Source organism: Leopardus geoffroyi, chromosome X, assembly GCF_018350155.1.
Source record: "Leopardus geoffroyi isolate Oge1 chromosome X, O.geoffroyi_Oge1_pat1.0, whole genome shotgun sequence".
NCBI classification, from domain to species: domain Eukaryota; kingdom Metazoa; phylum Chordata; class Mammalia; order Carnivora; family Felidae; genus Leopardus; species Leopardus geoffroyi.
This window is the reverse complement of record NC_059343.1, coordinates 16,359,705-17,513,137: the sequence shown is the minus strand read 5'-3', so window position 1 is coordinate 17,513,137 and position 1,153,433 is coordinate 16,359,705. Positions and strand designations below refer to the sequence as shown.

At 38.0% G+C, this 1,153,433-nt stretch overlaps 1 protein-coding gene and 1 long non-coding RNA gene across 8 annotated transcripts in view; both read left to right on the top strand.

The window, feature by feature from the left end:
* Positions 1-435,652: 435,652 nt before the first annotated feature.
* LOC123594217 lies at positions 435,653-1,018,928 on the top strand. Its single transcript, XR_006710712.1, has 5 exons — positions 435,653-435,802; positions 712,951-713,052; positions 781,877-781,931; positions 803,178-803,239; positions 1,018,593-1,018,928. It is a non-coding gene; the product is annotated as an uncharacterized LOC123594217 (long non-coding RNA).
* Positions 1,018,929-1,056,407: 37,479 nt separating this feature from the next.
* The window catches only part of RPS6KA3 (ribosomal protein S6 kinase A3), a 120,718-nt gene continuing 23,692 nt past the window's right edge, over positions 1,056,408-1,153,433 (top strand). Inside the window, exons 1-16 of one of the 7 annotated variants that reach the window (XM_045472441.1) lie at positions 1,056,804-1,056,900; positions 1,082,255-1,082,348; positions 1,083,325-1,083,361; positions 1,089,010-1,089,066; positions 1,117,587-1,117,703; positions 1,123,534-1,123,615; positions 1,133,222-1,133,302; positions 1,134,113-1,134,192; positions 1,134,794-1,134,900; positions 1,138,870-1,138,907; positions 1,139,116-1,139,258; positions 1,139,436-1,139,506; positions 1,148,707-1,148,795; positions 1,148,994-1,149,058; positions 1,149,133-1,149,235; positions 1,152,326-1,152,450. In XM_045472441.1, the coding sequence (XP_045328397.1) occupies positions 1,089,025-1,089,066; positions 1,117,587-1,117,703; positions 1,123,534-1,123,615; positions 1,133,222-1,133,302; positions 1,134,113-1,134,192; positions 1,134,794-1,134,900; positions 1,138,870-1,138,907; positions 1,139,116-1,139,258; positions 1,139,436-1,139,506; positions 1,148,707-1,148,795; positions 1,148,994-1,149,058; positions 1,149,133-1,149,235; positions 1,152,326-1,152,450 (1,143 nt within the window). In that variant the 5' untranslated portion in view covers positions 1,056,804-1,056,900; positions 1,082,255-1,082,348; positions 1,083,325-1,083,361; positions 1,089,010-1,089,024. The other 6 variants (XM_045472443.1, XM_045472444.1, XM_045472446.1 and 3 more) reach the window with 6 other exon arrangements.

The window sequence follows — 1,153,433 nt, the reverse complement described above, 5'->3', positions numbered from 1 at the left end:
ATTTGGCTTTCTAGATCACTAGTTTTTAAAATTTTTAGTTAACATACAGTATAATATTGGTTTTCAGGAGTAGAATTCAGTGAATCATCACTTACATACAACACCCCGTGCTCATCACAAGTGTACCCATCACCTATCTAGTCCATTTCCCACCCACCTCCCTCCATCAACCCTCAGTTTGTTCTCTAACATTAAGAGTCTCCTGTGGTTTGCTGCCTACTCTTCTCTCCCTGCCCCATTCCCCATATGGTTCATCAATTTTTTTCTTAAATTACACATATGAGTGAATTCATACAGTATTTTTCTTTCTCTGATTCACTTATTTCATTTAGCGTAATATATTCTAGTTCCATCCATGTCATTGCAAATGTCAAGAATTCTTTCTTTTTGATGGTTGAGTAATGTTCCATTGTATACAGATACCACACCTTCTTTATCTATTCATCAGTTGATGAATATTTGAGCTCTCTCCATAGTTTGGCTAGTGTTGATAATGCTGCTATAAACATTGGGGCGCATGTACCCCTTTGAATCTGGGTTTTTCGGTAAATACCTAATAGTGCCATTTCAGGATCATAGTGTAGTTCTATTTTTAGTTTATTGAGGAACCTACGTACTGTTCTCTAGACTGGCTGCACCAGTTTGCATTCCCACCAACAATGCAAGAGAGTTCCCCTTTCTCCACATCCTTGCCAAAACCTGTCGTTTCCTAAGTTGTTAATGTTAGCCATTCTGACAGGCGTGAAGTGTTATCTCGTTGTGTTTTTGATTTATATTTCCCTGATGATGAGTGATTTTGAGCATCTTTTCATGTGTCTGTTAGCCATCTGGATGTCTTCTTTGGAAAAGTGTCTATTCATGTCTTCTGCCCATTTCTTAACTGGGTTTTTGTTTTTTGGGTGTTGAGTTTGATAAGTTCTTTATATAAATTTTGGGTACAAATCCTTTATCTGATGTCATTTCCAAATTACTTCTTCCATTCTGTAAGCTGCCTTTTATTTTTGTTGATTGTTTCCTTCACTGTGCAGAAGCACACCACATTAATATTTTTATCTTGATGAAGCTTCACTAGTTCATGTTTGCTTTTGTTTCCCTTAACTTTGGTGATGTGTCTAGTAAGAAGTTGCTCCTGCCGAGATCAAAGAGGTTGCTGCCTGTGTTCTTTGGGATTTTGATGGTTTCCTGGCTCACATTTAGGTCTTTCATCCATTTTGAATTTATTTTAGTGTATGGTGTAAGAAAGTGGTCCAGGTTCATTCTTCTGCATGTCGCTATCCAGTTTTCCCCACACCATTTGTTGAAGTGACTTTTTTTTCCCATTATATATTCTATTTTCTGCTTTGTTGAAGATGAGTTGACCACATAGTTGTGGGTCCATTTCTAGGGTTTCTGTTCTGTTCCATTGATCTATGTGTTCTTTTTTGTGCTGGTGCCATACTGTCTTAATGACTACAGCTTTGTAATATAGCTTGAAATCTGGAATCATGATCTCTCCGGTTTTGTTTTTCTTTTTCAGGATACTTTTGGCTATCCAGGGTCTTTTGTGATTCCATAACAGTTTTAGGATTGTATGTTCTAGCTCTGTGAAAAATGCTGGTGACATTTTGGTAGAGATTGCATAAATATGTAAATTGCTTTGGGTAGTATAGACATTTTAACAATGTTTCTTCTTCCAGTCCATGAGCACAGAATGTTTTTTTATTTCGTTCTGTTCTCTTCCATTTCTTTCATAAGTATTCTAGTTTTCAGAGTATATGTTTTATTTCTTTAGTTGTGTTTATTCCTATGTATCTTATTGTTTTGGGTCCAGTTGCAAATGGGATTGATTCCTTGATTTCTTTTTCTGCTGGTTTTTATTGGTGTATCAAAATGCAACAGATTTCTGCACATTGATTTTATATCCTGTGCCCTTGCTGAATTCATGTATTAGTTCAACCAAGTTTTTTGGTGGATTCTTTTGGTTTTTCTGCATAGACTCTCATGTCATTTGCAGATAGTGAAAGTTTGATTTCTTCCTTGTTGATTTGTTTGTCCTTAATTTTGTTGTTATTGTTGTCTGATAGCTGAGGGTAAGACTTCTAGTACTATGTTAAATAATAATGGTGAGATTGGGCATCCTTGCCTTGTTCCTGTCCATAGGGGAATGGCTCTCAGATTTCCTCATTGAGGATGATATTAGTTGTGGGTCTTTAGTAGATGGCTTTTATAATGTTGAGGTATGCTCCATTTATCCCTACTTTATTGAGGGTTTTTTTTTTCTAAATCAAGAATGATATTGTTTTTTGTCACATGCTTTTTATGCATCTATTGGAAGGTTCATATAGTTCTTATTCTTTCTTTTAGTAATGTGGTGTATCATGTTGATTGATTTGCAAATATTAAACCAGCCCTGCAGCCCAGGAAGAACCAAGCCCATTTGATCATGGTGAATAATTCTTTTGATGTACTATTGAATTCATTTGCTAGTATTTTGTTGAAAATTTTTGCTCCATGTTCATCAGGGATATCGGCCTGTAATTCTCCTTTTTAGTGGGGTCTTTGGTTTTGGAATCAAAGTAATTCTGGCTTCATAGAAGGAGTATGGAAGTTTTCCTTTTATTTCTATTGTCTGGAACAGTTTGAAAAGATAGGTATTAACTCTTCTTTAAATGTCTGATAGAAATCCTCTAGGAAGACATCTGGCCCAGTACTCTTTGTTAATAGATTTTTGATTACTGATTCATTTTCTTTGCTGGTTATGGATCTCTTCAAATTTTACATTTCTATCCTGTTTTGGTAGTTTTTGAGTTTCTTTTTTCAAATGTTTATTCATTTTGAGAGAGAGAGAGAGCGTGCAAGCATGAACAGCAGAGGAGCAGATAGAGAGGGAGAGAGAGAATCCCAAGCAGGCTTCATGCTATCAGCAGATTTCCTGATGCGGGGATTGCTCTCATGAACCATGAGATCATGACCTGACCTGAAATCAAGAATCAGGAGCTTAACTGACTGAGCCACCCTGGTTCCCTGGTAGTTTGTGAGTTTCTAGGAATTTGTCCATTTTTTCTAGATTACCCAATTTATTGGCATATAAATTTTCATAGTATTCTCTATAATATTTTTTATTTCTGTGGTGTTGATTGTGATCTCTTTCATTCATGATTTTATCTGTTTCATTCCTTTCTCTTTTCATTTAGTCTGGCTAAGGATTTATCAATTTTATTAATTCTTTCAATGAACCAGCTCTTAATTTCATTGATCTATTCTGAGTGTTTGTTTGTTTGTCTCTTTATCATTTATTTCTGCTCTAATCTTTATTTTTTCCCTTCTTCTGCTGGCTTTAAGCTTTATTCGCTGCTCCTTTTCTAGCTGCTTTAGGTATAAGGTTAGTTTGTATATTTGGGATCTTTCTTGCTTCTTGAGATAGGCCTGATTTTCAGTATACTTTCCTCTTAGGACTGCTTTTGCTATATCCCAAAGTGTTTGGTCTGTCATGTTTCATTTTTATTTGCTTCCATGTATTTTCTGATTTCTTATTTAATTCCTAGTTAACCTATTCATTCCTTAGTAGGATGTTCTTTAACATCCATGTATTTGGGAGCTTTCCAAATTTTTTCTTGTGGTTGACTTCAAGTTTCATAGTGCTGTGTTCTGAAAATATACAAGGTATGTTCTCTATCTTTTTGTACTTGTTGAGGGCTGACTTGTGACCCAGTATGTGATCTATTCTGCAGAATATTCCATGTGCACTTGAGAAGAATGTGTATTCTCTTGTTTTAGGATGAAATGTCCTGAATATACCTGTTAAGTCCATGTGGTCCTGTGTGTCTTCCAAAGACATTGATTCCTTGTTCATTTTCTGCTTAGATAATCTGTCCATTGTTGTAAGTGGGGTGTTAATGTCCCCTGATATTATTGTCTTATTATCAATGAGTTTCTTTATGTTTGTGATTAATTGATTTATATATTTGGGTGGTACCAATTTGGGGGCATAAATATTTACAACTATTAGATCTTCTTGATCGATAGACCCCTTAATTATGATATAATGCATTTCTTTATCTCTTGTTCCGGTCTTTGTTTTAAAATCTAGTTTATCTTATTTAAGTATGGACATTACAGGTTTCTTTTGATGACCACTAGCATGGTAGATGGTTCTCCATCCCCTTAGTTTCAATCTGCAGGTGTCTTTAGGTGTAAAATGAGTCTCTTGTAGGCATCATGTAAGATGGATCTTGTTTTTTTTTTTTTTTTCTATCCATTCTGAAACCTTATGTATTTTGATTGGAGCATTTAGCCAATTTACATTCAGAGTGATTATTGAAAGGTATGAATTTAGTGCCATTTTATTTCTGTTTCTGGTGATCTTCTCTTGTCCTTACTAGTCTTTGTTGCTTTTGTTTTTTTTTTTCCTGCACTAAAAGTGTCCCCCTTAAAATTTCTTTCAGGGCTGGCTTAGTAGTCACAAACTCCTTTAGTTTTTGTTTGTCTGGGAAACTGTTTATCTCTCCTTCTATTGTGAATGACAGCCTTGCTGGATGAAGTATTCTTGGCTGCATATTTTTCCCATTCAGCATGTTGAATAGATCTTGCCACTCCTTTCTGGACTGCCAAGTTTCTGTGGACAGATCTGCTGCAAACCTGATCTTTCTTTCCCTGTAGGTTAAGGATTTTTTTCCCATGATGCTTTCAGGATTCTTTCATTGTCAGTCTCTTTTGTGAATTTGACTATGCTATGTCTTGGTGAAACCTGGCCTTTATTGAATTTAATGGCAGTTCTCTGTGTTTCTTGGATTTTTATGTTGGTGTCCGTCTACATATTAGGAATTTTCAGCTATAATTTACTAATGAAAAACTTGTGCCCCTTTGTCCCTTTCTTCATATTCTTAAACTCCTATGATACAAATATTATTATTATTTTTTTAAAAACTGAGCATCACTTTTTAAAATTTAAACTGAAGTTAGTTAACATATAGTATAATAATAATTTCAGGAATAGAATTTAGTGATTCATCACTTACATATAACACCCAGTGCTCATCCCAACAAGTGGCTTCCTTAATACCCCTCACCCCTTTAACTGTTTCCTCTATCCAACACCCCACCAGCAACCCTGTTTGTTCTCTTTAAGAGTCTCTTATAGTTTGACTCCCTCTCTGTTTTTATATTATTTTTGCTTCCCTTCCCTTATGTTCATATGTTTTATATCTTAAATCCCACCTATGAGTGAAATCATATGGTATTTGTCTTTCTCTGAATGACTTATTTCACTTCCTATAATACACTCTAGTTCCATCCACATAGTTCAAATGGCAAGATTTCATTTTTCTAAGTTTTTTTTTTAATTTTTTTTTAGCATTTATTTATTTTTGAGACACAGAGAGACAGAGCATGAACGGGGGAGGGTCAGAGAGAGGGAGACACAGAATCTGAAACAGGCTCCAGGCTCTGAGCTGTCAGCACAGAGCCCGACGCGGGGCACGAACCCACGGACTGTGAGATCATGACCTGAGCCGAAGTCAGACGCTTAACCGACTGAGCCACCCAGGCGCCCCTTCTAAGTTTTTTTTTAAATGTTTACTTAGAAAGAGAGAGAGTGAGAGTGCTGGGGAATGACAGAGTGGGGAGAGAGAGAAACCCAGGCAGGATCCACACTGCCAGCATGGAGCCTGATGCAGGGCTCGGACTCATTAACTGTGAGATCATGACCTGAGCTGAAATCCAGAGTCGGATGCTTAACTGAGCCACCCAGGCTCCCCTAGATTTGATTCTTTCTGATGACTGAGTAATATATTCCATTGTGTATGTATACCACATCTTCTTTATCCATTCATCAGTTGATGGACATTTGGGGTCTTTCCATACTTTGGCTATTGTCAGTAGTGCTGCTATAAACATTGGGGTGCATGTGCCCCCATGATTCAGCACTCCTGTATCCTTTGGAAAAATACCTAGTAGTGTAATTGCTAGGTCATAGGGTAGTTCCATTTGTAATTTTTTGAGGAACCTCAGCACTCCTGTATCCTTTGGAAAAATACCTAGTAGTGTAATTGCTAGGTCATAGGGTAGTTCCATTTGTAATTTTTTGAGGAACCTCCATACTGTTTTCCAGAGTGGCTACACCAGTTGGCATTTCCACCAACAGTGCAAAAGAATTCCTTTTTCTCTGCATCCTCGCCAACATTTGTTGTTTCCTGTGTTGTTAATGCTTGTGTTATTTTGACAGGGATTGCATTGAATATGTAGATAGCTTTGGGTAGTATTGACATTTTAACAATATTTGTTCTTCCAATGGGGCATGGAATGTTTTTCCATTTTTTTGTGTGTCTTCAATTTCTTTCACAAGCTTTCTATAGTTTTCAGCATATAGATTTTTCGTCTCCTTGGTAAAGTTTTTTCCTAGGTATTTTATGGTGTTTGGTGCAATTGTAAATGGGATCAATTCCTTGATTTCTCTTTCTGCTGCTTTATTATTAATGTATAGAAATTCAGCCAATTTCTGTACACTTATTTTATATCCTGAAATCTTGCTGAATTCATGTGTCAGTTCTAGCAGGTTTTTGGTGGAGTCTTGGGGTTTTCCACACAAAATGTCATGTTGTCTGTGAAGAATAAACGTTTGACTTCCTCCTTGCTTATTTGGATGCCCTTTGTTTCTTTGTGTTGTGTGATTGCTGAGGGTAGGATTTCCAACACTGTGTTGAATAACAGTAGTGACAGTGGACATCCTTCTTATGTTCCTGACCATAGGGTGAAAGCTCTCAGGTTTTCCCCATTGAGGATGATATTAGCTGTGGGTCTGTGGTATATGATCTTTATGATCTTGAGGTATGATCCTTCTATCCCTAATTTCTTGAGGGTTTTTATCAAGAAAGGATGCCATGTATTCTCAAATGCCTTTTCTACACCTATTGAGAGGATTATGTGGTTCTTATCCTTTCTTGTATTAATGTGATGTGTCACACTGATTGATTTGTGGATATTGAACCAGCATGCATTCCAGGAATAAATCTCATATGATTGTGGTGAATAATTCTTTTAATGTATTATTGCATCCAGTTTTCTAGTATCTTGTTCAGAATTTTTATATTCGTGTTCATCAGGGAAATTGGTCTGTAGTTCTATTTAGTGGAGTCTTTGTCTGGTTTTGGAATCAAGGTAATGCTGGCCTCATAGAATGAGTTTGGAAGTTTTCCTTCCATTTCTATTTTTTTGGCACAGCTTCAAAAGAATATGTGTTAACTCTTCTTTAAATGTTAGATAGAATTCCCCCGGAAATACATCCGGGGATGGATTACTAATTCAATTTCTTTACTGGTTGTGGGTCTGTTCAAATTTTCTGTTTCTTCCTGTTTCAGTTTTGGTAGTTTGTGTTTCTAGGAAATTGTCCATTTCTTCCAGATTGCCTAATCTGTTGCCATATAATTGCTTATAATATTCTCTTCTTGTTGTTTGTGTTTCTGCAGTGTTGGTTGTAATCTCTCCCCTTTCATTCATGATTTTATTTATTTGGGTCTTTCCCGTTTTCTTTTTGATCAAAATGGTTAGGGATTTATCAATTTTGTTAATTCTTTTAAAGAACCAGTTTCTGGTTTCATTGATCTGTTCTGTTTTTGTTTTTTTTTTTTAATTTCAGTATGATTGATTTCTTCTATAATCTTGATTATTTCCCTTCTTCCAAAGGTTTTGGGCTGTATTTGCTGTTCTTTTTCCAGCTCTTTAAAGTGTAGGGTTAACTTGTGTATTTGAGACCTTTCTTCCTTATTTAGAAAGGTCTGGATTGCTATGTACATTTCTCTTATGATAGCCTTTGCTGCATCCCAGAGGTTTTGGGCTATGGTGTTTTCATTTTCATTGTCTTCCATGTCATTTTTAATTTCCTCTTTATTGGTTCACCCATTCATTTTTCAGTAGGATGTTCTTTCATCTCCAAGTATTCATGGTCTTTACAATTTTTTTCTTGTGATCGATTTCTAGTTTCACAGTGTTATTATCTGAAAATATGCAAGGTATTGTCTTGATGTTTTTGTACTTGTTGAGAGCTGATTTGTGACCCAGTATGTGATATGTTCTGAAGATTGTTCCATGTACACTCAAGAAGAATGTGTATTTTGCTGCTTTAGGATGAAATGTTCTGAATATGTCTGTTGAGACCATCTAGTCCAGTGTATCATTTAAAGCCATTGTTTCCTTGTTGATTTTCTGGTTAGATGATCTGTCCATTCCTGTAACTGGGGTGTTGAAGTCCTCTACTATGTGGTATTATTATCAATGAGTTTCTTTATGTTTGTGGTTAATTGATTTATATATTTTAGTGTTTAACTTGGGGGCATAAATGTTTACAATTGTTAGATCTTCTTGGGTGTATAGACCCCTTAATTATGATATAATGTCCTTCCTCATCTCCTCTTACAGTATTTATTTTATAATCTAGTTTGTCTGATATAAGTATGGCTATTCCAGCTTTCTTTGATGACCATTAGCATGATAGATGGATCGCCATCCCCTAACTTTCAATATCCAAGGTCTAAAATGAGTCTCTTATAAGCAGCATATAGATGGGTCTTGTTTTATTATCCATTCTGATACCCTTTGTCTTTTAATTGGAGTGTTTAGGCCATCGACATTTAAAGTTAGTACTGAAAGATATGTATTTATTGCCATTGTGTTTCCTGTAGAGTTGGTGTTTCTGGTGATGTTCTCTGGTCCTTTTTAGTCTTTATCCCTTTTGGTCTTTTTTTGTTTTGTCTTTTCTTCACTCAAAGGGTTCTCTTTAAAATTTCTTGCAAGTCTGCTTTAGTGGTCATGAATTCCTTTAGTTTTTGTTTTTATGGGAAACTCTTTCTCTCTCCTTCTATTTTGAATGGCAGCCTTGCTGGATAAAGAATTCTTGGCTGCATATTTTGCAATTCAGCATGTTGAATATATCTTGCCACTCATTTCTGGCCTGCCAAGTTTCTGTGGATAGGTCTGCTGTGAACCTGATGTGTCTTCCCTCATAGGTTAAGGACCTTTTTTCCCTTGCTGCTTTCATAATTCTTTCCTTGTCTGTGTATTTTGTGAATTTGACTTTGATATGTCTTGGTGATGGTCAGTTTTTGTTGAATCTCATGGGAGTTCTCTGTGTTTCTTGGATTTTGGTGTCTGTGTCCTTCCCCAGATTAGTAAAGTTTTCCAATATAATTTTCACACATAAATCTTCTGCCCACTTTTCTCTCTCTTCATCTTCTGGGATTTCTATGATTTGGATGTTATTCCTTTTTAATAAGTCACTGAGTTTTCTAAGTCTTGTATTGTGATCCTTTGCCTTTGTTTTTCTCTTTTTTTCTGCTTCATTATTCTCCATAATTTTGTTTTCTAAATCACTGATTTTCTGTTCTGCTTTGTCCATCCTTGCCATCGTGGCATGCATTCTAGTTTGCATCTCAGTTATAGCATTTTTAATTTCATCCTGACTAGATTTTATTTCGTTTATCTCCACAGAAAGGGATTCTATGCTTTTTTCAACCCCTGCTAGTATTCTTATTATCATGGCTCTAAATTTTATTTCAAACATCTTGCTAATATATCTGTGGATTAAGCCCCTGGTTGTCATTTCTTCCTGTTCTTTCTTTTGGGGTGAATTCCTTCATTTTGTCATTTTGGAGAATGAAAAAAATTAAAATAAAAAATTAAAATTAAAAATTAAAGGCAAAAAAAAATTAAAGAAAGGAAGCTAGCTCCTAGGTGTGTTTTTGTCTGCTTGTTGAAGGAAGCCTGATAGAATAGAGAAAAAAGGGAATGAAAAAAGAGACAAGAAAATATTTAAAAATTTAAAAATATATATATTAAAATAGCATAAAATGAAATAAAGCAAATGAAATAGAAAATAAAATTTAGAAAATAAAGTAAAAAAAATAAAAATAAATTTTTCTCTTTCTGTACCCAAGAATGAGGAAGAAAAGAAAGAGAAAAAAAGAAAAGAAGAAAAGAATTTAACAAAAAAACAGAAAGAAAACAAACAAATAAATGAACTAGCAAACAGAATGAAACCTTAATGAAGTTACATTCAGTTTCCCCTAGAACTGAATCTATGAAGCCTTCTATTATCCATATACTAAGTAGGTAGAGTGACTTGTGCTGGTTTTTTAGGGGATGTGCTTTGAGGGTATAGTTGGGCAGGGCTTGGTGTAAGGGCTCCATTCTCCACTAGGTAGCACTGCTTAGCTTACTGGGGTGGATCTGTGTGGCGCACATGTGCTTGCACAGGAGAGGTGGATATGGCTTCACCCACCTCCCTGGTCTCTGGCAGAGGAACTTCATGCTCTCACCGACCCACAATCAAGCACCCCTCCTTTGTCTCAAGCCTGTGTCTACTCCCTGTCTCCACCCTGTCCATGTCCAAACTGTCTGCCTGCCTTTAGCACCTCCCTCTGGAGTTTTATCTCAGATGTGTTGTGTTTCAAAACCCCACGCTTCAGAGGCAGGGGCCTCTGCAGCAGCACCAACCTGCCCTGACTCTCTGGGGGAGTGTCTTGCTGAGCAATGGCCAGGTTCTGGCTTGCTTCAGAAAATGTTCCTGTGATGGCACAGTGACAGAGCTTCAGAGATTATGGCAAACCACAACACATCCAGCACCAGGTTTCACTGTACTCTGGTGTCTTTGTCCCAATACCAGTAAACATGACTGCTATCCAGGGTCCACTGGGACCTTTGCCCGTGGGAAGGCCGTATGGCCTCTATCAAATGCTCTCCAAGCAGGGAAACCACTTCTCTCTGGGTGGCACATGGGTCCTTCAGACCTCGCTGTCTGCTCCTGAGAATTCTCCCTGTTTCCTCACTAGAGCACCACCAGGCACTGAGCTCTGGAACTTCAGACTCTGTCCTCCACTCTTTATAGAATCATGGTGGTATTGAAACCCTCTCCTTTCGTCCCGTCAATGGTTTTGGGGAAGAGATTTCTTGTTCAGTCCCCTGTGTTTTCACTCTTTATCTCTCTTTCTCTCCGCGTACTTTTGGGGGAGTGCTTTCCTTGCACTCTCCACCTTTCTCTTTCTCTGTCCTCTCTGCAAAAATAGCTCCCTACTGTGTTTGGTTTTTCTCTCCCTCAGTTAACCTCTCCACACCATGTACCACTGCCGAGTTCTGTGGCTCAAATTATGCACATTGTTGTGTTAATCCTCAGATCAGTTTCCTAGGTATTCAAATTGTTTGGTGCTGATATAGCTGCGTTTCAGAGATGAAGCAAGCTCAGTGTCTCCCTAGTGCTGGCCGTCATTTCTTCCTGTGTGTGTGTGTGTGTGTGTGTGTGTGTATGCATGTGTGTATTTTTTTTTTTTGAGGTGAATTCCTTCCTCTTGTCATTTTTGAGGAAGAAAAAACTAACAATAATAATAGAATTAAATGAAAATTTTTTAAAAGTAAAATAAAGTAAGATAGATCTTAGGTGTGTTTTAGTCTGCTTATTAACAGAAGCTTGATAGAGGGTTACTGGGTGGCTTAGTCAGTTAAGCATCTGATTTTTTTATTTAGTCTCAGGTCAGGATCTCACGGTTTGTAAGTTTGAGCCCCACATTGGGCTTCATGCTGACAGTGTAAAGCCTGCTTGGCATTCTCTCTCTCTGCCTCTCCCATGCGCTCTCACTCTTTCTCTCTCTGTCTCAAATAAATAAATAAACTTTAAGAAAAATAGACGCTTGACAGAACAAAAGAGAAAAGAGAAAAAATACTAAAAATTAAAAAATAAAAATAAAATAAATTTTGTTCTTTCTGTATCCAAGAAATAAAAGAAAAGAAAACAACAATAACAAAAAGAAAAACACAAGCAACAACAGCAAGAAAAAATGAACAAACAAAAAAATCCGAATGAAACTAGATCCTGTTTCCCCTAGAGGTAATTGTTTGCAGTAGCTCATGGGTGGATTTTTGCTGGTCTTCTGGTAGAGTAGCTCACTACTCTGATTCTCAGGTCAACTTGTCCTAGTGGAGGTGTGCCCATAGGGAACAGGGAATGGGGCTTGGGGTAACAGTACCATTCTCTACTTGGTGGCACTATTTAGCTCACTGGGGTCATCCATGTTGGGTTAGTGGTGAAAATGGCTTTGGCCCTGTCCTCTAGTCTCCAGAGCAGGAAGTTTGCACCCTAATAGACAGTCATTCAGTCACCCCTCCTGTGGCTCCCACTTCTGTCAGCTCCCCATCTTCCCCCTATCTGTATCAGAGCTCTCAGCCTACCAGGTGACCCCTCCCTCCAGAGTTTTATCTCAGGCTGTGTTTCAAAACTCCACACTTCAGAGACGCCAATGGTTCACACCTACAGTGATCCTCTGGGGGAGGTTCTCACCATGTCGTGGCTAGTACTGGCTTGTCCCAGGAAATGGTTGTGTGACTGCACAATAGCAGTAGCTCCCGAGTTTATGGTAAATCACAACACAGCCAGCACTGGGGTTTGGGGTTTGCTGTCCTCAGTCAGCATCTTTGTTCCTATAGGAGAGAATGCAGCAGCTTGATGGCACCCGCTGGGTCTTTTGCTCACAGAGAGGCTGTATCACCTCTACCAAATGCACTCCAAGCAGAGGAAGTGTTTCTCCCCGAGCAACCCAGGGATCCTCAGACCTTGAAGCCCTCTCCCAGGGTTCCACTCTGCTTCCTTGCAAGAGCACTGCTAGTCCCTGACCTCTGAAACTTCTGACTCTGTGCTCTGCTGTTAATAAAAAACTGGCAGTATTGAAACCCTCTCCTTTTCTCCCCATCATTGGTTTTGGGGAACAGTTTTCTTGTGCAGTACCGTGTGCATGTTTTCACTCTTTCTAGCTGCTTTCAGGGAGAGTGCTCTCTTGTGCAAACCTGATGCACTGGTCTCTCTCCCCCTCTCTTTTTTTCCTCTCCATAAGTGCTCTTTCCCCTCTGAGGCACAGCGGCTCTCCTCTCCCCTGCTTCACCTCTCTGCACCACATACCTGCTACATTCTCTCCCTCAAATTATGCAGATTGTTCGCTTAATCCTCAGATTGATTTCCTAGGTGTTCAAAATGATTTGATGTTGATCTAGCTGTGTTCCAGGGTGAGACAAGCTCAGGGTCCTCTTAATACTACTGCATCTTAACTCCTCCCCCTAGATCAACTTTTTCTAAACATCTCTAATTGCCCACTCCTATCATCAAAGTGTGTAAACATGTATCTGTGCAATACAGGTTTATTAGTTTAAAAAATATATATCATATTACTAATTATGGGGAGAAAAAATTTTTCTATCCTTCAACATTCTTCTAGCTGATCTAAGAATTAGATCGACATGTGACAGATTAACAAGAGGGAAAAAACTTTATTATGTGCACATGGAGGCCCAATAATGAAATTGGGAACCCAGGAAGTGACCAAGATATGTAGTTTTTATACACGTTAGACAAAGAAACAAATCTGTGAGGAATTGAGACGCCAAATAAACCTTAACTTTGGGAGCTTCAAATAGTAAGGAATTATAAACAGTATTTGGGCTGGGGTAGTAAATTAGTAAAAGTAACAAGGTTTGTTTATACAGCCTTCTTGGCTTTGAATTCTCTATCTTGGGTGATATAAATGTCTATTTACCTCCTGTTATAGGAGAGTGTCTTTCACCTGGAAGATTCATTTCCTGCTTTCTGGAGACAAAGGAAGGTCAAAGTGTTCTTCCCACATTGGCTGTTTCTTAAGTAGCTTTAATTCAAAATACTCAATATACCAAAGTGGCCTACCCTGAGCCCCTACACTATAAAACTGTTATATGTCAGCATTGTCAAATAGAAGTATACTATGAGCCAAAATGACAGCTACCTATGTAATTTCAAATTTTCTAGTAGCCAAATTAAAAAAAAATGAAATAAGTTGAATTATTTTTAATGATGTCTTAATTAAGCTAATATATCAAAAATATCATTTGAATATGACATCAATATAAAATTCTGATGAGGTATTTTACATTTTTAAATACTAAGTCTTTGAAATCTGGTATAGATTTTAAAGTTTTTGCATCTTAATTCAGACAAACCACATTTCACTTGTTCAATAACTATATGCATCTAATGGCTACAGTATCTGGTAGTATAGTTTTATACTTTTTTAACATAAAATATAAATTAAAGATGTATGACAATAAAAAATACATCAAAAGAAGTTCCAAGTTCTAATATTTTTCCCCATATTCTCATGAATAGCTTGGCAAATCCCCTGGGGTATATACCTCCCACATTGAAAACTAGTGGTATAGAATTATAGTGGTATTGGATTTACTAAGTTTGTAGGTATGACAGTTTCTAAAGATGAAGTCATTTTTATGCTGTGGTTGGACCTGATGCAGACATTGGCCCCCCCCCCCACCACACACACACTCAATTTCTTTCATGAGGAAGTAACATAGAGCCTATCTCTTGATGGGAGGATTGCCAACTTTCACATTTAAGAAGAGTGTGTAGGATAAGATCTATTTTGGCATCCATCTTTGGAAAATATAGTTTGCCACAATTTCTTACTATGGTGTAAAGTTGAAGCTCTTGGAAACTGCACTATACTGATCTCTATGGTATAGTGTTTCAAATCTCTGGGCATATACATATTATGTTTTGGGAAGCTCAGAAAGAAATATGAGAAACTGTAATGGTGACTAGGATATATCAGGTCATGAAAGAGTTTTTGTGCCATACCATGCCATGCCATGTAGCTTGAACTTTATCTCACTTGTGATTTTTCAGCAGTGGAATGGCATAGTCATAGCATATTTTTAAATAGGTTCCTCTAACTGCAGTGGGAGGATGGATTTAAAGGCCAAGACAGCCTAGGGCAAGTAGAAAGCAAACTAGTGTATTATAAGCATTGGTCTCAGCTGTTCACCAAATCTCATCAGATACACATGCTTGCTTATTAAAATGTTCTTTATGGAGCAACTGAAGTTCTAAAAGTAGTAACAGAAAGAAGCAGTTGAAAAGCTTATAATGACAACATTAAGTTTGAATCTTAATGACTTTGAGCTTATTCTTAACAGTGTCCACTCCTATTTCCTCTGTTTCTACATTGCCTTTCTTCTTCCCTACAAATCCAAACACATTTCATTTCTTTACATTTAAGAGAAATTTTAGGTGAAGACACCTTCACCTGTCTCTATGGCATCCACAAACCCTGAAGAAGTCAAAGGCCTAGAGAATAGGAGTGAAGATGTTTGATGTCAGAGCTACAGTAAGACGATTGAGATACATTCCCAGAACAACTGATCTATACTTTTCAAAAAGTCAGTGTCACAAAAAAAAAAAAAATTAAAAAGACCAAGGAATTATTTCACATTAAAGGAGCTTAAAAGGATATGATACCTAATACAATCTTGGATTAGATCAAGGATGGAAAATATTTACTATAGAGGGCATTATTGGGAAAATTGGAGAAATTTGAATGTGGACCAGTATTATATCAATGTTACATTTCCTGATTTTGATCATTGTAATATAGTTATGTAAGGAAGTATCCCTATTCTCAAGAAATACATGCTGAATTCTTTCAGGGTAAAGGTTCATGATATTTGCAATTTGAATTTACTCTTATATGACTCAGCAGGAATAATTGGAATATGTTTACACATATATTTGTATACTATATAGAAAAGGATAAAGCAAATCTGGCAAAATACTAGCAGTTGGTAATCTTGGCAAAAGAAATATGGGTATTCATTGTATTATTTTTATAATTTTTAGAATATTTGAATTTTTCAAAAAGTCTATTTTAGATATGCACAGTTAAATATACACAATGAGAGTGGGTAGAAATACACATGAAATAATTATCAAGAGTTATAGACTGTTGAAGCTGAGTGGTAGGTAGGTTCATTATACTAGTGTGTCTACTTTGGTATACGTTTGAAAATATCTATAATAAAACATTAAAAATGAGGACAACAATTAGAGGTTCTAAACAAGGAAGGGTATGGTGCCCTATCCTCATAAATAAGTAAAAAGAAATGATGTTAATACTAAAGGAAGGAATTCCATCTGAGTTGTAACTGCCAATTCTGCTTTACTTTTTAAATTTTTTTGCCAATTTTACTTTAATGTGGGGGAGAGTGTCCACATATCAAATATCACATTTTTTCATAAAGGATTTTTGGACGTTGCTCTTGTATTGGTGTCCTAGCATACATTTAATTTGTTTATTGGATAATTCAGTATGGGTTGAGGTAGGGAGGAGAATTAAAAAGAAAATTAGAGAATTGCATAAATTTATTCTGGTTGAAAAATTTACATGATAAAAAGAGAAACTTCTGGGAGGGTATCCATGTTTTCAGACCCTAGACTGTATAAGTGTTGATCTGTATAAAACTGTAATGTGAGTTGCTAAAATTCTAAACACTTCTATGTTTTTCCAGTGGTTTAGAGACTAGGAGGTTTCTAGCACAGTTGTTTTCCTTTCATGAGTCTTCCTAACCATCACATATAATGTTCATCTGCTAAACATTTGTCAGGAACAATTTATAGAAAATCCCAAGTTCATAATGATATGCAAACTCTTGTTTCACACTTGTGCTATTTTTCAAAATTTCCTAGGTGACACTTCTCCAAAACACAGATCTACAGAAAAATGAAAATAATTTTGCCATAGTTGAGTTTTGTTGTGAGTTCAGTTATGAGGCCCTTTGAACAGCACAGAAAAACACGGAGTACTATGTGTTACCTTATGGATTAGGAAAGATTAGCACTGGGAAAGGACTTTAGTAGGGGCAAAATATTGTGAGTCTCACCATAGTGAACACGTACATCTTTGGTTCATTTCATTGCTTAAGAGAAGATTTATACCCACCTTCAAAAGTATCTACACAGTAGTATACATTGTCTTCACATTAGAGAATTTAATGCAATATTAACAAATCCTGAACGGTGCAAAGACTGTTGATATTAGGATAAAATGCTTTTTTGTCCATGCTACTTAGGCCTTACCTGTAATATACAAGATATCCACTAAATCCAAAGGTGACTTGGGAAATTATTGATTATGATTGGTGATAAGTAGAATAGTTACAGTGTACATATACAGAGAGTACATCAGATCTGCTTGAGTAGTTTTAAAGAGATTATATAACATATTTTCTTTCAATAATTAAAATATAGGAGTAATGTTATTAGAAAAAATTAAAATCTCAGAAATATAAAACATGGTTTTTGAATCTTAACATACCTAAAACACCAAGTCAGAGCCATCAGATAATATGATAAATTCTGACCAAAGAAATTATATTATGCATTGTGTATTTCTTTCATTATTCAAATATAAAAATAAAATTTTCTTAAATGTTCTCTCAAGTCATTGTTAATTACAAATATAAAGGTAATGGCCAAAAATGTAGGGAAAATATATCAACTATTTTGTTTCTTAAGAAAAGGAATTTTCATAAACATATTAATAAACTTTATCATTTTTAGATAAGGAATTGAATTAATAAATTAGAAAGCATTATACTATTTTTTAAATGTTTATTTATATATTTTGAGAGAGAGAGCCAGAGTGAGTGTGTGTGAGTGGGGGAGGGGCAGAAAGAGGGAGAAAGAGAATCCTAAGCAGGCTTTTTAATGTCAGCTCAGAGCCCCACACAGGGCTCAATCTCATGAACCTAGAGATTATGACCTGAACTGAAATCAAGAGTCAGATGGTCAACTGACTGAGCCACCCAGACACCTTAGAAGGCATTATACTATTACTCTAACCTATATTATTATAATAAATACCCATTTAGAGTGGTAAGTATTAAAGTAAGTTAAGATGAACATGTAACACTGGATTGAAATAAACAATGGTGTGACATATATATGTAAAAAGAAACCAGTTGTAAACAATAGTAATAAACACTTCCAAATACTTTTTTTTAATATGAAATTTATTATCAGATTGGTTTCCATAGAACACCCAGTGCTCATCCCAACAGGTGCCCTCCTCAATGTCCATCACCCACCCTTACCTCCCGCCCACCCCCCATCAACCCTCAGATTGTTTTCAGTTTTTAAGAGTCTCTTATTGTTTGGCTCCCTCCCTCTCTAACTTTTTTTTCCTTCCCCTCCCCCATGGTCTTCTGTTAAGTTTCTCAGGTTCCACATAAGAGTGAAAACATATGGCATCTGTCTTTGTCTGTATGACTATTTCACTTAGCGTAACACTCTCCACTTCTATCCACGTTGCGACAAAGGGCCATATTTCATTCTTTCTCATTGCCATGTAGTATTCCATTGTGTATATAAACCACAACTTTTTTTATCCATTCATCAGTTGATGAACATCTAGGCTCTTTCCATAATTTGACTATTGTTGGAAGTACTGCTATAAACATTGGGGTACAAGTGCCCCTATGCATCAGTACTCCTGTATCTCTTGGGTAAATTGCTAGCAGTGCTATTGCTGGGTCATAGGGTAGATTTATTTTTAACTTTTTGAGGAACCTCCACAGTGTTTTCAGAGTGGCTGCACCAGTTTGCATTCCCACCAACATTGCAAGAGGGTTCCCATTTCTCCACATCCTCTCCAGCATCTATAGTCTCCTGTTTTGTTCATTTTAGCCACTCTGACTGGCGTGAGGTTGTATCTGAGTGTGGTTTTTATTTGTGTTTCCCTGATGAGGAGCGATGTTGAGCATCTTTTCATGTGCCTGTTGGCCATCTGGATGTCTTCTTTAGAGAAGTGTCTATTCATGTTTTCTGCCCATTTCTTCACTGGATTATTTGTTTTTCAGGTGTGGAGTTTGGTGAGTTCTTTACAGATTTTGGATACTAGCCCTTTGTCCAATATGTCATTTGCAAATATTTTTTCCCATTCCATTGGTTGTTTTCTAGACCACTTTCTTACACCATTCACAAAAATAAACTCAAAATTGTTAAAGGACCTGAAAGTGAGACAGGAAACCATCAAAACCCTAGAGGAGAAGGCAGGAAAAAACCTCTCTGACCTCAGCCGCAGCAATTTCTTACTTGAAACATCTCCAAAGGCAAAGGAATTAAAAGCAAAAATGAACTATTGGGACCTCATGAAGATAAAAAGCTTCTGCACTCCAAATACTTTAATGCTAGTTGTGATAAAGTTTCTTTCAAATTATCCTGTTCTGTGGAATCACTCTAACAAACTCTTATTTTAGACATAGCAGTTTGTATTTCCTTTCTTTTCTTTTGATTACACATAGTTTTCATGACTGAATCAATTTACATTAAAATATAATGAAATATTTATTGGCAGAGTGAAAACATCCCAAACATCCTCAACTAAAGTATCAACTGTTGTTAGCTCTTACTTCAGTCATTTGGGTTTATTTTCTAGCACTGTCTGGGCATAGTAGATGTTTTATAATAGAAAAAAAAAACCCTGGTAAGTTAAAGGTTTTGTTTTGTTTTTGACTGCATTTCCCATTATGCATTATTATATGCAACAATATTCTAGGAGTTTGGCATATATTTCAAAATACATGAATAAAATTACTCATGCTTACAGAATGAATTTTGTTGTATTGTTTTTGGTCAATCAAAGCAGCATTTGTGTTTATACACAAATACAAATAAGAGCTGTATGTGATTTTAGGATTCACAGAGAAAAAATTCTCACTTTGCAGTTGAAGTAAGTGAAGCCTCAGGAAGGCCTTGGGGATGCAAATCTACAGTGCATTCTGCATGTTTCCTAGTAGGGTTCCCAGTGGATTTGAGCCCCAGTTACCAACAGCATTAGGTAGCTCAATAAAGCACTCTTTGATTGGCTTTCTTTCCTTTTCTATTTCATCATATCCATTTCCTCAAAATAAATCATCTGCATTTAAGCCCTAGTGTCAGTTTGCTTTTTTTGGGAAATCAAGCTAAGACATATAGACTTAAAAGTATCACTAATATAAATAAATCTAATATGTGGTATTAAGCAAAATGAATGTTAAAGGAAAAATACTTTCTAAAGTTTTTATCCCTTTCAAAATATAATACAAGTAATTTTTACATGTATTTTAGAAGTAATAACTGTTAAGTTTTTAAAATTTATATTTATAATATATATTGTGTTCCCTGATGTCTGAATCTAAGAGATTTGTCTTAATTTAACTTTATTCCCATGAAAAGAAACAATGAAAAATGCAAGTAGAGTTCATTTTTCATTCGGACACAGTGAACTTCCTTTCTTTCAAAAGGCCATATGTATGTAATACCAAAATATCCCATTAGTTACTTTTTAATTTTTTTAATGTTTATTTATTTTGACAGAGAGAGAGAGAGAGACAGAACATGAACAGGGGAGGGGCAGAGAGAGAGGGAGACAAAGAATCTGAAGCAGGCTCCAGGCTCTCACCTGTCAGCACAGAGCCTGATGTGCGGCTCGAACCCACAAACCCTGAGATAATGCCCAGAGCCAAAGTCAGACGCTTAACCAACTGAGCCACCTAGGCACCCTCCATTAGTTACTTTTAAATTATCATGTTACTGATTTACAGTTGTGTTGATAACCCAGCTGTGATGGTTATAAATTTTCTGTCTAAGTAGTAGGAGGTTTGACTAAAACTGACTTAATTAAGATGTTTATTACTTTATATAATCCGAAGTCTGGAGGTGAGATTTTTGTAAACTTCAGTATCAGTGATTTTTTTGTTTGTTTCTGACTTGGTTTCCCTGAGGTTCTCTCTCTTTTCCCTCAGTGGAGGCAAGGTAGCTATTGCATATGTGAACAACATGACTTCATATATATATGCATGTATATATTATATAGCATTTATAGATGCATGTAATGCATATATAGGTATAATTTATAATATAGCTTGGACAGCTTTCCATATCATTACATGTAACTATACCTCATTCTTTTTTATGGTGGCACAATACTTCATTATATGGATGTTTGGTAACTTATTTACCCCTTTCTGTTAAAGGACAGGTAGGTTCATTATATCATCACTTTCACAGCAATGCTGCAGTATGTGTTCTACATATTTTTTGTGCAATTGCATAAGAGTTTTATAGAGTAAGTTTTTAAAAGTGGAGCTACCGAGTCATGAACAATACATATTTTACAGTTTAATAGAAAATTCTGAATTACTGCCCAAACACATGTACTGATTTACACTCCTAACAACAGTGTCTGAGAGTGCCTGATTCTCGATACCCTTGTCATCACTGCATATTATTGCACATTTTAATTTTGGCTAATCTGGTAAATGAAATAAAAGTCTTAATTTAGTTTGTTGATTACTGATGTGGTTTTATTATCCATTTCCCTTATGAATTACCTGTTCTTGTCTTTTACCCAGTTATTACTGGCTATCATTCCTATTATTATTATTATTATTATTATTATTATTATTATTATTATTTTTGCCAAAGTACTTTTAAAAAAATACATGTTACAAACATTTTGCTCTATTCCTTATTTCTCTTTTAAACCTGTGGTCACACATTTGTGTAGTCACACAATCAGTGTTTTTTAAAATTATTTCTTCTGTGTCATATTAGTATCACCTCAAGATCAGAAAATTCTTGTATAATTTCTTCTAATATTTTTATATTTTATATTTTATTTTAAAATATTTTATTCATGTTAAGTTTATTTCAGTGTAAGGACTGCTTTTAACATGTATTTTTCTTTTCTACTTGGCAACTTGTTCCAACTCCATTTTTTGACAATTGATGTTTTCCCCAAAGGCTTGAAATTCCACCATTTTTATGTGCTAAATTCTTATAGATATTAGGCCTAACCAATTATTCATTTTTTCTCTTGGTCTGTTCCTAATCAGTAACATGCTATTTTAATTACCAAGGTATATATTAAGTTTGACATTTTGACAGGATAAGTGCATCCTTACTGTTTTTTATAATTATTCTTATAATCAGAAAATTCCTGGTTCTTTTCACAAGATTATTTTTTTTAGATGTATTTTATAGTTTTTTGGAATTTGGGATTAGGTTTTATAAAACACTTAGATTTTTAAGGTCAGAATTAACATATTTCATTATTGAACCTTTCTACCTAGGAAAAAATGTGACTTTCTATTTGTTGAGTCCTTCTTACTCTCCTCTACGGTTTTATAGTTTTGTTATATAGGTCCTGGACAGTCCTTATTAAATTCATTTCTAAATAATTCCATAGATTTTTAAAATATACGTTTATCATAATGTATTACAATAGTAAAAGAATATATACAATACATATATAAGTCCTAAAGAATTATGGTAAAGTAAATATCAATATACTGACTTCCCAACTTATGAAACATCATTACCAGTACCTAGGAGCCCTATTTGTGTCATTTTCTGAACAGAGTCGCTCTTAACCCTAGCACCCTAGAAGTAACCACTACCAAGAATTGTGAGATTTTTATTCTAATTTTCATTGTAGTTTTACCATACATATATGAAACCTTAAAAAAATATATATACACTTTTACTGGTTTGGGAACTTTGAAGAAATAATAACTTACTGTGTATCCTTTTATATCTTGCTTTTTCTTCATTCAATGACAATTTTTTTTTAGATTGACCCAGGTTCATATACTTGGTAGTGGTTCATTCCATTGTATGAGTATACGACAGTTTGTTCATTTTACTGTAAAACATTTTAATTATCTATTATAAAATTAAGAACTTTGTATGCTTCCTCATACAAATTTATTACAGTTTCTGTCTTGAATATATGTACGAGTAGAATTGTTGGATTATAGGGTATGTATATCTTCTAGTTTACCAGATAATGTCGTTATTTTTCAGAGTGGTCACAGTAATTTACCTTTCAGCTAGTAGAGTATAAAAACTGTCTTTTCTCCTTTTCTCTTGCAAACCCTGGTGTATTATAAATTTCATTTTTTTCCAGTGTTGGATCTGAAATAGTTTATCATTCTGGCTTACATTTGCGTTTAATTGAGGAAGACCTGGTTTACACATATTTTCTTCTGGTAAAATGTCTCTTAAAAATGTTTGCCTCTTTTCTATTGGCTTACTGCTTTTTAAGGGTTCTTTAAGTGTGTGTGTGTGTGTATGTGTGTGTATGTGTATACATACATATATTTTTTATAGTTTATTTTTTATCCAATTTGAGATATGATTGACATATAAAGAACTGTACATATTTAATGTATGCAAGTCTCTGAGATTGTAGAGTTGTGAAACCATTATTACCATCAAGACCTTAAATATATCTATCTTCTCCCAAAGTTTCCTCCCACCCATTTATTATTTTTATGTTATTATATTTGTGTATATGTGAAGAATGCTTAACAAAAAATCTACTTTTTATATTGCATTTTAAGCATCCAATACAGTATTGATAGGTATAAGCACTGTGCATTATAGTAGATCTCTAGAACTTAAGTATTTATTTATTTATTTTGAGGGAGACTATTTATTTATTTAAAATTTACATCCAAGTTAGTTAGCATATAGTGCAGTAATGATTTCAGGAGAAGAATCCAGTGATTTATCCCCTACATATAACACCCAGTGTTCATCCCATCAAGTGTCTTCCTTAATGCCCCTTGCCCCTTTAGCCCATCCCCCCACCCACAACCCCTCCAGCAACCCTCAGTTTGCTTTCTATATTTAAGAGTCTTAAATGAAATTAAAACATTCTTATGTTTTGTCCCCATCCCTGTTTTTATATTATTTTTGTTTCCCTTCCCTTATGTTCATCTGTTTTGTATCTTAAATTCCAAATACTAGTGAAGTCATATGATATTTGTCATTCTCTAATTTTGTTTAGTATAATACACTCTAGTTCCATCCACGTTGTTGCAAATGGCAAGATTTCATTCTTTCTGACTGATGAGTAATACTACATTGTAAATCGATCTATATCTATATCTATATCTATATCTATACACACACACACACACGTAAATACACACACACACACACACACACACACACACACTACATCTTCTTTATTCATCCGTCGATGGACATTTGGGCTCTTTCCATAATTTGGTTATTGTCGATAGCTCTGCTGTAAACATTGGAGTGCATGTGCCCCTTCGAAACAGCAAACCTGTATCCTTTGGATAAATCCTAGTAGTGCCATTGCTGGGTCATAGGGTAGTTCTATTTTTATTTTTTTGAAGAACCTCCATACTGTTTTCTAGAGTGGCTGTACCCGTTTGCATTCTCGCCAGCAGTACAAAAGGGTTCCTCTTTGTCTGCATCCTTGCCAAAATCTGTTGTTGCCTGAGTTCATTTTAGCCTTTCTGACAGGTGTGAGGTGATATCTTACTGTGGTTTTTATTTGTATTTCCCTGATGATTAGTGATGTTGAGCATTTTTCATGTGTCTGTTAGTCATCTGGATGTCTTCTTTGGAGAAGTGTCTATTCATGTCATTTGCCCATTTCTTCGCTGGATTATTTGTTTATTGGGTGTTGAGTTTGCTAAGTTCTTTATAGATTTTGGATACTAACCCTTTATCTGATATGTCGTTTGCAAATGTCATCCCATTCTGTCGGTTGCCTTTTACTTTTGCTGCTTGTTTCCTTTGCTGTGCAGAAGCTTTTTATCTTGATGAGGTTCCAATAGTTCATTTTTGCTTTTGATCCCCTTGCCTCTGGAGACGTGTCAAGTAAGAAGTTGCTGCGGCTGAGGTCACAGAGGCTTATGCCTGTTTTCTCCTATAGGATTTTAATGGCTTCCTGTCTTACGTTTAGGTCCTTCATCCACTTTCAGTTTATTTTTGTGTATGGTATAAGAAAGTGGTCCAGGTTCATTTTTCTGCATGTCGCTCTCTAGTTTTCCCAGCACCACCTGTTGAAGGGACTGCCTTTATTTCACTGGATAGTCTTTCCTGCTTTGTCAAAGATTAGTTGGCCATATGTGTGTGGGTCCATTTCTGGGTTCCCCATTCTCTTCCACTGATCGAAGTGTTTGTTTTTGTGCCAATACCATATTGTCTTGATGATTACAGCTTTGTAATACAGCTTGAAGTCCCAAACTGTGATGCCTCCAGCTTTAGTTTTCTTTTTCAGGATTGCTTTGGCTATTTGGGGTCTTTTCTGGTTCCATATAAATTTTAGGATTGTTTGTTCTATCTCTGTGAAAAATGGTGTGTTTTTTTTTTTTTTTTATAGGGATTGCATTGACTATGTAGATAGCTTTGGGTAGTAGCGAGATTTTAGCAATATTTTTTCTTCCAATCCATGAGCATGGAATGTTTTTCCAGTTTTTTGTTTTTTCTTCAATTTCTTTCATAAGCTTTCTATAGTTTTCAGTTTGTAGATTTTTGCCTCTTTAGTTAGGTTTATTTCTAGGTATTTTATGGTTTTTGGTGCAGTTGTAAATGGGATCGATTCCTTGATTTCTCTTTCTGCTGCTTTATTATTGGTATATAGAAATGCAACTGATTTCTGTGCATTGGTTTTACATCCTGTGATTTTGCTGAATTCATGAATCAGCTTTAGCAGTTTTTTGGTGGAATCATTTGGGTTTTCCTTACAGAATATCATGCAGTTTGCAAAGAATGAATGTTTGACTTCCTCCTTGCCTTTTTTGGGGGGGGGTTGTCTGACTGCCGAGACTAGGACTTCCAATACTATGTTGAATAATAGTGGTGTGAGTGGACATCCCTGTCATGTTCCTGACCTTAGGGGGAAAGATCTTAGTTTTTCCTCATTGAGGATGTTATTAGTGGTGGGTCTTTCGTGTATGGCTTTTATGATCTTGAGATATGATCCTTCTATCCATCTTTTCTTCAGGGATTTTATCAAGAAAGGATCCTGTATTTTGTTTTTTTTTCTTCAATTTTTGTTTAATGTTTATGTTTGAGAGAGAATGAGAGGGAGACAGAGCATGACAGGGGGAGGTGCAGAGAGAGAAGGAGACACAGAATCCAAAGCAGCTCCAGGCTCTGAGCTGTCAGCACAGAGCCCAATATAGGGCGAGAACCTATGAACCATGAGATCCTAACCTGAGCCAAAGTCAGAGACTTAACTGCCTGAGACACCCTGGCAACCCCCAGAATGCTATATTTTGTCAAATGCTTTCTCTCCATCCATTGAGAGAATCCACCCAGAAGCCCCTATTTGCTATAGTTGTTTTAAACACATTAAGTTCCTTTCTCTTTTAGAACTTTTAACTTTTGGCTTAGAGGTTTTATCTGGAATGGATATTGGATATTAATATCTGTGCCTTCTACATCAATTGAAATGAAAATGTATAGTTAAATCTTAGTCTTCTAGTCAGTTTTCTAATATTAAATCAATCTTTAATTTCTGGGATAAATTCATTTGTCCATAATTTATTTTTGTTTTTGTAGATTATTTATTTGTAATGCAATTTTCAGTTTTTAATGATGATATTTTTCTTTTTGCTTTCTTTGGGTTTATCAGTTTCTTTTAAAAAATCTAGTGTCTTGATATCTTAATTCGTACATTTTTGGGGGATTTCTTATTTCAAAGAGTTTTTTATTTGTGTAATAGTGAAAAAGAATTTTGGTCTGTTTTTTCTACTTTCCTTAATAATTATTCCTCTAATTGGTGTATAGTTTGTATTTAGTAGTACTTTTGAAAAGGTTTTATGGCTTTTTAGCTTATTATTTTTTTTATAATGGTGCAATAGTACCAAACACTTTAGTCACTGAAAAATACATGGATAATTCTGCTGAATCCTACCATCGTTTCCCAGGCACTACTTGAATCATTCTTTCAGACCTTGAGCTGGGAGGTATGTATTTTTCACTGTAGTCATCCAATTGTTTGAAAAGCAGTGCTGGTGAGTTGAGGGAACAGACAGTTGGCTGCTTTGATTTAAAGGTTCCCCACCAAATTTTTGGAGTCTTCTACTCTCTTTTCCAGATTAGTATTTGAGGGAGGTGCGGGATGAAAAAGAGAATTTTGTTTCTCATGATTCATGTGTAAGGACTTTATGCTCAAAAACTTTCTTTTGTTGTTTGTTTGATGTTTTTTTTTTACCTTTACTCAGTGAACTGTGTTAAACGGCTGTATATTTTGACTACAAAGTCACTCTTGTTTCCTTCTACCTTAACCATATTTTACCTGAATAGCACATTGCTGTTTACAATTTTTTTTCTCCCACTTCATCTCCATGGTATGTTGATTAGCTCAAAGGCAGAATATGGAAAAATGAAGATATTTAAACACATGTTGGACTTTACTTTAGGTCTGTCTCTCTTGTAATACTGCTGTGTGGAAACTGGCTCCTACTAGAATGCTTCCACTATGGCCTGCTAACATTCCTCAGATCTTCATGGATTTTAGTATAACTCTCCACCAGTCTTTCATTTATTACCTGATAACTTCACCCTATACAGTGTATGAATCTTGGAGACCTCCTTTAATTTGATTCAAATTTTATTGTATATGACAGATATTTCTCCAAAATCAGTGACAAGGGAATTGTGTGGGTGTGTGGGAGGGTGGATCGGAGTTCATTGCCTTATTTTCAATGGAATTTTCTTCTCATTTTTAGTTTCTTCATTTCTATGGGTTTCTTAGAAAGAAATTATGCAAATATGCACTCATGCAGTACAGTCCCAAGTAATTCAGTAGTACAATTGACCTTCCAAGAAATGTATGGTAATTTATGCTTATTTGGAAATTTTAATCATGCAAATATATAGTGTAAGTTAAAACTTTCTCCTGAGACCAGTAAGATCAATGATACTTGTCTTAAGGATGAACTATAATTTCCTTTTTGAGTAAATCCCCATCAAATACAGTAGAAGCCCCTTATAAAACTGATGTGAAGGTACAGATTTCAGAGTGTTGCCACATTTTTAATTTGTTTAGGGCATAATTAGTCAGTTCCAAAGTGTATTTGGTCTATGTACTGTCATTTTTATGATCACATAATTTGCATTTAAATATAATAGAAAACATTCTTATTTTGTTAATATTTTTTCCTTGAATTATAGTAAATTATTAAGTTCTCTTTTATAAAAACTCAAATGGAAAAAGGAATAAAATTACAATTTTTATCTAAATGATTCTCATCTACCTATAAAAATGAGCTTATAATGAGAAATTAAATCTAAGAGTAGTACTTGATTAAATATAACTATACTTTGTTGTAGTATTTCATTGGTAGTTTTAGTATTACATCCCAGGCAGGGAATAAATATCCCCTTTAAAATACATTACCTTTATTATTACTTTGCTTCCAGCCTGGTAAGATCTAATGCTTTCATAAATTCAATTCCAAATTTCTTGAAAATCAAAAGGGAAAATAAATATAAGGCTAGCAAAGTTTATTTTCTACAAATTTAAGTATCATAGGTTATTGAAGAGATCATCAATATTCATTTGACACCTTCAATTTAAAGGGAAATAAATATTGTGAGTTTTATGAGAGAAACGGTACTGTTGTTTTTTTCCAGTCCATGAAATATGCTAGTAATTAAAGTAACTATAAGTCATTAAAGTATACATGGATGTCTTATTAACAATTTGGAGAATCACTATAATCTCTAAATTACAACAGTACTTTTAATGAAAGTGCATTTGAAATACTACATAGTTGCTATCTATAGGTAGAATGTTTTAAAGTAATGATAAAATCTTTCTATAGCAGAAAAATGAATTACTGGAAGGTTAATGAATAATAAAAAAATGTGCTCAACCATTCTGTAACTAAATTGGCTATGAATATTTTTGGCTAGTGACAAAAATACATAAATAATCAAGGAGATTACTATAAGCAAACAATGTGGGGTATTTTAATTATATTTCATTTATATCTTTCACTACTGTCTTCCATTCTTGGCATAAAATTATTGTCTGTGCCAGATACAGGGCCAGGGAGAGCCTGTCCCCAACACAACATTATGAAGTATGACCTAAGAGTTGAAAGGCTGTGATATAAATAATAAATGGTGCAAAGAAATAATTAAACAGCTAAGGAAATATCTTTTGGGTATAATTTGCTTTAGAAAAACGTACTTGGAGAGGAGTGGCTATATTGGGGGTAGAATAAGGAAAATGCTATAGCACACCCAGAAATAAAAAAGGAACCTTTGCTGAAGTATTCTTCAGTGGCTGATGTTTACCTAGTTCGGACTTCTAACGGCTCCTTATTCATGATTAGAACATTCAGATAGGGTTGACCCAGTCTGGATATTAATCTATTAATTGTGAAGGTGTTTTCTAATTCAAGACTTTATAGATATAATAAAAATGTTGTTGAAAATTATCAAACTCTGAATTATATGAGGTTTATGTATATTTTTTCATATAATGAATTTCACCATAAATAATCAACTTTAATGGGTAATGGGCGTATAGGGTGGAGATTTGGGTACAATATTTTAGTCCTTCTTCGGTAATGAGTGAAAATTATTTGCCAGTGTGGCTAGGAGATTTTTGTTATTTAGTCTGATGTAGATTCCTGGAACATACCATATAGTTTCCTGCTTTTGAAACTTAAAGCTCATGCAGTCAACTCTTTCTGGAATTCTCTCAATCCGCCACCCCAAACCCCCAACCAACACACACACATATTTATTTGGATAATTCTTTCTCATTTAATAAGACTTCCTCTTCTGTGTTGTATAACTACTTGTGCATACCTTTGCACACATACTTAACATTATAGCTATTCAAATATCTTATTCATCTTTGTAATTTCAGTGCCTAGACATAATAGTCTTCAACAAAATGTACCCACTCTGTGTACAACATGATACTAGAATGCCTGTCCACTTAGTTATTTCATTTTATGGTAGGACATTTTGTCTCAAATAATCATGATGTTACCAAATAAAACCTATTTCTTGCCATTTGAAAGTCCCTAGAAAAGGTACATGCCTTTTATTTTTTATTTATTAAAAAAATTTTTTTAATGTTTATTTTTGAGAGAGAGACAGAGTGTGAGTGGGGGAGGGGCAGAGAGAGAAAAGGAGACACAGAATCTGAAACAGGCTCCAGGCTCTGAGCTGTCAGCACAGAGCTCAAGGTGGGGCTTGAACTCTGGAACAGCGAGATCATGACCTGAGCTGAAGTCGGATGCTTCACCAACTGAGCCACGCAGGTGCCCCAGGTATATGCCTTTTAAAGCCAGCAAAAAGCCTAAGGGGACAGGATTAGAGAGCCTATGTAAGAGTACTTTCAATTCTGGAATTTTTTTCTTATAGGGTAGGCACTTTCTTTTGTTTAATTTTGGAATGACTGTGTAGGAAGGGGAATAAATAATCTAGAAGCTAGGTCTGAGTTCTGAAGCTAGAGGATATTGTTGACTATATCCACATCTGTCTCTTGAATGGCTGAAACCAGGATTAGAGAAATTCCAAAGCAATTTAAAAAAACTGTTCGCATTATTAAGGATCAAGCTAACTTCCATGAATCATGCATGTAAAAGTCCCCCAAGAAGAATTTTTAAAATATCTCAAGGACTCATATATATTTGCCACATGGTGATAGACACTAAGATAGTTGGTATATAAGACTTGCAAATATTCCACTTATTCTGCTTTTTAGCCTCTTATATTCCTTTTGGTTTCTTTTTCAGCAATATTTGATTTTTATTTTTTTACCATTGTGAAAATGCTTAAGGCTTCATCAGGATTTCTTTGAGAAAAAAATGAATATATCATCACTGATGCTCACAAGTTTGTAAAAATACAAAAGTCACTAAAATTTAAGACAGCCTAAAAGAACACTGCTTTATCTGTATTTTAGGGAAAAGAGCTCTCAATTCACATTTTGGGAATGTTCTCTATCAAATTTAGGCTCTTTTTTCGTACATTTACATAAAACTCCTGTAATCCTTACGAAAATAGTGATGGTAATTTAAATCCAGAGAGTCAATCACTGCCAACATTTATATTACCACCTGCCAAAAATACCTGTGAAGTACCTATTCGTTTCATTTTAAGGATAGAAGGAAGGATTTGGGACAAATTTACAACAGAAAAAAAAAAACCTATTGAAGCCTTGTATGTTAAATATCTATTGCTCCATAACAAATTAGTCCAAAAATTGATGCCTTAAGATAACATCATTTATTATCTGATACCTTCTGTGGGTCAGGAATCTGGACATGACTTAACTGGGTTTTCTGTCTCAGGGTCTCTCACAAGGCTGCAGCAGGGTGTTTGGCAGGGGCTGAATTTATGTTAAGGCTCAACTGGGGGTGGATACATGTTTCCAAGCATGCTGAAATAGTTGTTGATAGAATTCAGTTCTTTTTTTCCTTGTACTTCTTTTTGTTTTTGTTTTTTTATATTTTATTTTAATAACAGTATAGTTAACATACAGTCTTAAATTAGTTTCAAGTGCACAAAAAGTGATTCAGCAATTCTATATATTACTGGGTGCTCATTAAGGAAGTGTACTCTTAATCCCTTTCACCTATTTCACCCATCCCTCCCACCTATTTCCCCTCTGGTAAGAATCTTTTTGTTCTCTATAGTTAAGAGTCTGTGTTTTAGTTTGTCTCTATTTTCCTGTTTGTTTTGTTTCTCCAATTCTGTATACACTTGAAATAATAGTATTTGTCGTTCTCTGACTGACTTGTTTTACTTAGCATTGTATCCTTTAGGTCCATTCATGTTCTTGCAAATGGTAAGATTTCATTCTATTTTATGGCTGAGTAATATTCCATTATATATATATATATATATATATATATATATATATATATATATATATATATATAAAATGTGGGGGTGCATATATTTTTTTATTTATTTGAATCTTAGTTAACATACAGTACAATATTGGTTTCAGGAACATGTATTTTTGAATTAGTGTTTGTATATTCTTTCAGTAAATACCTAGTAGTGGAATTACTGGATCCTATGGTACTTGCATTTTTAATTTTTTGAGGGACCTCCATACTATCTTCCACAGTGGCTACACCAGTTTGCATTCCCATCAGCAGTACACCAGGGTTCCTTTTTCTCCACATCGTCGCCAATACTTATTGATTCTTGTGTTTTTTATTTCATCCATTCTGACAGGTGTGAGGTGATAGTTCCTTATGGTTTTGATTTGCATCTCCCTGATGATTAGTGATGAGCATCTTTTCATTTGTTGGTCATCTGTATGTCTGTTTTGGAGAATTCTCTGTTTATGTCTTCTGCCCACTTTTAATTGGATTATTTGTTTTTTTTGGGTGTTCAGTTCTATAAGTTTTTTTGAAAGTTCATTTATTTATTTTGTGAGAGAGAGATTGAGAGAGAAATAGAGAGAGAATGAGTGGGGAAGGGGCAGAGAGAAGGACAGAGGATCCAAAACAGGCTCTGTGCTGACAGCAGAGAGCCCAATGTGAGGCTCGAACTCAGCAACCACAAGATCATGCCCTGAGCCAAAGTGGGACACTTAACTGACTGAGCCAACTAGGAGCCCATATATGTTCTTTATATATATTGGATACTAACCTATTATTGGATATGTCATTTGCAAATATCATCTCCCATTCAGTGGATTGTCTTTTTGTTTGTTGATTGTTTCCTTCATTATGCAAAAGATTTTTATTTTGAGATATTCCCAATAGTTTTTTTGTTTTTGTTTTTGTTCTTTTGTTTTCCTCCTCTCAGGAGACATAGCTAGAAAAATGTTGTTATGGCCATATCAGAGAAATTACTGCCTGTGCCCTCTGCTATGATTTGTATGGTTTTAGGTCTCACAGTTAGGTCTTTAATCCATTTTGAGTGTATTTTTGTGTATGATATGAGAAAGTGGTCCAGTTTCATTCTTTTACATGTAGCTGTCCATTTTTCACAACACCATTTGTTAAAGAGACTGTCTTTATCTGCTTCGTCTATGATGAATTGACTTTATAATGGTGGGTTTATTTTTGGGCTCTCTATTCTGTTCTATTGATCTGTGTATTGATTTTTTTTTTTGCCAGTAGCATACAGTTTTGATTACTACAGCTTTGTAGTATAACTTGAAGTCTGGAATTGTGATACTTCCAGCTTTGTTTTCCTATTTCAAGATTGCTTTGGCTATTTGGGGTCTTTTGTGGCTCCATACAAATTTTAGGATGATTTGTTCTAGTTCTGTGAAAAATGCTGCTGGTATTTTGATAGGAATTGTATTAAATATGTAAGTTACTCTCGGTAATATGGACATTTTAATGATATTTGTTCTTCCAGTTCCTTGATCTTTCCATTTGTTTGTGTCATCTTCGATTTCTTTTGTCAATGTCTTATAGTTTTCAGAGTACAGTTCCTTCACCTGCTTGGTTAAGTTTATTCCTAGGTATTTTATTATCTTTGGTGCAGTTGTAAATAAGATTGTTTTCTTAATTTCTCTTTCTGCTGCTTCTTTAGTAGTATATATAAATGTAACAGTAATAGAAATAGAAAGGTAATAGTATAGAGGTATAACAAAGGTCATATCCTGTGACTTTTCTGAATTCATTCATCAGTTCTGGTAGTTTTTTGGTGAAGTCTTTTGGGTTTTCTGTATATACTATCATGTATTCTGCAAATAGCAAAAGTTTTACTTCTTTCTTACCAATTTGGATGCCTTTTATTTCTTTTTGTTGTCTGATTGCTATGGCTAGGACTTCCAATACTATGTTGAATAAAAGTGGTGAGAGTGGACATCTTGTCTTATTCCTCACCTTAGGGAAAAAATCTCTAAGTTTCCTCATTGAGTATGATGTTAGCTGTGGGATTTCATATATGGCCTTTATTACATTGAGGTATGTTCCCTCTAAACCTACCTTGTTGAGGGTTTTTATCATGGATGGATGTTGTACTTTGTCAAATACTTTTCCTGCAACTATTGAAATGATCCTATTGTTTTTATCCTTTCTCTTGTTGATGTGATGTATCATGTTGATTGATTTGTGAATATTGAACCACTCTTGCACCCAGGGAATAAACCCCACTTGATCATAGTGAGTGATTATCTTAATGTATTTTTGGATTCTATTTGCTAATATTGTATTTTGTTGAGGATTTTCTGCATCTATGTTAATCAGAGATATTGGCCTGTAGTTCTTTTTTTTTGTGTCTTTTCTAGTTTTGGTACCAGGTTAATGATGGCCTTGTAGAATGAATTTGGAAGTTTTCTTTCCTCTTCTATTTTTTTGGAGTAGTTTCAGAAGAATATGTATTAACTGTTTGGAAGAATTCACCTATGAAACCCAGATTTGTGTTCGTTAGGAGTATTTTGATGACTGATTCCATTTCATTGCTGGAAATTGGTCTGTTCAAAGTTTCTATGTCTTCCTGATTCAGTTTTGGGAATTTATATGATTCTAGGAATTTATCTATTTCTTCTATTTTGTTCAATATGTTGACATATGATTTTTAAACATATTCTCTTACAATCCTTTGTATTTCTGTGGTGTCAGTTGTTACTTCTCCTCTTTCATTTTTGATGTTGTTTATTTGAGTCCTCTGTCTCCTTTTTTTTATGAGTCTCACTGAAGATTTATCAATTTTGTTGATCTTTTTAATATACCAGCTCTTGGCTTCATTGATCTGTTCTAATTTTTTATCTTCTATTTTATTTCTTCTGTAATCTTTATTATTTCCTTCCTTCTACTAGTTTGTAGTTTTATTTGTTCCTGTTTTTCTAGTTCCTTTATGTGTAAGACTAGGTTGTTTGAGATTTTTCTTGATTTTGAAGTAGCCATGTATTGCTATAAACATACCCTTTAGAACAGCTTTTGTTGCATCCCAGAGATCTTGGACCATGTGTTTTCATTTTTATTTGTCTCCATGTAGATTTCCCCTTTGATATCTTGGGTGACTGTTTCATTGTTTAGTAGCATGTTATTTAACCTCCATATATTTGTTTTCTTTCTAGATTTTTTTCTCATGGTTGGTTTCTAGTTTCACAGCGTTGTGGTCAGAAAAGATGCATGATATGACTTCAGTCTTTTTGAATCAGTTGAGACTTGTTCTGGGGCCTAACCAGTGATCTGTTCTGGAGAATGTTCCATGTGCATTTGAAAGGGATGTATATTCTGTGGTTTTAGGATGGAATGTTCTGAATACATCTGTTAGTGCCATCTGGTTCAGGGTTTCATTCAAAGCCTCTGTTTCTTTGTTGATTTTCTGTTTGGGTGATCTATCCATTGATTTAAGTGGGATGTTAAATTCACCTACTAGTATTGTATCACTATCGATTACTTCCTTTATATTTGTTACTGTTTGCTTTATGTATTTGGGTGCTTCCATGCTGGGTACATAAATAAATTGTTATATCTTCCTGTTGGATTTTTCTCTTTATGATTACATAGTGTCTGTCTTTATCTCATATTACATCTTTATTTAAAATCTATTTTATTGAATATAAGTAATGCTACCCTGGCTTTCTTTCACTTCCATTTGTATGATAAATCCTTCCCCATCCCTTCATTCTCAATCTGCATGTTTTTAGTTCTAAAATGAGTCTCTTGTAGGCAGCACATAGATGGTTCTTACAGTTTTATCCGTTCTGTCACCCAATGTCTTCTGACTGGAGCATTTAGTCCATTTACAATCAAAGTAATTATTGATAGGTATGTATTTATTGCAGTTTTTAATGGATGTTTTTGTAGTATTATCTGTCCTTTCTTCCCTTACTATCTTCTCTCATGATTAGTTGGCTTTCTCTAGTGATATACTTGAGTTCCTTTCTCTTTAGTTTTTCATATCTATTACTGGTTTTGATTTGTGGTTCCCATTCAGTTTGTATATAACCTATTGTATATATAGCAGTCTATATGAAGTTGATGGTTGCTTACGTTTGAAGACATTATTTACTCCTCCCCCCGTGCTGAGGTATATGGTATCATACTATATATCTTATAATAATTATTATTATTATTAAATTGCGAGTGATACCTCTTTTTAACCTCAACTTAAAACAACAAAACAATAAGATACTGCGTCCTTGGCTCAGAGTAAGGGAGTTCATGGGTCTGTTCAGAGAGGGTCAATTCATCTGCAATATGAAAATCCAGGGTTCAGCAATCTGGAATATTTTCTTCTCTGGGAGATGAATAAACATTGTCCATGACACTAGGTGTAGGTGATGTTATAGCAGATACACCTCTGAGGGGCTGAGAAGTCAGAGGGGCACAAAGGGCCCATACTGGTACTGATTAAGTGCTGAATTCCAGAGGACCTCCAGGTGATCTGCTCTGTTTTCCTGCTGCCAACTACAGCAAGAAATGTCAGTGCAAAATGAACAAACTCTTTGAAGGCTCTGGTTTGTTGCCTGCCTTTGGGCTCCTTCTGGTCTTGCCCATACCCCAGCGTCTCTGCCTAGATGGGTCCAAGATGAGGCGGACACTGGAGGCAGGGAGCTAGCAGAACTGAGTTGGAAATGGTGCTTCTGCAGCTGAAGGAAAGGAGCTCAAAAACTTTTGGCTTTGCAGTGGAGATTTAGGGGAACCGGGAGTACAAAGAAGGTCATAGGAACAAACCTGAGTATGTATGTAAGTGAAGGGTTGTAGGATGAGACACCCCAAAATGTGCCACTTTGGCATAAAAATTATTTTGAGTTGAAAGCATTAAAAACCCAGCAGATGCAGGAAAAGCTCTCTGCCTCCCCTATAACTGCCTAAATTTACATTGGAAAGGCCTTTATATCCTTTTATTTTGTGAATTCCTTGACTGATTTTTGCAGATATACTTATTTTTATTGTCTTTGTGTTTCCTACTTTTCTTACTCTTAATTATGGTCTTTCCTTTCCACTCAAGGATTCCCCTTTTAAATTTCTTATGGGCTGATTTAGCGGTGATGAATTCCTTTAACTTCTGTTTGTCTGGGAAACTCTTTCTTTTTCTATTCTGACTGATAGCCTTGCTGGATAGAGTATTCTTGGCTGCAGATTTTTTTCAGTACTTTGAATATATAATGCTATTCCCTTTTCACCGGTAAAGTTTCTGCAGATAAATCAGCTAATAGCCTTATGGAGTTTCCCTTGTATGTAACTGTTTTCTTTTACTTCCTAAAAATCTCTTTTTTATTACTACTTTTTGCCATTTTAATTACTGTGTGTCATGGTGTGGACTTCCTTGGGTTGATTTTGTTGGCGGTTCTCTTTGACTTCTGTATGTGGATTTCTGTTTCCTTCCCCAGATTAGGGAAGTTTTCAAATATTATTTCTTCAAATAATTTCTCTGCCCTCTGTTCTATCTCTTCTCCTTCTTGGATCTCGGTAATACAAATGTTATTTCACTTGATGGTGCCGCTGAGTTCACTGAATCTATTCTCATTTGGCACAATTTTTTTTCTCTCACCTGATCAGTTTGATTACTTTCCCTTATTCTGTCCTCTGGTTGCTGATCCATTTTTCTGCTTCCTCTAGTCTACTATTTATTCTATCTAGTGTATTTTTAATTTCATTTATTGTGTTCTTCATCTCTTGGTTATTTTCTATCTCCTTGTTAAGGGTCTTACTGAAGTTTTCCACTCTTTTCAATGAATATATTTATGATTATTACTTTAAATTCTCTACCAGGCATATTATTTATGTCCATTTTGCTTAGGTATCTTGTGATTTTGTCCTCTTTCATTTGGGACATACTCCACTGTCTCCTCATTTTGTCTAACTCTGTCTCTTTTTCTCTGTATTAGGAAAGTCAGATACATCTCCTACTCTTGAATGTAGTGGCTTAATGAAGAACAGGTTCTGTAGTGCTCTGCAGTGCATTGTCCCCTGTTACATGGAACTTGGCAGTCAGAGGTGTTTCTTATGTATGTTTTGTGCACCCTGCTATTGTGGCTGAGCTGCTTTTTCTTTCAGTTCAGTCATCTGCAGTGGCTATCTTTCCTGCTGTGGGCAGTGTTTGGTCCCTGTTTTGTTAGCGGGTCATTCTGGGGCTGCCTTTGGCTTGAGTTGAGTCAGACCAGGAATGTGCAAGATACAGTAGCACCAAACTGTTGTGTGCTTTCCCTGTGTTGTTCCCTGAGAAGCTTTCGTTGGTAGGTGGGTCCTGCAGGCAGACCAGCTATCTGCCCTCAGCCCACTGCTGGGTCCACAGTTTGACCATTGTGTGTGTGTGGTTAACTTTCCCTCTTTCCAAGGAAGGAGCCTCTCTGGAGTGGTTCTGGCCACTGTTGAGGCTGATTGCACAGTGCCCAGCTTGTGGTACCCCCTATGGAGGGCTCCAGCCAAGAGCCTATTAGAGGAGGGTGATTTGAAAGGTGCATAGGGGTGGGATGCACAATGTTTGCAAAGTTTGTGTGCAGGTCCTCTGGGGGAAGGGACCTTTATAACCAGGCCTCAGACAGGATCCACCAAAGCACCCAGGGGCCAGGCTTAACAAGTTAGGTGGGGAGTATAGTTGCTTCACTGGTTTCTGCAGGTGGCCCCATGTATTTATGCTGGGGAGCAGGGGAGAGAAATGGCGCCTGCTAGCTCCTTTGTTCCTGGAGCAGTCTCCTAAGGATCTCTTTCCCTCCAGAACATGCTCTGAGATGAATAATCTCTCCCTCCTTGATGCTCCAGGCATTTTCAAGCTGCTGCTTTTATGCTCTATCTCTATGGGCTCTTTCTTGTGCTGCCTATGAAGGGTAGGGCTCAGTTTCCTCTCAACCTCCAAGCTTTCCCAGAGCCAAGCCTACTAATTTTTAAAATTCCAGGTTTTAAGTCCCATTGGTTGTAAGAACTCAGGAAATTTGGCTTCCTAGTTTTCAAAGCCAAGTGTTATGGGGATTCATCTTCCCCATGCAGGCTTTCCACTGTGGCAGTCTGTTTCTCTCCCCTCTCTGTCCTGGTGTATCCCTTCCTCCTGTGGACAGCCCACACAGGTCCATCTGCATCTTGACTGTGTCTCCACCCTTCCTACCTTTTTAGATGCATCTTATTCTCTACATTTAGTTGGGGAGTTTGTTGTGCCAGTCTTCAGGTAATTTTCTGAGTTATTTACAGTGATATGAAAGTTATCTAGTTGTATCTGTGGGATGAGGTGAGCTTAGGGTCCTCCTATTCTGCCATCTTCCCAACAATCTCAGATTCAGTTTCTTACTGGCCATTGGACTGAAGACTTAGTTCCTCACTGGTAGATGGCCAGGGGCCTCCCTTTGTTCCTTGTCACGTGATCTTCTCAATAGAGTATTTCACAACATTGCAGCAGTCTTCTCTGAAAACAAGTAAGAGAATGAGAAAAGGAAAGCCAGACAGAAGCCAGAATCTTTATGAAATCTGATATGAGAAGTGACATACTGTTGCTTTTGTTATATTCTCTTCATTAGTAGTGAGTCACTAGGTCCAGCCCGCTCTCAAGGGGGAAAGGATTACACAAGAATATGGAGGAGGCAGGGATAAGTTAGGATCATCTTAGAAGTTTGTCTACCACACCACTTTTATGAAAAAAGGCCTCTCTCCCTAGGCTAGCTGATTTGGAGTAAATAGCAGCTAGTTCTCATTTTTATTATTAAACATTCAGGGGTTTTGTTTCAAAGAGAGAATTACAGTTAGCACCTGACATTTCAGGAGAGGGATCACTTCAGACCAAAATATACTATCAGTGTTTTCTTTAATTAAAATGTATTAAAGATTAAGTAAAACATAGCAACAGGTATCTGAAACTATTAGGAATTGAGGAGGAGGATCATCTCAATAAATGAAGGTTATCTTATTCATGCCTTCCTCACAGTCATATGTAATATTTTCTTATTCACATTTTATATGGTAAATAAGAAAAAGCAAATGTAGAGAAAGAATGAGATTAGTGACAGCTGCCCATTGGGAAGAATGAATGGGGGAAATATATCTCTCATTGAAAGACTCAGAATTGACAGTATAGGGGCTAAGGGAGAGAAATCAAATCGCAATCTTAGTTTCAACATCATTAAAAGGCTTTTCAGAAATGATACAAACCAGGGATATTAAATGCAGAGCCCTTATTTCAAGAATAAAATCTATTAGATAGACAACAAAACAAAACAACAAAATCTTTTGTTCTTATATCTTGGTTTAAAAGGGATCTCAAAGTATAATTTCATATCCTTATTGAGTATTCCTATTAGGGCTTTGGAGAACAATTCAAAACTATATTATAATTTTTTAATGGTTATTTATTTTTGGGAGAGAGAGAGACAGAATACAAGCAGGGAAGGGGAAGAGAAAGAGGGAGACACAGAATCTGAAACAGTCTCTAGGCTCTGAGCTGTCAGCACAGAGCCTGACGCAGGGCTCGAACCCCCAAAGTGTAAGATCATGACCTGAGCTGAAGTCGGACACCCAACTGACTGAGCCACCCAGGTGTCCCATAACTTTTAAGATTATACCTGTGGGATTGCAGTTAGGAACCTCTTCTGAAACCAATATTGCACTGTGTATTAGCTAACTAAAACAAACATAAGATAAAACAAAAAATAAAATAAAATAAAGAAAAAAAAGAAACTTTTATAAAAGTAAAGAAAGGAACTTCTTCCAAAGCATGAGCTGCAGAGGTATGGCTAATAAGAAAATGCCATATTATGGCATTATGGCATATAATAGCTCCTAGAAACTTCTCATAAGTTTTTCCATATAAGGACTCAAATAAGAGCCCTGGAAACTAGGTAACAGCCTTAGTCCAAAAGGATTCCTGTGATAAGGCTCTTTGTATTGGTCTAAAATCTTAGTGCCATCTAACTTTCTGGTATTAGAGTCAAAGTGCTTGTAGTAGATACTGCTTCACTCACATTCTGTTTACTGTACTGATACATCCATTTTGCTACCTGCTGTGAATGTCAGGTGCTTAAGGCTCACAGCTACACCCTTCTCTGGAAACAACTGATCTTGAGAGAGGGGAACTGGTTTGTGTGGGAGAGTAGTACCCCTTACTGCGGAGCATGGGACAGTCTGCAGGCAATGGCTGATTGAAACTGAGGTACCAAAGACTGGGCATCATGTCTTGAGGGGAAAATCAAACTTTGGAACTCCCCAGGAGATCAAGCTGAAGCTAGTCTCCAGCTGACACCACATCTTCCCTTTGCTTTCCCTCTGCTCTATCTTGGTTCCTTTATTCTTTTACAGGATCCTTCTGAGAGCGGCCCCTCAGTAAATCACTTACACAAGAATTTCTACCACAAGCTTTGCTTCTAGGACCCTGATCTAAGACATGAGTCAACTGCAAATGAAATGGAAGACTGGGTAGTTCTTTTTAACATTAGAGAGTAGAAATCTACTTTCGTTTTTGCTTTAAGGACACTATATTTCATTGGAGATAGTCTCTTCTGTTTAACTTCCTCTTTCCAGATGAAATTACACTATTGAAAAATAGGTAAAATGGTTATACTGTAATACCATAGCCTTCCTGTAAACCAACTTCCTTTCATCTCTTCTTTCTCTTTTTATTCTTTTCTTTCTTTCCTTCCTTCCCTGTCTTGCTCCAGAAAGATTTAAGATATCTAAATTAAAACATGGATAAAAATGTCATATGGTAACAAGTGTACCCAGAATGCCCTTCTCACAAAACTTCCTAGGCCAGTAACCCCTATACTGGCAAATACTGAATTTTCAATCTACGTGGGACAAAGAAATGGCCAAACACGCTTACTGACATTCTTAGTTCAAGAAGATTGAAAAACAATTAACAGAAGGAATATAGAGCTATCAATTCCATATATTTCACAAATTCTCTACCCTTAGTTCATGTTCACCACATAAACCCCACATTTTTAGAAAGAAAAGCAAAGGATAGGTGGTCACTGTGGAGGACCAGTTGTTCTGGAGGCCACAGGCTGTGCACTATGAACTTTTTGAAATTTGGGGTCCTCACTCACTTTAAGTAGTTGACTTTTAAATTAATGATTTAACAGTTGTTGCCTTGATCTAAAGTACAGGAGATATTCTGCAAAAATAATGTCTCATGACCTGTGTATTTTTTTGTTTTTTTGAGAAAAGACAGTTACTACTAATCTTGGTACATTCCTGACTGTCCCTTGCTTTCCACCCTTTGTACTTTTTTCCACCATACATACTTTTTACCAGCATTTAATTTATTGTATTTTGCCAGTGCCCTGGTAAAAGCAACCATGGCTAAAACAGGTCAGTTTATATTGCACCTATAGTAGAAAGCTACTCAAAACCAAGCCCAGAATGTAAACCTTTCTGTAAGAATCAAACAGGACCCTTTAGAGGAGTCTAAAATAGCTATAATCAACTGACAAATGCCCTGTGAGTATCTGTAATGACATATAAAATCTTCTGTGAGAGCAAACTATTTTTTATTTTTTTAATTTTTTTAAATTTTATTTTTTGTTTTCTTTAAAATTTACATCCAAATTAGTTAGCATATAGTGCAACAATTTCAGTAGATTTCTTAGTGCCCCTTACCCATTTAGCCCATCCCCCCCCCACAATCCCTCCAGTAACCCTCAGTTTCTTCTCCATATTTATGAGTCTCTTCTGTTTTGTCCCCCTCCCTGTTTGTATATTATTTTTGTTTCCCTTCCCTTATGTTCATCTGTTTTGTCTCTTAAAGTCCTCATATGAGTGAAGTCATATGATTTTTGTCTTTCTGTGACTAATTTCACTTAGCATAATACCTCCAGTTCCATCCATGTAGTTGCAAATGGCAAGATTTCATTCTTTTTTATTGCCGATTAATACTTTATTGTATATATACACCACATCTTCTTTATCCACTCATCCACCGATGGACATTTGGCCTCTTTCCATACTTTGGCTATTGTGGATAGTGCTGCTATAAACATGGGAGTGCATGTGCCCCTTTGAAACAGCACACCTGTATCCCTTGGATAAATGCCTAGTAGTGCAATTGCTGGATCATAGGGTAGTTCTATTTTTAGTTTTTTGAGGAACCTCCATACTGTTTTCCAGAGTGGCTGCACCAGCTTACATTCCCATGTGGGAACAACTTTTAAGAGCAAGAACTGAATCTGATGTCTCTTTCATGGTTCCCAGTGGTCCAACACTAAAAACTGCTTATAGAGATCCCCAAAGGCTTGCTCAAGAGCTAAGGGCATTCAAATTTGTGCCCTTGAAAGACAGGAGAAAATAGATCTCTACTGCCAATGGTTATCTTCATCTATTCTTCCCAAACAGCAGCTATACCATTTTATATCCCATCTCTCTTCTGGACCCTCAGCTCCCCAGATACCTTCATAACCATATAGTAAAATAAGTATGGATTATTAATTCTGCATATCATACTGAAAAATTAGGAAGGCCAGCATTTTCACATAAGAAAGTTTAAATTAAAAAATGCAAATCAGAATACAGTGGTATGGATACATCCAAACAAAATTACCAGTACTTCCCTAAGGCAAAATTGAAATATAGGCAAAGCTCACATGTATCTTCCTTCTTTCTTCCTGTTCATACCTCTCTTTTGCCAGTGGAAATATAGGTATTCATGCTTTCCCTTGTTTGCCAGAATCTCTCCATTAAATTGTACCGTTCTAACTTGCAGCCCTTGGACTTGGCTTCATATTTTTATTGACCTTCTCTTGTCAGAATTAGTTGTTCTATGTCTTATATCTTACTGTAACAATTTAACTCATTAATTTATATGGGTTTATGGAGTAAAGACTGTTAATGATTTAATATTTTAACCTTTTAAAGTTATGTTAGGCAGTCCATGGAAGATAACATTTTTTTTTTAACTCAAAGGGAGAATTAGTGCAATTTCAAGCCCTTCATTAGGTTGGTCGGAGCAGTGGTTTTGAGAGGCAGGACAAGGTCTTGTCTGCTTTGTTTAGCTGGCCCTGTATATATGTCCATTAATTTGATAAACACAAGGGAAATATATTCAAGTTCCACAAGTACACAGTATAGGAAGTTTTCCGTTGAAAAGAAATAAATGTTTTTTCTTAAAAGAAACTTTTCTACATGATTTCATCCTTTTTATGAATTATTTTTTTCCAAAGGGAATAAAAGAAAAATCTTTCTAGCTGCCTTCAGTTTCACAGAGTATCCATTTTGTTTTACTCAATGAACTCTAACCATTACTTTGAAAACCTTAAATTTGTTAACCCAGGTATGCAGCTCATCTTGCTGACTCAGTGAGTGGCAAATCTCAGTTCTACCATGTACAGTGTTTAATGCTATGTTGGTTGCCGTGTGCAACTAATTCTTTTCCTATTGGCAGGAACTGGCTGATTGCTATTTCATCAAGGGAATGTGGTGGCAGCTTCAAGCTTAAAAAATTATGACATAATTCAAGAGTGACTCTGTTCACTCGATTCCAAGACTGTCTGTTCTGTAGAAATGAATTTACTCAGGGCTATGGTTTTGGAGGGTCAGCTAACCAGGGATTAAGTAAATTTTTAATGGTTTTTATACATCACAGGCAAAACCCATCTATTAAATGCATGAAAATTTTTACAGTTTAATCAGAAGAGAATTGTCAATGGACATAAAGCATTGCCAAATAGACATATTATTTGTCTTCATAATAAAGCTGTACTTCTGCCTTGACTTGGCACTGAACAAGACAGAATCTGCTGCACATTTTGAGACTGTAAAACTTCCTACCTTCTGTATCTTACTACCTTTATCAAATTCTTGTGCTGAATCAATATCTATAAAATATTACAAAAAGAATTTGATGTATAAGCCATTAAAATGACATGATGAAGACAAAGCATCTTCCCTCAAAGGGACCTTGAATAAATGGTAGTTATTATTATTATTATTATTATTATTCTGAGAAGAAATTTCAGCTTCATTAGTACCATAGAATTAAGGTGCAACCCAACTTCCTATAAATAGCTATTTGTGTATTTGATAGCTAGAGACTAAGTTAGGGCAGACTCTATCTGTGTTGGAATTTTTTTAAACATTAAAAAAGATATCCTTTGAGATCTCTACTCTGAAAACTATAAAAACACTTATCAAAGAAATTGAAGAGGACACAACATAATGGAAAAGCATTCCATGTTCATGGATTGCAAGAAGAAACATTGTTAAAATGTCTATACTACCCAAAGAAATCTACACATTTAATGCAATCCCTATCAAAATGCCAACCAGCATTTTTTGGAAAGCTAGGACGAATAGTCCTAAAATTTGTATGGAACCACGAAAGACCCTGAATATCCAAAGCAATCCTGAAAAAGAAAAACAAAACTGGACACATGATGATTCTAGATTTCAAGCTATATTACAAACCTGTAGTCATCAAGACAGTATGGCACTGACACAAAAAAAGACATATAGATCAATGGAACAGAACAAAGAACAGAAATGGACCCACAGCCATGTGGTCAACTATCTTTGACAAAGCAGGAAAGAGTATCCAATAGGAAAAAGATAGCCTCTTCAAAAAAGGTGTTGAGAAAACTGGACAAAGACATGGAGAAGAATGAAACTGGACCACTTCCTTACACCATACACAAACATAAATTCAAAATGGATGAAAGACCTAAATGTGAGACAGGAAACCATCAAAATCCTTGAGGAGAACACAGGCAGCAAGCTCTTTAACCTCGGCAGGAGTAACTTCTTATGAGACACATTGATGAAGGTAAGGGAATAAAAGCAAACATGAACTACTGAGACTTCTTCAACATAAAAGCTTCTGCAGAGTGAGGAAACAATTCACAAAATTAAAAGGCAGCCTAGGGAATGGGAGCAGATATTTGCAAACTACATATCTGATAATGGGTTCGTACCCAAAATCTATAAAGAACTTATCAAACTCAACACCCAAAAAACAAACAACCCAGTTAAGAAATGGGCAGAGGACATGAATAGACTTCCAAAGAAGACACCCAGATGGCTGACAGAAACATGAAAAGATGCACAACATCATTCATCATCAAACTCATGAATGGATAAAGAAGGTGTGGTATCTGTATGCAATGGAATATTACTCAGCCATAAAAAGAATGAAATTATGCCGTTTGCAGTGACGTGGATGAATCTAGGATGCATTATGCTAAGTGAAATAAGTAAGCCAGAGAAAGACAGATACTATATGATTTCACTCATTTGTGGAATTTAAGAAACTAAACAGATGAACAAATGATGGGGTGGAAGAGAAGAGAGGGAAACAAACCACGAGAGACTTATTAATAGAGAACAAACTGTGGGTTGATGGAGGGATGCAGGAGGGAGATGGGCTAGATGGATGATGGATATTAAGGAGGGCACTTGTTGTGATGAAGACTGGATGTTGTATATAAGTGATGAATCATTGAATTCTACTCCTGAAACCAATATTCCATGGTTTGTTAGCTTAAAAGGAAATTTAAAAATAAAATAAAAAAAGAAAAAGCCAATAAAGCCAAATATAGAGTTTTTTATTTTAATGTTTTATTTTTTAAAATTTATACCCAAATTAGTTAGCATATAGTGCAACAATTTCAGTAGATTCCTTAGTACCCCTTACCCATTTAGCCCATCCCCCCTCCCACAACCCCTCCAGTAACCCTCAGTTTGTTCTCCATATTTATGAGTCTCTTCTGTTTTGTCCCCCTCCCTGTTTGTATATTATTTTTGTTTCCCTTCCCTTATGTTCATCTGTTTTGTCTCTTAAAGTCCTCATATGAGTGAAGTCATATGATTTTTGTCTTTCTGTGACTGATTTCACTTAGCATAGTACCCTCCAGTTCCATCCACTTAGTTGCAAATGGCAAGATTTCATTCTTTTTGATTGCGAAGTAATACTCTATTGTATATATATATACCACATCTTCTTTATCCATTCATCCACCAATGAACATTTGGGCTCTTTCCATACTTTGGCTATTGTGGATAGTGCTGCTATAGACATGGGGGTGCATGTGTCCCTTAGAAACAGCGTACCTGTATCCCTTGGATAAATACCTAGTAGTGCAATTGCTGGATCGTAGGGTAGTTCTATTTTTAGTTTTTTGAGGAACCTCCATACTGTTTTCCAGAGTGGCTGCACCAGCTTGCATTCCCACCAACAATGCAAAAGAGATCCTCTTTCTCCGCATCCTCTCCAGCATCTCTTGTTGCCTGAGTTGTTAATGTTAGCCATTCTGATTGGTGTGAGGTGGTATCTCATTGTGGTTTTGATTTGTATTTCCCTGATGACAAGTGATGTTGAGCATCTTTTCATGTGTTGGTTTTTCATGTGGATGTCTTCTTTGGAGAAGTGTCTATTCATGTCTTTTGCCCATTTCTTCACTGGATTATTTGGTTTTTAGGTGTTGAGTTTGAGAAGTTCTTTATACATTTTGGATACTAACCATTTATCTGATATGTCATTTGCAAATATCTTCTCCCATTCGGTTGGTTGCCTTTTAGTTTTGCTGATTGTTTCCTTTGCTGTGCAGAAGCTTTTTATTTTGATGAGGTCCCAATAGTTCATTTTTGCTTTTGCTTCTCTTGCCTCTGGATACGTGTTGACTAAGAAGTTGCTGCAGCCAAGGTCAAAGAGGTTTTGGCCTTCTTTCTCCTCAAGGCTTTTGATGGCTTCCTGTTTTACATTTAGGTCCTTCATCCATTTTGAGTTTATTTTTGTGTATGGTATAAGAACTTGGTCCATGTTCATTTTTCTGCATGTCGCTGTCCAATTTCCCAGCACCACTTGTTGAAGAGACTGTCTTTATTCCATTGGATATTCTTTCCTGCTTTGTCAAAGATTAGTTGCCCATACGTTTGTGGGTCCATTTCTGGGTTCTCTATTCTGTTCCATTGATCTTAGTGTCTGTTCTTGTGCCAGTACCATACTGTCTTGATGATTATGGCTTTGTAATACAGCCTGAAGTCCGGGATTGTGATGCCTCCTGCTTTGGTTTTCTTTTTCAAGATTGCTTTGGCTATTTGGTGTCTTTTCTCATTCCATACAAATTTTAGGATTGTTTGTTCTAGCTCTGTGAAGAACGCTGGTGTTATTTTGATAAGGATTGAATTGAATACTTAGATTGGTTTGGGTAGTATTGACATTTTAACAATATTTGTTCTTCCTATCCAGGAGCATGGAATGTTTTTCCATTTTTTTGTGTCTTCTCCAGTTTCTTTCATAAGCTTTCTATAGTTTTCAGTGTATAGATTTTCACCTCTTTGGTTAGATTTATTCCTACGTATTTTATGTTTTTTTGTCCAAATGTAAATGGGATCGATTCCTTGATTTCTCTTTCTGTCACTTCATTGTTGGTGTATAGGATTGCAACTGATTTCTGTGCATTGATTTTATATCCTGCAACTTTGCTGAATTATCAATCTTAATTTCTTATCAGTGGTATAATGTCTACTTCACAGAGCTATGGCAAATGATATAACTTGTGTAAAGTACCCAGCAAAGAGTAAACATGACTTGGTAATTTACTTCTCTGCCTTTGATGTAGCACATTTTAAAAAGTATTATGTGAACACAGAGTATCAGCCAGTTCACTGAGTCTACATAATTTACCTTTATTTTTTAAGATTTTTTTAACCTTTATTCATTTTAGAGAGTTGGAAAGAGACACGGCATGAGTTGGGGAGGGGCAGAGAGAGAGGGAATCTGAAGTAGGCTCCAAGCTCTGAGCTATAAGCACAGACCCTGACGCGGGGCTTGAACCCACCAACCGTGAGATCATGACCTGAGCTGAAGTCAGATACTTAACTGACTGAGCCACCCAGGTGCCCCTACACAAGTTACTTTTAATTTGCAACTAACACCAGAGCTGATCTTAACATATCATTTGCTTTCTGGAGGTGGGTAACAATTTTATTTCCACATGGTGGGAAATCTCACTTCACTTTTTTCCCATCTAAGAAAACACAGGTAATGAATTGGTTATAGTATATACTGTTATGGATAACTTGAATGTCTTATATACTTGAATTCTTCCCTATTAAGATGCATGGGAGGTGGTAAATTATCACATTTGAGTTAGGCATGGAAATTTTCTGAGAATTTTTTGTACTCCAATGATACCTTAGTCACATTATTGGCCTCAAACTGTTTATCCCTTTTGGCCCCATTGTTCTGTTTGCTAAGATTCTGTAGAAGATTCTGTTATTGGGTACTGAGGGTTCTAAAAGCAAACAGCACTGTCTTCTGCATTCTGGAATGACTGACAGTCTCTTTGAAAAGAGATGTTTCATCTGGAGCAAGGATCAATACAAACCAAATAAATTAAAAACAAGGTAAAAGACCTAGGTCATCAAACATCTTTGCCAGTATTTTTTTCTGGGGAAGCCAACATTCATGCATTTTTCGATATTTGGAAATGAAAAATAACAATGTGACTTTTGCTTATTTTCTTCATATGAAAAACAAATAAAATATCTTGATGATAGAATGATTAAAACAAAAATTGGTGATTAATATGGTACTTATGTATTATTGTTATTATTATTATTATTATTATTATTATTATTAATACATGAGGGGAGCTAAGGTGGTGGCATAGTAGAAGGACCCTAGGCTTGCCTTGTCCCTTGAACATGGCTACATAACTATCAAATCATTCTGAGTATCCAATAAATTGATGTGAGGACTGACAGAACAAATTGAACAACTAGATGGAGAGAAGAAGCCACATTGCAGAAGGTAGGAAGTACAGAGTGTGGTTTGGGGGAGGAACAGATTATGGGTGCCGTAGAGGGGAAGGAGCCCTGTTTGTGGAAAAAGGTGAGAGAGCAGAGTGCATAGGGATATGCATAAGGAGATCACTTCCCCAAAGCCATTGGTTGGGAAAATGAGAGGAACTGATTTTAATGAGTTTTTGTGACCAAGAGGAGCTCACAGACTGGAGTTTTAGGGTTTTGTGGGCTTGGCTGGGATAGAGCCCTGAGAACATTGCCCTGCTCCTGAAGAGAAGGCAGGCAAGCAACCCCAGGACTGACTGAATTATCTGAGGATAGCCTATAGCACATGAAAAGAGACTGCTCACTCTTCCTGCATCTGTGAGATGTGGAATTTTCAGAGAAGCCTCCCTGCAGACAAAGAGCCATCAGGTACCATTTCCCTCACCCATTCCTCAGCGTAGTTACAGAGACACCTCTGAGGGCAGCTAAACCAGACACTGGCTGTTTTTCATGCTTTGCTCCAAATCCCATGTCCCTACACTGTGGGGCTACTGCCTTTCTCAGTCAAACCTGCATCAGTTCCATTCCATTACATTACATTGCCCCAGAAGACCAGTGCAGGTCCCTGTCACACCAGGTCCTTAAAGTTTGGAGATTTTAAAAGTCAACAGGCTAGGCTGGGAAAGAGCCCAAAGTGCACTGTGCTGCTCCAGGCAGGCAAGCAACCTGTCCTCCAGGCAAGACAGTGTGAAAACAGCAATCTCAAAAATACCTGGGTCAGGGGAGGGGAAATTGTTCACTCTTCTGGGAGTGCTTCCCTGACAGCAGCAAACATGGGAGTCCCTTCTCTGGGGACACATGAGCTGGCTGGAACATTTACCTCCCTTGCTCCTCACTATAAATCAACTTCATCAAATAGCACAGCACCAACACTGGCTACCTAACCTGCTTACACCAAGTCCTGCCACCCAACACTCTGCTGGTACTGCTTTTCTCAGGCAAGTGTGCCTAAGGACCAGCGCTGTGGGCCTCTTCCCCAGAAGTCCAGCAGAAACCCCCACAAGCACCATGTCTACCAACCATGGAGTTCTGCAAGACTTCGGTTCTAGTGGAAGTACCATTAGGTCTTGTTTAACAAGCAGACTGTACCATGCCTAGTTAAAATTCACCACACTCTCGGTAAGATTAAACACTGCCCACTGCAGGCAAAGAGAGCCTCTGTGGAAGACTAACTTGAGGGATAACACAGCCAAAACATAGTAGCAGGGTGCATGCAGCACATATCAGAGACAGTCCCTGAAGCTCCAGGCCCTGGACAGCATATGACCTCTTCTTCATAAAGCCATTACTCTCAGGAAAATGAAACATAACAGGCTTCTCTAATGCAGAGAAGAAGACAGAGACCTGGAAAAAATGCCAAGGTGGTGTAATTCATCCCAAAAGAAAGAACAAAAAGAGGTCCTGGCCAGAGATCTAATAGAAACAGATATAAATAACATACCTCATGGAGAATTTAAAGCAACAAGGATACTCTGTGGTCTTGAGAAAAGCATCAAAGACATCAGAGAGACTCTTAGTGTAGAGACAAAAGAGTTGAAAAACAGAAATGTAAAATGCAATAAATGAGATTTAAAACCATCGGGATGTAATGACCACAATGATGGAAGAAGCAAAGGAATGAATAAGTGATATAGATATAAAATAATGGAAAACAATGAAGCTGGACAAAGGGAGAAAGAACTATGGATTATGAGAATCAACTTAGGGAATTCAGTGATTCCATCAAATGTAATAACATTTATATCATAGGAGTCCTAGAAGAAGAAGAAGAGAGAGACAAGGGGGCAGAAGGTTTATTTGAGTAGATAATAGCACAAAACTTCCCTAATCTGGGGAAGGAAACAGACATCCAGATCCAGGAGGCACAGAGAACTCTCATCAAAATTAACAAAAGCAGGCCAACACCAAGACTTATTGTAGTTAAATTTGTGAAATACAATGATAAAGAAAAAATCCTAAAAGCAACAAGACAAAGAAGTCCCTAACTTACAAGGGAAGAACTGTAGGCTAGCTGTGGATGTCTCCACTGAACTTGTCAAGCCAGAGGGTGTTGTATGATATATTCAAGGTACTGAATGGGAAAACTCTATAGCCAAGAATACTCTATTTTGCAAGGCTATCAAAAATGGAAGGAGAGATAGAGAGTTTCCCAGACAAACAAAAACAAAAGTTGTTCATGACCAATAAACCAGCCCGGTAGAAAATATTAAAGGGGACCTTTTGAGTGTAAAGGAGAAACCAAAAGTGACAAAGAGAAGAAATAATCACAGAAAATCTCCAGAAACAAGACAAGTAATGAAATGGCAATAAGTACCTATCTATCAATAATTACTCTGAATGTAAATGGACTAAATGCTCAAGTCAAAAGACATAGGGTGTCAGAATGGATAAATAGACAAGACCCATCTATAAGCTGCCTCCAACAGACTCATTTTAGACCTAAAAACACCTGCAGGTTGAAAGCAAGAGGGTGAAGGAACATTGGTAATGCAAATGGATGTCAAAAAAAATCGGAGTAGCAATATTACCTTGTAGAAACTAGTCTTTTTTCTTCTTGTATCGTTTTTATCCTGCTTCGGTATCAGGTTAGTACATATAAGGAGTTAAACATGCTAATAAGGAATGAATGGAAATCAGGAATTGAAAGAAGAAATAAAAAATACATGAAAACAAATGTAAATGAAACACAGCAGTCTAAAATCTTTGGGATGGGGGGCCCGGATGGCTGAGTTGGTTAAGTGTCCAACTTCTGCTTTGGTCATGATCTCACGGTTTGTGAATTAAATCCCCATATCAGGCTCTGTGCTGACAGTTCGGAGCCTGGAGCCTACTTCAGATTCCATGTCTCCCTCTCTTTGCCCCTCCCCTGTTCACACTCTGTCTCTCTTTCTCTCAAAAATAAATAAACAAACATTAAAAACAAAACCTTTGGGATGCAGCAAAGGTGGTCATAAGAGGGAAATATGTAGCACTACAGGTCTACCTCAAGGGGCAAAAAATCTCAAATAAACAACCTAACATTACACCTAAAGGAGCTAGAAAAAGAACAAGAAATGAAAGCTAAAGCCAGAAGAAGAAGGGAAATAATGAAGATTAGAGCAGAAATAAATGATATAGAAACAAAAAGAAAAAAACAGAAGAGATCAATGAAATTAGGAGTTGGTTCTTTGGAAAAATTAATAAAATTACCCCCCCACCCCAGCCAGATTTTAAAAGGGAAAGGACAAAAATAAACAAAATTGCAAATGAGAGAAGAGAAATAACAACCAATACCACAGAAATACAAACACTTATAAGTGAATATTATGAAAAATTATATGCCAACAAATTGGACAATCTGGATGAAATGGATAAATTCCTAGAAACATGTAAACTACCATAACTGAAAAAAGAAGAAATAGAAAACTTGAACATACTGATAACCAGCAAAGAAACTGATTCAATATTCAAAAATCTCCCAACAAATGGAAGTCCAGGGCCAGATGGCTTCACAGCTGAATTTTACCAAACATTTAAAGAAGAGTCAATACCCATTCTTCTGAAACTATTCCAAAAAATAGAAATGGAAGGAAATCTTCCATATCCATTCTCTGAGGCTAGCATTACCCTGATTCCAAAACCAGAAAGACTCCACTAAAAAAGGGAACTACAGGCCAATATCTTTGATGAACATGAGTGCAAAATTCTCAACAAAATACTAGCAAATTGAATCCAACAGCACATTAAAAGAATCATTCAGCACAATGCAGTGGAACTTATTCCTGGGCTGCAAACTGTGTCTCAATATTTGCAAATCAATCAGTATAATACACCACATTAATAAATGGGTAAGAACCATATGATCCTTTCAATAGAGGCAGATGAAGCATTTGACAAAGTATAACATCCATTCATGATTAAAAAATACTATGAACAAAGTAGGAATAGAAGAAACATAACAGCATTGTAAAGGCTACAGCTTTTTCCTCTATGGTCAGGAACAAGACAAGGATGTCTACTCTCACCAGTGTTATTTAACATAGTATTGACAGTCATAGCCTTAGCAATCAGACAACAAAAAGAAATTAAAGGCATCCAAATTGGCAAGGAAGAAGTCAAACTGTCACTAATTGTAGATGACATGGTACTCTATATAGAAAACTCAAAAGTCTCCACCAAAAAATTCCTAGAACTGATATACGAATGTAGTAAAGTTACAGGATACAAAATCAACGTACAGAAATCTATTGCATTTCTATACATCAATAATGAAGCAGCAGAAAGAGAAATCAAAGAGTCAATCTCATGTACAATTGCACCAGAAAACTTAACATACTTAGGAATAAACCTAGCCAAAGAGGTAGATGATCTATTCTCTGAAAACCATAAAACACTGTTGAAAGAAACTAAAGGTAACACAAAGAAATGGAAAAACATCATATGCTCATGGATTGGAAGAATATTGTTAAAATGTCTACGCTACTCAAAGCAATCTACGCTTTTAATGCCATCCCTATCAAAATACCACCATCATGTGGGGAATAAGTTTAGGAATTCTCTGAGCCTGCACTGATGGGTTAACAAGGCATAAAGAGTTAGAAAGCCATAGGATGAACACCCATCTGTCCTAGACTCTGGGTCTCATGTTCTCTCTTATCCAACAAGAGAGTGGAACACAGGATTAAAGTTGCGAGAGAGGCCCAAGTAAGGGTCCTTACTCCGTTTTTATTAGGATCAAAAGGATTACAAGCGTGATGGGCATGCATAGAGAGACAATGAAACTGGGAACATTAACTCATGGGCATGGGAGAAAGGGGTTTTTTGAGATATGCGGTGTTAGGAGTTTGAGTCAATACAAAACAAGATTCTGGTGCTGGGTGGAAGGTTGTGTACAGCAAACATGATGCCCCACCTCTTTTTAACTAAACTGTCCTAGGGGACAAGAAATATAGAACATGCTACCTCAGGGTCAACAAGGCATCTTTCTTTTGCTAATTACCTCCCCTCTGGGAAACTTTGCCCTTTTGCTGTCTATAGCCCTATTTACCTGTTTGCCTGATTTGGGCCTTCCTTCCTGTGAAAGCAGCTTTCTGCTATTGTCCTTTACCTTTGTCCTATACTGGGGGCCTTTGCCCCATTTGTCCTATACTGGGGGCCTTTGCCCCGTTTATCTAATCTTATTTACCTAATGTTGTTTACGCAAACTTAGGTGTGTTCATCCTATGGCTTTCTAATTCTTTATGCCTTGTTAACCCATCAGTGCAGGCTCAGGGAATTCCTAAGCTTTTTCCCCACACCATCATTTTTCACAGAGGTTAGAACAAACAATCCTATAATTTGTATGGAACCACAAAAGACTTTGCATTGCCAAAGAAACCTTGAAAAAGCAAAGCAAAGATGGACGCATCAGAATTCTGGACTTCAAGTTATATTACAAAGCTGTACTTATCAAGACAGTATGGTACTGGCAAAAAACAGACACATAGATCAATGGAACAGGATAGAAAACTCAGGAAGAAACCCATAACTGTATGGTCAATTAATCTTTGACAAAGCAGGAAAGAATATCCAGTGAAAAAAAGACATTGTCTTCAACAAATGGTGTTGGGAAAACCAGATAGCAACATGCAACATAATGAAACTGGACCACTTTCTTATACCATACACAACAATAAATTCAAAGTGCATGAAATACCCAAATGTGGGACCTGAAACCATAAAAATTCTAGGGAGAATTCTAGGAGAACACAAGCAGTAACCTCTTTGACATAGGCTATAGCAGTTTCTTTCTAGATACATCTTCTGAGGCAGGAAAAACAAAAGCAAAAATAAACTATTGAGACTTCATCAAAATAAAAAGCTTCTGCACAAGGAAGGAAACAACAAAACTAAAAGGCACCCTATGGAATGGGAGAAGATATTTGCAAGTGACATATCTGGTAAAGAGTGAGTATCCAAAATATATAAAGAACTTCAAATAATCCAGTTAATAAATGGGCAGAAGACATGAATAGAATTTTTTTCCAAAGAAGACATGCAGATGGCTAACAGATACATGAAAAGATGTTCAACATCACTCATCATCAGGGAGATACACATCAAAACTACAATGAGATATCACATTACACCAGTCATGATGACTAAAGTCAACAACACAGGAAAAAAACAGGTGTCGCTGGGAATGCAACTTTGTGCAGCCACTGTGGAAAACAGTATAGAGGTTCCTCATAACATTAAAAATAGAACTACCCTATGATCCAGCAATTGCACTATTAGGTATTTACCCGAAGGATACAAAAATACAGATTCGAAGGGGTACATGCACTCCAATGTTTATAGCAGCATTATCAACACTAGCCAAACTGGAGAGAGCCCAAGTGTCCATCAACTGATGAATGGATAAAGAAGAGGGGTGGTGTGGATGTGTGTATATATGGAATAGTACTCAGGCATAAAAAAAATGTAATCTTGTCATTTGCAATGACGTTGATGGAGCTAGAGAGTATTATGCTAAGTGAAATATGTCAGTCAGAGAAAGGCAAATACCATATGATTTCATATGTGAAATTTAAGAAACAAAACAGATGAACATAGGGGAATAAAAAACAAGAGAGGTTAACCAGGAAACAAAATATAGAAAATAAACTGAAGTTTACTGGACAGGAGGTTTTGGGGGGATGGGTTAAATAGGTGACGGGTATTATGGAGGGCAATTTTTGTGAGGAGCACTGGGTGTTTATGTAAGTGATGATTCACTAAATTCCACACTGAAACTAATATTACCCTGTATTCTAACTAACTGGAATTTAAATAAAAACTTGAGAATAATACACGCTAGAAACTTCTGTATTATTATTAATTACACAAAAGCCCTGTGGACTAGAGAAACATAGTCTTACATAGTTAAATAAATTATAATTTATAATTAAATAATTTAATCAAGATCATACAGGGAATGGGTGGAGTGCTCAAACCCAGGTCTGCTCTTAATCCTACTTAATATTGCCTGAATATCAATAAGCTTACTCATGTGGTTTTAAAATCACAGTGAAAAAATACTTATAGATTTGCCATGCTGGGTATTATCCACTGGAATCAGACTGATCACTGAAAATCAATTTACCAAATACCATTTAGTCTAAAGCTTAATTTGCCAAATGACCATTTCACCAAATGGCCAATTTTCCAAATTTACCAAATTTAGCAATTTACCAAAAAATATGATTTGTTTTCAAAGACTAAGAATATACATTAAATGAATACCTTTATTATTATATCCTTTATTGATATATTTGATAATATATTTAAACTACTTCATTTTATTCATAGTTATCTTCCTTATGAATATGTTGTTTGAAAGAATAGGTTCATAGAAGACTATGCTATTCAATGACCCTTAGCTTTTGACTAACTGAACATTACTTAAAATGCTGCTAAGAAGAATATAGGCATTGAATATATTAATTAGGTGAATTCAACACTATTCCTTAAAACATGCTTTTGGTAACTTGATAAATTTAGAAAATTTGGCAATGTGGTCATGCAAACTTTCATGTGAATACTAATCACCCAAAGTGGTCATGTAAACCTTAGTGTGCATCATTTGGGGATCCTGTTAAAGCAAATTCTGAGTCTCTATCTCTGGGAGGGGCCTGAAAGTCTGCATTTCTAAAAAACTCCCAACCAATGCTTATGCTGCTTGTTTCAGACCATTCAAATTATTAGCATAGACTTATAGTGATGTAGCTTTCAGTGAGTCAGTAAGGGGCGAACTGAAGTAGAATTGCATACATCACAACTATTTCATTCCCTCACTTGGAATGGCCTTTGTTTTAGACATCCTGTATAAAGAAGATTTTACTTAGCTATTAACATGACTAATCTTTAAACTGACAAAGGGCGCCTGGGTGGCTCAGTCGGTTAAGCGGCCGACTTCGGCTCAGGTCATGATCTCGCGGTCTGTGAGTTTGAGCCCCGCGTCGGGCTCCGTGCTGACAGCTCAGAGCCTGGAGCCTGTTTCCGATTCTGTGTCTCCCTCTCTCTGACCCTCCCCGTTCATGCTCTGTCTCTCTCTGTCTCAAAAATAAATAAACGGTAAAAAAAAAAAAGTAAATAAACTGGCATAAATTTGGGTAACGAGACCAAAGTAAAAAATTGCTTTATTATTATGTCAGTCATCTAAATAGTTTGAGGAAAGCCATGATACCATTTGCTGTCCTTCCTAACCTTGTCTAAGCTCTAAGCATAAAATATGTCCATAGAAGTTTTAGCAGTTAGAATTATGCATAGAGTTATAGCATAATAATGGAACTTTAACAACTCACTGACAATTTGAAGTACCTGTTTTTATTGCATTTAATTAAATATGCCTATGTCATATTTTTAAAAAATGAGGATAGAAAGAAATATGTTATAAATTATAGTTTTTTGACCAAAATTATCTTGATAAAATGAGTTATTACCAATAGTCAGGAAGAAACTGTATATTATTATCTACAGCTATGAAGAATATTTTGTTATACTGACAATTGCTTTTTTCTTTGAGAAAAATATCTTTCAAATAACTTACCTTAAATACTCAGTTAAATATGATTGGTAATAGACCTGAGTTATACATTTTGTTTAGTGTAGTAGGTCTCAACCTTGGCTGTATCTTGGAATCAACTGGGGAGCTTTAAAAAAAAAGCCCAGTACCCAAGCCACTCCCCAGATTAGCTAATTTAAATCATTGGTGTAGATTTTTTAATCTCTTCAGATATTCTAATATATACTGAATACAGTGATGCTTTTCTTAGTCTCTGAGTTTATATAATTGCTTTTTATTCTTTCTTTCTGAGCATGCCATTATATAGGAACCCTAGTAATACTCTACCAATTCTTTCTGTTCTTTCGTTTTTTTACACATAGGGCCATCTGTTAAGATGACAGAATTTTTGCTTATAAATTGGACTAAGGCATAAATTCCAGACAAAGACATATATGGGTAATCTTTATAAACCCATTATTTGTTTTATTACAAAACTGAAACCTCTCCCCACCCCTAGGCAATAATTATTATTTTAACCTTATGTCTTTGGCCTGGGTTTATATATAATCATTAAACAGCAAATAGGCAGAGAAGTAAAGCAATGGCAATTTGAACAAAAGATCCAAGCAGTTCAACTCATTCTATTCAACAATATTTTCATGGCATATAGTTCCATTTTTTAAAGTGCTGGGTTTGGACACTTAACAGACACTCTTCACTCTTATTTTTTAAGATTCTACTGAGTTTCTGAAAATGTCATACCATGATACTAAGAACTAAAAAGTGTGTGAGAAACTGATGTGCTGGTGTGTGGGCTTTTAATGACATTGCTATGTGTGCAAGTACTGTTGTCTTCTCTTTCTTGTTAAGAAAAGGGAGTGCACATGGGTGTAATCAGGAGGTTAAAGTCCTTGAAAGCTCAAATGGAGATTATTAATTTTTTATCTCCCTCCTACCCAGTACTTAACATTTGACCTACCATATATAATACATTTGGCTGGTGTAGAGGAAGATGATTTGGGGTGAAACTCATATAGGATGAATCGGATAGAATAAAGATGCTTTCTTTCCAAAACAATGATCTTAATCCAAATAATCACAAAAATTAAACATTAAATAAGAATGGAATAGGACCTTTTTAGAAATAGGGAAAAGTCTTTGTTTATTAAGCAGAATTAATGTAGAAACACTGACTAATACAGCAGACAGTTTCATAGTAGGCATCTCACAACATTATGAATAGAGACACCATACATTGAGTTATGGTCAACAGCTAGGTTTGCCCCTTGAAAAATAGGCTCTGACTTGGTGATTCAGTAAGGTACTTAAGGTTTTTGGAAGGGGGTGGGTATCAGGTGGTAAGAAGAGATCAGTACCCCTGAGAATTTTCCTAGCCTAGATTTTCTCGAACTGAGTGGTCTATTAAAGCAAGAGTTGCATAAGAAAAACAGTTTGCAGTGTATCAAGGGTAACTTATCTTGAGACTGGTGAGATCTGAGCCCCAGAAGACTATTGGGCAGGATCCCCCAAAACATTAGCAGGTAAGTCCTGAAGCTGCTGTATGATTGATATGCCCTCCAGTCTCTTTACACTTTAAAATTCATTCAGTGGAATGAATGAAAAAGAGCTCTAAAGGAAACGGATAGAAATAGCAGTAAAATTATACTCCATGTGTCTGGAAAAAAAATTAAGGAGAAAAATCTGAAGCAGTTAGAAGCAGTTTGGTATGAATTGTAATGGAGCCAGTACTGGAGAGCTGCTTCAAAGTTAATTAGCACTTAGAGACTTGGTAAGGAAACCTGAACAGTTATGTCGGACTTAAGGGCATCATTTACACAGCTAAAGGGAATGCTTGTGTTGCCAATGGGAGTTACCATGGAGAACCTTATTAAATTAAGTCTAATGAAGGAAAGGGATGAAACATTATCAACTTTCATCAACATTTCAAATTTCATGGGATCATAGAATATTTTCAAGCTGGAAGGGAACTTGGGGTTTGGTCTAATTGCTTAATTTTTACCAGGAAATTGAGATGCAAACAGATTGAGTTGGTGTGCCCTAAGTCACACAGGCAGTAGCAGATTTGACACTTGAGTCAAAGATCCTGAGTCTTTTCATCTTTTGTTCTTTGTCTTTTTTATTCTAAATTCTAATCAATGAATTGAATTATCCTGGGGGGAAAAATTCTCTTAAAACTGCTACCTAATCTGTTCCTTGAAATTTTGATATTTTCCTGAGAAACTATGGACTTTTGATTCAAACCCTTAACTTTCCACTCTGACGTGGTATTTGAAGATATTTTTCTTTCTGCTACTATTACTTTGAGATTGTAGTATTTCAAAGCCTTATGTACATTTAAAATTTTTTAATTGCTTTTTTTTTTTTGAGAGAGAGAGGGAGACACAGAATCTGAAGCAGGCTCCAGACTCTGAGCTGTCAGCACAGAGTCTGATGCAGGGCTCAAACCCACGAACCCTGAGATCATGACCTGAGCCGACGTCGGACACTTAACTGACTGAGCCACCCAGGCACCTCTGTACATTTTAATTCATAGAGGAGGTGCTGGCAAAACACAAGTGGCCACAGGAGAGGTTTTTAAAGTCCTAAAGATATACCAAAAATACAGATCTCTGTTTAAGGGAGAATTAAGAATGCCTAGAATACTTCTTACTTGTTCTCAGTGAGTTCAGGGTAGCCTTTTTTTAATGAAAATTTTTATTGAGATAAGTGTATATCACATGCAGTTGTAAGAATAACACAGAGGAATCCAGTGTACTCTTTACCCAGTTTCCCCACGTGATAACATCTTTAAAAGGTATAGTACAGTACCACAGAAAATATTGACATTGATATAATCTACCAATCTAATTCAGATTTCCCGTTTTACCACCATTCTTGTGTGTGTGTGTGTGTGTGTGTGTGTGTGTGTGTGTGCATTTAGTTCAATATAATTTTATCACGTGTTCATGAACCACCACTACAGTTAAGAAAAAAAAAACAACAACAACAACAGTTTATTCACTACAAGGATCTCACCCAGCCCCCATCCTGATACCTAATCTTTTCTCCATTTCTGTAATTTTGTCATTTCAAAATGTTATTAATTGGATGATATAGCATGTAACCTTTTAAAATTGACTTTTTAAATTCAGCATAATTCCCTAGAAATGTATCCAAGTTGTTTCATGTATCAATAGTTCATTCCTTCTTATTGCAGAGTAGTAGTCCATTGTATGGATATATAATAGTTTGTTTAATCACTTATCTGTTGAAAGACATCTTTATTGTTTCTAGTTGTTGGTTATTATGAATAAAGCTGCTATGGACACTTGGGTATAGGTTTTTGTGTGAACAAATGTTTTCATTCTCTGAGATAAATACCCAAGAGTGCAATTGCTGGCTTGTGTGGTAATGACGTTTAGTTTTTGTTTGTTTCAATTTTTTTTTACATTTATTTTTTGAGAGACAGAGACAAAGCACAAGTGGGGGTGGGGAAGAGAGAGAAGGAGACACAGAATCCGAAGCAGGCTCCAGGCTCTGAGCTGTCAGCACAGAGCCCAAAGTGGGGCTCGAACTTACAAACTGTGAGATCGTGACCTGAGCCGAAGTCAGATGCTTAACCAACTGAGCCACTCAGGTGCCCCCACGTTTAGTTTTTAAAGAAACTGCCAAGTGTTTTCTAGAGTGGTTGTATCATTTTACATTTACACCAGCAGTGTGTGAGTAATCCACTTTCTCCACATCCTCACCAGTGTTTGGTGTTATTGCTGGGTTTTAGTCATATGAATGGGTATATAGTAATACCTCATTATGATTTTAATTAGCATTTCCCCAGTTATCAATGGTGTTGAATATTTTTTCATGTACTTGGTGTGATGTGATTATTTGAATAAATTTATCAAGTTTCTACTTCTATGGATTGTGTTTTTTGGTGTCAAGTATGAGAACTCTGCCTAGCCCTAGATCCTAAAGATTTTCTCCTATGTGTTTTCCTGAAAGTTTTATAGTTATATGTTTTACATTTAGGTACATTATCCATTTTGAATTACATTTTTATGTGTTAAGACTAAGGCAAGGGTTTTTTCCCCCTCATTTGTGTTCAATTGCTCCATTATCATTTGTTGAAAAAGCTGTCTTTCCTCTTTTGAATTGTTTTGCTTATGCACCTTTGTAAAAACAATTAAATAAACATACTGATTTGGACTTTTTCTAGTTTATCCATTCTATACATTGATTTATGTGTCTATCCCTGTGCTCATATCACATTATTTTGATTATGTTATCTATATACTAAGCTTCTTCCCACTTTATTCTTCTTTTACAAGATTGTTTTAAGTAGTCTATAGCCTGCATTTTTTATATCAGTTTTAGAATAATAATCTTATATCTACAAAAATATTGCTGGAATTTTGATAGGAATTGGATACTAAACCTATAAATTAATTTGAAGAGAATTGACATATTTGCTATGGTGACTCCTCTAATACATACATGATATGTCTTTCTATTTATTTTTAATTAATTAATTAATTAATTATGAGAGAGAGAGAGGGAGAGTGCATGTGCAAGGGAGGAGCAGAGAGAGAGGGAGAGAATCCCAAGCTGGCTCTGTGATAGCAGCGTGGTGGAGCCTGACACAGGGCTTGGGCTCACAAACCGTGAGATCTTGACCTGAGCTCAGTCAAGAGCCAGACCCTTAACCAACTGAGCCACTCAGGCACCCCAGTCTTTCATTTATTTAGATCATGTTTGATTTTTTTTTTTTTCATCAGCATATTGCAATCTTCAGCATACAAAGCCTGTATATGTTTTGGTAAATGTGGAATTAAGTATTTACTTTTCTTTGGAGAGATTGTAAAGAATATCAACTTTTTAATTTTGTTTTTAATTCTGTATGTTCACTGTTAGTATATAAAAATGCAGTTGCTTTTTGTGTGTTGATGTTTTGTGACCTTTCCAAAGTCACTTATTAGGTCTAGGGTTTTTTTGGTGATTTCTTGGGATCTCCTATCTCCTATCTCTATTCATAGATAATCATGTGTCCACAAATAGGGACAGTTTTATTTTCTCCTTTGCAAACTGTAGGTTTATTATTATTATTGTTATTAGTAGTAGTAGTCCTATTACAGTGACTTTAACTTCAAGTTATTTTGAATAAGAGTGGTGAGAATGGACATTTTTCCCTTGTTACCAAACTCAGAGAGAAAGCACCCAATCTTTCTCCATGAAGTGTGATGTTAACTAATTATTGTGTAGATGCTCTTTAAAAATTTTTTTTAAATGTTTCTTGTTTATTTTTGAGAGAGAGAGACAGAGCGCAAGCGGGGGATGGTTAGAGTGGGAGACGCTGAATCTGAAGCAGGCTCCAGGCTCTGAGCTTTTAGCACAGAGCCCAACAAGCAGCTCGAACTCACAAACTGTGAGATCACGACCTGAGCCGAAGTTGGATGCCCAACCAACTAAGCCCCCCAGGCACCCCAGTGTCGATGCTCTTTTTCAAGTTGGGGTAATTTCCCCCTATTCTTAAGCTGCTGAGACTTTTTATCATGAATGAGTATTGTGAAATGCATTTTGTGAAATGTTTTTTTCTTGTATCATTCGATACGATATTACCTATTTTCTTTAGTCTGTTTATAAAGTAGATTACATTGATTTTCAAATGTTAAATCATCCTTGTGTAACTGGAACAAATTCTACTTTGTCATTGTATATAAATATTTTGTACGTATTTGGATTTGATTTGCTAATATGTATTGTTGAGAATTTTATGTATAAGTTTGTAAGAGATGTTTTTCTGTAAGTTTCTTTTGTATTGTCTTATATTTGTTTTGGTATAGGAGTGGTACTGGTGTCACAGAATAAGTTGGGAAGTGTTCCTTCCTCTTCTGTTATGTGGATGAGTTTGTGTAAAATTAATGTTAAATCTTTTCCAGTGTTTTGCACAATTCCCCCGTGCAACTATCTGGGCCTGAAGATTTCTTTTGAAGGACCTTTTATTTTATATTTTTAAGGGTTTATTTATGTGTTTTGAGAGAGAGACAGAGTGAGAGAGAGCAGGGGAGGGGCAGAGAGGGGGGTGGATAGAGAATACCAGGCAGGCTCCTCTCTGTCAGCACAGAGCCTGATATGGGTCCTCGATCTCACGCTTAACTGACTGAGCCATCTAGGTGACCCCAGGAGCTTTTAAATTATAGATTCAGTTTCCTGAACAGGACAGTTCAGATTATCTTTTTCATCTTAATTGAGTTTTGGTAGGATTTGGTTCCTTTCTTCTAAGTTGTCACAGTTATGAGCATATTGTTGTTCGTATTTGTAAGTTTCTTAGGGCTGCCATAATAAAGAATTACAAACTAGGTGACTTAGAAAAACAGAAATTTATAAGTCCAAAATCAAAGTATGGGCAGGACCATGCTCCCTCTGCTCCCTCTGCTCCTTCTGACAGAGATCCCTCCTTGATTCTTTCTTCCTACTTCTAGTAGCCCCAGTTGTTCCTTGTCTTATGGCAGCATAATTCCAATCTCTGATTTCATCTTTACATGGCATTTTCCTTGTGTCTCTTCACATTGTACTCTATGTGTATCTCTCTCTATGTCCAAATTTGTCCTTTTTATAAGGACATCATTTATATTGGATTAGAGTCCATCCTAATGACCCTATTTTAGTTGATTAACTCTGTAAAGATCCTATTTCCAAAAAACATCTCATTCTGAGATGCTTGGTGCTAAGACTTGAACACATCTTTTGTGGGGGAGCACATAACAGTATTATTCTCTTATTATTCTAATGACTTCATTATCTCTAGTAGTAGCCTCTATTTTATTCCTGATATTGATGATTGTGTTTTTTCTTTTCATAAGTCTTCCTACAGGTTTATCAGTTTTATTGATTTTTTTCCAAAGAAACAGCTTTCTGTTTCATTGATTTTCTTTTTATTTATGTTTATTTATTTATTTTGAGAGAGAGAGAAAGAGAGTATGCATGTATGCACGTGAGTGGGGAGGGGCAGAGAGAGAGGGAGATAGAGAATCCCACGCAGGCTCTGCACTGTCAGGGCTCAACATGAGGCTCCATTCCATGAGCCACGAGATCATGACCTGAGCCGACTGAGCCACCCAGGCACCTCAATTTTCTCTTTTGTTTCCCATTTTCACCTTCATTATTTTCAGCTCTTATGTTTATTTATTTATTCCTTTGGATTGCATTGGGTTTAGTTTGCTCTTCCTTTTCTAGTTTTTTGCAGTGGGAACTTAGATTACTTATTTTGCTGTTTTTCCTCATTTCAATTTAAGCATTTCATACTGTGAATTACCCTCACAGCACTGTTTTAGCTGCATCCCATATATTTTGATATGTTGTATTTTCATTTGAATTAAGGTTTATTTATTTACTTAAAAAAATTTTTTTTACATTTATTTATTTTCGAGACAGAGACAGAGCATGAACATGGGAGGGGCAGAGAGAGGGGGGGACACAGAATGAGAAGTAGGCTCCAGGCTCTGAGCCATCAGCCCAGAGCCAGACGCGGGGCTCGAACTCACGGATGGCGAGATCGTGACCTGAGCTGAAGTCGGACACTTAACCGACTGAGCCACCCAGGCGCCCCATATTTTTAAATATTTTTAGGCTTCCTCTTGGACCCATGGATTATTTTAAAGTGTATTGTTTAATTTCTATATATTTAGTATTTTCCTGTTGTCTTTCTGTTATCTAGCTTGATTCTGATATGGTGGAAAAACATGGTCTGTATGATTTCACTTCTTTTAAATTTGTTGAGGGTTGTTTTATGGCCCAGGTTATAGTATATCTGCTGAATGTTATATTGGTGCTTGAAAAAATTGAGTATTCTGCTGTTGTTGGATGGAATATTCTATATATGTCAATTAGGTCCTCTTGGTTGAATGTGTTGTACAGATTTTCCATATCCTTGATTATTTTCTATACTAGTTCTATCTGTTGTTGAAAGGGAAGTTTTGGTGTACCCAACTATAATTTTGGATTTGTATATTTTTCTTTTCAGCTCTATTAGTTTTGCATCATATATTATGAGGCTCTTTTGTTTGGTATGTACATATTTAGTATCATTTTATCTTCCTGGTATATTAATCATTTTGTCTTTATGTAGTATCCCTCTTTGTCTTTTGTAGTTTTATTTGAAGTCCACTTTATCTGATATGTATACAGCCACTTCTGCTTGTTTTTGATATTTGCATGGTGTATCTTTCCCCATCTTTTTACTTTCAACCCACCTGTGTTGTTGAATTTGAAGTCATTTTCTTGTATATACCATATAGTTGGGTCATACTTTTTAGCTATTCTATCAGTTGGTATTTCAGTCAGTTTATTTAGGGCATTTACATTTAAGGTTATTATTGATATTTTAGAGCTTAAGTATTACATTTTATTTTTTTTTCTATTTGTTTTCACTGGTTCTTGTGCATTTGTTTCTCTTTCCTGCATTCCTGTTGGTTACTTGAATATGTCTTAGAATTTAATCTTGATTTATTTGTAGCATTTTTGAATGTATATCTTTTTAGTTTTTATAGTAATTTATATGAGTATTAGAGTGTATATATATATATATATATACATATATATATATATATCCGATGTCTACTGGTATTAACATTTTATCACTTCTAGTGAAATATGAAACCATTCTTCCATGCACTGTTCCATTTAGCATTTCATTTGCTCCTCTACTTTTTAATATTATTGTCTTGAGTATCAGATGGCATTATAATTCTTGTTTTTATTATCATGCAGAGGATTTATAAAATGCATGCAGAGGATAATCTATTTTATATACCCATATTTTTGTTCTTTCCACTTTTCTTTCTTTTTGATGCTCTAATATTCCTTCTTTTATGATTTCCTTTTTGTTTGAAACAATTCCTTTTGCTATTCTGTAAGGGTAAATTTACTAATGAGAAGTCCTTTTAGTTTTTCTTCATGTGAGAATAATAGAATTTGAAGTTGACAATTCTTTTCTTCTAGCACGTAGAAAATGTCTGCCCCTTCCTCCTGACTTTCACGGTTTCAGTTATCATTTTAATTGATGGTCCTGCATAGGTAATTTGTTGTTTCTCCTGGTGTGTATTTAAGAGACTTTTTTCTGTCTCTAGTTTCTAGAAGTTTAAACATGGTATATCTTTGTGTGTATATTTTTGGATTTATCCTAGTTGGGTATTAATGAATTTCTTAAGTCTGTAGCTTTTTGTCTTTTGCAATATTGAGAGAATTTTCAGCCATTATTTTTTCTTATGCTATTTCAATCCCATTCTTTTTCTTTTCCTTTTTTATGACTCTGATGATAGGAATCTGGAATCTTCTGTCGTTGTCTCACAGGTCTCTGAGGTTCTGTTTTTCTTTTTCAGTCTATTTTTATGCTTTTCAGATTAGGTAAATTCTGTTGATCTGATCTCAAGTTTACTGATTTTATTCTGTCATTCAACTTTACTATTAAGCCCACCCCAAAATTTTTTTTAAATTAAAAAAAATAGTGTATTTATTAGTTCCAAAATTACATTTACTTTAACTTTTGGTTCTTTGCTGAAGTTTTCCCTTTTTTTCATTTTTTAAAAGAGAAATTATAATTGATTTTTGAAGCCTTTTTTTGATGGCTACTTTAACATCCTTCTTTGATAATTCCAATGTCTGACTCATTCTGATGTTGGTGTTAGTTGATATCTTTTCTCATTTAAGTTGTGATTTCTTGCTTCTTGGAATTATGGGCAATTTTTCACACACTAACTGCACATTTTGTTTATGGTAGGAAACCTAGAATCCTATTTAAATCTGTTATTTTAGTAGGCACTCATCCTGTTTAGGTTTAGCACACAGATCTTGGTCTACTTTTGTGGTTTGTGGTTCTAATGGCAATTTAATTTTCAGAGCTTTTACAGTTATTTACAGTTCTGTTCAATTTATCTAGGATCACTGAGACTCCCACTGGTCTTCATTGGTGCTGCCTGAGAAGATGGAGTGTCCCAAGGTTGGGTTGTCCAGTTTCTTTTCTTGGGAGAGGAAAGTCAGTCTCAAACTTTTGGGGATAAAGAGCTTTCTCAGGTTGGGCTCCTTATTGTGGAACATCTCTGTTGGTTCTGCCTTGCTGGCCTAATAAGGTTTTAAAGCCTTTAAAAGTTATTTCTTTCATTCTTTAATTAATTAATTCAGCAAAGAAATACTTACGGGGCATTCACTGTAAGCTAGTCTCTGGAATTTTGTGGTTCTCCAGTTGTTGACAGATAAGAATTTGTATGTCTTGAAGTGGTTCTGGGAATCTTAGACCTGAACTGATTTTGATCAGAGTTTAGTTTAGCTAAAGCTCAGGGGAGAAAATGTCTTACTTTACTTTTTAGAAGTGTAGCTAAGTGAGAAGTGTAACAAGAAAACACTTTACTCAAGATATTCCTTAATTGTATGTTTTGGACTCCTTGTTTTATACTAAGTATTGATTTGTGTTTTAATGCATATTTTTTGGCAAGTCCTACTCATCTTTTAAGACTATATGCAGCCTTTGGGGCACCTGGGTGGCTCATTTGGCTAAGCATCCAACTTTGGCTCAGGTCATGATCTCATGGTTCATGAGTTTGAACCCTGCATCAGACTCTCTGCTGTCAGCACAGAGTTTGCTTCAGGTCCTCTGTCTCCATTTCTCTCTCTGCACCTCTCCCACTGGTTCTCTCTCCCTTTCTTTCTCTGTCTCTCTCAATAAATAAACTTTAAAAAAAGACTATATTCAGCTTTTCCTGATTCTTGCTAGGTTGGATTTGTTGTCTTACCAAACATTTGGTACTATTGCAAAAATGGCCCCATTTGTCTACTCCTTCCTGCAGACATACTTTTTGCATTGTTACTTTGCTGCTCCTTTCATCAAGAGGTGGAACCTATATAATTATCCCTTAAATCTGGGTTTAACTTGTAACTTGCCTTGACCAACAGGATAGAGTGGGCCAGTTTAAAGCTTAGGCCTCAGGAGTACATATGTACTTTCTGTCCTTTTCTTTCTCTACCCTTTCCATGAAAACTATCTCAGGCTAAGCTGCTGGCAAATGAACCAGTGGAGAGAACAGAACTAAGTGGTTCCCATTAAGACTTTTATAGACCATAAACAGCTGGCCTGGAAGTTGACTTCCTATCTATCTCATTCTTTAGACATGAGATTTTGGAGAGTTGGGACTGCTCATTTCAGTATCCTTTGAGTCTGGGAAAATGTTAAGTTCATGATAAGTAGTTAGCAAAATGCTAATAAAAAGGATAAATGAACAAATTAACAACAGTGATGAGATAAAGATCAAAAGGAGACAAAAAGAAATGCATTGTTGCACAATGACAATTTTTTGTCACTATAAGATTAATTTTTGATGGACAAAAGTAATGCTAAAATATGTGATTAAACTGTGGGACTGGGGCACCTGGGTGGCTCAGTCAGCTAGACATCTGACTCTTGATTTTGGCTCAGGTCATAATCTCATGGTCCATGAGATTGAGCCCTATGTCAGGCTGTGCACTGACAGTGCAGAAACTTCTTGGGATTCTCTTTCTCCCTCTCTCTCTCTGCCACTCCCCTGCTCACACACATGTGCTCTCGCTCTTTCTCAAAATAAATAAATAAACATTAAAAAACTGTGGGACTGTTTAAAATAAATAAGTTTTCAACTAGATTGAATTAGCATATGGTTCTTCTTTGCAAAGACTTAATTAGAATTATGGAAAGACTGACTACCTTTTATTCCTCCAAAGAATATGTCATCTTCCTTAAGAAATGTCTGAAAAGTAGGAGAGAAAGAAAAAGTATCATTTAACCCTGACTGAATAAAAAACTTTTGATTGCAAAATTCTTTTTAGACTTGATATTTTCTTTTTGATTTATTTGTAAAATGCGCAGTAATTGATCTTGGCAATATCCTTATAAAGGGCAAAAAGTTATTACCCAGACTGCCCAGTCAAGCAAGGTATTTAAGCACAACTAAGAACTCTTAGTAATATAAAGACTGTTTAGAAAGGGAGGCTTTTTTACAAAAAAAAATTAATGTTTATTCATTTTTGAGAGAGTGAGAGAGAGCATGCACACATGTGCACGTGAGGAAGAGGCAGAGAAGATGGAGACACAGAATCCCAAGCAGGCTCCAGGCTCTGTGCTATCAGCACAGAGCCTGATGCGGGGCTCCAGTCCACAAATCATGACCTGAACCAAAGTTGATGCTTAACCGACTGAGCCACCCAGGCGCCCTGTAGAAAGAGAGGCTTTTGGTGCTTTGCTCTGATAAAAAAAAAGAAGATGGTGTCGCTTTTTTTTAGAAAATTGTCAGTGGACACTCACTCCACTCTAGTTTTGTTATGATAGGACTTAATTTCCTACTGACATTTTTTTCAGAGACAGTTCTGGATCATTTTAGGAGCAGAGGATTATAATTTGGTGGGTGGCTGCCGAGGCCTTTTTACTGCAGTGAAAGAGAAAGGGTAATAGGGAGTCATACTAATAAAGGGCTTAGGAATTATCAAGAGATAGAAAAACTGGAGAGAAAATCTTTTTTCATCATATCTCTTTTCCACGTACTCCTTGACCTCCATATTTATTGTGTTCTCTGAAATGTAATGCTACATGTGTAATTAAGAATGGGTTCTATGTGTGCTCTCTACTTGCAAACATGCGGTTGCTACCATGGCAACAGCAAAGGAACCAGCAGAACAGGCACTCTCTGATTAATGTAATTACACAGCAAGCTGTATAATACCCTTAAACACCGTTTATTTCTGCATGAAGAAGACATTAGAATGGATATTATGTTCAGCAACTTAACATTTCCCACATTCTTTAGGATCATGTGATTTTTATGTCATGATTAAGATAATGTTTATCTTGTTCATTCAAGATCATAGCCTAGGAATAGCTGTATTGTATTTTAGTTCAACTCAGTTCCTCAGAATAATCGTTGGGTGTCAGCTATGGGGCAGGAGCTAGTTAGGCCTGCAAATGTTATAACCATGTGTACGGTATGACCCCTGCTCTTGAAGATCTTACAGTCTGATAGACCTAGACTGCTACCAAAATATATTATTTTTTAAAGCCCAGAATGTTGTATTAGACTGCAAGAACACTATTAATCCTTGTGAGTTGTTAGGGAATATTGTACTAGTCAGAGTCTCTGCTGGAAACAGATGGCATTCAAATTGGGTAATCTGAAAAGAGTTTAGTAAAGGTACTATTTACAGATGGTCACAACAAGGTGCTATCACCACTGAAGGGATAAAGGAAGAGAACGGTAACTGCAATCTGGAAAGAAAGATGAATTGCATGATAGAAATTGTGATTTTTAGTTGAGGATGTGGCCAGCCATAGTGACCCCACAAGGAGTCAAAGAGATAAATATCTTTCTCTTTTCCTGCCCTTTGATCTTTTGATGGTGCTCTTCCCATTGTCTGAACCTAACAGGAAGCCAGAGGGTGAGGAAACTCAATGATGTAATTTACATAGGTCATTGTCCCAGGATACAAAGCAGGTGGAGAATAGTGGAGAGTGAATCTTGGAAGGCAACTGGGGAAGGGAAGTGGAGGGTATCCAGAACATATATACATATATATGTACATATATATATATATATATGTATGTATGTATATGTATATATACTCACTAAAGGCACACACACATACGCCCATGTACCCATACCTTAGATACGCATGTCTCTATGGTCAAACTTATATCTGTGTGTAGTGTCTGTATCCTCTCTTCTTTTTGCTGAGCATGTCTCTGGACATTTTAATATTTGTAGAAGACCAGACCCATGAAGTCTGAGACCATTTTTGTCTCCAACACCATATAGTAGAGGCTGAATTAATTTTCTAATGAAGATCAAATTTTAATAAATGTGACCCCATGCATCCTTTTTCTCTTCCAAGTGGCATATGGACATATTTACAGATTAGGTGGTCATCACCAAACATTTCTAGACCACATCCCCATGAGAGTATGCTACTATTGGGAAGAAAACTGAAATAGGAGTTAGGAGATAGTTGTTCAGCAAATAATTTTGAACATGCATTGAATTCCTGAGGTTGCTTCATTGGCTCAGCTATAAACATTATAGGACATGAAGAGAGAGAGAGGTTGGGATATCTCTTCCCTGTTCCACCTGGCTTCATGCCTTGGTTCTGGCTGTGGTTGAGTCTCTCCTTGACTACAGCTTCCACTGTATGTCTCTTCCTTCATGGTTCCAGCTCTTACTGGTTTTTGTAACACTATTTACTCCCCTTTCCCTTTTAATCCTAGGGTCGGTAATGGCTTCTAGCTATGACTCATCTCTTGGTTTCTCAACCTTTCTTGTTGTTTCCCTTAACCCTACTCATACATCTGTAAGCAGTCCTTTATGAAAATGTCTTAATTGAATTATCTGAGTAGAATTCTATTTCCTGTAGGAACCCTGATACACTTCTGAATTACAATTGCTAAAAACTACCAAGCAGCTGAAAAGCAGATATGGGTGACTATATTCCTAATATTGTGATGGAAACAGTATGACAGGAAATGAGGCTTCTTTCCTGTCCATAGTCCTGGGTCTAAGTACCAAGAAAAATGATTTTCCCTCCTGTGTAATATTTATAATAATAATACAAACACAGCTGACTTCTCTGGTTCCTGGGATGTTGAGTATGTGATAAGCTATTCCCCTTTACTCTTATTTTTTAAGTTTATTTATTTATTTTGACAGAGACACAGCACAAGTGGGGGAGGGGCAGAGAGAGAGGGAGGGAGAGAGAGAGGATCCCAAGAAGGTTCCAAGCTGCTAGCATAGAGCTCGATGTGGGGCTTGAACCCATGAAACCACAAGATCATGACCTGAGCTGAAACCAAGAGTCAGATGCCCATCTGACTGAACCACCCAGGCACCCCCTCTGTACTCTTATAAAGACTCAGAATGTGAGAAATATGTGACCAATTAACTTTGCTCATTATGTACTATTTAGTAATACAATAAATTAATGAAAAAGAAAATGTTTGTTGTATTTAGTTCCAGGTAATATAGTGATATTACATAGAAGCCAAAGATAAAGTTACTCTTGAAGGGTAATTCCTCTCAAAGGCAAACTGATTCTCTTTGAGTATCAACCATAGCTCTCATGTAATCTTTCTCTTTGATTAAATCTGTTTTTAATTCCATGGTGGTAAGGACCGTCACAAACTCAATGTGAAAAGATTATGATAGAAACAGCATTGAAATACACAGATCCTGTGTGGCTTGCAAGGTTTCCGTTATTGTTTATGTGTAAGTAAAGCCAGATACATGTATCCAGTCTCAGTTCAGGGCATCAACTCCACAGTTAATCAATTCTTTACATGTCATTTTTTAACATGGAAAACCGTAAAATAAAGAATTGTGTTAGAAAAAAAAAATGGAAGAAATTTGAAAGAGGTAAAACCCTAATATAAGTACCCCTTAAATGACAGGTAGTTCTTATGCAACTTTCCCTTGAGTTTATATTTGAAATTTGTTTCCTTTCTTACCACCTCAGAAATCTGTGTGTGTGTATCTATCTTATATCTCTATATATATCTTTCATCTAAAAGACTAAGTTCTCTCTCTACATATGTATCAAAAGGCTGAAAATGTCACCATTTTGTTTACTATCCTCTACATTCACATTTTCTGTCTCAGGTGTTTGCTTTAGATATAATTTTACAAATCAAGGGAAATTCAGAGAAGATGGCAAAGCAAGAGGATTCTGAGTTCACCTCAGCCCAAAGACACACTAAGATAATGGCTACATCTGCATAACTGACTCTGAAAATGACCAGGGGAGGAGGGGCGGAGCTGCAGTTGGGAACGAAACTTCCAGTGAGACTAACTATAAATGGAAGGTATGTCAGAAGCATAGAGGGCAGTTGGAAACTCAGAATATCTGTACTCTGAGAGAACACAGAAACAGCAGTTTAAAAGAGTTTGAGATATATGTGAATGAGATTTACTAATCTTGGAATGTGTTCTGGAGGGGCAGAGATCTTCAAGAGATTTCTCAAGGAAGAAAAAAGTGCTTGTGGGCATCATTTTTCTTCCTCTCCCAGACTCAGGTAGCTGGAAACTTGCAGGAGCCAATGATAACACTCTCCATCTACCTGGCTACGGTGATTCAACCCACTCAACTTAGCAGGCACCCTGTAAGGAGCTCCAGCAGGGACAAGTACCACTCCAAAGTGACTCCTACCCTGGGGAGAGGGGATCAGATAGCTGCACACCACAGTGCCCTCAGTTCCACCATCCTGGTGGCTTAGTGTCTGCAGAGGCTGTAAGCCCCATTCAGTGTTCCAACAGCTGTGGCAGATATGCTAACTGTAGGCCACTAGCCCCATACACCAATAAGAATCTCTGAGACTTGCAGGGAGAAAGCCCTTCCCTTTGATGTACCTGCAGTTGTGGCAGAAATCTCAATTGAAGACAGTCAGCTGTACTTCTAACCTTGCCCACTAAATGAGCTCACAGCAGCCTTGGGCCTGAGCTCAACAGTGAGAACACTAACCCCCCTACCCCCCTACGCCGTAGTACACAACAGCAAGCAAAGCTAGTCGTTGCAACAGGCTGGGATAGAGACAATCATGGCTCAGCCCAAATGGGAAGAGCATGCAGCCCACAGAGGGGACATCCTTGGAGCACCTGGTTCTAGTGACCAGGGGGACTACTATAGGACACCACATGCCCTCTTCTACACAAGGCCACTACTTTAAACACCAGGAGACACACCTTACCTAATACATAGAAACAAATGCAAAGAGTTAGGCAAAATGAGACACAGGAATGAAAGAATAAGATACAATCACTAAAATAAGCTAGATGAAACAGAGATAAGCAATATCCCTGATAAAGATATTCGCTGGACTTGGGAAAAGAGTGGATGAAATAAGTGAGAATTTCAACAATAGGAAAATAGAAAAAATAACCTCTCAGATAAGGAATTAATAAAATAAAAAATACTACAGAGAATCAATAGCAGATAAGAGGATGCAGAAGAATGGATCAGCAATCTGGAAGGCAGCAAAAAGAAAAAAAATAACATTAAGTGAGGAAAGGTTAAGGGAACTCAACAACATCAAGTGTAATAACATTCACATATAAGGAGTCTCCGAAGGGGAAAAACTTAGAAGAAAAATAGCTGAAAGCTTTCTGAATCTGGGGAAGAAAACACACATACATCCAGGTTCAGGAACCACAAAGATCCCAGGAGGCCTACAAAATGACAAATAATGATTAAAATAGTAGTAATAATAAAGAGAAAATGTTAGCAGATGCAATACAAAAAAAAAAAAAAAGAGGTCATACAAGTGAAATTCCCATAAGGCCATCAGCTGCCTTGTCAGCAGAAACTTTGCAGGCCAGATGGGAGTGGCATACTCAGAGTGCTAAAAGAAAAAAAACAAAACACTAAGAATACTGGATCCAGCAAGGCTATCAGAACAGAAGGAGACATAGTTTCCCAAACAGAAGTTAAAGGATTCATCATCTTTAAACCAGCCTTCTACAAAATATTAGAGAATTCCTTAAATGTAAAGGAAAGGACATAATTAGGAATATGAAATTCATGAAATGGAAAAATTTCACAGGTAAAGCAAAATATATATGGTAAAAATAGATTAATCACTTAAAATTTTTTTTAACGTTTATTTATTTTTGAGACAGAGAAACAGAGCATGAACGGAGGAGGGGCAGAGAGAGAGGGAGGCACAGAATCGGAAGCAGGCTCCAGGCTCTGAGCTATAAGCCCAGAGCCCGACGTGGGGCTCAAACTCACGGACCTCGAGATTGTGACCTGAGCCGAAGTCGGGCGCTCAACCGACTGAGCCACCCAGGCGCCCCTAGATTAACCACTTTTAAAGCCAGTATGGAGGTTAAAGCATGAAAGTGATTAAAAATCAATTGTATCTACAAATATTAGTCCAAGAATACACAAAATAAAAAGACGTAAAATGTGACATCACATACAAAAAACATGGAGGATGAGTAAAAATTTAGTGCTTGCAATGTGTTTGAACTTAATAGACTGCTAGACACTTCAGAAGTTATTATGAACACAGCAGTGCCTGGGTGGCTCAGGTCATGATCTCATAGTTCATGGGTTTGAGCCCTCTGTGTTGACAGCTCAGAGCCTGGAGCCTGCCTTGGATTCTGTGTCTCTCTTCTTCCCCTCCCCCATTTGCACTCTGTCTCTCTTTCTCTGAAAAATAAACATAAAAGAATATTGAAAAAAGTTATATATGACAACAATGGTAACCACAGATCAAAAACCTATAATAGTTACACAAAAAAATAGTCAAGTATAACACTAAGCAAAGCCATCTAACCAGAAAAAGTCAAGAGAAGAAAGGAACAGAAAACTATAATTCCATGGTGGTGATATGTGCATTATACTTTCACTCTTGTTTCCCCAGAGAAGAAATCCACTAAAATTTGTTGGTCTATGTAAGAGTCCCATTGTTAGTAAATTAGGTTGGCCTCAATTGATTTGCTACCATAAGGTTGACATCAGTATTAAACTAACCTGATTTGGGGTTGTTGTTGACTCTGTCAAGACATTGCCTTTACTATCAACTTCTCCTCATACTCTTGCCTCATTAAAAGAGGAAAAATTAAGTCCCCCAATGGTGGTTATACAGCTAGTTAGTGGGTGAGCAAGGACAGTGACTCAGGCCTCTTAACTACTAGCTCAACATCCTCCCTCATACCTAGAATCTGCACAGAAACCAGACATTCAGAACCCAATCATTTTACTCCACAATGCCATCCCATTGCTTGGTTAACCTCTTTTAGAATGCTTCTTGAAATATTCTATTCACTTGACTGTGAAGCTATTATATAACTTCATGGCTGTCCCTTACACTGATTCACATCCAGTCCCCTGAAGTTCTAACCCTTGGGGTAATAAAGAACAACTCAAATCCAGCTTCCATGTGTGATACCTCTTTAGATATTTCAGTTTAATTATCAAATGTGTCTTGTCTCCACATCCTTCTCTAGAGCTTAATAGCCAAATTCTATAAAATGTTTCTCATGTGGGGATGCCTGGGTGGCTCAGTCAGTTAAGCATCTGACTTCGGCTCAGAACATGATCTCATGGTTATTGAGTTTGAGCCCTGCGTTGGGCTCTGCACTGACAGCTCAGAGTCTGGAGCCTGCTTTGGAATCTGTGTCTCCCTCTCTCTCTCTATGCCCCTCCCCCACTTGTGCACATGCTCTCTCTCAAAAATAAGTAAATATTTTTAAAAAATGTTTCTCATGGGAACCCTCTTACACTGTTGGTGGGAATGCAAACTGGTGCAGCCGCTCTGGAAAACAGTGTGGAGGTTCCTCAAAAAATTAAAAATAGATCTCCCTATGACCCAGCAATAGCACTGCTAGCAATTTACCCAAGGGATACAGGAGTGCTGATGCCTAGGGGCACTTGTACCCCACTGTTTATAGCAGTACTTTCAACAATAGCCAAATTATGGAAAGAGCCTAAGTATCCATCAACTGATGAATGGGTAAAGAAATTGTGGTTTATATACACAATGGAATACTACCTGGCAATGAGAAAGAATGAAATCTGGCCTTTTGTGGCAACATGGATGGAACTGGAGAGTGTTATGCTAAGTGAAATAAGTCATACAGAGAAAGACAGATACTATATGTTTTCACTCTCATGTGGATCCTGAGAAACTTAACAGAAGACCATGGGGTGAGGAAGGAAAAAAAAAAAGGTTAGAGAGGGAGGGAGCCAAAACATAAGAGACTATTAAAAACAGAACAAACTGAGGGTTGATGGGGAGTGGGAGGGAGGGGTGGGTGGGTGATGGGTATTGAGGAGGGCATCTGTTGGGATGAGCACTGGGTGTTGTATGGAAACCAATTTGACAATAAATTTCCTATTTAAATAAATAAATAAATAAATAAATAATGTTTCTCATATGGTATCGTTTTGGATATGTTGACTTCCAGTCTGTTTGTCTCTATCCCCAGCTTAAAGTGTTTCTCCTGGTGCTTATTAATGGCTATGTTAGCTGTGGTTGTGAGCATGCTGTTATTTCTGTTCTGCTGAGGGGAGGCACTGTTTTGACAGTGAATGGTAGATGTTTCACATTATAATTTATATAGTGCTAGAAGAAAAGGCAATGACACTGAATGGAAAAGTTAAGTGCAAAAAGAAGTAAGCATCCTAGGGACAAATAGCTATTATGATCTTGTATATCCTATTTGCAGTGCTGAGACTGAATATATATATCTATATATCTATATCTGTATCTATATCTATATCTATATATCTATATCTATATCTATATCTATAGCTATCTGAGCTAACACAGGCAGTAATGAGACGATAATTTTACTTTTTTAATTTATATTTTAGTCAATTAATATATAGTTTAATTGGTTTTAAATTGGTTGGTTTTAGGAGAATTCAGTGATTCATCACTTGAGTACACACCCAGCGATCACCCCAATAAGTGCTCTCTTTAATACCCATCACACATCTAGCCCATCTCCCACTCACCTCCCTCCATCGACCCTCAGTTTGTTTTATATCATTAAGAGTTTCTTGTGGTTTGATTACCCCTCTTCTCTTCCCCTACCGTTCCCATAACTTCATCTGTTTTGCTTGTTAAATTCCACAAATGAGTGAAATCATATGGTATTTTTCTTTCTCTGATTGACTTATTTCACTTAGCATAATACATTCCAGCTCCATCCATGTCATTGCAAATGCAAGATTTCATTCTTTTTGGTGGCTGAGTGATATTTGATGTATATGTATGCCACATCTTCTTTATCCATTCATCAGTCAATGGACATTTGGGCTCTCTCCCTACTTTGGAAATTATTGACATTGATGCCATAAACAATGAGGTGCATATACCCCTTCGATTCTGTATTTTTGTATCCTTTGGGCAGATACCTAATAGTGCCATTTCTAGATTGTAGGGTAGTTCTATTTTTAGTTGCTTTAAGGAACCTCCATACTGTTCTCTAGACTGGCTTCACCGGTTTGCATTCCCACTAGCAGTGCAAGAGGGTTCTCCTTTCTCTTCATCCTTGCCAACACCTGTTGTTTCTTGTGTTGTTAATTTTAGCCATTCTGACAGGTGTGAGATAGTATCTAATTGTGATTTTGATTTGTATTTCCCTGATGATGAGCTATGGAGAGCATCTTTTCATGTGTCAGCCATCTGGATGTATTCTTTAGGAAAGTGTCTATTCATGTCCTCTGCCCAGTTTTTCACCGGATTATTTGTCTTTAGGGTGTTGATTTTGATAAGTTCTTTATAGATTTTGGATACTAACCCTTTATCAGATATGTCATTTGCAAATATCTTCTCCCATTATGTCAGTTGTCTTTTAGTTTTGTTGATTGTTTCCTTCACTGTGCAGAAGCTTTTTAATCACAATGAGGTCCCAATAGTTCATTTTTGCTTTTGTTTCCCTTGCCTCCTGAGATATGTCTAGTAAGAAGTTGCTGTGGCTGAGGTAAAGGAGGTTGCTGCGTGTGTGTTCTCCTCTAGGATTTTGATGGCTTCCTGTCTCACATTTAAGTCTTACATCCATTTTGAGTTTATTTTTGTGTATGGTGTAAGAAGGTGGTCCAGGTTCATTTTTCTACATGTCACTGTCCAGTTTTCCCAACACCATTTGCTAAAGAGCCTGTATTATTTCATTGGATATTCTTTACTGCTTTGTCAAAGATTAGTTGGCCTTACATTTGTGACTCCATTTCTGGGTTTTCTATTCTGTTCCACTGATCTATGTGTCTGTTTTTGTTCCATTACTATACTATCTTGATGATTACAATTTTGTAATACAGCTTAAAATCCGGAATTGTGATGCCTCCAACTTTGGTTTTCTTTTTCAACATTACTCTGGCTATTTGGGGTCTTTTCTGGTTGCATACAAATTTTAGAATTGTTTGTTCTAGCTCTGTCAAGAATACCGCTGTTATTTTGATAGAGATTAAGAATGCTGGTGGTATTTTGATAGGGATTGCATTAAATGTGTAGATTGCTTTTGGTAATATAAACATTTTAACAATGTTTGTTCCTCTAATCCATGAGATGGGATTCTTTTCTATTTCTTTGTGTCCCCTTCATTTTCTTTCATAAGTCTTCTATAGTTTTCAGAGTAAAGATCTTTTACCTCTTTAGTTAGGCTTATTTCTAGGTATCCTACTGTTTTTAGTGCAATTTTAAATGGGATCAATTCCTTGATTTCCTTTTCTGCTGCTTCGTTATTGGTTTAGACATGCAACAGATTTCTGCACATTGATTTTATTTCCTGCAACTTTGCTGAATTCATGTGTTCTACCTATTTTTTTGGTGGAGTCCTTTGGGTTTTCTACATAAAGTATCATGTCATCTGCAAATAGTGAGTTTCACTTCTTCCTTGCTAATTTGTATGTCCTCTATTTCCTTTTGTTGTTTGATTGCTGAGGCTAAGCAATTATTATGTTAAATAGTAATGGTGAGAGTGGGCATCCTTGCCTTGTTCCTGACCCCAGAAGAACTGTTCTCAGTTTTTCCCCATTGAGAATGATATTAGCTGTGGGTCTTTTGTATATGGCCTTTATGATGTTGAGATATGTTCCCTCTATCCCTACTTTGTTGAGGATTTTTGTCAGGAATGGATGCTGTATTTTGTCAAATGCTTTTTCTGCATCTATGGACAGGATCATATGACTCTTATCCTTTCTTTTATTAACATGGTGTATCATGTTGATTGATTTGCAAATATTGAACCAGCCCTGCAGCCCAGGAATAAATCCCACTTGATCATGGTGAATAATCCTTTTGATGTACTGTTGAATTACATAGGCTAATATCTTGTTGAGAATTTTTGCATCCATATTCATCAGGGATATTGCTCTGTAATTCTTTTTAGTGGGGTATGTGTCTGGTTTTGGAATCAAGGTAATGCTGGCTTTGTAGAATGATTTTGGAAGTTTGCCTTCTATTTCTATTTTTTAGAACAGTTTGAGAACAATAGGTATTAACTCTTTTTTAAATGTCTGGTTGAGTTCTCCTGGGAAGACATCTGGCCTATTACTCTTGTTTTGGGGGGAAATTTTTTATTACTGTTTCAATTTCTTTGCTGGTTATGGGTCTGTTCAAATTTTCTATTTCTTCCTGTTTCTGTTTTGGTAGTTTGTTAATTTCTAGGAATTTGTCTGTTTCTTCCAGATTGCCCAGTTTGTTGGCATATAATTTTGCATAGTATTCTCTTATAATTGTATTTTTGTGGTGTTGGTTGTGATCTCTCCTCTTTCAGTCATGATTTTATATATTTGGGTCCTCTCTCTTTTTGATAAATCTGGTTAGGGGTTGATCATTTTTCTTTATTCTTACAAAGAGTCAGCTCTTGGTTTCATTGATCTGTTCTACTGTTTTTTTTTTCTTTCTATATTATTTATTTCTGTTGTAATCTTTATTCTTTTCCCTTCTAGTGCTGGATTTAGGCTTTATTTTCTGTTCCCCTTTGTGATCTTATAGTTTTCTTTCCCTCTTCTTTCCAGCTTTATTATTTTCCATTATTTTATCTTCTATGTCACCTATTCTCTCCTCTGCTTCTTCAATCCTCTTTGTGAGTATATCCAGTCAGTTTTGTGTCTCAGTTACAGCATTTTTAAATTTCATCCCGACTAGTTTTTAGGTCTTTGATATCTGCAACAAAGGTTAATCTGGTGTCTTCATGCTTTTTCAAGCCCAGCTAGTACTCTTATGACTGTTGTTCTAAATTCTTATTCTGGCTGTGATTTCTTCTTGACCTTTCTTTTGGGAAGAATTCCTCTATCTTGTCATTTTGGCTAAGTTTCTGTCCTTTGCATGTTTTGAAAGCTTGTTATATTTCCTGCACCTGAGAGTAATGCTATATTAGAAAGGGGTCATACACTGTCCAGTGCCTGGCATTCCAGAAAGTGTTTCTGGTGTATGCTCTGTGCACTCTGCTGTTGCGTTTTGTCTGCTATCTCCCGCTGGTCATTCCTCTACAGAGCTTCTCCTTGCTTGCTGTATGGAGTGTTTGGGCCTTTAATCTGGTATGCTTTGATTTTTTGTTAAAATAAGCCTGGAATAAAGAAGAAAAAAAAGCTTGATCCCCCACCAAAAGAGAAAAAACGAAAACAAATGAAAAAACAGATTATCAAAAAACTATAAGCCTTATTCTAAAGAAAAACAAAAAGAAAAAAAAGAAGACTGATCCAAAAAATAAGAGAACAGGTAATGAAACAAATTATCAAACAAACAAAAAACTATAAGCCTGATTCTAAAAGAAAAAAAGAATAAGAAAGAAAAAAAAGTAAGTCTGGTCCTATTTCCAGCAGAACTGCAGGTGTCGTTTTGAAGCATTTAATTTTTCAGTGTACTTGGTGCAGTGCTGCCAGTGCTGGTCTTCTGGAGAAGACGCCTGTTGCACTGGCTGAGTCAGCTGCCCCAGTAAATATGTAGTTGCCAGGCATATAGGGGCAAGGTTTGGTTTAAGTGGGTCCTGCCTCCACTGGGGGCTGCTGTGTTGCTCTCAGAAGTCCCACCCTGTTGATGTTGGGGGGAAAATGGTGCCACCCCAGTCTCTCAACTCCAGACAGGGGATCTCACCCCCTGCTGTTCAGGCAACCCTCACAAAATAGGGAGGACAGTCAGGTGGCCCTGCACCACAGCTCTCCTGCATTTTTTCTTTGGTGCTCGCTGGTTTTCAAAACTCAAAATCTTAAAGGACCTGGCACTACAGGGACCTGCCCCCCTCCTCTGGAGTAGAGCCTCTCCATGCTATGTCTGATGACCTCTGTCCCAGAAAAACAGTCCTACACTTGTGCAGTGTGTGGAATCTCTGGTGCAACACTGCTAAAAGCAACAAAATTATATGCGCTCTGTGTGTACCTCTGTCCCCTGCCAATGAAAGGCCTTTCAATGGTGCCTACAGGGTCTTTTGTCCTTGGGGAGGCAATAAACCCTCTCCCAAAAGTATTCCAGGAAGGGGAATGTTCTCTTCCAGTGCACCTGAGAGCTCTACACCACGCTCGCATGCCAGGGCCAGCTTCCTCCTTCATCCCAGGAGTGCAGGTCACAGCTCCGAAGAAAGTCACACACTTGCAGAACCTCAGAGTTTGAGCTCCACACGCTGTTTGCAAAAAAAACCTGTGACACTCAGTACCTCCCACTCCCTAGTCTGTGGTCCAGAGAGGTTTTCCTCTTTTGTGAACCCAATTCTGCACTCTTTCAGTCCCCCCAATGCTTTCTCTTTTCTCACTCCACAGAAAGGGTTCCTTCTCCTCCATAGCACCACCATTTTTCTCTCCCCCAGTTCACTCCCATGCACCTCATACCTGCCATTCTGTGTACCCCAACCATGGAGACCCTTCTGCCAGTCCAATGATCAATGTCCTGGGTGATCTGACCTCAATCCAGCTGTGTGTGGGGGGGACAAGAAAGCCCAGGTCCCCCTACTTCTCTGCCATCTTAACTCCTCTGAGACCATAATTTATAAAGCTTCCTGTGCACAGTCCTATAATAAGTTAACAGGAAGAGCAAAACTGGTAAAGGGCAGCAAGATATTCATTTTAAATAAAGCTACTAAATTTTTTCAGATGGTAGATTATATATTATACTAATGACCTTTTTACCCTTGCTTTTCTTACGTTTTACCTGATAGTTATGTTTAGTTTTGTCTGCTTTTGAACTGTAAATAACTGGAATCATACTGCATGATGTCTTTTGCACTTCCTTCATTCTCTATTATGCTTTGGAAATTCATCTATGTTGTGATGTGCAACTGTAGCTGATTCGTTTTTACTGCTCTGTAGTATTCCACTTTATATGTGTACCATATTTTGTTTATTCATTTTGCTATTGAAGGACATTTGGATTAAGTTTTTGGTAGTATGAGAGCACATTTGCTGCTGTGAACATATACATATCTCCTGATGTACAAGTGCAAGAGTTTCTCTATATTAGCCCCTTTATTTACTTTATCATTTTTAATTTTTTATGTTGAAAAATTTCAAAGCTACAGAAAGATTGCAAGAATAAATTGATCTGTATTTTAACTGTTATACTTGCTGAATCATTTGCAAGGAAATTATAGACGTGCTATCTCTTAACTCCCTGAATACTTTAGCATGTGTCTCCCAGGAATAAGATATTCTTTTACATAGCAACAATTATTCAATTGGGGACATTTATCCTTGATACAATAGTATTATCTTATGCAGGCATACCTAGTTTTATTGTGCTTCACAGATATTGTTTTGTTTTGTTTTGTTTTGTTTTGTTTTGTTTTACACATTGAAGGTTTGTGGCAACCCTGTGTCAAACAAGTCTATCAGCACCATTTTTCAAACAACATTTGCTCACTTCATGTCTGTATGTAACATTTTGGTCATTCTTGCAATATTTCAAACTTTTCATTAGTGTTACATTTGTTGTGGTGATCAGTGATCAGTAATCTTTGATGTTACTTACTATTGAATTGTTTGGGGGCTACTCCGACTGTGCCCATATACAAGATGGTGAACTTAAATGCTTTTTTTTTTAAAACGCAAGATGGTGAACTTAATTGATAAATGTTGTATGTGTTCTGACTGCTCCCCTGACCAGCCACTCCCCTGTCTGTCTCCTTCTTCATGGGCTTCCCAATTCCCTGAGACCAACAATATTGAAATCAGTCCAGTTAATAACCCTGCAGTGGCCTCTAAGTGTTCAAGTGAAAGGAGAGATTGCGCATCCTTCATTTAAATCAAAAGCTGGAAATGATGAAGCTTAGTGAGGAGGGCATGTTGAAAGCCAAGACAGGCCAAAAGGTAAGCCTCTTGTGCCAAACTGTTAGACAAATTTTGAATAAAGGGAAAACTTCTTAAAGGAAATTAAAAATCCTACTCCAGTGAATACACAAATGATAAGCAAAAAGTTCTTATGGCTGATATGGAGAAAGTTTTAGTGGTCTGGAAAGAAGGTTAGACCAGCCACAACATTCCCTTAAGCCAAAGCCTAATCCAGAGCAAGACCCTAACTCTCTTCAATTCTGTGAAGGCTGAGAGACGTGATGAAGTTTGAAGCTAGCAAAGGTTGGTTCCTGAGATTTAAGGAAAGAAGCCATCTCTGTAATATTAAAGTGCAAGATGGAGCAGCAAGTGCTGATGTAGAAGCTGCAGTAAGTTACCCGTAACATCTGGCTTAGATAATCAATGAAAGTGACTACACTAAACAACAGATTTTCAGTGTAGATGAGACAGCCTTCTATTGGAAGAAGATGTCATCTAGGACTTTCTTAGCTAGAGAGAATTCAGTTTCTGGCTTCAAAATTTCAAAAGGACAGGCTGACTCTCATGTTAAGAGCTAATGTATCTGGTGACTTTAAATTGAAATCAATGCTCGTTTACCATCCTGAAAATCCTAGGACCCTTATGAATTATTGTAAATCCTCTCTGACTGTGCTGTATAAATGGAACAACAAAGCCTGGATGACAGCACATCTGTTTACAACATAGTTTATTGAATGTTTTAAGCTCACTGTTGAGACCTACTGCTCAGAAAAACAAATTTCTTTCCAAATATTAGTGCTCATTGACAATGCACCTGGTCACCCAAAAACTCTGATGGAGATGTACCATGAGATTAATGTTGTTTTCATGCCTGCTAACACAACATCCATCCTGAAGCTCATGGATCAAGGAGGAATTTTTACTTTCAAGTCTTATTTAAGAAATATATTTCTTAAGCCTATAACTGCCATAGATAGTGATTCCTCTGATGGATCTGGGCAAAGTAAGTTAAAAACCTTCTGGGAAGGATTCACATTCTAGATGTCATTAAGTACATTCGTGATTGATGAGAAGAGGTCAAAATATCAACATGAACAGGAGTTTTAAAGAAAGTGATTCCAAACCTCATGGATGACTTTAAGGGGTTCAAGACTTAAGTGGAAGAGTAACTGCAGATGTGGTAGAAACAGCAGAGAACTAAAATTAGTAGTGGAGCCTGAAGATGTGACCGAATTATTGCAATCTCATGATAAAACTTTAATAGATGATTAGTTGCTTCTTATGGATGAGCATAGAAAGTGGTTTCTTGAGATATAATCTACTCCTGGCAAAGACACCGTGAAGATTGTCGAACTGACAACCAAGGATTTAGAATATTATATAAACTTAGTTGGTAAAGCAGTGGCAAGGTTTGAGAGGATTGACTCTAATTTTGAAAGAAGTTCTACTGTGGGCAAAATGCCACCAAACATTGCATGCTACAGTGAAATTGTATGTGAAAAGAAGTGTCAATTGATATGGGAAACTTCACTGTAGTTTTATCTTAAGAAATTGCTGTAGCGACACTAACCTTTAGCAACCATCACTCCAATCAGTCAGCAACCATCAGCATCTGGGCAAGAGCCTCCACCAGCAAAAAAATTGTGACTCATTGAAAGCTCAGATGATGGTTAACATTTTTTTGGCAATAAACTATTTTTTAGTTAAGGTATGTGCATTGTTTTTTACATATAACACAGTTTTACACGTAGTAGATTATAGTGTTAACATAACTTTTATATGCACTGGAAAACCAAAAATTCATTTGACTCACTTTATTATGATACTCGCTTTATTTTGGTGGTCTGGAACGATCCTTCAGTATCTCTGAAGTATGACTGTACGGTAATAAAAGTTATATGAGCATGGTCTCTCTCTCTCTCTCTTTCTCTTTATCTCAAAATATCTTATTTTACTGTAGTCACTCTCCTTCTTGTGATGATGTGAGATGATAAAATGCCTACATGATGAGATGAAGTGAGGTGAATGACTTGGACATTGTGGCATAGCTTTACGCTACTATTGATCTGACGATATGTCAGAAGGAGGATTACCTGCTTCTGGACTGTGGTTGACTGTCGGTAATTTAAACCTCAGAAAGTAAAACTACAGATAAGGGGAGAAATTCTGTATGGGAAATTTCTGTGTTTTCTTCTCAATTTTGCTGTGAACCTAAAACTGCTCTAAAAAGTCATTTTTTAATGTTTATTTATTTTGAGAGAGAGAGTGTGAGTGCGAATGGGAGGGGGCAGAGAGAGAGGGGGAAAAAGGCTCTGCACTGTCAGGGCAGATCCCAGTGTGTGGCTCGATCTCACGAATCATGAGATCATGGCCTGAGCTGAAATCAAAAATTGGACGCTTAACCAACTGAGCCACTTAGGCTCCTGTAGTCATTTTTTTTTAAAGAGCACATAAAGGAAAAACTTTGTGATCTTATGTTAGATAAAGGTTTCCTGTATATAATACTAAATGCATGACACATAAAGCAGCAAATTGATAAAATGGACTTAATAAAAAATAAAAGCATTTCTTTTTTGAAAGACACTGTAAGGAAAATGAAAAGATAACCCCTTGACTGGGATAAAATTTACACAAAATGTTAACAAACCATATATCTGAGAAAGGATTTATATGTAAAATGTATAAAGAACTCTTAAAATGAAAAGCAAACAACCCAATTAGAAAATGAACAAATTTGAAGAGATTCTTCACCAAAGAAAGCATACCAATGGCAAATCAGTGCATGAGAAGATGGTTAACATCAGAATTGATTGGGTAAATGCTAATTAAAACTATAGTGAGATACCACTATATATCTATTCATTCTCATAACTAAGAGTAAAAAGACTGACCATACCAAGTGTTGACTAGGATGTAATTAAATTGGAACTGTAATACGTTGCTAGTATGATTGAAAAAATGGTAACACAATTTGGAAAATAGGCATTGTTTTAAAAAAAAATTAGGGACGCCTGGGTGGCTCAGTCGGTTAAGCGTCTGACTTCGGCTCAGGTCATGATCTCACGGTCCGTGAGTTCGAGCCCCACGTTGGGCTCTGTGCTGACAGCTCAGAGCCTGGAGCCTGTTTCAGATTCTGTGTCTCCCTCTCTCTCTGACCTTCCCCTGTTCATGCTCTGTCTCTCTCTGTCTCAAAAATAAATGAACATTAAAAAAAATTATAAAAAAAAAATTAAACATGTACTTACTGTATCTTCCAGTCATTCCACCCCTCAGTATTTACTCAAGAGAAGTGAAAGCATATGTCCATCCAGAGGCTTTTGAATAAATGTTTATAGATGTTTATTTGTAATTCCCCAAACTAGGAAGAACTCAAATGTCTGTCAACAGATGAATGAATAAACTGTAGTATATCCATGCAGCGGAATACTACTTAGCAATGAAAAGGAATTGATTATTGATATATCTTGCACTGTGAATAAATATAAAAATAATTATGCTGAGCTAAAGAATGCAGAACAAAAGAGGGTGTATATTTTATGATTCCATTTATGTAAAATCCTGGGAAATTTAGTATAGTATGTAATGATAGAAAAAAGATCACTAATAGCTAGGGATAGGGCAGGGAGGGGCAACAGGGAGGGATTACAAAGAGCTATAGGGAAACTTTTGGGTGGGTATGATGGTGTAGTTGGTTGAATTGCGTCCCTTACAAAGATATATAGAAGTCCTAACCCTTAGTACTTATGAATGTGATCTTATTTGGAAATAGGTTTTTTATAGATGCAATTAAGAATCTGAGAAGAGGTCATCCTAGATTTAGAGTGGACCCTAAATCCAATGACTGGTATCCTTAAAAGTGCAAGGAGAGGGTGATTGGATACATACAGGTAGAAGGCCACGTAAAGATGGAGGCATAGATTGTAACTATGCTTCCACAAGACTAGAAACACCAGGAAACATCACAAACTCCAAGAGGCATGGAAGCCTTCTTTCCTAAACTCTTTGGAAGGGGTGTGGCCCTTCTGATGTCTTGATTTTGGATTTAAGGCTTCCAGAACTCTGAGAGAACTGTCATGTTTTTTTAAGCCCCTGAGTTTGTGGTAATTTATTATGGCAGCCACAGGAAACTAATACAGATGGATGTATTAATTATTTTTGTTGTGGTAATGGTTTTTCATATGTATATGAATATAAAAACTTATATATTTGTATATTTTACATATATGTAATTTTTGTATGTTAATTAGACACCACTAAAGCTGTTAAAAAAGCCAGCAGTGACATAGAAGTTTTAAATAACATTCTTAATATATTAGACTTAATTTTTGTATATTGAGCAGTGTACCCCCAAACTATAGAGTAAATAAAAAATTTTCAGGGACACATTCATGGAATATTTGCCAGTGTTGGCCAATACTAGTTCATAAAGCTACTCTCAGTAAATTTTAAAGGATTGAAATCATAGATTATATTGTCTTATTGTTGTAAAATTAAGATAGAAGTTAATGAAAAACATTATTGGACAATACTAATACATTCAGAAATTTATCAATGTATTTCTCAATAATTTATACACTACGTTAAAGAAGAACTCAAAATGGACATTAGGAAATATTTTCACTGAATGATAATAAAAATATTGCACATCAGTATTTGTGAGATGCAGTTAAAGCCAGGCTTAAAATAAAGTTTATTACCTTAATGGCATATGTTTAGAAGAAAAGAGTCTTATAATCAGTAATCTAACATCCATTTCAAGCAATCAGAAAAATAACAGAAAAGTAAACACAAAGAAAACAGAAGAAAATAATTAATGCTGGCCAGAACAAAAATTAGTAAAATAGAAAACAAACATGAGTTTGCTAAAAACTCTTGTTAACAAGACCAAATTTATTTCTGTGAAAAGATTAATAAAATTGATACTCTCTCTTGCAGGATTCTGTAAAAAAATAGAAGGCAAAAAAAAATTCCCAATAGGTAGGGGTGAAAAAGAGGTTATCAACAAAAACCCTAGAAACATTAAAAGTGACTTTATATTAATAAATTTGAAAATTAAATGAACACATTATTAGAATTGATAAATTTAGTAGAGATTCTGAATACAAGTCCACATATAAAAATGAACTGTATTTAATTATTTGATAAATAATTAAAATGAAAATGGAAATGATATAATTTATAGTCACATAAGATGAATTAAATAGGTAGGCATAAGTCTAATGAAGTTTAAGACCAGTTCACAGAAAACTTCAAAATATTGAAAAGTTCTCTCAATACATAAATTAACAAATATATAAACAAGTTGAATATAACACCATTCATAGATTGGAAGAAAACACAAAAATGTCACTGATCTCAAAATTGATAAATTGACATAAAATTCTATTTAATTCCAATGAACATCTTGGAATATTTTTTAAGTTAATTTATTATTTATTTTGAAAGAGACAGAGCACAAATAGGTGGGGCAGAGAGAGAGAACCCCAGGCAGGGTCTGCCCTGTCAGTGCAGAGCCCAACATGGGGCTCGAACTCATGAAACTGTGAGCTCATGAGCCAAAACCAAGAGTTGGACTCTTAACCGACTGGGCCACCCAGGTGCCCTGCAATATTTTTTTATGTTGAAATTGACATATTACATGAATATTCAAAAGCCAGAAATAGCCAACACAATTTGTAGAATAATAAATTTAGAGGACTTGCTTCATAAAATATCAAGCATTATTTTAAAGCTACCTTAATTAAGCTTGGTATTAGTGCCAGAATATAGACTATTTGAACAGAATAGAGAATCTAGAATTGACTCATGTGTATGAATACTTAATATAAAACATAGATGGCCATTCAGAACACTGGTGAAAGGACCATCTTGTCAGTAAACGGTGCCGAATCAACTAGATATCCATATATCCAAATAACCGTATATCCAAGAAACTCTGCCCCTATTTCAGACCAAAACTAAAAATCAATTCCACGTTCATTGTAGGTCTGAATCTGAAAGGTAAAACAAAGTTTCTAGAAGAAAATATAGATTATTTTCATTCCAAGTTCTATAGAAATCCTGCTTAAGTGTTGGCCAAATGGCTTGATGCTTTGGGTCCTGAGTGGCAGCTATGCTTGGTTTTGTGTGAGATTTTTTTCTCCTAAATTAACTTATAAAGTTTTGCAATAAATTTGACTACCTTAGATAACTAAATTAAGTATGTTTCCTATAACCTAAAGGGTTCAACAAACCTGTGTCCAAGGAACTGCAAGTGGTTCAGTAAGAAACTGAAGTAAGAAACAAGACTGGATATCTAGGCAGAAGTAGAATAACTATCTTGAAGATAATAGAGAGACAATGAAGAATTTTAAAACAAAGAACTGCTTCCTTCCTAATTCCTAAATGTTGAATTGAATACTTGAAAGTTGGCAAGAGTGGAAGTGGAGAGAGTAGTTTAGATGTCTTTATAATCAGGGCAAGAAACAGAGAAGGCTTGAAGCTGAAGTTATAGCATGTTTGTGAAAGTGATGAGATCAGTTAGACTGTGAGTTTGAAGTTCTTCTGGTACATTTGGATGGGATGTCTAGAGGCTGTTGGATTTGTGGGTTTGAAACACAGGAGAGGTATTTGAGCTGGTGACATAGACATTAATCATTAGTCATTGTTATTGGTGACCATAGCTGAAGGTGGGACCTCCCAAAAAGATTATCCATAGTGAGGGGAGAATAGGATCGAGTGTGGATTTGTGGGAGCAGCAAAATTTAAAGGGGAGGGAAGAGAAGGAATGCACTTGTAAAGGAATTTGAACACTTGTCAGATAAGTACAAGGAAAACCAAGAGGTGCTTTCTCTATGAATTATAGTAAATGCATACATTTGTTGACTGAAAAAATACCCCCCACAAGCCTTTGGAATTTATAATTATTTGCATTTATTTGGTGGAAAATACATAAATATGCCTTCATAGTACTTGGTAGACATATTAAATGAGTTCAATGCAAGACAAGAGTGAAACACAAGAGTTGTTTTTCTTTTCTTTTCTTTTTTTTCTTTTGAGAGAGAGAGAGAGAGAGAGAGAGAGAGAGAGAGAAAGCACAAGTGAGTGAGAGGCAGAGAGAGAGAGAGAGGGAATCCCAGGAAGGGCAGAGAGACAGAGAGAGAGAGAGAGAGAGAGAGAGAGAGAGAGAGAGAGAGAAGCGGGGCTTACCTGAACCGGGGCTTGTGCTTTTACCTCAAGTGGGGCTCAGTTCGCCCAAACTGGGGCTCGAGCTCATGGTCACCTGATGCGGGGCTTGGGCTCACCCAAAGTGGGGCTCGAGTTCACTCAGTGTCGTACTCAAAGTCATGAACCGTGAGATCATGACCTGAGCTGAAATCACGCTTAATGACTGAGTCACCCAGGTGCCCACAAAAGTTGTTTTTCTACTCACACATGATGTTAGATGTGACACACTTTGACTCACAACCAAAATCGTTGATTCATTATTATAGCCCAGGTATCCATCTAACTCTTTGTTGCCTTAGTCAACCACATATTCCCAGCATGCATTCATCCCTCTAGTATTTATTTTTAAATAAAAACTAATATTAAGCCTTCATATATTGATAAATTATAAAATGCTTCCATCTTCTCCATTTTTATATATACTCCCTGTTTTCTGTTCACCTTGGCATGTGATACTGTTGCTTTCACCAAATAAGTCATTTGAAATGGGGATATGAATTTAACAGGTTAAGCCATCTCAAAAAGAATGACATTCCATTCTCTCATATTTACAACAAATATAACAAGTGCAGAATGAAGTGTAAATTTCCAAGTCTTAGTAGTTTGGACTGGTAATACATTTCCACATTCATAATTTTATAAGCAGAATATTTTATATCTCTTTGTTTTGCATTTTCTCTTGTGTTTCAGTGAGATCTTTCCAAGTGGTATAACTGTGTCAATTGAAATGTATCTCTAAAAAGGTATGAAATGGAAGATACTTTATTCTTCAGGATTGGTTAAATGGTTGTATGCACCATAAGTTTAATGAAAATTAGATAAATTTAGGATGTGTACAAGGCTCACCATGGATAGTGTACACAATTGAAGGTTTCTTCTATTTTCTTCTGACCTTGGCTGTACAATGTATAAACTTTTATTTTTGAGTTAAAACTAGAATATATGTTCACTATAGAAAACTTGCAAAATACAGAATATTGTAAAGAAGCATATAATCTCACTGACCTCTTGCAATTTTCCTACATATGTATGCAATTAAAATGAAAGTCATCACACTGTATATACATACAGTTTTGTATCATTTTCTTTAATATATTATGCACATTTCCCCTTATAATACATATTCTTAGATGCCATTTTAATGGCCTTATGTGTGATTTGCCATTATACTGATTTACCATATTTATTTTCTCAGGCACTGCTGTGCAAATGGGTATTTTAAATGACAATACAAAGTTGTAATTTAATTGTTCTATTTGGTGTTACAAATGACTGCAGAGGATCACATGGAGGCAATATATGTGGACCATTTTGAAAAGGCATAAAAACAACTCTGAAAATATTCTTATAAGTGCATTAGGACTAAATGTCCATCAACTGATGAATGGATAAAGAAATTGTGGTTTATATACACAATGGAATACTACTTGGCAATGAGAAAGAATGATATATGGCCTTTTGTCACAACGTGGTTGGAACTGGGGAGTGTTATGCTAAGTGAAATAAGTCGTACAGAGAAAGACAGATACCATATGTTTTCACTCTTATGTGGATCCTGAGAAACTTAACAGAAGACCATGGGGGAGGGGAAGGGGAAAAAAAAGTTAGAGAGGGAGGGAGTCAAACCATAAGAGACTCTTAAAAACTGAGAACAAACTGAGGGTTGATGGGGGGTGGGAGGGAGGGGAGGGTGGGTGATGGGTATTGAGGAGGGCACCTGTTGGGATGAGCACTGGGTGTTGTATGGAAACCAATTTGACAATAAATTTCATATTTAAAAAAATGCATTAGGAAAGTAAACATATCAAAGGTAAGAAAGGTAAAGTGAAATAAAGATCTGTATTAAGTAAAGTTTTAAAAAGGAATAGTCCATTACAGTATTCTGTAACTCGGATAACCACACAGTGAGTTTTATAAGACTGTTCTGGCTTTATATATTTTGTCTTGTTGATCCTCCATTAACCATCAAACTGTCCAAAATTCTCAAAATTTAAGCATTCAAACTTTCTCTCAGACTCCTTTGCTCTGGAAGCAGCAAGAACACTAATGCATTATAACATTGGGATTAGAAAATAGAATTTTCGTATAGGTATGCAACAGCCTGAAGTTGACGGTGCTTATAAGTCCTGTTTAATGTTAAACAGTAATTATTACTTAAATGTATTTTAAAATATTCTACAATGAATATATATCATTTATGTAATTTTTAAAAGTTTTATATTGTCAGAGACTGTGTTTTTCAATGGTGGCCATTGATATATGTTTGTTTTCCTGATTAAGTTATAAGAATATTTTCAAGTTTCTTTTATGACTTCAAAGTGTTCTGCATGCATTATCCCCCCTGCACTGAATTTTATTATCCACAGCTTTAATTGTGGGGGACCAAGTGAGAGGTGGGCTTCTATGAGGCCTGGCAGCATAGAGGATATTGAAATACAAAGTGCATGCATTCATGTAGTAGTGATCAGCTGACATAGTGAACAATCAGGTTGCATACCTAGGTGACTCAGAGTTTCAGGCTGGCCTCCCTGTGTGGCAGACCCAGAGAGAGAGGTTAGCATGCAGGAGATTTACTGGGGGAGGGTGCTGTATATATCAAAACCTGGAGGGTCAGGGAAGGAAGCATACCAAAGCAGAGGGAGAAGTTGGGTGGTAATACAGTCCCTGAAGGTTGAGTGTCCGACATCAGTTCAGGTTATGATCTTAAGATTCACGGGTTGGAGCCCTGCATCGAGCTCTGTGCTGAATGTTTGCTCAGAGCCTAGAGCCTGCTTCACATTCTGTGTCTCCTTCTCTCTCTGCCCTTCCCCCACTCGTACTCTGTCTCACTCTGTCTCTCAAAAATAAATAAATGTAAAAAATAAAAATAAAAAAAATACAGTCCCCAAAGAGGCTTCAACCAACTCTACAGAGACTACTGCATCATAGGGGCTATATCTTTATACTTCCCCATTATGCTTATTGGATGCAGGTTGCCCCTGGAAAATACCCATGCCCTTATGTGAAGCAGCTCTTTTCAGCTGAGGGTAATTTCTGGAGAGGGCTGATAGCTGAGGACAGTTTCTTGGCTGTATTACCGGAAGCTGGGGGAATGAGCCCTTCAGTCCTGAAGAGGGACCTAGATGGCAAAACACACTATCTACTATACTAAGAATGGATCCAAAGAACTGTCTTCAAGTTTGTGCTAGATCTGGTTGATGCATTTGACCTGAGAATAAGTGCTTAGGAGGAAAGAGGAAGCAAGAAAATCAATCACTGCCCCTAACTACATTGTCCCAAAAGGAATCTTTAAATTCTTGTCAAGACATAGATATAAGTGAAAAAAATATTAGAGGAAACAATTTGAAATATCTGTTTGCAGTGTTCAGACTCTGAGATGAATAGAGATGGTAGTCAAAGGGTAGTGTCTCATATGTGAATGGTCTATAAAGGCGATCCATTAGAAATGGATAGTTAAGGGGTGCCTGCATGGATCAGTTAAGTGTCCAACTTTGGCTCAGGTCATGATCTCATGGTTTGTGAGTTCGAGGCCTGTGTTGGGCTCTGTGCTGACAGCTCAGAGCCTGGAGCCTGCCTCAGATTCTGTGTCTCCCTCTCTCTCTGCCCCTCCCCCTGCACTCTGTCTCTGTCTCTCTCAAAAATAAATAAACATTAAGAAAATAAAATATCAAGAGTTGAGAGCCACAAAAGAATAATGTCATGGAAGCCAAGGTAAGAGATAGTTTTCAGAAGGAAAGAGTGATCAGCAGTGTCAAATTTCAAATAAGAAAAGGACAAAAAATATAATGAGAGGGCTCAGAAAGTAGGAAGGCAGTGGTCACTTTGGACAAAATCATTTCAGATGGATGGTTGGGGCAGAAGTAGGTTAAAGAGTGACTGTAAAATTCAGAAGGAGCATCATGAGAGCAAACCACTTATTTTCAGAATCCAGGGAAGAAGAAAATAGGGGCTCATCATCCATATTGAGATTTTGGTCTAAAGAAAGATTTCTTTTGAAAATGGGAGTGAAGTGTACATGGGAATAAACTGAGAGGAAGGAAGTAGGGGAAAAGAAAAGTTGAATATAAAGACACTTAAGGATAATTCATGAGTTCAGGTCCTGAAGCTGATAGGAAGAAGTGAAATCCATGACAGATGTGTAAGAGTTAGGTTTGGATGGTGTAGGAATTCCCCTCTTCAGAGGCAAAAGAAAAAGAGGTAATTGTAATTATTTTAAATATTCATGAATGATACCTTAATAACCTTTTATTTAATAAGGAATAAGTAAAAAACACTGCCACACAGCAAGGACAGCCCCTAATCAAAAACCAACATGGGTGCCTCATGGTTCCTCAAAGGCATTTAAGAAATAGATGACTTATTTAGAATATAACACTGAATTAAGATGTATACACCTGTCATCATCCACATGCTTGGCTGGGATATTATTTATTAATAAAATTATAGAATTTTAAAGAAGAAAGGAACCATTGTAGTCAGTGCCTCTGATTGTCAACTATGACCATAAATGTAATGTTTATTGAGGAAACCTGCCCTAAGTGGTTACAGATACTGAGATGACCTTGTTCTGTACCATGTGATCCCAATAACTCAGGCCACAGCTGACTGGACTGGGGAGAGTGTCCAACTGTCAAGCAGCCAAACTACAGGCTGTCTAGTGGTCCAGTGGCCTATGAGAACATTGTCCATCAGGGATGATAATGGTGGATTGAATCAATTTAATTTCCTTCAGGTACTCAGAGTAAGAAACAAAAGGGAAGAGCAAGGAAATTATTAATGACAGCAGAAGCTGAAAGATATATAAAGAGAAGGTGCCTAAGACAGGCCCTGAGGCAACTTGAATTTGAAAGGACTTATGAATGAGAGGAAGCTAAGAATAAGGGGGAACTGGAAAACATACAGAGAAGAGGGTAAAGTTGAGGAAATTCTAAGTGCTTAGCCCAAGAACACAAATTTGGTGACCAGCAAAATCTGAATCAGAGCACTATTTAGCCTTTTTTATTTGTTTCTGTAGCAAATGCTTTTGACTATCCGCAGTGCCTTCCAAACCTGGCTGTGAATTAGAATCAACTGAAGTGCTTTTGAAAAATACTTTGCTGATCCTTGGGCCTTACTTCTGGAAATTCTTCTCCACTAAATCTGGCTATAACCTTTGGATCTGTAATTTTGACAAGCTCTGCAGGTGATTCAGATGTGGGAGGTCAACTGACCTGTGTCTGGGAATCACTTTTCTAGGACATATCTCTGTACCCAAGTGCTATTAGTTACTCATTTTAAATTCAGGTCCAGGAAGACTTCATTGTTACTATGGTGACAGAGCAAGCATTAATAGGAATATTTATACTACTAAATTGGAAATGAAGGGATTTGTATTACTAGCGTAGCAATTACTTTTTCCTGGGTTGGCACCAAACCTAGAGGCTCCTGTTTAGAAAGCTGATCATGCATTCTTTCCCCTGACTCTAGCAAAATGACTAAGGCTGAGTTTCATTGCATTTTTGAGATTTTTCACATCTTTGTAAGCATATCTGTATATAGAGAAGTATTTTTCAGAAGTGCCCTCCAGAGAATGAAGTAGTAATTCAATTACGTTTGAAAATCATGGCAACTATATGAGGCACATCAGAAAATGGACTGTGCATATGGAGTAGATATTTAAAGAATGGGACCTTTAGAAAAAAAGCACTGTACCCTGTATCTTTTATATCTGCATAGTTATACAGCACAGTCAGAACTCAGTAAATCTCTTGTTGATTAATTGATTAGGACCTTACATCGAAGTCATGATAGTCTTTTATTTTCATCCCCTTTCCACCATTATCCTTCACTTCCAGATAAAGTAGAACTCCAGTAAACCAATATCTTGTAATTTAGACGTCTCCAAGTAGTCCTTCAAGTCCTCCAAGTCCTCTAAGTCAGGCATGCCTTCTCAACAGAGGTGATTATCACTTTCAAGGAGATACATATTGGTTCTTGGTCAGGCCAAAAAATCTTGGAGATTTATAATGATTTGTGGCCCTCCAAAGGGCCACACAGTACATAAACAGATATACAGTGAATCTGTGGTATTAAAATTTCATGGTGTGTGGAGGTTATTTGGAAAATATATCTAAAAAGCCTCCATAGGTGAGGGTTGGTAATCAAAAAAAGGCTGAGAAATACTCTGTGAAGGACTACAAAATCCTGGCTACCTAGCATCTGGACTTTGCCTCAGTACACAAACAGAATGCTATGAGAAATTTCAGTGGTGGATTGGCAGAGTGAATCAGTCAAGAGGGCTGGTTCCCTGGCCAGCCATTAAAGACTCCCTGGGTAAAACCACATTAGCAGCCAAATGCTCTGTTTGAGGAGTACTTGAAGAGTTAGCACTCTTCAGAGGACACTGAAGGATTTATTATAATAAACATTATTTCAAGGGATGGCTGGGCTTTTATAGATGGAAACCCCTCATTCAGTTCTACAAGAGGAAATGGGAATCAACTGATACTAATGAAGGCCTTACAGTAGTAGAAGAGCCAAATGGTGAATGAGTTGTTCAAAATATTATTCACCTAGAAATGTCTCAAGAAATAGAAGAGAAAGACAAAAGTTTAAAAGTAAATTAACTCAGGGGCGCCTGGGTGGCTCAGTTGGCCAACTTCAGCTCAGGTCATGATCTCACATCACAGCTTCTGGGTTCAAGCCTTGCATCAGGCTCTGTGCTGACAGCTTGGAGCCTGGAGCCTGCTTGAGATTCTGTGTCTCCCTCTCTTTCTACACCTCTCCTGCTCACACCCTGTCTCTCTCTCTTAAAAAATAAATAAACACTAAAAAAACAGTAAAAAAAAAAAAAAGTAAATTAACCCAAACATTGTGACTTAGTTGAGTATGTTGAATCCAGAAGTCATTAACGAAACAGAAATACTGCATCTAGATAGTGTTTGTAATCATTTCTATAGAAAAATAAAAATCTCCAGTGGAGTATTTATTTGATTATTCAGGTAATGACATCATCTAGAGTTAAGGGAACATTTTTGTTATATTATGAATTTTTGTATTCAGGACTAAACCAGTTGTGTTGATATGAACAATGCATTATACAGTGAAACTTTGGGAAAAATAAAAAGAAATTAAAGATTACATTACAAATATATTTAAGTTTTTCAAAGTATGTTAGTATAGACTTAGAACTTCACATCAATCTCCTACAACATATTATTTCAGTTCATGCATCTCTCATATGTTATTGGTAATTACTTTCAAGCTATTGAACCAGTATACCTCTGGGATGCTGAATTTTCAGATAACAGTTTATTAGTACATCATAACTACAGACTATTGCATTTACAATATACTACTTATTATGTAGTTTACTTAAATTATTATATTCATGGTACAGTACATGCAATATTAATCTTGCCTTTCACAATGTGACATAAAAAGATCGTGACTTTATCATTAGAGCAGAGTCCAAAAACATCCAACAATGAGGCAGGGCTTCCAGGCTGAATGTCTTACATGTGCCCCTTTTTATCCCATTACTTTATGTCACTCTTTGCCTGAGGAGGCTGACCTCTGCAGACTACCTCACTAGGCTCCCTTGCCCTTTTGCTTCCCATTTAGCCAATGGTAGGCACTTGCATGAAATAGGAAGGTGGTTAAGAATAGGAATGGGTGTTTATCCTGTGGCTCCCTCTCTGTTCACCAGGAGTTTACTGCTTCCCTTTAACTGAAGGCCACAGCTGAATCTATATAGCTTACTCTCCCCAGCTTCTAGTAATGGCTCCCTTCCCTTGTTTCTTCAGACCTTAGAGTTTCTAATGTTGCTAGCCCTGGAGGCATTGCAGTATTAGTTTTCCTAAACTCTACCCACACCTTTGTAAGTGGTTCAACTCGTAAATTCTCCTTAATTATCTTGTTTGAGTGTGTCATCTCTTTCTGCAGGAACCCATACTGGCACCACACCATAATGGTCTCTGAGTATGTCAGATAATTGACCTTTTACTGTATTATGTTTATCAACAAGTTAAATTACCAGAAATGGACATTTGACTTTCTAAGCCCCAGATATCAGTAAATGACTTAGTTATCCCAAAGCTATGAAGGGCTGGAATATTATACAAAGGTGGGCACAGCTCCAGTATGAAATACTATTGTATGCTATTTAAGATAAATTGAGGTGCCTATTAACTGTGAAGAAGGACTGTTGGTAATGCAAACTTTTACCTTCAATTCGAGACAAGCAGAATAAACAATGGACATTTTGGAAGGTACTAGAAAAACACTAGATCCCAGAGAGCTTTTCTTTTATTAGTAAGAAAGGTAGAAAAATTAATTTCATGTTGTTACTGGATAATTTTTATTACTTCTTTTAAGCCAGAATTAATAATTTAGAATGGTTCAGAATAGCCTTAAAATGCCTCAGACTTATTGTGGACTTATATACCAATCTTCATGTCTAGCTATCATTGTGTAAGTTTTCAAATATAGAAAATACAGGTAAAAGTTTATTTGCATACATAGCGCTAAAGCTAACATACTGGTTCTAATTCAGGTTTGCTGTGTTATCTGGAAAAGTATATGTGGCACTACCACTGACTGTGCCTGCCAGTGAGAAATATTAAGCAGTAAATTTCAGAGCAAAGGAAACTTTGAAAATTGTCATCCCTTCACATTTGGAAATCCTTTAACTTAGCTTTGTTTTATAGAGAACTGGAAAGACACTGGGTTATCTCTTTATACCTTTTCTGGGGGAGGATGGGGAATCAGTTTCATCTGAAACTATTGGCTGAATACATTCTAAATATCAACATTATTACTCTTCTTTTTTTGCAAACAAAAATTAAATGTACCTTTTTTTTTCTATAGTTAGGATTGTACTTTGTTGACATCCTCTAAACATCTTATTACAGAGAGCTGTTTAAAAAAGTCCTTGGCACAGACAAAGGCAGATGTATCAGACAGATGTGCTTCTTACTTGCACTGGAATTCCTCTAGGGTCATATATGTCTACATAAGGCAGATGGCTTAATAATTACTTCTGAAGAGTTCATGAAGTCCAGTTATTCAAGGTCAGTGGGGGTGCTGGAAATTTTCATATTGATGAATACATTCCACACTAGAAATATGGACAGAGGGAGTGATTATCCTTATTTGGTTCCCCACCCCCAGCTGGACCTAGCTCACTGTGGATACTTGATGAATATTAATTGAGATAGAAATTAATTGAAGCAATGAACTCCCAATGAGGGAGAAGTACAAGGACTGAGGGCATATTATCAATTGATATGTGAAGGGTTTTCCTTTTTCCCTCGAATCATAGAAGAAATATAGATTCAAGATCTAGTCATTTTCCCCTACTGGCAGCTCCATCTGGCATCCACATAAAGAAGTATGTAATGCAGCCTTGTGTTTTGTAGCGATACAGAATCTGGCACTGCGTTTCCATGGGGGTTAGTCAGTGGAGAAGCCCTCCAAGTGGACTCCTGCAGCTAGAGTGGCAAAGAGCCTTTGCTAATCTTTTTCGTCTCTATGGGTTTAGTCCTCGGAATTATGGGACCAAGCCACAGCTCGGCATGCAAAAGCCATAATAATGATGATTTCATCTTAGGCTGTTTGTAGAACTCTGACTCCCCTGTGGAGTATGAGAGTTAGGGGAAAGACAGGTTACATAACAGGGAGAAGTAAACACAGATTGGCTGACTGTGTAGCGTCTGGGGTTTTCATTGGTACGAGTAGAAAAATATTTGTTCTGTTAATAAAAGCAAGAGAGGCATTTTCATTTATATCATTATGGCAGTTTGTGCTGAGGTCTTTTCTAATACTCCAACTATTATACTGCCAGAGTTTTTTCTCCCAAGGGCAAAAAGCATTATATACATGTTCTCTCCCTCTCCCACTCCCTGTCACCTGCCCCCATCTCAATTGCTTGGGTATATTTTGTTTTATCTAGGTTTTCATAGGAATTCTATTTTATAGTTGTTTTTTTGCCTCATTGTTCTACATTTCACATGATAACATTTTGGACAGTTCTTAAGCATGTTTTATAGCCACTTATTAATGGATCATATACCCCAGCTGACTCTGACTGAATATGTTGAAACATATAGACTTATTTAACTACCTGTTTTGTGATGATTTCAGTGAGACATTTAATGCCTCCACCTCACCACCTTGTGCTGTGTTAATTATCACATAATTAACACTGAAACAAACTTTTACACATCAAAGGAATAGAAAATCTTAAGTATTATTATCCAGGTTTATTAATAACAAATATATTTTGTTATTATTTTCTTAAAAGTAAAAAAAGAGAGATGGAAATATTTTATTTTAATTCATCCAGTCACCGGGATCATTCAAGTGAAAAACCTGTCTTGGAGGTGATAAAGCACTTTCAGACCACAAGATAATCATCAAGGACACTGAAACCCTAGTTATTTACCAAGTTGTACTAAGAACACTCAGATTTGTCTTAATGGGTGGCTTACAGATAGGGAGAATATGCTTACTATAGAACCCGAGAGTTGATTTCACGTTGAGGCAATTTACTTTAAGGGAATCAGAACTGAAGTAAAGTGAGCCTACTCTCAAGAATCAGATACTTTAATAGCTCCTCTTCACCTTTCTTAGGTGCATGGGGCATATTTAAAAAAAGATATCTATGAAAAATAAACAAGCAAAGAATCCCAACTCTGCCTGTCCCCCATGATTTGAAAGCAAGCACAGCCATACCAGGACAGTGCTCCCAATCTCTTTTCTTTCATTGTTGATGGCTGTGCAGCGTGTAATAATTCAGTTCTGAATAGAACATATTGTTTAGCTTTCATGGGAAATCAATTTGCTTCCTGCTTTGGAATAATATTAAGTTATGCTTTCCCCATCTGTGCCTGTGAGTATAGACCAACAAAGGATTCAATGGCAGAGCTTTCAGAGATTTGATTCAAATAAATCATGTATATGTTGCATGCACATTTAAACCTTATATAAAACTTAGTAAATTAGCATAATTGTCAATGTTATATGTCTCTAATCCTTAAGGATATGCATAGACAGACATAATGGATATCTCCACACAGATATTTCATAGGCATCTCTGACTCAGCATGTTCCAAACTGAACTCATTACCCCACCTTCCAAGCAAACCTATAATCTTTAATGTTACCACCATTCATCCAGTTAGCTAATCTGAATATTAGGAATTATTTCAAGATCCTTTATTTTACTTACTGATTGTGCTGAGACATCTAGATGTTTTCCAAAATCCATTTCTTTTTCTTCTTTGGTGTGGAGCTATACTACATTTCCCAGCCTCCATTACAGTAATATGTGGCCATGGTCCTAAGTACTAGTGAATAGAATGTGTGTGGAAGTATTATGAGCCATCTTCTGACCAAAGCTTTTAAAATGAACATGTTCCCCCTTCATACTCTTTCTTACCTTCTGTCATGAAGTTCTACTGGATAGTGGAACCATAAGATGGAAGGAACCCAGATTCCTGAATCACCAAATGAAGGAGAGCCTCCAGTTGTCAAGGAACATCTTCCTTGGACAGTAATGTGAGCAAGAAATAAACTTTTATGTTGTTTGAACTATTATATGTATTCAGGTCCATTTTTTTACTGCAGCTTAGCCTTCCTAATGAATACATTGCTGTTCCAACGTTAGTCATTTCTGTTTTATAGGTAGCTCTCAAATTCTCCCCTTCACCTTCAGCTCAGCTGCCCTTTCTTTTATCCAGGTTCTCACTCTCCTTAGGCTGAGGCTCTGCAGTAGTCCCACATTAGCTTCCTAGCCTGCCTTTGGTCTTACTTCCCTCCAAGGCATTATCCCAAATTGTCAATAAGTATCTTTCCACAATATTAAATGGGAATAGATTTTGGTCTTGAAAACTATTCAGTGATCACCATCATCTATATTAAAAATTCTACACCCTTGGCACAGCACTAAAGGCTCTTTGTAGTTCCCTGCCATCACTTTTGGTCATACCTCTTTGCTGAACCACCACCCTGTAGCCTGGGATGTACCTTCACTGATCTGCTTCCAGTTCCAAGAAGATGCTCATGCTGTTCTTTATCCCCAGAATGCCCTTTCCCCTCTGCTTTATCTTTTAGTCAGGAGAGGCAGCTCATAGAATATCTTGTTGTTTCCACTCCTAAGGAGGAGGGGTGTGCTATTGTCACTCAGATATATAACCATCCCTTAGTAGTTCTTTTTGAGCTCCTCCGAACTGAAACTCCATTCACATAAAATTATTAGTGAATAATGAAAGTTGTATTAAGGATTTCAAAGGGGACTGTTAGGAGAGGGTTTTTAATTCACAACATACAGTGGATATTTAAGCAAGTCTCCATTTAATGCTTTCATTCTTTCAAAAATCTTTCTTTAGACATTCTGACCTAAGGGGCCTTATCTCCTTGATCTTTCCCACAGAAAATTTCCAAAGTTATTCTTACTTATTATGCAGTGACCCTTTCTCGTTTCTGATGAAACTTGAGCAATCTAAGAATTATTTCTACCTCACAGTGAGCTTATCAAAGCCTCTTTGAATATAACTGTTTTTCCTACAAAGATGTTCTCATACCATTTTCTAATAAGATAAAATGTTTTCTCACATAATTTCTCACATAATTTAAGTTTAATTTCTCACATAATTTAAGTTCAATGTTGCAAACTGAGACATGTGCAGAGAATGGGACTTTAGTGAGGATAATATGAAATAGAACACTGTTGGGACAAACCTTGTTGTTCTTCCTCTCAGCAGCATCGAGAATAGCCCCATCAGTTTTCCCCTCTCTCTTTTTCTTCCACTACTTCTATGACTTCTATTACTACTATCTCCAGTATTAGCGATTGCTAACATTTAATGAGCTCTCACAGTATGCTAGGCATTCTTCTAAGATATTTACATCTTTTAATACATATTTGCTGACTTTTTTATCTTTCCTAACATTTCTATTTGGGGACACCTAGACAATATGGTAAATTAAATAAACTGAAAACTCTCCCACAACATAGCAGAAAATCTGGATAAACTATTACAAACATCTTTCAAGTCATAGCTGAGATTGCAAGTAAGTGAAGGAAAGCCTTCAGCATCAAAAATGAAGGGGAAATGGAAAACCAGAGTTTCAGTGAGTGGACACTCTAAATTGTATAGTATATAACCCTAAAAGATAACCTACATGGTCCCCAAGAACTTAGCAGGATTATGTCCCAGCCACCCATAGTGGTAAGTTGCTCGATAATGTATGCTTTATTGGTTTTCTTCCCTTTCCTATCTCCTCTCTCGCTTAGTGAGTGTTCTATAATCATTTCTCAAATAAACTATTTGCATTCAAATCCTTTACTTGGGCTCTGCTTCTGAGGGACCCCAAACTAAGAAAGAACTTCACTCATCTGTTCATATTCAGCATACTGTGATAGCTTGTACTTTAAATGTGCTCTAATTATAATTTCCTTATTTTTGTTTTTATTTTTTTTAGAAAGAGAGAAAGAGAGAGAGCACATGAGCAGGGCAGAGGGGCAGAGGGAGAGAGAGAATCCCAAGCATCCTCCACGCTAAGTGGGGCTCGATCCCACAACCTTGGGATCATGACCTGAACTAAAATCAAGAGTCGGATGCTCAACCAACTGAAGCACCCAGGTGCCCCCAATTATAATTTCTATATTAACCTATCATAATCAAGGTGACTCTCACAAAATTGACAAATAGCTTAAAAGATTTCTGTGAAGAATAACAACAACAACAGTTCAAGTACAAATGAACAAAAAGAAAATTAATTCTTTAAGAATTAAATACAATGACAATCTAATCAGTTTACCTGAAAGTCAACCCCTAAATTTATTTGATAAAGTGTTGTCAGGCAGCCTGCCTGTCTGCTATCTTGCTTCTGTACCCTGAAGTGAGGGCTGCCATATAATGGTGTCCTAATCACAACTGAAGGTTGTTAGTTAGCTCTCTTATTCAAATAAGTGGATTTGAATTATGGAAAGGGTATAAATGTCCATCGACTGATGAATGGGTAAAGAAGATGTGTGTGTGTGTTTATAATATATAATATATATATATATACATATATATATATATATATATATATATATATATATATATATAAAATATATAATGGAATATTACTCAGTGATAAAAAAGAATGAAATCCTGTCATTTGCAACAATGTGGGTGGAACTAGAGTATATTATGCTAAGTAAAATAAGTCTATGAGAGAAAGACAAATAACATATTTCACTCATAAGTGGAATTTTAGAAACAAAACAGATGAACATAGGAGAAGAGAAGGAAAAATAAAATAAGATAAAAACAGAGAGGGAGGAAGGGGCACTTAGGTGGCTCAGTCGCTTAAGTGACCAACTTCAGCTCAGGTCATGATCTCGCAGTTTGTGAGTTCAAGCCCCGCATTGGGCTCTGTGCTGACAGCTCAGAGCCTGGAGCCTGCTTCAGATTCTGTGTCTCCCCCTCTCTCTACCCTTCCCCTGCTCATGCTCTGCATGTCTCTTTCAATAATAAATAAATGTTAAAAAATTTAAAAAAAAACAGAGAGGGAGGCAAACCATAAGAGAATTTTAGACAAAGAAAACAAAATGAGAGTTGATGGAGGGGAGTTGGGTGGGGGGATGAGCCAAGTGTATGATGGGTATTCAGGAGATCACTTGTTGGGATGAGCACTGGGTGTTATGTAAGTGATGAATCACTGAATTCTACTCCTAAAGCCACTACTACACTATATGTTAGCTAACATGAATTAAAAAAAAAAAAAAAAAGAAAGAAGTGGCTTTGGAGGACAATTAAAGGACACCAAAGATTATCCTACATTTGGAAAAATCCAACAGCACAAAAATGAATAAACAGAGCAAATACATCTATAGTAGAATCAGCTCAGAGAATTTTTAAAAAAATTCTAATGAGTTATCTCAGAGACATTTGAGAAGAAGTTCTATATACAAAATAAAATTCACCTGCTAAAATAAAAGAGTAATCAGAGTACAAAGAAGAGAGACATAGAGTTTCATAATATTATTGCCCAAATTATAAAATGAATAAAAAGACTGGAATAAAATAATAAATCTTCTGTAACATAAAGGAGAAAGACAACATAAGTTCTTGGAAATATATATTTTTTCCGTAAGTTCATCCCCTCATACCTTTCTTATTTCCAGGAATTTAGCATGGTTCAATCTTCTCAATTTTTCCCTTCTTATATTTTTACTTTCTTTCAAAGTTTATCCCATAAACTACCTGAATCAAATACACTGTGGGTAGTTTTGATAAATTCAGATTCCTTGGCTATATTTCAGAACTTTTGAGTGTGAGGCCCAGTAATCTTTTTAAGCAGGCAGAAAGATTTTCAGGTAGTTTTTATGTACACAACAATTTGAGAACCACTGATTTATAGTAAGGGAAATAAACAACATCATAAAGATGAACATAAAAGTATAGCAAAATCTGTGATATAATTGGAAATTATGATTGGGAGTGGCACAAAGGTGGGAAGGAGAAAAAGTGTAAAATTTCTTTTTATTTCCCTCTGTATGGTTTAAATTTTTATTCCCATATGTAAATGTTATATTTGTAATTTCAAAAAGTGAGACAGGACAGAGTTTGCCAGTGTCCTTCCTAAACCCCTTCATTTCATCCCTAGATAACTAGGAGACATGGGAACCACTTGAAGAGGGCCTATATCATCTTTGGAATCTGGGTGCTCTCTACTATTAATGATAATAATATCGGTAACCCTTCAGATATCTCTTAGTTATGTCTCTAATGTTTGGGATGACATGTACTTACAGCTCATTGCTAAAAATTAAAAATTGGGGGGGAGATAAAGTTATAAAATTACCTTCAATATACACTATATACATTGTGTAGAAGCTGGGGTAAGACAATTTTGTACTGTTACTATAAAGTCCTAAGTGTCCACACAACGTTACCCTTACAGCTATGGCTTCTGCCCCTTTTCTCCTCCCCCATGTCCTTTCAGTTTCTCCAACTGCCTGCCCTCCCACCATGTTTTCATTTGTATCCTCAGAAGGCAACTTCAGATTCTTCTAGTCCTGTGTATCTCTGGAGAATGACTTAACTTCTTTCCATTCTTTAGAGCAAAACACTTACAAGAAAAACACTCCTTTTCTTTTCTTTTCTTTTCTTTTCTTTTCTTTTCTTTTCTTTTCTTTTCCTTTCTTTTCTTTTTATACTGACTTTATCCCATCTTCTGATTTCTGTGTCTTACTTCACTAATACACTTTCTGCCTCTTCATTTTACTAAAGTTCGCATCCCATCCTCTATTGTAATGTTAAGAGGTGCCCTGTGTGGAGTGTTGATCCTCTGCCAGGTGTTGTTCCAAATGCTTTATAGAAATTATTGTCCTTAATCCTCACATCAAACTTAAGAAGTAGAGTTATTAGTTTCATCTTATAGATGAGATAACTGAGTCTCAGAGGGGTTTAGTGACTTGCACAAAACTACACAGTTAGAAGGTGGCAGACACATGATTGAAATCCAAGTCTATTTGTCAGCAGAACCCAAGTTCCTAACTTCAACAGCATTCTTCCTCCCTAATTAGTCCCTATTAGGCTACCATACCTATAGTCGTCCCCATATCTTTCATCCCAACTCAGATTTTGTCTCAGAAATGTATGTGACTTAAGATCAGCAACATTCTGGAGTTTGAAATGCCCACATGAAGGCATTAGCCTTCCTTTTATTAGAATGAAAGAGTGGGACTCCTTTTTTATCCCTCCCAAAAATGGAGTTATAGGAATATATTTTACCAAATACTCCAAATTTCAAGGTATATGGGTCTGATAAGGTAGTTTGAGAAGGAATTTTTGATTCAGTCTTGAATTTAAATCCCAGCAACACCACTATCAGCTCTTGACCCTCAACAAGTTGTATCAGCTACCTGAGCTCCCTGCACCTCATGTGAAATGTGAGACGATATTGTTATATTTAACTTAAGAACTGTTGTGAGGTAAAATCCTGTAAAGCTCTTGCATGATGCTTGCCAAATGGTAGTTATTCCTTTTATTAGAATTATCATCTTTGTCATCGTCACCACAGTTACCATTGCTAATTCAGTAGCATTTTTTAACAGCTTTATTGAGATATAATTCACATAACATATAATTCACCCATTCAATGGTTTTTGGTATATAACATTATCAATATTTTTAAACTGTGGATAAATGTCTATATAACATAAAAATTGAATTTTTAAACATTTCTAAATGTATAATTAAATAGTATTAAGTATATTTACAGTGTTGTGCAACCTTTGCCACTATTTCCAAAAGTTTTTTTTATTACTCCAAACAGAAACTCTGAAATTTTTAAGTAGTAACTCCCTATTTTCCCCTTTCCCCAGCTCTTGTTAATCTTAATCTATTTTCTGCCTCTATGAATTTGCCTATTCTAGATACCTCATATAAGTGGAATCATGCAGCATTTTCCTTTTGTTTCTGGTTTATTTTGCTGAACATAATATTTTTGAAGTTCATCCATGCTGTAACATACGTTAGTACTTCATGTTTTAAGGCTGAATAATATTCCATTGTATGGATACACTACATTTTGTTTATCCATTGATCTGTTGATGGATATTTGGTTGTTTCCACCTCTTGGCTGTTGTTGATAATGCTGCACTGAACATTAGTGTATAAGTATATCTTTTAGTTCCTGTTTTCAATTCCATTGAGTATATACACAGGAGTGGAATTGCTGGGTCCTATGGTAATTTTTTGCTTAGCTTTTTGAAGAACTACCAAACTGTTTTTCATAGCATCTGCACCATTTTATGTTTCCACCAGAAATGTACAAGGGTTCCAATTTCTCCACATCCTTTACCACACTTGTTATTTTCTATTGTTTTTATTATAGCCAGTATCATAGGTGTGAAGTGGTTCAGGAGCAACTTTCTTTTTTCTTTTAATGTTTATTTATTTATTTTGAGAGAGAGAGAGACAAAGAGAGAGCAAGCACTGTCAGTGCAGAGCCTCATGTGGGGATTAATCTTGTGAACCGTGAGATCATGACCTGAGCTGAAATCAAGAGTCAGATGCTTAACCAACTGAGCCACCCAGGAACCCCTCAAGAGCAACTTTCTAATCCAGGCTTCCTCGTGAAAGTGAGATGTGACTAGACAATGGTGATGGACCATACTTTTGGATACTGTGCTCAATCCTTAGCTCTAAAGATACTATTGGTGGAATTTTCCTATAATCTCAAAAGGACAGTATTTTTGTGTGTGTAAGATCCTTGGAGAGTAATTTTGTTGCCAAGAATTGGCCTTAATTTGCAAGGTTTTCAGTAGGCTACACGTATTTGCAAGCAAACATTCATAGTATACAACTAAACAAACTTTATAGATGAGATCCAATACAGTAACACAATAAGTAATCACATTTTAAAAAATTGACTTAAGACACTGGTTAAAGATTTGTAGAATTGGAAACTAAAACATATGATTCCTGTAGAGACAAGATTATTATAATAGTGGCTGGAAGAATACCTGAAGCAACATCAAAATGAACCACTACATATTTAATAGAGTTTCAAAATCTAGCAAAAAAAAGTATATTTGTGTGCTATAAGATGAAACATGAGCTTTTTCTTATTTTCTTTTACTTTAAGATATTATTCTCTGTAAGGCTGAGGCTACATGCCACTCTGGGTGGATATATTGGGCTGACTTCATGTCAAATCAATGTTTCTCTGCCCCTTAGCACAGAGAAAGTAGAAAAGAATGATTTGGGATGTACTCGAGCTGAAACAAAGGATAGTCACCACAGCCATAAAAGCTGTGACTTTTTCTTTTTTAAATTGATGTGTAGTTGACATACAATACTGACATATTCTTGTCTGCCAATATGGTGTGAACTGAGGACATGTCCCTAGTTAGTGATTTCTAGCAGCATTGGCAAAATAATCTGCTTTTGTGACATGAGGTTTTTATTTTTTCTAAGTATTTGGCTGCCATTAGACATACATACATACAGAAGCATTTAATACACATGCTATTAATCTATCTGATACTATGTAAAGCCTTGTGGACAGACGTAACTCCAATAAACAGAAGAGTTTGCATAGAGTTTGTATAGAGCTAGTATCTTGATTTGGGAGGTGGTACAGACTACTTTTTTTTTTTTGAGCACCTACTTAGGACCTAAAAAAAACCTGGCTCAACCATTTAGCTATATGACTGAGAAAGACTGAATTTCTTTGAGTCTCAACTTTCTCATCTGCATTACAGAGATTATGACATCTGCCTCATAATATCATTGTGAGGATTTCATGAGTATCTATAATGTGCTTAGTGTTATGCCTCAAAAATCCCCTAAGTGCTCAATAACAATAAAATGACTAACGTTTATGAACTGTTATCATCATGGCTCCATAAACATAGTATTTTCTATGTGTGGGAAGTACTTGTCAAATATCTTGTTAGCAGATACAATTATGATATTATTTTATATAAGTATAAAACAGTAATAAATATAATGATAAAATGTAGTTATGGAAAACTTAGAGTAATAATTTATTACTATGGAGAGACTGGAGAGGAAGAAACTTTTCACTCCATTATGACAAGAGCCACCCAAAGATGGAATGAGTCAACTCTGGAATCCAAGCATTCTCTGGAATGATTTTAAGTATAGGCAATGACCAGTTGTGGAAGATACTTAAACCCAAATGACTGCCAAGTTCCCTTCAAACTTGAGACTCAGTATTTCATTTCCATTTCCACTAATCCCTTGATATCAACAATGGCTTCCCATCATTCATCAACAGAACAGAAGGTTCAGAAAACTTCACCCCAAAACCTTTCTTTAGAATAGCTGCAGAAAGAACTAGACTCAATTTTGTTCTAATTGGTGGATACTAGACTCCCTTGGGCTCTTTGAATGTCAGATATAACTTAATCTGTTTTCTTTCTATTGAAAATGGGTTGTGTTTACCTCCTTTTCTAAGCTGAGGTTTATCACCCCTTGATAGGTGGATGAAATATGGTTCTACTGCAAGGAAATGAGGCAAAAACACCCACACAATAATCATTCCTTTCTTTCTATCTTGGCTGAAATAAGCCAAGAAACAAAAAGCAAACCATCAAGCTGAAAATATTTCAAGGACGAGCAACCTTGGGGGCTGTGCTATCCTTCTTCATTTTGCCACAGACAGAATGGCTGAGGTAATAATAATTTGCAGTTAGATTAACAAGTGCAGAGATGCATCAAAATATTAACACAAAACTAATTAACTTTTAGGAGCTTTATGGTTTCAGAAGAAGGTATAATTTTCATTTTCATCATAAGCAAAAAAATCAGTTATTGTTTTGGCTAACTTAATCCAGTATTTCTTTTTGGGTCCCTTATTAGAACAAATGTTTTTAGAGCATCTTAGTTTCTGTTTATTGCATTCTTTTGTTGGCACTGTGTCCAAAAGGATAACATGTATCCCTGATCCTCAGAATCTTACAAGTAGTCTAGTGCTTAGGAATCAAGGGAATGTATTGTAGGTATGTAATCTAGGTTTTAATTTTGAATTGCTTCATACTCTCTGTGCAACCTTGAATAATGTCATTTACTTCTATGGGCTTCAGTTTTCTCATATTCAATGGGAGGATAGTAAAACCTATTTAGTAGAGTTGCATGTAAAGATTAAAGGAGAGATTATATGTGAAGATGAGACAATATATAAAGTTTAATGTGTGGCCTTTAGGTACCACATCATCTTTTAGTGGGTAAATTGCTTTCTCTGCCTCAGTTTCCTCATGTATAATATGGTGATAATAATTGTACTAGTTGAACAAGGTTATTATAAATTAAGTAATGGGGGTGCCTGCAAGGTTATTATAAATTCAGTAATAGGGGCACATGGGTGGCTCAGTCAGTTAAGCATCCAACTCTTCATTTCAGCTCAGGTCATGATCTCATGTTTCGTGTGTTCAAGCCCCACATCAGGCTCTGTGTTGAGAGTGTGGAGCCTGCTTGGGATCCTCTCTCTCTCTCTCTCTCTGCCCCTGCCACAATGCTCTCTCAGTCTCAAAATACATACATACGTACATACATACATACATACATACATACATACATAATATGTGTATAGAGCTTAAAACAGTGCCTCAACATAGTATATGATCAATAAAGGCTGGCTATTATTGTCATTGTTACTGTAATTATGATTACCACTACTACTGGAGTTTTTGAGAAAAAAATTGTCCAGAATGGCCAAGAAATAGGGCTTAAAGTTGTTCTTGAAAGATGGAAAACTTTTGATTTACTTGGAAAGAAAAAGGTAATGGGAGAAAAAGTGAGTAAAAACCCATAAATATAAATGGACATAGCTGTTAATGGGAGTAGCATGATTTGAGAAGTCAGGATGTCTTGGTTGGAAGCAATGTCAGGTCATTAATTTTGGGCTTGATTCTAGAGGCTTCATAACCCAGACACTGACTCTAGTTCTAATTTTACATGTCCTTTCTGTTCAAGTTCCCACCATCCCTAACTGAGAGTTTTAATTCCCATGCTTAGAATAGAATTTGACTGCTTGGCCCACCCCGAGCCATGTATTTATCTGTGGTCTAGTCATCTGTGGCCATGGGTTTGAGTCATGGAGCATATTAAGTTGAGAATCAAGTAAAGCAATGATTAGCAAAGGAGACCATCATTTTGCTTATATATCTTGTTTGGGGGTGAGGCAGGCCAACATGACCTTTGAAAAGCTTGGGTAGACTCTGTCTTATTTATCATCATCTTTCAGTGTTTGGCACATAGTAGGCACCCAAACAAACATTTACTACATTAAACAGACACTTCGAAAGAAGGAATATATTTAGAAATTCTCTCTCTCCCTACTCAACTTCACAGCATAGGTACCTAGTCCAGATTCTGTATTTGTGTCACACTTAAAACAAATGTCACTTAAAGTGTTTGAGTGGTCAAAAAAGCCAAGGCCAAGTCTAAAAATGTTTTACAATCACTTTATTCAAGGGAGTGTTCTGTATAGTTTGTAAGTTCCAACATTCAAATTTGTGGAGTATAGTCCTAAAAATATATCCACAGTCCAGATTTTCTGTATATATCACATTAAGGCTTAAGAAAAGTCCATTTTGAAATGGGTGATGGGCATTGAGGAGGGCACTTGTTGGGATGAGCACTGGGTGTTGTATATAAGCAATGTATCATGGGAATCTACTCCTGAAGCCAAGAGCACACTGCATACACTGTTTGTCAGCTAACTTGACAATAAATTATATTAAAAAAAAAAGAAAAGTCCATTTAGAAGATCAAATAGCAAATGTCAACACATCAGATGTTAAGTTTAAAAATATATAAGTAAGCATTTTTATTTATAAAAGCCTTGCCTATCTTTCTTTAATAACTTTTTAAAATTTATCCTAAATTAAAAAGAAGGATTTACAAACTTTTAAATTATTTATTTTTACTTTTCTTTTCTCTTAGTTCTATTTGTCAGTTTTTATTCTCCTTAATTTAATTATATGACTATGGTGGTGTCACCTTTCTATAATGGAGAATTTTTTGAAAGGCCTTTTGAATGATAGAGGTATGAAAATTTCAAAGGTCTTCATTAAATTCAGCTAAAGGCAGGGGGAAAAATATGAGCCATGATCCTCAAAGCCCAGTTGGCTTCATGTATTCTAAATTTAACTCACATCTTATGACTTCATCATTTTTTACTCATTTAAAAGTATCCTATTCATAGACTCAATCATCTTATTAAGATCTGGAAAACATTTTTCATACTTTAACTCCACCACTGAAACACTCTTTCTTGTTGCGTATAAAATCTGGCACCATCTTAATCCTAAAAAGGAAAATTTATCTCTAAAGAAATTTTCAGTAGCAAATTTGAGCACGTTGAGTATTATGTACCAATATTTTAAATGTTTTTCACTTAAATCTCATCCTGAATTATTTAAGGCCCCAAATTGCTAAGTAGAACAACAGTGTAACATGCATTTTCCAACATACATTTTGTGTTTGTAGAGCCATTTCTGATGTTATATTTACATGAAAACCCACAATTGAATGTTTTTTTCTAACTTTTGGCCAGACTGTTATTCTCTGTGCTTGGTCCCAATGGCCTTTTGTGAGTGCCTTAATTGAATGTCTGCCTTGGTGTGTGCTATGCCCTTTGAACCTACTGATAGGAGCATTCTGGAATGAACCAAGTACACTATCTTATGGAAGGTCTGTAACCTCTTACCTCTCTTCATTGCTCTACAGAGATATAGCAACTAATATTTTGAATGACCTTCTGTTCTTTCAGTTCCCATCTGTTGTGGCCTGAAATTACCATCTAAGTTCTTGCCATGTGAGGATCTGCAGGGTGCCCCTTGATCTGTCAACCAAGCATGAGCAGTTATACAAATAGCACACAATTTCAAAGGCAGACGGGCTGGTAGAAGCAGGTTCCATTTGCCCATTCTCTTACCATATCATAAAACTAAGCTGTTCCTGTCTACTGCCCTCAGACAGAGGCCTTTTTAAAATTCTAGTAAACCCCATCCCAGGCACTTGCCAGCAAAGTCTTAGTCTTGTTAACTGATACAGGTAATGAAGTCCATCTGAAACCAAGCTTCTTATGAGCAATAGGTATCTCCATTTTCAGTCAAGTTTTTTCATGTTTTTAAATTAAATTTTTCCTGATTATAATAATGACATGTATCTATTGTGGAAAGTTTGAAAAATACATCAAATAAGAAAGGAAGTAACAATTACTCAAAACCCAATACCTATAGATAACCAGTGTTAACCTTTTACCATATTTTCTTTCAACCTTGAGATTTTACTCTGAGCATAATTTTTATAACATTATATTATAAACTTACTCGTTTAAAGGATTATTTTAAAGCATTATTTAAGTGGATACATATTAGCCCATTATCTGAATACACTATAATTATTTTAGTATACTATAATTTATTTTTTCATTCACCTAATATTGGACATTGTACAGTTAGGTTTCCAATTATTCAGAATGGTAAATAACCCTGTCAAAATATTCATTGGCCTAATTATTTCCTTAAAATTGTTATCCATGTTCATCTTTTCAGTTCTTAACAGCTTCTCAAATTGCTTTCCAAGAAAGTTATAATACTCCCACCTATATGCTAAATTTATAGGTGAAAAATTATATCTTACTATTCCACTTCCTTTTAATTAAAATTTGGTTAGTATAGAGATCATTCAGGGTGCAGATCAAGAAAAAAAGGAGTGGTGACTTTGACTCTCATCATGGTCCAGCCATGGGGGTAGGACAATGCTCACAACTTCTACCACTATCTTCTCTGAGGTGTTGTCTAGTGGCCAGGGAGCTATAAAGAGAGACTTCTCTGGAACCAGACTTCTTAGAGTATAATAAAATTTCAATTCGTATTTTCATTAGCACTCTTCAGTTTATTAAGTCCCTTCACATCAACTGTCATAGTAGATTCTCAAACAAACCTTATCAAGATGGTGTTCTGGTGGAGATACCTGAGTGCCTAGGTTGTTGGGGTCTTCCATTTCCCCTAGCTTCTCTGACCATGGCAGTGTTCTAGGCTGGCAAGTAATAGATAAGGGGCTAGAAATCTAATCCAAATATAACACTCTTTCTGTTATCCTTTCTGTAGTACCATAGTCCCTATTATATAAGCTTAACAGATATACTGAAAAGAACTTAAGCTTCAGGGCCCCTCGATTACATAGGTCTTTTCTTAGGCCATGTGCCTAATTTTGTATTTGTGGTTTTGTAACTTCTTTCTTAAAGAGGGTCCCTAAAATATCTAAGTTTCAGGGCTCCACAAAACCTGGGTCCACCCCTTCTCCACTGATAGTAGGACACTAAGAGCATAAATACAACTGCCAGAGGCTAGGGTAGAAGAAAGTCTTAGAAACAAAAAGGTTGGGGTGGAAAGGGCAAAATATTGCTAGAGCATGGGCTGTGAAACTTCTAATGCCAAATATAGGGGTCCCACACACATTTGGCTCTCAGTAACCTTCCTTTCTCAGGCAACAGACTCAATCATTTTCTTCAGAAAAATCTTGGGTCATTGGCCTCCTCAGGGACAAAGCTTAGCTGGTGTACCCAAAGCACTGAATTAGGACCCAGGGACCTCAAGAACAAGGTGGGCAGAGAGGAGGCCCTGCCCAAGTGGAGAACGTGACAGGATATAGATTGAGCTGATGTAAAAAAAAAAAAAAAAAAAAAACAACTGGAGCTTATCCCTGCCTCTTCAGCACACTCTGAGATTAGTAAACAAATTCCCCTGCCCCCCACCTCTGCCATATACCCCAACCAGTTTTCAAACTGCTGCTTCTATGCTGTATCTCTGTGGGCTGTTTGTTGTGCTGTCTCTTTATGGGCGAGGACTCAGTGTCCTCTCAGTCTCCTGGCTCTCACATAGCTGAGTCCACTGATTTGACAAGTTCCAGGTTATAAGTCTGCTGATTGTAAGAACTTATGAAATTTTACCCCTCTGTTTTTCAAAGCCAGATGTTATAGGGATACATCTTTCCTTCCCATGTGGGCTCCTCAGTATGATAATCCATTTCTCTAACTCTTTTCACAACTGCAGCATCCCTCCTTTTGACAGACCACCCTACTGGTCTGTTTGGCTCCCAACTGCAACTCCACCCTTCCTACCCACTTCAATGTGGCCTTTTCTCTACATACAGCTGTGGAGAATTTATTCTGCCAGTCTTTGGATTGTTTTCTGGGTTATTTACACTGATGTGTTACCTAGTTGTATCCATGGGAAGAGGTGAGCGTAGGGTCCTTCTACTCCACCACCTTCCCTAGAAGTCAAAAGAGAACATTTCAAAGAACATAAAGTACAAAGCTCAAGACCATGGTTGTCTGGAGAAACATTGTTTTGTTTTAATTTCACAAATAGGGGCACCTGCTTGGCTCATTCAGAACATGAAACTCTATCTTGGGGTCTTGAGTTTAAGCCCCACATTGAGCCATAGAACTTACTTAAAAAAATAAATAAAATAAATATTGTTATGAATAACATTTATTATGAAGTAGTTTGTAGCTAGAATGAAGTTTGAGAAATAATTGGGAAGTTTGAGACTTCAGAGATCTGAATTGGGAGAAGGGAACGAATGTATCAACTTGACAATGTTTGAGAAATTTCCTTTCCCTGTTAAATTAGAAAAGGGATAATTGATAGAATTAGAATTCTGTATTTATTGGGCTGATTTTTATCTATATCCAAATTTGTATGTTTTGGCCAGTACCTGATATGCGGTCTGTCTGAAAACAGGAAAGATGAATTACCAAATTAATTATTTAGGCCTCTGGCCACTAGTCTAATCACTTCTAATTATTTCTTGGTTTGAAACCACAGCTTCTTTCTCTGAGTCATCATTATCTGTGATTGAGTTCTTTTGCATTTCAACATGATAGTATGGATTTCACATATTTTGTGTGTCAAATAAGGGATAGAGGCTCATGTAAATTTTAATATACTAAATTTTATGTCAAAATAAATTGTCGTGCTTAGATTTCAAGTGTGCATCTGTATACATCTCAATAGAACCCCAAAGTTCTTTACTCTCTTGATCATCCAACCAGCCTGGGCAATCTGCAGCTTTGGGTACACTCCCTTATTCATTTACTCACCTTTTCGAACCTCTCAAGTATGTTTGCAAAAGTCATGTAATCCTAATGATTAATTACTCTTGAAATTCCTTTTATCTCATTCTAGGTGAACACTATTCAATTCCTTTGTTTTGGCTCCTTTATTCCATTCCTTACGTTCACTTTTCCATTCTACAGTGTCCTATAAATACCTCAAACTTACATGCCCCAAACAATCTGAATTCTATCACCGCTGCCCAAACTGGGCTTGCCAGTTGGTTTCCTTAGTCAGTTGATATCACAAATTCTCTGATATTTCTTGATCAATTTCCATACTGTACAGATTTTCTTCTCCTCTTCTCTGGGCTAGATCCTACTTCTTCAGTCTTCTGCATCTGTATTCACCTGCATCAAAGGTGCATGACAGAAGCCTTCTCCTCCTTCAAGACTTGTGTCAAAAATCACCTCCTCCATGGGCCTTCTCTGATCCCTTAATTAGGATGATTTTCTCCTTCCTTTGTGCTCCCATAGCACTAAATTTTGCACGTATTTAGTGGTCTGTGGCTTTCCCTTACTATATTGTTAACTCTGAAATCAGGGATGCATTCTATGTAATTTTGCCTTCTCATAACCTAAACTCAATGCCTTGTACATATAGTAAGTCACTCAGAATATGATTTGTTAGTTGAAATGCTTCATGCTAAAGTTTTTCCCTATCATAGGTAATTACACGTATCACCAAAGCAAAGACACCATTGAATATAATTTGCATTATTGTTTTATGGACTGCTAAATTTTTTTAAATGCCAGTGAAATCATGATATATTATTCGCTGTAAGATGCATCCTGGTTTGTTAGATATGAAAATGTGTAAAATACTGCACCTTACAATTTATGAAATGCCACAGTTATTGTGGTTTCATATCAACAGGATTTATTCTACAAGGCCATCAGTTATGGATAACTTGCAGTATATTAAAAAACAGAAATCATTATTTGGGGCTAGATTCTCTCAATCTCTATAGCATGGACACTCATACTAATCCATATATGCTTCATTTCTTTTTGATGTTATGCATTTGACAAATGTCTTCTCTGTTATTCAAGGCATTGTCTTTAAGTATTATGGCATTTACAGTATTATGGTACTCTTTAGGTATTTATGGCTTGGGTCTGAAATTTATGAGGCTACATTTAAATTACATGTTTTCAGTGTCAGGGTGCTGACATTTAAGAAGGTGGTTATTTCACTTGATTTCATTTCTTCTTGCCCTCTCTCATCTGATGTTCTGGGAGGGGCTTGGAGAAAAGCTCAAAGCTCAAGACTCCTGACCTGGTATGAGGGTAGTGGAGAGGAAGAGGGATGTCCTCTGCAAGTGGCTAGACTAAGGGAAGTTCTGATGTGAGCAAGTTTCCTAGGAGAAATCACCTCACCAAAAGATCCACAGATAGTATATGTGAGTGTTTTCTAAGTAAAAAGAAAATGTTGCCCAACATGAAATCTGTTGTTTCTAGCTTGGCTTGGCTTAGGTTGCTCTTGATCATGCCTCTGACAGCCGCAATTGTGCACAGATGAAAAGAGCTACACAGATATTTCAGCTCAATTTATCAAGAGCACTGAAACAGGAAAAAAGATGAATGAATGGTGATATGTTCATTAAAAATTTTTTTAAATATTCTATTGCTTACCATGTGGTTTTGCTTCAAAAAATATGGACAAATGGAAATAAATACTTTCAATTTAGTGTTCTCTTTTTCCTTTTTATCCTGCCCCCACCTTTCCCTAGGCCAAATATAATCAATGACACTTTTTGCCTGGTAAATAAGATGGCCTTGGTCCCAGCGTTCCTCTCCTCCAGAGGTGGGTAAGGGAATTTATCAACCTTGTGTCCATCCCATTCCCCATTCCTCCCACATGGCTACTTAAAATAAGTGCAGAGTCACTGTACCACAGGCTCCCTCAGCCAGTAGGGTTTCATAACAAGGCAAGTGGGAAACAGGCTCTTCTGGGTGAAAATGAAGCTTCACCACCTATGTTTTGTTTAACTGCAGCCATTTTGTCATTTAAAAAACCTGGGGCTACTCTGAACCTTGGTTTTGCTTGAAGGTTTCTGTGAATGTGCTCACTGGATATATTAACCCAAGCTCATTTAGCCAAAATGCCATATATGTTTTGGGAAGTGAAGAAAACCTTTTTTTTTTTTTTTGAAGACAAATGTTCCCTGAAAATATTGACATTTTATTTCATTATTTAAATTCAACTGAAAGTATCTGGACCCTCAGACTGACATTTATTTTGCTTGATTTCCCCTTTACCAGAAAGAGAAAACATTAAAGATCACTCTCCACACTTTCACAAGCAGCTTTCACAAGGGTAATAGCCATTGACATCTGCTTAAATTTGGGAGTAATTTGTTCCTTACATAACAGAATATTTCAGAAAGCACCAGAGTGCAGGAGAGAGAGCCCTTGTTAAAAACAAGGCTTTTAGTATGGGAATAAATTATTTAAATCACATTGCTTCCTGAAGCCCAGAGGACAAAGCTAAGGAGATGGGGGCCTGGGGAGTGAATGAGATTTAAAGTCTTCAGTTGGAAAACGTCTTGGGTGCAATCTGTTATTTTGGGAGCTTTAAACTCTGATTTATGGTTAACACATAGTTCATGTGATTTGATATTTTCAGCCCTATGACTGTAAGTGTCTTCAACGAAGTCTGTAGACAAGTGTTTCTCTAAGTGTAGTTGTGGGCCTCAAGCATCTGCATCACCTGGGAACTTGTTAGAAATGCAGATTTTCAGTCCCTACCCAGATCTGATAAAACAAAACTCTGGGGTTGGGGCCTGTCAGTCTGTATTTTAACAAGGCCTCCAGGGAATTCTGGTATACATTTGAGTTTGAGAACTGCTGGTCTAAGACAAAGGTCTTATCTGAATAATTTTTCTAAAGAATATATGTTTTTTCCCCTGAGTTGATAATTTGAACCTGGTTTATCAGGTAAATAACCTTGTCTATTCCTATCAAATGCATCTACAAACAAGTACCACTTGAGAGTAGTCAAGTATATAAAGCTTAATGTGATCCGTATATGCCAACAGTCAAAAGCCTGTTTGGTATACTAGTTTGTTATACATAATTTTAACACTGGTCCATATTATAAGTAAATTATTTGGGAAACCTGAGGCAAGCACACCAATTGCAATTCTAAGCATCCTAGAGGTTGGAGGCCATCCTAAAATTTAACTACTCCCATACATACAACTTATCCTTTAGCATCGCATCTATGCCTTTGCAAATACTGTTCCCTTTGCCTGGAATATCATTCTTCCTCTCTTACCTACCTTACTCCTACTTCTTCAGTCTTGAGGAGGCCTTTCCTCAACACCTAAACTGGCACGTAGCCCTTAGCTTGTTCTGAACTTGTTACAACATGTGGTATTATAATTATTTTCTTGACTCTCTGCACTAGCTACAGACACTACCTAAGTGAAGGGTTGTCTTTAATAATTGTGTACCTCAGTGCCTAGTACAGTACATGGCTCAGATTGGGACTCAATAACATTATGAATAAATGAATGAATTAAAAACCACTTGCCCCATATACAGGCAACCTGTCAGTGCCTAGAAATTAAAGTGTTAGCTATGCTCTCAAATATCACCTCTGTAGGATAATCTCTCTTCTTCTTTAGTTTTAGTTTTTTGGGGCACCTCAGTGGCTCAGTTGGTTAAGCATCCCATTCTTGATTTTGGCTCAGGTCATGATCTCATGGTTTGTGAGATCGAGCCCCCATATGGGCTCTGTGCTGACATCATGGAGCTTGCTTGGGATTCTCTTTCTACCTCTCTCTCTTCCCCTCCCCTGCTTATGCATGAGCATGCATGCTTTCACTCTCTCTCAAAAATAAATAAGCTTTAGTTTTAATTTTTGTTCATTAAAGAATGAAACAGTCCAGAGATTATTATCAGCAGTGCACTATGTTTTATATAGAATATTCCAGAGATATGAATGAAGGATTAATAGATTCCTAGGAGAGCTCATTTCAAAGGACTTTATTTTTTTCAAAGAACTGTCATACCCTGTTGTTTTATTTTACTGAACTGTATTCATCTACCTCAGGCTAAATGTGCATATCAGAAATCTTTCACAATTTTAAACAGTGAGAAAAGCAGTAAGTGTTTCAAAAGGAAGTTGAAGGCAGAGATATCATCCCAGAACCTAATAAGGTGATTGAATGGATAAAGGTTTAATGCTGATTGTCTGGAAGCTAGATAAAATGCAGGAAAAAGCTCAGTAGTCTAGCAGAACCAAAATGAAAGGGATAAGCACAGTTAGATGAAACAAATTAATGAAATGATGTAAATGAACATAGAGGGCCAGGTGTCACTGACTGTGATATTTGCCAACTAAATATTTTGGGGAAAACTGCTGTAATGACTACTAAGAAATAATTTGCACAGCAAGTTCTAAAATATTCACAACTTGAATCTTATTGCATTTTACTGCATTTTGGTCCTTCAACTATAGTGGACTAGAAGACATCGTTCTCCCTGTCTGATATGTGTCCAAATGAGTGTGAACTAATTGGTAAAATGGGCAAATTTCTTTTCAAGACTCTGAACACAAATACTAATTGGTAGGAAGGACTGGCAACCCCTTCTCTGAGGTCGTTTTGGAAAATCTGCTCTTAAAACAAATTCAACACCAGATTTAGAAGGTTGTCCAGCATGCTTTCCTGAAATAACAGTGTTGGTTTAAAAGATGGCATGCAAGTGGGTGTAGCAGGGATGGTATCATGCTAGGGAACAAAACTATTCAATTTTAATACTTCCAGCTCTTTATTACCAATATTCTTGTGTGATAAACCCAGGAAAGCAAATGGAAGAGGAGGAGATTGTGTTTCGAAGGAAGGATCAAGTTCTTGTGCAAATGCCTAATATTAGTTAGTCATACTCAGAAGTTTAAGAATGATTCAAGTACTCTGTTATACAGAAGATCACTAAGTGAACTTGTCCTGTTAACTAAAAGACAGAATTTTCTTATTCAGCCTCTGCTGAGAGGCAAAAGAATTTTTTAACTCCTTATACTAGAACTAGAGAAAGGGATGGTTTTATCAAAAGACTGGTTACTAATTTGGGAATTGATATGTCAAATCAGGGCATTTCTGTAAATAGGAACACCCCAGTCTGCTAAGGCTAATGTTGGCCTTTGCTGGATTTCATTGAGAGGTCAGCCAGTCAGTACTACCACGTTTCTTCTCCATTATTGGTGCCCACCTACTTTCAGTAAATCAGAATATAAACTTGTTCATGGAAGTCAAGAGTCACTAGGTGTTCATTGCTGTCATCTCCCACATTCTTCCCCACACTCTAACCTAGATATACCAGGGAATTGGGGGTTGGAAACTTAGCACATTATTTTTGACCTGGGTCCTACTATAATATTTTGAAACACAGAAACAAAGATTAACATAGGGAGTTGAGGTTCCTGTATTAATTATCAAATAAGAGTTAATAGGTTGGATTTTTACTTTCAGGGTTTGGGAGATGAGATTTTATTTATAGTGATTGTTCTAAATGGGTGATCTCATCAAAAAATTACTACCAAGCACAGAGCTAGAACAAACAATCTAAACTTTGTATGGAACCAGAAAAGACCCTGAATAGCCAAAACAATCTTGAAAAAGAAAACCAAAGCAGGAGGCATCACAATCCCAGACTTCAAGATGTATTACAAGGCTGTAATCATCAAGGCAGCATGGTACTGGCACAAAAAAGAGACACTCAGATCAATGGAACAGAATAGAGAACCCAGAAATGGACTCACAAATGTATGGCCAACTAATCTTTGACAAAGCCATAAAGACTATCCAATGGAATGAAGACAGTCTCTTCAGCAAATGATGCTGGGAAAACTGAACAGCGACCTGCAGAAAAATGAACCTGGACCACTTTCTTACATCATACACAAGAATAAACTCAAAATGGATGAAGGACCTAAACATAAGACAGGAAGCCATCAAGATCCTAGAGGAGAAGGCAGGCAAGAATCTCTTTGACTTGGGCTGCAGCAACTTCTTATTCAACACGTCTCTGGAGGCAAGGGAAACAAAAGCAAAAATGAACTACTGGGACCTCATCAAGATAAAGAGCTTCTGCACAGTGAAGGAAACAATCAGCAAAACTAAAAGGCAACCGATGGAATGGGAGAAGGTATTTGCAAATGACATATCAGATAAAGGGTTAGTATCCAAAGTCTATAAAGAACTTATCAAACTCCACACCCAAAACACAAATAATCCAGTGAAGAAATGGGCAAAAGACATGAATAGACACTTCTCCAAAGAAGACATCCAGATGGCTGACAGACACATGAAACGATGCTCAACATCACTCATCATCAGGGAAATACAAATCAAAACCACACTGAGATACCACCTCACACCTGTCAGCATGGCTAACATTAACAACTCAGGCAACAACAGATGTTGGTGAGGATGCGGAGAAAGAGGATCTCTTGTGCACTGCTGGTGGGAATGCAAACTGGTACAGCCCCTCTGGAAAACAGTATGGAGGTTCCTCAAAAAATTAGAAATAGAACTACCCTAGGACACAGCAATGCACTACTAGGTATTTATCCAAGGGATACAGGTGTGCTGTTTTGAAGGGGCACATGCACCCAAATGTTTGCAGCAGCCCTATCGACAATAGCCCAAGTATGGAAAGGGCCCAAATGTCTATCAATGGGTGAATGGATAAAGAAGATGTGTGTGTGTGTGTGTGTGTGTGTGTGTGTGTGTGTGTGTGTGTGTGCATGTATGTAATGGAGTATTGCTTGGCAATCAAAAGGCATGAAATCATGCCATTTGCAAATACATGGATGGAATTAGAGTGTAATATGCTAAGTGAAATTAGCCAGTCAGAGAAAGACAAATATCATATGACTTCACTCATATTTGGAATTTAAGATACAAAACAGATAAAATGAGGAAAGGGAAGCAAAAATAATATAAAAACAAGGAGGACAAAACATAAGAGACTATTAAATACAGGTAACAAACTGAGGATTTCTGAAGGGGTTGTGAGTGGGGGAATGGTCTAAGTGGGTAAGGTGCATTAAGGAAAACACTTGTTGGGATGAGCCCTGCGTGTTATACATAGGGTATGAATCACTGGAATCTACTCCTGAAATCTTTATAGCACTATATGCTAACTAAATTGGATGCAGATTAAGAAATAAATAATTAATTAATTTAAAAAATTACTACAAAGCACCTGTAAAATAAAAAGTTTGTATGAGTGTGTGAAATCAATTGAGTTTATTACTTAGGACTTGATCTCACCAAAACATGAAAACTCAATGAGTTTAAGGAAATTAGACTTTGACTTATTGCATTGTCTAACCTTCCTGGGACACTATAAATGCATTTTCTTTGACAGGTTTATTTTTTTAGCTGTTTTGAGTTTAATTGGGGTCCTCTGTATAAACAATGGACAGCTTTGGAAAATGTGACTGTTATTTATAGAACACCACAAGCCTACACTGTACTTTGTATAGAACTTAAATTGGACTGAATCTTTCATGCTTATCATCTCTGGATTCTTTTTGGATGAAGGGAAACTGCAGTTTTTCTGCCTCTGTGTTTGTAATACTAGAAAATGAAAAGATGGTGTAAAATGTATTTTGATTTAATTAAAGAAGTGGAGAAAAAAAGAAAGGAAACATGCTAGAATAATGGAGTTTTGAGCCTTTTTCTCTAAGAAAATATAGTATGACTAAATTACACAGAAAGAAATTATTATGACACACTCCTATATTAGATGTTCACAGGTAAAACTGGAGGTGAGAGAACAGCTGGGCACCCAGCTGTGAGAGTGATTCCCTTTGGAAAGTCTGGAAGACCAAGGGGAAAATAATGAGTTATATGAAGATGTAAGATATGTTTGTGGGGGTGGGAAATGAGAGATCTATGAAGAAGAAGGAGACAGCATTAGGCAGCAAGAATGTCAGAAAAATAAGACAGAGTCACAAGTGGGTGAAGAGAAAAAGAGAAGTGCAAAGAGGAAAACACTAAGGGAAGAGGAGCACCAAGAGGAGGAGGTAATGATGAAGCTTACCCACAGAATTCATTTTTGAGTATAAAGGGATTTTAATCATCAGTACAGGGGAACATTCTCTGCAGGGTTAGAGACAAGATAGCATGTGCTTCACACACAAAAATAGGCCTTGGTTCATGCCATGTCTCTAATTAGAAGGTTCTAGTTGGATGTCTTTGTGTACATCTGGTTGGAAATGTCAGGCAGAGCTGGAATGAGTTGAGGAACAGAAAGGGACTGAAGACCTCTAGGCCTAAATCTTCAGCTCTCTTACAGCAAAGAGTTTCCTTGATCCCCAGTGGAAAACTTTTTGCAATCTTCCAATTATTGCTCATTTTTCAAGAGTATCTGGGAAATCCTATAACAAAAGCATCATAACTAATCCACCTGATATGACCCTCCAGAGAAACCTCAACAAATGTCCATTTGGGAGAGAATGAAGATTAAAAACTATAGTTAGGGTCTTAATTGTTATGTTAATTATATGAATTCTAGGTTTAAATATGAAGCCACTGGACTTATAATGGTAACTGACTTGGGGAAACACTGTACTTGGCTTTCTGTGATGCAGGATGATTATCACACTTCTCTTTCATCCTTACCTTCCTCCACCCTCAAATAGGCATACTTGTTACAGTGAGGAGACTTCTGGCATTCTGAACAGCCTTTTATGGAAGCAGATGAACTTACAGAACAGGCTTTGAAGGAGGAAATTTCATAAGCTTGACACACATATCCTTACTAAAAATTGGATCTGAAGTTAATCACAATTATTTGTTCACATTCTTATTCCTTTTCTCCATCCCTTGATTCTTTACCCAGACTACAGAATCAGAATCTCCAGTTGTGCATCCCAAATATTTCAGTTTTGTAAACATTCCCATAACACTGATGTGGTCAGTCTGGCACTGGTGTTGTGAACATCTTTAGAGGTTTCCAGTGTTCACAGAGGTTTTAAAACAGGACCTTCTTTCTGTGTATGTGTCTGACTAATCATAGGTGATTTTGAGAGCAGGGGGAAGAACACTCGTGCCTCCCAAATATCTTCCCTAACTTTGGGTTGATTTTTATAATACATTTGTAGGTGGATAAGACCTTTCAATTCACATAAAGTAAAAAGCTTTTTTTTTCTTTTATTATGTCCAAGATGTGAGTGGTTCATAGAAGAAAATTTAGTAAGAACAGGTGAGAAGGGAGAGAGTAAGAAGGTACCTAATGTCCATGATAGGGAAAGGAGGCATCATCTCCCAGAAGGAATGGGCACATTTTAGTACTTTCTTCACATTCCCAGTAAGGGTTGAGTTTAATCAAAAACTAACAGTTTACCTATTTTTAAATAGAAGAGGAATGCTAGAATAAGCCTAAGAGACACATACTTGGAAAGTTAATGAAATGGACACTGCAGTTACATGAGGTAAGTCCAACTATTTTACAAAACCTTAAGAGAAAGCCAAGAAAGCAAAATTCTTAAGATGTTCCTCTCAAAAATGACTATCTTGGACATGGCACACAATGCCCAGCACACAAGCACAGGATGAATAAAAGATGAATTTGTTGTAAAAAGCTTAGGAGATGGATAGATGATATTCACATAATGATGTAAATTTGTACATAATGATGGAGAGTAGTTCATTTTTCTGAAAGCTGATAATGCTAACACTTATGAAAGAAGTAGTTGCATGTTAATTTTGAGTTCTTCAAATCTGGACAGTTTTTTTTTCCAAAGGAAAAAATACATTTTCTACTCTTAGAAAGATCATAGAATTAGATAGCAATCATATTCTTTTTTTTCCGTAGGATCTGGGTGCTTTTCATCATTGCCAAACCCTAAAATTGAAAATCCTATAAAAATGAATTTTAATATTTTACTGCAAATTGCTATTCCATAGATGAATTCCAATTAGCCTTCTTTCTGTACTATATATTTAGGAAATGGAGCTGCGGGTGGGGGAAAAGGGGACATAATTCTGGACAGTAGCCAGGAAAAAAAGTGCAAAAACTTATATTGAGCACAGATTTACATAGTTTTACCATCTGTCTTTGATGATTTAGATCTAGCCTTGATTTAAGAAAGGGGACTATGACAGATAACTCTTAAAAGTTGCTTTCAGAGTTTTGGTTCTCTTTTAATCAGATTTAAATTGAAAATTGAACATTGAAAGTATAGAATAAGTAAGATTTGGGGGAAGACTGGATAGCTTCAAATATGCAAAAGGTTGGCAAGTGGAAGAGGAAATAGCCTTGCCCTAGCTCTAGAGGACTGACCTACAATGAGAAGTTTTAAGTTACATGCAAGAGTAGCTCAACTCAATAAAAGTAAGAACTAGCTCACACCTAGCACTATCCTCATTTCATATAGATTGTCGTGCTGATATTCAGCACTATTTTCCTAGAATTTTATAAGCAGGGTCTGATGGTTGTCAATGATATTGTAGAAAACGACAGTGAGTGGGAGACTGAGCTAGATAACTTTACAGATTACTTCTGAACTAAGGCTGAAAGAGAAGGCAAGGGTCTTAATCTGGGTTGCACCTGAAGTAGACTCGCAGTCAAGGAGTTAAATGCAAGTGGTTTGTGATAGGAGTCTTATTAGGAACTTCTGGAATGCAGTTCAGAATTGTCCTACCCAAGGGGTAAAGAAACAAGGGCATCTGTCTTTCATTGTCATCTCTTCTGGCTGGGGACTGTTCTCTGGGACATTAAGTCCCCAGCTTTCCTGGTCTGCCCTGTGCAGATAGAGAATCATGGGTCCTTGCAGTAGAATGCTATTGATGTGCATGGAGTAGTTGACAGGTGCTGAAGAGATATGACTGGGATGTGACAACATCTGTAATCTTAGAGGAGTGGCTGTGGACTTAGGTTGATATGAATTTGGTGCTTACTTCTTTAAAAAATTTTTTAAATGTTTATTAGTTTTGAGAGAGAGAGAGAGAGAGAGAGAGAGAGAGAGAGAGAGAGAGCAGGGGAGGGGCAGAGAGAGAGGGAGACAGAGTCGAAAGCAGGCTCCAGGCTCTGATTTGTCAGCCCAGAGCCTGTGGGGCTCAAACTCAAAGACGGCAAGATCATAAACGGAGCTGAAGTTGGACCCTTAACCAACTGAGCCACCCAGGCGCCCCTGGTGCTTATTTCTTATTAGACAACTTATGTAGCCTCTCTGAGTCTGTGACTTATCTACAAGTCATACAAAACATAGGTACCTCACAGGGTGATTCTCAAAATCAAATAACACACTTAAAGCACCTAACACATAGAAATTTAAAAGGTAACTTTTGTTATTATAAGAATAAATCTTGCCTTTCAGATCCAAAATGAGCCCAATCTTGGGGTGCCTGGCTGGTTCAGTCAGTGGAGAGTATGACTCTTGATCTCAGGGTTGTGAGTTTGAGATCCACGTTGGATGTAGAGATTACTTAAAAATAAAATCTTTAAAAAATATAAAATAAGGGGCACCTGGGTGGCTCAGTCGGTTAAGCATCTGACTCTTGATTTCAGCTCAGGTCATGATCTCACCGTTCATGAGTTCAAGCCCCACATTGGGCTCTGCACTGACAGCATGGAGCCTGCTTGGGATTCTCTCTCTCTCCCTCTCTCTCTGCCCCTCCCCTGCTTGCACTCTCTCTCTCTTTATTTATTTTGTATAATAACCCTTTATCAGATATGTCATTTACAAGTATCTTCTCCCATTCAGTAGGTTGTCTTTTAGTTTTATTGATAGTTTCCTTTGCTGTGCATAAGCTTCTTATTTTGGTGTAGTCCCAATAGTTTATTTTTGCTTTTGTTTCCCTTGCCTCAGGAGTCATATCTAGAAAAATGTTACTACAGCCTATGTAGACAGAGGATTTACTGCATGTTCTCTTTTATAGGATTTATATGGTTTCAGGCCTGACATTTAGGTCCTTAATCCATTTTGACTTTATTTTTGTGTATGGTGTAAGAAAGTGGTCCAGTTTCATTCTTTTGTATATAGCTGTTCAGTTTTCCCAACACAATTTGCTGAGGAGACTTTGTCTTTTTCCCATTGCATATTCTTCCCTACTTTGTGAAAGATTAATTGAGCTTATAATGGTGTTTTTTAATAAAATTTTTTAATGTTTATTTTTGAGAGGGAGAGAGAGAGAGAGACAGGAGCATGAGGGGGGCAGGGGAAGAGAGGGAGACACAGAATCCAAAGCAGGCTCCAAGCCATCAGTACAGAGCCTGACATGGGGCTCAAACTCATAGACTGCAGGATCATGACCTGAGCCAAAGTCAGATGCTTAACCGACTGAGCCACTCAGGTGCCCCTATAATGGTGGATTTATTTTTGGGTTCTCGATTCTGTTCCATTGATCTATGTGTCTCTTTTTGTGCCAGTAACATACTGTTTTGATTACTCCAGCTTTGTGGTATAACTTGAAATCTAGATTGTGATACCTCCAGCTTTGTTTTCCTTTTTCAAGATTGCTTTGGCTATTCAGGATCTTTTGTGGTTCCATACAAATTTTAGGATTATTTGTTCTAGTTCTGTGAAAAATGCTGTTGGTATTTTGACAGGGATTGCATTCAATCTGTAGATTGATTTGGGTAGTGTAGACATTTTAACATCATTTGTTCTTATAATCATGAGCATGGAATATCATCCCATTTGTTATGTAGTCTTCAGTTTCTTTCATCAGTGTTTTAATATTTTATGCTAGTGTTTATGTCTTGTTCCTATTTCAAACGGATTCTTCTGTTCCATAATCTCTAGATATTTCTTTTTTTTTTTTCAACATTTATTTATTTTTGGGACAGAGAGAGACAGAGCATGAACGGGGGAGGGGCAGAGAGAGAGGGAGACACAGAATCGGAAACAGGCTCCAGGCTCTGAGCCATCAGCCCAGAGCCTGACGTGGGGCTCGAACTCCCGGACCGCGAGATCGTGACCTGGCTGAAGTCGGACGCTTAACTGACTGCGCCACCCAGGCGCCCCTATAAAGTTCCCTCTTAAGACAGCTTTTGCTGCATCCCAAAGATTTTAGACATTGTGTTTTCATTTTCATTTGTCTATATGTGTTTTTGGGTTTTCCCTTTTATCTCTTGGTTGACTCATTCATTGTTTAGTACCATGTTATATAACCTCCATATATTTGTGTTCTGTCCAGATTTTTTTGTGTATGTGGTTGCTTTCTAGTTCCATAGCATTGTGAATTGAAAGGATGCATGATATGACTTTACTCCTTTTGAATCTGTTGAGACTTGTTCTGTGGCCTAACAAGTGATCTATTCTGGAGAATATTCTATGTGCACTTGAAAAGAATGTATATTCTGCTCTTTTAGGGTGGAATTTTCTGAATATAAGTTTTAGTGCCATCTGGTCCAATGCATCATTCAAAGCCACTGTTTCCTTGTTGATTTTATGTTTGGATGATCTATCCATTGATTTAAGTGGGGTGTTAAAGCTACCTACTATTATTGTATCGCTATCATTTACTTTGTTAATACCTGCTTTAATATCTGTTACTTATTTGCTAATATCTGCTTTATGTATTTGGGTGCTCCCATGTTGAGTGTATAAATAGTTACATCTTGTTGGATTGTTGCCTTTATGATTATATATGTCATTCTTTGTCTCTTATTACATTCTTTGTTTAAAATTTATTTTGTTGGATATATGTATTGCTATGCCAGCTTTCTTTTCACTTCGATTTGCAGGATCAATACTTCTCCATCCCTTCAGTTTCAATCTGAATGTAACTTTACGTCTGAAATGAGCCTCCTGTAAGCAGCATATACATAAGACCTGCTTTTTTATTCATTATGTCATCGTAGGCCTTCTGATTAGAGCATTTACTCCATTTACATACAAAGTAATTATTGATAGATTTGAACTTATTGCCATTTTGTTAATTGTTGCCTGATGGTTTTTGTAGTTCTTCTGTTCCTTTCTTCTCTTATTTTCTTCTCTCATGGTTTGTTGGCTTCTTTGTGATACATTTGGATTCCTTTCTCTTTATTGTTTGCATATCTATCATTGGTTTTTGATTTGTGGTTATGGTTCAGTTTGTATATAATATCTTCTTTTTTTAATTACTTTATTTATTTTTAATTTACATCCAAGTTACCATAGAGTGCAACAATGATTATAGGAGTAGAATCCTTTTTTAAAAAATTTATTTATTGTTTAATTTATATCCAAGTTAGTTAGCATATGGTGCAACAATGATTTCAGGAGTAGATTCCTTAATGCCCCTTACCCATTTAGACCATCTCCCCTTCCACAACCCATCCAGCACCCCTCTGTTGGTTCTCTATATTTAAGAGTCTTTTATGTTTTGTCCCCCTCCCTGTTTTTATATTATTTTTGCTTCCCTTCCCTTATGTTCATCTGTTTTGTAACTTAAATTCCTCATATGAGTCAAGTCATATGATATTTGTCTTTCTCTGACTGGATAATTTCACTTAGCATAATACCCTCCAGTTCTTTCCACATGGTTGCAAATGGCAAGATTTCATTCTTTTTGATTGCCGAGTAATACTGCATTGTGTGTGTGTGTGTGTGTGTGTGTGTGTGTGTGTGTATGTATATACATATATACATATATACATATATATATATATATATATATATACACACACACATATATATACCACATCTTTATCCATTCACCCATTGATAGACATTTGGGCTCTTTCCATACTTGGGCTATTGTCGATAGGGCTGCTACAAACATTTGGGTGCATGTGCCCCTTCAAAACAGCACACCTGTATCCCTTGGATAAATACCTAGTAGTGCATTGCTGTGTCCTAGGGTAGTTCTATTTCTAATTTTTTGAGGAACCTCCATACTGTTTTCCAGAGGGGCTGTACCAGTTTGCATTCCCACCAGCAGTGCACAAGAGATCCTCTTTCTCCGCATCCTCACCAACATCTGTTGTTGCCTGAGTTGTTAATGTTAGCCATGCTGACAGGTGTGAGGTGGTATCTCAGTGTGGTTTTGATTTGTATTTCCCTGATGATGAGTGATGTTGAGCATCGTTTCATGTGTCTGTCAGCCATCTGGATGTCTTCTTTGGAGAAGTGTCTATTCATGTCTTTTGCCCATTTCTTCACTGGATTATTTGTGTTTTGGGTGTGGAGTTTGATAAGTTCTTTATAGACTTTGGATACTAACCCTTTATCTGATATGTCATTTGCAAATACCTTCTCCCATTCCATCGGTTGCCTTTTAGTTTTGCTGATTGTTTCCTTCACTGTGCAGAAGCTCTTTATCTTGATGAGGTCCCAGTAGTTCATTTTTGCTTTTGTTTCCCTTGCCTCCAGAGACGTGTTGAATAAGAAGTTGCTGCAGCCCAAGTCAAAGAGATTCTTGCCTGCCTTCTCCTCTAGGATCTTGATGGCTTCCTGTCTTATGTTTAGGTCCTTCATCCATTTTGAGTTTATTCTTGTGTATGATGTAAGAAAGTGGTCCAGGTTCATTTTTCTGCAGGTCGCTGTTCAGTTTTCCCAGCATCATTTGCTGAAGAGACTGTCTTCATTCCATTGGATAGTCTTTATGGCTTTGTCAAAGATTAGTTGGCCATACATTTGTGAGTCCATTTCTGGGTTCTCTATTCTGTTCCATTGATCTGAGTGTCTCTTTTTTGTGCCAGTACCATGCTGTCTTGATGATTACAGCCTTGTAATACATCTTGAAGTCTGGGATTGTGATGCCTCCTGCTTTGGTTTTCTTTTTCAAGATTGTTTTGGCTATTCAGGGTCTTTTCTGGTTCCATATAAAGTTTAGATTGTTTGTTCTAGCTCTGTGAGGAAAGCTTGTGTTATTTTGATAGGGATTTCATTGAATATGTAGATTGCTTTTTGTAGTATTTACATTTTAACAGTATTTGTTCTTCCTATCCAGGAGTATGCGATATTTTTCCCACTTTTTGTGTGTTTTCTTCAATTTCTTTCATAAGGTTTCTATAGTTTTCAGTGTATAGAGTTTTTACCTCTTTAGTTAGGTTTATTGCTAGGTTTTTATGGGTTTTGGTGCAGTTGTAAATGGGATCTTTCTGTTGTTTCATTATTGGTATATAGTAATGCAACCGATTTCTGTGCATGCATTTGATATCCTGTGACTGCTGATTGCTTGATCAGTTTTAGCAGTTTTTTTGGTGGAATATTTTGGGTTTTTCATATAGAGAATCATGTCATCTGTGAAGAATGAAAGTTTGACTTCCTTCTGGCCTATTTGGATGCCTTTTATTCCTTTGTGTTGTCTGACTGCTGAGGCTAAGACTTCCAGTACTGTGTTGAATAACAGTGGTGAATGTTGACATCCCTACCGTGTTCCTGGCCTTAGAAACTCTTAATTTTTCTTCATTGAGGATGATATTAGTGGTGAGTCTTTCATATATGGCTTTTATGATCTTGAGGTATGATCCTTCTATACCTACTTTCTTGAGGGTTTTTATCAAGAAAGGATACTGTATTTTGTCAAATGCTTTCTCTGCATCTATTGAGAGGATCATGTGGTTCTTGTCCTTTATTTTATTGATGTGATGAATCACATTGATTGTTTTGCAGATGTTGAACCAGCCCTGCATCACAGGTATAAATCCCACTGATCGTGGTGAATGATTTTTTAAATGTATTGTTGGAACCAGTGGGCTAGTACCTTGTTGTGAATTTTTGCATCCATGTTAACCAGGGAAATTGGTCTATGGTTCTCTTTTTTAGTGGGGTCTTTGTCTGGATAGGAATCATGGTAATGCTGGCTTCATAGAAAGAGTTTGGAAGTTTTCCTTCCATTTCTTGGAACAGCTTGAAGAGAATAGGTGTTAACTCTTCTTTAAATGTTTGGTAGAATTCCCCTGTAAAGCCATCTGGCCCTAGACTCTTGTTTTTTGAGATATTTTTGATTAGTAATTCTATTTCTTTACTGGTTATGTGTCTGTTCAGATTTTCTATTTCTTCCTGTTTCAGTTTTGGTATTTTATATGTTTCTAGGAATTTGTTCATTTATTCCAGATTGTCCATTTTATTGGCCTATAATTACTCAAAATATTCTCTTATTATTGTTTTTATTTCTGAAGTGCTGGTTGTGATCTCTCCTCTTTAATTCTTGATTTTATTTATTTGGGTCCTTTACTTTCTCTTTTTGATAAAACTGGCTAGGGGTTTATCGATTTTAATTCTTTCAAAGAGACACCCCCTGTTTTCATTGATCTGTTCTACTGGTTTTTGTTGGCTTGTTTTTTTTTAAAGCATTGATTTCTTCTCTAGTCTTTATTATTTCCTGTCTTCTTCTGATTTTGGGTTTTAGTTGATGTTCTTTTTCCAGATCTTTGAGGTGTAAGGTTAGGTTGTGTATCTGAGACATTTCTTCTTTAGGAAGACCTGGATTGCTATATACTTCTCTCTTAAGACCACCTTTGCTCTGTCCCAGACATTTTGGACTGTGGTGTTATCGCTTTCTTTGGCTTCCATGTAATTTTTAATTTCCTTTTTAATTTCTGATTAGCCTATTCACTCTTTTGTAGGGTATTCTTTAGTCTTCAAATATTTGTTATCTTTCCAAATTTTGTCTTGTGGTTGATTTCGAGTTTCATAGCATTGTGTTCTAAAAATATGAACGGTATGATCTCAGTTTTTTTATACCTGTTGAGGGCTGATTTGTGTCCCAGTATGTGATCTATTCTGGAGAACGTTCCGTGTGCACTGGAGAAGAATGTATATTCTGTTGCTTTAGGATGAAATGTTCTGAATCTATCTGTTATGTCCATCTGGTCCAGTGTGTCATTCAAAGCCATTGTTTCCGTTGGTTTTATGTTTAGATGATGTGTCCATTGTTGTAAGTGGGGGTGTTGATGTCCCCTTATATTATGGTATTATTAATGAGTTTCTTTATGTTTGTGTTTAATTGATTTATGTATTGAGTGCTCTCACATTTGGAGCATAAATGTTTATAATTGTTATGTCTTCTTGGTGGATAGAGTCCTTAATTATGATATAATGCCCTTCTTCATCTCTTGTTACAGTATTCATTTTAAAATCTAGATTGTCTTATGTAAGTATGGCCACTCCAGCTTTCTTTTGGCAAACATTAGCATGATAGATGGTTCTCCATCACCTTACTTTCAATCTGAAGGTGTCTTTAGGTGTAAAGGTGGTCTCTTGTAAACAGCATATAGATAGATCTTGTTTTCTTATCCATTCTGTTACTCTACGTCTTTTGATTGGAGCATTTAGTCCTTTGACCTTTAGAGTGAGTATTGAAAGATGTGAGTTTATTGCCATTATGTTTCTTGTATATTTGGAGTTTCTGATGGTGTTCTCTGGTCCTTTCTACTCTTTGTTCCTTTTGTTCTTTTTTTCCATCTTTTCTCCCCTCAGAGAATCCCCCTTAAAATTTCTTGCACTGCTGGCTTAGGGGTCACGAACTCCTTTAATTTGTGTTTGTCTGGGAAACTTTTAATCTCTCCTTCAATTTTGAATGACAGCCTTGCTGGATAAAGAATTCTTGGCTGCATATTTTTCTGATTCAGCACATTGAATATATCCTGCTACTCCTTTCTGGCCTGCCAAGTGTCTGTGGATAGGTCTGGTACAAACGTGATCTGTCTTCCCTTGTGGGTTAAGGACTTTTTTTCCCTTGCTGCTTTCATGATTCTTTCCTTGCCTGAGTATTTTGTGAATTTTACTATGATATGCCTTGTTGATGGTCAGTTTTTCTTGAATCTTATGGGAGTCCTCTGTGCCTCCTGGATTTTGATGTCTGTGTCTTTCCCCAGGTTAGGAAAGTTTTCCACTATGATTTTCTCACATAACCCTTCTGCTCCTTTCTCTCTCTCTTCATCTTTTGGGACCCCTGTGATTCTGATGTTGTTCCTTTTTTTAGTTTTTTGTTTTTTTACATTTATTTATTTATTTATGAGAGACAGAGAGAGACCGAGCACAAGCAGGGGAGGGGCAGAGGGAGAAGAAGACACAGAATCCGAAGCAGGTTCCAGGCTCTGAGCCGTCAGCACAGAGCCTGACGCAGGGCCCACACTCACAAACCTTGAGATCATGACCTGAGCCAAAGTCAGACGCCTAACCAACTGAGCTACCCAGGCACCCCTGATGTTCTTTTTTAATGAGTCACTGATTTCTCTAATTATAAATTGTTCTCTTTTGCTTTAGTCTCCCTCTTTTTTTCTGCTGCATAATTCTGCCTAAGTTTGTCCTCTATATCGCTGATTCGCTGCTCTGCCTCATCCATCCTTGCCGCCGTGGCATCTGTTCGAGATTGCAGCTTAGTTATAGCATTTTTTATTTCATCCTGACTAGGTTTTACTTCTCGTATCTCCACAGAGAGGGATTCTAATCTATTTTTGACTCAAGGTAGTATCCTTACTATCATGATTCTAAATTCTTGTTGACACATTTCACTTGTATCTGTGTTGGTTAAATCCCTGGCTGTCGTTTCTTCGTGCTCTTTCTTTTGGGGTGAATTCCTTTGTTTTGTCATTTTGAAGGAAGAAAAGGAATTAATAAGTTAAAAATTTTTTAAATTAAAAACAGCGCGCACACACACACACACACACACACACACACACACACACAAATCAAATAAATGATGCTAGATCCCAGATGTGGTTTGGTCTGGTTATTGAAAGGAGCTTGATAGATTAGAGAAAAAAGGGAGAAAAAAAAAAGGAGAGGGAAGAAAAACAAGAAAAAAAGGAAAATGTTTGAAAATTTGAGAAAATGAATACAATGAAATAGAGTAAAATGAAATGATGGAAGTAAAATGGAATTTGAAAAATTTACAAAAAAGTAAAAAATACTGTAGAAAAAATAAAGAAAAAATATTTGTAATAAAAATTGAAAATAAAAATATATTTTTTCTCTTTCTGTATTCAAGAAAAAGAAAAGAAGTGAAAAAGAGAAAAAAGAAATTAAATAGATGGACCAGAGAACAGACTGAAATACAATTGAAATTACATCCTTTTCCCCTAGAAGTCAAACTATGAAGTACTTTATAGTCCGTAAACTAAGCAGGCAGAGAGTTTTGTGGTGTTCCTGAAGAATGAGGTTGGCCCAGTTGGGCAGGGCTTAGTGTAACAGCTTCATTCTCCACCTGATGGCACTTCTTAGCTTACTGGGGTGGATTGTTGTGGCACTTGTGTGTATGCGCATGCATGGAGCACTGAAAATGGAGTCACCCAACTACCCAGTCTCTACTATTGGAACTCTGTTCTCCCTGATCAGCAGTTGCACACCTGTCCTTTGTCTGTGGCTTCCGTCTACTCCCCGCTTTTATACTGTCTGTGACCAAGCTGTCAGCTTGCCAAACAGCACCTCCCTTCTGAGTTTTATCTCAAATGTGGCCATGTTTTCCAGCCCCTCACTTCTGAGGGACTTCGGCTTTGACCCAATCATATCCTATGGTGGAGAGTCTCACCGAGCAATGGCCAGCTGCATCCAGGAACGTTCACAGGACTGTGCTGCTGCTGATGCTTAGAGACTGCAGCTGGGTACCAGCCTGCCCCAGAAAAAGTTCATGTGATTGTGTAGCAGCAGTGTTTCAGGGATTATGGAAAATCGCGACACACATCTGGCCCCAGGCTTCACCCTTAATGACCTTGTTTTAGCATCAGTGAATGTGGTTGTTCTCTGGGGTCTCCTGGGACTGGGTGGCCATACAGCCTCTACCAAATGTCCTTCTAGCCATGAAACCGCTTCTACCCATGTGGCCTGAGGACTCCCAGACCCCACTCTCCTCCTGGGGAATTCACCCTTCCCACTGGAGCACCATGACTTATTGAGCTGCAGAGTTTCAGAATCTGTGCTTCCCCTGTTTATAGAGTCTCAATGGAATTTAAACCCTTTCCTTTCTCCTTTCTCCCTTTTTAGTTCAGTCCCTGCGGCTATTTCCACTTTTCCACTTTCTCTGCAGCTGCTTTTTGGGAGAGTGTTTTTCCTGTACTCTCCCCCGCCCCTACTCCATCCTCTCTCTGCAAGCAAAAACAGCTCCCTGTCCTCCATGGCTTCTCTCACCCCCAGTTCACCTCTCTGCACTGCTTACCTGCTGAGTTCTGTGGTTCAGGTTGTGCAGATTATTGTGTTAATCCTCAAATCAGTTTTCTAGGTGTGTAGGATGGTTTAGTGTTGATCTAGCTGTATTTCATGGATGCGAGATGCAAAAAAAACTTCCATGCTGTTCCGCCATCTTGGATCCTCCCATGATCATTACTTTAAATGTTGTATAAGGCATATTACATTTCTCCATTTTGTTTAGCTCTCTTGCCATGATTTTGTCCTAGTCTTTTATTTGGGGCATATTCCTCTGTCTCCTCATTTTTTGCTAATCCTCTGTGTCTACTTCTGTGTTTTAGGAAAGTCAGCTACATCTCCCGCTCTTGAAAGCAGTGCCCTGTCGTGAATGTCCCCTTTTCACCAGAACCTGGCATTTCAAGTATTTCTCCTATATGTGTTGTGGGTGCCCCATTTTTGTGCCTGAGCCACATTTGCCTTTAGTCCAATCATCTGCAATAACTCTATTTGCCTGTTGTGAGCAGTGTTTTGTCCCTGTGTGTTAGTGGGTCAGTCTGGGACTTCCTTGGGCTTAAGTTGAGTCAGACCAGGTGTTTGCCAGAGGTTGAGTAGCACCAAACTGCAGGATAACATGGGGGTTCAGCACATGGTACCAGCATGGTCTCTTCTGGTGGGAGGAGACCTGTAGCACCTGGGACCAAGACAGTTTGGGTGGGAGGACAGCTTATCAATAGAAGTGCACAGGGGTGGGATGCCAGGTGGTAGCAAGGTTTTCACAGGTTTGCTGTGGGAGGGGACCTGGAGCTGAGGCCTGACTGGAGGGGACATGGTGACAGGAAAATGGATGGGCAGAGTGCAGTTAGCAAGTTAGGGCAGAGTGCAGTTAGCAAGTTAGGTAGTGAGTGTTTCACAACAGTGGTTCCTGCAGGTGTGAGTAGGCTGGGGAGCAGAGGAGGAAAATACACCCACTAGCTCCTTTGTTCTTGGAGAAGTCTCTCAAGGATCCTTCCTCATCAAGCACACTCTCTGTGATTAGTAAACAAATCTCCCCTTTCCCAAATACTTCAATTGGTTTTCAAATTGCCTATCCTATCTCTATCTCTGCAGGGTTTTTTTGTGCTGTCTCTTTAAGGGTGGGGACTTAGTTTCCTCTCACCCTCCTGGCTCTCTCATGAGATTGATGATTTTTAAAGTCTGGGTTTTAAGCCCTGCTGATTGTAAGAACTTGTGAAATTAGGCCCCTCTGGTTTTCAAATTCAAATGTTATGGGGATGTGTCTTCCCCATGTGAATTCCCTGGTGTGAAAATCTGTTTCTCTTCCCTCTCTGTGCTCACAGTGTCCCTCCCTCCTATGGTGAGTTCCACGGGTGCATTTAGTTCCTGACTGCATATCTGCCCTCTTGATGTGGCCTCTTCTTTACATTTAGCAGTGGGGAGTCTGTTCTGTCAATCTTCCAGTTGTTTTCTGTGTTATTTACACTGATGTGGGGTTATCTAGTTGTGTACATGGGACACGGTGGCTTAGGTTCTTCCTAGTCCACCATATTCCCTGGAAGTCAGTATTTCAGCTTTTGATGCTATTATAAATGGCATTGTTTTCTTTATGTCTTTTTCAGATAATTCATTGCTAGTGTATAGAAATACTACAGACTTTTTAATGATGATTTTGTATCCTGAAACTTTACTGAATTTGTTGATCTAATAGTTTGGTGGAGCTTTATTATCTCTATATAAAATCATGTCATCTGTAAATAGAGAAAGTTTTACTTCTTTCTGATTCTGATCTGTTTTGTTTTGTTATGCCCAGAATTCATGATCCCCAAAGACCACCAGGGAGCCGAGTCCGATGCAAAAGCAAAAGAGCCTTTATTCGAGCTAGCTCGAGCTCAGTCCCCTACCTGCACCGACGCAGCGGTGAGATACCAGGGAGAGAGAGCGAGTTTCAAAAGCACAAAGGTTTTATAGGGGTCTAGGGGCAGCCGATTGGCTGGGGAAGGGGCGTGGCCTCGGCCGATTGGCTGGGGAAGGGTCAGAGTCCTGTTACACAGGTCGCTGGGCGTGATTTGATCAGGAAGTTTGAATGGGTGAGTGGGAGGTTACTCAAGGGGAGGAGGCGTGGTCTAGGTAAAGGACACAGAACAAGATGGAGTCAGCTGGCGTAGGCCCGCCCTTTCATTCCCCCCTTGTCATGTAGCTTACGGACCCAATCATGGGACCGGCTGCGTTTATGGTGACAAGGGGAACAGAGTTTGGATGTTTTACGCTAAGTTCTGGGAAGCATGTGTCCCTGGGGTGGCTCTGGGAGGTCTGATTAAGTATTGTCCCCGAGCTGGTGTGTATGATCTGCCAGGTGATGTTCTGGGGGGGCGTGGGGACTCCCGGTGGCATGAGCAATGACAAGCAGAGTTGACAGAGTTACCAATATTAGGTGGGTCGAATGCGCTGTAGCTTGAGCTTTAGCGGGTTGTGTTGGTCCCCACTGATGGCCCATCGCGTGACGAAGTCCTTCCGGATCGAGGAGGGGTCCGCTGGCCGAACGTGGGTGTGATGGACCCAGGTCGCGATGCCGTCTACTTTGAGAGTGGTGGGGGTTGTCAGCACCACGATGTAGGGTCCCTTCCAGCACGGCTCGAGGGTCTCTCGGTGGTGCCTCTTGACATAGACCCAGTCTCCCGGCCTGTACTGGTGAGGTGTTGGGGTCGGGCCAGCCTTGTAGATGGCACGGAGGCGTGGCCAAATGTCCTCATGCGCCCTCTGGAGCCCTCTCAAGGAAAGAAAAAGTTCTTGATCTTTAAACTCAGCAATAAGTTCAGCTCGAAGGCTGGGAATAATAGGGGGTGGCCTGCCAAACATGATCTCGTAGGGAGTAAAACCCAGAGCGTAAGGAGTGTTTCTAACCCGGTAAAGGGCGTACGGTAGGAGAGTTACCCAGTCCCCGCCAGTCTCCATGGTTAATTTGGTAAGGGTCTCTTTTAGGGTTCTATTCATTCTTTCTACCTGTCCTGAGCTTTGGGGCCTATAAGCACAGTGTAATTTCCAGTTCGCCCCCACCGCCTTGGCTACTGCCTATGTTACCTGCGAGATAAAAGCTGGTCCATTGTCTGATCCTACCATGGTAGGAAAACCATACCTGGGTAAGATGTCTTCTAGTAGCTTCTTAGCCACCGTCTGAGCCGTTTCATGCTTGGTTGGGTATGCCTCCACCCAGCCAGAGGTGTCTGTAAATACTAAAAGATATTTATAACCATACTTTCCTGGTTTGACTTCAGTGAAGTCGACTTCCCATTGGGCTCCCGGTCTGGTGCCTCTGAGCCTGGTTCCTTTTTTATTTGATGTGGCTCTCGCGTTGGTGAGTTGGCAGGTCTTGCAGGCAGATACAACTTGCTCTAGTTTGGTGTCCTGTTGGTGAATCTTGATTCCGGCATGTTGGATTAAGTCTTTTAATTTTCGGGCCCCCATGTGAGTAGACCGATGCATGTGCTCTAATATTGAAACTCCGAGCCGGTCTGGCAGCACGAGCTCCTTGTTAGGTGTATACCACCATCCCTTTATCTCCTGGGCCATGGGGAGTTTCTTGATCCGCTGTAACTCCTCCTGGGAGTACTTGGGCTGGTCTGGTAAAACTGGGTCTCCTGGGTCTGGTAGTTGTATGGTCATGGTGGGGACTGGGGTAAGGGCTACTGCCTTGGCTGCCTGGTCAGCCTTTCGATTACCCCTAGCTACTGGGTTATCAGCTTTTTGGTGCCCTTGGCAGTGGATAATGGCTAGCTTGGCAGGAAGCCATAAGGCCGTAAGCAGGTTAAGTATCTCCTGCTTATTTTTTATAGTCCATCCTTCTGCTGTCAGTAACCCCCTCTCCTGATAAATTGCCCCATGAATATGAGCTGTGGCAAATGCACAACGGCTGTCTGTGTAGATGTTAAGCCGTTTTCCAGCTCCCAGCATCAGCGCCTTGGTGAGGGCTATGAGCTCTGCTCGCTGGGCTGACGTTCCGGAGGGTAGGGCCTCCGCCCATACGGTGTCCGTTTCAGTGACCACCGCTGCACCCGCATACCTGTGTCCGTCTTGCACAAAGCTGATGCCATCAGTGAACCAAGTAGCCTCGGCATCGGGGAGGGGCCAGTCGGTCAGGTCCATCCGGAATCCATGTACTTGTTCCAGGATTCCCGCACAGTCATGTAGTGGAGCACCTAGGTCAGGGTCGGGCAGCAGAGTTGCAGGATTGAGGGCTGCACTGGGGTGGAACCACACTCGTGGAGGGTTGAGTAGGAGGCTCTGGTAATGAGTCATACGTGTATTGCTCATCCATCTATCCGGAGGCTGTTTCAGGACTCCTTCAATGGCGAGTGGGGTCGTGATCCAGATCTCCTGTCCTAGGGTCGGTTTGTCTGCATCCTTGACTAGGAGTGCTGTCGCCGCAATAAATCTTAGGCATGGCGGCCAGCTGGCAGCCACTGGGTCTAGTTTCTTAGACAGGTAAGCCACTGGGCGGTTCCAGGGGCCTAAGGCTTGAGTTAGAACCCCTTTTGCTATTCCCTTATGTTCGTCTACAAAGAGGTGGAAGGGTTTCGTAATAATGTCTGGTAGGCCCAGGGCTGGGGCACTTAAGAGAGCCTTTTTTAACTGATTAAAGGCAATTTCTTCTTTTTCAGTCCATTTAAATGTTTTCCCCTCTTTGGTAGCTTCATATAGGGGCTTGGCAATCTCAGCAAAACCTGGAACCCAGAGGCGGCAGTAGCCGGCTGATCCTAGGAATTCCCTCACTTCTCTTCGGGAGGTGGGAGTAGGGATCTTTAGGACAGTTTCTTTTCTGGCATCTGATAACCGCCGCTGTCCGCCCTCCAGGATATATCCCAAGTAACTTACCCTCTCCCTGCATATCTGAGCCTTCTTCGTGGATGCCCGGTACCCTAAAGGCCCCCAGGGTAGCCAGCAGGTCCTGGGTCCCTCGCTCACAGTCTTTGGCTGTGTCGGCAGCAATCAGGATGTCATCTATGTACTGTAGGAGGGTGTGGCCAGGGTGCTCCCTTCTGTACTCACCCAGGTCCTCGTGTAGTGCCTCGTTGAAGATGGTGGGTGAATTTTTGAATCCCTGAGGTAGCCGTGTCCAGGTGAGTTGCCCACTGTAGCCCTCCTCCGGATCATGCCACTCAAAGGCGAACAAGGGTTGGCTCTGGGGTGCCAGCGGCAGACTGAAGAAGGCATCCTTTAAATCTAGTACAGTATACCAGAACCTGGAGGGTGCCAAGGAGCTCAAGAGAGTATATGGGTTGGGAACAGTTGGGTGTATGTCCGTGACCCTCTTATTTACTTCCCGGAGGTCTTGTACCGGTCGATAGTCATTTGTGTGAGGCTTTTTGACCGGCAGTAGGGGGGTTGTTCCAGGCAGACTGGCAAGGAACTAGTACTCCTAGGATGTGTGGCTGGATCCCCTTCCGGGCCTCCTGAGACATGGGGTATTGTTTGATCCTTACCGGACTCTCTCCTGGCTTGAGCTCTACCAGGACTGGGGTCCTGTGAGCGGCTAGTCCTATCCCCCCCCCCCCCCCCCGTCTCTGCCCAAACCGAGGGGAATTCTTGTAGCCATCTGTCTATATTATCCTCTCTTGGGAGCGCCTCCTGGTGGAGAAGGTATTCATCCTCCAGTTTCATAGTTATCTGAGCTCCAATCTTGGTCAGTAAATCCCGTCGTAACAGCGGGTAGGGGCATTCTGGTATTACCATAAAGGAGTGGGATACCCGGCCTGTTCCCAAATCTACTGTTCTTCGGGTAGTCCATGAATACTGGCTCATACCAGTTGCCCCTTGTACCCAGGACTTCTTGTTGGCTAGTTTTCCTTGTGGGGTGCCGAGGACCGAATGTTGTGCTCTGGTGTCGACAAGAAAGTCAATAGGGGTCCCCTCCACTTTAAGAGTTACCCTGGGTTCAGGGAGAGGGTCCGAACCCCAACTCCCCTAATCACTTAGTTCATCTAGCTCTAGGACTTTTACTCGATCAGTCTTGCTTCCCTTACTGCCGGCCCTTTTTGGACAATCTCGGGCCCAATGCCCTATCTCCTTGCAGTATGCACACTGATCCTTCTGCAGCCTCTGCTTCCCCCACCCCTTGGTGGTTCCTTTACCTTTTCTTGCGTCGTCTGCCAGCTGTCGGAGACGGCGGTCTCATTCCTCAGGGAAGTCAGCAGTGGTAGCTAGTAGTATTCTGGCCAGGTCTCGAGTCTGCTTACTGCTGGCAGCCGCCATGGCGTGAGCCTGCTTGTCCTCAGGAGGCTCCTGGTTATTATATACCTTTTCGGCTACCACCAGTAAGTCCTGCAGGCTTTTTTCTCCTAGTCTATCTATTTTCTGTAATTTTCTCCTAATGTCTATGGCCGATTGGTTTACAAAGGCCATGATAACAGCTGCCTTGCTTTCCGGAGCCTCTGGATCCATGGGGGTATAGGTACGGAATGCCTCCATGATCCGTTCTAAAAAGGCAGCCGGAGATTCATCTTTTCCCTGTTGTACATTTCCTACCTTGGCCAAATTGGTTGGCTTTCTAGCAGCCATTCGGAGACCCCCCATTAGAGTCTGGTGGTAGACCCGGAGCCTCTCCTTACCTTCTGCCGTGTTGAAATCCCACTGGGGCCGAGTTAAGGGGAAGGAGGCATCTATCTGAGCCTGGTTGGTGGTGGGATTCCCGTCTGTACCCAGAACTAGTTTTCGGGCCTCATTGAGGATTCTTCCTCTTTCTTCAGTTGTGAACAGGACCTGCAAAAGCTGCTGGCAATCGTCCCACGTGGGCTGATGGGTAAAAAGAACAGAGTCTAATAAATCAATAAGCCCTGCTGGTTTCTCGGAAAACTTAGGATTCTGAGCTTTCCAATTGTAGAGGTCACTAGTGGCGAAAGGCCAATAGTGATGGGGCTGATTCTCCTCCATGTCTGGGGGTCCGGTGGCTCGCAGGGGCAGAAGAGTGGAGTCGGCGGTGGAGGTGGATTGCTCCCTCTGAGCCCTTTGTCTGGTAAAGGGCGGGCTTCCCACTGGAGCGTTTCCGCCTCCCGCTCTCGGAACAGCGTCTGCCTCCCCCGGAGGGGGAGGATGGTGTTCTTCTGGCATCCTAGAGGGGTTATACAGGGGAGGAAAAATTAATTCTTCTTCAGTAGCCCCCTGTAAGACAGGGTAGAGGGGTGCTGAAGGCTGGATAAGACTTTTCTTCTTCTTTGTCCCCTGCAAAGCAAGAATGGGTTTTGGCTCCGGAGGGAGCGGGGCTAGGAAGGGCTTAAGCCAAGAGGGTGGGTCTTCTACAAGGTCCTGCTAAGTGATAATGTAAGGGAGCTGATCAAGATGACCCGTCTTAGGCCGAGAGATGATACTCCTGACTCGGTGGATGGTAGGGAGGTCGAAGGTCCCCTCTGGTGGCCATCCGACATTGAAAGTTGGCCACTCGCTAGAACAAAAAAACTGCAACCCACCCTTTCGGACTTCCACACTGAGGTTGTTAGCTCTTCCCCTCACATCCTTAAAGTGATCAATCATAATACTTAGAGGAGTAGTCTGAGTCTGTCCCATAACGTCCGTCCAGTAAGTCCACAGAACAAAACAGAGAAACACAAAAACAGACAGAGGGCCCCTAGAAAGTCTTCCAATTCCATGGAAGCAAAACTGCAAGTTAGCTTAGACCTTTGAGGGGATTCCATGTCCCTCCAAAACCGATGAGGGGATTCCATGTCCCTCCAAAACCGATGAGGGGATTCCACGTCCCTCCAAAGACGACGGCCTCACGCCGACCAGCGGGAGCGACCCGCCTCGTCTCAAACCTTTGAGGGGATTCTACGTCCCTCCAGAAGGGAGAATCGGAACGTCTTCCGAAACTCCCGGCCCGTGGTCCTCCAGTGCGTCCACTTAGACCACGTCGGGCACTACCAGAATTCTAGAAATGAGCTCACACAGAAAAGACAGAACAAACGGACAGACACTAACCGTGGCCAGTCAGGCTTTCCGGGTCGGGGGTCCCTCGGGGGTCTTGGGGATCCCGGACCGAGCACCCAAATGTTATGCCCAGAATTCGTGATCCCCAAAGACCACCAGGGAGCTGAGTCCGATGCAAAAGCAAAAGAACCTTTATTCGAGCTAGCTCGAGCTCAGTCCCCTACCTGCACCGGCGCAGCGGTGAGATACCAGGGAGAGAGAGCAAGTTTCAAAAGCACAAAGGTTTTATAGGGGTCTAGGGGCAGCCGATTGGCTGGGGAAGGGGCGTGGCCTCAGCCGATTGGCTGGGGAAGGGTCAGAGTCCTGTTACGCAGGTCGCTGGGCGTGTTTTGATCAGGAAGTTTGAATGGGTGAGCAGGAGGTTACTCAAGGGGAGGAGGCGTGGTCTAGGTGAAGGACACAGAACAAGATGGAGTCAGCCGGCGTAGGCCCACCCTTTCAGTTTCTTTTTCTTGCCTGGTTGCTCTAGCCAGGACTTCTAGTACTATGTTGAATGGGAGTGGTGAGAGTGAGCATCCTTGTCTTGTTCCTGATCTAGGATCTATTTATTCATGCCTTACACCTGGCATAACCAGTTAGAATCTGGTGTGGTTATGTGTCTAGGGGATCATAGAAGAATCTGCTGGAAACTTTTAGGAGCTCTCCCTAAACAAAGACTTATTACACAAATCTTTTGCATCCTTGGATGAATAAGAAGGACCTTTGAGAGCTGCACTTGGAAGACTCTTGGGAGCCTTGTGAGTACATATAATTATCTAGTCATGTTGTAGTCCTTGAGGGGTTACTAATCTCACCAGATTATAATTGGCTCTCTATGTATATGTCTTCCATACTAGATATGAGAATTTTTGAGAACAAGTACTCTGTGTACATATTGTTTTGCTGTTGTATTCTTCGTACTGAAAGCAGTGTATGGACCACCATGAATAGGGAGTAATGTTTGTTGGATAAGAGTGAATGAAAATATGAAGTGATAGTTGATATCATGGAAAAGGCTAGATATTTATTGAGTTAAATCCACAACCATTCATTTAATGCCTCTTATGTATAAAATACTATAGTAATTGTTGTGGGGATTACAAAGATGGAAATATAGTTGTTCCTGTGTCAAATATTCTATAAAAATGTTTATAGTAAACATAGTTTGTTTGTAGTCTATATTTGATAATTCCAATATATAAAGTCATTATTGGTCTCTTTCTATTGTTTATTGATTCTGCTGGGTTTTGCCCATGTGTACTTTTTACCTTGAGTGCCTGGTTGCCCTTGAGCATTTGGTAGTCATTGTGCCCAAAAATTATTCGAAAGAGTAACTGAAATCATAGGATGAATGTATCTTTCTTGGAACGAACTTGCATTTATTTTTACCAAGTCCCTGGAATTACTACCACTCTAGGTTCACCTTAATTCATTTTTAGTTTTTAAGTTACCTGGATCACAAAAGTGACATGATTTGAGGCTGAAGCACCACATACCCCTTCCTTGAAGGTGTATCTCTTTGGGGTCATAGCTGTTTGTGGGGAAAGTCTTGAATAGACTTCCCATCTTCTCTGAGCCTGGGGCTTTGATCTCTATGCCACTATTCCTTTGAGACCATCAGAATAAACATTTGTATTTTAGGAAATATCTAATGCCCCAGGGGTAAAATTGGCTTCTTTGTTCACTTAACCATCTGAATTCCTGATTTATTTTCTTTTTGTTGTCAGCTATTTTTAATTTTTAAGAGGCTTTTAAAAACTCTTCACTCAGTATTTTTCATTGTTTTCCTCTGGAGGGGTGAGAATAACCAAGTATCCCACTACTGGAAATTGGAAATTTCTTTCTAGAAAACTATGTGATTATCAAAGACCTTGCAAGTAATTGCTTATGGGAGAGGGAGGTAAACCTAAATAACTATATTACAGGGCTTGTTAATCTTTCTCTTATCATCTTTATTTTTCTGCCTCTTTTACCTCACTCAAGTCACATAAACCTCTTTTTTTTCCCAAACATACCAAACTTAGTCCTACCTCAGGTCCTTGTACATGCTGTTTCCTCTGTCTAAAACCCTTTCCTCCCAAAACTTTGTGTAGCTTATGGCTGCATATAAATGCTAAGTCCTATTTTTGCTCCTCCTTCTTGTCACTAGAAGACACTCATCTGTACCATTTTACACTTATTAGCATCTTTACTTCTGAGTGGAAAGAGAAAATGAAAGGAGATAAATCTCAAATTATTTTAATTAAGTTAGTAGAGTTGATGGAGAAGTAGTAATAGAGGACATTAAAACTAATATTTGAAAGTGAACTTTTTAGACTTCCTATGATAGAGCAAAAAAGCTAAGGGCTCTGGGATTTGGTGCTGGTGCCAGCATTATTCCCTAAGGAGGACTCAGTTTCCTCTTTTGCAAAATAACTAGGTTGGGTTTCTAGGTACATGTTTAGCTCTAAAATTGCATGTTTTAAGCAATTTATATTATTTCTTTGTGCTACAGTTTGGATAATTTCAAGTGTTTTCAGTATCTAAAAATCTATGTCTATGAAAAGTTCTCCCAGGTAATTATATGTTAAGACTATATAGCAATCCTGAGATGTGTTCAGTCTTCAGGGTTTCTGAAGCATTCCAAGTCAGAAATTTTAAAAGAGAAGTGCATATATGAGTCACCTAAGGAGTTTTTTCATAATGTACATACTTGAGCCCTGCTCATCCCAGACCTACCGAATGAGATTCTCCATGTGTTAGGTTGGGTGTTCCAGAATCAGGTGCTAAGATGGAGTTTTGAGTGTAAGATGTTTATTAGAGATTGATATCTGTAAAGAGAAGGGGTAGGAAATGAGATCATGCAGAAGGAGAAGTACAGCTGCAATGTAGGTCAGGCAAACCTTAGCCAGCACAGCAGGGAGCTCTGGAGTAAGTATGGCCTTTCAGTGCCCATTGAGCTGAAATGGCTAGTAGACTTCTGCCTTGTTCAGTCGCTGGAAAAAGGCTGCCCTGGGAACAATGTGACCTAGAGTCAAAGTTCTCTCTGCAGCTGAGACAGACCCTGAAGGAACTGACTGCTGGAGGCTCTCAACCCTACTTCCGATAGCTGGGCAGCAAGCCCTTCCTTGAGGTGGAGTCTGAGCAGTGCATCTACCACACCAGGGATGAGACCTAGGAACATGGGTGTTTTATTAAATGTCACTTATAATTTCGATCCATACTTCTGGTTCAAAGGCATTGCTCTTTATAGCAAATGTTATTAGGAATGATGCTCCAGAAATCTCATTTCCCTTTACAGACCAATATAAAACAAGATGGAAAACCTATAATGCATTCCTAATTCAAGTCATAGAGAGTTCTTAATAACCAAATTCAGCAACTTGCATTGAAGACAGAAGCAAAACAAAAGTGTTTGTGGGAACATGTTAGATCCTTGTGTCACTTCATTTGGTGCTAGCTGAAGTTTCTGTAAAATCCTTGGAGACAGAGGTCAAATCTACTGTCCCAGTGCAACTTGCAGGTTGAAGCAATTATTGGTTTCCTCCTTGAGTTTCCCACGGTCAAGAAATTTGTTCCTGAAAATCAGCTTTTGGTTGAATGCATTTTGATTGTGCTTCTGTCCTAAAGAAGACAGAAGATTCTGAAGCCCTCCCCATGGAACTGAAATTTTCAATCAGGTTAGGGAGAGGTTACATAGGTACTTGTGGTGGCTTATTACCTTAACCCTACCCTGCTTCTGCACTTCTCTATGGAAGTGCCTTTGGTAACTACATTTTTGCCCTTTAACATCCTAGGCCCCTATTCTCTTATTAATTGTTGTATCAGTTAGCTATTAATGTGGAACAAGTCAACCAAAACTTTGAGGCTGAAAACACCACCATTTATTGTTTCTCATGAGTCTAGGGTGTGCTAAGAGATTCTCATGAGCTGGGCCAAACTCATCTGATCGAAGTTGGGCTTGGTCATGCACCTGTAGTCAGCAGACAATTTGGCTAGTGCTGGCTAGTCTAGGATGGCTTTGTCTAGGACAACTTGGTTCTGCTCCATGTGATCTCATCTTTCAGCAGACTAGGTAGGACCTGTTTTCCTGATAGTCACAGGATCTAAGAATGAAATCAGAAGTACACAAATGCGGGGTGCCTGGGTGGCTCAGTTGGTTGAGCAACCGATTTCGGCTGAGGTCATGATCTCACAGTTTGTGAGTTCGAGCCCCGCGTTGGGCTTTGTGCTTACAGCTCACAGCCTGGAGCCGGCTTCGGATTCTGTGTCTCCCCCTCTCTCTGCCCCTCCCCTGCTCATGTTCTGTGTCTCTCTGTCTCTCAATAATAAATAAACGTTTAAAAAAAAATTTTTTTTTTAATAGAACTACACAAATGCCTTTTCAAACCTCTCCTTAGGTCAAGTTTGTTACTATTCCTTTGTCCAAAGCAGTCACATGGCCAGGCCCAGAGTCAGTGTGAGAGAGCACTGTCATAGGGCATGGATACAAGGGTACATGAAAAATTGGGGCTATTAGTACAGTCTATTGCAGTCTACTATATATTTATTGATTGCATATTGTCCAGCACACTATTCGTATATGTAGTATATATACCACAAGAATCTACTGCTAATAATATGCTAAATAGTTGAGAAGCATTGCCTTTTGTTGTCCCCATTATTCTCTGATTAACAGTTCCTTGAAGGTAACCTTTTGCAAACCAACTAGCACTGATAAGGTACTTTTAGAGACTGTTGCAACTTCCTGACAACCTGTGCTTTTCTCTTCTCCTCTCCAGTGTAGATTCTGCTTGTGTTGTGACTTCTTTATTTGGGCACAGACTTACACATCACTTTCACTTTTTCAAAGAATAAATTTGGGTGGAAATATTTTCAGACTTTTATCAGCTGTCTTCTTTTTTAATTAATTAATTAATTAATTAATTTTAAAATTTAGATCCAAGTTAGTATATAGTGCAATAATGATTTCAGGAGTAGATTCCTGTGATTCATCCCCTATGTATAACACCCAGTGCTCATCCCAACAAGTATCCTCCCCAATGCCCCTTACCCATTTAGCCCATCCCCCTACCCACAAACCCTCCAGCAACCCTCAGTTCATTCTCTGTATTTAAGAGTCTCTTATGTTTTGTCCCCCTCCCTGTTTTTATATTATTTTTGCTTCTCTTTCCTTATGTTCGTCTGTTTTGTATCTTAAATTCCTCATATGAGTCAAGTCATGATATTTGTCTTCTCTGGCTAATTTTGCTTAGTATAATACACTCTAGTTCCATCCATGTTGTTACAAATGGCAAGATTTCATTCTTTTTGATTGCTGAGGAATACTCCATTGTATATATACACCACATCTTCTTTATCCATTCATCCATCACTGGATATTTGGGCTCTTTCCATAGTTGGGCTGTTGTCAATAGTGCTGCTATAAACATTGGGGTGCATGTGCCCCTTAGAAACAGCATACCTGTGTCCCTTGGATAAATACCTAGTAGTGCAATTGCTGGATCATAGGGTAGCTCTATTTTTAACTTTTTGAGGAACCTCTATACTGTTTTCTAGAGTGGCTGCACCAGTTTGCATTCCCACCAGCAGTGCAAAAGAGATCCTCTCTCTCCGCATCCTTGCCAACATCTGTTGTTGCCTGAGTTGTTAATGTTAGCCATTCTGACTGGTATAAGGTGGAATGTCAGTGTGGTTTTAATTTGTGTTTCCCTGATGGTGAGAAATGTTGAGCAGTTTTTCATGTGTCTGTTAGCCATCTGGATGTCTTCTTTGGAGAAGTGTCTATTCATGTCTTTTGCCCATTTCTTCACTGGATTATTTGTGTTTTGGGTGTTGAGTTTGATAAGTTCTTTATAGATTTTGGATACTAACCTTTTATCTGATATGTCATTTGCAAATAAATATTTCCATTCCGTAGGATGCCTTTTAGTTTTTCTGATTGTTTTCTTCATTGTGCGGAAGTTTTTACTTTGATGAGGTCCCAATAGTTCATTTTTGCTTTTGTTTCCCTTGCTCCCAGAGACGTGTTGAATAAGAAGTTGCTGTGGCTGAGGTCAGAGAAGTTTTGCCTGCTTTCTCCTCTAGGATTTTGATGGATTCCTGTCTTATGTTTAGGTCCATTATCCATTTTGAGTTTATTCTTGTATACGGTATAAGAAAGTGGTGCAGGTTCATTTCTCTGCATGTTGCTGTCCACTTTTCCCAGCACCATTTGCTGAAAAGACTGTCTTTATTCCATTGGATATTCTTTCCTGCTTTGTCAAAGATTAGTTGGCCATATGTTGTGGGTTCATTTCTGGGTTTTCTATTTTGTTCCATTGATCTGAGTGTCTGTTTTTTTGTGCCAGTACCATACTGTCTTGATGATTACAGCTTTGTAATACATCTTGAGGTCCGGGATTGTGATGCCTCCTGCTTTAGTTTCCTTTTTCAAGATTGCTTTTTGCTATTTGGGGTTTTTTTCTGGTTCCATACAAAGTTGAGGATTGTTTGTTCTAGCTCTGTGAAGAATGCTTGTGTTATTTTGATAGGGATTGCATTGAATATGTAGATTGCTTTGGGTAGTATTGACATTTTAACAATATTTGTTCTTCCAATCGAGAAGCATGGAATAGTTTTCCATATTTTTGTGTCTTCTTCAACTTCTTTCATAAGCTTTCTATAGTTTTCAGTTTATAGAATTTCCACCTCTTTGGTTAGGTTTATTCCTAGGTTTTTTTGTGGTTTTGGGTGCAATTGTAAATGAAATTGGTTCCTTGATTTCTCTTTATGTTTCTTCATTATTGGTGCATAGGAATACAACTGATTTCTCAGCTGTCTTCTTACCACCCCTCCTTTCTCCACCCCTCTCTTCCTTTTATGTGTTTATTTTATAAAGAGTTTATATGTTCTTTTGTTTGTGTATTTGTTATGGAAACATGGATTATTGGTATAAAATTTGTTAACAAATTTACAGTAGTAATATTGCAATTAATTTGAAGTATGTTTTTTTTTCTGTTGTAAGCAAGGTCTTTGCAAAGTCAATCAGTATTAGACAATGTTGCTACTGTAATACAATATCTGAGTGTTTGGGTACTTGTTAAATATTTGTTGCAAATGAAGCTAACAATGAAAACAAGGATAATATGAAAGTGTTTCCTTCAATGAATCAGAAGTATGGAACTTCTCTAAAACATCTAGTTTCAAGTTCACTTTTATAACAGGTATTAGTCTTCCCTGACATGGTTTTGACTCTTTTTTTTCTCAACTACTTTATATAATCTTCTTAAAGGTAATTTCATTTAAGTCCGAATAGGATATCTGTATTCATTTCATGAGTGCTTCCAAATTCTTGTGCTTTATAAATTGCTTAGTTATGGTGAATGAAATCATTCTGACCACATTCTTCCTTAAAATAAGCTTTTTTACACTTAGTAAGACTGGTTTTGCTGGTTAAGAGGACATATGGGTAAATACTCACTTGTTCTCCAAATGGGGAAAGATTTACATTAATAAAAGCAATGTGAAAAAAGTCATAAATGATAAGATTGATAGATTTGACTGCATGAAAATTCCAAATTTCTGTATAATGGTAACAATGAAAATTCACCACAAATTAAAATATAAATGCAAAAAACATAGTAGAGAATTAATATGTTTGACATATAAAGATGCTAATGAAACCATGACAAGAAAAAAACCTAACTGCCTAGTAGAAGATATGGGCTATGATTATGAACAAATAAGAAAAGAAAAAAAATGGTCAACATATTTATGTGTAAAATGATAAATTACATTTTAAAAAATGGTAAGGTAATAAGGTAGCATTTTTGACATGAAATTAGAGAATAATGATCCAAGATAACACTCAAGTAGTCACTGGTGCCCTTACAATGATATGTTCATGCACTGCTCATGGGAGGATACATTGAGATAATCCTTTTGAAAAGCACTTTAGTAAATGTACTGAGAAACTTAAATATATTCCCAACCTTTAATTGAAATATTAAACTTAATTTTTTTTTTTACTGTTTATTTATTTTGAGACAGAGAGAGACAGAGCGCAAGTGGGGGAGGGACAGAGAGAGGGAGACACAGAATCTGAAGCAGGCTCCAGGCTGTGAGCTGTCAGCACAGAGCTCAACGCGGGGCTTGAACACACAAACAGTTAGATTGTCACCTAAGCTGAAGTCAGACGCTTAACCGACCGAGCCACCCAGGCGCCCTGAAATATTTAACTTCTAAGAACCTATCTAAGGAAACATTCATACATCCAGGCAAAATTTTACAAAAGAAGATATCTTTTGTAGTATTATTTATAATAGCAAAAGTTTGGGAAATAAATGCCCACGGATGTTGGAATTGCAGCACCTAATGTATTATTGTATAGCCATTAATAATCATATTTCCAAATAACCCCAGTTATGTTAATTAGAACTAATATCAACATTCAGAGAAAATTGTCCAGAATTAAATATATCAAAATGATGACTTCAGGTGATTTGATTATGAGTAGTTAAAATTTTTTAATACTATTCTCTTTCCAGCAAGGAGCATATATTATTTTTGTCATCAAAAAATGCCATTTAAATTAAACTTATAAATACTTTTAAAAACTTATAAACTTTATTAAAGCTAGTTATGCCAGACTGAACAAGCTCTTCAGAATTTTAGTCCATGTTTTACATTTCCCTCCTTTTTTCTCATCTTTCTGATTCATACCCCCAAGATGAGGTTGGTTCTCTTGTTAGGTAGAATACATAGACTATTTTGTGGAGGTATGGTGGAATATTAATGAATTGCAATATGGAAAATGGAGGCAGGAGGGGTGGAGCTTTCTTTCCAAACCACAGAAATCCTTTGATGAGTTCCCTTTGATGTCTAGTACTAATTACAATCAAAGTAATATTTCAATCAGACTATAGAAGCCCATTCAAAACCTTGTCATTTGGCCCAGTTTAAATTGATTGGTTCAGGTGACTGAAGTCTCTCAAATCCTTACTGAATTGTATTTCAGGAATTCCAGTAGATATATAGTTCAGGTTTTCACATTATCTACTCCATTCCATTTCCAAATGAGTCTGCATTTCCAGTACTGGTTGATCAAGAATTTGTCACATTTTATTGTTTCAGTATTCTGCAGGAAAGGGTACCAATATGTTAGTCTCTAGAGCACCAACAACTGAATGACAAAGAATTCAGGCGTGGGGAAAGGCTTGCTGGGATGGTAGCTTCTGCTTCTCCTTGGGGAACTCATTAAAAGCCTGAAAATGGCTGACAGTCTCTTACAGCCTGGCTACACTAGCATTTCAACAACACTGAAATTAGTTCTCCCAATGCCCAGTCATCTAGGAAATGCCCCTATGTGGAAATCTTCTACAAAGTAATGTCACATTTCCATTGTTATGTCATGACATTAACTCTAATTCTTCCAACCAAATTATTACAATAGATCTAGTTAGAGGCTAGGTGTAGCCCCCAAATCAGTGTTGAGGTCAAGAAAATAGGCTGGAGTCAGATATATGAAATACAGGATTCTAGGGAAAGCAGCTGCAGCAAGTATGATAATTCCAACAAGAGCTTACCTTTATTGAGTGTTCACTGTAAGCCACGTACTGTGCTAATATCAATTATCTCATTCAATTCTCCTAAACATCTTTAGAGAGAGGAGCTATAATCTCTATTTTACGAGTGATAAAATTTTAACCCTGGGGATTTGGTGCTTCAGCCATTGCTCTTAAACATAAGATGAATATGAAATGCATTTAAGAATATAGAACCTGTGTTTGCCAATACAAATTCAACAACTTCAGGTTCCAGTCTTTAGAGTTTTGGGGATCACTACATTTTAGTATCATAGACATGAGCAAGATAGTCACCTTCACTGGCAGGAAGAATTATGTCTAAAAGACTCAAATGCTTGACTAGAAATGCTGGTATTTCTCTACCTGTCATGGGCAGCTGATCACCTTTGTGTCTAACCTGATGGTATCTTACACAGCAAGGCAATGGAAGATTTAGGGAGATGAAGGAAAATCCTTTCTTCACCAGCCAAGCCTTCAAATACAAAATAGACCTAACCATTTTTTATTTATTTAAGATGTTCCATAATATTCCTTTTGTATTTTAAAAATTATATATATGTATGAACAATCCTGCCCTGAGTTAAGTCAAGTTCTTTGTCCTTGGGAGCTTGAAACTACATGTTTCAAAAAACTACAAATTGTTTTGAGAGTAGTTTTAGCCACAGTTCATAAGACACTTGGTAGTTTCCCAGCATGCCCATCAGTAAATTCTTTGCATTCTGTTGTAATCCTTACAACAGCCTTACTAAATAGATGTGATTATCCCATATTTTACACAAGAGGGACCTCAGACTCAGAGAAATTAAATAATTTCCTCACAGTCTCACAGCTAGCAAGTTGGAGCTTGAGTCTCTTTGATTTCAAAGCCCCTATTTGGGACCCCTGTATCTACTTCAGGGTCCCTCAAATTTTAATATGTGTAGAAATCACCTGGAAATATTGTTGAAATATAAATTTTGCTTTAGTATGTCTGGAGTGGGGCTTGAGATTATGGACTTCTAACAAGCTTTATGATGTGGCTGATGCTTCTGGTCCTTGGACCACTGTTTGAATAGCAAGGTTTTACAGCTTCCCCCTAAAGGGAAAGGTCAGACTTTGGTAATTTAATACCTCAGGTTAAAGGTACAGAAGGGAACATTTCCTAATTTGTCCTTATGAGTAAAAAACAATATTATAAAAATAGCAGTAACTGAGCAAGTGAAACACTGTTCCAAGCATTTTACTTGTCACATCTTATTTAATCTACACAATGACCCTCAGAGGTAGATAATATTACTCTTCCCTTTTACAGATGGGGAAAATGGAACACAGAGTAATCAATGCATAGACTTTGTTCCTTAACCTCTTGCTATTTTCTCCCATTCACAGACTTTCTCACTTTATAAAATTTCTTAGATATTCATTTCCTTGTTTACATTTATTTTTTAATGTTTCTTTATTTAGAGAGAGAGGAGAGTGAGCGGGGGAGGGGCAGAGGGAGAGAAAGAATCCCAAGCAGACTCTGCACTGTCAGCACAGAGCCTGACGTGGGGGTCCATCCCATGACCGTGAGATCATGACCTGAGCTGAAACCAAGATTCATTCACTTAACTGACTGAGCCACCCAGGTACCCCTCCTTGTTTACATTTAAAAAGCATTCTCCCAGAGGAAGGTAATATGCTGCTCTATCACTTATTTATAACTTAGTCTCCTTTTTATAAAGAAAGAAATAGGAGGAAACAAACTACAAAGCATATGAGGACCTTGGGTTCCTAAGGAAGGTAAAAAAGACATAGAAAAGAGAGACTGAGTCTCCAGTGAAGCTTGGTACTACCTGCTTTACAAATTGTGGTATGAGCCCTGATGGCTTCTCCCACACATATTCTAAAGCTTAAGCTCTTGGTAATTTCAAGATAAGCAATGAAATTAAGTTGTAGATTGATTAGCTATGCAGGGATCACCATGGAGACAACTGAAAAAAACTTTTACCATGGAGACCTCTTCTTACCCATCTCTGTCTCAAATTATCTGTATATCACATAAACAGATACAGAAATAAATTTGGGAGGGACAACTACAAAGCAAGCAGGCCAGAGCTCCAGAATGACTGGTGATGGGGTGACTTAACAATCCAGAGAGAATTTCTAAGTTTTGTCTTCAAAAGTCACAGGTTTCTGAATGCTTCGTTCATGTCAGGATGGCCTAGTTGGAGGAGACTCAGTTTAGAAACCATTGCACCAACTCTAACCCTGTAATACAAAGTAAGAACCTCAAATGAGGTTCTTTTCACTGCAGGGGAATTATCATGGCACTGTAACTCCTGGTCTACTCCCCTGTGTCATCAACACAATAATGAAATCAAAAAGTTGTAGGGAACAGTAACCTTGACAATGTGGATTTTTGTCAAACACTTCTGATCTAGAATAAGTGTCTTTTCAGAGAATAAACTCCATAAAATGCAGCAATTTTTTTCTCAATGAATTCTTATAAACATTTTCTGTATTATGTATAAAAATAGCATGGAAATAATAATATCATAGGTTGAGCTCCTCAGGAAGCAGACTTTGAGATGAAGTTTAACATGCAAAATATTTATTAGGGAGTGCCCTTAGGGCAATAGGGGAAGAGAGCAGGGTTGGGAATATGGATAGGTTGAAGTACAAGTTAGATGCAACAACAGCCATGGCTGACCCCATAGAAAGCTCTGAAAACTAGAAGGCCTTTCAGAGTTGTTTCAAGTTGGGTCAAGATGGCTAGGTCTTTTTATTTCTGCATTGATTGGTCATTTGATGTGAGTCATCAGGTTAGGGGACTGATATTAGGCCAGATTGCTCTTTGCAGCTGAGGCAACCACAAAGGGGCTGACAGCTGAAGGTTGCCTGCTAAGAACACTGCCAGCAACTGGGGCAACAAGCCCTTCTTTCAAAGGAAGTCAGGTTGGCACACCATAGTTTCTACCACAAATAGTAAGGGTTTCAAAGTACCAAGAGCTCCAAAGTCAGATAAGTGAGATTTGATTTTTATTTTTAAATTAGGAAAACTTCTTTCTGATTTATAAACCACATCATGGGGAAAATATCTAGGAGATTCTGCTAAGTATGAGAAGTTATTTCACTGGTCTTATTGTTCAGAAAATTAATAAAAATAAATGATTAATAAAATTAATATTCAGAAAATTAACAAAAATAAATGATTAATAAAAATAAATGAGTAAGTAAATTATCCCTTACTCTGAATAAAAACCAAATAGATTACTCATTCCAACTTTACAGTGTACATATGTGTTTAAATGTCAATGTGTATTTTTTCTTTTTCTTAGTGAGTCAGGAAAAGGTGCAAAAAGGTTTAAATAATGAATTACCATATGTGTAATATGCTCATTCATTCACTTAGCAAATATTGTGAGCATCCATTATATGTCATAGCACTGCACTAGCCGTTGCGTGTATAAAATTAGTAATAACATAGAACCTGATTGCATAATTATGCTAAAACAAAAGGAAAGAATAAAAGAGTAGCAGAAGGAATAGAGGTAATAGAAAACATAGGTAGGAAGAAGTATTTGATTCTTCTAATTTTCCTTTTCTACATGCCATTTGGTAAAAAAGATGGGTATGAGCAGTATCTGCAAATAAAGGTAAATAAGAAAAAATAGCCATTAACTTCATTTTCTATCAACTCTTTATTACATCCCTTTTATCATTATGGTTTCTTTTTTTTTAGGTAGCTGTCTTTCCCTCTGGGGTTATAGTCTTGTGGAATGCACTCCCATAATTAATAAACTTAAATCTGCTTGTGAAATGACTGATGGTTATTAAAGTACTGGATAATATCTGTGAAAATGGGCATCTAATGACACCAGTGGCAGAGATTGGAGAAAAGTACTTCTGTTCTTTCAGTGTGGATATTATAACAGTTTGGAAACACTAAGTACTTTTCATTTGTAGCAATCTGTAGATTTGCTGAAAGATTCCTAAATTGGGAGACAAAGGCCAGACAGCTTCTTGGATTAAAAAGATTAAGGGCACCATTGCGTTTATGTTTACACTCTTGAGCAAGCAATTAAATTCAATAGGAAGCCAGACTTTAGTGGAGGATATTTCTTGGTATCCTGGGGAAAAGATTTCACCCAGAGGTCATACCAACCCTAACAGAATAGATCTTTACAAAACAACCTCTAATAATATTTTGTTTACTCTACTTCTGAATGCCATACAGAATAGATTTGTTTTCTTTCCTTAATTGAATATCACAGATCTTCCCAAGATCTCTTGAGACACGGATGGAACGTATCATGGCTGGGCAATAAGAAGATGAAAGTTGACTAAAAATTTAGAACCTTGGACCAGCGACATCAGCTTATCGGGGAAGTTGTTAGAAATGTGGAATCTCAGACCCTACCCCAGATCACCTAAGTAATAGTCTGCATTTTAACAAAATCCTAAAGTGAATCACGTGTAATAGAATCTAGGAGGCACTGTTTTACAGCATTTGTGGGAAAGTCTCTCCCCTATAGCCAGTTTAAAAACACCGAACAGCAAGATACTGAATTTTCTTCTCTTACTCTCTGTTCTTGTACTAATAACATTGTAACCAGTTTGGGATACAAAAGACAATTACCAGACAAAAGACCTCTCATAAATACAGCTCACAGAGGCCAAAGGGGCCATCTGAACTAGAGTCAAACTTTGGAAAAGCTGAAATAGAGCTTTTCATTCATTTATTTTTCAAAGGGTTTAATTAGAGAAAAATATCTAAGAAGTATATCACAGATGCAAAAATCTTCAAAACAGAACTAGAGGAAAACATTTTGGAAATGGTTTTAAAATGAGTCTGGTAAAATGTACAACACTGAACTGTTTTCCCGTGAAAAGAGTGCAGCTGGAGGCAGCATTTACAGCTGGCAGGGAAGAAGTTTAGTCAGGGCAAACTTGCCTAATTTTACTTCAATTATTATTACATTATATTCATTTAGAAAACCATTAAATGTTCCTTTTTGTAACTTTTCTTTGCCATCTTTTTATATGAGAAAGGATATTTAGTATATCCACCAGAACATGAAATAACCATGAAATATAATCTCCAATTTGGTAAGCAGCAGCTGGCCTAACAAGTCCTGCTGAAACATTTGAGTTTGTTGTCTCCACCCTGAACTCAAGCAGGTGGCAGGTCAACAACAGTGATAACAACTGGCTGCTGAAGGGGGCATAAGTTCAAAGTGAAGAACTCCAATCCCAATCCTTGCTGTGGAGGACAAAAGGCCTATTGTGCTTTTCTAACATAATCAAAGATGCAGTTTTCTGGGTACTACAGGCAGGTGAAATGAAGGACTCTTAGGTGAACCATCACTAACAACAAAAATCCTGATTACATGTGGAAAGAAAACAAGTAATGCAAATAAAGATGAATTGAAACATAAGGTTCCGAAATAGAGCACTACATTCCAAAGGATCATGCTTTCTAATTTGTTAATCAGTTCTTTTTTTTCATCCTGCTCCTTAGTATTTGGACAGAATTGTTATTTTTATTTTATAGAAGGGAGAAGCAGGTTAAATGATTTGCCCACATTTGCACAGCTTATCTACAGAAAAAGAAAACTGAGTTTGAGCATTTTAATTGTCTGTGGCTGACATGCTTTTAACATGCATAGTAACACACTTGAAGCAACTCCCTCAACAACTTTTTTTAAAATGCTTATTTATTTTTAGAGGAAAGGGCAGAGAGAGAGGGAGAGAAAGAATCCAGAGAGAATCCCAGGCAGGCTCTGCACTGTCCATGTAGAGCCCTGTGACCTGGGGCTGAAACCCAGGAACTGTGAGATCATGACCTGAGCCAAAATCAAAAGTCAGACACTTAAAGAACTGAGCCACCCAGGCACACCTCAACAACTTCTAATGGTAGCATTTAATGATCTCTTTGATATTGTTTACTCATTGTTTCAAATGTGTTGCTGTTTCATAAGCACTCTCCCCAGCTAGATGCCAAGTAGCTTGTGGATAGGCCTGGGCATATTTTACATGCTGAGTGAATGCTGATTGATTAATTAATTAACAAGGAAAGATTAAACATTTGGAAAAGAAGAAAACAAAAGGAGTGGAACATAATGGAGCTGGAGACAAAAATATAGCTCTCAAAAGTTGCATCCTATTCATTTAAATTTAGGGCATAATATCATAGAATATTGTATTTGGAAGGGTCCTTGGAGGTGATCTTACATAACCATCTACCAATTGAGGAACACGTTCTATAGAACTTTTCATGGCAGCCATCTAGTCTTCTTTAAATATCTCCATTGTTGTGGAGCTTATTACTTCCCATCATGTCTGCTGTTAGACTGATCCATTCCTTCTGTCTTTATCAGTTCAACAATTATTTATTGAGTAACTCTGTCTGATATGACATGCTAGCTGTCAGGGATACCAGGAAGAATAGCTCAAATTTTCCCTCATGTAAAGCCCAAATAGGTGTTGCTGTTTGGTGAGCCATTCTCTTCCAGGTGTTGGTTCATAGACCCAGTCTTCTTCTATCTCATAGTTCTGCTGTGTTCAACTTATAGTTTCAAAGTTTTCCATGCTCATTTGGGGCAAGCCAGAAGTGATGGAAAGGGCATGAAGGACTTATGTGGGAGTCAGGCCTGGAAGTGATACATATCATCTCTGCTCATATTCCTTGGCTAAATCTCAGTCACAGATCCACACCTAACTTATATCAAGGGATGCTGGGAACAGTTGTGTAGCTGTAGGCCCAGGAAGAAGAGAACAAAGGTTTGGTCATTGGCTAGCAGTTTCTACCACAGTGCTTTCATTATGCAGATTTTTTGGATGAGATGATGGGGGCATACTCCAAATATCATGCAGGTATAAATAATGAGCCAAGACTCAGACTTGGGTGATCTGGCACTAGAGGTCTCCAGTGGTTCTTATGTGTGGTCCCCCAGACCAGCAGCATGAACATCACCTGGAAACTTGTTAGAAATATACATTATTGGATTCCACCCTAGACCTACTGGATCAGAAACCATGAGTGGGCCCCAATAATCTGTATTTTAACAAGTCCTTTTTGATTCTGACACATACTCACATTTGAGAACCATTGGATCATACTATATACTACTTTTCATTTAAGGGCTTCCAGAGTATTTTTCTAGTTGGCCATTAATATTGTCCATCATCTAGAAGGATGTCTGATAGTGTTAATGACAAACTAGAAAAATAAACATTTAAATTATTTCAACTTAAATACAAGAATATTATTTTCTCTGCTTTAAGTTTAAAATAATGGCATTTCTATTATAGCATTGCCTTGTTTTAAGTGTTATTTATGCATTTGTCTGTTTTCTCATACTAATTTCTAAGCATCCCAAATGCTCTTATATCTCCCACAGCCCCTAGTCATTTGCTTTCCAAATACCAGGCATTCAATAACTGTTGGTTTAATTGAATGGGGAAAAATGTTGTATAATAATGTTTCTCATTATGTTGAAGATATATAGATAACAGCTTTAAATGCTAAAACTCTTCAATCATATTTTCCATGTCTATTAAAAACTTCACAGAATGGGAATTTTAATATCTTCGTTGTGAATAGATAGTAGGGCTAAAACACTGCTGTTATCAGATGTGAAAATTTACAATGAGATATTTAAAAATTATTAGTTACTTAAAAATCCACACTATATTTTTCTTCCTAAAATAACTTCCTTAATTAGCTAATTTATAATGCATACAGTAAAACACATTAAAATACAACTTTCATTATTGGATATTTCACAGGTTGTAATGGAATTTTAGAATATGTATAAAATAATTTTTAGTGCTTCAAGTAATTATTGATTCTGCATAGAACTATTTATCATGCAGGGGACTATCTTTGAAGAGTGATGTTTTCAGAATGTTGTTTACATGGTGGTGTCTCATGTAAATTTTGCTGCCAGACATGACTATTATCTTGCATATTTCACAGCCTCACTTCTCTTCCTTCCATAAATCAGAATACTGTAAAGATAACCAGAACCCAGTTTACCATGCAAATATGTGACAGCAAATAATATTATCAAATTTTTTCCATATCTTTATCTTCAAGTTGAAAATCAAATTGAAGCATTTATCTATATAGTGTGAATTTCACAGGTGCAGCTAAGCATTTCTTTATAACTGAATCAAATATAATTTGTTATTATAAAATGAAATAGGGTGACTCATAAGCTATTGACCAAGTTTTAATGGTTAATTAGCAGCAGTACATTATAACCCCTCACCCACCCACAGTCACTATTGTGGCTAAAGGAATTTTAATTAGTTTTGGGAGACCTCAGTCAAATAGACCTGCATGTCAGCTCTCTTTTATTTTTCAAAGCTTTCCTAGGTTCTTGCTTTGGAATTTGTATTAGACAAAGGTAGTGATTACAACTTTCTTGGGCTTTGACCACCTTCCTTTCTCTTGTTACTACTTCTCTACCTACATCGTAAACTATGAGATTTATCATAACAAATCTGATAATGGAACCAAAGGCTTTCAGTTTCTGAATGGTAACCCAAACATGCCCACCTGGCTCCATGTGAATCTGCTCATTTCCCCACTTGTTTGGCCCTTGTTTCCAGTGTCATTGCTGTAAAGGGCCATTTTGGAGGCTCACTTGGATTTCCAATCAGTATGCTACTCACTCACTCCAGTACTGGCTTCAAGGTAACTTTTAATGCTTTCAAAGCATTTATCTTATACATGGCTTAGAACAAAGTATTTGGAATGATCTGGGAAGGACAGAATAGGAGTGACAAGAGAAGCCCTTTTCCTTTAGCTTATATTTCTGACTGTTTAAAAATATACCTAAGCTGAGATAGATACATTTGTGGGTGAATAATAAAATTAAAACATTAAAAATAGAATGAGGTCTGGCTTGAATTTAAGGTGAGTGAGTGAATCATGTGCCCGATTAAATTAGCATTGCACAGAAGTGGAACCAGAAGGGGGGTAGAGTATAACAGCTCTCTTCCCTCTGGGGTGACTTTTCCATCTGTACACTGCAAGCCTGCTACCAGATAATGAATGGTGAGAGATCCCAAGATGACAGGTGGCAGAAGAATACAGAAGAGTCTTATTAGCCAACTCCTACAATATGTATTCTGGGAGTTGCTACTTGAGCATTTTTTCCCTTAAAGAATACCTGTTAACAGAAATTGGATTTAGAGATAATATTCTTTACCTCATGACTTCCCTATAGGAGGAGAGGTGCATTAAAGATACTCATGGGAGAGCATAAAGAAGTGAGGGTAAAATTTTTTGGTGTCTGGATATCTATTCATCCTATCTGTGAAGGTATTTGGGGATTCACCTGTCTCCTGTTTATAGCCCATGAATCTGAATGGAACACGAGAGTGGAGAATATAGCCAATATTAAGCCTGATATAATCTCAGTATTTGTGTTCCCTGAAAATTCATATGTTGAAATGTTAATGCCCAATGCAATGGTATTAGGTGAGGCCTTTGGGAGATGCCTAGGTCATGAGGGTTGAGCCCTCATGAAAGGGGTTAGTGTTCTTAAAAAGAGACCTCACAGAGACCCCTGGTCACTTCCACCATGTGAAGACACTGAGAAAGCACCAGCTATGAACCAGGAAAATGGTGCCTACCAGACAACGACCATGCTGGCCTCTTGGTCTTGGACTTCCCATCTTCCAGAAATGCAAGAAATAAATTTCTGTTGTTTATAAGCCACCCAGTCTGTCGCATTGTGTTATAGCAGACCAAAGGGACTGAAACAAAGTCAATCCACCCATTGCATTTCCTCAGGACACAGTGATTGGTTCAGTGATGGTCCCATGATCCCACTGAGGCTTTCCCAGGGCTTCTGGGGAGAAGACATTCATTCTTTCCTACTTTACTTGAACATAAGGAGCTGTAGAGTCTGTATTACTACCCTTATACTGCTACAACAAGGAGCCTGAGACTGAAGAAAATAAAATAGGGGGCCTGAGGTAGTGAGATGGAGAGAAACCAAATCTTGATGACACTTTTGAGCACTGACTCCAGCTGTGCCTTGTAGCCAGCCCTGCCTCTGGATCAGTCTGTCTCTGGATTTGTTATGTGAATCAGTTTATTCTTTTAATTCCTTTTTTGTTTGTTTGTTTTGTTTAAACTAGTTTGGGATGTTCTGTTATTTTCTTCTTTTTTTTTTTTTTTATTTTCAAGTTAGTTAGCATACAGTGTAGTCTTGGTTTCAGGAAGAGAACCCAGTGATTCATCTCTTACATATGATACCCAGTGCTTATCCTGAAAAGTGCCCACCTTGATGCCCATCACCCATTTAACCACCACCCCCCACCAGCAACCTTCATTTTGTTCTCTGTATTTAAGAGTCTGTTATGGTTTGCCTCCCTCTCTGTTTTTATTTTATTTTTCTTCCCTTCCCCTGTGTTCATCTATTGAGTTTCTCAAATTCCACATATGAGTGAAATCATATGATAGCTGTCTTTCTCTGACTTATTTCACTTAGCATAATACCCTCCAGTTCCATCCAAGTTGTTGCAAATGGCAAGATTTCATTCTTTTTCAACACCAAATAGTATTGCATTGTATATGTATACCACATTTTCTTAATCTGGCCCAGGACTCTTATGTTTTGGGAGATTTTTGATAACCTATTTAATTTCTTTGCTGGTTATTGATTGTCTAGCAATTTTTCCATTTCTTCCAGATTATCTAGTTTGTTGGTGTATAATTTTTCATAGTATTCTCTTATAATTGTTTGTATTTCTGTGGTGTTGGTTGTGATCTCTCCTCTTTCATTTGTGATTTTATCTATTTGGGTCCTCTCTCTTTCCTTTTTGTGAAATCTGGCTAGGATTTATCGATTTTGTTTATTTTTTCAAAAAACAAGCTCTTAGTTTCATTGATCTGTTCTACAGGTTTTTTTTTTTTTTTGGTGGGGGGGATGGTTTTGTGTTGTTTATTTCTGCTCTAATCTTTATTATTTCTCTTCTTCTGCTGGCTTTGGGCTTTCTTTGCTGCTCCTTTTCTAGTTCCTTCAGGTGTAAGGTTAGGTTGTATATTTGGGACCTTTCTTGCTTCTTGGGATAGGCCTGAATTACAATGTATTTTCCTCTTAAGATTGCCTTTGCTGCCTCCCAAAGGGTTTGGACTATCATGTTTTCATTTTCATTTGCTTCCCTGTACTTTTTTGTTTTCTTCTTTAATTTCCTGGTTAACCCATTCATTCTTTAGTATAATGTTCTTTAACCTCCATGTATTTGGGGGCTTTCCAAATTTTTTCTTGTGGATGATTTCAAATTTCATAGTGTTGTAGTCTGAAATATGCATTGTATGATCTCAATCTTTTTGTACCTGTTGCAGGCTGTTTTGTGACCTAGTATGTGATCTGTTTTGGAGAATGTTCCATGTGCACTGGAGAAGAATGTGTATTCTGTTGCTTTAGGATGAAGTGTTCTGAATATATCTGCTAAATCAATCCACTCCAATGTGTCATTCGGAGCTGTTGTTTCCTTACTGAGTTTCTAGATGAACTTTGCATTGTTGTATGTGGAGTATTAAAGTCTCTTACAATTATGGTATTATTATCAATAAGTTTGATTATATTTCTGATTAATTGATTTATATATTTGTGTGCTTCCACGTTAGGGTGTAAATATTTACTACTGTTAGCTCTTCTTGATGGACAGACCCCTTAATTATGATATAATGCCCTCCTTCATCTCTTGTTACAGTCTTTGTTTTAATTTAATGTTTTTTTATTTATTTTTGGGACAGAAAGAGACAGAGCATGAACGGGGGAGGGGCAGAGAGAGAGGGAGACACAGAATCGGAAACAGGCTCCAGGCTCTGAGCCATCAGCCCAGAGCCCGACGCGGGGCTCGAACTCACGGACCGCGAGATCGTGACCTGGCTGAAGTCGGACGCTTAACCGACTGCGCCACCCAGGCGCCCCAAGTCTTTGTTTTAAAATCTAGTTTGTCTGATATAAGTATGATTTCTCTTTCTTTTGGCATCCATTAGCATGAAAGATGGTTCTCCATCCCCTCACTTTCAATCTGTAGGTGTCCTCAGGTCCAAAATATGTCTCTTGTAGGCAAAACATAGATGGATCTTATTTTTTTTTTAATCCATTCTGATGCTTTATGTCCTTTGATTGGGGCATTTAGTCCATTTACATTCAGAGTGATTATTGAAAGATGTAAGTTTAGTGCCATTGTGTTATCTGTGGATTTCATGTTTCTTGTGATGCTTCTGGTCCTTTGTAGTCTTTGCTGCTTTCCACTCAGAGAGTCCCCCTTAGGATTTCTTGCAGGGCTGGTTTAGTGAACATGAACTCCTTTAATTTTTGTTTGTCTGGGAAAGTCTTTATCTCTCCTTCTATTCTGATTAACAGCCTTGCTGGATAACTGATTCTTGGCCGCATACTTTTCCTATTCAGCACATAAAATATATCCTGCCACTCCCTTCTAGCCTGCCAAGTTTCAGTGGAAAGGTCTGCAAGTACCTTTATGTGTCTACCCTTGTGGATTAAGGCCTGTTTGTCCTTAGCTGCTTTCAGAATTCTGTCTTTATCTTTGTATGTTGCCAGTTTCACTATGATATGTTGTGGTGTTGACCTGTTTTTGTTCATTTTGAAGGGAATTCTCTGTGCCTTGGAATCAAATGATGCAATTGGGAATCTCAACCCCACTGCTTCCTAGCTGCACGACCTTAGGAAGTTTACTGCATAGCCTTAGGAAGTTTGCTTGTGTTCTCCAAACCTTAGACTCCTAATATATAAAGTCAGTCTAATAAATGTTAGCTATTATCACCTATGTTTTTCATGTTATAATATTTGTCATTTGTAAAGTGTTTTTCTGTGCTATGTGCTGCACTAAACATAAGTGCACGCATACACATGTGCACACACACACACACATATACTGAGACACACTTGTAACTCTGAGATAGGTATTTTTTAATTCTTATTTTATATATGTAGAGACCGAATCTCAGGTAAGTTAAATATGTCACTTAGGATCACTTGCCTTTTGTGTGGTCAACCTTGGATTTGAACAAAAGTCTACTTGATTCCATATACAATGATCCTAACCTGCAAAACTAAACAATTTCTATATATTATAACAAGAAAGACAAACAACTTTGAACTTGCACTTTAACCCAACATCACAATTTTGCCTATTTCTTACACAGTTCAAGAATGTATAAAACAGAACTTTGTGTAAATACCAGAAACTACATACTAGCTTTGTGATAAGCTAGGATACACAGATCCCATAGCTGTGAAACTGGAGAAGGAACAGATTAGCTTTTTAAGTGTTGAGCTATGAGCCAACCTGTACTGCAAGATATAGTTATGGTCACTCAATAGATGATAGAAACAATCCCTATTTACTGTGGAAAAGTCAAAATCAGAAATCACAGCACACTCCATTGTGACATTAGCATCCTCTTCAACCTAGAACTCTAGGCAACCACTGATACTGATTTGAGAATGGAAGATAATATGAAACCTGGAACTCGTGGACCTACATAGATCATGAAACTTCACTCTTACAGCAGCTCTTAATTCTCAAACCTGGTGCAAGTTTATGCTGGTTCTACTGAATCTAGAATTTTTTAAGTGAAGATACCTAGGTGGATCCTAAGCTTGTACTGAGTACTTGGAATAGACTAGAATTTAGGACAGGAAAGAAGCTATGATTTCTGGCCAACAAGCCATACCTTCTGAGCCAGATATTCTGGTTTCATAATGCTTTGTGTTTATTTGTCCTTTGTTATCTTTGAGTTTTAAGTGAAATATGGTTTAAATAACTTCTTCAGTTATTTTATCATTTTTTAGGAAGAGAGCCAAATATCCGTATTTATCTGGGGTGTTAAACTGAGAGCAGCTTACATGCTTGTATTGATGGAAGTTACCCAATTCTCCAAAAGGAAAATGGACCAATGTTAATAATGGCCAAACTTCAAGGGGCAGGTTGTTCCTTCCCATATGGAGATGTTCTGTAAATCAGCCAGTAATTTCTTTTTACCAGTCATTTCCTGGTATATATTAAACCCATAATATTTTTCTAAACTGATTTGAATCCTGTTAAACATTTGATCTTGATGAATTCTTTTCCCTTATGAAAATGCTTTCCTTGTTTGAATTCCTTCTCTTAGTTTTCAGCCAAGTCTTTTTCAGGCTCCTTCATGAACTTCTCTTCTTCTGCCTCATGTTTAACTGCTGGTTTTCTTCCAAGGTTCTCTATGCCTTGACCACTTCTCTTTTAACTATATATATATACATACTGTATATACATATACATATATAACCATATATATACATTATCTAGGTGATTCCATTTCTAGGTGATTCCATTGCCATGATCTTAATCACTTAGGTACCCCAAAGCTACATATTATGAGAAAGACACAACAACTTTGGACTCTTAAATAATGGACAAGGTTTGGCCCTGTTGTTATCATACAAGAGAGATGTAATGGAACCCCTGTCACCTATAATTGGTTTGGATATTGAGACTGATGATACCGCATATACACCAAGAGTGTATGAAAGAGATTTATCATCCACATAATAAGACTTTCTGGGGAAATAAAGGTGGATTCCCAAAAATGGTTTGAAAGAACAGGGAGGGGTGGTTGGCTTTGGATTTATTGTGGTAAGGTAGTGGGTGTGGCTGAGTTGAAGGGTTTCCTTGCATGGGCTGGGGCTCGCATAGTTTGAATTTCCCCCTGGCACCAAAGTAGGGAGCATCAAGGCCTTTTACCAACTTGTTCAGATGTAAGGGAAGAGCGTGTGGCAGGATTTCAAAGCTGTTAGCAATCAAACATCAGAAATGGACTTAGACAAAAACCTCTTTGACCTTGGCCACAGTACTTCTTACTTAACACGTCTCTGGAGACAAGAGAAACAAAAGCAAGAATGAACTATTGGGACCTCATCAAAATAAAAAGCTTCTGCCCGGCGAAGGAAAAAAATCAGCAAAACTGAAAGGCAACCGATGGAATGGTAGAAGATGTTTGCAAATCACATATCAGATAAAGGGTTAGTATCCAAAATCTATAAAGAACTTACCAAACTCAACACCCCAAAAACAAATAATCCAGTGAAGAAATGGGCAGAAGACATGAATAGACACTTCTCCAAAGAAGACATCCAGAAGGCTAACAGACACATGTAAAGATGCTCAACATCACTCATCATCAGGGAAATACAAATCAAAACCTCAGTGAGATACCACCTCACACCTGTCAGAATGGCTAACATTAACAACTCAGGCAACAACAGATGTTGGTGAGGATGCAGAGAAAGAAGATCTCTTGTGCACTGCTGGTGGAAATGCAAACTGGTGCTGCTACTCTGGAAAACAGTATGGAGGTTCCTCAAAAAATTAGAAATAGAACTACCCTACGACCCAGCAATGGCACTACTAAGTATTTATCCAAGGGATACAGGTGTGCTGTTTTGAAGGGACACATGCACCCCAATGTTTATAAAAGCACTATCAACAATAGCCAAAGTATGGAAAGAGCCCAAGTTGCATCGACGGATGAATGGATAAAGAGTATGTGGTATATATATACAATGCAGTATTACCTGGCAATCGAAAAGAATGAAATCTTGATATTTGCAACTATGTGGATGGAACTAGAGAGTATTATGCTAAGTGAAACTAGTCACTCAGAGAAACACAAATATCATATGACTTCACTCATAATAGGACTTTAAGATACAAAACAGATGAACATAAGGGAAGGGAAGCAAAAATAGTATAAAAACAGGGAGGGGGACAAAACATAAGACACTCTTAAATATAGAGAAAAAACAGAGAGTTGCTGAAGGGGTTGTGGGAAGCAGGATGGGCTAAATGGGTAAGGGGCATTAAGGAATCTACTCCTTAACAAGGAGTAGATTGCAAACAAAATCAGTGTTGCACTCTATGCTAACTAACTTGGATGTAAATAAAAAAATAAATTATTAAAAAATGGACTTGAAGTCTTTATTACAGATTACCATCATGATTAAGTCATAGTTAATTTATATTTGACCACTAAAATCCACAAATTCAGTCCACTTGTCTCTTCTGAATTATTGACTTCCAGATTGATCTTCCTAGTTGCATGTGTGCCAGAGCCCTCAAGCTCAACATGTTCAAAACTGAGTTCTAATTGTAATGTAAGTTAATGACCTCCCAAACCACCTAGTTTTCAAGATTAAAAAGATGAGAGATATTCTATATGTTTCTTTCTTCTCACCAATTCATAAGGTCCTATTGACTCTGCCTTTGATGACCTTGCTGATTCATAACCTTCTCTTGTAGATCCCTATTAACTATCTCAGTTCAGTCCCTTGTAGTTTCTTTACTGGATTATTGCAATAGCTAGATTCTAATGGCCATTCTGCTCCTTCTATCATCCTCCCTGATAATTACACTCCCCTCAACATTTACCACCTTGACCCCAAATGAAAATATTACCATGTCACTCTCCTATTTAAAAATCTTCTGTTATTCTTGATCAGTCATTTGTTGAATATCTTTGAATGGCATACAAAAGCTTTTGTGTTTGGCTTTCACCTATTTCTTTGGCCTCATCTACCTACTCCCCTCTCCTGAATCCTATTCTTTTAAATTCATCCTGGGTTTTAGTCATACCAAAATACTTTTATTTCACCAAATGGCCTGAAGCCATTTTTTTTTTGTTCCCATGCCTTTTCACATGCTGCTCCTTTTGCTGAGAAAACTCATGTCTCTGTCCTCTAGGCAGCCCTCTTTATTCTTCTAGTCTTAATATAAATAATGTCTCTTCTATGAGGCTTTTCTTAATTTTCCCAGGCCACATTATGAGCATAGCATCCTGTGTATTATAAGTGTAGTAATCATTTATTCGGTGCCTGACATTGTGTTAAGTCCTATAGATACATTATCTTAAGCAATTTGTGTAGTAATTTTAGGAACTAAGTATTGGTATCTCTATTTTAATCATCAGAATATTAAGGTGTAGAGAGTTGCAATGACTTACTCAAGATAACACTGCTATCAAGTAGTGGATCTCAAATTTGAACCCAAATTTGTGTCTTATCTAGACCAATGCTTATTATCATCATATTACTTAGGTGTATTTAATGTCCTTTCTCTCCCTGAAGTCATTTTTGTATTTTGTCGGCCAAACAAACAGTAGTGCCTAACATATGTATATGTAGAAGAAATCAGTATCTGTGAGGATGAGACTGAGAAAATGCCAAAGAACAATTTAATGTAGCCATTAAATCTGTAGGAAAAGTTAAACCAGGGCATCTGGGTGGCCCAGTCAGTTAAGTGTCCAACTTCAGCTCAGGTCATGATCTGAGTTTGTGAGTTCAAGCCCTGCATCGGGCTCTGTGCTGACAGCTCAGAGCCTGGAGACTGCTTCGGATTCTGTGTCTCCCTCTCTCTCTCTGCCCCTCCCCTGCTTGTGCTCTGTCTGTCAAAAATAAATAAACATTAAAAAAAATTTTTTAAGTTAAATCATACCATCATATTTGAAATCTAGAAAAGCTGATTAGGAAAAGACTGAGAATAGATGGTTATTTCTGCTTTTTTGTTCAAATATAAATAAGGAAAAATAGCTATTATTTCTTAAAAACCAGAAAATGACTGAAGTAAAAACAGTGTAAAATGTCTGTAACAGTCATATGTCACAACATCTATGTTCCACACATCTTGAATGGTCCGTAAAGAGAAATAACTTTGGCTTCTGCCACCTGCTGCCTACCTCAAGAATAAATACTATGGAAGAGACTGAGAATGCATTTTATGCAAGAACTGTCACACAAAGAGAAGACATTAAGACTGAAATTGCAGCTCTCAGAATGAGGAGCTCAACAAAAGCCAAAGATGGGAGAAATCCTAACAGCTGGCAAGTGAGGAAAAGGAAGATGAAAAAATGAGTCTCATTGTTTATCTAACTTCCAAATACGAAGCCATAAAAACCATACAACATAATTGCAGCTCTATTGTCATTATAGGAGTGGTTTTTGCACAACTCAAATCTACCTACCTGGGTTCTATTCTTCCCTACTGATCTTACTCATCCTTTATGATATAGTTCCAATGCCACTGTTGTGATATATTCTCTGGTCCCCCAGTCAGCACCCTTTTTTGCTTATAAAGAACCATATTTACACCTCAATTTAGCAATTTTTAGCTAGATTAAAGATGAAGTTGAAGCATCTTGAGAGCAGAGATTAATTCTTTCTTATCTTCCATGCTCATGACAACTGCCTAGCACAGGGCTGAGCTCTAACTAGGCTTTCAATTAAGGCTTGTTGAATTGAAATAAATCTGTAGGTTAAGGAATTGCTTAACTATAAATCTTTCTTGCCCAAGTGACTTGTTCCACTAAGGACAAATTTTGAAGAAGAATTAAGAAGTCTTCAAATAGTCACCTTTGAGTTCTGTTTGCACTTGATAATTTTTAAGTGAAATATTACCCTCTGAATTGCACACTATAAACACAAGCGTCTTCTTCATAGATACAATTCAGACGTTACATATAAGTTTGGCTTTCAGTTTTCCCAATAGTCAACCCTGATTCTTTGTTGTATTTCCTGGAAAGCATCTGCAGCAGTTGCTCCTGCCACTACAACTACTCATGTTGGTCAGCCTATATTTGGTGCAGCTGTCAGGGGTCTAGTCAAGTAGGTCTCTGAGTGATTAAGCAGTCAGGAGAATGGACTTAAAATCCTGTAGTGTGGGGGAAATAGAAAAGATGTTTGGGCAGAGAAAATGAATGATAAAACTTATGATGAGAGAGAGAGAGAAAGAGAGCAGTTTGTTCTCCCTACCTTAAAAGTCTCTAAATTTTTATTTATTCATTGGATTATCCATTTTAAACCCCAAGTCAGAGATTTTCCTAAGGCCATTTGTAAACTAGAGGAAAGCAAGAGCTATTATTATCATTATGGCATATAAGCAAAGATAGAGTTACTTAACCAGCATCAGTTTTCAAAGTTATGTACTACATTGTCACATCCCCGAAAAGCCATCTCAGTATGACTTAAGCCACAGGGTGTTTATTTCACATAAAAAAAAAGTCCAGAGGTAGGATACTCCACAGTTTATTATTATTATTATTTATTATTATTTTAATTGTTCAATAATTTATTTTATCATTCTATCTTTATATTCTTTATGGTACTTCCCCTCATAGTTGTAAAATAGCTGTGGTAGCTCCACCATCACCTTTTTGTATACCTAAGTTCAAAGGAAGAAAAATAAAAGTGCTTTTATGTTTCTTATTTCTTCTAAGAAGAATTTCCTGGATATATCCCCCTACAACTGACCAGAAGATAAGATTTCCTTTCACATCTCACTGTCCAGTCACTGACCAGTCACCCACTAAGCTAGGGATGGAGCCAGCCTTCCCTGAAGTACTGAAGAACCACATGGAGGAGCCATGTAGTCCTATAGTGTTTGAAAGGAAGAAGGGGGCAAGTCTCCTGGGGAGGCTACCCAAACTGGATGCTACAGTCACTTTCTTGGAAAAATACCAGTGGTATTTAAATAGTTCACACACACATCATTGCCATTTAAGATAGTTAATGGGTGTCATGGTTACTCATTGCCAAAGAAGAGGAAAATATTCTAGTGAGACTGAGGATTATGAGAGAGTATTTGGTCCTGGGAGGAGGAAGAGAGAGAAACTAATTAAAAACTAAAAGAGTCAAAGACAATCAAACAAGAAGGAGGGATAGAGAAATGAATGATGTTAGTAGGACCTTGGTTATAATCCCATAAAAAACAAGGGCTATGCATTCTGAACTCTAATTGTAGTGTTGAGCATGCTTTCCAGTAACTTCTTTTTACTGAAAGGCACATTTTTCATTCTAACAGCTCAAAGAAAATAAAATACATTATTTTGCACAGTACCTTCCTATAAGGTTGGATATAAGAAAGAATTCCCAAGCAGTGCAAGTTGGTTATCTTAGAATCTACATTGGATGTTTCTGTAAGTAACAACTTGTCCAGTCTAGGGGGTGTGGTTTTATCTGAAGTACTGAAGGTGGGCCAAATGAATCTGGCAGCATTATCCAGTGATCAGTTTTCACATAGATTAATTGTAAATAGGAGTAACCTTTTGCACCATACTTAAAATCCCACAATTCCACATTCATTTCTTTTAACTTTTCTGAGGGGAGTTACATTATAGTTACAATGTTGGTTCTATATCCCTTTTCCTCATCTCTGCATACAAAAACCAGTGCTATTTTGCAGGGAAGATACATTGGAACATCATTTCACAACCACTTTCTCAGAGTTTCCCCAGATAGAATGGCATTGTTTTTAACAGATGCTACTTACCGCTGTATCCAGGTGAGAGGAAGAAGAGGCACAAGCAGCAATCATATGATTTTTTAGTTTCTATAGAACTAAGGGCTAACTCTACTATACAGTTTTTTCTAGTACCTCTTGCTTCAGGAAGGTAGGGGGAAAGGCAGGGACAATTCTACCTATCAAGCTGTTTTATTGACTGCCTCTTGTCATTTCTGTCCTACAGAGATATTATGTGAGGGGATAATTTTGCTATCTATAAAGAGAAAACTGGGAACATCTTTAACATCTTTAAACTTAGAACAGTGCAGTTTCTTGTGAACAACATATTTCATGAGAATATACAGTTTTTTAAATAATTAAATTATTTATAATTTTCATTAGTAAATTTTAAAGGGTATAATTTATTAAAATATGAATAAATCATTGGATTAAAATTTTTCATTTATGTATTCCCTTAACTGTATAGTCCCATATTACTCAATCTTGGGAGGATAGTCTCAATTTAACACTTAAATAAAATGACTTGAGTTTACATCCCATATTGTGAGAGACTTAGCATTTCTCAGCGTCTCTAAGAATTCTTACATAAGCATATGTTTCTCCTAGTCATCTATTGCTCTAATACCTACATTTCTCTACATTCTCTGTCTAATACTGTCCATCAAAAATGTAATGAAAGCCACATACATAATTTTTAATTTTCTTATAGCCACATTATGAAAACAAAATGGAAACAAATGAAATTAATTTTAATATCTTTTAAAACCCAGTATGTCCAAATATTATTTCAACAAGTGGCACCAGCTATGATTCAAGTGTTCAGTATCCACATGTGGTAGTAGTTAATGTACTGTATAGCACAACTCTATATTCTCATGTCTTATTTCCAATGATAGGTCTCTTCCCTCTTTGCTAACCCTACCATGAACCACTGACCCTGTTCCTGATTCCTCAAAACAACTGTGAATGAAGGTTTTTGCCTGTATCACTCTTTAACTTAAGGCTTGGGGAGGATAGAGGATGGTTACATTATTACACAGCCTGCCCAAACATTGGACTACTGGAAATTCCAGGTTTTAATGTGCTTCCACCATTTTTGTCATAAAGAATTTTTCTCTGACCATTTCTTCTCAAACCATGACCTCCCACTAGACTTCTAAATAGAGTATTAATGGTAAAGGATTATGGAATGTATTGCAAAACTTCTCTTAAAAAGAGAAATGTCAAGGCCTTACCATCCTGCCCATCTCAAGGTCACATATGGGAGGAACCCTTTTCTGACTTCACCAAATAAATATAAATCCTTATGGAAATGTGGCTGAACTTTTCTTAATACAGTCAGTACATTTTGCCTTGTAATAGCAATATATTTATTTACTAAACCCCACTTTGTCAGCCATAGAATTTGAGGCCTGCCCTGTTTTGAATAAATGATTCTCCTCTTACATAATTATGTTTCCTTTCCTGTATATGATAGCTTCTGAATGTCTCTGACTTGTACCCAGCACAGGGGATCTGATCACTCACATCTAAATGTGATTTCTTGATTGATTCTCATGTCACTCTCCACTGTGTTTCTAACCAAATTGTAATCACCATCTGGTCAAGATGAGCCTGTCTTGGTACCTCTGTGTGTAACCATCCTGCCTTCTTAATGTCTGTACATTCCTTGACACTTCTGTCATTCCATTCATCTTCCAGAGCACTTCACTGGACCAAAGTTATCAGTTGGAGCCAAAATATGATATGATTTGGCATATTTTTATTTTTATTTAGTTTTTATTTTTATTTATTTTGGAGAGAAAGTGTGTCAGAAGGGGAGAGGAGCAGGAGTATGGAATCTTAAGCAGTCTCCACACTAAGCGTGGAGCCTGATGTGGGGCTTAATCCCACAACCTTGGGATCATGACCTGAGACCAAATCAAGAGTCAGACGCTCAACTGACTGAGCCACCCAGGTGCCCCAGTGTATTTTTTATTGAAACTATAGCTGCTAAAGACTTGAGAATAAACTCTGACTTGTAAGACAAAATAAACTGGAAATGTGGCACTGGCTAAGGAAAACAAAATGCAACAAAAGAAAATATTTCAGATGGCTACAAACCTTGACTGACTTATAACCCTTCATAGTGTCATGTGCTAACCCATGTGCTTACTCCACAGAGCATGATAGCCCTTATAACCATTGTTTTTGGCGACAGTTTTAATTGTGACACATTGAAGCATTTAAACAATAATCTCCATCCTTAGTCATTAAAAAATTAAAATAACAGTTACAATGCAACCATAATAAGAGTCCTCAAGTATGTGTGTAGCAGTAGTGGGAGACAGTTTTATTACTCTTATGGAGTTTGAGAATCCCCAAACATCCTGACTTTCAAATATTAGTAGACAACCGGAACAATATAAATGTGTTAAAATTTTTTAAATGATCATTTATTTATTTTGAAAGAGAGAGGGAGCAATCAGGGGAGTGACAGAAAGAGAGAGAGGGAGGTAGACAGAGAATCCCAACCAGGCTCCACTGCCAGTGCAGAGCCTGATGTGGTGAGCAATGAGTAATGTATAGAATTGTTGAATCACTATGTTGTACCCCTGAAACTAATATAACATTGCATGTCATTTATACTTCAATAATGAAAAAGAATGCTCCATCTTTGGAGTTCCTCTGACTTTACTGAATTATATTCAACTGGTTAAAAATCATATGCTATATTGGGAATTTTCTTATATTTTTTATTTTTAGTTTATGTATGTAATAGGGAATCATTTAATCCCCCCCAAAATACTTATTAGTTCTTATTTTCCTAATTAGATTATATACTTTATGAGGATCAGGACTAGATATTATTTATTGCTTCACCAATCACAGTACCATTCACAAAGCTGAAGTGTGATTTTTGATGTCTCTTAACCCTGTTCTTGGCTTCATTAAGCATATTTCTCTCTTTCTTCTGCTCTCTCCTTCTGAGCACAATCATAATACAGATTTCTTTTCTCTAAAAGAGATTACTACAAAAGAATTAGTTCAGGTCTCTGTGGTTGTAATCATCTGGCTCTGCATTTAGGTCCTGATTAATCCCAGACTGTAGGCTGATATGGTAGTCAAAGGGAGACTCAGAAATCCTGAGAGGAATATGACACTTTAAGTTTAGGATTAATTGAACTGTTATCATGATTTATAGGTATTCCACTATTGTATTTTCAATGTTATTTATGAGACATTTACAAATTAAAGAAGAGGGAATGCTTCCAAGCTCATTTGACAAGGGCAGCATTGCCCTGATACCAAAACCAGACAAAGGCACCACAAGAAAAGAAAATTATAGGTCAATATTCCTAATAAACATGGATGCAAAAATTATCAACAAAATATTACCAAATTGAATTCAATAATACATTAAAAGGATCATATGCCATAATCAAGTGGGGTTTAGTCCAGTGTTAAAGAATGGTTCAACATCCAAAAAGCAATGAACATGATACACCACATTAACAAAATGGAGGATGAAATTCTATGATCACCTCAAGAAAGAGATGCAGAAAAAGCATTTGACAAAGTGCAGCTTCCATTTGTGATAAAAACTCTCACTCTCTCCCCGGTATCTCACCGCTGCGTCAGTGCAGTTAGGCATCAGCAAATTAATGAGAGAAGAGAGGAGGCCCCTGCTCTTGGGCACCTGCAGGAACTTACTCCAGCTCCAGACACACCGTAAACACTTTCATGTAACGGAAGATAAGCTGTAAAATCAGATTTCTGAACCACAAGACAAGAAATCACAGAATTTTCCGGCTGAAAGGGAATAACACACTTCTTAATTGAAGAGTGGTCAGGAAAGAAGGCACATGGAGAGCAGTGCCCTGTGGCAGCTTGTGTAAAAACTGCATTCCATGCCAGACCTGAAATGTTCCAAAGCTCAGTTCGCTATCAGCATCCCAGGTGGTGCAATTAATAAAGAGCTAGCGTGGGGACACTGGCACAAACAAGGCAGCTTCTTAGAACCTGAACTTCCTATTTGTTCCATTCCTTGGGTAGATAACGCCTGTTAATTACTCTGGAGAAATTATTTTGGCGAGGCGAGAGGGAAGATGGCGGCGTAGGAGGACGCTGGGCTCACCGCGCGTCCTGCTGATCACTTAGATTCCACCTACACCTGCCTAAATAACCCAGAAAACCGCCAGAGGATTAGCAGAACGGAGTCTCGGAGCCAAGCGCAGACGAGAGGCGGTGCACGCTCCACGGACTGGCGGGAGGGAGCCTGGGCGGAGGGGTGGCTCGCCGGCCAAGCAGAGCCCCCGAGTCTGGCTGGCAAAAGCGGAGGGGCCTGACGGACTGTGTTCTGACAGCAAGCGCGACTTAGCGTCTGGGAGGTCATAAGTTAACAGCTCTGCTCGGAAAGCGGGAAGGCTGGAGGACAAAGGGAGGGAGAACTGCTGAGCCCCCGGACGACAGAGCTCAGTTTGGTGTGGAACAAAGGCGCTCGCCAGCGCCATCTCCCCCGCCCATCCCCCAGCCAAAATCCCAAAGGAAACCAGTTCCTGCCAGGGAACTTGCTCCCTCGCGCAAACACCCAACTCTGTGCTTCTGCGGAGCCAAACCTCCGGCAGCGGATCTGACTCCCTCCCACTGCCACAGGGCCCCTCCTGAAGTGGATCACCTAAGGAGAAGCGAGCTAAGCCTGCCCCTCCTGCCCCCGTGCACCTTGCGTACCCACCCCAGCTAATACGCCAGATCCCCAGCATCACAAGCCTGGCAGTGTGCAAGTAGCCCAGACGGGCCACGTCACCCCACAGTGAATCCCGTCCCTAGGAGAGGGGAAGAGAAGGCACACACCAGTCTGACTGTGGCCCCAGCCGTGGGCTGGGGGCAGACATCAGGTCTGACTGCGGCCCTGCCCACCAACTCCAGTTATACACCACAGCACAGGGGAAGTGCCCTGGTGGTCCTCACCACTCCAGGGACTATCCAAAATGACCAAGTGGAAGAATTCCCCTCAGAAGAATCTCCAGGAAATAACAACAGCTAATGAGCTGATCAAAAAGGATTTAAATAATATAACAGAAAGTGAATTTAGAATAATAGTCATAAAATTAATCGCTGGGCTTGAAAACAGTATAGAGGACAGCAGAGAATCTCTTGCTACAGAGATCAAGGGACTAAGGAACAGTCACGAGGAGCTGAAAAGCGTTTTAAACGAAATGCAAAACAAAATGGAAACGACGACAGCTCGGATTGAAGAGGCAGAGGAGAGAATAGGTGAACTAGAAGATAAAGTTATGGAAAAAGAGGAAGCTGAGAGAAAGAGAGATAAAAAAATCCAGGAGTATGAGGGGAAAATTAGAGAACTAAGTGATACACTAAAAAGAAATAATATACGCATAATTGGTATCCCAGAGGAGGAAGAGAGAGGGAAAGGTGCTGAAGGTGTACTTGAAGAAATTATAGCTGAGAACTTCCCTGAACTGGGGAAGGAAAAAGGCATTGAAATCCAAGAGGCACAGAGAACTCCCTTCAGACGTAACTTGAATCGATCTTCTGCACGACATGTCATAGTGAAACTGGCAAAATACAAGGATAAAGAGAAAATTCTGAAAGCAGCAAGGGGTAAACGTGCCCTCACATATAAAGGGAGACCTATAAGACTCGTGACTGATCTCTCTTTTGAAACTTGGCAGGCCAGAAAGGCATGGCACGAGATCTTGAGTGTGCTACACAGAAAAAATATGCAGCCAAGAATCCTTTATCCAGCAAGTCTGTCATTTAGAATAGAAGGAGAGATAAAGGTTGTCCCAAACAAACAAAAACTGAAGGAATTTGTCACCACTAAACCAGCCCTACAAGAGATCCTAAGGGGGACCCTCTGAGACAAAGTACCAGAGACATCACTACAAGCATAAAACATACAGACATCACAATGACTCTAAACCTGTATCTTTCTATAATAACACTTAATGTAAATGGATTAAATGTGCCAACCAAAAGATATACGATATCAGAATGGATAAAAAAACAAGACCCATCTATTTGCTGTCTGCAAGAGACTCATATTAGACCTGAGGACACCTTTAGATTGAGAGTGAGGGGATGGAGAACTATTTATCATGCTACTGGAAGCCAAAAGAAAGCTGGAGTAGCCATACTTATATCAGACAAACTAGACTTTAAATTAAAGGCTGTAACAAGAGATGAAGAAGGGCATTATATAATAATTACAGGGTCTATCCATCAGGAAGAGCTAACAATTATAAATGTCTATGCGCCGAATACCGGAGCCCCCAAATATATAAAACGATTACTCATAAACATAAGCAACCTTATTGATAAGAATGTGGTAATTGCAGGGGACTTTAACACCCCACTTACAGAAATGGATAGATCAAGTAGACACAGGATCAATAAAGAAACAAGGGCCCTGAATGAGACATTGGATCAGATGGACTTGACAGATATATTTAGAACTCTGCATCCCAAAGCAACAGAATATACTTTCTTCTCGAGTGCACATGGAACATTCTCCAAGATAGATCATATACTGGGTCACAAAACAGCCCTTCATAAGTTTACAAGAATTGAAATTATACCATGCATACTTTCAGACCACAATTCTCTGAAGCTTGAAATCAACCACAGGAAAAAGTCTGGAAAACCTCCAAAAGCATGGAGGTTAAAGAACACCCTACTAAAGAATGAGTGGGTCAACCAGACAATTAGAGAAGAAATTAAAAAGTATATGGAAACAAACGAAAATGAAAGTACAACAATCCAGACGCTTTGGGATGCAGCGAAGGCAGTCCTGAGAGGAAAATACATCGCAATCCAGGCCTATCTCAAGAAACAAGAAAAATCCCAAATACAAAATCTAACAGCACACCTAAAGGAACTAGAAGCAGAACAGCAAAGGCAGCCTAAACCCAGGAGGAGAAGAGAAATAATAAAGATCAGAGCAGAAATAAACAATATAGAATCTAAAAAAATGGTAGAGCAGATCAACGAAACCAAGAGTTGGTTTTTTGAAAAAATAAACAAAATTGACAAACCTCTAGCCAGGCTTCTCAAAAAGAAAAGGGAGATGACCCAAATAGATAAAATCATGAATGAAAATGGAATTTTTACAACCAATCCCTCAGAGATACAAACAATTATCAGGGAATACTATGAAAAATTATATGCCAACAAATTGGACAACCTGGAAGAAATGGACAAATTCCTCAACACCCACACTCTTCCAAAACTCAATCAGGAGGAAATAGAAAGCTTGAACAGACCCATAACCAGCGAAGAAATGGAATCAGTTATCAAAAATCTCCCAACAAATAAGAGTCCAGGACCAGATGGCTTCCCAGGGGAATTCTACCAGACGTTTAAAGCAGAGATAATACCTATCCTTCTCAAGCTATTCCAAGAAATAGAAAGGGAAGGAAAACTTCCAGACTCATTCTATGAAGCCAGTATTACTTTGATTCCTAAACCAGACAGAGACCCAGTAAAAAAAGAGAACTACCGGCCAATATCCCTGATGAATATGGATGCAAAAATTCTCAATAAGATACTAGCAAATCGAATTCAACGGCATATAAAAAATTATTCACCATGACCATGTGGGATTCATTCCTGGGCTGCAGGGCTGGTTCAACATTCGCAAATCAATCAACGTGATACATCACATTAACAACAAAAAAAGAGAAGAACCATATGATCCTGTCAATCGATGCAGAAAAGGCCTTTGACAATATCCAGCACCCTTTCTTAATAAAAACCCTTGAGAAAGTCGGGATAGAAGGAACATACTTAAAGATCATAAAAGCCATTTATGAAAAGCCCACAGCTAACATCATCCTCAATGGGGAAAAACTGAGAGCTTTTTCCCTGAGATCAGGAACACGACAGGGATGCCCACTCTCACCGCTGTTGTTTAACATAGTGCTGGAAGTTCTAGCATCAGCAATCAGACAACAAAAGGAAATCAAAGGCATCAAAATTGGCAAAGATGAATTCAAGCTTTCGCTTTTTGCAGATGACATGATATTATACATGGAAAATCCGATAGACTCCACCAAAAGTCTGCTAGAACTGATACATGAATTCAGCAAAGTAGCAGGATACAAAATCAATGTACAGAAATCAGTTGCATTCTTATACACTAACAATGAAGCAACAGAAAGACAAATAAAGAAACTGATCCCATTCACAATTGCACCAAGAAGCATAAAATACCTAGGAATAAATCTAACCAAAGATGTAAAAGATCTGTATGCTGAAAACTATAGAAAACTTATGAAGGTAATTGAAGAAGATTTAAAGAAATGGAAAGACATTCCCTGCTCATGGATTGGAAGAATAAATATTGTCAAAATGTCAATACTACCCAAAGCTACCTACACATTCAATGCAATCCCAATCAAAATTGCACCAGCATTCTCGAAACTAGAACAAGCAATCCTAAAATTCATATGGAACCACAAAAGGCCCCGAATAGCCAAAGGAATTTTGAAGAAGAAGACCAAAGCAGGAGGCATCACAATCCCAGACTTTAGCCTCTACTACAAAGCTGTAATCCTCAAGACAGCATGGTATTGGCACAAAAACAGACACATAGACCAATGGAATAGAATAGAAACCCCAGAACTAGACCCACAAACGTATGGCCAACTCATCTTTGACAAAGCAGGAAAGAACATCCAATGGAAAAAAGACAGTCTCTTTAACAAATGGTGCGGGGAGAACTGGACAGCAACATGCAGAAGGTTGAAACTAGACCACTTTCTCACAGCATTCCCAAAAATAAACTCAAAATGGATAAAGGACCTGAATGTGAGACAGAAACCATCAAAACCTTAGAGGAGAAAGCAAGAAAAGACCTCTCTGACCTCAGCCGTAGCAATCTCTTACTCGACACATCCCCAAAGGCAAGGGAATTCAAAGCAAACGTGAATTACTGGGACCTTATGAAGATAAAAAGCTTCTGCACAGCAAAGGAAACAACCAACAAAACTAAAAGGCAACCAACGGAATGGGAAAAGATATTTGCAAATGACATATCGGACAAAGGGCTAGTATCCAAAATCTATAAAGAGCTCACCAAACTCCACACCCGAAAAACAAATAACCCAGTGAAGAAATGGGCAGAAAACATGAATAGACACTTCTCTAAAGAAGACATCCGGATGGCCAACAGGCACATGAAAAGATGTTTAACGTCGCTCCTTATCAGGGAAATACAAATCAAAACCACACTCAGATATCACCTCACGCCAGTCAGAGTGGCAAAAATGAACAAATCAGGAGACTATAGATGCTGGAGAGGATGTGGAGAAACGGGAACCCTCTTGCACTGTTGGTGGGAATGCAAATTGGTGCAGCCACTCTGGAAAGCAGTGTGGAGGTTCCTCAGAAAATTAAAAATAGACCTACCCTATGACCCAGCAATAGCACTGCTAGGAATTTATCCAAGGGATACAGGAGTACTGATGCAAAGGTGCACTTGTACCCCAATGTTTATAGCAGCACTCTCAACAATAGCCAAATGATGGAAAGAGCCGAAATGTCCATCAACTGATGAATGGATAAAGAAATTGTGGTTTATATACACAATGGAATACTACGTGGCAATGAGAAAAAATGAAATATGGCCCTTTGTAGCAACGTGGATGGAACTGGAGAGTGTGATGCTAAGTGAAATGAGCCATACAGAGAAAGACAGATACCATATGGTTTCACTCTTATGTGGATCCTGAGAAACTTAACAGAAACCCATGGGGGAGGGGAAGGAAAAAAAAAAAGAGGTTAGAGTGGGAGAGAGCCAAAGCATAAGAGACTCTTAAAAACTGAGAACAAACTGAGGGTTGATGGGGGGTGGGAGGGAGGGGAGGGTGGGTGATCGTATTGAGGAGGGCACCTTTTGGGATGAGCACTGGGTGTTGTATGGAAACCAATTTGACAATAAATTTCATATATTAAAAAAAATTCTCCATTAAGTGCATATAGAGGGAATGTACCTTGACATAATAAAGCTCATATATGACAAACATACAGCTAACATCTTGATGAATGGTAAAAAGCTGAAAACTTTTCCCTTAAGATCAGGAACAAGTCAAGTATGACCACTCTTGCTACTTTTATTTAATATAGTATTGGAAGTCCTAGCCAGAGCAGTTAGCTTAGAAAAAGAAATGAAAGGCATCCACATTGAAAATGAAGAAGTAAAACTGTCACTGTTTGCAGATGAGAGGAGAATATATATAGAAAACCCTAAAGACTTTACCTAAAAAGTGTTAGAACTAAAAAGTGAATTCAGAAAGTTACAGTATACGAAATCAATATACAAAAACCTGTTGTGTTTTTTATACACTAGCAATGAACTATCAGAAATAGAAATTAGAAAACAATCCCCTTTACAATTACATCAAAAAGAATGAAATACCTAAGAATAAATACAACCAAGGAGTTGAGAAGACTTGTAAACTGAAAACTATTAGACACTGATTGAAAGAAATGGAGGATGACACAGATAAAGGTAAAGATATTCCATGCTCATGGATTGAAAGGACTAATACTGTTAAAATGTCCATATTACTCAAAGAGATCCACAGATTCAATGAAATCCCTATCATAACACCAATGACATTTTTCACAGAAAGAGAAGAAACAATCCTAAAATTTATACAGAACCACGAAAGATCCTGAATAGCTAAAGCAATCCTGAGAAAGAAGAGCAAAGCTGGAGACATCATATTACCTGATTTCAAACTGTATTACAAAGCTATAGTAATTAGAACAGTATGGTATTGGCATGAAAACAGACATATAGATCAGTGGAACAGAATAGAGAGCCCATAAATAAACCCATTCATATATGGTCAATTAATTTATGAATAATGAGGCAAGAATATACAATAGGAAGAGGACAATCTTTTTAATAAATGGTGATGGGAAAACTGGACAGCCAGATATAAAAGAATGAAACCGGACCACTATCTTACACTATACACAAAAGTTAACTCAAAATGAATTAAAGACTTAATGTAAGGTCAGAAACCATAAGACTTCTAGAAGAAGACATTGGTGGTAATTTCCTTAATGTTGGTCTTGGTGATATCTTTTTAGATCTTACTCCAGAAGTAATGGCAACAAAAGCAAAAATGAACAAATGGGACTACACCAAACTGAAAAGCTTCTGTGTAGTGAAGGAAACCATCAACAAAATTAAAAGGCAACCTACTAAAGTGCAGCCCTGGGTGAACATGGCACTTCCTGCCCACTGTGGTCTAGGCTCTGGGCCATGATGGGTCCACAATGGGCTACTGCAGGACTTTAAGGCTCTGAAAGAGGAGCTCCCAGGCCAGAGGAGAGCACTGGCTGATTAGGTGCTGAATCTTTCCCACTTCTGCATGTCAGGGGACTCTGCACTTGCCCCTAACCCTAAAGCCTCTCATCCACATCCTCTTATTTGTGCCCTCCCATCCTTTTGGAACATTTGTGCTTCTTTCTTAAAAAATAAAAGTAAATAAAAGGCAACCTACTGAATGGATGAAAAACTTGGCAAATCATATATTTGGTAAAAATCTTAATATCTAAAATATATAAAGAACTACAGTTTAATAATAACAACAAAATTAATCTGTTTAATAAAAGTACAGAGGATCTGAATAGACATTTTTCCAAAGAAGACATACAGATGGCCAATAGATAAGCTCAACATCATTAATCATCAGGGAAATGCAAATCAAAACCACAATCAGATATCACCTCACGCTTGTTAGAATGTCTATTATCGAAAAGACAAGAGATAACAAATGTTATCTGAGACTGTGGAGAAAAGGGAATGCTTCTGTACTGTTGGTGGGAATATAAACTGGAGCAGCCACTGTGGAAAACAGAATGGATGGTCGTCAAAACATTAAAAATAGGACTATCATATGTTTCAGAAACTCTACTTCTGGGTATTTATTTGAAGAAAATGAAAACACTTATTTGAAAGGATGCACCCCCATGTTCACTGCAGCATTGTTACAATAACCAAGATATGGAAACAACCTAAATGGACTTTGATGGTTGAACAGATAAAGAAGATGTACACACACACACACACACACACACGCATTGGAATACTACTAAGCTATAAAAAAGAATGAAATCTTGCCATTTGCAATAGTATAAATAGACCTCAAAAACATTTTGCTAAATGATATCAGGCAGAGGAAGAAAAATACTGTATGATGTTCCTTGTTTCTGGAATCTAAAAAACAAAACATGAACAAACAAAACAGAACAAAACTTATAGATACAAAGAACAGATGGTTAGTTGCCTGCCAGGGGAAGAAGGTTCAGGAGTGGGTTAAACAGATGTAGGGGATTGAAAGGTACAAACTTCCAGCTATAAAATAAATAAGTCATGAGGATGTAATGTACAGCATGGGGACTATAGTCAGTAATATTGTATTGCAAACTTGAAAGTTGCTAATAAAGTAAATTTTAAAGGTTCTCATTTTAAGAAAAAGTGTTGTAAATTTGTATGGTGACAGATGGTAAATAGACTTAATGTGATGATAATTTTGCAGTGTATACAAATGTCAAATGATTATGTTATACACCTGAAACTATTATAGTGTATCTCAATTATACTTCAATTTAAACGTGCAAGTTGATAAATAGTATATCAGATGGTGAGTTGTGCTGTGGAGAACAATAAAGAAGGATTATGGGCGAAAGGAAGTGTGGAGTGTAAATGGAAGTTATTGTTTAAATAAAGAAGTCAGAAATCTCCCTGTAAAATGGAAACTATAATTCTTGCCTTATAACAGTGTTGTAAAATGTAGGATAAAGTATTCAAATCTCCCTTTGCTGAGAATAGAGAAAACTTATGTTTTATAGATGAGAAACAGATGTGGATTCATGATATTAAGTTTACTCAGTTACTGCTAATTGACAGAGCTGGGATTTGAACTTGGGTTTTCTAACTGTAGAATCTGGATTTCCCATTTCATCTTGCTGTTGTGCTGTTTCCCATGGGTATTGATCACACTTGGACACACATTGAAGATAATATTTGTTTGCAAATGAACCTAAAATAAATGCTTATTTTTCATTTTCATGACAAAATAGTGACATCACATATTGGTGAGGATGTGGGAAAATATGGGTATGTAAAATGATATAGCTACTCTGGAAAACAGTTTGGCAGGTTCTTAAAAAAACTAAACATACTTGTTCCATATGACCCAGCAACCACAGAACTGTGCATTTACACTAGAAAAATGAAAACCTTTATCTTCACAACACACACACATGCACACATACACACATACACCTGCACATGATTGTTCGTGGCAGCTTATTTGCAATAGTCAAAAGCAGGAAACTACTGAATTGTCCTACAGTCACTGAATCGTTTAACAAAGTGTTGTATATCCATACTATTGAATGCTACTCAGCAATAAAAAAGGAATAAACATTGATGTACCCAACAACTTGGATGGATCTCAAAGCATTATGCTTACTGGAAGAAACCAAACTCAAAAGGTCACATACTGTATGATTCCATTTTTATGACATTCTTGAAATGACAATTTTATAGAGAAGGAAAGAAGATTAAGTGGTTTCCAAGGGTTAAGGATGGTGGAGGTTGAATGGATGGATATAATTATAAAGGAGATCTTTGTGGTAATGGAATAGTTCTGTATTTTGATTTCCATGGTGGTTACAGAATGTATTAATTTGATAAAATGACATAGAACTGTATACACAATTTATTCCAAGGTCAATTTCCTGATTTTTTACTTTGTACTATAGTTATGTAAGATGTACCATTGGGTGAAATTGGGTGAAGGGTATGTTGGACCTCTGTGTACTACCTTTGCAACTTCCTTTGAATATATAATTATTTTAAATGAAACGTTACGAGAAATCCATATTATGTTTTTCCTTCCCAGAAGTTCTAGTTGACTATTTTCATGTCTGCTTTCACCCTATTCTTTTATTTTTATAAACATAAGTATTTTCTCTTCTGTACCTGATAATTCTAGTGTCTCAAGTTTTATGCATCTGTTTCTATTGCTGTTAGTTTTTCTGGTTCTTGCTCATGGTGCTTTATTTCTGATGTATTTTGTAATTTTTACTTCTGAGATATTCATTTTCCTTAGAAATTTATTTTTGCTAATTTTTAATGACTTGATTGAAATCAAGGTCTTCCAGAACAAATTTCTATTTGCTTCTGCAGTCTGCTGGGAGTGGTACCAAACCTGGACTATGTTAAACTTAATTTTCCACTTGAGGCTTTTTGGACCATATAAGTAGTATGAATTTAAACTGTAAACTCTAGAGAGAAATTTCTCATGATTGTGAATTCTCAGAGGATATTTCATGTTATTGTCCTCTATTAGGATCAAGAGAAGCAAGTTTTCTGTCTCCTTTTGTGGTGGGGTATGATTTTCCATTCACCCTTATTCTGTGTATATGGTAGGTGTGGTCCTGTGTAGCCTCATTTTTATGTGTGGGATGACTTACTGCAAACTCCACTTGGAATGATACTGGTTCTGTCTTCCATACCTTGTGCAGTTATGAAAGGAAGAAGCTCAAAATTTGCAAGGTTTGACAAAAACCCAAGGTTTAAAGCTGCTTTGGCACTCCCCTTCCCACCTGCCCATGTCTTCTGCCTCTAATTTTGGTTTAACTTGTTTTGAAGTGGGAGCTCCCTTAATTTTCTACTTTTATTTGAACACAACAATGATGATGAACTTTCTTTTATCCAGCATTTTAGTGTTTTGGTAGAGAGGGTAATTCATGCTATATACAATCTGACCCACAGCCCAGAATGGAAGTCTTACAAGTTTTCTTATATATGTTTTTAAACTATCTGTTTTGTAATCTCTAGCCTTCCAGAAAATACCATAAACCACCCCCATACACACACAACTTCATGAGTCACAAAGCAGTGCTTTTATTCTACTCAGTTTTGTTTTAAATACTAACTTCTCCTTGTTCAAATTTTGTGCCCCTAAAAACTTGAGCTACATGATTTCATTTGAAGATGAAATGGATATCCATGAGCAATGTGTAAAATACCATACTAACAATTCTAAAAAGACTTTCAAATAAGTTGATATGAGCATAAACAAATTTCATGACAGGCAAATCTGAATAGAAAAACCTTTGCTAGCTTTCAAACAGGAACATTTGTACAACCAACAGAATAAAGCAGCAAGAAGTCTCTAGCTTCACCTTACCTAGGAAGGTAAATGAGGACGACAGTGCCATCATTTATGTTTCTCTGGAAGTAATCCACCTATGATTTTTCCAGGAGAATAAAATTTCTTAACAGGGGAATCCAGCAAATTTGTTTGCCTCTCTAAATTATTATCTAGGATAAGCCTCTGGCCTGCAGTAAGCACTGAGGTCGATTTACTTGAAGGTGAAATGAATTCCCATTAAGCCCTTCAAGAGGGGAGAAAACAGCTTCTTCTTAAGTAGCTCAAGTCTTGGCTTCCGTAGATCTTTCTTTTCTTAAAAGGGTGGGAGTTTGATTAATGTTTTTATTAAAATGGTCTCCCCTTCTCATAGAAAAAAAGGAGTCTATGCATGTTTTCTTTAATTTTTTTAATGTTAATTTATTTCTGAGTCAGAGAGAGACAGAGCATAAGCGGGGGAGGGGCAGAGAGAGAGGGAGACACAGAATCCAAAACAGGCTCCAGGCTCTGAGCTGTCAGCACAGAGCCTGACACGTGGCTTGAACTCACAGACCGCGAGATCATGACCTGAGCTGAAGTCGGTCGCTCAACCGACTGAGCCACCCAGGCGCCCCATTTATTCATGTTTTAAAACAGATTGAGATACCTCTGCTTTTGTTTCCTCTGGCCTCAGATACATGGTTACTTATTGCTATATGTTAGGAATTCGATTTATTAATGCCTAATATTCTCTTTTCACTGAGTTTTGGAAGGTACTGGAAGGCTTGCTAAGATTCAGTTGATTGGAAAATACCTATTTCATTACATAGGCCTTTCAATTACTTCACTTCTACTCACAAATCTGCTCTTCTTCTGAATCCCCTCTTTCTCCTGGCACAAGCCTCTGAGAGCATATATCAGAGGGCACCTTCTGGTATTTGGGAATCCCCTCTTCCTCTGACAAAATGAGCATTTGTTTTATAAAAAATGACGAGAACAAAAAATAATAAATAGTAGTACATGAAGCAGAAAGGGGAGCTATGCATAGCCCTTGAAAGAATAAGCAAATGGGGGTGGATATGTTATTTAAAACTCCAGGCAACTGAAAACAATTTTATTGAAGTATAGTTGAGATATAATATTATGTTAGTTTCAGGTATACAACATGGTGATGCAGTATTTATATACATGATGAAATCACCACAATAAGTCTAGTTACCGTGTCACCATACAACATTATTACAATATTATTGACTATATTCTCTATGGTGTAATTTACATTCTGACACATATATTTTACAGTTAGAAACTTGAACTTCTTAATCCCCTTCACCTATTTCACTCATCTCCACACTTCCTGTCAACTTTCATTGGAATTAAAGACTAAACTGAGAGATACCAAAAAAAGAATACATAATTGGCAACCTGGAAATAAATCAGGAAATTATGATTTAAATACATAAGACATGAATTAAGGCTGGATGATATGGTAATAATAATTATAGATAATGATAATAAAATAACATGTATATATGTTTTACAGGATTTACTACACATAATTTATTCAAGTGACCCCCAAGTTAATGTGTTTATGAGATAGTTACATAGAAAACCTAGAATAAGCCACAAAGGAAAGAAGTAAAGAATTGGAAAGGTAGTAAGTAAAATGATGTTAGAAAATCACTGTGAAGGGAAATTTTGCCCTCTATTGAAATCACAGCTCTGATGAAATGATACAAGGGTAAAATATCTTCTAAAGGCCCTCTATTACCAACAGGGTTAAGTTCACAGCCCTTCATGTGGCAGGTGAAGGTACACAATCTCTTTTCACCTTACCATTTTTAGTCTTCTCTTAAAACATTCCTCCCATCTCAAGAACTTAGAATCCAGCCACACAACTGCTCTACCAGTTGATCTCAGAATAGGTCATGCTTTTCTGTTTTCTTTGTTGCTGTTTTTTTTATTGTAAAAGGAATGTAGCCTTGTGAAAAATTCATATTGTATAGAAGAAACTATAATTCGAAATATAAATTTCAGATCTTATCCAACATCCCCACCCAATCTAGTTATACAGAAATAACTATTTCTGGCTATCAACAGTTTGTTAGATGATTTTTACAGATATTTTGTATGCATATAAAATACATGTGATAGGGAGACCTGGGAAGATGGCAGTGTAGGAGGAGGCTGGGCTCACCTTGTACTGCTGATCGCTTAGATTCCACCCACATCTGCCTAAATAACCTAGAAAACCACCAGAAGACTAGCAGAATGGACACTCTGGAGCCAAGCCTAGAGAAGAGGCCCACAGAAGAGGGTAGGAAGGGCAGAGAAGTGATGCATGCTACACGGACTGGTGGAAGAGAGCCGCAGCAGTGGAGGGGCAGCCTGCCCAGCAAGGCAGAGCCCCCAAAGTCTGGCTTGCAAAAGCAGAGGGGCCGGACTCGGTGAGTTCTGACAGCCAGCAGGACTTAACATCTGGAATGTTAAAAGTCAACAGCTCTGCTCTCAGAGAGCGAGGAGGGTGAGAGGACACCAGGAGGGAGAGTTGTTGAGCCCCGGAAGACAGAACTCAGCTCAGCTGAGTAAGTGCCATTTCCCTCTCCCATCCCCCAGCCCGAAATTCCAAAGGGAACCAGTTCCCTTCACTGAACTTCCTTGCACCACCCAAACACTCAACTCTGTGCTTCTGTGGAGCCATCGTTCCAATGGGCCTGCCTCCCTCCCAGTGCTGCAGGGCCCCTCCCACAAGGGACCACCCATGGCAAAGCAAGCTAAGCCTGCCCCGACCACCCTATGCACCTTGCGGATCCATCCGTTAATATGCCCTTGGCCAGATCCCATTGAAGCAGCACCACAAGCCTGGCAGTGTGCAAGTAGCCCACACAGGGGCCACACCACTCCACAGTGAGTACTGCCCCTGGGAAAGGGGAAGATAAGGTACACACTAGTCTGACTGTGACCCCAGTGGTGGGCTGGAGGCAGACATCGGGTCTGACTACAGCCCGGCCCACCAACACAAGTTACTCCGGACAGCACAGGGAAAGTGCCCCGCAGTTTGGAGCTACTGCAGGGACAACCCAAAATGACGAAATGGAAGAACTCTCCTCAAAAGAAACTCCAGGAAGTAGCGACAGCTAACAAATTGATCAAAAACGATTTAAGCAATATAATGGAACAAGAATTTAGAATAATAGTCATAAAATTAATCACTGGGCTTGAAAAAAGCATAGCGGACAGCAGAGAATCTATTGCTACAGAGATCAAGGGACTAAGTAATAGTCATGAGGAACTAAAAAATGCTATAAATGAGGTGCAGAACAAAACAGAGGTGGCCATAGCACGGATTGAAGAGGCAGAGGAGAGAATAGGTGAATTAGAAGATAAAATTATAGGGGCGCCTGGGTGGCGCAGTCGGTTGAGCATCCGACTTCAGCCAGGTCACGATCTCGCGGTCCGTGAGTTCGAGCCCCGCGTCGGGCTCTGGGCTGATGGCTCAGAGCCTGGAGCCTGTTTCCGATTCTGTGTCTCCCTCTCTCTCTGCCCCTCCCCCGTTCATGCTCTGTCTCTCTCTGTCCCAAAAATAAAAATAAAACGTTGAAAAAAAAGAAGATAAAATTATGGAAAAAGAGGAAGCTGAGAGAAAGAGAGATAAAAAATCCAGGAGTATGAGGGGATAATTAGAGAACTAAGTGATGCAATCAAATGAAACAATATCCATATCATAGGAATTACAGAAGAAGAAGAGGGAGAGAAAGGGGCTGAAGGTGTACTTCAACAAATCACAGCTAAGAACTTCCCTGAACTGGGGAAGGAAAAAGGCATTGAAATCCAAGAGGCACAGAGGACTCCCTTCAGACATAACTTGAATCGATCTTCTGCACGACATATCATAGTGAAAGTGGCAAAATACAAAGATAAAGAGAAAATTCTGAAAGCAGCTAGGGATAAATAGGCTCTAACTTACAAAGGTAGACACATAACAATAGTAGCAGACCTATCTACTGAAAGTTGGCAGGCCAGAAAGGAATGGCAGGAAATCTTCAATGTGATGAACAGAAAAAATATGCAGCCGAGATTCCTTTATTCAGCAAGTCTGTCATTCAGCATAGAAGGAGAGATAAAGGTCTTCCCAAACAAACAAAAACTGAAGGAATTCATCACCACTAAACCAGCCCTGCAAGAGATCCTAAGGGGGATTCTGTGAGTGAAATGTTTCAAGGACCACAAAGTACCAGAGACATCACTACAAGCATGAAACCTACAGACATCAGAATGACTCTAAACCCATATCTTTCTATAATAACACTGAATGTAAATGGATTAAATGTCCAACCAAGAGACATAGGGTATCAGAATGGATAAAAACAAGACCCATCTATTTGCTGTCTACAAGAGACTCATTTTAGACCTGAGAACACCTTCAGATTAAAAGTGAGGGGATGGAGAACTATATATCATGCTACTGGAAGTCAAAAGAAAGCTGGAGTACCATACTTATATCAGACAGACTAGAATTTAAATTGAAGGCTGTAACAAGAGATGAAGAAGGGAATTATATAATAATTACAGGGTCTATCCATCAGGAAGAGCTAACAATTATAAATGTTTATGCACCGAATACAGGAGCCCCCAAATATATAAAACAATTCATCATGAACATAAGCAGCCTTATTGATAAGAATGTGGTAAGTGCAGGGGACTTTAATACCCCACTTACAATAATGGATAGATCAAGTAGACACAGGATCAATAAAGAAACAAGGGCCCTGAATGATACATTGGATCAGATGGACTTGACAGATATATTTAGAACTCTGCATCCCAAAGCAACAGAATATACTTTCTTCTCGAGTAGTGCACATGGAACATTCTCCAAGACAGATCACATACTGGGTCACAAAACAGCCCTTCATAAGTATAAAAGAATTGAGATCATACCATGCACAATTTCAGACCACAATGCTATGAAACTTGAAATCAACCATAGGAATAAGTATGGAAAACCTCCAAAAGCAAGGAGGTTAAAGAACACCCCACTAAAGAATGAATGGGTCAACCAGGCAATTAGAGAAGAAATTAAAAAATATATGGAAACAAACGAAAATGAAAATACAACAATCCAAACACTTTGGGATGCAGTGAAGGCAGTCCTGAGAGGAAAATACATTGCAACCAGGCCTATCTCAAGAAACAAGAGAAATACCAAATACAAAATCTAACAGCACACCTAAAGGAAACAGAAGCAGAACAGCAAAGACATGCCAAACCCAGAAGAAGAAGAGAAATAATAACGATCAGAGCAGAAGTAAATTATATAGAATCTAAAAAAACTGTAGAGCAGATCAATGAAACCAAGAGTTGGTTTTGTGAAAAAATAAACAAAATTGATAAGCCTCTAGCCAGGCTTCTCAAAAAGAAAAGGGAGATGACCCAAATAGATAAAATCATGAATGAAAATGGAATTATTGCAACCAATCCCTCAGATATACAAGCAATTATCAGGGAATACTATAAAAAATTATATGCCAACAAACTGGACAACCTGGAAAAAATGGGCAAATTCCTCAGCACCCACACACTTCCAAAATTCAAACAGGAAGAAATAGAAAACTTGAACAGACCCATAACCAGCAAAGAAATTGAATCAGTTTTCAAAAATCTCCCAACAAATAAGAGTCCAGGACCAGATGGCTTCCTGGGGAGTCCTACCAGACATTTAAAGCAGAGATACTACCTATCCTTCTCAAGCTTTTCCAAAAAATAGAAAAGGAAAGAAAACTTCCAGACTCATTCTATGAAGCCAGCATTACTTTTATTCCCAAACCAGAGACCCAGCAAAAATAGAGAACTACAGGCCAATATCCCTGATGAATATAGATGCAAAAATTCTCAAAGAGATACTAGCAAATCGAATTCAACAGCATATAAAAAGAATTATTCACCATGATCAAGTGGGATTCATTCCTGGGCTGCAGGGCTGGTTCAACATTCGCAAATCAATCAACGTGATACATCACATTAATGAAAGAAAAGATAAGAACCATATGATCCTGTCAATCGATGCAGAAAAAGCATTTGGCAAAATTCAGCATCCTTTCTTAATAAAAACTCTCGGGAAAGTCGGGATAGAAGTAACATACTTAAACATCATCAAAGCCGTTTATGAAAAGCCCACAGCTAATATCATCCTCAATGGGGAAAAGCTGAGAGCTTTCCCCCTGAGATCAGGAACACGACAGGGATGTCCACTCTCACCTCTGTGGTTTAATGTAGTGTTGAAAGTTCTAGTATCAACAATCAGACAACAAAAGGAAATCAAAGGCATCAAAATTGGCAAAGATGAATTCAAGCTTTCACTTTTTGCCGATGACATGTTATTATACATGGAAAACCTGACAGACTCCACCAAAAGTCTGCTAGAACTGATACATGAATTCAGCAAAGTCGCAGGATACAAAATTAATGTACAAAAATAAGTTGCATTCTTATACACTAATAATGAAACAACAGAAAGACAAATAAAGAAACTGATCCCATTCACAAGTGCACCAAGAATCATAAAATACCTAGTAATAAACCTAACCTAAAATGTAAAAGATCTGTATGCTGGAAACTATAGAAAGCTTATTAAGGAAATTGAAGATACAAAGAAATGGAAAAACATTTCATGCTCATGGATTGGAAGAATAAATATTGTCAAAATGTCAATACTATCCAAAGCTACCTACACATTCAATGCAATCCCAATCAAAATTGCACCAGCATTCTTCTCGAGGTTAGAACAAGCAATCCTAAAATTTGTATGGAACCACAAAAGGCCCCGAATAGCCAAAATAATATTGAAGAAGAAAACCAAAGTTGGAGGCATCAAATCCCAGACTTTAGCCTCTACTACAAAGCTGTAACCATCAAGACAGCATTGTATTGACACAAAAACAGACACATAAACCAATGGAATAGAATAGGGACCCACAAATGTATGGCCAACTAATCTTTGACAAAGCAGGAAAGAATATCCAATGGAAAAAAGAAAGTCTCTTTAACAAATGGTGCTGGGAGAACTGGACAGCAACATGCAGAATAATGAAACTAGACCACTTTCTTATACTATTCACAAAAGCAAACTCAAAATGGATAAAGGACCTGAATGTGTGACAGGAATCCATGAAAACCCTAGAGGAGAAAGCAGGAAAAAACCTCTGTGACTTCAGCCACAGCAATTTCTTACTTGACACATCTCCAAAGGCAAGGGAATTAAAAGCAAAAATGAACTATTGGGACCTCATCAAGATAAAAAGCTTCTGTACTGCAAAGGAAACAATCAACAAAACTAAAAGGCAACCGATGGAATGGGAAAAGATATTTGCAAATGACATATCAGACAACGGGCTAGTATACAAAATCTATAAAGAGCTCACCAAACTCCACACCCGAAAAACAAATAATCCAGTGAAGAAATGGGCAGAAAACATGAATACACACTTCTCTAAAGAAGACATCCAGATGGCCAACAGGCACATGAAAAGATTCTCAACGTCACTCCTCACCAGGAAAATACAAATCAAAACTACACTGAGATGTCACCTCATGCCAGTCAGAGTGGCTAAAATGAACAAATCAAGAGACTATAGATGCTGTCGAGGATGTGGAGAAATGGGAACCCTCTTGCACTGTTGGTGGAAATCCAAACTGGTGCAGCCACTCTGGGAAACAGTGTGGAGGTTCCTCAAAAAATTAAAAATAGATCTACTCGATGACCCAGCAATAGCACTGCTAGCAATTTACCCAAGGGATACAGGAGTGCTGATGCATAGGGGCACTTGTACCCCAATGTTTATTGCAGCACTTTCAACAATAGCCAAATTATGGAAAGAGCCTAAATGTCCATCAATTGATGAATGGATAAAGGAATTGTGGTTTATATACACAATGGAACACTATTTGGCAATGAGAAAGAATGAAATCTGGTCATTTGTAGCAACGTGGATGGAACTGGAGAGTGTTATGCTAAGTGAAATAAGTCATACAGAAAAAGACAGATACGATATGTTTTCACTCTTATGTGGATCCTGAGAAACCTAACAGAAGACCATGGAGGAGGGGAAGGAAAAAAAAAGTTAGAGAGGGAGGGAGCCAAACCATAAGAGACTCTTAAAAACTGAGAATACACTGAGGGTTGATGGGGGGTGGGAGGGAGGGGAGGGTGGGTGATGGGCATTGAGGAGGTCACCTGTTGGGATGAGCACTGGGTGTTGTAGGAAACCAATTTGACAATAAATTTCATATTAAAAAAATAATAAGAAAAAGAAAGAAAAAATACATGTGATAAATAAAAAGTACTATAGTAACCCTAGCCCTATATAATATATACTATAATATGTAATATGGGACAACATGTATTTCATATATAATGTACATTTCATATATATGAAATATGTATTATATGGAATGTATATTATATATTATACATATACATATATATAACATATATATCATATGATATATATCATATATGTATATATTATATACATATATATAACATATATAGTATTATAGATATACATATATATGTTATATATATGTATATGTATTATATATATATATATATTATATAAGAGACTATATATATTGTTATATAACATATGTATCCTACAAATAAGACAAGGCCTTTATTCTACTACCATAAAATGATCTCATGGCAATGCCATATTTAAAAGAATCCAAATTTAACTTCCTAAAACATTGAACTCTAATGTATGCTTTTAGTAAAACCTCTTGAATAGAGAATGGGAATTAGGATATAACAGCCCAGTCAACACTTACACAAACAGCAAAATTTCCAAAATTTCTTCTTTAAACTGTTCTCTCCCTCAGGTCACCATGGCATCTCTTTCTCTTGGAAACTATAGCCCATCTATTTCTTCCCCAGGTAGCATCACACTCTGCTGAATATGAATCAAATGAGAGTATCTATGCTAAGTTAGTATTTCCTCCTTTTATCTATGAGCAGTGCTACCAAGACCCAGAATTTGAGAGACACAAACAAGTAAAAATCCTCCTTAGAAAGGGAAAATTATTGTGGGAGAGGGACAGAGGTAGATTATATATTTACATTATATATATATATGTGTGTGTGTGTGGTGTATCAAAGTATAAATATATGCGCACATGAGTTGTGTTGTATACACACATAGATATAATAATTAAAACTATTCTATATTCTGTAATGTGATGTTTGATGTTTTGTTTAGCAGCCTTTCCAAGTTAGTACAGATAGATCAGACTTATTTTCTGAAAGTGTTACATACTTAATATGTTCCCAAAAGTAGAGACACAATAGTTCTTTAACTTTTCTTTTATTGGTGGACATTTAGGTTGTTTTTTTTTTTCTTTTTTTTTTTTTACAGTGATAAACAATGCTACTTTCTTGCACATGTATTTTAATTCTCTCTTCTTTTGGACCACTGTCAAGTTTGTCCTCCTACTACTTCTATATGGTAAAGGCTGTGTAATAGAAGGCTGAAAATTTGTCTGTTGTCTGAATTTCCACTGAAGTTCCCAAACTGAGGACAACAGGTATTAAATATCCCCCATTCTAACATCAGGGCCAAGATAATGCCAGACATACTCTCAAGATTTAACCAGATGTAGACCCTCATCCCTATGACCCCATAAACCCCATAAAGAAAGCTTAGTAATTTGAGGAGAGCAAACTAAAGAAAGATATTCCATAAAAGAGGCTATTCATAAGATTTTAGTAAATTGTTGACCTTGTTAGATACATTCAGGAATTTTCTCTGTCTTGTGCACTGGCTTGTTTTCAACTACATATCTGATACTCTTCACCTGCATGTGTTTTTCTGAAGCTGCAGATAGTTTCTCTACCTCAGTATAAGGCAAGCTGAACATATTGAGGACACAGCCCTCAATGACTCTCTGGCACTTGTGTATTAAATACCTCAACTCCTTTGAATCTCATGTAGAACTTTGAGGTTGATGTTTTATATCAGCTCCTGAGTTTCCCCAGCCCCAGTTGCCCACTGATGTAGCTTTCTTAATTACATATCCTTTATTGGGTTCCTTTCTGTCTTGGTCTCACTTACCTTTTTGCCTGCCAATGTTTCCTGGAATCACCTTCCAAATAAACTACTTGGACTTGAATCCTTATCTCAGGGTTTTCTTTGAGAGAACTCTAAAGACAGTGGTGTTGTCGGGGGGGGGGGGGAGGGAGGGGGAAGCAGTGATTGGCAAATCACTCCCAACTGGATGCTTACTGAGATGTAAAACTCATAGGCCTATAATAGCACGGAATATTTCTGTGGATATTTCCTTTCTTTATGTAGCCTCCATGCCCAGCATGGGTCCTAATGCAGGGCTTGAGCTCACAACCCTGAGATCATGACCTGAGCTGAGATCAAGAGTCAGGTGCTTAACCAACTGAACCACCCAGGAACCCATGTGGATATTTCTTAGGAGAGTTTGGTATTGGCCCGTAGGATTTTAGGGAATATATTATCAAAAAGATTGTAGTTTTCTTCTCACTTAGTTGCTTCCAAAAGCAAGACAATGGCTAGAATAATCTATGATATTTGGCAGAAAAGAAGAGAGCTAACAGAGAAAAAAGGAATGGACCAAGTATTCCCAATTCTTGATGTGGGACCATGGATCAGGCCTGAAATGGAGGAAGAGAAGAAGTTTGATTTGGACATTATATTACAGTGCTCATTTATACTAGCTTAGACTTGATTTATATCTTTTAAGTTTCTAGAGCAATTTATAGTTATTGGAATTGTTCTTAAGACTGAAAGGGACTGGAAAACTTCATAGTGGCCTGACATGTCAAAAAGAAGTAGAAAATGAGATCTTGGACAAATGCTTTAAGTCTGTGGATAGGAAAAATAAAGTCATTTTCTATTTGTACTCTCTTGAGTTCAGAGTGTTTACTAAACTAGTTACATACATCTCCTATATCATTCTCTCCCACCACTTGCTAGCTAGGTGATCTTGTGCAAATTTTTAACTTCTCTACACTTCGATTTATCTGCACTATATATTTGTTTACATTTTTAAAAACTATTTATTTATTTTGAGAGAGAGAGAGAGAAAGAGAGAATCCCAGGCAGGCTCTGTGCTGACAGATGTGGGGCTCGATCTCACAAACTGAGATCATGACCTGAGCTGAAATCAAGAGTCAGATGCTTAACTGACTGAGCCACCCAGGTACCCCAATTTACTTACATTTTTAATTGAAGTACAGTTGACACAATACTATATTAGTGCCAAGTGTGCAACATAGAGATTCAACAATTATATAAATTGCAGTATGCTCACAATAAGTAAGTCACCATCTGTCACCACACAAAGTTACTGAAATATTATTGACTATATTCCATTTGCTGTACCTTTTATTCTTGTGACTTATTTATTTTATACCTGGATGTTTGTATCTCTTGATCCCCTTCACTTATTGTGCTTATTACCTACCACCCCCCACCCCCAAACAACTACTAGTTTGGTCTCTGTATTCATGAGTCTATTTCTCTTTGTTGTTTGTTTAATCCTCAAAAGACTGTTAGGGGATTAAATAAGATAGAGTATATAAAACACTTAGACTGATATACATAGGTGCTCAATAAATGCTGGATTGTGTTATTATTATTCTGCCTCCTTATAAATGATATCATTCATTTGGTTTAAAACCACAAGCTCATGTTTTGACCTCTCCCTCAGCTTTATCCTAAACCGATGTAAACAATTTCCTTGCTTTGTAAAATCTACCTTTATAGTTACTCTCAAATCCATTGCTCTTCCTTCATGATTACTGACATTAAACTAATTTTTGGCATTATTAGTCACCTAGGTTTTTGTAATAGCCTTTTCCTTGCTATTCATCCCACCATCAAATTACTTCTCTTCCAAAGAATTCTATAGATCAATGCCCACATTAGTTTTCCAAAGAACTCCTTTGAGATTGGCTTCCCTTCCTCAAAAAAAAAAAAAAAAAATCTCCTTCCCTACTACAGAATGAAGTTCAGATTTTTAATCTTAGTTTTAGAAGTCCCGCATAATTTTATCATATATTTGAAATTATTTCTTTTATTACTATCATCTGTCTATTCTTTCTTTCTTTCTACCTGGCTAAAATGTATTACTTGCTGCTTCTGGAAAACACCCCACACTTTATTGTCTTCACTTTTTGATTATGCTGTTCCTGTATTCTGGAATACTCCTCCCTCTTTCTCTGCCTGTCAGGAACTAGCTATCCTTTTACATTTATATTATAGGTCACCTGTTTGTTTGTTTGCTTGTTTGTTACCTTTAGATATTCTTGTGGGGCAGATCTGGGAATGGATTTTCTACATTTTGTGGGGCATGGTTTCTCATAGACCATTACTTTAAAAACCTTGCTTTTAAAACGAAGGATGAAAGTAAAGGTGGACGTTTTAAATCATCTAGGAAACTACTGGAAAATATTTTGAATTAGGTGGGAATTTGATTGCATATCAGAGACCCCTGGTGTGGGTAGCAAACTATATGTACAGATGTCAAATATATTGTTCATAGCTTGTCTTAACTGCTAAACTAGTCCTGTTGTTTATAGTTTGACACCTTTAACCATCATATAAATATTGACTGGTTTAGTTGTTTTTGTTAGTTTATCTTAAGAGTACATTGTTTATGTTAAAAACAATAAATTTTCACTCATTAGAAAGAATAGTCACCTGCTTTTATGGAGCTTTTTCTGATTTCTGGAAGTATCTGTGATATTTTTATCTTTTGAATTGCCTTCATGAGTACCTTTTCCATCGCTACATGTTGTATTTACTATTAGATTATGATTATTAACCACTTTTTTTCTCCTTCTACTAGAATGTGAGTTTTATGAGAGCAAGAATATCTAAATCATTTGTGTATTCCTTACTGTGTTCAATCAGTGCTTTGAAGCCTCAACTTTAATGCCATATATAGCCTAAATTGTGGAAGTAACTAAGCCGAGTAAGGTAAATTTGTGTTGGACTAAATTCTATCTTAAGAATTGTGAAGCACTTCAAACCCTGTAATGAACAAAGCTGACTATATGTAAACAAATATTTGGATTGGATGCTGTTGAGGCTTCATCCCCAGTTTCACTTACTTGGTATGCATTGGGGTCTAGGCATCACTTTTTTTAAAGACCATCCCTCCCACCCGCTCACCTAAAATTCTTATATGCAGCCATATAAGATATGATAAAGAGAAAGATATCTCACCTTTGAATCATTTTATTATTATTACTTTATATGTAATTTATTGTCAAAATGGTTTCCATACAACACCCAGTGCTCATCCCAACATAACCTTTGAATTAAAGAACAATCAGCAGATACATAAACTCCGTGTACTATTCTATTATTTCCTAGAGTTAATTATTTACCTACTTTAAGTAACTTTTCTCCTTGGTTGGTAAAAACTTGTGTTTGTATCTAGGGAGTATTATTCTCTTGAACTAGTCTTTACTTCTCACTAGAGAGTGTAGTTTCTTCATTTGCTTTTAGATAATTAGTGAAGTATATACAGACACATTCAAGAGAGACTGCTCATTGTTCTTCTGTGCTATGAATATTTATCATCTTTGGCTTTGACATTTGCTTCTACTTCATTGATACTTCTTCAGTGCCTTGCTTTCTTTTGGCATTGACATTTTAGTACCCTTTGCCATTATATAATACATTTTGGGAGCATTATTGTGTATAAAAATTCCCAGGATCTTTCTCACTATTACAAATTTAATTGAATGAGACTCCTGCTTTACTAAGCTTCAGCCTGACCTGAGCTAAGGTGTCTTTCCTGGTTAGCTGCTTTTCTGAAATGTGTCCAGACCTGATCTGCATGTTTTCCTAGTTGTTGTTATCTCTCTTCTATTCATTATCTTTGGCCTTCCCAAGCTTCTCAGAGTAATTAACTGATGCTCCTCAGCTTCATAATCGCCCCATCCTGTGATTTTTGAGCAAAGTTTAGTTTTGCAAGTTGTGTCAATCATAGCATAATGTGGAGAAGGGGAGGGATTCATAGCAGTGACAAAGCTTGGATTAAAGCTATCTAGTAAACCAAACCTGAAAGAGAAAATAGATCTAGGCCTCCACATTGTTTCTTAGGGATCCTGGTCTTCAAATGAGCCTAGAATGTGATTGTCTCAGGACGAACTCATGTGTGGCTCACAGTGACCTATGGGGGTTTAACTTTAAAACAGACTGGGGCTTCAGTTACAGAAAGTTGATGAAATAAGAGTAGGACCAAGGCTAAACCAAATGGCTTAAATGTAAAGGTGGTCTTCAGTAGGGTCTGACAATCTAAAATTTTAGATAGTAGTTGTTACCACTAAGTTTAGCACAACTTTTTATATCGTGTCAGGTCTTCCTCATTGCTCTGCCACCTATAGCCTTCACTTCCTCTCTAGAATGAATTTCCTCCCAGGTCATGACTTTTGTCCAATTCTTGCTTCTCCTAATCTAGCAGGCCGTAATCGAAATAGCCTGTTCTGAAGAACAACAGGGGGAAATAAGAGAATTTCAAAATTTTGCTCAGTTTGGAACATCCAGGTCTAACTCAGCAAAAGCAAGGAGTTTTGCTGTCCAACTAAATGGAATACCTTATTCCTAGAAATTCCTGGTGTTTCTCCTCTCACATTTGCATAATGACTCTAGAGAACAGAAATGTGCCCTATCTGACTGATGGATCACACAGAAAAGTTCTAGTAGAATTTAGCTCTTGGGCTCAGAAAAGTGAATGTTATGCAATTACTTTTTGAGAGGTTCGTTTCAAATCAGGTACATAATTAGAGAATGAAGAGATATTAGATGGAATACCCAAGCATATTTGCCAAACTTAGTAATCACCCTGACACTCAAAAAAGTTTTTTTGCATCAGAAGATTGTACTTTAATATGATTGTGTATGTATGTGTAATGTAAAAACCTTATTTGCAAATGAACCATTAAAGAGAGCATTACCATTAAACAATGTTACACATCTTGCTTAGGTATTTCAACATGTCACTCCACATAATCAGTTTGGAAAACTAATAAATCAAATCATGCATCTATCCTATGACCCAGCAATTCCACTTTTCAGCATACCCAAGAAAAATGAGTGCATATGTCCATGAAAAGACATACATAAGAATATTCATAAGAACTTTATTCATAATAGCCAAAGCTAGAAACAAGCCAAATGCTTGTTAACAGAAGAATGGATAAATGGTAGTATACTTATACAGTGGAAAACTACACAGCAATAAAAAGAACATGCTACTAGTACACATAACAACATGGATGAACCCCCTGTGGATTATGTTGAGTGAGAAAAGCCAAATAAAAAGAGTACATATGTATGATTTTATTTATATCAAATCCACGAAGGGGCAAACTACTTGACAAAGACAGGAGACCAAATACTGTTTACCTGGGGGGGTCTATCTGTATGGGAGTGTAGACTGGGAAAAAGAAGGAGGTTAATGGAAATGTTCTATATCTTGATCTGGGTGATAGTTATAGGAAGAAGAAAAGGAAGGTTGCAGGGGTGGGGGGAATGTGTACTCATACAGTAAAAATTACCTGCTGCATACTTAAGATTGGTGCATTTTATATAGTTTACTCTGTGTTTATCCCAGAGAAAATTAACTCCAACATGCACTGTCATACAAACATAGAAGCAATTTTATTTAAGCCATTTACATTCAAATGGATAAAGCCAAATGTGTTTCAATGTTCAACACATGTGCATGTCTAAAATAGTCAGCCTTTGGAAGACTTAATTGGTTGGCATAACAAAAATGGCGGATGATTATACAGTCATTCTTTTGTTCAAGTAGTTTAAAGGCTTTATAAACTGATGTGAGTGTAATGAACACGATAAGTCTAATTCATAAGAACACTTATCTTGCATCCAAGGAGAGTTAGTTTTATGAACAAAATAATTTTAAGACTTAAAATCTGAATATAGGCTCCTGTTTTTTATTTGTCTTATTATTCTATACAGCAGAAGTGCCAAGATTATTGTAGGTCTTAAGGAAATTCTGGGAGCCAATATAATCTGGTGATTCACAGACTCCTCTATTTCCTAGAAGTATGATCTTGGGCAGTGTCCTTAGTTTGGGAATAATAGTTAGCAGGATTAAATATGTTAATATGTTTATAAGGCTAAAATTGTCCCTAACCCATAGTATATGCTAATAAATGTTAGATACTTTATCACTTAAAGTAAATCAGATGGCAAATATAGATAAAATACAGCCAGCATGATGTTTCCTTTCCAATACAGAAATCTCTCAACTTTAGTAACTTTCCTTTATAAATAAGGATGCATTTTTCCAACAGAGCCATATTCTCTTGTATCAAAATTACTTTAAAAACAGAGACTATGGGTAAAATAAAATTAGGATACACATGTATTATTTCAGGCTGAGAAATGAACAGAGCAACTCTAGTTGATCTACAGACCTATGAGTAAGAGGAATAATGCTTATTGCTATATACCACTGAATTTTGGAGTAGTTTGTTATATAGCGTTATGTGTCAATAGCAAAGTAATATACTAGGTAGCTAGTCATCTAGAGTAGAGGTTGGCAAACCATGGCCAGTGAGGTAATTCTGGCCTATGGCTTATTTTTTTAGATTCATGAGCTAGGAAAGATTTTTATATTTTTAAAAGATTGTTTAAAAATTTTAAAAAACACTTTGAATATGCAACAAGGGTCTCATAGGGCCTGAAAAGCCTAAAATTTTTAGTTTCTGGCCCTTTAGAGAAAAATTTGCTTATCCCTGCCCTACAGTAAAAGGTAAGGAAAAGAGAAATTCTCACCATAGCCATGGCAAAGGAAAAGACATTTTTATGCCCACCACAACCTTCTTGTATGGGTGTCCCCAACTGGACTTTGTATGTTGTATAGTGAGTAAAAGACCACAGCACTTTTGGGGAGACTGTGTGTGTAGAGTAACAGGAGATTGTAGGAGGTGAATGCCTTCAAACTTTCGTTTCTGTAGCCCACTTGACATTGCTTACCTTCAGGAGGTAGTACTGTTCATATGGATAACTGGGGAAAAGACTGACAAAAACTTTATAAACTGGAAATAATTTCTGCAGGTCCAATAGCAATTTATAGCCTGTCTCGTTTCACGACATTTAGTTAAGAAGGATTCCTAAGCTCTTCCTGGCTCTTTTCCTCCTGCTGAACTATTTACACATTTGGTATTCCTTGATCTACATTGGTAGTACTGGCTGTCATTGGACAGTGAACTCCTGGGAAACCATGATGAAAAAAGGTCTCTGTAGCAGATTGAGTATGTGCTTGTATGTGTAGCTTCTGCTTCTTCTTCTTTTTTTTTTTTTTTTTTTTGGTCAGCTTTGGTAGGCCCCATTGAATGAGCAGGCAAAGGCAGTGGGAAGTGAAGCAGAGACATTTAATAAGTAACATCACATTAACAGAGCCATACAACAGCTGACAATGAAAAGTAGCCACTTCCTATATCCAGATAACCATGTTAGGTGGCAAAACAGTTCTGTATTCATTACCATTCTCCTGATGGGTAAAGATTCTGGAAGGACATGGACCATTATTAATTCAAAGTACTTATACAATATAGACCAACATTGTTTTTGCATACAAAAATTTGGATTCTAAGCAACCTTTGGTACTTTCTCCTACCAAGATATTATTATGTACAGTGATGCAAGTGAGAGTTGTAACACTAGGTAGTTTATTTTAAAAATCTAACTTATCTTGATTATGTTTTATAACATATTTTGTTTACATGTAATTTGAAAAGAGCCTGAAACCAAATTTCTAATTGGGAAAGAGACTTAGCATTGATTGTGTGTGTGTGTGTGTGTGTGTGTGTGTGTGTGTGTGTGTTGTGTCCAAATATATATACATATAGTATATATATATGGACATACATATATATGAAATGGACATAGTCTTTGGGAGAAAGGAAGAAGCCTTTTTGGAGCAATGAAAACAACCCAAAGGTAAAACTTCTTAAAGTTTCTTAATTTTGATGGGTCAATTTCAGGGGTAATAGGGGGTGGACATAAAAACTTGCCTTTAAACTAACTCCTTGGAGAGTAAGTCACTGTGAGATGGCTTGAGTTCTGTGGAAAGAATGCGCATTAGGTCAGGAGGAAGATCCTCAATACTGGAGCACCTTTGACATCACGATGGAGAGTTTTTTGTCCTGGGAGTACAGGAAAAAGCCTTCCCCAAATGTAAGGAAGTGGGCTTGGTAATCTTCAAATGGCCATTCTGGCTCTGCAAACTTTGGATGAATTACATGGTGAAGACATGATATTTGGGCTCCTAAAGCACTCCATGAAATCACAGTTTCCAACAACTATATGAGTATATGTTCATAATAAAACATTCAATATATACTTGATTGACTTCTTGGCATTTTGTGTTTTAATCCAGCTTCCCCTCCCCAGTCTCAATGCAGTTTCATGTCATCCCATCTCATCCTATCATATCCCATTCTTTTTCATTCCATTCAATCCCATTTCATTCCACCACTTTTTACAACTAACTGTTGGATACTGCTCTGTACAAAGCATTGTTAGGTGCTCATGGATTGTAACAACCTTCAAGGAGCAGAGAACCCCATTGGAGAGACCAGATCATACATATGAAACAAATGGTAAATAACACAAAACCACATGCCACTAAATGACCAATTGTGCACACACATTCAGTATTTAAGAGAGGAGACATATAGGCTTGGTTGATCTGAGATGGCTTCAGGGAAAAGATGGGCTTGAAGACTTGATGGATTTTGTGAAAACAGTAGGGAAGAGGTTTTGTGAAAACAGTAGGAAAGAAGGTAGGTTTTCTGGATCAGGGAAGTAATGAGTAAGGAAATGTCCAGTTGAGGGGGAATCATTTTGTCTCTCTTTTCACATACCCACCTCAGCCTATAAAATCATAGCTCTTACTCTGCTGGGAGAATTGAAGAGAATGTTTCAATTCTCTTTTACTCTTTTCAAATGTTTTCTGTGGAGACAGAAATTAATTAACTGAGTGGTGGAATGGTTAGACAATGACGTCCTTGGGTCTATGCTTCTTCTTTATAGGATTGTGCTGGTGGATTAGAGATCACTGATGTTTTTCTCTTGGCCCATCTGTGCTTTCAAAGGCCAAGTTCCCCAATGGCCTCCTGTGCAGATTCAGTTCACCTTGTTTGGTTCCCAAGGTCTGGACTTGGAGTAAAGAAGTAGAAAGCCATTCTGACTTCAGACCTGAGCTATATTCTCCAAGGCAGTGAAGGGAAGGGAAAATTCTTCTCAACCCTCAAGGTCTTTGAGCTGCACTAAATTAAATTTACATGAGACAGATTAACAGGAGAAAAAAACAGTTTTCTTACATGGGCATGGAGGCCCAGTAATGAAATTGAGATCTAAAAAAATGAAAAGGCAGGTAGTTTTTTATAATTTTAGACAGATAATAAATCTGTGAGAAATTGACAGGACAAGGAAAACTCAACTTTGAAAGCTTCAATTAGTAAGGATTTCGAGACAGAATTTGGGCTGGGGTAGTACGTTAATAAAAAGTAATAAGGCTTGTTTATACAACCTTCTCAGCTCTAAATTTCCCATCACTTATAATAAGGATGTCTCTTTACTTCCTGGTACAGGGGTGGCACCTTTCACATGGGAGATTTCTTTCCTCCTTTAAGTGGGATGGAGGAGGATCTGAGTCTCCTTGTTGCATAGGTTTTCTCTTTTGTAATTTTTACTTAAAATAATTAATATACCAGAGCACCTGGATGGCTCGGTTGAGAACATGACTCTTGGTTTCTGCTTGGGTCATGGTCTTGCGGTTTGTGGGATCAAGTGCCATGTCAGGCTCCGCGCTTACAACATGGGGCCTGCTTGGGATTCTCTTTTTCCATCTCTCTCTCTGTCTGCCCCTCCCACCCCTCCCTCTCTAAAAAAAAAAAGACAAAACTTAAACTAATAAGTGGTACATTTTGGTGCAGCCTGCCCTTGCCTGAAGTTCTCTCCTCTGAAACTTCCTTGAAAGTTTCACATATTAAGAGTTGAGCTAGTAGAAAAATGAACTATTGGAGCCTCATTAAGATAAAAAGCTTCTGTCTTGCAAAGGGAACAATCAACAAAACTAAAAGGCAACCGACAGAATGGGAAAAGATATTTTCAAATGACATATCAGATCCAAAATCTATAAAGAAATTGCCAAACTCAACACCCCAAAAACAAATAATCAAGTGGAGAAATGGGTAGAAGACATGAATAGACACTTTTCCAAAGGAGACATCCAGATGGGTAACAGACACATTAAAATATGCTCAACATCACTCATTATCAGGGAAATACAAATGAAAACCACATTGAGATACCACCTCACACTGGTTAGAGTGGCTAAAATTAACAACTCAGGAAACAACAGATGTTAGCAAGGATGTGGAGAAATGGGAACCCTCTTGCACTATTGGTTGAAATGCAAACTGGTGCAGCCACTCTGCAAACAGTGTGGACGTTCCTCAAAAAATTAAAAATAGAACTACCCTATGACCCAGAAATAGCACTAGTAAGAATTTGTCCAAAGGATACAGGAGTGCTGATTAATAGGGACACATGTACCTCAATGTTTATAGCAGTACTTTAAACAATAGACAAATCATGGAAAGAGCCCAAATGTCCAGCAACTGATGAATGGATAAAGAAGATGTGGTTTATATATACAATGGAATACTACTTGGCAATGAGAAAGAATGAAATCCTGAAATTTGCAACAATGTGGATGGAACTGGAGGGTATTGTGCTAAGTGAAATGAGTCAGAGAAAGACAGATATCATATGTTTTCACTCTTATGTGGAACTTGAGAAACTTAACAGAAGACCATGGGGGAATGGAAGGGGAAACAATAGTTTCAAACAGAAGGGTTGCAAACACATAAGAGACTCTTAAATATAGAGAACAAACCGAGGGTTGATGGGGAGCCAGGAAAAGGGGAAAATGGGTGATGGACATTGAGGAGGGCATTTGTTGGGATGAGCACTGGGTGTTGTATGTAAGTGATGAATCATGGGAATCTACCCGCGAAACCAAGAGCACACTGTATACACTGTCTGTTAGCTAACTTGACAACAAATTATATTAAAAAAAAAGAGTTGAGCTAGTAGATTGTTCCATCTTTTGAATCAGTCTCTTAATTTTCACAGGTCAGTTAAGTTAAACTCATTTCAAAAGGCCATGTTATAAGTATGTTCTTAAATTTAGGCATATGTTTCAAGTAAGTATGTATTAAATAAGAGAATTTCTATGAAAACACAAAAATAATGGTTAATGACTGGCTGAAATTCTAAACCAAGTTCTGAATTTTTAGGCCAGCCAGTCAAGATTTGTAGACATTAGACTGGAAGCGTCTTTGGACAGAGTGAGGGCAGGCAGTGGCAGTCTGACATATTTTCCTGGTTTGTAGTCCACGTGTCTTTGATGATCGTTGAGTGGCCCACTGACCAACAAGCGTGAAGACTGTCTATAGATGTGCCGTTGTGGTGATTTAACTGAAGTTTACATCAGGTTGTGTATATTTAGCTTGCAGGGCTTCAGGAAAAAGGCAGCTTTAGTCACAAAATGATTTCAAGCAAAAAGGATAGTGGAAAAAAAAACATTATTTGAGAGTGTTGTAGCCTGGCATTTGAGGAATCTAGAAGAAATCAGGATTTAATCCAGTTTATAATTAATGGTATTAGAATTAATATCTACATAGGTGTGTTATTGGAACATAATTTTTCTCTCTATAATTTTCTCTCTATAATTTTTCTCTCTATAATTCTCTCTCTATATATCATTTTTATCAGTGATAGCCAAATTAAGACTAATTTGTTTGCAAAATAAGTCTAGTTAAAAAAAAAACAACCTTGGTATGATTATTTACGAGTGCAGCAAGAATAGCGATTGATCATGTAGGTTCTTTTAAATCTTCTTTGCTGGAATTTTTAAATAAGGAATCTCTAGACTGAATTTTTAATAGCCTCTCGAGGCCAGAAGGCAAACCAAATACTTGCCATCAGACTTAGCCTGCAGTACCTTTAGATTTGGGTTGATTCATCTCTTCTCAAGGTCCCCAAAATATCCCGAGATTCTTACACCTGCCAGGAAGTGGCCTTCTTTATTCACCTGGTAATATTGCTGAGAAACTTGTAAGCAAGGTATCAGGCTATTTTCCCAAGGGGCATTTTTGGCTTTGTATAGTCAACCTTAGTTCCTTAAAGCTGTCTGAACATATCTGAGTCTATGCATGTGTCTCAAATATGACATTCCAATCAAAGCCTTGGCAATATAACCAATGTTTCCAATTGTGTCCTACTATAAGGAGAACAGATTCTTAGTGAACTTATGCAGAGAAATAGGTTGCCATTAAAAATGTAAGAGCATTGGGGCGCCTGGGTGGCGCAGTCGGTTAAGCGTCCGACTTCAGCCAGGTCACGATCTCGCGGTCCGTGAGTTCGAGCCCCGCGTCAGGCTCTGGGCTGATGGCTCAGAGCCTGGAGCCTGTTTCCGATTCTGTGTCTCCCTCTCTCTCTGCCCCTCCCCCGTTCATGCTCTGTCTCTCTCTGTCCCAAAAATAAATAAAAACGTTGAAAAAAATTAAAAAAAAATGTAAGAGCACTTACTGAGAGTTTCTCAATTCTGGGGAGATCCAGTAAGGAGAAAAAGAAATGTTCAGTTTGTTCACAAAGGTATACGTTATCAAATCACTGTAAGTCAGTTAGCTTAAGAGAAAAATTTTCCCTACATGTAGAAAAACAAATCATTAAAAAAACCCAGAATATTTCAAACAAAAATGTTATAAAAATTATAATAATCCTTCTCAGTTTATTTAGTCACATGTTATTACTTCTTGTTCTCCTTGAATTCAGTTTTTCCATTAGTTCCAGAAATCCTTACTTAGTTCAGTTTTCTGATCTTAAGTTTATCAGAAACCTGTGTTTGTTGAAAGTCTTCTCCATGAATCTCTCTGAAAATGAAACACATTTGTAGGAAGCTTTGGTTAAAGCATTTGAGTAAAAGGATAACTGTCTGTATATGATAAAAGACTTTAAAATGGCCATGGTTAGGGAAAGCTGGGTGGTTCAGTTGGTTGAGCATCTTACTCTTGATTTCGGTTCAAGTCATGATCTCACAGTGTGTGGGTTCGGCCCTGCATCTTGCTCTGTGCTGACAGTGTGGAGCCTCCTTGGGATTCTCTCTCTCCCTCTCTCTTTGCCCCTTCCCCCTCTTGTTCATTCTCTCTCTCTCTCTCTCTCTATTTCTCTCTCTCTCTCAATAAATAAATAAACTTTTAAAAAGTAAACAAAATGGCCATAGTTAAAGATCTGATTAGAGTTTATTACAATGCAGTTAACAAGGAAATTCGGTTTTTTTGGTGATATACAAACAACACTTTAAGATAATACATATCAGAATAGCAGATTTCTAGGAGTTTTTTAATACAATGTTAGAATGCTTTAATTCAATTCAATTTTATTTTTACTAATCTTTTTATTTTAATTCCAGTATAGTTAACATAAAGTGTTATATTAATTTCAGGTGTACAATATAGTAATTCAAGAACTCTATACATCAGTACACAGTGCTCATCATGATACATGTAGTCTTAATCCCCTTCACCTATTACACCCATGCCCCCTACCAACCTCCCCTCTGATATTTTGTGCTTTAAATGAGTACCTGCAGATAAAGGGTTTTTTTTTTCAACAAGAACATTTTTTTTCCTGGAACATACTTCAAGAATACATGGTTCAAAAAGATATATGTAAAACATTCCATCCAGGAAAAATAGAATACACATTTTTTTTCAAGTACACACAGAAGAATCCCTTGGTTAAATCACATAAAAAGAGATATAACAAATATTACAAATTTAAGAAGACTAAAATTATAACAAGTATATTTTCCAACCACAATGGCATAAAACTAAAGATCAACAATAAAACAAAGCTGGAAAATCTACAATGTAAATATTTGATATTTAATATGTAAATATTAAACAACACCCTACTGCACAGTGGGCCAAATAAGATAACAAATGGTAAATCAAAATATGTTTCAGAACAAAATAAAAAGAAAACACAATATTCCAAAATCTATGGGATGCACCAAAAGCAGATGTTAGAGTGAAATTTATGCTATAAATGCCTGTATTAAGAAAAAGAACTTCAAATAAACAACTTAACATTACATCACAAGGAACTAGAAATAGAAGAAACTTATCTGAATTTAGTAGAGGAAGGAAATAACAAAGAAAAATTAGAAATAAAGAGACAAGAGTAAACAATAACATAACATTGAAAGTTCTGACCAAAAATATAAACAAAATTGGCAATGCTTTAACTACATTACCTAAGAAAAAAAAGAGAGAAGACTCAAAAACCAAAATGAGAATGGTAGAGAAAAAAATACAACAACCACAGAAATACATGGTGTGATAACAGATTACTATAAATATTGATAAACTAACAAATCAGATAACTTAGAAAAAAACCAGATAATTCCTAAAAACTCAAAAATTACCAAGGTTGAATCATGAATCTTGAATCTAAGAAGGAAATCTTAGAAGAATAACAAGAATGAAAGTTGAACAAGGGAGCAAAAATCTCCCAGCACAAAAAAAGCCCAAGACCATATGGATCCATTGGTAAATTCTACAAAACATTTAAAAAAAGAATTAATGGCAATCTTTAATCAAAGTCTTACAAACAATAGAATAGAGGGATCACATTCAAAATCATTCCATGATTCCAGTACTACCTTGATACCAAAGCAGGATAAGAACAATATAATACAAAAAAAGTCTGGTTTGTTCCACATAAGTATTGACACTCTGACTTTATTTTGACATCCATTAGCATGATAAATCATTCTCCACCTCCTCACTTTCAATCTGGAGGTGTCTTTAGGTCTAAAATGAGTCTCTTACAGGCAACATATAGATTGGTCTTTTTTCTATATACATTATGACACCGTATGTCTTTTGACTGGAGCATTTAGTCCATTTGCATTCAAAGTAATTATTGATAGCTCTATGTTTATTGCCATTTTGTTACTTGTTCTGTCATTGTTCTGGAGATTTTCTCTGATCCTTTCTTATCTTTCTTGCTTTTGGTCTTGCCTTTGCATTCAAAAAGTTCCCTTTAATATTTCTTATAAGACTGGTTTAGTGGTCACGAACTCCTTTCATTTTTGTCTGAGAAACTCTTTATCTCTCCTTCTATTCTGAATGATAGCCTTGCTGGATAGAATATACTTGGCTGAAGATTTTTCCAATTCAGCACTTTGAATATATCATGCCACTCCCTTCTGGTTTGCCAAGTTTCTGTTGAGAAATCTCCAGTTAGCCTTAGGGGTTTAACCTTGTAAATTAAGGACTTCTTTTTTCTTGTTGCTTTTAAGATTTTTCCTTTATCACTGTATTTTTCAATGTAATTATATGTCTTGGTATTGGCCTTCTTTTGTTGGTTTTGATGGGATTTCTCTGTGCCACCTGGATCTTGATAGATGTTTCCTTCTTAAGATTAGGGAAGTTTTATGCTATTATTTCTTGAAATAAATTTTGTGCACACTTTTATCTCTCTTCTGGGACTCCTATAATACGAATGTTATTATGTTTGATGGAGTCACTGAGTTCCCTAAGTCTAGTCTCTTGTTACACAATGCTTCTTTATCTCTTTCGTTCAGCTTCATTATTTTCCACTATCTTGCCTTCTAGGTCACTAATTTGTTCCTCTGCTTCTTCCAGCCTGTTATTCATTGCATAAAACCTGTTTCCAATTTTGTTTATTGCATTCTTCATCTCTGATTGATTTTTTAAACTCTTTTATCTCTGTGGTAAGGGTCTCACTGATTTCTTCTTTACTCAAGCCCCATGAGTATCCTTAGGATTGTTGCTTTAAATTCTCTGGCAGGCATGTTACTTATATCTGTTTCACTTAGATATCTGGCTTTGGTCTTATCTTGTTCTTTCATTTGGGATAAATTCCTCCATCTTGCCATTTGTCTAAGTCTGCCTTCTTCTCTGTGTTAGAAAAGCCAGTTATGTCTCCTGCTCCTGCAAGTAATGGCCTTATGAAGAAGAGGTCAAGTAGTGCCCAGAGCCTCACACTTCAGGGAGTGTCTCCAGCATGTGCTGCATGTGCTTTACCATAGTATTTTGACTGCTTTATCCTTCAGTCCAGTGGTCTGCAGAGGCTCTCCTTGCCTGCTGTGGGCAATGATTGGTTCCTGGCCTGAATGTGGCAAGTTTTAATTAGGTGTGCTCTGGTCTACTTCTGAAATGAGACCTGTCACCATCTCCACCAGAACTAAGGCCCTTAAGAACTCTGGTCAGGAGATATGATGTGGACAGGGTTTTGTGCTGGTCTTCTTGGGGAGGGGCTCATTGTGCTGGGACTGAGGCAAACTTGACTCAGAAAGGCAGTCCTGCCCGAGTGCCAAGGGGTGGGGCTTAGTGTAACCAAGTAAAACTGCTAGTTTCAGTGCTGAGCTCCTTCCCTTAGGTGGCTCTATGCTTAGCAGATGAGAGGGGGAGGAAAATGGCACTAGCCAGCTCCCTTGTTTCCAGAGCATGTCTCCCTGAAGGCTGCCTCTCTAGGAAGCACTCCTAGAATAGTGAATAATCTCGCTGCTGTGTGCCCCGGGTGTTTTTCATATTGTCTGCCCCCAGGTAGAACACTTATTTTAATAATATATATCTACCCAAATATAATTTAAGAGTGTTTAGTATCACTTATTTGATGATGCTTCCCATGTAGTTTAACATAACAAATAAGCCTAATTAGTTTGATTTCTCACAATATTTTTGAAATGTTCCAGGAGGTCTCTAGAGCACTTCAGTTAGATTGTGGTCAAAATATATCATTTTAGAATCTCATTTGGGGAAATATGTAAAAAAAAATATTAAAAGGTTTGGACATTTGATTAAATTGAATCCCAGATCATTATGAAACACTATTTATCTATTTAACCAAAGTGACAATAGAAGATTTTTAAAGGCAAATATAAAAGGTTACATAGTTGTGAACAAAACTTGGATCTTTTAGTATTAAGAAGTTTCAGTTGTCTTGAATAATGAATGTTTTGATAAAGAGAAAACATAGGATTTTTGTTTTTTAGGCAGATTACATTAAAGGTAGAGAAAACTTTGTTTACAATTTCTTATTAAGAAATTAGAATCTAAGAAAACTTTGGTTTTTAACAGAGAAAAAACAAACTGTAATTTTGTACCAGTGTGCTGTTGATATTAAAACTAATTTTAAAAAATTTATTCTAATCTTAGCCATTACCAACCATATGTAAAATTAATTTTTTAAGGTTATTTTTTTTATGAATGTTTTATAACTCTATATTTTACATTCAGATTTTATCCTAAATTTTTCATCTTTAAGTAACCAGCCTCACTTTAGGGCAATTCTTTTCCTTAACAAAAATGTATTTAATTAATTAATTTATTTATTTAATGTTATTTTTTGAGAGAGAGCAGGGAAGGGGCAGAGAGAGAGGAAGGCACAGAATCCAAAGTAGGCTCCAGGCTCTGAGCTGTCAGCACAAAGCTCAACATGTTGCTCAAACTCATGAACTGCAATATCATGACCTGAGCTGAAGTCAGATGACTGAGCCATCCAGGCGCCCGTATTTTTTTTTTAAGTTTATTTATTTTTAGAGAGAGCATGCATGTGCATGAGCCAGGGAGGGGCAGAGAGAGAGAAAGAAAGAGAGAGGGAGAGAGAGAAATCCCAAGTAGGTTCTGCACTGTCAGTGCAGAGCCAGATTCAGGGGCTCAAACACATGAACCATGAGATCATGACCTGAGCTGAAATCAAGTCAGGCAATTAACTGACTGAGCCACCCAGGTTCCCCAATAAAAATGTATTTCTGTTTCTAAAATGTTTTATTATCTTACTTTCCTTGTATTCAGAGTTGTTTCTCTTATTATCTCTAGGAGTCTTAATTACATTTATTAGAATTCTTAATTAATTCTTAATTTTCTTGTGTCCAAACTAAATAGTAAGCAACTGTGAACTGTTATGCCAGAATTTTTAAATTGGCAAATTTATTAATACATTTCATAATTTAGAAACATGTGTTTCTTCATAGTACAATTTTCCAGTAAAACACAAAACATGTTTTGCTAATCATTTCTTTATAAAAAGACAAAAGACAAAATTCTCAACACTCAGTGTTTATAACTTTATCTTTTTGGGAAATGACTTAAATATTTAATGAATTCAACCCAATTTATCATTTAATTTAGCAAAATTTTAAGGTTTCAGGTTACCAGAAATGTTTTGGAGAAACTTTTAAAAGTTTATCTGAAAACTTTTAATGTTATTTACATTTATTTATTTGTTCTTAAAAATTATGCTTAGATTACCCATAAAAACTTCAAGAGACCTCAAAGTCAGTCATCCTTTCAAGCTATTATTACTATTTTAAACAATTTGTGACAGAGATAACTTATTTGACTTTAAGTAAACACAGGCAGAATAAAAGTTTTAATTTTAATGTAATAACTTTAAAGACATGTCTATTTTAATTAAAACCAACAACGTTAAATTAGCTTTAATAGTGAATATTTTCCCAGATAACATGAACTTGTAAAATATTTGGGTTAGTTTCTGTCTTTCTGTGAGTTTTAGAATGCCCAATCCTTACAAGTGCTTGTCTTCAAACCAACTAAACAGAGCTTTTTTACAAATTAATTTTTGCATTAGCATCTGGAGGTAGAGAAAATATCTCACATTTACAGCAGACATGGACACATATACAAATATACAAACAAGAGGCAAGCAAACTCTTATAGCTTTTATTTTATTAATATTTGTGCAGAGTACATTATAGGCCCAATTTCCAAATGCCTGCTGCTGCTGGTTCTTCTTTTTCTCCTCCTCCTCCTCCTCCTCCTCCTCCTCCTCCTCCTCCTCCTCCTCCTCCTCCTTCTTCTTCTTCTTCTTTTTAATGAAAAACTTTTCCTTAAAGTTTGCCTTCAAAGAACGGTTCATAGGTCCTAGAGAAGATAGAGGTAGAAGGGTTTACTGAGAAAGTATCCAAGTTTTCTCTAAGGTGGAGATTTGGAACATATCTGCCTGTTATCAGAGAGATGCTAGAGTCTGGGCTTAACGGCCCTTTCAGCAGTTTCTATTTTTTAAAAGCAGTTTGTATTTTCCCCCTCCCCCCCTTTTTTTCTTTAGTCTCAAGTGGACTAAGTGCTGTGTTTACACTTCAACAATATGGTAAGATTTGTAACTTTAAAGGAACAGAGAAAGAAAGAAAGGATTTTTTTCCTAAATATAAGACAGTTGTGTTGCAGTATTTTGATCTTTTATAATATCCACAAACATTTTGAGAGTAATAGGTAAGATTTATAAAGATGGGTGGTGGGCTTTGACTTGATTTTAGAGTTGCATCTCCAGTTTTGTAGATAATTGTAAGACAAAGACAGTTGTTTTTAATTCCCCCTCAAAACTGGATTACAGCCTGAATATCAAGGGACTGACCCACAGTTTCAACTAAATTTGTTTCTTTATGTCAGGGAGATTTTTAACTAAAATGGGAATCAGAAGATTTATGCCTTTGTAAAATCTGTATAATGAATTTAACAAAAGCCTTCTTTCTGGGTACACAATTCAACCTTGGCTTCTGTTACTCTCTGAATACTGACCTTTTGCAGTTCATATGTAGGAGAGGCTAAGAGAAATTTTGATCATGTTTCCTCTGTGAAGGGGGTTTTTCAGGGGGCAGTCTAAAGTGCCTAATAATCATAATATAATCTTGGGCTGGAAGAACTCCCCTTAGCAGCTAGTCTAGGTCTCTGTGAATGAGGTTGTGAATATCATTTAATCTCCAATTATTCTCTAAATTTGGTCAGATCTTTTGAAAGTGGAGGAAAAAGGGCTTTATAATTTAAAAGATCCTCTGCTGTTCAGGGGATATGAATTCTTTGTAGTGCCGGTGGGGTTTGGATACATCTGTGAAAGTTGTTGCATAGAAATGCCTGAAGTTGCCAGAGCTTGATTAGAGAGAAAATTGAGCCATACTGCTTGTCTCAGGTGTTTTTGCTAAATTCACTTTTGGCTTTCAGTATTTACAAGAATAGCCTGGATATGTTGAACCTTAAGATTAGGCCACAGTGCTTTCTGCAAATCTTATGGGGAGAGGGAAGTTAAAACAAGCAGATGGAACTGGATTTTAAGAAGGGGAATTTTCAGTGGATGTGGACATTTATTTGTCTTAAGTCTAATATGTATTTTTTAGTTTATTTATTTTATTTTGAGAGAAACAGAGAGAGAAAAGGCAGAGAGACAATCCCAAGCCGACTCCGCGCTGTCAGTGCAGAGCCCAACATGGGGCTCAATCTCACGAATGGTGAGATCATGACCAGAGTCGAAATCAAGAGTCAGATGCTTAACTGACTGAGCTACCCCGTTTCCCCTGTCTTAAGTCTAATTTTATTCTTTTATCTTATAAAGGGAGTCCCTAAGGCCAGCTAGTATTCTAATAAGACAACTGAGAGATCTTTATAAAATATTTTTTTTCAAATATAGCCAATTTAAAGGATCCATTGTCTGGCCATTGTTGGCTATTTGTGAATAGTACCTATTAATAGTGACTCAAACCAATAAGCCTTTTAATGCTTTAACCAGAGATGCAAGAGGCATCCACAGAGGGCATAGATGAGCCCCCATGATTCAAATGTTCATTCCCAAAATTAGTCTAAGAAAGTGTAGACCGTTTTTGCACAGGTGGTAAGGATAGTATAGTAAGTACAGTGTCTCCGGTCTCGCATGAAATCATGAGATACCTTCTTTTTTACAGACCTGCTCATCTGTGACACTGGGCACATGCTACTGGAGTGCACTTTTTCCAGCACTGATAAGCAATGAAGGTTGAGACAACAAAGGCCCCTTGTGGGCTGAGGCCTCTTACGACTTAGTCCCCTGAGAGTTTGCACGGCTGGACAAGGAATGTGCTATCTGTAACTGTGTGTCTTGGATCCCCAGTCTATTTGGCCACCAAGGACACCCTGGTAAGTGCACCCTCTGAATAGCAGAGACCAGAGAGAATGTTCTCACTAGTCATAAAACTAAGCTGTTAGGACACAGAACAAAATGAAAGGAAAAACCTCATTCAGTTTTTCTTATATGCACATTAACAGCTTAGGCTAAGTCTTGCATCTCTTGGAGCCACACTAATATGTAGAAGGGATGTGCTTCAGGGATGGGGAGGTGTGTTGCTTTACAGTGTACCTTGTTGCACAGAAGTTTTCTTGAGGTTGGCAGGTGACCTAGTGTCAATTTAACCTGTTCTGTGGCCAACTTATCCTAATATGGGACTCTTTGAGTTAGGTGGCAAACACTCTAATAGCTTTTAAATGCTTCATCCAGGCCCACCAGTTTTGTAGCTTTGGCTTCCAAGATGTCCCTTAGCAATAGCCTTTACCTCATGTGTGCATTATCCCACAGCAAAGTTTGTCTAAACAGACAATGGTCTGATGAGAACTATGAACTCACCAGTCTGGAGTCTGGCTTGAACAACAGGCTTATAGAGCCTATACCTGAATTCTGCCCTATGGTAATTCCTTTTTATGACAAATGACACAAAAGACAGAGAAAAAGAAAAACAAAGACCATCTCTGGGAGTAATGGGTCAGAAAACAAAAATTACTCTACCAAATTTTTACCAAGAGTCTCCAAGCCCAAGGAACTAGTTCCACATTATCTTCTCCTGCTAATCTAAATTCAGAGAGAGAAAGCAAGATTCCCACCACTCTTGCTCCGTATAATTCTGCAGGCAGAGATTACAGGAGGTTGACCTGGTGGGAAATCTTTCCTTCTGTTGACTGTATGTCTGATGTCCCAGAATCTCTTAGTTGCAGCGTTGTCTAGGGCAAGTGTGTCAAGCATCCTGCTGACTATGCCAACTAAAGGGAAGGAAAAATTTTTCTCTACCCTCAATATCTTCCAAATGAACTCAGAATTAAATTTATATGAGACAGATTAACAGGAGAAAATAACTCAAAGTTTTATCACATGGGCATGGAGGCCCAACAATGAAATTGAGACCTAAAAATGATTGGTCTGGCTTAGTAAATTAGTATAAAGTAACAAGGGTTTTTTTATACATACTTTTTGGCTCTAAATTTCCCATCTCTGATGATGATAAGGATGTCTCTTTACCTCCTGGTACAGGTGTGGTACCTTTCACATGGGAAATTTCTTTCCTAATGTCAGGTGTACACGGGTCTGATTGTGTTTGCATGGGCTGTCTCTTAAGTAACGTATATTTAAAATAATCAGTATGCCAAAATGCCACATTTTGGGGCAGACTGCCATTGGCCCCTACAGCAGTTTTGGTAGAAATGAAGTTGGTATTTTGACCCCTATTACATTCCTATATCTGCTTATCAATCGGTTCAAAATTCAGAAGGATGGAATGTCAATAATTATCACTTGTGAGCCATAATATAAGGCAGTAATGATCATAGCATTTTCAAGTTAGATGGAAGTGAAGAGGACAAAAGAATAAAGGACTTGTGGTAGAAAGAAGTAAGTGTTGGTGTAAGAAGGAAGGGGATAGACTGTTCTGGTTGCCATAATAAGGATGGGATATTCACAGTCTAGCTGCTATAAGAGAGGTGTAAAATTAATTTCAACACAATGAGCTAAATGCTAAACATTATTATAAAGAATCTTTCATAGAATGGGAGAGGCTAATGATTTTGCTCCAGAAGTGTGTGAGAAGATCCAGGAGGAAGACGGTAGGATAATCTTGGAAGGTTTTACAGAGGTGGTATATTCCAAAAGTTGATGGTCCTGTGTGTCAGCAGCATCTCCCATATCCAACCCCACAGCCCCTTGGGGAGCAGCAAGAGATGATACTGAAAAAGAAGGCAAAAGAGAGTGGTAAAGAATTTGCATTAGGTGTTAGAGGCAAGAGCCCCCTGGAGTTTGTTTCACTGTACAGATTTATACATTACAGCACAGTAGATATATCAGCCATGACACTGTTTCCCCCAGGGCCAGGAGCAAACACACCATTTGAAACCTGCCATGACCTTAGCTGGCAAGAGTTCTTTAGAGAGGAAGAGAGGCTGCCTTCCTATTTGGTTCTAAATGTGGTAAGAATTTCTCCATTAACTGAGGCTTTTCTTGGAGGTGCCTGCTCATTTTTTCTCTCAGTGGGTTCTTGCTGCTGGTGCCAGGAAAAGCTTTGGAAATGAGCGCAGTATCCATTGGGAAGCTGCAGTGAACATGCCCATTTTGCTCCATGGGATGGTAGCAGGTATTGGGAGTGGGGAATTTGCTTTCCAACTTGAGAACTCACCACAATAGGCTTCCCTTTTTTTTTCCCTTTCTAGTGTTTTCCTAGCTGTCTCCATCTCATAGCTTATTTAGAGGGCAAGATTGCTGAGAGTCTTTGATTACTAACAAAAGCTCTTCCTCTGGAATGTTGGATCTGGAATTGATATTAAAAACCTTCAAACTTGGTGATTATCCTTAAGCATCTTTCAGGGGGAACATAGAGGGTGGAACAAGACCCTTGAGCTCTGCTACATGTCACTTTTCCAGTGACCACCTTATTTATGAGACCACTCCCCAGATTCCTTATCCTGCTCCCCACCCTAGTACTCATCCTTTACCAATAGATTCTGTAATTTATTTATGTTGTTTACTGTTTCTCTATCACCTGAATATAAATTACCAGAGGGCAGAGATTTTCCTTTTTTGTTCACAGCTGTATCCCTGGTGCCCAGAACACTGTCTGGCACATAGGAGAAACTCAATTATATTTGTTATATTTGTTTCATTTTGTATGGCAGTCCAGATAGGAAGTACAGCAGACACTGTCCACACACCCCACATCCCCTCAGCTCTTACCCCTTCCAAGCATACAAGCCTGACCTCCAACTGTGAGCACTTTGCATCTTTTTGCTTAAGGGATTTCTTTTGGCCTTCAGAGCCCATTCAGCTCTACACTACCTGACAGGCCAAAAGAATAGAGAATTAGCACTCTCTGGGAGGAGCCCACAATTAATGGCTGATTGATGCAGTTGATGGATTAAAACTCCAGCTTTCTCCCCCTTTGGTAGGTATAACTCTAAGTTCCCTGTTCTACATTATCCCCTAGAGTTACTCAGTGCAGGTAAGCTATAGTTGCCAACAGTGCCACTCACTTCAAACACATATCTTGTATTAGCTGTCTTCCCTTCCCTGGTTCACTTTCCATCCTTCATTCCCCATTTGTATTTTCTGGGATCACTTCCCAAGAAAACCATTTTCACTCAAATTCTTGTCTCAGGGGCTATTCCTAGGGGAACTCAAACTAAGATATGAAGCATTCAATAAGTGCTCAAATTAATTAATGATTATATTATTATACTACCTTTTATGCCTATTGGAGTAGGCAGCAAACTAGTGGGCTGTGGATGAGTTTTACCTGAAGATGTGTGTTGCTGGGTGGCAATATTTGAATACCTTTATATATGACATGTACTAGACAACCACCTGGTATAGGCATTCATGTAACATCTTTTGGGTCTAGAGAGTGTCTTTTGAGAGGCAGCACACGGCAATGAGAAGCACAATTTAAAATATGTTATAATCACACACTGGAATATTATTTAGCAATGAATAGAAATGAAATATAAATATATGGCAAAACTTGGACAAACCTTGAAGACATTATACTAAATGAAAGAAGCCAGTCACAGAAAATCATCTATTATATGATTTCATTTATATGAAATATGTAGAATAAGGAAATCTATAGAGACAGAGAGTAGGTTAGTTGTTGCCTAGGCTTTTTGGAGGGTGGGGGATCTGGGGGTTTGTTGACTAAGGTGGGGCTGGGATTTCTTTTTTGGGGTAATGAAAATGTTCTAAAGATTGTGGTGATGGATGGACAACTATGATTATGTTAAAATCCATTGAATTGCATATTTCACATGGATAAATTTAAAGCATTTGAATTATATCTCAGTAAAGCTGTTTGAAAAAAGGGCTTTGATATCTGGCAAATTTGGAATCAAGTTCTTACTATGGAATATGCTTGCCATGCATGAGCCAAATGAGTTGTGCTGGTAAATGGTTAGTGGGAAAAAAGAAGGATGAGTCTTCTGTGTCTGGTTTCTTAGGAAATGGTGAATAGGGTTCAAATGAAGAGAGAGAAGTAAGGGAGAGAGCAAAGTACAGCAATGAATAATAATAGTAAAAACTTCCCCTTATGGAGCGCTTGCTATGTACCAGGTCCTATACTAGGCATTTTGGCTTCATTATCTTTTATTCTACAATTCTTCATGGTAGTCATTATTATCTCTATTTTGCAAAAGAAGAAACCAAGGCCCATAAGGATTAAATGATTAACCCATGATCACCCAGCTAGTGAGTCCAGACATAGAATCAAAAACCTAAGTCTGGGGGCACCTGGGTGGCGCAGTCGGTTAAGCGTCCGACTTCAGCCAGGTCACGATCTCGCGGTCTGTGAGTTCGAGCCCCGCGTCGGGCTCTGGGCTGATGGATCAGAGCCTGGAGCCTGTTTCCGATTCTGTGTCTCCCTCTCTCTCTGCCCCTCCCCCGTTCATGCTCTGTCTCTCTCTGTCCCAAAAATGAATAAACGTTGAAAAAAAAACGTAAGTCTGTCTTCATCCAGAAATTCCATGCTTCCCGTTACTAACTATATAGTAATTACAGTAAATACTTGGATAGGACTTCTGTGTGTCAGGCACAGTTCTAAGCTCTGTGTATATGTTAGCTCATTTAAACTATACTGAGGGAATGCCGGGTGAAAAAAAATTGAAGTGTGTTAGGGCCAGATTGATAAAGAGAGATTTGAAACATATATTTTTTAAAAGTTCTCTAAGTTTCTTAAAATTGGAAAATCAGAAAATTCCAATATTTGTGTGTGAATTAGAGTTTTTTGGCAGAATATTATTAGAATTATTTTGCTTTTGAAAATAACTGGTATGGCTAAGGAAAATCGAAATATTAGGCTGTTTGTAAATTATTGAAGTTAGCCAAGAAATCATTTTGCAGTTTGTATGAACTTTACCTTGTATTTAAAGGGAAGTCATTAAATGTTTATGAATGTGGGACTGCCATGATATCTTCTAGAAATGTGAATTTCTGTTCTGTGGGAATAATAAATTGGAAGGAATACTAAAGAATAAATGTGGGAATATGGCTGCTGAGGTATTAGTACAACATTTCTAGAGAGATTTGAGAGAGTGTGTTACAGAGCCAGGGTGCTGGCAGTGAACGTGGAAAATAAGGGCAGGATTATAAGGGGTGGTGTAAAGGAAGAAGTAGTAAAAGGACTTGTTGAGGAGAGGCTGAAGAGAGAAGGGTATCAAAGGCAGCTTAAAAGTTTAGAGCCTGGGAAACTGTATTATTATCCATCCCCCACCAAATGACCCTGAGAAGGGATTAGCTTAACATGTTAACTTAGCATTTTGGTATTTCCTAAGGGGTGGAGAAATTGACAAGTAAACTTAATTCTTCTGAACTCTACTTTTAAAGCAAACATGCTTTGGAGGCATGTGCAGTGTCCTAGTCTGTATTCATGAGAGAGCTGTGGTGTGGTTCTTTTATCCAGGGCATTCTTAGAAAATGTTTTGTATAGTTAGAACATTCAAGGAATGATAGATCCATTTCAGGAGCTAAGTTCCTTGGTGTCCAAATCATAATCTACTTGATATGCTTTTTTATTTTTTTAATTTAAATTTAATTCCAGTACAGTTAACATACAGTGTTATATTAGTTTCAGTTGTACATATAAAGTGATTCAACACTTCCCCAAATATCACCCAGTACTCATCTCAAGTGCGCTCCTTACTCCCCATCACCTGTTTCACTCATCCCCCCACCCACCTCCCCTCTGGTAACCCTCACTCTATTCTCTGTAGTTAAGAGTCTGTTTCTTTGAGAGCCTGGGTGGCTCAGTCCGTTAAGCGTCTGACTTTGGCTCAGGTCATGGTCTCATGGTTTGTGGGTTTGAGCCCCATGTCGGGCTCTGTGCTGACAGCTAAAAGCCTGGAGTCTGCTTTGGATTCTGTGTCTCCCTCTCTGTCTGCCCCTCTCTTGCTCACTCTCTGTCTGTCTGTCTGTCTCTCTCTCAAAAATAAATAAACATGAAAATTACAAAAAAAAAAGAGTCTGTTTCTTGGTTTCCCTCTCTCTCTCTCTTTATTCCCCTTGTTTGTTTTGTTTCTTAAATTCCACATTAGTGAAATCATATGGCATTTGTCTTTCTCTAACTAACTTATTTCACCTAACAGTGTACTCTCTAGGTGTATCCATGTCTTTGCAAATAGCAAGGTTTCTTTCTTTTTTATGGGTAATATTCCCATATACATATATATATATATATATATATATATATATATACACACACACATACACACATACATACATACATACACATATATACATACATACATATGTACATGCACACATATGTACATGTATATATACACATACACACACACACACACACACACACACACACACACACACCAAAATCTTCTTTATCCCTTCATCAATGAGTAGACACGGATTATTTCCATAATTTAGCTGTTGTAGAGAATGGTGCTGTAAACATTGGGGTGCATGTATTCTTTGAATTAGTATTTTTGTATTCTTTTGGTAAATATCTAGTTCTGCAAGCACCGACTCATAGGGTAGTTATATTTTTAACTTTCTGAGGAACTCCATACTGTTTTCTACAGTGGCTGCTTCCCAGTTTGCATTCCTACAAACAGTGCATGAGGGTTCCTTTTTTTCCCCCACATCCTCAATAACTCTTCTTGTTTCTTGTGTTTTTTATTTTAGCTTTCTGAAAGTGGTGCTGAAGAATAGTCATTGTGAAATTTCTAGAAACACATGTTCACTTTACTTCTTAGAAAGGGGAGGAATTAGTTACCTTTGCAAGTTCTCTTAACTCTCTGGGGATGAAGAGGAAAAGATAAGTGATTACTTTTATTTGTTTCTGCTTAAAGCAAAATGAGTTTGAGTTTGTCTAGTTGCCTTTGACTATTCACTATCCTAGGCCCTTTTTAGAAGCAATGTGCTATCTCTTTATTTTTTCTCTTCTTAAGGATTTAACACAAGCCCCAAGCCCCATTACTTCTTCTTATCCTTTTAGCAAACAAATTATTTTCTCCTTTTCCTTCTTGTCAACTATAATCGACAAGAAAGTATGAATTTCAACATAATTTCCCAGAATGGTTGATGACCTTGCATTTTCTTTTAAAAAAGAACTTCCCCCTAGTTTCAGTGCAATTTTTGTGATATTTGTAATTTTATGATGTTGAATTGGGTGCTATGTCATATAAATTGCAAATCTTTCAGAAAGGAGAAAGAGGAGTCCCACTCAGGAATTTACAATCAGATGAAAGGGAAAGCCTCTAGAAAAAAAGAATAGGAAATATATTTACATGAAAATAATTAGTTTTGGAAATGAGAAGACAGAGGCAATAACTCGTTTAGATGGAAAAGGAAGAATAAAATAAAATAAATGTTTTCTGTCTCCCAAAACATTGGGTCTCCAAGTTGCCCAGTATGAATTCCCTCCTTAGGTATAAACACTTACCTACTTCTTTGATATAAGTTGAAAAGTAGCAGTTGCTCCCTCCCATGCTTACTCTGGCATTGTGCCAGATATCTCCATCCTATTCATATCTGACAATACTGAAAATTTTGGGGTTGATTACTATGGTGACCCAGATTCCTTGAAGTGAGGATACAAATAGTTCAAGTTATGACCATGGGTGTGTGTATATGAAGTATAGAAGTCACTAAAATTGAAGGGTCAAGAAATGTATAGGATAGGCTGTTGGATGGGTTATCCATGATGACACTGGGATTTGTAAAGACTGAGCCAGTCTTTAATACGTGGAAAGTTATATAAAAAATAAGTTGCTAACAGTGATGATGAAGAAGAGATGGTTTTATGAGACTAGGAAGATGATGGCATGAATTGTTAAATGAGGGAAGAGAAAATTAGGGTTTTTGAGATTTCTTTGTAGGGATTGGCTCATCCAATTGTTGGAGCTGGCAAGTCTGAAATCTATAGGGCAGGCTGGTAAGCTGGAAACTCAGGCAGGAATTGATGTTCCAGTCTTGAGACAGAATTTCTTCTCCAGAAAACCTCAGTTTTGTATTTCTACAAAATATTTTTTAAAGACATTAAAGAAAACCCAAGTAAATGGGAAGATATCTTGTGTTCATGGATTGGAAGACTTAATATTGTTAAATGTCCATACCACCCAGAGTGGTAATAAAGATTCAATGCAATCTATATGAAATGACCAGTGGCGTTTTTGTACAAAAATAGAGAAAACAATCCTAAAATTAATATGGAACCATAAAGGATACCAAATAGCCAAAACAATCTTGAGAAAGAAGAAAAAAGTTGGAGACATCATACATTATGGTACATACAATATCATACAATACATACAATATCATACATATTACAAAGCTACAGTTATCCAAACAAGATGGTATTGGCCTAAAGAGAGACATACAGGGGCACCTAGGTAGTTCAGTTGGTTGAGCATCTGACTTCTGCTCAGGTCATGATCCCATGGTTTGTGAGTTTGAGCCCCACCTCGGACTCGACACTGTCAGCGCAGAGCCCACTTCACATCCTCTGTCCTCCTCTCTCTGGTCACCTCCCCCACTGCATGAACACACACACACACTCTCCCTCTCAAAATAAACAAACATCAAAAAAACACACAGGCAAACAGACCAATGGAACAGAATAGAGAGCCCAGAAACAAACCCACATACATATGATGAACTGATCTTTGACAAGGGTGCAAAGACTACGTAATGCGGAAAGGATAGTCTGTTCAACAAATGGTGTTGGAGAAAATGGATCACCACATGGAAAAGAATAAAATTGAACCCTTATCTTACACCATACACAAAATCCAACTCAAAATGGATTAAAGATTTGATTGTAAGACCTCAAACTGAAATTGTCAAACACCCATAAGGAAACGTAAGGGATAGATTCATGAAATTGGTCTTAACAATGATTTCTTGAATATGATAGCAAAAATATAGGCAACAAAAGAGTAAATAGACAAGTGGGGCTACATGAGGCCAAATTTCTTTGCAACAAAGGAAATAACTAACAGAATGAAAAGGCAACCTATAGAATGTGAGAAAATAATGCAAATATGTGATAAGACGCTAATATCCAAAAACTATAAGGAATTCCTATAACTCAATGGAAGGAAGGAAGGAAGGAAGGAAGGAAGGAAGGAAGGAAGAAGGAAAGAAGGAAGGAGGATAAAGAAAAGAAGGGAAAGGAACTCCAAATAGCTTGATTAAAAAATGGGCAAAGAAGATGCCTAGGTGACTCTGTTGGTTGAGCATCCAACTTCAGCTCAGGTCATGATTTCATAGTTCATGAGTTCGAGCCCCACCATGGGCTGGCTGCTGTCAGCACACAGTCTGCTTCAGATCCTCCATTCCTGTCTCTCTCTGCCCTTCCTCTGCTAATGCTTTCTCTCTCAAAAACGAATAAACATTTTTTTAAAAAAATGGGCAAAGAACTTGATTAGACATTTCTCTATAGAAACCATAACAATTATATGTAAAGTTGCTCAACATTAGTAATCCTCAGGGAAATGCAATGAGAAACCATCTCATACCTATTAGGATAGCCACTTTCAAAAACAAAAAAAATAATAAAAATAGAAGATAAGAAATGTTAGTGAGGATGTGGAGGGATTGGAATGCTAATACATTATTGGTGGGAATGTAAAAATGATGTAGGTTTTATGGAAAACACTATGGGGATTCTGCACACACACACACACACACACACACACACACACACACACACAAAAGGAATGAAAATACCATATGATCCAGCTGTCTCATTTTGGGGTATTTATTCAAAAGATTTGAAAACAGAATATTGAAGAGATATTTGTACTCTGTGGTTATTATAGCATTATTCAAAAGAGCCATAATGTGGAAACAACCTAAATATCCATCAATGGATGAAGGAAATCAGAAAATATGATTTATACATACAAAGGAATATCATACAGGCTTAAAAAATCTTGTTATGTGCAATAACATAAATGAACCTTGAGGACACTGTGCTAAGTATAATTAGCCAGTCACAGATGGTAAAATACTGCATAATTCCACTTAGATGAGATATCAAAAATAGTCCAGGTATGAAAGGCTGGTTTAATATCTGAAAATCAATCAAGGTAATCCACCATATCATTAAGCTAATGAACAAAAATTATATCAGTTGATGCAGAAAAAGCATTTGCAGAAATCCAACAATCATACATGAAAAAAACAAAACCCTTTCAGCAAATTAGTAATAGAGAGGACCTCCTCAAATTGATAAACAGAATTTACAAAAAAAAATCTATCCCTAACCTCATACTTTATGGTGCATGAGTGAAGGCTTTCCCACATGGATATACACATGTGATAAAATTTCAGTGAGCTGAATAAATACAAATATATATCTCTATATAGATATATTCACAAGTGAGTGCATGAAAAGCTAATAAAATCTAAATAAACCAGATTCTATTAATATCAATATTGTGGTTGTGATATGGTACCATAGTTATGCAAGATGTTGCCATTAGAGGAGACTGGGTGAAGAGTATATGCTATCTTTCTATATCCATTTCTTATAACTTTATTTGAATAAAATATCAAAAATGAAAAAAAGGTTAGGTACAATTAAACAGTATTATGAATAAGAATGACACAAAACATTGGAAGTTAAATACATCAGAAATTAAAAATGTGAGATTCTATGATCAACTTATATGATCATAAACTTGAAAACTTAGATAAAACAAGCAACTCCCTATAAAAATATAACATTTAAACTTACTAAACAGAGAACTTGAATAAACATAATCACTAAAGAATCTGAGTCAGTTGCCAAAGATTCACTTCTACATGAGCACAAAACACTAGGTTAAACTAATTTAATGGAGGAATTCTACTAAATATTCAAGGAACATAGAATTTTAATTTGTAGATTTTCCAGTCATTAGAAAATGAAGAAATGCTCAATTATTTTATTGAGGCTAATATAATAAAAATAGACATGGGCGTTTTAAGAAAGGAAAATTTCTGGCTAATCTCAGTAGTTAACACAAACAAAAGATCCTAAATAAAATATTATCAATAGTATTCCAATAATTATAAAAATATTACCAATAAGATTTCATTTAGTATGTTTGCATTTTAATGTCTTAAAATATGCAATACAACCAAGTTAGGATTAACTCAAGCACAAAAGTGTAACTAGTTTAGAGAAAGACCGTATGATTTCACTCATAAGTGGAATTTAAGGAACAAAACAAATAAAGAAAAAATTAGACAAGCCAAAAAAGAGACTCTTAACCATAGAGAACAAACAAATGGTTGGGGCGCCTGGGTGGCGCAGTCGGTTAAGGGTCCGACTTCAGCCAGGTCACGATCTCACGGTCTGTGAGTTCGAGCCCCGCGTCAGGCTCTGGGCTGATGGCTCATGATGGCTCAGAGCCTGGAGCCTGTTTCCGATTCTGTGTCTCCCTCTCTCTCTCTCTCTGACCCTCCCCCGTTCATGCTCTGTCTCTCTCTGTCCCAAAAATAAATAAATGTTGAAAAAAAATTAAAAAAAAAAAAAAACAAACAAAAACAAATGGTTACCAGAGGGGAGGTGGGTGTGGGGATGGGTGAAATAGGTGGTGGAGATTAAAGAGTACACTGTGATAAGTACTGAGTAATGTATAGAATTATTGAATCACAATATTGTACACCTGAAACTAATATAACACTGTATGCTAATTATACTGGAATTAAAAAGAAAGTGTAACTAGTAAATTGAATAAGTGGGACTCATGGGGTATAATCAGAAAACAACTTTGATTCCCCTATTGCCACTTTAAGTCCACTCTGTGGGATTAGATCTTCTTTTGTTGTGATCAAAGCTCAGGCAGTTCCATGACACTTGAGCATTTTGGTTATGTTTTGTCACAGAAGAGTCTCAGTTTAATTAAAATATCAATCATAATTAAAGCTTCAATATTTCTTTAAAGTTATATCTTCCTCCATTTCATCTTAGGCCTACTGTGGGCTAGGCAGCAGAAGTAAGGAAGGAGATGTGGCCAGTATCTTCTCACTTTCTCCATAGAGTACTTCTAACCCTTTTCCTCCATATTGCTTATGAGGTTTTGTGATCCCTCTGGAATTGCACCAGAGGAGGGGATAGGTGAGAAGAAGAAGAAATATAAGTTTTTTCTTGATTAATACTTCCATGAACCAGTATCAACATTGTCTGAATCTAGCTCATGTCTAAAACCAATTTGTTTTCGGGGTGCCTGAGAGGCTCAGTTGGTTAAATATTTGACTCTTGATTTTGGTCCAGGTCATGATCTCATGGTTCGTGGGACTGAGCCTTAATGTAGTGAGCTTGTGGTGACAGTGTGGAGCCTGCTTGGGATTCTCTCTCTTCTCTCTCTCTGCCCCCCCAACTCATGCTCTCTCTCTCTCTCTCAAAATAAATAAATGAACATTAAAGAAAACAATTTGTTTTATTATGGAATATTTTTATGGCCTTTTCTGAGACCTTTCTGTCCCTCCTATTTCTCAGGCAGAGTTGACAACCAATATACTGTGTCTCCTGGGATCTGGGTGGCACATATCAAACCTTCAAGTGCTTCCAATGAAGCTCCATTCCTTAGGCCTAAGGTAAATGTGAGCCCTTCTCCCAAGACCTTTCACTGAGAGAGCTTTAGATACACAGAATGCCTACAGCTTTCTTCCAATTTCTCTCCTAATTTCCAAACCTTTTCTTGTCTTCTCCAGCTTCTTTCAGTTTTGGGAATTGGTGGTCAGCTAAGGTCACAAAACCAGTTTGAAATTACCTCCCTTACAAGACCAGCATGGTGGTCTCACACCTCCTATTGGAATGTGTTGTTTATTGTCTTTGGGCTTCAGCCAACATTGAGACTGAAATAGTTTCATTTTAAAATCCTGTTTCACAAGGTTGGCTTACTGTTAGGAAAATTCATTCATGTAATTCAATACAATAAACAAATAAAGGACAAAAATGTATTTTATCTCAATAGAAGAAGAATTATTTGACAGAATTCAGTATATGTTTATGACTTAGAAATCTCTTACAGACTAACAATACAAAAGTATTACTTAATCTGATTAAGAGTATCTAGGAGTACCTGGGTGGCTCTGTTGGTTAAGTATCCAACTCTTATTTCAGCTCAGGTCATGATCTCACAGTTGTGAGATTAAGCCCTGTGTTGGGCTCTGGGCTGGGTATGTAGCCTGTTTAAAATTCTCTCCTTCTCCCTCTGCCCCTCCCCCTTTGTGCTTGCAATCTATCTAAAAAAAAAATAGTGTTTATAAAAAAAACTTGCATAGTAAACATCATAGCAGCCTTATTTTAAAAATAAGGATCAAGGCAAGGATACCTTTGGTTTTACTTCCTTTCAACATTCACTGGAAATTCTGTCCAGTATGGTAGACAAGAATTAAAAAATTAGAATAAAATGTATTAGAAAAGGAAAGCAAGAGATACAACTAACACTATCTATGGAATATGCAATTGTCTATAGAGAAGATCCAAGAAAAACTATAGAAAATTATTAGAAGTTATAAGAAAATACAGCAAATTAACAAAAGATAAGATTAATATGTGAAACTCATGTGGAATTTAAGAATCAAAACATAAAAACATGGGGGAAAAAAAGAGAGGAAAGACAATAAACAGACTCTTAACTATAGAGAACAAACTGACAGTTACCAAAAGGAGGAGATGGGTTAAATAGGTGATGGGGATTAAGGGGTGTGCTTCTTGTGATGAGCACCAGGATTTGTATGTAAGTGTTGAATCACTAAATTCTACACTTGAAACTAATATTATACTGAATGTTAACTAACTGGAATTTAAATTAAAAAGCAGGAAAAAGTTAAATATTTGAAAATCTATTGTATTTCATCAGTAAAAAAAAATTAGAAAATGTAATTTTTGAAAGGTGCCATTTTCAACAGCAGTTTAAAAAGATACCCACTAACAGATCTAAGAAAAGATATATACAGCCTCAATGGAGAAAAAGTAGAAACTGTTATTACAGGACTAAAGAAAACTCAAGGAAGTGATGAGAAATACCATGTTTATGGAGAAGATTCAATGATCATAAATATGCCAATTGTCCCAAAATGAATTTAAGAATTTAAAACAATCACAATCAAAAGGCATCTATAGGAATAGTAAACCTAAATTCTGGGGTGGGGGAAATGGGAAAAGGAATATGTAGGAAGTTCCATCCTTTTATAATATTTTATTTCATAAACTAGATAGTTGATACACAGGTATTCATTGTATTATTTTCTTTTTTGTATTTTTGAAATATTAAATTTAGGAAAAGAGTGCTGAGTATACTACTTCAGCATTGTACTGATACCTATAAGCCAGTCTCACAAAGTAGCTGCTATTTCAGCATAGATTTTTATCTGTATGTGTTTGCACAGTGGATTCTCTATCCCTTACGCCTTTGTGACTTGAAACAGATAATCTATTCCTCTAAACCCTCAGTTTCAATATCTATACAATGTGGTTGTCATAAGCAATTCAAAAACTAAAAAAATTAAATAAGAAGAGAAAGCATACTCTCGATAAACTTTAGTTTATTTATCTGTAAGGGAAGTTTGCCAATCTGTTTTAGATGGTGAAGCATCTGAGAATCATAGTGCTCTTTGAGAAACACCATGAAATTCTGACATATATAACTCAATCTTATGAACTAGGAGCAGTTTTACTCAAAGTAAATTTGGCCTATGATTGAAATATATAACCACAATCACATGTGCGAATAAAACATTTCTGAATTACTCCACTAGTCTGCATTTGCTGCCACTTTAATAATAATGTCACTTGCTATCATTTCCAGCAGTGTGAGAAGAATTTATTGATGGAATTATAAGATTGAAAAGTTCCCATTTATTAGTCTAACTTTCCCCCCTGTGAATTGAAGAAGGAGCACCAATATTGGAGTTTAGTTGAAAAACCCTCAATTAGTCTGGTGGGGAAAAAAATTCCTGGGGTGCAAAGCAAACAGCACATTGAAGAGAAACTCCTAGTGGCTCTACTCAGAAGAATGAAACATCTTTAAACAGTCCTGTTAACTTAATCAATATGATGAATCTTTATTTAAAAAGTTTCTGGCCTATTGGTGAGAACTTCTGTATTTTCAAGTACTAGGTAGAACTTTCCTTCACTTAGGAAAAAGAAATGCTGTTTTAAAATCCAAATCAGAAACTGTTTGGAATACATAATGTCCTGTGAACTAAGTTTGAAATGGCATATCCACAAGGCACATTCAGATAGTTGTATCAAGCAGGAATCAGAAAAACTTCTCTGATTTTGGGCATTCTTGGGAATGCCCAAGCATTCTAGATTTTGTTGTGTACATATTATAATTAATTTACAAAGATCCTTGTAAATAAAGCCTTGCTCGTGCCTAGACTTTCCCATTATGATTTGAATCTACTATTTAAAGAAAATAGCATTCTCATTCACTTTTCCTCCATAGACTGATACCCTTTTAAGACAAGATCAGATAGTCCTCTTTCTCAAGGCTGTTCAGGAAGTTATTGATTAATAAATTCAACAGTATTTACTGAGGCCTTACTAGGTTAAATCACTGTTCTGGATACTGAATATGCAGCAGGAAACAGAATAAAGTTGATTAGTGGATATGTATTTTGATGCTAGTGGTGTTATGAAAAGGAAATTAATCAGTGCATTAGAATAGAAGTACGGGTGATGGCATTTAAGGTAGAATGATCAGGGAAGACCTCAATGTAGAGGATATATTTGAGCAGAGACCTAAATGAAGTGAGAGAGTGAGTCATGTGAAGATATTAGGGAAGATAGTTCCTGAGAGAGGAAAGAATGTCAAGTGCAAAGGTCCTGAGGTAGGAATATATTTGCTGTGCAAGAGGAAGAGCAGGAGGTCAGTGTGTGGTTTGAGTTTGGTTAAAAAGAGAGCTAGTGGGGGCGCCTGGGTGGCGCAGTCGGTTAAGCGTCCGACTTCAGCCAGGTCACGATCTCACGGTCCGTGAGTTCGAGCCCCGCGTCAGGCTCTGGGCTGATGGCTCGGAGCCTGGAGCCTGTTTCCGATTCTGTGTCTCCCTCTCTCTCTGCCCCTCCCCCGTTCATGCTCTGTCTCTCTCTGTCCCAAAAATAAATAAACGTTGAAAAAAAAAAATTAAAAAAAAAAAAAAAAAAAAAAAAGAGAGCTAGTGGTAGGAAATGAGGCCAGAGAAATAGCTAAAGGCCACAAAGTGAAGGGCTCAGTAGACCACAATAAAGACTAGGTTTTATTCTAAAAGTCATGGGAAACCACTGGAAAGTTTTGAACATAGTAATGACATATTTTTTGAGGGTCATTCTAAAACCTCTAGGAGAATGCACTACAGAGAGATAAGAGTGAAAAGTAGAAAACAAGGTTGGAAGCTACTGTAGTAATCCAAAATATGAGAGATCATAGTGGCTGGGACCTGGAGTACTGGTGGAAGTGATGGGATGAGTGAGAGTAGAATCTATAGGATTGGCTAATAGATTAAATGTAGTTTGTAAGAGAGGGAATAAAAGATGACTAAAACTTTCATGACTTGAGCAAATGTATGAATAATGGTGCCTGTCTTAATCTGTTTGGGCTGCTATAACAGAATACCCTAGACTGGTGGCCTATAAATAACAAAAATTTATTTTTCATAGTTCTAGAAGCTGGGAAGTCTGAGATCAAGGCACTGGCAGATTCAGTGTTTGTTTTTCAAATTCCAAACAATAGTGATGGCCCATTTCCTATTTCATAGGTAGCTGTCTTCTTGCTATGTCTTCACATGACAGAAGGGGTGAAGGATATTCCCAGGGTCTCTTTTATAAGGATACCAATTTCATTCATGAAGGTTCCACTGTCATCACTTCATTACCTCCCAGAGGTCCCACCTTCTGATACCATCACACTGGGGGTTAAGATTTCAATACATGAATTTGGGAAACAGATACAAACATTGAGTTTATAGAAGTCCCATTTCTTGAGTTGGGAAACATTTGCTGAGATGGTAAACACTGGAGAAGGAGCTAGTAGGGGGTGAATCTAGGGTTCATTTTTGGACATGTTAATTTTGAGATCTTTAATAGAAATCCAAGAATGAGTAAGAGATAGAAGGCTGGAATTCAGGGGAGGTTGGAGCTAGAGACATTAAATTGTATTTAAAGCAAAATGAAATAATTTTGAGAGTGTAGATAGAGAAGAGAAGGTATATGAGGACTGACATGTGGGCGTTATGATACATAGACATATGGAACAAGAAGACAGTAAAGGCGACTCAGAAGAGGCAGCCATCAAGGGAACCTAAACCAGTTCCTGGAAGCCAAGTGAAGAAAGTGTTTCATGAGGGAGAGAATGATCAACTTTGACAAATGATGCTAAGAGCTCAAGGAATATGAAAAATGAGGATTGGATTTAAATGTGGAGGTGACTTAAAGAGGCAGATTTCAATGGAGTGTTGATGACAAAAATCATGTTGTAGTGGATTCAAGGAACAGTTGGAAGGAAAGAAGTGAAGTTTGTATAGGCAACATTTTCAAAGACTTTGGCTATTAAAATGGAGTAATGAAGTTTTGAAAATATTGGAACAAGGGAGTGTTTTTAGTGATTGGATCTACTACAGCTTACTTGTGTGCTAATGAAAATGATAGCAAAATAGATGCTGCAGGAGAAAAGAGGGACAGTTACAGGGGCATTGTTCTTCAGGTAGTGAGAAGGATATGGGTGATAATACATAAAGATAGGAGCCAGACAGTTTACCTGTTGTAATTGGAGAGAAGGCAAAGTATATGGGTGCAGACGCAATGAGATTGGAAGATGTGATGGTGAAGGATATGGAAGTTACAACTTTTTAAAATTGATTTTTTAGTGAAACAAGAAGTGTACTCATCAGCTAAAAGTGAGGAGTGGGAAAAAGTGGAGTTTTGAAGCAGGAGGCAACCATGTAACTTAATCATCTTAGATAGTGGGAGAATGATTTCATCATAGGAAAGTATAACAGCACTGCCAGGCAGCACTGAAGATCCATGTGTAGCTCATAGTCATAAATCTAAAATGAGTCCATCTCCATACCTTTTTTCCATTCATATTCAGAAAGTGAGGTGGGGGGCATGAAAAGGTGACAAGATGGATTTAAACCAGGGTTGGGGTTTTGTCTATGGCTTCAAGCTGCCCTGGTCCAATTCATGATATTTCTCTTAACACCATGTAAGAAACAATGAAGTACATTGTAGCTAGTGCACTAGAAGTTCAGTGATTTGGGAAAGAAGGAGTGGCTAGAGACAAAGCTGGGGAGATAAACAGAGATACCTCCAAAGAAGAAAAACATTTCTTTCATTCCTCACACTGTTTCATGTGAATCAGTCTATTAATAATCCCCAAGTTTTGTGATGGATCTTGATTACTGGTATTTATTCCCAACCATCATTCAATAAACTATCTTCTCATAGCCCCAAATTGGCAAGAAGTGGCATAAAGCAAGCATACATCTGGATTTGGGTTTAACTGTGTGAGAAGAAGGAAAACAATGGCAGAAGAAAGCAGTATCACCCAACAATCCATGAGGTCTCTGGCTCTTCTCTGGGGAATTTATCCTTTTCCTTTTCATGTGGGACTTACTTTTATATTATAAGAAAAGGAAATCTTAGAAAGGAAATATAATTGTCCAAATGGGTGCTAACAGGGTTTTATGAGTGTGAAGAGTGGCATTTGTAGAATTTTTACCTTGTGATCTTTTTTAAGAAGTTAGTTCGAAGACATTTTCTAAAACAATCTTTAAACCAAAATTAATTCAATAAAGAGCCTCTCTCTATGAAAACATAAAAAATCTCTCTCTCTCTCTCTCTCTCTCTCGTGTGTGTGTGTGTGTGTGTGTGTGTGTGTGTGTGTGTGATTGCAGGCATGGGTTCCAGCAATGGCAGCTGTTGGCAATAGCCTGTGACATAAATTGCAAACTGCCCTGCATACCCCAGCATAGCTCTCTGTGAATTCTCCAGAAAACAGCCTGTGTGTGATAGGCTCCCTTTTCAGACTCTGCACATTGGCAGCTGTTTTGCACACTGGCAGCTATTTTGTTGAGTTTTGTAATTATATAAAATGGTGACAGCAGCCTAAACAGCTTCCCATGTTTTCCAGCTCTTCCTTAAGGAAAATAGGCAAACATTTCCAATGATCATATATGGAATCTAGGCTCTTAGTGGAAATTTTTATGGCCCATATGATAAAGTACCATGTCATGGTTGACCTCAGAAACCAAATTAATGATCCTGGATCTTATCCTAAAAATATCAGCAAGAGGGAAAGTAATGGAAGACTTCCTTTTATTTTTGGCTTAAAACAGCATTGATATGTTATTTTTCATAATTCCATGAGTTTATTGGGTTGTTCTGCTGGTCTTACTTGGACTCATTTCTGAAATGGCGCTCTGCTGGAAGATTGGCTGGTCAGGAAGTTCTGAGATGTCTTCAGTCATATGCCTGGTGGTTGGTACTGGTCTCTTAACCTCCATGTGGACTCTTATCCTCTAGTAGGCTAAACTGTGGTTTCCTTCAGGGCAGTGACTGAGATGGAGAGGTACAAGCTATATGACCTCTTGAGGCCTAGGCTTTGGAACTCAGAGAATGTCACTTCTGTTACATTTGACTGGTGAAAGCAAGTCCCAAGTGCAGCCCAGATTCATGGGGGTGAAGAAACAGACTGAATCTCTAGGTGAAAAGAATGGCAAGGTCACATTGTGAAGGGGCAGGCATACTGCAGGGGAATTACCACTACTGAAAGACAGATCAGGTTTGCAATAGACCTATCCACAGAAACTTGGAAGGCCAGAAAGGAGTGGTGGGATATATTCACTATGCTGAATCAGAAAAATCTGCAGCCAAGAATTCTTTATCCAGCAAGGCTGTCATTCAAAATAGAAGGAGAGATAAAAAATTTCTCAGACAAACAAAAATTAGAAGAGTTTGTGACCACTAAACCAGCCCTGCAAGAAATTTTAAGGGGGACTATCTGAGGGGAGAAAAGATGGAAAAAAAATATATGTATATACCAAAAGCAACAAGATTAGAAAGGAACAGAGCACACTACCAGAAACTCCAACTGTACAAGCATCATAATGGCAATAAATTCATATCTTTCAGTACTCACTGTAAATATCAATGGACTCAATGCTCCAATCAGAAGACATAGGGTAACAGAATGGATAAGATAACAAGATCCATCTCTATGCTGTTTACAAGAGACCCACTTTAGACCTAAAGACACCTTCAGATTGAAAATAAGGGGATGGAGAACCATCTATCATGCTAATGGTCAACAAAAGAAAGCCAGAGTAGCCATACTTATATCAGACAATCTAGACTTTAAAATAGACTGTATCAAGAGATGAAGAAGGGCATTATATCACACTTAAGGAGTCTATCGACCAAGAAGACCTAACATTTGTAAACATTTATGTGCCAAATGTGGAAACACCCAAATAGATAAATCAATTAATCACAAACATAAACTCATCAATAGTAATACCATAATAGTAGGAGACTTCAGCACCCCACTCACAGCAATGGACAGATCATCTAATTAGAAAATCAACAAGGAAACAATGGCTTTGAATGACACACTGGACCAGATGAGCTTAACAGATATTTTCAGAACATTTCATCCTAAAGCAGCAAAATATACATTCATCTCCAGTGCACATGGAACATTCTCCAGAATAGACCATATACTGGGACACAAATCAGCCCTCAACAAGTACAAAAAGATCGAGATCATACCGTGCGTATTTTCAGACCACAATGCTATGAAACTCGAAATCAGCCACAAGAAAAAATTTGGAAAGGTAACAAATACTTGGAGACTGAAGAACATCCTACTAAAGAATGAAGGGGCTAACCAAGAAGTCAAAGAGGAAATTAAAAAGTATATGGAAGCCAATGAAAATGATAACACCACAACTCAAAACCTCTGGGACACAGCAAAGGCAGTCATAAGAGGAAAGTATATAGCAATCCAGGCCTTGCTAAAGAAGGAAGAAAGATCTCAGATACACAACCTAACCTTATGCCTTAAGGAGCTGGAAAAAGAACAGCAAATAAAACCCAAAACCAGCAGAAGACAGAAAATAACAAAGATTAGAGCAGAAATTAATGCTATCAAAACCAAAAAAAAAAAAAAAACAGTACAACAGATCAATGAAACCAGAAGCTGGTTCTTTGAAAGAATTAACAAAATTGATAAACCACTAGCCAGTTTGATCAAGAAGAAAAAGGAAAGGACCCAAATAAATAAAATCAAGAATGAAAGAGGAGAGATCACAGCAGAAATACAAACAATAATAAGAGAATATTATGAGCAATTATATGCCAATAAAATGGGTAATCTGGAAGAAATGGACAAATTCCTAGAAACATATACACTACCAAAACTGAAACAGGAAGAAATAGAAAATTTGAACAGACCCATAACCAGTAAGGAAATCGAATTAGTAATCAAAAATCTGCCAAAAAAGAAGAGTCCAGGGCCAGATGGCTTTCCAGGGGAATTCTACCAACATTTAAGGAAGAGTTAACACCTATTCTCTTGAAACTGTTCCAAAAAATAGAAATGGAAGGAAAACTTCCAAATTCCTTCTATGAAGCCAGCATCACCTTGTTTCCAAAACCAGACAGAGACCCCACTAAAAAGGAGAACTTTAGACCAATTTCCCTGATGAACATGGACACAAAAATCCTCAACAAGATATTATCTCACTGGATCCAACAATACATTAAAAAATATTATTCACCACGACCAAGTGGTATTTATACCTGGGATGCAGGGCTGGTTCAATATCTGCTAAACAATTAACGTGGTTCATTACATCAGTAAAAGAAAGGACAAGAAGTATATGATTCTCTCAATAGATGAAGAGAAAGCATTTGACAAAATACAGCATCCTTTCTTGATAAAAACCCTCAAGAAAGTAGGGATAGAAGGAGCATACCTTGAGATTATAAAAGCCATATATGAAAGACCCAACGCTAATATCATCCTCAATGGGGAAAATGCAATTTTCCTGGTTTCCTTTTCAGGTGGATTGTTTTTTTTTTTTCTTTTCTAGCCCCATGGGCACCTTTTTATAAGGTAATTTTCTCTGTTTTTTTTTTACTTATAATTTGAAAACAGTAAATTGTCTTTTTGTAGCCCTCTTGTAACTTGGTCCATATTTGTGAGTTTTAATGATAGCTTTCTTCAAAAGAAGGTAAAAATAGTAGACTGACACTGATAGATGGGAATTTATATAGAATATGCAAAACCATAAAAGTTGCCTATTTATTTTTCCTTCAAAAAGAAATCACATAGAAACATTTCTAGTTGCCATTAAGGAAATCTAAATATTTGTACTAGTCTTTAGCTGCCTGGATCTTTCTTGGGCAGACATTTTTAAAATTTTTGCTGTTAGCATGAATCACCATGATTGAAATATATTTTTTAAGTAGTTTTACCCTATTTATCTTAGATTCTAAGTTTCATTCAAATATTTCTTTTAAAAAATGGAAATGTACACTTGGTCAGAAATATTAATTTTTTAATCTGTCCCTTAAAAAGTTACGTTTCCTAAAGGGCCATTAAATTCCTTAAGGTCTTCAATAGTACTCTCATGAGATATTGTAGAGATTGCATTAAGAGATTAGCATATTTGCTATGTAAATGAAGTGATGTACATGGAAAAATTTTAAATGAACATAAATGTTGTATTTTTATTAATACACATCTTGAGGTGATTAAGGCACCTTACGAACTTTATTCTCCACTCCAGATGGCAATTTTGTGAAAAATATGAGTCTCAAATAAGACAGCCAGAATATTCAAGTAATATTTTCCTTTCTCATCAACTTTGTAGTAGGAAAACACCAGTAAACACTCTGCAGGAAACAGCAGAGTGCTAATATTCTCCACCTAGCTTGCTAGTAAGACACCTTGCCCCCACCATTATCCTGCTGAAATGCCCCCTCTATCCAAGCCTGAGCAGTTTTCCCATGCAATTACATGTCCCCTCCCTTAGCAAGCCAACATGGACCTTGCTATCACTGGGTGCCCTGCCCTCATGTTCTTCTATGAACTTCCTCCTCTAATACACCCTTGGCTGGAGCCCATCCAAAGAAGTACCACAAGCCTGGCAGTGTGCAAGCAGCCCTGACTGGGGCCAGTACCAAGCCAAAATGACTTATACCCCAGGGAGAGGGGAAGGGAACCACACATACACCAGTCCAACTGTGACACCAGTGGGCTGGGGGCAGACATCATATCTAACTTGAGGTCCTAGCCACCAACGAAAGCTTCTCAGGAGACAACACAAGGAAAGTGGCTGCAGTTTTGTACTACATCATCTCTGGCAAACACCTGGTCTGACTCACTCAAGCCCAAGGTGGGCCTAAATGGGTCCACTAACAACACGGGAACCAAACCAGGCCCACAACAGGCAAAGAGAGATGTTGCAGGCAAAAGTGACTCAGCCAAAAGAGCAGGGTGTATGTAACACACATAGGAGACATCCCCAAAACATCAGTTCTGGTGAGCAGGGAGCATTGCGCTGCAGGGCATTATAGGACCTCTTCTTCATAGGGACAGTACTTTCAAGAGCAAGAGATGTAGCTGACTTTCCTGATACGTAGTAATGGACACAGGGAGTTAGACAAAGTGAGGAGACAGAGGAATATGTCCCAAATGAAAAAATAGGCCAAATAAATAACAAGACAGCTAAATGAAATGGAGGTGAGTAATATGCCTGATAGAGAATTTAAACTAATGGTCATAAATATACTCACTAGACTTGAGAGAAGAGTGGGAGACCTCAGTGAGACCCTCAACAAAGAGATAAAAAAGATAAAAAAAGAATCAGAGATGAAGAACTCAGTAACTGAAATTAAAAATACACTAGATGGAATAAATAGTAGACTAGAGGAAGCGGTAGAACTGATCAGTAACCTGGAGGACAGAGTAAAGAAAATCCATCAAGCTGAACAACAAAGAGAGAAAAAAAATAATAAAATATGAAAAGAGGTTTAGGTAATTCAGCAATATCATCAAGCATAATAATATCCACATTATTGAGATCCAAGAAGGAGAAGAGAGAAAGGGGGCAGAAAAAGGGAACAGAGAGCTACAAAAACAACCAGAAAACAAATAACAAAATGTTAATAAGCATATACCTATCAATAATTAATTTGAATATAAATGGACTAAATGCTACAATCAAATGTCACAGGGTGATGGAATGAATAAAAATGCAAGACCCATCTACATACTGCCTATACAAGACTCTTTTCAGACCTAAATTCACATGCAGATTGAGAGTGAGGGAATAGAAAAGCATTTATATTGCAAATGGGTATGAAAAGAAAGCCAGAGTAGAAATACTTAATATAGGACAGAATAGACTTTAAAAGAAGAGTATAACAAAGAAGGGCACTATATAATCATAAAGGGAGAAATCCAACAAGAAGATATAACAGTTGTAAATATTATTTATGTGCCTGACATGGGAGCACCCAAATACATAAAGAAGCGAGTAACAAACATAAAGGAAGTAATTGATAGTAATATAATAACAGCAGGGGACTTTCACACCCCACTTACATCAATGGATACATCATCCAATCAGAAAATTAACAAGAAAACAGTGGCTTTGAATGATACACTGGACCAGATGGCACTAATAGATATTTTCAGAAGATTCCATCTTAAAACAGCAAAATGCACATTTTTCTCAAGTTTACATGGAACATTCTACAGACTAGGTCACATATGATGCCACAAAACAAGTCTCAAAAAATTCAAAATGCTATGAAACTAGAAATCAACCAGAAGAAAAAACCTGGAAAGAACACAAATACAAGGAGGTTAACTAACATGCTACTAAACAATGAATGAGTCAATCAAGAAATAAAAGGGGAAATTAAAAAATACATGGAGACAAATGAAAATGAAAACACAACAATCCAATATATTGTGATACAGCAAAAGCTGTTCTAAGGGGAAAGTTTATAGGAATTACAGGCCTACCTCATGGAACAAAACAAATCTCAAATAAACAACCCAACCTTACCCCTGAAGGAGCTAGAAAAAGAAGAACAAACAAAACTCCAAACCAGTAAAAAATAAAAACAAAGAGGGAGGCAAACCATAAGAGACTCTTAAATACAGAGAACAAACTGAGGGTTGATGGGGGTGGGGAAAACGGTTGATGGGCATTAAGGAGGGCACTTGCTGGGATGAGCACTAGGTGTTATATGTAAGTGATGAATCATTGGAATATACTCCTGAAACCAAGACTATACTGTATACACTGTATGTTAGCTAACTTGACAATAAATTATTTAAAATAACATAAAATAAATGCTACCTCCTCAGAGTGGCTTCTCTGACCTTTGTAATTTCCTAACTCTGTTTTTTCATCTTGCTTTATTATTTGTCATAACACTTTTAACAACTTGACATAATATTGAATTATATTGTATTATATTACTTTATATTAAATTGTATCATACTTTTATATCTACTTATAAAAAAATTTTTTTTCAACGTTTATTTATTTTTGGGACAGAGAGAGACAGAGCATGAACGGGGGAGGGGCAGAGAGAGAGGGAGACACAGAGTCGGAAACAGGCTCCAGGCTCTGAGCCATCAGCCCAGAGCCTGACGCGGGGCTCAAATTCACAGACCCTGAGATCGTGACCTGGCTGAAGTCGGACGCTTAACCGTCTGCGCCACCCAGGCGCCCCTCTACTTATAAAAATTTGTGTAACTATTTATTTTCTGTATCCTTCCTTGGAACCTAAGTTTCATGAGGTCAGGTCATTTGCTTGTCTTACACACTGCTGCATCTCCAGTGCCGTAAACAATGTAGGCAAATAGCAAATACACAAAAATATTTGTTAAATGAATCAATGAATGCATAAGTAACATTGATTTTGAAGGATTCCTTTAGAGAACTAAATAAGACAGCTTATAAATAACACAGCAGTAGATGTTCAATCCTTGTGAGCTAGCTTTATTCAGTGGCAGGAGAGCAATATTGTATAATTCTCTTGATGTTTATATGTAAAAAGATGGTAAGCCAATATATCAGCATGAAATGCTTCAAAAAACAAGGTTTTTTTTTAGCCCTATAGTGCTGAGAGGTGAGGATTTTTTTATTGTGGTAAAACATACAACATGAAATCTAACTTCTTAATATATTTTAAAGTATATAGTACTTTATTGCTAACCATATGCATGTTGTACAGCAGATCTCTGGAACTTTTTCATCTTGCCTAACTGAAACTCTATACCCATTGAACAGCCAGCAACTCCTTATTTCACCCTTCTCCTAGTCCCTGGCAACCACCATTCCACTTTTTGCCTTTACAGGTTTAACTACTTTAGATACCTTTATATAAATGGAATCATGCAATATTTGTCCTTCTAAGACTGGCACATTTCAGTTATCCATTCATCTGTCAATGGACATGTCAGTTATTTTCACATCTTGGCTGTTGTAAATAATGCTGCAGTGAACATGAAATGCAAATATCTTCAAGGTATTTTTTTCAATTCTTTTGGATAAATACTACAAGTGAGATTTCTAGATCATATGGTAGTTTTACTTTATTTTGAGGTACCTCCATGCTGTTTTCATCAGTGGCTGCACCAGTTTTCTTTCCCACCAGTAGTGCAAAAGGGTGTGCATTTCTCCACATCCTTACTAATACTTCTTATTTTTCTGTTTTTCTTTTTTTTTATAATCACCATCCTAACAAGTGTGAAGTGATATCTCATTGTGATTTTTATTTGCATTTCCCTGATGATTAGTGATGTTGAGCATCTAAACATAAACTTGTTGGCCATTTGTATGTCTCTTTGGAGAAATGTATAATCAAGTCCTTTAACCATTTTTAATCAGGTTATTTGGTATTTTTTACTGTTGATTTGTAAGAGTTCTATATATTTTTGGGATATTGACCTCTTATCAGATATATTGTTTGTAATTATCTTCTCCCATTCCATAGATTATCTTTTCACTCTGTTAACTTTTTTTTCCTTTTCTGCACAGCTTTACAGTTTGATGTAGTCCTATTTGTTTATTTTTGCTTTTGTTGTTTATGATTTTGGTGTTATGTTAAAGAAATTATTGCCAAAACCAATTTCATGAAGCTTTCCCCTATTTTTTCATCTAGGAGTTTTACAGTTACAGGTCTTACATTCAAGTGTTTAATCCATTTTGAGTTGATTTTTGTGTAAGGTGTAAGGTAAGGGTGCAATTTCATTATTTTCTATGTGCATATCCAGTTTCCCCAACACCATTTGTTGAAGAGACTATCTCTTAGCCATTGTGTAGTCTGGTATTCTCACTGAAGGTCAGTTAACCATATACACATGGCTTTATTTATGGGCTCTCTATTCTGTTCCACTGGTCAATCTGTCTGTCTTTATGCCAGTACCACATTGTTTGGATTACTGTAGCTTTATAATATGTTTTGAAAACATAGTATGTGATGCCTCCAGCTTTATTCTTTTTTCTCAAGATAGTTTTGACTCTTTGGTATTCTTTGTAGTTCCGTATGAATTTTACAATTATTTTTTTCTATTTCTGCAAAGAAAAGTGCCATTGGTATTTTGATAGGGATTACATTGAATCTGTATAGAGCCCTTTGGGTAATATGGTATTTAAACAATGTTAAGTCTCTCAACCCATGATCATGGGATGTCTTTCCATTTATTTGTTTGTTCTTTAATTTCTTCCAGCAATATTTTGTGTTTTTTATTGTGTAAGTCTGAAAGAAAGATAAAAGTTGACTAGTTAGGCAGGGTTAAGCTGCTAAAGTGCCAAAGAACAAGCTGTAGTGAGACCTTCCAAGAGAACAATACAGAACCCATAACTGGGGGCAGAGATAATCCTGTCTATGTTGATGTCTGTATACCTGTGATGCTTGGTTGTCTTGGGGACTAGGAACTAGAAATGGCATCAGACTAGCTCTCTATCCTAACAAACCCAGATTTCACAACGCATTGCTTCGGTGTCCTCAGTAACAGCCGCCATAAATAACACAGCCAGCTATTGTTTTACATGTTACAGGATCTGGATTACTTCAAAGAACTTCTCAGGCGTATTTCCTTAGGGTTCTCAAGTATCTACACATTTTTTTTTAATTTTTTTTTTCAACGTTTATTTATTTTTGGGACAGAGAGAGACAGAGCATGAACGGGGGAGAGGCAGAGAGAGAGGGAGACACAGAATCGGAAACAGGCTCCAGGCTCTGAGCCATCAGCCCAGAGCCCGACGCGGGGCTCGAACTCACGGACTGCGAGATCGTGACCTGGCTGAAGTCGGACGCTTAACCGACTGCGCCACCCAGGCGCCCCTACACATTTTTTTTTAAATACATAATGATTCTCTTGGATTAAGGCAGTTTTCTACATTTCATATCAGTTTTTCCAATGTAGTTCACATAAAATATTTTTTTCTCAGTTCAGAAGGACCATTTAAATTGGGCTTTAGATAATGCTGGGTTTTAGGTGAGAAAGGTACCCTCCCATATCAAAATATACTAAAAATTAAAACCATCTATTATGCCAATTGACTTCAAAATGTTTATGCTTGGACATAGTAATTTCATTTATAAAATAGAAGCAAATAATCTGAACTAGAAAAAAGCTTTATGCTCATATATGTTTATTATAGTATTATTTATAATGATACAAAGCTAGAAACAATCTATGTAACTAACACTAGGAGAATAGTTCAATAAACCATTAAAATTATGTTCACAAGGAGGCTATGATAGAATGGGGAAAATGCCCGGTATAATATTAAGAGTAAAAGGACATTTAAAAGTAGTATATATAGTATAATAAAAATTTTCAAGAAATACACAAAAATGTATACATGCAAAAATAGCTGACAAGAAATATACTATAGCAGTGGCTCCCAACTTTCCATGCATGAGAACTCTTCTTAGTATCAAAAACTTATCATAGGGGCACCTGGGTGGCTCAGTGGGTTAGTTGAGTGTCCAGCTCTTGATTTTAGCTCAGGTCCTGTTCTCGGAGCCATGGGGTTGAGCCTTGCATCAGGCTCCACACTGAGCATGGAGCCTTCTTGATATTCTCTCTCTTTCCCTCTCCCCTTCTCTCCTGCTTGTGTTCTCTCTCTCTCTCTCTCTCTCTCTCTCTCTAATTAAAAAAAAAAAGAAACTTACCATAGTCTTCTGTTTCCAGTCAAGATGGAATAGCCCCATTCTTCCCAGTTCCTCTCTCTTATACCAAAAATTCCCTAGATATAACATAATAAACAAACATAGGAAAACACTGAAAAGTGGAAAGAAGGCAGACTACTTACGGAGTTTGGGACTGATGGAAAGACACAGTGGTGAAGTTCTTTGGGTTTTCATATCGCTTCAAGTATATTTCAGATGATACAGAAACCTCCAACCCAGGCCCACCAATAGGCACAGACAAAAAAAGCTCTAAGAAAAGCCTATTCCCTTTATTCAAAGGACTGGGAAAAAATGTGCTAACAACAGTAAACTTTTTAGCAATACTTACCCTACTCTGGCTAAACATCAGTGAGGAATTGTACACATCCACCTGACAGTTTCAGTGAGGCCCAGCTGGGAGCTGAGCTTTTGTCCTCACCCCGTGACAATAATTGTAAGCAGGGCCAAGGGAGCAGCTGGACTTCAACTTCATTCATTTGAAATGAGGCTGTGTGAGTAAGTTCATACTTCTAAATAATCCATATATCAAAAAGGAAGTATTAAAGTAAAATTTAAAAATACATAGAACTCAATGCAAATGAATATACAACGTATCAAAATGAGGGACACAACTAAAGGAGGGCTGAGAGAGAAATTTATAACACTGAATGTACATATCATAAAAGAGGAAAAGTCTCATATCAATAATTTAACTTCCTATCTCAAAAACCCACAAAACAGAGTAACATAAACCCCAAACAAGCATAAGTAAGTAACATAAGGCAGAAATCAATGAATTTGAAAACAGGGAAAGAATAGTGAAAAAGTAATGAAACAAAAAGCTGGTTTTTAGGAAAAAAAAATCTGTAAAACTGATAAACCTCCAGGAAGATTAATAATGACAAAAAGTAAGATGACAAACATCACCAATTTCAGGAATGAAACAGTTAATATCACTATTGACTCAGCAGAGAATACTACAAAGAAATTTGTACTAATAAACAAATTCTAAAACTTAGGGAAAAATAGGTTAATCACTAAAAAAAAATCACTACAAATTACCAGAATAAACCAAGATGAAATCATCTGAATAGTTCTATACTCATTAAATAAACTAAATTCATAGTTTTATTTTTTCACCTGTTAGATATTTTATTTTTATTTTTTAAAGTCTATATTTTCATTCCAGTTAGTTACTATACAGTGTTATGTTAGTTTTGGGTGTACAATATAGTAATTCAACAATTCCATACATTGCCCAGTGTTCATCATGACAAGTGCATTCCTTAATTCCCATCACCTATATCATCATGCCCTCATCCCTTTCTCCTCTGGTAACCATCAGTTTGTTCTCTATAGTTCAGTGTCTGTTTCTTGGCTGTCTTTCTCTCCTTTTTCCATTTTCTCCTTTGTTTTGTTTCTTTTTTTAACATAATTAAAAATTTTTTTTAATGTTTACTTATTTTTAAGAGAGATAGAGACAGAGACAGAGACAGAGCATAAGCAGGGGAGGAGCAGAGAGAGGGGGAGACACAGAATCTGAAGCAGGCTCCAGGCTCTGAGCTGTTAGCACAGAGCCTGATGCAGGGCTTGAACTCACAAACCATGAGATCATGACCTGAGCTCGAGTCAGACACGTAAGTGACTGAGCCACCCAGGCACCCCAACTTTGTTGTTTCTTAAATTTCATTTATGAATGAAATTATATGGTATTTGTCTTTCTCTGACTTATTTCACTTAGCCTTATACTCTCTAGCTCCATCCATGTCATTGCAAATGGCATGATTTAATTCTTTTTTATTCTGGAATACTATTCCATTGTACACATATACCACATCTTCTTTATCCATTCATCTATTGCTAGACCCTTAGGCTGCTTGCATAATTTGGCTATTGTAAATAATGCTGCTATAAACATATGGGTGCATGTATCCCTCTGAATTAGTGTTTTGATATTCCTTGGGTGAATACCCAGTAGTGTGATTGCTGGATCATAGGGTAGTTCTATTTTTCACTTTTTGAGAAACCTCCATAGTGTTTTCCAGAGTGGCTGCACCAGTTTGCATCCCCACTAGCAGTGCACAAAGGTTCCTTTTTCTCCACATCCTCATCAACACCTGTTGTTCCTTGTGTTATAATTTTAGCCATTCTGACAAGTGTGAGGTAATGATATCTCATTGTATTTTTTTTTTTTGATTTTCATTTCCCTGATGATGAGTGATGATGAACATCTTTTCATGTGTCTGTTGGCCATCTCTATGTCTTCTTTGGAAAAATGACTGATCATGTCTCCTGCCCATTTTTTAATTGAATTATTAATTTTTGGAGTGTTGAGTTATGTAAGTTCTTTATATATTTTGGATACTAACCCACTATTGGATATGTCATTTGCAAATATTTTCTCTCATTCTGTAGGTTGCCTTTTAGTTTTTAAAAAATATTTTTTACGTTTATTTATTTATTTTGAGAGAGACAGAGAAAGTGCAAGTGGATGAGTGGCAGAGAGAGAGTAAGAGAGAGAATCCCAAGCAGGCTCCACACTGCCAGCACAGAGCCTGATGTGGGGCTCAAACTCATGAAACTGTAAGATCAAGACCTGAGCCAAAACCAAGAGTTGGACGCTTAACTGACAGAGCCACCCAGGCACCCTGCCTTTTAGTTTTGTTGATTGTTTCCTTGACTGTGCAGAAGAATATTACTTTGATGTAGTCCCAATAGTTTATTTTTGCTTTTGTTTCCCTTGCCTCAGGAGACATATCTAGAAAAAATTTGCTACATCCAATGTCAGATAAGTGACTGCCTGTGTTCTCTTCTAGGATTTTCATGGTTTCAGGTCTCACATGTAGCTCTTTAATCCATTTTGAGTTTATTTTTGTGTATGGTGTAAGAAAGTGGTCTGGTTTCATTCTTTTGCATGTTGCTGTCCAGTTTTCCCAACAGCACTTGTTGAAAAGACTTTTTCCCATTGGATATTGTTTCTTTCTTTGTCACAGATTAATTGACCATCTAATTGTGGGGTTATTTCTGAATTTCCTATTCTGTTCTATTGGTCTATGAGTCTGTTTTTGTTCCAGTAACATACTGCTTTGATTACTACAGCTTTGCAGTATAACTTGAAGTCTGGAGTTGTGATGCCTCCAGCTTTACCTTTCTTTATCAAGATAGCTTTGCTATTTGGTGTTTTTTGTGGTTCCATACAAATTTTAGGATTGTTTGTTTCATTTCTGTGAACAATGCTGTTGGTATTTTGATAGGGGTTACATTAAATGTGTAGATTGCTTTCAGTAGTATAGACATTTTAACAATATTTGTTCTTCCAATGCATGAACATGGTATGCCTTTCCATTTCTTTGTGTCATCGATTTCTTTCATTAATATTTTATAGCTTTTAGAGTACAGGTCTTTCATCTCTTTGGTTAGGTTTATTTCTAGGTATTTTATTATTTTGGGTGAAATTGTAAATGGGGTGATTTTCTTAATTTCTCTTTCTGATGTTTCATTATTGGTGTATAGAAATGCAACATATTTCTGTACAATGATTTTGTATCCTACAACTTAATTTATTTATCAGTTTTAGCAGTTTTTTGGTAGAGTCTTTTGGGTTTTCTATATAGAGTATTAAGTCATCTGCAAATAGTGAAAGTTTTGCTTCTTAATGATTTGGATGCCTTTTATTTCATTTTGTTGTCTGATTGCTGTGGCTAGGACATCTAATACTATGTTGAATAAAAGTGGTGAGAGTAGAAATCCTTGTCTTCTTCCTGACCTTAGAGGACAAGCTCTCAGTTTTCCCTTTAAGGATGATGTTAGCTGTGAGTCTTTCATATATGACTTTTATTATGCTGAGGTATATTGCCTCTAAATCTACCTTGTTAATTGTTTTTATCATAAATAGATGTTGTACTTTGTCAAATGCTTTTTCTGCATCTGTTGAAATGATTATTCAGTTTTTTATCTTTTCTCTTATTGATGTGATGTACCACACTGATTAATTTGTGAATATTGAACCACCCTTGCATCCCAGGAATAAACCCCACTTGATTGTGCTAAGTGATCTTTTTAATGTATTTTTGTATTTGGTTTGCTAGTATTTTTTTAAGTTCATTTATTTATTTTGAGAGAGGTAGAGCATGAGCAGACAAGGGGCAGGGAGGGAGAGAGAGAAAGAATCTTAGGCAGGCCCCCCTGTCAGCACAGAGTCCAAAACAGGGCTAAAACCCACAAACCATGAGATCATGACCTGAGCCAAAATCAAATGAGCACTCTAGGCACCCCTTGGTTTCGTAGTATTTTGTTGAGGATTTTTGCATCTATGTTCATCAGGAATATTGGCCTTTAGTTCTCTTTTGTGTGGTGTTTTTATCTGATTTTGGTATCAAGGTAATATTGGCCTCAAAGAATGAACTTGGAAGTTTTCCTCCCATTTCTATTTTTTTGGAATAGTTTGAGAAAAGTAGGTATTAAGTCTTCTTTAAATGTTTGGTAGATTTCATCTATGAAGCTTTCTGGTCATGGACTTTTGTTTATTGGGAGTTTTTTGATTACTGATTCAATTTCTTTGATGGTTGTTGGTCTGTTCAGATTTTCTCTTGCTTCTTGTATCAGTTTTGGCAGTTTATATGTTCATAGGAATTTATCCATTTCTTCTAGCTTGTCCAATTTGTTGACATACAGGTTTTCATAATATTCTCTTAGAATTGTTTGTATTTCTGTAGTGTTGGTTGTTATTTCTCCTCTTTCATTTGTGATTTTATTTACTGGAGTCCTTTCTGTTTTTTTTTTCTTGATAAGCCTGGATAAAAGTTTATGGATTATATTGATTTTGAAAAAAATGGCTCCTTGTTTCTTTAATCTGTAATATTGTTTTTTTAGTTTCTGTATCATTTATTTCTGCTGTAATATTTATTATTTCCTTCCTTTTACTGGTTTGGAGTTTTATTTGTTCTTCTTTTTCTAACTCTTTTAGGGGTAAGGTTACATTGTTTATTTGAGATTTTTCTTGCTTCTTGAGAAAGGCCTGTATTGCTATAAACTTTCCCCATAGAACCCCTTTTGCCATATCCCAGAGGTTTTGGACCATTGTGTTTTCATTTTCATTTGTTTCCATGTACTTTTTAATTTCCCCTTTGATTTCTTGGTTGAGCCAGTCACTGTTTAGTATCATGCTATTTAACCTACATATATTTGTGTTCCTTCCAGGTGTTTTCTTGTGGTTGACTTCTAGTTTCAAAGTGCTGTGGTCAGAAAAGATACATGGTGTGACCTTGATTTTTTAAAATTTGTCGTGACTTGTTTTGTGGCCTAAATATGTGTTCTATTCTGGAGAATGTTCCATGCTCACTTGAAAAGATTGTGTACTCTGCTGTTTTAGGATGCAGTGTTCTTAATATATCTGTTAAGTCCACCTTTTCCAGTGTGTCATTCAAAGCATTGTTTCCTCATTGATTTTCTGTTTAGATGATCTGTGTATTGCTATAAGTGGGGTGTTAAAGTCCTCTAGTATTATTGTATTATTGCTGGTTACTTCCTTTATGTGTGTTATTAGCTGTTTTATGTATTTCAGTGCTTCCATCTTGGGTGCATAAATATTTACCATTGTTATATCTTTTTGCTGTAATTTCCCCTTTATTATTACATAGTTTTCCTCTTTGTCTCTTATTATAGATTTTGTTTTAAAGTCTATTTTGTTCAATATAAGTATTACTACTCTGGCTTTCTTTTGGCATCTATTTGCATTATAGATGTTTCCCCATCCCCTCATTTTCAATCTGCAGGTGTCTTAGGTCTATAATGAGTCTCTTGTAGGCAGCATATAGATAGGTCTTGCTTTTTTATCCATTCTGTCATGCTGTATCTTTTGATTGGAGCATTTAGTCCAGTTTCATTCCAAGTAATTATTGATATTTATTTATTTATTTATTTATTTATTTATTGCCATTCTATTATTTGTTTTGTGATTGTTTCTGATTTTCTCTGATCCTTTCTTGTCTTTCTCTCTTTCAAGCTTTGCTGGTTTTCTTTAGTGATATCTTTGGATTTCTTTCTCTTTATTCTTCGCATGTTTATTTGTGGTTTTTGATTTGTGGTTACCATTAAGTTTGTATATAACCTCTTGTGCATAAAGCAGTCTGTAATAAGTTGATGGTCTTTTAAGTTTGAACCCATTCTTTACTCCTCTCCTCCCCATGTTTTAGGTATATGGTGTCATATTTTACGTCCTTTTATTTTTTGAATTCCTTGACTGATTTTTATAGAAATACTCATTTTTATTGATTTTGTGTTTACTACCTCCATACTGTCTTTTTTGTTTTTTTCTTTTCACTCGAAGAGTCCCCTTTAATATTTCTTCCTGTGCTGGTTTGGTGGTCATGAACTCCTTTAGTTTTGTTTGTCTTGGAAACTCTTTATCTGTTTTTTTTATCCTGAATGATACCCTTGCTATATAGAGTATTCTTGGCTGTAGATTTTTCCCATTCAGTGCCCCTCCTTTCTGGGTTGGAAAGTTTCTGCTAAAAAATCCCCTGATAGTCTCCTTGTAAGTTATTGTCTTCTTTTGTCTTGGTGCTTTAATTTTTTTTCTTTATCAATATATTTTGCCACTTTAATTACATTATGTCTTGGTGTGAATCTGCCTTTTTTTTTAATTTTTTGGGGGTTCTTTGTGTTTCCTGGATCTGGATATCTGTTTCCTTCCCCAGATTAGGGAGAGGGAAGTCTCTAAGTCTATTTATATCTGAATTCCCTAAGTCTATTTTCATGTTGATGAGATTCTTCTTTCTCTCTTTTTTCAGCTTGATTACTTTCTATTACTTTGTTCTAGGTTATTCATTCTTCTGCTTCTTCTAGCCTGCTGTTTTTTCCATCAAGCATGTTTCTCATTTTGTTTATTGAGCCCTTTTATTTTTGCTATGCTAGTCCTTATCTCTGTATTAAGGGTCTCACTAATACTTTCTACTTTTTTCCCAAGTCCAGGTAACATCTTTATGATCATTACTTTAAATTCTCTATCAGACATGTTAATTATATCTGTTTCATTTAGTTCTCTGGCTGTGGCCTTGTCGTGTTCTTTCATTTGGGACACATTTCTGTTTTCTCATTTTGTCTAAGTCTCTGTTCTTGCTTCTCTGTGTTAAGAAAGTCAGCTATAGTTCCTGTTCTTGGGGGGTAATGGTGTTTTGAAGAAGGGGTTCTATAGTGCCCTGCCATGTATTGTTCCCTATTTCCCAGGCCCTGGAGCTTCAGGGAGTGACTTCAATGTGTGCTGTGTGTGCTCTGCTGTTGTGTTCTGGCTACTTTATCCTTCAGGCCAGTCATTTTCAGAGGCTCTCTTTGCCTATTGTGGGCAGTGTTTGGTCCCTGGCCTGAATGTGGTGAGTTTTAACAAGGTGTGCTCTGGTCTGCTTATGAAATGAGACCTGTCACCACCAGTGCCAGAACCACGATTCTGCAAAACTCCTGGGTTTGGGAAATGCACTGTTGGCAGGGTTTGGGCCCATCTTTTAGTGGAGAGGGCCCACCATACTGGGGGTAAGACAAGCATGACTAGGAATGGTGGTTCACTGGACCTCAGGGGCATGGTGCTTGGTGTAAGGAAGTTAGGTAGTAAGTGTCTGCTATGCACTCATTCCTGCAAGTGGTCCTGTGCTTATGCTGAGGGATGGAGGACAGAAAGTGATGTCTGCCAGTTCCTTTGTTCCCAGAGAGTTCTCTCCATGAATGCTGCCTGTCTGGGATATGCTCCAAGATGAACAAATAACCTGCCTACTGTGTGCCCCAGGCACTCTTCAAATACTGTTTCTGTGCTTTATGTCCGCTGCCTGTTTGCCTTGCCTTCTCTCCAAGAGCAGCCCCAATGTCTTTTAGGCTTTATGTGAGCCAAGTCCAGTGACCTTTAAAACTCCAGGCTTTAAGTCCCACTAGTTGCAGGAAGTTAGGAAATTAGACCCCTCTCACTTTCCAAGCCAAATGCTATGGAGATTTGCTTTACACATGCTCTTCCCTGTGTGCTAGTCTTTCTCTTGTCTTTCTCCACAACTATGGCTCCCTTTCCTCTGCAGCCGCCAGGATCCGTTTCTCTCCAAAATCGCTTCTCTGCACTTCATACCTTCTTTGATGGTGCCTCTTTTCTACCTTTAGTTGTGGAGTTGTTCTGTCAGTCTTCAGGTTGATATCTGGGGGTGTTTAGGATGATTTGATAGTTATCTAGTTGTATTTGTGGGACAAGGTGAGACAAGGTCCTTCTCCACTGCCATCTTCTCTTCTTCCTGAATTTATAATTTTAATTCTTTCAAGACAAAAAATATCCAGACCCAGATTGGTTTCACTGGAAAATTCTACCAAACATTTAAAGAAGAATTAGCACCAGTTGTTTATACAGTTTATTCTAAAGAATAGAGAAGGTGACATTTTGCAACTCATTTTACAAGGCTAGTATTACCCTTACATCAAAACTGTACAAACACCATGCCAGAAAAATAAAGAAAGAAAAAGAGAAAAAGAAAAAGAAAACTATAAACAAATATCTCTCCTGGACTTAGATGCAAAAGTCCTCAATAAAACATCAGCAAATCTAATCAAGCAATGTATTAAAATTTGTATGATCATATTAATTGTTGCAGAAAAGTATATGAGAAGCTCCAACACTCACTGAACTTGTTAAAAAACATCTACAAAAAAACTTAATGCTTTCTTTCTATACAGGAACAAGGGAAGGATGTCCACTTTCACCATTTTAATTTAATATATTACTGGAGAATTTTTGTAATAATCACATTTTCTAGGTTCTGTATTTGATGTTTTAACATCTTGGGGACTTCATGACTATGGAGGAATTGCCCACACCCCAGGGCCAGCCAATTCCTAGATATAGTAAATGGTTTGCCTGCAAATGCAACTTTCCTGTGTAAACCAACCAATCAGGAACCCATGCCCATTGACCTCCTTTATTGAGCGATCACATTCAGAGCTACTCTTCCCCTGCCTAATCACCCCAGAGCCAGGTGCCAGTCAGCTAAGGACAGCCCTTCTACCCCAGAGCCCACTGAAATTATTCAAATTAGTTAATCCTAAACCTGTTTACCCTGCCTTATCTGTTCCTTTCTGTAAAAACCATAATTAAGGCTGATACCCATATCTTCCTCTCCACCACCACACCTCTTGACCAAACCTGATGCTTCCCTGTGTGGACCCCCTTCACATTAAGAATAAATATTGGAAACAAATTAAAAACAAAATATCACTTACAGTTGCTTAATAAAAAATATTTAGATATAAATCTAACAAAACCAGTATAGGATCTGTATCCTGAAAATTACAAGATGCTAATGAAATAATTTAAAGAGAACCTAAATAAATGGAGAGACATTTGTATTCATGGATTGAAAGACTTCACATAGGAAAGATACCAATTTTTCTTAAACTGATATGCAGGTTTAATGCAATTTTTACTGTAATATCCACAGCATTTTTTGTAGACAAATTGGGCTTATTCTAAAATTTATAAGGGAAATCCCTGTACCTAGAAGAGCTAAAAATTGTGAAAATGAATAACAAAGTGGGAAGAGTCACTTCACCTGATGTTAAAACTTACTGTATAGCTACAATAATCAAAGCAATGTGGCATTAATAGAATGATGGGACACATAGATTTAGGGAATAGAACTAAGAGCCAAGAAATAAACACATATAAATATGCCCTACTGATTTTTTCAAGTTTTACTAAAAAATAATTCACATACATCACTGCATGATTTTAAGGTGTGCAGCATGAGGGTGTGGTTTAAATATATTGTGAAATGATTACCACAATAGGTTCAACTGATATCCATCTGCTCATATACATACAATAAAAAGAAAGAAGAAAAGAAAAAGGGTGAAAAAATGTTCTTCTTGTGATGACAACTCTTAGGACTTACTGTCTTAACAACTTTTTCATATGTTGTACAGCATTGTTAGCTATATTACTCGTGTTGTACATTACATTCCTAATATTTATCTTATAACTGGAAGTTTGTATCTTTTGACCACCTTTCTCCATTTTCCCCCTCTCTACCTTCTGCCTTTGATAGCCACAAGTCTGATCTCTTTTTCTGTGAGTTTGTTTGTTAATTTTAGATTCCACATATAAGTGAGTTCATACAATATTTATCTTTCTGTGTCTCGCTTATTTCACGTAGCATAATGCCTTCAAGGACCATCCATGTTGCCACAAATAGAATTTTCTCATTTTTATAGCTGAATAATATTCCATTGTGTATATAGATAGATAGATAGATAGATAGATAGATAGATAGAAATAGATATATATAGATATATAGATATATATATACCCCACCTTCTTTATTCATTCATCCATCAATGGCCGCTTAGGTTGTTTCTGTGTCTTGGCTATTGTAAACAATGCTGCTATGAACATGAGGGTACAGATATATTTTCAAATTAGTATTTTTATTTACTTTGGATACAGTCCCAGAAGTGGAATTGCTGGATCATAGGGTAGTTTTATTTTTAATTTTTTTGTGGAGCCTTCATGCTGTTTTCTCTAGTGGCTGTTCTAAGTACAGAATCCCACCAACAATGCACAAGGGTTCCCTTTTCTACACATCTGCATCAGCTTTAGTTATCTCTTCTCTTTTTGATTATGGCCATTTTCACATGTATGAGATGATATCTCATTGTGGTTTTAACTTGTGTTTTTTCGTGTGACTGGTGATGTTGAGTGTCTTTTCATGTACCTGTTGGCCTTTCATATAGCTTCTTTGGAGAAATGTCTATTCTACCCTACTGATTCTGACAAAGCAATTCAGTGGAAGGATAACCTTTTCAACAAGATGTTGGTACAATTGGGCATCCCTATCCAGAGGCAAAAAAAGAAAAAAAGAACTTCAGCCTAGACCTCATATTTTATGCAAAAATTAACTCCAAATGGGTTATAGACTTACATGTAAGCATAAATCTACAAACTTCAAGAAATAAACATAGAAAATCTTTGAGACCATGGGTTAGGCAGAGAATTTTTAGAATCAATACCAAAAGCAAAATCTATAAAAGGAAAAATTAATAAATTGGACCTCATCCAAATAGAAAACATTTTCTCTGCAAAAGACCTGGTGAAGTGGATGAAAACATAAGCCAGAGACTTCGAGAAGATATTTTCAAACCCTGTCTCAAAAAAAAAGGACAAGTATCTAAAATATATAGAGAACTCTCAAAACTCAACAGGGAGAAAACAAACAATTCAAGTGGAAAATGGGCACATGGCAGGAACAGACATTTCATTGAAGAAGGTATGCCAAAAGTAAGCACGTGCAATGAATTTTAACATTATTAACCATTAAGAAAATGAAAATTCAAATCATAATGAGGTATCATTACACTCCTATCAGAATTGCTAAAATACTACTGATAACATCAAATGCTGCAGGAATGTTGACACACAAGATCAATTATACACTGCTGGTGGGAATGTAAAATGGTACAGCCTCTCTGGTAACAAGTATGGTGGTTTCTTACAAAACTAAACATGAACTTACTATATGACCCACTAATTACACTCTTGTATAACAAAGAAACAAAAATAATTTTCACACAAAAACCTGTACATAAATGTTTATAATAGGTTCATTCAAAATAGCCCAAACTGGAGACAATGCAGATGTCCTCCAACAGGTGATGGTTAAACAAACTGGTATATCCATACAATGGAATACCAATTAGCAATAAAAAAGAATGAGAGCTATCGGTAACAAGTGGAGAAATTTCCAGGGAATTAGGCTGAGTGGAAGAAAAAAACAATCCCAAAAGGTTAACACTATATGATGCCATTCTTGAAATGACAAAATTATAGAATTTTGGGATGTTTTGGTTAACTCTGAGTTACTATGTATCTCATATATAAACAGTGTGTGGATTAGAATTAAATTACAATAAAATATCCAACAATTAGAAATATCCAACTACAATAGCACTAACATTGTACTGAACACAGTTTAACTTGTAGACTCAGAATCTTGCAGCCTCGCAGAACCATTTTAATGAAAGAATTTCTTATTATGAAATGAACAGTTGCCAATTCATGTAAGTTTCTTATCTATAGAAATCTGGATTAAAGAAAAATTCTTTGCCTTTGTTAATAATTCATGGAAAATTATATTAACTAAAAATATTGTCATTTATGAACATTAAATATAAGATTAAGTGTTGGTAGATTTCTAAAAACTTAAAATAAGTGTTCAAATTATAATTTGATATATTTATTATTCAAAATATTTCTTAGATTAAACCCCAAGGAAATATTTTTTATAAGTTAATATCTCATCTTATATGTGTTTATGAGAGTTGGTGTAGAGCAGTTTCAGGCCTTCTTTGTAGCAGGACCAGCTAATAAATCTTTACCTGAGGTTTGCATTCCTGTGCTGCATGGTCAGACCTGGGATCTCTCCTGGACCACTGCGCCCTTCTAATTTATACTGTTTTCTCCTCTCCTCCCGTAATTCAACATTTTTCAGTCCTAGTTGAGAGAGGCAAACTAATTTCATGTTAAATTTCAGAAAGAAATATAAATTTTTTACAAAGCTATTTGTGGGACAGAAAATAAGAAAAATAATAACTAATTTTGAGGTCCTGCAAATTCCACATGGTAAACAAAACTTTTTTACAAGGCAAACATCTTTTCTAAGAAACTGAGTAGTTTTGTTTCCTGTTGGTCTGCAGTCTCATACATTTGTATGTTGCCTCTGCCTGTCAGTCTCCAACACTTCAGGGTGAATTTTTATTAATAACCATAGGGGTCAAACATGGATCTGCATGATCCTTAAAGATAAGCGCAAGGGATCCAGATTAGAAGCAGAGCAAAAACAGAAATGGGATTCATTCCTTTTTTCCCCAAGTTTTTATTTAAATTTCAGTTAGTTAACATACAGTGTAATATTAGTTTCAGGTGTAGAATTTAGTGATTCATTGCTTATATACAAAACCCAGTGCTCATCACAAGTGCCCTCTTTAACATCCATCACCTATTTAACCCAGCCCCCCTGCACCTCCCCTCCAGCAACCCTCAGTTTGTTCTCTGTAGTTAAGAGTCTGTTTTCTGGTTTGCCTCTCTTTCTTTCCCCACTATGTTCATTTGTTATGTTTCTTAAATTCCACATATAAGTGAAATCATATGGTATTTGTCTTTCTCTGACTGGCTTATTTTGCTTTGCATAATACTCTCTAGTTCCATCCATGTCATTGCAAATGGCAAGCTTTCATTCTTTTTTATGGATGATTAATACTATATTGTGTGTGCGTGTGTGTGTATGTGTGTATATATATATATATATATATATATATATACACGTGCACACACAATGTGTGTGTGTGTGTATATATATAATATATATATATATATATACATCACATCACATCTCCTTTACCCACCCATCAGTCAACAGAAATTTGGGCTCCTTATGTAATGTGCATATTGTTGATAATGCTGCTATAAACATAGGGGTGCCTGCCACATGGGTAGTTGTTAGCCTTCCCAGTCAACAAAACTGACCCTGGAAACATTTTTAAAAAACATAAAATGTATTTGGAAAGACACTGTAAGAAAACAGAGCAAAATCCACCAAGCAATCATTCTTCCTCCTCAATATACCCACAAGTAGTGCTGCCCCACTCTTAATCTTCCACTGTTTTGTTTCCATATTTGGTTTTGATATAAAATGATTTAGGAATGAATCTAGAAGATTTTATATTTAAAAGTTTTTTTAATGTTTATTATATATATATGTATATATATACATATATGTGTATATATATACATATATATATGTGTATATATATATATATGTATATATATATACATATATATATATATATATATACAGAGAGAGAAAGAGAGAGAGAGAGAGAGAGAGAGAGAGGTGGAGAGAGAGAATGAATCTGAAACAGTCTCCAGGCTCTGAGCTTGCAGCACAGAGCCTGACACAGGGCTTGAACTCTGACCAGCGAGATCATGACCTGAGCTGAAGTCGGATGCCCAACCAACTGAGCCACCCATGCACCCCTAGAAGATTTTATATTTTTATGAAATATTTCCAGGGTCAGTTTTGCTGATTGGGAAGGCCAACAACTACCTACATGGGATGAGTTCCCCAGAACAGTCCCCTTATCCAAAGCCAATCATACTAGAAATTTCCTCATTGGAAATGCATTCCTTTGAGCCTCTGGAGTTTCTAGTCCTCAAGGATTCCCTATTGAAATGCTACATCGTAAGTCCTCTTCCTGGAGTCATCAGACTGTAAATTATAAATAAAGAAGGGAATGGTAAGAGGTAAATACCTCTGGGATTCATAACGTTGTAGCACTTTAGCCTTAATTTGCTGAGTTCAAGGCCCTGAGAATTTTACCTCAAGAAGAGGTGAGTCTGGGGCCTTAATAACTGGAAGGAGAGAGGGGAGGTGTACTGCAAAGAATGGTACTGCTTCCTTCCAGTGTTAGAGGGAGCAGCAGTAGCTGCTGCTGTTGTTGCATACTTCCCCCAATTTCTTCCATCTTGCTAATATTAAGGTGAATGAGCTCATCACATCAAACAGGAGAGTTTATGGTTTTTATTAGCTCTAGTGGCAAGAAAGGAAAGTTCTAGCCTTTTCTGTGAAGAACCACCCTTTCTGTTACTGTCTATCCTTAAATGAAGTAAAGGTCATTGCTGAAGTTAGAGCCTCTTTGTTAGATAAAAATCTGAAGAGGTAAACAGATTAAATTTTAATTTCTTATTGATATGTATGGGCACATTTGAGCATATATTTGATTTAAACAATTAGTTCTTTCTTATTTAAAATTATAAAATTTGTAAATGTCAAATTATAAAATTAATAGGTATTCATTAGAAAACAATTTAGGGAAATGGAAAAGGTGTTAAACCAATTCTGAAGGGAAATAGGAGATACAGGCTTCTAGTTATGGAATGAATAAGTCACGGGAATAAAAGGCACAGCATAGGGAATATAGTCAATGGTATTGTAATAGCAATGTATGGTGACAGTTGGCAGCTACACTTATGAGCACAGCATAATGTATAGAGATGTTGAATCACTATGTTGTACACCTGATACTAATAGAACACTGTGTGTCAACTATACTCAAGTTAAAAAAAAAAAAAACAATTCTACCATCCAACACTATCACTGCTAATATTTTAAATAGAAATATAGAAATTGTGAACTGTAATTTTAATTGACTATAACCAGAAGACAGTCAACTAAAGTGAAACTAAAGGAATTAAACAAGCAATATCTGTTCTTTTCTTTTTTTAATTTAAGAAGATGCTTATTTATTTTTAATGTTTATTCATTTTAGAGAGAGAATGCACATGCGCATGTGAATGGGGTAGGAGTAGGGGGGTGGGCAGAGGATCTGAAGCAGGCTCCGTGCTGACAGCAGAGAGTCTGATGTGGGGCTCGAACCCATGAACCATGAGATCATGACCTGGGCCAAAGTCAGACGCTTAACTGACTGGGCCACCCAGGCACCCCTTTACTTATTTTTGAGGGTGAGACAGAGAGAGAGAGAAAGAGAGAGAGAGAGAGATTGAGCAAGCGAGAAGCATGTGAGTGGGGGAGGGACAAAGAGCGAGAGCAAGAGAGACTCCCAAGCAGGCTCCACACTTAGTGTGAAGCCTCACTTGGGGCTTGATCCCATGACCACAAGATCATGACCCGAACTGAAATCAAGAGTCAGATGTTCAACCAACTGAGCCACATAGGTACCCAAAGCAATATCTTTTAAGTGATTTCTTTAATAGTAAAAATTGTGAATACGAAAAAGTGGATTTTTATTAGATTTTGAAAAAAGAAAAATTCATGAAACTTCATATGCATGAGTTTACATTTATAAAACCTAAAAAGCCAACTGTCTTATAAAAATTTTAAAAACACCACTAACAAAAAGCATCAAGATGACACCAAACCAAGCCATAACTTTTTTTGAAGACTGAATTTACTGAAACCTACTTTTATAATTTATTTTATTTTATTTAGTTTTTTTAATGTTTATTCATTTTTGAGAGAAAGAGAGAGAGTGTGAACAGGGGAGTGGCAGTGAAAGAAGGGGAGACACAGAATCCAAAGCAGGCTCCAGGCTCTGAGCTGTGAGCACAGAGCCTGGTGTGGGGCTCAAACTCACAAACTGTGAGATCATGACCTAAGCTAAAGTCAGATGCTTAACTGACTGAGCCACCCAGGCACCCCAGTTTTTTTTTTCTTTTTATTTTAGAGAGAGAAAGAGAGAGACCATGCACAAGAGGGAGAGACAAGTAGAGGGAGAGAGAGAAAATCTTAGCAGGCTCCACACTCAGCGCAGAACCTGACACGGGGCTTGATCCCACCACCTTGGGATCATGACCTGAGAGAAAATCAAGAGTCCGACACTCAAGTGACTGAGCCACCCAGGAGCTCCCCAAAACCTACTTTTAAGATGATTTTATTGGGAGATGATTTGGGGGAAGAACTGCTGTATAAGCAAAATGAACCATAAAATGGAAATAACTTCCAGGGATAAACAAGTACACGATGCATAAATGGATAGAACTATAATTTAATGTAACCCCAAAGAGATTATACAAGAATTGAGAGAGTCAAATGGCCCTTTCTTCCTTCCTGGCTTATCTGATTAGTGAATGTGTAACTTCGTTACATATTATTTGTTATCTCCATACTACATATTACTTCATACTACATATTACTTCATTTAAATCCTGACTTTTTAATAAAGTTATGTTTTTCCCATGTCTTGTTACTATTGCTTTTTTTTTTTTAATTTTTTTGTAACGTTTATTTATTTTTGAGACAGAGAGAGACAGAGCATGAACGGGGGAGGGTCAGAGAGAGGGAGACACAGAATCCGAAACAGGCTCCAGGCTCTGAGCTGTCAGCACAGAGCCTGATGCGGGGCTCGAACTCATGGACCACGAGATCATGACCTGAGCTGAAGTTGGCCGCTTAACCGACTGAGCCACCCAGGTGCCCCATTACTATTGTTTTCTTAATTAGATAAGTCACTTATCTTCATCTAATTACCAATAAGCCATCGGTGTACTTATGTGTTCCTAGTAATGTAATTAATATAATTCCTAAATTGTGTCTATCTTCTTGAAGGTGTTCATTCCATACATGCTTCTTTATCCCACTGAGGTGGAGTGAAAAAGTCACAACTTTATGCAATCCTTTCCTTCCACTCCATTTTGGTTGTATTAAAGAGTAGGCATAGGAGGTAAAGGTAGAATTGTGAGACCTTAGGCAAGCATTTTACTTCTGTCATTCTCAGTTTCTGCCACAGGAAAAATGAGAGTACTGGACTAGAAAGTGTATTTCAAACCTTATCGTTACACTTGACCTTCAAACAATACAGGTTTTAGAGATGCCAACACCCTTACAGTATAAAAACTCAGTATAACTTTTGGCTCCACCCAAACTTGACTATTAATAGCCTACTGTTAACCAGAATCCTTACCAATGACATAAACAGTCACTTAACACATACATTATATATGTATTATATACTGTATTTTTTTTGTTTTTTAAAAATATAATTTATTGTCAAATTGGCTTCCATACAACACCCAGTGCTCATCTCAGGAGGTATCCTCCTCAATGCCCATCACCCATTTTCCCCTCTTCCCCACCTCCCCATCCACCCTCAGTTTTTTCTCTGTATTTAGGAGTCTCTTTTGGGTTACCTCCCTCCCTCTCTGTTTGTAACTATTTTTTCCCCTTCCCTTCCCCCAGGGTCTTCTGTTAAGTTTCTCGATCCACATATGAGTGAAAATATAGGACATCTTTCCTTCTCTGGTTCACTTATTTCACTCAGCATAATACCTTCCAATTCTATACACATTGCCGCAAATGGCATGATTTCGTTGTTTCTCATTGCTAAGTAGTATTCCATTGTATATATAAATCACATCTTCTTTATCTGTTCATCAGTTGATGGATATTTAGGCTCTTTCCATGATTTGTCTATTATTGAAAGTGCTGCTATAAACATTGGGGTACATGTGTCCCTATGCATCAGCACTCCTGTATCCCTTGGGTAAATTCCTAGTAGTGCTATTGCTGGGTCATAGGGTAGTTCTATTTTTTTTTTAACGTTTATTTATTTTTGAGACAGAAAGAGACAGAGCATGAACAGGGGAGGGTCAGAGAGAGAGGGAGACACAGAATCCGAAACAGGCTCCAGGCTCTGAGCTGTCAGCACAGAGCCCAACGGGGGCTCAAACTCACGGACCATGAGATCATGACCTGAGCTGAAGTCGGATGCTTAACCGACTGAGCCACCCAGGCGCCCCGGGTAGTTCTATTTTTAATTTTTTCAGGAATGTCCACACAGTTTTCCATAGTAGCTGCACCAGTTTGCATTCCTACCAACAGTGCAAAAGAGTTCCCATTTCTCCACATCTGGGCCAGCATCTGTAGTTTCCTGATTTGTTCATTTTAGCCACTCTGACCAGCGTGAGATGGTATCTCACTGTGTCTTTGATTTGTATTTCCCTCATGAGGAGTTATGTTGAGCATCTTTTCATGTGCCTGTTGGCCATGTGGATGTCTTCTTTAGAGAAGTGTCTATTTATGTTTTCTGCCCATTTCTCCACTGGATTATTTGTTTTTTGGGTGTGGAGTTTGGTAAGTTCTTTATAGATTTTGGATACTAGCCCTTTATCTGATATGTCATTTGCAAATATCTTTTCCCATTCCATCAGTTACCTTTTAGTTTTGTTGATTGTTTCCTTTGCAGTGCAGAAGCTTTTTATCTTGATGAGGTCCCAATAGTTCATTTTTGCTTTTAATTCCCTTGCTTTTGGAAATGTATTGAGTAAGAAATTGCTGCGTCTGAGGTCAGAGAAGTTGTTGCCTGCTTTCTCCTCTAGGGTTTTGATGGTTTCCTGTCTCACAGTTAGGTCTTTCATCCATTTTGAGGTTATTTTTGTGAATGATGTAAGAAAGTGGTCTAGTTTCATTCTTCTGCATGTTGCTGTCCAGTTCTCCCAGAACCATTTGCTAAAGAGACTGTCTTTTTTCCATTGGATGTTCTTTCCTGCTTTGTCAAAGATTAGTTGGCCATACATTTGTGGGTCCAATTCTGGGTTCTCTACTCTATTCCATTGGTCTGTGCATCTGTTTCTGTGCCAATACCATACTGTCTTGATGATTATAGTTTTGTAGTAGAGGCTAAAGTCTGGGATTGTGATGCCTCCCACTTTGATCTTCTTCAAAATTACTTTGGCTATTCACGGTCTCTTATGGTTCCATACAAATTTTAGGCTTGTTTGTTCTAGCTTTGAGAAGAATGCCGGTGCAATTTTGATTGGGATCATATTAAATGTGTAGATTGCTTTGGATAGTATTGATATTAACAATATTTATTTTTCCAATCCATGAGCATGGAATGTTTTTCCATTTCTTTTTATCTTCTTCAATTTCCTTCATAAGCTTTCTGTAGTTTCCAGCATACAGATATTTTATCTTTGGTTACGTTTATTCCTAGATATATTATCGTTCTTGGTGCAATTGTAAATGGGATCAGTTTCTTTATTTCTCTTTCTGTTGCTTCTTTATTGGCGTATAGAAATGCAACCAATTTCTGTACATTGATTTTGTACCCTGTGACTTTGTTGATTTCATGCATGAGTTCTGGGAGTCTTTTGATGGAGTCTTTTGGGTTTTCCATGTAGAGTTTCATGTTGTCTGCAAAAACTGAAAGTTTTACTTCTTCTTTGCCAATTTTCATGCCTTTTATTTCATTTTGTTGTCTGATTACTGATGCTGGGACTTCCAACACTATGTTAAACAACAGTGGTGAGAGTGGACATCCCTTTTGTGTTCCTGATTTCAGGGGGAAAGCTCTCAGCTTTTCCCTATTGAGGATGATATTAGCTGTGGGCTTTTCATATATAGCTTTTATGATGTTTAAGTATGTTCCTTCTGTCTTGAGGGTTTTTACTAAGAAAGGATGCTGTATTTTGTCAAATGCTTTTTCTGTATCTATTGACAGGATCATATGGTTCTTATCCTTTCTTCTGTTAATGTGATGTATCACACTGATTGATTTGTGAACATTGAAACAACCCTGCAGCCCAGGAATGAATCCCACTTGATCACGGTGAATAATTATTTTTATATGCTGTTGAATTCGATTTGCTAGTATCTTATTGAGAATTTTTGCATCCAAGTTCATCAGAGATATTGGCCTCTAGTTCTGCTTTTTTGTTAGGTCTCTGTCTGGTTTGGGAATCAAGGTGATGCTGGCTTCATAAAATTAGTCCAGAAGTTTTCTTTCCATTTCTATTTTTTGAAACAACTTGAGAAGGATAGGTATTAACTCTGCTTCAAATGTCTGGTAGAATTCCCCAGGGATGCCATCTGGTCCAGAACTCTTACTTGTCGGGAGATTTTTGATAACTGATTAAATTTCTTCACTAATTATGGGTCTGTTCAAATTTTCTATTTCTTCCTGTTTGAGTTTTGGTAGTGTGTGGGTGTCTAGGAATTCGTCCATTTCTTCCAGGTTGTCCTGTTTGTTGGCATATAATTTTTCATAGTATTCTCTGGTAATTGCTTGTAATTGAGGGACTGGTTGTGATACATCCATTTTCATTCCTGAATTTATTGATTTGGGTTCTCTTTTCTTTTTGAGAAGTCTTTCTAGGGTTTTATCAATTTTGTTTATTTTCTCAAAAAACCAACTCTAAGTTTCATTGATCTGTCCTACTGTTTTTGTGGATTCTGTATTGTTTATTTCTACTCTTACCTTTATTATTTGTCCTCTTCTGCTGGATTTGGGGTTTCTTTGTTGTTCTGTTTCTAGTTCCTTTAGGTGTGTCATTAGGTTTTGTATTTGGGATTTTTCTTGTTTCTTGAGATAGGGCAGGAGTGCAATGTATTTTCCTCTTGACTGCCTTCGCTGCATCCCAAAGGGTTTGGATTATTGTGTTTTCATTTTCATTTGTTTCCATATATTTTTTAATTTCTTCTTTAATTGCCTGGTTGACTTATTCATTCATTAGTAGGATGTTCTTTAACTTCCATGCATTTGGAGGTTTTTCAAACTTTTTCCTGTGGTTGATTTCAAGTTTCATAGCATTGCGGTCTGAAAGTGTGCATGGTATGATCTCAATTCTTTTGTATGTATTGAGGGCTGTTTTGTGACCCAGTACATGATCTACCTTGGAGAATGTTCCATGTGCACTCAAGAAGAATGTGTGTTCTGCTGCTTTAGGATAGAAAGTTCTAAATATAACTGTCAAGTCCATCTGGTCAAGTGTATCATTTGGGGCCTTTGTTTCTTTATTGATTTTCTGTCTAAATGTTCTGTCTAATCCTGTAAGTGGGGTATTAAAGTCCCCTGCAATTACCACATTCTTACTAATAAGATTCTTAATGTTTGTGATTAATTGTTTTATATATTTTGGTGCTTTCAAATTCGGTGAATAAACATTTGTAATTGTTAGCTTTTCTTGATGGATAGGCCCTGTAATTATTATATAATGCCCTTCATCTCTTCTCATAGCCTTTAGTTTAAAATCTAGTTTATCTGCTATACGTATGGCTACTCCAGCTTTCTTTTGACTTCCAGTAGCATGATAGATGGTTCTCCATCCCCTCACTTTCAATCTGAAGGTGTCTTCAGGTCTAAAATGGGTCTCTTGTAGACAGCAAATAGATGAGTCTCGTCTTTTTATCCATTCCAATACCCTATTTCTTTTGATTGGAGCACTCAGCATTTACATTCAGTGTTATTATTGAAAGATATGGGTTAGAGTCATTGTGTTATCTGTAGGTTTCACGCTTGTAGTGATGTGTGGTCCTTTGTGGTCTTTGCAACATTCCACTTACATAGTCCCCCTTAGGTTCTCTTATAGGGCTGTTTTAGTGGTGATGCTTTTCTTCAGTTTTTGTTTGTTTGGGAAAACCTTTATCTCTCCTATTCTGAATGACAGGCTTGGTGGATCAAGAATTTTTGGCTGCATATTTTTCCTATTCATCACATTGAAAATTTCCTGCTATTCATTTCTGGCCTGACAAGTTTCAGTAGATAGGTCTGATACTACGCTTATGTGTGTACCCTTGTAGCTTAAGGCCCATTTATCCCTAGCTGCTTTCAGAATTCTCTCTTTATCTTTGTATTTTTCCAGTTTCACTATGATATTTCGTACAGAAGATCAATTCAAGTTACGTCTGAAGGGAGTTCTCTGTGCCTCTGTGCCTCCTGTGTTTCAATGTCTGTTTCCTTCCCCATATCGGGGAAGTTCTCAGCTATGTTTTGTTCAAGTACACCTTCAGCCCCTTTCCCTCTCTGTCTTCTTCTGGAACTCATATGATACAGATATTGTTCCATTTCATTGAATCACTTAGTTCTCTAATTCTCCTCTTATGATCCAGAATTTTTTCTCTCTCTTTTTCTCAGCTTCATCTTTTTCCATAATTTTATCTTCTATATCACCTATTCTCCCCTCTGCCTCTTCAAACCTCACTGTCACCACCTCTAGTTTAATTTGCACCTCATTTACAACATTTTTTTAATTCATCATGACTATTTCTTGGTTCTTTGATCTCTGCTGCAATAGACTCTCTGCTGTCTTCTATGCTTTTTCCAAGCCAAGCGATTAAGCTTATGACTATTATTCTAAATTCTTGTTCAGCTATATTGTTTATATCTATTTTGAGCAATTCTTTAGCTGTCATTTCTTCCTGGAATTTCTTTTTAGAATTCTTCCATTTTGTCATTTTGGCTGCTTTTCTGTCCCTTATGTGTTTTAAAAGCTTGTTATGTGTCCTGCACCTGCGAGCACTACTATATTAAAGAGGGGTCATACATTGTCCAGGGTCTGGCCCTTCAGAAGGTGTTTTCTGGGGAGTGTTACTTGCTCTCTGTTGTTGTGACTTTGGTTACTTATCTCCCTACTCATAGTGATGTTTTGGACCCTCCATCAGGTGTGCTTTTACTTGTTCTTTGAAGTAGCCCTGGAAAAGAAAACAAACAAACAAAAAACAGAAAACAAAAACACACAAGTACACAAACAAAAACAAAAACAAAAATCAGAAACACCAGCTACAAGTAGACAACAGGGAGGAGGCAGTGCTGATGGAAGAGGCCTTATCCCATACAAAGAGCGAAATGACAGGGGTGGGGGAAAAGAAAAAATAAAAATTGACCAGACAGAGAAACTATACAGCTTAATCCAGAGAGAGAGAGAAAGGAAAACAAAGAAGGAGGTGGGGGAAAAGAAAAGAAAATAATGTTGACCAGGCGAAGAAACTATATAGCTTAATCCATAGAGAGAGTAAGGAAAATAAAGAAGAGGGTGTAGAACAGGTATCAACAGAATGGATTAAATATGTCTGCTTAAAGAAAGCAACAACCAGAGCGACCAGACTAGAGGAGGGAAGAGATAAAGAGAAAAGGAAGGAAAAGTATATCTATATGATAAGAATTGTCCTAGGATTAAACCAGGCAATGCAACAGCACTGGTCTGGAGGAGGGGCTGTCTGGTTCATTAACATCAACCCCCCTCAGTAGATATGAAATTACCAGGTGTGGAGGGCTGTGGTTTGTTGTAGGTGGGTCCCGCCTCCACTGTGGGCCGTTGCCAGTTCTCTGAAGCCCCACCTTGGTGGTGATGGGTAGAAAATGGAGACACCTCAGTCTCTCCTCCATGGAACAGGTGTCCCAAACCACTCTGTTCAAGCCGTCCTCACTGTGCCGCGGGGGCAAATAGGAGGTTTGTCCCACTCCGCTGACTCCTGTGCCCTGGCACTTGGCTGGGATTCAAACTGCCACTCTGTGCGCCATGGTACTTGAGGAGTGCCACTCCACACTGCTTGATATATGGTCTTTGGCTGGTGCGTGCAAGCAGTCTTTGTCTTTTGAGTGGATACAAACCCTCCTCCCACAGCACTCCATGATGGGGATCACTCTCTCCCACTGTGGACTGCACCCCTGAGGTAGCCACCAAGCCTGGGGCTGGCTCCTCTCCTCCCCAGGTGTGTGATCAGGGCTGCTGGCCCCAGTCCAGGGAAAGCCCCTCAGTTAGAGATTGTATCTTTCTCTGTCCCGGTCTGTGGTTTTTCTCTCTTGTCCAGATACAGTCCTATGCTTCCCCAGTCTCTCTTTCTCTTCCCTTTGTCTCTCAGCAGAAGTGGATCCCTTCCCTCTGTTAATTTTATCTCTCCCAATTTGCAATCATGCACCTATAGCCCATCAGGTTGTGCTGGTGGGTCCCTGGAAGCGACTCTGTCTCTTTGCCTCCTAGACTCTTGGAGTTCAAAGTCCTTTGGCTTCAACACTGCTTTGTTTGAGAGACTAGGGAAATTCAGATCCCCCTACTTCTCTACCATGTTGGTCCCTCCTCCCTATATACTATATTTTTAATAAAATACGCTAGAGATAAGAACATGTTAAAATCATAAAGAATATAAAATATATTTACAGTACTGTACTATATTTGTGGGGAAAATATCTGCATATAAATGGACCCACACAATCACACTGTTTTATTCAGGGGTCAACTGTATCATTATTATTTATGCAACAAACTTCTTTTTTCACAAGTAGAATTATATGAACAACCCAATATGTAAAACAAATGGGGCTAATATGTAAAATGTGGAGCTGAATGGTTCACTGAGGGCCCAAAAGCACAGAACATTGCCCACTTGGCCTGCCCCTTTCCCCATATGTGCTATATAAAGTCTATTTGAACAATTTTTATTGAGCACATATTTATGTGTCAGGATCTCTTGTAGGTGCTAGAGGTACTAAGTTCAGAGTTGGCAAAGATTTCCACAGTTGCACAGCTCAAGTCAGCCCCAGGACAACACTGGTTATTAAGAGAAAAAGAGGAGTAAAGGATGATCTCAATTTTTTATTTCTTGAGCAGCTGAAGTAATGGTATCATCATCAAATAAAATCACGTTGGGGGAAATCAAATACAAGGAGTTAAGTTTTGGACATATTAGTTAGGGATGTCTCTTAGGCATCCAAGTGGAGACATGTGTTGCTGAAGTTAAGAGAAGACATTTGGAATTGATATATGAATATTATGAATGTGAGAGTCAAGAGCATTTAAGTGGTATTTAAACCTATGAAACTGGATAAGATCACCAAAATAGTGAGCATAAACAGAAAAGAGATTAAGTCCAAGGACCGAGCTCTGGAATATCTGATGATTAGAGTTCCATGAGGCAAAGAATAATCAGCAGGAGAGAAAGAAAGAATATCCAGAGAGTTGGGAGAAAAAAATAAGTGAAATTGATGTCCTGGAAGCAAAGGAAAGAAACATTGTTTCAGGTAGAAACAATAATAAACTGTGTCAAATGCTACTGATAGGTTAAGAAAGAATAAGACAGAATTGACTGTCAAGAAAACTCTGTAGAAGAACTTGCAGTGCTGTTTTAAAACTATGGAATTAAAATCCCATGAGTCTTTTCTAGTCTGAATCTCTTCATAGAGTCCACTTCCATATGACTCATCATGAAAAAAATTTCTTTTGCTAATAATAAAATTTTGCTTTTTTTTTTTGCCTATCACCTTTGAAGACTGCCCTGATGCTGGCTACTCTTGTATCCTACAATGTAACACCCACTACCAAACTCTCCCCTAAGGCATTGATCTGTAACAATGAACTTCCTTCTGTCATCTACAGCTGTGTTCAAAACTGTCCTTAAACCTGGGAAAACTGAAACCCTGCCCCAGGCCCCTAAGTCCAGGCTACACAAAGGGCCTCATGCTTTATAATACCTTCCTTGAAAATTTCCAAGATGCCTTGTGGTGGCTGCAACTGGCAGGGACAGCAGTTTCTTTCTGGGAGGGCCACTCCTGGACCAGACCCGGAATGAATATTCTTTCTGCTCTTCTCACTCTGCTAAAAGATCCCTATCCTCCCCATTGGTGCTGATGTGTGGTAGGAAGGGATGCAGTCAAGACTGAGAGAGATCATATTTTAGAAATGCAATAATTGTGGAATGAGGGGTTCAAGAAAATACATGATTGAAATATGAGTTGTTCTACATTTACTCTGTAAAATTCTGAAATGTAAGTTTATTGTGACCAGAAAATGAATTGTTGTTCATATTTTCCTGCATATTCTGGGTAAGATTTGTATGTGTGGTCATCATCAATGTAGCGCAGTAACAACACTTGAGAGAATCACTGGAAGCCAGTATTCACAAGCAGCATGATGGAGATGCAGAATCATGAGTAATGATGTAACTACCATTAAATACAAGATATTAGGGAACTACAGAGACAATATCTATATTATTTCAATACAGGGTTTATGAAGAGTCAAGGTGCTGTAATAATAACAGTTTTATTACCCATTTCTACTGGTAGGAGATAGGAAATTATTAAGGAATGGCACATTTGACATTAAAGAACATGAAGATATGGTTTCTGGATCTGAACAAGCAGAGACTGTAGGTACATAGACACTAAAAAGAATCTTTATGTGCTTTGACTGGACAATAAACAAATATGTAAATGCCTCTTCTCTACCCAATATTCTAAATATTCATTATCAAATCCAATGGGCCCATGAATTTTGTCATACATTTTTAAATCAAGTTGTTTATATAAACACAGGCCATAAAAATATTTGCTTGTGTTTCCATATACCCTAGAGGAGACATTGTGTTTGTCAATCAACATTTGGACCCCCATCTCATGGGACATCCCAGTTTAGCCCCTATACCTGCAAATGCCAAATAAGCTTGGAACGCTGACCTCGACAGTCCATCTTAAATTGGAAAATGACATGACTTGAAGTGTGAATTTATAGTTTGGGAGGCATTAAGCTTTATTGGTAGTTATAAGGTAGGAGCCTCTGTCTGTTTTCTCATCTCTTTATAAGATTATCACCTATTAAGATAGCCCTAGCTCTTAAAACGATATCGTTTTAGTTAAGGTCTAGTTAGACCTTTAAAAATCAAAATGAAAAGTGTTCGCAAGTGTACACAAATTCTCTTTTGGAAACTAGTTGGTATAGTACAATATATAATTACTTCTAGAAGACCTGCTGAATAAACATGTTAATCACGGTCTAAGAATGGGAACAACCTAAATGTGTAACTATAGAAGAAATGTTTAAGCTTGATATATTAACTTGATAGAATATTATGCCATCATTTTATAAAATAGATCAGCAAATTCTTCCATGCTCCATAAAAAAGCTGGAGTGTAATTTCCTTCTCCTTGATTATGGGCTGGACTTAGTGACTCATTTCTAATGAATAAGAAGTGATGGAAGCCATGCTGTATGACTTCTGAAGCTGGCTCATAAAAGATGATACAGCTTCTACCTGGTTCACTCTCATGAGTACCTCATCCTTGAAATCTAGTAACCATCTTTTGAGGAAGTCCAAGCAATTGGAGAGGTCACATACGTTTCTGCTGACAGCCCTAATTAAGCCAACAACCATCATCAGTCAAGGGACATGCAAGTGCACAAGTCATTGGATAATTCCAGCCCCAGCATTTGAAATACCCACATTAATGCTAGGATAACCCATGTTGAGCTATCTTGCCAAGCCTTGCCCAAATCAAAGATTCTTGATCCAAATTAATCTTCTTGTTTTAAACCACCAAGTTTCAGAGTGATTTGCTATGCAGCAGTAGATAATTGGAATAGACTACATAAAAACGGAGATAGTAAAGCTTAGGATATATAAGGTGGAAAACAATTCAGGAATCAATATATAATTATACCACTCTAAATGATTCTATGCATAGTCCAAAGACTGGGAGAAAATACCTTAATGCTATTAGGGTTTGTGTTAGGGTGGTGATATCTACAAACACCTTTACCCCTATTTTCCAAATATTTGCATACATATATGGAAAAGAACCACAAATCTCATTTATTACCCTTTTCTGAAATTTTCTGGTTTAATATAATTATTTAAGGAGCCATAAAATAGTGAGCCTTCTTCTGTGATCTGACTCAGTCTCTCATTGTGTGCCAAAACAGCCCTGGCATCTTTTATAGTTGATCAACCAAGCATACACTGAATGCAAGGCAGACATGATTGAAATATATTAATTTATCATAAATTAAAGATCTTAACTGGAAGCAGACACCCAATGCAGACATCTCCCATCTGATGTTGGTGATGTTGACATTAAAAATATCAGTATAGTGAAACTTACCAATTATATATTCTGGGGACCACACAACCATTAACTTCCGTCTGAAATGGCCCAGACAATCAGCTCTTGCATCCTGACTGCAGGACAAGAGGGCCCTTCACATACCTACAAATGACACTGTGAATTTTCTAAGAAAGAAATGGTAAGTGACCAGGATCTATTTTAAAAGTTAATTTGTCTCCGCTAATCAACAAACTAAAAGATTTCTTACTGAAAACTGACCAAATTTGGAGCAAGGAGCTCTCAGAGCTCTCTGGAGTAAGTCCTCCATACTACAAAACTTCTGATCCTACATGCCTTAGCCATGAAAACAACTTTTCAGCAATAATTAAGTATGGAATTTTATTCTTGCTTTGGAATCCCTCTAGGGCTTTAGATCAAGTCTATTCACAGTGTAGTCACTTGACCAGCAGCATCAACATCACCCAGAAGCTTGCTAGAAATTTGAAATCTCAGCCCCACTCCAGACCTGTTGCATCAGGATCTCTGTGGGGAACCAGACATCTTCATGTTTCCTAGCTCTGTGCATGATTCTGATGTTCACTAATGTTTGAGAAACATTGATCTAGGTCAGGTTCACACTAAAGCATATCCCCAAATTTTGGACTTCAAGGTATCACCAAGAGATTCATGCCCATACTTTAACACCTTTTTCCCTCCTCAATGCCACACCCCTACCACCAAAATGGTACTCTTGGGCATGGGAAGTCAAGATGATGATAAAGAAATAGTATTGTTTGCAGACAAAATTCTGAAGTACATCAAATGTGCTTTTGTTTTCCTCTACTCCTTCCTTCTCCTCTCTGTCTACCTATCTCCCTTATACCTCTCCTAGAATTTATCTAGGAGATGCCCTTAAGGCATAAGGGTATTTTTTTTTAATTTTGCTTTTGTTTTTTCCTTGTCCCAAGCTCATCTAGGCTCCTATAATGCAAAGTGATAATCAATTCTGTCTGAACCCCTGGCAAAATGTAACTGTCCTCAGTCTCTTATCCACATGATAGTAATTGGTTTGTTAGTTGAAGTTCTGGTAGAGGAAGATGCAGGTAAGTTTTGTTTCAAATTAACTTTATTGAGGATTAATTTGTATACAAAAATGTACCAATTTAAGTGTGCATTTTTTACATATTTTTATACTCATGTAACTACCACACAATCAAGATACAGAAAATTTTTATCACCTCAAAAATTCCCTCATGTCCCTTTGTAGTCAGTCCTCTCCTGGCTCCAGGCAACCACTCTTTGGCTTTCTATTATAGATTGGGTTCCCCTTTTCTAGAATTTCATGTAAATGGAACATGTAGTATATACCCTTTTGTGTCTGGCTCCTTTCACTTAATGCATGTTTTTGAGATTCATCTATGTTGTTTTTTTCTATTGTATAGTATTTCATTGCATGTATATAACATGATTTGTTTATCCATTCATCTGTTGATGGACATTTGGGTTGTGTACACTTTTTTGGCTATCATGAATGTAGCTATGAACATTCACATATGGAATGTCTGGGATTTTCAGGTGTGAATTAGAATACTACTGGACTGACCTCTGTATAATACACTATTTTCCAGTGGCAAATGATACAAAACAATTATAAAAGGGAAGGACATTTAGATTCCAACATGGGAACAAAGGATTCAATTTGGGACATGCAAAGACCACTGCTCTTTATGGCAGCATACCTCATTTGTCTCTCTGTTGTATATTCTAAAAGGACACAGATATATGTAGGATCCTAAGTATTATCCTGCTGATTTATTTGGGTAGAGTGGAAGACATTTCTTATACCTTGTCTTTCCACTGCCTTGATGCATCTGTGTTTTGTTAGTGTGATGTTCAAATATTAATGTAGCCCCAATAGCAATCGTATGGAAGTCCAAATGAAATGCTAAAGGTTGCTAATGACTTTTGAACAAATTCTGTTCAGCTAGTCCTGTCTCATTTGTAAAAAACATTCTATCCCTGAAGCTGTTCAATAGTTTATTCTGTGGATGTACACAGTTGGCCTGAATTTGTCATTTATAAACACTGAGCCATAAAAGCTGTCATTATACAGAGGCTTTGAGGACAGTAGTTCAAAATTATTCATTTTTTATTATGTGCCTAATGTTTTTACATCAATATTGTACACTCCTGCCCATGCGAAGTTGTTTTCAAGCATGATGCACTTTGGGAAGAGAGGAAGGAAGTCTACAAAATGAGATACTTCTCACTTACTTTTTTTTTAATTTTTTTTTTTTTTTTTTGTAAAAGACACCAGAAAAGCTTCATCAAATTCAAGGATTTCGGGGTTGATGGAGTGATCAATCTGAATTAATTACTAGACTCATTTCGTCATTAATTTGTTCCATGGAGATTATCTTCCTTTGGAATCCTCCTAAAAGCAGATGCTGTACCAAGGGTTCAAGTGCAGGTAGTTTGTTTGGAAGGTGATCCCAGGAAGCCCTGGTATGAAAGGGGGAATTGAAACAGGGAAGGGAAGGAAGCCAATGCAGAGAGCTTTATCAAACATGTTGTCACTGTTAGAAAATGGGGCTCAGTTCCACTGAGGAAATCTGGCAGACAATGGAGAACAAGCTAAAATCTGTCTACTCCCTTTTCTACCCCACAAAGTGCAAGGATACTGAGGTATTTATTTTCCCTCCAGTGCCCTCAACATATTTTGGAACAGTGTGTGCCTAGGAGATATATGGTCAGAGCACCAACAGCATCTGCTACAGAGCTCATTTCCTGCTTTACAGGTTCTTTTTCATTTCAGCCCATTTCAAAATGATCATGTAAAAGAGTCAGTCATCCTGTACATTTTATCACACATATTTATTTTTAAGCATTACCTACCACTCGTATTGTATTGATTTTCCTAAATAGACATACAGTATTTTTTGGTTTTGAGTGCTAATTAATTCTTAAGGATTTCCTTAAAGATCTGATTTTCACAGTACAAATCAAGTATCCCAAAAGTAACCAAACATTTCATATATATTTTCTCCTGTGGAGAAACTATGTGGTATTAAGAAAATTATCAAGCATTAATTCTAAACTGCTTCATAGATGACTGATCAGCTCTATTTGAGATTTTATTTCTAAACAATAATATAAATCCTTATTTTTTTTAGTACAAGGATTCTTGTAAGGTTTGGGATCGACACTGGAAATGTAATTAGAAAATATGCAGTTCTGTAAAGTTAGGAGGAAAAATTAAACACCATAGTGGCATACCTATATTGGGAAAAGAATAAACATGTGAATGCATATAAAACTTAATACAAAGCTTTAAGTAGAAAACTACCACCAAGAAATAACTGTGAGTATCAACATTTCTATTTTTACCATTATAGTGCCAACTATTTAAAGAAGGGTTTTATGAAAGGTATATGTGAAAGCAAATGAGAAAGAGAGTGAGGTCACCAATTTACAATATTTCCATGCTCTCAACATACTGCATATTCAGGGAACCTAAATATCTGGGAGCAAACAAAATGGCAAATAATATAAAAATTCACTGCAACAAGATCCTGCACATCTTTCCATTCATCTTCGTGCAAGATCCCATGGAGCCAAGAATGAATTTGGAATTTCTGCCAAAGATCCTTTGCTGGAGGTTATTTCTCTGTAATTCTGACCTATGAGTGTCCTTTTTAATAATCATTTTTGTGCCTGTCTGAACAATTTTTCCTTTTGTATTTCTTTTTTACTTTTGTTTTCTTTGTATTAACATGCATATAAATGTTAGCACCTCCTTATCACAATCCAATTATTTACTGCTTTGTCAGTGGTTCCCAAACAGACCTGGAAAGGTTTGTATCTCAGCAGCATAACAAAACATACATGGAATTGTTCAAATGCCTGTAGAGACTTCTTAATTTAAACTATTTTTACCTTGGGGTGTCTGGGTGGCTCAGTCGGTTAAGCCTCCAACTTCAGCCCAGGTCATGGTCTTGCGGTTTGTGAGTTCAAGTCCCACATTGGGCTTTGTGCTGACAGCTCAGAGCCTGGAGCCTGCTTCAGATTCTGTGTCTCCCTTGCTCCTTGCCCCTCCCCAGCTTGCACTCTGTCTCTCTCAAAAATAAATAAACATTAAAAAAATAAAATATTTTTTTCTTTTCTTCTTGTAATTTAGGTAAAGACAGTGTTAGATTACCATTAATGAAAGGAAAAGTTTACAGCGAAGTTTTTAAGATGTCATTCTGCCAGCTCAACCTCAAAAGTAACATGGCAGAAGATGGCTTTACATACCAAATGATTAGTTAGATTAAAGTTATTTCGAGACACCAAGTCAGGACTGGACTAGGGAGAGTCTAGTGAGTGAATGAGTTGAGTGAGGCACTTACCTAGGGTGCAGAATTTATGGGGGCACCACAAACCTTAGTAGTCAAAATAATTAATATTTTAATGTAATACCTTATAAAATCAAAATTCATGCAAGAATTCACCATTAACAAAATATAAACATTTTTAGCAAAGTATTACTGATTTTTCTTTTTGCCTCAGGCTTCAATATGACTCTGCAAGGCACTGTTATTTATCCTATCTTTATTTATTATTTATTAAAAAATTTTTTTAGTGTTTGTTTATTTTTGAGAGATAGAGTGTGAGATGGGGAGGGGCAGAGAGAGTGAGACAAAGAATCTGAGGCAGGCTCCAGGCTCTGAACTGTCAGCACAGAGCCCCACATGACGCTCAAACCCACAAACCATGAGTTCGAAACCTAAGTGGAAGTCAGACGCTTAACAGACTGAGCCACCCAGGTGCCCTTCCTATCTTTATTTAAAATGTTGATATTTTGTTCTGTAATCACTCAAGATGTTTGTTTATATTATTTAGTTTGTACTGAATCTTGAGTCCTCTGATCTAGCGTCCTTTTTTATCCTCTAGTTAACCCAAGGCTGATTTGACCATATACACTTATGTCTTATAGATTCTCTTCATCAAGTTACTGATCAGCACAGCACACATTGGCCAACCAGAATAGATGCTGGCCATTTGACCATACAAGTACATACCAGATGCATGTCAGCCATGATCACATTACCAAATGCATTCCAGGTATAAAAATTTGATAGATAATCGAGGCATAAGTCCATTAAAATTTCAAATGTTCCTATATCTGAAATCTTAGGCTTTACTTATCACTTGCATGTTATTAATGCCTTCAATAGTTTTATTATTTTTCTAATATATGAAACATATGTGTTATTTAAAAATAATCAAATAATAAAGAATAAAATAACAGTGAAACATCACAATTCAGACTTAAAATATACTAATGTTTTGGTGGAAGATCCTTGCAAACATCTTTTTATGTAGATATGAATATGTATATGATTTTATACATAGGATCATACTATATATGTTTGCTAACATGCTTTTAATATACCGCTCTATGTTACTGGTGTTTTATATGTCTACAAATCTAAATTTACAAAATTATTGCATAGAATTCCATTGTATAAAGTTTAAGTGATACTGTCAGTGGCCTGCTTTTATACCCTTGAGATCCCTATGACTTATTCTGTGTCCCCATCCCCCAGTTCCTATATGCTTTGCTTCCAGTGACTTGCACCTGTGAGCTTTAGAAGGGTGTTCCTTGTGCTACTGGAACTGCTTCAAAGCCACAGAGAGACAGAAATTCCTGAGTATTTACACACCTTCATGGTGCCCCCATAGCTAAGGATTGATGTGACTGATACGAAGGTATGAAAGCCCACCCTCTTTTGCCTCAAAGTTGGACAAACTCTGAGATGTAATCTATGCTCTAGAGCTCCCTGCAGTATTAGGCTGAGACTGAGACTTCATCTGATCACATCTTGGCTCGGCTTCTCTGATTCCCCTATCTTGCTTTTCCTGATCTTTTACTAGTTTCTCCTAGATTCTCTTCCTTAATAAATTACGTGTATGTAAATTCTTCTCTCAAGCCTTGCTTCTAGGCAGTGCAATTCCTAGAAATATCTCAGCCACAAATGTGAGTCATATATATGATTTAAAATTTTCTAGTAGCCACATTAAAAAAAGTAAAAAGAAACAAATGGAATTAATTTCAATGTTTTATTTAACTTAATACATAAAAATTGTCATTTCAACAGAAAATCAAAACAAAAGTTATTAATGAGATATTTTACATTCTTTTTTCATATTGCATCTTTGACATTGGGTGTATATCTAGCCACATATCAAAGTTTTATTAGTTACATGTGGCTAGTGACTACCAGTTTAGATAACACAAGTCTAGAGAAACCAAACTAAGACATACACTGCCATATTTTACTTGGCTGGTGCCCTATTTATAAATATTAACTTTGTTTTCATTACCCTTTATTTAATGCTCTGATTAATATCCTTGGGCCTATTATACCTATGTGATCATTTCCTTAAGACAAAATTCTAAAAATTGATTTGCTGATTCAAAATGCCCTTTGGAATAGCAGTTGTCCTTTTCCCTTCATCTCTGGCAACACTGCGTCCTATTCGTTTTTTTTCATATTTGTAAATCTCATCATGTAAGTTTAAACTTTAAAATGTTTTTTTCACCTTTTGGCAAACCTAGAGATAGTTTCCTTTTATTTTTCTGTTCTGATTAACCTTCAAGACAGTAGATTAATAGGTAATTCCTGCTGCTCTCCTCATCTAACACCTGGAATAGTTCTGTACACATAAATATATATTACAGTACAGAAAATAAAGCTCTATATGGCATCCTTTGCCTGTATTAAATTAAATTAGGGAATAATCTAAAAATGGTCTCATGGGATATTTTATGTTATTCTTCCAATTTCTGTCAATTTCTGAGTGTCAAAGGGGGGAATAAGAAAATTACAAGCAGTTACAGTTTCACAAAATTTGAGGCCACACAGTAACAACAAAATCTTCTGTGTAATACTAAAGTGACTTACAAACATTTGAATTTCATGGACTACTTGTTGATATCACCTGTTCTGGAAGGGTATTTATCTATAGGCCCATATAGGTATTGATTTTTAAATAAGAAAGGTAGCCAAATGAATTTTTATAAGTTTATTTATTTTGAGAGAGAGAGAGGGAGAGGGAGAGAGCACGAGTGGGGGAGGAGCAGAAAGAGAAAGGGAGAGAGAGAATCCCAAGCAGGCTCTGCACTGTCAGTGCAGAGTCCAGTGCAAGGTTTAAACTCATGAACCATGAGATCATGACCTGAGCCGAAATCATGAGTCAGGCGTTCAACTGACTGAGCCACCCGGGTGCCCCCAAATGATTTTTTTTTTAATTTTTTAAATGTTTATTTATTTTTAAGAGAGAGAGAGACAGAGCATGAGAAGGGGAGGGGCAGAGAGAGAGGGAGACACAGAATCTGAAGCACGCTCCAGGCTCTGAGCTGTCAGCACAGAGTCTGACGCGGGGCTCAAACCCACAAGCCATGAGATCATGACCTGAGCTGAAATTGGACGCTTAACCGACTGAGCCACCCAGGTGCCCCCAAATGATTTAATATAGCTTACAAAGTAATCTCTTGGGCTCTAAGTTGTTTGTGAGTCATTTTGCAGTAAGAGTGAAGTCATTTATCATGACTCAGAATTGATGGTTTCTAAGGCCCAGTGATTAATAGGAACACCCCATTCCTGATATAAAGGATGTCATTTTTCCAGATGATCAAGAAAGCCAACTTTAGGGATTTCCAAATATTTAACTCTTCCATTTCAAATATGTTTGTATTTAGGGAATGTTTTGTTAACTATCTTATCTTTCTAGGACCACATATAGGATATAGTTCTTAAAAGTAGATGTTCCAAAGGATTTAGACTGTGAATCTTTTATTCAGTCTATATTCCTGTTCTAAAAACATGTATGGGCTAAAAAGATTTCCTCAGTACTATATGATTTCAAAATTTGAGGTTTTTAGCAAATACTTTCATGATTCTGTAGTACATGTTTTTTCTACTCCCTTGCACTTCTGCAGCTCATGCTTGTGATGTAAGAGCTTGGTCTTCTGTTAGAGTGGGAATAGAGATAAGCCCTTAAAAACAACCCTCAAAAATTATTAACAGAATAATAATTTGTCCCTTACTTTGCCATCATCTCTTACCTAAAGCATTTGACTGCAGAGTTAAAAAAGAAAAAAAGCAAGCAGCTGTGAATTGTTTTAATGAAGCACAAGCTAAAGGCTCATTTAAAACTTGTAACACAAAGTATCTATGTTAATTTGTGTCATCATAAACATGCCTGAACTATATTACTACAACTAGCAAGATTTTTCTTCATTCAAGTTATGAATGATGTCATGGTCTACTAGGATCATGGCTTATTGATATCCCATTTTTCACCCACAGGGAAGTCATAATTGTGTTTAACCCCAAACAGAGTCTCATTTTGAAGGTCTGGGCTGGGACTACCCCATACCAAGAACTGTATCAGAGAGCTGTCAAGAGATGGAAACTATGCTAAATATTTCAAACAGGAGGAACTTACTCTAGGAAGCTTATCATAAAGATGATAAAGATCTAAGGAACCAAACAGGAGACAGGTAGCTAACCCAGAGATTAGTGGCAGCACAATACCACTACCCATCTAAGGTTTGAAAGGAAAACAGAGGAGGTGGTATTACCAGAGCCCAGGAATCAGAGAAGTTCAAGGGAAATTAATCAGGGCGTGTATGACCAGGAGAAGCTGGGACTGGGGAGGGAGAGGTTGTGTATCAGGACTTGGAGCCATGGAAGAGACACTGACGAAAACAGAGAAAGAGAGTGAGATATTCTCTTCCTTCTCCCTTCCTTCCACTATCTAGTCCTCCATCAGAGCTTCCACTTGGTTTATCATGCTTGGGATCCAGTCAACAATGGAGTCTGGAATATGTGGTTCCTTTACACATATTCCTTTCTTGACACATGGTTCCTTTCTCTACAGAGAAAGGCAGAAAAGGGCAGGAAATGGATCTGAGAATAAACAGGCAAATAACTGGCATGGCAACCTACACACGCATACACATACACACACACACACACACACACACCCCTTTGGAAATGAATTTCATATTTACCTTCCTTCTACATTTTGCAAATCCTACTGTTAATTTCTCTAGTGGTATCTGTGCATTTTTGAACTTATATTATTGACAATAGTTTGCCAAAATGAGGAAGGAGTAAATGTGTGGCGTCTGTGTGTATATGATTAAAGATAAAGAGAAATACATGTACTTTTTTGCAAGGTGTTGGGGAAAGCAACTTAAAGACATAGGCATTTATTCAGTCATTACAGAAATATATATTGAGCACTTAATAGGTATCACTGACATTATAATGACAATGATACCTACTAGGTGCTCAGTATGTATTTATGGTATAAATACCATAATGCTCAGTAGGCATTTATTCAGTCATTACAGAAATATATATTGAGCACTTAATAGGTATCACTGACATTATAATGACAATGATACCTACTAGGTGCTCAGTATACATATATATACACCATAAATACATATATATATGTATATATATATATACACACACACACATATATATACACATATATATAATGTAATATATAGTATGTATACACCATAAATACATATATATATGTATATATATATACACACACACACACACACACATATATATACACATATATATAATGTAATATATTATATTACACTTAATAGGTATCACTGACATTATAATGACAATGATACCTACTAGGTGCTCAGTATATATATATATACACCATAAATACATATATATATGTATATATATATATACATAATGTATATATATTGTATGTATATATATATATACATAATGTATATACATATATATATATATATAATGTAATATATTATATTACACTTAATAGGTATCACTGACATTATAATGACAATGATACCTACTAGGTGCTCAGTATATATATATATACACCATAAATACATATATATATGTATATATATATATACACACACACACACACACATATATATACACATATATATAATGTAATATATAGTATATATACACCATAAATACATATATATATGTATATATATATATATACACACACATATATATACACATATATATAATGTAATATATAGTATAATATATACATATAGTTGCCCATATATATGTTTCATATGTAAATATATGTGAAACTCACATGCAAACACAATTAGATCATCAATGCTGAGTGTGCTGCTGAATTACCAAACTAGTCCAGCACTTTTATGTCTCATCTAAAAGGGAGGTACAATCTAGAAAGAAAAAACAAGGAGTACAAAGCAGAAACTTAATTTTGTGAGTAATAGATTAACCTTTCTTGAATAGTTTCCCCGTGTATGGTAGCTCTACAATTATATTACAAGGCACCCAGAAATGCAGACACATTTCACACCTTCTTACTGGTAAAAGCTGTTCATGAAGCTGATAATTTTCACTGAGATCTTTGTTTAGTGTTAGGCTTGTCCGCTCCAAACAACTTCTTGGAGAGCTGTTATAGCTCAGTTTTTTCTCTCTTCTTTCTGCAAAACAGGCTTTTTTTTTTTTTTTTAATAAACCATAGTTGAGTTGCCTATTTTTGGTCCTAGAGCCTCTTTTCATACAGTATCACTATGTAATCAGACAGAACTGATATATTTTATTTTGTTTTTTAATATAATAATATACAAGGAAAGCTACCAGTAATTCCTTAAATGTGTCACCTTCCAGCAGCTTAAAAGATTATCTGTCCACATGGCAAAGTCTGTTTCTACTTTTTCTCAGATGCTCCCTTCTGCATCTTCACTGGACCTTGCCTTTAATAAATTAGCGGTAAGGATCTCCCAGTCTCCACAGCTTAATTTCCTTCTGATACAGTCAATTCATAAATTCAAATTCCCATTGCTCTTAGCACATAAAGATAGTGATTTTGCCAATATCACTTTAAAACCTCTAAGTCCTTGATAGGGATAAAGAGATGGATAAGCTGATAAAGAAGCTGTTAGTAAATAAAGATGAAACAATAATTATAATAGAAATGAAGAGAGATGAGTTAATTGAAGAATTTTTAAAAACCAAACAGTTTTTGGCTCATTGCTTTTCATGAGATTTTATATTATGTATAGTTTTATACAGAACTCACTAAAACTGTTGACTAAAAGTTCCATGATTGGCCACTGAAGGCTGTATATGACTTCATAACAGAGGAGGGAAAAGAACTTTCTGTAAGGTGTTGGGAGAATAACTCAAAGGCATGGGCATTTATTTATTCTTTCTGTAAATATATACTGAGCACCTACTAGGTATCATTGACATTGTGTTGGGCAATTGGGACACCTCTGTAAGAAAGGCAGACACAACCCTCTGTTCCATTTCCTCTTGCTGAGTAACAAATCACTCAAAATTTAGCAGCTTAAAGCAAACATTTTATTATGCTCATGGATTCTGTGGGTTAGTAATTATGACAGTACCACCAGAAGGGTAGTTTGTCTTTGCTTCTTGATGTCTGGGACCTCAACTAGGAAGTTTCAATGGCTAGAGGCAAATTGATTGCTAGAGATTGGAATTATCAAAGACTTTTTATTCATATGTCTGGCATATGGCTGGAATAATATGAAGATTAGAACTGCCAACTGGAGTACTTGGCTTCTTTAAGCACAGGAGCTTCAGGGTAGTTGGACTTTATACATGGTACTTCATGGTTCAAAGTGCAAGTATTCCAGTGAACAAGGAGGGAATTGTATTGCCTTTTATTAGTTAGCCTGTGAAGTCATGAAGTGTCACTTCTGATGTATTCAATTCACAAAGTAGTCATAGGCTTGCCCCAATTCAAAAAGAGAGGAATTAAATTCCACTTCATGGAAGAATCACGAGGTCACATTGTAGAAAGCCATGTGGGATAGGTAATATTATTGCAACCATCTTTGCAAAATACAATCTATGATAGACTTGTTCTTACAGAGTTAGAACTACTGGATAATTTATTTATTAATAAAATAATCACACAAATTAGTGAACTGAGTGAATAAGGAATAGAATGTGGTTATAAAAGTACAAATAACAGGAATCTGACCCAAAATGAGGATTGTGCAAAGTTTCCCTGAGGAACCAATGCTTGACTTCATCAAAATGATGAATAGGGGGGCGCCTGGGTGGCGCAGTCGGTTAAGCGTCCGGCTTCAGCCAGGTCACGATCTCACAGTCCGTGAGTTCGAGCCCCGCGTCGGGCTCTGGGCTGATGGCTCAGAGCCTGGAGCCTGTTTCCGATTCTGTGTCTCCCTCTCGCTCTGCCCCTCCCCCGTTCATGCTCTGTCTCTCTCTGTCCCAAAAATAAATAAACGTTGAAAAAAAATTTTTTTTTTAAATGATGAATAGGAATTCACCAAGCAAAGTGTTTGGAGGTGGGATGTAGAAGAAAGAGCATTTCAAATGCAGATGATAACTCATGCAAAGGTCCTATGGCAGAAGTGACAGTGACATGTACAAGCACCCAAAAGGAAGACTCAAGTAGCTGAAGCACATAAGAGAGAATGTGACACATGGAACTCTGTAGACCAGCAGGCCCCAGTTGGAAAGTCTGATTTAGCTCATTCTTCTCATTTCTCAGATGAAAAAAGAGATTTAGATACAAAAGTAGCTGAGATAAAACTTGAACCTAGGACTCCTGACTACTATCTCATCTAGTCACTGCTCAACATACCAAGAGAATATTGAAAGCTTATATCTTTTTATTATCCTGTAGTAGAAAAAAAGCTCAGGTACCTTGTGTATCTGAAACTCCATAGAAAGAGATAGATCTTCTCTGAAATCTTTCTGAAATAATTTTAGAAACTATTTTTACAAGGTCAACCTAGAAAGATAAATCTTTTGTAATACATTGATGTAAACCATTGGTTGAACAAACTTCTTAATTTTCACAGTGTTAAGATACTGAAAGAAACTATTTACTTCCTTTGTAATATCAAGAACTTACCTTCCTATGAATTGTATCTGAAACACCTGTGAATATAGTTCTGAATGTTTTAATTTCAATTATATCCCAACTGATAATTTCCATCTGAGACATCAATGGCTACCAAGATCATTAATTTTAATAAATCCTAATGCTGAGTGGATACAGTAGGATTTCATGCTCTAACTTCATCAATACTTATTTGAAGTGTTCTGTTGTGGAATGATGTTTTACCAGTGGCTTTACATATTTACAAAATAGGCCATAGCTGAATTCATGGCCAAGTTATTTTCAGCCTTAGAATGTGCACTGATAGTGCATCAAAGAGTGGATAATTTTGGTGAAGCTTGGTATGAGAATCATTGATAATCCATAACAGTTCTCATTGTCCTATAGTATGAATGTTCTATAACTTAACAGTGACCATATTTTTATTTAGAAAATTAGTGGTTTCTTTAATGAATGATCATGTGCCAGTCACCCCCCACACTCCCTGTACACACATAAAGGTCATAACTAATGTGACAATCACTGAGAAACCAATCCTAGAAAAGTCAGTATAAATTGATTAGCGTCATATGCTCAGGTGACCATACAACCTAATTTGCCCAGAATAGTCCTAGTTTGTACCTACTGTCCTGGATTAATTATAAACAGTGCCTCTTTCACAGAGTGGAAGAGGCAATCTGGTGTTCTGGATTGGATAATACTTAACTCCTCATCAGTAATCTATTGCAATTAGCTCTGCTCAAAGATTAAGTATATTAGATTTTCACTCTCTACCATTTGAATTAAAAAATGAAATTAGACTCCTGTGATTAACAGTGAAGCCTGAAACTGAAAATTCATGAAGTAGAGAGAAGTGGGAGGTCAGGATATGCCATGAGTAAGTCAACATTGTGAGTAACTCAAATTTATGAATAAGTAGCAGCTCCAAAGTTAAGAAAAAATCTGCAAAATAGAGGGTGAGAAATTAGTTTGAAGGAGAGGGGAGAAAAGACTTATAAAGAAAAGCAACATGTATTATGTAATAATGGAAACTCATAGTGAATAATCATAAGATCCCAATGCCAAACCTATCTGCCATGAGACTGAGTCTCATTCCAGTGCCAGTTCTTGGACTCCTATGAGATCCTTTGTCCCTTACTGATCATCCTAGTTGAAGTTTCCCTAGAAGCAGATCTTATTAAAGGAATTTCAGTGCAGGTAGTTTATTTGGTAAGTGATCCCAAGAAGCACTGGTAGAGGGGTGGAAAATTGAGACAGAGAAGGGAAGGAAGCCAATAGAGGTATGTTTTTGAGCATTAATATTACTGCTGTAGGAAACAGGGACTCAACATGCTGCGGACCCCTGGAAGACAGTGTAAAGGACAACACAAGGGGAAAGGAAGCTGAGATATTTATTCACCATTCTCAATCATTGTTGGTAGATGGCTGCTCCCAGGACGGTTAATTCCTTGGCACTTCTGGCCTGCCCCTTGTGTGGACTGGGCATGCTCCTGTGGCCAGAGGAAATTCTGAGACAGATAATCCCATGTGCTTGAATTAAGACACCATTGACAGGAACACTGAGTGCTAAAATGATATAGATGGGCCTTGATAGAACCTATATTGATCATGTTTCAAGTAGTCTCAATGTGTTTCACTTTACTGCTACAGAAATTGCCTGTGACAGCACCCAATAACTTACATATTTCATTCTTGCCTTCCCAAAATACTAACTGAGGAGCATCTGTCATACTATCAGATTCTATGAGTTTAACTGGGAAAATGGAAATAACTAGTTCAGTTCACTTTAGTAGGGGTATTTGACCCCACAACAGTGGCCTCTTAATTTATAGAATATGTGAGAAACACTGATTTGTTAGTATGAACCATAGTGATGTTGAAATTTCCTTCAAATGTGTATCTCTATTAGTTCAGTGCTGATGAGAGTAATTTTCTTTTTTTTTTTTAAAAAGTAGGATAGAATATTTGCTTTCTTTGTCAGTGAAATCTGTCTATATGTAATGGTAGAAAAATAAGCTATCTTACATTATTGTTTGTAACTAAAAACTAAAATAAGAAAAAAAATGGAGATGTATATCCACAACATGGATAATGGTTTCTGATCAAGTTAGCTGCAAATCTAATATTGGACTATTAAATTCCACTTTTTGGGTGGGTTGACAAAATTTGTCCGTCTTTGAGGCCTATATTTATTCAACCTTTCATTTATCTTTAGCCCACCATAAAAGATTTCCTCATCAATATAATATGAATACTACACTCTATAACATCCACTGTTATAGAAGCAACTGAACCATAACACTTTATTATATAGTAATGTTCCATCTCCCTACCCACTCTGCTATTTGGCAATCTACCTTAGAAGACACCTTGCCCATTACCAAGAGATGGTTAGCTCCATCCATGAGCAAATAGGATGGTTTATTGGTAATGTGCTAGGGCCAGAGCTTTGAGAGCCAATTTTGCACATTTTTCCTTCCACTCTTTGTTCAGTGACATCACGTTAGTAGCATAAAATTGACCATACTGGGAGTATTTATACCATCGTAATTGACAAACATGATGATTCAGGCCTCTTTTTTTCCAAATGGCCTGTTATTAAAAATTTACCACCCTATCACTCATTTTTACTTTCTATTTTCTTTTTATTTTTCTTTTCCTCCAGCTTTACTGAGATATTATTGACATATAACATTTGTAATGTGACAATTTGATACACCTCTATCACCTCACATAATTACCATTTTTTTGTAGTGATAACATTTAAGATCTACTCGATTAAGAACATTCAAGTAGACAATACAGCTGGAAGTTTGTACCATTCGACTAACATTTCCAATATTTACCCCATGCCCCAGCCCCTGACAACCACCATTCTACTGTCTAAGAGTTCAGCTCTTTTAGATTCCATATGTAATTGAGAGCACACAGTATTTGTCGTTCCTTGTCTGAATTATTTCACTTAGCATAATTCCCTCAAAGTCAATCCATGTTGTTGTGAAAGATAGGATTTCCTTTTTTATGGCTGAAAAATATTCCATTGTGTGTGTGTGTGTGTGTGTGTGTGTGTGTGTGTGTGTGTATACTAATTCATTCATTCATCCATCAGTATAAACAGGTTGTTTCCATGTCTTAGCTATTATGAATAATGCCACTGAACATAGGGGTGCAGATATTTCTTTGAGATTAGTGATTTCACTTCCATTTAATATATACCAAGAAGTGGGATTTTTAGGTCATATGGTAGTTCTATTTTTTCTGCCGTTTTACTGTGATATAATTGATATACAGTACTGTACAAGTTTAAGGTGTACAGCATAATGATTTGACTTACATATATTGTGAAATGATTACCACAACACATTTAGTTAATATCCATCATCTCATATAGATAGAAAAAAGGGGGAAAAAGTTTTCTCCTTGTGAGGAGTATTCTTGGGATTAACTGTCTTAACAACTTCCAAATATATCATACAGCACTGTTTCTACAGTTACCATGTTGTACGTTAAATCTGTAGTACTTAAAACTGAAGGTTTTCTTCCTTTTCACCACCTTTATCCAAATTCCCCGTTCCCTCCATCCCTACCTTTGCTAACCACAAATCTGATCTCTTTGTCTATGAGCTTGGGGTTTTTTTCTTAAAGGTTTTTTTAGATTCCACATATAAGATCATACAGTATTTGTATTTCTCTGTCTGATTTATTTCACTTAGCACAATACCCTTAAGGTCCATCCATGTTGTCACAAATGGCATGATTGCCTTCTTTTGTATGACTGAATAATATTCCATTGTATATGTATACAAAATGTTTTTATCCATTCATCCATCAATGGACACATAGGTTGTTTCCATGTCTTGGCTATTATAAATAATACAAGAGCAAATATCTCTTCAACATAGTGTTTTCATTTCCTTTCAATATATAACTAGGAGTGGAATTACTGGATCATAGGGTAGTTTTGTTTTTTTTTTTTTTTTCAATTTTTTGAAGTACTTCCATACTGTTTTCCATAGTGGCTGCACCAATGTGCATTCTTACCAAGAGTGCACAAGTGTTCCCTTTTCTCCTCTTCCTTGCCAACACTTGTTATCCTTTGACTTTTTGATGATAACCATTCCAACAGGTGTAAGGCGATATCTCATTGTGGTTTTGATTGACATTTCCTCATGACTGATGATGATGATGATATTGAACATATTTTCATGTATCTGTTGGCTATATGTATGTCTTCTTTGGAAAAATGTCTATTCAAGTCTTCCACCCATTTTTAAAATTTGATTGTTTTTTGCTATTGAGTTGTATGAGTTTCTTATATATTTTAGATATTAACCCCTTATCAGATAGATGGTTTGCAAATATTTTCTCCCATTCCATAGGTTGCCTTATCATTTTGTTGATAGCTTCTTTTTCTGTGAAGAAGCTTTTACTTTGACCTAGTCCCATTTGTTGACTTTTGCTTTTGTTGCTTATGCTCTTGGTATTATGTAGAATAAATCATTGCCAAGACCAATGTCAAGAAGTTTTTTTCTCTATGTTTTCTCCTAGTACTTACATTTAAGTTTAAGATCTTACATTTAATGTTTTAATCCATTTCAAGTTAATTTTTTTGAGTGATGTTAAGATAGGGGTCATTGTATTCTTCAACTCTAGGATTTCTGTTTGGTTTGTTTTAATGGTTTCTATTTCTTTTTTTGAACTTCTCATTTTGTATATGCATTGTTTTCCCAATTTCATTTTTGTATCTGTGTGTTCTTGTAGTTCACTCAAATTCTTTAAAAGGATTATTCTGAATTCTTTGTCAGTTCATAGATCTCCATTTCTTTAGGGTCAGTCATTGGAGTTTGTTTCCTTTGGTGGTGTCATGTTTCCTTGATTATTCACAATAATTGTGACCTTGTATTGGTATCTGCACATTTGAAGAAGTAGGCACCCCTTCCAGTTTTTATGCACTGGCTTCAGCAGGCAAAGCCCTTCCCCAGTCAGCCTGTTCAGAGATTCTATGTGAATTGTCTGGTGGTGTCTGTGGATGGGCTTGCTGCTGGAGTTCCTGGGTGGACAGATCTGGTGCCTGAGTCAGCAGACTAGCAGGCCTAGTGCTTGGGTACACAGGGGCCATTCTGGTTCCTGGGTTAGCAGGTCAGGGGCCTGAAGCTGGGTTCACTGGGAGAGACCTGACACCTGAGTCTGCAGTGATATGACTGGGATCTCAGTTTGTGTGGGTAGACCAGAATCCTGGGTCCAAAGGAGCCAACCAGGCATTGGAGACCACTGAGGCCCAGTATCTTGGTCCCTGGCGGCCAGTCGAGGAGAACTGGTTTCTTAGTAGCTGGCCTGGAGGCTGTGCCCATGGAGGCCAGCTGGAAACCTTGGTTTTCAGGAGCTGGTCTATGGGTCTATGGGGGCTGGTTTGGTGCTGAGGTCTGTGTTGAAGCTGGGCATCTATTTTACTCTTCTCCCATGGGAGGGTATCTCTCTCCATGCTTAGCTGCCTGTGCTTGGGAGAGGGGTGATAGCATAATGGGAATCTATCTCTTCTTCCCTCTTCAATGTGTCTTTTTTTATGTCTATGCTTCACTTAGGTGCATTAATACCTTACCTGGAATCCTTAGCTTTTGTAAAGGTACTTTTGTGTGTGGATAATTGCTTAAATTGATGTTGCTGGGAGGGAGTGGGCATTGGAAATTCTTATACTGCCATTTTGTTAATGTCACTTACTCCCTTTCTGAGAGTCATTTTCAAAGATTCATCATATCACAGAATCATGGAGTTGAAAAAGTCTTTAGAAATTATCTAACACAGCCTCTCCCTAGTGCAAAAAATTGCTCTACATCAATAGATGGACATCCCTTTTTGGCTTTAAGTAGCTAAAAATATTTCTGTGAAATATTTTTTTTCTGAGCAGGAGATAAATTGGAATTCATTTATAGTGACATACTTTGGTTAGGGATGAGGTTTCTGAAACTCCCAGTCAAGCTATTAAAATACACAGGTATTTGGGGCACCTGGGTGGCGCAGTCGGTTGAGCGTCCGACTTCAGCCAGGTCACGATCTCGCGGTCCGTGAGTTCGAGCCCCGCGTCAGGCTCTGGGCTGATGGCTCAGAGCCTGGAGCCTGTTTCCGATTCTGTGTCTCCCTCTCTCTCTGCCCCTCCTTCGTTCATGCTCTGTCTCTCTCTGTCCCAAAAATAAATAAACGTTGAAAAAAATAAATAAATAAAATAAAATACATTAGTATGTTCATCCAATTTTGATCATTTTTTTCCTCAACAGAGTTATTATATTCACCTAATTCAGAAAATAACATGAATGTGGACATAAATAAGATTTAAATAAGTAGCCGCTCATCTTGTCTTCTGAGTAGGATGGTTGGAGTCTATTATTAAAATAATGGGACTTTATTTAGGAATAATTAACCATTTTGAATCAAACGTCTGTTTAGATTTAATTTCACTACTTGATGAGCTAACAGCCACAATCATTTAAAATCCTCAAAGCCATTTTACAAATACAACACAATAAAATATGCTTACAATAGGTGTTTATAAGCTAAAGCAGTTCCAGTGAGTGATTAAGGTTTTTCTAGTAAGACATTTTTTTCTAGACCTCAGCTGTTGGGTTTTCTTCCGACAGGTGTTCTCTGGAAATATGCTTCTTTTTTTTTTTTTAATTGAGGTAAAATACACATAAGATAGAATTTACCATTTTAACCATTTTTAAGTATACAGTTCAATGACATTAAGTACATTAACATTGTTGTGCAACCATGAACACCATGCATCTCCAGAACTTTTATCTTCTTCCAGAACTAAAACTATACTCATTAAACAATAAATTCCTGTTCCCTGCAACCCCCAAACCCTGACGACCACTATTCTATTTCTTCTTTATTAGTTTGACTATTCTAGGTATCTTATGTAATCACAATCATTTAGTGTTCGTCCTTTTTTGACTGGCTTATTTGAAAATGTGCTTCTTAACTCTTCCTTTCAAATTCTCTAAAATTGGTGCAGCATGTCAGGTGCTGCTGCTTTTTGCTGAACTCAGGCTCTGGTAAAAATGCGTGTATATCTAATGCATAGAAAGCTCACTGATGTTTAGAAAACACTACCACATATCTCACCACTGGCAAAAAAAAAAGTAATTTCCTTGTCCTTGCAAGAAGGTTCACAGAAGGACCTTCCAGGTGCTTTATATAAAAATAACATTTCCCTCCAGCTACCTAACCTAGATTTTAAGTTATGTAAAATTAGTTACTTGGAAGGAAAATGCTGAATAAACACATTCTAAGGATGTGGCAATGTAGTAACCCTGGTTTTTTTCAGGGATATGTCTATCCCTCAGAAGATTCAGGAGCAAGTTTTTGTTGGTTTCTGGAAGTCTTGGTCATCCCATTTCTTTGTCAGTGATTATTTTGGAGGGATGTGTGAGCCCCAGTTCTGCTAGTGACTGAGGGGAGGTCAGCCACAGAGCTTCTAAGAAAGGGTATTTTGTTCTTAAAAAATATTCCCCATGGGAAGTATCAGTCCTTTTCCTTTTTTAGGGCATTTTCACACCTATACGTGATGCCATGCATTCCTGTGACTGTGAGGAATGCTAGCCTGAGGTACATAGCCACCATATTGAGAATGAGAGAGCAGAAAGAGAAAAACCTTAAGGATTGAAAGTTTTAGTGAGTTATTGGATTAACTAACTGGAACAACCCCACCTCAGGACTTCAGGTTATGTGAGATAACAGTATTGTTCAAACCAGTTGAAATGGAGTTGTCTGTTACTTGCAAGCCCTTAACTGATAAGGTAGATTGCCACAGGGTGGTTTCCCATGGAAGTAGATTCAGAGTTGGAGTTTACTTCACAGGAGGTTTCTTAAGCAGTATCTTGTGGAAAGGAGTAAAAAGAAACAGAACTGGGCAAAGTAAAGCTGTGAAGTAGGCAGTGACAGTCATAGGTGACCTCATGGAGAGGTTCTAGTTAGGCTTAGATAGCCAAGTCTTTATACCTCCATTTCCATTAGACATTGGAATGTATGCCCCCTCAGAAGGCTGTAACCTGGGGCCTAGGGACTCTCTACAGCTAAGGCAGTCCCTAAGGGGGCAATTGAAAGATTTCTTCAATTAGTGTTCCTTAGCAGCTGGGGCAAGAAGTTTTTCATCTAAGGGGGATCAGGAGGGTGCAGGAGAATGCCCACCACACATAATTACTGGGACCATTCAAAGAACGGATGCCTGTCCCAGGCCCAGAAAAAAAAAAAATGTGCCTGACTCACTGGACCTACTTAACTTCTGGTAGGTTATGGCTTATGCTAGTGTTAGCAGTCATGTGTTTTTGCCATATTTGCTTTCATTTAACTTCCTTCTGCTTAATTTCCAAAGGCTGATAGTTGAATTGTCCATAAATATTCATACACTTCAAGTAAGCTATTGTCCATTCATGGTCAATGCAATCAAATCAGTTTGGTGTTTACTGAATGACCAATTAACCTTGCTTGACTTCTTGCTGCTCAGTCCCCCTCTTGAATCTCTCCCTTGAGGGGCGCCTGGGTGGCTCAGTCGGTTGAGCGTCCGACTTCAGCTCAGGTCATGATCTCGTGGTTTGTGAGTTTGAGCCCTGCGTCGGACTCTGTGCTGACAGCTCGGAGCCTGGAGACTGCTTCGGATTCTGTCTCCCTCTCTCTTTGCCCCTCCCCCACTCACACTCTGTCTCTCTCTCCTTCAAAAATAAATAAACATTAAAAAAAAAAAAAAAGAAACTCTCCCTTGGCTTGCCACATGCCTGACTCCGTTTCAGCCTCTATGTCATCTCTTGATCTCTAGTCACAGATGTTCTCTGAGGCACCATCCTTGGTACTGACCTGATTCTCTCATTAATATTTTACTTATTGAGCATCCCCTGCCCATGGCTCTCAATGTCCTCTAAGCCTACCAATTTCTCAGATGATTTCCAGCCTTGGCCTTTAAAGTAGACATCTGCACTTTATCTTAAAGGACCTCCAAGATATCTTTGCAGGTCCTAACCACTTCCAACTTAATAGAGTGAAGAAATAACTTCATTATCATTCATTATAAAACAAGCTCATCCTTCTAACTTCCTAGTTCTATTGATTCTATCATTTCTCAGTTACTCTCATTCAAAATCTTGGATTCACATTTGGAGGCTGTATGTGAAAGACAGGGAGAGTTACTCATTTACCTTATTTGACTGATTAGTCCTTAAAATCTATTTCTGTCCTTCACTGTCTTTTTCTGGGCACTTGTTCTTACTTTGATAATACTTAAATATATCTCTTTGATAATACTTAGCACACTAAATTCTAACTACTGTATTTATTTTTTACTTTTTTACCCTACTAGACTGAAAATTCCTTGTAGGAACTGTATTATTCTTTGGATTCCTATTGTTTAGAACACACTTACCATACACTAGGTACTCAGTAAGTGTTTTTGGAACAAATGAATAAGCTATCCTAGTCCAAGACTTTATCACTTCTTCACTGCATCAGTGGCCTCTTTATAGATGTTCTGGATGTGCTGCATCACACTCCCTCTATTCTTTTCTTATTTCAGTTGCAGCTGTGCTGGATAGTTAGTGTAGGATCAGACTACTGCCAACACATCCCACCTCAGGTGCCCTGAACTTCTCCATGCCTAAATGCCTCCGTATTGTTCTGAAGCTTTTAGAAATTGTTCATGCCAAGGGCATATGCATCCCAGATGTGTAGTGGTGAAACAACCTTTTTTCTCTACCCTTTTAGTTTAGCATCCAGGGCCTTGCTGGATGCTAATTTGTCAAATTAATTTGTCAAATTAAATTGACAAAAGACAAATTTATGGGAGAAAAGTGATACAATTTTTATTTAATATTAATATTTTTACATGGTGTGGGGGTCTCACAAGAGCAGGAAGTGAAAACTCCAAAGAGTCAGTGAGACCTGGAGGCTTATATACAATTTTAACAAAGTTACATAAATTTGGAGAAGTGACAAAAGGAAAGGGTTTTGAGCATTGCCTGGGTGGCTCAGTCGGTTGAGCATCTGACTCTTGATTTTGACTTAGGTCATGATCTCACGGTTCGTTAGATCAAGCCCTGCATCGGACTCTTCACTGACAGCAAAGAGCCTGCTTGGGATTCTCTCTCTCCCTCTCTCTCTGCCCCTCCCCTACTCACACAGGTATGCACTCTCTCTTTCTCTCTCAAAATAAGTAAGTAAATAAAAGGGTTTTGAGCTTCTAAGGGCAGTAAATTGTGGGAAGGTAAATGTATGGGGAAAATTAATGCAAGATGGGTTCTTTAATAAGGTTTATTACACAGATTCCTCTTGGTGTCTTCATTGGAACTGTAAGAGTCTAGAGTCATCTCCAGTGATTAAGCATAGGTCTGCCCCTCCTGTTGAGAGTGGGGGGGGGAATACCTTCACAAAGGGAAATTTATGCCCTGCTTTAGGGCAAATGGGGGAGGGTAGAGCACTTTTTTCTGTGTCGTTTGTCAGTTGTCTTCAGCTCAAAATAATCCTTATGCCAAAGAAGAATATTTTGGGGCACCATTTTCTGATCCCTTTCACTCCACAGGGGCAACCTTTAATCAATAGGAGCTAGAAGCTAATGGACAAATGTCCTAGCCTTCCTTCTAGGAGGCATTGTATAGGCTTTTCATTGAAACCTGTGGACTGTAGCTCCCACTGCCTTCAGCAACGAATTATATAATACACCCTTAGAGTGATTCTCACGTTCCTTTCTTCCTTACCAAGTTTCCTGGCCTTGTAGCAGGATTCTCACACAAAGTCATAACACCGAAGCTTTTCCTTCCAGGAAGCAACTTTCTTCCTGCTGGCACCGCTCAGTTGGGTTCATACCCAAAAAATTGAGCCCCAAATGCCTCGTGGCATAGTTTTTTTATATATTTTTCACTTGTCTCCTATTTGGTAACACACAAACATGTAGTCTGACTAAGTGGTCTCATCTTACAAGGTCATGACGGATGTTGTCATGTAAGCATACAGCCAGGTTGCCTTGAGGTTTGTTATTTTTTTCTTTCCTTAGGGAGGAGACCCTACCACAGCCTCACTTCCCATATAAATTCCTTTCATAAGTGTCTGTGTTTAACGAAACTCACATCAAGAGAGTCTCTTTGATTCCACTCCTTCCTGATCCCCATATTTCTTTTTTTAATAATTTTTTAATGTTTATTTATTTTATTAATTTTTTTAATGTTTATTTATTTTTGAGAAAGACAAAGACACAATGAGAGTGGGTTAGGGGCAGAGAGAGAGGGAGACACAGAATCCAAAGCAGGCTCCAGGCTCTGAGTTGTCAGCACAGAGCCCAACACGGGATATAAACTCAGCAGCCTTGAGATCATGACCTAGGCCAAAGTCGGACGCTCAACCGGCTGAGCCACCCAGGCCCCCCATGTTTATTTATTTTTGAGAGAGAGACAAAACGTGAGTAGGAGAGGGGCAGAGAGGGAGAGGGAGACACACACCCCGACCCCGTATTTCTACAACAGTTCTGAACCACTGTTTTCATACATCACTTGCTACCCTTCACAGAAATCCCTCAATTGTTAGGGTTGCCTTATGTAGTGAAAAGGTATAGAAGATGCCCAATCAAATTTAAATTTCAGATAAACAACAGATAATTTTTTAGTATAAATATGTTCCATGCAATATTTGGGACATATTTATACTGACAAATTTTCTGTTGGTTATCTGAAGTTCAAATTTAACTGAACAGGGCTGCCTGCTTGGGATTCTGTGTCTCCTTGGCTCTCTGCCCCACCCCTGCTCATGTGCTCTCTCGCTCTTAAAAATAAATATACATTAAAAAATGTAAAAAAATTAACATTCTATATTTTATTTGGCAATCCTACCAATTGCACTCTACTTTTTAAAAGCCATCTAAACTCACACCTTGTCATTTATGAGTCTCCATAATTTGGCCCTCATTCTACCAATATAACCTTTTCCACTTATTCCAAATGCAAGCTCTCCCTTTCAACTAGAATTTGAGAGCAAAAGTACTTAATTATCATCACTATCATCATCACCATTATTGTAATTCCTTTGCTCCCTTGAAATGTTTCATTGTTTTCAAAGTACTTGCCTATACATTGTTTTATTAGTTTCTCTCAACACCTCTGTGATAAAGTTTGGACAGAATTTTAATTTCAAATTTAGAATTTGTGAAAACTGAACAAGAGATATAGACTTGCCTAAAGTCAATGGGTGGGTATTGGAGAAGGGAGCTCAAATCCAGGATATCAATCTTCAAGTCAAGTGTTCCTTCCATGGTATCAGGTCACTTCTTATTCATCTTCCTTCATTTTACAGAATAGGAAACTGAGGTACCTAGAAATTATTTGAGTGAAGCACAGAACAGTAATATGATGCTCTCAGAGTAGAAAACCTCTGTTTCTGTAGTTTCTAATTCTCTATAGTTTGTCCAGGCTCATATAGCTAAATAACCCAGAACTCACAGCCCACTCACAGCTTGTCAGAGACAGTGTCTCTTAAACAGCTCTGCTCTTCTTCAAATATTTTTCTTACATCTTGTACTTCATAAGGTTCAGCTTTCATAGGAACTGAAGTATATAATATTATTTGTTCTTATGAAAGAATGTTCTGTTCCTGAATTTAAATTCAAAAGTGTGGAATTTGAGTGTTTTTTATACTCTAATGGAAACTGCATTAAATGAAGTTGCTATTAGTTCTTGATTAATTTGGGTTTTTTTTTTTCCTTTTCTCTGGGGAAAAATTGATTCTCTATCCAGGGCTAAGCAAAGAAAAATTATCTGAAAGTCAAATATTCATTATAAATAGTGCTTATTGATCTCATTTTTAAAATAAAACTTTAAAGAAGTTAACACCAAATAATAGGATCTATTTTCCGTACCCCTGGCTAAGTGAGTGAATGTTTTATTAGAACATTAGAACAAAACCCTTATATAGCAAAGGAAAGGAAATCCTGTAGCCTATTTTTGTTTCTACCATTAATTTAGTTGTCACCATAACTTTCCTATATCTTCCCAATTTCCTATTTAAAGGGTGTTTAGAAAAAGTTTGAAGAGTATTGGGTTTGGATCCATACATATTGTTGGTTCAACAATAGATGGACTGTAGTAATTGATGAAGTCTTATTCTAATTCTGGCTGCAGAATATTAGCTGTTTGATTCTGTGTAAATTACCAGGACTGTGAACTTTTTTTGCATCTGCAGAATGGAAATTGTACTAGGACTGGGATAAATGAGGTAGTGTATATAGAGAGTCATGCCTGGTATATAATAGTTGCTCAGTAAATGGCAGCTACTGTTATTATCTGGGAGAAACACTTAAGGTTTTAGTGTTTTTCTGAAGAAGAAGCTCTATGCTAGAGGTTTCTAAAGAATCACATTGTTCAAACCCATGGTTTACTTTGTGCGTGGTGATGATCAAGGAGACACCTTCTCCATCTTTTATGACTTCCGTCAGGTATTTTCAGGATGTCAGTTTTTTTTTGTTTTTTGTTTTTTGTTTTTTTTTTAGAGAAAGAGAGAGACAGAGCATGAGTGGAGGAGGGGAATAGAGAGAGGGAGACACAGAATCTGAAGCAGGCTCCAAGCTCTGAGCTGTCAGCACAGAGCCCGATGAGGGACTTGAACCCATGAACTGTGAGATCATGACCTGAGCCAAAGTTGAACGCTTAACCAACTGAGCCACCCTGGTGCCCCCAGTATGTCATATTCAACAGTCCAAACCATGAGAGTGTCTGGGGGGCTTTTTCTTCTTCTAACTTGGGAATTTACCTAAACAAGAAGAAAGAGGAAGTAAATAAGAATACAGTTTGAGGAAAAATGTGAATGGAGGTAAGAAGACACTTTAACTGCCAGGAGTTATCCCAGGGGCAAGACTTCCTTTGTGATAAGGCAAGAGCATCCCCCAGAAACAACAGGCCTTGAAACTTACATGCTTGGAAAGGACTTAGAAATCAGTTAGTTCTAACCCCTCATTTTACTGTGCAGTAAACAAGGAGTGGGAGGAGGGAAAGGAGAAGGGTGTGGAGGTGTAAATTCTTCTGGCAAGGCACATTTTTCAGTCATTAATCATTTATTGTGAACTACTATGGTGTTTCCAGTTTAGGATGGAGAAGGATCCATGTCTGGTTTGGACCAAGGAACTGCCAAGGTGTGGCAGTGGGGTGGGTCTTGACAGTAAGTCCCAGTCTTAGGCCATTAGGCTTGGGGAGCTGAAAACGAAAAGGGCCTCTGGGAAAGGAGTCCCTATAAAGCAATTTTTTGCCATTTTTGTATGCTCAGTATGCAACTAAATTCAAGAGGTTCACTCCTTGGGGTGCATCAAATTGAACAGAACCCAAGGAAGTGTTGAAAGCAAAGAAATTTTTATTACTTGTTACAAGTAAAGAGACAGGGAGATAGCTCTCAATGCACTTTCTCTCCACAAGGTTAGTACAGGAAGCTTTTATTCAGTATATTAGGGGGCAAGACAGGGAGCTTGCATAAGCACGTCAGTTCAATTGTGCATGCCTAGCATGTCAACATTCTAGTGCATACATCATATATTCAAAAAATGGGGGAAACTCTGCCTATAGGAGGAGATCTGAGTATTAAAGTGAGGTAAAACTGACTTTAGGACAATTCAGGGGGGCTTCTGTACAGGTCCCCAGTTCTAATCCAGGTCAAACTGGCTCAGGTTAGGGGCTAGCAGGTGAAAGACCTAGTTGGGCTCCCCCTTGGCTGGAACTGTTGGCTCTGCAAAACAAAACATATTCCTTCCCTGTTTCTGTCCCTTTCCCTTCCTCCTTCTACTGATAGCTTTCAGCTCTCTTAGTAATTTCCCATTGCATGCTACATAATAATTGGAGCTGACTGGGTTAAGCATGCTGAGGACCACTGCAAACTTGGCAAGGGATTGATTGAGTTTCCTATCTTCATTCATCTCTTTCCCATGCATCTGTCTAAATACTTCCTCTAGCTTTGAAGGGGCAGATAGTAGCTGGACCTCATCAAAGCCACACCTCTGTCATCTCCTGAGACTGGAGGGTTTGGGAATTGTTGGTAAAAGGAAGTAAAAAAGCTAAAAGTTAAACAAGATTCAGAAAGTTTTGGATATGTCTCCAAAATGCTAAATCTTCACTCTTCCCTTCCTCATGCATATTCCTGCACCCTCACTCCCAAAACCAGGCAGGGGTGAGATGGGCCAGGAGCATGGGATATGGAGTCTCACTCTTTTATCAAGGAGGAGGGGTACAGTTTAGGAACTGAGTAGATTATCACTCCAGAAAGCCTTTGTCTGTTTCCTGAGAGATTTATCTGGTGACAAGATTGACATCTACTTCAAGAAGGAAGGACCTTCCCACTTTGGAAGCCCCCAACAAAATTAGCTCAGTGGAAGTCCAAACCTGCCTTCTAGTGCTATCCAATAAGACTTTCTGGGATGACAGAAATGTTCTATTCTATGCTGTCTAATACTGTAGTCACTAGCTACAGTGGTTATTGAACACTTGAACTATGACTAGTAGGAATGAGCACATTAATTTTGAATTTTATTTACTTTTACTGAATTTAAAATTATAATTATCCACATGTGCTCAGTGGCTATTGTATTGAGCAACACAGATTAGGTGCCCCATCCTTACTCATCTTGTGTCTTCAGGGGTAACCACCTAAAGTGTTATTAACTATCAAGACAACATGGTTGATTCCAATGATGTTGTATTATGTCCTTTTGAAACATCTTTCCAGGGAGTTAAAATTGCTGAAGAAAATTTATTCATTTTACAAATGGATGATATTCCACACAACACTTATAATTCATTTAAAGCTGCAAGTTCAAAACTAGTAAGATGCTGATGTGCTGAGTTTTAGGGCAAAGCATTTAACCTCACTGGACTTTTGATTCCTCAACTGTAAAATAAGAAATTTATAACAAATGAATCTGAAGTCCTTTACTAGCTTTTAAAAGATTTCTTTTGGGGCGCCTGGGTGGCTCAGTAGGTTGAGCGTCCGACTTCAGCTCAGGTCACGATCTCGCGGTCGTTGAGTTCGAGCCCCGCGTCGGGCTCTGGGCTGATGGCTCAGAGCCTGGAGCCTGCTTCCGATTCTGTGTCTCCCTCTCTCTCTGCCCCTCCCCCGTTCATGCTCTGTCTCTCTCTGTCCCAAAAAAAATAAATAAACGTTGAAAAAAAAAATTAAAAAAAAAAGGTAATACTATGATATGTTTCCATAATGACATAGATCTCAACTTGCTTAACATAATAGCCTTATTTACAGTCCTAATTATTTACAGTTATTTACAGTCCTAATTTTGATTAGTGATATGCATTTTATGAAAATTTAAATTTTTTTCTCATTCTAGTACATTCCACTCATTTGCCAGAGAAGGAAACAAAGGGTCCCCAAAACCTAATGTTTTGCCCAAGGTCCCACAGGCATCTAGTAGTAAAATGGTAGTAATATATGTTAATCTGTGTATCCTATAAACTCTTTTGACACCTTTTATAAGTGGATGAATTATTCATTAAGGGTGTAAATCAATTATAATTTCCATTTTTGGTATTTATTATGTCCCTGTGAAAACTGGAGACAACATACCTAATAGAAGTTCAACCATAGAAAATTACTATTTTCATAAATAAAAGATGGTCAAATGTTGGCATTGTTAATATAGTTCCACTTAATATCATATTTAACCTAATGAAGCAAAAATTCAAATTAATATGATCTTTACTTTTCTTTCCCACTCCTGTCTTACAAACATAATTTAATTAAGATAAATTGAATCACATATAAATGAGCTACAGATGTTTAAATGAGAGTTTCTGGAATTATTTGGCTAAAAGAATTCTGTGGTTTCTATGCTACCATTGTACTTTAAAACATTGTGAAACAAAAGAATTATTCCCAGGCTTCAAGATGAAGAAGAACAGACAAATAGTTGATACATGTTTGTGTGGATTTGTGTCATTTTCTGGTTTGGGTTTAAGACCAATGAATGGCTAAATTATATGTATTAGCCTAGGCTTTAAAAAACACTCACCACAAGCATTAGCTTAGAAAACCCTAAATTGCTTAAAAAAATGGTCAAGCCAAAATAGAAGAAAATCTGTGGTTTTGTGTCCAATATACAATTACACAATTACAGAATTTATATGTTTGCAGTTGGATATACAAAACCTCCTTAATGTACTAAAGTGTGGTCTAATTGCTTACTAATAAAAGGGAGAAAATGCTCTCTAATTAGATAAATACCTTTTATAGCAATCTTAGTTAACAAACTGTTTTCCAGAGGGTAGCAAAGAGTTGGGAATGTGTGCTCAATACCTCTTTTCACTCTGTTGTTCCTGGTGGAGCAGGGTCAGCTTGGAATACAGGGTCCTTTCCCGGAGCTGATCAGCATTCCAAAATAACAGCTCTAATCAGCAACTCCTTTAGTAAACAGTATTCAAGAAAAGAAAGGAGGGGGCACCTGGGTGGCAAATAGGTTGAGCCTCAGACTTTGACTCAGGTCATGATCTCACAGTTGGTGAGTTGGAGCCCCATGTCAGGCTCTGTGCTGCAGGCTCAAGAGCCTGGAGACTGCTTTGGATTCTGTGTCTCCCTCTCTCTTTGCCCCTCCCTGGCTCATACTCTCTGTCTCTCTCTCAAAAATAAAAATTAATCATTAAATTTAAAAACAAAAAGAAAAGAAAAGAAAGGAGGCAATGTTTTCAAACTTTTCCCCCCAGATTATTGGAGTCAAATGTAATGGACTCTTGTTCGTTTTTCTAATATGCCCCCTGGGAATAACCTCAGGGTCAAAATAGTTCTCAGAGTTCCTAAATCTTATCCCAAAACAGATACTAGGGTATTTTTGTTTTCATTCCTGCAGATCCTATTTTGTTTTTATTGCTGTTTGTTTTGTTTTGTTGTTTTACTTTCTGCTAAGGGCTCTAAAAGCTTAAGAAAGCAGCTGTCCTGTCTTTAGTTGACTGAATTGCAGAACACTGGGAAGTGTGGTCATGGTAGCCATAAGACCTGAGTTCTAGTCAAGGATTTGTTACTAATTCATTATGAACCCTTGACCACATCACTTTAATTCAGAGTACCATTAATGTTCTCATTTGTAAAATAAGAAGTTGGGTTGGAAAGTGTTCTCTTAAATTCTCAATAGCTCTGTATTGACTGTAAAATTGTGATTTTTAAGGGAGAAAATCTTGTCCCAATGGCATCCTGCATCCATAGAAGCCTTTCTGATACCCCCAGAAAGTATCAGTCTCTTTTTTTTCCCCTACCTTGGGAACACCCTTATTGCTTTACTTACCATACATAACAAACTTTCTTACAAGGGATATGAAAACCTTCAAGTCAGAGACTATAACTTATACAACTCTGCTGGGGAGGTGGAAGAGATAGCATAAAACCATACGCATATTTGTGGAAGAAGGGATGAGGATGGTACAGTCTCAATTGCTGTGAGGCGAGAGTGACAAGGGCATGAACAAAACAAGAATAAGAAAAGGAACACACGTATCTACTACATTGGTCTTAAGACATGAACTGTGTTGGGTGTGTTGGGCTGTGCTTAGGAGATAAATTGTGGAAACAAAGTAGCAAGAGGGAAGCACTCAGCAGAAGCCAGAGAATTCAGAGATCAGAGACTTTTTTCTTAGAAGTGTAATAGTTCATTAAAAAACAATAACATCAAAACTTAAAACCTTCAATTTTTCTTTTTTTAAAATTTCTTTTTATTTTATTTTTTAAAATTTAAATCCAAGTTAGTTAACATATGGTGCAATAATGATTTCAGGAATAGAATTTAGTGATTCATCACTTACTTATAACACCCACTGGTCATCCCAACAAGTGCCCTTCTTAATGCTCTTCACCTGTTTAGCTCATCCTCCTCACCCAACACACCCCTCCAACAACCCTCAGTTTGTTCTCTGTATTTAAGAGTCTTTTATGGTTTGTCTCCCTCTCTGTTTTGAACTTATTTTTGCTTCTCTTCCCTTATGTTCATTATTTTGTATCTTAAATTCCACATATGAATGAAATTATATATTTGTCTTTCTCTGACTGACTTATTTTGCTTAGCATAATACACTCTAGTTCTATCAGCAGTGTTGCAAATGGCAAGATTTCATCCTTTATAATCACCAAGTAGTATTCCATATATATATGTATATATGTGTATATATATGATGAAATATATATATATATGTATATATATATATATATACACACACACCACATCATGTGTGTGTGTGTGTGTATTTTATAAAAAATATATAAAATATATATAAAAATATATATAAAATACACACACACGCACACACACGCACACACACCACATCTTCTTTATCCATTCATCTGTCAATGGACATTTGGGCTCTTTGCATAACTTGGTATTAACACAGTGTTGCTGTAAACATTGGGGTGCATGTGCCCCTTCAAGACAACATTCCTGTATCCTTTGGATAAATACTTAGTAGTACAATTGCTGGGTTGTAGGGTAGGGCTATTTTTAATTTTTTGAGGAATCTCCATACTGTTTTCCAGAGTGGCTGTACCAGTTTGCTTTCCCACCAGCAGTTCAAAAAGGGTACCCCTTTCTACACATCCTCACCAACATCTGTAGTTGCCTGAGTTGTTAATCTTAGCTATTCTGACCGATGTGAGGTGGTATCTCATTGTGGTTTTGATTTATATTTCCCTGATAATGAGTGATGTTGAGCATCTTTTCATTTGTCTGTTAGCCATCGGATGTCTTCTTTGGAAAAAGTGTCTATTCATGTCTTTCACCTATTTCTTCACTGGATTATTTGTTTTTTGGGTGTGGAGTTTGAGAAATTCCCTATAGACTTTGGATACTAACCCTTTATCTTATATGCCATTTGCAAATATCTTTTCCCATTCCTTAAGTTGCCTTTTAGTTTTGCTAATTGTTCCCTTTGCCATGCAGAAGCTTTTTATCTTGATGAGGTCCCAATAGTTCATTTTTACTTTTGTTTCCCTTGCCTCTGGAGACATGTCAAGTAAGAAGATGCTGGGGCCAAGGCCAAAGAAGTTGTTGCCTGTTTTCTGCTCTAGGATTTTGACGGCTTCTTGTCTTACATTTGGGTCTTTCATCCATTTTGGATTTATTTTTGTGTATGGTGTAAGAAAGTGGTCCAGGGGCGCCTGGGTGGCTCAGTCGGTTAAGCAGCCGACTTCGGCTCAGGTCATGATCTCACGGTCCGTGAGTTCAAGCCCCGCGTCGGGCTCTGTGCTGACAGCTTAGAGCCTGGAGCCTGTTTCAGATTCTGTGTCTCCCTCTCTCTGACCCTCCCCTGTTCATGCTCTGTCTCCCCCTGTCTCAAAAATGAAATAAAAAAAAAAGTTAAAAAAAAAATTTAAAAAAATAAAAAATAAAAAAAAAAGAAAGTGGTCCAGGTTCATTTTTTGCATGTTTCTGTCCAGTTTTCCCTATTTGCTGAAGAGACTGTCTTTTTTCTATTGGGTACTTTTTCCTGCTTGGTCAAAGATTCGTGAGCCATATGTTTATGGTTGACCTCTGGGTTCTGTATTCTGTTCCATTGATCTATGTGTCTGTTCTTGTGCCAGTACCATACTGTCTTGATGATTACAGGTTTGTAATACATCTTGAAGTCCTTAATTGTAATGCCTCCAGATTTGCTTTTCTTTTGCAAGGTTGCTTTGGCTATTTGGGTCTTTACTGGTTCCATACAAATTTTTAGATTGTTTGTTCTAGCTCTGTGAAGAATGCTGGTGTTATTTTGATAGGGATTGCATTGAATATGTAGATTGCTTTGGGTAGTATTGACATTTTAACGATATTTTTTCTTCAATCCATGAGCATAGAATGTTTTCCCATTTTTTTGTATCTTCTTCAATTTCTTTCATAAGTTTTCTATAGGTTTTTCACCTCTTTGGTTAGGTTTATTCCAAGGTATTTTATGGTTTTCTTGGTACAATTGTAAATGGAATTGATTCCTTGATTTCTCTTTCTGCTGTTTCATTATTGGTGTATAGAAATGGAACTGATTTCTGTGCATTGGTTTTATATCCTGTGATTTTGCTGAATTCATGAATCAGTTTTAGCAGTTTTTTGATGGAGTCTTTTGGATTTTCCACACAGAGTACCATGTTGTCTGTAAAGAGTAAAAATTTGACTTCCTCCTTGCTGATTTGGATGCCTTTTATTTTTTGTGTCGTCTGATTGCTGAGGCTAGGACTTCCAACACTATGTTGATTAACAGTGGTGAGAGTGGACATCCTCATTGTGTTCCTGATCTCAGGGGGAAAGCTCTGTTTTTCCCCATTGAGCATGATATTAGCAGTGGGTCTTTAATATATGGCTTTTATGATCTCGAGGTATGCTCCTTCTATCCCTACTGTCTTGAGGGTTTTTATCAAGAAAGGATGTTGTATTTTGTCAAATGCTTTCTCTGCATCTATTGAGACGATCATGTGGTTCTTATCCTTTCTTCTATTGAAGTGACGTATCACATTGATTGATTTGTGAATATTGAACCAGCCTTGCAGCCCAGGATTAAATCCCAGTTGATCATGGTGAATAATTCTTTTAATGTATTGTTGGATCCAGTTTGCTAGTATCTTGTTGAGAATTTTTGCATCCATGTTCATCAGGGAAAGTGGTCTGTAGTTCTCCTTTTTTAGTGGGGTCTTTGCCTGGTTTTGGAATCAAGGTAATGCTGGCCTTGTAGAGTGACTTTGGAAGTTTTGATTCATTTCTGTTTTTTGGAATAGCTTCAAAATAATAGGTATTAACTCTTTTTTAAATGTTTGGTAGAATTCCCCTGGAAAGCCATATGGCCCTGGACTCTTGTTGGTTGGGAGATTTTTGATTACTGATTCAATTTATTTACTGGTTATGGGTCTGTTCAAATTTTCTATTGCTTCTTGTTTCCGTTTTGGTAGTTTATATGTTTGTAGGAATTTGTCCACTCCTTTCAGATTGCCCTGTTTGTTGGCATATAATTGCTCATAATATTCTCTTATTATTGTTTGTATTTCTTCAGTGTTGGTTGTGATCTCTCCTCTTTAATTTGTGATTTTCTTTATTTGGGTCATTTGCTTTTTTCTTTTTGATACATCTGGCTAAGGAGTTATCAATTTTGTTAATTCTTTCAAAGAACCAGCTCCCAATGTCAATGATCTGTTCTACTGTTTTGTTTTGTTTTTAATTTTGATATCTGATTTCTGCTCTAATCTTTAGTATTTTCCTTATCCTGGTTTTGGGCTTTATTTGCTGTTTGTTTTCCAGCTGTGTTGGGTGTAAGTTTAGGTTGTTTGTTTGAGACTTTTCTTCCTTCTTTAGGAAGGCCTGGATTGCTATCTGCATCTCTCTTATGACCACCTTTCCTGCATTCCAGAGTTTTGGGGCTGTGGCATTTTCATTTTCATTGGCTTCCATGTACTTTTTATTTTTTTTTTAATTTTTTTTTTCAACGTTTATTTATTTTTGGGACAGAGAGAGACAGAGCATGAACGGGGGAGGGGCAGAGAGAGAGGGAGACACAGAATCGGAAACAGGCTCCAGGCTCTGAGCCATCAGCCCAGAGCCTGACGCGGGGCTCGAACTCATGGACCGCGAGATCGTGACCTGGCTGAAGTCAGACGCTTAACCGACTGTGCCACCCAGGCGCCCCTACCATGTACTTTTTAATTTCCTCTTTAATTTCTTGGTTAGCCCATTCATTCTTCGGTAGGATGTTCTTTAATCTCCGAGTATTCATGGTCTTTCCACATTTTTTTCTTGTGGTTGATTTCAAGTTTCATAGACTTGTGGTCTGAAAATATGCAAGGTATGATCTCTATCTTTTTGTACTTGTTGAGGGCCGATTTGTGTCCCAGTATGTGATCTATTCTGGAGAATGTTCCATGTGTGCTGGAGAAGAATGTGTATTCTGCTGCTTCAGGAAATGTCCTGAATATATCTGTTAAGTCCATCCATTCCAGTGTGTCATTCAAAGCCATTATTTCCATGTTGATTTTCTGTTTAGATGATATGTCCATTGGTGGAACTGGGGTGTTGAAGTTCCGTACTATTATGGTATTATTATCAATGAGTTTCTTTATGTTTGTGATTAATTGATTTATATATTTGGTTTCTGTCACATTGGGGGCACAAATATTTACAATTGTTAGATCTTCTTGGTAGATAGATCCCTTAATTATGATATAATGACCTTATTCACCTCTTGTCACAGTCTTTATTTTAAAATCTACTTTTCTTTTTTTTTTTTTTAATTTTTTTTTCAACGTTTATTTATTTTTGGGACAGAGAGAGACAGAGCATGAACGGGGGAGGGGCAGAGAGAGAGGGAGACACAGAATCGGAAACAGGCTCCAGGCTCTGAGCCATCAGCCCAGAGCCTGACACGGGGCTCGAACTCACGGACTGCGAGATCGTGACCTGGCTGAAGTCGGATGCTTAACCGACTGTGCCACCCAGGCGCCCCAAAAATCTACTTTTCTGATATGAGTATGGCTATTCCAGCTTTCTTTTGATGACCATTAACATGGTAGATATTTCTCTACCCCCCTACTTTCAATATGAAGTTGTCTTTAGGTCTAAAATTGGTCTCTTGTAAGCAGCATATAGATGGGTCTTTTTTTCTTACCCATTCTGATACCCTGTGTATTTTGATTGGAGTGTTTAGCCCATTGCCGTTTAATGTGAATAGTGGAATATATAAAGTTAGTGCCATTGTGTTGCCTGTAGAGTTGGTGTTGTTCTCTGGTCCTTTCTAGTCTTTGTTGTTTTTGGTCTTTTTTGTTTGTTTGTTTGTTTGTTTGCTTTGATCTTTTCTCCACTCAGAGTCCTCCTTAAAATTTCTTGCAGGGCTGGTTTAGTGGTCATAAACTCCCTTAATTTTTTGTTTGTCTGAGTAACTCTTTATCTTTCCTTCTATTTTGAATGACAGACTTGCTTGATAAAGAATTATTGGCTGCATACTTTTCTGACTCATCACATTGAATATATCCTGCCACTCCTTTTTGGTCTGCCAAGTTTCTGTGGATAGGTTTGCTACAAATATTATCTGTCTTCCCTTAAAGTTAAGGACTTTTTTTCCCTTGATGCTTTCATATTTGTTTCTTGCCTGTTTATTTTGTGAATTTGACTATGATATGCCTTGTTGATGGTTGGTTTTTGTTGAATCTAATGGGAGTTCTCTGTGCTTCTTAGATTTTGAGGTCTGTTTCCTTCCCCAGGAAGGTTTTCTGCTATAATTTGCTCAAATAAACCTGCACCTTTTTCATCTTCTGCCTGTCTTCATCTACTGGTACTCAAGTGATTTGGAAGCTATTCCTTTTTAATAAGTCACTGAGTTATTTAAGTCTTGTATTGTGCTTTTTTGCCTTTGTCTTCCTCTGTTTCATTATTTTCAATAGTTTTGTCTTCTGTATTGCTGATTCACTGCTTTGTTTCATCCATCCTTGCCCTCATGGCATCCATTAGAGATTGCATCTCGGTTATAGCATTTTTAATTTCATCCTGACTAGATTTTACTTCTTGTATCTCTGAAGAAAGGGATTCTATGCTTTATTCAACTGAAGCTAGTATTCTTAATATCATGGCTTTCAATTCTAGTTCAGACATCTTGTTTATCTCTGTTGATTTCTTGGCTCTTGTTTCTTCCTGTTCTTTCTTTTGGGGTGAATTCCTTTGTTTTCTCATTTGGGAGGAAGAAAAAAAGTAATAAAATTAAAAATTAAAATATTAAGGAGAAAGCGAAAAAATAAAGGAAGCTAGATCCTAGGTGTGTTTTCTTGTTGTTGACAGAAGCTTGATAGAATAGAGAAAAAAAGGAAAGAAAAGAAAGGAAAAAAAGTTTAAAATTTTTAAAAATTAAAAAAATTATATATAATAAAAAGGAAATTTAAAATTTTTTTTTTCAACATTTATTTATTTTTGGGACAGAGAGAGACAGAGCATGAACGGGGGAGGGGCAGAGAGAGAGGGAGACACAGAATCGGAAACAGGCTCCAGGCTCTGAGCCATCAGCCCAGAGCCCGACGCGGGGCTCGAACTCACGGAACGCGAGATCGTGACCTGGCTGAAGTCGGACGCTTAACCGACTGCGCCACCCAGGCGCCCCAAAAAGGAAATTTTAAAAAGAAAATGAAATAGAATAAAAATTTTTAATGAAGTAAAAAAATAATAAAAATAATTTGAAAATTAAGAATAAAGAAATGAAAATGAAAATGAAAATAAAATTTTCTATTTCTTTATCCAAGAAAAAGAAAAGGAAAAAAAGAAAAAAATTTAAGTGAAAACAGAAGGAAAAAAATGAACTAATAAACGAATCAGCAAACAGAATGAAATCCCGATGAAGTTACATTCAGTTTCCCTTAGAACTGATACTATGAAGCACTCTATAATCTGTTCACTAAGTAAGTGGAAGGACTTGTGCTTGTCTTCTAGAGTATGTGCTTGGAGGGCACAGCTGGGGAGGCTTGGTGTAATGGCTTCATTCTCCACTAGGAGGCACTGCTTAGCTTACAGGGTGGATCTGTGTGGTATGCATGCTTGTGTGCACACATGCACGTGCATGGGAGAGGTGGAAATGGCTTCACTTAGTTCCCTAGTCTCTGGCACAAGAACTTTGTGCTCTCATTGACCTGTGATCAAGCATCCCTCCTTTTTCTCAGGCTTCTGTTCACTTCCTGCCTCTACCCTGTCCGTGTCCAAGCTGTCCACTGGCCAGAAGGCACCTTCCTCCAGAATTTTATCTCAGATGGGGTTGTGTTTCAAACCCCACATGTCAGAGACCCCTGTGCTTGGACCCATGCTGACTCTCGGTGGGGAGGGTCTCACTGAGAAATAGCCGGGTGCCACTTTGCCCCAGAAAACATTCATGTGGTCACTCAGAGGCAGAGGTTCAGAAATTATGACAAATCACAATACACAGACAGTGCCAGGTTTCACTGAACTCTGGTGTCTTTTTTCTAATACCAGAAAATGTGGCTGCTCTCCAGGGTCCACTGGGACCTTTGCCTGTGGGAAGGCCATATGGTCTCTACCAAATGCTCTCCACGCAGGGGAACTGCTTCTCACCATGTGGCACACAGACCCCTTAGACCCTGCTGCCTGCTCCTGGGGATTCACCTTGCTTCCTCACCAGAGCACCACCAGGCACTGAGCTCCAGAATTTCAGACTCTGCACTCCACTGTTTATAGAATCCTGGTGGTATTGAAACCCTCTCCTTTCTTCCTGTCATTGGTTTTGGTGAACAGATTTCTTGTTCAGTCCCCTGTGAGTGTTTTCACTCTTTCTCTCTCTTTCTCTCCAGCTACTTTTGGGGTAGTGTTTTTCTTGCACTCTCCTGATGCATGTCACTGTCCTCCTTTCTCTGCCCTTTCTCCACAAAACCAGCTCCCTACCTTCCATGACTTTTCTCTCCCCCAGTTCACTGTTCTGCACCTCATACCTTCTGAGCTCTGTGACTCAAGTCGTGCAGATTGTTGTGTTAATCCTCAGGTCAGTTTCCTAGTTGTGCAAAATGGTTTGGTGCTAATCTATCTGTGTTTCAGGGACAAGACAAGCTGAGGGTCTCCATGCTGCTCCACCATCTTGATCGCCCTCCACTTTTCTTATAATAAAAATAATCCATGCTTACTATAGAGCATTTGGAAGATAGGGGCACCTGGGTGGCTCAGTCAGTTAAGCGTCTGACTTTGGCTCAGGTCATGATCTCATGGTTAATGGGTTTGAGCCCCGTGTCAGGCTCTGTGCTGACAGCTCATAGCCTGGAACCTGCTTCATATTCTGTATCTCCTCTCTCTCTGCCCCTCCCCACTCATGCTCTGTTGCTCTCTCTCTCTCAAAACTAAATAAACATTAAAAAAATTAAAAAATATATACATATATAGAAAATTTGGAAGATAAAATGAGAATTATTCTGAACACTTTTGTATAGTTAATATTATATTTTATATCTTGAATTTTCACTTAAAAATACATCATAAATTAAATTCTATTTCATGAATGCACCATAATGTATCTAATAATTCTCCAACTTCTGCCTGTCTATAATTTTTCTCTATTATATTTCCATGGTGAAAATTATTATCTAATAAATTTTCCCCATATGTATGCATAATTTTCTGAGAAGCAATTTTTGAAAGAGACATTGCTAGGAACAAAGATAGAAATACTTAAGAGAATAAAAATTTAAACAAACATATAAAACTATAAACACATATAAACATATGTGTTACTAAATTGCTTCCTTAAAAAGTGGTATCAATTTCCACTCTCACCAGAAGGGACCATATGTATGGAAATAAGAGCTGTCCAAGGCTGGCATTCCTTTATCATATGTAACTTAATTATTTTGGCCCCTATTGTAGAGGTGTCTCCTGTGAAGAGAAGCTTGACAGAATGACCCAAAAGGTTCCTGCCAACTGCAAGAGTCACTGATTCAGTTAACTGAAATGTCAGAGAACCGGCTTTCCAATAATCGACTCCTCAAGAATTTGGAATCTCAGCTCACATCAGGTACATGCTAGCTGATGAAGATAGAGTCCCTGTCCTTAAAGAACTTATATTCCAGTAGAAAGACAAATATTAAAATAGGTATTTTAATATAATGATAAGTGATCATATATGGGACATTTCCAGGATATTATGGGATCTCAGACGAGTAGCCTTTAAACAATAAAGGTGGGAAAGCTTTGTAGACAAAGGAAACAGCGTTATCAAAGCTGTGAAGTGCACAGCATGGATTGGAAGTATTGTGTGTATGTGTCTACAAGTCATTAAGTTTTATTAAAGGACAAAGTGTGAAGTAAGAGATGGTATAAGCTTGCAGAATAGTCAGAGGCTAGGTCATGGCAGTTTTTAGATGCCATACTGAGAAACTTAAACTTTATAAGAAATGGAGAAATATTTGAGGTATTAGAGAAAAAGTGATGCAGTCAAATGTTATGATAGAATTTCTGACCGTGGTGGAAGAATGGATAAATTTTTAATTAGGCAAGACTAGAAGCAAAGAAGGCTGTTGGAGAGCTCTTGTAGTGTCCATGTAAGAAATGGTAAAAGATTAAATCAGGGCAGTGGCAGTATGGAGGGATGGAGGGGGAAAGGAAAGGCTCAAAATTATGCTGGGTATCAGTTTGGCAGGAGTTGATAATTTATTGAATTTAAAGGCTAATTGGGAGAAAATCACTGCATATAGAAAACGATAATTAGAGTTGCAAGGAATCTGAGCCCAACAGGTTAAATGTAGAAGAGAGGTCCAGGGGTACATAATAGAGGAATGTCTATTGGCTTTGATTACATGGGTGTCATTGATGGCTTTTGTAGAAGTCATTTCACAGGAGTAGTGATGAATCAATAGGGTGAGGAGTGAATTGAAGGTGAGTAAATGTAGACAGTGAGTGTATAGTGATCTTTCAAGAAGCTTGGTTCAGAAGAACAGAAAACTATTACAGTTGTCAGAGAGGGAGTCTAGGATCAGCAGAACTTCTTTAAGTTGGGAGGAACCCAAGCTTCTTTATAAGTAGGAGAGAAAAAGCCGTCAGGGAGGGAGAAATTGAAGGTATAGGACAGAAAAAATAAATGATTAAACAAGACATTGGAGCAAATAGAAAAAACTGAAATCAAGAGTAGATGTGGAGACACTGACTTTGAATGGAAAGAGAGAGTTTCATCGCCTAAACCTGGATGGGAAGAGGGAAAGATGGATGTGGAAGTAAGAGTCGGTCAGTGGGGTCAGAAAGGTAAAGTTGTTTATTCCTCAAGGGTGCAGACTGTGCCAGAGAGAGAACAGTATATGCAAAGACCTTGAGTGAGAGGTGGAGAGAGTGTGATGGGTTTGAATAACTTCAGTGAGACTGGAACATAAATTGAGGGGGGAGGTAAAAGGAAGGATTAAAAATAAGGCCAAGGTGGTATCTGGGTGGTCCCTTGTAATTAATTGATTTGGGCTTTCTGTAGAGGATAGAAAAATGCTTGTAAATGTTTGGGAATGGCATGATCAACATTGTATTTGGAAGCATCACTCTGGCTGCAGTGTGAAGAATGAGTAGGAAGAACAAGATCTAAGACAGGGAGAACACTGTGGAAGTTGCTGGAGTAGTCCTAGTGTTGGATGATAGTGACTTGACTAATGTATTGCCATTGAGAGAGAAAGAAGTAGATGGATTTGAAAGATTTTTAGGAAGTAAGAATTGACAGAGCTTGTTGATAGATGGGATATGGACGTGAATGAGAGAGAAGAGTCAAGGATAACTCCGAAGATTTCTACCTGAGGCAACTGAGAGGATGGCAGAACCATTTATTTTAGACAGGGAACTCCAGGAGAAATGTAGATGTAGGGGTCTATTGAGTTCAGTTATGGACATATTGAGCTTGAGGTGCCTGTGAGACATAATACACTAATTTATTTATTCATTCATTCAGCAATTATTTACTGAATGTGTACTACATGCCAGGCACTATGCTATATTTTGGGAATAGAGCAACGAATACAGTGTAGCTTAAATTCAAGTAGATTATGTCAATATTTGAATGAAGCTAAGGAGAGAATTTAAGCCTAAGATATAGGATTGGGAATCACCAGAGCATGAAATCATCGAGGCAGTCTCTAGAATATAGCAGTATGTGTGGGGCAGGTTGAGGAAAAGGCACCAAAAAAGAAAGGTGAGAAATAGTGGCCAGGGGTAAGAAAGAAATCAGGATAGGGGTGCCTGGGTGGCTCAGTTGGTTAAGTGTTTGACTCTTGGTTTTGGCTCAGGCCATGATCTCTCTATTCTGTGAGTTCAAGCACCGAGTCAGCATCTGTGCTAGCAGTGCAGAGCCTACTTGGGATTCTCTCTCCCTTTCTCTCTTCCCGTCACCAACTTGTGCTGTCTATGTCTCTCTCAAAATAAATAAATAAACTTAAAACAAATCAAGAGATGTGGTGTCACAGAAACCAAGAGATAAGAGTGACTCAAAGATAGACTGGTGAATGTCCCTGACATATCAAAGGAGAAAGTTACTGTCCATTGTATTTAGTGACAAAGTGGACATTGGTAAGCTATGTGGGAGTAATATTAGAACCATATGAGCACAAATCAATTGCAGTGAGTTTATGAATGAATAGGAAAGGCAATGAAGATGGGCTTTGTGTATAACTTAAAAAAAATTTACTATAAAAAGGAAAAGAAACATCAATAGTATCTGGAAGAGGAATGTGAATAGCCATAGGTAAGCAAACTGCAATGTTGAGGACATAGTCCTTCAGACTGTCAAGTCTGTCCAAGACTTTTGACCCCAAATACAAGGAGTTAGGGCTTAACTACAAAATTAGAGGGGAGAGTCTATACCTACTCACTTCTAACACCAACTGTAAGTTTGGGAGTTTCCCCAAATCAACCTCAGTTTCAGTAACTCACTATAAAGACATAGAACTCACTGAAACCTATTATACTCATGGTTATGGTTTATTATAAGGAAAGTACATAAATTCTAATCAAAGTAAGAGACAGGTAGGGCAGGGGCGCCTGGTGGCTCAGTCGGTTAAGCGTCCGACTTCAGCTCAGGTCATGATCTCGCGGTTCGTGAGTTCGAGCCCCGCGTCGGGCTGTGTGCTAACAGCTCAGAGCCTGGAGCCTGTTTCGGATTCTGTGTCTCCCTCTCTCTCTGACCCTCCCCTGTTCATGCTCTGTCTCTCTCTGTCTCAAAAATAAATAAATGTTAAAAAAAATTAAAAAAAAAGAGACAGGTAGGGCAGAGTTTGAGAGGATTAAAAATGTGAAGCTTCCATTGTATTCAGAATACATTACCCTCCCAGTATTGATGTGTGAAAATACATACATAGTATTGCCAACCTGAAAAGCTCACCCATGCTGTAGTGTTCAGAGTGTTTACTAGAACATTATTTATGTAGAAACAATTGATTGGATGGTTTTCCATGTAATTGAACTCTGTCTTCAGCTCCTTGGAGATTGGGCTGAAATCACATGGTCCTAGGGACCCACCTTGAAGAGCATAGATACTCTTATCCCTTGGGAAATTCCAAGGGTTCAAAGGTTACCCCTGAGGAGCCAAGGATAAAGGCCATAATACTCTTTGAAAAGGCCAAATTCTTTACTATACAATGAAGTTGAGGGCGAATTTTGCTTATTTAGTCTTGTTTGGATAAGATAGATAAGATAAGATGAGATGAGATGAGATGAGATGAGATGAGATGAGATGAGATGAGAGTTAAGATAGCAAGATTCTTGAGAAGGTAGGGTAGGAAGGGATGGGTCCAGACAACAGGGGAACAAAGGCATTAGCCTCTTCCAACATAAAAAGAAGGAAAAATGAAAGGATGAGAACTGATTTGATGATAGGACACATAAGAAAGTCTTCACTAATGGTCTCTAATTTCTCTATGAAGTAGGAAACAAAATCATTTGCTGAGAATGATGGCCCAGGAGAGACTCAGGAGTCTGAGCAGTATGGACAATGTTGGAAATAATGGCCATGGACCAGGGATGCCTGACCTAAGGATCTATTTGATATTTTATTTATGTATTTATGTATTCATTTCCAGCATATTTAATGTACGGTGTTATATTAGTTTCAGGTGTACAATACAGTGATTCAACAATGCTATACATTACTCACTACTCATCATGATAAGTATACCTTTAATCCCCTTCACCTATTTGAACCATCCACCACCCACCATCAGTTTGTTCTCTACACACAAGAATATGTTTTTTTGTTTGTCTCTTTTTTCTATGTTTGTCTGTTTTGTTTCTTAAATTCCACATATGAGTGAAATGATCTGATATTTGTCTTTTTGTGACTTTTTTCACTTAGCATTATACCCTCTAGATCCATCTACTTTGTTGCAAATGGCAAGATTTAATTCTTTTTTATGACTGATTCATATTCCATTGCATGTATATAACACATCTTTATCTATCCATCTATCAATGGACACTTGGGTTACTTCCATATGTTGGCTATTGTAAATAATACTGTAAGATACGTAGGGATGCATATATCTTTTTGAATTAGTGTTTTCTTATTCATTGGGTAAATACCCAGTAGCTGAATTACTGGATCCTATGGTAGTTCTATTTTTAAATTTTTGAGGAGCCTCCATACTGTTTTCCACAGTGGCTACACCAGTTTTCTTTCCTACCAACAGCGCACAAGGATTCTCTTTCCTCCACATACTCACCTACACTTGTTTCTTGTGTTTTTGAGTTTAACTTGTGACAGGTGTAAGGTAATATCTCACTGTAGTTTTGATTTGTGTTTCCCTGATGATGAATGATGTTGAGCATCTTTTTATGTGTTTGTTTGCCATGTGTATGTCTTAAGAGAAGCCTGTTCATATCTTCTGCCCATTTTTAAATTGGGTTATTTTGGGGTTTTTTGGAGTTGTACAAGTTCTTTGTGAGTATTGGTTACTACCCCTTTATTGGATACGTCATTTGCAAATATCTTCTCCCATTTTGTGGGTTGTCTTTTTGTTTTGTTGATGGTTTCCTTCACTACGCAAAATCTTTTTATTTTGGCAGAGTCCCAATAGTTTAATTTTGCATTTATTTCCCTTCATATTTTAATGTTGAAAACCAGGAATTAAGAGCCGTGCCAATCTGCATGGTTTCGTGGTAAGTTCAGTGATGATGCAGTTCAGGCTTAGAGGATTTTGGGGAGAGATTCAGAAATGAAATACTACAGTGTTCCCAATTATGGGACAAGAAGAATGAAGTTTCTAGTAAAGCAAGGAGGTGATAAATTAGAGGCTACTGGGTGCCTCCAAAGGATACAGCTAAATGATTTGGAAGGAAGGGTTGCAACTAGAGCAGCAAAGGAAGAGCAGGACAAATATACCTAAAGAAGTATAAATGAAAATTAAAGGGTAGAGAGATTTGCATCTGGGTGATAAAGTGGACCATATGAGAAGCATGGTGGACTCCACAGTTCTTGGTATTGAAAATGGAACACTTGGGCTTGGTTAATGACATTTATTAGGACTCTCCCTTAACAATGCTCTTTGGGAAGTTATAGGTATCAGTCTTCAGATGGAAGTTCAGCTGTCTCTAGCTTATGGCGCTGAAGCTGAGGAAGTGGGAAGAGGGAAAAGGAGTCCATGATGGCAGCTTTTATACCTAACTTCAATGAATTGGTGTTAGTCACTGTTGTGTTTTAAGTTGTGAAGCAGAAATGCCTCTCTAATAATAAAATAAAATTAAGAATCTAGAGGAAAGGAAATTGAACTTGGTGCCATCAATTTGAGTTAGGAACTGGGGGAAAAGGAGGAATGAACATTTGGTGAGTACTTCTGCAGCAGATGCTATCCACAAACTACTCATGCTCACTGAACCTTACATATCAATGTGCTCTAGACAACTTACACCTGCCAGTATTTTTATTTCTGCCTGAGGGCTTTCTCCAGAGCACCACTCTACTTTTTCACAGCAAGCCATAAGTGCTGGGGAATTCTCAATTCCAGGAGCAGCTCTCAACCAATAACTGACAGAAGTGGGTGCATAAATATCCCAGCCTCCTTGATTCCTGAGTAGGGTTATGTGAAGCATGTGTTTTATACCACTTCCTAGAACTTCCCCAGTGTGATTTAGTCACCCCCTCTGGTAGGTGTCTTAAAAATCATGCTCTTTATTGGCCACCTTTTCTTCCTTCATGTCCCTACTTCCCTGGCTATATTCCCTGTACTTCCCCAATAATCCACATGCACTGGAATACTTTAATTTGGGTCTGCTCTTCATGGACTCCAAGCCAAGTCAACCTATGAGCCTGTTGCTTTGCCTATATTATCTAATTTAATATTAACAGTTGTGAGCAATAGATATTGCTTAGTCAGTTTGAGCTTCTATAACAAAATATCACAGACTGGGTGACTTATAAACAGTAGAATTTTTTTCTCACAGTTCTAGAGGTCAGAAGTGTCAGCATAGTCAGATTCTAGTGAAGGCCTCTTTTGAATTACAGACTGTCAATTTCTTGCTATGTCCTCACATGGTGGAAGAGTCTAGAGAGCTTTGTGGGGGTCTCTTTTATAAGAGTACTAATTCTATTCATGAGAGCTCTGCCCTCATGAATTAAATAATTCCCAAAGGCCCTCCCTCCAAATAGCATTACTTTGGGGGTTAGGATTTCAACATATGAATTTTGGGGGATACAAACATTCTGTCCATAGCAGGTATGATTATCCTCATTTTAGAGATGAATAAATTAAGGCTTAATATGCTAAGGTAATTTAGCCCAGGTTAAAGATATAAATGGCAGAGCTGGGATTTGAACCCAGGTCTTATCAGATTTAATCCATAGGGAAAGGAGGTCACTATGCTAAGTGAAATAATTCAGTCAGAGAAAGACAAATACCATATGATTTCACTCATATGTGGAATTTAAGATACAAAACAGATGACATAAGTGGAGGGAAACAAAAATAAGATCAAAGCAGAGAGGGAGACAAACCATAAGAGACTCTTAAATACAGAGAACAAACTGAGGGTTGTTGGAGGGGTGTTGGGTGGGGGGATGAGCTAAGGGGCATTAAGGAGGGCACTTGTTGGGATGAGTACTGCATGTTATAAGTAAGTGATGAATCACTAAATTCTATTCCTGAAATCATTATTACACTATATGTTAACTAACTTGGATGTAAATTTAAAAAATAATTTAAAGCTCAGGAAAACTCTTTATTGCTTCTGTTTCCTCTATTTAGAAATGGATATTATATTACTTTTATTTGGGGGGCAATTATTTCTATTTTGTTCCCTTACTTTTTAGTAAACTTCTCTTTGAAAGTATTAGTCTGCCTCTTCTATGCTGAAGTGGAGGAAGAATAAATATTTTCATTTTATTTCAGTTGTAGGGAGAAGTAAGTGCTCAGCCGCGAATGTGACTGCCCCACTCAGCCCAGCCATCATTATTCTGAAGCTCATTATTGTGCCGACCTTGTAAGGTTTGGTTTTATTAAGGAATGCCATTCATTATTGAGGACATATAGCAAAAATAGATTCTGAGGAGTTAAATATAGAAAGTTTAGGTTATCATCTGGATGTCAGAATCATAAAGAAAATGACAATGATAAACTGTCAGAACAGGAAGAAATCTCAAATACCACCCTGTTCACTTGATTTTACAGATGAAAGACCTGAGACCCAGAGGTTAAGTAATGTTCCTGAGGTCACACTAAAGTAGTGCAGAATAAAGACAGAGTCAAATCACGTGATTAAAGTTCTTTTTCTATCCATAACTTCACAGTAGCCCAAATTTTGTTTTCTCAAATTCCTACTCTAACTCCCTGAGTCCATAATTCTTTTAATGTTTCTAATTGTCAAGTGGGCCACTTAAATACTGGTCTCTTCTTTTGCTCTGTTGCTAGATTCAAAACTGGGAAACTTCTAAGAAAAAAAGGTATAAGATAGGTAATATTTCTCACATACCTTTTCTGTGTTTTCCTTATTTCATCCTTTTCATTTCTTACCCTCAAAGATGTGTTTTCCATTGTTGGTTGAAGGGTTTATGTCTAAAGGAATCTATATCAGTTATGTATTATGGCAATTTTAGAACATGGTTAAGGCCCTCTTCCAGCTTGCAAACTGCTGACTTCTTGATATGTTCTCACCTGGTGGAAGGGGCTAGGGAATTCTGTGGGGTGTTTTTTAAATAAGAGCACTGATTCCATTCATGAGAGCTCCAACTAATATTGAAGCTCTTTGATACTTCTCAAGAAGCAAAGTCTGAATCCCCTATCATTGAATATAGGCTCTGGGAATGCTTGATAGCTTGGGCCAATTTCTGGATTTAGGCATTAAAAACTCACAGCTTTTACTTTCTGTTTCTTGAGATGCTCATTCTTGGAATGTAGCCACGATGTGTGAGGAAGCTGGCAGACCTAAGGAGAGGTACATGTGGAAATACCCTAATGAGCTGCAGCTGGCAGCCAGTACTAACTTGTCAGTCATGTGAGTAAGTCTCTTGGAAGTGGGTGTTCCAGCCCCATTCAAGCTGCTCCATATGGAGGAGAGATGAGTCTTCCCTGCAGAGCTCTGCCCAAATTGCTAATCTATGAGCAAATAAATGGTTGTTGCTGTTGCAAGCCACTAAATTTTGTTTTGTTTTATAGTAATAGTGGGGATTACAAAGTAAAAGATAACTAGAACAAGTACTTCCATAAAAATGCTATGTAACAGTGGTGCCTGCATGGCTCAGTCTGTTAAGTGTCCAGCCAGCTCAGGTCATGATCTCATGGCTCATGGGTTTGAGCCCTGCATCAGGCTTTGGCTGACAGCTCAGAGCCTGGAGCCGGCCTCAGATTCTGGGTCTCCCTCTCTCTCTGCCCCTCCCCTGGGCAGAGATGCTCTGTCTCTATCTCTCTAAAAAATAAATAAACATTAAAAAACAATTTTTTAAAATGCTTTGTAACAGACCACCCAAAAACTCATGGGCCTCAAATAGCATTCCTTTGTTTTTACAGATCTTTGGGTCACCTAGATCAGCTCCACTTCATGTTCACTCTTTTTGGGGACCAATCTGAGCGGTTCTACCCGCCCCCCCCCGCCCCCGGACAAGCTATTTTCATGGGATGGAAGAATTATAAGAGGGCAAGCAAGAGATTCAAAGTCACTCAAGGTTGAGGCTCAGAACTGGCCACTGTGGTTTCTGCCAACATGCCATTGGCTAAAACAAGTCACTTAAGTCAAGCAGTGAGGAAATACACTTTGTCCCTATAATCAGAGGAACTCCAAAGGCACAAAGCAAAGATGTGATACAAGGAGTGAGTAATTGGGACTAATTGTGCAATCTCCCACAGCATCTAAGTAGAACTGAACAACTTTGGAATGGCCTGAAAATATCTCAACTTTAAAGCATAAATAGATTCTCTGAAATCTACTATCAAGATGTTTTGCTGATTTTAGAAAATTTAAGAATAAAATAAAAATTAACTCAAGAAAGGGAGAAAAGGGGCTCAAATGCACATTGTTTTAATCTTGAGTGGGCTGAGAAAAATAATAAGAATTAGCTACTGAAAAAACATGATTGTCTTTTTTCCTGCCTATACTGCTCTCTATGATATATTCTGGAGATTAATACTTTGCTTTTGCAACGTAGATTCTTTCAGAGTAAGTGGTTATTGTATTCCCAGTAAAATCATGAATTTCCCATGAGGATAAAAATACTATCTTTAGGGAGCAGTAGGAAGATATAGCATTCTTCATTGCCTCTCCATAGATATTGAAGATTAAATTGGGAAGCTAGTTTATAGTATATGAATGTTCCTTTTTAGAGAATATGATTTGTGGTAATATCAGAAGATAATAAAAACTACTGATGGATCTGTGGTAGATTTGTACTGTCAACTTAGCTAACCTGCAACTACATATCCTAGAATTACCTTCTCTACATAGTTTTTGGTTAACATGGGCCACAGGAGACATTTTGGGTAAGATCTGGGTGGTGGAAGTGAAGCAAAATCCATATTCTTTTTTTATACCTGGAAGGACAGTGCAGGATTACTGATGCTGTTGTAATTCCCACATGCTGTTGGTGATGTGCTAGCTCACCCTGTTGGTATGGAGCAGCAGCTGGACCCACAGCTGCTCTTATTCCTGCCAGACCCTCTACAGCTTCTCCAACTCCTATGCCAATACATGCACCTTCTGAGGTGGCAATCAGTTCTGTAGAGCTCCAACTATATCTTCAGCTTCTCTGACTACTGTGTCAAATCCATGTTTAGCTTTGTAATGAAGGGTGCCAGGTTCTCCATTGTCACTGCACCACTGAACTGGAGCCTTGGTGGCACTTAGACTCATACAAGTTCTAGCTTGTCCTTGAATCCATCTTTTCTCTCCAACTGCCTATCCTGCTGACTTTAGATCCAGGGCCTGGTACAGAAGCAACAGCCACACAAAAACTATTTAATCCACTTCTTTGATTGTATGAGGTCAAATTCCTATAATAAATCTTTTCTTTTTATGTAATTGCTTATGGTTTTGCTTCTCTGATCAAATCCCAAAATATTCAAGGACCTTATGTAAAACTCAACATGATTTATCTTTCATAATATTTTTTTCCAAATACGCAAATACATTAGTCTATGGTAAATACTTACTAGACGCCAGGCACTGTGGTAGGCCCTGAGGGAAACAAGATGAATAAGGAAGATGATTCCTATACCAGGAAGCTCATTCTGGGCCCTGTATATATTGCTAAATTGTGTAAAGGAACTAATAAACACATTTCAATATAAAGATTTTTATATTTAAAGAACGTCATTATTCAACTCCTAGAACAAATCTGGGGGCTCCAGTGATTTGTCTGTAACCTGTGACATGTGTCTGGCTACAGTAGAGTTGCCTGATGACATATGTGTATAACACTAGGGGATAGGGTAACATGGCCATTATCTGCTATGACGTCCTAGTGACATGTTGCAGTCTTAAGTGGCCTGGAAATGGTGAAACAAATTTTTCCCAAGTCTAGAGCATAATAATAGAAACTATATGAAAGTAGTATTGCTAATAAAATAGTCTAGGTTGAGAGGTCAGAAATCCAGTTTTCTCACTGGAGCAAAGAAAACAATTCTAGGTATTAAGGGTCTCATGGCAGAGAGATGAGGGGCTGTGCATGCTTCAGGCTATGGTGAAGTTTAGCACCAAACTTAGTGCCCCTGGAGGAGACAGATGCCACATAACTTACCCTAGCAGGGCATGAGGAAACTGCAATAATACTATTTGCTGTAGCAGTGTTTTTTGTACACATATTTCTGAATGCTAAAATGGCCTCATAGTTGGTTAAATATATTATGCCCCATCCATGCCATGTCATACTGTGGAGCCATAAAAAAAGAATGAGGTATGTGTGTATGGACTAATGATGGAAAAAGCTCTTAAGCCAGTCAAAGAAGGAGCCAACTGTGGATAGCATGCTACCATTTGGGTTTATAAAGACATAAAAATAGGGTCACCTGGTTGGCTCACAGTTCATTAAGCATCTGACTTCGGCTCAGGTCATGATCTCACAGTCCATGAGTTCAAGCCCCACATCAGGCTTTCTGGTGTCGGCACAGACCCGCTTTGGCTCTTCTATACCCCTCGTTCCCCCCTGTCAAAAATAAATACACATTAAAAAAAAGAAATAAAAATAGCCTGTATACATAGTTGCTTGTATAAGTATTGAATGCCTTTAGAAGGATTCAGAAAACCTAATAACATTAGTTGCATCTAAAGGGGAGAACAGGTAGGCTGTGGGACAAAAGTAAGAGACTTTTAACCAAATACTCTTGTACCATTTTCATTTCGTGCCATGTGAAATTTAGTAACCATCCAATAAATAAATACATACGTACATAAATACATAAACCAAGCAAAATGTAAAACTTAGAGGGAAAATGACCAGGTGAACATAAAGGGCATTTGGAAGGTAACTCACCCTTCTTGGGAGCCACACAGAGAGAACTGGTACTGGGGAGGGTGAGAATATATCCACTGGCCCTGCTACTTACTGCAGCATTTGTCCAAGTGCCATGTGCAAGGAAATTAGGGCTTGAGAAAGACCTTGCAAACAATATGTCATTGATACAGTCTGGGGTGAGGAGGTCAAGGGTAATTACCTACAGTAGAGACCATTACAAAGGACATAGCTACTTATTTGGTAGAGCTAATGGCTCCTCTTAACAATGGACAAGTTCCCCAACTTCATAAGGAAACTGGAAGCTTGGGAGGTCTTTTTCAAGGACTACCCCATTCACCTACCACCTAAACTATCAGCAACAAACAAAACAAAACAAAACAAAACCAAGAATCCAAACATTCTGGAGAGACGCTAAGGGGTAAGTGCTGAACTAAAAACTCCTGCCTGCTAAGAGCTAAGAACAGAGCTATTTGTTAACCACCTCAGGAGCACACTCAGATAGCAGAACATAGCCTTGTATGACAGAGCCTCAGGGCTTAAAAACATTATTGAAGGAGAGAATCCTGTTAGAACCTTCTGGGGACTGGTTCAGACACTCCCACATCAGTGCATTCCTCAGAGAGTGCAGTTCCCATCTCTTTTAGGAGAAATCAGCTTATCCATTTGTTTTCTCAATCACAGGTATTTCCACCTTCATATCTGTCAAGTCAGCAACACAGAAATTCGAAAGGCAGGTGCCTTTTCATCTGGAAGAGAGAGAGGCAGCCAACATCCTCAGTCTCCCTTCATAAAACCCCCTAGGCCCCAGAGTCTAGAAAGTACATATATTTTAGCAGAAAATTCTCAGCTCACTCCTGTCAGGATTGCAGTCTTGGTGTTTGTCATTATGCATACTTGAAAGGTTCATAAGGAAAGGGGAGATGAAAGGATTTAGGACCCTCAGGCACATCAGAAGTTATCCCACCTCAATTAGCTTTTCCTACACCCTGTCACCAGGTTTAAGGGGAACATGAAAGGAAACTACAACTGCAGGATGCCCCTTTGCCCATCCCCCTCGCTGTCCAACCTACTTTTTATCTCTTGCCCTAAAAAATAAATAGGACAGCGTGAGGCTAGAGGGAGAAAAGAGTGGCTGGGTCACAAACCTCATTTTCCACCTCCACTCTGTTGCTCTCTTGTTTTAAGACCATCTTTACCTGAACATTACTCCCCTGCATTCATAATCTTTCTTTTAAGAGATCCAGAGTTTATGTTCCCAAGTCAGAATAAAATACTGAGGGCAGACAATGCTCTGTAATGCAAAACACATCAACCTTCTTTTCAGACCATGGCTTTATATAATTATAATATGTTTGAGCTTAAGGAGAACTTAGACATCATCTTTTTTCAAATCTCTCATTTGCAGGCAACTGAAACCCAGAAAAGTTAATTGACCTGTCCAAGCTAGTTGCTGACCCAGTACCAGGAGGGAGCTTGTCTGACTCCTGTCCAGGATATTTATCAATAGACTTAAAGGTTAGAATTATATTTTTTATTCTTTTTTATGCTGCATTCCTTATGCTGAGTTTTGAGCATGTTATAATAACACTCCATATTGAGAAGTCACTTATATAATTGTATCAACTGTCCATAGCACAGTTAAGTTTCAGAAAGCAATTCAAAAGGATCAAACTGCAAAAACTGCCTTTGAGTCTATATACTGTTTATTCACTTCATATATAGGAAAGGTCCTCAAGCCTTTATTCAAAGTCTATGTACTCTAACTTGGCACACAGTACTAATGAGTTTGGTATTTGGTTTTTTTATTCACTTATTCAGTAAACATCCATTGAACCCCAGGCACTGTTCTTGGAGGGTAAGGATTCAAAGATAAGTAAGGCACCGCCTTGGAGCTCACATTCTAGAACTGTAAGCCTACAATTCTAAGACAATGTGCTTGTATGGAGGTTGGCGCAGGTGCTATGAGACCAGGCAGTCTAGCCTGGGAGAGTCAGTAGACCTTACAAAGCAGGTGAAGTCTGCACTGGGACTGGTCAGGGAAGTAGGTGTTTATTTGTTAAGACAAGGAAAGAAGGATATTCTAGGCAAAAGGAACAGCATGGAAAAGGTAATGGACAGGGCAGAAGGTCATGTCTTCCAGAAAGTGCATATTTTCTATGACTGGAGCATAGGGTAAGTTTAAGGAGAAGTAGGCTTAATACCACTCCCAGGAGTTTTTTATAGCCAAGTAACCAAGTTCTAACCAGTGGCTGTAAATGAAAGTGGTATGTAAAACTTCTAGGCTGAATTCTTAATGGAATCAATTCAGCCCTGAAGTACTCTCATTTACATGCAAGAAAAATAAACTTCTATTTTATCTAAGCCTCTGTTCCTTTGGGTTGCTGTCACTCATAGCCACAATAAATTTTAATACAGATAATCAAGCAGATGGTGGTAGTATGGATTGAGAAAGTAAATGAAAGGAATAACAAATTTGGGAGAGGGGAAGACTATAAATTTGGATAGTTTGATGTTGAATTGAATATAGAACTTCAGGATAGAGATATAAAGCCAACAGTCAGCTCTATAATCTGAAACTAGGAGAGAGATTTGGGATGGAGACCCAAACTTGAGAATGGCCAGTATGGAGGTAGCAGAAAAGCCATGGGTACAATTTTTTTTTTTTTAATTTTTCAACCTTTATTTATTTTTGGGACAGAGAGAGACAGAGCATGAACGGGGGAGGGGCAGAGAGAGAGGGAGACACAGAATCAGAAACAGGCTCCAGGCTCTGAGCCATCAGCCCAGAGCCCGACGCGCGGGGCTCTAACTCACGGACCGCGAGATCGTGACCTGGCTGAAGTCGGACGCTTAACCGACTGCGCCACCCAGGCGCCCCATCCATGGGTACAATTTTGAGTGAAAAGTGAATGACCAAGAAAATAGACACAACTAGAGATTAGAGAAGTCAATGTAGTAAAAAGGGAGAGTGTGTGTTCTCTGGACACAGAAGCAAAGCCAGAGTTATAGACAATGTGCTTACGCCAAGCTGGAACAGCTTGCATGCATTTAGTGGACTGTACTGATTGCACAAGGCCAGAATGGAACACAGATAGGGCATAGGCCAATGGTCACTATACAAGCTTCCATGCTGTTGATGTAAGAACATTTGAAGGTGTGGTCTGAGTACTTAGAAGAGCACAGTAACTAGCAGATTATCTGACCTACCAGGAAACAAGGAACAATCAAGATATGAAGGTACAGTATTAAGAGACCCTACATCATGAGTAGTTTTATACAATAACATGACCCCTAGCATGGTAGCTATCTATCCTCTGCTTTGTTATAAATATCCTTGTGAGGAAGGCAGATACCTGCTAGAAGGCCAGTGTATCTCTTCAGAGTAGGGCAGACCCCTTTAGAAGCAATAGTTAACAATGTTTTGATTCTCTTCAGAGTTCTATTTGGCTTAGTAACTGGCCTTGTCCTGTGAGAGGAGAAAAAGAGAGGAGAATAAGAGCAGGTTGGAGGGAAGGAGAAAGAGCAAGAGTGAGCAAATACTTATTTGGAGCACTAAGTAGTCGTATAGTTATTGTAGTATACATAGAATTCCTGTCATCTAGAATGTTTTGTCCTTGTTACAAAAATGTTTCCATTCTTTCAAGATCCATCTCACATTTGTCATCTCCACACAGACTTCTCAAGTCATCCTGTCCCACATTGATATCACATTCATAAAAATTCAAACAGCACTTCTACCTCATTAGTACTAAACAAGCAATCATTTAATTATGTACCTATTTTGAATTGTATTCTATGTGAAATCTTGTCTTTCTGAATAAATTACATACTTCTTGAGAAGGATTACATTGTACATGGCATCTATATCCTTTACATGTTGCATTTATAGTAAGTATAGAGATACTGGATGATGAAATGGAACCAAAGGAGCATATGAGTTGTGTAAAATGTCATGTCACACTTTGCTAGGAACAGAATCTCATGGTGGTTCTTTAACCAGGAGTAGGTACACATCATGCTCCTCATTCTTCTTGTTTAATGTATATGTTAGAAAATAGTTAAATAATCATGCAGAAGTGTATGAGTCCTCACCCCATAGCAACATGAGGGGACAGTTGCTTATCCACTGGATAGTTTACAGTGTTGACCTTTTGGCTTCTAAAACTTTTTCATGTTTTTGGTGAAGTAATTTGTCTCAATTAGTTGAAACAGTTTAAAAGTTTATTTCATTTTTTAAATCCAGAAGTAGGGAAATGGCTCAGATTTCCTTGTAATAACTATGAGACATAATTTGAATCCTCCCACGCAGAATGGAGGTGAGACTTGGTGTCTGAAAATTTCTATGTAAATCCTGAAGCTCCTAGCGGATACTCTGACCAAAGCAATGAGGATTATGGCCAAGGTGCACTGACTTCTCAGGCCCTGCCACAATGAAGGTAGAGATGCACCATCAGTCCTCTCTTACTAATAAGTCATTGACCAAACGGTAGGCTCTGTTTAACTGTAGAGATAGACCAGGTTTTTAGATAGAGTGTATACAAAGGCAAAAGCCCAACCCTAATGATTTCAGAATGGAGTATAGAAAAAATAGAATTCCGATAACACAAACAACAAAGACAAAAATGAGTTCCAGATTCAATAACTATTAATCTTAGGTTTGGGAACAAGAACCACCTGATCTTACAGAGGTGTAAACAGTTGGAAATGACAATAGCTGCTTTTATTGAGCTGAAGTGCCAGGTACTATGCATTGCTCTTTAAGTAAATTATCTGTAATCCACAACAATCCTACAGAAGTATTATCGTCTCCATTGTATGGTTTTAAAAACACAGTCAAAAGGATGCTAAGTAAACTGCTTAAGGTTGCAATGCTATTAAAGGGAGAGAACTGGGATAGAAGCCCATATCCATCTGAAGCTAAATCTCATGTTTTATCCATATCCCTATATGTCTGCTGAATTTCTGTACAATGACTTAGTTTACAAAGAACTTCCATGTATATTATTTCATCTGATCATTACATATGACAGGTTATTGTTATATCCACTTTGCAAATAAAGAAAAAATGAGAGTAAGTCACTGAATATGGTTAAGCCTTAGTTTCTTCTGCTGTAAAATGGGATAATAATGCACACTTTGGGTTGTTACTGGGGACTAGACATGTTTACAATGTCTAATTAGTAGTCCATAGTCATTGCACAATAAATACTAGCTCTCTTATTGTTATTATCATTGGCAAAGTTATGAATTTCCCAAATCACCCAGCTTAAAGATGACACATCCAGGACTCGTGCAAATTTTCAGATCCTATCCCAGTGATTCATCTACGGATCTATGGCTGAGTCCAACAAAGCCTTGGGAGGATATCTCTCCAGGTCTACATTTATGCCAGACAAGCAGCACAAGGTGTAGGCAGGAACCAGTCATCTAAAAATCCTTACTCTGCAATTATTTCTTGACCTTGGCTACACATTAGAATCATCTGAGAGTTTTTTAGAAATCTTGATTCCCTTGCCACACCCTAGACCTATGACATCAGAGTCATTGATGGTAGGACTCAGGCATTAGTAATTTTTGCAGTTCCCCAATATGCAGCTAGGGTTGAGAACCATCAACCTAGAGAAAACCATGGCCAAAGATTTGTTCATCATGAGATGTTCCTGACTCCCAATGGCCTTGTCATCCACATGCAGCCTCACATTATAACATCTTAGCTACACATTATGCTCTGAATGTGGAAGACACTTTCTTCTTTACAAGCCCATCAGAATACAAAGAAATAGTCCAAGCAAAGACCATCCCCATTTTCCTTATGAGAAATCTTATACCTACAGACATAATTTGGATTATCCAAGACTGAAATATAGACAAGTAAAGTTTTGCTCTTGGGGAAAAACCCACAAACCAGCCAAGGCTCCTTTATTTCAGACCTAAAGAAAATGAAATCAGAAGTATTTTTTCCAATGGAGAGTGAAAATACACAAGCCTGGAGGGAATAATAGAGGAAAGTCAGTATGAATTTAGCATCAGTTTAGAAAGACTAATGACTTGTTTGCTGATTCTAACTTCCTTGACTGTCCATTAACCCAGTTTTTAGACTATGTATTTTCTAAAGATAAGAACCATGTCTATTTCTCATCAGACACTGGATTTGCAAAGCAAAACAAAATAAAACAAACACCCCTACCCCAAAATTGGATCAAAAGAGGTATTGGGTGAGGCTACTAAAATATGACACATTTCATGAGCATGGGACAACCATCCCAATCACTGTGTAAAATATTCCCAGTTCCCAATTACGAGAGACTTTTAGGGAAGGCCTGTACTCTTATTGCCTGTTTTTTCCCAATCCACAGTAATTTCAGTTGTATCTTTCTCCACCTAATTCTTTGATGGCTATTGGCACCTTTTTCTCTTAGATTGGAAGCTGTTGAATCTAAAGTATAGGCCTTTGTCAATTGACGTCAAATTGTTTTATACTTATTTGAGAGTCATGCTGTTCATTTAATTTTTAAATGTCCTGAAATATCAGGTGTGCAATTTGCAGTGGAAATGTAACAATAGACCGTTGTTTTCTAATAGTATTTCAACAGAGATGAAACTAGAGGGATAATTCTGGCTCTCTAAGTCATTAAGAATATAGAACATTCTGGTTCCAAAAAGGTTCCTAACAAGAATTATGTAGCAAATAAGTAAAGAAAAAATACAGGTATTCAGTTATCATAACTACTTACTCCACAGAAAGATGCAAGTTATAGATTTTGGTGAAGAATGTATTTTTTTAACTTAGATAAATAAATCATGATCTTGTTGTGTTTAAGAAAAGATTTTTCCCTATTGAAGAAAACAAAATATGTTTGGTTTGTAGTTTACTGGAAAAACCTATCCAGATCATTTATTGAAAATAAGCATATAAAATTTACCAGTATCCAAAGAAGGCAAAACTCTGCTTTTATTTTTTAAAATTACTGGGGATGGGGATATATTTATGTGTATGGAGGGAGGATGTCCTATTTACTAGAAGGAAAATGTAATCTTAAGACAGAACAAGAAATAAACTGAAACCTTTACAGTACACATAAGTCATGTTTGGCCCAGGGCAACTGACAATTTATAAAGTTAACCTATAAATCTTTTCATTCTTAGAATCCCTTCAAAGTTTAAACTGGTTGTATATAACCATCCAAAGCCAGTAGTTTTTTTTTTCTTTTTGTTGTGATTTTCTACCTTCATTCATTAATGATGACAACAAACAAAACAATAAAAATTAAATGCATGATTCTGGATGCATTTATTTTTACAATGTAAAGATATCTGAAATCAATGCCTGAAGGAAGGAAATTCATTTGCCTAACGTAATGTGTGGGAAGTGTCTCCACTCTACATCTGTTTGTTCTTCAACAAGACACTCTTAGTCCTATTTAGAGAGCTATGGTCACATCCATTAAATAAGACCGGTTATAAATATCAAGCAACCCCTTCTCCCTCTTCACCTGCTTCATTCCCCATTATTTAAGAGCAAATGTCACAGGACAGCTTGTGGTTAAAATGCATGTGAGACTGTACCATAATCCATGAGAACATAAAGATCGAGCTTTATGAGTTACATACCTGTTTGATATCATTTGGCTGAAAAAATCCATCCTTTTAGCTATATTTCTTCAGTCTTTCAAGGTGGCTCATTCAGTGGAAAATGCTTCTTAGATCTTTAGTTAAGATCCCAGCTACCACAATTCTCACCCCAAAAGGCCTTGAGGCAGTTCCTACTCATGTACCAGGAACATGAGCTCCACAGAGTGAGGGTTCTTTTCTGAAGATGGGACATCAAATGCTCCTGGAAGAATGAGGAGGAGTTCTTCACTGAGAAAATCGTCTGTGTTGACAAGAATTGTAGATTTGTTCAGTGTCAACTTAGCTAGGCTGGAACTACATCTCTCCAGAATTTCCTTCCCTGTGTGGTTCTGCATTAGGGTGGGCCACAAGAGACATTTTATATCAGATTAGGAAAATACAAATGAAGCAGACCCATCTTCTTATCCTGAAAGATCAGTATAGTGTGCAAGGTGTTGTTGCAGGTCACACAGGTTCTCTCTCTCTCTCTCTCTCTCTCTCTCTTTTTAATGTTTCATGTATTTTTGAGAGAGAGAGAGTGGGGGAGGAGCAGAGAGAGAGGGAGACAGAGGATCCAAAGTGGGATCTGCACTGAAAGCAGAGATCCTGATGTGGGGCTTGAACTCATGAACTATGAGATCGTTACCTGAGCCTAAGTTGGATGCTTAACCAACTGAGCCACCCAGCCACTCCCACACAGGTTCTCTCTTATCTGCCTCACCCTGTTGATGTGAGGCAGTAGCTGAGCTCACAGATTCTCTAGCTCCTGACTTGTATGGCTTTTCCAACTCCTGGGACAGTTGAGTATTTAGCTTGAGATGGGGGTAAGCAACCCACCCCCATCATCAAAGATGGAGGCTTAAAGGTCATGGTGAGAGACCAACATGGTTTCAGTTCATCTGTGTACGTTTCATCTCAGCCTTACAGGTTCTAATTTATCTTTGTTTCTCCTACTTAATGTTTGTCTTCCCTTCTTGAATGTTGGCCCTGGGAGTTTGCACTCCAGCATGAGAGTCAAAAGCAACAGCTTCACATGGGCTGTTTAACAGCTTCCATAAGTCCATAGGGTAAAATTCCTATAATAAATCCCTTAATATTGCTATCCATAGATATAGATATTAATACATAAATGTAGCTATAGATAGAGATAGTAATACGAAAAGAGTGATAAAGATGGAGAAAGGGATAGATATTGCCTACTGATTAGGCTTTCCATATCAAAACCTGACAGATACTAGAAGCCTGGGTTCTGTAAGAACTTGGAGGAGCACCTCAAGGGAAAGGAACTTAACTGATAGTAACTAAGGGAAGCAGCCTAGACCTGATAGTCATTTCTTTTGCTAGTGTCTCAAGGTCTGGCTCCATTGCTGACTCCTGTCCTTTGTTCAAAGACTTATGTTTTTAGCCTGCCCTCACCCCTGCACTTGATGACATGTCAGCCTTCCCTACTGGCTATTGCTGCCTTGATTCCTATTTGTGGCCATTTTTCCTTGACCATATTCTTGTATCTTCCCTCTGTGTGTGTGAATGCATCTATCAATGAAGTCTTCCTGCATCACTTGGCCTATGATGCTGCATTTGTGGCCACATCTCCTGCCCCTTTTATCCCCTAGTCGTGGTCTTCCACTACCTCTGGAAAGCAATACCTTAACCCTCTAATACGCTGCTTTCTATGCTAAGAAGAATATCACACAGAAAGCTTAAAGTGGGAACTGGTAGAATGAGTAGTGGGGGGTTCAGAATTGTGGTGAACAAAAGCAAGCCTAAATAGGAGATCATATTGGTGTCCGCTGGTTAACCAAGGAATACCAAGAAAGCTGGCATGACTTAAGAGATTCTTGAAAAGTGTGGATAAGGTTCTAAAGAGAGAGGAGTTGAGAAGCTCAACACAAACCTCATCTCTTCCTAAGTCTGAAGAGAAGCTGCCTTGGGACACCTGCCTGGCTCAGTTGTTAGAGCATGAGACTCTGTATCTCAAGGTCATGAGTTTGAGCCCCCTGTTGTTTTTGTTTGTTTGTTTGTTTTTTAAACAACCTATTAATAGAAGCTTCCTTGCAAACAGTAATTGATAGAGATACTCTTAGCAACTAGAACAGTGTGCCATGTCTTAAATGTGGCAGCATATTGCTCTGCTTGAGCATCCCTTTGTAAGGGGTAAGCTAGAACTGAGATTTTTCTATTGTTTGTAGTAATTTTTTACTTCTAAAGTTTCAACCTGAAGTTCAAAGAAATAGCTTTTTGTGAAACTTTCAGTGAGAAACAAAGCCTCTTAAGAAAATATTAGATTTATAACAGCATCAAAAAGAATAAAATAATTAGTAATAAATTTAACAAAGGAATACAAAACATATACTCTCAGAACTACAAAATACTGTTGAAAGAAATTAAAGAAGATCTAAATAAATGGAAAGACATTTAATGCTCATGAATTGGAAGACTCAATATTGTTAAGATAGCAATACTCCCCAAAGTGATCTACAGACTCAGTGCAATCCCTATCAAAACTCCAGCCAACTTTGCAGAATTTGACAAAGCTCATCCCAGAATTCATGTGGAAATGAAAGAGACCCCAAATAGTCACAAACAATCTCAAAAATGAAGAACAAAGTTGAATGACTCACATTCCCAGTTTCAAAATTTACCATGCAGCGACAATTACCAACAAAGTGTGGTACTGGCATAAGGATAGACTGATAGATCAATGGAATAGAATTTACAGTTGATAAATAAACTCTTATATTTATAGTTAACTGATTTTTGTAAAGGGTGTCAAGATAATTCACTAGGGGATGGGGCGCCTGGGTGGCGCAGTCGGTTAAGCGTCCGACTTCAGCCAGGTCACGATCTCGCGGTCCGTGAGTTCGAGCCCCGCGTCGGGCTCTGGGCTGATGGCTCGGAGCCTGGAGCCTGTTTCCGATTCTGTGTCTCCCTCTCTCTCTGCCCCTCCCCCGTTCATGCTCTGTCTCTCTCTGTCCCAAAAAAATAAATAAACGTTGAAAAAAAAATTAAAAAAAAAAAAAAAAAAGATAATTCACTAGGGGAAGCAATAGTCTTTTCAACACCTGTTGCAAGACAACTGGATATCCACATGCACAATAATGAAGTTAGATCTCTACTTCATTACTATATATAAAAATTAACTCAAAATGGTCAAAGATTTAACTGTAATAACTGAAACTATAATTTTATTAGAGGAAAACAGGTATTAATATTTGTGGTATTGGATTAGTCAAGGTACAATATCAAAAACAAGCAACAAAAGAAAAACACAGAACAATTAGACATCATCAAAATTAAAATAATTTGTGCTTTAAAGGACACTATTAACAAAATGAAAAGGCAACCAGTAGATGGGTAAAAACATTTTGCAAATCATATATCTTATAAAAAAACTTAGAATATATTTTAAAAATCTTGCAACTTAATCATAAGAGACAAACAACCCAATCTAAAAATGAGCAAATAATCTGAATAGACATTTTTCCAAAGAAGGTATACAAATGGCCAATAAGCACAAGGAAAAATGCTCAACATCACTAATCATCAGGGAAATACAAATTAAATTCACAATGAGATATCACTTGACACACACTAGATTGGCTATAATTCAAAAGACAGCTAATAGCAAGCGTTGGCAGGGATGTGAAGAAATTAGAACTCTCATATACCACTGGTTGAAATGTAAAATGTTTCAGCCACTTTGGAAAACAGTCTGGCAATTCCTTCAATGGCTAAACTTAGAGTTACCATATGACTTAGCAATTCTAGTCCTAGGTATATACCCAGGAGAAATGAAAACATGCTTACACAAAAGTTTGGACCCAAATGTTCACAGCAGCATTATTCATAAAAGCCAAAAAGTGGAAACAACCCAGATGTCCCTCAGCTGATGAATGGTTAAATAAAATATGGCATATCCACACAATAGATTATTATTAAGCAGTAAAAAGAGGGGGCGCCTAGGTGGCGCAGTCGGTTAAGCGTCCGACTTCAGCCAGGTCACGATCTCACGGTCCGTGAGTTCGAGCCCCGCGTCGGGCTCTGGGCTGATGGCTCAGAGCCTGGAGCCTGTTTCCGATTCTGTGTCTCCCTCTCTCTCTGCCCCTCCCCCGTTCATGCTCTGTCTCTCTCTGTCCCAAAAATAAATAAACGTTGAAAAAAAAAAAAAAAAGAAATGAAGTACTTGTACATGTTACCACATGGATGGACCTCGAAAATACTTATACTGAGTGAAAGAAGCCAATCACAAAAGGCCACATATTGTATGATTCCATGTGTATGAAATGTAAGCAATCAGAAAATCCATAAATATATAGAGTAGGTTAGTAATTGCCTAGGTCTGAGAGAGATGGGGAAATTGAGGCTGATAGCTAAGGGGTACAAGATTTCTTTTTAGAGTGATAAAAATGTTCTAAAGTTGATTGCGGTGATAGATGCACAACTCTGTGAATATACTAAATATCATTTATTGTGCACTTTAAATGGGTGAACTGTGTGGTATGTGAATTATATCTCAATATATATATTGTAAAAAGACTAATAAAAAAATCATCTCTTAGAGAAAAAAAATTCCTCTATCATGACACACATTTGGATCATTGGGAGACAAGAGGCCAAAAGCTTGTAGAGAAGAGTGCTGGGGATGCCAGTGGGTAAATTACTTGTTCACAAGAACAGGTAATGAGAATGTTTGGCAGGTTTACTCTCCAGGGAGTAAATTAATAGCTGGAATCAACCCAAGTTCAAAAAGGGCATTCTTAGCTAATTATGATTATAAAAATCTGTCAGGTTTAGTAGTATGGTAGATATATGTTTACAGAGTGGGCTTATCTATAACATTACTGCCAAAAGAAAACTTGTAAATTAAAAGAATTAAGAGTTTTAAGTGTTTCCTTTGAAATGATGCATATTAGCAAAAAAAAAAAAATTCCCTCAGACATATCTGACTAGTTTATAACCTGTCTCCTTAATTGAATGTACAGAGTTATATCTAATTCCATTAATTTTGTTTCTGTGTATTGCTGCAACAGGATTAAAAATGCCTACTCTCTGAAACCATTTTATATACTCTGTAGGTCTAAGAATTGCTGTCTCTTGTGCTCAGACATGGGAAAGAGAGGAAAGGGTCTTATTAAAATGCCAGTTAGTGGCTTTTGTATCAGGCTAGAAAAAATTCTGACCTAACTTGGAGAATCTATCCATCCCTGTCTTGTTAAAGAGCTAATCATTCTCCTTAAACAATGCTATCCCCATAGAGGTGAGGTTGCTCTACTAATTGTTGTTCAAATGTCAACTCTTCTACCCAGTTATTTCTGATTCAGAGGTCTGTCTGCCACTATCCAGCCCTCAGATCTGCAGTGCTGACACCTCATGGTTGCATGGTGTAAATTGGAGCTGGAAGGCATGAACAATATTTTTTAGTGTACATGGTCTCTTCAGATAAATTAGAAAAATACTAACAGTATCATTAATTGAGCCCTTTTTATATTAATTGCTTTATGCTTTTTTTTCTTCACACAACAAACTGCAATGGTTATATTAGTTATATTCCCATTTTACCATTGAGTAAACTGAATTTTAGTGAGGTTAACTAGGTTGCCCAAGGAACCAGTGATACTAAGATTAGAGAGACTAGTTTGAAAACTACTTCAATCTCATATATCATCATTACAAAGCTCATGTTCTTAACCATTAGGTTTCTAAAGTGTGGGCCATGAGGAAAGTATCCTTATGTCATTTTTCTACTAGAACAGCCCTCATTTACACCTACTGACTTAGTGAATTGCCAAGAATATCCCCCCATTTTCTCTTATGATAGCTATGAGAACACCTTTCAAATCGTCATCTACAGGGAGTATAATGGACCAATGACTTCTTCTATCATGTAGCTCCAGCATCAGACAAAAGAAGAGAACATGGAAAACAATGGGAAGATTTTGGAGTCAGGCTGGTGTAGAATACATCACTTCTGCTCACATTCCTTTGGCCAGAATTCAATTACAAGGGATTCTGGGAAAAGTAGTTTAGTCATGTGACCAGAAGGAAGAGAACATGGATTGGTGAACAAATAACCGGTGTCTTGTACAATCTGTAATACTTTTGTTATGCTTATTAATGTCTGGCAGCTTATTCAGGAACAATCACTAGAAAAAAAATCCTATTTATCTATTATATGGTCACACATACACAGAGTCCAGGATGTGTAAAATGTTCATTTACTTTAGGTTATCTTTCAGTATATACAGAATATACTTCACATGGCATCTTAGAGACCTCATTGTCTCTTTCTCTGTTCCCCCAATCTTTTGTCCCTTTTTCTATGGTCACTTTGATACTTCCTACACGTCTCTTCTTCCCTAGCATTCTAGTTCTATCCTGAAGAGGTTGTATATCTGCTTGAGCTTCTCCGAATCCTCCCCTGGTGCCACCAAAAAGGAAAAAGAGACCATTATTTGGAATGACAAGAAGCAGGCCTAAATCTTTTGGATTCCTCAAAAAATGGGAAATATACAGTTCAAACTAAGCTTTTTCTTGCTAATATTGACCACCACTCAAGGCATAACTTTAAGGTGTTTTATATCCTAACACATTTCCTTAAATAATTTCACACTCTTTTTTAAAAAAAACAATTTTTTAATGCTTATTTATTTTTGAGAGAGAGCGCACGAGCAAGGCAGATGGGGGGGGGGGGTGCTGGTGCAGAGAGGGAGACATAGAATCTGAAGCAGGCTCCAGACTCTGAGCTGTAAGCACAGAGCCTGATGCGGGGCTCGAATTCATGAACTGTGAGATCATGACCTGAGCTGATGTTGGACGCTTAACCGACTGAGCCACCCAGGTGCCCCAATTTCATACTCTTTGAACCAGCAATTCTATTTTGAGGAATTAATCTTAAAGTACTAATCAGACAAGTTAAAAAGACACATACATAAAGATATTTTACTGCATTACTTATTAATAGTGAAGAACCAGAAACAAACTAAATGTCTGAACGTTTTACAATAGGAAATTGCTCCCAATATTTTTGAGTACATAATACAAAGCATGAATACTATGCAGCCATCAAAAATAATGACTCATATCCATATTTACTCAATGAAAAACATTTGTAATTGAGAAATGAAAATTATATTACAGAATACTAATTATAGTATGATTATAATTTTTGCATGTATGTATTTTCATTGGAAAATATTAGATCATACCAAAATGTCAACAGTAATTATCTTTAGATCATGGGATTTTATATTGTTTTAATATTGATTGATTTGATTGTCTATATTTCTAAAAACACTCTCCAAATTTATATAGTGGAGAACATAATAATATAGTGAAGAAATAAAATATGGAATTAGAGAGAGGAAGATGAAGACAAGTCTCAGAAGATAGTCTGGTTTAGAAGAAGAGTGCTAATATTTACTTTGGTGTTTATGAAAGCACCTGGTTCCCAATGTTCTCCACCCATTCTTTCACCTATTTCCTCCACCTTAGGAACTGTTAGAAGCAAATTTGCATTTAATAATTTCACTTAAATAGAAATCCAACAACATACTATAAAATATATTAAGTAACTTACCTAATGACACACAAATTAAATTTCTGAAATAGTGGTTCTTTTGTCCTTTGTAAAGTCAGTTCCTTAGATTTTAATGTGTTATGAATAAAAACAGTATTATAATATTCTTCCCTTTCACCAGAATTTTAAAAACCTGTGGTCCTTGCAAAAATCAGGCTGGTAAGTCACTTTTGTAACTCAAGAGCAAAACTTAACAAAGATTTTAGCCGATTTCAAGACAGAAGGCTATTGAAATAGTGTGGTGGCCATGAGAATGCCTCTTGGATCTTCTACTCTGGGGAGCTCAATTGCCTTGTTGCCCTAGCTGCTGCATTATGAAATCTGTTTGCATTCTGCTCCAAAACCACACTTCCCAGTCAATGACAGCTTAGCAGGGCCATCCCCAGCTAATGACTGAGTGCAGCAAGGGTACTAAAGCAAGCACATTCCTGGAAGATGCAGGACTCCTATCAGGGGTGACTTAGGCTCAAGGACTCCTTTATAGTATTGCCAGACTCTCTTAGAACTGCACTGCAGACTAAGATGCTTCCACTCAAACTTCCTTCTTTCACTCTGTCCTTCCCTTGGGTTCAGACCTGCATTGCAGTCTAGTGACTCTTCCAGTCTCTCCCAGCTGCCCCTCCATTTTCTGTCAGAAGCATGTCCCCTAATACATTTCTTGAGCATTTAATCTTTTCTTGGCATCTATTCCTCAAAAGACCCAAACTAACACAAATATTTTGTAATGTGTTCAAGACATTGAAGGTTAAGTAATGTGTATAATCACACACTTGCCACAATTCAGGTGCAGACCTGGAACCTGAAGAAAGCATTTTCCCTGTGGCTGTCATTTAGGGGTTCCATTGAAACCTAAACTAAAATTCTATTAAGATTTATTTCATTTTTAGTGAAGTTCCTGAAGAAGTCTGCTAATAACACAACAGTCAAAACTACTGATTACTCTGGCAGAGTCAGAACTTAAGCCTACTATCAACTATCATCCAACAACATCATTGATCTTTAAAATTAATATGTGTCTATCTTAGAATACCTACCACTGATTTATCATTGGTTTGAGAGATGTCCCTTAAATTCTCTGCAGCTCTGTTTTGTTCATTTTGAATCATTTACTGTATGGGTATCTCATTGTATTTAACAACAGTGGCTCTGGAACCACATTGTAGGGTTTGAATCCTGGCCCCAGGACTTACTGTGTGGCCTTGGGTAAGTTACTTATATGTTTGCTTCAGTTTCTTTATCTACAAAATGGGTTTAATAATAATACCTATCTCCTATGGTTATTATAAGTAGAATAAGGCTTGCTCCATAGTATATTTTCATAAATGTTGACTATTGTGTTCAGTATTAATTTGTGGATCACCTCTTATGTGCTAGGCAATGCCCTAAGTGCTCTGGATGAAAACTATGAATGGAAAACAGTGTGGTTGAGGAACTTATAGAACAATAGAGAAGGATGGATATAAATAATTGTGCAACTGTGGGATAAGAGCTATATGAAAGGAAAATAGAAGGTACATGGGTTCTATAAAAAATAGCATAAAGTGGGTTTAGGGAAGGCTCCCCAAGAGATATTAGTTACTCTTGAACTGAGTCCTGAAGGCTGTAGAACTTGATTAGTCAAAGCAGTGCTTAAACACAGAAGACAGCTTATATAGAGGTATGTGGATGTAGAACAGCATGGGGTATTCCTGGCAGGTGTAAGAAATTTGATCTAGTCCAACTGAAAAGTGTGGGAGGAGAAGCATTCAGAGGCATATCTTCAAAGGTTGGCCTTGACTTTCATACAATGGAATCTAGATTTCATTCCTAGGGAGGGGAGGATCATTAATGAAAGGATTAGAACAGGCAAGGAATATCACCAAGGATGTGTTTTAGAAAGCTTTTTCTGGCAACTTTATGGAATATAAACCAGGTATGAGAAAGACTCAAGAGAGACAGGAAGACCAATGGAGAAGCTCGTATGATAGAGCCAGAAAAATGAGATGCCTGGAAAATCCATAGTAGAGAATACATGAAGGGGAACAAATTTTCAGGAAGAGATTGTAAGTTTGTTTTTTTTTTTAATTCATAGTTTATTGAATACCATGAAGGACTTGAAGTGGCTTGCAGAAAATACGCAGGAAAAAAATAGTTAAATAAATAAGAAATAAAGCACTAGGACTAGGGAGAATACAAATTAGACTAGGAAATATCGGCTAAAATGTAAATAAGATATAAATAAACCAAACTTTTGGGGCATGAGCAGCTGCTACCCTGGAAGCCAAAATGAAAAAAAATTATTTGGTGTATAGTTGATCAACTCTGCTATACACCAGTTTTATAATCATTACCCCCAAAAGCAGGAGTTAATGAGCCTGACTGGAATGTTGTGCTTAGGTGTTTGTAGGAATCTAACTAGAAATATCAATAACATTTCTATGCATGGGTTTGATGCTCCAGAAATTGGCCTGTGCTGGAGAAACACATAAGTGTGTCATTGTCCATGTGTCTCTCGGAACAATTACACAGAATGAAGTTGTCCAGGGAGACTGTGTTGGCCAACTTTTTGGCAAAGTAAACTACTGGTGTTGGACAAGATGTTCTCTATGATCCTTTTAGTTCTAGCATCTCATGGTGTCACCTTTCATAGAATGCTAACTGTATCATTTATTAAATTATTAATTGGGAAACTATTTATTGAGAACCCACTATGTATTGGACACTTATCCATAGACTGGGAATATGCCAGTGAATGAAACAAAAATTCTCATTCTCATAGGTTTTACATTCTAGTGGGTAACTAGGGGATCTTAGCTCACCACCTGTCTGCTGACTTGTAAAGACCTGGAAATCTGTCAAGAAATAATTTAGATCTTCTGTAAGTGTAGAATTAGGAGTTGGTTCTAGCCAGAATCTTAAGTGTAATTCCTAATATACAGAGAATCTAAGAGTATGAGATTTTCTGGTCTAAGCCTAGTCAGACTTTCTTAGCTGCTTCAGATTCACTTGGATCCAACTCACTTTAGTCTGATTCCTTCAAAGCAAGATGTGTTGAATTCAGATGGGTAGGTCAAGGAGAACTTGTGGAGCAGGACATCATTGCCCATGTTCTAATTTGCAAATGAACCAGGTATTTGGATTATATAAGCCATTTCATTCTTGAACTTCAGAAACAAGCCAACCTATTCAGTATTTTTCTACTCTATCAAAAAAAAATGTAACCTTTATTGAGTATCTTGTCCATCTGGCTAAAGTAGTACACATAGGCATAATGCCTTCAAATTCTTTCTTACTTTCTTATGCATTGATTGAATTTTAGTTTTTGCTTTTATTCTCTCAGATTCCAATTTTTCACTTCTACTAGATTGGAAAACATACTCTATCTAATCTTTTTGTGATTACCCTAGAATTTTTCATATGCTTATTTATCAAGTCTAAAGTAAATCAATAATGTTATCTTCCCAAATAATTCAAGTACATTAAAGCTTAAATGCTAATCACTCCCTACTCACAACTCCTATGCTTTTATTGACCTTACAACCACATAATTCTATTTTGGTCTCTAACTCTGAAAATTATATACTATTGATATCAATATGTGCTTAATTTTACCTATGTATTGACCATTTTATTTGCTCAGCCTTCTTTCTTTCATTTCATACATTACTTCTGTGTTCATTTTCCTTTTCCTGGAAGTAAAAGTTCCTTTAATGATGTCATTGGTGATTAGACCATTAAAACATAGTACTAGTAACAGCAATAATAATAATAACAATAATAAGGGGATGATGATAATAAAAAATTACAAATTTTTGCATGTTTACCATGTGTCAGGAACTGTGCTGAGTATTTTAAATGGATTATTTCTTTTAATCCTCACCAAAAATCTGTCAGATTACCATTATTATCTCTATTTTACAAATAGGAAAACTGCATCTTAGATTAAGAAACGTACTTAAGGGCACACAACCAGATTGCAAAACATTTCTGTCTTATGCCAGTGCTTATGCTTCTAACCATTCTTCTTTCACCTGTACAACTGTGGACATATTTAAAAATTTCTTCTACGGCTTGTTGTGTCTTACTTGTCACTAGACTTATAGATTTAGTTTGTTATAGGATGTTTAGCACCAATTGGAGTTTGTGAATATATAATACATTCTCATTTAAATTCCTGAGAGATTTTTCACATAAAAAGCTGCCATCACAATTCAGAGTCCTTCACTTGTGTCTATGCATCAATGAGTATATAAGTTGTGAGCAAACTATATTATAATGCCACATCATCAGTTATGCTACAACAGATCTGATTTTAAGCTATCTTAGCCTAAGCAGAAGGAAACCACGCTCAAGTATGTGACCTAACATCCACAACATTGTTCTCCATTATTCAAAGCATGCATGCATGTTGAAACTTTTCTTCCTCTAGGACCTCTTGGAGTCACTTTCTTGGGCACCAATCTCCCCAAATCATAATAGCATTTGTTTGTTCAAAATAACTAGGAACAAGGAGGATTATTCTGTGGTGCATTTTGTGGTGCTGAATCTCACCATAAACCATATGTACTTTATTTATTTATTTATTTATTTATTTATTTATTTATTTAAATATAATTTGTTGTCAAATTGGCTTACATACAGCCCCCAGTGCTCATCCCAACAAGTGCTCTCCTCAATGCCCATCACCCACTTTCCCCTCTTCCCCACCCCCATCAACCATCAGTTTGTTCTGTGTATGTACATTTTTTATTAGATTCACTTTAAATCTTGATTAGAATATTATATTATTGAAATGAAACATCATTCAGGTGTAAAGTAGTCACCATCTTAAGGCTCAACACAGCCTAAGAGAGGCACTGAATGGGAAACTCAATTGAATGCTGGGGAAAAACAATCCTGTGGTGTTCTAATGACTTGAATGGTACCATCTAAAACAAGAGCTACTAGGGGATACTGCTCAATAAATCTTATAGGATAAGCAAAGCATCCTTTCTAGGACTTTTGGCCATGAAAAGAAATAAAAATAAACAAAAAGTGACAGGAAGCATAGGATAGCTGATGAAGCTATACTGACATCACACAAAGTAGACTTCTCTAAGAAAAAGCAGACTACAAGTGTTACCAGGGATAAAGTGGATATTTTAAAAGAAAAGTAGAAAAGTACACTGGATGGCTCAGTCAGTTAAGTCTTCAACTCCTGATTTGGGCTCAGGTCATGATCTTGCAGTTTGTGAGATGGAGCCCTATGTTGGGCTCTAACACTAACAGCACAAAGCCTGCTTGGGAGGCTCTCTCCCTATCTCTCTGCCCCTCTCCTGCTCATGCTCTCTCTCTCTCTCTCTCTCAAAATAAATAAATAAATATGAAAAAAATATTAAAAGAAAAGAGCAAAAAGAAAAATAGTCTATATATTGAGAAGGCTTAACAATCCTAAATGTGCCTCTATCTAATAACAGAGCTTTACGATACGGGGAAAAAAAAAAAAAAAAAAAAAAAAAAAAAAACTTAGAGAACTAAGAGGGAGAATGGAAAAAAAAAATCAGATTGGATATTTTATTTTATTTATTAATTTTTAAGGAATGAATGGAATGCTTTATTATTTTTCCTTGGTGTTTATAAATGATCACATAGCATCTTAAAATAGCATCTATTTATTATGTCAAATCCTATTTTGTTAATATAATTTATTGTCAAATTAGCTAACATACAGTATGTAAAGTGGTCTCTTGGTTTTTGGCGTAGATTCCCATGGTTCATCACTTACATACAATACCCAGTGCTCATCCCAACAAGTGCCCTCCTCAATGTCCATCACCCATTTTCCCCTCTCCCCCACCCCCAGATTGTTTCTGTATTTAAGAGTCTCTTATGGTTTTCCTCCCTCCCTCTCTGTTCGTAACTATTCTTTTTCCCCTTCCCTTCCCCCATGGTCTTCTGTTAAGTTTCTCAAGTTCCACATATGAGTGAGAGCATATGATATCTTTCTATCACTGACTTATTTCACTTACCATAATACCTTCCAGTTCCATCCACATTGCTGCAAATGGCAGGATTTCATTCTTTCTCATTGCCAAGTAGTATTCCGTTGTATACATAAACCATATCTTCTTTATCCATTTATCAGTTGATGGACATTTAGAATCTTTCCATAATTTGGCTATTGTTGAAAGTGCTGCTATAATCATTGGGGTACATGTGCCCCTAGCACTACTAGGAATTTATCCAAAGTATACAAGAGTATCAAATCCTATTTTGTGAACTTTTTTATCACTGCATTTTTGCTTATTGTTTCTTCTTAAAATTTTTTTATTTTTTAAATTTCAGTATAATTAATATACAGTGTTATATTAGGTCCAGGTGTACCATATAGTAACAACAATTCTATACATTATTCCGTGTTCATAAAGATAAGTGAACTCTTTTTTTTAATTAAAAAAAGTTTTTTTTTACATTTATTCATTTTTTTACATTTATTCATTTATTCATTTGCCCCTATGCCAGCAGGGGAGGGGCAGAGAGAGAGGGAGACACAGAATCTAAAGCAGACTCCAGACTCTTAGCTGCCACCACAGAGCCCCACGCGGGTCTCAAACCCATGAACTGTGAGACCATGACCTGAGCTGAATTTGGATGCTTAACTGACTGAGCTACCCAGGCACCCCTAAGATAAGTGAACTCTTAATTCTCTTCACCTATTTTATACACCCCCCACCCCCGACCCCCCCCCCCCCACCACCACCGCCTACTTCCCCTCTGGCAACCACCAGTTTGTTCTCTATACAAAGGTGTCTGGGGTTTTTGTTTTTGGTCTCACTTTTTCTTTATTCATTTGTATTTGTTTTGTTTCCATGTGTGAGTGAAATTATATGGTGTTTGCCTTTCTCTGACTAACTTATTTCATTTAGCATTATTCCTTCTAGATCCATCCATATTGTTGCAAATAGCAAGAATTCATTCTTTTTCATGGCTGAGTAATAGTGTGCATACATACATACACACACACAATGTATACACACATACACACCTTTTCTTCTTTATCCTTATCCATTCATCTTTTGATCAACACTTGGATTGTGGAATTTAAAAAACAAACAAAGAAAAAAGAGACAAACCAAAAACAGAGTTTTAACTTTAGAGAACAAACTGGCAGTTATCAGAGGGGAGGTGGTAGGATGGATGAGTGAAATAGATGGAAGATATTAAGAGTACCCTTATCATGAGGAGCACTAGGTAATGTATAGAATTGTTGAATCACTATATGGTGTACCTGAAACTGATTTAACACTGTATGCTAACTAGGCTAGAATTAAAATTAAAATAAAATAAAATAAAATAAAGCTGCTATGAGCATTCATGTACAATAAATAAACAAATAGTGGCAAGACTTTTTTGATGTATAATTAACATAGAGTAAAATGTACAAATCTTACCTTGATCACCCAAATCAAGATAAAGAACATTTCTATCTCCACAGAAAGTTTTCTCCTGCTCCTTTCCATTTAGTCCCCCTCCCTTGACCTCCAGAATTATTGTAGTAGTTTGTACAATGGTAGTTTTGAAAGTAAAACTGCCCAATGGCATCAACTTCAGCAGAAATCAAATAGAATAAATAGTTCAGAGGACGTTGCAGATAATAAAAGTGATGGGGGCGATTGCATATTGTAGTATATCTTGAAATGAATGGGAGGTGAAAAAGTCAGAACCTTTTTAAAAGTCTGACACTGATATTTGTACTTGATGGTGAAAAGGGATGAAAAGCACTTATGTTTTTAATACTTAATACACTCTTAATATATTTGCAGAAATAAAACACTTTGAAATGATCTTTATCAATAGTCTAAAAATGATTTGTAAACAAATAATATTCTAGCATATGCATATAATTTAGTCACTTCTCCAATGTTAAACATGTATAATATATCCAAGTCTTTGTTATTTTAAATAATAAAATCTATAGGGGTGCCTTGGTGGCTCAGTCGGTTAAGCATCCGACTTCGGCTCAGGTCATGATCTCACAGTTCATGAGTTTGAGCCCTGCATCAGGCTCTGTGCTGACAGCTCGGAGCCTGGAGCCTGCTTCCGATTCTGTGTCTCCCTCTCTCTCTGCCCCATCCCCACTCATGCTCTGTCTTTCTCTGTCTTAAAAATAAATAAAACATTAACAAAATTTTTTTAATAAAATCTATAATTTTTCACATATGTTTTTGTTTGTTGTTCTGATTAATTCAGTTGATTAACAAATAATTTTGAGTACCTACTAGATTTTAGGCACTTGACTAGACACTGAGGGATGGGTACAAGACAGTGAACAAGACAGATAAATAGGAATGGAATAGTGGACCTTATGAATTAAACTGATAAAAGACATATTAACAGGAGAAAAAATATTTAATTACATATGTATCTATGGGAGCTCACAAAGAAACGTGGCTTAATAAGGTGTTAGAATTTGGGGCTTATATACCATTTTAGGCTAGAAAAAAGAAAAGGGGTTTGGCGATTCCTGGTGGGAGGGCAGAAGATAAGTTATGGGAAGGTCTGGGGAGGAAATGTATGGTAAATAAGGGTTGTTTGGTAAGGTTTGTTATGCAGGTAAGAGTTATCTCAGGTGCTACCAGTTATCTCTGTAGTTGTTCTCTTCCTGGTAGACATGGATACACCTTTACAAATGAAAATTTATGTCCTACTTTTAGATAGAAAGGGGGAGGGCAGAGAGCTAATTACCTTCGTTCAAAAGAATCCTTTTGCCAAAGCAGCATATTTGGGGGTGCCATATTTTGATTTCTTCAGACATAATAGCTGTCTCAAGGAGCTTAGAGTCTAGCAAAGATGAGAAACATTGACTAATTGCGATAGATCTTAATTAAGCAGAATTATGGAGTTCAGAACTAGGGGATTTAACAGAATCTAGGGACCCTAAAAAAGACCTTTCCGAAGAGGTTATTTTTAGTCTAGGACCTGAAGACTAAGAAGGAGTTTGTTTACTGAAAGGAGAGAAATAAGGCATGTCAGTGTGAAGGTCCTAACGTAGAGAAAATGATGCCTTAGCACATGTAGAACAGGTGGAGTGAAAGGAAGGTGGGGGCACCATCTTGTAAAGCTTTATAGACAACCAAGTATTTTGTCCATTTTTCTAAGGGCAGTAGGAAGCTATTAAAAGAGTCTGATCAGACAGTAACGAAATCAGCAACGCAAATGGCAGTTGACATCTTTAGTAAGCATTTACTTCCTCTGCAGTTTGGAGAGAGGGGAGGGCTTTTCTGACTTGGCTTCTGACTTTGACCACATACAAGTTTCCTCAGTGTTGTAAATTGCAAGCCACTTCTCTGTGCTGCCTCACTCGTGCTCACTCCACTGCAGTTAAAGCTTGGACATTAGGCAGAATTCCCTGATGGGCTGCAGCACCTTCAAATGGCCCCAGTGAAAGAGAAATGAGGAAGAACACTATTTCCTTTTTTGTTCTGTCCAATTTTCCCAATAGTTCCACCCCTTAAATCTATATGAATATTAGAATTTCTTTCATGGTTGAGAATTATAGTGGAGCAGGAAAGAAAAAATCTAAAAGAGCACAACAAATATGTTTACCTATATAACCCAAAGGGAAAGCACCTAGTATGTGTATGGGGAAGGGTGTCCAAATTCCACACCCATGTTCTCAGATTCACTTCTTTTTCAAGAGAACCTTCTAATATCCATCTTGCAAATCTTTACTGACCTTTCAGGACAGCCTTCCATTGCACACATGTTTTATTCTCAACTCAGGATATATCTCTCTGCTCCTACCAGTTTCCCTAAATATGAGTTATTAAATCTATAACTGTGATCAAAGGTCCTGCAGGACAATCCATAGTAATCTTTGACATTCTACATCCCATAGAAACATCCAGGTGTGCATTGGCACCACTCTTATGTTCTAACTTGAGCTCCTCCCACCAGCATGAGTTGCATACAAATCTCTACTTTTCCGATTGCTCAATGGTTAACTCTTGGAAGACATACTTATGTGTACTCACATACACTCACCTATAGTCTTCAGAGGACAAATGCTGTTTGGTGGAGACAGTACAAACAAGCCCTATAAGAAGGAAAAGGCAATATAATTCCCTAAGTTTCCATAATTTACAAGGTCACATCTTTCACAATGGAGTTAGTACAGTACATAATTATGCAAAGCGGTGTTATTTCCTTTCTATTATCCCCTTCTCTCAAATTGTACCTGCTTGAGCCTGCCAAGAATAAGAAATGGCCTATTACTAAGCCATATACCTCTTAATGACCACTCAGTTAGCTACAGAAAGACCTGGTTAAAGCTTGAAATTACCTCTTGAAAATTTCCAATTAGCTATTAGACAAAGGCCATCCATCTCCCCAGCCTCTGTCTTGGAAGGAGGGCTTTGGTGCTTGGAAAGTAGGGGAAGAGAATATAATCAGATTTGCATTTTTATAAGAATATCCTGAGAGGTTAAGTGGAAAGTGGCTGCAGGGAAGAATGTAAGAGTGCATGCTGTGGGACCAAAAGGAGAGAAAAAGGACAGATACATTGTAGTCTTAATTTGGTAGTCAATTCACACACACACACACACACACACACACACACACACACATACACACCCATGCACACACACACACACACACACACACACACACACACACGCAAATTCAGGGAAAGGAACTTTGTCAAGTAAGATAGGTTCTAGTTTACACTATAGAAATTACACTGAGAAGATGGTGTCTTAGAAAATTTATAAAGTTTCAGGACTGTGGATTGTCACTGTTTTTATAAATAGGAGGGAAAATGTAAGAAGATGAAATGGCACCCCCCAAAATCACCAGTGATAGAATCCAAGATCTGTACAAGCTAATATAATCTTTTCTTCATCACTTTCCAAAAGGAGCCCCTCATCAACAACAACAACAACAAAAAAAAAATGCCAGAAACTTTGTGTGTTGAATATGACTGCTTCATAAACATTTGGATCAAATTGATACAACTGGAATAACTATGTGGCTTTTGTTCTAAAATTAAATTGAACAAGTCATATTCAGAAAGCACAACCCCCATACCTCAGATACTCTTCCTCAGAAATGAGATTTCAACTTTTCTGACACTAAATTTGGGCAGAGGTGTCAAATCATTATAATAACTGCAAGCTGGCCCCAACTAAAATAGCATCTCACCAGCCTGCCACTGGCATACAATCAACTGCACACCCACTACTGGACTTGATACTCAATTGTGGTACCAAAAATGATTAGAATGTACTTCTTGGTGCCAAGTATTGCAGTGCAACATACTAACTTTTGACCAGGATAATTATTTTCCCAGTTTCTAGATGTCTAACTCAGTTAAGCATTTTTAGATCAATGCAACCATATGTCCACCTATAACACTTGAGAAATTATTTTTTATTTGCAGAATGTCCCTCTGTCTCATAAAGGACATATTATGTCTTCCAACTCAAAAGTGTGGGCAACTGGCTATTTCAAAGCATTTGATACATAAACAGTCAAGAAATGCTTACCTATTTGCCTCATATATGTATATTTCAATGTTCTCACACAAAATTGACCCAAACCAATAGTTTTCTACAAAATATTTCCAGTGTTTTATTTTTCTCGGGATTATCAAGATCAGTACCTTTCTCTGCACTATACATCTTTGTGGCAGTAATTAGCTTTGTAGAATTGTTGTTAGAGAAAAGTAGGTTTCCCTAGAGAAGAAGAAAGATCTACAACTTGTTATGCATATAAAGGCAATTTTAGGAGTAAAATGGTATAGAGTGGACAGTTTCTCTAACTAGTTTAGATTTTTTCCTTAAGTCCTGATGTTTCTTATTTTTATATTTCTGGACTTTTAGCTAAAGTGCAACACTATCATTATTAAGTTGTCCGTTATAGTCATTAAATTAAGTAAATTAAATTAAGCAAAATTTACTTAAAAATTTACTACTAGGTAAAATAGTCATTAAATTAAGTACAAGCTTAATTTAAATCTAAGGTTGCAATGTTCAGGATTACAAGTATTCCAGTTTACTTGCAGCTTTTTTCTTCCATAAAATCTCTGTGGAAACCTTACTGCAGGGCAACCCCTCAAAAGTTATGTACCATTTAATACCAAATATGGGTAATAATACAAATTGTGCTCTCATAAAAGGAGACCCCATGGGGCCAAAACAAGTCATAACCAAAAATCAAAATACTGATAAAAATCTTCAGTCACAATACTTTATTATGTATAAATATACTTTGTAATGTGAATTCTGAATAACGGTATAATTGTTAATGTTTTATGCAGGGATGTTAAATACAATGAAAGAAAAATCATTTTAGAAGTAATAGTTAATGCTTGAAAGCTTTAAATGGCCATTTAACTTTCCATAGAAGTACATATAGGAGTTAATTTGTGAAGGGCTACAGAACACACCCACTGCATCTTCCCCTTCTGCTGGACAGATCCAAAAGAAGGAATATTTTGGCGTAGTATATAACTTCTTTTTTAAACAAGACCAATAGTACACTGTTTTATAGAACAAGATCATAGGTTATAGTGAAAGAGGCATATATATTGGAATTAGAGACATACAACTTCAGATACTGGTCCTGTGACTGTTTTGCAATGTGGGGCTCCGTTTTCTCAAGTGAAGAAGGATAAAGCTAACTGGAAGAGATTGCTTTATGAATTAAAGGAAATCTGTATGAAAGCACTTAGCTCAGAGTAAGTAAGTGTTCAATCCTCTCTGGTCCTTTCACCTTTACAGACATGATTTTCATTGTTTTATTTTTAATGTTTATTTATTTTTGAGAGAGAGAGAGAGCAAGCAAGAGGCAGAGAGAAAGGGAGATACAGAATAAAAAGTAGGTTCCAGGTTCTTAGCTGTCAGCACAGTGCCCTATGTGGGGCTCAAACTCATGAGCCATGAGATCATGACCTGAGCCAAAGTCAGACACTTAACCAACTGAGCCACCCAGGCACCTCTTATCTTGATTGGATTTAAGTCTGGTTTATGAGAAGCCCAAACTGGTTTTCTCCAAGACCATAATAGTTTCATTGCAAATACTGAGGAAAATCAAGAATGTAAATTTCTACTGTAGTATTGCAGGAGGTCATACAAATTTTTTTTATTATAATTGGTATTAATTGCTATTTTTTTTTTAATTTTTAAATTTAAATCCAAGTTAGTTAACATATGGTGCAATAATGATTTCAGGAATGGAATTTAGTGATTCATCCCTTACTTATAATACCCGGTGCTCATCCCAAAAAGTGCCCTCCTTAATGCCCTTTGCCCATTAGTCCATCCCCCCACCCAACACCCCTTCAGCAACCCTCAGTTTGTTCTCTGTATTTAAGAGTCTCTTATGGTTTGTCTCCCTCTGTTTTGATCTTATTTTTGCTTCCCTTCCCCATGTCCATCTGTTTCTTTTTTCTTAAATTCCACATATGAGTGACGTCACATGATATTTGTCTTTCTCTAACTTATTTCACTTAGCATAATACACTGTAGTTCCATCCACATTGTTGCAAATGGTAACATTTCATTCTCTTTGATCTCTGAGTGATATTCCATTGTGTATATATACCACATCTTCTTTATCCATTTATCAGTCAGTGGACATTTGGGCCCTTTCCATACTTTGGCTATTGTTGATAGTGCTGCTATAAACATTGTGGTGCATGTGCCTCTTTGAAACAGCATTTTTGTATTCTTTGGATAAATGCCTAGTAGTGCAATTGCCGGATCATAGGGTAGTTCTATTTTTAATTTTTTGAGGAGTCTCTATATTGTTTTCCAGAATGGTTGCACCACTTTGCATTCCTACCAGTAGTGCAAAAGGGTTCCCCTTTCTCTGCATCCTCACCAACATCTGTTGTTTTCTGAGTTGTTAATTCTAGCCATTCTGACAGGTGTGAGGTAATATCTCATAGTGGTTTTGATTTGTATTTCTCTGATGACGGGTGATATTGAGCATTTTTTCATGTGTCTCTTAGCCATCTGGATGTCTTCTTTGGAGAAGTGTCATTCATGTCTTTTACCCATTTCTTCACTTGATTATTTGTTTTTTTGGGTGTTGAGTTTGATAAGTTCTTTGTAGATTGTGGATAATAACCCTTTATCTAATATGTCATTTGCAAATATCTTCTCCTATTCCACCAGTTGCCTTTTAGTTTTGCTGCTTGTTTCCTTCACTATGCAGAAGTTTTTTTTTTATCTTGATGAGGTCCCAGTAGTTCATTTTTGCTTTTGTTTCCCTTGCCTCCAGAGATAACTATAGTAAGAAGTTTGTGTAGCTGAGGTCAAAGAGGTTTTTGCCTGTTTTCTCCTCTCATACAAAATGTTAAGTAGAGAGATGCCTTCAACCTTAAAACAATTAACCTATAAATACTGACATCTTCACACCTACAAAATCTACCAGTTACAAAGATCAGCAAATATATAATATCATTTTCACTCTTTGTCTGGCTTTACAATGACTAGAGAATGATATTGGCCACAAGATGATTAAACCTGATAAAGATGATTAAAAATATGGAAATTATGGAGTCTGAAAAATACCAACTTTATTATATTTTTATTATAAGAAAAAAGGTGTACATCTAATACTAGAATTTGATTATCATAAAAGTATGTATTTTAGTATCCTTATATACAATGTATACTTGTCTGTTGCAAAAAGCTGGCCTGTTGGCTTAAGAAGCTTGATCAGTTTCATACCCAAGATTATTTTTTCCTAATATAAGTGGAATAAATATTCTAAAATTCTTCCATTGAGGTTTGTGATTCAGTAAATGTTTCCTGAGCATCCCCAAAGGCTTTGAAGAATTCATACAGCAAGGAACATTTTCTCAGGAGGCAGTGTGTCATCTCCTCCTCTCCACATAAGCCTCTTTGTTTCCTTTCCTCTCACTCACATCTTGACATTTGTGCTCATCTTGCCATTTTCCTACATCACTTTAACTGTTTCTAATTTCTCTCTTTCCTAACTATTGGATCTTACTTTCCATATTTGGTGCACCAGCTTTGGATTAGGGGCTTGAGGACAGTGACTGCCAGCACTCACAAGCTTCACAGAAGTCCACAGAAGAAGCAGAAGAACCACAGCTACATCTGATAGAATTAATGTGGAGAGTTGAGAAGGCTGGGTTGTTCCTGAGGCATTGTTATGCTGGGGAAGGAAGGGTTTTTCAGGGGCCTTTAAGCCAAGACTGTTTGAACTAATAGGAAGGGAACTAATTTCTCATGGTGTTTAATAGCCCCACTGAGGGTGTAGAGAACACAGAAGGACCGTGAGTAGTGATTTGAGGAGGAGACTGAGGTGATAAAAGCAAACTTCCTCTGACCACAACTCCAGGCTTACAACATAGCTTTTCTGTTAGTGGTATGTGTCCTTGTTTCTTTTGCCATTCCATATAGAAACGTACAAAATCAGGACACTGGCTGAAGAAGTCCAGTGACCTCACTTTCTGGAGTCCAATATCCCACAATAACCATCAGATCATGGATTGTGGAAGGGAGGACTTGATGCAGACTTCTCAGCCTCTCTAGTGTATGTCTAGCTATCATTTGCCTTAAAGCCTTGAAAGGATTAAAAATGTGTCCAAAAGTGAGCTTGAGGGCAAAATGTACTAACAGGCAATATTGTGTGTTAGACATTTGAACTTTTATGGGATTTGTGACCATTTAAGAAGTGGGAAAACCCCATAACATTTTTTAGTGAGCTAATCTTCCCTTCTGCTTCTTTGAAGCATGTGTGTCTTAGGGGAGTTTTAAAATTCATGTCTTGAATTTGTGTTTCTGATTACACATAATTCAGCAAGATCTTGCTCTTCATGAGCTATTTAATACACAGGAAGTCATTTAAGTCATTTTAGAATCTTCCTAAAATCCAACAGGAAGTTATGTTTATAAAGGACACACAAACATTTGCACATTTCATTTAAATCGAAATGTAGAAACCATAAGTGTTTTGGAATGGGAGAGAAATTCAGCCTATCTCTTCAATAAGAAAGGACTGATGCAATGTAATCCCAGATGCTTACTGATAATCCTACCTGAACATGATGTGTGGAATTCTATATTGCATATACATTATCTGTTGTCTCTGGTATCATAATTACTTGTGTGTGTATATGTCTTCTATCTTTAAAGGAAATGTCTGATATAAGAGGAAGGAAATTATATTGTAAGCTCAGTTGACCAACGTTAGAGTTCTGATTCTCACAGCTCTGTGACCTTGGACAAATCAGTGAACATTACTGAGCCTACATTACTGAGCCTCATCTACTCTGTATACTTCATGAATTTTGAACACATCAAAAATGATAATGAGCCTAAGCATAGTCTGTTGACCCCCTCAATGATAGATCCAGTTAATTCCAGCTTTTATCATTCTATTCTTTTATTCTATCCATATAGTTTTTACTTATTTATACTTATTGTTTCAACAAGCATTTGTTAAGGTACAGAACAGAAACATTGTGGGAAAAGAGGATAGAAACACGGGAAAATGGAGGAGAAATGTTATTTTCAACAGACATTTCTTTTTATGCCAAAGTGGAATGCCATTATCATAGCAATTTTGTGCTATTACACACCCTGTTGTGGCCATTTCTAAATAGAGGATGGGAAAATCTACCAAGTCCTGGGACACTCATTTTTACAATTGTCTCCACTTTAGACATTTTAACATGTTTTATGGTAAGTTGGTTCAAGCTATTTTATTTTTCAAAGAATATACTATTTACTTTTTGCTTAAAGTATGTATTAATTGTACCATGTAATATACTATATAATTATACAAGAGATATTAAAAAATATAATCTTGGGGTGCTCAGGTAGCTCAGTCAGTTAAGTGTCAGACTCTTGACTTTGGTTCAGGTCATGATTTCATGGTTCTTGGGTTTGAGCCCCATGTGAGGCTCTGTGGTGACAGCGTGGAGCCTGCTTGGGATTCTCTCTCTCCCTCTCTCTCTCTCTGCCTCTTCCCTGCTCATGCTCTCTATTTCTCTAAAAATAAACATTAAAAATATATAAAATCTTGATTTTTGTATTTTATTTTTGCTTAAAATTTTAGGTGCCAGTATATTTTAGAAGTAAGTAAGTCACTTGAATTTTTCTACTTGTCACAAAAGAAGAAGCAAATGTGTTTACCACCACATGTTATCCCCCAAGAGGGTGCATTTTATTCTGGATGTCAAATTTTAAGTGGAGGAATAACAGGGTGCAGACACACTGAAAACACTCTTTCAGTAGCTGATGTTTTTCCCTCCATTGGGTGATGAAAATCAAATCCCCAAACTGCTCCTTCTGGGCTTTTTACTAATTAACTTGACATCTGTGGTGAAGCGGAACATAGACTAACCTTGTTCATTCTCAGTCCCACAATTAAACTGCTGGTAGTTCAGTTCAGAAGCTTATCTCTTGAAATTTGAGAGTAAAATATTTCAAATTAACAAAGTAAAAAACAATATCTTTAGAAGTTTTACCAAAATATTCAGGAAAAGGAGGAGCTCTCAGGTAGAGTAAAAATTGCACTTTTAGCCCACCATGATTCTGTACTCTAACTACTATGGTTTTTTTCTATCTATGGATGACAGAAGCAAAGGATCCATGAGAATAGAATCATTCATGTAAAAGAGTTCCTGTTATAGAGCACAGATGAGTGCAATAATGCTGTGATTGGGATGTGATGCACACAGAGATGGGAGTGGGAAAACTAAGTTGGCAGAAAGTTTTTTTGAAAGATCTAGGGAAGTAAAAGAAATGATTCTCTGGAAAATTTAAAAGAATAATATAGCAAAAAATGTTAACAGCAAGAAGAAAGTGTTAAATTTTCCTTAATCATGCTATTATCAGAAAGTGTCTGGTAACCTAAGTATGTCAGCACCATGGAGTCTATGCAGGCAAAACTATTGGGTGACTTGTGGCTTCCCAGAAGGAAGTAAGTGAAAAGATTATAATGAAAAAAAAAAAAGGAGGCAGACTACACTTATGTGCAAACAAGAATTCAGATGAAATGAAGCATTGATGGGCAAAAGGACATGATGTTGGGGGTTTCTTTAAAATAGTTCATCAAAATAAATTTTTTTAGGAAGGGGATTGAAATAAATTCCTTGTACACACAACACGGATAAATGTCAAAAACCTAGTGCTGAGCAAAAGAAAACTTACACAAAAGAGCACATACTACATGATCCCATTTACATGAAGTTCTAAACGTGGGAAAATTAATATAAGGTGAAAAACATCAGAAAAGTAGTTGTCTCTTAGATTCAGGGTGGAGGCATGAATTGACTGGAAAGGGGGCATGAGGGAATTTTCTAGGGTGAAGTTTATGTTCTATGTCTTAGGAGTTTGGGCTACATGGGTGTATGCATATGTCAAAACTCTTCAAATGGTAAACTTAAGATTTGTGAATTTCACTGTATGTAAAATATACCTCAAAATAAGGAACTGTGAACAAATGCTAAGCTCTATTACTAATATGCTAGTTGAAGTATTTTGGAGAGATATACTGATGTGTACACCTTAGTTAGAAATACATCAAACTAGGGGTGCCTGGGTGATGCAGTTGGTTAAGCGTGCAATTCTTGATTTCATCTCAGGTCAGGATCCCACAGTTCATGAGTTCAAGCCCGACATCGGGCTCTGCACTGACAGTGCAGAGCCTGTTTGGGATTCTGTCTCTGTCTCTCTCTGCCCCTCCCACATGCTCTCTCCTTCAAAATAAATAAAGAAATGTTAAAAAAAAAAAAAAGGAATACATCAAACTATAAGAGAGATTGGTGGACAGATAGATGAAAGGAAGGATAGATATGAAACAAGTATAAGAAAAAATGTAGACTCTAGGTAGTGGACATAGGAGGATTCATCTTATAATTTTTTTCTAATTTTCTCTATATTTGAAAATTTTATAATAGTGTTGGGGAAAGTTAGAAATAGGAGAGGTGAAATAAAGTTGACAAAAATGTCAATAACTGGTGCAGCAAGGGGGTAGTTAATGGATTCATTATACCCTTCCCTGTACTTTCTCTGTGTTTAAAATTTTCCCTAAAAAGAAATTTAAAAGGTATTCATATGAAAAGATTATCCAAATTGAATATAGAATTGTATTTAAGTCATGTAACTACGAATATGTATTTTCTCTCATTCTTGTATATATTTAGTAAAAATGTGCCTAATTTTGCCAGAAAATAAGGGAGAAATACATAGAAGTGGGCTTATATAAGAATCCAGGGAAATTAGAAGAGAGGGTCCCAAGTTAAAAATTTCAACTCTGTCAAAAGATGATCATTTTCATAAATCACTTCTCTTACATCTAAGTTCAATTTAATTCTGTATCCTGATCACTGGCTAGAAAAAGAGAATCTACCTCTTTATTGTGTGGGAAGTAAAAAGGTATCCATTAATAATGCAGATTCTTGAACCACATGAAAGAACACGGTGGACAGTGGATACTGCAGCCAAAATACAGGCTTCCTGTAGTTTACCATTTCTCTTCTCCCCCAGCTTGGCTTTATGTCTCTTTCCATGATGTTCAAGTAACATGTAAATGTGCTGCTGAATTGATTGATTTCCCAAATCCCAATTCTACTAACTAGCCCCAATACCTGCAACCATTCTTTGTGCTATAGATCCTCATTGTAAATCCTCCCTTTGCTCAATATTATCTTCTCAACTGATTCTTCAAGAAATGCCTTCACAAAATCACTTTTAACATTATGCTTTCAGTTTTTACATAGAACCAATGTAAAAATGGGCATATGAAGAAGGTCTCTATAGTTGTAAAATTGCTATTGAAGGTTGAGTTCATTATACTGTTTAGTTCCCTATTTATGTGTTCAGTTTCTCTCAGAGTTCTGAGCTACCATTGGTCTCCCTTGGTTATTGTGTGTGTCTCCCTGTGTTAGATAACCCTTATATTTGTAACCCTTATATTTTTTCTTTCTCCCTTGGCTTCCAGCAAGTTTAGGGTTACTTAATTTATTAAATATAGCTTCCTTTGACTCTTTTTTACCTTAGTTATTACATTCTTGTCTTTTTCATCTCCTTCCCAGCCCTTTTTTCTCATTACTTGGTACTTCCCCTTTAATAATTATAGATTTGTTGAATTCATAGTATCTAAACTTCTGTAAACTGTTCTAGAGATGGGAGTAGGTAGAGATACGTAATTTCTATAAAACCTCCAAAGCTGCTAATAAGTTATTTTACTCTAGCTCAAATTTTATTGCAATGATATCTAAGCATATTGCAATAAAGTATGGATTTAGCTGATATTTTGAGCAAATAAAATTATTTGTTATATTAGGAAGTCATTAGGAAGCAATTAAGAGGACGAAGTGATTTTATTAAGACAAAAAACATCAAGGCCAACTTCCTACAGACTATATTGTCCATCCATCCTCCTGAATGTATGTGTGTTCCCAATTTCTCTTCACACTGGTCAGACTGATCACTCATGTGGAAACAGATCTTACTTTTTTCTCAACTGGCTTCTGTTAAACATAATGAATCTAGGTCATCTCTCTGGATTAGAGAGAAAAAGCCCAACTGTATGACAAAAAAGTTCTACTAAGTTAAACTAAATATCTTTTAACTTCATCACAATTTTATAAGTGTATATTTCCTAAAAGAGGAGAAAGAAAGAAAGATTCCTTTACTACAGATCTCCTGGGGTGATTCATTTTTCCTAAACACGTAATTATTAGCAGCTATCATTTACCCACTGATTAAATATTCAGAAGCTCCCCTCCCCAATTAAAACATATAAAGCATAGAAGAAAATAGCCAAATAATTATCTGATCTTGGGATAAATAAAAGTTTTCTAACTTGAAAGTAAAAAAAATCAAGTAGAAATTGCAATAGATATGCCTACATAACAATGTAAGTCTTCTGTTCATCAAATTTAGAAATAAGACAGTAAACCAGAGTACTATATGCAAGAAATGTGAGAAAAAAGGATTTAAATTTTCAATTTACAAAGAGCTCACAGGAATTAAAATGCTTTCAATAAATGAAGGAAATATACTTTGAAATTCTTCCAATATGAAAATGAAAATTAGTAATAATTTTTTGTAAAACTAGTTAATGGTGTTGGTAATAAAAATGTAAACTAAAGCAGTAATTTTTTTCTTTCAAAATATCCTAGATTTTTAAATAAGCATGTACTAGTGAAGAAGCTCTCATTCACTGCAGTTAGAAATAGGGACTTTTGCCACCTTTTTGGGAGGACAATTTGATATGTTACAAGGGCCTTAAAAATATTAATTCCTCTTTTCCTGATGATTCTACTTCTCTGTGTATATCCTAATAAAATAATTAGAAACATATTTTCTTAACATATATTTAGGAGTTATGCATAATAATGTTCATCAACATAGTATTTATATCAATTTACAATGCAAGGGAACCTAAATTAGAATCATTTTATTGGGTTATAAACTAGACCCAATGGAGTATTATATATGTATTAAAATTATTTTAGAGAAAAAAATTTAATAGGAAACTGCTTAATATTTATTTTTATGGAAAGCATATATCGCTTCTCGGCCTTTTGGCTAAGATCAAGTGTGGAAAGCATATAAAGCATTATAAAATATTTTAAAGCTATGCAAAATCATATCCAAAACATGGAAATAAATGTGCTAAAATATTAACTACCTCTGGGAAACAGGATTATAAGCAAATGTTATGTTGTTCTTTATGTTTCTCTAGGAATGTAATATTATTTTCTAAAAAGTACTACAAAAAACACTGGAAGAACCTTTCTGTTTTCTGTCTTTAACTCTTCCTCACATTGTAAGGACAAATCAATTTCTCTTTGAGTTAAATGTTGCTACTTTATATGGTTATAGAAATAAGCATTTCTTTTATTTCTACTGCCCTCATAATACTGTGCTTTATCCTAGGAAAAGGTCCTCTTAATCCCTATCTCTTGAATATGAGTTTCCAATTTCGGAAGTCAAACAGGATTCTAGAGGGTAGAAAAAGCACTGTCATAAAAGTAATATAAAATTGTTCTAGAAACTCACAAAAGAATAGAATGCTATCAGAAATAAAATATTGATAAAAAAAACATTTCAGGAGTAAAAATGGCATTTTTTTCTTGAGTCGCTGGTCTAAGATGGCCTGAGTTATGATGGCTTGTCTCTGTTCTATGTAATCCCTCATCTTTCAGCAGTGTAGCCCAGGTATGTTTTAATTTTGCAGACGTAAGCCCGAGAGGGAGAGCAGAAGCAAGACCCTTTGTGGCACTGGGCTCAGAATTGACCCACTGTCATTCCTGCTTCATCCCAGTGGGAAGTCATCCCAAGCCTACAGGTTCAGAGAGAGGGGGAACAGACTGTATGTCTTAGTAGGAACAGCTGCAAAAATCTCACTTTGAGGACACCAGAAGAGTGAAGAATCGTGTGTTCTTTTGAAATCCACATTAGTTTATGGCATGTAGGCCCAAACACCCCATTTTACTCAAAAGTATGATTACATTTAAAAGATCGGACAACCAGGAAACAGATTTTCCCTGCAATCCATAGAGAAATATAGAAGTCTGCACCTTCCTAAGTTTTAGCAAGGACATTATATAAAACTGAAGCTGTTGAGTACCTTTTCCTAAACTACATCCTTCTTTGCAAACCTGATTTCCTTTTTTCTAAAACAGTTATTGGAAAATATTTCCTTTATTTTATTTTAAAATTGCATTTAATTTTTATCAAAGTAGTACTTGCACATGATTTAACAAGTCAAGTAGCATTTAGAGGCTTTTTAACACTGGCATGTGGGTGGCTCAGTTGGTTAAGCGTCCAGCTTCAGCTCAAGTCATGATCTTGTGGTTAACAGGTTTGAGCCTCTCATTGGGCTCTGTGCTTACAGCTTAGAGCCTAGAGCTTACTTTGGATTCTGTGTGTGTGTGTCTCTCTCTGCCCCTCCCAGTTACACTCTGTGTCTCTCTTTCTCTCTCTCTCTCTCTCTCTCTCTCTCTCTCTGAAAAATAAACATTAAAAAATGAAAATATAGAGGATTTTTAACAAAAAAGACTACTACCTTATTTCAAACCTCCTGTCCCCACCCACAAGCACACAAGGCAGTCATATTTTGTAGAAGCAAACATTTTACACTTTTTTTTTTGCTATTTCTTCTCCTTTGGAAATAATATGTATATATATTTTTTAAATTCATCCATGTAAGACACTAGATAACATGGCAAGAAAAATAATGAACTCACAAAGATGATCATGTCCTAATTCCTGGAACCTGTGAATTTGTTACTTTACATGGCAAAAGGGACTTTGCAGATGTCATAAAGGTTAAGGACCTTGATTTTGGGAGATTATCCTGAATGATCTGGGTAGGCCCAATCTAATTACATGAGTCTCTCAAAGTGTAAGAGGAAGGTAGAAGAGGGTATCAGAGAGATGGATATGAGAAAGAACCCCTACCTCTACCCTCTATTTTCCCCAAAACACCACTGGTGGTTTTGAAAAGAGAGAGAGGCAGCCATGAGCCAAGGAATGTGGTGACCTCTGGAAGGTGGGAACAGTCTTAAGCTCACAACCAGTAAGAAAACAGGAGACTTGCTTCTATAATTCCAAGAAACTGAATTTTGCCAATAACTCAAATGAGCAGAAGATGGATTCTTCCCTAGTACCTCTAGAAAGAAATGTACCCTGCTAATACCTGGATTTTAGTTCATTGAGACCCATACTGGACTTTTGAGCTTAGAATTGTAAGATAATAAATTTTGTTTTTTTAAGCTATTGCATTTGTGGTAAAGTTGTTGCAGTAGCAATAGAAGACCTCCTACAGGTATTGACTTCCTTCTGAAATAGATGAGGATTTTATCTCTTTCTCATCATGCATTGTCTCCTCTCCTGCTTGCAATTAGTTATATCACAATTTTTAGTTAAGTTTATATTTTATATTTTAAAAATTATTACATTGTAAAGAGTGTTCACATCTGAACCAAGAAATGTGCAATGATTAATTTTCCTTTCATGTAAAACTCTTCCTATGTCAAATTCCACCTCCCCACCAACACACACACACACACACACACACACACACACACACACACACACACCTTTTCTGGCATTAATACTTCTTATTTTGGTCAGTTTTACCTTTTTACCTTATAAACAATAGAAATTTAGTTCTCAGAGCTCTGGAGGTTGGGAAAATTGAGATTAAGGTACCAGTATGGTTACATTCTGGTGAGAGCCCTTTTCCTGGTTCATAGCCAGGGACTTCTTGCTGTGTCTTCACATGGTAAAAATGACAAGGGATCACTCTGGGGCCTCTTTTTTTTTTCAAAGTTTATTCATTTATTTTGAGAGAAAGAAAAAGCATGAGTTGAGGAGGGGCAGAGAGTAAGAGAGAGAGAATCCCAAGCAGACTCTGTATCACCAGCATGGAGCCCAATGCAGGGCTCAAACCCACAAACCATGAGATCATGACCTGAGCCGAGGTTGGACGTTTGACTGACTGAGTCACCCAGGTGTCCCTGAAGCCTCTTTTATAAAGGCACTAATCCCATTTATAAGGGCAACACTTACTACCTAATCACCTTCTAAAGTCCTCACTTCCTAATACTATGACATTAAGCATTAAGATTTCAACATATGAATTTTAGGGAGATACATTCACACCATAGCACTCCACTCATGGCCCCCTGAAATTCATGTTCTTCTCACATGTCAACAACTCGAGTCTAAGTCTAAAGTCTTAACTAAATATCATCGAAATCAGATATGGTTGAGACCATTCATCTTAAGTCAAATTGCTCTCCAGGTGTGAACCTGTGAAATCAAACATGCTGTGTGCTTCCAAAATACAAAGGTGGGATAAGAATAGGATAAAGACTCCAATTCCAAAAAAGATAAATAGTATTCCCACCACACACAAAAATAAATAAATAATTATAAGATATGATAGAGATTATAGTGGAGGAAAAGGTTTTCATATGCATTTTTAGGTCCCTTTGGCTATTCTATTAATTGACAAAGGACTAATAGGAGAAGAATTGAATTACACATGTATGAGAGCCCCATAAAAAAAGAATAGGACCCATATGCAGTGAGGCAGTTGAGGTTTATATGCCATCCTGAGCTAAGGAGAAGTGGGTAGAGATCTGGGATTTCAAAGGGTAGGATGACAAATTTACAGGAAGATGGGAAGAACAAATGTTTGGTAAATATTTGCCATGCCAAGCAGGGACAATGGAACACAGAAAGCTTACCGCACCTAGCCCATATTCTTTGTAGTTATATCACTGGTGATAGTTTTCTTTTTAGACAAGTCTATTTAAATTATTTTAGAGAGGTAAGGGGTAAATAAAATCTCTTGTTGAGTCTTTTGAGGTTTGATTGACTTCAGCTAAAAGTAATCTACATGCAAAAGTGGCACATTTTAGGAAAGCTCATTCTGAAAGCTTTTAAATGCTAACACCACAATGCCAATTATATTAAAATATATAAATGTATCAAATCAACATGTTGTATACCTTAAACTTACACAACATTATATGTCAAATATATTTCAATAATTTTTAAAGTGAAAAAAAATACACAAGAGAGAAGTAGGGAATAGGAAAGGGGTAACAGGTCCTGAACAAGTCCAAAACTTTAAGGTTCATTGAGGCTGCAGTCCTATCTTCTGGATATATGGAGGTGGGAGTTGGGCCCCCCAGGGTTCTTAGTTGGCCCCACACCCAAGTTTTGCTGGGCACACATACTGGTCTTGTGTTGGAATCCAGTGCCTGTGGCTTTCTCAGGGATCAATCACACAGGTGGCTCTACAGATTTGAGGTCTCAAGGGTGGCCCCACCTGCGTGGATCCACTGTGCCCTAGTGGGGGCTCTCTGTGGTGACCCTGGCCCCCACAGTAACTCTCTGCCAGTGTTGTATCACTGCAGACTTGTGTAGCTCCATCCTTTGAAATCCAGATTGAGACAGCCATAACCTGGGGCTTTGCTGGGCACAGCAAAACCTGCACCTGCGGTGGTCAGGTACATGGTGCTAGAATTCAGGGAGTGGAGCCTTCATATGAGGTGGCATCTGGCAGAAGCAGACTCTTTTTTTAAAAAATTTAGATTCCAGTATAGTTAACATAGAGTGTTATATTAGTTTCAGGTATACATTTCCATACATCACGCATTGCTCATTATGACAATTGCACCCCTTTATCCCCATCAACTATTTCACTCACCCCCCATCCACCTCCCCTATAGTAACCATCAGCTTGTTCTCTATAGTTAAGAGTCTGTTTCTTGATTTATCTATCTTCCTCTTTCCTTCTTGTGCTCACTTGTTTTGTTTTTTAAATGCCACATATAAGTGAAATCATATGGCATTTATCTTTCTCTTACTGACTGACTGACTTTGCTTAGCATTATACTCTCTACCTCTATCCATGTTGTTGCAAATGGCAAGACTTCATTCTTTTTTATGACTAATATTCCATTGTGTTTATGTGTGTGTCTGTGTGTGTGTGTGTGTGTGTATATATATATATATATACATATATATATATATATATATATATATATATATATATATATAAAATCACATCATCTTTATCCATTCATCAGTCAGTGCATACTTGGGCTGCTTCCATAATTTGTTATTGTAAATAATGCTGCTATAAACATTGGGATGCATGCATCCCTTTGAATTAGTGTTTTTGTATTCTATGGGTAAATACCCAGTAGTATGATTGCTGGATCATAGAGTAGTTCTATTTTTAAGTTTTTGAGTAACCTCTATTATGTTTTCCACAGTGGCTGTACCAGTTTGCATTCCTACCAACAGAGCAACAGGCTTCCTTTTCTCTACATCCTCAGCAACACTTGCTGTTTCTTCTGTTCTTGATTCTAACCATTCTGACAGGTGTGAGGTGATATCTCATTGTAATTTTTATTTTCATTTTCCTGATGAAGGGTGATGCTAACCATCTTTTCATGTGTCTGTTGGCCATCTATATATGTCTTCTTTGGGGAAAAGTCTGTTCATGTCCTCTGCCCATTTTTTAATTGGGTTATTTGTTTTTTGAGTGTTGAGTTGTAAGTATTTATATATTTTGGATACTAACTCTTTACTGGACATATAATTTGCAAATATCTTCTCCCATTTAGTATGTTGCCTTTTAGTTTTATTGATTGTTTCTTTTGATATGCAGAAGCTTTTTATTTTGATGTTGTCCCAACAGTTCATTTTTGCTTCTGTTTCTCTTGCATCAGGAGGCATGTCTAGAAAAAAGTTGCTACAGCCGATGTCAAAGAGATTATTGCCCCTTTTCTCTTCTAGGATTTTTATGGTTTTGGGTCTCACATTTATGTTTTTAATCCACTTTGAATTTGTTTTGTGTATGATGTAAGAAAGTGGTCCAATATCTTTATTTTGCATGTTGCTGTTCAGTTTTCCCAACACCATTTGTTGAAGAGATTGTCCTTTTCCCATTGGATATTCTTTTCTGCTTTGTCAAATATTAATTGACAATATAGTTGTAGGTTCATTTCTGGGTTTTTCATTCTTTCCATTGATCTACAGGTCTATTTTTATGCAAGTACCATACTGTTTTGTTTACTACAGCTTTGTAATATAACTTGAAGTCTGGAATTGTGATACTTTTCTTTTCTCTTTCTTTAACCACTTTAGTTAGGTTTATTCCTAGGTACCTTACTATTTTTGGTGTAATTGTAAATAGGATTGTTTTCTTCATTTCTCTTTCTGCTGCTTCATTATTATTGTATACCAACCCCACTTCTTGGTACCAACTTTTTGTGTTATTCCATTCAGGTTGCTGTAAGAAAATATCATAAACTGAGGAGCTTATGAACAACAGAAATTTCTTTCTCACACTTATGGGGCTGGGAAATACAATATCAAGGTTTTAGCATGGTCTATTTCTCAGGAGAGAACTTTACAGGTGAGGCCTCCTCACATGAGGAAGTGCTAATTTGATCACTTTTAATTGAACCTATGGCTAGGTATTCTACACTGGAACAATAGAATTGTAAAATGAGAAAACCCGCCTTTAAAATAAAAATGTTAGGGAATCCTGGGAAGATGGCGGCATAGGAGGACGCTGGGCTCACCGCGGGTCCTGCTGATCACTTAGATTCCACCTACACCTGCCTAAATAACCCAGAAAACTGCCAGAAGACTAGCAGAACGAAGTGTCCGGAGTCAAGCACAGACGAGAGGCCCACGGAAGAGGGGCCCCTCCCGAAGCGGAACTCCAAAGGAAAAGCGAGCTGAGCCTGCCCCTCCCACCCCTGTGCACCTTGCTGATCTGCCCCAGCTAATACGCCAGATCCCCAGCACCACAAGCCTGGCAGTGTGCAAGTAGCCCGATGGGCCACGCCACCCCACAGTGAATCCCGCCTCCAGGACAGGGGAAGAGAAGGCACACACCAGTCTGACTGTGGCCCCAACAGTGGGCTGGGGGCAGACATCAGGTCTGACTGCGGCTCTGCCCACCAACGCACATTATTCAAGACAGCACAGGGGAAGTGCCCTGCAGTCCCGCACCACTCCAGAGACTATCCAGAATGACAAAACGGAAGAATTCCCCTCAGAAAAACGTCCAGGAAATAACAACAGCTAACGAACTGATCAAAAATGATTTAAACAATAGAAAGTGAATGTAGAATAATAGTCATAAAATTAATCTCTGGGCTTGAAAACAGTATAAAGGACAGCAGAGAATCTCTTGCTACAGAGATCAAGGGACTAAGGAACAGCCAGGAGGAGCTAAAAAATGCTATCAATGAACTGTAAAATAAAATGGAGACAACTATGGCTCGGATTGAACAGGCAGAGGAGAGAATAGGTGAACTAGAAGATAAAATTATGGAAAACGAAGAAGCTGAGAAAAACATAAAAAAATCCAGGAGTATGAGGGGAAAATTAGAGAACTAAGTGATGCACTAAAGAGAAATAATCTACGTATAATTGGTATTCCAGAGGAGGAAGAGAGAGGGAAAGGTGCTGAAGGTATACTTGAAGAAATAATAGCTGAGAATTTCCTGCATCTGGGGAAGGAAAAAGGCATTAAAATCCAAGAGGCACAGAGAACTCCCTTCAGACGTAACTTGAATCGATCTTCTGCACGACATATCATAGTGAAACTAGCAAAATACAAGGATAAAGAGAAAATTCTGAAAGCAGCTAGAGATAAACGTGCTGTAACATATAAAGGGAGACCTATAAGACTCGTGACTGATCTCTCTACTGAAACTTGGCAGGCCAGAAAGGAATGGCATGAGATCTTCCATGTGATGAACAGAAAAAATATGCAGCTAAGAATCCTTTATCCAGCAAGTCTGTCATTTAGAATAGAATGAGAGATAAAGGTCTTTGCAAACAAACAAAAACTGAAGGAATTTGTCACCACTAAACCAGCCCTACAAGAGACCCTAAGGGGGATCCTGTGAGACAAAGTACCAGAGACATCGCTACAAGCATGAAACCTACAGACATCACAATGACTCTAAACCCATATCTTTCTATAATAACACTGAATGTAAATGGACTAAATGCGCCAACCAAAAGACATAGGGTATCAGAATGGATAAAAAAGCAAGACCCATCTATTTGCTGTCTACAAGAGACTCATTTTAGACCTGAGGACACCTTCAGATTGAGAGTGAGGGGATGGAGTATTTATCATGCCACTAGAAGTCAAAAGAAAGCTGGAGTAGCCATACTTATATCAGACAAACTAGACTTTAAATTAAAGGCTGTAACAAGAGATGAAGAAGGGAATTATATAATAATCACAGGATCTATCCATCAGGAAGAGCTAACAATTATAAATGTCTATACACCAAATACAGGAGCCCCCAAATATATAAAACAATTACTCGTAAACATAAGCAACCTTATTGATAAGAATGTGGTAATTGCAGGGGACTTTAACACTCCACTTACAAAAATGGATAGATCATCTAGACACACGGTCAATAAAGAAACAAGGGCCCTGAATGATACATTGGATCAGATGGACTTGACAGATATATTTAGAACTCTGCATCCCAAAGCAACAGAATATACTTTCTTCTCGAGTGCACATGGAACATTCTCCAAGATAGATCATATACTGGGTCACAAAACAGCCCTTCATAAGTATACAAGAATTGAAATTATACCATGCATACTTTCAGACCACAATGCTATGAAGCTTGAAATCAACCACAGGAAAAAGTCTGGAAAACCTCCAAAAGCATGGAGGTTAAAGAACACTCTACTGAAAATCAGTGGGTGAACCAGGCAATTAGAGAAGAAATTAAAAAATATATGGAAACAAATGAAAATGAAAATACAACAATCCAAACGCTTTGGGATGCAGCGAAGGCAGTCCTGAGAGGAAAATACATTGCAATCCAGGCCTATCTCAAGAAACAAGAAAAATTCCAAATACAAAATCTAACAGCACACCTAAAGGGAATAGAAGCAGAACAGCAAAGACAGCCTAAACCCAGCAGAAGAAGAGAAATAATAAAGATCAGAGCAGAAATAAACAATATAGAATCTAAAAAAACTGTAGAGCAGATCAACGAAACCAAGAGTTGGTTTTTTGAAAAAATAAACAAAATTGATAAGCCTCTAGCCAGGCTTCTCAAAAAGAAAAGGGAGTTGACCTAAATGGATAAAATCATGAATGAAAATGGAGTTATTACAACCAATCCCTCAGAGATACAAGCAATTATCAGGGAATACTATGAAAAATTATATGCCAACAAACTGGACAACCTGGAAGAAATGGACAAATTCCTAAACACCCACACGCTTCCAAAACTCAATCAGGAGGAAGCAGAAAGCTTGAACAGACCCATAACCAGCGAAGAAATTGAATCTATTATCAAAAATCTCCCAACAAATAAGAGTCCAGGACCAGATGGCTTCCCAGGGGAGTTCTACCAGACGTTTAAAGCAGAGATAATACCTATCCTTCTCAAGCTATTCCAAAAAATAGAAAGGGAAGGAAAACTTCCAGACTCATTCTATGAAGCCAGTATTACTTTGATTCCTAAACCAGACACAGACCCAGTAAAAAAAACAGAACTACAGGCCAATATCCCTGATGAATATGGATGCAAAAATTCTCAATAACATAATAGCAAATCGAATTCAACAGCATATAAAAAGAATTATTCATCATGATCAAGTGGGATTCATTCCTGGGCTGCAGGGCTGGTTCAACATTCGCAAATCAATCAACGTGATACATCACATTAATAAAAGAAAAGATAAGAACCATATGATCCTGTCAATCGATGCAGAAAAAGCCTTTGACAAAATTCAGCATCCTTTCTTAATAAAAACCCTCGAGAAAGTCGGGATAGAAGGAACATACTTAAAGATCATAAAAGCCATTTTTGAAAAGCCCACAGGTAATATCATCCTCAATGAGGAAAAACTGAAAGCTTTTTCCTTGAGATCAGGAACACGACAGGGATGCCCACTCTCACCGCTGTTGCTTAACATAGTGTTGGAAGTTCTAGCATCAGCAATCAGACAACAAAAGGAAATCAAAGGCATCAAAATTGGCAAAGATGAAGTCAAGCTTTCACTTTTTGGAGATGACAAGATACTATACATGGAAAATCCAATAGACTCCACTAAAAGTCTGCTAGAACTGATACATGAATTTAGCAAAGTTGCAGGATACAAAATCAATGTACAGAAATCAGTTGCATTCTTATACACTAATAATGAAGCAACAGAAAGACAAATAAAGAAACTGATCCCATTCACAATTGCACCAAGAAGCATAAAATACCTAGGAATAAATCTAACCAAAGATGTAAAAGATCTGTGTGCTGAAAACTATAGAAAGCTTATGAAGGAAATTGAAGAAGATATAAAGAATGGAAAAACATTCCGTGCTCATGGATTGGAAGAATAAATATTGTCAAAATGTCAATACTACCCAAAGCTATCTACACATTCATTGCAATCCCAATCAAAATTGCACCAGCATTCTTCTCTAAACTAGAACAAGCAATCCTAAAATTCATATGGAACCACAAAAGGCCCCGAATAGCCAAAGTAATTTTGAAGAGGACCAAAGCAGGAGGCATCACAATCCCAGACTTTAGCCTCTACTACAAAGCTGTAATCATCAAGACAGCATGGTATTGGCACAATAACAGACACATAGACCAATGGAACAGAATAGAAACCCCAGAACTAGACCCACAAACGTATGGCCAACTAATCTTTGACATTGGAAAAAAGACAGTCTCTTTAACAAATGGTGCGGGGAGAACTGGACAGCAACATGCAGAAGGTTGAAACTAGACCACTTTCTCACAGCATTCCCAAAAATAAACTCAAAATGGATAAAGGACCTGAATGTGAGACAGGAAACCATCAAAACCCTAGAGGAGAAAGCAGGAAAAGACCTCTCTGACCTCAGCCGTAGCAATCTCTTTCTTGACATATCGCCAAAGGCAAGGGAATTCAAAGCAAAAATGAACTACTGGGACTTTATAAAGACAAAAACCTTCTGCACATCAAAGGAAAAAACCACCAAAACTAAAAGGGAACCAACGGAATGGGAAAAGATATTTGCAAATGACATATCGGACAAAGGGCTAGTATCCAAAATCTATAAGGAGCTCACCAAACTCCACACCCAAAAAACAAATAATCCAATGAAGAAATGGGCATAAAACATGAATAGACACTTCTCTAAAGAAGACATCCAGATGGCCAACAGGCACATGAAAAGATACTCAACATCGCTCCTCATCAGGGAAATACAAATCAAAACCACACTAGGAAATCACCTCACACCACTCAGAGTGGCCAAAATGAACAAATCAGGAAACTATAGTTGCTGGCGAGGATGTGGAGAAACGGGAACCCTCTTGCACTGTTGGTGGGAATGCAAACTGGTGCAGCCAGTCTGGAAAACAGTGTGGAGGTTCCTCCAAAAATTAAAAATAGACCTACCCTATGACCCAGCAATAGCACTGCTAGGAATTTACCCAAGGGGTACAGGAGTACTGATGCATAGGGGCACTTGTACCCCGATGTTTATAGCAGCACTCTCAACAATAGCCAAATTATGGAAAGAGCCTAAATGTCCATCAACTGATGGATGGATAAAGAAATTGTGGTTTATACACACAATGGAGTACTACGTGGCAATGAGAAGGAATGAAATATGGCCCTTTGTAGCAACACGGATGGAACTGGAGAGTGTGATGCTAAGTGAAATAAGCCATACAGAGAAAGACAGATACCATATGGTTTCACTCTTATGTGGATCCTGAGAAACTTAACAGAAACCCATGGGGGAGGGGAAGGAAAAAAAAAAAGAGGTTAGAGTGGGAGAGAGCCAAAGCATAAGAGACTGTTAAAAACTGAGAGCAAACTGAGGGTTGATGGGGGGTGGGAGGGAGGGGAGGGTGGGTGATGGGTATTGAGGAGGGCACCTTTTGGGATGAGCACTGGGTGTTGGATGGAAACCAATTTGACAATAAACTTCATATATTGAAAAACAAAATAAATAAAACAAAATAAAATAAAAATATTATAAGTATGGAATTACAAGACACTTAGGGCATAGACAATAGAGCTGGCAAACCAGAGATCAGTTGTGGCCCTACACTTTTTGGTCCCCATGTGTCATTGTATCCTACATGCGCTTAGAGTTCTAAGCAAGTAAACTGCATACAAATCTGGGGATTAAATATTAAAAATTAGATACTTTTAATAGTTAAGAATGACACTTTCCCATTCCATACATATAGAAATTATTTTAATTACTCTAATACATAAATTTATATTAGCATATATAGGCACTTAAAAATTTCCTTTGAAACCAAATGGAAATAATAGTGAAGACTGAGTGCATAGGTGAAGACAAACATTTTGAAATGAGGCAACATTGCTGAATCTAGGATCTTTCATAATTTATAAGAAATAAAACTCTGAATTTCTTTTAAACTGGAAAATATCACTCCAAATCAGATATTTATTATATATAAACCCTCTTGCCTGCTGGTCAAAGCTATTTAAACATGATGTTTTCAGATTTAACATAAATAAAACATTGAGCTAGAACATCATTTTAGTAGTGGAAAAAAACATGGGTGGAATAATCACATTGGTGAAATAATCTATTTCAGAAGACATAAAAGATCACCCATTCTGGCATTTTATGGCAATAAGTGAATAATGTAATTATTACAACTTCAAAAATTATTTCATTTTCTCTTTTCCTTAAAGGTTCATTCACACTTTCCCTGGGACATGAAAAATTAGTCAATTTCCCCTCATCCTGACCTTTTTTAAAACATGTAACATCTATTGTACCATTTTCCTTCATCATCAAATTCATCACTGTTAAACACATCAGACTCATCAGAAAATATTTTTATAGATCAGAAAGCAGAGTTTATGCATTCTAGAAACTTCTAACTTTTCAGAGAATGCTGTTACATGGATCAAAATATGTAAATAGTGGGGCACCTGGGTGGCTCAGTTGGTTAAGTGTCCGACTTCAGCTCATGTCATGTTTTCATGGCTTGTGGGCTTGAGCCCTGCGTCAGGCTCTGTGCTGATGGCTCAGAGCCTGGAGCCTGCTTTGGTTTCTGTGTCTTCCTCTCTCTCTGACCCTCCACCACTCTTACTCTGTCTCTCTCTCTCTCTCTCTCAAAAATAAATAAACATTAAAAAAATCTAAATAGTAAACCACAAATGCATAAAAGATAATCTTACATTCACACCCAATTCAATGAAAGAATAAGTATATCAACAAAGAGGCATGAAGATGTGAAACATGATGATATATTTAGGAACAAGTGAGTGCTTGGATGGCTGGAGATCAAGGATGAGGCAGAAGATGAGGCTGGGAACTTAAGTAGCGACAAAGCATAAAGATTCTTAAACTATACTAAAAAGTTTGGGTTTTATCTGGCAGTATTTGGGGAATCTCTTGTACTGGGTTACCCTGTATAATAACACAATCAGATATGCCTTTTATAAATATTATTATAGTCTGGTAGTATTGTATTAGATGGATGGGAGTTAAAGATGATTGGAGTCAGGAAAGCCAACTGGACGGTGGTAGCAATAGGCCACATGAGAGATGATAAGAGAGAGAGAGGGGGGACCAGAGGGCAGAAGGTGGATTTGAAGAAAAGAGTGGTTTGGATATACACTGTAGAATTAAAAATGATGGGACATGATGAGGTCAGCAATTTGTATTAGACACCATATATGATTCAATGCGTCCAATCAGTGTGTTCATCCTGTGTCATTATCAGTTATGCCTCCTCCTTTTCATTCCTCATTCCAGACAGGAGCACCTATTTTATTCTCCATCTATGGTTCTAGCTTCCTCTAATCCTATATCAGCCTTGGATGCACATTGGCTGTACATTTAGTCATGTGGAGAGCTTTAAAAAATACTGTTATATGAGATTTTGATCTAAGTTATCTGGGATGTGATGGCATTGGGATTTTTAAAAATTACCTAGTAATTCAAAGCTCAGCCAAGGCTGCCAAACTGATACAAGTTATGGTTTGTGGTAGAAGCTAAACACTTGCAACTCCTCTCCCATTGGTTTCTTGGGGTTCTTCCAGCTCAATCATTACTTGCCTGAGGTGTTACCATCTCATCTTTCTTTCATTTATTGATCTCACTTTACCTTTTCACTGACTTCGACTTTTCTATCAATTTCTACTCTAGCCCTCTGATATGTCAGTCTTAGCTGCAAGAAAAAAATTGACTAATTGAGACAACAAAGCAATGTATTTAAAGGATATTGCAATTTTCCATGAGAGATGGAGAACCCAGTTTGGAGACAAGATCAATGTCCAAAATAAAATTTCAGAATTGGCCCCGTGAAGATATAGTTATTACTGTCACAGGACTCAGGCACAATGGATTGCATAGCCAAAATCACCAATTCTGGACACTACACTACTGCTTGGAGCTATGACTACAGCTACCCATAGAAAGTAGACGTAGCTTTGTCTGCACATGAATGAGTTACCAATTGGCCGTGCTTCATTGTCCATTAGTTTCAGAATCTGGAGAGGGTACAAATGATTGGGAATCATGTGGCCACACTCTACCAGCCAAGGAGGTTAGAAAAGTGTTTAGCATTTTTGGCTTCTGTAGTGGTAGGAAAACTCAGTGGTAGTCCTCATATGTAGGGATTTCCCATAAATAGGAAAGAATTTCAAGTCCTTTCTAAAGAAGTAAAAAAATGATAGCTTTTTACCACTCTTACCCCTCATTGCATAGGTATTCCTGCTTGCTTGATTTCTACAAAACTATTTTCTCAAAACCTAGTAGCATGAGTAGGTATTTGGTACCTATTACATGTGCCTACCACTTCTTTCACTACAAAGACCTATATGCGCTTTAATTACAATCTTCTATAGCTCTTCATTGAACTCATTTATATGGGGTGAAGGGTCTTTCTTCTAGGCTGAATATTCTCAGCTCTAGTATAATGCTGAGAAACACCAATTCATTGATGAACAAGGCTTGAACTCTTCTCAAGGACTTTAGTTTAGTCTTTTATAACTATTATTGATTGCCATTATTGCCCTGATTCTTTACTTTTCACTGCATTCAGTTCCTTTGCCATGTGATGTTGCTATCCCTCTCACTAAAGGAACAATTTTTTTAATGTTTATTTATTTATTTTGAGAGATAGAGAGAAAGGAGGGGGGCATAAATAGAGGGAGAGAGACAATCCCAAGCAGGCTCTGCACTATTAGTGCAGAGTCCAGTGTGGATCTCAAACTCACAAACTGTGAGATCATGACCTGAGCTGAAATCAATAGTTGGTTGCCCAACCAACTGAGCCACACAAGGCACCCCTAAAGAAAGAGTTTATATTTCCTTTTCCCACTTGACTTTGGACTCAGCCATGTGACTTGCTTTGGTCAATGTAATGGCGCAGACATGATGAAGTGCCAGGTCTGAGATTAGACCTTAATAACTCACACATATTTCTACTCACATAATTCACCTCTATCAGTGCTATAAGAAGTACATGCCATCAACTATCCCACTGGTTCAGAGTGGATGAGAGATTTTTGGAAGAGAGCACCCCCCACCACCACACATACCAATGACTGTAGATCTCTGAATTTGGGGGCAGTTTGTTATGCAGCACTGTTATGGCTGTAGCTTACTGATACTTTTGATAATGATGAACTATAAGGAACTCTGAGATGAGGATACCACCATTTTTTATAACCTTGCAGAAGTACAAACTGATGTCCAGTGCTAACATATTAAGCTAATAGTCTATAGGTCTTTAAGTGCATACTTTGGCCCTGAATATTGTTATCTGACTTTGAATATGACTACTTATGAAAAATGATCCAAGAAATAGTGGGGAATGAGAGTAGAAAAATACATAAAAAGCCCCTAAGTTATGGCAAATCATCACCATCATCATCATCATCATCATCATCACTGATCTGCTCTTCTATTTGAGCACTTCCTATGTTCAAAGAAAAGCATTATTATCTCCATTTTCCAGATAAGAAAGCCTAGGCTAAGAGATGCTTAATTTTTCCAAGACAACACAGCTAGTACTTGGAAGAATCAAGGTTTTTCCAGGCCTTTCAGATCCCATAGTCCATGCTGTAAACATGTACTTGATACATCAACCAAGGAAGACTGCTAATAATAATAAAACAATAAATGATAATATGTGTATGGTATTTTATGAAGTATTTGAACAGATATTATCTCATTTCGTTCATACAATATCTTTGCAAAATGGAAAATATTATGTATATGGTCATTTAAAAGGCAAACACCAAAGTTCTGAGAAATTGTATGATTCTAGGCCAAGCTCAAATTTACTGGTAGGTCCTGACACTAGTTACAATCCCATAAAAGATTAGAAATGTATGCCCCAGTGCCATACTGGAACATTTGAGAAAACCTTTGGTATAAGCAAATGAGGACATGATTCAAATGGATGAAAATCCCTGGGAAGTTGGTTAAAATAGCTTAAGAAAAATATAATCTAATAGAAACAACTAAGCCAAACAACTGAGTCATTCATTCCTACTGAAGATTTTAATTTACTTTCCCTATTTAATTGATGTGTGAAAAGAACAACCCTAAACATATTCTGTCCATACTCTCAGGATATATCCTACTTATTTCTTCTCACATTTGGTTTCTAATTATTTATCTCTGGCTCCATCTCAATTTTATTTAATATATAGGGTTTTTTTCCTCTTATAATATTACTCATAAATCATTGTGGGCCACCACTGTGTATTTCATTCTGCCTTTGTTTCCCCCTTCAAAAATATTGTTGTACAATACCATTTATAAAGACAAGCTGCTAACATTAGGGTACAACAATAACAAGTACATTTCTCTTTATAAACATCACAAAGCAAGTGTTCTTTTTTTTAAATAAAGGTTCATTCTTTGATGAGTATTTCATTTTATATTTGTCTCTTTCAGATTTTCTAAAATGGAAATAAAATTGTCAATCAAAACAATAATATTGGAGGTTAATTCTATGCAAAGAATTTGCAAAGGCAGAAACATTAAAAAAAAAAGAAACAAAGAGGAACGACTGTTATTATATTTGTAAAAAGAATAAGTCAAGAGTGACATTATCTATTTCTTGAAATCTGGGCATGATTATGTTGGTTGCCTCATAAATCCCTCCTCACATAAAGTCATCTGGAAATAAAAGTCTACTTTTTTTTGCCATGAATATAATTTAGTGATGAGAGAACTGGCCGAAGAACTAAAAAGGAAGAAAGTTGGTTTTAAGATTTGATATAGAATCCTGACCATTAATGGAAAGTTAGGTAAGCCTTTCCATCTGTCAGGTTAATTGGTTCTCAAAGTTTTGGTTTCAGAACACATTTTGGATCATATAAATCACTTTTTAAAACTTTTAAATACCAATGTATCCATATTTTAGTTTGAATTTCCCCAGAAACTGACCCTAACCAAATTGTAAGTGCAACTGGTGTGATTGGAGCATGATAGAAGGAAACTTTGGTAAAGAAGCCAGCAAGTGAGACAGCAAAAGGAAGAAATCCTATATGTAGTGTGTTACCACAACATCCATCACTGTGGGAAACTGTATCTGCATCCTCCTAAGGGACTCTGGGGGCTAATATAAGAATATTCCTCAGAATTATCTCAGCTGAGGTGCGAGTTAGTTGGAGTATTAATCTACTAACTCCTTGCCCATTCTTTGTGGAATGACTACTGCTGGGGCCATAAACTATAGGCACTCTGGCTTGCCATTGGGCAGACAAGCAGTACTTGGGTAGAGTAATGAATATTGAAGTAAAGCAGCTTTTGATGATATGTGAAGGTAAGAGCTGAGCGGTTAAGAATGAAGCACAATAATGTGTGCTATATCTTCCAACCAAAATTTTGTATCCACAAGATAGAATGGACATTAATCTTTTTTCTTTACTCTCTAGAATTTAGACCACCTTTCTATGTTTGAAGAATTCCCTAACCCACAAATTTGGGAAGGAACAGAGCTCACCTTCTAGAATTGAAGCTGAGAAAAGGAGATACTCATTTTCCAAGCCTCTTTTGAAGGTAGTTTTCCCAACCATCACATGTTCTTGCTTGAGATGTTGAATCTGGAGCAAGTAACACAATGAAGCTGGGTTAATAGAAAACTAAATCTTGTGGCATTGGCTGGTAGTGGTGGCAGCGCTATCTCCAGAGGAGCTGTTGTAAGAGGGAGGGGTCAGTGGTGGTACCCAGTGTGTAAAATTTCCAGGGGCAGTGGTGTAGACTCCTGAGTACAGTATTTGGCGATGGCCCCAATGGTGCCCTCATCAGATACCTCCTTAGCCTCCCTTGGCAATGCCCATTTTCTATACCTTATTCTTCTTTCCTCCTGGCTCTGTGAGCTACTATTGACTTACCAATGCATCTGATATTTGCTTATATCACACAGTTTCTGTTGCTTGCAACACAAAATGTCAACTAATAGAACAGGTCTAGGGTGTAAACCAGAAACTTCTATTTTTAACAGCCTGTGAAAATGATTCTAATGCAAACTTTGAGGACCACTATTCTGGGTTCTATTTCCTCAAAGGGAAAATAAGTATAACAACACATTCTCAGCAGAGCACTTGTGATGTTCCAATAAACTAATTATGAGAGGAGCCTCAAAAGCATGAATAAGATAATTTCACAATTGAAGACATTAACTAAAGGATGATTTTGAAGTAATTTTCCACTCAAAATGAACAGATTACATTAAAACATTTCAGCTACTTTGGGAAACAATCTATTTAAATGCTGATGTCTTATAAAGAACTACCTGGCCATCCTTGTCTCCAGATCCCTCCAGTCCTCACATTTGTAGCCAATGGACCTGTTGTAGATTGATTACAAAAATGGCCAAAATTCTTCACCCCTCCTTGTATTCAGTCCCTTTACAATATGAATTGGTATCTCCTACCATCAAGAAAAAGAATTTAGTGGGGCGCCTGGGTGACGCAGTCGGTTAAGCATCCGACTTCAGCCAGGTCACGATCTCGCGGTCCGTGAGTTCGAGCCCCGCGTCAGGCTCTGGGCTGATGGCTCAGAGCCTGGAGCCTGTTTCCGATTCTGTGTCTCCCTCTCTCTCTCTGCCCCTCCCCCGTTCATGCTCTGTCTCTCTCTGTCCCAAAAATAAATAAAACGTTGGAAAAAAAAATTTTTTTTTAAATTTAAAAAAAAAAGAAAAAGAATTTAGTTCACCAACTAGAATCCAGCTAGCTAACATGTGAGCAAGAATCAGGTAGACTGCTAGAGGATGAGAGACCATACAGATAACAACCAGACAATCTTTAGAATCAAAGTCACCTGGCTGACCCAAGCTAACTTGCTGGCCCACAGAATCTTGAGTTAAGTCAATCAGATGATTGTTGTTTTAAGCCATTATGTTTTGGATGGCTTGTTATGCAGCTATAGATAATTGATACAGTCCCCCAAATACTTTGTGTATTCTGTTTGATCTCTGAATCTACTTGGGCCTGTGGGAAGGTTGATTAAGGAACTTCTTGGCAGGTGTTCAACATTGTGTAGTATGTACATGTAGTAGCTTTTCCAGTAGCTCACTCTGATTTACATTTTCATTTTCAATGATTGGATCCTTGATTTATCACTTTCTGCTTTGGTGACTACATTCTGTGCTGAAAAACTCACCATACCTTCATGATTAGTCTTTTGCTAGAGATGCCCTAAATATACATCTTACAAAATGGCAAATGCCAAATTCTAAAATAAACATTCACCTAAAGCTGAATATCATCGTCATAGAATTACCTTCTGAGATAGATGTTAATTATTACAATTATAAAATTATAATTTTATCATTAAAAATTTAGTATCAAGGAGCTTACTACCTATGTTCTAGGAGTTTTATGGTTTCAGGTATACATTCTTTAATCCATTTTGAGTTCATTTTTCGTGTGTGGTCTAAGATAATGGTTAAGTTTCCTGCTTTTGCATGTGGCTGTCCAGTTTTTCCAACACCATTTGTTGAAGTGACTGACTGCTCTTTACCCACTGTATATTCTTGACTCTTTTGTCATAAATTAATTGACCATATGTGCATGCATTTAGTTCTAGGCTATCTATTCTGTTCCACTGATCTCTGTGTTTTTCTATTTATGCCAGTACCATACTGTTTTAATTAGGGAGCATGATGCCTGCAGTTTTGTTCTTCAAGACTGATTTGGCTATTTGGCATCTTCTGTGGTTCCATACCAATTTTACGATTATTTGTTCTATTTCTTTGAAAAATGCCATTGGGATTTTGATAGGTATTGCATTGAATCTCTAGATTGATTTGGGTAGTACGGACATTTGAGCAGTATTGACTCCTCGAATTCATGAAGGGAGAATATCTTTCCATTTACTTGTGTCTTCAACAATTTCATTAATGTCCTGTAGTTTTCAGCATACAGGTCTTTCACCTCCTTGGTTAAATTTATTCATAGGTATTTTATTCTTTTTGATACAATTGTAAATGGAATTGTTTTCTTTATTTCTCTAATAGTTCTTTATAAGTGTACATAAATACAACAAATTTTTGTATATTGATTTTGTATCCTGTGACTTTACTAGTGGTAAGCTCCTTGGTGATGATTTTTTAAATCTGACACCAAAAGCAAAAGATACAAAGACAAAAATAAGCAAGACTATATCATACTAAGAAGTTTCTGCACAACAAAGGAAACCATCAACAAAATAAAAAGGCAACCTACTAAATGCAACAAAATACTTGCAAATCATAAATCTGATAAGGCACTAATATCTAAAATATGTAAAGAACTCATACAACTCAATAGCAAAAGATCAAATAATCTGATTAAAGAATGGGCTGAAATGGATAGACATTCTCCCAAAGAAGACATACAGATGACCAACAGATACATGAAAAGATGCTCAACATCACTCATCATCAGGGAAATGCAAATCAAAGCCATGATGAGATATCACTTCACACCTGTTAGAATCACTATTAACAAAAACAAAAAAAATAACAAGTGTTGACAAGGATTTGGAGAAAAGAGAACTCATGTGCACTGAAGGTTGCAATGTAAATTGGTATAGTCACTATGGAAAACAGTATGGAGGTTCCACAAAACATTAAAAATAGAATTCCCATATGATCTAGCAATTCCACTTTTGGGTATTCATCCAAAGAAAAAACAAAAACACTAACTCAAAATGATATATGCACCCCTATGTTCATTGCAGAGTTATTTATAATAGAGAATATATGAAAACAACCTAAGTGCCCCTTGACATACATGTATGTGTGTGTATAATATTCCATTTACATATATATGAATATTTTTCAACCATAAAAAGAATGAAATATTGCCATTTGTGATAATGTGGATAGACTTCAAGAGCAGTATGCTAAGTGATAGAAGTCAGAGAAAGACAAAAACTGTATGATCTTTAATATGTGTGGCATCTAAAATTAAAAAAGCTTTAAGATACAGAGAACAGACTGTTGGCTGCCAAAAGCAGGAGGTGGGAGGCTAGAGAAATAGGTGAAGGTAGTTCAAAGGTAAAAAGAAAAAAGAAAACAAAAACAGGCAAATACTGTAGATATCTGTCAAATATTAGTTCAGCTGCATTGTCTTCATATGTTTTATAATAAGTGCTGAGAAAGAAAGATGAGCTCATCTACTTTGCGTTACACTGAGTGTAACAAATTGTACACAGATAATTTATAAACTTATAATTGTGATGAGGCCTTGAGAAAGAGAAAATTTAAAACATCTTTAGCTCTGACATGAATCATATCTTTCCATCTTTGATTACAAAATATAACATACATCCTTATGTCACACAAAGAATTAAATACTAATAAACAACTTTAAATACTTTACAGGAAAAAAAAGAATTAAACTTTGAAAACAAAGGATATTTTATAACAATACCAGCTTTGCTTCATGAGAGAATATGCACCAAATATCACAGAAGCCAGATACAGGCAACAAAATCTCTCAGAAATACAAGTTCTTTATAAAAAGAGCACAATAATGATAAAAGGATTAAATATTCTTCCAGAATTTTGACAAATTAAATTGGCAAAAAGTAAAGGCACAACATTAGAATAATATAAGAAACTTAAGTCCACATTCACTTATTTTGTGATATAACACTTACAAAAACAATTATTTATTGGACACTGAGAAGTCCTTAATAAATTCTCCAAAGGAGATTTTGAAGACCAGATTTGGGAATGTAACGGATATTATAGCAACAAAAATGGAAAATACTGAAGAAATTATAAGAGGTGATATGGAAGCCCATGGCAACAAAACTGAAAATCTAAAGGAAATGGATGACTTCCTAGTAAATATTGGACTACCAGCAAACTCTACCATAATGCTATAAATAGAGTCCAAAAATTTCCAGCCCGTAAAATGGAAGGTTGCATCACTGCAAGATTGATGTAAACCAGAATTTTTTAAGGTTTATTTATTTATTTTGAGAGGGAAAGAGACAGAGACAAAGCATGAGTGGGGGAAGTGCAGAGAGAGGAAGAGAGAGAACCCCAAACAGGCTCCACTCAGCACAGACCCCAATGTGGGGCTCAAACCCACAAACCATGAGATCATGGCCTGAGCTGAGATCAAGAGTCAGACCCTTAAGCACCTGAGCCTGAGCTACCCAGGCACTCCAAAAACCAGATTTTAATAAAGTAGGTTTTTAAAAATTTTTTTAACGTTTATTTATTTTTGAGAGAGAGAAAGTGAGCACGGCAGGGAAGTGGCAGAGAGAAAGGGGGACAGGGGATCTGAATCGGGCTTTGTGCTGGTAGCAGAAAGCCATATGAGAGTCTCAAACCCATGAACTGTGAGATTGTGACCTGAGCTGACATCAGACACTTAACCAACTGAGCCACCCAGGTGCCCCAATAAAGTTTTTTGTTTTATTTATTATTTTTTTAATGTTTATTTATTATTTTTGAGAGAGAGGGAGAGAGAGAGAGTGTGTGATGGGGAGAAGGCAGAGAGAGAGACACACACAGAATCTGTAGCAGGCTCCAGGCTCTGAGCTGCCAGCACAGGGCCTGACACCTAGCTCCAACTAACAAACCGTGAGATCATGACCTAAACCGTAGTCAGATGCTTAATCGACTGAGCCACCCAGGTGTCCCATAAAGTTTTTTTATTTTAATTATAGAATAGTTAACATACAGTATTATATTAGTTTCAGATGTATGATATAGTAATTCAATACTTCCATACATCACCTGGTGCTCATCTCAAGTGCACTCCTTAATTTCCATCACCTATTTCATCCACCCGCCCCAACCAACTCCCCTTTGGTAACCGTAAGTTCTCTATAGTTAAGTCTATTTCTTGGTTTCTCCCTCTCTCTTTTTTGCCTTTGCTTGCTTGTCTTGTTTCTTAAATCCCACATACAATGAAAACAAATTTTTAAAAATATCTTCCAAAAACTTGGTTCAAGCTTGTGCATCCAAGACCTGAAGGTGGTATTGCCCCAATGGGGTTCCCAGGCAGGCAGCTGTGCTGGCTTTTTTGGTCTAGTCCAGGAAAAGGGAAGGAAACCTGAGCAGCAAGATGCTTTGGACCAACTACAGGGCAGGGACGAGCATGAAAGTAGGCAGGGGTGGAAGGAAAGGGAGATGAGCCAGGTTCTGTATATGAGTTGGACCCTAGGACAGACTGATGTTGACATGGTGGCTGTCTCCATCCACTAGAAGGCTTCACACTGATACTTTTGTTGATTTTTTTAAAAGTAAAAAATATTCTCATTGAACTGAACAAGTCCCAGCTAGGTGGTCACTTCCAAATCCTCTTCCACCCCCATACCCTAGTATGATCTTTGACTTGCCCACATTTGATAATAGGGACTAGGTATAGAACTGGTAGTGTTCAGCAAGTGGATTATATCCAATGACAGGGTACCTTATTTAAAAAATAAATAAACACTAAACTGTAAATAGTGGTTATCTCTGGGTGGGAAGATGACCAAAAGTTTTCAAATACTATGTGAAGTCTGATCTTTAGAATAAATTTCACTATTGTAATTAGGAAAAACAATACAGCCTTGTTGGTACTCTGCTATGCAAACATATGTAAACTACACCCCCACATAAATTTAGTGGTTATATTTTAAATATTTGATAATACAGGGCAAGAGCAATAATGTGCTTATTACTGGTTTGTTCCCATGATACTAAATAGTCTCTCCCTTTCAACTGAAGTAGTAAAGGAACAAGATCATCTTTGCTAGCTTTGCCAATGTAAGATACTAATGGTGATGATGCCACCAAGTTTTCATACTTTACTTCCTCTCTAATAGTAAATGGATAAGATAAAGACTTCTCCTTTTTAACTCCCAGTCATGATGGTTGATTGATGGTGATGGTACTAATGCATTAAAGTAATCCCACAAATGGAAATATTGTGCCCTATTTAAAGAAGTTTTCCAAATACTTTTAGAGGCAAAGATGCAGTTGATGTCCCCACTATATTGTTTATTTCTAATATTTTCATGCATTTGCTACTTGAAACAATAACTTATAAAAAGTCTCTGTACCTTAAATCTGCAATGGGGCACAATAATTGGCTTTTGAATTAAGTAGTTAACTTTCAAGATAAAATCATCCCTGAATTTTCATCTGCATTTTAGATTTCATTTCCAGGATATCCATCTTGACTAGAGAGGAATCATAGAAGTGCCTTTCCATCAGCTATTATATAAGAAACACTTTCATTCTCAAGACACAATGTTGTCTCCGACAGGTTCCAGTAACGTAATGACTTTCCCCACAAGCAACCATCAGTTTTTATTAAGCACTGCAATGTTGCTATTATTTCCAAAGTATGGCATTAAGGCATTTTTATATTCAAGCTGCCTTTTTAGGCATGTAGTAGTGGTCCTTCCATTACATTTGGACATCACGTAAAACACATGACAAGGCAATTCCAACATAGCTTGAAACTCTATGTAACATATCACTCCAAAATCTCTTTTATGATGAGGAATCTGTCACTTGCTGAAGAATGCTAAAGGTATCTCACTATTCTGCTGTCCTATAATTTCTTCCTGAACACACAAGTGAAGTGAGTGGACAAAACATTGTATGATTGCAGATCCTGAATGATTTATAACCTTATATTTGTTAAATTCATGAAGACAATTACATGATAATTTTATACCCTGATTCTCTATCCTACAAATAGTTTTTCAGTAAAATGGGTTATGTTGGTTGTTGTATAAAACCTAGAAATCCCTTGACAAGCAAGTAAAGCAGAAGCACAGTTGAATTCATCCTTGATCCACCAAGTTGTTGTTAAATTTAAAAGAGACTTCTACTGATTTCTGAACTACCAGTTGCCTGATACAAAATACAGCAGACATTACACATTCAATAATACCACTAGACTTATTGATAGAACATAATTCATAAAAAAATTTCTTTCAGTAATGTGTTTTCTAGATGAAATTTGTACCTGGGATTTTTTTAATGTCCAAATTTAGGGAACTCAGATTTCCTTTCTCTTTAACTCATAGAAGTGATTGGCACTCTATAGGGATAATGTAAATAAGTTTTTTGTTTAAAAGTTTAAACCCAAAAGTTTTAGGCTCTGAATACTTAAAACTATAAAGGATTGTCTTCTTAAAGTATATTCTTTAAAAATCTATTATTTTAAAGTTTGATGGTGAGAAAAAATAGGTTTGGGGTACTTTATTTCTAACATTTTCCTTCTCTATATTCTTTATATACTTTATCATAATAGAATCAAAAGTCATTTATTAAATTAACTTTTAGTTTATCTTTTAGTGTTTTCTACTTGTGATAATTTGAGGTGGCAAAATTGACATTAAATTTTAAATCATCCTCCAAAGATGTGATGAATCATTTCAGGATTTTTTTCTTGAAGTACTCTCCCTAAATAGAAGTAAATAACTACATTTAAATAAAATTCTTAAAAGGTTATTTTATTTGATGTTATAATTGTTCATATACCAAACAATTCCACAGATTTAGAGTTAATATGTAATTGAATATGTATTCTTCAGTCTTTTATTATTCAAATTATATAAAAAGTTATTAGTCAAAAAGAAAAAAGTTATTTCTAAGTTATTTTCCTCATGCACTTTCATATTATATACAAAAACTGTCCATCTTTTCATTATTAATTTAACCATTTGAAAGGTCTTAATAACTGTCTTGTACATAAAAATTAATGGCTTTCACCATTATCCTTAATTATTATAGCATTTTACTCCCACAATAATAAATACATATTTATGCTACAATTGACTGTTAGAATTTCAACAATTAAAGTACACAAGGAGATTTTAACTCCATGTTATGCCTAGAATGCTTATATGTAAGTGAATATCAAAAATTAACAATAAATCCTGATGATCTATCTTATTGTCATTGTACTGTTATTATTTATATTACTGTTACTATTACACTAAGTATATGTAATGACAATTTATAATCCTTCAAATGATGTTAAAGAAGGCAAGAGATTACTTAGCTTTCCAAAGGCCACAGTCAAAGCACAAGTTGAAAACAAGAAATTGACTGAATTCCAAGGTCAAAGTCAAACTTTCATGTCTTCCTGCTTTGTGTATTTAAAATCTCCATCTCTGGGGCGCCTGGGTGGCTTAGTCGGTTAAGCATCCAACTTCAGCTCAGGTCACGATCTCGTGGTCCCTGAGTTCGAGCCCCGTGTCGGGCTCTGGGCTGATGGCCCAGAGCCTGGAGCCTGCTTCCGATTCTGTGTCTCCCTCTCTCTCTGCCCCTCCCCCGTTCATGCGCTGTCTCTCTCTGTCTCAAAAATAAAATAAATAAATAAAATAAAATAAAATAAAATAAAATCTACATCTGAAAGAATAATTTTAAGCATATTATAAGATTTACCTAAAGGCATTTATATATATAAATATATATTATATTTTATATATTATAATATATATATGTTAACATATATATTATAATAATATATGTAAATATTATATATGTTATTATATATATTATATTTTATATATTATAATCTATATTAACATATATAATATTATATATGTTATATATAATATTATATATAATTATATATTATATATTATATTTTAATATTATAAATATATAAATAAATATATATATTTGCTTCTACTTAGAAGCAATACATTATATGTTTACAGGTTTTGTAAAGTTGAACTTAAAACTTGAAAATCTTAAATCTTTCCTTGTTGGCTACATGCTAAAGAATTTGTGTAGACAGTCTCCAAACATGGTTGCCAGCAATGTCTTCCCAACCTATATGTAGATACTCTTCTTATTCCTCCCATTAAGACGTAGAATCTATTTTCCTTCCCTTAAATGTAGAGTGACTGGTGAATTTCCCAGTTCCAGTCTTAGCCCTTTAAAAATGGCTTTCACCTTTGCTTTCTTGGAATCCAGCTGTCATTCTGTAAGGAAGTCCAAGCTGTCCTGATGGAGAGACAAAACATTAGGAAAGACCCTACAGAATGAGGAGGATGTGCTGCCATATGGAGAGAGGACACACTGAGTAGAATTGTAACCCCCAAATAACAGTCAGCATTGAGACCTCAGAAATGCAAGTCCATCTTGTACCTTCAAGCCCAGCCAATGCAACCACATGTATGATCCCACTATTTTATAATATTTATGTTCCATAATGTGGAACCATTGAATCCACATAATCATAATACATAAAAAATTGTTATTATTTTAATCCATTAAGTTTGGGGTGGTTTGTTACCTATCAATAAATAGCAGAGACAAAAAAAAAGGAAAGATAATTCTGACATGTTACATTGGCTTTGAGACTTGGCAGAAGGTAAAGGGTGGAAAAGCAGTGAGGAATTTGCTACTGGAGGCTGGAAAATAGGGAATTGGCTATTCACTGGCAGAATATTGGCAAGATACTTGCCTGCAGTACCTTGGAAGATAGGATGAAACCTAATGAACTTGTGTTATTTGGCTAAATTTCCAGGAAGAATGTCAATGATGACAATTGGCTTCTCTAAGCTCTGTATAATATATTGTGAGAAAAAGATAAGCTAAAGAAGAAACTGTTGAAGTTTTTAATAAGAATTTAAAGGTAATATAGAGTGCTCAAGACAGTCTTCTCAAATGGTAGATGAGCTGCCAAACAGTGAGAAAACAGTTCAAAATGGACACAGGGAGAATATGAATATCAGAATGCTACCAATAGTCTATAGCCTCAAGGTCAAGATCAAATCAAAAGTGAGGCTTAACCATTTAATCAAGTGCCTCAAAAATCTTTTTATCAGCTAGACAAAGGGGCTTTTAAAAACCATACTGGCATTGTCCTATAATACTTTAACCACAGTCCAGTGTAGAGAAAGCCCATTAAGCAAAAAATTGTAGGCTTTATTGTAATGGAATACATTAATATTTGATTAGGTATAAAAACTACAGGTTTCCCAGAGTAGGGGACCTTGACATCATGTGGCTGGGTGGATTTCAGAATGAATTACTATGGGCCAGTGACTGCTGTACCTTTCATCTCCTATGTTTTGGATAGAGGTATATATTGTGATTTTTCCTATCCTTGTCTCACTTTTGTGTAGTGAGTATACGGGGGACAAATAAATTATATTTTTAATTTGCATTTTTCTTATTTGAGAGGAACTATACTGAAGCATCTGCATGTACACACACACACACACACACACACAACACATGAGGGTCCATATTTAAACTTTTTTTAGATGATAAGATGCTGGACTTTGAGCTAATACTACAATGGTATGGCATTTTTGAGGATGTTCAATGTAGTTTTCATGAGGAAGGGATGTGAATTGTTGTGGCTAAAGAGTGAATTATGGTAGATGTTCTCTAAAGACATTTGTGAAAATTTCTCCTCTCTCTGTAATTACATGCTGTTCCTCTCATAAAGATCAAGGGTCAGGCTTTCTGTTTTGTTTTGTTTTGTTTTGTTTTGTTGTTTTTTGAATATAGGCTGGTCAATGACTTTCTTTGACCAATAGAATATAGCAAAAGTGCTACTGTGCCAGGGGGCAGCTTATACTTTTGTTTCATCGGAACCTAGTTGCCCTGGTGGAGATAGAAGACGTGTGGCAAGGCCCTACAGAATAAGCTGCCATGTGGAGAGAGAGATCACATGGGGTAAAACTGAAGTACCACAGGCGATGATCAGCAGCAAGCCCCAGATATGAGAGAGAAGCCTTCAGGGCCCTTGTAGATCAGATAGGTACCAGCTGAATGCAATCACATGACCGAGCTCAGATAACACTACACAGAGCAAAAGAACTGCCCAATCAACACACAGAACCTTCATAAATAATAGATTGTTGTTGTTGTTTTAAGCCACTAAGTTTTGGAGTCGTTTGTTACAAAGCCAAAGATAACTGAGGAGATTGGAAATGCAAATCATTTTATGTGGTAGAAAAAATGTTATCTATAAAAAGAAGCATTATAAATTGCCCTGCTATTTATGGAATTAATTTGGTTAAAATATGCTCCTTTAAAAGGAGATATATATTCCTTTTGGCAAAATGAATTTGTGCACTTAAAAAACCTTTGGAGGATGTGAAACAGTAGTTGAGAAAATGAGCCAAGAATATGATGTATTCCTAATTTTAAAAACTCTCAATTCTAGCTAAAACTCTTTGTAATATATAAAATATTATTGTCCACTGTTCCAGGTACAATTTTAAAGATCAGTAACTATTATACTTCTTGGAGAAATAATCAGCTGATATTTTGTCAAAGTACCACACTAACAATGAACTAACATATTGAGAAAATCTTACTTTGCAAGGCAAACTGAATTAATTGGTCTTAATGTTTAATGTACTCTTAATTTAATTTGTCTATCAATAGGACACATTCCTTAAGATCATAGGACTATTTTTCTTCAGATTATCCTCTATTTTTCTTCTTGACATTATTCTAGAAACATGATAGGTAGCTGATAAAACTACTCATTAACCAACAGTCACTTACTGAGATCTTGCTGTGTGTTAAGCAATGTGAAATGCAAAGACTAGCTAGGCATAGTCTCTGCCCTCAAAACCTTACAACTTAGGGAAAATATGGAAAGAAAATCTGTTCCCCCTGGAGTATGGCAGAAAACGATCTTGGGCCTGGGATCCTACACCAGTACCAACCAGAGTTTGCCTACCACTGATGAAGGCCCAGGAAAATCCCACCAAAGATCAACCAACATCAGTGAAAAATTCCCTCAATGGAACCATCAGTAGACTGGACATATTTGAAAACAGACTCCATGAGCTTAAAAACAGGTTAATATAAATGTTGTTTACCAAGGACGCTCATTAGAGACTCAGTACCCATGGTTTTTATTGGAGAAATGTCACATCAGCACCCTATGTCCAGTACATACCGAAATATCAGACTCCCAGAAGGAAAGCAGGTATTCTGCATAAAGTTTATGCACATCTAGGCACTCTTATTAGTTAGGGTGATAGGAACACTCCCATAATCCAAGTTCTCCGTTGCCAGCCAAGGACCAACCTTGCAAGCAAGCCTTTTAAAGTATGGTAGTCATAGGCCTGCTATGTTAACTCTTCTGCATAGTAATTAATTGAAATTTGCTTGACTACAGCTCACTCAAGATTTAGGAGAAAGAAGAAATTGTTCCCACAAGAGAAACTATTGTTTGCTGCTTCTGAATAATTTTTTTCTTTACAAATTATGTCTGTTGTTGATATTATGAGGGTGTATTTCCATGGTGGACTTCAATGTAAAGAAATAGACAAGGATTATGTTGATAGCAGGATCAACATAAGGTATCCCTGGTTGTATGAATTAAACATGCTAGTAAGAAAGTAAAGTTTCATTTTTGAATGTGCATTAGCAGGTATTAACTTTTAGTCTAGTGTTAATAAACATTAGATAGATAAAAATGAAATATCAATCAACTAATAAAGTGACTAATATTCAGAGCCTTTTTTAAACAAAAAAAGTGGCAAGCTAAGGTGAAAGCATTGAGTAGAAGAGCTCCTCATAGCATTCTGCAAAATGTCAACCTAGGATGGGAATTGACCCCTACTCCTTCAGACAGAGAGACATTTAAACAGGGAGGTGGCTATTTTTGAATGATAACATTGTAGAATACCTAAAGAGCAACAATAGCCTCTAGAGATAACCCTTGCTTAAGCAAAAGCCTGCTGTTGGAAGCACCATCATTTTCAGCACTACCCATTAACATCACAAGGTTTACTCAATGGCTTACTTCCAAATATCCTTAAATGAAGAAAGATAGGAGCTTCTTCATGAGTGGACAACTGAAAAATGCATAGGTCTTAGCAGGCGATCAACCTAGATTTATGCCACCAAATGACCACTGTGTGATTCTGGCCAAGTTTCTTAATTTCACTGAACCTCCATTTCCTCCTCTAAAATACACATAATAGCAACAAATTCAGAGGGCTGTTCTAAGAATTACCATAGATATAATGTTCCTACTAAAGTGTGTATTATAGTAGGAGCTTAGTGAAAGGTAGATAGCATTATCCTTTACAGCTTTATAGTTAAGATGTTGCATCATAGTTTTTCATGTTAGACTCTCTCTGAGCCATTCTTGAGAGGTGAGTAAAGCAGAGAGAAGCCCCTGCAGTATAACTAGAAAGAAAACTTCTGCTAATTTGTTATCCAGAATATTTGAACTTATAAAACTACTTTAGGAGTGGAAAGGGATGATTTTTAAAAAGAGTTAGTGCAGTATAGATTTTTCTTAATCATAAAATCCAGGAAACCCCTGATTCTTTTTTTTTCTTGTGTAATATGGAAACTTGAAGTAAGAGATCTTTCAAGAAAATTCTAATAAACAAGTAAAGGTAGAGAACACCAATTCCACTGCTCATTTACATTTTCCAGTTTCTGATAAATCCCTTACCAGATATCACATAAATCTCCTGCAATGGGGGCTTCCTGTAGAGCACACTGTGTGACAAAATTAGAGGGGATGATTGCACATCAACATTAAAACAACATGAAGAACAGATCTTCAACTCAACCAGGAAAAGGTGATTTTTTTAAAGCACAGAGCCTCATTTTGTAGATATTAAAATGATTTCACAGCAGCTGTTTAAAAAAATCTAGTTCCAGTTTGGTGAGATGGGTGAATTACAAAATTAAAGGGATTTGAAAATGAGTAAGCATATTTATTGTTCCCACCCACCCCCCCCCCCACAGCCCAGAATGAGGAGAGGAAGAGAAACATCATCATGTGAGAAATCATTTCTATACTTAATATAAATGACAGTAATGAGAATGAGATGCTATAAAAATGGGACAGATTCCATATCAAACACAGCAAAAGGACAGGTACTCACATCTCAAATTGCACATCCATTTGATATACTTTTTTTGCACAGAATGCTTCTCAGTTCTGCATGCCCTACACCTGTGAGACCTGGAGAAAGGGACAAAAGGTGTTGTGAAAGCTGTTAGATTTTAATTTACTCACATTAAAGTAATTTTTCCCAGCAAGACTTAGATAAAAGAAGCCTTTTTTTTTATATAGAAATGTCATAGAATAAGTATGTAGTCATGCAACCATCACATAGGCGTTTTATCCAAGGGTAATATATAGAAATCTCACTGTTATCCTCTTGGCCAACAATAACATGCTATCATCTCCCTCCATAAAGAAGTCAATAGCCTTTCTAGCTTCTTTAATTTTATGCTGTTGCTTTCAGAAAGGAAGTCTTTATGCTTGGTTCTGAGATTTGTATATATGAATATATTTGTTTTTAATTTAATTTTTTAACTTGAGTATAGTTGACACACAATATTACATTAGTTTCAAGTGTACAACATAGTCATTCAACATCTCTATATGTTTTACTATACTAACCGTCTGTCATTATACAACACTATTGTATCATTGACTATATTCCCTATGCTGTGCCTCTTATTTGTTTCATTTTGTCCTTTAAATTGGTTCTCATCTGACTTGTACCAACAACCTTGATTAGCAGTGTGTTGTTAATATGAAGGTCAGTAAATCTCCTTAAAATGAAGAATACAGTGAAAGACTCAATGTTTATTGATTTCTATTTATAATTTCTATAGAAGTGTTTTCTATATGGTGTCGTATATAGTCTAGTGTAAGAATGATGGGGAAAATCGAAAACTGTTTACCAAAGTTCTTTCTTCTTCTTTCTGAGCACATAACTAGAACTTATTCCAGCTTCCTGTGAAACCATGTGACTGAATCTTAGCCAATAGAATATAAGCAGAATTGATATACACAACCTCTGGCATTACCCATAAAACACCCCATGTGCTATTTTTTTTTTTTTTAATTTTTTTTTCAACGTTTATTTATTTTTGGGACAGAGAGAGACAGAGCATGAACGGGGGAGGGGCAGAGAGAGAGGGAGACACAGAATCGGAAACAGGCTCCAGGCTCTGAGCCATCAGCCCAGAGCCTGACGCGGGGCTCGAACTCCCGGACCGCGAGATCGTGACCTGGCTGAAGTCGGACGCCTAACCGACTGTGCCACCCAGGCGCCCCGCATGTGCTATTTTTTATATTCTTTCTTCATTTGCTGAATTGATGCAAATGAACATGAAAGCCATTTATACTGTCTGCTCTCCAGGAATTCCATATTGAACTGTTCTGTGAGCAAGAAATGGTTTCCATGATATTTAAGTTTGAGAGTTTATTTGTTATAGCAGCTAGCTTTATCCCAACCAATGCAGATGGAAAACATGGACCTTTACTTTTTCAGCTCTTGTCCATCATATTACTCATTCATTCTATGTCAGTGGTTCTCTATCAGGGGCGATTTTCTCCACTAGGGGAAATTTGGCAATGTCTAGAGTGTTACTGGCATGTAGTGAGTAGAGGCCAGGGATATTGCTAAATATCATGTAATTCACAGACTGCACCCCTAGCAAACAAAGAATTATATGGTCTGAAATGTCAGTAGCCTCAGTTGAGAAACGCTGCTTTAAGTTTGGATGAGGCCACAATACCCTTCTCAACAAACCGTCTCTGGTTCAGCAAATGATTTGTTATTATTCTTTCTTTTCTAAGCTATCTTGTTTGTAGAAATAATGAACAAATTTATTTATTTTCGGCTTTTTTTGGCATAATGAAAAACTTGACTTAGAGGTATCTGGGTGGCTCAGTCAATTGAGCATCCAGCTCTTGATTTTGGCTCAGGTCATGATCTCATGGTTTGTGGGATTGAGCCCCATGTCGGGTTCTGCATTGACAACACAGAGCCTGCTTGCGATTCTCTCTCTCTCTCTCTCTCTCTCTCTCTCTCTCTGCCCCTCCCCTCTTTATGCTCTCTCTCTCTCTCTCAAAATAAATAAATAAACATTTAAAAAATTTTTGACTTAGCTCTGATCTATTTCCAAGCCACTATACAACCTCCACTCTTCCAGCCAAGTCCATAGCACTTATGGACTTCTTTGTGTTTTAACACATATGAACTTTTACACACATATGAACTCCATGGTTAAGTAGCACGCTTGTTTTCTTGTTTGTCATGTATCCTTAGACCCTAGAACAATGTCTGGCACATATTAGGAACTGAACTAATATTTGTTGAGTGAATAATTGTGTATTAGAAACAATGGGAAATGGTGAAAACTGGAGCATCCAGGGTACACTTGCCCCATTTCAAGGGTCAGCAACTACTCAGAACTTGCAGTTGTTGCCCAAGGAAGGAGACCTAAAGTACCCAATTTTTTATGTAAAGATGTAAAGGCTCCCAATTTTAAAATATTACCATGAATTTTAAAAGCTTACAATGTATAGCCACCAGTTTAGACCACACAATATACATCTGTGAATTTCATTTGACTCTAAGTCTCCCATCTTGTACTCAGTTAATATTATTATTAATAACAGCAGCTATCATCATTAGGCTCTTAATCTGTTGCAGGTATTATATCAGTTAGCCTTTCCTGCATAAAAACCACCCCAATGGCTTAAATTGAAAATTTTTTATTTATTTCAAAATTTGTGTTTGCAACAGAGGTTGGGCTCAGCTGGGCATTTCTGGATTTGGCTGTTTTCCTGATATATCTAAGGTTAACTTTCAGTTGGCTAAGTGGTTAATCTCCAGGGGGGTTGGCTGGCTGTCCTCTCAGATGTTCCAGGTAATGAGGCCACATTTTTGTTGTCCTGTAGTAAGCTAGCCTGAGCTTATTTACATGGCAGCAGCAGCATTCCAAGAGAGCAAGAGGGCCTTCTGAGGCCCAGGTACAGAACACTAATGTTACATTCCATTGTCCAGGGCAAGTCACAAGACCATCCCAGAATCAAGGGGTGAAGAGAGAGACTTCATCTCTTAATATAAAGAGCTACAAAGTCACATTACAATGGGGTATGGATACAAAGAAAGGGATATTTGAGGCCATTTTTATATAAAATCTACCACAAATGCTATTTTTAAATATATTTTTAAATCTCTTTATTTTATTTTAGAGAGAGAGAGCGTGAGCAGGAGAGAGGGGCAGAGGGATAGAGAGAGAATCCCAAACAGGCTCCACACCCAGCATGGAGCCCAGCACAGGGCTTGATCCCACATCCCTGGGATCCTGACCTGAGCCAAAATCAAAGAGTCAGGCACTTAACCAACTGAGCCACCCAGGCACCCCACAAATGCCATTTAATTGCTGTGCATTGATCATGCCATTTAATCTTTATCAAGCTCTTGAGAAGTTTGATTTGAGAAGTATTACTTCACCCAATTTAAAGTTGACAAAGTTGAGGCTCAAAATGTTAAGTCACTTCTCAAGTACTCCTAGGTGTGTGTGTGTGTGTATGTGTGTGTGTGTGTGTGTGTGTGTGTGTGTGTATTTTTTAATTTCAGTGTACTTAACATACAGTGTTATATTAGTTTCAGGTGTGCAATATAGTGATTCTACAGTTCCATATGTTACTCAGTGCTCATCAAGATAGGTGTATTCTTAATCTCCTTCACCTATTTCACTCATCCCCAACCTCTTCCACTCTGGTAAAAATCAGTTGTTCTCTATAGTTAAGAGTCTGTTTTTAGGATTGTCTCTTTTTTTCCCTTTGTTTGATTTCTTAAACTCCACATATGTGAAATCATAGGGTATTTTTCTTTCTCTGACTGGCTTATTTTGCTTAGCGTTATACTCTCTAGCTCTATCCATGTCATTGCAAATGGCAAGGTTTCATTCTTTCTTATGACTGAGTAATATACCATTGTATATATTATACCACAATCCTCTATCAACTGACACTTGAGTTTGGCTATTGTAAATAATGCTTCAATAAACATAGGGGTACATATACCCCTTTGAATTAGTGTTTTTAGTGTGCTTTGGGTAAATACCCAGTAGTGTGATTACTAGATTGTAGGGTAGTTCTAGTTTTAATTTTTTGAGGAACCTTCATATTGTCTTCCATAGTGGCTGCACCAGTTTGCATTCCCATCAACAGTGCACCGGGCTTCTCTTTTCTCCACATCCTCGACAAAACCTTGTGTTTCTCCACATCCTCAACAAAACCTTGTGTTACTTGTGTTGTTGATTTTAGCCATTCTGACAGGTGTGAGGTGGTATCTCCTTGTGATTTTGATTTGCACTTACCTAATGATGACTGATGTTGAGCATCTTTTCATGTGTCTATTGGCCATCTGTATGTCTTCTTTGAAAAAATATCTATGTCTCATTCCCATTTTTAATTGGATTCTTTGTTTTTGGGGTGTTGAGTTTGATAAGTTCTTTGTGTATTTTGGATACTAACCCTTTATTGGATATGTAATTTGCAAATATCTTCTCCCATTTAGTAGGTTGTCTTTTACTTTTGTTGACTATTTCCTTCACTGTGCAGAAGCTTCTTATTTTGATGTCACCCCAATTGTTTATTTTTGCTTTTGTTTCCCTTGCCTCAGAAGACATTTTTATTTTTTTTTTATTTTTTTTAATGTTTATTTATTTTTGAGACAGAGAGAGACACAACATGAGCAGGGAAGGGGCAGAGAGAGAGGGAGACACAGAATGTGAAGCAGGCTCCAGGCTCTGAGCTGTCAGCACAGAGCCCGACGCGGGGCTCAAACTCATGAACTGTGAGATTGTGACCTGAGCCAAAGTCGGACGCTTAACCGACTGACCCACCCAGGCGCCCTCAACAGAAGACATTTTTAGAAAGATGTTGTTATGGTTGATATCAGAAAAATTACTGCCTATGTCCTTTTCTAGAAGTTCTGTGGTTTCAGATCTCACATTTAAGTCCTTAAAGCACTTCGAGTCTATTTTTGTGTATGGTGTAAGAAAGTGGTCCATTTTCATTTTCTTGCATATAGCTGTTCAGATTTCCCAATACCATTTCTTGAAAAGACTGTCTTTTTTCCATTGCGTATTCTTGCCTCCTTGGTTAAGGATTAATTGACCATATAATTGTGAGTTTCTTCTGGGTTTTCTATTCTGTTCTGTTGACCTTTGTGTCTCTTTTTGTGTGAGTATGACACTGCTTTGATTACTACAGCTCTGTAATATTATCTGCAGTCTGGAATTATGACACCTCCGGTTTTGTTTTTCTTTTTCAAAATTGCTTTAGCTATTCGTGGTCTTTTGTGGCTCCATACAAATTTTAAGATTGTTTATTCCAGTTCTAGGAAAAATGCTGTTGGTATTTTGATAGAGATTGCACAACATCTGTAGTTTGCTTTGGGTAGCATAGACGTTTTAACAATATTGGTTCTTCCAATCCATAAACAGGGAATGTGTTTCCATATCTTTGTGTTTTCTTCAATTTATTTCATCAGTGTTTTATAGTTTTCAGAGGACAGGTCTTTCACCTCATTGGTTAACTTTATTCCTCATTATTTTATTATTTTTGGTGCAGTGGTAAATGGGATTTTTTTAATTTCTCTTTCTGATGCTTCATTGTTAGTGTATAGAAATGCAGCAATTTCTATACATTGATTTTGTACTCTGCAACTTTACTTAATTCTTTATCAGTTCTAGTAGATTTTAGTGGAGTCTTTTGGGTTTTCTATATATAGTATTATGTCATTTACAAATAGGAAAGTTTCACTTTTTCTTTACTAATTTGGATGCCTTTTATTTCTTTTCATTGTCTAATTTCTGTAGCTAGGATGTGCAGTACTATGTTGAATAAAAGTGGTGAGAGTAGACATCCTTGTCTTATTCCTGACCTTAGGGGAGAAACTCAGTTTTTCCCTAAGGATGATTTTAGCTGTGGATTTTTCATATAAGGCCTTCATTATGTTGAGGCATATTTCCTCTAAACCTACTTTGTTGAGGGCTTTTATGAATGGATGTTGTACTATAACAAATGCTTTTTCTGCATCTTTTGAAATGATAATATGGTTTTTATTTTTCTCTTATTGATGTGACATATCACATAGATTGATTTGTGAATATTGAACCACCCTTACGTCCCAGGGATAAATCCCATCTGATCGTGATGAATGATTTTTATAATGTATTGTTCAGTTTGGTTTGCTAGTATTTTGTTGAGGATCTTTGAATCTGTGTCCATTAGAGATATTGGCCTTAGTTCTCTTTTTTAGTGGTGTCTTTATCTGGTTTTGGTATCAGAATAATTCTGGCCTCATAGAATAAATAAGTTTTCCTTCCTCTTCTAGTTTTTGGAGTAGTTTGAGAAGAATACATATTAACTCTTATTTAAATATTTAATAGAATTTACCTGTAAAGCTTTGTGGTCCTGGACTTTTTTTTGTTGGGAGTTTTTTGATTACTGATTCAATTTCATTGCTGGTCTGTTAGAATTTTCTATTTCTTCCTGATTCAGTTTTGGGAGGTTATATGTTTCTAGGAATTTATCCATTTCTTCTAGGTTGTCCAATTTGTTAGCATGTAATTTTTCATAATATTCTCTTTCAATCATTTGAATTTACATGGTGTTGGTTGTTATTTCTCCTCTTTCATTTGTGATTTTGTTTGAGTCCTGCTTCTCTCTCTCTCTCTCTCTCTCTCTCTCTCTCTCTTTTGATGAGTTTGGCTAGAGGTTTATCAATTTTGTTGATTTTTTCAAAGAATCAGCTCCTGGATTCATTGATACGTTCTGGTTTTTGTTTTTTTGTTTTTTTGTTTTTTTTTGTTTTTTTTTTTTTTTTTTTTTTTTTTAGTTTCTATCTAATTTATTTCTGCTGTAATCTTTATTCCTTGTGTTGGTTTTGGCTTTTGTTTGTTCTTCTTTTTCTAGCTCCTTTAGTTATAAGATTAGGTTGTTTATTTGAGATTTTCCTTGCTTCTTGAGGTAGACCTGTACTGCTATGAGCTTCCCTCTTAGAACAGCTTTTCCTGCATCCTTAAAATTTTGGACCATTGTGTTTTCATTTTCATTTGTTTACTTGTGATTTTTTATTTCTTCTTTGATTTCTTTGTAGATCTATTCATTGTTTAGTAGCATTTTATTTAACCACCATGAACTTGTGCTCTTTTTAGATTTTTTTCTGTGGTTAATTTCTAGTTTCTTAACTTTGTGGTCAGAAGAGATGCATGGTATGACTTCAGTCTTTTTGAATTTGTTGAGAGTTTTTGTTACCTAACATGTGATCTATTCTGGAGAATGTTCCATATGTACCTGAAAAGGATGTGTCTTATACTGTTTTAAGATAGAATGTTCTGAATATATCTATTAGATCCATCTGGTCCAGTGTGTCAGTCAAATACACTGTTTCCTTGTTGATTTTCTGTTTCCATGATCTATACATTGATTTAAGTGGGATGTTAAAGCCGTATACTATCATTGTATTACTGTAGATTAATCCTTGTATGGATGTTATTAACTATTTTATATATTTGGGTGCTTTCATATTGGATGCATAAATATTTACTATTGTTATATCTTCCTGTTGGGTTGTCCCATTTATTATTATATAGTGTCCTTCTTTGTCTCTTTTTATCCTTTATTTTAAGTTATGTTTTGCCTGATATAAGTATTGCTGTCCTGGCTTTCTTAACACATCCGTTTTCATGATAAATGTTTTTCCACCCCCTCACTTTCAATCTGCATATGTCTTTAGGTCTCAAATTAGTCTCTTATAGGCAGCATAGAGATGGGTCTTGCTTTTTATCCATTCTGTCACCCTATGTCTTTTGACTGAGGAATTTAGTCCATTTACATTCAAAGTAATTATTGATAGGTATGCATTTATTGCCATCTTGTTACTTGTTTTGTGGTTGTTTTTGTAGCTCTTCTCTTATCCTTTCTTCTCTTGCTCTCTTCTCTTATGCTTGACTGGCTTTATTTGGTGATATACTTAGATTCCTTTCAATTTATTTTTTGCTCATCCATTACTGGTTTTTGATTTGTGGCTACCATTTAATTTGTATATGACATCTTCTGCATACATCTGTCTATATGAATTTGGTATTTCTTTAAGTTGAACCCATTCTGCACTTTCCCTCCAACCTAACATTTTAGGTATATGGTGTCATACTTTACATCCTTTCATTTTGTGAGTGTGTTGACTGATTTTTATAGATATGCTTATTTTTACTGCTTTTGTGCTTCCTATTTTTCTTACTTTTACTTACAGCCTTTCCTTTCCACTTAATGAGTCCCCTTTATCATTTCTTTTAGAACTATTTTAGTGGTCATGAACTACTTTAGCTTTTGTCTGGGAAACTCTTTATCTCCTCTTCTATTCTGAATGATAGCCTTTCTGGATAGAATATCCTTGGCTGTAGGTTTTTCCCTTTTAGCACTTTTAATATATCATTCCACTCCCTTCTGGCCTACAGTTTCTGGTGAAAAAACTGGTGATAGCCTTATTGGGTTTCCTTTGCATGTAATTATTCTCTTTTTTCTTGCTTCTTTTAAAATTCTCTTTGTCACTATTTTTTGCCATTTAAAGTACTATGTGTGGACCTCCTTGGGTTGATTTTGTTGTGGGAAACTCTTTGCCTCCTGGATCTAGATATCTGCTTTCTTCCCCAGGTTAGGGACATTTTCAGCAATTCAAGTAAATTTTCTGCCCCCTTTTCTCTCTCTTTTTCTTCTGGGATCCCTATAGTGCAAATGTTATTACACTCGATGGTGTTGCTGAGTTTCCTAAGTTTAGTCTCATTTTGCATATTTTTTTTTCTCTCTCCTGCTCAGCTTGATTACTTTCCATGATTCTGTCCTCCAGGTCACTACATCATTCGTCTGCTTCCTCTAGCCTGCTGTTTATTCCATCTAGTGTATTTTTAATTTCACTTATTGTGTTCTTCATCTATGATTGGTTGTTTTTTTCTTATCTCTTTGTTAAGGGTCTTACTGATGTCCTCCACTCTTTTCTCAAGTCTGGTGAGTATCTTTATGGTCATTACTAACTTTTCTATCAGCCATATTACTTATATCCATTTCACTTAGGTCTCTTGCTCTGGTTTTGTCCTGTTCATTTGGGACATATTCTTCTGTCTTCTCATTTTGTCTAACTCTTTGTGTCTATTTCTGTGTGTCAGGAGAGTCAGCTACATCTTCTTCTCTTGATAGTAGGCCTTATGAAGAAGAGGTCCTATAGTGTCCTGCAGTGCAGTGTCCTCTCTGCACTAGAACCTGGCATTTCAGGGATATCTCCTATGTGTGTTGCATGCACCTTGCTGTTGTGTTCCTGCAACTTTTCCTTCAGTCGAGTCATCTGCAGCAGGTTTATTTGCCAGCTGTGGGTAGTGTTTGGTTCCCAGCTGGGGTTGGGAATCCAGTTTTAACAAGGTGCATAGTGGTCTGCTTGGAAAATGAGACCATGCACCACTTGTGGGACTGGAGCTGGCCTAGGCAGATCCAAAAAGCACTTGTGGAAGGGTCGCAATTTTTTTTGAGGGGCAGGCAATTTTAACAAGGTGTATGTAGGGCTCCTGCAGGAACTACCACCACCATTGTGGGGACTGAGGCCCTGCAAAATGCACATGTTGGGAGATGTGGTGTTGGCAAGGTTTGTGCTGGCCTTCTCTAGGAGTGGACTAGTAGTGGTGGCACTGAGACAAATGTGAGTAGAAAGGGCAGATTCACCAAGTGCATGGGATGGGACTTGGTGTGAGCAAGTTAAGTAGTGAATGTTCTATACTGGCTCCTGCAGGTGGCCATATGTTTGTGCTGGCGGGGGGGGGGGGCAGAAGAGTGGAATGGCATATGCCAGCTCCTTTTTTCCTGGGGGAGTCTCCCTGTGAACACTGCCCCTCTAGAACATGCTCTGAGATGAGTAAATAAGCCTCCTCCCAATATATCCCAGGCATTTTTAAAATTTCTGCTTTTATTCTATATCTCCACATCCTGTTTGTCATGCTATCTCTTAAAGGGCAGGGGGTTAGCTTCTTATCATCCTCTAGGCTCTCCCAGAACTGAGCCCATTGATATTTAAAGATCCAGGCTTTAAGTCTCACTGGTTGTAAGAACTCATGAAATTCAGCCCCTCTCAGTTTCAAAGCTAACTATTATGGGGATTCCTCTTCCCTATGTAGTTTCCCCAGTTTGAGGGTCTGTTTCTCCTCCCTCTCTGCCCCTATGGCTCCCGCCTTTCTACAGACCACTGTGGGCCACTCACCTTCCCACTGTGGTCCATTTAGCTCCCCACTGCATCCCCACCCTTCCTACCCTCTTTGATGTGGCCCCTTCTCTTTTTGTTATTGTTTAAATGTTTATTTATTTACTTATTTTTTTAAATTTAAATCCAAGTTAGTTAACATATAGTGTAATGTTTTCAGGAATAGAATTTAGTGATTCATCACTTACATATAACACCCAGTGCTCATCCCACCAAGTGTCCTCCTTAATGTCCCCTTGCCCGTTTAGCCCATCCCCACCCAACACCCCTCCGGCAATCCTCAGTTTGTTCTCTGTATTTAAGAATCTCTTAGGGCTTGTCTGCCTCCCTGTTTTTATCTTAATGTTGCTTCCTTTCCCCTATATTCATTTGTTTTGTATCTTAAATTCCCTATGAGTGAAGTCATATGATATTTGCCTTTCTCTGACTTATTTCACTTAGCATATTACATCCTAGTTCTATCCACATTGTTGCAAATGTCAAGATTTCATTCTTTTTGATCACCAAGTAATATTCCATTGTGTGTGTGTATGTGTGTGTGTGTGCACATCTTCTTTATCTATTCATCTGTCAATGGACATTTGGGCTCTTACCATGCTTTGGCTCTTGTCGATAGTGCTGCTATAAACATTGGGGTGCATGTGCCCCTTTGAAAAGGTACTCCTGTCTCCTTTGGATAAATACCTAGTAATGCAATTGCTAAGTCATAGGGTAGTTCAATTTTAATTTTTTTGAGGTACCTCCATACTGTTTTCCAGAGTGGCTGTACCAGTTTGCATTCCCACCAACAGTGCAAAAAGATTCCTCTTTCTCCACATCTTCACCAGCATCTGTTGTTGGCTGAGTTGTTAATGTTAGCCATTCTGACAGGTGTGAGGTGGTATCTTATTGTGGTTTTGATTTGTATTTCCCTGATGATGAGTGATGTTGAGCATCTTTTCATGTGTCTGTTAGCCATCTGCATGTCTTTGGAAAAGTGTGTATTCATGTCTTTTGCCTGTTTCTTCACTGGATTATTTATTTTTTGGATGTTGGATTTTATAAGTTCTTTATAGATTTTGGATACTAACCCTTTATCTGATAGGTCATTTGCAAATATCTTCTCCTATCCCATGGGTTGCCTTTTAGTTTTGCTGTGCAGAAGGTTTTTATCTTGATGAGGTCCCAGTAGTTCACTTTTGCTTTTGTTTCCCTTGCCTCCAGAGACGTGTTGAGTAAGAAGTTGCTGTGGCCAAGATCAAAGAGGTTTTTGCCTGTTTTTTTCCCTAGGATTTTGATGACTTTCTGTCTTACATTTAGGTCTTTCATTAATTTTGAGTTTATTTTTGTATATGGTGTAAGAAAGTGCTCCAGGTTCATTCTTCTGCATGTCGCTTTCCAGTTTTCCCAACACCATTTACTGAAAGACTGTCTTTTTCCATTGGAGATTCTTTCCTGCTTTGTAAAAGATTAATTGGCTATATGTTTGTGGGTTTAATTCTGGGTTCTCTATTCTGTTCCATTGATCTGAGCATCTGTTTTTGTGCCAGTGCCATACTGTCTTGATGATTACAGCTTTGTAATACATCTTGAAGTCCGGAATTATGATGCCTCCAACTTTGGTTTTCTTTTTCAAGATTGCTTTGGCTATTCAGGTCTTTTCTGGTTCCATACAAATTTTAAGATTGTTTGTTCTAGCTCTGTGAAGAATGCTAGTGTTATTTTGATAGGGATTGCATTGTGTATGTAGATTGCTTTGGGTAGTACCAACATTTTATCAATATTTGTTCTTCCAGTTCACAAGCATGGGATGTTTTCCCATTTTTTAATATCTTCTTCAATTTCTTTCATAAGTTTTCTATAGTTTTCAGTGTATAGATTTTTCAGCTCTTTGGTTAGGTTTATTCCTAGGTATTTTATGGGTTTTGATGCATTTTTGTTAAATAGGATGGATTCCTTGATTTCTCTGCTGCTTCGTTGTTGGTGTATAGAAATGGAGACAATTTCTCTACATTGATTTTACATCCTGTGACTTTGTTGAATTCATGTATCAGTTCTAGTGTCTTTTGGTGGAGTCTTTTGAGTTTTCCACATAGAGTATCATGTCATCTGTGAAGAGTGAAAGTTTGACTTCCTTCTTGCCAATTTGGATGCCTTTTATTTCTTTATGTTTTCTGACTGCTGAAGGTAGGACTTCCAACACTATGTTGAAAAACAGTGGTAGAGTGGACATCCTTGTTGTGTTCCTGACCTTAGGGGGAACACTCCCAGGTTTTCCCCATTGAGGATGATATTAGCAGTGGGTCTTTTGTATATTATTTTTATGATCTTGAGGTATGATCCTTCTATCCCTACTTTCTTGAGGGTTTTTATTAAGAAATGATGCTATATTTTGTCAAATGCTTTCTCTGCATCTTTTGAGAGGATTATGTGGTTCTTATGCTTTGTTTTATTAATGTGATGTATCACATGACTGATTGTGGATATTGAACCAGCCCTGCAGCCCAGGAATAAATCCCAGTTGATCATGGTGAATAATTCTTTTAAAGTATTGTTGAATCTGGTTTGCTAGTATCTTGTTGAGAATTTTTGCATCCATGTTCATCAGAGAAATTGGTCTGTGGTTCTTTTTAGTGGGGTCTTTCTCTGGTTTTGGAATCAAGGTAATGCTGGCCTCGTAGAATGAGTTTGGAAGTTTTTCTCCATTTCTGTGGTTTTGAACAGCTTCAAAGAATAGGTGTTAACTCTTTTTTAAATGTTTGGTAGAATTCCCCTGAGAAACCATCTGACCCTGGACTCTTGTTTGTTGGGAGATTTTTGATTTCTGATGCAACTTCTTTACTGGTTATGGATCTGTTTAAATTTTCTGTTACTTCCTGTTGCAGTTTTTGTAGTTTATATGTTTGTAGGAATTTGTCCCATTTCTTCCAGATTGCCCAATTTGTTGGCATATAATTGTTCATACTATTCTCTTATTATTGTTTGTATTTCTGTGGTGTTGATTGTGATCTATCCTCTTTCATTTGTGAGTTTATTTACTTGGGTCCTTTCCTTTTTCCTTGTGATCCATCTGGCTATGGAGTTGTCACTTTTACTAATTGTTTCAAAGAACCAGCTCCCAGTATCACTGATCTGTTGTACTGTTTTTGTTTTTTGGTTTTGTTTTTTATTTCAATAGCATTGATTTCTGCTCTAATCTTTAGTATTTCCCTTCTTCTGTTGGTTTTGGGATTTATTTGCTGTTCTTTTTTTTTCAGTTTTTTTTTGGGGGGGTGGAAGTTTAGGTTGTATATCTGAGACCTTTCTTCCTTCTTTAGGAAGGCCTGGATTGTTATATACTTCCCTCTTATGACCACCTTTGCTGCATCCCAGAGGTTTTGGGCTGTGGTGTTTTCATTTTCATTGGCTTCCATGTACTTTTTAATTTTCTCTTTAATTTCTTGGTTAACCCATTCATTGTTTGGTAGGATGTTCTTTAATCTCTGAGTATTCATGGTCTTTCCACATTTTTTCTTGTGGTTAATTTCGAGTTTCATAAACTTGTGGTCTGAAAATATGCAAGGTATGATCTCTATCTTTTTGTACTTGTTGAGGGCCAATTTGTGTCCCAATATGTGATCTATTCTGGAGAATGTTCCATGTGCACTCGAAAAGAATGTGTATTCTGCTGCTTTAGGATGAAATGTCCTGAATATATCTGTTAGGTCCATCCGGTCCAGTGTGTCACTCAAAGCTATTGTTACCCTGTGGATTTTCTGTTTAGATGATCTTTCCATTGCTGGAACTGGGGTGTTGAAGTTCCCTCCTATTATGGTATTATTATCAATGAGTTTCTTTATGTTTGTGATTAATTGATTTATATATTTGGTTTCTGTCACTTTGGGGGCATAAATATTTACAATTGTTTGATCTTCTTGGTGTATAGATCCCTTAATTATGATATAATGCTCTTCTTTATCTCTTGTTACAGTATTTATTTTAAAATCTAGTTTGTCTGATATGAGTATGGTTACTCCAGCTTTCTTTTGATGACCATTAGCATGATAAATGGTTCTCCATTCCCCTACTTTCAATCTGCAGGTGTCTTTAGGTCTAAAATGAGTATCTTGTAAGCAGCATATAGATGGGTCTTGTTTTCTTATCTGTTCTGATACCCCGTGTCTTTTGATTGGAGCATTTAGTCTATTGACGTTTAGAGTGAGTACTGAAAGATATGAATGTAATGCCATTGTGTTGCTTATATAGTTCAAATTTCTGGTAATGTTGTCTAGTCCTTTGTAGTCTTTGTTGCTTTTGGTCTTTTTTTTGTTTTGTTTTGTTTCATCTTTTTTCCACTCAAAGAATCCCCCTTAAAATTTCTTGAAGGGCTAGTTTAGTGGTGATGAACTTTAGTTTTAGTTTGTCTGGGAAACTCTTTATCTTTCCTTCCATTTTGAGTGACAGCCTTGCTGGATAAAGAATTCTTGGCTGCAGGCGATCTTCAGAAGATGGCGGCATAGGAGGATGCTGGGCTCACCTCGCGTCCTGCTGATCACTTAGATTCCACCTACACCTGCCTAAATAACCCAGAAAACGGCCAGAGGATTAGCAGAACGGAGTCTCCGGAGCCAAGCGCAGACGAGAGGCCCACGGAAGAGGGTAGGAAGGGCAGCGAGGCGGTGTGCGCTCCACGGACTGGCGGGAGGGAGCCGGAGCAGAGGGGCAGCCTGCCGGCCAAGTAGAGCCCCTGAGTCTGGCTTGCAAAAGCGGAGGGGCCGGACGGAGTGTGTTCCGACAGCAAGCAGGACTTAGCATCTGGGAGGTCATATGTTAACAGCTCTGCTCGGAAAGCGGGAAGGCTGGAGAACAAAGGGAGGGAGAGTTGTTGAGCCCCGGGACCACAGAGCTCAGTTTGGCGGGGAACAAAGGTGCTCACCAGTGCCATCTCCCTCGCCCATCCCCCAGCCAAAATCCCAAAGGGAACCAGTTCCTGCCGGGAAGTTGCTTGCTCCACGCAAACACCCAACGCTGTGCTTCTGCAGAGCCACCCCTCCGGCAGCAGGTCTGACTCCCTCCCGCTGCCACAGGGCCCCTCCTGAAGTGGATCACCTAAGGAGAAGCGAACTAAGCCTGCCCCTCCTGCCCCCGTGCACCTTGCCTACCCACCCCAGCTAATATGCCAGATCCCCAGCACCACAAACCTCGCAGTGTGCAAGTAGCCCAGACGGGCCACGCCACCCCACAGTGAATCCCGCCCCTAGGAGAGGGGAAGAGAAGGCACACACCAGTCTGACTGTGGCCCCAGCCGTGGGCTGGGGGCAGACATCAGGTCTGACTGCGGCCCCGCCCACCAACTCCAGTTATACACCACAGCACAGGGGAAGTGCCCTGCAGGTCCACACCACTCGAGGGACTATCCAAAATGACCAAACAGAAGAACTCCCCTCAAAAGAATCTCCAGGAAATAACAACAGCTAATGAACTGATCAAAAAGGATTTAAATAATATAACAGAAAGTGAATTTAGAATAATAGTCATAAAATTAATCGCTGGGCTTGAAAACAGTATAGAGGACAGCAGAGAATCTCTTGCTACAGAGATCAAGGGACTAAGGAACAGTCAGGAGGAGCTGAAAAACGCTTTAAACGACATGCAAAATAAAATGGAAACAACCACGGCTCGGATTGAAGAGGCAGAGGAGAGAATAGGTGAACTAGAAGATAAAATTATGGAAAAAGAGGAAGCTGAGAAAAAGAGAGATAAAAAAATCCAGGAGTATGAGGGGAAAATTAGAGAACTAAGTGATACACTAAAAAGAAATAATATACGCATAATTGGTATCCCAGAGGAGGAAGAGAGAGGGAAAGGTGCTGAAGGTGTACTTGAAGAAATTATAGCTGAGAACTTCCCTGAACTGGGGAAGGAAAAAGGCATTGAAATCCAAGAGGCACAGAGAACTCCCTTCAGACGTAACTTGAATCGATCTTCTGCATGACATACCATAGTGAAACTGGCAAAATACAAGGATAAAGAGAAAATTCTGAAAGCAGCAAGGGATAAAAGTGCCCTAACATATAAAGGGAGACCTATAAGACTCGTGACTGATCTCTCTTTTGAAACTTGGCAGGCCAGAAAATATTGGCACGAGATCTTCAATGTGATGAACAGAAAAAATATGCAGCCGAGAATCCTTTATCCAGCAAGTCTGTCATTTAGAATAGAAGGAGAGATAAAGGTCTTCCCAAACAAACAAAAACTGAAAGAATTCGTCACCACTAAACCAGCCCTACAAGAGATCCTAAGGGGAATCCTGTGAGACAAAGTACCAGAGACATCGCTACAAGCATAAAACATACAGACATCACAATGACTCTAAACCCGTATCTTTCTATAATAACACTGAATGTAAATGGACTAAATGCGCCAACCAAAAGACGTAGGGTATCAGAATGGATAAAAAAACAAGCCCCTCTATTTGCTGTCTACAAGAGTCTCATTTTAGACCTGAGGACACATTCAGATTGAGAGTGAGGGGATGGAGAACTATTTATCATGCTACTGGAAGCCAAAAGAAAGCTGGAGTAGCCATACTTATATCAGACAAACTAGATTTTAATTAAAGGCTGTAACAAGAGATGAAAAAAGGGATTATATAATAATTACAGGGTCTATCCATCAGGAAGAGCTAACAGTTATAAATGTCTATGTGTCGAATACGGGAGCCCCCAAATATATAAAACAATTACAAACATAAGCAACCTTATTGATAAGAATGTGGTAATTGCAGGGGACTTTAACACTCCACTTACAGAAATGGATAGATCATCTAGACACACGGTCAATAAAGAAACAAGGGCCCTGAATGATACATTGGATCAGATGGACTTGACAGATATATTTAGAACTCTGCATCCCAAAGCAACAGAATACACTTTCTTCTCGAGTGCACATGGAACATTCTCCAAGGTAGATCACCTACTGGGTCACAAAACAGCCCTTCATAAGTATACAAGAATTGAAATTATACCATGCATGCTTTCAGACCACAATGCTATGAAGCTTGAAATCAACCACAGGAAAAAGTCTGGAAAACCTCCAAAAGCATGGAGGTTAAAGAACACCCTACTAACGAATGAGTGGGTCAACCAGGCAATTAGAGAAGAAATCAAAAAATATATGGAAACAAACGAAAATGAAAATACCACAATCCAAACGCTTTGGGATGCAGCGAAGGCAGTCCTGAGAGGAAAATACATTGCAATCCAGGCCTATCTCAAGAAACAAGAAAAATCCCAAATACAAAATCTAACAGCACACCTAAAGGAAATAGAAGCATAACAGCAAAGGCAGCCTAAACCCAGCAGAAGAAGAGAAATAATAAAGATCAGAGCAGAAATAGAATCTAAAAAAACTGTAGAGCAGATCAACGAAACCAAGAGTTGTTTTTTTGAAAAAATAAACAAAATTGACAAACCTCTAGCCAGGCTTCTCAAAAAGAAAAGGGAGATGACCTAAATGGATAAAATCATGAATGAAAATGGAGTTATTACAACCAATCCCTCAGAGATACAAGCAATTATCAGGGAATACTATGAAAAATTATATGCCAACAAACTGGACAACCTGGAAGAAACGGACAAATTCCTAAACACCCACACGCTTCCAAAACTCAATCAGGAGGAAGTAGAAAGCTTGAACAGACCCATAACCAGTGAAGAAGTTGAATCGGTTATCAAAAATCTCCCAACAAATAAGAGTCCAGGACCAGATGGCTTCCCAGGGGAGTTCTACCAGACGTTTAAAGCAGAAATAATACCTATCCTTCTCAAGCTCTTCCAAGAAATAGAAAGGGAAGGAAAACTTCCAGACTCATTCTATGAAGCCAGTATTACTTTGATTCCTAAACCACACAGAGACCCAGTAAAAAAAGAGAAATACAGGCCAATATCCCTGAAGAATATGGATGCAAAAATTCTCAAAGAGATACTAGCAAATCGAATTAAACAGCATATAAAAAGAATTATTCACCATGATCAAGTGGGTTCATTCCTGGGCTGCAGGGCTGGTTCAACATTCGCAAATCAATCAACGTGATACATCACATTAATAAAAGAAAAGATAAGAACCATATGATCCTGTCAATCGATGCAGAAAAGGCCTTTGACAAAATCCAGCACCCTTTCTTAATAAAAACCCTTGAGAAAGTCGGGATAGAAGGAACATACTTAAAGATCATAAAAGCCACTTATGAAAAGCCCACAGCTAACATCATCCTCAATGGGGAAAAACTGAGAGCTTTTTCCCTGAGATCAGGAACACGACAGGGATGCCCACTCTCACCGCTCTTGTTTACCATAGTGTTGGAAGTTCTAGCATCAGCAATCAGACAACAAAAGGAAATCAAAGGCATCAAAATTGGCAAAGATGAAGTCAAGCTTTCGCTTTTTGCAGATGACATGATATTATACATGGAAAATCCGATAGACTCCACCAAAAGTCTGCTAGAATTGATACATGAATTCAGCAAAGTCGCAGGATACAAAATCAATGTACAGAAATCAGTTGCATTCTTATACACTAACAATGAAGCAACAGAAAGACAAATAAAGAAACTGATCCCATTCACAATTGCACCAAGAAGCATAAAATACCTAGGAATAAATCTAACCAAAGATGTAAAAGATCTGTATGCTGAAAACTACAGAAAGCTTATGAAGGAAATTGAAGAAGATATAAAGAAATGGAAAAACATTCCATGCTCATGGATTGGAAGAATAAATATTGTCAAAATGTCAATACTACCCAAAGCTATCTACACATTCAATGCAATCCCAATCAAAATTGCACCAGCATTCTTCTCGAAGCTAGAACAAGCCATCCTAAAATTCATATGGAACCACAAAAGGCCCCGAATAGCCAAAGTAATTTTGAAGAAGAAGACCATTCAAAGCAAAAATGAATTACTGGGACCTTATAAAGATAAAAAGCTTCTGCACAGCAAAGGAAACAACCAACAAAACTAAAAGGCAACCAACAGAACGTGAAAAGATATTTGCAAATGACATATCGGACAAAGGGCTAGTATCCAAAATCTATAAAGAGCTCACCAAACTCCACACCCGAGAAACAAATAACCCAGTGAAGAAATGGGCAGAAAACATGAAGAGACACTTCTCTAAAGAAGACATCCGGATGGCCAACAGGCACATGAAAAGATGCTCAACGTCGCTCCTCATCAGGGAAATACAAATCAAAACCACACTCAGATATCACCTCACGCCAGTCAGAGTGGCCAAAATGAACAAATCAGGAGACTATAGATGCTGGCGAGGATGTGGAGAAACGGGAACCCTCTTGCACTGTTGGTGGGAATGCAAATTGGTGCAGCCACTCTGGAAAACAGTATGGAGGTTCCTCAGAAAATTAAAAATAGACCTACCCTATGACCCAGCAATAGCACTGCTAGGAATTTACCCAAGGGATACAGGAGTACTGATGCGTAGGGGCACTTGTACCCCAATGTTTATAGCAGCACTCTCAACAATAGCCAAATGATGGAAAGAGCCAAAATGTCCATCAACTGATGAATGGATAAAGAAATTGTGGTTTATATACACAATGGAGAACTACAGGGCAATGAGAAAGAACGAAATATGGCCCTTTGTAGCAACGTGGATGGAACTGGAGAGTGTGATGCTAAGTGAAATAAGCCATACAGAGAAAGACAGATACCATATGGTTTCACTCTTATGTGGATCCTGAGAAACTTAACAGAAATCCATGGGGGAGGGGAAGGAAAAAAAAAAAGAGGTTAGAGTGGGAGAGAGCCAAAGCATAAGAGACTGTTACAAACTGAGAACAAACTGAGGGTTGATGGGGGGTGGGAGGGAGGGGAGGGTGGTAATGGTTATTGAGGAGGGCACCTTTTGGGATGAGCACTGGGTGTTGTATGGAAACCAATTTGACAATAAATTTCATATATTGAAAAAAAAAAGATTTCTTGGCTGCATATTTTTCCAATGCAGCACGCTGAACAGATGTGGCCTCTTCAAAACTATTAGTTGTGGAGTTTGTTCTGCCAGCCTTTGGGTCATTTTCTGGGTTATTTACTCTGATGTGTTATCTAGTTGTATCTTTGGGAAGAAATGAGCTGAGTTCTCTTACTCCACCATTTTCTGAGCCTTCTCATGAATTTTTTTTCTCTCATAGCTATATCTTGAACTGAGACAGAAGACATGTTAATAGAAGATATTCACAAATTATGTATCTGGTAAGGGGTTAATATGTAAAATATATAAAGAACTTATACAAGTTAACACCCTGAAAACAAAATCCAATTAAAAAGTAAGCAGAGGACCTGAATAGATATTTTTCCAAAGAAGACATACAGATGGCCAACAGACCCATGAAAAGATTCTCATTATCACTATTCATCAGGGAAATACAAATAAATACCACCTCACCCCTGTCAGAATGGCCTGAATCAGAAACACAAGAAATAACAAGTATTGGTAAGGATGTAGAGAAAAAGGAACCCTTGTACACTGTTGGTCAGAATGTAAATTGGTGCAGACACTCTGGAAAACAGTATGGAGGTTCTTCAAAAAATTCAAAGTAGATCTACCATATGATCCAGTATTTCTACTACTGGATATTTCCCCCCCCCCACACACACACACCAAAATCCACTAATACCACTAATTCTAAAAGATATATGCACCCCTGTGTTTATTCCATTATTTACAATAACCAAGATATGGAAGCAACCCAAGTGTCCATCGATAGATGAATAGAAAAAGAAGAAGTGGTGTATATATATATGTGTGTGTATATATATGTGTGTGTGTGTGTATATATATATATATATATATATATATATATATATACACACATATATTTATACCGAATTGAATAATGTGTGTGTATATATATGTATATATATACACATATATGTATACACAATGGAATAATACTCAGTCATTCAGCCATAAAAAGGATGAGATCATACCATCTGTGACAGCATGGATGGACTTAGATATAAGTGAAATAAGTCAGACAGAAAAAGACAAACCCTGTATGATTTCACTTATATGTGGAATCTAAAAACAAAACAAACAAAAAGCAGAAACAAACCTATAAATACACAGAACAAACTGATGGTTTCTGGAGGTGAGGGGAGTGGAGAAGTGAGCAAAGTCACTGAGGAGGTATGGGGGATACATGTTTCTAGTTATGGAATAAATAAGTTATGGGAATAAAGAGTGTACAACATAGGAAATATATTGAATGGTATTGTAATAGCATTGTATTCTGAGATATGGTAACTACACTTGTGATGAGCATAGCATTGTGTATAGACTTGTCAAATCACTATGTTGTATACCTGAAACTAACATAACATTTTGAGTTAACTATATTTCAATTTTTAAAAAAAGACAGACTAATGATGATTCCTACAGAGCCACTGTCTAGTTCCCTAGAGGCTTAGAACCCTACTGTACACTATTCTACTCTACTGCCACCTTAAACCATTTCATACTCCATCTCATTCTCAAGGAGTGGAGTGAGGGTCATCAAGAGATTGACCCAATAGTGACTGCTGGCCTTCCTGGATCTCAGAAGGTTGTTAGGGCTGGATTCCTCTTTGTTGTGTTTCAGACATCTGTCAGCCTTTTTTCTTCCTTTTAGTTCCCATGTCAGGCCGGGACTACCACCCACTGTGTCTTAGTCACCCTCTGGTTGCTAGAGTTCACCTATCAGTGTAATGATGAAAATTACAATAGCTATTAATCTTCACTGTGGTCCACTGAGCAGATCTAGCTCTATCTCTCTGTCCCAAATCCTCATCATGCCTTCCTCTGTGGTTAACCAGTAAATATATAACTCTATATATAACACAGGCAAATAGAGCTCTCATAGGAGAGTTTGGTGCAAATGCCCAGCAAATACTCTAAAAGGGGCTTCTATATGCTGCCTAGAGACATGAGAATATACAGGGGTCCTATAAATCTTTTAAAATAAGCATTGTGAAAGTCTTATCCCATCCTTAGTTGGAGGCAGGAAATTCTGAATGTCCTCAGAGATCTCCAAGTTTATTTGATAGATGCTTAGGAAACTAGTTTCATGAATCCTGGATTGTGGAATGCTAGCCTTGCATATGTTAGAAAAGCGTGACTGGTTTGCAAACTGTTGGGGACAAATGCGTTGTTTTTCTTCTGGTATGGTTTTAAATAGAGAGTAGGAGGTTGGGCGGGGACAGAGGGGGAGTAGAGCAAGAACAAGCATTGTTGTACAGGGTTGTGGATGCCCCTGCACGAAGTCTGAAACAAAAACCAGAGCCATTTGGCAAACTGCTTTTAGGATGAGTCATGGTGAAAGTGGGGCTGGGTGTCCACTCTTTGTACTGCCTGGGATCATGGCAAATATTTAAATGGTTGGGAAAGTAGAGTGGGTGGGAAACAAGATGAGGTAGAGAGAGAGGAGTTACAGGCCTCATTAACTTTAAAGGAAGGAAAAAAAGGAGACCTTTTGTTTAACATTAATAATTTTGACCAAAGAAATGAACTTTTTTAATTTTACGAAGCACTTAGAAACCCAGGGGTTTGGAAGTTATATGAAGCCTAAGTTGGACCCTCCAACTCATTGTTTCTCAGCATTTCTTTGGTACATATTAGAATCACCTGGGGAGTAAAAAAAAAAAAAAAAAAACAACAATGCCCACATTGCTCTCTAGACCAATTACAACAGTATCTGTGGGAGTGGGGCCCAGGTGTCAGCAGGTTCTAAAGTATCCCAGGCAATTCCAGTGTTACAATCAGGTTTAAGAACCACTGGTTGAAGTAAAACTGGACAAATGGTTGTTATGTGATAAGATTTATACCAGTTATAAAAAGCACTGAGTGCCATGTAGTCAGAATCTTAATGAAAAATAAAACAATGCTACAAAATGCATCCTGTTTTCCTTCTAACAATTTGTTCAATTTGGTCTAATATTTTAGGCAACTTTCAAATTAAAAATGATGAGACTGTTTTGTGTTCACATTACCCTTGGCATAAAATAAGATGCAATCACTTTGTTTTGTACTGCTTGACCTACTCTTTCAGCTTCTGTTTTCTGTATTTAATCCATTAAAACAAAAGTAGAAAAGAAAACAAAAGTTCCCAAGTGGCTTCCTATCTTGCTAGTAGGTCCTATCATAAAATATACCAGTTTTGGTGGATTCTGTATTAAAAATACATAGAACATTCCCTTCCAATACTTTTCATCATGATTCTAAAATTTATCTTAGAACTAAAATAGATGATTTGATGAGTTGTTCTGGAAATAGTCCCACTATTCAATAGGATTTTGTTGTACAATAACTTCTAATGACAGAATAACAACAAAAATCTTTGCTTTCCTTCAGTTGGAGGCTGTATATATGGGGCATGGTTCATCTGATATCTATTTTTTATTCAAATGTAATCTAATCTCAGTAGGGGCTAGATTGAGCCTATGGCTTAATTTAGGGATATTTTTACTCATATTCATATTGTACACGCTTATTTTAAAAGTCTCTTGGGGCGCCTGGGTGGCGCAGTCGGTTAAGCGTCCGACTTCAGCCAGGTCACGATCTCGCGGTCCGTGAGTTCGAGCCCCGCATCGGGCTCTGGGCTGATGGCTCAGAGCCTGGAGCCTGCTTCCAATTCTGTGTCTCCCTCTCTCTCTGCCCCTCCCCCGTTCATGCTCTGTCTCTCTCTGTCTCAAAAATGAATAAAACATTAAAAAAAAAATTTATAAAAGTCTCTTATTCTTCTTTGAAGCAAATTTAAAACAAATATCACAACTCACAGCTATTATTATCATTATAAAAAAATTATAGTAATGGTCCACTTAGCCTATCTTTGTCTCGGCTGAAAAAAAATTTAGAATTAACTGGTTAATAAGAAATTGGAAGATGACTCAAATATTGGATATTGTAATAGAAGTCCTTACTTTGTGATAGCAGTGCTTGTATATCTCCTGTATCTCTATCTTACCCATCTATACTTATATCTTTGTATGTATTTTAATATACTTATGCACTTGGTAAATTTAATTTTTCTCTTCTGTTGACATGGAGATTATACTTTTTATCTCAAATTTCTTAAAATTTAAAAATACATCATTAAAGAGACACCTGGGTGGCTGAGTCAGTTAAGCATCCAACTCTTGATTTCAGCTCAGGTTATGATCTCATGGTTTGTGGAATGGAGTCGTGCATCTGCACTGTCAGTGCAGAGCCTGCTTGGGATTCTCTTTCTCCCTTTCTCTGCCTGTCCTCTGTTCATGTGCTCATTCTCTCTCTCTCTCACTTTCTCCCTCTCTCAAAATAAATAAACATTAAAAAAATACATCATCAAAAAAACTAAACTTAATATCTCCTACTATATAATGAATATTTGAATTCCACTCAACCCCTTCTTCTTACATATTTTCTCCAGTGTTTTAGTTCTATCTTGTTAATATCCAAATTAGGCCATTAATTGGTTTTGTATTATTATATTCTAATTTGTCTTATTTGATATCAACATTATCCATGTAAAATGGCTTAGAGTCCAAAAAACCTATAAAGTTCCTGGGAAAAACAACTATGCCATGCCCTATCCCTCCCCATCATTTTCTGAGCCCCCAAAGAGACTACTTTCAGTGCTGTTAAAAATTGTTCTTTTGGTTTTACCTCCGTATTTCTTTTTTTCTATTTTTTTATGTTTATTTTTGAGAGAGAGAGAGAGAACAAGTCGGGGAGGGGCAGAGAGAGGTAGACACAGAATCGGAAGCAGGCTCCAGGCTCTGAGCTGTCAGCACAGGGCCCCACTCACTGCTCCAACCCGGAACCGTGAGATCATGAACTGAGCCAAAGTCTGTTGCCCAACTCACTGAACCACTCAGGTGCCTCAGTTTTACCTCCGTATTTCTAAATAAATATTGAAAAATACTGCTACTTCTTGGGGCTTTGTGCTGACAGCTCATAGCCTGGAGCCTGCTTCAGATTTTGTGTCTCCCTCAGTCTGCCCCTACTCCGCTCGCTCGCATGCACACACTCTCTCTCTCTCAAAAATAAATAAACATTAAAAAAAAATAAAGGGGCGTTTGGGTGGCTCAGTTGGTTAAGCTTTCGACTTTGGCCCAGGTCATGATCTCACAGTTCTGCAGTTCAAGCCCAGGTCGGGCTCCTTGCTGACAGCTCAGAACCTGGAGCCTACTTAAGATTCTGTGCCTCCCTCTTTCTGCCCCTCCCCCACCTCTCAAAAATAAATAAACATTAAAATAGAAAAATACTGCTACTTCTTGATTCTTTGGCTTTAGTGATTCTTTGGTCCTTCCAGTGTAAAAGACAGGATGTTACACCAATATTCAACTTTATGTTATTATGACTACACAAATGCTAATTCATCTGAGGCTAGATAGCAGGCCATGGTCACATTTGCTTTCCTGGAAAAGGTTTTGTTTTCTCTGAAGATAATAGAGTTTTTGCTTTTTTGTTGTGTACTGTGTTTTACCTAGTTGTCTACATACTTACAAATTCAAGCCCAAACTTTCCCCTTGTTATATAAATTTCTTTTCAATATGCTTAAACTCATTCTAGGATAATCTGGCTGAGCCATTTCCTTGAAGAGTCCTTTGTGTCATTATCTTTTGGCCTTTTGTCTCAGTTTGGTTAGATAATCCTGAGAAGAAACTTCCTGTACCCTTGACTGGATGGTACAAGGCTGCTTGTTAGCATTCTTGGTTCTAGGTGAAAGAAGAAAGCTGATGTCTTTTTGTATGTAAATTTAGACTTAATCTTCTTTTTAAATACAATACTCTTGGGTTTGCAGGTCCAGAACCTCCGTTTTACTTTCTCAAAAAAAAAAAAAAAAGACTCTGCTTTCAGAGGGGTAGTTGCCTGGCTGAGTAATAGGAGGAGGGGCATATGAGAGTTTGCTTGTTAAACAAACTTTCAATAAATCCTCTTATTTTGAACTCCAGAAGTAACGCATACCTCCAATTCAGAGTTCTTGATACAAATCAGATTGCTCTAGGTTCTCTCAGGTTTGCTAAATTAGTAAATACTTTCTTCTCTGCTTTCCATCTTCCATAATGAATTCATGCCTTTAAAAATTTTTCTTTGTCTTTGCTTTAGTGAAATTTCAGGATACTGTAAAAGGAAATGAGTATGCCAAACTTAAGCAAGTTAGGATGTGTTCAAATTAAGGTTACTGTTATTGAATGATTTTTTAAACCCACATATTTTTCAATTTCTTTGTTCACTATCTTTAATTCATTCCTTTCTCTGGGATCATTTTCCTTCTTAAAGCATCTAGTTTAGAAGTTCTTTTAATGAAGCTTTGCAGGTAAACTCTCAGTTTTGAAAAATATTTCACCATTATTCTTGAATAATAATGTATCATATGTTACAATCGTAGTTTCACAGTTATTTTCTCTCAGCATACAAAAGATATTAATCCATTGTTGTTGAGAAATATGTTAGATCTTATTCTGTCCTCTATGTCTCTTGATCTCTTTTATATTTGCTATGTTTACGTCTCTGTGTTGAAATCATGATAATTTTTTCATATCTTATCTGCTGTTAAACCATCTATTTATTTGGTTTTGTTTACTTTCATGACTATGTTTTTTTTTATTCTTAAAAGTTCTATTTAGTTTTTTTTTTTAAATCTGCCTGGTAATATTTTACACTGAGTCATGTTCTTACTTGTATCTTCTTATTCTTTAATCACTTCAGGTCTACCTATTTGGTATTATTGGTAGATACCAATAATTCTATCATCTGAATTTTTGGAGGGTTGAATTCTGATTTTTATTCATGATAGGTTTTCTCCTCCATGTGTTTTCTAACCTTGGATTATGACTTCATATTTGATTAGTCTTTATCTAAGGGAATCCTGTAAGGACTGGAGTGTGGCTCTTCTGTTAAGATTTGAATTTGCTTCTGCCAGACAAACTCAAGACCACTTTAACTTCTTACATTGATTTAAGGCTTCTTAAAATATGGAAGTTGTTTAAATTTGAACCCCAAATCTGCAAGAAGCAAGCCTAGGGTCTACAATTCTCAGGGAAGAGGGGTTTAAATTTATTTTGTTTTTGTATCCAGAACCCAGATCAATTTGTCATGCAAACAAATTTCTTTGTAATTTTCTTTTGCTGGTAGATTCTTTATTCTATTTCACCATTTCTCTATGTACCCATATACGGTATTTTTGAGGAATCTCAGTTCAGACCCAAATCTTACCCTGCAGATCGTCAGAGATAGTTTCCCACCCTAGTTTCTGGCTATCATTGTATTTTTGTCCCCTGGGGCATTTAAAACTTTTTTGTAGGCTCAATTATGCATTTAAAATAATGTTATTCCAGCACATCAAGACATTTTACATTTGAGGGCTTTATTTTTTCCCCAAAATAGCTACTCTTCTGCATTGCCAGAAATAGAAGTCATGGTATATCTTTAAGACAAGAGGAGACAAGAGAACTAGTGACATAGACAGGAAGATGTTGAAGCTGGGGAATTGGATGAGATCCAGAAGATAGGTTGATTGGGAAAGAATAAAATGATAGCTGCTGAGAAAACATCAGACAAAGCAAACTGAGGGACCTCCTATAAAATAACTAGCCTACATTATTTTAAGATGTTTAGGTAAAGAAACAAAAAGTAATGCTGAAAAACTATACCAGATTAAAGGAAATTAGAGACATCATGGCTAAATGAAAGGCATGATCCTGGATTGGGATACTATACTGAAAAAAATAGCTATAAAGGACATTTTTGGAACAATTGATAAAATTTAGATATGGACTGTAGATTAATGTTGAAGGTCTTAATGTTGATAGCTATAGTGTGGTTATGTAAGAGAAGGTACTTGTTCTTAGAAGATACACAATGAAATTTTTAGAGGTAAAGGGGTACAAGGCTATTAAATGGATCAAAAAATAATATGCACACACCTACATATGTATACATACACATAGATAGATAGATAGATAGATAGATAGATAGATAAAGATAGATAGATAGAGATAGAGATACATAGGTAGGTGGTGGGGGAGGGAGGTTGAGAGACAGAAGGAAGCAAGGAGAGAGCCTGATAAAGCAAATAGAGCAAACTATAAATTCCTTGTACTATTCTTGTAACTTTCCTCTAAGCTTGAGATGATAGCAAAATAAAAAGTTTGTGTGTGTGTGTGTGTGTGTGTGTGTGTGTATGTGTGTGTTTATGAAGAAGTGCTGAGGAAGCACTTTGGGGAATGCCTACATTTAGGAAAAGAGAGGGGGAAAACAAATAGGTACAGAAGGCAAAGAGGAACAAGTTATTGATTTGGAAGGATAACTAAGTAAACATAGTGGACCAAAGTCAAGGGGATGTTTCATTTCGTTGAGGGTAATATCTACTCCCTGTGTACCCACACTCAGGTTCAGAGATATATCAGAAAATATTTCAGAACAAAGGTAGTCTTCAGGTCCCTGCAAACAAATGATGCAGTTACTTTGTGAATTACGTAAACTAAGTGGTGTTATGATTCACTGATTCACTTGGCAAATATAACATCCCCACTTTTTAAAATAACTCTGCTTTTGCCATATTAAATTAATATCTTTGGAATAGCTATAGTCTGAAGAGTAAGATCTGACATTTCTCCTTTAGAAAGCATTGAATAGAGCTATACTTTTCAGCCAGAATAGTTTGTGATTATTGTGGAAATTTTATAATTACATTCTCTTAATGAGAATGATCCTTTCCCTTATAAGATTTGGGGTTTTCAAAGTTAAGGCATGGTTTCTATATCAAACTTTAGGTTGAGTTATACTAAAATTATGAAATATATAATTTAATTTGATGATATCATGCACCAGCTCTTTTATATCACTCTGTAGCTATTCCTTTAGTATTCTTGTTGAAAAGGCAATGATTTTGCTGAACAATTGGGAGAGAAATGATCATGCCTTCTTTCTTTAGCACTATAATTAAGATGTTTAAATAACCAGCACTCCTGCTGCTTTAGTAATGGTAGAAAAAGTTGGAGGAGGGAAGACGATAGAATTCTGCCTTTGAAGGAAAAATGCCCACTTAGATATTTTAAAAATAATTCTCACAAATAACTTTATTTAAGAATCTAAACATATAGGGGCGCCTGGGTGGCTCAGTCGGTTAAGCGTCCGACTTCGGCTCAGGTCATGATCTCACGGTCTGTGGGTTCAAGCCCCGCATGGGGATCTGTGCTGACAGCTCAGAGCCTGGAACCTGCTTCGGATTCTGTGTCTCCCTCTCTCTCTGCCCCTCCCCTGCTCACGCTCTGGCTCTCTCTTTCAATAATAAATAAATGTTAAAAAATTTAAAAAAAAAGAATCTAAACATATAATTAACCACGATGGTTATGTAAGTGCTATACCCAGTATACATCTGTAAAATGGTCATATATATCTAAAGTGAGTTAACTGTTTAGCTTAGGTGTTGACAATCTTTTTCTGTAAAAATTCAATAATAAATATTTTTGGTTTTGCAGGCCATGAAATCTTAGTTACAACTAGTCAGCTCTGCCTTTGTAGTGTGAAAGCAGCCATAGAAATTATGTGAATGAGTGGGAGTGGCCATATTCCAATCAACTTTATTTACAAAAATAGGCAATTGGCGAAATTTGTCCCTTGAGCCAGTTTGCCATTACCTACTTTAATTTATAGCTATTTTGTGTTGGAGCTTGTCAGCCTTATTTATCTTAAGGGAAATTCAATACATGGAGGCTCTAATTTGCAAAAACTTCACTTTGGAGAAAAATTCACTGGTTACTCATGTTCCCCCAGTATTGTGTGTCAAGGGCAAACATCAGGAGAAGCAATCAAAATTTAAGAATTGAAAAACAACCAATTGGTGATAATTAAGAAAAACAATACAAAATAAAGTCTGAAACAAAGGAAAACTGAAGATCTAGTTTCTGTTAAAAAAGAAAAAAAAAAAGATGGTCTCATTTTGCTATATCTTCTAACTGCCTCCAGCTTTCATGTACTTCCTTTACCTGCCATTAAAAGTGAAAGATATAAGGTCAGTAGTTAGGGTCCAAATTATTTGTGGAGTGAGGAAGTTTATTATCAAATGAAGCAATGAATGAATCAATCGATTTATATTTTTGGTAGTACCTATTCCAAGTCAAATGTTCCTTTCAAAAGAATTTGACATTCAGCATTATTAGCTTTATTTGAATAAAGATGCTTTCATTCAAATTAACACAAGCTTCTTCATTTGGATGGTATCTTTAACTAACGTGACAATCAGGTCCAGTTTGTTTTGTTTTTAAAAATTTTTTTTTTCAACGTTTATTTATTTTTGGGACAGAGAGAGACAGAGCATGAACGGGGGAGGGGCAGAGAGAGAGGGAAACACAGAATTGGAAACAGGCTCCAGGCTCTGAGCCATCAGCCCAGAGCCTGACGCGGGGCTCGAACTCACGGGCTGCGAGATCGTGACCTGGCTGAAGTCGGACGCCTAACCGACTGCGCCACCCAGGCGCCCCAAGTCCAGTTTGTTTTGTAAAGGAGGACCAGTTTTAACATCATCTTCACATTATAATCTTACTGAGAATCAGTCTTTGATGAGTATTAGGCATATTTTAATTATTCCAACAATACTTTGCAGTTCAAGTTAATTAAATAAAAAAAATACATTCTTCCAGAGTTTAATCTAAAATATCAGCCTGAAAGTATTTATTATCCATAAGGAATTTATTGACTTACTGTTAAGACCAGTTTCCAATCAAAGTGGGTTTATGTCCTTTTATCATTTATCAAGTACTTTTCATGTACATTATTTCATTTGATCCAAATTAACAACTTTGTTAGATGTACCACCTTAAAAGATTTTTATTTTTTTTGAACAAATGTTGGAAAAAATACATTTCTACATACATCATGTTTAGGAAACTAAACTATAAGCTCTGTTTAGGCAGGGAAAACGTCTTATTTGTCATTGTAGCCTCAGCTACTGGTATGTAATAGGCACTCTGTAAATATTTGTTGCATTAATAGATAAGTGAATGAGAAAGCAAGACACTTATTAAGGTTTCTACAATAGAGATGAGACAAAATAAAAATGTTTTCAAAGATGTTCAATAATTTGCTTAGGGGAGAATGGCTGGTAAGTGGAAATAGAGCTGTAATACAGGTGAAAAAAATAATGAATATAAATTGCTTAGCCCAATGCCTAAGGCACCTAGTAGTGCTCAATAAGTGTACCCTTTTTATATTGTATGCACATATTTACTTACTTTAGTGTTGCTTCCACTATATTGCACTACAGTAATGGTGGATGTGATAGTCATAGAAAACAGTTCATTATTGCAAATAAGTTAAGTCTTGTCTATTAAATAGCATCTACTAAAGAGTAAATAAGTTCTCTTTTATTCATTTTCCCACATTATCAATGAGTTGATTTAAAACCCAAAGAAATTAAACTGAATTTCATGCAAAAGCATGAAAACCCAGCCATCAGCGATTCATCATATACTGATTTCCTTGTGTCAAACAGGAAAAGTTCCATTTAGCCCCCTGAATCTATATAGGCTGTTGTTCCATTTTGCAAATCCTAAGGCATTTACTGTGTAAATTACCATGAATTGCAAAACAAAGGCCCAGAAATAGGTCTGTGCAGATTCACAGCAGTCAGGCAGCTCTGTAAATAGTCAGCCTTGCCTAAGTCCTATTTTAAATACCTTCATTATTAACGATGTCATGTCATCCTTAGAGCTGATTACCATGCAGAGTCCCCCCAAATAAGATTTCCAACATTTCAAACCAGGCACTGCAACCTTTAAAGAAATTATTTAGCCATATTGCTCCTAAACCAAACCACCTATTGATACAAACAAACATTTTACTTTCATATGGCTGTTATTTGGAGGGTGTTACATTTTAGTAAGGGCAGAGAGAGGTTTTTCAATTAAGGCTCATATTTTTTAAACACAGATGAATTTTTCTTGTTTCAACTTTCTCATAGACTTTGTAAGGAAGTCTTTAGAGGGAGTGTTTATATATTATTACCAGATGACTATTTTACTGAAAGCCTTTTAAAGTGTGATTTCTAGGCTCAAAGAATGAATTTTCTGACATCCTCCTTATTTCAAAGCCTTTTCTCTAGAATCTTATCTTTTCCACAAACAGTGAAACTGTACTTTGAAAAGGCAAATCTAATTTGCCCACCATTAAGCAGCAAATTGATGTTTTAGAGAATATTTCGAGAACGATGCTTAAGATGAGAATAACCAGAAGATAAAGTCAATGTCAAGTCAAATGGATTTGCCAAAGATCAGTCAGCCAAATTTGATTCAGCTTCTTTTACATCCAGTGCCTATGATCTCTCCACCATAGCAGTCTGGGAAAAATTGAAAATTTTCCCCTTCAATAATCCAAGAAGAAAATCACTAATGATTAGGAACTAATGGAGACTATAAAAATAATCCAAAAATGTGTACATATATATCCCCAAAGAATGGACAGCTCTAAAGTTCCATAAGCCTTCTTGAATAAAGTATGTACAGTAAAACCTTGGTTTGTGATTTGTTCTAGAAACATGTTTGTAATCCAAAGCACTTGAGTATCAAAGTGAATTTCCCCATAAGACATAATGGAAACTCAGATGATTCCTTCTGTAACCCCAAAAATATTCATATAAAATGATTACAATACTGTAATATAATGAAAAATAATTAGTAAAATACAAAATACAAAGAAAAATAAATTAACCTGCACTTACCTTTGAAAACCTTCATGGCTGCTGTGAGGGAGATGAGAGAGGAGGGTTATTGTGTAGAACAGTGTTCACTATCACTAACGGAATATGTGCTATCTGTTGGCTTAATGGAATTTTTTTCTGCATGGGGCCACTGTATACACTTGCATGGATATTCACTATGGTACACCAGCAATAAACTCTTGTCACATACTGTATTTTATGTAACTGGCAATAAGGCAGCAGAGGAAAGGGTCTCTATCTGCAGGCAGCCTGACCTAGAATGAAGCAAAGCATTCCTAAGCTTACTCTTGTATGGAAAAGCAAGGACTGCCCATAGGTTCTTTGAAGTGACAAAAAATATACTAGTGCCAGTTGTGGGCACCTTCCAACATTCTGAAAAATCACTGCTTTATGTCAAACACTGCAGCCTGAGACCAAGCATCTGATCCTGGGAGCTGATCACCCACAATCCCACAACAAGTGAGAGAGAGAAGAACCATTGGCTCAGTTGTGATCATGTGATATTCGGTATCACATACTACTGCAATGATGTATTGCAAGACATAATTTGTTTATCAAGTTAAAATGTATTATAAATGTTTGATTATCGTGCAGAACACTTGCTGAACAAGTTACTCACAATCCAAGGTTTTACTGTATTGTAAGCAACAACATGGACAATATGTGCAACTAAAAGGTAAGGAAGTATTAAGCTACAGAAAATTATTTTTGGCTGATTAAAAAAAAAGTAGTTATAACACCTTCCTCTGAGTCTCCTAAGTATCACAAATAAAACACAAGGCTGACTCCAAACTAATGAAGTTTTCAGGATGTTCTAAACGAATTACAACACAGAAAAAAAAACACTTAAAATTGATTATCGAACTCTAGTAATCCTAAAGTCCCATTATAGGGAGCCCTGTACTGCCTACCCGTTTTAGGCCTCAGCCCTCGAGTTCAGTTTCCAAGCTGTTCCCATAGTCTCTTTAGAGTCTCAGTGACAAATTAGTCACCACCACCCTCCATATGAATTTTGAAGGGACACAAGCATTCAGTCCATAATACCATTAGACTGATTTTAGATAGATATATGATGATTGATATATCTATAGATAGACATAGATAGATAGATGGATAGATAGATAGACAGACAGATACATAAATACCTAAAGCAACTAGTAAAAAAGTTATACAAGGAGACAAACTAAAACTAAATAAACTGGAAAAACTTTAGATGGATAGAAATGGAATTATAAAAAATGGTCAAGTAACCCACAAAATAGTAGCAAAAAGAAAACGGAGAAATGTAAAACAGAGAGCACAGAGAAAAAAGCAAAACTCCAAAATAAAATGGCACACTGAAGCCCTAGAATGACAATAATTACTTTAATTATAAATGATCTAAATATACCAATTAAAAAACGCAGATTGGAGGGGCTTTAAAAAATGACCCAACTGTATGCCATCTACAAGAAACTTGCTTCAAATAAAATGAAATAGGTAGGTTGAATGTAAAATGATGGAAAAATACATCATACAAATAAAATCAAAAGAAAGCACAAGTGGCCATTAATATCAGTTAAAGTAAACTTCAGAGCAAAGAAAATTACCAGGGACACAGAGATACATTACATAATGATAATAGGTCAATCCACCAAGAAAACATAGTAATCCTAAATATATATGCAAACAATAGAACTTCAAAATATGTGAAGCAAAAACTTACAGAATTGAAAGGAGAAGTAGATAAATCCACAAATGCAATTAGAAACTTCAGTACTTCTCTCTCAAAAATTAATAGAACAACTAGTGAGAAAAATCAAGGTTATAGAAGAACTTAGCAACACCATTAACCAACAGAATCTCACTACCATTTATAAGACATTCCATCTAACACCAACTGAATGTGTATTCTTTACAAGAGCCCATGGAACATATACCAAGATATAATATATTCTGATCTGTAAAACAAACCTCAAAACATTTAAAGGAATTAAACCATTCAGAGTGCCTTCTTTGACCACAATAGAATCAAACTAGAAATCAGAAAGGACAGGAAAATCTCCAAATATTTGGAAGTTATACAGCACCCTTCTAAATAATCCATGCTTCCAAAATGAAAATCTCAGGACAAATTTTTAAAATATTTTGAGGTAAATGAAAATAAAAATACAACATAACAAAATTTGTGAGATGCAGCTGTAGTAGTGTTGGCAGGGAATTTTATAGCACTAAATGTTTACATTATAATAAAAGAGGAAAAGCCTCAAATCAATAGTCTAAGCCACTAATTCAAGAAACTAGAAAAATAAGAGCAAAATAAGCCCAAAGCAAGGAGAAGGAAAGAGACAATAAAGATAAGAGCAGAAATCAATGAAATTGAAAACATAATAAAGAAAAACAATGAAAGAAAAAACTAATTCTTTAAAAAGAACAGTAAAATTGACAAACCTTTAGCAAGACTGACCAAGAAAGAAGATACAAATTAATAACCTCAGAAATGTACATCAAAAGGATAATAAAGGACTACTGTAAAAAGCACTACTCATATAAATTTGACAATTTAGACAAAATGGTCCAAATTTTTTAACAGTTTAAACTGTCACAATTCACCCCATATGAAATAGGTCATTTGACATATTAAAGCTATTAAGGAAATTGAATTCATAATTTAAAATTTCTTAAAAAGAAATCTCTAGAGGACAATTCTAAATTCATTTTATGAAGCCAGAAATAACCTGATGCCAAAAAAGACAGTACCCCCTCAAACCATTACAAACTAATATTCATCATGAATAGAGATGCAAATATTCTTAACAAAATATTTAAAAATAGTATTTATTAATACATTAAATTAATTATATGCCATAACAAATTGTTTATTCCAGGGATGCAAGGCTAATTCAGTAGTCAAAAAACAGTCAATGGAATCGACCATACTAACAGGCTAAAGAAGAAAAAATATCATACCAACCACAGAAAAAGTATTTGACAAAATTCAACACCCATTCAAGATAAAAACTCTCAGGAAGCTTATTATAGAAGAAAACTTTCTCATCTCGATAAAGAATATCTATAACAAAATAAATAATATACATTTAAAATGATACTTAATTTTGAAAGACTGAATAATTTGCTCTAAGATGAGGAACAGGCAAGGATGTCTGTTCTCACGACTGCTGTTCAACCTGTTACTAGAAGTTCTAGCCCACACAATAAGATAAGAAAGGGAAATAAATATCATGCATATCTGAAAGAAAGAAATAAAACTTATTATTTGTAGATGACATGATAGTCTACATAGTAAGTTGCAGAGAATTACAAGAAATATCCTAACCACAGAATATAAGATTAATGTATATTAACTGTCTATCAACTTGCAGTGAACTGTGAAAGGCAAAATAAAACATACAAAATAATTTATAATTTCTCTAAAGAAAAGGAAATATATGAGTGTAAATCAAAACATGTACAGGACTTGTGTATGCTGAACTACATAATGCTGATGAAAGAAATCAAAGATCCAAATAAAGAGGCAAACATACCATGTTCATGATATGGCTGACTCAAAATGGAAAAAAAAATAAGTCAATTCTTCCCAGGTTGATATACAGGTGGAACACCAATTACTGTCAAAATCCCAGCATAACATTATTTGTAGGTATAGACAACATTATTCTAAAATTCAAGTGAAACAACTGACAGAATAGACTAGTTTAAAAAAATTATTTTGAAGAATAAACTGAGGAATCTATCTATCCTATTTTAGGAATCATTACCTGATTACAGTCATCAAGACTGTGTTGATATTGGTGAAAGGATAGACACATAAATCACAGAGATCAATGGGACAGGATTTAAAAACCAAAAATAGTGCCACACAACTATAGCCAATTGAATTTTTGAAAAATTGTGATGGCATTCAATGAAGGAAGAATAGTCTTGTCACAAATGGTGCTGAAATAATTGAATATTTATAGGCAAAAAGGTGAACCTCAACCTAAATCTCATACCTTATACAAAAATTAATTCAAATTAACTCATTGACTTAAATATAAAATATAAAACTATAAAACTTTTAGAATATAACACAGGACAGAATCTTTGAGATCTAAGGCTTTGTGAGAAGTTCTCAGGCATGACACCAAAAGCATAATTCATAAAAGAACAAATCAAAATTGGACTTCCAAATTTAAAACTTTTGTTCTGTGAAAGACCTTGTTAAGGGAATGACAAGATGACCTACAGACTGTAAAAAAATATTTGCAAACCTTATATCTGGTAAAGGACTCATATGTAGGGTATATAAAGCACTCTCAAAACTCAACCATAAAAATCCACCAATCCAGTCAGAAAATGGGCAAAAGACACGAAGAGACATTTCACCACAGAGGATGAAAAGATGGCAAATATGCGCATAAAAATATTTCCAACATCACTAACCATGGAGGAAATGCACATTAAGATTATGATGAGCTATTACTATACAACTATTAGAATGGGAAAAATAAAAAACAGTGACACAGGGTTGGGATGGTGTTCAAAAATGTAAGATAGGAAGATCATGAACTCACATCCTCCCATGGACACCAAATCTACAGCTAAATATGAAATAATTTTGCTGGAAAAGAACTGAAAACTACCTGAACAACACCTTCCACAACAGGGATAAAAGGACCACATTGAGGTGGGTGGGAGTGGCAAGACAATTTCACCAAAACCCCGACCACATCACAGTGACACAAGGGGAAGGGATCCCAGAGGTTCTTCCTAGGGAGCAAGGTGTTTGTGCTCCACATCAGGTACGCTCACCCTTGGGATTTGCATTGGAGAGATGAGGTCCCAAAAATGTTTGGAAACAAATGGGACTTATGTTCAGGGTACCTAGGGTGCTGTGGGTAGTTGAGATACTCCTTTTGAGGGGCTTGTGTGTGTAATCACTCATTCTAGGACCCAGTGCAAAGGCAGCAGTTTGAGAGGTGACTGGTTAATGTGTGAAGAAGATTTATTTGCCAATTTTAACTTGTCTGCTGGGAGAAGCAGGGACTAGTTGGGAGTTTCTTTGTTTAAGGAGGCACTGGTGAATGCCATTTTTGCATTTTTCCTCTGTCTTGCTAGTGCAGACAGGCATGTGGGGACAAGACCTTGCTGAAGCTGCATGCATGCCCCACCTCCTGCACTCTTTCCTTGTCTTGCTAAAGCCACAGGCATGTCCTATATCCAGTGCTTTCCCTTTTCATCGCTAAAGCTATGGATGTGTCCCACCCTTAATACTCTTCTTTAGCCTTGCTAAAGCAACATGTTAGTGTGGTCCACATAGTCCTCTTTTTTGTCTGGCTCTGGAAGCCAGAGAGGCTTGCGTTTCTGGGCTCCATGGGACTGCAACAATTGGAAAGACAGTTAAGGGCAGGCTACCACACTCAGTTGCACTGAACAAACATCAGACTTAAACACCCCTTTAGTATTTTTGTATAAAAGGCCCATTTACTTGTCCAGAAACTTCAACCTCAGGAATAGGCTTTAGGTTTGCCACACATCTGAAAGCTACAGGGGCACTCTCAGGGAACATAGACAGGTGGATACCATCTTAGCTCCTTGCTTTTCCCTTGCCACAGTTCATAAGTACCTCCAAGAAAGGAGCTTATACACTCCTCTGAAGCCCCAGTTTTTGCAACTGTCACCCAGAAGAGATCTAGAGGTCAGTAGGGTCACAATCATAAAATGTGGAGGGGTGGTTAATATGCCAGTGTAGTAGGAGGATCCTAGGCTTGTCTCATCCCTCAAACAAAGCTAGATAACTATAAAATAATTCTTAATACTCAAGAAATTGACCTGAGGACTGATAGAACAAACTGCACATCTAAAGGGAGAAAAGTGGTCACTTTGAGAAAGGTAGGAAGTGTGGAGATTAAGTTTGGGGGAGAAATGGATCATGGGTGTTGGAGAGGGGAGGGAGCCCTGGTTGCAGAGAAAGGAAAGAGAGAGTAGAGCACACAGGGATAAGCATAAGGAGAACACTTCCCCAAAGCTGAATTTTGTAAGCTTTTGCAACCAGTGAGGCTCAAAGACTGGAGTTTCAGTGGTCCCTGGGCTTGATGGGGATAGAGACCTGAGTATGCTGTCCTACTCCTGGAGTGGAGGCAGGCAAACAATGTGAAGGCATATGGGACAATCTGATGATTGCCTAAGTGGCACAAGGAAAGACTGTTTGCTCTTTTTGGAGCACATCTGTGAGAGGTGGCATTGCCTCTCTGGGTACAATAGAACTGGTGGATGCCATTTCCTTCCCTTGCCCTACAGCATAGGTACATGCTGAGGGTGACCAACCAGGACACTGGCTGTTTACCCTGCTTGCTCCAAATCCCACACCCCTGTGCTTTGGTCAACTGCCTTTCTGGTAAAACCTGCATCAGTTGCAGCATGGGTAAGACCATTTCCCAGAGGACCAATGCAGATCCCTGCCACACCTGGTCCCTGAAGTTTGGAATTTTTAAAGTAAGCAGGCCCAGCTAGAGTAGAGCCCAAGGTACAATGTGCTGCTCTAGGCAGGCAGGCAACCCAGAAACAGACATTGTGACATCAGTGATGTGAAAAATGCCTGTGATGCACAATGGGAAATTATGTACTTTTCTGAAAGTGCTTCCCTGAGAACAACAAGCATGACTGCCCTCTCCAGGGACAAAGTAGAAGGCTGGAACCATTTCCCTCCCCCATCCATCAGCATAAGCCAACTTCAATAAATAGCACAGCACCCACACTGGCTGCCTAACTTGCTTACATCAATTCCCACCCACTTGTACTCTGCTGGTACTACTTCTCTCAGGCAAATGTGCCTTAGGACCAGTGCAGTGGACTCCTCCCCTAGAAGGCCAGCACAAACTCTCTCCTGCACCACATCTACTGACATAGAGTTCTGAAGAGCTTGAGTTCTAGTGGAATAGAGCTCTTTTAACAAGCACACCAGAGCACACCTGGTTAAAACTCACCACACTCTGGCCAAGATCCCAACACTACCCACTGAAGGCAAGGAGAAACTCTGCAGACAATTGACCTCAGGGCTAGAACAATAAAAAAATAGCATAAAAGTGTGTGCTGCACACACCAGAGACACTTCCAGAAACACGAGGCCCTGCATATTATATGACTTATTTTTGATAAAGTCATTATTCTCAGGAGCAGGAAGAATAACAGGTTTCCCTAACACAGAGAAGAAGACAGGGACCTAGACAAAATGCCAAAATGGAAGAATTCATCCCAAAAGAAAGAATAAGAAAAGGTCATGGTCAGGGATCTAATCGAAACAGATATAAGTAATATGCCCGATCCAGAATTTAAAGCAACAATCATAAGGATACTAGCTGGGCTTAGAAAAGCATAGAAGACATAAAGGAAACCCTTACTACAGAGATAAAAGAGGTAAAACCACTGAGGCTGAAATGAAAAAATGCAATAACAGATTCAAAACCAACTGAACATAATGACCACAAGGATGGAAGAAACAGAGGAACAAATAAGTGATATAGAAGATAGAATTATGAAAAATAATAAAACTGAACAAAGGAGGGAAAGAAAAATATTGGATCACCAATGTAGACTTAGGGAACTCAGTGACTCCATAAAATGTAATAACATTCATATCATAGAAGTCCCAGAAGAAGAGAGAGAAAAGGAGACAAAAGGTTTATTTGAGGAAATTATAGCTGAAAACTAACCTAATCTGGGAAAGGAAACAGACACCCAAATCCAGGGGGCACAGAAAAATCCCATCAAAATCAACCAAACCAGGCCAATACTGAGTCATAGTATAGTTAAATTTGCAAACTATAGTAATAAAGAAAAAAATCCTAAAAGCAGCAAGAAAAAAGAAGTCCCTAACTTACAAGGGAGACCCATAAAGCTAGCTACAGATCTCTTCACAGAAACTTGGCAAGCTAGATGGGAGTGGCATGATATGCTCAACATGCTAAATGGGAAACCTCTGCAACCAAGAATACTCTATCCAGCAAGGGTATAATTCAGAAGAGAACAAGAGCTAAAGCATTTCTCAGACAGAAGTTAAGGAAATGCATAACCATTAAACCAGCCCTACAAGAAATGATAAAAGGGGGCTCTTTGAGTGGGAAAGAAAGACCAAAAACAACAAAGATTGGACAGGAACAGAGAAAATCTCCAGAAACAACAACAAAACAGGTAATAAAATGATACTAAATACATATCTATCAATAATTACTCTGAATGAATCTATCAATAATCACGAAATGCTCCAATCAAAAGACAGGATGTCAGAATGGATTAAAAAAAGACAAGACCCATCTATATACTGTCTCCAAGAGACTCATTTTAGACCGAAAGACATCTGCAGATTGAAAGTGAGGGGATGGAGAAATACTTCTCATGCAAATGGACATCAAAAGAAAGCTGGAGTAGCCATACTTATATCAGACAAACTAGATTTTAAACCATACTGTAGCAAGAGATGAAGAAGGGCACTATATCATAATAAAGGGCACTATCCAACAAGATCTAACAATTGTAAATTTTTATGCCCTCAATATGAAGCACCCAAATATATAAAACCATTAATAACAAATATAAAGGAACTCATTGATAATAATAAAAAAATAGTAGAGGATTTTAACATCCGAATTACATTAATGGGCAGATCATCTAAACAGAAAATCAGTAAGGAAACATTGGATTTGAAATAATTTCCTGGTTGACCCATTCATTCTTTAGTAGGATGTTCTTTAACCTCCATATATCTGTGGTCTAAGTCAGGTAGAGAAAGACAAATATATGATTTCACTCATGTGTGGAATTTAAGAAACACAACAGATGAACATTGGTGAAGGCAAGGAAAAATAAGATAAAATCGGGCAGGCAAAAAATAAGAGACTCTTAAATACAGAGAACAAACTGGGGGTTGCTAGAGGGGATGTGGATGGGGGGATGGGCTAAATGGGCGATAAGCATTCAGGACAGCACTTGTTGGGATGAGCAATGGGTGTTATATGTAAGCAATGAATCACTGGGTTCTACTCCTGAAAACAATACTTCACTGTATATTAACTAACTTGAATTTAAATTAACAAAAACTTTAAAAAATATATGGAAATAAATGAAAATTAAAACACAATAGTCCAAAACCTTTGGGATGTAGCAAAAAAGTGGTCCTAAGAGGGAAGTATATAGCAATACAGGCCTACCTTAAGAAGCAAGAAAAATCTCAAATCAACAACCTAACCTTACACCTAAAGGAACTAGAACAAGAACAACAAATAAAAGCTAAATCCAGCAAAAGAAGGGAAATAATAAAGATTAGAACATAAATAAATGACATAGAAACTAAAAAACAAATAAAAAACAGTAAAACAGATCAATGAAACCAGCATCTGGCCTTTGAAAAAAATTAATAAAATTGATAAACCCCTAGTCAGACTTATCAAAAAGAAAAGAGAAATGACCCAAATAAATAAAATCACAAATGAGAGAGGAGGAATAATAACCAACACTACATAAATACAAACTAGAAGAGAATATTATGAAAAAATTATATACCAAGAATTGGACAATCTGGAAGAAATGGATAAATTTCTAAAAACATATAAACTAACAAAACTGAAACAGGAAGAAATAGAAAACAATAACAGACTGATAACCAGCAAAGAAATTGAATCAGTAATAAACAATTCTCCTAACAAACTAAAGTCTAAGGCCAGACGGCTTCACAGGGGAATTCTATCAAACACTTAAAGAAGAGTTAGTACCTATCATTCTCAAACTATTCTAAAAAAATAGAAATGGAAGGAAGACTTCCAAATTCATTCTATGAGGACTGATTCCAAAACCATATAAAGACTTCACTAAAAATGACAACTACAGGCCAATATACCTGATGAACATGGATGTGAGAAATATCAACATAATACTAGCAAGTCAAATCCAAGAGTATATTAAAAGAATCATTCACCATGATCAAGTGGGATTTATTCCTGGATTGCAGGGATCGTTCACTATTCTCAGTAGATACAGAAAAAGCGTTTGACAAAATATAACATCCATTCATGATAAAAATGCTGAGCAAAGTAGTGATAGAGGGAACATACCTCAACATCATAAAACCCATATATGAAAAACCCACAGCTAATATCATCATCAATGTATAAAAACAGAGCTTTTCCTCTAAGTTCAGGAACAAGACAGGGATGTCCACTCTCCCCTGTTATTTTGAATATAACAGGAAGTTCTAGCCTCAGCAATCAGACAACAAAAGGAAGTAAAAGGAATCCATATTGGCAAAGAAGAAGTCAAACTTTCACTATTTGCAAATGACATGATACTCAATATGGAAAGCCCAAAAGACACAATCAAAAAGTTGCTAAAACTGATACACAAATTCAGTAAAGTCACAGGATACAAAATCAATGTGCAGAAACCTGTTGCATTTGTATACACCAATAATGAAAAAGCATAAAGAGAAATCAAGGAATCAGTCCCATTTGCAATTGGACCACAAACCATAAGATACCTAGGAATAAGCCTAACCAAAGAGGTAAAAGATCTGTACTCTGAAAAATATAAAACACTGATGAAAGAAATTTAAAATTACACAAAGAAATGGAAAAACATTCCATGCTCATGGATTGGAAGAAATATTTTTAAAATGTCTATACTACTCAAAGCAATCTACACTTTTAATGAAATCCCTATCAAAATACCAACAGCATTTTCCACAGAGCTAGAACAAGCAATCCTAAAATTTATATGGAACCACACAAGACCATGAATAGCCAAAGCAATCTTGAAAAAGAAAGGCAAAGATGGAGGCATCACAATTCTGGACTTCAAGTTATATTACAAAGCCATAGTGATCAAGACAGTATGGTATTGGCACAAAATCAGACACATAGATCAATGGAACAGAATAGAAAACCCAGAAATTAACCCACAACTATATGGTCATATAATCTTCAACAAAGCAGGAAAGAAAATCCAATGGAAAAAAAAGACAGTCTCTTCAACAAATGGTGTTGGGAAAACTGGACAGCAACATGCAAAAGGATGAAACTGGGCCACTTTCTTATACCATACACAAAAATAAATTCAAAATGGATGAAAGACCTAAATGTGAGGTGGAAACCATCAAAATCATAGAGGAGATCACAGGCAATAACGTCTTTGACATCAGCCATAGCAACTTCCTGCTAGATATGTCTCCTGAGGCAAGGGCAACAAAAGGAAAAATAAACTATTGGGACTTAATCAAGATAAAAAATTTCTGCACAGCAAAAGAAACAGTCACCAAAACTAAAAGACAGCCTTCAGAATGGGAGAAGATATTTGCAAGTGACATACCTGATAAAGAGTTAGTATCCAAAATATATAAAGAATTTATAAAACTTAACACCCAAAAAACAAATGCAGTTAATAAATGGGAAGAAGACATGAATAGACATTTTTCCCAAGAAAACATACAGATGGCTAACAGACACATGAAAAGATGCTCAATATCATTCATCATCATGCAAATACAAATCAAAACTACAATGAGATATCACCTCACACCAGTCAGAATCGCTAAAATTAACAACACAGGAAAGAACAGGTAGGTGTTGGTGACGATGTGGAAAAAAGGGAACCCTCTTACAATGTTGGTGGGAATGCAAACTGGTGCAGCCACTCTGGAAAACAGTATGGAGATTCCTCACAACATTAAAAATAGAACTACCGTATTATCCAGTAATTGCATCATAAGGTATTTACTCAAATGGTTCAAAAATATTGATTCGAAGGGATACATGCACCCTGATGTTTACAGCAGCATTATCAACAACAGTAAACTATGAAAAAAGCCCCAATGTCCATCAACTGATAAGTGGATAAAGAAGTGGCATATATATACAAGAGAGTATTACTTAGCAATAAGAAAGAAAGAAATCTTGCCATTTGCAACGAAATAAATGGAACTAGAGAGTATTAGTCTAGGTGAAATAAGTTGGTCAGATAAAGTCAAATACCATGTGATTTCATTTATATATATATATATATATATATATATATATATATATATATATATGCCATTATATGTGAACCTCATGGTAACCACAAAGCAAAAGCCTACAGTGGATACACGAAAGATAATGAGAAAGAAATGTAAATATAATAATAAATCAAGTCATCAAACGACAAGGGAAGAAAACAAAAGAAGAAGAAAGAGAAACTACAGAAATAGCTAGGAAACAATGAACAAATTGCATTAAGTACATACCTATCAACAATTAATTTAAATATAAATGGACTAAATTCTCCAATCAAAAGACAGAGTGGCTGAATGGATTCTTAAAAAATAAGACTTATCTATATGTTGCTTACCAAATCCCACTTCATATCTAAGTACAGACTGAAAGTGAAAGGATGGAAAAAATGTAAATAAAAAACCTCATATACCTATATTCGTATCAGACAAAATAGACTTTAATGTTGTAATAAAAGACAAAGAAGGGAATTACATAATGATACAGGGGTCAATATAACAAAAGAATGTCACATTTGCAAATGATTATGCACCCAGCAGATGAGCAACTAAATGTACAAAGCAAATATTAGCAGACCTAAAGGGAGAAGTTAACAATACTACAATAATTATAGGGGACTTTAATCACTTACATGAGTGGATAGAACATCCAGACAGAAGGGGCATCTGGGTGGCTCAGTTGGTTAAGTGTCCAACTTAAGCTCAGGTCATGATGTCATAGTTTGTGAGTTCAAGCCCCTCATCGGGCTCTGTGTGGACAGCTCAGAGTCTGGAGCCTACTTCAATTTCTGTGTCTCCCTCTGTCTCGGCCTCTCCTCTGCTTGCACTCTGTCTCTCTTTCTCTATCAAAAATAAATAAACATAAAAAATTTTAATGAAAAGAACATCCAGATGAAAATCTATAAAGAAATTTTGGGCTTAACTGACATATTAGACTGGATGAACTTGATAGATATATATACAGAACATTCCATTCAAAAGCAGCAGAATACACATTCTTCTCAAGTGCACGTGAAATATTCTCCAGAACAGATCACTATGAAAAAAAGTCTCAAGAAGTATAAGAATAATGAAATCATGTCAAGCATCTTTTCTGACCACAGTGGTATTAAACTGGAAATCAATCACAAGAAGGAAACTGATGGAGCAACTGGCTGGTTCAGTCAATAGGTCATGCAACTCTTGATCTCTGGGTCATAAATTTGAGCCCCATGTTGGGGATAAAGTTTACTTTAAGAAAAAAGGAAACTGGAAAAATCTCAAATATGTGAAGATTAAACAACATGCTACTTAACAACCAGTGGGTCTAAGGAGAAATCCAAAAATACCTTAGACAAATGGAAATGGAAATACAATTCAAAATCTATGGTATAGAGAAAAATCAATTCTTTTTCTTAATGTTTGTTCATTTTTGAGAGAGAGAGATAGAGACAGAGCATGAGCAGGGGAGGGACAGAGAGGGAGACACAGAAGCTAAAGTAGGCTCCAGGCTATGAGCTGTCTGCACAGAACAAGACACGGGGCTCAAACCCAAAACATGTGAGATCATGATCTGAGCCAAAGTCAGACACTTAATCGACTGAGCCACCCAAGTGCCTCAAGCAAAAGCAATTCTTAAAGGAAATTTCATAGCAAGAAAAAAAATCTCAAATAAGCAATCTAAATCTATACATAAAGGAACTATAGAAAAGAACAAATGAAACCCGAAGTTAGTTGAAGGAAGGAAAAAGTAAAGACCGGAACAGAAATAAATAAAATAGAGACTAAGAGAAACATAGTGGAGCTAGGAGCTGGTTTTTGAGAGGATAAACAAAACTGACACACCTCTAGCTAGAGTCATCAATACCAAATAAATTTAAAAGATCAAAAGAGAATAGTACAAATAATTATGTGCCAACAAACTGGACAACCTAGAAGAAATGGATGAATTCCTAGAAACAGTCTTCTAAGAGTGAATCTTGAAGACATAGAAAATATGAATAGACTAATTACTGTTAAGGATATTGAATCAGTAACAAAAACCTTCAAACAAACAAAAGTCTAGGACAAAATAGCTTCACTGGTTAATTCTATCTAACATTCAAAGAAGATTTAATACCTATTTTTCTGAAATTCTTCTAAAAAATAGAAGGAAGAAATGTTTCCAAAGTCATCGTAGGCTGGCCTTACACTGATACCAAATCCAGACAAAGACACCACAAAAAAGAATATTACAGGCCAATATCCCTAATAAACATGGATGCAGAAATCATCAACAAAATATTAGCAAAACAAATTCAACAATACATTAAAAGGATCATATACCATGATTAATTCCATGGATTTATTCCAGGAATGCAAGGAGTGTTCAACATCAGCAAATCAATTAATGTGATAGAACACATTAACAAAATGAAGTATTTAAGTTATATGATCATCTTACCAGATGCAGACAAATTATTTGACAAAATACAACATTCATTTCTGGTAAAAAACACTCAAACAAGTGGATCTCTTCAATAAAAGATGTTCAGAACACTGGGCATGCAAAAGAATTGAACTAGACCACTATCTTTTACCATACACAAAAATTAACACAAAATGTATTAGACTTGAATGCAAAATCTGAAACCATAAAACTCCCAGAAGAAAACATTGGTAGTAAGCACCTTGACATCAGTCTTGGCATTGAATTTTTGGATCTGACTCAAAAAAAGACAACAAAAGCAAAAACTATGAAGCTACTGCACAGTTAAAGAAACCATCAACAAAATGAAAAGAAAACCTACTGAATGGGAGAAAATATTTGCAAATCATATGTCTGATAAAAAGTTCATTTCTGAAAGGGAACCAGTTCCTACCAGGGAAGTTGCTTGCTCCGCGCAAACACCCAACGCTGTGCTTCTGCGGAGCCACCCCTCCGGCAGCGGGTCTGACTCCCTCCCGCTGCCACAGGGCCCCTCCTGAAGTGGACCACCTAAGGAGAAGCGAACTAAGCCTGCCCCTCCTGCCCCCGTGCACCTTGCCTACCCACCCCAGCTAATATGCCAGATCCCCAGCACCACAAACCTCGCAGTGTGCAAGTAGCCCAGACGGGCCACGCCACCCCACAGTGAATCCCGCCCCTAGGAGAGGGGAAGAGAAGGCACACACCAGTCTGACTGTGGCCCCAGCCGTGGGCTGGGGGCAGACATCAGGTCTGACTGCGGCCCCGCCCACCAACTCCAGTTATACACCACAGCACAGGGGAAGTGCCCTGCAGGTCCACACCACTCGAGGGACTATCCAAAATGACCAAACAGAAGAACTCCCCTCAAAAGAATCTCCAGGAAATAACAACAGCTAATGAACTGATCAAAAAGGATTTAAATAATATAACAGAAAGTGAATTTAGAATAATAGTCATAAAATTAATCGCTGGGCTTGAAAACAGTATAGAGGACAGCAGAGAATCTCTTGCTACAGAGATCAAGGGACTAAGGAACAGTCACGAGGAGCTGAAAAACGCTTTAAACGACATGCAAAATAAAATGGAAACCACCACGGCTCGGATTGAAGAGGCAGAGGAGAGAATAGGTGAACTAGAAGATAAAATTATGGAAAAAGAGGAAGCTGAGAAAAAGAGAGATAAAAAAATCCAGGAGTATGAGGGGAAAATTAGAGAACTAAGTGATACACTAAAAAGAAATAATATACGCATAATTGGTATCCCAGAGGAGGAAGAGAGAGGGAAAGGTGCTGAAGGTGTACTTGAAGAAATTATAGCTGAGAACTTCCCTGAACTGGGGAAGGAAAAAGGCATTGAAATCCAAGAGGCACAGAGAACCCCCTTCAGACGTAACTTGAATCGATCTTCTGCATGACATATCATAGTGAAACTGGCAAAATACAAGGATAAAGAGAAAATTCTGAAAGCAGCAAGGGATAAAAGTGCCCTAACATATAAAGGGAGACCTATAAGACTCGTGACTGATCTCTCTTTTGAAACTTGGCAGGCCAGAAAGAATTGGCACGAGATCTTCAATGTGATGAACAGAAAAAATATGCAGCCGAGAATCCTTTATCCAGCAAGTCTGTCATTTAGAATAGAATGAGAGATAAAGGTCTTCCAAAACAAACAAAAACTGAAGGAATTCGTCACCACTAAACCAGCCCTACAAGAGATCCTAAGGGGAATCCTGTGAGACAAAGTACCAGAGACATCGCTACAAGCATAAAACATACAGACATCACAATGACTCTAAACCCGTATCTTTCTATAATAACACTGAATGTAAATGGACTAAATGCGCCAACCAAAAGACGTAGGGTATCAGAATGGATAAAAAAACAAGACCCATCTATTTGCTGTCTACAAGAGTCTCATTTTAGACCTGAGGACACATTCAGATTGAGAGTGAGGGGATGGAGAACTATTTATCATGCTACTGGAAGCCAAAAGAAAGCTGGAGTAGCCATACTTATATCAGACAAACTAGATTTTAATTAAAGGCTGTAACAAGAGATGAAAAAAGGGATTATATAATAATTACAGGGTCTATCCATCAGGAAGAGCTAACAGTTATAAATGTCTATGTGTCGAATACGGGAGCCCCCAAATATATAAAACAATTACAAACATAAGCAACCTTATTGATAAGAATGTGGTAATTGCAGGGGACTTTAACACTCCACTTACAGAAATGGATAGATCATCTAGACACACGGTCAATAAAGAAACAAGGGCCCTGAATGATACATTGGATCAGATGGACTTGACAGACATATTTAGAACTCTGCATCCCAAAGCAACAGAATACACTTTCTTCTCGAGTGCACATGGAACATTCTCCAAGGTAGATCACCTACTGGGTCACAAAACAGCCCTTCATAAGTATACAAGAATTGAAATTATACCATGCATGCTTTCAGACCACAATGCTATGAAGCTTGAAATCAACCACAGGAAAAAGTCTGGAAAACCTCCAAAAGCATGGAGGTTAAAGAACACCCTACTAACGAATGAGTGGGTCAACCAGGCAATTAGAGAAGAAATCAAAAAATATATGGAAACAAACGAAAATGAAAATACCACAATCCAAACGCTTTGGGATGCAGCGAAGGCAGTCCTGAGAGGAAAATACATTGCAATCCAGGCCTATCTCAAGAAACAAGAAAAATCCCAAATACAAAATCTAACAGCACACCTAAAGGAAATAGAAGCATAACAGCAAAGGCAGCCTAAACCCAGCAGAAGAAGAGAAATAATAAAGATCAGAGCAGAAATAGAATCTAAAAAAACTGTAGAGCAGATCAACGAAACCAAGAGTTGTTTTTTTGAAAAAATAAACAAAATTGACAAACCTCTAGCCAGGCTTCTCAAAAAGAAAAGGGAGATGACCTAAATGGATAAAATCATGAATGAAAATGGAGTTATTACAACCAATCCCTCAGAGATACAAGCAATTATCAGGGAATACTATGAAAAATTATATGCCAACAAACTGGACAACCTGGAAGAAACGGACAAATTCCTAAACACCCACACGCTTCCAAAACTCAATCAGGAGGAAGTAGAAAGCTTGAACAGACCCATAACCAGTGAAGAAGTTGAATCGGTTATCAAAAATCTCCCAACAAATAAGAGTCCAGGACCAGATGGCTTCCCAGGGGAGTTCTACCAGACGTTTAAAGCAGAAATAATACCTATCCTTCTCAAGCTCTTCCAAGAAATAGAAAGGGAAGGAAAACTTCCAGACTCATTCTATGAAGCCAGTATTACTTTGATTCCTAAACCAGACAGAGACCCAGTAAAAAAAGAGAAATACAGGCCAATATCCCTGAAGAATATGGATGCAAAAATTCTCAAAGAGATACTAGCAAATCGAATTAAACAGCATATAAAAAGAATTATTCACCATGATCAAGTGGGTTCATTCCTGGGCTGCAGGGCTGGTTCAACATTCGCAAATCAATCAACGTGATACATCACATTAATAAAAGAAAAGATAAGAACCATATGATCCTGTCAATCGATGCAGAAAAGGCCTTTGACAAAATCCAGCACCCTTTCTTAATAAAAACCCTTGAGAAAGTCGGGATAGAAGGAACATACTTAAAGATCATAAAAGCCACTTATGAAAAGCCCACAGCTAACATCATCCTCAATGGGGAAAAACTGAGAGCTTTTTCCCTGAGATCAGGAACACGACAGGGATGCCCACTCTCACCGCTGTTGTTTAACATAGTGCTGGAAGTTCTAGCATCAGCAATCAGACAACAAAAGGAAATCAAAGGCATCAAAATTGGCAAAGATGAAGTCAAGCTTTCACTTTTTGCAGATGACATGATACTATACATGGAAAATCCGATAGACTCCACCAAAAGTCTGCTAGAACTGATACATGAATTCAGCAAAGTCGCAGGATACAAAATCAATGTACAGAAATCAGTTGCATTCTTATACACTAACAATGAAGCAACAGAAAGACAAATAAAGAAACTGATCCCATTCACAATTGCACCAAGAAGCATAAAATACCTAGGAATAAATCTAACCAAAGATGTAAAAGATCTGTATGCTGAAAAGTATAGAAAGCTTATGAAGGAAATTGAAGAAGATATAAAGAAATGGAAAGACATTCCCTGCTCATGGATTGGAAGAATAAATATTGTCAAAACGTCAATACTACCCAAAGCTATCTACACATTCAATGCAATCCCAATCAAAATTGCACCAGCATTCTTCTCGAAGCTAGAACAAGCCATCCTAAAATTCATATGGAACCACAAAAGGCCCCGAATAGCCAAAGTAATTTTGAAGAAGAAGACCAAAGCAGGAGGCATCACAATCCCAGACTTTAGCCTCTACTACAAAGCTGTAATCATCAAGACAGCATGGTATTGGCACAAAAACAGACACATAGACCAATGGAATAGAATAGAAACCCCAGAACTAGACCCACAAACGTATGGCCAACTCATCTTTGACAAAGCAGGAAAGAACATCCAATGGAAAAAAGACAGTCTCTTTAACAAATGGTGCGGGGAGAACTGGACAGCAACATGCAGAAGGTTGAAACTAGACCACTTTCTGACAGCATTCCCAAAAATAAACTCAAAATGGATAAAGGACCTGAATGTGAGACAGGAAACCCTAGAGGAGGAAGCAGGAAAAGACCTCTCTGACCTCAGCCGTAGCAATCTCTTACTCGACACATCCCCAAAGGCAAGGGAATTCAAAGCAAAAATGAATTACTGGGACCTTATAAAGATAAAAAGCTTCTGCACAGCAAAGGAAACAACCAACAAAACTAAAAGGCAACCAACAGAACGTGAAAAGATATTTGCAAATGACATATCGGACAAAGGGCTAGTATCCAAAATCTATAAAGAGCTCACCAAACTCCACACCCGAGAAACAAATAACCCAGTGAAGAAATGGGCAGAAAACATGAAGAGACACTTCTCTAAAGAAGACATCCGGATGGCCAACAGGCACATGAAAAGATGCTCAACGTCGCTCCTCATCAGGGAAATACAAATCAAAACCACACTCAGATATCACCTCACGCCAGTCAGAGTGGCCAAAATGAACAAATCAGGAGACTATAGATGCTGGAGAGGATGTGGAGAAACGGGAACCCTCTTGCACTGTTGGTGGGAATGCAAATTGGTGCAGCCACTCTGGAAAACAGTATGGAGGTTCCTCAGAAAATTAAAAATAGACCTACCCTATGACCCAGCAATAGCACTGCTAGGAATTTACCCAAGGGATACAGGAGTACTGATGCGTAGGGGCACTTGTACCCCAATGTTTATAGCAGCACTCTCAACAATAGCCAAATGATGGAAAGAGCCAAAATGTCCATCAACTGATGAATGGATAAAGAAATTGTGGTTTATATACACAATGGAGAACTACAGGGCAATGAGAAAGAACGAAATATGGCCCTTTGTAGCAACGTGGATGGAACTGGAGAGTGTGATGCTAAGTGAAATAAGCCATACAGAGAAAGACAGATACCATATGGTTTCACTCTTATGTGGATCCTGAGAAACTTAACAGAAATCCATGGGGGAGGGGAAGGAAAAAAAAAAAAAGAGGTTAGAGTGGGAGAGAGCCAAAGCATAAGAGACTGTTACAAACTGAGAACAAACTGAGGGTTGATGGGGGGTGGGAGGAAGAGGAGGGTGGTGATGGGTATTGAGGAGGGCACTTTTTGGGATGAGCACTGGGTGTTGTATGGAAACCAATTTGACAATAAATTTCATATATTGAAAAAAAAAAGTTCATTTCCAAAATGGTTAAAGAACACAAACAACTCAATACTAAAACAAACAAACGAACAAGCTGATAACAAAATGCACAGAGAATCTAGATCGACATTTTTTCCAAAGAATACATACAGCTGGCCAACATGAAAAGATGTTCAACATCACTAATTACCAGGGAAATATAAACCAAAACCACAATGAGATATCACCTCACATTAGTCAGAATGGCTAGTATTAAAAAGATAAGAAATACCAAGTGTTAGTGTTTGGAGAAAAGGGAACCTTCATACACTATTGGTGGGAATGATAATAGGTTCAACCACTATGGAAAACAATATGGATGTTCCTGTAAAAACACATCTACCATATGATCCAGCTATTCCACTTCTGGGTGAAGAAAATGAAAACACTAACTCAAAAAGATTTATGTACTGCTAGGTTTATTGCAAAATTATTTACAATAGCCAAGATATGGAAGCAACCTAAGTGTTTATCAATAGATGAATGTATAAATAAGATGTTGTGTGTATGTATATGCATATATGTCTGTATATATTATATATTTTATACATATATGGTGGAATACTACTCAACCATAAAAAAGAATGAAATTATGCCATTTTTGATAACATAGTTGGACCTAGAGGGTATTATGCTAAGTGAAATAAGTTAAACAGACAAAAACAAATATAGTATGATTTCACTTATATGTAAACAAAACAAAACAAATGAACAAAGACAAATAAAACAAAACCAAATTCTTAGATGCAGATAACAGGCTGATGGTTATCAGAGGGGAAGAGTGTTGGAAGGGTGAGAGAAAAAGGTGAAGGGGATCAATTTTATTGTGACAGGAACTAGACATTGTGGTAATCACTGTAGTGTATGCAAAGATTGAATTATTTGTGTTGTACACCTGAAATCAATATATTGCTATATACCAATTTCACCTCAGTTAAAAAAAAATGACACCAAGTTTTTGACACATGATTATCACTAACTTGATAGTGATAACTTGAGAATCCCAGTGGTTTGGGAACTATTGCTTTGGAAATTTACCTTAAAGCATTTCTCTTTTAGAGTAACATAGACTACCTCTCAGATCCCTTACTAAAAGTTAAATCAATATAAATATAATGCATCTATTAGTAAAGAATAGCCAAAATTCTTAAGTGAAACTACCAAACAGGAGTGCCTGGGTGGCTCAGTCAGTTAAGTGTCGGACTTCAGCTCAGGTCATGATCTCCTGGTTCATGGGTTTGAGCCCTGTGTTGGGCTCTGTGCTGGCAGCTCAGAGCCTGGAGCCGGTTTCAAATTCTGTGTTTCCCTGCCCCTCCCCCACTTGCACTCTGTCTCTCTTTCAAAAATAAATAAACATTTTAAAAAATTTAAGAATCTATCAAATAGGAGTGCCTGGGTAACTCAGTCGGTTGAGTGTCTGACTTTTGACTGTGGCTCAAGTCATCATCCCAGGGTTATGAGATGGAGCCCCACGTCAGCTCTGCACTGAGCTTAGAACCTGCTTAAGATGCTCTCTTCTCTCTCTCTTCCTCTGCCCCTCTCCCTTGCTTATGTTCTTTCTCTAAAAAATGAAAACAAAAAACAATAACTATCAAGGAAATACACTAATTTTAAAAAATAATAAATATTTATAGTCCCAGGAACAACTTCAAAAGTTATGCATATGTATGTATTTTTATATATACATATATACTTACATTTATATAAATGTATATGAGGTACTATATATTGGGAAGAAAGCAAAAATGATTCTGAGGTAACTGAGCATTTCTTATTCCATGTGCTCAGCATTCTATATTTTATCTCTTAAAATTCTCTCACTTTATAGATACAAAAATTTCTTTAGCTCTTGATAGTTCTATAGATCAATCTTAGCATTTGTATTTAATGTTTTATTAAACATTTCAAGTAGTGTTTCTTGGCTTAACCAATGTTGGCTTTATTTTCAGAGCTGGCTTCTTAGGCCACCTAAGGAGAAGCTTTGACTGGCATATGGTGTTTCTTGCAAGGATTTTAAACATTAATTTACAAGATGTTTGCAAGAGGTGTCTTAACAAACAATTGGTTTTAACATGAAAACATATCTGTGAGCATCTCCTTACCAGAAAGCTTGACCATTATTCATCCAATAGATGTTTGAGCTCGTGTTTCCATTTATAAGTGTGTTCATTGAAGGAGAGTTATTGGAAATGAGACTTGGTCTATCTCTTTGCTATAATATAAGAGAGAATAATTTTCATTTGCTTGACCACAAAAATCTCTGCTTGCTTGTGCAAGAAAAGTGGACACTATCTCAATTAACTTTGCATGGTTTATTCTTGTCAGTGTTAAGGGACAACATGAACTGATTTGAGGACCAAAGCCTCATAGCTCTTCTGAATAAATAGTGTCCATATCTGGAAATACAGATTTAACAATGCAGTTATAAAAGGTAGCTTCATTTAAACAGAAATAATACTTAATAATCAAGGTGAAAACATGAAAATAGGCTGCTGAGACTCAAATGCAGTAAAACCAAAAGCATTTACATATGAGACCCTCTGAGGAGATAGATTGCAGATCTACCTTTGGGAATGCAATCTAATGGCCTTTGTTCCTTCATTTCTTCAAAGAAATACAGTCAAAATGTTTTCTTTCCCCGGGTGCTGTATGAGGCACATGCTGTGCAGGCACTGTCGAAAGTGGATATCACTGCAGCAAAACTCATTTCCTGCCTAAGTTAGTCCTAAGGTTTCATTCAGACCCTTGCTTCCTGATGTTTACCTGCCCTACCAATGCCTTTTAGTCATGTCACCCTTCATCTTTCAGAGAAAAGAAAACACTTAATCTCATTTATCAATTCTTAAGTAGTATCCAATACTGCTGGCCATTGTTTGCCTTCCTGTGACCATCCATTCACCAGTCGGTGACATAGAAATACCTCATTTGCCTCATACCACTACTAGAATATACCAATACACACAAATATTCACAGTGGATCATCAACTGCTGGGATATAAAGGGTTAATATCTTAGGGGAAAAATACTCTGAATTTCAATAGATAATCAATTTGTATTTATTCATGGTTGTTTATGCAGTCAGTTGGCAAGGATTTATTGAGTGTCTATGTGTCCAGAATGGCTGATAATTCAAAGAGAGGGGAAACAAAAGGAACAACTCTAGTATTGCAAAATAGCAAATCAACAAGCTACATGGAAATCCAGTTTCTTTTGATGGAGATTTCAAGTAGAATTCTAAACTAAAGAATAATTGTTTTTCTCAAACTGTAGTTTATACAGGTAATGATGATAATAACTAACACTATTGACAAAAATGAAAACATTTTGAGGTTTAATAAGTTCTTTAATGTCACAAAATGAGCATAGTCAAGAATGCAAAAACAGTTTAGAGGCTTTAAAGGACTAGAACATTTGCTTTGTCTAGAATCTGGATAAAAAGTTCCTAGGAAATTTGACTTCCTGCCCGTTTCTTCATAGGTGAAACAGAAGAAGTAAATGAGATACTATACAAATAGTACTTAGTAACATAAATAGCACACAGTATGCCAGTGTAAATAGGTGGTCTCTACTGGGGATGAACAATTAGCTCCAGGCATAGAACAGTTCCTGTAGTGTTAGTAACAGAGAATGATCATACTTGCAGATTAAATTGAGCAAATCAAAGCTTCCGCCCTTTAAATTACAAAAACTGAGCTGAGAAATACCTTGACTGATATATCTAAGCCAATGGTTCTCAGTTAGGGGAAATGTCCCTCAGGGGCATTTGGAGACATTTTTGGTCGTAACAATTTCAGGGAGATGATACTAGCATTTAGTGGATTGAGGCCACGGATGCTTCTAACCATCCTATAAGGTGCAGGTCAGCCCCCCACAACGGATTATTATCTGGCCAAAAATATACATAGTGCTGAAGTTGAGAAATCCTAGTCTAAGCTGATGGGCATAAATTAAGATATCAATTTTGCTTATTCTATAATAGAATCATTGAAGGTATCAGATGTAGAAGTGTATTTTCCTTAACATAGAAATGATAAAAGGAACTGGGTGCCACAGTATGTTTTTCTTTTTTTTTTTTTTTTTCAACGTTTATTTATTTTTGGTACAGAGAGAGACAGAGCATGAACGGGGGAGGGGCAGAGAGAGAGGGAGACACAGAATCGGAAACAGGCTCCAGGCTCTGAGCCATCAGCCCAGAGCCCGACGCGGGGCTCGAACTCACGGACCGCGAGATCGTGACCTGGCTGAAGTCGGACGCTTAACCGACTGCGCCACCCAGGCGCCCCCACAGTATGTTTTTCTAATACACTGTTTATAAATTTAAAGAAACATGAAAAGCTAGAAGTGATTTTAGAACATCATCTTAGAGCTATTCAAATGTAAGGATCTTACCAAATAGAGAATGAGGAACCAACCCTAATGAAATATTAAACAATTTCTAGAATTGACTGCAAGGCTATAAAGTCATATTGCATTGGGCATTTATGAGGACTAAATTTTAAAAAGTGTTTCCACAGGGGCACCTGGATGGCTCAGTTGGTTAAGTGTCTGACTCTTGGTTTTGGCTCAGGTCATGATCTCATGGTTCATGAGTTCGAGCCCCACATTGGGCTCCGCGCTGTCAGTGAGGAGCCTGCTTGGGATTCAGTCTTCTTCCTCTCTCTCTGCCCCTTCCCTCCTTGCTCTTTCTCTCTCTCAAAATAATTAAATAGGGGCGCCTGGGTGGCTCAGTAGGTTAACCGTCGGACTTCCTCTCAGGTCATGATCTGGCGGTTTGTGAGTTCGAGCCCCGCATCAGGCTCTGTGCTGACAGCTCAGAGCCTGGAGCCTGTTTCAGATTCTGTGTCTCCCTCTCTCTCTAACCCTCCCCCATTCATGCTCTGTCTTTCTCTGTCTCAAAAATAAATAAACGTTAAAAAGTGTTTTTTAGATAAAAAAAAATATAAATAAATAATTAAATAAATAAATAAATAAATAAATAAATAAATTTAAAAATAAAATAAAGTGTTTCCACAGATGTATCTTTTGATCATTTAAAATTCAAGAGACAAGAAAAAACGAACTTAAAACTCAGTAGATTTGATTAGAGTGAGATTTATTTTATTTTATTTCATTTTGGGTTTTTTTTTGTTTTTCATTCCCATATGCTTTTATATTTTGTCCAAGTTTGTATTTAAATTCCAGCTAGTTAACTTATAGTGCATTAGTTTTAGGTATAGAATTTAGTGATTCATCACTTACATACAAGACCCAGTGCTTTTCACAAGTGACCTCCTTAATACTTATTACCTCTTTAACTTATTCCCCTCTCTCACCTCCCCTCCAGTAATCATCGGTTTGTTCTCTATAGTTAAGAGTCTGTCTCTTGGTTTGCCTCTCTTTCCCACCCCCCCAAGTTCATTTATTTTGTTTCTTAAATTCCAAATATGAATGAAATCATATGGTATTTGACTTTCTCTGATTTATTTTGCTTAACATAATACTCTCTAGCTTCATATACATTGTTTCAAATGGCAAGATTTCATTCTTTTCCATGGCTAAGTAATACTCTCTCTCTTTCTCTACACACACACACACACACACACACACACACACCACATCTTTATCCATTCATTAGTCGATGGACTTTTGGGCTCTTTCCATAACTTGACTATTGTTGATAATTCTGCTATAAACATTGGGGTGCATGTATCCCTTTGAATTAGTATTTTTGTATCCTTTGTGTACCTGGTAGTACAATTGCTGTATCATAAGGTAGTTCTATTTTTAACTTTTGGAAGAACCTCCATACTGTTTTCTAGAGTGACTGCACCCGTTTGCATTCCCACCAACAGTCTAAGAGGGTTCCACTTTCTCCACATCCTTACCAACACCTGTTGTTTCCTGTGTTGTTAATTTTAGCCATTCTGACTGGTGTGAGGTGGTATCTCATTGCAGTTTTCATTCGTGTTTGCCTGATGATGAGTGAAGCTGAGCAGTTTTTCATGTGTCTGTTACCCATCTGTATATCTTCTTTGGAAAAATGTGTACTCATATCTTCTACCCATTTGTAACTGGATTATTTGTTTTCAGGGTTTTGAGTTTTATAAGTTCTTCATATATTTTGGATACTAACCCTTTATCAGATATGACATTTGCAAATATTTTCTCCAAATCCATAGGTTGCTTTTTTAGTTTTGTTGATTGTTTCCTTCATATAGTGAGATTTAATTAAAGGACAAAAAAAGGCTGTGATCAGGGAATGGTGGCTATTTTGCATTATGAAACTTATACTTGTTTATAAAGATGCACACATACAAAGAGATGAAATAAAGAAGGAGAGGAGTGTAAAAGAATAAATATCACAGCTTCATGTTTTAAATAAAGATGGAAATTAGGGACTTTGTACTGGTGATGAAAATTACAGTAGCTATTAATCACTTATAGACAAATATTTTGTTAATTTTACCATTATGGAAAACAAAAAGTAGATGAAAAATACAAAGAATTATAACATGCTTTTGCATAGCATTTTACAATGTACAAAGTGCTCTGGCATTATCTCATCAATTTATAGAGTAATGTGAGAAAGAACTTTTTTTTTTTTCATAATGACTGCTTACTCCCAGGTGTCCAAAATATTTGGCTTTTGGAAATAGAGCTCCATTAAACTATTGAGTGAATGTGTTGATTCCAAGAGCTCAAGTGGCAGTAATTATAGTCTAAAACCATCTAACTTACTAATGATAGAGAGAAGTAGATGGAAGACATAACCTACATCTGAAGACAGCCTATCATACCACCAACCTAATGCACTTGGAAATAATAAGTAGATAACTCTAGCTGCTGAAATTCACAGGGATCTGTATAAACTCGATAAATCACTGATAGAGGCTGTAAACTTGACAGCAAATCAATTACAATACTTTTGTGATTCCTTTCTGCATGTAACTAAAATAATAGCAGTGGGGATTTGAAAAATAATCCATCATTGATTGCTTAAAATCCATTCTTGAAGTGGTAAAAGACACCCCAGTCACCATTCATCAGCAAGGCCTTCATTATATCATTTAGAGCATGAATTTGTTAAATGGGGAAAAGGATTCTCTGCATATAAACATGATAATGCTAACCCATTATCAGTAAGACACACATTTTGAGCTGTTTCTCTAGTAGTTAAAATGAGTTGTTTTTTTTTAAGTAAGTTATATATTTTTGCCTAGATTCAAGATACAACAGGGCTGGAAACATTATCTATGGTACAGTTTATCTTTTCATAATATATAGTTAATAAATAGGGGGATAAAACTCAGACAAATCCCTACATTTCCCTTTAGCAACTATGATATGCTTAGAACCAATCGTAAAGGAATTCCAGTTGTTAAATAGGTAATGTTACTTCTTAGTATCATAGAATATTAGAGCTGGACAAAGCCTTAAGAATACCTAATATCAAACTACATTTGCATATGAGAAAGCTGATTCAGGGAGGTTAACAGACTCATCCAAGTATACTTAGCTATTGTGGTGGCTTATTAGGGTCTAGAATTCAGGGTTCCAAGCTGCCAATTTAGTGATCTTTCTGTCCTATCATGCTGCCCTAAGGTCACACTTGGTTCAACCACTAGCTGTTGCTCTGTGAACTTCTTTGAACCAGCCTGCAAGAGATAAGATTTCAAGCTTATGTCAACATCATCCCAGAATTACCAGTTATTTCATTTCTACCAAATGAAAGAATACATGGGGAGCCATGTGTCCTTTTAAACCTCATCATCTAAATTGGTGCATCCCCTTGCATTTCCTGGGCTTGTTTGCATCCTCAAAGCTAACTCCATGGTGTAGACTTGTACAGAAGGCCATCTCTTAAATAGCACATGAAACTATTTTTAAAATTCATATCTGAGATATTCTCTAATAATCATATGTCTCTAATAATCATATTTTCACAAGCTTCTTTCTGGTTTAAAAATAATTTTAGGTGTATTAATAATTTTCTTGTACTAGATTTTGGCATGTCACTATGTAGGACAAAGATGTGAATATGGCTATGAGGTCAACAAACTGAATTTGAGCAGCCTAAATGCAAATTAAAAGTTTTCCAGTGAAAGGCATCTTTAATAATGCTAAAAGGCATGTCAAAATGAAGTGTGGTTTGGGAAGATATGTGAATGCAATCTAAGGGAAAAACTATGGGAAAAATGATGAGTGGGAGTCGGGGGCATAAGAAGTGCAAAAGGTTGTATCAATGACCCCAGTTCTTCATTTCTACCTGGATCCCTATCCTTTGTCATGTACCTTTTCAGTCCTTTCCAACATAGGTGGGATATAATTCTGAGCTCTTGGGTTTAGTCACAATTGCATGCTCTGGACAATGGAATTAGCAAATGTGATAGAGTCTTCAAAACTGCTTGCACAATTGGGCTCACTGACTCTTGTGCTTATGCCTTCCAAGTGAAAAGAACATGCATATCTTAGTCTTCTGCTCCCAAGGGCAAGATAAAAGGTGTGTGAATCAGAGCTGTTACAGCTAATGTACCCTAGACTGGCTAGCCTAGAGCAAAGCATATCCAACACAAGAATGTATGTCCTATAATACATAATAATTGGTGTTTTCCACTAAGTTTTGAGGCAGTTTGTTATTCAGCAGTTACTTGATATAGAAAGAGTGGTTTCTCATGATTTGGAAATATCTAGCCATTGCTAGGAGAATATCAGGAAGTGGCAGAAGATCTTGAAGAGCAAAAGTATCCCTTCAGATTATGAAACTCATAAACCCTAAGCAAGGTAGTAATGATTTTCCCACCAAAGATACTGAATCTGGTAGTAGGGAGTGGAGAGTGGTGTTCCAGGAACTGGTGCTAACCTGAATGGAGAGGTTTATGAGGGCCAGAGTTGGAATAATGAGTTTCTTCTCTGAGGTCTTAATGACTTCCACAGGCAGTGGAATCATCAGCTTTGGGAAGGCTTGGCACAAAGAAGATGCTTAATGTTTTTTTTTCTCACTAAATTAATGAATGAATCAATGCTGGAAACCAAAGTCCAAAGCAAGATCAGACTACAGAATTGGAGTAGGAAGCTGTGAAAGCCAAGACATGACTGTGGGGGGAGGATGAAATTCAGGCAGCCCTAACAAGAATTTGCACATATAGGATGAAGGAGTATAACTAGGAGGGTGCAGGTGGTTGTTTGCAATAAAAGCACTGTTTGTAAGGCTTGTCTGACAGAATTCCATGAGGGACTGTTTGAGACTTTTTCCCTTTTCCAGAGATTAAAGGATGAAGCAGAGATTATAACTGAGATCAAGCCTTATTTGAAACAAAGATAAATTTTCCCAGACTGGATTTAAAGAGGCTTGGTTCTTGACTCAAAGATTCTATGTCTCCTGGCATTTTCTATAAAGAGAACTAAGGACATGTAAAGGAGGAGAGCAGCATGTTGGGGAGCATGCCTAGGGTACATTAAATGGACAGATGACAATAAATTTTTCCTGTAGTCCTGTGTTCCTCCTATACTCCTAAAAGGAAATTATCCCTTCACCTCACCTTCCTGAGGGATAACAGGAGGGAGTCACTCTCTTGGTTATTCCTCCAATATTGAGAAAACTAGTCCATGTTTGGGTATATCTACAATGGAGAAAAGATGTCTTTATCATTGGACATATTGCTTTGCCTCCATAGGTAATGGAGAAAAATGGGAGATGTAAAAGACAAGATCTCTTACAAAAAAAAAAATCCTGATTCACTCAAGTTCCCAGTTTTCACTGTCTGAAGGGTATGGAAAGATGAATCCCTCCTGTGACAACAGGTCCCAGAGACAGGCTGCCAAATTTCTAGGATTTCGCTCAGAGGAAAGTGATGGATGTGGGTGTGGTGAAAGACCCAGCTGAGAGTAAGCTAGGAGCTGTGCTAAGTCTCCCGGGGAGCGGCTTAGAGGTGATTCCTTCATTAGCGATCATCACCTACTCACACTGAATCTTTCGACGGTAAGATGAGTGCTCAGCGAAAAACTATACAGTGGGCTTAATCGACTTGTCATTGGTGATCATATGAGGAGATGACTTATCCCTTTCACAGTTTCTTGTCTCCACACTGGAGGATGTGTAACATGCTGGGAAAAAGAAGTGGGGTCATAGACCATAGACCATGCCTTTCCTTCAAAGCTGCAGAGTAGTGGATCTCAACCCGATAATATTCAACGCCCTTCCATTCTGTTTTTTATTTAACTGTGGTAAAATATACATAACATAAAATGTACCATCTTAACCATTTTTAAGTGCACAGTTTGGTAGTGTTAAGTACATTCACATTGTTGTGCAACCCATCTCCAGGATGCTTTTTTTCCCCCTCCAATTATTTCATCCATCTCTCCACCCCCCTCCCCTCTGGCAAATACCAGTTCTCTGTATTTATGAGTCTGTTTCTGTTTGTTTGTTTTGTTTTGTTTTTTAGATTCCATATATAAGTAAAATCATGTGGTATTTGCTTATCTCTGTCTGATTTATTTCACCTAGCATAATACCTTCAAGGTTCATCCATATTGTTGCAAATGGCAAAATTTTATTCTTTTTTAATGGCTGAGTAAAAATTACATTATATATATATAATGTAATTTATATATATATAATTTATATATATATATAATTTATATATATATAATTTATATATATATATATATATATATATATATATATATATATATATTCTCTTTATCCATTCATCTATTGATGAACACTTGGGTTGCTTCCATATCTTAGCTATTATAAATAATGCTGCAATAAACATAAAGGTGCATATATCTTAATAGGTATTTTCATTTTCTTTGAGTGAATACCCAGAAGTGGAATTACTAGATCATATGGTATTTCTATTTTTAATTTCTTGAGGAATCTCCATTTTTTCCATAGTGACTGCACCAATTTACATTTCCACCAACAGTGTATGAGGGTTTCCTTTTCTTCATGTCTTTGCCAACACTTGTTATTTCTTGTATTTTTTTTTAAATGCTTATTTTGAGAGCGAGATAGAAAACAAGTGGGAGAGGGGCAGAGAGAGAGAGGGAAACAGAAAATCCCAAACAGACTCCAGGCTGTGAGTGCAGAGCCCAAGGTAGGGCTCAAACCCACGAACCATGAGAACATGACCTGAGCCGAAATGAAGAGTCAGACACTTAAGCAACTGAGCCACCTGGGTGCTCCTTGTGTTTTTGATACTAGCAATTCTGACAGGTGAGAGGTGATATCTCATTGTGGTTATGATTTTCATGTCCCTGATTATTAGTGATATTAAGCATTGTTTTAATATGTCTGTTGGCCATCAGCATGTCTTCTCTGGAAAAATGTCTATCCAGATTTTCTGCCCATCTTTAAACAGATTGTTTGTTTTTGGTGCTGTGTTGTATGAGTTCTTTATATATTTTGGTTATTAACCCCTTATTGGATATATCATTTGCAAATATATTCTCCCATTCAATAGGTTGCCTTTTTTGTTGTTGTTGATGGTTTCTTTCCATGTTCAAGAGCTTTTTAATTTGATGTAGTCCCATTTATTTATTCTTACTTTTGTTGTCCTTGCCTGAGAAGGCAGATTCAAAAACATATTGCTAAGACCTATGTCCAGGAGCTTACTGCCTATGTTTTCCTTTAGTTTTATGGTTTCTCTTCTTACATTTAGATGTTTAATACATTTTGAGTTTACTTTTGTGTATCATGTAAGAAAGTGGTCTACTTTCATTCTTTTGCATGTAGCTGTCCAGTTTTCCCAGCACATTTATTGAAGAGTCTGTCTTTTCCCCCATTATATATTCTTTCCTCCTTTGTCAAAGATGAATTGACCATATAATGGTGGGTTTCTTTCTAGGCTATGCTATGCTATGCTATGCTATGTCATGCTATGCTATGCTATGTTATGTTATGCTATGCTATACTGTTCTATTCTATTCTATTCTATTCTATTCTATTCATCTGTGTATCTATTTTTGTGCCAGCACCATATTGTTTTGATTATTACAGCTTTGTAGTATATTTTGAAATCTGGAATTGTGATACCTTTAGCTTTGCCGTTCTTTCTCTATATTGCTTTGGCTCTTTGGGATCTTTTGTGGTTCCATACCAATTTTTGGATTATTTCTTCTAGTTCTGTGAAAAATACCATTGGTATTTTGATAGGGATTGCATTGAATTTGTAGATTGCTTTGAGTAGTGTGGACATTTTTAACAATATTAATTCTTCCAAATACATAAGCATAGTATATTTTTCTATTTGTGTCCTCTTCAATTTCTTTCATCAATTTTTAAATTTATTTATTTATTTATTTATTTATTTATTTATTTATTTATAGAACGTGTGAGCAGGAGAGGAGCAGAGAGAGAGAGAGAGGAAGAGAGAGAATCCCAAGCAGGCTCTGTGCTGATGCAGGGCTCAAACTCACTAACTGTGAGATCATGACCTGAGCCGAAATCAAGAGTCAGACACTTAACCAACTGAGCCACCCAGTTGCCCTCTTTCACCATTGTTTTATAGTTTTCAGAGTACAGGTCTTTCACTTCCTTGGTTAAATTTATTCTTAGATATTTTATTCTTTTTATTGCCTCATAAATGGGATTATTTTCCCAATTTCTCTTTCTGCTACCTCATTATTAGTGTATAGAAACAAAACAGATTTCTGTGTATTAATTTTATATCCTACAACTTTACTGAATTCATTCATTGTTTCTAATAGGTTTTTGGTGGAGTCTTTAGAGTTTTTTATATATAGTATCATGTTATCTGCAAATAGTGATGATTTTACCTCTTCCTTACTAATGTGGATTCCTTTTATTTCTTTTTCTTATTTGATTCCTGTGGTTAATACTTCCAGGACTATGTTGAATAAAAGTGGTGAGAGTGGACATCCTTGTCTTGTTTCAGAACTCTTTTCATCTTGCAAAGCTGAAACTCTATACTCATTAAAAAATAACACCCCAATCCTCCCTCCAGCTCCTGGCAACCATTGTTCTACTTTATGTCTCTATGAATTTGACTACTCTAGGTACCTATATCAGTGGAATCATATAGTATTTGTCTTTATATAACTGGATTATTTCAGTTAGCTTAATGTCCTCAAATTTCATCCATATTGTAGCATATGTGAGACTTTCCTTCCTTTTTATTTTTTTATTTTTTTATTTTTTTAATTTTTTTTTTCAACGTTTATTTATTTTTGGGACAGAGAGAGACAGAGCATGAACGGGGGAGGGGCAGAGAGAGGGAGACACAGAATCGGAAACAGGCTCCAGGCTCTGAGCCATCAGCCCAGAGCCCGACGTGGGGCTCGAACTCACGGACCGCGAGATCGTGACCTGGCTGAAGTCGGACACTTAACCGACCGCGCCATCCAGGCGCCCCAATTTCCTTCCTTTTTAAAGGTGAATAATATTCCATTGTATGTATATATCACATTTTGTGTATTCATTCATCTGTTAATGGACATTTGGGTTGCTTCCACCTCTTGACTATTGTGAATAATGATCCCATGAACATGGGTGTACAACCATCTCTTTGAGACTCTACTTTCAATTCTTTTGGGTATATACCCAGAAGCAAAATTGCTGGATCATATAATAATTCAATTTTTAAATTTTTTAGGAACCACTCCACACACTACATTTTTAAAGAAATATTTTATAATATGATGGCTTGATGTATATATACATTGTGAATGATTTTCACAATCAAGTTAACTAACACATCCATCCCCTCATATAGTTATCATTTTTGTGTATGTGGTGAGGACACTTATGATCTGTACTCTGTTACTAATATTAACTATAAACTATAGTGTTACTAACTGTAATCACCATGCCATACTTTAGATCTCCCAAATTTATTCATCTTGTAACTGAAAATTTGTACCATGTGACCAACATCTCCTCATGTCCCCCACCCCTAGCCCCTGTCAACAGCTGTTTTAATCTCTGGTTCTCTAATCTCTAATCTCTCTGGTTCTATGATTTCAACTTTTTTAGATTCCACATAACATTGTATACCTTAAAGTAAATCACATTGTGCAACCTAAATATAGAGAATTTTTATTTTTCAATTATACCACAATAAAGCTGGAAATTTTTTCAAATATAAATTTTAAAATAAATTAAATTTTAAAAAGGAAAAGAAATATTTTGTATCATCCCCTGTGCTCTACTGAGATGAAATTCAAGGGTAATATAGCCTGTCTTTGCAAGTAATCTTTTTTAATTTTTAAAATTTTTCTACTAAGTTTTTTAATTTTAATTCCCATATAGTTAACATACAGTGTTATATTATTAGTTTCAGGTGTACAGTGAATCAACAATTCTGAGTGGACTCAGTGCTCATCATGATAAGTGTACTCTTCATTTCCTTCACTTATTTCACTCTTCTCCCCACCCGCCTCCCTTCTGATATGCTTTATTTTAAACAAGTATCCTCAGTTAAAGTTATGTTTTTTCAACAAGAACATTTTTTTACTGGAAGCATACTTCAGAATACATGGCTCTAAAAGATATAGAAAACGTTCCATCCAAGAAAAATAGAATACACATTTTCTTCAAGTACACACTGAAGATCCTCTGGTTAAATCGCATAAAAACAGATATAACACATATTACATATTTAAGATGACTGAAATCATACCAAGTAAATTTTCCAACAACAATGGTACAAAACTAAAGATCAACAATAAAACAAATCTGGAATCTATAATGTAAATATTAAATATTTAATAAGTAAATATTCAACAACACACTACTGCACAAGCAATAGGCCAAATAAGAAATCAAATGGCAAGCCAAAATATGTCTCAAAACAAAAGAAAAAGAATTCCAAAACCTATGGGTACAGCAAAAGCAGATGTTAGAGTAAAGTTTATGCTATAAATGCTTGTATTAAGAAAAAAAAGTTCAAATAAACAACTTTAACATTACACCACAAGGAACTATAAATAGAAACTTAGTTGAATTTAGTAGAGGAAATAACAAAGAAAATTCAGAAATAAATAGCAGAATAAACAATAACATAACATGGAAAGTAATGACCAGTTTTTCCAAGAAAATAAACAAAATTGGCAATGGTTTAACTATATTAACTAAGAAAAAAATAGGAAGACTAAAAAATGAGAAATGGAAGAGAAAACAATACAACAACCACAGAAATACATAGTATGATAACAGATTGCTATGAATAATTATATACTAACGAATCAGATAACTTAGAAATAAAACAGATAATTCCTAAAAATGCACAAGTTACAAAGGCTGAATCATGATTCTTGAATCTAAGAAGAAGGAAGTCTTAGAGCAAAACTAAGAATGACAGTTGCATTAGGAACCAAAAATCTCCCAGCACAAAAAAGCCCAAGACTACATGGATTCATTGATGAACATTAAAACATTAAAAATAATAGTAAATTAAAATCTTTGTCACATTCCTACAAATAACAGAATAGAAGGAACACATTAAAAATCAACCCATGAAGCCAGTACTACCCTGATACCAAAGCAGGAAGAAAAAATATATATAATAACAAAGAAGTCTAGTTTGTCCAATAGAAATATTGCTGCTCCAACTTTCTTTTGACATCCATTTGTGTGACGAATGTTTCTTCACCCCCTCACTTTCAATCTGCAGGCTCTTTAGGTCTAAAGTAAGTCTACTGTAGGCAGTATATTAGATGGATCTTGTTTTTTATACATTCTGACACCTACATATTTTGATTGGAGCATATAGTCCTTTTACATTCAAAGTAATTATTGATAGATATGTATTTATTGCCATTTTATTGCTTCTTTTGTCATATTTCTGGAGATTTTCTCTGATCTTTTCTTGTCTTTGTCATTTTTGGTCTCTCCTTTGCACTCAGAGTCCCCTTTAATATTTCTTGCAGGGCTGATTTTAGTAATTATGAACTCCCTTAGTTTTTGCTTATATGAAAAACTCTTTATCTCTCCTATTCTGAAAGATAGCCTTGCTGGATAGCATATTCTTGGCTACAGATTTTTTCCATTTAGCACTTTGAATATATTGTGCCACTCCCTTCTGGCTTGCCAAGTTTCTGTAGAGAAATCTCCAGCTAGCCTTAGGGGATTTCCCTTGCAATTTAAGGACTTCTTTTGTCTTGCTGCTTTTAAGATGTTTTCTTTATCACTATATTTTGCAAATTTAATTACAGTATGTCTTGGTGTTGGCCTGCTTTTGTTGATTTTGCTGCGATTTCTCTGTGCCTCCTGTATCTGGATGTCTGTTTCCTTCCCCAGATTAGGGAAGTTTTATGCTATTATTTCTTGAAATAATTTTCTGTCCCCATTTCTCTCTCTTCTTGTTCTGGGATTCCTATAATATGAATGTTATTATGTTTAATGATGTCACTGAGTTCTTTAAGTCTATTCTCGTGTTGCATAATTCTTGTTTCTCTCTTTTGTTCAAATTCATTACTGTCCAGTATTTTATCTTCTAGATCACTGATTCATTCCTCTGTGTTTTCCAGACAGTTGTTCAATGCATCAAGCCTGTTTCCAATCGCGTGTATTGCATTCTTCTTCTCTGATTGACTTTTTTAACTCTTTTATCTCTGTGGTAAAGGTCTCACTGATATCTTCTGTTATTTTCTCAAGCCCAGTGAGTATACTTAGAATTGTTGCTTTAAACTCTCCATCAGGCATGTTACTTATATCTGTTCTGCTTAGATCTCTGGCTGTGGTTTTATCTTTTTTTTTTTTTTTCACTTGGGAGAAATTCCTCTCTCTTGGCATTTTGTCTAAGCCTCTGCCTTATTCTCTGTGTTAGAAAAGTCAGTTATGTCTCCTAATCCCAAAAGTAAAGGCTTTATGAAGAATAGGTCATATAGTACCCAGGGAGGGCCTTGTGCTTCAGGGAATGTCTCTGGTGTGTGCTACATGTACTCTGCTGTTGTGTTTTGTCTCTTCTATCCTTCAGACCAGTGGTCTGCAGATACTCTCCTTGCCTGCTGTGGGCAATTCTACATAATATCCAGTGATATAAAGGAAAAATGAAAGGAAAGTAATTTTTAATATAAACTATATTTCAAATGTGTTTGAGCACAATCACAAAAGAAAGGGTCAGATGCTTACTACTAATCATAATAAATAAATTTGGATGTAAAAGAAATAATAAGGGTGCCTGGATGGCTCAGTCAGTTAAGCGTCTAACTCTTATTCTCCGCTCAGATCATAATCTGAAGATTCGTGAGACTGAGCCCCGTGTCAGTCTCTGTGCTGACAGAGCAGGGCCTGTTGGGCTTTTCTCTCTCCCTCTCTTTCTGCCCCTCTCCTGCTCATGCTCTCTCTCAAAATAAGTAAATAAATGTTAAAAAAATAAATAAAAGAAATAATAAACTTAAAATGCTTATTATTAAGTGAAAGAAGTGAATCTGAAAAGGCTACATACAGTGTGTATTAGCAGGGTTCTCATTCCAAGTATATGACATTCTGGAAAAGGCAAAACCATGAAGACAGTAAAAAGATCAGCAGCTGTCCATGGTTAGGGAAGAGAAAAGAATGAATAGGTGGAAAACAGAGAGATTTTAGAGCAGTAAAACCGTTATGTATGATCCCATAATGGTGGGTACAGGTCATTATACATTTGTCACAACCCATAGAACAATGTACATCACCAAGAATCCTAATGTAAACTAAGGATTTGGGGTGATAATGATGTGTCAGTGTAGGTTCATTGATTATAATGAATCTACCATACTGGTGCAAGATGTTGATACTGTGTGAGGCTGTCCGGGGGAGGAGGTATTTAAGAATGCTCTGTGCTTTCTGCTTCATTTTGCTGTGAACCAAAAGCTGCTCTAAAAAATAAAGTTAATGATGATGATAATAATAATAATAATAATAATAATAGTCAAGGGCCCAAATCAGGCAATTTTCAATTTAAAAAAGAAATAAGACAATATACAGTTGAATATTCTTGAAACTTTAATTTTTTTAAATTTTGAAATGAAAGCTAGATAATTACACTTATGTATATATGTATATTCCTGGAATCTCCATAATGAGGATAGTTACATAATACAGGCTGATTCAGCTATTCAAATATGAGTGACACTGCCATTGGTGACATGATTTTCCAGATTAGTAAAGTTTCTAGTAAAATTCTAAACAAAATGAATTCAGTCTTTCCTCAATGCATATGATAGTGCCATTTACATTCCTGGAAAATATAATGATTATTAGAATTGTGCAAGATACTTTTTTAATTTAAAAATGTAATTATGCTTTATATTTGTTAATTATTAACAGGTTTTTACAAACATGAATGTCCAGTGGGACACTTGAAGGTAGTGCAGGAAGTAAAACTTTTCATGGATTAGGTTTGTCCCACTCATTCTCTCTTAATTCTGACTTCCTCCCACTACATGTCAATAATGCCTCCCCAAAACACTGGGATCATACTTACACCTACACATTTCCTTAAGAATAGCAATTGTCTCAAATGATGTCACTTAAAAATAATCAAATCAAAAGTCATTTAAAAACATGATACTTAGATGAAATATTTCCATTTTTATTGTTCTTCAAAATGGGACACATTGAGTTAAAATACAGAACCAAGTAGAAAATTCTCAGTCAACAATAATAAAGAATATTTGTAATATCCACTGAATAGGTATATAAATTTAGTCTCTGTGTGAAACTCACATTCAAGCAATGGATCTGAAGTTGACACGAATGGATCCTATTTCAAATTCAACAGATTTTAAGTGAGTTTTACATAATTTAAAACAGGTCATTTTTTATAGTTCTTTAACACTGTTAAGAATTTTTGTGTCATTGCTAATAATTTTACTGCATACAAGATGAAAGCCAGGCAAGACAAGACTTTTGAGACTACTCATACTCAATGGAAAGTACAGATAATATCTTTTTAAAGTATTTTAAAACTTTTTATTTCAACCTTACATAAGAGTTACATAAATAGTATGAAAAATTTGGGGCACCTGGGTGGCTCAGTCGGTTAAGCATCCAACTCTTCATTTTGGCTCAGGTCATAATCTCACAGTTTGTGGGTTGGAGCTCCATGTTGGTCTCCATGCTGGCAGTGTGGAGCCTGCTTGGGGTTTTCTCTCTCTAACTCTCTTTATGCACTTCCCCTGCTCTCTCTCGCTCTCTCTTTCAAAATAATTAAACTTTAATCTTTTAAAAAAATAGTATGAAAAATTTCCATGCGCATTTTACCTAGATTTACTAGTTGTTAATATTCTTTCCCATTTGTTTTATCACTCTGTCTCTGGATAGGCAGACAAACACTGATATATTTTTTCTGAATCATTTAAGAGTAAGTTTCAGAAATTATGTCCATTTACTCCTAGACATATAAATGTGTATTTCCCAAGAACAAGAATATTCTCTTACATAATCACATTATCAAGATCAGGAAATTTAACATTGATACAATACTATTATTTAATCTGTAATCCATATTTCAATTTTGCCAATTGAATAAAACCACTTATAACTATTATTTTAAAGTCTAAGATCTTGTCCTGGATTTCATATTGTTTTTTTAAATGTTTATTCATTTTTGGGGCACCTGGGTGGCTCAGTTGGTTAAGCGTCCGACTTCGGCTCAGGTCACGATCTCACGGTCCGTGGGTTCGAGCCCCGCGTCGGGCTCTGTGCTGACTGCTCAGAGCCTGGAGCCTGTTTCAGATTCTGTGTCTCCCTCTCTCTCTGACCCTCCCCCGTTCATGCTCTGTCTCTCTCTGTCTCAAAAATAAATAAACGTTAAAAAAATTAAAAAAAAATAAATAAATGTTTATTCATTTTTGAGAGACAGAGAGAGACAGAGCGTGAGCAGGGGAGGAGCAGAGAGAGAGGGAGACGCGCAATCTGAAGCAGGCTCCAGGCTCCAAGCTGGCAGCACAGAACATGATGCGGGGCTGGAACTCACTGACCACGAGATCATGACCTGAGCCGAAGTCGTATGCGTAACTGACTGAGCCACCCAGGCGACCCTCAAATTACATTTAGTTGTCTTATTGTTGTAGTCTCCTCTAAGAATTACTAGAGACCCTCCATTTGGATTTGTCTGATGTTTTCTAATGATTATATTCAGATTATATAGTTTTGACAGGAATGCCACAAAAATAATGTGCCCTTCTCAATACATTCCATCAGGATGTATATGATGTTATCTTGTCCTTTTATGAGTGATTAGAGAATATCTTCACTAGAAAAAAGATCGAGTAAAAGCAATCTCACCCAAATCAATACAATGGGCTGCTCAATTTTGGTGCTTTTTTATAAGTAAGCAAAAATTTAAGTTGATTTGACCTAAACACACAGTATTTTCTTTAAAAAGAAAAAGTAAATTCATAGTGAAGATAACCTATGGAATATCACCTTTATTAACACAAGCTGAGAGTTTCAAATTCAGATTTAAATTATTTTGACGATTAATATGCATGATGATATATCCTGTCAAAGACCTGGATAGAACTTAGCTGGTGGTCAAAGGATATTGCTTTATAGTCAATGTGCTTGGGAATCACCTTTATCAGAAGGAAAGGGGACCACCTCATGAGATTATGTATTGGGTCTCTGAGAAGGGTTAGCTGTAAAGTGCTTTCCTGTAGCTCAATGAATTGAAAAGGATAAGATTCGTTTTTCTCTCATTTTGCTTCCATCTGATTCTGTTCTGCTAGCAAAGTACTTGAAGTAAAGCATCTATTAATCTTGGAACAACCACTGAATTTAATTACCATGTCTAATGTTAGCTTGTACAAAGTGTTATAGGGATATGTTTTCTTCCATAAGAAGTACAGTACAATATGTTCTTCTATTTCAAATCCATTTCACTTAATTCCAGTGTTTGACGGGAAAAAGCAATACTGCTACCAACCTTCATAGTCAGGCTGCTCTCTCTCGCTGAACTACACACCTGAGAAAAATCACATCCTACTTGCTTTCATCCCAACATGCTGCTATAAAGAACTATTTCAGTTTGTTCTTCTCCAAAAAAAAAGGAGTGAGGAGAGTATGAATAATTGTTGCATTCCAAGAGACTATGATGAATTTTATTAGTGTACAAAGCATATTGCATGAATTTACCAAGGGTCTTTATTCTGAGCTCACATATGTTCTGCAAAGCTGTCATTTTAAACCGCTCATAGAGTGATGCTAAGTGGCTTATTCCATTTCCTTGTATGGCTATTCACCTTTTTGGGTGGGGTGGTGGGTGAGTATTAAACTCTACATGCTGTGATGGGAATCTATACAAAGTTTATACTTCTTGACACATTTTTGAGGTGAAGCAAGTAGAGATGAAAACGGGAAGTCATATTGATTCTCTCAGGAATCTCTTGAATTGAGAGGCTATTTAACATTGGAAGGTTGTATGATGGGATGTGGGTAATTGGGTACAGAGTCAACATGTAAGTGGAAAACAACACTATTGGCAGTTGTAAAATGATGACCCTCCATCTTCCTGAACACGTGAAGGAAAAAAATTTAACTATAATCATAATGCTCTGCAATACGTCTCCAGAACTTGTTCATCTTCTAACTTTGTTTTTACCTTTGACCAACATCTCTGTAATTCCCTCACCTCCCACCCTCACAATACAGTGATATTCATATTACAATACATAAATCTATCAACCAACACATTGTACACTTAAACTTACACAATGTTATATGTCAATTCTATCTCAATTTTAAAATGTAGCATAAAGCATAGAAAGAGGTATTTAGTTCACATATTTTTTTTAAAAACCCACTAACTTGTTAAGATTTCTCAAATAGGATATTTTGCTGGAGAGCCTAAGAAGGGGAAGATGGCCCCCATGCTGTCAATTTGAGACACTAGTCAGAGATAGTCTAGAAAGCATCTCAAATTACTTTTATCTTTTGAGACTTTAGTGTATAGTCATATTAAGGAAGTAATATTATGAGGTCAAATCAGAAATAGTTATTTCAAACAAGTATAACAACCTTTTGTTCACCATTAACCATCCTGCTCTGAGTTTTTCATCATACTTATGGCAAGTAAAATTATTAAATTGATTTTATATTACAGTAAAATGTATCATGCCTTTACTCCTCTCTAAAAGAACCTATTATACATTTTCTGAATAGAACTACACTGAAGCCTTCAAAATATGACAGTAAAGAATAATAAAAAGTAATGAGAATCATCCTATACTTGAACTATGATAATGACAATCATATATATTTTCATAATTATATTTTCATTATTTAAATTCTCAACCCATCACACATATATCTATTGGTTTACTTCATTTCCAATCCTATTTCTGCCTGCTCACTTTCATATCCACTACTTTCCTGCCCAACTAGCCAAACTCCATTTCTGCTGCTGCTGTGGCTCCTTCATTTGAAAGGCTTTCCTTGCATTACTGCCACCACTCCTTTTATGCACTCTCATCTTCAGAGCTCTAAATCATCCTCATCCTTCTGGACTCAGTTTAAATGCACCTCCTTGATATCCTTTCTGGATATATGTAACTTCCCCTTTCCCTATTTACCCATAATCCTTTAACTACACCTTACTTGTTATACGTATCTTATTCTGTGTTTTGTACCTTTTGTTTGTTCATTTATGCACCAATTATTTATTAAATGTCTCCTATGTGCTAGGTGGCATGTACCAGGGATGATTAATTAAAACAATTCTGTAGATCTGTGTCCCCTGGATGCTCTTATTCTGTCAGGAAATATAGACATTAATGAAAGAATTACAAAAATAATGAATTCTGTAAAAGAGAAAACACAAGATATTATGGTTGTGCCTAAAAGGTCATGTCTCTAACCTAGTCTAATGGGTCAGTAATGTCTGTCCTTGGTCAACAGGGATCAAGTTATATGACTTGAGGTTTGACCTACACTTCACTTGTCTTGAGTCCCATTAGATGAAAATGCATTGTTCTGGAAATCCCAGAGGAATCCACTCATATTCACACAGCTTGGGGCTTCAGAAAGCAAATTATTCAATTGCAAATAACATCTATGAAAACTGTATCCACACTATGCATGTATAAAAGTTCCCCATATGTTTATAAAAGCTTGAAGCTGCCCATTCATGAGACCTCTCCTGAGCCCTGTCTGCAGGCCCGGCCTGGTGCCAAGTACTAAGGATACAGTGCTGCAGATGACAAGCTCCCTTCCTTAAAGGAGCTCATGGTGTAACAGACAAAATCTCTCTGATTGTTCTAATGGTGTCTCAAGTTGTGCCTGCTGAGACCCCAACTACTTTGGGAAAAAAAGGAAGGGATCTCCTAGTCATCTATTTTGTTCTTTTATGCAGTTCCTTTATTTTTAGTCATGAAGACTCATTTCCATTGAAGAATATGTCATCACCTTTGTTCCAAGGAATTTGAACAACAGATAGAAAGATGGAATCCATAGCTTTTTCCCTTTGGGGAGTCTTCCCATGCATGAGAAACAGAGAATCCCCAATAGTTATAACATAATAGTGTATTATAGTTCTTCATGTTACTAGAATAGTAAATTTCCCGTGGGTGGACACAGTCTCTTACTCCTTTCCATTTCTCCTGAATCATTCAGTGCAATGCCTTTTACTTAGTTTGTACTCAGCCAATAGAATAAATGTATGAGTGAGTGAAAAATTGATGAATGAACAAACAAATGAATAAACAAATTATTTGGAGAGGTTAAAGAATAGGACAAAGCAATGACAGAGCTAACCTTGAAAGTGTAACTTGGAGAAATCATGCCATTCCACTATTTTTATTGCAAAAGATTTTTAATATTTGGCCATGTGACTAGTATTGTTATAATTAATTAGGATCAGATTTATCCATTATCTAAAAATAAACATTGATGACTTTGTAAAGACTCTCTTTCCCTACACACACAAGAAAAGAGATCATTCAGGAAACAATGAGTAAGAAATAGAAACAGACAATCAAAATCTCTAACCCCAAGGACTTCTAAGTGCTTCTATCTGATGCCATATCTGAAATGCATAGCGGTAGAACCAAAATAAATTAGATAATTACCATTTCCCTAAATAGGGGTTGAATATGTAAGGTTTTTTTTCTCCCTGAATAAATTAATTAGCAAAGAGTAGTGGAAAGTACTTCTTCCTCTCTAACAAATTTGTCTGTGTTCAAAGTCATGTTACTAGTCTTCCCACCCTTCAGAGTTGCTTAGTCATTTGATACATGTGAACAATCTTCTATTTTGTTCTTAAAAATCTGGTCTCCCAAGGTATTTTTTAACTATAAAGGTAATGATGGCAACTGTATAGTGGAGAAACCCAACAGACACCACTTTAACCAGGTGATCAAGGTAAACACTACCAGTAATGGGACATATTGACATCATGTACGTTTTTACATGAAACACTGAGAAGAGCACATCATGCTGTGGCATTCTTGCCATAAATGCTAACCTCAATCTAACCATGAAAAGCATCAGAAAAAAAACAAATTTAAGGGCATTTATAAAATAACTGGTCAATATTCTTCAAAAGTGTCAAGGTCATGATGAAAGAGAAGGAAAGACTGAAGAACTGTCACAATTTAGAGGGGACTAAGGAGACATAAAAATTTAATGATATGTGGGATACTGGATTGAATACTAGACCATAAAAAGGACTTCAGTGGAAGAATTGGTGAAATTTGAATGAGGTCTACAGTTTAGTTTATAATATTATACCACTGTTAACTTCCTCATTTTGATCATTGTGCCATGATTATATAAGATGTTAGCATTAGGGAAAGATGTGCAAGGGTTATATGGGAACACTACTATTTTTGCAACTTTTCTGTAAATCTAAAATTAGTTCAAAATAAAATGTTAAAAAAAATCAGACGGCACATCAACATTAATGGACACCCTTAAGAGATAAATAAGTACAGACATATTGTAGAGTGGCCAAAATAAGATTAGTCAGAACAATGTGACTTAAACATTTGAATTGTATGTAATTTCCCTTTATCCAGTCTTAACTAATGGTATCTAACATTAGTATCACTCCACATATTTATACAATCAATCTGCTAGGTGCTCTAGTGCTCACTATCATTGCATCATCTGATTTTAGTAATTTTAATTGGTTACATTAAATGAGTTTGAAAAAAAAAACAAAGAAAAATCTCAAAAAGTTTTGAAAGCACTGTCATCTGCTCCTAAAACTGCTATATATTCTTTTATTTCTGGTTTTCACTGTCTACCAGATCAAAAATATGTTTGCCATCATCATGTCATTCTAACTTTAGTGGTAAGGAAGCTTACCACTTATCAAAAAACAAACCTCCAAAATTTTTGGTATTTAAGTGTGAAATATCAGTTGGTCTGACTCCATATACAAACAAAAACAAAACACACATCTCCTAACCATCCTTCCCCCAATGTGTCTTATCTCCAATCTCTGGGAATAGGATTTTTGGAAACAGTTCTTACTGCAATGTGGAAACTACTTCTGGTTTCCAATTACCAGTCACCAGAGAGTTGAGGGCTTACTCTGTCAGGACTACCTAAGTTTTTACAAAAGCAATTAAGACTTTTCCAGCTTAAGGCTAATGTTCTTCAGAGTGATTCAGATGTCAAAGCTGAAGTGAAATTCAAACTAAACAAAAAGTTATCTTGGGCAAAGTTGGTCGCTATATTTTAATAGGAAACTATACAACCTTCAAATGTTAGTTATGGCTTTGTTGGATTTGGTTGTCACTGGCATGTCAGAATTCCTTGGGCCATAACCCAATATATAGGAATTGGAAGGTGAATTATAGAAAGGAAGTAGGGTTACTATAGATGGAATACTTGAGACACTTACTTTAATAGGATGAATGGAATGAAGTGGCACAAGAAGAGACTGTTCTGCAGTGAGGAACTTGCTGATGAATATGGAAGCACCTTGAAAGGAGGTAACAAAGACATACATGGGAGAGTGAGCCTTAGCCCCCTCTACCCTGTTCCCTATTACATCTGTCTCTGAAATGGAAGGGAGGGAAGAAGTTGAAGATAGATGAAGATACAGAGAAAATATGAAGTGTAGTAGAGGAAAGCTGAAGAAGATAATAGCATATGATTTCTGTTCTTTCACAACAAAGTCAGATAAGAGTGGATGTGTTAGGGAAACAGTGGAAGCAAGGAAGGAGAAGTCCAGGACTTGAATGAAATGGACTTGGCACTGTGGAGGTTGCCACTGATATTAGTGAAAGACCTGCTAGAAAACAAAGACCTCAATGGCAGCTCACATTAATTTGTAGTAGAATTATTATCTACACTTTGAGATTTTCTCTAGCCACCCTGGGCATATTATTTATGATTTTCCTACATTTCTATTATTTCCTCTCAAATGAATTTTAAGCAAGTTTACATTTACTCAAAGAAATAACCATTGGCATTTTCTTGGAAAGTCTAAAGGAGTTTGTCCAGTCCATTTGGCAACCTTCCCTATCTTTGTGCTTACTCTAGTTTCACAGCTGTTGGCTATACCTCTCTATTTCTTCCCTGCCAAGAATTGTATTAGTGCACTGTTTTAACTTGGTTCTATTCATTCGTGGAAACAGGGAAGTTTTCTTTTCTTCTCCCGTATGAACAGTAAAAAGGCTTTCCTATTATTTTAAAGACCATGTTTAAGAGTGAATTTTTATTTATGGAAGACCTACAACTTGGCAATGAATGTTGCAATTGGGTGGGTTGGGGCAGGGGGATAAATGAATAGTCAGATATGAAGAGATTCAATTTAATTTTGTCTTTGATCTCGTAAAGTCTTTCTATACAAATTCAGCTTCACAGTATTTCTTCTCTGGCCCTTTGCTTTATACTCTCCCCAGTGAGGTCACCATCATTGATCACTCTCCTATTACCCTGTTCTCTGTTAACACTGATTTTCTAAACCATAGTAACCTCCATCTTCATTGCATTTTAGTCACTCATTGTACTTCTGAAATTGTCATTTCTCAACAAATATCTAAGAACCCAAACCCTCAAATCTCTTCCTTTAGCTCTACAATTCCCTGTTCTACATCCTCACATATAATGAGCCTGATATTTAATCTCCTCATGAGTATTTCCTGGTCTTCTATCCTTTCCAATTCTTCTACCTTGTCACCCTAATTTTTAGTTAACAACTTTAACTGAACATGTCCTAGGTGCAAAATTCCCAAATGTATAATGCCTTATTTTTTAATTGCTGTGTTTTCTGGTTTTCCAACTCTACAGGCTCTATTGCTCAAAGGTTCAGCACTTTGTCACTTGGGTCCACCACAATTCATGGCATCTAGTCTCAGGCAAGCCTTACTTGCTGTCTAGAAGCTTTTTTTATTTTCTGCTCATAATGAGAAGTTCTAAAGTACCTCCATAAAGATTCAATTCTATCCTAATTCCACCCACACTAGGAATCATACCTCAAGACTACAAAGGCCTACAAATACCTTTGAGCACAGCATCCTAACTTTCCCTCTACCACTTCAAACTCTCTCAGTATCTTGACTTCTATTTTTTATCTGTTTCTGAGGAGGAAACATCTATGTTTTCTGCTGCTCTTGTCTTGCTCCAGTCCATCATGGAAAAAGATAATATGCCTAAAGGACAACACTAATCCCTTGCTTAAAAACTTCCAATGGTTTCCCACTGCCTTTGGAGTAGAGTCCAAACACATTAGCCTCCCATTCAAGACCGTCTAGAAGGTAGACCAAATTTACCATTCCATACTATTATTTCCTTAAATAACATGCCCTAACTGGCATAAAAATGAGCTAGTTCTTCCCCCAAAGTCCCTTGTATTCCATGCTTCCATGCCTGGAGGAGTCAAGGTATGATCTTTCATTTATATAATCTGAGTTTAAATACTAACTCATCCATTTTCCAGTTGGGTGACTTTAGTCATGGCTATAGAATCTGCGATCCTGAAGTTTCCTCTCTAGCTACTTGAGAGAATCAAATAAAACAACGATTATTGCAGCGCTTGAAAAACCACATTATGCCACTAAAATGTAACGTGTTCTTTCATTCAACAAATATTCATTTAGCACCCACTAGTTGCCAGGCATTATAGTGCTGCTATTCACTTTTTAAATGAATCTTATTGATTAACTCAAGGAGACTAAACCAGTCTGCCTCTACCAATCACCATAAACAAAAGCAACCAGCAGAATCAAAATATAAATAATAATCCACATAATACTGAGGTTTAGCAAATATGGTTTTTGAAAAACATCCTTTATGGATGGGTTGATTGCCAGTTTCAACTCAGAACTATTTTCCTTTTTAGTATACATCTTCATTGCTGCTTTTCTGGACACCAAAATCAATTCAGATCAATAACCTAAATTAAGGAATTCTGAAAACTTTTTAGAAATAGGAGTAGAATCTATTCCTTTCACTCCTCAGAACATGAATCTCTGATTGGAAAAAAAATATTTCTTTAAGTAAGCCCATGTCTTGAGTCTCTTCAATCCATGCCAGATGGAATGTTCAGGAGCAGATTGTACAAGCAAGATTGCAAGGGAACATGGTTTTGTAAATATAGCTTCTCTTGTTGGTGGCTGTGACTCTACTTCGTACAAGAGAAGACCAATACAAAAAGCATACACAAAAAAGTACATTTTCTCCAGTACTGACAGACTTGTTGTACTGGTGCCAATAAAATGATTGTTGATTTCCAGAGGGTTGCAGGCAGGGTGAGGCGGGTGGACACAAAGCTACCCAGTGAACAAGCTGTTTCTCTCTCTCTCCCCACACCTCCTTTAAAAAATATCCAAAATAGAAATTTCAAAGCTTGAAAAACTTCAACGCAATTTAATTTAAGTTGCTTCCCATGACTTTAAATACTAAATGTTCACACCTACGTCAGTACTACATTGAGAACCTCCCACTCAGAGACTGTATTTAGGAAAGAAAGGATGCCGTGGTCTGCAATGAGGCCTAGATTTGAGGGACCTTGAATTCTTAGACATGTTCTTCTGCAAGACTCCAGAGTTCAGCAGATCTAATTCTTACTCATCAGTGGAGGGTCTGGTCAATGTTTTCAGGAAATTTCCTTTTAAGGATAATTATTGAAGATAAAAATATTTATTACAAGATAAACACAGTACACCTATATAACCAGCTTCATCATTCACATATACCCTGCTCCATGCAGTAAGTTTGTTCCTAAGAATCTGGATACATATTGAGTTTCAGCCTTTAGGGCTTTCCTGATATAATCCTAAAGGACAGACATTGCTATTTCTCCCCACACTTAGGCACTGACAAATATCCATGCCCCATTTTCTTCAACAATGATTGCACCTTTATTAGTTTTTAATATATAGTGTAGATTTACTGAACATCCCTTTTCTGGGAAAGTAAATTTTGTTTTTAGTGTTTAAGCCATAACATGGCTAAATTGTATACCTGGCATGTTATTTCACACTCCACCATTTTCATGTTTTTTTAGTTTAAGCCAAGCCAGGTGAGTAGGCGTCATCCAAGATAAAATCTTACTGACTTTTTTTTCCCCAAAGAAAAGCTGGTGAACAGGAGGTGATAAATGCTATGCTTCCTACTCAGACTCTGTCATATAAGATGTCAGGTTTTTTTTTAAATTATATTCTTTGCCAGATCAAAGAGGCAAGTAATTTTGCTACATATTATCTTACCTTTGTTAGAGTTCCTCACAAGCAGCAATGGAAGACCTTTCATTTGTTGTGCCAGAGCTGGTCTTAATACCCAATTCTAAACCAATCTCTTGGCATCCTGGAAAAAGAAACAGATTATTAGTTGTCAAAAAAGCAGACCAGACAATTACTAAAATGCAAGCCAGGAATGAAAGAAGAAATACTTTTGTGAAACAATATAGCAACTGGAGAGTTGTTTTTTTTTTTTTTTAAGAAACTCTGTATATTTAATCCACTCAAGTAGTAGCATCGAACTACTAGTTCAATGAACTACTAGTAGCAAATGAACTAACACAATACAGACATCATCAAGAAGATGCTGGAAACAAAGGAGAGACTAACAGCTACTATCTTAATTGGATTTCCAAGAATCAGACCCTGTCATCAGCATTCTATTGCCAGTTGTGTATTTGGGAAGCACAGGTACCACCAATGGAATAGTGAGGAAAGAATAAGGGAAAGGGAAGGCAACATTTTCAACGACAGGGTCCATTATTAAGCCAGTCACTACAGTGGACAAATGAAGCTTAATCCTGAGAGAAAACTCTGGGAAATTCTGTAAAATATATGCCTCAGAATTATCCCACCCAGAGACCAAGGGAGCTGAAGCAATTATACCACAACCTCAGGCAGTCATTGGTTGAGGGCTACTGAGGTAGAGGAAGGGTAGAAATTATTTCAACAACATTTCTCATCTGCCTTGCAAGTTTCAGAAGAAACCCTCAGGCCCAGAGACGCAGACATTGGAGGTAGATGTGGGCTGGAGCGTGCTAGCCAGCCAGGTCCAAGGACAAGAGCAGCAGACTGATAGCATCTGCTACAGCTCCTGTTTGTACCTAATCATGATATCTTCAGACCGAGAATGTTGTACCAGTCTTTGTCATGGGGCTTCCAGTTAGGGTCAAAAAATTTAGCAAATAAAATACAGGATACATAGTTAAATGCAAATTTCAAATAAGCAACAAATAATTTATTAGTTTATGTTTGTATTCTTTTATGAGATTGTCAGTCAGATGTGGCAAGAGGAGACAGAGGAGAGGCTCCAGAAAAAGCAAATTTTATTATACTCACAGATCCTAGACACAGGAGCATGACACACTGTTCAGGGTCATATGGCAAAGATACCAGAATGGTCAGGAAACAGAAGTCGGGAACAAGGGAAAAGTTTGGGCCACTGTCTTTACTAGGGTTTCCACAAGGCAGGGCAGAGGACTGGTTAGGTTGAATAATTTTATCAGGCTTTAGACTATAGGTGGGCTCCTTAGTTACCTGGCATCTAGCCCTGGGATTATTAAAGCAGAGTAATATGGTCTTGTGGGGTGTACAGGCCAGATAAAGAAAGTATAGCCCCTGATTGTTTAGTTTGTACATTAAAAACATGCTCTGCTTAGGCCCTTTGCTATCTCTAAGAATTGGCTAGCTCAGGGAAGGGTAATTGCTCTCTAGCCAGAAAGGTTTTGTCTTTATTTTAGGATGCCAAAACGTCATAATATATAGAAAATTAAAAATGTTTACACTGTACTATACTATGTCCATACAGCAAATGGTTTGTTGTTTATTTAAAATTCAAATTAAACTTGATGTCTTGTGTTTTATCTAGTAACCTTACCTTCAGAGAGACATGACAGAGAAATGCAATAAAGTCAACCTGTATCGGAGAGAACAGTGTATACTTGTATTACCCCCTCTTCCTTCCTTACCTTTATCTCCCACTTCTCATTTACTTGAGTCAGACACTTTGGCCTTCTGTGTGAAAGATGCAGGTGGTGAGACCCTGTTCAGTTTATTTGTGGAAAGATGAGGGACAAGCATTTGATCCTGGAAACAGACATAAGTCTTTTTTGTGATGATGTGTATGCAATAAATAATAAAATATGCTCACATTTATTGAAGCTATTCTTAATGCTAAACACCATTTTATATGATTTACACATATTATTCAATTAATCTTCACAACAAGATTATGAAGTAGGTGCCATTATTATCCCTGATTTACAAATAAGGAACCTAAGACACAGAAAAATTAAGTAGCCAGCCTATGGGTACTTAACTACATAACTAGAAACTATCTCCAGAAACCATGCTCTTAACCACCATGCTAAAGAGGGAAAGAGGTGATAGTTGATGGGATACAGGATAAGAGGTTGACAAAGAAATAAATGTGAGAAGAAGATAGAAAAAGATCTCTGAGCAGTGGATTGGACTTAAGGATTCCAGATATTTTGAACAAATGGAAGAATAAAAAAAACACACAAATGTAGGGAAAGAGAACACATAATTATCTAACTCCTTTTCTTGCCACCATGGGAAAAGACAAGGTAGGAAGAGAAGCTACCAGGACAATGGGATCTAAATAAGTGCTCTAAATGAGCTAATGCATATCCAGTTGTCATTATCACTACTGTACAAATTATAAACCTTGTTTAAATACAGCACCATAAACATGACAGATACTTTACAGTATTTTTAAATTAATTTTACCCTTTTTGGTAATGAACTTGCAAATGCAAATAAGATGTCTACAAAAAACAAAAGCAAGATAAGGTGAGTCTGGAGAAGGTGAAGCTTTATAAGAGAATGCTTGAGGATAATAGGGTGTTATCTTGCCTTTGAACAGAAAACAATTCTGGCTGAAAGCTAACAAAGGTTCCATAGCTTTCAAATAGCCAAAGTGTCCTTGAAATGTGATGTTCTCTTGGCAACTAGGAATGTAATGTAGTAAGATGGCACAATGTTATTTGGTATTCAGCCCTAGCTGGGCTGTGAAATGGGGGCAAAGAACAGCAGCAAAAAAGCCAGCCTAGAAAACAGTCACTGAAGTCTTTTCTGGAACCAAAGGTGTTAGTAAGTCTGGAAGAGAGAGAGGTAAAATTGCAGCTAGCAACACCTTCCAGCAGCCAACAGAGAGAAGACAGTTCACAAAGGGCATATCACAGAAGGCACAGCTGCAAATCCAGTTCTTCTTTTGGTTATCCATCAGAATAATGAAAATGGGAAGAGCAAAATGAATTCATTATTTTTTGAAAAAAGAGCTTTTCTGGTTCTGTTCATTGAAGGGGTCTGGAGACAATGACACTGAACAGCAGTGAACACAGATTTGGTGTCTAGATACCATTTGTCTCTGAAAGGAAACAGAGTTCCTTTGAGAAATGAAGCGCTTGTAGAAATGCTTAAAGAGAAATGCTTATAGGTCAGGGGCAGGAAGAGTAAGAGAGTGAGCCTGAAATATTTTTCCATGCCAGAAAGCAAGAAAGCACTCAAAGAGTGCTGGAAGAACATAAAAGCCAATTTGAAGGAGTTCCTACTTGGTAAATTTATACAATTTGAATATCAAAAGGAATGATGGCCATAAATTATTACAATGCTAAATACATAAAACTCCCTGAGTCCAGGTGTTGCTCAAGGAAAAAAAGACAGTGGGAAAAAAAAGAAATGCCCTTTTCTACAGAAAGATGTCAGCTAACAAATATAGAAGGACTGACAAAAATAACGAATCACTCTTTTGCATCCATAATGTAACAATTGGTTGGTACAAGAATGTTAAAGCTACTGGGTAAAGGGTTATTGGGGGAACAAAATATTTGGGTGGTGTTGAAATCCTCCCCCCACCTTGGATTACTTGGTAGTTGTAAAGAGAAAGGTTTTCCTTTGATTGGAAAGATCTCGTAGACCCAAGGAAGCAGTCGTATATAATATAAATATAATAATAGTAGCCACATCAGAGAGTTAATATAAGGATTAAATGACTCATCTATGCAAACCACATACCACTGGACCACAGAGTTAGGGCACAGCAAATTATACTACTGCTGTTGCTACTACCACTATTACTCCTCCTCCTCCTCCTCCTCCTCCTCCTCCTCCTCCTCCTCCTCCTGCTACTACTACTACTACTATTACTACTACTACTACTACTACTACTACTAATAATAATAATAATAATAGTTCTTATTCATATTATTTTATCTAAGCTACAGGTCAACCAAAGGCCTAAAGTCAAAGCAGGTCAAATGATTTACTTTTTTAATTTTCTTTTTTTTTTTTATTTTTTTTTTCAACGTTTATTCATTTTTGGGACAGAGAGAGACAGAGCATGAACGGGGGAGGGGCAGAGAGAGAGGGAGACACAGAATCGGAAACAGGCTCCAGGCTCTGAGCCATCAGCCCAGAGCCCGACGCGGGGCTCGAACTCACGGACCGCGAGATCGTGACCTGGCTGAAGTCGGACGCTTAACCGACTGCGCCACCCAGGCGCCCCCACAGTATGTTTTTCTAATACACTGTGTGGACATTCCTGAAAAAATTAAAAATAGAACTACCCGGGGCGCCTGGGTGGCTCAGTCGGTTAAGCATCCGACTTCAGCTCAGGTCATGATCTCACAGTCTGTGAGTTTGAGCCCCGCGTCAGGCTCTGTGCTGACAGCTCAGAGCCTGGAGCCTGCTTCGGATTCTGTGTCTCCCTCTCTCTTTGCCCCCTCCCCACTCATGCTTTGTCTCTCTCTGTCTCAAAGATAAATAAAAAACATTAAAAAAAAAAAAAGAAGTACTAGAGAATTAATGCCCCTTGGAGAAGTCCTCAAACCATGATGAACAGGACTTGGAGTATCTATTCCCCAGATCTCTAATGCCTTAGGTGGTATGACTCTAAGGTGTGTCTCCTATAGTCTCCAGAGTTCTCCTATAGAATGAAGCACTAGTTTCCCACAATGGGATCTTTCTTGATAAAAAAAAAAACACTCTATTGGCTGTCTTTCCTTCCCTGTCTCACTTCCCTACTCCTTTATTGATGTTTTTCAAGGCCACCTTCCAAATAAGCTATTTGTGCCACAATTCTTGTACTTGTGGAGGAATACAAATTAATGATAGCTTACTAAACCAAAATTACCATTACTAACCAAATTTACTAACCAAAATTACCATTTCTAAAGTTACAAATGAACTGCATGACCAAGTCAATCTTTAGGACTAGTACAAACAGCTACATTTAAAATGTGCACCTATAATTTGAGAGAGGAGGTAGAACCCTGGGAGAAGTCTCCAGGTGCCTCCTCTTGTTATATATGCTTATCTGAATGGTTAAAATTAGTTTATGATCTATCTGGAGCAACATTAGTATCTTTATATGGGAAGTTACTAAAACAGTTACCTACTGCAACAATGCAAACTTTGGAGTAGGATCCTGAAAGATGTCAAGAATGGTGGGTCCAAGGCAGTTGTGGAGGTAACAGCAGCTGGTTTTCTAAGCCAAAGTCATTTACTAACCAGTAGGGCAATGTTTCACTATTTTAACAATCAATACAACCCTATAGTGTATGATAACTGAATATCAATCCTATTCTAGATTACTGAGATGGTTTTTATAGTATTTGGATAAATAGGAGATTCCCAAGGTTTAAAAAAAAAGGCTCCTTTTTGCCAGCACCTCAAAAAGAACAGCAAATGATAGTGCAGTACAATCTGGGGTATGGAATGTGCTCTGAAAATTAAGTCTTTGGCATAATAGTTACATCCTGGGTTATCAATTTTAAAATAATTATCCTACAACAAAATACATTGAGTACTAAAACCAAAAATAACATGTTTTAACTTTTTTCTTCAAAATGACTTCAGAGTCATTAATACAAATAACAATTTTCATTGTTTTGTAGCTTTGTGGATAAAACAGATGACTCCATACTACATACACCTGTTTTTACAGAGTAATTATAATAAAACAGCTGTATAACTTTTGAGTACATTTGATTTCCTTAGAAAGTTACAACCATAAGGAATTTTTTTTTGGATCTTAAAGAACTATTTTAAACACATCTCTTACAAGGTTACCAGTAAAAACATAAATTCCAATTAGAGAAACCATTTCCATAAGTTCTGTTGGAGCTTATAGAATACTGATAGGGAAATGTCAGAATGTAGCATACAAAATAAACCTGATCCAGACTATATGAGGGATAATTTTATGAATACTTGGCCTACATGGAAACCTCAAAAAGCATACCTTCAGCTTCAGGTAACAGTTGGGTCCTAAAAAATCCTTTTTAAGTAAAAGTAAATTGGTTTTCAAAAAATATATAGTTAAAAACTAAAATTATTTTCTAATACTTTCTTTTAAAACTGAGTATGATGAGTATTCAGAGCAAAACTACCAATAAATATCAATAAACTATAATCAAATAATTATGTAACTATGCAAATGTTCTAGAGATAATATGAAGTAAAAAAAAAACTCTTTTTTAATAAAAGAATAAAGTTGTATCAGAGGTTTCCATCAAAAGCAAGCTCAGCTTCCAGAGAAGATGGCAACATGAGCCTAAGTGTCTAATCCTCCTTATTGTCTTTGATGTTTTTTCTCTTTATCCCCTTCTTTTATATTATTTTTATTCTCTTTTTTTACTGCTTTTTATCAATGCATTATTCTCATACTCTGTAGTATTTACCCTAGAAATTATAACATATATCCTTGACTTATTAAAGTGTAATGAAATGTGGTACCACTTCCCAAAAAATGAAAAGACCATGGAACTCTTTTATTTTATTCACCCCCTTTACACCTTTTTTGTTGTTATATATTTTAATTCTAATGATACTTTAAGTCACATCAAACATTATGCTTTCATGGATTTTAGTTTTCAGCAGTTTTACTATTATATGCTTCAGTATGACTTTGTATTTTTCCTGCTTTGGACTTTTATAGTTTTTTGAATATGTAGCCTGATGTCTTTTGTCTGCTTTCAAAAATCATCTTTTCAGACATTGTTTCTGCTCTACCTGCTTTCTCTTCTCTTTCTGGAACTTAAATCATCCTTATTAATTGAAAATTAAATCAGTGAAAAGTCAGACTAGTTCATTGTGTTCCATATATCTCTTCTGTTCTTGTCTGTATGTTTTATCCTTCTGTTCTCCATGCTTCAGTCTGGATATTTTCTTCTCATATATCTAACAGTTTATTTTTCTCTTTTCAGTTGTGTATAATGTGCTATTAAATCATCTATTAAGGGGAACCTGGGTGGCTCAGTCAGTTAAGCCTCCAACTCCAGCTCAGTTTGTGAGCTCTAGCCCTACATTGGGCTCTGTGCTGACAGCTTGGAGCCTGGAGCCTGCTTTGCATTCTGTGTCCCTCTCTCTCTGCCCCTCCCCCACTAGCGCATGCACACGCTCTCTCTCTCTCTCAAAAATAAATAAACATTACAAAATCATCTATTGAATTGTTTTTAAATTTTTTATTATTTTTTAATGTTTATTTTCAACAAGTTTGTTGAATTATATTCTATTTGCATAGCATATGCTTTTATCTGGTTGCATTTTCTTATTTGTTGGTTTTGGTCTATCTCTTCAATATTCAAATTCTTTATTTTTAAAAATCTTTTATTTTTTAGTGTAAGATTTTGGCCTTTCAGTTTTAAATTCTTAAGGTACCTGGAACTGTTTGTGGAAAGGAGATCCAATTTTATTTTTTTTCCATATAGGTATTAAACTGTTTTAGCACATTTTTTTCATTTATACCTCTACTGAGGTATAAATGACAGATAAAAACTATATATATTTAAGGTGTACAACTTGATGTTCTGATTTCTATATTCAAATTCTTTTCAGAATCGGGTAAATATCTTTAGAGAAATAAGATAGTGTACCCATGAAATAAGAAAGAATGTGATGAAAATTATTTATAATAAATCAAATTATACAAGATAAACTTGCAGAATTGAGAAGATTTTAAAAGGAAGTGAACACACTTGCAAAAAATTTCAAATCAAACATCTTGGAAACCCTGAAAAAAGCAGAGTCAGGCATGTGTATGACCTGGGAGCCATCTGACTCAAAGAAAATATTCACTTTGTATTTGTTTTTGCAGCCTTGGAGAGAGAATCAGGATAAAATTAAGCAATGGATTTTAGTAGCTAATGGGTAGTGATAAAAATACCAAAAGGTGTTCAAGTTATAAAATTATAACAAATGCTTAATGATAGATACTAATTAATTTTTAAATACTAACCCCTTGCTATTTGGATTTTAGAAACCATATTTTATAAAAGGCACAAGTATATGAAATATATGGTCTAATCTGACAATTTAGTTACCAAAGTCATGGAAAATCTGACCCTTTGAATTTTGTTATTCTAGCAGAATTATGACAACTTGTCCAAATTTTGGTCATTCTGGTGCCTAAGAAAATGTAACAGTAGCATAAATATTCTCCTTTAGAGTCCAAACCTATAAAATAAAGACAAATTCCAGAAACTGTCTTAATGATTTGTATTCAGCCCCATACATAGTTTTCAATCTGATACTGTTTTGATCATAGACAAACTGAATGTAAGCTTCTACTCTCAAAATCCCATAAGAGATTTTAGGACAATTACTTTCTTCTTCTATTTCAGCTTTGTCTATTAACTATAGAACCTGTAGTGTTCAGAAACAATGCAGGGAAACTACTATTTGAAACATTCCCTACATACAACATTATAAACATACAACATTATAAAACCACATGACATAATATGGTAATTAGTAAATGTATATTCTGAGCTCTTTAGCAAACACATACTCAAGAATTAAATTATTTCAAATTTATGTGCCATATCATATCATAATATGTTCCCTTCCTCACAAATGGAAAGGGGAAGAGGAATTGTGTTATCATTTTCACCTATTGCCACTTGGTATCAAGTGTCAAGCGTATATGGCCCTTGACATCCTGTAATAAGCTTTGCGACTTGCCTCCTTTACTTTGCAACAGTGACTCACCTAGATTTATATAATACTTAGTTCTCAGGAAACCAGATTTCTTAGTTTCTCCCTGATCTCAAAAGTGCTTATTGCTTAAAGCAAACAACAACAACAAAACAGTTTTTTTTTATTTTTTTAAATGTTTACTTATTTTTGAGACAGAGACAGACAGAGCATGAGCAGGGAAGGGGCAGAGAGAGAGGGAGACATAGAATCTGAAGCAGGCTCCAGGCTCTGAGCTGTCAGCACAGAGCCCGACGTGGGGCTCGAACTCGTTAACTGCGAGATCATGACCTGAGTGGAAGTCAGATGCTCAACTGACTGAGCCATCCAGGCACCCCAACAACAAAACAGTTTTAAGGAAATATTCAAGGCAACAAAAAGAAGGGGAAATTTTTCAAACAATTGCCAGAACACGCATACTGTTATGATTATCTAACCCTCCATGCACTCACATTCAGGATCATACAAGCGTTGACTCTGCATTTGCATGATCTTGAGAGTGAGCACCTCCTTAGTTTGTGCCCTAGGCACCTTGTTTGCTTCACCCTATTTCCCATTAGGTACAGTAGAGACCCCAGAAAAACAGCATTTAAGACATAAGCAAAAGGAGAGAACCCCTCAGGAGGCACTGAGAAAGTGTCAGAGAGGAAGAAGAAAAGCTGCACCAGTGGTGTCACGGAAGACAAGAAAAGAGAGCACATCCAAAAGAAAGCAGTGGTCAACATCATCCAACTCTAAACGGGAGTCATATGAGATAAAGTTCAAAAAGTGTTCATTGCTAGCAACTGCCAGTTTAAGGGAAACATACGTGACTTTTAAATATACAGAAAGATGCTTAATCTTAATTAGAAATTTTAAAATGCAAATTAAAACTTCAAGAAGACACAATTGATACACCGTGTTGGAGAGGACATCAGGAAATGTTCCCTCAAACATTACTGGTGGGGGCGTAAATTGGTACAACAGCTATGGAGCTCAATGTGGCAGCATCTATCAAAAATTGCTTTGACTCAGCAATTACACCTCTACATATTATGCAACATATTCTTGATATATGTGTTAGAGGAAATATATTGCAGCATTGATTGTGAATACCGAAACAAAATAAGTGTCATAGAGAATAGGTTAAATAAACCTTGATACATCTATGCCATAAAATTAATACAATACTATGCAGTTCAAAGGAATGAGTGAGCTCTCTATGTAATGATATGGAAAGATATCTACTATCTGTCATTATATGAAAACATCAGGAGAACAGAACAGTGTTTTTCATATGCTCCAATTTATGATTTAAAAATACCTTTAAGACTATTTTACTCATTTCTGCATAAAATGTCTCTAGAAGGAAACAAACAAAATAACCTGGTGATAGCTGTTGCTTCTTGAGAAGGAAACTAAGCTAGAAAATATGGGTTGGAGACAGAGACTTTCTTTTTACTCTACCTTTTTGAACTTTTAAAACATTAATTTCACGTGTATATAGTACCTATTGAAACTTACAAAAACAATGGGGTGCCTGGGTGGCTCAGTCAGTTGAGCGTCTGACTTCAGCTCAGGTCATAATCTCACAGTTTGTGGGTTCGAGCCCTGTGTTGGGCTCTGTGCTGATAGCTCGGAGCCTGGAGCCTGCTTCGGATTCTGTGTCTGCCCTATCTCTCTGCCCCTCCCCTGCTCCTGCTCTGTCTCTCTCTGTCTCAAAAATAAGTAAACATTAAAAAAAATAAAATTACAAAACCAAATAAAATGAAAGCTTTTCACTGTATTGAGAAAAAAGAGGTTGCAAACAACCTTAGTAGTGGCTGCTTCAGAGACATGGTAAGCATGGGAATCATATTGCAGTGGATTAAAGAGTAACACTGAAGTTAATAGAGACATTCTAGTGAGAATAACTTTTAAAGTTCTTTGGCACTGAATGGGAGAAGAGTAATAAGATAGCAGCCAGAGGTGGACTCAAGGTCATGAAATTGAGGGGCTAAATATCTACATGAATACTGATGTCACTCAGTAGAGAAGAATATGGTGGGTAATTGAACAACCTGACTTCAATTGGACACTTGGCTTCTGACTCTCCTAACCTGTGTAAGATTAGCAAGTTATTTCATTTCCCTGCACATCACTTTCCTCATTCACAAATTTCATACAGAGGCTGTAAGTATTAATTGAGTTAATAGAGGTAAATTATTTAGAACAATGCCTGGCACATAGTAAATACTGTGTGTATTAGCTTGCTAGAACTGCCATAACAAAATGCTAAACACTGGGTGGCGTAAATCACAGAAATACATTTTCTCATGATCTTGGAGGCTAGAAGTCTGAGATCAAGGTGTCAGCAAGGTTGGCTTCTGCTGAGGCTTGTCTCCTTGGCTTGTAGATGGCTGTCTTGTCCCTGTGTCTTCACATGATTTTCTTTCCATGTGTCTATGTCCTCATCTCCTTATAAGGGTGCCAGTCACATTGGATTAGGGCTCACCCTAATGAACTCATTTAACCTTACATACCTCTTTAAAGATGCTATTTTCTAATATAGCCACATTCTGAGGTAGTGAGGGTTAGGACTTCAACATATGAATTTTAGGTGGACATAATTCAGCCCATAACACTGAATGTTTGAGGCCAATATAGTATTCAGGATAATGGCAGATGTTAGGCTACACAAGAAATCAGTGATGCTTGTAGTAATGTTTTAAATCGATTAGGGGGAGGAGGAGGGGTTTGATAGAAGACAGCAATGAGGAAGGGGAAAGAGTAGTTTAACTTCTGGAAATTAAAATGAATAATTGTTGCATTAACTTGATTCAAGCTGTAGAAAATTATTCTCTAAGTCCTTAGAACCTCTTAATGGAAAACGTTAAGGAAAGAAGCTATGGATACAAGTAGTATGTGCAGACAATGCACCAGCTTAGCCATTAGCTTTTAATTAGGGAAGAATGAAGTTTGGGGAAGAGTTACATACCAACTAGTGCAAAATTTGAGTTAAATCTATATTCATGCAATATATTTTTATCATGAAGTTAAATTTCTGTCTAGTTCTAATTACTAAAAATGGCAGAGAAGTTTTCTTTAACATAGAGAGATTTTTTAAAAATAGTTCTAAGAACTGTTCACTTGTCACTTTGAGATTGTCAATGTTTATTATCAGAAACTACATTTGCTACGATGTTTGCATAGAAAGCAGGATTTGTTGACTTAACATCGTAAACTACGGTGACTGAATTTCTGCAATCTATGGAGGTTGCATTTAACACTGATAACCATTGGAGGTAAACTTACCCATCATTCTTGGGATAATTAACCTGCTTACTATGACTGCACTGATATAGTTTTAATTACTTAGCCAGTATAAAAGATGATGAAGATTATTTTAGAACTAAGAACATGTCTAAAGACTTTTTGTGTAAAAGCTATTTTCCATGTAAAATAACTAAATGAGCATACATAATAACTGAAAATGAGGCTGAATTTCAATCTTCCATAATGAGCTGATGGCATGAACATCAATGGGGTGTTTTTTTCCCAATAAGACTGAAGAACAATGTCCTGAAAGTAGCAGGAGGAACTAAAGAGGTGTGAAAAAGAGTATTACCCCACTTAAGAGGGTTTTAGGTGAAGCTGAGTCTTTGGGGAGAGGCCTGGCTTTTAGTTTCAACAAGGAAATGGAGGGAATCTCCAAGAAGAGGATGAGAATATGCAAAGTTTGTAACCATTGAAAAGGGAGTTCTTGGGGACTCATGACAAAGTTTTTGGAGTGAGAATCAGTGAAAGTTTGGAATGGGAATGAGAATGCCTAGGGCATTCTGGAAAAGTGAACGTGGTGGAGAATGGTCAGAAGACCTGATGCTTCATAGATTTGGAAGGTTACCAAGGGTATCAGAGACAAGAGATATGTGGATTCAGCTGTCCATAGTTCTGCCAACTTAATCATTCCACTGGTGGACTGGATGAGCATTCAGGCCTTTCAAGCATCAACCAAGATCTATATGGTTTGCATTTTCAAGACAGCTCAAGTCAATGGGAAAGATTCCAGCTTATGGAGAGGTTTAGGCTGAGGCCTTCATTGATTATGAAGCTCCATAGCAGAGAGTCTAGGCTCCAGACTATTGGAAACAGGCTCCTTGGGAGTTGTTACAGACTAGATGGATAAATCAGAGGGCCTGGTCCCTAGGAGCTGTTGGATACTTATGATCTAACTGAAGTCCTGTATTTTCTTATTAACTTTGATTACTCCTGGTGTGCCACATACAGATGCAGGGCCTTATTTACCAGTGCAGGGAGGAAGATGTGGTTAGATGAAATGTGAAAAGCATGACAGAAAAAAACTTTTGGAAAGAATGAGTTGTTGACTTACAAGTATGCTGAGTTTGAGTATATATGTGGACCACACAGGTTTAACTGATCCATGGTATGCCTTTGCTGATCCATGGTGTGCCTGGAATATTGAGGAAGACTATATGTTGCCTCTCATATTCTTTGTCCTGCTTCTTGCCTAATTCATTTCTATTTATCCTTTATTTCTTCAGCTTATGCCTCTTTTTCCACTTGACCCTTTCCTTTATCCATCAAGCATGCCTAAGTTTTCATTGCCTAAATAAATCTTCCTGAGTTCTGATTCTTCTGCAAGCTACTGCCCCCACCTCCTCACACACATTCTTTTTTTTTTTTTGTAACTTTTGCAAAATAAGAGATGTATTTGATGTCTACACTTTATTCTTCTACTCTTCAGCTCCCTGTAATCTGGCTTTCATAACTCTTTGGGAAATGGTTCTTGATTCACTTGGGGAGTAGGTGGGGGCATGAGTGAAATAAAGGGGATTAAAAGGTATAAGCTTCCAGTTATAAAATAAATAAGTCATGGAGATGAAAAGTACAGCATAGGGAATATAGTCAATAGTGTATGGTGACAGATGGTAACTACACTTACCATGGTGAATATTGAATAATGTATAGAATTATTGATTCAATATATTACATACCTGAAACTAATATAGCATTGAATGTCAATTATACTTCAATAATAATTTAAAAATTCTCTCTGATGATAAGCTAATTTTCAACTAATCGCCAATTACAAGTAATCATCCTGCTGACCTCTTGGCAACATTCAATGTTATTGAGCACATTCCTTATTGATTCTCTTTCCTAGCGCTTGGCTGCTTTTCTTTCCTCATTCTCCTCCCATCCCTTCTCTCTAAGCTTCACTAGGTCCTCTTCCCTGATTTTATCTTAAAGTTAGCTATTCTGTATATTCTGTCTGTTGGATGCTTCATCAACTTAAAGCCATGAGGAGGGTGACTGCCTGAAAGCCTTGGGGAGCTCAGGGACATATGCAACCATTGCCATCATGAATGTCACTTTAAGGACTCACCACCACCACCTGCTGGCACAACCATCAACAGAAGAAGCAGGAAGGTTTTTATGTGGGTTTTCACCTGATAGTCAAATGACTAATTAAATGTCACTAAAATAGGAGAATCACAGAATGCTACTTAGAATTTAGCGTTCTACAACTCTCAGCTCCAAACTCCCAAAGTTGCTTAAATGTGCTACTTGTATTGCCCTGTATTGTGATCTCTACTATAATTCTTCAAGCAAAAGTTCCTGACAGGGTGTTGAGAATTCGCACCAGTTAGTTATCATCAAACCTACCCACCTTTGTCTCTCTTTATGTGTTATCAGTATGGGGCGAAATGATGGAAGTCTGTAGGATTAAGACATGAGGGCATTTAGGGTTTTGTGAAAGTGAGTAGGTCATATTTTGGTGTGTAGAAGCTCTACACATTTGCTCTGACTCACGAGGTTGATGTAACCTATCAGGTCTGAGATCCGTGTTGTAGCACTGCCTTTTAGCCCTCTTAACTCTCACTCTCCTTATTTTCTCAGGCTACCTGATCTTTATATCTAGCCCTGATTCCCATTCTGGTCATTTTCAAGTGATCCATATCCATACCTCCAAGGGCTGACTGGATAACTCCACACAGATGTCCTGAAGGCAGCTTGACCTCATCTATAAGTGAACCTATTTCCTGCCCCCTTAGCTCTTCATTCCCTTTCCCCAATAAAAACATACCTATAGTCTTTACCTTGGCAAATAGCAACTATCCTCAATTCCTTATCTTCAACCCCAGCACACGTTTCTCTTGATATTGACTGTCTGATGTTTCTCCCATCTGTTAACTCCCTCACACCCACTTCCACTGCCCTAGTTTCATGCCTCATCCCGTACTGGCTGGACTTGCAATAGCCTCCAGATACTCCCCTCTCCAATCTGTCTTTTACAGTTTTGTCAGAAATGTGTTCCTTAAAAAATAAATATATTCAGTTCCTGGTTAAATATCTCTATTAAAGTCCTGTTGCATGCAGAATAAATTCCAAACATTAACCAGGCTTGCAGGTTTGACCATTATATGGCCCCAAAATAATTTTTCCTTAGATATTTTTTAAATTATGGTAAAATTTATGTACAGTGAAATGCACAGATATTAAGGGTGCAACTTGACTACTTTTAATAGATGTACACAAACCTGTAACCAATGCCTCAATCAAAATGCAGAACATTCCCATCACTTCAGAAAATTCGCTTATGCCCCTTTCAATCAATTCCCACATTCCCATAAGCAATTACTATTATGATTTTTATCATCATTGATTAATTTTGCTTATTCTAAACATAAAGTATGTGTCATTTTTCACTCAACATAATGGTTTGAGAGACTCATTCATGCTGTTTTATGTATCAATTGTTCACTATTTTTTTTTTTTTTGCTGAGCAGTATTCCAGTATATGATACCACCAATTTAAGTTATTTCTGGTTTGGAGCCATGATGATAAAGCAACTATAAACATTCTTATACAAATGGTTTTGTGCAGTTATGCTTTCATTTTTCTCAGGTGTGGGATTGCTGTGTCACATAGTAACTGTATAGTTAACTACAAAAGTTTGTTAAACAGTTGTTCAAAGTGATTGTATCATTACCACTTTGTCAGAAATATATGACTTTCTCCATATCCTTGACAAAATTTGGTGCTGCCAGTCATTTTAATTTTAGCTATTCTAGTGGTTGAGCACTTGTTTTAATAGATCATTGTGGTTTTCTTTTCTATTTCCTGGATTACTAATAAATTTAAGTACTTTTCTATGTTTATATTGGGCATTACTATATCTTACTTTCTTAACCGTTCAAGTATTTTTATAATATTAAGTTGAGTTTATTGCCTTTATATTATTGCATTAAAAACATTCTTTGTATTTCTTTACTACAAAGAATCTGTCAGTTATCTGTATTGTGAATACTTTCTGCCAGTCTATGGCTTGCCTTCAAATTTTCTCAATCATCTACTTTAATAAGCAGTTTTAAATTTTCATGAAGTCTAATTCATCAATTTTTACTTTATGTTTATTGATTTTTGTGCCCCATTTAAGATATCTTTGCCTACCCCTATATAGCAAAGATATTTTCTCGTAGCTTTCTTCTAGAAGTTTTATGGTTTTAGCTTTTGCATTCACACCTATTACACAGCTTGAGTTTATATTTGCATATGGCATCAATGTTCATTATTTTCTGTATGAATAGCCAGGTGGTCAATATTCATATGTTGAAAGGAATGTCCTTTCCTATTGAGTTGCTTTAGTGCCTATATTAAAAACCAATTAACCTTATAAGGGCAAGTCTACTTCTGCGTTTGTTATTCTCCTCCATCTATCTGTCTACTTTTATGCCAATATGACATCGTATTGATTAATGTAGATTTATAGTAAGTCTTAAGTTAGGTGGTGCAAGTGGCCCAGCTTTTATGCCTTTTTCAAGATCATGTTGACTGTTCTCAGTCCCTTTCATTTTTGTATAAATTTTAGAATCAGTTTATCAAATTCTATTTTTAAAAGCCTGGTACAGTTGTGACTGGGGTTGTACCAAATCTGTCGATGAAATTGAAGACAATCAACATCTTAACAATATCGAGTTTTACAATCCATTAACCATGGTATGTTGTTCCACTTATTTAGGCCTTTTATAATTCCTTTCAGCAATATTTTATAGTTTCCAGTGTAGAGGTCTATTTGTATTCAGTGTGGAATATTTGTTAAATGTACTAAGAACTATTTATGTTTTTGACACTATTAAAAATAGAATTTTAAAATTTCATTATTCAATTACTTGCTGCAAGAATTTAAAAATCAAATTGAATTTTTATATTAACCCCGTATCCTATACCCTTGATACATTCACTAATTATTTCTAGTAGTTGTTTTTACATCCCTTAAGATTTTCAATGTAAATATCACATCTGCAAATAAAATAGTTTTACTTTTTCTTTCCAATTTATACACCTTCTTTTCTTGCCTTATGACACTAGGCGGGATCTTTAGTACATTGTTGAATAGACGTGGTGAAAAAAACATCTTTGATTTGTTCCAACTTATGGGAACACATTCAATATATTACCATTAGGGATGAGGATAGCAGTAGGCTTTTTTTTTGTAGATGCCCTTACTCAAGCTGAGAAAGTTCTCTTTTATTCCTAGTTTTCTGAGAGTTTCTACCATGAATGGATGTACAAGTTTTATCAAATTATTTTCTTCATCTATTGAGATAATATTAAGGTGTTCTCCCATATTCTGTCAATGGTTAATTACATTGATTTTAAACATTAAACCAGCCTTACATTTTAGATAAATCCTACTTGGTCATGATGTATTGTCCATTGTATATATTGTTGGATTCAATTTACTATTGTTTGTTAAGGAATTTTGCATCTAAGTTCATAACACATGTCAACCTGTAAGTTTCTTTTTAAGTTTATTTATTTATTTTGAAAGAGAGCAGGAGAGGAGCAGAGAGAGAGGAAGAGAGAGAGACAGCACAGAGACAGATGTGGAGCTAATCTGTAAATTTCTTTTAATGTCTTTGTCAAGTCTTGATGTTGGGATTTTGCTGGTCTCATAAAACCAAGTTGAAAGGTGTTCTCCATACTTCCATTTTCTGAAATAATTTACAAAGTATTGGTAATATTTCATCCTTAAATGTTTGATCTAATTCACAGATAAAACTGTATGGGTCTGTAGTTTTTTATGTGAAGAATTTGTATTAGGAATTTAATTTTTAATACGTAGTACAATTAAGATTTTCTATTTCTTATTAATTTTGGTAGTTTTCATTTTTTGAGAAATTTGTCCATTTTTTCAAAAATGTTGAATTTATTGGGATGAATTTGTACATAATATTGCCATAGTATAATCTTGACATCTATAATATTTTTAGTTATATCCTTTTTTTCATCCCTGGTATTAATAATTTGTGTTTCTCCTTTCCTTGATCATCCTCTTAGACTTTTGCAATTTTACGTATTCAGAGAATCAGCTTTTGGCTTTGTTAATTTTCTTATGTTTACCTGTTTTCTATTTTATTGCTTTTTTCCTTATCTTTATTATTTAATTTCATGTATTTATTTTGTATTTAATTTATTCTTCTTGCTTTAGCTTTTTTAGGGAGGAAACTTTGAACTAGGTTTTAAACCTTTCTCATTTCAAATTTGGAAATTTGAGCATTTGGAGCAATGAATTCTCCACTAAATACTATTTCAGTAATATGCTGCAAAATTTGGTATAATATATTTTAACTTTCACTTAGTTCTAAATATTTTTTTAATTTCCCTTGGAATTCCTTTTTTCAACCCACACTGTATTTAAAACTTTGTTGTTTAATTTCCTAATATTTAATGACTTTCATATTGTATTGATTTATAGTTTACTTCTATTATGATCAGAGAATATACAGTATAGGATTTTTGGTCTTTTGAAATAAATTAAGAATCATTTTTATGGCCTAGGATATGGTCTACCTTGCAAATATTTCACAGACACTTGAAAATAATGTGTATTCTGTACTTTGGGGGTACATATTCTATAAATATTAATTAGGTCAAGTTTATTGATGGTATCATACAAATCTTCTATATCCCTACTGGTTTTTTTTTTGTCTACTGTGTCTATTAATTCCTGAAAATAGAGTATTAAATTCTCCACCTATGATTGCGAATTTGTATCTTTGCCTCTTTATTTTGTCAGTTCTGACTCTATGCATTTTTTTAAATGTGAAATTTTTTGTCAAATTGGATTCCATACAACACCCAGTGCTCATCCTAACAGGTGCCCTCCTCAATACCCATCATCCACCCTTCCCTCCCTCCCAACCCCCATCAATCCTCAGTGTATTCTCAGTTTTTAAGAGTCTCTTATGGTTTGGCTCCCTCCCTCTCTAACTTTTTTTTTCTCCTTCCCCTCCCCCATGGTCTTCTGTTAAGTTTCTCAGGATCCTCCTGAGAGTGAAAACATATGGTATCTGTCTTTATCTGTATGACTTATTTCACTTAGCATAACACTCTCCAGTTCCATCCACATTGCCACAAAAGGCCATATTTCATTCTTTCTCATTGCCACGTAGTATTCCATTGTGTATATAAACCACAATTTCTTTACCCATTCATCAGTTGATGGATACTTAGGCTCTTTCCATAATTTGGCTATTGTTGAAAGTGTTGCTATAAACATTGGGGTACAAGTGTCCCTATACATCAGTACTCCTGAATCCCTTGGGTAAATTGCTAGCAGTGCTATTGCTGGGTCATAGGGTAGATCTATTCTTAATTTTTTGAGGAACCTCCACACTGTTTTCCAGAGTGGCTGCAGCAGTTTGCATTCCCACCAACACTGCAAGAGGGTTCCTGTGTCTCCACATCCTCTCCAGCATCCATAGTGTTCAGTTTAGCCACTCTGACTGGCATGAGGTGACATCTGAGTGTGGTTTTGATTTGTATTTCCCTGATGAGGAGCGATGTTGAGCATCTTTTCATGTTGGCCATGTTGGCCTGTTGGCCATCTGGATGTCTTCTTTAGAGAAGTGTCTAACATGTTTTCTGCCCATTTCTTCACTGGATTATTTGTTTTTTCTGGTTTGGAGTTTGGTGAGTTCTTTATAGATTTTGGATACTAGCCCTTTGTCTGATATGTCATTTGCAAATATCTTTTCCCATTCCATTGATTGCCTTTTAGTTTTGTTGATTGTTTCCTTTGCAGTTCAGAAGCTTTTTACCTTCATGAGGTCCCAATAGTTCATTTTTGCTTTTAATTCCCTTGCCTTTGGATATGTGTCAAGTAAGAAATTGCTGCGGCTGAAATCAGAGAGGTTTTTTCCTGCTTTCTCCTCTAGGGTTTTGATGGTTTCTTGTCTCACATTCAGGTCCTTTATCCATTTTGAGTTTATTTTTATGAATGGTGTAGGAAAGTGGGCTAGTTTCATTCTTCTGCATGTTGCTGTCCAGGTGTCCCAACACCATTTATTTTTTGTTTCTTTGTGTTTCCCTTCCCTTATGATCATCTGTTTTGTCTCTTAAAGTCCTCATATGAGTGAAGTCATATGATTTTTGTCTTTCTCTGATTTCACTTAGCATAATACCCTCCAGTTCCATCCACGTAGTTGCAAATGGCAAGATTTCATTCTTTTTGATTGCTGAATAATACTCCATTGTATACATATACCACATCTTCTTTATCCATTCATCCATCGATGGACATTTGGGCTCTTTCCATACTTTGGCTATTTTGAATAGTGCTGCTATAAACATGGGAGTGCATGTGTCCCTTCAAAACAGCATACTTGTATCTCGTAGATAAATGCCTAGTAGTGCCATTGCTACATCATAGGGTAGTTCTATTTTTTTTTTTTTTTTGAGGAACCTCCATACTGTTTCCCAGAGTGGCTGCACCAGCTTGCATTGCCACCAACAATGCAAAAGAAATCCTCTTTCTCCGCATCCTTGCCAACATCTGTTGTTGCCAGAGTTGTTCATGTTAGCCATTCAGACAGGTGTAAGGTGGTATCTCATTGTGGTTTTGATTTGTATTTCCCTGACGATGAGTGATGTCGAGCATTTTTTCGGTTGGCCATCTGGATATCTTCCTTGGAGAAGTGTCTATTCATGTCTTTTGCCCATTTCTTCACTGGATTATTTGTTTTTTGGGTGTTGAGTTTGATAAGGTCTTTATAGATTTTGGACACTAACCCTCTATCTGATATGTCATTTGCAAATATCTTCTCCTATTCTGTTGGTTGCCTTTTAGTTTTGCTGATTGTTTCCTTCACTGTGCAGAAGCTTTTTATTTTGATGAGGTCCCAGTAGTTCATTTTTGCTTTTGTTTCCCTTGTCTCTGGAGATGTGTTGAGTAAGAAGTTGCTGTGGACAAGATCAAAAGGTTTTTTCCTGCTTTCTCCTCAAGGATTTTGATGGCTTCCTGTCTTACATTGAGGTCTTGCATCCATTTTGAGTTTATTTTTGTGTATGGTGCAAGAAAGTGGTCCTGGCTGATTCTTCTGCATGTCACTGTCCAGTTTTCCCAACACCATGTGCCAAAGAGACTATCTTTATTCCATTGGATATTCTTTCCTGCTTTGTCAAAGATGAATTGGTCATACGTTTGTGGGTCCATTTCTGGGTTCTCTATTTTGTTCCATTGATCTGAGTGTCTGTTCTGGTTACATTATCATACTGTCCTGATGATTACAGCTTGGTAGTATAGCTTGAAGTCTGGGATTATGATGCCTCTTGCTTTGGTTTTCTTTTTCAAGACTGCTTTGGCTATTCTCGGTCTTTTCTGGTTCCATATAAATTTTAGGATTATTTGTGCTAGCTCTGTGAAGAATGCTGGTGTTGTTTTGATAGGTATTGCATGAATAAGTAGATTTCTTTGGGTAGTATTAACATTTTAACAATATTTGTTCTTCCTATCCAGGAGCATGGAATCTTTTTCCATTTTTTTTTTGTGTCTTCTCCAATTTCATAAGCTTTCTATAGTTTTCAGTGTATAGATTTTTCACCTCTTTGGTTAGATGTATTCCTAGGTATTTTATGGTTTTTGGTGCAACTGTAAATGGAATGGATTCCTTGATTTCTCTTTCTGTCGCTTCATTGTTGGTGTATAGGAATGCAACCGATTTCTGTGCATTGATTTTATACCTGCAACTTTGCTGAATTCGTGAATCAATTCTAGCAGTTTTGGTGGAATCTTTTGGGTTTTCCATACAGAGTATCATGTCATCTGCAAAGAGTGAAAGTTTGACCACCTCCTGGCCGATTCGGATGTCATTTATTTCTTTGTGTTGTCTGATTGCAGAGGCTAAGACTTCCAAAACTATGTTGAGTAACAGTGGTGAGAGTGGACAACCCTGTCTTGTTCCTGACCTTAGTGGGAAAGCTCTCAGGTTTTCCCCATTGAGGATGATATTAGCATTGGGTCGTTCATATGAGGTTTTTATGATCTCGAGGTATGCTCCTTCTACCCCTGGTTTCTTGAGGGTTTTTATCAAGAAAGGAACTATATTTTGTCAAATGCTTTCTTTGTATCTACTGCGAGGATATGGTTCTTGTCCTTTCTTTTATTGATGTGATGAATCACGTTGTTTTGCAGATATTGAAGCAACCCTGCATCCCAGGTATAAATCCCACTTGGTCGTGGTGGATAATTTTTTAAATGTATTGTTGGATCCAGTTGGCTATCTTGTTGAGGATTTTTGCATCCATGTTCATCAGGGAAATTGGTCTAAAGTTCTCCTTTTTAGTGGGATCTCTGTCTGGTTTTGGAATCAGGGTAATTCTGGCTTCGTAGAAAGAGTTTGGAAGTTTTCTGTCCATTTCTATTTTTTGGAACACCTTCAAGAGAATAGGTGTTAACTCTTCCTTAAAGGTTTGGTAGAATTTCCCTGGAAAGCCATCTGGCCCTGGGCTCTTGTTTTTTGGCAGACTTTTGATTACTAATTTGATTCCCTTACTGGTTATGGGTCTGTTCAAATTTTCTATATCTTCCTGTTTCAGTTTTGGTAGTGTATATGTTTCTAGGAATTTGTCCATTTCTCCCAGATTCCCCATTTTATTGACATATAATTGCTCATAATATTCTCTTATTATTGTTTTTATTTCTGTTGCGTTGGTTGTGATCTCTCGTATTTCATTCTTGATTTTATTCATTTGGGTCCTTTCCTTTTTCTTCTTGATCAAACTGGCTAGTGGTTTAACAATTTTGTTAATTCTTTCAAAGAACCAGCTTCTGGTTTCATTGATCTGTTCTACTGTTTGGTTTGGTTTTGTTTGGTTTTGATAGCATTAATTTCTGCTCTAATCTTTGTTATTTCCTGTCTTCTGCTGGTTTGGGGTTTTATTGACTGTTCTTTTTCCATCTCCTTAAGACAAAAGGTTAGGTTGTGTATCTGAAATCTTTCTTCCTTCTTTAGTAAGGCCTAGATTGCTATATACTTTCCTCTTATGACTGCCTTTGCTGCGTCCCAGATGTTTTGGTTTGTGGTGCTATCACTTTCATTGACTTCCATATACTATTTAATTTCCTCTTTAATTGCTTGGTTAGCCCATTCATTCTTTAGTAGGATGTTCTTCAGTCTCCGAGTATTTTTTACCTTTCCAATTTTTTTCTTGGGGTTGATTTCGAGTTTCATAGCATTGTGGTTTGAAAATATGCACGGTATGATCTCGATCTTTTTGTACTTACTTAGGGCTAATTTGTGTCCCAGTATATGGTCTATTCTGGAGAACATTCCATGTACACTGGAGAAGAATGTATATTCTGCTGCTTTAGGATGAAATGTTCTGAATATATGTGTTAATTCCATCTGGTCCAATGTGTCATTCAAAGCCATTGTTTCCTTGTTGATTTTTTGATTAGATGATCTGTCCATTGCTGTGAGTGGGGTGGTGAAGTCTCCTACTATTAAGGTATTACTATCAATGAGTTTCTTTATGTTTGTGATTAATTGATTTATATATTTGGGTGCTCTCACATTTGGCACATAAACATTTACAATTGTTAGGTCTTCTTGGTCTATAGACCCCTTATGATATAATGTCCTTCTACATCCCTTGATACAGTCTTTACTTTAAAGTCTAGATTGTCTGATATAAGTATGGCTATTTCAGCTTTCTTTTGTTGGCCAGTAGCATGACAGATGGTTCTCCATCCCCTTATTTTCAATCTGAAGATGTCTTTAGGTATAAAGTGGGTCTTTTTTAAACAGCATAAAGATGGATCTTGTTTTCTTATCTATTCTGTTACCCTATGTCTTTTGATTGGAGCATTGAGTCCATTGACGTTTAGAGTGAGTACTGAAAGATATGAATTTATTGCCATTATGCTGCTTGTAGAGTTGGAGTTTCTGGTGATGTTCTCTGGTCCTTTCTAGTCTTTTGTTGCTTTTGGTATATATATATATATATATATATATATATATATATATATATATACACACACATATATATGTATATATGTATATCTCTTCATCTTTTATATATATATAAATACATATATTTATATATATATACATGAAATATATATATATATGAAAAAATATATATATTTTCATTTTTCTCCCCTCAGAAAGTCCCCCTTAAAATTTCTTGCAGGGCTGGTTTAGTGGTCACAAACTCCTTTAATTTTTGTTTGTCCTGGAAATTTTTATCTCTCCTTCTATTTGGAATGACAGCCTTGCTGGATAAAGAATTCTTGGCTGCATATTTTTCTGATTCAGCACACTGAATATATCCCTACACTCCTTTCTGGCCTGCCAAGTTTCTGTGGATAGGTCTGCTGCAAACCTGATCTGTCTTCTTTTGTATGTTAGGGACTTTTTTTCCCTTGCTGCTTTCATGATTCTCTCCTTGCCTGAGTATTTTGTGAATTTGACTATGATGTGCCTTGTTATGGTCAGGTTTTGTTGAATCTAATGGGGGTCCTCTGTACTTCCTGGATTTTGATGTCTGTGTCTTTCCCCAGGTTGGGAAAAGTTTTCTGCTATGATTTTCTCACATAACCCTTCTACCCCTATTTCTCTCCCTCTTCTGGGACTCCTATGATTCTGATATTTTCCTTTTTAATGAGTCACTAATTTCTCTAATTCTTAAATCATGCTCTTTTGCCTTAATCTCCCTCTTTTTTTCTGCTTCATTATTCTCTATAAGTTTGTCCTCTATATCGCTGACTCTGTTTTGCCTGGTCCATCCTTGCCGGTGCTGCATATGATTGCAGCTCCATTATAGCATTTTTAATTTAATTCTGGTTATTTTTTACTTCTTTTATCTCTGCAGAAAGGGATTCTAATCTATTTTTAACTCCAGCTAGTATTCTTATTATCGTGATTCTAAATTCTGTTTCAGACATCTTGCTTGTATCTGTGTAGGTTAAATCCCTGGCTGTCGTTTCTTCGTGCTTTTTCTTTTGAGGTGAATGCCTTTGTTTTGTCATTTTGAAGGGAGAAAAGGAATTAATGAGGTAGAAAAATTGAAATTAAAAAAAATTTTAACTAAAAAATATTAAAATTAAAAATTAAAAAAACACACAAAAATGTAATAGATGATGCTAGATCCTAGGTGTGTTTTGGTCTGGGTCTTGAAAGTGGTAGATGAGAGGAAAAAAAGGAGGTCAGGGAAAAACTAAATCGTTTGGGAATGTGAAAAAATGAATACATTGAAGTAGACTAAAATGAGATGATGGGGTTAAAATAGAATTTGAAAAATATACACAAAAGTAAAGAATATAGTAGAAAAAAATTAAAGAAAAATATTTTTATAAAAATTAAAAATAAATGTGTATTTTTTCGATTTTCTGTATTTAATAAAAAAGAAAAGAAACAAAAAAGGGAAAGGTAAAAAAAGGGAAGAAAAAAAGAAAAAAATCGTTTGAAAATTTGAAAAAGTGAATACACTGTAGTAGACTAAAACAACGATGGACATAAAATAGAATTTGAAAAAATATAAATAACTGCAACAAATATAGTAATAAAAATTAAGTAAAAATATTTTCATTAGAAATTGAAAGTAAAAATGAAGTTTTTCTCTTTCTGCATTCAAGAAAAAGAAAAGAAATGAAAAAAGAAAAGGAAAGAAGAAAAGGAAATTGTTTGAAAATTTGAAAAGGTGAGTACACTGCAGTAGACTAAAATAAAATGATGGAAGTAAAGTAGAATTTGAAAAAATTTACACAAAAGTAAAAAATACAGTAATAAAAATTAAAGGGGGCGCCTGGGTGGCTCAGTCAGTTGTGCATCCAACTTCGGCTCAGGTCATGATCTCGTGGTCTGTGGGTTCGAGCCCCACTTCAGGGTCTGTGCTGACCGCTCAGAGCTTGGAGCCTGATTTGGGTTCTGTGTCTCCCTCTCTCTCTGCCCCTCCCCTGCTCATGCTCTCTCTCTCTCTCTCTCTCTCCGTCAAAAATAAATAAAACATTAAAAAAAAGTTAAAAATTGAAAGATATTTTTTAAAAAATTGAAAATAGAAATGAATTTTTTCTCTTTCTGTATTCAAGAAAAAGAAAAGAATTGTAAAAGAGAAAAAGGGAAAAGAAAAAAAAGGAAGAAAATTGAATAGATGAACCTGCTAACAGATTGAAGTACGACTTAAATTTCTACGTTTTCCCTTAGAAGTCAGTCTATGTAGTTCTTTATAGTCCATAAATTAAGCCAGCAGTGAGACTTGTGTTCTTGAAGAGCAAAGTTGGCCCAGTTGGGCGGGACTCAGAGTAACAGTTCCGCTCTCCACTAGATGGCACTGCTAGCCTACTGGGGTGGATTGTTGCTGGGCTTGTAGGTGCATATGCACATGCGCGGGAGCCTTGAACATGGCACCACCCAGCTACCCATTCTGTTCTCCCAGATCAACAATTGTGCCCCCTTCCTCCGTCTTCAGCTCTCGTCCACTCCCCACTTCTTCACTCTCTGTGACTCAGCCGCAGACAGTACCTGTCTCCCAAGTTTTGTCTCAGATGCAGCTGTTTTCCCCGGCCCCTTACTTCTGAAGGACTGCGGCTTTCACCCGTTCCGCGCCTCTGTGTGAGGGTCTCACCAAGCAATGGCCGAGTGAGCAATGGCAGAATATTGCTGCACCCAGGTACGCCTGCTGGACCCTGTTGTTGCCAGTTCCCCGGGGCTGTGGTAAGGTGCCAGCCCGTCCCAGAAAATGTTCGTGAGACAGGGTAGCAGCAGCGTCTCAGGGATTATGGAAAATCACAACACATATCTGGCACCAGTCTTCACCCTTAACGACCTTGCCCCAGCACCAGCGAATGTCTCCCACAACCATGTCAAAGATTAGTGGGCCATACATTTGTGGGTCCAATTCTGGAGTCCTATTCTATTCCATTGGTCCATGTGTCTGTTTTTGTGCCAATACCATGTTGTCTTGATGATTACAGCTTTGTAGTAGAGGCTAAAGTCTGGGATTGTGATGCCTCCTGGTTTGGTCTTCTTCTTCAAAATTACTTTGGCTATTCGGGGTCTTTTCTAGTTTCATACAAATTTTAGGATTGCTTGTTCTAGCTTCGAGAAGAATGCTGGTGCAGTTTTGATTGGGATTGCATTGAATGTGTAGGTGGCTTTGGGTAGTATTGACATTTTAACAATATTTATTCTTCCAATCCATGAGCATGGAATGTTTTTCCACTTCTTTATATCTTCTTCAATCTCCTTCATAAGCTTTTCATAGTTTTTAGCACACAGATCTTTTACATCTTTGGTTACGTTATTCCTAGGTATTTTATTTTTCTTGGTGCAATTGTGAATGAGATCAGTTTCTTAATTTGTCTTTCTGTTGCTTCATTATTAGTGTATAAGAATGCAACTGATTTCTGTATATTGATTTTGTATCCTGTGACTTTGCTGAATTCATGTATCAGTTCTAGCAGACTTTTGGTGGAGTCTATCAGGTTTTCCATGTATATCATGTCATCTGCAAAAAGTGAAAGTTTGACTGCATCATTGCCAATTTTGATGCCTTGATTTCCTTTTGTTGTCAGATTCCTGATGCTAGCACTTCCAACACTATGTTAAACAACAGCGGTGAGACTGGACATCCCTGGTGTGTTCCTGATCTCAGGGAAAAAGCTCTCAGTTTTTCCCCATTGAGGATGCTATTAGCTGTGGGCTTTTCATAAATCGCTTTTATGATGTTTAAGTCTGTTGCTTCTATCCCAACTTTCTCGAGGGTTTTTATTAAGAAAGGATGCTGAATTTTGTCAAATGCTTTTTCTGCATCAGTTGACGGGATCATATGGGTCTTTCATCAATGTGATGTATCACATTGATTGATTTGCGAATGTTGAACCAGCCCTGCAGCCCAGGAATGAATCCCATGTGATCATGGTGAATAATTCTTTTTATATGCTGTTGAATTCGATTTGCTAGTATCTTATTGAGAATTTTTGGATCCATATTCATCAGGGATATTTGCCTGTATATCTCTTTTTTTTGCTGGGTCTCTGTCTGGTTTAGGAATCAAAGTAACGCTGGCTTTATAGAATGAGTCTGGAAGTTTTCATTCTCTTTCTATTTTTTGGAAAACCTTGAGAAGGATAGGTATTATCTTTTTTTTTTAATTTTTTAATGTTCATTTATTTATTTTGAGAGACAGAGACAGAGCATGAGCAGGGGAGGAGCAGAGAGAGAGACACAGAATCCGAAACAGGCTCCAGGCTCCGAGCTGTCAGCACAGAGCCCGACGCGGGACTCAAACTCACAAACCGTGAGATCATGACCTGAGCCAAAGTCGGACACTCAACCAACTGAGCCACCCAGGCGCCCCATGAGAAGGATAGGTATTATCTCTGCTTTAACTCCTCTGGTAGAATTCCCCAGGGAAGCCATCTGGTCCTGGACTCTTATTTGTTGGGAGATTTTTGATAACTGCTTAAATTTCTTTGCTGGTTATGTGTCTGATCAAGTTTTCTATTTCTTCCTGTTTGAGTTTGGAAGTGTGTGGGTGCTTAGGAACTTGTTCATTTCTTCCAGGTTGTCCAGTTTGTTGGCTTATAATTTTTCATAGTATTCCCTGATAATTGTTTGTATTTCTGAGGGATTGGTTGTAATAATTCCATTTTCATTCATGATTTTATCTATTTGGGTTATCTCCCTTTTCTTTTTGAGAAGCCTGGCTAGAGGTTTATCAATTTTGTTTATTTTTTCACAAAACCAACTCTTGGTTTCATTGATCTGCTCTACAGTTTTTTTACAAACTCTACAGTTTTTTTTAGATTCTATATCGTTTATTTCTGCTCTGATCTTTATTATTTCTCTTCTTCTGCTGGGTTTGGGGTGTCTTTGCTGTTCTGCTTCTATTTCCTTTAGGTGTGCTGTTAGACTTTGTAAGTGAGATTTTTCTTGTTTCTTGAGATAAGCCTGGATTGCAATGTATTTTCCCCTCAGGACGGCCTTTGCTGCATCCCAAAGCGTTTGGATTGTTGTATTTTCATTTTCATTGGTTTCCGTATATTTTTCAATTTCTTCTCTAATTGCCTGGTTGACCCATTCATTCTTTAGTCGGGTGCTCTTTAACCTCCATGCTTTTGGAGGTTTTCCAGGCTTTTTCCTGTGGTTGATTTCAAGCTTCATAGCATTGTGGTCTGAAAGTATGCATGGTATGATCTCAATTCTTTTATACTTAGGAAGGGCTGTTGTGTGACCCAGTATGTGATCTATCTTGGAGAATGTTCCATGTGTGCTACTGAAGAAGAAAGTATATTCTGTTGCTTTGGGATGCAGAGTTTTAAATGTATCTGTCAAGTCCATCTGATCCAATGTATCATTCAGGGCCCTTTTTCTTTATTGATCCTGTGTCTAACTGATCTATCCATTGTTGTAAGTGGAGTATTAAAGTCCCCTGCAATTACCATATTCTTATTAATAAGGTTGCTTATGTTTGTTTGTTTTTTTTTATAATATATGAAATTTATTGTCCAAATTGGTTTCCATAAAACACCCAGTGCTCGTCCAAAAAGGTGCCCTCCTCAATACCCATCACCCACCCTCTCCTCCCTCCCACCCCCCATCAACCCTCAGTTTGTTCTCAGTTTTTAACAGTCTCTTATGCTTTGGCTCTCTCCCACTCTATCCTCTTTTTTTTTTTTTTTCTTTTTTCCTCCCCCTCCCCCATGGGTTCCTGTTACGTTTCTCAGGATCCACATAAGAGTGAAACCATATGGTATCTGTCTTTCTCTGTATGGCTTATTTCACTTAGCATCACACTCTCCAGTTCCATCCACGTTGCTACAAAAGGCCATATTTCATTTTTTCTCATTGCCACGTAGTATTCCATTGTGTATATAAACCACAATTTCTTTATCCATTCATCAGTTGATGAACATTTAGGCTCTTTCCATAATTTGGCTATTGTTGAGAGAGCTGCTATGAACATTGGGGTACAAGTGCCCCTATGCATCAGTACTCCTGTATCCCTTGGATAAATTCCTAGCAGTGCTATTGCTGGGTCATAGGGTAGGTCTATTTTTAATTTTCTGAGGAACCTCCACACTGCTTTCCAGAGCGGCTGCACCAATTTGCATTCCCACCAACAGTGCAAGAGGGTTCCCGTTTCTCCACATCCTCTCCAGCATCTATAGTCTCCTGATTTGTTCATTTTGGCCACTCTGACTGGCGTGAGGTGATACCTGAGTGTGGTTTTGATTTGTTTTTCCCTGATAAGGAGCGACGCTGAACATCTTTTCATGTGCCTGTTGGCCATCCGGATGTCTTCTTTAGAGAAGTGTCTATTCATGTTTTCTGCCCATTTCTTCACTGGGTTATTTGTTTTTCGGGTGTGGAGTTTGGTGAGCTCTTTATAGATTCTGGATACTAGCCCTTTGTCCGATATGTCATTTGCAAATATCTTTTCCCATTCCGTTGGTTGCCTTTTAGTTTTGTTGGTTGTTTCCTTTGCTGTGCAGAAGCTTTTTATCTTCATAAGGTCCCAGTAATTCACTTTTGCTTTTAATTCCCTTGCCTTTGGGGATGTGTCGAGTAAGAGATTGCTACGGCTGAGGTCAGAGAGGTCTTTTCCTGCTTTCTCCTCTAAGGTTTTGATGGTTTCCTGTCTCACATTCAGGTCCTTTATCCATTTTGAGTTTATTTTTGTGAATGGTGTGAGAAAGTGGTCTAGTTTCAACCTTCTGCATGTTGCTGTCCAGTTCTCCCAGCACCATTTGTTAAAGAGGCTGTCTTTTTCCATTGGATGTTCTTTCCTGCTTTGTCAAAGATGAGTTGACCATACGTTTGTGGGTCTAGTTCTGGGGTTTCTATTCTATTCCATTGGTCTATGTGTCTGTTTTTGTGCCAATACCATGCTGTCTTGATGATTACAGCTTTGTAGTAGAGGCTAAAGTCTGGGATTGTGATGCCTCCTGCTTTGGTCTTCTTCTTCAAAATTCCTTTGGCTATTCGGGGCCTTTTGTGGTTCCATATGAATTTTAGGATTGCTTGTTCTAGTTTCGAGAAGAATGCTGGTGCAATTTTGATTGGGATTGCATTGAATGTGTAGATAGCTTTGGGTAGTATTGACATTTTGACAATATTTATTTTTCCAATCCATGAGCAGGGAATGTCTTTCCATTTCTTTAAATCTTCTTCAATTTCCTTCGTAAGCTTTCTATAGTTTTCAGCATACAGATCCTTTACATCTTTGGTTAGATTTATTCCTAGGTATTTTATGCTTCTTGGTGCAATTGTGAATGGGATCAGTTTCTTTATTTGTCTTTCTGTTGCTTCATTGTTAGTGTATAAGAATGCAACTGATTTCTGTACATTGATTTTGTATCCTGCGACTTTGCTGAATTCATGTATCAATTCTAGCAGACTTTTGGTGGAGTCTATCGGATTTTCTATGTATAATATCATGTCATCTGCAAAAAGCGAAAGCTTGACTTCATCTTTGCCAATTTTGATGCCTTTGATTTCCTTTTGTTGTCTGATTGCTGATGCTAGAACTTCCAGCACTATGTTAAACAACAGCAGTAAGAGTGGGCATCCCTGTCGTGTTCCTGATCTCAGGGAAAAAGCTCTCAGTTTTTCCCCATTGAGGATGATGTTAGCTGTGGGCTTTTCGTAAATGGCTTTTATGATCTTTAAGTATGTTCCTTCTATCCCGACTCTCTCAAGGGTTTTTATTAAGAAAGGGTGCTGGATTTTGTCAAAGGCCTTTTCTGCATCGATTGACAGGATCATATGGTTCTTATCTTTTCTTTTATTAATGTGATGTATCACGTTGATTGATTTGCGAATGTTGAACCAGCCCTGCAGCCCAGGAATGAATCCCACTTGATCATGGTGGATAATTCTTTTTATATGCCGTTGAATTCGATTTGCTAGTATCTTATTGAGAATTTTTGCATCCATATTCATCAGGGATATTGGCCGGTAGTTCTCTTTTTTTACTGGGTCTCTGTCTGGTTTAGGAATCAAAGTAATACTGGCTTCATAGAATGAGTCTGGAAGTTTTCCTTCCCTTTCTATTTCTTGGAATAGCTTGAGAAGGATAGGTATTATCTCTGCTTTAAACGTCTGGTAGAACTCCCCTGGGAAGCCATCTGGTCCTGGACTCTTATTTGTTGGGAGATTTTTGATAACCGATTCAATTTCTTCGCTGGTTATGGGTCTGTTCAAGCTTTCTATTTCCTCCTGGTTGAGTTTTGGAAGAGTGTGGGTGTTCAGGAATTTGTCCATTTCTTCCAGGTTGTCCAATTTGTTGGCATATAATTTTTCATAGTATTCCCTGATAATTGTTTGTATCTCTGAGGGATTGGTTGTAATAATTCCATTTTCATTCATGATTTTATCTATTTGGGTCATCTCCCTTTTCTTTTTGAGAAGCCTGGCTAGAGGTTTGTCAATTTTGTTTATTTTTTCAAAAAAACAACTCTTGGTTTCGTTGATCTGCTCTACAGTTTTTTTGGACTCTATATTGTTTATTTCTGCTCTGATCTTTATTATTTCTCTTCTTCTGCTGGGTTTAGGCTGCCTTTGCTGTTCTGCTTCTATTTCCTTTAGGTGTGCTGTTAGATTTTGCATTTGGGATTTTTCTTGTTTCTTGAGATAGGCCTGGATTGCAATGTATTTTCCTCTCAGGACTGCCTTCGCTGCGTCCCAAAGCGTTTGGATTGTGGTATTTTCATTTTCGTTTGTTTCCATATATTTTTTAATTTCTTCTCTAATTGCCTGGTTGACCCACTCATTCGTTAGTAGGGTGTTCTTTAACCTCCATGCTTTTGGAGGTTTTCCAGACTTTTTTCTGTGGTTGATTTCAAGCTTCATAGCATTGTGGTCTGAAAGTATGCATGGTATAATTTCAATTCTGGTAAACTTATGGAGGGCTGTTTTGTTACCCAGTATATGATCTATCTTGGAGAATGTTCCATGTGCACTCGAGAAGAAAGTATATTCTGTTGCTTTGGGATGCAGAGTTCTAAATATATCTGTCAAGTCCATCTGATCCAATGTCTTATTCAGGGCCCTTGTTTCTTTATTGATCGTGTGTCTAGATGATCTATCCATTTCTGTAAGTGGGGTGTTAAAGTCCCCTGCAATTACCACATTCTTATCAATAAGGTTGTTTATGTTTATGAGTAGTTGTTTTATATATTTGGGGGCTCTGGTATTCGGCGCATAGACATTTATAATTGTTAGCTCTTCCTGATGGATAGACCCTGTAACTATTATATAATGTCCTTCTTCATCTCTTGTTACAGCCTTTAATTTAAAGTCTAGTTTGTCTGATATAAGTATGGCTACTCCAGCTTTCTTTTGGCTTCCAGTAGCATGATAAATAGTTCTCCATCCCCTCACTCTCAATCTAAAGGTGTCCTCAGGTCTAAAATGAGTCTCTTGTAGACAGCAAATAGATGGGTCTTGTTTTTTTATCCATTCTGATACCCTATGTCTTTTGGTTGGCGCATTTAATCCATTTACATTCAGTGTTATTATAGAAAGATACGGGTTTAGAGTCATTGTGATGTCTGTATGTTTTATGCTTGTAGTGATGTCTCTGGTATTTTGTCTCACAGGGTCCCCCTTAGGATCTCTTGTAGGGCTGGTTTAGTGGTGACAAATTCCTTCAGTTTTTGTTTGTTTGGGAAGACCTTTATCTCTCCTTCTATTCTAAATGAAAGACTTGCTGGATAAAGGATTCTCAGCTGCATATTTTTTCTGTCTAGCACACTGAAAATCTCGTGCCAATTCTTTCTGGCCTGCCAAGTTTCAAAAGAGAGATCAGTCACGAGTCTTATAGGTCTCCCTTTATATGTGAGGGCACGTTTACCCCTTGCTGCTTTCAGAATTTTCTCTTTATCCTTGTATTTTGCCAGTTTCACTATGATATGTCGTGCAGAAGATCGATTCAAGTTCCGTCTGAAGGGAGTTCTCTGTGCCTCTTGGATTTCAATGCCTTTTTCCTTCCCCAGTTCAGGGAAGTTCTCAGCTATTATTTCTTCAAGTACCCCTTCAGCACCTTTCCCTCTCTCTTCCTCCTCTGGGATACCAATTATGCGTATATTATTTCTTTTTCGTGTATCACTTAGTTCTCTAATTTTCCCCTCATACTCCTGGATTTTTTTATCTCTCTTTCTCTCAGCTTCCTCTTTTCCCATAACTTTATCTTCTAGTTCACCTATTCTCTCCTCTGCCTCTTCAATCCGAGCTGTGGTGGTTTCCATTTTGTTTTTCATTTCATTTAAAGCGTTTTTCAGCTCCTCATGACTCTTCCTTAGTCCCTTGATCTCTGTAGCAAGGGATTCTCTGCTGTCCTGTATACTGTTTTCAAGCCCGGCGATTAATTTTGTGACTATTATTCTAAATTCACTTTCTGTTATATTATTTAAATCCTTTTTGATCAGCTCATTAGCTGTTGTTATTTCCTGGAGATTCTTCTGAGGGGAATTCTTCCGCTTGGTCATTTTGGATAGTCCCTGGCGTGGTGAGGACCTGCAGGGCACTTCCCCTGTGCTGTGGTGTATAACTGGAGTTGATGGGCGGGGCTGCAGTCCGACCTGATGTCTGCCCCCAGCCCACCGCTGGGGCCACAGTCAAACTGGTGTGTGCCTTCTCTTCTCCTCTCCTAGGGGCGGGATTCACTGTGGGGTGGCGTGGCCCGTCTGGGCTACTTGCACACTGCCAGGCTTGTGATGCTGGGGATCTGGCGTATTACCTGGGGTGGGTAGGCAAGGTGCACAGGGGCAGGAGGGGCAGGCTTAGCTCGCTTCTCCTTAGGTGATCCACTTCAGGAGGGGCCCTGTGGCAGCGGGAGGGAGTCAGATCTGCTGCCGGAAGTTTGGCTCCTCCGCAGAAGCACAGAGTTGGGTGTTTGCGCGGAGCGAGGAAGTTCCCTGGCAGGAACTGGTTCTCTTTGGGATTTTGGCTGGGGGATGGGCCGGGGAGATGGCGCTGGCGAGCGCCTTTGTTCCCCACCAAACTGAGCTCTGTCCTCCGGGGGCTCAGCAGCCCTCCCTCCCTTTGTCCTCCATCCTTCCCGCTTTCCGAGCAGAGCTGTTAACTTATGACCTCCCAGACGCTAAGTCGCGCTTGCTGTCGGAACACAGTCCGTCAGGCCCCTTCGCTTTTTCCCGCCAGACTCGGGGGCTCTGCTTGGCCGGCGAGCCGCCCCTCCGCCCCGGCTCCCTCCCGCCAGTCCGTGGAGCGCGCACCACCTCGCCGCCCTTCCTACCCTCTTCCGTGGGCCTCTCGTCTGCGCTTGGCTCCGGCGACTCCATTCTGCTAATCCTCTGGCGGTTTTCTGGGTTATTTAGGCAGGTGTAGGTGGAATCTAAGTGATCAGCAGGACGCGCGGTGAGCCCAGCGTCCTCCTACGCCGCCATCTTCCCTCCTTTCTGCGAACCTCAAGGTTGCTTATGTTTGTGATGAATCGTTTTATATATTTGGGGGCTCCCATATTCGGCGCATAGACATGTGTAATTGTTAGCTCTTCCTGATGAATAGACCCTGTGATTATTATATAATACCCTTCTTCATCTCTTGTTACAGCCTTTAATTTAAAGTCTAGTTTGTCTGATATAAGTATGGCTACTCCTGCTTTCTTTTGACTTCCAGTGGCATGATAAATAGTTCTCCATCCCCTCACTCTCAATCTGAACGTGTCCTCAGGTCTAAAATGAGTCTCTTGTAGACAGCAAATAGATGGGTCTTGTTTTTTTATCCATTCTGATACCCTATGTCTTTTGGTTGGCGCATTTAGTCCATTTACATTCAATGTTATTATAGAAAGATATGGGTTTAGAGTCATTGTGATGTCCGTAGGTTTCATGCTTGTAGCGATGTCTCTGGTACTTTGTTTCACAGGATCCCCCTTAGGATCTCTTGTAGGGCTGGTTTAGTGGTGCCGAATTCCTTCAGTTTTTGTTTGTTTGGGAAGACCTTTATCTCTCCTTCTATTCTAAATGACAGATTTGCTGGATAAAGGATTCCTGGCTGCATATTTTTTCTGTTCATCGCATTGAAGATTTCCTGCCATTCCTTTCTGGCCTGCCAAGTTTCAGTAGAGAGATCGGTCACGAGTCTCATAGGTCCCTTTATATGTTAGAGCATGTTTATTCCTTGCTGCTTTCAGATTTTTCTCTTTATCCTTGTATTTTGCCAGTTTTACTATGATGTGTCGTTCAGAAGATCGATTCAAGTTACGTCTGAAGGGAGTTCTCTGTGCCTCTTGGATTTCAATGCCTTTTTCTTTCCCCAGATCAGGGAAGTTCTCAGCTACGATTTTTTCAAGTACACCTTCATCCCCTTTCTCTCTCTTCTTCTTCTTCTGGAATTCCTATTATACGGATATTGTTCCGTTTGATCGCATCACTTAGTTCCTTAATTCTCCCCTCATACTCCTGGATTTTTTTAATCTGTCTTTCTCTCAGCTTCCTCTTTTTCCATAATTTTACCTTCTAGTTCACCTATTCTCTCCTCTGCCTCTTCAATCCATTCTATGGCTGCCTCCATTTTATTTTGCACCTCTTTTATAGCATTTTTTAGCTCCTCATGACTATTTCTTAGTCCCTTGATGTCTGTAGCAATAGATTCTCTGCTGTCCTCTATGCTTTTTCAAGCCCAGTGATTAATTTTATGACTATTATTCTAAATTCTTGTTCCATTATATTGCTTAAGTCGTTTTTGTTCAATTCGTTAGCTGTCACTACTTCCTGGAGTTTCTTTTGAGGAGTGTTCTTTTGTTTCGTCATTTTGGGTAGTCCCTGGGATGGCTTGAAACTGCAGGGCACTTCCCCTGTGCTGTCTGGAGTAACTTGTGTTGGTGGGCGGGGCCGCAGTCAGATATGATGTCTGTCCCCAGCCTACCACTGGGGCCACAGTCAGACTTGTGTGTACCTATCTTCCCCTCTCCCAGGGGCAGGACTCACTGTGGAGTGATGTGGCCCTGTCTTGGCTACTTGCACACTGCCAAGCTTGTGGTGCTGCTTTTATGGGTGTATTAGCCAGGTTGGATCCACAAGGTGCAAGGGTTGGGAGGGGTAGGCTTTGCTCACTTTGCCATCAGTGGTCCCCTGTGGGAGGGGCCCTGCAGCACTGGGAGGGAGGCAGATCCTTTGGAGGGATGGATCCACAGAAGCACAACATTGGTTGTTTGCGTGGTGGAAGCAAGTATGGTGATAGGAACAGGTTCCCTTTGGGATTTCATCTGGGGGATGGGAGAGGGAGATGGCACTTGCCAGAGCCTTTGCTCCCCGCTGAGCTGAGCTCTGTTTTCTGGGGCTCAACACCTCTACTTCCCAGGGTCCTCTCGCCCTCCCACTCTCCGAGCAGAGCTGTTGTCTTTTAACATTCCAGATGTTAAGTCCCCCTGGCTGTCAGAATTCAATCAGTCTGGCCCCTCCGCTTTTGCAAGCCATACTCGAGGGCTCTGCCCTGCCAAGCGGGCTGCCCCTCCACTGCCCCAGCTCCCTCCCACCAGTCCATGTAGCATGCACTGCCTCTCTGCCCTTCCTACCCTCTTCCGTGGGCCTCTTTTCTATGCTGTGCTCTGGAGAATCCGTTCTCCATCCTATTCCCTCTAAATTACATGTCCTTGCCTCCTTTGCAGTTAAATGTGCCAGGAAGACTGAGTTCTGGCCAAGTGAATGTGAACAAATTAACTTGGTTCACTTCCTGGGCAGGCTCTTCCACATCTGTTTTTTTTTTTTTTTTTTAACATTTTGATTGAGATTTCATTTGTATTTTAAATTAATTGTGTCTTTTGTAACAATTGGTTTCAGCTTTACTAACGGAACACTGGACATTGTGTTTAAAAAATGGTAAAAGTGAATGTGAGGCTTTAAATCATCCTCCAGACATGGGCTACTTTTGCTTCTGGCAGAAAGTTAGGGTACAGGAGTTTTATCTTATTTTGGCTGGGATTGAGCTGATTTGAAGCTTTGTTTAAATTTTTGTGAGAGATGGTCCATTAAAATTCACTCTTTTTTTTTTATTGTGGCAAAAGTCGTGCAACATAAAACTTACTATCCTAACCATTTTTAAATGTATGGTTCAGTGGTAGTAAGTACATTTATATTGTTGTGTGACCATAACCACCAGCCATCTCTAGAACTCTTTATTTTACAGAAATGAAACTGTACCCATTAAACAATAACCCCATGACACCTTCTCTTCAGCTCTGGAAACCGCTCTCCTTTCCTTTTTTTTTTTTTTTTTTTTTTTTTTTTTTTTTTTTTTTTTTTCCTTTTTTTCTTTTTTTCTTCTTTCCCTCCCTCCCTCTCTCCTCCCTCCCTTTCTCCCTCTCTCCTTCCTTCTCCCCCCTTTCCCCTTCTAAATCTCCCTTTCCCACATGCCCCAGCCTCTGGTAACCACTATTCTATTATTTTCCGTTACTATGAGCTTGGCCATGTATGTATATTTCACATGTATGTGTGATCATGCAATATTTTTTTTCTGTATCTGTCTTATTTCACTTAGCATAATGTCCTTCAGATTCATGCATATTGTCACAAATGGAAGGATGCATGTGCACATACATGTGTGTATGTATGTGTATCACATTCTCTTTATACATTCATCTGTTGACAGACATTTAGGTTGTTTCCATATCTTGGCTATTGTGAATATTGCTGCAATAACATGGCAATGTAGATATCTCAAGATAGTTATTTTATTTCCTTTGGATACATCCTAGCCAACACTTGTTATCTTTTGACTTTTTAGTAATAGCTGTCCTAACTGGTATGAGGTGATATCTCGTTGTGGTTTTGATTTTCATTTCCCTGATGATTAGTGATGCTGAGCATCGTTTCATGTCCCCATTGGTTGTTTGGATGTCTTCTTTGGAGAAAGGTATATTCAGGTCCATTTTTTAAATTGGATTGTTTGGTTTTTTGCTATTGAGTTGTATGAGTTCCTTATATATTAGGGATATACCCCTTTATCATAACATGGCTTGCAAATATTTTTCCCCATTTTGCAGGTTGAATTTTCAGTTTCTTAATTGTTTCTTTTGTTATGAAGAAACTTTTTAGTTTCATATAACCCCACTTATTTATTTTTACTTTTGTCACTTGTGCTTTTGGTGTCTTATCCAAAAAATTACTGACAAGACCTGTGTCAAGGAGGTTTACCCTGTTTTTTCCTGTGGTTTTTTGTTATGGTTTCAGGTTTTATATTTAAATCTTTAATCTATTTCATGTTAATTTTTGTGACTGGTGTAAAATAAGAGTCCAATTTCATTCTTCTACATGTGATTATCCAGTTTTCCAAACACTGTTTATTGAAGAGACTATCTTTTCCCCCATTGAGTATTTTGGGGTCCTTTGTCAAATATTAGTTGACTGTATAGGTGTGTATTTATTTCTGAACTCTTGATTCTGTTACAGTATGATCTATGTGTCTGTTTTCATCACTAAGGCTTTGTAATATAGTTTGAAATCAGGAAGTGTGATGCCTCCAGTGTTACTCTTCTTATTCAAGATTGCTTTAGCCATTTGAGGTCCTTTATGATTCCATGTGAATTTTAGGATTTTTTTTCCTTTTTCTGTGTAAAACACCATTGGAATTTTGGTAAGGATTGCACTGAGTCTGTAGATCACTTTGCATAGTATGGCCATTTTGACAATATTAATTCTTCCAACTCATGAACACAGGGCATTTTTCTTTTTACTTGGGTCTTCTTTAATTTATTTCATGAATGTTTTATGGCTTTCTGTGTATAGATCTTTAACTTCCTTAAATTTATTCCTATTTTATTCTTTTTGATGCTATTGAAAATAGGATATTTTTCCTAATTTTTTGGATAGTTTATTGTTAATGTGTGGAAATTGAACTGATTTTTGTATGTTGATTTTGTATTATGAAACTTTACTGAAATTGTTTTCAATTCTAACAGTTTTTTGGTGAAGTCTTTAGGGTTTCCTATATATAAGGTCATGTCATCCACAAAAAGACTTGAATTTACTTCTTCCTTTCCAATATGTGTGCCTTTTATTTCTTTTTCTTATCTAATTGTTCTGTCTGGGAGTTCTAGTGCTATGTTAAATAGAAGTGATGAGAGTGGGCATCCTTGTCTTGCTTCTGATCTTAGAGGAAAAGCTTACAGATTGTCAACATTGAGTATAATTTCAGCTGTGAGCTTGTAATATATGACCTTTTCTATGTTGAAATGCACTCCTTCTATACCTAATTTGTTGAGAGCTTTTATCATAAAAGGGTGTTGAATTTTGTTAAATTTGTCTGTATCTGAGCTAATCATATACACTTTATTCTTTGTTTTGTTAATATGGTGTATCACATTGATTGATTTGCATGTATTAAACCATCCTTGCTTCCCAGGGATGAACACCCCTTGATCATGGTATATGATCCTGTTAATGATCTGTTGACCTTAGTTTGCTAATATTTTGTTGAGGAATTTTGCTTCTTTGTTCACCAATGATATTGGCCTATAGTTTTCTATTCTTGTAGTCTCCTTGTTTGACTTTGGTACCAGAATAATTAATGCTGGCTTGGTAAAAATGACTTTGAAAAAGTTCTACCTTAAATTTTTTCGGAAGAGTTTAAGAAAGATTGGTATTAATTCTTCTTTAAATGCCTGGTATATTTCACCAATGAAGCCATCTGGTTCCATATTTTCTTTGTTGGGAATTTTTTTGTTGCTAATCAATTTTACTCATTATTGGTATGTTCAGATTTTCTATTTCTTCATCATTCAGCCTAAGTTAGTTGTCTATTTCTAGGAATTTATGCATTTCTTCTAGGTTATCCAATTCGTTGGCATGTAATTGTTCATAGTAATCTTTTATGATCCTTTGTATTTCTATGGTGTCAGTTTTGTAATATCTACTCTTCATTTATGATTTTATTTATTTGAGTCTTCCTTTGTTCTTAGTCTAGCTAAAGGTTTGTGAATTTTGTTTATCTTATTTTAAAAAAGCAATTATTATTTTCCTTGATCTTTTATATTGTCTTTCTAGTCTCTATTTCATTTATTTCTGCTCTGATCAGTTATTTCCATCCTACTGACTTAGGGTTTAGTTTGTTATTTTTATTTTTTAAGTTGATTCATTTGGAGAGGGAGAGAGTGCACTGAAGGGGCAGAGAGAGAGAGAGAACCACAACTGGACTCTGCACCACCAGTGTGAGCCCAATGCAAGGCTCGAACTCACAAACTGCGAGATCATAATGTGGGCCAAAATCGAGAGTCAGATGCTTAACTGACTGAGCCACCCAGGTGCCCCTAGTTTGTTATTTTTCTATTTCCTTTAAGTATAAAGTTAAATTGCTTATTTGAGATCTTTCTTTTTTCTTTTTTTTTTTTCCTTTACATGGGATTTATCACCATAAATTTCTTTTGGGTATATCCCACAAATTTTGGTATGTTATGTTTCCATTTTAGTTTATCTCATTTTTTGATTTCCGTTTTGATTTTTTCTTTGACCCATTGATAGCTCAGAAGTGTGTTGTTTAATTTTCACGTATTTACACATTTTACAATTTTCATCCTGTTATTGATTTCTAGTTTCACACCATTGTTGTCACAAAACATACTTAATATGATTTCAATCTTAAATTTGTGAAGACTTGTTTTGTGGCCTAACATATGATCTATCCTGGATAATGTTCCATGTGTACTTGACAAGAATATATCTTATGCTGCCATTTGATGGAATGTTTTGTACATATTTGTTAGGTCCATTTGATCTAAAGTGTACTTCAAGACCAATATTTCCATATTGACTTTCTGTCTAGATGATCTATCCATTGTTCAAGGCAGGGTATTGCAGTTCCCCACTGTTATTATAATGCTGTTGATTTCTTCCTTCGGGTGTGTTTTATTTGCTTTATATGTTTGGGTGCTCTGATGTTGAGTACATAAGTTTTTGTAATTCCTATATCCTCTTGATAAATTGACCCCTTTATCATTATATACTGACCTTCTTTGTCTTTGTGACTATTTTTGAATAAAAGTCTATTTTGTCTGATATAAGTATACCTGCCCCCTCTTTATTCACTTCCATTTGTATGCAATATATTTTTATATTGCTCTGTTTCAGTCTACCTGTGTCCTTAAAGCTGAAGTGAGTCTCTTGTTGGCAGCCTATGGTTGGGTCTTATTTTTTTGTAAGACCCATTCAGCCACTCTGTGTCTTTTGGGAATTAATCCTATTACATTTAGAGATTATTGATTGGTACAGGCCTCCTATTGCCTTTTTTTTGTTGTTGTTGCTTTCTGGGTATTTTGTAGGTTTTTTTTCTTTATTCCTCTCTTGCTGAATTCCTTTGTTATTTGATCATTTTCTGCTTTTATTAATTTCTCCTTATCTTTCACATATCTACTAAAGGTTTTTGCTTTGTAGTTACCACGAGGCTCACATAAAATGTCTTACAATAGTCTATTTTAGATTGATAACAACTTAACTCCCATAGTGTACAGTAGCTCTACACTTTTACTCCCTCTTACACTTTATGTTTTTGATGTAACAATTTATATCTTTTTGTAATGCGCATCATTTAAAAATTATTGTAGCTACAGTTATTTTTAATTCTTTTGTCTTTTAACCTTTATACTAGAGTTAAAAGTATTTACACACCACCATTACAATATTAGATAATTTCACTATATATTCATTTTTTTCCAGCGAATTTTCTGCTTTCCTGTGTCCTTATGTTATTATTCATTGGCCTTTTTTTTTTTTTTTAGCTTGAAGAACTCCCTTAAACATTTCTTGTAAGGCTGATCTAGTGATGAATTCCTGAAGCTTTTGTTTGAGAATATATTCATCTCTCCTTCACTTCTGGAGCACAACTTTGCTGTGCAAAATATTCTTGGTTGGCAGTATTTTTTTTTCTTTCAGCACTTTGAATATATCATCTCACTCCTTTCTGGTCTGCAGAGTTTCTGTTGAAATATTTTCTTATAGTCTTATGGAAGTGTCTTTGTACATAAAATGTTGCTTTTCTCTTGCTGCTTTGGAAATTCTCAGTCTTTAAATTTTGTCTTATTACAATGTGTCTTATTACAATGTGTCTTGGTGCGAGTATCTTTGATTCATCCAATTTAGTGTTCTTGGGTCCCCTGTATCCTGATGTCATTTTCTTTTCATAGATTTGGGGAGCTTTTTTTTTTTACTCTTTTTTGAATAAGCTTTCTGTCCTTTTCTCTCCCTTTTCTCTTTCTGAAACTCCTATGATATGTATATTGTCCTTTTGATGATATCTCATAAGTCTCTTAAACTATCTTACCATTTTTTTCCACTCATTTTTTATTTCTCTAATTAGACAATTTCCACTGACCTATCTTTGAGTTTGATGATCCTTTCTTTAATTTGGTTTAGTCTGCTGTTGAACCCCTCAATTGAGTATTTCCAGTTCAGTTATTTTATTCTTCAGATTATTTTTTATATTTGATACTTTTTAATATTTTCTATCTCTTTGTTAAAGTTGTCATTTTGTTTATGAATTGTTTTTCTAACCTCAGGGAGCATATTTATGGCTATTATTTGGAATTCTCTGTTGGGTAAATCACTTAACTCTTTTTCATTATGGTCAGTGTCTAGATTTATCTTGTTCTTTTGTTTGGAACATATTACCCTATTTCTTCAATTTCCTTGATTCTCTGTGTTGGATTTTGCACATTAGATAAAACAACCACCTCTTCCAGTCTTGACAGACTAACCTTGTGTAGGAAGTGAAACTCACCTCTCAAACTGGCTCAAAACTCTGGGTGCCTGTCAAATTTGTGCTTGTCTATACCACCATTTTTGTTGTTAGTGTTCCCAGGAGATTAAGATGTGTGAAGTCCCAATAGTGCCACAAAAGTGCAGGAAATGCTCACATGCCTATTCAGGCTCCTTCAGAACTATTAATTACTTGGTCAGGTCCTAGATATGAGCTAATTGGAAGTCTGACCTTCAGGTAGTTTCTGGGAGGGTTGGGATGTTAGATAGGCAGTCTGCTCCTATCAGGAATATTAGGGAAGAAGCAGCATGGTATTGCCTATTTGCTCTGTGCTGAACCAGGAGGAATAGCTGCTAGGAGAACTTGTGCACCCTTAAAAACAGCTTTTTGTTCTCTGTGATCCTGGTAGACTCACAAATGCTGAGTCCTATTAGTTCCCAGGGCTAGATAATTTAGAAGCCAGTCCCTCAGATGACACCTGCTAGAAGAGTCAACAAACTCCTTTCAGAGAGAAGTTGGAGACTTGGGTTTGTTGTTGGAGTAGCTGGGAGAAGAAGGTAGAGGGAGCACCCACAAACCCTCCAGGTTCCAGAAGCCCCATCAGCTCCCAGATGCAATCCTGAGGTCAGCAGCTGGGAAAGTATCCCTTCCAAGTAGAAACCAGAAGCTGGGTATTTTTGCCTTTTCCCTCTACACTGTGCCCAGGGGAATAGCTGTGGGAGTGTTTGTTTTAATTGTTTAAAAGAGGCTGTTTAAAAACTGCCTCTTTGTTTATTATGGTCCTGAGAGACTGGCAAATGCCAAGCCCCTTTGGCTTTTTGAGCTAGGTGGTTTGGGAGGTAGTCCCATTGGTGGCAGCCATAAAAGTTAGGGGGCTAGATGTGTGGTAAAAATTCTTCCCTCCTTAAGGAGAAGCTGGAATTTTGGAGTTTTCTCCCAATTCTAAGGCATTGTGCCAAGAGTGGGTTTATGTCATAAGTGTGTCTCAGCTTTTCCTATCCATTTTTATGTGAGTATTTCAGTTTCCTGCTGTGTAGGAGTCACTCAACTAGATTCTGGATTTCTCTCAGAATGAATAGATCCATGTGTAGCTATATAGCTTTATATTCAGCATGTCTATGGGGAGAGGGAAAATTAGGAGCTTCCTATTTTACCATCTTGTTAATGTACCAGTTCATACTTACACGTAAAGTGTAGTCCTTCAAGATTTCCAGCTGAAACTCATGATTATTTGCAAGGGCCCCTCCTCACTATAGAGCCCTGTACTCCAGATTTGTTCCCCAAACCTATGAGATTCCTAAATACTCTGTTCAGTTTCTCAGCCTCTCAGCTCCTACCCTCAAATTGGCAAATGTGTCAGGGGCTCTTGATAAGTACCTTTCTGAACCACAGTTTCCTCACCTGTAAAACAGGGCTAATACTGCAAACCTTACAGTGTTGGAACACTTGAATGCAAAAACTTTCATAATATAAATAATTTGATGCTTGGTACTTAATAGCTTCTCAATACATTTCATTTTCCTTTCATTTTTTTTTTTTTTGTGGATTTAACCCTTCCTTTCACAATGTTTAAGGAGAAACTACAATGGCAGTCATATGGCAGTTGTTCTAGACAGGACATAAAGGGAAGAAAAGCATTATTTCAACTGTCTTTTCACAGCATCTGAAGCACAAATACCCTATGCTTATCTTATATGTGGAATCCAGCATCACTGTTCATCTTTTTTCAAAGTAAGCCATAAAAAAACCACAAGTTATTTAGAGTAAAGTACCTAATTCAGAATGCAATATTTATGAACTAATTTGAATTTCATATGTGGAAGAATTCTAGCATTTTGCTTACCCTTGGGAAAATAATAATGTGTAGCATATATATAAATATTAGAGGTCAAAGGATACACATGGGCATGGGGACAATGCAATCAGCTTTTCTCTTTCACAGAAAAGAATATAAAGATGCAAACATTAGGCACTACTTTACAGAACCATGAATTATATCTCAGAAAGTGCCTCTTTTCTTTTCTTGTTTACTTAGAAAGGTAAGCTTCCTTATCAGAGGCTGGAGACTTCTTTGAGGCAGGCATCTGAAAAGAAATGCCATAATGCAAAAAGGCTTGCCTCCTTAATAGAATTGGCACCCTCAGTCTGCATGAGAGTAGCAATAGCTCTGCCACATGGTGCATTGGAATACATGGTTAATTCTGGGCTCCTGAGATGCTTCAAAAAACAACATTATTGACTTATTGTTTACATGCAATAGACTTCACCCATTTAAAGTGTATATTTTTGTGGTGCCTGGGGTGGCTCAGTTGGTTAAGCATCCAACTCTTAATATCGGGACAGGTCATGATCTCATGGTCCTTAGATCGAGCCCCATGTTGGGCTCTGCACTGAGTGTGGAGCCTGCTTAAGATTCTCTCTCTCTCTGTCTCTCAAAAAATAAAAATAAGTAGAAAAAAATAAAATGTATATTTTCATGAATTTCAATAATACATATGTATGAAACTACCAACATAATGAAGATATAGAAAATTTACATATCTCCACCCAGAAATTCTTTGTACACCTTTGCAGTACATCTTTCCTTTCACACCAGTCTCAAACACCCACTAATATGCAGTCACTATAGATCAATTTAAATTTCTTTATTAGTTTACATCTCCTAGAATTTTGTATAAATATAATCATACAGTGTAACTCTTTTTTCTACCTTCTCTCACTCACCATAAGTATTTGAAGTTCATCATATTGTTGCATGAATCGATAGTTCATTCCTCTCTATTGTTGAGTAGTATTTCATTATATATGTATACTAAACTTCACTTAGCTTTTAACCTATTTTTTAATTTTAATTTTTATTTTTATTCCAGTATAGTTAACACTCCATTCCAGTATAGTTAGCAGTGTTATATTAGCTTTAAGTGTACAATATAGTGATTCACCAATTCTATATATTACTCAGTCCTCATCAAGATGAGTGTGCTTTTAATCCTCTTTACCTATTTCACCCATCCCCTCACCTACCTCCCCTCTGGTAACCATCTGTTTGTTCTCTATAATTAAAAGTCTGTTTTTTGGGTATATATATATATATCTGACATCTCTTTTATCCATTCACCTATCAGTGGACACTTGGGCTGCTTCTATAATTTGGCTGTTGTAAATAATGCTGCAATAAACATAGGGGTGCATATATCTTTTCAAATTAGTGTTTTCATATTCTTTGGGTAAATAAATAAAGAGTATCAGAATTACTGGATCCTACAATAATTCTATTTTAAATATTTTGAGGAAACTGCATACTGTTTTCCACAGTGGCTACACCAGTTTGCATTCCCACCAACAATGCACAAGGGTTCCTTTTTCTCCACATTCTCACCAGCACTTGTTCTTTCTTGAGTTTTTTATTTTAGCCATTCTGACATGTGTGAGGTGATATCTCATGGTGGTTTTGACTTGCATTTCCATGAGGATGAGTGATGTTGAGCATCTTTTCATGTGTCTGCTGGCCATCTGTATGTCTTCTTTGGAGAAATGTCTGTTCATGTCTTCTGACCATTTTTAAATTAGTTGTATAAGTTCTTTATATATTTTGATACTAACCCACTATTGGATATCTCACTTGCAAATATCTTCTCCCATTCAGTAGGTTGTCTTTTAGGTTTTTTTGTTGTTTGTTTTGCTGAGCAGAAGCTGTTTATTTTGATTTAGTCTTAGTATTTATTTTTGCTTTTGTTTATCTTTCCTCAGGAGACATGTACAGAAAAACGTTATGGCTGATGTCAGAGATATTACTGCCTGTGCCCTCTTCTAGGATTTCTATTGTTTCAGGTCTCATATTTAAGTCTTTAATCCATTTTGAATTTATTTTCTGTATAGTGTAAGAAAGTGATCCAGTTTCATTCTTTTGCATGTAGTTGTCCAGTTTTCCCAACACCATTTGTTGAAGAGACTGTCTTTTCCCATTGCATATTCTTGCCTCCTTTGTTGAAGGTTAATTGACATATAATTGTGGGTTTGCTTCTGGGCTTTCTATCCTGTTCGATTGATCTATTTGTCTATTTTTTTCCAGTAACGTGCGGTTTTGACTACTAAAACTTTGCAGTATTACTTGAAATCTAGAATTGTGATACCTCCAATGTGTCATCCACAGTCACTGTTTCCTTGTTGATTTTATGTTTGGGTGATCTATCCATTAATGGAAATGGCGTGTTAAAGTCCCCTACTGCTATTGTATTACTTTTGATTACTTCCTTTATTTATTATTAACGGTTTTATGTATTTGGGTGCTTCCATGTAGGGTAAATAAATATTGACAATTATATGTTATATATATGTTATATCTCTTGTTGGATTGTTCCTTTTATGATTATATAGTGTCCTTTGTCTCTTGTTACAATGTTTAAGTCTATTTCGCCCAATTATAAGTATTGCTACTCTGGCTTTCTTTTCACATCCATTTGCCTGATAAATACTACTCTCCCTTCATTTTCAATCTGCATGTGTCTTTAGGTCTTAAATGAGTCTTTTGTAAGGAGCATATATGGGTCTTGCTTTTTAATGCATTCCATTACCTTATGTCTTTTTATTGGACCATTTAGTCCATTTATACTCAAAGTAATATTGACAGGCATACACGTACTGCCATTTTGTTACTTGTTTTTGGTTTGTTTTGTAGTTCTTTTCTTTTCCTTTTGTCTCTTACTTTCTTCTCTGACAATTAGTTGGCTTTCTTTAGTGATATGTTTGGATTCCTTTCTCTTTATGTTTTGCATATATATTACTGATTTTTGATTTATGGTTACCTTTAGGTTTGTGTATAACATCTCTGGATATAGCAGTCCATATTAAATTGATGGTCATGTAAGTTTGAGTCCATTTTATACTCCCCTCCCCCTTCACATTTTTGGTATATGGTGTCATACTTTACATACTTTTATTTTGTGAATCCCTTGACTTATTTTTATCTCTATACTTTTTTTCACTGCTTCTGTGCTTACTACTTTTTTGACTCTTACGTACAGTCTTTCCTTTGTACTCAAAGAGTCCCCTTTAACATTTCTGATAGGAATGGTTTAGTGGTCATGATTTCTCTTAACTTTTGTTTTTATGAGAAACTCTATCCTTCTAGTCTGAATGAGAGACTTTCTGGGTAGAGTATTTTGAGCTACAGGTTTTTTCCTTTCAGTACTTTGGATGTATCAAGTCACTCCCTTCAGGGCTGCAAAGTTTCTGCTAAAAAATCAACGAATAGCTTTCCTTGTATATAACTGTTTTGTTTTCTCTCACTGCCTTTAAAATTCTCTATTATTACTTTATGTCACTTCAATTATTATGTATCTTGTTGTGGACCTCGTTGTGTTGATTTTGTTGGAGACTCTGTATGCCTCCTCGATTGGGATTTCTGTTTCCTTCCCCAGATTTGGAAACTTTTCAGCTATTATTTCTTCATAAATTCTTGCTTCCATTTTCTCCTTCTTTTCCCTCTGGGATCCCTATGATGCAAATGTTATTATGCCTGAAGGTGTCGCTGAGTTTCCTAAATCTATTCTCTTTTTGCATATTTTTTCACTCTCCTGCTCAGCTTGATTACTTGCCATTACTATTCTTTCATTTGGAACATATTCCACTGCCTATTGATTTTGTCTAACTCTCAGTGTCTGTTGCTATGAATTAGGAAAGTCAACTACATCTTCTGCTCTCGAAAGTAGTGGTGCTATGTAAAAGAGTTCCTATACTGCCATGCAGTGCAATGCTCCCTGTTCACCAGAACCTGGTGCTTCAGGGGTGTCTCCTTTGTGTGTTGTGTGTACACTACTCTTGTGGCTGAGCCTCATTTGTCTTTAGTCCAGCCATCTGCAATGGTTCTTGGCCTGTTGTGGGCAGACTTTGGCCACTGTGTTGTTATTGGGCCAGTCTGGTCCACCTTGGGCTTGAGTTAAGTCAGACTAAGCATTTCCCAAGCTACAGTCACACCAAACTACGGGGTGCTCTCCCTGTGTTGTCCCTTGGAAGGTTTATGTTGGTGGTCAGGAACTGCAGTCAGACCAGATTTCTGCCTCCAATCCACTGTTTGTGCCACAATGGAACTGGTATGTGCAGTTATCTGCCCTATTTCCTGGGGCAGGGCTCACTTTGGAGTGGTGCTGGCCCCTGTGGTTGCTGCTTTCTCATTGCCATGTTTGTGGGACCACTTTGGGTGGATTCCTCCTGATGAAGTTTTGGAGGGAATGGGTCCACAGGAGAACACAAGGGTAGGCACATGGTTTTAGCAAGCTTTGCTCTGGTCTGTTATTGGAAGGGCACCTGGAGAAGCTTTGGTGAACTGCAGAGAGTGGGTTGAAGGGATAAGGTCCTTAGAAGAGTATGGGAGCAGTGTGGGCTATTAGCAAGCTAGGTGGAAAGTGTTTGTGCTATTTTGGTTCCCACAGGTGTCCATGTATCTAGACTGGAGGTGGGGGGGGGTGGGCAGGCAATGGAGGCAATGGTTCCTGCCAGCTCTTTTGTTTCTGGAGAATTTTCCCAAAGATCCTGTGCCCCAGCAAATGCTCTGAGATTAGTAAACAAATCCCTGCTCCTGAATGCCCCTAGGTGTTTTTCAAACTTGTGCTTCTGTGTTTTATGTCAGCTGGGCTATTTGTTGTGCTTTTCTTTAAAGGAAGGGACTTGGTTTCCTATCACCCTCTGGCTGTCCCAGAGCCAAGCCCAGATGATTTTTAAGGTTCCAGGTGGTAAGTAAGCTCCACTGATTATAAGAACTCAAAAAGTTAAGTCACTCTGTTTTTCAAAGCCAAATATTATCAGTTTTGTCTTCCCAGCGCAGGTCCCCCATGCCTTGGGTGCCTCTTACGGAGTCTTCTCTTCTCCCATTTCTGTGCCCTCAGCATCCTCCCTCTCTTGTACATTCTCACAGGTCAGTTTGGTTCCCCACCATGTCTACATCCTTCCTACCATTTTTAGTGTAGCCTGTTGTCTACAGTAAGCTGTGGAGAGTTTGTTATGTCAGTCTTTGGGTCATTTTTTCTGGATTGTTTACACTGATGTGGGTGTTGCCTAGGTATATCAGTGGGACAGGTGAACTTAGGATCCTCCTACCCCACCATATTCCTCAGAAGTCCTTGAAATTCATATAAGTCAGATTTTGGTTGTTCCAAGCTAATGGTATAAATTTCTTATCTTCTCTCTCCCACTTTCTATATCTTTTTGTTTTCCTTTGTAAGACATTTCCTCATGTTTATCTTTCAACTGTTGAATATTTTTTATTTCATAATTTTAAACTCCAAAAGCTCTTTTGTATTTTCTGATTATTCCTTTGTTATAACATCCTATTATTGATTTACAGATGCAAGGTTTTCTCTTACTCTCTCCTGTTTTTTAAAAAATATTTTTGTTTTATTTTAACTTTTTTTTGTTCCATTTATTTTCAGTCTATTTGTTTTGGTCTCTGACAGTCATGTTTCAGGCTATCTAGAATGATCATCTTGGACTGTTTTTTCATATTTAAGAATAAAACATTGAAAAGGTAGTTAAAAGCTCTGCATGATTGGATGGGACCCAACCATTTTGGGGGGGAACCCTCCAATTTTAGCATCTACAAGTGTTTTTATCTTCAAATTGTTTCTTCAGAAAAGACTGTTCCAATTTCCTGCCTGGATTATTAGAAGTCTAACTACTAGGGTTCTAGAAGTCAAGAAAGGACAGGAACTTTAATAATTTAATAATTTCACCTGCTTCTCTTCCATACCCTTTACCTTGCCAGGATCTGGAGCCTTTCAGGCTAAATTGTTCCAGGCCCCTGTTGAGTTGCAAAGTGATAGCTGGCTGGGCAGGGTTATAGAGAGAAACTGGGAGGGGGGGGTGCTAACTTTCCCCTATATAATTTCAATAAGTTTTCCTATATTTCACTAAAACTTATGAGGTATTTGTGTGTCTGTTTTTCACCATTTCTGGGATTCTATAGGGCAAATTAGCTTGTTTACTGTTGGCATTTCTCTTTGTAGACACTTAGTTTCAGCTTTCTATTCTAGAGAGTTGCCCTTATAGAGATGGGCAAAGCTGTTTTCCCAGCACTACATTTGCATTTCTGCCCTTAGGAGAGAGAGAAGAGAGGGGGTAGGCCAAACACGTTCCTTTTAAGTACAAAGTGCATACATATATGTACATATGCCTCTTTGTATCCTTGCTCACATTCCATTGGGATAATTCAATATCATGGCCACAGTTACCTGTAGGCAGGAGATAAATGTAGTCTCTAGCTAGCTAGCTATATATCCTGATAAAACCCATGTGTGTGGGGAGGTGCTTATTAAAAGGAGGAAAAGGAGAAGGGGAAGGGAGGATGATAAGCAGTCTTTGCCACACATAGGAATAGTGTCATGCCATTCCACTTTACAGTGGTTCACCTGTCCACAAAGCCCAAGTCTTCCATAGATGGACATGTGGTCAGCAGCATGTGCACTTCTAAATATCTGCTGCCCTGGGCTTATGGGTGGGCTATACTGACCATTCTAACCCATGGTCCCCGAATGTGTAGATTCCCTGTGAAAAATTCACTTTTTCCTTTGACAGAAACATAGATATAACCAGATAAGGCTTCCAGCCATGTAGGTAATTTTCTACTCATAAACTGTCAGCAACATCTATAGTAGCATCTCTTTTCTATGCTTGAAGAGAGTTTGACCACAGTCTCTATATTGATACTTATTTTACCTGATATAAGAAAGAACATTCTATGTTTAATACAAAATGGGGAAAATTCTGTCTACTACTCAAAATTAGTGCTTTCTATACACCCTGTAGCAGTGCTTCTCAAACATGGATGTGTATAAGTATCATCTGGAAACAAGGTTAAAATGCAGATTCTAATTCAGTAGGTATGGGCAGGGCCTGAGTGACTACATTTCTTTCTTTCTTTCTTTCTTTTTTTTGGTAGCTGACACACAACATTCATTAATTTCAGGTGTACAACATAGTGATTCAACAAGTTTATACATTATGCTGTGTTCACCATAAGTGTAGCTACCATCTGTCACCATACATCACTATTACAGTATTATTGGTTATATTCCTCATGCTGTGCCTTTTATTCCCATGGCTTATTGATTCTATAACTGGAAGCCTGTATCTCCCACTCCTCTTCACCCATTTTGACCATCTCTTATCCCCCTACCTTCTGACAACCATTATTTTGTTCTCTGCATTTATAAGTCTCATTCTGCTTTTGTTTGTTTAATTTTTTAGATTCTACATATGAGCAAAATCATATTGTATTTGTCTTTCTCAGTCTGACTTAGTCTACATTTCTAACAATCTCCTGGGCAATGCCGACTTTGCTATCCAAAAGCCACACTATGGTTAGCCAGACACTAAGTAATTCCTCTGTTAGTATCCAGTTACTCTCTGCTTTGAGATCAGATAGCTCACATTGTATGCAGAATTCATATATGTCTAAAGGAGACAACAAATGTATTTCTTCTGATAAGCATAAGCAAACGAGTATCAAAGATTTTTGCAACTTTTGCTGTACCTATGAAAATTAGCATATAGTAATAGTGAATGATAAATAATGATGGGTGAGTTACAATCCCAAAATGAACTGCTTTGCCATGTAAGTAAAAGAAAACATAATTGCCTAAAGCATCCAAAGAGAAAAATTGGTTATTCAGCTGGCTATTCTCTTGTCTTATGGTTTAACCTGCTTAATTAATGAATATAAACATGTACTCAAAGACCAACACATTTCAAATTATTTTAAGCAGCTGTTCTCCGGTTTCAGTGTATCAAAAAATTTGGACTGTTTTGATGGCTGTGGTGGCTGCTGGTTTTTGGAAACTGTATTTCAATATGGAGAGCACTACTTACCATTGGAGGCAAGCCAAGATCAGTGATTGTTTTTCCTAAACAAACTGAAGTGCAAAAAAACCTTTTAATACCCACATTGCTTCTTAGCTTTATGCTGACCATGTGACTTACTGAGTGGCTCATTCTCCAAGCCTGCCCCTTAGGGTTAACTTGCCAGAGGTATTAATTTTTCCCTAAAGATGCTGTGAAGTGCAAGTCTCTCATTCTTGTTTACAATTTTAATTCTCTGTCCTCATATGGGGCAACATGAAGGAAGGGAGACACACATCTGGTTGAGGGAGAGGGAATTTTGCTAAATTCTTATTGGTGGAAAAACTGGTTTCATCCCAGTTTCTCATGAAGTAATTTTTAAGTAGGTGATTGATAGAATAATCAATGAAAGAAAGCTGTACTATCAGTAGCCTTGGAAAGGGTTTTGAATTTTGAGGGTGGGAGGATAGAGTCAGGGGTTAATTTCTTTTGAATTTTAAAATAGAAATTAACGCACAAAAATAAATACACAGCTTAAGGAATTTTCACAAATTGAACACCAGTAATATAACCAACATCCATATAGATAGAATATTACCAGTACTTCCAGAAACCTTGCTCATGTCAACTTCCATTCACTTACACCCCACTCGACCCTTTGACCTCTACCAGCAAAGGTAACTACTTATCTGACTTTAAATACCATAGACTATTTTGCCTGTTTTTGAACTTTATGTAAATAGAATTGTGCTGTGTGTATTCTTTTGGGTCTGGTTTCTTTTGCTCATTATTACACTTGTGTGATTTTTTTGCACCTATCTGTTATGTATTTTTACATATAGTTATAATTTCTTCATTTCATTGCTGTGTATCACAAGCCTGGTAGTGTACAAGCAGCCCTACAGGGGCCAACACTACTCCAAAGTGACTCCTGCCCTGAGGAGAGGGAAAGATCTGACTTTAGCCCCAGCAGTGGGCTGGGAGAAGACGGCTGGTCTAACCACAAGCCCTGCCCACCAATGAAAGCCTATCAGAGATCAACACAGGGAAAGCGCCCTTCAGTTTGGTGCTACTACATCTCTGGTAAATGTGTTGTCTGTCTCAACTCAAACCCAGGGTGGGCTCATACCGGCCAACTAACAGCACAGGGACCATACACTACCCACAACAGGCAGAGAGAGCCACTGAAGACAACTGGACTGAGCAAAGCAGCTAAGACACAACCGCAGAGCACATGCAACACACATGAAAGACACCCCTGAGGTGCCAGGTTCTGATGAACAGGAGCATTGCATTGAAGGGCACTATAGGATTACTACTTCATAAGGCCATTAATTTCAACATCAGGATACATAGTTGACTTTCCTAACACATAGAAACAGACACAGACAGTGAGATAAATGAGAAGACAGGGGCACCTGGGTGGCTCAGTCACTGAGGCGTCTGACTCTTGTTTTCAGCTCAGGTCATGATCTCACAGTTTGTGAGTTCAAGCCCCACAGCAGGTTCTGTCCTGACAGTGCAGAGCCTGCTTGGGATTCTCTGTCTCCCTCTGTCTCTCTCTGCCCCTCCCTGTTCATACTCTCTCTCTCTCTCTCTCTCTCTCTCTATCTCTCTCTCTCCCTCAAAATGAATAAATAAATAAATAAATAAATAAATAAATAAGCATTAAAAAAAGAACAAGAAAAATGAGGAGACAGCAGAATATGTCCCAAATGAAGGAACAGAACAAAATCACAGCAAGAGATCTAAGCAAAACAGAGATAAGTAATAACGCTGATAGAGAATTCAAAGTAATGGTTGTAAAGACATTCACTGAACTTGAGAGAGTGGAGGACCTCAGTAGGACCATCAACAAAGAGATAGAACACACAAAAAAGAAACTATAAGAGATGAAGAACTCAATAACTTAAATTAAAAATATACCAGCAGACTAGAGGAAGCAGAATGAATCAGTGACTAGAGTAATGGAAAGCAATTAAGATGAACAGGAGAAAGGGGAAAAAAAGTAGTAATAATAAAGAAAACTTGACTGAGGGAACTCAGAAACACCATTGAGCATAATAACATTTGCATCATAGGGATCCCAGAGGGAAAAGAGAGAAACGGAGTCAAATAATTTATGAAGAAATAATAGCTGAAAACTTCTCAAATCTGGGTAAGGAAGTAGAAATCCAGATCAAGGAGGCACAGAGAGCCCCCAACAAACTCATCCCAAGGAGGACCACACCAAGCCACCTAGTAATTAAAATGGCAAAGAGTAGTAATAAAGAGAGACTTTTAAAGGCAGCAAGAGAAAAGAAAATAGTTACATAAAGAGAAACCTCATAAGGCTATCAGCTGGTTTTTCAGCAGAAATTTTGCAGGCCAAAAGGAAGTGACATGATATATTCAAAGTGATGAAAGATAAAAATCTGTAGCCAAGAATACTCTATCCAGAAAGGCTCTCATTCAGACTAGAAAGAGAGATAAAGAGTTTCTCAGAAAAATAAAAGTTTAGGGAATTCATGACCACTAAACCATCCCTACCAGAAATGTTACAGGGGACTCTTTGAGTGGGAAGGAAAAACTAACTAAAAGTAAGAAAAGTAGGAAGTACAAAAGAAGTGAAAATAAGTATATCTGTAAAAATCAGTCAAGAGACTCACAAAATCAAAAGATATAAAGTATGACACCATATACCTAAAATGTGTGTGTGTGTGGGGGGGGGGGGGTAAAGAATGGGTTCAAACTTAAGCAACCAATGTAATATATATTGCTATATTCAGAAGATGTTATATATAAACCTAGAGGTAACCATAAATCGAAAAATCAGTAATAGATATGCAAAAACTAAAGAGAAAAGAATCCAAGTATATCACTAAAGAAAGCCAACTAATTATCAGAGAAGAGAGCAAAAGAAGAAAGAAGCAGGGAAGAATCACAAAACAAACATAAAACAAGTAACAAAATGGCCATAAGTACATACCTATCAATAATTACTTTTAATGTAAATCAACTAAACATTCCAATCAAAATGCATGGGATGATTAATAGATAAAAAAGGATGTGCCATCTATATGCTACCTACCAGAGACTCATTTATGACCAAAAGACACATGCAGACTGAAAGTGAAAGTGTGAAAAAGAATTTATCATGTAAATGGATTTGAAAAGAAATCCTGGGTAGAATTACTTTTAGAACAAAATAGATGTTAAACCAAAGAAGGACACTACATAATCATAAAGGAAACAATCCAACAAGAAGATATAACAGTTGTCAATATTTATGCACCCAACATGTAAGAACCCAAATACATAAATCAGCTATTAACAAACACAAAAGAAGTAATAGATGCTAATAAAATAATAGTAGGTGACTTTGAAATCCCACTTATATCAATTGATAGATCATCCAAACAGAAAATCAACAAGGAAACAGCGGCTGTGAATGACACATGGAAGCAGATGGCACTAACAGATATATTCAGAACATTCCATCCTAAAACAGCAGAATACACATTCTTTTCAAGTGCACATGGAGCATTCTCCAGAATATATCATTTGTTAGGCCACAGGAAAAGTCTCATCAAATTCAAAAAGATCAAGGTCATACCATGCATCTTTTCTGACCACAATGCTACAAAACTAAAAATCAACCACCAGAAAAAGTCTGGAAAGAAACTAAATACATGGGGGTTAAATAACATGCTACTAAACAATGAATGAGTGACCCAAGAAATCAAAGGGGAAAACAAAAAATACATGGAGACAAATTAAAATGAAAACACAACAGTCCAAAATCTTTGGGAGGCAGCAAAAGCTGTTCTACAGAGGATGTTTATAGCAATATGGGTCTACCTCAAGAAGCAAGTAAAATCTCAATCACACAACTTAATTTTACACATAAAAGAGCTAGGAAAAGAAGAACGAAGTCCAAAACCAGTAGAAGGAATGAAATAATAAAGAGTAGAGTAAAAATAAATGAAATGGAAACTAAAATAAGCAAAAGAACACATTGATGAAACCAGGAGCTGGTTCCTTGAAAATATCAAGAAAATTGATAAATTGTTAGCCAGACTCTCCAAAAAAGGAGGAAGAAGAAAAAGTTGTTCTCAAATAAAATAAGGAATGAAATAGAAGAAATTAAAACTGACACCACAGAAATACAAAGGATTATGAGTATGTAATGAAAAATTATATGCCAACTGGACAACCTAGAAGAAATGGATAAAATCCTAGAAACTTATAATGTCCCAAAACTCATTTAAAAAATGGAATGTTTGGACAGACCAGTTACCAGCAAAGAAATTGAATCAGTCATCAAAAAATTCCCAAGAAACAAAAGTCCAGAACTAGGCAGCTTCACAGGTTAATTCTACCAAACACTTAAAGAAGAGTTAATACCTATTCTTCTCAAACTATTTCAAAAAATAGAAGAGTAAAGAAAGCTTCCAAATTCATTCTATGAGGCCAGCATTACCCTGACACCAAAACCAGATGAAGACACTGCCAAAAAACAGAACTAGAGGCCAATATCTCTGATTAACATAGATGCAAAGATCCTCAACAAAATATTAGCAAACCAAATCAAACAATACATTAAAAAATAATTCATTATGATCAAGTGGAATTTACTCCTGGGATGCAGGGGTGGTTCAATATTCTCAAATTGATCAATGTGATACATCACATCAACAGGAGGAAGGATAAAAAACAACATGATCATTTCAAAAAATGCAGAAAAGCATTTGACTAAATACAACATCTATTTGTGATAAAAACCCTCAACAAAGTGAGTTTAGAGGGAGCATATCTCAACATAATAAAGGCCTTATAATAAAAACCCACAGCTGGTATCATACTCAATGGGAAAAACTTAGAATTCTTCCTCTATGGTCAGAAATAGGACAAGGATGTCCACTCTCACCACTTTTATTCAACATAGTACTAGAAGTCCTAGCCACAACAATCAGACAGAAAAAAGTAATAAAAAGCATCCATATTGGTAAGGAACAAGCTAAACTTTCACTCTTTGTAGATGACATGATACTATATGTAGAAAACCTGAAAGACTCCACCAAAAAAGTACTAGAGCTAATATATGAATTAAATAAGATCTCAAAATGCAAAACCAATATAAGGAACTTCGTTGAATTTCTATACACTAATAATGAATTAGCAGAAAAAGAAATTAAGAAAACAATCCTATTTACAATTGCACCAAAACATAATGAACTATCTCAGAAGATATTTAACCAAGAAAGTAAAAAACCTGTACTCTGAAAACTATAAAACATTTATGAGAGAAATGAAGATGACACAAAGGGAAATATAATGCATGCTCATGGATTGAAAGAACAAATATTAAAATGTCCATACTACCCAAAACAATCTACAGATTTAATGCAATCCCTGTCAAAATACCAACAGCATTTTTCACAGAGCTAGAACAAATAATCTTAAAATTTGTATAGAACCAGAAAAAAAAAACCTGAATAACCAAAGCAATCTTGAAAAAAAGAATAAAACTTGAGGTATCACAATCCCAGATTTCAAGATATACTACAAAGCTGTAGTAATCAAAACAGTATGATACTGTCAAAAAATAGACACATAGGTCAATGGAACAGAATAGAGAGACCAGAAATAAACCCATAATTATGTGATCAATTCATCTTTTAAAAGGAGACAAGATGAATTCCTTCATTTTGTCATTTTGAAGCGAGAAAAGGAATTAATGAGGTAGAAAATTTTAAATTAAAAAAACTTAAAAAAATATTAAAATTAAAAATTAAAAACACACACTGAGGGTTGTTGGAGGGGTTGTGGGAGGGGGGATGGGCTAAATGGGTAAGGGGCATTAAGGAATCTACTCCTGAAATCATTGTTTCACTATATGCTAACTAATTTGGATGTAAATTTTAAAAAATAAAATTTAAAAAAAAAGGAGGCCAGAATTTGCAATGGGAAAGCTACATTTTTATTAACAAATGGTGTTGGGAAAACTGGACAGCTACATGTAAAAGAATGACACTGGACCACTTTCTTACACCAAATACAAAAAATACACTCAAAATGGATTAAAGATTAAATGTGAGACTTGAAACCATAAAAATCCTAGAAGAAATAACAGGCAGTGGTTTTTCTGATATCAGCTATAGCAACAATTTTCTACGTATGTGTCTTGAGGCAAGGGAAAAAAAAGCAAAAATAAACTATTGGGACTACATCAAAATGTAAAACTTCTGCACAGTGAAGGAATCAATCAACAAAATGAAAAGACAAATATTGAATGGGAGAAGATATTTGAAAATGACATATCCAATAATGGGTTAGTATCCAAAATATATAAAGAATGTATACAACTCCACACCCAAAAGCAAATAATCCAATTAAAAATGGCCAGAAGTCAGGGCACCTGGGTGGCTCAGTCAGCTGAGCATCCGACTTTGGCCCAGGTCATGATCTCATGGTTCATGGGTTCAAGCCCCACATCAGGCTCTGTGCTGACAGCTCATAGCCTGGAGCCTGTTTCAGATTCTGTGTCTCCCTCTCTCTCTGCCCCTCCCCAACTTGTTCTCCCACTCCTCTTAAAAATAAATAGTAAAAACATTTTTAAAAATGGTGAGAAGTCATGAATAGATATTTCTCCAAAGAAGACATACGGATAGCTAACAGACACATGAAAAGATGCTCAGCATCAGTTATTGTCAGGGAAATGCAATTCAAAACCACAATGAAATATTTATTACCTCACACCTGTCAGAATGACTAAAGTAAAAAACACAAGAAACAACAGGTGTTGACAAGGATATAGAGAAAAAGGAACCTTTGTGCACTGTCAGTGGTAATGGAAACTGATGCAGCCACTGTGGAGAACAGTATGGAGTTTCCTCAAAAAATTAAAAATAAAATTACCGTAGAATCCAATGATTCTACTACTGAATAGTTACCCAAAGAATACAAAAACACTAAATCGAAAAGATATATGCACCACTGTGTTTACTGCAACACTATTTACAATAACTAATTTATGGAAGCAATCCAAGTGGCCATCAATAAATGAATGTATAAAGAAGATGTGGTACACACACACACACACACACACACACACAAATATTAGTAAGAGATGAAAATGAATGAAATCTTGCCATTTTCCACAACATGGATGGACCTAGTGGGTTATGCTAAGTGTATTAACTCAGTCAGAGAAAGCCAAATGCCATATGATTTCACTCATATGTCTAATTTAGAAAACAAAACAAAGGGGAAAAAAGACAAACTAAAAACAAGACTTTTAAATATAGATAACAAACTAATGGTTACCAGAAGGGAGGTGGTAGGGGGTTGGGTGAAATAGGTGCAGGGGATTAAGAGTACATTTATCATGATGAGCACTGAGTAATGCACAGAATTGTTGAATCACTGTGTTGGACACCTGAAACTAATATGAGACTGTATATTAATTAAAGTGGAATTCAAAAATATAAATAAATAACAAATAAATATAAAAAAGCAATTTCAAAATAAAAATAGTTAAAAGGTGGTGAAGAAATTATAAAAGAGGCAATAGGACATATTCTAGAAATTACAGAAATGAGTTTTCAGAATGCAAGAACTCATTAAATGCTAAGTAAAATGCAGAAAGTAAGAACTACCCATCCATAAGATACATCATTTTGAATGTTAGGATAACAGGGAGATACAGAGAAAGCCTAAAAATTCCTAGAATAAGAATTAAGTTTCCTCACTAAGAACCAAGAATCAATATTCCATTGGGCTTTCCAGCAGCAACACTGGAAACTGGAACAATGCCCATAATATTTTCATTAAAGTTTATTTCCATTCTGGAATTCTACATGCAGCCAAACTAACATTCAAGAGTGAGAGAACATTTTCAGGCATGAGAGAACTTTAAAATGTATTTTCAGAAAGCTACTCCAGAATGTGCTTCACTAATTTAAGGGAGTGAACCTACAAAGTGGAAGATTATGATCCAGAAGACAGAGAAGTCAACACAGGAAAGAAAAGAGAATTCCTTTATTAACAGAGGATTGTGACAGGATAGCCATGAAGCTGGTCTAAAGAACAATTAAATCAGATTGAATCAGAATAACAGGAGACTCTAGGACAGATGTCTCCAGGGGAAAGGAAGAGGAGATGGAGCTGATAGGTTACCAGATGTGTTTGATGGTATTGAGAAGCATCTATAACTCTATGGGAGAGTTGGGGAATAATTAGCGATTGGTTCACAGAAAACTAAACAAACATAAAGAAAAAGCAATTATTACCTATAGAAAATATATACAGTAAAGGAATTAGTGCATACTACATGCCTCAAGTGTGAACAGTTCTACATAGTCATAATAGTGTTTGACACAAGATATTCATTTAACCAAAAATTATGATACAACTATATTGGAAAGATGAAGAGAGGGACCATATGGGTGTGTATAAGTGTACTAAATTCTAATCTTCCACTGTAGGAAGTCAATAAATAATGTGCAAAATAGGTAAATAAGAAAGCACAGTATAAACATTTTGTGTATAATTAGGTACATAAATAGAATAAATAGCTACAAGAATTGAAGCTAGTTTTCTCTGAGGAGTGGTTTTGGGGGGTAGGGAGGAGTAGGGCAGTAGATGTATTTTCTTATAAGTTTTAGTGCTAATTGTACTTTTTAAAATTAAATACATCTATTAAATTGGTAAAAATAGGGGCGCCTGGGTGGCTCAGTCGGTTGAGCGTCCGACTTCAGCTCAGGTCACGATCTCACACTCCGTGAGTTCGAGCCCCTCGTCAGGCTCTGGGCTGATGGCTCAGAGCCTGGAGCCTGCTTCCAGTTCTGTGTCTCCCTCTCTCTCTGCCCCTCCCCCATTCATGCTCTGTCTCTCTCTGTCTCAAAAATAAATAAACCTTAATAAAAAAAAATTTTAATTGGTAAAAATAAAAATACAGGCAGATCAATAACACATTACTTCTCTGAGAAGTATCCCTTTACAATTTGGATTCTCTTCCACCCCCTAGTTGTAACCTGAAGTGATTTATTCCTTGTTAAGAAATGTCAGGCATTAGGAATCAAGTAAGCACTATATAATTGTGGTGAGCCCAGTATCCATGTGATCACATCACAGCATTCCACTTACATGAGTACTGGTCCTAGTGGAATATTTGTATGTGTATTTGGTAACATTGCATTGTAATTTCTAAACAATGTCAGCATCTTTGAGTAAACAGTTAAAATCAAACCCAAGGGCATTTTAACAGGAGTCATAGTCCTGAAAGTAGAATGAGGATAAGATGGCCTGATTAAAGGAGTATCAGATATGAACTTGGGCCTCAGTGTCCTAATCATTCAGGAATCTTACTTTCCTAAGAATCATCATCGGTCTCATCTGACATGAGAGCAGTCTTCCCCCAGGAAATGCCAGATAGATGAGGCATAACAGCATAGATCCAGAGCAGAGTTATACTGGGCCAATAGCTGCCTGGGCATAAGGGAAGCTGGGCTGAAAAGAGCCCTTCAGTTTTATTATTCATTATCCTGACTTAGTGGTTCCTCAGCCATCTTTCTGACAGCCGGGAGCAGTGACCAGTGGAGCATTCAGTCAACAAATGTTATCATCACTGCAATAATAGTCATGTTATCACCCATGATAATGGTGTTTATTCTGAGAGAAGACTCAGAAGGCTTGAGGTTTCCATTTGGGAAAAACTTAGAGAAGAAAGGTGATGTAAGCAGGATGGGTATGCCAGTAGGGGTGGGGGAAAAAAAACAGGGCATATGGATTTGAGAGTGGAATAAAGGGATAAAAGACAGTTGGCAGTGAGGAAAGAGGCACAATAAACTCTATACAATACAAGCTAGAAATTTAAAAGACTGGTTTTACAATAGTGTTGAGAATAAGAGGTTTGTCTGCCACAGTCACATTATATCCACTCTACAATGTGTTCATTAGTCAGATATACAATTGAGGATAATTTCAATTATATAGTAGATGCTGTCAATGTTCCTCCTATGTCCTCTTTGATCTACTTACCACATACATTGTATACCAGCCTGAACTCCAATAGCCATTGCATGTGCCTTTGCCAGAAAACTGACCTGGGGCTGCTGGAACAAACTTTGCCCACACACACAACAGTGTCTAAGATTAATATTCCTCCAGGGACAGGCTTGAACAAATGGCTGATGGTTATAGAGGCACAAATGTCTTAGGTATCTGGCTCCTTGGGTGGGTTATGCTGTGATGCATGTTTTATCCCATTTCCAAAGTTTCACAATGGGAATAAACTTAATTTGTCCATTTTTTTAAAAAGCACCTTTTATTAACTGTCTTCCCTTCCCTATATCAGTTCCTCATTCCCACAATGTACCTCCCTAACATACATTCAATTTTCTGCCTTAGGGGAAAACCCAACCAAGACAAACTTCTACTCACTTTCACACATGGTCAGCATCAAAGATCGATCTGTGGTGTGTAATTCCTGCCAACTGCAACAGGATCAAGGACAGTCCAGATAACAGACAAAGGATGATTAGTAATTATAGCTTTTTCCCAAGATGCACCTCTTCCATGGAAAAAGTACTTTTTCTGTCTAATGGGTCCAATCAGCACAATGTAAACAATGAAGGAAATTCAATACAAAGATGATGATCTCTAAATATAATATATCCAAAGAAGATTATGTCTTTATAAGAGTCTTAGGTTAGAAGAGGCAATGAGAATTTGTTTTTTAATTTAAGATTATATTCCTCTCACACAATTCAAAGCAACATGCTGCATACCAACCAGGATTTGGTATTTTTCATACGTGGGAGCAATCATAGAAATAATACTGGCCTTACTCTATAGAAGATAAATATGATTATGATATATATTCAGAAGACCTATAATATGATATTTATTTGTAATATATAATATCATAGGTCTATGACATAATCATTACCATGTAGGTAGTTGCACTAATATGTGAGGTACCACTTGAGGGGGCCACTTGTAGGTCTTTGTCTGAGGGCCTGGAGATCCTCAAGGCAAGGCAATGTTTGAAAAGGAGAGTCTGGTGGACAGTTCTCACCCTTTCTGCAAATGTACCAAACACCAAGAACAATCCCTTAAACCCCAAGATTAAGTGTTTTCCAGTGTTTCCAGAAAAAAAAAAAAAACAATGAAAGAGAGTTGAAGAATGTTCTTGGTCCAAGAACAGTGGTTGTAGCCAGTTGGAAGGAGAGATGGGGTATCCCCTAGCCAAATAATCCTCAAAATGCCTTCTATATTGGATCTCACATTGGGGCCCAGACCAGGATTCCAAGCAAAGGACACCTTAAAGGATAGTGAATGAGACAAGGGAGTTGATTCTCTGGTGTGATTCTAAAACCCTCCAAGAACAATGCAGAGCTATCTTAAGACATAATAAAAATAAAACCTAAGTAGGAGACTGTTCTTGCTCCCACTGCAGCTCAATGAGTGATTAAATGCAAGAGTGGCTATAACCACATCAGACAGCAGAGAATTTAGTTCATCAAATAATTTAATAAATATTTATTGAGCATATACATATGTCAGCAGAATACTGTGCTAAATACCAAAGATATAGTATTCAATAACAAAAAGAAAGCATTCTTCCATGGTGCTGACAATGTACCAGGCACTATTCTACTTTGCAAGATTCACACAATACCCTATTAGATACATATGCTTGTCAGCCCCCTTTTAAAGATTAAAGCAGAGGTTAGGAGACTTGCCCATAGCCATACAAATATTTAGGGCTAGAGCTGGGATTTGAACTCTACAATGTGCTGCCTTCTAAAGAGTCCTAACCTCTATTGGTCTGTTGTGTTGGAATTTATATTCTGGTCTGCAAAAAAGACATCATATAAGACATTAACAATATTTGCAATCATTTCATTTCAATAATGGTCTAGACCTTGTAGGAGGTGCTATGTACAGAGTGCCATGAGCATATTCAGCAGCTTGTTCACTCCATAATTGATAGCCTACTCTGTGCCAGTTTCTGTAGAGGATACTGGAAATTTAATGAGAGCAAAACAGATACTTCCTCTGCTGTCTTGTGGAGGGAAAGGGGTGTCAGACATTATTTAACTAATGGCATACATTTATATATGACTACAAAGGTGGCAAATGCTTTGAAGCAAAGTACCAAGCATATAATAGGAGGACTTGACATTTAAAATGAGATCAAATGATATCTGAAGGATGAGTCACAGTTACCTTGGCAAAGAGAAAAGGAAAACTCATTTCAAGGAGGCGTGTGCCAATGCTCTGAGGTAAGAAAGAAAAGAAAAGGAAAGAAAAGGAAAGAAAAGAAAAGAAAAGTAAAGGAAAAGAAAAGAAAAGAAAAGAGGGAGGGAGGGAGAAAGGAAGGAAGGAAGGAAGGAAAGAAGGAAGGAAGGAAGGAAGGAAGGGAGGGAGGAAGGAAGGGAGGGAGGAAGAAGGGGAAGGGAAGGGAAGGGAATCTAAACCACTGAGGGAAGGCTGGTGAGGCTAAAGAACAGTGAGTGAGGAGGAAAGTGGCATGCAAAGAGGTAGGGGTGGTTGGCAGGGGTCACATGACATCTCAGCCAATCAGCATACTTTTCAAAGTGAAATGTGTGCTGATAATAATTCAACCAGGAGAACAGGCATAAACAGGTATTGAATTGGGTAAACTGGGACAGATGACTAATTTGTAAGGCCTTATAAAGGATTCATTCTCTAGCCTAAGAATAATAAGAAGTCATTGAATGATTTTAAATTAAGGGTGGGGAAATGTATAATTATATTTTACTATGATTATTTTTAATAGCACTTTAGCTGTGTACAGAGAATAAATAAGAGCAATAGTGAATGCAGGGGCAAATAAAGGATGTTGTAACAATAATCCAGGTGATGGTGCATTAGACCAGAGTGGAAGTAATGGAGATGGTAAGAAAGAGAAGGAAACTAGTGATCATGAGTATTAAACTCAACACAACTTGGAGACTTATTGGATTTAAGGAAGGAATACAGGAAGACATAGGAGCAATCTGGAAACTGCTTAATGAGGTTGGGAGAAATGAGAAAGAAATGGCCAAATAAAGAATGAAAAAAAAATGATCAAACAAAATGATCAAACAGATTGTCTTCTTGTTTGCTGCTGGAAATTTTATATATTTAGGTTTTACATTCATGTCCCTGAACCTTTCATTTAATATACTTACATGATGCAGGTTATGGATTAAAGTTTTTCTTCTGTTTTTTTTTTCTGTTTGCATATGGATAGCTAAGAATCATGACCTTTGTTAAAAAATACTTTCTCATAAAACACTTTTCACTTTGAAAAAAAAAAAAGGTTCATATGGCCATTTGACTCCTTAGGAAGAATTTGAAGAGGCTAAGAAACCTGCCATCCCAGTGCTAGGGGCTACTGTTTATAGCCCCAGTGTTCTCCATGATGGCTCATAGATAAAATCCAGTTTTTGCTGTCTGAACACATACGCACAATTAGACAATGCCTGTATATCTGAAAGATCTACAACTAAGTGAGTGACAGGAGCAGAGAGATGTTGTTCAAGGTTGGCAATGTGATTTCAGAGAGGAAATATATCTTGAAAACAATTTGGAAGAGAAGGAAGGAACCTGGCTTATGAAGGAAATAGTATTCCAGATATAAGAAAAGTCATGTGAGGAAATCCAATTGGGCTGTGTGTTAAAAGTATGTTAGTGATTTTCCAAAATTGTTGTTATTTAATGTTTGAGGATGTCTTCTGTGTTTCATTTTTCAAGTATAATTAACATACAGTGTTATTCTAGTTTCAGGTATACAATGTAATGATTCAGCAATCCTTTACATTTCTCAGTGCTCATCAAGATAAGTGTGTTCTCAATTCTCTTTATCTATTTCACCCATCACCCCACTCACCTCACCTCTGGCAACCACAGATTTGGTCTCTGTATTTAAGGGTATGTTTTTTTCTCTTTTTTATTTGTTTTGTTTCTGAAATTCTGCATATGAGTGAAATCATGTGGTATTTGTCCCTCTCTGACTGACTTATTTCACTTTTGGAGTTCTTTTATTAATAAACGTGGAAAATAAGGAGCCCACCCCAAAGTAGTTTCCCTTCCAAATTAATCATTTTCTCTTTTTCTGAACCACTGTCAAATACCATCGGATTCCGTCCCAAATGAAACAAGCAAATTGAGGATGGGGGTGTGGAATCCCCTCAAGGAAATGTGTCCAAAGCATACTTTCCTTGTGGATAAGTGAACTCAGAACATAAACTTCTCTTAGCTAGCATATCTTTGTTGTTGCTGTTGTTGTTGTTAATTTTACTTATGTCTGAGTCCAATCAAAGTAAACCATGTTTAAAACAGCTCTCAATCAAATTCAAATTCCTCTTATTGACTTTAATCAAAATGGAAATGTTATCCTTTCTAAAATTATAATTCTCATTCTCATTTGATGTGGACATAACAGTGCAAGTATAAGCAGAAATTCTAATTGTTATTGATATTTCTATAATGCCTCCATTTTTATATTCAGCTGCATGTGTCAGGCTGATATTTCACTCCTTCTACCAAGAATTCTAAGGGAGAAATAAGAGACAGTGATGTTTCCTAATAGTTTGTCTTTACCAGGTAACAAATGAATAATTCAAAGTTAAGGGCTTAGTCCTGGGATGAAATCTACAGATTAGCTACTCCTTTTCCCATATTTTGAAAATGTAGAAAATGAATCTCAGAAAAATTACTTGCCCAAACAGCAGAGTCAGAATAAGAGCTTAGCTTCTTGATGCCCAGGCCGTACTCTTTTCACCACATTGCATAATCCTAAAGCTTTGTTGGGCTTCAAGTCTCATGAAGTTTCTCACAAGCTAATAGTGTGAGAAGACATGATGGTTTATTTAAATAGTATTTTCCAGAAAGAAAATATTCATCTCTTTTAATATCAGTATTCAATTCCTTATAACATTAATATTTAATTAATGTTCTTCTTTCTTAACATGAAGCCAACTATAACTTCTTTTGGCAATTATATTGTATCAAGGGACTTTTCTGTAGTAGAATACAGCTAATTTGATGAAAACCTCACAAATTCAATCTTATGTTGCATTCTCATTTAATCTTCAATTAGATTTAAATCAGAGGAACCAACTTTCTTTGAAACAGTAGAGAATAATAAACATGGTATTTATTTGTTCTTTTTTCAAGTATAAAGCCAACAAAAAATAACAAGATTAATTTGTACTTTATTTTGTTTAAAGCTTTTGAAGAAGAATTACATCTGTCATGTGTGTACAAATAAATATTTTTGTGTTACCTCAGTCCTCCATTGCTGAAAAACAGATGTGGAGTTATGTAAAGGTTAAGAGATGGATATGATTTAATTCAAAACTTATTTTACATAGGAAATAATAACCACAATAACAATAACAATAACCACATCTGGTTTAAAATGTTCTGATATTTGTATTTCATAATAAACAATACACAAATTATTGTTAACCCAAATTACTTCATCTTGAGACTCAATCAATTCCCCTTATTCTTTGGTTATCAAATGAGTTAAAGGTTTTGGTTACATAATTGGGTAATATTTATAAAACGTGATTTGAACTGCCCCCAAAAAGTCTTTCAGCTATCTTACTACAACTTTAAACTACTATCTTGTCTCATTTATTTTTGAACATCACACATCTCAGAAGAGTATCTTCTCCCCTTGACTTCCACTTCTTTATTAGTCAATTTTTAATTCTACCTCCATTGAAACTGCATTCCTAAAGGTCACTAATGAATGGCTGGCCTTCCTCAGCCACTAACAAGATCTTTTGGTGTTTTTTCAGTTGTCATTCTTATTGACATTTACCCACGATATTTGACATTGTTGACATTGATATTGTTCTTTATCATCTAAACTGCTAAATTATCCTGGTACCTTCATCCTATTGCATCAACAGCACCGCTGGTCAGAGTATAGAGCTATCGGGGCCTCTCATTTGGAAGAAGGGGAAAACATTGTTAGAAATAAAATGAGATAAAACAGTACCTTTAGAGGGAATATGTTTTGGTGAGTGAGTTGTCGAAGACATATAGGCAAATTAAAAGAAGAAAAACAGAATGGGAGTGTAACCAAGTAAAGTCAGGTCCCAGCGGAAGCTGAAATATATATGTACCAACCCCAGATGCCCTGGCATTGGAGCTACCTACCTTTCAGTAGTGCCATCATATTGACTTTTAAAAAATACAAAAAACAGGATAATTAAAGGTAAAGCCAGGAGTGGTTTCAAAGGAGTTTGGGTAGGGTCTGTGCCTCAGACAATGAGACAGATCATAAGAGAAAAAAAATTGAATTAAATACATAAAGATCATGTTGGACCTACACACCTGTTATATCTTCTGGAACCAGTACATTCCTGCTGTTTCTACCTCTATGTTGGTAAAGTCAGTGTTGGTAAAGTATTATCTGGTTGCATATTCATTTTTTTTTTTACTCATTGGCCTAGATGCCTATGAGGAATCTTGGTCTGGAAAAAAAAAAAAAAAAACAGAAAAGCATTTTCCCAGACTGGCATCAGAGCAACTGGAGGTCCTGCTTTTCAGACTGCTCCCCCAGCCCTGCAACCACCCATTGGGTTGGCTCAGCCAGAGTGAGGAGTGGGAGAAGAACTGACATTCAACACCTTCTTCCCTTCTTTGTTTCTTCCCCACCCCCACCCCGCCTCCTTCCATCCTTCAGTAAATGTGTATTGAGAACTTAACAAATGTTAATTTCTTTGTTAGACACTGAGGGCACAAAAATTAATAATACTGGCCACCAAACAGAAACAGCTTATTCTCTTAAGGGAAAATATATATCTTACAAGCACCTTAAATCAACATTTTAAAAAATTCATGTATTTTAATCCTCATATCTCTCCCAACTCCTACCTGCCCTAGCCCCTCTTCCTGATTTTCCTATTTCTACTCCAGGTAATCAACATTAACCCAAGCTTAAAATTCTAGATTTATTATTAAGTTTCTAAAATTAAGCATCCCTCCCTTCCTTTTCTACTGCCATGCCTCTGGTTCACATACTTATTAATATCCTCCCAGACTAATGTTGTTGCTAGTCTCCCTGCTTCTAGTTGCTCCACAATTCAATTCATCCTGTTCAAGTCCACCAGATTAATTTTCCTCAAGCATGACACTGAGTATACCCATCTCCTAGATAAAACCATCATGGGCTCCACAAAGTGTGTATTCACAGCACCTGCCAGCTGACTGCAACTTATCTCTCCAGCATATTTTCCACCATTCCAAATGTATATTTTTCTCTGATTATATTTGTGTGGTAGGCTGAGTAATGGCCCCTAAAAATGTCTACACCATAATCCCCAGAGCATATGAATATGTTACCTTGCATAACAAAAGGGACTTTGCAGATATTATTACGTTAAGGATCTAAGATTATCATGGATTATCCAGGTGAGTCCAGTGTAATCACAAGAGTCCTTATAAGAGGGAGACAGGAAGTCAGAGGGAGGAGAAGGCAATTTGACAACAGAAGCAGAGATTGAAGTGATGCAGCCATGAATCAAGGAATGCCAACAGTCTGTAGAAACTGGACAAAGCAAGGAACAGATTCTTCCCTGGAACTTCTAGAAGAAACCAGCCCTGCTTACATCTTGATTTCAGTCCTGGAAGGTTCATCTTGGACTTCTGATCTTTGTATTGTTTTAAGCTACTAAAATCGTCGCAATTTGTTGTAGCAGTAATACAAATCTAACACAATTCATTAGCAATTGCTCCATAAATGACAGCTACAAAATCTCAGTTGCATACAAACATAAGCATTTACCTCTGGCTCACATGTCTACAGGTCAGCCAGGCTCTACTGGTCTTAGCTGGGTTCTGCTGGCTGCGCACTGTTGGTTCAGTTCACCTCTATTCCGTGTACCTCTCATTGTTCCAGAAACAGCAAGTTTCCTAAAAAATATCTTTCTCATGTTGAAATAAAAGGATGCAAACCACAAGTCTAAGTAGGTAAGTACATTTCAAGTATTTGATTATGTCACATCTGCTGACATTCCATTGGTCATAGCACCTTACCTGGCCAAACCCAAGATCAGCAGGGCAGTAAAATATCACTTGCCTCTAGTGGAAAGAATTTCAAAGTCTCAAGACAAAGGGCATAGATTTAGGGAGAGTTGAGATAATAGGAATCATAACGTAATATACACAGTGGTGTGCTGGTAGACCAGCTTTCAAAAAACGAGAACAAAACAAACAAAAAGAACCCTGATTTATAGTATTTACTAATTTCCATGGTGTAAATATTCCCACCATGGTTGATTTTAAGCTACCAACATGGCATCACAGAACATGAAATTGGGAAGAGATGCACAGAGTATACTCATAACCAGCACCAGTCAGCTCCAGCATAGCATCAAATCTAAATATCAATCAAACCAGTCATTACATATTCATTCCTGAACAATGTCTCAAGCCATTCTATCTGACTGGAATTCTTCCACCTTTCAAATACCAGTTTTTATGCAAACCTTTTCTGTTTTCCTAACCAGAAATAATTCTACCCTACTTCATTCATTTTTCTGCAATACATATTGTGCATACAGACATATGACCACTGGCGTTCAAAGTAGTAGAAGGTTGGGACTATATATAATACATCTTGAGATCCAAGTGCACTTTACACACAATAAGTATTAATAACTATCTAGTGGGTGAATGGATGAATGAATGATGGGTCACATAAAAAGATAAGAAATATTAATTAGATTTAATTGGGCAGGTGATGTTCTGGCAGAATACTGTTACCTGAAAGGGAGAGGCCAACTAAGAATTCTAAGGAGCCATAACTTAAACCCAGAGAACACAAGAATTCTGAGCATGTGCAGTGGGTGAGTTTTATCTTCCTAACCTATTCAGAGCTGAGTATTTGAAAATCCCCACAAAATCTAATTATGACAAGACAAAACATTCTCTCCTCAACCATTAGGAGACAGAAGCTCTAACACCCACAGAGAATTTGGAAGCCCTCAATGACAGAAGCAGTGGAAAAGGAGTCTGCTTCATAATCCATAGCAGCTTTGCAGAAATTCTCCATTTTTATTGTTAGGAGGAAGCCACAGCTGTTACCACCTGGCAGCTGTCAAGACCTGGAATTCAAATTGGTAGAACCAGACTTGTTTCCTGTGGAAATACCTTTTTCAATCCTATCACCAAACTCATCCCTGTGAATGAAAGTCTCTTACAACCTCAATGCAAAGCACACAGATGAATTCTGCTTGAAATTGAGATTGTTACTGAGTCAATTTTTAGAGTTTGTCATTCAAGCACATTCACAGGTAGGCTAAGAAATTATACAGGAACTGTGACTGTCCCCTGTTGCAGTGTTTATGAAATGAAAAATAAGACTCTTTTTTATTGCTTTTGGCCTTTTATAAAGCTCTTTCATACTAGAAGGAATATAAAATTTATAAAATTTATAAAAAAAATTAAATGTAGCTAGAGTCCCTTTTCTTTCAAACAAAGCATTTTGGTACAGTTAACAGAGACTTGGTGCATAAAATACACACAAGGGCTATCTTCCCTTTGTTCATTAAGAGTCATGGACAGCTGTATATGTGTAGGGAGAAAACTTATAGATATAGACAATATTCTTTCTGAAATGAGGCAAATCTGTCCTGTAGAAATATATATCCATATCTTGGTATATCATGTCAATAATCTCTCTTCCTGCATGCCATAAAAGTGGCTTCTCGGGATTAAACAATAAAGCTGGATATTCACTCAAGTGGTGCCAATTAACATGTTCTCATTTGTTCATTCAATTAACTATTTATTGTATACTTACTGTGTTCCTGACACAGTGTTTGACAATAAGGATACCAAGATTAATTTTTAAAAAAGGAAAAAGAGGAAAAAAAAGAATCCCTATTTTAAAGGAACTAAAAGTCAAGTAGAGTGTTAGGTGTCCCCATGTCTGATCACACATATACATTGCAAATCTGTTATTAAAGAGTGAAGCCAGTGTTCAAAGGGAGCCATATTGACAGTGGTACAGATTCAACTGGGTCTTACCCCCACATACTCATTGAAAACCTCAGACTTTTTAAAAGTATACCTTGAACACATATGGTATCTGTCGTTCTCTGTATGGCTTATTTCACTTAGCATCACACTCTCCAGTTCCATCCACGTTGCTACAAAGGGCCATATTTCATTCTTTCTCATTGCCACGTAGTACTCCATTGTGTATATAAACCACAATTTCTTTGTCCATTCATCAGTTGGTGGACATTTAGGCTCTTCCCATAATTTGGCTAGTGTTGAGAGTGCTGCTATAAACATTGTGGTACAAGTGCCCCTATGCATCAGTACTCCTGTATCCCTTGGGTAAATTCCTAGCAGTGCTACTGCTGGGTCATAGGGTAGGTCTATTTTTAATTTTTTGAGGAACCTCCACACTGTTTTCCAGAGTGGCTGCACCAGTTTGCATTCCCACCAACAGTGCAGGAGGGTTCCTGTTTCTCCACATCCTGTCCAGCATCTATAGTCTCCTGTTTTGTTCATTTTTGCCACTCTGACTGGCGTGAGGTGATATCTGACTGTGGTTTTGATTTGTATTTCCCTGATGAGGAGCGACATAGAGCATCTTTTCATGTGCCTGTTGGCCATCCAGATACCATATGTGTTCACTCTTATGTGGATCCTAAGAAACTTAACAGGAACCCATGGGGGAGGGGAAGGGATGAAAAAAAAGAGGTTAGAGTGGGAGAGAGCCAAAGCATAAGAGACTCTTAAAAACAACTGAGAACAAACTGAGGGCTGATGGGGGTGGGAGGGAGGGAAGGGTGGGTGATGGGTATTGAGGAGGGCACCTGTTGGGATGAGCACTGGGTGTTGTATGGAAACCAATTTGACAATAAATTTCATATATTAAAATAAATAAATAAATAAATAAATAAATAAATAAATAAAACACGTATGACTATTTAAAAAAAAAAGTATACCTTGAAGATCTCTGGAAGTCCCCATGGGATATCTCACATATACTTGTGAAGATAGGTACTGTCACCAAGAACCACTATGTCCTGGCCCAGGGAATGGGAGTGCTTATGGGCAGTGCTCAATAGTGCATCCCTTTTGGGGAACATTCTGTTAGGTTGGATCCTGAGTTTTCAAATATCTTTACAGATATTTAAGTATTCTATTTTTCAATTGCCATTCAAGCCCTTTTCTCCCTATGGGCCTTATACTAGTTCAAGAGACAAATCTAAATGACAAATACCATGCTGTACTCAAAATCCCCATGCCCTTGGAGTTTCTTAGCTATTACTTATTGAACCACCCTTATTGGGCCTGCCTCTTTCTTTCTTCTGGCTCACAAAAGGGCCTCTTGACCATTTGGGAAGTCATGTTCAAGTATTTCTACAATGTTCTGAGACTCAAGCTAGAACCCTTGCTATTCTTGTAATATTTAAGCAGTCTGGTTCAGCCTACTGGAAAAAATAAAGAAAGCATCCTACAGGAAATCACACACAGCCTGAGGGTTAACAGATGAATAAAAAGTATCCCAAGTAAAGATGAGGAATGATAATACCAGCAATGAGGTAGAGAAAGCAAAATACTCTGTTTCACTTTAACATTGCATCATATATGCTATTATGGTTATGTAGTGCACATGGTGGGTATGTGTCCAAGTTCTAGTTTTACCCATTAACATATCATTGATCTAGTCAGTGTCAATGAATTGATAGAGTTTGAACACACCAATGTATCATGGTGATACTTATTTGAATATTTTATGGAGACACCACGAGTTACAGTAATATCTATGAAAATCATAATTGATAATTAAATTCAAATACGTATTTAAGTATAATATATTTAAATTACTCTTCTAGTTTCAAAAATCATTATGAACAAATTTGTTTAAATTAAAATGAAGGCATACAACTGATTCAGAAATGAGAGGAGAAGCAGAAATTAGTACTATGACCAGAACAGGAAAGAAGCAAAATGGAAGAAGGTATGCCACAATCTTCACAATGAATGGCAATTATAATTTGTGACAACAGAACAAAACGAAAAAGCTATCTGTGTGTAAAACACTTTAGAAAAAAATTAAGTGGAAAATAATAAGAGACACTTTCAGCAAATACATAGTGAATTTGGTAAGTTCTGTATCAATAGTCAAAAAAACCCCAATGAAATGGGTCACTTAAAATAAGAATAAAATGTCCAACAAATTTTTAAAAAGTAATTCATAACCTTGGCTAGCTGCAAAATGAATGGCTTGGATTCCTGCACAAAAAAGAAACTCATACTTAGAGAAACAGTAAAAGATTTATCATTTCAGTTATGAAAATTGTGTTAGAAACTTATAAGGAAAAGATTTTAAATGATATTTTACAAAGTGAAAGTCAGTTATACCAGCAAACAATTACCTGTGGCATACAAGAATTTTCTAACAATTTCAAAGATCAATTGATTCAAAATCTGAAAAATTGCATGTACTTTTCTGTAGCTTTAGATTAATTATGGAGTGTAAGTGGCACTGCCCAATAATACTTTGGGTACATTTTGTTTCAAAGGACTTATGAACTTATAAAGAAACTATGTCAATTAACAGCCTAAAAATCAAATTTATGGTGTAGATATTTTTAAATCTCTTACATCTGTCAAAAAATAGAAAAAATAATTTCTATCATAACAGATGATGCTTTGGCTATGTTAGTTTAGAAAATACAGATTTATTGAATTTTTAAACAAAAGACTGATGTTTCCCTTATTGCTTTGTTCCACTGTATAATGCACATTGAAAATATTTGTGCTCACTTTTCTGAAGCAAACCTAAGAAAAGTGTCATGGATACAGTTATTAAAATTGTTTGGTACACATGCAAATGCTATGAGTCATTGCCAGTTTATGGAACTGTTTACAGAAATAGAAGACAATGATCGTCTGGTCTTTGCCAATACTTATTGGCTGAGTTGCAGAAGAGCTTTGAAAAGATTTATTGTACAGTACTTTTAAATAAAATTCAAGGTTTTCTTAAAGCCAAAGGAACACTTGCCAAATAGTCAATAACCAAAGGCAAAAATGGATGTGGGATTTACATTTATTCACTGATATCAAACAGCACATGAATATACTAAAGTTTTTATCCGGCTTTATTGAAATATAATGTGCATATTATATAATTCACCCATGTAAAGGGTACAGTTCAATGATTTTTTAGCATACTCACAGAATTGTGTAGTCATCACCACAATCTGATTTTAGAACATTTCCATCACCCCAAAAGAAATCTCATATCTGTTAGCAGTTATTGCCCAATTCCCTCCCAGTTTCTCCCTTTTATCTGCTGCTGGCAGCCACCAGTATACTTTCTGTCTTTATGTATTTGCTTGTTTGGGACATTTCATATAAGTGGAATCATACAATTTGTGGTCTTTTATGACGTATTTTTCAATCATCATAATGTTTTCAATGTTCATCCATGGTGTGCATGTATCAGCACTTCATTTCTTTTTATTGATGAATATCATTCCATCATATAAATATGCAACATTTTATTTATCCATTCCTCAGTGGTAACATTTGTATTGATTCCACATTATGGCTATTATAAATAATGCTGCAATGGATATTTGTGTACAAGTTTTTGTGTAGATGTATGTTTTCATTTCTCTTGTATGTATACCTAAAAGTGGAATTGCTAGGCCATATGGTAACTTTGTAAGGAACCACAAAACTCTTTTCCAAGGTGGTTCCACTATTTTGAATTCTTACTAGCAGTATATGAGGAGGTCTCATCTTTACACATCCTTGCCAACGTTATTTCGTTTTAGATTTTAAATTTAGATTCCTGTTAGTTAACGTACAGTGAAATATTAGTTTCAGGTCTAAAATACATTGATTCAACACTTCCATACAATACACCTGGTGTTCATCACAAGTGCACTCCTTAATCCTCATTTCCTATTTAACCCATCCCCCATACCCATCTCCTTTCTGGAAATCATCAGTTTGGTCTCTATAGTTAAGAGTCCGTTTCTTGGTTTTTCTCTTTTTTTTTTCCCTTTGCTCATTTGTTTTGTTTCTTAAATTTCACATATGAGTACAGTAAAACCTTGGTTTGCAAGCATAATTTGTTCCAGAAACATGCTTGTAATCCAAAGCACTTGTATATCAAAGTGAATTTTCCCATTAGAAAGAATGGAAACTCACATGATTCATTCCATAACCCAAAAATATTCATATAAAATGATTAAAATACTATAATACAATACAAAATAATAAAGAAAATACACAATATAAGGAAAAATAAATCAATCTGCGCTTACCTTTGAAAAACTTCGTGGTTGGTGTGGGGGAGACAAAAAAGAAGAGGGTTATTGTCTAGGACATCTTTCACTATCACTAACAGAATCACTGCTATCTATTGGCTCAATGGAATCTTTTTCTTTTCATGCAACTTTAACAAGGAACCTATCCAATGACACTTGCTTTTACCTCATTTTGAAGATTTTATCGAAATGCAATCATTGTTATTGTTAAAGAGATTCATCACTTGCACTGCTACAGCCTTATTTGGGTGCTGCTTTTCTACAAAATTTTGTACTGTTTCCTACATTTTACACATCTCCCTAATCTCATTTGAAGTGAGGAATTCCTCTGCCTTTTTCTCCTCCTTTTCTGCAGACAAGATGCAGAGGGAGATTTCTTATAAAATCTTGCAATTTTGGCCCCTTGCATACCTCATTCGTACTTCTCCATGATTTCCTTCTTAACTTCCACTGTAATCATCCCCATTCTTCTTACCACCCTTCTTTCAACCTTTTTCTGCATGGGGGCCATTGTATACAATTGCATGGGATGTTGACTATACTACAGTATTAACAAACTCTTGTCATATACTCTGTTTAATGTACCTGGCAATAAAACAGCAGATGAAAGGGTCTTTATCTGTAGGCAGCCTAACCTAGAATGAAACAAAGCATTCTTAAGCTTACTCTTGTATGGAAAAGCAAAGGACTATCCGTAGGGAATTTGAAGTGACAAAACATACACTAGTACCAGTTGTGGGCACCTTTCAATGTTCTGAAAAATCATTGATTTCTGCCAAACACCATGCCTTGAGACCGAGCATCCAAGCATGGCAGATGATCACCAGCAATCCCGCAGTGAGAGAGAGAGAAAAACCATTGGCTCAGTTGTGATCATGTGATCTTTGGTATCATGTACTACTTGTATTGCAAGACATCGTTTGATTATCAGGTTAAAATTTTTTAGAAATGTTTGCTTGTCTTGAGGAACACTTGCAGAATAAGTAAATCACAATCCAAGGTTTTACTGTATTTGTCTTTCCCTAACCTATCTCACTTAGCGTAATCGTCTCTAGCATCATCCATGTCCTTGCAAATGGCAAGATTTCATTCTTTTTTATGACTGAGTAATATTCCATTGTATATACATACCACTTCTTTATCCATTCATCAGTTGGACTGATTCCATAATTTGGCTATTATAGATGCTGCTGCTATAAATATCAGTGTGCATGTACCCTTTGTATCAGTATTTTTTGTATCCTTTGGGTAAATACCTAGTAGTGAAATTGCTGGATTGTAGAGTAGTTCTATTTTTAATTTTTGAGAAACTCCATAGTGTTTTCCCAAGTAGCTTCACCACTTTGCCTTCCCACCAATAGTGCAAGAAAGTTCCTTTTTCTCCACATCCTTGCCAACACTTGTTGTTTCTTGAGTTTTTTATTTTAGCCATTCTCACAGGGGTGAGGTGATATCTCATTGTAATTTGATTTGTATTTCCCTGATGATCAGTGATGTTGAGCATCTTTTCATGTATCTGTTGGCCATCTCCATGAGTTCTTTGGAAAAATGGCTATTTATGTCTTCTGCCCATTTTTATTTTATTTTTTATATGAAATTTATTGGCAAATTGGTTTCCATACAACACCCAGTGCTCATCCCAACAGGTGCCCTCCTCAATGTCCATAACCCACTTTCCCCTCTCCCCCACCCGCCATCAACCCTCAGTTTGTTCTCAGTATTTAAGAGTCTCTTATGGTTTGCCTCCTTCCGTCTCTGTAACTTTTTTTTCTCCACCTTCCCCTCCCCCCTGGTCTTCTGTTAAGTTTCTCAGGATCCACATAAGAGTAAAAACATATGAATTCCCACCAACAGTGCAAGAGGGTTCCCGTTTCTCTACATCCTCTCCAGCATCTATAGTCTCCTGATTTGTTCATTTTGGCCACTCTGACTGGCGTGAGGTGATACCTGAGTGTGGTTTTGATTTGTATTTCCCTGATAAGGATTGACGCTGAACATCTTTTCATGTGCCTGTTGGCCATCCGGATGTCTTCTTTAGAGAAGTGTCTATTCATGTTTTCTGCCCATTTCTTCACTGGGTTATTTGTTTTTCGGGTGTGGAGTTTGGTGAGCTCTTTATAGATTTTGGATACTAGCCCTCTGGAAAGCAGTGTGGAGGTTCCTCAGAAAATTAAAAATAGACCTACCCTATGACCCAGCAATAGCACTGCTAGGAATTTATCCAAGGGATACAGGAGTACTGATGTATAGGGGCACTTGTACCCCAATGTTCATAGCAGCACTCTCAACAATAGCCAAATTATGGAAAGAGCCTAAATGTCCATCAACTGATGAATGGATAAAGAAATTGTGGTTTATATACACAATGGAATACTACGTGGCAATGAGAAAAAATGAAATATGGCCTTTTGTAGCAACGTGGATGGAACTGGAGAGTGTGATGCTAAGTGAAATAAGCCATACAGAGAAAGACAGATACCATATGGTTTCACTCTTATGTGGATCCTGAGAAACTTAACAGGAACCCATGGGGGAGGGGGAGGAAAAAAGAAAAAAAAAAAAAGAGGTTAGAGTGGGAGAGAGCCAAAGCATAAGAGACTGTTAAAAACTGAGAACAAACTGAGGGTTGATGGGGGGTGGGAGGGAGGAGAGGGTGGGTGATGGGTATTGAGGAGGGCACCTTTTGGGATGAGCACTGGGTGTTGTATGGAAACCAATTTGACAATAAATTTCATATAATAAAAAAAAAAGTAAAAACATATGATATCTGTCTTTCTCTGTATGACTTATTTCACTTAGCATAACACTCTCCAGTTCCATCCACGTTGCTACAAAAGGCCGTATTTCATTCTTTCTCATTGCCACGTAGGTTTCCATTGTGTATATAAACCACAATTTCTTTATCCATTCGTCAGTTGATGGACATTTAGGCTCTTTCCATAATTTGGCTATTGTTGATAGTGCTGCTATAAACATTGGGGTACAAGTGCCCCTATGCATCAGTACTCCCGTGTCCCTTGGGTAAATTCCTAGCAGTGCTATTGCTGGGTCATAGGGTAGGTCTATTTTTAATTTTTGAGGAACCTCCACACTGTTTTCCAGAGTGGCTGCACCAGTTTGCATTCCCACCAACAGTGCAAGAGGGTTCTCGTTTCTCCACATCCTCGCCAGCATCTACAGTCTCCTGACTTGTTCATTTTAGCCACTCTGATTGGCGTGACGTGGTATATGAGTGTAGTTTTTATTTGTATTTCCCTGATGAGGAGTGACTTTAAGCATCTATTCATGTGTCTGTTGGCCATCTGGATATGTTCTTTAGAGAAGTTTCTATTCATGTATTCTGCCCATTTCTTCACTGGATTATTTGTTTTTTGGGTGTGGAGTTTGGTGAGTTCTTTATGGATTTTGGATACTAGCCCTTTGTTGATATGTCTTTTGCAAATATCTTTTCCCATTCCATCAGTTGCCTTTTAGTTTTGTTGATTGTTTCCTTTGCAGTGCAGAAGCTTTTTATCTTCATGAGGTCCAATAGTTTATTTTTGCTTTTAATTCCCTTACTTTGGAGATGTGTCAAGTAAGAAATTGCTGCAGCTGAAGTCAGAGAGGTGTTTCCCTGCTTTCTCCTCTAGGGTTTTGATGGTTTCCTGTTTCACATTCAGGTCCATCATCCATTTTGAGTTTATTTTTGTGAATGGTATAAGAAAGTGGTCTAGTTTCATCCTTCTGCATGTTGCTGTTCAGTTCTCCCAGAACCATTTGTTAAAGAGACTGTCTTTTTTCCATTGGATATTCTTTCCTGCTTTGTCAAAGATTAGTTGTGTCTTCTGCCCATTTTTAATTGGATTATTCATTTTTTAGGTTTTGAGTTATATAAGTTCTTTATATATTTTGGATACTAATCCTTTATCTGATATGTCATTTGCAAATATATTCTCCCATTCTGTAGGTTGCCTTTTAGTTTTGTTGATTGTTTCCTTCACTGTGCAGAAGACTTTTATTTTGATGAAGTTCCAATAGTTTATATTTGCTTTTGTTTCCTTTGCCTCAGAAGACATATGTAGAAAGATATTGCAATGGCCAATGTCAAAGAGGTTACTGCCTGTGCTCTCTTCTAGGATTTTGATTATTTAAGGTATCACATTTGTATCTTTAATACATTTTAAATTTGTTTTATGTATGATGTAAGAAAGTGGTCCATTTTCACTCTTTTGCATGTTGCTGTCCAGTTTTCCCAGCACCATTTGTTGAAGAGACTGTCTTTCCCATTGCATATAGTTGCCTCCTCTTTGAACATGAATTGACAATATAGTTGTGGGTTTATTTCTGGGTTTTCTAGTCTGTTCTATTGATCTATGTGTCTGTTTTTATTCCAGTTATAATCAAAATGTAATGTTTTGATCACTGCAGCTTTGCAATATCATTTGAAGTCCAGAATGCCTCCAGCTTTGCTTTTCTTTTTGAAGGTTGGCTATTTGAGGTCTTTTGTGGTTCCATACAGATTTTAGGATTGTTTGTTCTAGCTCTGTGAAAAATCTTGTTGGTATTTTGATAGAGATTACATTAAATGTGTAGATTGCTTTCAGTAGTGTAGACATTTCAAAAATATGTGTTCTCCCAATCCATGTACATTGAATATGTTTCCATTTCGTTGTGTCATCTTTAATTTCTTTTATCAGCATTTTCTACTTTTCAAAGTACAGGTCTTTTACCTCTCCATTTATGTTTATTCCTGGATATCTTAATGTTTTTGGTGTAATGGTAAATAGGATTGTTTTTGTAATTTCTTTTGCTGCTGCTTCATTATTAGTATAGAGAAATGCAACAGATTTCTGTATGTTGATTTTGTACCCTGCAAATTTACTGAATTCATTTATCAGTTCTAGCAGTTTTTGGGGTGGAGTCTTTCAGGCTTTCCATCTAGACTATCGTGTCATCTGCAAATAGTGAAAGGTTTATTTCCTAGTTGCCAATTTTGATGCCTTTTATTTCTTTTTGTTTTCTGATTGCTATGGCTAGGACTTCCACTAGTATGTTATATAACATTGGTGAGAGTGGATATCCTTGTCTTATTCCTTACCACATAGGACAACTTCTCAGTTTTCCCCCATTAAGGATGATATTAGCTGTGGGTTTTTCATAGATGGCCTTTGTTATGTTGAGGTATGTTCCCTATGAACCTAATTTTTTGAGCTTTTTTTAAATTTAAATTCAAGTTAGTTAACATACAGTGTAGTCTTGCCTTTAGGAGTAGGACCCAGTGATTCATCTCTTACATATGACACCCAGTGCTCATCCTGAAAACTGCCCTCCTTAATGTCTATCACCCATTTAACCCATGCCCCCGCCCCCACCCCTTCAGCAACCCTCAGTTTGTTCTCTCTATTTAAGTCTTTTATGGTTTGCCTCCTGATAAGTTTTTACCTTATTTTTACTTCCTTTCCCCCATGTTTGTCTGTTGAGTTTCTCAAATTCCACATGTGAGTTAAATCATATACTATATATCTTTCTCTGACTGACATATATGCTTAGCATAATACCCTCTAGTTCCATTCATGTTGTTGCAAATTCCATTGTGTATATATATACCACATCTTCTTTATCCATCCATCAGTCAATGGATATTTGGGCTCTTTCCATAATTTAGCTATTGTTGATAGTTTTGGTGCAATTGTAAATGGGATTTATTCCTTGATATCTCTTTCTGCTGCTTCATTATTGGTATATAGAAATGCAACCAATTTGTGTATATTGATTTTATATCCTGTGATTTTGCTGAATTCATGTATCAGCCCTAGCAGTTTTTTGGTGGATTCTTTAGGGCTTTCCATGTAAAGTATCCTATCATCTGCAAAGAGTGAAAGTTTGGCTTATTCCTTGCGAATTTGAATGGATTTTATTTCTTTTTTTGTCTGATTGCTGAGGCTAGGACTTCCAACACTTTGTTGAACAACAGTGGTGAGAGTGGACATCCTTTTCATGTAATTGATCTGAGGAGGAAAGCTCTAAGTTTCTCCCCATTGGGGATGATATTAGCTGTGGGCCTTTCATATATGGCTTTTATGATGTTAAGGTATGTTCCTTCTATCTCTACCTTCTTGAGGGTTTTTTATCAAGAAAGGATGCTTTATTTCATCAAATGCTTTTTCTGCATCTACTGAAATGATCATATGGTTCTTATCTTTCTTTTATTAATGTGGTGTGTCACATTGATTGATTTGAGAATATTGAGCCAGCCCTGCAGCCCAGGAATAAATCCCACTTCATCACTGTGAATAATTTTTTTAATGTACTTTTTCTATTTCTATGTTTTCTATTTCTATTTGCTAGTGTCTTGTGAGCTTGGGCTCAACAACTCTCCCTCCCACTCTCCGAGCAGAGCTGTTGACTTATAACATTCCAGATGTTATGTCCCACTGGCTGTCAGAACACACTCTGTCCGGCCCCTCCACTTTTGCAAAGCCAGACTTGGGGGCTCTGCCTTGCCGGGTGGGCTGGCTGCCCCTCCACCACCCTGGCTCCCTCCCGCCAGTCTGTGTAGTGCGCAACGCCTCTCCGCCCTTCCTACCCTCTTCCATGGGCCTCTCTTCTACACTTGGCTCCAGAGAGTCCATTCTGCTAGTCTTCTAGTGGTTATCCGGGTAAATTAGGCAGATGTGGATGGAATATAAGCAATCAGCAGGACGTGGTGAGCCCAGCATCCTCCTACACTGCCATCTTCCTCGAGCCCAGAACTACCCTATATCTTTCTATTAGAGCATTTAGTCCATTTACATTCAAAGTAATTATTGATAGATATGTATTTATTGCCACTTTATTACTTGCTTTCTTGTTGTTTCTGAAGATTCTCTCTGATCCTTTCTTGTCTTTGTCACTTTTGGCTTCCCCTTTGTATTCAAAGAGTCCCCTGTAATATTTCTTGTAGGGCTGATTTAGTGGTCAAGAACTCCCTTCATTGTTGTTAGCCTATGGAACTCTTTATCTCTCCTTCAACTATGAATGATAGCCTTCCTGGATAGAATATTATTGGTTGCAGATTTTTCCCATTCAGCACTTTGAATGTATCATGCTATGCCCTCTGGCTTTCCAAGTTTCTGTTGAGTTATCTCCAGCTAGCATTATGGGTTTTCCCTTACAAGTTAAGGACTTCTTTTGTTTTGCTGCTTTTAATATTTTTTCTTTATCACTATATTTTGCAAATTTAATTACAATATGTATTTGTGTTGGTATCCTTTTGTTGATTTTGATTCGATTTCTCTGTGCTTCCTGGATTTGGATGTCTGTTTCCTTCCTTGGATTAGGGAACCTTTCTGCTCTTATTTCTTGAAATAAGTTTGCTGTGCCCTTTTCTCTCTTCTTCATCTTCTGCTTCTGCTTCTGCTTCTGCTTCTGCTTCTTCTGCTTCTTCTCCTACTTCTCCTTCTTCTCCTTGGCTTCCTATAATACAAACGTTATTATGTTTGATGGAATCACTGAGTTCCCTAAGTCAGACTTGCATTGCACAATTCTTCTTTCTCTCTTTTGTTCAGTTTTGTTATTTTCCATTACTTTGTCTTCTATGTCACTAATTCATTCCTCTGCTTCTTCCAGCCTGCTATTCATTGCATCAAGCCTGTTTCCAATTTGTTTATTGCATTCTTCGTTTCTGATTGATTCTTTCTTAATTGTTTTACCTCTGTGGTAAGGGTCTCATTGATGTCTTCCATTCTTTTCTCAAGCCTAGTGAGAATCCTTAGGTTTCTTTCTTTCTTTCTTTCTTTCTTTCTTTCTTTCTTTTTCTCTTTAATATTTTTTATTTTATTTAAAAAAATTTTAATAATTTACATCCAAATTAGTTAGCATATAGTGCAACAATGATTTCAGGAGTGGATTCCTTGGTGCCCCTTACCCATTTAGCCCATTCCCCCTCTGACAGCCCCTCCAGTAACCCTGAGTTTGTTCTCCATGTTTATGAGTCTCTTATGTTTTGTCCTCCTCCCTGTTTTTATATTATTTTTGTTTCCATTCCCTTAAGTTCATCTGTTTTGTGTCTTAAAGTCCTCATATGGGTGAAGTCATATGATATTGGTCTTCATCTGACTGACTAATTTCGCTTAGCATAATACCCTCCAGTTCCATCCACATAGTTGCAAATGGCAAGATTTAATTCTCTTTGATTGCTGAGTAATAATCCATACACACACACACACACACACACACACACACACACACACACACACATTTTATTGATTCATCCATTGATGGACATGTGGGCTCTTTCCATACTTTGGCTATTGTGGATAGTGCTGCTATAAACATGGGGGTGCATGTGTCCCTTCAAAACAGCACACCTGTATCCCTTGGATAAATACCTAATAGTGCAATTGCTGGGTAGTAGGGGAGTTCTATTTTTAATTTTTTAAGGAACCTCCATACTGTTTTCCAGAGTGGCTGCACCAGCTTGCATTCCCAACAGCAATGCAAAAGAGATCCTCTTTCTCCGCATCCTCTCCAGCATCTGTTGTTACCTGAGTTGTTAATGTTAGCCATTCTGACATGTGTAAGGTGGTATATCCCATTGTGGTTTTGATTTGTATTTCCGTGATGATGTACAATGTTGAGGATTTTTTCCTGTGCGGTTGGCCATCTGGATGTCTTCTTTGGAGGTGTCTATTCACGTCTTTTGCCCATTTCTTCACTGGATTATTTGGTTTTTGGGTGTTGAGTTTGATAATTCTTTATACATTTTGGATACTAAGCCTTTATCTGATATGTCGTTTGCAAATATATTCTCCCATTCTGTTGGTTGCCTTTTAGATTTGCTGATTATTTCCTTCACTGTGCAGAACCTTTTTATTTTGAAGTCCCAATAGTTCATTTTTGCTTTTGTTTCCCTTGCCTCTGGGGATGTGTTGAGTAAGAAGGCTGCAGTCAAGATCAAAGAGGTTGTTGCCTGCTTTCCCCTCAAGTATTTTGATGGCTTCCTGTCTTACATTGAGGTCTTTCATCCATTTTGAGTTTATTTTTGTGTATGATGTAAGAACGTGGTCCAGGTTGATTCTTCTGCATGTCACTGTCCAGTTTTCCCAGCACCACTTGCTGAAGAGACTGTCTTTATTCCATTGGATATTCATTTCTGCTTTGTCAAAGATGAGTTGGCCATATGTTTGTGGGTCCGTTTCTGGGTTCTCTATTCTGTTCCATTGATCTGAGTGTCTGTTCTTGTGCCAGTACCATACTGTCTTGATGATTACTGCTTTGTAGAATAGCTTGAAGTCTGGGACTATGATGCCTCCTGCTTTGGTTTTCTTTTTCAACATTGCTTCGTCTATTCACGGTCTTTTCAGATTCCATGAAAACTTTAGGATTATTCTGTTCTAGTTCTGTGAAGAATGCTGGTGTTATTTTTATAGGGATTGCATTGAATATGTAGATTGCTTTGGGTATTATCGACATTTTAACAATATTTGTTCTTCCTATCCAGGAGCATGGATTCTTTTTCCATGTTTTTTTTGTGCCTTCCTCAATTTATTTCATAAGCTTTCTATAGTTTTCAGTGTATAGATTTTTCACCTCTTTGGTTAGATTTATTCCTAGGTATTTTATGGTTTTTGGTGCAATTGTAAATGGGATCTATTCCTTGATTCCTCTTTCTGTTCTTCATTCTTGGTGTATAGGAATGCAACTGGTTTCTGTGCATTGATTTTATATCCTGAAACTTTGCTGAATTCATGAATCAGTTCTAGCAGTTTTTGGTGGAATCTTTTGGGTTTTCCACACAGAATATCATGTCATCTGTGAAGAGTGAAAGTTTGACCTCCTCCTGGCTGATTTGGATACCTTTTATTTCTTTGTGTTGTCTGATTGCAGAGGCTAAGACTTCCAATACTATGTTGAATAACAGTGGTGAAAGTAGACGTCCCTGTCTTGTTCCTGACCTTAGGGGGAAAGCTCTCAGTTTTTCCCCATTGAGGATGATATTAGCACTGGGTCGTTCATATATTCCTTTTATGATCTCGAGGTATGATCCTTCTAGCCCTACTTTCTTGAGGGTTTTTATTAAGAAAGGATGTTGTATTTTGTCAAATGCTTTCTCTGCATCTATTGAAAGGATCCTATGGTTCCTGTCCTTTCTTTTATTGATGTGATGAATCATGTTAATTGTTTTGCAGATATTGAACCAGCCCTGCATCCCAGGTATAAATCCCACTTGGTCGTGGTGAATAATTTTTTAAATGTATTGTTGGATCCACTTGGCTAATACCTTGTTGAGGATTTTTGCATACATGTTCATCATGAAAATTGGTCTATAGTTCTCCTTTTTAGGTGGGTTTGTCTGCTTTTGGAATCAAGGTAATGCTGGCTTCATAGAAAGGGTTTGGGAGTTTTCCGTCCATTTCTATTTTTCGGAACACCTTCAAGAGAATAGGTGTTAACTCTTCCTTAAATATTTGGTAGAATTTCCCTGGAAAGTCCTCTGGCCCTGGGCTCTTGATTTTTGGCAGACTTTTGATTACTAATTCAATTCCCTTACTGGTTATGGGTCTGTTCAAATTTTCTATTTCTTCCTGTTTCAGTTTTGGTAGTGTATATGTTTCTAGGAATTTTTCCATTTCTTCCAGATTACCGATCTTATTGGCATAAAGTTCCTCATAATATTCCCTTATTATTTTTATTTATGTTGTGTTGGTTGTGATCTTTCCTCTTTAATTCTTGATTTTATTCATTTGGGTCCTTTCCTTTTTTCTTTTTGATCAAACTGGCTAGTGGTCTATCAATTTTGTTAATTCATTCAAAGAACTAGCTTCTGTTTCATTTATCTGTTCTACCATTTGGTTTGGTTTGGTTTGGTTTCAATAGCATTAATTTCTGCTCTAATCTTTGTTATTTCCTGTTTTCTGCTGTTTTCCAGTTTTATTTGCTGTTCTTTTTCCAGCTCCTTAAGGTGTAAGGTTAGTTTGTGTATCTGAGATCTTTTTCTTCCTTCTTTAGGAAGGCCTGGATTGCTATATACTTTCCTCTTATGACCACCTTTACTGCATCCCAGAGGTTTTGGGTTGTGGTGTTATCATTTTCATTGGCTTCCATATACTTTTTAATTTCCTCTTTAATTTCTTGGTTAGCCCCTTCATTCTTTAGTAGGATATTCTTTAGTCTCCAAGTATTTGTTACCTTTCCAAATTTTTTATTGTGGATGATTTTGAGTTTCATAGCGTTGTGGTCTGTAAATATGCACGGAATGATCTCTTTTTGTACTTGTTGATGGCTGATTTGTGTCCCAGTATATGGTCTATTCTGGAGAACGTTCCATGTGCACTGGAGAGGAATGTATATTCTGCTGCTTAGGATGAAATGTTCTGAATATATCTGTTAAGTCCATCTGGCCCAGTGAGTCATTCAAAGCCATTGTTTCCTTGTTGATTTTTTGATTAGATGATCTTTCCATTGCTGTGAGTGGGGTGTTGAAATCCCCTACAGTTATGGTATTACTATCAATGAGTTTCTTTATGTTTGTGATTATGATTTATATATTTGGGTGCCCTCATATTTGGTGCATAACTGTTTACAATTGTAAGGTCTTCTTGGTGGATAGACCCCTGGATTATGATATAATTCCCTTCTGCATCTCTTGTTACAGTCTTTATTTTAAAGTCTAGATTGTCTGATATAAGTATGGCTACTCAGGCTTTCTTTTGTTGACCATTAGCATGATAGATGGTTCTCCATCCCCTTACTTTCAATCTGAAGGTGTCTTTAGGTCTAAAATGTGTTTCTTGTAAACAGCATATAGATGGATCTTGTTTTATTATCCATTCTGTTACCCTATGTCTTTTAATTGGAGCATTGAGTCTATTGACGTTTAGAGTGAGTACTGAAAGATATGAATTTATTGACATTATGAGGATTATAGAGTTGGAGTTTCTGCTGGTGTTCTCTGGTCCTTTTTAATCTTTGTTGATTTTGGTATTTATTTATTTATTTATATTTTCATCTTTTCTCCCTTCAGAGAATCAGTCCCCCTTCAAATTTCTTTCAGGTCTGGTTTAGTGGTCACAAACTCCTTTAATTTGTGTTGGTCTGGGAAACTTTTTATCTCTCCTTCTATTTTGAATGACAGCCTCGCTGGGTAAAGAATTCTTGGCTGCATACTTTTCTGATTCAGCACATTGAATATATCCTGCCATTCCTTTCTGACCTGCCAAGTTTCTGGGGATAGGTCTGCTGCAAACCTGATCTGTCTTCCCTTGTAAGTTAGGGACTTTTTTTCCCTTGCTGCTTTCATGATTCTCTCCTTGCCTGAGTATTTTGTGAATTCAACTATGATATGCCTTGTTGATGGTTGGTTTTTGTTGAATCTAATGGGGGTCCTCTGTGCTTCCTGTATTTTGATGTCTGTGTCTTTCCCCAGATTCGGAAAGTTTTCCACTATGATTTGCTCACATAACCCTTCTACCCCTATTTCTCTCTCTTCCTCTTCTGAGACCCCTATGATTCTGATGTTGTTCCTTTTTAATGAGTCACTGATTTCTCTGATTCTTAAATCGTGCTCTTTTGCCTTCATCTCCCTCTTTTTTTCTGTTTCATTATTCTCCATAAGTGTGTCCTCTATATCACTGATTCTCTGTTCTGCCTCATTCATCCTTGACGCCTCAGCATCCATCCATGATTGCAGCTCGGTTATAGCATTTTTATTTTATTCTGACTAGTTTTTACTTCTTTTATCTCCAGAGTAAGGAATTCTAGTCTATTTTTGACTCCAGCTATTATTCTTATTATCATGATTCTAAATTCCGGTTCAGACATCTTGCTTGTATCTGTGTTGGTTAAGTCCCTGGCTGTAGTTTCTTCCTGCTCTTCCTTTTGTGGTAAATTCCTCCGTTTTGTCATTTTGAAGGGAGAAAAGGAATTATTGAGGTAGAAAAATTAAAATTAAAAAGTTACAATAAAAATATTAAAATTAAAAAATTAAAATCACACACACACACAAGAAAAATCGCATAAGTGATGCTAGATTCTAGGTGTGTTTTTGTCTGGGTGTTGAAAGTGGTTTGATAGATTAGAGAAAAAAGGGGAGAAAAGGAAATTGTTTGAGAATTTAAAATAAATGAATACACTTAAGTAGACTAAAATGAATGATGAAAGCAAAATAGAATTTGAAAAAAAATACACAAAATAAATAATATAGTAGAAAAATAAAGAAAAATATTTTAATAAAAATTTAAAGTAAAAATGAATTTTTTCTCTGTGTATTCAAGAAAAAGAAAAGAAATGAAAAAGTTAAAAAAAAAGAGAAGACAGGGAAATTGTTTCAAAATTTGGAAAAGTGAATACAGTGTAGTAGACTAAAATAAAATGATGGAAGTAAAATAGAATTTGAAAAAATTTACATAAAAGTAAAAAATATAGTAAAAAATTAAAGAAAAATATTTTTAATAAAAATTGAAAATAAAAATGAAATTTTCCTCCTTTTGTATTCAAGAAAAAGATAAGTGAAAAAGAGGAGAAAAAGAAAAGAAAATTAAATAGATGAAATTGTTAACAGATCGAAATAGGACTGAAATTACCTCGTTTTACCATAGAAGTCAGACTATGAGGCGCTTTATAGTCCATAAACTAAGCAGCTGGTGAGACTTGTGTTCCTGAAGAGCGAGGTTGGCCCAGTTGGGCGGAGCTTAGTGTAACGGCTCCGTTCTCCAGTAGATGGCGCTGCTAGCCTACTTGGGTTGATTGTTGTGGGGTTCGTAGGTGCATATACACATGCGCGGGAGCAGTGAAAATGGCGTCACCCAGCTATCCAATCTCTACTATCGGAACTCTGTTCTCCTGGATCAGCAATCATGCACCTGTCCTTTGTCTTCAGCTCCGTCCACTCCCCGCTTTTTCACTGTCCATGACCAAGCCCCAGGCAGTACCTCTCTTCTGAGTTTTGTCTCTGATGTGATTGTTCTCCTTGGCCACTTACTTCTGAAGGACTGCAGCTTTGACCGATTCAGCCCCTCTACGGGAGCATCTCACTGAGCAATGGCTGAATTCCGGCTTCACCCAGGAATGCTTGATGGACCCTGCTGCTGCCAGTGCCCCAAGACTGTGGCCAGGTGCCAGCCGGCCCCAGAAAAAGTGCGGGAGATAGTGTAGCAGCAGCGTTTCAGGGATTATGAAAAATCACAACACACATCTGGCGCCAGGCTTCACCCTTAATGACCTTGTTCCAGCACCAGCGAATGTGGGCTTTCTCTGGGGTCTGCTGGGACAGGTGGCCTCAACAGTCTCCACCAAATGTTTTTCCAGCAGTGGAACAGCTTTTCCCCATGTGGCCCAAGAACCTCCCAGAACCCCTTCTGTTCCTGGGGATTCGCCCCTCCTACCAGAGCACCGCCAGATATGAAGCTGTGGAGTTGCAGACTCTGTGTTCCCCTTGTTTACAGTCTTAATGGAATTTAAACCCTCTCCTTTATCCTTCCTCCCTTTTTAGTTTAGTCCCTGTGGCTGTTTCAATTTTCCACTTTCTCTCCAGCTGCTTTTGGGGAGGGATGCTTTTCCCATATTCTCCCTCTGTCTCTGTCCTCTCTCCACCCACAGAAGTGGTTCTCCATCTGCAGCAGCTTCTCACTCCCCACGTTCACCTCTCCATGCCACACACCTGCTAAATTCTGTGGTTCAGATTGTGCAGATTGTTGTGTTAATCCTCAGATCAGTTTTCTAGGTGTGCAAGATGTTTTATTGTTTGTCTGGCTGTATTTCATGGATGTGAGACACACCAAAAACTTCCATGCTGTTCTGCCATCTTGGTACCCCCCTCTCTTTCTTTCATTTTCTTTCTTTTTTATTTAAAACCATATTAGTTAATATATAGTGTCATAATGATTTCAGGAATAGAATTTAGTGATTCATCACTTACATGTAACACCCAGTACTCATCCCAACAAGTGCCCTCCTTAATGCCTATCACCCATTTAGCCCATCCCCCCACCCAACACCCCTCTAGCAACCCTCACTTTGTTTTCCATATTTAAGAGTCTCTTATGGTTTGTTTCCCTCTCTGTTTTTATCTTATTTTTCCTTCCCTTCCCCTATGTTCATCTGTCATGTTTCTTAAATTCCAAACATGAGTGAAGTCATATATTTGTCTTTCTCTGACTGGCTTATTTTGCTTAGCATAATACACTCTAGTTCTATCTAGGATTTTTGCTTTAAATTCTCCATCAAGCATGTTGTTTATATATGTTTCACTTAGATCTCTGGCCTTGGTCTTATCTTGTTCTTCCATTTGAGATAAATTTTCTGCCTTGACATTTTGTCTAAGTCTTTGCCTTCTTCTGTGTGTTAGAAAAGCAAACCAGAAGTTTGCTCCTAAAAGTAATGGCATTATGTAGAAGAGGTATTTGGTAGTGCCCATGGCCTGGCACTTCAGGGGTGTCTCTGGTGTGTACTAGGTGTGCTCTGTAGTTGTGTTTGGTCTTCTCTGTCCTTCAGGCCAGTCATTTTCATAGGCTCTCCTTATCTTCTTTGGGTGGTGTTTAGTCCTTGGCCTGAATGTGGTGAGTTTTAACTAGGTGTGCTCTGGTCTGCTTGTAACATGAGACCTGATACCAACTCCACTGGAACTGTGGCCCTGTAGAACTCTCTGGTCAGGAGATGTTGTGCGGGCATGGGTTTGTGCTGGTGTTCTGGGGTAGGGGCCCAATGTGCTGGGACTAGGGCAAGCTTGACTGAGGAGGGCAGTTCCACCAGAGTGCAGGCTCTGCACTTGCTTGGTGTAAGCAAGTTAGGAAGCCATTGTCCTAGCTGTGCTGTTTCCCACATGTGGCTCTGCATTTATGCAGAGGGATGAGGCTGGGAAATGGCATCAGCCTGTTCCTTTGTTCCCAGAGAGACATCTCTGTAAACACGGCTTCTCAGGGACATGCTCCGAGAAGAGTACATATATTCCCATGTGTGCCCTAGGCACACTTCTGATCACTATCTCCGTGTTGTCTGTCCCCAGGTTATTTGCCTGCCTTCTCTCTAGGAGCAGCGCAGTGCCCCCTGGGCTCTATCCCAGCCAAGGCTCCTGACCTTTAAAACTCGAGCCTTTAAGCCCTGCTGTTTTCAAGAAATCATGGAATTCAGCACCTCTTGTTTTCCAAGCTAATGGCTTTGGGAAAATGTTTTCCTTGTGAACTCCCCTGTGTGTTCATTCCTCTTTCTCTCTTTCTTGCCCTTCTCTGTGACCACTGCTCCCTCCCCTCCACAATACCCACAATCTGTTTCTTTCCTAAACCACATCTCTGCACTTCCTACCTTCTTCAATGTGACCTCCTCTCTCCCTCTAGTTGTGGAGTTTGTTCTGTCAGTCTTCAAGGCTATTTCTGGGGTGTTTGGGATGAATCAATAGTTATCTAGTTGTGTTTATGGATTGAGATGAGCCTAGGGTCCTCCTACTCTGCCACCATCTTGAAAATCCATCCACATTGTTATTATTTGGGGTGTGGGGGTAGATAAATACTAATTTAATTCTAGTAAGCACAGAAAACTTGCTCTGATAAAGCTTTTAAAAAATGTTTAATTATGTTATATTAGTTTCAGGTGTAAAACATTGGGATTTGACCATTAAATATGTTACAAAATGCTCATCATAAGGATAGTTACTATCTGTCACCATAAGAAGTTATTACAATATTATTGACTGTATTCTACATGTTGTACTTTTCATCCTTATGACCTATTTATTTTATAACGAGGAATTTTACCTATTAATTCCCTTCACTATTTCACCCATTCCTTCACCCCCATCTGCTTTGGCAACCACCAGTTTGTACTTTCTTTTTATCAGTCTGTGTCTGTTTTTTGTTTCTTTGTTTTTAATCTGCTTTTTCTTTTAGGTTCTACATATAAGTGAAATCATATAATATTTGTTTTCCTCTGTTTGATTCATTTCACTTAGTGTAATTTCCCCCTAGCCAATCTATGTTGTTTCAAACATCAAGATTTCATTCTTTTCTTTAAAGTTTTTATTTATTTTGAGAGAGAGAGAGAGAGAGAGAGAGAGAGAGAGAGAGAGAGAACACACACATGAGCAGAGGAAGGGCTGAGAGAGGGAGAGACAGAGAATCCCAAGCAGGCTCTGCACTGTCAGCGTGGAGCCCAAATCAGGGCTCAAACTCATGAACCATGAGATCATGATCTGAGCCAAAATCAAGATTTGGACACTTAAAGGACTAAGCCACCCAGGTACCCCAAGATTTCATTCTTTTTTATAGCTGAGTAATATTACATTGTGTATATATGCCACATCTTTATTTATCTATCAATGACACAAATTGCTTCCGTATCTTGACTATTATAAATAACGCTGCAATAAACATAGGAATGCATATATCTTTTCAAATTAGTTTTAAATATTCTTCAGGTAAATACCCAAATGTAGGATTACTGAGTTGTATGGTATTTCCATTTGTAATTTTTTTGAGAAAGCTTCATGTTTTCCATAGTGGCTGCACCAACAGTTCAGGGTGTTTCTTTTTCTCCACGTCTTTGCCAACACTTGTTATTTCATGTCTTTTTCATACTAGCCATTCTGGCTGGTATGAGATGTTATCTCATTGTGGCTTTGACTTGCCTTTCCTTGATGATTAGTGATTTTGGCCATCTGTATGTCTTCTTTGAAAAATGTCTCTCCAGGTTCTCTGCAGATTTTTAAAACCAGATTATTTTAATTTTTTGGATGTTGAGTTGTATGAGCTCTTTATGTATTTTGGATACTCCCTTGCCAGATATGTCAGTTGAAAATATTTTCTCCCATTCAGTAGGTTATCTTTGTGTTTTGTTGATAATTTCCTTCACTGTGCAAAAGTGTAATCCCCATTAGTTTGGTGTAGTCCCCATTGTTATTTTTGCTTTTGTTTCCCTTGACTGGAGAGACACACCAGAAAACATTGCTAAGGCTGATGTCTAAGAATTGACAGCCTATGTTTTTTTATGGAGTTTTATGGTTTCAGATCTTTCATTAAAGTTAATCCATTTTGAGTTTATTTTTGTGTTTAGTGTAAGAAAGTGATCCAATTTCATAATTTTGCATGTAGCTGTCTAGTTTTCCCAACACCATTAATTGAAGAGATTGTTTTTCATCACTGTATATTCTTGCTTCCTTTGTTGTAAATAAATGGCCATATACTAATGTGTTTATTTCTGGGCTCTTTATTCTGTTCCATGGATCTGTGTGCCTATTTTTGTGCCACAACACAAAAATGTTTCAATTACTACAGTTTTGTAGAACAGTTTGAAATCTAGGAGTGTGATACCTCCAACTTTGTTCTTTCTCAAGATTTCTTTGGCTATTCAGAGTCTTTTATGGTTTCATACAAGTTTTAGAATTATTTGCTCTGGTTCTGTGAACAATGCCATTGTTATTTTGTTAGAGATTTCACTGACTCTCCACATCTTCACCAACACTTGTTGTCTCTTGCTTTTTTAAATTTATTTTAGCCATTCTGACAGATTTGAGGTGATTATCTCATTGTGGTTTTGATTTGCATTTCCCTAATGATAAGTGATACTGAGCACGTTTTCATGTATTTGTTCACCATCTATATCACCTTTGGAGAAATATCTGTTTATTCTTCTGCCTATTTTTTAATTGGATTACTTGATTTTGGGTGTTGTGTAAATTCTTTATATATTTTGGATACTAACCCTTTATTGGATGTGTCATTTGCAAATATCTTCTCCCATTCAGTGGGTTGGCTTTTTGTTTTGTTGACTGTTTCCTTTTCTGTGCAGAAACTTTTTATTTTGATGTAGTCCCAGTAGTTTCCTTTTGCTGTTGTCTTCCTTGCTTCAGGAGACATATCTAGAAAAATGTCACTACAGCTGATGTCAGAAAAATTGTTGCCTGCGCTAACCTCTAGGATTTTTATGGTTTCAGGCCTCACATTTAGCTCTTTAATCAATTTTGAGTGTATTTTTTGTGTATGGTGTAAGAAAGTAGTCCAGTTTCATTCTTTTACATGTTGCTGTCCAGTTTTCACAACACCATTTGCTGCTGAGACTGTATTTTTCCCATTGCATATTCTTGCCTTCTTTGTTGAAGATTAACTGACCACATAATTGTGGGTTTATTTCTGGGCTCTCTATTCTGTTACATTGATCCGTGTGTCTTTTTTGGATGGTATTATACTGTTTTGATTACTACAGCTTTGTAGTATATCTTGAAATCTGGGATTATGATACCTCCAATTTTATTCTTCTTTTTCAAGATTTCTTTGACCTTTCAGCATCCTTTGTGGTTCCATACACATTTTAAGACTATTTGTTCTAATTCCATGAAAAATACTATTGGTATTTTGACAGGAATTGCATTAAATCCATAGGTTGTTTTGTGGACATTTTAACAATATTTGTTTTTCCAATCCATGAGCATGGGTTATGTTCCCTTTGTTTGTGTCATCTTCCATTTCTTTCATCAATGTTTTATAATTTTCAGAGTACTGGTTTTTCACTTCCTTGGTTAAGTTTATTCCTAGATATTTTATTATTTTTTGTGCAATTTTAAATGAGACTATTTTCTTTAATTCTCTTTCTGCTAATTATTAGTGTATAGAAATGCAACAGATTTCTGTATATTGATTTTGCATCCTGTGATCTTATTGAATTAATACATCAGTTCTAGTAGATTTTTGGTGGAGTCTTAGGGTTTTCTATATAGTAAATGTTTTATTTCTTTCTTACCAATGTGGATGCCTTTTATTCCTTTTTATTGTCTAATTCTTGTGGCTAGGACTTTCAATACCATCTTGAATAAAAGTGGTGAGAGTGGACATCCTCGTCTTGTTCCTGATCTTAGGGGAAAAGCTCTAAGTTTTTCCCCATTGAGGATGATGTTAGCTGTGGATTTTCATATATGGCTTTTATTTTGTTGAGATATATTCCCTCTAAACCTTTTTGAAGGATTTTATCATGAATGGATATTGTACTTTGTCAAATGTTTTATCTGCATCTACTGAAATGATTATATGGTTTTTATCCTTTCTTATTGATATGGTTTAACATAATGATTTATTTGCAGATATTGAACTATCTATGCATCCCAGAAATAAATCCCACTTGATCATGGTGAATGATTTTTTTTAATGTATTGTAGGATTTGGTTTGCTGATATTTTGTTGAAGATTTTTGCATCTATCTTCATCAGAGATATTGGCCTGATATTCTCTTTTTTTGTAGTGTCTTTAGCCGGTTTTGATCTCAGAGTAATGATGACCTCATAGAATTAATTCATAAGCTTTCCTTCCCCTTCCACATTTTGGAATACTTTGAGAAAAATAGGTATTAACTCTTCTTTAAATGTTTGGTATGATTTACTTGTGATGACTTCTAGTCCTGAACTCTGGTTTGTTGGGAGTTTGTTATTACCAGTTCAATTTCCTTGCTGGTAATTGGTCTGTTCAAATTTTCTGTTTCTTCATGATTTAGTTTTGGGAGATTATATGTTTCTAGGAATTTATCCATTTCTTCTAGGTTGTCTACTTTGTTGGCATATAATTTTTAATAATATTCTCTTAAAATCCTTTGTGTTTCTGTAATGTTGGTTGTAATTTCTCCTCTTTCATTTCTGATTTTATTTCTTTGAGTCTTTTCCCCCTTTTTTTGATAAGTCTGGCTAAAGGTTTATCAATTTTGTTGATCTTTTTGAAGAACCAGCTCCTGGTTTCATTGATGAATTCTAGTGTTCTTTTAGTTTCTATTTCATTTATTTCTTCTGTAATGTTTATCATTTCCTTCCTTTTACTGTTTTTGAATTTTGTTTGTTCTTCTTTTTCCCACTTCTTTAAGTCTAAGGTTAGGTTGTTTGAGATTTTCCTTGCTTCTTGGAGTAGGCCTCTATTGCTATATACTTCCCTCTTGCAACAACTTTTGCTGCATCCCAAAGATTTCGGAGTGTTTTGTTTTCATTTGTTTCCATGTATATTTTTTACTTATTCTTTGATTTTTGGTGCCCCATATATTGTTTAGTAGCGTGTTATTTAACCTCTATGTATTTAGTTCTTTCAAGATTTTTTTGTGGTTCATTTCTAGTTTCGTAGCATTGTGGTCAGAAAAGATGCATGGCATGACTTCTATCTTTCCAAATTTGTTGAGACATGTTTTGTGGCCTAATATGTGATCTATTCTGGAGAATGTTCCATGTGCACTTGAAAAGAATATGTATTCTGCTCTTTTTGGATGGAATGTTCTGAATACATCTCTTAATACCATCTGATTCAGTGTGTCATTCAAAGCTACTGTTTCCTTACTGGTTTTCTGTTTGGATGATCTAGCTTTTGGTGTGAGTAGGGTGTTAAAGTCTTTTACTATATTGTCATACTATCTGTTACTTCTTTTATGTTTGTTAATAGCTGATTTATTTATATGAGTGCTTCCTTATGAGTGCATAAATATTGACAATAATTATATCTTCTTGTTGGATTTTCCCCTTTATGATTATGTAGTGTCCTTCTTTGTCTCTTGCTACCTCAGGTTTCTTTTCACATCCATTTGTATGATAAATGCTTCATTAACCATTCACTTTCAATCTGCATGTGTCTATAGGTCTGAAATGAGTCTTTTATAGGCAGCATGTATGGGTCTTGTTTTTTTTTAATGTTTATTTATTTTTGAAAGAGAGACAGAATGTGAGCAGGATTGGGCAGAGAGAGGGAGACACAAAATCTGAAGCAGGCTCCAGGCTCTAAGCTTTCAGAACAGAGCCCAATGCAGGGCTTGAACTCACAAGCTGTGAGATCATGACCTGAGCCAAAGTTAGATGCGTAATGGACTGAGCCACCCAGGCGCCCCAGTGGGTCTTGCTTTTTAATCCATTCCATCACCTTATGCCTTTTGATTGGAGTATTTAGTCCATTTGCATTAAAAATAACTATTGATAGGTATGTACTTAGTGCCATTTTGTTACTTGCTTTATTATTGTGTATTTCTTTATTACTTTCTTCTCTTTCTCTGTTCTCTTGTGGTTCGATGGCTTTCTTTAGTGATACACTTGGACTCCTTTCTCTTTATTTTTTGCATATCTATTGCCAGTTTTGCCAGTTTTTCATTTGTGGTTACCATTAGGTTCATACATAGCGTCTTCTTCATATAGCATCATATTACATTGATGGTCACATGAGTTTGAACTCATTCTAAAAGCACTAAATTTTTACACCTCTCCACCCTTATGTTTGAGGTATATGGTGTCATTCTTTACATTCTTTTATTTTGTGAATCCCTTGACTAATTTTTAGAGAGTTTTTTTTACTTTATTTTACTGCTTTTATGCTTTAATTTTATCGCTTTTATGTTTCCTACTTTTCATACTCCTTATGGCCTTTGCTTTCCACTCTATGAGTACCCTTTAACATTTCTTGTAAGACTGGTTTAGTGGTCATTAATTCCTTTAACTTTGTTTGCCTGGGGAATTCTTTATCTCTCCTTCTATTCTGAATGATAACCTTGCTGGATAGAATAATCTTGGCTACAGGTTTTTTTCCTTTCAACATTTTGAATATATGATTAAAATATATATTCCTTTTTAGCCTGCAAAGTTTCTGCTGAAAAATCTGCTGATAGCTCTACTGAGCTTTCCTTATATGTAACTGTTTTCTTTTCTCTTGCTGCTTTCAAAATTCTAACCTGCAAAGTTTCTGCTGAAAAATATGCTGATAGCCCTACTGGGTTTTCCTTATAAATAACTGTTTTCTTTTTTCTTGATGCTTTTAAAATTCTCTCTTTATCACTGCTTTTAGTTAGTTTAATTACTGTGTCCTGATGTTCCTCTCCTTGATTTTGTTAGGGGCTCCCTGTGCCTCCTAGATCTGGGTATCTGTTTCCTTCCCCATATTCATGAAGTTTTCAGCTATTATTTCTTTAAGTAAATTTTCTGCCCCCTTTTCTGTCTCTTCTCCTTTTTGGATCCCTATAATGTGAATGTTATCACACTTGATGGTGCTGCTGAGTTATCTATCTATCTATCTATCTATCTATCTATCATCTCACCTGTTCACCTTGATTGCTTTCCGTTACTCTGTCTTCCAGTACTCTGATGCATTATTCTTATTCCCTAGTCTACTATCTGTTCTATCCTAGTGTATTTTTAGTTTCATTTATTGTGTTCTTCATCTGTGATTAGTTCTTTTTTTAGGTTTTCAGTCTCCTTGTTGAGGGTCTCACTGAGGTCCTCCACTCTTTTCTCAAATCCACTGAGTATCTTTATGACCATTATTTAAAATTATCTATCAGCAATATTACTTATCTCCAATTCATTTAGCTCTCTTGCTGTGACCTGTTCTTTCACTTAAAATATATTCTTCTTTCCTCATTTTGTCTAAATCTCTGTGTCTGTTTCTATGTGTCAGGAAAGTCAGCTATGTCTCCTGCTCTCGAAAGTAATGACTTTATGAATTAGAGGTCCTCTAGTGCCTTTCAGTGCAATGCCACTCTTCATCAGAGCCTGACTCTTCAGGGGTGTCTCCTATTGGTGTTTCCTATGCTCTGCTATTGTGTCTTAGCTGCTTTTCTCAGTCCAGTCATCTGCAGTGACTCTCATTGCCTGCTGTGGGCAGTGTTTTGTCCCTGTGCCATTAGTTGGTCAGTCTGGGCCCACTTTGGGCTTGAGTTGAGTCAGACCAGGCATTTGTCAGAGATGCAGTAGCACCAAACTGCAGGGCATTTTCCCTGTGTTTTCTAATGTGAAATGATATGTAGAAGATGCACTTATAATTGATAGCATTATATAAGTCGACTACAAAAATACTACAGGAAAAACTTGAAAAAACTCTTTCTTATTTTGGTTAATTGACTTGTTTTTCAATTTATATATTTCTTTGAGCCTGTTAATCTCACTGAGTTGACACAATATTTAGTTAATTTAGTTAACTTGGAAAGATATAGTTTTGAAATTGATATGCTTTTTATTCAAATCAACTCATTGCTTCTAAAAGCTTTAAACCAGTTTTGTCAATGTGGATGCAAATAGTAAAGGCACATGATTTTTTATGGTACTTGCTTGATTTAAGTTATTGAAAAACTGTTGAGTATGTTTGGAAGAACTTAGGTATGTGAATCTACTTTTTCAACTGAAAATTATATGAAATCTAAATCCAGTTCAATTATTCCCAATAAAAATTTAGCTCACAAATTGAGATATATTGTAAGTACAAAGCATACACCAATTTTCAAAGACTAATATGAAAAAATAATATAACATATATCAACAATATATTTTTCATCTTGATTATATGTAGAAATGATAATATTTTCATTTATTAGGTTAAATAAATTATGTCATTTAAATTCATTTGACCTCTTTCCTTTTCCTCTTGGTAATAATTAATTTCAATGATCTATATGGCTAAGGGAAATACTGGGAGCAATATTCTGCATATAGAGATATATAATGAACTGAAATAGGAAGGCAGGCATGTTATCTTGAAGTTAGGTTGCCCAAAGTGGAACTTACCTGCTGATTCACTGTTTGCTTAGACAAGTGCACTCCCAAATAGAGAAATCTCTGTGAAGATCAGAAGTGGGTAGAATCTTGACTAGTAGGAAAGGGTTTAAGACCAACTTAAGTTGTTATGCTTCAGTACTTTTGAAAATTTTTGTCTATCTACATATCCCTTCATTTTCTGGGATACCATGTCATGTATGGAATATGCAGACAATTTTTGAAGCAAATATATATAAGCAACTAAGGAATACACATGACCAGCATGTGAAATTGTTTCCACTTTGCAGCCAGCAGGATGTAACCGGAAGAATTGAACAGGAAAAATACGTACTACAGAGAACAATTTAGAAATTTTATTACAAGAGGTAAATTGATTGTTAAATGGAAGATTCCAAAATAAACAGCAAAGAACTATTTTTATAATGTACATATACTACCTTTAAGTATAAACACATTTAAAGTACATATTTTAAAATATTTGTGTATATATAAAAACATGCATATATATACATATAGAACGATATGTAACACTACGTTCACAATATTAATAGTGGTTATCTCTGGAAAGCAGAATTACAGGTGATTTTTAGATTCTCTTCTTTTTGCTTGACTGTGTTTTATAAATTATCTACAGTGAGCATGTATCCCTTTTATTCTGAGGGGAAAAAAGTCTTTTAAAAAATAATCTGAAGACCTTCTACCTGTGTAATTGAAAGCTGCAGTCTTTTGAGCAGAGCATAACCAGAAATGGAAGAAATTACAAAGAATAAACAATCATCACCTTCCCTCAACACATAGCATAAAGATGAAAAGGCCTTCCAACAAATTAAGTCTCAGTGAAATTCTCCAACAGCCACTTTCAGCTCAGCAGGAAAGCGCACATGTTTTCTTTGTTGCTTGGCTTAAGATGTCTGGTCACATGCTCACTGGAGCGAGGTGATACCAGCCAGCCTCTCCCAAGCTCACCCAGGACATCGTTATCTGTGTGGTGCAGTGTAGCAGGCAAGGCTACGTTTTGCAAAATATCCCCCACTGACTCTGCTCCTGAAAACACATGAAAACCCCATTAACAAATTCTTAAAGTTTGCTACTGTGTGCTAATTTTAAATATTGCTCTCCTTCTCTTAAAATGCAAACACAATGGATTTCTTTGGGGGAGTAAAATGTACAGAAAATGAGTTAGGGTCATGGGTGAAGGGTGGGATTCAGTTTAAATGTCTACTTTTAGATTTCCATGGTCAACTGCACAGTAAAGAATTTTCTCAAGTGACTTTCTTGGTTATAAAGCTTTTCTCTCTCAGCTCCAAACCCACCCTGCCCTGCTCTGTTCTTTTCTCTGAGGTAGGAGCTGAGAGTCAGCTAGACACTTTTCTCCTTGGTCAGCTTTGCCCTATTAGACTCTGCCAATAGGGAGCGCATGAGAGAGTCTGTGAGGATGGTGGAGGGAGAGGGAACTTATCCCCATTTGCTCACTGTCTCTGTCAGCATCGTTCAAGTAAGAATTCCTCACCATGGCACTGGCATTTGTTTCCTCAATGATATCAGCACCAGTTGAGCAGTACCCCCTCCTCCAAATTACTAAATTTTAATAATCCCAACCTCTTCTCTGTATTTCCCAGTCCTAGAGGTAGGAACAGTTTATTACAGTTGTAACCTTTTGCCTTTCTGGATCTCCAACACTTGGTTAACAATTTGTTATATTAAACTCTTTCTGTTGAAACAGCTGTGTTTTTTGTCTCCTGACTAAAACTGACAGATTCAGTCAGAGACCTTAGTCTCGAAAAAGGTGAGGAGCATATTAATAGGACATACTAGGCCACTCTGTTCAGTTCTAACAGTTGGGCTTCTAAATAAGGAGATGCAACAAATAATTGAAACCATGTGTATTTATAAAACATGCATATTACTAAGGGCAGCTCTACAGATGTTTCAGTAATTGGGACCAGCTGTGGCTGGAGTAATCTAAGCTGTGTAGTTAGTTCAAGAAAACTTAGAGAAGGAAATGAATTTTAGGGATGAATGATACAATCTCTCAGAGAGGAGGAAGGCCATTCTGGTATGGTCATTGGCGTCTGCATAGGCTTGAATGGGAAAACAAATGAGTCACATGTACAAGGAAACTAGGGTAGTCCTCCATCATCAACCTCCTTCCCAGCACTTAGCACAGAACCTGGGACATTGGACATGATCAATAAATATTTGCTTAATTATTGATCTCAATAATTGAATTGTATTGCTGGTGTGCAGAGGTTGGGTAATCTTACCCTTGGAAGCCTTACTTATGCATGGCAATTCGGAATTATAGCAAGTTCACAATAATAGAAGCCAGGATTTTGGACAAAGATACCTGGAAAGTATGGTAAGATGATGGGAAGTTTGGAGACAACCAGGAACTATTGCCTGAGTGCAGAAACAACCCCTGGATTTCAGCACTGATGATGAAAAAGGTAAGGAAATGAAAGAAAAGTAGGCAGAATCTACAGTACCTGGAGATCAATTTAAGGAAAAAAGAGAAGAGAAAAAGCTTTTGCTCCAGTGTTACGAATCTGAGAAAGAAGAACTGCATAGGACTTGAGGAATGTCCAAATGGATATTGCTTGTGGGAAGAAGGGGAAAGTGATACTAAAAGAAAGGAGAAATTTTCAAGCCTGGAAATGAAGATGTATAACCCATAAATACATGCAAATTGTGACTGAGTAGATAGTCAGCAGTGTGAAAAAGAAAGGGAACTCCAAAAGCAGAAGAAACAACTCATATACCTAAAGGATTTTTAAATATAATTTACAATGACCAGTTATTCTGCTTATATACTGGGAACAAACAAACAAAACTGGGCTTAAACTAGAGCTTGTTGGATTTAGATCAAATCCAATATTTGCTGACAATGAGAAAGTTACAAAATCTCCTTCTCTAGACTTTGTAAAAAATAACACTCTTATTTGTCTGTGGTGGTATGACTGTGGACCTACATAAACTTATTGGAATATAACTTATTATTTGATTTACCTTCTGTCATTATGATTTCCTAGGACTTGTAGGGGTTGGTTAATTCACTCAAGGTCATATATAGTGAGAGGCAAATAGAAATCAGTTTGCCAAACTTGAAGTGGGTTTCATCTCAAATGATCATTTTGTATCTATTCCCTTCAAAAAAAATAATGAACGGAAAGAGTGCATCCTCTTGCATGTCTGGTGATTCCCACCTAGAGAGAACTGTCCCTGGCTCCTTATTTTTCTCACTGACTTGGAGCAGCAGAAAGGATAGGCAGTTAAGGTTGAGGAGAAAGATGCCAACTAGCTTATTTTTCTAAAAAGACTAAAACTGTACTTTCTGCTACCTTCAGTCAAAGAAATGCAAACTCTCAACAACAAAAATAATAACAGCAAATATTTCTGAATTTTGGCACTCCATTGACATCTCCGTGATAAGGATTTTTCAGACATCATTTCATTTAATCTTCACAATGACCTAATGAGATAGATACTGTTTTTCATGGGTTAAGTTGTGTCCCCTTCAAAAATTTACATGTAGAAGTCCTAACCTCCAGTACTTCAGAACGTGACCTTATTTGGAAATGGGTTTGTTGCAGATATAATTAGTTTGGATGAGTCATGCTGGAGTATGGTGGGCCCCTAATCCAATATGATTCATGTTCTTATAAAAAGAGCACCATATGAAGAGACAGATACACAGGTACAGAGAGAACACCACATAAAGATTGGAGTTATGCTGCCACCAGCCAAGGAACTACCAGAAGCTATGAGAGAAACCTAAAATAGATCTTTCTCTAGCAGCTTCAGAGGGAGTGTGGTCATGCCAACATATTCATCTTGGACTTTTAGCCTCCAGAACTTTGAGACCATAAATTCTGCAATTTAAGCCACTATGTTTGTGATACTTGATTACTAATATACTAATACACTAATATTACTAATAGCAAACTAATATACTATCATTATCCCATTTTGTTGATGAGAAAAATACGTGATAGCTAGTAACATGGCTTCAAAGCCTGAGTTTAAGAGGCTTTATGACCACCCTCCCCCACATACCATTCAATATGAAAGTGGTGATAAAGGAAGCTTATAAAATGGTGATAGTAATAGCTGAATAATTCCCTGACAATATCTTGAATTAACAGGAACAAGAAGGTATTTTTCTAGATACATCAGATAACACACACATACATACACAGGAAATCTAGACCTTAAATGCTGTATCCTTGATCCTGTAAAAAGAACCACGGTGTTTTGAGCCCCAGATGTAGACTGAGGAGATGTGAATTTCCAGCCTCATTACCAACACTGACCATGAGGGTTTTTTTTTCACCCCAGTCTGTTTCTTTATATGTAACAGGTGGTGAAAACTTTCTCCAGTTGTGAGAATTATGTAAAAATGTGTAAGAATGCACTTTGAAAACCATACAGCGGTGGGCAAACATAACTAGAATTTGACTAAATTTCAACTACCCTTAAAGAACATAACAAAATGAGGGGCACCTGGGTGGCTTAGTCAGTTAAGCATCCGACAGACTTAGGTCATGATCTCACTGTTCACGAGTTGAAACCCCGCATTGGGCTCACTGCTGTTAGCATAGAGCCCACTTCAGATCCTCTGTTCCCCTCTCTCTCTCTGCTCCTGCCCTCCTCATGCTCTCTCTCCCAAAAATGAGTAAGCATTTTTATTTAAAAAAAAAGAACATAACAAAGTGAAAGTGATAACAATTATACTGATATGTAAAAGTATGAATGTTTTTCAGTGATATGACAAATTTCCATACATTATTCCTAAGCATATGTGTCTTTTCACTTCCAGTAGGGTAAAGTTACTTTAATAACAAAGCTATGGTGGCTCCACCACCATGTCCCACAAATGCACACCAAAGTTGGCCTTGAGTGTCCTAGCTTGTAGTTCTAATTGGAAACTGCTACTACTGTATCTGGTAAGAAATTAACTTAGCTTTGCAGTTAAGAACACAAAGGCTTTGTTTGGGATTCTTTGAAGAGCTGGGTTTTCAGAATCCTTTTCACTGCTTTCCAATAACCAGCCAGCCTAGAACTGAATTGGACCTCCCACTGCCTCATGTACATCTGGTGTTTTCTAATGAAGAGAGGAAGGCAAGGAAAACAGGCCTTTTGTTAAAGGCAGAGGAAGTTTTCTGTTTTCATTCCAGAGCCAATAAGCAGCAGCCAAACAGGAGAGTGAACAATGAACTACTATTGGGCTTATCTTCCAAATGCAACTGTTTGTAATAATCCAGTGACCGCCAAAGCTGCTGGTATTTGACTAGAAACAGAGTCTCCTTTGAGAAGCACCTTGAAATCTTGCAGAACTGGAGAGAAAAGAGAATCCAGTCTGGCTGCAGTGCACAACTTAGAAATGTGCATTGATATTGTCTTATTGGGCACATTAAGGGATCAAGATTAGGAGTACTTGCAAGCTTATTCAAAGGAGTACCGCTTGAACAACAACAAAAAAAAACTTTTCTCATGCTGCCATGTTTTGTAATCCCTTAGCTCTATCCTCCTTCAAACCCCAGAATAACAGAATTATTAGGAAAAGTGTCAACTTAGTGTCACCCTCTAGTTCAGAGATGCCTGTTCCCTGAGGGAACATCATCCGCTCATGAGCTCTTGATGTCTGCTATGGACCAAATGTTTCTCCCCAAAATTCAGATGTTGAAACCATAATCCCCAATGTGATGATAGTTGGACATGGTGCCTTAGGTCATGAGGGTAGAGCCCTCATGAATGAGATTAATGTTCTTGTAAGGAAAGACACAAGAGAAATGATTTCTCTGCATCTGAAGACACAGCAAAAGGAAAGCCTTCTGTGAACCAGGAAGAGGGCCTTTACCAGAATCTGACCATGCTGGTGCCCTGATCTCAGAATTATCAGCCCTTGGAACTGTGAGAAATAAATTTCTGTTGTTTGAGCCATTCAGTTCATGGTATTCAGTGTGCTTTTGTTAAAGCAACCCAAACTGAACAAGACAGCACCCCATAACATTCAGGACCCAAAATATATTCAGTATATAACCAGAGAAAGGTCTGGTTATAATTCAAGATTTTGATACTAAAGATTTCATGTCCATCCTTCCCCACCAGCGTATGGACATCAATATATTGAATAATATACAAAATTCATGTATAACATACTAATGGCAGGAGGAGGGAAATAAAAGTGAAAAAGCAAGTTTTTCTGAGTGTACCTATTTAACTGTTTGAATTAGTAAAGGTAACACATAAATCCTAAAGTTTCAATGGCTTAACATCGTAAAATTTAGTTCTTGTTGACATAGTAGATCAATGTGGTTATTTCTCCTAGGCAACTGGGGGCAGTCATTCAGGAGCAAGCTAATATAGACTATCCCATCTTTTACATATGGCTTTTAAGGTCTCCCTGAGTATCAATATCCAGACATGCAGACAAGAAAGGAAAGAGAGAGAGAAAAAGAAGGGGGTGGGGGGAGGGAGGGAAACACTTGGGAAATTTATATGATTAGGCTTGATAGAGAAGTATTTTCCACTGACTTGAACTCATCACATAACAACACCTAACTACAAAGAAGGATACAGAAATGTAGTATTAGTGCCCAAAAATTAAAAATTAATAAAAGGGATGAAGAGAGAAAGAGAGAGAGAGAATAAAGCTGATGATCAAGCAGCAGTCTCTGCCACAACTGATTTTTTTGATGCAGTGTTATAGACATGTGTCTAATCCAGAAAAGCAAAATGAAAGGAAAATTGACCATTGCACACTGACTTAAAATCCCCACTCTTAAAGCACAAAGTCTAAAACAGTCCTCCTGTATCAGTTAGCTATTGCTTCATAATATACCACCCCAAAATTGAGTATCTTAAAACTATATTTACTTACTGTTACAGCTCACATGATAAGGGGTAGGCCAGGGTTTATCTGACCTTTGTTGGACTTGCCATGCATTTACATCTGCAAGTTGGCTGGCCTGTTGAGTTGTCTACAGGTCATTTGGGAGCTCTGCACTAGGGTGCACTAGGCTGAACGTCTTAGGCCACAGGTCTGCTCTACATGGCTATCATTTGCCTCCTGAGTCTATCAGATGGCCTGAATATGTCTTTCTCACAGTAAAGGCATAAGTGCACGAGAGGTACCAGGAACACACAAAGCTACTCGAGGCCTGACTTAAAAACTAGGGCATCATCAATTCTACTTCATTCTCCTGGCCAAAGCAAGTCACATAACTGAGATCAAACTCAAAGGGTAGGGAAATAAATTCTGACTCTAATGTTAGGAATAGGAAAGGTGCATGGCAAAGGACATGAATACAGAAAAGGGTGAAAAATAGGACTATCAATGTCATCTAGCACATCCCCAATTTCACCTGAAGCTACCCTAACAGCAGTTAAGCTCAAAGGAAACATTGATGGTTGTAGTTCTTTTTGACCCAGTTTTATTGAGATATAATTAACATACACCACTGTTTCCAATTAAGGTGTACAGAATGATGATTTGACTTCGCATATATTGTGAAATGATTACCTCAATAAGTTTAGTTAGCGTCCATCATCTCATATAGATACAAAAAACTTTCTCCCTGTGATGAGAATTCTTAGGATCTACTCTCTTAACAGTTTTCAAATATATATACCATACAGCAGTGTTAACTCTAGTCATTATGATGTACATTACATCCTTAGAAATTATTCATCTTATAACTGGAAGTTTATACATTTTGATCTTTAACCAATTCTCTTTCCCCCGCCTCCTCCCACTTCTGGCAACCACAAATGCAATCTCTTTTTCTATGAGTTTAGTGCGGGGTTTTGTTTTCTTTTCTTTTGTTTTAGATTCCACATATGAGATTATACAGTATGTGTCTTTCTCTGCCTGATTTACTTCACTTACAATAATGCCCTCGAGGCATACCCATGTTGTCATAAATAGCAGTATGTTTTTCTTTTTTATGGTGGAATAATATTCCATTTTCATATTCCATTCTGTAACTTCTTTATCCATTAATACATCAATGGACACCTAGGTTGTTTCCATGTTGGCTATTGCAAATAACACTGCTATGAACATGGGAATGAAGATATCTCTGTGACATAATGTTTTCATTTCCTTCAGATATATTCCCAGAAGTGGAATTGCTAAATCATATGGTAATTCTATTTTTAAGTTTTTGAGGAACATGCATACATCTTTCCATAGTGGTTGTACCAATTTACAATCCTACCAACAGTGTTCTCTTTTCTCCACAACCTTGCTAGCATTCGTTATCTCTTGTCTTTTTGATAATAGCTATTCCAATAGGCATGAGGTGATATCAAATTGTGGTTTTGATTTGCATTTCCCTTCTGATTGGTCATGTTGAGCATCTTTTTGTGTACTTGTTGGCCATTTGTATACCTTCTTTGGAAAAAAATGTCTATTAAAGTCCTTTGACCATTTTTTTAAGTGGACTATTTGCTTGTTTTTTCTTTGCTACTGAGTTGTATGAGTTCTTTTTTTAAAAAAAATTTTTTTTCAAAGTTTATTTATTTTTGGGACAGAGAGAGACAGAGCATGAACGGGGGAGGGGCAGAGAGAGAGGGAGACACAGAATCGGAAACAGGCTCCAGGCTCCGAGCCATCAGCCCAGAGCCCGACGCGGGGCTCGAACTCACAGACCACGAGATCGTGACCTGGCCGAAGTCGGACGCTTAACGACTGCGCCACCCAGGCGCCCCGAGTTCTTTATATATTTTAGATATTAATCCCTTATCAGATATATGGTTTGCAAATATTTTCCCACTCTGTACATTTTTTTTCCATTTTGTTGATTTCTATTGATCTGCAGAAGCTTTTTAGTTTGATGTAGCCCTATTTGTTTATTTTTTATTCTGTTGCTTATGCTTCAGTTGTTATATCCAAAAAATCATTGCTAAGACCCATGTCAAGGAGCTTTTTTTGGTATGTTTTCTTCTAGGAGTCTTTTGATTTCTGGTCTTATATTTAAGTCTTTAATTCACTTCAAGTTAATTTTGTGAGTGATGTAAGATAGGGGTCTAATTTCATTCTTTTATGTGTGAATATCCAATTTTCCCAGCACCATTTATTGAAGAGACTGTCTTTTCTCCATTGAGTATTCTTTGTTCCCTTGTCAAATATTAGTGACCATAAATGAATGGGTTTATTTTGGGGCTCTTGATTCTGTTCCATTGATCTATGTGTCTGTTTTTATGCCAGCACCATAATGTTTTGACTACTACAGGTTTATATACTACAGCTTTATAATATAGCTTGAAATCAGGAAGTGTGCTACCATTTGCTCTTTCTTTCTCAGAATTTCTTTGGCTATTGGGGATCTTTTGTAGTCCCATGTAAATATCAGGATTATCTTACTACTTCTGTAAAAAATTCTATTAAAATCTTGATAGTGATTGCATTGAATGTACAAATGACTTTGGATAGTCTGGGTATTTTAACAATATTAGTTCTTTCACTCCATGGACATGGGATACTTTTCCATTTATTTGTGTTGTTTTCTATTCTTTCATCAATGTCTTGTAGTTTTCAGTGTAGAGATCTTTCACCTCCTTGGTTAAATTTATTCCTTAATACTTTACTTAAATTTCTTGATGCTATTGTACATGGGATCATTTTATTTATTTCTTTTTCAGATAATCTATTGTTAGTGTATAGAAACATTGCTGATTTTTGTATGTTAATTCAACATCCTACAACTTTATTGAATTCACTGATAAGATCTAACAGATTTTTGGTGGAGACTTGGATTTTCTTTTCTTTTTTTCTTTTTTATTTTTTAAAATTTACATCCAAATTAGTTAGCATACAGTGCAACAATGATTTCAGGAGTAGATTCCTTAGTGCCCCTATATATAAAATTATGACATTTGCAAATTTTGCTTCTTTCTTTCCAATTCTCACACCTTTTATTTATTTTTCTTGTCTGATTTTTCTGGCTAGAACTTCCAGTACTGTGTTGAATAGAAGTGGTAAGAGTAGAAATCCTTGTCCCTGATCTTAGAGAGAAAGCTTTCAGCCTTTTATCATGAGTACAATAAGCTTGTCATATATGGACTTTTTTTGTTGAGGTACATTCCTTCTATATCTAACTTATTAAGAGCTTTTATCATGAGTGGATGTTAAATTTTGTCAAATGCTTGTCTTCATCTATTGAGATGATCGTATGATCTTTTTTTCATTTTGTTAACATGATGTATCACATTTATTGTTTGGCAGATGTTGAACAAATCTTGTATCCCAGGGATAAATCTCATTTTATCGTGAATAAACCTTTTAATATGCTGCTGAATTTGGTTTGTTAGTATTTTATTGAAAATTTTTGCATTTTTGTTCATTAGAGATATTCACCTATATGTTTATTTTCTTATATGTCATTTTCTTACTTCGCTTTTAGGGTGATGCTGGCCTTGTAAAATGAGTTTGGGAGTGTTCCTTCCTCTTTGATTTTTTGGAAAACTTCAAAGAGGATTGGTGTTAATTATTTAAATATTTGGTAGAATTCATCAGTAAAGCCATCTGGTCCTGGGCTTTTCTTTCTTGGGAAATTTTTTTATTACTGATTCAATCACCATATTAGTAATTGGTCTGTTCAGATTTTCTATTTCTTTATGATTCAGTCTTGGTAGGTTGTATGTTTCTAAGAGTTTTCCCATTTCTTCTACATTGTCCAGTTTGTTGGCATATAGTTTTTCATAGTAGGTTCTTATGATTCTTTGTATTTCATTGGTTTCAGCTGTAATGTCTTCTGTTTATAATTTTGTTGATTTGGGTCCTCTCTCTTTTTGCCTTCGTAGCCCAGCTAAAAGTTTGTCAATTTTATTTATCTTTTCAAAGAACCAACTCTTAGTTTTGTTCATCTTTTCCATTGTTTTCTGTTCTCTATTTCATTCATCTCTGCTTTTAAGTTTATAATTTCCTTCCTTCTGCTAACTTTAGGCTCAGTTTGTTCTTCTTTTTCTAGTTCCTTAAGACATAGACTTAGGTTGTATATTTGAGATCTCTCTTGGTTTTTGCTTTTGTTTTTGTTATGGGGGTTTTGGTGTTTTGTTTTTGTTTTTGGGAACCTCTACACCCAACTTGGGGCTCGAACTCATGATGTGGAGATCCAGTTGCATGCTCTTCCAATTGAGCTATGCAGGCACCCCTCTTTTGTTTTTTAATGTAAGTGTTTATTGCTATGAACTATTGCTTTTGTTGCATCCTATAAGTTTTGTATGTCGTGTTTCCATTTTCATTTGTCTCAAGATACTTTTTTATTTCCCGTTTAATTTCTTTTTTAATCCATGGTTTGTTCAGGAGAGTATTGTTTCATTTCCATGAACTAATGAATTTTCCAATTTTCCTCCTGTTATTGATTTCTATTTTCATTCCATTGTGGTCAGAGAATATACTTGGTATTATTTAAATCTTCTTGAATAAAGAAGGTTTATTCTTTATTCTTCTTGCTAAAACTTGTTTTGTGGCCTAACATATGATTTATCCTAGAAAATGTTCCATGTGCACTTGAGAAGAATTTGTATTACGCTGTTGTTGGATAGAATGTTCTGTATATGTCTACTAGGTCCATTTGGCATCAATGTTTCCTTACTGATTCTCTGGATGATTTGTCCATTGGTGAGAGTGGGATATTAAAGTCTCCAAATATAACTGCATTGTTGTTTATTTCTCCCTTTAGCTCTGTTAATTTTTTGCTTTATATGTTTAGGTACTCTGATTTGGGGTGCATAAATATTTACAAGTGTTATCCTGATGGATTGACCCCTTTATCATTATATAATGACCTTCTTGGTCTTGTTTAACATATTTACTTTAAAGATATTTTGTCTGAAAAAAGTATAGCTACACCTGGAATTTTTTGGTTACCATTGGCTTTAAATATATTATTGATGGTTATGTTTATGATAAGAATGAGTAAACTGAATTATAATCACTCCCAATATGCAATCTTCACAGTAGACAGGTAAACAGGAAAACAACACTGGCTGATAGAGAGTCCAAGCTGTCTATCTAATTGACAAGCATTAGTCATCCCTTCTAACATAAGTTAGTATACAAATGATATTGCTGGTTCAAGTCTAATTAGAAAAGAACATATGAAATATAAGCTTAATTTTAAGCCACTCGTGACTTAAGGGAAAGACTTTGCCTGGGACCAGTTTCCATAAGCAATTGTCAATCCTGGGGAGTGGGCGTGGGACAGTGTGATGATTAATTTTATGTGTTAACTAGACTGCTCTATGGATTGCCCAGACTTTTGATCAAACATTATTCTAGGCATGTCTGTGAGAGTATTTCTAGATAAGATTAACATTTAAATCTGTAGACTGAGTAAAGCAGACTGCTTTCCCTAATATGGGTAGATCTCATCCAACTGAATGAAGAACTGAATAGAACAAAAATGGCAGAGTAAGAAGGAACTCCTCCTGTCAGCCTACTGAGCTGGAACATCAATCTCTTCCTATCTTTGATCTTGAACTAAAAATTTGGCTCTTCTTTGGTCTTGAGCCTACCAGCTTTCAGACTGGAATGTATACCATCAGCTCTCCTGGGTCTCCAGCTTGCCAACTGCAGATCTTGGGACTTCTCAGCCTCTATAATTACATGAGCCAATTCCTTATTTTATATCTATCCTATTGGTCTGAAAAACCCTGATTAATACAGGCAGCAAGAAGTATGGTTCATTTGGAGCTTTAGCAACCTTTGAAAGGCACTTGGGAAATATAAACCATGCCCTTGAAAAGTAAAGCTCCAGTTTGTTTTCCCAACTTGTCTAGCTTCAAAACACCAGCGGCTATTAACATTGATCTGTCTGGACTGCGTTCATAAAGATCTGTAAACTGATCAGAGGGGAAATTAAATTAGACTGTAATTCGGCAGCACTCTGAAGAATATTAGCTTGCAAGAAGACCCAGGAGGGCCAATTAGAACCATCATGGATTATCTGCCCATGGAATACAAACATGTTCTTTCTCATTCCAAGAGACCTGAAATGCTACTTGGGTAGTGCCTGTCTCATTTGGAGGGTCAGTGCTGCTTGTATCTAGAGGTGTTGATCAGGCATCCAGATTAGGAAATGCTTAAAGTAATCCTATTAGCAGAACTGGACTAGGGAATAAAGCCTGTTCAGTGATGCAGCTAAGGTCGAAAAACTAGTCATATGATCTAAGTGGGGGAAAAAAAGTGATCTCTGCCAGTGGACAGTGAGAGAAGGAAAATAAACAAGACAGAACCAGCAGGGCAAATAATTCTCAAAGAAGAAGGACCCCTCCTCACCTAGCTGAAGTTCACAGTTAATTTCTAAATCCCCAGATAGAAAAGGAAAGGGACAGTAACATATTCTGTGCCTACCTTATGCCAAATGCTTGCACACATGGCTTTATTTTATCTTTGCAACATCCCTCTCAATTTTATAAATAAATTAACTGATGCTTAGAGAGATTAGGATAATTGCCCAAGATCGTATCAGTAGAAAGTGAGATTCCTTGGATTCTGGCTCAAGTCTGCCAGAATCTAAATCCTGTATTCTTTCCACTACATCACACAGTGTGTATGTCTAAGGAAATGAATGAAGTAAAGGGAAAGTAGAAATGGGTAGAAATGGCTTAGAGCAAGCAAGGAGGTGTGACTGCTTGCACTGCATCAAGGAAAAACATAATTAAAGGTAATAGTGGTTGCCATCAAAAGCTAAACCAAAGTGTATGAAAGAGAAAAGAAGCCTGCATATGATGAAAAAAAGTAGCCTGGGAAGCCCTGTGATGTGCCATATAAGAGCCACATCCCGGAGTGTTCTCTACTGGGAAGCACAGCGTCAGAGACAGGTAGCTCATCAGACAGATAAAGAAACACATTGAATTTAGAGAAATTAACCCAAAGTAGTAGTCTTGTGCCTACTTCACACCCTGGCAAAGAGAGCTGAGTAATATGAAAAGCTTGGAGCTGGCAAAGATGGTCCTCAGGGTCTGGACTGGCCTCCAGAAAGACTTAACTTTTACTCCAGTGTCCCATAAGCAAGTTGACCACAGATATGCTCAACATGTTTATCTAGACTCTGAGTTTCCAAGAGTCATCTCATCTTTCTGGAATGTGATCAAATCTCTTTTACCTCATACTTTAGTCAGACGGACTATTTATTGTTCAAAATGTCAGGCATTCTCTTTTAGGCCTTTAGGCATGTTGCTCCCTCTACCACAAATCTCCTTTCCTCATACTTAACTACATACAGCTCTAATATTGACTCATAACACAGCCCAGCTTACTTCTTGGGTGAAATCCCCCTTCAAGTAAGCCCTCATTGCCCCAACTTCTGGGAATGTTTTTGTAACAACCTTCGGCTCGAAGTCCCTTTAGGGACTGCTTCACCTGAAAAGAGCATCCTCACACAAATTAATGCTCCTTCTTGCAGTATCCTATATCCAATGACTAATCAGTGTTAAAATATTAAGGTCAGGCCATCTTCACCCAAACAAGGACAACTATGAATGGTCATATACCCTGCAGACCTCCCCACGGAGCTGGCCACACCTACTCTTGTACCTGCATTGAAGTTGACTTCTTTACTCAATTCTGCTTCCATCCTCTCCTTTCCACAAATATCTGTTCCAAGGACACTCTTAAATAAATGTGCTGCACATTAAACTCAATCTCAGAGTCTACTTCTTCACAAAACCAATCTGTGACACATCTGCCCCATCAGAAGAGTGATAAAATGGGAGAGAACAGGAAAAATACTAACCATTCCCCACCAGTGAACCCCATCAAAAACAACTAAATATATTTCTAATCCCCTAAAATTTCAATAAATTCAAGAACTCCTGTACCAGTCTGAGCTTAGGAAAACAGAGGTACCACATTTGTTACAAGAATAGGGAATTTAACATGGAAATCAAGATTTATACAGATGTGGGATTTTCTGGGAGAGTGAAGATCTCTAAGAGATTGTAGCCAGAGGAATGAACATTGAAGTTGGTGAAGGGGGCTGAAAAGCAGGAAGTGAGAACATCCCAGAAGCCACCATTCTAATCACCAAAGTGGGATCTCATGGGAAGATCTGTAAAGCTAACAAATCAGGAAAATCCACTGTATATCACAAAACTGTGGTATCTACAATCCACAACAGCCTAATAATTATAACTTCTTTCATTTCTACCTTTCAAATGTCACAGGAGTACCTCTCCTTTAGCAAGTTCTAACCCGAATCATACAGCAAAGAGGATTCTGGAAAATATATTTCCCTATCTTAGGAGTGGTAGTGAAGCCAATTGACACAGACAATCCAGAACAACTCTTTAAACAAATAATTAAGTTCATCTACCCAAATCCATGTTTTGTCCTCTTTATCTCTCCCCACATGAGGTGGCTTCTGGTCTCTACAAAAGTCATTATTTCTGAGTAGGGCCTCTGGGCAAAAATATGAGTGCCTGTCCTTTCCATGTACAATGAATGTGGCTTAAGCCACTGTAATTACTGTTTATGGAAAAGAGACAAAATCCAGTGAGTGGGCTTAGAATCGGGAGAATTTAGAGAAACTTGAAATATGTTTCAAGTTGGACATATGGTCAGCTTTCTTTCCCTTAGTCTTAATTACCCAGATTAATGAACATCTGTTAACCCAGGCACAGCATAAAAAGCTCCCATCCATGATGGAGAATTTACTCTGGTATCAGAGTCATAAAGTAAAGTAGCTCCTATGAAAAAGGAACCTTCAACCACTTTAAAGGCAAATTCCAGAGTACAGGTCTTTTATCTCTTAGTTAAGTTTATTCCTAGATATTTTATTGTTTTTGGTGCAATTGTAAATAGAATTGTTTCCTTCCTTCCTTCCTTCCTTCCTTCCTTCCTTCCTTCCTTCCTCTCTCTCTTTCTCTCTTTCTTCTTTATTTCTCTCTCACTCTCTCTCTCTCTTTCTGAAAAACTCAAATCTTTAATTTTTTCCCTTGCCTGGTACAGCCCAGACTCAAGACACCTGAGTTTTGCAAACACAATACACATGTCAACCCCTGGGCCCTTGAATCATCAGGTTAAGTGCAGGCAGGGGAGGCCCCTCTGACACCCCTCAAAGTGCATCACAGACTGGCCCCCATGTGGCCCATCAGCACCCTGACAAGTCCATGGGCTGTAATGGAATTGTTTTCTTAATTTCTCTTTCTGCTCCTTTATCATTAGTGCATAGAAATGCAACAGGTTTTTGTACATAGTTCTTGTATCCTGAGATGTTACTGAATTCATTTATAAGTTCTAGTGATTTTTTTTGGAGGGGGGAGTCTTTAGGGGGTTTTCATATAATACCATGTCATATGCAAATAGTGAAAGTTTTACCTCTTCCTTACCAATTTGGATTCCTTTTATTCTTCTTTGTTGTCTAAATGCTGTGGCTAGGAATTTCAGAACTATGTTGAATAAAAATGGTGAGAGTGGACCTACTTATCATGTTCCTGACCTTAGGGGGAAAGCTCTCACTTTTTAGCCAATGAGTATGATGTTAGCTGTGGGTTTTTCATATAATTATTTGATTTATTTTTATTTATTTTACATTTATTTATTTACATTTATTTTCATAAAATTATTCTCATTTATTATGTTGTTATGTGTTCCCTCTGGACCTACTTTGTTAAGGGTTGTCATCAGGAATGGAAGTTGTACCTTGTCAAATGCTTTTTCTGTATGTATTGAAATGATCATATCATTTTTATCCTTTCTCTTATTGATGTAATTGTATCATGTTGCTTAATTTGTGAATATTGACCCACCCTTGCATCAGGAATAAATCCCACTTGATCTTGGTGAATTACTTTTTAATGTATTGTTGGATTTGGTTTGATAGTGTTTTGTTGAGGATTTTTGCATCTGTGTTCATCAGAGATAATTATTGGCCTATAGTTCTCTTTTTCTGTGGTATTTTTATCTGGTTTTGGTCTCAGGGTAATGCTGGCCTCATATAATGAATTTGGAAGTTTTCCTTCCTCTTCTAATGTTTGGAATACTATGAGAAGAATAGGTATTAGCTCTTCTTTAAATGTTTGGTAGAATTAGCCTATGAAGCCATCTTTTCCTGGACTTTTTTTTTGTTAGGATTTTATTATTATTACTATTATTATTATTACTGATTCAATTTCATTGCTAGTAATCAGTCTGGTCAAATTTTCTATTTCTTCTTACTTCAATTTTGGGAGGTTGTGTGTTTCTAGGAATTATCCATGTCTTCTAGGTTATCCAGTTTGTTGGCATATAGGTTTTCATAATACTATCTTACAATTGTTTGTATTTCTGTGGTATTATTGTTATTTCTCCTCTTTCATTTCTAAGTTTGTTTACCTGGGTCCTCTTTCCTTTTTTTTATAAGTCTGGCTAAAAGTTTATCAGTTTTGTTGATCTTTTCAAAGAACTAATTCCTGGATTCATTGGCTTGTTCTATTGTTTCTTTAGTTGCTCAATCATTCATTTCTGCTCTATCGTTACTATCACCTTTCTTCTACTGCTTTGGGGTTTTTTTCTTCTTTTCTTTTTTTTTTTGGAAGTTTATTTATTTTGAAGGAGAGAGAGACAGAGCATGATCAGGGAAGGGGAAGAGGGAGAGGGAGACCCAGAATCTGAAGCAAGCTCCAGGCTCTGATCTGTCAGCACAGAGCCTGACGCGGGGCTCAAACTCAAGACCCTGACTTGAGCTGAAGTCGGAGGCCCAACTGACTGAGCCACCAAGGCACCCCTGGGGTTTGTTTTTTCTTGTTTTTCTAACTCCTTTAGGTATAGGATTACATTTTTTTTTTTGAGATTTTTCTTGCCTCTTGGTCTAGGTCTGTATTGCTATAAACCTCTCTTAGAAGTTTTTGCTGCATACCAAAGCTTCTAGAATTTGTGTTTTCATTTTCATTTGTTGCCATACTTTTTTATTTCTTCTTTGATTTCTTGGTTGGCCCGTTGTTTAGTAGCATGTAATTTAACCTCCATGTTTGTGTGCTATTTCAAGATTTTTGCCTGTGGTTGATTTCTAGCTTCATAGCATTGTGGTCAGAAAAGATGCATAGTATGACTTTGATCTTTTTGAATTTGTTGAGACCTGTCTTCTATCCTAATATGTGATTTATTCTGGAGAACGTTCCATGTGCACTTGAAAAGAATGTATATTCTGCTCTTTTAGGAGGGAATGTTCTGAATATATCTGTTAGTACCACCTGGTTCAGTATATCATTCAAAGCCATGGTTTCCTTGATTTTGTTTGGATGATCTGTCCATTGATGTAAGTGGAGTGTTAAAGCCCTCCCCCCCAACTATTATTATTTTACTATTATTTCCTTTATGTTTGTTATTAAATGTTTTATGTATTTGGGTGTATCATGTTGGGTGCATAAATATTGACAATTGTTATATCTTCTTGGTGGATTGTTCCCTTTATGATTACTTAGTATCCTTCTTTGTCCCTTGTTACGGTCTTTGTTTTAAAGGCTATTTTGCCCAATATAAGTATTGCTACCCTGGCTTTCTTTTTACATCCACTGGCATGATAAATACTACTCCATTCTTTCACTTTCACTCTGCGTGTGGCTTTAGATCTGAAATGAGTCTCTTGTAGGCAAGATGTATATGGATTTTGTTTTTTTATCCATTCATCACCCTATGTCTTTTGATTGGAGCATTTCATCTATTTACATTAAAAGTAATTATGGATAATTGCGTATTTATTGCCATTTTGTTACTTTTTTTGTGGTTGTTTTTGTAGTTCTTCTCTGTTCCATGCTTCCCTTGTTCTCTTCTCTCACAGTTAGTTAGCTTTATTTAGTGGTATATTCAGATTCCTTTCAATTTATGTTTTGCATATCTCTTTTTTTAAATATGAAATTTATTGTCAAATTGGTTTCCATACAACACCCAGGGCTAATCCCAACAGGTGGCCTCCTCAATGCCCATCACCCACTCCCCCCTTCCCTCCCACCCCCCATCAACCCTCAGTTTATTCTCAGTTTTTAAGAGTCTCTTATGGTTTGGCTCTCTCCCCCTCTAATTTTTTTTCCTTCCCCTCCCCCAGGTCTTCTGTTAAGGTTCTCAGGATCCACATAAGAGTGAAAACATATGGTATCTATCTTTCTCTGTATGACTTATTTCACTTACCATAACACTCTCCAGTTCCATCCACATTGCTACAAATGGCCAGATTTCATTCTTTCTCATTGCCACATAGTATTCCATTGTGTATATAAACCACAACTTCTTTATCCATTCATCAGTTGATGGACATTTAGGCTCTTTCCATAATTTGGCTATTGTTGAAAGTGCTGCTATAAACATTGGGGTACAAGTGCCACTATGCATCAGCACTCTTGTATCCCTTGGGTAAATTCCTAGCAGTGCTATTGCTGGGTCATAGGGTAGATCTATTTTTAATTTTTTGAGGAACCTCTACACTGTTTTCCAGAGCGGCTGTACCAGTTTGCATTCCTACCAGCAGTGAAAGAGGGTTCCCATTTCTCCACATCCTCTCCAGAATCTACAGTCTCCTGATTTGTTCATTTTAGCCACTCTGACTGGCGTGACATGGTATCTCAGTGGGGTTTTGATTTGTATTTCCCTGATGAGGAGTGATGTTGAGCATCTATTCATGTGCCTTTTGGCCATCTGGATGTGTTCTTTAGAGAAGTGTCTATTCATGTATTCTGCCCATTTCTTCACTGGATTACTTGTTTTTCGGTTGTGGAGTTTAGTGAGTTCTTTATAGATTTTGGATACTAGTGATTTCTTTATAGATTTGGATATGCCTTTGTATGGCATATCTCTTTTTTTAATGTTTATTTATTTACTTTGAGAAAAACGGAGAGAGCATGAGCAGGAGAGGGGCAGAGAGAGAGAGAGAGAGAAGAGAATCCCAAGCAGGCTCTGCACTATCAGTGTAGAGCTGGATGTGGGCCTTGATTTTACCAACCGTGAGATCACAACCTGAGCCAAAATCAAGAGTCAGACATTTAACCAACTGAGCCATCCAGGCACCTCTAGTTTTTGCATACCTATTACTGGTGTTTGGTTTGTGATTACCACTGAGTTTGTATATAACATCCTCTGCATATAGCAGTCCACATTAAGTTGATGGTCACTGAAATTTGAACCCTTTCTGTGCTCTCCCCAGCCCCACGTTTTAGGTATATGGTGTCATACTTTACATCCTTTTATTTTATGAATCCCTTGACTAATTTTTACAAATATACTTTTTTTTTTGTACTGCTTTTGTGCTTTCTACTTTTATTACTCCTTTGTGTGGTCTTTCCTTTCCACTCAACGAGTCCCCTTTAACATTTTTTTATAAGGCTGGTTTAGCAATTGTGAATTCCTCTAACTTGTGTTTGTCTGGGAAACTCTTTATCTCTCCTTATGTTCTGAATGATAGCCTGGCTGGATAGAGTATTCTTAGCTGCAGGTTTTTTTTCCTTTCAGCACTTGGACTATATCATGCCACTCCCTTCTAGCCTACAAAGTTTCTGTAGAAAGATCAGCTGATAGCCTTATGGGGTTTTCCTTGTATATAACTATTTTCTTTTGCTGCTTTTAAAATTCTCTCTTTATAACTACTTTTTACCATTTTAATTACTATGTGTCTTGGACCATACTATGTGGACCTCCTTGAGTTGATTTTGTTGGGAGCTCTCTGTGCCTCCTGGGTCTGGATTTATGTTTCAGCTATTAGTTCTTCAAATATGATTTCTGCCTCCTTTTGTTTCTCTTCTTCTAGGATCCCTGTAATGTGAATATTATTATGCTTCTTAGTGATGCTGAGTTTTCTAAGTCTATTTTCATTTTGTATTACTTTTAGTTGCTCATCTGTTCAGCTTGATTGCTTTCCTTTATTCTGTCCTCCAGATCACTGATCCATTCTTCTGCATCCTTTATTCTACTCTTCACTTCCTCTAGTGTAATTTTAATTTCATTTATCGAGCTCTTTATCATGGATTAGTTCTTTTTTATGCTTTCTGAGTCTTTGTCGAGGGCCTCACTGAGGTCCACCACTCTTTTCTCAAATCCATTAAGTACTTTTATGACCATTACTTTAAATGTTCTATTAGGCATATTATTTATCACAATCTCATTTAGCTCTTGTGCCATGATTTTGTCCTGTTCTTTCATTTGGGACATATCCCTCTGTTTCCTCATTTTGTCTAACTCTCTGTGTCTGTTTCTCTGTGTTAGGAAAGCCGGCTACATATCCTGCTGTTGGAAGTAGCAGCCTTATGAAGAAGAGGTCCTGTAGTGCCCTGCAGTGCATGTCTCCTGTTTGCCAGAATCTAGTGCTCCAGGGGTGTCTCCTATGTGTGTTGCATGCACCCTACCATTCTGGCTGAGCCACATTTTTCCGCAGTCCAGTCATCTGCATTTACTCTCTTTGCCTGTTGTGGGCAGGGTTTTGTCTCTGCATTGTTAGTGGTCAGTCTGGAGTGCCTTGGGCTTGAGTTGAGTCAAACCAGGAATTTGCTGGAGATAGAGTAGCACCAAACCTCAGAGTGCTTTCCCTTTTTTATACATTGAGAAGCTTTTGTTGGTGGGTGGGAATACAGTCAGACCAGCTGTCTTCCCCCAGCCCACTGCTCGGGTTGCAGTCTTACTGGTGTGTGTCATTGTCTTTCTCTTTCCCTGGGCCAGCAGTCATTTTGACGTGGTGCTGGCTCCTTTAGAGGCTGCTTGCACACTTCCACATTTTTGGCATCACTTTGGATGGGCTCTGGCCAAGAGCCTATTGGAGGGGAATATCTTCAGAGGCATGTGGTGGTGGGATGCAGTGTTATCAAGGTTTGCACAGGTCTGCTATGGGAAGAAGCCTGGAGTGGAGGGCTGACTGGAGGATGTGTGTCCTCAGGAGAACATGTGCGTGGGGTATGCTGTTAGCAAGTTAGGTAGTAATTTTTAATGCCACAGTGGTTCCTGCAGGTGGCCATGTGTTTAGGCCGAGGGGTGGGAGAGGGAAATGGCTCCAGCCAGCTCCTTTGTTCCTCCAGAATTCTAATAATCCCTGCCCTTCCAGCACACACTATAAGAATAGTAAACAAATCTCCCTCGTGCATACCTCAGGCTCTTTCCCAACTTCTGCTTCTATGCTGTATCTCTATGGCTGTTCTCTGTGCTATCTGTTTAAGAGTGGGGACTCAGTTCCTTCTTGCTCTCCTGGCTCTCCTAGAACCAAGCCTGCTGATTTTTAAAGTTCCAGGTTTTTAGTCTTGCTTGTAAGAACTTGTGAAATTGAGTCCCCTGTTTTTCAAAGCCAAATATTATGGGGATTCATCTTCTCCTTGAGGGTTCCTTGCTCCAAGAGTCTGTTTGTCTCCACTGTCTGTGCCGGTGGCATTCTTCCATCCTAAAGACAGTCCTGTGGGTCTGTTTAGCCTCTGACCTTCCTCCACCCTTCCTACACTCTTTGATGCAGCCTATTCTCTACATTTAGCTGTGGAGAGTTTGTTCTGCCAGCCTTTGGGTCATTTTCTGGGTTATTTACACTGATGTGAGTGTTATTTAGTTGTATCCATGAGATGAGATGAGCTTAGGGTCCTTTCACTGCCATCTTCCCTTGTGTCTGTGAGAACATTTTTTCTTAAAGTCCTTCTTCCAGGAAACAAGATCAGCAGTCCCTGTAACATTGAATAAAGCTAAAAGAAAAGGTAGTAATAACCTCCTTTGTATTCCTTTCTTTCTAAACATCAAATCACATATTTAGATTCTTTTTCTGTTTGTTTTGTTGTGTTATATTTTCACTTTTAAGTGTGCCCCAGGACCTTGCTACTTCCAGTGTGGTCTTTGGACCAGCAATATCAGTACCACCTGGGAGTGTGTAGAAATGCAGAATCTCAAGCCCCAGGCCATACCTGCTGAATCAGAATCTGCATCTTAACATGATGACCAGGTGATTCCTACACCTTATGAAGTGAAAGTGACCACAGCAAGTGAAAGTATGAGATTTTCATATACCTGAGGGCTTCCTAATGGAGATTATTTATGCCACATGTTCTGCTTGCTTTAAGCCAGAGATTTTTATTCTTTAGGAAAGCAGGTGACTTCTTTGCCTTAAAACTTAAGCTTAGTCATCTTGGGAACTTTTGTGATCCCATGACCTCAAATTAAGGGGCCTGGTTTCATAACTTAGGGCAATGTGATAACTTTCCCATATTCAGTATGCCTTCACTGAACCTTGGCCTCATCCCTTCTACTCTTTCTGCTCCAGGTTGAGGCAGGGCTGTTTGGTTTTGCAAAAGTGGTCTAGGAGTGATCTCTGGATGGTCTGAATGATATAGAATTCTTGAGGACATTTTCCATGTCTAGATTTAGACCATAATCATTATAGCACATGTTGACAGTGCTGTGCCCATACCATTTTCATGCACACCTGCTCCTGGTAAGCGTGCTTTCCCTCCCAGCCGTCAACACCTGTATCTTTGTTGGCTGGCTGCCCTCTGGCTGTCAGAATCTGGTTTGCCTGTGTGCATGAAAAGCCCAAAGTGCCTGAGGATTTACTTCTTCCCTTCCTAGCCCCTTACCTAAGCCTAATTTGTAGAGAAGACAAATACTCAAGACCTCTTGGACTTGAAGTTGACTGGACAATGCTGAAGTGTGACCTATGTACTATTTCCAGAACTTTTTCTGTGGGACATTGATTCCATACAGTTGCTTGATCTCATTTTCTTCCTGTTCCCACTTCCCTGTTGGTTTTTTCTAGAAACATGTCCTACTAAATCACTGTCACATGAATTCTTGTCTCAGACTCTGCTTCTGGGGAACCCAACTTAAAATAGTCACCTTTGTGGCCTTCCCTGTTATATACCAAGGTTTGTAAGTTGATATTAAATGTATTATTCTCTATACTTATTAAATACCCTCATGTAACAGGCACTGAGTCTGGGTTGGAAATAGAGTGGTAGTAATGCCTGGGTGAATCTGAAAAACTAGGAGTTTGCCAGGAAAAGGCGCTGCAGACAGAAAGGACAAAGGAAAGGCCAAGCAAGTTAAACTATCCTAAGATCCCAACATGAAGTACAAAGTAAGGAGTGGGAAGAAGTGAGGGTAAAAGTGTAGACAAAGGGAGAAAACATAGGGCCTTGAGAGCTATGTTAAAAATCCATGTACATCTCATTGTATTTTTGATTGGTCACCCTGGTGATGAGTGATGTTTAACATCTTTTAATGTGTCTGTTAGCCATCTGTATGTCTTCTTTGGAAAAATGTCTATTCATGTATTCTGCCCATTTCTTCACTGGATTATTTGTTTTTTGGGTGTTGAGTTTGATAAGTTCTTTATAGATTTTGGATACTAACCTTTTAGCAGATATGTCATTTGCAAATATCTTCTCCTCTGCCAATGGTTGCCTTTTAGTTTTGTTGATTTCCTTCACTGTGCAGAAGCTTTTTATCTTCATGAAGTCCCAATTGTTTATTTTTGCTATTGTTTCCCTAGCCTCAGGAGACATATATAGTAGGAAGGTGCTACAGCTAATGTCAAATCCTGCCTATGTTCTGTAGGATTTTGATAGTTTCAGGTCTCACATTTAGATCTTTTGTTAATTTTGAATTTATTTTTGTGTATGGTGTAACAGATGGTCCATCTTCATTATTTTGCATGGTGCTGTCCAGTTTTCCCGACACCATTTGTTGAAGAGACTGTCTTTTTTTCCATTGGATATTCTTTCTTGCTTTGTGAAAGATTAATTGACCATATACTTGTGAATTCATTTCTTGGTTTTCTATTCTATCCCATTGATCTATGTGTCTATTTTTGTGGCAGTACCATACTGTCTTGATGACTACAACTTTGTATTATATTTGAACTCCAGAATTGTGATGCCTCCAGCTTTGCTTTTCATTTTCAAGATTGCCTTGATTATTTGGGGTATTTTGTGGTTCCATGCCAATTTTAGGATTATTTGTTTCAGTTCTGTAATAAAATTCTGATGCTACCTCACATCTTTCAGCATGACTAAAATTAACAATACAGGAAAAAACATATGTTGGAGAGGATTTGGAAAAAGGGGGACTCTCTTACACTGTTGGTAGGAATGCATACTGGCGCAGCCACTCTGGAATACAATATGGAGGTTCCTCAAAAAGTTAAAAATAGAACTACCCTATGATCCAGCAATTGCACTACTAGGTATTTACACAAAGGATACAAAAATACTGATTTCAAGGGGCACATGCACCCTGATGTTTATAGCAGCATTGTCAACAACAGCCAAATTATGGAGAGAGCCCAAATGTCCATCGACTGATGAAGGGATAAAGAAGATGTAGCTTATATATACAACGGAATACTACTTGGCAATGAGAAAGAATGAAATCTGGCCATTTGCAGCAATGTGGATGGAACTGGAGGGTATTATGCTAAGTGAAATAAACCAGTCAGAGAAAGACAGATACCATATGTTTTCACTCATATGTGGATCTTGAGAAACTTAATAGAAGACCCCTTAATAGGGGAGGGGAAGGGGGGAAAAAAGTTACAGAGAGGGAGGGAGGCAAACCATAAGAGACTCTTAAGGACTGAAAACAAACTAGGGTAGATGGGGTGTTGGGGAGAGGGGAAAGTGGGTGATGGGCAGGGAGGAGGGTACTTGTTGGGATGAGCACTGGGTATTGTATTGAAACCAGTTTGGCAATAAATTATATTAATAACAAAAGAAGATGTGGTATATACATACAGTGGAATATTACTCAGCCATAGAAAAGAATGAAATATTGTCATTTGCAATGACATGGGTGGGGTGTATTATGCTAAGTCAGTTAGAGAAAGACAAGTACCACATGATTTCACTCATATGTGAAATTTAAGAAACAAAACAAATGAACATAGGGGAAAGAAAAAAAGAGAGGGAGGAAAACTATAAGAGAGACTCTTAACTATAGAGATCAAGCTGAGGGTTTATGGAGGGAAGATGGGTGGGGGGGATGAGCTAAACGGCTGATGGGTATTAAGGAGGGCACTTGTGCTGAGTACTGAGTGTTATAGTTAAGTGATGAATCATTAAATTCTACTTCTGAAACTATATATTACACAATATATTAGTAAATATTACACTATATGTTAACTAACTAGAATTTAAATGAAAACTTGAAGCATACAATCAATCAATCAATCAATCAATCAATAAAATACATGGACACCACCAGAGGTGATCTGTTAAAGCGTTCAATTTAAGCACAGAAAGGAAAACCAATAGAGGCAGATTTTCATTTGAGCCAATCACCTTGCCAACTTCATAGATGACTGCATTTAAGAAAAATCAGTTAAGAGACTGGTAGTAATCTAGATTTGACATCACTAACTAGAAGTGATGGGTTCAAAACTGCTGAGACTAAATGTTCTTTTCACAAAAAAGAAATAGTAGTTATTTGACATGATAGAAGTGTTAACCAAAACTATGGTAATAATTATAATGCAATATACAAATGTATCAAATCAATATGTTGTATACCCTAAACTTACACAATGTTATATGTCAATTATATCTCAAAAAAGACAAGTATTTAGAAACAAAATAAATACATCTGAAAAGTAATATGGTTTATCTCAAAACATGTGACATTCAGAAAGCATTAACTTTTACAGTGAACCACAAATATTGGCCCTTGTTGTATATGAGCTCTCATCCTGAATGATATGACTCACATGGAATTTTCTCAAGATTTTGGATATCTGCAAGAATTGTGCTGGCAGATAAACCTAGAAGCACAGAACCTAGAAGGCAGATCTTAAAGAATAAGAGACATCCAGTGCCAGATTTGTCAGCAGGCTCCCACTTCCCTGATACAAGAAAAGAGGCCTGGAGTAAGCCACACCAAACAAGAAGTAAGGTCAAGGCAGCTGAAATAATATGAAGCAAACATGTATTGAGAAGGTTAGAAAATGACATATTGACATAAAAAAAAATTATTCTCCCCCCACCTCAAATTACTGCTAATTCATTTGCCCTGTGAATTACCTTAAAATTAAGATTTTTAAAACTGCCAGATTGTCCTCCAACTAGAAGTCATCTAGAAGAGATATCATTACCTATTCCTCTGTCCTTAGCAGGTGGGTACCTAGCAATAATTCTTCAGAGGATTTGCAGATTGATTTTTCCCACCTATTAGTCATCAATGCTAATAATTTCTTGTAGCATATTAATGTCAAAGTAATTGGACAGAACAAAAGGAGTTAGAGCAGTTATTCTCAACCTTCACCACATAGTAGAGTCACCTGAGAGCTACAAAAAAGTACTGATGCCTGAAGTCCAATCCAGATTTAATTGATCTGGGGCTTTGGACATCAGAATTTTTTTAACTCCTGGGTGATTCTGATGTGCAGGTAGGGTTGAGAATCACTGCCTGGGACACTGGCCCCAAAATGATCCTAGCTGGACAAGAGCAATATGTACCCTTTTTTTCATTCCCTAACAGTCCTATAGAGTCTGAATAGAGGGTAGCACTCACATTTTGGCATAGGCAAGCAGCAAGAATACTGGAAATATCACTTTAGTTTATCCAAATTGTCTCCTATCTCCTTGGGTGCCCTAGACATAAATTAAGAAAACATTCATATAGCCTGTATAATTTTCTCCAATAAGGAAAGGGTCTGTCAGTGAAATGGACACATTTTCAGACACCAAAAGGGATCTCAGTGCTTTTCTCACTGCATGTTAAAATCTAACAGCATGAGCTACTTTATCTTGAAGAAGTTACCTCATTAAATTTTGGAAAGAAAAAAAATCACGGAGACAAAACTTAATAATAACACACAGAAATGTAAAATACTAAAATTAAATAAGGAAATATGTATATGCATTCTGGCAGAGTGAGAAAGTTGTAGCTAAATATAGCCTTAATACCCACGAGGGTGGCAAAATTGAGGGATGATGCTTGTGATCACATGATATTAATGAAAATGCTTTTCTAGAGATTGTATACTTACATTTCAATGAAAAAAAACTCCGTTCAATAGGAGGGTGATAAAAGAGCCTAAGAATTCTAAGTCTAGATTGACTGTAAGTCAAAGCCAAATCTCATAGTATAAGGGCTAAATTTTAGGGAGTGCTATGTGTGCAAAGTGCTGTGTGAAACATTTTATTCCCACAGTGTACCTAGGAAGTATATATTACTAATTCCATCTTGAAGATACTATATAGGGATACTAATAGTTTTGTCTTCAGTTTTGTGAGGATTAAATTAGTTAATATGTGAAAGCACTTAGAAGGCTAAGAGTGCTAGGGGTAAGCAGCATATTATGTGTTAGCTATAATTATTATGGCTTGTTATCCTGAAGATCACAGGAAAAGGAACTTTTTTTCAAGGATGAAGGCAAAGCTATGATATAAACAAGAAAAGAAACCAAGAATAAACCAGAAACTTTGAGAAAATATTGGAAAAATAAAATGAGTTAGAACTAGGCCAATGGAGAAGACTGAGCAGAGGGAGCCATAGACCAAAACATCAGCAGAAGGAGCAACTCTTTGCAAAGGTGATCCAGAATAACTCAAACCTAAAGGGAGCACCTGCAAAGATCAGGCATGGGCCTGGAAGGATGAACATAGCTAGTCAGTGACAGTACCAAAGGGAAGAGACATCAGAGACTTCTGGCACCCAGCGAACGCTCAGAACTGAACTCTAAAGAAAGGGATCCCTTGTCTGCCACAACTCCTGGTTTAGGTATGGGGACCTAAGGAAAAAAAGCAAAATGGGGGTGCCTGGATAGTTCAGTAGGTTAAGCGTCTGCCTTTGGCTCAGGTCATGACTTTGCATTTCTTGAGTTCAAACCCCGCATGGGGCTCTGTGCTGACACCTCAGGGCCTGGAGCCTGCTTTGGATTCTGTGTCTCCCTCTCTCTCTGCGTCTCCCCTGCTGGCTCTCTGTCTCTCTGTCTTTCTGTTTCTCTGTCTCTGTCTCTCTCTCTGTCTCTCTCTCTCTCTCTCATTTTCAAAAATAAATAATCATTAAAAAACTCTAAAAGGAAAAAAAGCAAAATGGAGTATGGGTAAAATCCAAATTCCCCCAAACAGACAATAAAACCAATCAAGGCATGAGTTCCCAGAAGGGAGGTAACTAAATCCTTTCACTGCTCAGGTAAATCCTCCCTCATTTGGCAAGTGGGAGGGTTCCTTACAGACCAAGCCACCTGACCAGTGTCCACAAGTACATGTGAAAACCAGATGTAAGGAATGGATTTCTAAGGTAATATAATTTCCCCCAAACTGACCACAGAAGTTATAGAAAAATCTAAGTAGAAAAAAATTTTAAATCTGTCAACTAAGCACTAGACTTAGTTGATGTTACAGAGGAATAAAGACCTAAAGAACAGACCATTCAAGTGCTATTTAAATATCCCACTAGGTAGAAAACAAGGAAATTTCCCATATTCTTTTTGTAAACAAAGCCAAACATAGATATCAAAACCCAACAAAGATTACACAAAAAGAGAAAACTAGAACCCTACCTCACATATGATTTATGATGGTAAATTCTAAGTGAAATATTAGTATATGGAATCCAGAAGGACAATTCTCTATTGATAATTGGGGTTTTATACCTAGGATATGAAAAATATGTTAAAATAATCCACCATATTAACTCATGCAATACTTACTATGTGCTAGGTATTATTCTAACTGCTCTCCATACATCAATTTATTTCATCCTCAGTGGAAACTTTAGAAGGTAGGCACTATTATTATCATGATTTAAAGAGAACAAAACAGAGACACACAGAGCTTAAGTGACTTCCCCAAGAGAGCAGCAGAGCTGGAATTTGAACATCAGCAAGGTGGTTCAGAGCCTGTGTACTTCTCCACAATGCTGTATTGCGTCTTATTAAAGGAATATGGAAAAATGTCATTTTATCATCTGCGTAGACACATTTGGTAAAATTCAACCTCCATCAAGATTTATTGTTTCCAGTGAACTATTGGGACCTCATCAGAATAAAAACTTCTGCACAGCGAAGGAAACAATCAACAAAACTAAAAGGCAACCAACAGAATGGGAGAAGAAATTTGCAAATGACATATCAGGTAAATGGTTAATATTCAAAATCTATAAAGAACTTAGCAAACTCAACACCCAAAAAACAAATAACCCAGTGAAGAAATGGGCAAAAGACATGAATAGACATTTCTCCAAGGAAGACATCCAGATGGCCAACCAACACATGAAAAAATGCTCAACATCACTCATCATCAGGGAAATACAAATCAAAACCACAATGGGATACCACCTTACACCTGTCAGAATGGCTAACATTAACAACTCAGGCAACAACAGATGTTGGCGAGGATGAAGAGAGAGGGGATCTCTTGTAAACTGCTGCTGGGAATGCAAACTAGTGCAGCTACTCTGGAAAACAGTATGGAGGTTTCTCAAAAAATTAAAAATAGAACTCCCCTACGATCCAGCAATTGCACTATTAGGTATTTATCCAAGGGATACAGGTATGCTGTTTCGAAGGGGCACATGCACCCCTATGTTTATACCAGCACTATCAACAATAGCCAAAGAATGGAAAGAGCCCAGATGTCCATTGATGGATGAATGGATAAAGAAGATGTGGTACATATATACAGTTGAGTATTACTTAGCAATCAAAAAGAATGAAATCTTGCCATTTGCAACTATGTGGATGGAACTAGAGGGTATTATGCTAAGCAAAATTAGTCAGGGAAAGACAAATATCATATGACTTTACTCATATAAGACTGTAAGACACAAAACAGATGAACACAAGGGAAAGGAAGCAAAAATAATATAAAAACAGGGAGGGGGACAAAACATAAGAGATTCTTAAATATGGAGAACAAACAGGAGGTTACTGGAGGGGTTGTGGGAGGGGGTATGGGCTAAATGGGTAGGGGGAATCAAGGAATCTACCCCTGAAATCATTGTTGCACCTTATGCTAACTAAATTGGATGTAAATTTTAAAAATTAAAATAAATAACTATTTTTTTAAAAGATTCATTTTTTCCTGGCTAATTTTTTTTATTGTGGCAAATTGTAAATAACATAAAATATACCATTTTAACCATTTTTAAGTGTACAAGCCAATGGCATATGTGCTTTCACGTCTTTGTGCAGCCACTACCACCATCTATTCTCCACAAATTTTACCAAGAAATTTTAAAAGACTCTTAATAATAGGAATAAATGGTAAATCTCTTAACATGATTAAACATATATATCTCATACATAGAGAACAATAAAAAGATTGCCATTTGAGTCACAAACAAAACAAGTGTGTCTGCTCTTATTTACCATTGCTCTGGAGGCACTGGAAGCAAAAAAAAAAAATAGATAAGAAAGTTAAAGATGAAAAATTTGCCAAATGGTTAATGTCATATTTACAGCTGATATCAGGATGTACTTGTGAAATATAAGAGAACTAACTGAAAAACATTCATAAATAATAGAATGCAATAATGTAGCTGGGTATAAAAATGTACACAAATAATCACAATTATAAATCACAAGCAATCAGAAGAAACAGAGGAAAATATATCAATTTACATTAGTCATACATACATGCAGAGTACCTAGGAACAAACATAACAGGAGATGTAATGGGACATTTTCAAATGCCAGCGGAAGTGTGGAAGGAAGTGTGAGAAATGTAAAGACAAACCGTATTTCATGACTAGTAGGTTTGTTGTAATAAAAATGTCAATTCTCCCTAAGTAATGTAATCTCATTAAGAATAATAACAAAAATTTTATTTGCAACTCATAAGAAGATTCTAAATTTCATTGGAAAAAATAGGGCAAGATTATATATAAAACCTCAGAAAATAGACACAAATAAGAAGGAGCTAACACTACCAGACATTAAATATTATAAAGATAAAACAATTTTAAAAATCAATAGAAATTATAAGTAATCTAACTAGATATGAAAATGTATTTTTTTAAATTTTTTAACATTTATTTATTTTTGAAAGAGAGAAGCAGAAAGAGGGAGACAGAGGATTTGAAGCAGGCTCTGCACTGTGAGCACAGAGTCAGCCACTTAATCGACAGAGCCACCCAGGTCCCCCAAAAATGTATTTCTTATAAAAGTGATAGTTTATAACCATGGCGAAGACATGGATTATTCTGAATTTTAATTAAACAACTGGGTTGCCATCTAAAAACTAAAACTTTAGGGGTGCCTGTGTGGCTCAGTCGGTTAAACATCCAACTTTGGCTCAGGTCATGATCTCACAGTTCCTCAGTTTGAGCCCTACATTGGGCTGTCTGTTGTCAGCACAGAGCCTGGAGCCTGCTTCAGATCCTCTGTCTCCCTCTCTCTGCCCCTCCTCCAGCTCACCCATGCTCGCTCGCTCTCTCTCTCTCAAAAAATAAACATTAAAAAAATGAAAACAAAAACTAAAAATTTGATCCATACCCAACATTTTATACCAAGGTAAATTCCAACTTGAAAAGATATTTTTATTTTAAAATTAAATAAAACTGAAAATAAATGGAAGAATACTTTCATAATCTTGGGGGATGGCCTTAAAGATTAAAAATGCTGAAGCCATAAAGGAAAATACTGAGAAAAATCTGTAACCTAAAGCCAAAAGACAAACATGAACTTAGAAAAATATTTGCAATTCATACCATAAGGTGCTAATTTCCCTAACATGTAAAACGTTCCTATAAATTAAGATCAGACCAAGAACCCAATAAAAAAGTGGGAAAGACTATGAACATACAGTTCAACAGAAAATGCAAATGGTTCTTAAACTCATTTTAAGGGCTCAACTGCACTCATAATAAAGAAAAATAAAGCAAAATTATGCTGATATACAGTAGTTCTATGATATTGGTGACAATGAAAAGTTTAATAACATGCTCTGTTGGACTGAGAGGAAAAAAGTTCTTTCATATGTTGCTGCTGAGAATATGAATTGGTAAACTTTCATGGAGGTAAACTGGCAATATTTATCAAAATTACAAATTTACATTTCTCCTGAACCAACAGCATGACTTTTGGCAATTTATCCTAGACATTTGCATATGCTTATTCATCATGGCGTTGTTTGTGATGACAACAGATTGTAAACACCCAAAATGTTCAAAGAGGCGCTGGTTAAATAAGGCCTATCCATACAAAAAAAATGTTTTGACATTTGTCAAAAATGTGGAAGTCTTTCAGGTAATGATCTGGAAAGATAGTCATGATATAATGTTAAATAAGAAAATAATACACTACCATTTGTAAAAAAATAAAAAAGAAGAGTAAAAGAATATTAAAGGTATTATTTTTTAACGTTTATTTATTTTTGAGACAGAGAGAGACAGAGCATGAACAGGGGAGGGGCAGAGAGAGGGAGACACAGGATCTGAAGCAGGCTCCAGGCTCCAAGCTGTCAGCACAGAGCTCATCACGGTGCTCGAACCCACAGACCATGAGATCATGACCTGAGCCAAAGTCAGATGCTTAACTTACTGAGCCACCCAGGCGCCCCTAGAAGATATTATTTACTAGCACATATGTATGTTGTAGTTGTTGGTTCACAACCTTGGGAGCTTCTCAGGTATAATGCGAACCTGGCATCCATGTATGGAGTGCAAGAAGAGACCAAAGAAAGAGGCAGGCCACTGCAGATTGGTAGGTGGCAGGTTTAATAAACAAGCAAACTTATTTACAGCCTTTTCTTAGGTGCTGCAAGACAAGTAGATTTCCACATTGGCCTGCCAGAATCTTAAGTTTATATAGAGGCCTTCACTGGGTTCATTCAATTACCTTGCCCAAATATCCTCAATACCACATTTCTGTATCAAGGTTGTATCGTTGGAGCAGCTTAGGAGTGGAGAATGCAAGGACAGGGGAGGGTTGGGGAGCCTCCAGTTGGCCAGCTCCAGCTCTGGAGTCAACTGGTGGTCACATCTTATTGATGCTTTCCTCCAAGAGTAGTGTATTCCTAAAATAACTCTCGAAGAATACATATGACAGAAGTAACAGTTATCTGTGGGAGAGGAATTGGGCAACAGGAACCATGGTGAGAGAGGTGAATTAACATAATTTCAGAACTCCAGGGATAAAAGAAATTAAAATAACTTAAGAAACAGTGGAATGATGCTTTTAAAACTTTTGGGGGGGGGGGAGTGATTAGGAACTTATCATTTATGCTTAGCCATACTACAAGTATAAGAATAAAATACATCTTCAGATATGCAAAAATGCAGATAACTTGCCACCTACACATCTGTATGAAAAGCGCCTTACAAAAGTTATTATAAAAAAAAGTAATGTTATACATGAAAGCCTGAGATAGAAGAAACAATGGCAGTTGACTATGATCTGAAAGAAGCACTATAATTTGATGCTTCTAAAATCCTCTCTCAAGTGTGGTGACATGGATATTTCTATAGAAGGAATCTCCTGTAGTGAATAATATTTACATGAATTTACATAAATCTAATAGTGCAAGTTCTATTTTGTTTGGTTTATATTTTGTAATTAAAGACAAAGACGATTAAAGTTACAAAATGAAATCACATAAACCCCTATTATGTGAAAACAGTAATATAACAAAATGATGTGATATCAGGTGGTGTTAGGCAAATTGCTCATTTTTCAGAGTGGGACATTAACAGAATGTACGTAAAGCTAATAAGTTATGGAATACAATTACTTTTATTATCTAAAATAATACTATTGAATACCAGAAAAACATGTTTAAAAAGGAATTGGTTTAGTGTTTACTTCTGAGGAGAGGAGCTGGGGGAAGGGAAACTTATTTTGCATTTTTAGAACTTTTGTGTGGTTTAATTTTTACCATGCACAGTTAATTTTTTTGGATGACCTAATTACTTCTATATTTATATTTGTGTGTGTGTATAATATTTCCAGGTGTACAATATAGTGATTCAACAATTCTATGTAATACTCAGTGCTCATCATGGTAAGTGTACTCTTTAATCCCCATCACCTATCTCACCCATCACTTCACCAACCTCCCCTCTGGAAGTTGCTATTTAAGAGTCTGTTTCTTTGTTTGTATCTCTTTTGTTTTCTTTGTTCATTTGTTTTGTTTCTTAAATTCCACATATGAGTGAAATGATATGGTATTTGTCTTTCTCTGTCTGACTTATTGTTTAGTATTATTCTCTATAGTTCCATCCATGTTGTTGCAAATGGCAAGATATCATTCTTTTTTTATAGCTGAATAATATTCCATTGTATATATATACCACTTCTTCTTTATCCATTCATCTAGCGATGGACATTTGAACTTCTTCCATAATTCAACTGTTGTAAATAATGCTACAATATAGTGCTACAATGGACACAGGGGTGCATATATCCTTTTGAATTAGTGTTTTTGTGTTCTTTTGGGTAAATGCCCAGTAGTGTGATTACTGGATCCTAGGACAGTTCTATTTTATTTATTTTTTTAGGGAGGAAGAAAGAACATGTGTGAGCAGAAAAGGAGGGCAGAGGGAGAGAGAGAGAATCTTAAGCACCTCCTCACTCAGCTCAGAGCCCAATGTAGGGCTTTATCCTATGACCCAGGCATCATGACCTGAGCTGAAATCAAGAGTTGGATGCTCAACTGAGTTGCCCAGGCTCCCCTAGGGTATTTTTATTTTTAATTTTTTGAGGAACACCCATACTGTTTTCCACAGTGGTTGCACCAGTTTGCATTCCCACCAATAGTGCACAAGGGTTCTTTTTTGTCCACATTCTTACCAACACTTGTTGTTTCTTGAGTTTTTGTTTTAAACCATTCTGAAAGGTGTAAAGTGACATCTCAGAGTGGTGTTTATTTGCACTTCCATGATGACAAGTGATCTTGAGCATCTTGTGTCTTTTGGTCATCTCTATGTCTTCTTTGGAGAAATGTCTGTTCATATCTTCTGCCTACTTTTAATTGGATTATTTGGGGTTTTTGTGTTGAGTTGTATCTGTTCTTTATGTTTTGGATACTAACCCTTTATTAGATATGTCATTTGCAAATATCTTCTCCCATTCAGTAGTTTGTCTTCTCATTTTGTTGATTGTTTCCTTCACTGCACAGAAGCTTTTTTATTTTGATGTAGTCCTAATTATTTTTGCTTTTGTTTTCTTTGGCTCAAGAGACATATGTAGAAAAACGTTGTTAAGGCCAATGTCAAAGAGGTTACTGCCTGTGCTCTCTTCTAGGATTTTGATGATTTCAGGTCTCACATTTAGGTCTTTAATCAATTTTGAGTTTATTTTTGTGTATGCTATGAGAAAATGATCAAATTTAATTCTTTGGCATGTTGCTGTCCAGTTTTCCCAACACCATTTGTTGAAGAGATTTCATTTTTCCTATTGGATATTCTTTCTTTTTCTGTTGAAGATTAGTTGACCATATAATTGTGGGTTTGTTTTCAGGCTTTCTATTCTGTTCCATTGATCTATATGTCTATTTTGTGCCAGTGCCATACTGTTTTGATTACTACAGCTTTGTAGTATAACTTGAAATCTGGATTTGTAGTACCTCCAGCTCTTCAATTTCTGTTATCAGTGATTTATAGTTTTCAAAGCACAGGTCTTTCATCTGCTTGGTTAAGTTTATTCCTAGGTACTCTATTATTTTTGGTGCAATTGTAAATGGAACTGCTTTCTTCATTTCCCTTTCTGCTACTTCATTATTAATGTATAGAAGTGCAACATGCTTCTGTACATTGATTTTGTGTTCTATGACCTTAATAAATTCATTTATCAGTTCTAGTAATTTGGGGGTTAATTTTTAGGGTTTTCTACATATGATATGTCATCTGCAAATAATGAAAGTTTTACTTCTTCCTTACCAATTTGGATGCCTTTTATTCTTCTTTGTTGTCTGATTGCTGTGGCTAGGATTTCCAGTACTACGTCGAATAAAAGTGAGAGTAGATATCCTTGTCATGTTCCTGACCTTAGAGGGCAATTTCTCAGCATTTCACCCTTGGGTATGATGTTATCAGTGGGTTCTTCATATATGACCTTTATTATGGTGAGTTATTTTTCCTTTTGACCTATTTTATTGAGGGTTTTTACCAGGAATGGATGTTGTATTTTGTCAAATGCTTTTTTTTGCATCTGCTGAAATGATTCTATGGTTTTTACCCTTTCTCTTGTTGATGTGATGTATCACTCTGATTGCTTTGCAAATATTGAACCCTTGCATCCTGGGAATAAACCCCACTTGGTCATGGTGAATTATTTATTTAACGTATTGTTAGATTTGGCTTGCTAATATTTTGTTGAGCATTTTTGCAACTATATTCATAAGAGATATTGGCCTATAGTTATCTTTTTTGTAGTGTCTTTATCTGATTTTGGTATTAGGGTAATGCTCACCTCATAGAATAAATGTGGAAGTTTTCCTTCCTCTTCTATTTCTTAGAATAATTTGAGAGAAATAACTCTTCCTTAAATGCTTGGTAGAATTCTACTGTGAAGCCATGTGGTCTTGGACTTTTGTTTGTTGGGGGTTTCTTGATTACTGATTCAATTTCATTGCTGGTAATTTGTCTGTTGAATTTTTTTTATTTCTTCCCGATTGAGTTTGGGGAAGTTATATGTTTCTAGAAATTCATCCATTTCCTCTAGGTTGTCCAGTTTCTTGGCATATAATTTTTCATAATATACTCTTATAATCCTTCAAATATCTATGGTGTTCCTTGTTATTTATCTTCTTTATTTGTGATTTTGTTTCTTTGAGTACTCCCTTTTTTGATGGATCTGGCTAAAAATTTATCAATTTTGTTGATATTTTCAAGGAATCAGCTCCAGGTTTCATTGATCTGTTACACTGTTTCTTTAATTTCTCTATCATTTATTTCTACACTAATCTATTATTTCCTTCCTTCTGCTGGTTTGGGGTTTTGTTTGTTCTTTTTTTTAGCTCCTTTAGGTGTAGGTTAAGGTTGTTTTTGTGTTCTTTCCAGTTTTTTTCTTGTGGTTGATTTCTAGTTTCATAGCATTGTGGTCAGAAAAGATGCATGGTATGACTTAGATCTTTTTGAATTTGTTGAGACTTGTTGTTTGACCTAATATATGATCTATTCTGGATAGTGTTACATATGTACTTAAAAAGAATGTGTATTCTGCTCTTTTAGGATGGAATGTTCAGAATATATCTGTTAAATCCCTCTGGTCAAATGTGTCATTCACAGCCACTGTTTGTTGATTTTCTGTTTGGACAATCTATATATCAATGTAAGTGGAGTATTAAAGTCCTCTATTATTATTATTACCATTGATTATTTCTTTTTTGATTGCTGTTAATTGCTTTATGTATTTGAGTGTTTCATGTTGGGTGCATATATAATGACAATTGTTATATCTTCTTGTTGTATTGTTCCCTGAATGATTATATAATGTCCTTCTTTGTCTCTTGTTACAGCCTTTGTTTTAAAGTCACTTTGCCCAATGTAAGTATTGCTACTCCAGCTTTCTTTTCATGTCCATTTGCATGATAAATATTTCTCCATTCTCTCACTTTTAATCTGCATGTATCTTTAGGTCTCAAATGAGTCTCTTGTAGGCAGCATATAGATAGATCTTGATCTTTATTTGTTGATCACTCATATCTTTTTATTGAAGACTTTCATCCTTTTACATTCAAAGGAATTATTGAAAGGTATGTATTAATTGCCATCTTGTTACTTGTTTTATGGTTGTTTTTGTAGTTCTTCTCTGTTCCATCCTTCCCTTGCTCTCTTCTCTCACAGTTAGTTGGCTTTCCTTAGTGGTATATTTGAATTCCTTTCTATTTATTTTTTCAATATCTATTACTGATTTTTGATTTGTGGTTACCGCTGAGTTTGTATATAACATCTTCTACATATAACAGTCTATATTAAGTTGATGGTCCCTGAAGTTTGAATCCATTATTTACTTCTGTCCTCCCACATTTTAGGTATATAGTGTCATATTTTACATCCTTTTATTTTGTGAGTCATTTGACTGTTTTTTATAGATATACTTATTTTCACTGCTTTTGTGCTTCCTACTTTCCTTACTCTTTCTTATGGTCTTTCCTTTGCATTCAAAGAGTCCCCTTTAACATTTCTTGTAGGGCTGGTTTAGTGGCCATTAATTCCTTTCACTTTTGTTTGACTGGGAAACTCTTTATCTCTCCTTCTATTCTGAATGATAGCCTTGCTGGATAGAGTATTCTTGGCTGCAGGTTTTTTCATTTCAACATTTTGAATCTTTGATACCATTCCCTTCTAGTCTGCCAAGTTTCTGCTAAAAAAGCAGTTGATAGCCTTGTGAAGCTTCCCTAGTATATACCTGTCTTCTTTTATTTTGCTGGGTTATTTTTAGTTTATTTTATTTTTGGTAGAGAGTAAGGGAGAGACAGAGAGAGAATCCCAAGCAGACCCTATACTGTCTGCATTTAGCCCAACATGGGGCTTGAACTCATGAACTGCAAGATCATGACCTGAGCCAATCCGAGAATCAGATCCTTAACTGAATGCCCCACCCCCGGGTACACCTCTTTTACTGCTTTTAAAATTCCCTCTTCATCACTACTCTTTGCCATTTTAATTACCATGTGTTTTGGTGTGGACGTCCTTGGGTTGATTTTGTTGGGGGCTTTCTGTGCCTCCTGGATCTGGATTTCTGTTTTATTCCCCAAATTCAGGAAGTTTTCAGCTATTATTTCTTTGATAATAAATTTTCTGCCCCCCTTTGTCTCTCTTCCCCTTCTAGGATCCCTATAATGAAAATGTTAGCACACTTATGGTGTTGCTCAGTTTCCTAAATCTGTTCTCATTTTGCATTTTTTCCCCTCATCTGCCCAGTTATATTACTTTCCATCACTCTGTCCTCTAGGTCACTGATTCATTCTTTTCCTTCATCTAGTCTATTTATTCCATCTGGTGTATTTTTAATTTCATTAAAAATTGTGTGTTTTTCATTGGTGCTTCATCTCTGATTGGTTCTTTTTCTTAACCTCATTGTTAAGGGTCCTACTGAGGTCCTCCACTCTTTTCTCAAGTCCAGTGAGTATCTTTGTGACCATTACTTTAAATTCTCTCTCAGGCATATCATTTATCTCCATTTTGCTTAGGTCTCTTGCTGTGATTTTGTCCTGTTCTTTCGTTTGTCATATATTTCTCTGTCTCCTCATTTTGTCTAACTCTGTCTATTTCTGTGTGTTAGGAAAGACATCTACATCTCCTGCTCTTGAAAGTAATGGCCTTATGAAGAAGAGGTTCTACAGTGCCTTGCAGTGCAGTGTCCACTGTTCACCAGAACCTGGTGCTTCAGGGGATGTCTCCTAAGTGTGATGCAGGTACCTTACTTCTGAGCTACTTTTTCCTTCAGTCTAGTCATCTGTAATGGCTCTCTTTGCCCATTGTGGGCAGTGTTTGATCCCTGTGGTTTTAGTGGGCCAGTCTGAGGATAACTTGGGTTTTAGTTTACTCATACCAGGTGTTTACCAAGTTTGGATGCAGTAGCACTAAACTGTAGGGTACTTCCCCTGTGTAGTCCCCTGAGAAGCTTTCATTGGTGGGCAGGGCCTGCAGTCAAACCAGTTGTTTGCCTCCAGCCCATTGCTAGGTCTCCGTCTGACTTCTGTGTGTGGTTATCTGTCCCTTTCTCCCACAGCAGAAGTCACATTGGAATGACACTGGCCACTGTAGGGGCTGCATTCACACTGCCAGTCCTGCAGCGCTTCCCTATATGGGCTCTGGCTAAGAGCATTTTGGAGAGGGTGGATCCACCAAAGCATGGCACAGGGGTGGGGGCAGCAGTTCTAGCAAGTAAGGTAATGAACCCTACAGGTGGCCATGTGTTCATTCTGTTTGCTAGCCAATACTCCATTGTGTGTGTGTGTATATATATATATATATATATATATATATATATATATATATATCACATCTTCTTTGTCCATTCATGCATTGATGGACAACATTTGGGCTCTTTCCATACATTGGCTATTGTTGGTACTGCTGCTATAAACATTGGGGTGCATGTGCCCCTTTGAAACAGCACACCTGTATCCCTTGGATAAATACCTAGTAGTGTGATTGCTGGGTCGTAGGGGAGTTCTATTTTTAATTTTTTAAGGAAACTCCATACTGTTTTCCAGAGTGGCTGCACCAGCTTGCATTCCCAGCAGCAGTGCACAAGAGATCCTCTTTCTCCACACCCTCACCAACATCTGTTGTTGCCTGAGCTGTTCATGTTAGCCATTCTGACAGGTGTAAGGTGGTATCCCATTGTGGTTTTGATTTGTATTTCCCTTATGATGAGTGATGTTGACCATTTTTTCATGTGTCAGTTGGCCATCTGGATGTCTTCTTCAGAGAAGTGTCTGTTCATGTCTTTTGCCCATTTTTTCACTGGATTATTTGTTTTTTGGATGTTGAGTTTATAAGTTCTTTATAGATTTTGGATACTAACCCTTTATCTGATATGTTGGTTGCAAACATCTTCTACCATTCTGTCAGTTGCCTTTTAGTTTTGCTGATTGTTTCCTTCGCTGTGCAGAACCTTTTTATTTTGATGAGGTCCCAATAGTTCACTTTTGCTTTTGTTTCCCTTGCCTCTGGAGATGTGTTGAGGAAGAAGTTGATGCGGCCAAGATCAAAGAGGTTTTTGCCTGCTTTCTCCTTGAGGATTTTGACAGCTTCCTGTCTTACATTTAGGTCTTTCATCCATTTTGAGTTTATTTTTGTGTATGGTGTAAGAAAGTGGTCCAGGTTGATTCTTTTGCATGTCACTGTCCAGTTTTCCCAGCACCACTTACTGAAGAGACTGTCTTTATTCCATTGGATATTCTTTCCTGCTTTGTCAAAGATTAGTTGCCCATACGTTTGTGGGTCCATTTCTGGGTTCTCTATTCTGTTCCATTGATCTGAGTATCTGTTTTTGTGCCAGCACCATACTGTCTTGATGACTACTGCTTTGTAGTATAGCCTCAAGTCCTGGATTGTGATGCCTCCTGCTTTGGTTTTCTTTTTCAAGATTGCTTTGGCTATGCGGGGTCTTTTCTGGTTCCATACAAATTTTAGGATTATTCTGTTCTAGTTCTGTGAAGAATGCTGGTGTTATTTTGATAGGGATTGCATTGAATAGGTAGATTTCTTTGGGGACTATTGACACTTTAACAATATATGTTCTTCCTATCCAGGAGCATGGAATCTTTTTCCATTTTTTGTGTGTCTTCTTCTTCAATGTCTTTCATAAGCTTTCTATAGTTTTCAGTGTATAGATTTTTCACCTCTTTGGTTAGATTTATTCCTAGGTATTTTATGGTTTTTGGTGAAACTGTAAATGGAATGGATTCCTTGATTTCTCTTTCTGTCGCTTCATTGGTGGTGTATAGGAATGCAACCGATTTCTGTGCATTGATTTTATATCCTGAAACTTTGCTGAATTCATGAATCAGTTATAGAAGTTTTTTGGTGGAATACTTTGGGTATTCCATATACAGTATTATGTCATCTGCAAGGAGTGAAAATTTGACCTCTTTCTGCACGATTTGGATGCATTTTATTTCTTTGTGTTGTCTGATTGCAGAGGCTAAGACTTCCAATACTATGTTGAATAACAGTGGTGAGAGTGGACATCCTTGTCTTCTTCCTGACCTTAGAGGGAAAGCTCTCAGTTTTTCCCCATTGAGGATGATATTAGCATTGGGTCTTTCATATATGGCTTTTATGATCTCGAGGTATGATCCTTCTAGCCCTACTTTCTTGAGGGTTTTTATCAAAAAAGGATGCTGTATTTTGTCAAATGCTTTCTCTGCATCTATTGAGAGGATCATATGGTTCTTGTCCTTTCTTTTATTGATGTGATGAATCACGTTAATTGTTTTGTGGATATTGAACCAGCTCTGCATCCCAGGTATAAATCCCACTTGGTCGTGGTGGATGATTTTTTAATGTATTGTTGGATCCAGTTGGCTAATATATTGTTGAGGATTATTGCATCCATGTTAATCAGGGAAATTGGTCTAAAGTTCTCCTTTTTAGTGGGGTCTGTGTCTGCTTTTGGAATCAAGGTAATGCTGGCTTCATAGAAAGAGTTTGGAAGTTTTCCATCCATTTCTATTTTTTGGAACATCTTCAAGAGAATAGGTGTTAACTCTTCCTCAAATGTTTGGTAGAATTCCCCTGGAAGCCATCTGGCCCTGGACTCTTGTCTTTTGGCAGGCTTTTGATTACTAATTCGATTTCCTTACTGGTTATGGGTCTTTTCAAATTTTCTATTTCTTCCTGTTTCAGTTTTGGTAGTATTTATGTTTCTAGGAATTTGTCCATTTCTTCCAGATTGCCCATTTTATTGGCCTATAATTGCTCATAATGTTCTCTTATTATTGTTTTATTTCTTCTGTGTTGGTTGTGATCTCTTGTCTTTCATTCTTGATTTTACTTTTTTTGGGGTCCTTTCCTTTTTCTTTTTGATCAAACCGGCTAGGGGTTTAAAATTTTTGTTAATTTTCTCAGAGAACCAGCTTCTGGTTTCATTGATCTATTCTACTGTTCGGGGTGGGTTTTTTTTGGTTTTGATAGCATTAATTTCTGCTCTAATATTTATTATTTCCTGTCTTCTATTGGTTTGGGGTTTTATTTGCTGTTCTTTTTCCAGCTCTTTAAGGCATAAGGTTAGGTTGTGTATCTGAGGTCTTGCTTCCTTCTTTAGGAAGGCCTGGATTGCTCTATACTTTCCTCTTATGACCGCCTTTCCTGCATCCCAGAGGTTTGGGGTTGAGGTATCATTTTCATTGGCTTCCATGAACTTTTTGATTTCCTCTTTAACTTCTTAGTTAGCCTTTTCATTCTTCAGTAGGATGTTCTTTAGTCTCCAAGTATTTGTTACCTTTGTTACCCCTTCTTCATCTCTTGATACAGTCTTTATTTTAAAGTCTAGATTGTCTGATATAAGTATGGCTACTCCAGGTTTCTCCTGTTGACCATTAGCATGATACATGGTTCTCCATTCCCTTACTTTCAATCTAAAGGTGTCTTTAGGTCTAAAGTGGGTCTCTTCTAAACAGCATATAGGTGGATCTTGTTTTCTCATCCTTTCTGCTACCCTATGTCTTTTGATTGGAGCATTTAGTCCATTAATGTTTAGAGTGAGTACTGAAAGGTATGAATTTATTGCCATTATGTTGCTTGTAGAGTTGCAGTTTCTGGTGGTGTTCTCTGGTCCTTTCTAATCGTTTGTTGCTTTTGATCCTTATTTATTTGTTTGTTTGTTTTTTCACCTTTTCTCCCCTCAGAGATTCCCCTTTAAAATTTCTTGCAGGTCTGGTTTAGTGGCCACAAACTCCTTTAATTTTTGTTTGTCTAGGAAACTTTTTATCTCTCCTTCAATTTTGAATGACAGACAGCCTTGCTGGATAAAGAATTCTTGGCTGCATACTTTTCTGATTCAGCACATTGAATTTATCCTGCCATTCCTTTCTGACCTGGCAAGTTTCTGGGGATAGGTCTGCTGCAAACCTGATCTGTCTTCCCTTGTAAGTTAGGGACTTTTTTTCCCTTGCTGCTTTCATGATTCTCTCCTTGCCTGAGTATTTTGTGAATTTGACTATGATGTGCCTTGTTGATGGTCGGTTTTTGTTGAATCTAATGGGGCTCCTCTGTGCTTCCTGGATTTTGATGTCTGTGTCTTTCCCCAGGTTCGGAAAGTTTTCCACCATGATTTGCTCATGCAACCCTTTGACCCCATTTCTCTCTCTTCCTCTTCTGGGACCCCTATGATTCTGATGTTGTTCCTTTTTAATTTCACTGATTTCTCTAATTCTTAAATCATGCTCTTTTGCTTTCATCTCCCTCTTTTTTTCTGCTTCATTATTCTCCATAAGTTTTTCCTCTATATCACTGAATCTCTATTCTGCCTCATGCATCCTTGCTGCTGTGGTATCCATTCAAGATTGCAGTTCAGTTATAGCATTTTTTATTTCATCTTGACTAGCTTTTACTTCTTTTATCTCTGCAGAAAGGGATTCTAATCTTTTTTTTGACTCCAGCTAGTATTCTTATTATCGTGATTCTAAATTCTGGTTCAGACATCTTGCTTGCATCTGTGTTGGTTAAGTCCCCGGATGCCGTTTCTTAGCACTCTTTCTTTTGGGATGAATTCCTTAGTTTTGTCATTTTGAAGGGAGAAAAGGAATTAATGAGGTTAAAAAAATAAAATTACAAAAATTTTAAAAGTTAAAAGCAAACACACACACACAAAAATCGAATAAATGATGCTACATACTAGGTGTGTTTTGGTCTGGGTGTTGAAAGAGGCTTGACAGATTAGAGAAAAAAGGGGAAAGAAGAAGAAAAAGGAAATCTTTGAAAATTTGAAAAAGTGAATACACTGAAGTAGACTAAAATGAAATGATGGAACTAAAATAGAATTTGAAAAAAATTTACACAAAAGTATAAAATATAGTAGATAAAAGAAAATATTTTTAATAAAAATTGAAAATAAAAATGAATTTTTTCTCTTTCTGTATTCAAGAAAAAGAAAAGAAATGAAAAAGAGAAAAAAGAAAAAAGAAAAAGAAAACAAATTGAATAGATGGATTGGCAAACAGACTGAAATACTGCTGAAATTACTTCGTTTTCCCCTAGAAGTCAAACTATGAAGCTCTTTATAGTCCATAAACTAAGCAGGCAGAGAGACTTGTGTTCCTGAAGAGTAAGGTTGGCCCAGTTGGGCAGGGCTTAGTGTAACAGCTCCATTCTCTACTAGATGGTGCTGCTTAGCTTACTGGGGTGGATTGTCGTGGCGCTTGTAGGTGCCTATGAACATACGCGGGAGCGGTGAAAATGGTGTCATCCAGCTACCCAGTCTCTAATATCGGAACTCTGTTCTCCAGGATCAGCAATCATGCACCCGTCCTTTGTCTTCAGCTTCCGTCCACTCCCCGCTTTTACACAGTCCGTGACCAAGCCCCAGGCAGCACCTCCCTTCTGAGTCTTGTCTCAGATGCAGCTGTTTTTCCAGACCTCTTACTTCTGAGGGACTGTGGTTTTGACCAGTTCTGCCCCTCTGCAAGAGGGTCTCACTGAGCAATGGCCACGTGCCAGCCATATCCAGGAACATTTGCAGGACCATGCTGCTGCTAATGCCCTGAGACTGTGGCCATGTGCCAGCCTGCCCCAGAAAAAGTTTGGGAGACAGTGTAGAAGCAGCATTTCAGGGATTATAGAAAATCACAGCACACATCTGGCACCAGGCTTCACCCTTAACAACGTTGTTCCAGCACCAATGAATGTGGTCTGTCTTCCGGGTACTCTGGAGCCTTGCCTTTGTGGGACCCACACAGCCTCTACCAGGTGTCCTCCCAGAAGGGGAACCACTTCCCCTGTGTGGCCTAAAGATCCCAGACTCCACTCTTCTCCTGGGGATTCACCCTTCCCACCAGAGCTCCTCCAGGTGATGCGTTGTGGAGTTTTGGACTCTGTGTTCTCCCTGTTTATAGTCTTAATGGAATTTAAACCCTTTCCTTTCTCCTTTTTCCCTTTTTAGTTCAGTCCCTGTGGCTGTTTCCACTTTTCCACTTTCTCTCCAGTTTTTTTTTTTTGGGGGGGGTGCTTTTCCTGTCTTCTACCCTGTCCCCGTCTCGATCCTCTCTCTGCACACAAAAGCGGCTCCCTGCGCTCGGCGGCTTCTCTCTCTCCCATTTCACCTCTCTTTGAGGTGTACCTGCTGAGTTCTGTGGTTCAGGTTGTGCAGATTGTTGTATTAATCCTCAGATCAGTTTTCTAGGTGTACAGGATGGTGTTGGTCTGGCTGTATTTCATGGGTGGGAGACACACAAAAAACTTCCATACTGTTCCACCCTCTTGGCTCCTCCCCTTTCCTCTGATTTTAATTGTGTCCACTGATTTTTTTTTTAATTCCAGGTTTTAAGTCCCACTGGTTATAAGAACTCATGAAATTCGGCCCCTCAGATTTTCAAAGCCAAATGTTATAGGGATTTGCTTTCCCCATGTGGACTGTCTGGTGTAGGGGTCTCTTTCTCTTGCCTCTCTATGCCTGTGATGTCCCTCCCTCCCACAGACAGTCCAGAGATTCTGTTTAGTTCTAGACCATGTCTCTGCCCTTCCTATCTTCTTTGGTGTGGCTTCTTCTCTACATTTAGTTGTGGAGTTTATTCTGCCAGGCTTCACATCATTTTCTGGGTTATTGACACTGATGTGAGTGTTAACTAGTTGTGTCTGTGGAACGAAGTGAGCTTAGGGCCCTCTTATTCCACCATCTTCCCCAGAAGTTTCCATGCACAGTAAACTTTTAAAATAATATACAAAAGATAAAAAGGGAGTGGGGATAGGGAGTAACTTGCTCAAAATCACACACATATTAAATGATGGAGCTACTTTCTAGCCCAGATTCATCTAAGTGCAAAATCTGGTTCACACTTGAGGCTGCACCAGAATTCTCTGGAAGGCTTTTTGGGCCCCACTCCTAGATCCCTAGAGTTTCTGAGTAATAGATCCAGTGTGAGACCCAATAATTTACTTCTCTAATCAGTTCCCAGGTGATGGTGGTACTGTTGCTCCAGTAGTCACACTGAGAACCACACACTTCATCACAACCCCCATTTTTGAGGTTAACAATTTGGAAAAAGAATTATGTTTCGTAAATCATGCGTTTTGACCACAGTGCTTTGTCTATTGTCTTTTTTTTTTTTTGGCTAGAAAGGAATGTGAATTTGGTTTTTCCACTTGTGCTTCCACTGATACCAGAAAACAGATCCTTTGAATCAACCTGTTATTTAAGTGATTTTCCAACCAGGAAAGCAGTCTCCATCTCTAACTGTCTTTAGTTTCTATATTACCACTTATGAGACCCATGTAACATTCAGGCTCAACAGTCAGACCTGACCCAACAGACTGAGAGAGAAAAAAAGGAATTTTTTTCAGGATTAGTATGTTTACACAAATTCTGTGGCTGGCAAGTAGTGGTTACCATGTCATTATGGAAATCTCTGGACAATCTAAACAGCACATTGAATTGTTCAGAGGAAGCCTGTGTCTATGGAGTTGAGTTGACAACTTAATTTAAATGATATAAAACCTCAGTATTATCATCTTAGCCCTGCACAAACCAGATGATGGAAAACATCACAATCTTGTAAATATGGTACCCATCTTAACTCTTATCCTTTCTGTTATGTCTCCTCATTTCTCTTTAAATAATGAACCATTTAGTCACTGACTTTTTGTTATGTATCTCATCACCCTCCTGTGGAAAATACTACCCTTCACAGTAGCTCACATCAGAAAAATAAATGTTTTTGTCCACTGTAAAACATGCTCTAAATTACTGAATTTAGGGGACTTCCATCTATAAGAAGGGCATGTAAAATGTCATTGGCAGTTTAGTAAAGATCAGCTTAGCACATTTATTCTGATTAGCACCAAGGGCTTCACAAATGTTCAGGCATGGAATGCCAGTAAATCGATTACTCTATGGGAGAAAATCACTTGAGAAGATGCATTAACTTCCTTGAACCACTAGACTACCAATTAGTAACAGATTGCCTCTTTGTGCTTATGGGTGACACACTGCAGATAATGCCATCCTGAGATGTTTAATACATTCCTAGGACAGGATACAATAATCATCATCATTGTTATTTATTAGATTTATAAAAGTGCCCCTTTCCTAGCCCTCCCCATCAGGAAGCCAGTACAAAAGTGAAAGCATTTTCAAATAAATAAATTGGAATTACCAAAAGTAACTGGTAGATATTTTATATTCTATTAGTTAAAGTAATGCTAGCTACTGTTAACAAGTGTGAGTATAATGGCTCAAATGCTACAGAAACTGTTGCTCCGAACCTATGCTTTAAAAGAGCTGTTCCTAATCAACAGGTTAGTGTCCTCAGTGAAGGTTAATTTTATGTCAGCTTGACTGGGCTATAATTCCCAGATATTTGGTCAAACTCTACTGTGATTCTTGTTGTGAAAGTATTTCTTAGATGAGATTAACATTTAAATTAGTAGACTTTGAGTAAAGCAGATTTACCCTCCATAATGTGAGCCTCATCAAAGTATTTTAAGTCCTTCAGAGAAAAAAAACTGATGTCCCCAAGGAATAGGGAATTCTGCCAACAGACTGCCTTTGGATTTGAACTACAACATCAACTCTTCCCTCGGTCTCCAGCCTGCCTACCTACCCTACAGATTTTGGACTTGATAGCTTCTACCACTGTGTGAACAAATTCCTTAAAATCAACCTTTCTTTCTCCCTGAATAATACATCTACAAGGTATGATTCAGTCACTAAGACTCCTTCTATCCTATGACTCTGTCATCCCCAGTATATTACTCTCAATGTTTCTGTGGTTCTTCTATCTATCATGCTTGGGGAAGCATGCTTGGAGAAAGATTATGGAGAAGTGTATATGGGAATTATTTATAGCCTGTTCTACTCACATTCCATTGACTAGAGGTTAGTCACATGACTACTTCTACCTGCAAAGGAGGCTAGAAAATGTAATGTTATCTAAAGATAGTCAGGTCTAGTGAGTTCCAAAAATATCATGATTTAGACAACAAGTCTTCACTCTCAGAAGTAGATCAGCTGGCTCAGTTGATTAGGCAACTGACTTTGGCTCCAGTCATGATCTCACAGTTCATGAGTTTGAGCCCCGCATTGGGCTCCATGCTGACAGCTCAGAGCCTGGAGCCTGCTTCAGATTCTGTCTCCCTCTCTCTCTGCCCCTCCCCTGCTCATGTTCTGTCTCTCTCTCTGTCTCTCTCTCTCAAAAATAAATAAACATTTGAAATACTGTTTTAAATCTTTATCCCCAAAGCCCTCTAAGTTTTGGCATTGCAATTTCATCAGTGTTCTGTTTGATATATTGTATTTTTTTTTTACTACTGATTTCCTGCCCCTGCCCCACCCAATGCCCACCGTATCTGCCTCCTGCCACCTGTCTCTGTAGATCTGCACATGACTTCGTATTTGTATAACTTCCCCTGACAGAGCCAGGGAGTCAGGAGAAAGGGATGATGAAAAGGGCCAGTGATGCCTGCTGAAATGTGCATCACCAAGTGGAGATGAACCTGGACACCTTTTCACCTTCAGACAATCCCTCTCAACTGTATTTTCTACATTCCCCAGTCCCTATTGAAACATTTTTCTTAACTATGGGGGAATAAACAAACAAACAAAAAGAACCTCTGTACTGGGCATCCAGGTGGTTTAGTCAGTTAAGTATCTGACTCGATTTCAGCTGGGGTAATGATTTCACAATTTAGTGAGATCAAGCCCTACATCCGGCTCTGCACTGACAGTGTGGATCTTGCTTGAGATTCTCTCTCTCTCTCCCTCTCTCTCTCTCCTTCTCTCAAAAATAAATAAACATCAAAAATTAAAAATGAAAAAAAGACACTCTGTACATGATAAGGCATATACAGTCAAGACATGAAGAGTTTGTATGCTTCTGTGCTTATGTTGTCAAAGAATGGTGATGATAATGAGAGTTAACACCTTTTGAGAGCTTACCATTGGGCAAGCATTGATGAATTGCACAAACCCAACATACACTCTCTTAAGATCATTAAAAAATGTATACTTGCTGATTGAGGACAGAAGGATAGTCTCTAAGGCAGAGAACAGAACTGGACTACATCAAAACTGAAATCATGACCGTGGCCCAATGGATGTCATAAATATTTCCTTGTAGACCTCCCAGTGGTTCACAACTGTGTGCCAAAGATATCCCAGGGTAGCACAGTACATTTACACCCGTGCCATGGCATATTTAAAATCTTCAGGGGAATCTCTGTGACATCTGTTGAACTCCATGTGAATTACTAGCTTGAGATAGTTCAGTTTCATCATTAGATTGCTACATTCCTTTTGATGACATCATATTTTGTTGTTATGAGAAAAAGCAAGTACTGCCTAAAAATCAATGTAAAATAAGAAATGAGGGTTATAGTGTCCAATGTGACTCCTAGGTCGAGATGCTATTCAGTGCCCAACAGGTGCTAAGTTGTTAGAATATAAATTCTTATTAGATTATTTAGACCTAACAACTTAATAAATGGAACTGTTAGGTATTTGTTTTGGCCTATGTGCCCTGTGAATAAATTACTGAGACTCTAAGGATGGTATGAACTGAGAAAGTTAGGGAACTTCTGTGGACATCACTATTTCTGAGGAAAGGCAATAAAGTGTGGGCTTCGTGGCTTGAGCTTCCTCCCCCTTCTCCTTCTGATAATTGCCTTAGCCCAGAAGCAGCAGCCCTTTGGACCCAACATACATATGCTCAGAAACTAAAGCACACCTCTTTTATGCACACTATTCTTTCCTAACATCCACTTATATCATAAGGATTTGCAAAGACTATCTGAGCTGATGTATCCTTTCTACAAATAAATGCAAATAATAAAAGTAATGAACCTCTCAGAAGTCTCAAGAATCACATGTCTGATCAAAACTTCTTCAGTGCCTTTCTATCACCTTTCCAACAGCATTCAAGCAGTGGTACGCTTGGTGACTTTGTTAAGTGGCCTTTATTTCTTTTTCCCCCAAGAGTTATGTTTAATGCCTGAGAGGACTAGGGCTCACAGTTTCAGATTCTTTAAGCTTCCATAATTGCACTGCATTGGACTGAATGGCCAAGTGTTTGAACCAATATTTGGGGGAAGCTTAAAATCAGTCAACATTGAGAGAACTTTTGGAACACAAGAATTAAGCCTTAAATGTTTCAAATAAAATGTAATTAGTATGCCAGTATAAGAAGTCACAGTCTAATATTAAATGTCTAAAATTTGGGGGAAGAAATTATTTCTTAAACTTGTCAGTTAGTGAATTGCTCCTTCAGTCACTATTCTGCACATGTGTGAGATGTAGTAGATACTTGGTCCAAGAATCAGCTTTTTTCATGTACATCCCAGGTGATGCTGATTCAAGATGTCACAGATTTGACATTTGGCAAACACTAACCTAAAGGCAGAAACAGACCTCTAAATAGGATGTTGAGTTAGAACCAGAGATACCCCACAGGGCATACCCAAATACCAGTGCAGCAAGTGGGCAGACCTCTACCCACTTGTGCCATACACCAGATAGATGAGGATGCCGACCAATAGGCTTAGAAGAGAAGTGAAAACAAGCGGTCACAGTCCAAGCATTATTCTTTTACTCACGTCTTCACTCCAGACTGTGTGATCTGTCACTCCATGGTGTCATCAGCCCTGGACTATAAGCCAAGAAATGTGGGTTTTTATCCAAGTTCTGTCAGTGTTGTGCTCTGGGGTGTGTGGAGGCCACTAGTCCAGGAATAAGCTGCTCTTTTTATAAAGAAATGGGCAAGATTGTGATCTCCAAGTTCTCCTAGGACAATGAGAAGCCTATGAATTTCAAAATCAAAAGACCTGAATTCAAATTCTAGCTCAGCACTTTACTGACACTACAACCTTGTACAAATTACTAAATTTCTTTGAAGTCCAGTTTTCTGGGGAAGATACAATTTCTCTGAGGAAAACAGTAACTATTTTACTACAAGGTATGTGTTCAATTTTCAAATTTTCTCCCTAAGATTCAATATTCTGAAAAACTGTATCACTTATTTATAGAACAATAATTTGTACTAATTGTGATAGTATGTTTTTACCAGTACTTTAAATTATTACTTTGCTATTGAACTTTTCATAGTACATATCTCATCTCCCCCTAGACCAGATTTATTGAGAGTAGGATTTAACAAGGCATTTTTTACTTCATTTAGGGTAACCAGCCATCTCAGTTTTCCTGGGACAAAGGAATGTCCCAGAAATAGGACTTTCAGTGCTAAAACCAGGAAAGTCCCGGGTAAAGTGATGATTTGTTAATCCTACTTTACATCCACCTTCATGTTTAGTTAAATATCTAGTAAATATAAAGTGAATAAATGAATTTCTGCCCCACCTCAACTTTCATCACTGCTGTCATTTGAGTTTATCATTATTTAAATAAGACAACAAAGCAGAGAAAAGTGTAACTAATCACACAAATAATCAAGTTATAGTTATTTTCTATTAAAGAAAGTTTCAGTTTTTGTTCATAATATATTTGCTTTATTTTGCTAATGGAGTAATCTTTGTGACAAAAGATTGTTAATGCAAAGTGATATTCTCAATAATAAGCCCTAATGGTGGTCGTTCGCTCCTAAAGTTCAGGGGTTACATTAATTGCTTGCAAAATGTATAAAACATACTCTAAAGACAAAGCCCCAAAGCAATATAAGAATTTATTTTTAAAAAGAAGTTTGAATTATTGTGACTTTTTGCATTAAATAGACTTCTGAGTGCCTTCTCTCTTAAGTACTTTATTTTTCCTCCAAGAATGCAATTGTTAAAATGTTAAAACTGGTTAGGCAATCTGGGATTCCTCTGGGATTTTGATGCCAAAGCTTCTACTGACATTTTGAGGAGTTAATGGTTATAATTACTTTGCCTGTAGCAATATCACTGCCTTTAAAATAAAAGCCTCAGGACCTTTTTCTAATGTATTAGATTACATTCTATTCAAAAGGACAGGATTTATTATACAGAAAAATGTGCTAAGAGTACACTGATCTTTCTTCCAAGTCTATAAAACTATTATCACACATTTGTGGAAAAATTTATTCCTCTAATCTTCCATTTAAATAATCAAAGTTTCTCTGCTATGTCAACTTTTTTTTTTTTTCCTTTTTCAACAAATCACTATTTTTTGTCGTACAAAATCCTTACTTCTTTGGCAGGGTAGGGGGTAGAAATGCCCCAGACCTCGTTGAGATGAGACTTGGGGCACTGAGTCACAGCTAATGACTATCAGCAGAAAGACCAGTGTTTCCTCACAGTGGCCAATGACATTGTAGAGTGGCCACCATGGCCACTGCTCAGAAAAGAGAACAAAACCTGTGGTAACTCTGGCACTTAAGGTCAAGCTGCCCACATAGAATAAAGGAACGGAACATGATGCCTGGAAAGGGGTAATGATGCATTAAAAAGTGTCACATCCTAGGAGTATTTAGGTTCTTAAATAGAGTTGGTCTTGTGAATGGGTTGAATAAAAGGCTGAGATACAGGATTGTGTGAAATGCTCCAGAAAGAACCAGGAAAGAGACAGGACAGATATTATAGAATCATTTTAGATAGTAAGTGACATTTGCATCAGGTCCCGGATTGAGTTGGTCAGAATGCAAAGACAAAAGCCCAGGTCCCCTACCATGACAAACTGCCTGAAACTCTACGATTAGCGTTCCTCTCCTTTAGAAATGTCCACTGGTAAAATAAAAGTATTCCTGAAAAGGATAGTAACTTAAACCGGGTATTGGTTATTATAGGAAGTTACATACAGGAAGTCAAGGGCATCTTGTAAATTACTTTATTAGGTCTTTTCCATTGATAGAACTGGGCAGTTTTGATGATGGAGAAGGGCCTGCCTCTGAGCACAGAGCCAGAGGCATCCCAGAGATAAGACTCAGGGAAAAGAAGTATTCTGGGAAGTCAGGAAATCCTAAATGCCTCCCTCCCAGAAGTAGGAAGACAAGGCACTGTATGGATGGAAAAAGAGCCACAGTAAACTGAGTCTTTCACCTAAGATCAGCCTTGAGCTTCATTCTACTGAGAACAAAGACTGTGAGCAAGAGATGATGAGAAAGGAGCCAGAGTTGGCCACCATAGAGGCTTCTTCCCAGGTCAAGTCTGCCACTAGAGGAGACTGAAGCAGTCTGTGGTGAAGGTTTTCACATCAACCAGTCCTGCGGCTTGAAGACAAAGATTGGGAGTCTTTCTCCAGGCTCCTTACTTCCTCTCTCCAATTACAGGCTTTGTCCCTGTCCAATTCTTTCCCCTTACTGCACCACACTCTGCCAGCATTTTGTTTTTACACTAGTAGGCAGGTGTGTGTGTGTGTGTGTGTGTGTGCGTGTGCATGCATGTGGCAAGGGGAGAATGAAGCTAACATGTAAAAAAATGCCTAGTATGTCCCAGCCACCATGTAAGATGCATCATGTACACATAACTGCGCTTCATTATCAAAAGATTCAGTGGCCAGTATGGTGGAAAGCATTGTTCAGATAAAGAAACTGAAGCTCAGAAACTTTCTCCACGTCACAGAACTAAGATAGGTATCCAAGACTGACTCCAAAATTGATTTTCTGCTTACCATACCATGCTGATTCCCTTAGGATCCTCGTTTCTCTGAAAAGTTAGAGTCCCTGTTTTCCCAAGACTCGTTAAACATAGTGTATTGTTATATCCCAATGGATAAAGATCTTCAAGAGATAATATTAATCTCAGACCAGAGAAGTGGCGTTGTATAGTAGAAAGAAATTGTTAGCTCTAGCTGGTAAATATCTAATGCCATTTAAGCTCCCCATGGCTTTGATTATTATCAGAAAAATTTAAATAGCAATATTTTCATAACAGGACATAAGTGAAGATAAAAGAGCTTTGTAAGCTGTACACCATCATGCAAAAGGAAAATAATATGAAAGTAAAATGAGGGCAACAACTCAAATGTCCATCAACTGGTAAGTGAATAAACAAACTGGTATAGCTATACAATGAGATACTGTTAAGAAATTGAAAGGAACAAACTACTGATATGTGTAACGGCAGAGATGAATCTCAGATGCATTATGCTAAGTGAAAGAAGTCAGACTCTAAAGGCTACATCTTGTGGGATTTCATTTATATTACATTGGAAAAAGTAAAACTGTCAAGACAAAAAACAGATCAGTGGTTGCCAGGGACAAGAGGAAGAGGAGGGGGCTGACTACAAAAGTGCATGAAGAAACTTTCTGGAGTGATCGAAATGTTCTGTCTTGATTGTGGTGGTGGTTACAGGACTGTATGTGTTTGTCAAAATGAAGAATTATACACATAAAAGTGTGAATTATACCTCAATAATCCTAATTTTTTTTTTTAAAAAAGTAAAATGAAGGTACTAAATAATTCTAACTAGTTATAAAATTCTAACTAATTGCTTTGGGGAGCCATTTGCCTTCTGATACACAAGATGCTTTAGTTCCTTTGGAATAAATGTTTGCTCTGAGTTAGAGAGTATCTTCATAATCATGAATGATTAATGTGGCCTCCTGCTCAAAGATCTCTGCAGATCCTTTGCTGAGAGCTATATTCCCGGTCAGTTTCTTTTTAAAGCAATCTCCATTTGGCAAGGGCTGTACCTTTACTTGATGCTTCTGAAATGTTCCAAGCTGAACCATTTTCAAAATGCAGCATGCAGCCAGCCAGCAAGCATCTCTTGGAGTCTTGTAAGGTGGGAAGACCTGACCTTGTTATCTCCCAAAGAGAATATTCAAGAGCTTAGCCATAATTACCCAACTCTGGAGTCTTGCTTGCCCTTTCTTAATGCTAAGCAGACTGCTGCTGAATCAGAAGAAAGCCTATAGAGGCTTTTCTATTTGAAATGGCAAAAATTTCCAGGGTAAACATTTAACTGACATGAGTAGGGCTTCCCATTTCAAAATCAATTTGCAACATTTCAGTTTTGAAAGGTAAAGGCCAAAGGGATAAGGGCTTGTTTTTTTTGTTTTTGTTTTTTTGTTTTTGTTTGTTTGTTTTTGATAACAGAACTACATTACCTTTCTGATCTGAAGTAGATTAAAAAAAAATAACACACACACATATTTTCATTGAGGATTTCCATTTTTCTTTTAACTTGGGGAAAACTAGTTCAACTTTTTCTACATGGTTTTCAAACATTTATTTTTGAAAGCCTTGAAAATGGCCATAATTGAAGTTATATACTTGAAACCCCCAACCATCAAACATTCTTAAGTGAAACAGTTGACATTTTTATTAGATGTCTAATATGTACCTTAAAAAATTTTTTTTTGCTTATGTTTATTTTTGAGAGAGAGAGAGAGAGAGAGACAGAGCATGAGCAGAGGAGGAGCAGAAAGAAAGGGAGACACAGAATCCGAAGCAGGCTCCAGGCTCTGAGCTCAGAGCCTGACGCGGGGCTCGAACCCATGAACCATGAGATCATGACCTGAGCCAAAGTCAGAAGTTCAACCGACTGAGCCACCCAGGCGCCCCTAATATGTACCTTTTTTAAATGCAGCAAGGAGATGAGCAGTTAGATCATAAAATATTTATAAGAAGAGCCCCAATCTTGAACAAACCTTTTGAGACCTCTGATTAGCAACTGTGACAATCCTGAAAATGGAGACAATAAAATTACTTTTTTTCTTAATCTGTTTTCATATCTCTTAAAAATTGGTAGGAACTGAACTTGACCAATTTTTCTGCATGTTAATTTCATGTGTTGAGGGAGCACCATTCCTTTCAGTTGAGAGAATTCCGTTTCATTCCTGTGGAATGCTTTTCAAGTGACTTCATTAATTCCCCCAGCCACATTCCACGAAATTGGCAATCTCAAAAATGTAAAGCTTCCCTCAGAGTCCTTTGCCAGGCACACAGGCAGCTTTAAGAATCAACCAAGCATTGAGACAGTGTTCCCTCTCTGAAGAAATGACTGATTGGATGGATTAAATGTGCTTCCGAAGTGATTTCCAAATAGCTATAAAAAAAAGAAGGCTAAATAAATATAGTCATTGAAGAGCAGTACTTAACTTGTCGAGCTATACATTATACATTCTTCTCAAAGAAGCTATGCTCTGGAATTTTCTACAAAGGAGATAAAATGAAAAATAACCTAAATGTCCAGTGAAAAAGCAAAGGTTTAGCAAACAATAGGGTATGAACTAAAAGGACTGTAATGTGGTCATTTAAAATAATCATTAGGAGGACTTTATGACTGAATATGGGGACATTCTTATAATATATTAAAGGAAAAAGAAGATTGTTAGGTGGTATGCACATTGTAATTATAATCATTAAAAATGTATGCTGGTGAATAAATGGAATCTAATAAATATACAGAATTTTAATAGGTCTGATTAAATGAGGGGTATATAAGTGAGTTCTGTTTGATTTTTTTTCTGTGATTATATTCTTTTTTAATTTAAAGAATGATTTTTATCTGCACTCTTCTTACTGGAGACAGAATATGAATTGTGATTTTAAGTGATGCATTCTGATCACTATGAATTCAATTCAACCTGAACTGTTGCCTAGCAACGGGATAACTTTTCGGCAGTGAAATTTCTTAGTAGCTGCAACCTATGAAGTATCCCATGAGGAATTTCCTACCTTAAGTGCACCCTTTATTACCCTGTTTCATATTTCATTGATTTTGGAGAATTTCATGGTAATCATATGAAGACATTAAAGTTTGAAGAGCTGCATTTTAAAATCCACATCCCTGGATGTTCTGCCTTCTGTCTGGAAGAGGAGAATGGAGCAAGGGACTTTTCTAGATTTTTTTCCAGTCTCTAATATTCCCCAGATAAGAACAAGGAAGGAAAATGGTGAAAGGTTTGATTTCTAATCTTTATGGATGGTAGCTTGACATGACTCCAATCAGATATAATGTTTCCTTTCTTTTATTGCTAAGTTTTTTGATATAATGATATCATTTACTATAAAACATCCTTTTAAAGCGGCTTTTAGCATATTTATTTGCAGAGTTGTGGAACTATCACCACAATTTTAGAACATTTTTATCACCTCAAAAAGAAACCCCATACCCATTAGCAGTCACTCCCCATTTCCCCCTAGTTCGTCTCCCAGAAACAGGCAATCACCAACTTTCTGTCTTTATGGATTTGCCTATTCTGGACATCTTATATAAAGGGAATCATACAACATGTGACATTTTGTGTCTGGCTTCTTTCATTTAGCATAATGTTTTCAAGAGTCATCCATTCTATAGCATATATAAGTATCTGTTTATGCATACATCCATTGAGGAACATTTGGATTGTTTCCACTTTTTAACTATTATAAATAATCCTGCTATGAACATTTGTGTACAAGTTTTTGTGTAGACATGTTTCCTATGTCTTGGAAATACACCTAGGAGTGAAATTGCTGGGTCATGTACTAATTCTGTATTTAACATTTTGAGAGAATGTGAAACTGTTTTCCAAAGTGGCTGCACCATTTTACATTCCCAACAGCAGTGTATGAGGGTTCCAGTTTGTCCACATTCTCACCAACACTTGTCACTGTGTATCTTCTTGATTATAGCCATCCTAGTGAGTATGAGGTGATATCTCATTGTGGCTTTAATTTTCATTTCCTTGATGACTAATGAATTTGAGCATTTTGTCTAGTGCTCATTGGTCATTTGCTTATTTTCTTTGGAGAAACATCTATTCAAATTCTTTACGCATTTTAAAATTGGGTTATCTTTTTTATTGTCGAGTTGCTTTTTCTTTCTTTTTTCTTTGTGATACTTGGATTCTTTGTAGAGATGCATTGAGGTCAAGGCCTTCACAGGCACCAAAACACTTAGACCAAGACAGTTATCACCAGTTAGGGAGGAGAAAAGAGGGCAGTCACTGTACATCAGTGTCAGTGAATGGATACATAGCAGGCCCCAGGGAATGCTCCCGATGCATGTGTTCATATCTGCCTGGTGTCCTCACATCACTCCTGAAATCAGAATCTTGCTGTTCAGCCTCCACAGAGCACAGTGCCTGCTCTTAGCTCTCAAACAGCACTGGGTGAGTGAGGAGACTCTACTCTAAGAAGGAAAGAATGGCCATGGCCACCACCCACCATCCCCTACCCCTTGTGGTCAGGTTCTGTGCCTCTGTTATTCCCCACCAATTACCCCAGAGTCTGGAAAATAGTTGACAAATAAATGAATGTAAAGAGCTCTTTGTTTAAACTTCAGTAACAGTCAGTTGGTTGTTCTTGCTTGCAAATTTCCTACATGCCCCAATTTTAACAGGCACGTAAGCATTTACTGCTCTAAGCATTTTGCAAATCATTTTAATTATTTACAAATAATTTTAACACTTTTCAAATAATTTGAAACTAATTTAATCCTCATAACAATTCTGTGAAGTAGGTAATGTTATTATCTGCATTTTATAGATGAAGAAACTGAGACATAGATAGGCAAATTAACCTGCCCAAGCCAACAGCTGATGAGTGGTGAAGCCAGAGTCAAACCCTGCCTAGCTCCAGTCTGTGCTCTCACCTGCCTTGCAGTGCTTCTTTATCAATTGTGTTGTAATATTTTGTGGGATAAAGGGAGCAATATTGGAGCCTAGTTTATGTAAAGGCATCACTTCACAATAAATAGTTTCCAAAAAAAAAACCCATCCATAGCACGGTTTGGGGAAGGAAACCTGCCATGAATTGATTCCCCAAATAAAGAATTCTATGCTAAGGCAGTCAATGTTGAATTTCATTTTCATATGTTAGCTTTTGCTTTCCTTAAAACTGGTCAACCATTTGTTGCTGATAAAATGGTAGTCCCTAACCCAGTTTTTCACATAGCCAACATTCTCTGAATGCTGAATGATGTTGAATGAATTAATGAATTAATTAATGTGCAGTGCACAAAGCTGCAGACTGCTTGCCTGGAGCAGGCCTTTCTCCAAAAGAGAATATTTACCAGCCTGGCTGGTTCCTGAGGACAAGTGCAATGTCCTTGTCCCACCCTGTACCCAGAAGACATCTGAGCCTGCCTCAAGTTCCTGGAATCCAAAGGCATCACCCAAAACAGAAGCCTTTCTAGTCATTTGAACTCAGCATTTTCATCCTTTAATGCTCTAGACATCCCATTCCCTGGTATGACCACCCTCTGCTCCCCTTCCTTCCAAAATCTCTACCCTGTGTCTTCTAGAACATTTCCTCCCATTTGTAAACAAATTCCCCTTACTCCTCCAACTTCTCTGTTCAGACTCTGCCCTAGAGGACCCATCTGCTCCTTGAACCCTCTTCATCTATTAGAGGCTGGTAGTCTCTTTCACCCTATACACAGTGAAGAGTCTCCCCACTCTTGCTTTTCCCATATCACTATTCCTTTACCTTCCTACAAAAATGGTAGAAATTGTGGGCCACCTGTCGCAATCCACTGTTACTTAACACATATCATCTGTTTATAACACTCTCTTACCCTTTTTGCACTTATATACCAGTTCTCTCAACTCTTCCATCCAATCCCCCATTTATTTTAGACACTGCCCCTTGGTCACAGTTTTCCTCTCTACCCCAAGTCTAGCCTCTCTCCTATGTCATTTCAGGGTTCAGGGGTTCACCCGCCAAATACCAAATATTCCCAGCTTCCTGCATATTTTCCTCTCCAAGAACCTTCTCCTCACCAATCATATCAATTAACTGCCATGGCCAAATCCTAGACACATTGTAACCACCAGGAACTGCTCTCACACACTCACACACACACCCCCTCTCTCCCCCTCCCTCCCTCCCTCCTGTATATCTATCTTTCAATCTCTGCTTCTCTTTCTCATCCTAAATTCAATCTCTGATCAGAATATCTTATCCTTTTTATTCTCATCTTCAGTTATTCTCACTATGTTTGGTCTTAATTATTCACAACTTTCTTATTTCGATGCTTTCAGTTCTTTGTTCCTTCACTAGCCATCAATTCAGCCACTCTCTTGCCAATATATTGTTATTTCTTTATTCCATCTACTCCACCCATCTACTCCACTCTTTCCTCTGTATCCTTACAACCGACTCCATGCCAGCTTACATACCTCTAGTCTTGTTCTCCTCCAATATCAGCCATAGTGACTTTTCTAAAATGCAAATCTAGCCATGTTGCACCCCGCCCCATGAAAACTCTCCTATGACTTCTCATCACTCTCAGGATAAAGTCTAAATTCTACATCTGGTTTAAATGTCTGTCCTAATTTTATATGTCCCAGAGCTTGCTTACCTCTCACCACATCTCATCCACCAATACACACCTTTCTCTTTTCTATTCAACTATGTGTCATGGTCCCAGGAAGCTTTCTCTCTCTCTCTCTCTCTCTCTCTCTCTCTCCTCTCTCTCCCTCTCCTCCCTTTCTCTCCCTCTCTCCCCCTCTCCCTCTCCCTCAACTTCTCCCTCTCCCTCCATTGTCTCTCTCCTTCTCTCTCAGATTCTGTATACTTTGTTCTGTCTGCCTGGAATAATTTCTCCTTCCGTCCCTCTCATCACTTGCATAACTGTCATTTCTCAAGTCTTTAGTTATTTCTTCCTCCAGAAAGCCTTTCTTGACCATCTTGCTTCTATCTTTCCCACAACGCCCTGAACTTACCACTTTGTGCCAACTTTGACCCAGTAACATAAACAACTATTTCCTTGCTATACCTTTGCTAGGCTATAAGCTTCATGAGGTCAAGGACCATGTCTTGTTCATCATTCTATCCATAGTGTCTAGGACAGTCTCTGAAACATTGAATAAATATGTAAATGAGTTAATGAATGAAGAAAAAGCTTTACCTTAAAATCATTGCTTCTCGGGGTACCTGAGTGGTTCAGGTGGTTGAGCATCCCTTGATTTCTCACAGTTTGTGGGATCGAGCCCTGCATCCAGCTCTGCACTGACAGCACAGAGCCTGCTTGGGATTCTCTCTCTCCATCTCTCTCTCTCTCTGCCCCTCTCCTGCTCACATTCATTCTCTCTCTCTCAAAATAAATAAATATTTAAAAAATAAAAAAATAAAATCAGTGCTTCTCAGTAATAAGATAAGCAGCAAATTTTCTGTACTGTAATCTTGAACTACCTCAAAAACTAGTAATGACTCATCCAGCTACTGAGATGCTGTAGTAGACACTGTCTACACATATTCTTTTCTTTTTAATTTTTTAACGTTTATTTTTGAGAGAGAGAGAGAGAGAGAGAGCATGAGTGGGGGAGGGACAGAGAGAGGAGAAGGAGACACAGAATCCAAAACAGGCTCCAGGTTCCGAGCTGTCAGCCCGGAGCCCAACGCGGGGCTCAAACTCACCGACCATGAGATTATGACCTGAGCCGAAGTCGGACGCTTAAATGACTGAGCCACCCAGGTGCCCCTGTCTACTCATGTCCTACCAACCCTCACTACGAGTACCAACTATGTGATTCTGTTTGAGGGATTCTCCTGACTGCAGGAACATGCCAGCATGTAGAAGTCCCAAGGAGTTAATGTCTCTCTGGGAGCAATCCTCAACAGAGGAAGAATGGAATGGAGAAATACTCCAGCTTTCCTTCCCCTCAGGTAAAATATCTCTAAGGCATACTCACTGAAGTCTCCCAGAGGCCTCCAGCAGGAGTGGGCCCCACTTATCCATGGATATAACCTGTTTATTAATACACCCTTTATTGGTTTCCTTCTCTGTCTCATTTCCTTATCAGTGATTCCCGGGATTATCTCCCACATAAATTGTTACACTAAAATTATTTTCAGGGTTTGCTTCTGAGGGAACTTAGACACTCCCATAGTTCCTTGATTAGTTTTCAACTAACTACAGTTTAGCAGTCCACAAACAGAAACACTCCATATCTCATCCTCTGGACCTGGGATGCCTACTATATCTAAAATCTCCATCTGTGGCCATAACCATCTACCTTCAACTTCTTTCACTTTTTAATGAAAACTAAATCAGCATTTTCCATTATCATTATAATGGTAATAATAGTAACAAATATAATAATTAAATATAAGTTTTATAGAGCATTCACTATGTGCTAGACACTATTATAAGTGATCATGTAGATTAATTCAAGAACCCTTTGCCCTTGATCCTACCCATGCTTCTTCCATTCTGTCAAATGTATCCTGATCTCCCTTGTCTCTCTATATGACCAGTCAATTCTTGGGGCCATGGCAAGCAGAGTGATAGAATAAACTTAGAGTCCATAATTCAGAGCAGTGTTTCCTCAAAGCAGCCTAGGGTAGCATAGCTGAGGTCCACATGAGAATTATGACCAAAAGGATCCAAGATCAGAATGAAGCTGAGACATCATTCCAGATAAAGACCACCAGGAACACACTTTAATTTGAACAAGTTCAGTTTATTACTCATTGCAGTGAGAAAAAAAAAAAAAAAACATCATGGGGAATGTCAGTGAAGGGCGTTAGAAAAGATTTATCTTAGGAATTTCCCTGAATCACGTACTTTGAAGGAGGGTTTGAAGAAGCAGGGCTTTGCTCTGGATTGGTTGCTTTCAGGAAGCAGGAGTAATTCTATGATTTAATGTCTTAAAAAATCTTATGCAGAAAGAGGGAAAACTAGAATGAGGCTAAAGCTGTGATTGGCAAAGAAGCAGTATTCATTCAGATTAGCTGGAAGAGGAATATGTTTGCTGATCTTTGTGGCTTGGGCAATGTTCATGTTTCATTTGTCTTCTCACCTGATTATAGAATGATCACATTTTTGTTTTGATCCACTGTGGCTATAGAGCAGCCTCATCGTATGTTGGCGTTCTGGTAAATATTTTACATTCAACAAGAAAATACCATAGCAGCTGTGAGTGTCCAGACAGCTTGTAGCAACACCAAGGCTCAGCTGATGGTATGAGGTCAGCTCCCAGATGACAGGGGCTACTGTTTTTTCTCAGGGCAAATAGGCAAAGCTTCAAAACTGAAGATGAAAGAGTAATAAATATTTTTGTTCTACACAAGATACATTTTTCCCATATTTTTTAATTGTAGAACTTAAGATGCTCAGGAATCCATCCTGCCCCCATGCAGCTATGTTCTTCAGGGGAAATGAACACTACTGTCCAACTCCAATGTAAGACCTATGTGATCTCAGGATAATCTTATTCGCCTTGACAGAGACTGGTTCACAAAATTTCATATGACCTAATCTTGACCAATGATTCTTGAGGGGAGGTCTGCTTTGGCACCCCTGAAAAGGTTTCTCACACTTTAGAAAGTGCCACAGGATGACATAGTCTCTTCCCTCTCATTTTTCTTAGCCTGATGATAATGTCAACACTGAAGGCTCAGGAAAAGGATATGTTAAGAACTTGCATTAGTGATGACAAAGGTGCTAAGTCAACCAACCCTAGAGCCTCCCTACCTTGAAACTTCCAGTTATGTTAGCTAATACATTTCTTCTTATAGGAGAATACATTTTCTTTCATATAAGATAATATATTTCCTTTCTCTTTACCCAGTGGAGTAAGAATTTTCTGTTAGTTACATCAATATATTCTAAAAAAGAAGATGGAGAGTCAGGATGGTAGCCAAAGGAGAGAGGACAGGATAGGACAGAGTTCAAAAGTAAGGCCTGTGGTGGAAGAATTCCCTATTGTATGACAGCTTAAAGGAACTACAGGTTACCCAACTTGGGTGTTATGGCAACAACCTCAGTTTTGCCCTTATCAGCTGTCTAGATTAATGAATGCGTCTGACTTTCTGCTGCATCTACTTTATGGAACTTTGGCTAAATTCCTCCAGTTGTTATTCATTCCAGCTTCTAGGCTGCCAAGCATAGCTAGAGGAAAAAAATGTGTCATTGTACCAATAGGTTCTACTACAAATCCAGACTTTCCAAACTGCAAAAGAATATGTTCCTTTAGATCAGAACCATATGTTTTGTATACCTCTTTGAGAACCTCATTGTCTAAAATTACTTTATGTTGTAATTATTATTTTAAATTGAAAAATTAATACTTGCTTCTTGTAAAATAGAGCTCTGCCTTATGAATTCATCTCTCTTTATCTTCATCCATCTTCTGCTTGTTACACCAAACCATAGACAGAGCCCTGTCTTTTACTATGCCAAGGACAGTGCTTTTACCATAACACTGTATGTTAACTATATTGGAATTAAAATTTTTAAATTTAACTTAGAAAAACCTGTCCTTCTCTCACTCTTCTTTCCTTGATCATTACAAGTGCCTCTGAACTGAGTTCTCTTACCCCATTTTCTCCCATGTAATCCAGCCTCTATATGGCTGGAACATTGATCAAATTATGTCAGTCTCCTGCTCAAAATCCTCTCTTGACTTCCAAATGCCTATAGAAAAGCATACAAGCAATAGTTATTTTCCTCTCTGTGTCTTTGCTCATTTTGTTCTCTTTCTCTGTAATGTACTTTTTCCTGCTTCACCAGTTGAAGATTTCCTCAGGTTTCAAGGCCCAATTCAAAAGTCTTTCCTCCCTGAAGATTCTCCAAAACATCCAGGTGAAATTGGCCAATTCTTAAGTTTTCAGGGCCATATATTTCTTCTTTACTTTGGCCTTTCTCCTATCACACAGTTAATAATAGTTATCTATGTCCATATATATTTATCTCCAGAGATCTAAGATATGTTTCTTTTAAATAAGAATCGTAACTTTTATATACAATAGCACCTGGCACAATGAGACTACATAAAAAGCCCTCAAAAATGTTTTTAAACATGTTTATTAGTACCACCAAATAAAAAGAACATTAACATTTGTTCAGTATCAGATGGTGTATCATATAAGTAAAACCTATTTGATAAAATTACAAAGAAACATTTAAATAAAAAATTGTTGGGGCGCCTGAGTGGCTCAGTTGGTTAAGCGACTAACTTCAGCTCAGGTCATGATCTCACAGTTCGTGAGTTCAAGCCCTGCATCGGGCTCTGTGCTGACAGCTTGGAGCCTGGAGCCTACTTCAGATTCTGTGTCTCCCCCTCTCTCTACCCCTCCCCCACTCATGATCTGTGTCTGTCTCTCAATAATAAATAAATGTTTAAAAATTTTTAAATAAGAAATTGTTGGTGGCCATCTCTGAAAGGCCAGCTGCCAAAATGAAGTTCCATCCCTTTGTGACTTCTTACCAGAGCATTTCCATGCATCTTCCCACATTTGCAGGAAGATTATGTCTTCCCCTCTTTCCAAAGAGCTAAGACAGAAGTACAACGTTCATTCCATGTTCATCTGAAAGGATTATGAGGAACAGGTTGTACAAGGACGTTGCAAAAGTCAGAAAAATTGGCAACGAAATCCAGGTTTACAGGAAGAAATGTGTCATCTACATTGAAAGAGTACAGCAAGATAAAGTGAATGGCACAATTGTCCATGTAGACATTCACCCTAGCAAGGTGGTTATCATTAGACTAAAACTGGATGAAGACCACAAAAGGATCTTTGAAGATAAAGCCAAATCTTGCTAAGTAGGAAAGGACAAAACAATTGAGAAGATACAGCAATAAAGTAAACCTGTTAAGTAGGAAAGGACAAAACAATTGAGAAGATACAGCAATAAAGTAAACCTGTTAAGTAGGAAAGGATGAAACAATTGAGAAGATACAGCAATAAAGTAACCTTATATACAACTTTAAATTAAAACTGTTAAAATGAAAAAAAAAATTATTTGTTGTCTTTGTGAAAAATATAAAACCAATAATTTGTTATGTTTTTAATACTACAGTCTGTAAAACATTATCCATCTCCTTCCATCTCCATCATGACACCCAATTTTGCCTTCAGTTCTCAATAGGATTTTCAAAACCTGTATACATACATACATAATAGCTTAGCCTTATAAATAAGAACTAGAATCTTGATAACATGGTACATACTCTTCTTTCTATGCCATCACCATCAATTAGGATTAAAGCAAAGGTAATAGAGTTGATTCTGAGTGTGGTGATCAGAAACCAGTCCCTTATCAGATCCTCTATGACTAGGGCAAAGATATGATCCCTCACCTCAATGCTTTGAAAGCATTAATAATTATCACATCTAAATCTACCAATTGTTGAACCTGCTAAATAATCCAAACTTAAAATTTTTCATATTTGATACATGTAAAATTATAAAAGATGTATTCATAATGAAAAATATAATGAAACATAGTAAACCATAATATTTACCATTTATTGAGCACTTGCCATAGGCTTGACACATTGTGCCAACATTTTACACAGTCTTTCCTTTAATCCTAACCAAGTGCAGTAGATACAATTACACCCTTATTCCAAATTAGGAAATTGAGTGTTAGAGAGACTAAGTAATTTTCCCAAAGACATGTAACCACTAAGTGTCAGGACACAAACACAGATAGGTCTCAGATCCCAGCCCATGCTCTTTGCCAGCACTCTATACAACCAACCCCCACAAAGAGAACACATCCTTTTGTAAAGCACTCTGCAAAGAAGTTTCCAAAAGTATATGTATGTCTCCTTTGTTTGATCAAGGAATTTCAACAGATCAGGAATTCATTCTAAGAAAATAATCTTTCTTCCCTCTCCAACACCCCTGCTGTTTAGAATCTGTTGTGAATAGAGGGACATGTGTCACTTCCAGGTAGAAGCAGTGAAAAGCCTGGGCATAATTTTCCAATATCTCTTCCTTTGCCATGATAATTGAACTAGATACATGCTCCAGAAGGCAGCTACAATACTGTGAAATTTCCATTAGACTAGGGCCCTGAGGACTGTGTGCCCCTTCCCCCATTGACTCATGATGTACATAGCATGAATGAGAAATAAGTCATTATTATATTAAGCCACTAATATTTTGGGGGTCAATTTGTCACTGAAACATAACCTAGCCTATCCTTACTAATATATCTGCCAAATAACAAATAAAATTAAACAGAAAAGAACTTTCATGTGTAAGAATTTTTATTACAGCACTAAAAATAAAGTCATAAATGTCTAACAATCAAATAAACTATTATGCAAGTTACCAGATAGTGAAACTGCTACTTAAAATAATTGTGACATTTATGATATAGTATTAAATGGAGAAAGTAGATTACAAACTGTATCTTCTTTAACATGCATCATAAAAGAAAATATCTACATATACACATAGGACTATAAAAAGACCTGCTGAGGCACCTGGGTGGCTCAGTTTGTTGAGTGTCCAACTCTTTCTTTTGGCTCAGGTCATGATCCCAGAGTCATGGGATCGAGCCCCACATTGGGCTCCATCCTGAGCATGAAGCCTACTTGGGTCTCTCTCTCTCTCTTTCTCTCTCTCTCCCTCTCTCTCTCTCTCTCTGTCTCAAAAAAAAAAGACCTGGAAAAAAAATAAAACCAGTATTCTCAAAAATGGTAGAATAAGAAGGTAGGAGAGACATTGTCATTGTACAATGCTATTTATAAAGGAATATATTAAAATTTGTCCTTTTCCCATACATATCACATCAAATTAATACTTTAAATAATACATTTCTTAAGGTAAAACATTACAAAACTAAAATATAACAGAGTTTTAACTTAATATGTTTTTTCATATTTATAATTAATAAAAAGAAATCAGACCTTGACATATTAAACATTCATTTCTCTTCATACTGGCCAGTTGAAAAACTATTTCTCCAAGTCAATTCCTTCTTTAGTGGCATGGCCCTGCTGAGATAATCCTAAATCCTTTACATTTCTCCTCAATGCAATAGTCACTTTGTCTAATCAGGAAGGCTCAATCATAAATGACACAATAAACATCTTCAAGAAGAATTTAATTAAATGCAGAAAGTTATGTAGCTCTTCCTATAACTGAAAAAAAAAAAACCTACCTAGCTTGTGAATATAGAAATGTCATTTTAGGATAGAGTCATTGTCCGTGTTCCCCTTCTAAAAATTTTAACTGGTTTTTGGCTTTTGCAACAATATTTGAATTCTCACTTGTTAGAATCTTCTTTCTGAAGCCACAAAAATAGAATGACAAACCCAAGAGGTGCAATAGAGGGAATGCTAAGCACAAGACTTGTTTCTCACATGCTTCCATAAAACCCATGTGACATGACTCACTTGCAAATGAAATTACTAGAGAGTCACCTGTTTAATTGTAAACAGCTGCTATTTCCAAGCTTCACCATAGGACAAATTCCTTAACAGTGAATCTTATCCCAAATGGAATGTTTGAGTGCATTGGCTTCTTACACCTAGTATCCCAATTCTCTTTGAACCATTTGAAATAAGAGGCAAGCTTTGCTTTTCCTTAAGATCAAAATGTTCCCTGTAGAATTCACAGGTAGTCTTGAAATAGAGCTCTAAATTTGGCTTTACTGGCTCAATCAGAAAAATTAATAACCAAAGAAAAACAAATAAGCCTACACAGACCAGGCCACTGGGAAACTTCGATGTCATTGGGATTTAGTTACCCAAGATAAGCTTGTGGAAAGAAAGAAGCAATCTCTTCTTGGAGACATACTTCAAGGATTATCTTCAAAGAAAACAAATCACAAGTGGAAAACACTCTCTGGAGAAAATCAAGAAAATGCCTCCTGTTGTCATAATCATTTCATCAGTGGAAATGATTTACTTTAATGAAGCTGAGTAAAAAAAATCTGTGTGTCCATTCAAAATTAGAACCTAGAGGGGCGCCTGGGTGGCGCAGTCGGTTAAGCGTCCGACTTCAGCCAGGTCACGATCTCACGGTCCGTGAGTTCGAGCCCCGCGTCGGGCTCTGGGCTGATGGCTCAGAGCCTGGAGCCTGTTTTCGATTCTGTGTCTCCCTCTCTCTCTGCCCCTCCCCGTTCATGCTCTGTCTCTCTCTGTCCCAAAAATAAATAAACGTTGGAAAAAATTAAAAAAAAATTAGAACCTAGACTGAAATGTCAATAAAAATTATTCCTGCTGACACTGAAATACCACTCAAAATATAACATTTTAATAATACGAAAAATAGAAAATATAGCGTTAACAGTTTGATAGGGCTTGATACTATTGTCTTTGTTTAACATAATATTCTAGAAAAAACATTTAAACCACCTGATGATATTTAGTTATTTGAAATAAAAGGTTTGTGGTAGACACTACTGATTGCCTACCCAACAATCATTTCCTCCTTTATCTTTGCTAAAAAAAAAAAAAAAAAAAAAAAAAACCTCAGTTGGGTTCCTTTAGCTATGTGCTGTTAAAAAATAGTATCCAAAACTTTGAAATAAGGTAAATAATGACTGCCTGTCTTTCAAAATGTCTAATGGGCTCAACCAAAAAGTATCTAATTCTCTAGGGAAATGTACATTTTTTTTTTTTTACTTACAATTTACTCTTGACTCTGTAAAGGCAGATATTAATTTCTAGAACATTAATAAGTTGCAAGGAATTTCTGTCTGATAACCCCTAAGGTTATAGTTCTATAGTCCTGTAGGATGTTAATAAATGTTATAAGTAGTTTAGCAATTGCATTTCAACATTCTTTCATCCCTTGACTCTATCTATCACTTTCTTTTAAACAACTTTGAACCAGCTTTATCATTTTGATGGCTCCCCCATTAGTTACCTTTGACATGTGTTCATTCTATGTTTGTAGAGTCCTGTTTTTAACCATTTGACAGTATGTAGCCCCAGGCAATTCATTAATTGTTATTGATCTCAGATAGTTGTGGTATTCCCCTACCTCTTCACCAGTAATTGTTCTAGGAGTGCGCATATTTGAATTCTTAGTTGCTATGGTAAAAATAACGTACAGACATACTTGTTTTTAACTTTATACTATCTCAGAGTACAATAAAAAACCTGTAGTCATACCTGAATCTACCGCAGTGGGCTGGGGGCAGTGGGCTGGGGGCCAAGGAGAATAGGGTAGAATGAGAATAAACGGTCTATTACCCAGAAAGTTTCTTGGCCCATTTCAGAAAGGATATTCCTAAGCCATTTATTGAAATACAAATATTTATTTGCTTGACTAGCTTTCCATCCTCAGTTTGTCTAGTTCCCTCTGTTAATAGCAGCTCTACAACTACTTTGGTCTGATATGCAGACATTAACAGGCCCTTATTTATATTACTGCTATATCAACAAAAGTGCTTTCGCTGGGTATTTTATGAACATTGACATCCCAGTACTTGAGTTAGTTCAGAGTTTGAAGATGTAAATCATATTGTACTCTCCATAATGAACTTAATTACAGAAATTTCTGAGGACTGTGATTTACTTCTCAAAGGTGACAGATATTTTTAATTTCCTAGCAATGGACACACATTCTGATTAAACAATGAATATACTCTATATTTTTGAACATTGTGAACCTGAAAGTATCTTTACAAAAGTATCAAATAATTTTGATTAATGCTTAAGTAAGAAATGTATACAGAGATCGAAAGGGTCTTTGAGAGACAATCCAATCCTACTCTTGGTTTATAGGAGAGGACACTGAGGCCGAGGGGAACTTTACCATTGATTATTTTTAAATGTAAGTGCTTCCACATTCTATAAACCAATAGAAAAAGATAATAAGTTTAAAAGACAGTATTCCTTATCCCAGGCCTCCACCACCCTCTCCCAAATATGCCAGGGTGGGGACAGGGGTGTTGTAGGAGGAGTTGGGTAATAATAAGAGCTGTTGGTGTCCACCCATATCTTCTTGCTCTCACCTATAAAGGTAAAAGATTACTTAGGGTAAACACCTGTAACTCTCTGGTCACAGGTGCTTGTTCGGTCAACGTGGATGTTAACCTGGAAATGCCAGAAGCTAACACCCCTGGAATCAATCTTCAATGAATGAAGTATAGGTAACTGGTTCATAAACATTCCCCATTTGTAAAGTGACCAACTTATCCCACTTTTTCCAGGACTGTCTTGGTTTTAGCACTGGAAGTCCCACATCGTGGGAAACCCCTCAGCCCAAGGCAAACCAGAACAATTAGGCACTTTAGTTGGAAAAACTCTGAGGCATGCTCTACATTGTGTCCCAGAGTTCTCCAGTATGATTGAGCTTCAGTTGCCCACAATAGTAACTGACTTGTCCTTCCCTTGTCCATCTTGCTTCCCCAGCAAGATTTCTCTCAATCACCTCCAAAAAATTACTTACATTTGAAATTCTTATCTAAGGATCCATTTAGGAGCTTCTCAAACAGTTATGGAGAGCTTACGACAGATCAGGCACTACCCTAAATGCTTTACATATCTTTATACATTTTATCTTCACAATACTTTGAGATTAGTCATACTATCACCCCCATATTACAGTGGAAGAAACAAAGTGCCCCAGAGGTTTAAGTCTTTTGCCCACACTCATACAGCCAGCAAGTAGTAGAATTGCGATTTGAACCTAGGAAGCCTGACTCCAGATCTTGCATTTGTAATCACTACCCTTTTACTCAGAGCCACCACCAGATAATTCATTCTGAAAATATGTTCTGTGGATGTCATGAGTCAACTGTTATCAGCTTCTGAAGGGAAAGCAGTTTATAGAATCATGTGTGATGTGAACTGCAGCATAAACCTAAGAGGAACATGCTAAAATCTAAATGCAAATGGGAATGTCCCATGAGGACCATTACTGGTCAAACAACTCATAGGGGCCCCCAAAAATGGATATACAATGGGGAACTTGGCAGCCTCAGAAGTAGAGGTGGAGAAACACAGCTGAAGGCAATAGGTCAGTGACCAGAATCAAGGGGTTGCTCTTGAGCACAAAACAGTTGGGCCACCATCCCAGCTCTTCTCTCATGGATGCATGCTGAAGTCCCACAGCAAGCTGCTTTTAGGGGCAGCTGAGATTTTGACAATCATTGCCTTGGTTGGGTTCATCCAAAATCAGATGCTGAAGCCAGGATTTGGGTGCAAGTAGTTTATTTGGTATGTTATTACTGAGAGTATGTATGAAGAGAGTAGGTAGAGGGAGACGAGCAAAGAAGGGAAACTGATAAGAAGTGCATCCATAAGGGGTTACCATCATGGGAAGCTTTGGTTCCACCACCCCCCCAGAGACCCTCAGAGAAATTGTATGGAACATGTCTCAGAATTGTCCCACTGAGGCCTGAAGAAGCTGGGTATTTAGCAATCGAGTCTACCCCTCATTGGTTAATATTCATTGTTGGAGCCTTAAATCCTCAAAATTTTGCATCAGGCACATTCCCGAGATGAGAGAGCCAGGAATCCTCTTGCATAAGATACTATTTTCAGGTGACTTCTGGGGTCAACCAAGGGAGATGGATAGGAGTGCACAATACAGTATTTGCCATATTCATCTGTGCCTACTTGCCACTTGGAACAACAAGGACAAAACCCACCACAGGTGGGAAATAAAAGACACCTGTAGAGGTTTAGTTCTCAGTACAAACTTGAGAGGTTTTCTGAAGATTCCCAGAGACATTTAGGATGAGTCTGAGTAGCACTGGGAAAGAACCAAGAAAATACAGTTATTAATATTTTATCAACCTCACATTGTTCACTTAGTGGTTAGGTTGTAACTACTCACCCTCTGCCTAGTTAATCCTACCACTGGAAACACACCATCTTTTTCACATAAGATGGTGAATAATATAAAAATATAAGACTCTAATATATTCATAAATGACCTTATATTGTTCCAGGGGAGAGAGGCTATCTCCACAGAATATTGAAATAAATAGCAGTATATATTTAAGTTCAAGGATTACAATCTAAAGTGGTACCCTTCAATTGGCTTCATTTTTGGCACAGAAGAAACTCAATTTTAAAAAAACATATTTGTTTCCAGTTGAATGATATCCCAAAAATAAACTAGAGATGCAAAGAAAAAGAATTTTGGAGGTCATCTAGGCCCTTGCTACTTAAAGTGAGGTCCCTGCACCAGCAGCACTAACATCTGCTTGGAGCTTTCTATAAAAATGTATACTCTCAGGCACACTCCAGACCTGCTAAATCAGTCTTCATTTTAACAAGATCCCCCAGGTTATATACACTAAAGTTTGAGAAGCACTTGTCTAGATAACTTCCTTTATTTTACACATGAGGTCAATGAGATCCAGAGAGAGTAAATTATTTGTTTACCTCTTAGGTATCGCATATTTTCCAAAGTACCCCAGAAATAAAAGTGACTCTGTTAAAGAAGAGGTGATACATAACAGGAAGTTTCCAGGAAATGAAATATTAATGGAAGTAGCTGAAAAATGAAAGGACTCTAATTTGAAAATGTTAAAAATATCATCTATCTTATTCTTTGTTCATGGGATTGCTCTTTATTTTCAATTGTTATTTGAAACATGGCCAGTTGTAATGAGGATATATTCTAAAATATAGCTCCTACTCCTTAATCCTGTAGTGCACATGATATGCAAATGGAGCAAGTTTGAGAATATTAGACCACAAACTCAAGTATGCAAGAAATGGCACTTTATTCTGCTGTAATTCAACTTAATTTCTATCTTGAGCCCTCCTCTTCCACCAAGACCTTAGTCTTAGATAATTTGGTGTCCCTTCCCTTTCTCCTAGGTTATGTCAAAGTTTTGATGGCTTTTCCAGCATGCTAATAGGTCCAGGGGCAGAGGGACTGACAATCTGGTTCTGAAATTCATCTATCCACATGTGATCCTCAGAGATATCCATCATGCCATCTGTTCCTTGGTTACAATCCATATGGGTCATAGCTAAGTGTCAAGGTAAGACCTTATTGCAGTCTGTCAGACCCCTTTCTCTACCACTCTTGGACACTGCTTGGGAGCACCACATTAATTATGCTTGCTTATGTGTCTTTTCAGGCTAAGGTCTCGTCTTACAAGCGGAGCAGTCACACACTCAAATGTCCCCACACTCCATGCAGGTATGTGATGAATGAAGTAGGCTGTGGCAAACTGGAGAATTTATATCCCTTATAAAGGGGAGGCTACTCGATTGCTTCAACCACCTGCTTGTTTCAGCCCCAGTATTTCAACATTTAGGATTACTTATTGGGCAATAGGTTTCCTTTTGTGGCCTGTGTACTCCCTTAGTGCGGGAAAACCTGCTTCATTCATCTTCAAACCCCAGTGTAGTGCCTTATATTCATTCATTGGTATCCATTCATTCATTCATTCATTCAGCATTATAGGTTGAGCGAGCACTCACCGTGTTCTGGGCATGTGTTAGGCATTCCAAATACACAAAGTCTCTGGCATCACAGAGCTTGCATTCCTAAGTGGGGAAAACTGATATTAAACAAATTAACAAATAAGTGAATAAGGCAATTACATCCATTGTGTAAAATGAAGAGCCATATTAGCACAGTTTTGATGAAAATTTGGGGATAAACTTATGCATATGGCCTGCTAGGAGCTTCAGGGTTTCAGCTGTTTCGATTCATGCCATGTTTTGGCATCTCCTAATTTGTCCACCTAATAGTTCATAGGAGTCATTCTTGGTCTTATGAGTACATAGGACAAAGACATTTCCAAGCATTTCCCTGTCTATTGGTACAAATTTGGTTGGCCCAATATGGAAAAATGGGCCATAAGAATACTGGAAACTCAAGCACCTACCCTCTACCTTATATGGTATCCTGCCATTTCTTACCAGTCCTTACCTCTCTCCATAACAACATCCACCCACACCCACTCCAAAGTGAATAAGAAATTTAGGCAATCTCTAGGTGATAAGACTGTGAGGAGGATGAGTGCCAATAATTAATTCATATTCAAGTTATTGTAGGTCTTGGTTTCATGAAGTTAACCGTATTTTTTCCCAGGAATTTCAGTAGTTCTTAGTAGTCTTACAGCTTGCCCTTTACCCATTTAATTATTGTCAATCATGCCCTCAAAATATGGTAGAACCAACTTAAAACCAATAGTCACTATTAAACTTTATATTTGGAAATTATAGCAAGTTGGCTTTCCATATCAGGGTCCAAAGCCTGAGAGCGGAAGGCTAGAGTTTTTATCTGTATCATAGACTCAACATGATGTAGTGATAGGAGCATTTTCCGGCCACATAGAGAAGAAATAAGGTTTTGGAGAATAGATTTGAGTAAGATTATGGGTTAAGGGCAAGAGAGTTTGGAGCCAAGGTGGAACTTTGTCCTTTCAATTGCTTCCTACCCTCCAGTGCTTCCCTCCCCCTCCCACATACAAAAAAAAAAAAAAAAAATCTAGAGGGAAAGGATGACAAAAATCCCAAGATAAGTTTGGGGAAATGAATGAAAAATAAGTTTATGTCTCTCTTCACCTCTTTTTAAGATGTACTTCTTGCAAAGCTCCCTGGACCAACATGAGGAAGACCCAGAAGGGTTGAAACGATGGTTGTTCTAAGCAAAGAGAGCTAACCATAGTTGCATGCACCTCTTTCCATTTCCCCTTTTCCCACTCCCAGAACACTTCAGTATCCCTTGCTTTCCAGCCACAGAGTGTCAAAGGAGATTCATAAATGTTACACTGTTTAAGAATAAGTCACAGGAGACATCTGAGAAATAAGAGCCATTTAGCCTTCCAGGATGTGGTGTGAGTTGAGAAGAACTCTAAAAAAAAAGTTGTAGAGGAGATATCCTACACTAGAGATAGGATGGAGGAGACAAATGAGCCTGCAAGAACCATAGGACCATCTCTAGCCAATAAAATAAGAACAGAAGTGTGGAGGGGATCACTCTTCTGGACAGAGGCACTGAAAATTACCATGTTCAATTCCTTCATCTTTGCTTTTGTGGCATCCTCTAAAAAGTCCATGAGTTCCAGATGATGCAGCTACACAAAGGTGGTAGTTCTATCACCATGGATCCCTGAGTGACTGAGTGAAACAAAACTCCCAGTATTGGAATATGTAGTATGGACAAGAAATATGCTTTTATTATGTTAAGCTACTGACATTTGGGGGAGAGAGTGTTTTGTTGAAGCATAACCTAGTCTATCCTTACTAGTACAAGATAATTTTCATAGTTAAAAACATAAGGAGTTACAGCTTTATCTCTCTGAGTTTTATAATCTGTACATATTGCCACACATATTAGATTCAACCACATGAAATTGCCATTTTACTGGGTCAAAAAGAGCTGAACATCAGCAATTTCATATAGTTCAACTATAATATTCCTATGAATGAACTTGCAGAATCCTAGGTATATATTTACATTATGACTTAGTATTTAAGTTTATTTTGTTTGGTTATAAACTAAGGTATTATTTTCATTGTTAAAGAAAAAACAAAAACAATTCTTCCATTTTGTTTTTAGACAACTTGAAAAATGTTAGAATTGGCTTCTCTTCAGCAAGTGACATTACATTTGTGCTGTGTAGGCAGAATATAAGTAGATTTAGGAAATAGAGGCAGAGAAATAGAGTTTTTCTCTCATATAAAATCCTGGTTTGAGCAAGTAACCAAATATTACTCTAGGAAAAATAACAAATTTAGTGAAGATTTTTCTTTGAGATATTCCCGTATCTCCTATTACCTTCTCTTTCCCCTCCTTACTCTTTTTTCACTTCTCTTTTCTCCCAAAGCCTTAGAGTAAAGCCATGTATCTTATTTCTGGGAATCTCAGCTAAGATTTACCTTTGGTAATTGGCATAAATCTTAGCTGAGATTACCAAGGGATGAGTGGGCCACTGTCAGAGGCATTAGCACTTTAATGAGAGTCTCACAAAAGGTCCAAAGTCCCACAAGACTCAAAATCATAGATAATAAAAATGATAATGTGCCTGATGTCCACAAATATTTATTGTGAACCTAATATATGCCAAGTACTGGACCATGGTGAACAAAGTCCCTGCCTTCAGTAAACTTGCATTTTAATGGAACAAAACATCATAAACAAATAAATATATACCAAAACGTTAGGTACCAAGAAGTATGATGAGTGAAATAAGGTAAAGTAAGGGGCTAAAGACCAATGGAAGGGAGGCGGGAGCCATTTGACATTTAGTGACCAAGGAAAGCCTTTTTGAAGAGAAGACATTTGCATGGAAACCTTAATAAAATGCAAGAGTAAGTCATGAGCAATGTGAATATCTGGGATGATGAGCATTCCAATGAGAAAGATAAGCATATAAATATTTCCTGACCAGGAACATGCCTGCATGGTTGAGGAACCACAAGAAAATCCTGACTAGATAGAAATGAGGGATAAAGGAAATCAATAAGAGAGAATATCAGAGAAATAGGCCAAGGCCAAAACATATAGACCTTTGTAAGCCACGATAAAGACTTTGGACTTTGTTCAAAGTGTGATGAGAAGCCAACATAGGGCTTTGGGTAAGGGTGTAAAAAGACCTCATTTATGTTCAGAAAAGACTCTTCAGGCTGCTCTATGGTAATAGGCTCAAGGCAAGAGTACAAGCAGGAACACCAGTTAGGTGCCACTGCAGGAGTTCAGGAAAGAAGTGATGGTGGCTTGGACTACAAAAGTTGATATTGTCTGGTTTGCATTATAATCACATTAGACGTTTATTGAACATTCACTGGCAAAGGGCTTTATAAACGTTATCCTTATAACCACCCTGTGGAGTAAGTATCATCATTAGCCCTATTTACCAAGGAGGAAACTGGCATTTAAAGAGGAAAGACTTGCCCCATTTCCCTCAACTAGCCCTGATTTATAAAGAGGAATCTGAAATTCAAAGAAGTGAAAACATGTCCAAGGTCACAGAAATAATAAATAAAAAGGAGACTCTGAGCTCATACACACTTGTCTAACTCAAGACCTAAAACCATTTTACCTCCAAAGAAATGATATAGGCCACAGTTACTAAAGTTGGGCTAATATTTGAGGCAAACTCATTATATGCAGAGTAAGGAAAGAATACTATCATATATTAATCATGGGTAAGAGAATACTAGAAAGGACTAGGGTTGGTGATGAAATTAGGGATAGGCAATGTTATTTTTGAAATGAGCTACTTACTAGAGCCCCTGGAGTGAGAGATTCTTGGATTCACACAAAATAAGATTTTTGAAGGCCTTTAGAAACCAAGAAATACACTAAAGTGAATATAACTATTAGACTGCACACTTTTCCTTTTGGACACAAAGCAGGTTTGTTCAGTTTGAGTCATTTTTATTCTGAAAGGATTGCTCTGTGCACAATCTAAGTCTTATGAGAAAAGAAGAAGGTGGGACACATTGGACTATACTTCCTTGATGGGTTGGCCTTGGAAGCCTGAGTAAAGAGCTGTTTCCCACTAAGTGAGAGTTTAATAAACAAAATCACAATTTGCCCCAGCTTGGCTTCAGTGTTTTTGAAAATGACATCCAAGATGGCATAATAGCTGAGGAGAAAATCACAGCCTGGTTTGTAGTTGGAAATTGCTAACTTGGTGGTAGCTGTTGTTCACTCATGGTTGAACTTCTCTGTCATTATATTTCAGAATAGGGTAACATAAAAGGCGTGGATGATGCTATCACCTTCCTGGGCTATTGAGCAAATAAAAGTTGAGGAAATTTTTATTTACAGTCAACCAAGTACTTACTTAACATGTGGTCAGCACTATGTTAAATGCCATATAAACCATTGTGGGGTGATGAGGGAGAAGTGTTACATTGCCTTTGCCCTCAAGGAACTTACAATATTGCTAACATTCAAGAGAAATTACAAAGGTGTGCCAATTATCAATGTATTGCCTCTCAGCTCCAAATACACTCTTTTTTGCCCTGCTTTGTGTTACTGGAGCTGGATCCTGTGAATATTTCTTCTTTGCCAGATAGTATAGTGTTAGGATTTGTCAATAGAAGGTGCTAGAAGTACATGGCAGGGCACAGGGATTCCTCTTTCTAATTCCTTGCTTGCTTCTGCAGCACACAGTGGTCAGTGGCATGCAGAACACCCAGAGGTTCTCACTCTTCATTGAGTTTCAGAGTGCCCCCACAGGCAACTTCCCAACAAATGCTACTAGCAACCCAGAGGACAGCTTCTCAGAGTGTTTTCAAAGCACCTCCTGGGCAACTTCCTGTGAGTCCCATCAGCACCCCAGCAAGTGGCTTTCTAGTAAGTTCAGTTGGCATCCATCCAGTGGTTTCCTGTTTGCCAGTCCCTGTCCATAGCACCTCAGTGAATATCTCCAACAACCAGTGGGCCACGCCAACACCCTCTCCACTGAGGTCTGAATCTCTTCCAAGTTTGTTCCTGCCTTAGGTACTCTGCCTTATCTGTAGAGATAGTGGCTGCCCCCTATGTCTGCTACTCTGTGTTCTTTAGAATTATCCTTTACCCTTTAGTAATTCATTCCCTTTATTAATTAATAATTCTTTATATTAAACTCCCCCTGTTCTAATTACTGTGTGGTTTCTGCCTCCTAACTGAAGATTAGCTGATGCAAAAGATAAGAGAATATAAGCACAAAATTGGGGGGTGACAATAAGACAAGCTATAGGCATTCAGAAAATATAGAGTTCAATGTGGACTGTTGAGTTGAGAGAGGGCTTCATGGAATGCTATAACCTGAATTGGATGCACTCTGCCAGAGAAAGAATTCTAAATTCAGAAGGGTTGTGTGTTAGGTGTATATGTATATGAAAGAGAGAGACAGAGAGGGATAGAGGAGAAAAAAATAGGACCATGGGTCAGATTAGATGATTCATTTTAAGAGGTAGAAAGTAATTTCACAGGGTAAAAGTAGGTTAAGGATTAACTAACCAATTAATTAATTCAACAAATGTTTATTGAGTACCTACAATGTATCAAGTTCTAAGTGCAGGTTTACAACAGTGAACATGAAGATTTCTGCCTTTGTGGGACTTACATTCTAGAGGGGGGCAGAGGGCAAGGCAGGAGAGATACAGTAAACAATAGACATATGATGAACACATTGTCTGGTACAATAAAGGTTGATAAATGATATGGAAAATAAGTAGAATGGGAAGATATATTAGTCTTCTCCTGATGCTGTAACACATTACTACAAATAATGACCTAAAACAACATAAATTTATTATCTTATGGTTTAGAGGTAAGATGTTCTAAAATCAAGTCATTAGCAAGACTACATTCTTTCTGGGGGGTGTAAGGGAAATTCATTCCCTTGCCTTTTCCAGCTTCTAAAGGACACCTGCAATTTCTTGGCTCAAGGTCTCTTCATCTTCAAAGCTAACAGAGTAGCATCTCCCAATCTCTCTTCTCTCTTATTTCTGTTTCCATGTTACATCTTCTCTGATTCTCTGTCTTCCTCTTACAAGGACCCTTGGGAGTACCTCAGGCTCACCCAGATAATCCAGTATAATATCCCCATTTCAAGATCCTTAACTTAATCACATGTCTAAAGTCCCTTTTGCCATGTAAGGTAACATATTCACAGGTTCTGGGGATTAGGACATGAATATTCGAGGGGGGGGCATTATTCTGCCTACCACAAGTGGGTTGCAGCTTTAAATTGGTGGTCATGATAGGCCTCATTAAAAAGGTAAGGTTTGAGCAAAAACTTAAGTTACACATATGGAGAATGTTATGGAAAGAGGTAACAGTCAGTGCAAAGGTCTCAAGGTTTGAGTTCACTAGTATGTGAAGGAAAAAGGAGGCCAGCACAGCTGACACATAGTGAGTCAGGGAGAATGCCAAGAGATTAAGTCAGAGAGAGAAAGACAGATCATTTGGGGTGAATGATTGGTGTGAGGACATTGATAAGAGGAAGATTGTGCATGCTAAAGGCTCTCTGTCTGCCTAGGTGGAAGTATATTGTAGGGAAGCAAAGGATCCATCCGTAACTTGGAATACTGCATGCTTGGAATACTGCATGGAGAAGAAGGCTAAGACTGAATTCACCATGTTCATGAGGGGAGCAAAAACACATCCAGAATCTTGGGTACAATATTTTCCACCTCTGGAGTGGATATGGGGTTCCTATAATGTTAGACTAATGGAGCATGTTTCACGTATTTTATAGAGAATTATAAAAAAAGATTTTAAGCAAAACAGAGATATGTTAACACATGTCTAAAAGTTTCATTGAGGCAGCATTAAGAAAAGTTGTTTCACTGAACTAAAATTCGAATATGCACATTTCTCATATTCTTGATACCTCTTGCAATGTATTTGGTAGAACCTGAAATGTCTATCACATGAAGGACTTGTGATAATAGCTTCTTGGCTGAGCAATTTTATTTTTAATTGCAAATACCTGACAGTTCAGATGGTCCCTTTCTTCAATCAAACGGATGCTATTTAAAGGTACAGATGTGATGCTTGTAGTAAAGAAAGAGGCTTTTCAACTAGTCTCAAGCTGATCTTCACTAAAGACCTGCCCCTTATGGGGGTAGGGACATTACAGGTTTGATTTTTCCTCTGCAGATCTGAAAACCTGGGAAATTGACTTTACCAAACACTAAAGATGTTCAGTCCTTGGGAGGTAAGACAGGGATAGTACACCCAAGTGCTAATAAATTGACTTGAGTGTGAGGTTTAGGACAGCCAAGTTTTCTACAGAGAAAACTTACTCCTCACAATAAACACTTGAAATGCTATAATACAGATTGTAGAAAATCATTTAATAAAAATTTAAATTTATCTATTCACACCAGGCACTGTTCTAAGCATATTTTTTGTTAGTTTACTCAACAAATAATTATTGATCTCTTACTTTATGCCAGATATCATCCTAGGTACTTGGAAAATATCACTTTATTTTTTTAATATGAAATTTATTGTCAAATTGGTTTCCATACAACACCCAGTGCTCATCCCAACAGGTGCCCTCCTCAATGCCCATCGCCCACTTTCCCCTCCCTCCCACCCCTCATCAACCCTTAGTTTATTCTCAGTTTTTAAAAGTCTCTTATGGTTTGGCTCCCTCCCTCTCTAACTTTTTTTTCCTTCCCCTCCCCCATGGTCTTCTGTTAAGTTTCTCACGATCCACATAAGAGTGAAACCATATGGTATCTGTCTTTCTCTGCATGACTTATTTCACTTACCATAACACTCTCCAGTCCCATCCACGTTGCTACAAAAGGCGAGATTTCATTCTTTTTCATTGCCATACAGTATTCCATTGTGTATATAAACCACAACTTCTTTATCCATTCATCAGTTGATAGACATTTAGGCTCTTTCCATAATTTGGCTATTGTTGAAAGTGCTGCTATAAACATTGGGGTACAAGTTTCCCTATGCATCAGCACTCCTGTATCCCTTGGATAAATTCTTAGCAGTGCTATTGCTGGGTCATAGGGTAGATGTATTTTTAATTTTTTGAGGAACCTCCACAGTGTTTTCCAGAGCAGCTGCACCAGTTTGCATTCCCACCAACAATACAAGAGGGTTCCCGTTTCTACACATCCTCTCCAGCATCTATAGTCTCCTGATTTGTTCATTTTGGCCACTCTGACTGGCGTGAGGTGATATCTGAGTGTGGTTTTGATTTGTATTTCCCTGATGAGGAGTGACGTTGAGAATCTTTTCATGTGCCTGTTGGCCATCTGGATGTCTTCTTTAGAGAAGTGTCTATTCATGTTTTCTGCCCATTTCTTCACTGGATTGTTTGTTTTTTGGGTGTGGAGTTTGGTGAGTCTTTATAGATTTTGGATACTATCCCTTTGTCCGATATGTCATTTGCAAATATCTTTTCCAATTCTGTCGGTTGCCTTTTAGTTTTGTTGATTGTTTCCTTTGCAGTGCAGAAGCTTTTTATCTTCATGAGGTCCCAATAGTTCATTTTTGCTTTTAATTCCCTTGCCTTTGGAGATATGTCAAGTAAGAAATTGCTGCGGCTGAGGTCAGAGAGGTTTTTTCCTGCTTTCTCCTCTAGGGTTTTGATGGTTTCCTGTCTCACATTCCGGTCCTTTATCCATTTTGAGTTTATTTTTGTGAATGGTGTAAGACCTGAGGACACCTTCAGATTGAAAGTGAAGGGATGGAGAACTATCTATCATGCTAGTGGAAGTCAAAAGAAAGCTGGAGTAGCCATACTTATATCGGACAAACTAGACGTTAAATTAAAGGCTGTAACAAGAGATGAAGAAGGGCATTATACAATAATTACAGGGTCTATCCATCAGGAAAAGCTAACAATTATACATGTCTATGCGCCGAATATGGGAGCCCCCAAATATATAAAATGATTCATCACAAACATAAGCAACCTTATTGATAAGAATGTGGTAACTGCAGGGGACTTTAATACCCCACTTACAACAATGGATAGATCAGCTAGACACAGAATCAATAAAGAAAAAGGGCCCTGGGGCGCCTGGGTGGCGCAGTCGGTTAAGCGTCCGACTTCAGCCAGGTCACGATCTCGCGGTCCGTGAGTTCGAGCCCCGCGTCGGGCTCTGGGCTGATGGCTCAGAGCCTGGAGCCTGTTTCCGATTCTGTGTCTCCCTCTCTCTCTGCCCCTCCCCCGTTCATGCTCTGTCTCTCCCTGTCCCAAAAATAAATAAACGTTGAAAAAAAAAATTTAAAAAAAAAAGAAAAACGGCCCTGAATGATACACTGGATCAGATGGACTTGACATATGTATTTAGAACTCTGCATCCCAAAGCAACAGAATATACTTTCTTCTCGAGTAGTGCACATGGAACATTCTCCAAGATAGATCACATACTGGGTCACACAACAGCCCTTCCTAAGTATACAAGAATTGAGATCATACCATGCATACTTTCAGACCACAATGCTATGAAGCTTGAAATCAACCACAGGAAAAAGTCTGGAAAACCTCCAAAAGCATGGAGGTTAAAGAACACCCTACTAAAGAATGAATGGGTCAACCAGGCCATTAGAGAAGAAATTAAAAAATATACAGAAACCAATGAAAACAAAAATGCAACAATCCAAATGCTTTGGGATGCAGCGAAGGCAGTCCTGAGAGGAAAATACATTGCAATCCAGGCCTATCTCAAGAAACAAGAAAAATCCCAAATACAAAATCTAACAGCACACCTAAAGGAAATAGAAGCAGAACAGCAAAGATACCCCAAACCCAGCAGAAGAAGGGAAATAATAAAGATCAGAGCAGAAATAAACAATATAGAATATAAAAAACCTGTAGAGCAGATCAATGAAACCAGGAGTTGTTTTTTTGAAAAAATAAACAAAATTGATAAACCTCTAGCCAGGCTTCTCAAAAAGAAAAGGGAGATGACCCAAATAGATAAAATAATGAATGAAAATGGAATTATGATAACCAATCCCTCAGAAACACAAGGAAAATATCAGTTTAAAAAAAGTTCATGAGCCTCCCTGGGAAGACGGTGGACTAGGAAGATCCTAAGCTCACCTTTTCCCACAGATACAACTAGGTAATACCACATCCATGTAAATAACTTGGAAAATGACAGAAAGACTGGCATAACAGAGTCTCCATAACCAAATGTAGAGAAGAGGCCACATTGAAGAAGGTAGAAAGGGTTAACATGTGGTCAGGAGCGAAATGGACCCAGAGGACTGTCAGTGGGTGTAGAGAGGAGCAGATCCCCATACCAGGCACTCCAGGCACAGTGGACCTGCGTGGGGAAGGCAAATCCCCATAACATTGGCTTTGAAAACCAGAGAGGCCCAATAATCAGTAGGGCTTAACACCTGGAACTTTAAAAATCAGTTGATGATTGGAAATTGAGTCCCTGCCCTTAAAGAGCACAACAAACAGCCCTGCTGACATACAACATAGAAGCAGCAATTTGGAAAATGCCTGGGGTATACAGGAAGAAGATTTATTTGCTAATCTCAGAGCATGTGCTGGAGTGGCAGTGATTGTTGGGAGACCTCTCCAAAAACAAAAAAGCTGACAGGAGCCATTTGCCTCCCACACCCCCTAAACTAGACACAGGGCTACCTGCCAGAACCAGCGCAGTGCCACACTCTCCACCTGGCTTGCTAACAGTGCACCCCACCCCTACATTCTTCTGCAGAAATACCCCCTCCAGCAAAGCCTGGGCACGTGTTTTCTTGGGAGCTGGAGATCCCCTCCTACAGCTGACCAGCTCGGACCTTGCCGACACCAGGTGACCTGCCCCAGCATTCGCCTGTGGACATGCTCCCTCCAGTATGCCCTTGGGCAGAGCCCATCCAAAGCAATGCCACAACCCTGGCAGTGTGAAACCAGCCCCAGCAGGAGCCAGCACCACTCCAAAGTGACTCCTGCCCCAGGGAGAGTGGAAGATAACCAGGCACACCATCCAACTGTGGCCCCAGCCGTGGGGTGGGGGAAGATATCTGGTCTGAGTGCAGGCCCCACCCACCAACAAAGGCTTCTCAGGGGACAACACAGGGAAAGTACCCTGCAGTTTGGCGCTACTGCATCTCTGGAAAACACCTGGTCTGACTCATCTCAAGTCCATTGCAGCCCCAGACTGGCCCACTAATAACACAGAGGCAAAACCTGCCCACAAGAGGCAAAGAAAGCCATCGCAGATGACTGGACTGAAGGCAAATGTGGCTCTGCCACAAGAGTAGGGTGCACACAGCACACATAGGAGCCCTTCCTGAAGGGCTAGGCTCTGGTGGACAGGAAACATTGCATTGCAGGGTACCATGGGCACTCTTCTTCATAAGGACACTACTTTCAAGAGCAGGAAATGTAGCTGACTTTCCTAACATATAGAAACAGAGAGGTAGACAAAATGAGGAGACAAAGGAATCTGTCCCAAATGAAACAACAGGACAAAAATCATAGAAATTAAGCTAAATGAAATGGAGATAAGCAGTGTTCCTGACAGAGAATTTAAAGTAATGGTCATAAAGATACTCACTGGACTTGAGAAAAGAGTGGAGGGTCTCAGACCCTCAACAAAAAGATAGAAAACATAGAAAAAGAACCAATCCAAAAGGAAGAACCCAGTAACAGAAATTAAAAATAGACTTGGGGGCACACCTGGGTGGCTCAGTCAGTTAAGTGTCTGACTCTTGATTTTGGCTCAGGTCATAATCTCACAGTCATGGGATCGAGCCCTGTGTTGGGCTCCACATGGAGCATGGAGCCTGCTTGGGATTCTCTCTCTTGCTCTCTCTCTCTGTCCCTCCCCAGCTCATGCACTAAATAAACAAACAAACAAACGTTTAAAAACAGACTAGAGGGAGAGCTCCTGGGTGGCTCAGTCGGTTAAGCAACTGACTCTTGGTTTTGGCTCAGGTCATGATCTCACGGCTTCATGGGTTTGAGCCCCACATTGGGCTCTGTGCTGGCAGTGCAGAGACTGCTTGGGATTCTCTCTCTCTCTCCCTGTCTCTCTGCTCCTCCCCCACTTGCACTGTCTCTGTCTCTCAAGATAAATAAATAAACTTTAAAAAATTAAAAGAAAATAGACTAGAGGGAATGAATAGTAGACTAGAGGAAGCAGAAGAACACATCAGCGACCTGGAGGAAAGAGTAAAGGAAAGCAATCAAGCTGAACAGGTGAGCAAAAAAAGTAATACAAAATGAAAATAGACTTAGAAAGCTCAGTAACACCATCAAGTGTAATAACATTAACATTATTGGGATCCTAGAAGGAGAAGAGAGACAAAAGGAGTGAGAAAATGTATTTGAAGAAATAATAGCTGAAAACTTCCCAAATCTGGGAAACAAAACAGAAATCTAGATCCAGGGGCATAGAAAGTTCCCAACAAAATCAACCCAAGGAGGTCCACACTAAGATACATAGTCATTAAAATGGCAAAAAGTAGTTATAAAGAGAGAATTTTAAATGCAGCAAGAAAAAAGAAAACAGTAACATACAAGGTAAACCCCATAAGGCTATCAGCTGATCTTTCAACAGACACTTTTCAGGCTAGAAGGGATTGGCATGATATATTCAAAGTGCTGAATGGGAAAAATCTGAAGCCAAGAATACTCTATCCAGCAAGCCTATCATTCAGAATAGGAGAGATAAAGAGTTTCGCAAACAAAAGTTAAAGAAATTCATCACCACTAAACAAGTCTTACAAAAAATGTTAAAGGGGACTCTTTAAGTGGAAAGGGAAGACGAGGAGTAAGAAAAGTAGGAAGCAAAAAAGCAGTGAAATTAATTACATCTTTAAGTATCAGTCAAGGGATTCACAAAATAAAAGGGTGTAAAGTATGACAACATATACTTAAACCATGGGAGTGAAAGAAGTACAGAATGGGTGCAAATTTAAGTGACCTTCAACTTAACATAGACTGCTATATGGATAAGACATTATATACAAACTAAGTGGTAACCACAAACCAAAAACCAGTAATTGATATGCAAAAAATAAAGAGAAAATAATCTAAGCATATCACTAAAAAAAGTCAGCAAACCATGAGAGAACAGAACAAGAGAAGAAAGGAACAAAGAACTACAAAAACAACCATAAAACAAGTAACAAAACAGCAATAAGTACACAGCTATCAATAATTACTTTGAATGTAAATATGTGGTATACGTATACAATGGAATATTACTCCCATAAAAATGAATAAATTCTTGCTATTTGCAACAACATGGATGGATCTAGAAGGTATAGTGGTAAGTGAAATGTCAGCCAGAGAAAGACAAATACCATATCATTTCACTCATATGTGGAATTTAAGAAACAAAAAAAGAACAAAGAAAAAAAGAGACAAACCAAAAACAGACTCTTAACTAGAGAGAACAAATTGTGGTTACCAGAGGAGAGGTGAATGGGGGAGATGGATGAACTAGGTGAAGGGAGATTAAGAGTACACTACGGTGATGAGCATTGATTAATGTATATAATTGTTGAATTACTATATTGTATGCCTGAAACTAATATAACGGTGTATGTTAACTGTATTAACTGTATTTTTAAAAATAAAATAAAAATTTTAAAAACGTTCATTCTTTGTACATTTTGAAAGTAAAGCCAACAGAATTTCCTGATGGGTTGAATAACAAGAGTGATATAGAAAGAAGTTAGGGAAGAAGACAAGTTTTAGGGAAGGAAAGGTAGTCAGTGAGGAATTCTCCATGAAAAGGGTACTCCTGTTCTGGGCAATGCCCTGGGATACCTTGGTTGTCTCCAAATCTTCAGTCAGTCTGTTGCACCCAACAATCTCATGTCAGTGATGTGTGAAAGGAATGAAAGTAAAACAGAGGCACCTATCCTTGGGACAAGTTGGAGGAGGCACGATGGCAGCCTGATGAGAGTGAATCAAGAATTTGGATGGAGGAGGAATTCAGTTGCCCAGGAAACTTAAGTCTCCCACCTCAACAATCTTTATAAATGCATGACAGACCCTAGACATTCCACAGCATAAAGACCAGAGCTTGAGAAATTTGAGAAAATTTTCATGGGGCTCATATAAAAAGAGGAGCTCAGGATAGCTAGAAGACTTGAAAGTACTGGGCCATTCAGAATGCATTACTTTTTATTACATAATCATAAATATAATTATTATGAGTTAGTAACTAAGATAAACGTATTAAGTCTCATCACTACATTAGAATTATAGGTACTCAAATTATTCTCACTTCATAAGTGAGACAATTGGGGCCTAGAGAAGGTAAGCAAACTGCTTGCCCTCACCCAGCAAGAAAGAGGGAAAGGTCTTAAACCCTAAACCTTAAACCTGGGTCTTTTGGACCCCATGAAATGTACTCTTAGACTGACAGTAAACAAAGAACCTGTGTGTGTATATGATATCCTTTTTATGTATATACATACCTAGGTTAACCAGTGGACATATTTGTGCATATTTTAGCCATTGTAGTGTTTTGATAATTCTCAACAGATTTTTTCTTCATTTGTAAAACTGTAAATAAAAAAAGCCCTCAGCTGTGGTATATTAGATGTCAGTTTCAAGGGGCAGGGATTTTCTCTGCTTTATTCGTTGCCTCCCCAGCACCTAGCACAGCTCCTAGCACACAGTAGGTACTCAACAAGTGTTTGTGGAGTGAAAAATTGGCAGATCCATCCAACCATTTGGTTTGGTAGGGATGGCCACAAATCTCCTTAATTGGGATGGTGGATCAAACAGTACCCAAAGGGACTCTTTATCACTTAAAAGTGCTCAAGGAGATGCCAAGATAAACAAGATTGAGTCTCAGAGGATATACTGTCTAGGGAAGCAATATTTTCTGTGTAATTGACAATTCCACCTTCTCTATGAGTAATAGGTCCCATTCAACAGTGTGGCTAGGATCTCTGCCACTTTTTGAATTGGGAAGAAGAGACCTACCCTCCTTCCTCTGCTGCCTAGATCTATGCTAATTACTGCTGAGAACTTTTACCAATAGTCTGTGATCCAGGCAAACTTGGCTCTTGGGTTGGCTTTCTGTTTCAATTCCCTCTGGGTTCTAGCATCCTGATTCACTATCCTCTTCCCCACCATCATCTGTCATCTCTATCTCCCCTTCGGCCTTCTTAGACTTTTCTTCAGAAACTCTGGCTACTGGCCTTGCCAAGCCCTTTTAACATATCCTCTTGCCATTTCAGGTGACATTATCCTACCCTGGCCCTCACCATGTTTTACCTTCATTATACCCTGGACCACCTTCATAAACTACATGTTTGGGTTTTTTCCTTGTATGTTACTTTTTATTGAAACATACATCAAGAAAAATGCAGTGATAATAAGTGCATAGCTTGACAAATTTTCACAAACTGAACATACCTATGTTACCAGCACCCAGATCAGAAAGAGAACATTACCAGCTTCATAAAAGCTGCAGTTGTGCTCTTTTCCATCACTGCTGTCACCCCACTCACTGCCTTTCTGCCCCCCTTACCTTTAATCTTTCATAAATTAATATGTTAAAGGAAGAGATTTTGTTTTGGAGGATTTTTAAATTCTTCTCTGAAGCTTCTACTTTAGAGATCCTGATTGAAAAAGGGATTTTCTCATCTCTTAAATCTTGTGAAATAGGTTCAAAAGATATAAATGACCACTGTTGCTTATTATTACTATCATTATTATTGCTTATCAAAAAACCCATATTCAAATGACAGTTTAGTCAGTGACAATGTCAAATGGGCAAAACAGGAACAGAACCCATAGAAAGAGTTTATTGAAATCACATGAATAATTGACATTCCAAAACTTGGGCATATTCACCCCAGATTTCTTTTATTTCGGAAACATTTTGATAAGCTTTAGCTTTAGCCACACCACCTATCCTATGTCAACATGAGCATGCATCTTGCTCATAACCACTCAACAGCAATAAAGATAATTTCTCTATAAACCAGATTTCATACTGGCCTTAAGACAGATGTCTCTATATCCAACAACTCCCCCAAGGTCTGAGTTTGCATATTGAAAGAAATACAGTTATATAGTTATATAGTTATATACATATGTGTGTGTGTGTGTGTGTGTGTGTGTCAAGAGATTTCTGAGATCACCTTTGAGAGAATTTTATTTGATTTAGAGCTTCTGAGAAGTTTTATGCCAGGATAATTAAATACAATGCATCCTGGGGCTCAAGAGCTGAAAGCCTAATGAGATCCAATGCTTCATGAGAGACTACTTAAATTGAAACAGTGGCAGAATTATCTAGAAGCTCTTGATAAACCTTCAAGCTTGATATGTTCTTCATTTCATTTTTGGTCTGGTAAAACACACAGCCCATTGCAGTGTACATTTCTGCATTTGTGGATGCCAGAATATCCTCAGTTCACTTCAGGAAGGCAGTTTGAGAGGAGATTTATTTTGGTGGTATTTTAGATGTTGTTGTGACTAATAATGATAATGACAGTATATAGAAGCTGGCACAATAGAAGTACGTTAATCTACTGGGGAGAGAGAGGCCCCAGATTTCATAAGAAAATGCTCATTATCCTTCACAAGAAGCAGATAAAGTTGAAATTTATTTCTACTAGTGGCTTGCAGCCCCAAACACCCGACCATTTCCAAGACACACAGATTACAGTAATTTGGAAATCACCCAATATGGAAGGGCATGGGAATGGTTTAGTTTTCTGGTTAGAAAGCCAGAGTTCTATATCTATCTCAAGTTTGTTGCATCAAGTTCTCTGGGATCTACTTAGTTTCAATAGGCAAAGCGAATAAGAGACTAGGGAGAATTAGCAGGAGCTATAGAGAAAAAAGTGACAGTGATGGTAAATTTGGGCATGCAGTCATGAGTATGGAGTTTGCATCATTTGCACACCTCACCCTTTGGTCTTCTTGTCAGAAAATGAGATACCCATCCTTTTCTCCTTCCCTGGGATGGGGACAGGATAAAATGTGAGGGCAATGAAAATCAGAGGCAGGCATCTGGTAATGGATCAAATGCCCCCGAGACACTATAGGAGAAGCTTCCCCTTTTGCGGCTCATGCTTGGGTTTCAGAGGGAAACACAGCTTTTGGTCTCCTGGTGTACAACTCCAATGTATTTAAAAAGGATGTGCACTTAATTGAAATAATGTGTCCTCTTCTAACACCATTCAGTTTTATTGTAACTTCCCTTTCGAGCCCAGCCTGTGAATGTCAGCTAAGTGTGTAAAACATGAGAGTTATCATATCTAGATTTATGCAAATAGATATATGTTATAGATATCAGAAATACAGAATGCTAGATTGCACATGTGGTTCCTCCCCTGTATGCAAGTTACAAAGGTAGCAGAACAACTTTGTTACCTTTTCAAAGCAATGATACTCTTCATTGTTAACTTTTAAATTTCAAATATGACACAAATCATTAACCATAACGTCAGATTAATGAAAAGATCATATCTTATAAAATCAGATCATTTGAGAAACTATAAATAAACTAAATGTGATGTAAATTACTTAAAGGAAGGGAAAATAGCTTTCTCACTGATTAAAAATGCTTCCCTCAGTCACCTTTTAGCCTATTAATAGGTCCATTTCTGAATTGAAAGTTGAGTTTTTAATATGCCAGGGACAGAGAGAACATTCCAGCACTTCTCAAATTTTAATGTGCATACAGATCACCTAGAGATATTGTTAAAATAAAGATTCTGATTTTTCTGAATTAAAAGTTGAGTTTTTAATGTGCCAGGGACACAGAGAGCATTCCAGCACTTCCCAAATTTTAACGTGCATACAAATCACCTAGAGATACTGTTAAAATACAGATTCTGATTCATCAGGTCCAGAGTGGGGCCTGAGAGTCTGCCTTTTTAACAAGCTCTGGGTGATGCTGCTGGCCTGTGGAGTACACTTTAAGTACTGAAGACAGAAAACCCTCTACCTTGAAAAGAGGCTTCATTAAGGACAAAAGTGCTCCCAGAAATTTTGACACACATAACTATTTTTTGGTTGTTGTGATTAACTCTTTTTTTTTTTTTTTTGCAATTGCATGAAACAGAGTAAATATATTTGAAATATCCACTGATAGAGTTTTTCTCCATTAGTTTGCCTTTTCCTTCTCCCACCTTCATCCCTATTCAAACAATAACTGACACTGTACCCTCTGGTACATTAGAGGGAGGGGGCAGGAAAGAAAGTGAGTGGTTTCTTTCTAGATTTGCTTCATGGACTTAAGGCCAGTTCTCTGCTACTATATCACCCCATTACAATTTTCTGCCTGTCACTGAAGCCAGCTGTTGACTTGCAATTGTTACTGTACTTGTTCTTTTGCATGTGTAATAGAGGAAAGAGTATCAGTAAATATTTCTTTTTTTATTTTGGTTAGCCTAACCTACAGTGCAATATTGGTTTCAGGAGTTGAATTTAGTGATTCATCACTTACATACAACACCCAGGACTCATCACAACAAGTGCCCTCCTTAATATCCATCTAGCCCATCCCCCACCCACCTCCCTCCATTAACCCTCAGTTTGTTCTCTATCATTGTCTCTCATGGTTTGTTTCCCTCTCTCCCCTTTCCCCCTTCCCATATGTTCATCTGTTTTGTTTCTTAAATCCCACATATGAGTGAAATCATGTGGTATTTGTCTTTCTCTGACTTATTTCATTTAGCATAAAACATTCTAGGTCCATCCATGTCAGTGCAAATGGTAAGATTTCATTCTTTTTGATGGCTGAGTAATATTCCATTGTATATGTATACCACATCTTCTTTATCCATTCATCAGTCAGTGGACATTTGGGCTCTCTCCATAGCTTGGCTATGTTGATAATGCTGCTATAAACATCAGAGTGCATTTACCCCTTTGAATCTGTATTTTTATATCCTTTGGGTAAATACTTAGTAGTGCCATTGCTGGATTGTAGGATTGTTCTATTTTTAATTTTTTGAGGAACCTCCATACTGTTCACCAGAGTGACTGCACCAGTTGGCATTCCCACCAACAGTGCAAGAGGGCTCCCCTTTCTCTGCCTCCTCACCAACACCTATTGTTTCTTGTGTTGTTAATTTTAGCCTTTCTGACAGGTGTGAGGTGGTATTTCATCATGGTTTTGATTTGTATTTCTCTGATCATGACTGATGTTGAGCATCTTTTCATGTGTCTATTAGCCATCGGGATGTCTTCTTTGGAAAAGTTTCTATTCATGTCTTTTTCCCATTTCTTAACTGGATTATTTGTTTTTGGGTGTTGAGTTTAATAAGTTCTTCATAGATTTTGGATACTAACCCTTTATCAGATATGTCATTTGCACATATCTTCTCCCATTCTGTAAGTTGCCTTTTAGTTTTGTGGGTTGTTTCCTTTGCTGTGCAGGAGTTTTTATCTTGATGAGGTCAATAGTTCATGTTTACTTCTGTTTCCCTTGTTTCTGGTGACCTGTCCACTGAGAAAATCCTATGACCGAAGTCAGAGAGGTTGTTTCCTGTGTTCTTCTGTAGGATTTTGATGGTTTCATCTCACATGTAGGTCTTTCATCCATTTTGAATTTATGTTTGTGTGTGGTGTAAGAAAGGGGTCCAGTTTCATTCTTCTGCATGTCGCCATCCAGTTTTCCCAGCACCATTTGTTGAAGAAACTGTCTTTTTTCCATTGGATATTCTTTCCTGCTTTGTCAAAGATTAGTTGACCATATAGTTGTGGGTAGTAAGTATTTCTTATACTCACTATTTCAGGAATAGATTAAGAGGGTAACGTATTGCAAGAGAAACAAAAGAGCATATTTTTCTGTGGAACTGAAGACTGAAACTTGTTTATTTTGTAAAAAACAAATCCACTTTTGTCAAAAGTATACAGATTATTTAATTAATTATATTAATTACATTTCAGTTAAAGAAAGTATATAGTTGAAGACACAATTATGAAACAGACCATAGTAAGAACTGTCAGTAGTTCTCTCAACCTTGGCATTATTGGCATTTGGGACTGAATAATTCTTTGTTGTGGGGACTGTCCTGTGCATTGTAGGATGTTTAGCAGCATCCCTTGCCTCTATCCCTTAGATGCCAGTAGTGTGCCCCTAAACACACACAACCAAAACTGTCTCCAAATGTTGCTAAATGTTCTGGAAGGGCAAAATAACTCCCATTGAAAACCACTGGCATATAATAATAGTAGTGCACACTTGCAGAGTATGTGTCATGCACCTGACAAAGTTCTAGGTATTTACAAGTATTCAGGCTTTTGATGCTCAATACAATCCTATGAGATAGGTACTATTATTTTTTCCTATTTTATAGATGAGGAAGCTGGAATGCAGAGTGGTAAAGTAACTTGCTCAAAGTCACAGACCCAGCAGGTAGAAGAGCTCGGATTTCTAAGCATTCTAGGTTTAGAATCTGTGCTCTTAAGCAATGTACCATGTGACAAAACATTGAGTAAGCTGGAAAGGGAGTGCAGTTTCATTAGGATTTATTTTGAATGTGAAAAAAATCAGCAATGCTGCTGTGAAATACAGTTACATATTAATTTAATTGCCTGACACCAAATTATTTACATTTGGAGATTTTATAAAAGAATATGTATTAAATATAAGAGGTCCTGGGCCTTAGGGATGCCTTCCTGGAAATTTTTTAAGTTCCCCTCTAGCACCAGTGCTGGCCCAACAAGTAGTGCTTCCCAGGCAGTACATAGTTCGCCCAGACTGAAACTAGTGTGTGACCCAGTCACTGGTTGTCATTTCTCTCTTCCAATTGCGTTTTGAACTGCTACTCTACCCCTTGCATGAGGTTAGCCACATGCCCCAAAGAGCTCCGGCAATCATGTCTGTGGGCTGGTCTTGAGGTCCTACTTCCAGGAGGGCATCCTGGTGAGCACAATGTTCCCACCAGCCAGCATGGTATTACTTTCATGAAATTGCATAAGACTGGTACTGACTTGCTGATTTGGGGTGGCTCTCATTCATATCACACAGAGGACAAGTATCTCTCTAAGCTATCCATGGCCCACCACTGAACCTTGGGCAATGCTGCTTCCAGCTAACAGCACCCAAAGATGGCAACGTTGGCAGCAGGCACCCATTACCATGTGTGTCCCCTTGTTGGCACACAAGCTGATCCCCTATCCCCCACAGCCTCCACAGGCATTGGTGGCACTCAAAGGGAGGCCATGCCTGTGTCTTCAAGAGCTTTTGAGGCCATCACTTGATAATGCCAACACTATATACATGTCTCTTCTTGCCTCTGATTGATGTGGTGATTCTGTGCTCTCCCAAATCAGCCTCAAGCCTTGTGGGACAGGAACAGACATTCCTTGTGCAAATGGGACTCACTCAGCCCTGGGCCCCTCACTTATCTTCCACTCTTCTCCCCACTGGTGGCTGTGAGTACACAGCAGTGTAGTCAACACTGAGAGACATTGAATTCTAGGAATGCAATGATGAAGGCCTAAAGAGTTCAAGAGGAGATATGCTTGATACAAGTATTGGTCTACCATTGTGCTAGAAAATTCTGAGTAGTAAATTTAACATGACAATAAAATGGCTTGTTCACATTTTCCTGCATATTCTGAGTAAGACTTGCATTTGTGATCATCATCAACAAAAAAGTTACAACATCTGAAAGAGTCTTGGGCAGCAGAATGAATGATGCATCATTAATATGTAACGATGTCACTAGCATTATGTAAATGTTATTAGGGAACTGCAGGGGCAAAAAAAATTGTATTGCTTCAGTAGTTTCCTAGTTTGCTGGGAGTTTTTTTTTAATCATTAATGGGTGTTGAATGAATTTTTTAAATGATGATATCCTCTGATTCATGTTACCCGAGGAAAAATGCCCATCTCAACTTAGAGGCAAAAACTGGATCAAAGACTTGACATTATGACCCTCATAAATATTTTTGAATATTTCTCATCAAGGACATTAGCAAATAGCACTTTTTTTGTTCATTAATCACCAAAAAAATGGATCTTTAGGAGTTTCATTTGTCAGAGAGTAATCTTATCTACTTTGCTTTATTAAAAGATCTGAAAGTCACAGCCAGTTTTATATTTCCAAAAGTGCAAAATTGAATCCCAAATTCCAAGTATGTTTTCTTGATCTGCAACTTTATGGAGAATAAGCTAGCATTGTTCAGTTTATCTTCCTCATCTATCACTGGTAATGTGAATTGGGAGTTCCAAATAGAAGTTACTGGAAGTACAGTGCAATATAATACTAAAAGTGAAACAATTTAATTATCCTAAATATAAAAACACTGTGCAATGATCCTATCCATGTTCAAAATGAATTATAAATTTATGAAGAGCTTCTTTCTGTTTTGAAACTGAATTCAATTAAATATCAAAATCAAATAGAAGACTCAAGGCTTAATTCTATCCTGCACTCCACAAAGTGAAATATAAGGCCTGACACTTCATGTTTTCACAGAAGTATCTGTTTTCCAGTTCTGAAATCAAACAAGTATGCAACATGAAAGAAAATAATTAATTATTTACTATGTCTACTTTCAATTTGCATTTCCCAATGTATATGGTAAAATATGATCTCCATTACTGTATCTATGTTTATTATGTTATCTCTTCACACTGTATTCCAGTAAAAGCAAAGAAATCTTGATTATATTTCTGGCAATTAATTTTCCATACACCTGCCATACTTCACTAATTTATCTGTTTGGTCTGTAGATGCGCTTAAGTTCATGACTCATACAGAATGTACCCACCAAATGATGGTTTAACTAAATGCACTGCAAACACTCCTGATGTTATGGTTTGTTCATTGAAATTTCTTTTGATTTCTGTGTTGCCTCAATCCACAAATAGAGCAATAGAAAAAAAGTAGGCACAAAGAAGCACTGAATAAACTCATACAACAGAATTTCAAGTGTTAGTACAGAACCTTAAAATAATATTGAATCCAGAGATAATATTCAGAATATTCAGAGTGCTAATTCTCAGAAGGCTAATAAAAATATTATCAATTGATCTATATAAAATAAGTGAATAAAAATACCTAAAACTCTATTAAAAGGCCAAATATTTCTCAAGCATTTTTTAAAAAGTATCAGTCTCCTCCAATCATGGCTTAATCTATAAGAGCATAAATAGATACATTTCTATAATTGTCTTTCTCCATGATTAAAACACCCAAATGGAACTTTTGCAATTCCACACACACACAAAAAAAGATTCCTATTATAAACTTCTCTTTGTTCACATTCTAATGTAATGACTGGCATTCTATGGGAGAAAATATTTACTTCACTTTTTAGAACCTTACTTTTTCCTTACCCCAATTAACTGACTTTCTCCAATTGTGAATATAGTCTGCCTCAAATCCTTTTCTGAAATGAAATAAGATGTAAATGTACACATTCTTTCCAGGATTCTTCAAGTAAGAGAAAGCATATGCTATAATAGGGCCTGAGGCAACTTAACTAAGACTAACACCATTTTATGTAAACAATTTCTGTAATGTTTCATTTTTATAAATATATCTCTAGTGAAGAAGTTAGGAATAATTTTCAAGTTTTTACTTTGACACATAGAAAAAAAGAAGCTATTATCTAGCCTGGGCTTAATAAGCATACACACACACACACACACACACACACACAGAAAACAAAAGAATCAAATCAAAGACCAGAGAAATAAACTCTGCTACTCAAATTTAGTATTTGTCCAATAATTTCATGACTGCATCAAAAGTCTTTCAAAATCAAATGACTGCCAATTGATAAAGAGCCACCAGTGGTAGAAAACTTCCCCCAAAGACAAGATACTGGAAATGCATCTTCTCTTCTGGATGAAATGTAAAAGAAGGATTATAAGTGGGAATGGAAAATGTGCAAGTGAATTCCATCACTCATTAACAGGTATGATGGAGCAACTTTATGTGTTGGTTTCTGTTCAAGGTGCTAGAGACACAACTGAACACATCAGTCCAAGTCCTTGTCCTCATAAACATATATGCTGGTGAATGAGACACTAAGTCATTGATAACACAGCTAAAAATAAAAATAAATATGATACAGGGTCAGATGTGTCTGCAAAGAAACTAACAGAGGTTAAGGAGATGGAGTCATTGAGAGGAGGGTACTATTTTAGACCAAGTGGTCAGGGAAGGCTCTAAAAGAAGGGAACATTTAGGCAAAGACCTGAATAAATGAAGGAATATAGTATGCAAAGATCTGAAGGAAAAGTATTCAAAGCAGAGAAAAGTGCAAGAGCAAAGGCTCTAAGACACAAGAAAGTTTGGAGTGTTCCAGTGTGACTCAAAAAGAGTGAACAAGGCAGAGAGAAGCTGAAGATGAGGTGAGAAATATCATAGGAGCTGGGCTATTCAGGGCTATGACAGTTTTTTTTTTAATAGCCACAAATTCTTTGATGGTCTTCTAATTGAGAAATGGGCTCTAAGTTCCTTACTCTTGGATCTGGTGGGCTTTGGACTGCTTCCACAGTGTCACTGTGGAAGTGACACTAGATACCTTCCAAGGCAAGGTCATAAAATGACCATGCAGCTTTCACTTGGTTTCTTGGGTACTTGCTTCAACTATCCTGAGACTGTCATGCTGGAGAGGCCACATGTAAGCACTGCAGGCAAGAGTCCCAGCTAAGCCCACCATGGAGCCAGACATGTGAATGAAACTTAGACCCTCAAGATCAGCCTATCCACCAGCTGAGTTGTTTTAAGTTGCTAAGTTTTGAAGTGATTTACTATACATCAGTAGTAACTGGAACCAGGGCCCTTGAGCCACGGTAAGGATTTGTTTTCTATTCTGATTATCATAGCAAGCTACTGAAGAGTTTTGAGCAAGGAAATAATGTGGTCATATCTACAGTTTTAAAATGTCATTTTGGCTGATTAGTAAAGAATGAACTATAAGACTGTAAGAGTGGATGTAGGAATACCATTCTGAGGTTCCTTCAGAATCCTGGCAAGAGAAGAGGAGGGCTTGAACTAGGGAGGTCACAGCAGAAGAGTCAGAGATAGTTGGATTCAGATTATGTTTGAAAAATAGAGCACACAGGATTTGCCAATGGGGTATATGTGGGATGTGAGAGAAAGAGGGAAGTAAGGATTGCATCTTAGTTTTTGGCCCAAGCCACTGGGGGAATCCTGGTAGTCTTTGTATAATAAGAAAGACTGAAGGAGAGGCATATTTCAGCACAGAAGGAGGGCCATAAGTTAATTTTTGAAAATGTTAACAGGCTTTTTAAAATTGAAGTGTAGTTGACATGTTAGTTTCAGGTTTACATCATAGTGATTTCACAGTTCTATACATTACACAATGCTCATTACAATAGTGTAGTTACCAACTGTCACCATACAAAGCTATTATAGTCTTAATGACTATATCCCCTATACTTTACTTTTCATCTCCATGACTTATTTATTTTATAACTGGAAGTTCATACCTCTTAATCCCCTTTACCTATTTCACCTATCACTCCACCCACATCCCCTCTGGCAGCCACCAGTTTATTCTCTGTATCTGTGAGTCCGTTTCTGGTTTTTGTTGTTTGTTCATTTATTTTGTTTTGTGTTGATTCCAATGTAAGTGAAATCACATGGTATTTGTCTTTCTCTGTGTTACTTCACTTTGTGTATTATCCTCTAAGTCCATCCTTGTTGTCAAAAAAGGCAAGATTTAGGGGCACCTGGGTGGCTAAGTCCATTAAGCGTCGCCGCCTTTGGCTCAGGTCATGATTTCACTGTTCATGGGTTCCACCCCGGCATCAGGCTCTGTGCTGACCCCTTGGAGCCTGGAGCCTGCTTCAGATTCTTTGTCTCCCTCTCTCTCTGCCCCTTCGTCGCTCACGTTCTGTGTGTGTCTCTCTCTCAAAAATAAACATTAAAAAAATAATAATTTTAAAAATGGCAAGATTTCATTCTTTTATGGTTGAATAATATTCCATTGTGTATGTATATCACATATTTATCCATTCATCTTTTGAGGGACACTCAGGTTGCTTCCATATCTTGGCTATTATAAATAATGCTGCAATAAACATAGGGCTGCATATGTCTTTTTGAATTAGTGTTTTTGTTTTCTTTGGATAAATACCCAGAAGTGGAATTGCTGGGGCATATGGTATTTCCATTTTTAATTTCTTGAGGAACCTCCATACTGTTTTCCTTCATGGCTGCACCAATTTATATTTCTAACAACAGTGCACAATGGTTCCTTTTTCTCCATATCCTCGACAAAACTTGTTAATTCTTGTCTTTTTGATACTAGCCATTCTAACTGGTGTGATGTGACATCTCGTTGGGGTTCTGATTTGCATTTCCCTGGTGATTAGTGGATGTTGAGCATCTTTTCATGTGTCTGTTGGCCATCTGTATGTCTTCTTTGGAAAAATTCCTATTTAGGTCCTCTGCCAATTTTTAAATCAGATTATTCGTGGGTTTTTTTGTGTTGAGTTGTATGAGTTCTTTATATATTTTAGCTATTAACCCCTTATTGGATATATCATTTGCAAATATCTTCCCCCATTCAGAAGGCTGCCTTTTGTTTTGTTGATGATTTCCTTTGCTGTGCAAAAGCTTTTTAGTTTGATGCAGTGCTGGCTGTTTATTTTTGCTCTTGTCTCCCTTGCCTGGGGAGACACATATCCAAAAAAATATTGCTAAGGCAATGTCCAAGAGTTTACTGCCTATTTTTTCTTTTAGGAGCATTATGGTTTCAGGTCTTACGTTTCAGTCTTTAATCCACCTTAAGTTTATTTTTGTGTGTGATGTAAGAAAATGAACACATTAAGAGTTATAACACAGAGGGGTGCCTTGGCAGCTCAATCAGTTAAACATCCGACTTTGGCTCGGGCCATGATCTCACAGTTTGTGAGTTAAAGCCCCGTGTCGGGCTCTTTGCTGACAGCTCGGAGTCTGGAACCTGCTTCAGATTCTGTGTCTCCCTCTCTCTCTGCTTTCCCCCCGCTCATCCTTTGTCTCTCTCTGTCTCTTAAAAATAAATAAACATTAAACATTTTTTATAAAGAGTTATAATGCTCAAATTGGAAGTGTAGAATTTGTATATGAGTCTGAAGTTGTAGGGGATAATATATGTAACAACTTACATGTATGAATCTGGAGTTCAAGAGAAGAGATCTAGGTTGGGGATATAATCCAGGAAACACCAATATATACATACTCTTAAAGCCATAAGACTCTGAATGCGATCACCAAAGGAAGTCATCTAGATATCAAGATTATAGAGGAGCAGTGGATCAAAGAATATGCTGAAGCATGTTGCAATATTTGAAAAATCAAAAAGGTGCTGGTAAAACTGGATATCCACGTGTAAAATAATGAAGTTGGATGCTTACATTATATCATATACAAAAATTAACTCAAAATAAGTCAAAAACCTAACATTAAGAGGTAGAAATATAAAACACTTAGAATAACACATAAGGGAAAAATCTTTATGGCATTGGATTGGGCAATGATTTCTTGGATATGATACCAAAAGCACAAGTAACAAAAGAGAAAATCAGCAAATTAGACTTCATCAAATTAAAAAATTCTGTGCATTGGGGCACCTGGGTGTGTCAGATGGTTGAGCATCCAACTCTTGATTTTAGCTCAGGCCATGATCCCAGGATTGTGAAACCGAGCCCCATGTAAGTCTCCATGTGAAGCATGGAGCCTGCTTGAGATTCTCTCTCTCTCTCCCTCTGCCCCTCTTCTCCACTTGCACACTGTCTCTCTAAAATAAAAAAAAAACAACTGTGCATTGAAGGACACTATCAAGAGTGTGAAAAGACAAACCACAGAATGGAAAAAATATTTACAAATGATACATCTGATAAGAGATTAACATCCAGAAAAAATAAAGAACTCCTCCAACACAGTAACCAAAAAACAAACAACTCAATTCAAAAGTGGGCAAAGGACTTGAATAGACATTTCTCCAAAGAAAATATAAAAAGAACCAGTTTGTACATGAAAAATGCTCAACATTAGTCATTATGGAAATGCAAATCAAAACTACAATGAGATACCACTTAACACTTATTAAGATGGCTATATTTTTTTAAAAAAAAGGAAAATAACAAGTATTGGCAAGGATGTGGAGAAATTGAAACCCTCATGCATTGCTGGTGGGAATTAAATGTAAAATGGTGTAGCCCCTGTGGAAAGCCATTGGGCAATTCCTCAAAAAGTTACACAGAGTGTTGCTATATGATCCAGCAATTCAACTCCTAGGCATATGCCCAAACAAATTGAAAGCAGAGGCTCAAATAGATATTTGTACACCAATATCCATAGCATTGTTATTCATAATAGCCAAAAGGTGGGAACAACTCAAATGCAAATGTCTATCAACAGATGAATAAATAAAATGTGATAAATGGATAAACAAAATATATAGTGGTAAAATATTATTTAATCATAAAAAGGAATGAAATTCTGATACATGCTACAATATGGATGAACCTTGAAGACAGTGAAAGAAGCCAAACACAAAAGGACAAATACCATACGATTCCACTTATATGAGGTACCTGGAATAGGCAAATTTATACAGACAGAAAGTAGAATAGAGGGTGCCTGGGGGTTGGGGGAGGCAGGAATGAGTTAGTACTTAATGAGTACAAAATTTGTTTGGGATGATAAAAATGTTCTGGAAATGGATAGAGGTGATCGTTGTACAACAGTGTAATTTTATGTAATGTCACTGAATTGTACACTTTAAAATGGTGAAAATGGTAAATTTTATGTGTGTATATTTTACCATTTTTTTAAGGTTTATTTTGAGCCAGAGAGCACAAGCAGGTGAGGGACAGAAATAAAGGGAAAGAGAGGACACGGGGCTCAAACTCACAAACCATGAGATCATGACCTGAGTCAAAATCAAGAGTCAGATGCTTACCCGACTGAACCACTCAGGTGCAATCTACCGTGATTTTTTTTTTTTTTTACATTCAGGAGATAGGACAAAATCTAGAAGAGTGTGTGGCACCCTTGAAACAATTGAAAAGGAGAGAATGGCCACAGTTTCCAATGCCATTGAAACAGTGGTTAGTATGAGTAAGATTAGGGCTGAAAATTGACCACTGGGTTCAACAGTGTGGAGGTGATGGAGTCCTTAATAAGAACAGTTTCAACTTCATGATGAGGATTAAAGATTTAACCCAGACTGAAATGGGTTAAAGAGAACACATGAGCTGAAAAAGTGGAAACGAAGTATAAACTAGCCTTTCAGGAAGTTCTGCTGCTAAGAGTAATAGAGAAGTGGAATAAAAAAGGAATGGTAGAGGGGCGCCTGGGTGGCTCAGTCGGTTAAGTATCCAACTTCAGCTCAGGTCATGATCTCGCGGTTCGAGCCCCATGTCAGCCTCTGTGCTGACATCTCGGAGCCTGGAGCCTGTTTCGGATTCTGTCTCCCTCTCTCTCTGCCCCTCCCCTGCTCACGCTTTGTCTCTCTCTCAAAAAAAAAAAAAAAATGAATAAACTTAAAAAAATATTTTAAGAGGGATGGTAGGTCTAGAAAGGGCTTTTTGGTTATGAGCCTGTTTGCTACTGGGAAGTAAATGTCAGTTGAACGAGATGTGGGTTATATGTCAGATAAAGACCTAATTTCCATAACAAATAAAAGGCTGAGCACTGAACACCAGAAAGCAAGCAAAAACTGAAATTAAAACCAGTAAGAAGTGTGAATAAATCCTTGCAATTAGTCACGAAATTAAACCCCTTCCCAAAAGATGGAGTACATTTCCACATTCCATAAACAAACACATAGAAAATTTAGAAATGACCCACGGAAAATCACAAATGTGAGATGTTTTGATATGAAAAACATAGAGAAGTAAAAGGAAAAAGAAAGAAGAGAAAAATGAGGAAATATTTAAATAATTCTTTTCATGTGACTCTAGGGCTTTTTCACACACACAAAATTATGAATATTCCTCACCATATACTCAGAGGAATAATAAAATAAAGTTAGCCAAATAACATAAACAACAGGATTAGACTTGGGAAAGGCAAAACAGCATATTACATACTACATACATATTACATATTATAGCATAAAATTTGAAACATTGGAATGAGTTTCTGGTTACAAAACCTCTTTACTATTACTTACAAAACCAGACAAGTTCTATCTTATATTGTCCTGGAATTTCTAGCCAATACAATAAGACATTAAACCAAAAAAAAAAAAGGTATGATTATTGGCAAGCAGAAGAAAGAATTTTTATGATTTCCAAACATTAAGGTTTCACACCTTGTTAAGGCAAGAGAATCAATAGGAAAACTATTAGAATTAATAAACACATTTTAAGACGTGACTGGATGCAGGGTAATTATCAAGAAATCAATCGTTTTGTTAATAAGCAACTAAAAATATAATGGAAACACAATAACACAGTCTTTAAAAAATACCCTAGTAGTAACTTATAATAAATGTTTGGATCCTGTATGTATAAAAGCTTCTTTTATTAAAAGAAATAAAAGATGATTTGAATATCATGTTCCTGGTTGGGCAGACTTAATTTTATAAAGATGTCCATTCTTCCCAAATGAAGGGTAATGCAGTCCTGATCATAATGAGTTGAAATTGACAGTTATTTAAGAAAATCACATTAAACTATTATCATATCATGTGCCAAAATACACTTTAGTAGATTAAAAAGTTTAGCATAAATAATCAAACCACATAAAAACCAGAAGAATAGGCATTTGATTTTTGAGTAAAGAAAGGTATCTTAAGTTTCAAAGTAATTTTTAAAATTACAAAAAAAAAGATACACAACATGAAAAGTAAATCAAGAAATTGATAAAAATATTTTCAACAAATATGATAGACTAAAATTAATACCCATAATATATAAGTTCTTAAAATTCGTAAGATAACCATAAGATGTGATATAAAAATGTCCAAAGGACAATCTAAAACAGAAGAAAGGCAAATGGCTAGAAAAATAACCTCATTCACAATTGAAAATAATCAAATTGAATAACAAGTATGATAGAGAGTAATAATAATGGCCCCCAATGAATCATACTTCTCTGGGTACATGCCTCTTTGAAATGTGACTTTGATACTCTTTTCATGAAGAAATTAAATCTATTTCCCTATCCCTTGAAACTGGGATCGCCTTATTTGCTTAGACCAAAAGAATGTGGCAGAAATTACTTTGTGTTAGTTCTGGAGCTTAGGCCTTATGGGACCTTGCTTTTCTATCTTGCCATTGATTTGGAGGCTTGAGTCTGTGAAGAAGCTCAGTCTAACATGTATTGAAGAATTAGAAACAATGATGGGAAGAAAAAAGGTGATTCAGCCAACAGCTAGAAATAACTTCTAGACATCTGAGTGAAGCTATCTTAGCTTCTTCAGCCCCAGTTGAGCTGTCACAGAACTGTAGATGCATAAATGATCTAACACCAGGAGAAGAATCACATACCCCCAGATTGTCAGCTCATAGAATCATAAGAAATAATAAATCATTGTTTTAACTTACTATGCTTTGGAGTAGTTTACTGACACAACAAGTTTCCATTTTTATCTACCAAATTACCAAAGAATTAAAAGAGAAAATAAGACACTAAGCACTAATAAAGTTAACAAAATATAATGTTAGGACCGTAAATTGGTACAAACTTTCTGGAAAATGATGTTGCAAAATTCATCAAGTTCTTAAATATATTTATATCATTTGACCAGATAATTCTCCTTCTGGAGTTTCATCCTACAGAAAAGATTAAAAATATGGACAAGATTTATGCCCAAAGATGTTTGTTATCTATAATTTTTAAAATATCAGGACAAATGTCTATTAAATTATAGAATAACACATTTTAAAAAATAAACTATATCCATGTGCTGAGCTATTAATTCATGGAACTTGATCCCTGTTGTCAGAAATCATGGATATAGCAATAAACGGTGTGATCTATCTAGTTTTGTGTTTGGGGAGAGGGAAGTAACAAAGACTAAAATGAAGTATATACCAAAAAGTTAATAGTAATTATCTCTGAGTGTGTTATAGGAGTTATTGTTATTTTATTCTTTAGTTTTCCTTTCATTTCTCAAATTTTCAACAGTAAGAATGTGTTCTTTTTGTAATAACAAAAAGTATATATGTTACTTTGAAACTGGGACAAGTTCTTGGTTATCTAAGATTTCAACATGGTCCTGTCTTAAAGAGATAATGAACTGAGGCACCTGGGTGGCTCAGTCATTTAAGCGTCTGATTCTTCATTTTGGCTCAGGTCATGGTCTCATGGGTCATGAGTTTGAGCTCTGCATCAGGCTCTGCACTGAGAGCATGGAGCCTGCTTGGGATTCTCTCTCCCTCTCTCTCTGCCCCTCACCCACTCGTGCGCTCTGTCTCTCTAAAACAAATAAATAAAAGTTAAAAAATAAAACATTTATAAAAACAAAAAAAGAGATAGTGAACTAACAAGCAGTTACTGATCACCTACCATTTACAAATCACTGTGTCAAATGTTGAGGTGAGCTTATTGAAAGGGTCTTGAAATCATAAGCTTATAACAGATAAGTCTCCCAAAGACCGACCAACTTAAAACTATCTCTACCATTAGTTTATAGATTGTGTTAGGTCAATCAGAACCACCAGGGAAAACTGCAGATATACCAAGCAGTGGTCATTATAATCTGGAGCTATCTTAGAGACAAATTTAACCCATCTGAGCAGATTCAACACCCCCATTAGTAGGCTCTTATAAGCTGCCTATAGTCCAGTCAGATTGGTTTGTCTTAATGACCCTGAGGTAGCCTTGGTCCACAATTTCCTTTTTACTGTCTATTCCTATGCTGGAGTTTTCAGCACTGGATTAAGAGAATGTTTTCCCTTAAATATCTTCATCTACCAACCAGAGCTCAGGCTCAATTTTAAATGAACTGCAGTATTAAAGAGGCTTGAGATGTATGTATTGTTTAAAGGCTAGAAGTTAAGACAAATCAATCATTGTGATACACCACATGAATAAAATAAAGGATAAGAACCATGTGATCCTCTCAATAGATGCAGAAAAAGCATTTGACAAAATATAACATCCATTCTTGATAAAAACCCTCAACAAAGTAAGGAAAATGAAACATACTTCAACATCATAAAGGCCAAATACAAAAGACTCACAGTTAATATCATCCTCAATGGGGAAAAACAGCCTTCCTCTTACAGTCAGGAACAAGACAAAGATATTCACTCTTACCATTGTTATTTAACATAGTACTGGAAGTCTTAGTCTCAGCAGACAACAAAAAGAAAAAAAAATGTATACAAATCAGCAAAGAAAAGTCAAACTTTCACTATTTGCAGATGACATGATACTCTATGTAGAAAACCCAAAAGACTCCACCAAAAAATTGGTTCAACTAATACATGAACTCAGCAAAGTCACAGGGTACAAAATCAATGTACAGAAATCGGTTGCATTTCTATACACCAATAACAAAGCAGCAGAAAAAGAAATCCCATTTGCAACTACACCAAAAACAATTAGATACCTAGGAATACCTAACCAAAGAGGTAAAAGATATGTACTCTGAAAAGTATAGAACACAAAAAGTTGAAGAGGACACAAATAAATGGAAAAACATTTCATGCTCATAGATTGGAAGAACAAACATTGTTAAAATGTCTATACTACCCAAAGCAATATATACATTTAATACAGTCCCCATCAAAATACCACCAGCATTTTTCATAGAGTTTGAACAAGCAGTGTAAAATTCGTATGGAACCACAAAGACCCCAAGTAGCCAAATCAATCCTGAAAAATAAAAACAAAACTGGAGGCATCATGATTCCAGATTTTAAGCTATATTATAAATCTGTAGTCATCACAACAGGATGGTACTGACACAAAAACAGACACAGCTCAGTGGAACAGAATAGAAAAACCTAGAAATGGACCTACAAATGTATGGCCAACTGATTTTCCAACAAAGCAGGAAATAATATCTAATGGAAAAAAGACAGTCTCTTCAACAAATGGTTCTGGGAAAACTGGACAGCAACAAGCAGAAGAATGAAACTGAACCACTTTCTTACACCATACACAAAAATAAATTCAAAATGGATGAAAGACATACATGTGAGAGAAAACCATCAAAATCCTAGAGGAGAACACAGGCAACAACCTCTTTGACCTTGGTCATAGGAACTTCTTACTAGACAGGTCGCCAGAAGCAAGGGAAACAAAAGTAAACATGAGCTATTGGGACTTCATCAAGATAAAAAGCTCCTGCACAGGGAAGAAAACAATCAACAAAACTAAAAGGCAACCTACAGAATGGGAGAATATATTTGCAAATGACATATCTGACAAAGGGTTAGTATCCAAAATCTATGAAGAACTTATTAAACTCCACACCCCCTCCAAAAAAACCCCAAATAATCCAGTTAAGAAATGGGCAGAAGAAGTCACTGTGTTCTACTCCTGAAACCAAGACTACACTGTATGTTAACTAACTTGAATTTAAATTAAAAAAGAAGAAAAAGAAAAAGAAAGAAAGAAAAAAGAAAGAAAGAAAGAAAGAAAGAACGAAAGAAAAGAAACCAGATCAATGTTTGCCTGAGGGAGGGAATGGGACTGCTGGTAAGGGGAGTAGCCCAAGGAAACATTCTAAGGTAATGGATATATTATATGTTCTCTTGACTGAGGCTTATATTAGTCAAACCTCATTGAATGGTTCACTTAAAATGTGGATAAATAATTTGGCTATTATTGAAAACACTGTTATAAACATTGGGGTGCATGTACCCCTATGAATCAGCACTCTTGTATCCTTTGGATAAATTCCTAGTAGTGCTATTGCTAGGTCGTAGGGTAGTTCTATTTTTAATTTATGGAAAGAGACTAAGTGTCCATCAACGTATGAATGGATAAAGAAGATGTAGTTTACATATACAAAGGGATACTACTTGGCAATGAGAAAGAATGAAATCCTGCCATTTGCAACAACGTGGATGGAACTGGAGGGTATTAATGCTAAATGAAATAACTCAGAGAAAGACAGATATCATATATTTTCACTCATATGTGGAACTTGAGAAACTTAACAGGAAACTATGGGGGAAGGGAAAGGGAAAAAACAGAGATGGAGGCAAACCATAAGAGGCTCTTAAACACAGAGAACAAACAGGGTTGATGGGAGGGACAGAGGAGAGGGAAAAATGGGTGATGGGCATTGAGGAGGGCACTTGCTGGGATGAGCACTGGGTATTGTATGTAAATGATGAATCACAGGAATCTATCCCCAAAACCAAGAGCACACTGTACACATTGTATGCTAGCCAACTTGACAATAAATTATATTTTTTAATGTGCATAAATACATAATAAATAAATAAAATGTGCATTCAATATATATAAATTATACATCACTTGATGTTAATTGGATTATTGGGTTTTTTCGTGTTGAGCTGTATAAGTTCTTTATATATTTTGGATATATCACTTGATTTTAAAATCAAAAATAAAATCATTTTTCTGTTCAAAAAAAAAAAAAAGAAATGGGCAGAAGATATGAATCAACACTTTTCCAAAGAGGACATTCAGATGGCTAATAGACACATGAAAAGATGCTCAACATCATTTATCATCAGGAAAATACAAATCAAAACCACAATGAAATACCACCTCACATCTGTCAGAATGTCTAAAATTAACAACACAAGGAACAAAAGGTCTTGGCGAGGATGCAGATAAAGGAGAACCCTCTTGCACTGTTGGTGGAAATGCAAGATGGTGCAGCCACCCTGGAGAACAATAGGGAGGTTCCTCAAAAAAATTAAAATAGGGGCACTTGTGTGGCTCAGTCGGTTGAGACTCCGACTTCAGTTCAGGTCATGAGCTCACAGTTCATAAGTTCGAGCCCCACATCAGGCTCTGTGCTGACAGCTGAGAGGCTAGAGCCTGCTTCAGATTCTGTGTCTCCCTCTCTCTCTCTACCCCTCCCCCACTCACACTGTGTGTGTCTGTCTCAAAGCTAAATAAAAAAATTTTTTTTAATTTACTATAGAACTACCCCACAATCCAGCAATGGCACTACTAGGTGTTTACCCAAAGGATACAAAATACAGATACAAAGGGGTAAATGCACCCCAATGTTTATAGCAGCATTATCAACAATAGCCAAGCTATGGAGAAAGCCCAAATGTCCATCGACTGGTGAATGGATAAAGAAGATGTGGGTATACATATACAATGGAATATTACTCAGCCATCAAAAAGAATGAAATCTTGCCATTTGCAACAACGTGGATGGGCCTAGAATGTATTATGCTAAGTGAAATCAGTCAGTCAGAGAAAGACAAATACCACATGATTTCACTCATATGTGAAATTTAAGAAACAAAACAGATGAACAAATGGGGGGGAGAGAGAAACAAACTGTGAGGGACTCTTAAAGATAGAGAACAAACTGAGGATTGATGGAGGGAGGTGTGTGGGAGATGGGCTAGATGGGTGATGGGTACTAAGGAGGACACTTGTTATGATGAACACTGGCTATTGTATATTATTGATGAATCACTGAACTATACTCCTGAAACCAATATTTCATTGTATGTTAACTAACTAGAATTTAAATAAAAATTTAGGGGAAAAAGAAAAATAAATGCTAGAAATTGAAAGAGGATCCCATACTCTCTAACATTATGACTCAGTCTCTGTTCACCAGACAAAAAGGATTCTAGATTATACAGATCAGGAACAATTTTAGTGAAATATCATTTATTTCAGTCCTAGAGACACCATAATCTATTAGTCTCCACCAAATATCTCTGTGGGTTAAACCATTTTGACAAGCACTGGGTTTGTTGCCCATTATGGTAACCACACCCAATGGGCATCTAGGGACTAAGTGCTATTATTACTCAGCCTCTGCCTCAACCCCTCCATTTCAATGGTTGCATTTCCTGTCTTTTTGCCCCTTGCCTACAGAGTACCATCAATACAGTGCTTTTTAAGGATTCTGCTTCGACTCTACCAATTTATTTTTTATTGCCATAGTGAAGGGAATATTTTCTAAGCTTCCTCAGGGGAAATAGTTGTTTGTTGGGTAAACCAGTTGTACATGATAAATCCACTCTAACATTCTCATTTCTCTAAGACTTTGAATTCCTTACTTCACATCATACCAAGGTATTTCTGGCATCTTAGCTTCATTTCATAGAAGCCACTGTTAAGTACAAATTTTAGTCAAACAACTGAGCAAACAGAACCAGTTGATTGAACCCAGAATATATGGCAAGAGCATTCTTGTTAATTAATTCAGCTCAATCTAAAATTACTTTGATCTCTGTTTTGTTGTTGCTTTTGTTTCTGCTTTTGGTTATTGTTGTTATTCCTATTCCCTCCAAAATCAGGTCACACTCAAGATTTTATGAGTTCAGTCACTTTATTAAATACTTCAGGAATTACAAGAGGGATCTCAGGGCTGCTACACAATCTTCCACTATACTTCTGTCTTCTCCTTTATACTCCAAACATTTTTCAAAAGCCCATGTACCCAATAAATTAGATAAATAAAATATACAAACTCCTAGAAAGATACAAACTACCAAAAATGACTCAAAAGGAAAGAAAATTGGAACACATGTATAACAAGAAAAGAAATTGAATTAGTGATCAAAATACTAGCTACATTCCACACAAAAACTTATACACAAATTTTCATAGCAGCATTATTCATGATAGCCAGAAGTGCAAACAATACAAATGTCCATGAACTGATGAATGGATAAATAAAATGTGGTATACTATTCAATGTAATATTATTCAAAAATAATAATATAATAATGAATAAAATTAATAATATTTAGCAATAAAAGGGAATGTAGCACTGATACATGATGAACCTTGAAAACATTATGCTATATCAAAGAAGCCAGTCATAAAGGACCAGATATTGTATGGTTCCATTTATATGGTATTTCCAGAACAGGCAAACCTATAGTGTTTGCATAGAGGTGGAAGACGAGGGAAATGAAGGTTGACTGCTAAGAGTATGGGGGTTTTATTTAAAGTGATTAAAATGTTCTAAAATTGATTATGGTTATGGTTACACAATTCTATTCTAAAACACATTGAATTTTTTTGCTTTAAATGGGCAAATTACATGGTAGGTGAATTGCATCTTTATAAAGTTGTTACAAAAAAAGAGCCCATGTTCCTTCCCACAAATGACTTTTTCTGCTTCAGTCAGTCTCTGAAGAAGTATAATCCTAGCTTCTGTTCTAACTGCTCCTCTTGCTCCTTCCAATATTATTAAAATGTTCAATGGCAGAGAGATAAATACTTTGGTCATAAGAATGAGATAGAAGCTGGGGTGCCTGGGTGGCTCAGTAGGTTAAGCCCCGGACTTCAGCTCAGGTCTTGATCTCAAGGTTAGTGGGTTCAAGCTCCACATTGGGCTCTGTGCTGACAGCTCAGAGCCTGGAGCCTGCTTCAGATTCTGTGTCTCCCTCCCTCTGCCTCTCCCCAACTTGTGCTCTGTCTCTCTCTCTCTCTCTCTCTCTCTCTCTCTCAAATATAAATAAACATTAAGAAAATTTTAAGAATGAGATAGAGGCAAAACTGACAGCCAGAGGAAATACTAAGTGTATGTAAAACACAAGAATTTCTTGGCATAAATCCTGTTTTAAAAATCAAATCAGGAGTGCCGGGTGGCTCAGTCGGTTAAGCATCTGACTCTTGACTTCAGCTCGGGTCACGATCTCATGAACCATGCAACATGCTTTGACACCTTGGAGCCTGCTTAGGATTCTCTCTCTCCCTCTCTTTCTCTCTGCCCCTCACCTGCTCATACACACACACACTCTCTCTCTCTCTCAGAATAAAGAAATAAGCATTTAAAAAAATCAAATCAGCTGGACTTGAGAAAACCTCAATTTGAGAAATATCAGAAATGTTTCAATATTAGATGTGTAATAGCTGAGTGGCTTAAACATATAACTTAAATTTTAATTTTTAAAAATATTTCTTTATTATTCACATTATATAACTTCATTGTAAACTAAATAGGTAATACAGATAAGTAAAAATAAAACATTTTTTTAAAAAATCAGACATAATATCACTCAGAAAGAATACTGTTAACATTTTATCACTTTTTCTAGGCAAGTATATACATGCAAACACCTGGGATTATACTGCAGAGTACTTGGAGGTTTGTGAGTTGTATCTTCTACTTACAATTATTTAAAGAAAATTTTCATATTAATATATAGCTTTATCATTATATTTTCTATTTTTAAATGTTTATTTATTTATTTTGAGAGAGAGACAGAGACAGAGACAGAGCAAGCAGGGAAGGGGCAGAGAGAGGGAAAGAGAATCTCAAGCAGGCTCTGTGCTGCCAGTGTAGAGCCTGACATGGGGCTCCATCTCAGAAACTATGAGATCATGACCTGAGCTGAAACCAAAAGCCAGGTGCTTAACCGACTGAACCACCCAGGTGCTCCACTTTATCATATTCATAATTGCTGCATAGAATTCCATTTTGGAGATACCTTAATTTATGTGTCATCTTTTTTTGCGACATTTAGATTGTTCTGTTTTTATTTTGCATTAACAGTATAAAAGTTAACATTCTTGTCTACCCATCTTTACATGCATATCAAATCATTGCTTTGAGGTAATGACTGGAAGTGGAATTTTGGAGCTAAATAATATACACATGGATATGATATATATTGCTAAATTTCTCAGCAGGATAATTCTATCAGTAACAACCTGCAGTATGTTAAAAAAAAAAGTTGCCCACTTTGCCTCATCTCAGCCAAGACCATGTGTCTGCAATGTTTTATTCTTGCTCTTCTGTGAAAGAATAGCTCATTATTATTTTAATTTACATTTATTTGTTTCATGTTTTGGTGTTTCATGTGTCTCTTCATTAGTAAGTTTACTATTCATAAATAATCCATTTTTATTAGTTTTTATTTTTCTCATTTATTTATAACTCTTTAAATGCTAAGAATATTAATCTCTCTCCATTGTGGCTATTACAAATACATTTTTCCATTTTTACAAATATCTTTACAGTGCTTTTGCCATAGAGAACTTCTGAACCTCTTTATGGTCAAATTTTTCAGTCTTTTTCCTTCTGATTTCTCCTGAGGTAATGCTTAGAAAGTCCTTCGTAGCCTAAAACAAGTACCTATAGTTCCACCAACAATATTTTTTACTTAAGTACTAAAATATTTAATCTAGAGTTCCAAGATTTAAATAGAGTTCCAAATGAATTTTTCCACATCATTAACCAAGTGTCTTTACATCATTTGTTAAATTATTTCTTCTTTCACCATAAATTTGAGATGCCATTTTTCTCATATATTCCAATTCCTATAAACACAGCAGTCTGTTTCTCTACTCTTATTTCTACCCTGGGCCATCTGATTCTTTCTGCAACAAGATCCTTGCATTTACTGGGCTTGTCCTCTACCAACACGGGGCCTCGCCTCCGCTGAGCAGCTTCAGCACTGGCTGCAGTCCCCCCTGACATTTACAGTCTTTTCTGAAGTGAGGCAAAACAAAGACTTCTCTCCCTATGATTTGTGCTCTGTTACATGGCCCTCACAGACAGGTTACTTGGGCCACAACAGATTACATAGTTTAATGACTGTTTTTGTTTTAGTTGTGGCCAATAATCACAGTCCTTTGTTCTTTCTAGCATATACTTTATTCATTCATTCAACAGAGGACAACAAGGGTATTTGGATCAGGACATTGTCAAGTAAGGGCTCCCATGCCATCTATACCTAAAATCACTGCTCCACACCCAACATTTAGATGCTTTTGATCCTGGTTTTCCATGTCTCCCACTGTAGAAGGCAATGTTCTCACAATACCCTGAAAGGCCTAGAAGGCCCTCCACAACCTAGCCCACCGTTTTCTCTTTAATCTCATTTCCTACAACTCCCTTGACAACCTCCACTTCATTCACACTGATGTCCTCACTATTTCTTGAACACTCCTGTCAGGGCAGGCAGGTCCTGTCAGGACATTTGTACTGGTGTTCCCTCTTCCTGGAATTGTCTTCCCTCAGAGAGTCACCTGGATAACTTGCTCACTTCCTTCACATTTTTGCTTACATGTCACCTTGTAAAAGATGCCTACCCAACTACCTGCTATGGACTGTATTATGATCCCCTAAATTCATATGTTGAAGCCTTAACCCCCAATGTGACTATATTTGGAGATAGGGCCTATAAGAAAGTAATAAAAATAATAAAGTTTAAATGAGGCCATAAGGGTGGAGCTTTAATGCAATAGAGCTTGTGTTCCTTATAAGAAGAGGTAGAGACAGCAGAGCTCACTCACAGACTCTCTCACTCACTCTCACTCTTGCCACCCATGTGCAAAGAGGAAAGACCAAATGAGGACATAGCAAAAAGCCATTTAAAAGACAGGAAGAGACTTGTCACTAGAATCCAAATTTTCTAGCACCTTGATCATAGACTTTTGGTTTCCATAATTGTGAGAAAATAAATGTCTGTTGTTTAAGTCACCCAGTCTGTGGTATTTTGTTATGGCAGCCCAAGTAGACCAGGACACCACCCCACCCATATGTTAACACCATCTCCATGTTTGCTTGTACTGCTAATCTCCCTTATTTATTCTACCCTTGCCCTTAATATTTTCTAAAATAATCTAACATTTACTTTTTATTATTTTAATTGTTTGATGTCTATCTTCTTCCACTAGATTATAAACTCATGGGTGCACAGATTTCTGTTTCTTTTATTCATTGATGTATCCCTAGCATATAGAACTGTATCTGTAACTAGCAGGCTCCCAATAAATATCTGTTGAATAAATAAATGATTCACAGCAGACTTCTTCTTTTAAGGTAAATTCTTTCTCGGAGAATTTCCCTATTCCCTACTTCAGTCTATCAGGTGGCATTTTTGTAAGACCATCCTACCTTGAGGACACAATTTGAGTTCTCTGTTCAGGTGGGTCCTCAACTACCATGACAATCAGTGCAAGGCAATAGATACTAGAGATGGAATGAGGGGACTCCTTCCCTGGGGCAGATCTGAATTTCAGGTTAAACTCAGCCAGGATGTTTGGTGTTTTAATTTGGGGTTCCCTCAGAGCAGAACCTGAAAAATATGTGGATGCAGGTAACTCACTTGGGAGGTGATCCCAGGGATCAGGAATGAAGGAGCAGGGAGATGAAGGTAGAGAAGGAAGGAAGATAATGAAGGGTATTGTTATCAAACTGATTACTGCTGTAAGCAACTGGAATTGACTTCTGCTAGAGCCCCACTGGGAAACAGTGTTGAGCGTGCCTTGGAATTATTCCTCCAGCAGAGAGGAAGCATTTATGTGTCCACTCCTGTCACTCTTTGTTTCAGAGTAACATCCAGAGGTGTTAACTTCCATGCCCACTCTGTGCCATACTCTCAGGCTGCCATATGTGCAGGCTGAGCAAGATGTAGCAGTAACTTGATAAAATCCTTCAGAATGCACAGGAAATGGCCACCACAGCTACTGCTGAAATCACAGGAAGACAGAGGAATGGAGTTGGGGGCACAAAAGCATCAGCTACATTTGGTTACAATAAATTACATTTTAAGAACAGCTTTAGTATCTCAAGGTCAAACTATTTCTTTTTTATATTTTTTAAGGTTTTATTTTATTTTTGAGAGAGAGGGAGACACAGAGTGCTAGTGGTGGAGGGGCAGAGAGAGAGGGAGACACAGAATCTGAAGCAGGCTCCAGGCTCTGAGCTGACAGCACAGAGCCTGATGTGGGGCTCGAACTCATGAACCGTGAGATCAAGACCTGAGCCGAAGTCGGATGCTCAACCGACTGAGCCACCCAGGCGCCCCTAGGTCAAACTATTTCTATACATTCTATTACTAAGTTTTCATTTTTTATTATGTAAAATGAACTTTGCTAGAAGGATGTGATCCACAATATGCCACACTGAACCAGTAACTGAAAAGAACACTGTCACTCCTTGGACAGAAAGTTAGCTTGCAGTTCTCAATTCACCTTTTCACCAGGAAGGTCACTTGTTGAATTGTGAGAATTCTCCCTCATCCACACTAGCTCTTCCTCCTGGTAATCTTCAGTATATAGGTAAAGGTATTACTCATGATCACTGCTCCTTAAAGGGCAAGGTATGTGTGATATTTCAGCACAAACTGTTTTCTGTCATATCAGACTCTTCTGAGAGCCTCCTCAGAAGACTCATCATTCTCTTTAATTAAAATTGTTGCACCAGCTCACCAAAATGCTGTGGTATCCAGAAACCATTGCTCTTTGCTCAGAGGAAAACATCTCCAAACGAGGACTTCATCTGAGGACATAGTGCTCTTCATTTTTCCAGAAAATTACAACTAAGTCATTCCCATATTTTAAGGATGCAAGAAGCTTAATAGATACAAAAATGGAAAACATAAAAGACCTGCAAAAGGTGCAGAGAGAGGAAGAGCGCAAGAATGCACAAAAAAAATCTTCAAAAGTTCACTTCTGGACAGTATTTATGTTTGGAGGAAGAAAATGCTTAGAAAATATTTATGTCCATAACCACCTAAAATATCATCTTTGGTATTTTTGTATGCAAATCTAACTCTTGAATAAGGAATGTTCCTGACTAGGAGGAAATGCATGGCATGCAGTAGGTATTTAATAGGTGTATATTTGTTAAAAGCACAAAACATCTTTCAATTTAATTCCTGATTCTACACCTGAGAAAATAACCCTTACTTTAGGCTTGGCTTCCCCAAGCATTCTTCATATTTAGGCTCAAGCAATATTGAACAATACATCATGTTCTAGACAATGTGCTAGATTGCTTCAATCTAAGTTTATCTCATTTAGCCCTCACCTAAACCTACTATTTGGTAGATGAGGAAATTAGAGGTCAGAGAAGTTTCATCTTTTGCTCAAGGTCACATAGCTAGAAAATATATAGTCAAGATTCCAACTGCAAGTTCAGGGAGTGGGTGTTTGTTCGTTTGTTTGTTTGTTTAAAGTCCTGAAATTCTTTTACACTCCTTCCATCAGGATGGGCTGCTCTAAAACTCCTTGAATCTAGACAGGCTTGTAAGTGCTTTGACTATAAGAGAAATATGAAAATGATGCTTTGTGATTATTTCTGAGACTAGATCATAAATGAAGCTTGACCTGGCTTTCTGGGAGCACTTACATCATTCCAAGGCTTCCTCTTGTGACTTCCCCTCTCAGAACCCAGCCATCATACTGTGAGAAGCCCAAGACACGTGGAGAGCCATGTGTTGATCCTCTGGTCAACAATCCTGCTGAACCCAGCCATTGAGTTAGCCCAGCCCAAACTCTAGACATATGATTCCAGATGATTCCAGCCCCCAACCACTCAAGTTACCCCAAACTAGCTGAGGATCAGTGACAAACCATCCCCATTGTGCCTTGTCTGAATTCCTGAACCCCAGAAGCTGTGACCATAATAAAATAGTGGTTGTTATTTATGCCACTAATTTGGAAAGGTTTGTTAAGCAGCAATACTAACTGTAACAGAAACCTTTCCCCAAACTTTAAATATTCAGTGCACTTATAATGACACACAATTCCATAAAGTCCCACAAGCTTATGGAAAGGCCATGAGTGCCACCCAGATCCCTCTAAGCTATAGTGAAGCAGAAAGCAGGGATTGTGGCCCAAACTCTGATCTGGGCTTTGTTTCTAAAGTCTGACCTAGCAATTTCTCACTCCTTCTTATGAGACCTTTCCAGTATCTTTTTCTACCTGGTGCCTGTCTTGGTCACACAAAGCATCCTTTTCCCCTCTGACTTTTGCTAGCACTGAGACTTCTGTGTTCTTTCTTCACAGTTCTCATTTTATGTCCCTAAAAGCAGGCGGGGCGGGGTCGGGGGGAACCTAGTTTCTCTTGTTCTCAGTCTTAGGACCTAATCAGCAACCATATTTCAGTTGAAATCACTATTTTCCACATATATCCAAGCCCACTCACCCTAGAGGTCTGCTTCCCATTCTCTGAACACTAAGCAGGAGGCCAAGAAGGCATCTATCCTTCTCTCTTTTAGGGTCTTCTTCCCTAGAGAATGTAAGCGCCAGATCAAGGGTCTATTCAGACAGGAAAAGACAGAAAAAAAAAAAAATAGACCTCAGTAATCACTGAGATTTAGTAAGAATTTGATTTTATTAAGCCCTTACATTAAATACATGTTGTCATTTTTTAAAATTTTTTATGTGTATTTATTGAGAGAGAGAGAGAGAGTGCGCACAGAAGCTGGGAGGGTCATAGAGAAGGAGAGACAGAATCCCAAGTAGGCTCCGTACCATTAGAGCACAGCCCCATGACACGAACTCATGAACAGTGAGCTCATGACCTGAGCTGAGATCAAGAGTGAGAAGCTTAACTGACTATGCCACCCAGGCACCCCCATGTTGCCATTTTTTTTAAATGAAGCGTGTATGGATTGCATTAGAATCTCAATCAGATTAAAACAATCACAGAACCGCAGAAACCACAGAAAACACAATTCAAGATAAGTATTCTAACACTTTTCCAAAATAAAAGCAGGGATTTGAGAGGATCTTTCTGTTTTCGAGACTCCGATTAGGAACATCACTTCCCAAAGCACAGCTGGGGCTGAGCCAGGGGGATTTAAGCTTCATATTGGGAGTGTGTGGTTTCTTATCTAAACAGGCTCCAACTTACACCCAGACAGAGTAGGCATATATTCTACATAGTGAGAGCTGAGATGCAATAGAATTTTTCATCCTTAGATACAGAGACCAAGTGCACAGTAGCTAAGGCCTGAAATTCTGCTATCCAAGATTTATTTCTTTGACTTAAGGCTTTGTTCCCCTTTAAAATACAAATATTTTAGGTGCCTCGTTAGCGCAGTAGGTAGCACATCAGTCTCATAAAATAAAAATATTTTATGAGTTAATTAAGGCTTAGCGATAGTGGCAGGTCTTGCTAATTGTCTACCTAATATCCATTTTCCCCATCTTTTCTGGTTACAGAATTCCAGTTTGGAGGTCAGGGGTAGCAATGTGAGATTCCATTTCAGCTAGGGTTGGTCATGTGACCCAGCTCTGGTTTCTGAGATATAAGTGGAAATCATTGGGAGGGGCTGTCCAGATGGCTTGTTAAAAAGGGAAGACTTATGAAAACAATGGCTCTTTCCCTTTTCCCTTCTTCCTTCACGAAAGATAAACACAATTAGTGGAGGCACAGCAGCCATACTGCAAAACCAAGGACAAGAGCTACATATTACAAATGGTAGAGCAGGAAGATAAAAGAAGCCTAATTTGTTGATGGCATTACAGAGCCATTTTAATGGTGCCATAGTCAGCCTACCACATCCCAGATGAGGGGCACCCTTTTGAGTTATGGTTCTAGAGATAGGTTTCTTTCTCTAACGGATGCAATGTTACAAAGGTTTGGGAAATCATATGGGGAATGAGTTTTAAGACAAGCAAGAGGCACAGAGAAGTTACGGGATTTAAGAACTATATGAATAAAAGGTGTTCCTGAAGGACAAAACCTGGAAGTGGAATGTAAGGGGCCCTGAAGATCAGCTTACATCAAAAAACTTAGGTTTTACCCTTGCAACAAAACTAAATGGAGAAATAATTCCATGATCTTCTATTAGTGAGAGAAAATAAAGTATTTCTTTATGGTATCTTTATGAAACAGTAACTTTAAAGCTCAACATGCTTATGCTTATGGGTGATTTTTCTGGGACAAATTTAGGTGAATCACACTTCTAGTCAAGAGGCTTTCATAAACACCATAGAAGGCCAGAGTTTTCCCTAAATGATGTCTCCTCAGGAACTGGTGAGCTCACTAATAAAAATGATGTTGAATTGCTATTTTTGTTCTCCTGAAATGCAGTTGTTATTGGCGGGACATTGGCAGTGCATAAGTTGGCAGAAACATTACCTAGGACCACTTAAATTTTTTGCTAAGAGCTTTGTTATTTAAAAGCTAAGATGTCAAATCACTCTAAAGAGAAGAATATGGTCCAATTTTAATCTTTGATATAAAATACTCATGCCAACCTTGATTTCTTTCATGAAGATTTCATGCATAAAATCAAAGACAAGCCAAGGTTTAAAATGGTGAAGAATTTCCTTTAACATTAAATTATCTGTTCTTTGTACTACTTATCTTTTAGGAAAATGTTGCTACAAGTTGTAGGTACTTTTTGTGAAAACCCAGCAAGCAATCAATAGGTGGGAATCAAGTAAGTCATGGTGTTTTCAGTTTAATTCCACAACTGGGGTTGAGCAGTGCTTCTCAAACTATCATGTGAAATACGACTTATCCAGGGCTCTTGTTAAAATACAGGCTCTGATTCAGTTTACCTAGTGCGAGGCCTGAGATTTTGCATTCCTAACAGGCAATGATGATGATACTGATGCTGGTCCATGAACCACACTGTGAGTATCCAGGAAGTAGAGCATGGGCTAACCTGGCTGCTCCTCAGGATCATTTAGAGATCTTGCTAAAAATTTTTTAAATATAAATATAAATAAAAATAAATAAATAAATAAATAAATAAATAAATAAACAAACAAACAAACCCAAAGTCTTGGGGCACATCCGCCTCTACAAAATCAGAATCTCCGGGAATGACGGGCAGGAGTTTGTATTATTAACCATCTCCCCAGGTGATTCCTATTCAGCCATAAGCTGCACCTGGTCTGCAATGAGTAGAGCAGCATGTCTCAAAGAGTTGCTGTGCACCCCCTAAATCAGAATCGCCTGAGGAGCTTAATAATTGTGCAGATACCTCTCTGCAAGTACCTCCCTTCTGCTGCCTAGGAAGGAGGCAAAGGGTGGAGAGAGTAGAGAAAATAAGGAGATGGTATAAAAAGGGAAATTGATGTCATTTCAACTCCCACCTGGCAGGAGTAGAGAGGGCCAATTCTCCTGGAAGTGACAGCATGGAACGTGCCTCCTGCTGCCTGACCACCTGCACCTCCTTCCTTCTCTTCTTCTCCCTGGCAACTGCCCCAGCCAAAGCTGCCCCTCAGGGGCTGCTGGGGAGCCTGGTTAGAGAGGAAGGAAAGAAATGAAGAGGAAAGAAATAGGGGAGGGGGCCCTGGAACAAAAGGTAAAAGTAAAGAAATTACAAACAGCCTTTAGCTTCTGTTCATATTGCAATTCAATCCAATGTAAATAAATACCTATTTCAATATCTGTACTTGCTGATATAACAATGTATTATCTGGCCAAAAGAGTGCATTCCAATTGCATAAAATTGTGTCTATGCGTAGAAAAAGGTCTGGAAGACTGTGAACTGTATTCATCTCCAAGTGGTGAAATTTAAGTTACTATTATCCTTACTTCAATATACTAATCTGTACTGTTTGAATGTTTTATGCTAGCTATGAATTATTTTTATAATGAGATAAATAATAGAGCCATTTTCATCTGGGGGAACAAAAACAAGGGTTCACAGTGCTAGCATAGTATAGGAGACAGACTGAAGAGAATACAGGCTTTTCCTTCGGGAAGCTCACAAACTCAGTAGTCAGATGCATGAATTCTTTCTGAGTTGCAGATCTATGAGGCTAGGTGGCCCCACAATAGATGTCAGGGCTGGACAATGCTGTAAGGAGTGGTATTTCTCCTGAAAGTCCAAGATGGATTCCAAATGTATATTACTGAATGCAGACATGAATAGGAGTTTTAGTGTATTAAAGGAGAGAAATGTATAAAGGTTAATTAGTATAAGTAAAGTAGCCCTGGGAGGAAATGTATGGGTCAGAAGGATCTAGAAAAATCAACTGTAATGCTACAGAAAGATAGCATTCTTGTGGCTCTAACAATGAGATGAGCCAAAAGCTTCTGCTGGAGATTAAGCAAGTAAACCTGAGATCTTACCAAAGATGGAACCACTCCTGGTTGCCCTGGGACTTACTCCTCACGGTACTGATATTATAATAGAATTGCCAGATCATAATGAATTAGATGGCAACTAGGCAGGGAACAACGATCTCAGCAGAAGTTTTGTGCATCAGACAAAATATAAGCTCATGAGGGAAGAATCAGGGTTAAACAGGGTCTGCTTACTTGGGAATTTCTTGGGTACTGCCACCCTGTGGCATCTCCCACTGACTTTGTGGTCATGGAAAATAATCAACTAAATGTTTGTGAGCCCACATTACCCCAGTCTCCTGCTTAAAGCGTGGGGAGAAAAAGAAAAACAGAGAAAGCAGCCTTGAGGGAGAGGATAAGGTAAAATATTAAATCGCACCTAGAATTTTGAAAGCTGGGTCAGGAAAACTCCCTGAAACTCCAAGTTTCTGAACTTAAGCTTTGGCCATCCCCAATCTAAAGAGATTTTTCTTTTTTTTTTATTTCCTATACCTATTGCTTTCTACTAGTTCAAGCTTCAGCAGGGAGAACTAGTTCATTAAATGGTAAGTATGAGCCTGCATATGAGAACAAAAATATTAAACCATTATGAGGCACCTTCTTAACAGTGGTTGATAATGCTGAAAAAAGGGAGGACTCTCCACTTTGGGGCTGACTGATGCACTTCACTTCAAACAACTCAGGCACCTTCATCAGTGACTTGGGAGGAAAAGCCTGACGTTCTCATCACACTTTCATTGAGCTAGTTTCCAGCCACTGCACCATCTGCTAAAGCTCAAGAAGATAAAAGAGAAATGTTTCTAGGAGATGGGAATGGGATAAGGAAAGAGGGAATAGGAAGATCCATGTGGAGACAGCTGATTATAATAGTGTCATGACAGGTGAGCCCTGTGGCCAGCTCTGGGTCATTTCCTGCCTTCTCCTGATATTTCCATTGCTTTCTCCTGTATATTCAGCAGACAGAGTTACAAAGGCAGTTATCATGCCTAAGGCTAATTTTTCTGCTAGAAAAACGTAGGTAGGATTTCCTAGGTTCTCTGCAGTGACTTTGAAAATATCTGTGATACAGCATCAACAGCTGAAATCGAAAGACATTGCCAGGCAGGGGGAAATGAGTGATCAAAAATAGAAGATGAGAAATAGTCACTGACTTGTTTGCCACCAATGTTAATTACACATGAGTGCTTTTACAGTTAGAAAGAAAGCTGTATTTAGGAAGGTTTCGCTGTTATTGATTATTTCTGTATCTATCAGGGTCTCAGATCCAAAACACCTGAACACCTACCCTGAGGAAGCCGCTAGTTCAGCTCTAACTCTCCAGGCAATGTCAACCTAAAATATCCCTACAGACAGAAATGGTTCTGGTTCAAGATTGTGATCTTCCTTCCTCTTTCTCAGATCCATCAGTAGAGATCTCTGAGAAGATACACAAGGATATTCACCATTTGGCCATTATCTGCCTGCAGATCCATGGTTCTACTAGATCTCTTCCAAAATGAGGTACATAGAGTATACATGCTTGTGGGGAATGTTGGGTGTTAAGCACAACCTCTGTAAACTGAATTATTGTTCATTAATCATTGCTGCAAAGGCCAACATCAAGAGACATTTAGATCCTGGCTACTCAAAGTGTGGTTCCTGAACCAGCAGGAGAGTTGGGGGAGAGGGGAGGGGGCTTGTTGGAAATGCAGAATCTCAGGCCCCACCCTAGACCTGCAAAATCAGAATCTGCATTTTAACAAAACCCTCAAGGTGCTCTATGTGGGTTCCTAGGTGTGAGAAGCACTACTCAAGATTCTCTCTCTTGAGGAAGTAATTTTCATCAAGTTCTATTCTTGATGGGAAACAGGTTGAGAAGTAAGATACTCAACATAGCTACAAATACTAACCAGGAAAATGTGAACTTTTTCTGAATATTGAAAGCAAGCCAGCAACAACACTTTTTAAAAGCTAATATACCCTGTACTGAGAGGTCAAAAGGCAAGTGATACAAGGAAAATGGCTCTAATTATAAAGATGGGTGTTTCAACATGGCCAGTCACTGCACACTGCCCTCTTCCTCTCATGCTTTTCAATCTTTCACTAAAATGTCACATGGATTTTTTGGCAGAATTAGCTCCCAGATTTGCAGTGGGAATTAGACAAGAACATCTTCTCCTTTCTTTCCTTCAAGATGCAGGGATGGGGGCTAGAGCAGGCAACAGGGAGCACTTCTGAGGCCAATAGTAAGCAAAACTGGAACTGGAAAAGGGGTGTCAAGATATGAATGCCAGAAGAAACACAGGAGCACAAAAGTACAAGATGGAGAAGAGTGATGCATTGTCAGGTACCTAGGACCAGAGAGGCAAGAAGTAGTGGGGACTTGACAAGAAACTGAGGGTGGGAGTACGGAATTGTCTCAGGGTGGGGTGGGTGACAGCTCTAGATTAAAACCACTATTTTTGGTTTTATTAGCCAGTGTCTTATAGATGGGCCCAGCTAAAGAACCAGAGGTATATCAGATTTAACATGGGGATTAACTGATGAAAGGGGCTGAGGGAAGTAAGGAGATCAGTTAGTCCAACATCTCTGGACAGGTTGATGGATTTATTTGAAAGGATAGCAGAATGTGATCTTGAAAAGAATAAGCCAGGATAGAATGTTACACAAGGAACTAGACCTCACCAAAAGAGTGAAATAGATATTTTGCTGCCAACATCCTATCTCTGCTCCTGCCTTTCTTCTTCCTGCTCCCTCTGCCAACCTACATTGAAACTGGTTTAATGTCTGTCCAACCAATTCCTTTAAGCCTGTAGGTGTCAACCAATAGATTTGGCATCCTCTTGCAAGAACGTTGAATTTGTGTACTCTTTAAAGACCAAACCACTTCACAAATCCACAACAATTATGGCCCTTGAATCCACTCAAAGCATATTTTAGACATCTGTCCCAAGGCCAGATTTGTGTACGTGACATTCTGAAGGATTAAGAAAGAGGACCTCCATAGCTAGATAGAGGGGCTAAAAGAGATGGATCGCCTGAGTGCTTGAGAAATTGACAAGGTCACTAATAGACTGGGGGCAAAGGAGATAATGGATTTCTACTAAAGTAGTGTTGTTTTATCAAAATCCTTTAGCAATATTGTAATTTATTTTAGGTCTAATCTCAGATTTCTCTTTTGTACTTTTTAGTTTTATCAAGATATTTATAATTTTTCCCAGATAATTATCATACCTCCTTTTGTTCTCCTTGAATTTCATGCCACTCAAATGCCCACCAATTACCCCTAGTTGGTTCACATGCCTTGAATTCCAAGAGAACAGAATTGACAAGAAACAAGCATCCTCAATATTTAGAGCAGAGGGTGAGTGTTTTTTTTTTTAACAATGGTAATTAGAATTTGCTTCTCCTTGTGTATAGTGTAGTTTACCCAATTACAATGAACTATTAATTTGATGAAGGGGGACAAGAAATACTACTCTCTCATTATTTTCTGAAAATCTGTCATCTTTATAAGGTTTTGTTTGTAATACACAGATGGTCCTGGTGGCAGTGCAAAACTGAACTTTGCAGCAGGGGACATATTGGCCAAATGGTACAACTCCTGCTTCATGTGTGCCCTCTACCTTACTTGTCAAATTAGACATGCTAGTAACATCCATAATTACATGTTGCAAGCAGCTGAGCTGTAGTTTGAAGTGTACTTAGACACTAATCAGACTTCAGGGAATCCCTACGAACAATGCGTTCAACCTCTTCTAGCCTCTGGTGTGGATGCCAGGCATAGTTTCTTCTATAATGCCAGTATTTTACCTATAATTTCTAATTGTTCCTGATAATTTAGAATGCTTCTTGAAAGGAAAAATAGCAGAAAGCTAATCCACAGGTATTCTGGAGAACCATTTTCCAGTATTACCAACTTTATTTCATGTTACTGCTGTCTTTGCAGGCACACGGTGGGTTGTGCTGTTGGACAATACTTAAGACCTAGGCTATCCTCCAAGATCAGTGTTTCTTAGCTTTACATCTAACCTTTGAGACTCTTTTCTACCCATGGCCCTTCCCAACTCCACCTACTTCTATTTGTGTTGCCATCATGGTGTCCTCTCTAGTGCTCTTATACACATTTATTAAGCACCTATTGTGTGCTTCACACTGTACTGCAAAGACAAATGATTCCTATCCTCAAGGTGATCACAATAAAATGAATGACACTAATACATGAAGAAATTATTCTAGGGGCGCCTGGGTGGCGCAGTCGGTTAAGTGTCCGACTTCAGCCAGGTCACGATCTCGCGGTCCGTGAGTTCGAGCCCCGCATCAGGCTCTGGGCTGATGGCTCAGAGCCTGGAGCCTGTTTCCGATTCTGTGTCTCCCTCTCTCTCTGCCCCTCCCCCGTTCATGCTCTGTCTCTCTCTGTCCCAAAAATAAATAAAAAAACGTTGAAAAAAAATAAATAAATAAAAAAAAAAAAAAGAAATTATTCTAAACCCTGCAGTAATATAGCTGATATAGAATACTGAAGAAGGGAAAACAAACTAGCATGAAGTGTGTGTGTGTGTGTGTGTGTGTGTGTGTGTGTCCCCTCATATATACATGTATGTTTTGGAGAGTGGGGGATGTGACAGACACTATCAGTGCACCACACATATCTCCTGGGACCCCTTTGCCATTTTTGTGCACATCAGGTTCAGGCTGCTTTTACTCCCAGCAGCCAGCACTCTGTCTCTTTGTTGAAGGATAGCTCTCAGGCTGCAGGAGCCCATATTGCCTGTGCACATGCACAGAGAGCTGAAGTGTCTGGGAACTTAGTTCGCCAGAGGCAGCACTGTGACTGGCAGGAGTGGGGATTCAAGCACACAAGCCCCTTTGCCCCTGATGAAGATAACTCTGATGTGTATCCTACACTGTCTCTAAAAGTCACCCATGGGAAGGAGCCAAGGTTACTCTCCATGGTGAGTGTGCAGTCTGGTTTGTCCTCCTTCCCTTCCCAGACCCACTCCCAGCCCTCTCTTAGTTTTCCCTCTACTAATAAATGCATGTGAAACCTCATCTCAGTGCCTGCTTCTGGGATACCCAAATTAAGACTGGGAGAGTAAAGGAAAGAAGTCTTCCTTGAGGGTCTATCTAAGCCAGGTCCTGAAGGAATGGAAGAATTTAGCAAGATAAGAGTTTTACCCTGAGGGAAGGTGAAAAGGAAGTGCTATGGAAATAATTTCAGACAACAAAGATGAAAGCATGCAGGTGGAAAACAGCCTAGAATGCACAGGAAAACAGCTACAACCACAACCTGAAGCATAAAGTTTTAGCAAAGGATTGGCCAGTGAAAAGTGGGAAGGCATCACATACTCAAGGGCTTGATGCACTTGGTGTACTAGAGCCAACTAGCAGCCACTTATTAAATATTCAGAAATTTTCTTATCTGGCTGTTAAACTCTGATAGCTTGAAATTGTCCATGATGGGAGTACTTACACTATGGAAATTGCAAACACTACAAATTAGGGCATTATTAAGAATAGAAGTAGTTTACCAGCACACTACTTTGCTGTGTGAATGAGCTTACTTTTTATTCCATAGGCAGGAATGGGGAAGCCACTGACTTTTTAGCGGTGGAGTGATCTAGTTAGATTTGTATAGCTATGTGGAATTTAGAGAAACATAAGGGCCCAACCCAAGGCAGTAGTGGCAGACTTGGAGTATGGGGAATGGAAAGATGAAGGAGTTTGTCTGATTGGATGTGAGAATTGATAGACAGGCTGACTAGGCAGATGGCTGGGCTAGCCTCCAACAGAGCTAGAGAATACAGAAAGAAAAGTTAATTTGGGCAACAAGTTCATTTCTGAAAACATTGATTTTCAGAATTCTAAGGGATTGGGCAGTCATATATACCTGGATATGGAGCACAGTCATCTGGGAGTCTCCACAGCTCTAGTCACTTAAGTGAACCTTGTGCAGGTGCTGCTAGCCAAATCTATTCTCTCCTCCTGGCTGTGGCAGTCTCTGTTGCTAACCACCTATTCTGTCAGTTTTTACCTGCACTCATAACTACTTAGGCCTCAAGTAGAAAGGCCCTTCCTCTGAAGGCAGGGCTGTTCTGGCCAGCCCCTCCTAGGTGATTCTACCTCTTCTGGATTTATAGCTCCCCCTCTCAGGCACTGAAAACAAGAGTCTTAAGATGTTACCTAAAATGCTCTTCTTGTGGCCCAACTTGTATCCTTAGTTGACGATCCTGCTTTCCCAAATATGAACTTGGGTCACAGAGTCAGACATTTATTTTCAATTCTCCCTCCTTCCCTCAGGTGACTTTCCACAACACCTGGCCCAACAGATGGAAGACAACCTTGAGTGAGGGATATGATAATTCCTCTCTCTGGAGAATTAACCCCAGGCTCCCAAGTACCTAATTTATCTCCTTTCTAGGACCTAGGGAATCTAAGGAAAGTAGTATTCCTGGAGGCTGACCATGACCTTTCAGTTTCCTGAGGAAGTTTTGACCTTTGCCAGATTCCTTCAGTTCACAACAAATTATTAACCTTTGCTCATGGGTGTAGATTTCAACCAAATTCCATAGGCATTTCAAGCAATTTTTAAATAAAGTGGCATAATAATGTGCTTAATTCCTGGCAGGTCTATCACCTCCAGGCCCCTACCTCAACAGAATTGGAAATGACGAACCAAACACATTTTGAGAATGAATTTTTAAGGCAAACTTTAATGCCTGCCTACTATAAATATATTCATCAAAGGAACCCTCAAACCTGCCATAGAACTGATGCCATTGTATTTAGGTATGAAATAGATCAAGTTTTAAACTAAAAACGTCCAGGCATGTTATCATTTGTTAGATACAATAAAAAAAAGTGAGTTTGCAAAAGTATGTAGATGACCAGATAACTTGAGTAATGGCTTCATTGTAAAGCTTGAGTTTTACCTTTAATGCTCCTTTTCAATGTAGCGCTGACATTTAGTCAACCTAAGAAAAGCACAGAGGGAAAAATACTCTAAGAAATGCTTTGTAATCTAGAAGGCTTTCATTTAAGAATCCAAAATCCCTACACTAAGCGTATTTATATAAAGAATTTTTCCACTTGAACTTCTACATTGTTTTTAAACATCCAGCAAAAATATTTTTAAAAATTCAACACCTAGCTAGCTTTCAAAATGTAGACCCTGTTTACTTTTATCTCCATACTTAGCTCTAAAATAACTAGATTAATTTTTGCCAATATTTCTCAATACTCTTGCATGGGAGCTAAGATAAATCATGGTACATTTACTCTCAAAGGGTTCCTTTGGTGTTTAGAAATGGAGAGGAGATTTACTCATGAACCATTATCAACATAAATGGAGATTGCCCTTGGGACATAATCATCTGCTTTGTATAAGTAGGATATGGCTACATGACAATAAAAACACAGGATTCACTTAGATAAACATGAAAACTTCAGCATATTTAGAGTTTTTCTATTTAAATATACATTATATTAATTTCTAGACTTTTAATACAAGAAGGTAACTTGGATTGAAATGATTCTCAAAAATATAGTGGTTGAATATTTGAACTTGAATTAAAGGAACTTATTTATCAACTACAAACTTGTTTTTGCCTTACCTTAATTATGTTTATATTAAATAAAGAACAAATTACTATTTCATCATCACGTTATATATACCAGCTTAATGAAGACATAAGTTTTCTTTTATTCAAAAATAAAATTAAAAGTTACAAACCAATCCAATACCTAAGATGAATCATTTCATTGGTCAAATTGCATCTTATTTTTTCTTATGTAGAGAATGTTTGAATAAAAGAGGTAGCTATGGCATAGTGAAAAGACCATTGGCTTCAGAGCAAACATAGCTGGACTTGAGGGCTCTTTTTAAATAAATGGACAAGTTAATTGTGTATTTAATTTTGAGCAAATTTCTTTAAATTGTCTTTAAAATTTTTTATATGTAAAATCTTTGAAGATGAATATTTATGTTAATATTTTTAAAGTCACTGGCATGATGCCTAATACATAATAGATGCTCAATAAATAGTAGCTATCCTGCTTGAAAAAAACCAATGGCTCTCCATTGCACTCAAATTAATTAACATGGCCCCAAAGATCTTTCATGATCTGGTGCCCCTTATATCTGATGGCTTTATCTTGTAACATGTCCCTGTTATGCTCTTCACTGGTGGTCTCCAAAGTGAGGTACAGGTACATCAGGGGAGGTATAACACACCCTTTTTGTGCCCTACCTATATCCATCAGACTTTACCACTTTAGGGTGCACCCCCCAATTCTAAAAGGCAATGTCTACATCTCTTTGTCTGGGTACCTTCCCCAAAGTTGCAGAAGGTCACTAAGCCTGTTCATTCAGAAATATGGAAATGAAGATTTGATGCCTCCTTGGAGCAGTCTTCAACCAATGACTGAGGGTTGTTAAATATCCCAGCTTCATCATTTCTCAGGAGGGATAAGTCTGAGACATCTGTCAAGGACCATGAAGGGTCTGAGATTTTACCCTGCCTGCAAACTAGCAGGTTAGCCTGCCACAGTTTCATGGATGCTGGCAGAAGACATGAGTCTCCTGGATCAAAGACAAATGACTTTATGACAGCACAGCAGGCAGCATGAGCATCATGCTCTGATTGGTTTCCCTCGATACCCAAATCTCATGGGGGTGATGTGGAGTGGTCTTGGTGAATACTATGCACATAATGGATCTGCGTCATAGCTGAAGGACCCCAAGCTTAGAAACCCCCAATCTTATAAGGGGCTACTAGCAACACTGCCCAACCTTTGTCCCAGAGAAAGACATTCCCTTTGTTATCCATTCAGGAAACAAATTTTCCCTTTGCCCCTGGATGGAGACATTATCTCTATATTCCAAGGTTGTTTGCTATGCAAACATCCTTGAAGACATAGAACAGGACAAACTATCACAAGATGTATATAGAATATCATGGAGAATTGTCTCCCAACAGTACGCCCTATATCATCATTATACTTACCCAGCAGGACTGAGCTTCATAATTGTAACTCACTTGATAATATTCCCTTGATTGTCTTCCTTACCTCCTCTAATTTCTCCACTCTCAAACAGTGTTTCATGAGATCATCTAAATAAATGACTTGCAGATACCTGAACAAAATTGGAATGCTATTGGGAAGGAAGAAAACATAAAATGGATGATGGATCAGTCACCAACAAAGTCCACTAAACCTTACTTAAATTTCTTCTGCAGGAGTTAGAAGCATTTACTTTAGGCATTCTAGTTGAGCTAGCCTAAGAAAGTAAACAGAACTCTCTTGCATTAATTCAAAATATAATTGAAATGCATCTTGCAGGGTTGCCTGAGCAACTGATTAAATTACCTCATTGGCATAAACTGCTAAGAAATTCACTGGTCCCAATCATTACCCAATAAGATGACCCTGTCAAGGAAGAAAATGGACTTCATGACATATTCTGTTATATATGTTCAGAATAGAGTTCAGTGATCCTGCCATCACTCAAGAGAAAACAAGATTTATTTACTCATTGTAAACAGTAGGATTTTCTTTATTTTTGAGCCACGATGGTAGGATTCACTTTAATTGCACATAGATAAAATCCAGAAACACCATGTTTTTCGGGGATAGCTATAGCTATGGTCACAAACCAAAATAAAGGTGTTTTCAGTTTGTTCCCCAAGATGACATCTAGCTTTCTCAACTTCCAGTTTGCATCCCTTTTACATCCTTCAGGTTTAGTCAAGATGTTCTAAATGACAAGGTCTATTCTGGGAAAAGCTTCATTACTGCACCTATAAAACTGCTAGAGGACAGTTATTTTCTAGTCCATTCTCTCTCGAAGTGTGGTCTCTGGACCAGCAGCTTCATCACCTGGAGGGAGATTCTCAGGCCCCACACAGACCTAAAAAATTGGAAACTCTGGGGGTGAGGCTCAGCCTCTCTTTAACAAGTCTTCCACATGATTCTAACACACACTCAAGTGTGAGAACCACTGCTTTAGAGTCTGCCCCCAAAGTCCCAATTCCAGTAAGGAATTTCATGGCTTCTTAGTCAAGGAAAACAGGCAGCTTGATCATAAAAAACCAGCCTTCGATTGTGCAGAGGGTGGATTATCTCAGAGATCATATATATTAAAGTCAGTGAACTAGAACATGGACGTTGAATCATCCAGTTTTTACCTCCTCCCTTTAACGAGCACTTTGTTTTAATTTTAGTTTTGGTGTTTTGGCTTTTTTTGTGTTTTAGAAAAGTGACATCATCCTCATTTCATAAAGTGATATTCACATCTTGAAAAAGGGCTTTCCTGATTAACCCCATACCCTTTTGATATGACATTTTATTCTGTGACTCGGTCTCCTTTTAAGATTTACATATTTGTTTTGCATGGCATTAATCTGCTTTCAAGCCACATGCTTTGAAAATACTCTGTGAGTAGGTTACATCCATCTGTCAGACCAGAGCTAATGGGCACAGACCATGATTTTATCTCATCTCCTTGGAATTTATTGTCTCCATGTCTATGTAGGTCAGTGGTGTGCCAATGATGTGTGTGTGTGTGTGTGTGTGTGTGTATGTGTTTGTGTGTTGACACTATAAAGTGTTAAAGGATAAAGATGAACTATTCAAATTGTCCTTAAGCCATGCATTCAGGATCAAATTTCTGCAGATTCCCCATCGTCTTCACAATGCCCAACCTTCGTCATCAGCAGTGAATGAAATACACTTAAGAACTCAATGAGGCAAATTTTCTTCCAACTGACTTGCCAAAAGAAAAAGCCAGCTCCTGTGTGGTGGCCACACACCAAGGTCTGGAGCACTACTGCATTGGTGAGGCTAGGGTGACCAAACCATCCCAGTTTTCCCAGAGATGTGCACTTTCCTGGGCTGTGAGACTTGCAGTGCTAAAACTGGACTGTTCTGGGTAAACTGGGATAGTTGGTCACCTTGGCTGAGGCATCTAAGTCAGAAAACAATTACAAAGAGTTAGTAGGCTCAGCTTTCACATCATACCCTGCTCACTACTCAGGCCAAAAATCCAAAGAGACAATACCATTGATGAGGTTTTGGAGTGGTGGGGGGTCCGGAGCCAACAGCCAAGAAAGAATTCTTTAGACATCTTTGGTGCAAAAATGGTGATTTTTATTAAAGCATGGGGACAGGACTCGTGGTCAGGAAGAGCTGCACCAGACACTGTGGAGAGACTGGTTATATACTTGGGAGTTGGGGGAGGTAAAGTCTTGGGGAAGTTTCCAAAGAGGTTTCCATATGCTAAAGAAGACTCACAAGATACTGGAGGTCTAGCTATTGTCCAGCTAAGGTTGTTTTTCCCTCTAGCAAAGCATTAACACTAAGAACAGTGGTGAGTTCGTGGAGTTGTACTCTGCCTGTCTCAAGTATTTGTCAATGGGCCGCAGGTTATAAGGAAATTTAGTTCTATCTGCCATTTCCTTCTTGCCTTTGTTTCCCACATCACCATGCAACATGATGAGACCTTCTCAATTCTCCAATGCCTCCAGGGTACCCTGTGAAAAACTGTATAGTGTGTAACATGTTCAGATCCCCCACCATCCCCATTTTACAGCTTTTTCATATCCCTGCCCTTCAAGTGGCCCCCAGTCTCTGAGCCTTCCACCTCTTGCCTCCTTGCCCCCGCCAATACCAAACCTTGCATACAAGAGATTTCGTCCACATGAAGTTACAAACACTGATTAATAGAGCGGTAGTTCTCAAACCTCACCACATGTTACTCTTTTCTTAATTTTTTTTTCACGTTTATTTATTTTTGAGAGAGAGAGAGAGAGAGTGAGCAGGGAAGGGGCAGAGAGAGAGGGAGACACAGAATCCAAAACAGGCTCCAGGCTCTCAGCTGTCAGCACAGAGCCCAACACGGGGCTCGAGATGACACACTGCGAGGTCATGACCTGACCTGAAGTCCAACGCTTAACGGACTGAGCCACCCAGGCGCCCCCTCACCACATGTTAAAAGCATTTAGGGTGGGTGCACCTGGGTGGCTCAGTCAGTTAAGCATCCAACTCTTAATTTTAACTCAGGTCACGATCTCACGTTTCATGAGTTTGAGCCCCACTGCTAACATAGAGCCTGCTTGGGACTCTCTCACTTTCTCTCTCTCTCCTCTCTCTCTCTCTCTCTCTCTCTCTCTCCCTCTCAAATAAACATTTAAAAAAATTTTTAAAGGTTTTCATAAAACTACAATAACAAAAAAAAAAAAAAAACACATTTAGGGTGTTTTTTGAAAGCACTAATGCCTGGACACTACCAGCTAAAATACAGACTTAATTGATCTTAGGCAGATCCAGGCATTGGTATTTTTTAAAAGCTCCCTTGATAACTCTGATCAGCAGCTAGATTCAAGTACTACTGGTTTGAGACATGTATTCTCAAATGTGGTTGTACATTGGAATCACCTGGGAAGTTTCAATAACTAGTTATATCGAGGTCCCACCCCCAGAGAGGCTCATTTAATTGGTCTTAGGCACAGTCTGTACTTCTGGATTGGTAAAAACTCCCCAGGAGATTCTAATATGCAGCCAAGTTTGAGAACCCTGATCTGGCCTTGCCACTCAAAGTGTGGACTCTGCATCAGCAACTTAGGGCCCCACCTGGAAGCTAGTTAGGATGTAGACTCATGAGCCCCACCCTAGGCCTCCTGAAACCTAATCTACAGTTTAACATTATCACCCAGGTAATTGACATGTATGTTACTTTCAGAAGCTCTGGTTTAGAGTTTTACCCTCCCCCAAAGCATTTAACAAGAAACAAGAATCTTAACCAAAAGAATTCTCTTGCATGAATTTTAGCCATCAGACAAAAGGTACAAAAACATTTTGGTGAAAGGAGGGTTCCCCCAGTCCTCTGAGTCATGTCCCCAGAAGCAGTCACCTACTCCTCCTACTCATAAGAACATTCTGGTATTATTAAATGTCAGCTGCAGAAATACATCTGGCTCTGAATCAGCCAAGGGGAAAACAGACACTGTGGAGGGCTGTCGCTGGTGTGCGTGCTTCCTGGAAATGGCTGGCAGAGTTCAGGAACTGGAACCGATATGAAAGTTATCCAGGAGCACTGTTATTTAAAAAAGAAAGATTTGAGGAAAATGAGCACTGTCCCACATGGAAAGTAGAGTATGAGTGTAGGGGTGGGGTAGGTGAGTGACAAAAGAATAGCATTATAAACATTGAAATTAACCCAAATTCAAAAGATACTAAAACAAGAGCCAAAGCAGAAAATGTTAATGATCTTTACTTAGTTTAATAATGATTAAACATTATTTAGTTTAATTCCTTTGTTTTATACTGAGCAGACTTGAAGGGTTCCCAAACATCTGAGCTGTACCTTCAGTATAATGTAGTCCCATTCACCCCTTCCGTGTTCAGACTTGTTCAGAATTATACCCCATTATCCATATGGACTGGTGAGGGGTGAAAATGAAAAGGACTGCTTTGAATCACCCTGCAGTGGCTTTTAGAATAAGAACCCACAAAGGACCAAGGGCTGCCTAAGTCTTCTATGGAACCAGGAACAGGGAAAGGGATGTCTAAAGAACTGAATATACCACCCAGTTTGGTCTTCAGGAGAGGCCTCCTTCTGGGCCAAGTATACAAATTCTTGTACTCAAGTTCCAAACACAGAATAGTTGGCACAATTCATTCCAGGTTCTTAAGTATCTCAGCAGTAGTGAAGAGGAAAAGGCCGACTCAGATTAGTCAAACAGGAGGCTGTTATACTGAATCCTAGCAGCGTGTGCAATGAATTTCACAAGGAGCAAAAGCAATATCAACTCCATATATGCAAGAATCCAAGGAATAATGGACACCACATTGGAGCTACCAGTGATAACTTGAAGGCAGGATGCTTTAAAAACCCAACTTAAATAAATAAATAAATAAATAAATAAATAAATAAATAAATAAATAAATAAATGAAATTGTTTAGGGGCCACAAAAGAGGGAGTTTGAACCTGTCAATTTAAATATATCTGAGAAAGCAATACTTTTTTACTAGACCCATTTCCTAGGTACTCAGCAAGTACTATGGATTCAGACTATTTTTACAGCAACACAATAATGCCATCATTTTATATTAATATGGGCATCTCTAGGGAGCTTGTCAGCAATGCACACTCTAGGCCCCACCCCCTACCTGCATTTTACCAAAATCCCCAGGTGATTCATATGCTCATGGATGTTTAAGAAACAGATCTAGAACAGTGATTATCAATCCTGGCCATGCATTTGAATTACCTAGGGAGGTTCTCAACATTGTAGCTATCCAGGCCCCATCCTAAACTAATTAAAGCAGTGGTCTTTGGTTATGGGTCTTAGGCACACCCTTGTTTTAAAAGCTCACCAGGTGTTTCTGATGGGCAGCCAGTTTTGAAGGCTGCTGACAGTGTATGGAGGTTAAGGAGCAGGGATGTTTTTCAGGGTATCATTCTCTGCCTCCCGCTCTTCTCTTTTCTCATGTAATATTGGCCTCATAAGTATGTTAATCAAATTCACAATTAATATGGAGAACAAACTGAGGGTTACTGGAGGGGTTGTGGGAGGGGGGATGGGCTAAACGGGTAAGGGGCATTAAGGAATCTACTCCTGAAATCATTGTTTCACTATATGCTAACTAATTTGGATGTAAATTTTTAAAAATAAAAAATTAAATTAAAAAAATTCACAATTAAAAATTAAAGTGCTTTTCCTTAAGCAGTCACATGGGTATGGCATGAACCTGTGTCCCTGCACATTATCTCTTCATGCCTCAATAGAGAGCCAAAAAACTGTCTTATTGGCTCTACCAAGAATTCTCTGTATAACCTCAAATAAGTCACCCTCTCTGAGCCTTCGTTTGGTTTTCTCTCAAAGAAATATAATTTTATATACCCTTTTGGCCTCTCAAGGTGATTATATGATAAAAAGGAGTAGCGTGAACAACTGTCCTGGTTTTTAGCAAAGTTCCATGTCCCAGAACACCTCTCAGTCATAGACAAAACGAGGTCATTGGTCACGCTAGGAAGAACTGATGTGAATCACTAAGACATGCCTAGAGGGCTTTCCTTGTGTAAGATTATACCTGGTTCCCAGGGCAGGCCTTGCTAAGGAAAGCTTAAAAGTGCCAGACTAATCTGACATGCAAAATGTGTAAATGGAGAACCTACCAATTGCTCCTGAACCCTCAGAAAGAAGAAACTGTGTTTCAGAGTCTTTTGAAATCTGATTAGCCATATCAGTTGTTACAGACTCAGATCCAGCCTAGAAGGCAAAGGCCAGGTTTTAAAGGATATAAGATCCTGGAAGATAATAATGCTAATGATGTGAAAAATCCCCTGCAGCCTGAAGCACCATTAGGAGAAAACTGTGAAGCTTTAAAAAACAAAAATAGGGAAATTTTCCAGTCTTGCAAAAAAAGAAGTCAAAAGCTTTACATTTGTTTCAAGCATGTCCCCAAGGTGGAATAAGATCATGATCCAAAAATCTCCCTGAGCTCTCAAGGGTGTTGATGGTGGTGTGTGTGTATACAGGAGGCAGTAGATCCTTGCAACTCCAAAAAAAAAAAAAAAAAAAAAAGAGGTGCCTTTAAATGAATCATTATTACAAAGAACCACCCTATTGATTTCCACTAAGATCTGTGGAGGAAATCTTTTCAAGTAAGCTCTACAAAAACTCTCGTGACTTAATGGCGCTGCTAGAAGCAGAGTTTTCATTGTATCCCTGTAAACAAACCAGGCCTTGATTTGTAAAGCAAAAATCTTGGCCTTGCTTGGACTCTTACAGTAGCCTCCCAATTTTTCTCCTGCGGCCACTCCTGCCACCCTTGTATTTATTGTCTGATCTGTAGGTTCAGGTGACAGACACAACACCGCTCTCTTGCTCCAAAGTCTTCAGTGACTACCCATGGCCTGCAAGGCAAAGATCAAAACTCTTAACAAGGCCCACAGAGCCTTCCCTACTCTTCTTTTCCATCCTTGTTCCTTACTTCACTCTCCCACATATTCACCATGGCCAATTAGACACGGTAATTGGTCAGCTCCATCTTCAGTTGTTTGGGAAGCTTTCCCTGCCCCCATGCAAACCCACCAAGGGTGGATCGCTCATACGTATTATTATAACACCCTGTTCCTTCCCTTCTGGAAACTTCACAGTCCATAATTATACATTTGTATGTAAATATTTGATCAGTGCTTCTCTTCCCGTGGACTACAGGCCATATTAGCACAGAGGTGGTATTTTCTCTCCCTTTTGTAGCTCATATTTGTATTAGCATATTGGCACACAGTAGGTACTCCATTTATATGTTGAGGGAGGGAAGGAAGGGAGAGCAGAAATGAGAGAAGGAGGGACAGAGGGAGAAAGTTAGAGTTATTAATATTTTTCTCTTTTATAAGGGAACATGTGTTTTAATGGTAAACTGCATAGTCTATAGCAGGGATGGGCCTATGTTTTCTGTAATGGCCAAATAGTAAATAATTTTGGCTTTGTGGGCCATAAGGTCTCTGTGGCAACTCCTCAACTCTGCCATTATATAATGTGAAAGCAGCCACAGATAATACATGCATGAATGGGCTGTGTTCTAATAAAACTTTGCTTATGGACACTAAAGTTGGAATTTCATATAATTTTCATATATCACAAAACATTATTCTCCTTTTGATTCTTTTTCAGTCGTTTAAAAATGTGAAAAACATTTTTAGCTTACACCATACAAAAACAGGCTGCAGCTGGACTGGATTTTGAAACCAAGCTGCCAAGCCTTGGTCTACAGCACACTCTTCCAGGTTATCTGATTCTGATTCTCCGGAGTGACTGACAATTCCCCAAGTTGTAGATAACTAACACAAATACAAACTCATTGTTGTCTGTAGTCACTTATTTCTGTCAGGTAGAGGGACAAGCTCTGCCACCAATGCTAAAGCCAGCTTTGCAAACTTTTATAATTCATTTCAACATGCCTTTACTCCATATATATTTATATTTCGGTGACTTCTCCCTTGGCTTCTTTATTATAAGCTTCTCTCACTTCATTCATGAGTTAAAGTCATTAACATATATTCATCATATATGTATATGTATATATATATGTAATGTTTTAAACTTTTGTTTAAAAATCCCTCATAGGGGCGCCTGGGTGGCTCGTCGGTTAAGCGTCCGACTTCGGCTCAGGTCATGATCTCACAGTCTGTGGGTTCGAGCCCCGCATCGGGCTCTGTGCTGACAGCTCAGAGCCTGGAGCCTGCTTCCGATTCTGTGTCTCCCTCTCTCTCTGGCCCTCCCCTGCTCGTGTTCTGTCTCTCTCTGTCGCAAAAATAAATAAAAACATTTAAAAAAAATTTTTTTTAAATCCCTCATAATACCTTTTACCCAGCTGTCCTTTCCCAATTCGGTAAGATCTGTGATAGAACCTAGAGTAAATTCTGTGGCTTCCTTTCAAATATACCCTCATGCTAAGGTGAAAGCTCACAGTCACTCTTTATTAATGCATTAATGTGCCTCATTTATTTATACTGGCCCCCATGTCAGAAAGTAATGATTTTCAAGGAAATATATACATAGTATATACACAGGGAAAATGAAGGTGAGTTGAATCCAAGAATTCGATTAGTACACAAGATAGAATGGCAAGAGATGGGCAATAAATTAAACTCTCAAATATCTAGAAATAGACACAGAGAAGAAACACAATCAGTTAAGTTTATTGCCCAGTGTCCATGAGACAAAAATATACCAGGGGACTCAGGAGAAAGAAGAGTTGTTTTGGGTAGGAACACCATAAAGAAGTTTCTGCCTCAGGTTCTCACAAAGAAGCAGCCTCCAAAACCTGCCACTGGTTATTAGTTGAGCTCTTACTAGGCCCAGGCCCAGTTTTAAGCACTTTGTAGGCCTATTGTTCATGCCACTGTTTGAAGGAATTTCTTAGCCAAAAATTAGACCCTAAATTGATTAATTGCTTCTTTATATAAGGCAATGAAAGAGAGACTCAGAACACAAAAAGACAGATACAAAAGGGATGTTATATATATATATGTATACACACACACACACACACACGATGGAATATTACTATTATTCAGCCATAAAAAGAAAGAAATCTTTCCATTTGTGACAACATGGATGGAGCTAGAGGGTATTACGTTAAGAGAAATAAGTCAGACAGAGGAACACAAATACCATATGATTTCCCTTATATGTGGAATCTAAAAAACAAAATGAATAAACAAACAAAACAAAACTCATCCATACAGAGAATAGAATATTGGTTGCCAGAGGGGAGGGGGGATTGAGGGATGAGCTAAATGGGTGAAGGGGGTTAAGAGGTGTAAACTTCCAGTTATAAAATACCTAAATAATGGGGATGTAATATACAGCATGGTGACTATAGTCAATAATATTGTAGTGCATATTTGAACTTGCCAAGAGAGTAAATCTCATTACAAGAAAAAAATTTGTATGGTAAGGGATGGTAACTAGATTTATCATGGTGATCATTTCACAATGTATACAAATATCAAATCATTACATTGTACACCTGAAACTAATCAATGTTATGTGGCAATTTTTTAATTTTAATTTTATTTTTTTCCATCATGATAAGTACACTCTTTAATTCCCACCCCCTATTTCCCCCATCCCTCTGCCCACCTCCCCTCTGGTAACCATCAGTTTGTTCTCTATGGTTAAGAGTCTGTTTCTTGGTTTGTCTTTTTTCTTTTTGCTCATTTGTTTTGTTTCTTAAATTCCACATAGGAGTGAGATCATATGGTATTTATCTTTTTCTGACTTATATACTCAGCATTATACTCTCTAACTTTATCCATGTTGCAAATGGCAATATTTCATTCTTTTTTGTGGCTGAATAATATTTCATTGTATAACTACCACTTCTTACTTATCCATTCATCTGTTGATGAACACTCGGGCGGCTTCCATAGTTTGGCTATTGTAAATGATGCTTCAATAAATGTAAGGGTGCATGTGTCCCTTTGAATTAGTGCTTTTGTATTCTTTGGGTAATTACTCAGTAGTGCAATTGCTAGATCATAGGGTAGTTCTATTTTTAACCTTTTGAAGAACCTCCACAGTTTTCAGAGTGGCTGCACCAGTTTGCATTCCCACCAACAGTGCAAAAGTTTTCTCCTTACTCAGCATCTTTGCCAACACCTGTTGTTTCTTGTGTTGTTGATTTTAGCCATTCTGACAGATGCGAGGTGGTATCTCATTGTGGTTTTGCTTTGCATTTCCACGGTAATGAGTGGTGAGCATTTTTCATGTGCCTGTTGGCCATCTGTGTGTCTTCTTCAGAGAAATGTCTGTTCAAGTTTTCTACCTATTTTTAATTGGATTATTTGGTGTTTGGGTGTTGGGTTGTATAAGTTCTTTATATATTTTAGATAGTAACCCTTTGTCAGATATATCATCTGTAAATATCTTCTCCCATTCAGTAGGTTGCCTTTTTGTTTTGTTGACTGTTTCCTTCACTGTGCAGAAACTTTTAATTTTAATGTAGTCCCAATAGTTCATTTTTGCTTCTATTTCCCTTGACTCAGGAGACATACTAGAAAAATGTTGCTATAACCAATGTCAGAGAGATTACTGCCTGTGCTCTCTCTAGGATTTTTATATTTTCAGGTCTCACATTTAGGTCTTTCATCTATTCTGAGTTTATTGTTGCATATGGTAAAATAAAGTAGTTCAGTCTCATTCTTTTTCATATGGCTGTCCATTTTTCCCAACACCATTTGTTGATGAGACTGTCTTTTTCCCATTGTATATATTCATTCCTCCTTTGTCACAGATTAATTTACCATATAATTGTGGGTTTATTTCTGGGTTTCCTGTTCTAGTCCATTGTCTATGTGTCTATTTTTATGACAGTAACATACTGTTTTAAGTCTGCAATTATGATACCTCCAGTTGTGTTTTTCTTTTTCAAGATTGCTTTTTCAAGGTCTTTTGTGGTTCCATGCAAATTTTACAATTGTTTGTTCTAGTTCTGTGAAAAATGCTATTGGCATTTTGATAGGGATTGAATAAAATGTGTAGATTGCTTTGGGTAGTATGGAAATTTTAATATTTGTTCTTCCAACCTATAAGCATAGAATGTCTTTCATTTATTTGTGTCATCTTGAATTTCTTTTTTTTTTATGGTTTTCAGTGTTTTATAGTTTTCGGAGTATATAGGTCTTTCACCTCTTTGGTTAAGTTTATTCCTATTTTATTGTTTTGGTGAAATTGTAAATGGGATTGTTTTCTTAATATCTCTTTATGCTATTTCATTATTAATGCATAGGAATGTAACAATTTCTGTGTATTGATTTTGTATCCTGTGAATTTATTGAATTTGTTTATTGGTTCTAGCAGTTTTTCAGTGGAGTCTTTCAAGTTTTCTATATATAGTATCATGTCATCTGCAAATAGTGAAAGTTTTACTTCTTACTTACCTATTTTATACCTTTTATTTCTTTACGTTGTCTGAGTGCTGTGGCTAGGACTTCCAAGTACTATGTTGAAGAAAAGTGGTGTGAGTAGACATCTTTGTCTTGTTCCCAACCTTAAAGGAAAATTCGCTCTCAATTTTTCCGCATTGAGTATGATGTTGTTGGCTGTGGTTTTTTCATATGATGCCTTTATTATATTGAGATACGTTTCCTCTAGACCTACTTTGCAGGTGAGTGGATGTTGTACTTTGTCAAATGCTTTTTATGCATCTATTGAAATGTTTCTATGGTTTTTATCCTTTCTCTTATTGTTGTAACAGATCACATTGATTGTTTTGCAAATATTGAACCATGCTTGCATCCCCAGCATAAATCCCAATGATCATGGTGTATGATTTTAATATATTGTTGGATTCAGTTTGCTAATATTTTGTTGAGGATCTTTGCATCTATATTCATGAAAGATACTGGCCTGTAGTTCTCTTTTTTTGTTGTATCTTTATCTGCTTTTGCTCTCAGGGTGACACTGGCCTCATAGAATAAATTTGGAAGTTTTTCTTCTTCTTCTTCTTCTTCTTCTTCTTCTTCTTCTTCTTCTTCTTCTTCTATTTTTTGGAATACTTTGAGAAGAACTGATATTAACTCTCTTTCAAATGTTTGGTAGAATTCACCTGTGAAGACATCTGGTCCTGGACTTTTGTTTTGGGGGAATTTTTTACTTATTCAATTTTATTGCTGGTGATGGGTCTGTTCAAATTTCCTATCCCTTCCTGCTTTAATTTTGGTAGGTTATATGTTTCTAGGATTCATCCATTTTTTCTACATTTTCTGGTTTGTTGGTACATGGTTTTCATAATATTTTGTTATAATTGTTTGTACTTCTTTGGTAGTGATTGTTATTTCTCCTCTTTTATTAGTAATTTTATTTGAGCCCCTTTCTTTTTTTATTTTTATTTTTGTTTAATTTTTTTTAACATTTATTTATTAGTGAGAGACAGAGAGAGACAGAGCATGAGCATGGGAGGGGCGGAGAGGCGGAGGGAGACACAGAATCTGAAGCAGGCTCCAGGCTCCGAGCTGTCAGCACAGAGCCCGACACGGGGCTCAAACTCATGAACTGTGAGATCATGACCTGAGCCGAAGTTCGTCACTCAACCAACTGAGCCACCCAGGCGCCCCCTCTGTCTTTTTTTTTTTAATGAGTCTTGATAGAGGTTTATCATTTTTGTTGATCTTTTTAAAGAACCAGCTCCTGCTTTCATTGATCTGTTCTATTGTTTTTTTTGGGTTTTTTAGTTTCTGTATCATTTATTTCTTCTCTAACCTTTTTTTAAGTTTATTTATTTATTTTGAGAGAGGGAGAGAGTATGCAAGTGAGTGGGGGAGGGGCAGAAAGAGAGAATCTCAAGCAGGCTCCACACTGTCATCATGGAGCCCACATGGGACTTGACCTCACAAACCGTGAGATCATGACCTGAGCCAAAACTAAAAGTTGGACGCGTAAACAACTGAGCCACCCAGGTGCCTCTATTTCTTTTCTATTCTTATGATTTCATTTCTTTTGCTAGGTTTGGGTTTTGTTTGTTCTTCTTTTTCTAGATCCTTTAGGTGTAAGGTCAAGTTCTTTATTTGAGATTTTTCTTGTTTCTTGAAGTAGGCCTGTGTTACTATAAACTTCCAACTTAGAACTGCTTTTGGACTATTTTGGACTATTGTGTTTTCATTTTCGTTTGTTTCCATATAATTTTTTTTATTTATTCTTTGATTTCTTAGTTGACCCATTAATTGTTTAATACCATGTTATTTAACCTCCATGTATTTGTGGTCTTTCCATATTTTTTCTTGTGGCTGATTTCTAGTTTCATAGCATTGTGGTCAGAAAAGATACATGGTATTACTTCAATCTTTAAAAATTTGTTGAGATTTGTTTTGTGGCCTAACATATGATCTATTCTGGAAATTGTTCCATATGAAGTTGAAAGGCATGTGTGTTCTGCTGTTTTAGGATGGAATGTTCTGAATATGTCTGTTAAATCCATCTGGTCCGGTGTGTCACTCGAAGCCACTGTTTCCTTGTTGCATTAATGTTTGTATGATCTGCCCATCAATGTAAATGGGGTGTTAAAGTTGCCTACTATTATTGTATTACTATTGATTATTTCTTTTATGTTTGTTATTAACTGTTATATGTATATGGGTGCTTTCATGTTGGGTGCATGTTTACAATTGTTACATCCTCTTTTCTGGATTGTCCCCTTTATTATTATATAGTGTCCTTCTTTTCCCTTCTTACAGTCTTTGTTTTAAAGTCTATTTTGTCCAATATAAGTATTGCTACTCTGATTTTCTTTTGGCAACCATTTGCATAATAAATGTTTCTCCATCCCCTCACTTTCAATCTGCAGGTGTCTTTTGGTCTGAAATGAGTCTCTTGTAGGCAGTATATAGATTCGTCTTATTTTTTATCTATTCTGTCACCCTGTGTCTTTTTATGGGAGCATTTAGTCCATTTACATTCAAAATAATTATTGATAGGTATGTATTTATTGCCATTTTGTGACTTGGTTTTGGTTGTTTCTATAGATTGTCTCTGATACTTTCTTTTTGCCTTTGTGTTTTTTACTTTTCATCCTCTCCCTTATGGTCTTTGTTTCCTCTCAGAGTGTCCCTTTTAATATTTCTTGTAAGACTGGTTTAATGGTCATGAATTCCTTTAGTTTTTGTTTGAGAAAATTCTTTATTTCTCCTTCTATTCTAAATGATAGCCTTAGTAGATAGAGTAATTTTGGCTGCAGATTTTTCCCTTTCAACACTTTGAATATGTCATGCCACTCCCTTCTGACCTGCCAATTTTCTGTTGAAAAATCAACTGATAGCCTTACGGGTTTTCCCTTGTATGTAACTGCTTTCTTTTCTCTTGCTAATTTCAATTTTTTTTTTCTTTATCACTACTTTTTGCCATTTTAATTACTATGTGACTTGGTGTGGGCCTCCTTGGGTTGAATTGATGGGCGGGGGGGAGTATCTCTGTGCCTCCTGGATCTGGATATCTGTTTCCTTTCCCAGATTAGGGAAATTTTCAGCAATTATTTCTTCAAATAAATTTTATACCTCCTTATCTCTCTCTTGTTCTGAGATCCCTATAATATGGATGTTAATACACTTGATGAAGTCACTGAGTTTCCTAAGGCTATTCCAAATCTCCATAATTTTATTATCTTATTTTGCTCAGCTTGGTTACCTTTCATTACTCTGTCTTCTAGGTCATTAATTTGTTCCTCTGCTTCATCTAGCCTGCTATTTATTCCATCAAGTATATTTTTTAAATTTAATTTATTGTGTTCTTTATCTCTGGTTGATCTTTTTTTTATCTCTGTGTTAAAGGTATCACTGATGTGCTCCACTCTATTCTCCAGATAAAGTGAGTATCTTTATGAACATTACTTTAAATTCTCCATCAGGCATATTACTTATATCCATTTTGCTTTGATTTCTTGCTGTGGTTTGGTCTTGCTCTTTCATTTGATAGATGTTTCTCTGTCTCCTCATTTTGTCTGACTTTCTGTGTCTGTTCTGTGTTTTAGGAAAGTCAACTACTTCTCTTGCTCTTAACAATAATAGTCTTATAAAGAAGAGGTCCTGAAGTGCCCTGTAGTACAGTGTCTCATGTTCACCAGGATCTGTTGCTTCAGGGAGTGTCTCCTATGTGTGTTGTATGTGCTCTGCTGTTGAGTCTTGGCCTGTTTTTCCTGTAGTTAAGTTGTTTGCAGAGGTTCTCTTTGCCTATTGTGGGCAGCAAGGTGTGGGGTGGTCTGCTTGTGAATCAAGACCTGACCCCATAGATTTCAGAATGGAGGTCCTGCAAAATGCATGAGTCAGGATATGTGTTGTTGGCAGGGTTTGCACCAGTCTTCTGGGGGAGGGGACCACAGAGCTGGGACTCAGAGCAGCATGATCAGGAAGGGCAGGTTCAGCCAAGCACAGAGGTGGGGTTTGGGGTAAGCAAGTTAGGGAAAGAGTGTGGCCACCCCACTGGTTCCCACAGGTGGCCCTTGTTTATACTGGGGTGGGGAGGGAAATGGTGCCTGCCAGCTCCTTTGTTCCTGGAGGGGCCTCCCATTGATCCCTGTCTCTCCAGGCCTTGTTCTGAGATGAGCAAATCACTCTCTCTCGCATATGCCCCTGGTGTTTTTCAAACTGCTGGTTGTATGCTGTGTCTGTCAGGGGATGCTTATCCTGCTATCTCCTTAAGGGCAGAGACTGTGCTTCCTTATACCTTCCAGGCTCTCCCAGAGCTGAATCCCCTGATTTTTAAAATTCCAGGCTTTAAGTCCTACTGGTTTTCTCTCTTTCTTTCTCTCTTATTTTTAAGTCCTACTGGTTTTAAGAACTCATGAAATTCAGCCCCTCTCATTTTCAAAAGCAAATAATACTGAGATTCATCCTCCTTTTCATGGGCTCCTGGTATAAAAGTCTGTTTTCCACCCTTCTTCACACCATAGGCTCCCTTCCCACCATGGACAACCATGTTCTGTTTTACTCCCAGGCTGCATCTTTACCTTCTTCAACCTGGCTTCTCCCCTGCATTTAGTTGTGAAGTTTGTTCTACCAGTCTTCAGGTCATTTACTGGGTTATTTATGGTGATATGGGTGTTATCTAGTTGTATCTGTGGAGCAAGGCGAGTTTAGGGTCCTCCTACTCTGCCATCTTCCCTGTTATATGGCAATTATACCTCAAAAAAAAAAAAAAAAAAAAAAAAGAATTGTGCTGCCACAAGCTAAGGAACTACCAGAAGCCAAGAGAGAAGCCCTAGAACACATCCATCCCTAGTGCCTTCACAGGGAGTGTGGTTCTGCAACAACTTGATCTTAGACTTCTAGCCTCCAGAACTGTGAGACAATAAATATCTGTCCTTTTAGCCACCTAGTTTGTGGTACTTTGTTATAGCAGCTGTAGTAAATGAACACATATTTATAATTATTTTCAGCAGCCTCGCTCCTGACAGCCATGCCATGTTAACTAAGTGGTATAACTAAGTAAAGGACAAGAATAGAATCATGGGAGCCACGCAAACTGGAAACATTTTGTTACATGTCCACACAGGAATTATGGGGTTGTATTTCTAGCAAATCATCACCTTCTAAAAGCTTACACTTCCTGGTTTGGTCAGCATCTACATACAGTATTGACTCCCCTGTACATTCTCAATAAATCCTTACTGGCAACCCATATGGCTATGCCCACAGCAATTGTAAAAAACTAAAAACCACCAAGCCAGGACTGGGGCCATCTGAGAATGACTGAAGGCACAAGCTGCTGTCAGTTAGAAGTCTAAGTAAATGTACAGCAAAATAACACTCATATATTCCCCATCTTTTGGTGTTATTACATAATCATAGACTTTTAGACCATACTTCTAAGACATTTTGTTACAGTCCCACAAAAGCTTCACATAAATCCAGGTCCAAGGAATTTAACCACAATTATTTTCTGGTGAATTAAGTTCCCTGAAGATTTGTCTGTGGCCTGTTAAAAGAATATAATTTTATAGCCATTTACACCTATCTTCCAGAATTCATTCTTTCATGTGACATAATAATAAATAAAAATTATTTTAAAAGATATTTAAGGTATGTATTTTTAAATGACATCTGGCTAATAATCCTGTCTGGAGACAACAGTCTCTAGATTCCCGTGAAAATGTCTATGAAGATATAGAATACGCATACACATTCCATCCTTGCTTAGTTTTTTTCCTTTTTCTTAGCCTGTTTCCCTCACTTCCTCTCTAAATAAATTGTATAAAGAACAGGCCCTGTCACAGTTCAGTAAATTCTGTGAGAAACAATCTACAATGAACATATATTATTTTAATAACCAGAAAGGAAAAATATACTTGCATTTTAAAAGTTAAGGTTTATCTTTTCAGAAAGAATTGAGAGGCAAACATGGAAGGCAAGAAGATAGACAGACAAAAAAGTACCCCTGAAATGATAATAGCAAGTATTGGCTAGACCTAAACTGTCTTCTTTCTCTTATTAAAATTCAAATATTCGTAAAGATCCAAAGGACTTGTACTAACAACTCATGTTTAAATTTTAATTGAATTAATAGTGAATAACAGTTCATCCCCACCACCCTGAATGGTTGTTTTTAAGAATTATCAATTTATGGATTGTATTCACAGTTCCAAAATGTAAAAACTACATAAAGTTGTTAAAAATAGCACCAGCACAGTAGGGCATATTTAAGAAGCTGCTTCTCAGTTCTGCCCACGTTGCTTTTCTGGCTTATGCTGAAGTCACTAGGGAGACTCTCATGTCCTCTCAGCAGCAGCCAGAGCCTCAAGATTTTAATTTTAAAACACCTGTATGGAAAAAAAATAAAATAAAATCTAAGCACCTTAATTAGGATTACATTTGCAAAACTCCCTTGTTAGTTTTCCAGTTAAGGACTTTGTGAAAATATTTTTAGTCATGTACAAAATGAAAGGAACTAGGAGGCTAATTAGCATGAAATTCCAGTTTCTCTCTAGGTGGAAAACAAGGTGACTTGTTCTAAAGCAATTCAAAAGAAGGTCATCTAGTGTTATATAGGCTGTCTTTGTAGGACATTATGTCCTATATTTTTGTCATCTTATTTCTAAAAGGTGTTTTATAAAATAATCATAAAAGGGTGGTATCTAGGGAAACAATATTGCATCTGTTTTTTTTTAAATATGAAAATGAGCAAACTAATTTCAGTTAGTTTGGAGAACAAATGTGCTGAAATTATATTCATGTAAATTTGACTTTAGAAGCATGTAAATATTCTATAAAACAAAATTACATTTAAAAGTAATTCTTAAAATATTCAAAAGTAAAATGACATGAATTAACATAACTATGTATCCAGTTGGTGTCAAAACTGGACAAAGAACTATCCCAAGTGACTTTAAGACAAAATTATGTGACTCTACATCCTTAACTAGATATAGCCTAATGACAAAAAAAGCCCAGTTAAATTTGAATTTCAGATAAACAACAAATTATTTTTTAGTATAAGTCTGTCCCAAATATTGGATGGGACACCCTTGTACTAAAAATAATTATGCTGACATAAATATTCATTGTTTTTCTGAATTTCCAGTGTAACTGGGCATTCTATTTATTTATCTGGCAACCCTACATTGGGGGAAACTGGGTAAAAGATACACAGGATTTCTCTGTACCACTTTTGCGACTCCTGTGAATCTGTAATAACTTCAATTTTTTTAAATTTAGAGAATAGACTTTGAAAAATAGTTGATTCGTGAAATGAAAATCTAAATCTTCTCAAACTACCCATAGCTGAAGAAAAAACGGATACCTACAATATTTTTTTTAAATAGTAAATGCAAAGAAGCAGTAGTCCCAGGGTTAAGACCTGACATGAAACGATTTAAGATGAGGGCAAGGTGAACTGAGGACCTGAGAAACTGTTCTTTACAGGTGAATGTGTTACTGCTAGCTAACTGAGAAGGTAGGAAGAGACAGAAATCATTTCTCTGTCCTTGGTGCTAAACTGATAATAAAGAAATTTTATTTCAATCCAATACAATTATATCTTAGTTTAAATCACACCTTAAATTGTTGTGAAAAGCAGGACTTGGTAATTTTTTTCCTTTAGAAAATCCTGCAGACCTGAAATTGCATAAAAGCCAGTAACAGCAGAAAGTGAAAGTTAGGAATATAAAAAAAGTCTCTTCCAGAAAAACAAACAGTGTTTCTTATCATTGATATAATTTTTTCTTCAATTGAGGAATTGTTTTTACAGAGTACCAAGCTGTTTACTCTGAGTCATTTTGACCCTAACCTAAAGTGGAGAATCAAAAATAGCAATGCCCTCCTTCCTAATCTCAGTCACATTTTCAATTTGTGAAAAAAAACAAAAAAATGAAGGATCAACTTTCTTTATCCTGGGTTTGGGGGAGGGAAATAAGGTAAGAAGGAGAGAGTACTATGAGAGTGGACAAAAATACCACAGCACCAGAACACATGGTGAGTGGGTAGAGTGGGAGAACACTACAGAAATGGATATGTATGACCTCACCATGAGCATCTCGAAAATATCATGTAAAGATGGAAGGATTAACAGCTTATTCAACACTGTGTGTATAGATGTACAGAGCAGAACAAGAGCTCAGTAGTCACTCCTTGCCTGTCACATTCTTCATTGAAAACTGGTGCTTAAAATTTAAGATAGTTTTAGGGCTGCCTGGGTGGCTCAGTAGATTGGGTGTCCAACTCTTGTTTTCGGCTCAGGTCACGATCTCACAGTTGCTGAGTTCAAGCCCTGCACCAGGCTGTATCCTAACAGCACGGAGCCTTCTTGGGATTTCTCTCTCCTTCTATCTCTGCCCGTCTCTGGCTTGGTCTGTCTCTCAAAAAATAAATAAACATGATTTTAAAATTTTTAAAAATTTAAGATAATTTTGCTCAGATAATTAAGTGTATGTTTTTAACGCAAGTGTTCCAATTAGCAACATGCCTTAAACAGGTTTATCGTCTTGAAACCAGTGTAACCCTACCCAGCATATGGGTACTACTTTGCAGAAAATCACCAGACAGGGAAAAAGTCAAAGGTTTTCATGGTAAACATTGTGCAAAAATTTAAACCAAAAAGTTTATCAAGCTCCTGCTCTTTACTTAGCTCTGAGATAGATACTAGGGATTTACAAAGATGAAATAATGTATACCTCACCTACAACAACCTTGTATTCAATTTGGAGGGAAGATAAAATCATACAACGTTAATAACTTCATCTAAGAGCTTTAAAGATTTGAAAGTTGACATCATTCATACATGATAAACATTTGCTCCACACTTCTACATATTCTACCGTCTGAGTTGCACAGTATCCCTGTGAGGTAAGGTTTTTTTAACCCGTGAAAACTATGGGAATTCAGCTCTGACGAAGAAACCAACACATTCTTAAACAATTCTTCAAATGGTGTTAATTGATTTAATCTGCTGACTTATAGGGACGTGCAAAGTAATTGACCTCTTGGGGGGCATATTCATATCCCCCAAAATATATTACCAAATCTGTGGTATATAGTAGATGCTCAATAAATTCCATGGAAAACAAGTTGCATTAATGTATTATAAGGAAACTGTGAGAACAGTATATACCTCTGTGTGATAACCACTGTACTCGCCCAGTGCTTGACACAGGATTTCAGTATGTAGAATTAAACTAAACTGGTAGAAGACTGACCCTAATAATAGTGTTTACTATATGCCAGATAATGTGCTAAGCCCCTCTGTATTTCTTGCCTCATCTAAACCTCATGACAATTTTATGAGGCATGGGATGTTGTTATTATGCCTTTTTTTTTCCAGAAAAAGTAAAGTGACTTCAGGGAGACTAAGTAACTTTTCCAAAGTAACACAGATATTAAGAGCTTATGATCTTTTCATTATACATCCAGTAGACCATAAAGCTAATAGTTACTTTAGAAATTTAGAGTGAGATATCTCAGCCTCAGGCTGGGATGATCAGAAAATGTTTAATGCCAGAAAAAAAAAAATAGAAAACAGGTCACCAAAGTGCCTGTGAAATTTGATAAAGTGAGAAGAGGACACTCCAGGAGAGTGAGGCAGAATGACCATATTCACAGAAAGAAAAATCACACAATGAATGTGTATTAGAGTAACATCAGCAACTGTAACAAACAGACCCCAAAATTTCAATGACTTGTTAAGTTGATTTCTTGCTCATTTGAAGTCCAAAGAGTATATTTCTAGGTATAAGATTGCCTTCCACATGGTCTTCAGATACCCAGACTCCTTTAATCTCATGGATATACCAGCTGCAAAATCTTGGCATGTACTGTTGGATCCTGTGCACCTTTCTGGAAAGCAAGGGAAGAGAGAGCATGGAGAAGCATTCTAGAAGTTTTTAGAGGTCAAGCCTGGAAATGGCTCATTTCACTTCTATTCTTTTTTTTATTTTTTAACGTTTATTTATTTTTGAGACAGAGAGAGACAGAGCATGAACGGGGGAGGGGCAGAGAGAGAAGGAGACACAGAATCGGAAACAGGCTCTAGGCTCTGAGCCATCAGCCCAGAGCCCGACGCGGGGCTCGAACTCACAGACCGCGAGATTGTGACCTGAGCTGAAGTCGGACGCTTAACTGACTGCGCCACCCAGGCGCCCCCTATTCTTTTTTTTTTTTAATTTAAATTCCAGTTAGTTAACAGACAGTGTACAATTTAGTAATTCAACACTTTGATACAACACCTGGTGTGCATCACAAGTATAATCCATAATCCCCATCACCTATTTCACCCATTCCCCCACCCACCTCCCCGCTGGCAATCATCAGTTTGTTCTCTATGGTTAAGAGTCTATTTCTTGGTTTGCCTCTCTCTCTTTTTTTCCCTCTGCTCAGTTATTTTGTTTATTAAATTCCACATATGAGTGAAATCCTATGGTATTTGTCTTTCTCTGACTTATTTTCTTCAGCATAATACTCTTTAGCTCCATCCACGTCATTGCAGATGGCAAGATTTCATTCTTTTTTATGGCTGAGTAATACTGTGTGTGTGTGTGTATATATACATATATATATACATATATATATGTACGTATACATATATATACATATATGTATACGTACATATATATGTGTGTGTACACACACACACACACACACACATACCATATCTTCTTTATACATTCATCACTTCTACTTTTATTCCACTGGTCTAAATTCAATACCGTGGCCACATACGACTATTATGGAGGCTTAGATGTATAATCATGCAGTGTTGCTGGAAAGAAGAGAAGGCACAGCAATCTCATCTACAGTATGCAAACTATACGTTTTTCCTTGTCCCATAGAATGCTCTTATTCACTTCTTACAGTCTGGTCTAGTCTTTGGTGTCATTTATCACTGAATAACAAGAGTTGACTGAAAAGGAAGTAATCAAACATAATACTCAGCCTAGAATTAGCAACCACCTACAGTCTGTTCCATGAATATCTACCTTCTTCTGGAATTGTGTTCTCATTTGGGGAAAATGAGACTTTTTCAGCAATATAAGGGACATATAAAAATTACCTAGCCAGGGGCACCTGGGTTGCTCAGTCAGTTAAGCATCCGACTCTTGATTTTAGCTCAGGTCATGATCTCATGGTTTGTGAGATGCACGCTGACAGCACAGAGCCTGTTTGGGATTCTCTCTCTCCCTCTCTTTGCCCCTACCCCCTTAAAAATAAATAAGCAAATATTTTTTAAAAAAATTACTTAGCCAAAGGAACTCTGTACAAAACACAAGAGGAAAAGGCAGAAAAAGGAAAGGTAATGGGCACATGGAATCTAACCACAAAGAGAATGTCATTTAGGTTTATGAAAGGAGAGGAAAATGGAAGAACTAAAGGATAATTAAGAGTATAATAGGTATAGAGCACATACCAAATGTGTATAGAGCACATGCAGAGTGAACATGAAAAAAATATTTTATTCAAGGGATATGTGAGAAAAGATAGGAAAGAAGAGAGACAGAGGGTTAAAGACAAGATTCACCTGTCACCATAAAAACAAGGTAAAGAGAACTTCTAATACAAATATATTGACAAAGACATTTGAATTAGTGTTTTCTGACATACTGCTCAAATGGGGAATATAAATTCTTACTTTCCCTCATACCATTCATCAGACCCCAGGATTGCTCCAAGGCATCCCAACAAATTTCAAAAAGATAATGACAATAAGGCTGAAAATGCCAAAACTGGTGTCTATATATGTTAACCTTGTTCCTACCCCTCCCATTCGCTCTTTCATAAAGTGGTTTCTCTCCTCACCACATCACTGAAACCATTCCAGTCAAATTCACCAACTAGCTCCATCTTGCCAGATCCAGTGGTCACCTCCCTGTCCTCAAACTTAATGTCCTCTCAGCTGCACTCAACACAATTGATCACTCCCTCCTTCTTGAATATTTTTTTTGTGGTTTCAGTGACATCACACATTCCCTAGCTGGTTCATCCTTCACCTTCTAAATGTTTATAAGCTCCAGAGTCCTGTTCTTTGTCTTACTTCAATGGGCTCATGCAGTCCTATAGCTTTAAATACCACTAATATTCTAATACCCCTAAACTGTATCTTCTGCTAACATGACATATCCTCTTGGAAATCAGGCTGCTCTAAAAGGTTCTTTAAATTACTGACTTAGACCAAAAATCCATAATCTCCTCCCTCCACAAAATACATTTCTCCATCTGTCTTTTGCATTTTGGTAGATGATACCATCAGTCACCCAGCTGGTCAAGCCAAACCTTAGGGTCACCTAAGTTTCCTTTCTCTCCTTCAACCCCGCAGCCAATCTCACAGCTATGCCTTCCAACTCTACTTGCAAAACATCCCAAATCTGTCCATCAATGCTGTTCCCCCTGATCCATGCCATCATCACCTTTCACCACGAATATTTCCTAAAAGATCTCCCTTCTTCCATTCTTGGCCCTTTCTAAACTCAGAAGTCAGTGTGATCTTTAAGCCATAAAGCAGATAGTGTAATTGCCCTGATTAAAAATCTTCTCATGATTTCCCATTGTTCTTAAAATCTAAACTCTTAAGTATCACTGAAAAGTATCTACCTTCCTAAACTCATTTAATAAAACCTTCCCTACCTTACCATGTTCCAGCCACACTAGCCTTCTTGTATTCCTCAACCACACCAAATCCTCACCTCTTCTAAACTAGCTCCTATTGCATTATGTCTTGGTGCCCTGTTTATCTCATTCTTACTATTTATGGTAACCTTATTTAATTTACATATTAGTTTCCTTATTAATTATTTGTCTCTTTCATGAGACCATAAGATTCATGAGAGTAGCAGATATATCTAGGTTGTTCACTCCTGTGTCTTTAGTATCTAGTACCAATAGCTTATTGACATGGTCCTTAATAAAAAAAATTGTTACATGAGCAATTTAGAGGAAGAAATGTGTCTCCTTTGCCACCTGAATCTTCCACCAGTACTGTATTCTGATCAAGGTTTGAAATCTGCTGAGATTTTATCAGAGAGAACAGCACACTAGAACTCTAAATTGCTGTCAGGCAGAGGTGATCCAAATAATAGTTTAAATAAAGCTGTTTTGGTTTGGAGAAGGGGCATCAGGTAAAAAAGAAAGGAAGCAAAAAAAATGTTGCTATGTGCCACTGGGGCTCAGAGAAGCCAGAGGAGGGTGAGGCATAGAACTCACAAAGTAAAAGTTTTAGAACCACCACTCTTGGATTTCACTTCCCAGCCCATAATAACCACCAAAGTGCAGTCATTCTATTTCCAGGTTTCTATTTCTAAGCTGTAAGAATAGAGCGAATTTTAGAGTATTTCAGACTTTCACAGGAAAAAAAAAGATTACCTAAAAATATTTTCACCTTTGCCAAGAACTGCTTCCAAACACAAACCTTAGCTTGTCACACCTGCCCCATTTCCCCCTTTTCCCTTCCTTGCTACTACCTATTGCCTCACTGTGCCAGATACATCTGGTTCCATAAGAATTAGTGAACATGTCCCAAATAATTTGAGCTTTTCAAAAAGAAAGTGTTCCAGAAATAAAAATAAGGTGCTAAATAGTTACAAGTCATTTCTACCAGAATTATTGTTGAGATTTTCTATTTTTCTATTTTTAAGTCTTCACCCTTATGTTTTACAGAAGATAATGCCAAAGCATGTGATATTTCACCATATGATTAGTTCTCAAATAAGGGACACAAAGCTAGTATTATCTGGAGTCACATTTCCTATTTTCCCTTGAAAATCTGCACCAACCTAAAAGAGAATAAAAACTTTTTCTCTGTCCAAAGAGTCTGACAAGCTGGATTCAAGCTCTCTGCATTATATGGTTTTTTAGCTATTAGATTTAAATTTTCACTCACCTAACACATACTAAGTACCTACTATGTGCCAGGTGTAGCAATCAGTGCTCTCACACTCCCTTTATTTAATCTTGATAGCCATCCTCTGAGTAAGATATTGTCACATTTTAGAGATGGAAAATTTGAAAATTAGACTTTAACTTGACCATGTTTGTAAAAGCCATGACCAATGATACATAGACAGACAAATAAATAAAAATAAAGACCATGGCAATTGTTGTGTGCCTATCATAGGTGACAGGCAGAATAATGAACCCCTAAAATGTCCACACCTTAATCTCCAGAACCTCTGAATGTGTTGCCTGAATGATAAAAGGAACTTTGCAGATGTGACTAATTAAAGAATATCCAAGAATATCCTAGAATATCCAAGTGATCCCAATGTAATCCTAAGTGTCCTTATATAAGAGGGAGGCAGGGGAGCCCATTGGGGTAAGAGATATGACGATGGAAGCAGAGATTGCAGTGATACAATTGTTGGAAGGCGGTCACAGCCAAGGAAAACAGGAAACCTCTAGGACCTAGAAAAGGCAAGGAAACAGATTCTCCTCTAGACATTCCAGAAGTAATGTAACTCTGCCAACACCTTGATTTTATCCCAGGAGACCCATTTTAGACTTCTGACATCCAGAACTGTGTGTTTGAAGCCATCAAGTTTATAGTTAATTTTTACAGCAGAAATAAAAAACTGGTCACTGTACATCCTTTAAACCTCTACATTATGTTCCTATGTTTAAGTGTGGCACTAACAAGGCACCTGTGTGGCTCATTCAGTTAAACATCCAGTTCTTGATTTTGGCTCAGGTCATGATCTCATGTTTCATGAGTTTGAGCCCTGCGTCAGGCTCCAAGCTGCCATTGTGAAGCCCGTTTTGGATTCTCTTTCTCACTCTGCCTCTGCCCCTCCCCTGCTTTCCTGCATTCTCTCTCTCAAAATAAATAAACTTAAAAAATATGTGGTACTAGAAACATGGCAAAGAAGTAGAAGGACCCGAAGTTCCTTCATCTCTCAAACACAGCAGTATTGAGGCCAGAAGACTTGGAATTTCAGGAATCCAGGCTACAGAGTGACAGAAACATCTCCAGTGTCCCACAGGGACAACTTGGCAGGCCATAAGTGCGTGATTGTGAATTGGGAGAGATAAAACAGGCAGCGTAGGCACGAAAGGGAGGGATCCCCTTCTGTGGAGAGACCGAAGGAGGAGAAAGAGAGGCTGTGGAAGTGTAGGATTACATTTGGACAAGAGAACAACCTCCCCAGACCACAGACCAAGGAACAGAAAAAAAAAAAAAAAAAAAAAACAGACAAAGAACCAATTTCTCAATTGCAAACAGCCTTAAGAGTGACAATCCAGAGTTGCAGGACTTTCTCCAGACTGGGGCCTGCAACCCTGTACATGTGCCTGGCAGGGAGGGGGAGCCAAACCCGGGCTCGGTATCAAGCTCAGAGGCACAGTCGGAGAAAGCAGTTCCCTCCCTTGAGTGCTGTGGGAAGAAGGTAGAGAGCCACACCAAGGACATAAAACCCTGCAGGCACCAGCCAGCCAAACGCCCGTGATTGGCTGGGTGGAGTGGCACTACCCAGGAACTGGGGCACATGGAGCAGCATCTTTTAAGACATTGGGGTTTGAATCCCAGCCGAGCACCTGGGAGGTGCAGGAGACTGTGGAGACAAACTGGCTCTCTCGCACCCATGCAGCACTGTGAGGATGGTCTGAACAGAGTGGTCTGGGACACCCGGTCCAGGGAGGAGAGACCAGGGTGTCGCCATTTTTCTCCCCATCACCAACAAGGTGGGGCTTCAGGGAACAGGACAGTTGGCCGACAGTGGAGGCAAGACCCACCGACACCAAACCACCACCCTCCATGCCTGGTAACTGCTGCTGTACCTGAACAAGGTTGACACTGACCAAACCAGACGGCCCCTCCTTCAGACCAGCACAGCCACCAGTTCCAAGGCACCATCAGATATCTGTCCAGCGGTTTTGCATTTTCTGAATTATATATAATTCATTATATATATAATTATATATTTTTTCTTCTTTCTTTTCTTCCTTGTATTTCTTCCCTTCTCTATTCTGATTGTTGGTTTCTTTAAGCAGACATTTTTGCTGTATACTTTTTCAACCTCTTCTATATCTCCTTCTTCTTTATTTTCTTTCTCTCTCTCTGGAATAAGCCATATGGTTTCTCTGATTCTCTGCCTGGTCAATTTTGTTTTCTTTTCTTTTTCCCTGCCACTGTCATTTCTCTCTTTGTATGGGATAAGGATTCTTCCACCACCACTCCCTTTTTAAATTTTTTCCAGGGTTACTCCAAAGAACAAATCAAAGCATACCTAGTGGAATGTCCCAAACACAACTATGAGTAGGGAGATAAAGCAACCAGAGTCACAACAGAGCACGCAACACACTCCAAAAATACATGCTGAAGAGCCAGGCCCTGGCTCTTTGATCCCTATGATCCCTATGATCCCTTTTTAATATAGTAGCGCTCACAGGTGTAGGACACATAACAAGCTATTAAAACACACAAAAGACAGAAAACTAGCCAAAATGATGAAATGGAAAAATTCTCCTGAAAAGAAATTCCAGGAAGAAATGACAGCTAAAGAATTGCTCAAAACAGATATAAACATTATCTGATCAAGAATTTATAATAATAGTCATAAGATTAATAGCAGGGCTTGAAAAAAAAGCATAGGAGACAGCAGAGAACCTATTGCTGCAGAGATCAAGGAACTATGAAATAGTCACGACAAATTAAGAAATGTAAATGAGGTGCAAAATAAACTACAGGCAGTGACAGCAAGGATTGAGGAAGTAGAGGGGAGAATAAGTGAAATAGAGGGTAAGATTATGGAAAATTATGAAGCCGAGAAAAAGATAAGAAATACTAGACCACCAGGGGAGAATTAGAGAACTAAGTGATACAATGAAATGTAATAATCTCCATATCATAGGAGTTCCAGAAAAAGAAGAGAGAGAGAAAAGGGCAGAGAGTTTACTTGAACAAATTATAGCTGAGAACTTCCCTAATCTGTGGAAGGAAGCAGACATCCAAATCCAGGAGGCACAGAGAACTCCTTTCATACTCAACAAAAATAGGTCTTCACCAAGACATATCATAGTGAAACTGGCAAAATACAAAGATAACAAGAGAACGCTCAAAGCAGCTAGGGACAAACAGGCCTTAACCTACAAGGGTAGACACATAAGGGTAGTAGACCTGTCCTCTGAAACTTCACAGGCCATAAGGGAGTGGCAGGACATATTCAATGTGCTAAATAGGAAAAATATTCAGCCAAGAATCCTTTATCCAGCAAGGCTGTCATTCAGAATACAAGGAGAGATAAAGATTTTCCCAGGCAAACAAAAAGTGAAGGAGTTAAGGACCACTAAACCAGCCCTGCAAGAGATCCTAAGGGGGACTCTTGAGTGGAATGCTGCAAAGACTACAAAAGACCAGAGACATCGCCACAAGCATGAAACCTACAGATAACACAATAACACTAAATCCATATCTTCCAATAATCACTCTGCATGTAAATTCACTAAATGCCCCAATCAAAAAACATAGGTTATCAGAATGGATGAAAAAACAAGATCCATCTATATGCTGTCTACAAGAGGCTCATTTTAAACCTGAGGAAACCTTCAGTTGAAAGTGAAGGGATGGGGAACCATCTACCATGTTAATAGAAGTCAAAAGAAAGCTGGAGCAGCCATACTTATATCAGACAAGCTAGATTTTAAACAAAAATTTGTAACAAGAGATGAAGAAGGGCACTATATCCCAATTATGGGGTCTATCCATCAAGAAGTACTAACAATTGTAAATGTTTATGACCCCAACTTGGAACAACCAAATATACACATCAATCAATCACAAACATAAGCAATCTTACTGAAAAGAATATGGTAATTGCAGGGGACTCTAGTAGTCCACTTACAACAATGGACAGATCATCTAGGCAGAAAATCAATAAACAATGGCCTTGTATGATACACTGGACCAAATGGGCTTGACAGATATATTCATAACTTTTCATCCAAAAGCAGAATACACATGCTTCTTCAGTACACATAGAACATTCTCCAAGATAGATCACATACTGGGTCACAAAACAACCCTCAATAAATACAAAAGAATTGAGATCATACCATGCATATTTTCAGGTCACAACGCTATGAAACTTGACATCAGCCACAAGTGAAAATTTGGAAAGTCTCCAAATGCATGGAGGTTAAGGAACATCCTACTAAAGAATGAGTGGGTCAACCAGGAAATTAAAAAGAAATTAAAAATATATGGAGGCAAATGAAATGAGAACATGACAGTTCAAACCCTTTGCAACTCAGCAAAGGCAGTCCTAAGAGGAAAATGCATTGCAATCCAGGCCTATCTCAAGAAACAAGAAAAATCCCAAATACAAAACCTAACCACCTAAAGGAACTAGAAGCAGAGCAGCAAAGAAACCCCAAAGTCAGCAGCAGAATAAAATACTAAAGATTAGAACAGAAATAAACAATATAGAATAAAAAAAAAAACAGTAAAACATATCAATGAATCTAAGAGCTGGTTTTTTCAGAGAATAGACAAAATAGATAAACCCCTAGCCAGACTTCTCAAAAAGAAAAGACAGAGAACTCAAATATATAAAACCATGAATGAAAGAGGAAATATGACAGTCAACAACACAGAAATACAATTATTAGAGAATACTATGAAAAATTATATGCCAACAAACTGGACAACCTAGAAGAAATGGACAAATTCGTAGATACCCATACACTACAAAAACTGAAACAGGAAGAAATAGAAAATTTGAACAGACCCATAACCAGCAAAGAAATTGAATCAGTTATCACAAATGCCCCAACAAATAAGAGTCCTGGGCCAGATGGCTTCCCAGGGGAATTTTATCAGACATTTAATGCAGAGATAATACGTTTTCTTCTCAAACTGTTCCAAAAAGTAGAAATGGAAGGAAAGCTTCAGGACTCATTCTACGAAGCTAACATTACCTTGTTTGCCAAATCAGACAGAGACCCCACTAAAAAGGAGAATTACAGGCCAGTATCCCTGATGAACATGGATGCAAAAAGTCTCAAAAAGATAATAGTCACCATATTCAAAAGAATTAGTCACCATAATCAAGTGGGATTCATTCCCGGGCTTGCAGGGCTGGTTCAATATTTGCAAATCAATCAATGTGATACATCACAATAATAGAAAAAAGGATAAGAACCATATGACCCTGTCAATATATGTAGAAAAAGCATTTGACAAAATGCAGCATCCTTTCTTAATAAAAACCCTCAAGAGAGTTGGGATAGAAGGAACATAACTTAACATTATAAATGCCATATATGAAAAGCCCATAGCTAATATCCTCAATGGGGAAAAACTGAGAACATTTCCCCTTGATGAGGAACACAACAGGGATGTCCACTCTCACCACTGTTGTTTCACATAGTATTGGAAGTCTTAGCCTCAGCAATCAGACAACAAAATGAAATAAAAAGCATCCAAATTGGCACAGAAGTCAAACTTTGACTTTTCGCAAATGACATGGTACTCTACATGGAAAACCCGAAAGACTCCACCAAAAAGCTGCTAGAACTGATAGATTAATTCAGCAAAGTCGCAGGATATAAAATCAATATACAGAAATCGGTTGCATTTCTATACACCAATAATAAAGCAACAGAAAGAGAAATCAAGAAATCGATCCCATTTACAATTGCACCAAAAACCATAAAGTACCTAGGAATAAACCTAACCAAAGATGTAAAAGATCTGTATGCTGAAAACTATAGAAATCTTATGAAAGAAATTGAAATGGAAAAACATTCCATTTCATGGATTGGAAGGACAAATATTGTTAAAATGTCAATACTACCCAAAGCAGTTTATACATTCAATACAATCCCAATCAAAATTGCACTGGCATTCTTCTCAAAACTAGAACAAACAATGCTAAAATGTGTATGGAACCACAAAAGACCCCAAATAGAAAAAGTAATGTTGAAAAAGAAAACCAAAGCAGGGGGCATCACAATCCCAGACTTTAGCCTCTACTACAGAGCTGTAATCATCAAGACAGCACGGTATTGGCACAAAAACAGACACATAGACCAATGGAATAGAATAGAGAACCCAGAATTGGACCCATAAATGTATGGCCAACTAATCTTTGACAAAGCAGGAAAGAGTATCCAATGGGAAAAAGACAGTCTCTTTAGCAAATGGTGCTGGGAGAACTGGACAGCAACATGCAGAAGAATGAAACTAGACCACTTTCTTATACCATTCACAAAAATAAACTCAAAATGGATAAAGGACCTGAATGTGAGACAGGAAACCATCAAAACCCTAGAGGAGAAAGCAGGGAAAAACATCTCTGACCTCAGCCGCAGCAATTTCTTACTTGACACATCTCTAAAAGCAAGATAATTAAAAGAAAAAATGAACTATTGGGACCTCATGAAGATAAAAAGCTTCTGCACTGCAAAGGAAACAATCAACAAAACTAAAAGGCAACCGATGAATGGGAAAAGATATTTGCAAATGACATATCAGATAAAGGTTTAGTATCCAAAATCTATAAAGAACTTAACCAAGCTCAACACCTGAAAAACAAATAATCCAGTGAAGAAATGGGTAGAAGACATAAATAGACACCTTTCCAAAGAAGACATCCAGATGGCCAACGGACACATGAAAAGACACTCAACATCACTCATCATCAGGGAAATACAAATCCAAACCACATTGAGATACCACCTCACACAAGTCAGAGTGGCTAAAATTAATTCAGGAAACAACACATGTTGGCAAGGATATGCATAAATGGGAACCCTTTTGCACTGTTGGTGGGAATGCAAACTGGTACAGCCACTCTGTAAACAGTGTGGAGGTTTCTTAAAAAATTAAAAATAGAACTACCCTACGACCCAGCAATAGCACCACTAGGAAGTTGTCCAAAGGATGCAGGAGTGCTGATTCACAGGGGCAATTGTACCCCAATGTTTATAGCAGCTCTTCCAACAATAGCCAAATCTTGGAAAGAGCCCAAATGTCCATTAACTGATGAATGGGTAAAGAAGATGTGGTTTATATATACAATGGAATACTACTAGGCAATGAGAAAGAATGAAATCTTGCCATTTGCAACAACACGGATGGAACTGGAGGGTATTATGCTAAGTGAAATAAGTCAGGCAGAGAATGATAGATATCATATATTTCACTCGTATGTGGAATTTGAGAAACTTAACAGAAGACCATGGAGGAAGGGAAGGGGAAAAAATAGTTTCAAACAGAGAGGGAGGCAAACCCTTAAGAGACTCTTAAATACAGAGAACAAACTGAGGGTTGATGGGAAGGGTAGGCGAAAGGGGAAAATGGGTAATGGGCATTGAGGAGGGCACTTGTTGAGATGAGCACAGGGTGTTTTATCTAAGTGATGAATCATGGGAATCTACTCCCGAAGCCAAGAGCACACTGTATACACTGTTAGCTGACTTGACAATAAATTATATTAAAAAAGAAAAAAAGATAAGCCACTCTATTCTACTGACTTGGATTAAATTAAGTTTGTCTGGTTGAACATAACGACATCACCTTCCTAAGGCTTCCTTTCAATGACACCACTATGTCTTAACTTTATATAGTACACTTCACTGTACTTTGATAGCTCTTGCTAGACATCTACTAGATTACAAGCCCTTTGCAAGCTATGACCTTTTCTTATTCATCTTTGTCCATATAGTAAGGGTACAATAAATGTTTGTGAAATAAATATGGTACTAGGTTCCATGTGTCATGTTTGCTTCCACATCTTTAGCACCCATCACAGTGCCTGTTGTTTGCAGTGGTTATTAATGATAATTTAAATCTGCAGAAAACATAACAGTAGTTCAAACCATATCTTATATCATTCATTTTCACAACAAAATAAGGAAATTAACTATCATGACTTAAATCAAATTAGTTGTTTTCCTTAATCTCCTATGTAAATATTCCTACCACTTTTAACAAAACTGGAGATTCGTAACATCTTTAATTTTTCAAAAGTCCAATGATTTAGCTGGGATTAGAGACTGATAGATTCTGAGATCTTAGCAGGCCTTTCTCAAAGCTCTTCCAGTTCCATCCTTGAGTTAAGCTAAATCATCAGAAACCTGCGTGCTTAGCCTACTGTCCCCTTGTTCTAGAGCTGTCTTTACAGAACAGTATTTTAACACTACACATTGGCTTTCACTGAAGGCCAAATAAGAGAGAAAGAAATCCTAGTATTTTTTTTCCTGGTAAAATGCTTAAATGTTTTTAATGTTACTAAAAACCCCTTAACACAAAGAACTCAGCGATAAATTTCTCTCAGGTGCCCTCATAAAGATATTGTTAGTTTCTCTAGAGAAACTGAGATGGTTCTAACTAGAGAAAATGCAAGTTACAAAGTCTATTGAGTTTCTCTCAATGTTTTTTTCTCCCCTAGCTGCCAGGTATGTGAAATGTACAGCCTCTTATAGCAAGGAGCTCTGGCTAGAGTTTTTCTCCTTTTGAAAACTATTTTCATTTTGTGGTCATTGTTTTATAATATTACCTGACCTGCCTCAAAGCAGTTTTGAAAGTTGGAAGAATGTAAATGAATCAATAAATAATATACTGAACTACATTCTTTTTTTAAAAAAATGTTTATTTATCTTGAGAGAGAAAGAAAGTGTGAGCAAGGGAGGGGCAGAGAGAGAGAGGGAGAGAGAGAATCCCAAGCAGGTTTCATGCTCATTGCAGAGCCCCATGCAAGGCTCGATCTCACCATCATGAGATTGTGACCTGAACCAAAATCAAGAGTTGGATGCTTAACCAACTGAGCCCCCCAGGCACCCTTGTACTGAACCACATTCTAACTTTAGTATTTATTACTGTCTTGATGAACATCCAAGTTTTTCAAGAGCTATGTTTGTCATATACCATGAAAAAGAACTGACAAATCCCCACACACTTGCAGCCTGGGGGGTGCAAAGAGGACACATTTGTTATTCAAGATCCTGGGGATAAGCACAGAGAAGATGACTTCTATAGAGTAGGAAAAACTTTTTCAGGTAACACTCAACCCAAAAGATGTCCATTTTGTCCTGAAAACCAGGATGGGCTAAAAAAAATTTGTGAAGAACCATGGAGATCTAATAAGAACAAGTGGTTTGAAACAAAATCAAGAACTCTATACCTGAAAATTTGGACTTTGAACAATTCATACAGGGGCTGAGAGATCTCTAGAGTTGATATTAGGTCTGGTAGAAGGCATCTGGTGATGTCTTTATACAATAGACAGTGTGGGATGTTAATTAACCAGTTGTATAAGAGGAGACAACCAAATACACAGAAAGCCTGAGATGTTTCAATTGGTCATTCCTACATAAGGCTTTCACCAACTCCTGAGATGAGACAGACCAGGTAGGAACTTCAGAACCAAACTGGACTTTCAGTCCTATGTGTTCTTGTAGCCCCAACTCATTTCAATCCAAGAAACATTTCTCTGATACCCCTTTGGTACTACATACTTCAAAAGGCACCTGTAAATAAAAAGATGAATAACATATGGTCTGGGCCAAGAAAGATCTCACATGCTGGCAAGGAAGACAGACATTTGAACAAATAAATATTAAGTTGCATGAGAGTTACAACTAGAATAGTATGTTTGAAATAAGAGGCCAAACACAAATAAGAGTCTGAGGAGGAGATAAAATAGAACACGGGTTATGGAGGAGACTGTTTTTGAGGCAGCAAGGGGACAGAAGAGAACTCCAGGCAGAGGACAAAATATAGGAAAACTCGTGGAAGCATAAAATAGTATGTGTGGTTCAGGGGAGAAAAGCAAAAGTAAAGGTAGGAGTGGGCAGTGGGTAGAGATTAGGACATATTCTGGGGAGAGGCCTGGCACAGTCAGATTTTTACTTCTAGAAGTTTCCTCTGGAGCAACAGCTGACTAATTGTTTCACACCAGCAATCCTACTAAGAACAGAAAAACTGGGGTAGGGGGGAAGGAATGATTTGAAAAAGAAACAAACCTGAACTTGAATGAATCAAAGAACTTCCAAGGTAGTAAGAATTTGCAGTCAGGATCCAGAAGATGGTGGAAGCCAAAAGACTTAAGAAAGGCATTTGGGAATACTGTTAGCACTGAGGCAATTGCCAATTACAAATGTGAAAACAGCAGCTGAGAGGCTGAAGAGCTGAGCATACCAGAGCATAATGGGGCAAAGGTTGGAGTTCAAACAGCCCAGGAAAAGAGATCCTGGCAAACATCTCAACTATCAGTCAGGACCCAGAGGGCTACACTCCAGGACTAAGGGTAAACTGAAAATTAAACAGCCCTCGGAAGGATTAAAGCATGGCTTTAAGTCATTTCATTTCCTGACTGGAAAAAGGTGGTCATCCTTAAACCCAGTTACCTAACAAATGCAAAAATAAATCCTCTCTGGAGCGAGTTTGTATGATGTGTAACATCAAAACATCTGTAACTTTTTTAGTGCAAATATGTGGCTCTCAGTCAAAAATCATCATACATTTGAGGAAATAAGATATAACTGAAAACTGTATTTTTTAAAAAAGACACAGACTTTGAAATGGCCCAGATAATACATTCAAGAAATTAAATTACAAGTGGAAAATTTGGGCAGAAAACTGGAAACCAGGGAAAAGAAACTATACTACACTATGCGTAAATTGGACTACATTAGAATTAAGAGCATGTACATCATTAAAAGAGAGAAAAGAAATCCCACACATCAGGAGAAATTTTTTCAACACATATAAATGGTGAAGGATTGATACACAGAGTATATTTTTATAAAAAGAAACAAGGAAGGGTGGAGGGAAAAAGAAAGAGAGAGAAGGAGAGAAAAGTGGACTTCTACAAATCCATAGAAAGAGATGATCCAATGAAAAATTAGCATTTCTAAAAAGTAGATATCCAAATAAGCCATAAACATAAAAATGTACTCTATTGGTCACCAGGAAAATACAAATTAAAACTCCAGTGGGATACAACTGCATACCTAATAAAGGGGCTAAAATTTAAAAGATTAATAATATCAAGTATTGGCAAAGATGTGAGTAACTGAAACGTTCATACACTGCTAGCAGGAATATCAATTGGTACAACTACTTTGGGCAACTATTTGGTATCCACAGTTGCTAGACACAGGTATTATTATGTATGAACACATGTATTCCAAAACTCTCACATAACCAACAGAAGTGAACGTATATGTGCCCCAAAAGACATCTCAAGAATATTTACAGCAGCACTGTTTTTAATAACCAAAACCTGGAAATAACCCAAATATTCATCAAAGTTAGCAGGCTGAACAGTGCCACACTCATACAGTGGAATCCTATACAGCAATTGAAAATTAGTGAACTACATCTACACATGGGGACATACATGAATCTCACAAACATAATGTTGAATGAAAGAAACCAGACAGAAAAGAATCTTTATTGTTTGGTCCCATTTATTTAAAGTTCTGAAACAGACAAAATGAATCCATGGTTTAAAAAGTTGGGATATTGGCTACTTGGGTGAGAGTAAGTGATGGGGGGGTTCATGTGAGGGGCCCTTTTATGATGTTAGTAAAGCCTATTTCTTGTCAAATTGGTTTCCATACAACACCCAGTGCTCATCCCAACAGGTGCCCTCCTCAATGCCCATCACCCACTTTCCCCTCTCCCCCACCCCCCATCAACCCTCAGTTTGTTCTCAGTATTTAAGAGTCTCTTATGGTTTGCCTCCTTCCCTCTCTGTAATTTTTTTTTCTCCCCCTTCCCCTCCCCTCCTGGTCTTCTGTTAAGTTTCTCAGGATCCACATATGAGTGAGAACATATGGTATCTTTCTCTTCCTGACTTATTTCACTTAGCATAATACCCTCCAGTTCCATGCACATTGCTACAAATGGCCAGATTTCATTCTTTCTCATTGTCAAGTAGTATTCCATTGCATATATAAACCACATTTTCTTTATCCATTTGTCAGTTTCTTGATCTAGTTGGTGATTACACATGGGTCTGTTTACTCCAGAAATTCATCAAACTGTGTACTTATGGCTTATGCACTTTTAACAATGTTATACTTTCATAAAAAATTAATTCTAGGGGCGCCTGGGTGGCGCAGTCGGTTAAGCGTCCGACTTCAGCCAGGTCACGATCTCGCAGTCCGTGAGTTCAAGCCCCGCGTTGGGCTCTGGGCTGATGGCTCAGAACCTGGAGCCTGTTTCCGATTCTGTGTCTCCCTCTCTCTCTGCCCCTCCCCCGTTCATGCTCTGTCTCTCTCTGTCCCAAAAAAAATGGATAAACGTTGAAAAAAAAATTAAAAATTAATTCTAAAAAAACTACATTTATAAGCACAGTGGCAATAAGATTAAAATAATCAACAAGTTTAGAAAATTCTTGGAATTTAGAAAAGTATAAGATGTGTCAATATTAGCATTTAATGCATAAATAAATCACTGCTTTTATGCATTTTTGCTTTCTCTTCTTTATTGATTTATGAATTTAATTTCACTTCAAGTACCAAAGCAATTTGAAGATAGCTTAGTGTTCTCAAATTTGTACCCAGGATGTTGAGCGTGAGGGCATATTAAAAACCCACAAGTAGTAGATCTGTCTAAACTTGTTGGACTTCTGAGTTTAAAGCAATTTTCTCAGAAGCCAAGCTTAAAATATTTAAGATAGCTATTTCAACAACCCTGGGTTTGAAATTTAGATTAGGAGTGTTGAAGCACAAAATTAAAAAGTAAATAATAAATCTTTCAGATTTGTGACTCAAGATAATTGAGTGAACACAGACATTTACCTCTCCTTCCTACAAAAACCATCCAAGAAAAAGTGTAAAAATAATCCTTCCATAGTCTGTTGGGAGTCTGTGATCGGTGTCAACAACAGAGCATAAAAGAAAGAAATATCTGGTAGCTATAAATTCAAACAGATCAGACTGACAGTGACACCCAAAAGAGCTGGAAAGTGAAGGAAATCCTAACCTTTTACAATACAGACAAAAGCAAGGACCTTTCAAAGAGACTTTTCTCAGTGAAAAAGCATAACCTCAACATCAGCGGGGCTGAGAGAAGATGGCAGTGGGCATTCAGCTGAAGACACTGGTTGGGGGAGGATTCAGTTAATTATACTCTTTGTGACATGTTGTCATTGTTGGTCTATGCAAGATCCTGCTCTTGTATTTTATTAATTTATTCCTTCAGTCTCATTCCTTATTCTCATATATGCCCTCAATTTTTTTCTCCAGTGCTATGTTTGTAAGTTATCCGTATGACTGCGTACAACTGGTCAGATGCTTCTAATTACTGCGCAGGATTCCATGAATTGCACCCTGACATTTGATTAACCGTTCTCCAGTGGTGCTCATCTGGATGATGCCCTACTTCCCACTACCCCAAGTAACGCTGTGGTGAACATGTTTGAATGCAAACACCTTTACAGACCTCTGTGAAAATCCTATGGGACGTATGACCAAAAGTGGAACTTCTGGGTTATAATATATACAGATTTTTAATTTGGCTAGAAGCTGCCATATACCCCCCTACAATAGTTGCAGCAGTCTACACCCCTTCGGTGATGTATAATGAATGGTCCTTATTTTCCCAAAGGCTGTGTTACCCGCTCTTCTGATGTTGCCAAACTGATAGATACAAAATGATATTCCTTGTTTTAATTTGTATTTCTCTAATTACTAATTACTAATGATTTAGAGCTTATGTTCATATACCTGATATAGTCATTTGCTTTCTTCTGTGAATTGCTACTTCTTTGCTCTTTGCATATTTTTCTACTCATTTTCTTATTTATTTACAGGAGTTTCTTTTTAGTTTGACACTGCAAATATTTTCTCCCAGTTTGTCATCTGTTTGCTTTGTCCATATTTTCTTCATTGGACAGAAATCCTTAATTTTTACATAATCAAATTCCTTTCTCTCTCTCTCTCTCTCTCTCTCTCTCTCTCTCTCTCTCTCTGCTTTTGTTTTTGCCTTGGAGATTTATTCAAGAAGTCCATTCCCTTTGAACACAAATTTCTAGCATTATCTTAGTTTAATTTTATAGTTTTTCTTTCACATTTGGTTATTTTACGCACCTGCAGTCCAATTTTGAACATGGTACTAAGTAGGGTCCCAGTTTTCTTTTTCTCTATATAGTGAGCTTATTTTCCCAGTACCATCTCTCCCATTGATTTCTGGGGCCACTTTGATCATATATTAAATTCCCATGTATACAGTATCTGTCCCTGAGTTCTCTGTTCCATTCCATTGATGTATTTGTTCTTACACCAGTATCACATATATTCTTCTTGCTGTGGCTTTGTAGTGTGCCTTAATATATAAATGGGTAACTCTCCTCATTCTTTCTTTTCAAAATTTTGATATTTTCTGCCATATTAATTTTAGAGTAAAGTTATTGAGTGTCTCAGAAAATCCAGATTGATTCTGGATTTGGGTTACATTTTGTAATTATTTTAGAGAATTGTTTCACATCAGTTAGATAATTGATTTAAATTAATTTAGAGATGACAGAACATTTTAATAAAATTTAGTCATCCAATCTAAGAGCACGGAATGTCTACCTGTTTATTATGATCTTTTCTGCTCTTTAATAGAGCTTTACATTTTTTCCCATACAGGTGTTGTATATTTTTCATTATTTTATTTATGGATACATTGGATATATTTTTGGTTATTTTATTTATGGATACATCGGAGCAGGGATCAGCGAATTTTTTCTATAAAGGGCCAGATAGTAAATATTTTAGGCTTTGTGGGCCATATAGTCTTTGTTAAAACCATGCAACTCTGCCACTGTTGCATGACAGCAGCTATGGAGAATATTTAATGGGCGTGTCTCTGTTCCAATAAAATTTTATTTACAAAAATAGGTAGTTAGCTGGATTAGCTGATAGGCCATAGTTTGTCAACCTCAGCTTTACAGGTATGTTTTGGTTTATTTTAGGTTTCTTGTACATTTTTGGTATTTTATTTCTGAGTTTTGTTTTTGATGTTATAAGCAGTATCTTTTTACAAAAATTATTTCTAGACAGTTATTGCTAATATAAGGAAACACTATTGATTTCATAAGTTGATCTTGTCCTTGGCAAGCTTGTTTCTTGATTCTATTGGTTTTTCTAGGTGTTTATATCATCTACAGATAATGATAGCTTTATTGCTTACCTTACAATTTTTATAAACTGATTTTTTCATTCTTACAACATTGTGGGTCCCAGTTCTCTGTTCAGCTTTAGTTGTGATGGAGGCATCCTTGCTTTGTTCCTGATTTTTAAAGTTTGTCCAAGATTTCACCGTTAAACACAATATTTGCTTTACGGATTTGGTGTATAACCTTTCCCATAATAAGGAAAATTCTTTTTTATTCCTAGTGTGTGGAGATTTGCATCATAAAAAGATTCTGAATTATCAAATGCATTTTCTGCATCAACTGAGAGAACAGTATTATTTTCCTCCCTTAAGATTTTGGCATCTACATTTATAAGTGAGATAGGCTTGTAAACAATTTTTCTTTTCCTGTGTTGCCCATGTCTGATCTTGGGAAAAAGAGTGGCCTATTATAATGTCAATTTTTGAAAATATACTCAAAAAGAATGTGTTGAGTTGAATTTAATTAATATATGATTGTTGAAGATTATTAATTTGTATATTTAGACCTCCCATGTCTCAGCTTGTTTTTATGGCTTGACCTATCAATTTTATTTTATTTTATTTTATTTTTTTTATAATATATGAGATTTATTGTCCAAATTGGTTTCCATAAAACACCCAGTGCTCATCCCAAAAGGTGCCCTCCTCAATACCCATCACCCACCCTCTCCTCCCTCCCACCCCCCATCAACCCTCAGTTTGTTCTCAGTTTTTAACAGTCTCTTATGCTTTGGCTCTCTCCCACTCTAACCTCTTTTTTTTTTTTTTTCCTTTTTTCCTCCCCCTCCCCCATGGGTTCCTGTTACGTTTCTCAGGATCCACATAAGAGTGAAACCATATGGTATCTGTCTTTCTCTGCATGGCTTATTTCACTTAGCATCACACTCTCCAGTTCCATCCACGTTGCTACAAAAGGCCATATTTCATTTTTTCTCATTGCCACGTAGTATTCCATTGTGTATATAAACCACAATTTCTTTATCCATTCATCAGTTGATGGGCATTTAGGCTCTTTCCATAATTTGGCTATTGTTGAGAGTGCTGCTATGAACATTGGGGTACAAGTGCCCCTATGCATCAGTACTCCTGTATCCCTTGGATAGATTCCCAGCAGTGCTATTGCTGGGTCATAGGGTAGGTCTATTTTTAATTTTCTGAGGAACCTCCACACTGTTTTCCAGAGCGGCTGCACCAATTTGCATTCCCACAAACAGTGCAAGAGGGTTCCCGTTTCTCCACATCCTCGCCAGCATCTATAGTCTCCTGATTTGTTCATTTTGGCCACTCTGACTGGCGTGAGGTGATACCTGAGTGTGGTTTTGATTTGTATTTCCCTGATAAGGAGCGACATTGAGCATCTTTTCATGTGCCTATTGGCCATCCGGATGTCTTCTTTAGAGAAGTGTCTATTCATGTTTTCTGCCCATTTCTTCACTGGGTTATTTGTTTTTCGGGTGTGGAGTTTGGTGAGCTCTTTATAGATTCTGGATACTAGCCCTTTGTCCGATATGTCATTTGCAAATATCTTTTCCCATTCCGTTGGTTGCCTTTTAGTTTTGTTGGTTGTTTCCTTTGCTGTGCAGAAGCTTTTTATCTTCATAAGGTCCCAGTAATTCACTTTTGCTTTTAATTCCCTTGCCTTTGGGGATGTGTCGAGTAAGAGATTGCTACGGCTGAGGTCAGAGAGGTCTTTTCCTGCTTTCTCCTCTAAGGTTTTGATGGTTTCCTGTCTCACATTCAGGTCCTTTATACATTTTGAGTTTATTTTTGTGAATGGTGTGAGAAAGTGGTCTAGTTTCAACCTTCTGCATGTTGCTGTCCAGTTCTCCCAGCACCATTTGTTAAAGAGGCTGTCTTTTTTCCATTGGATGTTCTTTCCTGCTTTGTCAAAGATGAGTTGACCATACGTTTGTGGGTCTAGTTCTGGGGTTTCTATTCTGTTCCATTGGTCTATGTGTCTGTTTTTGTGCCAATACCATGCTGTCTTGATGATGACAGCTTTGTAGTAGAGGCTAAAGTCTGGGATTGTGATGCCTCCTGCTTTGGTCTTCTTCTTCAAAATTCCTTTGGCTATTCGGGGCCTTTTGTGGTTCCATATGAATTTTAGGATTGCTTGTTCTAGTTTCGAGAAGAATGCTGGTGCAATTTTGATTGGGATTGCATTGAATGTGTAGATAGCTTTGGGTAGTATTGACATTTTGACAATATTTATTTTTCCAATCCATGAGCAGGGAATGTCTTTCCATTTCTTTAAATCTTCTTCAATTTCCTTCGTAAGCTTTCTATAGTTTTCAGCATACAGATCCTTTACATCTTTGGTTAGATTTATTCCTAGGTATTTTATGCTTCTTGGTGCAATTGTGAATGGGATCAGTTTCTTTATTTGTCTTTCTGTTGCTTCATTGTTAGTGTATAAGAATGCAACTGATTTCTGTACATTGATTTTGTATCCTGCAACTTTGCTGAATTCATGTATCAATTCTAGTAGACTTTTGGTGGAGTCTATCGGATTTTCCATGTATAATATCATGTCATCTGCAAAGAGCGAAAGCTTGACTTCATCTTTGCCAATTTTGATGCCTTTGATTTCCTTTTGTTGTCTGATTGCTGATGCTAGAACTTCCAGCACTATGTTAAACAACAGCGGTGAGAGTGGGCATCCCTGTCGTGTTCCTGATCTCAGGGAAAAAGCTCTCAGTTTTTCCCCGTTGAGGATGATGTTAGCTGTGGGCTTTTCATAAATGGCTTTTATGATCTTTAAGTATGTTCCTTCTATCCCGACTTTCTCAAGGGTTTTTATTAAGAAAGGGTGCTGGATTTTGTCAAAGGCCTTTTCTGCATCGATTGACAGGATCATATGGTTCTTCTCTTTTTTTTTGTTAATGTGATGTATCACGTTGATTGATTTGCGAATGTTGAACCAGCCCTGCATCCCAGGAATGAATCCCACTTGATCATGGTGAATAATTCTTTTTATATGCCGTTGAATTCGATTTGCTAGTATCTTATTGAGAATTTTTGCATCCGTATTCATCAGGGATATTGGCCGGTAGTTCTCTTTTTTTACTGGGTCTCTATCTGGTTTAGGAATCAAAGTAATACTGGCTTCATAGAATGAGTCTGGAAGTTTTCCTTCCCTTTCTATTTCTTGGAATAGCTTGAGAAGGATAGGTATTATCTCTGCTTTAAACGTCTGGTAGAACTCCCCTGGGAAGCCATCTGGTCCTGGACTCTTATTTGTTGGGAGATTTTTAATAACCGATTCAATTTCTGGCTGGTTATGGGTCTGTTCAAGCTTTCTATTTCCTCCTGGTTGAGTTTTGGAAGAGTGTGGGTGTTCAGGAATTTGTCCATTTCTTCCAGGTTGTCCAATTTGTTGGCATATAATTTTTCATAGTATTCCCTGATAATTGTTTGTATCTCTGAGGGATTGGTTGTAATAATTCCATTTTCATTCATGATTTTATCTATTTGGGTCATCTCCCTTTTCTTTTTGAGAAGCCTGGCTAGAGGTTTGTCAATTTTGTTTATTTTTTCAAAAAACCAACTCTTGGTTTCGTTGATCTGCTCTACAGTTTTTTTAGACTCTATATTGTTTATTTCTGCTCTGATCTTTATTATTTCTCTTCTTCTGCTGGGTTTAGGCTGCCTTTGCTGTTCTGCTTCCATTTCCTTTAGGTGTGCTGTTAGATTTTGTATTTGGGATTTTTCTTGTTTCTTGAGATAGGCCTGGATTGCAATGTATTTTCCTCTCAGGACTGCCTTCGCTGCGTCCCAAAGCGTTTGGATTGTTGTATTTTCATTTTTGTTTGTTTCCATATATTTTTTTATTTCTTCTCTAATTGCCTGGTTGACCCACTCATTCGTTAGTAGGGTGTTCTTTAACCTCCAAGTTTTTGGAGGTTTTCCAGACTTTTTTTTTCTGTGGTTGATTTCAAGCTTCACAGCATTGTGGTCTGAAAGTATGCATGGTATAATTTCAATTCTGGTAAACTTATGGAGGGCTGTTTTGTGACCCAGTATATGATCTATCTTGGAGAATGTTCCATGTGCACTCGAGAAGAAAGTATATTCTGTTGCTTTGGGATGCAGAGTTCTAAATATATCTGTCAAGTCCATCTGATCCAATGTCTCATTCAGGGCCCTTGTTTCTTTATTGATCGTGTGTCTAGATGATCTATCCATTTCTGTAAGTGGGGTGTTAAAGTCCCCTGCAATTACCACATTCTTATCAATAAGGTTGCTTATGTTTATGAGTAGTTGTTTTATATATTTGGGGGCTCCGGTATTCGGCGCATAGACATTTATAATTGTTAGCTCTTCCTGATGGATAGACCCTGTAACAATTATATAATGTCCTTCTTCATCTCTTGTTACAGCCTTTAATTTAAAGTCTAGTTTGTCTGATATAAGTATGGCTACTCCAGCTTTCTTTTGGCTTCCAGTAGCATGATAAATAGTTCTCCATCCCCTCACTCTCAATCTAAAGGTGTCCTCAGGTCTAAAATGAGTCTCTTGTAGACAGCAAATAGATGGGTCTTGTTTTTTTATCCATTCTGATACCCTATGTCTTTTGGTTGGCGCATTTAATCCATTTACATTCAGTGTTATTATAGAAAGATATGGGTTTAGAGTCATTGTGATGTCTGTATGTTTTATGCTTGTAGTGATGTCTCTGGTATTTTGTCTCACAGGGTCCCCCTTAGGATCTCTTGTAGGGCTGGTTTAGTGGTGACAAATTCCTTCAGTTTTTGTTTGTTTGGGAAGACCTTTATCTCTCCTTCTATTCTAAATGACAGACTTGCTGGATAAAGGATTCTCGGCTGCATATTTTTTCTGTCTAACACACTGAAAATCTCGTGCCAATTCTTTCTGGCCTGCCACGTTTCAAAAGAGAGATCAGTCACGAGTCTTATAGGTCTCCCTTTATATGTGAGGGCACGTTTACCCCTTGCTGCTTTCAGAATTTTCTCTTTATCCTTGTATTTTGCCAGTTTCACTATGATATGTCATGCGGAAGATCGATTCAGGTTCCGTCTGAAGGGAGTTCTCTGTGCCTCTTGGATTTCAATGCCTTTTTCCTTCCCCAGTTCAGGGAAGTTCTCAGCTATTATTTCTTCAAGTACCCCTTCAGCACCTTTCCCTCTCTCTTCCTCCTCTGGGATACCAATTATGCGTATATTATTTCTTTTTAGTGTATCACTTAGTTCTCTAATTTTCCCCTCATACTCCTGGATTTTTTTATCTCTCTTTCTCTCAGCTTCCTCTTTTTCCATAACTTTATCTTCTAGTTCACCTATTCTCTCCTCTGCCTCTTCAATCCGAGCTGTGGTGGTCTCCATTTTGTTTTGCATTTCATTTAAAGCGTTTTTCAGCTCCTCATGACTGTTCCTTAGTCCCTTGATCTCTGTAGCAAGGGATTCTCTGCTGTCCTGTATACTGTTTTCAAGCCTGGCGATTAATTTTATGACTATTATTCTAAATTCACTTTCTGTTATGTTATTTAAATCCTTTTTGATCAGCTCATTAGCTGTTGTTATTTCCTGGAGATTCTTCTGAGGGGAATTCTTCCGCTTGGTCATTTTGGATAGTCCCTGGCGTGGTGAGGACCTGCAGGGCACTTCCCCTGTGCTGTGGTGTATAACTGGAGTTGGTGGGCGGAGTCGCAGTCAGACCTGATGTCTGCCCGCAGCCCACCGCTGGGGCCACAGTCAAACTGGTGTGTGCCTTCTCTTCCCCTCTCCTAGGGGCGGGATTCACTGTGGGGTGGCGTGGCCCGTCTGGGCTACTTGCACACTGCCAGGCTTGTGATGCTGGGGATCTGGCGTATTAGCTGGGGTGGGTAGGCAAGGTGCACAGGGGCTGGAGGGGCAGGCTTAGCTCGCTTCTCCTTAGGTGATCCACTTCAGGAGGGGCCCTGTGGCAGCGGGAGGGATTCAGATCCGCTGCCGGAGGTTTGGCTCCGCAGAAGCACAGAGTTGGGTGTTTGCGCGGAGCGAGGAAGTTCCCTGGCAGGAACTGGTTCTCTTTGGGATTTTGGCTGGGGGATGGGCGGGGGAGATGGCGCTGGCGAGCGCCTTTGTTCCCCACCAAACTGAGCTCTGTCGTCTGGGGGCTCAGCAGCTCTCCCTCCCTTTGTCCTCCAGCCTTCCCGCTTTCTGAGCAGAGCTGTTAACTTATGTCCTCCCAGACGCTAAGTCGCGCTTGCTGTCGGAACACAGTCCGTCAGGCCCCTCCGCTTTTGCAGGCCAGACTCCGGGGCTCTGCTTGGCCGGCGAGCCGCCCCTCCGCCCCGGCTCCCTCCCGCCAGTCCGTGGAGCATGCACCGCCTCGCCGCCCTTCCTACCCTCTTCCGTGGGCCTCTCGTCTGCGCTTGGCTCCGGCGACTCCGTTCTGCTAATCCTCTGGCGGTTTTCTGGGTTATTTAGGCAGGTGTAGGTGGAATCTAATTGATCAGCAGGACGCGCGGTGAGCCCAGCGTCCTCCTACGCCGCCATCTTCCTGGAATTCTCTGACCTATCAATTTTAGAAATAGGTGTATTTAAATATCTAAATAAATTATTGTTGAATAATTAATTTTTCCCCATAATATTATGAGTAGTTTCTTTATATATTTAGAGGCTATACTCTTAGACACAAGTATATTCATGATTCTTTTTTCCTTCTGATTCTGTTTTAACTTTTGCATGTATAAAAAGACCTTTTTATCCCTTAGATTTTTGCTTAATTCTATTTTATCAGAATTGGGACTGCTGCCCTAGATTCTGTTGGCTCATATCTACTTGGTGTGTCTTTTCATTTTCAAAACTTTCCATCTTTCTGTACCGTTTTGTTTGATTTTAGTTAGATCATATATTGTTTAATATTATTTTTAAATTCAATTTAAATGTTCTCTGGGTTTTTTTAATTGCAGTATCATTGACACACGTTAATTAGTTTCAGGTGTACTACATAGTGATTCAACACTTCCATATATTACTCAGTGCTCATCATAATAAATGTAGTCACCATCTGTCAGTACAATGTTATTATAATATTACTGATTACACTTTTCATCTCTGTGATGTAATTTATTTTGTAACTGGAAGTTTGTACCTCTTAATCCCCTTCATCTATTTTGCCCATTTCCCACCCCTTGCCCTTCTGGCAACCACCAGTTTGTTCTCTGTATTTATGAGGCTGTTTGTTTTCTTTTCTTTTCTTTTTTAGGCTCCACATATAAGTGAAATTATATGAAATTTTATCTTTTTCTGTCTGACTTATTTCACTTATCATAAAATACTCTAGTTCCATCTATGTTATTGCAAATGGAAAGATCTCATTCTTTTTGAAATAAAAACAGTGCAAATGTTATTTTGAAAAAACAATGTTCTCTGGCTTTTAATAGTGAGTTTAGAACATTTACATTGATTATAATTACTTTTGAATTAAGATTTACCTCTGCTATCATATTTTATGTTATCCATTTATGGTTTTTCTTTTCTGTTTCCCTATTTTCTCTTTCTCTAATTACCAGTGATAGGTCTAGTTTTCTTTTGGAAGAGGGACTAATGTAGCTATTACACATCTTAGTTAATTAGTTTTTAGCCAAACAGGTCTTAAAGTGGTTAGAAAAGATAGCTTCAGAGAGGTTTTAATTATTGACAAGGTAGACAACTAACATAGGCTGCTGGCTCCCCTCCCCCACAATCAACCACGGACACACCTCACAAGTGAGAGGAAAGGATGGAACCAAGGAATTAACAACAACAACAACAAAAAAGCCCTCTTTGGACTGCTTTGGGAGGCCATAAGCTTAACGAATCTGTGCCTCTGGGAATGGTGGCAGCCTGGAGCAATGGATGGCAGGAATTAGGTAGACTGAGGGGGAGCCTTTAAGTTCATTCTCCTTTTAACCTTTTCCCACACTTTTGTAATATGATCATATCCCTTTGATGAGGTCTTGGAGTGATGGCCGGGTTCGTTGGGTTCAGAGCTGATGGATAAGAAAGAATTCTTGCAGACGTCTTTGGTACGAAAAGGTGATTTTATTAAAGCACAGGGACAGGACCTGTGGGCAGGAAGAGCTGTCCCAGACCCTGTGGAGAGACTGGTTATATACTTGGGAGCTGGGGGAGGTAAAGTCATGGGCAAGTTTCCAAAGAGATTTCCATATGCAAAAGAAGACTCACATGATACTGGAGGCCTACCTAGTGTCAAGCTAAGGTTGTTTTTCCCTCTAGCAAATCATTAACATTAAGACAGTAGGGGGTTCCTGGAGAAATGTTTTAGTCTGCCTGCCTCAAGTATTTGTCAATGGGCCGCAGGTTATAAAGAAATTTAATTTTACCTGCCATTTCCTTCCTGCCTTTGTCCCCCACATCACCATGGAGGAGGGGTGATGTTGGGGCTCCAGGAAACTGCCTCTACAGGTTTCTGGAGATGAAGCTGTAGATAAAATTGCCTTTTTCTTTTTAAAAAAAATTTTTTTTTACATTTATTTATTTTTGAGAAACAGAGTGAGACAAAGTGTGAGTGGGGGAGGGGCAGAGAGAGAAGGAGACACAGAATCTGAAGCAGACTCCAGGCTCTGAGCAAGCGGTCAGCACGGAGCTTGATGCGGGGCTCAAACCCACAAACTGTGAGATCATGACTTGAGCCGAAGTTGGACGCTCAACCAACTGAGCCACCCAGGTGCCCCAAGATTACCTTTTTCTTATAATTTACCAAGACATTTGTAAACTGATAGAGACTCTATCAGTTTAACCATTCATTTTTTGTCATTTCCATTGTCCTTCAGCAGCCAGGAGTACCTGAGGAATGTCACACATATCCCACCTGGGGGGGAGGGTGGTAATGTTAGCTTGTGCTTGGCCCTCAAATTGCCTTATGGTACCTCATCACCTTCACACAGAAAAGGTGGAAACAGCCTAGAATGCCAGTGTCAATGGGGCTCCCTCAAGGCAGCCCAAAAGCACCATTGCAGCAAGGAGTTGATAAACAGGTATGGATTGGCCAGGGTCACCTAGGCAGTCACTCCTCTCCTCTTCCTAAATTCCCAGACCTGGTCTTTAAGTAGACCACCACCTTCCAAGATGGCTTCTTTATGTATTTTTAAAAGGATTTAGAAGGATTAGAACAGTTGCCTTGTGGAGTGGTAGCAAATGGAAGTGATCAGCATTAGTTCTGTGGTTTCTGAGGTATTACAGACTTGGGTTCATCTACTCTTCTCTACTTACAATCATCGTGAGGGACATAAACAACTAGAGTCTGGGCTTCATCTCTTCCTATTATACATTACTAGACAGAGTAGTTGGTACCCAAGGAACATGACCACACTGGACAAAATAATTTTATCTCTGAGTAACACAACATCTACAAAAGCAAATTAAACAATGTATACCACATGAACCAGAGTTACTGGAAAAGAAGGCATATTAAATACCCTCAAATAGATAAGGAAGGTTATTTGAATTATGAAGCAGTAAAAGGAAGACTTTAAAAGGAACCAAGTGAAAATGTTAAGTGTCAGAAACATAATCATAGCAATGAAGATCTTAACAGCTAAGATATGTAGTAGGATGGACCCAGCCAAAGACCAAATTACTAAGCTAGAAATCAGATTGAAGTACTTTGCCATAAAACAACAGGAAAGGACCGGGGGAAAAGAGATTGTGAAATTGTAAAATAAAAGCCAAGTGATATGGAGACTTGAAGTGAAAAAATCCTGATAATAGGAGTCTCAGAATGAAAAGAAAAATGTGTGTGGAGGCAGCAATTTGGCCTGCAGGCCAAATCCAGCCTGTTTTTGTAAATCAAGTTTCACTGGCACATAGCCATACCCATTACATGTTGTCTATGGCTGCTTTTATGCTACAATGACAGATTTAGTAGTTGCTAGAGAGACCATATGGCCCACAAAGCCTAAAATATTAACTATCTGACCCTTTACAGAAAAGTTTGCTGATCCCTGTTCTTAGGAATTAATACCATAATAGGTGGAACGAGACAGTATTACAATAATAAACATTCTCATTCAGAAAAAGGAAGAATCCGAGATACAGGGCATTCACTGGTCCAGAGCAATCCTGAAACCCCTAGGACCGTGGGGGTAGCTTGCTTTGGAAATCCTCAGGGCAGGGAATGGGTGTCAATCTCCTCTAAATCTTAAAGGTAGCTGGAAACCCCATCTAATCTGGTGGTTATTTTGGGAACCATTTCTGTGGCACCTGATTTCATAATCAAGGAAACTAGATCACGAAGCTATCTAAATGATTCCGAAGCTGCTACATGCTTGAATACTCTATTAGGAGGATGTGGGTGAGTTTGAGAAGAGACAAGGCCTGAGGAGAAAGAAGAGAGGGGGCTGTAGAAAAGAGGCCTGGCAGGAAATGAAAACAGTGACAGCATGAAAGGGAACTTGGGGCTGGTTTCCTTCTGATATCATGGGGTAGGGAGGTGAAGGCAAACATGACACCAGTAGACTTTGGACTGTTCCATACAGGCCTCTGTGTAAACTGCACTAGCTATCTTGTTGCTTCCAATTCCTTACCCTGATAATTTTAGGAAACTTGTGTCCCCACACTGCACCTCAGTGCAGTTTCACCTACTATGAAACCCACAAAACCAGAAGTTCATTACTAACTGCTGAATATTCAGAGCCCTAAACTGTCTGAAATGGTGAATTTGTCATGTTCTCACTTTATTCATACCATGCTTTATAAGTATTCAATAACTCTTCATCGGAACACACAACTGTCCCATTCATTAGCATTTGGAATTGCAGAGGTGACAACAGGCTATCCTGAAAGATAGCTTTCAAAATTATACCTCCTTAAATATATGGTTGTGACTAAAAACAAAATCCAAAGGTATACATTAGGGCACAAGTCTGATAGGCTTTGGAAGTTTCACAAAGAGTCAAGAATCAAAGTCTCTCCTACTTTACCTAAAATGAATAAATTAATGTGAGTTTACAAGTGTTTCAAAATCAGCTGGTTTCCTTTTTCTGAATGGAGGAACAGTTACCTTTAGTCAACATTGTGGCCTTGGCCTAACAACTGTCAAGTTTGCACTTCTGGGTGTGGAAGAATGGGAAGGAAATGAGAAGGCAGAGTGTCATTTAACTGCATGCACTTGCAGATTACCTCTAACTACACTTTCAGGGTTCCTCTGCCTTCTTTAATGGTTTCCAGCACTTTCCAGACTCCTAGAAGTTCGTTCAAGATTTTGGCACTCTACAAATTTATCCCAGTTCCCAGCAAAGGAAGTCTAACTTTAACTGAATTTTTGATGAAGCTAATTCTGCCTTCAATGAGTGTGTGTGTGTGTGTGTGTGTGTGTGTGTGTGTGTGTTTTCAAGAAAGAGAAAAAGAATGGTAAATTGTGAGAGAAGCTCCATGGTCCCAAAAGTAATGTCAGTTAAAACCAAGAAATCAATGCAGAATTCTAGAATCACTCAAGACACCATTCTTTTTTCCTTCTGCTGCTCCTACAGGTTGAGTACAAAAGCAGGCAGAGTTAGCTCTGCATTCCAAGTGGAGAAATATTATACTAGAGAATCACATTAGCATCTCAAATTGGAATCAGTCAAAAGAATTACAGATGTCAGAAAAATCTGTGTTTGTCTGCATTTTTTTTTCAGCATAAATATTTAGTAACCCAGGGTCTGGAAAGATTTTTCTACATGTAAAAAGAACCAATCCTTTTATTTCCAGAGCAAAATCTGGGAGGAAAAAAAGGAAATAATGATTTTTTTTTTTAATTCCTACCTACAGGTCCCCACAGTTTAACAAGTAAAACTTCACGTGCATTGTTTAGGGTATAAAATTTTTCCACCAAGGGCTGTTTTTACTTGAAGGTGGAGGATGAGTGCTTGGTCTCAGTTTAATGTAAATTTTCTCTCCAGCTATAGCTAACTTGTGGAGACTTTGTCCTCTGGCTGAGCTGACATGCTGACTCATTTCACCAACAGTGTCTTTAGCCAGCACCATTTCCCAATGTGACTTAATCCCCAAATAGGCTTCCCCTTTTCTCTCTCTGTCTTTCCTTCTCTCCAAGCCCTGGAGAACCAGACAGAATTCATCCATGGCACAGTAAGTTAACGAGGTAGTCAACCAAAGTTCAAAGCAGGTTCTCTCGCCCCCAGCTGGCAGTCGGCCACTCCATTCTGCCAGCGCTCAAAGTTGGCTTCTCAGAAAATCTATTCCAAAGTTGGCACTTTACCTCAGGAGAATTTAGTCAAAGCATTTGGCACATCAGATCATCTAAAACACAAGGTTAAGAGCTCAAAATAGCCACCCTATTCCAAGGCTGTCTTAAATTAACAAAATTATTAAAAGAGTCTGCTACAATTGGACATGAAAACCATACCCTTCCATAAGGTAGATAGGCAAGACTGCTGTTCCTCGTGATAAATGAACGAATATTTAATGATCATGCACACTGTTCTCCCACTGCAGGAATACAAAGAAAAACAAGACACAGTCATCCCCATCAAAGAGCTTAAAATTTAATTAGGGAAACAAGGCATAAACACATAAAATCAAAACCATTTACAAAAGTAGAATATAAGGCTTAGATTTTGGCAGTATTAATTACTCCATATGCTCAATGCCCACTTGGCAGAATGTGAAAAGTTACCTGTGTCCCCTCTTTAAAACATTTGTTGAAGGCTCATAAATGTACAGAAAAATGCACATACTGCTCCAAGAATTTTCATAAACTGAACATACACAGGAAACCAATACCCAGGTCAAAGACAAGAACATTACCAGCATTCTGGAAGCTCCTGCTTTTGTTCCTTTTCAGTCACTAGTCTCCTTGGAGGGTAACCTTTACCCTGACTCATAGCACCATAGATTCATTCACTTGTTTTTATACTTTATGTAAATGGAATCATGAAGTATGTATTCTGTTGTGTCTGGCTTCTTTTGTTCAACATTATGTTCTTTTTTAAAATTAATTTTATTTTTTTGGGGCGCCTGGGTGGCGCAGTTGGTTAAGCATCCGACTTCAGCCAGGTCACGATCTCGCGGTCCGTGAGTTCGAGCCCCGCGTCAGGCTCTGGGCTGATGGCTCAGAGCCTGGAGCCTGTTTCCAATTCTGTGTCTCCCTCTCTCTCTGCCCCTCCCCCGTTCATGCTCTCTCTCTGTCCCAAAAATAAATAAACGTTGAAAAAAATAAAATTAAATTAAATTAAATTAATTTTATTTTTTTAATTAATATCCAAATTAGCATATAGTGCAACAACAATTTCAGGAGTAGATTCCTTAATGCCCCCTACCCATTTAGCCCATCTCCCCTCCCACAACCCCTCCAGGAACCCTGTTTGTTCTCCATATTTAAGAGTCTCTTATGTTTTGTCCCCCTCCCTGTTTATATATTATTTTTGACTCTCTTCCCTTATGACCATCTATTCTGTGTCTTAAAGTCCTCATATGAGTGAAGTCATACAATATTTAACTTTCTCTGACTGACTAATTTCGCTTAGCATAATACCCTCTAGTACTATCCACGTAGTTGCAAATGGCAAAATTTCATTCTTTTTTATTGCTGAGTAATACTTCATTGTGTATATATATCACATCTTCTTTATCCATTCATCCATTGATGGACATTTGGGCTCTTTCCATACTTTGGCTATTGTTGATAGTGCTGCTATAAACATGGGGGTTCATGTGTCCCTTCAAAACAGCATATCTGTATCCCTTGGATACAGACCTACTAGTGCGATTGCTGGGTCGTAGAGTAGTCCTATTTTTAATTTTTTGAGAAATCTCCATACTGTTTTCCAGAGTGGCTGCACCAGCTTGCATTCCCAGCAGCAGTACAAAAGAGATCCTCTTTCTATGCATCCTCGCCAATAACTGTTGTTGCCTGAGTTGTTAATGTTTGCCATTCTGACATGTGTAAGGTGGTATCTCATTGTGGTTTTGATTTGTATTGCCCTGATGATGAGTGATTTTGAGCATTTTTTCCTGTGTCTGTTGGCCATCTGGATGTCTTCTTTGGAGAAGTGTCTATTCATGTCTTTTGCCCATTTCTTCACTGGATTATGTGTTTTTTGGGTGTTGAGTTTAAAAGTTCTTTATAGATTTTGGATACTAACCCTTTATCTGATATGTCATTTGCAAATATCTTCTCCCATTCTGTCAGTTGCCTTTTAGTTTTGCTGATTATTTCCTTCACTGTACAGAAACTTTTTATTTTGATGAAGTCTCAATAGTTCATGTTTCTTTTCGTTTCCCTTGCCTCTGGAGACATGTTGAGTAAGAAGTTGCGATGGCCAAGATCAAAGAGGTTTTTGCCTGCTTCCTCCTCAAGGATTTTGATGGCTTCCTGTCTTACATTGAGGTCTTTCATCCATTTTGAGTTTATTTTTGTGTATGGTGTAAGAAAGTGGTCCAGGTTCATTCTTCTGCATGTCGCTGTCCAGTTTTCCCAGCACCACTTGCTGAAGAGACTGTCTTTATTCCATTGGATATTCTTTCCTGCTATGTCAAAGATTAGTTGCCCATACGTTTGTGGGTCCATTTCTGAGTTTTCTATTCTGTTCCATTGATCTGAGTGTCTGTTTTTGTACCAGTACCATACTGACTTACCTTCAAGTCCAGGATTGTGATGCCTCCTGCTTTGGTTTTCTTTTTCAAGATTGCTTTGGCTACTTGGGGTCTTTTCCAGTTCCATACAAATTTTAGGAGTTTTTGTTCTAGCTCTGTGAAGAATGCTGGTGTTACTTTGATAGGGATTACATTTAATGGGTAGATTGCTTTGGGTAGTACTGACATTTTAACAATATTTGTTCTTCCTATCCAGGAGCATGGAATCTTTTTCCATTTCTTTGTGTCTTCTTCAATTTCTTTCATAAGCATTCTATAGTTTTCAGTATATAGGTTTTTCACGTCTTTGGTTAGATTTATTCCTAGATATTTTATGGGTTTTGGTGCAATTGTAAATGGGATCGATTCCTTGATTTCTTTTTCTGTTGCTTCATTGGTGGTGTATAAGAATGCAACCAATTTCTGTGCATTGATTTTATAGCCTGCAACTTTGCTGAATTCATGAATCAGTTCTAGCAGCTTTTTGGTGGAATCTTTTGGGTTTGCCATATAGAGTATCATGTCACCTGAGAAGAGTGAAAGTTTGATGTCCTGCTGCCTGATTTGGATGTCATTTATTTCTTTGTATTGTCTGATTGCAGAGGCTAAGACTTCCAATACTGTCTTGAATAACAGTAGTGAGAGTGGACATCCCTGTCTTGTTCCTGACCTTAGGGGGAAAGCTCTCAGTTTTTCCCCATTGAGGATGTTATTAACACTGGTTCGTTCATATATGGCTTTTATGATCTCGAGGTATACTCCTTCTATCCCTACTTTCTTGAGGGTTTTTATCAAGAAAGGATGCTGTATTTTGTCAAATGCTTTCTCTGCATCTATTGAGAGGATGATGTGGTTCTGGTCCTTTTTTTATTGATGCGATGAATCACACTGATTATTTTGCGGATATTGAACCAGCCCTGCATCCCAGGTATAAATCCCACTTGGTCGTGGTGAATAATTTTTTTAATGTGTTATTGGATCCGGTTGGCTAATATCTTGTTGAGGATTTTTGCATCCATGCTCATCAGGGAAATTGGTCTATAGTTCTCCTTTTTAGTGGAGTCTCTGTCTGGTTTGAGAATCAAGGTAATGTTGGCTTCATAGAAAGAGTTTGGAAGTTTTCCATCCATTTCTATTTTTTTGGGACACCTTCAAGAGAATAGGTGTTAAGTCTTCCTTAAATGTTTGGTAGAATTCCCCTGGAAAGCCATCTGGCCCTGGACGCTTGTTTTTTGGAAGATTTTTTATTATGAATTTGATTTCTTTACTGGTTACGGGTCTGTTCAAATTTTCTATTTCTTCCTGTTTCAGTTTTGGTAGTATATAAGTTTCTAGGAATTTGTCCATTTCTTCCAGATTGCCCATTTTATTGGCATATAATTGCTCATAATATTCTCTTATTATTGTTTATATTTCTGCTGTGTTGGTTGTGATCTCTCCTCTTTCATTCTTGATTTTATTTATTTGGGTCCTTTCCTTTTTCTTTTCAATCAAAGTGGCTAGTGGTTTATCAATTTTGTTAATTCTCTCAAAGAACCAGCTTCTTGTTTCATTGATCTGTTCTACTATTTTTTTGGTTTTGATATCATTAATTTATGCTCTAATATTTATTATTTCCTGTCTTCTGTTGGCTTGGGGTTTTGCTGTTCTTTTTCCAGCTCTTTAAGGCATAAGGTTAGGTTGAGTATCTGAGATCGTTTTCTTCCTTCTTTAGGAAGGCCTGGATTGCTATATACTTTCCTCTTAGGACCGCCTTTCCTGCATCCCAGAGGTTTGGGGTTGAGGTGTTCTCATTTTCATTGCTTCCATGAACGTTTTGATTTCCTCTTTAACTTCTTGGTTAGCCCCTTCATTCTTTAGTAGGATGTTCTTTAGTCTCCAAGTATTTGTTACCTTTCCAAATTTTTTCTTGTGGTTGATTTCGAGTTTCATAGCAATGTGGTCTGAAAATATGCACGGTATGATCTTGATCTTTTTGTACTTGTTGAGGGCTGATTTGTGTCCCAGTATGTGGTCTATTCTGGAGAACGTTCCATGTGCACTGGAGAAGAATGTATATTCTGCTGCTTTAGGATGAAATGTTCTGAATATATCTGTTAAGTCCATCTGGCCCAGTGTCATTCAAAGCCATTTTTCCTTGTTGGTTTTTTGATTAGATGATCTGTCCACTGCTGTGAGTGGGGTGTTGAAGTCCCCTACTATTATGGTATTACCATCAATGAGTTCTTTATGTTTTTGATTAATTGATTTATATATTTGGGTGCTCTCACATTTGGTGCATAAATGTTTACAATTGTAAGGTCTTCTTGGTGGATAGACCCCTCATTTATGATATAATGCCCTTCTTCATCTCTTGATACAGTCTTCATTTTAACGTCTAGATTGTCTGATATAAGTATGGCTACTCCGACTTTCTTTTGTTGACCATTTGCATGACAGATGGTTCTCCATCCCCTTACTTTCAATCTGAAGGTGTCTTTAGGTCTAAGGTGGGTCTTTTCTAAACAGCATATAGGTGGATCTTGTTTTCTTACCCATTCTGTTACCCAATATCTTTTGATTGGAGCATTGAGTCCATTGACATTTAGAGTGAGTACTGAGAGCTATGAATTTATTGCCATTATGTTGCTTGTAGAGTTGCAGTTTCTGGTGGTGTTCTCTGGTTCTTTCTAGTCTTTGTTGCTTTAGTCTTTATTTATTTGTTTGTTTGTTTGTTTTTTCACCTTTTCTCCCCTCAGAAAGTCCCCCTTAAAATTTTTTGCAGGTCTGTTTTAGTGGTCACAAACTCCTTTAATTTTTGTTTGTCTGGGAAACTTTTTATCTCTCCTTCTATTTTGAATGACAGCCTTGCTGGATAAAGAAATTCTTGGCTGCATATTTTTCTGATTCAGCACATTGACTATATCCTGCCATTCCTTTCTGGCCTGCCAAGTGGATAGGTCTGCTGCAAACCTGATCTGTTTTCCCTTGTAGGTTAAGGACTTTTTTCCCTTGCCGCTTTCATGACTCTCTCCTTGCCTGAGTATTTTGCGAATTTGACTATGATATGCCTTGTTGATGGTCAGTTTTTGTTGAATCTTATGGGAGTCCTCAGTGCCTCCCAGATTTTGATGTCTGTGTGTTTCCCCAGGTTAGGATAGTTTTATGCTATGATTTTCTCACAAAACCCTTCTACCCCTATTCCTCTCTCTTCCTCTTCTGGGACCCCTATTATTCTGATGTTGTTCCTTTTTAATGAGTCACTGATTTCTCTAATTCTTAAATCATGCTCTTTTACCTTCATCTCCCTCTTTTTTTCTGCTTCATTATTCTCCATAAGTTTATCCTCTATATCGTTGATTCTCCATTCTGCCTCATCCATCCTTGCCACCGTAGCATCCATTGGAGATCACAGCTCAGTTATAGCACTTTTATTTCATCCTGACTAGCTTTTACTTCTTTTATTTCTGAAGAAAGGGATTCTAATCTCTTTTCGACTTCAGCTAGTATTCTTATTATCATGATTCTAAATTCTGGTTCAGACATCTTGCTTGTATCTGTGTTGGTTAAGTCCCTGGCTGTTCTTTCTTAGTGCTCTTTCTTTTGGGGTGAATTCCTTTATTTCATCATTTTGAAAGGAGAAAAGGAATTAATGAGGTAAAAAAATAAAAATTACAAAATTAAAAACAAACACACACAAAATAAATCGAATAAATGATGGTAGATACTAGGTATGTTTTGGTCTGGGTGTTGAAAGTAGATTGATAGATAAGGGAAAAAAGGGGAAAGAAGAAAAAAAGGAAATCATTTGAAAATTTGAAAAGATTAATACAATGAAGTAGACTAAAATGAAATGATGGAAGTAAAATAGAATTTGAAAAAAATTTACACAAAAGTATAAATTATAGTAGAAAAAAAGAAAATATTTTTAATAAAAATTGAAAATAAAAATGAATTTTTTTTCTCTTTTTGTATTCAAGAAAAAGAAAAGAAATGAAAAAAGAAAAAAGAAAAAAAGAAAATAAATTGAATAAATGGATGAGTGAACAGACTGAAATACAGCTGAAATTACTTCATTTTACCCTAGAAGTCAAACTATGAAGCTCTTTATAGTCCATAAACTAAGCAGGCAGAGAGACTTGTGTTCCTGAAGTGTGAGGTTGGCCCAGTTGGGTGGGGCTTAGTGTAACAGCTCCATTCTCTACTAGATAGTGCTGCTAGCTTACTGGGGTGGATTGTTGTGGCGCTTGTAGGTGCCTACGAACATACGTGGGAGCAGTGAAAATGGTGTCATCCAGCTACCCAGTCTCTAATATCAGAACTCTGTTCTCCCAGATCAGCAGTCATGCACCATCCTTTGTCTTCACCTTCCATCCGCTCTCTGCTTTTACACAGTCCGTGACCAAGCCCCAGGCAGCACCTCCCTCCTGAGTCTTGTCTCAGATGCAGCTGTTTTTCCAGACTCTTTCCTTCTGAGGGACTGTGGCTTTGACCGGTTCTGCCCCTCTGCAGGAGGGTCTCACTGAGCAATGGCCATGTGCCAGCCACACCCAGGAATGTTTGCGGGACCATGCTGATGCTGATGCCCAGATACTGTGGCCAGGTGCCGTCCCGCCCCAGGAAAAATTCACGAGACAGTGTAGCAGCAGCATTTCAGGGATTATAGAAAATCACAGCACACATCTGGCACCAGGCTTCACCCTTAACGACCTTGTTCCAGCACCAGCGAATGTGGTTGTTCTCCTGGGTCCTCTGGGCCTTGCCTTTGTGGGACCCACACAGCCTCTACCAGGTGTCCTCCCAGCAGGGGAACCGCCTCTCCCCGTGTGGCCTGAAGACCCCTGGACCCCACTCTGCTCCTGGGGATTTGTCCTTCCCACCAGAGCACTGCTAGGTATTGAACTGCAGAGTTTCAGCCTCTGTGCTCCCTCCATTTATAGTCTTAAAGGAATTTAAACTCTCTCCTTTCTCACTTTTTAGTTCAGTCCCTGCGGCTGTTTCCATTTTTCCACTTTCTCTCCAGCTGCTTTTGGGGGGGTGCTTTTCCAGTATTCTCCCCCCCATCTCGGTCCTCTCTCCACACACAAAAGCGGCTCCTTGCCCTCCACAGCTTCTCTCTCCCCCAGTTCACCTCTCTGTGCTGCGTACCTGCTTTTAATTCTGTGGTTCAGGTTGTGCAGATTGTTGTGTTAATCCCCAGATCAGTTTTCTAGGTGTTCAGGATGGTTTAGTGTTGGTCCAGCTGTATTTCATGGATGCAAGACACACAGAAAACCTCCATGCTGTTCTGCCATCTTAGCTCCTCCTCAACATTATGTTCATTACAGATACTGTTGTGCAGCGTCGTAGTTCATTCATATCACTATGTAGTATTCTGTTGTATGAATATTACAAAATGCATTTATCCGCTTCCCAATTCATGGGCATCTGGGTATAATGAGTGGTATTGTCATGAACATTCATGTTCATGACTTTGGTGAATACATGTATACATTTCTGTTAGTAATATACCCATGGGTGGGATTGCTAGCTTATAAAATAGGCATGTGCTCAGCTTTAGCAGATACTACCAGACAAGTTTAAAAGGTGGTTGTACCATCTGACCCTCCCACCAGCAGCATATGAGTGTTCTAGCCACCCCCCATTTTTGCCAGCTTTCACTATTTTGCACAGGACAACCTTTGACAATACACTGATAAAGGAAAGCGTGGCTTGAACAGAGGCTAAAAGGGATTTGAGACACAGCCTCCAGGTGGCTGAGAAATCTCTTCCTTTAAAGACAGCACCCTAGAACTGTGGGGGCTCGAGTCTGACTCCAGAACCACAATTCCCTCTCCTTATCCCCAATGCCCCATCTTGCATGAAGTCATCAGCCACATGCACATCTGCAATCTTCTCCATTGCAAAAGAAGTTACTTTAGTTCTCCTAAAGCAAATAAACAAATAAGCCAACAAATAAACATATATCTCCTTTAACACAGAGACAGGTAGCAGAAGCACAAATTCTTCCTGGGTAAGGCGAATTGTATCAAGGAAAGACAGAATTTATCTATCAATATATCTACCAATCTATCTAACACATAAGTTCTCACAATGTACCAGGCCTAAGCCCTTTACAAATATTAATTCATTCAACTCTTACAATGGCATATGACATAAACATTATTATTATTATTATTATTATTATTATTATTTTACAGGTGAGGAAACTGAGGCATAAAGAAGTTGAGTAACATACCCAACCTCATGGATCTGGTAAGTGGCAAAGCAGAGAATCCAATCTGAGCAAGCCTGGCTCTATAGTCAATGCTCTTAACTTCATACTATGCTGTCTTCGTTTTTCTGGGAAACTCAGGCCTTGAATAACTGCTCATCTCAACTAGTCTAATGTGTTCCTTTTTATTTTCCCCTTAACATACCAAGAATTTGCTTACTTCATATGCCCAAGTGTAAAGCAACCCCTTAGTTTTCCAAAGAGAAAATTCTGCCCCCCACAAATTGGAGCCTATCTGAGTAATAAACTTGTAGCACCATAGATTGAGTAATCAGATGTCTACTTATAATACCGTACTTTTATAATTTCACACACACATATAATATCACAAATTAAATAAAGTAATATATTGTTAAAATAGTGCTTTTTTTTCCCAAGCTCATGGGTCAGGAAATTATTTATCTTGGACAGGCTTATATAGCTAAGCCTCAGTGTCCTCATTGTCACTCTGGTTATTTTTTACACCATCAACTTCAATTCATTCTGGGCAATTGACATACAGCATCTTTTAGTTTCATATATTACAAGGTTGTTGGAAATTTATCCCAAATTAAAGCACCCGTTTGTATACTTTTTAAAAATTATATTGATCCTATGGGTCTTATCATCGATAGAGCATCTTAATATATTGCTCTACACAGTGATGACTAAAAGATTTATTTACTACTGTCTCAGATGATTGCAATGGAGTCATGACCACAGTTATAATTGCTAAATCTGTGTTATATATCTTTACTTTCATTTTATTCAATCTGTAAAGAGACCTGTATAAATTTCCCAAATTAATATTGATTTGGATTGTTTTAATGGTCCTCTTCAAATAGCACTTTATCATTCAAACTGAACTATTCAGACTTTATAAAGACTCAAATAGAAGATGGCAATTTGTACTTTCCTAAGGAACAGTTCTGAAGGAAGGGAGGGAACTTTACCTGTGAATTGGCTCTCACTGGCCAAATCATGGCTAAAGCATGGAGCCTGCTTAAGATTCTCTCTCTCTTTCTCTCTCTCTCTCTCTCTCTCTGATAAACTTTTTAAAAAATGTATCCCAGACTAAATGCAGATGATGGGGGACAGTTTTCCACAACAGAAGTACCCAGTGTTCATTGTTAATTCTTTACCCAGTTAGATACAACCAGATTTCCAAAGCCCAGACAACTGTGAGCATACCACCAACTTGTAGGTTTCTCCTGAGCAGCGAGCCCCAGGCTGGGCAAAGGATAAGCTTGGAAAATTCATATCCAAAGGGCAAGGTACGTGTGCCTAATGGCTAGGCACCATACATAGCTTCTGGAGGCTTCTGTTCAAAGAGTCAGGGTCCCTACTGAATTAGCATTTGAAAAACTTGCAAATAATATAAAGCAGGAAAATGAGAGCAATTGTGACCTTCTAAGTCTGCTGGGTTGTCCTCATCAGAACTCCTAAGTTATAGAAAGGAAAGTATAAGATGTATACAGTGTTATAGTAAAGAGCAAAAGTTTTGGAGTTAGAAACCTGGCTCTGCCACTAGCAGTATGGCCCTGCACACAACACTTTTCTTCTCCAAGTGTGTAAGCTGAAAACAATAACTGTAATAATATCTAATTTAAAGAGTTTTGTGAAGAATGAACTAGGCTATACCCGTAGAATACTTAGTGCATTGTAGCATGTAGGAAATCACTTAATAAATGATCGTCATTACAATTATCATCATTTCATTCTACTTAGTCAACATTTTCAGCCCAAGATTAAGTGGATGGAGTGTCCCTTCTCACTGTATTTAAAGCATCTAATGGACTCCCAGGAAAATGGAGCAAGAGAAAAGGTCTGGGTAATGGGAAGGCAGAACATCCCGTCTTTTCCCCATACTCCCAGTTTCTGAGTTTGTTTTGCCATACAGTAACACTGCTCTCAGCCCACTCAATGCCAAAATTCACATCACCATCTGAAGTAACATCTTCAAGATGAAAGGAAAAACAGATAAAAGGATGCCAGTGATGTCTCAATTCAAGCCATGGGAAACGTAGCTAAATTTGTCATCCTTCCCTTCCCATGTGAACAAAAGTGCCTTCTACCTGCCACATAGTAGCTCTATAACTAGTACACTGATTGGAGAAAAGGTCTAAATTTAATACTTAATCATCTTGAATGATGCTAGACCTATTTTTTTGCCAACTTTTAAAAACTTTTTATTATGGAAATATTTAAACAAACAGAAGTTAAAAAGTACCCCCATGTACCCATAACCCAGTTTAAAAAGTTATCAACTCATGTGTTTTTTATATACCCTTCTCTACTTCCCCCCTCCTTTTAGATTATTTTAAAACAAATCCTAGACATCATATCATTTCATCCTTAAGTATTTCAGCAGGTGACTCTAAGCAAGGACTCTTTTTCTAAAATATAACTATAATGTCATTATTCCCACTAAGAAATTAATAATTATTCTTTAATATGATGAAATATCCAATAAGTATTCAAATTCCCCCTGATCCCATGTTTTTTACAATTTTTCTTAGTGTCGAAATAAGGTCCATACTTTGCAATTAGTCGTGTCAAAAGTTAAAAAATAACAAAAGTAAAAGCAGTAAATCACTGAAGTAGTAATTAGTAAAAGTTTATTGTGCACACACCAAAAAGACAGTTTGTAAACTGGGAGCACTCAAACCAGACCACAGAATGAGGCTCAGGGGTATATTGTTTTAAAGCAGCTTATATAGTGAGAAAGCAGACTATTTATTATTTGCAGTGATTGGTTATGATTTTAGAATTTTCTTAAATGACAGGGAACTGGTCGGTGGTTACCTCATATCAAGTTGGGAAATAGTTTAACTTTTGGTTATGGTTTCCAAAGGCATAAGCGAGAAATGACCTGGGTCAAGTTCACCTTGCAAAGTAAGCTAAAGTAAGCTTTGTTTGTATGAATAAACTGGTTTTGTCTTTCCAGGGAATTTTGAAGGCTGGCCTCCATTTCTTTTTAACAATAGATATGTCTTTTAAGTCTCAGTCTCTAGCTTCTAATTCTTTCTCTTTTCCTCTTTCTCCTTCTCTCTCCCTCTTTCACACAGATCCACACACACAGACACCCTACCCTCCCATACACACACACACACACAAACACACACATTTTTCAATACACTTTTGTTGTTGAAAAATGCATGTTACTTGTCAGAGTTTTGATAGTCTCGATTTTTCTATTTGCATCCTTATTACCGGTATGGTTTAGTGTGTTTCTCTGTCCCCTATTAACTGGTAGTTAAATCTAGAGGCTTAATACGATTCTGGTTTGATATTTTGACAAGGAAACTGCATAGATGGTATTTCATACTTTCATTAGGAGGCATATACCTGTTGCTGCTCTTTTTGCTATGCTAGCCATTGATGATCATTGTCCAGGTGCAATTTTTTAAAACAATATTTTACTATGGTTTATCCAAATACTTTTTAGAAATTATATATGACTTGATTAGGAGCTAGGCATCTATGACAGGGATCTATCCATTTTAGGAAAGAGACTATACCTCATTTTTCTTTTTACCCCCGGTACTGAGAGCATGGTGACATCACAGGCACTCTAAAACTGTTGTTCAAATTAATTGGAAAACCAATATTTCCTCTAGAATGTAATTTATCTGAAGAAATGCATGCTTTTCTACTCTCATCAATAGCTTTTATAGAGTCAAGGACTTTACCACTACCCCAACACCTGACCTGCCTGTTCTTTTTAATTTAGTCATTAAATTCTCCTCACATTTATAAAAGAAGAAATTGCTATGCCTGCAACTGAGTGGCTGCAAAGGCTAACATTAGTTTTAATTCTTCCATCACATCTGCTTAAATTTCCTCATTAAGACTTCAGGTACAATTTTCCCAATAGTATTACCTGGGCTGTGTATGCAAATTATATCCCTGCTTACACAGTTGAGCATTTAAGGCATGATTATATTTTCTTCCCGTCTGTGATAAGGAACAAAAGGAATGTATAATGTATACATTATACATACAATGTATGTATAAGACACCTTTGGAAGCTCTTGTTCTACTTTTTAAATAATTCATTGTAACAGTACCTAGCAGGACTTATGCCCTGGGAGTTCTTGATCCTATTTTGCCACACCCCAGCCTCTCTTTTGATGTTGAAAGATTTAGACAAAAGGACCAAATCAGCACTTAGCAGAGGTCAACAGAGAAGCTGGTTCTACACATAGAAACGATCCTGGTTTGTTTCTAGCTTGGGTTCAGCTATGACCCTTCACTGTCAAAGCCCTCTGATAGATTGTTTAGCTCTACCCTCTCCCCTTCTCCCATATCATTCCCTCTTTAGCCTCCTGCAGTCTAATTTCTACACCAACCGCTACCCACCATCTCTTATTGGTAACTGACATGTCACATCGAGTAGGCTTTCCCCAGTTGGTTCTCATCTCACATGATGGTTTTGCAGTTTTCATCCTATTCAGCAGCTCCTTCCTTTTGAAACGCCTCTTGTCTACTTTTCAGTCTATACATTGCAATTCTCCTTTGACCTCTCAGAGTGCTTCTCGCTCTCATTTGCAGCCTTTTAAATGTTGGGTTTTCCTATTGATTTTTCCCAGCACCTTTTCCTCTCTCACTCACTCTCTTTCCCAACAATTTCATTGCCATGTCTGGGGATAAGGCTACCAAATCCACATCACTTCCTCTGTCCTTGTCTTGGAGTCCAGACTCACATCACTGGTTGCACACTAGGATAGCTGCAGATAAATACCTCTTTTACCCCCACTTCTTGCTTTCCATTTCTGCCATCCATAATCTATGGACATCTCAGGGCCCCCCGTGATAACACTTACCCTCTCTTCTTCCCATTCCTCACATCCCATTGTTCATCAGGTTCTCTCAAATTAATACTCCAGAGGTCTCTCAAAGTCATCCCTTCTGCCCTTTTGGCTCTACTCTTTGCCTAGTTTATATTCTGATCTCCTCATGCCTAAGCTATCACAGTAGCCTCCTAATCTTGTGCCAGTTTCTTCCTCTCTGAAGCTGTCATTCACATTGATGCCACTGTTATTAATATCTTCCCAAGACACAGTAGGTAATGTGACTGTCCTCCTGAAAGACTTCCAATGGCTTCAATTTCTGTAGGCTGTGAAGACAACAGCATCCACAGCCCTTCATGACATGGACCCAATTTGTCTTTCTAGCCACATAAGTCAAAGTAAAGAGTTTCTGGGGATTCTAGTAGTAGAAGAAATATGAAGAAAGATAGAACGTCTGTGAGAGGAAAGTAAGTAGAAAGTCATGCTCAAGTAGGAAAGCAACATAAGCAAAAGCACTGAAGTTGAAAGTACTATTTTATTAAAGGGAATATAAAGAAGAGATAAGCAAGGAGGGATGGTAGTGTCATGTAGGGAGAGATACAGTTCAATCAATAGGATGGAGAAAAATCATTAGTAAGAGTCTTAAAATCAAACATGAATTTAAGAACAATGCTATGTTACTTTCCATGTATATTACCTATTCCGGCATACAGCTTCTCCAAACCTAATATTCTACAGCAGACCCAACAAAATACTCCCAAGTTGCTTAAGTGTTCTTATTTCTATTTTAGGCATTCAATCCCAATTGTTAACAACTCCCTTAAATATAAGACTTCCTTTCAGAGCTACTTGGAAATGTGTTACCTAAAATGCTACATATTTCCCCTCTTCTTCCGCAGCATTTCTCCAGCTTCTAAAAATAACAACTCAGATGCTGCTTTGTTCACTGTTCTAGCTCCCATTTACACACCTATCATGTTCAGAGACCACCTGGGACATATCACTTTAATTGGCATTGTGTGTGTGTCTGTGTGTGTGCATGTGTGTGTGTCTCCATTTCTTCCCGCTCAAATAGCAATTTTTTAAAAATTAAGCTTAATGCTCCTGAGGAAATTATATTCTACCATGGGAATGAAAAGGCTACAAGTCATTCTTTCCCTCTGATTTCCATGGAAGCTTTAGGAGACAACTTCGGCAGTCAACATAAGAGCTCTCATATGTGAATTAGGAGAGGAAGTAAGGACAATAATAGGCAGTGATTGACAATATTTATTTGAAAGCTAAGACTTACTATGTGACAGACACTGTGCCAGGCTCTTCACCTGCATATTCATATTCAATTGTCACATCACTCCAATAACTAGGTATTCTTACCATCCTCATTTTTCTTTTTTTTTAATATGAAATTTATTGTCAGATTGGCTTCCATACAACACCTAGTGCTCGTCCCAACAGGTGCCCTCCTCAATACCCATCACCCACCCTCCCCTTCCTCCCACCCCCCATCAACCCTAAGTTTGTTCTCCGTTTTTAAGAGTCTCTTATGTTTTGGCTCCCTCTCTCTCTAACCTTTTTTTTTCCCTTCCCCTCCCCCATGGTCTTATGTTAAATCTCTCAGGATCCACATCAGAGTGAAAACATATGGTATCTGTCCTTCTCTGTATGACTTATTTCACTTAGCATACACTCTCCAGTTCCATCCACGTTGCTACACAAGGCCATATTTCATTCTTTCCCATTGCCACGTAGTACTCCATTGTGTATATAAAACACAATTTCTTGATCCATTCATCAGTTGATGGACATTTAGGCTCTTTCCATAATTTGCCTATTGTTGAGAGTGCTGCTATAAACATTGCGGTACAAGTGCCCCCATGCATCAGCACTCCTGTATCCATTGGGTAAATTCCTAGCAGTGCTATTGCTGGGTCATAAGGTAGATTTATTTTTAATTTTTTGAGGAACCTCCATACTGTTTTCCAGAGCGGCTGCACCAGTTTGCATTCCCACCAACAGTGCAAGAGGGTTCCCGTTTCTCCACATCCTCGCCAGTATCTATAGTCTCCTGATTTGTTCATTTTAGCCACTCTGACTGGCATGAGGTGACATCTCAGTGTGGTTTTGATTTGGATTTCCCTGATGAGGGGCGACGTTGAGCATCTTTTCATATACCTGTTGGCCATCTGGATGTCTTCTTTGGAGAAGTGTCTATTCATGTATTCTGCTCATTTCTTCACTGGGTTATTTGTTTTTCGGGTGTGGAGTTTGGTGAGTTCTTTATGGATTTTGGATACTAGCCCTTTGTTGATATGTCTTTTGCAAATATCTTTTCCCATTCCATTGGTTGCCTTTTAGTTTTGTTGATTGTTTCCTTTGCAGTGCAGAAGCTTTTTATCTTCATGAGGTCCCAATAGTTCATTTTTGCTTTTAATTCCCTTGCCTTTGGGGATGTGTCAAGTAAGAAATTGCTGCGGCTGAGGTCAGAGAGGTTTTTTTCCTGCTTTCTTCTCTAGGGTTTTGATGGTTTCCTGTCTCACATTCTGGTCCTTTATCCATTTTGAGTTTATTTTTGTGAATGGTGTAAGAAAGTGTTCTAGTTTCATCCTTCTGCATGTTGCTGTCCAGTTCTCCCAGCATCATTTGTTAAAGAGACTGTCTTTTTCCATTGGATATTCTTTCCTGCTTTGTCAAAGATGAGTTGGCCATACGTTTGTGGGTCTCATTCTGAGGTTTCTATTCTATTCCATTGGTCTATGTGTCTGCTTTTGTGCCAATACCATGCTGTCTTGATGATTACAACTTTGTAGTAGAGACTAAAGTCTGGGATTGTGATGCCTCCGGCTTTGGTCTTCTTCAAAATTACTTTGGCTATTTGGGGTCTTTTGTGGTTCCATACAAATTTTAAGATTGCTTGTTCTAGCTTCAAGAAGAATGCTGGTGCAATTTTGATTGGGATTGCATTGAATGTGTAGATAGCTTTGGGTAGTATTGACATTTTGACAATATTTATTCTTCCAATCCATGAGCATGGAATGTTTTTCCATTTCCTTATATCTTCTTCAATTTCCTTCATAAGCTTTCTATAGTTTTCAGCATACACATCTTGTACATCTTTGGTTAGGTTTACTCCTTGATACTTTACGCTTCTTGGTGAAATTGTGAATGAGATCGGTTTCTTTATTTGTCTTTCTCTTGCTTCATTATTAGTGTATAAGAATGCAACTGATTTCTGTACATTGATTTTGTATCCTGTAACTTTGCAGAATTCATGTATCAGTTCTAGCAGACTCTTGGTGGAGTCTATCGGGTTTTCCATGTATAATCTCATGTCATCTGCAAAAAGTAAAAGCTTGACTTCATCATTGCCAACTTTGATGCCTTTGATTTCCTTTTGTTGTCGGATTGCTGATGCTAGCACTTCCAACACTATGTTAATCAACAGTGGTGAGAGTGGACATCCCTGTCGTGTTCCTGTTCTCAGGGAGAAAGCTCTCAGTTTTTCCCCATTGAGGATGATATTAGCTGTGGGCTTTTCATAAATGGCTTTGAGGATGTTTAAGTATGTTCCTTCTATCCCGACTTTTCCGACGGTTTTTATTAAGAAAGGATGCTGAATTTTGTGAAATGCTTTTTCTGCATCGATTGACAGGATCATATGGTTCTTATCTTTTCTTTTTATTAATGTGATGTATCACATTGATTGATCTGCAAATGTTGAACCAGCCCTGCAGCCCAGGAATTAATCCAGCTTGATCATGGTGTATAATTCTTTCTATATGCTGTTGAATTCGATTTGCTAGTATCTCTTTGAGAATTTTTGCATCCATATTCTTCAGGGATATTGGCCTGTAGTTCTCTTTTTTTTGCTGGGTCTCTGTCTGGTTTAGGAATCAAAGTAATGCTGGCTTCATACAATGAGTCTGGAAGTTTTCCTTCCCTTTCTATTTTTTGGAAGAGCTTGAGAAGGATAGGTATTACCTCTGCTTTAAACGTCTGGTAGAACTCCCCTGGGAAGCCATCTGGTCCTGGACTCTTATTTGTTGGGAGATTTTTGATAACTGATGCAATTTCTTCGCTGGTTATGGGTCTGTGCAAGCTTTCTATTTCTTCCTGTTTGGGTTTTGGAAGTGTGTGGGTGCTTAGGAATTTGGCCATTTCTTCCAGGTTGTCCAGTTTGTTGGCATATAATTTTTCATAGTATTCCCTGATAATTGCTTGTATTTCTGAGGGATCAGTTGTAATAATTCCATTTTCATTCATGATTTTCTCTATTTGGGTCATCTCCCTTTTCTTTTTGAGAAGCCTGGCTAGAGGTTTATCAATTTTGTTTATTTTTTCAAAAAAACAACTCTTGGTTTCATCGATCAGCTCTACAGTTTTTTTAGATTCTATATTGTTTATTTCTGCTCTGATCTGTATTATTTCCCTTCTTCTGCTGGGTTTAGGGTGTCTTTGCTCTTCTGCTTCTACTTCCTTTAGGTGTGCTGTTAGATTTTGTATTTGGGATTTTTCTTGTTTCTGGAGATAGGCCTGGATTGCAATGTGTTTTCCTCACAGGACTGCCTTCGCTGCATCCCAAAGCACTTGGATTGTGGTATTTTCATTTTCGCTTGTTTCCATATATTTTTAAATTTCTTCTCTAATGGCCTGGTTGACCCATTCATTCTTTAGTAGGGTGTTCTTTAACCTCCATGCTTTTGGAGGTTTTCCAGACTTTTTCCTGTGGTTGATTTCAAGCTTCATAGCATTGTAGTCTGAAAGTATGCATGGTATGATCTCAATCCTTTATACTTAGGAAGGGCTGTTGTGTGACCCAGTATGTGATCTATCTTGGAGAATGTTCCATGTGCACTACTCGAGAAGAAAGTATATTCCCTTGCTTTGGGATGCAGAGTTCTAAATATATCTGTCAAGTCCATCTGATCCAATGTATCATTCAGGGCCCTTGTTTCTTTATTGATCCTGTGTCTAGTCAATCTATCCATTGTTGTAAGTGGAGTATTAAAGTCCCCTGCAGTTACCACATTCTTATCAATAAGGTTGCTTATCTTTGTGATGAATTGTTTTATATATTTGGGGGCTCCCATATTCGGTGCATAGACATTTATAATTGTTAGCTCTTCCTGATGGATAGACCCTGTGATTATTATATAATGCCCTTCTTCATCTCTTGTTACAGCCTTTAATTTAAAGTCTAGTTTGTCCGATCTAAGTATGGCTACTCCAGCTTTCTTTTGACTTCCAGTAGCAGGATAGATAGTTCCCCATCCCCTCACTTTCAATCTGAAGGTGTCCTCAGGTCTAAAATGAGTCTCTTGTAGACAGCAAATAGATGGGTCTTGTTTTTTTATCCATTCTGATACCCTGTGTCTCTTGGTTGGAGCATTTCGTCCATTTACATTCCGTGTTATTATGGAAAGATATGGGTTTAGAGTCATTGTGATGTCTGTAGGTTTCATGCTTGTAGTGATGTCTCTGGTACTTTGTGGTCCTTGCAACATTTCACTCACAGAATCCCCCTTAGGATCTCTTGTAGGGCCGGTTTAGTGGTGATGAATTCCTTCAGTTTTTGTTTGTTTGGGAAGACCTTTATCTCTCCTTCTAATCTGAATGACAGACTTGCTGGATAAAGGATTCTCGGCTGCATATTTTTTCTGTTCATCACATTGAAGATTTCTTGCCATTCCTTTCTGGCCTGCCAGGTTTCAGTAGATAGGTCTGCCACTAGTCTTATGGGTCTCCCTTTGTAAGTTAGAGCCTGTTTGTCCCTAGCTGCTTTCAGAATTTTCTTTACCCTTGTATTTTGCCAGTTTCACTATGATATGTCCTGCAGAAGATCGATTCAAGGTACGTCTGAAGGGAGTTCTCTGTGCCTCTTGGATTTCAATGCCTTTTTCCTTCCCCAGATCAGGGAAGTTCTCAGCTACGATTTGTTCAAGTACACCTTCAGCCCCTTTCTCTCTCTCTTCCTCTTCTGGAATTCCTATTATACGGATATTGTTCCGTTTGATTGCATCACTTAGTTCTCTAATTCTCCCCTCATACTCCTGGATTTTTTTAAATCTCTCTTTCTCTCAGCTTCCTCTTTTTCCATAATTTTATCTTCTAATTCACCTATTCTCTCCTCTGCCTCTTCAATCCGAGCTGTGGTCGCCTCCATTTTATTTTGCACCTCATTTATAACATTTTTTAGCTCCTCATGACTATTTCTTAGTCCCTTGATCTCTGTAGCAATAGATTCTCTGCTGTCCTGTATACTTTTTTCAAGCCCAGCGATTAATTTTATGACTATTTTTCTAAATTCTTGTTCCATTATATTGCTTAAGTCGTTTTCGATCAGTTCGTTAGCTGTCGCTACTTCCTGGAGTTTCTTTTGAGGATAATTCTTCCGTTTTGTCATTTTAGATAGTCCCTGGGGTGGCGTGGAACTGCAGGGCACTTCCCCTGTGCTGTCGGGAGTAACTTGCATTGGTGGGCAGGGCCGCAGTCAGACAGGATGTCTGCCCCCACCCCACTGCTGGGGCCACGGTCAGACTGGTGTGTACCTTATCTTCCCCTCTCCCAGGGGCAGAACTCACTGTGGAGTGTTGTGGCCTCTGTCTGGGCTGCTTGCACACTGCCAGTCTTGTGGTGCTGCTTCGATGGGATCTGGCCAAGGGTGTATTAGCCGGGGTGGATCTGCAAGGTGCACCAGGGTGGGAGGGGCAGGCTTAGCTTACTTTGCCATCAGTGGTCCCCTGCAGGAGGGGCCCTGCAGCGAAGGGAGGCAGGCAGACCCGTCAGAGGGATGGATCCACAGAAGCACAGTGTTGGGTGTTTGTGCAGTGCAAGGAAGTTCCCTGACGGGAACTGGTTCCCTTTGGGATTTCGGCTAGGGGATGGGAGAGGGAAATGGCGATGGCGATGGCCAGTGCCTTTGTTCCCCCCGAGCTGAGCTCTGTCTTCCAGGGCTCAACACCTCTACCTCCCAGGGTCTTCTCACCCTCCAGCTCTCCAAGCAAAGCTGTTGACTTATAACATTCCAGATGTTAAATCCTGCTGGCTGTCAGAACTCAAGCAGTCCGGCCCCCCTGCTTTTGCAAGCCAGACTCAGTGGCTCTGCCTTGACAGGTGGGCTGCCCCTCACCGCCCCGACTGCCTCCCTCCAGCCTGTGGAGCGCTCATAGCCTCTCCACCCTTCCTACCCTCTTCTGTGGGCCTCTTGTCTACACTTGGCTCCAGAGAGTCCATTCTGCTAGTTCTCTGGTGGTTGTCTGGATTATTTAGGCAGATGTGGGTGGAATCTAAGTGATCAGCAGGATGAGGAATCTAAGCGATCAGCAGGATGAGGTGAGCCCAGCATCCTCCTACACCGCCATCTTCCTCTACTCTCCTACACTTCTCATTTTTCACACAAGCAAATCGAAACTTGGAGGGGTTAAAGAGCTTGATCTGACGTCACAAAAGTAAATAAAAGGACTCACTTTTGGACCTAGATCTGCAGGGACGATAACTCATGTTCTGGGGGCAGAAAATCACATGCAAATTTTGAAATGGAAGCCAATATGTGGTATATTAGGCTGGGTTCTCTCAGAAGCAGACCCAGCAACAAGGATTAGAATGTCAGTGCTCTATATACAGGGAAGGAAGGAAGCCAATAAAAGCCGTGCATCCTCTGAAGAACTCTAGGAGACAGCCTAGAGCACACCTCAGAGTTAATCTAACAAGTAGGCAAGGCAACTGAGACATTTCTCTACGAACTCCTATGTTAGTTATTGGTTAAGAGATGCTGTTGGCAGCACTCACAGCTTGCTCTGAGCACAGACTAAGCATGCTCCCTGTCAGAAAAAGCCTTCAGACAGAGTCACAGATGTTCAACAGAAAGCAGCCTACAGCAAGTAGAGGTAAGTACTGAGGGATGTGGGCAGGGCACCAAGGCCATCTGCAATACATGCATATGGCCCTGGGAACCAAGAAAAAGGAAAGCGAGAATAACCCATTCCCTGGACACAATCAATTTTGCTGCTTTACCCACCATCCTCTGCACTCAGCTTAACCTACTGGGATTTCTCAGCCCTAATTTTCACCATTTTTTTTCAGTAATTATCTCTTTTCTATCTCCAGCTGGGCAATATGGACTTTCACAGAGATACAGGAATCACCATGGGGCTGCTACAACCAGAAATGATGGGACCCACCATTGTACACCAGAACTTTCTACCTGCCAGCACTACCCTGCAATATGGAAATCTGTACCCTCCCCACAATAAAATATCTTTCATGCTGTCCTCCCATGAAGCAAAAACTAGCTACTCAAACAGTCCCCAAATTCCAACTTTTGGAGACCAACATGAGGTCATTTTCAAAGACAGGGTCCTATGTCTGAAATACCATCCTTAAACTTCCTCATTCAAGATTTTGCAATTCTAAAGTTTCTAAACTAAAAAACATAACCCAGCGAGCTAAAAATCACATAGTTCTTTGGGGTTAAATAATTCTCTAATAATGGTATAGGTTGGATATTTTATTAGTAGTGATAAAAATTTTTTAATTTTTTTAAGTTTATTTACTTATTTTGAGAGAGAGCGACAGAGAGTGAGCAGGGGAGGGGCAGAGAGAGAGGGAGAAAGAGAATCCCATGCAGGGTCCCAGTGGGACTTCAACCCATGGACCATGAGATCATGACCTGAGCTGAAACCGAGAGTCAGATGCTTAACTGACACACCCAGGCACCCTAAATAGTGATAAATATTGATAATACTAAAGAGTTCCAATATACTGATGGCTCTCTATGTGCCTGGCCATCTGGCTGGCTCATTATTTCTCACTCTAACCTTAAGAGAGTTTTGTAAAAGCCATGGGTATGTCCATCAGCATCTCAGAGCACACACTCTTATGTTTTATAAGCTTGAGACACCAGTCACACAGATGGAATGGCCGGTGGCTCCGAGTTACACTGATAATAGCCAGTAGGGAAAAAAGGGCTCTAGGCTGGCCCAGGCAGGTAGGGGAGATTAAAATTAGTTCTCTTCTCTTTCCTGTGATTCCCAAGTTATTGGCACATCAACTTTCATCATTTTCCTCAAACTTGCCTTCCAATATTTTCCCTCCTTCTGTCCCTTGGCCTCCTTTCATCTCTTTGCCCCAAAAAACAGGAAAAAAAAAACCCAAAAGCCCACATGGTTAATTAACTTCTCCAAGGTCACATAACAAATAAAAAGTCAACCCAGGGTCCAAACCTAACCCTGGTTGTTTCCTACCATATCACATTGCCTTTCTAGCATTCCCTGGAGTGAAATGTCCAGGACACATTGCCATATAAACACGAAAGAAATTATTGCTAAATAATTGGCTACTGTCATATATATGAAATAGTACTTCAGAAGGTTTGAAATATGAAAATATCATACAAAATGGTTGATTTATTAATGGGAGCTGTTGTATTCTCCACAAGAAGCCAAATTATTAATGTCATCTATATTTTTTCTTAGAAGGACAACTTGTTAGAATGGAAGAAATTCTGAGATCATCTAATCACCAGCTTGCAGAACTGAGGCCCAGAAAAGTTAAGTAACTAACTTAAGGACACTCAGCTGGCTAGTTAGCAGTCAGCTATGATTAGATTCTGGTTTCTCTGACTTCAGATCTGTAGCTTTTTCACTCACCCCACCAGATTGTGTCTTTTCATTCGAACAGCTTCCCCCCACCCCACCTTGGGCAATTGCAGATGGTCCCAGTTTTTAGCACTGATGCACATTTTGATCAGTTCCACTGCCCCGCATTTCTAACAATTCTCAGAAATGTTTTTCTCACAGGCATTTAGGATAGTGCTATAATAACAGGTTTTTTTTAATGTCTTTTCTCTGAAAGAAATAACACGCCAAAGTTCCAGGCTCTGCTTCATCGTTATATAATACTTGTCTGGGATTGCAAATCACTTGCAAAAGGACAAGGCCTGGGGGAGGCGAGGGTGGGTGTGAATCTTTTGTGGTTTCTTGAGTAACATGAGGCGATTTGTCATTTTAGTGAGGCCAGAGCCTTTGCTCTCAGATCCATATCCAATCAGGCTCATTTCCATTATCTTTGAAAACTTGCAGTTTCTGAGGCTATCCCTGAACTGAGGTGGAACACAATGGTTGCAGACAGACCTCTTTTTCTCTCTTCCCTTCCACCCAAGTAAGAGAACAGGCTAATAATAAACCAAAGTTCTAGAACTTGAATTTGAACTGAAAATACCTCCGAATAAAACCTGTTTCTTCCGTCCTGCAAACGGGAGGGGAAGGGAGAAGTGACAGCAGGGAACCGGGGTATTTTCTGTGAAAGTGCGCCCTCTGGTGATAAATTTCGATAAAGATTTGCTCTCCGGGAGAAGTAAACAAAATTATCATACCCTAAAGAATTTCTTATTGGAGGGGAATAAGATCTATAGATAACTCCTTAATGTTCAACTTTATAGTCATAAGTTAGCGGTTATGCGGGACCCACTGAGATGTTAGTTCTGATGGAGATTGGCACAAGAGAAATTCAAAATACCCAAAATACTTGGGTAGCTCTCCAAATACCTTGTTGCTGGGCATATTTATAGAGAAGTGAAAATAAAGCAACTCCAAAGGGCAGCAGTGTAAATATTTTGGCTAGGTATGTTAAACTCTTGCCAAAATAGTCAGAAGTAGGTCCCTTTAATTTGGGGAAATGGACAAGAATTCCAGAGCAAATAGAGATACTTTAAAAAAGTGTTCTGACTAAATATGAATGAAGAAAAAAAATTTAATACGGTACAATAAGCTATGCTTTCAGTGGCAAAGCCTCCATTGAAGAGTCTTGTCTTTCTACCTTTTTGCCTCCGTGTTTAAGCCCTGCAATCCGCTGCATACCCTTCCTTCAGTATTTAGATTGAAAGGGCAGTGAGAGAAAGCCAACTCCTTTATTAGGCATTCTACTCAGCAATATTCCGTCCCATGCTTCCTGCTTGCATTTGATAAGGAACGAATTCCAATGATCTATGGTTAGCTGCTAGTAGCAAGAGAATTTTCCCTCACAATTCCCTTTCTTCTTCTTTTGCACGCTTCCCACCCACTCATCCACTCCTAATTCAGACCACCTAAACTGCCTCCGTTATTCATGCAAAGCATTCCTCACCACGCTGTGCACAAGCACCCACATTTATATCCTTAGCGATGCTCAGTTTAACCTCTTGGTGCAGGAGAAGTACTAAATCAAATCAGCTGCCTGCGTCTGGCACTCAACGGGGGCTGCACCCAGGTTTTGCAGTTCCCACTCTGAGCCAATCAAGCAGGAGCCCATCAGCAAACAGACCACATTACATAAGGCTGCTGCGGGGCCAGCAATGAGATCAGTAAGGGAGATCACACCGCCACAGCTTCACCCACGTCCGGGGAGAATCTACCAGCCCCTTGTAAGAAGCAAACCCAGACCTCTGTGGCTGTGCGTACATTTTGTGCCAGGCAGTGAGAACATGGGTGTAGAATAGCAACTCTTTCTACATCTGTGTATTCCGAAATTGAGATATTTCGCAGGATTCGTGTTCCCTCGGAGGAATACAGAAACATGCTTTCCTCCTTTGAGATTCCTTAAACTCTATTAAGGATAACCGTGTGCTAGGGATGGCTCTAACTCATTTGTTTGACTATCTGGTCCGTGCGTGTTTGTTTAGTGACTGGGGTGAACAGAGCAGCTGTGATCACAGGAAGGTAACCCAAATTCGTTTTTTCTGCTCTTTGCCGGAGTTTTCTCAGTTCGCTGCTCAGTGGGAAGAAAAGAGGGCATCGCGAGAAATTGAATTCCTCTAAGATAACCTGAATCATAGCTGCCAAGGTTCTAAGCTACATTTAAAGAAGTCCAAATCTCAGATGGAGATTTGGTTTGAGAAATGAGCAGGCCAGTGAAACCTCTCTCCACCTGGAAAGAGATTGTGATAAGAAGAGAGAGAGACCAGAACTGAAGTCATTTTTCATCCACGTGATTTGAGTTGATCCTAAGTAGGTCTTTGCTCTTTGTCTCTGCTATGCATTCAGCTGCTGCTCTTTCAGTTTAGGGAAAATGAGAGCAGTGATTGAGCATTGCTTTCAAGTGGGAGATTTTCCTACCAAGATAGGACACATATTTAGTATGCAAAAAAACCGCCTTCTCTCACTTTTGAGATAAAATTTATATTCTATGGATGTTCTCTTGTTAGATATTTAAGGTAGTATTGCATTGTAGGAAAGAGAATTCGAATTTTAAGAGGAAGAGGAAATGGGGGAGAGAACGGGTGATGGTGGGGGAGAGAAGAAAAAGGAGGGGACAAAGAAAAGTAGTAAAGAGTCCAGGAATATTTACGAGTATGAGGTAAGCAAGTTCTTCTCTAAGAGAATATCAATTCATTGCTGTTACTGATCAGTGAGAGAGGGATAATTAGAGAACCCAAGGGCTCATGGGAGCTCAACAGAATCTGAGATTAGGGGTGTTCCGACTATGCACAGCCCGCTCCCCGTTGAGAATTTTGTCTGACAATAGTGTCATGACAATAATGACGGTAATGTAATGGGAGGTGTCACTGATGTGAAAATGTCATACGTGAGATTCGTGTGGACAAAGGAAAGGCTGAGGACCCCTGCAAATGAGCAAGGGAAAAGGAAATGCAATCTCTTCACTGCAAATGAAAGACAGCAGATCTGTATTTGGAGATGAAATATAGATACTCTCCAAGAGGAAAGTAAACCCAGTAATTGTCACTGAATACCTGCAATACCTCCATCCCAAATAATAGAGTAAAACAACTCTTTGTTAAGAGAGAGCCATGTCGTTCACAGGGACAGTTGATCACTTTGTGGCAGTCACTGTGCATAGAGCTGGGAATCTACATCTTTCCCGTGATGAGCCTTTAGAGATTCTTATTATGTAAATATGGCTGGGTGGTAGCTGGCTTTTGGTTCAGTGATGCTGTTTTCAGCATTTTTTGACGAATAATTTCTAAATTCTGCAGCAAAGATTTTCCAAAACCTTAAATCTGAATTGAGTTCAATATACAAAGTTTTGGACCTCTTTATGAGCTGCCTTTGTTGTAGCTATTGTTATTGATGATGATGGTCATGATGATATTTTGTTGTCAGCAACGATGAGGTTGTACAAATAAGGAGACAAAAGAGGTAGATCTTTGTACGCTGAAGCAATTGCTGGTGAAGGATTGATTTTATAAAAGGTTTTGCTTCCATCTAGTGGTTATTGTGTACAACTGTCTTATTCTGACAAGTGAAATTAATTGAACGAGATTTTGAAGTGCCCTTAAGCTGTGCAGGGAGCCGGTGATTAAAATACTAATGCTACTGTCTTTAAAACACTGCTAATAATGATAGGACTCTGCTGTTGATGAGTGCCCAGCATAGTGGAGGAATCAGCCACTTAAATTGCTGTAAACAGAACCAGTAACAGTACCACCAGTTAGTATTTCTGTAATGCCCAGTGCATGCCAGATACTGATAGAAGTGTTTTACATGTTTTAGCTCACCTGATGTACTCAATAACCCTATGAGGTAGTATTTTTAACCTCATCTTACCAAAGAGGGAGCTGAGGCTCAGAGAGGTTATATAACTTCTGCAGAGTCACACAGAGGAAGTGTGAGAGCCAGGTTTTGAACCAGACCAATTGGCAGGAGCCTGTTCCCTTACCACCATATATTCAGATGACAAGTACAATAGAAGAGATTTGTAGTAAGTAACTACAGGAATTGAGCCACGGCAGTGAGGATGGAAATAAGAATTTAGAGCAGGGAAGAAATCTCAAATGTATTTAGGGAGAACTAATAGGATGTGGCAGGCAATTGGATAGGAGAGGAGGAAGGAAAGTTAGAGTTTGTGACTAAGCAGAATGGGAGACAACCAAGTAATTAACCAAGTCTCAATTTTGATGTAGGCATAAGTGTGAGGAGAAGGGATAGACTCTCATTTCTTATTTAGAGCCTTAGAAGTGAGAAGAAGTAAACATATTTCAACAAAAAATGTAAATACCACAAAAGATCGGTGCATGCTTAGGAAAACTGTTCTTTCCTATTGTGAATCCCTAACTTGAAGAAAACATACAAGAATACAGTCATTGAATAAGACTTTCTAAAACTTTCGACATTTCTGAAATTGAAAACCTGTATTGTGAGCTATACCTACCCTTAAGTATTCAAATGTTTTACTATAGGGTATATGAAAAATGCTTAATGTGGGACCCTTTATGATACGTTTTCATGAAATTTTTTTTAGAACATTATTAAATTTGGAGGGACCTTGGAGTTCAAGTATTCCAACCTCCTCATGTGACAAATAGAGGAAGTTATATCAAGATAAGTTAATATTTTTGAGCACCTTCACTATAATAAGGAACTAAGATGGTAATTGTGTGAGATAAAAAGAAATAGAACACAGAGCTTTTATTCTCAAGATGTTTACATTTTATTTGGGGAAATAACAGTATAGTGTACAAACTAGTTGCTCTTCTGGTGTGCTCAGGATCCAGTCTCCTTCTTTTGGTCACAGCACTCGGAATTTCTTTTGGGGGCCATTTCTCCTTCACTCTCAGTGATTTATGTGGGCTTACTCCATCTCTGGCTCCATGTGATACAGTCTAGCCAATAAGAACAATAGCCAATTTATATGGTGACGATAATTGGTCCAGGGATGAATGGGCTCATTGCTTGGCCCAGCCAATAAAAACAAATGAGGTTCATGCCAGGAGTTTTTCTGAAATGCTTTGAAGAAAAAGCACCCTCTTTCCACAGAGGTTGCCAGGTTGGTAGAAGGACAGTCTAGAGCTTCTGGAGGCCACCTTGTGAAGAGAGCATCCTGAGAATGATGCTACCAGTGGAAGGTAGACTGAGAGAGGAATGAGACTTGGAAAGCTCATGGCAATGTGTGATCCTCTAAATAAAACTGCCTTAGAACTTTGCAGAACCACCATCCTTTTTACTGTAGCTTCTCTATTCCTGAGCTCTTTAATTTAATCATCCACATGGTTGACAGAATTTCCTCATTGAGCGCTTATATTCCTTGATTCTCATGTCTGCCTGTTGCCTATTTAATTGAATGATCAGTTAACTGGGTATAATAGTCAAGAGTCCCATTTTCTTTCCTACGGAACTTTGCAGACGTTATTCCATTGCTTTCTGACATTAAATGTGGCTTATGACTATCAGATAAATCACAAGATGCCCAGTTAAATTTGAATTTCAGATGAGCAATAAATTTTTTTTGGTAGAAGTAAGTTCCAAATGCTACATCTAAATTTTAAAATTTAACTGGGCATTCTGTATTTTTATTTACTGCATTGGGCAATCCTAATAAAGCTATAGAAAGGTTGAAGGAAAATCTGATTACTCTCCCTTCTCCTCACGACATAGAAGACTTGTTTTTTTTTTTAATTTATCTGCATACCTGAATTTTTTTTTACTTAAACTTGAAATGTAATGTTCAATGTTCTTTCTTTTCCCCCCAGTACAAAGGAAACCCTTTTGATCTTAACATTTCCTTTTACCTTCAATGCAAAGAGTTTTCCTGTATTCTAACTCTCTTTCTACATTTCAGGAACACAATTGTCTAGTATGTTGAATTACCTTGTCTATCTTCCATATCTATCCTCTTCTCTCTTATTCATCTTTTCACCTCTGCATATATTGAGACTAACTGAAATATTTTTCTGTGCTTATTTTCAGCCCTAAGTATTCTTTTTGCCATCTCAAATTGATTTTTTAAAGAAGGGTAAACAAATTTCTCAAATGCTGCAATCTCACTCTGTTGTTTTATCATCTCATCCACTACTTGTTTTGTTGAATTTATATTGTTCCATCTTTTATATAACGTTGAGTACACATAATAAATATCCTCCTTGTTCTTTGAGATTTAGGGAGTCTTCTGCCTTTTATTTATCCATTCATTTATTTCTGTGTTGCCTTGTTTCTAGCTACCTTCCTTCTCTTTATTTATCTACCCATTTATTTACCTATAATGTGATTTCATTATTTCACTGCCATTTAATTTCATCTTGTTAATGCTGAATATGAGCAGCTTTTTGCAAATCTGTCTGCTCAGAAGTTGTGTGGATAAGTTTTAACTGCCCTATTTTCTACTTTGTCCAAGGTGAATCCCTCTCCCTGTTGCAGGGCTAGGTGTTGCATTGTTTTGTAAAGGCAAAAGCCATGTGAATAAAGAAATGGGGATAATTCACCTGGAATGGAGTTAATCCTTTGCTAGGGAATCTGAAATCTGCTTTTTCCTCTGAGGCCTTATTAAATTTCCAGTTCTGGGATCCATTTTACCATCACATTTGAAAGGGATTTAAAGATAACAAAGCCTTCTATACTTTGGGGGATTAATTTAATGAGATAACATAAAGTCTTTTTTTTAAAAAAAGAAAATATGTTATAAAATGCTTAGCATCATTCTCAGCCTGGCACAACTACAAGTTTCATGGACTTTGTTTCTCTTTTCATTCAGATTTCAACCTGAAAGCTTTTGAAATGTACTTCTGTGTGGAGTGAGGGAAGGCAAAGAGAAAGGTGAGTTTAAGACCACTCCATTTTAAGTAGGTATGCACAGTACATGCTCAGTGGAGGGAGACTAGCCAAGCTGGAGTGTTGCATGTCAAATGGATCATAATGTCATCATAGCAGGTATGTCTGCTTTAGTTTTAAACAAAGTAATTTTATGCAACTATTGCCATATTTTATATGTGGCTTTAGGCATAGGCCCTTACTTTGCTAGTCAGCCTTTACCTCTTTCTACCTCCCTCTAGAAACTCTCCATTTCAGCCAAAGTGGCCAACTAACTGGGACCTAAGTAAGTTTCAAATGTAGTCTCTGAAATGTGGTTCAAGTCATGCCACTCCCCCTGAATTACTTTCATTTGCCTATTCTTCCACAGCATTTAAGATTCAGCTAAAATTCCGCCTCCTTCACAATGTTTCCTCTGATTGTGCCAGTCTAAAGTGATTGCTCCCACACTCCCAGAATGTGTTGCATACTGAATAAATGGTTCATCTCTAGCTTTCATTTCACTAATTTACTCTTCAGTTCTGTCTAATCTGTGATTTAATCTATTCACTGTGTTTGTATTTTAATGATGACATCTTCATTTCAAAGCAGATCTTTGGGTGTGTTTTTAAGCCTCTGGTCATTTCGGTATACCTTGATATTTTACCTTTCTTCTTTTTTAAATATGTTTAGTCATACTTCATAGCACATATTTAATAATCTCCTCATTTGAAAGACTTGAAGATCTAATTGAAGTGTTGGTTGTGTTGGCTACCAATGTATCCCCATGCCTTTATATTACCTTTATCTTGAGGAATCCTTTGTGGTCTGGGTTGAGGGTGTGACTTTCCAGACATGATTGGCATTTACTTCTACCAGGGAATGACTGGATGGTGACCACCTTTGATGTTCATTTTATGGATTTTGGCTTACTGATTCATAAAGGAAATATGTATTTGAACCAGCAATTCCACTGAGAGCAAATCTAAGGTCCCAACTTTTTGGGACCCACCTTTTTGGTGGAGGGGACATGGAGAACGGGATGGTTGTCTTGCTGGCGGTGGGTAGATTTTGCTTCTTTTCTATCCTTTGATTGTGGCATAACCCTTTAAGGGTTCTAGCTTTATGAAGTCATTGCCTTCTGCTTTGCTCTAGCCTGAAGTGTAGGTCTTATTCCCATTTGGCAGTTAAAACCTGACCCCCTTAGTTACAGAAACCAGCAAACCTCCCCCCACCAACCCTGAACAAGAACTTCAAGACCCCTGCAACTTTCCTTTCTTGGTTTTTCTCTTCGGTTTTGGTTCTTGAGGAGATCTGTCGTTGTTTCTTGTTATCTCAGCTGTTACAATAAAGGATATTTATAATGTTTTACCCATTATTTCTCGGTGGTTTGTATCAGAATGTTAACATTAGCTAACACATCACATAAAAAATGGAAGTTTACAATCAGTTCAATAATTAATCATAGAGAGCCTTGTCACAGATCCCCTATTGGTGTCTTTACCTATTATTTCAATCTTAAGAAATGTTTTCATACATTTTCTCTTCAGATAAATTACAAAAAAAAGAAGCTAAGAATTATATCTCACAGTCCTTTTTATTTATGATGCTATTTTGCCATGACTCCAGGTTAATTGGTAGAAAGTAAATTGGTTGAAAATGTTTGGTTTGAAAACAATTAGCCAAAGAAAATTGATTAAAAATTAAACTGAATATTGAAAGCTTGTTTTTGTAAATATTGATAATTTGATACACCCATTAGTAATTAGAGAAATACTTAGAGTATGGAGATAGAATGTTGAACAAGACAGATACAGTGTCTTCCCTTAAAGAGATTACAGCATGGGATGGGTTTATAGCCCTTGAAGTGTTTTTAAAGTATATTTATCCATTTTGAATCTTATTTTTTTATTTATAATTTATTTATAATTTACCTTTTTACAATTTGTTTATTTATAATTCATTCTCATCCACTTACTCTTGCAATGCTGATTTGCAAACATGTTAATACATTGCTGTCCTTGCCTCTAGCTCTAAAAGAATTGTCTGAAAACAAATTAGTGTGAGAGTGCATATTTACAGTATCCAGTTCATGTTTTTATAATTTCTGTGCAACCTGGGATAATTGTGCAAATCTTAAACACACTTAAGAATTTCGTCTACCTTCTCCTTTGCCTTTTTATCTTCTTAATTTTCAACCATCACTGTTCATTTAAACTGCAAGAGTAAGTGGATGAGAATGAATTATAAATAAACAAATTGTAAAAAGGTAAATTATAAATAAATTATAAATAAAAAACAAAGATTCAAAATGGATAAATAGACTTTAAAACACTTCAAGGGCTTAATGTGTTTTTACTATCTTTTCATAAACATTTATTTTATATTTAAAGTTTTCTTCACTGTATTTGACATTATTTGGGCAGCATTTGTACAGTTTGCTGTCAGGATTGAAGCTGTAATACAAAGAAAGTGCAACTACAATGTGAATGCAAGGACAAGCTTAAGGTTGCTTACACTGCTGACCTGAAGGCAGATGGATCTGACATTTGCCTTGCTGTTGGGCAGAAGCCAGAAATCTCTTCCCGGATTTGAAGAAAGATTACCAAAAAACTGTATCTCAACATTGATCCTCATATAATTTTCATGGGCTTTGGGCCACAAGTAATCAATGTTGCTAGTTGTATTTTGAGTTCAATGAAAAATAAACCTCAATTTCCTTTGATGGAAGGCCACCTTTTTAGCAGACAGCTGATACCTGTACACACAGGCCCTTAAATAATTAGTTATTTTTACTCTATTTTTTACATTTCTAATTCTGAAAAATGAACAAAAATGATTAAAGGCACATAAAAATGGAAAAATTCATCGCATAATGCTTATAAATGTTCAGTAAGTGCGAAAATCAATCTTTAGGAATAATTATTTCAACAATTCGCATTCAACAAAACGGTCTAGGACTTCCTATTAAGAATAGCTAGTGTTGGGGTGCCTGGGTGGCTCAGTCGGTTAAGCGTCCGACTTCGGCTCAGGTCATGATCTCTCAGTTAATGAGTTCAAGCCCCACGTCGGGCTCTGTGCTGACAGCTCAGAACCTGGAGCCTGTTTCCGATTCTGTGTCTCCCTCTCTCTCTCTGACCCTCCCCCGTTCATGCTCTGTCTCTCTCTGTCTCAAAAATAAACGTTAAAAAATTTTTTTTTTAATTTTTTTTTTCAACGTTTATTTTATTTATTTTTGGGACAGAAAGAGACAGAGCATGAACGGGGGAGGGTCAGAGAGAGAGAGGGAGACACAGAATCGGAAACAGGCTCCAGGTTCTGAGCTGTCAGCACAGAGCCCGACGCGGGGCTCGAACTCACGGACCACGAGATCGTGACCTGGCTGAAGTCGGACGCTTAACCGACTGCGCCACCCAGGCGCCCCTAAAATTTTTTTTTTTAAAAAAACAATAGCTAATGTTTGGGAGTAGCAACAATTTTGCCCGTCCCAGATAGTCCTTTTATGATGTGCCTTTGACACTCTTGAGAAGTGGGGAATCTGTGGTTCTTCCTGTGTATCTGGGAAGGCTTGTTATTAAAGCTGCAGTGATGCTGTGTGACCTTTGGGGCTAGGTCATAAAAAGTGATAGTTTCTACTTCATTCCCTTGAGTTGCTCATGCTGACAGGAAACATAGATCACTTACTCAGACCACATGGAGAGGCCATGTGTAGGTGTTCTAGCTGATAGCCTGAAGGGATCGCACCAATAGCCAGCAGTAACTACAGGACCCACAGGTGAAGATGCCCTCAAACGGTTACAGATTCCAAGTGTGGAATCCACTCCAGCCTTTGAGCATTCCAGCTGAGCCCCCAGACAATGCTGTGCCCATCTCAATTCCTGACCCACAAAATCCACAAGCATAATAAAACAGTCATTTGACACCACTGTGTTTGGGACAGTTTGTTACACATTAGTAGACAACCCGAACGTCGCCTCACTCACGTATAGCCCAAAAGGCAGTGAAAAAGAGAAATCTTTGCACAATAGAATTTCAAACACTTTATCTCTGTGTCTACTATGTTTGGAAAGGGAGATGGCCTGAGGTTGGCATCTATCCACATTCCTTGGCAGTGGCTAAAGATCTGAGTGGGTAAACATGACCTAAAGGAAATAAAATCAGAAGTTTGGTGACAAGGTTTGGGAAAAGGATAAACAGACTAATTTCTCTGAGTGAGCTAAGAGACTGAGAATATTTCTATCTGGTGTGAATGGTCACTGAGAGGCCCCTGACAGCATTATTCATACATTGTTGTTCACTATACTTTATTCCCACTCCAGAGCTTGATCAGAGGGCCCATAATGGTCAGGAATATGGAGTATTTTCCAGAAATATTCCAGGAATATTTTCCAGAAATATGTTTGTTTTGGAACCCACAAGCCTCGCTTCTTTTTTAAAGAGTTGATTGTTCTCTGAAGGAAAAAGAAATTCCCCTAATTATATTTAATTTGAATATGAAATTGCTATTTTTGTAAGTGAAAATGGTTGAATATTTGGCTTAATATTTAAGAAATAGATTATACTTCCTTATGAGGATAGAGGAGTAGAAAATCCAGGGGAAAAAAATAAGGCAATCTATTGATCTTTGTGCACAGTGCCCAAATTCAATGACAGAGCTAAATCAGTGGAGAAGTTAGTTTGTGTCATTATTCCATGATCTAATCCTAGTTATATAAAAGTGCTGACTGCAATGTCAGTCAAACAATGCCTGGTTAAAGGTTGGTAATGTAGGAGGATTGAGAAAAATGAAGGGAGAAGGAGGATAAAGTGACTGGTAGAATTAAAAGGGAATCAACTGCCATCATAAAAGACACACGTATCTGCTTTACTAAATTTGAAGACCCATGAAGTACAGAAGAAGCACTTAACTATTTGAGTCATGGGTGAGATGGAAGACAGTAATTGCAAATACTATTTTTTATTTGCTTCCTGAAACTTGTCCCTGAAGATAACAGCAAGTTTATTAGAAAAAGCTAACATTTTATTTCAACTCCTCTAGAAATAAAGGGAAACATGAAATGTCTCCAGGCCAACATGCTTTGCTGCATCTTGACCAACAAAAGCCTTTGGAATGTGCCAAGCAATCTCTCACATTCGTATGCCACGCACTAAGCAAAACACACTTGGGGAAAAGTGGAGGATGCGCAGTCACACCACATTTTCTTCATTTCGCCTTCTCACTCGCCCACCACATTCAAATTCAAAATTCAAATAGTATTCGTTGGCAGCTGTTGTAGACTCTTGGGGAACATCAGTGAACACAACACACAGAGAGGGAGCTCCTTAAGAACTGGCTTTATGGGATTAGGAAAATAATCAATACATAAGTAAATTTTTAAAGTATGCCATAAAAGATCATAAAATCTAAGCAAAGGACAAAGCAAAGAACAGAAGAGCAAGATAAAGGCTTTAGGAGTGCAGGACCCAGGGTTGGGAGCAGCAGAGGACAGGCTACAGTATTAAATCAGGTGGTGTTTGGGGTAGAGCTCCCTGAAAAGGTGAGATTGGAGCAAAGATGTGAAGGAAGAAAGAGTTAGGCAAGTAGATAGCTAGGGCAAGAGCATTCCAGACAAAGGGAATAGCTAATGCACAGGCCCCAAGGCAAGGGAACATTTCTGGTATATTCCTTGAACAGAAGGGAGGCCAGAGGGGCTGGAGTGGAAAAGCAAGAAGAACAGGGCAAGACAGGTGGGCACAGAGATGATGGGAAGCCAGGTCAAGGAGAGCCTCACTACACAGAGGGGCCCAAGAACCAGCAGCATCAGCTTCACTTGCAGGTTGGTTAAAAATGAAGAATCTCAGGTCCCATCATCTCCAACCTATTGGATCATGGTCTACATTTTAACGAAATCCCCCAGGTAATTCAGATGCACATGAAAATTTGAGAAGTGTTCACGTCGAGCTTTCAAGGCCCTTATGAGCACCTGGATTTTGACTGTGAGGGATAGAGTGAGTGCAGGGTTTTGAGCACAGTAGTCACATGGTCTACCTTATGTTCAAAGGTATCACTGTGGCCTGTGTGTTGAGAAAAGCCAGTAGAATGGAGGTAGAGGGAGCAGTCAGGAAGCAATTGCCGTGCTCAAGGGATGAGATGATGGGGTTGGGGCCAGCCTGCGCGAGGTAGAGATGGTGAGCCCTAAGCAAATCGCCTGGTCCTGCTCCCTCTCCACCTCCCTCTCTTCTGCTTCTATCAGACACACGGGTCAATTATACATGGGAGGGTTAGAAAATGCTTCAGAAGGAAGTGACCTTTCAAATTAACTATCTTAAAGAGAGCCCGGGGTACCATGGAAACAAACAAGGGTGGCCTAATACAGTCCCCACTGAGGCCAGAAGAGAATTCAAGAAAGAGGAGATGCTTGAACTGAGCTTAGGAGGAGAAAAAATTAAGCCAGGAGGGGAAAAATAAAAGAGGAAAAGGACATTCTGGGAAGAAATAGTAACATATGTGAAGACGCAGATGTGAGGAACCGTATGACACACTTTGCCTGAAAAAGCGGGGGGGGGGGGGCGGGGGGCGGGTCACTGGCAGGAAATGAGACCATAGAACTAACCAGATCCTGAAGTCCCTGGTGCACTGCAGTAAGATGATCAAAATATCCAGAAATCTCTGAAGTCATCATGTCAGATTTCAAGGTAGGAGTAGATCATTTAGGAAACAAAGAAGAGGATAGGTTGGAAGGAGATGACCCTAGAAACAGGGAGAGCAGTCCCAAACCAATAAAGGATGAGTAATTCATCCCAGGACTCCAAGTCCAGGATTGGTTGTCAGAAATGCCTGAACCCAGATCCCTCTGCCACCCACAACCCTTATAATCTAGGCAAGTTACCAAACTTCTCGAACTGCAATTTTTCTCCATGAAATTGGGTATTCCCCATTTCCTTAATGATATCTCAGACCACTGTGGAGGGAATCAAATGAGATGCTGCATATAAAGCACTTGGCATACAGTAAATGTTCAACAGCATTGATCATATTCCAGCTGTTGTTATTAGGTATGCTCCGACTCCCAGACCAGTATCCTGCTGGCCAGATCCTGTATGTATCTCTGCCAGGTTGTATAAACCTCTCGTGAATTTTAATCATTGTTTTCCTCATCCCTTGTGGAAATAGATTTTTAGATATTGAACTGAAAAAAAAATTAAAGAGCTGCCTAGTTCTAATTCTCCCTGCTGCCTGATGATGCCAGGAGTTTTAATCACAGGAACCAAATATAACTGTGTGCCAAACATCCGTGCTCACGCATAGGCCCTGGCCAGGTGCTTCTGGGCTGTCACTGGGTTTTTGATGTCACTGTTTCCTGTGTGTAATCAGTAATCGACACCAAAGCTCTGACAAAATGACCATTTTTAGAGCACCATTAGCTGTCTCCCTGGGTTTGGCTGTAAATGTAACATAAGTAGGATCTTTAGTGCATCAATTTCTTACTGCAGTCATGTGTATCTTCCTGAAGTGAAGAGCTCTGGGAAGAGCTGAGTGGGTGGGTATTTGGCTTGTTTTTCTGTTAAAGGACGACTTTGATGTTCTTTTACTATTACCTGAAATTTGTGTGCTATTGCAGAAAGTGTTCTTCTCAAGGGAAGAACATGGCTGCTGCTGGAGCTAAAGTGCTGTTTTTGTTATGTGTACATATGAGGCAAGAGGTTTAGAAACTTTCTCCTTACAGAAAAGTTGCCCTGGCAGTTTGTTCTGCAGTATTTCTAAACATCCTAACCCCTAATTAATAACTATAGGCTGTTTTTCACTTGTTTCATGGAGAACACAGAGCTTTCAAATTTGAGCACTGGGAGAAAATTTTTTCCTTGGTAGATATAAAAATTCTAATTGCCACGAAAAGCAAGGTAGCTATATAATTGCCAATGCCAAAACAAGAGGTTTCTGAAGTATGTTAGCATTTGTTTCACATTATAGCTTATCATGCAATTGAAAATACCAACCCCGAAAACACTCTATGGATAAGCTTTCTTTGTGTTTTATTATATACTTCGGTAAAGACTTGTAAATCAGAATTATAGATTGAATAGAATTGTTGATTTGAGAAACATAAACTTGTTAATTTGAATGACCATGAGGGAAATTGACTTAAACAAAGGAAAGATCAATAAAAACGTTTCAAAGGTTTTGGTTATCATGGGTTTTTGATTAAACAAATTTTGACGTCTGTAGAAAAGCTAATACAGCTAATTTACCAGCTGGAACTTTTACAAGGTTTGGAATTTCAAACTACACCCATTTCTCTGAACAAGTAAGTTAATTTCTTTTGCATTATCTAGTGTGTGGGGTGTGGAGGGGAGGAATGCAATACAAAACCAGGTCCCTCATGGCTCTCTCATAGGGCACATTTACTTGAACATAGCAAATTTTGGTTTCAACCATTGTGATCCTCCTGGAAGTTGTAAGAACTTAATGAATGAGCATTTGGAGAAAATGAGCATGTTGCAACTGATGTCATCCCCAACTCATTCTTATTTTAAAATCAACAAAGTTTTTTCTCCATGGTAAAATTTTCCATGTTCTCAGAAATTGTAATTCTCATAAAGTGCATCATTAGCTTTAATTTTTCACCCCTCCCTGTAGCCTACCTTTTGTCATGTGATTTTGGAGTTCCTTCATAAAGGCAGAGTGTATATTGCCACCCCTTATCTCTGAGCTAGGCCGTGTAACATCCTTTGGTCAAAGGAACGTGGGCAGAAGTGTCAGGGTGGCAGGAAAACCTCAGCCTTAAGAGACTTGCATGTTTCTGCTTGCCCTGTTGTGGGTCTGCCATTCCATAAGAACGTGCCCGAGAATGAGAGACTCATGGAGTTGGGCCTCCCAAGCAGAGCCCAGCCTAAATCAGCCAACCCCCAGGCAGCTGCAGATTTGTGAGCAATAATAAATAATTGTTGTTTAAACTACCAACATTTGTGGTGGCTTGTGATGCAGCAGTGGTTAAGTCACATAATACCATGACTGATATTATGACTGGTATCAAGTTACTGACTTGAGTCGCTCTAGGCTGTCACCTGTAAATACACAGAATGTAGAGCCAGTTCCTGTAATAAAGAAGTTACCCAATTATTACCTCAATGATAGATTATGTCTCTATGATACATCAAAAAAATAATTTACCAACTATCATCTGTTGTGGGCTCAATGCTCTACTGGGTGCTGGTACACAGGATAGAATACACTGAGGTAGGCCTCCAAATCCCAGACAGTGGTATATGCCTTCTAGTAACTGAGAAACTGAAACCACAACTACAATGGCCATTCCAACTGGAGGCTATAAATCTTTCTCTTTTCAGCGTTCACTTTCCTATAGTCTGGTATTGTAACATCTTCGCCTTTGTTTGAACACTGAGCCCAGTGTCACAAGTGCTCTCTCTTGCCTGATTCACTAGAGGTCAGGGAAGTACCTCTTGTCCTGATTTTTATGGAGGTTGGTTTAACCCACATATGTGACCCATGAAGGAATTGAGAAACTCTCACAGGCTACAAGCCTCTCAGTATAGACAGACGTGAGAGAGAGGCTGGCCTATTGTGTAGTCATATGGGGGACTGGGAGTAGAACTTAGAAGCAAGCACTCACCATTAGAATCAACAGAGGTATAATCCCAGAGAACAAGGCCACTGGGCAGTGTGACAAAGAGGAGATCAAGGGAAAAGGAAGAGGAAAGGTGGAATGCCAAGCTGAAATCTGACACAACAACTGGACTCTTTCTCAGAGTACCTTTATATTTGTTTGTTTGTTTTTGATGTTTTTTTAGCACCCAAGAGAGATACATCATCTTGTGGGGACTTTCAGCTATGGTGTCTTGGGTGTTCTCTGATTCTGTAGTTCCCTTTCTCTGACATCAAGAGCCAGAGACATTTGGGGAGAAGACTGTTCCTCTAAGTTGAAAGGGATGTCTTTTTCTACCCATGAGCCTTCATGTTTGTCAAAGGACTCATACATCCTCTGGACACATGGAAACTTCATTCAGGGGACACATAGAAGTGGAGTTCTCTGAGACAGGGACGTTGCTTGTTGGGTCCTGCTCCTGGGTCCTGGGTTGCAGATCCTGGCCCCTAGCACTTCCCTGTCACATCAAAGGAAGCCCTTGGCCTCTCTGCCTCCTCTTTATCAACCCATGCAGAGTGTTCTGGCCCATCCAAATATCAGAAGAGAATGACTCATCAGTGGACTGCCTCTGAATCATGGCTTGGTCTTGATGTGGAAAGACAGCGTGAATGCAGCACTTGAAAATTAATGTGAATTAGGATTCGCTTGGGATTTGTACTTAAATATGGTGTAATTTGACTCAATGATAACCCTCCTTTGAGTTTAATGAAATAATGATGGCATAACATTCAGAGTTGCTCTGATGACTTCATTCCTGACTCAGAATCAGTCTGAATCTCCGTCATTTTTTATATTCAGCATTAATTTCAAATTAGCTGCTGATCCCAAATAATGACTAACTGGATTGATGAGATTCCATAATTCTTGACGCCAAAACAACTTCAGAATCAGTGCTATTGACCATTTTCTTTTGGAGAGAGGAGCAAATCTTCTCCTAGGATCAGCCTCTAGAATTGCTGCTAGTTTCGATGTATTGATCGTTCTGACTGATCTCTCTTGTCCTGCTGGTTTGTCAGCTACTTAACCTACTCTTCAACTTGTTCCATAAATTATTTCAGATGACAAAATAATAGCTTTGTCCTGTGAACAACTAAGTGGCCAACTCTTCAAAGTAGTATGTTTTAGCTTTTTCCTTCCTGGATTATGTTCCTTCATAAATATCTAAAGTCATATCATATAAGTTATTTCTTTTATTTAATTCTTGCAACATCCCCCTATTGCCTTCCCTATTTCTCATATGAGGAGTTTAAGTCAGCATTTCAGAGAGATCCAGTAACTCTACAACAATGATATAGTTATAAAGTTGTGCAGCTTAGATTTGAACCCAGGCAGACTGACTCCAAAGTCCTTGCTCTTAGAACCCTTAACACTACTAACTTCACTAGATACCTGAATCCAAATATCCAGTCCCATATCCTAGCCAACACTTGGAAATGATACCTAGTAGACAAATCATATGGAGATAGAGGCTTTCTTTCAGATATATTCTGGAAGGGTAGACATTTTAAAACACCTTTGAATCAACTTGGTTTTCCCAATATTGATCCTTATTGTCAATATTTACTACAACTTACACTGCAGTTATGGTAAGTACAGATTTCATCTTGGTGAATTGAGGTTCTTGTGTTAATACTATATTTATTTTGGAGAATTGAGGTTCCTATATTAATGCTACAATTTAAAAAGCAGTATTTTCCTGTTTTATAAACAAGCTTCAACTTTTCCTTCCTCGTCTGTCTGCCCTGTGGTTATATATAGTAACCATCAATTAACAGTAATGTCAATAAAATAAGCTTAGCAAAATGGGGGTGGGAGAAGCAGAATGAAGAAAATCATGCCAGGAAAACTTTAATGTAGGTAGAGTCCTGCCAACTTTTATGATTATAAGAAAACAAAACAACTTCATTAACCCAGGAGACATTATACTTTGGCTTCTATTTTTATTTTGTTTTATTTCTGAGTGTGCAACAGCATTCTTTACACTTGGTTTTTCCTTATTGTGTGCTACTTGCTTCATGTAAAAGGAAGTTTATTTTAGTGGCAAGATATGTATGTTTTTCAATTTATATTCATTCTCCTCAAATATCTGCAAAATTCTCTTATCTGTGGTGTTTGAGAAGCAGAAAGGCTACTGAAGTAGAACCAATCCAGCACTTTGCTTCCTTTCGTTAGGGCAAAATCTGTTGCAGAAGAAATTCTGTTTGCTTCCTGAGCTGCCCCCGGAGCGACTAAATCCCCTGAGAGGATTATAAATAATGACAGTTTTTATACATAAATTTGCTCCATTACTAATATCTGTTACCAGAGAAAGCCAAAACAAAGCTGACGCTCCAAGCAACAACAGATTTTGTCGCTGAGATTGCACATTGGCTCTCACTAGCACCCAAGATGTAGACAGGAGGAACTCAGGCCTCGCACATTTGGCCCCTCATACCCCTCTACTCCTCCCAGACCCTCTTCATTCTCCCTCCCTTTGCAAATGCTCCCAGGCAGATTGACAGAATTTGGTAACTATCTGAATATCTAAAGAGAGAGAAAAATTACATCCAATAAATGTATGCAACTTTCTCATCAATTCTTCACTGCAGGAAGAGATAAATGTAGAAACATGTTGATGTTACCATGCTTTAAACACACCCTTCAAACCTTCATTTGCTATAAATTCAGATTTTGTCCCCCTGTCTAATGAAAAATCACAAACTAGATCTCATCTAGGAAAAAAATAAGAGAGATTAGTTGCTCTGTTTTAACACCCTATTACAGAAATTTCTGGTTGTTCACACAATCAAGAGAATAGTATCATGAACCCTCCTATACCCATCACCCTGATTCATTTATCAACATTTTGATAACCTTGTTTCATCTACCCCCACACATACTTTTTTCTTCCCTGTCCCACTCCCCACTGTCCAGCTCTCCTGTAATATATGTTTAAAACAATTCCGAAGCATGTAATTTCGTCAATAAATACTTCACTATGTATCTCTAACTAAGGGTTTTTTTTTTACATAACCACTATGCCATTATCATACCTCATAAAATTAACAATAATTCATTAATAGCTTTTAATGTTTACTTCATATTCAAAATGTCTCCATTGTCTCAGAGGATAATTGATTTGGCCTGGTGAGGATCTATATGAATCCCACCAGAAAGCAGAACTCTCAGTTTAGGATAATTCAGGAGGGTCTATTTACATAAGCACTATGGGCTGTGGGGGAATCAAAGAAGATGATGCAGTAGTCTTTTCCTAGCAATGGCAAAGCTGTTACCATTGCTAGGTTTGAAGGAATAAGGGGGGAAAAGTCAAGGTTACTGAACCTGGAAGGAAAAACTCTGTAGAGAAGGACTCCTTGAGAGCAACAGGGTCCTTCTGTGGAGGGATCCAGCCAGCCCAGGTAACCTCACAGAGAGGAAGTCAGTGGAATAAAGCCCCAGGCACCCTTTCTTCCCCTATTCTGATCTCCTACTGGGGTGTCCCACTGGCCAAACCCAATCAAAAGCCAGAGAGTGAGGGAGCCTAAAAGCACAGTCCATACAAGTCAATGTCCCAGGCCAGAAAGAAGGGTAGAAAGATCTGGAGGAGAAAAGAAAAGATCTCTGGCCTAGAATTCAACAAGGCCTACACATTGGATTTGGTTGTTATGTTGCTTGAGGGTCTTTAACAGTTCCCACCTTTCTTTTATTTATATATTTTAACATGACATTAATGGAGAAACTGAGTTTTCAGTCTTGTAGAATGTCCTGCATTTGGGATTTGGTTGATTGCTTTGTTTTGATACCATTTGAGTCGTACGTTTATCCTGTATATAATTTCTGTATAACAGTGATTCACATATCTACAGATGCTTTTTTTATACAAATTTCAAGTGCGCCTTTATTAATGTAATGATCTGCCTGCTTTATATCACATATTCAAAATAAAATTGAAACCGTTCATCATTGAAATGAATATTACAAAAACAGCATCTGGTTTTTGTTGTTTATAATTTAACTGTATTTTTTATTTTTTATTTGTTAAAATTTACATCCAAATTAATATATAGTGAAGCAATGATTTCAGGAGTAGATTCCTTAATGCCCCTTACCCATTTAGCCCATCCCCCCTCCCACAACCACTCCAGCAACCCTCAGTTTGTCCTCCATATTTATGAGCCTCTTCTGTTTTGTCCACCTCCCTGTTTTTATATTATTTTTGTTTCCCTTCCCTTATGTTCATCTGTTTTGTCTCTTAAAGTCCTCAAATTAGTGAAGTCATATGATTTTTGTCTTTCTCTGACTCATTTTACTTAGCATAATACCCTCCAGTTCCATCCACGTACTTGCAAATGGCAAGATTTCATTCTTTTTGATTGCCGAGTAATACTCCATTGTATATATATACCACATCTTCTTTATCCATTCATCCATCGATGGACATTGGGCTCTTTCCATACTTTGACTATTGTGGATAGTGCTGCTGTAAACATGGGGGTGCATGTGTCCCTTCAAAACAGCACACCTGTATCCCATGGATAAATGCCTGGTAGTGCCATTGCTGGGTCATAGGCTAGTTCAATTTTTAGTTTTTTGAGAAACCTCCATGCTGTTTTCCAGAGTGGCTGCACCAGCTTTTATTCCCACCAACAATGTAAAAGAGATCCTCTTTCTCCACATCCTCACCAACATCTGTTGTTGCCTGAGTTGTTCATGTTAGCCATTCTGACAGGTGTAAGGTAATACCTCATTGGGGTTTTGATCTGTATTTCCCTGATGATGAGTGATGTTGAGCATTTTTTCATGTGTCATTTGGCCATCTGGATGTCTTCCTTAGAGAATTCTCTATTCATGTGTTTCACCCATTTCTTCACTGGATTATTTATTTTTTGGGTGTTGAGTTTGAGAAGTTCTTTATACATTTTGGATACTAACCCTTTATCTGATATGTCATTTGCAAATATATTCTCCCATTCTGTCAGTTGCCTTTTAGTTTTGCTGATGGTTTCCTTCGCTGTGCAGAAGCTTTTTATTTTGATGAGGTCCCAGTAGTTCATTTTTGCTTTTGTTTCCCTTGCCTCTGGAGACGTGTTGAGTAAGAAGTTGCTGTGGTCAAGATCAAAGAGGTATTTGCCTGCTTTCTCCTCGAGGATTTTGATGGCTTCCTGTCTTATATTGAGGTCTTTCATCCATTTTGAGTTTATTTTTGTGTATGGTGTAAGAAAGTGGTCCAGGTTCATTCTTCTGCATGTCGCTGTCCAGTTTTCCCAGCACCATTTTCTGAAGGGACTGTCTTTATTCCATTGGATATTCTTTCCTTCTTTGTTAAATATTAGTTGCCCATACGTTTGTGGGTCTATTTCTGGGTTCTCTATTCTGTTCCATTGATCTGAGTGTCTGTTCTTGTGCCAGTACCATACTGTCCTGATGATTACAGCTTTGTAGTATAGCTTCAAGTCTGGGATTGTGATGCCTCCTGCTTTGGTTTTCTTTTTCAAGATTGCTTTGGCTATGCGGGGTCTTTTCTGGTTCCATACAAATTTTAGGATTATTTGTTCTAGCTCTGTGAAGAATGCTGGTGTTACTTTGATAGGGATTGCATTGAATATGTAGATTGCTTTGGGTAGTAGCAACATTTTAACAATATTTGTTCTTCCTATCCAGGAGCATGGAATCTTTTTTCCTTTTTTTTTGTGTCTTCTTCAATATCTTTCATAAGTTTTCTATAGTTTTCAGTGTATAGATTTTTCACCTCTTTGGTTAGATTTATTCCTAGGTATTTTATGGGTTTTGGTGCAACTGTAAATGGGATCGATTCCTTGATTTCTCTTTCTGTCACTTCATTGTTGGTGTATAGGAATGCAACCGATTTCTGTGCATTGATTTTATATCCTGCAACTTTGCTGAATTCATGAATAAGTTCTAGCAGTTTTTTGGTAGACTCTTTTGGGTTTTCCATATAGAGTATCATGTCATCTGCAAAGAGTGAAAGTGTGACCTCCTCCTGGCCGATTTGGATGCCTTTTATTTCTTTGTGTTGTCTGATTGCAGAGGCTAAGACTTCCAAATACTATGTTGAATAACAGTGGCGAGAATGAACATCCATGTCTTGTTCCTGACCTTAGGGGGAAACCTCTCAGTTTTTCCCCATTGAGAATGATATTAGCGTGGGGTCACTCATATAAGGCTTTTATCATCTTGAGGTATGCTTCTTCCATCCCTACTTTCTTGAGGGTTTTTATCAAGAAAGGATGCTGTATTTTGTCAAATGCTTTCTCTGCATCTATTGAGAGGATCATATCGTTCTTGTCCTTTCTTTTATTGATGTGATGAATCACACTGATTATTTTGTGGATATTGAACCAGCCCTGCATCCCAGGTATAAATCCCACTTGGTCGTGGTGAATAATTTTTTTAATGTGTTGTTGGATCCGGTTGGCTAATATCTTGTTGAGGATTTTTATATCCATGTTCGTCAGGGAAATTGGTCTATAGTTCTCCTTTTTAGTGGGATCTCTGTCTGGTTTTGGAATCAGGGTAATGCTGGCTTCATAGAAAGAGTTTGGAAGTTTTCCATCCATTTCTATTTTTTGGAATACCTTCAAGAGAATAGTTGTTAACTCTTCCTTAAATGTTTGGTAGAATTCCCCTGGAAAGCCATCTGGCCCTGGACGCTTGATTTTTGGGAGATTTTTGATTACAAATTAGATTTCCTTACTGGTTATGGGTCTGTTCAAATTTTCTATTTCTTCTTGTTTCAGTTTTGGTAGTGTATATGTTTCCAGGAATTTGTCCATTTCTTCCAGATTGCCCATTTTATTGGCATATAATTGCTCATAATATTCTCTTATTATTGTTTTTATTTCTGTTGTGTTGGTTGTGATTTCTCCTCTTTCATTCTTGATTTTACTTATTTGGGTCCTTTCCTTTTTCTTCATGATCAAAATAGCTAGTGGTTTAACAATTTTGTTAATTCCTTCAAAGAACCAGCTTCTGGTTTCATTGATCTGTTCTACTGGTTTTTTGGTTTTGATAGCATTAATTTCTGCTCTAATCTTTATTATTTCCTGTTTTCTGCTGGCTTGGGGTTTTATTTGCCGTTTTTTTTTCCAGCTCCTTAAGGCGTAAGGTTAGGTTGTGTATCTGAGATCTTTCTTCCTTCTTTAGCAAGGCCTGGATTGCTATATACTTTCCTCTTATGACCACCTTTGCTGCGTCCCAGAGGTTTTGGGTTGTGGTGCTATCATTTTCATATGACTTCCATATACTTTTTAATTTCTTCTTTAACTGCTTGGTTAGCCCATTCATTCTTTAGTAGGATGTTCTTCAGTCTCCAAATATTTGTTACCTTTCCAAACTTTTTCTTGTGGTTGATTTCGAGTTTCATAGCATTGTGGTCTGAAAATAGGCACAGTATGATCTCGATCTTTTTGTACTTAGGGCTGACTTGTGTCCCAGTATATGGTCTATTCTGGAGAACATTCCATGTGCACTGGAGAGGAATGTATATTTTGCTGCTTTAGGATGAAATGTTCTGAATATATCTGTTAAGTCCATCTGGTCCAATATGTCATTCAAAGCCATTGTTTCCTTGTTGATTTTTTGATTAGATGATCTGTCCATTGTCGTGAGTGGGGTGTTGAAGTCTCCTACTATTAAGGTATTACTATCGATGAGTTTCTTTATGTTTGTGATTAATTTATTTATATATTTGGGTGCTCACACATTTGGCACATAAATGTTTACAATTGTTAGGTCTTCTTGGTCTATAGACCCCTTGATTATGATATAATGCCTTTCTGCATCTCTTGATACAGTCTTTATTTTAAAGTCTAGATTGTCTGATATAAGTATGGCTACTTCATCTTTCTTTTGTTGACCATTAGCATGATAGATCATTCTCCATCCCCTTATTTTCAATCTGTAGGTGGCTTTAGGTCTAAAGTGGGTCTCTTGTAAACATCATATAGATGGGTCTTGTTTTCTTATCCATTTTGTTACCCTATGTCTTTTAATTGGAGCATTGAGTCCATTGACGTTTAGAGTGAGTACTGAAAGATATGAATTTATTGCCATTATGTTGCTCATAGGGTTGGAGTTTCTGGTGGTGTTCTCTGGTCCTTTCTAATAATATATATATATATTTTTTTTCATCTTTTCTCCCCTCAGATAGTCCCCCTTAAAATTTCTTGTAGGGCTGGTTTAGTGGTCACAAACTCCTTTAATTTGTGTTTGTCTAGGAAACTTTTTATCTCTCCTTCTATTTTGAATGACAGCCTTGCTGGATAAAGAATTCTTGGCTGCATATTTTTCTGATTCAGCACACTGAATATATCCCGCCACTCCTTTCGGCCTGCCAAGTTTCTGTGGATAGGTCTGCTGCAAACCAGATCTGTCTTCCCTTGTAGGTTAGGGACTTTTTTTCCCCTGGTGCTTTCATGATTCTCTCCTTGCCTGAGTATTTTGTGAATTTGACTATGATATGCCTTGTTGATGGTCAGTTTTTGTTGAATCTAATGGGGGTCCTCTGTGCTTTCTGGATATTGATGTCTGTGTCTTTCCCCAGGTTAGGAAAGTTTTATGCTATGATTTGCTCACACAACCCTTCTACCCCTATTTCTCTCTTCCTCTTCTGGGACCCCTATGATTCTGATGTTCTTCCTTTTTATTTAAATTTTTTTAACGTTTATTTATTTTTGAGACAGAGCATGAACAGGGGAGAGGCAGAGAGAGAGGGAGACAAAGAATCCAAAATGGGCTCGACGCGGGGCTCGAACTCACGGACTGTGAGATCATGACCTGAGCCAAAGTCGGATGCTTAACCAACTGAGCCACCCAGGCACCCCTGATGTTGTTCCTTTTTAATGAGTCACTGATTTCTCTAATTCTTAAATCATGCTCTTTTGCCTTAATCTCCCTCTTTTTTTCTGCTTCATTATTCTCCATAAGTTTGTCCCCTATATCGTTGATTCTCTGTTCTGCCTCATCCATCCTTGCCACCACTGCATCCATCCGCGATTGCAGCTCAGTTATAGCATTTTTAATTTCATTCTGGTTATTTTTTACTTCTTTTATCTCTGCAGAAAGGGATTCTAATCTCTTTTTGACTCCAGCTGGTATTCTTGATTCTAAATTCTGGTTCAGATGTCCTGTTTGTGTCTGTGTTGGTTAAATCCCTGGCTGTCGTTTCTTCATGCTCTTTCTTTTGGAGTGAATTCCTTCGTTTGTCATTTTGAAGGGAGAAAAGGAATTAATGAGGTAGAAAAATTGAAATTAAAAAAATAAAATTAAAAAAATATTAAAATTAAAAATGAAAAACACACACACACAAAAGTCGAATAGATGATGCTAGATCCTAGGTGTGTTTTGGTATGGGTGTAGAAAGTGGTTTGACAGATTAGAGAAAGAAACAAAAAGAGGGAGGGAGAAAAAAACAAGGAAATCGTTTGAGAATTTGAAAAAATGAATATACTAAAGTAGACTAAAATACACAAAAGTAAAGAATATAGTAGAAAAAAATTATAGAAAAATATTTTTAATAAAAATTAAAGAGAAATATGAATTTTTTTGTTTTCTATATTTAAGAAAAAAGAAAAGAAATGAAAAAGAGAAAAAATAATAAAAAGAAAAGGCAAAAAAAGAAATCGTTTGAAACTTGAAAAAGTGAATACACTGTAGTAGACTGAAATAAAATGATGGGAGTAAGATAGAATTTGAAAAATTTACATAAAAGCAAAAATCTATTAATAAAAATTAAATAAAAGTATTTTTAAAAGAAATTTAAAGTAAAAATGAAGTTTTTCTCTTTCTGCATTCAAGAAAAAGAAAAGAAATGAAATAGAGAAAAAAGAAAAAGAAAGAAAAAAAGGAAATTGTTTGAAAATTTGAAAAGGTGAGTACACTGAAGTAGACTAAAATAAAATGATTGAAGTAAAGTAGAATTTGAAAAAATTTTCACAAAAGTAAAAAATATAGTAATAAAAATTAAAGACAGATATTTTTAATAAAAATTGAAAATAGAAATGAGTTTTTTCTCTTTCTTTTGGGGCTTCTTGCTCCCCAAGTTCAGCTTTTCGTGTCACATACCTGCTTAATTCTGTGGTTCAGGTTGTGCAGGTTGTTGTGTTAATCTTCCAGTTTTCAAGGTGTGTAGGATGGTTTAGTGTTGGTCTGGCTGTATTTCGTGGACGTGAGACACACAAAAAGCTTCCATGCTGTTCCGCCATCTTGGCTCCTCCCCCCTCTACAGATGCTTTTAAAAGCTATTTGTGATTTGTATCAGAAATTCCTGATAAAATGGGGATTCTCTTTAGAGACTCTTTTAGATTTAGGTTCAATAATTTTTTGGCAAGAAGACTTCCTAGCTGGTGCTGGAAACATCCCACTGCATCACTTCATGAGACATATAATGTCTAGTTTCCATCACCCTTTTGCCTAAGCTTGACCACACATTAGAACCACATGTGGGTGGGGCTCCTGGCTGGCTCAGTCTACAGATCTACAACTCTTGATGTCAGGGTCATGAGTTAGAGTCCCATACTGGGTATAGAGATAACTTCTAAAAAATCACCTGTAGAGATTTACAAAATCACAGTGGCACAGCCACACCCATCACATTTAAATCAGAATCACTGGGAGTGTGACATGGACATTCACATTTTTTTAAATATTCTAAGTGACTCCAATGAGCAACCAAAGTTGAGAACCTTGGGCCTAACGATGTCAGCATCCATTGATTGTCATTTTTTCTAGACCTATTATTTCATTTGAATTTGAAAATTGTTAATTTTCTAATTCAATTCTTTCTGCATTTACTAGCTATGAAACTGTGTCAAGCATAAGCCCACACTGAATAAAGAAGTACCTGATTTGATCTGGGGTTCACGTTTAATGACTATTTTTCATCAGAAAGTTTTATGGAATTGCTCTATTAAAATTTTAAGTATTTACAACTGAATTTAAATAGTATTTTATTATTTCTATTGGGTTGATGTTTATTTTTACAAATGATAGCTCTCTGGATCATGTAAAACTAAAATCTCCCTCAAATATTTTTCCTCTAAAATTTCAACTATATGTGTGTGTTATGATATGTTAGAGTGTTCAGTCCCACACACACTAGGACCATATGATGTAAATATATCATAAAGGTTTTGAAGGAAAACTTACATTGGAGAAGCAAAGAGTGCCCACAATCCCTGAAGCTCTCGTTACCCCAGAGAGGAACACAGAGGTTGGCCATTGCAGGGTTGGACAGATAGGATTCCAAAAGGGAGATTCCATCTCCCATTATACCCTATATATGGTATATATATGGAATGAGGAGTAGGGAATTATCATGAACTATGTAACAACAGAAGGTTGCGTTGGAGGAAGTGGCCTGGTTGGAAAGGCAGAGCCTCTGGAACTTAGTAACTAACATTTGTTGAGTCAACTCAGACCTGTTGGGCTAGCTCTCTGCTAACCAAAAGCTTTCCCCTAACCCAAAGGATGCAGTGCCTTCCAGGTTTATCTTTTTAATATAAATATATAATATAATTATCATAAATATATAATGTATATAAATATATAACATAAACAGGATATATATCATAAATAGATAGGATTACAGTGTATAATTATATACGGTTACACACACTGACCACTTACTAGGTATCAGTCAGTGTAATTAATGGTGCTGTTGTTTTCCCCATTTAAGCACTTTTGGAAACCCTCAATGCTTCTTTGATTTCTTCTTCCTCTAAAATCCACTTGGTAGTTCATCTCTTGTAATTCTCATTCATTTGATGTGCATTGATTTATTCATCTATTACTTGATTTAGTCAGTTAATCAGGTAGATGTAGGTGATAGATCTTTTCTTAAGGCATGATTTGGGCCCCAGTTTTGACCAGGGAACAGTACAAGAAGGTTATAATCTAAACGATGGAATAAGACAAACCTAATATCCAAAATATAAAATGTCTCTGGTCTGTTCCTTCCCTCTCTTCTCCCCTAACCTACTTCAAGCTTGATTCTCATCCCTGATAAGCTATCCCTCTTCCTTTTGTTTTCTTTTCCAAACCATGCTGTGCACCTTTTTCAAATTACTGTATCTAAAATACTGCTTTTCACTCTGTTCACAAGCCCTAAGTGGCTCCTTTTGGTATACTAAATGAAATCCAAGTTTTTTTTTTTTTTAATTTAGTTTAGGTTTCAAACCCTTTCTGGATCTGTTCATTACTAACTTCTACCTCTCTCTTAAGTTTCTTCCCTTCTCACCCTTCTCACCAGGAGTTGTTCTGCCAAAACATCTGTATCCCAAACCCAAGAAGATTTCTCTGCCTGTCCTATCTACCTCTGAATCATTAATTAACCGCACCTCTCATATTATCATCATCACGTCCTATCTTACATTTTTAGTAACCTTTCCATACGTTGATACGTCACTTCCCCCACTAGAGTCTAATCTCTTTGAGGTCAAGAATTGTGTATTATACTTCCTTGTTTTCAATATTTAGCAGAGCTGTTCAGACAGTAGGTGCTCAATAAAAGTGTATTGATGAAGATGAGAAAATTGGGAAACTCCTGGAAAATGGTGATAGCTAAAGCATTATACCAAGAATGATGTGGTTTTTCAACTATATTTCAGCTGATTCTTTTTATCTCATCATTAAACTAGAGTATACCCAAGTTCTCCATCTTAAAGATGGAGATTAAAGATTTCCTTGTGTGCCTTTAGTATCTACCTCCATCTCTTCCTCCCCCACCCCCCTTCACAGCCTAAATGAATAGCCTACACTTGCTGCCTCTGCTTTTCACCTCCCATTCACTTCCTCAACCCACTGCCATCTGGTTTCTTCCATCACTATACCAAAAATCTCCTGGCAGAGGTCACCTAGCACCTCATAGATGCCAACTCGGATGGACAGTTTCCAGTTCTTTTTAAATCTCATCTCCATAGCATTTGATGCTGTTTCCTCCTACCTCACTTGGGAAACTCTCCTTTCCTTTGGGCTTTTAGACCACTTTCCATAGTTTTCCAGTGCCTCTCTCAATCTATTCCTTCTCTAGTTTCATCATGAGCTTCTCTTCCCCTGATCATCTCTTGAATGTTAACCGTAGACTAGGTTTCATCCTTGGCTGTCTTGATTTTGGTTCTCCCAGAAGCAGACCCCGAGACAAGGATTTACAGATAAATCACTTATTGGGCTGATGATCCCAGTAAGGGAGTGGGAAGGTGAGATAGATAGGTAAAGAGAGGCTGCCAACAAAAAGTGTCCTAGCAAGGCAGTTACCACTGTGGGCAACTGGAGCACAATCCCACTGTAGAACACATGCCTCAGAATTACCCTGCTTATAGGGTGAGAGAGCTAAAGTTGTATCCACCAGTCCCATCAGTTATTTGTTGAGGACTATATTAATTCCCTGGCACTTCTTGCCTGCTTGCTGGCAAAGAGTTGCAGGTGACAGTTGTTGGAAGACAGGCTGGTATGTGCAGGATGTTAAGGGCTGAGGGATATGGGAAGGACAGTGACAACATCTGCCGCCTTCGTTCCTCATCTTAACCATTATCTCAGGGTTACTCTCATTAGTGATAATAAAATTAACGGTGATAATTTTTGTTAACATTTGTCAACATTTGCTAACATTTATGTACTAGATTAGGTGGTATACCTGTATTAGCTCATTTAATCCTTACAACAGCCCTATTAACTACTATTATTATCCACATTTTATCAAAGAGGAAATAGAATCATAGGGGCTAAATTGTTTAAGGTTACATCACCAGTGATTTTACCTAACATGTATATTCTGATGTCTCTGCACTAACTTACAACCTTTATTGCTCCTCCAAGCTCTAAACATCATATCCATCTGCCAACTGACTGTCCTTACCAGGTTTCTACTGGCATCTCAAATGCAACATGTTCAAAATGAACCTGTCAGAAAGTGTGAAAAAACTTTGATACATTGTGATTCTTATCTTTTTCCTTTTGACAGCTTTTTTAAACATTCACTTAAAAATAAATTTATCTTAAAATATTGTTTCTGATAATAAGAGAAATATATATGCATTATAGGGATTTTGGACAAAACAAGAAAGTAAAGATTGCAACAAAAGACTCTATCAGTCTGCTACACAGAGTTGTCACTGTAGGCATCTTCTTTTGCCCAACTATCTACATAATTTTAAGCTGTTTGAAAATATACTCCATGTGTGTATATATAAATTTGCATCTTGATTTTTTACATTATAAAAATTTCTGCACACTATTAAAAAATCTTTATAAACACATTTTTTTCAATATATGAAATTTATTGTCAAATTGGTTTCCATACAACACCCAGTGCTCATCCCAAAAGGTGCCCTCCTCAATACCCATCACCCACCTTCCCCTCCGTCCCACCCCCCATCAACCCTCAGTTTGTTCTCAGTTTTTAACAGTCTCTTATGCTTTGGCTCTCTCCCACTCTAACCTCTTTTTTTTTTTTCCTTCCCCTCCCCCATGGGTTTCTGTTAAGTTTCTCAGGATCCACATAAGAGTGAAAACATATGGTATCTGTCTTTCTCTGTATGGCTTATTTCACTTAGCATAACACTCTCCAGTTCAGTCCACGTTGCTACAAAGGGCCATATTTCATTCTTTCTCATTGCCACGTAGTACTCCATTGTGTATATAAACCACAATTTCTTGATCCATTCATCAGTTGATGGACATTTAGGCTCTTTCCCTAATTTGGCTATTGTTGAAAGTGCTGCTATAAACATTGGGGTACAAGTGCCCCTATGCATCAGTACTCCCGTATCCCTTGGGTAAATTCCTAGCAGTGCTATTGCTGGGTCATAGGGTAGGTCTATTTTTAATTTTCTGAGGAACCTCCACGCTGTTTTCCAGAGTGGCTGCACCAGTTTGCATTCCCACCAACAGTGCAAGAGGGTTCCCGTTTCTCCACATCCTTGCCAACATCTAGTCTCCTGATTTGTTCATTTTAGCCACTCTGACTGGCGTGTGTGGTCAGTGTGGTATCTCAGTGTGGTTTTGATTTGTATTTCCCTGATAAGGGGTGATGTTGAGCATCTTTTCATGTGCCTGTTGGCCATCCGGATGTCTTCTTTAGAGAAGTGTCTATTCATGTTTTCTGCCCATTTCTTCACTGGGTTATTTGTCTTTTGGGTGTGGAGTTTGGTGAGTTCTTTATAGATTTTGGATACTAGCCCTTTATCCGATACGTCATTTGCAAATATCTTTTCCCATTCCGTAGGTTGCCTTTTAGTTTTGTTGACTGTTTTCTTTGCAGTGCAGAAGTTTTTATCTTCATGAGGTCCCAATAGTTCATTTTTGCTTTTAATTCCCTTGCCTTTGGGGATGTGTCAAGTAAGAAGTTGCTGCGGCTGAGGTCAGAGAGGTTTTTTCCTGCTTTCTCCTCGAGGGTTTTGATGGTTTCCTGTCTCACATTCAGGTCCTTTATCCATTTTGAGTTTATTTTTGTGAATGGTATAAGAAAGTGGTCTAGTTTCATCCTTTTGCATGTTGCTGTCCAGTTCTCCCAGCACCATTTGTTAAAGAGACTAGTTTTTCCATTGGATATTCTTTCCTGCTTTGTCAAAGATTAGTTGGCCATACTTTTGTGGGTTTAATTCTGGGGTTTCTATTCTGTTCCATTGGTCTATGTGTCTGTTGTTGTGCCAATACCATGCTGTCTTGATGATGACAGCTTTGTAGTAGAGGCTAAAGTCTGGGACTGTGATGACTCCAGCTTTGGTCGTCTTCTTCAAAATTACTTTGGCTATTTGGGGCCTTTTGTGGTTCCATACAAATTTTAAGATTGCTTGTTCTAGCTTCAAGAAGAATGCTGGTGCAATTTTGATTGAAATTGCATTGAATGTGTAGATAGCTTTGGGTAGTATTGACATTTTAACAATATTTATTCTTCCAATCCATGAGCATGGAATGTTTTTCCATTTCCTTATATCTTCTTCAATTTCCTTCATAAGCTTTCTATAGTTTTCAGCATACAGATCTTTTACATCTTTGGTTAGGTTTATTCCTTGGTATTTTATGCTTCTTGGTGAAATTGGGAATGAGATCAGTTTCTTTATTTGTCGTTCTCTTGCTTCATTATTAGTGTATAAGAATGCAACTGATTTCTGTACATTGATTTTGTATCCTGTAACTTTGCAGAATTCATGTATCAATTCTAGCAGACTTTTGGTGGAGTCTATTGGATTTTCGATGTATAATATCATGTCATCTGCAAAAAGTGAAAGCTTGACTTCATCATTGCCAATTTTGATGCCTTTGATTTCCTTTTGTTGTCGGATTGCTGATGCTAGCACTTCCAACACTATGTTAATCAACAGTGGTGAGAGTGGACATCCCTGTCGTGTTCCTGTTCTCAGAGAGAAAGCTCTCAGTTTTTCCCCATTGAGGATGATATTAGCTGTGGGCTTTTCATAAATGGCTTTGAGGATGTTTAAGTATGTTCCTTCTATCCCGACTTTTCCGGCGGTTTTTATTAAGAAAGGATGCTGAATTTTGTGAAATGCTTTTTCTGCATCGATTGACAGGATCATATGGTTCTTATCTTTTCTTTTTATTAATGTGATGTATCACATTGATTGATCTGCAAATGTTGAACCAGCCCTGCAGCCCAGGAATGAATCCAGCTTGATCATGGTGTATAATTCTTTCTATATGCTGTTGAATTCGATTTGCTAGTATCTCTTTGAGAATTTTTGCATCCATATTCTTCAGGGATATTGGCCTGTAGTTCTCTTTTTTTTGCTGGGTCTCTGTCTGGTTTAGGAATCAAAGTAATGCTGGCTTCATACAATGAGTCTGGAAGTTTTCCTTCCCTTTCTATTTTTTGGAAGAGCTTGAGAAGGATAGGTATTACCTCTGCTTTAAACGTCTGGTAGAACTCCCCTGGGAAGCCATCTGGTCCTGGACTCTTATTTGTTGGGAGATTTTTGATAACTGATGCAATTTCTTCGCTGATTATGGGTCTGTGCAAGCTTTCTATTTCTTCCTGTTTGGGTTTTGGAAGTGTGTGGGTGCTTAGGAATTTGGCCATTTCTTCCAGGTTGTCCAGTTTGTTGGCATATAATTTTTCATAGTATTCCCTGATAATTGCTTGTATTTCTGAGGGATCAGTTGTAATAATTCCATTTTCATTCATGATTTTCTCTATTTGGGTCATCTCCCTTTTCTTTTTGAGAAGCCTGGCTAGAGGTTTGTCAATTTTGTTTATTTTTTCAAAAAAACAACTCTTGGTTTCATCGATCAGCTCTACAGTTTTTTTAGATTCTATATTGTTTATTTCTGCTCTGATCTGTATTATTTCCCTTCTTCTGCTGGGTTTAGGGTGTCTTTGCTCTTCTGCTTCTACTTCCTTTAGGTGTGCTGTTAGATTTTGTATTTGGGATTTTTCTTGTTTCTGGAGATAGGCCTGGATTGCAATGTGTTTTCCTCACAGGACTGCCTTCGCTGCATCCCAAAGCACTTGGATTGTGGTATTTTCATTTTCGCTTGTTTCCATATATTTTTAAATTTCTTCTCTAATGGCCTGGTTGACCCATTCATTCTTTAGTAGGGTGTTCTTTAACCTCCATGCTTTTGGAGGTTTTCCAGACTTTTTCCTGTGGTTGATTTCAAGCTTCATAGCATTGTAGTCTGAAAGTATGCATGGTATGATCTCAATCCTTTATACTTAGGAAGGGCTGTTGTGTGACCCAGTATGTGATCTATCTTGGAGAATGTTCCATGTGCACTACTCGAGAAGAAAGTATATTCCCTTGCTTTGGGATGCAGAGTTCTAAATATATCTGTCAAGTCCATCTGATCCAATGTATCATTCAGGGCCCTTGTTTCTTTATTGATCCTGTGTCTAGTCAATCTATCCATTGTTGTAAGTGGAGTATTAAAGTCCCCTGCAGTTACCACATTCTTATCAATAAGGTTGCTTATCTTTGTGATGAATTGTTTTATATATTTGGGGGCTCCCATATTCGGTGCATAGACATTTATAATTGTTAGCTCTTCCTGATGGATAGACCCTGTGATTATTATATAATGCCCTTCTTCATCTCTTGTTACAGCCTTTAATTTAAAGTCTAGTTTGTCCGATCTAAGTATGGCTACTCCAGCTTTCTTTTGACTTCCAGTAGCAGGATAGATAGTTCCCCATCCCCTCACTTTCAATCTGAAGGTGTCCTCAGGTCTAAAATGAGTCTCTTGTAGACAGCAAATAGATGGGTCTTGTTTTTTTATCCATTCTGATACCCTGTGTCTCTTGGTTGGAGCATTTCGTCCATTTACATTCCGTGTTATTATGGAAAGATATGGGTTTAGAGTCATTGTGATGTCTGTAGGTTTCATGCTTGTAGTGATGTCTCTGGTACTTTGTGGTCCTTGCAACATTTCACTCACAGAATCCCCCTTAGGATCTCTTGTAGGGCCGGTTTAGTGGTGATGAATTCCTTCAGTTTTTGTTTGTTTGGGAAGACCTTTATCTCTCCTTCTAATCTGAATGACAGACTTGCTGGATAAAGGATTCTCGGCTGCATATTTTTTCTGTTCATCACATTGAAGATTTCTTGCCATTCCTTTCTGGCCTGCCAGGTTTCAGTAGATAGGTCTGCCACTAGTCTTATGGGTCTCCCTTTGTAAGTTAGAGCCTGTTTGTCCCTAGCTGCTTTCAGAATTTTCTTTACCCTTGTATTTTGCCAGTTTCACTATGATATGTCCTGCAGAAGATCGATTCAAGGTACGTCTGAAGGGAGTTCTCTGTGCCTCTTGGATTTCAATGCCTTTTTCCTTCCCCAGATCAGGGAAGTTCTCAGCTACGATTTGTTCAAGTACACCTTCAGCCCCTTTCTCTCTCTCTTCCTCTTCTGGAATTCCTATTATACGGATATTGTTCCGTTTGATTGCATCACTTAGTTCTCTAATTCTCCCCTCATACTCCTGGATTTTTTTAAATCTCTCTTTCTCTCAGCTTCCTCTTTTTCCATAATTTTATCTTCTAATTCACCTATTCTCTCCTCTGCCTCTTCAATCCGAGCTGTGGTCGCCTCCATTTTATTTTGCACCTCATTTATAACATTTTTTAGCTCCTCATGACTATTTCTTAGTCCCTTGATCTCTGTAGCAATAGATTCTCTGCTGTCCTGTATACTTTTTTCAAGCCCAGCGATTAATTTTATGACTATTTTTCTAAATTCTTGTTCCATTATATTGCTTAAGTCGTTTTCGATCAGTTCGTTAGCTGTCGCTACTTCCTGGAGTTTCTTTTGAGGATAATTCTTCCGTTTTGTCATTTTAGATAGTCCCTGGGGTGGCGTGGAACTGCAGGGCACTTCCCCTGTGCTGTCGGGAGTAACTTGCATTGGTGGGCAGGGCCGCAGTCAGACAGGATGTCTGCCCCCACCCCACTGCTGGGGCCACGGTCAGACTGGTGTGTACCTTATCTTCCCCTCTCCCAGGGGCAGAACTCACTGTGGAGTGTTGTGGCCTCTGTCTGGGCTGCTTGCACACTGCCAGGCTTATGGTGTTGCTTCGATGGGATCTGGTGTATTAGCCGGGGTGGATCTGCAAGATGCACAGGTGTGGGAGGGGCAGGCTTAGCTTGCTTTACCGTCGGTGGTCCCCTGCAGGAGGGGCCCTGCAGCGAAGGGAGGCAGGCAGACCCGTCAGAGGGATGGATCCACAGAAGCACAGTGTTGGGTGTTTGTGCAGTGCAAGGAAGTTCCCTGACGGGAACTGGTTCCCTTTGGGATTTCGGCTAGGGGATGGGAGAGGGAAATGGCGATGGCGATGGCCAGTGCCTTTGTTCCCCCCGAGCTGAGCTCTGTCTTCCAGGGCTCAACACCTCTACCTCCCAGGGTCTTCTCACCCTCCAGCTCTCCAAGCAAAGCTGTTGACTTATAACATTCCAGATGTTAAATCCTGCTGGCTGTCAGAACTCATGCAGTCTGGGCCCTCCGCTTTTGCAAGCCAGACTTGGGGGCTCTGCCTTGCAGGGCGGGCCGCCCCTCTACTGCCCCGGCTCCCTCCTGCCAGCCTGTGTAGCGCACACCACCTCTCCGCCCTTCCTACCCTCTTCCGTGGGCCTCTCGTTTACGCTTGGCTCTGGAGAAACATTCTGCTAGTCTTCTGGCAGTTTTCTGGGTTATTTAGGCAGACGTGAGTAGAATCTAAATAATCAGCAGGGCGAGGTGAGCCCAGCATCCTCCTACACCACTATCTTCTGTAGAATCGGATCACAATGTTGTAATTAACTTTAGCCTTGCTTAACATTAAGCCTTGCTTAGGTCTTGCTTAAATTTTAACATCTGTGATGGGAACAGTACTATGATCTTCTCCCCCCAAATATTTTTTCAGCTATTCTTATCCATTTATTGTCCATATGAGCATTAGAATCATTTTATCAGGTTACAAAAAATTCCGATGTATATTTATTGTATTTACATCAAACTTAAATACTAACTAGAAAAGAAGGGGTATATTTAAAATATTTAGTGTTTCCATCCATTAAAATAATGGTCTCTCAAGGGATACCTGGGTGGCTGAGTTGATTAAGTGCCCAACTCTTGATTTCAGCTCAGGTCATGATCTCATGGTCATGAGCCTACTTAAGCTTCTCTCTCCCTCTCTCTCTCCTTCTGTTCTTCCCTCCTCCCCACAAATGCACACTCTCTCTCGGAAAAAAAAGGAAAGTAAGGTAATGATCTCTCAATTTATTCATCTCTTCTTTTATATCTCACAAAAACTCCTAAACTTTTCTGACTAAGTTTATGCTAGTGTTTATGTCTTGTTCCTATTTCAAACGGATTCTTCTGTTCCATAATCTCTAGATATTTCTTTTTTTTTTTTTTTAATTTTTTTTTTAACGTTTATTTATTTTTGGGACAGAGAGAGACAGAGCATGAACGGGGGAGGGACAGAGAGAGAGTGGGAGACACAGAATCGGAAACAGGCTCCAGGCTCGGAGCCATCAGCCCAGAGCCTGACGCGGGGCTCAAACTCACGGACCGCGTGATCGTGACCTGGGTGAAGTCGGACGCTTAACCGACTGCGCCACCCAGGCGCCCCAATCTCTAGATATTTCTGTTACATAGTAGCTCTATTTATTTTTGCACACATGTTCTTTTATCTAGCCACTATGCTAATTATAATAATTTTTAGTTGATTCATTGGGTTTTCTTCCTTCCTTTTAAACCTGTTTCTACTACCTTCTTTTGTTTTTGTTGTTTAGGGTTTTGGTTTTCCAGAATTTCTAAAACAATGTTAATTAATAATTCTTTCAGTGTATCACATTTAATTGGATATTTACTACTATTCTGAGATTAATAATGTTATGAACATTGTGCTAGTTTATCTTTCTTTTTCAAAATTTTTTTTAAGAAATCAGAGATGGCTATTAATCACTAACTCCTTTTTCAGCATCTTTTATAATCATGTGATTTTCTTGTTTGTCATCCTGATATGATGCATTATATTAATATATTTACTAATATTATATTACCCTTATGTCCCTGAGATAATGTTACTTGATGAGCTACTCTTTTAATATGCTATTAAATTTGATTGGGTACTTTATTATTTTTGCATTATACTCATACTGAAGTGAGACTATAATTTTTGTTTTTGAGTTTTTGTCCAGTTTTAGTATAAGTTCAATGCTAATTTCATATAATAAATTTGGTAATAATAATAAATGGAAAAGATTTTCTGCTTCCTTTTTCGATTCTTGAACAGTTTATATAGCATGAAAATTATCTGTTTCTTGGGGGGCCTGCATGGCTCAGTCGGTTGAGCATCCACCTTCAGCTCAGGTCATGATCTCACAGTTTATGAGTTTGAGCCCCGCGTCAGGCTCCCTGCTGTCAGCGCAGAGACCACTTCAGATCCTCTGTCTCCTTCTCTCTCTCTCCCTACCCCCCCTCAAAAATGAATAAACATTGTTTAAAAATTATGTTTCCTGGAATCTGGGAGGAAGATGGTGGCGTAGGAGGACGCTGGGCTCACCGCGTCCTGCTGATCACTTAGATTCCACCCATACCTGCCTACATAACCCAGAAAACCACCAGAATACTAGAAGAATGGATTCTCTGGAGCCAAGCGTAGATGAGAGGCCCACGAAAGAGGGTAGGAAGGGTGGAGAGGCAGTGCACGCTACACAGACTGGCGGGAGGCAGCCGGAGCAGAAGGGCAGCCCGCCAGCAAAGCAAAGCCCCCAAGTCTGGCTTGCAAAAGCAGAGGGGCTGGACAGAGTATGTTCTGACAGCAAGCGGGACTTAATTTCTGGAAGGTTATAAGTTAACAGCTCTGCTCAGAGAGCGGGAAGGCTGGAGGACAACGGGAGGGAGAGTTGTTGAGCGCTGGATGACAGAGCTCAGCTTAGCGGGGAACAAAGGCACTTGCCAGCGCCATCTCCTTCGCCCATCCACCAGCCAAAATCCCAAAGGGAACCAGTTACCATCAGGGAACTTGCTTGCACCACGCAAACACCCAATGCTGTGCTTCTGCGGATCCATCCCTCCGGTGGCGGGTCTGACTCCCTCCCGGTGCCACAGGGCCCCTCCCAAAGCAGATCACCAAGGAAAAGCGAGCTGAGCCTGCCCCTCCCACCCCTGTGCACCTTGCCGATCCACCCCAGCTAATATGCCAGATCCCCAGCACCACAAGCCTGGCAGTGTGCAAGTAGCCCAGAGGGGCCTCACCATCCCACAGTGAATCCTGCCCCTAGGAGAGGGGAAGAGAAGGTACACACCAGTCTGACTGTGGCCCCAGTGGTGGGCTGGGGGCAGACATCAGGTCTGACTGCCGCCCCGCCCACCAACGCAAGTTATTCAAGACAGCACAGGGAAAGTGCCCCGCAGTTCCGCACCACTCCAGGGACTATCCAAAATGATGAAAGGGAAGAATTACCCTCAAAAGATTCTCCAGGAAATAATGACAGCTAACGAACTGATCAAAAAGGATTTAAACAATATAACAGAAAGTGAATTTAGAATAATAGTCATAAAATTAATCGCTGGGCTTGAAATCAGTGTACAGGACAGCAGAGAATCTATTGCTACAGAGATCAAGGGATAAGGAACAGCCAGGAGGAGCTAAAAAATGCCATAAATGAGCTGCAAAATAAAATGGAGACAACCACAGCTCGGATTGAAGAAGCAGAGGAGAGAATAAGTGAACTGTAAAATAAAATTATGGAAAAAGATGAAGCTGAGAAAAAGAGATATAAAAAAATCCAGGAGTATGAGGGGAGACTTGGAGAACTAGGTGATTCACTAAAGAGAAATAATCTACACATAATTGGTATTCCAGAGGAGGAAGAGAGAGGGAAAGGTGCTGAAGGTATACTTGAAGAAATCATAACTGAGAACTTCCCTGAACTGGGGAAGGAAAAAGGCATTGAAATCCAAGAGGCACAGAGAACTCCCTTCAGATGTAACTTGAATCGATCTTCTGCATGACATATCATAGTGAAGCTGGCAAAATACAAGGATAAAGAGAAAATTCTGAGAGCAGCTAGAGATAAACGTGATGTAACACATAAAGGGAGATCTATAAGACTCGTGACCAATCTCTCTACTGAAACTTGGCAGGCCAGAAGGAATGGCAGTAGATGTTCAATGCGATGAACAGAAAAAATATGCAGCCGAGAATCCTTTATCCAGCAAGTCTGTCATTTAGAATAGAAGGAGAGATAAAGGTCTTCCCAAGAAAACAAAAACTGAAGGAATTCGTCACCACTAAACCAGCCCTACAAGAGATCCTAAGGAGGGATCCTGTGAGACAAAGTACCAGAGACATCGCTACAAGCATGAAACCTATGGACATCACAATGACTCTAAACCCATATCTTTCTATAATAATACTGAATGTAAATGGACTAAATGCACCAACCAAAAGACATAGGGTATCAGAATGGATAAAAAAACAAGACCCATCTATTTGCTGTCTACAAGAGACTCATTTTAGACCTGAGGACAGCTTCAGACTGAGAGTGAGGGGATGGAGAAGTATTTATCATGCCACTGGAAGTCAAAAGAAAGCTGGAGTAGCCATACTTAGACCAGACAAACTAGATTTTAAATTAAAGGCTTTAACAAGAGATGAAGAAGGGCATTATATAATAATCACAGGGTCTATCCATCAGGAAGAGCTAACAATTATAAATGTCTATGCACCGAATATGGGAACCCCCAAATGTATAAAACAATTCATCACAAAGATAAGCAACCTTATTGATAAGAATGTGGTAACTGCAGGGGACTTTAATACTCCACTTACAGAAATGGATAGATCATCTAGACACACAGTCAATAAAGAAACAAGGGCCCTGAATGATACATTGGATCAGATGGACTTGACAGATATATTTAGAACTCTGCATCCCAAAGCAAGGGAATATACTTTCTTCTCGAGTAGTGCACATGGAACATTCTCCAAGATAGATCACATACTGGGTCACACAACAGCCCTTCCTAAGTATAAAGGATTGAGATCATACCATGCATACTTTCAGACCACAATGCTATGTAGCTTGAAATCAACCACAGGAAAAAGTCTGGAAAACCTCCAAAAGCATGGAGGTTAAAGAACACCCTACTAAAGAATGAATGGGTCAACCAGGCCATTAGAGAAGAAATTAAAAAATATATGGTAACAAATGAAAATGAAAATACCACAATCCAAGTGCTTTGGGATGCAGCAAAGGCAGTCCTGAGAGGAAAATACATTGCAATCCAGGCCTATCTCCAGAAACAAGAAAAATCCCAAATACAAAATCTAACAGCACACCTAAAGTAAATAGAAGCAGAACAGCAAAGACAGCCTAAATCCAGCAGAAGAAGGGAAATAATAAAGATCAGAGCAGAAATAAACAATATAGAATCTAAAAAAACTGTAGAGCAGATAAACGAAACCAAGAGTTGTTTTTTTGAAAAAATAAACAAAATTGACAAACCTCTAGCCAGGCTTCTCAAAAAGAAAAGGGAGATGACCCAAATAGAGAAAATCATGAATGAAAATGGAATTATTACAACCAATCCCTCAGAGATACAAGCAATTATCAGGGAATACTATGAAAAATTATATGCCAACAAACTGGACAACCTGGAAGAAATGGACAAATTCCTGAACACCCACACTCTTCTAAAACTCAATCAGGAGGAAATAGAAAGCTTGAACAGACCCATAACCAGCGAAGAAACTGAATCAGTCATCAAAAATCTCCCAACAAATAAGAGTCCAGGACCAGATGGCTTCCCAGGGGAGTTCTACCAGACGTTTAAAGCAGAGATAATACCTATCCTTCTCAATCTATTCCAAAAAATAGAAAGGGAAGGAAAACTTCCAGACTCATTGTATGAAGCCAGCATTACTTTGATTCCTAAACCAGACAGAGACCCAGTAAAAAAAGAGAACTACAGGCCAATACCCCTGATGAATATGGATGCAAAAATTCTCAAAGAGATACTAGCAAATCAAATTCAACAGCATATAATAAGAATTATACACCATGATCAAGTGGGATTCATTCCTGGGCTGCAGGGCTGGTTCAACATTGGCAAATCAATCAATGTGATACATCACATTAATAAAGGAAAAGATAAGAACCATATGATCCTGTCAATCGATGCAGAAAAAGCATTTCACAAAATTCAGCATCCTTTCTTAATAAAAACCGTCGGAAAAGTTGGGATAGAAGGAACATACTTAAACATCCTCAAAGCCATTTATGAAAAGCCCACAGCTAATATCATCCTCAATGGGGAAAAACTGAGAGCTTTCTCCCTTAGATCAGGAACACGACAGGGATGTCCACTCTCACCGCTGTTGTTTAACATACTGTTGGAAGTTCTAGCATCAGCAATCCGACAACAAAAGGAAATCAAAGGCACCAAAATTGGCAAAGATGAAGTTAAGCTTTCACTTTTTGCAGATGACATGATATTATACATCGAAAATCCGATATACATGAATTCAGCAAAGTTGCAGGATACAAAATCAATGTACAGAAATCAGTTGCATTCTTCAACACTAAAAATGAAGCAACAGAAAGACAGATAAAGAAACTGATCCCATTCACAGTTTCACCAAGAAGCATAAAATACCTAGGAATAAATCTAACCAAAGATGTAAAAGATCTGTATGCTGAAAACTATAGAAAGCTTATGAAGGAAATTGAAGAATATATAAGGAAATGGAAAAACACTCCGTGTTCATGGATTGGAAGAATAAATATTGTCAAAATGTCAGTACTACCCAAAGCTATCTACACATTCAATGCAATTTCAATCAAAATTGCACCAGCATTCTTCTCAAAGCTAGAACAAGCAATCCCAAAATTCATATGGAACCACAAAAGGCCCTGAATAGCCAAAGTAATTTTGAAGAAGAAGACCAAAGCAGGAGGCATCATAATCCCAGACTTTAGCCTCTACTACAAAGCTGCAATCATCAAGACAGCATGGTATTGGCACAACAACAGACACATAGACCAATGGAATAGAATAGAAACCCCAGAACTAGACCCACAAAAGTATGGCCAACTAATCTTTGACAAAGCAGGAAAGAATATCCAATGGAAAAAAGACAGTCTCTTTAATGGTGCTGGGAGAACTGGACATCAACATGCAGAACGTTGAAACTAGACCACTTTCTTATACCATTCACAAAAATAAACTCAAAATGGATGAAGGACCTGAATGTGAGACAGGAAACCATCAAAACCCTAGAGGAGAAAACAGGAAAAGACGTCTCTGACCTCAGCTGCAGCAATTTCTTACTTGACACATCCCCAAAGGCAAGGGAATTAAAAGCAAAAATGAACTATTGGGACCTCATGAAGAGAAAAAGCTTCTACACAGCAAAGGAAACAACCAACAAAACTAAAAGGCAACTGACGGAATGGGAAAAGATATTTGCAAATGACATATCGGACAAAGGGCTAGTATCCAAAATCTATAAAGAGCTCACCAAACTCCACACCTGAAAAACAACCCAGTGAAGAAATGGGCAGAAAACATGAATAGACACTTCTCTAAAGAAGACATCCAGATGGCCAACAGGCACTCGAAAAGATGCTCAATATCGCTCCTCATCAGGGAAATACAAATCAAAACCACACTCACATATCACCTCATGCCAGTCAGAGTGGCTAAAATGAACACTATGGATGCTGGAGAGGATGTGGAGAAACGGGAACCCTCTTGCACTGTTGGTGGGACTGCAAACTGGTGCAGCCACTCTGGAAAACAGCGTAGAGATTCCTCAAAAAATTAAAAATAGACCTACCCTATGACCCAGCAATAGCACTGCTAGGAATTTACCCAAGGGGTACAGGAGTACTGATGCATAGGGGCACTTGTACCCCAATGTTTATAGCAGCACTGTCAACAATAGCCAAATGATGGAAAGAGCCTAAATGTCCATCAACTGATGAATGGATCAAGAAATTGTGGTTTATATACACAATGGAATACTACGTGGCAATGAGAAAAAATGAAATATGGCCTTTTGTAGCAACGTGGATGGAACTGGAGAGTGTGATGCTAAGTGAAATAAGCCATACAGAGAAAGACAGATACCATATGTTTTCACTCTTATGTGGATCCTGAGAAACTTAACAGGAACCCATGGGGGAGGGGAAGGGAAAAAAAAAAAAGAGGTTAGAGTGGGAGAGAGCCAAAGCAAAAGAGACTGTTAAAAACTGAGAACAAACTGAGGGTTGATGGGGGGTGGGAGGGAGGGGAGGGTGGGTGATGGGTATTGAGGAGGGCACCTTTTGGGATGAGCACTGGGTGTTGTATGGAAACCAATTTGACAATAAATTTCATATATTAAAAAAAAATTATGTTTCTTGCTAGATAGAAAGAACTTACCAGTAAAGCCATAGGTCAAGGATACATTTTTGTTATAACTATGAATGTAAAGAAAAATGAGTTGACAGGCAACTTAGCAATAAATTAATTATTAATATTAGTAATTAATAGTACAACATTGATGTGCTTTCTTCATTTCTAAAGTACTCCCATATCTGTTACCTCTACCCATTCATTTACCCATTTGACAAAACATTTATTGAATGATTTTTCATGAGATAGATCTAATAGTTGATGCTGCAGATGAAAAGATGAATTGGATGTAGTCCTTGTTTTGGGGTATTCTTTAGCTAATTGATACCAACATGTCAATCAATAAGTCTAATAAATGTGACAACTATTTTAACAGAGGTATATTCACTCACATTATTCTCAGTCCACTTATGCTAGTATCATTATTCCATTATACAGGTGAGATAATATACCAGGTCATTGAATCCATATCTGAATACCTCCATTGACCAATAATTCATTTATCTTTGAGATACACATTTATCTTTGGGCCAGTTTAATAGCTGGAGTGCTCTTTCTTATGTCTTCTAGTAGCTTCTCCTAAATCATGATTCTTGCCCTCAGAGCTATTATATGAGTCTGATTCCTTTTACATGGGGTAGTCCTTCAGATTTTTGAAGACTGCTGTATCCATACCCCCCAACCATAAGTCTTTTATACCCAGACAAAAATCTCCAGTTCTTTCAACCTGTCTTCATACAACAAAGACCTGAATAACCACCATCATGGCCCCTTTCCTCTGTATGTTCTTCAATTTGTGTTTTTTCAGAATACCATCTAATACTCTACATGTGCTCTGAGAAAAACAGGGTAGAGAAAAAATATGATTTTTTTCATTAAGATATTACATTTATTAATGCAGTCCTAAATCAGCTTGGTTTCTTTGGTAGTATGACTGTCAACTGACATTGAAGCTATTATCCACTGAAATCTTGAATTTTTTTTACATATATGCTAAGTCATGTTTCCTTCATTCTGAACTTAGACAGTTGTTTCTTGATAATCATACGCAATACTTACCATTTATCCCTGTCAAATTAGTTTCAGTTGTTTAAAAGCATTACTTAATAATTATAAGATTTTTCTGGATCCTGAATATGCTGTTGATGAGCTAATCCTTCTAGCTTCACATAACGTATAAATTTTATGATACTGGGCCTGTAAGTCATGATAAGAATACTGGATACAAGAATACTGAGGATAGAGCCCTGTGCCATAGCAGAAACTTGTTACCATGTTGGCATTGATCCATTAATTAGCACTCCCTAGGTATAGTCACTCACAAAGTTGCCATAAATATATATATATATATATGTATATACATATATATATATATACATGTGTGTACATACATATATATGTGTGTATATACATATGTGTGTGTATATATTTTTTTCTTGAACTTGGCTCACATATCTCTGTCTTGTTCACTGTTGCATATAAGACCTGTTAAAATGTCTTTGGCATTGAGATCATTGCTTACTAAGAGAAATTAAAACATACATCCATGCAAAACTTACATATGAATGTTCTTGGTGGCTTTATTCATAATACCTCAAAATGGAAAACAGTCCTAAATGTCCATCAACAGGTGAATAGATAAACAAAGTGTGGCATATCTACACAATGGACCAGGACTTGAAAGTAACATCCAAAAGCATGGATAAATTTCAAAAACAATAGGGTGAATGGTGGAAGCCTGACACAAAATTTACGTACCGTGTAATTATGTTTTATGTAATTCCAGAAAAATTAAACCAATTTTTAGTGACAAAAAGGAGATTAATGCTTGCCTGGGACCAAAAGTTGGAGGAGGTTTGACTGCAAAGAGACACAAAGGAAGCTTTGGGGTGATAGAATGTTCTGTATCTTGATCATGGTGACAGCTACATGGGTGTACACATTTGTACTCATCAGACTACATACTTTATTATTTTTTTATTTAGAAGTTTTAATTTTAATTCCAGTTAACATACAGTGTTATATTGGTTTCAGGTGTATAATATAGGGATTCAGCACTTCCATACATCACCCGGTGCTCATCACAATGAGTGCACTCCTCAATCCCCATCACCTATTTCACTCATCCCCCACCTCTCCTCTCTGGTAACCATCAGTTTGTTCTCTATAGTTAAGAGTCTGTTTCTTGGTTTCTCTCTCTCTCTCTCTCTCTCTCTCTCTTTCTTTCTCTGTCTCTCTCTGTCTCTCTCTCCCTCCCTGTCTCTCTTTTTCTCTTATTTTTTCCCTTTTTTTGTCACACACCCTTATGTTTATAGCAGCATTATTTACAATATCCAAGATGTGGAAGCAGCCCAAATGTCTATCAGTTGATGAATGGATAAAGAAGATGTGGTGTACACACACACACACACACTGGAATATCATTCAGCCATAAAAATGAATGAAATCTTGCTATTTGCAATGACATGGATGGAGCTAGAGAGTATAATGCTTGTGAAATAAGTCAGTCAGAGAAAGACAAGTACCATATGATCTCACTTATGTGTGGAATTTAACAGACTATATACTTTAAATGGGTGCAATTTATTTTATGTAAATTACACCTCCATAAAGATGGGTTTTAAAATACATATATATTGCTTATTGCATTCCCTGGTTTATCATAATGACTTGATTAAAGAAAGAATTGAATTAGTCTCATTTGACTTCTTCATAAACTTCTGCTGGGTCCTAGAGACTGCTACATCATTTTCTCAGTACATGCAAATTATCCTTTTAATAATGTGTTCTAGAATGGTTCTGAAAATCAATAACAAGTTCACCCAACCATACTGTGTGAAAGCTATCCTCTTCCATCCTTTGAACATGGAAATTCTACCTTCCTGTCTCAGTTTTCTGTGACTTTTTATGTTGCAAATTCCCCCAAGAAATAAACAATGATTCTGTCACTTCATTTGCATGCTCTTAGTTCTCTGGAATGTAATTCACCCAAATCAGGAAATTTAAAACTTGTTTGGAAATAATGAGTGTTCTTTCATCTTGGGCTTCCTTTGCAAAGGGGCTTCTGAGTTGGCAATATTGTGGGAGAATTTAGGCTGCAATTTAAGGAGCCATTTGCCACTTATGAGCCATTATGTTAGCCTGTGTCAGGATGTCTGGCTCCAAGTCTGGTGCGGGCAATGTCTGAGGAGCTTTCTGTGTGAGAGCACCACAATTTCCTGCCTGAGAGTTCAGTATTGATCTGTCTCAGACCACTAAAGGATTTTTAGCCTCCTTCACTTCTTTGGTGGCAGGAGACAAGGTTACTTATGCCTTTTATATTGTGCTGATTCCATATACTCACTGCAATAAATACACATATAAGACATATTGTGCCTGGCATTCTATGTTAATGTTACTGATAATATGTATCCTTTCTGTTTCTGCAAAAACATTTTGACCCTGGAGAAGAAGGGAGAGTAGGACCATAGTCTGGATCCTGAGCTGACAGCCTCTAGTGTCCATTTTATCCAGTCCTTCCTGGCCCATTGTAGATCAAGTTCTAGATCAGAAGGGAATGCCATACATCTGTGACAGGGAGCTATAGGCCAGGGGGTAAGATTTGGGAGCCCTGGTAGACCAAGTGCTCCCTGCCCTCCCTTTTCAGAGCACAGAGTAGGAGACAGAAAAAAGTGGGCATGGAAAAGTGAGCAATGGATGGAAGAAATTCGTTGTTTTTTGGTACGCACACCTTTGGAACTGTGACTTTGGCCTTGATGTCTATGGATCACATGATTAAGAGGAGCACTTACCAAAAACTCATCAAAAGAGAGTAGCTCTTCTTGAAGGGCTCTGGGTACTTCCGTAAGAGAGATTATTTGTGCTACTAGAATACAATAACCCTGACAGTAATCCTCAAAGTTTAAAATGTACTAAAAACAAAGGAATATCATTATGGCTTCTATCTCAGATTTAGAGATGCTTTCTTCCTGAATTTGGAAAGTCAGAGTCACCAAGCACTGTGAGTGTTAGAATCAACTCAGGGCTGTAAGAGATGTTTGGATTAATCTATTCTATCCTCCCACCTAATGCAATTTCCCTGACAGATGATTGCCATGCCTCTAAATGGACATTTAAGACGCAGGAACTCAGTTCTTATGAGGCTGCTCATTTCCTTGTTGGAACAGTTTTTTCTTACTCTGAACTGAATGTCCTCCCTGGGTAACTTGTATTCATTGGTCTTACCTCTGACCTTTGAAGCTATATAGAATAAAACCTTATTCTTTTGAGTCTGAGAGTCATTTAACCATCTGAAGACAGTGATTATACTTCCCATTGGTGTCTGCTTACCTAGTTCAAACATCCCTACTTTCTTCAGTCTTAGCTTCTTGATGCAGTTTTTGGATCCTGCCCTTAATGCATTCAAAATGACCAACACTTAAACACTGTATAATTTATTGGTGTGACAGACACACAGAACACACACTACGGGACACTTCCATTAGAACAGCTTAACAGTGTGTAGCTTGTGGATGAGCACAAATAGCTGCTCTGGCATAATTGTTCCTAATTGTGGAGGGATTATGGAGGTCACAGCCCAGGGATGCAATTCTCTAGCCATGGGAAACTCTGTCAAGACTATTCAAAATTATAAATCTGTTTTAATCACTTAACAATACCGTCAAAGAAGCTTATCTTCTGAACTATGATATAGAATAAGATTACTTTAATAGAAATGTAAAAATATATGGAACTTAGAAATGGTCAAATATCTAACTAAGCACTCTAAGTAAGGTATCATGTGTATTTGAGTACAGAACATGTTACTGAGGATCAGAGCCACTGGGGCCATTTAAAAGCTCATGGTAATTTTTTGATTTCCCTAGACAGGGTTCTTCTGTCAATTCATTCACTGTCATTCTCAAAAATTGCATAGAAGCTGATGAGGATTATATGTTCCCTTAAGCACTATATTATATTACAATATCTGTTAGACACAGTTTAGCTAGAAACTAAAGTATATGTTATTTGGTGGGAAGTTCTGGACTTCTTAGTATCTGAGGCCATTTGGCCATTTAACATCTTTGGGTAGGCATTTTCTGTATGCATCAAAACACATAGAGACCAGACATTGGGGGGTATATGCTGTTGCCATTTCATTATGTCTCATTATTTAATTGACTTCATATGACATGAGAATGTAAACTCAGAGGATAATTGTTTTGCTTTATCTAAAGCTTCTCTTGTTTATGGGCTGCTGATCATTTTGCTTTCCACTTTGAAATCCTGATAGTGTGCCTGCTGGGGTCTGTATGCTGGGATTTGTAATGTAGGGGAATGGAAGAAAGGCATTGTGAAAATATGATTTCATTTTATCCTTAAATAGCTCTCTCCTGTAGGCATGAGAAATGTACCGGAGAGAAAACAGAAACCAAATGATCTATTCAAGGTCACAGTTGATAACAAGCCAAGCTAAGATTCAGATACACATGTTCCATAGTCTAAAGCCTTAGTTACAGATGCTGTGCATTATACTGCTTTGTATGTCTCCCCAAAGTTGTAGACAATGAGTCCAAGGTCTCTCTTTTGACCCTTCAAATTTGTAGACATAGGACAGATACTGTCTTAACTTTTTTTGCCAAATACTTATGGCTGTCTTTCCATTCTCTGTGCTTTTATACTGATGGGAACCTGTTATTGTTCAGGATTATAATGTGTCCCATTAAAAATACCTTCGTAGTCTCTTTTACAGCTAGTGTACATGTGACCCAGTTTTGTCCAACGAAATGTAAACATATGTCAACTGAGTGAGGCTTCCCCAAGAGCTATTGCTCCCCTGATAGAAAGGGGCAAACTCATTGTCTTTCCCTTCACCCTCACCTTCTTCCTCCCTGCCATGTGGGCATGACATCTGCAGGTGGAGCAGCCATCTTGCAACCTTCAAGATGACAGCTATAGACGAAGAATGGCAGAAAGGAAAGATAAAAGAAAACTGTCACTGGTGGCATCTTGCACTGCTATCTCTAGCTATTATTTTTCTTACATTATAAAAAGTTACTGTTATATGCAGTCCAATGTAGTCCTAACTGATGCAACTATTTTCTCCTTATTTTCCCTCAGTTTGTCTACAAGCTCCGGGTCATGGTTTGGAAGAGTGGATTCAAAGCATTAATTTGGGAATTCACATCAGAGTTGTTCATAGGCTACTGTAAATTAAGATAGTTGCTCTGGGTCTTGTGCTTTCCCTCTCTCTACCTCCTCAACCCCAAATTGAATTGTGCCTCCCACCACCCCAGTGCTATAGGTGACTGTGTGCTTGAACTGAGGAAAGGCAAAATGGGATGAGTGGTGAAGAAAGAGAGGTGGGTTCTTGTACTACTAATTATTGAGCAAGGGTGGTGTTTCCAGAGCCTGGGGTGGAATACCCTGATGTCTTCTATTATTTCATCTGTATCAGATTTTAGTAGAAAAAGGTATGTAGTATGATTTGCTTCAAAATCTCATTTTTAAATTTTTTTCAATGTTTTTATTTTTTTTTGAGAGAAAGACTGACAGAGCATGAGTCGGGGAGGGCCAGAGAGAGAGGAAGACGCAGAATCTGAAGCAGGCTCCAGGCTCTGAGCTGTTAGCACAGAGCCCAATGAGGGGCTAAAACTTGTGAACCTCGAGATCATGACCTGAGCCAAAGTTGGCCACCCAACTGACTGAGCCACCGGGCACCCCTCAAAATCTCATTCTTATGGTGCTATCCCTGGATATCTTGGTGCATTTTTTTTTCAGGTGGATCTATTTAAGTTAAATTTATTTTAGTGTCCTTCAATTCTAGAAAGAATAAGCCTATCCTATTTTCAACCACAGGGGAATTGTCACATTAAAATGAATGTAGAATATGTAGAATAAATCCACAAAAATAGATCAGAATAAAGCTTCTTGAGTGACTCCTATTCAGTCTGGCCTCCCTCCCCACCCCATGAGAGAAAATATTTATTCAGCATATTTATATACCAAGAGAGGATATTTACATGACTTATAAACAAGAAAATGCTATCAGAGATTAGTAGTACTTAAAGTAGCATCTGAAAGTGAAGTTATTTGTTATGGTCTTTTAAAATGTTTTCTTGCTTTACGACTAAATATGAGCAAATGATACACAGAAGCATGTCTTCTTTGAAAATTAAAATAGAAATTGCTCCTGCATCATTCTTGGTTCCTCTTTTATCACATGATAAAGGAAGTTAATGAAACTGTGTGAAGATGAAGAAGAAAAGGAAATTACAGAAAGTGGCCTTTTTCTCTTCCTTCCTTCCTTCCTTCCTTTTTGAGATACAGTTTAGAAGATAACTGGGGGGTAATGAACAGCTCAGTGGCATAAAGCTGGTCTGCCATGTGTCACCCATTTGTGCTTGATGTAGCTACAGGGACTTAGCCATGAGCTAAAATGTGGAGGGAAGGACAGAAAAGAGATGGTGAAGGTAGCATACCAGAAGTATGATCCTATTCATGTTTCTGTCCAGTGGGGGATCCATTTACAGGGCCCCAACCAGGAAATCTCTCTTCAGAGAGATTTAAAGAGAGAAATAAAATATGCCTCTCTTCTCTGCCACTGGAGCAGAGCATGTGCACAACGCACAGAGGCAGGATGCTGTGGGGCAGAGCACAGCGAGCAGCCCAAGGACTCCATCTTCTCTCCCCCCTGGTTTCTTCCTGGCTTCACCTCCAGTCGCCCAGCCCTCTCACCTTTCCCAGTAAGAAGCAGCCCCATTCCCACGACTTTGCCTTCACCCTCAGGTGCCCCCTTGTCTCTTTCCTACCCTGGCAATGAAATAATTTTTCATTTTTTATGACAGTTAATATAGAAAGAAGGAAATCCTGCCATTTACAACATGGATGGACCTAGAGGGCATTATGCTAAGTGAAGTCAGGCAGAGAGAGACAAATAAATACTGCATGGTATCACTTACATGTGGAATCTAAAAAATGTCACACTCCTAGGAACAGGATAGAAAAGTGGTTTCCAGGGGCTGGGGGATAAGGGAAATAGGGAGAGTTTGGTAAAAGGATACAAACTTTCAGCTATAACATAAATAAGTTCTGAGAATCTAATGTGAAATATGGTAACTGTCATCAATAACACTGTATTGTATAATTGAAGTTAATTAAGACAGTAGAACTTAGATGTTCTCACCAAGAAAGAAAAAAGATAAGTATGTGAGGTGATGGATGTGTTAATTAACTAGATGGAAGGAAGCCTTCTGGAGTTTACAGGTATATCAAATCACCACAATGTGAAAAAAGGAAAAAAACCTTTTAAGAAGTAAATACAATTGTACTATAGTTTTGCAAGATGCACCATCAGGGAAATTAGGTAAAGGGCACACGGGAATTCTATATTATTTCTTACAATGCGTGTGAATCTGCAGTTACCTCAAAGTAACAAGTGAGTTAAGCATCCGACTTCGGCTCAGATCATGATCTTGAGGCTCAGGTGATGATCTTGGGGTTCGTGAGTTTGAGCCCCGCATTGGGCTCTGTGCTGACCACTCAGAGGCTGGAGCCTGCTTCAGATTCTGAGTCTCCCTCTCTCTCTGCCCCTCTCCCCTGCTTGCATTCTCTCTCTCTCTCTCTCTCTGTCTCTCTCTCTCTCTCTCTCTCTCTCTCCAGAATAAATAAAAATTTAAAAAATTTTTAAATACATATGTTCAGTGTAAAAAATTTTAGACACTGCTTACTTCTAGAGTTACAATCTCACTGTCCGTGACATGGTTTACCTATGTTGAAGAAAAACTCAGAGATATTTAATTCTTTTGCATGCAGATTATTTCCTGAGTGTGAGGGAATCTGTTGGTGGACTGAGTCAAAGAAGGCCTAAACAGGATTTATAAGAGACCATGGCAGGGTTGGGGGGTGGGGGAGCCTGCAGCCAGTCTGGGGATAGGGGATCTCCTTTGCACATGTATCAGGTAAACTCACTGGCTGCAGCTCACAGAGCAGTCACTCTGGGTATCTGGCCTTGGTTAGAACTTCAGTGAAAACAACATCATTTGTTTAGGGATTCTCTGTTAACATTTTGAGGGTTGAGCTGAGGAGCACCCAGGCCAGTCTCTCTAGGTCTACCCATTGGCCTTCACCAGCACCTGCACCAAAGTTAGGCTCATTCTGCACCACTGCCCATAGTAGAATCTTTGCCCAGGCATGGAAGATCAGGCTAGGGCTGGCCTGGAGTCGGGAGTGAAACTTGGATTGCAGCCTGCCATTACCTTCCATTCATCGAGAGACTTAGCCAAATTGGCCTCTCTGAGGCTCCATTTCCCCACCTCTTACAGAAACCTAGCACAGTTGTGAGAGGTGAGTGGCTGCATCATGACGGGCCAAGTACTCTACAGGTGCTCCACATTTGTCTCCACACTTGTGCTGCCGTAGTGTGTGCATTCAGTATGAGTGAGACAAAAGCACACGTGGCCAATGTCTGCTCATTCTTCCCACAAGGAAGTTGTAAAGTTAACATAGCTCCTACCTCTTTAATGCGGGCCCCATAATGAGATCTATATTATTGATTACAAAGAGCTTTCAGTGGCTGTTTTAAACCCCAGCCGAAGAGAATATTACCTTTACACTGTATTTTTTTTCCTGAAACACCATGCATCAGTTTTAAAAAAGGAAACAAAAAGCCTGCGTCTCCTTGCCTCAAGACCTTTGACTCTGCAGCAAGAGCTAGCATCAGAGGCACCAGCTGGGTTTCTGGACTCCGTTGGCAGAGCTGACAAAATGTCAGTGCCCATCATTTCTTCTGGGAGCTCTTGAGAGCTGACTGAGCAGATAGCTCAGTCTTTTCCAGAAACGGTTCTTCCCTACTGCTTTATTGATCCCTGCCAGGTACCTCATTTTTGATCCTTTAGCTTGATGCGGCCAATTCTCTGCTGAGTTACAGTGAAGAACTGTTGTGTTAAATTGTCCAGCTGGAAACACTCCCGGCCCCACTCCCATTGCATCCCCAGCTTGCTTTGAGCTGGCTCTGAAACAGGTCTCAAAAATAAAGAGTTGTCTGTGGCATAGAGATAACACTCCTTTAAGTCCTGGGTGTCTCAAGATTAAATTAGCTATTTTGATGGCCTCATATTCTGAGAACACTGTGTTTTTGAAAAGTAACCTTTTTTTGTGCTGGGAGTCATTTGAAAGCTTTGAGTGAATCTTTGCCAGGCCTACGTATTGATCTTCGTGGCAAGGGCAGGAGGTAGAGAAAGAAATGTAGCAGATAGGACAAATGAATGGGAACAAAGAGGTTGGAGAACACCACTGCGTTCCTCTATGTGAGGAGAGTGCTGTTGTGAGGAGCAAAATCGGACGGGGGAGTGATGCAGGAACACCCTGGGCTTCCATGATTTTTTCAAAAGCAGCCTGAATGATTCTGTGACCACCATGGAAGGAAACTTATAAACACTTGAAAACAATTTCTCTTTGCCGACTTCAGTTGACAGTAATCCACACTCTGAACTAAGCTTTGTCTTCAAAGGCAGATTTAATTTAGAGTTATCACCTCATTTGATGCTTTGGTCAATGATGTCACACCTGCATTTTATTGTTGGGGCATCATAATAATAATTCCTTCAGTAATGACTAATAATCCTATTATCTACAACAAAGGCCTGAAAATAGGGGTCCCTGGGTGGCTCAGGCGGTTAAACATCTGACTCTTGATTTCAGCTCAGGTTATGATCTCACAGTTGTGAGATTGAGCCTAGCATAGGAGTCCATGCTGAGAGCACAGAGCCCACTTGGGATTCTCTCTCTCTCTCTCTCTCTCTTTCTCTCTCTCTCTCTCCCCCTCTGCCTCAACCCTGCCTTGCATGCTCTCTCTCTCTCTCTCTCAATAAATTAATAGCCAGAAAACAATGGCCCTAAACCCCTTTGCCAGGTGTCATTAACTAAGGATGGTTTTACTCTTCAAATGGTTGGGGAAAAAAATCAAAGGAATAATAATATATATTGTAACATATGAAAATTACATGAAATTCAAATTTCAGTGGCCATAAAGTTTTACTGGGACACAGCTATGCTTCTTCATTTACATGTTGTCTGTGGCTACTTTTACACTGTAAGAGCAGAGCTGAGTAATTGTATCAGAGATCATATAACCAACAACATCTTTAATATTATCTGGCTCTTTAGAGAAAAATGTTTCCTACCCTTGCTTCACACCATTGCTTCCCAACAGAACTTTCTGCAATGATGAAAGTCTTCCATAATCTGTACTGGACAATCCAGTAGCCACTAGCCATGTGTGGCTATTTAAATTCAAGCTAATTCAAATTAAATAAAATTTAAAATTCACTTCCTCACTTGCTCTAGCCACATTTCAAGTGCTCAATGGCCACCATATCAGACAGCACAAGTGTAGAATAATAAGTAATCTCTATCATGGAGCCCCATTGTTTGTTCCATGGAATATATAGACCTGTATCATTGCTTCTTCCTTCTTTTGCTCACTTTTTTGGGGGTAATTTCTCTGCTTCATTTTATAATTAGAAAAGAATAGATTTCTTAGCTTGGGTATTTCTTTAAGAGGACCCTGACACAAGGATTTGGGTGTGAGTGATTTATTTGGAAGGTGATCCCAGGAAGCATCACTGAGAGAGTGGGGAGGTGAGAGAAAGAAGGGAAGAAAGACAATTAACGGTGTGTTAATAAGACAGTTGCCACTGTAGGCAACTGGAGCTCAATCCTACTGGGAAACTCTAGGAGATCATGTAAAATATGCTTCAGAGTTAGTCCACCTGAGGGTTAGGGAAGCTAGGGGGCTTCCCTACCAATTCCCCACTAGTTGTTGGTTGAGGTCTACTTTGGGAACATTAACTCTTCAGCACTTCAGATTGAGTATGCCTTGCAACCATAAAACCTGCCCTTAGGCAGAGAGTCACAGGTGTTCACAGTAAATAGCAGCAATGCCAAGGAGATATGGGCAGGCCAGCAGTAGCATCTGCTACAATAATGCATTGAAAGACTTAACACAGGAAATTCAAAGTGTGGTTCTGCTCCTCTGTAATAGCATTGTTAGAGGCTCGTTATAGCTGTTGGGTAAAGTTAGTGGCTAAAATTGAGACTTGGGCATATCTATAAGTGACAAGTGTCCTGTGCACTGAAATGTGCCTCAGGTAGCACTACCTGACCATGTTCTTGAATCTTACGGTAACCCGAATTACTGCCACAGGCCCTGCTGTGACCACATGGAAATATCCCCACTGGCCAGTCCACGTTCTGGCTTTGATAACTGAACATTAGTTGACAATGGAGCATTATTTTAGGATCATGTCAGAGGACAGTAAAGTATAAAATAACTGACCCAAGAGGGCTAGGCAAAAAGTGGGAACTGAGAAATTAAAATGCAGTCAAGAAACCAAGAAGACTGATGAGGATGGATAGACCAATCCTGGTGGCCTAGAGAAGTTCCAAAGGGGCTACAGAGGCTTTGGGAAGCTGCTGATGCAGTTCTCACAAGCTGGATTCACCATGCTGGAGCCCTGAAGCAGGATGGGCAAGTGAGCCTGAATTTGACAATTCAGTGCTGCAGAACCAAGCTGTAATTGATGGCATGAAATGGAGAAACATACTATCTACCAAAAACTCTCTGTGAATTCAGTACAAAACCTCAATGCTAAATATCAGCCTAATTTTGGAGAATATCAGTCAAGATCATGTTTCTAAGTATGTACCTTTTAAAAGACCTTTTAAAAATATATGTTTTTCGAACTTCCTAAACATAGGCTGCTTCAATTGGGAATAATCTTTTTAAAAATTTTAACAGGGTACCACCCTTTCTTCCCACATATCTGTAATCAGGAGAAATGAGGTTACCTTTGTTTTCTTTCTTTCTGTCATGTTTCTGTGCTCAAAGGAACTCAGCCCATTCTTCAGGTGTTTAGGCTCTAGCCCTAGCCTGTGTCTGAAATCCCTTCTTCCTGGGGAGACATAAGTCTTTGAAACAATGTCATCACGGAGAAAAAAAATCTAAGAAGCTCTTCAAGAAGATGCAAATAGTAATTTCAAAGCCATACAAAAGTGGTTTGTCTATGATTTTGAATTCTGCACTAGTTAAGGTAAAGCTAGTTGTTACAATATATAAGCCCCATGATCTTGGTGGTTTTTTAAAAATAGAAGTTTATTTCTTAATCATAAATGGTACAGTTCGTACAGGAAGTTGGAGCTGGGGGCCTCTGTTCTCACAGTCATTCAGGACCTGAGGCAGAAAAGGCTCTAAAAATCTTCAAAATTTGACTTCAAGACTACGCTGAGCACCATTTAAATCAGCAGATGGTGGGGAGGGGTGAGATAGAAGGCGATAAAAAGAGAGTAACAGAAATTGCTTACAGGAGGTTGCAAAAGGCCCAGGCCTGGAAGTGGCATATGTGACTTATCTACCCATATAGTGTATTGCATTGGCCAGAACTCAGTTGTGTGGCATGACCCCACTGCAGTAGAGGCTGGGAAATGTAGTCTAGTAAGGGGCCAGGATGAAAAGAAAAGGGTTGGTTGAACAGCTAGTCAATTCCTGCCACAAATGCCATTTGAAGTCCATCTCTTTTCCTCTTCCCCACTGACCTTTGTCCACGACAACTGAGGTATGGGGAAGCACTTGTGACCCTCCCGGTTGGGGCGATGTGTCCCAGGGGATCCCTTTAAGACCCAAATTCTAAGCTCTTTGCCTTTCCTCTTTCTTTTTTAATTCTGCTAATCTCTCTGGTTGCCAAGAAGAGCCTGAGGACAGGCCAGTTGTAAGGAGTGGAAGGCACTGACTGCTACCAGAGCCGTTCCTGGTCCCTAGCATTGTACCCAAAGGTGGATTCTTGTGAGTCCAAGACCTCAAGCCTGTAGTGATGTGTACTTCCTGCTCCCAGTGTCCTTGAAAGGAGTGGAGGTTTTGTCCAAAATGACCTACTCCATTGATAATGTACTTCCTCTTCCAGGGATGGGAAGAAGATTCATTCTTCAGAGGGCACCAACAGCAAATTCTTTTTTCATCTCCTATGATACAGAGTAGGAGTGCTGTAAATGCCAAGCAGTATGGATTTTTAGAATGATGAGTCATTGCTTCTGTTTTGTTCAAGGTAATTATTCATCCAGTCTAAATCTCTTCAAGATGAGCTAGTATGCCTGTTATATACATGAAGAGAATGGCTGAGATCCCCCCAAAGCCACAAGATTGATTTGGGTCAAATAGTAAAGCTGGGGCAAATGACTTAGAAATAGTGCATCCGTCTTGAGAAAAGAACTGATATTTAGACTCAAGGGCTGAAAGCACTTACCAGTGTAACCCATGGCTTTGCTGATCTTCTGGCACCAAAGGTCTGGGTTATTTTTATGGGAGAAGGAGTCTAGCTTATGCTTCACTTTCTTCAGGCAGATGCCAGCTCCTAGAAAATGCCTCTTTAGCTCAAAGCTACCAAGAGAGTTAATTCACAGACAAAAATGTCATAAACATTAAATCTGCAAGTTGTCTAAGGAAACAGATCCCTTCACCCCCAGTGTTGTAAATACTGCCACTTCTTACAGTTTTCACATCTGTTGTACACCCCTCCCCCACCCCCACCCTCACCCTACTATCCTGCCTACAGTGTTCCTCTGCCTTGAACCACCATCTTTTGGCTCCAAACTTATGATTCCAATCTTAAGCAGTTCCCTTGGCTTCTTTAAATGGCCAGAAAATCATTGCTTATTTCTCTTTGCATACCCTTAAATCCTGATGGGAAAAAAAACCCTCTGTTACTTATGAAAACTCAGATTGCTTCCATTTTTGAACTCTATTTATCGAGGATGGGATGGTCAACTAGCTTGCCGCTGAAAGAAGAGAACAAAACTTCCCCACCCTAATCCCTCCTGAGGCAGGCCCATTCCCTACTTTGTGCATATAGGTATGTGCCAAGTCAGCCAGCAAACAGTATCCCTGCCTCCCTTAGATCTACGAAACCAGGAGCCTGAACTTATTTCATGAGGCATTGCTATGCTCATTTGGGTGTTAGAAAGTCTAGGATAGTTTACATTTTTTGTGCCTACCATGTGCCAGGTGGCACAATCCTAAATTCTAGTCCCTGTGTGTACCATGGGAAACATTATTCTGCTCAGATAGTTTGGATCATTTATGCCTTTATTTTATAATGATCATGAAGAAAATGTGTTACAACTAAGGGATTGTAGAAAATTTCAACTTTAAATTTTCAGCAACATCTTTTGAAGACTTCAGAAATATTAAATATTCCATTTTGCAAGGATAAACTAATTTAGAAAACGAGTTTGGGAAAGACAAAACAATTACACAGATATTGAAATTCCAGTTACATACTTAACACTTTGCCAAGTGGGGTTACCAATTTAAGTTCTAACCCCAAGATTGGCATGATATATCCAGGTTGGACCCATATATGGAGGAGTGGGGGTGGGAGAAGGTGACATCCTAATGTCATGTCATCAAGTACTTGCCCACCCTCCAGTTCACTGGGTGAAGTGTCAGCTCAAGCCTGGGTTGTGAGTCCACGAGGCTTGGCATCAGTCTAATTCTTTGTTCTAACAGTACTTAGTTATTATCTATCAAGAAATATCTAGCTCTAAAATTTCACACTGTGAATCAACTACTTTAAGTCATGGATTGTTTCTCATTCTGCACACTAGACATTTACTACCTTCAAAGCTTGGTTAAAAATTACTTCATGGGCTATCTTCTCAGACATTGACTCATGCCACACTTCTCCATGCAAACTTTGCTTTTGGTATACTAAAAATGGGCACAAGTTTTTAGTTATTTTGTAAAATGTTTTTTAATGTTTATTTATTTTAGAAACAGAGAGACAGAGTTTAACCAGGTGAGAGACAGAGCAGGAGGAGACACAGAATCCAAAGCAGGCTCCAGGCTCCGAGCTGTCAGCACAAGCCCAATGTGAGGCTCGAACTCACGAACCATGAGATCATGACCTAAGCCAAAGTCAGATGGTCGACTGACCAAGCCAGCCAGGTGCCCCAGAAGTTTTTAGTTTATAAATCATATGGAGGGCCTGGGTTTTGGAGAAACAAAGCATCTTAGAAGGGCTATTTTATTCCTCTTCTAACACTAGGGAATGCTTCTTTCCCCTCTAATTTTTCATCACTTCTGTCTGTAGAAGAAAGCAAAAGCATTAAAGTCAAAACATTTGCCTTGGATTTCAAAACCATAATTTCTGGGGGCGCCTGGGTAAATTGGTTGGTTAAGCATCTGACTCTTGATTTCGGTTCAGGTCATGATCTCACAGTGAGTTCAAGCCCCGCGTCAGGCTCCGTGCTGACAGTGCAGAGCCTGCTTGGGATTCATTCTCTCTCTCTCTCTCTCTCTCTCTCTCTCTCTCTCTCTCTCTCTCTCCCTGTCTCTCTCTCCCTCTCTCTCTGCCCATCTCCTGCTAGTGCTCTCTCTCTCTCTCTCTCTCTCTCTCTAAAATAAATAAATAAGCTTTAAAAAAAACATAATTTCTGCCTTGCTGTATTGTGCCTAGCTAAAACCCTGTGGATTAGTCTTTGTTTTGCTGTTTAAAAAACAAAAACAAAAACAAAAAAACTTTGATAAATGTGATGAGGAGAACACCCAACTGTAAATTCTGATGTTGCTTTTGGGTAAGCAGTTGCTTCCTATTCTGCCCTTCCTCACCTATTTAAAGTGAGATTCACCTTCATCTAGATATTTATTGACAGATAACAACTTACTAAATACTGTTGAAACAAAGATAGTTAGACTGATTCCAAGCCTTCTGGACTCACGGCCCAGGCTTAGTGGGTTGACACTTCACCCACCAAACTGGAAGATGGGCAAGTGCTTGATGGCATGCTTTTGCTGGTTCCTGAGGTGCTCAAAGCATCTCTCTATTCGATCACAGGCTCATGGGCTGGGAACCTGAAACAATTGAAGACACTGAAGACAACTAAAATTATTCACAGTTCTGATGGTCAGAATTTTTGGATGAGTCTATGGGAGAATTGTGCAATAAAAGCTCCCATGGATATATTTCAGTAAATGATTATGGGTTTAAGGCAAAGCAAAAGGACTGTTGCAACACTGTGGTATTGAGTGGCCACCAGTGGGCTTATTTGGACTGTTAATATCTTTGATTGGGACCAGGAGCCGTGCCTTCCCATCATACAAGACTCTAAGCAGTTGTTTCCAATCTTTCCCTACCTCACCCTATGTATCCTATTATACCCCAGATCTTGGGGTTTCATCCTTGTTTGAATGTGTCCCATTGTTGTTTGTTGTTGTTGTTGTTGTTGTTGTTGTTGTTGTTGTTGTTGTATTTGCCCAGGTTCACTCACCCATCTAGGAGAACTCACCAGGGCCCCACAGAAGCCAGAATGATCATTCAGAAATACCAACAGGATTGCTGGAATGCAAACTGGCACAGCTGCTCTGGAAAACAGTGTGGAGGTGCCTCAAAAAATTAAAAATAGAACTATCCTGCAACCCAGCAGTAGCACTACTAGGAATTCACCCAAGGGATACAGGAGTGCTGATGTATAGGGACCATGTACCCCAATGTTTATAGCAGAGCCTTCAACAATAGCCAAATTATGGAAAGAGCCCAAATGTCCATCAACTTATGAATGGATAAAGAAGATGTAGTTTATATATACAATGGAATACTACTAGGCAATGAGAAAGAATGAAATCCTGCCATTTGCAGCAACATGGGTGGAACTGGAAAGTATTATGCTGAGTGAAATAAGTCACTCAGAAAAGTACAGATATCATGTTTTCACTCATATGTGGATCTTGAGAAACTTAACAGAAGACCATGGGGAAGAGAAGGGGAAAAAATAGTTACAAAGAGGGAGGGATGCAAACCATAAAAGACTCTTAAATACAGAGAACACTCTGAGGCTAGATTGGGGGGTTGGGAGGAGAGGGGGAAATGGGTGATGGGCATTGAGGAGGGCACTTGTTGGAATGAGCACTGGGTGTTGTATGTAAGCCAATTTGACAATAAATTATATTGAAAAATAAAATAAAATAATAAAATAAAATACACTAAGACAAAAAAAATACCACCAGGAAATTGAAGAGGTTGGGACGCTTCCAAACTCACTTTACCAGGTCAGTAGTACCCTAATACCAAAGTCAGACAAGGCCACTACAAGAAAGAAAATTACAGGTCAATATCCTGTTGAACATTGATATAAAAATCCTCAGCAAAATGTCAGCAAAGAGAATCCAACAGTACCTTAAAGGCTCATACACCATGATCAAGTGAGACTTATTCCTGGGATGCAAGGATGGTTCAACATACACATCAATAAATATGATATGCCACATTAACAAAATGAAAGATAAAAATCATATGACTGCCTTGGTAGATGCAGAAAAAGCATTTGACACAATTCAATATCCTTTCATGATAAAAAGAAAAATATGAACAAGTTAGGTATAAATGGAATGCACCTAAACATAATAAAAGGCATGCGTGACAAGCCCACAGCTAACATCATGCTCAACAGTGAAAAGCTGAAAGCTTTTCCTCTAAATCAGGAACAAAACAAGCATGCCCATTCTTGTCACTTTTATTCAACATAGTAATGAAAGTCCAAACCAGAACAATTAGGCAAGAAAAATAAATTTAAAAAGCATCCAAATTGGAAAGGAAGAAGTGCACTTTTTTCTGTTTGCAGATGACATGATCTTAAATATATATATAATGCTAAAAAAATCCCACAAAAAAACCTGTTAGAACTAATCTAGTAAAGTTGCAGGAAATAAAATCAACATAGAAAAATGTGTTGCATTTCTATACACTAACAATGAACTATTGGAAAGAGAAATTAAGAAAACAATCCCATTTATGGTAGCATCAAAAGAATAAAATATTTAAGGATAAATTTAACCAAGGATATGAAAGATCTGTAGATTGAAAACTGTAAGACATTGATGAAAGAAATTAAAGAGGAAACAAATAAATGGAACCATATTCTATGTTCATCAATTGGAAGAATTGATACTATTAAAGTGTCCATACTATCCAAAGCCATCTATAGGTTCACTGCAATCACTATCAAAATTCCAGTGGCATTTTTCACAGAAATAGAAAAAAAACGGTCCTAAAAATCTTAGAAGAACAAAGCTGGAGGCGTGCATCATATGTTCTGATTTCAAACTATATTACAAAGCTGTAATAATTAAAACAGTATGGTACTGGCATATAAACAGTCACATAGACCAATGAAACAGAATTGTGAGACCAGAAATATACCCATGCATATATGGTCAATAAAAGTGCCAAGAATATACAATATGGGAAGGATAGTGTCTTGAATAAATGGTGCTGGGAAAATTGGACCCCTATCTTACACTATATACAAATATCAACTCAAAATGGATTATAGACTTGAATATAAGATCTAAGACCATAAAACTCCTATAAGAAACATAGGGAAAAAGCTCTTTGACATTGGTCTTGACAATGATTTTTTGGATATGACATCAAAGACAACAAAAGCAAAAATAAGTTGGACCACATCAAACTAAAAAGCTTCTGCACAGCAAAGGAAACCATCAACAAAATGAAAAGGCAATGTGTGGAATGGGAGAACATACCTGCAAACCACACATCCAATAAGGAATTAATATACAAAATACACAAGAAACTGCTACAACTGGAAAGCATAACAACAGCAACCACAAACAAACAAATAACCCAATTAAAAAATGGGCAAAGGACCTGAATAGATATTTTTCCCAAGATGACATATAGATGGCCAACAGGTATATGAAAAGGTATTCAACATCACTCGTCATTAGGGAAATGCCAATCAAAACCACAATGAGAAATCACCTCACTCCTGTTAGGATGAGTGGTATCAAAACTACAAAAGAGAGTGTTGGCAAGCTGTGGAGAAAAGGGAATCCTTGTGCACTATTGGTAGGGATATAAATTTGTGCAGCTACTGTGGAAAACATTATGGAGATATGGAGATTCCTCAAGAAATAGAGCTACCCTGTAAACCAGCAAGGGCACTTTGGGGTATATATTCAAAGGAAATTAAACCATCATCTTCAAAGAGATATCTGCACTTCCATGTTCATTGCAACATTATTTGTAATAGCCAATATCAATGGATGAATGGATAAAGAAAATGTATATATATATATATATATACATATATATCTTGCTGTTTGCAACAACATGGATGAAACTGGAGGGCCTTATGCAAAGTGAAATAAACCAGTCAGAGAAAAGACAAACCCTGCATAGTATCACTTATATGTGAAATCTAAAAAAAATTAAAAATAAAAAGTCAAATTCATAGAAACAGTGGAATGGTGGCTGGCAGGGGCTAGGGTGGAGGGGAATGAGGAGAGGTTGGTAAAACTTTCCAGTTATAAGATGAAAAAGGTCTGAGTATCTAATATATAGCATGCTGACTATAGTTAATAATACTGTATTGTACAGTTTTTTTACCGAGATGTAATTGACATATAACATTGTATAAGTTCAAGGTGTACAGTGTGTTGATTTGACACATTTATGTGTTGCAGTATGATTACCAGCAAAGCATTAGCTAATACCTCTATCAGATCACATAATTATCTTTTTTTCTTTTTGTGGAAAGAACCTTTAAGATCTAGTCTCTTAGCAGCTTTGAAGTGTATATTGAAAAATTCTAAGAGAGATATTAAGCGTTCTCACCAAAAAAAAAAAAAAAAAGTAAAAATGTGAGGTGATATATGTGTTAATTAACTCAATTCGGAAATTCTTTCACAATGTATACATAGTACACATATATCAAATCAACCACCTTGTACCCTAAATATATTACAACTTTATCTGTCTTTGACATCTCAGTAAAACTGAAAAAAATACCAATAGAACCACAACAGTCACAGCATTCCCCTGCTTAGGACCTTTCAGTGACTTCCTATTGATCCCAGAATAAAGTCCAAACCCCCTTCACTCATGAGCACAGGGATCAGGCGCTTGCTTATCTCTTTACTACTTTATTTGTATGCTGCACTCACACCATATCCAGTTATGGGCATGTTCTTTTAGGATTTGCCCATTTAGAATTCCTCACTCTGAGATCCTTCTTTGCTCCCTTCCTGGCTAATGCCTTTATAATCTTTAAGAGGTGGCCCAAGCCTCACCTCTTACTGGAAGCCTTCCATGACCCCTCTCAGCTTGAGAATGAGAAAGGTACCCACCTGTACCATACCCACTTCTACCCACCTCTGCTTACCTCATTCACCCTGTGTCAGAGCCACTCCCTCATCATACCTCGAGATCTTGAGGACAGAGTCTGTTTCTCACTTTAATGTTCCCAGTGTCTAGCATCCTTCCTGAATCTGAATAACTAATGAAATTGATTTGGGAAGTAGTTAAAGTGCTATTGAAAATAAAGATTTTGTATTACATAGGGTTTTTTTAAGTATTTATTGAAGGGTAAGTATAGAAAAGCACTCAAACCTAAAACGCAAGAAATAGAAAAATATCAGCTCCCCAGAATACCCTCAATGTGCCCCCTTTCTGGCATTTCTGCCCCAAGATAAGCACTATCCTGATACTATAAATCAGTTTTGCCTGTTTTTAGACTTTAAATGAACAAAAGCAAATAATATGTTGTCTTTGTGTCTGGCTTATTTCACTCAATATTTTGTTTATGAGATCCAACTATGGTGAGTGTGACTGTAGTTTGTTCATTCTCATTTCTGTATAGTATTCCATTGTGTAAACATACCACAGTATATCCAACCTGCTATCCTCATACAGTCTTTAGATAGTTTCTGGTTTGGGGCTTTTACAGAATGCTATGATTTGTATTTGTGTTTTAAAGTTCTTCTGTTAAGTCACTTATTTATTTTGTTGTAGAATCACTTTTCCCAAGGAATGCCTTCAGCTAGGTCCTTAATTCCAATCTAATTGCACATCCTCTTTTACTTGTCGAGTTAGAGTTGGATCAGTGAGGTCAAAAATGGCAGATCAGTTATCAAAGAGTTGATGAGTTAAATCAACCATCTAAGGACAAACATATAGTTTACAAGTTTAAGCAAACAAGTACAATTTTCTACTCCAAGCATTCTAACATGCAGTTTCCTGTCATAAACACTCAGTCTCAGAATTACAGGTCAACAATCTTTAGAGTTAGTAAAACAAACTTTGCAATATTATAGAAATGCTCTTTGTTCTTTCTTATACTTAAAATTCACCTTTATAGTGACAAATATAGAAGTAAATATTTAGCTAAAATGTTGTGAAAACTGGTATGTAAATATTTGCTAAATTTCTTCCTTATCTGTCTAAGCAAAGGGCTATGGTTAATCCACTGTTTCACATTGTCAAAATACTGGTGTCAATGTCTGAGACTTTCTCCCCATGCTTTTTCATATACTGCTATTTGAAACTTGGAATTTCTGGTTGCAATGTTTATGTTAGTTGAGGCTGAATCAAAGATTCTCTGGACTTGTTTTATTTTCCACCATGGTGTATATGTAAGTTGATCTGATAATTACTAAAAGTTTCACTGAATTGATCTGAATTAATGTTTTAGGAAATAGTTAAGAAGTAAAGACACCACTGTGTGTTCTGATGGCTTCATTATATTCCCTTTTTTACATTTCTATATTTTGGAGATGTAAACTAGGAAAAGGTTATGTTATGATTAATAATGATTCGACTGTTAAATTAAGGTCAAGAATGACCTTGAGATATCTTGAGCAAGCACCTAATATAGAAGAGATAGAGGGGGAAAAAGGTATGGAAAATAGGAGGGAAAATACAAGTAATGTTTCTTTAACAGGTTGAATTAGAGATTGGCTAGACAAGCCATCAGTAATAAGCAAAGTGGGAAACTTAGCAGCGTATCTGAGAAACAGTGAAAAGATCCCAAGTTATACAGGGAAAATGGAAAAGAACTCCATGAATAGGGACATATTAAAAGCAAATAAGTAAATATTTCTGTAGTACACAAGTGTGGAGGAGAGACACGAATTTGTGAAAAGATAACTACTTTCAAAAAAAAAAACAAAACCCAAGTTATGACAAATAGGTGGGGATCAAAGGGCCCAGTTGGAGCTTGTCGTAGATTGGTTTTTCCCAGATGTAAACCCTGAGATGAGAATTCACATGAATGTGGTTTATTAGGAGGCATTCCCAAGTGGGCAGATGGGAAGGGGGCCTGGGAAGGAAAAGAGAGCAAGCAAGGGTGCAGCAGCCAGCAAAGCCTCATGGAGGGTAACTTGACCTAGGTCCTGAGGATACTCTGGGGATAGAGCAGGCCACACCCCAGAGTTGTCTCCATCAGGAGCACAGGGACTGCAGTGTTTGCTACTCTTGGAATGTCAGTCATTGGTCAGAAGCTACCCCTGGGGGTTCTTCCAGCTTTCTCTTTGCACAGGCAAAGCAGGTGCCAGCAGGCTGGGCGGTCGTCCTGCAAGGAGATGCAGGTGCTGCTGTTGAGAAAGAATGCGCTCTGGGAGCAGGCATGTGCAACAATGCTGGGGCAACCCAAAGGGGTAACAGGCCAAGCTCTAACAGTGTCTGCTACACAGCCCTGAAGCATCATTATTAAAAATGGGGCAATATCTCCACAGTCAATAGAGCAAGCAGGATCAGAGAGCGAGAAATGAGACACACTGCAGCTGCGGCCTGGAGCAGAGAGAGAGAAACCCTTTGCCCTCTGGATGTGCAGTTGAGATAAGGAAAGCTGAAGCATCAAAGGCAGCCATGATGGGGAACATGGAGAGAATGAAGGGGACACCAGATAGAATGTCAGACAAACGATCAAAGTAAGCCCTGAATGTATTCGAGGCCCTCATTCTAGTTGTTCCTCCATTTTGCTGTGGTTTTAGATTCAGATGCCAGTAGATTTTCCTTTTGACATTATTCTACAAACATTTACTGAGCACCCACTATATGCCAAGCACTGCTCTAGGGCTGAGGCTATGGAAGTTAATAGAAAGGACAAAGCCCTCTGCCCTTATGGGGCTTACAACCTGGGGGGGGGCAGACAGCCAACTATATTTGTGAATTGTCTCCCCCACTAAACTGTTAGCTCCATTTTTTTTTAATATATGAAATTTATTGTCAAATTGGTTTCCATACAACACCCAGTGCTCATCCCAAAAGGTGCCCTCCTCAATACCCATCACCCACCCTCTCCTCCCTCCTCCATTTTTTAATATACATGGAAAAAATAATGCAGTGTCCCATAGGGACAAGTGCTAAGGTGAAAAAAAGGAAATCTGAAGTAAGCAGAGTGAAGAGTGAGGAGATGATTGGTAATAGAGCTGACAAGGGAGGCCCTTCTGTAAAGGGCCATTTGAGCAGAGATCTGAATAAAGTGAGGGTGTGGGCAAGACAAGGACCTAGACAGGAGTTGACTTTCTCACAGTTACATCCACAAGAGTCTTGAAATCATAATGACTATTTTGAAAACATCATGTTTCATGGGATTGTGTTTGAGCAGGCCTACCATGACCCCTGTGGCTAAGGGATATATTCCTTCTGTGTCCCATCTCACCCAGAGGCTCTAATTGAAGGCCCTTGCATTTTGCTTCCCCTGGCTGGTCAGGGCCGAGTGTGTACAGAGCTCTGGCCCATCCAACAGGGTAAAGTGTGGTGGGCTGGGTGATTCTCCTTTGTGGTAATTTGGATTACAACGCCAGAGATTCCTTTCCTGGTTCATTCATAAACTGAGGTTTTTTAATTTGCTTATGTGCCATCTTATGTCAGACTTTGTGTTCAAGGGGATGTTCTTTGTTTTGGTTCTTGTTTAAATCAGATTTATGGAGGCATCATTTTCATACGGTAAAATCCACCCTTTCTCCATGTACAGTTCTATACATTTTTTTTGTAAGAATGAATTTAATACAGTTCTATACATTTTGACAAACACACAGTCACCCTACCTCCACCACCATCCACACCCAGATCGCTTCTTGCACTACAGGGATGTATCCTTGTGAACTCATTATATCCTTTTTTTCTCTCTTTGCTGACCAGTCAGGGATGCTAAGATACACAAGCATGAAAATAAAGTCCATACTCAAAAACTGAAATGGAATCTTTGGCTGGTGTTTAAGCTATAGTAGGTAAACCAACTGCTACCTAATAATCTTTACCAAACATATGTCTTGATATTAATTGGGCTATTTCTTCTAGATACAGAAAGATAAAATGGTTAATATTAGAAAGTTACAATCTTTATTGAGAAGTTTGAATTGTAGAGAATTGACAAATTTTGTTATATAATAATGTGAACACACATGGTTTAAGAATAACTGAACTGTTTCTTATTGGTAAGCAACTGCTATTTAGTTAAGGTGGGATATTCCTTCAGGAATCCCCTTTTTCCTGGTGCATTCAGGATGCTAGCTTTAAGATGGGATGTGGCAAACCTTGTTCCTTCTATCACTCCCCCACCCCCTCCTGCACCCTCCATCATTGACCTTCCACAGTGATATTTCTTCACTTCTGTTTTCAACATGCTAGGTTTCACCTATCTGAGGAGAAAATGTATTGAATCCTCCTCTGTTATATCCAGCTGGGTTCCCAGTAGCTGACATTTGTTGAGTGCCAGCAAATTGGTACTTACTTTCTGGTCATTATCCTACATAATGCTCCCAAACTCTAGGACACACGTAATATTTTACAGAAATCAAATGGCCATGTTGCGAGAGTGTCAGTGTTATGTAATCCCAGCGCATTATCCCATGTGATTCTCCTAGCAAATCCTATGTTATCAATAGGGAAATTGAGGCTTAGAGCAGGAGAATACAAGCCATTTCAGGCTCTTGGGGCATCTGCCTAACGTTACTCTTGCAGCTTTATTGCTCTTGACTTTATCCCCAGCTCTGGGGCATGGCTACATTTCTCCTTCGTTCCCTGTGTCTGGGTCTCTTGGCCTTTACTCAAGGTTTTTGGGGGCCACAAATTACAGGAACTCAAATGGGCTAAAATTTAAAAAGGTAAATTTATTATAAATACAGAGAGTTATCTCCCAGAACACATGGTGAAAAGTACTGAGGCTGGCACTAGGAATCAGAAAGCAATCAGGAACCAGGGCAACTTGGCCTGGCCTCTCCTTGGGGCTGCATCTTCTCATTTCTTTGAGCGTGAAATCCTTTTCACATAGCATATCTCTGACACCGAGCAACCAGTGTTCCTTAGGACCTTGCTATGCACAATGTGATATGTGGACCAGCAGCTTCAGCAACACCTGAGAGCTTATTAGAAATGCAGGCTCTTGGGGGCGCCTGGGTGGCTCAGTCGGTTAAGCGTCCGACTTCAGCCAGGTCACGATCTCGCGGTCCGTGAGTTCGAGCCCCGCGTCGGGCTCTGGGCTGATGGCTCCGAGCCTGGAGCCTGCTTCCGATTCTGTGTCTCCCTCTCTCTCTGCCCCTCCCCCGTTCATGCTCTGTCTCTCTCTGTCTCAACAATAAAACAAACGTAATTTAAAAAAAAAAAAAAAAAAAAAAAAAAAAAAAGAAATGCAGGCTCTTGGGCAGCACCCCGGGCCTACTGCATCAGATTTTACAGTTCAACAAGATCCCCAGGTGATTCATGTGCACGTTAAAGTTTGAGAAACTGCTAGCACTGGCTTAAAGCACAATTAGAGGAAACGTGAATCAGGCTCCCCATCGAATCAGGAGATTCAGCAAATGCCTTTATAGTCTTTGAACCCCTGGGGGCACCTGGGTGTCTCAGTCTGTTCAGCATCCCACTTCGGCTGAGGTCATGATCTCACGGCTCCTGAATTTGAGCCCCACATCAAGTTCACTGCTGACAGCACAAAGCCTGCTTCAGATCTTTTGTCCTCCTCTCTCTCTGCCCCTCACCTGCTTGTGCTCTCTCTCAAAAATAAATCTTTTAACCCATGAATAAGAACATTAGCATACTTGTTTGGTGCATTCACCATGAGGCATTCACTAGGTATTCCTTTAGAATGTGAGCTCCATGAAGCAATGACTGTCTTGTTACACCCGTGCCCCTAGCAGATAGATGATCCCTGACACATAGTAGGCGCTCAATAGATACTTGTTCAAAATTTTTAAGAAACATAAGAAAAACTGCCACAAAACAACTGAGATTGTCACTTGCTTCATCAACATTCTGTGGTGCTTGACCTTACTTTGATAGAGGACACTGTAAAGATTCACTCCATAGGAATTATACAGTTAGGGTGGTCTAACTGCTGAACCAGATAGACCTGAAACTGTACAGTGGCTCAAATACATTGTAACTATATTTCTTGCTCACTTACTAGTACTCGGCAGGTAAACAGATCAACAGGGCATTCTCCTCCATGCAGTCATTCAGAACCCAGGCTGCCGAAGGCACTACTACCTTCAACACGTGGGTCCCAACTTGCCCTGGGAGTCATCTCATTTCAGCCAGCAGAAAGGGGAAAGAGATTGAAGGGGCACTTGGGAGTTTTTTCTGTACCAAGAATGAAAGTAGCAGATATCATTTTCTGTGGTAGCCGGCCTTCAGGGTAGCCCCAATATGCCCTGCCTCCTGGTGTTCACGATCATGTGTAGCTCCGTCCCACACTGAGTGGGGTTGATCTATGTAACAAATAAGATACTGTAGAAATGACAGTGTGTGACTTCCAAGGCTGAGTCCTACTCTGTTGACTTACTCACTCTGAAGGAAGCTAGCTACCATATTAAGAGGATATTCAAGTATCCCCCTGGAGTGGCCCATAGACCTCCCACCAACAGCTATGTAAGTGAGCCAGCTTGGAAACAGAAACCGGCCCTGAGAAAGCCTTCAGATGGCTGTAGTCCCAGCCCACATCTTAACTGCAGGCTCACAAGAGACCTTGAGTCAGAACACCTAATTAATATACTCCTGACTCCCTGACCCTCAGGAATTAGGAGATAACAAATATCTGTTGTTTAAAGCTGCTACGTTTCAGGGTAATTTGTTAGGCAATAATAGATTACTAATACATCTCCACTCATTAGCTAGAAATAAGCCATGTGGCCACACATACCTGCAAAGGAGGATGGGAAATGTAGCCTAGCCCACAAAGAAGAGGAGAACATGGATTTTGCTAAGCAGTCTGCACACTGTTCCACAGGAATAGACAGAATACTGAGAATAAAATCAAGCAGAAATATAATTGAGAACCCAGGTTCAAACCATAGAGTGACTGGAGACACTTTGCCCTTCTTTCCATCTTTGCAAAGTTCACCTACCCTAACAGGCCATCTCTACTCCCTGTCTCCTTCATGAAATTGTCTCTGTGCATTTCAGGCCTCATTCCTCTCTCTCCCCCCTGAATGTCTATAGCACTTCTTGGCTTGATCTCTTCTGTATGCAGCAATAAATGTGACTAGTTCAGAGACAGAAGGCATTGTTTGATATTGAATCGTGTATTTCCTTTTCGTAGATCTTAGATCACTGTCTGGGATGATTATTTAACTTTTCATGTCTGTATATCTTGTCTTCCCAATTATATTTAAGATCTTGGAGGGCAGAGACCAGTGGAGGTAGATGATATATGATTTGTGACCACAATAGCTCAATGATCTGTAAAGTGATTTATTGAAACCACCAAATTAATCACAACCATGTATTTAAGATTCTTTTTGCAAAGCATTAGATCATATCCTCAGTGGTACCTAGCACAAGGGTGGCCAATGAATATTATTTTAACATAATTTTAACAGCACTGCAAAAGAGAAACTTGAGTACATTTTGTAGAAAAGACATAATATGTACAAAAAATTCTGTAAAAGTGGTTTTTAATCTGGATTTATTTTGACATCACTTACCTCTGGTTTAGTAGATCCAAGTCAACTTTAAATTTTAACCACTTCTTGGTTTGATAAAAGCAATCATCATGTTGCTGGAAAATGTTTATTTCATTTACTCTCATTAACTGCTCTTCATGATATATATTAGTCATTTAAAATAATTGCAGAGACTTTATGTTCACCTTCCGTTTGAATCTTAGCTTGATGTCGAAAGTAACAACTCAAGGACTGACAAGTAGATCTTGCTTGTAATAAATTTATGAAGAGTTTATCAAGTGTGTGCACTATTCTTTGTCAGGCATATTGTAGCTAAACATAGCAAGCAGCCCACTTAAGCTAACAATGCACATGGTAGAAGCTTTTAAGAATGATCACAGAATGCAGCTCCTTGATAAGGCCAAGATAAAAAGTCTCCTTATGATCAGCTACTTCTGCTAACAAATACTTTGGTGACAACTTTGATATTTTCTGTCTTAAAAAAAAGCTTTATTTTCATATTCTATGTTGAACTTTAAGACCTCTAAACTATTAGAAATATGCACATTGGTTGAACTCATGGAATATGTAGTCTAGCTGGCTGTATAAATCCTTGAAATCAGTTATTTACACTATATATAAGGATTGTTCAAGGATACTCAGGAATTTACATTTTAATATGCTGGGCCTTTCATTGTGAGAAGAAAGGAACATGACTCTGAGCTTTTCCACGGAGATGAATGTTCTAATCTGACTTGAATCCCCACTTGTTAAACACATATTTGTCGTCTTTGCTGAATGAAATTATGGAATTGATTTGTTTTACAAATTCCATAGAAATTGCAATGGCTTATAACACCAGGCAAACTTACTGAGAGGACAAAGATCATTGGTTAAAAGAAAAGGTTCTTTGTGTTGTGTGTTCGTGTGTTCAGATCCCAGAGTCCCTGAAGCAATATTAGCTAAGTATGCCACACTCTGATCTTGTAAATAAAACATGACAATCTGAAGGTCAGAAACTGTTTTACTAGGGTGCTCTGACTACTAAAAGTAGGACTCATGATTGACATACTCCTTCTATACAATTGTGTCCTTTATTCTGATGAGTCACCAGAGTTCAGTATATAAATACATTTCACATGCTCCCTTCTAGAGAATTTTTTTAAATATGCCCATTGACTCTTAGCAGGTATAGCTGTTTATAAAATACTGCAGGTACTGCAGTATTTGTTAATTTGTTCATTTCCTGTAAATTTACCATGATTGCATCATTAAAAGGTTAATGGAGGGGCGCCTGGGTGGCGCAGTCGGTTAAGCGTCCGACTTCAGCCAGGTCACGATCTCGCGGTCTGTGAGTTCGAGCCCCGCGTCGGGCTCTGGGCTGATGGCTCAGAGCCTGGAGCCTGTTTCCGATTCTGTGTCTCCCTCTCTCTCTGACCCTCCCCCGTTCATGCTCTGTCTCTCTCTGTCCCAAAAATAAATAAATGTTGAAAAAAAAAAATTAAAAAAAAAAAAAAAAAAAGGTTAATGGAGACAAGAAAGCTGGTGGGAAAGGATTGCTATGAAAGGACTGCTATTTTATTTTGCCATGCAAAATTAAATTATACTGTCACCACTCATAAGAAACAAATCGTAGACTACTTTCAGAAAAATATGTCTGTTTTGAAATAATATTATCACTGATCAAAACTGATTCAGTGCCAATTGAAGATCAATTATTTTAGTTAGAAAATATACAGATTGAAAGCACTAATAAGCTGACAAAGAAAGGGATCACCCGCCCTCAGACTAGAAGGGGACAAGTACTAAAGGTGAGTGGAGATTTAAGAAAGAGTGGTTGTAGCTTCTGGATAATGCCCTGAGATGAGTTCAGGGTCAAGAAATACACCTATATGCAAAGAAACTGACAGCTTATTTTCAATGATAACAACAAATGGGAAGCTAGGGAGACCCCATCCAACCCCTCAACTAGTTTTGGAGAGACCACCTCAAGAGGCTGCTGGCTTTATAAAAGAAAGGAAGGTCTAAAAAAAGAAGATGGGGATGGGGTGAGTACATCATGTCCCTTAGCAGGGGCCCAGAGGTAGAACTAGAAGTTGATCTGTGGCCTTGACAGGCATCTTGCTAATTAGAGGAGAACCACTGCAAGGCTTGCTTTGACCCAATGGCCTGTGGGTGAGCCATCTTCCTGTGTCCCAGCCCCAGATTGGCTCTCTTGCTGCCATAATGGCACAGCAGCTAAGAATTCTAGAATTTTATGGAAAAATAAATGGTTGATGATAGGCCTTTCAATGCTCAGACATTTTAGAACAACTTCTGAGATTTTTTTTAAAGAGTTTTTTTTTTTATTATTATTTTAGAAACAGAGAGCATGTAAGCAGGGAAGAGAGGCAGAGGGCGAGAGAAAGAGAATCTCAAGCAGGCTTCATGCAATCCCATGACCCTGGGATCATGACCCGAGCCAAAATCAAGAGTCGGACACTCAACCGACTGACCACCCAGTTGCCCCAAACTTCAGAGATTTTTAATATAATTAAGGACCACTTGGCTGTGGGTTGAAATAAACATTTGAAATCAAACTCTGTGTTACAGTTAAATAGCAAATGGCTTTATTTGTGGGTACTGAAATCATCCATTAGTACATTAGAAATTAAAGAAGTAAATATAAAATGTGTATTAGAGCAGACTTGAGATAAAAATAAAATCCATTTTACAAATTTAAGGGAAACACAATAACATAGTCAAGGCATTTAACAAAGAGCTGTTTAAGAGTCAGAATATTCAAGTATTATTATATTTCTTTTTTTCCAATTTTATAAAACATTTTTATTTTTTATAGCCTTAAAACAGTTGAACTTATTCTATACACATTACACCACAATAAAGCTTTAAAAAAAATTTTTAATGTTTGTTATTTATTTTTAAGAGAGATAGAGTATGAACAGGGGAGGGGCAGAGAGAGAGGGAGACACAGAATCCGAAACAGGCTCCAGGCTCTGAGCTATCAGTACAGAACCCAACGCGGAGCTTGAAACCACAATCCACGAGATCATGATCTGAGCCTAAGTCAGACACTTAACCTACTCAGCCACCCAGGTGCCCCCCTAATAAAGCTTTTTAAAACTTGTGAGTTTTCTGAGTTGGTAAGTTTAGCCTTGTTTTTTTGTTTGTTTAGTTGGGGTTTTTTGTTTATTTCAGGTTTTTATTTAAATTTTATTAGTTAACATATAGTGTAATATTGGTTTCAAGAATGGAATTTAATGATTCGTTCCTTACATATAACACGCAGTGCTCATCACAAGTGCCCTCTTTTATACCAATCACCCACCCACCTCCCTCCCACGACCCTCAGTTTGTTCTTTATCATTAAGAGTCTTTTATACAATTTGCCTCTCTCTTTTAGCCCCTATTTTTATGTCTTGTTTCTTAAATTCCACATGCATTACATTATATGGTATTTGTCTTTCTCTTATTTCGCTTAGCATAGTACACTCTAGCTTTATCCATGTCATTGCAAATGGCCAGATTTCATTCTTTTTGATAACTGAATAATATTCCATTGTGAATATATATATATATATATATATATATATATATATATATATATATATATCTCACATCTTCTTTATCCATTCATCAGTTGATGGGAATATTTGGGCTCTTTCCATAATTTGACTACTGTTGATAATGCTGCTATGAACATCAGGGTGCATGTATCCCTTTGAATTAGTGTATTTGTATTCTTTGGGTAAATACCTAGTAGTGTGATTGCTGGATCATAGGGTAATTCTATTTTTAGCTTTTTGAGGAACCTCCATACTGTTTTCCAGAGTGGCTGCACCAGTTTGCATTTCCATCAGCAGTGCAAGAGGGTTCTGCTTTCTCTGCATCCTCACCAACAATTTTTTATTTCCTGTGTTGTTAATTTTAGCCATTCGGGCAGGTATGTGGTGATATCTCATTGTCGTTTTGATTTGTATTTCCCTGATGATGAGTGATGTTGAGCATCTTTTCATGTGTCCATTAGCTATCTGGATGTCTTCTTTGGAAAAATGTCTATTCATGTCCTCTGCCCATTTCTTCACTGGATTACTTGTTTTGGGGGGTGTTGAGTTTGATAAGTTCTTTATAGACTTTAGATACTAACCCTTTATCAGATATGTCATTTGCAAATATCTTCTCTCATTCTGAAGTTTGCCTTTTAGTTTTGTTGATTGTTTCCTTCACTGTGCAGAAGCTTTTTATCTTAATGAGGTCCCAATAGTTCATTTTTGCTTTTGTTTCCCTTGCAAGTAGTATTATATTTCTTAAATTAAAGATATCACGATTATATTTGTTAGAACATGCATAGAGCTTTTCTCTTTTCTGAAACACACTGAGTCACACATGGAGTACCAATTTACCCATCCTGTTTGCGTGTAGTATGCCAGCATGGCTGTACCTTGTATTATCACATCTGAGACTAAATCAATCAACAAAAAGAAGACACAACAAAACATATCTAACAGCACTCATTTTCCTGTAAAGAACAAGATAAATATAAAAACAAAATAAAAGAATAAAGAATAAAAAATCAGAGATAGAAGCCATGCATGTTCATATGGTTTAACATGCACTAGGACAGAACTTAATATCCTCTTAATTCACATGTCACCTAGATCATTGCTTGTCAAGCTATTATTGTCATAGACCAATAACTTTATAAAATACAATGAAAATAAGTTATTAGAAAAATATTTAAATATTTGCATTTAAAATTCAAGCCCACTGATCACATGATATTACAATAATACCAGATTTTTTTTTTTTAATTTTTTTTTTCAACGTTTATTTATTTTTGGGACAGAGAGAGACAGAGCATGAACGGGGGAGGGGCAGAGAGAGAGGGAGACACAGAATCGGAAACAGGCTCCAGGCTCTGAGCCATCAGCCCAGAGCCTGACGCGGGGCTCAAACTCACGGACCGCGAGATCGTGACCTGGCTGAAGTCGGACGCTTAACCGACTGCGCCACCCAGGCGCCCCAATACCAGATTTTTATAGAAGTTTCTACAAGCTTATTCTCAATCCCTGTATTTAACATACACCACTAACAGTTTGTGGACTGGGAATGGTCCAGGGACGACTCAGTGAGTAACTTTGGTTGGTATAAGTCACATTCACCACACATTCCATAGGTAAAAATTAGTTTCTATTTAAATTTTGTGTCAAATATTCCTTAAAATAATAGAGCCATTGATAGCTGCTTAGAAGTCATCACCCCTTTTCCATTAACCTACACAATATCATCTAATGTGTGTTCAAAATAGGACGTGTCATTCTGCACTAAATAACTTCTGTGAAGTGAAAGCTGTCTTCTCTCACTTGCCTGGGTATTTTTCTTACACCACCAGCAGCCCCCATCTTGTTGCTTAAATAATTTAGGAAAAGAAGTACTGAATGTGATAATATCTGTGTGATTTTTCTTCCAACCTTATTTTCAGGCGTGGCATGCTAATTCTTAGTACCAATTCATTTCTGCAGATGTGTTCAGTTTAACCTCGATGGTGTTTTTAAAGCATTAGACTTTAGATGCCTTTAGGTGAGGCACTGTCAAACACCCAGCCCCAGATACCCATTACCCAGCACTCTATCTTCAGCTTCTTTCCCAGAGCAGCCTGCCATAATGAAAAAGGATGTACCAGAGACCAGATCCACCTAGGTTAGAATTTTGAATCTACAGCACATTCTTATTATGCTTCCTGTGTGACCTAGGCAAGTTTCCTAAGTGCTCTGAAACTCATTTTCCTCCTCTGTAAAGTGTAGATAACACTTAGGTGCCAGGATGTTGAGAAGGTTAAATCTGGTGAAGTAAATGCAATGCCTGGTGTGTGTAGTTGAGCACATAGTAATATTACTTCCGCTCCATGGCTACCCGCCAATGACTCATTTCCCCTCATCTCGCCTCTGCCCCTGCCCTTTGCACCTTTGGTATTTTGCCTTTGGTGAGTTTACTGCTTCACTCTGCTAAAGAGAAGGATAAATGAACTCATCAAAAATGCACCTTTACTAAGTATAGAGGAAACGCTATGCTAATACCTGAGCTTCGCCACCTGGAAAATGAGTGACTCAAAGGGAGCACTAAGTGAAAAGGAGAGCTCTGAGGGAAAGAGCTGTTTGAAAGCAGATCTCTCAGAATATAAAAATGCAGCAAAACCACGCAGTGAGTGCTCGTCCATCTTTGGGGTACTTCGCCATCTTCTTTCCCCAGCTTCCTGACAGGAGTCACTGTCTGAACCATGCTGCACTTTCAGGGGACCATTTGATCTCTCTGTTATTTCTAATTCTTATCTGGAAAACTATTTGCCTGTCTATTAAATGTGAAGATTTCCATAGTCTTAGGGAATTCTTTTAGTGGAAATTTATGCTTTCTTGGTCTTTTTGTTTCCTGTGAAAACTAATCTGTAAGGTCCAGTACTAGAATGATTCCACTCATAATCATTTAATTTAAATGTGTGTTTGAGAGAATACATTTAACAAATCAAATCATGTGTACTCATAGTGCCTTATTGCCTATTGTGAGGCACTATCTGTTGTTTCTGGTCAATAGCCTAAGCCAACACTGCCATGCTAAACCCAGGGCAATAAATTCATCCCACACTCTGGGTTTGTTAGATTCACAAGTTCATGTATATTTTTCAGTTAATTTAATTAAATAGGGCTACTAAGTGTTTAATTAACTTCAGTTATAAAATTAATGTAGATCATTACTAAAAGTCTCAAACAACTTAGAAGTAAATGAAATTAAAAATTAAAGTTGTCCACTCCTTGGTATCTACCCAGAAGGGGTGAAAACTGAGGTCCACAACTAACCTTGCACACATATGTTTATACCAGCTTTATTTATAATTGCTGAAACTTGGAAGTAGCCAGCATGTAGGTGAATGGATAGTGGTTCATCCAGACAACGGAAAATTATTCAGTACTACAAAGAAATGAGCTATCAAACCATGAAAAGACATGGAAGAAATTTAAATGTACACTACTAAGTGAAAGAAGCCAATCTGAAAAGGCTACACACTGTATGGTTCCAACTATTATGACAGGATGAAAAAGGCAGAATTATGAAGACATTTAAAAAGTCAGTGGTTGCCAGGGTTGCAACTGGGGTGGGGAGTGTTGGGGAGGGATGAATAGGTGGAACACAGAGGATTTTTAAGGCAGTGAAAATGCTCTGTATGATACCATAATGATGGATACCATGATAGTTATTTATGAATCCATAAAATGTACAACACCAAAATTGAACCCTATTGCAAACTATTAAGTCTGGATGATAATAATGTGTCAATATATGTTCATCAATCGTAACAAACATACCACTCTGATAGGGGATGTTGATAATGGAGCAAGGTATGCATGTGTGCGGGCAGGATGTAAATGGGAAAGCTCTATACTTTCTTTTCAATTTTGCTGTGAACCAAAAAGTTCTCTTAAAAAGCAAAGTCAAAATAAAAAAAAAAGTTGCCCCTACCACCAACCACCTTCCCAGTCACACACACACAACACTCTCCTACATCCCTGCCAACGTCTTTCCAGCCCTTGTGTTGTTTCCATGTCTTGGCTATTGTAAATAATGCAGTGAACATGGGAGTGCAGATATATTTTCTAGTTAGTGTTTTTGCTTTCTTCAGATACTGAGAAGTAGAATTTCTGGGTCATATGGTAGTTCTATGTTTAAATTTTTTTTCAGAAACTTCCATATTGTCTGTACCAATTTACATTTGCACCAGCAGTGCATGAGGGTTCCCTTTTCTCTGCATCCTCGCCAGTCCTTGTCATTTCTTGCTTTTTTAATAATAGCCATTCTAATGAGTGTGAGGTGATATCTCATTGTGGTTTTGATTTGCATTTCCGTGATTGGTGATGTTGAGCATCTTGTAATAGACCTTTTGGCCATCTAAATGACTTCTTTGGAGAAGTGTCTACTCAGACTTACCCATTTTTACTCAGATTGGGTTTTTTTGCTGTTGAGTTGTAGGGGTTCTTTATATATTTTGGGTATTAACACCTTATTAGATACATGGATTACAAACATTATCTCCCTTTCAGTATGGTGCATTTTCATTTTGTTGATAGTTTCCTTTGCTTTTGTTGTCTTTGCTTTTGGTATCATATCCAAAAAATCATCACCAAGACAAATGTCAAGGAGTTTTATGATTTCAGGTCTTACATTCAAGTGTTTAATCCTTTTTGAGTTAATTGTTGTGTGTGGTATTAGAGAATGGTCCATTTTCATTCTTCTGCATGTGGCTGTCTAATTTTCTCAGCACCATTTATTGAAGAGACTGGCCTCTCCCTACATTGCATACTCTTGGCTCTTTTGTCATGAATTAATTGACCATATAAGTGTGGGCTTATTTCTGGACCGTGTATTCTGCATCATTGGTCTGTGTGTCTGTTTTTATGCCAATACCATACTGTTTGGATTACTATAGTTTTGTAATGTAGTTTGAAATAAGGGAATATGATACCTCCGGCTTTGTTCTTCTTTCTTAAGATTTCTTTGACTATTCAGAATCTTTTGTGGTTCTATACAGATTTTAGGATTGTTTGTTCTATTTCTGTGAAAAATACCATTGGAATTTTGATAGGGATTGCATTGAAACTGTATATTGCTTTGGGTAGTATGGACATTTTAACAACATTATTTCTTCCAACCCGTGAGCACAGAATATTTTTCCATTCATTTGTGTCTTCTTCAATTTCTTAATGTCTTGAATTGCTACTTTAAAACATGTAGAACTGTGGGGCGCCTGGGTGGCTCAGTTGGTAGAGCGTCCGACTTTGGCTAAGTCATGATCTCACAGTCTGTGAGTTCAAGCCCCACGTCAGGCTCTTTGCCGACAGCTCAGAGCCTGGAGCCTATTTTGGATTCTGTGTCTCTCTCTCTCTGACCCTCCCCCATTCGTGCTCTCTCTGTCTCAAAAAAATAAATAAAGGTTAAAAAAATTTTAAACATGTAGAATTGTATCACAAATGCTTTATATTGTATCCAAGCACGAATACAGCTAAAGACGCAGTTTGCCTCTGACGAAAATGTAGAATAGAATTTCCCTTGAAAATCTTCTGCTTAACTTACTAACTGACCCTATCATTTCCTATGTAAAACTAGGTGACCAAGGCTCATGATACTTGGATTGCCCTCAGATACCAGGCTCCCTTCCAGTCCACCCACATAACTCATTCCCATCTTTTAAGTTGTATGCTTAAAAAAAGATCATTTGGGTTTTTGTTCTCAAATATGGTTATTCCAGTTGTAATTGTAGCTATGCTAGTTAATTTTAAGTACTTTGCAGGGATGTCTGGGTGGCTCAGTTGGTTAAGCATCCAACTTCAACTCAAGTCATGATCTCACAGTTCATGAGTGCAAGACCTGTGTCTGGCTCTGTGCTCATAGATCAGAGCCTGGACCCTGCTTCAGATTCTATGTCTCCCTCTCTGTCTCTGCCCCTCCCCCACTCACACACACTCACTCTTTCTCTCTCTGTCTCTAAAAAATAAATAAACGTTTAAATAATACTCTTCAAACTAATGAAATGTGACCAGCAGGGAGCAGAAGAAGTAGAATTAGGCAGAGGGGATAGTTGAGTGATAATGTGATTATCACAAGGGCAATACTTAATAAATATCTTGTCCATTAAACTCCATGTCAGGATCTGCTTCCTGGGAAACCCAACTCATAACAGTGGTGCTATGCATTATAGCACTTAGCATAAGGAAATAAAAATGTTTCTGCTCATTCAGCTTAAATATGATTTCATCTGAGTATGGTCAGACCTTAGCCTCAGGTAGTTTTAAACCAAAATACCCACTAGCCAAAAGAGCACAGTTTCCTTTATGCACATAACCATCTCTTCTCATGAGCTATACTGGCTGATAACCAGAAAAGATAGGAAAACTGGAATTTTAAAAAACATAAAATCCTAACCATCCAATCTTATAGGAAAGGATGTTCAATGTAGTAAACATATTTAGATTTAGAAAATCTAGACATCCCATGGAATATTAAGATTAAAGATTCTGACTAAATTAGAAAATGGGAGACTTTAAAAAGAAGAAAATAAATCACAAGGAATCCAACATTGCAACACAAATCTCTAGATCTTTTTCTAAGATGATAAATTTAGGCAAAGTAAGGATCACTTCTCATTACTGATGAAAAAAGAAATGCTTGACAATAGCTGTGGGTGGACTTGCTACTTGGTCCCCAAAGCATTCAAGACTGAAAAAGAAAAAATTGTCATTATTTGAAATTTTCCACAGTGGTGACAACTATTACAGTGTACTGTCTTTTGGCCTAACAATCTAATCCAGCTGATCTGCTGCTAGAAGAGTTTTACTGATGACTAAAATGTTTGTTTAGCTGATAAAATTATTCAATTCACTAGATATAATGATAGAAATGTATTTTAATGTGAAGAGTGACAAGAAAAGTGTCATCAACTGTTTCATTTGCAAGGATAGGCAAACAAAATAGAAAGGAAATAAAAACACTGTAATACATCACATGTCAGGAATTTCTGAGTCCCTTTGTTTTTTCTCATTATGTAGAGGGACTTCAGATATATTCATTTCCCATATTCTATCAAGGTGAAAAATGACATCTCTCCTATCTATAAATAGAAAATTATGGCCTGCTAAATTTATATGACATATCCAAATTCTACATGAAAGGAATTATAAATAGAAGGAAAGTTATGAATTGAAATGTTGTTGTACTGAGAAATCTTCCTCACCAAGAATAAAGAGGTTAACTTGTTTCCCCTCCATCTACTCTGCACCATCCACACTTCTTATCAGAATCATCTGACCGTAAGTTCTGATTGCTTTCCTCCTCAAGGTCTAGGATCTAGTACCAGCTTTATTTGTCATTGGAACCATTTATATCAAGCATCCCTAAACCAGTTTTTAAGTTTATTTCTTTACCTTTAGAGAGAGAGAGCGGGTGAGGGGCAGAGGGAGAGGAGAAAGAAAATCCCAAGCAGGCTCCACGCTGTCAGTGCAGAGCCCAATGTGGGTCTCGATCTCACAAAGTACGAGATCATGACTTGAGCCAAAATCAAGTCAGAAGCTTAACCGAATCAGCCACCCAGGTGCCCCTAGTATCCCTAAATCTTTTCTAATGTGTGTTTTTAACTGATTCTAATGAAAAGCTGCGAAGACATTGATTCTGAAAAGGAATGCAAAGTTCTGATGGGACAGGGCAGTCATGGCAGAAGTGACAATCTATATGTTCCGTACTCCCACTGCTTCTTGGGAAGAAAGAGGATGTGCCAATTAATTATGGCTGCAATAATTCTGTGTAACAACCAACCACAAAATCTTGGGGACAAACAACAATAAGCCTTTGTTTAGCCCATGAGTTTATGAGTCAACAAAAGTCCAGCTGAGCTAGGCTGGGCTTTGGCTGAGTGGTTCTGCTGATGTCTGCTGGGCTTACTCATGCATCTGTAAGGTTGACTGAATATCAGTGGATCTAGTCTGAGCTTGGCTTGAGTGATTTGGCTCTGTTCCACATGTTTCTCATCCTCTTTTTGGGATCAGTGGGCTAGCCTTGCCCATGCTTCTCAAAGTGTTGGCACAGGTATAAGAGGGCAGGCCCAGTCATGCAAGTGCTTCAACTTTTGGGTCATCTCACATTTTTTAACATTCCACTGGCCAAAGCTCATTACATAGCCAAAGTGAAAGTCGAGCATCAGAGAAATAAAGTCTACCTCTTTAGTAGGAAGAACTGAAAAGTCATATGGTAAACGGTACGGGTACAGGAAGAAGTAAAAAATAATAGAGTCATTAATTCAGTGTACCACTAGGAAGGAAGATGTGTAGTTGCTTTAATATCAGGACTGCCACATAGCAATGCACGGATGTAATGTGCACAACAGTACCTGGCAAAAGGGGTGGTTGGGGCTGGAATGCAGCCCACACTCCACTCCCCAAAGCCATGTACCCTTGGCATGGGGCTGTGGCCTTTTTCTAACAAAAGTGCTACATGGGTTAGTAGAGCCCTTTTTGAAATTCACCATTAAAGGATTTAAAAGCTGTATCACTGTCCTCCCACTGGATATAATTTTAACTTTTTCATCGGGTTTTTCAATTCCATGCTCTTCTACCTCAGTTACCCCCTTCTACTCCAAAACTGCCTCTTCCAGATATCATTTCAAACCCATATAGTATGTATGAATCTCAATACACAAACCCAAGTTGAAAAGCTTTAATTTGTTTTCAATAGCTAAGCTTAATTTCCTTTTTTAGGCCCCCATTCAGTCAATGGTAGAAAATTAATCCCCAGCAATTCAGCACTTCCCCTTCCCCCACAATTGTGTCAAAAGCATGGGAGAATGATATACTGTCATGTGGTCAGTGGAAGATCGGGTGTACAGTCATCATATAGCCAATGAGTTGTGATAATAATGTGTACCCACAAAATCCTCCTTCCCCAAGCTGCAAGGTTGACAACCAAGAATCAAAGATGGCAAGGGGACAAGAGGGTAAGAGCCTCAGATCCCTGAATCATGACCTAGAGTTAGAGCCACCTGCCAATCAGGAATACTTTTTTGAGATTTATGTAAGAAGAAAGAAAGTAACTTTTTATTGGACTAAGGCTCTAATGTTGAGAGTTTATCTTTTCAATAGGTAAAATAACATAAATGCAAATAGTCAATTCATATAGCAGGTTGACTGGGCAATGTAGCAAGCTAACCAGGCTGCATCTAGAACTGACATGACTTTTGTGATCAATAACTCAAAGTGCAAATCACTGGGTGATTATGGGTTTCTTTCCAACCATGTTAACCTTCTCAGTGCAGATGTGGAGTAAACCAAGTCCTGTTTTGAACCCCAGGACTCTTGGCCTCATACTCGGTAATTTTAATACCTAAGCAACTCTTTCTCTCCAACATTACACCTGTCAAAATTCTTGGAAATTTCAGTATCCACGTAGACAATTCTTCTAGTACCCTGTCATGTCAGCTCATTTAGCCAGAAACCTGTGGCCTAGGTTGGTTTCTCTAGAAACAGAACATGAAACAGAGATTTTTGTACAAGTGATTTATTGAAGAACTACTCTCAAGATCAAGGAAGAGAAGGAAACAGGAAAGGACAGAAAAATCCAAGCAAAGATGTAGTTTCAGCTGAAGTTTGGCCTCAGCTTTAAAATGGCACCATACAGTTGTCCCACCTTGAAGCAACAGCTGGGGTGTGGGGTGGCAGGATTTTGTACTCTCCCCCTAAAGCAGGCTGTGTAAGCCTTCAGGGGAAGGGCATAACCTCCCAAGCAGTTCCAAGGAAAGCAGTTCCAACTGACCAAGGATGATTCTCCAAAGAAGAGTGCAACTATGAGCCACAAGCAGCCAGCTCTAACATTATACTGCCCCAGCCCAGTAAAAAGCATCTGAGTGGAGCACCAGCAGCCTGTCACAGCACGCTACCTGGAGTCATCCTCCAGTAAGAAAATCCACTTTTCTGTGTGTGGCCTTCTTCTTCAGAAGGAATGTAACCAGACTACTTCTTTCCAAGATAGTTTGGCCAGCTGCCTCGAGTAGCGACCCATTGACCCTCACTGCTGTCTAAGGGCATATCACACGGACGTCTGCATCATAGCGAGCCACCCGGGAAAGACTGTGCTAAAAGCTAAATCTCCACTTAGAATAGAAAGCAGTAACACACAGTGTCAGCCTAAATGGCTACTACTCCCACCTCATTTCAGCTGAAATAATTTGATGTAGCCCTTAGCACCTTTATCTCATTAGGAATTTTGTCAACTTGTTCTGCAAAATAGAACTGCAGGGAATGTGATTTGTGCTGCTAGCCTCACCGGGGTCCACAGTTTTCATGCAGCGTTTCGCATGTAGTTAGCTTTTCCATCACTCTACAGAGTGGTTTCGAGTGATGGCAACAGAATTATTTTTGCAATTTGAAAAGCCATTTTGTGAAGAAATTTTGGCTCAAGGCATGGTCAGAGAGTTCTTGAAATCGAATTAACAGAGGGAATTGGGGCCCTTGTCTTCTCAAATTGATCAAAGAGCTGCTTCCCCTCTATAACAAAAGATTCTAAAACTTTTCCTCTTGCTGATGATTTATCAGCCCCATTAGAAAAAATCCACCTGCCCAGTCTATACAACTCCAGGGAAGAGCTCTGCTTTCATTCGATTTCACCACCTGTAAGTTTCTCACAAATATATATTACACACATATACATACATATGTATAAAAATCCATGCAAAAAATTGAAATATTTCAGGTGGCCAAGGTTATCATTATACCTCAGGTATCTTATTCAATGTGACAAATATTTATGTTTAGCACAAATGTGCCAGGCACTATGCTAAATGCTAAGATTGCAAAGGAGAATGAGACGTGTGTCCCACTCTCAAGTTGCTCACAGACCATTGGGAGATGTGGATCTGAATTCACATAAATTATGATAGAACTATGGTATATGGATGACAGAACAATTTTGCATGGGGTGGTTTGGGATAATTTCATTGAGAAGGTGGCGTTTTATCTGGAGTTTAAAGGATGAGTATGCATTTTCTGGTAACTGGAGTTGTTAAATTAATATCCCAAATTATAGAATAATCAGTGAGTCTATCTTTCAAAATTCAGAGGGGTCACTGTTTCCTAAGACAAGTGAGTTCTGAAATTTCCAATATAAAATACCTAATCACAAAACATAGTTAATAAACATTTCTAAAGTCAATTCTTGCTCAGAAAAAAACAGAAGGCTTGATATAGTGATAAAAGGAGAAAGAAAATGATCATTTCATAGACCTTAGAGTTTTCCATCAAATCATTTTTTCACTCATTCAACTCAACAAACATTACTGAACACTGACCATAAGTCACAACTGGCAATGATATTTAAGATGAAGAATAGTTGTCTGTGCACAATCTGAATTTTAGAACTTTATGGGGCGCCTGGGTGGCGCAGTCGGTTAAGCGTCCGACTTCAGCCAGGTCACGATCTTGCGGTCCGTGAGTTCGAGCCCCGCGTCAGGCTCTGGGCTGATGGCTCAGAGCCTGGAGCCTGTTTCCGATTCTGTGTTTCCCTCTCTCTCTGCCCCTCCCCCGTTCATGCTCTGTCTCTCTCTGTCCCAAAAATAAATAAACGTTGAAAAAAAAAATTTTTTTAGAACTTTAGAACAAAACCGCTGGCAATGAAAGTTTTTTTAAAAAAAGAAAATGAAATGATATTACTAGAATTGTTTGATGCATTGTTCATGTTTCCCTTCACCAAAGATTTCTTGAGGCAAAAATTAAAATTAAATAATTGTCTAGGACACACAAACTGTAGGCACCGCAAGGATGGCAGGTACCTCAGTGAACACAGGAGCACTCCCACCTCAAGGGAGTCTGCCGCCTGAGTAGCTCCAGACTATGGAAGATGGATTAGGCATTGCTGACAACCATGAAATTGATGTAGCTAGAGAATGATTCAAGCATAAGAGTTGCAGTCATAGTCATGGGATTTTAGAGATGGAAGGAAATCCACTCATCAGGAACAGACGGTTGTTTGTCAAACAGTCTTCCAATTTAAATAGCTCTTCCTGTATGGTACCATAGGTCAGTATTAAAGCATTGGGAGAAAAATTGCCATGTCGACCCACAAGCACAAGGTGGACAAGAATAGGTTATCCATTTAAGCTAATGTGATTTCAGGGCTCCCAACCTTTTCCACACTCAGCATGTGCACTCACACGCTCATACACACCTATTCATATTTTGTTCACTTTATTGTAAATCTCAAAATCACAGTCTGAAATCCACACTTAAAGAGTTATTACAGTTCAAATGCCCAATTCATTCCTGCACCCAATTAAAGTAAAAATTCCTCTAGAAAATAAAGAGACTTATTTACTACTGTATGATCCAACAATGCCATTCCTAGAGAAATGAAGCCTTACATTCCCACAAAGGCCTATGCAGGAATATTTATAGCAGCTCTACTCATAACTGCCAAGAGCTCATTCAACCCAAATTTCCTCCAACAGGTGAATGGATAAACATGCTGTAGTCTGTCTATCCCATGGAATACAACCCACCAAGAAAAAGGAATGACTGATAATGCAAAAAACAACATAGGTGAATCTCAAAGGCATTATCCTGAGTGAAAGAAGCTACTCTCAAGGTCATATTCTGTATAATTCCATTTACACGACCTTATGGAAAAGGCAAAAGTATAGTGATGGATAACAGATCTGTGATTGCCAGAGTTTAGGAATGAGGGCAGAGTTTTGCAAAGGAGCAGACCAGACGTGGTTTTTGTTGTTGTTGTTTTTGGGTTTTGGTTTTTAAATTTTTTAATGTTTATTTATTTGTGTGTGTGTGTGTGAGAGAGAGAGAGAGAGACAGACAGACAGACAGACAGAATGTGAGCAGGGGAGGAGCTGAGAGAATGGGAGACACAGAATCTGAAGCAGGCTCCAGGCTCTGAGCTGTCAGCACAGAGCCCAATGAGGGGCTAGAACCCACAAACCGTGAGATCATGACCTGAGCCAAAGTCGGACACTTAACCAGCAGCCACCCAGGCGCCCCTGTTTTTGTTTTTTAAGTGATAGAAGTGTTCTACATCCTGACTGTGGTGGTGGTTACACAAACCTATACATGTATTAAAACTCATTGAATTATATATCAAAAAGATAATTTTATAGTTTGTCGATTAAAGAATATTTAAGACAATGCATGCCACTATCAAAGTGAAAAAACAGAGATGTATATTTAGCTATAGTGTGGAAAGATAATGAATTCCCTCCTTGCCCCAAATCTGATTTATATAGAGTCAGAAGGAAGGAGATTAAGAAGGCATTTGGGGCACCGGGGAGCTGGATTTGCAGAAGATATAACACATGGTGAAGGAAAGGTGTGGGCAAAGAAGGGAGGGTAAAGAACAAAGAAGATGGAGTCTAGGAAACCATGGAGTTTCTGACATTACAGTTGTGCCCAAGGAATATCTCGAGGACTCAGAACCATAGCAGCACCAATTCCAAAAGTTGAGCAAGTGAGGTAACGTCTTTTAAAGCTGATTTCACAGCCCCCAATTTTTTCATGTTTATTTATTTTTGAGAGAGAGAGAGAGCATGAGCAGGGCTGCAGCAGATAGAGAGAGGGAGACACAGAATCCAAAGCAGGCTCCAGGCTCCAAGCCGTCAGCAAAGAGCCCCACGTGGGGCTCAACTCAAGAACTGTGAGATCATGGCCTGAGCCAAAGTCAGATGCTCAACTAACTGGGCCTCCCAGATGCCCCACGCAGCCCCCAATTTTTGTTCTGCAAGAGATAGAGAGAGGCTGGAAAGAAGACAGAGGTGAATAAAAAGGGGAGGTGGGGGTAATGAACAAATCGAGAAGAGACATTGTTCTCTTAAGTACTTCCACCGTGAATTCTGTCTTCTACCTCCAGTGTGGAGCAGAGGGGTTTGCGCTCTCTTTCAAAGGGAGTGTCTTGATCACCTGCCTAATCAAATGATGTCCTGTCTTTGCTGAATGAACCGTACAGCCTCTTGTCAATTCTCAGCCCTTGAAAGAAAATTATCCATCTACCTATGCTTTGGCAGGAAGCTGGTTTTGGCAAAGACAAATAATCATCATCAATTAAACAATCCTTCCAAGCTTTAAGTCTCTCGGGTGACTCATTGCCTTTGGGAGCACACATTTATTCCATATCAAATTCTAAACCAGTGGTTCTCAACCAGGGACAGTTATGCGTTCCATGGGACACTGGAGACAGTTTTGGTTGTCACAACTCTGGAGAGGATGCTACTAGCAACTAGGTAGTGGAGGCCAAGGCTGCTGCTGAACATCCTGCATTGCACAGGATGGCCCCCACAACAAAGAATTACCCAGCCCCAAATGTCAATAATGCCAGGATTGAAAAACCCTGTTCTAAATGTTCTAATAATAATGTGAAATTTTTCCATTACCTAATTTACATACCACCTTTTCCTGAAATAACTTTTACTCATTAGAGGTTTTTTCTAACACATGTGTGATGTGGCTGGGGTCTGGTTGGGTTTCTCGAGTTCACAAATGAAGCTGCTGATCACCACAGGAAGCTACAAACCAAATACAATCGCTCTGACTTGCAAACCGAGGCACTTGCGAGACTGCATGCTCGTCCGCATATGCTAAGTACATTTTCCACATTTGGTACTTTTTATGGGGCAAATAAAACCCACGCTGCTTTCTCAAGATCACACAAAGATCAATCAGTGTTCTCCATGGAAACATCAGCCAGTTCAGGGCAAAGTAAAGCAAATGTGCCACCTCTGTGAAGGGACAGTACTTCTTGTTTCAAAGGCTAATGACAGGTTAAGATGATGAGTATTTTCATGCCTTCTCAAAGTTTAAAAAAGCATGCGTTTTTTTTTTTCCTTTTCAATGTAAGAGCCAGGAAAAGCTCTTAATTTTCACTTTTTCTCTACTGAACAGAATTTGAACAGATCCATTTAAATCACCAAGCTCCATCTATACCCCCTTTCTTGTCCTCCCCAGCTCCCTCTCAGAGCTGTAGCTGTCCTTGGTCAGGCAATGCGAGTTCATATTGACCTGAATGTGACTGGCAAATTCCCTGCATACTCCAAGACACAAGGAGTAGAAGGCAAAGTAAGCCCAAGTCACATCTCTTTCAGTGAAGGTTTAATAGAAACATGAAGTTGGTGTTTGTGCTCAAGTGAATTTTTCCTATACACATGGAACCTCCTTCCATGCATCACAGACACTTGGGTTTTTCAGACATTTGACTCCTGTCTCTCATCTCCTGCCCCATCCAGACTCCAAGCATCTGCACAATGGTACATTATGCTGCTGTCTTGGTTCATTGTTCAGCTTCTTGTGAAGAAAGAAAGCAGTGAACAGTGTCAAGCATAAATGGGGGCAGGTGTACCATACCTTGCCTTCCAACTCACGTCTGACATTTTCAAACACCTATTAGAAAAAATTGTGCACTAGCAGGGCCCAATTTGTTGCCATTTCTAAAATGCCTAAAGCATTAAATGGATGACTAAGAGAGTTAGCCCATTTCTCCCATCTACGCATAATTATTAGAGCAATACATTCACTGGGGATGACAAGGACATTTATTCAAAGACCACCTGCCCCTAAGGCCTAATTTTCTGTGCAGAGATGCTTTTCTGTAAAAGGAGTAACATTTCAGCCTGCACTTAATAGCCACCTTACTCTGATAAGCTCTGTACGCTGCTTGCATTTATGTCCTAGTGATGTTACATCAGAAGGCAGTGATTGCCTAAAACAGCTCTGGCAGGAAAGTTCAGTCACTGAGGATTTGGGGATAGAGGGTAGGTACTGAAAAAATATATGTATTAAATCAGCAAACAGTAAAGCTACCATTCTAGATCCCATGGCAGTTCCAAATGACCTGCCTTCCAGGAGTTTAAGATGCAATTGAAACATGAGATTAATATATTTAAAAAAAAATACCAAAACTAAATAATTTAGGGACACTACTGATGTACATATTCCACTTACTGCAAATTCTGTATGATGGTGGTTAACCCTCAAATCATAAAAAGCCCAGCTTCCTTTTGGACATTTCAAAGAATATGATATCATATGATATCCAGATGACATCAAACACAAATCAAGTGTGGATTTTCTGAAGACATCAAGGTATGGCAGCCATATGTGGATGATTTCTAGAATAGTCCCAAATTCAAGTATTTTATCATCTTGCCAGATCCGGTACTGATTTTTCATAGAGAAAATATGGTCACAATACGTAGTGAAGTGCTGGAGTCTCATCAGTAGGTTATGCCCAAATCTCACTGCAGGAGAGGTTTCCTTAAGAAAGTCTTAAGCGATCAGGAATTCCACCTTCAGTGAACAAGTGTATCAAGGAAAGAAGGTAGCAAGGTCACTCTTGCTCTTTCCACCCTTATGTTTTGACAGATGCTTCTCACTTTTGAGCCTTTGGCCCTGTGGAAGTGGACTACATTACCTATCATCATGCTAAGGACTCAAAAAAGCATGAGGACAGACAGAGTTCCTGCCTCTGACAAGCAATGTACGTCATCAAAGAGCAACAACCCTGGGACACAATAAGGACCTTGTTTTAAAAAAAAAAAAAGCAGTGGGTATTTTTATCCTTGTCAGGCTCTGACATTTATGCCAGGATACATAACATGAATTCTTATTCTCCAATTAGCCACACAGCTTCTGACCCGAGGTTATGCTTATAAAGGAAGTGAAGAGAGTGGGAATTTGCAGAGAGGGATGGATGCCTCAAGCCAATAAATCCACAAAAAAACATCCCAATGTGAAAGAGCTTCTATCTTGACTCCACGAACAATTTCTTTTTCTATCTCCCTATTTTCTTTTGCTGCGTGGAGTGTTTTCAAAAGAACCATCGGGTCAATAATAAATTGAAAAAAAAATGCTTCAAGCCACTTGTTCTGTCAGCATGTATAGACTCCTTTAATTCCCAAATGACTGTCTTCAGTAACCTTCCTGTTGTTATGCGTTAGGAGTACTGATGTGTGATGAATAAATTGCACCCATTGCTTATTGTCAGGAACAGAGCTAAATTACATGTTTAGATTGGCATTCCTTTCTCAAATTTTATCACCAAATGAAGCATGTGTGATATGACTATGAAAGTTTTCCCTGACTCAGAATGGAGTAAAATGAAAAACAATTTCTAGATTATTGACCCTTCATAGGCTAGGAAGAAAAATCCCCAACACCCAAACAGTATCAGAAGAGGTCCTGGATGTTTTCTCTCATGGATATTTCTGCTCTTCTTCACACGTGAAAGCTAATATTTCTATGTAAGGGCAATGATTAAATGCTTGAGATCCATTTGAGAGGATTAAGATGACAATGAACTCATTTCTGAAGTTAGAAATGGATAACTAAAGTATATGCAGGCTGGGCATCATACACGATGCTAATACTTTGACGGGGAAAAACCCTGCCCTAGTTCTTCACAACCTCCCATGATCCCCTGCTCTTTTCCTCCTGCCTTTTAATGGGAACAGAAACAAGGAAGAAAAAGTTCCAGTCCACAATCCTACTAATGAGGATTCAGTCCAAATTCAGGACTTTATATAAACCATCTTCTTAAATTCCATCAATGTATTTGAAATGGGAAATTAAAATTTTATGCAAACAGGCTCATGGATCTCAAATAGCTATGGATTATTTACCAAATGAACTTGACGTTAAAAAGTCCACTTGATAGCTCGCCTATGTCCCCATACGTTTTTGTTCTGTTGTGTGGAATATTTAGGAGTTGAAACTTTTTTTAACTCAATAAGCTATTCTTTCAAGTAACATTTACAGAGTTTCTAATATCTAACCAGATCGTGGCTTTTAATCTTGAGCTCAGTCTAAGGGGGAAATTTTATCTTAGGTCATGAAAAAATTTTAAATCATTCAGTAATATTGTTATACATAATAGGAATATTCTTATTCGGAAACTATTTTTAATATTGTAAGATAAAGAAAACAATTATATTAAGAATCAAGACTTTCAGAATAAAAGAATTGTAAAATCAAAGAAGTAAAAATAGTGATGTTAAAATTAATTGGTGATAACGATATGAAGTCATTTGTAAGAAAAATTATATATATAATTATTTTTCTAGCTCTGCCTTAAAATGCTCTAGAAGCAATGTCACCCCAAACATAATACATAAACTTGAATTTTTTTTTCCTTGAATACCTCTCATTCCAAGGAATCAGGGCTCCTTGGAGAAACGGCAGATTCCAGGCCTGGGGCAGAGAAAGTACAATTGGAGTCTGAGACACCATGTGGGCAAGAAAAAAAAGTGAACTTTTCAAGATTAATTGGGTCATGGCAAAAGTCACAGGGGCCAGATTGAAAGTGCCCCTCCTACTGGCCAAAGCGGTGACAATGTAGTTGTTTGAAATGTATTGAATCTATGAAAATCCATAAATCACAAAACTGAAAGCCAGAGGAAAACTCACTTGGCCCTCTTCAGGGCAGCTCTTAAACTGACTTTTTCGCTTGCAAGTTGGTGATTAAAGGAGAAGAGTTAAGCATTTATCTCGGAAAGGTAGCCAAATAGCTCTTCATTCCAGAACAATGCCAGCTAATAAATGTAAAAGGAGTGCTAGAATTATACGATCATCATTTTGCAGCCCCCAGAGAAATTATTGATTCAGGCAATGATTATCAATTGGTGTGAAAGAAAGAAAGAAAGAAAGAAAGAAAGAGGAAAAAAGAAGAAAAGGGAAGAGAAGAGAGAAGAGAAAGGAAAGGAAAGGGAGAAAAGAAAGGAAGGAAAGAAGGGGAGAAAAGAAAGGAAGGAAAAGAAGGAAGGAAGGAAAAGAAGGAAGGAAGGAAGGAAGGAAGGAAGGAAGGAAGGAAGGAAGGAAGGAAGGAAAGAAGGGGAGAAAAGAAAGGAAGGAAAAGAAGGAAGGAAGGAAGGAAGGAAAAGAAGGAAGGAAGGAAGGAAGGAAGGAAACAACTATTAGAGAAATGGTAGATGAGGAACAAGGCATTCATAACAGGTCCGAAGAAAAACGAAGCAATCTCAGAACTCAGGTCTCAAACACTCAAACTCAAGTAAGTGGCAGAAGGGTCAAGCTGTTATCACCCTCATCCAGGGTTCAATATTTGCATCACTAATGGTAGAACAAGCAGGTCTCACATGTCACCTGTTGTGACTCATTATAAGGTACCAGCATCTGTGACCAATTCTAGTGGCAAATATTTAATGAGTACCCATCAGGTTTTTAGAGCCAACTTCCAATTTGCTGGAAATAGAACTAAATATAGCAAAGTGACACCATGAAGAATCAACCACACAAATCCGGAGAATGAAATAATTTTTTATGAAGATTTTGCCCATCAGTACATTGACGTCATGAAAAAGACACTCTTTTGGAATAAAAGAGACTTGAAGGAAATAACTACATGCAGTGGGTGGTCCCAGAGTGTATTCTGGTGCATTAAAGGACATTTTGAAAACAAATGGGGAAATCTGAATATCAACTGGATATTAGATCATATTTTAAATGTGCATAATTGTAATTTCAAGTGTGATCATGTTATTTTGCCAAAGATATTTTTTAAAGATGCATATTCAGTAGCTTCTTCAGAGTGGTGTACGGCACAAGCCAAGCCTAGAAATAAGTATGGTCCATGGACCAGCAGCATCAGCATCATCTGAGAGCCTGTTAGAAATGCAGACTCAATCATCACCCCAGACCTACTGAATCAGAGTGTGCATTTCCACAAGTTTCCCTTGGGATTCCTCTGCACACTGAATTTTGATAAGCATGGTTGTAGTGCGCGGATCTGACTTCATAAGGAAACACTGAAGAACGTTGTGACAAACTTGTCAACTGCTGCAGGCTCTGCAGTGTCAGTGCAGAGCCTCACATGGGGCTCAATCCTATGAACCATGAGATCACGGCCCAAGCTGAAATCAACAGTCAGACACTTAACCAACTGAGCCACCCAGGTGCCCCATCACTCTCGTCTTCTAACTGCTCCTGGAAGCTCCCAGTTTTCAACTCCAGAGTTGAGTAGAGGAGTCTGGTCAGAAGAGATGTTATTGTACACAGTGCGGTGAAGCAGTCACCTACTGAATATGCACAGTTCTCCTGGAGGGGAGGAAGAGAGACAGTGCCCCCTGTGACTCATCCAGTCATATTCCTTTCTGCCCAGGTTCTGCTTACTTCAGAGTGAGGTCTGCAAATCTGCTCTTAATCTTTTGCAGGACTTTGTACCTTCCGGTACTAGGTGTTCTGGTGTAAGTAGTGTCCTTTGAAAGTTCATGGCCACCCATAACCTCAGAACGTGACCTTATTTGGAAATAGGGTCTTTGCAGATGTAGTCAGGTTAAGATGAAATCATGCTGGAATAGGGTGAGCCCCAAATCTGTTATGACTGGTGTCCTTGTAAAACGAGGGAAATGCAGACACCTACATGCATACAGGGAGAAGCACATGTGAAAATGAAGGCAAATATTGGAGCAATGTGCCTACAAGCCGAAGAATGCTAAGGATTGCCAGCAACCACCAGAAGCCAGGAAGAGGCATGGAGGGATCCTCCCCTGGAGCCTCCAGAGCCTCGCCAATACCTCAATTTCAGACTTCTGGCCTCCAGAAATGTGCAAGAAAAAATTGTTACTGTTTTAAGCCACCAAGTTTGTGGAACTTTGTTACAGCAGCCCTAGGAAACTAATATACTGGGCAACCATCCCATCCTAAATTCAAAAGGAGTAACATTATTATCATCACTAGTTCACATTTATGAGTGTTTGTTATGTGCAAGGCACTGGACTACATACTTAAATACAATGATCTAATCCAATCCTAGAACAATCCTCTAAATTAGGGGCTCCTGGGTGGTTCAGTCAGTCTAGCGTCCAAGTACATATAGATTTTTATCACTTCCCAGCCAGGAGGCAGCAAAAGTCAGGGCCCTAAAAGACTGGGAACCCAGGTACACTTGGTATTTTCAGTTACCCTATCAATCAAAGAAGTAGCATTTTTATTTTCACTTACTGATGTCTCTTCATTGTTTCCAAACACAGCTCACAACCCAAGTGAACCTAAAATAGCTTTCGGTCAGTTCTATCCCATCAGGCACTCAAAATACTCAGTCTTTTATCCTTATTAGGACAGAGATAAAGCCAAAAAATAAGATCCAAAACATACGTTACTGTTGCCTAGGTGAAAAATGCCAGAGTTAAATGATCATTAGCCACCTGCAGTAGCTTGGTTGAAGGTACACCAGTATTTGTACTCAGTTGTCTCTTTTGCTCTCCTGCAAAACCTAGAGACAAACTGTCATTATGCCATGAGGTCCATTAGGGGAAAGAGACAGCTAAGGAACAGGTCAAAGTTACCTTTGAGTGAATAACAACTTAGATGTGAATGTAGTGTTTCAGCAGTCTCAATATTTTATAAGAATTTTAGGCTTTTGAATTATTACTATTTAAATGTCTAAATAACCAGTTAACTGATTTTATAAAACCGTAAAGTGATGAAAGTGGTTTCTTTTAGGGGAGGACGGGTGTTTCTGTTTTCAGTACTTGAGCCCAGTAATGTAAGGGGATTAGTCAGAACTTGAAGATAGAAATATTTGGGTTTTCCTTTCATTAATTGATTTTTTTTTTTTACCATTTTAACAAGTATCTTCTTAACCTCAGGTTCCTGCTGTTTCTCTATCTTGCTTTCAATCCCTGCTTTGTGTCTCACGTAGCCTGTGAGGGTGGGGTAGGGGATCCTGTGTGATAAGAGAGACAGTGGTCACCTATGTTGCTTTTTCTTTATTTCTTTCCACTTACATAGAGCTTTAGAGTTTCAAATCTGTTATTATATTTGATTTGCACCATACTTACAAGAGGTGGGCAGAACAGGCATTACTGTGGTGGCCCCTTAAGAGAGAGAGCTGGTTTTGAGGTTCTAACAAGCACGTGTTGGGAATCTGATACTCTTGACCAAAGAAAAGGAAGAGTCCATTCCACCCACATGCTTTGGGAGGGACTGACATAAGGAGGAAAGGGACTCCCACTTAGCCAGTCAGATCAGTGGAAACAATCTTGGCAACCAGTTCAGTAACAGATGCTCTGGCCAGATGGCCCTCTCATTCATTTTACACATGAGGAAACTGAGGCCCTTCACTCAAATATTTATTGAACACTGTGCTTGCAGTACAGTATCTAGAGTTGCATTTTAATGAGGGAAGTGAACAATAAGCAAATAACTGCTCTGAAGAAAAAGCAGGGTAAGGGGATGGAGAGGGACAGGGGTGCCCTTTCAGATACAGCAGTCAAGGAAGACTTCTCTAGGATGCCTTCAGCAGAGCCCTGGAGGCTGGGAGGGAGTTAGCTCATGGATGTGCATGGCAAGTGTATTCCAGTTAGAGGGAGCCTCAAGTGCAAAGGCTTTCAGATAAGAACGTATTAGTACTAGGAGAGTTTAGCAGCAGGGAGGCCAGGTGGCAGAGCAGAGAGAAGGAAAGGAAGAGTGGAAGATGAGATGGATCACAAGATAGGAGCAGGCTGGAGGCTGGGAAGATAATATAGGGCCTTAGAAGCCATACTATGAATTCTCAATTTCACTCTAATTGAAGTGGTAAACCATTCTAGGTCTTGGACAAGACAGTGACACAATCTGATTGGCATTTTTAAAGGATCACTCCACCTGCTATGTTGAGAACAGACTGTAAACAGGAAAAAACTAGAACCTGGGATACCAATCCAGCCAAGAGATGAAGGTGGAAAAAGAGACCTGACATTGACTTGGACCAGTGGTGATAATGAGAAGACACCAGAATCTTTTTCTAAGAGCCAAGAGGATTACTAAAGAATTGGGATGGCCAAGTAAAAGAAAGAGAGGAGTCAAGGGTGACTCCAGTTTGGTGCCTGAATAATTGAGTGCACTATAATCCCATTAATTTATACCAAGGGTCAGCAAACTTTTTATGTAAAGAGCCAAATGGTAATTATCTTCAGCTTTACAAGCTAATCTCTTCAAACTAGTCATCTCTGCTGTTGGAGTGTGGAAGCAGCTATAGATAAGTAAATGAACGACTGTGTTCCAATACAACTTTATTTAGAAAAATGAGTTTGCAGGATACCTAGGCAGCTCATTCAGTTAAGTGTCCAACTCTGGATTTTGGCTCAGGTTATGCTCTCATGGTCGTGAGATTGAGCCCTGTGTCAGGCTCAGCGTGGAGCCTGTTTAAGGTTCTCTCTCTCCCTCTCCCTCTGCCCCTCCTCTGCTCATGCATTCTCTCTCTCTCTCCCCCTCTCTCTCTCTCTCTCTCTCAAAAAAAAAAAAAAAGAAAAGAAAAGAAAACAGAAAAAAAGAAAGAAAATAAAAGTAGATTTGCTCATGATCACATAGCTGATAGGGAGACAGGATGAGAATTGAGGTCTACTGATCCTCACTCTAGTGTTCTTTTTACTATTCGGCCTCTCCTAATAAAAATTTTCCTACCATACACAGTATGTGAAGACCACAGTGCACAAGGCCAACACTAGCTTAAACACCACCAGACACTCAATTAGTACTATCCACTTGGCATCTGCAAATGGCCAAGGAGAGGTTCAGCAACGCACATCCCAGATAGAAGACAGAAGCTCACATTACACCCCTATTCTAAGTGGTATGTTTACTTGTGCACTTTTATAAGGTATTCCATCTTCCATCAACCTTCAGTAAGGTCATTGCAGTGAACTTGGGGCAAGCTGTTCTTTGTCAGAGTAAATTTACAAAATACTGCCAGTTATGTCTTTCAGAAACAACAAAGGAGAAAAATATCCTACTGCATCATTTCAATAGCTCTAACAAGATGAATCTAAAATCGGGTTTTGTTTTCCTTTTTTGTCTTCTGCCAAGAAATAAAAAAGAGAGAGATTCTGGCTTTATTCCCTGTAATAACCTTTAATTATTATAGTGATTAACAGCCACCACCTTTTTGGTTACCTCCAGTCTTTCTGTTCGTTCTCTGACTGTGGATCATAGAGGTTAGTAGCTCTATGGCTTTAAAAGAAGGTAACTGATTATCAATTGTTACTGTCTTTTTCCCTTGCTGGCACCATTATTTACATTTATAGCCTATTTCTGTTCACCCACCAATAATCAGTCATTCAAAACTCTCTATGGCTTTCTCATCTCAACCCCAAGGCCCTTGAGCTCTTCCAGCCTATGTCCAGCCACTTCCACAAAGCTCTCAGAGGTATAGGAAAATCTGGCTCTCAGTAGGAAATTACAAGAGACATGGGAAGTGGTCTTCTGCCCTTGCTACCTAGACCCTCCTAGATAAGCCCCAATGTCCACGCTAGATGGCACATTATGGGGAAACCTTAGGCTCTTTCTCCTCTTTTCTGGGTCATGCCTAGAAATAAAGCACATGACTCTCTGCCCTCAGATCCCCAAACTTGCATGAAGGCTGTATCGTGTTCATACACCTTAGGTGGCATGCTAGAGCCAGGTCATATAGTGTCACTAGAGTCAGGTCATATGGTGTTGCTAGAGCCAGGTGTAAATATCTGTTTCCAGCTCTACAAACAATGATGTTGTGTTGGTAACTTGAACTTGGCCTTGTATGGTGGGAGTATTTACACCACAGCAAGTGGAAAACACTATAAATCAGGGCTTTTTTCTTGGATAGCCATCTTTTAAACATTTACCAGCACATCACTGCCCATGCCACTTCACAACTTGATGGGGATGGGGAGTGTAGGATGCACATGTCACATCTATGCTACTCTCTCCTTTTAACTTCTCCTCTCACTTGTCAATCTATGTAAACTTCCAAGTATAATGTAGTAGAACTCTTAACAGGAATTCTTCCCAAATCTTCTCTTTAAGGCACCCACTTTTCACCTCCACACATTCTCTTTCATTGATATAAGTGCACCTTTGGCATTGGGGATTCTAAAAGCTCCCCAGGTAATTTTAACATGCAGACAAGTTTGGGAACAACTGTTTTAAGGCTTTGGCTCTCCACCTGGCTGCACATTGGCACTATCAGAAGTTTGTGTATATATGAATAAATGAAAGGAAAGGAAAGGAAAGGAAAGGAAAGGAAAGGAAAGGAAAGGAAATCCTACCAAAAATCAATGAAACCTGAGTTTTTTCAGGTCAAGTCCAGGCACTGGCAGACTTTAAAACACCCCAAGGTCATGGTGATACAAGGAGGAGACTGAGAACTACTGGTTTACAGAATAAATTTGGGCTCTACTACTGTTAAAAACTATGCTGGTGAATCTCAAAGCCTTTTCTGTGAATCTGTTTAGAAACTCAAAAGTTGTGAGAGGTCATGTCTTTCTTTTTTCCTGCTATAGCCATCCTGACTTGTGACAATCTGTATAGAAAGATTTCGTTGCTACCTGAATGGTGCAAGATACAGAGAGGGAAATATACATTCCCATGGATGAATAACACAGAGGTCACCATCTAAATATTACTCTGCTACAAGGATCTAAAACAAAGCCTTAAAAATGAGATTCATTAGTTTTCTTCAAGAAAAAAGGGGAAATGGGGTAATCACTAGGTGTCTGAGTTCAGGCTTCTATAACAGAATACCATAGACTTGGTGGTGTATAAACAACATACATTTATTTCTCACAGTTCTGGAGGCTGGGAGTTCCAAGATTAAGGTGCTGGTAGATTCTATGTCCAGTGAAGGCCCATTTCATGGATCATATGGGGATGTCCTCTCCCTGTATCATCACATGGCTGAAAGGGTGGGAGAACTCCCTGGGTCTCTTTCATAAGGGAATAAATCCCATTCACCAGGATACCACTGCCATGACCCAAGTGCCTCCCAAAGGCATCACGTCCTGATACCATCATGTTAGGTGTTAGGATTCCAACATAGGAATTTGGGGGCTGGGGGACACGAACATCCAGCCCATAGTACTTAGCTTCTGTTTTTGCCATTAGTGATGGTGGTGGTGGTGGTGGTGGTGGTGGTGGAGGCAGTTTGCTTTTTAGAGTTTAGGTTGTTTTTCATTCTTTTCTTTTTTCCCCCTCAGAAGCTCAGATCACTTTATTAATCTTGTGGCAACGAGTCTCTACATGGAGTTGGTACAGTTCTCCACATGGTTGCATGTTTTGGAAGCTTATTCCTCTAGGATGCACAATTAAATCCTGTCTTGTGTTTTTTTTTTAATTAAAAATCCAGTTAGATACTTTATAGTTCCCATTATTTTTATAATCTCACGGCCCATTGAACCCTCAAATTACTTCTCCCTACAAGGTATCTCCCCCCTTACATTGAGATTTATTCAAGAATTCATCCATCAGATCCATACACTCAGCGGTAGTGGTGGTGGTAGTGATGTTGGTGAAAGCACTAAATTAGTTGCCAGCTCCACTGTGTCAGTGTGATATTGAGATGAATTCCGTAAATACATCAACTTTCCCACCTCAACAAAGTCATTTGACAGCTATAACAAGCTCAAATGCAACATGGAAAGCAGCGCTTTCCAGTGAGACCAACACGGATTTAGATCCCACTTCTGCCGCCAAAAAGACATGTGGCTTAACAAGTTACCTATCTTCCCTGAGCCAGTTTCCTCATATATTAACCAGTGATAATCATACTTTCTAGAGGGTGTTACAAGGATCACAGTTAATGTACTTAGAGATAGAAATTTAATACATTAAATGGTTCTTTTGTATTACTACTTTCAGGTCTAGGCTTAGCCACAAGACCACACCACATACTGTAGTAAATGTATTTTTCTCACAAGGAGAAAGAAACAGCAAGCTTTCATTTTCCCTTTTTATTTTAACATGTTATCAACCACTAACCTGTACGTAGCATTCCGTGTACTCTATGTGTGCCAGAGGTGGTAATAAAGAAAGGACAGGGAGGCAAGAAGAGGAGTGGGAAGTGTACTGCGCAAATTCTCAACTCTCATTTTCAAACCCCCAAAGTCACCAATAAAGATGAAAATGCAGAGGGAAATTTGTTCCATCAGAAAATGATTCAGATACCACCCTCATTCTTATCTCCAGAGCTCACCATTTGTCACTGCTCTTCTAATTCTGATGACATGAAGAGCTCTTGGGTGTGAGAAGTAGTTTCTTCTCCTCTGTGTTCTTCCAGCTGCACTTCGTTTTTACCTCTCCAGAGCATTTGTCCTGTTTTAATCTAAAATTTTCTCTACAGATTTGCCTCCCTCCCCTTTCCGTCAGCTGCACTTTGGGGTCACCTGGGGAGTCTGGGTACTGAAGTCTGGATTCTACCCCAAACATTCTGATTTTATTGAAATTGGTGCAACTGGGGCATAGGAGTTTTTTTAAGCTCTTAAGGTGGCTATAGTCTGCAAGCAAGGTTCAGACCCTCTGGCCAACACCCTCTCTACACTGTGAACACCATGAAGGCAGTTACTGTGTCATACTTGATCTCATGTCCTTGCTGCATAGCATAGTGGCTGGCACAACAGTTGCTCAATGTATTTAAGAGCTTACCATTTCTGATTCTCTCCCAACTAGGGAAGGAAGTGATTAAGATAGTCCTAACATTCTGATCCTAGAATCTTGGTCCAGTAGTCCCAGGGGCTCTTGTATTTAGATCCTCATGATCACCAGTTGGGTCAGGCACCAAATAATGATGACACTAATGGTGGTTCCCCAAACCCTTCCTTTATAAATTAAATAGATACAGAATAATTCCATGTCATTTGGAAGCTTGGGGGAGAGCTATCATCAATCCTGTTCACAAAGGAAAAGAATTCTCTCCCAAGAAATGCTGCAGTAAGATTTCCTTCTCAGTCTGACTTAAGGCACGCCAGCCCATCAATACATATATGTGGCAACATGAGACCTTATTCCGTAATATCCACTGCAACTCCTGTGCCTGATCATTTGTTTCATTTGGGACACATTTACTGAATGGATATTTTGTGTAAAGTTCTGAATAAGTGCTATGAAAAATACTAGGAAGTTTTGGTATAATAATAATACATCAAAATTGCATAGAACCTTAAAGTTCACAAAGTACATGGTGCATTCTAAACTTTATACTTCAAAAAAGTCTGGTTCAGCTCAATCCTATGCCAATAAGCTCACAAAGGTATCCAGTCCCCACCCCCTTCATTCTCTTTGCCATGGTTACAGCAAATTCTAACACTTTGGTTTCCACATCTAAAGCCAGCCTCACAGGAAAATAAGTCATTACTTGCCCAGGAATAATTTAAGAAGTTCTAGAAATATCTCACAGCCAAAAACACCTACCTACCTCCCCCACATCTGAAATTCCAACATTTGAGATTCTTTCCTTCCTGGTATCCTGCTAGGAGGAGCAAGAGAAAACTCTCACAACTTAATGAATTTATCAGCTGCTTCCTTATCCCAAGAAGCATGGAAGAAGGGCAGGATCAGTGAAAGTTTGGAGGAGAATAAAGAAAAAAATGCTGGGGAGCTGGAAAACAAATTTCCCCACCTCCATATCCCACTTAAGGTCAGTGCTGAGTATTGCCCCATCTCTGCTTTATATAAAGTGATCATACACTCACAATGTCCAAAACCAGACAGCTCCACTCCTTCTGTCTCAATAAGCTCTTTAAGTCTGCTAACTTTCACTTACTTGACATATTTTGTTTGTGTTGTTAAACCTTCTGAATATAAATTGCATATAAACGTCTCCAGATCGCTTGAAGGGGAAAAGAAAAAGTATTTCTCAACAAGGGCCCTACTGGCATTTTAGATGGGACAACTCTTCCTCGTGCTAGACATTTTCACTCTCTCCCCCACTTCAGCAAATGGAAGTATCACGCCCCCCAGTCATTGTGACAATCAAAAATGCACCCACACACTTCCAAATGCTCGCTGGAAGCGTGGTACTGGCGTGGGTTCAGAATCGCTCATTTTACACCCTGAGCAAGCAAGACACAAAAGGCTCACAGCCATCTTGTAGAGGCATTTTGCCTACAGAATTTTGAAGATGAAGTTGTCATCTTATCCTACCGCCTTCATTAACAAAGCAAAAATTAGAACTTATCCAATCATGTGATGCCCTTGTATCCAGAAACAATAAAGAAAGAAACCAGAAAAGATTCCTCCTCCCCTTCATGAGAGCTTAAACATTATATATGTTTCTCTTAGCCTTCTCTGAATTGGGTTGTTTCAGATAAAGCTCCAATATACTTTAAATTTATTTTGAAATCTTGAAAGAAGATTATTGAACTAGTGATGTCTGAGACATTACTCAACACAAGTTGAACTTGGCCTGAGACAGGGAAGTTATGTCCTGTAAGGAGGAACATTTCAGTGTCCCTCAGGGGGGCGCCATAACCCCTTCACAGACCTACCAACCCACTTCTGCGGTGAGGCTGTTCTGCAACCCAGTTCATTATCAGCGGATTGGTAGCAAAGAATAACTCTCAAATGTGATCCTGTGGGGAACAACCAGGCCAATTCTGGTAGCCCCATAGCCCTTTGTCTGTACTGAGGTCTCATAACCCATCCTGCTTGGATTCCTTCCCCCAACATAGTTTGATTGTCTTCAGCCATGAGTGATCCCAAGATGAACCAAACTGTACTGTTTGCAGGTAATGAGTCCCAAATTAACCCAATTTCAAAGATACTAAGCATTCCGTTGCAAGGGCTCATGAACGCTTCCATCTATTCAGACACACAGGACCTGTATTCATCTCACCAAGAAACCATTGGAATTCTTTTTCTCCAATTCCCTATGGCTAAGCAATGACTTGAAATATTTCAAGTCCAATTGCTGAAATAATGCCATCAGGCAGTACAAGGCTGTGTCCTCACTTTGCCAAGAACAGATATTAGAAAAACAATCACTTTCTATTCACTCCTCTGACTGGTGTGTGTGTGTGTGTGTGTGTGTGTGTGTGTGTGTGTGTGTGTGTATTAATACATGTTAATAGATATATAATGGGGTGGGGGCTAAATTCTAAAGACAGACCCAGCAAAGCTACTCTTGGGTATGTATCCAAAAGCAATAAGTGCCCAAACATCCATGTTTTGCACATTTTCCTAAAAATGTACATTTCCATAAAAATACCTATACAAGAATGTTTATAGCAGCTTTTCTCATAGTAGGCAAAAATTGCAGAAAAACTCATCAGTAAGAGATTTGATAAACAAACTGGTACATCCATACAATTGGATACTACCTAGCAATACAAAGGAATGAAGTATGGATGTATACTGTGACAATCTCAAATGTATTGTGCATAGCAAAAGAAGCCAGACCCCCTGCCCTCAAAAAAAGTATATCTAATTAGATGAATTTCAGGAACAGGTGAAACTAACATGTCATGTTGGAACTCAGAGTAATGGTTACCTCTGGCAGAGGGTGTCATTTGTGTAGGAGCATGAAGGGACTTTCTGGGGTGATGGAATTGTTCTATATCTTTATTTAGGTGGCAGTTATATGAGTATATAGATATAAATTCTGCAAATGATACACTCAAGATGTGTGTATTCTACCATAGGTAAATTTTTCCTCAATAAAAAAAATCTAGGACAAATACAAAATGATATATTTAGAAGTCTCAGAGAAGAATTTCTCTTGCATGCAGTAATATATGTGATGCTCAGTGTTTACACTAATATTTCTCTTACCTATGTCATACGTTGTGAAATCATATTATTATACTTTCCTCTAAATTATGTAATTGAACAAAAGTTGATGGGAACCCTTTCTTCTCCAGGGCTGTTTGAGCTATAGCAGCATCCAAGAGAGTAAGCAAAATCCCTCCAGTTAGTGAGTGGTCTCAGTTTAAAAACAGATTTGCTAGGAAGACACTTTATCCTTATCCCAAAAACCTTGCCAAGAATCTTCTAGCCAGGCCACCTTTTATGAGGCCTACTGAACTCCACATTGACTGTCGGAACAATAACTGCCCTATGCCCCAGGTCTCTTCCTTTTCCAATTCAGTCTTTGCCTATGTGAATAATTTATGACAAGTCTGGTTTAGAAGACACACACACAGGCTCTACCTGATTGAATGGCCCTTTCAGCTTTTCACAATGCAATAAAGCAATTCAGTGATCTAAAATTATTTTCCCAAGCAAGCATTTAATTACTGCACAATTACCTAGACCCTGCATCTGAACTGCCACTTGTTAACTCTATACCAAGAATAATTTAGAAATAAAGAAACTATTTAGAAAATCATATTCCAGCTGTATACAACAGCACAGTGGACTTCTTGACTACTTATCACATTATTTATCATGCTAAAACAAATTAGAATTTCAAAGGAAGTTGTTGCAGCATTGCTTACAGGGGTTTTGTTTCCCAACAGGCTGAGAAGAATTTGATGAAAGCTTGATTTATGATTGCATGTCAGAGTTCAGGGCCACTAGCCAAGCTCAGCAGAGGCAAACCCACCAATAAGCTACACTGAGTAAAGGACACTCCAGCAATCTTGTATTCACATCAAAATGTGAATGCATTAAGCACATAAGTTGCAAGTGTAAAACCTAAGGGTTTTAATTCACACCTGTTTACAGGTTATTAGGATACATAAATGGAAGGATAAAACTGGAAAGCACTGCCTTCTTAAAGAGGAGTTTGAGCCAGAAAATCAAGACCTACCAGGTCTTGACACACTCATTGCTGACCCCATGACTTTCTTCTCAGGTTTTCTGGAGTACTGTCTTTGATGGCATCCTTTAAGAGCAGACCCTGTGACTCAGGTTTATGTACATGTGATTTATCAAGGTAGAGCTCCCAGGAGAAACCAGTAAGGATAAGAGGGAAATATAACAGAGAAGGCGAAGAACCCTAACAGGGGTGGGATCTCAGGCATCTGGGGATCTCAGCTCATGTGGATCCAATGGGGAGCTCTGAAACTTAAATCCCACCTTGAGGCATGAGAGCACCCATCAGTCATTGGCTAATGGGCTTGCTGCAGAGGTAGGAGGAGACAAACCCCCACTAACTTTGTTCTCTACTAGTGTCTGAAAGTTGGCTCGGTAGCACAAAGATAGACCCCTAAAGAAAGTTGAAGGCAGCTGAGTTCTAGTAAAAGTTTAACAATTGGTTGGGGGCTGAGACAGGGGTGCCTTGATTTGTAGCATTTGCTGATTTCTGTAGTGTAAATACTCCCACTGTGGCCAATGTCCAACTACCAACTTGTCATCACTGACCATGGGTGCTTGGAAAGAGATGAACAGACCCTCCACTGTATTGTGTTTGTACTATATAGATAGAATACACATAAATAACTTCGAGAGCATAGATAATAGTAATATGTAGCAAAATAATTAGGAAGTAAGGAGTTTTGAGTCTTTACTACCTTTTATGTAATATAATTTATTTTAAGTGTATATAGTCAATTCTCATTATTCACGATTGTTATGTACTGTAAAGTTGCTGCAAACACCGAATTAGCAAATACTGAATTATTGCTTCTAGAGGAAATACAGGGTTAGTTTCCTGCAAGCCTCTGGTCAAAATATTTGTCAACCACTCAGTGCATGACTTTGTGTTACGTATGTTTCTGTTTAAAGACAACTTATTTAATATATGTAGCTGATTCATTAGCATTGAACTCATGACCAACAGCACTATAACTCAAGCCTGAACAAAGCTTATTTAGTACATGTATTTTCTCCATAAAGCACATCACAACATTTTTGTGCTTAGGAACGTGAGTCAGCGCTTTAGCACTACACTTAGGAGCCATTTTCAACACCAAAATCACCCACAAAAAGCACAAAAATGTGGAAAACCTGGCACTAAATATACCACAAAAAGGACACTTATTTACACTATGAGAGCTGGAACAAGAAGGCCTTGTTTGACCTCTGCTGGGAACGTGCACATCAGGCAACCTGACCACAAAAGTGCCTCAAATATTGATTTAGGGCTTACAAATAAATTTTAGTGAGTACACGAATTCATGAATATGGAATCCGTAAGTAGTGAGAGTCAACTATATACATAACTTAATTCTTAACAATGACTATGTTTGGCAACCCACTCACAGAATTCCTGAAAATTTAGCAGTCAGCTCTAGTGAGCCTGAATGAGCCAACTTCAGCACAGCCTTGAGTGGACTGGACATTATCTTGACCACCATCTCCAGTGGCCTGTAAACTATAACGCCTGTTTATTTCATTATTCTAGCTCTTAGCTCAATACCTGCTTCATGGCAGATAATCAGAAACTATTAAAGAACGGATGAATGAATGCAATTCCCCTCTTTTTATTATTTATGGCTAAATAATAAGATTCACATTGGAAGAGGACTTTTATGTTTAGAATGTACCTTCCCATTCAAATGTTGTTTGGTTTTTACAAAATTCTTTGGCCAGCATTAACAATTTTACAGATAAGAAAATGAGGCTGTAAGATTTAGGTGACTTCCCAAAGATGATGATCAATTAGGAAGAAAGGACTCAAATAAACTCTTCATACTTCAAATCCCTTGTGCCTGCATCATACTAGGATTAACTGTGTCCCTCCAATTAACAAGTATCAGCAGCAAACATCCCACACTATGTATGGGCAAGATACCCACATTTGCTTCAAAGATTTCAAATGAACAATTTGCCATTCCATCCAACAAACAACAACAAAAACTACCTCCAATAATGACAACCATTCAGTCACTTGTGGTACAAAATTTAGTGTTCCACATTTTAAAAGCCTTCAGATAATTGAAACACAAATCATTTAACCACCATTGTTTCTGTAGGAACAGTTTTTAATAAAATGTGTCTAAAACGTGTTAGATGCAAATTCTCATATGACAGAAATGTTTGTACAAGTTCCTGGATATCTCCTAAATCATATTTCCTTTAAGAGTAGTTTATTTCCTGTGCATGTCCACACACCACAAGTTATCTGCTTTTTCAACTTTTACTAATGTTTTCTCTTTCACTTATGACTATGTTTAATAAAGAAACATTTTTAACTGCCTTTGTACCTGAAGTGGAAAACACAAGAACAATGCTGAGGCTCAGAGGCTAGTCAGTAAAATTTAAGAGTTCAGTAATACGGTTCTGCAACTCAGCTTCAGAGAGCATACAGTTCAAGTGACACGCACACACACAAAATCTGAAACTGCAAATGGCCTCCTCAACTGTAATGCCATCTTCAGAAATTTAGCCCATCCTTAAGAGATTCCAGATCATAATAATAAGCAGCAGTGTCTAAAACAGTGCCTTTTTCATTGTAGGAACTCAGCAAATGGCTTGGTGATGAGCCCAAGTCTATATTTTCCACATAAAACTTCAGGAAAAAGAAAAAAATTAAAATCATCGAATGAAAGATCTTTCTCAGCTCTTGTCCTGGCCAATGAGCCACCTATCAGCTCAGCCACATTAAGGAAGAAGTTTTCTAATTACATGTACAGCAACTTAGCACAGCTGAGCACCAGTGACCTTAGAGTGATTAGTGTATAGTTCTCAGCTTTATTTCCTATATACAAGGAGCTTGTATAATGACAAAAAAAGAGACTCAGCCTACTCAGTGTGGTGAGATGAGTACCTTCCAAGAGTACAATCTGCAAGAAGACTTGATGAATCCTTTGACCTAGCAATTCCACATCTGGGAATTTAGCTTTAGGAAATAACAAAAGATTGATATGTGGAGAGCCCCAGAAATATTTAGCAAAAACATAAAGAACATACTTTTTTACTTGGAAAATGACTTTAACAGAAGGTGTTTCAGAGGAATAAATCTAAAGAACCAATAGCTATAGGAAAGAAGTGCAATGGTAAAATATCATTTTCATCCATCAATTAGCCTGGAAGAATTAGAAACATGAGTAACAGCCAGCATTGGCAAGGTTGTGGAAAAATATTGGAGGAGTGTAATTTGGTATTCTATATTAAAAAAAATTTTTTTAATTTTTATTTATTTTTAAGAGAGAGAGAGACAGACAGACAGAGTGCAAGCCTGGGAGGGGCAGAGAGAGGAGACACAGAATCTGAAGCAGGCTCCAGGCTCTGAGCTGTCAGCACAGAGCCCGACGCAGGGTTCGAACCCACAAACTGTGAGATCATGACCTGAGCTGAAGTCGGACGCTTAACCAACTGAGCCACCCAGGCACCCCGGTATTCTCCATTTTGAGGGTTGATTGTCCATATCTGTTGAAACTGCAAATGTCCATACTCTGACCCAGCTATTACACCTCTAAGCATCTATCCTATAAAAACATCTATGCATGTACAGAAAAGTACATATGCAAGAATAGTTATTTCTATTGCCATTTATTGTCATTGGAAAACGATTACGAACAGCAAAAGGAGTGTTACCAGGGGAGTCGTGTAAATTATGTCATGTCAGTTCAATGGACTAATATACAGCAGGTTAAAAGAAATAGTGGGTCAGTATATTAATATGGAATGATCACCATGACATATTGTTAGATGGAAAAAGCAACTTGCAGAATAATACATGATGTCAGATCTCATTTAACAAAAAATATCTATGAATATATGTACATATACTTGAATATATATGTATAGACAGAGGTATAAAGGGAGGCACAATGAACAATGGTTTCTACTTGTATGAAGGTGAGTAGATGGAGAGTCAAAGTGAAGGGGCATTTTTACATTTTACTGTGTGTACTATAATATTGTCATAATTTTACAAGTGAAAATGTAAATATGTATCGCTTAAATCATTTTTATAAAACAACAAAAATACATGATAAAAAAAATTTTTTGGTAAAAGATTTTTTTTAACCCTTCATCTAGAAGACACTGGGTATTGGAAGGCAAAAAATCAAAATTGAAGTTTTGTAAAAATAAAAAGATTGAGTGGCTGTGTGTGGCTGAAGGTTCAAAGACCATTTGTGGACTCTCTACCCCAAAGTTAAAAATTGGCCAGTGGGAGGAAGAGTCCAGAAATCACAGGGAATTCTGACGGCTACTTGGGCTTGACCTAATCTGATCAGAACCTGAATAGAACATGAATAAAAAATGTTCTTTCCACTTCTCTCTCTGGTAGACTAAAGACAGTTACAAATTCTTTGCTATTCCTCCCATCAAGAAATGGAGTCTATTTCCTGTCTTGAATCTAGGCATGTCCTGTGACTTATTTTGACCAGCAGAACATGGCAGAAATGACAAAGTGCTTGTTTTGGGCCAAGCCTTTGAGAGGCCTGGCAGCTTCCAGTATCTAGGGGGAAGCCAACTAGCAGTTAAGAAGTCTGACTATTCTGAGACTACAATGGGAGGGCCCAGCTAGCCATATGAAGAAGCCACACAACAAAGAACTGAGGGCCCAGACATATGACCCCAACTAAGCCATCTCCGCCAATTCCCAGTCATTTTGAGCCACCCAGCCAAGGACTCAGACACCATGGAGCAGACAAGCCCTCCCCACTGTGCCTCTCCAAATTCCTGAATCTCAAAATCATAAGCAAGTAAAATAACTATTGCTTCAAACCACTAAGTTTTGGGGTAGTTTCTTACTCAGCAATAGGTAACCAAAACTCTCTATGCTGTTCTTTTTCTCCCCTTCTCTCAACTCTAAGAAGATTTAATAGGGATGTGTAGTCTGACAGAGTTGGCTTTTTATTACAAATCCTGTAGCCACAATGCTGACCATGCAAACTAACATTCTTACCCAAAAGACGCACTGTACCAAACACTCAGAAAACTATCTTCCTAGAAACTTCCAACTAAGTATTGTCAGAGAGCCAATAGTGCATGGGTGTTTTTGAGCTGGAAATAATCAGGTCATTATTGAATTTGGAAAACCAAATTGCTAGCCCCTGACATCACAAAAGGATTGCTCTTCTTTGGAACCTGCTCTGCACAAGTTTGTCCGGAAACTGTACCCTCCAAGGGATACACCCTGGGTCATCCACCTGGTCCTTCTACATACCAGTCTCAGCCTTGGCCACCATGGATAGGGAGCATCTGGGAGTCGTTGAGGGTCTGAGTGAGGTGGCAAGTGAAGGGGGTCACAGGTGTGGGTGCAAGAAAAGCCACAGATGTGGCCTTCAGAGATCATCTGAGTGGGCCCTGGGACTGTGCATCCAACAGGATTGAGACCCAAGAAAATCTGGCTACTTGACTTCTCACAGCAGGAAATGGGCAGTCCCTGTCAAACTTGGCCAGGAGTTTTTCCAAATGCAGTTTTTCTGGCATACTGAGACAGGAAGTTACTTGATTTCCCTAAACCTTAAAGTCAGTCTGTCCCTAAGAACCATGGCTTCTGACACACGCACCTCCACTATTCACCACAGCCCAGAAAGCAGAAAACACTGTATTCATCCAGATGAATGAGCATAGATGTTACTGACTTCACTGTCACATGAAAAACGTCACTGAATTGCTCTTTCTCATTTTGGGATACTCTAACTTGGTTTACTGGGACTTCTGGCTTATATGCAGTTGAAGTTTTGAAACATCCCAAGAATGATAATTTTAGTTGTTCTGGGTAAATAGATGCTACCATCATGTAGTCTAGACCTAGAGCTGTGCTACTCTGTGGACCAGCAGCACCAGCATCACCTGGGAGCTTGTTAGAAATGCAGACTCTCAGGCCCCACCAAAGAGCTACCGCACCAGCACCTGCTACTTAAGAAGCTCAAGGGATATGTGTGTACAGTAACTTTGAGAAGTGCTGGTCTGGGGGACCACATCCTTTGGCTGCTGCTCCAGAAACATCCAGGTCCTCCTTCTCTACCCCCCAAAATTTCTTGCTGGCAAAATCATTTTTCAATCATTTTTCAAGATTTTCAAGATACAAAGTCGCTTTGAAAAGGAAAAGCTAGCCCAACTAGACAAACATACTGCCTCATAAAGCAAGAACTCGATTAGGTAGCAGCAAGACTTTGCCTAGATGGGGGCTCTTGAGGGTTAAATTGTGTCCCTCAAAAAGAGATGTTGAACTCCTAACCCCCAGTACCTCAAAATGTGATTGTATGTGGAAATAGGGTCCTTGCAGATGTAATTAGTTAAGATGAGGTCATACTGGAGTGGGGTGGGCCCTTAGCCCAACGTGACTGGTGTCCCTATCACAAGAAGAGAAGACACACTCAGGGAGACGATGGCCATGTGACTATGGTGGTAGAGACTGGAGTGAGGAATATACAAGCCAAGGAATGCTAACAACTTCTAGCAACCCCCAGAAGCTACAAGAGGGAAGGAAGTATTCTCCCCTACAGGTCGCAGAGGGGAGCGCCATCCTGCCAATGCCTCACTTTGGTCTTGTAACCTCCAAAAGTGAGACAATAAAGCTACTGTTGTTTTAAGCCACCCAGTTTGTGGCACTTAGTTACTACAGCCCTAGGAAACGTATAAGGTGGGAAATGGACGAGATGGGGCTTACACACTGTCTGTCAGAGACTCAGCTCCTTCCTCAGCCCCAGGTAAGGGCCTTCAGTGTCTCCTCCAAGGGATTCCCTCCCTGCTGATTCATGGCTGAGGATTATCTAACCAGTCTGGCTCTCTTGGGTGATAATATCACAGAAGCAACTTTCCTATCAGTAATAAGGGAACAGAAATCGAGTATTTTCAAGTGCCTGATATACCACGTCCTGCTCTGTTTTAAGCACCTTAAGAACACAAAGGAAATGAAAGCACAAATGCCCCTCAGAAGCTACTTCTTTACTAGAAAGTCAGCGATCAAGCTGGCTGGAGTGATGAGGAGAACCCTATAGAACATAGCCCTCATCTGGCCTCTTCTTAGTTCTGTTCCTGTCACCAGAGCAACAACTTTTATCTGGTTTTGGCTTCTCCTGCTTAGTGCCAAATCAAACCTTCTGTTGTTCTTCAGCAGCTTCACTGATGCATTGTAACCCTGAACCTCAGGCTTAGAGGGGAAATCCTGCCCAGTGCCCTTTCTCAAGATACTGAGTGTATGTTATTTATTTTCTCTTATCCCTCCCTGTGGTTTACCAAGCATTTCGAAAGATCTTAGAACCAAAAAGAACCTCAGTAAACATCTGGTCCAACTGTCTTACACATGATGAAATGGAAGTTCAGAAAGGTCAAATGTTGGGCAGCAAAGCCAACATAAAAAAAGAAAAAACTCAGGCTGTCCAACTCCCAGGCTCTGCTAGCCTCATGACCACAGTGAACAGACTGCCTTTTGACCATTTTTATCTGAGGTGAGGTTTAGGAGATGAGCAACAACTGGAGCATAGCCTTTGAAGTCGAACAGATCTCTGTTTGAGTTCTAAATCTTTCACCTATGTGGTGGGTAAGCCTGAGCAATTTCACCTCTTGGTTTCCTCATCCCATATAAGGGGGACAACACCACCGCCTCAAAGATGGCTATGATGATTTATGTGATAACATATGGGGAGTGCTGTGTCAGTTGGATGGTTTCAGCTCTCAATGTCATCAACTCCACTCCCCATCCCCACCCACCTCCACCCCTTAGCATTTCTGTTCCTCACTGTTGGATTCAGCCTCGGGCCAGCAGCAAGATGGCTGCAGCTGTTCCAGGTATCTCCTCCAGGCACAGCGACTCCAAGGAAGAAAAGAGACTATCTCTTTTTGTGGCTGTTTCTTGGGAGTAAGGAAACTTTTTCCAGAAGCCTTGCAGTAGATTGTCCTCAGTCTCACTGGCCAGATTAGGTCGTGTTGCCATTAAGGGGAATGGGAATAATCTTAAACCAACCAGGCTATCCCTGAAGATGGAATCCCTGAATATAGAGTAAAGAGAGTAGAATAGATGCTAGGTAGGCAAGAAGCAATGACAACTACAATAAATGTTTTCCATTAACTTACTGTGAGTTAGGAAGACACTTCTGAAGTATTTTAGATAACCCTTCTGACAAGGTTTTAATGGTAGTAACTGATAAATTACCTCCCCTCCCACCATACCATTTCACCCAAAGGGAGTTTCCTGACATTCCTGCTACAGCATCCCCCATCCCTCTGGGAAATATGTCAACTCTTAGCTATTCATCCCCAGTGACTCACCAAGTATGTGGGCTGCCCCTCACAGTTGTACTGGAATTGAGTATCTAAGGATAAAACCATCCATATGAATAGCACTTTCAAGTTTACCAAGCTCTTTGATACATATTATCTCATGTGAGCCTCTACATCTGAGAAAAATGAGGACCAAGGAGAGGTGAAACAACTTGCCCAAAGTCCTCAGCTAATAAGTGGCAGTACTGTCTAGAATGAGACCTCAGATGCAATGTGCTTTCTGCTCTTCTGCTTTGCCACTGGGAATTCCAGGTAGAAATTTGTTATACATGACAGTCCTGAGCAAAAAGAAAGGTTATGTGCCACCTGAACTGTGGGGTTCTACAGTCTGAACCCCAGTATACCCATTATTTCAAGATCCACCCATTTTCTAATCCAAAATCTTTCTAGAAACACTGATGAAACCTTCCCTAATTCAAAGTAGAGCTTCTCATTATTTATCAAACACTGATATAGCACTTGCTGTGTGCCAGGCATTATGCAATGTGCTTTAGAAATATTAATTCACATAATTGCACTTAGTTCTATCTGCCTAGTGAAGTCCAGCATCGTTAGGTCATACACGTTTCACAAAAGCCTTGTATGATTTATTCCATTGGAAATCTACCAAAGGATGAGACCCCAAAATGGTCCATAATTCAGGAACAGATCACACTTCCAGGCAAAACTCTTTCCAGAGCTAGCTAGCCATCTTTTCTCTTAGTCTTGCGTTCAAAGCAAATTACATATGCCCAAATTACCCAGTCAGGACAAATATGTAAACAAATCATGCTACAGTCTGCAGTTGCTTGAAGAAAATTCTGGATTGCTTAAACTTATTATAGAACCTAATCCTTTTGTAACCACTTTTTCTATCTTGGAAGATTATAATCTTCCTTAAAAGGCAAGGGAACTTTCTGGTTCAAGTTTAGGAGGGCTGAAGGGCATTGGTTAGTGCTGCTTTTGTGTCGACACATTCTTAATCTTATTGTCGGTATTTTAAAATAACAGATCACCCATGGAAATTATAAACTGTATCATATAAAAGTCCCTGTGAAGTGCTGCCATTTGCAAGAAGGGCTTTCTGACAGCCCAAGAAGTCACAATATGTCTCCTGCTTTTCATGTGACAGTAATTAGTTTCTAAGCTCTGAAGTGTTTACTCCCGCAGCAGAAAAGACAACATTTATAAGAGGTTCCAGCCGTGAACCATTACTGTTTGCAATATGGAAGGATAAAGCCTTCAAAGTATAAAAAGAGAAAACCAAAGATAGTTTCTCTCATTCAACACTTTGGGATAAGCCTTTTAAGGAGGATATGGTCCACAGCCTCATATGCCTGCAAAAACAAGTCGCAGTTGTATAGATTTGATTAACAAAGTACCAGCGGGTGCCAGGTTTTTTTTTTTTTTCTCTTACTCTATTTTTCTTTTTTAAATTAAAGTTTTCCACACATAAAATAAACCGATAAAAATTACCGCTCCTCACACCTTGGGGAACTAGAGAAAACTCTGTCAGATTCTAAGAAATTGGCTTATGTGAAAATATGGTTCACTTTGCTAGAAATAAATTGTCTTGGTTGAATGAGTTGGATAGGCCCTTCTCTATAAAATGTCAAATGAAGAAGATGAGAATTCCCTCCTTCAAACTGTCTACACCAGGACTTCTCAGACCTTAGCATATGTAAGACTTGAACAGCTTGTCAAAGTGCAGATTCCTACGCATCCCCAGAGAATCTGATTCAGTAGGTCTGCGGTTGAGACCAAGATGCTTGAGTTCTAACAAGATCCCAGTCAGTGCTCATGCTGCTGGTCTGGGAACCACCCTTTGAATAGCAGTGCTACACCAGTAGCCTCTTCAGTGAAGGCTGACATTTTACCTTTGGAAATTCCTTTCCTGGAGTAAAGAAATATGCAAATAAAACATACCAGCCCGTGTAATCAACTAAAGCTAAATTATGATTTTGGGTTTCAGTTCAATTCAGCAAACTTACTCTGCTGTCTTACACTGTGCCAGCTGAAGACATCAGTTTTACTCTTAAGAAGATTCCTATCTCTACATATATATAAATACCAAGGCAAATTATAATGAGACTGTGATATGACAAATACAAAAATGAAGCACAAACTCCTATTAGATTCTAGTATTCACGGAACATCAAAGTAAAGATGAATATGCAGGGAATGGCCAAAGAAAGCTTACAGAGAAGGTTTGCAAGATACTTTATACTTTGCCATAGAACTTTCTATATGATCTCATGTGTCCTGTAGAACAATCCTGTGAAGTATATATGACTTTCTCCATTTTGTAGATGAAGAAAGGAAGGCTGAGAGTGCTCACATAATTTGCTAAAGTTATATTAAGAACAAATGAGTAAGATTTTAAATGGTGGAACTAAGGTGAAGGGCATCCCCAGATGGAGCCCCAGCAAGAAAAGAGAAAGAAAATTGTAAGATTCTAAAAGTAACAAAAATCTTTTTTTTTTTTATTTTTTTTCAACGTTTATTTATTTTTGGGACAGAGAGAGACAGAGCATGAACGGGGGAGGGGCAGAGAGAGAGGGAGACACAGAATCGGAAACAGGCTCCAGGCTCTGAGCCATCAGCCCAGAGCCCGACGCGGGGCTCGAACTCACGGACCGCGAGATCGTGACCTGGCTGAAGTCAGACGCTTAACCGACTGCACCACCCAGGCGCCCCTAAAAGTAACAAAAATCTTAATAGCTGTTATTTCGTGACTACTTCACACTGCCAGGAACAGTCCTAGGAGCTCAAAACACATTATCTCATATAATCCTAAAGAGCGATCCTGTGAAATGAGTTTTATTATTACCCCCTTTTACAGAGGAGGAAAACTGAGGCAAGGAAATGTTAAGTAACATGTTGGAGGTCACACAGCTAAAAAGTGGCTCCATCAGACTTTGAACTTAGGTTTCTTAGAGTCTTAGTAGAGAGCAAGGGGTTGGTCATATGACTAGAACTTTGGTGCTGGAGGTGAGGGGCAGATGTCATTAGAAGAAGGTCTTGAATGTCTCCCTAAAAACAGTTGGACTTGATGCAGTAAGCAAAAGGAAATTAATTAAAGTTTTATTTTAAGTATGGGGATGAAAAAAATCAAAGATCTATTTTAGAATGATATCTGCAGCACGAGTGTCTAGCATGATCTGGAGGGGGACAGAGAAGAGAGGCAGGTAAATCAGTTATGTCTGTTGGGATTCACCTGAGAGCCAGAACGGGAACAGCGTGATAAACCCAGGTTAAGTGTTGAATCACAGGAAGGTGAAGAAAGGGCTCCACAACTGGGACTCTGCCCAAGACGGCCTGCTGAACAGAAGCATCCAGAACAACCTTATGAGTTGGGGACCTCAAACCGACCTTTGAGAAGCCTGGGATCCTTATATTTGTGTGGTACTTTACACTTTGCCATAGAGTTTCATACAGTCTCCTTTAGTCCTTAGAATAAGCCTGTGAAGTAGATATTACTTGCCCCATTTTGTAGATGAAGAAGTGAAGGCTCAGAGGGTGGAAAAGAATTTGCCAGAGTTACAAAGCAAAGAAAGTTGGAGCCAAAGAATAGAGTTCGGAGCTAAGGTTAGGATTTCCTGAAATAAAATTTAGAAAATTTGGCTGAGATGGCTCTCATGGTGATTTCCCATGGCAGCATAGGGCTCATAGCTGTTAGTGAAAAGAGGCTTCCGGGATAAAAAAAAAGATTAGGTTAAAGTGGGCTGTCTCCTGCTAATGTATGTGTGCACTGCAAAGCTATAAAACAGCAGCTGTATGGCATGGTGGCTACAACTAACAATACTGTATTGTACACTTGAAAGTTGCTAAGACAGTAAGTCTTAAAATTTCTCACCGCATAAAAAAGTGGTAACTGTGTGAGGTGATGGATGTTTTGACTAACTTTATTGTGGTAATCAGTTTGCCATATGCATGTATATCACATCATCACATTGTATATATACCCTACACTTACATAATGTTATATACCAATCATATCTCAGCAAACTGTAGAAAACAGAATCAATGCAAACGCCAAGAACAAGGAGGCTATGGTATACATCATTTACCAGAAGGAAAGTTTTGGCCCATGGAAAGTTTGGGCGTTTTTTGTAGAATACATATTAACTGTAGTGTACAGTGTGTGAAACCCTAACCTGAGGAAATTATTCTCAATAAGATCATCATAGGATTGCTTGCTAGACCTAGAAGTGAGTCCAATGGATGTCTTTGGCACTTGCATGCTTCTGTGTGTGATACTTGACACTGGAGCATTTAATAAAGGCTGGTCACAAAAAAAAAAAAAATAGGTATCCCCCTCACTGTCTGGACTTGTTAAAGCAAGGAATTCTTGTATTTACTTCTCTCGAATGAGACAATTATGCCCTAACTTCCTTGGGGAAGAAATACAGGGTAATACAAGGTAAACCTTCACAGAAATGCCTTATATTAATAATAACATAGCAAGCTGTGGCCTCTCAATTGCTTCAGTACACCGTTCTCACCCTTCATCTCTTTGTTGGAGGACTCTGGATACCTGCAAACTACCTTTCACAGACTCCCTTGCCTGATGGGTTCTGCCAATGGGAGAGAATGACAGCATATTGGAAGGTGGAGGAAAAGGAGAAGACATTTTTCTCTAGCCTCTGGTGGAGCCTGTGGCATGACAGAGGCCTTCTATCTTTCCAGCAGTTGTGGTGATGGACAGTTGCTGGTACCTGCCAGCAAGTGTGGACTACAGTGGGAGTAGCAGATCTGATACCACACACAACTGCAGGTTCCAGTGGCCTTTGGTGTTTTGGGGAGTGACAGGATTCTCAAAGCATCAGCAGCATTGGGACAATTTCAGTAAAGAGCATGCTCCTGGGTGGTGGTAACAGCACCACTTCCCTTTGGCTCCTCCAGTCCTAGCAATGCGTTTTCCAGTGTCTAAGGTAACTTCCTGCAGTTACTACTCTTGGGATTTCCTCGCCTTCCCCGCGTGTTCCCTGTGCCTTGCCAACACTTTTGTAAACTATTTCCTGTATTAAATTCCCTCTGAAAGACCTAGAGTGGGTCTGCCTTCCTGACTGATACACCCACACAGCTAAGTTTTCCCATACTACTGCAATATCTCTTAAGCTTTCCTATGGAAACCAGTCAAGAGGTAGAGAAGGATGCATGCGATTTCTTTTCTCTGCATACCTGGCATCTGATGGCTTAGCCCAAAGCAGCATCCCAAAGCAGGAGATTTATTTTCAGTCTCTTGTTTAGTGTTAAAATTTTTAGTTTCATAAAAATATGCATCATGGATGACTTGGCATTAAAGATGCATCAAGTTTATTATGTGGTTCTGCTTACCCTGACATGTCACCACATATGTCTTGTGGTACAAATATCTCAGTTTGCAAAGCAAGAAACTATCTGAAACTATCTCAGCAATAAGTCACCAAAGCACTAGCCATTGTCCTTAGAGAGAAAACCTTGGGAGGCAGCTTGACAAAGTAGAGAATGTGGCCTTGGAGGCAGGCAGTGTGGATTCCAACCCTAAGAGACATCTGCTAGCTGTGTGACTTAGAGCCACTTTCTTAACTTCTCTGAGCCTTGGTTTCCCTGTTTATAAATTGAGTCTAGGAATCTCTGACATACTAGGTTGTTATGAGGACTTGCAATAATATAGGTTAAGTGCTTGGAACCACCTAGATGCTTAATAAATGCTAAATTGCTGGTGTCATTATCTGCTAATGGACATTATAGCCTTTCCTGGTTGGTTTCCAAGTGCCTCCTCTCTGTAGCTCTTGGGAATGAAAAGAAGTTAATAGCCCACTCCCATATCCATCGGCCAAAAGAAAACTTTATAGAAATCGATTGTTGTTTCTCATCAGGAAGAGGATAGGACTCCTTGATCCAGTGACTGACTCTTAGCCTTCACCTCACCTTACAGGGACCTGCTTTATTGAACATCGTCACTAATGACACCTCTACTATTTGTGCTGCTTCTCTTGTTGTTCTCTTACATTCCATAGTGCCAGGTAACGTCTGGAAACCTAGGCACAGCTTCTACCCAGTAACTTATAGTATGAATATATTTTCTATAATTACAGGATGTATAAATCCAATGCTGAAATCACCCTGGATGTGCCACATTTAACTCAAAGGCAAAAAATTTCATAAAATGGGTGGCCTGAGCTTCAAATTTTCAGGAGGGAGGTTGTATTTTGGAGTCACTGATGTTTATTTCTCTTTGTCCCTAAGTGAAACTTCCATGTATTATTAAAAGCTCTAATAGTCATAATAAGCAGCATCACTGTCAAGAAATCTGTAAGTCTAAGATATTCTATTTTAAGGACATTTATGGTAGGGTATTTGCATTTGTGAGACAGTGTGGTTCCTAGCTGTTAGTATCACCTCCTGTCACTCCTTTTCTCCTATTGCTATCCCCATGGTTCTCTCTTCAAGACTGAATGCTAACTGGGCTAGTGTAAACAGACCTTGTTTTAAATTTTAAATGAATGATAATACACCAGAAGGAATTCAATCTTAGATCTTAAAGCTTTATTTTAAAGGATTATGCAATAGGTGGCAAATTGATTTGAAAAGAAGGCTTGGTACATTTACAAAATAGCAGGTACTTCCTTTGCAGAGCAATAGAATTTTTTATAGAGATGAATGAATTCTGTTTACTTAAAATGTGATCAGTATATCTACTTCAGCCTTTCAGTAATCCAACACTACTGTTTAACTGATGAATAATTTTAATCAGTTTAGAAACTACACAGGAGATGCATTTATTCTTTCAAAGTACACATATTTGTTAAGGACCCACAGTAACTCCAGCATTGCAATAGGCAAAGACTGAAATAATTTCTCCCATCGTGAAACTCAGAGTCTAGGGTGGCAGGTAGATCTGGTGGGTTGAATAGTGGTCCCCAAAAGCCATGTACACCTGGAACTTGTGAATACGACCTTATTTGGAAAAAGGGTCTGCAGATATAATTAAGGTTCTTGAGATGAGATCGTCCCGGATTAGGGTGAGCCCTAAATGTAATCAGTGTCTCTCATAAGAGAGACAAGAGGAAGACTCTGAGACACAGGGAAGAAGATCACGTGAAGATGGAGGCACAGATTAGATTGATGCAGCACAAGCCACTGAATGCCAGGAGCCACCAGCAGCTGGAAGAGGCAAAGAAGGACTTTCTTTTGGAGCCTTCAGAGGGAGCGTGTTCCTGCCAACTCCTTGCTTTGAGACTTCTGGCCTCCAGAACTGTGAGAGAATACAGTTGTGCTGTTTTAAGCCACCAAAATTGTGGTAACTTGTTTAGCATTCCTAGGAAACTAATACAGCATATTTGAGTCAAGTAACCACAAAATAAATATAAAATTGCAACCGTGCTAAAAGCTATGAAGAAAAATTAAGTGATGTAATGAAAACACTCACCATAGGGATTTGAATTCCTCAGAGAGGGAGTGCTCTACGGGTTGAAAAACAAAGGGGTGAGTGCTCAAGGCAGAGAAAACAGCACATGGAAAGTCCCTGTAGAAAAAGGCAGCACTGGCTAGTAGCAGGTTGGGGGAGGGAGAGGCAACTTTTAAGATGACCTTGAGGTTTCAACATGAGGTCAGGCCAATTGGCCTAGACCAGACCTTACTGGCCATTTTAAGGACTTTGATGTATAATGTAAAATAAACAGAGAAGAATTAAATATATTAAGTTCAAAGTATGGTATGCGATCCATACAGAAGATTAGGCAGTTGGTTGAAAAAGCTCCATAAAATAAGAATCATTAAAAATGACGCATGAATACCTTTAACGTTTTATTTGAAATGTGCTTTCATACCCCAATCTCTCCATGATTCAAGACTTTGTCTTTAAGTATGGGTTGGATTAATGTCTTTCTTTGGCCTCTTTCTCATCTTTAAGGAGTTGTCTGCAGCTTTCCATTTCAGTTTCTTTTAAGAAAGAACTTAAATACATTTGCAAAGCTTTCTGAGTGCAGAATCCTTCTAGAGTTTTATTTTATGAGATCTTTTGCAGATTTCTCACTCATACTTAACTGAACAATATTCGTTGTAACAATCTACCTTTATTGAGTCTTCCCAAAGCATTCAATCTAGTTTTCAGAGAAAAACATTCTCTGAAATATGAATGTGTCCATATTTCATCAACTTACATAATACTACATTAAATGAGGTAATTATTTTAAAAACTGACAAAAACAGGTTAGAGACTCTCGGTAAACATACAGCTCAACTTGTAGGAGCAGAAATATATGAGCACCCTGGAGAGTAGTCTACCAGCAATGAGCAATTAGTGTGCCGTGGGCATGGATTGTGTATTTTTACAGAGGGAATAAATGGGGAGCACTGGTGACTCCAGCAGGTTGATTAAGTGGATGTCAGTTACAAGAATAAAACTGAATCTGGGTTTTATGAAGAATGGATTTAATGCGGGCAAAGAATAGATGGTTGCAGGCCAATTAGGAGGCTAACAATAGTCTACATGAGGTATTTGTAGCTTGAATTACATTGGTTCTCTACAATGGTAATGGAAAGATATGCCCACATTTGAGTTATTTTTTTAATATAATTTATTGTCAAATTGGTTTCCATACAACACCCAGTGCTCATCCCAACAAGTGCCCTCCTCCATGCCCGTCACCCACTTTCCCCTCTCCCCCACCCCACATCAACCCTCAGTTTGTTCTCAGTCCTTAAGAGTCTCTTATGGTTTGCCTCCCTCCCTCTCTGTTTGTAACTTTTTTCCCCCTTCCCCTCCCCCATGGTCATCTGTCAAGTTTCTCAAGATCCACATATGAGTGAAAACATATGATATCTGTCTTTCTCTGCCTGAGTTGTTTCACTTAGCATAATACCCTCCAGTTCCATCTATGTTGCTTCAAATGGCCAGATTTCATTCTTTCTCATTGCCAACTAGTATTCCATTGTATATATAAACCACATCTTCTAAAATTGGCAAGATGGTGGGTTGGATATGATGAGAGATAGGGAATGGTCAATGACTACAAGTTTGTGGTTTGCAAAATTGGGCAGGTAATGAGGTACCCACTGAGCTAGAGTTCCCTGGAATTGAACCGAGTTGGAGATGAGTTTGGGATTCTTTGAGTTTGAGGTACCTTTAATATCCAAAAGGGGTCTAGAGCTGAGAGGAGATATCAGGGCTCAAGTCAGCCCTTAAATACAATCAGTCTCGCCAATACATTAATGTCATGGCGACTTTCAATCAGCAGTAATTGTCCTTTGTTAAAATCTCACTAGCTGCAATATTGCCTCAGCACAAAAATTGTCATGGCAATTTTGCATTACATTTGTACATTATGAAACTATATATTGCCAATATTTAACAGCCTGGTTGGAAAAAAAAAAAAAAAAGAAAACCACACACATCATTCCATAGGTGACAAACTTTCTTAAGAAAATCCAGTTTTTCTCCATCCCTCATTAATAGTAACATATATTGCATGCTTTCTTTAGGCATCTTCCTAAGTGTTCACATATATTTTAATTCATTCGGTCTTTGAAAAGATTCTAAGGTAGATACTGATATTGTCACGTTCATTTTATAGATGAACAGGGTGAGCCACAAACTTTTAATATTGCCTGCCCTGTAAGTTGGCAGAGCAGTGAGTCAAGCCAAGGTGGTCTGTCTCCAAAGCCAGTGCCCATAACCCCTGTGCCCCACTGCCCCAAGTGGAAGGAGACATCAACAGCCACAGGACTTCTGGACACATGGCATACTCCAGAATTCTAATGTGGAGGAGTGAAAACTGTGCAAACATCATAAAGTCCTATTTGATTCACCTCACTGTCCACAGTCATGCAATTTCCCAGCCCCCACATTCCTGTGTTTTTAGAAAAACACATTCTCTAAAGTTAACAACATGAATTGGGTCTTCAAATGTTTTTGAGTCTTTGTGCTGCTGGCTCAGATAGCTTGCTTGCTGGCACAAGAAAGCAATAAAGCCAATAAGGAAACTATGAAGAAGAAAGCTTCTCTAAAGAGATCTGAAATCAACTTTTAAAGTATGTAGAAGGAGGATATGTTTGCAAAACAATAAGAACTGTCTCCAGGACTTTCTGATAGCTCTACCAATAGCAGGCACTTGACATCTAAAAAAAAAAAAAAAAAAAAAAAAAGACACCCTTTTATCTCTGAAATAGTGAAGACGTCATTGCATCAGTGTATTAATAACAACGGACTTGTTTTGCTATCGGGCAGCTAAAACATATTTCTTTTCTTTCCTAGGAAATATTTTCTAGATTTCATCATGCCTGGTCATAAATTATGTATTTCTAAATTGTTGTTAGCCAGCTAACAGTCAGTTGGACAATTCTTTTTACAGAGGCATAACTTGACAGTGATTTAATATTGCAAATTTCATTGTGCCTGCTTTGCTTAAGTTTGTCATTTGAAAATAAAATGGTTTGAGGAAAGTAAATTCATCTGCACAGAAAAACTATGATAAAATTTCATTGGCTCTCCCAATGAAAGGCTCAAAACTTACTTTTCTGTTATCTTATTGGTCTCAAAAAATTGAAGTTGTTTTAATAGTTCTTCCTTCTTTTTTCTCTTTCCTTTCATCTGTTGTCTCCTTCCATCGACTTTATCCATCGGTTTCCCATTCTTCCTTTTCACCTGGCTCTCCTATTCCTACCTGCCTGTGTCTCCCTGGCACTTCCCCTCTTCCTTTCTGTTTCATATTCTTTACTGTTCTCTTTTCCTTTAAGAGTTAAATCAGATGCATTTATGATGTTGTCCACTTTTGCCATTGGCACAAAGTAGGAGTCAGCAGCATACAGCCTTCTGGCCATATCTAACCTTCTGCCTGTTTTCATAAATAAACTTTTGTTGGCTGCACATTGTCTGTGGCTGCTCTCATGCCACAGTGGCAGAGTGGAGTAGTTGCAACTGAGACCATATGGCCCACAAAGGCAAAAATATTTACTACTGGGTTCTTCACAGAACAAGTATGCTAATTCCTGATTTAAAAGATGGGCACCAGAATGAAGCAGCCATATTTCCAGGGTGTTTGGAGTGGAGCACTGATCTCTCTAGGCCAGTGGGCTATACCAAATTTTTTGCTGTCTTGGAACCCTGGAAAGTCATTTGACATCTCTCTGCCCAGTTCTATCATTGCAAAATCAGTCCCACAAAAAGTCACTCGGGTCCTATTTCAGAAGGCTGCAGAGATCATACATAAAATCTTAACATGTGAATGGAGAAGTGTATTGAAACCCTCTAACTTCAGATGCCAGGAGGAAATTTCCCTGGGGACACCGTCATGAAAAGCATACTACATGACCTAGGTGAGAAATAACTTGTATATTTCTTGTATAAATACAAGTTATTTTGCAGCTTGAGGTTTCAGAATTGCAGTATTTATCCTCAACTTCCCACTCACCTTCGTATCCACTCTCCTATGAAAGCTCATTTGTGATAAGGAAGCAAAAGGCCAGCTTCAAATAGCTGCCATAGAGGGAATTTGGGATCTAGGGCCTCCCGTGGAGTCACGAGCTCAACACCAATCTGAGATCTCATAGCAAAGCCACCAAGAGCTGGTGTTGGCCCTGGCTGCTTTGAGTTCGTTCCTTGGCTCCGTTTTCTCAAGACGTTACCATATTCCCATTTGCTTTGCCTAAGACTGCGACCCTGTTTGTTATACCTTGATTTATGAAGCATGGTCTTGTAATTCAAGCTGTTTGAGGACAGTCTGCTCTCTCCTCAAACTAACTTGGCAGGATGATCTCCTTAGAAAAATGTGGATATGGAACTGAGAGCCTGTATAGAGATCATGTGCCGTTTGGGCTGCTTCTTTACCTCTTAAACAGAAAATCGGGGAATAAATACCCTGTAGGCTTGTCATAAACTGGCAGCCATCAATAGGGCCCTTCCTGTATCCCTATTTGACTGAAGGCATGACATGGCTCAGCTTAAAATGCTATTGCCACTTAGAAGAGGCCAGGCTTCCACCTGGGAGCACTGTGAATCCCCGCCAGCCAGCACAGTCTTGTCAAATCTGATGTGGAGGAGAGAAATGAGAAAGCCCCAGAGTCAGGAAGGTGAGGAAGGAGGGCTGCATGAGGACTCGGCTGAGCAGCACTGAGGAGTCCTCCTGCACAGGGCTGCTCTCCGCACCTGACAGGAAGGCACAAGCGCAGTTGCCTCAAGGCCTCCTAGGATCTCGCCGCTCCCGCAAGAACGTCCCTGGGAGCTTGTTGGAGATGTGCAATCTTAGGCCTTGCCCCAAACCCTCTGCCCTTTCACAAGGTCCCCAGGTGATTCGGGTGCACATTGAAATTGAGACACACTGTCCTAGGACCTGTTCAGTTGTAAAAAAAAAAAAAAAGAAAGAAAGAAAAAAGAAAAAAATAAGGACTTGTGCCAGTTATTAAGTCACTGTCCAATTACTCATTCATTCTCTCACAGTCCCAAACCCACCCTTCCACACTCTGTTCTGTAATGCTGGGGCCAGGACTCCACAAACCACGTTTCTCCTTTGCCAGTTGCTTGCTATTCAGCTCTGCCAGCAGGACCCCTGCTCCTCAGGAGTGTGTGTCAAACCCCCACAAGCCCCTCCTTAGTTTAGAGATGTCAGCATCAGCCAATCAGTGCCCCTCCTCAGAGGTCTGACTTACAGCCGTATGGGGCCCTCCTCTAAGTTTCTAAGCTTGCCTGTTTCCAGAGTTTTCCTTTGTTCCTTCAGCCTCAAGGGTGGGAGCTGCTTCCTGCAGTTGCCACCCCCATGACACCTTAGAGCTCTTCTGTTACCCTTTTGATTACCTAGTTAACAACTTTATACCTAGTTAACAAGGTCTTCATAAGAAATCCTCACTCTGAAACCTGCTTCAGATTCTGTGTCTCCCTCTCTCTCTGCTCCTCCTCCACTCATGCTCTGTCTCTCTCTCAAAAAATAAATAAACATTAAAAAATAAAAAAAAAAGAAATCCTCACTATTCAAATAACTGGTGTGGTTTCTGTTCCCTGACTGGACCCTGCCTAATATCAGACCCTGAGGTGACACACAGGGTCCAAGGACAGGCTACTCCCACACAGCAACCAGACACCTTTCTAGTCCACTCTCCTCATCACAAGGAAAACCTGTAAAGAACACGTCCCACAGCCCCCAAGGAAAGACCCTTTCTTCTGCAGAGGATGCGCCAACTCTGCCGAAGGGCCAAAGCTAACGCCAGGCAGAAACCAGGGCAGAGAAGAGGGGACCAAAGACTGAGGCTTCTGAGTTGCCACCCCACTGGGGCCCAGTGCCCTCAGAAGGCCCACTCATGTTCACTGTTGAGCTTCTTCCTCAGTGTCTCTGTGCCACCATCGAGCCCCACTCTGGGAGAAGGGGCCTTACATTCAGCAAACAGAGCAGCTCCCTTCTCGGGTGGGAGTTGAGGGGCCTTCCCTGACAGTGGCAGGCAGGAGCTGAAGAGGGAGGTCACACACTTTGCTAGAGCAGAGGTGGGTAAGGCAGAGAGTGCTCCCCTCACACATACACACACACACACACACACACACACACACACACGCAGGAATAGGAAGACATGGGGCTGTTTTCAGCAGTGTGTCACCTCAGCATGAGGTCACTGTTCCTTCCTATGGTAGAGGGACACTGAAAATGATAGATTCTGATTGCTCCCCTCAGCTCTGCAAAAGCAAGAGATTGTCAGGAATATTTTATTCAAAGGAGAGCCAAACAAAACAGAACAAAACAAAACAAAGAAGAACCAACATGTTTAAATGGCAAAATCCGTTTGCAAAGCCAGAGTGTAACAACAATAAAGAAAAAATAGCAATTAACGGTAAACCCTAAATGGAGCAAGAATCATGTAACTTGACATAAACCGGCATCATGAGGAGAAATGGAATAAAACAAAAGAAAATAAAGACTTATAAGGAAATCAGAACCAAGTTTAGAGTACTTTATTTCCTCATAAGTTCTGAAACTACTTAAAAGTATTATGACTATGAATCATCTGCCTGCACATTATTTAGATAAAGGGAAAGAACAGAGACTACATCATATTGTCGACCCCTACTATGTGCCAGAGATTGAGTTCAGTGCTCTATATGGAGCACATCAGAGAATTTTCTCTCACCTGTGAAATAAACTTGTAGCTGTGACTGTCTCCATTTTAGGAGAAAAATGGAGCTCAGCCATCCTGAATCTTACTGAAATTTGGGTACGTGCACAGGTGGAACTGGGCTGCAGACCCCATGTTCTGTCTTCCACACCATGTGCGTCCCTCCCAGCAAACCTCTTGTGGGCTATTGAAATCCCCTCTTGTCTCAGTCTGGGCTGCTACAGCCAAACACCAGAGGCCAGGGAGCTTGTAACTGACACAGATTTATTTTTTGCAATTCTGGAGGCTGGGAAGTCAAAGATCAAGGCGCCAGTAGATTTGGTGTCTGGTGAGAACCAGCTTCCTGGTTCATACATGACATCTTTGAGCTATAACCTCACTTGATGTAAAGAGCAAGGAGGCTCTCTCGGGCTTATTCTAGAAGGGCATTAATCCCATTTATGAGAGCTCTGCCTTCATGACCTCATCACCTCCCAAAGGTACCACCACCTTGGGGGTTAGTTTTCAGCATATGAATTTGGTGGAGGGGGGCACAAACATTCAGATCATGGCACCTAGCTTTTTTTTTCTTAACGTGTTATTTATTTTTTGAGAGAGAGAGAGACAGAGTGTGAGCAGGGAAGGGGCAGAGAGAAAGAGAGATAGAGAATCCAAGGCAGGCTCCAGGCTCTGAGCTGTCAGCACAGAACCCAATGCAGGGTCGAACTCACGAACCGTGAGATCACGACCTGAGCCAAAGTCAGATGCTTGACCAACTGAGCCACCCAGGCACCTCCCACCATAGCACCTATTTTTTATTGCCTGCTCTCATTTATTGTTTCTTGAATTTTGATTAAAACATTCAGCTTTGTTGGATTCAGTTATTTAAGTGATCCAACACGTATCTCTGCTATGGGTCTAGCATTTGGGTATGAAATTCTAATCACCGAGAAACTATGGTTCATTTCTAACCATAAAGGAAACTTTATTCATACCTCCTTTGCTTTATCTGTACAGTGGAGCTTATCACCTGATAAAATTCTATGCAGTCTCAAGATGAAACCAACAAAGTGAATTGTAATGAAATTGTTAGTAGTGCCCACCTCATTTTTAAAAACCTCCTAGTTCATGATTGATGCTAAAGACAAGTTGTTGGTGCTTGTAAACAAAATAGGTTTTATTAAAACATTCATATGAATGTCAGGTAACTTGTCTTCTTTGGAAGTGTTTCTCATACTTGAGCCTGCATTAAAATCCCCTGGAGAGCTTGCTCAAGCACATCACCAAGCTCTACCCCCAGAGTCTCTCAGCCAGCAGGTCTAGGTGGGACTTGAACATTTGCATTTGTAACCAGTTTCCTGGGTGATGCTGATGCTGATGGTCAGGAGGCCAGACCTTGAAACCCATCCCTATATAGAAAGGCTGTAGAAAGTGAACTAACCATTTCCCCCTTTCTTCTTTGGTGATGAAACTCTGATTTTAACTCAGGATGGAAACGCATCTAGCTGAAAGACTGTATTGTTTAGCCTCTCTTGCAACTTGATGTGGCTACATGACCAAGTCTTAGCTTGTGAGCTAAAAGGAAAAGTTGTGTGTGGGAGCTCCAGGAAGGGAGCTTGAAGAAAGCTGGGTCCCTGGGAAGAGCCTGTGATAGGCAGAGTCTTAGATGGCCCAGTGATGGACTACCTCCTGCTATTTAGGCCCTTGTGCAGTTCCCCCTGCTTGAGTGTGGGCTGGACTTCTAATGGGAGAAGCCAGCTTCCAAATCATGAAGCTGCCCTATGAAGAAACCCACTAAGTGAGCTTGGAAGGGGACCTTCTAAACCCTGCCAACAACCATGTGAGTGGGCTCAGAAGGAAAGCCTCCTGAGTTGAGCCTACAGATGACTGCCACCCCAGCTGATGCATTAGTGGCAGCCTATGAGACCCTGAGCCACAGCCACACAGCTAAGCTTCTCCCTATTATGGCCCACAGATTCTGCCGCAGGGTCCATCCTCACCCACGAGGGCAGAATCTACGTGATGAGGATGGCAAAGCGAAAAGATAGGTGTCTGGGTCCTAATAATACCAGAAAGCCAACACAGTGCTGCGTACTTCCTGGGTTTCCTTATGTGAGAGACAAGTGGACCCCTCTCTTATTAAAGCTTAAAAAATGTATACATGCTGGGATGTCCTCCTTTTACCAAATCTATAACAATATTATAACTTTTTAACAGACACTTAGCTCTTGCTATAGGCCAGACAATGTCTAAGTGCTTTACAGATATTAACCCATAAAATTGTCATCACAATCCTTTTGTTATCCCCACTTTGCAGATGAGGAATCTGAGGCACAGAGAGGTTAAGTGACTTACTGAAGATCACACAGCTAGTAAGAATTATGAACCCAGGCACTCTGGGTGCAGAATCTGTGCCTTTAATCACTAAGCCCTGTTGTGCTAACATTTACTAAGCACTTCCCAAGTGCTAGACAGCACACTAAGTGCTTTACACATTTTACAAAAGAGGATACTGAAGCTCAGAGAGGATTAAGTAACTTCCTGAAAACCACAAAGTTGGAAGTGTTGTGTTGATACTCAAATCCAGGTCTCTTTGCTTCTAGGGCCAGCACTCTTACTGCCTGTGAAATGACATTTCTGTTCTGGGCTTCATTTGTCTTCAAGCATTCCCAGTAGCCATGTCAGTGAGCCCAGTGCTCCCCAAACTTGGCTGTGCATACAGATCACCTGGCGGCAGTGGGGAGGGTGGGGGGGGTGGGGGCGCTTGGTCAATTCAGATTTTGCCTCAGAAGTTCTGGGCTGGAGCCCAAGAATCTTCATTTCTCACACATGCCCAGTTGACAATGATGCTGCTGGCCCGGGGACCACACTTCATGCAGTGAGGGTTCAGACAGCAGATAGACGTTCTCCTTAGCAAGGCTTGGCAAGAAGTGGCTGTGCAAACCGGTTTCCTGTTCTGTAGAACAAGAGGGAGCTAGAGGAGATGTTCAATAAAGTTCCTTCTAGCTCTAAAAGTTCTTGACTTTGTGCAGAATATAATTTTCTGACACTCTCCACACCTTTGTAGTTATCTGACAAAGTAGTCTGAATTATTGCAAGCATAAATACATCGAATTGAACATCAGAGAGATCAGTTTGTCCAGTTCCCCCACTTTGCAGATGAGAAAACAAAGAAGTGAAGTCACTCACCCCGGTCACAGAGCTGGGGGCTGGGGAGCTGTGACCAGGTGCTGGTTCTCCTCTAACTTGCTTCTCAGACTTGGCTGTGCCTCCAGGGGTCTGGTTAAAATGCAGAGTCTGGTTCAGGAGAGTCTGCATTCTTAACCAGCTCTCAGGGAGACCAGGGCCCCGGGTCAGGCTGTCGCTGGGCAGCCCCCAGCTGCAGATCCATGGTCACTTTGAGGTACACAAATCCAGATTACTTTGCTCACACCACCACTCTTCTCTCTAGCCATGCAACTGTGGGGTCAGAAATATAGCATAGCCAGGGAGGGAAACTGACACCAGAATTTTGGGACCCCACAGTCAGAAGAGACAGGAAGACCACAATGAGACAGGAAGGAATGAGCTGAGTGGCCTGAATTTAGGAGCAGCACTACCACAAGACAGGTGAGGTTCATGTATGGCCTGAAGTTCAAGGAAGTGGTTAGAGTCCTTGCAAGTATTGAGAGAACAACAAGAGCAAAGAAGTTTGTGCACAGGAGCAATTTCTGGCTCTGCAGCAGGGCTTTTCTGACATTTGCCTGATGCAAGATCCAACCATCCTGGAGCTGGTCCAGGCCCCATAGTTGGGCACAAACCTAGGTGGTAGCACCTGGGTGGCCCCCAGGCTACAGCCTGACGTGGAGCTCTGGCTCCCATGCATCTAATGAGACTCTGACCTCAGTTAGTCTTTAGTAAATGTCCTCTGCATGCCTAGCACTGGGCTAGGTGGTCTGGTAAGTACAAATGAAGTATAAAATATGGTGTCTACCCTCAAAGGATTTGTCATTGAACTGTGGGAGCCAATGTGAAGCAAGCTGAGAATTCATGAGAGTTCCAGAGAACACTCAACTTTGAAGTAAGGACTGGATGTGCAGTAGAGAATCTCAGAAGGTAAAAATGGGTATGGGTCTGAGGAAGTCAGAAAACGATTCATGGAAGAGGTGATACCTGACATGGGGCCCTAAGAAGGTGTGGTCTATTACTCAAGTGACCCAAATTCTTCCGCTTTCTTGTATCCTCACCCTTTGGCATATAACTTTGTAGGGCCCCCCTTCCCTGGCCGTTTCAATTCTGGACTTGGCTATGAGTCTTGCTTTGGACATTGAGATGTTAGAAGACTTGACAAAGCAGCATTCTGAAAAATTTGCCTACATAGTTCCACTTGCCTTTTACTCTTCAGTCACCACCAAGAAAATATGGCCAGGCTTGTCAGCTGGAGATTGAAAGACAAGCAGGACAAAGCCAGTTCTTCCCAGTTGTCCCAGACAAGAGCCAGCCAGACCCCAGACATCTGAGCCAGGTCAGCTTGGACCACCAGAGCCACCTAGCCAACCACCCCAGATATGCAAGCACGAAGCACTTATTATTATATGCCACTCTGGTTTTGTGACTGTTTTTATGCAGCATTATTATGAAAATAGGTAACTGATATAATAGGTAAAGAGGTTGGAAGAATGGAACACTTGAGTATTTCCTGCAGAGCCTCATTTAGAAAACTAGCTTTGTGTGATATTAATAACTACTACTTAAAACAGGGCTCCCCTGCTTAAATGCATTTGGGAAATGCTGAGTAAATGAAGATAACAGGTTTCTTGATGTAGGGCTTCCCAGGGCCTTGACTGTGAAATTGTACATTGTGAATCTCCAGCAGGAGGGAATATTAAGATTGCAACATTTCCTGAACATTGTGTGAAGTGTCTTGTGGGACAAGGGTGCCCCTGGACACATTTGAGACATGCTGGTCTCAGCAAATAACATGCCATTCCACCACTAATAGGTGTGTTACCCTGGAGCAGAGATATCATCTCTCTTGTTTAGTGCTGTATTTCTGGGGCCTACTCAGTAAATATGTGTGCAAGGAGGGAGGGAAGATGTTTCTGACCCCTGCTCTTCCATTTGTGCTGTTGCTTCTGCCAACAATAAATGCCTTGGCTTTGTCTACCTGGTGAGCCCTTCAAACTCAGGATAAATGTCACCATTTTCCTGAATATTTCACTGATCTCCTCAAGCAAAGTTGGGTGATTCATCCACCAGTGTAAATACTATAAGTAGTGCTGCTTCTGTCCATCTTTCCCACAGTGCTAGGAGCTGCACTGATGGCATCTCTCCTACCACACGAAGCAGAGTCTATCATACTATAGAGGTGCCCTATGAGTATGCTCTGGAAAGACACAACGGGGAGAAAGAGGGAGGGGGGAGAAGTGGGGAAAAGAAAGAAGAAAGAGGGTTTGAAGGAGAGGAAAGAAAGAGGGAGGAAGGGAGGGAAAGAATGAGGTAGAAATTAATGTTCAGGGATCATTTCCTAATAGCAAATGATTAGTGATGATGAGATGGGAAAGGTTTCCTGGGGGCAGTTGGGAGACAGACAGAAATATATGAAAAGGAGTTCAGTCTTTATTCTGTAAGTCGTAAGACATCACAGGTGAATATTTTAAGCAAGAAGGTAGCATCAGTTCAGCTTTCTCTGCAAGTTGTTTTTTTTTTCAACAGGTAAAACACTATTATACTACATATTACAAGTTGACCTGAATGATTCAAGTCATCTACTTAATAGAGAAAATAGTGTATAGCAAAAAAGAGAAAAAAAGTTGCACAAGTCCCTCAGCCTTTGTAAACTAATACAAACACCTCTGTTGAATGGAGATGCTGCACTCAACTAGGGCCTGGTGACCAGAAGTGGTCACCCATGAGACTGAGCCATGTGTTTACACATTAAATATTGAATCAAATCTACCCTTTGTTGATAAAGAGAGGCATGAGTCCCAAGAAGCATAATCTACAATCATAGTGGAATTAAATATTTTCTTCCTCCAAAAGCCAATAACACTAAAAATAAGCATTTAATCAAGATTCATTTATCATAACCCTTTATACATGGAACATAAAGAACTTGTCAAATGTATTGGTTCTATTTTCTACCCTTTAAATTTTCAAACAGATGTTAACAGTTTACTCATGGCTATCGTGCCTGCCACAGTTGAAGGAATGGCTTATAATTGTCTGAAAGCTTCCCAGAATCATAGGTGTTTTAAATGTTCTGTGCTAAGAAAAAAATCAATATAACAAGGGTGCCGTTGTACATACTTGTAGTCCTACCTAATTCAAAGCTGGCTGGGACTGTTAATCAAGCTAAATCTTATTTGTACTGATGTTTGATAAAAAGCGAAGATTCATTTCTGCCTAAATCTAAACAAGCCAAAAGAGTTACATAAGTGGGAGAAGTATCCAGAAGGCTCCAGAAATGTAAGAAGCTCTGTGTATGCACATACACATGCACACTGGGATAGGGAGGCAAAGGAGAGCAGAATGGATGGGAAGAGGTTTTGGTATTGGATATTCCAAAATGTCTGTTGCAGTCAATATATGGAGGGGTGACATTTAGGCACATCCAGAAAGGGGTGAGATTAAGTAACAGGTATGATTAGCATTCAACAAAATAAACTATATATTCCCTGTAAACTTGTGACTGAAGATATTTGAGGACCTTCACATACCATAAAAAATTTTTTGAGAATGGTCTCAAGGAATATGACCGGAATATGACTGGAACTTTAAAAAGCTGATTGGAAAAAGCTGGTTGGATTAGACTTTTTTTTTTTTTAAGATTTTAATGGTAGAAGAAGGATGCTCATATTGGGGGTTAGAAAAAGAACAATCAGAAAGGAGGAATCAGTCAGTGTTTCTATGACTTTCCAGTATCTCTATGACCCTCAGTAACCAAAATAGGCATTCCACCCTACTCAACAGATGTACCCCTGTGGTAGGCTTAAAATGCCCCTATCCTCCTGCCCCTGCAAAGATATCCACATCTTAATCCCTGGAACCTGTGAATGTTACCTTATATGACAAAGTTGACTTTGTGGATGTGATTAAGGCTCTTGAAATGGGGAGGTTATCTTGGATTATTCAGGTGGGCCCTAAATTCCATCAAATGTATCTTAATAAGAGGGAAGCAGAGGGACATTTGACATAGAGAAGAAGGTAGTGTGAAGGTAGAGGCAGAGATTAGAGTAACATGGCCACCAATCAAGGAATGGGGGAGCTGCTAGAATCTGGGAAAGGCAAGGAACAGATTCTCCCCTAGAGCCTCCAGAGGGAATGTGGCCCTTCCAACATCTTGATTTTGGCCAAGTGAAACTGACTTCAGACTTCTGGCTTCCATAACTGTGAGAGAGTTTTCTCTTCTTTTAAGCCACCCAGTTTGTAGTGATTTGTTACGGTGGCCACAGGGAACTAATACAACCCCCATCTGAGGATGAGTGCCTCAGGCAGCTGCAACTTGGAGACACTGTTCCACTCATGCAAAGGACCCTCTCTTTACTTACCCCTCAGCCTTCACTCCCTGCTGTCTGCTTATAATTCCTTGCTTTCCAATTAGCCTTCTGGATAATACTTTAGCATTTTTAATAGATTTGCCAAAAGAGAGAGACTACACCAACCAGAGACAAACTTTTTGGTGTGCTGCAGCATTAGATTTTCTATTGTGAATTTACTTTAGATTTATGTCTCAGTCTCTGTGAGACTGGCTAGTGGAAGCCACCCCTCCCCCAAAACTTGATTAGCCTCCATCACACCAATGGAACCAATTTTCTAGACCTGCAGTGTTAAAGTCTCAGTGTGAAAATTTATGATGATGTCACCAGCCTACTGACCCCCAGCCTGGGCAGCTGGCCATCTTTCCTTGATAACATCTCCATCTCCTCTGTCAGGATATAACAGTTGTCTGCATTGGTTGAACTTGTTTCCAGTACCAGTATAGGTGCAGCCTTTTCTCCTAAAGATAGAAGAACATTATGAAGATAGACCTTTGGTATATTTGTCAAGACTTATTCAACTGCAAGTGAAATAAACTCCAACTCAAATTAGCTTAGGTGCACAAGCCAAAAAGAAGTGTATTTCCTCTCATAACTGGGATGTTCAAAGAGAAGGCTTCAGATACAGGCATAGCTGGATCCAGGAGTACAATGATATAACCAGGAATTTGTTCCTTTCTACCCATCTCTCAGTTCTGTCTTTTGTTGAAGACAAAAGCTTTGGTAAGCTTTCTTCTCTGGGTGGAAGACATAGCCATTAGAAGTTCAAGACTTACTTGTCATTACATCTAGCAATCACAGCAGCAAGAACAGCAAAAAGTTGCCTCTTTACTATTTGTCCTGGCAAAAATTCCTGGAAAGCTCCAGTTGGTCCATCTAGGGTTATAGGTCCATTTTTGAATCAATCACTGTTGCCAAGAAGTTTTATGATAAACTATGTGAAAATTTATTTTTTAAATGTTCCAGCATGAACAAAGTGAAATATGTGTATAAGTCAAGTCTGATCTCCACATTAGGAGTAGTTAGCATTTAAAATCTTCTAATCAGGAATCAACACCCCAGGAATGACTAACTAGCATAGAAGTACCCTAATCATAAATCAGCACCTTCCCAAGTTCCCAGCAGGGAAAATGCTCATTAAAATTAGCATAATTCAAGGAGGATTTAATAAAAGTATGATTTACAAAGGTGTGAACAGGATATAGGAAAATCTGAAAGAATAGTATGGTATTTAGGAGTTGGTAACAACAGGTCTCTTACCATCCCTAGATCCAAAGAGATGCGAGAAAAAATCAGTTACTAGAACCTGGAAGGAGAAAGTCATGTAAACCGCTACTTTGACAGGAGCTGTGACCTTCAAGATGGGTCACAGCCAGCCTGGGGCAGCCCTGCAGGGATGGAATTGGGGGAATAAATATCCTAACCTCATTCTCCTCCCTATTCCCAATCACCTGCTGGGCTCACCATTAGTCAAACCCAGCCATAAGCCAGAGGATAAGGAAGCCCATTGATATAGTCCATGCAGGTCAGTTTCCCAGGGCAGAAAGCAGGGACAGAAAATGTGGAGAGTGCAATTTGGACAGGTGAACAGAAAATATTCAGCAACAGATGTGGTGATATAGTACTTATATTATCCAAATCTACACATGGAATGTTTCCTAATTAACATAAAGACTGTTAGAAAAAAAAGGATACAGGTAAAAATAATGTGCAAAGTAGTAAATGGTTAGGAATAATGTAGAACTCCCACCACCCTTGCAGGGAATTCTGGCAAGATGGGCAGTCTAATGTCACAGGCAGCACTTAAGGGATGGAACCCCACTGCCATATATCACTCCACTTCAAGAACTCTGTCTTCAGGCCCACTTATAGGGCTGACCTATCCTACTGTTAGAATATAGAGGCATCCAGGGGCGCCTGGGTGGTTCAGTCGGTTAAGCATCCGACTTCAGCTCAGGTCATGATCTCACAGACCGTGAATTCGAGCCCCGCGTCGGGCTCTGTGCTGACAGCTCGGAGCCTAGAGCCTGCTTCAGATTTTGTGTCTCCCTCTCTCTGACCCTCCCCCTTTCATGCTCTGTCTCAAAAATAAATAAACATTAAGAAAAAAGTTTTCAGAATATAGAGGCATCCACAAAGGACTCTCATGCTAGATGCTATTTTAAGTGTGTAGGTAAGAACACAACTTCCCTAAACTACAGAACAGGCTGAGTAGTGTATTTTGAGCTACTTGCTACTAAATACTTATACTTTTTGTAAGACTTAGTCGAAGAATTGCTTTTCACTGTAAGATACTATCTGGGAGTTGGGTTATAGGAAAAGGATACGTGACTTCCACCAATGACTAACCACCAGAGGCTCCCCACATTTTCCAAGGGAACCCAACATTTGCTGAATGGCCAGATCAGATCACATGCCCAACCCTGTGGCAAGGGGGAAAGGGTCATCTCAACCCTGTCCATCCAGAATGGATTTTCCATAAGCAAAATAAATTCTGCTACAAGAAGAAAGTTGGGGAGGGAAGGACAGAATATTAGGTAGACAATAACTGCACCCACCCCATTTTATCACACTTTCCGTTTGTGGATTTAACACTCATGGTTCCAACTATTCCTGAATCACCCTGAATGTCCATGACATTCATAATTTGTAATTTAGCTAAGGTACAAGATTGCATTACCCATGCTACAAGGCCAGAGAGCATTGAAAAGATGCTTAGCTAGTAAATAAGCCTGACTGACCACCTATCAACCACATCTCCAAGTGATTATTTTTTATAATTTAACTTTATTTTTTATTTTTTATTTTTTAAAATTTACATCCAAATTAGTATATAGTGAAGCAATGATTTCAGGAGTAGATTCCTTAATGCCCCTTACCCATTTAGCCCATCCCCCCTCCCACAACCCCTACAACAACCCTCAGTTTGTTCTCCATATTTATGAGTCTCTTCTGTTTTGTCCCCCTCCCTGTTTTTATATTATTTTTCTTTCCCTTCCCTTATGTTCATCTGTTTTGTCTCTTAAAGTCCTCGTATGAGTGAAGTCATATGATTTTTGTCTTTCTCTGACTAACTTCACTTAGCATAATACCCTCCTGTTCCATCCACGTAGTTGCAAATGGCAAGATTTCATTCTTTTTGATTGCCGAGTAATACTCCATTGTATATATATACCACACCTTCTTTATCCATTCATCCATCGATGGACATTTGGGCTCTTTCCATACTTTGGCTATTGTGGAGAGTGCTGCTATAAACATGGGGGGTGCATGTGTCCCTTCGAAACTGCACACCTGTATCCCGTGGATAAATGCCTAGTAGTGCAATTGCTGGGTCATAGGCTAGTTCTATTTTTAGTTTTTTGAGAAACCTCCATACTGTTTTCCAGAGTGGCTGCACCAGCTTGCATTCCCACCAACAATGCAAAAGAGATCCTCTTTCTCCGCATCCTCCACATCTGTTGTTGCCTGAGTTGTTCATGTTAGCCATTCTGACAGGTGTAAGGTGGTATCTCATTGTGGTTTTGACTTGTATTTCCCTGATGATGAGTGATGTTGAGCATTTTTTCATGTGTCGGTTGGCTATCTGGATGTCTTCTTTGGAGAAGTGTCTCTTCATGTCTTTTGCCCATTTCTTCACTGGATTATTTGTTTTTTGGGTGTTGAGTTTGATAAGTTATTTGTAGTTTCTTCTCTCCTGCATCTACACAGAAAACTTTAATAAGAGGCAAACTTTGTTCCTTAGTGAAAGCTTCCCTTAGATGATGGCAGCTATTGATGTTGGTGCTGATGTGAAGTGACAAGATCTTTTATAAATAGACTACAAATACACTATATTAAAAAATCATCTTAAGTCTGAAAGGGCTGCTCAAATATTTTAGTCTACCTGAATTCATATTATGAGTGAATTTAAATGCCATAATGTATTCAAGAAGAGCCTAGGGCACACACCTCATGAATGATATGGGTTAACTATAGTTTAAAAAATCTGTATAACATTCGTGATCCCTGTTTCAGTTATCTATTCTGACATAACAAATTATCTCAAAGCTTAATGTCTCAAAGCAACAAGTATTTTTGTTATTTACAATTCCACAATCTGAACTGGAATCATCTAGAGAAATTCTTCTGCTGTTCTTACTAGCCATCACTTATGTGCCTGCATTCAGCTGGAAGGTTGGTTGAGGGCTGGGCTCTGCTGGATGCTGTTCATGTTTTCTTTGCACTGGGATCCAAGATGATTTGGGGAGAGACTGAACAAAGAATGAGTGGGGCTAGGGGCGCCTGGGTGGTTCAGTTAAGCATCTGACTCTCGGTTTCAGCTCAGGTCATGATTTCGCAGTTTGTGAGTTTGAGCCCCGCATTGGGCTCTGTACTAGCAGTGTGGAGCCTGCTTGGGATTCTCTCTCTCTCTCTCTCTCTCTCTCTCTCTCTCTCTCTCTCTCTCTCCCTCCTTCCCTCCCTCCTTCCCTATCAGCCCTTCCCCTATTCATGCTGCCTCTATCTCTCTCAAAATAAATAAATAAAGTTAAAAATTTTTTTAAAAAGAATGAGTGGGACAAGAGAGGGCCTACTTGAATCACTCTTGGGCACACTGTTCCTCAAATTTCAAGTTTCCCCTTCTCTTAGCAATCTCCCCTGGACCCCAGGAGTGCACCCTTCTCATGATGCCACCACATTCACTGGGTTGATGTTACAACTCATTCAGACAGCTGATACAAAGACCCCAAGGTGGGGAGAAGCAGCATAGGAGTTTCTACCTTGAGGCCCAGAGGGTTCATGAATGAGAGACAATAGAATCCCACGTGTTGCTGTGTTTGAGCCCAGCCTCAGCTTTAGGTGGGGTGCCATTTTCTCTGTATGCATGAGATAATTTCAAGATGAGAGCTGTCAGCCTTAATTCTCCAAGATGTACAATATGCATCAGAGTAAGAAGAGAAAAGCACAAAAATTAATTCAACTCTGTAAATATAATACTAATTATATCCTTTAAGTGATCTATTTACCGTTTCAGCTAAATCACCACCCAGCACAATAGCAATTATGTGCATATCATTAAAATGTGTCCTGTTGATATGGTTCAAGTTATATTTGATTATGACAGTAATCCATGCAACTCACTCTGTAAGCAATATATGAAAATCAATCTTCACACTCTATAATTATATCATGAATTTTCCGTCTTTGTAATTTGCTGTTCATAAAATATGGTTCCAGCTTAAAACAATTAAAGAAAATGTTAACTATTACTCAAATCATATATTGCTTTTTCTCCATTTAATTGTTTATAAAAATTCTATGATTTTGTATTTAAATAATTCAATGATCCTTGACTGTGGCACCATAAAGTGTTTGTTCTTTCTTTCAGACACACTTTTATTTTTTTTTAACGTTTATTTATTACTGAGAGACAGAGCATGAGCATGGGAGGGGCAGAGACAGGGGGAGACACAGAATCCGAAGCAGGCTCCAGGCTCCAAATTGTTAGCACAGAGCCCGATGCGGAGCTTGAACCCACAAACCATGAGATCATGACCTGAGCCGAACAGACGCACTTTTAATATGCAGTGTTTATCTTCATTTGTGCTTAGTATATCTAAAATCTTGTATTTCCTAGGGCCAAGGCCATAAAAGGAAAATGTAGAAGAACATTCTACCTTCACCTTTCATCTATGTGTAATTTTTAAATTTATGTGAGCTTTATTGCTGGACATTGGGGAGGCAATTATATGGGAACAAGTTATCACAGTGTTGGAGTACCTAGTTCCATGGGAACAATTTCTTCCCAGTTCTCTTGGGCAGGGCTGTATTTACAAGATGTTAAGGGTCAAAGGATGATAGGATTACTGGGTGACAAGCAGGCAAGCATATCCAAATTGGGATGAGGTTTGCTTAGGCAGGTCTACCCTCCCATTTGCTTCCAATAAATCACAAAATGACCTGAGTAAATTGGTGAGTCACAGATTTTAGGATTTTTTTTTTTTGGATGGATAGGAGTAGTCTTCAATATTTATAAGTAAGTAGGGGCAGTGGTCTCCTTAAGAGCAAGTGTCAGACCAAATTCTAACATTCATATAAACATTCATAGCAAGAAGATACCTAGATGTCCATACAATCTGTCCTGGAAGTTCAGCGAAGTCCCAATCTGGTGACCCTTTAGCTGTTCCTACTGCATCCTGCATGAAAGGTTCACATGAGATACATGTGCAGTACTGGAACTGTTGAATTTACTAAAATCTCTAGTCATATTCAGACAACCAAATCCCCCCATAAGTGGCTAAACAAGGGACCAGTCTGGAATCCTAAGCCTAGAGTGCCATTCTCAAGGGCTGTGGGCTACTGGCTTTACCAGAGTCTTAGACTCCTGTCATGTAAGGGGCAGGACTTCCTAAACAATATTTCTAGCCAATGCACACTGCTTGAATACCATGCATTTCACCAGTGAGAAATTATGTCTAACATCCATGAGGCTAATTAACAAAGCCTGTGATATTGATCTGAGATAAAGATATTTGCAGGCTTATAGTAGTTGCTTTGGAAGTGTTGAATTCTTTTTTTTTTTTTTAATTTTTTTAACGTTTATTTATTTTTGAGACAGAGAGAGACAGAGCATGAACGAGGGAGGGTCAGAAAGAGGGAGACACAGAATCTGAAACAGGCTCCAGGCTCTGAGCTGTCAGCACAGAGCCCGATGCAGGGCTCGAACTCACAGTCTGTGAGATCATGACCTGAGCTAAAGTCGGCCACCCAACCGACTGAGCCACCTAGGCGCCCCAGGAAGTGTTGATTTGTGATTAGAGTCTTTCAAGGGAGAATAATCCCTGGAATGAATGTCCTCAATTAGAAAACTGAATTTTAACAACTGCTCTAGGGTAGAGATTAAAACTAACGTGCACAAATATATATCATACTATCTTTGCTGAAGTATTTTAAAGTAAATTACACCACAGTGACCATATGCTATGAGATATGATGTTGTTATGGCAATGACTGTAATAAAAGATGGATTTCAATATTTTGTTTGTTTTACATGTAAAAGCTTTTCAAAATGAATGCCTTTGAGCTAGGCTTAAAACATGTTTGCTAGAATTGCCATATGATCCAGCAGTTCTCCTTCAGGGTATACTCAAAAGAATTGAAAGAAAGGTCTCAAAGAGATATTTGTTCATAGCAGTATTATATACAATGCTACAAGGTAGAAGCACCCCAAATGTCCATAGACAGATTAATGGGTTTAAAAGTGTGATATATACATACAATGGAATATTATCCAGTCTTAAAAGAAGAAGAAAATTCTAATATATAACATGGTTGAATCTTGAGGACATTATGCTAGGTTTAATAAGTCAATCACAAAAAATAAATATTATATGATTCTACATACCTAGAGTAGTCAAAATCATAAGGACACAACGTAGAACTATGGTTGCCAGGGGCTAGGAGAGGGGGAAATACGAGGTATTATTGTTTAATAGGTGTAGAGTCTTAGTTTTGCAAGGTGAAAGGAGTTCTGGAAATGGACGGTGGTGATGATTATACAATAATACGAATGCATTCAATGGTACAAGTAATCATAAGTTCTATCTTACATGTTATTTTATCACAATAAAATTTTGAAAAAAATCTCATTTGCTGCCCTTTTTCTGTTTGGGATTCATCATGAGACCAGTATTTTCTGGGTTCCTGTCCCTCTATCATTATCTGAAGCCTCAGGAAGAATCCATTGCTCAGACAGGTGTTAAGGTAACAATGGTAAGAATAAGGTGAATTCAGGGGACCACAAGCAGCCTCCTGGGTTAGAAATGAGGATTTGAGTAGGCGTTGGATGACAGACCAGACCAGAGAGAGTAAGTGGGCCAGTGCAAAGGCAAAGCAACAAAGCTGAGGCAAGGGAGCCACCAGAGGAGTAGAAATTAAGGTGGCATTCACTCTCAAGTGCCAACCCTGCATTTGAACGAACCTTGAGAATAAGTGTCTCCTTAAATTTTGCACCCACGGTGTCTTGTTTGCTTCACCCTACTTCCAGCCCTACACAAGGAGCCTTGTTTTCAAAGCATGGAGCTTAGATTACATCCTAATGGCTATGGGGAAGCTTTGAAGGAGCCTACGCAAAGGATTCAGATTTTTGAAAGATAATTCTTGCCATTATATAGAGAACTGATTGAAGGAGGTAAGACTGGAGTCAGGGACAGGGATCCAGACCAAAGATTATAGGGGCTTTATCTAAGGCAGTAGTCTTGGGGCTGGAGAACAATGGATGTTTAAAGAGCTATGAAGGAAGCAAGACTGAAAGTGTGGTAACTAATGCAGTGTGGTAGTGATACAGAGGGAAGTGCTCAAAGATGACTCCTCTCCTCACTTGGGTGACTTGGTAGCCTGGTGATGCTATGTGACAATGTCTGGAGACATTTTTGGTTGTCATAACGGTGGAGGGGGTACCACTACTAACTAGTGAGTTGAGGCTATGGATGCTGCTAAATATGCTACAGTGTACAAGACAGTCCCCACAACAAAGAATTATCCTGCCCCAAGTGTCAGTAGTGCCAAGGATAACAAACCTCGTTCAAGGTTATCCTGACTTTGTCTGGATTTCAAGGTCTTGTTGAAATCCAGATTTCCTATTTCTAACATCTATGTCTGAGTTTTTAAAATTATAGTTACCACTTCAAGGAAAGAAATGAGATTATCTCCTCTTACAGAGGCACTACTTATCCTTCTCTCCTTAGCTTTCCCTTGAGAATGGGCTTCCTACTCCCCTTTCATTTTTAATCTCTTGTTCCTCTTCAAGAGAAGAGAAGGGACTAATCTGAGTTATGGTAGTCTAATCTGGCATATTTACCATTGGGCAGGACCTCCCTGCCTCTAATGTGAGAACATAGCTCCACCCTTCCTCTTTTATGGCCTCATGGATTGCATATGGAAACCGGGGTTTGTTTCTCCTGCCAGTTCCTATCATGTAAGCCCGCCCAGCAGGGCTTTCCCATTATTCTTTCCATCTTACTTTTGGGACTCAGGGGTATGAGCACCTCTTGCTCTTGCCTACTTTTTCACTCCCTGTTTCAATGCAGAAGGAACACCAAGCCAGGTATTCCCATAGTGGTATACCTGTGTTGTATATTACTCTCTGTCCACCCTATGACTAGGTAGGAGACAGGCCTCCATTCTTCATAATTGGTTGATTGCTGAGTCTGTTCTGCAAGCTCAGTCATATCCCCATGAGCATGCCTGAATGTGGACCCCAAGTATATGCATTGGAGGTAGGAGGTCAGAAGCCTCAGGTCTAGGCCACATTAGTCACACAATTTATCAGAAACCTTGCTTTTAGGAGATTGCAGAAACTTTGACAATATTTCCTATATTGCCAAATAACTATATTTCCTATAAAAGAAAACCTAAGTCCAGGCTTAAGTGCTAATCCTTTATTAGGAAGTGCAATCCTAGGAGGGCATGGGGGAAAGGAAGTAAGGCAGGGAAAGATTAACTGCAAATGTAAAATGATGCATTCCTGTACTGACACTGCTTCTCAAAGAAACACAGCCAGTCACTTAGCATGCATATGACTTCAGGCAAGCTATGCACAAAAAAAGTGGTATCTCAGAACCATCCATGGAAGAGTGGAACGGAGAAGGAATTTACCTGCTGACTCACCTCTGTCTCTTGTTTCCCATAGGTCGAAGTTCACTCCATGTGAATGAACTCACCTGCACGTCCCTGTTGCACTATCTGAGTTCTCTGACAGTCTCTTGGAAAACTAGATCCCACCCACAGTGGTTATATTTGAATTGGGGAACGGTGAGAGGAGTCAAAGGGTCTAGGCCTCAGCATCCAGAAAGGGGGTGACTTGGGCCCTCACAGAGACAATTGCCAGACCTACACAAGTGGCAGAGGGTCCAGGAGACAAGTGAGGTTCAGAGAGTCCAAAGAGGAGAATAAATTGGGTCTGAGGCACAATGACTTCTGTAGGCTATTGAATGAAACCCAGAGGGGCATGGGAGCTACATTTCTATCCCTAAAACATTAGCATTTCTGTCATGATTTCTTAGAAAACTCGGGCTGGAAGGTATTGCTGGAAATAAAACATCTGGAGCAGACACTACTAGTTGCCTACCCCAAATTCCTTCTGCTAATGATTGGTGTATATAATAAGAGCACAGGGCTCCTTACTTCCCATCCTATACCCTCTACCTCAGAATGGGCAGTCCGAAGTTGTTTCAGTGATGGCTTTAGGCTACAGCTGGAAAGACTCAGCAAATCTTTGCCATCTATAGAAACAGGAAGCCAGGAAGAGAGAGGAGCATTGCAGAAACTTCCATGGAGAATTATGTGAAAAAGTCTTGCCAGAACAATGCAGCTGGGCAACATCTTGCCTTTCTTCTTCCTATAGACACTCCATACAGAGAGTGCGCATGCACACACACACATACACATACGCACATCACAAACACAAATACAACAAAAATGCACACACACTAAATGAAATTTACCAGTTTCACTAGCCAGGGTTTAGTTTTGCAATCAATTCTAAACTCCAGCAGGACAAGCTTCTTTTGTGCCATATTGGAGGAACTCAGGGCAACTGAAACAAATGGCTAAAATGCTCCTCAGAATGCAAACAACTGTTTGTGTTGCAAAGCCAAGAAGAACCCCCAGGAGTGAGGTTTGAAAGAGGGAAATTTTGGAGTTTCTTCAAGAGTGAAAATGCAACAGTTTCTCTTATTGCTCAACTGCAAACATTTCTTGAGCCCCTTCTTTGTTACTAGTTCTGCATTTGGTAAGGGAAGAAGAATGCTGGGAACTCTAGAACCCAGTCCTCACCTTCTCTTCCCGCCGTTCCTGATTGTCCCTTAAATAGAAAGTCCCCCTAAGATTTCTATGCCCTTACAGAAGTGGTGGACAGAAATTTCACCCTTCATTCCTCTCCTCGTGAGACACGAATATAGACAAAAAGCTGACATCTGTTAATCTTCTGTCAGGTAGTATAAATGTCCCTGACACAAATGGCCCCTCCTCTTGCATTTGACTTTCTGGAGACCTCTTGCCTATGGGAGGAATCTCTAGAGCTTGCTTTCTCTTCCCCCTAAGTATACTAGGGTGGGCTCCCTTGCCCTGCAGGAGAGACCTACAGTTTTCCACTTGCTCCCCCTGTGCTTGGGCAATTAAAAGGTGGAAATAGTAGAAGACTTGTGGGCCTTGGTTCTAATGGGAGGCCCTCTTTCTTGCGTTCTATTGTTGCCATGTGAAGAACAGGCCAAGGCTAGGCCAATAATTCAGGGAGGATGAGAAACACGTGAAGCAGACATGAACTCTACCTATATTTGGAGCAGCCCATCTGAGCTCAGCCAAAACCAGCAAAGCCATACCAGCCAACCTGCAGACATGTGGAAATTCAATGCTTATTATTACTCACCACTGAGATTTTGTGGTTGTTTATAGCAATAGCTAATTGGTACAGAAACTGGTGATTCCAAGTAATTAAACAGCCAGACTCTGGATTTCAATTGCCTGGATTCCATGGCAAACTCTCCAACCTAAAAGCTGATAAACCCAGACAAGTTATTTGCCTGCTTTATGTCTGCATATCCATAAAATGGAGATAACACTATTCTACCTCCCTTAGAGAGTTTTTGTGACAATTAGATTTCCTAATGCATTCAAAGTAGGTGAAACAATACCTGGGACATGGTAAACATTCAATAAATGTTGCCAGCATTTTATCTAGCAATAAAACCTGATGTTATATTTTGCACATAAATACAAGAATCAATTTAGAATCAATTTGCAAACTTCTATCAAAAAATCCTGCAGGGATTTTGATTGGGAATACATTGCACCTATAGATCAAGCCAGAGAGAATTGGCATCTAAATATTGAGTTTTCCAATCCATAAATATGATATATCTCTCCATTTAGTAGGTCTTATTTAATTTTTCTCAGCAATGTTTTATAATTTTCAACATTAAAATCTTGCACATATTTCATTAAATTTATACCTAAGTATTTCATATTTTATGATATTGTAAATAATATTGATTACCTCAATTTCCAGTTACGTGTTGCTAATGTTTTGCATTTTTTAAGCATGCAACCTTGTTAAACTCACCTAGTTTTAGTAGCTTTTTGGTAGATTCTTTGGCTTTTCTACATAGATGAACATTCCATCTCTTCATAAAGAAAGTTTTGTTTCTTCCTATCCAATCTGCATGCCTTTTATTAATTTTTCTTGTCTTCCTGCTATAGCTGGGACCTCCAGTACAATGTTGAATAGAAGGAATCAGAGAAAATATACTTACATTGTTGTTGGTATTAGGGGGAAAGTCTTTCACCATTAAGTTTAGTTGTAAAGGAAACTCCTGTCTCTTCCTAGTTTTCTGACATTTTTATTAAAAATCAATATTGAGTTTTGTCAAAAATTATTTGCAACCATTGGAATGAGCATTATTCTTTTTTTAATCTGTTAATATGGTAAATTACATTGATTGCTTTTCAGATGTTGAAACAGCCTTGCATTTCTGGGGTAAACCCCACTTCTTCATTGTATAATATCATTTTCAGACGTTGCTGGATTTGATATGCAAGTTTTTGTTAAAGATTTTTGCATCTATGTTTATGAGAGATATTAGTCTATGGTTTTCTTTTCTTGTTTTATCTTTGTGTGGTTTTTAGTATCAGGATAATGCTGGATTCATAAAAGGAGTTGCAAAAATTTTGCTCCTCTTTTATTTGAGAAGTTCGTATGGCAATGGTATTATAACTTCCTTGAGTGCTTAGTAGAATTCATCTGTAGTTTTTTGGAGAAAGAGGTTTCATCATAAAAGAAGTTTATTTCATTGCTGTAAAGTTATCTTGATTACTGTATCTTCTTCAATGAGCTCTTGGTAATTTGCATCTTTCAAAATGTTTCCTCTAATTTATCAAACTTACTGGCACAAAGCTGTCCGCATTATTCCCTTATTGTCTTCTTAATGTCTGTATGATCTTTAATGATGTCTCCTTTTTTATTCTTGGTATTGGCAATTTGCATTTTATCTTTCTTTCCTGATCAATGTGGTTTATGAATTGTATTGATCTTTTCAAAAAACCAACTTCTGGTTTGATTTTCTCTCATTTTTTCTCTCACTGATTTCTGCTCTTTTATTATTTCCTTCTTTCTACTTGCTTTGGGTTTAATTTGTTCTTCTTTTAGTAGTTTCAGAAGGTAGAAGCATGGCCCATTGATTTAAGAATCCCTTTCAAATATAAGCATTTAATGCTCTACATTTTTGTCTAGGCACTGTATTATGTTCATCCCACAATTTTTGATACAGTCAATTCCAAGTATTTTCTAATTTGCTTTGTAGTTTCTTCTTTGACTGGTGATGATATTCTTTAATTCACACATGGATCCTGCATCTGTTTCTCAGTTAATTTAGAATGCATATGACAAAGACATGTGTTTAATTAAGATCTTCTACCCAGTACCTACCAGGATCAAGCTGTGAGGTCAGGCATGAAGAAAAACATCTAATTGCTAAAGGCCAGTGACTACTATACACCTCATGCATCAGAATCACCTAAGCACTTTTTTAAAATATAGGTCCTTGAATTCCACCCTCAGACATTCTGATTCAGTACATTTGAAGTGAAGATATAGGAGTCTGCATTTTACAATCTACATGAAAAAATTACTCAAGAATAACTCCCTAGGGGACTATGATATTTAGCTAGATTTGAAAGCCCTTGTTGGGGTGTTGAAAGAGTTTTCTACAGAGCCTGGACTAGAGTGAGCACAGAGAAGCATCTACAGTGCAACATTTAAGGAGACTGTCACTGCTGGAGTCTCGGGTGTTCTTCTACACATCTGAGAGTGAATGCCACCTTGAATTTTGTGCCCTTTGCAGCACTCTTGCCTGACCCTAGCCCTGGTTTTCAGCATTCGGAAAAAGTGCAAGTGTAGACAGGAGCCCCTGCTCTGCCTGATTCCCCATCCCACTTCCCTCCCAGGGTTGCTCTCCAAACCATCCCAGTATGATACCAGGTCACTTGCTTGCCAACCTTGAATGAGCTCTTGCTGCTGGCCCTGCATTCCTAGCCAATCCCAGCACCCACATTCCTATCTTCTGTCTCCTTGGTGACCACATCTCAGCCTTGTATCAACATCTACAAAGTAAATACTGCCTTATATGCAATTCTTTGCCCTAACTCCAGAGTGGGTTTCTTCCAAGTCTGTTTGTAAGTCAGTTGTTTGGGATTTGAAGGATTTTAGTCTTAATTCTAAGGATAATGGTAAACCCGTTGGGAAATCATTGAACAGTTGTAAGCAGGCATCTTAAATTCCACGTTTGTTTAGTTCCTCTCTAGTTTTGAATAGCTTAATCTCACTGTTTTTCTCTTTGCAAGCTTTGTTTGCAATGACTTTATTTTTCTAAAATCTTCAAATGTGAACATTCTTTGAATGCTTTGATTAGGGATTTCCAAATGGTTTTGAGAAAACAATGAAATAAAATTTAGAGGACTCACTGACAAAATGTTCAATGACAATGTAGGACACTTAGATTGATTTACAAAGTAGTTCTTCAGAGCCTCAAACATTTCAAGAATCTACTTGTTGACCACCAGGAAAAACAGAAAACACAATACTATCATGCTAAGCATTTTTAATTCAACATCAGTTTTGTCATAGAAAATTTCACATTTCAGTTGCTATAACATTATATAATAGAAACATTTGTAAATTTTGACAACCACATCCTCTATTTTCATTGGTAGAACATTGCAGCTTGTTTATACATAATTAATTATAAATTATGCATGTGCCTTGACTAATTCCAAGTATGTTTTATTTCCATAAATTTCTTAATTTTAGCAAGAACATTGTTTTCACCATGATGTTGTGCTATCCTCAGATTTGTGTTTTATCCATGACCCTCAAAACAAGTAATTTTATCTGCAAATGCTGAACTTTTTAAATGAATTTACTATGACTTTACTAATAATAATGGCAGATGTTTCACTTTTCACTTTTGAATAAACCTTGAAAAGCTTTATTTAATCCCATGAACTGAATGCAAATATCAAACTATAATTGGAATGAACTAATTTTTTACTTGAGGCATCTAATAACAGCAATATAAAAATGTATCATTTAACTCTGAATTTCTTCATCTTCTGCTAGAGCCAACACATTGAAAGGTATGGCTTCACTTTTTGTATGTGCATGAGAAAACTTGGAAATAAGTTAAGCTGAATTAAGCTCAGCACAAAGTGAGATGTAAACACCCTTAGATGTAGACAAGAAGGCCCCCGGGCCTGGGCCCTGAATTTTAGGGGCCCTGAGCATCACAAACACAAAAAAAGTAAGTACATTCAAAAGATCATGGACAGCTTTGTAACTCAAGATCCAAAACCCAGGGTTGGTAGTCTATGGAACAAAACTCTACATATCCACACTTGAGACTAACACCTTCCACAGCTCAGGGATCTCTTTTCCACAATCTTTCCCAACGTTCCAGAAACAGAGACAGAAGCAGTTATAATGTGGAAGGAGGAGCTGGGTGGTAGAGAGACTTATATAAGAGAAAAGGCAAATCAATTAACTTGTCAAGTATCTCCCTGCAGATAACAAGAATGCAGATTATGCATAATTAGTTCCAATTAATGTGAGCATCCATTGCCTCGCTTTTTATTTTTGTTCCACTTCTTGGTTCCAAAGGTCCTAATGATTTAGTATATATCTGTAATATTTTTTAATACTAAACAATTCATATTATTCTTAAATTCATGTATCCACACATATACGTTTATCTATTTTAGTTTTCTGTATTTGTGTGTAAGTAAATATAAATCTAGCTATAACATGAGTGAAGCTTGCTGCAGTCTTTAAATTGGCAACTAGATGGACAATAAACCCTAGGATTGTGAATAGTTCTGTTTTTATAAAATTCCTTAATACAGTTGGATTTCAGTTTCAATTTCAGACTTAAATTGAAATGTTCACCTTCATTTAATTTTGATTGTGAAAGTTGATGATATTTGTTAATTATAACTTGTATTTTTCTTTTGATCTTAATTGGTAACTTTAAATATTTCAGAAGAGAGATACCATTTTTATAAGAAACATGAAAAGTAACTTCATTTTTTATATTTTAAATTCACTTTAATTTAAATATTTGGATGAACCTATATTCAAGTATTATACATTTTTAATGCTGTAAGATTTTATTTTTAAAAGATTTTTATTTTTTTAATATTTATTTATTTCTGAGAGAGAAAGACAGAGCGTGAGTGGGGGAGGGGCAGACAGAATCTGAAACAGGCTCCAATCTCTGAGCTGTCGGCAGAGAGGCCTACATGGGGCTCGAGCTCGGGAATGATGAGATTGTGACGTAGGCCGAAGTCGGACTCCTAACCAGCTGGGCCACCCAGGCATCCCAGATTTTATTTTTTAATCCTTTAGATCATGACTGTCAATAGAAAACAAATTATGTGAAGATCTCATATATAAAAACATAATTAGTGATTTTGCTGAAATGAAGGAAAAATTGTGGAATAAATAATGATTCCTGAGTTACATATTACTTGACTTTTCTTACTCATCCAGATTTGGCTAGCCCATCAAGACAACACTCAGTCGGGGCGCCTGGGTGGCGCAGTCGGTGAAGCGTCCGACTTCAGCCAGGTCAGATCTCGCGGTCCGTGAGTTCGAGCCCCGCGTCAGGCTCTGGGCTGATGGCTCAGAGCCTGGAGCCTGTTTCTAATTCTGTGTCTCCCTCTCTCTCTGCCCCTCCCCCGTTCATGCTCTGTCTCTCTCTGTCCCAAAAATAAATAAACGTTGAAAAAAAAATTAAAAAAAAAAAAAAAGACAACACTCAGTCATGCTCTGTAAGTTCAATCACCTTTGAGTTGTTGCCAACTCCATATAAAAACCATAGCTTTACATATTTTTTCTCATAATGAAGGTATTTTTTCTAAGTAGGGGCATAGAACATATTTTATTTAACACTTTGCTAGCTTGATTTATAACTTGTAAATATTTAAACCTAATGGAATGTGGGCTTTCATTTGTCCTCTTGCCCAAGGCCCACACATGTCAGGAGCAGCCAGAACACACCGTCTGCAGCTGCATGTGGTAAATCACTATCTCCAGGCAGTCTCCACACAGTGACAATTATCTTTTGAAGCAGATGATAATGCTTCTTCAGCAGCTTTGACTCTTCTATTTTCCACGTGGTCAATGACATCTGGCCTCCATGGCAGGTGATAGATGTACACAAACACTCTGCAGGTTACACACTCAACACCAACATGCTTGAGGGATGAAAATCCAGTACTGTATATTTCATTTAACATTCCCTTAAGCTCATTGATGTCCAAAGGGTTTATTGCAAAAAAAAAAATAATAATAAGCAAGGAAATAGCCGCAGGTTTGTGCTCTACAATCAACAACAAAACTCCTGGCAAAAGCATTGAGACCACTCTTTCTATTCTACACAGCAGCACTGCTCAGCTTCCTATTTCCTGTACATACTTCAGATACATCTAACCTATGATGTCCTGCATTTCCCACTGACGCTGCCAAGAAGTGGCTGCTCAGCATGAGTCACAGCAACTGGCTGGCACACAAAGAGGTTGGCAGGGACAGTAGCTTCAAATATTTCCCCCACCACTACCTGAGACCAGAAGGACTTCGATCCCCCCAGCTGCTAATGTCTGAACCCACTTGGTTTTGTCAGGGAGCAGCCTGCCTGCTCCCCTTCAGTGAAAGACAGGTGTTAGCTAGCTTACATCTGGAAAGGGGTGGGGAATGAGAGATAGGCTGTCACTGGTCTTATTCCAGATTTAACTGCACAATAAATTGAGACCTATGCTCAGTGAATATGCATCTCACTACCAGACAAGACCATGACAGAGCTGGAAGCACAAGAGGGAGGGCTACCAAACTCGTCCAGACTTATTTTAATGCTTTGTAACTGTAATAGTTAATTGAAAAATAAAAAACCTAGGACTAATGCTAAACCAGGCAGAATGCCTAGACAACAGGTGTAAATCAAGGCTGTCTCAAGCCAACTGGCACTTAGAGTGATTCTAAATATTCCCCTCTGATTGATTCTACAGGATGCAGCCAGGGTGGTCTTTCTAAAGCATAACCCTAATGAAGTCAGACCTCTGTTGACAGCTCTTCCATTACTCTCCACTACCCTAAGGCTAAAATCCTTGACAAAACAGACTATCTCGAGTCTGCCCCCTTCAGCTTTGACCACTTCCGTCTGCATCCCTCTACTGGAACTGAATTGAGTCTCGCCTGATTTCCCCTCTTCTTAGAATATCCTTCCCTCCTCCATGACCTTTGGCTGACTGACAGTTATCCATATATAAAGACGCATTTTAGCCATCCTCTGTTTTGGTAAGATTCCCTGACCTCTCTCTTCCAGTCAGACTATCCATCCCCTATTCTCCCATAATGCATTTTGAATGTTTCTGACATAAGGTCTACATTACCACTTGCAATCCTTCTGTTTATTTATCCCTTCCACCTCATCTGTGAGCATCTTGAAGATAGACACCTTGTCATCACTGTATCTTCAGCACTTACACACTACACTAGTCTAGATGGAGCTGGGTTGGATTGGACACAATTTGAAAATAAATATTTAGAGCCAAAATATGGAGAAATGTTAATGGCTGACTGATGAAATTATGTTTTGCTAGATGGCTGATAAAGATAACTGGGGATATTTTGAGCCAAAGAAGGCACATTGACAGTATTAGTCTAACAGAATCAATCTGAAGGCATATAGAGGATGAACTGAATTTCCACTCATGCTCACATGCTCTCCACCAATAAACCCAGTAAACCCAGTAAACACCCTCACCTTCCCTCTCCACCCACTCCATCTGAGCCTATCAAAGTAGCTAACACAGGAGAATATAGAAGACATTCCCAAGTCAACATTTTTCATTTTTAACAAGCAAATGTCAATATCCTTACTATAAACAGGGAACTCTTGTAAATAAACATGAAAAATACTAACAACAATTGAAAATAGGGAAAAGACATAAATAAGAATGTTGCAAAAGAAGAAACTTGACCAAGTAATCAGAGAGACTGCAAGCTAAATTAATAATGAGATGCCAATTTTGCCTATCAAATTGTCAGAAATTATAAAATGAGTAATAGGCAGCGTTGGCAAGGCTTTAGGAAAATGGCACTCTTATACATTAGATGTAGGAGTGGAAATTAGCATAGAGTTTCTGAAAAAAGTTCAAAGATGAATTTAAAGATACATTGTACCAGACATTCAGAACATTTTTAATCACTCATAAATTTGGGGAAAAAAAACGAATAGCCAAGAATAAGGGAATAATTAAATTATGATATAGTCTAGTGATTTCATTTTATACAATTATCTTTTTAACGTTTGTTTAGTTTTGAGAGGGAGAGAGAGACAGAGCATGAGCAGGGGAGGGAGGGAGACACGGAATTCGAAGCAGGCTCCAGGCTCTAAGCTGTCTGCACAGAGCCCCATACAGGGCTAGAACCCACAAACCACGAAATCATGACCCGAGCTGAAGTCAGAAGCCTAACAGACTGAGCTACCCAGGCTCCCCTATACAGTTATTTTAAATCATTTTATAAAAGAACATTGGATGGGGAGCCTGGGTGGCTCGGTTGGTTAAGTGTCCAACTCTTGATTTCAGCTCAGGCCATGATCTCACCATTTGTGAGACTGAGCCCCCTCCGCTGACAGCACAGAGCCTGCTTGGGATTCTCTCCCTCTCTCTCTGCCCCTGCCCTGCTCTCTCGCTCTCTCTCTGTGTCTCAAAATAAATAAATAAACATTAAAATTTTTTACATAAAAGGATATTGGAGATGGAGGGCATTTCACTTTCCTATTACAATGTTTAGTTTAAAAACCAGGATATGGACACATGCACATGGAAGAACCACACTGAATGTCACATGTCACTCATCATGTCTTGGCTGAATGTCAAAAGACTGAGTATTAAAATAGATATTTAGCTGAAAGTGAATCTCACCATCACAGAATGAACTTCCGAGATACAAGAATAAATCAGAACTTTAATCCAAAATTTAATTATATTACAATTAAAAAAAAATTTTTTTAATGTTTATATTTATTTTTGAGATAGAGAGAGAGCATGAGCAGGGGAGGGGCAGAGAGAGAGGGAGACCCAGAATCCAAAGCAGGCTCCAGGCTTTGAGCTGTCACCACAGAGCCTGACATGGGGCTCAAACTCACGGACTGTGAGATCATGACCTGAGCTGAAGTTGGACACTTAACGGACTGAGCCACCCAGGCACCCCTAATTATATTACAATTTTATTATAAAATTTTAGTAGTCCAAAATTTAAAGTTGCCATTATGGCATAGGAATAATAATTTGGGGTATTCAGTAAATGCTCTCTTTCAGCTGAGGCTGGTGGAAGAGCAAGATATTTTCAGTTAACTCCTTTTTTTTCTAATGTAATTTCCTCTTATTTTCATGCTCTCTATATTCTTCATTATGTAGGGATTGAGGATGATATCTCATGAAAGTTGTTATATGTGATTTTGAAGTTTCTCCTTATATTATTACTTACATTTTTGCAAACAGTTGTTGACTCAGAAAGGATATAGTAAATTTCCTAGAGTTATTAAGCTAAGACACTCTTAATATTTCTATTATCTGTACACCTATTCCTTTTTTAGCTATCTTAGAGTTCTTAATCATTTAATTAAAACTAACAAATCTTAGTCTTATAATAAGAAATAGATTTCTAAACTTCACAGAAGAGTAAAATCTCAGTACAAAACACACGTGAGGTGTTGATTTCAAGTTATATCTACTACGCATAACCATATTTGAAAGAAAATAACCACACAAATAATCAAATAATCAAATATAACTAACATGCCTTCTCCATATTTCTGATATGATTGCATCTTGCTTTTTTTTTTAAACCTAATCTGATCATTTCTCCCTTTCAATTGGGGTATTTAGACCATTTATATTTAGTCTTATTATTGACAGAGTTGGTTTTTTTTAACTTTGTAATTTTACTTTATTTTTTATTTTTTAAAATTTACATCCAAATTAGTTAGCATGTAGTGAAGCAATGATTTCAGGAGTAGATTCCTTAATGCCCCTTACCCATTTAGCCCATCCACCCTCCCACAACCACTCCAGCAACCCTCAGTTTGTTCTCCATATTTATGAGTCTCTTTTGTTTTGTCCCCCTCCCTGTTTTTATATTATTTTTCTTTCCCTTCCCTTATGTTCATCTGTTTTGTCTCTTAAAGTCCTCGTATGAGTGAAGTCATATGATTTTTGTCTTTCTCTGACTGACTCATTTCCCTTAGCATAATACCCTCCAGTTCCATCCACGTAGTTGCAAATGGCAAGATTTCATTCTTTTTGATTGCCGAGTAATACTCCATTGTGTATATATACCACACCTTCTTTATCCATTCATCCATCGATGGACATCTGGGCTCTTTCCATACTTTGGCTATTGTGGATAGTGCTGCTATAAACATGGGGGTGCATGTGTCCCTTCAAAACAGCACACCTGTATCCCATGGATAAATGCCTAGTAGTGCAATTGCTGGGTCATAGGCTAGTTCTATTTTTAGTTTTTTGAGAAACCTCCACACTGTTCTCCAGGGTGGCTGCACCAGCTTGCATTCCCACCAACAATGCAAAAGAGATCCTCTTTCTCCGCATCCTCCACATCTGTTGTTGCCTGAGTTGTTCATGTTAGCCATTCTGACAGGTGTAAGGTGGTATCTCATTGTGGTTTTGATTTGTATTTCCCTGATAATGAGTGATGTTGAGCATTTTTTCCTATGTCAGTTGGCCATCTGGATGTCTTCTTTGGAGAAGTGTCTCTTCATGTCTTTTGCCCATTTCTTCACCTGATTGTTTGTTTTTTGGGTGTTGAGTTTGAGAAGTTCTTTGTAGACTTTGGATACTAACCCTTTGTCTGATATGTCATTTGCAAATATCTTCTCCCATTCTGTGGTTGCCTTTTAGTTTTGCTGATGGTTTCCTTCGCTGTGCAGAAGCTTTTTATTTTGATGAGGTCCCAGTAGTTCATTTTTGCTTTTGTTTCCCTTGCCTCCAGAGACATGTTGAGTAAGAAATTGCTGTGGGCAAGATCAAAGAGGTTTTTGCCTGCTTTCTCCTCAAGGATTTTGATGGCGTCCTGTCTTACATTGAGGTCTTTCATCCACTTTGAGTTTATTTTTGTGTATGGTGTAAGAAAGTGGTCCAAGTTCATTCTTCTGCATGTCGTTGTCCAGTTTTCCCAGCACCACTTACTGAAGAGACTGTCTTTATTCCATTGGATATTCTTTCCTTCTTTGTCAAGATACAGTTATTTTTAAATCTACCTTCTTGCTATTTGTTTTCTATTTGCCCCATCTGTTCTTTGTTCCTTTTTTCCTCTTTTCTCCTTCCTTTTGGATTGAGTTTTCTTTCTTTATTTCTTCTTTCTTTCTTTCTTTCTCTCTTTCGAGAGAGTGCACATGAGCAGGGGAGGGACAGAAGGAGAGGAAGAGAGAATCTTAAGCAGGCTCCATGCCCAGCACAGAGTCCAACGCGGGGCTCAATCTCAAGACCATGAGATCCTGACCGGAGGAGAATCAGGAGTCAGATGTTCAACTGACTGCACTACCCAGGCGCCCCTGGATTCAGTTTTCTGATGATTCCATTCTATCTTTTTTGTTTGCTCATTGGCAAAACTCTTTGCTGTGTTATTTTAGTGCTTTCTTTAGGGTTTTTAATACATATCTTTAACTTATCACAGTCTGCCTTCAAGTAACATGCTACTTCAGGTATGGTATAAGAACCTTACAACAATATACTTCCAATCCTCCCACCTGGCCTTTGGGACTCAGAATCTGTAAGACTTTATATCTGCTTGTCCCTTAATTCCTCCTCCATTCTTCACTCAGCTTCTCACCCTCCAGTAATACATCCTTCCTCCTGATATCCTCTGTCCACGTAACACTAAAAAAAAATCCTCACTGTGTAGGGTGAATAATGGTCCCCAAAGATATCCAACTCCTAATCCCTGGGACCTATGAATAATACCTTACATGGCAAGGAACTTTGCAGATATGATTAAACTAAGGATTTTGAGGTAGTGAGATTATCCTGGATTATTGAGTGGGTCCTGAATATAAATACAGGGTTTCTTATAAGAGGCAGGCAAGAAGGTTAAAAGAGATGGGAGAAGATAGGATGACAGAAGCAAGAGGTTAGAGGGATGTGAGGAAGGAGGCCACAGCCAAGAAATGTAGGTCATGACCTCTAGATGGTGAAAAAGGAAAGGACAGCGAGTCTTTCCTGAAGTCTCCAGATGGAATGCAACCCTATCCACACCTTGACTTTAGCCCAATGAAACTGATGGGCTTCTGACTTCCAGAGTTGTAAGAACTTAATTTATGTTGCCTTAAGCTACTAAATTTGTTGTAATTTGTTACAACAGCAACAAGAAACCATTATACTCATTACCCTGCAATTTTGAAATATTCCTTGAAGCTTCTATTATATATAAGCACATTTCTATCAGGAGACCCGAAAACAAATCCTAACTGCAAGGCGAGTGTTCTACTAGACATTGTTTGGTTGTGAACTGGAAGTCATTCACATTCGTGTGAGTAGGAGAAGTGGTGACTATTAAGGTACAACAAGCAAGCAGACATTTAAGGAGGAAGTATGTACAAGATCATTAATACTGTTTTGAACTTACATGATTCAACAGTTCTGGCTTAGATATAGTACACCAGTGTCCTCAGGAAAATCAATTCCACATTTTATGAATTTCTATTGTTTAATACATCTGTTTTTATGATCAAGTTTCTAGTGACCTTATTCATTTATCTACCTTGATTTCCTACAATAACCAAATTTTTCCCATTTATAACACTAGCAATAACACCAGCATTACTTTTTTATTTTTAATATAGGAGAGAAACAAAGAATGGCAGAGGCTTATGTAATTCATTAGATACTATATACTGCAATCCTTGGCTTTTCCACATTTCAACAAGGACTATAAGCCTGTATTGTTATCTGCTTAATTAGCATCTCATGATTTTGATAACTTAATAGTTCATTTTCAGCCACCTTCCAAGAGTGAACTCTAAAATCCATATTTGGCATTCGTAGTCATCAAGTTTTACTTTTTTTAATCAGCTTTCATAAAGATAGTTCTTACATGAGGTAAAGTGAGATGTTCTAAACATGCAATTATTTGCATATGTTATTCCCTTCATCAAACATTTTATCCAAAATTAATATATCCCCAGGCATCAGAAGTTTTTCAAACTAAAAAGAGCTCCATATTCAAGAATGTAATTTTGTTTAGCATCGTATTTAGTTTTTTCAGAATATATCACACATTTGGGTAATGAGCATAGTCGAATGTCATGTGTTCCAGCACCAATAAGTGCCCATACACGGGAGCATTCTCATTGTGACTGTTTCTAAACTATCCATATTTTTTCCTTTTTCTTCTCTAAATGAACAATTCTGAAAATCCACATATATTTCATGTTTATCTGTAAACAAATTATACATTTTTTCCAAGCAATTATGAGGCTTTCCTGGAAAAGCATGTAGAAGGCTGTGTTCCTATCAACTCAGTAAGCATTTTCCCTGGCAGAGCTCTCTTCGTGAATATATATGCTTACTAAGTGATTTGCAGCTTTATTATTTAAATTGATCCATAAGTTTATATTATTCCATGTTTTATTCAGCCACACGTAAATAAACAGAAAAAAAGATATTTTAAAAGGAAAACAAAAAAGAGGAAGTATAATCTTGTCAGGCCATGAGGAGGCAGACTGGCATGTTGGTGACAGAGACTAATTCTGAGGCCTCTCATGGGCCCCAAAGTTCTCTAAGCCTGTCTGAGTAATGCTCCAGTTTCTCTCAGCACCACGGCTGAGAGCCAGCTCTACATAACTTTTCAATTCAAGAGTCCACCAGAGTCTCTCTCTGGATTCTTCTGTTTCAGCTCTCAAGAGAGATGGTCTGATTAAGCCAGCCCAGCTTATGATTTGTTGTCCCTGATCAGTTGTCTACTCCCAGCCTAGTCAGCTGAGGCCAAAAGTTATGCAGTACTAACATGGCTGTCTGGGCCCACCCCTTTCACAAGGGCAATTTCAAAGAAGGGTGAGCTCAGTTGGCATCCTAAAATGGGCCTGACACACACATGTATATAAATACGGAATGAAAGGCCAAAACCATAAGCCCTATTTTCTTTGGATGACTTTTCCACAGGTGACTAAGTCTCAGAGGCTCTTAGAAGTCATGGAAATTGGGGCAATAATGAGCAACTCTTAACATAATTACTCACCTTGGCTGACCTGTAAAGCTGCTTGAAGAGAGAGTATTGAAGGGTGTGGGAAAAAAAGGGAAAGTGGGATATAAACAGAGAATGGGAAAGGTAAGGGGAAGGAGATGACTAATTGTTGAATATCTATTCTGTGCCAGACAACATGCTGGGCACTGACCACAGGTTCTCTGGTGTGTTCGTTTGACAAGAAGAGAGGAGAAGGAAAAACTTAGGAAAGAATAGGAAAGTTTGTACCAATTTATTTTTCCCACCCAATGGTGAATGCTGTTGCCTGTATTCCCGCAGCATGGATTTTCTTTAAGAGAACCCACTATTTTTATATTATCTGTAGAGCAGATCTCAGTTATCAGAAAACCTTAAGTGATAAGCGAGTTCTTCCAGTTTTAAGCACAAATCATTTTTTAAATTTTAATCAGTTCACCCAGATGCATCTCAAGCATTATGACAAGCAAAAGGAGCCAAACTTGAAGGGCTGTATACTGTAGTTACACAACTGTGTACACTCCTCAAAATTCATACAACTATACACCTAAAAAAGAGAAGTTTAACCATATGTAAATTACACCTCTATAAACCTGCCTAATCTTTCTTCATCAGTTCAGGTTAAAATACTTTGACATCTTATTGCCTACTGTCTTGTGTGTTCTACCTCTAAACATAAACTGACCTTTCTTTATTGATTTGGGATTTGAAAAGAATTGTGAAATCTAACAATTGTTCTCTTTTATATATAATCGATGCCCTCAGATTCTGTTAGCCCAACTCTAAATGTTACCAGACTCTGGGGCCTTTTTAATCCTGTTATTGCTTTATAATTTTTCTTCCCCCCTCTTCCTATAAGTTAGCAGTGACATGCCTTCCCATCCCACCCCCATGAATGTACTTTCCCAAAATAACACTTCTCATTTGCTGCTTCTAATCTGTTGTGAACTGTGGGGGGGAGGAGTGAGGGCAGATAATCATGTGGGTAAGAATTGTGTGTGGGGCGCCTGGGTGGCTCAGTTAAACATCTGACTTTGGCTCAGGTCATGATCCCCTGGTTTGTGGGTTTGAGCCCTGCGTCGGGCTCTCTAATGACAGCTCAGAGCCTGGAGCCTGCTTCAGATTCTGTGTCTTTCTCTCTCTCTGACCTTCCCTCTCTCATGCTCTCTCTCTCTCTCTCTCAAAAATAAATAAACATTACGGGACGCCTGGGTGGCTCAGTTGGTTGAGCGTCCGACTTTGGCTCAGGTCATGATCTCGAGGTCTGTGAGTTCGAGCCCCGTGTCCGGCTCTGTGCTGACAGCTCAGAGCCTGGAGCCTGCTTCAGATTCTGTGTCTGCCCCTCCCCTGCTCACACTCTGTCTCTCTCTCTCTCAAAAATAAATAAACATTAAAATAAATAAATAAATAAATAAACATTAAAAATTAAAAAAAAAAAAAGAACTGTGTGTTAAGTACAAATAAAAAAGCGCTAAGGATCTGGGATGCTTTACTATAATAAAATGCATGAGCTTTTGCACATGCACTGACTGATATCTAGTTTAGGCACTCAGAGACCTGTTTTACTTATTTATTCGTTTTTGACCAAGTTCCTGAAAGGTCAGGTTGCCCAATCACTGCGTTCATTTGAGGCGAAGTGTTATCGTAGTATTTTGTTCATATGCATACTTATACATACATATTTACACACAACAAACTACTTAAGCAACAAGGAGAAAGGAAGGAGCCAAAAGAAACATTCCACTCTGGAAAATTCACAACAGGTAAAGCATAGACTACTAGAGTTAAATAGCTAAAATGTCCCCAAGGGAAAAATTATATATATTTTATATATACATGTATGAATGTTTAATCTATATACAACACACTATATATATATATTACATATATGTAAATAGTTCTCAAATTAGATAGAAAGGAATTGGCTCAATGCTCACAGTATAAGGTCACATTTTGAGGCAACCAACTGATAATGCCAGGAAAGCATGTTGAAGAAGCACAAGCCGGGCTGTTTTCTATCTCTTTCAAACAGGGCATTTGATTAACCTTTTTTTCTAAGATAAGAGAATGAATTACATGAATATCCTATCCTGCTGCATGTGTATCTACTCACAATGTAACCATTTAAAATCTCTATACAAAGTAAGATGATTTCTACACTCATGAGTCTAGACGTAATTTTGTTAATTCATTCTCAGAGGACATAGTAATTAGTGCAATATTTAAAGCGACAGGAAATAGTAATGAAGCTTTGGAGTTCTGGCGTAAAAACAGCATAATGACTAGAATATAAAATTTCAACTCTTGGCTTCTCTTCCCTGTGCTAAAATCTCCACAATTCAGTTTGTAGATGACTTTAGTTACATTAGACAGACGTCCTCAGTTTGCATCTCTATCTGTTCTGTAATTGCTGCTATTTTCAGAATAGCTTTGTAAAAATGAAGACATTCATTTCATGTTTATACTCTTCTAATATGTTTTTAAATTTTTTAATGTTTATTTATTTTTGAGAGAGAGAAAGCGTGAGGAGGGCAGGGGAAGAAAGGGGAGACAGAGGATCTGAAGGAGGCTCTTTGCTGCGAGCCAAGAGTCCCACACAGGGCTCAAATTCAAACACTGTGAGATCATGACCTGAGCTGAAATCAAAAGTCAGCTGCTTAACTGAGTGAGCCACCCAAGCGCTCCTACTCTTCTAATATTTTTGAGCTTCTATTTTGTGTCAAGTACTATGCAAGTACTTTTAATCCTCAATAAGGACGGGTACTAATATTATCCCCATTTTACAGATGAACAAAGTAAGGCTCAGAGACACCCCAGGAGTTGTCCTAAAGACACAAAGCTTGTAAATTGGAAGCTGGAATCTGAAGCGAGGGTGCTGCACTAAGTCCTGGAGCTCAGTGCCATTACTTTTACTCAATAAAAGGTAGACGCCTGCATTTCCCTTACATTGTCGTAGCAGAGAGTCTCTACTAAGTCTGCATCTCTGTATACTTTTCAAAATTAATTCCACCTCTGGTGCCTTTGTTCATCTGAATTATTATTCTCTCATCATTTGATTTGGGCCCACAAAGTATTTTTAGTAAACATGAGCCACAATCTGCTAGATCCAAGAATTTATAATAATCTCTGTGATGTGCCAAGTTCTTCAGAATCTTCCTTTCATTGTGAAAGCATCACTTTTACCCTTTCCAAGTATAAAGATGGTCATCCCAAGACTGAACTTAATAACTCACCAAAAGAAAATTGAGTCTTCCTTTCCCGAAATACTGAGCAATCTTCCCTTCCCCCATCAGTCCACATGATCATCAAATCTTAATATGAAAGAAGTTGACTGTTTTAACAGTTTCATATGATTAAAAGAATCCAAGTGAGAGGAACATCTAACACCATCCCTTTGTAGCGACACACAATGTTACGTTGGTTTCAGGTGCACATTGGTTTCAGCGATTTGACAAATTTGGATGTTATGCTGTGCTCACCTCAAGTGTAGTTACCATCTGTCCCCGGGCAGTGCTATTATCATTGACTATATTCCTTCGGCTGAGCCCTGTATTCCCATGACAGTTTTTTAAATTTTGTGTCTTCATCATTACCATGCTTGTCTTTCCAAGTGACTCTCTGTAGAAACGCAGAGCTTTGAGGAAACTTCACAGAGAAAAGACACCAAAGCCCAAAGAGCTGTCTTCGGCCTCACAAGTTGATGTGAGAGCCAGTCCTGAAATTGACTCCAGTACTCTCTCCTGCTCCATGCTGTCTTTGCTTTGCCTCATCCCCACTGATTTTCTCCTGATATCTGGCTTTCTTCAGCCTCCCTGTCAACATCCTCACATAGAAAGCTATGTTCAGGGACGCCTGGATGGCTCAGTCGGTTGAGCATCCAACTTCGGCTCAGGTCATGATCTTGCGGTCTGTGAGTTCAAGCCCCATGTTGGGTTCTGTGCTGACAGCTCAGAGCCCGGAGCCTGCTTCGGATTCCGTGTCTCCCTCTCTCTCTCTGCCCCTCCCCTGCTCATGCTCTATGTCTCTCTCTCTCTCTCTTTCTCTCTCTCTCTCTCTCTGTCAAAAATAAATAAACATTAAATTTTTTTTTAAAAAAAGAAAGCTATGCTCACCATTTCCCTAGCAGAAATGTCTTCCCAAGTTCTAATACGTACCGATTTGCTTCTCTTAATGATACTAAAGCACCACCCTGCTGGTGTTAACTTTCCAGATCATCAGATAACAAATTGAGTCACCTCTGTGTTCTGTGTGGCTGGGACATCCAGTTGCTGACTAATGAGAAATTCAATGAAGGGCAGGGAAGCAATCCTGGGGCAACAAGTCAGAGGAGCAGACATCAATTCTTTCATACAACCCTGCTTGTACTTACCACGTCAAGACAACCCCCTCCCCATTGCAAACACCCTAAAGGGGAAAAAAGAAATGAGAACTGCAGCTAGCTCTCACTGGTCTTCTTTTGACTTACACCTCTTTAAAAAATTATAAACTGAAATGAAAGAGGGAATGACAGCAAGGAGGGAAGAGTGATTACCTGAGGGTATAAAAGGAAGTTAAAAGAAGAACCTCAAGTCCAGATTTTTGACACTCTCCAGTAAAGAGCTGGCTTTCTTCCTCTATGTAAGCAGGCAGGCTTCTCTGAGTGGGTGGCCACCTGTGAAACATTGCCCCGTGCTGGGTTTTCATCAGGAAAAACAAACACAAGCCAAGTTTCCTCATGTGTAAAATGTAAAATGCAACCAGTCCCTCAGAGTGCCATGAGAACTATGTGATATAACCAATGCGAACATGTCCTAGCACAGGCCCAACACATAGAAAGTGCTTCTCCAATGTTAGAGCACGTGGCGGACATGGAGTCATGCTGCACGGAGCCCCCATCAGTGAAGGGCCTAGTTGCCCCCACTGTAGGGAGTGCTGTCAGCCCCTTCAGGGACCACCTCAGCTACAGAGGCCCGCACCCTGGAAAGGCAGGGGTATAAAGGCCTGACCACTTGGGCCCAACGCAGGATGACTTTGATGGGCCATTTTCGTCACACAGCTCCCTGTGAGATTGCCCTAAGCTGTCCCTGGGACGGCTTCACAGGTCGACTTCTCCCTCTGTCCACTCCTGCTTCCTTCCCTTCCCTTCTACAGGTGTTGACTTCAAGGACACTCTTAATAAACATCCTGCCCACTAAACTCTGTCTCCAAGACTGCTTCCCGAATGACCCAACCTACAGTAGGAAACTATGGAAAAAATGAGTGGTTGAAATTCAGGGTTTAAAATGGTAATTAGCTCTGGCTGGTATTAATACAGCTTGTCCAAATCTATCACTAAAAGATTTATAGAACACCGGAAAAATAGCCCTAAAATGTATTAAGACTTTAAAAAAACTAACTCACGTTAGTATTACTTGACCAATGGGCCTAGGGAATTAGACACTGGGAAAACTGAAAGTTTGGGAAAAACATTTCCAGATAGAGGCTTCACTTCCCATACCTACCAGCTAATTTTCAGATACATTTTAGAGTTAAATGCATCTTTTTTAAATATAGGAAAATATATGGGTGACTAGCTGACTTCTGCCTTTTATGCATTTTAAAGTAATTTTCACATGATTTTTAAATTTTAATTTTTCTATTTTTGAGAAACTTAAAAGTTACAAAAATACAAATAAAAATATAAGAAACTCCTATGGCCCCGTCACCCAGAATTAACAACTCTTGATATTTTCTAATGTTTGCTTCCAGTCATTTGTTAAAAATTCACATGCATGATATTTTTATCAGTTTGAGTACTTGAATGCAAGTAAGCAGAAAAAGGATATCCTGGTTATTGGGTCATTAAACTGCAGAAGAAACGTCTGGAGACCGTCTCTTAGACAGGCAAGAACAAGGGCAAGCAGACAGTAGGGAACACAGCCAAGCAATGGCACAAGTAGAGTCTTACTCAGTGCCACTGCTGGTCCTACCACTTTTGCACATTAAACACCCCACCTCTGGACTCCCAATATGGCAATTTCAACCCTGAGTAATTTTTCAACTCTTCCTCAATCTTGATGTCACTCACTCAAGAATCGTAGTCCATTTAAATGGCCTGGGTCATACTCCAACTGCCAGGGTTGAGGACAGAGTATATCTGACCCCCTTGCAGAGGCAAGACCCTGTCTTCTAAGAAGACTCACAAAATTGGGGAGTGTCAGTTATTAAGGTATTTTCTTCTCAACTTCAAGCCCTGTCTCCTGTATCCCACTTTATGATATGAAGCTGAGACTGTGTAAACCAAGTTTCTCTTTTGCCAGCTGCTCCCTGTATTGGCCCCACCAGTAGAGGACTCAAAGAAAACCAGAAGTCTGGGGAAGAAAGAAAAGTCAAGGTTTCTTCCCATTTACATCCTGTGGCTGTCAGCATTCATCTAGTAATGCTTCTTCACCCCAACAGTGGTGAATCATGCCAATAGGAGGAGGAGGAGGAGGAGGAGGAGATTCCAGCTTGCAATTTTTCTGACACTCCCAGAGCAAGCTTATGCTCCCTTTGAGCTCAAAAACACTACTATCAACCAATAAGCTCCCGCCTCCTCGGAAGTGTAAGTCCAAGCCCCGTAGGGTCTCTCCTTGAAACCTCTAAGTTAAAAAAAAAACTCCCTTTTCCTTTTGTGCTTTCATCCCTAGGGGTTGTAGTCCTCAGTGTTTCCTCCTTTGTAAATTGACTGGCCATATTTTTTATTCAATACTATTGCCTTACGTGTCTTTTTCTGTTTGATTTGTAAGAGCTCTTGTATATTCTGGGTACTAATCCTTGTAGTTTTGCTTTTTAAAATTTTAATTCCAGTGTATTCAACATACAGTGTTATATTAGTTTCAGGTGTACAACTAGTGATTCAACACTTCCATACATTACTCAGTGGTCATCAAGATAAGTGTACTCTTAATCCTCTTCACCTATTTCACCCATTTCCTCACACAACTCCCCTCTGGTAAACATCTGTTTGTTCTTTATGGTTAAGAGTCTGTTTTTTGGCTTATCTCCTTTTTTTTTTTTCATTTGTTCGCTTGCTTTGTTTCTTAAATTCCACATATGAGTCAAATAATAAGGTATCTGCCTTTCTCTGACTGGCTTATTCCACTTAGCATTATACTTTCTATATCCACCCATTTTGTTGCAAATGGCAGCATTTCATTCTTTTTTATGGCTGAATAATATTCTCTTGTATATTTATACCACTTCTTCCTTACGCATTCATCTGTCAATGGACACTAGGCTGCTTCGATAGTTTGGCTATTGCAAAGAATGCTGAAATAAACATAGGAGTGCATATATCCCTTCAAATTAGTGCTTTCATATTCTTTGGGTAAATATCCAGCGGTATAGTTAATGGATCCCATGGTAGTTCTATTTTTAATTTTTTTGTGGAAACTCCATACTGTTTTCCCCAGTGGCTGCACCAGTGTGCATTCCCACCAACAGTGCATGAGGGTTCCTTGTTCTCCACATCTTTGCCAACACTTGTTATTTCTTGTGTTTTTTAGTTTAGCCATTCTGACAGGTGTGAGGTGATATCTCATTGTGATGATTTGCATTTCCCTGATGATGAGGGATGTTGAGCACCTTTTCAGGTGTCTGTTGCCCATCTGTATGTCTCCTTTGAAGAAATGTCCATGTCTTCTGCCCATTTTTAATTGGATTATTTGGGGGTTTTGGTGTTGAGTTGTATAAATTCTTTATATATGTTGGATACTAACCCTTTATCAAATATATCATTTGCAAATATCTTCTCCCATTCAGGACGTTGTCACTTAGTTTTGTTGATTGTTTCCTTCTCTGTGTAGAAGTTTTTATTTTGATGTAGTCCCAATAGTTTCTTTTTGCTTTTGTTTCTCTTGCTTCAGAAGATATATCTGAAAAGGTATTGCTATGGCTGATGTCAGAAAAATTACTGCCATTAATCCATTTTGAGTTAATTTTTGTGTATGGTGTAAGAGAGTGGTCCAGTTTCATTCTTTTGCATATAGCTGTCCAGTTTTCCCAACACCATTTGTTGAAGAGGGTATCTTTTTCCCATTGCATATTCTTGCCTCCTTTGTCAAAGATTAATTGACCAGATAATCATGGGTTTATTTCTGGACTTTCTGCCCTGTTTTGAATGCCTACTATTGTTATCATATGGCTTTTAACATTTTTGTGGTATCATGTGCCCAACGGATACATTACATTTTGATACACAAATTTATCAATCTCTTCCTTTATGACTTGTGCTTTTTGTGTCTTGTTGAAAAAGAGAGAGAGAGAGATGAAAGGAGGAAGGGAGACAAAGTGGAGGAGGGAAGGAAGGAAGGAAGGAAGGAAGGAAGGAAGGAAGGAAGGAAGGAATCTAACCTAAGGTCATTCATTCATTCATTCATTGAACAAATGTTTATTGAATGCCTGCTTTGTTCTTTGTTCTATTATTACTTACAGTAATAAACTAGACAGACTAGGCCTCTGCCCTTGTAGAGCTTACATAAACATGGAATTTATTGCCAGGGAGGGGAGGTGTTATGAAGAAAAGTAAACAAGTGTAAGTGGATAGAGATGGAGAAGGGAGCATTACCTAGGGTGGTCAGGGGATGCCACTCTGGGCAGGGACCTGGGAGGAATAAGGGAATAAGCTATGTACATATCAGGGGCAAAAGCATTCCAGATGGATGGAAAAGCCAGAAAAGAAGCCCTGAGATGGTAAAGGTGTTTGAAATGTTTGTGACACAATCAGCAGGGGGTCAGTGGGGCTGGAATTCAGTGAGCAGGGGGCAAGAGGTAGGAAACGAAGTGAGAGAGATAGGCAGGGGAAGGGCCACCTGTGGGCCACTGGAGAGAGGCAGGAAAGAGACCTTATGTTACCTACAATTTAGAAGGGTCACTGTGTTCTGCAAAGCAGAGAACAGGTGGAGGGAGGCCTAAGTGAAACCAGGCAGTTAAGTTGGAAGGGATTGCACTGTCCTGGCAAGAGATAGGAACTGCACGCCCTAAGATCATCAAGATCTTCTTGACATTTTGTTCTCTTTGAGAGCATGTTTGTTTTGTTGTTGTTGCTGTTGTTTTAACTTCTAGGACTTCCATGTAGCAAAATTTATTTGAGGATATGATGTAGGGATCTAGTTTGAACATGTTTCCGTATAGAGAGCCAATTGTCCCAACTTTGTGTATTGAATATAGTTGGTCTTTTCCCAATTGATTTGTGAAACAGGCCGTTGTATATATCAATGACTCCTTTTGGGGGAGGCAGTATTTCTCCTCTGTTTCATATATTAGTTTGTCCCTTCCTGTGTCAAAATACCATTTGTTTCAGATTGTTGTAATTTTGAAATACATCTTGATATCTGGTAGAACGAGTCTCTCCCTCCCACCCCCCACCATCTTTTGTTATTTTCAAAATTATTTAAGATTTTTGTGCACTGTCATTGTTTCATATTAATTTAAGTATCAATTGTTGAGTTTCCCAGAGTAATCCTGTGGAGGTTTTTGTTTTTAATTATACTGAATGTATAGCTTAACATAGGGAGAATTTGCATCTATAGAGTATTGAGGCCTCCTAAACATAAATGTATCAAGCTTTCCATGTATTCAGATCCCTCAGTAAAATTTAAAACTTTTCTTTATAAAATCCTCCCAGGAGCTTTCTAATTTGCACTGCTGGTATGAACGTCTGTTTTCCTATTGAGTTTTCTATTGGTTACTACTGGTGACAAAGGACTGTGTTTTTAGCGTCAAAAACAAAAACAAAAAATCTTATCAAGGATAAAAAAGGCAGACAAACAAATAGACAAAAAAGTGGACCAAGAACATGAACAGACAATTTTCCGGAGAACCAAAAATAACCTATTACCATATTGAAGTGTTTCAGGCTAACTAGCAATCAAAGAAGTGCAAATTCAAACAACCCTAAGGTCATCATTTTACACCTGCCATAGTGGAAATGTTTGTTTTTACATTCTTGTGCTTACTCTATTTTAAAGACAATACTAACAGCCACTCTCTTACTCTACTTGGGAGAGAGTAACTGCAGGAAAGGAATGTAGTACGATGTTTTAAGAAGCTTAAAAAGTTTTCATTCCCTGTCCTTGGGATCCTGACCTGAGGAAAAGGTCAAAGATCATTGGAAAACAAAAGCTCATCACAGAACCATTTCTGATAACAAAAGCTTGCAAGAACCTAAACTTCGGACACCAGGTGAATAGTAAAATAAAGTATGGAATGGCCACATGATAAAATAACCATGTTTAATAAAATGATGCAGCCATTAGCATAACCATGCTTGAAAAATCTTTAATGGCTGAGAAAAATGCTTATGATAGAATGTTAAATGAAAAAGAAAGATATAAAACTGTCCACCTCCATTTTTGATATATATAACAAACTGGAGTAGAGAAAACACATTAGAGTAGAACAGTATTTATCTCTGAATAGTGGATTACCATTTTAATTTGTTTTTGTGATACCTATCTGTATCTCCTAAATTTTCTACAATTTACATGTGTTATTTTTTAGAATCAGGGCATGAAAATGTTAAATGAATAATAAATGATCAAAACTGCTATAAAACACCGGAAGTTTGAAAGGATTCACCTTCAGTTCTCAGTTCACTTTTAAATGTTTGATGTATTTATTATATGGAGTAACTGATAGACACCGCCCATGCACAGACTCTTCTCTGCTGGAAAGCACAAAACATTGGATGTAACAGTTTAGCTTCTAACAAGAAGAGGTCCACATCATAATCCCCTATTTAAAGCAAATAGCGGTGCTATTTGCAGCAGTGAGGGCCGGTTGCTAAATAGTGTACGAATGGGAGATTTGTCGCTGATTATTAAAATGCATAGGGTTTCTTTAAACTGGGACCTCTTTATAGTTCTCAAGTATCTATATTGTTCACTCATTCACTCCATAAATAATTACATGCATATGTGGATCTAGATTTTAACATAATGTTGGCATTTGAAGAGAAATGAGTTTGTCGTGATTTTTACAAAAACAAAGGCGTTATTTCTAATGTTTATGTTGTGATTTGGTCTGGTGTCCAAGCCCAGCATGTCCCTGAATATAATCACATCCACAACCTTTCTGGGGGATGCAATCCACTCCTGCTTGCCCTTGCAGCCAGGAAAGATTTCAGAGTATCCTTTTACACTTACATGGAACTGCCTACCAAGATATTTTTATCCTATCCTCAAAACCACTCATCCCCTTTTCATTTGCCTTTCATACTTATAATAACTTCGACTCTTTCCTCTTTCTGAAAACAAGGAAGTTCCCTTGATATTTGTGTATTTATTTTGCTAGGAAACAAATTGGAATTAAGCCCACATTTCTATTCAGTGTCAATAGAGCTCATAAAGAGACCAGTTTCCCCCTTGGTTTAGGCCTCTTGGTCAAATTTACTCAGCGTCCCAGTCGGCAATCCATTCCACTCACAGGCGCTGGGCCTCTCCAGAGAATAAATAACCTAGGCCCGGAGCTCTGTGACTAATCATGTTTGCCCAGCCCTCACCATTCCCTCATTAAACAGCTTTTAAAATTCAACTTCCTCTGTCTACCAGTGAGTAACTGAAATACAGAGACTCTCCACTCAAAGTCCAATCTAAAATGGCAGCTTCCTCTTCCCCATCCCTGGCGGTCTGCATGGGCACGTGTACATGTCGTCGATGTGCTGTGAGTCCTCATTCAGCGTTTGCCTAACTGGACAGACACCTCATGTCTCTCCCCATCAGTAGCGTCTACATTCAAATGCAAGGCCTCGGCCAGCAAGTACATAGCAAACAGGACTGTGAAGGACTTTGATGCTGTCAAAAATGAGGCCACTTACATGAAGCGCCTAGGGACAGAAAGCAGAAGGGTGGTTGCCAGGGCCTGGGGGCAAAGGGAATGGGGGGCTAGTGTTTAATGGGGACAGAGTTTCAGTTTGGGAAGATGAAAACGTTCTGGAAATGCATGGTGGTGATGGTTACCCAGCAATGCGAATGTACTTAAAACCACAGAAGCATATACTTAAACATGGTTAAAATGGTAGATTTATATTACGTATGTTTTATTTACAACAATTTCTTTTTAAAAAAGAAATTGATAGAAGGTTAAAAAAAAAAAAAGATGAGGAAAATGCAGCCGTGTAATCCAAGCCCTCTTATCTAGATGCTGCCTCTTAACATTCCAGATGGGTGAGCTCTTAGATTTTCAGAGTTCCACACCAGGTCAATTGGTGAAAGGGGGCTGTGAAGGAAGGGAGAGAAAGGAGAGAGCCTGCTAGGAAACTACATAAAAAGTGTACCTGGGCCCCCAGATTCTGTAGGCTGACTTTGCAGCCGCTGGCTTCCTATGTCCTTATTAGGCAGATGGCCTCGATTTTCTGTACTCGGTCTTGTCTTGGGGTGAGCACCTCCCTCCCCAACTCCAACAGAGTTGATTCTATTTGCCCATTGGCCTCACACAATGCAACAGCCTGTGGAACAATAGTCCCCCCAGCACCCCTGTCCAGTCCCTGGGGATCCCCTCTCAGCTGTGCCCTCCCCTAGCCCAAATATCAGGGGGAGGGATAGGACAAGTAAAGAGCAGTGAGCATTCCACTCTGCATTTTTCTGAGCCTTCTCCTCAGTTCCTAAGTAAAATTCCTAAAGTAAAAATGGAATTTTTGCCGGAAGATTTTTTAAGTCAGGCAAATCTGCCACATTCCTTAAACGACAGCTGCGGTAAGCACAGCTACTATGTTGTTATGCAACATTCAGCCACTATTGGCACAACCGAGCACATGGATAAAACATGAAATGCTTTCCCTGTTTTCCGTGTTTTGCCACAAAATCCTGCTCAAAACTGTCTTTGACTCTTCACTGTCTGTCATTTCTGTGGGCTCATCCGGAAATTTAGAAAGTGCCCTTTCAGTTCAAATTCTCCCCTGGCGTAATGAGAGCGCTCTCTCTCTCTCTCTCTCTCTCTCTCTCTCTCTCGGTCTTTCTCTTTCTCTCCCTCTCTCTCTTCCCTCCTCTCCCCTCTCCCTCCTCTTGCCTTGCTTACCTGTATATATATACCAAAGTGGCAACAACTGCTATTTTTACTTTGCATTTTCAGGGGATAATATTGCATTTTCAGGGTTTTTAAATCCCAATTTTTGAGATAAGTGAAACCCCACTAACGTATAAAGACCAAATTCTTCCATTCAATTAACATTTTACAACTTCCCTGCTCTGGGGAAACAGTATTGGTAACACTTCTCTGTATTTGCAATCTGTTTAGGTGTAACATTGGTGGAAATTAACAGCAAAGTGATACTTTAAGTGAAGGAAAACAACAAAATTTGGACATGAAATGGTAACTTATGCCATATAGTTCTGATGTATCAAAAAAGAGAAAACGTTTAGAAAACTGCTGGTTACGACAAGAGTCGCTCTAATTAGGCTTTCCTCAGCAATTAGAAAAATAAAAGTTTGCTTTCTAGCAAACCAGTTGTTTTATATATTCGGAATGTCTCCTTTTTTCTTGGAGAAAATGTTAATTATTCTAACAAATGAAAGAGAAAACTGGTAAAGAGAGTTAAAAAGATTTTTCAGATTAAAAATAAAATATCTACAATGCCAAGCCAAAATATTTTCCAAAGCTAGGCTCTAAGAAGTGAGCTACATCTTTCAAGATCCCCAAGGATCGTTTCAGATTGAATTTCATAAAAATAAGTATCATTTTGACAAAAATGTTTACTCAACAGTGAGATTGCCAAACCCTAACCAATACCCGTTCACTGTAACAAAATTGCAGCACAGTAATATTAATGCATAAATGGTCCTTGTGAATCCATATACAGTATGTGATAAATATGATACAATATAGGAGCAGCTCGCTTTATTTAATACACTAGATATATTCCTGCAAAGATGAAGGTAATTTCAATTTTTGTAAGATCAAAACATATGTGTAAGACTTAGCAACTCTCCATCTAAAGCAACACTTGGGTAAACCTCTTTTTAAATGAAGCATTTTTTTGTTTACTTATTTTTTGAGAGACAGCATGAGCGGGGGGAGGGCAGAGAGAGAGGGAGACAGAGGATAGAAGCAGGCTCGCTGACAGCAGCAAGCCCGATGCGGGGCTTGAACCCACACTGTGAGATCATGACCTGAGCAGAAATTGGACGCTCAACCAACCGAGCCCCCCAGGTGCCCCTTAAATGAAGCATAGCAGTTTTAAAAGAAAATCATCACTTCTTAAATTATGTGCTTTTTTTTCATATCATTTCATACTTCAGGTTTCTGTAAAGGGGAAATTCCTCCATAATACAATCTTCACACCTTTAACATGACCCCCTAGGAAAGGCGTATTGTCCCTCCTGAACACCTGACTACTAAAAATGTAGGACACCCACATTGCGGAGAATCACACTTATACAGACAACTTTATGTGGTCCAATAGTTTTCAAACGTCAGATTGAAGCCAAAGATTGAAAATAATCTAAATGGCTCTGAACAAGGGTGCTGATTACAGAAATCATGGTATATCCCCACAATGGAATCCTGTAAAAACTGAATGAGGATGCTCTCTCTGTACATGTATGCGAAGTCCTTCAAAGCATAGTGTAAAGGAGGGAGAAGCAAGATGCAGAGCACTGTATATAGAAATCTGTCCTTTGTGTAAAAGAAATGAAAGAATATAAATCTGTATTTGCTTGTATAGGCATTTTTACATCCCTGGCATCATACTGAAGCCCTTAACTACTTTGGTGGCCTGTGCATGGGCAGACAGGGAATGGGTTAGGAGAGAGACTTTTTACCACATATCATTTTATACCTTTTGATTTTTGAAACATGTAAATGTATTACTATTTGAAAAAACAATTTTTTAAAATTCAACATCAGATTGTGTGATTATAAGTTAGGTATTCTCTACATATTCATTTCCATCATGGGAGCCTTTTCTGTTTCCCAACATTAGAGCTGTCTCCTTAACTTAGAAGCAGAGCCTGAGACAGGGATTCAGATGCTTGTGACTGAGTGAAAAACTGTTCCTCACAAAAGCCTGTTACGGAGTGAGGGAAGCAGAATGGGGCAGGGAAAGAGTCAAGCCAAGATGGGGTTTTGGGTAAAGTTCAGAGCATAAATGATACTGCAAATTGTCTCTTCTCAGGACTGAAGAGCCAGCTTTTTGACCCCAATATCAGACTCTGAGCCCTGGGATCAGCAGCAAAGGGTTGTAACCTCTCAGGCCATGTAATTCCTGTTCGGCCAAGGGCAAGTCTGCAGAGAAGGGGCTGGCTGGGACTAGTTAGTGCCCAATATTCTTGGCAGCTGGCCCGTGGGTGCACAGCCTGGGAAGGGGGGTATGGGTGGGGCGCCAACCACATCCATGTCACCAGAGAGTCCCAACCTTTGCTGTACATCAGAATCACACTGGAAGCTTTTTAAAACAGATCATGGGACTCCCATCCTAGAGTTTCTGATTCAGTAAGTAGAGCAGGGCTCAATACTTTCTAACAAGTTCCCAGGTGATGTTTTGTTGCTGGCCCAGGAATCACACTTTGAGAACCACAGCCCTACTTCATCTTTGTCTCTTGCCTCTCCATTTCCTCTGTAGCCAGTCTCAGTACCCTCTTATCTTCCTTGGAATCCTCTTTGACGGACTTCCTCTCTGTTCCCTGTTCCCCATTGCTGACATTCCAGGGCAGCTCCTTATTCCATCAAGGCCTAGATTAAGGGTAATTATTACCTAGACAAAATGGACAGGTCATTTTGTGAATTACCTTTATTGGTTATGTCTACACTGGTTAAAACCACAGGGTAATTATCCAACTCATTTTAATCACCCACAAGAACTCATTTCTTTTCTAGAAGGACTTATAGAGCTCCTCTAGTTCAGCACTTTTTGTGGATGGTAGCCCTGTGGTACAGAGGAACAGCTCTCACACCTGGGTGAGGATGGGTCACTGATCTCCAACCCTTTCGTTTTGTAGATGAGGTAACTGAGGCCCCACTCACAGGCATATGCCTTAGAGCGCTGAACATCCTGTCCAGGGACTGAGAACAAGGACCCCAGGTTGGGGCCTTTCACAGCCCAACAACTTCAACAGCAGCCAGTGTGCCAACTCCAGCTCCACCTCCTGCTTTCCAGGCTCCTTGTCCCCAAGAAACAATAAAGCTAACACTTATTGAGACCTTAGTGTGTTCAAGGCAATGCACCAGGCCTATTATATATTCTATCTCCTGATCTCCCTTACACATCTCACCAGGACCAATGTCAGGCCTAGGGTGAAGCAAGAAGAGTGCCTAACCCCAATAAGAACCACCACCTTCAGGGTGGGAACAAACACCCTCTGGGGATGGCCTGATCCTGGTGTCCCTAACAGAATCAAATCATCTCAAGTGACATCATGCACGTGATTGTGGCAGAAGAGTGCACCTTGAGAAGTGATGGTGTCATGCAGTAATAGTCAATGACAGATTATCCTGTGTTCTAGCAATCACAAACTCCCTTGTGAAAAGCAGAGTGGTGACGGCCACCCGGAAAAGCCATCTATAGCCTCATTTTCATCTCTCCAACCCTAGCCTTAAGGTCACTTGGGAGTGGAGGCTTCTTTCTTCTGAAAAGAAATTATGTCCCTTTCTGATAAGAAGATTTCTTGTTCCTTTGATGAAGTGGCTTCCTCCAGCCAGTTCTTTTCTTTTGTCTGGAACTGTGCCATCCAGCATAGTAGCCACTAGCCACATGTGGCTATTTCAGAATAAATTTAAATCAAACAAAGTTTAGAAGTCCATTCCTCTATCTCACTAACCTCATTTCAGGGGCTCACTGGCCCCTTGTGGCTGTGGCTACAGTATTGGACAGCACGGATGTAAACACTGCCATCATTGCAGGAAGTTCTCTTGGACAGTGCTACCTTTCTTTATAGTTGATATACTCAAAGTCTCATTTTTCAGAATAACCTAGAAAAAAATCTCTTTTTCCTTAATTATACACAATCTAGTTTTGCCTTTAGTGCCATCCTTTTGTTCCTTTATGACTTTTAACTGCCTGAGTTCACTTTAGAAATAAGTTCATCTATGTCAGCCATTCTCAAAGCAGAGCCCAGAGATCCCCAAGGGTCCCCAAGACCCTTTCAGGGAGCCTGTGAGGTCAAAACTATGTTCAGAATAATAATAAGACGTTATCTTTTCCATTTTCATTTCCTCCAAATGTGCAGTGGAGTTTTCAAGAAGCTACATGATGTGCGATTTGATAATCCATGCATCTTATTTTATTCCAGACATTAAAGAGATTTGCAAAATTGTAAAAACAATGCTACTTTCTCATGAAATGTTTTTGTTTTGGAAAATAGTTATCTTTATTTTTGAAAATGTTATTTATGGGTGTGCCTGGGTGGCTCAGTCGGTTGAGCATCTGACTCTTGATTATGGCTCAGGTCATGATCTCATGGTTGTGAGATCAAGCCCCGTGTCAGGCTCCATTCTGGTCATGGAGCCTGCTGAAGATTCTTTCTCTCCCTCTCCCTTTGCTCCTACCCCACTCATGCTGGTTCTCTCAAAAAAATGTCATTTATGATAACATGTAATGGTTTATTAATATTATCTTTAAAGGAATTAACTAATGAATTTTAAATATATGTTTTAATATCTTATATCTTTTAAAAACTTTAATATCTTATATAATAGCTCTTTGGGGTCCTCAATTTTTTTTAAGTGTGAAGGGGTCCTGAGATGAAAAAGTTTGAGCAGTGCCAAGCTATGTTAAGTGTTAATGATAGCATTGCTCACCTTCGTTTTCATTCATGTTTTTGACATATACCCATCACTGGATAAGAAAGACTGGTTCCAGCCCAGATTTTCCTATTGTTCCCAGCTTATGTGCAGCAGCATTAAGGAGACAATCATCTCAAATCCCTTGTAGAATGAAACTGGAGTGGACAGGATAACAAGGGCTCTGTTGTCTCACTGGTAGATGAGTAAAATGAGCATCTTTCCAGGAAGCAGAGCAGCAAGCAATGAGAATGAGCCGCAGAAATGTCCCTCCCATCTCTTAGCCCTTTTCTCCCTCAACCTGTCCCTACCATTTTAGAGAATAGTCCAAAGCTGAAACCAAAAAAAAAAAAAAACCCAAACCCAAAGGGTATGATGCCAAAAGAACACTGACTTAAGCAAGATTTGCATTCAAATCAGTGGCTGCTAGTAAGATTGGTATTAAAATAAACTATTAAGAAATAAATTAAGGAGTGGGATATTTTAGGGATCAATTCTTTTAAAAAAAAAAAACTTCTAAGGAGGTATCTGTTTCATGTTGTTTAAGCTTTGTATGATTTTTTTCCTCTTTTCCTTTTTTTTGTTAACTAAAGATTCAGAATTACACAGAAAGAAGCCATGTGTAAATATATTTTACACTGCTCTGTTCTTGTGAGTCTTGGAGGTCAGAAATGGAGGAGAGGTAAAGCGTCTTTAAAAACGAATAGTTGCAGGGTAAGCCTGAGTGGTTCAGTCAGTTAAGCATCCAACTCTTGGTTTCGTCTCAGGTCATGATCTCATGGTTTCATGAGTTCAAGCCCCACATCTGGCTCCGTGCTGACAGTGCAGAGCCTGCTTGGGATTCTCTGTCTCCCTCTCTATCTGCCCCTCCCCCACTCATGCTGTCTCTGTCTCTCTCAAAGTAAATAAACTTTAAAAAAGTTGGTATCCAAGCAGATAACTCAACTGAAGAGCATAACAAAGTTGTGAATACTAATGACATAGAGAAGAGAAACCTAGAGCCTGGGGCCTAGGATGCCGATCTGAGGAAAATTATCAAAAAGGTTCTGGATAAAGTAATTTTTTGCTTGTTTTCTTTATTGAGTGGGAGTAAGAAAAAGAACGAAGGAAGCTGGGAGGTGGGAAGGATATTCTCCCAGTGAACAAGGTTCTGTGAAGTCCTTAGCTCTGCCTCTTCTTCCCCTTCCTTCCTCCCTTCACCCCTTGCCACCCCCTACACACTTCCCATGTGGCAACTCATTCAGTCACCACAAGCCTGTGAGGTGGGCACTCTTACCAATCCTCCCTGTATAGATGAGACAATGAAAGCACACAGAGGTAAATGGATTGTCCAAGGTCCTTGCACTCTGAGCCTGAGAGTTCTAAGCGGGGGGAAGGGAAGTGTAGGGTTTGGTGAAGCAGGTAATGGTTACAGTTTACTGTAAGAAAAATGTGCTGTTTGAACCTAAGATTTGTTCCTCCTCAAAGATTACTCTTTAGTACATATAAAATATAATTACTGGGGCTTCTGGGTGGCTCAGTCGGTTAAGTGTCCAACTTCAGCTCAGGTCATGCTCTCACAGTCTGTGCGTTCAAGCCCCGTGGTGGGCTCTGTGTTGACAGCTCAGAGCCTGGAGCCTGCTTCAGATTCTGTGTCTCTCTCTCTCTCTGCCTCTCCCCCAGCTCGTACTCTGTCTCTCTCAGAATAAAATAAAGACATTTTAAAAAAAATTTTTTTAAGTTATTACTGGAAAATCATTTAATGTTTATACTATTTAATGTTTTAATTTAAAAGGCCTAAACAAAAAGGAGAGAGAATAATATTTGTATTTCTCTTTACTAACCACATTTAAGAGGAGCCTAACTGCCAATACTCAATTGCCTATTCTGTAAAGTGGGGATAAAATACCAACTTCTTAAGGTTGCTAGAAGGATTTTATGGCAAAAGTACAAACAATGCCTAACACTGCCTGGCACATGGTAGGTAATTAATAAGTGGCAGCTATAACAATGCTTCTCCCCACTCCTCCCCCGTTTTATGTTTTACTTTCCTCTGTGCTGGTTCCATTCTGAGGCAGACAAGCTCACTTCTTGTGGTGGCAAGATGGCTGCCAGCAGGTCAAGTGTACACCCCATCTTCTCAGCAACTTCAGCAGGAAGACAAGTAAGAGTTACAACCAAAGTACAGTGTCAAGAATTGTGAAGGGTCTGAGATTTTACCCTACTTGCACACTAACAATTTAGCCTGCCACAGTTTCATGGATGCTGGGAGAAGACACAAGACTTCTAGCACAGAGATGAAAGATAGTTTATTACTCAGAGCAATAGCAGTGGCTAGAGTATCAGGTTTTTATACCAGTTCCCCAGGCCAAATCCCCACAGGGCAATACAAAGAAGGCCAGGTTTGCACAGAGGATTTCATTATAGGAGAGGAACCTTGAACTTTTTGAAACTGAATCTTTTATAATGGTCTGGAGAGAACTATTATATTTACTATACTGGACAGTAAGCATGCCTGTCTTTTGCCCTGGAGAGAGACACTATCTCAGTCTTCCAAGATTGTTGGCTACATAAATCTCCTTGAACCCTCTTGCACTGTTGATGGGAATGCAAACTGGTGTAACCACTGTGGAAAACAGAATGAAGTTTCCTCAAAAAATTAAAAATAGAACCATCTTATCCAGCAATCACACTACTAGGCATTTACTGAAGAATACAGAAATACTAATTCAGAGGGATACATGCACTCTGATGTTTATAGCAGCATTAGGTACAATAGCCAAATTATGGAAACAGACCAAGTGTCCATAGACAGATGAATGGATAAAGATATGGTGTATGTATCTATGTATACACTGTGGAGTATTATTAAGCCATAAAAAAGAATGAAATCCTGCCATTCGTAATGACATGGATGGAGCTAGAGAGTATTACACTAAGTGAAATAAGTCCATGTGAGAAAGACAAATACCATATGATTTCACTCATGTGGAATTTAAGAAATAAAACACATGAGTAAAGGGGGGGGAAAAAGAGTGAGAGAGAGGCAAACCAGGAAACAGACTCTTTTTTTTTTCCAGTATATGAAATTTATTGTCAAATTGGTTTCCATACAACACCCAGTGCTCATCCCAAAAGATGCCCTCTTTAATACCCATCACCCATCCTCCCCTCTCTCCCACCCCCCATCAACCCTCAGTTTGTTCTCAGTTTTTAAGAGTCTCTTATGCTTTGGCTCTCTCCCACTCTAACCGCTTTTTTTCAGACTCTTAACTATGGAGAGAAAACTGATGGTTACCAGAGGGGAGGGGGTGGGGAATGGGTGAAGTAGGTGATGGGGATTAAGGAGTACCCTTGTGATCAGCACTGGGTGATGGATGGAAGTGCTGAATCGCTACATTGTACACCAGAAACTAAAGTAACACTGTATGTTAGCTAACTGGAATTTAAATAAAAACAAAAAAAAAAAACCTCCTTGAAAAGATAAGAACAAGGGCACTCAGTGCCTCCCTTATAAAATGTGCAGAAAAGTGAAAGACCAATGGAGAATTGTCTCCTGACACAATTCTGGAATTGAGTTTCTTTCTTTTTTTAATGTTTTATTTATTACTTTTGAGAGAGAGAGAGAGAGAGAGAGAGAGCAAGTGGGGGAGGTGCAGAGAGAGAGGGAGACACAGAATCCGAAGCAGGCTCCAGGCTCTGAGCTGTTAGCACAGAGCCCAATGCGAGGCTTGAACTCACAAACAGTGAGATCATGACCTGAGCTGAAGTCAGACACTTAACCGACTGAGCCACCCAGGTGCCCCCAGAGTTGACTTTGATTGGTTTGCCTTAAGTCACATGCTCATTGCTGAATCAACCACTTTGGTAAGAGGGAAGGATTGTATTGACTAGCCAGGCCCGAGTCATTTCCCAAAACTGGGGAGAGGAGTTGTCCACAAAACAAAAACCATACAGGAGCACCACACCTTCCATTTCCAGATGTGACAAATGATGGAAACCATCACTCTTTGGCAACAAATCTGTGAAAATGCCTCTTGGCTAATATCAAAAGTTTCTACTTTGGCAGGAGAACCACAATATTGTAGCACATTACTGATGTGCATCAACTATAATTAAGTGCAATACAGTAGTAATACCAAAAGAAAATAAAGTTAAAACTAAATAATATGAGATGACACGTTGGGGGGCAGTACTCAGTACTTGAGAATTTGTCAAGACATTCTTTACTAATAATAATGTTTAGCTGTAGGATAGTTTGATGAAAGCTATATTGATAAACTGCTAACTTTATGCTTTAGTTCATCAAATTATTCCTTCTGTAACTTAACTGTTCAGGGGAGTTCTCTCTTTGAAGATGCCAATGTAATAACGAGTCACTGCGCTGCTCACCTCAGTACCAAGGTCTATTTCTTTAATGCTTTCTTTGAATTTGCCAAGGTAACCATCAGACAAATCCTGGATGACCATATGTCTGGCAAGAATGTTACAAATGGGGTAGGAGACTATGAGAACCTTTGTATGGAATTGCAAACTGCATTGAACCTTTGATTATCTCATTATGTCAACATGTTTTTGTAAAAAAAAACAAAAAACAAAAACAGAAACAAATTTTATGATCAAATTTAAGAAGTGTGCTACAAAGTTAAACATCTTTCTTTACCTCACAACTTCTTAGTGCCTGTAAAGTATTAACGTGCACTCTAAACCCGCACAGAAGAAACACAGAATGTAGAATTTCCCATACTTCTTTGACCTCAGAACCACCCTTTTTTCACAGAAAATCTAATAATTCACTGAAACACCGCAAAAAATGAACATGAAAAATCCTTACCAAATCAGAGATTTTGTAATTTCCATTACTTTCTCCTCCACTGAAGGCCTAATACAAATATGACAGTGATTTTTACATTTTGATATAATTAAGTGACAGTGTGCATAGGACTGCATTTTCCCCCATAGATTACACAATTCTTCAACAAATTACTGAAATTTTAGTTCAGCTCCAAGTTCTTTTACTGTAACAGAGCATTTAGGGTTTCATGATGTCTAACTAAAGGTGTCAAAATTAAACATGATTATTACAGACCAAGGGAGACAAAATAAAGCCAAAACTATCTGAACACTGGCATTTTCTTCAGGCTAAAATACACTTTCTACAGAGTGTGCAGCCATAAAACTAGCATTTATGTCAGGCTAGGATTAGTATTATCATATTGCAGATACACTGAGGTGCTTTTAGCAATTTTGAAAAGCAGTTTCATATTCCCAACTGTAATAGAGTGCCTGAGAAATCACACCCATCTTGCTAAAACCAGTGTAATTATGAGAGTAAAAACAACTAAATATCTTTGACACAGCCCTTTGGCTGTCTTGTAATACAGAGACATTAAGTTAATGCAGTCTGCTGCTCTGAAGAAATGTGGATTCTGCGCTTCCATTCTAGTTTGAAACAAAAATTGGTAGCATAAAATTGAGAAGTAAATGAACCAAGAAAGATGTCCATATTTTTTGTAATAGCCTTGCCCTGGAGAATAAATCCCCCACTGAAAAAGTAGTTAGCTATAGAACATGAGCAAATCATAGCCTCTCAGAGGCAAAAAGGACCTTAAAGATCATGTGATATTATGTAGACCAAGCTGTGCAATTTATTTTTTGAAAGAAAGAAGTTGCAATGGGCAAAAGATGCCTCAAGGTGGATGATGTCTTATTACACTTATTATTTCAGATTACTTGCCAGTCTGAGACTACTTTAACAATTGCACACACTCTTCCCAGACTTGAAGTTGAGAGATAGCAAAACAAAGCAGCAGGGACAATGGAGAATCCATTTTGGTAGCAATGGCAACAACAGCAGCCGCGTCCAGATTCCATGGCAGAGGAGGCAGCAGCCACTGTCCACTGCCACTGATATGGTGGTGCAAGCTGTGGCATCCAGTGTTCACTGAGCTAGGGTCCAGCCAGCCTGGAGACAGTTTGTGGCTGCTCGAAATCTTTTTATTAAACCTTTTCCCACATACATGATCCAGAGTTTTTAGTTTATTCTTCCCGAGAAAGGAAATCTGGGAGATGATTTTATAGGCGGCCTCATCAAGGTGTGCTAGCCTGATATATCCACGGCAGGTACCCCTCCATGACATCAGCCTTCTGATCAGATTTCAGCAACACCCCTACCTTTCTGGTTTGCTTTACAATTATCACCCAATTTTAGGAATGCCACACTGCACCTTTATATACTGATCACAGGAGAGAAGGCTAGAAAGGCCTGTGACAACAGGCCTGAGAGGACTGTGAATGTCAGGAATGGATTTCAAAAGTTTCCCAGCAGAGAGGTAGTATGACTACAGCCATGCATTTATCAGCTAATGAGGTGTAGAATTCATTAAGAGGAGAAATCCCAAAAGACCAGTTGGGAAGCCTTCGCAGCAGTGCACATAAACATGCTACATCTGGAACATCCTTCCACACTCAACTGAACAACTAGAATTCATCCTCCAAGTCTCAGCTCAGATGCAACATCACCCAGGAAGCCATCTCTCAACACTGCCTGGGCCAAGTGCCTGTTTTCTCTGCTGTCAGATGTTCCAGTGCATTTCTCTACATGAGCTGGTAACACATTCTCTTAAAAGTATCAATTCATCTGATAGTCTCCTCCATAAACTAGTTTTTCTTTGCATTCTGAGGACCTAGAAGTTCATGTCATAGCCAAAAAGGACACCCAAATCTTCCCTCCAAACTTTCCCATTTTAGCAAAGAGTTCCTGGCTCAAGCTGAAAACCTGGAAGTCGTTCATAACTGACACCTCTCTCTCCTTACCCCCACCCACTTCTTGTCCCCCTCTCAACCCAATCCATCTCCAATTCATGCTTCATCTACCATCTTGAAGGTAGAATTCACTCTTCTCCATTTTCACTGCCACCATTTTGACCCACATGAACATCACCTTCATCTGGATGATTACAACAAACTTATAACTTAACTCTACTTTTATACTCTTGTTTATTTCCCATCAGTTCTCCACAGACCAACCAGAGGAACCTCCTTTAAAGCATAACCAGATACAGTCAAGTCTTCTTCTTCAAGTGGTTATGTTCTAAAAATTACTGTGGACACAGCATTAGTAAATAGTGAAGCATTGTTCCTAGGGGAAATACAGACTTAGGTTCCTGTGAGCCTCTGCTCAGATTTTCATTAACCAATCAATATATAACCTTGTCTTAGGTGTATTTATGTTGAAAGACATCTTATATATATTGTTGATTCATTAACATTAAACTCATAACCAACAGCACTATAACTCATGCCTGCACGTAGCTTATTTGACACACATATTTTCACCATAAAGCATATTACAGCCTTTTTGCACTTAGGGACACTGGAAAATACCTCAGCACTGGCTTGGGAGCTATTTAAACAACAAAATCACTGACCAAAAAAAATCACAAAAATGTGAAAAACACAGCACTAGATATACTGCAAACAGGTCACTTGTTTGCAGTATGAGAGCTAGAACAAGAAGGCAGAGTATTGCCTTATTTGACCTCAGCAGGGAACATGGCAGGCAACTCAAATTCTCTGCCAGTCTGCACATATGCACAAAGGACCAAGTGCTGAAAGTATTGATTTGGGGGTTACAAATACATTTTGGACCCTGTTGGAATTAGAAAACATGGCACCTATGAAAAATGGGGATTGACTGCATGTCATTGCCCTGGTTAAAACTCTTCCAGTGGCTGCCAACACTGCTTAGGGGGAAAAAAAATAACGTAAAATTTTTTTAATGTTTATTTATTTATTTTGAGAGAGAGAGAAGGAATGACTGTGAGCAAAGGAGGGTCAGATAGTGAGGGAGAGAGAGAGATTCCCAAGCAGGCTCCACACTGTCAGCACAGAGCCCAATGTGGGACTCAAACTTAGGAACTGTGAGATCATGATCTGAGCCGAAATCAAGAGTCAGATGCTGAACCGACTGAGCCACCCAGGCGCCCCCACAGAAAGCAAAATTTTTAATTTTCTCTACAAAGCCCTGCACGATTGGCCCATCCTTATTGTCTTGCCCTCCCTCTCCAGAACATCGTTCAGTTTCCTTGTGGCAATGACGTAATTTGTAACTAAATGTGTTATGTATTTGTTTAGCATCTCTCTCCTTCACTGGCTCTAAGATTCATGAGAAGTAGGACTACGCACATTTGTTCCTCATTAAGTATCTAGGGCCTGTCACAGAATCTGATATACAGCAGGCAGCAATATGCAAATACCAAGAGTCCAAGAAAAGGTGACTATGGCAGACACTTTTTGTGGTCTGCACCATGTCTCCTCAGCGCACCTCCAATTTTCACTTCAGCTGTGTGAAGTGGTTGGTTATTACCATGCATGCTACAAGCATGCCATCTCATGACCTTCCATGTCTCTCTGTTTTTTTTGTCTCAGGACTTTTTCCAAAGCTTCTTCCAGGACTCCAAGGGCAGTCTAGAAGCACATTTGAGGTGGGGAGGATGCAATTACTGTTCTCAAGAAAACCCTCAACCAATGAGAAATGAGAGTGGATAAATGTTCCAGCATCCCCCGACACTGGGAAGACATTTCCAAGATACATTCTACACAGTTCTTCAAAGGGTCTTCAGAGTCATTGAGCCCCAGTTGCCCACAGGGATAACCACCAGCTCAATAAGGCACATGTAAGTGGTTTTTCCTGCTTCCTAGGACCATCTCCTAAATAAGTTGCCTGTTCGCAAGTCCATTTTTCAGGGTCTGCTTTTAAGGGAACCCAAACTAAAACAGTGGGGGACATACGTTCTTCCTGGCATCTTTTGAACAACTTCCTTGTATTTGAGGAATTTTCATGTTAGGTTCCTATGCCCCACATCGCTTTCCCAGCCTCCCTTGCAGCTTGGGCATGGGTGTTTGAGCTCTGCTAATCAGATGCACCTACATGAAACTTTGATTCAGAAGAGAGCAGGGTGAGAAAGCAGGCATTACACAAAATCATTGTTCAGGCAGTGATGGCAGAGGATGATGGAAAAGCCTTGAGCAGTGGAGGCCATAGAGTCCCATACAGCATAGCCATGATATGAGCCTAGGGTGACTGTACCCCCCTGTGATGGCTGCAGTAACATAGCAAGATCTCTACTAGAGCAATTCAGCGGTGTAACCTGGGTGTTGTCCTTAGACATATAACCTCTAAGCTGATCCTCCCAACGTTCTCTGAGCCACCAGATGCTCTATAACAAATTACCATGGGCCTAAACTAGCTCGAGTGGCAAAGCAGAAGCTAGCTAGTTACTCACCAAACCGCTTCTTCTAGCAGAATGAATACTACATTTCCTAGCATCCTTTGCAGTTGGATATGCCAAATATCTGAGTTCTGGCAATGGACATGAATAGAGAGGTGCTGTATCACTTTCAGGTCCCACCCGTAAAAATCTCCCAGGCATCATCCTGCAGCTTTTTTCACCTGGGGAAAAGAACCAGGGTGCTGAATAACAACCTAGAAGACCACCAATCACTCAAGAGCACTCGTTTCAGGATTCATGGAAGAGATATATAGGTTTCTATTATTTTCATCCACTGAGATGTTGGAGTTTATCTGTGACAGCAGCTAGCATTACCTTAGTGATACAATTGAGTTCTCTTGTTGGCAACATAACTGAAACAGGCCATGGCAACTTCAGGACACTGAAGATAATTCAGTAAGCTGGAGAACAGAGAGCAAAGGTAACAGGAGCAACAGATGAGATTGAGGAGAGAGACAAAGGTCAGATGAAGGGACAAAGCCTGGTAGAGTTTCCTTTAGTAACTGCAAATTCCAACAATGCCAACCTCCAGCAAGTGCAGCAGGAGAGGCACGTGATACATCTGTTGTATCCCTAGTGACTATTCCTCCTAAACTACTGATTATGATTCTTGGCCAAATAAATCTATAAGAAGGTCTTGGAGAAGTTGATGTCATTTCAGAGATAAGCCTCAGAAACAAATAATGAGTATGTGACTAAGATATTTGGAGTGAGGTTACATTACCCAATGTGAAGAAAAGAAACCTCCAAGGAAACTTCTATGGTCTTGTGGGGGCGTGCCTAAGCTAATGATATAAAAGGATGCCATAGGAGCCCTTCCACATTTTTAGGCAAAGATAGGGAGGAGAGGCTCCAAGTGGATTTGCTAAACCCAGGCATTCCTATAGATACCCAAACTGTGAAATTAGAGGAGGAAAGTGCTCAAAATAAGCTAGAATTCCTTGACGGGAACTTAGGAAATCTGTGCAAACCAACACACACTTACTTCCTTGCACTCTGGGCAATGTACAGGCAATGCTAAAGAACAGAAAAGGCTAGTTTTTGCCGAATAAAATCATGTTGTCTGGAAGCTCTTCCTTCTAAGTCCAGCATAGATACCTAGAGTTCCAACTTTGGACTGCCATGAGTGATTGTGTCATTGTTTGGCAAACTCCAGTACCTTCTCCTTGTTTCTGAAAATAATTCACATCAGTGGTAATTTACCAGTTAGGAATGGAATGGGAAAAACTAGTAAATGATGAAACAATAACAAGCAAATAGAAAGTGAAGTGTAACAGACTTTTGCATAAGGTGGGGGAGAAATCTGCTGAAGTGGGGGAAATTCTATTTAAAGAGATTGTAAAATACTAGCTGTGTCCTTCCTCTTCCCAGAATTAGGGGCTTCCCAGATAGACCCACTATAATATTTTTATCTTACTTGATTCCAGTAAAACCGTGTTATTACATTTTCTCTGTTATCACAGGCAACATCCTCCCTCATGTTCATTCACTGTTTTTTTTAAATGGTTCTATTGCACCACATTTGGAAAATCCCAGTGTATGAGAGCTGAACCATCAAGTAAAGCCTTTATATTTTGCAAGACTCTCACAAAATGCCTTCCATTAAACAGTGTTCACCAAAAATTACACCATTATCAAGATCCCTTGAGGACAATGATATTAGACATCCTGGTGAAAATGGCAGCCATTCTCAAGCTGCTGAAACAACCCTCTTGTTTTCCCTTCGTGACAGCTCAAGCTTACACCAGGAGAAATTATACTTAACAAGAGCTACTGCCAGGATTATCTCAGCAGACTTGTATTTTATGTATAAGCGTGATTGATTAGTTCTACCCGCATATCTCCTCTGGCAACAGAAAGGCTGACCTATACTTCAGGGGAAAGTTCATATCTAGTTGATGCCTTGTTTAAGAAGTGTAATTGGGCAGTGCCTGGGTGGCTCGGTTGATTAAGCGTCCGACTCTTGATTTCAGCTCAAGTCATGATCTCAGGGGTTTGTGGGTTCGAGCCCCACGTCAGGCTCCGCATTGGCAGTGCAGAGCCTACTTGGGATTCTCTCTCTCTCTCCCTCTCTCTCTGCCCCTCCCCTGTTTGCTCGTGCTCACTCTCTCTCTCTTTCTCTCTCTCTCAAAATAGATAAACTTTTTTTAAATTAAAAAAATAAATATAAATAAAATTTCTAAGAGGGTAATCGGGATGATTGATTTGTGGAACATAAGTGAAAAGTGCTAGTGTTTGGATTATACTCACTCCTTTCAAGATGCAAGTCCTTTTCTAAAAAAATATGAAATCTTCATCTCCCACTTATCCCAGCACACTTCTCCAAGGGACTGGTGTCACCTGTCAGTGTTGTTCGCCATGGCCTTTGCTGGTTTCAATGGCAGTACTAAAAGTCAATTCCTTGCTGCCAGAAGCAACTTGTCTGTCCTTTCTATAGGCCTTCTACCACAGCCAGATGTTTATAACTCAGTGTTAAGCTTGGTTGGTCACCTGACATTGGCTTTTGCCTTCATGGAAGTGGCATGAAGCCCCTTAGCTGGAGACACAAAAATTGTTTTAGAATTAAACTTCTTCCCAATGTGTTCCTCACCATCTTGTTCCTTTTGACACTTCTATGATGCTGCACAGGTTTCTAAGAGCTTCCTATGAATTATTCCACTTGTTCCTCTCTACAATCTGTAAGCAGGTAAGGCAGATTTTACTTGTGAGGAAACTGAGATATAAAAGGGTCTAATAATCTGGCCAGGAGCTCACAGATAGAAGGCACTAGAGAAGGGAGTCAGACTCAAAACTCCTCGTTACCTAACTCAGTGCTCTGACAATTATTCGCCTGCTTATTCAGTCATGATCTTCCATAAGGAACCACCCTAGTAGCTCCTCATTGTTTGCCTGAACTTTCTTGAGCCTTCTGCCTTTGAGATTGCTGTCCCCTTGGTTCTACCTGTCTCATGTCTGACCACCATGCACAAGTCTTGCATATATCTCCTTGGAGCTTACCATTCCTCTATGTGCTGACCCAGTGATTCCCAGCTACAAACACTGCTGGAGTCCTCTCAGCCTGTATGGATAGGGCTAATTCTTCCCCTCCCTCTGGCATACCCAGAAACAGCCCTCAACCAGTGGCATATGGGAGCTGGTGGATACATTCCCCAGCTCCCTTACTCTTTGGTAGAATATGAAGCATATTCTACGTTATCTCATATTGTTTCCCAGGTGGATTGAGCCCCAGTTGCCCACAGCAATATACTGCTCAATAACATCTTCTCCACAGGATTCTTTTCCTTCACTGCTTCATTTAGTACTTCCTTAGTACTTCACTTAGGACTTCCCTACCCAGTGCTTCCTGGGATTGACTCCCACACAAACTACTTACACTCAAATCCTTGTCTCGAAGTCTGCTTCTGAGGGAACCCAATTTAAGACAACATGTATGGGTTCTCCCTTCATCCCAACTTGACTCCCTGGTTGAGATTGCCAACCTTGGGTATGAAGAAACAGTTCTATTCAAAAACATTCCCTTGGCCTCAAACAAACTGCTTCCACCTTGACTACCAAGTTCCTGATTGACCCTACCTCCAACCCTTTTCATGGCTTCCTCTTATCCTGGATACAGATGCTCTAAACACATTTCCTGTCCCTGTAGTCTCAGCCAATTGTGCCTCAAACCTCCATCACCAATACCATAGCCCTGTAAATTATTCTGAGTTTGCTAGATGGATGTTGTAGCCTAGATAAATGAAAGTGTATTCTAGACAAAGGGGACAACACAAACAGAAGTCAGAAATCCTTGTGTGGAAGTGGGACTAGCTGGGGGGGGGGGGGGGAGGGCCGGTCTGTATGTCTAGGGAGTTCTGTATGTCTAAGGGCAAGAGTGGGCAAGTGATGACAACAGGAGGAGCAGAAATTATATGTAGAAGGACTGAGCCTTCCTGTGAAGAAGTTGAAATTCTATCCTGAAGTCAGCCAGTCAGCCCTCAAAAATATCAAGCAAGAAAATGACAAGTCTAGGTTCATATTAAGAATGAAGGCTCTGTGGAGAGGAAAATGGAGTAAAATCTTATCTTAAATCAAACAATGAATGTGAAAGCACAAAGTAAACTGTGGAGATGATTAACAAGCGAAATGTTTTGAGTCCTGAGGTAAATTAGTCTAGAAGTCCCTATTTACACAATTGAATGCTCTCTTCTAGTCCTTCTTCCAGCCCAGTTTGGAACCCCTGATGGCAGGAGGCAGCATTGGATTTATTCCATCAACATTCATTCAGTGCCTTCTACTTTCCAGGTATAGGGATTTGCTGGCAATAAAGAATACATGACTTCTTCCCTGGTAGAACTCACTCTGAAGCTTCTAGAGCTTGCAGCCCTTTGAACCACCCAGTGGTCCCACCACAGGCCTAATTGCAGGATTTCGTTAGACACCATTTCAAGGCTCTGATTACAGTGCACCCTCTGATGAAAATTGGTGTGAAGCCAAGAGTGGGCAGAAGATGGGGCCAGTACCAGATGGGGAAAATATACATGACGATGGCAAGTAAGAAGAGATGAGAAGAGAAACAGGAAGTGGTATGGCTGAATGTGGTCATACTACACACCCACAGTCTCCATTCCTTATCTCATTTGAATCACACAACCACTCTGACAATGAGGTGCTGTTAGCCCAGGTATAGAGCACACATCTGGAAAATGGCAGAGCTGGGATTTGAACCCAGAGTAGTCTACCACTAAAACTCATGCTGGTAACCACTATGGCTAATGTGAGAGTCAAGGAGGCCTCTGCACCTGGATGGGAGAGAACCAGATGGGAGTGTATAAAGAGGGCTGATTGTAAGAGCTAAAGCAGGAGGGGTCTTGGGGCAGTTCACTGCAGGGAGAAAGCATGGGGTGGGGATGGGAATGAATTTCCATAGACTATCTTGTGCGTGATGACAACAAAGTCAGGTATGAATTACCCAACTGTCATACTGCAAACTATCAAAATTCCTAAGAAAACACACAACACCAGTGCCTATTAGTTCTTACTAAAATCATTATTAGTCCTTTAATTTTGCTGTACATTCTATATCATCAATTCTCTATTTCCTAACAAGTTGGTGAAAAGCGGACATATATAACTAATTTTTTCATGGTTTAACATTAACAATATTTGAGGATTTTATCATTTAAAACAAAATGTTTATTATACTTGTTTTTCTTTTTTTCTTCTAAAATAAAACATAATTCAACTGAACCTAAATGAGATATATTTTAAAATTCAGTGACAGTTTTACCAACAGTATGAATAATAACTAAATGATGCCTTGCCTTGAGTGAAACAAGAGCATTTGCTAACTTTAATAATATAAAAAGTTATTTTTCCATGGATGATACTAATTCTATAAATATAACAGTGGTTTTCATTATAATATTCTGTATAATAGCTACTTTATAGCTAATATTAATTCTCTACATATGACTCAACACACAACAGCTTTGAGTTTCAATATTCTTGGTAATGGTTGGTTTATGTCAGAGAGAATAAAGGTTATTATTTGATATAATCTCTGCATTATCTTTTTACATACTATTTTTGATTAAATGTTCCCTTCTAATATCAGAACTGACCTTTTCCAGAAATCTCTATGCCAGAGCAGAAATTGATCTCATAAGGCAAAGGGATATTAAATAACAGAGCTTTTGGGGAATGTACTATTGCATCCAGGTCTAGCATTTTGCTGCTTATGGATGTTGCTGCTTTTCTAAAGTTATAATTAATGTTCAGATATAAGGCCACTGATAAGAAACACGAATCAGTGAAGTCAATGAAAACCTGGACATATATCAATAACCCTCTTGGCACACTATACATAGTGTCCAAACATAAAAATAAAAAATCAACAAGAGAGATCTTCAAAGTTAATTTTTGACTATCCATTCTTAATTCCCTCTCCTACCCTCACCCTAAAGTGGGTTTGCTTTAGGGGAAAAAAAAACTAGAAATGGAGAATGGATTTGCACTGAGTGTTGTCTCTCTGTGCATTTATCTCCTCCATCAATCTCCACAGACCTTCATTTCCAGCATGTTTCCCCAGACTTTCAAATGTTGACATGGCTCATTCCATTTTTCTTACTCTAAGGTGGGTAAAGAGGTAGCCTGATTAATTTTAGAAGGGATAAGAATGTTGTGCAAAATGTAGAAAATGAGAATATTTATAACTTTGCTAAGGAAAAAATCTGAAAAATCAAATTTAGATCTCATGAAGATTTTTAGCTAAAAAGCAAAAATATTTTTTATAACCTCCAGAGTGACAAAGAGAAGGAGAGTTTAAAAAAAAGGCTCATTTTTTTAAAGATAGTATTGGGGAGAAAAAAAACTATAGATTCTGTAGTAAATATAAATTGAGAAGAGTTGATGACATCATCCCTGTAGATTTCCCTCACCACTGACTCATCATGTGAGTATTAAATTTCTGCCATGCTTGTCTTGCCATCTTTGTCATGAGAATCAACCCCTGTGTTGGCCATCTATGTAATAATGTTTTGATTCTTCAAGTGAGCCCAGTCATCTTTGAACCCTGAAATGACTAAAGTCAGAAGGTCAGTTAAATCTTTCTCTGAATTGCGAATAAAGTATTCTTTTACCCCAACCTCCCTCCAAAGTCCACCTTATATTTCACGGTGCCTTCCATAACCTGGTAACTGAAGACTAATTTTTAAAAACACTTCATGTATTTTTTTTTACAGAGACTGCACATGAGCAAGGGAGAGGGGCAGAGAGAGAGAGAAAGGGAATCTTCTTTTTTATTAACTTTATTTTTTTATTTTTTAAAATTTACATCCAAATTAGTTAGCATATAGTGAAGCAATGATTTCAGGAGTAGATTTCTTAATGCCCCTTACCCATTTAGCCCATCCACCCTCCCACAACCACTCCAGCAACCCTCAGTTTGTTCTCCATATTTATGAGTCTCTTCTGTTTTGTCCCCCTCCCCGTTTTTATATTATTTTTCTTTCCCTTCCCTTATGTTCATCTGTTTTGTCTCTTAAAGTCCTCGTATGAGTGAAGTCATATGATTTTTGTCTTTCTCTGACTGACTCATTTCCCTTAGCATAATAGCCTCCAGTTCCATCCACGTAGTTGCAAATGGCAAGATTTCATTCTTTTTGATTGCCGAGTAATACTCCATTGTGTATATATACCACACCTTCTTTATCCATTCATGCATCGATGGACATCTGGGCTCTTTCCATACTTTGGCTATTGTGGATAGTGCTGCTGTAAACATGGGGGTGCATGTGTCCCTTCAAAACAGCACACCACCTGTATCCCATGGATAGATGCCTGGTAGTGTAATTGCTGGGTCATAGGCTAGTTCTATTTTTAGTTTTTTGAGGAACCTCCACACTGTTTTCCAGAGTGGCTGCACCAGCTTGCATTCCCACCAACAATGCAAAAGAGATCCTCTTTCTCCGCATCCTCGCCAACATCTGTTGTTGCCTGAGTTGTTCATGTTAGCCATTCTGACAGGTGTAAGGTGGTATGTCATTGTGGTTTTGATTTATATTTCATTGATGATGAGTGATGTTGAGCATTTTTTCCTGTGTCGATTGGCTGTCTAGATGTCTTCTTTGGAGAAATGTCTATTCAAGTCTTTTGCCCATTTCTTCACTGGATTATTTGTTTTTTGGGTGTTGAGTTTGAGAAGTTCTTTGTAGACTTCGTATACTAACCCTTTATCTGATATGTCATTTGCAAATATCTTCTCCCATTCTGTCGGTTGCCTTTTAGTTTTGCTGATGGCTTCCTTTGCTGTACAGAAGCTTTTTATTTTGATGAGGTCCCGGTAGTTCATTTTTGCTTTTGTTTCCCTTGCCTCCAGAGACATGTTGAGTAAGAAATGGCTGTGGGCAAGATCAAAGAGGTATTTGCCTGCTTTCTCCTCGAGGATTTTGACGGCTTCCTGTCTTACATTGAGGTCTTTCATCCATTTCGAGTTTATTTTTGTGTATGGTGTAAGAAAGTGGCCCAGGTTCATTCTTCTGCATGTCGCTGTCCAGTTTTCACAGCACCACTTGCTGAAGAGACTGTCTTTATTCCATTGGATGTTCTTTCCTTCTTTGTCAAAGATTAGTTGACCATACGTTTGTGGGTCCATTTCTGGGTTCTCTATTCTGTTCCATTGATCTGTCTGTTCTTGTGCCAGTACCATACTGTCTTGATGATTACAGCTTTGTAGTATAGCCTCAAATCTGGGATTGTGATGCCTCCTGATTTGGTTTTCTTTTTCAAGATTGCTTTGGCTATTCGGGGTCTTTTCTAGTTCCATACAAATTGTAGGATTATTTGTTCTAGCTCTGTGAAGAATGCTGGTGTTACTTTGATAGGGATTGCATTGAGTATGTAGATTGCTTTGGGTAGTATCAACATTTTAACAATATTTGTTCTTCCTATCCAGGAGCATGGAATCTTTTTCCATTTTTTTTGTGTCTTCTTTAATTTCTTTCATCAGCTTTCTATAGTTTTCAGTGTATAGATTTTTCACCTCTTTGGTTAGATTTATTCCTAGGTATTTTATGGGTTTTGGTGCAACTGTAAATGGGATCGATTCCTTGATTTCTCTTTCTGTCACTTCATTGTTGGTGTATAGGCATGCAGCCGATTTCTGTGCATTGATTTTATATCCTGCAACTTTGCTGAATTCATGAACCAGTTCTAGCAGTTTTTTGGTGGAATCTTTTTGGTGGAGAGTATCATGTCATCTGCAAAGAGTGAAAGTTTGACCTCCTCCTGGCTGATTTGGATGCCTTTTATTTCTTAGTGTTGGCTGATTGCAGAGGCTAAGACTTCCAATACTATGTTGAATAACAGTGGCGAGAGTGGACATCCCTGTCTTGTTCCTGAGAGAGAGAGAGAGTGAGAGAGAGAGAATCTTAAGCAAGCTCCATGCTGAGCATAGAGCCTGATTCAGGGCTTGATTCCGCGACCCTAGGATCATGACCTGAGCCAAAATCAAGAGTCGGATACTCAGCTGACTGAAGCACCCCAGGATCCCAGGACTAGTGTTCTTGAATTAGAGACATGTGCAGATCAATTTATGAGTTACTAAGCATTTTTGACCTAATAAGCTCAGAGCTCTGAAGAGTGATGTGGAATGCTGCTACTTGAAGCAGGTCCACTGACTAGAGGCATCAGCATCCACCGGGTGCTCCTTAGAAATGCAGAGTCTTCGGCCCCTCCCCAGACCTACTGGATCAGAATCTGAATTTTAAGAAGATCCCCAGGGAATTCCCATGCACATTAAAGTCTGAGAAGCAATGCTATAAAACGCTGAAGAAAAATGGTTTCCAGTGATGGGGCCTTTCTGGAGGGAATACACGGGGCTCAAAGAGTGACCCCCAAAATACAGCCATTTGGAGATAGATACCTTAAATGCGAGTCATAACATTTCCCTCACAATCAGAGATAAGTTTGAAGAAAAGACAGCTCCTAGGAAAAGGAAGGCACTAGCTAAATTCACACACAAACCTGCTTGTTCTGATTCCATAGGTCAGGTGTTTCCATTCCCTAAGCTTATCTTCCCACGGGGCAAGAAGGACCCATGCTGGAAAAATAGGGGTGAACTGAAGTGCCTGAGCATTAGGTACCAGGCATTGGGCCTGAGGTGGGTATATCATCTACCTACTAACCCACACCCCAATCCCTTTTGAATCATGTACCCAAAAAACAGTGACCTAGTATGGAAAAAATAAAATACTACTTCCTTGGGACAGGATTCCTATAGCAGAATCCTGAGTCTGTCTTCTAACATATACCCTCATCCTCAGCAGGACTGAACATGTTTGCTGAGAGGGAAGACTCTGGGTTCAAGTGCCAGCTCCATCACTTATTGCATAGCGTTAGACAAATAATTTAATTGCTCAAAGCCTCATTTTCCACATCTGTAAACCCAGCCCTAGTAACAGCTCCTATCTTGTGGAGTGATTGTAAGGTTAATAGGTTAATACAAGTAAAGCATTTCTAGCAGTGCCTGGCATACAGTAAGAACTCAGTAACAGCTACTATTTCTATCATCATTATTATAATTGCTAGTATTATTACTAGAGATCTGCTTTTGATTTAACATTAATTAGCACTCCCTGGGGAGAGCTGTTCAACCAGTTCCGTATGCACACCATCTCCAACTGGTTTTCATCTAGTCCATAATTCTCCGTCTTATCAAGAAATGGATTTAGGTAAAGTGCTATGACAAACAGGACGAAAACCCAATCGTAGAGTGTCCATGCTGGGACACATCCCTAATCTTCCAGGGCACTCACAGGGCTTGACTTAGTGACCACACTGTTTGCTAGCCAACCCCCCTTCTGTGTCCAAGTACCCAGAAACCACTCAATTTAATAAGTCACTCTAGAATGTTTGAATGAATTCAATTTCCAGCTTGAGGTTAGAGTTTTTGGGAAATTCTGACATTTTCCCTTTTCCAGTCTTTGAGCTCTCCTCTTCCCACAATTCCTCAGAAATACCAGAGGTTGCTCAGCAATTTCATATGCATTTGTCTAAATCCTCTCTGATGGTCATTTTTCTGTGTCAGAAGACACAAATACATTTATAGCAGCTTCTGGCTCTCTGATGATCTCCTCACTTATCTTTGCCTTCAATTCCTCTTAACCAAATGTGTTCTGACCTTTCTGCATTCTTTCTATCTCCCGCTGCCCCGCCGACATGACCCCATCAGACCCAAGCAGCCAGTCTAATCCCATTTGCATTCTTTGTAAGCCAGGGATAAATTGAAAGACCAACCCCCACAAGAGTTAGCTTTTCTTGGCCAAACCTCAATTCATCTGGTGTTGAAATAGTTCTGATAATAATTTTACAGGTTTGTATTTGTTCTTTTCTAAACTAGAGAATGTTGGACAGAAGTTTGGGCCTAAAGCTGAGGACAGAGAAGTAGTAAGTAGCTGCACATTCTGAAGATAGCCACGAACTACTGGGACCAGTCACCCGACAGATGGCCCTCAATCCTGTCAAACATCACGCCCTACAGTAGGGAGTAGCACAATTCCCTCGAGCCTCTATAAGTTGAGTACTGGGAATGAGTCACAGAAGTCACAGAGTAATCAGTCTGTGTGGGAACACAGAGTGGTACATGGGTACTCCATCACTTCCACCTGGGAAAGATGGAGTCCCCGCAAGAAGCACAGACTGCAAGACCTTGGCCACATCGCATGGGATGGCTATAATCAAAAAGACAGACAATGACAAGTGTTGACAAGGAAGTGAGGTAATTGGAGCCCTCATACACTGCTGGTGGGAATGTGAAATGGTGCAGCCCCTTTGAAAAACAGTCTGGCAGCTCCTCAAGGGTTAAACACAGAATTACCACGTGACTCAGCAATTCCACTCCTGGGTATACACCCAAGAGAAATGAAAACATATGCTCACACAAAACTTGTATATGAATGTTCACAGCAGCCAAAAAGTAGAAACAAACTGAATGTCCATCAACGGATGAATGGATAAATAATATGTGGTACACCCATGCAACAGAATATTATTCAGCCATAAAGAGGAATGAAGTACTAAAATATGCTACAGCATGGATAAACCTTGAAAACATGATGCCAAGTGAAAGAAGTCAGGCACATGGGGCACCTGGGTGGCTCAGTGGGTTAAGCGTCTGACTTCAGCTCAGGTGGTGATCTTATAGTTTGTGGGTTCGAGCCCTGCATCAGGCTCTCTGCTCTCAGCACAGAACCCACTTCCGATCCTCTGTCTTCGTCTCTCTGTCCCTCCCCCATTCAATCTGTCTCTCAAAAATGAATAAACATTTAAATTTTTTTTTAAAAAAAGGAAGAAGCCAGGCACAAAGGATCACATATTGTGTGATTACAATTGTATGAAATGACCAGAAAAGACTACTCCATAAAGACAAAAAACAGAATAGCTGTTGCCACTGGCTAGGGGGAGGGGGTGTTGGGAGGATGGCAGGGATGATGGCTAAGCAGTATAGGGTTTCTTTTTAGGGTGATGAAAATGTCCTTAAATTGTGTGTGTAGACAGTCGCACAACTCTGTGAACGTTTTAAAAGCCAGTAAATTCTGTGAGTGAACTGTCTGGTATCTCAATAAAGCTGTTACCAAAAAAGAAGATGAAAAGGAGGAAGAGGGGGCATGGATCGCCATCCCCCTTTTCCAGCTGGTTACTTGCTGAAAGGCAGAATCCGCAGGCCCATCCTAGAGCACACATCAGAGCACAGTGAGGGACATTTGGGACTTTGGAGGCTTGTGTGAACATGGAAACTGGTGCCTGCTTCTAGCCTGGCAGTGTAGTTTTTTTTCTTACTTTTTTTTTTACTTTTTTTTTGTGAGAGAGACACAGAGCAGGAGCAGGGGAGGGGCAGATAGAGAGGGAGACACAGAATCGGAAGCAGGCTCCAGGCACAGAGCCCAACAGGGGGCTCGAACTCACAGACAGTGAGATCATGACCTGAGCTGAAGTCAGACCCTTAACCGACTAAGCCACCCAGGGACCCCTAGCCTGGCAGTATAGAAAGGGTAGGGCAAGGTGGATGATGAACAGTGCAGCTAAAAGGACAGTGACGAGGGCTGTGGTGGACATTCCTGCATGCCACAGTTTGGCAAGGCAAGTGTTTCCTACAGCCCGAGGAGACATTGAGGAAGAAGGTATCTAGGCTTAAGCAACCATGCCAGCATCCCACTCAAGAGGGCTGCCCACTAGACACAGGGACCCCCAGTAGCAGGAGGCCTGGGGCATAAGCCCAAGTAGTGGCAGAAGAAGAGGGAGGGAAAAGAAGCTGAGACAGATCTCTTCCATTGGGGACCTATATAGTAGGGAGGCCTCCAGGGCCCTCTAAACAATACTTCTCAACCCCTACTGTGCCCCCACGGATCATCCAGGCATGTTGTTAGAATACAGGTTCTGATTCAGTGAGTCTAGGATGGGGCTCTACATTTCTAACAAGATCCCTGGTGCTCCAGATTATGTGGGTCGTGGACCAACTTGGAGCGGCAAAGATCTAAATCATTGGCTCTCAAATTCTTTGGTCTCAGGATCCTTTGGCACTCTTAAAAATTGTTGAGATCCCAAAGAGCTTCTGTTTATATGAGTTACAACTATTAGTATTTACTGTGCTCAAATCTGAAACTGATAATTTTTTATATTTATTGATTCATTTAAACATAACTTAAAGCCCATTACATGTTAGCATAAATAATACATTTTTTATGAAAAATAGCTATAACTTTCAAAAAATAGCGAGTGGCATTGTTTTACGTTTTTGCAAATCTGACTTAACAGAAGACAGCTGGATCCTCATATCTGCCTCTGCATTCACACTGTTGCCTCATACAGGTATGTAGTTAGAAAAGAGATGACTTTTTAAAATGAGCTTTTCAGGTAATTATAAATACTCTGACACTACACTAAAACTTGATAGATATTTTCTTAAAGGTTAGTTGCACCGTGAAATCCGGAATCATAACAATGAAATTTTCCTATCCTGTTACGTTAAAATCCATTGGTCTATCTCACACTTTTAATGGATCTTTTACCACTACATAATTTTGTCAAATCATGCATTGGAAATCTGAAGGTTCTGATTCACTGAGTCATGCAGATGTTTCTAACATTCATACATTTTGTTGTATAATTTCAACAAGTCACATCTGTTAATATCACCGCTGATCTCACCAGTCAGCTCACCAGAAAAGGTTTTAAGAACTCAAAAGCTTTGGTGCTCACAATGGTGAGTACAAGCTTTACAAAATTTCAATTTTCGCTTCAACCACAAATTCTATCACTGATAACTGCCATCAGTTGTTTTCTGTTTTGTTTTGTTTTTGTAGCAGTGATAGCAGCAGGCTTACTTCAATCAGTCACAAGAAAAATGGTGCTAAATACCTACTTCTAAATAACCATAGTGTGTCTGTCAGGCATTATTCCAAGTGAAAATGATTTTCCATGAAAATTTTCCATGGCTGGTTTAGCTCACAACTCATATACATAATGTTTCTTAAAACACCCATCATACTTCAGTGTGTGGCAAAAGTGCATGCTTACATTTTTATCACACAGAATATTGAAAAGACATATACTCAAAAGTCAATATTTAACATAATTAGTAATGTTTACTCCTCCATCAAGGACAGTCTTCAATGAAATTGGATTCCGTTTTGTTTTGTTACCGAAAGTGACAAGAGTGAAGAATACTGTGCCTACTAGTACAGTTTGGTGCCACTGCTTTGGTCCATGCTAAGGCACAGGCAGTTGTACCTACCACTGCTTTTGCACTATCATTGCAAATACCAACACGGTGAAAAAGACAAGTAATGTCTCAGTATTAGTATGCAAACAGTTTTGATCTTACAGACCAAAGAAAGGGTCTCTGAGAACCACTACTCTAAAGAACTCACCATGTGCCCCATCAAAAGTCAGCATTTGGAAGGCTGCCACCACAGTGTATGGAGACCTAACAGTGTGCCAGCAAAGAAGGCAGAGCAACCAAGAGACAGCAACAATAACAGCCCATTTAGTAAAGATACCCTTGTTTCTTTTCCTCTCCCACCACCCTCCAGCCAACATATTTGGTGAGGTAGGACTTGGAAAGAGGGGAGGATGTATTTTAGAGCTAGACCAGGCCACTCCAACACAGCTCTACTTTAGGCTTGGTCATGGAGAGGAAATGAGATTGAGATCAAAGTTGAGATTGAAATTTTAAACTGGACTGGACTTCTAATAATCAGAAGTGATCAGAAAGTTATGGAATTTGCCCAAGATGTTATTAAGAAAACAGGCAGGGCAATAAGACTGAGCACAGTTGGAAGCACAGATTACAGCTAAATAAAACACTTACATGTTTCTACCCGTACCGAGTTAAAACTCTTCGTGAAACAGTTATGTCTAGTCCCCTTTCCACTTATAACACATACATATTTGAGCTAATTGGAAAGCTCTCTATGTGACATGCCATATTCCTTTTCTTCCCTGTCAACATCATATCATTCGTCTATTCACCGAGGTTTAATTGAATGCCTACTGTGCCAGGTGCTGTTCAAAGGGCTTGAGAAACACCAATGAAAACACAGACGAATATTGTTAGTGGAGATCATATTTGTAATTGTTACTTTTTAAAGCTTTTTTTAATTAACCATGCAGGTTCACCTGCAAAGCATGCTGGGATCTAGGAGCAACACAGCAGGGTTCAGTAGAGTTTGGCTAAATATTCTAAGTGGCCCATAAGGCTGATCTCAAGGAGTATGACCAGCAACCCAGGGCTTGTACAGTTGGCTCTGATAGTCAAGGTTATCTGATAATGTAGTGGGCATGGACGCAAGAGCAGAAGGCTCTGGGCAAGATAACTAAGAGTGGCAGCATCTTGATTTCAGTGTGATTTAGAAGGAACCCAATCTCAGCCAGGAACTGGAGGCACAAGAGACAGAGTACAACTCCTTCAAGGAAGGGGACCTGGTGTGGGCTTGGCAGGCGTAGGGTCTTAGTCACATGAGTTGGTGTTCACTTGGCAATTTTAGTATTAGGAATAACAACTAGCTCATAGGCTGGAATGGACACCCTGGATTAGATTCAGAACAAAGGGCAGTTCAATGGGCATGTGGCTGCTACCTGCTGAGCTTTTTGAAGGGTGTGTTCCAGGTCCAGTTTAAAACCATTACAGACTCTACACTCTGAAAAGACACCTTACTAAAACAATAGTAAAGTGAAAAGTAAGTATAAGGAAGTCCAACAAAGTTCTGCTTTACCCATGATTTCTTTTTCAAAGTTGTCTCAATGTCCAATTCCTACAAACGGGTGTGTGTGTGTGTGTGCATGTGCATGTGTGCCATAATTTCATGTTCATTCTGTCTCAGGGGTCGTCTATACTGGTCTGTCCCTAGCTCCACAGAGAATGTCAAAGACATATGGTAGAAACTGCAGAATGAACCACTGGCTTTCATGTGATTAACCTTAAACTGGCCTTCAATCTCATTACCTCCTCCCATTATGCCCTCAGCCAATACCTTCACCTCTCTGACTTTATTTTGGTTCCACACTTCCAGTTTGTGACCCAACAACTCTACTGCTCCAACACTCACTGATGCTATTTCATTCCTTGACTCTTATTTTTCCACTTGTGGTGCTCTCTTGAGACAGCTCTTTCAGGAATCATCCCCTTAAACTCCTCTCTAAGTCCCCTTCATACCCCCTGACTTCCAGAAGAGACCTAACTGAGCACCATCTGGCTTCTCAACCCCCACCTCTGCCTGGACCCTGGAGGAAAGAGGTCAGACAAAACTTCCCTCTGTCTATCTCTCTCCCTAAGCAAGAGTCGTAAGACTTGAGGGAAATGCAAAGGCTCTAGAAAATGGCAGAACAATAAAAAAAAAAAAAGAATGCTAATAACCTTACATTTAATTATCATAAAAGTCTCAGAACAGAACTTTTCCAAATGTTGTATTAGGCCATATGCACTAAATCATCTTAGGGTGCTTGTTAAAAATGCAGGTTACTAGGCTCAACTCCAGACCAACTGTCTTAGTTTGAGTTCCATCAGAGGCAGACCCTGAGATAAGGATTCAACTGCAGAAGGTTGATTTGGGAGGTGGTTCCAGGAAACGCAAGTAGGGAAGAGTGAGGAAGTAAGACAGGGAAGGAAGGCAGCCAATAAAAGATGTACTCTCTTGCCAATTACCACTGTAAGCAACTGGGGCTTAATCCCACTGGGGAACTTTGGAAACAATATAGTACATGCATCTCACAATTAGTCCACAGAGGAAGAGAGGGAGTTGTGTTTGGATACCACCTTCTCTCAGTCATTGAAGCTGCACTTGGGTGGCATTAATTCCCTGACACTTTTGGCCTGCAAAATAGGAGGCCTCTGGCAAAAAGATGAAGGTGCCAGGAGTTGGGGTACAGGTTGGGGTGCACTGAAATGGTGAGGGTTGAAGAAATATGAACAGGGACCTGACGTCATCTACTACACCAACTAAATCAGCATGTCTGTGTGGGGTGCTAGAATCTACATTTTGAATAAGATCCTCACAGTACATTTGGAAAACATAGAATATTAAGAAAATGTATAAGTGGGACTGGATTTCTTATTTCCTAATGGCTTCAGTGAATAAGAAGACATTTCTACCCTATCATCCCTCCCCCGGCCAAAAAAAAAAAAATCTAATTTTAGTAAGCCTTCCTTTTCTTATGATGAAAGCACAAAACTTGAGTATACCACTCACCATTATAATCCCTGGGCTGAGTTTCCATTTTGTACCAAGGGAGCTATTTTAGACAAACCCTCTGAACTTAAATAGAGAAAGTGATTCATTGGCATGTAAGGTCCGTTTCATGTTGATGTCAGGATGGAGAAATCAGATGGTGCTAAATGTTCTCTCAGGTCAATACTTGATGACTTCATAGCTTTCACCAGAGTTTTTAATGGTTCAACATTTAGCACTCAAGTCCAGGGGCTTTTTGCCAGCTCTTTGTGAACGGGGAAGCAGGGGGAGATGCTATTGAAAGGTTTTTTCAAAAGGTTAGTTAATGCACTAGGGCATGGATTTCATTACATGCTCACATAACACTGAGTGGCAGAACATATAGTGGGCAATCTAAAAATAATTACTGCTCAGATGTCGATTAACCAAGAGTTGGCCATTAGCCGGACTTTGGAAATGTGAAGCTGGGACTGAGACAGCAGGTTCCTGGGACACTGATCTTCGATAAGGCTGCAGGTTGGGAGGTAAGAAAATCAAATTCCTGCTACTGAAGTTCTCACTTACTTTCCCTTTTATCCATAATTACAAGCCACCCCATGTCCACGGGAGTTGCAAAGCACTAATAGAGGACTGTCATAGCCCTTCTTTCCTATAGTCAGGAGCCATTTTATGCATGATAAATATCAATGTAGATAATCTTTAACACTTATCTGTGGTGGCTGCTATGCTCTTTCTAAAATATTCCCCTGCCTAGAAAAGTGAAGAGATTGAGCAGAGACGAAGAGAAGAAAGAAAAACTAGCCCAGGGTGTAGAGCTGAAGGTTCTCCTAAGAGAATCAGTCAGAAATGCTCAGGAGAGGCAGAGAAGTGAGTACACATAACTGAGGCAAGCATCCTGACTTCCACTCTCTGCCAAAGCACTCACCAGGCTCTTTTTTCTTGCCTGTCTCTCCTTCCTTCTGCCCACCTCCCCACCCCACGTTGACACTTCCCTGAAGGCAAGGCTAAGATCTGCTCATCCTTGAATTCTCTCTGCCTGATATACGGTAAGCTCACACTGCATTTTGGTTGGGTGAATAACTGAACAAGATTATTTTTCAAGAGAGACTTGTAATGCCAGAAAGGAAGGAAATGCTGAGAGAGAGAGAGAGAGAGAGGAAGGAAGGAAGGAAGGTAGGTAGGAACTTGAAAGAGCTCCCAATGGCCAAAGCTGGAACAATTTGGACAACACAATAAATAAAATAGTTTTGCTTTATAACTCAAAATATAAAATAAATATCCACGAGCCCATGCTGACACAAATGAATGATTGAATAAATTAATAAATGGGGAGAAGAAAGAAATCTTCCATGCAGAAGAATTGGAAATAAATTTTGTAGATACTCCACCCTAAAGGAAATAGACCATAGCTTCCCGTTCTCTAAATATGAGCTGTGTAGAATGACTTCCATCCAAGGAGAATGGTGTGGGAAAGGAGGAGAGTAACCTTGCAGTGGAGAGACCTGACAAACACTGCTTTAGCCAGATGAACGAGATTACCATCAGAAGTCAAAAGTCATGTTGATAGCACATACCCTTGATATAATGTGATGAAAATGGCACTTTACTTCTGTGGTCTTTCTCCCCAAACTTATAACCCCAGTTCAATTGTGAGGAAAACATCAGACAAATCCCAATAGAGGGGCATCCTACAAAATACCTGATCAGTTCTCAAGCTTGTCAGGGTCATCAAAAAAACAAGGAAAATCTGAGAAAATGTCACACCCAAGAGGAGCCTAAAGAGATGTTAGATGTCACATGACATGCTAAATGTCAAGTATCCTGGATGTGATCCTGGAAAAAGGGACATTAGGGGAAAACTAAAGAAATCTTAAGAAAATATGGGCTTTAGTTAATAATAATGTATCAATTTTGGTTCATGAATCATAACAAATGTATCTTGCTAAGGTGAGATGTTAATAAGAGGGGAAATTATGCAAGGTAGTGGAGGAGGTGAGGTATGTGGGAACTATCTGTGTATCTGTACTATCTGATCACTTTTTCTGCAATATAAAAGTGTCTTAAAAAATAAAGTCTATTAAAAAGAAAGAGAGAACAGGAAAGAAGGAATGGAGGGTGGGAGAGAGAGAGGGAATGGAAAGGAAAGAGAGGATACAGGGTTTAACTCGGTATTACCGTAGTACTGTAGGCCACTGCATGCCTGCTGAAGAAACCCTGGAAGTAACCATTGATGAAAAGTTCCTAGGGCTTACAGTGCAGGCATGCATAGGAGGCAGTTGCTCCTGTGGTGGTCCAGCCAGAATTTCAGGGACCAATCCTAGGCTTTGTCTTGAGTGAGGGGGGTGTTGAGTACCAGACTGCTACCTTATATGGCTGTACAAGTTTCTGGATGCTTCCATGGCTGAAGTTTAAACGGCAATGGGCTTACAACTCTGGGCTCTTCTGACCTAAGGGCCATCTCACTGTTTTCAGGCTGCCAAGCTCACTAAGAAAAGCAAAACAAGTGACAGGGAGCTCCATCTACATCCCTGCACTATTATGTCATATATATCATCTGCTTGGCTTATTAGCTGCTTTGCGGAAAAAAAAAAAAAAAAAAAAAAAAAAAACAGTTAAAGCAACCTTGCCGTGAGCTCAGGTTATCGGTCTTGCCCATCCCTGCCACCCACACCAGAATATGGCCCGGGTCCTCTGTAATCATGGGCTAATTTGGACCGGGGCCTGCCTCACCCAGTAAATACTGCTGTCTTCTGTGCTGAATATCTGGCCTGTCCAGCGAACTCATCCATCAAGAACCCTCTGGGCACTGGCATGCTTTACGTGTTGTTGGAGTAATGCCTCTGCTTGTGTAGCGGGGTTATCCATCCTGCCTGGAGACGAGAATTGAAAGTTCTGGGAGGAGTTGTGATCACATGGTTAAGGGCAGAGTTCATCTTTCCACTTCCTCACTGGGGGCACAGCAGAGTAGACAAGTACTGATCACAAGAGACCTCAAGCCCTTGTTGGTCTCACAAATGCTCCAATCTACAGTTCTACTCCTTTCTGCCCCACAACACCAGGTAAATCCCAGGTCTGTAAAATAGCCTTACACAGTGATTAGCTTAACTATGGACAAGAGTCAGAGACTCTCAGTTTTAGTGCAGTTTTGCCACTGGCTAGTTGGAACATTCCTCAGCGTTGATACTGACAGACACTCCGCGGTGGTAACACCACAGAAAATGCTGACAAATTGGTCATGTCTCTGTTTCATTCATTTTGATAATAACCAAACTTTTTTAAAAATTTTATTTTTGAGAGAGAGAGAGAGACAGAGAGAGAGAGAGAGCAGGGCGGGGCAGAGAGAGAGAGAGGGACAGAGAGGATCCGAAGTGGGCTCGGCGCTGACAGCAGCAAGCCTGATGCAGGGCTCGAACTCACGAACCGTGAGATCATGACCTGAGCCGAAGTCAGACGCCTAACCAACTGAGCTACCCAGGTGCCCCAATAATAGCTAACATTTATATTGAAGTGTTCACACAAACCTAATCTCACTTAATTTTCATAAGAACTCTCTGAGATAACTGTGGCAAGAAAGGCAGTACGGGTGAGGGGAACTTACCAAATGGCTCCTCCTGATGCCTGTAGGAAGCAGCGTAATAGTGTTTCCCAGGGTGTCCTTCCTGCTCCGCCTATAAGTTTCATAGATTGGATTTTTTTATATCAAACTCTCATATGTCTACAAATTGAAGCCATTCTTAAAAATGAAGAAACAGGTTCAAAGTTACTTGCCCACTATCATATAGCTAAGAGGATCTCAGCAGATAAAGAATGTACACCTACTGAGACAACAGAACTCCTATTCTTCCCCATCAATCATGGTCTTTCCCTAAAGTTACTGTCTCCCTGGGTGACATCCTTAACACCTCTAACATGTTAACCATCAAATCTGCCTCCAGCTCAGACTTTTCCTGAGCTTCATATCCATGTACATATCCAGCATATCCTAAACAAATCTCATTGTACATCTCCAAACCTGCTCCTCCTTAGGGACTTCCAACTGCACTTAGCGCCACAGTTCAGTCCATTGCCCAGATCAGAAACCCCAGAGTCCTGTGACAGCCTTCTCTCTCCCTTGGCCCCGCATTCAGCTGGTGAACTTCCTCAATCTTTCTAAGCATGCCTCCAACCACTGTGCTGCTTTGTGTCCCCTGAATCTCTGAGTCCTTTATCTTTTATCTTCTGCAATAGATTCCCCAATGATCTGGCGTTGAGTCTCACCCCACCCCTCAAACTCCTCTCTGCCTGACAAAGTGGCCTTCTGAAATCGGGCCCTGTATTGCCCCCACTCCAACTTCACTACCCTCACTTTACCTTGGGCACATTGTGTTCCAGCAAATTCAAAGGATATCCAGTCAACAGCCATGCACCTTCTGCCTCTAATGCCTTGTCCCCACTATCAAGTCTCTGTTCAACAACCACTGGCACCTCTTTGGTGAAACTTTCCTCTCCCCAGGGAAATTTGCTTACTCTGTCCTTTGTAACACACTTCTACCTTGAACTTGCCCCTGTCATGGCCCTTCTCACAATTCTTTGCTTACACTTCTTCCCTTTAGCACTACCACCATGCTTGAGAACAAAGACAAGGCCCTATTCATCCTAGCCAATGCCCTACATGTAGTAGACACGCCATAGATGTGTAGTAAAGTATGCTGGAACTCCTCATCATGGAATGTTAGAGGCATGGAAGGAAACTTAGAACCAGTCTACTCCACTCCAAACCCTCATTTGATAATGATATCAAAGCTCAGAGAGGATGTGACTTGCTGAGCTACATAACTACTTGGCAGCAATGGTAATAAATAGATTCATATCTCCTGAACAGATTCATCCTTTATCAACTCTTTCCATGATTCCTCACCGCCTCTCAGACTCAAAGTAGAAAAGCCATTGCGCCTGTCAGTGTCTCTCTTTCCACTCAGAGACAACGGAAATTACTAATGCCTTCCCTTTCTATGGCATAGGGATTTTATTTAGCTATGGTTGAATGTTGTCTGTAAAAATGCTTTGACTTCAGAGATGAGATACACCACAGGCAAGACTCAGCAGCCCACCGCTTTGATTTCAACTTCTCAGTTTACTCTCTCACTTCCTCTATTGACTTTTCCTCCCCTGCAGCCTTCAGGCCAGCAGAAGCTGGAGGAGAGATTTGCGATTTCCTCTTCCACTCCAACTCCTCTTAAGCAAGGAGAAAGACACTGTAAATAAAATAAGTCAAAGGTTCCTGTATAGAAGCGTAAAAAATATTGCCATTGATTATAATTTCAAAATGAGAAGGCTCAAGTGTGCAGTCTTGCTGGGAGTGATTCTGGCACTTCTCAGAACGCCCACACCCATCCATGTGCGCACATATAGTACAGCCAGCCAAACCTAGAAGATGTTTTCAAATTCTGACATTCTTTAGAAAGGCGGAGAAGGGTTAACTTGAAAAGTAACTTTGTCCTAAAAGACAAAGAAAGGCTACAAAAATGTTCTCCAGATTAAAGGAGTCTAGGGTGACATGACAACTAAATGCAATATGTAACCCTATATTGGATCCTGTATTGGAGGGGAAAGATGCCATAAAGGACATTATTGGCTCAACTGACAAAATTGGAATTAGAACAAATTATTGACACAAATGTGTTGTATCAGTATTAAGTTGGCAGAAGTTGATCACTTCTCTGTAATTAGGTAACAGACTATTTCTATTCTTAGGAAAGGCACACTGAAGTATTTAAGGGTAAATGCTCATGATGTATGTAAGTAAACTTCAAAGGGCTCAGAAAATCATAATGAGTGAGTGTGTGTGTGTGTGTGTGTGTGTGTATGGAGAAAGAGAAAATAATAGATGATAGAGAAGGAAATATAAAGGAAATGAGGTAAATTATAATAGGTAAACAAGTAAATCTAGGCAAAGCATTTACAGATGTGATTTATACTATTTTTATTCCTGCAACTTTTCTGCAAGTTCAAAATTATTTCTGAATACGTTTTTGGGTTTTTTTTAAGATTTTATTTTTAAGTAATCTGTACACCCAATGTGGGGTTTGAACTTACAACCCCAAGATCAAGAGTTTCATGCTCTACTGACTGAGCCAGCCAGGCACTCCTGAATAAGTTTTTAAAAATTATATGTGAACAAGACTTTGCATTTCTGATATTTACGAAGTTCAATTTGCTGTCTATCTGTCTGTTTTTAGTAATCATGTCCCCGGAACTATGTTAAAAGCTATAGAGATTAAAAAGAGAAATAGGCATAATTTTTCCTTTAAATAGTTCATTTGTAGTTCAGAAGAGATTACATAAACACATGAAAAGAGGGGCGCCTGGGTGGCGCAGTCGGTTAAGCGTCCGACTTCAGCCAGGTCACGATCTCGCGGTCCGTGAGTTCGAGCCCCGCGCCAGGCTCTGGGCTGATGGCTCAGAGCCTGGAGCCTGTTTCCGATTCTGTGTCTCCCTCTCTCTCTGCCCCTCCCCCGTTCATGCTCTGTCTCTCTCTGTCCCAAAAATAAATAAACGTTGAAAAAAAAAACACATGAAAAGATAAAAATAGTAATAAGAGCAAATGCTGAAGACCAAATGAATAGTGGCAAGGGAAGTCAAAATGGGATTTCAGGGCTTTAAAGAGGAGACAAAATTTGAGTCAGGCCCGTGAGTGGGGGTTGGGTCTGGTAAGGAGCAGAGGAGAGGAAAGGATGCTCCAAGTTGAGGGTACAGTGGAGCCAAGGTGTGGAGGTGGGAAAGCATAACCTGTCATGAGTAGTACGATTTGAGAGGTCTCATGGGAAGGAGGGCAAAGATCAGAGTAGGAATGTAGGTTGGGGCCACCTGGGACACTGGAAAATATCAGGCTAACAAGTTTGGACTTTATCCCTGGATCTAGAGGTCAGCAATACCTTAGAAGTGGCTGACCCCTCTTTTTTCTATACAACACAGGTAGGGTTGGAAGTGGGCTGGGCCAATCATTATGCAAAGACCCCAAGAAGCATATGTAGGAAAATTTCCCTCATAGACCTTACCAAGCAGGAATCCATTTGAAAACAGAACTATCTTTCAGTAGCTAATTTGGTTCTTAGTGTTCATAATTGAGTGTACTTTAATCAGATAATTGTATGCCTTGACTTTAACACATGGCTGTTTTCAGCTGTGTTGTCAGCCACACGAAGCAATGGAAATTTTTGAAGGAGGATGGAGGACAGTCATTTTGGGGAATTGAATGAGGGAAGACTGAGAGGGCAGGTACATGATTCAGGGTCGTTAATGCAAGCTGCCATAACAAAAAAAAAAATCTCAATGACTTAACATAATAAATTTCTTTGTCTCATTCAATCATGCCACAGTCTTATATAAGTGAGACAGCTCTCGCTAGTAGATTCCTTCCAAATGATGACTTAGGAATCCACGTCAATTCTAGTTTGTGATGCTGCCATCTTAAACACATGGCCTCTGAAGTCACCATGAAAGGAAAGACTGAGAGGGATGATCAGACCAGGAGTTTTGTGGCTAGGCCTGGAGGTGATGTATACCACTTCTGCCCATGTGTCAGAGCCTAGTCACATGGGCTCAACCAGACTGGAAGGGCCCCTGGAATATGTGGTTGTTATGTGTGCCCACGAAGAGGAAATGAGATGGTGAGTTTGGGGGTTCCCCAGGAGACAAAGAAATGGGTACTAATAGTTTAGGTGAAAGGTGATCTGGGACCAATAGAAAAGTAGGGAAGTGAGACAGAGGGAAGGAAGTCAATGCAGGGTATGTTAATGAGCATGTTCTAGACACCTCAGACTCGATCCTACAGGGGACTAGTGAGAGACTGCATAAAACAAGCCCCCAGTTGTTCCCCCTGAGCGGAGAGGAAGCTGAAATATTTATCGACCAACTTCTCTCCTTCATTGGTTGAGGGCTGCTCCCTGAAAAATTAACTTTTTGGCATTTCTGGAAAGCAGGCAAGCATGCTCCAGTGGCCAAAGAAAGTCCTCAGGCAGAGAGTCACATGTGCTTGTGTATGACACCAACAGTGTGTATTGAGTGGTGAGGGCTAATTCATGTGAAAGGAACATCAATAGCATCTGCCACAGTGAGCAACTGCCCGTAGCTTCTAGCCTCTCTCTGCTATACAGATAACCCCGATAGAAGTGCTCCCGGGAGGCCAGAGTACAGCCGGAGTCATGGCTCTCTAGAAATGCATTTTCAACAAGCTCCCCAGAGGGGTCCAAGGCAGGCCATTTATAGACAGGCATTTGGAAATGCCTCCCGTTCTGTACTCAAACCTCCTTCATCTTACTTCTCTTGCAAACCACTAGTGAAAGCAATCTCTGTAAAGTCACCATTGGCCACCCACTCAAATCTCACTGCCTCCTCAAGTTCTCAACTTACTCTATCGTTTGACCAATGTTTTTACTTCCTTTCCTTTCTGAAACACTATTCTTCTTCCTGGGACTGCACCACCGCCACTCCCCTACTATTTCTCCTGCCTGTTTGGGTACTCTCTCTGCACCTTATAATCAGAGCAACTCACTCTTCCCTGGAGGCCCACAATTGTTCCTGGTCACCACACCTAGACTTTGAGAAGAAACCAGGAATGGTAAGGGGATTTATTGGTAATGGCTGCCAGAAACCATGAGTTAAGAAGAATTCTGAGTCTGTATGTTCAGTTAGCTACGTCTGCCATGGGTGTTGGCATAGGGAGTAGCTGACTAAGTTCAGAAATTAGTCAGCTCTGGTGCAGAACTTTCTCAAGTTTCCATCTTACACGATCTCCCTTGACAATCTCATTTACTCCCAAAGCATTAACAATCATTTCTATATAGATGCCGCTTAAATCTACATTTCTATCCATGACCTCTCTCAGGAGTTCCAAACCCATATTTCTAACTCTTTTTTTTTACTGTTTATCTATTTATTTTGAGAGAGCACAAACAAGGGAAGGACAGAGAAGGAGGGAGAGAGAGAGAGAGAGAGAGAGAGAGAGAGAGAGAGAGAGAGATACCAAGCAGGCTCCATACTCAGCACAGAACCTGACAAATTGCAAGATTATGACCTGAGCTGAAACCAAGAGTGAGACGCTTAACCAACTGAGCCACCCAGTTGCCCCATATTTCTAACTCTTTAAAGGACATGACCTTGACATTTATTTTCTACCTGCAGACTCTTTCATCTCCATTCTCCATGTCACATGATGACTTTACCATCTTTCAAAACACCTCAGCTTCAAATCTTGGTGGTATCTTCACTCCCTTAATATTTCCTCATCACTTTTCCTTATCATTTACCATGGTGTGCAACAAATTGTATTCGAATTAATTGTTGACTCCCCGTCTGACCCAAAACGCTGTTGATTCACTAAGCAGAAGAACCAGATCTACTTCACCTTGAACCTCTCTCTTCTAGAACTGTTTTTGGTACAAAGTAGACACAAGTAGACACTGAGTAAGTGCCTGAGGATGGATTATGTATTTACATACATGTAAGTAATATATGTGTATGTATATATAAACCTAATGTGTAAATTATATATATATATATATATATATATTTATTTATATATGTTTGTTTTGCTCCTTCTCTTTAACTCTCCCACCCTTCCCACACCACACATCCAAGTGATCACTAAGTTCTGTCCACTCAGTTACTCCACAAAGACTTCGACACACATGAGCTCCATTTCCATCCTCACTGTTTGCCACTATTTGCCACTATTCTAAGACAGAGATATAAGTGCAGGATGTTTGTTAGGGACAATGCCTGTGGAGAATTGAAGCAAGCAGGTTTGGGCAGAGGGAAGAAATGGGCTGCAATACAGTCACAATAAAAGCTTCAGCTTTTAGGGAGCTCTGGAGCTGGGATGGCCCTTCAGAGATTTTTCAAGTTGGGGAAGGTGTCTAGCCGTGTATTACCCCCACCCCAGCATCGACCAATCTTTGGATGTAAGCTTCCCTAGAGAAAGAGTGTGATCTTGGGCTAGCAAGCTCTCTTTATGTGAAGGCAAGGCCCAGAAGGAGACTCAGCTGAGGTCCATTGGCCACCAGCATTTCCTCTAGCTGGGCTAATGAGTGGGGATCCTGGGAGCACATGCCAGTCCTGAAGTGTGGATCTTGGTAGCACACCCCAGCATCAACTAGATTGCTGGCATCCTGCTTCTTGCCTGTGGACTTCTTGCTCCTCTGTACTGTAGGCATTGCTAAATGGTCTCAGTGCCCCCCGACCTTTTTTCCCTATCCATCCTTACCCTGCCACCCAGAATTTTTTACAAACTAATCTGATATGTTCAAGAGTAAGAGTCAAGATGTATGTTCAAGAGCCTTACTTTACAGTATGTACAAACTCATTTGTGTGAATGGGGGGAGAAGCAAATTTGTCCATGTACACATAGAAGAATACCTCTGCGGGGCACCTGGGTGGCTCAGTCGGTTAAGTGTCAGACTTCGGCTCAGGTCATGATCTCATGGTTTGTGAGTTTGAACCCCCTGTCAGGCTCTGTGCTGACAGCTCAGAGTAAACACTATAAAAAGAAAAATACCTCTGGGAAAATCTACAGAGACAGAAAGTAGATTAGTGGTTGCCAGGGTTGGGGAAAGGGGGAAATAGCATGAGTACAACGAGTTTGGGAGTTTCTTTTCAGGGTGATGAAAATGTTCTGGAATTAGTGGTGATAGTTACACAAGCTTGTGAACATACTAAAAACCCACTGAACTGTATACTTCAAAATAGTAAACCTTATGGTATGTGAATTCCATGTCACTTGGTTTAGGTGTCCCAGAGTCGGTATGCGAGAGTGAAAGCAGTGATTCTATCAGTGTGTCCTTTGCATTGAACTGGCTTTTCAGATTCTTCTGTAAGTGAACATATTTTTTAATATTAATTTAGGAAGGATAACAAGTCTCCCTTCAAAATCACTCTTTTGATTTAGAACCTTTGAAACTTTATCCCTATGAATGTATGGAGGCCAAACTCCTTGCGAAGTAGTCCAGGCCCTTTGTGAGCGGGCCCCAAGCTGCTTTGACAGATGTTCATTTTTCCCTCCCCCATGACTCCCCAGCCCTGACTGCAGCCACCTCAGGTTTCAACATTTCCCTGGGCTTCCTGTCTCTGAGTCTTTGTTCCCTGCCATTCACACCCACCCCCTTCTTTGTTTCCTCTCCCACTCAGCCCTACCTGCCCAAATATTTCCAGGGCCAGATCAAATCTTGTTTACCCAAAGCTGCAATTGAAATGCTTCTCTCTTTCTAGCACTGCTAACGCTTTGTTTGGCATCTGTTTCTATAGCATTTATGATATGCTGCCATTTTATACAATCAGTTGTATATTTCTCGTTTGGCTGACTCATCTTTGATGCCCCTACTATATACAGCGTGTGGAATAGATATTCAGTAAGAGCTTACTTAATTTTTGGTTTAAAGTTTTTTAAAAAAATGCAAATCCACATTTATTCATTTGCTCAGTCCAGAAGTACTTATTGATGGCACACTGTGTCAGGCAGTAGTGTGTAAGTCAAAAAAATGTCCTTGCTCTCATGGAAACTACTTTTTTATTTTTCACTTTATTCATGGATGACATATATAGAATGTATACACATCTTAAGTATGTACCTCACTGGCCTTTCACGTATGTATGTATCCATGTAGCTATCACCTACATCAAGATATAGAATATTTCCAGCACCCTGGACTCCCTCCCAGTCAATATCCTCCCACCCAGAGATAACCACTATTCCAGCTCCTACCACCACAGATTACTTTTCCTTGTTCATGAATGTCATAGAAATGGAATCAAATAATATGTTCTCTTTTGTTCACTGTAAATTTCTATGAAATTCATCTGTGAGGCATGCATAGCAGCACCTCATTCTTCTTATTGCTATGTAGTGTTCCACTGCAGAATATTCCATTGACTATTCCACAATTAATGTATCCATTCTCCTATTGAGGGATATTCGGTTTGGTTTCAGTCTGGGGCTATCATGAATAAAGCTGTGATAAACATCCTTGCGTACGGCTTTTGTTGGACATAAGCATGCATTCTCCTGAGATGTATGTCTATGAATGGAACTGCTGAGTCATAGGTGGCTTTAGTACACACTGCTGAATGACCTTCCTAAAAGGCCTTTGCCCGCTTATACCCTTGCCAAAAACATATGAAAACAAAGAAAGAAATAAGAAAAACATCCGATAGAAGAAGTGACATTGAGAATCAACATCAGATGATGAAGCTCAATTGGGTCTGATGGCCAGGCAAGTCTTCCTTAACAAGGTGAGATTTAGCCTGAGGCCTGCACAACAAGAAGAAATCAGTTGCAAACATGTCAGGAGAGGAGAAATTCAGGCAGGGAATGCAGCGGCTGCAAGGGCTTTGGGACGGGAAGAGGAGCAGGAGGGAGGCTAGTGGCCTTGGAGTGAGTGGGGGAAGTGAGATAGGGAAGGGATGGGAAAGCAGCAAATAAAGGGCATATTGTTAAGCCAGCTGCCACAATAAGTGACTGGAGCTTAGTTCTGTGGGCAAATCATTTAAAAAGCATAAAATACATGCTTCAAAACTATCCCACAAGCCAAGAGAGCCAAGAGCGCTGGGGTATTTATGTATTGACCCCCATGGTCATTGGCTGAGGATTGCTGACATATTGGGGAAGGGGGAGCATAGATGTTAGTTTCCCAATACATCTTGCCTTTAAATTGACCTTCCACAACTCTGGAAAAAGCCTTCAGGTACAGGAAAGTAGATAGTGGCAGCTGGAAATTGTCTAGAGCCCATTAAACTGGATAGTTGCAGGGCAGGGGTATACTGATGGCATTGCTATGCTTTCTTGTGTTAATTTGACCTATTTTCTATTTAAATACTCAATCACACATAGACACCTCTAATATAGGTATTTCCTTCATAACACATTCAATACCTTCCTCTTGATCTTAGCTTTTAACTTCATCCTACTGTCAATGTTTTTCTCTTTGACTCTTGGCCCCACAGCCAACTCCTTGAATTCACCCTTTTCTACCACCCTAAATATCATCAGCCATTTGATTGACTTCATTCCCGTGGCCAGCTTCTCTGGATCATGTTAATTATTTTCTTTTGCTTCTCTTAGGCTCCCATTCACTGGGCATTCCAATTAGCATAGGACCTCACCAATAATAGACCCAGTATATGTGTAGAGAATAACTATTGAGGGATAATCCATAACCATGCTGATTTGGAAAGACTTCAGATTTGTGTTATATCTCAGTTTGATTCTTGTGTTTTCCTGACAACTAAAGTCTCACTTTCTGTGTCAGCTCTCAGTTGCCAGATAATGCTGTGTAACAAAACACCCCAAGACTCAATGTCCTTAAACAATAAGCATTTATTTAGTTCATAAAACTGTGGGTTGGCAGTTTAGACTCAATAGTGTTTCTAATCTCCCTTGGACTCACTAACTGGTCTTTCAGTCAGCTGCAGCTCAGATAGGTAAGTCAGCAGCAATGACTGGGGAAATTCAGCTCTGTTCCTCATGTCACATTTTCCAGCAGGATAACCACGGCATGTTCTCATGGCAAACACAGAAGAAGAGCAAGAAAATGAAAACACACAAGGTTCCTTGAAGCCTAGACTTGGAACTGACCCACCATCACTTCCACCACATTCTGCTGGCTGAAAGTTACAAGGCCAACTCAAATTCAAGGGAGGGAAAATAAACTCTGCCTCTTTAGTGAACGAAATCCCAAGGTCATGTGGTAAAAGATGTGGCCAAAGGAAGAGGTAGAGAATCAAGGTCATTAAGTTATTCCACCATATTTTACTACTTGTTGTCTGACTTAGAAGGTTGAGCGTATGTTTCTTTCCCTTTTCAGCTCAAAGCTTCTATGGCTTAAAACATCCAAATAAATACAAGCAGCAGTGCTTTACTGATTTGAATTATTAGATATTGCCTCAGTTCTCTATTTCTATATATGTAACCATCAAAGAAAGAACTATGGAAGTGTGATTTCAGTCATAAAATATCCCTACAGATTTTGAAAACAGGATTGTCAGTCCCCAACTAAAGATCAATCTGGAGCCAAAGTTAGATCAAATCACCCACAATCTTAGAGTTTCTCTATTTTGTATTGGAGACAGGGATGTTCCTCTGCTGTCTGCCATCTTCATCGGAAGACAGGCAGTACAAGAAGGTGTTTAAAGTGTGTGTAATTTATGAGAAGGAACAAAGAAACCGCCACTATTACCACCATTACCATGGACATATTGTATTAAATCAGGATAGAAGAGGTTAATGAATTGGCTTTTCAAACAGGGTGTCTCCCCAGAGACATCTCTGCCAGTGACATCAGCAGGAACATGAAGTACACAGTGTTCACTGGAGAGAACATACAAAATATTCAAGACGCTGATGATCCTGTGAATCAAATGGCCCTGCTGTGCCCTGCTCAACACTATTTCTGTTCCGTGTGAGGTGTGTGTTCTGAATTTGATTTACTATCTTTAATGCCATTCACTCACAAGGCAGTGGGTAGATGCCATGAAGGGCTCCAATTAGGGCCTGAAAATCCAGTACAGTGCAATTGAAGCATAACAATTTGAAACAGATATATAGCTGTGGAGAGGGAAAGGATATGAGGGCAACGTGTTCCTAATTTCCTGCTTAGGGAGAAGAGACAGCGCAGAATGGTGGTTAAGAAGCCAGGTTTCTGAGACAGTCTCAGGTTTGAGTCCAGACTCTGCAATTGCTCGCTGTATGACTTAAGGCGTGTCTCTTATCCTTTCAGCCTCAGTTTCTTAATCTGCAAAATGAGTCCACTGTTGAAACAACCTTGAAGATTTAATGGAGGGGAAAATCCATATGTAAAGCACACCTGGAGGTAACTACGAAAAGATAAGTGCTCAATGAACGTGGACTATACATTTTTAAGCTGGAATGTACTTAGGATGTCATTCAATCCAGGCCCCTCTTTCAGAATTTGAAAACAGAGCCACAGAGAAGCTGAAGGAGTCCCCCTTGGTTACACAGCTAGTGGCACAATCAGGGCCGAAAACCCAGGGTGTCCGGATTCCCTTGCCTCTGTATTGTCCCTTCACTACCACACCCTGCTGTGACGTGCAACCCTGCCTATCCTCTTCCACAAAGTGGAGCTTCACTAAAGAGCCGAGGGAGGGGGGGGGTTCCCCTTCCCCTGGATAGTCACATGTCAGGCACAGGAAACTGAATGGTGCGGAATTTTCTAATGTGGCACTCACCGCCTGCTCACTTTCATCTGCTGCAAGTGTCTCTGGGAAATAAAATATTGGCAGGTTTGTCCAACAGCTGCTCAGCCTAGAGACCACAGCTTATTTTGGTCCATTTATGTTAACTCATCTGTCTTAAGCTCTTTGTTAGTGACTCACCGCATACTGCTACCAAAAATATACACCAAAATCCAAGAATCATTCATATGAAGGGCAAACCTCTTCCTTAAAATACCACATTTTTGTCTTGTGTTTATGAAATGTTTCCTTCCTCCTGCCTCCACATCACATTTTCTTCTTTCTTCCTTCATCTTTGATCACCTTCAATGGCATGGAAACTACATGGTGTGGTCAAGAGAATTCTAGAATGGATTTCAGAAAACCTGGTTTTGGTACTGATCTGACATTCTTTAGCTGTGAAAACCTACGAAGTCACAACTGGTGTGCAACTCACTTTCCTTATCTGTAAGATGGGAGGGTCGTGCTAGCTCTACAGTTCGCACCAGTGTAACTGCCAGGAACTTCATTACTGTTCCCTCCAAGGATTCCTTTTCTTCCTTCCTTTACTCTTTATAATTGGCCACAGAAGAGAAATTTTATATCTCCTCCATCATCACAGCACAAAATCCTGAGGCTATAGGGAATAGTCTCCTTGTTCTTCTGTAAACGTGACAAGCCGAGGTACCATCCTTAGGTGCTGGCAAAAGAGACCACTGCCATGGGCCCCCTGATTTCCAGGGTCTTGCTCTGACCTTCCCCCAGACACACCCTTCCCCGCAGAGCACAGCCAGTGATGTCAAAACGTTGTGCCCATCCAGAGCCCCTGCCCCATCTAGTCCACGTTCTGGGTACACAACCCCAGAATACACTGCCCAAAGGGCCAAGAGCTGGTTTCCAGGGCCAGCATGGGCCCCTTCCCTGGTTCATCTTCCCAAGAGCTGACTGTATCAAAAGTGTGCGCATCCTTAATTCACAGAGCCATCAGAGGGTAGCTGTTTGGGGGCAGTGTGTACAGAACTCAGACATGCAGGCAGGGGTGACCACTCGCATTGTGCAAGATCCCTCATGGTAATGGGAAGATCATGGCGTGGGAAGAGAAAGAGGGATTGACCTCTGGCTGGAACCAGAAGCCAGAAGCTGGCTTACCCTGTACCACCAAGTTCGGCTGCAAAACCCTGAGAAATCCAAAAGTACTAAATCTAAACCTGACCTGTGAGGCCAATACTCAAGTTTGAATGGCAGAGTAGGTTTTACAATTTTTAACATTTAAACATAAAGTCCAGAGCCCCTAGGTGGCTCATTTGGTTGAGGGTCTGACTCTTGATTTCATCTCAGGTCACAATCCCAGGGTCGTGGGATCAAGCCCCACATTGGGCTCCACACTGAGCATAGAGCCTGCTTAAGATTCTCTCTCTCTCCCTCTGTCCCTCTCCCCTACTTGCATGCTCACTCTCTCTAAAATAAAGTGATTAAAAACTAAAAATAATAAATAAATAAATAAATAAATAAATAAATAAATAAACAAACATAAAGTTCATGAACCCCATTCATATTTTTCCCTGGGCTTCACAAATGTTAGGAACAGGCCTACCTTCACACTTGCTGTTTCCCCTCCCATCTCCCCTCTTCACTTCTCTGACTATCGTGTTTAAACTAGCTCCCCACCCCTCATGCCTCTATGCCCTTGCTATCATTTATATCTTACAATTAGATATTTTATTTATTTGTCTGACTCCTCCATTAGAGTCGAAACTCCAAACCATCAGAAATGTTTCTGCCTCATTCACTACTGTATTCCCAGCCCCTCAGATAGTGCCTGACACATAGGAGGGGCTTAGCAAGGTATTTGTCGAATTAATGTGTGAATCCGATAATGAATGGATTTCAATTCCCATGCATTGTTCTCTATTCTGGGCTTAATGTTTTACAACATAAAAACCAAACCAAAACAAAAAAGAGCTTTTTAAATAGGCCAACTCACTTGCATTTCAAATTTTATTTCAGTTTTATTTTAGTTTTAATAAACCTGCTGAACACAACCCTCCGTTCTTCCAGCTCTCTTGCTCTATTTTTACCATTATGTCTGTTCTTATTACAGAGATCTCCAGCCCCTTCAGCTCTCCATATCTTCATCTGTCTCCTTGCCTCTTCTGTCTAGAATTCATGGCACATCATTTTCAACTGTTCTTTTGCCTATTCCCTCAAGGACCTTGCCCTTTAACCCAACAAAACCCTAATTCTGGATCAAATGAAGGAACTTTTCCATTTCTACACTTCAGCTACTTTAAAGGATAATAAATTTACAGAGGTAGCAAAATGATCTAAAAATATAGTCATTTCTTTCCCGGCCAAAACTCTTGCCTACCAACTATTGCACATTCTTTACATGACTAAAATTAAATACGCAAAGTCTTCCATGGCATTTAATTAGCAATCTGGCAGAAAGCAAATGCTGCTCTACTTTCATTCACAAATTTTAGTTTGATTACATTCCATACCCTTTTCCAACCCAAGATGGTTGGGTTCAAATCTCTGGTTAAGAAAATCTAAGGTAAATGTTACACCACTTTTAAAAAGCTTGAAACTCATACAATCAGCACGTTCCCCTCTTCTTTTTTTTTTTTTCAGCTAGAGTGACATAGCTTCTTTAGTCCTGTTTTGCAATCTCCTCATAAAATTCCAGATTTCTCTTCAAAAGAGAATTGACGATAAAAAAGCAGAATACAATATCGTGCATGTATATGACTGCTACTATGTTTAAAAATATAAATGTGTATGGGCAAAGAATAGAAGGCAACAAATAAAAATGGCAGTTGTACCAGGAATTTTGTTTCTTTTCTCTTCATACTCTTAGATGTCATAATATTGTTTTTACAATCAAAAGTGAGGACGGGGGCGCCTGGGTGGCTCAGTCGGTTGGGCGGCCCACTACGGCTCAGGTCATGATCTCGTGGTTTGTGAGTTCAAGCCCCGCTTTGGGCTCTGTGCTGACAGCTCAGAGCCTGGAGTCTGCTTCCGATTCTGTGCCTCCCTCTCTCTCTGCCCCTTTCCTGCTTGGTCTCTCTCTCTCTCTCTCTCAAAAGTAATAAACATTAAAAAAATTTTTTTTAAGTGAGTACAGGATAGGGAGGAAGGAGAGAAAGGCAATTTAACTGTAGAAAGGATAGCATATCATTGCAATAATCAAATTTCTTTTAAATTTCAAATCATCATTGGTTCCGTTGACACCTAAAAGTGGCCATCTCTGTGACCATTAATAAATGTTCTAAAAAAATCAAAGTGGTCATAGTAGGACACTTATAATCTTGTAGTTTTAATGTCACATGCATCCTACTTACTACAAATGTCTTACCAGCCACTTTTGTAATCCCAAAATACAGAGAATTTGAGATATTTTGCATGATCCCAGAGCCTGGATCAAGTTGCAAGAGAAAATCACTATAAACCCTCATGAAAAGACAACAATATTTTAAAGATTATAAATAATAAATGTATTACAAAAATTACTTTATAATGTATACATATTGCTTTTTCAATGACAAAAATGGAAGCCCAGGCCCAAGAGACTCAATTCTTGCAGGAAAATAAAATATCTGTAAAACTGGAATAAGCCTCTTAACTTGGAGGAAAATGAAGAGAGGGCCCTACCGTTCCCCTTCAGGTCCAGATCCACAAAAAACTCAGTGTTTCAGTAAACAAAGTGAGGTGAATAATCCATTTATAATAGCATAAATTTCATGAGGTTATCTTCTAATCAGGACAAAAGTAAACCGTAGACATAAACGTGTCTTGCTAGTGCCTTCTCCATAAATAACATTGTAATTCAATAATTGTGTTCATTTCCTTAGAAATACCTTAATTATTATTCCACACTCTTGCATATAAATGTGAGTGAAAACAAACAAACTTAAATAGAGAACATTCCAGCATCCCAATAGATTCACTTTGAAATTCAATCTTTCTTAGCAATTCTGTTCCTGTTATTTAAAAACTTTTTTCAGACATACCTGCTTGTTTATCTCAAGGAATCCTTCAAGGGGCAAGAAGACTAAATTGGTACAGTTTAAAAACCCCTGTGCTTTTTAATAAAGAATGATGGTAAACTATAAACATTTTAGTTAAATTATCAATGATAACATGCCTTTAGTAGCATTCAATTTACCCCAAGAGCAAGTTGTCTTATTGTTTCATTTATTTATTGTATTCCTTTATTGGCTACCAAAATTTGTTTACAAAAATAATGAAAAAAGATTGAAATAAAAATTAAGTGCATAGATCATGAAGCAATATTTGTAGAAGCAGCAGCAACTGATTGTACCACCTCTTTAGCATGATGCTGTAATCATTTCTTAGGCGGCCTGCTGACACTCCATGCAAAGCAGCATTATTAAGTAATAAAGCATGAGCAGGGTGAAGGCTGATGGAATAATTCACACTTACCGCTCTGTGTTGTTTGAGCTCAAGTCAAGGGACATCGCTGCTATTAAACACGTTTTATTAAGCAAAATAAAGAGTCCTGGGAGATTCTCTTGTAATTCTCATTTTTAAATAAGAGCCAAAGAAAAAGACTTATTTCTAACAATAGAGAAATCCACTAGCACTTTTCAAGTATACGTACCTTTTGAATAAAAGGTAAATCGAACTCGAGGGAAGGAAGCTAGTTCTGGGGAAATCATGGTTATTCCTCCACACTCTATGGTGCTACTTTTTAGTTTTCTGTATTTGGAGGGTCATAAAGTGCTTTTGTCAGAGTTTTCCTGAATCATTGAAGATAATAGGTGGTACCTCACAGATAAGTGAGGGGACGACTAAAGGTTGAGGGCTACTGGTTTAACGGTTCCAAATGAAAGATGATTAAGTCACTTAAACCAGTGTTTCTTAATTTACCTGCAAAGCTACTTTAAAGGCAGAGGGATATAAACTCTTGAAGTTCCACCATCTTCCCACCTACCCTAGAGTCTGGTCTGAGGGCTTGGTTCAAACCAGATTCAGTGGCTTGGGCAAGTTGCCCCCAAAAGCAGACCTGGAGACTGGAATGTGAGTGGTTTATTTGGGAGGCAATCCCAAGAAGCACCGATGGGAGAGTTAGGAAGTGAGCCAAAAAGGTAAGGAAGTAAATACACGGTGCTTTAATGAACAGGTTATCTCTGTGGCCATGGGGCTCAATCCCACTGGGGGCTTTTGGGAAACAGTACAGAGGTAAGTCAAAGCTTCCTCCCCACTCCCCCACCCCTACCCAAGGTCAAGAAAGCTGGAGTATTTAAATCCCAGCTCCCATTCATCATTGACTAAGGACAGACCCCTGGATGATGAACTGTCTACTAAGACCAATAGAAAGGGCTCAAGCAGATAGCTGCACGTGGTTGCAGTTAAGACATCAATTGGCTTATACATGAATGATGAGTGTCAAGGGGACATGGGTGGGTCCCAAATAGTCGGCTGCACTCTACAAGCTTGAGAGTGCAAGCTTGACTTCTCTCAAGTCTCTGTTTACCATAAAATTCACAAACTTTGCATCTATTTTCATTATAATCTCCATATGATGAAAGTGCTGCTCTAGGAATATGGACTATATTGATCTGGTTGCTTTAAGTACCTGTCTCTCACATGCCTTTAAGAATCTAGGGTTGTCACACTCCCGTTTTGAGGGAATCGGGAGCAAAGATAATCAGTTTCTGGCTATACCCGTTTGGGCAGGGATCGGGAGCAGGCAATCCTGGCAAAACTTCTCTATGCAGGCTTCACTCAGGAGTATACCAATTCAATGCCTCCCACTTCAATTTTCCATTTCCTGTGGAATTTTCCAATGCGTCATGAAGTCCCATGGAGTCTCTGTCTTTGCTGGCCTCCGTCTCCCAGAAGTTGAGACCTCCTCTTGACTGTGCACACAGGCTTAGACCGCTAATTCTAGCCCATCTTTCAATAGTTCTTGTAACTCAATTCAGATACCTGGGCATCCATAAGCCTTGGCTCCAGACTCCAGTTCTGGCAATTGTCTCATTTCCAAGGCTTTCCCCACCATATACCCCAGCTTGAATAGTCCAGTTCTTTCTTGGTCCCTGTGTCTAAATTCCTGTCTTGGTAATGGGTCTTATCCTCCAATCTCCTCTAGTGCTAGGGCTTCATCTTGTGGTCATCAATCCTTGTCATGGGTTGAATTGTGTACTCCCTACCCCCTAAAAAATTTTTGTGTTAAAGTCCCTCAGTACCTCAGAATGTGCCTTTATTTGGGACATAGGTCTTTACAGATAACCAAGATTAATAAGGTCATTAGAGTGGGCCCTGATCCAATCTGACTGGTGGTGTCCTTATGAAAAGGGGGAATTTGGACCCAGAGACATCCATAAAGGGAAGATTATATGAAGACACAGGGAGATGACAAGCATTTACAAGCCTCAGAGAAGCCCGGAACAAAACTTTCCCTCACAGCCCTCAGAATGAACCCTGCCGACACCTTGATCTTAGACTTCTAGCCTCCAGAATCATGAATCAAGAAGTCTTTGCTGTTTAAGCCACCCAGTTTATGGTGCTTTGTTACCGCGGCTTCTAAACTCCATCAGGCTGGCGTGCTACCTGCTTTCCCTGCGAATCTACCTGGATTCATCCATTTCTCTCTCCCCCAGTTCCTTCTAAATGCATTTGACCTGCTCATTAGAACTCCCGGAACCTCTTCGGTTCCTAGCGCGAGTTGTTTGCCTGAAATTACAACAGCTTTTTACCACGCCCTGTGGATGCTGTACTTCATCTGCTAAAGTCAATCCCTCTTTTCCCAATACCCACTACCCTGACCCTGGCAGATGGGCCAAATCCCAGGCCTTAACCTTTCTTGATCTTTCCCCACTTGACATTGACTATCAAGTTATGCCATATTCTATCATAGAACATCTTCCTCTATTCAACATTGACTAATTATCATAGAACATTGCCTTTCTAGTCTTCTAGATATTATTACCTACTACCAGGGCTTTATATCTCTAAAAATAAAATTTTTCATACTAAGCTATTGACAAATTATAAGTTGTCACCTTATAGAAGAAGTTTCACCTCTTCCCTGGTTGAGGGACCCTCTCCTTTTTTATTGTTGGATATGAGTTAATCAAGTAGACCTAAACCAATGTTGCTCTAAAATTAGGAGAGACTCTGGGGGCCCCTGGGTGGCTTAGTTCGTTGAGCGCATGACTTTGGCTCAGGTCATGATCTCACAGTTCATGGGTTTGAGCCCCACATCAGGCTCTGTGCTGAAGGCTCAGAGCCTGGAGCCTGCTTCAGATTCTGTGTCTCCCTCTCTCTCTGCTTCTCTCCTGCTCTCTCTCTCTCTCTCTCTCTCGAAAATAAAATAAACATTAAAAAAATTTTAATAAAAGAAAAGAAAATGAAATTAAGAGAGACTCTGGTAACAAGTACCATCATCAAAAAAATCATTATTGATATCGGTGCTTTGGTCCTCCAGTCATGGCAGTGAGAGAGAATCAATTTATAAAAATGCTCCAAGGACATTTGATACATATGAAAATAAGGAGTAAAGAAAGAAAAAAAGAGTCAAACAGCAACTTTCATTGCCACTTTCTTGGCATATCACAGCAATGTTAGTTTTACCACAGCAATGTTTTCATACCCATTCATATAATTCAGGGGTAGCCTAGAGATAGGTACTCCCTTTGCTAAATAGAAAGGGGTACAATAGGCCATAGGGTACCATGGTTCCATCTTTGTATTTTTCCATTCCTTTTACATTCTTACCAGTGTTGTTCTTCTGAGATTTCTGAGATTTTCTACAAGGAGAAGGATGTAGATTATTCAGTGGTTTTCAGCTATAATACAATCCACTGAAACCAGATTATCTCCTGCTTTTTACTGCCTCTTCCTAAAGTACTCTATTGTCATTACCCAATGATAGTGTTCCCTATGGATATAATGATTTGAACTTGGTGTCCATAAAACAGAGAGGTTTATTGTCTCTTAGTGGCCTGCTGAATTCTATGGTGAGGTATCCTAAGGGGAAAATTAGAAGTTGCTTGAAATCATAATTTTAATTACACTCTTGTTCTAAATGCTCTGAACTATTTTTCTAACTCAACTTTAAGCTTTTAGTCAAGTTATTTTTAAGATTTCTCTTTGAGGGGCGTCTGGCTAGCTCAGTTGGTGGAGTGTTCGACTCTTAATCTCGGGGTTGTGAGCTCGAGCCCCACATTGGATGTAGGGATTGCTTAAAAATAAAACCTTTTTAAAAGTTTCTTTTTGGGTGAAATAGTAGCATCATACAGTGTAGAACTGAATGAAAGCTTAGATCTTTAGTCCTACGCTCTTCTTATGTGGAGAACAAAACAAACTCAGAGAGGAGAAATGACTTACCCAAAGAGGAGAAATGACTTACCCAAAGTGACAGAGCTAAGTAGTAGCACGGATCCAAACCCAGATATTGTAACTCATGAACAAATGATCTTTGGTCTACATGTAGAGTATGTACATCTGAACATAACCAACTTTAGATAAAAGTGTTACATTAGTGAAATTTATTTTCTGAACCTCATCCCCTGTGTCCTGAGACTTTTCCTTCCTCCTTGAGAAAACTTAAATTTTTTATTCTCTATTCTCCTTCCCAACTCCTATCAGAGTTTACTTGTTATGGGTCTTAAACCCAGGAGCTTCTCTTCTGTGTTTTGGGTGGCATCTAACTACTTTAATTAGGTCACATGATAACTAGTGCCATATGGCTTCATGCTAAGCTTTTCAAATATGGATTCCCGTTAGTATAAACCCTCTGCCCAGTTCTGTGCTCCTGGAGGCTGACCTATTTGGACTGCATCAGGGCTCCCTTGTCTTCTGGCTTCCAGTTGAGTTTGAAGAATGGGGAGCATCAGTAGGTCAGACCGTGGGGAGAAGAGCAGGTTGGGGTATTATTCCCTCAGATCTGTTTCCACAGGATCTATAAGCTGGCTGCATCCCTCTGTTGAAGGCCATGACTACTGTCAGCTCGCTCAACACAACTGGGTCTCAGTAGCCACTCGTTCCCCTTGCTTCTCCAGGCTCAGAGATGCAAGTGCTTTTGTAAACAGTCCCTCTATTAAACCCTCTTCAGTTACCCAATTTAAATGTGCCCTCTGTTCCCAGGAAAGACCATACCTGATAGCCAAACAAGATGTTAAATACTTTGACTAAGGTATTTAAATCTTTTTATATAGCACAAGCATGGATATATTAAAGAGAAAATGCAAAATATAAATTTACTGTTTTCTACTAAAGGGGATCTCTGTGGGAAATTTGTGGCACAGTAGCGAATGTAATTCTCTTTCCTTAGGGAAAATTTATGGTAACCAGAACTCGATTAGAACTTTGACATTACCACTTTTTTCTGGTCTTTGGCTCATAGTGAAAAAGAAAAAGGAAAGGAGAAAAATGAAAAGAATTTCATGGCAAGACTTCACCTTACAAAAAGGTTTTCAAATTATGCCCTAAGCTCAGAGCACTTACTTTTCTTACAAAAAAAAAAAAAATCTGGTATTCACATTCAAAATTTTTTCCTTTTTATATTTCTACTAAGTATAATTTAACAAAAATGCATAAATGTGATAATATCATACATATTTGGATTTTTGGTGCAGTCTTTTTTAATTCTTTTCCTGTTCAGTTTGGCTTCCCTCTCCTCCTCTCTTTCCTCCCTCTCTGGCATCTATCCCCCTTCCAAACAATCCATGACATCAATTTCGTATCTATTCATACATGTTTTCTCCAAGCCCATATTTTGTACACACACACACACACACACACACACATATATATACCTCTGCACATATACATTTAAGGTATCATTTTGGTCATTGTTTTAGAAAGATAAGATTATACTATACATGCTTTTTTCCACCTTGCTTTTCTCAATAAAAAATAGCATTTAGAAATTTCCAGGTAAACTGGTATACCTCTCCATCACTTTTTTTAGCTGATTGCACAATATCCCAATCGGTGGATATACTATAATCTAATTAACTATTCCTTGTTGATGGGCATTTACTTTGATAATCATCTTCTGCCACTACAAGCAGTGTGTATATGTGTGTGTGTGTGTTCATTCATAATTGTTGTTCATTTATTTTCCTTTATATTTTTTAAAAAATGGTTATTTATTTTGAGAGAGAGAGAGACAGAGAGACAGAGTGCAAACAGGGAAAGGGCAGAGAGAGAGGGAGACACAGAATCTGAAGCAGGGTCCAGGCTCCAGGCTGTTAGCACAGAACCCAAAGTGGGGCTCGAACCCATGAACCTTGAGATCAAGACCTGAGCCGCGGACGCCTAACCAGCTGAGCCACCCAGGTGCCCCTGTTGGTCCTCATTTCTAAGACTTGGATACCCTGAAAAGGGATGACTAGTTCAAATGGCCTGGAGATTTTTAGTTTTAATAGATGCTGCCAGACTGTCTTGCAAAAAACTGTAGTAGGTCAGATATGTCCAGCAATGAATGAGAGTACCCTTTGCCCTGAATCCAACCAGTAATAAGTTACAGATCCTTTTAAATTTTGTACCTGTTTCTTAGGCAATGTCTTATGGTTACCTTAATTTGCATTTCCCTTTGCTAAGAGCATCTTTTCATGTGTTGTTGACCATCTGGATTTGCATTTTGGCCTGTTTTTTTTCTTCTATTGGCAGAGAAATTAGATGTATAAAATAGAAATGTAGAAAGCTTAGGAGATATAACTACAATTTTTTTGGATACTTATCTTCAAATTGTCTATCTCACAGAGAACATTGTTGAAACATTTAAATTGTAAACTGATAGGGGCGCCTGGGTGGTTCAATCAGTTAAGCGACCGACTTCGGCTCAGGTCGTGATCTCACATTGTGTGAGTTCAAACCCTGCATCAGGCTCTGTGCTGACAGATTGGAGTCTGGAGCCTGCCTTGGATTCTGTGTCTCCCTCTCCCTCTGCCCCTTGCCCACTCACACTCTGTCTCTCTGTGTCTCTCAAAAATAAATAAACATTAAAAATTTAAAAAAGAAATTATATCACTACTATTTTTTAAAATAATAAAATAAATAAATAAATAAATGTAAACTGATCTATATTTTTAAATGTTTTCAATCATTCAATAAAATGTGTTCTCATTCAACAACGTAGGTTAATAAATATTTTCAAGAGTGAGTTTTTAAATAATTACCTTTTTAAATCTTTTGCCCATTTTTACATTGAATTAAAAAGTTCTTTTTTATAGGGGCACCTGGGTGGCTCAGTCAGTTGAGCGTCTGGCTTCGGCTCAAGTCATGATCTCACGGTCTGTGAGTTCGAGCCCCACGTCGGGCTCTGTGCTGACAACTCGGAGCCTGGCGCCTGCTTCAGATTCTGTGTCTCCCTCTCTCTCTGCCCCTCCCCCATCATGCTCTGTCTCTCTCTGTCTCAGAAATAAACATTTAAAAAAAAGTTCGTTTTTATTAAATATATCATTATGTCTGCCTACTGTTGCTAAAGTTTTTCTAAATATATTGTTTGTCCATTAAAGTTATGAATATTTTCATAATTTTCTAAAATCATATATACCTGGGCTCAGTGTTGGTTAAGTCTAACCTATCCCTCCTGCTACATGTAGTTTCCTAGATTTTTCTAACAGGATACTTATTATTTTCTTTTTAACATTTAAGTGTTTAATCCATCTCAAATTTATCTGTATGTGTAAGGTCCAATTTTGTTTTCTTCCAGATGCACAGGTCAGTTATGCCTGCCCTATGTATTAAAAAGTCCATCTTTATTCCATACTTTTCCCTTCTCTTACAATTCTCCCTTCTCTCCCACATTTCCCTGTCTCTCCCAAAATTCTCTGGTTGCTACCACAATTCTCTGGTTTCTCTCACAATTCCTATTCTCTCCCACAATTATCTGGTTTCTCCCAAAATTTTCCATTTTCTCCCACAATCCCTGTCCCTTCCACAGTTCCTTCTGTTTCCCACAATTCTCTCTACAGAGTTCTCCCACAATTCCTATTTCTCCATAATTTTCCCATAGTTCATTATATTTCCCACAACTCTTTGTCTCTCACACAATTCTTTATCTTGCCATTAGTTCCCAATTCTCTCCCAGATATCTCAGTTTTCTTCATGAATTTCTGATTTCTCCCACAGTTCTTTGTTGCTCCGATTCCTTAGGTCTCCCAAAATTCTTTGTCTCTCCCACAATTCCCTATTCTTTCTGACAATTCCCTGTCTCTCCCACAATTCTCCATTTTCTCACATGAATCTCTGGTCTCTCCCACAATTCTTTGTCTCTCGCACAACTCCATGTGGCCCACAATTATTCTTCTCTCCACAATTCTCTCACAATTCCTTATTTCTCCCACAGTTCTCCATTCTCTCCCACAATTCCCCCTTCTCTCACACAGTTCCCTGTTGCTCCCACATTTCTCCATTTTCCCCCACAATTCTGTCTCTCCCAAAATTATTCCACACTTCCCTATTTATTCCTACAATGCCCCATTCTCTCTTACAATTCTCCATTCACTCCCCCAAATCCCTATCTCTCCCACATTTCTCCATTTGCTCTCATGATTCTCTAGTTTCTCCCACAATTCTTTGTCTCTTCCAAAATTCCATCTCCCAGTTTTTTGTTGCATTCACAATTCTCCCACAATTCCTTGTCTCTCCTACAATTCTATGTCCTCTCCCACAAATCCCTGTCTCTTGCATGATTCCCTGTCCTAAAAATTCTTTCTCATATAATTTTTGTTTCTCTTGCGTTTCTCAGCTCTCTCACACAATTCTCCACTCTATCCCACAGTTGTTTGTCATTACTAAATTCTTATACATGTTGGAATCTTTTTCTCGACTCCATGTTTTTCCATTGAACTATTTGTTCATATTGATCAGACCTTATAATATGTTCTCTCATTTGGAAAATATTGCTCCTGATATTCTGATATTTCATGTTTATTTATTTTGAGAAAGAGAGTATGAGCCAGGGAGGGGCAAAGAGAGAGGGAGAGAGAGAATCCCAAGCAGGCTCTGCACTGTCAACACAAAACCTGACATAGGGCTCAATCCCACAAACTGTGAGATCATGACCTGAGCCGAAATCAAGACTCAGATGCTTAACTGGCTGAGCCACACAGGTGCCCCATTTTTTCTTTCTTTCTTTCTTTTCTTTCTTTCTTTCTTTCTTTCTTTCTCTTTCTTTCTTTCTTAGAGAGAGAGAGAAAGCAAGCGGAAGAGGGACAGAGGGAGAGGGAGAGAGAGAATCTTAAGCAGGCTCCACAACCAATGCAGGGTCCAACATGGGGCTCGATCTCACAAACCATGAGATCATGACCTGAGCCAAAATCAAGAGTTGTATACTTAACCCACTGACCCACCCAGGCACCCCAATTCTGGTATTTCAAAAGAAAAAAATGCCTGACTCTACTCAGACCTTTATTTTTTCACCTGGTTAAAAGAAATAATTTTTTTTCTAAATAAAAAAATTCACCTATTGGCATTCTAACTAGAATTAATTGAATTAATATATTAATTTGGAGAGAGTCAAGTCTTTTATATTGTCTCCTCCTCCAAGATTTGAAATGTTTTTCCATCTGGTAAGATTTTATTTTATAACCTTCAGTTTGAGTTTATAAGCCTTTTTATGGCATTTCTGAACCTTTCTTATTAGCTTTCTGTTAAGAATCTCATGGTTTTTTTTTTCAATATTATAAATGCAATAGATGTTTTCAATTTCCCTTTCTAGACACTTATTGCTAGAAAAGAGAAAAACTATTGATTTTTAAAATATATTTTTTCTTATTTCCACATGAGTGATTTGAAGGAGTGAATTATATACAGAGAAATAGAAATAACACTCCAAATAGGAGGAACAGGAAGAACACAAACTCTGAGGCCGGGAAATGCTTAATGAGTCAATGAATAGTAAAACAATCACAGGAGGCAGTGGACAATAGGAACAGTGGTAGAAGATACAAAACAGTAGCCTTGTGAAAGATTACATAGTACCTTATAGGCTTTATCAGTTATCATTGCTTCATAACAAATGACCTCAAAATTAGCAACTTAAATCAATAAACATTTATTATCTTACAATATCTGTGGGTCAGGAATTTGTCAGTCATTTAGCTGGGAGGTCCAGGGTCCTAGTCTCTCTTGAGGTTGCAGTCAAGCTGTCTACCATGGCTACAGTCATCTGAAGGCTTGACTGGGGCTGGAGGATCCACTCCTAAGATGGTTTACTCACAAGAACCCTGCTGCAGACATTTTTTATTTCAATCAAATCGATTCCTACTTAATACCTGAAGTAAAACCTTGAAGTGTGTGCATAGTCACTTTTCTCTGACTGTATTTCCCTGTGTCGTATGCTAATTTTGAAAGATGTGTTTTGAATATGAGTCCATCTAAATGTCAGAGACTGGCTTCAAATGTCACAACCCATGTATATTTCTATAGCCTATAACTTCTCTCTTTTGGAAATACAATAGTATTTATAAGATCAAAAGGATATAAGAAAGGAAGCATGAATATTTTAAAGCAGGAAATACAGAGAGCCTCTAGATTTTGACACTCTCTTTGATGAAATACTGTGTGTAGCTCTATCACAGATATAATAAAAAGCAATATCTCTTATCATGGAGACTCTATTACATCTACCTATTTATAAAAGGGAAGGCCTCATGTAAATGAAATGGGAGCAGACTTAGCTGAAGAGAATCATTCCATCCTCCAAAAGATTAGCCTCTCCTTTCACAATTATGTTACAAGTTTATTCTCAGGCTGTGACCCCATAATTTGCACAAGTTGCTGTTCCATGTTTTTCTTTTAGTTTTGTTAAGTTTATTCTCATGATTGGAAGTGGAATTGCCTCCAATAGTCAGCTTTCTGTGGACCTTCTGGTCAAACCTGCTGGACCTGGCAAGTAATAAAGAGCTCCTGGTCCATGAAGTAAAGGCGAAAGCCAGGGTCTACATGATAAGCGAACCAGTGAAAAGACAGAGAGAAGGTAATGTCTCTGATGAAAATTTTAAAAATTCAAGAAGATATCCAGAATCCATCCAGCAGAACAGATGCCAAAAAATAATTGTCAGTGCAATGAGAAGACTATCTATAACTTTCCAATTGACTACAATTCTGTTTTTGAGAAGAGTAGTTCATTAGGATCTAGCAAAGCCTGGATACTATATCTCTTATCATCCAATTTCTTCTCTCTGCAATTCCATCTTCATCAGCATGACCTTCTGATAAATAAGATGGTTTCTCTGTGTATCATGAAGGGAGTACCTTGGAGAAAAGACTCTGTGGTTCAAATCACTAGTAAAGTCTACACCCTTTTATAAATTAATAAAATTTTCATTCTGGTTCACAAACTGAACTACTATAAATTTTATTTTATGGTTTACTAGGACCCAGTTGCTTCCTAGAGCAGGAGAAAATAAAGTGGCATGCTGTTGTTTCTTTTCTCTCATTTTATATTCAAAAGGAAAATCAATGCAATAATGTTAAAAGCACTTAAAACTTTTTTAAAATCTTGAGAGTATGGATGGAGAAGTCTGAAATAGGGAAAGTATAAATTTTAGGACACTATTAATGAAAAAAAGTTGTTTCATACATATATACAATAATCTAAACTGTTTACAGACTTTTGTAAATATGAGACACGTTGAAATTACTTCATTTATTCAGATGATTCATGTTTAATTAGCAAAATCCATTTGATCGTGAGTAATCACACTAATACATGGAGTTCTTAGCCCTTGGCAAATCCCCTAATGTTGCAGGGACAGTTTCATGTGTATCTGTGTGCTGTAGGTAGTACTCTATCTTTTGCAAGTGAAAAATACTCAAGCTAAAGTTGTTCCAGAAGAAAGAGGAAGTTAGGATTACGATTTCTCACAAAATCCAAAGTCAGAAATATGATTGGCTGAGCCTTAGAAACTACTAGAATAAGACACACACTTGATGAATTCTATCACATTTCTCTCTGCTCATTGGCTTTATTCTTCTCCTTGCTGCAAACTGACTTTGTCCAGGTGATGGAAAACATGACTAACCAATACATAAGACCTTTAAATCTCACTTTTTAAAATATTATATAGCATACAAACTCTAAGATGTTACTTTTTTTAAGTTTATTTATTTTGAAAAAGGGAGGGAAAGAGAGCATGCATGAACAGGGGAGGGACAGAGAGAAAGGGAGAGACAGAATCCCAAGCAGGGTCTGTGCCATGAGTGCAGAGCCCAACATGGGGCTTGAACTCATGAACCCGGAGGTCATGACCTGAGTTGACATCAAGAGTCAGACGCTTAGCTGACTGAGCCACTCAGGACCCCCCCTAAATCTCACTTTTTAAAGTATCTGGTGACAGATTGGCTATCTTTCTCCTTTTTTGTTGGCAAGTCTTGGGCTGACTCTGATTGGCTTGACTTGGTTTATCTACTGACGAATAAGTTGCAGCCAGGGGTGAGCTCTTGTTGCACCAGCATTGGGGCTCCTGTGATAACCAAGTAGATGGAAAAGCAGTTTCCAGAAGAAAGGTACTAGGGAGATAATCCCTATTAAGTCTGCTACCTTGGGTATAGGTATTTTCTTGGGGTAGATCCATAAATTACATCAAATTCTCAAGGGATTATGACCTCAAAATATTTATGAACTACTGCCTTAGTACAACTTATGTCCTTTAACATTCTCCCACACTAGTGCAGATAAACATATACTCCCCTAAATATTTCTGTATTATGCTATTACTTGAACTTTTTAAGGATTTTACAAAATAAATACAATAAAATTCCCACAAATTCTAAATTATTGGAATCAAACCAACAACTTTATCATGCCAGAAAGATTCCATAGTCAATCTCTTGGCAATGTTTGATTTTCAAGTTATACATTATTATTCAGTTTACTGTAATGAGGGCACCAGTCACATCTTTGGCTAGATAAAAATCATCATTATATATGTGATCTTCGATTAATATCTGGCAATTATAGTTTCAAGATTTATACTAGAAAGAAATGGAGCATGAAATATTTAAGATTGAGAACCAGAACTCAGCTAGAGAAGTCTCTGGCTCTGTCCTTGGTTACTCAATATATTTTATAGTTCAGATTTCTCCCAATACCCAAGCTTCTTTGTAAGGTAATAACTTCTGGAAACAGCATTAACTTTCATGACCTGCTATTTCAGATTTTATTATATAGTCCACAAGAAGTATGTCTCATTGATAAACTTGGCACAAAGACTTGGTAAAGTAAGTAGTCATTTTTTGTATCAAGCTAAAATTATGTCCAAAGAATATTCAAGTTACGGTAGATCATGTTGATGTGGTTACATACACCAGTGGTGAGGCGTTATCTTATAATCCAGTTGTATTAGCCTAATTTAATATCTTCATAAACAAATACAAAACTCTGACATTTTCAAGCATATAGCTGAGGATCAGTAGATATGGAAGAAATACCACCTTTTCCACCAAATTTTCAAGTCAATTAACTAAAGGACTATTAACCTGTGACTAGTAATACCTGTAATATTGTAACTAAAGTCAATGGAAAAATAAGAATGAAGATACCAACTATTTTTGATAAATCTGTTTCATTAAATAGGCAAAATGGAGTAGGAAAAAGAGATCTGAAGTGAACTGGATTTTAGACCTGACTTTACCTCCATTCCATTTTCATGACCTGGGTCAATGATTTAACATTTTTGGTCATCAATTGTCAAATGAGAGTGGTGAGCTCCAATCAAGCCATCTTCCAGCTGTAGCATCCTAAAATCTTATTTCTATCTATCACTTAGATTAGATTTGGTAGCAAATAGCAAAGACCCAAAATAACTGTGGCTTAAATAGGTAAAAATTTATTTCTCTCTCACATAAAAACCTTGCGGAGGGGAGGGGGACTCTAAAAAAGTAAGCAATCCAGGGCTGATATAAGAGCCCTGCTTCACAAATCCTCAAGAACCCAAGTTCTTTACAACCCTAGGGTGTGGCCCTCATCCTTGTGGCCTAAAATAGTAGCTAAGAGTTCCAGTCATCATACCTGTGCTTTGGGCAGCAAGATGAAGAAAGGGAAAATAAGATTAGAGACAAAGAACACACATTGGCCATCTTTAAGGAGGATTCTTGGAAACTACCACACATCATTTTTGCTAATATCCATTGGCCACACTGAGTTGCAAGGGAAACTGGGAAACGTAGTCTTTGTTTTAGGTAGCCATGTTCCCTACTAAAGATGAAGAGAATGGTTACTGGGGAGTACCTTGCAGTGTCAGCCAACGTGACACTAAAAAAGTATTAATTCTAATAGGGTACCATGGAATCTCATTCAATATTTACCAGTGGAGTTATCCATATCCATAAGAAGTTAAGCCCATTTCTATTTTGACTCACCTTTGCTAGTCACTGTGCCAAGCCTTAGGGACACAAAAATAAAACAGGCTTAGTCCTTCTTCTCATGGGACTTATATTAGAATAGAGAAGATCACAAATAAGTAATTATAAGTGTGATAATTGTTACATAAGAGAAATAACAAGATGCTCTTATATTTGTGACAATTTATCCACCAATGCCTCTAGACTCTCTGGACAAGGGAAGAACATGATATCTATTACCCATATTTATCACAAAAGCCAAAAGGGAGTTTTCTAAGACACTAACCAGTTCCTGTCTTCTTTCCTGATCTTTCTAGCAATGCTTAAGTGGTCTGAGTTCAATAATTTTCCATGGTATTCTGATAAATTGCTGGCCAGTTTTTACCCTGAGAAGCCAGCATGTTAAAATCTATGTTCATCCTGATATCTAAGAGTAAAGCAATAATAGTGCCAGAGGTATTTAAAAATGAGCTTCTATTTATGGAAGGAAGAAGCCTTGGGAAAGATTGCATCAAGAACTTTACAACTTATTGGACATACTTGGGGAAATTATATTGAGAATCCTTCTTTGTTAAATACTATCCAGTCAGGATTATTATTTCTGATTTTGCTGTATTTTAATATAATTTTCCTAAAGTGTCATCAAACGTATATTTGCCATTAATCATCCACTACAAAGCAAGCTGTCTGGTACCTACAGTATTCATGTAGTCTCACACATGTATACAGATCTGTGCATGAACATTATAGAGAGAGTTGCTCAATACCTATAATGTATTCAGAGAATATAGAAGGAGCCCTTCAAAAATAAAATAGCAGTTTTTACAGAGTTGTATGTACACATTTTAACACATTCTATTGGAATGTGTTAAACGCTTATGCATGGAAGTACAATTTTTTAATAGTGAAAGAAGTTCATTACAGTGTTCTTCATTTCACTTACCATCAGACAGGCTACTGACTTGCCTTTGGAAAAATTCTTTCTTTCCCATTAAGTTATACAAGGATCTGGAAAGCAATTAACCACTGTCCTGGGTTGAATAGTATCCCCCAAAATTCATGTCCACCCATACCCTCTGAATGTGGCCTTACTTGGAAATAGGGTCTTTGCAGATGTAATTAGTTAAGATGAGCTCATACTGGATTAGGAAGGCCCCTAAACCAATAACTGGTGTTCTTATAAGAAAGCCATGTGAGGACACAAAGACCCATGGGGGAAAGCACTATGTTAGGACAAAGACATATGTTGGAGGGATGTATCTACAAGCCAAGGAATGCCAAGGATTGCTAGTAAGTAGCAAAAACTAGGGGAGAAGCATGAAATGGATTCTCTCTCAGGGCCTCCAGAAGGAAATAATCCTGCTGACAACTGATTTTGGACTTCTTTCTAGCCAACAGAACTACAAGAGAATAAATTTCTGTTGTCTACATATGACAGCAGGAATTGTTGTAGACATCTTGCAGATATGATGGGACATGCCTGAGGACCAAACCAATTCTCCGAGAATGGCAGAGAATTCTGTGAAAAGAGCCTGGGCTTTCAATAACATTATCAAGCCTCTAAATTAATTAACCTTGCAATCACTCTATCCTTAGTTTTCTTGGTAAATAAGATAACAATTTCCTTTTTCCTTAAGCTTCTTTGAGTTGGGTCTTCATCTCTTTGCAGTCAAAAACAACCTAACTGATAAGCCACTTCTGGTATAAATACAAAAGGGCAATATTTTAGCTTCATTTCATGTTAACTAGACTTTTGTGCATTACTCTAGAAGCTTAGCCACTGGGATAAAAAGATGAGTAGAATTTAAATTTGTACAAGAAGGGGAAATCTGTTATACAAAATAACTTGAAGAGAGAAAAGATTATTTATCTTCAGTTAAATGTTTTTGTGCAGATAACAATGACATCAATGGTCTTGAATTATTTAATACTTTGTTCCACAGTGTCATTTATGAGCAATGTCTTTTGCAGTTCAAGATTAGAAGCATCTTAACTTTGCATTTCATTTACCTTAGTCACATAGTTTTCAGTCATTTTTCCGTGTTGGCTCTGCTTTAATTTCTCTTTTCAATTTATTAAAACTCCTCTGTGTTGAACCTAAGAAAAATATAGCAGAATACATGCAAAACAGAAAAATAGAGAAAATGGAAAAGTAAACAGTCACCCCCAAATAAATAATCCATAATCTAAAGCATTGATTTTTCTATATAAAAAGTTAATAAAGCAAGTAAAAAGAGATGAAGATGACCAGCAAACTATGACAATAAAACTTGTGAATAGTTCTATGAGATGAAAAAATATATTTAAAAGTATTTCTCTCTGAGATGAAGGTGATATGATATTAACGGGCTTGGTGAATGAGTTTAGATTCTGAGTAGGGGCTTGAAATAGTATGAGGGAAAACCATAGTTCAGAAGCAAGAGCTGGAAAACTAGAGAGAATAAGTAAAATGGAGCTAAGGAAGAAGATGAGATCATAAAAAGCAGTCTATTTAAGGTTCAGCTCTAAGATTTGTATAATCATAGTGAAAATTTTTCTATTTCAGGGACTGGAATTATGTTGAAATGAGTTTTGATAACACTCATCATTCAAACTTTATGAGTACGACTCCATAAATTGCTACCTATCCATTATATAGAATGTACCCACAGAATTCTGTTGGCTGAATTAGTCATGACTCATTGGTATGTTTTTAGGACATTTAGATATATTGGTTGCATGAACATTTCAGGCAGTGTTGTTCAAATGTACCTCAATCAGAATACTTCAGTAGCTTCTGCCATTTCTAGTTAAACACTAGAACATTGCAAACCACTTAAAACATTTCATAAAATAGGCTTTGGTGAATTATGTTTCATTAATTTCAAAGGAATTTAGCAATAGCCTAAGACAGTTGTTGGTGCTGTTTTTAATGTTAATAATACTCCCCTTCAAGAGAAATAAAGAGTGTCTCGGCTATTTATTCACTCACTCAACATTCCTTTTTTTTTTTTTTTTTTAATTTTTTTTTCAACATTTATTTATTTTTGGGACAGAGAGAGACAGAGCATGAACGGGGGAGGGGCAGAGAGAGAGGGAGACACAGAATCGGAAACAGGCTCCAGGCTCTGAGCCATCAGCCCAGAGCCCGACGCGGGGCTCGAACTCCCGGACCGCGAGATCGTGACCTGGCTGAAGTCGGACGCTTAACCGACTGCGCCACCCAGGCGCCCCCTCACTCAACATTTCTAAGCATCACTCCATGCAAAGCCCTGTAGTAGGCCAGGTGGGAAATATTTAGATGAATCAGACAGGGATTCTGCCCATTCTGATATCAGAGTTAATTTGACAAGATAAAACACATACACAAATGACTGCAACAAGAGATAGGAAGCAGTAAATGTTAAATGAGATGTGGATATAAAATTCAAGAACAGTGAGAGAATATTGCCATCAGAGAGGTGCAGGAAAGGCTTTGTGGAGAAAGTACATTGATGCTGAATTCATTCCTTCTTTCAAGAAAAATTTACTGGAAAGGTCCCAGCCCTCACAGAAGGTGCAATCCAATGGGGAATGTAGATGACAAGAAGATAAAGATTTGAGAGTGGAGTGTTCCAGGGAAAGGGAAAGAGTTTGGTGAAATCAAGAAATAGAAATAGGGCCAGTGTGGGCAGAGCGTAATGAGGAAAGGGGAGAGCAATAGAAGATGAAGTCAAAGCGGTAGGTGGGGTTCAAATCATGTAAGACCATGTAGGCCATAGGAGGGAGTCTGGATTTTACTCTAAGTGCTTTGGGAAGGCACTGAAGGGTTGAGCAGGAAGGTAACATGATCTGGTTTGCATTTTTAAAAGATCCCTGTGGTTGCAGGATGGAGGTGTTGTTGGGAAGTAAGCATAGCAGCAGGAATACCTCGGAGTCAGCAATTGAAAAAGTACAGGTGAGAGATCATGGTGACTTAAATTCCAATGGTGACCGGGGGTGAGAGAGAAGTGGCTAGATTCAAGATCCATGGTGAAGTTAGAGCCCAAAGACTTCCTGATAGATAGCATGTGGAGTGTAAAGGAAGTAGAAGAATTAAAGATGACTCCCAGGATTTTGGCTTATATACGGTGGTGACATTTACTGCAATTGAGAGGACCTGCATCAGGAGTAAGCCTGAGGGAAGAGATAAACAAGAATTCTAATTTGACCATGTTAAGTTTGACATAACCTTTAGACATCCAAGTGGAGATATCAAGTAGACAGTTACATATACAAATCTGGAGATCAGTGGTGACAAATGGGCTGAGGACATAGATTTATAAATCATTACCATATAGATGGTCTTTAAAGCCATGGACCTGGATAAGATCAGTAGGGAGAAAGTGTTGATAGAGTAGGACAGAGACCTAGGACCAAGCCCTGGGGCACTTGAGAGGTGGATAGCATTTTGATAGGCAGAGATCAGAAAGGCATTTTGTTCACAAAGTGAACAAAAGCTCAGGGACAGCAAGGCGCTGAGCAGAAGTGGGGAAACATGGGTAATCCATTTAGGGAGAGTCTGTAATAGATACCAAGTCCTAGATTTGGTCAAAGTTGAGTAGGAATCAGTGGAGTGACTCTGCTCCTGATAAAGTAGGAGTAGCTCCTTTGTGACCACTCTTCTCTAGATGAGAAGTATAAACTCTTGACAAGATTGTTTTTTAAATCCTACCTGAAGTCGCTGGAGAGCAAAACAAAACCAGGCAGATGCTGGGGTTGCAGGAGGCAGGGCCGGGGGGGGGGGGGGGCAGCGTCAACACTTGAAGGACAGCATCAGCTCTTTGAGAGTTTCCCATATTTATTTTATAGCTTCTTGCCTGAAGGCAAGTTCCAGTGTTCACCTGGCAGGGCAGCTAAACCCTCAGTTTTCTTGGTTTGACAAACCCAAGGGCAGAGTTTAGACTGAGGCGGGGGAGGGGATAGAAATCTGAACAGAGAGGCAGAAAGAGAATACTTTAAGTTCTATGTTTAAACTTCGCCTAAATCTCTGGCTGATCCTAGAAGTACACATATAGAGAGCAGACTCCAAAAAGTCCAGGTAAGTTAAAAACAACAACAACAACAACAACTGAGATTTTTAGCTGCTGCCCACCATAGGGGAAACAGTTTGGAATGTGAGCTCAGCCAAGTTAACTGCCTGCAAAAACAAACAAAAAGCTCCTTTGGAGGAAGAGAACAGAATCCAGAATCTCAAAAACATGTCATTTACAATATCCAGGATACAATCCAAAATTATTAGACATATGAAGAAAGAGAAAAACATGACCCACACTCAAGAGAAAAAATAACAACGGAGAAAATCAATGGAGATGACCCAGATGTTGAAATAGGCAGACATAAGGAAAATATGCTTGTAATGAGAAAAGCTGAGGAGTGAACTCATCACTCTGAATCTCAGAAAAGTGAAACTGAAATCAGTGTATGAGATTAATTGGAGGATGCAGAGGCCAGAGATGGGAGAACAGTAAGAAAGCTTTGATGAGTGAGTAGTTCTATAGACATAAAGATAGAAAAGATGGCAAAAAAAAATTACTTTGAAAAATATCATCTATGGGAAGAAGTGAGAGTATCAAAGACGACACTGAAGGGGCGCCTGGGTGGCGCAGTCGGTTGAGCGTCCGACTTCAGCCAGGTCACGATCTCGCAGTCCGTGAGTTCGAGCCCCGCGTCAGGCTCTGGGCTGATGGCTCAGAGCCTGGAGCCTGTTTCCGATTCTGTGTCTCCCTCTCTCTCTGCCCCTCCCCCGTTCATGCTCTGTCTCTCTCTGTCCCCCCAAAAAATAAATAAACGTTGAAAAAAAAATTAAAAAAAAAAAAAAGACGACACTGAAGTTTCAAGTATGGTTGGCTAAAAGAATGATAGTACCACCAACAGAAATAGAAACATCAGTAGAGGATATAAAGGTTGGATATTATATAATAAATTCAGATTTCAAAACATTGAGTTTGAAGTGTTAACAAGATATCCAGAGGGAGTATGCAACATAAACTTCCAAATTCAAGATAAGGCTGTGCAAGAGATCAGAGTCAAGGCTAGGGAGGGTGATTTGGAGTCATTTAATATAGAAGTGATCATTGAAGTCTCTGAGAAATTGGATGAAATTTCCAAGGAAGTCATACAGTTAAAAGATAAATAATATGTAGCATTTATCTATTGCTGCATAGCAAATCAAAAATACTTAAAACAACACCCAATTATTTAGCTCATAATTCTGTGGGTTAGCAATTTGGGTTGAGTTCAGCTGGACATTTATATTGGTCTCTTGCAGGCTCACTCATGTATCAGCTTTGCTGATAGTTGTTGGAATTATGTTGAAGTGGATATTGATAAAACTCACCACTCAAACTTTATGAGTATGACTCCATAATTGCTACCTATCTATTATGTAGAATGCACATCTTTCAGAACTCATCAGAGATGGTTCATCTCTGCTCCATATGCTCTCTCATTGTCTTGTTAGTCTAACCTTGGCTTGTACACATGAATTCCAAGAGAGCAAGCATAAGTGTGCAAAACCTTTTAAGGCTCAGACTTGGAACCAGAAACACACTGCTTCCATTTCATTCTGCTGGCCAAAGCTAGTCATCAGGCTGTCTCAGATTCAAGTAGTAAGGAAGTAAACTCCACGCTTTGATGGGAGAACTGCAAAGTCACATCACAAAGGGGCATGGATACAGAAAGGGGAATAATTTACGGCCATTTTGCAATCTATCAAAGTAGTCAAAGGACTTTGACTTTGCACGCCCATGTTCATAGTAGCATTACTCACAATAGCCAAGAGGTGGAAGCAACCCTAAGTGTTCAACAGAACAATGCATAAATAAAACGTGGTATATACACACAGTGGAATATTATTCAGCCTTAAAAAGGAAAGAAATGTACACATGCTACACATGGATGGACCTTGAAGATGTGATGCTAAGTGAAATAAGCCAGTCACAAGAAGACAAAAACTGTATGATTCCACTTATATGACACATTTAAAATAGTGAAATTCATAAAAGCAGAAAGTATAATGGTGGTGGCCAGAGAGGGGAGGGAGAAATGGAAGTTGTTGTTTAATGAGTACAGAGTTTCAGTTTTGCAAGATGAAAAAGTTCTGGAGATCAGTTGCACAATAGGGTAAATATACTTAACACTACTGACTGACCTATACCCTTAAGTGGATAAGATGGCAAATTTTACATTATGTGTTTGTTATCATAGTTAAAAATCAAATACCTTTTAAAAGGTAGAACTTTGGATATGACCCATATTTGGGGGGGGGGAGGGGAAGAGGAAAAGGAGAACCAAAGGAAGCAAGTTTTGTGCAGTCTGAAACTAGTGGAATCCAATCTAGCAAATGGGGTTTGAAAATGATCCTTTTGTCTTTAAGGACCACTGTAAGATACAGGGTTCTGGAGTTGAGCCTTTCCTCCGTAAAGGAAAGGGGAGAGCAATCTGCTCATCTGGCTGTCTTCTCTCCAGGGTTCTAGAGTTCACCTGATTTCTCCAATCATCCAGGCTTATAATACCATGGTGGAAATTCCAACCCCAGATCCACCTTCTTTTCTCATTCCTGCCAGCCCCATCTCCCGGTCCTAGACCTCAATTCTGGTCTCTTGGCTTCACATCAAACTGATTATTCTCTATTAACAATACAGTTGGCTTCCAATCCTTCTCAGAACTACAGCCCCATCTTGCTCCCAAAGAGCAGACATACCTGGGAGATTGATACACACCTTAGACTAGTTCTAAAGTTCTGCCGCACTCGGGGACTGTTTGCCGTGGGCGGTCCTTTTGCCGAACAGAAGGGACAACTCTTCTCTCCCCAATGTCCATATTTGCTTGCTTTTGCCTTGTTCCCTGCTTGCTCACTCACTACATTCAGGATGTCCTGTGGACAGACTTGGAGTCCTCTTTCTCACTTGAAGCTGCCACAGATGTTAAAGTTAGGGAAAAAGGTGCCCTAACAGCTAAATGGGATCCACAGTTTAGTAAAAATTTTAAAACCACTAAAATTCTATCCATAATCAAAATTCCATGATTGTCTCAAAAACATATTTACAATTCGTGTGCTTAAATCAAGATCCTAACAAGGTCCACGCATTACATCTGGTTGTTTCTTTTCATATAGAGCATGAATTACCTCCTCCCCCCCTCCCTTTTTATTCATTTCATTGACTTGTTGCAGACATTGGACCAACTAAACCTGAAGAATATAATCACATTCTTTTGGGGGGGGGGTAATGTTTATTTATCTTTTAAAGACACACAGAGCGTGAGCGGGGGAGGGGCAGAGAGAGAAGGAGACACAGAATCTGAAACAGGCTCCAGGCTCCGAGCTGTCAGCACAGAGCCCGACGCGGGGCTGGAGCCATCAAACCATGATATCATGACCTGAGCCGAAGTCGGCTGCTTAACCGACTGAGCCACACAGGCTCCCCCACATTCTTTATATTTGCCTATTTTCTCTTTCGTGTTGTTAGAATTCATGATTTAATAGTGATATTTTATCTTTTAATTGAAGTATAGTTGACACACGATGTTTCATTAGTTTCAGGTGTACAACATAGTGATTCAACAGCTCTATACATTACGCTGTGCTCACCACAAGTGCAGCTACTGTCACCAGGCAGTGCTGTTACAATACCATTGATTATATTCCCAATGCTGTACCTTTTATCCCTGGGACTTACTCATTCCAGAACTGGAAGCCTGTGCCTTCTACTCTCCTTCACCTATTTTGCCCATCCCCCTGCCTCCCTCCCCTCTGGCAACCACCAGTCCTCTGTATTTGTGGGTGTTTCTGCTTTTTTGTTTATTTGATTCTGTTTTTTAGTTTCCACATATAAGTGAAATCATTTGGTATTTGTCTTTATCTGTCTGACTTATTTCACTTAGCATAATATCCTTTAGGTTCACCCATGTTATCACCAATAGCAAGATCTCATTCTTTATTATGGCTGAGTAATATTACATTTTATATATATACCACATCTTCTTGATCTATTCACCTATCCATGGACACTTAGGCTGCTTCCATACTTGGCTATTGTAAATAATGCTACAATAAATATAGGAGTGCATGTATCTTTTCGAACCAGTGCTTTTGTTTCTTCGGGTAGATGCACAGTCGTGGAATTACTGGATCATATGGTATATCTATTTTCAACTTTTTGAGAAATATCCATAACTGCTTTCCACAGTGGTTGCACCAATATACATTCCCACCAACACTGCATGAGGGTTCTCTTTCGTCTACCTCCTCACCAACACTTGTTATTTCTGTGCTTTTGCTACTAGCCATTCTGACAGGTGTAAGGTGATATCTCACTGTGGTTTTGATTTGTATTTCCCTGATAGTGATGTTGAGCATTTTTTTCATGTGTCTGTTGGCCATCTGCAGTCTTCTTTGGAAAAATGCTATTCAGATCCTCTGTCCATTTTTTAATCAGGCATGTTATCTGTAGGGATATTTGGTGTTGAGTTGTCTAAGTTCTTTATATATTTTGGATATCAACCCTTTATTGGTTATATCATTTGCAATTATCCTCTCCCATTCAGTAGGTTGCCTTTTCACTTGCTGATGGTTTCTTTCATTCTGAAAAAGCTTCTTTTTATTTTGGTATAGTCCCAATAGTTTATTTTTGCTTTATTTTCTCTTGCCTCAGAAGACATTTCTAGGAAAATGTTGCTGAGGCCGATGTCAAAGAAGTTTCTACCTAGTTTTCTTCCAGGAGCTTTATGATTTTAGGTCTCACAATTAGGCTGTTAATCCATTCTGAGTTTATTTTTGTGTCTGGTGTAAGTGGTCCAGTTTCATTCTTTTGCATGTATATGGCTGTCCACTTTTCCCAGCACCATTTAAGTGACTGCCTTTTCCCCATTGTATATTCTTGCCTCATTTATCATAGATTAATTAACCATATAAGTGTGGGTGTATTTCTGGGCTCTCTATTCTGTTCTCTTGATCTATGTGTGTAGTTTTGTGCCAGTACCATAGAGTTTTGATTATTACTGCTTTATAGTATATCTTGAAATTTGGGATTGTGATACCTCCAGCTTTGTTCTTCTCTTTCAATATTGCTTTATCTATTTGTCTACTTTCTTGCTTCTGGTGTCATTCAATTTCTTTCTCTAGCCTCCTTTTTCCTGAAAACAGAACTTAGCTCTAAAGCAGCACTGTCCAATAAAACTCTCTGCCAGAGTGGAAATGTTTTACAATGTACACGGATACCATAGCCACTAGCCATAGATGAAAATTGACATTTGAAATGTGATTAGTTGGACTGAGGACATGAATTTTAGATTTTTATTTTATTTTATTTTAAGTTTAAACAGTCATATGTGACAAGTGGCTACCATAATGGACAGCACAGCTCTAGAGGCTTAATTGAATCCCTTCAGGTTCTTAGAAAGAAGACTTCATAGGTAGTACTATATGATTCCCTTTGCATGACATAAGAGGCTTATAGTGTTTAGTTGTCCCACCTTTTCTAGTTCTAAGAATGATCAGTGAGTTCAAGCGGAAATAGCCTGATCCTTCCATTTCAAGTTCCCCATCCACTTTTCATCTAATGACTTCATTAATTTACAGTTTTTGCCTAAATCAGTTCTTCCATTACAGGTTTCAAAATGGTGCTTTTCTAGGTCTATCATTTCTTCTACATTTATAAGCCAAAATTCTTCTACAAAGAACTTTCATCAACTAATTTGTATGGTTGGTCTGAAATACAGTTTGTACAAGAAAAGGCATGATAAATCCTTAATTATTTCTCTTAATTGCCATTAATGGCTGGAGAAAAAGGCAGGTGTCTTGCAAAGCTTCTGGGATTTTATCCTGAGCTATGGAAAGCCATTATGAGGTGTTTTTGTTTGTTTGTTTGTTTGTTTGTTTTTTAGAGAAGGTGGAAGTGGAGGAGAGAGGCAAAGGGAGAGAGAGAGAATCTTAAGCAGGCCCCATGCTCACAACAGAGCCTAATACAGAGCTAGATCCCACGATCCAGAGATCATGACCCGAGCCAAAGTCAAGAGTCAGAAGTTCAACTGACTGAGCCACCCAGGCGCCCCAAGCCATTGTGGGTTTTAAGAAGAGAATGAACAAAGGGGAGCCTGGGTGGCTCAGTCGGTTGGGCATCTGACTTTAGCTCAGGTCGTGATCTCCCGGTCCATGAGTTTGAGCCCCACAGAGTCTGGAGCCTGCTTCCGATTCTGTGTCTCTCTCTCTCTGGCCCTCCCCCACTCACAGTCTGTCTCGCTCTCTCTCTCAAAAGTAAATAAACATTAAAAAAATTTTTTTTAAAGAAGAGGATGAACAAAATGAAATTTTTCATTTTAGGAAGCACCCTTTGGCCACCGTGTGGAAAATAGGTTAAAGTCAGGAAGATTCTAGAGGGAGCCATCATAATACAGGCCAGAGATGGTGAGGGCCTGAGCTCTAGTGGGGGTGGTCGAGTAGGAGAGTTTGACAGAATCCAGATTAGAAAATAGAATCAACAAAATCTAGTTGTCAAATAACGTGGTGGGCAAGGCAAGAGGGAGTAGAATAGGATGACAGGATGAACTCTAGATTTCTAATTTGGTGAACTAAGTAGCCGGTAATGTCACAAACCACCTTGAGAAATACAGGAAGAGAAGTAGAAGTAGAAAGAAGTTACTTTCCAAATGAAAAACTTAATCAGCCCAAACACAGACCTCCCAGACAGCAGGAACTATTTATGAAGCTGCAGCATAATTTTTTTCATTTGAATCTAACAAATAATAGTGAGTGCATATTATACTATGCTGGGTGGGGGGGTGTGGAATGCTGATATAGAATCATCTGGATTCTGGAGATCTATAAATAAAACTCAGGGATTCTTTTGTCAGCAATAAGTGTTTAACCTGAAGAAATTAAAGTTTAGGCTCTATTCCTAATCCATTTTTAAACATGTTCCAAATTCCCACCTATCATTGTTTTTTTCTGTTGCTTACAGAGATGTACCCACTATTTTAGGAAATCCTTAATAGTAGGTATAATGTTTTCAGAAGTGAAAAACGCTACACAAGTGTATAAGCAAAAATCTTCTCAGTGGTTGTGTTAGTTTTCTAGGACTGCTGTATTGAAGTACCACAAACTGGGGGGCTTAAAAACAACAGAACTTTATTGCCCACAGTTCTAGGGGCTAAATGTCCAAAATCAAGGTGGCAGCAGGGCCATGCTCCCTCTGACCGCTGTAAGGGAATCTTTCTTTGGCTCTTCCTAACTTCTTGCCTCTTCCTAGCTTCTGGTGGTTTGCCAGCAATCTTTGGTGTCCCTTGGCTTGTAGATGTATCATTCCAATCTTCTGTCTTTACATGACATTGTCTCTGCGTCTCTGTCTTCACATGGCCATCTTCTTATAAAGTCACCAGTCATATTGGATTAGCAGCCCACTGTACTCAAGTGTGACCTCATCTTAACTAATTATATCTACAACAACCCTGTTTCCAAATAAGGTCACATAGTGAGGCACTGGTGTTAGGACTTCAATATATATATATCATTGTGGGGGGACACAATTCAATCCACTAGAGTGGTCTAAAGACCCTTGATGAATTACAGAAAGAAAAGTTTCCATTTGAAAATTATCTCCTTTAGCATTATTTCAAAAGCTTTATATTGATTACTGTTTGGAGAAACTGAAACATCTTTTTTTTTTTTTTTTTTGCAAAATGACATTCACAGAATCTTGCTGTCCCTACCAAGGTGAAAACAAAGAAAGAATAAGAAAGTGATATGACATGCAAACATATTTAACAAAGATCCTTTTACACACTTCTGTAATTGTGTTTTATGGCACATTTTCCCCAAGCATTCTCATGAACATTATTTGAAAAAATTATAGTGAAAAACATTTATTCTTTATCAGAATGAAACGCTAATCTTTGCTAACAATATCTATTGTTAGAATGAAACAAAATAATGTATGTAAACATTTAACAGTTTGCAAGTACTCAATAGGTGTTAGCTGCCAATAATATATATTTAGTAGTCTTAGACTTGCAATGATTATTGGGGTGCCTGGGTGGCTCAGTCAGTTAAGCGTCTGACTCTTTGTCTTGGCTCAGGTCATGATCTCATGGCTGGTGGGATCCAGCCCCGTGTTGGGCTCTGTGCTGACAGCGTGGATCCTGCTTGGGATTCTCTCTGTCCCTCTTTCTCTGCCCCTACCCCTGTTCTCATGCACACATGCTCTCTCTCTCTCTCTCAATGTAAATAAACTTCTTTAAGAAAAAGAATTGCAATAAATATTAAATAGGTTAATACCTGTGAAACACTTAACAATAGTGCCTGAAACATAGTATGTACTCAGTAAATGTCTAGCTTTACTGTCAACATCACCATCATTATATAAGATGGTAAAGTGTTCGAAACTATGAACACCACTTGAACTCAACATATTCATGTAGTTTCATCAGGTAAGGTTTCTTTGAATTTCATTTGGTCAATAGAATTCATCCCTTATTTAGTAGGCAATTGTAAGTTATTTAAATTCAATTTCTTTTTCTTTTCTTGAAGTTGTACCATTTTCTTATTTAATAAAGGAATTCTTTAACATTTATGTGCCCCAAAGTATACATTTTATTTACTAGTCTACAGGAACGTGCCTTTAAAATAAGCTACTGAAATCATAATCAGTGTGTTGTTTTGATAAAAAATATATTTCATCCACAAGTAAGGCATTAATAATCTGCAGCCAGTTTTTCCTGCAACAGATTTGATTCAACACTCCTTCATTCATATAATTATTGTGATTAAAGCTGCAGATTTCCAAGCATATAGACTTGGAGTTCAGTTGGTGGTCAAGGAATAGAGTTCCATTTAATTCCATAGCTTTCCTCCAAGTCACTTCCTCAGTGGAGTTCCTGTTGTGGGGCTAGTCTTAAATCCAACTCAGTAAAAAAAAGTCAGGCTTTTCTTAAAGTATCTTTTCTAGTTGCAGACTCAAATCTGCATTCAAAAACACAAATATAAACTTTTTAAAAAATGTAACCACAATAACAGCCATGGTCTAAAACAACAGTCCCATAAAGTTTTGGGCTTTTTTTTTTTTCACAGTGATCAGTAGAAACTGGTGGTCCTTTGGTTTTTGCTTTAAAATGGTTTGTGGAGTGAAAAAATTTGAGAACCACTGCTCTGACCAAACAAACTAAATTGATAGCTAGAAAACGGCAATGTTTATCCTCTGAAGGAGTAGTTTGTACTGCAATTTTTGGTTAATGTGAAAGCAGCCGTTTTTAATATCAGTTTGAAAATGAAATTTTAATGTATTATCTCCCTCTTATGAATTAGTGTTCATAAACAAGAACATTTAGTGGGTCTTTTCTATTCTAGTAAAATGTAAACTGAAGGAAAACAGTAGCTTATTAAAGCTCCAAGAATGGCTTCTCAGTTCCTTGTCATGTCTCAAAGTCCCATAATTCTTTCCCTTCAAACAACTCTGAAACAACATGACACCTCTAAGGATTAAGCATTTTGGAAACCAATAAAAGAAAACATTGAAGCATGTCTGACACAGACCTCTCCTCCATACTTCCCTGTTCCTCCTATCCTCCCTCCATGAGTCAGGTAATGTTAACTTTGAATCAGACATTGGGTAGTTTCTTTTGAGCATTACATAAACAAAGTTTTGATCATAGCCTATGAGGCAACTGACCTGTAATCATTTGCATTTCAACATATGTGGCTTGAAAAACAGAGCAGTAAGTTACCCTACATGCTCTTTTATTTGAATTCCACAGGAAGTTACTCACCGTATCATTTTTTGTGATACAAGAATGCACTAAAGAAATAGATTATACCATAATAAAATGCTCACACAACCATAACTTTTGAGTGAAATATTTGAATTACATTATATAGGCAGGAATACTCCCTTTCTGAAGCTGATAACAATGCCTCCACTTATTGAGTGGTTCCTATGTGGCAGGCTTTGTGCTGAATGCTTTACAGACGTTGTTTCCATTTAATCTTCCTATCAGTCCTACCAGGTGTGTATTATTATCATCCTTATTTTCAAATGAGGAAAACAAAGCTTAGTCTGCAAATATTTACTGAGCAACTACTATGTGCCAGACCCTTTTCTAGGCCAACAAGTTGAAGTTTAAAGACATAAAGGAAACTGCAGTTTGGGCCAAGGCCTGTCTCAGCTTTTATCATGATCCATATTGCCTTACTGGGAAGAACGTTAAAGACGCATTTCAAGTATTTGTATCATAGAATACCCTTAGCTCTTTATAGAGTATATCAGCGTCTTTCATCATAGGCAACTCTAGAATCATTGAACTTTGTATCTTGAGGGGAACCTAGAGAAAATCCTTACATTTCCCAAAATTTGAATTCTCTCAACTAAAATGTTCAAATAGATGTGAAATTCCTGTTGTCACTTAAGATGTGTGTCAATTAAGAAAATATTCTTGATATTTATTTGGGAACTTAAAAAACACAAAATTTGTACACATGCAAGATATATCACCATGTATTTTGTTTGATTATTATCTTACATGAGATAATTTGAACCTAAGTTTTCTTTCTTTCTCTCTGTAAAGAAATTGTTAAATAGTCTCTAGCAATTACTTTTTCTTTTTTTGTGAATAATAAACATGCTTCAGATAATGTAAAGGGAAAGGACTTTTCAGAGAGTTGACAGTGATTACACCTCATGGGTTTTCTATAGTAGTAACAAAACTATATGTAATAGAGCTGTGAATTCTGGATGTATATAAGGTAGAGATTGTGTCATGAGCCAGAGTTAGTCATCTTGTAACTTCTCCAGACTGATGGAACTCCATTTTTTGAACAAATGTTATTTTGTTAAGTAAATGCCCATTTAAACTTGTATACAAAGGTTGTAATTATAGCAGGAAATTGTTGGGGACAGAGGAAGTTAAATTTGGTTGTCTTGTCATACATCAGGAATGATTTCTTGGAAATCTAGTCCAGATTTTCGACTGAGGTTTGCTGTTTCCTTTTGCTGTAGCTTCAAGTAATAACTTTCCAATATTTCGGTTCTGACTGAGAGACTTATGCGGGGGGAGGGGGTGCATAGAATCAGCCCTTTGTGCTGGTTGTACACCAAGCAGCAAAAAGACAGTAGGATGTGAGGATATCACTTAACATTATATTAGGACATAAAAGGCTGAATGTGAAAGTTCTAAAGTAGTGTTGTCCTCTAGAACTATAATTCCATTCTTGACAAGTAAGCCCCATATATAAGTGTATAAGTGTACGTTTTATAGTAGTCATGTGAAAAAGTAAAAGAAACAGGTGAAATGAATTTTAATGAAATATTTTAACTCCATATTTTCAAAATATTGTTTCAACATGTAGTCAATATAAAAATTATTACTGAGCTACTTTACATTCTTTGTTTGTACTAAGTCTTTGAAATCTGGTGTGAACTTTACACTTACAGCACATCTCATTTGCGACCAGCCAATCTTATTTTAAGTATTTCAAGAGCCCTGTGTGGCTAGTAGCTACCATATTAGCCTGCACAGGGTGATCTCTAGAGGCATCTATTCTTTGAATAACTACACTTAAGGGTTTTCCTCTCTTAAACAGGAAAGACAAAAAATTACTCCTGCTCAGGGTAATGTCAGCTTCTCTGTTCAAATAACTCTTTTTGCAGCCACCTACAAGAAATATTTCCCAGCCTCATTTGATTTTCCCAAATTCTCCCACCCCAATTCCCCAATTCTTGCACTTCTCTTGTATTTATAAAATAAATAAACGAAAACGGTTTGTTAACTGAAAGAAAAAATATCGCTTTTCTCTTTGGGCCAAAGGAAGGAGAATGGTGCTTTTTCTAAATCAATTCACAAATACTTATCAGGTACACAGACCATTATTAACAGTCCATTTCATGCTTCATTCCTGCAATGTGACTACTGTTCACATTAACTTTGTTTTAGAAGTTATTCTTCTAGTTCTCGAGGTAAAAAGAATAAAAGTTGATACTGAAATCAACTTTTCAGTAAACAATTTGATTTTAAAAAGGCTGGTTCACCCTTACAGTGAATTATTCACACGGAGCTGTGTTAGGACACATAATTGTCTCCTTAAATAGGTATGATTTTATCAAAGCAAGAATGTTAGTTGGAATAATTGATCACTGTTTAGCGAGCTAATTTACCTTAAAACAACTAAACTGACCAACTTCTTTTCGCTATAAGTAATGGTAATGTGGCTTTGCAATGTAAATGAAAGACAAATTAGGCACTTCCTACGTAAATGCAAAACAATACACAACTCCTTATCCTGAAACTTCTGTGAATTGTTTTTACCGTCTGGAATTACCGAGTCGGTGCTACCAAAATTAGTTAAGTTTGGATTCAGACTGGATTTGCAGCACTTGAATCAAGCATGTTGGGGGAGGTGACAAAATCACGAGCTAAATCCTCCCCACCCCCCAGACCATGTTGAGCCTACCCAGATGTTGCTCAACCCTGAGTTGTCCCCCTGAGTCCAAGGCTGCAAGACAGGGCGCGCAGCAAGGACTTCCGGCCTCAGGTTCCCTAAACAGATGGAGCCTCTTCAGGTGGCCACGAGGCTCCCGGGCCTCGAGCTTGTGCCAGAGGGCGCGCAGGCGAAGGCAGCAGAAAGATCCCAGCACCTGCCTCCCTCGGGCCCAGCGAGAAACCTTGCACCGCCTGCGTAGACCAGGCCAGCTAGGTGTGGGGCTCTAATCTCAACCTCACACCTGCGTTAGGGAGGAGGACGAGGGCTCGCCAGGTGTCTGGGTCCCGGGATGATGAAAGGGAGCTGTTAAGAGGCGTGCACCGGAAGCTCAGTGGGGGACGCGTTGTGGCCGCCGGGCGTGGGAGGACTGGGGCGCCTGGGCTGAGGCCGGAGGGGGTGAAGGCACTGGCCGGCCTGGAGATTTCCCTTTACTTTTTTTCCTTTTCCTTGTGGGGGTGGGGGGGGGGGTCGGGCAATGACCGGTGGCTGCAGTACCTTTCCACTCAGCCCGGGGACTTATACGCAATTTTGCCCACGGGTACGGAGCTCGCAAGGCACCGGCGCGGAGAACACGGGGTAGAACCCCCCACCCCCACCCCCGGCGGGACTCAGTCCAGGAGCCCAGGCCTCTCCCCACAAACACTCCGTCCTCTTGGATTCCGTTGCCGTCTGGGGATTGGGTTTCCTTAACCCAGGGCTTCCCTATCTTAGGCCGGAGGAGGAGTTAGAGCCCCTCCCTCACGCTCCCTCCTCCACCCTTGGCCAGCCTGGTTTTTTAATCTAATCTTTTATTTAAAGTCAACAAGAGGAGCAGGAACCCCAGGCTCCTGCCAACAGTATATTTTAAAATAATTCCCCAACCTCTGCCGAGAGGGGCGGCCTCAAGAAACATCCTTGTTTTCTTCGTGCAGATTTAGGTATCAGGCAGGGAGTGGGGGACTTTGAGAGCCGAGGCTGATGATGCCTGAGGGCTCTGCAGACTTTGGGTGGGGGGCAACTCAAGCAAGACAAATACATTCCAAACATTAAAAATATAACGAGAGCCTTAAACCGAGAGCCAAACCTCCAGGGGGCTCCAGGGCACAAAGCCTTACGTGTCCCCGTCGTGGGGTGCGTTAAGGAGGGGGGGGCAGGTGAATGCTCAGTGTGTGAGCCTGGATAGGGCGGGTCCTGGCCCATTAAAGGATGTGCCCATAGACATGACGTGCCCACAAATACCCACCGAGGAGTCAGACCGAAAAGACACCCCACGCTCCCTCCCCGGGTCCTTGGCACCGGACTGCGCTCACTGCACCTCGCCCATCTCTCTCCCCAGCTAGGCGGGGCCACTGTTTTCTACATCGCTAAGTATCCTCCGACCTGCTCGGACCCTTGGCAGTTAAAAGCTTCTAGCCTTTCGCTCCTCTTGCCCTTCCCCTCTTCTTTCCCCCACCACCCGCCGACGCCTCCAGATCTCTCCGGCTCGCCCTTCCTGAAAGTAGGCGAGGCCCAGAATCTCCGGCTAGGGCGAGGAAGGAGGGAGGGGCAAAGCGCGGCGGCAGGGGGCGTGTCTTCTCAAGCCCCGCCCCCGGGTGCGCGCGGCGGTGGCGGCGGCGGCAGAGCCTCGCTTTGAGAGACAGGTATCGCTTAGGCGCCATGTTGTGAGCGGAAGTGGGGGAGCGCGCGGCCGCCGCTGTTCTGCTGGGAGCGGGCGCGGGAACCGGCGGGGGGGGCGGAGCTGTAGTCCCGGCGGCGGAAGGAGGAGAGGAAGAAAGGGGCGAGACCCGGTGCCCGGCAGCGGCGCGAGGCTCTCGCTTGGCGCGCGGACGTCGTCAGCCAGGCGCGCGGCGTTCGAGGCTCGGTGTCGGCGCCGAGCCCTCTCCCGGGCAGCCGGCGCTGGTGCTGCTGCTGCTGCCGCCGCTGCTGTCGTGGGGCTCGGGTGGCGACAGAGCGGGGCCGGCCGCGGGGCGGGCGGGGAGGGAGGAGGCGGTGAAGGCGGCGGGCCGGGGGGGAAGATGCCGCTGGCGCAGCTGGCGGACCCGTGGCAGAAGATGGCTGTGGAGAGCCCGTCCGACAGCGCTGAGGTGAGTGCAGCCCGGCGGTCGGGGGCTGGTGCGCCCCTCCCCTCGCCCCCGCCGGCCAGCTCCCCTCCCTGGAGCTGGCCACTTGGCCCCTTCCTCTGCCGCTCGCGTCTCCCCTTGGTCCGTGATTCCGGTTTGGGTAGTTGGGGTTGGTCTGTTTGCCCTTCTGTTCCACCCGCACCTCCCCTCCCTCGGTCGGGGGGCTGTGGTGTGGTGGCGCGTGGGGTTTGGAGTGGGCGCTGGGGCTTTGCAAGAAGCCGATTTTAATCAACTTTGCGTGGGGGGAGCGGGAAGCGGAGCGGGGGCCGGAGAGGAGTTGGGAAGTTTGGCCCTGCCTGGTTGGGGCCCCCCCTGGATCCTGGTGACTCTGGGGTGTAAGGGAGGGGTATGGATTGGGTTCATTGGGGAGCAGGGACTCTCGAGTCCGGCCAGGGGAGAGAGTTGGTGCTTTGAGTCGGGCGCGCGGGGACTGGAAGGGCCCAAGGCAGGGCTGACGACTTGTGGGGGTTTTGGTTAAGGGGTGCAAGACAGCCAAGGTTTTTGCCTTCCCCCAGTCTGTCTGCCGCAGCGGTTTCTGCTGGTGCAAAGGGGAAAGTGGAAGCCTGAGGTCCTTCCTCCTCCCCCATATCTGAGGTCACTGAGCTCAAGGACCCCGTCCCTAGGAGCTTTAATTCGAGTTTCCTGTCCGTGGAGGTGAGAGGGTGATATTCAAGGCGATCAGCAGCCGCCGTAAAGGGCTTTCAGGTTTTCTTCGCCCGGGGTGACCGTCCCTGAGACAACCAACCGAGTGCCCAAAACCCAAACGGTGTACCCAAACACGGCAAAACAGAATTTCCCTGGACACAGCACAGCATCGAGCTTTTGCAGCCGCCCCTGTCCCAGAACCAACTCGGGGTCTGCGAAAATAATCCAGACGAGACCCACTCCTGGGCATCAGCGCTCCTCTCCGAAGTGGAAAATCAATTCCTGATGGTGGCTTGTCTGTGATTCTTCCTTCTTGACTTTTTGCTGTCTTCTATCCCCGCAGCGGACTTTGGGGGATTACAGGATGATAGGCTGCGTGTGTGTAATAGTTAGTGAGTGACCCCATTTCTGGAAAGCATGACTGAAACGCGGGGGTGGAATGGGGCAGGCTCGGATGAGTGGTGTACTTGGCGGCAGCCGCTGCCCTGCCGGCCTCCGCAGTGTGAGAGGTGGATAGGGTTACCGGTTACGTCAGTAAGACCGAGGCTCAGTTTGATCTGAGTGAGATGCGGGACACTTGCATTCTCGGGTATAATGGAGGGGGAGGGGGATCAGTTCAAATCGCTTTTCAGTTTTTTTCCTAGTCACCTCCACTGCTGTTTAAAATGTTCACTTGCTCTCCCTAACGTGAGCAGAGTTGTAATAGTGCTTACGACTGGTACTTAGTATTTTGTGACTTGGACCATATTTTTAAAATCTAAACTAAATGCTGCTTTTCAATAGAAAAGATCTTGAGATAAGTTACTGAATATTTTTTTAAAGGAAATCACGTTTATAAGACTAGCAGAATTACATTTAAAATTATGTTAGCCCATTTAATTCTATAGATGTTTTATAAGAAAATTGAATTTAGAACGTTTAATCATTCTTTGAATGGATAGTGTGAAAATCAGTATGCCAATAGGGTCTTTTCATTCATTTTTTCCTTCATATTTTTTTTTTTTTTTGCGTTAAACCGTGTAGCTAAAAGGTTAATAACATGTTCTCCAAGTGCTGACCTTGTGAAAAGAAATTGAATTTGCTTTGAGCCTGATTGTTACATGCAAACGGTAACATTTGCAACTCATAATCAGTCCACATTTCTGCTTGGCACGTATCAACGTGTTAAAAAAATCATTTAAAATTCCACCTTATCCTTTTTCTACATAGCATACTTTTGGATAAGGAAGGCACAAAACTGACACTTAGTATATGCCAGATACTACATGCTATTTCATCTTATCCTTCCTGTGACCCAACATAGTACGATTGTGGTCCTCATTATTACAGATTAAGAAACTGAATCTCAGAAGTTAAGGGCCCAAAGATTATAAATAGTAAGTGGCAGAGCCATAATTCAAAGCCAGGTGCATGTAATTCATGTGCTTTGCTTTATATTAGCTGCTTCCAATCCTTTGTGGAAAAATTTAGGGTATAAATAAATAAGCCAGTAGTTAGAGGTCATGTATTTTTCAGAAACAGTTATGATATTATAAGCAGTCTCACTTGTTAAAGCCTAGTTATTTCAGTTACTGTCATGGTCTCCAGAACCTGGCAGATAGGATTCCATAATTTGCCATGTTCAAAGAATCTTCTTGATATTTTGGCATAAGGTATGTCACACAGAGCTAGTGTTGCCTAGATTAATTTTAAAAAGATTTTTAAAAATTGACTGTAGATACTTTGCCTTTAGTTGTTCAGCTGTTTCAAGTAAATTACTTCTGCTACAACTTTGGAAATTGGAGCCAGTAAGGAAAAGGGTTGAGAATTTTCATTCAGAAGTCTAATATTGGATTTATTATTATGCCATCTCCTCCTCAGTAAGGAGTACTTACCAGAGAGTAATTATATTTTACCAGAATAAAATCGGTTTTTTGAAAGTCATTTATTTGAGTAAATACGTCAAATTTTTTCTCTCCGGGCTGAAAGGTTTCAGGGTTGGTCTCTATAGGAATTTACATTTGTGGCCTCGAATTTCCTAGTAGATTGTGAAATCTTGTAAGCAGACACTTTTTCCTCTGTATCCTCAGCACTTAACACAGTGCCTGGCACATATGTATTATGGACCCAGTAGATGACCACTGAATGAATTATGATGGTGAGGAATAGGGTGATTATCAATCTTCTTTCTGTTCTTATCATTTTATTTTTTTTTCAACGTTTATTTATTTTTGGGACAGAGAGAGACAGAGCATGAACGGGGGAGGGGCAGAGAGAGAGGGAGACACAAAATCGGAAACAGGCTCCAGGCTCCGAGCCATCAGCCCAGAGCCTGATGCGGGGCTCGAACTCACGGACCGCGAGATCGTGACCTGGCTGAAGTCGGACGCTTAACCGACTGCGCCACCCAGGCGCCCCTGTTCTTATCATTTTAATCTTACATTGAAATATGAACAATCTTAAAAGACCTGACTACCTCACCGACAGTACAGGCAGTTTCTTCATTCCTTTACATGGCCTTCCTGCTTTCAAACCTCACATGGGTTTCATGATGCTCAAAACAAAACAAAACAAAACAAAACAAAAAAAAAAAAAAAAAAAAACCTTGTGGTTAACTCAAACATGGGTCAGAACGTGATAGGCTAGAACTAGGCCAAATGTTTAAAGAAGCAAATTTAGGGTAATAAAGGAAGTACTATATAAGCAGTCAAGGTTGGTACAAGATTAAAAACAGAATAGCTTCCTAAGGAGTCCAGGTGAATTCACAACTCTTAAATGAGTTATTGAAAGATGCTAGTATGTTTTTGAGTATCTGACTGTTTAGGAGATGGGTATCAAGGACTGTGGCTCTTCTGTAAATTCCTTGCCACCGCTCTCAGAGATAACATTTACTGGATCATAAGCCTGACCTCAAGTGACACTTTTTCTCAGTTTTCAATAAAGGATAAATGATAGCAAATTTAAATAAGAACAGTTTTCCAAAATAATAAAATTAAGGTTATGTTTGCTTTATAGAAATGTGCTGTATAAAAATAGCTGCCTTGAATTCTTTTAAATAGCAAGTACCCATAATGAATTAAAATATTAACTACATAAATATTTTCTTTATAAAAAATTGAGACCCTTGTGTTAGAAACTATCTTCAGTGGATGTGCATCCATTTTTATCTTCAAAGATCATACTGGATTCTATAGTATTTCTACTATATTGATATTAGGTTTCTTATATTTTATGTGTAGGGAAAAACATTCTATTAAAGTATGATCATTGATTTTGAAAAAAAAAATGTTTCATTAAGTTTCTTTTCCTTTTCCTGTTTCATTTGTACCACCTTTCAGGGTTTTTTTCTTTCCCCCAAGTGAAGATCTGAGGACAGGACAGGTATTGTTACATGCCAACTGTTAGAATAACTACACATTACTGAACACTTCATTGTTTTCACTGATTATGATACAGGATGTCAGTTTTTGTTAAACTTAGGAAAGTTTGTTTTATTTTGACAGCTCCTCCTATACTAATTAGGTTGACCCAAAATGTGAAATTTATTTGGTACATTTAAGTTTTAACATAAAGAGATAAACTTAAAGAAACAAGTATAGGCAGACTTTGCCTTTTTTTAAAAAAATTTTTTTAATGTTTATTTATTTTTGAGACAGAGCATGAACGGGGGAGGGTCAGAGAGAGGGAGACACAGAATCTGAAACAGGCTTCAGGCTCTGAGCTGTCAGCACAGAGTCTGACGCGGGGCTCGAACTCACGGACCACGAGATCATGACCTGAGCCGAAGTCGGCCGCTTAACCGACTGAGCCACCCAGGCGCCCCGACTTTGCCTTTTTTAAAATATGTTTAGGAAATCACAATGAGTATATCCTATTTTTATATAAGGAGAGTGGCATAATTGGGATGTTCACTCTTGACCTAGGACATGATAATCAGTGAATTACAGATTGATCAAAAATGTAGCAGATCATTTATCAGAAGTCTGAATGGCACAATTGTTGCAAAGATTTTTAAAAAATTTGTCACATACTAAGAAGTTTATACCATTGTGATCATTAACAAGATTTGCTCTAGAGTTCCATGTTCCAGGGACATGTGATATACCAGGCTGTGAATGTTGGGTGACGTGAAAGGCCCCGGTTTGCCAAGTGCAGACTAGATGCTTTAGACCCAGTGATTCAGATTACAGTGTACAACAGTGACATCTTGGTGGTCTCTTGGTAATGCATGAGTGTGATAGAGCTCAGTTATGTGTTTTGGTGGATAACAACTTTCAAAGCCTTGGGATACAGTTGTGCAGACATATATATTATATATCTGATTCCCCAATTCACATAATAGAAAATACAAACAACTGTATTTTAATTCTTGGCATTAGATGTCTTCCCCTCCTGCACTTCAGAATTGATACAGTTTTCCGTATCATTAATCTGGAACAGTTAGCAGATCTCATATATTCCAGTTTGTCAGTTTAATACCAAATAACATAAAAGCAAAGATAAAATAACTATAAATTTTAATTGTTATGAAATGTAGAGTTAAAAAACACAAATGTATGCATTTTATGAAGCAGATTTAGGATAAAATGTATCCATATAAGACACAAGTTTTTCATATATTTTATATATCAGTTGCTGGCAATTAAATATTTCAATTTTACTTATCTCCTTGAAATTGAGAAGGCACTTTATGAGATAATTTGAATGTATGGCAAAGTGTTAAAGAACTTAGGCTTTGGAGCCATACAGACCTGGTTTTGAGTCCTGGCTCTGCCACTCAATAATTTAGTAATCTTATGCAAGTTGTTTAAGGTCTCTGTGCTGCAACATTCTAATGTGTAAAAAGAGGGATGAAATAATACCTACCTTGGGGCGCCTGGGTGGCGCAGTCGGTTAAGCGTCCGACTTCAGCCAGGTCACGATCTCGCGGTCCGTGAGTTCGAGCCCCGCATCAGGCTCTGGGCTGATGGCTCAGAGCCTGGAGCCTGTTTCCGATTCTGTGTCTCCCTCTCTCTCTGCCCCTCCCCCGTTCATGCTCTGTCTCTCTCTGTCCCAAAAATGAATAAACGTTGAAATAATACCTACCTCATAGGGTTGTGGTAAGAATTAAATGAAATGATAATATACATAAGGTAGGTGGTTCAGTGCATGGTTTAAGTGTTTAATAAGTAATATAATGAATCCTGTCTCTAACCGAATTGTCTGAGGAAGTTGTCTGTTTTTCCTCTGGGGTGATTTTTTCAGAATCAAGTAGAGCAATTAAAAATGATTTGTTTGATCTGTTTAAACAGAGCCATTATAATATCCGAATATAACTGTAAGGGTACGGTAAATGCAAATCTCTTGAAGCTTGTCCCTTTTTGTATTGTTCCCCTCTTTGATATCTTCTTTAAAAGGGGAAAACAGATAAAGAACATTTGAAGAATATGTGTGGAAGAAGGAAGAAAGAAAAGTTCACATTTCAACATTGGTCAAATTGGAAGGCATCTCATAGTCCATGGCATACCATTGTTCAATTAGCAGTGTTTTTTTTTTTTTTTTCTGTAGTGATATAGAAGATAACAGTGTATCTTACACATGATAGTGTCTTATAATCGATGAAACCTGGTGTATCCTGGTTGTCAACTTCTTGAAGGAAGTATGTCCCTGAAGAAATGTATGAAGTCAATATATAGTCTCAAGAAGTAGAATTTTAACTTACTTTCTAAAACATATCAAAACAAAATGTACACACTTTTTATACTTTAGGATTGATTTTGTTAATTACACTTTTAGGGACAGAAATTAATATGGCACACCTCCCTCCTCATTACTCTAAATACATTTGTTTTGGTTATTTGAATATGCCATGAGGAACTGGTTTTTTCTGTCTAGAAATACAATACTTTGGATTTGGTCTGTTATGTGGTATTTGTACTTAAAGAACTTTATGTAGGGTATACAGCATTTTTAGCTGGGAAGTCTCTGGAAATGTTAATGGTGTATCTGTGCCCCAGCAACCATCTCTGCCATCCAAAACCAAAAACATACAAACCAAAGGAGTGAGACCTAATCAAATGAATTTGGGAATTATAGAGTTAAACAGGGTTTGACCAATGTCTTTACTGCATAACTTCATAGAACCTTGAAGATGATGTTATCTATGATGAATCTGCAAAAAGGATATAGCCGACAGCATTTGAGACTTGATGTCAGAACCCCTTTTTCATGAACCATATTGAAGTCTCAGAGGACACAAGTGCTTTGAAGGACAGTTTTGGACAGTCTGATAACTATAGTAACATGATCCAGTATTGCCTGAAAATGAGCTGTTATGTTTAATTGACTCTATCAAAGCTTTTTTCTTTAACTGTCAAGAGTTTTTGTTTGATTTTGGATTGAAATCTTGTAAATTAGATTGTAGAACAAGTTTCCATCTTAATAGTGGGCTAAACATTTAAATATAATTTAAATAAAAGCTTAAGATAACTTAAACTTTTTTATTCCATGTTCTGAAAATTAATGGTCATATTCTACCATAATATCAAGCTAATTTCCCTCATTAAGTGGTTTCTATATTGACTTGCTCTGTAACTTATGTCTCAAATTCTTAATTCTTTTTTTTTTTTTTTTCAACGTTTTTATTTATTTTTGGGACAGAGAGAGACAGAGCATGAACGGGGGAGGGGCAGAGAGAGAGGGAGACACAGAATCGGAAACAGGCTCCAGGCTCTGAGCCATCAGCCCAGAGCCCGACGCGGGGCTCGAACTCACGGACCGCGAGATCGTGACCTGGCTGAAGTCGGACGCTTAACCGACTGCGCCACCCAGGCGCCCCTCAAATTCTTAATTCTTAAAAACTCTTTTTATCATTTGGCAACTTTATGCTGCCATCAACCTGCCTACCTCCCCCACTCTCCTTTTTAAATCAATTGCTTGTAATTTGCAGTTACTAGAAAACAGTTAAGGTTAATGATAATTTGATGCAGTCATTTTTAACTTGGGAACCTTGTTACACTTGCAGCTTACCAAATAATGTAAAATAACATCCTTACCCTTTTCATCATCTCTGTGTGTCATATACACATACCTCTGGGATCGAGGGCATTTTGGACACATTACCTACTGATAAACAGTGTTTTATGCTTCAGCGTACAGTGACTGAATGGCTCACTTCCTGGCATTGCCTGCTCTGCATATTTACCTTCCTCTCTGGAAGGTGTCAGCTAGAAAGGACTGTGAATAAGCTAAAGAACAGGCGGCTATAAGACGGAAAGCTAGTCCTGCTGCCCCTCCTGGAGTTAGGTGTCCATGTTGTCTTTTGGAGATTTTTGTTGGGATTTTTTTTTTCATGAAATAGTGCTAGTTTCCTGACTATTAGCTACCCTACATTTATGTGTAAACCAAAAATGTTGTTACACTTCCTGTCATTCTTCTATTAGTATGAATAGAATTACAGCAGTAGCATAACTTAAATCAGATTTCCCTATCTTAACTAGTATATCCATGGTATCTTACATACCTTAAAAACTAGTTAATGTTTAATCTACCATGTAAATTGACTTTTATAATCTTGATAATGATGATCTCATCTTCAAACCTGACCTGGTCATCTAGATCTCTGTGAGCTTGCCTCTAATCCTGTGGTCCACAAAGCTTGTTACAGGAAACTTGGTTCTGTCATTTGATATGTGTTAGAAGTAGATGTCAAGTGATAGTCTGAAGCCAAAGATCACTTTGACATAATAGATTGCAGTGTATCTCACATACAGTGTTTTGAGAGAAAACTTGTCTCCAGAAATGTCATAGGACCTATGCTAAACACCTCTGTTACCCAAAACGTTATTTCAATTTTTCACTTTTAGGAGCTTGAAAACAATATAAAATAATTGAAAGATTCACTTAAAAACAAAACAAAACTTCTAGATCAGCATTGTTCAGTAGTCACTAGCCACATGTGGGTATTGAGCACTTGAAATGTAGTTAGTGTGGCTGAGGAACTGAATTTAAATTTAATTTGAATTTAAATAGGCGCATGTGGCTATCGGCTACCACATTGAACAGCACAGTTCTAGATTATGGGATTAGTACAAATCCAACTTTTTTTCTACACCAGTGTTTTTCAGCCCTGCATTCTATTATTTGTTATTTTGAAATTAATAGGCTAAAGCTTTTTCTAAATGAAAACATATTTACTATGCGTTTTCAAATTATGTTTAATCAGCTTTGTCTTGTTCCTTGACTACCCTGAAGATTTTTTATAAACTCTACTACATGGTATATGCCTTTCAAATCACCATTCTGCGCTTTCTACAGTTTTGCTAGTTTTACAGTGACCTTTATCATTGAAGTGATAACACCAAGCACTGGGGAAATTAAGCTATCAAAAAATGTTGTATTTTGTTCACTATACTGTGCTAATTAATACTAGAAGAGTGGATTGATACATCCCATAGATTAATGTTTACTGAATGCCCTCTCTGAATGGACACTGTCTATATCAACTTGAATGAGGTAGATCTAATTCTTCTCAACCTACAGATGAAGAAAGGAAGCCTAGAAAGGTTAACTAAGCTGCTCTTTGTTGCACAACTAGTAAGTAGAGAAGGCAGGATTCAAACCCAATTATCACAGGTTGCAAATTCCATTGACTTTCCACTAGACTACCCTGCTTGAGTTGAGAACAGCATGTAGGTGAGTGACTTGTTCAAGATGAAATCTCCTATAGGGAGAAAGGTTCTAGGTGGTTTACATGAGAAGATATTTCTATGGGAAAGTATAGGTAGAGTTAGAAAAGTGAAATTGGTATTACTCTCCAAACATACTATGGGTTAAATAGGCTTTTGTGAGCTGGCCTGAGAAACAGTGTGACATTGTACAGGAAAATGTTTTCGTATTTCTAAACAGCAGTCTTACAAATGAACATTTGAAATAAAAACTACAGAATTTGAAAAGGAGGGGCTGCCCAGATGTTAATTATCAGCTCTTCACATAGAAATCCCTAGGTGTGTGCTCAGGGAACTGTGCTCTGTTTTTGAATTGTCACTTATTAAATCATTATCTCCTTATACTTGCATCTTTTCAGAAAAGTGTATTTGACACTCCCTCAAAGTATCAGAAAATAGGATATGATTCAGTCTGAAAAAGTTACCATCTATCTTGCTACAGTATAAGAAAAGGAAATTAAAGAAATTTTGCATAATCATTGGCGGGTTTTTTCCTTTGTGTGGGTTTTTTTTTTCTTTTTTTTTTTACCTGTTAGGTTAAATAGCCCTAATTAAATTTTTTAAAAATTGTGATATGATTTACATACCACAAAATTCATTCTTGTAAAGTATACAATTCAGTGGATTTTAGTGTATTCACAAGGTTCTGCAACCAGTAATTCCAGAACATTTTCGTCACCCCAGAAATAAGTCCATGCTCATTAGATGTCAGTCCCTATTCCTTCTTGTCCCCATTCCTAGCAACCAGTAATCTACTTTCTCTATAGATTTGCTTCTTCTGGACATTTCGTATTAATGGAATCATATAATATGTACCTTTGTGTCTCACATCATTTAGCAATATTTTCAAAATGCATCCATGTTATAGCATGTATCAATGCTTCATTTTTGGGGGGCTGAGTAATGCTCTGCTCTGTGGATATACCACATTTTGTTTATCCACTTCTCAGTTCATGGACACTGGGGTTGTTACCACTTGTTGGCTATGGTGAATAATGCTGCTGTGAACATTTTGTACATACATTTTTCGATTTTCTTGGATATATATCTAGGAGTGGAATTGCTTGGTCATATGTTAAGTCTATATGTAATGTTTTAAATAACTGACAAATTGTTTTCCAACTTGCTTGAACCATTTTACATTGCCAACAGCAGTGTGTGAAAGTTCCAGTTTCTCCACATTCTCACCAACACTTGTTACTTTCTTTTTCATTATAACCATCGTAGTGTGCAGTAAGTGGGATCTCATTGTGGTTTTGATTTGCATTTTTCTAATAACTAAGAATGTTAAGGATCTTTTCACGTGCTTTTCGTCTACTTGTATACATAATTGTGCTTATTTTTTACTGGTTTGGAGACTTAAATGGAGTGTTTGCTCTAATGCTGTTAATAGAAGATCCTTATCTATGCTTTGTTGTATACAGATCTTCCTCAATTTAAATTGGGTTATGTTGCATCATAAGTTGAAAATATCATAAGTTGGAAATGCACTTAATACACGTAACATACCAAACGTCATAGCTTAGCCTGGCTTACCTTTAACATGCTCAGAACACTTACATTCACCTAGAGTTGGTCAAAATCATCTAACACAAAGCCTATTTTATAACAGTGTTGAACATCTCATGTAATTTATTGATTACTGAACTGAAAGTGAAAAACAATTATTTTAAGTTTACTGGTTGTTTATTCTCATGATCACATAGCCACCTGGGAGCCATTCCTTGCCACTCCCAGCATCATGAGAGAGTATTGTACCACATATTGCTAGCCCAGGAAAAGATAAAAATTCAAAGTGTGGTTTCTACTGAATGAAATTAAATACTCATTTTTGCACCATTGTAAAGTCGAAAAATCAGAAGTCAAACCATCATAAGTCAGGGACTGTTTGTACATATTTTTTCAGAAAACTTAGTTTCAATCTGTGCTTTCAATAGATTTGTTTTCATTTTTATATATGATAAATTCAAAGCTTTTCCTAGAATTCTGGTTTTCCAACTGGGTCAGTAGAGCCCTATATTCTATGGAGACACCTTATGTTACCTCATCACCTGGACTACCCCTTTTCCCAGCCAGAGCAGAGTTTCTAGAGGAACACAATGAAGAATGTTAATTATAGGAAATGATAGCAAGAAAGCAAAGAGCAAAGCAATGGTTTTTTCCTTACAGTCTCTTCAGTCTTGTTATACTGTTCTATAGTTTCTTATTTAAAGCAAGAGTACAGGAAGTAATGGAAGGTCAGTCAAAACCAAATGTCTAGACTCTCCGAAATTAAATATAAGTCAGTAGATAAATGAATTCAAGAATCCATTTCTTAGGTTAGGTGAGATATACAGGTGTTTCATTTAAAGAATTAGGAAAATGCAAAACAAAACCGTTTGCCTCCTTTCCTTCAAGTTCTGCTGGCTATTGGTATAATTCAAGAGGAATAACTATCTCAATGGATTTTGGTAGCAGAGTTGGTGTTTCTTAAAGAGAGAAATGTAACAGACAAATTAAAAATAAGATTACCTTTGGATTATCGAAAAGAGCTCATAAATGAATTTTATTTTTTTTTTCAACGTTTATTTATTTTTGGGACTGAGAGAGACAGAGCATGAACGGGGGAGGGGCCGAGAGAGAGGGAGACACAGAATCGGAAGCAGGCTCCAGGCTCTGAGCCATCAGCCCAGAGCCCGACGCAGGGCTCGAACCCACGGACCGCGAGATCGTGACCTGGCTGAAGTCGGACGCTTAACCGACTGCGCCACCCAGGCGCCCCATAAATGAATTTTAAAGTGAACTTTTCACCCTGGCTGTTCCGAGTGTGTAAAGTATATTACTAGGTGATGATGAATGAAACAGAATTTTTTCCTTTAGAATATTATAGTTAAAAAGTACTGAAGTGGACAGGTAGTTAAATAACATGAAGCAAGCTAAATTAGCCAGGAATGTTATAAACAGATATAATTGGAACTTTAAGAGAAAATTATGATCCATAATGCTATAGCAATTTTCCATAGTGCATTTTTAACCATAATGTAGAAGACTAGAAAGTAAATATTATTACCCTTGACACCCAATAAAGTTCCTTTTAAAATACACATACACACACAAAGAAGATAAATGTTATTTTCAACATAAAATTAATTACTTGGGGGTAGACTTCTGCTTCTGCCCAGCTGGAGGAGCCCTATTCCTCCTAGGTTCTCTTTTACAGCTAAAACACCTTAGACGTAACACATCAAACAAGCACGGGAACACTGAAATGTGGAAATAAGGCAGACTTCCTACAGACTTTGGTACTGAAGGAATGACGCTAATAGTGAGTTCCTTGGGTTTTTTTTTTTTTTTATTGCCTCCCATATATCTTGGACAGGGTCCTGTAAAAGCCTCCAACCTGAACCACAAACAGGCACAGACAAAAAGCGCGTCAGGAAAAGTCTGTTCTCTTTAGCCAAGTGACTGGGGAAAGGGTAGCCAAACAACAGTTAATTTTTTGGTAGGACACTCCCTACTATAGCCAAACACTCCAGAAAAGCCCTATCTTACTCCAAAGAAGCAAGTGGCAGTGCTTGATTTCCTCCACCTGGTGATGTTAGCTATGCAGATCAAGGACCTCATATCTCATTCCCTGACTAGCAAAAGCAGACAACACTTCAATTCCCCCAGCTGAGTGGTTTTGACAAGTGGATTAGGAGTCTGATCTTCCCTCACGCCCCCCCCCCATCCCACCACCTGCAGAAGGATGTGATGCTGTCACTAAAGTAGTGTCAGTGGGGTCTAGGAGCCAAGTTGAGCCTCAACCCCAATCTGGAAACGAGACTTAACAAAGTGATGTGAGGCAAGGCTAGTCCCCAGTAAGCCTCCCCCTCCCCTTTGTTACTGAGGAGCTGAGCCTACCCCATCACTCAAAATCAACAAGGCAGAACAAGATGATTGGAGGTGGACTAGTCAACTCTGCTTCCGTTCCTTCCTGATGTGATTGGGGCCTGGTGGACAGCTCAGCCTCCACCCCCATCTGGCATCTATAAGGCAGAACAAAATGGTGGATGGCAGGGCTGGTTGGCCTTCCACTTATCCTGTTAGATGGACTCTTCTGGAAGCTGAGCTCTCCACTCTACCTTATAGCAACAAAGCAGTGTGAGTCATCCCTCTGCTTTCTGTCTCCCTTTTGTCAATGTGATCCATCAGGGAGCTTGCACCCCTACTCAGAAGCAATGCGATGGTGCAGGTTGTTGCCCAACCTTCACTGGGACCAAGAATGTAGCTGAACTTCCATCCTACCCCTGTTCAAAAAAGCAAGAGTCATTGCTCCTATTTTGCCAGGGTAGTTTCTGTGGGGCCCAGCGGTAAGCTGAACATACACATTCACCTTGCCCTCACGCTACATCTCAACTGGTGGACTGCCTGCTAAAAAAGATTAAGTAGGATCCAGAGTCTTATCTCCAAATGTCCATTCTTCATTTGAAGAACACTATACTAAGAACCAGGAAAATCACAACATGAATGAGAAAAAAGTCAATTGATACCAACACCAGGATGCTTCAGATGTTGGAATTATCTAACAAGGATTTTAAAGCAGCAATCATAAAAATGCTCCAGTGAGCAATCACAAACACATTTGAAACAAATGAAAAATTAGTCTCAGAAAAGATGCAAAGCAGAATATGGAAACTTTAGAACTGACACATAGAGTAACTGAAATTTGCTACATGGGCTTAATAGAAAAATGGAGATAACAGGAAAGAATAAATTTGAAGATAGAACAACAGAAATTGCCTGATTTGAACAACAGAGGAAAAAATGAACTGACAAAAAATAAGAGAGAATTAGGATTCTGGGGAACATTAACAAAAGATTTATGGTGGACCTGAGGAAATAATGGCTAAAACTTGCCCAATTTGGCAAAAGACAAAATCTTACAGATTCAAGAAACTGAAACCCAAACAAGATAAACCCAAAATAATCTATGCCCAGACACATCAAAATCAAACCTTTGGAAATGAGAACTTGTTTAATTGGTATAGAGTTTCAATTTTACAAGATGAAAATGTTTGGAGATCGGTCATACAACAATGTGAATATGTTTATTTACTTAGAGAGAGGGAACAAGAACATGGGCAGGGGAGGGGCAGAGACAGAGAGAATCTCAAGCAGGCTCCATGCTGTTAGCCCGGAGCCCACTGTGGGGCTGGACCTCATAGATCGTGAGATCATGATTGAACTGAAACCAAGAGTAGGACACTTAACAGACTGAGCCACCCAGGTGCCACTGTAAATATATTTAACACACCAGTGAACTGTACACTAAAACGTGTTTAAGATGGCACATTTTATGTTGTATTTTACCACAATTTTTTTAAAAAATTTAATCAAACTAAAAGGCAATCTTGAAAGCAGCTAAAGATAATGAACTATTACATATAAGGGAACAATGATTCAAATGATGACAGATCCCACATTAGAAACCATGGAAGCCAGAAGGAAATGGCACCATTTTTCAAGTGCTGAAAGAAACGAATTGCCAACCCAGAATTCTATGCCCAGTGAAAATATCCTTCAGGAATGAAGGTATGTTCAAAACAGTCTCAGATAAAGGAAAGCTAAGAGAATTTGTCTATAGCAGACCCTGGAAGAATGACTACAGGTAGTTCTTCAAGCAGAAAAGAAATTTTAAAAGAAGGATCTGGAATATCAAGAATAAAGGAATAACATGAATTATACAGTCTTTTCCAGAAAAAAAGAAGAGAAAACACTTCACAACTCATGTTATGAGGACATTATTGCCTGAAACCAAGACCTAAAGACAGTACGGAAGAGAAAGCAGTATAGACCAGTATCCCTCAAGTACATAGACACAGCATTCTCAACAAATATTAGCAAAAGAAATCAAGTAACATATGAAAAGAAACGTACACGTACACTGTGTACACGTACACTGTGATCAAATGGATTTTATTCCAAGGATGTAAAACTAGCTCAGTATTCAAAAATCATTTGGTATAGTCCACCATATTAAGTAGGAAGAAAAATCACATTGTTAATTGTGCAGAAATGCATTAAACTGGATTAAACATTCATAACAAAAACTGATCAAACTAAGAATAAAAGGAAACTTTCTCAGTTTCATAAAGAACATATACCAAAAACAAAACAACCCACAGATAACATCATACTCAATGGTGAAAGACAGAATGCTTTCCTCTTAATATCAGGAAGGAACAAGAAAAGGATATCCTTTTTTTTAATGTTTGTTTATTTTTGAGAGAGAGATGGAGCACAAGCAGGGGAATGGCAGAGAGAGAGAGAGAGAGAGATGGAGACACAGAATCCAAATCAGGCTCCAGGCTCTAGGCTCTGAGCTGTCAGCAAAGAGCCTGACGTGGGGATTGAACCCATGAGCCATGAGATCATGACCTGAGCTGAAGTTGGACACTTCACCAATTGAGCCACCCAGGCGCCACAAGGATCTCCTTTCTCACCACTGCTATTCAACATAGTTCTGGAAGTTCTTAACAGTGTAATAGGCAAGAAAAGGAAATAATAAAATACATACAGATTGGAAAGGAAGAAATAAAACTGTCCCTATTTACAAGTGAAATGATTATCTCCAGTGCAAATCCGAAGGAATCTACATAAAACTAAAAATAATAAGTTCAGAAAATTTGTAAGATACAAGATGAGAATCCAAGAATAAATTATATTTCTGCATACTGACAATGAATGTGTGGAAACAAAAATGAAAAGCAGTACCATTTGTAATTGCTCAAAAAAATAAATATAAATCTAACAAAACATGTATAGGACTTTATGGGACTTAAATACTGAAAACTAAAAGTGCCAATAAAAAAATTCAAAGATCTAAATATAGAGAAAGGCATGCTGTGTTCATAGGTTGGAAGACTCAGCATACTAAGGATATCAGTTCTCCCCAAATTCTTGTATAGGTTTAACACAAGCTTATTCTAAAAGTTATATGGAAAGGTAAAGGAACTAAAATGTCTACTACAAGATAAAAATAAAGTGGGAGGATCCACTCCACCCAATTTTAAGACTTACCATATAGCTTTAGCAATCAAAATTCTATGGTACTGGTGAAGGGATAAACACATAGATGAATGGAATATAATATAGAACCCAGAAATAGATGCATACAGGTACAGCCAGTTGATTTTTATCAATGCAAAAGTAATTTACTGGAAGAAGGATAGGCCTTTTCAACAGTGGTATGTGGAGCAATTACAGATCCATGGGTAAAACAATAAACTCATACGAAAACTAATTCAAAATATATCATGGCGAAATTAAGAGTATACTTATCTTGATGAGCACTGAATAATGTATAGATTTGTTGAGTCTCTATGTTGTACACCTGAAACTAATGTAACACTGGTAACTATACAGCATTTAAAATAAAAAATAGAAAATAAACTTTCTGCTAAAAAGACACACAGACACACAAATCAACTCAAACAAAAAAATATGTATCATGGATTTAAATGTAAAATATAAAACTTTTAGAATTGAAACCTAGAAGAAAATCTTCAGGACTTTGGGCTAAACCAAGAGTTTTTAGACCAGACACCAAAAACACAATCCATAAGAGAAAAAAAAAGTAGACTTTATCAAAATTCAAACATTTGCTCTATGAAAAAGACCCTGTTAAGGGGATAAAAAGACAAGGCATAGATTGGGTGAAAATATTTGCAAACTTGTATCTGAGACAGGGCTTGTATCTGGAATATATAAAGAACTCTCAAAACTTAACTAACCTAAGCCAACCAATCCATTTAGAATTCTGACCAAAGAAATGAACAGATATTTCTCCAAAGAGGATATATGGATAGCAAATAAGCATATGAAAAGATGTCAGTATGGTTAGCTATCAGGGAAATTAAAATTGAAATCATGAGATAATCACTACACACCTATTAGAAAAGCCAAATTAAAAAATAGTGACAATACCAAATGTTGGTGAAGATGTGGACAGACTGGATCCCTCATGCCTTGCTAGTGGGAATGTAAAAGGATACAGCCTTTCTGGAAAATAGTTTGGCTGTTTGTTCAAAAACTAAACATAAACTTACTCTGTAACCCAGCAGTGAAAGTCCTGGGCATCTATCCCAGAGAAGTGAAAATATATGTCCAAACAGAAGTCTGTACACAAATTTTCATAGCATCTTATTTGTAATATCAAAAAATTGAAACCAAATGTCATTCAGTAGGTGAATGGTTAAACAAGCTGTGGTACATCCACGCTGTGGAATGCTACTCAGCAACTAAAAGGAATGGATTATTGATACATGCAGCAGTTTGGATGGATCTCAAGGGAATTCATACTTCATGAATAAAGTTACATACTGCATAATTCCATTTACATAACATTCTTGAAGTGCCAAAATTGTAGACATGGAGACTACATTAGTAGTTGCCAGGGTTAAAAAGAGGGCAGGAGGGAGGTGGGTTATAAAGGAGCAGCACACAAGATCCTGGTGGTGATGAACTGTCAGTATGTTTATAGTGGTGGTAGATACAGGAACCTATAGTGTGATAAACTGTGTAGAACACATGCACACACAACCTGTAAAACCAGTGAAATCTAAATAAGGTCTGGGCTTTGTACAGTATACATTTCCTGGTTTTGACAGGAAGTTAATGTAAGATGTAACCCCTGGGTTAAAGGTATATGGGACCTCTCTTTATTTATTCAACTTCCTGTGAATCTATAATCATTTCTAATTTAAAAGTTAAAAAAAGTCAGCACTAGATAAAATTCGATGTCTATTCTCAATTAAAAACTTAGTAAAATAGGAACAAAAGGGTGTTTCCTTAATGTTATTAAAAAAGAGTCTCACGGGCCCCTGGGTGGCTCAGTCGGTTAAGCAGCAGACTTCCGCTCAGGTCATGATCTCGTGGTCCGTGAGTTCGAGTCCCGCGTCTGGCTTTGTGCTGACTGCTCAGAGCCTGGAGCCTGTTTCGGATTCTGTGTCTCCCTCTCTCTGACCCTCCCCCGTTCATGCTCTGTCTCTCTCTGTCTCAAAAGTAAATAAACGTTAAAAAAAAAAAAAAAAAAAAACAGTCTCAGACCAATAGCCAGCATCATGCTTGATGGGGACATATTTTAAGGCAATCTCATTAAGATTATGCCTGCTGTTTTCACCTCTATTTAACATTCTGGGAGAGTTTACTAATGCAATTAGACCAGAAAATCAGAGTATTAAAAAGAATAATAAAGGATTACTATTCATAGTTGATATAATCATCTACTTGGATAATCTAAGGAAATCACTAAAAAAGTTCTTTAAAACCAGTGAGAGTCTAATAAGGTGGTATTACAAAATATATTAAGAAATCAATAAGTAGCTTTCCTAGTTAGAAATGGTAATGGAAAAAAAGTCATCCAAAATAGTAAAAAAGATTAAATGTTTGAAAATTAACATAATAATCAAAGGGCAGGAACTAAATGAAAAAATTAGTTGCATTAAAGAATAATTTGAATAAATTGATAGGAAAGCCGTGGTTCTTTAAATTATTTTCAGTAGGATTTAAGGTTTGTTTTTTCTTATTGTTTATTTTTTAAGAATTGAGGGTAACTTTTTATTCTGTCTTGAATGAACCCAGATTTTTAGTTTTTAAAAAATTTCTTACGCGTTTAGTTACTATATAGCTTATCTGAGCAATTAATAGTAACAATTTTTAGTAAAATGCTGTTATTAATAGTGTTTATGTTTAAATATGCAGCTAGAATTAGTCATGGAGTTATAACTGGAAACTATATCTTTCATTATTTTTTTCAGAAATAAGCCTTCCTGCCAGGTTGTGTTTATACCTGTGGTAGTTTTTAAATATGTATACCCATATTTTTTTTAATGAGTGAGTAGTTTGGATTGTTTTTTCCCAAGTAAATTCAACTCCCAACTTGTCTAAAACACTTTGTGTTAAGATCCAACTTCTACTACACAAATAGGAATTTTGCTTGAATGTTAAGCTCTAATTTATTGTGTATTTGAGCAAATCCCATTCTATCTTGTTTTACTTACTTGCAAGCTATTATTGCTGCCTTCTTTTTGTTCATAAGGATGTTTGTAAGGCTATATCTTTATTTTAAGTGATTGTTAACCATTATATTATCAGTAACGTATGTTGGGTTCACTTCAGCAAACATTTAAGCACCACTTGTTTTACCAATGTGGAGACAGAGGAAACAGGTTCAGGTCCTTTTGCCATAGTCACATAACAGAAGTTTGGGCTTTTTTTTTTTTTAATTTTTTTTAACGTTTATTTATTTTTGAGACTGAGGGAGACAGAGCATGAACAGGGGAGGGGCAGAGAAAGAGGGAGACACAGAATCCGAAACAGGCTCCAGGCTCTGAGCTGTCAGCACGGAGCCCGACGTGGGGCTCGAACTCACAGACCGTGAGATCGTGACCCGGGCCAAAGTCGGACACTTAACCGACCAAGCCATCCAGGTGCCCCCCAGAAGTTTGGGCTTTGAAGCCCATCATCACACTGTATCTGTTTTAGATAGGAGGGCTTCATTAAGCCTCTGGAAACCAGATGAAATCATTAGACTTGTTCCTGAGACTCTTAAATTAGCCAACCCAAGTAATGCATTAAAGAGTTATCTAGTACTCAGATTTTTAGTCCTCTACATGGAAGTGGATGCATTAGGATATGAGACTCATCAGAATCCCCTCAAATATTTGTACTTGTCATTTCTCTGGCAAGATGAGCAGGAGGAAAGAGAAGCTAACACTGAACCCCCTAGACCCTGAACTTTACCAAAACCTGCAGCATAACTAGTATACAGATCTTACGGATTAGAAAACTGAGGCTCATGTTAGGTAACTTGCCCAAAGTCACACCTACAGTAAAGGGCAAAGTCAGGTTTTGAAGCTTAATATGTCAGACTCCAAAGCCCGTGACCTTTTCTCTACCCTGTGATTTCCCAGACTTGTCTAATCACAGGAGTCACCTAAAGTACCTGTTTAAAAAATGAAATACCATGAGGCCATGGGGCTTCTGGAACTTCTGACTCAGCTTGGGATAAGGCCAGGTAATATATCCTTACCAGGAGTCTTAGGTGATTCTGGTCATCAGACAGATTTGGAAAATACTACCAACTCCATTAGAGTACTAAGAGGTGGGACTTGAAGGTATTAGGAAAGCAGGAATAAGTTTGGGAATTTAGAGGACCTTAAACAACAAGTTGACAATTAGTTTTCAACACAAATGAAATAAGAATAGTAAAATTGGGGGGCACCCTGCTGGCTGTCAGTGGAGCATGCAACTCTTGATCTCCAGGTTGTAAGTTCCAGCCCCATATTGGGTGTAGAGATTACTTCAAAATAAACATAAAATCTTTTAAAAAAAGAAAGAAAGAATAAAAAGAATAGTAAAATTGGATTCTGGAAATCATAAAATTGGTTTAGGTTCCTTATTTTGCACAGAAAAACAGTGTTTTATTTTCTTAGTATTTCTCTTTCAGATGACAACATTTAAACGATTGTTCTTTCATATTCTCCTTGTTTACACTTGGGAACAAAGGCACCACTGAAGGATATAGATAAAACTGTAGTTTTGATGCAGAAGAGAAAGAAGGAGTTACACTTAGAAATAGCATCAAAACAGGGGCGCCTGTGTGGCTCAGTCGGTTAAGCGTCCAGCTTCAGCTCAGGTCATGATCTCACAGTTCATGGGTTCAAGCCCCGCGTCCATCTCTGTGTTGACAGCTTAGATCCTGGAGCCTGCTTCAGATTCTGTGTCTTTCTCTTTTTGCCCCTCCCCCTGTCACGCTCTTTTTCTCTCAAAAAATGAATAAATATTTAAAAAATTTAAAAAAATAGGGGCGCCTGGGTGGCTCAGTCGGTTAAGCCTCCGACTTCGGTTCAGGTCATGATCTCACAGTTCATGGGTTTGAGCCCCGCGTCAGGGTCTGTGCTGACAGGTCAGAGCCTGGAGCCTGCTTCAGATTCTATGTCTCCCTCTCTCTCTGCCCCTCCCCTGCTCACACTCTGTCTCTCTCTGTCTGTCAAAAATAAATAAATGTAAAAAACTAAATAACATAAAAACACCTTTAAATACCGAATCTGTAATTTCCTCAGGTGTAAAAGCTCTACAAATTTTAAATAACTTTAATCCTTAAAGTCACAAGATTATAACATTCTCAAGCTGGAAGAGCTCTTAGATATCCACATATTTTATGGATGAAGAAACCACAACTCAGAGAGGCTTAAGGACTTGCCCACAGTCCTGTGGCAGACTTTCAAATCCATGCTGACCAAGGTTCCATCAAACTCATGGATTGCAGATAAGTACCAGAAAATAATGACTTTTCCACAATCATATTGCTTTTTAGAAGTTAGTTTAGTGGCAAATCCTGTTTACCATAGATTCCCTACTTTATCTAATTTTATGGTTTCTTCCTTCTTTAAATGCCCTACTGAGAGTGTAAATATATTCAAAGGGATCGCTTTTAGGAGATTATGCAATTTGAAATACTGTGTCTGAACGATATGTTAGAAAATGAACCATTGCCTTCTTAGAATAGTGTATTTAACAAATGGACACTTTCAGAACATGTTGTGTAAATTGTGGAGGAACTCAAGCTTTCTCTACTTTTTAGTATAAATTTTTATTTTATAAATAGAGAAAAATGAGCATAGGTAGATGTCTGTACATGAATTCTGACTAATATGATAGCATTTCTGTGTAGGAGGATGAGCTTTGAATTCAGACTTGGGTTTGGTTATCTTATCTGCAAACCTGATAGCTCTGTGATCTTGAGCAAGTTCGTAACTCAAGTTTTTCTTCTCTGCTATACATAATAACATACCTCATGGTTTATTAATGGTTAATTGGGATTAAATTAGAGAATATCTGTAACATGGCTAACACTGTACTTCGAACAAAAAAACCACTGTGTAAGTGATGATTGCCATTAGTATTTTCTTGAACCAGTAGTTATTTATAAGAATGTTAATTTCTGAATGAGTGCTTTATTTTACTTCTTTATTCAGGTTCTTTATCATAATCAGAAAATACCTGTACAATTCCTGATTTGAAACATTTTGTATTTACTTTATGATCTAGATACAATCTTTATAGTTTTTCATAGATACTTGAACATTCTTTTTACATTATAAAATTCAATACCTATTCTAATGTAAATTACTTCAAATACTTTGTCCTTATATTGTTCATTATGCTAGCTTATACTAGTGTGCTAAAGTTTCCCCTTCTATTTTGTGTTCATTTCATGTTATAGTCCCCAAAACATCTTTTGTGTTTTGTTGTTATTCTGTGACTTAATGTTGAATACTGCTTTTCATTTATTATTTTTAATGTCTTGTTTGAACAAATAACATGCTAATTATAGAAGATCTAAAAAATAGTGAAACCTATGCAGAAGGAAAATAAACAATTTTACTCTTCTGTGAAATATCATTATTAAAAGATTTAAATGTGATTAAGAGTAGGGGTTTCAGATTTGGGATTGAATTTAGGCCCTGCTTATTAACCTTAGGCAAGATATTAGACTTCTTTATTTACTGTGACAGATATTTATTGAACACCTACTGTGTGCCAGGCATTTTGCTAGGGCCTGAGGATATAGTGCTTAAATAGATGGACATACTCATCTTGAATTAATTTCTTCATTTGTAAATTAGTGATAATGCCTCACAGAGTTGGTAAAAGCATCAAAGGTGATCTATGGTACTTAACATTTGCCTGGTGTATGGTAATTGCTCAGTAAACAATAGCAATTATTATCACTATATGTATTAAGCACTAATTATTTTTTTAGTCCAAATCAGATGACCTTTTTAATTGGATTAAGGTTTTTGCCTTACATTTTATTTTTGGCCTTAATATTACAAACACTTTATTTTTATTTGTCCGTTGTGCTATTTTTACCTGTTTTGTTTGAATTTCTCTTTAAAGCAGTAAGTATTTGGGGGGTTTGGGGGGTTCAGTCCAATAGGCGTCCAACTCTTAATTTCAGGTCAGGTCATGATCTCATAGTTCATGGGTTCTAGCCCCATGTCAGGCTCCACACTAACAGCACAGAGGCTGCCTGGGATTCTCTCTCCCTCTCTCTGCCCCTCCCTGGCTCTCTGCCTGTCTCTGTCTGTCTGTCTGTCTCTCTCTCTCTCTCAATAAACAAACAAACAAACTTTTTTTAAAAAGGCAGTAAATAGGGACACCTGGCTGGCTCAGTTGGTTAAGCATCCGACTTTGGCTCAGGTCATGATCTTGTAGTTCATGGGTTGGAGACCCACATCAGACTCTGTGCTGACAGCTAATCCTAACCCTAACCCTGGGGCCTACTTCAGATTCTGTGTTTCCTCTTCTCTCTCTGCCCCCTCCCACTTGTGCTGTGTCTGTCTCTCAAAAATAAAGGGTAAAAAAACATTTTAAGGCAGTAGTAATTTTATTACTGTGTATATATAGTAATATATATAGTAATGAAATAAAAAAAAAAAAAAAATATATATATATATATATATATATATATATATATATATTTGAAGGTTTAATTATTTATTTTTGAGAGAGAGGGAAAGAGAGAGAATCCCAAGCAGGCTCTACACTGTCAGCATGGAACCCAGTGCAGGGCTCTATCCTATGAACCATTAGATCATGACCTGAGCTGAAATCAAGAGTCAATCACTTAACTGACTGAGCCACCCAGGCACCCCAAGAGAATAGTATAATGAACTACCATATTCCCATAAGGCACCCTCAAAGATTATCAACTCATGTTTCATCTATACTCCCCTCACCCCCCATACACACTCTCTCTTCTTTTCCCTGCCTCCAGTGGATTATTTTGAAGGTAATCCTAGATACATCAATTTATATGTAAATATTTCATTTGTATTTCTTAAAAGATAGACTTTTAAAATACATAACCACCATACCATCAAAACTCATAAAAATGCCAATAATTCTGTAATAGTATCAAATTCTAGTAAGATACTTTTCTTTTAAATAGACACTTTAAACTTTACATTTCTTACATTACTACTTTTGGAATAATTTCTGTTGTAAGTTTTTTATTCTTGTGGTTTGTTTTTTTTCTTTTGACATGCAGATTGTTTTTGTTTGAGGAGGTTCTGAAATATTGAAGAAAGAATTATAGAGCTGGACAGACCTGGGTTTGAGTCTTACTCTTGCTGTTCACTAATTCACTTTGCTGAGCCTTGGTTTCCTCATCTGTAAAATAGGACTGAATTATACCTACCTCATGTTCTTAGGGTTGAATGTGATGCTTTCGTAAAGTACTTTTTATAGTCTTTGTCAGTTATTATCTTCTCCAGTGATTTGGGCTGCAATAAATAAATAAAATTTTTGGTTATCGTATGGTTTCTCAGAACGTTGAAAAATGTATATTTATTAGGTAATTACTAAAAATAGTGATTTTTAAATAATCCTTTTAGGAAAGAGAGAATTGAGAATCTTTTTCTCCATTCTTCCACTACCTCTTTTGTGTCCACATTAATTTAGCCTGAGAATACAAATCCTACCTTTAGCTTTCTAAGGTTTTATATTGTTTATATACTTATATCAGCTATTTACTCTTCATTACTGACCCTTTCTCCTTTAGTGGGGTTAATTATTTTATTCATTTGTTTGTAAATATTAAGTTGGTGTCAGTATACTTCACCAGTTCTTTCCGACCTCAATATTCTTAAGTTCTTACTTTGATTCTCTTTCAATGGTCTAGGACATACCTTTGAACAAATTATGAAAAAAGGTACTAACAGGATGGTGAACTTTTATAAGACTTTGCAGATCTAAGAATAATTTCCTGTGACCTTTGTACATGAAAAAACTAGGACAAGGTATACAATTCTTAGTTCATAACTTTCCCCTTTCAGCTCTCTGTAAGTCATTACTTCATTGTCTTCTGGCATTTGATTGTTGCAGAGGAAAAATCTGAGGTCAGTCTGATTTTAGTTCCTTTGAAAATAACCTGTTTTTTTCTGCTTGTATGCTTGTAGGATTATATCTTTATCCTTGAAATTTAAAAACATTTGCCAGGACATGTCTTGGTGTTGATGATCTCTGTTGAACCTTCTCAGTCTCCAGTCTCAGGTATTTTTTTTCAGAACTGGAAAGTTTTCTTATACTTTTGATTGATTAAAATGCTGTTTTTTTTTCTTTAGGAACATCTGTTATTCATAGATTATTTCTATGTCTGTCCTCCATAGTTTTTTAATATTTTCTTTCATTTTTTTTCATTTATTCAAGTTTGTCCTCTGTGGCATGGATTCTGTTTTCTGCAGTGTCAATTCTGATATTTGCTGTTCACAATGCAGATTTAATTTTGGCTACTGTGTTTTCATTTCTTAATTCTTACTTCAACATACTCCTGTTTCATAAGCAGAATTTCCCTTAGGGGTACACTCTAAGAAACATAAGATGGGGTTCAGGCCTAAAACTGATCTATTTTCTGAGGCCATAACCACAGGACCAGACAGAAAAAAAAGCTTCTGAAAGGGTCCTCTAAAACTTAAAAACATAGATATAACCAGAGGTCATTTCTACCCTAGTCTAGAAAGTAGAACAGTCCTGAGTAATAGCAGGTGTTTAGTTACTCAAGGAATAGCAAAGCAAGCATAAGGGCACCTTAACTAGAAATAATGGATTTTTCTAATATATTGGTTGTTTTTTTCTCATTATAAAAAGAATAGATAATAAATGCATATAATTTTGAAAATACAGTACAAGAAGAAAATCCTAGGACCCAGGTAACTACTGCTAAGATTTTATATATGTTTTGCCAGTTACATGCACACATTTTGGGGGGGGGGGTGCAAAACTGGGGTCATACTATATAGTTGTGTATCCTTTTTAATTTAATATATTACAAGCATATTTTTGCATCATTAATTTTTTGAGGCCCTTATTTTAAGCATTGCATAGTATTCCTACATATGAATAGATGTGTTATGATTTATTTAACCAGTCCCCTGTTGGTCATCTAGATTGTTTTCTATTTTTCAGTATAATGAGTATGATGAATATCACTGTACATAAGTCTTTATGCACATCTCTGATATTTCCTTAGGATAAATGAGGAGCTGATTCTTAATCCTGTCATATTGGTAAGGATTATATACATTCCTTATTAAGAATATAAAATGCTTGTTTCTTATTGTTTCAATGTGATTGCATAGAAGATTCTTTGGATTCTGAATAATTTGATGGTATCTGAACTGAAATTCAAGAGAGGTTTCTTATGCCTCATCCTCAGCAGCTTCATGCAACTTCTATTCCATATGCTTTGGGCAAGAAGACCACTGCTAATATCAGGGAGCTTGGAAGGCAAATATACTTGTGGGAACTTGAGGGTGGTAAAAAAATATTTATATATTGTCCTTTTTATTCCTACAACCTGGGTCTCCAGATTAGCACAGTAGAGCTCTGGAGTCTTTCTTTTCCTCCCCTCTTCCTATTATTTCAGGTTCTTATTCTCTGTGAGGAATTCTTTTTTCCCAGTGTTCATATGTATATTTCATTTTTACATAGGAGGATGTCAGTAGATACTTTCTAGTAATCTCAGGGTAGCATTTTACCAATCACGTATCTTTTTTTTTCTTTTCTTTTCTTTTCTTCTTTTTTTTTTTTTTTTTTTTAGTTCTAGTATACTCATACATGATGATCTCCTACTGGGCTCAAAGCATTTTTAACGTATTTTTTATTTTCTTCAAAGGTATCAAACAGCAACCCAGAAATGTGCATTGTTGTAACATGCCATTACAGTAAAACAATCTGTTTAATAAAGTTGCTTAAAATGAAACTTTTATTTAGTAAAATATTCGTATTTTTTAACATTTCAGATTTTTTCTTAAAGTACTTGGGAATACCCTAGAAGTCCTGAAACCTTGGTTCAGAGTTACTGATTTGAATTGTTCATCCTCTTGAAACCAGAAAGATGATCTTAAGTGATCATTTTATATCACAACCTTAGAAGTTATTTTGAAAACAATTCCTGCTGAAATGCAAGCTAACAGTCTCCTTTGTCTGATTTGTTCTGATGAGACCCATATTGTACGTTATTCTGATTTTTGACTTTTACACATTTCAGACTAATGGAGTAAAGCATGATTAGCATTTCCTAACCTTTTCCAGTATTTCACATAATATTTGCATATGTGCAATCTGCCAAGCTCTGTAGTTTTTTGGCTGGATGGCATAATGGTGGGATGAGAGAGGATAAATACATTTGCCTCACTTTTAAACTATCCTTTTTGTCTGTACTCATTCTTTGGCCACATCATATAAAAATATACCACATGTATGAATGATCTCTTTCACCCTGCTTGGTGGGAAATTGACTATATTAGGTGGTGAAATAAGTATCTCAACACTCTCCTGTACTTTCTCATTGCTCTACATCTTTAGAAGTTAACTGTAGAAGTGTATGTATTACACAGTTCAGGCAAAAGAGAAGGGACAGGAAGTAGCATTTACTGAGCGTCTACTGTCCTTTGATGTATTCATTTAAGTGCAACATCTTTTTGAGATAGATATTATATGCATCTTACAAATAAAGACACTGAAGCTCAGAATGTTGAGTAACTTACCCAACATCAGGTAACAGCTGGGGTTTAAGCCTGGTAGTGAGGTTCGACCACATGTGTTTTGAAACTGTAGAAGTTGAAATATCAAGTCAGACTGATGGCCCATTGTAGCCTAATCTTTAGTGAAGCCAAAGGCCATTTTCAAAAAGGAAACTTCTTAGCTGCAAGAGTAATTATGCTCATTTCTAATAGATAACATTTGAGTCCTTATTTTGATGAAATGATACAAAAGATTTGTTGAAGTAAAAGTGCTTTTTAAAGTAGATATTTGTAAAGCTTCCCCAATATGTAGGACAACATTGGCTTTTATATTTTCCTAGCCTTAAAATTAAATTGTTCAAAATTTTCAGTCTTTGCTAAACTCACAAAGGAAGTAGATATTTTTGCAAAAGGTAGAACATAAACTGCGTTTAGATCATGTTTCACTTAATTTTTTTTCAGATTGCTTTGTTAGTATATTACTGTTAATTAGCTGAATGAGGAGCTTAGAAAAGAAAATACATTGTAAAATTTATGGATTACATGAAGATGAAAATAGTGAAGAGGCTGATTAGCAGATTCAGAAGTCATTCTGTAGAGGCTGTAGTAATACTATAGAAGATCACAACTAGAAAAAGATGAATCAAAAATTTGAGGTTTTCTTCATGAGATGAAGTGTAACAAGTATGGGACTTAGTTGCAGTAGAAGGAAGACAAGAATTTAATTGACAGAAAACTTAGTATGACTCAGCAATGTGTTTCAGACATTTCAAAAACAATGCATATGTGAACTGAATTAATAGAAGTTTGTTATCTAGGACAGGGGAGGTGATAATGTTCCTTACTCTGCATTGGTTGTATCAAGGTTGGAGTGTTAATCGAATGCGGTTCTGTATACCACCCTTTAAGATGAATTGAGTGCATGCTCAGAAAATTAGTCTCATCTGTCTAAAAGGAATGTTTGAAAGAACTTGAGTTATCTAGTGAAGAACAGACTCAGGATGATTTACAGTCATAGGTGTAGATTTACTTCCTGTGATTTTGCAGATAGACTATAGGCAAGTTAGTCATCGTATGTTAGTAATCCTACTAAAGGGAATTTGTAGCTGAGGAAAATTACTATATGATGAAGAATCTTATCTAGCAGCCAGTACTTTTTCTGAGATAGTTTAGTAGGCTGCCACATGAGTAGTACATTCTTGTTCTGATAGTGTTCAAATCTAGGTGAGAATGGCAAAAAAAGAATTGAAGCATATGATGTTTATTTGGAACAGAAGACTTTCAAGATCCCTTACCAATCCTAAACTTTTTTTGATTCAAAGATTAAAAGGACTTTGTGGGAGTGTTATTTTATCCTCAATGAAGCTACCTCACCTTAATAATAGTAATTTGCATTGGTACAGTTCTTTATGATTTATAAAGTACTTTCTTTTGAGTTATCTCAGTTTTGAGTCTAACACTAACCCTTTGGGTAGACAGGGCACGTATCCCCATTTTAAGCAGATAAGGTAGTAGGCTAGAGACTGTCTGAATTGCTAAAAATCATAAAACTTGTAAGTGGCAGACCTAAGGCTCTATCTCTGGTCTACCATTCCAAGTTTAGTGCTGTTTCTACTATACCAGTTTGCCTTAAAAAGTAAGTTATAAGTTGTGATTCTTGCTTTGTATGCACTGAAAATTACACGGAACAGATGGTTCTCAAATTATATTCCCATGGAAAGTGTAATTGTAGCTCAGTTAGACCAAGGGTTCTGAGAGTCAAATAATGGGGATCCATTCAGCAGATCTGTGTTATAGAAAGAGAACTCTGTGTACAATTAATGAGAAAACCTAGTTTGCACTACTAGATGAGTGATGGTACCATTCACTAAGATAGCAAATACGGGAGAAGTAGCAGATTGGTGGGCTGTGAAGGGGGTGACTGAATTTTGGATATAATTAAAATAGCTACCATTGATTGTTTATTAAGTTCCAGACCCTGTGCTTAGGATTTTATATCCTTTATCTCACTTAGCCTTTACAATACCTCTCTGAAGATGAGACTTTTTAATCTCTACTTTTCATATGAAGAAACTAAAGCATATTTTAAATAATTTGTCCAAGGCTTCACACTAAGTGTAAGAGCAGAAATTTGAATCTAGGTGTCTGACTCCAAAACCAGCATTCTTATGACCTCGTTTAAGGTTTATCTGTGATGTTAGGATAAAAACGATCAGTATTCAATTGAGTAAATGGTTGTGGCTTTTGGTAGAAAGATGTATCCTGGAGTTATTTGAGTCCTTACCATAGCAGTGAGCAATACTGTAGCTTCTGAAAGTGTCTTAGGATAATAAAGATTTTATACCTGCCTCCTCCTTTTCTGCATTTTAGCACCGTTTCTGTGCTTTGTAATATTGTATAGGTATTCCCTAACCTAGATGCATACTCTATGAGTGTTTGAAAATAAAAGGTGCTCTTTTTATGGGTCAGTATACCTGTGAGACCCTCTAGGATGGATCTCTAGGTTGGGGGTCATGTTTTCTTAACCCTTCATCTCCAGCTTGGCACCTAAATCTTAGCGTGAATGAAATGAAACGGGTGGGTGAATGGATGGATAAACAGGGATTTAGAGAGTAGACAGAGTTCAAATTCAAAGCATCTGCCTCATGTGGGTAGGGTAATGGGTGGGCTACCTTTCATATCCTAGTTGATAATGCTCCAAAGATGGTTAGCTTAGATCCTTGTACATTTGTTGAATTGACAAGTGGTCGGGGGCATTTACTCCTTTTTTCATTGAACTAATAGAGAAGATGTTGTGTTCCTGACTTCTGGTTTTGTTTTGTTATTAATTACACAAATAATACATATTCATTGTAGACACATCAGAAAATTCAAATACTCAAAACAAACATTTTAAATTGTCTAAAATTCTACCACCCAGAAATAGCCACTGTTAACATTTTGGTGTATACCCTTCCAGAGTTTTTCCCATAGAAATATATACATTGGAACATGTATATATTTATTTAAAATGGGATCATTACAATCCATATTGTTTTGTAAACTGCTTTTTCACTTATTACATGTGACTGTCTTTCCATGTCAATAAATTTACATCTTTATTATCATTTTTAATGACTGTATAGTATTCCATTATATGGATGTACCATCATATATTTAACTAGTTCTCTATTGTTAAGAATTTAGGTTTCCAATTTGGAGTTCTTTTTGGAAAAAGTTATGGTGAGCATTCTTGTATGTACATCTTTGCACACTTGTTTTAATACAGACTTAGATTATCTTCCTAAAAGGTTGTGCTGATTTATACTTTCCCTAGCAGTATATCCTGAGTGCTCTTTTCCCCATACTCATATTAGTGCTGGGTTTTATTTTTTCTGTAAATCATAACCAGTTTGAGAGGCAAAGGTATCTTTCTGTTAAATGTGTATCTTTGATTAGTACTAAGGCTAAACTCTTTTTTCCCTTATTGCTCATTTCTGTTGAGGTTCATCATTTTTCTCTTACAGGTTGGTAAAACAAAGGTCTTTATGTCATTGAGGATACCAGCCCTTTGTCATATGTTGCTTTTTTTGTAATCAATTTGTCTTTTTATCTTTTTTGTGTCTGGTAGATGACATTTTAAACTTTTATCAATTCAAATGTCATTTTTTTCCTTTATTATTTCCACCCTCCTTACCCCATAAGTATTACTTACCTATATTTTCTTATAATACTTATATAATTTTATTTTTGACATTTAAATGTTTAATCCATCTGGAATCGATTTTGATATGGAGATCTAGCTTACTTTTCAAATCCTGAAATAACTAATCATTGCCCTGATTAATCAGTCAATGGCGTTGGATTTTAGAATGTGTTTTGCCATAGGAAGTATTATAAATGATGTTTGGTGAGATTTAAATAATACTATTTGTAATTCATTTAACTATTAAAATAAACTCAAGGACTCACCTGGAAAGTTAATCATCATTTGTTATATAATTTCCATGGAAAAATGATTTTATAGTTAACTTATAAAGCACAACCGGTTGCATATTGACAACTACATACTTATCTGGTGGTTTGGTACTTCATTAGAATCCTGTAGGGGTGAAAATATTCTATTATGATTTTGCTTTGTCTGCCTTCATTTAATGTTAACTGATGTGAAATCTCTGTTGGTAACTTTCTGCTTGCTGTGCTTTTCACAGAATGGACAGCAAATTATGGATGAACCTATGGGAGAGGAGGAGATTAATCCACAAACTGTAAGTAAAATATTGTATCATAAGGGATATAGATAAATCAGATACCATAAAATTTAAGTATTCTTATTTTTTAACTGGACAAAATAATGATTCTACGGTATTAGAAACTCGTTTATGATTTCTTAATTTTACCAAAATATAATCTTGAATATGCCAGTGCCTTTTTTTTTTTTTAATTTTTTTTTTCAACGTTTATTTATTTTTGGGACAGAGAGAGACAGAGCATGAACGGGGGAGGGGCAGAGAGAGAGGGAGACACAGAATCAGAAACAGGCTCCAGGCTCTGAGCCATCAGCCCAGAGCCTGACGCGGGGCTTGAACTCACGGACCGCGAGATCGTGACCTGGTTGAAGTCGGACGCTTAACCGACTGCGCCACCCAGGCGCCCAATTTTAGTTTAGTTTGAGAGAGAGAGAGAGCATGAGCAGGGGAGGGGCAAAGAGAAAGGGGGAGAGAGAGAGAATCCCAAGCAGGCTCTGCACTGTCAGCACAGAGCCCAATGTGGGGCTCAAACTCATGAACCATTAGATCATGACCTGAGTCAAAATCAAGAGTCAACCACTTAACCTACTAAGCCACCCGGGGCCCCTGCCAGTGCCATTTTTAAAAACCGTTTAATGGAATGCCTGGTGGCTCAGTCGGTTAAGTGTCTGACTTTGGCTCAGGTCATGATCTCACGGTTTGTGAGTTTGAGCCCCACATCTGGCTCACTGCTGTCAGTGCAGAGCCTGCTTTGGATCCTCTGTCCCCCTTTCTCTCTGCCCCTCCCCCATTCGCACTCTCTCAAAAATAAATAAAACATTAAAAAAGAACTGTTTGATAAGACTGATCTTACGAAAAAGACAAAATAATTTGCTTTATGTTGTTGAAAGTTTTTCATTAGCACCTTACAGCTTATTTTTTAAAAAAAAATCACACTAACCATAGACACATTAGGACAAAAATATAAAGTGATTCTTTACAGAAATATTTAATGTATGGGCACCTGAGTGCTTCAGTTGGTTAAGCATCTGACTCTTGATTTCGGCTCAGGTTTCGTTGAGTTTGAGCCCCATATGAGCCTTAGAGCTGACAGTGTGGAGCCTGTTTGGGATTCTCTCTCTCTGCCCTTACCTCCCTCCCTCCCTCACTCGCTCACTGGCTCTTGCTCTCTAGCTCTCTCTCTCTCTCTCTCTCTCAAAATAAGTAAACATTTTTTAAGAAAGAAATAGTTAATGTAGAAGATAAACGTTCACCCCTTCCTCATCTTGTTTTTTTATTTACTCCTAAGTCCCCAGCACCTAGACCAGTGACTAGGACATAAAAGACACTCCTTAAATATTACATGAATGAATTAATAAATTCCCTGCCTATAAGAGATTCATTGTTAGAAGTTCAGTTATTATCTTTTTATTCCATACATAAGATCATTATTACTGATACTTACAAAATATATATACTCTCCAACTGTTCTTTTCACCTACTAAGTCTTGAACATCTTTTTATGGCAATTCATGTAGATCTGCCTTTTTTATTTATTTTTTAAGTTTGTTTATTTTGAGACAGCGATAGTACGAGTGGGGAGGGGCAGAGAGAGAGGGAGACAGAGAATTCCAAGCAGGCTCCATGCTGCCAGCACAGAGCCCAACACAAGGCTTGAACCCAGGAAACCATGAGGTCATGACCTGAACCAAAACCAAGAGTTGGACGCTTAACTGATTGAGCCAACCAGGCGCCCCAATCTGCCTCTTTTTAAATTGTTGCATGATATTCTATTTTATGCATGTCCTAGACTTAATATAATTTCCTCCTATTTATTTTTGGGAACTTGTGTTTCAGTAGGATATAGTTTTAGAGAAGGATGTGCTAGAACAATGGGTATGAACATCTAAATTTCAATAGACATTGCCAAATTGCTGTCCAAACCAAAAAGGTTGTAAAAGTGTCAGTGTATGAGAGTATCTGTTCAAGCATATCCTATTCAACCCTGGATATTATTAGACATTATTTTTCATTCAAGCCATTTTAAATAAATAATACTTTGTCATTTCAGTTTGCATCTCATTTGATTATTAGTGAAGTTGAGTATCCATGTATTACTGGCCTTTGTATTTTTGTGTTTCACCAACTTTCTTTTGTGTTGCTTATTATCTCCTCATGGTCTATGTGATCAAATACATTCTGGATATTAGCTCCATGTCTATAATGTCTCTTGCAAATGTTTTCTCCCTATTTAACACTTATTACGTGGTCTTTCATTGTATGTGTACAGAAGTTTTCATTTTTAAATGGTCAGATCTGACTTCTGGGTTTTATATTTCAGTTAGAAGATCCTTCCCAGCCCCAAGGTGATAAAAATATCCTCTTACATTTTCATCTGCCACCTATGATTTCGTGTTTTACATTTAGGTCTGTGGTCTACTTGGAATTTTAGTTCCCATTATGATGTAGAAATCTCACTTTTCTTTCCAAATAGCCTTTTGTCCTAACCTCTACTTACTGAACAAATAAAATCTATACAGCTTACTCATTCAAGATTCCTCTTTTATCATATATAAAATTGCCGTGTACTCCATGTATTAGTTTCCTAGGGCTGCCCTGACAAAGTACCACAAACTGGGTGGCTTGAAATAACAGAAATTTATTCTCTTCTCATACAGTCAAGAAAGACTAGAAGTCCAAAACCAAGGTGTTGACAGAGTAATGCTCTCTGAAGGCTTTGGGAGAGGATCTTTCCTTGACTTTTCCAGTTTCTGGTGCCTGTCAGCAGTCCTTGGTGCTCCTTGGACACATTACTCCAATCTCTACTTCTGTTGTCACATGGTGTTTTCCCTATAAGTCTCCATGTCCAAATTGCCTTCTTCACATAAGGATACTAGTTATTGGATTAGGGCCCATCTTACTCCATTATGACCTCATCTTAACATTATTAAATCTACAAAGACCTTATTTTCAAATAAGATCACATTCATAGGTCCTGGGGATTAGAAATGGAACATACCTTTTTGGAGGACACAGTTCACTTCATAGCATCCCTGAATGTCTCACATACATTTTCAATTACTGTACTTTTACTATGTTTTTTTTATGTGGCAAGGCAAGCCCTCCCACCTTTTTACTTTTCAGAATTGTGGTCTTATACATCTTCCAGATGAACTTTGCAATCAATTTATCAAGTACTCCTGAAAAGGTTATTGGGATTTTTATCAAAATTCCATTAAATTTTCTGATTAACATGTAATTTAAAAATTATTTTAATAATGTTGAGTCTTCACTTCCCAAGAACATTTACTCTGATATTCTCTTATATTCTTTATCAAAATTTTATGGTTTCTTATAGTATTATACATTAATCTATTAAGATAATTCGTGGGTATTTTATAGTTTTTGTTATATTATAAGTGGGATTTCTTTTCTGCTGTCTTCCATCCAGTTATTGCTAGTATATAAAAATGTTTTATGTTTTTTATGCTTTTTAACATTTTGGGAAAGTTTTCAGAAATCATGCAAATTGTCATGAACATTTTGTCACTTATGAAAGAGTAAGATCATTGTACTCCTCTTAAAATCATCAGTAGTTTTGTGCTTCCTTTAAATAAAGTCCAAACACTGCAGTGTGACCTATCAGGCCCTGTATAATAAGGCCTTTGTGTACTTCTCTGTGTCAGCCACATTCCTCTGCCCTCTCCTGAAAGTGTACTCACTCCAGTGTATCAGGTTCTCTTTTGCTTATGGGCCTTCATGGGTGATAGTCCCTCTCCCAGATTTCTTTTCCCTTAGCACCTCCCTCCAGTTAATTCCCAGTTATCCTTCAGGTCCAAGTTTGATATCCCTTCAAATGAGGTATCTTCCTGACAGAACTACCATTTCCATTTCTGCCTTGAGCTAAGTGTTTTTCCTTTGTGCTTCCATAGCAACCTGTGAGTATACCCTAAATGGCAATATCACATTAGATCCCATTACTTATTTACTTATTCCCTAGTGAACTGTGAGCTGCATGAGGCATTGACTGTGTCTGATTTATTCCTTGTTTTAAATCCAGTACCCAGTAGGTGTTCAATAAGTGCTTGTTAATTAAATGAATGCATAAACTAAGTGTTAGCTAACACAGGGTCCCAGGCCTGTGCCTGGGACCTGTGCCTGAGGGTACCTTCACAGTTAGTCTGGATTTCTACACCTCCCAAGCTATTTGAGGCATTCTACTTCATTCATCTGTAGTATATATTTATTAGCATTTAAGCAAACATAAAAACAAATAGTAAGTGTTAATATTGATTTTTCTGCCACCAGTTACCTATTTTTCCTTATGTAACACTTTCTTTGGAAGGAAAACCTTCAAATTTTTTATTCTCTCTAGTTTAAAACCATTTTCCATTGTGATATTATATGGCTTATACTTTCCCTCAGAACATTAGTAACATTTACATCTGGAAGAACATCGCATTTTAGAGATAGGGTTGAAAAAAATGCAGGACTAAAATATTACTAGCAGTGTGGATCAAGTTGTTTAGCAGATCATTCCAGATTATAGGAATTAGGATTGAGTATAAGACAAAAGCCTAATATTTACTAGTTCTTTAATGGTATTAAATCCAAAAGATTGTCAAAATATATATTAGCCTTATACTTTTAAATTGTATTCGCCTTTAATGTACGATTAAAAGTTTTCATTTTGTCAATTACTGATAATTTAAATAGCAAAAATGGAGATCTTGCATTAGTTATGTGTTTGATGCATAACAAATTACCCTGGATTTAGTATCTTAAAACAACATACTTTTCTTATCTCACAGTTTCTATGGGTCATAAATCTGGAAGACCCAGCTTAACTGGGTCCTTGGTTCTCTGAACCCTTGGTTCAGAGTCTCACAGATTGCAGTGAAGGAGTTGGCCAGGGCTAGATTCTCATCTGAACTTTGACTGAAAAAGGTTCTGCATCCAAGCTTACATGTTCATTAGCCCAGATTCTTGGCCCATAGAAACTGTGATTAATAATTATATCAATGGGAGCTTTTCAACTGGTGGGCTTTCTTGTAGGTTGATTGGCCCCTTTTAATGTAGAATGTAGAATATGATGAATAGCCAGTTTTGACCACAATAAGACCATAGGATAGATGGAGAGTAACAAGAGAGAATTAGCCTGGGTCCTTTATTGACCTAATGGTCTTGTGACACCTCTTCACCCTAATTTACCCTCTTACCTGTGGACTGCTCCATGAGAAAAAAAATAGGCACTTACCTTGTTTGAGCCATTGTATTTTGGGGTCTTTTTGTTATAGCTGTTTAGTCTGTACTCTGACTACTTCTAATCGTTCATTAGCCAAGTACTTAGTGAGTTTCTGCTGGGTACCAAGAACTCTGCTAGGCTGTTGGAGGCATACAAGCATTTAAGGGAAACTTTTAAGTCTTTAAATGGAAAAATAAAGTTGTTTTTGTCCTCTTCTCTTCTGGTAAATAATCACACAAAAAAGCAAGGAGAATAAGAAACAGAAACATGGTCTTTGAAGTTAGAAGACTTCTGTAATTTGAACCACAACATATAAATATGAGAAGCAGAAAAAGAGTCAGAACAAGAGGACCTAAGTGCTTTTAGAGGGCTATAGGGGCAGGAAGTATGCCTTATTTATTGCCCTCACAGCCCCAGAAGAGCTCAAGAATGAGGTTGCCAGGTACCATGGAAAGTGGAAGAATGCCATGAGGCTGAAAGCAGAGATTGGTTGAATGTCAATATAAACAGCCTCCATTCTCTTCCCTCTCCTACCCCTGGAAGAGATAGAAGATATTTTATAGAGAAAAATGAATCACAGTGGCTCCAGACTTAACAGAACCCAAAGTATAGTAGGAAGTGGGGTGAGGCACTGGGCTAGAAACAGGGAGATCAAGTGAGAACCTACTACTAAATGGCGTTATGCCCCCCTTCCCTTACCCATTACACCAACCAGGACCATATCTTCAGGCAGAAAAGTAAAGTCTTCTTTCCTGAAGAAATTGAATGGTCTTTCATAAAAGTCCTTCAGATAGTGACATTTAGGAGATCTTTAATGTAAAGGCTGCCTACTTGGCCAACTAACCTACAAAAATGCCTGACAGTTGACAAGCTCCAGGACATCTGGTCTACTCCCTAGTGCCTCACTTTTAAGTATGACTAAAAAGCCAAGTATCACTAGACATTTGAGGAAGTCTTCTAAATAAAAGAATAAGCTCTTGAAGGAACAACGTAGAAAAAAGGAAAAAGAAAAGTCAAATTACTATCTTTTGAGTGTTAAGAGACAAAATTGATAATCCTAAAATAAGAGTAGGATGCTGTTTTTATATAATCAGAAAAAGAATAAATTCTTAGAATTAAAAATGGGGTGGGGGGGTGCCTGAGTGGCTCACTTGGTTAAGGGTTCAACTCTTGATTTTGGCTCAGGTCACAATATCAGGGTCATAACACTGAGCCCCATGTCGGGCTCTGTGTTCTGCTTAAGATACTCTCTCTCCCTCTCCCCACTCTTTCTCTCTCTTTTAAAAAAAAAAGGGATAGGGATATCTTACATTTTAGTAGAATATTTAGAAGCTAATGTTAAGGAAATCTCCCAAAAAAGAGAATAAGAGAAAGAGATAGAAAATAGGAGATAAAAAGAAAAAGAAGCAATCTAACATCTGCCTAATAAGAATTCCGGAAAGAGACAACAGGGAAATGGAAAGGAAGAAATTAGATAAAGATACTTGTCCCCCACATTTTAATATCTCTAAAATCAAAATGTTTGTTAAAGTCAATGGTGTGACACATTCAAATTAGTATTTTTTTCTTCCATGATGATACAGTGATAATCATTCTCTTAGATTAAAAAAAAAAATTCCCCCAACATGAGGACTGTGAGTCTCTGGATTTAAACAGCATACCGAAAGCCTATTAATAAAAACAAACAGACAAGAATACCTACTCTCAAGAAGAATCATTATTGTGAATTCTCAAACACCAGTGATCAACAACCCTGGAAGTTTTGCTATGGACTGAATGTGTCCTCCCAAAATTTATATGTTGGAGCTTAATCCCCAACGTAATGGTTTTTGGAGGTGGGGCCTGTAGGAGGTAGTTAGGTCATGAGGGCAAATGCCTCGTGAATGGGATTAGTGCCATTATAAAAGAGACCCACAGACGCTCCTGGGTGGCTCAGTCCATTAAGCTTCTGACTTCAGCTTCCGCCTTCAGCTCAGGTCATGATCTCACAGTTTGTGAGTTTAGGCCCTGTGTCAGGCTCTGTGTGGACAGCATGGAGCCTGGAGCCTGCTTTGGATTCTTTATCTCTCTCTCTCTCTCTCTCTCTCTCTCTCTCCCCCCCTCCCTCCCCTCCCCTCCCCTCCTTCCCCTCCTCCCCCTCCCTTTCTCTCTCTGTCTCTCTCTCTCTCTCTCAAAAACAAACATTAAAAAACGAGAGAGAGGCACCAGAGAACTTGCCTGCCCCTTCTGCCATGTGAAGACACAGCAAGAAAATGACTGTCTATGAATGAAGAAACAGATTCTTACCAGACACTGATTCTGCTGACAGTTTGGATATGGACTTCCAAGCCTCCAAAACTCTGACATAAACCTCTCTTGTTTAGCATAAGTGACTCAGTGTATGGTATTCTGTTACAGCAGCCCAAATGGACTAAGACAAGCTTTTAGAGATTTTTTACATTTTTTTTAATGTTTATTTTATTTTTGAGACAGAGGGAGACAGAGCATGGATGGGGGAGGGTCAGAGAGAGAGGGAGACACAGAATCCGAAGCAGGCTCCAGGCTCTAAGCTGTCAGCACAGAGCCCAACGCGGGGCTCGAACTCACAGACCGTGAGATCATGACCTGAGCTGAAGTCAGAAGTTCAACTGACTGAGCCACCCAGGCGCCCCATTTAGAGATTTTTTAAATATATATAAAGGACTGGATATAAGAATGATATGAAACATTTCAACATTGAGTTAGAAGGCAAGGAATAATGCCTTTGAAATGCTTAGTGAAAATGATTTTCAACCAGGATATTTTCAGACCTATACCTATTTTTAGGAAGTTGCTGGAAAATGGGCTTTGCCAACGCTAGATGGTTGTTAACTAAGAAAAAGACATGTGATTCAGGCAACAAAGGATCCAACATTTATAAGCACAATGAAGACAGTTCCTTCCCATTGTGATGAATAAAGGGTGCTTCAGAAGACTGGTTCATTCTGTAGGCTTAGAGAGTACTCAGTCCAGATTGAAGCAGACAGATGATTCCAGGAAGGCTGTTTCCTAGGGAAAAAAAATAGAAGTGATGAATTATCCAATAGGTTGGAGTATTGAAAATTCACTTAAGAGGCAAAGTGAGAAGAATTTGAGATAGGCACCAAGAAAGCAAATTCTAAAACAAACCAACTTCAAACTTAAGAAGAAAACAGAAGTTGTACACAAGAAATACAACTGGAGTATATTTCTTAGCAGTGAACAATGTTTGCATAGTCATAATAATTATAAAAGCTAAATATTGATTTAACCATACCTTGCAATGTGAATGTTAAGTCATCTTAGAATAGAATGTCTGAAGATAATATCTGAAATTGAGGAGTCAAGAGGAAGTAATATAAGGTTATTCTTTTTCTTAAGTTTTTATTTAAATTCCAGTTAACACAGTATAATATTAGTTTCAGCTGTACAATATAGTGATTCAGCACTTCCATACATTACCAGTTGCTCATCACAACAAGTGCACTCCTTAATCCCCATCACCTGTCTCACCCATCCACCTGCCCACCTCCCCTCTGGTAACCATCAGTTCTCTATAGTTAAGAGTCTGTTTCCTGGTTTGCCTTTCATTTATTTCTCCTTTGTTTATTTGTTTTCTTTCTTAAATTCCACTATGAGTGAAATCATATTTGTTTTTCTCTGATGGACTTATTTCACTTAACATAATACTCTCTAGCTCCATCTATGTTGTTGTAAACAGCAAGATTTCATTCCTTTTTATGGCTGAGTAATATTCCTGTGTGTGTGTGTGTGTGTGTGTGTGTGTGTGTGTGTGTGTGTGTGTACACACCACATCTTCTTTATCCACCCATCAGTTGATGGACACTTGGGCTCTTTCCATAATTTGACTATTATAAATAATGCTGCTGTAAACATCAGGGTGCATGAAACCCTTTGAATCAGTACTTTTGTATTCTTCGGGTAAATACCTAGTGTGATTGCTGGGTAGTAAGGTAGTTCCATTTTTAACTTTTTGAGGAACCCCTGTACTGTTTCCTAGAGTGGTTGCACCAGTTTGCATTCCCACCAGTAGTGCAAGAGGGTTACCCTTTCTCCTCGCCAACGCCTGTTGTTTCTTATGTTGTTGTTTAGAAATAAATACCAGAGGGAGCAGTGAAAAGAGCTGGAAGGGTACCAGAAGCACTAGGTACTGCTGTTTGTCATATAAGCCTTGCAGCACTATTTGACCATTTAACCATTGATAAAAATTTAAGTTGACTAGAATTTAAAATAAAATTAGTATAACTGATGTAATTAGGTAATTCACAGAAGACATAAAATTTTGGTATAGGTTTTTAGAAATAAATGTCAATATTTGGGTGAAGGCATTCTCATGGGAAAATGGAGTAAACAAAAGCTAAAAGTGGGGAGGGGAATGTGAGAGGTAGCTACATCAGTTTGACTAAAATGATAATCATAAAAGTAAGCCAAATTTCTCCTAAACAAAATACTTCCACTCAGACCCTCTTGATATATGGAGCTGCCCTTGTGTTGTCTCTTGAACATGTCTACTGGTTTCTGTTTGTGGTAGAGCCATTTTATTCTAGCTGGATTGTTTCCCTTCTTCCCACCTCATCTCTTCTCTCTTCCCTTTGTTCTTTGTCCTGCAGTCTGCCTTCTTCCCATATCGTAGATCCACTTCTCTTCCATCTTCTGGAATTTCAGTACTCTTTTCCTTTATTTTTACTTTTAAAAGGGTCAATCCTTTCCTGTCTTTACTCACCTGAAGTAAAAACTTTTATTTCCTCCATGTATCATAAAATGTAAGAAAATTTATCCAATTAAATTGATTCATACTGGAATATAACAGGAATGTTTGCATATTAATCCATATTTACGTATAACTTGTTGAATTTCTCACCAGTTAACTTGTTCTAGCCAGTGTCTTTTGTTCTCCGCACCCCCTGCTGGGCACTTGACTATTTTTAGCCTTTATTCTGGTGGAGCTGGGGAGAGACTACCTTGATAGCAGAAGGTAGAGTGCTATGTAGTATATCAAGCCAAGATATCTTCCTGGACTCCAGAATTTTCCATCTTTTCTCAGCTGGCTAGAGGATTCCATGCTCTTCATGATCCATGCTGAAGAAATAGGGAGTCTTGATTGTTTAAGTCTCTACAGTCATCCTGGAACCATCATTAAAACAATTTCTTGCTTAGTAGGGAAATAATTATCTTAATGGTTCTTGCAGTACCAGGCAAATGTTCTTCTGAGGCTTCAGAATTAAAGGAGATAATTAAGTGCCTAGCACAAAGTAGGAACGCAGTAAGTGTTCATTTTTCTGTCTTCTTCCTTCCAGAGTGTGATCCTAGTCTTTCAGACTTCACCAGAGATAAAGTATGCCTCTTAGGAACTATGGTGATATGCATTAATTTTGTGGCTGACAATAGGCCTGGCCTCAGAAAAAAAATATGAAATGGGTTACTTTTCTCTTAACTTGGTCCTTTGACCCTTCCATTTCTCTTATTTATTTCCAGTGACTGTGAATACATTAATTACTTATGACATCAACTTCATAATATTATATGACTATAGTCTTAAACACTGTATTTATCAACTCAGTCTTTGTAGCTCTTGTATCATAGTCCCTTGCATGATTGTCAAGAATTGGAGAAAGCTTGGGGGTACCTGGGTGGCTCAGTCGGTCGTGCATCCGACTTTGGCTCAGGTCATGATCTCATGGTTCACTAGTTCGAGCCCTGCATCAGGCTCTGTGCTGACAGCTCAGAGCCTGGAGCCTGCTTCAAATTCTGTGTCTGCCTCTCTCTCTGCCCCTCCCTGACTCAAGCTCGCTTGCCCTCTCTTCTCCCTCCCCCTCTCTCTCTCTCTCTCAAAACTAAACATTAAAAAAATTTTTTTTTATTGGAGAAAGCTTGTTAGAAGCAATAGTGATAAAAATGCCTTAAAAAGATACAGGGAAGATAGTTCATAGATGACCTTAAATGCCAGGTTAAGGAGTAGTACCCCTATGAAGGACACAGCACCCTGAAATTCCCCCTGTTCTTTTAACATCCCCTGAAGTCATGATAGACCTTTAGCAGTAGTTTCTTCCAATTTCCACATGATGCTCTAGCTTTGGTTCATATAGCAACCCTGAGGCTGCAGTAATGTGTATAATGGCCTTCATAGTATCCAGGGAATTTTACCAGTTCCCAGTTGTCTGCTGATTTCCTCCATTTCCTTGAAGTTTCCCTCATGCTGCCTTAAAACTTGCATTTGAACATCCAAAGTGATACTCATAGCCACAAGTCCAGCATATAACTTGCACACCTCTTGCAGTCACCATGGGTCAAACACAAAATAATCTATAGAAAGGGAAACTAGCAGAGTAGACAATAGACAGTGAAAAACCCACTCAACACAGGCAAGTACAATAGAGTGCTCATTGGCAGGGAACATTTGTGGAGTGGTATATTAACGACACTTACTAATTGTGTAGAGTATTGTGTGTTGTTCTAACTCATTGGCTGAGAGTATATTTTAGCACTCAGAGCATGGGAAAAATACACTCTAGTACATGTAAGTGTATAGCAGTTAGGAAAATATTTCTGAGATAAATAGCATTATAATTAGCCTGCATGGTGGCATTAAATGGAGTATGTGTACAATAGGCAAAATTTCCAAGTATGTAAGGTTTCCCTTTGCTACATTTTTGGCTTTCTTTCAGGGCTATTTTTTCACTCCCTAGTGTCCCTTTCATCCACCCCTAAGAGCTTTTAAAAAAATAAAATATCCCCCCTTTTTTTCATGGTTTGCCTACCTCATATGGGACCTCTGATCCAAAATTGCTTCTCCTTTGCTGGAGTCTACACATTTTTTTGTCAATTTGAGTGATCTAATCCACAATTGGAAAGAGAGAAAACTGATTTGATTAAGTTCTGCTTAAGTATAAATGGTTTATTAAGTCAATCTGAAATACTGTCATATATTCAAAGTCGTAACCTCTGTACCTACATGAAGAAAACAACACAAAAACACGTGTGGATTAGTTGATGAGCAGTACCACATAGGATGTATCCCTGCTTACTGCAGTATTCTTACCTCGGGCGTTGGTGCAGCTGCCCCCTTGCGCTCTCTCCATACTCATGGGAGATGTTGCAAGTGGAACACAGCATGCTTTCCATTGAGACAGGATCTTAGAAGGAACCCCTTTCACTGGTCTAGGAAGTCACTACTATCTGGTTCGGGTTCGTGATATTTCCTATCTCTGATTTAAAACCTTAGAACTTTAGCACTTTGTAACATTATCTACTGATGGATGTGTGCTAGAGAGTAACTCTTCTGTACTTAAGTGGAAAACCTTAGATATTAAACCTTTCAGGGTTTGAAAAATTTGTCCATACAAAAAATTGTATCCAAATAAGTCATTTTATTTTTATTTTTTATTTTTATCTTTTTTGTTTTGTTTTTAAAGAACTCATTTTAGAAAATATGTTCATTTTAAGTTGCTGTCGTAGGGGTTGATTTTTCCCCAGCATGGTTCAGCTGTCGTGGAGTTATGAAAATGGTTGGTGATTGGGTTTGGCCAGGGTTGGTGTTTTTCCAGACGAATATAATGTATGGTGTAGAAAAGCATTCAGAAACTCTGCTATGGACCCTCTACTGAGCTATCTTTCTTCTGGGTCTTATCACAAGTTTTAGTACCTCCTGGTTTGTGTCCTAAGTCAGCCACTGGCCGTACGTAATACGTGCTCCTTCCCCAGATAGACTTGCCTGGTTATGCTCCCACCAACATCACAGCCCTTCCCACTTGCAAGAAAGTGTGAACTTGGGCAGCAGCTTCCTTAACTTCTCTTTATGCCTCAGTTATTTCATCTCTAGTATGGATAATAGTACTTAGTGTGGTAAGAATTAACAAATAATTTCATGTAACCACAGTGCTTAGAATACAGTATCTTAAATGATATTGTTAGAAATATATTTGAAAGAAAAATTTATTAATAAATGAGAATTCAAATAAAGGATCTAAGGATTCCGTGAAAGAAGCTAGAAAAATAACTACAAAGTGAACTTACAGAAAGTCAGAGGAAGGAACTAAATACAGATTCCAAAGTCAGTGAAGGAGAAAACAGGAGGTGAGATAAAAGGCAGATATACAACATTCAGAAAGCAAAACACAATATAATCATAGATAGGAAAGAGTTTCTAACATCATAACAACAGAAATATTTATAGGTGAAGTGATATAATGTCTGGGATTTGCTTCAAAATAATTAATTATGGGAGTAGGGTGAAGTGAGTGTATGCAGCTAGATTGGCGGTGAGTTGGTCATTGTTACAGCTGAGTGTTGGGGACATGAGCGTTTCTTATGCTATTCTGTCTAGTTTTGGATATGCTTGAAATTTTCCATAAGTTTAATTTTGAAAACAGAATACTAAGTGTAACTATATACTAATACAAAAGTCTTGCTGAAATATGTGCTTTTCTAGGAAAATCTAGATGGTATCATTTACAAAGGTATAGAAAACTTAATATACCAATAGCAAGGGAGAAATTTAAGCTATTAAACTCTGTGCCTCCCAACTACGGTGCCTATGATTTCCTGGAGAAATCTTTGAAAATTTTAAGAAATAGATCATTTAAATTGTGGTTTTTAAATTGTCCCAAAGCATAAGAAAAATTTGCATTGCCTTCTAGTTTATTTTGTAAAGTTAACAAGGCCCTAAAAATGAAAATTAACACACAAAAGGAAATTGTGCCAATTTAACTTATGAGTATATATGCAAAAATCCTTTTAAAAATTTACAAATCATGGGCTCCTGTATGGCTCAGTCAGTTAAGCGTCTGACTTTGGCTCGGGTCATGATCTCATGGTTTGTGAGTTCAAGCCCCACATCAGGCTTGCTGCTATCAGCACAGCCTGCTTTGGATCCTCTGTCCCCCTCACTCTCTGCTCCTCTCTCTCTCTCTCAAAAATAAATAAAACATCAAAAATAAAATAAATTATAAATCAAATACATATATTAAAATAATGGATTTTTCCCAGAAATACAGACCGTAGGACATTTGTTGATCTGCATTATCGAATCTTTAGGTCAAAGGAGATACACTAAGTAATTATATTAATAGATAAGAAGACATTTTATAAAATAGACTATTCATGCCTGTTTTAGTAAAGAGAAAGTCTGACCTTAACATAATAAAACACTGTCTAAAACCAAATACTGACATCGTATCTGAATGATTTAGGGAGTATATTCCCAAGTCAGGATGAAGTAGTGTTTATTAGTGCTTGCTTTACAGTCCATAGACTGAGAAATTGGGGTCTTGTTCTGTGATGGGAAGCCATTGAAGAATTTGAGGCAGGGGCATGACCCAGTCTGATTTCTGTTTTAAGATTATTCTGGCTGTGGGACGCCTGAGTGGCTCAGTCAGTTAAGTGTTGGCTCTTGATTTCAGCCCAGGTCATGATCTCGCAGTTCGTGAGTTCAAGCCCCACATCAGGCTTTGCACTGACAGTGTGGAGCCTACTTGGGATTCTCTATCTCTCTGCCCTGCCCACCCCCCTCAATAAATAAATAAATAAATAAATAAATAAATAAATAAATAAATAAATTTTAAAAGATTATTCTGGCTGTATACTAAGCCTCAGTATACAGAGTATACTGTAGCAGAGTTGACAGAGAACATATGGCCTACAAAGTCAAAAAGCATTTACCGTCCAGCCCTTTATAGAAAAAAGGGATACATGCATATAGTAGGATTCAAGTGTATGCATGTGTGTATACAGAAAAAAAACTGGAAAGAAAAGCACCAAATAAAATTGTGGTTTTTTTCTTTTGTTTTTCTCCTTCTTGTTCATTATTTAAGTTTTCTGTAATGGACATGCATACTTTTTATAATAAAATTTACTTTTTTAAATAATAAGGAAAACATTAAAACCAGTAAGATAAAAGAATAAAGAAAAACTAGCTGAAATTTTAATAACAAATTTAAGTAAAGTTAAAAGAGGCAGGATAAACATAAACAATAATATCTAGTTTCATGCACACAACCGCACAAGTAGTGTCCATTTCAGATTTCAGCATATGCTTCTTACTCAGGCAGGCTTTATTTGAATTCCTACTATATGCTCTTTGCTATGGAGATACAAAAGTAAGTATGGTGCCTGTTCTGAAGAACAATCTGGCAGGGGCAGTGGCATGGACTTAAACAGTAATCAGTGCCCTAAGCAGTGTACCAAAGGGCCTAAGAGCTTTCATTTTTGGTTAGGAAATAGCTAACACCCAAATAAAGCAGTTGCTCTGTGATGAGTCTTAATATAATTATAAGGGATTCTAATCACCTGAACTAGTCTTATAACTTTATTTGTGGTACCTTGTGATGTAGAGAAGTTTTTGAATATTATAATCAAATCTGTATCAATATTTTCCTCTATGGCTTCTCCATTTCCCAAATAACCAACTGTCCTAATACCTCCCTCCCTCAGATGTAAAGTGTCAAGTTTATTCTTTTACTCTTTTTCTCGCCCTGTTTATCTTTTACATAGCAGTACCACACTGTTTTAATTAAGGTATTATTTCAACTCAGGAAAACTTATTTTAGGTTTCGGTATTTGAAATACTGCTTCATTCTCTTAGTGCTGATATTAAAAAGCACAGCACACAGCAAAATGTGACTGTTAACATGAGCATCAGTAGTCATTAAAGCCAATTCAGACTAATCCTTTAAATTCCAAAAAGGTTATTTGGTTGTTCCTTAAGTATTACTTGAATAAAGTTGATAACTGCTGTATAGAGACACTCCTATTTTGTTTTGTACATCTTAATCAGTTGTGCATTAACCATGCTGTTTGTTTGCTGCTCCTTGGCAGTCTTAAGAGACACCTCATGTTTAGACTACAGTTTTATGTTAGGTGGTTGTCCTAACCTTGTTGCCCTTTTGTAGCATTGTAATGAGACTTAAATAATTCCTTCTGGAAATGGGCAGGTTCATGTTCTGATGGAAAATCAATCTTAAGTGCTTTCCTTAAGATTGGTGAAAAATTCAGGCATGCATTTTTAATCAAGAGGACAGCACAATCTCCTAGCAGAATTCAGAATTTTATCTTGGACGTTTATCTGGGTCCCAGTTGATTCTAAAGATTTTTCTGTTTTTTTTTTTTTTTGTTTTTGGTTTGTTTTTTTTTGGGGGGGGGGGGCGGTTAGAGAGCGCATGCGAGCAAGAGAGAGAGGCAGAGGGAGACAGAGAGAATCCCAAGTAGGCTCCATGCTCAGCATGGAGCCCAACACGGGGCTTGATCCCACAACCCTGGGATCATGACCTGAGCTGAAATCAAGAGTCGGATACTCAACCGACTGAGCCACCCAGGCACCCCTCCCAGTTGATTCTAATGTATTATATAGGATAATTTTTTAAATTGAGCAATTTTTTTATTCTTTAACTTCGATTATGTCATTTGTAAAATATTGCCATAAAAATTAAATTTAGCAGCAACATTTATAGAACATAGCTGCAAAATTGTGATCTGACAGGAAGAGCCATACGGCACCTGTAAGCACCCAATGGACGCTCTAATGTTTGCTCAGTAAAGGAGTACTGAACTGAGCTCCCATTATAGATGTATCATCAAGTATGTGCCTGCCTTGACCATGGTTCCTTCATCCAGAAAACTAGCTGATCATTTTTGGGGTTTTCTAGAGACTCTTTGGGTTTTGAAAATGCAGCTATTTTATTCAGTTCATCTAGGTCGTGATGTTTTTGTTGGTTCCACATAGGTTAATGTACATCAGGTAGAGCATTTTCCCACAGCTCTCGATGTTTCTACCCTTGAGTTTTGTTTAAATGCCACTATGTCAGTGATCATATTCTGACTCTTGGCATACTTACAAAATATTTTCCAAAATAAAAATACCTTAGAAAAACTTCTGGAGACTATTAGAGGATGAAATGGAGTAAAGAATTGTCTGGTAACTTGACCTCTCCTTTTCCAGTTTGGCTCATTCAGTAAGTGTTCTTTTTGCTCACTAATAACCCAGGGATTAGACTTTTTTTTTTTTAATTTAGATTTTATCAACTAGGATTTTTAGCCATGGACCTAAAAGGCTTTAACCTGGCTGATAATTGATGTCTATAACCAATGTGAATTTAAATGTAATTTACTTTCATTTAAAACTGAAAAAATTTGTCCTTATATCACAATCAAAAAGTTGCTTGCAATCAACAAGTGGTCATTTTCTTCCCATAGTTATGAAACAATTCCTCACTGACAGAGAACACCCATGACTTGTCTATATATAACCTTAAAATAGTCTTGAGACTACCCTTTGGAGTGTGTGTGTAAACATTACAAAGGATAAAATTTCACATGCACATCAATGACTTATGACTTTAATAGTGCTGACTAGTTTCATTTGCTTTTGAAGAGTCATGTAGTTAAGAAATACTAGAATTTCTCAGGATTTTGAAATGAAATAATGTTCATCTCACTGATTGTGAAAATTGTCTGGATTGCTGGGAACCAGGAGTTAAGAACATTTCAACAGGATTTTGCTATCAGCAAATCTGTTTTGGTTTCCTGTTCTGGCCTCCCTACCTATCAGCTACATTAGTGCCCTCGCCATTACGTTTCTCCTTTCTTTTACCACAGGAAAATTGTCAGGCCTCTTTTTCTAGCATTTCAGGACCCGCCTGACAGGAAATTTTCTAATTGCCGGAACAGCTGGTAGGAGAAAACTTTGCAGGGGCTTGGCCTTCCCTTTCTAACCTAAGTTTTACGGTCAGAAATTCTTGTATCACCATCATGGTTTCGTAGCCATGTTTAAATTTTTGTCTTTTCGTGTTCGCTCTATACAGGTAAGCTTTGTTCAACTTCTTTAAAGACTAAAATGTTTTAGTTGGAGCTAAGTATAGTTATACTAATTAAACAATAATTTCATTTTATATGTTCTTTTAAGAAGCTCTTCAAAATTCAAAACCAGTTTTTGTAGGCTGTTTGCCAAAAGTAAGCCAGTCATGTGTATTATACATTTCAACTCTGTATATTTTGTAAACTTATTTTTGCATTAGCTTTTACTGGTAGAGTAATATTTACTTTGCTAGTGATGGTAATTTTATATGGTATAATTTTTTATGATGATAGTAACTTTCAGTATTAAACTAGACATGAAAAAAATTGTGAACTTACTAATAGGAGATTCCTATAATGTAAGCAATATTTTAATGGGTAGGAGAATGTCTTATTTTAAAGAATCAAGACCTTAAGTTCAGACTTTTGTTGAAATTGGTTCTTTTAAAATTTTGAAGTTTTTTATCAACTTTATTTAAGTGACTTTGAGTAATTTTATCTGACTTAGAGTAGGCAGAGTTTTCAAAGCATTACTTTGTTGAAATGTGCTTAACAAATGATAATTTGCATTTTATGTCATCTAAAATTCTGCCAAATTAACTTGATATTTTGCCATGAGAATTGTGCTATCCTGCTGCTCTTTAAAGAGAATTAAATTTGTTGATTGGGATTCCCGATTAGGAGAAAATTGTGCTCTCTGCGGCAGTGATTAGGAGAGTTAGTCTGGAAAACAGCAATGCTGTTTTCTCAAACGAATATAAGAAGCTGGCTTGGAATATTCTCTTAGAAACTGTGGTTAACTGAAAAATGCTGAGCATATTTATAATCCATTAGAAAAAAGGTAAATTGGATTTGGTCAAATTGTAATCTAGAATATATTAAAATATGGCTTTCACCATGGCTTCAATAACCAGCCTAATTATGTCACAGCCAAATAGTTTTTATGTATTTTGATCATCTAAAAATTAACATACATTTTTTAAATTAAAAAATACGTTACATTATAGAACCTTGTATCTATATAGAGATTAATACTTTGATTTTGAGTTACATTTAAGAGGCAAATAAAGTATACATTTTTCATTTGTAAGGTCTTCTTTATGTTAGGCCAAAAACTGGTTACTATTCATGGTTAGAAAAGATTTATTCATTAGTTTTTACCAAGAAACATTTAAATAGTTTACTTCAAGTTTCAACCATATTTTCTGACATTCAAAACAATTTAGAAAATACAAATGCCTTAAGAACACACTTCCTGACTCACAGGAGGGCAGGAAAAAGGAAATTATGTATACAAGTCAGGGCATAATGCCAAATGTTGAATCATTCTTTAAAATCAATTAATATCACCCAGTTTGTTTACTTAATGGCAGTATGTTACAATATTAGGTTTTCTGTAACTCAAATAACATCACTTTCTGTTCCTTTTCTTTAATCCTTTTACATTTTAAGAACAAACTTGTATCTTTTCCCTCTCAACTTAAAAAGGAAACGCTAAGTTAATTTTTTTTCCCCATTAAAGGGTGAACTTTAAGGGTCATTTAGGAAGGAACCTATGGACCTCTTGGTAGTCCTGGGAAAAAAACAGGGTGGCTTTCTGTGTGACTGGAGAAACACCATAAGATCTACCTGTCCATAAATTTTCTTCTGCCATTTTTCTGTGATGTCTAAAATGACATTCTTTGCAGAATTCCTAAAATTATATATTTTTTAGCTGAACTGGCCTTGCTTTTTCTATCAGGGGTCATATCTCAACAAGTATTTATCCAATAATAAATCTTGGAATCCCTAGGTCAATTCCTAGAAGGAAGATACTATTCTTGTTAAATTTTTTTTATTACATTTTATTTATTTTTGAGAGACAGAGTGAGACAAAGTGAGAGTGGGGGAGGGGCAGAGAGAGAGGGAGACACAGAATCGGAAGCAGACTCCAGGCTCTGAGCTGTCAGCACAGAGCCTGACCCAGGGCTGGAACCCACGAACTGTGAGATTATGACCTGAGCCGAAGTCAGCCGCTCAACTGACTGAGCCACCCAGGCACCCCTATAGGCACATTTTCTTGATCAAATTACTGTCTTTCGTTGCTACACAAAGAGTGAATTTTTGTTAACCAAAGTCTGTCACACCTGAGAAACTGTTTCTGTTTATTTCACTATTGGATGTGGGTATTAATCACAGTATAAATAGAACAGTGAATTTGTTAATTTCTTGATGTGTCATAGTTTCGGTCATCAGTGATGATATTAAAACTTTTTTTAATTTTTTTAATGTTTTTTTCTGAGACAGAGGGAGACAGAGCATGAGTGGGGGAGGGGCAGAGAGAGAGGAAGACACAGAATCGGAAGCAGGCTCCAGGCTGTGAGCTGTCAGCACAGAGCCCGACACGGGGCTCAAACTCACGAACTGCGAGATGACCTGAGCCAAAGTCAGATGCCTAACCGACTGAGCCACCCAGGCGCCCCACTATTCTTCATCTTAGTATCTGTAACACCTAGCACACTACCTGGCTCATGATCTGAGTTGCCTTCTAAGAGAGTCTGTCATAGATCAGAAACATTTCCATTTGAACCAATCAGAAAGAAGCAGAAGCAACAGAGCCTCCTGAATTTTAGTTCCCTCTTCGACCTATTTTCTTCTTCTCTTTTGCATTCTCTTATGCAAACACTGGTTCCCATGTGTGCTCCCACACTGACCTCTGCACTGGCTTGTCTGTTGCCTGAAATGCTCTTTCCCCAAATGGTTGACTCCATCACATCCTTTTGGTCTTTACTAACATGGCACCTTTTCAATAAAACCTACACGGATGATTTTATTTAAAATTGGAAGCTGTCCTTTTCATCTCTGCACTTCTGATCCCTCTTACCCAACTTAATATCTTTTGTCTATGATATTTATCATGTTCTAACATGAATATACCTGTTATTATTGTTTGGTTTCTCCCCAAAACACCAGAGATTTTGGTCTGTTTCATTTATTGTATATCTCGGAGACCTAGAAGAGTGCTTGGCATGTATTAGGTACTCAGGAAAGAAATGTTTAAATGGACAAACGAGTTCCCATACATAGCTTGAAGGTATTGAACACCTAGGCTGGGGGTGGCAAATATCCGAAAGTGATAGTATAGACAAATGATACAGGGTTGTGGTATAGAACAGCTGCCAGCCTCACAGTTTTGCCTACAACTAGAACTTTACTTACAAAATAAACATAGACTTTGTAAAAATAAAAATACAGAATTTACTATAACTTTTGAAAATACACAAAGTGGGGTGCCTGGGTGGCGCAGTCGGTTAAGCGTCCGACTTCAGCCAGGTCACGATCTCGCGGTCCGGGAGTTCGAGCCCCGCGTCGGGCTCTGGGCTGATGGCTCAGAGCCTGGAGCCTGTTTCTGATTCTGTGTCTCCCTCTCTCTCTGCCCCTCCCCCGTTCATGCTCGGTCTCTCTCTGTCCCAAAAATAAATAAACATTGAAAAAAAAAAAAAAAGAAAGAAAATACACAAAGTAAGTTTTTTTGTGATGATGAATGGGCAGAAAATACACTTGTACTAGAAAATGTATAAATATGTGAACCTCGCAGAGTAATAATGGATGTAAGTTAAATATGTGCTCTACCTCATTGGCAACATTCTTATTTCATAAAATTATAGTTGCTTTCTGTGTACTTACAGGCAAAAACACAATTTTATAAACTGTCAAACTGTAGTTCTATGTTTTCATGTGACAGATTTATTACAGTAACAGGTGATTTATTGACAAGATATGTTTTCCACATGCAAATGTCAGCCCTGACTTCACAAATTTGATATTCCTCTCTGCATCCATCTCATTGGATTCTAGGTATGAGCTAGAAGAGCACATGTTTGCTTTTTTATCTGTTGTCCAAGATTGCCCAAACATTATTAATATTACGTCCTAGGTGAACCTCAAATTCATTTCTAAAATACTCATGGTCCCATAACTTGGAAACACGGGTGACATTAAGCACAGGCTAGACATTGAGATACCAACCAAGGATGTTTTACCTCTTATACTACTATGACTACATATACATAAAAGTAGATAGAAAATAGCTTGCTAATGTAACTAGTAAAAATTTAAACATGGAAGGAACAAAAACATGTGTTGAAGATAAAACAGTGACAGATTTTCAGAACTTGGGCCATAGGCCTTGATCTTTTGTCTCCACACCCAAGAACACTTTTTTGTACTTCCCTAGCACCAATTTAGAAAAGACTTTTGAAATTCTAGTTTATATCCTCAAAGAGGTTTGGAATGATTGCATCCATTTTGGGGGAAGAGGGTAGGGAGTGGAGGAAGTTGCTATTTTTTAAAATTTTTTAACTACTTATTTTTGAGAGAGAGAGCGAGTGGGGGAGGGGCAGAGAGAGAGGGAAACAGAATCAGAAGCAGGCTCCAGGCTCTGAGCTGGCAGCACAGAATGCGCACAGGGCTCCAACTCACAAACCGCGAGATCATGACCTGAGCTGAAGTCGGATGCTTAACGGACTGAGCCACATAGGCGCCCAAAGTTGCTATTTTTTTTTTTAAGAAACATTGAGAAAAGGAGCACTTGCAAATTTATTTTAAAACAAGATTTGCTGGGGGCACCCGAGTGGCTCAGTTGGTTGAGCCTCAGACTCTTGGTTTGGGCTCGTCATGAACCCAGAGTTGTGGGATCAAGCCCCACGTGGTGCTCTGCACTGAGTGCAGACCCTACTTAAGATTCTCTCTCTCTCTCTCTCTCTCTCTCTCTCTCTCTCTCTCTCTCTCTCCCTGTCCCCCACTCATGCTCCCTCTCTCTTTAAAAACAAAATAAAATAAAATAAGATTTGCCAGAATAAGAAATTCAGTATGAGGGTGGGAAAATAAAATCAAGGAAGTGTCTCAGAAAATAGGAGAGAAAAGATAAGTGGCATACAGGATTCAATCCCAGACGTACAATACCCAACTAAATAGAGGAGTTGAAAAAAGACAAACCCTGAAAAAAGGATGGAAGGAAATTATCAAAGAAATGTTAGATTTCCCCCAGAGGCAAAGAATTCAGGTCTTTAGATTATAAAGTCTCACTAACCATCTAACATTCGGAAGGAAAGAAGACCCATATTTATCTCACTAATGAGGAATTTCAGAAGTACAAGGACAGAGAAAATTCTTAAAGCTTCTGGAAAGAGGGGCGCCTGGGTGGCTCACTCAGTTAAGCGTCTGACTTTGGCTCAGGTCATGATCTCGCTGTTCGTGAGTTCGAGCCCCACATCGGGCTCTGTGCTGACAGCTAAGAGCCTGGAACCTGCTTTGGATTCTGTGTCTCCTTCTCTCTCTGCCCCTCCCCTGCTTGTGCTCTGTCTCTCTCTGTCTTTCAAAAATAAATAAATGTAAAAAAAGAAATAAAAAAAAAAAGCTTCTGGAAAGAAAACCAGTTCACCTTCCCAAAAATGTGTATCAGGCTAACATCACCCATTTCAGTAGCAGTCCTGGCTGTTAGAGGGCATTAGATCATTGGTGTCAATGTTCTGAGGCCAGATTGTTTTTATTCTAGAATTTGGTACAAAGCCAAATTATACAAATGTGAAGACAAAATAAAGATATCTTCAGATGTGCAAGCTTCAGAAAGTTTTTTTTCTACATCACCTTTCTTAGGAAGTTACAAGGGAGTAATCTAAGAAAGAGAAAGACATGGGAAACTGAGAATAGTGGATTCGACCAGAAAAGCACTGAAGAGATATCCGGAGGTAATAGCTGCGCAGCAAGGCCTAGAGAACAACCATTGCTGATGGGAGAGTAAGAGAGTGCTCTCAGAAGAATGGGAAGTATGGTAAAGGGTTAAGGAGAAATTAAGACTAATGGTCAGATTAACCTTTCCCTCCCCCCAGAATGATGGGGTGGGGGTGGGGCTGCTGCTGTTACAAACAGGGAAAAAAAAAACATGCAAAAAATTCATGGTCCCAATAGAACTCAAAGTAAAATGTATCGTGAATTTAAGCATTTGATGAAATGGTGGTTTTTTAAGTCCCCTCAGATTGTTTTGGAAGTCACTGTTACAGGCCCATATAAAAGGAAATTTAAATGTACTTTCTAGCCTACATTTAAACAATATATTGTCATGAAAATATATGTGGATGCTGGCTTATAAGCCTTCTGCTTTTAAAATCAGGCTGTGGAGACAACGTGAAGGATTTGGCTGTGGTTATAGCAGAGAATGTTAATTTTCTTAATATTAATAAAAATGTAAAAATACGATCAGCAGCAGATTGGGGAAGCTTGAGAGAAAAAAATGTACAGGCACTAATTAGCCTCCTTTTACAAAGTGAGGAGTTAGGATTCTATCCAAAACTAAGAGAAAACATAAGTTTGGGGCACCTCGGTGGCTCAGTCCAACTCTTGATTTTGGCTCAGGTCATGATCTCAGGGTTTGTGAGATGGAGCCCCTGTGTCGGGCTCTGCACTGACAGCTTGGAGACTGCATGGGATTCTTTCTCTCCCTCTCTCTCTCTCTGCCCCTCCCCTGCTCAGGCACTCTCTCTCAAAATAAATAAATAAACATTAAAAAAAGAAAAGTTTATGTAGAAGTAATATAATTATCAAACAGTGGAGAGAAAGATGATAAAAGGATATAAGTGAATCATCTAATTTTTAAATCAGCAGGCATTGTCTTGGGGCACCTGGGTGGCTCAGTCAGTTAAGTGTCTGACTTTGGCTCAGGTTCGTGGTTTGAGCCCTGTGTCAGGCTCTGTATTGACAGCTTGGAGCCTGGAGCCTGTTTCAGATTCTGTGTTTCCCTCTTTCTCTGTCCCTCTCCCACTCGCGCTCTGTCTCTCTCTGTCTCAAAAATAAGTAAACATTAAATTTTTTTTTAAATCAGCAGGCATTGTCTTAAAGTTAATCAACCAAGGAATTATCAAAGTAAGTGCAGAAAGAACTAACTTTTGTTTAAAGGCCTAGGTATGAGGGTGAAAGGAGACTTGCTTTTCATCATAAGGTATTCTGTCACTATTTGATTTGTCATTTGTGTGCACATATTACTTTAATTTTAAAAACACTTCATCAACCCAGGTTGATGAAAGGTTACATGTAAGGCAATGTTGGGAGAAAACACCAGAAAACTAAGTTGCAGCCATATTGTAGAGGGCCTCAAATTCCAAGGTGAAGCAGTGCATTTAATTTGGGAAAACTCAGAAGAGTGTTTGAGCCATCTGGTCATATGACTGAAGCTGTCTCCTTTTAGAAAACGAATTTGTCAGGAGGATAAATTGGACTGGCAGTGGCACAAAGGAGCATTCTGAGTAACCAAGCTAGTTTCAGTTTTCCACAGGAAAGGTAATGAAGGATTGTATCTGAGTGGTGCTGTTGGAAATGGAAGAACGAACGAACGAACGAAAGAAAGAAAGGGAGGGAGGGAGAGGGAGAGAGAGAGGGAAAGAAAGAAAGAAAAAAAAGGAAAGGAAAAGAAAGGATATTTCCATTACCATGTTTGATACATGGTAGATATTTTAGTGTATGTTGAATGAAAGGATCAAAGGGAGATTCCATGGTTTTTGGTAACTTGTTTGACAAGAGAGGAAAGGAAGGGTAGTCATCAAAGATGAAATCTTTCTTAAATAGTTACTGCTGTTTATTTTGATATCCATGACCTGATTGTAGCTCTCACTATGAAAGTAAGGCTTGATTCTGTATGCCTGCTACAAAATGCAAAACATTTTAACTAAGTGATGCCTTCCCTGTGTTGCATCATTGTGACACACAACTATAGTATTTGTTATGAAATAAAAGATGAAACAATATTGCAACCTAAAATTAAATCCCACTTACCCAAGAAAGAAAACTGGTAAGACATATAGAACCTTGTAGAGTATAGTTCTTCACAGCCTCGTGATTTAAGGGCAAAAATGGCTGTTAGATTCCCATTGGGCTCTTGAACGGATGATTTTTTCCATAGGAGGCTAACTGGCACATTGCTGGAATCCAACCCATGAACTTGGCCTCTTAAGTCTGTAATCCACTAGTCTTTAAAATGTGATGTGACAGCACTTTGGGTTACAGAAAAGGAGAACTTGTTTATAGTTTCATTCCATGCATAAGGTATATAATTTAGCAATACAAAAGTATATATAATTTATAAGCCAATAAGTGTACAAATATTGGGTATATGCTAATTTAGTTTAAAAAAATTATTTTTTGTTGGTAAGGATATGCTACCAAAGGTTCTGAGACATTTCTCTAATCACTTTAGCTAACTGACCCAAGAGATACAGACCAGTTACAAAGATCAAGGGAATAAGTCTGTATGTTCCTGCCATTGATCTTGGATGGGGAACCACCAGAAGCCTATGACATTCTCAGTGTGGAATAATGCTAAAAGCCTTGTTTTAGAAGTCACTAGAAGTCAGAACCTGGAATTGAGCCATAAGTCTACCAGTTACTGGCTTATGTTCTTTACTTAATCTCTTTAAACTTCAGACTATATTCAAACCATTTGACCTTTAAAAGGTCTGTCAAATTTCTAGTGGGGAATGGGGGAGTCTGTAGAGAATTCGGAGATGTTTTTGCTTGCTCTGAGGTATACTCCACCCTGTTATTATCAACTCTAACATTGATACGTAGTTAGAGATTTGTCATGAAGCATAAGATAAAAATGTGAAAAAGTACCTAACCCAGAGTTGGTACATGGTAAGTGCTTAATAAATATTTGCTGGATTTTAATCCAAATCTTACTTAATTCCACGTATGCACTGTTCTTTGAAAGTTTTCTTAAAAGAATTTAGTAATTTGCTTCCTGCCTTTGCTAATATAGCTACAAATAGCTATCGTTCTTGAGCCTTTGTACACCAGTGTCATTTGCAGAGAAGGGGTGCCCAGGAATGGGGCAGAGTCTCAGAGTCAGGTAATGCTTGATCCTACCCTAATACCTACTGCACAAGATGTTTGTGAGAAGTACAGGGGGTAGTGCATGTGAAATTACAAAATAAAGGACTAAACCATATTAGGAGATTGTTTTATTGTTGCCAAAGTTCTGAGAGAGTCCAACATGATTAAGCTGCCTCACTGTAGCACAGCCTACAAACTTGTGTCTTACAGAGTAAAATGCTGGGCCTGGATGTATTTTTTGACCTGTTATAGGAGCTTTTCTTCCTTTTACTATTCATTTTCAAAACCTGCCACATTAGGATACCTAATATTCTTTTTCAGAAATCTTTGAATTCCATATATAGCCAACATTCTGTCTCAATGTTAATTGAGTTCAAACATTTATGTGAAACAAGAATAATAAAAATAATGAATTATTTGTGTACAGCACATTTAGATTCTACTAATAATACTTAGGCACTCAGAAAAATAACATCATAGGCCAAAAAAAAGAAGTAAAAACAGTCTTTGACAGTCTGAGTTTTGTCTTATTGTAGTTTTTGGCTGTAACATATAGTACATGTCTTGATTAAATAAGGTATACTTAATCTGCTAATCCCAGAGTGAATAAGTAACTGAAATTCTGTGTATACTTGAATGTATTTTCAACCTTTCTCTCCTTTCTGATACTTTCGCTCAGATACACTGAAGCATCCACTGTCTTTAAAAATCTTCTTAACCCCGGGGCACCTGGGTGGCTCGGTTGAGCATCTGACTTCGGCTCAAGTCATGATCTCACAGCTCGTGAGTTCGGGCCCCATGTCAGGCTCTGTGCTGACAGCTCAGAGCCTGGAGCCCGCTTCAGATTCTGTGTCTCCCTCTCTCTCTGCCCCTAACCCACTTGCATTCTGTCTCTGTCTCTCTCAAAAATAAACAAACATTAAAAAAATTAAGAATCTTCTTAATCCCAAGACCTTCCACTGTTCATTATGCTAAATAGTACTTTTTTTTTTTTTCCTGTGTCTAATCCTCTGTCCAAATGGTAAATCTTTTTGGGTTTTGTGTTTTAGAGCTATTCCTTTCTCCACTGTCAGATCTCAAGTAGTCCTAGAAACAGAACGTATCTTAACATATTTCCAACAGAATAAACTTCAGCATACTGATTCAAATGGCCCTGCTGAGGATAGAAATCTCTATGTTTGCCTTGGAATATTTTTCAACTCATCTCCCAAAAAGTGTGTGTGTGTGTGTGTAACATTGGTTCTACCAAATACAAGCACATGTCAAAGCACAGCAGATTACTCCAATCTGTTTTCAGACTTCTTTACACCCTCTGCACTCACCCCATGAAACTATTTGTTCTAATCTCCAGTAGGAAGAATGAAGAGTTGGAAATACTCAGTGCTAATGTCAAGTAGAAGTTAAATTGGTCTATGTAGTGGGCTGCTATTATTCTCTCTTACATTTAAGTTGAAAGTACGTTGTGGGTAGAGCATGTGATTCTTGATCTCAGGGTCATGAGTTCAAGCTCCATGTTGGGCATAAAGCTTCCTTAAAAAAATAATAATTTGAGGATTTCTAATATGATATGTTAAATTTATATTTCTTAACTTTTAGCTGGAGAAAGTATTTCTGACTCTCTTTTCTTTCTTTATATTTGCATCAACAGGAAGAAGGCAGTATCAAAGAAATTGCAATCACACATCATGTAAAGGAAGGACATGAAAAGGCAGATCCTTCCCAATTTGAACTTTTAAAAGTATTGGGACAGGGATCATTTGGAAAGGTAAGTCATGAGTGTGTGTTTTTAAAAAGTTTTTTGATGGGGCGCCTGGGTGGCGCAGTCGGTTGAGCGTCCGACTTCAGCCAGGTCACGATCTCGCGGTCCGGGAGTTCGAGCCCCACGTCGGGCTCTGGGCTGATGGCTCAGAGCCTGGAGCCTGTTTCCGATTCTGTGTCTCCCTCTCTCTCTGCCCCTCCCCCGTTCATGCTCTGTCTCTCTCTGTCCCAAAAATGAATGAACGTTGAAAAAAAAAAATATTTTAAAAAGTTTTTTGGGGGGAATTCATGTGTATTTAGTACAGATGGGGAATGGAACTATTTTATGAAATACTGATCTCCCTACAAGCAGTGTTTCTATGTTCTTACATTTCTCACTATCAGTAAGTGTTGGAAAGTGAATAAAGTCATTGAAAAGTACACTGGAAATGTTTGTAAATTGGCAGTATTCACTTCATATTCATTTTATCTTCAAGAACATGTGACCTCTCTAAGGGGCGCCTGGGTGGCTCAGTCGATTGCGCAGCCGACTTTGGTTCAGGTCATGATCTCATGGCTCATGAGTTGGAGCCCCACATCTGTGCTCACAGCTCAGAGCCCGGAGCCTGCTTCAGATTCTATCTCCTCTCTTTCTGCCCCTCCCCTTCTCATGCACTGTCACTCTCTCTCTTTCTCTCTCTCTCTCTCTCAAATGTAAATAAACATAAAAATTTTTTTTTTAAAAAGAACATGTGACCTCTCTTAATTGCACTTTGCAAATGATTAAAAATCAAAAAATATTCCCTTTGTACACTTTGTGATACTCTTTTTGAGTCCTCATGTAGAATTGGAAGGTGCTCTTGCAGATACATTATCACAATATGTCTCAGTTTTCCCTCCAGACTATCCCTAATACCAGTAGAAAGTAGATGAATACTTCTAAGGAATTAGGGTGGGGATTGCCAATATGAGTCATGAAATTTTGGGGACTTACATCTTGTCTTTAAAATGAATATTGGGGCACATGGGTGGCTCAGTCAGTTAAGCCACTGACTTGGGCTCAGATCATGATCTCACGGTTCGTGAGTTTGAGCCTACTGCATGTGCTCATTCTCTCTCTCTCTCTCTCTCTCTCTCAAAAATAAATGAATATTTTTTTTATTTTAAATATAAAAATAAAATAAATTTAAAATGAATACAAAGGTTGCATTGTATTCAGTGATGTCCAGGTTTGTCTTTACTATCAAAAAATGTTTCCCAAACCCACCAACTAAAATTGTTCCACAAAATGCAATATCTTCATTCTTCTGCTAATCCATTTCTCAGTGATAGGAAAGTTCTGAGATTGCATTCAACTTGCACATTGCAGTGCTTCCTTACCACCTCCCTGTGAGGAGACATTTGAAGATAATGTGCTTTGCAAACTTCAAAACAGCACTTGAGCTTCCTTGTGTATTTTAGAGGGACTCTTTAGCAATTCTTGGTTAATATATATAGGTAACTTATTACAGCTGTTAACCTCTTTCAACACCCCCCCCCCCACCAAAGTGATGCTTTTAATTCACATATAGGTTAAGTAGGCAGCATAACATAATGGTTGCAAATTTGGGCCCTATAGGTCAGTCAGACTTGGATCCGATTTTTTTTTCCTTCTGCTTAACTTGCTTCATGTTCTTGAGCAAGTTATTTAACCTCTTAGAGCCTCATTTTCCTCCCAGTCAGTCATTAAGTATTGAAATTCCTCAAGGTTCCATTCTAGGCTTCCTTCTCACTCTACACTCCCTACTAATTATTTTCTCTATACCCACTATCTTAATTATAACCCATATACAGCTGTCTTAACAGATTTCTATCTCCAATCTAGATCATGCCTCTAAGCTCTGAACTCTGGACAGCTGCATATTTTTTTCTCTTAACGTGTCTCCAAGGCAGTTTAAACTCAACATGTCTAAGACCAAACTCATGATTTTCCCTTGCCCCCTCAAACCTGCCCTGTTTCATTTTTCTCTGCAGCTATGAATGGTATCCAGTTAAGCCAAAAACTAGGGAGTCATTTTTGACATATCCTTCTACTGCCTACCCTTTCCTCTTGCCACCCCCCCCACCAATCTAATTTGTCAGTAAGTCCTATTGATTTAGTAATGATTTCTCAAATCTTGTCTATCCTGTCCTTCTCCACTGCCACTCCTCAAGTCTATGGAACCACCATTTCTCCCTGGCCTATTGAAGGAGGCTCCTAACTGGGGCTTCCCAAATTTATTCTTTTCTCAAGCCACTATTTACATAACAGCCAACAAGAGCTAATCTTATACTTTAGTAGCCTCCCTTTGTCTTTAGGATAAAGACATATTCTTAAGATATCTGAGGAGCCCCTTTTTGTGGTGCCTAGCTACCTCGGCAGCATCACTTTATGTATTTTTCACTACCTGTGTTCTGGCCACACTGTCCACCTTTTTCAGTCCTTATGCACCAGGCTCCATCCCACTAGAAAGCCTTTGCACATGCACTTCCCTCTGTACGCAACACTCTGCTCCACTCCCACCCCCTCCTCATCTTGTTAACTCCTCTCATGCTTATGATCCTAAAGAGGTCTTCTCTGCCATTCTCACTAGGTCATATTCCTCTATTTTACCCTGTCAGAACATCTTATACCTCATCTTCACAGCACTCACCACAATTGCAGCTTTTCATTTGTGTAGTTGTTTATTGGCTGTCTCTTATATATTCATTCCATGAGTGCAGGGGACATGCTTTGTAACATGTCTCAGCATTGAGCTGGCAACACAGTACCTATCATATAATTCTGGAAAGAAGCAATGAGTAAATAGTAGTCCTGACCTCATAGGTTAGCCGTGAGAATTAAATAATATAAGGCCATGCACATAATATCTGCTGTGGAGTTGTATTATCCTGCAATGCATTACAGATAAACCCAAATAGATGGGTTCCTTTCTATACATTAGATTTTCAAGGAATAGAGTATTTAAGTTGCCAGAAGTTAGCATGCATCTCCCTTTATTTCTTTAAAAGTAATTTAAATACCTTACTATAAATAGCAAACATTAAAAATACAGCGTCTCCTTTCTTACTCATCCTAAAAAGTCAGCGTAAGCCAAGGAAACAGGAATGACCTGTCAGAGCTTAGAATAGCTTCATGGGGGAGTTCGAAAGGTCACAAATGCTCTGGTGGGGGAAGATCCGATGGCATCTGGGACCGCTGCTGCTCCTGCTACATTGACTGGTAACCTGCCAGAGGGAACATTAATAGTGCCCTAAGCAGGAGCACAGAACTGGGTGGCTGGCCTGGTTCTCGTTCCAATACATCCACTGTGACACTAGTCAAATTATTTAACCTCACTAAGCCCTAGCTTGGGCAGTTATAAATAGGCATTGCTCAGTCCTGCCTCCCAAAATTATCATGGTGATGTATTACAAATGCTTGTGAAGGTCCTTTGCAAACTAACATGTGCTGAAAGTATTAAGGTAATCTTTTTTTTTTTAATGAATTTATTTTTGAGAGAAAGAGAGCATAGGGGACAGGCAGAGAGAGAGGGACATAGATAATCTGAAGTGGGCTCTGCTCTGACAGCAGAGAACGTGATGTGGTTCTTAAACTCATGAACCATGAGATCATGACCTGAGCTGAAGTCGGATGCCTATCCAACTGAGCCACCCAGGCAGCCGATGTGGTAAAGTACTTTCAAAGAAGGGTGAAGAAAGCTTGCAATCCACAGGGAGAATTTTTCTTGTACAGTGGCACAAAGAAGCTTGGTTAGGAAATCTTAAGAATAAATATTAGAAAAATCCTAATTATCTCCACCTAATTAAAATTTATTTCTGTTCAAAAATACTAATAATCGTTGCTTACCTTTAACATTTGAATGTCATTCCATCTTAGGAACCTGATTAAGAATGCTTTTTTTCTCCCTAGTTTGGCTCTGTGCTAACTGGCTACAAGGAGCTAAAGAGTGGAGCATCACAGAGGGGGATAGGATGGGGGGTTTGGTTTGGGGAGAGGAACCTCCAATGCATCAGGGTTTCTGTGCAAGTTGTGGTGCTCTTTACTAGGCTTGAGGTCATTGCCAATCACCTTTAGCACAATTTCTCAAAGTGAGGAACTCTGCCTTGCCCTAGAATCAGTTGAATGTAGTATTTTTTTTTTAATTTTGTGCTAATAACCTGGCATGCTAGTGCATATAATTGAGAGCTGACCTTAAAGTTAATTGTTGATTATAATTGCTTCTCTTCCCATCTGTGGCAGCTCAATAACACTGCTAGGTAGAAAAAAGAGTTGGAATTCAGGTCCATTTAGCAAGTACGTATAAAGATTTCATGAAAAAGATCATCAATCACTATGTGGTACACCTGAAATTAATATTACCCTGTATGTTAACTAACTGGAATTTTTTAATGTTTATTTAATTTTTTTGAGAGAGAGAGAGCACGAGAGAGCTCACGACTGGGGGAGAGGCAAAGAGAGAGGGAGACAGAGAATCTGAAGCAGGCTCTGCACTAACAGCTCAAAGCCTGACATGGGGCTTGAACCCACGAACCATGAAATCATGACATGAGCCATTGTCAGGTACTCAAGTGACTGAGCCACCCAGGTGCCCATTTTATTTAAATGGAATTTAAATAAAAACTTTTTAAAAAAAGATCACAAGCCTAATGATCAAAATGAATAGAAGAGATTTATAGGTAGTCTTGTATTAGCCATGTTATAGCACAACCATGAATTATTTACAGCAGACTTTATTCATTTTGCATAAATTTCACACTGTATTTTGAAAGCAGCTAAAAATATTTGGAAAGTCAAGAAGCTCAGTAACATACCTAGGAACTGTGTTTTGCATATTTAGATATATGTGATAATTTGATTTTTGAAAGGTGGGATTCTGGCTTAAGTCACATTAAATATTTGTGAATACAAGAAACAAATATAGAGAACAAACTGAGGGTGGACGGTGGGGTGGGAAGAGGGAAAATGGGTGATAAGCATTGAGGAGGGCACTTGTTAGGATGAGCACTGGCTGTTGTATGTAAGCCAATTTGACAATAAGTTATATTTTTAAAAAAGAATTTAGAATATTAAATAAAAGTCAATGGGGCGCATGGATGGCTCAGTTGGTTAAGCGCCGACTTTGGCTCAGGTCATGATCTCACATTTCATGAGTTCGAGCACGGCATCAGGCTCTGTGCTGACAGCTCAGAGCCTGGAGCCTCTTCAGATTCTGTGTCTCCCTCTCTCTCTCTGCTCCTCCCCTGCTCACACTCTGTCTCTCTCTCTCTCTCTCAAAAATAAATAAAGATAAATAATCAAAATTAAAAAAAATATTTGTGAATAGCCTTCTTCAATGTAACTGTTTTAAGTTGTTCTGCCCAGCAATGAGAAATTTATGTGTAGTTTTCATACATAGAAAAGACCAATCATCAATGAATAATTGTATCAACAGAAAATTGTGGTCAAGGGGAACAACTGTGTGACAATTTTTATGGAATCAGAAGAATTTTTGTTTTGTTAAAAGCAGAGCAATGACCACCTGTGTTATACTTCAAACAAGTTAGACTTTTATCTAATTATGACATAGCTTAAAAATTTTTATTTGTGTCTTATACGTGACATGCTTTTCGAGAATTGGCAAACAACAAAAAGAAAACAATGTATTCACTTATGTTGACACCTCAAGTTATAGCCAACTGTTACAACTCATTGTACTTATAATTGATACATAAGGAAAATCGGCCTCTACAGTGTATTAGAATCTTTCTAATAATAAACTGTATTATAGAAAGGGTCTCATTTTTAACAGTGGTGTCGTTTGTGATACTTTGTCAAACTTTCTCTCATTTAAATACAGGTTTTCTTAGTCAAAAAAATCTCAGGCTCTGATGCTAGACAGCTTTATGCCATGAAAGTATTGAAGAAGGCCACCTTGAAAGGTAAGTGCTGCGACTATTTATAACGTTTGTGTAGTGTAAACAGACTGAAAGGTCTCAGTAGATCTCCAGTGACTCCTAGGCCAGTTACTTACATTCTGAATCTGTTCCTATTATTGTCTTTAAATTTAGACTTTCTTTTAGTGAATTTTTCCTACTGGGCTAGGAATCATATGGCTAGTGAGAATGGGAGTTGCCATATTATAAAAGTATCGTAAATTCATCTTGGGCTTATGCAAGTAGAAGTTGAGAAGATTCAAACTGGGTTTGATTCATCTTCAAATTAATGTCATTATTTTAATGTTTTGAAAACTTACTGATTTACTGGATGCAAAATACCGTTTATTTTAAGGACTTTATCATCTTGGTCTCCAAGTAAATTTTTATACTAAGCCTCAGATTTTGAACAATCTAACGTAGGATTTGACTCTTACAGGTAAATAGTCGTTTAGAGGAAATTACACATAGTTTTTAAAATATTTACATCTTCCTTTTATGTAGTAGTATTGGTTATTTTACCACATAACCTCCAGTTGTTTTTGTATTGATTCCCAACATCATTTTTTTCTTCTTCAATTTACATGTAATTTTAAAGATTTTAGAATATTCTGAAAGGAATATCTGTGATGATCATTTATTATTTCTGATGTTATTCTTCCCAGCTAGTCACCCACTCTGGATATCATTATTCTAAGAAATTCCACATTTTTCTATAAAAATCCTTTGCTTCCTTTCTCCTGCTCCCTTCCTGAATGTATTTTCTTTCCTATCCAGTCTCTACTCCTGGAACACTACATAGTTGATTCTTGCTAGGACCAGGAAATTAAATTTTATCCTCAGTGCCCTCCTTTATATCAGTACTTCTATAAATTTATGCTTAGGAATTCCATGTTATAAAGCTGCATAGGTGGAGGGGCGCCTGGGTGGCTCAGTTGGTTAAGTGTCCGGCTCTTGATTTCAACTGAGGTCATGATCTCACAGTTTGTGAGATCAAGCCCTGTGTTGGGCTCCACGCTGTCAGCATGGGATTCTCTCTCTGCGCCTTTCCCACTCATTCATTCCCCCCACTTTCTCAAAATTAAATTTTTTTTTTTAATTTTTTTTTTCAACGTTTATTTATTTTTGGGACAGAGAGAGACAGAGCATGAACGGGGGAGGGGCAGAGAGAGAGGGAGACACAGAATCAGAAACAGGCTCCAGGCTCCAGGCTCTGAGCCATCAGCCCAGAGCCTGACGCGGGGCTCGAACTCACGGACCGCGAGATCGTGACCTGGCTGAAGTCGGACGCTTAACCGACTGCGCCACCCAGGCGCCCCATCAAAATTAATTTTTAAAAAAACTCCATAGGTGGAACTTACATAAGAGAGTTCATTCACAAAAACAACAAAAGTAGGTTTCATATGTTTAACAGGATCTGTGTTGTGCATAACATACATAAACTATGAAACTGAAAAATCTAAAAGATATCAGGAAGGAAAATAAATGCCCAATTCCTTTTACAGAAGGCCAACTGTTGTTAAGAATCCCAGTATTCATCTAGCCATCCATCCAATTAGCTCCATATCCTCAAGATTCCAATTGAATTTTCTTTTAAATATTTAAAATTTCATTTGAGGGGCGCCTGGGTGGCTCAGTCGGTTAAGCGTCTGACTTTGGCTCATGATCTCACGGTCATGATCTCACGGTCCGTGGGTTCGAGCCCCACGTCGGGCTCTGTGCTGACAGCTCAGAGCCTGGAGCCTGCTTCGGATTCTGTGTCTCCCTCTCTCTCTGACCCTCCCCCGTTCATGCTTTGTCTCTCTCTATCTCAAAAATAAATAAACATTAAAAAAAATTTTTTTTAATTTCATTTGAAACAAAGCATACACCTCAAAAAATATTTGAAAAAAGAAGAATAGGAAAGGAATAAGCTCTCTCAGGTTTAAAGCTTATTTAAAACAGTAATAATTCACTATGTTATTGGGGGGAATAATATAGGCATACAAATCAGAATAAAACATCACAAAAGTATTATATATTTAAAAAAGGGAAAAAAATAAAAAATTAAAAAAGGAAAGTGGCATATTTTACGCCCTCAGTAAACACTGATTGAATGTGAATTGGAATGAAAAAAAGTATTACATATTAGATTTTAATGTATTTGTAAAAATATTGAGTACTTGCTGTGCTGTATGACAAACCAAGTATACAGAACATTGAGAAATAATGATTTCATAAGTTTTGTTCGAAATATTCCTGAGCAACCTGGAAAAAAATTAGTCTTCTCTTAAACTCTGTGTCATAAAAAATATAGCAATCTAACTGAACAATCTAAGTGGATTTTACAAATTAACACATCTAAGAAACTTGTGAAGAGATATTGAGCAAATTACAAATCTCAAATAGACACTTCAAAAATTTTAGCTTTTTATAAAATGAAAAGTAGTATAAATAGGAAATCATGAAATTATTCACTTCAAATATTACAAAATAATAATATGAAGAATCAATAAAGGACCCCTACAGCCAAATCTAGGACAATTTGAACATTGCAAAAATCCATGATAGTGATAGTATAAAATCCATGAATTGATCCATATATTAAGTAATATGGAGAAAGGGAAGGCTCTTCCTTATAGTAGAATTCCAACTAATAAATGTAAAAGGAACAATTAATAGGAGTTCCTGAAAGGTAACATTACAACCTCTACCTAAAGGATTTCAGGATAAGTTTTATGCAGGGGTATAAAATAATCTTTGGAAAAATGTTCATTTTGCTAATAAAGAAATACATGTAAAAAGTTGGATATTGGGGTCCCCGGGTGGCTCAGTCGGTTAAGTGTCTTCAGGTCGTGATCTCACGGTGTGTAGGTTTGGGCTCCCCAGTCGGTCTCAGTGCTGACAGCTCAGAGCCTGGAGCCTGCTTCGGATTCTGTGCCTTCCTCTCTCTCTGCCCCTCTCCCATTCACCCTCTGTTTCTCTCTGTCTCTCAAAAATGAATAAATGTTAAAAAAAAATTTTTTAATGAGTTATTTCATATGATGGCAACATAAATTGGAAAGTGGTTTTGCAGTAAATACAAAGAGCCATTATTGCTGCTAAATTAACCTCAGGAAATAATCTCAAAGAAAGAATTCATGTACTTGACAGTTCTCACAGCAACATTAATTTATGATGTTGATAATTTAGAAATCACACAAACATTGAAAAATGGAGGAATATTTTAATATAGCATGTAATTTAATAGAATATTATTTAAAGGAAATATTTCAAATATAATCCCCAAAATGAACTTAATGAAAATATGAAAGTAAACAATTGTAACAAATTTGGCTACCACAAGTATGTAAAATTATATGGATATGAGCTATAGAAGAAACCATAGAAAAGTGAAAATATCTGACATATTGGAATTGTAAACTGTCAGATAATTTTTAATGTATTCTTAAACTCAATTTTTATTTTTATCAAAGTAATTTATATATAGAATCTTATAAAATAGCAAAGCTTTACCAACCCCTCCCATCCAGTTGTTGACCCTCAGAGACAGTGACTTTCATCTATCTACTCAACTGCTGCTTCTGCCATTTACCTCCACATTCAGTATTCTTTATTGCAATTCTTTGATTGTTTTCATTTGGTGATATTATAATTTATTGACTTTGTAACATGGAAGATTAGGATTTAGTTCTCTCATACTATCACCCACACACAATTCCCCATTTCATGTCTTCCCAGTAATGTTTTCATTATTGCAGGTTTATAAAAACTTCTTGGAGTACCTGCATGGTTCAGTCAATTAAGTATATGACTCTTGGTTTCTGCTTTGGTCTTGATCTCATGGTTTGTGAGTTTGAACACCACGTCAGGCTTTGCATTGACTGCGTGGAGCCTGCTTGGGATCTTCCCTCTCCCTCTCTTTCTGTCCCTCCGCCCCCCCTCAAAAATAAACAACTAAATTTACATAAATACATACATACATATGTACGTACGTACGTACATACTGTTCCTCACTGAGCCAAATAGTATAGTGGAGTCACTTTTCCTTCACATCTTTGCTGTATTAGATCTCATTTTCTAAATTCTGTTTCTACCTTTTTCTCAGTTTACTTTCCAGTCTGGGTGCAACATATCTTCTAGTAGCTACCTCAAAAAGGGTGAATGGATTCTAATTTTTCTGTGACCTTGAATGTCTTAAAATGTCTTTATTCTGCCCCTCGCTTAATTCATAATTTGGCTGAGTGTAAAATTCTAGGTGAGAAGTAATTTTCCCTCCGATATTTGAAGGCATTGTTTCCATTGTCTTCCAGTTCCCTGTGTTGCAGTTATGAAGTTTATTGCAATTCTGACTTCAGTCCTTTGTGCATAAGCAGCTTTTCCTCTTTGGAAGTCTTTAGAATCACTCTATATCTTATCCCTGGTGTTCTGGAACTTGTACAGTGGTATTTCTTTAGTGTGGACTTTTAAAATTCATCATACCAGGTATGGGGTGGCCTCTTCCATTCTAGAAACTCATTTCTTCAGTTTTGGCAGAGTGTTTTGTCATTACTTCCCCATTTTGTAACAGCTTCTCTTCAAATATGTTGGACCTCCTGATCATTTCTTAATTTTGTTTTTCCCTCCTGTTTTCCAGTTTTGTCCTTTTCCCCCTATATCCTAGGAAATATTATCAACTGTCTTTCAACCTTTCTATTGACCTTTGTGTTTCTACCATCATTTTTGTTTGTTTGTTTATTTTGAGAGAGAGAGAGAGACAGAGAGGGAATGGGGGAGAGGGAGAGAGAGAATTCCAAGCAGGCTACACACTGTCAGTGCAGAGCCTGATGTGGGGCTCGATTCCACGAACCATGAGATCATGGCCTGAGCTGAAATAAAGAGTTGGATGCTTAACCAACCGAGCAACCCAAGTGCCCCTCAACCACCGTTTTTAATTTCCTAGATTTTCCTTGTTCTCTATTCCATTTTTTAAAACTTTTTCTCGGGGTGCCTGGGTGGCGCAGTCGGTTAAGCGTCCGACTTCAGCCAGGTCACGATCTCGCGGTCCGTGAGTTCGAGCCCTGCGTCGGGCTCTGGGCTGATGGCTCAGAGCCTGGAGCCTGTTTCCAATTCTGTGTCTCCCTCTCTCTCTGCCCCTCCCCCCGTTCATGCTCTGTCTCTCTCTGTCCCAAAAATAAATAAACGTTGGAAAAAAATTTTTTTTTTTTAAAAATACAACTTTTTCTCACAGAAAGTGTCAGGGCACCTGGGTGGCTCAGTCGGTTAAGCATCTGACTTCGGCTCAGGTCATGATCTCACGGTTTGTAATTTCAAGCCCCAGGTCGGCCTCTGTGCTTACAGCTCAGAGCCTGGAGCCTGCTTCAGATTCTGTGTCTCCCTCTCTCTCTGCTCCTCCCCCACTCGCTCACTGTCTCTGTCTCTCTCTCTCAAAAATAAATAAACATTAAAAATTTTTTTAAAAAGAAAGAAAGTGTCAAACATTTAGAGAAAGAAACTAAAGAATTGGGCACCTTGGGTGGCTCCGTTGGTTAAGCATCTGAGTTCAACTCAGGTCATGATCTCACGGTTCATGAGTTCGAGCCCCATGTTGGTCTGTCAGCACACAGCCTGCTTCAGATCCTCTCTCCCCTTCTCTCTGCCTTTCTCCCGCTCATTCTCTCTCTCTTTCTGTCTCTCGCTCTCTCTCTCTCTCTCAAAAATAAATAAACATTAAAAAAAATTAAAAGAAGAAAGAAACCAAAGAATATAGAGAACACCCGTATACCCTCCTTGCTGCTTCAGCATTTCCCAGTTCACAGTCAATTTTTTTTTTTTTTTTGCATCTGTGTTCTTCCCCTCCCCCTCTTTTGATACTTTGGAGCACATCCCAGACATTGTACAATTTTTTCCATAAATATTTTAGTATGTGTCTCTAAAAGATAAGAACTCTTAAAAGAAATGATACAACTCTAACATTATACCTAAAAATCTAATATACAGATATCCTGTCAGTATTCACGTTTCCAATTATGCCTATTGTTATGATTCATTTTTCTTTTTGCAGTATGTTTGAATCGGGATCTATATAAGATCTATATTTTGTAGTTGGTCGATAATCTCTTTTAAGTCTTTTAATCTGTGAGTTCTTCTACACTTTTTTTCTTTGTAGTTTATTGAAGATAATGGTTCCTTTCCCCCTAACCCTTTTAAAGCTTCTTTTTCATGGGTGCCATATGATTTTTGCTCTCTTGGTGGATATAAATGACAAGGGTGATTTTTAAGTTTTCTTGTGTTCTTTACATTGTCTCTGTTTCACCATATTCCTTTTTCTTTCTATTTTGAGAGCTGTTTTTCATTTTTAGAGCCTTTCCTCAAGTGCCTACGGGTCCTTTGCTAACTTTTTCTCATTTAAGAGTGAAGTACCAAATAACCAATTGGAAAGGGTTCTCTGGCAAGAATTTGCTTATTTCTCCTTGGCTTCATTCCCTTAGTCTTAGCTTTTAGCTTTCTCTTATCTACTTCTGCTCTTGCTTCCTCTCCTGTTCTTTGTCCTTACGAGTTTATGCATAATTGTTCCATTAATGTAATTTCACTGGGGGTTTGTAAGAAAGTAGAAAATAAAGCATCTATATTTAAGCAGAAGTCTCTTTGTTTCCATTTCAGAGTTCCTATTAATTCAATAAGTGGGGTCAAATAGAAGTCAGTAGTGTGAGGTTGAGTTTGTGGGGACTTTTGTCCTAATACAGTAGTCTGTGGGCCTAAAAGTTTTGTAAACCATTGCTTCAACAGTTTCTTAATATATAATCCTGGAAACATAAACACCATTTCTTCTTGTTCACTCTCATGTTCAAGTCAAGGAGGATTTAAGACCTAATAACTACTATATGAGAAAAATTATTTCAGAGGAATGTAGTTGCTTTGCCAGTATGAGTCATTATTAACAAATTCTATTTCAGGGTTTAGAGTTTACCAATATAAAACATGCCTTTTTCTAAAGCAGTATATCCTCATCAGAACTCCTGATTGTAGGATTATTTATATTTGTCAATAGGTCTTTACATAGGTAAAAGAAACCAGATTAGAATTATTAAACAGTCCTACCTCAGACAAAATGAAGGAATCCTTTAGTGACAATATCCCACTGCTCATTTTCAACTAAACAAGGTCTCATCAGTGTTACATGTAAGGAAACCACCTCACAAGATAATCATAATTGAAAATCATCTTGTTCTAGCATTTCATTTTATTTTATAAGTTTATTTATTTTGAGAGAAAGAGAGAACAGGGGAGGAGCAGAGAGAGAGAGGGGGAGAGAGAGAGTCCCAAGCAGGCTCCACACTGACAGTGCAGACCCCAACGCAGGGCTCAAACTCATCAACTGTGAGATCATGACCTGAGCCGAAACCAAGAGTTGGATGCTTACCCAACTGAGCCACCCAGGGGTCCCTCTAGCCTCTCATTTTATAGAGAAGGAAGCAGGAAGTCCCCAAGGAGTGTAAGGATTTGACTAAGATAATTCATTTGTTAGCAGAGCCACTAAAAACTGTAGCTCTTGACTCCCAAATGATTGTTCTTTTCATTGTGGTAGAATAATAGAAGAGAGATATACAGTAAGTATGTTGGTGGATGTTTTTGCTGCTTAGTGAACAGAGAGGTGAGTTTTAAATGATAAGATTTGTAATGTTTGTATAATTATTGAAAGAGGTAGGAATTTGGAATCTACCTTTTAAGGTAATAGGAACTGAATCCAAGATCATATGGGTAGCAGTAGAAAAAACACAGATGTGGGCTAGACTGGAGCAGAATTATCAGCAGTCCTAGGTGATGAACCTCATTCACATAAATAAAGAAGACACCAGAGTTGTTGTGATAGGACAGATAATGAAATCAGAGATTGATACTGAATTTGATACACCAGCTGGACAAGTCATTTAAAAGACAAAGCTTTATAGGTATCAAGAGTAATTGGTTTCTATACTTGGTTTGCCCATTTCCAGTCACTGGCACCAAAATCTCCCAGTTGGAAGTGGAAAATTGGTAGAATGGGAAACATAGGATTTTGTGTTAGCTTCTTTGTTTATTTTTTCCAGAGGTCTTATTTCTGTGTTTTAAATATCTGCAGTCACTTTAAATTGAAAAAAAAAAAAAAAAAAAAACCCCGTCAACTCATGTTTCTGTCCCTTCTTTCCCCCCACAAAAGATTCTCTTTCCCATTCTTTCTGCTTAATATCTGACACAACCATTCAGTCATTCTGGCCTGAAAAATAAAAGTTATTTATGATTTATCCTTATTATGCAACAGAAAAAAATTAAAATTTTAATGAATGATTATTTTCACCTCTCAAATCCCTTGAGCTGCCAACACAGAATACTTACCAGAATGTATTCAATTTTTTTTTTTTTTGCTCATCTGTCATTCCCACCAGATTATGAGCTTCTTGAAGATGATTTTGTTTGTATTTGTATCTCCCAGTGCCTGACACACAAAATTTACTCAGGAAATGTTTGGTTGGTAAAAGAGAGCTTTGCCTACAGGATCAAACGTAAATTTATCGTGCCATTCCAAATTATCAAGAATCTGGGTCTTCCCAATTTCACCTCCCCAATTCCCATACTGATTTGGTTGCTTTCTTTTCTTCATGCATGCCTCCATGTTCTCACTTGCACTGGTACTCCATACCTGGACTTTTCTTCTTTAGGCCTGATCCTTCCCACCCATCTACGTTCCACTCTAAAAGTTCCTAAATCCACCTCTTCCCTCTAGCTTTCCCATGCAAGTAAAACTCATTTCTCCCTTCTCTGAATTCCTGTACTCCTTATTCCCAGTAATAACTCATTTTATCCCTTTACCGTATTCATGGTGCGATAGCTACCATTTAATAGAGTATCTCCTATGTACCAGGCTCTGGGATGTACAAACCTTATCTCAAATGGTCACACAGCCCCCAAAGGTACAGTGGTGTTATCCCTGTTTTATCCATGAGAGATAACTGAGACTCAGAGTTTAAGTAGGTAACTTGCTCAGTATTACACAGATCTAAATCGAGATATTTTTTGTAACTCCAGAAAGCCTTCGCCCTTTCAGCTGCACTACATTATTTCTTCTCCCTCTCCTTCTCTTCCTTAACTCAAAATAGACCTTTTTCGGTATATTCATTCATCCTTCACCATGTCTGCCACATTTTATAGATGCTTAATGAATGCTTGTTTGGTTGATAAGGTTGGTAGGGGTAGTGAAACCTATTCCGTTTTTGTGTGTATGTTTTAATATTTCATTGGGATGCCTTGTTTTTCAAAAGTTACTCCTTTTTGGCCATTTTCACAACTTAGATTAAAATGTTTGTAAATTTGATCTTAAAGCCAACGTCTGATTCAACATCTGATATGTTATCTGTATTTTTTTTTAAGTTAAAGCACAGATTTTTAAATACGAACAATTTCTTCTGGTTGTGTAATTTAGTAAACAATATATTAATTTTAAAACTTCAAGAGTCATAGTTTTATTTGTATGTATAAATAGCTTTATTGGCATATATAAAAATGTAGATTCACATTTTAGCAAAATTTTATTTAAAATAGTCCCCAAAGAGATTTTGTCTTAAGGATTGTCTCTGAAAGCTATTCTGGTATAGCCATATGTGCAATATTTTGTAGTTCGAGACCGTGTTCGGACAAAAATGGAGCGTGATATCTTGGTAGAAGTTAATCATCCTTTTATTGTCAAGTTGCATTATGGTAAGTCGTGAACCACCTGCAGCCTCATTCCTCCACCTAATGCCTCACTCCCTGAGTGCATTCAGATGTATTAATGTATATATTTGCTTGTGTAGATTTATATGTGTTTAATAGATAAATAAAGTCATGGAAATTAAGCCATTACTTCTTAAACTTTAGAAGCTTTTATTGCATTTATACTTATGTTTCTGAGTGGTGGCCATAGGAATAGGTAATAATAATCATTGTTTTTTATTATAATAATTAATAACAGTGTATCAGCATTTTGTAGTCCATATGTGTTAGCCCAACCCAACTTCTCTTAAAAGGAAGAAAAAAATCCCTAATGTCACATCCTGAAGCTTTTATCACCTTTCTTTTCCCCAAAGGTATATGTGCTTTTTCTCAGTAGGTAAAGTTGTGATGATTCTTATTATGTGTGATTAAAGCTAACCAACCCACATTTTTTCTGCACTTAAGTGACATGTTGTTGTTGTTGTTGTTGTTGTTGTTGTTGTTTCATGGTAAAGTGACCATGTTGGGAATTTTTCTTATTAATCACGTGTTTTAAAACTATTATATTCCTGAGAGACTATTGCCTGAAGAAAATGTAACAAATGTTCTAGTGGTTCCATAATAAGAAACACTACATTTAACATTTCCACATGGAAACTAAGAAAATCATTGGTTATCTTCTAAATAAAAATCTCTTTAGATCTGTGATATAATCATTAATTTGCTTAAAAATGATATTCATTTGTGAATGAGTTGACCTAATATAAGCCAAAAAAAAACCTGGTAGATTAAACAAATTTTCATTTCTTCATTCAGCTTTTCAAACTGAAGGGAAGTTGTATCTTATTTTGGATTTTCTCAGGGGAGGAGATTTGTTTACACGCTTATCCAAAGAGGTATATAATTAATCTCTGTTTTTAATCTATCTATATGTATACTGTTTCAACTAAAGCTTTGTTATATTTCAATATTGTGTTTATTGTATTTTCTCTAGTGGCACAAGATTCTTATATTAAGGAATTAGAGCCAAAAAGAGTTCTTTTCCTCCTTTTTGAAGCTGTTCTGAAAGTAGGACTTTAAATTAATAAATTCTTTGTCTTTTGTCCTGCTTCTGTCAGTTATAGTTTTTCAGAAGCAATAATTTATCAAGATATCCTTAAACGATAAGTAGTGGAAATTCAGCATACATTTTAAAGATCATTTTTCATTTCTAAGATGTTACTGTGGTGGGGCAGTAGTGTCACAATCTGAATATAGTTGTTAATTAACAAAATGTAAAATTATTTCTCCCACAGTGCACATTTAGCATTTAGAAAGTGATTAGTCAACTGATTCAATAATTTTTGCAAATTCCTTTCATAAGTAAATTGTGGATAAAACTACATGTGATTAGCATATTTATAATTTTTGAATATTTGAACTCTAGGATGGAATTTTAAATAAAAACTACAGACACAGAAAGAAAATAAAGACAGAAAAATTATTATTTTATTTTAGGTGATGTTCACAGAAGAAGATGTCAAATTCTACTTGGCCGAACTTGCACTTGCTTTAGACCATCTACATAGCCTGGGAATAATCTATAGAGACTTAAAACCAGAAAAGTAAGGAATTATGCTACTAAGTCGAATACAATGTAATGTGATTATTTAGGAGGTAATAAAAAATAAAATTACTTCATAGAACTACCACAAGAATTGTGCTAGAACGCCTGTGCTTCACATTTCTGCTAACACTATATATTCTCATACTTTTAAAAATCTGTCAATCATAATCTCTGTTGTTATCTTGCTTTCATTTGCATTTTTTATTTCTAATGAAGTTGAAATCCATGTTCATATGTTTGTTGGCAATTTGTATTTTTTTATGTTTGTTTGTTTGTTTGTTTGTTTGTTTATTGAGAGAGAGCAAGAGACAGCAAGCCAGGTAGAGGCAGAGAGAGAGGGAGAGAGAAGTCCCAAGCAGGCTCCATGCTGTCAGCACAGAGCCCAGCATGGGGCCAGAACTCACAAACTGTGAGATCATGACCTGAGCCAAAACCAAGAGTCGGATGCTTAACCGACTAAACCACCCAGGTGTCCCTGGCAGTTTGTATTTTTGTGTGACTATTCTGTTCATGGCCTTTGTTCATTTATCGTTTGGAGTATTGTTTTTTTCCTTTTGATTTGTAAGAGAGCTTTACAAATTAAGAATTTAACCATTTGACATATATTGCAAATAGATTTTTCTAGTTTGTTTTTTAATTTTAACTTTGTATTTTTACCTACACAAGTATTTTTTTTCCTCAGATCAATCTTTTGTGATCTCTTCCATGACTTTTATTCTTATAAAGCTTTTTCCAATCCCATAATCTGATACTTTTCTTCTAATTTTATGGTTTCTTTTTTTACTTTTAACTGCGTCTGGAAATTTTTTGGTATGAAGGATGGCATAGAGCTAATGCTTTCCTCCAAATACCATTTATTCCTTTTCCACATAATTTCAAATTTTAAGTGTGAGTTGAGCAAATTTCCCATTGTTTTTGTAGTAGCAGCTATCAAGAAGCTGATATTAAATTTCACACACTTCTGTGTTTTAATTAGCTGGTGTTTACTATCTACTGCTTTGAGCAAGAAAGTTTTTTTTTCCTTTTTAAAGATATAAATAAGAGTCTTTATTTTTTAGGAGATTTAATTCACTTACCATACAAAACATCCATTTAAAATGTATGGTTCAGTGGTTTTTAGTATATTCAGAATTGTACAACCATCATCTTTATCAAGAATTTAGATACTACTTACATTAAAACATTACATACAATGTTTAAATTATATATTTAAACAGGAAACAGAGGAAATGCTCCTTTGGAATCCTATTACATGATCATTTAGAAACTGTTACACTTTCACATTTTACCTTTGTTTTTCATATATTTTGGTTTTGGATAAGTTTCATATTGGTTCCATTGTTACTCCCCAGATAATTACTGAGCTTTTCACATTATTTTACCCATTTCTAACTATCATGTCATAAAATATAATTTCTGGTGAGAATAAATATTCAAGCATATAGTCCTTAGAAGAAAAAAATTACTATAAACATGATTAAACATTTGTAATAAAAATGTGTTAGTGTTTTATATCCTTTTTCAATTTTTTTTAATATTTACTTATTTTTGAGACAGAGACCGCGTGAGAGCAGGGGAGGGGCAGAGAGAGTCAGAGTACAGAGCCTGACGCCGGGCTTGAACCCACGAACTGTGAGATCATGACTTGAGCTGGAGTCAGATGCTTAACTAACTGAGCCACCCAGGTGCCCCTTGTTTTATGTCCTTTAATTTAATGTATTTACTGTAGACCATTGGAGTAGCATTGGTAATAAAATTATGTATAGAACATCAGCCCTTCTTAAGGGTTGAATAAGAGCAAATGTATGTAAGAAGTGAGATCTTTCATATAGATGTCTAGATGACGCTTTTAATTGAAATAATATTTAGTTGTTAAATAATCCAAATATATACCATCATATAGAACTTGGAAGACATTTCAGTTTTTAGACTGTTTTATGCACTGTAAAGGATTTTCCAGATTCTATTTAAACCAGAACACTATTATAATAAATATGGCTAAAAATGATTATTAGTAGTTGAAAGGGAACTTTCCCTATTAAAAGTAATATAACTGTATTTTTCTTTCAAAGATAAAGGGTGGGCATGGTTATCTTAAGAGAATGAATTTGCTATAGAAGGCATAAGTAATGTTCTTTTAGCCATGTTTTCTTTTTTTCTCAAAATTACTAAGAATGATTTGAAGTTTGTTTTGTTTTTAGAACTGTCTTTTATGTATTTATTGGACAGAAGGAAGGATGGTTTCCACCATACCTAATAATTCCCTTTATATTCCTTAAATGGTTGGTCTGCTTTGTAATCAAGAATAATCAAGATTTTTATTTTTTTCATATTAAATCCCTTATGAAAGAGACATGAAAAATATGTCCCTAATGAATTATCCTCAGTTGTAAAGTTTATTATAATCATAGTTGAATTAATGACATAGGAGGGTTAGTAGTTTTTTTGACACAGTAAAATTATATTACAGCAAAATTTGGCTTTCACATATTTTTAGTTAGAATTAAAAGTAAGGAAATGCCTATGTTATGGAATAGCTTTGAATATAAGTGAAACAGTTTATTACTTGGCCTTTCAAGTCAGTATGCTAAAATACCTATCCAGAAATAGAATTATTGGCTTACAGCTTAGTACTTACCCCTTCTTATAGCTCCTTAATTAATGATGTTACTCTCCACTGAAGTATCTGTTAAAGCCAGAAACCTGAGTGTCTTCTCTATATGTCCTTTATCATGGTCCATATCTAAGAGATCACCAAATACCCTTTATTTTCCCCTCCAAATTGTTTTATAAAAATGAAGATCTGATTATCCTTACCCTCCATGCATATAAACCTTTTATGTTAGTGCACTTGAGAAGAAGCCCAAACTATTTGGCATGCCTTATTGACCCATTGTAGACTGGCCCCATGCATTCAACGTACATTTCTTATTTGTCTCTGCTCTACCAGGCACTGCGCTACAAGATGAATAAGGTAAAACCCTCTAGGAGCTCACAGTTTACTGAGAAAGAGAGAAAACACTGGAGACTGTATACAGTGAAGGGATAGGTCAGTGAAAAACCAGGAGTGTAAGGAAGGTGTATTAAGAGGAGAGGATGGGGACACCTGGGTGGCTCAGTCTTTAAGTGTCTGACTTCGGCTTAGGTCATGATATCACGGTTTGTGGTTTCAAGCTACACATTGGGCTCTGTGCTGCAGAGTTTTCTTAGGATTCTCTCTCTGACCCTCCCCCTACTCGTACTTTTTTTCTCTCTCTCAAAATAAATAAACTTTAAAAAATAAAATTTAATTTAAAAAAAGAACAGGATTGGATGGAAAAGCTAGGAAAGAATGATTGAGTCAGATGCCTAAAATATGACCAAGAAAATTACACCTTTAATGCAGTTGACTCAAATATGTGGATTATCTGTCTATTGTGCAAGCATTAGGCTACTTCTGAAGAATGGCATTAGAAAGAGCAACTAGAGGGGCACCTGGGTGGCTCAGTCAGTTAAGTATCCAACTTCTGCTCAGGTTGGATCCCACAGTTGTGAGTTCGAGCCCCGTGTCAGGCTCTGTGGTAACAACTCAGAGCCTGGAGTCTGCTTCAGATTCTGTGTCTCCCTCTCTCTCTGCCCCTCCCCTGCTTGCACTCAGTCTCTCTCTCTCTCTCTCTCCCTCTCTCTCAAAAATAAACATTTAAAAAAAAAAAGGAAAGCAACTAGAAATTGGAAAGAATATATATAGGTTTTGATTCTTTTTCTAATAGCTTTTAGGTGTCCTTCATACACATATGTAAGACTTTGCCTTTGGGATTTGTTACATATGTGCATCTAAAAACTATTTCTCCTTTTTTATCTTTGCTTTATTCACAGTCTAAATATTTTAGAATAATGTAGTAATCTAGTGCTTAACACAGTAATTTCCATCCTAGCTTCCATAAATCTCTATCTAGTGTTTTGAAAAGATTTTCTGACTTTGTTTCAGCATACTTCTTGATGAAGAAGGTCACATCAAGTTAACAGGTAAAAATCCTAATTTTATTAAAATATTCTCCTCTACTTTATATAATTTCTTTTAAGTTGATCATGGTACAAATATTGAGTAGCACGTTGTTTGAAAAGTTAGATTAGAATTTTGTAATAGTTAAGGTAAATATTGGCACTCAGAGTTTAAACTTTAAGTGGGGAAGTTATTGTAGGATATTTATGAATTCAATATTTATTTTGGCAGATTTTGGCCTAAGTAAAGAGTCTATTGACCATGAAAAGAAGGCATACTCTTTTTGTGGAACTGTGGAATATATGGCTCCAGAAGTAGTTAATCGTCGAGGTCATACTCAGAGTGCAGACTGGTGGTCTTTTGGTGTGTTAATGGTAAGGTTTGGGGTGTTTTTGAAGTCAGTAATAAATATAGTAGAACTATAAATCATTTGTTTTATTACATAGCAATTTTACAAGATATGGTTGTAATTACGATGATGCTTTTTTACTTTCTGGCCTTGAGATTTTATACTTATTGACTAATACCTTTAATGATATTGCCTTTTGTAGTTTGAAATGCTCACTGGTACACTACCTTTCCAAGGAAAAGATCGAAAAGAAACAATGACTATGATTCTTAAGTAAGTACTCCTTAGTGGATATGTTTTGGTGAGATTTAAAAATAAATGCTTCAAACTAAAAAATGAAATTTTAGAGTGTTGGCTATACTATAAGAAATACCTAAGAAATTCATCGATACGACATTTGAAATATGAACAAGCCCCATAGATTTACTCAACTTACCTTTTTATTTTTTTGCCACGTACATGTTTGGAGCCTGTGGCCTTTATTCATGCCCCCCACCGAATATAGCCAGAGACAAGATCCCTGCCCCAAGCAGAAACTCCAGGGGCCCAGGTCTCTGGTTTACACCCTCCAAACGAGTACTCATATAATCCTCATGTTAACGCTAAAATATTGGAAGCTTTACCTTTGAGATTTTGAATATGACAAGGACATCCATTATTCCACTTCCGTTCACATTGTCCTGGAGGTACTAGCAACTACAGTAAGGCAAGTAAAAGAAGTAAGGTTTAAGATTTAAAAAGAAGAGATAAAATTGTCATTATTTAGGCAACATGATTGTGTCCATAGAAAATCCAAATCTTCATATACATTCTTGGAATTAATAAGAGTTTAGCAAAGTTGTTGGATAAAAGGTCAGTAAATAAGATCTATTTCAAGTCTGTATACTAGCAACAGAAAATAAATGTTTTTTAAAAAGATAGTATTTACAATAGTATTTTAAAAATCTCAAATACCTAGATAAATCTAGCAAAAGTTATGCAAGAACTCTATGCAGAAAACTGGAAGATTGTATTTTAAAGAAAATTTTAAAGACCAAAATAACTTGGAAAGTTGTACTGTATTCACATTATGACAGACCTAGTGTTGTAAAGATGTGGGTTTGTATAGATCAGCATCATCCAATAGAAATGTAATGTGAGCCACATACATAATTGTAAATTTTTCAGTGGCAACATTGAAAAAGTAAAAAAAAAGTAAAATTAATTGTAATATATTTTATTTAACCAATATGTCCGAGATATTATCATTTCAACATGTAATTAACATTAAAAAAAATGATAGGGGGCACCAGGGTGACTCAGTCAGTTGAGCTTCTGCATTCAGCTCAGGTCATGATCCCGCGGTTTGTGGGTTTGAGCCCTGTGTGGGGATCTATGCTGACAGCTCGGAGCCTTGAACCTGCTTCAGATTCTGTGTCTCCCTTCTCTCTGCCCCTCGCCTGCTCACCCTGTCTCTCTCTCTCTCTCTCTCTCTCTCTCTCTCTCAAAAATAAATAAACAAAAAAACTACAAAAACATGATTAATGCAATACGATACATTATTTTTTTTCATACTTATTTGAAATTCAGTGTACATTTTATTTTCTCCAGTGTGCATTTTACACTTAGAATTTGGGCTGACCATATTTCAAGTCCTTGGTGGCTGTTTGTTGCTGCTAGTGGCTACCATATTGAATAGCATAACTATAGCCTCAGTGCAAATCAAATTTAAATTTTAAGAAGTTTTTGTGTGAAATTTGATAAACTGATTCTAATATGATAACACATAATACAAAGGACCAAGAAAAGCTGAAACACTCCTAAAGAGATCAAGATAAGAAGAATTGCTTTACCAAATATCCAATCTTACTATAAATGTAATTAGGACAATATGTCACTGAAAGAAGTATAAAAAATAGACTTGCACAATAAAATGAGAGTCAGATGACAGACCTATACATATAAAAACACGATTTATGACCATTGGAAATTATAGGAGAAGAACAGCCTTTTTATTTTTTTTAATGTTTTTATTTATTTTTGAGACAGAGACAGAGCATGAGTGGTGGGGGGTGGGGGGAGGGCGGCAGAGAGAGAGAGAGGGAGACACAGAATCTGAAGCAGGCTCCAGGCTCTGAGCTGTCAGCACAGAGCCCAATGTGGGGCTCAAACTCATGAACTGTGAGATCATGACCTGAGCTGAAGTCAGATGCTTGACTGACTGAGCCGCCCAGGTGCTCCAAGAACAGCCTTTTTAAATAAATTATGCAAGAAAAATTGTTATTCATATAGAAAAAGATGAAAACAAAATCCCTACCTCACACCACACACAAAAATCCTTTCCAAGAATATTACAAATATACATTTATTTTAGTATATGTGCTGCCAAAGTGAGCCACAAATATACATATATTTTATATATATGTGTAAAAAGACAAAAAGGATTCTAGAAGAGAGTATAGGAGGGTATCTTCATGATTTTTGGGTTGGAAAAATAATCTTCGGACCCAAAAAACACTAGCCATAAAAGAAAAAATTGATAAATTATTATTACATTAAAACTGATAACTTCACATTGATTCCATTTGGAGAGTAGAAGACATGTGAGACACATAACCAACAGAGGGCTTGTATCCAGAATATATGAAGAACTCCAGTTAATCAATAAGAAAAAGATAGCCCAGTAGAAACATGGGTAGGAGACATAAGGACTTCAAGAGAGGATATTCACTGGCCAATAAACTTATAAAAAGTTGCTCACCATCATTAATCAGAAAATGCAGATCACAACCACAACGAGCTACACCTGCACACCCACCCGAATGACTAACAGTAAAAAGACTGACAATATAAAGTGCTGACAGGATGTGGAGCAGTGGCAACTTTGATCCATAGTTGGAAGGAATATAAATACTCCTATAACCACTTTGGAAAGCAGTTTTTGGCATTATTTTCTAAAGCCAAGTGTATATATACACCCTCATCCAATAATCCCAATCCTCAGGGTGCACTCATTTTACATGCATCAAGGTACTTGCACATCAAGAAAGTAGTACAAAGATGTTCATAGCAGCATTATTTGTAATAGCTAAAAAGTGGGAACTGGACATTAGCAGTAGAATGGATTGATAAATTATGACATATTCATACAATGGAATACAGCAGGGGTTGTTAAACTCTCTGTAAATGTTTTAGCTTTACAGGCCACACACAGTGTCATATATTCTCACTGTTTGTTGTTTGTTTCCAACACTTTAAAAATGTAAAGGGGTACCTGGGTGGCTCAGTTGATTAAGCATCCAATTTCGGCTCAGATCATGATCTCACAGTTCGTGAGTTCGAGCCCCACATCAGGCTCTGTGCTGATAGTTCAGAGCCTGGAGCCTGCTTCGGATTCTGTGTCTCCCTCTCTCTCTGCCCCTCCCCTGCTCGCACTGTGTCTGTCTCTCTCAAAAATAAATACACATTTTTTAAAAATGTAAAAACCATTCTTAGTTCAAAAGCCATACCAAAACAGGCTGAGGCCTTTGGTCCAGGGGTGCAGAAAATGAACAAATCATAGTTATATGCAACAATTTGGGTAAATTGTGCAAGAATTTTGAGCAAGGACAGTTCAGACACCAAAAAATAAATACTATATGATTCTGTATATAAGGTTTTAAAAGCAGACAAACTACAGTTTTTTAAGGTCCGTATTCAGATGGCAACAGGGAAGGCAAAATAAGAAAAGTGGTTACATTGGATGAGAAGTTCTGGCAATGTTCTATTTTTTGGCCAGTTGACTATTCACTTTGTGGTAGATCATTGAACTGTATACTTTGGTGTTGGGGTTGTGCAGGGTTTGTTTGTTTGTTTTACACTTTATGTTATTTTTCACAATAAAAAAGGTAAAAAAAATGTTTGCTATATAAATGAATGTTCACTAAACCTTCATCACTCCCATCTATTTCGGCCCCTTCCTTTCAGCTGACCAACATACTCTAGTGTTGGGAAAAATCAACCCTTTTCTTGACCTGGCCTTCCTTTCATGTTTTTGCACCATCTTCCTGCATCCTTTCAACACAGAGTCTCTGTAAAGAGTAGTCTGTGCTTTCTGTTACCATTTTTTGGCTGCTTTTATTCCACACCCTGTTTGTCATTCATTTCCACCATTCTATTGCAACTCCTCTTGTTATGGTCACCAGTGATCTGGTTGCTTAAATCAGTGGCAGATTGTTAGAAAGGCAACTCTCTGTACCATTTGTTCACACAATTCATTCAACAGATGATTGAGGTCTTGCTACATATACTTAGGATGCAGTGTTAACAAGACTGAGAAGATCTCTGGTCTCACAGAGTTTGCATTCTAGTTGGGGAGACAAGGAATTAATATTAATATATTTCAGAAAGTAATAGCAATAGGGATAATAAACCAGAATATTTCTTAAGTGTGAGGGAAGGGGCAGGGGCAGGAGCCAATTTAGGTGAGGCAGTTAAGAAAAGTCTCTCTAAATGTGCATCCTGAGAAACTTAATGGAAGACCATGGGGGAGGGGAAGAAAAAAAAAAGAGGTTAGAGAGGGAGGGAGCCAAACCATAAGAGACTCTTAAAAACAGAATAAACTGAGGATTGATGGGGGGTTGGAGGGAGGGGAAAGTGGGTGATGAGCATTCAGGAGGGCACCTGTTGGGATGAGCACTGGGTGTTGTATGGAAACCAATTTGACAATAAATTTCATATTTAAAAAAAAAGTCTCTCTGAGGAGAATTTGACACTGTTGGCACCTTCCTCCCCATTTAGGTTTTCCTCTTCTCACCTGCTTCTCCTACTTCCTTAACAGTTCCTCTTTTGATCTCTTGCTTGACCATTCCTCTCTGCCTGCTTTTCTCTGCTTAATTATGAAAACTATCTAATGTAATTTGCAAAAATAGAAATAATACAGTGAACACACAAATACCAGGCACCTACATTCAACAGTCATCAGATTTTGCCACATTTGCTTCATTTATTGCTTTTTTCTTTTTCTTCTTCACTGAAATATTTTAAGCATTCCAGACATATCGTTTGTCACCCACTTAAGTGTGCATTGCTAAAAAGTGAGGATGTTTTCTTTCATTCATAACCACACCTAACAAAACATTGGTAAGGTATCCACTAATACCAATTCATAACCTGATTTTTCAGATTTTCTCCAGAACTTTGTCTTTACAGCCCCAAATCACATCTGAACATTTCATTTGGTTGTATTTCTTAAGCTTCCATTCTTCTAGAACAGTCTACCCTTGTTTTTTTCCCCCTACCGTTTACTTGTAGAAGAAACCAATACAGTTTTATAGAATTCCACTTTCTGTATTTATCTTGTCAAAAGACAACCTCTCAGTATATGAAACAAAAAGCATAAAGCTGATACTGTTGCTTACTCTAGTAAGGAAGAGTGATGCTGATCTAATAGAGTGCCTAAGCAGCACAGACCACTGTTGTTACAGAGGATTTTGGGGAAGGGTGGAGCTCAAGAACTGGCAGATTTTCAGGGCCATAAATGGGTCGACATCATCTGTAAGAGTGGTTACTTGGGAGGTAACCACTATTGATCAGTTTGCACTCAGGTGTGGTTGTTGGAGTCCCTTCTTTTTTGTCTGATTTTCACAGATGGACAGCAGTTACTGATTGGTTGATTTGCAAAAAAAAAAAAAAAACTGTTTACCTGGGCAAGTTGATTTTGCTCAATTGAATGAATTTAAAGCCAGTTTTTGTGGCTCTCTTGTTAACATGGTTACACAACAATTAGTTTTTTCCTAGGAGTATTGAAATTGTTTTATTCTCCCTATAATATTGTTGAACTTGTTCCTTTATTCCATTTCTGGTTAAAGTTTTTTTGGCAAGATTATTTCATAGCTCATGCTGCATTCTGTTGCATCACATCAGAAGGGTTACAACACCTGGTTGCCCAACTTTAAGTGATGAGTTCCCATGATTACACCTGATCCCTCTATGCAACGTTCCCTGGCAGGCTTTCATCTAGTGGTTTCAAACATTGGTAATCATTACTTGAAATAACAATTTTAGTAGGGATTCCAAAATTGTGCTTTTCTATTACTTTTATTCTTTCTTCATTTATTAGCTGATATTTTCCAAAACCGTGAACTTTCTCTCATCAGCTAGGGCTGTTGAAATACCTTGAAATAAGGCTCAAACAAGAAAGGCAGAATAAGTGTTTGATTGTTTTCTTAATTATTTCCAGTTATCAGAGCCCAGGTTACCTCCAGTGGGGATGGTGTCCAGTGAGTTGACTTTTATGTTAGCTTTGACTTTTTCTTACTTTACTATAATGAACCCCTGGGATTTAGTAATCAGGGTGATTCAGCAATTACAAATAATTGCATTCATTATTTTTAATGCCCAAATTGTTCTTTTTCTGACCACTGCTTAAATGTTCTTGTTTCCTAGGGTTTCATCTTTGATAGGCTTTTCTTCCCTTCTGTGCTCATTTTCCTGGCTGACCTCAGTCTTTTCTGTAACTACTCTCAGCATTTTAATTACTCTCAAATTATTCTTTCTTAACCAGATATCAGACCTGTATTTGCATGTCCTCACCTGCATGGCTCTCCCAAAACATGAAAACACATGATTAAATTTATCTGTTTGCTGTTCTTTTCTTCTTGTTGTATTTTCAGTTCCCGAGCCAGAAACCTGGAATCATTCTTGATTTCTTCCCTTCTCTTGTACATGCAGGTATTCATCAAATTTGCTCTTAGAAATATTTCAGTGTCCCAGCTTTTCCTTTGCATTGCACTGCTTACGGTTCTCAGACCATGGTGGTCTCTTACCTACACTTTGGGTCAAGCTCCTAAATAGAATGCCTACAACCTACCACTGCTTTCTACTCCAGATCACTCTATACTACTATCTTTGCAGTTACCTTCTTGGAAATAAATTTGGTCACGTTAGTCCACTGTTTAAAGACCTCTGCTAAGGGCACCTGGGTGGCTCAGTTGGTTAAGTGTCCTGCTCTTGGTCTCAGCTCAGGTCGTGATCTCATGGTTCTTGGGTTCAAGCCCTGCATCAGGCTCTGTGCTGCCGGTGCAGAGCCTACCTGGGATTCTCTCTCTCCCTTTTCTCTCTGCTCCTCTCCCTGGCTCACGTTCCCTCTATCTCTCTCAAAATAAATAAACTTTAAAAAAAAAAAAAAAAAAGACCTCTATGGGGCGCCTGGGTGACTCATTCGGTTGGGTGTCCAACTTTGGCTCAGGTCATGATCTTACAGTTCACGAGTTCGAGCCCCATGTCAGGCTCTGTGCTCAGAGCCTGGATCCTGCTTCGGATTCTGGTGTCTCCCTCTCTGCCCCTCCCCAGCTCATGCTCACTTGCTCGCTCTCTCTCTCTCTCTCAGAAATAAATAAACTTTAAAAAAAATTTTTTAATTAAAAGAAAGAAACCTCTGCTATATACCTATTACCTAATATGGCAGTATTTTCCAGATTTGTTTGGTAGAGCCCTAATTCTACAAGATGTGAATAGGTATTCTCTGAAAAAGACATACTGGAAACAAATGTTTAGAAAAATAATGATTTCCTTACTTTTGATTTTTCAGCCTTTTATATACAATGTATTTTATTCTGTGTCTCCAACAGGGAGTAAAATAGATAGTATTCCACAAATTCATTAGATCATGAATATTTTTATTGTCGTTGCTGAGCTCTAGAAAGATTAATGTTATTTAGTAAAATGTTAGGGGGACACTGGCCAAATGAATAAATTCTCAACTTTTTAACTGCATTTAAGGCCTTTCATAGTCTCTCATGTTAAATTAGATATCCCCTGCTGTTCCCTTAGCAGTCTTTCCATATGTCCTTCTGAAGTTTTCTCTTAATGTACTAGGGTTATCTGTCTCCGTCTTCCTTGCTGACTGTGGGGGCCTGTCTTTATCTCTATTTCCTCAGCACTAGGCAATATCTGGCACATAGTAGCGCAATAACAACTCACTGAATAATAAATGGATCTATTTCTGAAGTAGAAATTTCTCCGCTAGCCATTTCCCCAGCTCTGTTATTATTTTCATACTTACGGGATCAGTAGTTGCCTTAATTTGTAGGTTAGGAAAAAGAATAAAATTATATATTAGAGCTGAAACTGACCCTCAAGCTCATTCAGGCTGGTGGTTTTCAGACTATGTGCCACAGACTCTTAGGTGTTCCACAGACCCCTTTCCCACCAGCTGCTCTTCCTTGTGAGGCTATTAAAGGGAATGGGAGGAAAAAATAGGCATATGAAGCACATTTCTTTTAGCAGTTTTGAATAGTGGGGTTTTGGGGTGCCTGAGTGGCTTAGTCAGTTAAGTGTCCAACTTCGGCTCAGGTCATGATCTCATGTCTTGTGGTTTCAAGCCCCACGTCAGGCTCTGTGCTGACAGCTCAGAACCTGGAGCCTGCTTCAGGTTCTGTGTCTCCCTCTCTGTGACCTTCCCCTGCTGACGCTCTGTCTGTCTCTCTCTCTCAAAAATAAATGAACATTAAAAATAAAAAATTTTAAAAATAGTGGATTTCTTAAATTCCTTTTGAAAAAAGATTCCAAGGCTACAGTAGAGAGCCATTGATGTAACGGTCAACCCTTTGCTTATGAGGGAGTGGTAACAGACCCAAAGGGATTGTCTTTTCACAAGGTCACAAAGTTCTTAGTAACAGGGCAGGAACTAAGACTCAGATCATTTTACTCTCACAGTAGTGCTTTTTGCAAAAATCAGAAAAAATGGAAAAGTTTATTAGAAGATTATGGACTAAAATTCTATTAAGTGTTCACACAAAAGTCTATATACAAAAGTTCATAGCATCTTTATTTGTAGTAATCCAAAACTAGATACAGTCCAGGTGCCCTTCAACAGGTAAACGGATAAACAAACTGTGGTCCATCCGTGCCATGGAATACTACTCAACAACTAAAAGGAATGATTTATTCATACATGCAACAACTTGGATGAATCCCAGGAAATTTATGCTGAGTGAAAAAATTACACGCTTTATGATTCCACTTACATAACATTCTTAAAATGACAAAATTATAGAAATTTAGAATAGATTCATGATTGCCAGAGGTTAGGAATTGGAGAGGGAGGGAGGCCAGTATGGTTATAAAGGGACAGTGTGAGGTGTCCTGGTAGTGATGAACTGTTCATTATCTTTACTGTGGTGGTGGATACAGGGACCTATACCTATAATATAATGGCAAAGAACTGAACTTCCATGTACACACACAAACAAACTCCAGCGGTTAAAGCTGGAGACATCTAAATGAGATCAGTTGATTGCATTAGTGTCAGTATTCTGGTTGTGATAGTATACTCTAGTTTTGTAAGACATTACCATTGGAGAAAGGGTACACAGGATCTATCTGTATTATTTCTTACAACTTAGTATAAACCCACAATTATCTTAAAATGAAAAGACTAGTTTAAAAGTTTTAAAAATGAAATACAGATACTTCCAGAAAATAAAATGTTGTTATGTGGATTTATTATTTAGAGCCAAACTTGGGATGCCACAGTTTTTGAGTCCTGAAGCCCAGAGTCTTTTGCGAATGCTTTTCAAACGAAATCCTGCAAACAGATTAGGTAAAAATTGTAATTAGTTTCTTTTTTGTGTTTGTTGGTATTTGGGATTTTTTGGCAGGGGGAGGTGGATATTTGTTTTTAATGTGTAATTATGACATATTAGGGCAAATATTAAAAGCAAAGTCTAAATAAACTATATATTCCTCCTTGAAATAAAAATATTTAATCAAAAATTCTAAACCATTTAATTTTTGATAGGTGCAGGACCAGATGGAGTTGAGGAAATTAAAAGACACTCATTTTTCTCAACAATAGACTGGAATGTAAGTATAGAATGAAAATGTGCTTGAATTTTTTTATAATTAACGCATATCTAAGTCTCTCCTTTTTCCTCTAGAAACTGTACAGAAGAGAAATTCATCCACCTTTTAAACCTGCAACTGGCAGACCTGAAGATACGTTCTATTTTGATCCTGAGTTTACTGCAAAAACTCCCAAAGGTAAGGAGAAAATGTGAAAACCCAAATGTAAGACTATATATAGATATATAAGTCTTTATGCTATCCTCATACCTCCCCTTCCTACCATATGCCTGCTAAGGTAACTAGATAATTCGAAAATCCTTTACAGCATTTTATAGCAGTTAAGATCCATGTTGAACCTTATAACAAACTATGGGGGCACCTGGGTGACTCAATCAGTTGAGCATCCAACTCTTGATTTAGGCTCAAGTCATGATCCCAGGGTTGTGGGATCAAGCCTCACATCAAGTTCTGTACTGAGCATGGAGCCTGTGTAAGATTCTCTCCCTCCCTCTCTCTCTCAAAGTTAAAAAAATCTTTTAGCAAATTATGTTGTGCCTTAAACTTTGATACTATTTATGTGAAAAAATTATTTGGTTGTGTGTTTATTTACCTGTAGCTGTTTCTACTTAAAACACTATTCAGTATAGATAGTGCTCTTTAAAACTCTAATATTAAGTACAATTCTGCAAGTACTTGTAAAGTTTAAATCCAAAACATAGCTTAAACTTTGCATGAGGTGTCATCATTTCAAAGTAATTCAGGAGCACCTGGTGGCTCAGTTGGTTGAGCTTCTGACTCTTGATTTCAGCTCAGGTCATGATCCCATGGTTCGTGAGTTCCAGCCCTACGTCAGGCTGTGTGCTGACAGCATGGAGCCTGCTTGGGATTCTGTGTCTCCCTCTCTCTCTGCCCATCCCCTGCTTGTGCATGCTCTCTTTCTATCTCTCTCTCAAAAATAAATAAACATTTTTAAAAATGCTTCATATCCTGTGTCATGCCTTATCCTAAAATTGCATTAACAGTGACTATTACAGAGAAATTATCTTTGAAATGGTAATCTATATTTATTAGTGTGTGTATACACATAAGGGTATGTTTTGCACTCTAATACTCCTTCATTTAGGTGTACCAGACCCCAGGTTTATCACTGACAAGCAAATAAATAAAAAGTGTGCTTGTATGTATTTTCCATAGAGTACATCATTCAAACCTTGCTATAAAACTTTCCAGTCAGTGGGAATCCAAGCTGGTGCAGCCACTCTGGAGAACAGTATGGAGTTTCCTCAAAAAATTAAAAATAGAACTGTCCTACGACCCAGCAATTGCACTATAGGCATTTATCCAAGGGATTCAGGTGTGCTGTTTCGAAGGGACACACGCACCCCCGTGTTTATAGCAGCACCATCAACAATAGCCCAAGTATGGAAAGAGCCCAAATGGCCATCGATGGATGAATGGATAAAGAAGATGTGGTATATATACATATGATGGAGTATTACTAAGCAATCAAAAGGAATGAAATCTTGCCATTTGCAACTACGTGGATGGAACTAGCCGGCATTATGCTAAGCGAAATTAGTCAGAGAAAGACAAATATCCTATGACTTCACTCATATGAGGACTTTAAGATATAAAACAGATGAACATAAGGGAAGCAAGAATAATATAAAAACAGGGAGGGGGACAAAACATAAGAGACTTGTAAATATGGAGAACAGAGGGTTACTGGAGGGGTTGTGGGAGTGGGGATGGGCTAAATGAGTAAGGGGCGTTAAGGAATCTACTCCTGAAATCATTGTTGCACTATATGCTAATTTGGATGTAAATTTTAAAAAATAAAATTAATAAAAAAAATAAATTTAAATAAATTAAAAAAAAAAAACTTTCCAGTCAGTATCCTCATAATTTGTGTTAAGCATTGATGGATGTTTATTATTTTTATAAGACAGTCTTAGAAATTTGAATTAATACATCAGCACAATTTTATCAAAAACATAAACAGTGATATGCATTGAATTGGTGATAGATGGTAATGTTTTACTTTGCTTTCTCATTACAATTTGTCCTGACAGAGGAAAGATCTCAGAATAGCACAATTCTATATTGTATTCTGCCCAGGTAGTTAGCAAAAGTCTTCAGTAGAATACTGTCACCTTGATTTAAAATTCACTAAACAGTATTTATTGCTGATACTATGAAGCTGATGTTAAAAAAGAACTTTATGCAGAGTTGATGTTTAAGTAGATTTGCCTATTTGGTTTTTGCCCTTAGCCTTTATAGTATGATTATAAATATTAGTATGCTTAATTGTGTCTTTACATTTATGAGTAGTACATTTGTTATGATTTTATTTTTATAGTAACTATTAACTGTATTTTAAAAGTAGTTTTCTGTTTTTGTTAATGCCAGTAGATTCCACATAAATAATTTGAATAACAATATATGTCATGTCATAAGATACGGTTTAAGGACTACATGCCATGATTTTCCTCAATATTACTTTTGATCCTTAAATATATATATATAAATATAGTAATTTTTTTCAATGTTTATTTTTGAGAGACAGAGACAGAGCGTGAGTAGGGAAGGGGCACAGAGAGAGGGGGACACAGAATTCAAAGCAGGCTCCAGGCTCTGAGCTGTCAGCACAGAGCCCGACACGGGGCTCAAACCCACGAACTGTGAGATCATGACCTGGGCCGAAGTCAGACGCCCAACCAACTGCGCCAGCCAGGCGCCCCTAAATACAGTAATTTTTAACTTGTAGTTTAGATTTCCAGATTCTGATATTGTGTATTAAGATTACTGGCCTAAATTCCTTTCTCCTAAATTATCTGTAGATGAACATGTATCTCCACATGACCAGGAGCCATAGCACTGAATTTAAGATTTTGTTTCTCAGTCACACTAACCACATTTCAAATGCTCAGGAGCTGCATGTGGCTGGGGGCTGCCATATCGGACAGCACAGATAAAGAAAATTTACATCACTACAGAAAATTCTATGGATCATTGCTAATTTACAATAACATTAGCCCAGTAATTCATCGATTTATTATATTCTTCAACGAATTAGCTATTTTCTGGGCTCAGAAGAACTGGGATGTTAGAGCTCTGATACCCATAAGCCATCAGGACAGGGCTGATTTTACTGAGTTATCCTGGAAGCACTGGGTGCCTAAGAAGTAAAATTCCAGAATTAGTGAGAAAGGCCATACTGTCAACAGTTATTCCCTTAATTACCTTTCAAGTATTACCTTCTCAGTAATGTATTATTCTTTTCAGACTCACCTGGCATTCCACCCAGTGCTAATGCACATCAGCTTTTTCGGGGGTTTAGTTTTGTTGCTATCACCTCAGATGATGAAAGCCAAGCTATGCAGACAGTTGGTGTGCATTCAATTGTGCAGGTGAGTGAATGTATAAGTAATTTAAAGTTTGAAATGTTGTAAGATAGAGTTCACTGTGTGGATGATTATATTTGATCTGATTTTAAGTGGGCAGCTTAAAATAAATTTTATACCATTGACATTGCTTTTAGAAATTCCTTTCATTTGCTTTTAAAAAGATGGCATGCACTAAAATTCTGGATATCTGTCTGACTTAAAAGGGGAATTCTGAGAGAGTTGAGACATATATCACCATCTTGTCTCCACCCTTTCCTGTTTATCAGGAAAAAATGTTTATCAGGCCTAGTTTGTTTCATCTTCTGACTCTGTCAGGTCAGCTATGATGAACTGAGGTCTCCTGGTTCCCTGATAGCTTAGAACAGGGTTCAGCAGACTTGCTTTCTAAAGGGCCAGTTAAATGTTCGGGACTTTGTAGGCTACATGATCTCTGTCACAACCACTCATATCTGCCATTGTAACACAAAAGCAGCCATAGACCAGTAGCTAAGTGAATGAGCATGGCTGTGTGCCAATAAAACTTTATTTATAAAAACTGGCAGTGAAAAAAAACTAGCAGTGAAACAGATTTGGCCCAGAGGCTATAGTTTGCCAACTTCTGCCATAGAAATGTATAAGAAATAAGAGTGAACTTCAGTCTTATGTTTTCCGTGTTTTGTTTCCTTGTTCATTGGGAATCCCCATTGCTATTAGGAAGAAATGGTTGTAGGTACTACCTTAGGGTGTGCCCTTCCTCATTATCCCATCTGTGTATCAGAGTTGGAGAAGGAGGTAAAAGCCACAGAAGCAGGTTTCTAGATGTCTGTGTGTTTGTAACAGGAGACTGGACTAGTATATTAAATGTTATTCGAGGAACACAAATAGTATAAACCATTAGATTTACTCCTTCCCATCTTAGTATCATGGAAAGATAAATGTAATTCATCTTCCTAATCATAGAGGGAGCTAGATATGTCTTTTGAAGCATTGATTCTTTTTTAGGGTAC